General features: G+C 46.3%; 13 protein-coding genes and 2 non-coding genes across 42 annotated transcripts in view; 8 read left to right on the top strand and 7 right to left on the bottom strand.

Annotated features, from left to right (window-relative positions):
* Positions 1-52,628: 52,628 nt before the first annotated feature.
* Positions 52,629-154,066, bottom strand: ift43 (intraflagellar transport 43 homolog (Chlamydomonas)). 3 transcript variants are annotated; one of them, XM_078234559.1, is made up of 9 exons: positions 153,940-154,066; positions 136,716-136,814; positions 107,814-107,878; positions 84,150-84,182; positions 65,702-65,748; positions 58,979-59,051; positions 56,672-56,747; positions 54,462-54,524; positions 52,629-52,877 (listed from the first exon to the last, which is right to left on the bottom strand). In XM_078234559.1, the coding sequence occupies exons 1-9, from the start codon at positions 153,970-153,972 to the stop codon at positions 52,755-52,757; spliced, it is 612 nt and encodes a 203-aa protein (XP_078090685.1). In that variant the 5' UTR covers positions 153,973-154,066; the 3' UTR covers positions 52,629-52,754. The 3 variants fall into 3 exon arrangements, with proteins under 3 accessions (XP_078090685.1, XP_078090687.1, XP_078090686.1); XM_078234561.1 differs by lacking the exon at positions 153,940-154,066 and adding an exon at positions 143,053-143,099 and having other exon boundaries at positions 52,634-52,877; XM_078234560.1 differs by lacking the exon at positions 153,940-154,066 and adding an exon at positions 143,053-143,099 and having other exon boundaries at positions 52,656-52,880.
* tgfb3 (transforming growth factor, beta 3) lies at positions 153,145-197,556 on the top strand. Of its 2 annotated transcripts, none has more exons than XM_078234557.1 (7): positions 153,145-153,717; positions 166,187-166,347; positions 175,674-175,803; positions 183,386-183,490; positions 191,206-191,371; positions 194,259-194,412; positions 196,842-197,556. In XM_078234557.1, the coding sequence occupies exons 1-7, from the start codon at positions 153,372-153,374 to the stop codon at positions 196,998-197,000; spliced, it is 1,221 nt and encodes a 406-aa protein (XP_078090683.1). In that variant the 5' UTR covers positions 153,145-153,371; the 3' UTR covers positions 197,001-197,556. The 2 variants fall into 2 exon arrangements, with proteins under 2 accessions (XP_078090683.1, XP_078090682.1); XM_078234556.1 differs by having other exon boundaries at positions 191,182-191,371.
* A 19,306-nt stretch (positions 197,557-216,862) lies between these two features.
* Positions 216,863-557,783, bottom strand: ttll5 (tubulin tyrosine ligase-like family, member 5). 5 transcript variants are annotated; one of them, XM_078234550.1, is made up of 32 exons: positions 557,567-557,783; positions 543,973-544,179; positions 541,967-542,073; positions 536,543-536,625; positions 531,039-531,145; positions 518,989-519,119; positions 517,638-517,720; positions 516,401-516,470; positions 514,093-514,177; positions 503,820-503,921; positions 502,282-502,373; positions 501,533-501,640; positions 425,281-425,362; positions 419,149-419,210; positions 412,219-412,310; positions 407,235-407,351; positions 406,269-406,360; positions 403,270-403,332; positions 400,834-400,866; positions 398,439-398,581; positions 397,532-397,865; positions 397,280-397,400; positions 395,417-395,563; positions 393,273-393,367; positions 392,134-392,267; positions 386,415-386,819; positions 384,252-384,442; positions 360,927-361,093; positions 281,859-282,048; positions 249,429-249,658; positions 235,094-235,173; positions 216,863-218,832 (listed from the first exon to the last, which is right to left on the bottom strand). In XM_078234550.1, exons 2-32 carry the CDS (start codon positions 544,032-544,034, stop codon positions 218,759-218,761), a joined length of 3,882 nt encoding a protein of 1,293 aa, XP_078090676.1. In that variant the 5' UTR covers positions 544,035-544,179; positions 557,567-557,783; the 3' UTR covers positions 216,863-218,758. The 5 variants fall into 5 exon arrangements, 4 of the variants coding, with proteins under 4 accessions (XP_078090676.1, XP_078090678.1, XP_078090679.1 ...); XM_078234552.1 differs by lacking the exon at positions 407,235-407,351; XM_078234553.1 differs by lacking the exons at positions 216,863-218,832; positions 235,094-235,173; positions 249,429-249,658 and adding an exon at positions 257,937-258,064.
* An 855-nt stretch (positions 557,784-558,638) lies between these two features.
* Positions 558,639-591,042, top strand: vash1 (vasohibin 1). Its single transcript, XM_078234558.1, has 7 exons — positions 558,639-559,195; positions 564,661-564,749; positions 573,296-573,352; positions 575,741-575,815; positions 579,402-579,783; positions 581,879-581,994; positions 588,480-591,042. The coding sequence occupies exons 1-7, from the start codon at positions 558,923-558,925 to the stop codon at positions 588,547-588,549; spliced, it is 1,062 nt and encodes a 353-aa protein (XP_078090684.1). The 5' UTR covers positions 558,639-558,922; the 3' UTR covers positions 588,550-591,042.
* A 16,594-nt stretch (positions 591,043-607,636) lies between these two features.
* On the bottom strand, positions 607,637-607,709 carry trnat-ugu (transfer RNA threonine (anticodon UGU)). Its single transcript has one exon. It is a non-coding gene; the product is annotated as a tRNA-Thr (tRNA).
* A 5,527-nt stretch (positions 607,710-613,236) lies between these two features.
* gskip (gsk3b interacting protein) lies at positions 613,237-619,996 on the bottom strand. The gene is made up of 3 exons (XM_078234562.1): positions 619,675-619,996; positions 616,121-616,417; positions 613,237-614,009 (listed from the first exon to the last, which is right to left on the bottom strand). The coding sequence occupies exons 2-3, from the start codon at positions 616,382-616,384 to the stop codon at positions 613,851-613,853; spliced, it is 423 nt and encodes a 140-aa protein (XP_078090688.1). The 5' UTR covers positions 616,385-616,417; positions 619,675-619,996; the 3' UTR covers positions 613,237-613,850.
* Positions 619,997-620,214: 218 nt separating this feature from the next.
* Positions 620,215-694,326, top strand: atg2b (autophagy related 2B). 4 transcript variants are annotated; one of them, XM_078234547.1, is made up of 42 exons: positions 620,215-620,847; positions 626,199-626,361; positions 628,798-628,950; positions 629,811-629,913; positions 630,147-630,306; positions 633,277-633,456; positions 635,296-635,392; positions 640,375-640,557; positions 642,309-642,460; positions 642,632-642,749; positions 643,720-643,981; positions 645,177-645,327; positions 646,508-646,600; positions 648,874-649,062; positions 650,861-651,134; positions 651,618-651,726; positions 652,839-653,031; positions 654,206-654,348; positions 655,764-655,924; positions 656,843-657,015; positions 657,475-657,625; positions 658,644-658,849; positions 658,998-659,078; positions 662,605-662,711; positions 664,826-664,918; positions 665,007-665,077; positions 665,587-665,663; positions 665,752-665,922; positions 668,217-668,367; positions 670,168-670,373; positions 672,835-673,061; positions 676,354-676,486; positions 676,893-677,087; positions 679,166-679,267; positions 679,930-680,014; positions 680,546-680,744; positions 681,867-681,936; positions 685,941-686,023; positions 687,559-687,680; positions 688,503-688,657; positions 689,077-689,226; positions 691,861-694,326. In XM_078234547.1, the coding sequence occupies exons 1-42, from the start codon at positions 620,686-620,688 to the stop codon at positions 692,089-692,091; spliced, it is 6,285 nt and encodes a 2,094-aa protein (XP_078090673.1). In that variant the 5' UTR covers positions 620,215-620,685; the 3' UTR covers positions 692,092-694,326. The 4 variants fall into 4 exon arrangements, with proteins under 4 accessions (XP_078090673.1, XP_078090674.1, XP_078090672.1 ...); XM_078234548.1 differs by having other exon boundaries at positions 642,306-642,460; positions 650,864-651,134; XM_078234546.1 differs by having other exon boundaries at positions 642,306-642,460.
* Positions 694,327-697,333: 3,007 nt separating this feature from the next.
* Positions 697,334-716,544, top strand: noxred1 (NADP-dependent oxidoreductase domain containing 1). The gene is made up of 6 exons (XM_078233149.1): positions 697,334-697,509; positions 703,765-703,964; positions 707,062-707,242; positions 709,256-709,413; positions 713,267-713,483; positions 716,379-716,544. Exons 1-6 carry the CDS (start codon positions 697,334-697,336, stop codon positions 716,542-716,544), a joined length of 1,098 nt encoding a protein of 365 aa, XP_078089275.1.
* Positions 716,545-720,651: 4,107 nt separating this feature from the next.
* On the bottom strand, positions 720,652-730,496 carry LOC144507363 (sterile alpha motif domain-containing protein 15-like). Its single transcript, XM_078234564.1, has 3 exons — positions 730,356-730,496; positions 726,311-726,409; positions 720,652-722,752 (listed from the first exon to the last, which is right to left on the bottom strand). Exons 1-3 carry the CDS (start codon positions 730,482-730,484, stop codon positions 722,579-722,581), a joined length of 402 nt encoding a protein of 133 aa, XP_078090690.1. The 5' UTR covers positions 730,485-730,496; the 3' UTR covers positions 720,652-722,578.
* Positions 730,497-730,949: 453 nt separating this feature from the next.
* On the top strand, positions 730,950-757,299 carry tmed8 (transmembrane p24 trafficking protein 8). Its single transcript, XM_078234545.1, has 6 exons — positions 730,950-731,174; positions 738,019-738,115; positions 743,552-743,660; positions 746,778-746,919; positions 751,733-752,017; positions 756,358-757,299. The coding sequence occupies exons 1-6, from the start codon at positions 730,979-730,981 to the stop codon at positions 756,573-756,575; spliced, it is 1,047 nt and encodes a 348-aa protein (XP_078090671.1). The 5' UTR covers positions 730,950-730,978; the 3' UTR covers positions 756,576-757,299.
* A 7,512-nt stretch (positions 757,300-764,811) lies between these two features.
* LOC144506788 (kelch domain-containing protein 2) lies at positions 764,812-787,405 on the top strand. Its single transcript, XM_078233148.1, has 13 exons — positions 764,812-764,828; positions 766,525-766,701; positions 768,594-768,702; positions 772,243-772,368; positions 773,331-773,481; positions 773,683-773,712; positions 774,165-774,287; positions 777,871-778,067; positions 779,906-780,102; positions 781,047-781,138; positions 783,004-783,055; positions 783,645-783,742; positions 787,078-787,405. The coding sequence occupies exons 1-13, from the start codon at positions 764,812-764,814 to the stop codon at positions 787,272-787,274; spliced, it is 1,566 nt and encodes a 521-aa protein (XP_078089274.1). The 3' UTR covers positions 787,275-787,405.
* Positions 787,406-792,928: 5,523 nt separating this feature from the next.
* Positions 792,929-862,493, bottom strand: gstz1 (glutathione S-transferase zeta 1). 13 transcript variants are annotated; one of them, XM_078234530.1, is made up of 11 exons: positions 853,101-853,219; positions 815,216-815,337; positions 811,236-811,298; positions 811,048-811,099; positions 806,322-806,389; positions 805,720-805,800; positions 799,477-799,602; positions 798,424-798,502; positions 797,068-797,120; positions 794,629-794,678; positions 792,929-793,280 (listed from the first exon to the last, which is right to left on the bottom strand). In XM_078234530.1, the coding sequence occupies exons 2-11, from the start codon at positions 815,222-815,224 to the stop codon at positions 793,157-793,159; spliced, it is 705 nt and encodes a 234-aa protein (XP_078090656.1). In that variant the 5' UTR covers positions 815,225-815,337; positions 853,101-853,219; the 3' UTR covers positions 792,929-793,156. The 13 variants fall into 13 exon arrangements, with proteins under 13 accessions (XP_078090656.1, XP_078090657.1, XP_078090659.1 ...); XM_078234531.1 differs by having other exon boundaries at positions 853,138-853,156; XM_078234533.1 differs by lacking the exon at positions 853,101-853,219 and adding an exon at positions 821,637-821,731.
* On the bottom strand, positions 817,726-817,949 carry LOC144507395 (small Cajal body-specific RNA 13). Its single transcript, XR_013500089.1, has one exon.
* Positions 822,114-831,443, top strand: glrx5 (glutaredoxin 5 homolog (S. cerevisiae)). The gene is made up of 2 exons (XM_078234544.1): positions 822,114-822,498; positions 830,956-831,443. The coding sequence occupies exons 1-2, from the start codon at positions 822,186-822,188 to the stop codon at positions 831,129-831,131; spliced, it is 489 nt and encodes a 162-aa protein (XP_078090670.1). The 5' UTR covers positions 822,114-822,185; the 3' UTR covers positions 831,132-831,443.
* LOC144507345 (nesprin-2-like) overlaps positions 862,054-908,885 on the top strand; it is a 316,785-nt gene continuing 269,953 nt past the window's right edge. For all 6 annotated transcript variants that reach the window (XM_078234517.1, XM_078234521.1, XM_078234520.1 and 3 more), the window contains exons 1-6: positions 862,054-862,252; positions 865,405-865,501; positions 900,316-900,377; positions 905,134-905,229; positions 908,201-908,281; positions 908,386-908,478. In XM_078234517.1, coding sequence (XP_078090643.1) covers positions 865,423-865,501; positions 900,316-900,377; positions 905,134-905,229; positions 908,201-908,281; positions 908,386-908,478 — 411 coding nt within the window. In that variant the 5' untranslated portion in view covers positions 862,054-862,252; positions 865,405-865,422. The remainder of the gene's footprint in view (positions 862,253-865,404; positions 865,502-900,315; positions 900,378-905,133; positions 905,230-908,200; positions 908,282-908,385; positions 908,479-908,885) is intronic.

The raw sequence follows: 908,885 nt of genomic DNA, 5'->3' as shown, positions 1-908,885 counted from the left end.
CACTCTCTCACTTTCTCTCTCTCACTCCCACTCCCTCACTCTTTCACTCTCTCACTTTCACTCACTCTCTCTCTCACACTCTCATTCTCTCTCTCTCTAAGTATCTTTCTCTCTCTCTCTCTCTCTCACACACTCTCACTCCCTCATTCCCTCACACTCACCCTCTCACTCTCACTCACTCTCTCTCTCACTCCCTCTCTCTCTCACTCTCACTCTCTCACTCTCGCTCTCACTCCCTCACTCTCGCACTCTCTCACTCTCACTCACTCTCTCTCTCTCAGTCTCTCTCACGCACTCACTCTCTCACTCTCACTCTTTCAGACTCTCACTCTCTCACTCTCACAATCACCCTCTCACGCTCTCAATCTCTCTCACTCACTCTCACCCTCTCACTCCCTCACTCTCATTCTCACTCACTTGCTCACTCTCTCACTCTCCCTCTCTCACTCTCTCTCAGTCTCACTCTCACTCCCACACTCTTTCACTCTCTCGCTCTCACTCGCTCGCTCACTCTCTCACTATCTCTCTCTCTCACTCTCTCACTCTCATTCTCTCACTCTCTCTCTCACTCTCACTCTCTCTCTCTCACTCTCATTCTCTCACTCTCTCACTCTCACACACTCTCTCACTGTCACCATCTCAAACTCTCACTCTCACACACTGACACTCTCACATTCTCTCACTCTCTCACCCTCACTCTCTCTCTCTCACTCACTCTATCTTGCACTCAGTCTCTCACTCACTCACTCACTCTCACTCTCATTCTCTCACTCTCTGTCACTCTCTCTCTCACTCTCTCACTATCACTCTCACTCTCTAACTCTCTCACTCTCTCTCTCTCACCCTCACTCACTCACTCTCTCACTCACTCGCTCACTCTCTCTCTCACTCTCTCTCTCACGCTCACTCTCAGTCTCACTCTCTCAGTCTCACTTAGTCGCTCACTCTCTCACTCTCTCTCTCCCTCACTCTCGCACTCCCTCACTCTTTCACTCTCTCACTCTCACTCACTCTCTCACTCCCCCTGTCTCACACTCTCATTCTCTTTCTCTCTCCCTCTATCTTTCTCACTCTCTCTCTCACTCTCTCACTTTCACTCCCTCACTCTCACTCACTCACTCTCTCTCTCTCACTCTCTCACTCTCTCACACTCACTTGCTCACTCTCTCACTCTCACTCACTCGCTCACTCTCTCACTCCCTCACTCTTTCACTCTCTCACTCTCATTCACTCTCTCTCACTCTCTCTCTCACTCTCCCTCACTCTCACTCCCTCACTCACTAACTCTCTCACTCTCACTCTCTCTCACTCTCACACTCACTCTCTCTCTCACTCCCTCACTCTCACTCTCTCACTCACACAATCTCGCAATCTCGCACTCTCTCTCTCTCTCTCTTGCAATCTCACACTCTCTCCCACACTCTCACTCTCGCACTCTCTCACTCTTACTCTCTCACTCCCTCACTCTTACCCTCTCAATCCCTCACAATCTCACACTCTCTCACTCTCTCCCACACTCTCACTCTCTCACTCTCTCTCTCACTCTCACTCCCTCACTCTCACTCCCTCACTCTCTCACCCTCTCACTCGCACTCTCTCACTCTCCCTCACTCTTTCACTCTATCACTCTCACTCACTCTCACACTATCACTCTCATTCTCTCTCTCTCTCACTCCCTCACTCTCTCACTCTCACACTCACTCTCTCACTCTCGCTCGCTCTCTCACTCATTCGCTCACTCTTTCTCTCTCACTCTCACTCCCTCACTCTCACTCCCTCACACCCTCACTCTCTCACTCTCTCTCTCACTCTCACACTCACTCCCTCACTCTCACTCTCTCACTCACTCTCACTCACTCACTCTCTCTCTCTCACTCGCTCACTCTCTCACTCTCACTCACTCGGTCACTCTCTCTCCCATTCTCTCACTCACACTCACTCGCTCACTCTCACTCACTCACTCTCTCACTCTCACTCACTCGCTCACTCTCTCTCCCACTCTCTCACTCTCACTCACTCGCTCACTCTCTCTCTCACTCTCGCACTCCCTCACTCTCTCACTCCCTCACTCTTTCACTCTCTCACTCTCACTCACTCTCTCACACTCTCATTCTCTCTCTCTATATATATCATTCTCACTCTCTCTCTCACTCCCTCATTCTCTCACTCTCTCACCCTCTCACTCTCACTCCCTCACTGTCACTCTCTCTCTCACTCTCTCTCTCTCTCACTCTCACACTCACTCTCTCACTCTCCCACTCCCTCTCTCTCTCACTCTCACTCTTTCTCTCTCACTCTCTCACTCGCTCTCTCACTCACTCGCTCACTCTTACTCTCTCTCTCAGTCTCTCACTCTCTCTCTCACTCTCACTCCCTCACTCTCACAATCTCGCACTCTCTCACGCTCTCTCTCTCGCCCTTTCTGCACTCTCTCTCTCTCACACTCTCACTCTCTCACTCACTCTCTCACTCCCTCACTCTCTCACTCACTCTCTTACTCTCTCACTCTCTCACTCTCACTCACTCTCTCACTCTCTCTCTCTCTCACTCCCTCACTCTCTCACTCTCTAACTCTCTCACTCTCACTCTCTCACTCTCTCACTCTCACACTCACTCTCTCAATCTCACTCCCTCACTCTCTCACTCTCACAATCTCGCACTCTCTCTCTCTCACACTCCCACTCTCACTCTCACTCTTACTCTCTCACTCCCTCACTCTTACCCTCTCACTCCCTCACAATCTCGCTCTCACTCACTCTCTTACTCTCTCACTCACACTCTCTCTCTCTCACACTCTCACTCTCACTCATTCTCTCACTCCCTTTCTCTCTCTCACTCTCATTCCCTCACCCCCTCACTCTCTATCCCTGACTCTCACTTGCTCACTCTGTCACTCTCTCTCTCTCACTCTCACTCACTCACTCTCTCTCTCACTCTATCACTCTCTCACTCTCACTCTTTCACTCTCTCACTCTCACTCTCTCTATCTCTTAGTCCCATTCTCTCTCTCTATCTCTCTCACTCTCTCTCCCTCACACTCTCACTCTCTCATTCTCACTAGCTCACTCTCTCACTCTCTCTCTCACTCTCACTCCCTCACTCTCTCACTCACTCCGTCACTCTCACACTCACTCTCTCACTCACTCTCTCACTATCACTCTCACTCCCTCACTCTCTCACTCACTCTCTCTCTCACTCACTCTCTCACTCTCACTCTTACTCTCACTCTCCCACTCTCGCACACTCACTCTCTCACTCTCACTCTATCACTCTCTCACTCACTCACTCACACACACTCTCTCACTCTCTCACTCTCACACTCTCTATCCCTCACTCGCACTCGTTCACTCTGTCACTCTCTCTCTCACTCTCTCTCTCACTCGCTCACTCTCACTATCGCACTCCCTCACTCTCTCACTCTCACACACACTCACTCACTCTCTCTCACTCTCTCACTCACTCTCTCTGACTCTCTCACACTCTCACACACACTCTCTCACTGTCACTCTCTCGCTCACTCTCACTCTCTCACTCTCACACACATTCTCTCACTCTCACTCTCACACATACTCTCTCACTCTCACTCTCTCACTCTCTCTCACACATTCTCTTACTCTCTCTCACACACACCTCTCACTCTCACTCTCACACACACTCTCTCACTCTCACACATACTCTCTCACTCTCTCTCACTCTCTCCCTGACACTCTCATACACACGCTCTCACTCTCACTCTCTCGCTCACTCTCACTCTCTCACTGTCTCTCACTCTCTCTCTCACTCTCTCTCTCACTCTCACTCTCGCTCTCTCACTCTCACACATGCTCTCTCACTCTCTCTCTCTCACTCTCTCCCTCACTCACTCTCTCTCTCTGACACTCTCACACACACGCTCTCACTCTCTCTCTCACTCTGTGTCTGTCCTCTCTCTCTCTCACATTCTCACACTCTCACTGTCTCTCACTCTCTCTCTCTCGCACACTTTCTCACTCTCTCTCACACACACTCTCTCACTCTAACACACACTCTCTCACTCTCACTCTCTCTCTCACTCCCACACTTTCAGTCTCACTCTCACTCTCACACACCCACTCTCACTCTCTCACTCACACACTCACTCTCCCTCTCTCACTCTGTCTCTCTCACTCTCTCTCACTCTCACTTTCTCACTCTCACTCTCTCACTGTCTCTCTCACTCTCTCTATCTCGCACACTCTCTCTCTTACACACACTCTCTCACTCTCACACACACTCTCTCACTCAGTCTCTCACTCTAACACACACTCTCTCACTCTCACTCTCTCCCTCTCTCTCACTCCCACACTCACTCTCACTCTCACACACACACCCACTCTCACTCTGTCACTCTCAGTCTCTCACTCTCTCACTCATTCACTCTCTCACTCTCACTCTCATTCACTCACTCTCAATCTCTCACTCTGTCTCACTCTCTCACTCTCACTCCCTCACTCTTTCACTCTCTCACTCCCTCTCCCTCTCTTACTCTCATTCTCACTCTCACCCTCCCTCACTCTCTCTCTCTCTCCCACTCTCACACACTCTCTCACTCTCACACTGTCTCTCTCACACACTCTCTCACTCTCACTGTCTCTCTCACACACTCTCTCACTCTCACTCTCTCACTCTCACTCTCTCACTCTCACACACTCACTCACTCTCACTCTCTCACTCTCTCTCTCACTCACTCTCTCTCTCTGACTCTCTCACACTCACACACACTCTGTCACTGTCACTCTCTCACTCACTCTCACTCTCTCCCTCCCTCTCTCTCTCTCTCCCACTCTCACACACTCACTCTCACTCTCTCACTGTCTCTCTCACACACTCTCTCACTCTCACTCTCAATCTCACACACTCTCTCACTCTCACACACACTCTTTCTCACTCTCATTCTCACACACACTCACTCACTCTCACTCTCTCTCTTTCACTCTCACTCTCACTCACTCTCTCTCTCTGACTCTCTCACACTCTCACACACTCTCAATCTCGCTCACTCTCACTCTCCACTCTCTCATTCTCACTGTCACACACACACACTCTCACTCACTCTCACTGTCTCTCTCACTCTCTTTCTCTCACACACTCTCTTTCTCTCTCACACACCTCTCACTCTCACACACTCTCTCACTCACTCTCACTCACACATACTCTCACTCTCTCTCTCACTCTCTCCCTCACTCACTCTCTCTCTGACACTCACACACGCTCTCACTCTCACACTCTCATTCTCACTCTCTCTCTCTCACTGTCTGTCCTCTCTCTCTCTCTCTCACATTCTCACACTCTCACTCTCTCTCGCTGTCTCTCACTCTCTCTCTCTCTCGCACACTCTCTCACTCTCTCTCTCACACACACTCTCTCACTCTCACACACACTCTCACTCTCTCACTCTCACACTTTCAGTCTCACTCTCACTCTCTCACTCACACACTCACTCTCACTCTCTCATTCACACACTCTCTCTCACTCTCACTCTCTCTCACTTTCTCACTCTCTCACTGTCTCTCTCACTCTCTCTATCTCGCACACTCTCTCTCTCACACACACTCTCTCACTCAGTCTCTCACTCTAACACACTCTCTCCCTCTCTCTCACTCCCACACTCACTCTCTCACTCACACACCCACTCTCACTCTGTCACTCACTCACTCTCACTCTCTCACTCTCATTCACTCTCTCACTCTCACTCTCATTCTCTCACTCTCACTCACTCGCTCACTCTCTCACTCACTCTCACTCACTGTCACTCTCTCACTCTCACACTCACTCTCTCACTTACTCTCACACTTACTCTCACACTCTCACTGTCTCTCTCACTCTCTCACTCACTCTCTCTCTCTCTCACTCACTCTCTCTTTCACTCTCTCTCTAACTCTCACTCTCATTCTCTCTCTCACACACTCACACTCTCTCATTCTCTCAGTTTCACACTCTCTCACTCTCACTTTCTCATTCTCTCACTCTCACACACTCACACTCTCTCAGTTTCACACTCTCTCTCTCACTCTCTCTCTCACTGTCTCTCTCTCTCTCTCTCTCACTCTCACTCTCACTCACTCTCACACTCTCTCTCACTCTCTCACTGTCTCTCTCACTCTCTCTCTCACTCACTGTCTATCTCTCTCACTCTCACTCTCACACTCTCATTCTCTCACTCTCACACACTCACACTCTCTCTCTCACTTTCACACTCTCTCACACTCACTCACTCTCACACTCTCACTCTCTCTCACTCTCTCACTCTCACACTCTCACTCTCACACTCTCATTCTCACTCTCGCACACTCACACTCTCTCTCTCTTTCACACTCTCTCACTCACTCACACACTCACTCTCACTCTCTCATTCACACACTCTCTCTCACTCTCACTCTCTCTCACTTTCTCACTCTCTCACTGTCTCTCTCACTCTCTCTATCTCGCACACTCTCTCTCTCACACACACTCTCTCACTCAGTCTCTCACTCTAACACACTCTCTCCCTCTCTCTCACTCCCACACTCACTCTCTCACTCACACACCCACTCTCACTCTGTCACTCACTCACTCTCACACTCACTCTCACTCTCATTCACTCTCTCACTCTCACTCTCATTCTCTCACTCTCACTCACTCGCTCACTCTCTCACTCACTGTCACTCCCTCACTCTCTCACTCTCACACTCACTCTCTCACTTACTCTCACACTTACTCTCACACTCTCACTGTCTCTCTCACTCTCTCACTCACTCTCTCTCTCTCTCACTCTCTCTCTCTTTCACTCTCTCTCTAACTCTCACTCTCATTCTCTCTCTCACACACTCACACTCTCTCATTCTCTCAGTTTCACACTCTCTCACTCTCACTTTCTCATTCTCTCACTCTCACACACTCACACTCTCTCAGTTTCACACTCTCTCACTCTCTCTCTCACTCTCTCGCTCACTGTCTCTCTCTCTCTCTCACTCTCACTCACTCTCACACTCTCTCTCACTCTCTCACTGTCTCTCTCACTCTCTCTCTCACTCACTGTCTATCTCTCTCACTCTCACTCTCACACTCATTCTCTCACTCTCACACACACTCTCTCTCTCACTTTCACACTCTCTCACACTCACTCACTCTCACACTCTCACTCTCTCTCACTCTCTCACTCTCACACTCTCATTCTCTCACTCTCACTCTCGCACACTCACACTCTCTCTCTTTCACACTCTCTCACTCACTCACTCTCACACTCTCACTCTCACTCTCGCACACTCACTCTCTCTCACTTTCACACTCTCTCACTCTCACTCTCTCTCTCACTCTCTCACTCACACTCTCTCACTCTCACACTCTCTCGCTCTCTCTCACTCACACTCTCACTCTCTCATTCTCTCACTCTCGCACACTCACTCTCTCTCACTTTCACACTCTCTCACTCTCACTCTCTCTCTCACTCTCACTCTCTCACTCTCACACTCACACTCTCTCACTCTCACACTCACACTCTCTCACTCACACTCTCACACTCTCACTCTCTCACTCTCACACTCACACTCTCTCACTCTCACATTCACACTCTCACTCTCTCACTCACTCTCTCACTCTCTCACACACTCACACTCTCTCACTCTCTCACTCTCACACTCTCACACTCTCACTCACACACACGGAATGAATGTGTGTGCATTGGCTGCACATGTTCAGTCGTGGTTCCGAGAGCCTCCATTGCTGACCAGTGCACAGCCACTTGCTTCATGAGTTAACCCCTGAGGACTGGAGCTGGAGGGCGATGGGGGGGGGGCTATCGGACCTTCTGCATCTGTATCTGCCGCGAGAGTTCGTGTTCTTCCAGGGCAGGGTTAGAGAATCTGTCTCCCAGCCCGGTTCAGGAGCCAGCAGGCAGAGTCTGGCGATTTGTTAATTAAAACGATCTGGAAGCTCTAATATTTCAAACAGGACCTGGGATGACAGCTCATTGATACAGTCCGTCCATCATTGCGAAAATAATAGAATCCAGCAAAGTGACAGCAGATGAATTGAGAGGAATAGAATGGAGAGAGAGAAGAGAAAAGAAGAGAAGGAAACTAAGGGAGAGAGAGAAAGAACAGGAGAAAGGGGAAGGGACAGAGAGGAAAGTGATGGAAAGAGGGAAATGGAAAAAGAGAAAGGGTTAGAGAGGGAAAGAGAAAACAAGGAAGAAAGACAAAGAGGGAGGCAGAGAAAAGGATAGAGTGAAGGAGAAAGGAAGGTCAGGAACAAAAGAAAGTGAGGGATAGAGAATGGGGGAAAGAGAGGTTGAGAAAGTGAGTGGAAGAGAGGTAGAAGGAAGCATAGATACTTGGGATGAGAGAAAGTCAGAAAGGGAGAGAAGGATTAAAGTAGGAAGAGACAGAAAAGGAAAGGGGGCGGCATGGTAGCACAGTGGTTATCACTGCTGCTTCACAGCTCCAGGGACCTGGGTTCTATTCCCGGCTTGGGTCACTGTCTGTGTGGAGTTTGCACATTCTCCTCGTGTCTGTGTGGGTTTCCTCCGGGTGCTCTGATTTCCTCCCACAGTCCAAAGATGTGCGGGTTAAGTTGATTGGCCATGCTAAAAATTGCCCCTTTGTGTCCCGGGATGCATAGGTTAGAGGGATTAGCGGGTAAATATGTTGGGATATGGGGGGAGGACCTGGGTGGGATTGTGGTCGGTGCAGACTCAATGGGCCGAATGGCCTCCTTCTGTGTTGTAGGGTTTCTATGATTCTAGAGAGTAGGAAAAGGAAAGAGAGGGAGTGTGGAATGGACAGAGAGAGAAGAGGGAAGACATGCTAAAGTAGGAGAGGAGATTAGTCTGATGTTTGCATGTTGTTCGCTGAACACAACAGATTCCTGAAGAGAAGAGATTGTGAAATTTCAGAGTGAGGTCTCACTTGTATTTGTCAGTCTTTTAACACAAGAGAATTTGGAAATAAAAGCAGCAAGATAGTACCCCAGAAATCCCACTGTTTGTTTGCAGTGATGGTCAGTGTGACAACCACACTCTGCTCAGGAACTGTGTGAATATCTCCAAACTGGGAACTGATGCCTGCAACCGGGTTTGTGAATGTTCCCCAATCAACAATGTCGAATGTTGCATGAAGGTTAACAGTAATAAATAAACATACAGATCTTTCACAACCTCACAAAGCCCGAGAGTTTGCAACAGTCAGTGGAGTAGTTTCTGAAGAGTAGTCACTGCTGTTGTGCGGGAAATGCTTGCAGCGATATCTGCACAGCTCGATCCCACAAGCTGCAGAATGATAATTAGGACAAGGACGTTGCTGAGATATTGACTGAAGCAAATTCCCGCGCTCCCCTTCGGAATGGAGTGGTGGGATATTTCACACTTCACAGGCTGGTAGCAATTGCAATTCATTTTAAAATCCAATATCTCCCTCTGACAGTGCGGCACTTCTCAGCACTGACCCTCTGACAGTGCGGCACTCCCTCAGTACTGACCCTCTGACAGTGCGGCACTTCTCAGCACTGACCCTCTGACAGTGCAGCACTCCCTCAGCACTGACCCTCTGACAGTGCGGCACTCGCTCAGTACTGACCCTCTGACAGTGCGGCACTCGCTCAGTACTGACCCTCTGACAGTGCGGCACTCCCTCAGCACTGACCCCCTGACAGTGCGGCACTCCCTCAGTACTGACCCTCTGACAGTGCAGCACTCCCTCAGTACTGACCTCTGACAGTGCGGCACTCCCTCAGTACTGACCCTCTGACAGTGCGGCACTCCCTCAGTACTGACCCTCTGACAGTGCGGCACTCCCTCAGCACTGACCCTCTGACAGTGCGGCACTCGCTCAGTACTGACCCTCTGACAGTGCGGCACTCCCTCAGTACTGACCCTCTGACAGCGCGGCACTCCCTCAGTACTGACCCTCGGACAGTGCGGCACTCGCTCAGTACTGACCCTCTGACAGTGCGGCACTCCCTCAGTACTGACCCTCTGACAGCGCGGCACTCCCTCAGTACTGACCCTCGGACAGTGCGGCACTCCCTCAGTACTGACCCTCTGACAGTGCGGCACTCCCTCAGTACTGACCCTCTGACAGTGCGACACTCCCTCAGTACTGACCCTCTGACAGTGCGGCACTCCCTCAGTACTGACCCTCTGACAGTGCGGCACTCCCTCAGTACTGACCCTCTGACAGTGCAGCACTCCCTCAGTACTGACCCTCGGACAGTGCGGCACTCCCTCAGTACTGACCCTCGGACAGTGCGGCACTCCCTCAGTACTGTCCCTCTGACAGTGCGACACTCCCTCAGTACTGACCCTCTGACAGTGCGGCACTCCCTCAGTACTGACCCTCTGACAGTGCAACACTCCCTCAGTACTGACCCTCTGACAGTGCAACACTCCCTCAGTACTGTCCCTCTGACAGTGCGGCACTCCCTCAGCACTGACCCTCTGACAGTACAGCACTCCCTCAGTACTGACCCTCTGGCAGTGCGGCACTCCCTCAGTACTGACCCTCTGACAGTGCAACAGTCCCTCAGCACTAACCCTCTGACAGTGCGGCACTCCCTCAGCACTGACCCTCTGACAGTGCAGCACTCCCTCAGCACTGACCCTCTGACAGTGCGGCGCTCCCTCAGCACTGACCCTCTGACAGTGCGGCGCTCCCTCAGTACTGACCCTCTGGCAGTGCGGCACTCCCTCAGCACTGACCCTCTGACAGTGCGGCGCTCCCTCAGTACTGACCCTCTGGCAGTGCGGCGCTCCCTCAGTACTGACCCTCTGGCAGTGCGGCACTCCCTCAGTACTGACCCTCTGGCAGTGCGGCACTCCCTCAGTACTGACCTTCTGGCAGTGACCACGAGGCAGTGTGAGAAAAGCAACTTTGGATCTGAGAAAGATGATATTATCTGAACAATGTGAATCTTGGAGTTGTGGAGGGGGTGAACTGGATTTGGTTTAAATTCAGGACAGTTGGCAGTTTGTGTGTCAGAAACAAGTGCGTGTGAGTTAATCATATCCACAAAGACATCGCCGTTATTAAAAACCTGGGCTGATTTGTTCAGTGTGTGGACACGTTTCAATCTCACTGACAGTTTGGGAGTTTCTCTATCCTTTAATGAGTGATGTGAAGCTGTGGTTGAAACACAAACATCCTCCAGTCCTGTCTCTCTGTCCTGGGGTGGGAATAAATGCCACAGCGCCTGCTGGGTCACAGGGCAGAGTGGCTAAACACCTCCCTCTGCTGCTGGCTTCCTGCATTACACCGTCAGGCGGCAGGGTGGCACCCCACCATCTCGCCAGGGAGAAACAGGCACCACCAGTCACAGTCACTTGAACCCATTCAAACCAAGGCTCACCATTCTGAGTGCGATTTCCAGATATTCACTTTGGGGAATCAATCTTCAAATGTCCACCACAGAAAGGCACCAATCAGCCAATCGAGTCTCAGCAAGTCTGTTTATTCACAAGCCCCACAAAACACCCGTAATCGCCCACACGCAGGAACATTCATCACTGTCAGAGGGTCAGTGCTGAGGGAGTGCCGCACTGTCAGAGGGTCAGTGCTGAGGGAGTGCCGCACTGTCAGAGGGTCAGTACTGAGGGAGTGCCGCACTGTCAGAGCGTCAGTACTGAGGGAGTGCCACACTGTCAGAGGGTCAGTACTGAGGGAGTGTTGCACTGTCAGAGGGTCAGTACTGAGGGAGTGCCGCACTGTCAGAGGGTCAGTACTGACGGAGTGCCGCACTGTCAGATGGTCAGTATTGAGGGAGTGCCACACTGTCAGAGGGTCAGTGCTGAGGGAGTGTTGCGCTGTCAGAGGGTCAGTACTGAGGGAATGCCGCACTGTCAGAGGGTCAGTGCTGAGGGAGTGCCGCACTGTCAGATGGTCAGTATTGAGGGAGTGCCGCACTGTCAGAGGGTCAGTACTGAGGGAGTGCCGCACTGTCAGATGGTCAGTACTGAGGGAGTGTTGCACTGTCAGAGGGTCAGTACTGAGGGAGTGCCGCACTGTCAGAGGGTCAGTACTGAGGGAGTGCCGCACTGTCAGAGGGTCAGTACTGAGGGAGTGCCGCACTGTCAGAGGGTCAGTACTGAGGGAGTGCAGCACTGTCAGAGGGTCAGTGCTGAGGGAATGCCGCACTGTCAGAGGGTCAGTACTGAGGGAGTGCCGCACTGTCAGAGGGTCAGTACTGAGGGAGTGCCGCACTGTCAGAGGGTCAGTGCTGAGGGAGTGCCGCACTGTCAGAGGGTCAGTACTGAGGGAGTGTTGCACTGTCAGAGGGTCAGCGCTGAGGGAGTGCCGCACTGTCAGAGGGTCAGTACTGAGGGAGTGCCGCACTGTCAGAGGGTCAATACTGTGGGAGTGCCGCACTGTCAGAGGGTCAGTGCTGAGGGAGTGCCGCACTGTCAGAGAGTCAGTACTGAGGGAATGCCGCACTGTCAGAGGGTCAGTGCTGAGGGAGTGCCGCACTGTCAGAGGGTCAGTACTGAGGGAGTGCTGCACCGTCTTGTGACTTTGAACTGAACATCATGATCCCAGGACACGAGTTGAAAGAAAGGGAGGAATGTTATTTGTTGTGTGTGTCAGAGAGTATCTGTGAGTGGAACCAATATGTTTCTTCATCAACATTATCATCACAGATAGTGTTGCCATTGCCACATTTATGTTTGTGATTTCCTCTTGTATATCAATTGCCTCTTGGGGAGCAGAATGTAGAATCAATGTTTGAGGTGTCAGTGTGAGGCCTGAGTCAATAACGTTAGACAAACAGGAACAGAACACAGAACTGAGAAGGACAAACATGTACACACTATTACTCTTCCCCCGCTGTTCTCTCTTACTCCCACACTCTCACACTCTCTCACTCTCTCTCTCTCTCTCTCTCTCACTCGCTCACTCTCACTCTCTCACTTTCTCACTCTCACTCTCTCTCTCACTCTCTCTCAGCCTCACTCTCTCACTCTCGCACTCTCTCACTCTCACTCTCTCATTCTCTCACTCCCACACTCTCACTCTCTCACTCGCTCACTGTCTCACTCTCACTCTCTCACTGTCTCACTCTGACTCGCTCACTCTCTCTCACTTTCTCACTCTCTCACTCTCACACTCTCTCACTCTCTCTCACTCTCATTCTCACACTCTCACTCTCTCACTCCCTCACGCTCTCACTCTCTCTCACTTTCTCACTCTCACTCTCTCTGTCTCACTCTCACACTCTCTCACTCTCACTCTCTCACTCTCTCATTCTCACACTCTCACTCTCTCACTCGCACCATCTCACTCTCTCACTCTCACTCTCTCACTGTCTCTCACTCTCTCACACTCTCACTCGCACTCTCTCATTCTCTCTCACTCTCCCTCTCATTCTCACTCTTATCACTCTCACTCTCTCACTCTCATTCTCACACTCTCACTCTCTCACTCTCACCCTCTCACGCTCTCACGCTCTCTCACTCTCTCACTTTCTCACTCTCTCATTCTCACTTTCTCACTCTCTCTGTCTCACTCTCACTCTCGCACTCTCTCACTCTCTCATTCTCTCACTCTCACTCTCTCAGTCTCACTCTCCCTCACTCTCTCACTCTCACTCTCACTCTCTCACTCGCACCATCTCACTCTCTCACTCTCTCATTCTCTCACTCTCTCAGTCTCACTCTCCCTCACTCTCTCACTCTCTCATTATCTCACTCTCACACTCTCACTCTCTCACTCGCACCATCTCACTCTCTCACTCTCTCTCAATCTCTCACTCCCTCTCTCTCACTGTCTCTCACTCGCACTCTCTCACTCTCTCTCTCTCATTCTCTCACTCTCTCTCGGCTCTCACTCTCTCACTCTCATTCTCACTTTCTCACTCTCTTACTCTCTCACTCTCACGCTCTCACTTTCACACTCTCTCACACTCTCACTCTCACTCTCTCACACTCTCAATCTCTCACTCTCTGTCAGTCTCTCACTCTCTCACTCTCACTCTCTCACTCTCACTCTCACACTCTCAGTTTCACTCTCCCACCATCACTCTGTCACTCTCACTTTCTCACCCACTCTCACTCTCTCACTCTCTCACACTCTCACTCTCACTCTCTCTCTCATTCACTCACTCTCACTCTCTCACTCTCTCTTGCTCTCACTCTCTCTCTCTCACTCTCTCACTCTCACACTCTCACTCTCACTCTCTCACTCTCAGTCTCTCTCTCTCACTCTCTCCCATTCTCTCTCACTCTCCCACTCTCAGTCTCTCTCTCTCACTCTCACTCTCACACTCTCACTCTCTCTCACTCTCTCTCACTCTCTCACTCTCACACTCTCAATCTCTCACTCTCATGCTCTCACTCTCTCTCACTCTCACTCTCTCACACTGTCACTCTCTCGCTCGCAATCACTCACTCTCTCTCACTCTCTCTCACTCTCTCACTCTCTCACTCTCACTGTCTCAATCTCACTCTCTCACTCTCACTCTCTCACTCGCACTCTCACTCTCTCACTCACTCTCTCATTCTCACTCTCTCACTCTCACTCTCATTCTCACTTTCTCACTCTCTTACTCTCTCACTCTTACGCTCTCACTCTCTCACTTTCACACTCTCTCACACTCACACTCTCACACTCTCACTCTCACACTCTCAATCTCTCACTCTCTGTCAGTCTCTCACTCTCTCACTCTCACTCTCTCACTCTCACACTCTCAGTTTCACTCTCCCACAATCACTCTGTCACTCTCACTTTCTCACCCACTCTCACTCTCTCTCTCTCACTCTCTCAGTCTCACTCTCTCACACTCTCAATCTCTCATTCTCACTCTCATTCACTCACTCTCACTCTCTCACTCTCTCTTGCTCTCACTCTCTCTCTCTCACTCTCTCTCTCACACTCTCACTCTCTCACTCTCAGTCTCTCTCTCTCACTCTCTCCCACTCTCTCTCATTCTCCCACTCTCAGTCTCTCTCTCTCACTCTCACTCTCACACTCTCACTCTCACTCTCTCTCACTCTCACTCTCTCACACTCTCAATCTCTCACTCTCATGCTCTCACTCTCACTCTCTCACACTATCACTCTCTCGCTCGCAATCACTCACTCTCTCTCACTCTCTCTCACTCTCACACTCTCACTCTCACTGTCTCAATCTCACTCTCTCACTCTCACTCTCTCACTCTCTCACTCGCACTCTCACTCTCTCACTCACTCTCTCATTCTCACTCTCTCACTCTCACTCTCTCACACTCGCACACTCTCACTCTCCCACCATCACTCTCTCACTCTCACTTTCTCACACACTCTCACTCTTAATCTCTCACTCGCTCACTCTCTCACTCTCAGTCTCTCTCTCTCACTCTCCCACACTCTCACTCTCTCACTCTCTCTCACACTCACTCTCTCACTCTCACTCTCTCTCTCGCTCAATCTCTCACTCTCATGCTCTCACTCTCTCTCACTCTCTCACTCACTCTCTCACACTGTCACTCTCTCACTCTCTCACTTGCAATCTCTCACTCTCTCTCACTCTCTCTCTCTCACTCGCACTCTCTCTCACTCTCACTCACTCTCTCATTCTCACTCTCTCACTCACTCTCTCAGTCTCACTCTCTCAATCTCTCACTCTCATTCTCTCACTCCCAGTCTCTCTCTCTCACTCTCTCTCACTCTCTCAGTCTCACTCTCTCACTCTCACTCTCTCACTCTCTCACTCGCACTCTCTCACTCTCACTCTCTCACTCTCACTCACTCTCTCATTCTCACTCTCACTCTCTCACACTCGCACACTCTCACTCTCCCACCATCACTCTCACTCTCACTTTCTCACACACTCTCACTCTCAGACTCTCTCTCTCACTCTCCCACACTCTCACTCTCTCTCACACTCACTCTCTCACTCTCACTCACTCTCTCACTCTCACTCTCTCAATCTCTCACTCTCATGCTCTCACTCTCTCACTCTCTCACACTGTCACTCTCTCACTCTCACTCTCTCACTTGCAATCTCTCACTCTCTCTCACTCTCACTCGCACTCTCTCACTCTCTCTCACTCTCACTCACTCTCTCATTCTCACTCTCTCGCTCTCACTCTCTCAGTCTCACTCTCTCACACTCTCACTCTCAGTCTCTCTCTCACTCTCTGTCACTCTCTCACGCTCTCACACTCTCTCTCTCTCTCTCTCCCACTCTCATTCTCACTCTCTCACTCTCCCTCTCTCACCCTCACTCTTTCACTCTCTCACTCACTCTCTCTCACTCTCACTCTCTCCCACTCTCATTCTCACTCTCTCACTCTCCCTCTCTCACTCTCTCACCCTCACTCTTTCACTCTCTCACTCACTCTCACTCTCTCACTCTCTCATTCTCACTCTCTCACTCTCTCACACTCTCCCACTCTCACACTCTCACACTCTTACTCTCTCTCACTCTCACACTCTCTCAGTCTCACACTCTCCGTCTCTCACTCTCTCACTCTCTCCCACTCTCACTCTCAATCTCACTCTCTCACTCTCACTCTCTCACTCTCTCATTCTCACTCTCTCACTCTCACTCTTTCACTCTCTCACTCTCACCCTCTCACTCTCACACTCTCTCACTCTCACTCTCTCTCACTCTCACTCTCTCACTCGCACTCTCTCACTCTCTCTCACTCTCTCTCACTCTCACTCACTCACACTCTCACTCTCTCTCTCATTCTCTCAGTCTCACTCTCTCTCACTCTCACTCTCTTTCACTCTCACTCTATCTCACTCTCACTCTCTCGCGCTCTCACTCTCTCACACTCTCACTCTCACTCTCTCTCATTCTCGCTCTCACTCTCTCACTCGCACACTCTCACTCTCTCACTCTCTCTCTCTCACTCTCTCACACTCTCACTCTCACTCTCTCAATCTCTCACTCTCTCTCACTCTCTCACACTGTCACTCTCTCACTCTCACTTGCAATCTCTCACTCTCTCTCACTCTCAAACTCTCTCTCACTGTCTCACTCTCTCACTCTCACTCTCTCACTCGCACTCTCTCACTCTCTCTCACTCACTCTCTCATTCTCACTCTCACACACTCTCAATCTCTCACTCGCATTCTCTCACTCTCAGTCTCTCTCTCTCTCACTCTCTGTCACTCTCTCTCTCACACTCTCACTCTCACTCTCTCCCACTCTCACTCTCATTCTCACTCTCTCACTCTCCCTCTCTCACTCTCTCACCCTCACTCCTTCACTCTCTCACTCTCTCTCACTCTCTCATTCTCTCACTCTCTCACACTCTCCCACTCTCACTCTCTCTCACTCTCTCACTCTCACACTCTCACTCTCTCTCACTCTCTCACTCTCACACTCTCTCAGTCTCACACTCTCCGTCTCTCACTCTCACTCTCTCACTCGCACTCTCTCTCTCTCACTCTCACTCTCTCTCTCTCTCAATCACTCTCACCCACGCTCTCACTCTCTCACTCTCTCTCACTCACTCTCACTCACTCTCTCATTCTCACTCTCACTCTTTCGCTCTCTCCCACTCTCACTCTCTCTCACTCTCTCACTCTTACCCTCTCACTCTCACACTCTCTCACTCTCACTCTCTCACACTCTCCCTCTCTCACTCTCTCTCACACTCTCCGTCTCTCACTCTCACTCTCTCGCTCGCACTCTCTCTCACTCTCACTCTCTCACTCTCTCTCACTCTCTCACTCTCTCACTCTCGCTCTCTCACTGTCTCGCTCTCTCTCAATCTAACTCTCACTCTCTCAATCTCACTCTCTCACTCTCTCTCTCACAATCTCACTCTCTCACTCTCTCTCATTCTCGCTCTCACTCTCTCACTCGCACACTCTCACTCTCTCACACTCTCACTCTCTCTCACTCTCTCACGCTCACTCTCTCACACTCTCAATCTCTCACTCTCTCTCACTCTCTCACTCCCTCACTCTCACACTCACTCTCAGTCTCTCACTCTTACTCTCTCACTTTCTCACTCTCACTCTCTCAATCGCACTCTCTCTCACTCTCTCACCCTCACTCTCTCACTCTCTTTCACTCTCACACTCTCACTCTCTCTCTCTCTCACTCTCTCACCCTCACTCTCTCACTCTCTCTCACTCTCGCTCTCTCACTGTCTCGCTCTCTCTCTCTCAATCTCACTCTCACTCTCTCAATCTCAATCTCTCTCTCTCAATCTCACTCTCTCAATCTCACTCTCTCAATCTCTCACTCTCACTCTCTCTCACTCTCTCACGCTCACTCTCTCACACTCTCAATCTCTCACTCTCACTCTCACTCTCTCTCACTCCCACTCTCTCACTCTCACACTCACTCTCAATCTCTCACTCTCACTCTCTCACTTTCTCACTCTCACTCTCTCTCACTCGCACTCTCTCTCACTCTCACTCTCTCACCCTCACTCTCTCACTCTCTTTCACTCTCACACTCTCACTCTCACTCTCTCTCACTCTCTCTCACCCTCACTCTCTCTCACTCTCGCTCTCTCACTGTCTCGCTCTCTCTCTCTCTCAATCTAACTCTCACTCTCTCAATCTCACTCTCTCACTCTCTCTCTCTCTCAATCTCACTCTCTCACTCTCACACTCACTCTCTCACTCTCACACTGTCACACTCACTCTCTCATTCTCTCACTCTCTCACTCCCACTCTCTCACTCTCTTACTCTCACTCTCACACTCTCTCACTCTCTCAATCTCACTCTCTCACTCTCTCTCTCTTACTCTCACTCTCACACTGTGACACTCACTCTCTCATTTTCTCACTCTCTCACTCCCACCTTCACTTTCACTCTCACTCTCTCACTCTCACACTCGCTCACTCTCTTACTCTCACTCTCTCACTCCATCTCTCACTCTCTCACTTTCACACTCGCACTCTCACTCACACACTCTCTCACTCACACACTCTCTCTCTCTCACCCGCACTCTCTCACTCTCACTCTCTCATTCTCACTCTCTCACTCTTTCACTCTCTCACTCCATCTCTCACTCTCTCACTTTCACACTCTCTCACTCACACACTCTCTCTCTCTCACCCGCACTCTCTCACTCTCACACTCTCTCACTCTCTCACACTCTCACTAATACACTCTCGCACTCACACTCTCACATTTACTATTTCTCACACCAGCCAACAGGTGGGGTCTGCCTGTAGGGGGAGAAACTGTTTGGGCTGGGGGCTGGAGATCGGGGCAGTCCAGGACAGGGGGGAGGGGTCGGGGCTGGCTTGGGAATGGTCCGAGGATTGGGGGGCGCCGCACTGCGGGGGTCCAGGGCTGGCTAGTGATCGAGCTGGCCACAAATGGGAGGCTGACATTTTGGGGCCATTGCGCATGCGCTGGTTTCAGCCTCCCGGATGGAAATAGGACCCCCCCCCCCCACTGGTCCTCTGCATGCAATATACAGTACCATATGAGCCTGTAATGTACAGTGCACCATGTACCTGTAATGTACAGTGCCACATGAGCCTGTAATGTACAGTGCACCATGTAACTGTAATGTACAGTGCACCATGTAACTGTAATGTACAGTGCACCATGAGCCTGTAATGTACAGTGCACCATGTAACTGTAATGTACAGTGCACCATGAGCCTGTAATGTACAGTGCACCATGGAACTGTAATGTACAGTGCACCATGAGCCTGTAATGTACAGTGCACCATGTACCTGTAATGTACAGTGCACCATGTACCTGTAATGTGCAGTCCACCATGAGCCTGTAATGTACAGTGCACCATGTACCTGTAATGTGCAGTCCACCATGAGCCTGTAATGTACAGTGCACCATGTACCTGTAATGTACAGTGCACCATGTACCTGTAATGTGCAGTCCACCATGAGCCTGTAATGTACAGTGCACCATGTACCTGTAATGTACAGTGCACCATGTACCTGTAATGTGCAGTCCACCATGAGCCTGTAATGTACAGTGCACCATGAGCCTGTAATGTACAGTGCACCATGAGCCTGTAATGTTCAGTGCACCATGTATCTGTAATGTGCAGTGCATCAGGTGAGGTGAGGGCAGCAGAGCAGCGAAGGTGATTGGCGGTTGCAGGTCACATTTGCATAAGTGCAGTTACTGCGACCAGAAGGTGGTTTGTGGAGGAGCTGCTGTGACGGGACAGTTAAACCCCAAACACTACTTCAGTGTTTCCCTCCCTGCCTCCTCCTCTAACCAAAAGAAAAGTCGGCAGGAGGACCACAAGCAAGGGAGAGGTGAGTTGAGATTCTTTTATCCTTTTACCTGTATAAGGGCAATATGGCAGCTAGGGCTGTGCCATGCTCCTCCTGCCAGATGTGGGCAATTAGGGAGCAATCTAGTCTCCCTGACAACTTTGTCTGCAGGAAGTGTGTCCAGTTGCAGCTCCTCACAGACCGCATTGTTCGGTTGGAGCGGCAGGTGGATGCATTGCGGAGCATACAGGAGGCAGAGAGTGTGATAGACACTAGTTACAGGGAGGTTGTCACACCACAGGTTCAGACAGGTAGATGGGTGACTGCCAGGAGGGGCAGGCAGGTGGTGCAGGAGTCTCCTGTGTCTATTCCCCTTTCAAACAGGTGTACCATTTTGGATGCTGTTGAGGGGGACAGCCTGTCAGGGGGAGATACCAGCAGCAGCCAGGCCTGTGACACCACAGCTGGTTCTGCTGTGGGACAGGGTCGGGCAAAGAGCAAGCGAGCAGTAGTAATAGGGGACTCGCTAGTTAGAGGCACAGACAGGCGTTTCTGTGGCCGCAATCGAGACTCCAGGATGGTGTGTTGCCTCCCTGCTGCCAGGGTCAAGGACGTCTCTGAGCGATAGCAGGACATTCTTAAGGGGAAGGGTGAGCAGCGAGAGGTCGTTGTGCATATTGGTACCAGCGACATAGGTAGGAAAAGGGATGAGGTCCTGAAATGTGAATATAGAGAGTTAGGCAGAAGGCTAAAGTGCAGGACCTCGAAGGTAGTAATTTCAGGACGACTACCGGTACCACGTGCTAGTGAGAGTAGGAATAAGAGGATTAGGCAGATGAATGCCTGGCTTGAGAGCTGGGGCAGGGATTTAGATTTTTGGATCATTGGGATCTTTTCTGGGGAAGGGCTGATCTGTTCAAGGCGGATGGGTTACACCTGAACTGGAGGGGGACTAACATCCTGGCGGGGAGATTTCCTCGAGCCACTCGGGAGGGTTTAAACTAGTTTGGCACGGGGGTGGGATCCAAAGCAGTAGGGAGACAAAAGAGCAGTGTGAGGACAGTACAGAAGTTAAAGAGAGCACATTAATTAGTAGAGACAGTGTCAGTAATCCTAGTACCAGACAGATCAGGCAAAAGCAGGACAGAGAGCAAGGGAAGTCCAGATTATACTGCATTTATTTCAATGCAAGAGGCCTGACGGGCAAGGCAGATGAACTCAGGGCATGGACGGGTATGTGGGACTGAGATATTATATGAATTACTGAAACATGGCTAAGGGAGGGACAGGACTGGCAGCTCAATGTTCCAGGGTACAGATGCTATAGGAAAGATAGAACAGGAGGTAAGAGAGGAGGGGGAGTTGCACTTTTGATTAGGGAAAGCATCACGGCCGTACTGAGCGGGGATATATCTGAGGGTTCAGCCACTGAGTCTATATGGGTAGAACTGAGAAATAAGAAGGGGGAAATCACTTTGATAGGGTTGTACTATAGACCCCCAAATAGTCGGCGTGAAATTGAGGAGCAAATATGTAAGGAGATTGCAGATAGCTCCAAGAAAAATAGGGTGGTAATGGTCGGAGATTTTAATTTTCCCAACATTGACTGGGACAGCTATAGTATTAGAGGGTTGGATGGAGAGAAATTTGTTGAGTGTATCCAGGAGGAATTTCTCATTCAGTATGTGGATGGCCCGACTAGAGAGGGGGCAAAACTTGACCATCTCTTGGGAAATAAGGAAGGGCAGGTGACAGAAGTGTTAGTGAGGGATCACTTTGGGACCAGTGACCATAGAAACATAGAAAAACTACAGCACAAACAGGCCCTTCGGCCCCACAAGTTGTGCCGAACATATCTCTACCTTCTAGGCCTACCTATAACCCTCCATCCTATTAAGTCCCATGTACTCATCCAGGAGTCTCTTAAAAGTCCCTATTGAGTTTGCCTCCACCACCACTGACGGCAGCCGATTCCACTCGCCCACCACCCTCTGTGTGAAAAACTTCCCCCCAACATTTCCCCTGTACCTACCCACCAGCACCCTAAACCTGTGTCCTCTCGTAGCAGCCATTTCCACCCTGGGAAAAAGCCTCTGAGAGTCCACCCGATCTATGCCTCTCAACATTTTATATACCTCTATTAGGTCTCCTCTCATCCTACGTCTCTCCAAGGAGAAAAGACCGAGCTCCCTCAGCCTATCCTCATAAGGCATGCCACTCAATCCAGGCAACATCCTTGTAAATCTCCTCTGCACCCTTTCAATCATTTCCACATCCTTCCTGTAATGAGGTGACCAGAACTGAGCACAGTACTCCAAGTGGGGTCTGACGAGGGTTTTATACAGCTGTATCATTATCCCCGGACTCCTAAACTCAATCCCTCGATTAATAAAGGCCAGCACACCATACGCCTTCTTGACCACCTCCTCCACCTGCGAGGCCGATTTTGGAGTTCTATGGACCCGGACCCCAAGGTCCTTCTGATCCTCTACCGTACTAAGAGTCTTTCCCTTTATATTGTACTCCTTCATCCCATTTGACCTGCCAAAATGGACCACTACGCATTTATCTGGGTTGAAGTCCATCTGCCACTTCTCCGCCCAGTCTTGCATCCTATCTATGTCCCTCTGTAACTTCTGACATCCCTCCAGACTATCCACAACCCCACCAACCTTTGTGTCGTCGGCAAACTTACCAACCTATTCCTCCACTTCCTCATCCAGGTAATTTATGAAAATGACAAACAGCAAGGGTCCCAGAACAGATCCTTGGGGCACACCACTGGTGACCGACCTCCATTTAGAAAAAGACCCATCTATACACATTCTCTGCCTCCTTTGGGCAAGCCAGTTCTGGATCCACAGGGCAGCAGCACCTTGGATCCCATGCCCTCTCACCTTTTCTAGAAGCCTTGCATGGGGGACCTTATCGAACGCCTTGTTAAAATCCATATAAACCACATCTACCGTTTTCCCTTCGTCAATGTGTTTAATCACATTAATTCACCATAGTTTAGTCACCATAATTCTATTGGTTTTAAGATAGCCATGGAGAATGATAGGTCTGGCCCAAAAGTTAAAATTCTAAATTGGGACAAGGCCAATTTTTATGGTATCAGGCAGGAACTTTCAAAAGTTAATTGGGGGAGTCTGTGGGAAGGAAAAGGGACGTCTGGTAAGTGGCACGCTTTCAAAAGTGTGTTAACCAGGGTTCAGCGTAAACACATTCCTCTCAGAGTGAAGGGCAAGGCTGGTAGAAGTAGGAAACCCTGGATGACTCGGGATATTGAGGCTCTGGTCAAGAAGAAGAAAGAGGCACATGACATGCATAGACAGCTGGGATCAAGTGAATCTTTTGAAGAGTATAGGGGGTGTAGGAGTAGAGTTAAGAGAGAAATCAGGAGGGCAAAAAGGGGACACGAGATTGTTTTGGCAGATAAGGCAAAGGAGAATCCAAAGAGCTTCTACAAATACATAAAGGGCAAAAGAGTAACAAGGGAGAGAGTAGGGCCCCTTAAGGATCAACAAGGTCATCTATGTGTGGATCCACAAGAGATGGGTGAGATCCTAAATGAATATTTCTCATCAGTATTTACTGTTGAGAAGAGCATGGATGTTAGGGAACTTGGGAAATAAATAGGGATGTCTTAAGGAGTGTACATATTACAGAGAAGGAGGTGCTGGAAGTCTTAAAGTGCATCAAGGTAGATAAATCTGTGGGACCTGATGAGGTATATCCCAGGACATTGTGGGAGGCTAGGGAGGAAATTGCGGGTCCCCTAGCAGAGATATTTGAATCATCGATTGTCACGGGTGAGGTGCCTGAAGATTGGAGAGTGGCAAATGTTGTGCCTTTGTTTAAAAAGGGCTGCAGGGAAAAGTCTGGGAACTACAGGCCAGTGAGCCTCACATCTGTGGTGGGTAAATTGTTGGAAGGTATTTTGAGAGACAGGATCTACAGGCATTTAAAGACTCAAGGACTGATTAGGGAAAGTCAGCATGGCTTTGTGAGTGGAGAATCATGTCTCACAAATTTGATTGAGTTTTTTGAAGGGGTAACCAAGAAGGTAGATGAGGGCAGTGCAGTTGATGTTGTCTACATGGACTTTAGCAAGGCCTTTGACAAGGCACCGCATGGTAGGTTGTTGCATAAAGTTAAATCTCACGGGACCCAGGGTGAGGTATCTAAATGGATACAAAATTGGCTTCTTGACAGAAGCCAGAGGGTGGTTGTAGAGAGTTGTTTTTCAAACTGGAGGCCTGTGACCAGCGGTGTGCCTCAGGGATTAGTGCTGGGTCCACTGTTATTTGTCATTTATATTAATGATTTGGATGAGAATATAGGAAACATGGTTAGTAAGTTTGCAGATGATACTAAGATTGGTGGCATAGTGGACAGTGAAGAAAGTTATCTCCAATTGCAATGGGATCTTGATCAATTGGGCCAGTGGGCTGACGAATGGCAGATGGAGTTTAATTTAGACAAATGCGAGGTGATGCATTTTGGTAGATTGAACCAGGGCAGGACTTACTCAGTTAATGGTAGGGCGTTGGGGAGAGTTACAGAACAAAGAGATCTAGGGGTACATGTTCATTGCTCCTTGAAAGTGGAGTCACAGGTGGACAGAGTGGTGAAGAAGGCATTCAGCATGCTTGGTTTCATCGGTCAGAGCATTGAATACAGGAGTTGGAATGTCTTGTTGAAATTTTACAAGATATTGCTAAGGCCACACTTGGAATACTGTGTGCAATTCTGGTCACCCTATTATAGAAAGGATATTATTAAACTAGAAAAGATTTACTGGGATGCTACCGCAACTTGATGAATTGAGTTATAAGGAGAGGCTGGATAGACTGGGACTTTTTTCTCTGGAGCGTAGGAGGCTGAGGTGTGATCTTATAGAGGTCTATAAAATAATGAGGGGCATAGATCAGCTAGATAGTCAATATCTTTTCCCAAATGTAGGAGAATCTAAAACTAGAGGGCATAGGTTTAAGGTGAGAGGGAAGAGATATGAAAGGGTCCAGAGGGGCAATTTTTTCACACAGAGGGTGGTGAGTGTCTGGAACAAGCTGCCAGAGGTAGTAGTAGAGGCGGGTACAATTTTGTCTTTTAAAAAGCATTTATACAGTTACATGGATATGATGGGTATAGTGGGATATGGGTCAAATGCAGGCAATTGGGATTAGTTTAGGAGTTTAAAAGAGAAAGGGCTGCATGGACAAATAGGGCCGAAGGGCCTGTTTCCGTGCTGTAAACCTCTATGACTCTATCATGTGCCTGTAATGTACAGTGCACCATGTACCTGTAATGTACAGTGCACCATGAGCCTGTAATGTAGTGCACCATGTACCTGTAATGTACAGTGCACCATGAGCCTGTAATGTACAGTGCACCATGAGCCTGTAATGTACAGTGCACCATGAGCGTGTAATGTACAGTGCACCATGAGCCTGTAATATACAGTGCATCATGAGCCTGTAATGTAGTGCACCATGTACCTGTAATGTACAGTGCACCATGTGCCTGTAATGTCCAGTGCACCATGTACCTGTAATGTACAGTGCACCATGAGCCTGTAATGTGCAGTGCACCATGAGCTTGTAATGAACAGTGCACCATGAGCCTGTAATGTACAGTGCACCATGTACCTGTAATGTACAGTGCACCATGAGCCTGTAATGTACAGTGCACCATGTACCTGTAATGTACAGTGCACCATGAGCCTGTAATGTACAGTGCACCATGTACCTGTAATGTACAGTGCACCATGTACCTGTAATGTACAGTGCACCATGAGCCTGTAATGTACAGTGCACCATGTACCTGTAATGTACAGTGCACCATGTACCTGTAATGTACAGTGCACCATGAGCCTGTAATGTAGTGCACCATGAGCCTGTAATGTACAGTGCACCATGTACCTGTAATGTAGTGCACCATGAGCCTGTAATGTACAGTGAACCATGTGACTGAAAGTGTGACTGAAAGCATTTGAAATACCACCATATACAAGGCTATGGGGAGAGAGGTGGGAAAGGCAGGGAATGTGGGAGAGAGTGAGCGTGGGGAAGGCAGGGAATGTGGGAGAGAGTGAGCGTGGGGAAGGTAGGGAAAGTGGGAGAGAGTGAGCGTGGGGAAGGTAGGGAATGTGGGAGAGAGTGAGCGTGGGGAAGGCAGGGAATGTGGGAGAGAGTGAGCGTGGGGAAGGTAGGGAATGTGAGAGAGAGTGAGCGTGGGGAAGGCAGGGAATGTGGGAGAGAGTGAGCATGGGGAAGTTCTTCATCCCAGGAACCATTCTGGTCAAATTCTGCATTCCCTTCCAATCCTTCACATCTGTGACGATACCGTGCCTTTAAGAAATGTATTTTAGTCATGATTCGGTGCTGAATGTGTTTACTGGTCCCTTCCATTTTATCGGAGCCATTCTGTCTAGATCCAGCAGCACTGGATTGTTACTGCAGCAACACAATTGATCTTAATTTCTCTATTATTTGTTTAACGTGAACTAATGCAGGGTTCGGTTGTTTTTTCTTACTGGGATATTGCAAAGAGGGGCTTGATTGGGTTGATTGACAGGTAAGGTCATATGACTGGGTACAGCTAGGCTTTCACAGAGAACGCAAGGCACTCTGTCTTTGGGATTTTTAAAGAGAGGCTCCTTTCTCTGTATCTCTTGTTCTGTCTGAAGTGGAGACTGGAATTGGCCAAGAAATAAGCCTTTGTCTCTGGGATTCTGCTGTTTGGGGGTGGAGCTCTCTGTGGAAGATGCTGCGGGAGAATTAGAAGCTGTCTGCCTGGATCACCCTCCAGAGGCGTCAAAAAGCTGGAAATCTAGTACTTAATAATACCTTTGGGTTTTGATGCTAACTGGTTCTAAAGAAGGGATTCATGTCTATGGGGAATACTGTTTAACTGGAACAACAGAGATAGCTAGTTGTTAAGAATTATACTTTGTCATGTGTAAGTATTTTAATTGGTAAAAGTTATGCTAATTCTTTTTGTTATATTCTAACTGTGTTCTTAAATAAAGTTTGTTTTGATAAAAGCTTCCTAGTGGCTCACTTGAATCATACCTGCAGTGAAACACCTTCTGCTCACCAATGCCAAAATTAAATGTAAACATTAGGGTCCAGGCTCACTTCACACAATACCTTGGAGTTTCTGATCTGGGCCTCACCAACATCCATCTGAAAGTGCACTGCCCCAATTTGGACAGGATCCTCCTGCTGGGGTTTTTGCCGAGATTTGTAAAGGTTTAAGATCATTTCTGTGTTTTCTCAATGCCCCCTGTTTATAAAGTCAAGTAGATGTACACTCCCGAAATCAGCGTGTCAGCTTTCCCAAACACATTCAAGGGTCTGAAAATCAGATCTAAAGGAAGCTGGAAATCCAAAACAAAAACACATTTTGTCAAAGCTTTTCATCTTGCACTCAACAGGACATTCACACGAAATACCGATGTCAGGGATATCTTTATACTTTCAGGGGGGATGAAGAGATAGTCAGACAGACAGAGAGAGAGGAAGAGACAGACAGAGGGAGAAAGAGAGAGGGAGAGACAAAGGGAGATGGAGAGAAAGGAGAGAAAGGGAGAGAGGGGGGGGGAGAGAGACACAGATAGAGCAAGATAAAGAGAAAGACAAAGAGAGAGTGAGGCAGAGAAACAGGGACAGAGAGAGAGGGGAGATAGAGAGGGGGGGGGGTGAAAGAGACGGAGAGTGAGAGAGAAGGAGGGACAAAGAGAGACCATGAGAGAGTGAGACGGAGAGAGATGGTGAACATAGAACATAGAACATTACAGCGCAGAACAGGCCCTTCGGCCCACGATGTTGCACCGACCAGTTAAAAAAAAAACTGTGACCCTCCAACCTAAACCAATTTCTTTTCGTCCATGAACCTATCTACGGATCTCTTAAACGCCCCCAAACTAGGCGCATTTACTACTGATGCTGGCAGGGCATTCCAATCCCTCACCACCCTCTGGGTAAAGAACCTACCCCTGACATCGGTTCTATAACTACCCCCCCTCAATTTAAAGCCATGCCCCCTCGTGCTGGATTTCTCCATCAGAGGAAAAAGGCTATCACTATCCACCCTATCTAAACCTCTAATCATCTTATATGTTTCAATAAGATCCCCTCTTAGCCGCCGCCTTTCCAGCGAAAACAATCCCAAATCCCTCAGCCTCTCCTCATAGGATCTCCCCTCCATACCAGGCAACATCCTGGTAAACCTCCTCTGCACCCTCTCCAAAGCCTCCACATCCTTCCTGTAATGTGGGGACCAGAACTGCACACAGTACTCCAAGTGCGGCCGCACCAGAGTTGTGTACAGTTGCAACATAACGCTACGACTCCTAAATTCAATCCCCCTACCAATAAACGCCAAGACACCATATGCCTTCTTAACAACCTTATCTACTTGATTCCCAACTTTCAGGGATCTATGCACCCATACACCTAGATCCCTCTGCTCCTCCACACTATTCAAAGTCCTCCCGAAGAGAGAGAAAAAAGCAGAGAGAGTGAGAGGAAGAGACAGTTAGAGATTGAGAAAGAGACAAAAAGTGAGAAAATTAGTGAGAGATAGTCAAGGCACTGTGACAGGGACTGATTCAGGCAGAATGAGAAAGAGAGAGGGGGGGAGGGAGAAATGCAAAGTGAGCTAGTCAGTGAAAGATAGACGAGGGTCACACAGAGAGGTAGAGACAGTGAGAGAAAGAGAGAGGCAGTGAGAGAGAGAGAGGCACTGAGAGAGAGAGAGGCAGTGAGAGAGAGAGAGCGGCAGTGAGAGAGAGAGACGCAGTGAGAGAGAGAGACGCAGTGAGAGAGAGAGACGCAGTGAGAGAGAGAGAGAGAGACACAGTGAGAGAGAGAGAGAGGCAGTGAGAGAGAGAGAGGCAGTGAGAGAAAGAGAGAGAGAGAGGCAGTGAGAGAGAGAGAGGTAGTGAGAGAGAGAGAGAGGCAGTCAGTGAGAGAGAGAGGCAGTGAGAGAGAGGCGGTGAGAGAGAGAGAGGCAGTGAGAGAGAGGGGCAGTGAGAGAGAGAGGCAGTGAGTGAGAGAGAGAGAGGCAGTGAGAGAGCGAGAGAGAGGCAGTGAGAGAGAGAGAGGCAGTCAGTGAGAGAGGCAGTGAGAGAGAGAGAGAGGCAGTGAGAGAGAGAGAGGCAGTGAGAGAGAGAGAGGCAGTGAGAGAGAGGGGCAGTGAGAGAGAGAGGCAGTGAGTGAGAGAGAGAGAGGCAGTGAGAGAGCGAGAGAGAGGCAGTGAGAGGGAGAGAGAGAGAGAGGCAGTCAGTGAGAGAGGCAGTGAGAGAGAGAGACAGGCAGTGAGAGAGAGAGACGCAGTGAGAGAGAGAGAGAGGCAGTCAGTGAGAGAGGCAGTGAGAGAGAGGGTGCAGAGTGGGAACACTGTGCCTGTTACCTATTGCACACACACAAACGGACTGGACTGATAACCTTGGAGAAGGAGGATGTGAGTAGCACTGATGTAAAAATAATTCTTCATTCTGGTGTTGGAGAAAGATTTGCAGTGAATATTGCAAAGTGTCAGCACTGTGATTAACTGATTTAAAAACGCACTCACTGATACTTTGTACGTACATCTCAGAAAACATTCCAGCGTCTGATTTAGTTGCCAAATAAGAGGACAATGGTGCAATTATTAGTGAGTAATGGTCACATGTTTGCGGCAGTCTAATTGAGAATGATTGAGTTGGGCGGAAAGCGAGAGGCAGCTGTTCAGGAGAGCCAGGTAATCAGCGTCTAATCACAGCTCAAATTAACATCCATGGACTGAGAACACAGACACAGCAATCACTGGCTGAGCGCACACCTCCCCCACACCCCCCCCTCCCCAAACACATACACACACACACACCCCTGCTCCCGAATCGCCCACTCCCTGTGTCCACCCTCCGTGACCACCCCCCCACCGCTCCCGCACACACACACCCCTGTTCCCTGGTCCCCACCCAAATATGTAAGGAGATTACAGATAGCTCCAAGAAAAATAGGGTGGTAATAGTCGGGGATTTTAACTTTCCCAACATTGACTGGGACAGCTATAGTATTAGAAGGTTGGATGGAGAGAAATTTGTTGAGTGTATTCAGGAGGAATTTCTCATTCAGTATGTGGATGGCCCAACTAGAGAGGGGGCAAAACTTGACCTCCTCTTGGGAAATAAGGAAGGGCAGGTGACAGAAGTGTTAGTGAGGGATCACTTTGGGACCAGTGACCATAATTCTATTCGTTTTAAGATAGCGATGGAGAATGATAGGTCTGGCCCAAAACTTAAAATTCTAAATTGGGGCAGGGCCAATTTTGATGGTATCAGGCAGGAACTTTCAACAGTAAATTGGGGGAGTCTGTGGGAAGTCAAAGGGACGTCTGGTAAGTGGGAGGCTTTCAAAAGTGTGTTTACCAGGGTTCAGGGTAAACACATTCCTCTCAGAGTGAAGGGCAAGGCTGGTAGAAGTCAGGAACCCTGGATGACTTGGGATATTGAGGCCCTGGTCAAGAAGAAGAAAGAGGCACATGACGTGCATAGGCAGCTGGGATCAAGTGAATTCCTTGAAGAGTATGGAGGGTGTATGAGTAGAGTTAAGAGAGAAATCAGGAGGGCAAAAAGGGGACATGAGATTGTTTTGGCAGATAAGGCAAAGGAGAATCCAAAGAGCTTCGACAAATACATAAAAGGCAAAAGAGTAACTAGGGTGAGAGTAGGACCTCTTAAGGATCAACAAGATCATCTATGTGCGGATCCACATTAATAGGGACTTAACCTATTAATGTCCCTTTGTAGCCTCCAGACATCCGCTTCATAAGTTACTTTCCAATTCCTATTAGCAACCACTCCTTCAGTCCCTTCATCCAGTTCATTTATATAAATTGTAGACAGTTGAGACCCCAGCACTGATCCCCATGGCACACCATTCGTTACATGCTGCCAACCAGAAAGAGACCCATTTATGCCTGCTCTCTGTTTCCTGTTAGCCAGCCAATCTCCTCTCCATGTCAATACATTACCCCCTACACCATGACCTTTTATTTTCTGCAATAAGCCTTGCAATGGCACTTTACTGATCCAGTGACATTATAACTATGCAACCACCTCCCTTTCCAGACTTGGAACTATATCACTATATTCCTTCACTGTCACTGGATCAAAATCCTGGAACTCCCTCCCTAACATCACGGTGGGTGTACCTACACCACATGGCCTTCAGCGGTTCAAGCAGGCTGCTCACCACCACGATCTCAAGGGGCAATAAATGAAGGAAGAAATTTGCTTTTGAAAAAAAGCAGAGAGAGACAGATAGGAAAGATAGGTATTGCTGAGAAAGAGTGTGAGGCAGTCACTGAGTGAGACCGAGAACGAAATACCCAGAGTGGGAGAGAGAGGAACAGAGCTGGATCAGACATAAAGATAGTGAGACACTGAGACACAGACAGAGAGAGGGAAAACAGAAAAAATGAGAGTAACGCAGAGTGAGAGCAAGGGAGAGATAGAGAGAAAGACAGAGAGAGGGAGCACAATTATGCTGATTGATCTACAGACACAAGAAAGAAATGTACTCAGGGGCTGTTATGACTCCAATAAGGTTCCAAAGATCACTTATCCTTCAGAAAAAGCTCCTTTAACAACAGAAAAATGAAGCTGCCTCTGGGCACTGCAGAATGCCTGCTTCAAATCTCTTTAAATCATAAAACCCTGCTGGAACCAGGGAGAAAGAGAGAGACAGAGAGGGACAGAGTGAGAGAGAGAGAGTGATAGAGAGAGAGAGAGCGAGAGAGACAGCCTGTCAGAGAGACAGAGAGAGAGATAGAGAGAGACAGCCTGTTAGAGAAACAGAGAGAGAGAGGGACAGTGATACAGAGAGAGAGACTGAGAGAGAGAGAGACAGCCTGTTAGAGAGACAGGTAGAGAGAGAGGGATAGTGAAAGAGAGAGAGAGACTGAGAGAGAGAGATAGAGAGAGAGAGAGACAGCCTGTTAGAGAGATGGAGATAGAAAGAGAGAGAGACAGAGAGAGAGTGTGTGAGAGAGAGAGAGAGAGACAGAGAGAGAGGGACAGTGATAGAGAGAGAGAGACAGTCTGTCAGAGAGACAGAGACAGAGATAGAGAGAGAAAGACAGCCTGTCAGAGACAGGGAGAGAGAGAGAGAGAGAGTATAGAGAGAGAGAGAGAGAGACAGCCTGTCAGAGAGACAGAGAGAGAGAGAGAGACAGAGAGAGAGAGAGAGAGACAGGCTGTCAGAGAGAGAGAGAGACAGAGAGCGAGAGAGAGAGAGAGACAGGCTGTCAGAGAGAGAGAGAGAGAGACAGAGAGAGAGTGAGAGAGAGAGAGAGACAGGCTGTCAGAGAGAGAGACAGAGAGAGAGACAGAGAGAGAGTGAGAGAGAGAGAGAGAGAGAGACAGGCTGTCATAGAGACAGAGAGAGAGAGAGAGATAGAGAGTGAGACAGCCTGTCAGAGAGACAGAGAGAGAGAGATAGAGAGAGAGGCACAGAGAGAGAGTGAGAGAGAGAGAGAGAGAGAGAGACAGGCTGTCAGAGAGACAGAGAGAGAGAGATAGAGAGAGAGGCACAGAGAGAGAGTGAGAGAGAGAGAGAGAGAGAGAGACAGGCTGTCAGAGAGACAGAGAGAGAGAGTAAGAAAGTGATAGAGAGAGAGAGGGAGTGATAGAGACAGAGAGGCAGAGAGAGAGAGGGCAGAGAGGCAGAGAGAGAGAGAGGGACAGCCTGTCAGAGAAACAGAGAGAGAGATAGAGAGAGAGGGACAGTGATACAGAGAGAGAGAGACAGCCTGTCAGAGAGACAGAGAGAGAGAGTGATAGAGAGAGAGGCAGAGAGAGAGAGAGGGACAGCCTGTCAGAGAGACAGAGAGAGATAGAGAGAGAGGCACAGAGAGAAGTAAATAGAGGGACAGAGAGAGGGGCAGCAAGACAACAAAGAGAGAAAGGGAGAGAGACAACAGAGAGAGAGAGAGACAGACAGACGGACTGACCAACAGAGAGAGGGGCAGATGGACCGACTATCAGACACATCGGCAGAGATTACTAAGGCACAATTATCACACTTTTTGGAATTGACAATGATCTGCCTCCTGGTCTTATGCCAAGATTCGGTCTCTCTCCAATAGAGGTTCTGACCTTCATGATATGTTGCACTTTAAAATAATCATAATTTATCCCAAATGTAGATTCTGTTTCATCTTTATTTCTCAGATGCACCATTCAGCACTGTTCCCTTCTATCCAATCTCCAGGGTAACTGTGCGGAGAGAGTGTGAGGAACAACTCCTCAAACTGGGACATTGTACACAGGCTATTCCTCAGCTGATCAGTCACATACGCGGGGGTCAGGGGGCAGAGGCTTTATTCAATACAAATGAATAGTTAATCAGCTTCTCCTGCAGTGGAGAGCACTTGTACCCCAGTGAGAGTCAGCACCTTCAGGAGAGGAGGGGACCCTGTACCCCAGTGAGAGTCAGCACCTTCAGGAGAGGAGGGGACCCTGTACCCCAGTGAGAGTCAACACCTTCAGGAGAGGAGGGGACCCTGTACCCCAGTGAGAGTCAGCACCTTCAGGAGAGGAGGGGGACCCTGTACCCCAGTGAGAGTCAACACCTTCAGGAGAGGAGGGGACCCTGTACCCCAATGAGAGTCAGCACCTTCAGGAGAGGAGGGGACCCTGTACCCCAGTGAGAGTCAGCACCTTCAGGAGAGGAGGGGACCCTGTACCCCAGTGAGAGTCAGCACCTTCAGGAGAGGAGGGGGACCCTGTACCCCAGTGAGAGTCAGCACCTTCAGGAGAGGAGGGGACCCTGTACCCCAGTGAGAGTCAGCACCTTCAGGAGAGGAGGGGCCCTGTACCCCAGTGAGAGTCAGCACCTTCAGGAGAGGAGGGAGACCCTGTACCCCGGTGAGAGTCAGCACCTTCAGGAGAGGAAGGACACTGATCCATATTCTCTCACACGCATGGTTACTGATTGGGTTTACATTCTCTGGAGTTTAGAAGAATGACATGCAATCTCATTGAAACATACAAAATTCTGAAGGGGTTTGATAGGGTGGACACTGAGAGATTGTTTCCCTGGTCAGATTATCTCAAACACAGGCGCACAGTCTCAGGATAAGGGGCTGATCATTTAGGACTGAGACAAGGAGAAATATCTTCATTCAAAGGGGTGTGAATCTCTGGAATTCTCTCCCCGGAGTGTTCTGGATGCTTCATTATTGAATAGTTTTTAGGATGGGATGGGATGCAGGAATAGGTGGACAAATGAGTTGAAGTTGAAGATTCAGGATCTAACTGATTGTTGGAGCAAGCTTGACAGGCCGAATGGTCTCCTGCTCCTATTTCCCATGTTCACATACTTATAGATGCATAGGTACACACACTCTCACACACACCCACACACACACTCTTACACACACCCACACACACACTCACACACACACCCACACACACACTCTTACACACACCCACACACACACTCACACCCACACACTCCCACACACACCCACACACACACACACACACACACACTCCCACATACACCCACACACACACCCACACTCTCACACACACCCACACACACACACTCTTACACACACCCACACACACACTCACACACACCCACACACACTCTTACACACACCCACACACACACTCACACCCACACACTCCCACACACACCCACACACACATTCCCACACACCCACACACACCCACACACACACACACACCCACACACACACTCTCACACACACCCACACACACACTCTTACACACACCCACACACACACTCACACACACACCCATACACTCACACACACCCACACACACACTCACACCCACACACTCCCACACACACACACCCACAACCACTCCCACCCACACCCATACACATTCCCACACACACCCACACACACACCCACACACACACTCCCACACACACCCACAACCACTCCCACCCACACCCATACACATTCCCACACACTCCCACCCACACACTCCCACACACCCACCCATATTCCCACTCGCACACACTCCCAGACACCCATACAGACACCTATACACACACCCAGCCATTCACAGACACTCCCGCACACATACACACCCATCCTCGCGCACACACCCACGCAGACACACCCTCATACCCATAAACACACACCATCCACAAACACACACAACCCCACCTCCCCACCCCCCCCAGAAACATACTGGCTCCATCGTGTGCAGTCGAGTTGTCCCCTACCTGAGTTACCTGTACTGAGGCTCGAGTTGTCCCCTACCTGAGTTACCTGTACTGAGGCTCGAGTTGCCCCCTACCTGAGTTACCTGTACTGAGGCTCGAGTTGCCCCCTACCTGTGTTACCTGTACTGAGGCTCGAGTTGTCCCCTACCTGAGTTACCTGTACTGAGGCTCGAGTTGTCCCCTACCTGAGTTACCTGTACTGAGGCTCGAGTTGTCCCCTACCTGTGTTACCTGTACTGAGGCTCAGGCCCTCACGCCGTGACTGAGAGGAATGAGACCGGGGACTGACCCTGTGCAATGTGGCACAGTCCCCGAGTGCTGTAGATTGTGGTGTCAAAGTGCACATCAGCTGTGGTTTGTGGCAGGGTCTCTGAGGGTTCAGGTTACCTGGCTGCTGAATGCCCCTCTCTACGATACTGTCAGTGCCCCTTGGTATCACTCCGCATGTCTGTTAGCTTAGTCCTTATCAGCACTTAGTGATCTACAGATTGCTGCACTTTAATTAAACACAATTATTCTCCAGCAGAGATAAGAAAAGGAAGAGGACAGGAGAGATGAAGAAATGTTCTGTCTGCCAACACCTGCCCCGGGCTGGAAATTATGGCTGGGGGAAGGGAACTGATTTAATATAAATGATTGCGAGGCTGGTGGAAGGAGCAGGAAGAGGTCAAACACAAACATCATTGCTTGCTGCCTGTTCCATAAGGAACAAAATCTGTTTCAACGGGATAAGTGACTGCAGTTACCCCGTCATAGTATACCAACCCAGAATACCAGAACAGCACCAAACCAGAATACCAGAGACTATACCAACCCCAACACCAAAGACTAAACTAGACCAGTGAGCCTAACGTCGATACTGGGGAAGTTTCCAGAGTCTATTATCAAGGATTTCATAACTCAGCATTTGAAAGGCAGTGGGATAATCAGACAAAGTCAGCATGGATTTACAAAAGGGAAATCATGCTTGACGAAACTATTGCAATTTTTTGAGGATGTAACTAGTAGAGTTGACCAAGGAGAACCAGTGGATGTGGTTTATTTAGACTTTCAGAAGGCTTTTGACAAGGTCTGACATAACAGACCTATGGGAAATTAAAGCACATGAGATTGCAGGTAATGTCTTCAGATGGATAGAAAGCTGGTTAGCAGATAGGAAGCAAAGAGTTGGCATAAATGGGTATTTTTCCGATTGGCAGTCAGTGACTAGTGGGGTTCCACAGGGATCTGTGCTAGGATCCCAACTGTTCATATTATATATTAATGATTTGGAAGCGGGAACTGAATGTATTCTCTCCAAATTTGCCGATAATACAAAGTTGGGTGGGAGGGTGAGCTGTGAGGAGAATACAGAGATGCTTCAGCGTGATTTGGACAGGCTGAGTGTGTGGGCAAATGCATGGCAGATGCAGCATAATGTGGATAAATGTGAGGTTATCCACTTTGGTAGCAATAATAGGAAGACAGATTATTACTTGAATGAGTGTAAATTGAGAGAGGTGGATACTCAGCGAGACCTTGGATTCCTCGTGCATCAGTTGCTGAAAGTAAGCGCACAGGTACAGCAGGCAGTAAAGAAGGCAAATAGTATGTTGGCTTTCAAAGCGAGAGGATTTGAGTATCGGGATAGGGATGCTTTGCTGCAATTGGTGAGGCCACATCTGTAATATTGTGTGCAGCTTTGGTGTTCCTACCTGAGGAAGGATGTCCTTGCTATAGAGGGAGCACAGCAAAGGTTTACCAGGCTGATTCCTGGAATGGTGGGTCTGTCATATGAGGAGAGACTAAGTCGGTAGGATTATTTTCACTGGAGTTTAGAAGAGTGAGAGGGGATCTCATAGAAACTTATAAAATTCTAACAGGGTTCGACAGGGTAGATTCAGAAAGAATGTTCCCAATGGTGGGGGAGTCCAGAACTAGGGGTCATAGTTTGAGAGTAAGGGCTAAACCTTTTAGAACTGAGGTGAGGAGAAATGTCTTCACCCAGAGGGTGGTGAATGTGTGGAATTCACTACCACAGAAAGTAGTTGAGGCCAAAACATTGTGTGATTTCAATAAGAAATTAGATATAGCTCTTGGAGCTAAAGGGATCAAGGGATATGGGAGGAAGGAGGGGATCAGGGCATTGAATTCGATAATCAGCCATGATCAAAATGAATGGTGGAGCAGGCTCGAAGGGCTGAATGGCCTCCTCCTGCTTCTAATTTCTATGGTTTCTAAACCAATCCCAACACCAGAGACTGAATTCAACCCAGTTCTATAAAAATGCGAGTATTTCTCTTTCTGTTCTTTGCTTCCAGCTGCTGTCCTGAACAGAGTGATTGGCCTTTTACTCAACTACATTCCAACAAGGAAGCTGAGATACCAAATAGAAATTACAACAATTATTCACACCTTAACTGGAGTCTCTCATTCCTCTCCCTCTCTCTCTTTCAGGGAGATATTTTACACTGACTGGTGTCTCTCGGTCCTCTCTCTCTCTCTCTCAGGGAGATATTCACTGGAGTTTAGAAGAGAATATCTCTCAGATCAAAGATGTGCGAGTTAGGTTGATTGGCCATTCTAAATTGACCCTAGTGTCAGGGGTATTAGCAGGGTAAATATGTGGGGTTGCGGGAACAGGGCCTGGATGGGATTGTGGTCGGTGCAGACTCGATGGGCTGAATGGTCTCCTGCACTGTAGGGATTCTATGATATCTGTACACTGACTGATGTCTCTCAGTCTCTCTCAGGGAGCTATGTGTACACTGACTGAAGTTTCTCTCTCAGGGAGTTATCTGTACACTGACTGGTGTCTCTCAGTGTCTCTCACTTTGTTTTTGGGACATGGGATCAGGCTTTGCTCTGTGACTCACTGCCACATTTATGTAGTCATGATGTGGAGATGCCGGCGTTGGACTGGGGTAAACACAGTAAGGAGTTTAACAACACCAGGTTAAAGTCCAACAGGTTTATTTGGCAGCAAAAGTCACTAGCTTTCGGAGCGCTGCTCCTTCATCAGATGGAGTGGAAATTTCCACTCCATCTGACGAAGGAGCAGCGCTCCGAAAGCAAGTGGCGTTTGCTACCAAATAAACCTGTTGGACTTTAACCTGACATTTATGTAGAACAGGTACCAATAAGGTTTGAATTGTATAAATTAACTCAACCCAGAATTTGAATTCGCCCGATTTCCCTAACCTTAATGAAATTTTAGGGATTTGATTTAAATATTCATTTGAACTGACATTAATGAAATACAATGCTCACCCCATCAGTTTACAAATTATATTCGCCTAACACATCAATTAAATGTTATATAGATTAATAATAATATGCTAGCTGTAGCAACAGCAATGTGGTCTCCCATGTGGAACTCAGTACAGAGTAAAGCTCTCTCTACACTGTCCCCACCAAACACTCCCAGGACAGGTACAGCACGGGATTAGATACAGAGTAAAGCTCCCTCTACACTGTCCCCATCAAACACTCACAGGACAAGGACAGCACGGGGTTAGATACAGAGTAAAGCTCCCTCTGCACTGTCCCCACCAAACACTCCCAGGACAGGTACAGCACGGGATTAGATACAGAGTAAAGCTCTCTCTCACTGTCCCCATCAAACACTCACAGGACAAGGACAGCACGGGGTTAGATACAGAGTAAAGCTCCCTCTGCACTGTCCCCATCAAACACTCCCAGGACAGGTACAGCACGGGGTGAGATACAGAGTAAAGCTCCCTCTACACTGTCCCCATCAAACACTGTAAGAGTTTTAACAACACCAGGTTAAAGTCCAACAGGTTTATTTGGTAGCAAATACCATAAGCTTTCGGAGCGCTGCTCCTTCGTCAGATGGAGTGGAAATCTGCTCTCAAACAGGGCACAGAGACACAAAATCAAGTTACAGAATACTGATTAGAATGCAAATCCCTACAACCAGCCAGGTCTCAAAGATACAGACAATGTGAGTGGAGGGAGCATTAAGCACATGTTAAAGAGATGTGTATTGTCTCCAGACAGGACACCAGTGAGATTCTGCAAGTCCAGGAGGCAAGCTGTGGGGGTTACTGATAGTGTGACATAAATCCAACATCCCGGCTTAGGCCATCCTCATGTTGCCCTGTTTGAGAGCAGATTTCCACTTCATCTGACGAAGGAGCAGCGCTCCGAAAGCTAATGGTATTCGCTACCAAATAAACCTGTTGGACTTTAACCTGGTGTTGTTAAAACTCTTACTGTGTTTACCCCAGTCCAACGCCGGCATCTCCACATCATGCCCATCAAACACTCCCAGGACAGGTACAGCATGGGGTTAGATACAGAGTAAAGCTGCCTCTACACTGTCCCCATCAAACACTCCCAGGACAGGTACAGCACGGGGTTAGATACAGAGTAAAGCTGCCTCTACACTGTCCCCATCAAACACTCCCAGGACAGCTACAGCACGGGGTTAGATACAGAGTAAAGCTCCCTCTACACTGTTCCCATCAAACACTCCCAGGACAGCTACAGCACGGGGTTAGATACAGAGTAAAGCTCCCTCTACACTGTCCAATCAGACACTGCTGAATTACAGGTTGTCATCTCTGGAAAGCTGTTTGGAGCAGCTTACTGATTTTTATTAATGACCTAGAGGAGGGGGCTGAAGGGTGGATCAGTAAATTTGCTGATGACACCAAGATTGGTGGAGTAGTGGATGAGGTGGAGGGCTGTTATAGACTGCAAAGAGACATTGATAGGATGCAGAGCTGGGCCGAAAAATGGCAGATGGAGTTTAACCCTGATAAATGTGAGGTGATTCATTTTGGTAGGACTAATTTAAATGTGGATTACAGGGTCAAAGGTAGGGTTCTGAAGACTGTGGAGGAACAGAGAGATCTTGGGGTCCATATCCACAGATCTCTGAAGGTTGCCACTCAAGTGGATAGAGCTGTGAAGAAGGCCGATAGTGTGTTAGCGTTTATTAACAGGGGGTTGGAGTTTAAGAGCCGTGGGGTTATGCTGCAACTGTACAGGACCTTGGTGAGACCACATTTGGAATATTGTGTGCAGTTCTGGTCACCTCACTATAAGAAGGATGTGGAAGCGCTGGAAAGAGTGCAAAGGAGATTTACCAGGATGCTGCCTGGTTTGGAGGGTAGGTCTTATGAGGAAAGGTTGAGGAAGCTAGGGCTGTTCTCTCTGGAGCGGAGGAGGTTGAGGGGAGACTTAATAGAGGTTTATAAAATGATGAAGGGGATAGAGAGAGCGAACGTTGAAAGACTATTTCCTCGGGTGGATGGAGCTATTACAAGGGGGCATAACTATAGGGTTCATGGTGGGAGATATAGGAAGGATGTCCGTGGTAGGTTCTTTACTCAGAGAGTGGTTGGGGTGTGGAATGGACTGCCTGCAGTGATCGTGGAGTCAGACACTTTAGGAACATTTAAGCGGTTATTGGATAGGCACATGGAGCACACCAGGATGATAGGGAGTGGGATAGCTTGATCTTGGTTTCAGATAAAGCTCGGCACAACATCGTGGGCCGAAGGGCCTGTTCTGTGCTGTACTGTTCTATGTTCTACTGAGAACTCCGACCTTCTCCTCGCAGCTAAATTGAACTCATCCTACTGCCTATATCCCAACTCGCACCAAATCCTTTTCACTCATCAGCCTGATCCTCATTGACCTTCAGAGGTTCCTGGTCCCTCATCACCTCAAATATTAAAATTCTCATCGTCATGTTTAAATTCCTGACCTTGTCTATCGAGCAGCAACTCAACTCTAAGCACCAAACGGGTAAACGATCCACGGGAGGTCACGGGATATAAGCATGGAAGCAGCTGCCTTTTCACAAACTCTGCCGCTACTCATCTTTTAATCCTTTTTTATCCTAATGCACAACTTATATTATCCGATCCTGATGTGAATAATCTGTGCTATGATCTTGGGGAGATCCTGGTTAAACCTTGGCGATGGGGGGGGGGCAGAGTTGAGTCAGGAAAGAGCCTGTTTGATCGAGGCGGTTGTAGATGGCCGGGATGGGGCTTGCTTTGCAGTGGCGGTTTCACTGGGGGTGGCTCTATGCTTCAGTGATGCTGCTAGTGTCAAGGTGATGGCTGCCATTGTGAGTGAAGTTGTGACGACGGTCTCAGCTCCCCGGCACAGACTACTGTGCTCACATTGACGAGATATCCTTAAGAGAATGGATGAAGCGGAGAAGGGAATCAGTCGGGAGGGCAGTTTCCTTGGAAGGGTCCCTCTATCCCACACCTCCTTACTTTCATCATAAGCCGACCATGGGGGACCTTATCAAACGCCTTACTAAAATCCATGTATATGACATCAACTGCCCTACCTAGCAAAAGATAGCAAAAGTTTCTACAGATATATAAAACGAAAAAGAGTGGCGAAAGTAAACATTGGTCCTTTAGAGGATGAGAAAGGGGGATGTAATAACTGGAAATGAGAAAATGGCTGAGGCATTGAACAGGTGTTTTGTGTCGGTCTTCACAGTGGAAGACACAAATAACATGCCAAAAATTGATGACAGGAAGACTATGGCAGGTGAGAACCTAGAAACTATCATTATCACGAAAGAGGTAGTGTTGGGCAAGTTAATGGGGCTAAAGGTAGACAAGTCTCCTGGTCCTGATGGAATGCATCCCAGGGTACTAAAAGAGATGGTGGGGGAAATAGCAAATGCACTAGTGGTAATTTACCAAAATTCGCTGGACTTTGGGGTGGTTCCCGCAGATTGGAAAACAGCAAATGTGACGCCACTGTTTTAAAAAGGAGGTAGACAAAAGGCAGGTAACTATAGGCCGGTTAGCTTAACTTCTGTAGTAGGGAAAATGCTTGAATCTATCATCAAGGAACAAATAGCGAGACATCTGGATATAAATTGTCCCATTGGTAAGATGCAGCATGGGTTCATGAAGGTCATGTTTGACTAACTTGAGAATTCTTTGAGAACGTTACATGCACAGTGGACAATGGGGAACCTGTGGATGTGGTGTATCTGGATTTCCAGAAGGCATTTGACAAGGTGCCGCACCAAAGATTGCTACATAAGGTAAAGGTGCACGGTGTTACGGATAATGTATTTGCATGGATAGAGGATTGGTTAACTAACAGAAAGCGAAGAGTGGGGGTAAATGGGTGTTTTTCTGGTTGGCAATCAGTGACTAGTGGTGTGCCTCAGGGATCAGTGTTGGGACCGCAATTGTTTACGATTTACAGAGATGATTTGGAGTTGGGGACCAAGTGTACTGTGTCAAAATTCGCAGATGACACTAAGATGAGTGGCAGAGCAAAGTGTGCAGAGAACGCTGAAAGTCGCAAAAGGATATAGATAGTCTAAGTGAGTGGGTGAGGGTCTGGCAGATGGAGTACAATGTTGGTAAATGTGAGGTCATCCATTTTGGTAGGAATAACAGCAAAACGGACTATTGTTTAAATGGTAAAAAATTGTAGCATGCTACTGTGCAGTGGGACCTGGGAGTCCTTGTGCAAGAATCTCAAGGAATTGGTTTGCAGGTGCAGCAGGTAATTAAAAAGGCAAATGGAATTTTGTCCTTCATTGCTGGAGGGATGGAGTTTAAAAACAGCGAGGTTATGTTGCAGCTGTATAAGGTGCTGGTGAGGCCACACCTGGAGTACTGTGTACAGTTTTGGTCTCCTTACTTGAGAAAGGATATACTGGCACTGGAGGGGGTACAAAGGAGATTCACTAGGTTGATTCTGGAGTTGAGAGGGTTGGCTTATGAGGAGAGACTGAGTAGAATGGGACTATACTCATTGGGATTCAGAAGAATGAGGGGAGATCTTGTAGAAACATATAAGATTATGAAGGGAATAGATAAGATAGAAGCAGGGAAGTTGTTTCCACTGGCGGGTGAAACTAGAACTAGGGGGCATAGCCTCAAAATAAGGGGAAGCAGATTTAGGATTGAGTTGAGGAGGAACTTCTTCACACAAAGGGTTGTGAATCTGTGGAATTCCCTGCCCAGTGAAGCAGTTGAGGCTACCTCATTGAATGTTTTTAAGGCAAAGATAAATTTTTGAACAGTAAAGGAATTGAGGGTTATGGTGAGCGGGCGGGTAAGTGGAGCTGAGTCCATGAAAAGATCAGCCATGATCTTATTGAATGGCAGAACAGGCTCGAGGGGCCAGATGGCCTACTCCTGCTCCTCGTTCTTATGTTCTTATCTATTTTTGTGTCATCCGCAAACTTAACAGTAAGGCATTCACTTCCCTCCTCCAAATAATTTATTGTAAGTAACTGTGGCCTCAGCACAGCCCCTGTGGCACTAGTTACAGGTTGCCATCCTGAAAATGCCCCTCTTGTCCCAACTCTCTGTCTTCTGTCAGTTAGCCAATTCTTTATCAATGCTAATATACTACCCCCAACACCAAGGGCTCGTATCTTATTCAGCCTTTTTTGCGGTATCTCATTGAATGATTTATGGAAGTCCAAGTATATATTTTTTATTTGTTCAGGGGTGTCGGCATCACTGGTTGAGCAAAATTTATTGTCCGCCCTAATTTGCCCTTGAACCGAATGTCTCGCTTGGCCATTTCAGAGGGCATTGCTGTGGGTCTGGAGTCACATGTGGGCCAGACCAGGTAAGGACAGCAGATTTCCTTCCCTAAAGGACATTAGTGAACCAGATGGGTTTTTCCGACAATCGACAATGGTTTCATGGTATCAGAAGATTCTTAATTCCAGATTTCTTTATAGGATTCAAATTTCGCCATCAGCCATGGTGGGATTCGAACCTGCTTCCCAGAGTGCCCTGGGGCTCTGGATTACTAGTCCAGTGACAATACCACTATGCCATTGCCTCTCCAGTTTTGTGTCATTAGCAAACTTGAAAAGATTATGTTTGATCCTCACTTTGATATAGGTTGTGAATATCTGCGGTAAGGACAGATCTTTGAGGTACCCCACAATTCACAGGCTGCCAATCTGAGAATGACTTGTTCATTCCTACTCTCTGCCTCCAGTCCATTAACTAATTCTCAATCTATGCCAGTATATTATCCCCCAATACCAAGAGCTCTAATTTTAATTACCTACCTTATCAAACGCCTTCTGATAATTCAAATACACTACTGATTCCTCCTTATCCATTCGGCTAGTTACATCCTCTGAAAAATCCAACACCTTTGTTAAAAAGGATTTCCTTTTCATATATCCTGGCTGACTCTGCCAAACCCGAACATTATTTTCTAAGTGTTCTCTTATCACAGTAATGAGAAGGGCAGTGAGGAAGTAGCAAGAGAAGCAGCGAGCAGGTCAGCGAGGGGATGACGTGTGAGTAAGTGAGGGGCAGTGAGTGAGTGAGCGAGGGGGCAGTGGGTCAGTGAGCAAGGGGGCATCGAGAGTTGAAAGAATGATGGGCATGTAACAATGTCATCAGCACTGGCACGCATGAGTCTACAGGAGTGGGCGGAAACTCCCTGTTCCAGGGGCACAGCTACGAACCAGCAGCACTGACGCCCTGTCCCAGGGCGGTGACAAGAGATACAGTGCAGTTTTTGTACCCCTGATTTTCTAGCAAGTTGGTTCACTATCTTTCTCACTAGTTGATGATCTATCGGCAACATTCAGGAGCGTAATGGAACCTCCATTATTTAACTTAAGTCAAATAGATTCTGTTCTTGACCCCTCCAGGATATCCTCTGTCTCCAGCAGGGTAATATTCTCTCATCAATACTCTCACCCTCCTTCTTTCTTCTCTGTTTTTCTCTGAACAGTATGTATTCAGGAATATTTAGCACCCAGTCCACTTCTGATGTTATTTTTATGTTAAATATCTGAGATTTGCGAATGACACTGAGCGTTTTGCAGTCATCAGGTGAACTTCTCCACTCTAACCTTACGACTGAAGGAAGGTCATTGATAAAGCAGCTGGAGATCATAGAATCCCTCCAGTGTAGAAGAGGCAATTTGGCCCATCGAGTCCGTACTGACTCTCTGACAAGGTACCTTACCCAGGCCCTCTCCCCTGCCCGATCCCTGTAAATTCATACATTTACTATGGCTAATCCATCTAACCTACACATCTTGGGACACTAAGGGACAATTCAGCATGGCCAATACACCTAACCTGCACATCTTTGGAGTGTGGGAGGAGACCTGAGCACCCAGAGGAAAACCATGCAGAAACTGGGAGAATGTGCAATCTCCACACAGACAGTGACCCAAGGCTGGAATCGAACCCGAGTCCCTGGCGGCTGTGGGGCAGCAACCTGAGGAACTCCTGCAATGATGTCCTGGAGCTGAGATGATTGACCTCCAATCACCACAACCATCTTCCTTTGTGCCGGGTATGGCTCCAGCCACTGGAGGGTTTAGCCTCTGATTCCCATCACTCCAGTTTGGCAATAGATCCTTGATGTCACATTCGGTCAAATCTGTCTTGATGTCAAGGTCACTCGCACATCACCTTTGGAATTCAGCTCCTTTGTCCATGTTTGGACCAAAGCTGTAACGAGATTTGAAGTCAAGTGATTCTGGTAGAGCTTAAACTGGGTGTTAGGAAGCAGGTTGTTGGTATGTGGGTGTCACATAACAGCATTGTCAATGCCCCTTCCATCACTTTGCTGTAGATTGTGCGGGGACTGATGGAGTGGTGATTATGATGTGGAGATGCCGGCGTTGGACACAGTAAGTAGTCTCACAACACCAGGTTAAAGTCCAACAAGTTATTTGGTAGCATAAGCCACAAGCTTTCAGAGTATCACTCCTTCGTCAGGTGAGTGAGGACTTGTGTTCACAAACAGGGCATATCCAGACACAAACTCAATTTACAAGATAATGGTTGGAATGCGAGTCTTTACAGGTAATCAAGTCTTAAAGGTACAGACAATGTGAATGGAGAGAGGGTTAAGCACAGGTTAAAGAGATGTGTATTGTCTCTAACCAGGACAGTTGGTGAGATTTGGCAAGCCCAGGCAAGTCGTGGGGGTTACAGATAGTGTGACATGAACCCAAGATCCCGGTTGAGGCTGTCCTCATGTGTGCGGAACTTGGCTATCAGTTTCTGCTCAGCGACTGTGTGTTGTCGTGTGTCATGAAGGCCGCCTTGGAGAACGCTTACCCGAAGATCAGAGGCCGAATGCCCGTGACTGCTTGATGCCCAATCAATCAAACAAAGACTAGTTTGTATGCAAGAACAAATAGGCTTTTATTAGCAAAAGAGTTGTTGCACACCCATGCCGATGAACTGGTCCATAATTGCTCCCCACCCCCGAGGCAGGGGGGTGGGGAGCAGTCGCCTTTATACCTGGACCAGAGCGGGGAGGAGTCCCGGGCAGGGCCGGCAGGGGCATGCCCAGGCATGTCACACACACAGGCAATAAGCTAACAGTGGTTTACCACATTCACCCCCTGTTTTAAAAAAAGAGTCCAGTGGGGGTGAGGTGGGTGGAACGATATTTACAGAATTACAAATTCAGTCTCTCTGGGGGCTTGATCTGCTGCTGCGACCGCCGTAGTGCCGGTTGTGGTGTCGGTTCAGGTGGCCGCAGTGTTAGATCAGGCGCCAGGTCGTAGTCGCTCAAGTCGTCTGTAGTCCCTTCAGATTGTTGGGTGTGAGGTGGCGGCTCCTGGGGCTCAGGCGTGCTGTATACGGGGGCTAGGGGAGCGTGCTGTGGCCCTGGTGCTGTATGGACAACGTTGGGGGTTGGGGGTGTGGGGGTGTGGGGTGTAGTGGTCCCTGGGGCACCTGCAGGTGCCAGGTCTCGAATAGAGACCGTGTCCTCCCACCCGTCGGGGTACGCCACGTAGGCGTATTGGGGGTTGTCGTGGAGGAGTTGGACCCTTTTGACCAGGGGGTCCGACTTATGGGTCCTCACGTGCTTCCGGAGCAGGACAGGGCCTGGGGACGTCAGCCACAACGGTAGTGAGGTCCCCGAGGAGGACTTCCTGGGGAAAACAAACATTCTTTCATGAGGGGTAGCATTGATAGCTGTGCAAAGGAGTGATCTAATCGAGTGTAGTGCATCAGGGAGGACCTCTTGCCAGCGGGTGACTGGAAGACCTTTTGATCTCAGAGCTAGTAAAACGGCCTTCCAGACTGTCGCGTTCTCCCTCTCTACCTGTCCGTTCCCCCTGGGGCTGTAGCTGGTGGTCCTACTCGAGGCTATGCCTTTGGAGAGCAGGTACTGTCGCAGCTCATCACTCATAAAGGAAGATCCCCAGTCGCTATGGATATAGCTAGGGAAACCGAACAGGGTGAAGAGTCTGTGCAGGGCCCTGACGACCGTGGCCGAGGTCATATCCGGGCAGGGAATAGCGAAGGGGAAACGTGAATATTCGTCAATGACGTTGAGGAAGTATATGTTGTGGTCAGAAGAGGGGAGGGGGCCTTTGAAGTCGACACTTAGGCGTTCGAAAGGGCGGGTGGCTTTTATGAGGAGTGCTCTGTCTGGCCGATAGAAGTGCGGCTTGCACTCTGCGCAGACCTGGCAGTGTCTGGTTATAGACCTGACTTCCTCAATGGAGTAGGGCAGGTTACGGGCTTTAATGAAGTGAAAAAACCTGGTGACCCCCGGGTGGCAGAGGTCGTTGTGGAGAGTCTGCAATTGGTCTACTTGTGCGCTGGCACAGATTCCCCGGGACAGGGCGTCTGGGGGCTCATTGAGCTTCCCGGGCCGGTATAAGATGTCGTAATTGTAGGTGGAAAGCTCGATTCTCCACCTCAATATTTTATCATTTTTGATCTTGCCCCGCTGCGTGTTGTTAAACATGGATGCAACTGACCGTTGGTCCGTGAGTAGGGTGAATCGTTTACCAGCTAAGTAGTGGCGCCAGTGCCGTACAGCTTCCACTATGGTTTGGGCCTCCTTTTCGACAGAGGAGTGTCGAATTTCAGAGCCTTGGAGGGTTCGTGAGAAGAAGGCCATGGGTCTGCCTGCCTGGTTAAGGGTGGCGGCGAGGGTGAAGTCAGACGCATCGCTCTCCACCTGGAACGGGATGGATTCGTCTACAGCGTGCATCGTGGCCTTCACGATGTCTGCTTTGATGCGGTTGAAGGCCAGGCGGGCCTCTGCCGTCAGGGGAAAAGAGGTGGATTTGATGAGCGGACGGGCTTTATCCGCATAATTGGGGACCCACTGGGCGTAATACAAGAAGAAGCCCAGGCATCTCCTCAGTGCTTTGAGGCTGGTGGGGAGGGGGAGTTCCAGGAGGGGACGCATGCGGTCGGGATCGGGACCGATGACCCCGTTTTCCACAACACAACCAAGGATGGCGAGGCGGCGTGTGCGGAATACGCACTTCTTCTTATAGGTCAGATTTAGGAGTGTGGCGGTGTGGAGGAATTTGTGGAGGTTGGCATCATGGTCCTGCTGATCATGGCCGCAGATGGTGACGTTATCCAGGTATGGGAAGGTGGCCCGCAGCCCGTTCTGGTCTACCATTCAGTCCATCTCACGCTGGAAAACCGAGACCCCGTTGGTGACGCTGAAGGGGACCCTAAGGAAGTGATAGAGGCAGCCATCCGCCTCGAAGGCAGTATATTGGCGGTCCTCCGGGTGGATAGGGAGCTGGTGGTATGTAGATTTTAAGTCAATGGTGGAGAACACCCGATATTGCGCAATCTGATTAACCATGTCAGATATGCGGGGGAGGGGGTACGCGTCCAGCTGCGTGTATCAGTTAATGGTCTGACTGTAGTCAATGACCATGCGATGTTTCTCCCCAGTTTTAACAACTACTACTTGGGCTCTCCAGGGGCTGGTACTGGCCTCAATGATCCCCTCCCCGAGGAGCCGTTGCACTTCGGACCTGATAAAAGCTCTGTCTCCAGCACTGTACCGTCTGCTCTTGGTGGCGATGGGCTTGCAATCGGGGGTGAGATTTTCAAACAATGAGGGAGGGGCGACTTTAAGGGTCGAGAGGCTGCAGGTGGTGCGCGGTGGGCGATCTAAGAACTGCTGATTGCAAACGGAGAGCAGGGGAAAAGGCCCATTATACTCCATGGTGACACTCTGAAGGTGACTCAGGAAATCCAGCCCCAGGAGTACAGCAGCGCAGAGTTGTGGCAGCATAAGGAGCCTGAAATTTTTGTACACTGTGCCCCGTACAGTCAGGGTCGTCACGCAGTACCCGAGGACATCCACCGAGTGGGACTTTGAAGCCATGGAGATCGTTTGCTTCACTGGCAGCACTGAAAGGGCGTAGCGACTCACTGTGTTAGGGTGAATAAAGCTCTCCGTACTCCCAGAGTCAAATAAGCAGTTTGTAATGCGACCGTTTACCTCGATGTCCATCATGGACCTGGCGAGTCGGAGAGGCCTGGATTGGTCCAGAAAAATCGAAGCCACCGTTGGATTTTGCGAGTAGTCGCACGCAGCTGATGGCGTCCAAGATGGCGGCCCGCACGGCCCACACGAGGCTGATGGCGTCCAAGATGGCGGCCCACACGGCTACCGGCGCCCAAGATGGCGGCCCCCGTGGGTCGCACGCGGCGCTACTGGGCTTGGAGGTCGATTTCGCTCTGCATACCTTCACGTAATGGCCCTTCTTTCCACACCCAGAGCACATCGCATCCTTCGCCGGGCAGCGCTGTCGGGGGTGCTTCCCCAGGCTGCAGTAGTAGCACTTCGGGCCTCCGGAGACTGCCGCAGCGGTCGGGTCATTGGTGGGACGTGGCGTGCGGCCCTCCTGAGTACAGAGGTGTCAGCGGCCGCGGTGTCCACGATGCGCCCCCATGGTCGGGAGTGTGGGCCTCGAGATTACGGAAGGCCACCTCTAACGAGTCGGCAAGCGCCACAGTCTTTTGTCGGTCCAGCCCACCCTGTTCCAGCAGTCGTTGTCGGATATAGTTTGACCTGATACCCGTGACATAGGCATCTCTGATTAAGTCAAAGAACAAAGAACAGTACAGCACAGGAAACAGGCCCTTCGGCCCTCCAAGCCTGTGCCGCTCCTTGGTCCAACTAGACCAATCGTTTGTATCCCTCCATTCCCAGGCTGCTCATGTGACTATCCAGGTAAGTCTTAAATGATGTCAGCGTGCCTGCCTCCACCACCCTACTCGGCAGCGCATTCCAGGCCCCCACCACCCTCTGTGTAAAAAACATCCCTCTAATATCTGAGTTATACTTCGCCCCTCTCACCTTGAGCCCGTGACCCCTCGTGAACGTCACTTCTGATCTGGGAAAAAGCTTCCCACTGTTCACCCTATCTATCCCCTTCATAATCTTGTACACCTCTATTAGATCTCCCCTCTTTCTCCGTCTTTCCAGGGAGAACAACCCCAGTTTACCCAATCTCTCCTCATAGCTAAGACCCTCCATACCAGGAAACATCCTGGTAAACCTTCTCTGCACTCTCTCTAACGCCTCCACGTGTTTCTGGTAGTGCGGCGACCAGAACTGGACGCAGTACTCCAAATGTGGCCTAACCAGCGTTCTATACAGCTGTATCATCAGACTCCAGCTTTTATACTCTATACCCCGTCCTATAAAGGCAAGCATACCATATGCCTTCTTCACCACCTTCTCCACCTGTGTTGCCACCTTCAAGGATTTGTGGACTTGCACACCTAGGTCCCTCTGTGTTTCTATACTCCTGATGACTCTGCCATTCATTGTATAACTCCTCCCTACATTATTTCTTCCAAAATGCATCACTTCGCATTTATCCGGATTAAACTCCATCTGCCACCTCTCCGCCCAATTTTCCAGCCTATCTATATCCTGCTGTATTGCCCGACAATGCTCTTCGCTATCCGCAAGTCCAGCCATCTTCGTGTCATCCGCAAACTTGCTGATTACACCAGTTACACCTTCTTCCAAATCATTTATATATATCACAAATAGCAGAGGTCCCAGTACAGAGCCCTGCGGAACACCACTGGTCACAGACCTCCAGCCGGAAAAAGACCCTTCGACCACTACCCTCTGTCTCCTATGGCCAAGCCAGTTCTCCACCCATCTAGCCACTTCTCAGTGTTTTGGGCGGCCGTTACGGTCTTGCAGTTGCAGGTCCTGCCAAGTGCTCGCAACGCATGCAGGAATTGATCACCCGATTCTCCTGGCTGTTGTCTGCGAGTAGCCAGAAGATGTCTGGCGTAGATTTCATTAGACTGTTTGTTGTACTGGCCTTTTAAAAGTTCAATCGCACCCTTGTAAGTTTCAGCGTCTCTAATCATCGAGAATATTTGATCGCTTACCCGGGCGTGGAGCACGTGTAGCTTGTCGGTTTCGGTCCGGACGACGAAGGAGGAGGTGAGGAAAGTTTTAAAACAGCGCAGCCAGTGATTGAAGCTGTTAGAGGCTCCTACAGCTGGAGGGTCCAATTCGAGTTTGTCAGGTTTCAGTATCTGCTCCATCCCAAAACTTTTGCGAATAAAATTGATGCACCATCAATCAAGCAAAGACTAGTTTGTATGCAAGAACAAATAGGCTTCTATTAGCAAAAGACTTGGAGCACACCCATGCCGATGAACTGGTCCAGACTGAGGCAGGGGGGTGGGGAGCAGTCACCTTTATACCTGGGCCAGCGGGGGGAGGAGTCCCGGGCAGGGCCGGCAGGGACGTGTCCAGGCATGTCATACACACACAGGCAATAAGCTAACAGTGGTTTACCACACCGCTGAAGTGTTCCCCGACAGGAAGAGAACACTCCTGCCTGGTGATTGTCGAGCGGTGTACATTCATCCGTTGTAGTAGCGTCTGCATGGTCTCCCCAATGTACCATGCCTCGGGACATCCTTTCCTGCAGCGTATCAGGTAGACAACGTTGGCCGAGTTGCAAATGTACGTACCGTGCACCTGGTAGATGGTGTTCTCACGTGAGATGATGGCATCCGTGTCGATGATCCGGCACGTCTTGCAGGGGTTGCTGTGGCAGGGTTGTATGGTGTCGTGGTCACTCTTCTCCTGAAGGCTGGGTAGTTTGCTGCGGACAATGGTCTGTTTGAGGTTGTGCGGTTGTTTGAAGGCAAGAAGTGGGGGTGTGGGGATGGCCTTGGCGAGATGTTCGTCTTCATTGATGACATGTTGTCATCGATGAGTGGTGATTAGCCAGAGGATCTTTCTTATTATTTATGGACAGGACATACCTGGGCACCTTGCAACCTCTGTGCAGATATGTGCATGCATGTGTGTATGTGTATAGGGCTGGCATCATGAGCTAGGTCTTGGTGTGCACCTGACACGACATGTCAGCACTTGGTGAATGTACCAGCTCCATATACACACACAGCCAGATCCATTACTCATCAGCACCCAGGTAATACAATAAAGGCAGACATGGAAATAGAACAAGTATAAAACACTCTCTATTTAACAAGCTCTGGCACTTTCACATCCAGGGCAAATATCATATTATCAAAAAACAGCTACAATAGGCTGGTAAACTAACAGCAAGATTCCTTTTACAATCAGACAGGTGCGGACAGCAGCTTAGCTTCATCCTCATCCTGCCCAGCACAATCCTCAGATTCAGTTAGTAGCTCTGATGACACCTCAGTGAACAGATGATCCCAACTCCAGCATTCATCCTCCTGCTCAAAGGCAAAACAGATCAGGGTGAAAAACAGAACTACAGGAATAACCTGAGCCTCTCTGCTAATCAAACCAATCAATCTACACCCCCCACTATCATTCCAAACTCCCAGGACAGGTACAGCACGGGGTTAGATACAGAGTAAAGCTCCCTCTACACTGTCCCCATCAAACACTCCCAGGACAGGTGCAGCACGGTATTAGATACAGAGTAAAGCTCCCTCTACACTGTCCCCATCAAACACTCCCAGGACAGGTGCAGCACGGGATTAGATACAGAGTAAAGCTCCCTCTACACTGTCCCCATCAAACACAGTAAGAAGTTTAACAACACCAGGTTAAAGTCCAACAGGTTTATTTGGTAGCAAACTTTAACCTGGTGTTGTTAAACTTCTTACTGTGTTTACCCCAGTCCAACGCCGGCATCTCCACATCATGCCCATCAAACACTCCCAGGACAGGTGCAGCACGGGATTAGATACAGAGTAAAGCACCCTCTACACTGTCCCCATCAAACACTCCCAGGACAAGTACAGCACGGGGTTAGATATAATGTAAAGCTCCCTCTACACTGTCCCCATCAAACACTCCCAGAACAGTGGGTGGCACGGCGGCACAGTGGTTAGCACTGCTGCCTCACAGCGCCAGGGACCCAGGTTCAATTCCAGCCTTGGGTCACTGTCTGATTGGAGTTTGCACGTTCTCCCCTGTCTGAGTGAGTTTCCTCCGGGTGCTCCAGTTTCCTCCCACAGTCCAAAGATATGCAGCTTAGGTCGATTGGTCAAGCTTAATTTCCCCTTAGAGTCCCAAGATGTGTAGGTTAGGGGGATTAGCGGGGTAAACATTGGGGGTTATCGGGATTGGGTGGGATGCTTTTTCAGAGAGTCGATACAGATCTGATGGGTTGAATGGCCTCCTTCTGCACTTTAGGATTGCTATGAGAGGTACGGCACGGGGTTAGATATGTGTGGGTTGGTCTTATGGGGAAAGGTTATACAGGCTAGGCTTGTGTCCACTGAGATTTAGAAGAGAAAGAGGTGACTGGTTTGAGGGGTATTGACAGGGTGGATGTGGAGAAGATGTTTCACCCTGTGGGAGAATCTAGAACCAGGGGTCACTGATTAAAAATAAGAGGTTTAAAATTTAAAATGGAGATGAGGAGAAATAATTTCTTTCACAGAGAATTGAGTCATAGCAATTCTCTTCCTGAGAAGGTGGTGGAAGCAGAGTCTTTGAATATTTTTAAGGCAGAATTGTACAGAGTCTTAATAAGTAAGGGGTGATGGGCTATCTGGGTGGGCGGGATGCAGATCTGAGGTTACTATCAGATGAGCCTTGATCTTATTAAATGGCACAGCAGGCTGAGGGCCGAATGGCCTGTTCAGATGTTTGATGTAGTTCCCACTCTCTGAACTGACATTAATGATCATGTGGTTGATGTCCTGTGTCTCTCTTGGACAGTCTGGGGGTGATGTTCTCTCTCCTGTCCATGTCTCTTCTCACCTTACACCCTAATGCTGTCTCTCTGCTCATAGTCCAGATGCCATTTTCATTGTTGATGCTTAGTGTTTCCTCAATCTCACCTCTCTGACTTCCTGCTCCGCTGATAACACCCGACCCAGCAGTTTCAGATCAATATCTCCATCCTGTTAAAACACACATATCGTCAGTACGTTCCTTACTCTCAGTAAGGGCAGTTGAGTGGGAACAGTGCATTAGAACAACTACTTCCATTTACGTAACACATTAGTATAGTCAAATATCCCAGGGTACTTTACAGAAGCATTATCAAATACAATTTGTCACTGAGCTACATGAGAAAATATTATCTAACCAAAAGCTTGGTCAAAGAGGAAAGATTTAAGGAGCATCAAAAGAAGCAGATAGAAGACGATGTTTAAGTAGCGAATTCCAGAGCTTATGGCCCAGGCAACTGAAGGCACAGCGAGCAAGATGTAGCAATTAAAATGCTGATGCTTCAGAGGCCAGATTAGAGGAACACAGAAATCCCGGGGAGGATACCAAGCTGGAGGAGATTACAGAGATAGGGAGGGGCAAGGTTATGGAGGGATTTGAAAACAGTGACATGGTGCGATCCCAGCTGACGTTAATACTGGACAAGTTAGATCCCAAAGTGAAACCTGGCTCGATACATCATAACTTTTTTTTTTAGAAACCATGGAGGGAAGTTACTGAACAAATTCACAGGAGCACGCTGATGAACGACTAACACAAAGAATAAAACATTTATTTTCATGGAGAAACAAACTATGTTACACCAGACAAAAAGGTTGGAAAGATCTCAACACAAACACAAGACGCTTCAAATTCACACTATTCCTTTATCCCAGTAATATCTTTACAGACACATAAATCGGTGAAGAGTTACCACTTATATGATTATACACAGTTCTGTAGAAGGGTCAATGGACTTGAAACAGAGTGTTTCTCTCACCACAGATGCTGCCAGACTGCTGAGTTTTCTGTTTTATTTCAGATTTCTAGCATCCGCAGTATTTTGCTTTGATATAAGAGTCTCCGCTTGCTCGACACACAGAGGCATTTCACTTGGGACTGGCATTGGTTGTAAATAGTTTTCTTCTGACGAATGTCTGAGCATTCAGTCAATGTTTTTTACCCAACTCACACCCCCCGCCCCCGAGATACCCAAAAACTGCACTTTAAACTCAGTCTTCCGTGAGACCTCTGCTAAACTCATCACTTCACTGAATTCTGTACTGACAAATACTGTCCCAATAGCCTTTCACTGTTTCCTTCTCAGAGAGATGAAAATCCCTGTCCTCACTCCCCGACACATATTCAACTCTCTCTTCTCCGTATCTGTGTTCCTGGATCACAGTCTTTAGACAAAAGGTTTTTCCTCCTTTGTATTATCCTTTCACAGTCATGAAACATTTTTACTTTCAGGAGTTTTAAAACCTCTTTAAATTAATTGTATTTATATTATATACATAAAGACCTGACCATTCAGACAGGGGTCTACCCAGACACCAAGACTCACAAACAACCTAAAATGAAACTGAAACCATTTTATCTTTCTTAGCACACAAATATATAATATATTCAACTTAAAAATTATACATTGTTCATAACAAGATAAAATTGAGCCTTGCTGGATTGGGAACCAATGTAGATCAGTGAGCCATTGAGATGGACAAAAGCAGCAGACACAGGGGAACACCACCATCTGCAAGTTCCCCTTCAAGCCACTCACCATCCTGACTTGGAACTGGTTATGTATTTGTATTAATTCTTATTGGCTTTCTCTGCTCTGCTGTAATAACGTGTGCAGATACTGTCATGGTGTCATAAGTCCCCCTAATGCGGGAAAGAGACAGAGAATAAGCACCCATGTAAGAGAACACACACCTGGAAATAAAGCTCCATTGTTTTTAACCCTAGCGTCTTTCTCCAGTATACAATATATATCGCTGTTCCTCCATTGCCACTGGATCAGAATCCTGGATCTCCTTCTCTGACAGCACTGTGGGTGTACCTACACTACATGGACTGTAGCAGTTTAAGGCAGCTCACCACCACATGCTCAAGGGGCAATTAGGGATGGGCAATAAACTTTGGAATTGCCAGCAACACACATCCTGTTCATGAATTTTAAAAATAGGCTGATGGGTGAACAGGACATGGTGTGAATTAGGATACAGGCAGCTCAGGGGCATGTGAGGTGTGAGATAGAAGCCTGGTCCGGAGGGAGTTGGACTAGCTTTGGCCTCAACTACACTCCTCTCTATATCCCAGTGCCACTGACACTCACCAGGGTCTGGAAAGCTCCATATTTCATTAAGTCATTGTCCAGGTCTCGATAAGTCATCACTCGGTTTACCTGAATGCTGAGAAAAGGAGAAAGGGTTGAGGCTCATTCCCTGTATAGAGTTCTTTTCAGTTATTGCTGCCCAGGTTAGTGTGTCCTGTTGAGCTGTGTGGGGGATTGATTGTGCAGCCTGAAGTTTCTTCAGCTTTCAGTGGGCTGGAGGGGGGGGGGTGAAGTGATGGTTGGAGGTTTCTAGCTAGTTTTCAGATAACATTCATTAGAATATAAACCCTGCCTCGATCCCTCATCACTCACATCACAGTCTATTATCCTAATCCCATTCCAACAAACCTCCCTCAATCCACCCCAGACTCCAATCCCAACTCACCAAGTGACATCCCATAGCCACATTTCAATCCCAACCCATCCCAATTGACCTCATTTACCTCAGGCCTCACTCCAAGCCCTGACCTGTCTCAATAAGGATTGCCAGACCCTGGAGGTTTCACCACATAATCTCTAACTCCACCTAGCCCAGTCTCTCCATTGGTCAGTGTAACATGCCCATTGTCTCAATGTTCCTCTCACCCAGCCAATCAGAAAGCCTATCCATTCTGTTATTTGATTGAACGATATTTCTGCCATTTGTTCCCAGCTCCAATATTTTGAGAAGTAAGAAATGAAAGAATAAAAGCCCAGATTACTTCTTGATATACCAATCAGGAGCAGGAGTAGGCCATTCAGCCCCTCGAACCTGCTCTACCATCTGCTAAAATTATGGCTGATCTGATTGTGACCTTGCCTCCACTTTCCGGCCTCCCCCCAATACTCTGTAAGTCCTTGTGGAAGATCTGGAGAACTCTGCTTGAATATATCCACTGCTCCAGCCTCCATCACTCTGGGGAAGATGACTCACAGACTCATGACCCTCTGAGGGGAAGAAACCCTCCTAATTTCTGCATTAAAAGGGAAGACCCATATTTTAAACTGTGTCCCTGGTTTTATTCTGTCCCACAAGGGGAAACATCCTTTCAGCACCTACTCTGTCGCATTCCCTCAGGATCTTTGTTTCAATCGGATCACCTCTGGCTCTTCTAAACACCAATAGACACAGCCCCACACTGTCCAACCTTTCCTCATAAGATAAGCCTCTCATCCCTGGAATCAGTCGAATGAACCTCCTCTGAACTGCTTTCAATGCAATTAAATATTAAGTAAGACCAAAACGGTGCACGGTATTCCAGTGAGGGCCTCACTAATGCTCTGTACAACGACAGCAAAACACCTCGACTTTTATATTCCATTGCCTTTACAATCAACACATTCCATTCACCATCCTTAACACTTGCTATAGCTGCATATTAACCTGCTGTGATTGCTGTAGCAGGATGCCCAGATTCCTCTGTACGCTATAATTGTACAGCAGAGATTGGGACAATCTTTGGTGGATTAGTGATCCCATACACTGACGCCAAACAATCCCAAAGCTTAGTATCCCATTTTGCCACTCATACTGACCCCACCCTCACCCCAAAACAATCCCCCACCCTCACTGACCCCACCCACTGACCCCACCCTCACTGACCCCACCCTCATTGACCCCACCCTCACCCCGAAACAATCCCCCACCCTCACTAACCCCACCCACACTGACCCGCCCACCCACTCTGACCCCACCCACTGACCCCACCCACACTGACCCCACCCACTGACCCCAACCTCACTGACCCCACCCACACTGACCCCCACCCACACTGACCCCCCCACCCACACTGACCCCACCCACACTGACCCCACCCACACTGACCCCACCCACACTGACCCCACCCACACTGACCCCCCCACCCACACTGACCCCACCCACACTGACCCCACCCACACTGACCCCACCCACACTGACCCCACCCACACTGACCCCACCCACACTGACCCCACCCACACTGACCTCACCCACACTGACCCCACCCACACTGACCTCACCCACACTGACTCCACCCGCACTGACCCCACCCGCACTGACCCCACCCGCACTGACCCCACCCGCACTGATCCCCACCCGCACTGACCCCACCCGCACTGACCCCACCCGCACTGACCCCACCCACTGACCCCACCCACACTGACCCCACCCACACTGACCCCACCCACACTGACCCCACCCACACTGATCCCCACCCACACTGATCCCCACCCACACTGATCCCCACCCACACTGATCCCCACCCACACTGACCCCACCCACACTGACCCCACCCACACTGACCCCATCCTCCTCCCTTATCCACCCCTGACCTTTGAACCAGTGCTTACCTGGGAGGAGCTGCTACCTGCATGGCAAGATCCTCTTCCTGCACTTCCTCCAGGTCTGGGATAATGGGAATATCTGGGCAGGGTTAGAATAGAGAAGCAGTTAATGGCCCACATGAGGCAGAACATACAGCGAGTGACACCCACAGGAAGAACACAGTCAGCACATATAGCGAGTGACACCCACAGGAAGAACACAGTCAGCACATATAGCGAGTGACACCCACAGGGAGAACACAGTCAGCACATATAGCGAGTGACACCCACAGGGAGAACACAGTCAGGCAACCTCCCAAACTGTGGATGACATGTGAGCGACAGTGTGTTGCAGCAGGGCTACTCAGCACTGGCTACATCCACGGCACGTGTATGGCTATGACACATAGAACATAGAAAGCCACAGCACAAACAGGCCCTTCGGCCCACAAGTTGCGCCGATCACATCCCCACCTCTAGGCCATAGAACATAGAAAGCCACAGCACATACACACACATACATGTGCACGCACATGCACATACATGCATGCATGCATACACACACACACTCTCGCGCACACACACACGCTCACACTCACACTGACACGCTAACGCACACGCTCTCACAAACACACACACAGACACACTCACATTAGTACAATACCTGTGTGTGTTCTCTCTCTCGTTCTCTTTCTCTGTATCTCAGCAGTCCCAGACCATCATTCAGGCTGAAATGTCCATCCATCACACAGAGGCCCCAATGCCACTCACAGAATTCCAAGGGTTCTTTCCAGCAAACAACTGACACTCACAAAAAGACTGATGAAAATACACGGAACTGTTCCCTTGACACAACTGGCAGTATGTTCCACTATTTCTTATGCAGATTGATGGTTGGAGAGTCAATACTGAGGGAGTGCCGCACTGTCAGAGGGTCCGTACTGAGGGAGTGCCGCACTGTCAGAGGGTCAGTACTGAGGGAGTGCCGCACTGTCAGAGGGTCAGTACTGAGGGAGTGCCGCACTGTCAGAGGGTCAGTACTGAGGGAGTGCCGCACTGTCAGAGGGTCAGTACTGAGGGAGTGCTGCACTGTAAGAGGGACAGTACTGAGGGAGTGCCGCACTGTCAGAGGGTCAGTACTGAGGGAGTGCCGCACTGTCAGAGGGTCAGTACTGAGGGAGTGCCGCACTGTCAGAGGGTCAGTACTGAGGGAGTGCCGCACTGTCAGAGGGTCAGTACTGAGGGAGTGCCGCACTGTCAGAGGGTCAGTGCTGAGGGAGTGCCGCACTGTCAGAGGGTCAGTACTGAGGGAGTGCCGCACTGTCAGAGGGTCAGAGCTGAGGGAGTGCTGCACTGTCAGAGGGTCAGTACTGAGGGAATGCCGCACTGTCAGAGGGTCAGAGCTGAGGGAGTGCTGCACTGTCAGAGGGTCAGTACTGAGGGAGTGCCGCACTGTCAGAGGGTCAGTACTGAGGGAGTGCCGCACTGTCAGAGGGTCAGTACCGAGGGAGTGCCGCACTGTCAGAGGGTCAGTACTGAGGGAGTGCCGCACTGTCAGAGGGTCAGTACTGAGGGAGTGCCGCACTGTCAGAGGGTCAGTGCTGAGGGAGTGCCGCACTGTCAGAGGGTCAGTACTGAGGGAGTGTTGCACTGTCAGAGGGTCAGTACTGAGGGAATGCCGCACTGTCAGAGGGTCAGTACTGCGGGAGTGCCGCACTGTCAGAGGGTCAGTGCTGAGGGAGTACCGCACTGTCAGAGGGTCAGTACTGAGGGAGTGCTGCACTGTCAGAGGGTCAGTACTGAGGGAGTGCCGCACTGTCAGAGGGTCAGTGCTGAGGGAGTACCGCACTGTCAGAGGGTCAGTACTGAGGGAGTGCCGCACTGTCAGAGGGTCAGTACTGAGGGAGTGCCGCACTGTCAGAGGGTCAGTACTGAGGGAGTGCCGCACTGTCAGAGGGTCAGTACTGATTACATTATTAAATGATTATTAAATGCTTGACGATTTTTTTTACATTCTGCTTTGTTTAAAGGAAGAAATCAGAAAGTTGGCGACTCTGATTGCATCAAGTTCATCAAACGGGAGAGAGCAGAGGCAATGTTTGCTAATTGAAACCAGTGTTAAATGGGGAAAGACTGATGAGTTGGCAGGTTTTATCCGTGTGGCCAGGACAACATACACACACAGACATGCACACACATGCGCTCGCAGGCATGCACACACACATGCATGCGCACACACACACACATGCACACGTACACAGACACGCAGACACAGATACACAGCCACTCACACAGACACGTTTACACATGCACACGCACACACACATATCACTGTCACACACAGAGACACACACCCGCACAGACACAGAGACAGACACTCTCACACACATGCACACAAACACACACATTCTCACATGCATACACACACACGCGTGTACATACACACACACCCACCAGTAACTCTGACATTCTGGCCTTCCATTTGCAAAGGGCCTTGTTTAGCCATTCTCCTCCCCATGGAACATGCATCATGTTTATTGGCTCTGTCAGCCCAGCTTCAGAAGCATGTTGGCCGGCAGCTTGTAGTTTTAATTGAGCTCTTTCACTTTCACTCACTCAGCAAGTCACACACGTACAGAGGCTAAGGCAGGAAAGGGCCACATCAGGACACCTTCCCCTTTCACTGCACATGCTGAGTCCCCGCTGACAGATGAGAAGTAACACTGTTTGAAGTGACAGATTGCTTCAGCCGTGACAACAGGGCAGCGAATGTGTTTTACAAACAGGAATCCAAACAACAGAAACTAACTAACAGCGCTGTGCAGAGAGCAACCAGTCCTCGGGAGTTAATGAGTGCCGGGAAATCTGGTGACAGGCGTCACAGGGGAGGTGCAGGGCCCTGATCGCCGATATGCATGCCCCGTAATGGGAAATGGATTTTGGAAAATGGAAAAATCAACTGTTTATGTGCAGTAAATGTTCCCATTTACAGCAGGTTAACAACAAGTGAGTCACAAACACTGAGCTGGCATGTCGATTGACAGACCTCCGCGCACGGTCAGTGATACCGGGGACAGAGAACATCAAGAAACAGCCAACAGCTCAAATTCTGCACACTGCAGAGCCCACCTCACCCAAACACTGTCCCCACCAAACACTCCCAGGACAGGGACAGCACGGGGTTAGATACAGAGTAAAGCTCCCTCTACACTGTCCCCCATCAAACACTCCCAGGACAGGTACAGCACGGGGTTAGATACAGAGTAAAGCTCCCTCTACACTGTCCCCCATCAAACACTCCCAGGCCAGGGACAGCACGGGGTTAGATACAGAGTAAAGCTCCCTCTACACTGTCCCCCATCAAACACTCCCAGGACAGGGACAGCACGGGGTTAGATACAGAGTAAAGCTCCCTCTACACTGTCCCCCATCAAACACTCCCAGGCCAGGGACAGCACGGGGTTAGATACAGAGTAAAGCTCCCTCTACACTGTCCCCATCAAACACTCCCAGGACAGGTACAGCACGGGGTTAGATACAGAGTAAAGCTCCCTCTACACTGTCCCCATCAAACACTCCCAGGGCAGGTACAGCACGGTGTTAGATACAGAGTAAAGCTCCCTCTACACTGTCCCCATCAAACACTCCCAGGACAGGTACAGCACGGGGTTAGATACAGAGTAAAGCTCCCTCTGCACTGTCCCCCATCAAACACTCCCAGGGCAGGTACAGCACGGTGTTAGATACAGAGTAAAGCTCCCTCTACACTGTCCCCATCAAACACTCCCAGGACAGGGACAGCACGGGGTTAGATACAGAGTAAAGCTCCCTCTGCACTGTCCCCCATCAAACACTCCCAGGACAGGGACAGCACGGGGTTAGATACAGAGTAAAGCTCCCTCTACACTGTCCCCATCAAACACTCCCAGGGCAGGTACAGCACGGTGTTAGATACAGAGTAAAGCTCCCTCTACACTGTCCCCATCAAACACTCCCAGGACAGGTACAGCACGGGGTTAGATACAGAGTAAAGCTCCCTCTACACTGCCCCCATCAAACACTCCCAGGACAGGTACAGCACAGGGTTAGATACAGAGTAAAGCTCCCTCGACACTGTCCCCATCAAACACTCCCGGGACCGGTACAGCACGGTGTTAGATACACAGTAAAGCTCCCTCTACACTGTCCCCATCAAACACTCCCAGGACAGGGACAGCACGGGGTTAGATACAGAGTAAAGCTCCCTCTACACTGTCCCCATCAAACACTCCCAGGACAGGTACAGCACGGGGTTAGATACGGACTAAAGCTCCCTCTACACAGTCCCCATCAGACACTCCCAGGGCAGGTACAGCACGGGGTTTGATACAGAGTAAAGCTCCCTCTACACTGTCCCCATCAAACACCCCCAGGGCAGGTACAGCACGGGGTTAGATACAGAGTAAAGCTCCCTCTACACTGTCCCCATCAAACACTCCCAGGACAGGTACAGCACGGGGTTAGATACAGAGTAAAACTCCCTCTACACTGTCCCCATCAAACACTCCCAGGGCAGGTACAGCACGGGGTTAGATACAGAGTAAAGCTCCCTCTACACTGCCCCCATCAAACACGCCCGGGACCGGTACAGCACGGGGTTAAATACAGAGTAAAGCTCCCTCTACACTGTCCCCATCAAACACTCCCAGGACAGGTACAGCACGGGGTTAGATACAGAGTAACGCTCCCACTACACTGGCACCATCAAACACTCCCAGGACAGGTACAGCACGGGGTTAGATACAGAGTAAAGCTCCCTCTACTCTGTCCCCCATCAAACACTCCCAGGACAGTTACAGCACAGGGTTAGATACAGAGTAAAGCTCCCTCTACACTGTCCCCATCAAACACTCCCAGGACAGGTACAGCATGGGGTTAGGTACAGAGTAAAGCTCCCTCGACACTGTCCCCCATCAAACATTCCCAGGACAGGTACAGCACGGGGTTAAATACAGAGTAAAGCTCCCTCTACACTGTCCCCATCAAACACTCCCGGGACAGGTACAGCACGGGGTTAGATACGGAATAAAGCTCCCTCTACACTGTCCCCATCAAACACTCCCAGGACAGGTACAGCACGGGGTTAGATATGGAGTAAAGCTCCCTCGACACTGTCCCCATCAAACACTCCCAGGACAGGTACAGCATGGGGTTAGATACAGAGTAAAGCTCCCTCTACACTGTCCCCATCAAACACTCCCAGGACAGGTACAGCACAGGGTTAGATACGGAGTAAAGTTCCCTCTACATTGTCCCCATCAAACACTCCCAGGACAGGTACAGCACAGGGTTAGATACAGAGTAAAGCTCCCTCTACACTATCCCCCATCAAACACTCCCAGGACAGGTACAGCATGGCGTTAGATACGGAGTAAAGCTCCCTCTACACTATCCCCCATCAAACACTCCTGGGACGGGTACAGCACGGGGTTAAATACAGAGTAAAGCGCCCTCTACACTGTCCCCATTAAACACTCCCAGGACAAGTACAGCACGGGGTTAGATACAGAGTAAAGCTCCCTCTACACTGTTCCCATCAAACACTCCCAGGACAGGTACAGCACAGCGTTAGATACGGAGTAAAGCTCCCTCTGCACTGTCCCCATCAAACACTCCCAGGACAGGTACAGCACAGGGTTAGATACAGAGTAAAGCTCCCTCTACACTATCCCCCATCAAACACTCCCAGGACAGGTACAGCATGGGGTTAGATACAGAGTAAAGCTCCCTCTACACTCTCCCCATCAAACACTCTCAGGACAGGTACAACACAAGATTAGATACAGAGTAAAGCCCCCTCTACACTGTCCCCATCAAACACTCCCAGGACAGGTACAGCACGGGGTTAGATACAGAGTAAAGCTCCCTCTACACTGTCCCCATCAAACACTCCCAGGACAAGTACAGCACGGGGTTAGATACAGAGTAAAGCTCCCAACCCCACAATCTATTGGACCTCAATGTGTGGTGAGGTATTGCGGTTTGAAACAAAGCTCTGTGGTGCTGGTTTCACCAGTGTATGGTGACCATGAGCCTGGTTCAGGATGATAGCAGGTCCTCAGCCTCAGGTACCATCAGTTTGAATGCAAGCTCAGCTCCGGAACCTCGGAGGCTGAGTTCCCCGATGTGAGGAAGCCCCAAGATTCTCCAGCGCTCTCCTTGCCTGTATCCAGCGTTTGATCTCATCAAATCTCTTCATCACTGGAATTTAGCACTTCAGCCCCACACTTGACACAAGTGTCATCGCTTGCTCCGAAGACAGATGCCTTGTGTTAGATGCCAGCCAATTTGCATCAGGTCACAAATTTAAATCTCATTCCAACCCACTTTATGAAAAGCTCTCTTCGATTCCATCCTTGATTGTAGCACCAGCCCCTCCCCCCTAACATCTATCAAATGGAATGAAGCAACAGAATACCGGCAGCTAAAAAGAGAAAAGAAAATTCCATTTCACAAGATATTGATTGTTATATAGCAGGGCCTTATCAGTAAATACGCTGCAAATTAAAGTCTGGAAATGACGTGCTCTCGATCGTAATGTGTTATTTGGAGGATGTATTCAGCAGCTTGCAACTTATTTTCCCCTGTTGATACAGAGAGAAAATTGAACAATTATATCTAACTCTGGCACTATCAGCTTTGCCAGATTGCTCTGCTGTGTTTAATAAGAGCAACCCAACCCCTGGTGAACACCCCATCGCAAAAGCTCACCTCCACCATCATCGGAGTCCTCGGGGCTCCTGGGTCTGAGACGGCTGCTAGGGGGAGAAAGAGAGGGAAGAGGCAGAGTCAGATTCGGAACAGACAGGGACAGGCATTTCTGTCTGGCCTGCTTTTAAACACCAATACACTTGGCAGAAATAAATCCCTTCAAACGCCAGCAGCTGAACTGAGACCCTGTCGCTCTCTCTCTCTCTGAGACCCTGTCGCTCTCTCTCTCTCTCTGAGACCCTGTCGCTCTCTCTCTGAGACCCTGTCGCTCTCTCTCTCTCAGAGACCCTGTCTCTCTCTCTCTCTGAGACCCTGTCGCTCTCTCTCTCTGAGACCCCGTCGCTCTCTCTCTGAATCCCTGTCGCTCTCTCTCTGAGACCCTGTCGCTCTCTCTCTCTCTGAATCCCTGTCGCTCTCTCTCTCTCTGAATCCGTCGCTCTCTCTCTCTGAGACCCTGTCGCTCTCTCACTGAGACCCTGTCGCTCTCTCTCTGAGACCCTGTCGCTCTCTCTCTCTCTCTGAGACCCTGTCGCTCTCTCTCTCTCTCAGACCCTGTCGCTCTCTCTCTCTCTCTCTCTGAGACCCTGTCTCTCTCTCTCTGAGACCCTGTCGCTCTCTCTCTCTCTGAGACCCTGTCTCTCTCTCTCTGAGACCCTGTCGCTCTCTCTCTGAGACCCTGTCGCTCTCTCTCTCTCTGAGACCCTGTCGCTCTCTCTCTCTCTCTCTCTCTGAGACCCTGTCGCTCTCTCTCTCTCTCTCTGAGACCCTGTCGCTCTCTCTCTGAGACCCTGTCGCTCTCTCTCTCTGAGACCCTGTCGCTCTCTCTCTGAGACCCTGTCGCTCTCTCTCTCTCTGAGACCCTGTCGCTCTCTCTCTGAGACCCTGTCGCTCTCTCTCCCTCTCTCTCTGAGACCCTGTCGCTCTCTCTCTCTCTGAGACCCTGTCGCTCTCTCTCCCTCTCTCTCTGAGACCCTGTCGCTCTCTCTCCCTCTCTCTCTCTGAGACCCTGTCGCTCTCTCTCTCTCTCTGAGACCCTGTCGCTCTCTCTCTCTCTGAGACCCTGTCTCTCTCTCTCTGAGACCCTGTCGCTCTCTCTCTCTCAGAGACCCTGTCGCTCTCTCTCTCTCTGAGACCCTGTCTCTCTCTCTCTGAGACCCTGTCGCTCTCTCTCTGAGACCCTGTCGCTCTCTCTCTCTCTCTCTCTGAGACCCTGTCGCTCTCTCTCCCTCTCTCTCTGAGACCCTGTCGCTCTCTCTCCCTCTCTCTCTGAGACCCTGTCGCTCTCTCTCTCTCTCTCTCTCCGAGACCCTGTCGCTCTCTCTCTCTCCGAGACCCTGTCGCTCTCTCTCTCTCTGAGACCCTGTCGCTCTCTCTCTCTCTCTGAGACCCTGTCGCTCTCTCTCTCTCTCTGAGACCCGGTCGCTCTCTCTCCGAGACCCTGTCGCTCTCTCTCTGAGACCCTGTCGCTCTCTCTCTCTCTCTGAGACCCTGTCGCTCTCTCTCTCTCTCTGAGACCCTGTCGCTCTCTCTCTGAGGCCCTGTCGCTCTCTCTCTGAGACCTGTCGCTATCTCTCTGAGACCCTGTCTCTCTCTCTCTCTCTCTCTCAGAGACCCTGTCTCTCTCTCTCAGAGACCCTGTCTCTCTCTCTCTGAGACCCTGTCTCTCTCTCTTACTGAGGCCCTGTCTCTCTCTCTCTCTGAGACCCTGTCTCTCTCTCTCTGAGGCCCTGTCTCTCTCTCTCTGAGACCCTGTCTCTCTCTCTCTGAGACCCTGTCGCTCTCTCTCTCTGAGACCCTGTCGCTCTCTCTCTCTGAGACACTGTCGCTCTCTCTCGGAGACACTGTCGCTCTCTCACTGAGACCCTGTCGCTCTCTCCTTGAGACCCTGTCGCTCTCTCCCCGAGGCCCTGTCACTCTCCCTCTGAGGCCCTGTCGCACTCTCTCTCTCTGAGACCCTGTCTCTCTCTCCCTGAGACCTTGTCTCTCTCTGAGCCCTGTCTCTGTCTCCCTGAGGCCCTGTTGCTCTCTCTCTGAGACCCTGTCGCTCTCTCTCTCTCTGAGACCCTGTCGCTCTCTCTCTGAGACAGTGTCGCTCTCTCACTGAGACCCCGTCGCTCTCTCTCTGAGACCCTGTCGCTCTCTCTCTCTCTGAGACCCTGTCGCTCTCTCTCTCTGAGACCCGTCTCTCTCTCTCTCTGAGACCCTGTCGCTCTCTCTCTGAGACACTGTCGCTCTCTCACTGAGACCCTGTCGCTCTCTCTCTCTCTGAGACCCTGTCGCTCTCTCTCTGAGACCCTGTCTCTCTCTCTCTCTGAGACATTGTCGCTCTCTCTCTCTCTGAGACCCTGTCGCTCTCTCTCTCTCTGAGACCCTGTCGCTCTCTCTCTCTCTGAGACCCTGTCGCTCTCTCTCTGAGACACTGTCGCTCTCTCTCTGAGACACTGTCGCTCTCTCTCTCTCTGAGACCCTGTCGCTCTCTCTCTGAGACCCTGTCGCTCTCTCTCTGAGACACTGTCGCTCTCTCTCTCTCTGAGACCCTGTCGCTCTCTCTCTCTCTGAGACCCTGTCGCTCTCTCTCTCTCTGAGACCCTGTCGCTCTCTCTCTGAGACCCTGTCGCTCTCTCTCTGAGACACTGTCGCTCTCTCTCTCTCTGAGACCCTGTCGCTCTCTCTCTCTCTGAGACACTGTCGCTCTCTCTCTCTGAGACACTGTCGCTCTCTCTCTGAGACCCTGTCGCTCTCTCTCTCTCTGAGACCCTGTCGCTCTCTCTCTCTCTGAGACACTGTCGTTCTCTCTCTCTCAGAGACCCTGTCGCTCTCTCTCTCTCTGAGACACTATCGCTCTCTCTCTCTCTGAGACACTGTCGCTCTCTCTCTCTCTGAGACCCTGTCGCTCTCTCTCTGAGACACTGTCGCTCTCTCTCTCTCTGAGACCCTGTTGCTCTCTCTCTCTCTGAGACCCTGTCGCTCTCTCTCTGAGACACTGTCGCTCTCTCTCTCTCTGAGACCCTGTCGCTCTCTCACTGAGACCCTGTCGCTCTCTCTCTGAGACCCCGTCGCTCTCTCTCTGAGACCCTGTCGCTCTCTCACTGAGACCCTGTCGCTCTCTCTCTGAGACCCTGTCGCTCTCTCACTGAGACCCTGTCGCTCTCTCACTGAGACCCTGTCGCTCTCTCCCTGAGACCCTGTCGCTCTCTCTCTGAGACCTTGTCTCTCTCTGAGACCCTGTCTCTCTCTCTCTGAGACCCTGTCTCTCTCTCTCTGAGACCCTGTCTCTCTCTCTCTGAGACCCTGTCGCTCTCTCTCTGAGACCCTGTCACTCTCTCTCTGAGACCTTGTCTCTCTCTGAGCCCTGTCTCTGTCTCCCTGAGGCCCTGTTGCTCTCTCTCTGAGACCCTGTCGCTCTCTCTCTGAGACCCTGTCGCTCTCTCTCTGAGACCCTGTCGCTCTCTCTCTGAGACCCTGTCTCTCTCTCTCTGAGACCCTGTCGCTCTCTCTCTGAGACCTTGTCTCTCTCTGAGCCCTGTCTCTGTCTCCCTGAGACCCTGTCGCTCTCTCTCTCACTGAGACCCTGTCGCTCTCTCTCAGAGACCCTGTTGCTCTCTCACTGAGACCCTGTCTCTCTCTGAGACCCTGTCGCTCTCTCTCTCTGAGACCCTGTCGCTCTCTCTCAGAGACCCTGTCGCTCACTCTCTCAGAGACCCTGTTGCTCTCTCTCTGAGACCGTTGCTCTCTCTCACTGAGACCCTGCCCCTCTCTCACTGAGGCCCTGTCGCTCTCTCTCTCACTGAGACCCTGCCCCTCTCTCACTGAGGCCCTGTCGCTCTCTCACTGAGACCCTGTCGCTCTCTCTCTCTCACTGAGACCCTGCCCCTCTCTCTCTGAGACCCTGTCGCTCTCTCTCTGAGACCCTGTTGATCTCTCTCTCTGAGACCCTGCCGTTCTCTCTCTCTCAGAGACCCTGTCGCTCTCTCTCTCTCTGAGACCCTGCCGTTCTCTCTCTCTCTGAGACCCTGCCGCTCTCTCACTGAGACCCTGTCGCTCTCTCTCTCTGAGACCCTGTCGCTCTCTCTCTCTCTGAGACCCTGTCGCTCTCTCTCTCTCAGAGACCCTGTCGCTCTCTCTCTCTGAGACCCTGTCGCTCTCTCTCTCTCTGAGACCCTGTCGCTCTCTCTCTCTCTGAGACCCTGTCGCTCTCTCTCCCTCTGAGACCCTGTCTCTCTCTCTCTCTCTGAGACCCTGTCGCTCTCTCTCTGAGACCTTGTCTCTCTCTGAGCCCTGTCTCTGTCTCCCTGAGACCCTGTCGCTCTCTCTCTCACTGAGACCCTGTCGCTCTCTCTCAGAGACCCTGTTGCTCTCTCACTGAGACCCTGTCTCTCTCTGAGACCCTGTCGCTCTCTCTCTCTGAGACCCTGTCGCTCTCTCTCAGAGACCCTGTCGCTCACTCTCTCAGAGACCCTGTTGCTCTCTCTCTGAGACCGTTGCTCTCTCTCACTGAGACCCTGCCCCTCTCTCACTGAGGCCCTGTCGCTCTCTCTCTCACTGAGACCCTGCCCCTCTCTCACTGAGGCCCTGTCGCTCTCTCACTGAGACCCTGTCGCTCTCTCTCTCTCACTGAGACCCTGCCCCTCTCTCTCTGAGACCCTGTCGCTCTCTCTCTGAGACCCTGTTGATCTCTCTCTCTGAGACCCTGCCGTTCTCTCTCTCTCAGAGACCCTGTCGCTCTCTCTCTCTCTGAGACCCTGCCGTTCTCTCTCTCTCTGAGACCCTGCCGCTCTCTCACTGAGACCCTGTCGCTCTCTCTCTCTGAGACCCTGTCGCTCTCTCTCTCTCTGAGACCCTGTCGCTCTCTCTCTCTCAGAGACCCTGTCGCTCTCTCTCTCTGAGACCCTGTCGCTCTCTCTCTCTCTGAGACCCTGTCGCTCTCTCTCTCTCTGAGACCCTGTCGCTCTCTCTCGATCTGAGACCCTGTCTCTCTCTCTCTGAGACCCTGTCGCTCTCTCTCTCTCTGAGACCCTGTCGCTCTCTCTCTCACTGAGACCCTGCCGTTCTCTCTCTCAGAGACCCTGTCGCTCTCTCTCTCTCTGAGACCCTGCCGTTCTCTCTCTCTCTGAGACCCTGCCGTTCTCTCTCTCTCAGAGACCCTGTCGCTCTCTCTCTCTCTGAGACCCTGTTGCTCTCTCTCTCTGAGACCCTGCCGTTCTCTCTCTCTCAGAGACCCTGTCGCTCTCTCACTGAGACCCTGTCGCTCTCTCTCTCTGAGACCCTGTCGCTCTCTCTCTCTCTGAGACCCTGTCGCTCTCTCTCTCTCACTGAGACCCTGCCCCTCTCTCTCTGAGACCCTGTCGCTCTCTCTCTGAGACCCTGTTGATCTCTCTCTCTGAGACCCTGCCGTTCTCTCTCTCTCAGAGACCCTGTCGCTCTCTCTCTCACTGAGACCCTGTCGCTCTCTCTCTCTCACTGAGACCCTGCCCCTCTCTCTCTGAGACCCTGTCGCTCTCTCTCTGAGACCCTGTTGATCTCTCTCTCTGAGACCCTGCCGTTCTCTCTCTCTCAGAGACCCTGTCGCTCTCTCTCTCTCTGAGACCCTGCCGTTCTCTCTCTCTCTGAGACCCTGCCGCTCTCTCACTGAGACCCTGTCGCTCTCTCTCTCTGAGACCCTGTCGCTCTCTCTCTCTCTGAGACCCTGTCGCTCTCTCTCTCTCAGAGACCCTGTCGCTCTCTCTCTCTGAGACCCTGTCGCTCTCTCTCTCTCTGAGACCCTGTCGCTCTCTCTCTCTCTGAGACCCTGTCGCTCTCTCTCCATCTGAGACCCTGTCTCTCTCTCTCTGAGACCCTGTCGCTCTCTCTCTCTCTGAGACCCTGTCGCTCTCTCTCTCACTGAGACCCTGCCGTTCTCTCTCTCAGAGACCCTGTCGCTCTCTCTCTCTCTGAGACCCTGCCGTTCTCTCTCTCTCTGAGACCCTGCCGTTCTCTCTCTCTCAGAGACCCTGTCGCTCTCTCTCTCTCTGAGACCCTGTTGCTCTCTCTCTCTGAGACCCTGCCGTTCTCTCTCTCTCAGAGACCCTGTCGCTCTCTCACTGAGACCCTGTCGCTCTCTCTCTCTGAGACCCTGTCGCTCTCTCTCTCTCTGAGACCCTGTCGCTCTCTCTCTCTCAGAGACCCTGTCGCTCTCTCTCTCTCTGAGACCCTGCCGTTCTCTCTCTCTCTGAGACCCTGCCGCTCTCTCACTGAGACCCTGTCGCTCTCTCTCTCTCTGAGACCCTGTCGCTCTCCCTCTCTCTGAGACCCTGTCGCTCTCTCTCCCTCTCTCTCTGAGACCCTGTCGCTCTCTCTCCCTCTCTCTCTGAGACCCTGTCGCTCTCTCTCTCTCTCTCTCCGAGACCCTGTCGCTCTCTCTCTCTCCGAGACCCTGTCGCTCTCTCTCTCTCTGAGACCCTGTCGCTCTCTCTCTCTCTCTGAGACCCTGTCGCTCTCTCTCTCTCTCTGAGACCCGGTCGCTCTCTCTCCGAGACCCTGTCGCTCTCTCTCTGAGACCCTGTCGCTCTCTCTCTCTCTCTGAGACCCTGTCGCTCTCTCTCTCTCTCTGAGACCCTGTCGCTCTCTCTCTGAGGCCCTGTCGCTCTCTCTCTGAGACCTGTCGCTATCTCTCTGAGACCCTGTCTCTCTCTCTCTCTCTCTCTCAGAGACCCTGTCTCTCTCTCTCAGAGACCCTGTCTCTCTCTCTCTGAGACCCTGTCTCTCTCTCTTACTGAGGCCCTGTCTCTCTCTCTCTCTGAGACCCTGTCTCTCTCTCTCTGAGGCCCTGTCTCTCTCTCTCTGAGACCCTGTCTCTCTCTCTCTGAGACCCTGTCGCTCTCTCTCTCTGAGACCCTGTCGCTCTCTCTCTCTGAGACACTGTCGCTCTCTCTCGGAGACACTGTCGCTCTCTCACTGAGACCCTGTCGCTCTCTCCTTGAGACCCTGTCGCTCTCTCCCCGAGGCCCTGTCACTCTCCCTCTGAGGCCCTGTCGCACTCTCTCTCTCTGAGACCCTGTCTCTCTCTCCCTGAGACCTTGTCTCTCTCTGAGCCCTGTCTCTGTCTCCCTGAGGCCCTGTTGCTCTCTCTCTGAGACCCTGTCGCTCTCTCTCTCTCTGAGACCCTGTCGCTCTCTCTCTGAGACAGTGTCGCTCTCTCACTGAGACCCCGTCGCTCTCTCTCTGAGACCCTGTCGCTCTCTCTCTCTCTGAGACCCTGTCGCTCTCTCTCTCTGAGACCCGTCTCTCTCTCTCTCTGAGACCCTGTCGCTCTCTCTCTGAGACACTGTCGCTCTCTCACTGAGACCCTGTCGCTCTCTCTCTCTCTGAGACCCTGTCGCTCTCTCTCTGAGACCCTGTCTCTCTCTCTCTCTGAGACATTGTCGCTCTCTCTCTCTCTGAGACCCTGTCGCTCTCTCTCTCTCTGAGACCCTGTCGCTCTCTCTCTCTCTGAGACCCTGTCGCTCTCTCTCTGAGACACTGTCGCTCTCTCTCTGAGACACTGTCGCTCTCTCTCTCTCTGAGACCCTGTCGCTCTCTCTCTGAGACCCTGTCGCTCTCTCTCTGAGACACTGTCGCTCTCTCTCTCTCTGAGACCCTGTCGCTCTCTCTCTCTCTGAGACCCTGTCGCTCTCTCTCTCTCTGAGACCCTGTCGCTCTCTCTCTGAGACCCTGTCGCTCTCTCTCTGAGACACTGTCGCTCTCTCTCTCTCTGAGACCCTGTCGCTCTCTCTCTCTCTGAGACACTGTCGCTCTCTCTCTCTGAGACACTGTCGCTCTCTCTCTGAGACCCTGTCGCTCTCTCTCTCTCTGAGACCCTGTCGCTCTCTCTCTCTCTGAGACACTGTCGTTCTCTCTCTCTCAGAGACCCTGTCGCTCTCTCTCTCTCTGAGACACTATCGCTCTCTCTCTCTCTGAGACACTGTCGCTCTCTCTCTCTCTGAGACCCTGTCGCTCTCTCTCTGAGACACTGTCGCTCTCTCTCTCTCTGAGACCCTGTTGCTCTCTCTCTCTCTGAGACCCTGTCGCTCTCTCTCTGAGACACTGTCGCTCTCTCTCTCTCTGAGACCCTGTCGCTCTCTCACTGAGACCCTGTCGCTCTCTCTCTGAGACCCCGTCGCTCTCTCTCTGAGACCCTGTCGCTCTCTCACTGAGACCCTGTCGCTCTCTCTCTGAGACCCTGTCGCTCTCTCACTGAGACCCTGTCGCTCTCTCACTGAGACCCTGTCGCTCTCTCCCTGAGACCCTGTCGCTCTCTCTCTGAGACCTTGTCTCTCTCTGAGACCCTGTCTCTCTCTCTCTGAGACCCTGTCTCTCTCTCTCTGAGACCCTGTCTCTCTCTCTCTGAGACCCTGTCGCTCTCTCTCTGAGACCCTGTCACTCTCTCTCTGAGACCTTGTCTCTCTCTGAGCCCTGTCTCTGTCTCCCTGAGGCCCTGTTGCTCTCTCTCTGAGACCCTGTCGCTCTCTCTCTGAGACCCTGTCGCTCTCTCTCTGAGACCCTGTCGCTCTCTCTCTGAGACCCTGTCTCTCTCTCTCTGAGACCCTGTCGCTCTCTCTCTGAGACCTTGTCTCTCTCTGAGCCCTGTCTCTGTCTCCCTGAGACCCTGTCGCTCTCTCTCTCACTGAGACCCTGTCGCTCTCTCTCAGAGACCCTGTTGCTCTCTCACTGAGACCCTGTCTCTCTCTGAGACCCTGTCGCTCTCTCTCTCTGAGACCCTGTCGCTCTCTCTCAGAGACCCTGTCGTTCACTCTCTCAGAGACCCTGTTGCTCTCTCTCTGAGACCGTTGCTCTCTCTCACTGAGACCCTGCCCCTCTCTCACTGAGGCCCTGTCGCTCTCTCTCTCACTGAGACCCTGCCCCTCTCTCACTGAGGCCCTGTCGCTCTCTCACTGAGACCCTGTCGCTCTCTCTCTCTCACTGAGACCCTGCCCCTCTCTCTCTGAGACCCTGTCGCTCTCTCTCTGAGACCCTGTTGATCTCTCTCTCTGAGACCCTGCCGTTCTCTCTCTCTCAGAGACCCTGTCGCTCTCTCTCTCTCTGAGACCCTGCCGTTCTCTCTCTCTCTGAGACCCTGCCGCTCTCTCACTGAGACCCTGTCGCTCTCTCTCTCTGAGACCCTGTCGCTCTCTCTCTCTCTGAGACCCTGTCGCTCTCTCTCTCTCAGAGACCCTGTCGCTCTCTCTCTCTGAGACCCTGTCGCTCTCTCTCTCTCTGAGACCCTGTCGCTCTCTCTCTCTCTGAGACCCTGTCGCTCTCTCTCCCTCTGAGACCCTGTCTCTCTCTCTCTCTCTGAGACCCTGTCGCTCTCTCTCTGAGACCTTGTCTCTCTCTGAGCCCTGTCTCTGTCTCCCTGAGACCCTGTCGCTCTCTCTCTCACTGAGACCCTGTCGCTCTCTCTCAGAGACCCTGTTGCTCTCTCACTGAGACCCTGTCTCTCTCTGAGACCCTGTCGCTCTCTCTCTCTGAGACCCTGTCGCTCTCTCTCAGAGACCCTGTCGCTCACTCTCTCAGAGACCCTGTTGCTCTCTCTCTGAGACCGTTGCTCTCTCTCACTGAGACCCTGCCCCTCTCTCACTGAGGCCCTGTCGCTCTCTCTCTCACTGAGACCCTGCCCCTCTCTCACTGAGGCCCTGTCGCTCTCTCACTGAGACCCTGTCGCTCTCTCTCTCTCACTGAGACCCTGCCCCTCTCTCTCTGAGACCCTGTCGCTCTCTCTCTGAGACCCTGTTGATCTCTCTCTCTGAGACCCTGCCGTTCTCTCTCTCTCAGAGACCCTGTCGCTCTCTCTCTCTCTGAGACCCTGCCGTTCTCTCTCTCTCTGAGACCCTGCCGCTCTCTCACTGAGACCCTGTCGCTCTCTCTCTCTGAGACCCTGTCGCTCTCTCTCTCTCTGAGACCCTGTCGCTCTCTCTCTCTCAGAGACCCTGTCGCTCTCTCTCTCTGAGACCCTGTCGCTCTCTCTCTCTCTGAGACCCTGTCGCTCTCTCTCTCTCTGAGACCCTGTCGCTCTCTCTCCATCTGAGACCCTGTCTCTCTCTCTCTGAGACCCTGTCGCTCTCTCTCTCTCTGAGACCCTGTCGCTCTCTCTCTCACTGAGACCCTGCCGTTCTCTCTCTCAGAGACCCTGTCGCTCTCTCTCTCTCTGAGACCCTGCCGTTCTCTCTCTCTCTGAGACCCTGCCGTTCTCTCTCTCTCAGAGACCCTGTCGCTCTCTCTCTCTCTGAGACCCTGTTGCTCTCTCTCTCTGAGACCCTGCCGTTCTCTCTCTCTCAGAGACCCTGTCGCTCTCTCACTGAGACCCTGTCGCTCTCTCTCTCTGAGACCCTGTCGCTCTCTCTCTCTCTGAGACCCTGTCGCTCTCTCTCTCTCAGAGACCCTGTCGCTCTCTCTCTCTCTGAGACCCTGCCGTTCTCTCTCTCTCTGAGACCCTGCCGCTCTCTCACTGAGACCCTGTCGCTCTCTCTCTCTCTGAGACCCTGTCGCTCTCCCTCTCTCTGAGACCCTGTCGCTCTCTCTCTCTCAGAGACCCTGTCGCTCTCTCTCTCTGAGACCCTGTCGCTCTCTCTCTCTCTGAGACCCTGTCGCTCTCTCTCTCTCTGAGACCCTGTCGCTCTCTCTCCCTCTGAGACCCTGTCTCTCTCTCTCTCTCTGAGACCCTGTCGCTCTCTCTCTCTCTCTGAGACCCTGTCGCTCTCTCTCTCACTGAGACCCTGTCGCTCTCTCTCTCTCAGAGACCCTGTCGCTCTCTCTCTCTGAGACCCTGTCGCTCTCTCTCTCTGAGACCCTGTTGCTCTCTCTCTCTGAGACCCTGCCGTTCTCTCTCTCTCAGAGACCCTGTCGCTCTCTCTCTCTCTGAGACCCTGCCGTTCTCTCTCTCTCAGAGACCCTGTCGCTCTCTCACTCTCTGAGACCCTGCCGTTCTCACTCTCTCAGAGACCCTGTCGCTCTCTCTCTCTCAGAGACCCTGTCGCTCTCTCTCTCTCTGAGACCCTGCCGTTCTCTCTCTCTCAGAGACCCTGTCGCTCTCTCACTGAGACCCTGTCGCTCTCTCTCTCTCTGAGACCCTGTCGCTCTCTCTCTCTCTGAGACCCTGTCGCTCTCTCTCTCTCTGAGACCCTGTCGCTCTCTCTCTCTCAGAGACCCTGTCGCTCTCTCTCTCTCTGAGACCCTGTCGCTCTCTCTCTCTCTGAGACCCTGTCGCTCTCTCTCTCTCAGAGACCCTGTCGCTCTCTCACTGAGACCCTGTCGCTCTCTCTCTCTGAGACCCTGTCGCTCTCTCTCTCTGAGACCCTGCCGCTCTCTCACTGAGACCCTGTCGCTCTCTCTCTCTGAGACCCTGTCGCTCTCTCTCTCACTGAGACCCTGTCGCTCTCACTCTCTGAGACCCTGTTGCTCTCTCTCTCTCAGAGACCCTGTCGCTCTCTCACTGAGACCCTGTCGCTCTCTCTCTCACTGAGACCCTGTCGCTCTCTCTCTCTGAGACCCTGTCGCTCTCTCTCTCTCTGAGACCCTGTCGCTCTCTCTCTCTCAGAGACCCTGTCGCTCTCTCTCTCTCTGAGACCCTGTCGCTCTCTCTCTCTGAGACCCTGTCGCTCTCTCTCTCTCTGAGACCCTGTCGCTCTCTCACTGAGACCATGTCGCTCTCTCTCTCACTGAGACCCTGTCGCTCTCTCTCTCTGAGACCCTGTCGCTCTCTCTCTCTCTGAGACCCTGTCGCTCTCTCTCTCTCAGAGACCCTGTCGCTCTCTCTCTCTCTGAGACCCTGTCGCTCCCTCACTGAGACCCTGTCGCTCTCTCACTGAGACCCTGTCGCTCTCTCTCTCACTGAGACCCTGTCGCTCTCTCTCTCTGAGACCCTGTCGCTCTCTCTCTCTGAGACCCTGTTGCTCTCTCTCTCAGAGACCCTGTCGCTCTCTCTCTCTCTGAGACCCTGCCGCTCTCTCTCACTGAGACCCTGTCGCTCTCTCTCACAGAGACCCTGTCGCTCTCTCTCTCTCTGAGACCCTGTCGCTCTCTCTCTCTGAGACCCTGTCGCTCTCTCTCTCTGAGACCCTGTCGCTCTCTCTCACTGAGACCCTGTCGCTCTCTCTCTCTGAGACCCTGTCGCTCTCTCTCTCTGAGACCCTGTTGCTCTCTCTCACTGAGACCCTGTCGCTCTCTCTCTCTGAGACCCTGTCGCTCTCTCTCTCTCTGAGACCCTGTCGCTCTCTCTCTCACTGAGACCCTGTCGCTCTCTCTCTCTGAGACCCTGTCGCTCTCTCTCTCTCTGAGACCCTGTCGCTCTCTCTCTCTGAGACCCTGTCGCTCTCTCTCTCTCAGAGACCTTGTCGCTCTCTCTCTCTCTGAGACCCTGTCGCTCTCTCACTGAGGCCCTGTCGCTCTCTCTCTCTCAGAGACCCTGTCGCTCTCTCTCTCTCTGAGACCCTGTCGCTCTCTCTCTCACTGAGGCCCTGTCGCTGTCTCTCTCAGAGACCCTGTCGCTCTCTCTCTCACTGTGACCATGTCACTCTCTCACTGAGACCCTGTCGCTCTCTCTCTCTCTGAGACCCTGTTGCTCTCTCTCTGAAACCCTGTCTCTATCTCACTGAGACCCTGTCGCTCTCTCTCTCTGGGACCCTGCGCTCTCTCTCTCAGAGACTCTGTTGCTCTCTCTCTCAGAGACCCTGTTGCTCTCTCTCTCAGAGACCCTGTTGCTCTCTCTCTGAGACCCTGTTGCTCTCTCTCTCTCTCAGAGACCCTGTTGCTCTCTCTCTCACTGAGACCCTGTCTCTCTCTCTCACTGTGACCATGTCGCTCTCTCACTGAGACCATGTTGCTCTCTCTCTCTCACTGTGACCATGTCGCTCTCTCACTGAGACCCTGTTGCTCTCTCTCACTGAGACCCTGTCGCTCTCTCTCTGAGACCCTGTCACTCTCTCACTGAGACCCTGTTGCTCTCTCTCTCAGAGACCCTGTCGCTCTCTCTCAGAGACCCTGTCGCTCTCTCTCTCAGAGACCCTGTCGCTCTCTCTCTCAGAGACCCTGTTGCTCTCTCTCAGAGACCCTGTTGCTCTCTCTCTCAGAGACCCTGTCGCTCTCTCTCTGAGACCCTGTCGCTCTCTCACTGAGACCCTATTGCTCTCTCTCTCTGAGACCCTGTCGCTCTCTCTCTCTCTGAGACCCTGTCGCTCTCTCACTGAGACCCTGTCGCTCTCTCTCTCTCTGAGACCCTGTCGCTCTCTCACTGAGACCCTGTCACTCTCTCTCTCTCTGAGACCCTGTTGCTCTCTCCCTCTCTCTCTCAGAGACCCTGTTGCTCTCTCTCTCAGAGACCCTGTTGCTCTCTCTCTCAGAGACCCTGTTGCTCTCTCTCTGAGACCCTGTTGCTCTCTCTCTCTCTCTCAGAGACCCTGTTGCTCTCTCTCACTAAGACCCTGTCTCTCTCTCACTATGGCCATGTCGCTCTCTCACTGAGACCATGTTGCTCTCTCTCTCTCACTGAGACCCTGTCGTTCTCTCACTGAGACCCTGTCGCTCTCTCACTGAGACCCTGTTGCTCTCTCTCTCAGAGACCCTGTCGCTCTCTCTCTCAGAGACCCTGTCGCTCTCTCTCTCAGAGACCCTGTCGCTCTCTCACTGAGACCCTGTCGCTCTCTCTCTGAGATCCTGTCGCTCTCTCTCTGAGACCCTGTCTCTCTCTCTCTCTCTCTCTGAGATCCTGTCTCTCTCTCTCTCTGAGACCCTGTCTCTCCCTCTCTCTGAGACCCTGTCTCTCTCTCTCTGAGACCCTGTCTCTCTCTCTCTCTCTGAGATCCTGTCGCTCGCTCTGTCTCTGAGACCCTGTCACTCTCTCACTGAGACCCTGTCTCTCTCTCTCACTGAGACTCTCTCGCTCTCTCACTTACGGGGTCCGTAATTATGCTGGCTGCTTTGCCGAGGCAGCGGGAAGTGTAGACAGAGTCAATGAATGGGAGTCTGGTTTGCGTGATGGATTGGGCTACATTCACGACCTCTTATAGTTCCTTGCGGTGTTGGGCAGAGCAGGAGCCACACCAAGCTGTGATACAACCAGAAAGAATGCTTTCTATGGTGCATCTGTAAAAGTTGCTGAGAGTCGGAGCTGACATGAATTGTACCCACTTCTACTACTACCTGTGGCAGCTCGTTCCAGACACTCACCACCCTCTGAGTGAAAATAATTGCCCCTCTGGACACTTTGGTATCTCTCCCCTCTCACCTTAAACCTCTGCCATCTAGTTTTAGACTCCCCTACCTGTGGGAAAAGATATTGACTATCCAGCTGATCTGTGCTCCTCATTATTTTATAGACCACTATAAGATCACCCCTAAGCCTCCTACGCTCCAGGAAAAAAGTCTCAGTCTATCCAGCCTCTCCTTATAACTCAAACCATCAAGTCCTGGGAGCATCCTCAGAAATCTTTTCTGCACTCTTTCTAGTTTAATAATATCCTTTCTGTAATAGGATGACCAGAACTGTACACAGTATTCCAAGTGTGGCCTTACCAATGTCTTTTACAACTTCAACAAGACATCCCAACTCCTGCATTCAATGTTCTGACCAATGAAACCAAGCATGCCGAATGACTGCTTCACCACTCTGTCTATCTGTGACTCCACTTTCAAGGAGTTGTGAATCTGTATCCCTGGATCTCTTTGTTCTATAACTCTCCCCATGCCCTACCATTAATAGAATAAGTCCTGCCCTGGTTCAATCTACCAAAATGCATCACCTTGCATTTATCTAAATTAAACTCCATATGCCATTCGTCAGCCCACTGGCCCAATTGATCAAGATCCCGTTGCAATCCTAGATAACCTTCTTCACCGTCCACTATGCCACCAATCTTGGTGTCATCTGCAAACTTACTAACCATGCCGACTAAATTCTCATCCAAATCATTAATATAAATGACAAATAACAGTGGACCCAGCACTAATCCCTGAGGCACACCGCTGGTCACAGGCCTCCAGTTTGAAAAACAACCCTCTACAACCACCCTTTGGCTTCTGTCATCAACATGACGTCTGTGTCAATATGTGCGATCTTCTTGGAGATCCTCTCCGCTTGGAGCCGGCAGTTTGCGGTGACCATTCTGTCATCAAGCCAATTTTGTATCCAATTGGCTACCTCACCCTGGATCCTGTGAGATTTAACCTTATGCAACAATCTACCATGCGGTACCTTGTCAAAGGCTTTGCTAAAGTCCATGTCGACAACATCAACTGCACTGCCCTCATCTACCTTCTTGGTTACCCCTTCAAAAAACTCAATCAAATTTGTGAGACATGATTTTCCACTCACAAAGCCATGCTGACTGTCCCTAATCAGTTCTTGCCTCTCTAAATGCCTGTAGATCCTGTCTCGCAGAATACCTTCTAACAATTTACCCATTACAGACATTCGGCTCACCAGCCTGTCGTTCCCAGGATTTTCTGTAGTCCTTCTTAAAACAAAGGCACAACATTTGCTGCCCTCCAATTTTCAGACATCTCACCTGTGGCTGTCGATGATTCAAATATTTCTGCTAGGGGTCCCGCAATTTCACAGAATCACAGAATACCACAGTGTTGAAGAGGCCCTTTGGCCCATCGAGTCTGCACCAACGCATGAAAGGCCCTGACCTCCCACCTAATCCCACTTGCCAGCACTTGGCTCATAGCCTTGAATGTTATGAAGTGCCAAGTACACATCCAGGTACTTTTTAAAGGATGTGAGACATCCTCCCTCCACTACCCTCCCTGGCAGCGCATTCCAGACCATTACCACCCTCTGAGTGAAAACTTTTTTCCTCAAATTCTCCCTAAATCTCCCACCTCTCACTTTTAACTTGTGTCCCCTTGTAACTGACCCTTCAACTAAGGGGAACAGCTGCTCCCTATCCACCCTGTCCATGCCCCTCATAATCTTGAACACCTCAATCAGGTCGCCCCTCAGTCTTCTCTGCTCCAACGAAAACAACCCAAGCTTATCCAACCTCTCTTCATAATGTAAATGTTCCATCCCAGGCAGCATCCTGGTGAATCTCCTCTGCACTCCTTCCAACACGCTCACATCCTTAATTTCCTCCCTAGTTCCCCACAATGTCCTGGGATACACTTCATCAGGTCCCGGGGATTTATCTACCTTGATGCGCTTTAAGACTTCCAGCATCCCCTTCTCTGTAATATGTACACTCCTCAAGACATCACTATTTATTTCCCCAAGTTCCCTAACTTCCATGGCTTTTCTCAACAGTAAATACTGATGAGAAATATTCATTTAGGATCTCACCCATCTCTTGTGGATCTGCACACAGATGACCTTGTTGATCCTTAAGAGGCCCTATTCTCGATCTACTTACTCTTTTGCCCTTGATGTATTTATAGAAGCTCTTTAGATTCTCCTTTGCCTTATCTGCCAAACCAATCTCGTGTCCCCTTTTTGCTCTCCTGATTTCTCTCTTATCTCTACTCCTACACCCTCTATACTCTTCAAAGGATCCACTTGATCCCAGCTGCCTATGCATGTCAAATGCCTCCTTCTTCTTCTTGACCAGGGCCTCAATATCTCGAGTCATCCAGGGTTCCCTATTTGTACCAGCCATTCTAAACGGAATGTGCTTACCCTGAACCCTGATTAACACACTTTTGAAAGCCTCCCACTTACCAGCTGTCCCTTTGCCTGCCAACAGACTCCCCCAGTCAATTTTGGAAAGTTCTTGTCCAATACCATCAAAGTTGGCCTTGCCCCAATTTAGAGTCATAGAGGATTACATCATGGAAACAGGCCCTTCGGCCCAACTTGTCCATGGCAACCACTGAGCTAGTCCCAATTGCCTGCATTTCGTCCATATCCCTCTATACCAATCTTACCCATGTAACTATCTAACTGCTTTTTAAAAGACAAAATTGTACCTGCCTCTACTACTACCTCTGGCAGCTTGTTCCAGATAATCACCACCCTCTGTGTGAAACAATTGCCCTTCTGAACTCTTTTGTATCTCTCCCCTCTCACCTTAAACCTATGCCCTCTAGTTTTAGACTCCCCTACCTTTGGGAAAAGATATTGACTATCTACCTTGTCTATGCCCCTCGTTATTTTATAGACCTCTATAAGGTCACCCCTCAGCCTCCTACACTCCAGGGAAAAAAGTCCCAGTCTATCCAGCCTCTCCTTATAACTCAATCCATCAAGTCCCGGTAGCATCCTTAACTTTTGGGTCAGACCTATCATTCTCCATAGCTATCTTAAAACTAATAGAATTATGGTCACTGGTCCCAAAGTGATCCTTCACTAACATTTCTGTCACCTGCCCTTCCTTATTTCCCAAGAGGAGGTCAAGTTTTGCCCCCTCTCTAGTTGGGCCATCCACATACTGAATGAGAAATTCCTCCTGAATACACTCAACAAATTTCTCTCCATCCAACCCTCTAATACTACGCCTGTCTCAGTCAATGTTGGGAATCCCTGACTATTACCACCCTATTTTCCTTGCAGCTTTCTGTAATTTCCTTACATATTTGCTCCTCAATTTCCCACTGACTATTTGGGGGCTTACAGTACAACCCTATCAGAGTGATTCCCCCCTTCTTATTCCTCAGTTCGATCCATATAGACTCAGTGGGCAAACTCTCGGATATATCTCCCCTCAGTACTGCCGTGATGTTCTCCCTAATCAAAAACGCAACTCCCTCTCCTCGCTTAGCTCCTGTCCTATCTTTCCTTTGATCACTCTCACATTGACCCCTTGTTTATCACTCTTGTGAAGCTGTTGTTCAGTCTCACACTAGTCCATTGGTCATTCGCATAGCGACCCCGTCAGCCATGCTCGCACTGAGAGGACAGCATTCCCCGAGCACTGCACAGGAGTGACAGCCTTGAATTTTGTGCTGCAGTTAAGGAGTGGAACTTGAATCCACTACCTTCCAACTCAGAGGTGAGAGTGCTACCCAGTGAGCCCCACTGGCACGGACAGTGAGTGAAAGGCAGCGAGAGAGAGAGAGAGAGAGAGAATTAGATAGACAGTATAGTGAGAGAAACAGAGACAAAGAATGCAAGAGCTAGGAAGATAGGAACAGAGAATGAGAGAGGCAGAGAACAACAGAGAGCAAGAAGAGAGAGACAAAGAGACAGTGAGGCAATCAAAAAGGCAGAAAGATTGAGATAGAGGGTGAGGAAGTGAGAGCAAAGAGAGAGATAGAAAGAGAAAGGGGAGAGAGAGAGAGAGAGGAAAAGAGAGTGAGGCAGACAGAGTGTCTGAATGACTGGAAGAGTATATAAGTGATGAAGAGTTTCCTTGTGGAACCGTGTGTGTGACAGGCGTGATTATTCCAGGAGGTGTAAGTTCAGCTGCTCTCAATGACTGCGGCCTGATGTGAGTGAAGGATCTCAAACTATGCCCAGTTCAGGATTTGGAGATTGACAACAGGCAATAATTCAAAAACTTACTCCTCGACCTCCTCTGTCACTTTGCGTCCCGACCTGCAATCAGAAAACAGGACTTGGTGTCATGAACACAATCAGAACCGTGGTCACAATAACACAAAACAGGATTGGGAGGGAGTCACATTAATCCACACAGCACCAGGGTAAATAGATCAATAGAAAGCTAAGTGAGGTAGTGTTGGGAATTTGCAACCTGTCTTTATGGCAGACAATTCAGAATACTCAGATTCCAGGTTCTCTCCAAATGGAACAGTTTTCTGTTTGGCAATTTTTGAACAGATCCTGGCAGGTCTCTGAGAATAGAGCAGAGACTGTGTTACTGTTGATGTTATACAGCTGGAAAGAAAGAAGAGCAGAAGATAGGAAGGCAAGGGATTGTGGATTGAATGGGGGAATTGCTGCTGTTTCAGTGTTGCCAGCAACCCCGGACCATTTAAAGGATCAGAGAAGGGGGTCTCTGGGGATCCATGTCCGGGGCCTACAGATGGAATACAGCCTCTGGTGGATAAGACTCAAAAGCAAAATAATTGGTTGGGAAGTGAGAGATCCTACAAAATGGAGTTAGAATGATTGTGAGATTTGCACACGGTGCCACAGTTGATGTAATGTGAGTGCTTCAAACTACATGAGGCATTCTTTGTTGTGTTGATAATTTAAAGTGAATTTTACCTCTTTGTATAAATTATACTTTGCTGGTTAATGTTCAAGTTATATTGATTGATTTGGTTTGTTTTCGTATAAGTTTTAAAAAGTGAAATCCTGTCCCTCAGGTTTCTTTCCATCAGTGTAAGATATCAGTCTCGATAAGGTGGAGGGTATGAAGAAGAGCAGGCCAGAGTCGATGGGGCAGTCACTGGGCTTACTGTGAATATTGGTTCATATCTTATCTCCAGAAATGGAGGCAGAGAAGTCGGGAGGGATTGGAGATGAACCACGTGAAGGTGAATGGAGGCAAGAGCAGGGCACAGTGCCCATACAATCTCCGATGGGAGCTGAACAGGACTGGAACAAGGAATATCCCACAAAAGGTAGGTATAGCTCGGATCCATGTGGGGACCAGGGCAGCAGCTTTGTTTGGAGGAGGTAGGAGAGTTAAAGGAGAAATTATTCACTGAGTGAAGCAGCGAAGCCAGCTGGAGGAGGAAGAGGCATCGAGCTCTCCGAGAGTCCTGGAGGGGGAGCGAGGCACACAGAGATGGGACATCCACGGCGAAGGGCAGTTGGTTAGGGCCAGGAAATTCAAACTGTTAAAGTGGCAGAAAACAGGTAAAGGATGTCGGTGGAAAGAGACTGAATCTGACTAAAAATAAAGTTAAGGTAAGTCATTTCAGTGGGGTGGGAACAGGCTGAAACTCTGCAGTCCTGATTGTGGATTTTGCAAACAAGTTACAAATGGGCTGTTAGGGGTTGGCTGACTATGAGGTGAGGTCGGAGAATTAGCACTGAGGGAGTGCCGCACTGTCAGAGGGTCAGTACTGAGGGAATGCCGCACTGTCTGAGGGTCAGTGCTGAGGGAGTGCTGCACTGTAAGAGGGTCAGTACTGAGGGACTGCCACACTGTCTGAGGGTCAGTGCTGAGGGAGTGCCGCACTGTCAGAGGGTCAGTGCTGAGAGAGTGCCGCACTGTCAGAGGGTCAGTGCTGAGGGAGTGCCGCACTGTCAGAGGGTCAGTACTGAGGGACTGCCACACTGTCTGAGGGTCAGTGCTGAGGGAGTGCCACACTGTCAGAGGGTCAGTGCTGAGAGAGTGCCGCACTGTCAGAGGGTCAGTGCTGAGGGAGTGCCACACTGTCAGAGGGTCAGTGCTGAGGGAGTGCCACACTGTCAGAGGGTCAGTACTGAGGGAGTGCCGCACTGTCAGAGGGTCAGTGCTGAGGGAGTGCCACACTGTCAGAGGGTCAGTACTAAGGGAATGCCGCACTGTCAGTGGGTCAGTACTGAGGGAGTGCCGCGCTGTTGGATGGTCAGTACTGAGGGAGTGCCGCACTGTCAGAGGGTCAGTGCTGAGGGAGTGCCACACTGTCAGAGGGTCAGTACTGAGGGAGTGCCACACTGTCAGAGGGTCAGTGCTGAGGGAGTGCCACACTGTCAGAGGGTCAGTGCTGAGGGAGTGCCACACTGTCAGAGGGTCAGTACTGAGGGAATGCCGCACTGTCAGAAGGTCAGTACTGAGGGAGTGCCGCGCTGCTGGAGGGTCAGTGCTGAGGGAGTGCCACACTGTCAGAGAGTCAGTACTGAGGGAATGCCGCACTGTCAGAGGGTCAGTACTGAGGGAATGCCGCACTGTCAGAGGGTCAGTACTGAGGGAGTGCCGCACTGTCAGAGGGTCAGTACTGAGGGAGTGCCGCGCTGTCAGAGGGTCAGTACTGAGGGAGTGCCGCACTGTCAGAGGGTCAGTACTGAGGGAATGCCGCGCTGTTGGAGGTACCATCTCTCAGGTGTGACATTACACCGAGGCATTATCAGGTGGATATGAACAATCCCATGGTCAGTATTTGAAAGAAGAGGGAAATGATTCCTGGTTAATACTTCACTCAACATCAAAAACAAGTTATGTAATCATTGCCACATTGTTGTTTGTGGGAGTTTGCTGAGAGTAAATGGTCACCATGTTTTTCTACATTCCAATAGTGAATATATTCCAAAAGTACTTCATTCGCTGCAAAACTCTTTGAGAGGTCCTGGGGTTAGCAGAAACGCTATATAAATGCAAGCCTTTCAAGTCTTTCTTTTTTAAGGGCTGGTACTTAGATTGACACGCCTGAGGGAGAGGGAGAGGGAGAGACTCCGACTCCGGGGAGAATAATTTTTTGAGAACATTACATGTGCAGTGGACAATGGGGAACCTGTAGATGTGGTGTATCTGGATTTCCAGAAAGCATTTGACAAGGCGCCGCACCAAAGACTGCTACATAAGATAAAGGTGCACAGTGTTACGGGTAATGTATTGGCACGGATAGAGGATTGGTTAACTAACAGAAAACAAAGAGTGGGGGTAAATGGGTGTTTTTCTGGTTGGCGATCAGTGACTAGTGGTGTGCCTCAGGAATCAGTGTTGGGACCGCAATTGTTTACGATTTACATAGATGATTTGGAGTTGGGGACCAAGTGTAGTGTGTCAAAATCTGCAGATGACACTAAGATGGGTGGAAGAGCAAAGTGGGCAGGGGACGCTGAAAGTCTGCAAAGGGATATAGATAATCTAAGTGAGTGGGCGAGGGTCTGGCAGATGGAGTACAATGTTGGTAAATGTGAGGTCATCCATTTTGGTAGGAATAACAGCAAAATTGACCATTGTTTAAATGGTAAAAAATTGCAGCATGCTGCTGTGCAGAGGGACCTGGGTGTCCTTGTGCAGGAATCTCAAGGAGTTGGTTTGCAGGTGCAGCAGGTAATTAAGAACATAGAACATTACAGCGCAGTACAGGCCCTTCGGCCCTCGATGTTGCACCGACCTGTGAAACCAATCTAAAGCCCATCTAACCTACACTATTCCAATATCATCCACATGTTTATCCAATGACCATTTAAATGCCCTTAATGTTGGCGAGTCCACTACTGCTGCAGGCAGGGCATTCCATGCCCTTACTACTCTCTGAGTGAAGAACCTACCTCTGACATCTGTCCTATATCTATCACCCCTCAATTTAAAGCTATGTCCCCTCGTGCTATCTATCACCATCTGAGGAAAAAGGCTCTCACTATCCACCCTATCCAATCCTCTGATCATCTTATATGCCTCTATCAAGTCACCTCTTCACCTTCTTCTCTCTAACGAAAACAACCTCAAGTCCCCCAGCCTTTCCTCATAAGACCTTCCCACCATACCAGGCAACAGGAAAAAAGTTTAAAGGGAATATTAGGGGGGGCTTCTTCACGCAGAGAGTGGTGGGAGTGTGGAATGAGCTGCCGGATAAAGTGGTAAATGCGGGGTCACTTTTAACATTTAAGAAAAACTTGGACGGGTTCATGGATGAGAGGGGTGTGGAAGGATATGGTCCAAGTGCGGGTCAGTGGGACTAGGCAAAAAATGGTTCGGCACAGACAAGAAGGGCCAAAAGGCCTGTTTCTGAGCTGTAATTTTCTATGGTTCTATGGTTCTACATCCTAGTAAATCTCCTCTGCACCCTTTCCAATGCTTCCACATCCTTCCTATAATGTGGCGACCAGAACTGCATGCAATACTCCAAGTGCGGCCGCACCAGAGTTTTGTACAGCTGCAACATGACCTCCTGGCTCCGAAACTCAATCCCTCTACCAATAAAAGCTAACACTCCGTATGCCTTCTTAACAACCCCATCAAAGATGTGCGGGTTAGGTTGATTGGCCATGCTAAAAAAATTGCCCTTAGTGTCCTGGGATGCGTGGGTTAGAGGGATTAGTGGGTAAATGTGTAGGGATATGGCGGTAGGGCCTGGGTGGGATTGTGGTCGGTGCAGACTCGATGGGCCGAATGGCCTCTTTCTGTGCTGTAGGGTTTCTAAGAACCTGGGTGCCAACTTTCAGGGATCTATGGACATGGACACCGAGATCTCTCTGTTAATCCACACTACCAAGTATCTTACCATTAGCCCAGTACTCTGTAATCCTGTTACTCCTTCCAAAGTGAATCACCTCACACTTTTCCGCATTGAACTCCATTTGCCACCTCTCAGTCCAGCTCTGCAGCTTATATATGTCCCTCTGTAACCTGCAACAACCTTCCGCACTGTCCACAACTCCACCGACTTTAGTGTCATCCGCAAATTTACTAACCCATCCTTCTACGCCCTCATCCAGGTCATTTATAAAAATGACAAATAGCATTGGCCCCAGAACAGATCCTTGCGGTACACCACTAGTAACTGAACTCCAGGATGAACATTTCCCATCAACCACCACCCTCTGTCTTCTTACAGCTAGCCAATTCCTGATCCAAACCACTAAATCACCCTCAATCCCATGCGTCCATATTTTCTGCAATAGCTTACCGTTGGGAACCTTATCAAACGCTTTACTGAAATCCATATACACTACATCAACTGCTTTACCCTCATCCACCTCTTTGGTCACCTTCTCAAAGAACTCAATAAGGTTTGTGAGGCACGAACTACCCTTCACAAAACCGTGCTGACTATCCCTAATCAAATTATTCCTTTCCAGATGATTATAAATCCTATCTCTTATAATCCTTTCCAAAACCTTGCCCACAACAGAAGTAAGGCTCACTGGTCTATAATTACCAGGGTTGTCCCTACTCCCCTTCTTGAACAAGGGGACAACATTTGCTATCCGCCAATCTTCTGGCACTATTCCTGTAGACAATGACGACATAAAGATCAAAGCCAAAGCTGCAATCTCCTCCCTAGCCTCCCAGAGAATCCTAGGATAAATCCCATCCAGCCCAGGGGACTTATCTATTTTCACACTTTCCAGGATTGCTAACACCTCCTCCTTATTAACCTCAATCCCATCTAGTCCAATAGCCTGTATCTCAGTATTCTCCTCGACAACATTGTCTTTTTTCTGCGTGAATACTGACGAAAAGTATTCATTTACCGCCTCTCCTATCTCTTCGGACTCCATGCACAACTTCCCACTACTGTCCTTGACTGGCCCTAATCTTACCCTAGTCATTCTTTTATTCCTGACATACCTATAGAAAGCTTTAGGGTTTTCCTTGATCCTACATGCCAAAGACTTCTCATGTCCCCTCCTGGCTCTTCTTAACTCTCTCTTTAGGTCCTTCCTGGCTAACTTGTAACTCTCAAGCGCCCGAACTGAGCCTTCACCTCTCATCTTGACCTAAGTCTCCTTCTTCCTCTTCACAAGAGATTCAACTTCTTTAGTAAACCACGGTTCCCTCGCTCGACCACTTCCTCCCTGCCTGACAGGTACATACTTATCAAGGACACGCAGTATCTGTTCCTTGAACAAGCTCCACATTTCAATTGTGCCCATCCCCTGCAGTTTCCTTCCCCAACCTATGCATCCTAAATCTCGCCTAATCGCATCATAATTTCCTTTCCCCCAGTTATAACTCTTGCCCTTTGGTATATACCTATCCCTTTCCATCGCTAAAGTAAACGCAACTGAATTGCGGTCACTATCACCAAAGTGCTCACCTACCTCCAAATCTAACACCTGGTCAGGTTCATTACCCAGTACAAAATCCAATGTGGCCTCGCCTCTTGTTGGCCTATCTACATACTGTGTCAGGAAACCCTCCTGCACACATTGGACAAAAACTGACCCCTCTAAAGTACTCGAACTATAGCTTTTCCAGTCAATATTTGTAAAGTTAAAGTCCCCCATAACAACTACCCTGTTACTTTCGCTCCTATCCAGAATCATCTTTGCAATCCTTTCCTCTACATCTCTGGAACTTTTCGGAGGCCGATAGAAAACTCCCAACAGGGTGACCTCTCCTTTCCTGTTTCTAACCTCAGCCCATACTACCTCAGTAGACGACTCCTCATCAAACGTCCTTTCTGCCACCGTAAGAAGGCAAATGGAATTTTGTCCTTCATTGCGAGAGGGATGGAGTTTAAAAACAGCGAGATTATATTGCAGCTGTATAAGGTGCTGGTGAGGCCACACCTGGAGTACTGTGTACAGTTTTGGTCTCCTTACTTGAGAAAGGATATACTGGCACTGGAGGGGGTACAAAGGAGATTCACTAGGTTGATTCCGGAGTTGAGAGGGTTGGCTTATGAGGAGAGACTGAGTAGACTGGGGCTATACTCATTTGAATTCAGAAGAATGAGGGGAGATCTTATAGAAACATATAACATTATGAGGGGAATAGATAAGATAGAAGCAGGGAAGTTGTTTCCACTGGCGGGTGAAACTAGAACTAAGGGGCATAGCCTCAAAATAAGGGGAAGCAGATTTAGGACTGAGTTGAGGAGGAACTTCTTCACCCAAAGGGTTGTGAATCTGTGGAATTCCCAGCCCAGTGAAGCAGTTGAGGCTACCTCATTGAATATTTTTAAGGAAAGGATAGATAAAGGAATTAAGGGTTATGGTGAGCGGGCGGCTAAGTGGAGCTAAGTCCACAAAAAGATCAGCCATGATCTTATTGAATAGCGGAGCAGACTCGAGGGACCAGATGGCCTACTCCTGCTCCTAGTTCTTATGTTCTTATGTTCTTATTATAAGTCAGAGTTAGCCATGGTGTTATGAGTTGCTTGGAGTAAGAAGGGTGTGTAGAGTGAGAAGAATATTCAGAAACACCGACTGTGATGGCAACAAATAAGGGAGAGAGTGAAATGGGCAAAGAGGCAGGGAGAGAGAGAGAGAATGATTCATGGAGAGAGACAGGAAAAGAGAGATAGAGAAAAAGAGAGTGACAGAAAAAGAGAGGGGGAGATAAAAGAGAATAAGAGAGAGAATGAAAGGGAGACAGAAAGGGAGAGAGACAGAATGAGACAGGAAAAGAGAGGGAGAGAGAAAGAGAGAGACAAGAGGGGGAGAAAGTGAGAGAGCAAGTCAGGTAGACATAAAGAAATAGGGGGAACAGAGAGAGTGAGACAGGGAGAGAATAAGATAAGACGAGAGAGGGGGAGAAACAGAGATAAAGAACAGGATGCGAAAGGACAGTCATGAAGCTGCGAGCTGATAGGGGGGTCACTGTGTGACCATATGTAATTGTATCTTGGTGAGCACCCGACATGGATAGCTGCTCCTTTAAACAATAATGTATTATCTTTCTGGAAAATTACTGGTGACTGTATCTGACAGGACGATGCTGCACCAGTGACTGAGACCCAGAATATCCTTGCAAGGACATCAGGATCTGCCAGGACTAAGCCAATACTGCCCTCTGCTGCACAGTTTCAACAGTTTGTCTGTTAGCAAGGATACCAATTCACTTTTTACTTTCACATTTGAGCAGATCAATGCTCCGAGTATGAAGCAGAAACCAAACCAATTACTCTCACAAAACAGGTAGGAGCCATTCGGTCCATTAGGCCTGTATTACGTCTTTGGCAGAGATTTCCAGTTAGACCGAATGTCCTGCTTTTCTCCCATAATCCCGGAAACCGTCTCCTTCAACTATTTACCCAATTCTCTTTCGAAGCTTACTACAGAAACTGCTTCCACTGCCTTTCAGACAGCACATTCCAGATCAGAACTCACTGCAAAATAAAACCTCTGTATCGATCTGGTTCTTTTACTAATCGTCTTCAGTCTGTGTCCCTCTGGTTGCCATGATGTGGAGATGCCGGAGGTGGACTGGGGTAAACACAGTAAGAAGTCTCACAACACCAGGTTAAAGTCCAACAGGTTTATTTGGTAGCACAAGCCACTAGCTTTCGGAGCGCTGCTCCTTCATCAGGTGAGTGGGAGTTCTGTTCACAAACAGGGCATATAAAGACACAAACTCAATTTACAAAATAATGGTTGGAATGCGAGTCTTTACAGGTAATCAAGTCTTAAAGGTACAGACAATGTGAGTGACAATGTAACTAAAGGATAAGATTTCCCATTTAGAGACATTTATTGTAACAAACAAGCTAAAACCAACATAGATTAAATATTAGTTAAGGTACAACTAACACACTGGATGACAGAAAAGTTATTTTTGCATTAATTAACACCATCGAGATACATCTTACAACACTTTTCACTGTGCCCCACACTTGCGGCAGATTCACAGCATAATAACAATCAGTCCAATGTTACTCCTGGCTCTCCCGGAGTCTCACTTTTCCCAGCCATGCTCGGGAGCAACTTCCCGTGTTCTTCAAAATGCATTCTGCACAGCCTGATTTTCCCAGATCCCACTGCCACCAACAAAGCCCAATCCAGCCACACCTTGTTCCTTAAGTCTCCAAACGGTTGGTTCTGTCTCCTTCTATTCGAACAGAAAACAAATTCTTCCAAGCATCCTGCTTCTCCTCAGAAGTAGTTACTCTGTTTCTCCACACAGCAGTAGTTGCTTTCTCTCCCTGTATGTCTCAAACAGCCCTTTCGCCCTTTCTGTGAGTTATTGTGTCAAGATGCGAAAAATGTCACTTAATTTCATAGGGTTTTGTTTGAGTTTCACCCTATATCAACCAGATCACACAGGCGTGTCTCTGAGCTAATGTACTTCTGGAATGTGTCTTGTAAAGTGCACGTTCATAATAATGTTCTTTTGGAGTTTAACACGATCCTCCTCAGAGCTCACAGCACTAGGTGTTGTCCAGAAATTTTGAAATTGCTGTCTAGGCTGTTAATATTTATCAAGGGGTGGCACGGTGGCTAGCACTGCTGCCTCACAGTGCCAGGGACCTGGATTCAATTCCTGGCCTGGGTCACTGTCTGTGTGGAGTCTGCACATTCTCCCTGTGTCTGCGTGGGTTTCCTCCGGGTGCTCCGGTTTCCTTCCACTGTCCAAAGATGTGCAGGTTACGTGGATTGGTCTTGCTAAATTGGCCCTCGTGTGAGGTGAGGTCCCAGAGGATTGGAGGATAGCAAATGTGGTCCCGTTATTTAAGAAGGGTAGCATGGATAACCCGGGTAATTATAGGCCGGTGAGCTTGACGTCCGTGGTAGGGAAATTGTTGGAAACAATTCTTAGAGATAGGATATATGCGCATTTAGAACTAAATAATCTCATTAGCGATAGACAGCATGGTTTTGTACGAGGGAGGTCATGCCTCACAAATTTGGTTGAGTTTTTTGAGGAGGTGACAAAAACAATTGACAAGGGCCGTGGATGTCGTTTATATGGATTTTAGTAAAGCGTTTGACAAGGTCCCTCATGGCAGGCTGGTGCAAAAGGTTAAATCTCACGGGATAAAAGGTGAGCTAGCTAGATGGGTGGAGAACTGGCTTAGCCATAGAAGACTGAGGGTAGCAGTGGAGGGGTCTTTTTCCGGTTGGAGGTCTGTGACTAGTGGAGTTCCGCAGGGCTCTGTACTGGGACCTCTGCTGTTTGTGACATATATAAATGATTTGGAGGAAGATGTAGCTGGTGTGATCAGTAAGTGTGCGGACGATACAAAGATTGCTGGAGTTGCGGATAGTGATGAACATTGTCAGAGAATACAGCAGGATATAGATAGGCTGGAACATTGGGCGGAGAAATGGCAGATGGAATTTAATCCAGATAAATGCGAAGTGATACATTTCGGTAGATCTAATGTAAGGGGGAGCTATACAATAAATGGCAGAACCATCAGGAGTATAGACACACAGAGGGACCTGGGTGTACAAGTCCACAGATCCTTAAAGGTGGCAGCACAGGTGGTGAAGAAGGCATATGGCATGCTTGCCTTTATTGGACGGGGCATAGAATATAAAAGTTGACATATGATGCTGCGGCTGTATAGAACGTTGGTTAGGCCACATTTGGAATACTGCGTCCAGTTCTGGTCGCCACACTACCAGAAGGACGTGGAGGCTTTGGAGAGAGTACAGAAAAGGTTTACCAGGATGTTGCCTGGTATGGAGGGTCTTAGCTATGAGGAGAGATTGGGTAGACTGGGGATGTTCTCCCTGGAAAGACGGAGGATGAGGGGCGACCTAATAGCGGTGTATAAAATTATGAAGGACATAGATAGGGTGAACAGTGGGAAGCTTTTTCCCAGGTCGGAGGTGACGAACACAAGGGGTCACAGGTTCAAGGTGAGGGGGGCAAGGTTCAACACAGATGTCAGGGGGATGTATTTTACACAGAGGGTGGTGGGGGCCTGGAATGCACTGCCAAGCAAGGCGATTGAGGCGGACACGCTGGGATAGTTTAAGACTTATCTAGATAACCACATGAACAGACTGGGAATAGAGGGATACAAATGAATGATCTAGTTGGGCACATGAGCGGCGCAGGCTTAGTGGGCCAAAGGGCCTGTTCCTGTGCTATATTGTTCTTTGTTCTTTGTTTGTGTCAGGGGGACTAGTCAGGGTAAATGCATGGGATTATGGGGATAGGGGGGAGCGGGGGGGGAGTGATTGTGCTCGGTGCAGATTCGATGGGCCAAATGGCCTCAATCCGCACTGTAGGATTCTATGATTCTAAGAAGAGCAATGGTTCTAACACTGACTCCATGGGAACTTGACTATAAATCTTCCTCCAGTCTGTAAAACAACCATTCACCACTACTCCCTGGTTGCTGTTGCTCAGCCAATTTTATATCCATATTCTCAGTGGCACTTCAATTCCACGAGCTTTACTCTGGCACTCCATCCTTCCGAGCAGAACTGTGACTAGCAAGGGTGATTATCTCAATCCTGTACCACAAGATGCTAAAAGAGCTAGAGTCACAGAGGTTCACAGTATGGAAATAGGCTCTTCATCCCAACTTGTCCATGCCACCCTTTTTTTAACCCCTAAACTAGTCCCAATTGCCCGTATTTGGCCCATATCCCTCGATACCCTTCTTCCCCAAGTAACTGTCTATAAGCTTTTTAAAAGACAAAATTGTACCCGCCTCTACTACTACCTCTGGCAGCTTTCCAGACACTCACCACCCTCAGTGTGAAAAAATTGCCCCTCTGGACACTTTTGTATCTCTCCCCTCTCACCTGAAACCTATGCCCTCTAGTTTTAGACTCCCCTACCTTTGGTAAAAGATGTTGACTATCTAGCTGATCTATGCCTCTCATTATTTTATGGACCTCTATCAGATCATCCCTAAGCTTCCTACACTCCAGGGAAAAAAGTCCCAGTCTATCCAGCCTCTCCTTATAACTCAATCCACCAAGTCCCGGTAGCATCCTAGTAAATCTTTTCTGCACTCTTTTTAGTTTAATAATACCCTTTCTATAATAGGGTGACCAGAACTGTGCACAGTATTCCAAGTGTGGCCTTACCAATGTCTTGTACAACTTCAACAAGACATCCCAACTCCTGTATTCAATGTTCTGACCAATGAAAACCAAGCATGCCGAATGCCTTCTTCACCACTCTGTCCACCTGCCACTCCACTTTCAAGGAGCTATGAACCTGTACCCCTAGATCTCTTTGTTCTGTAACTCTCCCCAATGCCCTACCATTAGCTGAGTAAGTCCTGCCCTGGTTCGATTTACCAAAATGCATTACCTCGCATTTGTCTAAATTAAACTCCATCTGCCATTCGTCAGCCCACTGGCCCAATTGATCAAGATCCCATTGCAATTGGAGATAACTTTCTTTACTGTCCACTATGCCACCAATCTTGGTGTCATCTGCAAACTTACGAACGATGCCTTCTGAATTCTCATCCAAATCATTAATACAAAGGACAAATAACAGTCGACCCAGCACCGATCCCTGAGGCACACCACTGGTCACAGGCCTCCAGTTTGAAAAACAACCCACTACAGCCACCCTCTATCTTCTGCCATCAAGCCAATTGTGTATCCAATTGGCTACCTCATCCTGGATCCTGTAAGATTTAACCTTATGCAACAACCTACCATGCGGTATCTTGTCAAAGGCCTTGCTAAAGTCCATGTAGACAACATCAACTGCACTGCCCTCATCTACCTTCTTGGTTACCCCTTCAAAAAACTCAATCAAATTTGTGAGACATGATTTTCCACTCACAAAGCCATGCTGACTGTCCCTAATCAGTCCTTGTATCTCTAAATGTCTGTAGATCCTGTCTCTCAAAATGCCTTCTTACAACTTACCCACCACAGATGTGAGACTCATTGGCATGTAGTTCCCAGGCTTTTCCCTGCAGACCTTCTCAAACAAAAGTACAGCATTTGCCACCCTCCAATCTTCAGGCACCTCACCTGTAGCTGTCGATGATTCAAATATCTCTGCTAGGGGACTTGCAATTTCCTCCCTAGCCTCCCACAACGTCCTGGGATACACTTCATCAGGCCCCAGGGATTTATCTACCTTGATGCGTTTTAAGACTTCCAGCACCTTCTTCTCTATAATATGTACACTCCTCAAGACATCATTATTTAATTCCCCAAGTTCCCTAACATCCATGCCTTTCTCAACAGTAAATACTGATGAGAAATATTCATTTAGGATCTCGCCCATCTCTTGTGGATCCGCACATAGATGACCATGTTCATCCTTAAGAGGCCCTACTCTCTCCCTAGTTTTTTTTGTTTTTATTCCACTTCAATCAAATCAAGTCCAATTCAGAGTCTCAACAAGTTGAGACATTCCCGATCCAAGCTGACAAGACAGGGCTCTCACCTCCTGTCTTGGGCTTGATCTACATGATCCAAGCTGATTGGAGTCGGCATAGTTCCTCCTCCAAGGCTTGATCTCATTTGCATCTTAGCTAAAAGACCGAGATGCCGCTTTTAAAAACTGCTTCAAATGAAGCTAAAATGTAACCTAATGACTTCAACCAAGTACAGCATGTCGATACTACACTTGATCTCCCTAGTTACTCTTTTGCCCTTTATGTATTTGTAGAAGCTCCTTGGATTCTCCTTTGCCTTATCTGCCAAAACAATCTCGTGTCCCCTTTTTGTCCTCCTGATTTCTCTCTTAACTCTACTCCTACACCCTCTATACTCTTCAAGCCCAGAATTACCAAATGACGCTAAAGTGTTAGGTCTTTATATTTTAGAGCTTGGGGTCATTTTCGAGTATATGGTGATGAAGTGAAGCAACGGTGTTTGGAAAAAGTTTGTTTCAACTCTAATGAGTTAGGGAGGACTAGGCCTCACAATCTCATTACTCAAGGCTTAAACTAGATGAGATGCTGCAGGTTTCCCCAGGGAATGTAGATCCTTGGAACATTGTTGACTTGTGCTTTGAACGCTGACTTGCCGAATTCCATTAAGAGAGCTGAATTTATTTTAAGCTAACAAGGGCGGCACGGTGGCACAGTGGTTAGCACTGCTGTCTCACAGCGCCAGGGACCTGGGTTTGATTCCCGGCTTGGTTCACTGTCTGTGTGGAGTTTGCACATTCTCCCCGTGTCTGCATGGGTTTCCTCCAGGTGCTCTAGTTTCCTCCCAGTCTAAAGATGTGCAGGTTAGGTGCATTGGCCATGCTAAATTGCCCCTTAGTGTCCCAGGATGCATAGGTTAGAGAGATTAGTGGGGTAAATATGTGGGGTTATGGAGATAAGGCCTAAGTGGGATTGTTGTCGGTGTGGACTCAATGGGCCGAACGGCCGCCTTCTGCACTGTGGGGTTTCTGTGATTCTCCCACTAAATCTCTCTCCAGCCACCTGTCCACTCCTCCAGCCCAGGCTCTCCCCTCCACTCCTGATCCTTACTGGAATATGGATCCCAGGAGCATCAATCAAAGTTCCATACTCCCATCCAAGTGGCCATTCTCCCTGCCCAAGTACAGCAAATATCAGCGATATACTAACCCACAGGAAGCAGCAAAGCTGAGGCTGACAGTGCACTCACTGACATGGGCATTGGCCCGCAGTGCTAGCGGGAGGCGTGTTTAAGTGTAGATGTATCAGATGGAAGGAGATAATCAGTTTTTAAGATTAAATATATATACATGTTCACACGTTAAAAACCAATTGTCTGCAATGATGGCACAGGCTGAGGTGTGAACACCGCAGAGAACTAATGGCCATTCATGTGTGCAATGTCCAGAGAGTAATGAACAATCTCAGTCGCCAATGACTGCACAGCAAATGACAACAATCAATCTCACCACAAAATCTGCTTACATTGTAACAGTGTACAAAACATGTTGACATGTGGGATCCACATTTAGCCAATCTCATTAAACCTAGAAAAGAAACAGACATTGGAGCTTTTGGGAACTTTGCTGAGGTTAGCATCAATAATCAGAAGATGTGCTTGCAATTTTCTGTAGAAATCATTGGAATGAGAATATCATCAATGAGATCTCAGTCGCTGCATGCACGGGCTTGTGTTTTGTTGTCTCATTGACTTGGTTTAACAAAGAGTGTTACTCAGACTTTTCCTGTGTCCCCCAAATCTCAATCTTAACAATATTCCGAATAAACCGACATCAGGGTAATGTATTAGTATACAGTTAAAAGTATTGTTTCTTGCGCGCTATACAGACAAAGCATACCGTTCATAGAGAAGGAAAGGAGAGAGTGCAGAATGTAGTGTTACAGTCATAGCTAGGGTGTAGAGAAAGATCAACTTAATGCAAGGTAATTCCATTCAAAAGTCTGACGGCAGCAGGGAAGAAGCTGTTCTTGAGTCGGTTGGTACGTGACCTCAGACTTTTGCATCTTTTTCCCAAAGGAAAGTGGTGGAAGAGAGAATGTCCAGGGTGCGTGGGGTCCTTAATTATGCTGGCTGCTATGCCAAGGCAGCAGGAAGTGTAGACAGAGTCAACGGATGGGAGGTTGGTTTGCGTGATGGATTGGGCTACATTCACGACCTTTTGTAGTTTCTTGCGGTCTTGGGCAGAGCAGGAGCCATACCAAGCTGTGATACAACCAGAAAGAATGCTTTCTATGGTGCATCTGTAAAAATTGGTGAGAATCGTAGCTGACATGCCAAATTTCCTTAGTCTTCTGAGAAAGCAGAGGCGTTGGTGGGCTTTCTTAACTATAGTGTCAGCACGGGGGGACCAGGACAGGTTGTTGGAGATCTGGACACCTAAAAACTTGAAGCTCTCAACATGTTCTACTTCGTCCCGGTTGATGTAGACAGGGGCATGTTCTCCTTTACGCTTCCTGAGGTTGATGACAATCTCCTTCATTTTGTTGACATTGAGGGAGAGATTATTGTTGCCGCACCAGTTCACCACATTCTCTATCTCATTCCTGTTCTCTGTCTCGTCATTGTTTGAGATCCGACCCACGACGGTGGTGTCGTCAGCAAACTTGAAAATCGAATTGGAGGGGAATTTGGCCGCACAGTCATAGGTGTACAAGGAGTATAGTAAGGGGCAGAGAACACGGCCTTGTGAAGGCTGAGCTGTAGTCAATAAATAGGAGTCTGACACAGGTGTCCTTGTTACCTACGTGTTCCAGGGTTGAGTGCAGGGCCAGGGAAATGGCATTTGCTGTGGACATGTTGCGGCGGTAGGCAAACTGTAGTGGATCCAGGTAGTCTGGGAGGCTGGAACTGCTTATCACAGCAGTTTTTGTCGTTCCTTATGGTCTTGGGCAGAGCAGGAGCCATACCAAGCTGTGATACAACCAGAAAGAACGCTTTCTAAGATGCATCTGTAAAAGTTGATGAGAGTCGTAGCTGACATGCCAAATTCCCTTAGTCTTCTGAGAAAGTAGAGGCGTTGGTGGGCTTTCTTAACTATAGTGCCGGCATGGGGGAGACCAGGACAGGTTGTTGGTGATCTGGACACCTAAAAACCTGAAGCTCTCGACACTTTCTACTTCATCCCGGTTGATGTAGACAGGGGCATGTTCTCCTTTACGCTTCCTGATGTCGATGACAATCTCCTTCGTTTTGTTGACATTGAGGGAGAGATTATTGTCATCGCACCAGTTCACCAGATTCTCTATTTCATTCCTGTACTCGGTTTCATCAGTGTTTGAGATCCGACCCACTACGGTGGTGTCATCAGCAAACTTAAAAAACGAATTGGAGGGGAATTTGGCCACACAGTCATAGGTGTATAAGGAGTATAGTAGGGGGCAGAGAACACAGCCTTGTGGGGCACCGGTGTTGAGGATGATCGTGGAGGAGGTGTTGTTGCCAATCCTTACTGATTGTGGTCTGTGAGTTAGGAAGTTCAGGATCCAGTCACAGAGGGGGGTGCCGAGGCCCAGGCCACGGAGTTTAGAGATGAGTTTCGTCGGAATAATAGTGTTGAAAGCTGAGCTGTAGTCAATAAATAGGAGTCTGACATAGGTGTCTTTAGTTCCAGGGTTGAGTGCAAGGCCAGGGAGATGGCATCTGCTGTGGACCTGTTGCGGCGGTAGGCGAACTGTAATGGTTCCACGCAGTCCGGGAGGCTGGGATTGATTCGTGCCATGACTAACCTTTCGAAGCACTTCACAATGATGGATGTCAGAGCCACCGGATGATAGTCATTAAGGCACGCTGCTTGGCTTTTCTTTGATGCTGAGTTGATGGTCGTCTCCTTGAAGCAGATAGGGACCTCAGATTGTTGTAAAGAGAGGTTGAAGATGTCTGCGAATACCCCTGCCAGCAGGATCTGAGCGCTCGTCCGGGTACCCCATCCGGGCCAGTCGCTTTCCGTGGGTTGACCTTCGAGAAAGCTGCTCTGACATCTGCAATGGTGACCCCAGATACAGGTTCATCCAAAGCTTTGGAATCTTTCTTTCTACGAGTTCCAAGTCTCACAATCTTCATCAAATACATCCATGGCACTACCTTTTTCTCAAACTTTTGGTTATTGGCTCCCAGGTTAGTACTTTATTCAATCATAGGGTTTACAGCCCAACTTGTCCATGCCGTCCTTTTTTTAAAACCCTGAAGCTAGTCCCAATTGCCGCATTTGGCCCATATCCCTCTATACCCATCTCACCCATGTGACTGTCTAAACGCTTTTTAAAAGACAAAATTGTACCCGCCTCTACTACTACCTCTGGCAGCTTGTTCCAGACACTCACCACCCTCTGTGGGAAAAAATTGCCCCTCTGGACCCTTTCATATCTCTCCCCTCTCACCTTAAACCTATGCCCTCTAGTTTTAGACTCCCCTACCTTTGGGAACAGATATTGACTATCTAGCTGAACTATGCCCCTCATTATTTTATGGACCTCTATAAGGTCACCCCTCAGCCTCCTACGCTCCAGAGAAAAAAGTCCCAGTCTATCCAGCCTCTCCTTATAACTCAGTCTTACCCCTCTCCCTCACACATTGCAAAAGAGTACCCTAGCTAACAATGCCACAGTTTCCCTTTTCCGGAAACTTTTCCTTTCTTCTGAGTAGTAGCTTCTCTTTAAGATCTCAGAGTTTTTTGCTTCTGTGAATCACCGTTCCCGTAGCCCATTTCACTTCTCCTTGTGCGCACTCTCCACAGCTTGGAATTCTACCCATCTTATTGATCGGCAAGTAAGTTTAACCTTTCTTTCTTGCTTACTCACGGTTTCCTTTCCTGTCTGAACCTTTTTGTATAGGAGGTTTCTTTCCCTTGTCTTTGATTTACTTTTCAATCTAAAGCGCTGGGTTTCATTTTCTTTATATCCAGTGAAAAAAACTTTTATCTGACTCGCGTTGCCAATTTCTTCTTTGCTACATATCAACCAGTAACTGTACAAAGAAGGAAAGTAATGAGGTGCCACACTAATGGGTTGTAGTTTAACATGATGCAGGTTATTAAGAAGGTGTTGTTTATTCCAAGTCTAAGATGGAAAAGCCATAAAAGCCCCCCAATCTCTCTGCTATCATCACTACAGGTCCATGTGACGTGTTACAAGAAGAGTTGCTATCACTTTAAATATGTTATAAATATGATCATGGCTGATCTTCTGCCTCAATTCCACTTTCCTGTCCTCTCTTCATAATTCCTTGGTTCCAAGAGATCAAACGTCCATCAAACTCAATCTCCAATGTGTTCAGTGATGGCGCATTCGGAACTCTCTGGGGGAGAGGATTCCAAAGATTCAGATCCCTTTGAGTGAAGATATTTCTCCTCATAGCCCTAAATGATTGGCCCCTTACCCTGAGACTGTACTCCTGGGTTTTAGATTCCACAGCCGGGGAAACAACCTCTCAGTGTACACCCTATCAAAGTCCTTCAGAGTCTTGGAGATTTCAATGAGATCAGGTCTCATTTTCCCAAACTCCAGAGAGTACAGACCCAATTTACTCAGTTTCTCATCCCAGGAACCAACCTAGTGAACCTTCACTGTGCCACATCCAATGGAGATATAGGCCGGGGATTCTCCCAAAATAATTCTAAGTGCCGAATGCACTTAAAAACTGGAGTAACTCATGCTGTTTTTTTTTAAGCGGGATTTTCAAAATGAATCTCCAACATTGTGCATCACAGATTCACGCTGAAAATCCAGAGGCACGGCCTGTTCCCGCTGGAGAGGCCGGCAGCATAGCACTGAGTGGGCGACTGCGCATGCACCCACCTGTCACAGCAAAGATCGGCACATGCACAATCGGCCCGCACTGCCGGCCTCCCAGTCTCCGGGACAGTCCCTTCCCTCCCTCTGCCACTGATCCCCATGCAGAGTGGCAGTGGGACCCCCCACCCCACCGATCTCCTCCCACTAGGTCCTGCCCCCTCCGATCCCATCTCCTTGGCACTGCCCAATTCCTGGTGGGCTAGTGCAGCGCAGCGGGCTTGGAGAATTGCCCACATGTTCTTTCTTACACATGGAGACCAAAACTGCGCATGTATTCCAGATGTGATCTCACTGAAGCCCTGTACAATTTTAGCCATAATGTGGTTGACGCTGAACTGCCCTCTCAAAATGGTCAAGTGAGACAATCAGTTCAAGGACAATTCGGGATGTCAGCAATACCAAATCCATGAAAGAATAATTTTAAAAACATGATCTGTAGTGAATGTAAATACTCTCGGCCACTTCAAATGGGTGAACTTATTAGACTTCAAGTGGGTAGAAACACCTTTGCCTTCAAAGTTTATTTATTTATCAGTCACAGGTAGGCTCACATTAACACTGCAATGAAGTGACTGTGAAAATCCCCTCGTTTGTTCCATTTGTTTACATTCTAAAACACCATTCCCTAGCTCTCAATTTAATCACTCTGTCAGGATGAACCAGGCTGTTCTGACCAGGAAAAGCTACATACGATCATTGCCATGGCATTTTAGGTCACTCCCATGAGTGTAGAAGAGACGACAGGGGTGTATTTATTCGTGCACAGGATTGACACTGTCTCACATTTTCTTCAATCTGAGCATCCAGGCCCGGCCACCAGTAATTACTGTGTGCTAATTCCTCCATTCAGACTGCACTAGGATCTCTTTAATATCGTTGTTAAAGAACTCTTCCCCGCAGATGAGGAGGAATGATCACTCGGATTCCCCACAACAGATACCCAGACTGGACGGTGAACTCAAGCTTTCTTGACATACATGGTTTCATATCAGGATGTGGACAATGTGTTCCAGTTATCGTTCCATTCAATACCACATCCATCACCTTCCCCTCACAGGGTCATTTCTAGTATGGCTCTGAACTGGAGAAGCTGTCACAAATGATCTACTAGTAAAAAATAAAAAATATTACAAAGCTAGTTGGTGGCATCTGCTCAGTCGGTAAACATAAGCGTGATACTGCACCAGCATGATAAACCAGCAAACAAATCTTCAACTGAAGAAAGCGGATACTGACCAGCGCACAACACTGGATTTATTGTTGTTTCAAAATCACCATAAATACAAACCGAACCATCTGGTTTCATTCACTTCAACTCCCTTTATTGAGTCAAGTGTCTCTTCGAATACACTCTTAATTGTCCAGAAGGTGCAGTAGGTCCGTTTTGACATCGGCCAATCCATTGACAGCACTCCAGTTAAGCTTTATCTTCTCCAGCCATGATCTCCCAAACAGAGCTGGAAAATTACCACGGACCACACGGATAGAGAACTCCAGTTTGTCCACTCAACTCTACATTGACCATGATGTCATGTTTTAACAGCGCAATCTCTTCCGTGTATGATCTTAAAATCACATCAGCTGGTTTTAAAGGAAGATGCTTCAGTTTTTGTTGGAATGTAGTCTCAGGAATTAAAGATACAGCAGCTCCAGTATCAACCTCCATCCTAATAGATTGTCCATTTAACATTGGAATCACCCAGAATCTATCTGATTCACCCTGTATGATAAGATAGTTAGTTGGAGCTCTTCATCACAGCATTGGACATTCTCGTCTCACAGTCATCATTCTTTTCTTCCAGGTTGTAAATTCTTTGTGTAGAATGCAACTTGTTCTTCTTCTTGAAGATATCCAGATTCTTCTTCTGAATATTCTTCCCAAGGGAAGCTGGTCTAGCCCCAACAAGCTTTTCCAATGTGACTCATTGTGCTACAACCTTGCTCCAGCATTCACTCGCTGAATGGCCCATTACGGGACATCTGTGACATGCTTGTTGCTGTTTTGAATTCTTATGGGCAGTACTTCATTCCTGAACCAAATTGTGAAGCCTCTTTAGCAGCCAGTTCCATCGACATTGCGATTTCTACTGCTGTCTTTAAAGTCAAAGCATGTTGAGTAAGCAATCTTCTTTGGATAGCCTCATTTTGGAGACCACAAACTAGACAATCTCGAAGAGAATCTTCTAACAACTCACCAAATTCACAATGCTGTGCCAACCTGTTTAAAGTTTCCACAAACTGAACAATGCTTTCGCCTCCCACTTGAGTCCTTGGGTGAAACTGGAGCCACTCCATGATGATCATTAGCTTTGGAGAGTAATGCTCTTCAAGGATCTCCATTGGAAGGATCTATAGATCCTAATTGTCCCACCATTTCTCCAGCTGGCTCTGGCAACTGAAGACTGATCAGTATATTTATTTTGTTTTACTGTCTCCTCAATACTCCCCTTTAAACTCTGGAGATCAGTGACTTGGTGTATTTTTTTCTAAACGACCCCAGCCATACAGCAAAGCATTCCTTTTCAAATATGTCAGATACTGCCTGGAATCCCACCGTCTCTGATCGGAAAAACCCGCTCTTTTAAAACCACACAGATTTCTTTTTTCTTACTTGCTCTTCCTGCACTGACCCTTAAGTTGTTAATCCTTTTGTTGATTTTCCTAACCTTCTAATATTCAAAGTGTGAGGACCCACAGTGATTTATTTCTACTTTAGGATCCTTTCCCAATGTTCTCAATGAAACAAAATCCCCATACGTCGCTAATTTTCTTTTTGAAACGTCTTAACCTATGTTAGGGGTTGTGGATTTTAAACAAAAAGAAAAAGATGTGGTTGGCACGCGTAGATTCACACTAACAACAACAGATTTATTGAAAGAGTTGTTGTCTGTACAGAGAACAAACTGAAACTAAAAGCAGGAGCCTCTGAAGCAGCCCAATCACACCAACATCAAATCATATGACCTGTTCTTAAAGCAATCATGCAACTATTTAAATATATAACAATAATATTAATGGTTTATATCTTCATAAATCATTTCGGACTGAGATGAGGAGAAATTTCTTCACCTAGCGTGGCGAACCTGTGGAATTCTCTACCACAGAAAACAGTTAAGAGAAAAATATTGTATGTTTTCAAGAAGGAGCTAGATATAGCTCTTGGGGCTAATGGGATCAAAGGACATGGGGGGAAAGAGGGAACAGCTTACTGAGATGGATGATCAGCCATGATCATAATGAATGACAGAGCAGGCTCGAAGGGCCGAATGGCCTATTCTTGCTCTAATTTATATGTTTCTATGTTAATCATCACCAGCTCCACAACCCTCCATGACCTCTGCAAACTTAGAAATATTACTCTCTGCATCTTCATTTAGGTCATCAATATTTATTGCTATTTGCCAAGGCCCCAGCACTGATCCTTGCAGCACTCCACTCATTACATCTTGTCAGTTTGAAAATTCTACATTTATCACTGCAGTTTGTTACCTGTCCTTTAACCAATCTTTAATCTACGCCGTTATAATTCAGGTCAGAAATTCCAAAGTGTTTTATGAAGTCCACCTGGATTGTAAGTTTTGTAATTTGAATTTGGCTAGGGTAAGCAAGAGATGCTTCACTTCAGGTATGATTCAAATGACCCACTCGGGAGTTTTTATCAAACAAAGTTTATTTAAGAATATAGTCAATATGTATGGAAAGAAAATTAGCGATAATGTTTATCAATTACAAACAAACAAAACAATCACGATAATGTGTAACAAAATATATTTAAAATGTTCCAATTAAACAAAACTTTCCATAGAAATAAAACCCTTTCCACAGGTTTAACACAGCAAGCAATACTGGGACTGAATCCTTTGGATGAATGCTGCAGTTCTCTTGATACACATACAGACAAGCTTGGAGTCAGAACAATTCCCCGAACACCAGGGAGAGACTCTGGTTGAGCCACCAACAGCAGATTCTCTACTCCAGGAAGGCAAGAAGCCTTACTTTCAGCTAACCAGCAGAATTTCCAAAACCAGGGAGAGAGAAACACTTATTTTCAGCTTGATGTCCCTTCTAAACTAAAACTGCTGCCAGCCAAAACAAAAAATGAAACCTTAAAGGGAAACAAACTGTCCAAAACACATGTCCTTCCTCCTAACAATGTAGGATCATAAAAGATCCCAGAGTAAAAATAAACAATCTCCATTTAAGAAGCAATAAAAGGATTTCTACAGACAACTCGGCATCACTGAGAATTGCACAGAACATGACTTTAAAAAAATCTCTTAAAGGTACACTTATGTCACAATGCTAATATATTACTCCCAACTCAACAAGAGTTATGGGAATAGGGTGTGGAGGTGGGCCTGGTTGAGATGTTCTTTTGCAGAGTTGGTGCAAACTTGATGGGCTGAATGGCCTCCTTCTGCACTGTAGGGATTCTATGAGACCACGTCATGTGTATTCTTAACTCTTTATGTGGTACTTTACTGAATGTCTATTGGAAATCCGGGTATATCTCCTGTCTTCCCTTTAATTACTCTACTAATTACATCCTCCATAAATGCTAATAAATTTGTTAACTGTGGTTTCCCTTCATAAAACCATCTTGACTTTGTCTGACTATACTGTGATTTTCTAAGTGCCTTGTTAAGCCTTTCAGAATTATCAATTCTGGCAATTTTCTGTCAACTGATGTCAGGAGTCAAAGCCAGATCTATACGGTTCAGCAAAACTATTCACACTGGAGGAAGAGCCCTTTAAAATCCTTGTACTTGGCACTTACTTGGATGAGCGAGGGGTGTCATCTGCCCATCCACCCTGCCGGCGTGCAGGTTTACTCGAGGGACCCTGCAACAAATGCAAAGTGGTTTCATTAGCAGAGTTTCCCACCACCAGAACACAGTGCAGCAAGAATCAGTGTGTGTGTAACTGTACCCCGGGAGAGTCAGTATGTGTGTAACTGTACCCCGGGAGAGTCAGTATGTGTGTGACTGTACCCTAGGAGAGTCAATGCGTGAGAACCCCAGTGAAAATGTGTCAGTGAGTAAGTGATTTGATTTATTATTGTCACATGTATTGGGATACAGTGGAAAGCATTGTTAATCATGGGCAATACTGACAAAGCATACCGTTCATAGAGTCCAACAGGTTTATTTGGTAGCATGAGCTTCCAGAGCGCTGCTCCTGATGAAAGCTTGTGATTACAAATAAACCTGTTGGACTTTAACCTGGTGTTGTGAGACTACTTACTGTGCCCACCCCAGTCCAACACCGGACTCTCCCCATCATGTTCATAAAGTACATAGGGGAGAAGAAAAGGAGAGGGTGCAAAATGTAGTGTTACAGTGATAGATAGGGTGTACAGAAAGATCAACTTAATATAAGGTAGGTCCATTCAAAAGTCTGATGGCAGCAGGGAAGAAGTTGTTCTTGAGTCGGCTGGTATGTGAATTGACTTCAGTATCTTTTGCCTGACATAAAAAGGGGAAGAGTGCATGTTCAGGCTGCATGGGGTCCTTAATTATGCTGGCTCCTTTTCCGAGGCAGAGTCAATGGATGGGAGGCTGGTTTGTGTGATGGACTGGTCAACGTTCATAATCCTTTGTAGTTTCCTGCAGTCTTTGTCAGAGCAGGAGCTATACCAAGCTGTGATACATCCGGAAAGAATGCTTTCTATGGTGTAAAAATTGATGAGAATCATAGCGGACATGCCAAATTTCCTTAGCCTCCAGAGAAAGTAGAGGCGTTGGTGGGTTTTCTTAACTATAGCATCGATGTGGAGGGGCCAGGACAAGTTGTTGGTGATCTGGACACCTAGCATCTTGAAGCTCTCGACCATTTCCACTTCATCCTCGTTGATGTAGATAGAGGTATGTCCTCCACTACGCTTCCTGAAGTCGATGACAATCTCCTTCATTTTACTGACATTGAGGCAGAGATTATTATCACCGCACCAGTTCACCAGATTCTCTATCTCTTTCCTGTACTCCGTCTCATCATTGTGTGAGATCCGACCCACTACGGTCATCAGCAAACTTGAAAATCGAGTTGGAGGGGAATTTCACCAGTCATAGGTGTATAAGGAGTATAGTATGGGGCTGAGGACACAGCATTGCGGGGCACCGGTGTTGAAGGTGATCGTGGAGGAGGTGTTGTTGCCAATCCTTACTGATTGCGATCTGTGGGTTAGAAGTCTAGGATCCAGTCGTAGAGGGAGGAGCCGAGCACCAGGCCACAGAGTTTGGAGGTGGAGGGAAGGAAATCCTTACCTGGTCTGGCCAACATGTGACTCCAGAGCCACAGCAATGTGGTTAACTGTTACATGTTCTTTGTCCTTGAAGATTAATTGTTTCTGTGATCAAAGCGTGCATGTCAACATTGAGACGAGGACTGAGCTAGACATAGACACACACTCTCGCTCTCGTATAGTCTCATGACCATTTTTATTACTCTTTTATTTTAAATCTCAGGTTTCTTCGACCTTGCTTTATTTTTGCTCAGCAAGTTGTTTCTTTCCTTCGAACTCAACTTGTTTTTTGATTTTTTTTGTATCTTTCAGAAATTCGCTCATCGGCCCCTGAAATGAAATGGAAACATGGCCCGCGCACCACCCACTCAGAAGTTGCATGCTCACTCTTCATTTGTTCATACTAATTGAAGGTTCTTTGTGCTTCTGCAATGTTAATACGGGTCTTGATATAGAATTAATTATTGTATGTAAAGTAATAAAGATTGTTAAAATGCTTAAGAAGCAAGCTTCAATGAAATTAAATTAAATGCAGATTTTATCAGTTTAGCGTAGTCCTTACCCTTGCCTTTCCTTGCTGAGTTTTCCAATGTCCGCCATGCATTTTCCTACTTTATACTTCACAGGCTTCTCAGCGAGGGACAGAGGATTGCCTCCATGTGTGAAACGACCTGTTCACACAGAGACATGCTGTCTCTGAGAGCATTGCAAAGCAATTCTCTTTCAACAGTGAAATTTCAGACAGGAACAGCCATTCAGTTCACAATTCAGGCCCCATCATCTCACTCAGTAGCTTCACGTGCACTCTGCAGATTTTATAACTTTGATGTCCACAATTTTGCTTCATTGGGAAAGGTTTCCTCGTGCTTCGTTTGAAATCATTGCTGATCTTCCCTGATGTGCGATAAACACCAATTCCACAGCAAAAAGCACAGACAGCAGTGTTTTGTTTGAATAAACCAACTGTCCAACAGGGTAAAACAAACTGACAGCAAACTTCCCTCTCTCAGGAACTGACATTTTGTCAAATGCACTCCTCAAATTACTGCGAAGGAAATCATGACCCGTACCCAGTGAGAGTCAGTGTGTGTGGAACCCGTACCCCAGTGAGAGTCAGTGAGTGTGGAACCCGTACCCCAGTGAGAGTCAGTGTGTGTGGGACCCGTACCCCAGTGAGAGCCAGTGTGTGTGGAACCCGTACCCCAGTGAGAGTCAGTGTGTGTGGGACCCGTACCCCAGTGAGAGCCAGTGTGTGTGGAACCCGTACCCCAGTGAGAGTCAGTGAGTGTGGAACCCGTACCCCAGTGAGAGTCAGTGTGTGTGGGACCCGTACCCTAGTGAGAGTCAGTGTGTGTGGAACCCGTACCCCAGTGAGAGTCAGTGTGTGTGGGACCCGTACCCCAGTGAGAGTCAGTGTGTGTGGAACCCGTACCCCAGTGAGAGTCAGTGTGTGTGGAACCCGTACCCCAGTGAGAGTCAGTGTGTGTGGAACCCGTACCCCAGTGAGAGTCAGTGTGTGTGGAACCTGTACGCCAGTGAGAGTCAGTGTGTGTGGAACCTGTACCCCAGTGAGAATCAGTGTGTGTGGAAGTCATACCCCAGTGAGAGTCAGTGTGGGTGGGACCCGTACCCCAGTGAGAGTCAGTGTGTGTGGAACTCATATCCCAGTGAGAGTCAGTGTGGGTGGGACCCGTACCCCAGTGAGAGTCAGTGTGTGTGGGACCCGTACCCCAGTGAGAGTAAGTGTGTGTGGGACCCGTATCCCAGTGAGAGTCAGTGTGTGTGGGACCCGTACCCCAGTGAGAGTCAGTGTGTGTGGGACCCGTACCCCAGTGAGAGTCAGTGTGTGTGGGACCCGTACCCCAGTGAGAGTCAGTGTGTGTGGGACCCGTACCCCAGTGAGAGTCAGTGTGTGTGGGACCCGTACCCCAGTGAGAGTCAGTATGTGTGTGGAACCTGTAACCCAGTGATTGTTAAAAGCAAAAATGCCGAAGTTGGAAAGACGTACTGGCCTTGGAAAGGGTCCAGAGAAGGTTAAGAAGAATGATCCCTGGAATGAAGAGCTTGTCGTATGAGGAACGGTTGAGGATTGTAATCATTGGAGTTTCGAAGGATGAGGGGGGATCTTATTGAAATTTACAGGATACTGCTAGGCCTGGATAGAGTGGACATGAAGCAACGTGATCTCTCAGCATTCCACTAATAGGAAAAACTAGAATCAGAGGGCACAACCTCAGGCTAATGGGACAATCCTTTAAAACAGGGAGGAGGAGGAATTTCTTCAGCCAGAGAGGTGAATCTGTGGAACTCTTTGCCGCAGAAGGCTGTGGAAGCCAGGTCATTGAGTGTCTTTGAAGACAGAGATAGATAGGTTCTTGATTAATAAGGGTATCAGGTGTTATATCAGCCAAGACTGAATGGCGGAGCAGACTCAATGGGCTGAGTGGCCTATTTCTGCTCCTATGTATTATGGTCTAACATGTGGCTAAGTAAGGATTTCATATTTTGGTTTTACAGAAGGGGACACTCTTGATTAAATAAACGTTTGATTTGTTTCAACTTAATTGTCAAAAATAAATTTCTGAGGAATGCTGAGAGATCACGTTGCTTAAAATAAGAGATGACTAATTGGAGTGTGGGAAAAGGCTGTCTGGGAGGCTGAGGGCACATTCTCTTCCCGGGAATCTATGATCCTGGCACAGATACAGCAAGAATTAATCCACCCTTAGCCTGTCCAAAGATAGGCTCTCCCGCTAAAGGGGCCGGATCACAGCATTATACTTCGTTCAGTCAGAGGGAGAAGGCAAAGCTGCTTGAATGCAGTGGCCTCAGGGCAGATACACACAGCAGCAGGGTATGTTGTGTCCATGGGTTTGTGGGTGTCTGCTGTATGCACTCACATCTATATGGTATCATGACCCTAATTTCCTCCTGTTACAAGAGTGAAATATTGTGTAAGACACACTAACTTATCCCTTATATTGAATGTTAATAGCTCTTTGTGTTTCTAGCTGTCAGCTGTGGCTCAGTTGGTAAGACTCTTGCCTCTGAATCAGATGGTTGTGGGAGCATAGGGAACCAACACTGTAGTAACCCACTGCTTTCTCCATGGCAATACCTGAGCCAATCAGATTCAACTTGCCAATCAGCACCCTTCCTCCTGACGTATAAATTGTTGTGATTGTTTGAAATTTGGCATTCATGTGTTTGTCCTGATGCATATGAAAATACCAATAAGGTCCATTCGGCCCCTTGAGCCTACCCCGCCATTCAGTAAGGTCATGGCTGATCTGACTGTGGCCTGAACACCACATTCCTGCTACTCCTGATAACCTTTAACTCCCTTGTTCGTCAGGAATCTATCTATCTCGGCCTTAAAACTATTCAGTGCACCACTTTCTGGGGAGGAGAGTTTCAAAGATTCACAACCCTCAGAGAGACAAAATTTCTCATCTCCACCTTAAATGGGAGACCCTTTATTTTTAAACTGTGTCTCCTGGTTCTAGATTCTCCTGTAAGGAGAAACATCATCTCAGCATCTACCCTGTCAAGTCCCCCCAGGATCTTATATATTTTAATAAGATCACCTCTCAATCTTCTAAACTCCAATGAATACTGGATCAGTCTGTCCAAAAGTTTCTCGCAATATAACTTCCTTCCCACGGATCAGTCGAATGAACCTCCTCTGAACTGTTTCCAATGCATTTACAATCCTCTTCATGAAGGAGCATAAAACTGTACACAATACTGCAGATGTGCTCTCACCAAAGCCCTCATAACCATGGCAAACCATCCCTACTTTCATATTCAATTCCCCTTGCAATAAATAAGGTTCCATTTGTCTTCCTAATCACTTGTTGTATCTGCATATTAACATTTCCTGATTCATGAATCAAGCATTGCAATGTTCTAACAATGTTGAGGGGTTGTGGGTTTTAAACAAAAAAATATGTGGTTTGCGCACATAGATTCAAAATAACAACAACAAGGTTTATTGAGAAGCTATTCCCTGTAAAGAGTAGAAAATGAAGCTAAACAGGAGCCTGTTAAACACCCCAATGACATCACCATTAAATCATGTGACTAGTTCTTAAAACAGCTGTGCAACCACTTAAATCTATAACATCCCTCCCTCTTTACTTCTGTGGTCATATCAACAAATTACTACCAGATTATACAGAGGGTCAGTAATACTCAAGACACAGTACTATGCAGCATAAATTATTATCTACAGCCAATAAGAAAGTCGATCATGAGGATATCTATTCCTCTTTAGTTGTATATGGCATTCTGGAATTTGGCTGTCCATGACCCAGAGAATGATTTGGAACTTCAGTAGACATTTCTTCTCTTGGAACTGAGTCTGTATCATTCTCACTCGGTGTAGTAGCAGTGACACAATCAAAGGCAACTCAGAGTTAACTAAGGTTTCCGTAACAGTATCCACAACACTCAAGACTGAAGAAATTGGTATTTCTGGAGATGATTCTGAGAAATCATTTTGAGATGGAAATAATTGGTCAGCGTGGTGTGGTCAAACTAGTTCATTTTCAGTCCGAACCGTGAAAGAAATTGGACCTGTTTTTGCTAAAACTATGGTTGGCACCCATTTCTCTCCCGTGGCATAATTACACGCTAACATCTAACAACCTGAGATTGTTGTTGAATCTCTACTATCTCTGAAGTTTCTTGCAGTAATAACAAATCTAACGCAGTTCTCAGGTTTCTCTTTAAGAATAGCAATGCAGGTGAATTTTGGGTAGTTGCATGAGTGTTTCGATAAGATGCCAAAAAGTTATTCACACGATGTGATAACGAACCTTGCTCTCTTGAAGCTTTTAAAGAACGTTTCAAGGGTTGTATGAATCTTTCAGCTAATGCATTGGTTGATGGATGGTGATGGTAAAATGCAGGTTTTATATACTGAATACAATTTAACTTTGAGATCATCTTTAAAGTCTTATGAAGTAAACTGTGAACCATTATCACCAACAATCTACTCCGGATTATGAAATCTCGCAAATGTTTTGTCAAGTTTTTCAATCGTTTGTTCAGTTGTAGTAGATCTCATGATCAGAACTACTGGCCATTTTGACTGTGCATCAATTATGATAAAGAACGTGTAACTCTCACAGATCAGAAAAATCTACATGTAATCATTACCATGGCATTTTAAGCCACTAAAGGAAACATCAGTGGTGTATATTTTCATGCACAGGATCAACACTGTCCCACGTTTTCTTCAATCTGAGCATCCAGATCCAGCCACCAAAAAGAACTTTGTGCTAATTCCTTCATCCGGGCTATACCAGGATGTCCTTCATGTAGTTGTTCAAGAACTCTTCCATGCAGGCGAGGAGGAATAATCACTTGGATTCCCCACAGTAGACACCCACCTTAGACAGACAACTCAAGCTTTATTGACACACAGGTTTTAAATCAGGATGCATTCGATGTGTTCCAGCTATCGTTCCTTTCAATACCGTATCCATTATGAGATCATTTCTGGTATGTCTCTGGATTTGAGAAGTTGTCACAGGCAAATGGCCAACTAATGAAAAAAAAGAATATTAGCGAAACTGGTTGGTGACATCTGCTCAATAGGTAAAGGTAAGTATGACAATTCATCAGCATTAGCATGGCATTCTGATTGACGATACTTTATAGTATATGTGTGCAGATAAGATCAGTGACCAACTTTACAATCAGCAAGCAGCTAACAAAGGTATGCCTTTATATGGCTCAAAAATAGTAATTGAAGGTTGATGATCAGTCAGTGATGTGAAATGATGACCTTATAAATAATGAGGAAACAATCATGCCAAAAATTATACTCGATGCTTCTTTTTCCAGCTGAGCATAGTTCCAATGTTCCCTCTAAATTATTCAAATCTCCCTATTCACTGGACCCTGCAATAATATCATTCAGGTAACATTGTACACCAGAGAGACCACTAAAAATCTGATCCATCAATCTTTGGAATAGGGCTGGTGCAGATGTTATTCCAAAAGACAATCTTTTTATAATGAAAAAGACCTTTATGAGTAATGATGGTAAGCAATGGTTGAGAATTGGTAACTAAATTCATCTGCAAATATGTTTGTGAAAGATCAACCTTGCTGAATTTCTGTCCATCTGATAACCCAGCAAACAAATCTTCAATTTCATGGAAGTGGATATTGATCAGCGCACAACACTGGAATAATGGTCGTGTTAAAATCACCACAAATACGAACCGAACCATCTGGTCATCTCAGGAATTGAAGGTACACCAGCACCACTATCAACTTCCATCCTAATAGGCTGTCCACTTTAATTTTGGAATCACCCAGAATCTATGTGATTCACCTTGTATGGATAAGACAGTCGGTTGGAGCTCTTCATCACATCATTGGACATTCTCTTCTTCCCAGTCATAACTCTTTTCTCCCTTGTTGCAAATTCTTTGTGTAGAATCAACTTGTTCTTCTCCTTGAAGGTACTCAGATTCTTCTTCTGAATATTCTTCCCAAGGGAAGCTGGTCTAGTCCACCAAGCTTTTGCAATGTGACCTATTTTGCCACAATTCTTGCATTGACTATCCTTGCTGCAGCATTCACTCACTGAATGGCCCATTTGGGCACATCTGTGATATGCTTGTTTCTGTTTTAACTTCTTATGGGGAGTTCCCAACTTGTGAATATTCGTTCCTGCACCAAATTGTGAAGCCTCTTTAGCAGTGTCGATTTATTTCCATCGACACTGTAATTTCTAGTGCTATCTTTAAAGTCAAAGCATGTTCAGTAAGTAATCTTCTTTGGGTAGCCTCAATTTGGAGACCACAAACTAAACGATTTCTAAGAGCATCCTCCAAAAACTCACCAACTTTTTAAGGTTGCTATGAACTGAGCAATGCTTTCAACTTCCATTTGATTCCTTCAGTGAAACTTGAACCGCTCTGCGATGATCAGTGACGTTGGAGAGTAAAGCTCCTTCAGGATCTTTGTCAAGTCATCGTTGGTTTTGGGGGTTCCGGCTTTGCTGGATGAATCAAACTCTGGAGCAAATTGAAGGTTTTTCTTCCTATTACATAGAACATAGAACAGTACAGCACAGAACAGGCCCTTCGGCCCATGATGTTGTGCCGAGCTTTGTCTGAAACCCAGATCAAGCTATTTCCTCCCTATCATCCCGAAGTACTCCATGTGCCTATCCAATAGCTTCTTAAATGTTCCTAAAGTTTCTGACTCCACTATCTCTGCAGGCAGTCCATTCCACACCCCAACCACTCTCTGAGTAAAGAACGTACCTCGGACATCCTTCCCATATCTCCCACCATGAACCCTATAGTTATGCCCCCTAGTTACCGCTCCATTCACCCGAGGAAATAGTCTTTGAACGTTCACTCTATCTATCCCCCTCATCATCTTATAAACCTCTATCAAGTCTCCTCTCAACCTCCTCCGCTCCAAAGAGAAAAGCCCAAGTTCCCTCAACCTTTCCTCATAAGACCTACCCTCCAAACCAGGCAGCATCCTGGTAAATCTCCTTTGCACTCTTTCCACTGTCTCCACATCCTTCTTGTAGTAAGGTGACCAGAACTGCACACAATATTCCAAATGCGGTCTCACCAAGGTCCTGTACAGTTGCAGCATAACCCCACGGCTCTTAAACCCCCTGTTAATGAACGCCAACACACAATAGGCCTTCTTCACAGCTCTATCCACTTGAGTGGCAACCTTCAGAGATCTATGGATATGAACCCCAAGATCTCTCTGTTCCTCCACATTCTTCAGAACCCTACCTTTGACCCTGTAATCCACATTTAAATTTGTCCTACCAAAATGAATCACCTCACATTTGTCAGGGTTAAACTCCATTTGCCATTTTTCAGCCCAGCTCTGCATCCTATCTATATCTCTTTGCAGCCTACAACAGCCCTCCACCTCATCCACTACTCCACCAATCTTGGTGTCATCAGCAAATTTACTGATCCACCCTTCAGCCCCCTCCTCCAAGTCATTTATAAAAATTACAAATAGCAGAGGACCAAGCACTGATCCCTGTGGCACTCCGCTGGTAACCGGTTTCCAGTCCGAAAATTTTCCATCCACCACCACCCTCTGTCTTCTGTTAGATAGCCAGTTCCCTATCCAATCAGCCAAACTTCCCTCTATCCCACACATCCTTACTTTCTTCATAAGCCGACCGTGGGGGACTTTATCAAACGCCTTACTAAAATCCATGTATATGACATCAACTGCACTACCTTCATCTACACACTTAGTTACCTCCTCAAAAAATTCTATCAAATTTGTGAGGCAAGACTTGCCCTTCACAAATCCGTGCTGACTAACCCGGATTAAGCTGCATCTTTCTAAATGGTCGTAAATCCTATCCCTAAGGACCTTTTCCATCAACTTACTGACCACCGAAGTAAGACTAACCGGCCTATAATTACCAGGGTCATTTATATTCCCTTTCTTAAACAGAGGAACCACATTCGCCACTCTCCAGTCCTCTGGCACCACCCCCGTGGACAGTGAGGACCCAAAGATCAATGCCAAAGGCTCTGCTATCTCATCCCTTGCCTCCCAAAGAATCCTGGGATATATTTCATCAGGCCCAGGGGACTTATCAACTTTCAGTTTATTCAAAATTGCTAGTACATCTTCCCTCCGAACATCTACTTCCTCCAGCCTATCAGCCTGTGACACCATCTCTTCCTCAAAAACATGGCCCCTCTCCTTGGTGAACACCGAAGAAAAGTATTCATTCATCACCTCTCCTATCTCTTCTGACTCCATGCACAAATTCCCACTGCCGTCCTTGACCGGCCCCAGCCTCACACTGGTCATTCTTTTATTCCTCACATAAGAGTAAAATGCCTTGGGGTTTTCCTTGATCCGACCCGCCAAGGACTTCTCATGCCCCCTCCTAGCTCTCCTAAGCCCCTTTTTCAGCTCATTTCTTGCTAACTTGTAACCCTCCATCGAGCCAACTGAACCTTATTTTCTCAACCTAACATACGCTTCCTTCTTCCTCTTGACGAGACATTCCACCTCTTTTGTGAACCATGGTTCCCTCACTCGGCCATTTCCTCTCTGCCTGGCATAGAGGATTATTAAACATATTAAACTCAGAAAAGTTGATACGAACAATTCGCAATTTTATTGACTTGTATACAGTACTGAAAATGTTTGGCAAAAGAACTCCATGATTCATAGAGTCATAGAGATTTACAGCATGGAAACAGGCCCTTCAGCCCAACTTCTCCATGCCACCCTTTTTTTAACCACTAAGCGAGTCCCAATTGCCCGCATTTGGCCCATATTCCTCTATACCTATCTTACCTACGTAGCTATCTAAACGCTTTCTAAAAGACAAAATTGTTCCCGCCTCTACTACTACCTCTGGCAGCTCACCCAGCCACTCACCACCCTCTGTGTGAAAAAATTGTCCCTCTGGACACTTTTGTAACATTCTCTTCATTGAAAGTACCCATGAATCCTAACTGACCTGCCATTTCTAGCGATGCAAGACTGTTCAGTATTCTTTTTACTGTCTTCCCAGTACTCCCTTTATAATCTGGAGACAGTTTTTGATTTTTTTTTTAGTTTCACGTGGCCCCTTCTGTACACCCACTCTTTTCAAATCTGCCAGATGTTTCCTGGAATCTCACCCTTCTCTGATCAGGAAATCCCTCTCTTTTAGAACCACTCAGAGAGTTTGCCACCCTTTTTTAACTTCCGCTCTGTCGCTACACACTGTGACGTGCATGGACCCTGCAGCTTAGGCAAGTCCACTCAAGTTTTTTCCTTGGTAAGAAACACAATATTATTTTCCCTTTTCTTTGGTCTTACTTGGTCTTCCTACACTGGCACTTCCTGTTGATTTTCCCCAGCCTTCTAATATTCGAAGTTAGGATCTTTTCTCGATGTTCTTGATGAAACAGAATGCTGACACATTCCAGTTTACTTTTTGTAATGGCCTAACTATGTTAGGGGTTGTGAGTTTTAAACAAAAAGAAAAGATATGGTTTACATGTGCAGATTCAAAATAACAAGGTTTATTGAGGAGTCGTTGCCTGTACAGAGTGGAAATCAAACTTAACAGGCACCTGTGAAACATCCAATGACATCACCATTAAATCATGTGACAAGCTCTTAAAGCAATCATGCAACCACTTAAATATATAACAAACACCCAGATCCCTCTGTGCCTCAGAACTCATAGAATCCTACAGTGCAAAAGGAGGCCATTGGGCCCATCAAGTCTGCACCAACCACATTCCCACACAAGCCCTATCCCCATATCCCCAGGCATTCACCCTAGCTAGTCTCCCTGACACTAAGGGGCAATTATCAGCATGGCCAATCCACCTAACCCACATATCTTTGGACTGTGGGAGGAAACCGGAGCACCCTGAGGAAACCCATGCAGACATGGGGAGAATGTGCAAACTCCACACAGACAGTGATCCGAGGCTGGAATTGAACCCGGGTCCCTGGCGCGGTGAGGCAGCAGTGCTAACCACTGTGCTAACGTGCTGCCGGGAATTGAGCCCGGGTCCCTGGCGCGGTGAGGCAGCAGTGCTAACCACCGTGCCACCATGCTGTCCCCTGCAATCTCTGCAATTTCTCTCCATTTAAACAATATGCTGCTTTTCTATCCTTCCTGCCAAAGTGGATAAGTTCACATTTTCTCACATTATAATCCATCTGCCAAACTTTTGCCCTCTCTCTTAACCAATCTGTACCCCTGCAGATTCCTTATGTCCTCTCCATTACTTACTTTCCTACCTGTCTTTGTATTAGTAAATTTAGCAACTTTACATTCCGTTTCTTCAGTCAAGTCATTGATTTAAATTGTAATGGGATGAGGTCCCTGCACTTGCCAAGCTGAAAAAGAGCCACTTATCCCTACTCTTACCTTCCTGTCAGCCGCCAATTCTCTATCCATAGCAATATGTTCCACCCGATGCCATGAGTGCTTCGCAACCTTTGATGTGGCACCTTGTCAAATGTATTCTGGAAATCTAAGTATAGCAGATCCACCAGTTCCCTTCTATCCATGTTGCTTGTTACTTCCTAAAGGAACTCCAATAAATTAATCACAGTCCAAAGATGTGCGGGTTAGGTTAATTGGCCAGGCTAAATTGCCCCTTAGTGTCAGGGGGACTAGCAGGGTAAAATACAGGAGGTTTTGGGGATCGAGTGTGATTGTTGTTGGTACAGACTTGATGGGCCGAATGGCCTCCTTCTGCACTGTAGGGATTCTACGATGACTTCCTTTTCACAAAACAATGTTGTCTCTGTCTGATTGCATTTAGATTTTCTAAGTGCCCCACTATAACTCTTTAATAATAGATCCATTGATGAGTGCAAGACAAAAAGATTTTGGCAACATGTTTCTCTTTTTAAAAAGATTCAACTTATGGGTTCAATTCCTATTCTGGACACTTGAACTCCTAATTCTAGGCTGACACTCTAGCACATTACTGAGGCAGCTATTCACCGTCAAAAACCAAGATTACATTTGCCATCTCAGGTAGATTTTGAAACTAGAGTAATGGATATGGTGGGGTTCCCCAGAGGTTGAAATTAGGACTACTGCTTCTTTTGATGCATATCAATTTCCTTGGCTTGTATGCACAGGCACAATTTCAAAATTTGCATGTAACACAAAACTTGGAAGCACTGTGAACTATGACAGGTACAGTGATAAACATCAAGAGGACTTGTTTAGGTGGAATGGAGAGTCAAATGGCAGATGAAATTTAATGCAGAGAAGTGTGAAATAGGAAGAATGAGGAGAGGCGATACAAGATAAAGGATATAATTCTGAAGCAGGTTCAGCAGCTGAGGGACCTGGGGCTATATGTGGTGAACACAGTAAGAAGTTTAACAACACCAGGTTAAAGTCCAACAGGTTTATTTGGTAGCAAAAGCCACACAAGCTTTCGGAGCTCTAAGCCCCTTCTTCAGGTGAGTGGGAATTCTGTTCACAAACAGAGCTTATAAAGACACAGACTCAATTTACATGAATAATGGTTGGAATGCGAATACTTACAACTAATCAAGTCTTTAAGAAACCAAAACAATGTGAGTGGAGAGAGCATCAAGACAGGCTAAAAAGATGTGTATTGTCTCCAGACAAGACAGCCAGTGAAACTCTGCAGGTCCACGCAACTGTGGGAGTTACAAATAGTGTGACATGAACCCAATATCCCGGTTGAGGCCGTCCTCGTGTGTGCGGAACTTGGCTATCAGTTTCTGCTCAGCGACTCTGCGCTGTCGTGTGTCGCGAAGGCCGCCTTGGAGAACGCTTACCCGAATATCAGAGGCCGAATGCCCGTGACCGCTGAAGTGCTCCCCAACAGGAAGAGAACAGTCTTGCCTGGTGATTGTCGATCGGTGTTCATTCATCCGTTGTCGCAGCGTCTGCATAGTTTCCCCAATGTACCATGCCTCGGGACATCCTTTCTTGCAGCGTATCAGGTAGACAACGTTGGCCGAATTGCAAGAGTATTTACTGTGTACCTGGTGGATGGTGTTCTCACGTGAGATGATGGCATCTGTGTCGATGATCCGGCACGTCTTGCAGAGGTTGCTGTGGCAGGGTTGTGTGGTGTCGTGGTCACTGTTCTCCTGAAGGCTGGGTAGTTTGCTGCGGACAATGGTCTGTTTGAGGTTGTGCGGTTGTTTGAAGGCAAGAAGTGGGGGTGTGGGGATGGCCTTGGCGAGATGACATGTTGAAGGCTCCGGAGGAGATGCCGTAGCTTCTCCGCTCCGGGGAAGTACTGGACAACGAAGGGTACTCTGTCCACTGTGTCCCGTGTTTGTCTTCTGAGGAGGTCGGTGCGGTTTTTCGCTGTGGCGCGTTGGAACTGTTGATCAATGAGTCGAGCGCCATATCCTGTTCTTATGAGGGCATCTTTCAGCGTCTGGAGGTGTCTGTTGCGATCCTCCTCATCCGAGCAGATCCTGTGTATACGGAGGGCTTGTCCGTAGGGATGGCTTCTTTAACGTGTTTAGGGTGGAAGCTGGAGAAGTGGAGCATCGTGAGGTTATCCGTGGGCTTGCGGTACAATGAGGTGCTGAGGTGACCATCCTTAATGGAGATGCGTGTGTCCAAGAATGCAACCGATTCCGGAGAGTAGTCTATGTAGTAGTCTACATAGTCTACATAGTAGTCTATGTAGTCACACGCAGCTCCATTAAGGACGGTCACCTGAAGAAGGGGCTTAGAGCTCCGAAAGCTTGTGTGGCTTTTGCTACCAAATAAACCTGTTGGACTTTAACCTGGTGTTGTTAAACTTCTTACTGTGTTCACCCCAGTCCAACGCCGGCATCTCCACATCATGGCTATATGTGGTGGCAGGATTGAGAAAGTGTTTTTTCTTATTAATATACAAGATGTGGGAATTGCTGACTAGGCTAGCATTTATTGCCCATCCTTAATTTCCCTTGAGTAATGTGTTGGTGAGCTGTGTTCTAGAACTGCTGCTGTCCATGTGATTGTGGTACACCCACAGGGCTGTTAGGTTAATAAATCATATGGGATCCTAGACTTTATAGAGACCGACAGATTCCATACCCCCATTGCTACCACCAACTATCCAATACCTTCCTGGCTAACATTCCATCTTTGATGCCCCTGAGCTTATCTAAGACTCGACTGTCTGTATCCTAACGCACACCAAACCCATTCACCCATCACCCCTGTGCTCAGTGACCTCCACTGGTTTCTGGCCCAGCAACACCTCCATTTTAAAATCACATCTTTGTTTTCAAATCTCTCCATGATCTTGCTCCTACCTACCTCAGTAATATTCCTCTCTACAATCCTCTGTGATTTTTGCACTCCTCCAGATCTGACCTTTTGTCCTGATTATCTTTGCTCCATCATTGGCAGCTCTGCGTTCAGTTGCCTGGATCCCAAGCTCTACAATTCCCTCCCTAAACCTCTCAACATCTCTCCTTCTTTAAGATGCTCCTTAAAATCTACTTCCGTAACCAAGCTTTTGGTCACCTGTCCTAATATCTCCTTACGTGGCTCAGTGTGCTCGGTAATTATTAAAGCCAAGGCAACCTGTCCTTTTTAATCAGCCTTGTCAACTTGTCCTGCCAGGTTCAAAGATTTGGGTACTTTAAAAACATAGAAAATAGGAGCAGGTGTAGGCCATTCGGCCCCTTCAGCCTGCTCCTTTAGGTTTATTTATTTGTCACAAGTAAGGCTTACATTAATACTGGAATTAAGTTACTGATTCTCTATCTCAGCGCCCTTATCCCCACTCTCCCACCCAAACCCCTTGACGCCTTCAGTGTCTAGAAATCTATTTCCTTCTTAATTATATTGAGTAACTTTGCCTCCACAACTTTCTGTGGGAGAAAATTTCACATGATTCCCCAATTCAGGCCTAAATGGCCTACCTTACATCTTGAGACTGTGACCCTTGTTCTAAACCCCGTCAGCCAAAGGAAACAGCATTCCTGCATCCAGTCTGTCTAGCCCTGTCAGCGTTTTATGTTTCAATGAGATCCCCTCCCCAGTGAATGCAGACCCAGTTGACACAATCTCTCCTCATACGACAATTCTGCCATCCCAGGAACCAGTCTGGTGGACTTTTGTTGCACTCCCTCTACAACAAATATATCCTTTCTTAGATAAGGAGACCTAAACCGCACACAATATTCCAGGTGTGCTCTCACCAAGACCCTGTACAGCTGCAGTACGACATCCATATCTCCCTGTCCCTGCATGCCTTTTAAAATTGTCCCAACCCCAGCTTCTTTAATCTTTCTGGTAACTGTTAACATCCCAGTAAACCACCCCCCTGCACTTTCTCCAAGACATTGCCATCCTTCCTGAAGTCTGGTACAATTATAAGATGATACGGAATCAGTCACACACTGGGCTCTAGGACAGTAATTACATTTTGTCGACGACCCTCTCTCTCTATCGATCCTGAACCATCCACAACTGATCATGTGCAGGCTGAAAGTGTACTCCTGAACCAGGCAGTGGGAGAAGATGCCTACCCGATAGTGTTCTGGCAGCTCAGACCAGAGTCAAACATTTCTGCAATGCTTTTGGGAGAAAAGAAATGCATTTTATTTGGAGATAGGGTCACCAGGGCCTTGAGACACCCGGCTTTACCCGGGCACGTAGCCTAATTTGGCATCGTCGATGCAACTACATATCTGGCATTCTTCAGCAGCCAATGACTCAAAACAGCTGACCAGAGACAAGCTCACCAGGAGAGTTCACTTATTCTCTTATTTAAGGCCACAAGGCACCCATTTTTACCCTATATAGGTTGTAATGCAGAACAATAATGTTCCCAGTCATAACACATAAAGAGGCACACAGACTCTGATCTGAAACTTCCCTTCCTCACTTCAGGACAGGAGCGGCCCTGTACCCCAGTGAGAGTCAGCACCTTCAGGAGAGGAGGGGACCCTGTACCCCAGTGAGAGTCAGCACCTTCAGGAGAGGAGGGGACTCTGTACCCCAGTGAGAGTCAGCACCTTCAGGAGAGGAGGGGGACCCTGTACCCCAGTGAGAGTCAGCACCTTCAGGAGAGGAGGGGCACCATACCCCAGTGAGAGTCAGCACCTTCAGGAGAGAAGGGGCCCATACCCCAGTGAGAGTCAGCACCTTCAGGAGAGAAGGGGCCCATACCCCAGTGAAAGTCAGCACTTTCAGGAGAGGAGGGAGACCCTGTACCCCAGGAGAGTCAGCACCTTCAGGAAAGAAGGGGGACCCTGTACCCCAGTGAGAGTCAGCACCTTCAGGAGAGGAGGGGAACCCTGTACCCCAGGAGAGTCAGCACCTTCAGGAAAGAAGGGGGACCCTGTACCCCAGTGAGAGTCAGCATCTTCAGGAGAAGAGACGGACCCTGTACCCCAGTGAGAGTCAGCACCTTCAGGAGAGGAGGGGAACCTGCACCCCAGTGAGAGTCAGCACCTTCAGGAGAGGAGGGGACCCTGTACCCCAGTGAGAGTCAGCACCTTCAGAAGAGGAGGGGGACCTGTACCCCAGTGAGAGTCAGCACCTTCAGGAGAGGAGGGGGACCTGTACCCCAGTGAGAGTCAGCATCTTCAGGAGAGGAGGGGGACCTGTACTCCAATGGGAGTCACATGTCGGCCAGATTGTGTAAGGACCTCAGGTTTCCTTCCTTAAAGGATATCAGTGAACTGGTTGGGTTTTTAAAGCAATCGAGAATTTCTTGATGAGTTTTATTGACACTGGCGTTTATTTCCAGAGTTTTAAGTAGAATTCAAATTCTCAAATTGCTATTTTGGCATTTGAACACATATCTCTGGATTAATAGCCAGTCACATAATGGGCGCGCTACCCACATCACCCAACATATTACACATATACAAACATACGGATTTGGAGCAGAAGGTGATTCAGCCCATCGAGTCTGCTCCACCAAGATATGATGGTGGCTGATCTGATTGTGACCTTCAATCTACTTTGCTCTCTACCTTCTCCATCCTGTGACTCCATTGTCAGTTAGAAGTCTCACAACACCAGCTTAAAGTCCAACAGGTTTATCTGGTAGCACAAGCTTTCGGAGTGTTGCTCCTTCTTCAGGTGAGTGAAGACTCTTTGCTGCTAATGATGGGGTGATGAAAATTTGGGATGTCTTATGTATGCCTCCATGGACTAAGGGTGCATGAAGAATCACGAGGTAGGCTTGGTCATTCGAACACTGGGAGCTCTTTATTAGAAGTGTGCACTGTTCCACGTCGGATCTCAGACTGCCCAACTGTGTCCCCCACTGGGTGGAGATAATTGCCGAGGGGTCACCTGACCCCAAATCCCAACGTACAATATACACATATATCACAACTCTCCCCCTTTAATCCAAAACCTCTCCAACCAAAACACATGTACAAACAAGGAAGAAACAGAAGTAAATATTTATATAAGAGCATAGCAAACTATCACAGTCCCCAACGTAATGTCCCTTCAGACAGTTCACACGCACATAATGACTCTATCAGGGGGATGGCGGTTTTATATCAGCTGGTTCCTTGTTTCAGCAATCTTCTCCAGAGTAGTCTCCCAGGATTCTGGAAGATCCTGCTGTTCAGCATGAGGGTCCCTTTCTGACGGAACACAGAAAGCTGGTGCCACAAAGAACAAACAAAGATCAGTACAGCACAGGAACAGGCCCTTCGGCCTTCCAAGTCTATGCTGATCATGATGCTCTAACTAAACTAAAATAAAAACCTTCTGCCCTGACTCGGTCCATATCCCTATCCCATCCAGATGCCTCTTAAATGTTGCTAATGTTCCTGCTTCCACCACCTCCTCTGGCAGCGCGTTCCAGGCACCCACCACTGTGTGAAAAACTTCCCCCACACATCTCCCTTAAACTTTCCCTCTCTCACCTTGAACTTGTTCCCCCTTATAATTGACACTTCCACCCTCGGAAAAAATTTCCGACTATCCGTCCTGTCTATGGCCCTCATAATTTTGTAGACCTCTATCAGGTCTCCTCTCAGCCTCCATCTTTCCACAAAGAAACATAGAAACATAGAAAACTACAGCACAAAACAGGCCCTTCGGCCCCACAAGTTGTGCCGAACCTTTTAGGCCTACCTATAACCCTCCATCCTATTAAGTCCCATGTACTCATCCAGGAGTTTCTTAAAAGACCCCATTGAGTTTGCCTCCACCACCACTGACGGCAGCCGATTCCACTCGCCCACCACCCTCTGTGTGAAAAACTTCCCCCTAACATTTCCCCTGTACCTACCCCCCAGCACCTTAAACCTGTGTCCTCTCATAGCAGCCATTTCCACCCTGGGAAAAAGCCTCTGAGAGTCCACCCGATCTATGCGTCTCAACATCTTATACACCTCTATTAGGCCTCCTCTCATCCTATGTCTCTCCAAGGAGAAAAGACCGAGCTCCCTCAGCCTATCCTCATAAGGCATGCCACTCAATCCAGGCAACATCCTTGTAAATCTCCTCTGCACCCTTTCAATCTTTTCCACATCCTTCCTGTAATGAGGCAACCAGAATTGAGCACAGTACTCCAAGTGGGGTCTGACGAGGGTCTTATATAGCTGCCTCATTATCCCCGGACTCATAAACTCAATCCCTCGATTGATAAAGGCCAGCACACCATACGCCTTCTTAACCACCTCCTCCACCTCCGGGGCCGATTTTAGAGTCCTATGGACCCGGACCCCAAGGTCCTTCTGATCCTCTACAGTACTAAGAGTCTTTCCCTTTATATTGTACTCCTTCATCCCATATCACATGCCAAAATGGACCACTACGCATTTATCTGGGTTGAAGTCCATCTGCCACTTCTCCGCCCAGTCTTGCATCCTATCTATGTCCCTCTGTAACTTCTGACATCCCTCCAGACTATCCACAACCCCACCAACCTTCGTGTCGTCGGCAAACTTACCAACCCATCCCTCCACTTCCTCATCCAGGTCATTTATGAAAATGACAAACAGCAAGGGTCCCAGAACAGATCCCTGGGGCACACCACTATTGACTGACCTCCATTTAGAAAAAGACCCATCTCTACCCACTCTCTGCCTCCTTTGGGACAGCCAGTTCTGGACCCACAGGGCAGCAGCCCCTTGGATCCCATGACCTCTCACTTTTTCTAGAAGCCTTGCATGGGGGACCTTATCGAACGCCTTGCTAAAATCCATATAAACCACATCTACCACTTTCCCTTCGTCAATGTGTTTAGTCACATTTTCGAAGAACTCCACCAGGCTCGTAAGGCACGATCTGCCTTTGACAAAGCCATGCTGAGTTTTCTTGAGCATACTAAACCTCTCTAAATGCTCATAAATCTTGTCCCTCAGGATCTTCTCCATCAGCTTACCAACCACTGAGGTTAGACTCACCGGTCGGTAATTTCCTGGGCTATCCCTATTCCCCTTCTAGAAAATAGGAACCACATCCGCAATCCTCCAATCCTCCGGCACCTCTCCCGTCTCCATCGACGATGTAAAGATCATCGCCAGAGGCTCTGCAATCTCTTCTCTCACCTCCCACAGTAACCTGGGGTACATCCCATCCGGACACGGCGACTTATTTATCTTGATGCCATTCAAAGATTCCAGCACAACCTCTTTCTTAAAGTCCACATACTCAATCTTTACTATTGGGCGGCCTATAGAAAACTCCCAGCAAAGTGATCGACCCCTTCCCACTCCGAACTTCCACCCACAGAGACTCTGTAGACAATCCCTCCACAGCATACACCCTCTCTACAGTTGTGACACTATCCCTGATCAGCAGTGCCACTCCACCCCCTGTCTTGCCTCCCTCCCTGTCCTTCCTGAAACATCTGAATCCCGGCACCTGTAGTATCCAGTCCTGTCCCTGAGACATCCAAGTGTCCGTAATAGCCACCACTTCACACTTCCAGGCATCGATCCACGCTTTGAGCTCATCCCCTTTATTCACTATACTCCTGGCATTAAAGTAAACACATCTCAATCCTTTGGTCTGAGCTCTCCCCTTCTCTATCCCCCGTCCATCCTCCCTCTTGCACCGTCTATAACCCTTCTCTGTTTGCGAGCTAACTTCCTCGCTCCCAGTCACCTCGTCTCGATCCCCTCCCCCCAACCTATCTAGTTTAAACTCTCCCCAGTAGCCTTAGCCAACCTTCCCGCCAGGATATTGGTCCCCCTGGGATTCAAGTGCCACCCGTTTTTGTGTACAGGTCACACCTGCCCCTAAAGAGGTCCCAATGGTCCAGGAACCCGAATCCCTGCCCCCTGCACCAGTCCCTCAGCCACACATTCATCCTCCACCTCACTCCATTCCTGCCCTCACCTTCCCGTGGCACAGGCAGCAATCCTGAGATTACTACCTTTGCTTTCCTCCTTCTCAGCTGTCTCCCTAATTCCCTATACTCTCTTTTCATGACCCCTTCCCCCTTCCTTCCCACATCAGCAGTACCACTACCTCTGGCTCCTCTCCCTCCCCCTCAGGATTTCCGGGACTCGACCAGCGACATCCTGGATCCCGGCCCCAGGGAGGCAGACCACCATCCGAGACTCCCGCCTGCCTCCGCAAAAATGCCTGTCCGACCCCCTTATTGTCGAGTCCCCGATTAACACTGCCTTCCTCCTCTTTTCCTTAGCCCTCTGAGTTACAGGGCCAGCCTCCACTCCGGAGACACGGCCACTGTCGCTTCCCCCAGGCGGGCTGTCCCCTCCAGCAGTACTCAGGCAGGAGTACTTGTTGTGTAGGGCACATCCACCGGGGTGCTCTCAATCACCCAAGCTTTACCCTTCCTGGCCGTCACCCACTTGGCCTCCTCCCTTGGCCCTGGTGTGACCACCTGATGATAGCTCTTGTCTATCACCTCCTCATACTCCCTTACCAGCCTAAGATCCTTGAGCTGCTGTTCCAGCTCCCTAACACGGTCCCTCAGGAACCGCAGCTCAACACACCCCTCACAGATGTGGATGTCCGGGAGGCCAGGTGCCTCCAGGACCTCCCACATCCTACACTGGGAACAACACACTGGCTTCACATTCATATTTCACCCTTTTTACCAAGGTACACAGAGAAAAGTAAATAAGAATTAAAAACTAAGAAATACAACTCACCCCTGCTCGCCCTTTCACCGAAGCCCTGTGAGCCAAAGCCCTTACAGCTCACACTCTGCTTCCCACTCACTCCCCTGCCCGCTCCCGACGCTGCCCGCTGTATAGTGCGGCCTACCTTTTATACTTTGCACGCTTAAAAAAAAACTACAAAATGTCTGCCACACGTCACCCCGCGCCCAGTCTATTTCCGGTTTACACATAAACTCTTAAATAACTAAAACCCCGCGAAAAAAATAAATAATTAAAGTCGCTCCCTTACCCTTTTAACTGTGTCCACCAAACATTCCTCTCTCTCTTGCTCCGGTTGAACAATGAAAGCCCTCCCCCAGGTAAGAGCTTTCCAGTGAAAACAATCCTAGTTTATTCAACCTCTCCTCATAGCCGACACCCTCGAGACCCGGCAACATCCTGATGAACCTTCTTTGCACTCTTGGAGACACGGGGGCACAATGCTTAGCACTGCTGCCTCACAGCTCCAGGGACCCAGGTTGAATTCCGGTCTGGGTCACTGTCTGTGTGGAGTTTGCACTTTCTCCCCGTGTCTGCATGGGTTTCCTCCGGGTGCTCTGGTTTCCTCCCACTGTCCAAAGATGTTCAGGTTAGGTGGATTGGCCCTGCGAAATTGATCCTACTCTCAGGGGGATTAGCAGGGTAAGTATGTTATGGAAATAGGGCCTGAGTGAGATACACTTTGGAAGGAGTAATTTAACAAGAAAGTGCTCAATGAATGATAGGACACTAGGAAGTTCTGTGGAACAAAACAACCTTGGTGTGTTTATCCACAGATCTCTGAAGGCGAAAGGGCATGTTAGTGAGGTGGTGAAAAAGGCATATGGGACTTGTATTTATCAATCAAGGCATAGATTACAAAAGCAGGGAAATCATGTTGGAGTTGTATAGAACTTTGGTGAGGCCACAGATGGAGTACTGTGTGCAGTTCTGGTCACCACATTATCAGAAGATGTGATTGCAATGGAGGAAGTGCAGAGGAGATCCACCAGGAAGCTGCCTGGGATGGAACATTTCAGTTATGAAGAGAGGTTGGGTAGGCTTGGGTTGTTTTCATTGGAGCAGAGAAGACTGAGGGGCGACCTGATCGGGTTATGCAAGATTATGAGAATCATAGAACATAGAACAGTACAGCACAGAACAGGCCCTTCGGCCCACGATGTTGTGCCGAGCTTTGTCTGAAACCCAGATCAAGCTATTTCCTCCCTATCATCCCGAAGTACTCCATGTGCCTATCCAATAGCTTCTTAAATGTTCCTAAAGTTTCTGACTCCACTATCTCTGCAGGCAGTCCATTCCACACCCCAACCACTCTCTGAGTAAAGAACGTACCTCGGACATCCTTCCCATATCTCCCACCATGAACCCTATAGTTATGCCCCCTAGTTACCACTCCATTCACCCGAGGAAATAGTCTTTGAACGTTCACTCTATCTATCCCCCTCATCATCTTATAAACCTCTATCAAGTCTCCTCTCAACCTCCTCCGCTCCAAAGAGAAAAGCCCAAGTTCCCTCAACCTTTCCTCATAAGACCTACCCTCCAAACCAGGCAGCATCCTGGTAAATCTCCTTTGCACTCTTTCCAGTGTCTCCACATCCTTCTTGTAGTGAGGTGACCAGAACTGCACACAATATTCCAAATGTGGTCTCACCAAGGTCCTGTACAGTTGCAGCATAACCCCACGGCTCTTAAACTCAAACCCCCTGTTAATGAACGCCAACACACGATAGGCCTTCTTCACGGCTCTATCCACTCGAGTGGCAACCTTCAGAGATCTATGGATATGAACCCCAAGATCTCTCTGTTCCTCCACATTCTTCAGAACCCTACCTTTGACCCTGTAATCCACATTTAAATTTGTCTTACCAAAATGAATCACCTCACATTTGTCAGGGTTAAACTCCATTTGCCATTTTTCAGCCCAGCTCTGCATCCTATCTATATCTCTTTGCAGCCTACAACAGCCCTCCACCTCATCCACTACTCCACCAATCTTGGTGTCATCAGCAAATTTACTGATCCACCCTTCAGCCACCTTCTCCAAGTCATTTATAAAAATTACAAATAGCAGAGACCAAGCACTGATCCCTGTGGCACTCCGCTGGTAACCGGTTTCCAGTCCGAAAATTTTCCATCCACCACCACCCTCTGTCTTCAGTTAGATAGCCAGTTACCTATCCTATCGGCCAAACTTCCCTCTATCCCACACATCCTTACTTTCTTCATAAGAAAGTATGGACAGAGTGGATAAGGAGCAGCCATTCCCCTTAGTTGTAGTGTCAGTCACAAGGGGACATAGGTCCAAGGCAAGGGGCAGGAGGTTTAGGGGGGTTGCGAAGAAAAACGCTTTTACCCAGAGGGTGGTGACGGTCTGGAATGCGCTGCCTGGGAGGGTGGGGGAGGCGGGATGCCTCACATCCTTTAAAAAATATCGGGATGAGCACTTGGCACATCAGAACATTCAGGGCTATGGGCCAAGTGCTGGTAGGTGGGATTAGGTGGGAGTTCAAGTGTTTCTAATGTGTCAGTGCAGACTCGATGGGCTGAAGGGCCTCTTCTATGATTCTATGAACTCTACATTGACCATGATGTAACCTTTCAATGGCCCAATCTCTTCCGTGTATGATCTTAAACTCACATCAGCTGGTTTTAAAGGAAGATGCTTCAGTTTTTGCTGGTATGTAGTCCCAGGAATTAAAGATACAGCAGCTCCAGTATCAACCTCCATCCTAATAGGTTGTCCATTTAACTTTGGAATCACCCAGAATCTGTGTGATTCACCTGTTATAATTCAGGTCAGAAACTCCAAAGTGTTTTCTGAAGTCCGCCTGGATTGTAAGTTTTGCAGTTTGAACTTAGCCAGGGTGAGCAAGAGATATTTCACTTTGGGTGTGATTCAACTGACCCACTAGGGAGCTTTTATCAAACAAAGTTTATTTAAGAAGACAGTTAACATGTCTAGAAAGAAAATTCGCAGTAACTTTTACCAATTATAAACAAAAAAACAACCATGATTTTGTATACATTTTAACAGCTAAACACTGTTCCATCCAAACAAATCCCATAAACAAAACCATAGAACCATAGAAAATTACAGCTCAGAAACAGGCCTTTTGGCCCTTCTTGTCTGTGCCGAACCATTTTTTGCCTCGTCCCACTGACCTGCACTTGGACCATATCCCTCCACACCCCTCTCATCCATCAACCCGTCCAAGTTTTTCTTCAATGTTACCACTTGTTTACCACTTTATCCGGCAGCTCATTCCACATTCCCACCACTCTCTGCGTGAAGAAGCCCCCCCTAATATTCCCTTTAAACTTTTCTCCTTTTACCCTTAACCCATGCCCTCTAGTTTTTTTCTCCCCTCGCCTCAGTGGAAAAAGCCTGCTTGCATTCACTCTATCTATACCCATCAAAATCTTATACACCTCTATCAAATCTCCCCTCATTCTTCTACGCTCCAGGAAATAAAGTCCCAACCTATTCAATCTCTCTCTGTAACTCAGCTTCTCAAGTCCCGGCAACATCCTTGTGAACCTTCTCTGCACTTTTTCAACCTTATTTACATCCTTCCTGTAACTCGGTGACCAAAACTGTACACAATACTCTAAATTCGGCCTCACCAATGCCTTATATAACCTTACCATAACACTCCAACTTTTATACTCAATACTCCGATTTATAAAGGCCAGTGTTCCAAAGGCACTCTTTACGACCCTATCCACCTGTGACGTCACTTTTAGGGAATTCTGTACCTGTATTCCCAGATCCCTCTGTTCAACTGCACTCTTCAGAGTCCTACCATTTGTACGTTCTACTTTGGTTTGTCCTTCCAAAGTGCAATATCTCACACTTGTCTGCATTAAACTCCATTTGCCATTTTTCAGCCCATTTTTCTAGTTGGTCCAAATCCCTCTGCAAGCTTTGAAAACCTTCCTCACTGTCCACTACACCTCCAATCTTTGTATCATCAGCAAATTTGCTGATCCAATTTACCACATTATCATCCACATCATTGATATCGATGACAAACAACAATGGACCCAACACCGATCCCTGCGGCACACCACTAGTCACAGGCCTCCACTCAGAGAAGCAATCCTCCACAACCCTCTCTGGCTTCTTCCATTGAGCCAGTGTCTAATCCAATTTACTACCTCCCCATGTATACCCAGCTAACTAACCTCCCATGAGGGACCTTGTCAAAGGCCTTGCTGAAATCCAGGTAGACAACATCCACCGCCTTCCCTTCATCCACTTTCCTGGTAACAACCTCGAAAAACTCTAATAGATTGGTCAAACATGACCTACCACGCACAAAGCCATGTTGACTCTCCCTAATAAGTCCCTGTCTATCCAAATATTTATAGATCCTATCCCTCATCACACCTTCCAATAACTTGCCCACCACCGACGTCAAACTTACTGGCTTATAATTTCCCGGATTTCTTTTGGAACCTTTTTTAAACAACGGAACAACATGAGCCACCCTCCAATCATCCGGCACCTCCCCCGTGAATACTGACATTTTAAATATGTCTGCCAGGGCCCCTGCAAGTTCAACACTAGCTTCCCTCAAGGTCCGTGGGAATACCCTGTCCAGTCCTGGGGATTTATCCACTCTGATTTGCCTCAAGACAGCAAGCACCTCCTCCCCTTTAATCTGTAAAGGTTCCATGACCTCCCTACCTGTTTGCCCTATTTCTGTAGACTCCATGACCGTTTCCTCAGTAAAAACCCTTGCCACAGTTTTAACACAGAAAATACGAATGCTCACGTGATGCTGGAAGTTCGTTCTTTGGTTGAATGCTACAGTTCTCTTGATGCATACACAGACAAGCTTGGAGTCAGAACAACTTCCCAAAACACCAGGGAGAGAGACTCTCGGCAAACCAACCACCAACAACAGATTTTTTTTCCTACTCCAGGATGGCAAAAAGCAATTCTTCCAGCGAGCCAGCAGAACTTCCAATACCAAGGAAAGAGAGAGAAACACTGCTTTTCTGTCCACCCACCCCCCCCCCCCCTACTAAACTAAAACAGCAGCTCAAAGCTAAAAATGTAAGAATTCTTGTCACCTGACCTGCCAACCAGTCTTCCTCCTGACGATCAGGGTCAGGAAACAAATCCCAGAAAGTACCTGAGGCCCAGAGTAAAAATAAACAAAACCCCATTTAAGCAACAATAAAAGGATGTCCAACAGACAGCTGGTGCCAAGTGAAATCAAAAGGCCAGAAACTGCAGAGAAAATGATTTTTTAGAAATTCTTAAAGGTACACTAACATCATACACCCTGTGTGGATAAGACGGTCAGTTAGAGTTCTTCATCGTATTTCTGGACATTCCCTTCTTCACAGTCACAATTCTTTTCTTCCATGTTGTAAATTCTTTGTGTAGAATGCAACTTGTTCTTCTTCTTGAAAATATCCAGATTCTTCTTCTCAATATTCTTCTCAGTGGAAGCCAGTCTCGCTCAACAAGCTTTTCCAATGTAACCCATTTTGCTACAACTCTTACATTAACTATCCTTGCTCCAACATTCACTCACTCAATAGCCCAATTTGGCACATCTGTCACATGCTGGTTTCTGTTTTGAATTCTTATGAACAGTTCACAAATTGTGGATCTTCATTTCTGCACCAAATTGTGAAGCCTTTTTAGCAGCCAGTACCATTGACTCTGCGATTTCTACTGCTGTCTTTAAAGTCAAAGCATGTTCAGCGAATAATCTTCTTTGGATAACCTCATTTTGGAGACCACAACTAAACAATCACGAAGAGAATCTTCTAACAACTCACCAAACTCACAATGCTGTGCCAGCCTGAGCAATGTTTTTTCCTTCCACTTTATTTCTTCAGTGAAATCTGAACCATTCAATGCTTGGCTTCAGAGAGCAATGCTCTTCGAGGCTCATTGTCAAGTCATCCTAAGTTTTGGTTCCTGCTCTTGTTGGATGAACCAAGCTCCTGAGCTATTTGAATGTTTTACTTCCCACTGTACTGAGAAAAGCTGGTACAAGCAACTTGTTTACAATTGTATTCCCTTGTACAAAGCATTGAAAATGCTCGGCATAAGAACTCCATGATTAATTTTCTTCATTGAAAGGGTCCATGTATTCTTATTTCTCTGCCATTTCTCTTCCAGGCACTAGCAACTCGAGAATGCTCAGTGTAATTTTTTACTGTCTTTCTGATATTCTCCTTTATAATCTGGAGACTGTTGACCTGATGTTTTCTTTCTAATGGCCACAGCCATAGAGCAAAGCGTTCCTTCTTTACAAATATGCCAGATACACTCTGGAATCTCACCCTCCTCTGATCGGAAAAAACCCTCTTTTAAAACCACACAGAGAACTTTTGTTCTCACTTGGTCTTCTTGGCACCAGCACTTCAATCTTTAATCCTCTTGCTGCTTTTTTTCCAGCCCTCCGTTATTCGAACTGTGAGGACCCACAATGTTTTACCTTAAGGATCTTTTCTCAATGTTCTCAATGAGACAAAATCCTGACACATCACCTTTCTTTTGGTAATGTCCTAAACTATGTTAGGGGTTGTGGGTTTTAACAGAAAGAAAAGACTTAGTTTGCATGCATAGATTCAAACAAACACATAGCAGGTTTTATTGAAGAGCTGCTTTCCACTCTGCATCAGAATACAAAACGGAAAGCAAAAGAACAGCCTGAACACAAACCCTAACAACATCACCGTCAAATCATGTGATCAGCTCCTAAAGCAACCTGCATCCCTTTTTAAATAAATAACACAAAGTATTGTAAGGAAAGACAAATCTTCGGAGAGGGTTAAAAGCTGGCACATGTTGGCACTCACCTCTGTCCCAATGGTGCTGGAAGATGCTTTATGGCTTGGCCTGGGTTCATCTTGCGAGGTATCCAGGGACTGGCGGGCTCGACGCCCAGTCTTCACGATCTGGAAAGAGTGGCAAAGGTGAGAGGGTTTACACAAAGGAAGTAGATCAGAATCCAGCAGTCCAATAAACTGGCCCAGGGCCCCAGGATGGACACAGCATATATTAACCTCAAGTCAGTGTGCACAGATGTGCCACATGCTTTCCTGCTCCCTCTGTATTTCTTTGTCTATGTTTCACTCAAACCACATCATTCATAGTTGAGTCGTCCTCCACCTCCCCTGAACTCTTTCAGGTCATTTTAATAACAGGTTTCAGCCTGAGCACTCTCACCTCTTGAATCAGAGGGTCATGGGTTCAGGTCCCACTCCTGAGAGGTGCCTCCACTCCCCCCCACTCCCCCTTGCCAGTGCAGTACTGAGGGAGTGCTCATCAGCAGAGGTGCTGTCTTTCAGATGAGATGTTAAACTAAGGACCCATTTTGCCCTCATGGAATCACAGAATCATACAGCGCAGAAGAGGCCGTTTGGCCCATCGAGTCTGCACCAACACATTAGAAACACTTGAACTCCCAGCTAATCCCACCTGTCAACAATTGACCCATAAGTCCTCTCTGGTGATTGAAAACGAATGAATGATCCAAGACTCCAAGCACAGGTCAAACTGGCTCAGTGACAGGACATAGAGATGGATGCTTTTCAGACTGGAAGATTCGCCGTGAAATTCCCCAGGGTTTAGATTTGGATCAATTACTCTTTTAACCTTGACCTGGGTGTAGGGAGCAGCATTCTAAAACTTGCAGATGATACAAAACCTGGCATTGTAGTGGATAGTGCTGAGGCTGTTAGAGACTTCAAGATGACAGACTGGACGGTGGAGTAGGCAGAATCTTGGCAGATGAGTTCACTGGGGAGAAGTGTGAAGTGATGCATTTTGTGAGGCCTAATATAGAAAGACAGTCCACTATAACTTTGAGTGGAGAAGAGTAGAAAGACCTTGGTGTCCATAAATATTAAACTTTAAGGGTGGCAGGACAGGATGCAAAGGTGGTTAAAAGTTGTTAGGGTTACTTGCATTTCAAACAGGAGAAATAGACTTTTAAAGCAAAGATGGTGCTGGAACTTTCTACATTAGTGGTTAGGCCTCAACTGGAATATTGAAGACAATTTTGGGCTCCACAGTTGAGGGAAGATTTAAAGATCTCAGCAAAGGAACAGGTTTACCAGGATGTTAGCAAGGTGAAGGATTTCAGTTACGAGAAGAATTTGGAAAAGTTAGGGTGGTTCTTGCAACTAAGAGGTTTAGAAGATGATGAGAGGTTTTGATGGAGAGAAAAACTATTCCTTCTGGGGAGAGGGTCAGTAACCAGTGATCACAGGTTTAAAATCATTGGATTGTGATCTAAAGGGGAGATAAGTCTCGATGGGCAGAATGGCTTATTCCTGCACTGTGGATATTCTGTGGCTGAGGAGATACATTTTCACCCAAGAGAGCTGTTTGATTCTGGAATATTTAACGTGAAATGATCTTGGTTGCCGAATCCTTAAATAATGTTGAGAGAGTTGGAGAGGGACTTGAGAATGAGGAAATAATGGAAAAATTGAGGAAAAGGGTGGCACAGCGGTTAGCACTGCTGCCTCACAACGCCAGGGACCCAGGTTTGATTCTGGCTGTGGGTGGCTGTCTGTGTGGGGTTTGCATGTTCACCCGTGTCTGTGTGGGTTTCCTCCGGGTGCTCCCATTTCCTCCCACAGTCCAAAGATATGATCAGTAAGTATTCTCACAGCACCCTGAGGGTTAAGCACAGGTTAAAGAGGTGTGAATTGTCTCCAGCCAGGACAGTTAGTGACTGGAGACAGTTCACACCTCTTTAACCTGTGCTTAACCCTCTCTCCACTCATATTGTCTGCATCTGTAAAAACATGATTACCTGTTAAGACTCGCATTCCAACCATTATCTTGTAATTGCGTTTGTGTCTATATATGCCCTGTTTGTGAACTGAACTCTTCACTCACCTGATGAAGGGGCAACGCTGCAAAAGCTCGTGCTACCAAATAAACCTATTGGACTTTAACTTGGTGTTGTGAGACTACTTACTGTGCACACCCCAGTCCAACCCCAGCAACTCCACATCAAAGATATGATGGCTAGTGGTTTGGCCATGATCAATGTGTGGGGTTACAGGGTTAGGGTGGGGGAAGAGAGCCTAGGTAGAGTGCTCTTTCGAGGGGTTGGTGCAGACTTGATGGCTGAATGGCCTCTTCTGCACTGTATTCTATGGATTACTGCCACCTCTAGACTTTATTACCCCAATGAATGCCTGACTGTTCATAGAATCCTACAGTGTAGAAGGTGGCCATTCGACCCATTGAGTCTGCACCACCCACAATCCCACCCAGGCCCTATCCACATAGCCCCATGCATTTACCCTAGCTAGTCCCCCTGACACTAAGGGGCAATTTAGTATGGCCAATCCACCGAACCCACACATTTCTGGACTGTGGGAGGAAATCCATACGCCTTCTTAACCACAGCCTCTACCTGCGACGCCGCTTTGAGCGTCCTATGAACCCGGACCCCAAGATCCCTCTGTTCTTCCACACTGCCAAGCGTCTTACCTTTAATATTATATTCTTCCATCCTATTCGGCCTGCCAAAATGAACCACCACACACTTATCTGGGTTGAAGTCCATCTGCCACTTCTCCGCCCAGTCTTGCATCCTATCAATGTCTCGTTGCAACTGCTGACATCCCTCTACACTGTCCACAACACCTCCAACCTTTGTGTCATCAGCAAACTTGCCAACCTATCCTTCCACTTCCTCATCCAGGTCATTTATAAAAATCACAAAGAGCAAGGGTCCCTGATCCCTGGGGCCCCAGATCCCTGGGGCACCCCACTGGTGACTGACCTCCACTCTGAAAAAGACCCATCTACAACCACTCTTTGCCTTACTGAAATCCATATAAACCACATCTACCGCTCTTCCCCCGTCTAAGTGTCTAGTCACATCTTCAAAAAACTCAATCAGACTCGTAAGGCATGATCTGCCTCGGACAAAGCCGTGCTGGCTACTTCTGATCATACTATTCCTTTCCAAATGTTCATAAATCCTGCCTCTCAGGATCTTCTCCATCAACTTACCTACCACTGAGGTTAGACTTACCGGTCTATAATTTCCTGGGCTATCTCTTCTCCCTTTCTTGAATAACGGAACCACATCCGCCATTCTCCAATCCTCCGGAACCTCTCCCGTCTCCATTGATGATGCAAAGATCATCGCCAGAGGATCAGCAATCTCTTCCCTCGCCTCCCACAGTAACCTGGGGTACATCCCATTCTGTCCCGGCGATTTATCTAACTTGATGCTTTTCAACAGCTCCAACAAATCCTCTTTCCTAATGCCCACATGCTCAATCTTCTCAGTCCACTGCAAGTCTGCACTGCAACTACCAAGATCCTTTTCCACTGTGAATACTGAAGCAAAGTATTCATTGAGTACCTCTGCTATTTCAACCGGTTCAATACAGACTTTCCCACCGTCACATTTGATAGGTCCTACTCCTTCACATCTTATCCTCTTGCTCTTCACATACTTGTAGAATGCCTTGGGGTTTTTCTTTATCCTGTCTGCCAAGGCCTTCTCATGTCCCCTCCTGGCTCTTCTAATTTCCCTCTTTAGTTCCTTCCTACTAAGTCGTATACTCTTCTAGATTTCTAACATTACCTAGCACCCTGAACCTTTTGTAGGCTTTTCTTTTCTTCCTGACTAAATCCGTTACAGCTTTCATGCACCACGGTTCCTGTAACCCACCCATAACTCCCCTGTCGCACCGGAACATTACCGTGCAGAGCTCCTGACAAATTTTCCTTGAAAATTTGCCACATTTCTTCCGTACATTTCCCTGAGAAAACCTCCTTCCAGTTTATGCCTCTAATTTCCTGCCTAATAGCATCATAGTTGCCCTTACTCCAGATAAACACTTTCCTAGCTCGGCTGATCCTATCTCTCTTCAATGCTAATGTAAAGGAGATAGAGTTATGATCACTATCCCCAAAATGCTCTCCCACTGATAGATCTGACACCTGCCCAGGTTCATTCCCTAATATTAAATCAAGCACAGCCTCTCCTCTTGTAGGCTTATCCACATACTGTGTCAGGGAGCTCTCCTGAACACACCTAACAAACTCCTCTCCATCTAAACCCCTTACCCAAGGGATATTCCAATCGATATTTGGGAAATTAAAATCTCCCATCACGACCACTCTGTTATTATCACATCTCTCCAGAATCTGCTTCCCAATCTGCTCCTCCACATCTCTGCTACTATTGGGTGGCCTATAGAAAACACCCAGTAAAGTTATTGACCCCTTCCTGTTCCTAACCTCCACCCACAGAGATTCCGTAGACAATCCTTCCATGGCATCCATCTTTTCTACTGCTGTGACACTATCCCTGATCAACAGTGCCACTCCCCCATCTCTTTTGCCTCCTTCCCTGTCCCTTCTGAAACATCTGAAACCCGGCACTTGAAGTATCCAGTCCTGTCCCTGAGATAACCAAGTCTCTGTAATGGCCACCACATCACACTTCCAAGTAGTGATCCACGCTCTAAGCTCATCCATTTTGTTCACTATACTCCTTGCGTTAAAATAAACACACCTCAACCCTTCGGTCTGAGAGCTCCCCTTCACCTGCCTATCCTCCCTCTCACACTGCCGACCAGCTCCTCTTATTTTTACTCTAACCTCCTCTCTCCCAGTCACCATATTTTGATTCCCACCCCGCAACCATTCATCAATAGAGGAATTGAGTTTAGAAATCGGGAGATAATGCTGCAGCTGTATAGGACGCTGGTCTGACCCCACCTGGAGTACTGTGCCCAGTTCTGGTCGCCTCATTACAGAAAGGACGTGGAAGCCATAGAACGGGTGCAGAGAAGATTTACGAGGATGTTGCCGGGATTAAGTGGTATGCCTTATGAGGTTAGGTTGAGAGAGCTAGGTCTATTCTCCTTGGAGAGGCAAAGGATGAGAGGTGACCTGATAGAGGTGTATAAGATGTTGAGAGGTATTGATAGAGTGGATTCTCAGAGGCTTTTACCCAGGGCTGAAATGGTTGTCACGAGAGGCCACAGGTTTAGGGTGCTGGGGAGTGGGTATAGGGGTAGGTTTTTCACTCAGAGGGTGGTGGGTGCGTGGAATCGGCTGCCGGTAGTGGTGGTGGAAGCGGATTCGATTGAGTCTTTTAAGAGACTGTTGGATAGGTTCATGGAGGTTAGTAAGATAGAGGGTTATAGATGAGCCTAGAAGGTAAGGAAATTGTTCAGCGCAACTTGTGGGCCGAAGGGCCTGTTTGTGCTGTAGCTTTTCTATGTTCAATGTTCTATGAAACACATGAACAGACTGGGAATAGAGGGACACAAAAGAATGGTCTAGTGGGTACATGAGCAGCGCAGGCTGGGAGGGCCGAAGGGCCTGTTCCTGTGCTGTATTGTTCTTTGAAACTGGAGCACCCGGAGGAAACACACGCAGACACGGGGAGAACATGCAAACTCCACACAGTGAGCCAAGCCGGGAATCGAACCCGAGTCGCTGGTGCTCTGAAGCAGCAGTGCTAACCACTGTGCCACCATGCCGCCCGTGTTTTACCCTTCATACACTTGATGTTATCCTTAAATTCTGCTGCCTGTGCTTCCACTCACACTGAGTCTCATTCCGCTGCCACCGTTGTACTCATTGGACTTTCCTGTTCTCTGTCCCTGGTTTCCAATCCCCCCCATCGCCCTCACCCTCCTCTATCCTGAACATCTCTCCCAGACCCTGGGGTTCTCTCAGATCCCTGTGACTCCAGCCTCTCCAGCATTGCCAGTTTGCAGCACTGGTGTGTAGTTGCTGGGGGTCCCGGTCTGGAACTGCCCCCCTGCCCCTCTCTGACACACAGGCCGCTGCCCGGTTATCTCACTCTCAGCTTTGCTGCTGGGGGGTTATGATGATCCAGGCGCTAGGTGAATGCAGGTCCCAGGGTTCAGAGGTTAGTGAGGCTCGAGGACTCCCGGCGGCGCCAGTATAAACAGTGGGGCCGAACGGTCACTCCCAGTCTCCGCAGCCCCCCCCCCCCCTTCTCCCCGGTCCGGGCCGCTGTCCCGGAGTTGAGCCCCTCTCCTCCCCCGGACCCCGCTCCCCTGTCCCGGGTCTCTCTCGGTCCCGGGCCCGGTCCCTGGGACGGGTCTCTCTCCCCCGGACCCCGCTCCCCTGTCCCGGGTCTCTCTCTCTCTCCCGGGGCCGGTTTCTCACCCGCGGATTTTCCTCCAGAACATTCTCCATCTTTCCCGCTCCCACTGCGCAGCCGCCAGCGGCCCGTCACCCCTAGCAACCGAGACACAACACTGACCCTCTGACAGTGCGGCACTCCCTCAGCACTGACCCTCTGACAGTGCGGCACTCCCACAGTATTGACCCTCTGACAGTGCGGCATTCCCTCAGCACTGACCCTCTGACAGTGCGGCACTCCCTCAGTACTGACCCTCTGACAGTGCGGCACTCCCTCAGTACTGACCCTCTGACAGTGCGGCATTCCCTCAGCACTGACCCTCTGACAGTGCGGCACTCCCTCAGTACTGACCCTCTGACAGTGCGGCACTCCCTCAGCACTGACCCTCTGACAGTGCGGCATTCCCTCAGCACTGACCCTCTGACAGTGCGGCACTCCCTCAGTACTGACCCTCTGACAGTGCGGCATTCCCTCAGCACTGACCCTCTGACAGTGCGGCACTCCCTCAGCACTGACCCTCTGACAGTGCTGCACTCCCTCAGCATTGACCCTCTGACAGTGCGGCACTCCCTCAGTACTGACCCTCTGACAGTGCTGCACTCCCTCAGCACTGACCCTCTGACAGTGCGGCACTCCCTCAGCACTGACCCTCTGACAGTGCGGCACTCCCTCAGTACTGACCCTCTGACAGTGCCGCACTCCCTCAGTACTGTCCCTCTGACAGTGCGGCACTCCCTCAGCACTGACCCTCTGACAGTGCGGCACTCCCTCAGCACTGACCCTCTGACAGTGCGGCACTCCCTCAGCACTGACCCTCTGACAGTGCGGCACTCCCTCAGCACTGACCCTCTGACAGTGCGGCACTCCCTCAGCACTGACCCTCTGACAGTGCGGCACTCCCTCAGTACTGACCCTCTGACAGTGCGGCACTCCCTCAGTACTGACCCTCTCACAGTGCGGCACTCCCTCAGCACTGACCCTCTGCCAGTGCAGCACTCCCCCAGTACAGACCCTCTGGCAGTGCGGCACTCCCTCAGCACTGACCCTCTGACAGTGCAGCACTCCCCCAAAACTGACCCTCTGACAGTGCGGCACTCCCTCAGCACTGACCCTCTGACAGTGCAGCACTCCCCCAGTACTGACCCTCTGACAGTGCAGCACTCCCCCAGTACTGACCCTCTGACAGTGCGGCACTCCCTCAGTACTGACCCTCTGACAGTGCGGCACTCCCTCAGTACTGACCCTCTGGCAGTGCGGCACTCCCTCAGTACTGACCCTCAGACAGTGCGGCACTCCCTCAGCACTGACCCTCTGACAGTGCGGCACTCCCTCAGCACTGACCCTCTGACAGTGCAGTGCTCCCTCAGTACTGACCCTCTGACAGTGCGGCACTCCCTCAGTACTGACCCTCTGACAGTGCAGCACTCCCTCAGCACTGACCCTCTGACAGTGCAGTGCTCCATCAGTATTGACCCTCTGACAGTGCAGCACTCCCTCAGTACTGACCCTCTGACAGTGCGGCACTCCCTCAGCACTGACCCTCTGACAGTGCAGCACTCCCCCAGTACTGTCCCTCTGACAGTGCGGCACTCCCTCAGTACTGACCCTCTGACAGTGCGGCACTCCCTCAGTACTGACCCTCTGACGGGGGGGCGGGGGGGGGGGGGCGGGGGGAGGATGGACGTGGGAGAATCTTGCAAACTGAAAATAATGTAGCATCTTCTTTGTGCTGCCTAATTATTTATGGGAAAGGTAATTAAACTACAGTGTCCTAATGAGCAATTAGTGACCTGTATAATACATTTGTGATCTGTAACTGGATTGTTGATGTCCCTGTAGCAATGAGCCAGGTGCTCAAATGTTCAGAGTCATGTGGTGAACTTGGAAGAATTGTCCCCGTGGTGGAACTTGGTTGGAAATAAGATTCAAGGAGATTACTAAATCTGGGAAATCAACCATAGTGAAAAGAAGTTTGTATTGGCAACTCTTCTCTCACATTCCATGGCAGATGTGCCCCTACTTATGAATGTGATTTGCATGGGCAACGCTGGGTGCAGCTAATCTGCCTCTGGAGCAGCCTTGGATCCTTTCTTTCATAAGAACATAAGAAATAGGAGCAGGAGTAGGCCATCTAGCCCCTCGAGCCTGCCCCACCATTCAATAAGATCATGGCTGATCTGACGTGGATCAGTACCACTTACCCGCCTGATCCCCATAACCCTTAATTCCCTTACCGATCAGGAATCCATCCATCCGCGCTTTAAACATATTCAGCGAGGTAGCCTCCACCACCTCAATGGGCAGAGAATTCCAGAGATTCACCACCCTCTGGGAGAAGAAGTTCCTCCTCAACTCTGTCTTAAACCGACCCCCCTTTATTTTTAGGCTGTGTCCTCTAGTTTTAACTTCCTTACTAAGTGGAAAGAATCTCTCCGCCTCCACCCTATCCAGCCCCCGCATTATCTTATAAGTCTCCATAAGATCCCCCCTCATCCTTCTAAACTCTAACGAGTACAAACCCAATCTCCTCAGCCTCTCCTCATAATCCAAACCCCTCATCTCCGGTATCAACCTGGTGAACCTTCTCTGCACTCCCTCCAATGCCAATATATCCTTCCTCATATAAGGGGACCAATACTGCACACAGTATTCCAGCTGCGGCCTCACCAATGCCCTGTACAGGTGCATCAAGACATCCCTGCTTTTATATTCTATCCCCCTCGCAATATAGGCCAACATCCCATTTGCCTTCTTGATCACCTGTTGTACCTGCAGACTGGGCTTTTGCGTCTCATGCACAAGGACCCCCAGGTCCCTTTGCACGGTAGCATGTTTTAATTTGTTTCCATTGAGATAGTAATCCCATTTGTTATTATTTCCTCCAAAGTGTATAACCTCGCATTTATCAACGTTATACTCCATTTGCCATATCCTCGCCCACTCACTCAGCCTGTCCAAACCTCTCTGCAGATCTTCTCCGTCCTCCACACGATTCACTTTTCCACTTATCTTTGTGTCGTCTGCAAACTTCGTTACCCTACACTCCGTCCCCTCCTCCAGATCATCTATATAAATGGTAAACAGTTGCGGCCCGAGTACCGATCCCTGCGGCACGCCACTAGTTACCTTCCTCCAACCGGAAAAACACCCATTTATTCCGACTCTTTGCTTCCTGTCGGATAGCCAGTCCCCAATCCACTTTAACACACTACCCCCAACTCCGTATGCCCTAATCTTCTTCAGCAGCCTTTTATGGGGCACCTTATCAAACGCCTTTTGGAAATCCAAAAACACCGCATCCACCGGTTCTCCTCCATCAACCGCCCTAGTCACATCTTCATAAAAATCCAACATGTTCGTCAAGCACGACTTTCCCCTCATGAATCCATGCTGTGTCTGATTGATCGAACCATTTCTATCCAGATGCCCTGCTATCTCCTCTTTAATAATGGATTCCAGCATTTTCCCTACTACAGACGTTAAGCTGACCGGCCTATAGTTACCCGCCTTTTGTCTCCTTCCTTTTTTAAACAGCGGCGTAACATTAGCCGTTTTCCAATCAACCGGCACTACCCCAGAATGCAACGAGTTTTGATAAATAATCACTAACGCATCCACTATTACCTCTGACATTTCTTTCAATACCCTGGGATGCATTCCATCCGGACCCGGGGACTTGTCCACCTTCAGTCCCATTAGTCTACCCAGCACTGCCTCTCTGGTAACATTAATTGTATTAAGTATTTCTCCTGCTGCCAACCCTCTATCGTTAATATTTGGCAAACTATTTGTGTCCTCCACCGTGAAGACTGACACAAAAAACTTATTTAAAGACTCAGCCATATCCTCATTTCCCACTATTAACTCCCCCCTCTCGTCCTCCAAGGGTCCAACATTCATCTTGTTTTCATCTGAACATTGCACAGAATTAGATGAATTCCCTTTGGAAGATAATGTCAAAATTATAATCGCAGGAACTAAAAACCTGACAGTCAAAAATTTGAGAAAATATTTCAAAATATATATCCCCCCATCCATATTTTGAAATATATGGGCTTCAGAGGTTCCCCTGCAGAATCGAAATCCGCGTTGGATTTTTATTCTGCAGGTCGCTTACAGCACGGATCCGGAATGGACCAGAAGACGGTAAAGTGGGATTTGGCGGTAGAGTTGGGCGCGCGGTTCATTAAGTCAATTTAAATGCAAGCTAATGCATTTAAATCGTCGGTCTGCCCAATTCGGGCGCGGACCGGACCCGTGCCCGAATTGGGTGTCGGTAAAGCCACGATCTGCTCGGATTCGGATGTAAAATAGGGCCCATAGAGTAGTGAATCTGTGGAATTCTCCACCACAGAAGCTGGAGACTAAATCACTGAATATATTTAAGATGGAAAGAGATTTCTGGATGCTAAAGGTGTCAATGGGTATGAGGAGGGAGCAGGATTATGGTATTGAGATAGAGCATCTGCCATGGGACTGGTGGAGCAGGTTCGAGGGGCCGAATGGTCTACTCCTGCTCCGATTTTGTATGTTTCTATGGGCTGTGGATAATCCCTGAGATCACATGAAATTTCAATCCCACGTTGATTTGAAAGTGGGGTCTGTTTGCTGGAGAGGCTGGTATCTCTGTTTTTCCTCCTGTTTTCCACCTGAGGGCAGCATCTACCTTTCTGCTGCTTGGAGCTCAATAACAAATTCCTGGACACTGAATTGTGATTGGTCAGTGTTCCTCCACGCTGGACTGGGATTGGTCAGTGCTCCTGGACACTGGACAGGGATTGGTCAGTGTTCCTGAGTGGTCGGGGACACAGTTTAGGAATAAGGGGTCTCCGATTTAAGTCATGTAGTGGAGATGCCAGCATTGGACTGGGGTAAACACAGTAAGAAGTCTCACAACACCAGGTTAAAGTCCAACAGGTTTATTTGGTGGCAAAAGCCACTAGCTTTCGGAACAGGCTGTCCCTTCGTCAGGTGGGTGGGAGTTCTAATTACAAACAGGGCACAAAGACACAAACTCAATTTACATGAATAATGATTGGAATGTGAGTCTTTACAGCTAATCAAGTCTTCAAGATACAGACAATGTGAGTGGAGGGAGCATTAGCACAGGTTAAAGAGATGTGTATTGTCTCCAGGCAGGACAGCTAGTGAGATTTTGCACATCCAGGCAGGTTGTGGGAGTTACAGATAGTGTGACATGAACCCAATATCCCGGTTGAGGCCGTCCTCATGTGTGCGGAACCTGGCTATCAGTCTCTGTTCAGCAACTCTGCGCTGTCGTGTGTCGTGAAGGCCGCCTTGGAGAACGCTTACCCGGAGATCAGAGGCTGAAAGCCTGTGACCGCTGAAGTGCTCCCCAACAGGAAGAGAATAGTCTTGCCTGGTGATTGTCGAGCGGTGTTCATTCATCCATTGTCGTAGCATCTGCATGATTTCCCCAATGTACCATGCCTCGGGACATCCTTTCCTGCAGCGTAACAGGTAGACAACGTTGGCCGAGTTGCAAGAATATGTCCCCACACCCCCACTTCTTGCTTTCAAACAACCGCACAACTTCAAACAGACCATTGTCCGCAGCAAACTACCCAGCCTTCAGGAGAACAGTGACCACGGCACCACACAACCCTGCCACTGCAACCTCTGCAAGACGTGCCGGATCATCGACACGGATGCCATCATCTCACATGTGAACACCATCCACCAGGTACAACTTGGTCAACGTTGTCTACCTGTTACGCTGCAGGAAAGGATGACTCCGGGTAAGCTTCTCCAAGGCGGCCTTCACGACAGTGCAGAGTCGCTGAGCAGAGACTGATAGCCAGGTTCCGCACACATGAGGACGGCCTCAACCGGGATATTGGGTTCATGTCACACTATCTGTAACCCTCACAACCTGCCTGATGTGCAAAGTCTCACTGGCTGTCCTGCCTGGAGACAATACACATCTCTTTAACCTGTGCTTAATGCTCCCTCCACTCACATTGTCTGTACCTTTATGGCTTGATTAGCTGTAAAGACTCACATTCCAATCATTATTCATGTAAATTGAGTTTGTGTCTTTGTGCCCTGTTTGTAATCAGAACTCCCACCCACCTGACGAAGGGACAGCCTGTTCTGAAAGCTAGTGGCTTTTGCTACCAAATAAACCTGTTGGACTTTAACCTGGTGTTGTGAGACTTCTTACTGTGTTCTCTGATTTAAGACAGCGACGAGGAGAAAATGTTTCTCCCAGAGGGTTGTTAGTCTGTGGGATTCTCTTCCCTGGAGAGTGGTGGAGACTGGATCAATGTATCCAAAAGAGAAAATGCTGGAAAATCTCAGCTGGTCTGGCAGCATCTGTAAGGAGAGAAAAGAGCTGACGTTCAGAGTCCAGATGACCTTTCGTCAAAGCTAAAAGGCATAGAAAGTGGGAGATATTTATACTGGAGGGTGAGGGAATGAAAGATGAGTCACAGCCATAGAAACCAGGGAAAACTTGTTAAGACGTCGAATGATGCGGAGGATGAAATGAAACTGGGGACAGGGACAGCTTTGAGAGAGAGTAAGACGGTGTTGCTGGAGAGAGATGTCGAGTGTCTTCATCTGGCGGCGCAGGGCACTGAGTGTGGCTTTCAGGATGCAGCGAGAACAGCAGTTCGAAGAGTCTCGTATATCCTGGAGGTACCTGTAATCCTGGAGGTTACATGTGGGGTGGAATTTGAGTTGAAATCCACATGGGGTAAGTCGGAGACAAAGACAGTCACTGAGGAAGGAGATGTGGCTGTGGAAGCGAGTCTTGGTAAATGTGAGGAGGTGTGGGATAGAGGGAAAGTTGGCCGATTGGATAGGTAACTGGCTGTCTGACTGAAGACAGAGGGTGGTGGTGGATGGAAAATTTTCGGATTGGAGGCAGGTTGCTAGCGGTGTGCCGCAGGGATCAGTGCTTGGTCCTCTGCTCTTTGTGATTTTTATTAATGACTTAGAGGAGGGGGCTGAAGGGTGGATCAGTAAATTTGCTGATGACACCAAGATTGGTGGAGTAGTGGATGAGGTGGAGGGCTGTTGTAGGCTGCAAAGAGATATAGATAGGATGCAAAGCTGGGCTGAAAAATGGCAAATGGAGTTTAACCCTGATAAATGTGAGGTGATTCATTTTGGTAGGACAAATTTAAATGTGGATTACAGGGTCAAAGGTAGGGTTCTGAAGACTGTGGAGGAACAGAGAGATCTTGGGGTCCATATCCACAGATCTCTAAAGGTTGCCAGTCAAGTGGATAGAGCTGTGAAGAAGGCCTATAGTGTGTTAGCTTTTATTAACAGGGGGTTGGAGTTTAAGAGCCGTGGGGTTATGCTGCAACTGTACAGGACCTTGGTGAGACCACATTTGGAATATTGTGTGCAGTTCTGGTCACCTCACAAAAGAAGGATGTGGAAGCGCTGGAAAGAGTGCAGAGGAGATTTACCAGGATGCTGCCTGGTTTGGAGGGTAGGTCATATGAGGAAAGGTTGAGGGAGCTAGGGCTGTTCTCTCTGGAGCGGAGGAGGCTGAGGGGAGACTTAATAGAGGTGTATAAAATGATGAAGGGGATAGATAGAGTGAACGTTCAAAGACTATTTCCTCGGGTGGATGGAGCTATTACAAGGGGGCATAACTATAGGGTTCGTGGTGGGAGATACAGGACGGATATCAGAGGTAGGTTCTTTACGCAGAGAGTGGTTGGGGTGTGGAATGGACTGCCTGCAGTGATAGTGGAGTCAGACACTTTAGAAACATTTAAGCGGTTATTGGATAGGCACATGGAGCACACCAGGATGATAGGGAGTGGGATAGCTTGATCTTGGTTTCAGATAAAGCTCGGCACAACATCGTGGGCCGAAGGGCCTGTTCTGTGCTGTACTGTTCTATGTTCTATGTTCTAAATACCTTATCCAACACTAAGAGAGAAATGGAAAGCAGTGAAGATGGATGGAGGGGGGGGGGGGAGAATATGGAAATCCTGTCAGACAGAAGAACAGTACTTCTTCAGGGTAGGATCAATGTATATTTTGAAGGCTGAATCAGACAGATTCTTAATGGACAAGTGGATCAGAGTGTCGGGGGTTGGAAGGAAATTGAGACTGTGGGCACAATCAGGTCAGCCACAATAAAAGCAAAATACTGCAGATGCTGGAAATTTGAAATAAAAATTAGAAAATACTGGAAATATTTGGCAGATCTGGCAGCATCTGCGGAGAAAGAAACAGTTAATGTTTTGAGTCTGTATGATTTGTTCAGAGCAGAGTAAATCAGATCAGCCATGTTATTGAATGGTGTAGCAGGATCGAGGGGCTGAGTGGCCTACTCCTGCTCCTCATTCATATCTTCATATGTCCTAGATTTCTCTCTTGTACCGTTTGTCTATTTCTCTTTCTGTCTCGATAAATGTCTTTGCTTTGCGCTCTCTGGTTCCCCCACTCATTACATTTGAACTTTAACATAAATTAAATCAATTTAATTTCGAAATGTGAAATGAAAACAAAAAAATGCTAGAAATATTCAGCAGATCTGGCAGTATCTGTGGAGAAAGAACAGAGGCAGATTTTTCTGTTATAGCTCTCAGGACCCTGATGTCAGGGTCAAATGTGTCTCCCAGACCTGCACCATGCCGGGAACAGTAGCCAACATTGATTTGTGCTCAGTTGACCAATTAGTGGTCAGAGGCTCCCTGTCCAATGAGGAGGATGGGTGGGCACTCCAAGCTGGAGGGCCCATGTCTGTCATTGGAGATGAGCATCATCGCCAGCATTTATTGCCCATCCCTAACTGCCCTTGAGAAGGTGGTGTTGAACTCCTTCTTGAACAGCTGCAGTCCGTGTGGTGTAGGTGCACCCACAATGCTGTTTGACCCAGTGACAGTGAAGGAATGGCAATATATTTCCAAGTCAGGATAATGAGTGACTTGCAGAGGAACCTTCAGGTGGTGGTGTTCCCAAGAGACTGCTGCCCTTGCCCTTCTAGATGGTAGTGGTCATGGATTTGGAAGGTGCTGCCTAAGAAACCTTGGTGAGTTCCTGCAGTACAGCTTGTAGATGGTACACAGGGCTGCCACTGAGTGTTGGCAGTGGAAGGAGTGAATGTTTGTAGATAAGACCATAAGACATAGGAGCGGAAGTAAGGCCATTCGGCCCATCGAGTCCACTCCACCATTCAATCATGGTTGATTTCAACTCCATTTACCCGCTCTCTCCCCATAGCCCTTAATTCCTCGAGAAATCAAGAATTTATCAATTTCTGTCTTGAAGACGCTCAACGTCTCGGCCTCCACAGCCCTCTGTGGCAATGAATTCCACAGACCCACCACTCTCTGGCTGAAGAAATTTCTCCTCATCTCTGTTCTAATGGGGTGCCAATCAAGCGGGGCTGCTTTGTTCTGGATGGCCTTGAGCTTCTTGAGTGTTGTTGAAACTGCACTCATCCAGGGAAGCGGAGAGTATTCCATTACACTCCTGACTTGAGCTTTATGGAGTTGGGAGATGAGTTACACTCCACAGGATTCCCAGCCTCTGACCTGCTCTTGTCACAGTATTTATATGGCAGGTCCAGTTCAATGTCTGGGATTGCCCCAGCACAGAAATAGCTACAACCTGCTATTGCAGGCAGGGGAGTCTCACCTGAAGAAGGAGCAGCGCTCCAAAAGCTCATGATTCCAATTAAACCTGTTGGACTTTAACCTGATGTTGAGGCTTCTTACTGCCGAGGTAGGGGAGAGGGAGGACACCTTACTCTCAGCAAAAATATTCCAGAACGCTGAAAGTGGAGGGAGTTGAGGATGTTTTCGTGAGAGTGGAATGATGTGTTGAGTGTGGAGGCTGGTGGGGGTGGATGAAAGGGGGCTCTGTCCTGATTCTGGGAGGGGGTGGGTGAGAGCAGGAATGTGCGAAATGGGAGGGAATGTCTGCAATCCTCCTGTATTTTAGTGTCTCTGAATGTCACTGTGTGAGTTTTGTGTGATTAGTTTTCTCTGTGTCTTTCAATCTGTGTCAAGTCCCGGTGCTGCTAGAAGATGACGCTGTGATCGGGGTCAGCCCCGAATGATCCAGCCCTCTCTGAACGTCACCGAGCCAGGATATAAAAAGCCGGGAGCAGAGACCCAGACAGTGAGAGTGAGAGAGGGATCAGAGTGATATCGGGACATCGAGGAGGGGGGGTCTGTATCCTGGCTTTAAAACGCGAGAGGAAAGGGAACCGAGAACAAAGCGGATTCCGCCAGCAACACTGAGCAGCGAGGAAGTTTTGCCATAAAAGTTGATTGGAAGTTTGCGGCGAGTGCAGGCGGGATCAGTACAAGGGCAGCTCGGCACTGGGATTGGATTCCCGGGAACAATGTGTACACAGAGGTTGCTGTTTGCCCTGGCTGCCTTGGATCTACTGGCTATGACTTGGTCTCTTTCCACCTGCACCACTCTGGATACGGAACACATTAAGAGGAAACGAGTGGAAGCCATCAGGGGTCAGATCCTCAGCAAGCTGCGCCTCACCAGCCCTCCCGAGGAAGCGAGTCCCGCTGAGGTCCCAGTCCAGGTACTAGCCATGTACAACAGCACACGCGAGTTACTGCAGGAGCTGCGCACAGACCGGGAGCAAAGCTGCATTACTCACAACACCGACTTCGAGTACTATGCCAAGGAGGTGTACAAGTTTGATATGATCCAGGGCCCGGCCGTGGACAGTAAGTGTGACCCAGACAGACAGACAGACAGAAATCCTCCACGCTAAACTAATCAACACATTCGCTCACAAAAGTGAGGGAGCAACGGCAAAAAAACCTCCACAATGAGATGGGGTGAGCGGCTGGATCCCACACTCAGCAAACTCTGACTGAGATTCACTAAATTCATTCTGATTTAGACCTAATCCATCAGGTAACACCCCCTCACACAGCAGTCCTCACCTGCGCACTCAGAGCTGGATGGGTCTGTGACATCTCCTGGCCAGTGACACTCTGTTCCAGTAATCCCCTCCAACACTGTCCTCCCCCTGCGCTGTTCACCCTGCTCCGTAGCGATGTGGTCAGTATTTCCTCCTCTGGCTGGACACTAGATGGATATTCTGGGGGCAGGGCAGTCCCCAGTACCAGGGAAAAGTTTCTATTCCCTTACAGGGGAAGGCAAGGCAGCGGGCGATAGGCACAGGGACAGAGAGGTCACAGAGTAACCCTGGTCCCTGGCCTAGCAGGGTACAAATCAGAAGGTGATCCCACCATCAATGTGGGCACATTGACTAATCTTATACAATGATAGCGTGGGAAGAATGTGCATTTCTATAGCGCCTGTCAATACCTCTGGATGCCCCATAATGCTTCACAATCAATGAAATATATTTAAATATAGTCACTGCTGTAATACAGGAAAGGCAGAAGTAAAATTGTGCACAGCAAGATCCCACATACTGCATTCTGAATGATCAGAAAATCAGTGATGTGAATTCAGGATAAAATACAGGCCACACAACACAAGTTACCATATTAACATCCACCTTCATACATGTTCACATACAGAATTATCTAATGTCAGAAATCAACCAATATTAATACATATATTAAAATACTCAATGCTAAAGATTATCGATAACTTCACCATCAAACACTCCCAGGACAGGTACAGCACGCAGTTAGATACAGAGTAAAGCTCCCTCTACAATGTCCCCATCAAACACTCCCAGGACAGGTACAGCAAAGGTTAAGTATAAGAGATAATGTTAAAACTGTGGTCTCAGTGAGGATCCTGTATTTAAGCCCATGTTGAGAATTCTCATATGTTCTTTACCTGAAGATTTGCCCATTAAATTTAATGTTTTAATTAAAAGTTTATTGATTAGTGTCATAAGTAGGCTTACATTAACACTGCAATGAAGTTACAGTAAAAATCCACTAGTGTGCAGTGTGTGATTGAATTCCAAGCGTCAGCTTCTTGTAAACAGAGTTCCCCTCACCAGGAGCTCCTCATGCCCTTGGAAAGATTGAATGTTAACTCCAAGGCCAGCCAAGTGTCCGTACAGACTGAGTGTAATCTTTCCTGTAGCTGTCATTCGGTGCCTGTTGTAACACTGAGGGCCCTGAGCTCCAGGACCTGGAATCCTTGCACAGAATCTGACAGCCAGCAGGGGGAGCAAATTGCCATTTCACCAGAATGGACGGGATGTGAATCAGGCGGGATATTTCTCTGTTCAGCTGCTTTATCCTATTTATAAACCATTGTGCAACTTTACTCCTGCCAAACTCAGGCTGATTGCAGGACTACCTGCAATCACGGAATACCCTGCTCACTGACCCCAGGCAGGAGAATGTGGACACGAGAGTCTCGACACTGACACTGGGCATAATTCACACAGGAACATGACCTCTACACACTGACACTAGCCTCTCCCTGCACAAATTCAGCAAACATTCAAGGGCAGTAACAGAATAAACAGCAAACTCTCAGGCTGCAGTGTACACTTTGTACTCAGTGTACACTTTGTACTCAGTGTACACTTTGTGGAATTCTCACAGGTTCTTTATTTTGCTTCACCCTTGAACTCTTTGCCAGCTGGACTTGCACCTGACTCCAGTCTCACTTCCCATTTTCAGGGGAGTTGGGGCTACAGGGTTTGCAATGTCAATCGCATCCTGAGAGCAAATATAAATATTGACTCCTTCTGACCAGGTGTTTGGTGTAGTGGCAGTTTTGGTATCTTGGGTCAGTAGGGGCAGGAATTCTGTCCTGGGCCATGATTTGGAAAGAAGCTGTTAAGGTCAGTGCCTAAGCAATGTCAGTTTCTTTAGACCAGTGTTGACCTTCACTGGACTGAGGAAGAAGGGCTCCGTCACTTAGCCGAGTCATTGACTATTGCTGGACCTGAGCAGGGTTCCTGTTCATGGTCTATGCAATCATTGTCCTGAGTTACGTTGCCGTTACTGAGATAAGTTAGGCTCTTGTCATTGCTTTGAGCTCAGCTCTGTCATTGGACTAGAATTCTCCAATAGGAGGTTGTTAATGGTAACTCAGGTGGAGCTAACTTGGCTGAACTATGAGTCAGTGCTCGTAACCCCAGATCTTACATGTTTCACAGAGAAACAGAAACTAGGAGCAGGAGTAGGTCATTCGGCCCTTCAAGCCTACTCCACCATTCAATATGATCATGGTTGATCCTCAATCTCAATGCTATATTCCCACTTTCTTCCCATACCCCTCGATGCTATTAAAGTTGAAAAATAATTGTCTCTTTCTTGAAACATGGCCTTCTGCAGGAGAGAATTCGATAGGTTCACCCCCTTTGAGTGAAGACATTTTTCCTCATTTCAGTCCTAAACAGTCTACCCCTTTCCTGAGACTGTGTCCCCTGGTTCTAGATGCCCCAGCCAGGGTGGCATGGTGGCACAGTGGTTAGCACTACTGCCTCACAGTGCCAGAGCCTTCTGAGAAAGTAGAGGCATTGGTGGGCTTTCTTAACTATAGTGTCGGCATGGGGGGACCAGGACAGGTTGTTGGTGATCTGGAGTTTGCACATTCTCCCCGTGTCTGTGTGGGTTTCCTCTGGGTGCTCCGGTTCCTCCCACAGTCCAAAAGACGTGCTGATTCGGTGCATTGGCCGTGCTAAATTCTCCCTCAGTGTATCCAAACAGGCGCCCGAGTGTGGCGACTAGGGGATTTTCACAGTAACTTCATTGCAGTGTTAATGTAAGTCTATGATGAAAATAATAAATAAACTTTAAACTTTAGGGAAAACATCCTCCCTGCATCTAGTCTGCCAAGATGTTAGAATTTTATACATTTCAATTAGATTTCCTCTCATCCTTCTAACCTCCAGTGAATACAGACCCAGCTGAACCAATCTCTCCTCAACATTTCCTTCCAGACTTCAAATACTAGTCAATCTGCCGGGTTTGTGAACCCACTTCTCCACTCACCTGATGAAGGAGCAGCGCTCTGAAAGCTCGTGATTCCAGATAAACCAGTTGGACTTTAGCCTGGTGTTGTGAGACTTCTTACTGTTCAGCCCCCACCACCCCCCCACCCCCCCAGTCCAATGCCAGCATCTCCACATCAAGTCAATCTCCAGTAGCATTGCACTCAGCGAAGTCCAAGTATGGTCCTCAAGTGGAGTTATGAATTAGGAGCAGGAGGCCATTCGGCCCCTCAGCCTATTCTGCTGTTCAGTAAGATGATGGCTGATTTGATTGTGATCTCAGCTTCACATTCTGCCAACTCCACCCCACCTCCCCCTGCCCCCCCCCCAGAGAGGGCGCAGGATAATTGGACCAGAAGTGCAGAGATAGCTATCAATCCCCAATTTAAAATCTTACATTCTGTCCATATTTTTACATTTTCATTATAACACCCCTCATTATCTCGGTTGTGCTGGTCCCTATATCAACTTATAAGGATGTAATTATACCCTGCCACAAGTGGTGGCATTGAAGCACCCGCATTGGAGGAGGAGCTACAGCATGACAAGTTTACATTGGAATTTTCCATTAGCAATGTTGACATAGGAGTTGTTACAGAAAAGGTTGATGGGAAGTTTGATTTGATTTATTATTGTCACATATATTAGTATACAGTGAAAAGTATTGTTTCTTGCGCGCTATACAGACAAAGCATACTGTATATAGGGAAGGAAAGGAGAGGGTGCAGAATGTAGTGTTACAGTCATAGCTAGGGTGTAGAGAAAGATCAACTTAATATGAGGTAGGTCCATTCAGAAGTCTGACAGCAGCAGGGAAGAAGCTGTTCTTGAGTTGGTTGGTACGTGACCTCAGACGTTTGTACCCTTTTCCTAATGGAAGAAGGTGGAAGAGAGAATGTCCGGGGTGCGTGGGGTCCTTAATTATGCTGGCTACTTTTCCGAGGCAGTGGGAAATGTAGACGGTGTCAATGGGTGGGAGGCTGGTTTGCGTGATGGATTGGGCTACATTCACAACCTTTGTAGTTTCTTGTGGTCTTGGATGGAGCAGGAGCCATACCAAGCTGTGATACAACCAGAAAGAATGCTTTCTATGGTGCATCTGTAAAAGTTGGTGAGAGTCGTTGTGGACATACCAAATTTCCGTAGCCTTCTGAGAAAGTAGAGGCATTGGTGGGCTTTCTTAACTATAGTGTCGGCATGGGGGGACCAGGACAGGTTGTTGGTGATCTGGACAACTAAAAACTTGAAGCTCTCGACCATAGTGTTCATATATTCAAGATTTATAATATTCCTATGTAGTTTTCACAACCTCAGTGATTATGTGACATAGATCAGGCTCTCTGAATAGGATCGCAAAGTCTGGATGTATTTGCGGAGGTTCCAACACAACCCCCCCCACCTCCAACAGCCCACTCCCACTCTCCTGCCATTGGCCATGTGAAGCCCCCGATTGGATGATTCTTGCCTATCAGGCAAATGGTCTTTATTCCTCATATCTTTTTTATATAACTAATTCACCACTTTATTTTAATGGCCCAATGATCTTCCTGCTCTGTGCACAGCATTGTCTGAAATACTCACCTCCAATATCTGTGGATCCCAGGACAATCCTGAATTACCTACTCCCATGATCACAACCTATAACCTGGGCAGAAACTCCAGTTAACACACGTGATCGGAATTCCCGCCCACCTCCTGAAGTTAGCACTGATCAGGAAAATGCTGAAAGCATTCTCTTCAATAGTTCAAGTTCCAGTTACTAAATCAAGGTCAGAATCCTCAAAGATCGGTCACCTCTTCTCACAAAGATTCTGATGAAAAGTCATTGACCTGAGATGTGAGCTCAGTTTCTGTTTTCACAGATGCTGGTGTTGTTAAACCTGGTGTTGTTAAACCTGGTGTTGTTAAACCTGGTGTTGTTAAACCTGGTGTTGTTAAACTTCTTACTGTGTTCACAGACGCTGCCAGAGCTGCGGAGTTTTTACAGCATCTTCTGCTTTTATTCTGGTTTTTATTGAATGTATTCTGGAACTCTTCCCACTGCTGTGCAGATTGAGTTCCACAACTGTACTCATTATTCTGTGAAAACTATAAATCAGTGGCTTTATCTTTTATATATTATCCTCATTATTACATTTAATGTTGAGAGAATGAATGACCATGAAGGAACAGCGATGAAGATCAAAGTCCACATGGTGCATGCCTTGGAGGAGAACCTGCAGGTGATGGTGACTCCACTGGGTATAATGCTCCTGTGGTAATATATAATAACATATGCATTACTTATATATATGTATATTATATATTAGTACACTGTTGCTGGGAATCACGCTCCTGTATATATGCATGTTATAACAACAGAGTATAGATTATATTATAGAGAAATAGGAACAGAAGTGAGCCATTTTGTCTTTTGAAAACTTGGATCAAATCATCTCTTATCCTCCTACATTCTCAGTGGTGCCTCTACAGAGATTTGCAGCCACAGTCAGAGCCAAAGCCGGCTCTGCTATGCTCTCTGTCTGACTCCCAATTTCCCCCTGGGGTTTGTGTGTCCCAACAAATCCCACTGTATTTTCCTGCAACCTCCAGCAATCTACACAGAGATGTCCTGGCAGTTAGAATACACAGGCTTCTGAGCCTCAATTCTCCTCTCAGGCCATCCTTTCCGGTCTGAAGAGGGTCCCCAGTGTTTCCAGCTGTCCTTTCTCTCCCATGAGTTTCCTTTCTCTCTCCCACCTTCAATGCTTCTCAGTTGGTTGGGGATGAATAGAGAAGGCGTTCCTTTGGGATGAGGTTTTGTGGACAAGCTCATAATCATCGGCTCAGTTTGCAGCCTGCCTGCCCCTGTTATCCTCTGTTCCACGATGTGAGTTCTTATCAAGGATCTCCTCGAGGAGAATTATTTCATAAAGATTTTTCATAGTTGGCCTCAATTCTAAGTACCCATACTCATCAGTCAAAAGCAAACTGCTTAAGCTGTTCAAATTCCAGGTATGTCTGGTCAGGTCATTTCCTGAGGGTATGGAATTTCTGATGGTTTGCCGCTGTTGCTAAAATCGCCCTTTTTGCTGCCTTAGCAACAACAACAGAAAATGCTGGAAAATCTCAACAGGTCTGACAGTGTCTGTGGAGAGAGAACAGATAATAACATGCATTCTGATTTTGAAAAGGAATATCCTCATGATACAAGGAATAACTGAGGAGGTTGGACAGAGAAGAGTCAGTTCATTCCTTCTCACCTGGTCGTAACAGAACTGGGGGTTCATATTCAGATTGTTCCCGCAGACCAACTACACAATTGGGGTGGGGAAAGTAGATTATTCCTTCAAAAGCAATTTAAAAAACTGGAAATGGGATTCTTGGGTGAATATAGTAAAGTGCTGAAGTGTCGACATTCCATGTCAATGCTTTGATAGGACAGGATGAGGTAACCGTCCTTGGAGAAAATAAGAGATGTCGCTCGGCCCTTAGTGGTGGAGTTCCTCCAAAAGTCAGACAAACTGAAATTTTGAAAAGGATGGCGGAACATCCAGTGGTGGAAATTTAGGACACTGAAAAAAATAAACTAGAGATAGAGAAATTTCCAGTGGTGGAAATTTAGGACACTGAAAAAAATAAACTACAGATAGAGAAATTAAGATTGGAGCAGCAGAAATTGGAACTGGAATTTGAGGAAAGTGAAAGAGAGAAGCAGGAACGGAAGAGAGAATTCCACAAAAGGGAACGAGAAAAGGGAAAGGAATTTAAAAGATTTCAGAGGAGGGAGGATTCTGCTGTGCCCATTGAAAACGCAACCAGCCCAGACATAAGGGCTGAAGTATTCAAGTTTGCCCATTCAGTCCCTAAGTTTGATAAAGAGGTGGACACCTTCTTTATCTCTTGCCAAAGGTTAGTACCATGGTTACAGTGGCCAGCCCAATGCTGGTTAATACAGTAAGCTGACAGGAAAAGCTCTCAAGGCTTACTCCGTATTACTCTCTGAGGAAAGTGCAAGGAACCATGAGGCAGCAAAAAGCTCTGGCGAGAGGTCATCCAGACTCAAAATGGGCAAACTTGAATACTTCAGCCCTTATGTCTGGCTGGTCGCGTTTTCAATGGGCACAGCAGAATCCTCCCTCCTCTGAAATCTTTTAAATTCCTTTCCCTTTTCTCTTTCCCTTTTGTGGAATTCTCTCTTCCGTTCCTGCTTCTCTCTTTCACTTTCCTCAAATTCCAGTTCCAATTTCTGCTGCTCCAATCTTAATTTCTCTATCTCTAGTTTATGTTTTTTAGTGTCCTAAATTTCCACCACTGGATGTTCCGCCATCCTTTTCAAAATTTCAGTTTGTCTGACTTTTGGAGGAACTCCACCACAAAGGGCCGAGCGACATCTCTTATTTTCTCCAAGGACGGTTACCTCATCCTGTCCTATCAAAGCATTGACATGGAATGTCGACACTTCAGCACTTTACTATATTCACCCAAGAATCCAATTTCCAGTTTTTTAAATTGCTTTTGAAGGAATAATCTACTTTCCCCACCCCAATTGTGTAGTTGGTCTGCGGGAACAATCTGAATATGAACCCCCAGTTCTGTTACGACCAGGTGAGAAGGAATGAACTGACTCTTCTCTGTCCAACCTCCTCAGTTATTCCTTGTATCATGAGGATATTCTTTTTCAAAATCAGAATGCATTTTATTCGCTGTGAGCAATGAGGAGCCAATCAAACAAGGTTTTCTTGACTCAAAAAAGAGTAGGTTCATGACCCACTACACCTGAGAAAAATGATAAAAATATAACAGAGAGCATTCAGCCATCACGCACGCACACACGCACACACACACACACACACATCCATCAGAAATGAGGGGAGTTAGAGTCCAGTAAAAATAAGTAAAACAATGAATGGTGAAGTGTCCTTAGATTGTTCTTGAGGCTTAGAGAATTGGTTAACGAACAGAAAACAAAGAGTGGGGATAAATGGGTGTTTTTCTGGTTGGCGATCAGTGACTAGTGGTGTGCCTCAGGGATCAGTGTTGGGACCGCAATTATTTACGATTGACGTAGATGATTTGGAGTTGGGGACCAAGTGTAGTGGGTCAAAATTCGCAGATGACACTAAGATGGGTGGCAGAGCAAAGTGTGCAGAAGACGCTGAAAGTCTGCAAAGGGATATAGATAGTCTAAGTGAGTGGGCGAGGGTCTGGCAGATGGAGTACAATGTTGGTAAATGTGAGGTCATCCATTTTGGTAGGAATAACAGCAAAATGGACTATTATTTAAATGGTAAAAATTGCAGCATGCTGCTGTGCAGAGGGACCCGGGTGTCCTCTTGCATGACTCACAAAAAATTGGTTTGGAGGTGTAGCAGGTAATTAAGAAGGCAAATGGAATTTTGTCCTTCATTGCGAGAGGGATGGAGTTTAAAAACAGCGAGGTTATGTTGCAGCTGTATAAGGTGCAGGTGAGGCCACACCTGGAGTACTGTGTACAGTTTTGGTCTCCTTACTTGAGAAAGGATATACTAGCACTGGAGGGGGTGAAGAAGAGATTCACTAGGTTGACTCTGGAGTTGAGAGGGTTGGCTTATGAGGAGAGACTGAGCAGACTGGCACTGTACTCATTGGAATTCAGAAGAATGAGGGGAGATCTTATAGAAACATATAAAATTATGAAGGGAATAGATAAGATAAAAGCAGGGAGATTGTTTTCCCTGGCGGGTGAAACTAGAACTAAGAGGTATGGCCTCAAAATAAGGGGGAGCAGATTTAGGACTGAGTTGAAGAGGAGCTTCTTCACCCAAAGGGTTGTGAGTGTCTGGAATTCCCTGCCCAGTGAAGCAGTTGAGGCTATCTCGTTGAATGTTTTTAAGGCTAAGATAGACAGATTTTTGACCAGTAAAGGAATTAAGGGTTACGGTGAGCAGGCAGGTAAGTGGAACTGAGTCCATGAAAAGATCAGCCAAGATCTTATTGAATAGCGGAGCAGGCTTGAGGGGCCAAATGGCCTCCTCCTGCTCCTAGTTCTTAATTTCTTATTAAACACTGTGGCTGATTTAGGGTAGCTGGTTCCTTGGATGCAGTCAGAGATAGAAGATGTTGGAATTGTTATGAAATCTTAGTTCATTGGTAGATTTCTGTTGGCTTCTTGAACTAGGAAACAAACTTATTCCAAAAGGGGGAGAGAGCAACGTTCAGCTTGTTTTCCCTGCTGAAGACTTGTTTTGACGCAACCTGTATTATTTGCAATCTCTCCCTCGTGCCAGGGCAGCCTTACATTGAAATACTTCACCCATTATGTATTTCCAAGAGATTTTGGATGAGTCTTTCTGTGGCAGCCATTGCTTCAGTTTCCAGTACTTTACATTTTTGATGTCTGTTTCTTTGGCAATTATGAGCTTGGATGGGTGTCTGGATTATACGGAATGTCTCTCTCTACATACTCCCATCAGGGTCTTTTGTTTGTTTCTCACCTTCACTTTGGAATAGGCCTTGCATTTTTGCACTTAGTTAAAATGGCAACATTTATAATCAGTTGAAAGTTTAAAAGTCATGTTTCCAAAAATAAAGGGGTGTCCCTCAAGGTAGTATAAACCAGACAAACCCTCGATGAGATTCCAGTCAGCAACTCACTCCCGGGTATCTGTTATTCTATATATAAACCACCCCGAACCCCTCGATTAGATTCCAGTCTGTAACTCACTCCCGGATATCTGTTATTCTATATATAAACCACCCCGAACCCCTCGATTAGATTCCAGTCTGTAACTCACCCCCGGGTATAAAGCCTTTGGCTTTGATCTTTGGGTCCTCACTGTCCACGGGGATGGTGCCAGAGGACTGGAGAGTGGCGAATGTTGTTCCTCTGTTTAAGAAAGGGAATAGAAATGACCCTGGTAATTATAGACCGGTTAGTCTTACTTCGGTGGTTGGTAAGTTGATGGGAAAGGTCCTTAGGGATGGGATTTACGACCATTTAGAAAGATGCGGATTAATCCGGGATAGTCAGCACGGATTCGTGAAGGGCAAGTCGTGCCTCACAAATTTGATTGAATTTTTTGAGGAGGTAACTAAGTGTGTTGATGAAGGTAGGGCAGTTGATGTCATATACATGGATTTTAGTAAGGCGTTTGATAAGGTCCCCCATGGTCGGCTTATGATGAAAGTAAGGAGGTGTGGGATAGAGGGAAAGTTGGCAGATTGGATAGGTAACTGGCTATCTGATCGAAGACAGATGGTGGTGGTGGATGGAAAATTTCCGGACTGGAGGCAGGTTGCTAGCGGAGTGCCACAGGGATCAGTGCTTGGTCCTCTGCTCTTTGTGATTTTTATTAATGACTTAGAGGAGGGGGCTGAAGGGCGGATCAGTAAATTTGCTGATGACACCAAGATTGGTGGAGTAGTGGATGAGGTGGAGGGCTGTTGTAGGCTGCAAAGAGACATAGATAGGATGCAAAGTTGGGCTGAAAAATGGCAAATGGAGTTTAACCCTGATAAATGTGAGGTGATTCATTTTGGTAGGACTAATTTAAATGTGGATTACAGGGTCAAAGGTAGGGTTCTGAAGACTGTGGAGGAACAGAGAGATCTTGGGGTCCATATCCACAGATCTCTAAAGGTTGCCACTCAAGTGGATAGAGCTGTGAAGAAGGCCTATAGTGTGTTAGCTTTTATTAACAGGGGGTTGGAGTTTAAGAGCCGTGGGGTTATGCTGCAACTGTACAGGACCTTGGTGAGACCACATTTGGAGTATTGTGTGCAGTTCTGGTCACCTCACTATAAGAAGGATGTGGAAGCATTGGAGAGAGTGCAGAGGAGATTTATCAGGATGCTGCCTGGTTTGGAGGGTAGGTCTTATGAGGAAAGGTTGAGGGAGCTAGGGCTGTTCTCTCTGGAGTGGAGGAGGCTGAGGGGAGACTTAATAGAGGTTTATAAAATGATGAAGGGGATAGATAGAGTGAACGTTCAAAGACTATTTCCTCGGGTGGATGGAGCTATTACAAGGGGGCATAACTATAGGGTTCATGGTGGGAGATATAGGAAGGATATCAGAGGTAGGTTCTTTACGCAGAGAGTGGTTGGGGTGTGGAATGGACTGCCTGCAGTGATAGTGGAGTCAGACACTTTAGGAACATTTAAGCGGTTATTGGATAGGCACATGGAGCACACCAGGATGATAGGGAGTGGGATAGCTTGATCTTGGTTTCAGATAAAGCTCGGCACAACATCGTGGGACGAAGTGCCTGTTCTGTGCTGTACTGTTCTATGTTCTATGTTCTATAAACCACCCCGAACCCCTCGATTAGATTCCAGACTGTAACTCACTCCCTGGCATCTGTTATTCTATACATAAACCACCCCGAGCCCCTCGATTAGATTCCAGTGTGTATCTCACTCCTGGGTATCTGCTATTCTATATATAAACCGTCCTGAATCCCTCAATTAGATTCCAGTCTGTAACTCACTCCGGGGTATCTGTTATTCTATATATAAACCACCCTGTACCCCTCAATTAGATTCCAGTCTGTAACTCATTCCCAGGTATCTGCTATTCTTTATATAAACCACACAAACCCCTTGATTAGATTCCAGTCTGTAACTCACTCCCGAGTATCTGTTATTCTATATATAAACCACCCCGAACCCCTCGATTAGATTCCAGTCTGTAACTCACTCCCGGGTATCTGTTATTCTATATATAAACCACCCCGAACCCCTCGATTAGATTCCAGTCTGTAACTCACTCCCGGGTATCTGTTATTCTATATATAAACCACACAAACCCCTCGATTAGATTCCAGTCTATAACTCACTCCCGGGTAACTGTTATTCTGTATATAAACCACCCCAAACCCCTTGATTAGATTCCAGTCTGTAACTCACTCCCGGGTATCTGTTATTCTATATATAAACCACACAAACCCCTCGATTAGATTCCAGTCTATAACTCACTCCCGGGTAACTGTTATTCTGTATATAAACCACCCCAAACCCCTTGATTAGATCCCAGTCTGTAACTCACTCCCGGGTATCTGTTATTCTATATATAAACCATCCCGAACCCCTCGATTAGATTCCAGTCTGTAACTCACTCCCGGGTATCTGTTATTCTATATATAAACCACCCCGAACCCCTCGATTAGATTCCAGTCTGTAATTCTCAATATTCTTGTTGTTTTTACAATCTGGGATTGATCCCATTGGTGATGTTGCAATTTTCTGGCCTGGAAGCAATGATGTGAAGTGACAATGTAGATTTGTTTTTCCAGATGATGTTAGTTCTTGCCGTGGGATCACATCAAAGGTTTTCCGATTCAATGTATCATCTATGGAGAAGAATGTTTCCAACCTGTTCCGAGCAGAATTCCGGGCTCTCCGTGTTCCAAACACAAGCGCGAAACGGAACGAGCAGAGGATTGAAGTGTATCAGGTAGGGACACCGATGGTCGCCACTATTCCTTGGGACAGTGAACTTTATAAACTATGTTGAAGATATTCAACCCTGAGAACATCACAACTCAACCTGTTTCTCTCTGATTGGTGCTGCCATGATGTGGAGATGCCGGCGTTGGACTGGGGTAAACACAGTAAGAGTTTTAACAACACCAGGTTAAAGTCCAACAGGTTTATTTGGTAGCAAATAACATTAGCTTTCGGAACGCTGCTCCATCTGACGAAGGAGCAGCGCTCCGAAAGCTAATGGCATTTGTTACCAAATAAACTGGTGCTGCCAGGCAGAGGACATGTCCAGGAGCAAGAATCCTGGTTCATTATCTCTCACTCAGCCAAGACATTGGGTCATTGTAATAACCTAACTCTTAGCACCAGTGAAACAGAGCCATGAGTGTTTGTGACACAGCAGGTGGACATTCAGCCCATTGAGCCCATCCTAGAATGATCCCACAGCTTTACTTCTTTCCCATTGTCCTGACCTTTCTGCTACTTCAAGTATTTACCCAATTTTCTCTCCAATGCTGTCATGGTCTCTGCCTCAGCCACACACTGTGAAAAAGCAGTCACCTAATCCTTTGTGTATCGAGGTCAGTTCTGGATTCTAAACTGATCAGCTGTACTCAGTGCAGCCAGACACCAGGTCATCTTTGACATCACAAAGGTTGCTGGTTGTGTTGTGTTACTGGACTATTAAGTCAGAGAAGATTAGTTCAAATCCCATCATTGGCAGTTTTAGAAACTGTAGTCGGTATGAAAGTTTTGGAAATAATAATAAAAGTGCCCATGAAGCTATTGGATTGATGTCAAAACCCAACTCTTTTTTTTGTAAAGGTCTCTATGTGACTCCAGTCCCATCCACATAATTTCCCACTGAAGTGGCCTAGCAAACTATTCAGTTCATATCAAACCCCCTAAGAACAGCTCAAGAAGAAGTCCCACCATCAACTTCCCAGGGGAGGCGATAGCCTAGTGGTATTATCGCTAGACTGTTAATCCAGCAACTCAGAACAAAAAACAAAGAACAATACAGCACAGGAACAGGCCCTTCGGCCCTCCAAGCCCGTGCCGCTCCCTGGTCCAAACTAGACCATTCTTTTGTATCCCTCCATTCCCACTCCATTCATATGGCTATCTAGATAAGTCTTAAACGTTCCCAGTGTGTCCGCCTCCTCATGATCTGGAGACCCAGATTTGAACCCCCACCACGCAGAGGTGCAATTTGAATTCAATTTTAAAAATCTGGAATTAAGAATCTACAGATGAAACCATTGTCAATTATCGGAAAAACCCATCTGGTTCACCAATGTCCTTTAGGGAAGGAAATCTGTCGTCCTTACCTGGTCTGGCCTATATGTGACTCCAGAGCCACAGCAATGTGGTTGACTCTCAACTGCCCTCTGAATAAGGGCAACTAGGGATGGGCAATAAATGTTGACCAGCCAGCGATGCCCATGTCCCACGAATGAATAAAGAAAAATTAGGGATGGAGAATAAACAGGAGCTGAGAATGAATAATAAACACACGGTTAATTGTCCTGAACATGATATGGCTCACAACAGCTATATACCAGATTTATAAACACAATTGCCAGCTCTGATTTATATTTCCTTCCTCTACACTCTTGGACTAAATTTCATCTCCCAACTTTCTGTCCACTCACATATTTGAGGGAGAGGATGAACGTGTGAGCCAGTTCATAGAATCCCGACAGTACAGAAGGAGACCATTTGACCCATCGAGTCTGTACCAACCATAATCCCACCTAGGCCCTATTCCCACAACTGCACACATTTATCCTACTAATCCCCCTGACACTAGGGTCAATTTAGCTTGGCCAATCAACCTAACCCGCACATCTTTGGACTGTGGTAGGAAACAGGAGCATCCAGAGGAAACTCACGCAGACACGGGGAGAATGTGCAAACTCCTCACAGACAGTGACCCAAGGCCGGAATCGAACCTAGGAACCTGGCGCTGTAAGGCAGCAGTGCTAACCACTGTGCCACCCCATTAGTTTGACATCAGTAGTAGGGGACATGCTACAATCTATTATTGATGTAGTGACAGTGTACTTTGCAATGTGGTTTTGCAGAATCAACATGAATTTATGAAGGGAAGTCATGTTTGACTAATCTGTTATGAGTTTTTTGAGGAGGTAACTGGTCAGATAGATAAGGGATGTATGAATTTGGATTTTCAAAAGCATTTGATAAGGTGCAACAAAAAATAGGAATCATTGGGATTGGGAGTAATATATTAGCATGGGTAGAGGATTGGTTAATGGACAGAAAACAGAGAGTAGGAATAAATGGGAAATTTTAGCATTGACAGGCTGCAACTAGTGGGGTACAGCAAGTTGGAGCCTCAGCTATTTACAATCGATGTTAATAACTTTGTGAGGGGCCAGAGTGTAATAGATCCAGGTTTGCTGATGATACAAAGTTCCGTGAGAATGCAAGCTATGAGAAGAATACAGAGACACGGCAGAAGGGTATAGACAGGTTAGGTATAGACAGGTTAGGTATAGACAGGTTAGGTATAGACAGGTTAGGTATAGACAGGTTAGGTATAGACAGGTTAGAACATAGAACATAGAACATTACAGCGCAGAACAGGCCCTTCGGCCCACGATGTTGCACCGACCAGTTAAAAAAAAAAACTGTGACCCTCCAACCTAAACCAATTTCTTTTCGTCCATGAACCTATCTACGGATCTCTTAAACGCCCCCAAACTAGGCGCATTTACTACTGATGCTGGCAGGGCATTCCAATCCCTCACCACCCTCTGGGTAAAGAACCTACCCCTGACATCGGTTCTATAACTACCCCCCCTCAATTTAAAGCCATGCCCCCTCGTGCTGGATTTCTCCATCAGAGGAAAAAGGCTATCACTATCCACCCTATCTAAACCTCTAATCATCTTATATGTTTCAATAAGATCCCCTCTTAGCCGCCGCCTTTCCAGCGAAAACAATCCCAAATCCCTCAGCCTCTCCTCATAGGATCTCCCCTCCATACCAGGCAACATCCTGGTAAACCTCCTCTGCACCCTCTCCAAAGCCTCCACATCCTTCCTGTAATGTGGGGACCAGAACTGCACACAGTACTCCAAGTGCGGCCGCACCAGAGTTGTGTACAGTTGCAACATAACGCTACGACTCCTAAATTCAATCCCCCTACCAATAAACGCCAAGACACCATATGCCTTCTTAACAACCTTATCTACTTGATTCCCAACTTTCAGGGATCTATGCACACATACACCTAGATCCCTCTGCTCCTCCACACTATTCAAAGTCCTCCCGTTAGCCCTATACTCAACACATCTGTTATTCCTACCAAAGTGAATTACCTCACACTTCTCCGCATTAAACTCCATCCGCCACCTCTCGGCCCAACTTTGCAACCTGTCTAAGTCTTCCTGCAAACTACGACACCCTTCCTCACTGTCTACCACACCACCGACTTTGGTGTCATCAGCAAAGGTTAGGTATAGACAGGTTAGGTATAGACAGGTTAGGTATAGACAGGTTAGGTATAGACAGGTTAGCTGAGTGAACACACGTCAAATGGAATATAATGTGGAAAAATGCAGTTACCCATTGTGGTCAGAAAAATAGAAGAGTAAAATATTCTTTAAAGTTGAAAGACTGGGAAATGTTGGTATTCAGAAGGACTTACACAAGAGGTAGTAGCAGCAGTCGGCCATTCAGCCCTCGAGCCTGCTCTGCCATTCAATAAGATCGGGGCTGATGTGATTGTGGTCTCAGCTCCACTTTCCCGTCTGCTCCCCATAACTCTTGAGTTGGGTAATATTGTACATGAATCATAGAAAGTCACCAAACAGGTAGAGCAAGTGATTAGGAAATCAAGTGGTACGTTAGTCTTTATTACAAATGGATTGCAGTGTCAGAACAAAGAAGTCTTACTGCAATTATACAAGGCCTTGGTGAAGCCAGACCTGGAATAGAGTGTGCAGCTTTGGTCTCCTCACTAAGGAGGGATATACTTGCACCAAGTCAGCGGGATTCTGACTTAGAGGCGTTCACTAAGACACACATTAGACTGGTTCCTGGGATGAGGTGATTGTCCTATGAGGAGAGATTGAGTAGATTTGGCCAATGTTCCCCAGAGTTCAGAAGAATGAGAGGTGAGTCATGAAGTAACCTGGCTGGGGCTGCCATCCAGTTAAGGATAGCAACCCTTGCTGACAGCTGTCTCAGCTGTACCACAACTAGCAGTAGCCATGACTGAGGCTGCAGATCCAGGGAAAGGGTGTCTCAATGGCCAGGTGCCCTCAAAGACAGGTAGGTTGGCTTAGGCAGGCACGCCCTGACAATTGGAGAGAGGGTAGGAGGGAGGAAGTCATGGTGCACTAGAGGCACTGTTGGCATGGGGAGCCATTCTCACCAGAGTTCCGTTCTGTGGGTCATGGAGCACCCAGAAAGGAGGGCTTCCCACCTGGACCTGCTGAGAGGCCACCAGGATTTACCCAGCTGTCTCCCTACATGGCATTGGGCCCCTTCCCACTTGGGTAAACTGCCTGTGGGGAATGGCCCATAATTGGCCACTTAAGAGGCTCAGTGCCTCACTGCCAGGTGGGTGGCTGAGCCACCAAGTTTTCCACAGCTTGGCATGGTGGCGGGAAAACCAATGGCTCCTTTCCTGATTCTTCTCCTGTCCATATTGCCAGCCCTCTCACCTCCCTCTCTGCACGCAAAGCACTGGGAAAATTCAGCCCGTCAAATTCTGAAGGAGCTCAGCAGGGTTGATGCTGGGAGGATGTTTCCTCTGGCTGGGGAGTTTTAAACTTGGGGTCACAATCTCAGAACAAGTAAAGAGGGCACTTAGTAAAGTTCATACCTCTGCCACCCTGTGTTAACCCAATGTTGTTTCAATTTTGCAGCTCTTGAGGCTTTTTCTTGCCTCGTTAATGCTGCAAATACAAGTAAAAATAAATATTTTCATTAAGGACTTCCATCTCACTGAGGAGGCTTCAGACCAAACCATATCCAACAAGCTGCTCTGAAAACTCTGCTCACATTTTGACAGCTGAGACAAATTTCACCACAGCAGTTAAGACAATCTGTAATATTCTGAAACAATCCACAATGTTCTAAATAAATTAGCAACATTCTAAATAAAACAACCCATGACATAATGTAGGTATATAAAGTCCTAAACAGTCTGGACAAGCTGGATGTGGAAATGATGCTTCCTCTTGTGGGTGAGACTAAAACTAGGGGGCACTGTTTTAAAATTAGAGGTCACCCTTGTAAGACAGAGGTGAGGAGAAATGTTTCTCTTGGAGGGTTGTGTGACTTTGGAACTCTCTGCCTCAGAAGGCAGTGGAAGCGGGGTCACTGAATATTTTTAAGAAGGAAGTAGATAGATTCTTGTTAAGCAAGGGATTAAAAGGTTATCAAGGGTGGATGGGAACATGGAATTCAAAATGCAAACATATCAGCCATGACCTTATTGAATGGCAGAGCAGGTTCGAGGGGCCGAATGGCCTGTTTCTGCTTCTGTTTTGTATGTTTCTATTACAAATAGTCAATCTGCCTTATCTTTGATGATAAAGATCCATTTATCACACTACACAATACACATGACACTATAGTTAAGAAATCCCACCAACGCCTCTACTTTGTCAGAAGACTAAGGAAATTTGGCGTGTCAGCTACGACTCTCACCAACTTTTACAGATGCACCACAGAAAGCATTATTTTCAGTTGTATCACAGCTTGGTATGGCTCCTGCTCTGCCCAAGACTGCAAGGAACTACAAAAGGTCGTGAATGTAGCCCAATCCATCACGCAAACCAGCCTCCCATCCATTGACTCTGTCTACACTTCCTGCTGCCTTGGCAAAGCAGCCAGCATAATTAAGGCCCCCACGCACCCCGGACATTCTCTCTTCCACTTTCTTCCTTCGGGAAAAAGATACAAAAGACTGAGGTCACGTACCAACCGACTCAAGAACAGCTTCTTCCCTGCTGTCATCAGTCTTTTGAATAGACTTACCTTGCATTAAGTTGATCTTTCTCTACGCTCTAGCTATGACTGTAACACTACATTCTGCACTCTCTCCTTTCCTTCTCTATGAACTGTATGCTTTGTCTGTATAGTGCGCAAGAAACAATACTTTTCACTGTATGTTAATACACGTGACAATAATAAATCAAATCAAAATTCCAGGAACTGGATCTTCATGTTTACCAGAAATGAACAGGTTCTTCTTCGGCCCGTACACTGTCCGTGTCCAAGTTTCATTGAACTCTGTCCATTAGTTTTTGAGATATCTTGTTTACAGACTAACAAATTGGGTGAAAATATTAACTCTACCCAACTTCAGTGGTGGGGTTAAGAAGTGCTCAACCATTTAGATAAAGAGAAAATATATGAGGAGGAAGGTTATGCTGGAACTGTATAGAAACTGTTAGACTGCAGCTTGAGTACTGCACGCAGTTCTGGTCACTGCATTACATGAAGAATGCGATCGCTCCAGAGGGGGTACAAAGGAGATTTATGAGGATGTTGCCAGGAATGAAAAATTCTAGCTATGAGGAAAGATTGGATAGGCTGGGATTCTTTGGAACAGAGGAGACTGAAGAGGGATTTAGAGTCATAGAAGTTTACAGTATGGAAACAGGCCCTTCGGCCCAACTTGTCTATGCCGCCCTTTTTTTTTAACCATCATGCTAGTCCCAATTGCCTATGCTTGGCCCAAATCCATCTTACCCATGTAACTGTCTAAATGCTTTTTAAAACACAAAATTGTACCCGCCTCTACTACTACCTCTGGCAGCTTGTTCCAGACACTCAGCACCCTCTGTTTGAAAAAATTGTCCATCTGGACCCTTTTGTATCTCTCCCCAATCACCATAAACCTATCCCCTCTAGTTTTAGACTCTACCTTTGGAAAAAGATGTTAACTATCTAGCTGATCTGCACTTTATAAGATCACCCCTCAGCCTCCTACGCTCAGGGGAAAAAAGTCCCAGTCTATCCACCCTCTCCTTATAACTCAAATCATCAAGTCCTGGTAGCATCTTAGTGAATCTTTTCTGCATTCTTTCTAATTTAATAATATCCTTTCTATAATAGGGTGACCAGAACTGTACACAGTATTCCAAGTGTGACCTTACCAATGTCTTGTACAACTTCAACAAGATGTCCCAACTCCTGTATTCAATGTTCTGACCAATGAAACCAAGCATCACCATCTGTCCATCTGTGACCCACTTTCAAGGTGATATGAACCTGTACCCCTAGGTCTCTTTGTTCTGTAACTCTCCCAACACAATACCATTAACTGAGTAAGTCCTGCCCCGATTCGTCCTATTAAAATGCATCATCTCGCATTTATCTAAATTAGCCTCCATCTGCTATTCGTCAGCCCACTGGCCCAATTGATCAAGATCCCGTTGCAATCCTAGATAACCTTCTTCATCTAATTCAGGTGTATAAAATTATGAAGGGCCTAAATGGAGTGAATGGTGGTAGTGTATTACAGTTCGCTCAGGGAGTCTGGGTTAATGTGGCAACATGCTTTACACGCACGTTGTGGCCTGAAGCTATGGACAGTGATGGTAGAGGCTCCAATGTTCTTTCCATCACATTGGCGTGTGTTGGAAGAATTTGCAGATTGATACACAACCTGTTTGGTTGCATTGTGAAGTGTAGTTTCTGGGGCAGGGACACTACTCTGAGGAACTGAGGCATGGAATAGAATGGATGGAAGGACCAATTTTCCTCAGCAGAGATATCAATAACCAGGGGCTTAGATATAAAGTAACTGGTAAAAGGATTAATGCATTAAGGATTAAAGATATCATACCATTTATTATCGAGTCCATTGCCTTGTTTGTCCTCCCAAACCCATCACTTCACACTTATTCACATTAAATTCTGTGGCCACTTTTCCACCTATCAGGCTAACCAATCAACATCTTCCTGCAGTCTGGAGCTTTCTTCCTCATTATCAATCACAACACCACTTTTTATATTGTCTGCAAACTTCTTCATCATGGTCCCCAACTTTAAATCTAAATCATTGATATACATCATGAACAGCAAATGACCCAGTACTGAGCCCTGTCAAACCCAACTGGGAACAACTTCCAGCAACGGAAACTCCCGGTGACCATTTCCTTTTCCTTCCTGTCACTAAGACAATTTTGGATGCAACTTGTCACTTTCTCTTGGATCCTGTAGTTTTTGGATCAGTCTGCCATGTGGGACTTTACCAAAAGCCTTGTTAAAATCCATGCAGACCCCATCAAATGCTTCATCCAGATTGAGGTTCCTTGTCACCTCCGAAAGGTTTGATCAAGCTAGCCAGGCTGGCCTTTCCTTAACAAATGCAAGTTGACTTTCCTGGATTAATCTTGCTTTTCTAAATGATGGTTTTTACTATCTGTTCAAAATTTTATCCAACAGTTTTCCTTTTTTTTATTAATGTTACAAGTTGGCTTACATTAACACTGCAATGAAGTTACTGTGAAAATCCCCTAGTCGCCACACTCCGGCGCCTGTTCAGGTACACTGAGGGTTGTACAGATAATCCTCAACTATACTCCCAATGATCAAGTTCATTATATACAGAGAATGAACTTTAAGTGTATGAGGCTGAGACCTCTTTAACCCACTGGCACCAACTAATGTCCAATGATTCACTCATAATGTTTATCAATGCAGCTCACATCTCCTCCCAAGTCTCTCTCCCACCATACTGATGGGCCTTGTCTATTTTAGATTCATCTAAAATTCAAAGGAATTAACTCTGTTTACGTGTTTGTCTTTGGGGTGAAAATGTTGCTGCTTTCATTCCATTGGAGGGAATAATTCTTGGTGAAGAGGAGATATTCAGCAGGATTGCAATTTCTGATCACTATGTAATGGATCCTTGCAGATATTGAATTTATGATGCTCAGGCAAGGACAGTCGTGGACCCAGTTTCTGACCAGGCCAGGCAGAGATGTGAGGCATGTGCAGCCAAACGGCCAGAGCCTCAGGAGGGGAGCTCAGGAATCTGCGAGCGGGAACTAGAAACTGGGGAAGGGCTCAGAAAATTGTGGGAGAGCTCAACAAACTAATGGAGGAGGAGAAGGAGTCTGGTTGTCAGGGCAGAAAACTGGAGAAGTGATATGGAAATGAAACTGCTGGGAGGGGTTGGATTGGGAAGTGGGCCAGAGAATTTCAGGGAGCAGACAAAAAACAGCGCAGGAAGGCGTCAAGGAACTGGGGCGGGGCCATACTGACAGAAGAACTCTCAATCAGTGTTCACTGTTCCTGTTTCAGATACTAAAGCCCGATGATCACATTGCCAAACAGCGGTACATTGCGGGGAAAGTGGTCCTCACTAAGGGCATCAGCGAGTGGGTCTCGTTTGATGTCACCGAGAGTGTGAAGGAATGGCTAATTAACCGAGGTGAGTGTTACGTCAACATTCTGACACATCATGCAAAAATCATTGTCTCAGAGACCCAGAAGAACCTTTATCATTCTCATTTCTTAACAATTGGTGTTGGATTGCGTTGGGTCTGTGTGGGATTGCGTTGGGTCTGTGTGGGGTTGCGTTGGGTCTGTGTTGGATTGCGTTGGGTCTGTGTTGGATTGCGTTGGGTCTGTGTTGGATTGCATTGGGTATGCGTTGGAGTCATAGAGGTTTACAGCATGGAAACAGGCCCTTCTGCCAACTTGTCCATGCCGCCCTTTTTTTACCATTATGCTAGTCTCAATTGCCCTCATTTGGCCCATATCCCTCTATATCCATCTTACCCATGTAACTGACTAAATGCTTTTTAGAAGACAAATTTGTACCCGCCACTACTAATACCTCTGGCAGCTTGTTCCAGACACTCACCATCCTCTGTATGAAACAACTGATCCTCTGGACCCTTTTGTATCTCTCCCCTCTCACCTTAAACCTATGCCCTCTAGTTTTAGATTCCCCTATCTTTGGGAAAAGATATTGACTATCTAGCTGATCGATGCCCCTCATTATTTTATAGACCTCTATAAGATCACCCCTCAGCCTCCTAAGCTCCAGAGAAAAAAGTCCCAGTCTATCCAGTCTCTCCTTATAACTCAAACTATCAAGTCCCGGTAGCATCCTAGTAAATCTTTTCTGCACTCTTTCTAGTTTAATAATATCCTTCCAAAATAGGGTGACCAGAACTGTACACAGTATTCCAAGTGTGGCCTTACCAATGTCTTGTACAACTTCAACAAGACGTCCCAACTCCTGTATTCAATGTTCTGACCAATGAAACCAAGCATGCCAAATGCCTTATTCACCATCGTGTCCACCTGTGACTCCACTTTCCAGGAGCTATGAACCTTTACCCCGAGATCTCTTTGTTCTATAACTCTCCCCAACACCCTACCACTAACTGAGTAAATTCTGCCCTGGTTCGATCTACCAAAATGTATCACCTCACATTTATCTAAATTAAACTCCATCTGCCATTCGTCAGCCCACTGGCCCAATTGATCAAGATCCCGTTGCAATCCTAGATAACCTTCTTCACTGTCCACTATGCCACCAATCTTGGTGTCATCTGCAAACTTACTAACCATACCTCTTAAATTTTCATTCAAATCATGAATATAAATGACAAATAACAGTGGACCCAGCACTGATCCCTGAGGCACACTGCTGGTCACAGGCCTCCAGTTTGAAAAACAACCTTCGACAACCACCCTCTGTCTTCTGTCATCAAGCCAGTTTTGTATCCAATTGGCTACCTCCCCCTGGATCCCGTGAGATTTAACCTTATGCAACAACCTACCATGCAGTACCTTGTCAAAGGCCTTGCTAAAGTCCATGTACAGAGCCTCGACTGCAGTGCCCTCACCTACTTTCTTGGTTACCCATTCAAAAAACTCAAATTCGTGAGACATGATTTTCCACTCTCAAAGCCATGCTGACTGTCCCTAATCAGTCCTTGCCTCTCTAAATGCCTGTAGATCCTCTCTCAAAATATCTTCTAACAACTTACCCACTGCAGACGTTAGGCTCACCGGCCTGCAGTTCCCAGGCTTTCCCCGGCAGCCCTTTTTAAACAAAGGCACATTTGCCACCCTCCAATCTTCAGACACCTCACCTGTGGCTGTCGATGATTCAGATATCTCTTCTAGGGTCCACTAATTTCCTCCCTAGTCTCCCACAACATTCTGGGATATGGGAAAATTGAAAAATAAGAAAAACTGAGCAGGGCAGGGCAGTGGATGTTGTATGCATGGACTTTAGTAAATTGTTAGATAAGGTTCCTCATGGAAGGCTGATACAGAAGGTGAAGTCAAATGGGATCCGAGGTGAGCTGGCTTGGGCATTGAAAGCAGAGAGTAGCAGTGGAAAGATACTTTTCGAACTGGAGGTCTCTGACAAGCGATGTTCCTCAAGGATCAGTGCTGGTGCCCCTGTTGTTTGTAATACATATAAATGATTTGGAGGAAAATGTAGGTGGTCTGATTAGTAAATTTGCAGATGATACAAGAATTGGGGGAGTAGTGGATAGTGAGGAGGATTGTCAGAGGATACAGCAGGATATAAAATGACAGGAGACCTGGGCCAAAAGATGACAGATGGAATTTAACCTGGACAAATGTAAAGTGATGCGATTTGGAAGGTCTACTGCAGAAGGAAAGTATACAATAAATGGTAGATCCCTTAGAAATATTAGTACACAGAGGGATCTAGGCATGCAGATCCACAGTTCCCTAAAGGTGGCAACTCAGGTGGACAAGGTGGTCAAGAAGGCATATGGCATGCTGGCCTTCATCGGTCGGGGTGTTGAGTATAGGAATTGGAAAATCATGTTGCAGCTGTATAAGACTTTGACTAGGCCGTTTCTAGAGTATTGTGTACAATTCTGGTCGCCATTGTACCGGAAAGATGTTGATGCATTGGGAAGGGTGCAGAAGAGATTTACCAGGATGTTGCCTGGTTTGGAGGACCGTATAAAGGCAAGAAAATATTAGATTGGAGAGGTATCTATTTTGGCACAGACTTGGTGGCTGAAGAGCCTGTTCCTGTGCTGTACTGTTCTCTGTGCATCCCAGGGATTTATCTACCTTGATACGCTTTAAGACTTCTAGCACCTCCTTCTCTGCAATATGTACACTCCTCAAGACATCACTATTTATTTCCCCAAGTGGGTCTGTGTTGGGTCTGTGTTGGATTGTGTTGGGTCTGTGTTGGATTGTGTTGGGTCTGCATTGGATTGTGTTGGGTCTGCATTGGATTGTGTTGGGTCTGTGTTGGATTGTGTTGGGTCTGCATTGGATTGTGTTGGGTCTGCATTGGATTGTGTTGGGTCTGTGTTGGATTGCGTTGGGTCTGTGTTGGATTGCATTGGGTCTATGTCAGATTGCGTTGGGTCTATGTCAGATTGCATTGGATCTGTGTTGGATTGCATTGGGTCTGTGTTGGATTGTGTTGGATCTGTGTTGGATTGCATTGGGTCTGTGTCAGATTGCGTTGGGTCTATGTCAGATTGCGTTGGGTCTATGTCAGATTGCGTTGGGTCTGTGTTGGATTGCGTGGGTATATGTCAGATTGTGTTGGGTCTATGTCAGATTGCGTTGGATCTGTGTTGGATTGCATTGGGTCTGTGTCAGATTGCATTGGGGCTGTGTCGGATTGCGTTGGGTCTGTGTCGGATTGTGTTGGGTCTGTGTTGGATTGCGTTGGGTCTGTGTTGGATTGCGTTGGGTCTGTGTCGGATTGCATTGGATCTGTGTTGGATTGCGTGGGTCTATGTCAGATTGCGTTGGGTCTATGTCAGATTGCGTTGGGTCTGTGTTGATTGCGTTGGGTCTGTGTTGCATTGCATTGGGTCTATGTTGGATTGCGCTGTATCTGTACTGGATTGCATTGGGTTTGTGTTAGGTCTGTGTTGGATTGTGTTGGATCGCATTGGGTCTGTATTAGATTATGTTGAATCTTTGTTGGATTATGTTTAGTTTGTGTTGGATATGTGATCATAAGAAATGACTGAACGCACTGGATATAGGAAATGATATGGCCCAAGAACATATCCCAGTGCTGGTGCTGAAGATCTGCCCTGAGTCAGTCTGCTCTACTGCAGCTACAGCAATGACATCCGCCTGACAGAACACAACGTTTTTCAGGTATGTCATCCACGAAAGGCAGGTCAAATCCAACCCGGCCAATTACTGCCCCATTGGTCACCCTCAATCATCAGCAATGTGATGTCATTAACAGGGCTCTCAAGTGGCACTTATTCAGCAATAACCAGCTCACTGACGCTTAGTTTGGGTTCTGCCAGGGCCAATTAGCTCCTGATCTCATTACAGCCTTAGTCCAAACATGGACAGGAAAACAGAATTCAAGCGATGAGGTGAGAGTGACTATCCTTGCCATCAAGGCAAGCACAGTAAAATTGAACTCAATGGGAATCGGGGGAAGCTTTCCACTGTTTGGAGTCATACCTGGCACAAAGGAAGATGGTTGTGGTTGTTGGAAGTCAATTATCTCAGCCCCAGGTTATCACTGAAAGAGCTCCTCAGGGTTAGTGTCCGAGGCCCAATAATTTTCAGCTGCTTCATCAATGACCTTCCCTCCATCATAAGGTCAAACGTCTGGATATTTGCAGATTACTGCACAATGTGCACCATGCGCAACTCCTCAGATACTGAAGCAGTCCATATCCATATGCAGCAAGATCTGGATAACATTCAGGCTCAGACTTATAAATGTAACACTACACAAGTGCCAGGAACACCATTCAAGAGGGAATCTAACCATCTCCTCTTGACTGTCAATGGTATACCATCACTGAATCTCCCACTATCAACGTCCTGGGGGTTACTATTGACCAGAAAATGAACTGGACCAGCCATATAAAAACTGTGCTACAAGAGCAGGTCAGAGGCTAGGGATCCTGTGGTGAGTAACTCATCTCCAGACTTCCCAAAGCCTGTATACCAACTACAAGGCACAAGTCAGGAATGTGGTGGAATACTCTCCAATTACCTGGACGAGTGCAACTCCATCAACACTTAAAAAGCTCGACATCATCCAGGGTAAAGAGGTCTGATTGATCTGCATCTGACCCACCACCTTTAAACATTCACTCTCTCCATCACCAATGTACAGTAGACAGTAGTGGCAGTGTGTTCCATCTACAACAACTTTCCAAGCATTCTTCAACAGCACCTCTCAGACTTGTGACCTCTACCATCAAGAGCAGCAGATACCTGGGAATGTTACCAACTGGAAGTTCCCCTCTAAGTCACTCAGCATCCTAACTTGGAGATAGAACATAGAACAGTACAGCACAGTACAGGCCCTTCGGTCCTCGATGTTGTGCCGAGCTTTGTCCGAAACCTAGATCAAGCTATCCGACTCCCTATCATTCTAGTGTGCTCCATGTGCCTATCCAATAACCGCTTGAAAGTTCCGAAAGTGTCTGACTCCACTATTACTGCAGGCAGTCCATTCCACACCCCAACTACTCTCTGAGTAAAGAACCTTCCTCGGACATCCTTCCTGTATCTCCCACCATGAACCTTATAGTTATGCCCCCTTGTAATAGCGACATCCACCCGAGGAAATAGTCTCTGAACGTCCACTCTATCTATCCCCTTCATCATCTTATAAACCTCTATTAAGTCGCCTCTCATCCTCCTCCGCTCTAAAGAGAAAAGCCCTAGCTCCCTCAACCTATCCTCATAAGACCTACCCTCCAAACCAGGCAGCATCCTGGTAAATCTCCTCTGCACTCTTTCCAATGCTTCCACATCCTTCTTATAGTGAGGTGACCAGAACTGCACACAATATTCCAAATGTGGTCTCACCAAGGTCCTGTACAGTTGCAGCATAACCCCACGGCTCTTAAACTCAAACCCCCTGTTAATAAACGCTAACACACTATAGGCCTTCTTCACAGCTCTATCCACTTCAGTAGCAACCTTCAGAGATCTATGGATATGAACCCCAAGATCTCTCTGTTCCTCCACATTCCTCAGAACCCTGCTGTTGACCCTGTAATCACCATTCAAATGTGTCCTACCAAAATGAATCACCTCGCACTTATCAGGGTTAAACTCCATCTACCATTTTTCGGCCCAGCTCTGCATCCTATCTATGTCTCTTTGCAGCCTACAACAGCCCTCCACCTCATCCACTACTCCACCAATCTTGGTGTCATCAGCAAATTTACTGACCCACCCTTCAGCCCCCTCCTCCAAGTCATTGATAAAAATCACAAATAGCAGAGGACCCAACACTGATCCCTGTGGTACACCGCTGCTAACTGGTCTCCAGTCTGAAAATTTTCCATCCACCACCACCCTCTGTCTTCTATGAGATAGCCAGTTACTTATACAATCAGCCAAATCTCCCTCTATCCCACACCTCCTTACTTTCTTCATGAGCCGACCATGGGGAACCTTATCAAACGCCTTACTAAAATCCATGTATACGACATCAACTGCTCTATCTTCCCCTACACACTTAGTTACCTCCTCAAAGAATTCAATCAAATTTGTGAGGCAAGACTTACCCTTCACGAATCCATGTTGACTATCCCGGATTAAGCTGCATCTTTCCAAATAGTCATAAATCCTATCCCTCAGGACCTTTTCCATTAACTTACCGACCACCGAAGTAAGACTAACTGGCCTATAATTACTAGGGTCATTCCTATTTCCTTTCTTGAACAGAGGAACAACACTTGCCACTCTCCAGTCCTCTGGCACTATCCCCGTGGACAGTGAGGACCCAAAGATCAAAGCCAAAGGCTCTGCAATCTCATCCCTTGCCTCCCAAAGAATCTTAGGATATATCCCATCTGGCCCCGGGGACTTATCGACCCTCAGATTTTTCAAAATTGCTAATACACCTTCCCTCAGAACATCTACCTCCTCCAGCCTATCAGCCTGTATCACACTCTCATCCTCAAAAACATGATCCCTTTCCTTGGTGAACACTGAAGAAAAGTATTCATTCATCGCCTTTCCTATCTCTTCTGACTCCATGCACAAGTTCCCACTACTGTCCTTGACCGGCCCTAACCTCACCCTGGTCATTCTTTTACTTCTCACATAAGAGTAAAAAGCCTTGGGGTTTTCCTTGATCCGACCCGCCAAGGACCTCTCATGCCCCCTCCTAGCTCTCCTAAGCCCTTTTTTAGCTCATTCCTTGCGACCTTGTAACCCTCAAGCGACCCAACTGAACCTTGTTTTCTCATCCTTACATACGCTTCCCTTTTCCTCTTGACAAGACATTCAACCTCTTTTGTGAACCATGGTTCCCTCACTCGTCCATTCCCTCCCTGCCTGACAGGGACATACCGATCAAGGACACGCAGTATTTGTTCCTTGAACAAGCTCCACTTTTCATTTGTGCCTTTCCCTGACAGTTTCTGTTCCCATTTTATGCACCCTAATTCCTGCCGAATCGCATCATAATTACCCCTCCCCCAATTATAAAACTTGCCCTGCTGTACGGTCCTATCCCCCACCATTGCAATAGTGAAAGACACCGAATTGTGGTCACTATCTCCAAAGTGCTCTCCCACAAACAAATCTAACGCTTGGCCCGGTTCATTACCCAGTACCAAATCCAAAGTAGCCCTACCTCTTGTCCGCCTATCCACATATTGTGTCAGGAAACCCTCCTGCACACACTGTGCAAAAACTATCCCTTCCGAACTATTCGACCTATAAAGGTTCCAATCAATATTTGGAAAGTTAAAGTCACCCATGACAACTACCCTGTGACCTCCACACCTATCCATAATCTGCTTTTCAATATGTCACTGTTCCTTCACTGTCGCTGGGTCAAAATCTTGATACTCTCTCCTGAACAACATTGTGGGTGCACCCACACCAGACTGTGGGATTCACATGAAATTGTGTTGAGTTTGTGTTGGATTATGTTCTTTTGTGTTTATTGGCTTCTGTTTAATTTGCGTTGTTTTATGTTCCATCTTTGAATATGTTTAGTCTACGTTGGACTCTAATCAGCCCGCTTATTACAGATACGAATCTCGGTCTGGAGATCAGCGTACACTGTCCCTGTCACACCTTCCATGCCAATGGCGTAATCTCCAATGAACATGAGGTTCTAGACGTCAAGTTTAAGGGTAGGAGTTTACAGATTTTAGTTGCTGTCTCTGTTTCTCCCTATTTCCTCCTCTCCCTTCCTTGGATCCATTCTCCCCCCCTTTCATCTTCTGTTTCTTTATTCTCACCCAACTGAGAGATATGGGGAGTAGGTGGGTTGAAGAGATATGGGGAGGAGGTGGGCTTTGGGGACATGGTGGGTAGATGGGGTTGTTTTATTAGAAAGTGACTGCCTTGTTGATCATCCTGCAAGGGGAAAGGGAATGGCCAGATGTTGTGGTCCATGTTGGAACCAATAGGAAAAGTGTTGAGGTTCGACAGTCAGGTTTTCAGGGGCAAAGAAAAAGATTAACAAACAGGATCTCAAAGGTGGTAACCTCTGGATTACTTCCAGTGTCACGTATCAGTGAGAGTTTTAACAATACCAGGTTAAAGTCCAACAGGTTTATTTGGTAGCAAATGCCATTAGCCTTCGGAGCGCTGCTCCTTCTTCAGATGGAGTGGATATCTGCTCTCAGCGTCGGATCAAGGAAAACCCCAAGGCTTTTTACTCTTATGTGAGGAATAAAAGAATGACCAGGGTGAGGTTAGGGCCGGTCAAGGACAGTAGTGGGAACTTGTGTATGGAGTCAGTAGAGATAGGCGAGGCGATGAATGAATACTTTTCTTCAGTGTTCACCAAGGAGAGGAGCCATGTTTTTGAGGAAGAGAAGGTGTTACAGGCTAATAGGCTGGAGGAAATAGATGTTCGGAGGGAGGATGTACTGGCAGTTTTGAATAAACTGAAGGTTGATAAGTCCCCTGGGCCTGATGAAATATATCCTAGGATTCTTTGGGAGGCAAGGGATGAGATTGCAGAGCTTTTGGCTTTGATCTTTGGGTCCTCACTGTCCACGGGGATGGTGCCAGAGGACTGAAGAGTGGCAAATGTTGTTCCTCTGTTTAAGAAAGGGAATAGAAATGACCCTGGTAATTATAGAGCGGTTAGTCTTACTTCGGTGATTGGTAAATTGATGGAAAAGGTCCTTAGGGATGGGATTTATGACCATTTAGAAAGATGCGGATTAATCCAGGATAGTCAGCACGGATTCGTGAAGGGCAAGTCGTGCCTCACAAATTTGATAGAATTTTTTGAGGAGGTAACTAAGTGTGTTGATGAAGGTAGGGCAGTTGATGTCATATACATGGATTTTAGTAAGGCGTTTGATAAGGTCCCCCATGGTCGGCTTATGATGAAAGTAAGGAGGTGTGGGATAGAGGGAAAGTTGGCCGATTGGATAGGTAACTGGCTATCTGATCGAATGTCCAACAGGTTTATTTGGTAGCAAAAGCCACACAAGCTTTCGGAGCTGCAAGCCCCTTCTTCAGGTGAGGGGCTTGCAGCTCCGAAAGCTTGTGTGGCTTTTGCTACCAAATAAAGCTGTTGGACTTTAACCTGGTGTTGTTAAACTTCTTACTGTGTTTACCCCAGTCCAACGCCGGCATCTCCACATCATATCTGATCGAAGACAGAGGGTGGTGGTGGATGGAAAATTTTCTGACTGGAGGCAGGTTGCTAGCGGAGTGCCACAGGGATCAGTGCTTGGTCCTCTGCTATTTGTGATTTTTATTAATGACTTAGAGGAGGGGGCTGAAGGGTGGATCAGTAAATTTGCTGATGACACCAAGATTGGTGGAGTAGTGGATGAGGTGGAGGGCTGTTGTAGGCTGCAAAGAGACATAGATAGGATGCAAAGCTGGGCTGAAAAATGGCAAATGGAGTTTAACCCTGATAAATGTGAGGTGATTCATTTTGGTAGGACTAATTTAAATGTGGATTACAAGGTCAATGGTAGGGTTCTGAAGACTGTGGAGGAACAGAGAGATCTTGGGGTCCATATCCACAGATCTCTAAAGGTTGCCAGTCAAGTGGATAGAGCTGTGAAGAAGGCCTATAGTGTGTTAGCTTTTATTAACAGGGGGTTGGAGTTTAAGAGCCGTGGGGTTATGCTGCAACTGTACAGGACCTTGGTGAGACCACATTTGGAATATTGTGTGCAGTTCTGGTCACCTCACTATAAGAAGGATGTGGAAGCGCTGGAAAGAGTGCAGAGGAGATTTACCAGGATGCTGCCTGGTTTGGAGGGTAGGTCTTGTGAGGAAAGGTTGAGGGAGCTAGGGCTGTTCTCTCTGGAGCGGAGGAGGCTGAGGGGAGACTTAATAGAGGTTTATAAAATGATGAAGGGGATAGATAGAGTGAACGTTCAAAGACTATTTCCTCGGGTGGATGGAGCTATTACAAGGGGCATAACTATAGGGTTCATGGTGGGAGATATAGGAAGGATATCAGAGGTAGGTTCTTTACGCAGAGAGTGGTTGGGGTGTGGAATGGACTGCCTGCAGTGATAGTGGAGTCAGTGATAGGAACATTTAAGCGGTTATTGGATAGGCACATGGAGCACACCAGGATGATAGGGAGTGGGATAGCTTGATCTTGGTTTCAGATAAAGCTCGGCACAACATCGTGGGCCGAAGGGCCTGTTCTGTGCTGTACTGTTCTATGTTCTATGTTCAAACAGGGCACACAGAGACACATCTCTTTAACCTGTGCTTAATGCTCCCTCCACTCACATTGTCTGTATCTTTAAGACCTGATTAGCTGTAGAGATTCACATTCTAATCAGTATTCTGTAACTTGATTTTGTGTCTCTGTGCCCTGTTTGAGAGGAGATATCCACTCCATCTGACGAAGGAGCAGCACTCCGAAAGCTAATGGCATTTGCTACCAAATAAACCTGTTGGACTTTAACCTGGTGTTGTTAAAACTCTTACTGTGTTTACCCCAGTCCAACACTGGCATCTCCACATCATGACGTGACCACAATTCTGTTAGCTTTAGGATAGTGATGGAAAAGGATGAGTGGTGTCCCAAGGGTAAGGTGTTGGATTGGGGGAAGGCTAACTTTAGTGGGATTAGGCAGAAATTGGCAGCTCTTGATTGAGAGAGGCTGTTTCAGGGTAAATCCACATCTGGCATGTGGGAGTCTTTTAAGGAACAGTTGGTAGGGCTACAGGACAGGCATGTTAGGTCCAGGCAGCTAAAAACGGAGGGCGCTCTGGAGTAATACAAAGAAAGTAGGAAAGAACTCAAACGAGGAATTAGAAGGGCAAAAAGGGGTCACGAAATGTCCTTGGCAGACAGGATTAAGGAGAATCCCAAGGCATTTTATTCATACGTTAGGAGCAAAAGGGTTGTCAGGGCAAAAATCGGACCTCTCAGGGACAAAAGTGGGCAATTATGCTAAGAGCCCAAAGAAGTAGGGGAGATCCTAAATGAATACTTTGCGTTGGTATTCACAAAGGAGAGGGATGTGTTGACTGGGAGTGTCTCGGAGGGGAGTGTTGACCCGTTAGAGAAAATCTCCATTACAAGGGAGGAAGTGTTCGGTTTTTTAGGGAATATAAAGACTGACAAATCCCCAGGGCCTGATGGAATCTATCCCAGGCTGCTCAGGGAGACGAGAGATGAAATCACTGGGCCTCTGACGCAAATCTTTGTCTCGTCACTGGACACAGGTGAGGTCCCAGAGGATTGGAGGATAGCTAATGTGGCCCCGTTATTTAAGAAGGGTAGGAAGGATAACCCGGGAAATTATAGGCCGGTGAGCTTGACGTCCGTGGTAGGGAAGTTGTTGGAGAGGATTCTTAGAGATAGGATGTATGCGCATTTAGAAAGGAATAAACTCATTAACGATAGTCAGCATGGTTTTGTGAGAGGGAGGTCATGCCCCACTAACCTAGTGGAGTTTTTTGAAGAAGTGACTAGAATGGTCGACGAGGGAAGGGCCGTGGATGTCGTCTATATGGACTTTAGTAAAGCGTTTGACAAAGTCCCTCATGGTAGGTTGGTGCAAAAGGTTGGATCTCATGGGATAAAGGGGAACGTGGCTAGATGGGTGGAGAACTGGCTTGGTCACAGAAGACAGAGGGTGGTAGTGGAAGGGTCTTTTTCCAGCTGGATGCCTGTGACTAGTGGTGTTCCGCAGGGCTCTGTATTGGGACCTCTGCTGTTTGTGATTTATATAAACGATCTGGAAGAAGGTGTAACTGGGGTGATCAGTAAGTTTGCGGATGACACGAAAATGGCTGGACTTGCAGATAGTGAGGAACATTGTCAGAGGCTACAGAAGGATATAGATAGGCTGGAAATTTGGGCAAAGAAATGGCAGATGGAGTTCAATCCAGATAAATGCGAAGTGATGCAATTTGGTAGAACTAACGTAGGGGGGAGCTATACGATAAATGGCAGAACCATAAAGGGTGTAGATACGCAGAGGGACCTGGGTGTGCAAGTCCACAGATCCTTGAAGGTGACGTCACAGGTGGAGAAGGTAGTGAAGAAGGCATATGGCATGCTTGCCTTTATAGGACGGGGCATAGAGTATAAAAGTTGGGGTCTGATGCTGCAGTTGTATAGAACGTTGGTTCGGCCGCATTTGGAATACTGCGCCCAGTTCTGGTCGCCACACTGCCAGAGGGACGTGGAGGCTTTAGAGAGAGTGCAGAGGAGGTTTACCAGGATGTTGCCTGGTATGGAAGGGCTTCGTTATGAGGAGAGATTGGGTAAACTGGGGTTGCTCTCACTGGAAAGACGGAGGATGAGGGGTGACCTAATAGAGGTGTATAAAATTATGAAAGGCATAGATAGGGTGAACGGTGGGAAGCTTTTTCCCAGGTCAGTGGTGACGTTCACGAGGAGTCATAGGTTCAAGGTGAGGGGGGGGAGGTTTAACACGGATATCAGAAGGACGTATTTTACGCAGAGGGTGGTGGGGGCCTGGAATGCGCTGCCGGGCAAGGCGGTGGAGGCGGACACACTGGGAACGTTTAAGACATCTCGATAGCCACATGAACGGAGTGGGAATGGAGGGATACAAAATAATGGTCTAGTTTGGACAGGGAGCGGCGTGGGCTTGGAGAGCCGAAGGGCCTGTTCCTGTGCTGTATTGTTCTTTGTTCTTTGTTCTTTGACGTATCAGTGAGTACAGAAAGGAGAAGATAATGCAGGTGAATGCATGGCCAGGGAGATGGTGCAGGAGGGCGGGCTTTAGATCCTGCAGATTGGGACCAGTTCTGAGGGAGATGAGATGTATTCAAGCCAGACCTCAACAGGACTGGGATCAATGTCCTCAGGAAGAGGTTAGCTGCTGCTGTGCAGGAGGATTTAACTGATTTGACGAGAAGAGGAGCACTTGACATGGCAGCAGGGAGGAGAGACAAGGTGCACAGAGAAATTGGAGAAACTAACAGCAGCAGAACAAACATAGAACATAGAACATTACAGCGCAGTACAGGACCTTCGGCCCTTGACGTTGCGCCGACCTGTGAAACCAATCTTAAGCCCATGTAACCTACACTATTCCAATATCGTCCATATGTTTATCCAATGACCATTTAAATGCCCTTAATGTTGGCGAGTCCACTACTGTTGCAGGCAGGGCATTCCACGCCCTTACTACTCTCCGAGTAAAGAACCTACCTCTGACATCTGTCCTATATCTATCACCCCTCAATTAAAAGCTATGTCCCCTCGTGCTAGCCATCACCATCCGAGGAAAAAGGCTCTCACTGTCCACCCTATCTAATCCTCTGATCATCTTGTATGCCTCTATTAAGTCACCTCTTAACCTTCTTCTCTCTAACGAAAACAGCCTCAAGTCCCTCAGCCTTTCCTCATAAGACCTTCCCACCATACCAGGCAACATCCTGGTAAATCTCCTCTGCACCCTTTCCAATGCTTCCACATGCTTCCTACAATGCGGCGACCAGAACTGTACGCAATACTCCAAGTGCAGTCGCACCAGAGTTTTGTACAGCTGCAATATGACCTCATGGCTCCGAAACTCAATCCCTCTACCAATAAAAGCTAACACACCGTACACCTTTTTAACAACCCTATCAACCTGGGTGCCAACTTTCAGGGATCTATGCACATAGACACCCAGATCTCTCTGCTCATCCACACTACGAAGTATCTTACCATTAGCCCAGTACTCTGTATTCCTGTTACTCCTTCCAAAGTGAATCACCTCACACTTTTCTGCATTAAACTCCATTTGCCACCTCTCAGCCCAGCTCTGCAGCTTATCCATGTCCCTCTGTAACCTGCAACATCCTTTCGCACTGTCCACAACTCCACCGACTTTAGTGTCATCCGTAAATTTACTAACCCATCCTTCTACGCCCTCATCCAGGTCATTTATAAAAATGACAAACAGCAGTGACCCCAAAACAGATCCTTGAAGTACACCACTAGTAACTGAACTCCAGGATGAACATTTCCCATCAACCACCATCCTCTGTCTTCTTACAGCTAGCCAATTCCTGATCCAAACCGCTAAATCACCCTCAATCCCATGCCTCCGTATTTACTGCAATAGCCTACCGTGGAGAACTTTATCAAATGCTTTACTGAAATCCATATACACCACATCAACTGCTTTACCCTTATCCACCTCTTTGGTCACCTTCTCAAAGAACTCAATAAGTTTTGTGAGGCACGACCTACCCTTCACAAAACCGTGTTGACTATCCCTAATCAAATTATTCCTTTCTAGATGCTTATAAATCCTATCTCTTATAATCCTTTCCAAAACTTTGCCCACAACAGAAGTAAGGCTCACTGGTCTATAATTACCAGGGTTGTCTCTACTCCCCTTCTTGAACAAGGGGACAACATTTGCTATCCTTCAGTTTTCTGGCAAAGAACAATGTAGGAAGAGCAGGAGAAACATGAAGTCAGCTGGAATGTTTTTGAATACCCGGGTGTCACTGCGAAGAGTGTTATAAAAAAAAGGTTGATGAGTTCCAGGCACAACTTTTCACTTGGGATTATTATATAGCGACTATAATAGAGACGAAGCTTAAACATGGATAGGAATGAGAGCTAAACTTTCCTGGTTACAATGCATTCAGAAGAGATAGGGTTGCAATTGACATTTTTCAGACTAGAAGGGAGGATAATGGGGTTTCCCAGTGGTCAGTATCACTGTTTTTTTCTGATATGAATTAATGGCCCAGGCTTGGTTGATAAGGTAGTTAAGAAAATATTTGAGATATCTGACTATGTCAACTGGGTCAATGCAGATAAAAACAAGGAAGTCGTGTTAAACTTTATAAGTCTCTGGTTCAACCTTAGTTGGAGCATTGTCCAAATCTGGGCATCGCACTTTCTGAAGGAAGCATTGGAGAGGGTACGGGAGATTTACTCGAACAGGATCAGAGATGAGAGTTATATGGAGAAACTGCAGAAGGCAGCCGAACAGGAGCTGAATATTAGGAAGAGTTTGTAGAGAAAGAAGGGAGATCCTGTTTCCTCAGGTAACTCCTGTGTTTACCCCAGTCCAACGCCGGCATCTCCACATCCTCAGGTAACCACAGTCATGGATTTAAAATAATTGGCAAAAGAAGTAGAGGGGAAATGAGAGACGTTTATTTCACACAGGAATGCCCTCCTAGAAGGGCTGGTGGAGTCCGATTCCAGAGGAACTTTCAAAAGACAGTGTGAGATGTAATTGAACAGAAGTACTTTGCAGGATTGTGGGGTGAAGCTGGAATGTGAGAGTAAATTGTACGACTCTTTCAGAGAGCAGCTTAGGCTGAACGACCTCTTCCTGTACTGGGAGATTCTGTGGTTATTTTTAATTTGTGTATTGATTTTTCTCCCCTGGAGGAATTGATGACTATGAATTCTCAGAAAGAGGAGATCTGGGCAGACTTCAGAAACGCAAGGAGAAGAAGCTGCTGCATATGGGCCCCACCAACCCCCACCTCATTCTCATGGTTCTACCCCCAAACCGGCTAGATACCCAACAACAGAGCCACAGAAAGAAGCGTGCCCTGGACACTGCTTATTGTTTTAGGTAGGTCTGGTTCCATTCATTATCTCAACATCTAGTGCCAACAGTCAGTGTTCATATTTATTGATTCAAATGTCCTTTCAGCCCAAAATCCAGGCTAACACTCCGAGTGCAGTACTGAGGGAGTGCTGTACTGTCAGAGGGTCAGTACTGAGGGAGTGCTGTACTGTCAGAGGGTCAGTACTGAGGGAGTGCCGCACTGTCAGAGGGTCAGTACTGAGGGAGTGACGCACTGTCAGAGGGTCAGTACTGAGGGAATGCCGCACTGTCAGAGGGTCAGTACTGAGGAAATGCCGCACTGTCAGTGGGTCAGTGCTGAGGGAGTGCCGCACTGTCAGAGGGTCAGTACTGAGGGAGTGCTGCACTGTCAGATGGTCAGTACTGAGGGAGTGCTGCACTGTCAGAGGGTCAGTACTGAGGGAGTGCCGCACTGTCAGAGGGTCAGTACTGAGGGAGTGCCGCACTGTCAGAGGGTCAGTACTGAGGGAATGCCGCACTGTCAGTGGGTCAGTGCTGAGGGAGTGCCGCACTGTCAGAGGGTCAGTACTGAGGGAGTGCCGCACTGTCAGAGGGTCAGTACTGAGGGAGTGCCGCACTGTCAGAGGGTCAGTACTGAGGGAGTGCCGCACTGTCAGAGGGTCAGTACTGAGGGAGTGCCGCACTGTCAGAGGGTCAGTACTGAGGGAGTGCCGCACTGTCAGAGGGTCAGTACTGAGGGAGTGCCGCACTGTCAGAGGGTCAGTACTGAGGGAGTGCCGCACTGTCAGAGGGTCAGTACTGAGGGAGTGCCACACTGTCAGAGGGTCAGTACTGAGGGAGTGCTGCACTGTCAGAGGGTCAGTACTGAGGGAGTGCCACACTGTCAGAAGGTCAGTACTGAGGGAGTGCCGCACTGTCAGAGGGTCAGTACTGAGGGAGTGCTGTACTGTCAGAGGGTCAGTACTGAGGGAGTGTTGCACTGTCAGAGGGTCAGTACTGAGGGAGTGCCGCACTGTCAGAGGGTCAGTACTGAGGGAGTGCCGCACTGTCAGAGGGTCAGTACTGAGGGAGTGCCGCACTGTCAGAGGGTCAGTACTGAGGGAGTGCTGCGCTGCCTCAGTCCTGCTCTGAGAGGTCCCTGCCAATATTTATTTTTCACATTGCTGTTTGTGGGAGCTTGCTCCGTGCAGATTGATGGCTGAGTTTCCTACATCACAACAATGTCCACATTTCAAAAATTACCCCAACGGCTGTGAATCATGTTGGAACATCCTGAGGTTGAGAAAGGTGCTATAGAAATGCAAGATCATTCTTTCTTTCGATAATTTGCCATATTGCATGAAAAGGCACCCAGTCTTTATGGGGCCAATAAACAGCGTGTTGTTGGTTCGGAGGCGTGGTAACAGGGCCTGAAACTGCCCAGAACTAGCAGTGTAACAGAGTCATCATAATCTCTACTGAAAGTTGAGAATTTGCCTCAGTTGAAATGAAACCAAGTGGTATCTCAATATAATGGGTTCAGGCCAATAGACAAAGCTTGGAGCATAGTGTGGGTGGTATCAACTGGGGATTCTTCATGGAGAGAATGTGAAAGAGTCCAGTTCACTCACAAGTGAGCTAACCCTTCAGAATTCTGCCGGGGTCTTCTCTAAATGCTGGATTTCACCCAGGGAGTACTATATTGGAGTGTGAGAACTGTATTGATACAGTGGGGTCAACAATTCAATAACTCTTTCAAAACGTCAGCACACATGTAGAAAAATGGCAAAGAGGTGGATGATCAGCCATGATCTATTTGAATGGGAGAGCAGGTACAACAGGCCGAATGGTCTTCTGCTCCTATGTATATGATGGGCCAAATGGCTGCGTTCTGTGCTTGATAATTCTACAGTTCCAGTCAGTTTCCTATCCAAATGCAGCAGGAGGTGGCAGTGGGCAGGGTTAGAACATCAGACATCAGCCAACAGGAGGTGGAAGGAAGGTTTCTGACACTGAGGTAACTTACGGGAGATTGTAGGGATGAGCCATGCAACAGGGGAGCCCAAAGCCATCCTTGTGGGGTTTACATGCACCGCCACACCTCATAAAAATATAATAACACAAGTGGCACTATTTCCTTCTTTGGGCATCTTAATGTGGGGAATCCCCAGCAGCCTGTCTACACAGGTCTTGGATTAAAATGGGAGCCAGGCCTCAGCAACATCATCAGGGTCCATGCTGCCAGTTTAACGAGGAACTGGTTTCTGGAGGGAAGTCCTCTCGTCTGCTCCACAAAACAGGTTAAATTCAGGATCCAATTTATTGGTGCTGAATCCACTGGTGATTTTAACTGCTCTAGGCAGGGTTAAAATCATCTCTCCTGCTTCTAATAGATATCAAACAATAACTCGCATTTCAAAAGTACCTTTTACATTGTAAAATGTCCTAAGCCCTTTCACAACACATTATTGGGAACGCAATTTGACAGCAATCCACCAAGGAGATATTACGATGGTAACCAAAATCATGTTTCAGAGACAGTATTTGAGAAGCTTATTAGGAGGAGAGAGGAGGAGTGGTTTCAGGAAGGAATTCCAGAGCTTCAGTCCCAGGCTGATGAAGACAGAGTCACCAAATGTAGAGCGATTAAAATTGGGGATGCTCAAGAGGCCAAAATGAGAGAGGTACGGATATCTCTGAGGGTTGTGGAGCTGGATTATAGACTTCGGGAAGGGCTGAGGCCATAGAGGAATCTGAAAATAAGGTAGGATTCATAAAATGAAGTTTAAATGGGTGTAAGATTAACTGAGGGCATCCCAAATATAACCTGTCATCCTGTGAGAAACTCGTTAAAAGATACAAACTTCTTTCTACCAATTATTATGGAAATAACATTCTAAAAACTAGAGCATTGCTTTTTCATTTTTGTTAGGAATTATGAAGATAATTGTTGTGTACGTCCACTCTACATCGACTTCAGACAGGACCTCAGATGGAAGTGGATTCATGAACCTAAAGGATACTACGCAAATTTCTGTGCTGGTCCCTGTCCTTATCTACGCAGTGCTGATACACAACACAGCACGGTAAGACTCAGGCCCAGAGTAATGTTCTCTGTCGGTCAACGTCAGTGTTTCACAACCACCCATTCTTTTCAACATTCTTGATTCTTCTCCAATTTACTGATGACTCCTACATTCATTGATGTTTCTCCCTAATCCTCTAAGAGATGAGTAGAGCGATGTGGATTTTTGTTGGCTAAGTTGGATGTCGAATATTGCCTCGGGTGTGTTGGATATTGGACTGGGTGAGTGGGATATTGGCTGGGTATATTGGACTGGGTGAGTGGGATATTGGACTTGGTATATTAGACTGGGTGAGTGAGATATTGGCTGGGTATATTGGAATGGGTGAGTGGGATGTTGGCTGGGTATATTGGACTGGGTGAGTGGGATGTTGGCTGGGTATATTGGACTGGGTGAGTGGGATGTTGGACTTGGTATATTAGACTGGGTGAGTGGGATGTTGGCTGGGTATATTGGACTGGGTGAGTGGGATGTTGGCTGGGTATATTGGACTGGGTGAGTGGGATGTTGGACTTGGTATATTAGACTGGGTGAGTGGGATGTTGGCTGGGTATATTGGACTGGGTGAGTGGGATGTTGGCTGGGTGAGTGGAGTATTGGACTGGGTGCGTTGGATGTTAAAGTAATCTTTAGCAAACAAACAGCATTTGGCCCACTGCGTCCATGCCAGTTCTCTGTAGAGCAATCCAGTCAGTCCCATTACTCCACTTGATCCAGATAGCCCAAAGTTTTAATTTCAATTTCCTTTTGAAATCATTCAAGATTTCTGCTTCCACCATCTGCATGGGAAGTGAGTTCTGAGTTGTCATCACTTGCTGGGTAAAAGGTTCTTCCGCACACCCCCATCACATCTCGTACCCTAAATCTTAAATCTGAATGCCTCAGCCCTTGCGTGGGTTTCCTCCGGGTGCTCCAGTTTCCTCCCACACTCCAAAGATGTGCAGGTTAGGTTGCTTGGCCATGCTAAATTGCTCCTTAGTGTCAGGGGATTAGTAAGGTCATGGGGGTAGGGCCTGGGATGGGATTGTGGTCGGTGCAGACTCAATGGGCTGAATGGCCTCCTTCTGCACTGTACAGATTCTATGATCAGCTGATAAGAATGTTTTTTCTTTATCTGCATGGGCGACTGGACTAGAGGCTGGGTGAGAGGGGGGGGGGACTCGGCGAGAGGGGGGGCTGGGTGAGAGGGAGGGGGGCTGGGCGAGAGGGAGGGGGGGGCTCGGCGACAGGGAGGGGGGCTGGGCGAGAGGGAAGGGGGGCTGGGTGAGAGGGAGGGGGGGACTCGGCGAGAGGGGGGGCTGAGCGAGAGGGAAGCGGGGCTGGGCGAGAGGGAGGGAGGGCTGGGCATGAGGGAGGGAGGGCTGGGCAAGAGGGAAGGGGGGCTGGGTGAGAGGGCTGGGGGCTGGGTGAGAGGGAGGGGGGACTCGGCGGGAGGGGGGCTGGGCGAGAGGGAGGGGGGCTGGGCGAGAGGGAGGGGGCTGGGCGAGAGAGAGGGGGGCTGGGCGAGAGGGAGGGGGGCTGGGCGAGAGGGAGGGGGGGGCTGGGCGAGAGGGAAGGGGGGCTGGGCGAGAGGGAGGGGGGCTGGGCAAGAGGGAGGGGGGCTGGGTGAGAGGGAGGGGGGCTGGGCGAGAGGGAGGGGGGCTGGGCGAGAGGGAAGGGGGGCTGGGCGAGAGGGAAGGGGGGCTGGGCGAGAGGGAGGGGGGGCTGGGTGAGGGGGGGCTGGGCGAGAGGGAGGGGGCCTGGGCGAGAGGGAGGGGGGCTGGGCGAGAGGGAGGGGGGCTGGTCGAGAGGGAAGGGGGCTGGGCGAGAGGGAGGGGGGCTGGGCGAGAGGGAGGGGGGGCTGGGCGAGGGGGGGCTGGGCGAGAGGGAGGGGGGCTGGGCGAGAGGGAGGGGGGAGCTGGGCGAGAGGGAGGGGGGAGCTGGGCGAGAGGGAGGGGGGAGCTGGGCGAGAGGGAGGGGGGCTGGGTGAGAGGGAAGGGGGCTGGGCGAGAGGGAGGGGGGCTGGGCGAGAGGGAGGGGGGGCTGGGCGAGGGGAGGCTGGGCGAGAGGGGAGGGGCTGGGTGAGAGTGAGGGGATGCTGGGCGAGAGGGAGGGAAGGCTGGGCGAGAGGGTGGGTTCGGTGAGAGGGAGGGGGGCTGGGTGAGAGGGGAGGGGCTAGGTGAGGGGGGGCTGGGTGAGAGGGAGGGGAGGCTGGGCGAGAGGGAGGGGGGGCTGGGCGAGAGGGAGGGGGGGCTGGGCGAGAGGGAGGGGGGGCTGGGCGAGAGGGAGGGGGGCTGGGCGATAGGGAGGGGGGGCTGAGCGAGCGGGAGGTGGACTGGGCGAGAGGGAGGGTGGCTGGGCGAGAGGGATGTTGGACGGCGTGAGCTGGACAGTTTAACGGGCCAAATGGCCTTTCTTTTCTGTTTCTTATTGTTTCTTTTCCATTTTAGGTACTGGGACTGTATAACACGTTAAATCCAGAGGCCTCAGCCACTCCTTGCTGTGCTCCCCAGGACCTTGAGCCTCTGACTATCCTGTACTATGTTGGCCGAACACCCAGAGTGGAACAGCTGTCCAATATGATTGTCAAGTCCTGTAAATGTAGTTGAGATTCCTCCCATCATATGTCTATGGACATGACGTTTGCATGTTGCATGTGTGCGAGGTATATATGTGCATGTGGAGAAGGTGTGTATGTGTATGTGAGTGAGTGAGAGGTATGTATGTAGATGTGTAAGGTACGTATGATTATTGTATTGTGAAGGACAGATCTTGAGACCCAAACAGCTGACAGAACATGACCTACTGTTGGCATTCAATGTCTGGTCGATAATCCCTGATTTAACAGAACACATTATCAAGAGCTGAGTTACAAAGATTTATAAAAGAACGGAAAACATCAGAAAGAAAATCCAGAATATAAATCAGAAGATAATGGAGTGGAATGGACGTAATCATTGATCCTCTTGGAGACTGTGCTCACAGTTCTTTGGGCTGACTGTGTTTTCCTGAAGGATTGATGTACTGTTAAGCATGCAGAAGCCTTGTGGTGAGGCTGGAGATGGTTCACATCACGAGGGACAAGGCCAGTGGATATGCAGAATTCGAAGTGAATTCAAATGACTTTAATTGTAATTTCTTTTTGCGCTGTGCGCAGTGTTGGGAATGGGATTGGTGATTGGGGGGGGTGGGGGGTGGGGGACAGGGGTGGACAAGTCGGGAGGGGGGGTGGGGTGGGGGGATGCGGTCAGGGCGAAGTCATGTTTTAAATTTCCTGGTAAGCGAGAAGCCAGTGAAAGCTAATTTTCCCAATTGTGGATATGAATGCATACATAATGTTGGAATGCTAGTGGCTTTGTGAGTGGCCAATAAAGCTTTGGCAGGTCAGAGAACACAATGCGCAAGATGGAAGTTATACTAACAGAAACAGACACAATACCATGCTTCTGCAGAGCTTCCAAGAAGTCCAGTCCATTCCAGGCTCCAATATTAAGGATTCCAAATGTATAAGAAGGTGGCAGAGACACACAAGTCAAAAGAGCTGATCACCAAATGAAGAAAGTTACCCAGAAATAATTTCAGATGTTGCCAGAATGCTCCGTTTTCAAAAAACTTCTACTTCCAAGTAAAGGTCAATGGTCATCTTCCTCGAACAATACCAGGTCTCATAGCAAATCAGAACTCCAATCAGACTCCGCTGCCGTCAGTGGTGGTGGAGGCAAACTCAATAGGGTCTTTTAAGAGACTCCTGGATGAGTACATGGGACTTAATAGGATGAAGGGTTATAGGTAGGCCTAAAAGGTAGGGATATGTTCGGCACAACTTGTGGGGCCGAAGGGCCTGTTTTGTGCTGTAGTTTTCTATTTTTCTATGTTTCTAAGTACTTTAGCTCCCACCAAGCATCTGATATGACAACTCAATTTTTGGTTTCTTTCTAAACCTTGATATTCATGTTGGTAAGAAGTGTATATAAGTACTGCACAAAGGGTAAATAATAAAAGGTCCGCAAGAAAGACTTCCATCGCTGACAGATCCATCGACACTCCCATCACTGACCCATAGACACTCCCATCACTGACACTGACCCACAGACACTCCCATCACTGACACTGACCCATAGACACTCCCATCACTGACACTGACCCATAGACACTCCCATCACTGACACTGACCCACAGACACTCCCATCACTGACACTGACCCATAGACACTCCCATCACTGACACTGACCCATAGACACCCCCATCACTGACACTGACCCATAGACACTCCCATCACTGACACTGACCCATAGACACTCCCATCACTGACACTGACCCATAGACACTCCCATCACTGACACTGACCCATAGACACTCCCATCACTGACACTGACCCATAGACACTCCCATCACTGACACTGACCCATAGACACCCCCATCACTGACACTGACCCATAGACACCCCCATCACTGACACTGACCCATAGACACTCCCATCACTGACACTGACCCATAGACACTCCCATCACTGACAGACACTGACCCATAGACACTCCCATCACTGAGACTGACTGACACTGACCCATAGACACTCCCATCACTGACACTGACCCATAGACACCCCCATCACTGACACTGACCCATAGACACTCCCATCACTGACACTGACCCATAGACACTCCCATCACTGACACTGACCCATAGACACTCCCATCACTGACACTGACCCATAGACACTCCCATCACTGACACTGACCCATCGACACTCCCATCACTGACACTGACCCATAGACACTCCCATCACTGACACTGACCCACAGACACTCCCATCACTGACACTGACCCATAGACACTCCCATCACTGACACTGACCCATAGACACTCCCATCACTGACACTGACCCATAGACACTCCCATCACTGACACTGACCCATAGACACTCCCATCACTGACACTGACCCATAGACACTCCCATCACTGACACTGACCCATAGACACCCCCATCACTGACACTGACCCATAGACACCCCCATCACTGACACTGACCCACAGACACTCCCATCACTGACACTGACCCACAGACACTCCCATCACTGACACTGACCCATAGACACTCCCATCACAGACACTGACCCATAGACACTCCCATCACTGACAGTGACCCATAGACACTCCCATCACTGACACTGACCCATAGTGTCAGTGATGCGGTCACCATGCGGTGTTTTTGGATTTCCAAAAGGCGTTTGATAAGGTGCCTCACAAAAGGTTGCTGAAGAAGATTGGGTCACACGGAGTTGGGGGTAGGGTGTTAGTGTGGATTGGGGATTGGCTATCGGACAGGAAGCAGAGAGTCGGAATAAATGGGTGCTTTTCTGGTTGGCAGATGGTAACTAGTGGCGTGCTGCAGGGCTCGGTACTGGGGCCTCAACTATTTACCATTTATACAGACGATCTGGAGGAGTGGACTGAGTGCAGGGTAACAAAGTTTGCAGACGACACAAAGATAAGTGGAAAAGTGAATCGTGTGGAGGGTGTAGAAGGTCTGCAGAGAGATTTGGACAGGCTGAGTGAGTGGGTGAGGATCTGGCAGATGGAGTATAACGTTGACAAATGCGAGGTTATTCACTTTGGTAGAAATAATAGCAAATTGGATTATTATCTAAATGGAAAGAAATTACAACATGCTGCTGTGCAGAGGGACCTGGGGATCCTTGTGCATGAGACGCAAAAACCCAGTCTGCAGGTACAACAGGTGATCAAGAAGGCAAATGGGATGTTGGCCTATATCGCAAGGGGGATAGAATATAAAAGCAGAGATGTCTTGCTGCATCTGTACAGGGCATTGGTGAGGCCGCAGCTGGAATACTGTGTGCAGTATTGGTCCCCTTATTTGCGGAAGGATATATTGGCCTTGGAGGGAGTGCAGAGAAGGTTCACCACGTTGATACCGGAGATGAGGGGTATAGATTATGAGGAGAGACTGAGCAGATTGGGTTTGTACTTGTTGGAATTTAGAAGGCTGAGGGGGGATCTGATAGAGACCTATAGATAATGAAGGGGCTGGATAGGGTAGAGGTGGAGAGATTCTTTCCACTTAGAAAGGAAGCTGGAACTAGAGGGCACAGCCTCAAAATAAAGGGGGGTCGGTTTAGGACAGAGTTGAGGAGGAACTTCTTCTCTCAGAGGGTGGTGAATCTCTGGAATTCTCTGCCCACTGAAGTGGTGGAGGCTACCTCGTTGAATATGTTTAAATCACGGATAGATGGATTCCTGATCGGTAAGGGAATTAGGGGTTATAGGGATCAGGCGGGTAAGTGGAACTGATCCACTTCAGATCAGCCATGATCTTATTGAATGGCGGGGCAGGCTCGAGGGGCTAGATGGCCTACTTCTGTTCCTATTTCTTATGTTCTTATAAACACTCCCATCACTGACACTGACCCACAGACACTCCCATCACTGACACTGACCCATAGACACTCCCATCACTGACACTGACCCATAGACACTCCCATCACTGACACTGACCCATAGACACTCCCATCACTGACACTGACCCATAGACACTCCCATCACTGACACTGACCCATAGACACTCCTATCACTGACACTGACCCATAGACACTCCCATCACTGACACTGACCCATAGACACTCCCATCACTGACACTGACCCATAGACACTCCCATCACTGACACTGACCCATAGACACTCCCATCACTGACACTGACCCATAGACACCCCCATCACTGACACTGACCCATAGACACCCCCATCACTGACACTGACCCATAGACACTCCCATCACTGACACTGACCCATAGACACCCCCATCACTGACACTGACCCATAGACACTCCCATCACTGACAGACACTGACCCACAGACACTCCCATCACTGACACTGACCCATAGACACTCCCATCACTGACACTGACCCATAGACACCCCCATCACTGACACTGACCCATCGACACTCCCATCACTGACACTGACCCATAGACACTCCCATCACTGACACTGACCCATAGACACTGCCATCACTGACACTGACCCATAGACACTCCCATCACTGACACTGACCCATAGACACTCCCATCACTGACACTGACCCATAGACACTCCTATCACTGACACTGACCCATAGACACTCCCATCACTGACACTGACCCATAGACACTCCCATCACTGACACTGACCCATAGACACTCCCATCACTGACACTGACCCATAGACACTCCCATCACTGACACTGACCCATAGACACCCCCATCACTGACACTGACCCATAGACACCCCCATCACTGACACTGACCCATAGACACTCCCATCACTGACACTGACCCATAGACACCCCCATCACTGACACTGACCCATAGACACTCCCATCACTGACAGACACTCCCATCACTGACACTGACCCATAGACACTCCCATCACTGACACTGACCCATAGACACCCCCATCACTGACACTGACCCATCGACACTCCCATCACTGACACTGACCCATAGACACTCCCATCACTGACACTGACCCATAGACACTCCCATCACTGACACTGACCCATAGACACCCCCATCACTGACACTGACCCATAGACACCCCCATCACTGACACTGACCCATAGACACTCCCATCACTGACACTGACCCATAGACACTCCCATCACTGACACTGACCCATAGACACTCCCATCACTGACACTGACCCATAGACACTCACATCACTGACACTGACCCATAGACACTCCCATCACCGACACTGACCCACAGACACTCCCATCACTGACACTGACCCATAGACACTCCCATCACTGACACTGACCCATAGACACTCCCATCACTGACACTGACCCATAGACACTCCCATCACTGACACTGACCCATAGACACTCCCATCACTGACACTGACCCATAGACACTCCCATCACTGACACTGACCCATAGACACTCCCATCACTGAGACACTGACCCATAGACACTCCCATCACTGACACTGACCCATAGACACTCCCATCACTGACACTGACCCATAGACACTCCCATCACTGACACTGACCCATAGACACTCCCATCACTGACACTGACCCATAGACACTCCCATCACTGAGACACTGACCCATAGACACTCCCATCACTGACACTGACCCATAGACACTCCCATCACTGACACTGACCCATAGACACTCCCATCACTGACACTGACCCATAGACACTCCCATCACTGAGACACAGAGCCATAGACATTCCCATCACTGAGACACTGACCCATAGACACCCCCATCACTGACACTGACCCATAGACACTCCCATCACTGACACTGACCCATAGACACTCCCATCACTGACACTGACCCATAGACACTCCCATCACTGACACTGACCCATAGACACTCCCATCACTGACACTGACCCATAGACACTCCCATCACTGACACTGACCCATAGACACTCCCATCACTGAGACACTGACCCATAGACACCCCCATCACTGACACTGACCCATAGACACTCCCATCACTGACACTGACCCATAGACACTCCCATCACTGACACTGACCCATAGACACTCCCATCACTGACACTGACCCATAGACACTCCCATCACTGACACTGACCCATAGACACTCCCATCACTGACACTGACCCACAGACACTCCCATCACTGACACTGACCCACAGACACCCCATCACTGACTCTGACCCACAGACACTCCCATCACTGACACTGACCCATAGACACTCCCATCACTGACACTGACCCATAGACACTCCCATCACTGACACTGACCCATAGACACTCCCATCACTGACACTGACCCATAGACACTCCCATCACTGACACTGACCCATAGACACCCCCATCACTGACACTGACCCATAGACACTCCCATCACTGACACTGACCCATAGACGCTCCCATCACTGACACTGACCCATAGACACCCCCATCACTGACACTGACCCATAGACACTCCCATCACTGACACTGACCCATAGACACTCCCATCACTGACACTGACCCATAGACACTCCCATCACTGACACTGACCCACAGACACCCCCATCACTGACACTGACCCATAGACACTCCCATCACTGACACTGACCCACAGACACTCCCATCACTGACACTGACCTATAGACACTCCCATCACTGAGACACTGACCCATAGACACTCCCATCACTGACACTGACCCATAGACACTCCCATCACTGACACTGACCCATAGACACTCCCATCACTGACACTGACCCATAGACACTCCCATCACTGACACTGACCCATAGACACTCCCATCACTGACACTGACCCATAGACACTCCCATCACTGACACTGACCCATAGACACCCCCATCACTGACACTGACCCATAGACACTCCCATCACTGACACTGACCCATAGACACCCCCATCACTGACACTGACCCATAGACACTCCCATCACTGACACTGACCCATAGACACTCCCATCACTGACACTGACCCATAGACACTCCCATCACTGACACTGACCCACAGACACTCCCATCACTGACACTGACCCATAGACACTCCCATCACTGACACTGACCCACAGACACTCCCATCACTGACACTGACCCATAGACACTCCCATCACTGACACTGACCCACAGACACTCCCATCACTGACACTGACCCACAGACAATCCCATCACTGACACTGACCCATAGACACTCCCATCACTGACACTGACCCACAGACACTCCCATCACTGACACTGACCCATAGACACTCCCATCACTGACACTGACCCATAGACACCCCCATCACTGACACTGACCCATCGACACTCCCATCACTGACACTGACCCACAGACACTCCCATCACTGACACTGACCCATAGACACCCCCATCACTGACACTGACCCACAGACACTCCCATCACTGACACTGACCCACAGACACTCCCATCACTGACACTGACCCATAGACACTCCCATCACTGACACTGACCCACAGACTCTCCCATCACTGACACTGACCCATAGACACTCCCATCACTGACACTGACCCATAGACACCCCCATCACTGACACTGACCCATAGACACTCCCATCACTGACACTGACCCATAGACACCCCCATCACTGACACTGACCCATCGACACTCCCATCACTGACACTGACCCATAGACACCCCCATCACTGACACTGACCCACAGACACTCCCATCACTGACACTGACCCATAGACACTCCCATCTCTGACACTGACCCATAGACACTCCCATCACTGACACTGACCCATAGACACTCCCATCACTGACACTGACCCATAGACACCCCCATCACTGACACTGACCCATAGACACCCCCATCACTGACACTGACCCACAGACACTCCCATCACTGACACTGACCCACAGACACTCCCATCACTGACACTGACCCATAGACACCCCCATCACTGACACTGACCCATAGACACCCCCATCACTGACACTGACCCATAGACACTCCCATAAATGACACTGACCCATAGACACCCCCATCACTGACACTGACCCATCGACACTCCCATCACTGACACTGACCCATAGACACCCCCATCACTGACACTGACCCACAGACACTCCCATCACTGACACTGACCCATAGACACTCCCATCTCTGACACTGACCCATAGACACTCCCATCACTGACACTGACCCATAGACACTCCCATCACTGACACTGACCCATAGACACCCCCATCACTGACACTGACCCATAGACACCCCCATCACTGACACTGACCCACAGACACTCCCATCACTGACACTGACCCACAGACACTCCCATCACTGACACTGACCCACAGACACTCCCATCACTGACACTGACCCATAGACACTCCCATCACTAACACTGACCCACAGACACTCCCATCACTGACACTGACCCATCGACACTCCCATCACTGACACTGACCCATAGACACTCCCATCACTGACACTGACCCATAGACACTCCCATCACTGACACTGACCCACAGACACTCCCATCACTGACACTGACCCACAGACACTCCCATCACTGACACTGACCCATAGACACTCCCATCACTGACACTGACCCATCGACACTCCCATCACTGACACTGACCCATAGACACTCCCATCACTGACACTGACCCATAGACACTCCCATCACTGACACTGACCCATAGACACTCCCATCACTGACACTGACCCATAGACACTCCCATCACTGACACTGACCCATAGACACTCCCATCACTGACACTGACCCATAGACACTCCCATCACTGACACTGACCCACAGACACTCCCATCACTGACACTGACCCATAGACACTCCCATCACTGACACTGACCCATAGACACTCCCATCACTGACACTGACCCATAGACACCCCCATCACTGACACTGACCCATAGATATTTCCAACACTGTCAGTTTCCACTGACAGCAAACGTTCGACTGATGATGAGTCAATTTTTGATATGACCAATGGCAATATTGCAGGGCTTTAAAGGGCTCCTTCTCGCAGTCTTATTTTGATAGTTACATTGTGGTAAATGTTCATCCAAGGGATTTTCCAGGAATGTTTAATTTATGAGTCCCCTTTTTAAATTTAATTTTTGACTCTCAGTACCTTTTAAGAGCATCAGGTTCTCCTTTCCTCTCCAAGATCCCTCATCTCTAGAGATAGCTCTTCCTCACATCTCCAATTTCCTGACCTATTTTGTCAAAGCTGCCCTCTCCTCTCCTGTTATACCTGCTCTCTTTGCCTCCCTGATACCTGAACTCCAGAGATACCTGCTTTCCATCCCAAGTTCTCCTGGTCTTCTCTTTGCTCCCTGTGTTTTGGCTTCCCTTTTGTTCCTCCCTCCAGGTCTCTCTTCCACTCGCTGCCTCTTCTCCATTCAAGGTCTGTGTTTGCAGCATTGTTTCTGGCACTGGGCGACCTGGGAGTGTCTCCATATCAGCTTCTGCACATCCTGAATATGCAGCAGGTAAAAGGGATTTCCTTTAGTGTTTCACAGGATGTGGGTGTCTCTGGCAATGATAGAATTTTTCATCATCCCTAATTATGCTTGAGAAGGTGGTGGTGAGCCACCTTCTCACATTACTGTCGTCAATGTGGTGTACGTACACCCCACAGTGCTCTTCAGGAGTGCCAGGATTTTGACTCAGCAATGAGGATATAGTTCCCGACCAGGATGGTGTGTAGCTTGGAGGGGAGCTTGCAGATCATGATGTTCCCCATGCATCTGTTGCCCTTGTCCTTAGGTGGTAGCGGTCATGGGTTTTGTAAGTGCTGTTGAAGGAGCCTTGGTGAGTTGCTGCAGTGCATCTTGTACAGAGTACACGCTGCTGCTACTGTGCATTTGTGGTGGAGGGAGTAAAATGTAAGTTAGCAGATGGGGTGCAGATCAATCGGCTGCTTTGTCCTGGATGGTGTCGAACTTGAGTTTTGTTGGAACTGCACTCATCCAGGCAAGTGGAGAGTATTCCATGAAACTTGTACCTTGGAAATGGTGGACAGGCTTTGGGGAGTCAGGAAGAGAGTTATTCACCGCAGAATTCAGAAGCTCTGACCTGCTTTTTTAGCTACACTATTTATATTGTGAGTCCAGTTAAGTTCCTGATCAATGGTAACCCCCAGGATGTTGATGGTCAATGATGATGCCTTAGAACATCTTGGGAAGGTATTTCGATTCTCTTTTATTGGAGATGGATATTCCCTGACACCTGCCTGGCACGAATATTCTAACTTATTAGCCCAAGCCCAAATGTTGTCCAGGTCTTGCTGCCTTTGAACATTGACTGATTCAGTATCTGAGGAGCCATGAATGATACTGAATATTGCGCAATTATCAGCGAACATCCCCACTCTGACCTTTATGATGGAGAGAAGGTCACTGAAGAAGCAGCTGAAGATGGTTGGGCCGAGGACACTATGCTGAGGAACTCCTGCAGTGATGTCCTGGCACTGAGATGATTGGCCCCCAACAACTACAATGATCTTCCTTTGTGCTCGGTATGATTCCAACCAATGGAGACTTCTTCCCCAATTCCCACTGATTTCAGTTTTGTTCCTGCTCCTTGATAACACACTTGCTCAAATGCTGGCTTGATGTCAAAGTCACACTCACATCACCTGGTACTGCATAGCCCATGTGGGTGTCTCAGTTTGAGCTCTTGTACAAGCAAAGTACACAGTGGGTAAATGTGAATGATTCCTTTCTGCCTGTTGCTGTACAGCCTGTGTGTGCCTCTAGTTGCCCCTGGGTTGAAGCAAGCTGACATTTTAGAACAGGTCAAATGAGGTTCGCCAGGAATTTCCTTCTTGGTTCTCGGATAGACGTGTAATCAGTTTTGTTGATTCTTTGTACATTGATTGGGAAGGCCGCGGGGAAACTTCTTACGTTTGTTCTCATCATAGGAAATAATGGCACTATGCAGCACGTGACTAATTATCAGAGCTGTACACTTCCCAGAAATTATCAACTAGCTTCTAAACAGTCCAGGATCCAGGATGTGTGCCTGGGTTTCTGTGGTGCATGCTGAACACAAGTCCTGAGCAGTAATCAGTTTAAACAACCTATATCAGATGGAAGACCTATGGCAGAAAGAACTTTCAACATAGTTCCTGATATCACTCAGATTCCCTTTGATTTGGGACATAATTATAACTCCATTCCTGAGCCTGATCATGCTTTCAAAAATAGCCATCAGATAGTTCAACAGAATTTGCATTTATCAGCCCAAGTCTGAATAATGTCCAGGTCTTGCTGCGCGTGGACACGAACTGCTTCAGTATCTGAGGATTTACAAATGGTACTGAACACTGTGCAATCATCAGCGAACATCCCCACTCTGACTCAGATTGGAGAGATAAAGCAGCTGGAAGATGGTTTGGTCATTCCCCTGAAGAACCTTCTGCCGCAATGTTTTGGGACTGAGATGAACGGTTTCCAATAAGTACAACCATCTTCCTTTGTGCTGGGTTTGACTCCAGCCAGTGGAGAGCACTTTCCTGATTCCCATTGACTTCAGTTTTGCTCAGGCTCCTTTACACCACATTCGGTCAAATGCTGACAGTTCTGCACACTTAGAGGTGTATCCATGGAAAGGAATAAATAGTCAGGTTTCAGTGCAGTACACAGTGCAATGAAACTGGCTGGTATGTATCATTTTATACAGTAAACAGTGAGTTTATTCATGCCTTATCTGAGGTGCAGAGGTTCATAGAGTAATTCATCTAACACATTAAGTGTAACTGTTGTTCTGTAGACAAATATGGCGATCAAATCATGCACAGCAGGACTCCACAAACAGCAGCACGGTGACTGTCGATTTAATTTGAGGGATGAATATTTTGAGTTGGAAGCAGGGTCTTATTATAACATCTCACCTGGAAAATATTATCAACAATGTCGGCTGGACTCCCTTATTGTTGGCTTAGTTTATGTGTTCACAGCCTAGTTTGGGGTTTGAATCCACAACCACTTGATTCAGAGGGGAGAGTATTAACTGAGCACAATAGCTTTGTTTTAAAAAAAGGAAATGCCTTGAATTCTGGAATTAAAAATACGGGGTTAAGTATATTAGCAATTAACACAATCTTAATCCTCGACCAATTACCTGTAGTTGGTAAAACTGACTTGGGAGCTTCTAAAAATGTAATCATTCTCAGGATTGGCCTTCATTGACAAGGCCAGCATTTATTACCCAGCCCAAGTTACCCCTGAATAACATGTGGGGAGTCACATGAACTGCTGCAGACTATGTGGCTTAAGAAGACCAGGGTGATGTTAGGGAGGGAGTTCCAGGATTTTGACTCAGCGACAGTGAGGTGATACTGTTCCAAGTCAGGAAGTGAGGCTTTGGAGGGGAACTTGAGCTACATCCTTCTAGGTGGTCGTATGGGGTTTGGGATTTGCTGCAGTGAATCCTGTGCACACATTGCAGCCATTGTGAGCCAGTGGTGAATGTTTAGACCGGTGGTTGAGATGTCTTTAAAGTTGGTTCGAGCTGGGCAATTTCTCGTACCTTCAGCCTGGCTTCACCGGATGACAGCAGCATGAGAGGGAATGGTGATGGATTTTTGTGTGGATGGGAGAGGGGATTTAAAAATGGTGCATTTCTGAGGATGATTAACTGTATTCAGTAAATGTATGTGTATAACTGAGAATAATAAGGACATAAATCTGTCCAGTTAATCAAGATTGACGACTGGTTTGCAATGAATTGAGAAACCTCGCCTCATTTTAATCTGACTGGGTGACAATATAGAACAGGGTTCCTGATTGGGTTACAGCCTGTCACTCTCAGGTATGTGCAGTTCTTTGGAATTTTGCACTCTACCTGATAATTTATTTTTAGTACATTTTTCCATTTATGAATTGACTTTTTTTAAAAAGCAGGTTTGATGAATGTGAACTAGCTGTGAATAAAATGTAACTTGGATTAATTTTCACCCTCACTTTGTTTGGTTGACTTCATTTAAAAGCTTTACATCGAGACCTTGTACCGAATTGGGAATGAAAGCAAGTCAGAGAGTGAGGGGAGATTTGAACCCAAATGGGAGTTAGGCTATGTAATTATCAAAGGATAATTAGATTCACCGAGCGAGGCTGATATTGTTGAAAATAAGACTTGCAATTATCCAGCATCTTCCGTGGATTCAGGATTTCCCAAAGTGCTTTACAGCCAATGAGGTACTTCTCAAAGTTCACTCACTGTTGTAATGTAGGAAAGTGACAGCTAATTAACACACAGCAAGATCCCACAGATAGCAGATGATAATGACCAGATGATCTGTTTTGATGATGCTGCCAGAGGGATGAATATTGTTTGAAAGAGTGGCTACATCCATTCCAAAAAACAGCATCTCCCTATGTGTGGCACATCCTCAGCACTGACCCTCTGACAGTGCGGCACATCCTCAGTACTGACCCTCTGACAGTGCGGCACTCCCTCAGTACTGACCCTCTGACAGTGCGGCACTCCCTCAGTACTGACCCTCTGACAGTGCGGCACTCCCTCAGTACTGACCCTCTGACAGTGCGGCACTCTCTCAGTACCTACCCTCTGACAGTGCGGCACTCCCTCAGCACTGACCCTCTGACAGTGCGGCTCTCCCTCAGCACTGACCCTCTGACAGTGCGGCACTCTCTCAGTACTGACACTCAGACAGTGCGGCACTCTCTCAGTACTGACACTCAGACAGTGCGGCACTCCCTCAGTACTGACCCTCTGACAGTGCGGCACTCCCTCAGTACTGACCCTCTGACAGTGTGGCACTCCCTCATTACTGTCCCTCTGACAGTGCAGTGCTCCATCAGTACTGATCCTCTGACAGTGCAGCAGTCCCTCAGTACTGACCCTCTGACAGTGTGGCACTCCCTCATTACTGTCTCTCTGACAGTGCAGTGCTCCATCAGTACTGACCCTCTGACAGTGCAGTGCTCCCTCATTACTGTCTCTCTGACAGTGCAGTGCTCCATCAGTACTGACCCTCTGACAGTGCAGTGCTCCCTCAGTACTGACCCTCTGACAGTGCAGTGCTCCCTCAGTACTGACCCTCTGACAGTGCAGAATTCCCTCAATATTGAACCTCAGACAGAGCAGCACTCCGTCAGTACTGACCCTCTGAAAGTGCAGCACTCCCTCAGTACTGACCCTCTGACAGTGCGCCACTCCCTCAGTACTGACCCTCTGACAGTGCGGCACTCCCTCAGTACTGATCCTCTGACAATGCAGCACTCCCTCAGTACTGACCCTCTGACAGTGCGCCACTCCCTCAGTACTGACCCTCTGACAGTGCGGCACTCCCTCAGTACTGATCCTCTGACAATGCAGCACTCCCTCAGTACTGACCCTCTGACAGTGCAGCACTCCCTCAGTACTGATCCTCCGACAGTGCAGCACTCCCTCAGTACTGATCCTCTGACAGGGTAGTGCTCCCTTAGTACTGCTTCAAGAGCCTAGACTATGGAGATGGACATAAGAGTATAAGAAATTGGAGCAGGCAGGGCCATTTAGCCTCCTGAATCTGCTCTGTTCACGGTTACACAGAATTGCATCAATCCAGACTACAATGCCCCTATTCCTTTTCACTCTCCCCACTTGAGTGGCCTCCTGAACCATAGTGCCACGGTCAATTTGCGGACTCCCCCCTCAGCCACCACACAGGCAGTAAGAACCTTGTCCCCACTTAAATACGGGTAAAGGCTGAGGATCCTCCAACGCTACATTGAGGGTCCCTTTACCTGCCTGATTTCAGTCACAATTTCCTATCCATGACCATCAACTGGACCTGTACATCCTCTTAAGAATGTGACTGCCTTCTCATATCTCTGGAGAAGGACCTGAACCCATGATCTCCGAACTCAGATGCAACAGTTCGACCCCTGAGACCTGACTGATGGATCCCTGATTTGAACCATACTTGACCATGGACTGTGTGTCTCACTGTGCCCTGGGTTGAATGGATGAGACTTGGACAAAGAACAATACAGCACAGGAACAGGCCCTTCGGCCCTCCAAGCCCGCGCCGCTCCCTGGTCCAAACTAGGCCATTCTTTTGTATCCCTCTATTCCCACTCCGTTCATGTGGCTATCTAGATAAGACTTAAACGTTCCCTGTGTGTCCGCCTCCACCACCTTGCCCAGCAGCGCATTCCAGGCCCCCACCACCCTCTGTGTAAAATATGTCCTTCTGATATCCGTGTTAAACCTCCCCCGCCTCACCTTGAACCCATGATCCCTCGTGAACGTCACCACTGACCTGGGAAAAAGCTTCCCACCGTTCACCCTATCTATACCTTTCATAATTTTATACACCATTAGGTCACCCCTCATCCTCCGTCTTTCCAGTGAGAACAACCCCAGTTTACCCAATCTCTCCTCATAACCAAGCCCCTCCATATCAGGCAACATCCTGGTAAACCTCCTCTGCACTCGCTCTAAAGCCTCAACATCCTTCTGGTAGTGTGGCGACCAGAACTGGGCGCAGTGTTCCAAATGCAGCCGAACCAACGTTCTATACAACTGCAACATCAGACCCCAACTTTTATACTCTATGCCCCGTCCTATAAAGGCAAGCATGCCATATGCCTTCTTCACTACCTTCTCCACCTGTGACGTCACCTTCATGGATCTGTGGACTTGCACACCCAGGTCCCTCTGCGTATCTACACCCTTTATGGTTCTGTCATTTATCGTATAGCTCCCCCCTATGTTAGTTCTACCAAAATGCATCACTTCGCATTCATCTGGATTGAACTCCATCTGCCATTTCTTTGCCCAAATTTCCAGCCTATCTATATCCTTCTGCAGCCTCTGACAATGTTCCTCACTATCTGCAAGTCCAGCCATTTTCGTGTCGTCCGCAAATTTACTGATCACCCCAGTTACATCTTCTTCCAGATCGTTTATATAAATCACAAACAGCAGAGGTCCCAATACAGAGCCCTGCGGAACACCACTAGTCACAGGCATCCAGCCGGAAAAAGACCCTTCCACTACCACCCTCTGACTTCTGTGACCAAGCCAGTTCTCCACCCATCTAGCCACCTCCCCCTTTATCCCATGAGATCCAACCTACCATGAGGGACTTTGTCAAACGCTTTACTAAAGTCCATATAGACGACATCCACGGCCCTTCCCTCATCAACCATTCTATCACTTCTTCAAAAAACTCCACTAGGTTAGTGAGGCATGACCTCCCTCTCACAAAACCATGCTATCGTTAATGAGTTTATTCCTTTCTAAATGCGCATACATCCTATCTCTAAGAATCCTCTCCAACAACTTCCCTACCACGGACGTCAAGCTCACCGACCTATAATTTCCCGGGTTATCCTTCCTACCCTTCTTAAATAACGGGACCACATTAGCTATCCTCCAATCCTCTGGGACCTCACCTGTGTCCAGTGACGAGACAAAGATTTGCGTCAGAGGCCCAGCGATTTCATCTCTCGTCTCCCTGAGCTGCCTGGGATAGATTCCATCAGGCCCTGGGGATTTGTCAGTCTTTATATTCCCTAAAAAACCTAACACTTCCACCCTTGTAATGGAGATTTTCTCTGACGGGTCAACACTCCCCTCCGAGACACTCCCAGTCAACACATCCCTCTCCTTTGTGAATACCAACGCAAAGTATTCATTTAGGATCTCCCCTACTTCTTTGGGCTCTTAGCATAATTCCCCACTTTTGTCCCTGAGAGGTCCGATTTTTTCCCTGACAACCCTTTTGTTCCTAACGTATGAATAAAATGCCTTGGGATTCTCCTTAATCCTGTCTGCCAAGGACATTTCGTGACCCCTTTTTGCCCTTCTAATTCCTCGTTTGAGTTCTTTCCTACTTTCTTTGTATTCCTCCAGAGCTCCCTCCGTTTTTAGCTGCCTGGACCTAACGTACGCCTCTCTTTTCTTTTTGATCAATCCCTCAATTTCCCTGGTTATCCACGGTTCTCGAATCCTACCCTTCCTATCCTTTTTTACAGGCACATGCCTATCCTGCAGCCCTAACAACTGTTCCTTAAAAGACTCCCACATGCCAGATGTGGATTTACCCTCAAACAGCCTCTCCCAATCAACAGCTGCCAATTTCTGCCTAATCCCACTAAAGTTAGCCTTCCCCCAATCCAACACCTTACCCTTGGGACACCACTCATCCTTTTCCATCACTATCCTAAAGCTAACAGAATTGTGGTCACTATTTGCCACATGTTCCCCCACTGAAACTTTGAAGACCTGACCGGGCTCATTCCCCAGTACAAGGTCCAGTATAGCCCCCTCTCCAGTCGGGCTATCTACATATTGTTCCAAAGAACCTTCCTATACGCATTTTACAAATTCCTCCCCATTCAGACTCCCAGCCCTATGCGATTTCCAGTCTATACCAGGGAAATTGAAGTCTCCCACTACAACAACCCTATTTTTCCTGCACCTATCCATTAATTCCTGACATATCCGTTCTTCCACTTCCCTTGGGCTGTTGGGGGGTCTGCTGTACATATCGAGAATCTGCTAAATTTGTGATCTTGGCTATACTGTAAAAACACACCGTCGCCTGGCTGCACTGATCATTCACAGGGCATTGCAGGAGCAGTGAGTAAATTAGTGGTGAAGAGGGTGCGGTGAGTAGAGTCATTGAGTCATAGAGGTTTACAGCATGGAAACAGGCCCTTCGGGCCAACTTGTCCTTGCTGCCCTTTTTTTTAAAAAACCCCAACGCTAATCCCAATTGCCCGCATTTGGCCCATATCCCTCTATACCCATTTTACCCATGTAACTATCTAAAAGCTTTTTAAAAGACAAAATTGTACCCACCTCTGCTACTACCTCTGGCAGCTTGTTCCAGACACTCACCACTCTCTGTGTGAAAAAATTGCCCCTCTGGACACTTTTGTATCTCACCCCTCTCACCTTAAACCTATGCCCTCTAGTTTTAGACTCCCGTACCTTTGGGAAAAGATATTGACTGTCTAGCTGATCTGTGCCCCTCATTATTTTATAGACCTCGATAAGATCACCTCTCAGCCTCCTACGCTCCAGAGAAAAAAGTCCCAGTCTATCCAGCCTCTCCTTATAACTCAATCCATCAAATCCTGGTAGCATCCTCGTAAATCTTTTCCGCACTCTTTCTCGTTTAATAATATCCTTTCTATAATAGGGTGATCAGGATTGCACACAGTATTCCAAGTGTGGCCTTACCAATGTCTTGTACAACTTCAACAAGACATTCCAACTCCTGTATTCAATGTTCTGACCAATGAAACCAAGCATGCCGAATACCTTCTTCACCACTCTGTCCACCTGTGACTCCACTTTCAAGGAGCTATGAACATGTACCCCTAGATCTCTTTATTCTGTAACTCTCCCCAACACCCTACCATTAACTGAGTAAGTCCTGCTCTGGTTCAATCTACCAAAATGCATCAGTAGATGAATAGATGATGGGTCTATTCATTCTGTGAAATAGATAATGTTATTAATTCAAACAATTTTGCAGAGCAACTGAAAAACAGGATAATCCTTTCATCGTTCAATAGTTTACAGTTGATCCACCCCAATCTTTCCCACACGCCCATCTATCTACTCCCTCTCAGTTTCACTCCCTCACTCCTGCTCCCTCCCTGTCATAGTAGCTGTGTTATTCTCCCCGTCCTTTTCTATTTTCCTATCTTACTGAAATATTCTTATCCATTAGTTTCTGCTTCTGACGGAGGAATGTTAACCTTCTCCTGTATCTTTGCAGCAGTAGCTTGATTGAACAACAACACAAACATCATTACACAGTGCTTCTGACATGAGAAATCAATAATTGCACTTGAAATTAGTGTGGTCCAATGCATTCGCCACTTGCCACATGTGGCTTATTGAAAATCCAGGTGTGGGAATCCAAATGTGACTAATTGGTATTCTCGGTGTGGATTATTGGGAATTGTGGAGTGGATTAATGGTATTCCATACATGACTAAAGAAGAATCCAGATGTAGCTAACTGGCTAAGTGTACTTCTAATCAGTAAATAAGAGCAACAGACACTGTCTTGAGGCCTGTGACAATCATATATATTCACATAGCCAATCTGTCCCTCAACTCCATTTAGCCACCTTTGCCGAATAATCCCTTAATGCTGTTACCCAACAAAAATTTATCAATCTATCTTGAAAGTTCCAGTCAACACCCAGCAATTAGACTTTTATTGTAGCAAGTTAAAGTCCAACAGGTTTATTTGGTATCACGAGCTTTCGGAGCACTGCACCTTCATCAGGTGAGTGTAGAATTGGGTTCACAACAGGGCATATATAGACAAAGACTCAACTGCAAGATAATCGTTGGAATACAAGTCACATCATGGCTACCATCGACACCGCAAACCGCCGGCTCAAAGTGGAGAGGATCTCTAAGAAGATCATGCATATCGACACAGATATCAAGTTTCAGACTCGCATTCCAACCATTATATTGTAATTGAGTTTGTGTCTTTATATGCCCTGTTTGTGAACACAAATCTCCACCTAATGAAGGAGCAGCGCCCCAAAAGCTTGTGATTCCAAATCAACCTGTTGGACTTTAACCTGGTGTTGTGAGGCTTCTTACTGTTGCCCACCCCAGTCCAACGTCGGCATCTCCACCTCATGAGTTTTATTGGGGAGATAGTTCCCGTTGTGTGAAGAAGTGCTTCCAGACATCACTCCCTGAACAGCCCACCTGTAATGTTAGGGTTCTGCCCTTTTGATCCAGATTCTCCATCAGAAAAACAATTTCCATCATCCAGTGTCAAATCCCTGAATAATTTAAAATGCCTCTAAAGACCCCACCAAGTGATTCACAGGATAGTACAGTTCGGCAAGCTCTCTCTCCACAAACACCACAGACTGGCTGTTCACGTCTCTTGTTGCTACCCTGTGCACTGGAATAACTCGGAGAAAATAACTGCTGGATGCAAAGGCCCACATATGAAAACATTAAGATTCATTTTAATACGTCAGCTGTAGGTTTATTTTTGAAACAGCTAAGTCTGTCTCGAGCAGACAGAGTACCAAATCCAGTGGTGTTTCCAGGAAGGCTAACAATGGACCGCTCTCCGATTTCACAGGTAATAAAAATTAGAAGGCGAGATGTCGCCCATCCCCATTATTATGTACAAAATAGTCACAGAGTAACATGCTCCAAAAACAAAATATTAACAAAGAATCATAAATATCAACATTATAGTCACTCTCTGCTGCCAGGTTTATTATGCACCAGCCCAATGGAGTTTCACAGGCCTGCGGTAAGAAGTCCCTGGACCAAGGGGAGGGGGGTTTTCTCAGTATGCCTCCCTTAGCTGTGTATTACCCTGTAAAATAACGCATGCATCTCATCCTTCAACCCAGAGGGTAAGAGGCGGATGTGTGGACTGGGAGGGGGGGCGGGGGGAGGGGGGGCAGCGGCGGGAGAGTATCATTCACGGGGGGGTGGGGGAGGGGAGGGAGTATCATTCACATGGGATTGCCGTTGTGGGGTGCAAGGATACCAAATAGGCAGAGCTCCCACTGTGTGAGCATAGCTGTGGAAGAGTCAAGGGCAATGAACCAAAATGTTGAGCAAGAATTTGAAATGGCAGCCAACACAGAAGGTGAGAACTCATCATTTACACCAGGAGTCATCAAACACATAGGTTCCCATATCACAGTGCTGCTGATACTGTCTGCAAAACCCCTCACCTCCATCAATTCTATCTGCCCTCCACTTGTGGCCCTTGGCAGACTTGTCGCTCTTTGTGGTTCTGGGCTTCCACACACAGACCTCTACCTCCTCAAAAACAAGGTCAGCAGACAAACATGAACAACATCACCTGCAAGTTCCCCTCCAAGCCTAACTTGGAAATATATCACCATTCTTTCACTGTTGGACTGCAGTGGTTCAAGAAGGCAGTTCACCGCCATGTTCTCCACGGCAATCAGGAATAGGCAATTCGTGCTGGCCGTGCCAACAATGCCCAGATCCTAAGATTGAATAATAAACAAGCGGGCTGTTCTGCTGTTGGCACTCATTGCTGTTTCATTTCCTTATCCAGTTTCCTACAACAGAAAGCAAGGACTAGGAATATGAGGATGGTCTGTCTAAGACTCCTCCCTGTGAGTGAGAGGTTCCATTAAGTTAAAGTTTTGTGCCCCTGTAAACAGACTAGGTGCCAATGGGTGGCTAATCGATTGGTTCTAAAAGGGTGCTCCCAGGAGCAGAGTCATGTCCCCACTCTGCATTGTGCCCCCTGTTCAAAATGGGTATTGTTTTGTGAGGAGCCATGCTGTAGTAGAAAGATTCTTTCTCAGACTGAGAAATCCCCACACGTTTGTGGCATTCCTTCAGGTGATTACAATCCTGTGTCTCAGCTGCAAGGATGGAAGAGCTGGCTAATTCCCTCTCAGAAGATGCAGTTCATGCAGCACTCAGATAGCGACATTAGCAGCTGTGAGTGGATAGACCTCCTCACATGGTATATACGGTGAGTCAATGATTACTGAATTATGTGGAACAGAATGGGTTGTTTGCAGGTGCTGCCCTTCCTCTATTGGGGGAATAATGGCTTGCTCCTTGTCGTTCAGCTCCTGGTGAATGGGGGAACCATTATGGTGAAGTCGCCAATTGTCGAGAATTGTCCACTGTCTGGGTTTCTGCTTCCTCTCCTCCCTCCCTGTTCCCTCAGAAGCTGCCAGTCATTAACCTCTTCGCCTATCTCCAGTCTGGTAGGCGTGGGGGACTGGGGATGGGGTTTGAAATGATTCATGGAGGAACAGCGTTGAAGACAGGTCTTTGATGTGGATCCTTCGATCTCTCTGTACCAATAGATTCCTCAATCCCTCGATAGCAGTGGGTTCAGGGAATCTGGCCTGCGAGGATCAGCTGCTCCATTCACTCTTATTTCCCAAAGTGTTTCTGGGTGGAAGGGTTAATCTGCTGCTGCTGAGTTGAGCTGTGAATATACAAACAGATAATAACATTTAACAAAATACAAACTCACAGATTGCCAGCTTTCCTCATCAGTCACACTGTTCACACTGGCACTGGGAAGGGGCTGCAGGAGCTGGTGAGGAGCTGCCAGACAGGGGGGAGAAACGCCTTCCGGTCTCTCAGAAAGAGCTGTCTGAGGATCTCAGGAGCATGTCTGTGCCGATCACCTCCAGACTGTAGTGTCCGTTGTGACTCAGCAGCAGCATCCTTGTCTGGGTCAAATGTTTTTTGGGTTCCAACCTTACTGCAGAGACTTGAGCAAAGACGTCTTAGAACATAGAACATAGAACATTACAGCGCAGAACAGGCCCTTCGGCCCACGATGTTGCACCGACCAGTTAAAAAAAAAACTGTGACCCTCCAACCTAAACCAATTTCTTTTCGTCCATGAACCTATCTACGGATCTCTTAAACGCCCCCAAACTAGGCGCATTTACTACTGATGCTGGCAGGGCATTCCAATCCCTCACCACCCTCTGGGTAAAGAACCTACCCCTGACATCGGTTCTATAACTACCCCCCCTCAATTTAAAGCCATGCCCCCTCGTGCTGGATTTCTCCATCAGAGGAAAAAGGCTATCACTATCCACCCTATCTAAACCTCTAATCATCTTATATGTTTCAATAAGATCCCCTCTTAGCCGCCGCCTTTCCAGCGAAAACAATCCCAAATCCCTCAGCCTCTCCTCATAGGATCTCCCCTCCATACCAGGCAACATCCTGGTAAACCTCCTCTGCACCCTCTCCAAAGCCTCCACATCCTTCCTGTAATGTGGGGACCAGAACTGCACACAGTACTCCAAGTGCGGCCGCACCAGAGTTGTGTACAGTTGCAACATAACGCTACGACTCCTAAATTCAATCCCCCTACCAATAAACGCCAAGACACCATATGCCTTCTTAACAACCTTATCTACTTGATTCCCAACTTTCAGGGATCTATGCACACATACACCTAGATCCCTCTGCTCCTCCACACTATTCAAAGTCCTCCCGTTAGCCCTATACTCAACACATCTGTTATTCCTACCAAAGTGAATTACCTCACACTTCTCCGCATTAAACTCCTTGGCTGGATTTCCCACACAGTACGGACAGAGTTATTAATAATTATAAATAATTTCACGGCACTATTGCAAAGAAATGATTTATAAAAGGCAAATCGTGCTTAACAAATCTAGTGAAGGTATTTGAGAATGTAACTGGTATAAAGAAGAACTCATGGATGTGACATATTTGGATTTTCAGAAGGCTTTTGATAAGGCCCTTCATAAGAAGTTAGTGGACAAAATTAAAGCACATAGAAGAGGGCATAATGTATTAGTATGGACTGAGAATTGGTTTACAGACAGGAAACAGAGTTTGGGAATTAATGGGTCTTTTTCTGAGTGGCAGGCAGTGATTAGTTGGGTACTGAAGGGATCAGTGCTTGGATCCCAGCTGTCCATGATATATATAAATTACCTGGATGAGGGAACCAAACGTAATATTTCCAAGTTTGCCGACGACACAAAACTGGGCGGTTTTGTGAATTGTGAGGAGGATACAAGGAGGCTTCAAGGTCATTTAGATAAGTTGAGTGAGTGGGCAAACACATGGCAGATGCAGTACAACATGGCTAAATGTGAAGTTATAAATTTGGTTGTGAAAAACAAAAAGGAAGAATATTATTTAAATGGTGATGTATTGGGAAGTGTGGATGTACAAAGTGATCTGGGTGTCCTTGTACACCAGTCAATGAAAGTGGGGAGGCAGATGCAGCAAGAAATTAGGAAAGTAAATGGTATGTTGGCCTTCATTGCAAGAGGATTTGAGTTCAGATGTAGGGATGTCTTACTGCAGTTATGCAGGGCCTTAGTGAGACCACACCTGGAACACTGAGTGAAGTTTTGGTCTTCCTAACGAGGAAAGGATATACTTGCCATAGAGGGAGTGCAGCAAAGGTTAACGAGGCTGATACCGGGGTTGGCAGGACTGTCCTATAAGGAGAGATTGGTTCAGCTAGGCTTGTGTTCACTGGAGCTTAGAAGGATGAGAGAAGATCTGATTGAAATGTACCAAGTTCTAACAGGGCTGGACAGACTAGATGCAGGGAGGATGCTTTGGGGAATCTAGAACTAGGGGACACAGTCTCAGGCTACAGGGTAGGACCGAGATGAAGAAAGATATCTTCGCTCAAAGGGTAGTAGTGAACATGTGGAATTCTCTACTGCAGAAGACTGTGGATGCCAAGTCATGGAGTCATACAGTGCAGTACAGGAACCTTCAGCCTATCAAGCCTTTACCGACAATAACGACCACTAAAGACATGCTAATCCCTGCACTTGTCTTTGAATGTTACGATATTTCAAGTGCCTATCCAAATATTTTTTAAAGGTTGTAAGATTGCCGGCCTCCACGACCTTCCCAGCCAGCGCATTCCAGATTCCCACCCTCTGAGTGAAAGCTTGTTTCTCAAATCCCCTCTGAATCTCCTGCCCCTCACCCTATGCCCCCATGTCACTAAATGTATTCAAGAAAGAGATACATTTAAAAAATATTTTAATAGCTTTGAGGAGTATGGAAAGAAAGCGGGAACATGGCATTGAGATCGAGGATCAGCCATGATCATATTGAATGGTGGAACAGGCTCAAAGGGCTGAATGGCCTACTCCTGCTTCTAGTTTCAATATTTCTATATAAAAGCAGGAGGGTTCTCTCTGGCATTCAAGACCAATATCTATCCCTCAACCAACACTATTAACCAGATTCTCTAGTCATGATCACATTGCTGTTTGTGGGAGCTCACGCTGTACAAGTTAGCTGCTATTCATCCTACATTGTAAAAGTTATCACAGCTCAAAATCTACCACATTGACTGCAAAATATTTTGCCCTCTGATTTTGGAAGGTGTTGCAGAAATTCAAGTCTTTCTATATTCATTCTGTTGTTCATCCCATAACCCTTCAACCCATTGCCAATAACAAATCTAACTCCTCCTTAAATTTACTCATTGTCCCAGCATCCACCGCCCTTTGGGGTAGCGAACTCCACAGCTTCACAACACTTTGGGGGAAGTAGTTTCTCCTCAACTCTGTTTTAAATTTGCTATGATGTGGAGATGCCGGCGTTGGACTGGGGTAAACACAATAAGAAGTCTCCCAACACCAGGTTAAAGTCCAACAGGTTTATTTGGTAGCACAAGCCACTAGCTTTCGGAGCGCTGCCCCTTCATCAGGTGAGTGGGAGTTCTGTTCACAAACAGGGCATATAAAGACACAAACTCAATTTACAAAATAATGGTTGGAATGCGAGTCTTTACAGGTAATCAAGTTTTAAAGGTACAGACAATGTGAGTGGAGAGAGGGTTAAGCACAGGTTAAAGAGATGTGTATTGTCTCCAGCCAGGATAGTTAGTGAGATTTTGCAAGCCCAGACAAGTTGTGGGGTTACAGATAGTGTGACATGAACCCAAGATCCCGGTTGAGGCCGTCCTCATGTGTGCGGAACTTGGCTATCAGTCTCTGCTCAGCGACTCTGCATTGTTGTGTGTCGTGAAGGCTGCCTTGGAGAACGCTTACCCGAAGATCAGAGGCCAAATGCCTGAGACCACTGAAGTGTTCCCCAACAGGAAGAGAACACTCTTGCCTGGTGATTGTCGAGCAGTGTTCATTCATCCATTGTTGTAGCGTCTGCATGGTCTCTCCAATGTACCATGTCTTGGGACATCGTTTCCTGGAGCATATCAGGTTGACAATGTTGGCTGAGTTGGAAGTGGATGTACCGTGTACCTGGTAAATGGTGTTCTCACGTGAGATGATGGCATCCGTGTCGATGATCCGGCACGTCTTGCAGAGGTTGCTGTGGCAGGGTTGTGTGGGGTCGTGGTCACTCTTCTCCTGAAGGCTGGGTAGTTTGCTGCGGACAATGGTCTGTTTGAGGTTGTGCGGTTGTTTGAAGGCAAGAAGTGGGGGTGTGGGGATGGCCTTGGCGAGATGTTCGTCTTCATCAATGACGTGTTGAAAGCTCCGGAGAAGATGTCGTACCTTCCCCGCTCCGGGGAAGTACTGTACGACGAAGGGTACTCTGTCCGCCATGTTTGTCTTCTGAGGAGGTTGGTGCGGTTTTTCGCTGTGGCGCGTCGGAACTGTCGATCGATGAGTCGAGCGCCATATCCTGTTCTTATGAGGGCATCTTTCAGCGTCTGAAGGTGTCTGTTGCGATCCTCCTCATCTGAGCAGATCCTGTGTATACTGAGGGCTTGTCCGTAGGGGATGGCTTCTTTAACGTGTTTAGGGTGGAAGCTGGAGAAGTGGAGCATCGTGAGGTTATCCCGTGGGCTTGCGGTACAGTGAAGTGCTGAGGTGACTGTCCTTGATGGAGATGCGTGTGTCCAAGAATGCAACCGATTCCAGAGAGTAGTCCATGGTGAGTCTGATGGTGGGATGGAACTTGTTGATGTCATCATATAGTTGTTTCAGTGATTGTTCACCATGAGGCCAAAGGAAGAAAATGTCATCGATGTATCTAGTGTATAGCATCGGTTGAAGGTCCTGTGCGGTGAAGAGCTCTTGTTCGAACTTGTGCATGAAGATGTTGGCATATTGAGGTGCGAATTTGGTCCCCATGGCTGTTCCGTGTGTCTGGATGAAGAACTGGTTGTTGAAAGTGAAGACATTGTGGTCCAGGATGAAGCGGATGAGTTGTAAAATTGCATCTGGAAACTGGCAGTTGTCGGCGTTGAGTACTGAGGCAGTTGCAGCAATGCCATCGTCATGGGGGATGCTGGTGTAGAGTGCCGAGACATCCATTGTGACGAGGAGTGCTCCTGGTTCAACTGCACCATTTGTGCTGAGTTTCTGTAGTAAGTTCGTAGTGTCGCGACAAAAGCGGGGGTTCTTTGTACAATGGGTTTCAGGATGCCCTCGACGTAGCCGGAGAGGTTCTCGCACAGGGTCCCATTGTCCAATACGATGGGATGGCCGGGTGTGTTTGCCTTGTGTATCTTCGGGAGGATTACTGCAAAGAAGTGAACCGACAACTGAACAACAATGAACACTACAGACAGTTACCCGCAGATCGGACCAAAGAACACACCCGTCAACTCAACAGACTGATCAAGACCTTTGATCCGGACCTTCAGAGCACTCTCCATGCTCTCATCCCACGTACTCCCCGCGTTGGAGATCTCTACTGCCTCACAAAGATACACAAGACAAACACACCCAGCCGTCCCAACGTATCAGGCAATGGGACCCTATGCGAGAACCTCTCCGGCTATGTCGAGGGTATCCTGAAACCCATTGTACAAAGAACCCCCAGCTTTTGTCACGACACTATGGACTTCCTACAGAAACTCAGCACATATGGAGCAGTTGAACCAGGAGCACTCCTTGTCACAATGGATGTCTCGGCACTCTACATCAGCATCCCCCACGAAGATGGCATTGCTGCAACTGCCTCAGTACTCAACTGCCAATCTCCAGTTTCAATTTTAAAACTCATCTGCTTCATCCTGGAACACAATGTCTTCACCTTCAACAACCAGTTCTTCATCCAGACACACGGAACAGCCATGGGGACCAAATTCGCACCTCAATATGCCAATATCTTCATGCACAGGTTCGAACAAGACCTCTTCACCGCACAGGACCTTCAACCGATGCTATACACTAGATACATCGATGACATTTTCTTCCTTTGGACTCATGGTGAACAATCACTGAAACATATATGATGACAGCGGGGGCTGGATAGGGTGGAGGCGGAGAGATTCTTTCCACTTAGTAAGGAAGTTAAAACTAGAGGACACAGCCTCAAAATAAAGGGGGGTCGGTTTAAGACAGAGTTGAGGAGGAACTTCTTCTCCCAGAGGGTGGTGAATCTCTGGAATTCTCTGCCCACTGAGGTGGTGGAGGCTACCTCGCTGAATATGTTTAAAGCGCGGATGGATGGATTCCTGAGCGGTAAGGGAATTAAGGGTTATGGGGATCAGGCGGGTAAGTGGTACTGATCCACGTCAGATCAGCCATGATCTTATTGAATGGCGGGGCAGGCTCGAGGGGCTAGATGGCCTACTCCTGCTCCTATTTCTTATGTTCTTATGACATCAACAAGTTCCATCCCACCATCAGACTCACCATGGACTACTCTCCGGAATCGGTTGCATTCTTGGACACACGCATCTCCATCAAGGACGGTCACCTCAGCACTTCACTGTACCGCAAGCCCACGGATAACCCCACGATGCTCCACTTCTCCAGCTTCCACCCTAAACACGTTAAAGAAGCCATCCCCTACGGACAAGCCCTCCGTATACACAGGATCGGCTCAGATGAGGAGGATCACAACAGACATCTCCAGACGCTGAAAGATGCCATCAAAAGAACAGGATATGGCACTCGACTCATCGATTGACAGTTCCGACGCGCCACAGCGAAAAACCGCACTGACCTCCTCAGAAGACAAACACGAGACACGGCGGACAGAGTACCTTTCGTCGTCCAGTACTTCCCCGGAGCGGAGAAGCTACAACATCTTCTCCGGAGCCTTCAACGTGTCATTGATGAAGATGAACATCGCGCCAAGGCCATCCCCACACCCCCACTTCTTGCCTTCAAACAACCGCACAATCTCAAACAGACAAGGCAGCAAACTACCCAGCCTTCAGGAGAACAGTGACCACGACCCCACACAACCCTGCCACAGCAACCTCTGCAAGACGTGCTGGATCATCGACACGGATGCCATCATCTCACGTGAGAACACCATCCACCAGGTACACATTATATACACTTGCAACGCGGCCAACGTTGTCTACCTGATACGCTGCAGGAAAGGATGTCCCGAGGCATGGTACATTGGGGAAACCATGCAGACGCTACGACAATAGATAAGTGAACACCGCTCGACAATCACCAGGTAAGACTGTTCTCTTCCTGTTGGGGAGCACTTCAGCGGTCACAGGCATTCAGCCTCTGATCTTCGGATAAGCGTTCTCCAAGGCGGCCTTCACGACACACGACAACGCAGAGTGGCTGAGCAGAGACTGATAGCCAAGTTCTGCACACATGAGGACGGCCTCAACCAGGATCTTGGGTTCATGTCACACTATCTGTAATCCCCACGACTTGTCTGGGCTTGCAAAATCTCACTAACTGTCCTGTCTGGAGACAATACACATCTCTTTAACCTGTGCTTAACGCTCTCTCCACTCACATTGTCTGTACCTTTAAGACTTGATTACCTGTAAAGACTCGCATTCCAACCATTATTTTGTAAATTGAGTTTGTGTCTTTATATGCCCTGTTTGTGAACAGAACTCCCACTCACCTGACGAAGGGGGCAGCGCTCCGAAAGCTCGTGGCTTGTGCTGCCAAATAAACCTGTTGGACTTTAACCTGGTGTTGTGGGACTTCTTATTAAATATTCTACCCCTTAACCTAAGACTCTGACCTCTTGTTCTAGAATGTCCCACAAGAGGAAGCATCCGCTCCATGTCTACTTTATCCATACCGTTTATCATAAGACCATAAGACATAGGAGCAGAATTAAGCCACTCGGCTCATCGCGTCTGCTCTGCCATTTAATCATGGCTCATATTTTTCTCATCCCCATTCTCCTGCCTTTTCCTCATAACCCCTGATCCCCTTATTAATCAAGAACCTATCTATCTCTGTCTTGAAAACACTCAATGACCTGACCTCCACAGCCTTCTGCAGCAAAGAGTTCCACAGATTCACCACTCTCTGGCTGAAGAAATTCCTCCTCATCTCTGTTTTAAAGGATCGTCCCTTTAGCCTGAGGTTGTGCCCTCTGGTTCTGTTTTTTCCTACTAGTGGAAACATCCTCTCCACATCCACTCTATCCAGGCCTCGCAGCATCCTGTAAGTTTCAATAAGATCCCCCCTCATCCTTCTAAACTCCAATGAGTACAGACCCAGAGTTCTCAACTGCTCCTCATACGACAAGCTCCTCACTCCAAGGATCATTCTTGTGAACCTCCTCTGGACCCTTTCCAGGGCCAGCACATCCTTCCTTAGACACAGGGCCCAAAACTGCTCACAATACTCCAAATGGGGTCTGACCAGAGCCGTATACAGCCTTTATCATCTTGTATATACCTCAATTTGATCTCCCCTCATTCTTCTAAATTCTAGAGAGTCTAGGCCTAAACTGTTGTACCTCTTACAAAGCAGCTCAATATGCAGACTACTCATATAATCAGCCTTTCAACACTTCACAAATCTATTTACTAATTAACTTCTATCAGGATTCCCGCACCCCCACCAAAGTACCAAAATCATAAATGAAATCCAATTTAATTGTAATAAAGGTAAGCAATCCCACTTTGTTCATCTCAATCTATCTGCAGCCTTTGACAGAGTTGCCCACACCAGCCTCCCTCACTGCCTCTCCACTCTCCTCCAGCTAGATGGGACTGCATTTGCATGGTTCCACATTTATCCATCAGATCATAACCAGAGATTCAGCTACGAAAGCTTCTCTTCCCACTTCCAAACCGTTATCGCTGGTGTCCCCCTTTGATCTATTCTTGACCCTCTACCATCTCACATTTACCTGCTGCTTCTCAGTGACGTAATCCAAAGATACAGGCCGGGATTCTCCAGCCCGCTGTGCTGCTCGAGCAGTGCAGCAGGCCGGGAGACATCAGTGGGGGCCTATAGCGAGGTTCACTGGTCGCTTTTTTGTAGTGTAATCAGTTCTGCGCCGATTTCCGGCCTGTATTTCCATATGATTAGCGGTCCCAGAATGGTATTTTCTGGGCCTGCTGATATCTCCCCTCCCCCCCGCCAGGAGTGGTTCCCACCAGCAGGGTTTACAACTGTTCCCCACTAACAGGGAACAGGGGTCCTCACCCCGCTAGTGGGGACAGAGGCCATTGAGACCCCTCCAGGAGGTTGGGGGCAAGGGGTCGTGCCCCTTGGGCAGTGCCAGCCTGGCACCCTGGCACTGCCCAAGGGGCAAATTGTTACTGCCAAGGGGGCGGGGCAAGAGAGGCAGGTGTGACCTATGGGGGGGAGCGATTGATGATCATAACATCATCCACCTTTGCCCCGTCTCAATAAATCTGCTGCAGAAACCCTCACCCATACCTCTGCTGCAGAAACCCTCACCCATACCTCTGCTGCAGAAACCCTCACCCATACCTCTGCTGCAGAAACCCTCACCCATACCTCTGCTGCAGAAACCCTCACCCATACCTCTGCTGCAGAAACCCTCACCCATACCTCTGCTGCAGAAACCCTCACCCATACCTCTGCTGCAGAAACCCTCACCCATACCTCTGCTGCAGAAACCCTCACCCATACCTCTGCTGCAGAAACCCTCACCCATACCTCTGCTGCAGAAACCCTCACCCATACCTCTGCTGCAGAAACCCTCACCCATACCTCTGCTGCAGAAACCCTCACCCATACCTCTGTTGCTTCTAAACTGGATGATTCTAATGCATTCTTGGATGGTCTCCCACATTCTACTCTCCGTAAATCTGAGGTCATCCAAATCTCTGCTGCCTGCGTCCTACGACATACCAACTCTGTTTGTCACCCAGGTGCTTGCTTGTTGACTCCTGGTTAAAGAACACTTCAATTTTAAAATTCTCATCCTTGTTTTTAAATCTCTTCATGTTGTTAACCTCTCCTTATGTCTGTAATCTCCTCCAGCCCCAAAACCATTTGCGATCTCTGTGCTCCTCTAATTCTGGCATCTTAGGCATCACTGATTTTAATCCCTGCACCATTGGCCACGCCTTCAGCTGTCTAAACCCTAAGCTCTGGAATTCCTTCCCTAAATCCATCCATCTCTCTACTGCTCTTACTCCCTTTGGACTCTCCTTAAAACCTCTTGTTTATTTGACCTAATATCTTCTCATACAACTCAGTGACAAATGTTGTTTTATAATGCTCCCTTTGAAACACCTTTGGATGTGTTATTCATTTAAGGCTTCGATATAAATATTGTTCTCCTAACAGATAACTACAACATATCCAAGATAGTGTTTTTCTGAGCCAAAGATCCTATATCTCCCCCCTCTTACTGCAAGCACAACTCAACCTATAAAACACATCTGGCATGTCATGCATGACGAATAATTATTGGGCAAGACGTCACATAGCACACAAACAGGAGGAGGCCAATCATCCCTCGAGACTACCCAACATTTAATTAGATCATGGTTATTCTGTACCTCTATTTCATTTACTAGCCCTGGTTCTGTAACCTTTAATATTTCTACCTAACAAAAGTCCACCTCAATTAAATTTTCAATTGACTCTCAGCCTCAATAGCTTTTAGTGGCAGAGTTTTAGATTTCCGTTCCACTTTGGTTCACTGGCTAGACCAGCATCCCTAACTGCCCATGAGCAGGTGGTGGTGAGCTGCCTTTTTGAACCGCTGCAGTCCATGTGGTGTAGGTACACCCACAATGCTGTTCGGGAGGGAGTTCGAGGATTTTGACCCAGCGACTATGAAGGAATGGCGATATATTTCCAAGTCAGGATGGTGAGTGGCTCAGAGGAGAACTTGCAGGTGGCAGTGTTCCCTGTATCTTCCTAACATAGTTCCTAGCGGCCCTTGCCCTTCTAGGTGGTAGTGGTCATAGGTTTGGAAAGTGCTGTCTAAGGAGCCTTGGTGCGTTCCTGCAGTGCATCTTGTAGATAGATAGCTCTGATGAGTTTGCAGCCACTCCAAGGCGAATGTATCCTTCCTGAGTTGCTGTGTCCAGAACTGAACAGTTACGCCAGATGGAGTCTGATCAAGGCTCTAATAATGATATATTATAACTTTCACCCCTTTGAATTCCTTTGTTCTCGAGGTAAAGGCCAACATTCCACTAGACTTTTTAATTATTTATGAGGCTGTGCATGAGCATTTAATGATTTTCGTCCCTGGATATCCAAATCTCTCTGCTTCTCCAGTGGAGTTACTGACAGAACTGCATCCTTTTACCATCTTCAATAAAATACCATGTTACTCTGCCTAATATAGTTCCCAGCTGCAACTTCCAACTCATGTTTCCATCCCACACTGCACAATCTGTTGGCTTTTAAAACTGAACATGGCTGGATCACTGCTCCCTGACTTATTTTGTCTCTCTTGCCCATTTTGGTCCTACTGGTGTCAGCCTTGGGATCTTGAAATAAAAACTAAACATTGCCTTTGGTTTAAATGTTCATTCCCTCCACCACTAATGCACAGTGGCAGCAGTATGCAATATCTATAAGATGCACTGCAGGAACTTGCCAAGGCTCCTTCGACAGCACCTTCCAAACCCGTAACCTCTGCTACTTAGGACAAGGGCATCTGGCACATGGGAACACCACCACTTGCAAGTTCCCCTCCAAGCCACTCATCATCCTGACTTGGAAATATATCACCATTCCTACACTGTCGCTTGGTCAAAATCATGGAATTCCCCCCTGAACAGCACTGTGGGAGCACCTACACCACGTGGACTGGAGCTTTCAAGAAGGCAGCTCACCACCACATTTTCAAGGGGCAATTAGAAATTGTCCAGTACTGGTAATAGATGAAGCCTCGCGTTCAAACATACTGAGCTATCTTTCTCTACTTGATGCGGATCATATTTCTGGATTTTATAAATATAGATTTGCTTTTATTTGCGAACTATTCTGGGAATGGCCCGTCTTTGCAGAGTTCATTAAATGCTTGCTGCTCACTGCCATATTACCAGCTGCTGAATGGAAACTACGTGTAATCCTCCAGCACTTCCACCTCTCAGTTTAATGAGCACAGAAAAATCCTCTTACTAAATCCCTGTGGCAGTGAGTGGAGCTGTCTTGCTTCGAGTGCATTTACAATCGGACACCTGATCTCAGCAGACCCAACAGCTGCTGAAGAGTCATCTGATACCCTGACTCCCGCATCTGGGCAATGAGCCAGCGACTCATTCAATATCCAAGGGATTCCTGACACTGGCACAGGGAGATATGCAACAGTGAATGACAGAGAGCTGGAGAAAGAGAGAGAGAGGTAGAGCTGGAAAGAGAGAGCTAGATAGAGAGCCAGAGAGAGAGGGAGAGAGCTAGAGCAGGAGACCTAGAGAGAGAGAAAGCCATAGAGAGAGCCAGAGAAAGAGAGAGAGCTAGAGAGAAGTAGAGTTTATTTATTAGTCACAAGTAAGGCTTACATTAACACTGCAATGAAGTTACCGTGAAATTCCTCTAGTCACCACACTCCAGTGCCTGTTTGGGTCACTGCACCTAACCAGCACATCTTTCAGACTGTGGGAGGAAACTGGAGCACCCGGAGGAAACCCACGCACACACGGGGAGAACGTGCAAACTCCACACAGACAGTGACCCATGCCGGGAATCGAACCCGTGTCCCTGGCACCGTGAGGCAGCAGTGCTGTGCCCCTAGAGACCTAGAGAGAGAGAGCCAGAGGGAGAGCTAGAGAGAGAGCTAGATAAAGAACCAGAGAGAGATAGAGAGAGCCCATCTCTAGATTATTCTTATTCGTTCATGTGACATGGGCATCTCTGGCTAGACCAGCATTCATTGCTCATCCCTAATTGCCCTTGAGAAGGTGGTGGTGAGCCGCCTTCTTGAACCACTGCAGTTAACTCTATGTTAACGGAACTTCACTGCCCCCCACTCTGCGTTAATGCACCCTCACTCTGTGTTAATGAACCCTCACTGCCCTCACTCTGTGTTAATGAACCCTCACTGCCCTCACTCTGTGTTAATGCACCCTCACTGCCCTCACTCTGTGTTGATGCACCCTCACTGCCCTCACTCTGTGTTAATGAACCCTTACTGCCCCCCACTCTGGGTTAATGGACCCTCACTGCCCTCACTCTGTGTTGATGCACCCTCACTGCCCTCACTCTGTGGTAACGGACATTAACTGCTCCCACTCTGTGTTAATGCACCCTCACCCTCTGTCCAAGCTCACTAATGCAAGATGATGAGTTGATGTACACAGAGACACCCATCAGTCTTATGATGAACTGCCCCAGCCACACTGTCTCTCAGTACTTCAAGTACACAAAGGAATGGCTCTCTAAGATCCCTGATTCAGGTGGCCCATTGATGCTGAGTTGTGGATCCTCGGCAATCCATTTCAGATCTGCAGAGAGCTGAACAACCAGAGGTTGGAGTTTGAGGTAAGGCCGAGCCCTGGAAACTTCTTCCCAGTTCTTCAAAACAATTCAGTAAAAAAAGCAGAACTTCAAACGAACACGAAAGTGTGTGTGTCTAACCCTGACTAGCCACATTCCTTTATGTCATTCACAGAATCCTATCATATTTCAGTGTTTTTTTGACAGCTTAAATCTGGATGTATAACCTTCTGCATTGTTCTTAACCCAGGCTTATTCAACTAAGCATGTTTTCAAAAAGGAATTAACGACACATGACCTACTGTACTGCTGACTTTACTGGCAATCTGTTACACATGTCTGATACTGCCGGGCCAAGCATCAAGATGTCCTTCAATCTCCAGGAGTTGAAGATTAGTTTCCAGGATACTCTTAGGAGCAACCTTGGAAAAAAGTTACAGGGTCATTAATGAAGTAGTATTTTCCGGGGATGCATCCTAGGTTGCTGAGAGAAGTCAGGATGAGAGTGTAGAGGCTCTGGTCACAATCCTCCAATTTTCCTCAGTTATGGAATCAGTGTCAGAACTGGAGGACGGTAAATCCGGCAACATAGGACAATCAACCTATGGTTAGAAAACCTTCAGAGATAATAATCTGAGACAAAATTAATTGGCACTTGGAAACTTGTGGGTTAATAAAGGTCTAGCATGGACTTGTTAAAGGCACATTGTGTTTGACTAACTTGATTGGGTTCTTTGATGAAGTAATGGAGAGTGTTGATGAGGGTGGAGGATGTTGGATCTGTATTTGGACTTTCAAAAGGTACACCATCTAATAGATCTGTTAGCATAACTGAAGCCACTGTGATTGAAGGGAAGTAGCAGCATGGATATAAAACTGGCTAAGGAACAGAAAACACAGATCAGTGTGAATGGTTGTTTTTCAAACTGAAGTATACATTAGCATTCCCCTGGTATTAGAACAGCTATTCTTTTCGAAAGATATTAATGGTCTGGGCTTGGATATACAGGGCATAGTTCCAGATGATCATCGTCATCAGCTGTCCATTGATTTGAGTGATATCTACTCAGGGTTACGAGGAGTTTCTATTGGTCTCCATGTGATGAAAAGGGGAAAATAGACAAAGCTGAAAGCAATGAAAAGACTTTGTTTGCTTTCTTATGTTTATCTTGTATTCTGTCTCTCTCACTCACTTCTGCCCTTTCTCTCTCTTTTCCTTGGCTCCTCTCCTCCATTCCCACCACATACTCAGTGTCTGTCTCTCTTTCTCACTGTTTCTTTCCTCCCCTGTGCTTTCTCTCCTCTCGCTCCCCACCTTCTCAGGTCTCAGACTTTACAAGTAGCCAGTCCAAACCGTTGGATTAACTTCAACCACATGTGGTTAACTGAAAATCCAGATGTAGTTAATTATTAGTAAATAAAAACTGTGCAATGGATATTTTTACCCATTGTGTGATCTCAGTATTCATCTGTATGATTTGTGCATTTGATTTCTCACCTCCCTGTACATTTACTGGTAAAACAGTGAGAAGGAAAACAGAATGTGTAAGTGTCTTCAGCCAGACAGTGGTGAATCTGTGGAACTCTTTGCCGCAGAAGGCTGTGGAGGCCGGGTCATTGAGTATCTTTAAGACAGAGATAGATAGGTTCTTGATTAATAAGGGGATCAGGGGTTATGGGGAATAGGCAGGAGAATAGGGATGAGAAAAATATCAGCCATGATTGAATGGCAGAGCAGACTCGATGGGCCGAGTGGCCTGATTCTGCTCCTATGTCTTATGGTCTTACCCTAAACACGTTAAAGAAGCCATCCCCTACGGACAAGCCCTCCGTATACACAGGATCTGCTCGGATGAGGAGGATCGCAACAGACACCTCCAGACACTGAAAGATGCCCTCATAAGAACAGGATATGGCGCTCGACTCATTGATCAACAGTTCCAACGCGCCACAGCGAAAAACTGCACCGGCCTCCTCAGAAGACAAACACGGGACACAGTGGACAGAGTACCCTTTGTCATCCAGTACTTCCCCGGAGCGGAGAAGCTACGACATCTCCTCCGGAGCCTTCAACATGTCATCGATGAAGACGAACATCTCGCCAAGGCCATCCCCACACCCCCACTTCTTGCCTTCAAACAGCCGCACAACCTCAAACAGACCATTGTCCGCAGCAAACTACCCAGCCTTCAGGAGAACAGTGACCACGACACCACACAACCCTGCCACAGCAACCTCTGCAAGACGTGCTGGATCATCGACACGGATGCCATCATCTCACGTGAGAACACCATCCACCAGGTACACGGTACATACTCTTGCAACTCGGCCAACGTTGTCTACCTGATACGCTGCAGGAAAGGATGTCCCGAGGCATGGTACATTGGGGAAACCATGCAGATGCTACGACAACGGATGAATGAACACCGCTCGACAATCACCAGGCAAGACTGTTCTCTTCCTGTTGGGGAGCACTTCAGCGGTCACGGGCATTCAGCCTCTGATCTCTGGGTAAGCGTTCTCCAAGGCAGCCTTCACGACACACGACACCGCAGGGTCGCTGAGCAGAAACTGATAGCCAAGTTCCGCACACATGAGGATGGCCTCAACCGGGATCTTGGGTTCATGTCACACTATCTGTAACCCCCACAACTTGCCTGGGCTTGCAAAATCTCACTAACTGTCTTGCCTGGAGACAATACACATCTCTTTAACCTGTGCTTAATGCTCTCTCCACTCACATTGTTTGTACCTTTAAGACTTGATTAGCTGATTAGCATTCCAATCATTATTCTGTAAATTGAGTTTGTGTCTCTGTATGCCCTGTTTGTGAGCACATCTCCCACTCCACCTGACGAAGGAGCAGCATGCTCCGAAAGCTAGTGGCATTTGCTACCAAATAAACCTGTTGGACTTTAACCTGGTGTTGTTAGCCTCCTTACTGTGTTTACCCCAGTCCAATGCCGGCATCTCCACATTATGGTCTTATGGCCTTTTGCTCATCGTGGTGTTTTACTTGTGGAATGATGGGCTTGTTAATTCTACACTGAGAAATCAATGGCTGGTTAAAATGGCGCGGCCTGTGGATAGTCAGTGATTCCGATTGGGGAAATTGGTCTAACATTGTGGATATCTCACCTGTGCTGTTTGACGGAATTGATTCAGCTGAGCTTGTCTTTGGAGCTCGTCCTGATAGCTGGCTGTCAAAGGCAATCACTCTAAAAGAGATAAAAAGATTGGTTTCATTTCATTTCCATATGCTGACCAAAGCACCAATAGCAGCTCTCACAAAGGGTCATCCAGATGCAAAACGCTGGTTCTATTCTCTCTCCACAGACACTGCCAGACCTGCTGAGATTTTCCAGCATTTTCTGTTTTTGTTTCAGCACCAACACTGTGTAGGACTTTTAAATAAATATACAGGACAGTGAGGAGGGCCACTTACAGAGACATACAGCCCAGAGGATCTCAGGCTTATTCCCCAGTCTGAGCTGTGTTAGCTGATCACAGGCAGGGAGCAACTATAAATAGTGCTATAAGATCATTAACATTCATGAGACAGGGCATCAGATTAAAAATACATCATAAAGACATCACCATTGACAATGTCGCACTCTCTCACTACCTCACTATCGACAGTGCGGCACTCCATCAATACTGACCTTCCAGCGGTGCAGCACTCCCTCAGTAATAACCCTCTGACAGTGCGGCACTCCCTCAGTACTGACCCTCTCACAGTGCGGCACTCCCTCAGTACTGACCCTCTGACAGTGCAACACTCCCTCAGTACTGACCCTCTGACAGTGCGGCACTCCCTCAGTACTGACCCTCTCACAGTGCGGCACTCCCTCAGTACTGACCCTCTCACAGTGCGGCACTCCCTCAGTACTGACCCTCTGACAGTGCAACACTCCCTCAGTACTGACCCTCTGACAGTGCGGCACTCCCTCAGTACTGACCCTCTCACAGTGCGGCACTCCCTCAGTACTGACCCTCTCACAGTGCGGCACTCCCTCAGTACTGACCCTCTGACAGTGCAACACTCCCTCAGTACTGACCCTCTGACAGTGCAACACTCCCTCAGTACTGACCCTCTGACAGTGCAGCACTCCCTCAGCACTGACCCTCTGACAGTGCAGCACTCCCTCAGCACTGACCCTCTGACAGGGCAGCACTCCCTCAGTACTGACCCTCTGACAGCGCAGCACTCCCTCAGTACTGACTCTCTGACAGTGCAGCACTCCCTCAGCACTGACCCTCTGACAGTGCAGCACTCCCTCAGTACTGACCCTCTGACAGTGCGGCACTCCCTCAGTACTGACCCTCTGACAGCGCAGCACTCCCTCAGTACTGACTCTGACAGTGCGGCACTCCCTCAGTACTGACCCTCTGACAGTGCGGCACTCCCTCAGTACTGACCCTCTGACAGTGCGGCACTCTCTCAGTACTGACCCTCTGACAGTGCGGCACCCTCTCAGTACTGACCCTCTGACAGTGCGGCACTCCCTCAGTACTGACCCTCTGACAGTGCGGCACCCTCTCAGTACTGACCCTCTGACAGTGCGGCACTCCCTCAGTACTGACCCTCTAAACTTGTTGGACTTTAACCTGGTGTTGTTAAAACTCTTACTGTGTTTACCCCAGTCCAATGCCAGCATTTCCACATCATGTGCAGCACTCCCTCAGTATTGTTCCTCTAACAGTGCAGCACTCCCTCAGCACTGACCCTCTGACAGTGCGGCACTCCCTCAGTACTGATTCTCTGACAGTGCAGCACTCCCTTAATTCATCATTGGGAGTGTCAGAATTATGGGGATCAAGTTTCCCGAGTGTGGATTGCGCCCACAAACTCTGATTTATTGACATGTGAGTGTGTTGTCCACTGAACCAGAGCTAACAATTGAACAGAAGAAAATCTTTGCATTTCTATAGCACCTTTCATGCCCTCAGGATGTTACAGTTTTACAGCCACTTACATACATTTGAAGTCACAGACTATCCTGATTTGGAAATATATCACCATTCCTTCACTGTCACTGGGTGAAAATCCTGGAACTCCCTCCCTAACAGCACTGTGGTTGTACCTACACCATGTGGACTGCAGCGGTTCCAGAAGGCAGCTCACCTATACTTTCTGAAGGACAATTAGGGGTGGGCAACAAATGCTGGTCTAGCCACCGATGCCCATATCCTATGAGTGAATAATAACATAACAGACTAGAGTGAAAGGCCTGAGTTCCTCGAGGGAGGGTGGTAGGTCTCGAGAAGGTCAACAACATAGTGATGGGAACATTCGTGAAAGAGTTTAATCACAAAGGAGCAAATTTTAAATTCAAAGACTAGGAAGAGCAAGAACCAACATAGATCAGCAAGACCTGGATAATTGTTTGCTAGAATAAAGGGAGCATAGCATGTTTATGGAAGGTGAAAGATTAAGGCATCGACTAGCTGAGTTAGGATTACAACAACAGATGAGTTGAACGAGAGCATGGACAGAGACAGCAATGTAAGGGTTATTAGAAATTTCAAACCTCGGAGTGTTTGATGCAACAGTGAAAAGGGAGTTTTGCTCTGTATCTAGAACTTATAACCTGCATCCCTACAGCTGTGTATCAATCACAAACAATTGGCTCTGCCCTCTCTGCAACACCCTGTAAAAATTTCACAGTTGTCGTGATGGCATTTGAAATCATATGTACAGATCATTTATCCTGGCCTCTGTAAAGTAACTACTCTGCTATATTCCCGATATGGAACCAGACACAGAGCTCGTGCTGGGTCTGACCAGAACTGGACATGGTGTTCATGGCGGGTCTGACCAAAACCACCCAGTCTCAGTGTCAGTACTTGCTGAGGTTTGGATTGGAACCACTCAGCAAATGGAATCTCTCAACTTACTCGGCAGTTCGTGGATGTTTAACTTTTCCTAGTTTTTAACTGGACGGTAAATTTGAAATTCCACAGTCCTCTAAGTATATTTACCAAGCTATTTTGTGGTTAAAAGGAAACAAACTTGGACTGTGATCCGATTGAAATCATGTTGAGCAATGGCAAGCTCCAAATCCACCATTCACCAGGCTGATTAAACAAACTGAACAGCTGATCTGGGACTGACCGGCATTGGGGCAGCAACCGGGGCAGATCCTGTAGCAACATTTAAAAAGGCCACACTGTCTGTGTGGAGTTTGCACATTCTCCTCGTGTCTGTGTGGGTTTCCTCCAGGTGCTCCGGTTTCCTCCCACAGTCCAAAGATGTGCGGGTTAGGTTGATTGGCCAGGTTAAAAATTGCCCCTTAGAGTCGTGAGATGGGTAGGTTAGAGGGATTAGCGGGTAAAATATGTGGGGTTAGGGCCTGGGTGAGATTGTGGTCGGTGCAGACTCGATGGGCCGAATGGCCTCCTTCTGCACTGTAGGGATTCTATGATTCTATAGTCCTCCCTGTGTGGTTTGAACATAGGCAGCTACCCACCAAGTGATTATACGGTAACGGTGTTAACTCATCTCAATTCCATTCCCGTTACATGTGCGTCAGAACGGGATGGAATTGACATGGGCTGTTCCTGATCAGAGGCAATAAGCAAGTTTATTTTTAACAATATTCTCACCCAGAGGCAGATTGGTGAACAGGTCAGGCTTGCAGTTGGTGAGGGAGCATTCTGGAGCCAGGCGCAGCCCCTAATGGAACCTGCAGCTGCTAATGAGATAACCACCACCCCCCACCCTCTGCTAAACCTTTTTAAAAATTGATTTGCACGATGTGGGTATCCTTGGCTAGGCCAGCATTTGTTGCCCATCCCTATTTGCTCTGAAACTGAGTGCCTCGCAAGGCCATTTCAGAGGGCTGATTTAAGAGTCGACCACATTGCTGTGGGTCTGGAGTCACATGTAGGCCAGACCGGGTCAGGACGACAGATTTTCCTCCCTAAAGGACATTAGTGAACCAGATGGGTTTTTACGACAATCAACAAATATTTCATGGTCATCAGTAGACAGGTTGGCAGCCTGGGGTTGGGTTTGCGATTTGAAAAATGTTAATTTCATTCTGATCTCAATCCACTGGTTTTGAGGTTAAAATTCACCCTGTGTTTCCGCTTCACTTTTGTGATAGTTTCTTGGAGATGTTGCAGGCAAAACCCAACCATATCAGGGCTACTCAGCTACAGTGCGAGAGTCGGCATGTTCATCGGAGGGCAGCACGGTGACACAGTGGTTAGCACCGCTGCCTCACAGCACCAGGGACCCGGGTTCAATTCCGGCCTCAGGTCACTGTCTGTGCACGTTCTCCCTGTGTCTGCGTGGGTTTCCTCCGGGGTGCTCTGGTTTCCTCCCACAGTCCAAAGATGTGCGGGTTAGGTGAATTGGCCATGCTAAATTGCCCCTTAATGTCCCAAGATGTGTAAGTTAGGTGGATTGGCAGGGTAAATAAGCGGGGGTACCAGGGATAGAGCCTGGGTAAGATGCCCTGTTGGAGAGTCGGTGCAGACTCGATGGGCCGAATGGCTCCTTCTGCACTGTATTCTATGATTCTATGATATGGGAGGGGCAAAGTAAAGGAGGGAGGATTTAATGGAGGTGGGGGCACATACAGGAGGGGGGACGTACAATAACAGGATATCTACAGAGTGGGGGTGTACATGTTTGGGGGGAGACATAAAAGGAGGAAAATATAGATGAAGGGATGGGGCATACGGGAGGGATATGAGCAAGGAGAGGGGTAGTGTACAGGAGGCAGGAGTGTTAGTGCATAGCAGCTGCTTACGATTCACCCCTGGCAGGGTTAGTGTTTATACAGTAGGATTGGAATCTAATTTCGAGTGAGTGCTTGAACTTCTCCACATTTTTGTGGTTTATGCAGTGTGCAGGGCCTGAGTGTGGGAAAAAGGGAAACGTCAGCACAAAATTCAGGAAAATAAAGTGAAGAAGCTGGTAGGGATTCCTCAGGAATGAACGATGTATTGTGGTGGCAGATAAAGGCAGACCCTGAAAGTCAGACATTGTGACAGATTCAGCAGTGAGGAGGAGAGGGGGAGATGCCGGGGCTGGAGGAGAGGAATTTCCTCAATAAGACTGTGCTGTAACAGTCATTCCCAAATCCCTGCTACTGGTTGGAGCGCCGCAGCCCTTTGATTAAATTAGAAAGTGTGAACCCCAAACAGACAGCAGGTTGAGAGAAATCCCACTGTGCCCGCACTCAGTGGTTTCCACTACACACAGCATGACCCAGAAACAAATCCCAATATCACTGTAATAATAGGCTCACACACATGACCCTATTTTACCATTTGGGGTCTAAGGGCCGGATCCGTAATGCAGATCCGAGCCCGGAATCCTCTTTGCAGCACGCCCATACGCTTTTTGCCGGATCCGGTCCGATCCGCGCAGTGGGCGGGGCTTAGTGCTGCCGGAACGATCAGAGCTCTGAACTGTGCATGCGCAGTTCGAAAAAAATCTGAAGCTGCGCGCCCGGGCGGGAAAGAAAGAAACAGCAGAGAGAGCAGAGAGGCGGGGCGGGGGGGGGGGGAAGAGATGGACATGGGAGAATCTTGCAAACTGAAAATAATGTAGCATCTTCTTTGTGCTGCCTAATTATCTATGGGAAAGGTAATTAAACTACAGTGTCCTAGTGAGCAATTAGTGACCTGTATAATACATTTGTGATCTGTAACTGGATTGTTGATGTCCCTGTAGCCATGAGCCAGGTGCTCAAATGTTCAGAGCCATGTGGTGAACTTGGAAGAATTGTCCCCGTGGTGGAACTTGGTTGGAAATAAGATTCAAGGAGATTACTAAATCTGGGAAATCAACCATAGTGAAAAGAAGTTTGTATTGGCAACTCTTCTCTCACATTCCATGGCAGATGTGCCCCTACTTATGAATGTGATTTGCATGGGCAACGCTGGGTGCAGCTAATCTGCCTCTGGAGCAGCCTTGGATCCTTTCTTTCATCCTGTTTTCATTGGAACATTGCACAGAATTAGAGGAATTCCCTTTGGAAGATAATGTCAAAATTATAATCGCAGGAACTAAAAACCTGACAGTCAAAAATTTGGGAAAATATTTCAAAATATATATCCTCCCATCCATATTTTGAAATATTTTCCCAAATTTTCTGTACTGTAGGGTTTCTATGATTTCTATGAAGTTTCACCACGGGGACAATTCTTCCAAGTTCACCACATGGCTCTGAGCATTTGAGCACCTGGCTCATGGCTACAGGGACATCAACAATCCAGTTACAGATCACAAATGTATTATACAGGTCACTAATTGCTCACTAGGACACTGTAGTTTAATTACCTTTCCCATAGATAATTAGGCAGCACAAAGAAGATGCTACATTATTTTCAGTTTGCAAGATTCTCCCACGTCCACCCTCCCTCCGTAACCAGAGATCCATCTGAGCCCCCCCCCCCCCCGCTCCTCCGGCGGAAGGCCAGGAAGGTGCTGCAGGCTCTCGAAGGACTGCAGGTCGGAAGGATGGTGGAGGGAGACCAGTAATCGAGGTAGGTTGGGAGTGTGCTCTGCTGAGGGGGGCCTGCCTCCCAGGGGGTCTGATCCCGGGGGGGGGGGGGTCTGCCGGGGTGGTAAGCGGGGGGGGTCTGCGAAGGATGGTTGAGGAGGATGGGCTTCGGAGGTTCCCCTGCAGAATAGAAATCCGCTTCGGATTTTTATTCTGCAGGTCGCTTACAGCGCGGATCCGGAACGGACCAGAAGACGGTAAAGTGGGATTTGGCGGTAGAGTTGGGCGCGCGGTTCATTAAGTCGATTTAAATGCAAGCTAATGCATTTAAATCGTCGGGCCACCCAATTCGGGCGCAGACTGGACCTGCGCCCGAATCGGGTGTCGGTAAAGCCGCGATCTGCTCGGATTCGGGTGCAGATCGCGTTAAAGGCCTGACGCCCGACTTTACCGTGATTTCGGGCCCATTTTCGGGCGCGAATGTTTGGTAAAATCGGGCCCACAGAGCGAGACTGCAGGAACACCACTGATACAGACAGCTTTCAACATTCTCTGTCCTCCATTCTCATTCTCTTATTCACTTTTCTTCCGTATTCCCTATCCGGCCCATACTTTCATTATTTTATCTATGACCACGGGATTCCTTGGGGATTCTGCCAATCTACTTGTGTGATTCAGGAATACACTGACGTGGTGACACAGGCAATGTTTGGCCTGTTCGTTTTGCTGTTTTGTTGAAATAAGGATCTTTGCTGTGTGTAACAAGATGGTAAATTCATCTATCCTTGGCCAGGGAAATAATAGTAAGAAGTTTAACAACACCAGGTTAAAGTCCAACAGGTTTATTTGGTAGCAAAAGCCACACAAGCTTTCGGAGCTCTTAGCCCCTTCTTCAGGTGAGTGGGAATTCTGTTCACAAACAGAGCTTATAAAGACACAGACTCAATTTACATGAATAATGGTTGGAATGCAAATACTTACAACTAATCAAGTCTTTAAGAGACGAAACAATGTGAGTGGAGAGAGCATCAAGACAGGCTAAAAAGATGTGTATTGTCTCCAGACAAGACAGCCAGTGAAACTCTGCAGGTCCACGCAACTGTGGGAGTTACAAATAGTGTGACATGAACCCAATATCCCGGTTGAACCTCAACCGGGATATTGGGTTCATGTCACACTATTTGTAACTCCCACAGTTGCGTGGACCTGCAGAGTTTCACTGGCTGTCTTATCATAGAAATCATAGAAACCCTACAGTGCAGAAGGAGGCCATTCGGCCCATCGAGTCTGCACCGACCACAATCCCACCCAGGCCCTACCCCCACATATTTACCCACTAATCCCTCTAACCTACACATCCCAGGACTCTAAGGGGCAATTTTTAATCTGGCCAATCAACATAACCCGCACATCTTTGGACTGTGGGAGGAAACCGGAGCACCCGGAGGAAACCCACGCAGACACGAGGAGAATGTGCAAACTCCACACAGACAGTGACCCGAGCCAGGAATCGAACCCAGGACCCTGGAGCTGTGAAGCAGCAGTGCTAACCACTGTGCTACCGTGCCGCCGTCTTGTCTGGAGACAATACACATCTTTTTAGCCTGTCTTGATGCTCTCTCCACTCACATTGTTTCGTCTCTTAAAGACTTGATTAGTTGTAAGTATTTGCATTCCAACCATTATTCATGTAAATTGAGTCTGTGTCTTTATAAGCTCTGTTTGTGAACAGAATTCCCACTCACCTGAAGAAGGGGCTAAGAGCTCCGAAAGCTTGTGTGGCTTTTGCTACCAAATAAACCTGTTGGACTTTAACCTGGTGTTGTTAAACTTCTTACTGTGTTTACCCAGTCCAACGCCGGCATCTCCACATCAGGGAAATAATAACTAATTATCAATGAATAAAAGTCTTGTGTATGCTGTGCGCCTCCTGCCATACAATATATTTGCAGCTTTGTGACAATTTAGCTCTCAGGAAACCCTTCAATCCCCACACCCCTGCCACCTGCTCAATTTCTGGACAAACAGTTCTGCGACAGTGAGACACTTGTGTTCACAGCTTGAGGTGACTTTTACTGTGCTGTACACGGTGCACAGTGTAACCCGAGCACTGAGAGGTGACAGGACAAGAAGTATAACAGGTAAAACAGATGAACTGAGAGCCTGGATTACTGCATGGAATTATGGTGCTATTGCAATTACGGAGACAAGGAGGGACGGGTTTGGCAGCTTAACATTCCGGGATACTGTTGTTTTAGACGGGACAGAAGGGGAAACAAAAGGGGTGGGGGAGTTGCATTCTGATTAGGGAGCACAGCACGGTGTCGAGGGAGGAGACATTGGAGGGATCTTGCAGTGAGGCATTATGGGTGGAGCTCAGGAATAGGAAGGGTGAAAGCACAATGTTGGGAGTGTACTATAGACCTCCCAACAGCCCGCAGGAGACAGAGGAGCAGCTGTGTAGTCAGATGCTGAAAAGGTGTGAAAAAAGCAGGGTAGTTGTGTTGGGTGACTTTAACTTCCCCCATATTGACTGGGAATCACTTACAGCCAGGGGCTCGGACAGAGAGCAATTTGTTAGATGTGTCCAGGAGGGCTTTTGATACAGTATTTGACAATCAAACTAGGGAGGAGGCCATACTAGACTTGGTATTGGGGAATGATGATGTGGAGATGCTGGCGTTGGACTGGGGTAAGCACAGTAAGAAGTCTCACAACACCAGGTTAAAGTCCAACAGGTTTATTTGGCACTAGCCTTCGGAGTCTCAGGCTCCTTCATCAGGTGAGTGAGGACTTGTCACTCACCTGATGAAGGAGCCTGAGACTCCGAAAGCTAGTGCCAAATAAACCTGTTGGACTTTAACCTGGTGTTGTGAGACTTCTTATTGGGGACTGAGCCAGGTCAGGTGATCCAAGTTTACATGGGGGAGCATTTTGGGTTTAGTGACCATAATTCCATAAGATTTTGGATGGTCATGGATAAGGACAAGAGTGACCCTCGGGTGAGGATGCTTAGTTGGGCGAGAGCCAATTACATCCAAATTAGACAGGAACTGGGGAATGTGGATTGGGAGCGGCTATTTGAGGGCAAATCTAGATCTGACATGTGGAGGGCTTTTAAAGACCAGTTGATTGAAGTGCAGGACAGGCATGTCCCTGCAAAAATGAAGGATAGAAATGGCAGGATTCAGGGAGCATGGATGACAAGGAAAATTGTAAGCTTAGTCAAAAGAAAAAAAGGCAATACAACTCCCCCACCTCTTTCGAGTTTAATAATATCCTTTCTATAATAGGGTGACCAGAACTGCACACAGTATTCCAAGTGTGGCCTTACCAATGTCTTGTACAACTTCAACAAGGCGTCCCTGTATTCAATGTTTTGACCAATGAAATCAAGCATGCCAAATGCCTTCTTCACCACCCTGTCCACCTGTGACTCCACTTTCACGGAGCTATGAACACTGCCAGTAACCTTTACCCCTAGATCTCTTTGTTCTATAACTCTCCCAATGCCCTACCATTTTCTGAGTAAGTCCTGCCCTGATTCAATCTACCAAAATGCATCACTTCACATTTATTTAAATTAAACTCCATCTGCCATTCATCGGCTCACTGGCCCAATTGATCAAGATCCCGTTGCAATCCTAGATAACCTTCTTCATTGTCCACTATGCCACCAATCTTGGTGTCACCTGCAAACTTACTATCTATCCCAGGTTACTGTGGGAGGCAAGGGAAGGAATAATTGGGGCCTTAACAGACATCTTCATATCCTCTTTGACCACAGTGAGGTTCTGAAGGACTGGAGAATAGCCGGTGTTGTTCCCTTATTTAAGAAAGGAAGCAGGGATCATCCAGGAAATCATAGGCCAGTGAGCCTGATGTCAGTGGTGGGGAAGCTTTTGGAGAAGATGCTGGGGGAAAGGATATATGCACATTTGGAAGAAAATTGACTAGTTAGTGACTGGCAGCATGGTTCTGTCCAGGGAAGGTCCTGTCTCACCAACTTGATTGAGTTTTTTGAAGAGGCGACAAAGATAATTGAAGAGGGAAGGGCTGTGGATGTAGTTTATATGGATTTTAGTAAGGATTTTGACAAGGTCCCACATGGCAGACTGGTACAAAACTAAAATCACATGGGATTTGGGGTAGGCTGGCTCGATGGATATAGATTTGGCTTGATTATAGGGGACAGCAAGCAGTGGTGGAAGGGTGTTTTTCAGAATGGAGATTTGTGGCTAGTGGTGTTCCGCAGGGATCAGTGTTGGGACCTCTGTTGTTTGTAGTATATATAAATGATCTGGAGGAAAATGTGGGTGGTCTGATTGCTAAGTTTGTGGATGACATGAAGATTGGTGGAGTTGCTGATAGTGCCAGGGATTGTCAGAGGATACAATAGGATAGAGATAGATTGGAGACTTGGGCACAGAAATGGAGTTTAATCCGGACAAATGCGAGGTGATGCATTTTGGAGGATCAAATTTAGGTGTGAATTATACTGTAAATGGCAGAACCCTTAGGAACATTAACATACAGAAGGATCTGGGCGTGCAGGTCCACAGTTCCCTAAAAGTGGCAATGCAGATGGCCAAGGTGATTAAGAAGGTATATGGCATGCTTGCCTTCAACGGACAGGGCATTGAGTACAAGAGTTGGGAAATCATGTTGCAGCTATATAAAACCTTGGTTCGGCCGCATTTGGAGTATTGCATGCAGTTCTGGTCACCACACTACCAGAAGGACGTGGAAGCCTTGGAGAGAGTGCAAAGAAGGTTCACCAGGATGTTGCCTGGTCTCGAGGGTGTTGGCTATGAGGAGAGGTTGAATAAACTAGGATTGTTTTCACTGGAAAGACAGAGGCTGAGGGGAGATTGGATAGAGGTCTACAAAATTATAAGTGGCATAGACAGGGTGGATAGTCAGGGGCTTTTTCCCAGGGTGGAAATGTCAATTACAAGGGGGCACAGGTTCAAGACAAGAGGGGGAAAGTTTAAGGGAGATGTGCTGGGGAAGTTTTTCACGCAGAGAGTGGTGGGTGCCTGGAACGTGCTGCCAGAGGAGATGATGGAAGCAGGCACATTAGCAACATTTAAGAGGCATCTGGATGGGTCCATGAATAGAGGGGGAATAGAGGGATACGGACCAAGTAAGGGCAGAAGGTTTATTTTGGTTGGGGCATCATGATCGGCACAGACTTGGAGGGCCGAAGCGCTTGTTCCTGTGCTGTACTTTGTTCTTTGTAATATGGTTGAAGCAGCACCCTTGTGACTGATGTCTGTGGTAATGGGAAATTGCTAGTTGCCGGTAGAGGTGGCTGTTCACAATAAACAGAGATGGTGTAAACTACAGCTCATCCAAAACTCTGCTGCCCCATATCCAAACACACATTAAGTGCCATTCATCCACTATCCTTGTGTTTACTGATCTTCACTGTTACCCTCTCTGACATTTCCTCAAAGTTAAAATTCTCTTTCTTATTTTCTAATCCCTCTATGGCCTCACACCTCCCTGTACCTTTAAGTTCCTCTGAGATATGGAGCTATTACGAGGGGGCATAACTATAGGGTTCGTGGTGGGAGATACAGGAAGGATATCAGAGGTAGGTTCTTTACGCAGAGAGTGGTTGGGGTGTGGAATGGACTGCCTGCAGTGATAGTGGAGTCAGTGATAGGAACATTTAAGCGGTTATTGGATAGGCACATGGAGCACACCAGGATGATAGGGAGTGGGATAGCTTGATCTTGGTTTCAGATAAAGCTCGGCACAACATCGTGGGCCGAAGGGCCTGTTCTGTGCTGTACTGTTCTATGTTCTATATCTCTGCTCCTCCAACTTGGATTTTTGTACATTCCTGCCTAAACTTCTCACCCTAATTACCTTCTTCGACACCTCGCAGGTCTATATTTCAGCGCTGATTTGAGTTGACAGCCATCAATATAAGTTGGACTATCTGGTTGTTCAGGGGATGCTGATCAGATCAGGGCAGTTTAGCTTCCCGTGCCTGAAAGGAAGGGATCACAGCTCTATTTGCCCAGTAAACTAGCTGTTCAATCAGATCTGTGTAAATCTGTAGCCTCTGTCAGAGTTACAGCACTGCATCCACTTGACCAGGCAATTCTTAACCTAAGGCCAGTGTAAACATAGCATCTAGTGTCAAGCATTTCATACAACTGAGGAGGAAGGATAGCTTGGTGAGTCACAGGAAAAGAAAGAGACACAGGTTGCAAGACAAGTGAAGGGCTGTTGGGACCTGACCCTGCACAGGTTTTTAGTTTTGTTTTTCTGCTTCTGAGAAAGTTCAGGGATGAGTGCACTTCTCAGGGTGTGATCAAACAGGAAAGCTCCAACTTCCAGGAGCTTTTTTCTCTTTATTCTTTCATGAGATGTACGTGCTATTAGCAAAGCCAGTGTTTATAACCCATCCCAGAGTCAACCACATTGCTGTGGGTCTGGAGTCACATATAAAGCACACCGGGTAAGGATCACAGATTTCCTTCCCCAAAGGACATCAGTGAATCAGATGAGTTTTTACAACAATGGGTGATAGTTGTATGGTCATCATTCCTGAGGCTAGAGTTTGAGTCCAGATTTTATTTTTAAATTCAATTTTAATTTTAAATTTCTGGTAGGCAGGGTTTGAACCTGCATTTCAGAGCATTAATTAGCCTCTGGATCAGTAATCTAATGACACTGCCACCTAATCATCATCTCTCCTCGATGCTAATCACAGAATCTTTACAGTCCTAGTGCTCGTTACTGGGAGTTGTCAATGTAGTGGGCCGGGAGGTGTTGGAGACAGCCTCTGAGTGGATTTGTGATAGACTCTATAATATATACTGTATGCATTATTCTCTATATTATATATCTAATGTGTACCATTCTCTATAACATACTCTGCATGCACTATTCCCTAAGACATATTGCATATACAACATATCTTTATAACTGAAAGTTGGGAGTGCAACCATTGAGCCAAGGCTGACACCTACTGTGTGTACAGAATAACACATACTGCACCCACTATTCACTATTTAACAGACATGGACCCCTCAATTCTCTGGCGGCCACTCCTGCAAGTGTTGCATCGCTGTACTTGGTTGTCTGTCAGAGATGCTGCCAGCACTCCAAACTGCAAGCTCATCACCCTGAAACAACCACTGGAGATTCAGTATGCAACATGGAAGTCAGTGCACTCCAATGTGACCTGATAGAAGTCTACAAGATTATGAGAGGCATGGACAGAGTGGATAGTCAGAAGCTTTTTCCCAGGGTGGAAGAGTCAATTACTAAGGGGCACAGGTTTAAGGTGCGAGGGGCAAGGTTTAAAAGAGATGTACGAGGCAGAGCTTTTACACAGAGGGTGGTGGGTGCCTGGAACTCATTGTCGGGGAAGGTAGTGGAAGCGGATACGGTAGTGACTTTTAAGGGGCGTCTTGACAAATACATGAATAGGATGGGAATAGAGGGATGTGGTCCCCGGAAGGGTAGGGGGTTTTAGTTCAGTCGGGCAGCATGGTCGGTGTAGGCTTGGAGGGCCAAAGGGCCTGTTCCTGCGCTGTAATTTTCTTTGTTCTTTGTATTACCCATACTGTAGTATATGAATGGTCTCCACCTGTTCATATCCTTATGTTTGTGTTGTGTATGTGCGTATTAATGTATCAGTGTACATGTATTTTATGAGAGGCTGAAGATTGTAGCAGAGGGTAAATGGGGAGGTTTTGGCACAGTGAGCAATAGGTGGCTCACACTAGATTTTTTAGCACTTTGAAAGCAGATATTGAGATGGAAGAATTGGCAGAGGCAGCCAAAGAACTGAGTGGAGCAATGAAGATGTGTGATGCCATCTCAAGTGCTAGCTAAAAGCTAACTCCCTCAATCTTGTTGTTGAAGTAAGGAAGGGAAGCCTGGCTTTGGTAATTTAGCTACCACGAGGACCAGTAAGCAGTTAAGCTGGCAGAGTTATTAGAAGTGGAGGAAAGGCAGTGGGTCAGAATGGGTGCTGAGGCGCCTACCTGGGTACCCTCTGGGTGACTGTCTTTCTGACCATCCCCTGCTTGTTACTTGGTGGTGGTCTCGGTGGGAGGAGTGGCGGGCTGCTCTCAGATGCCTCCAGTTTCTGCTGGTTCACTTGCCACTGACTGTAGGGGTTGCTGCTCCCTGAGGTCTGATTCCCTGCTGTGAGGGCTGCTGGCCACTGGGTGCTCGCTTCCATGGCCAACAACTGGTTTTCTGCAAGGATCGCCTGTAACACCAAGAAACATAGATACGTTAAGAACGTACACACATAGATATAAATGTATAGATATACACCAATGCATATACATGTATATTGTTACATACAAATATATATAATTTAAAATACATGTACACTGATACATTAATACGCACATACACAACACAAACATAAGGATACGAACAGGTGGAGACCATTCATATACTACAGTATGGGTAATACAAAGAACAAAGAAATTTACAGCACAGGAACAGGCCCTTCGGCCCTCCCAGCCTGCACCGACCATGCTGCCAAACTTAACTGAAACCCCCTACGCTTCCGGGGACCATATCCCTCTATTCCCATCCTATTCATGTATTTGTAAAGATGCCCCTTAAAAGTCATTATCGTATCTGCTTCCACTACCTCCTCCAGCAACGAGTTCCAGGCACCCATCACTCTCTGTGTAAAAAATCTGCCTCGTACATCTCCTTTAAACCTTGCCCCTCGCACCTTAAACCTGTGCCCCCTAGTAATTGACTCTTCCACCCTGGGAAAAAGCTTCTGACTATCCACTCTGTCCATGCCTCTCATAATCTTGTAGTCTTCTATCAGGTCACCCCTCAACCTCCGTCGTTCCAGTGAGAACAAACCAAGTTTCTCCAACCTCTCCTCATAGCTGATGCCCTCCATACCAGGCAACATCCTGGTAAATCTTTTCTGTACCCTCTCCAAAGCGTCCACATGTCTTGAGATGTATAGAAAGCTGGTTAGCAGACAGGAATCAAAGAGTTGAAATGGGTCTTTTTTTGATTGGCAGGCAGTGACTAGTGGAATACCTCAAGAATCTGTGCTAGGACCCCAGCTGTTCACATTATATATTAATGATTTGGAAGAGGGAACAAAATGTATTATTTCCAAATCTGCAGATGATACAACGTTGGGTGGGAGGGTGAGCTGTGAGGGGGATGCAGAGATGCTTCAGCATGATTTGGACAGGCTGAGTGAGTGGGCATGTGCATGGTAGATGCAGCATAATGTGGATAAATGTGAGGTTATCCACTTCAGCACCAAAAATAGGAAGGCAGATTATTATTTGAATGGGTGTAAATTGAGAGAGGTGGATACTCAGCGAGACCTTGGTGCCCTTGTGCATCAGTCACTGAAAGTAAGCGCGCAGGTACAGCAGGCAGTAAAGAATGCAAATGATATGTTGACCTTCATAGTGAGAGGATTCGAACATAGGAATAGGGATGTTTTACTACAATTGTACAAGGCATTGGTGAGGCCACACTTGGAGTACTGTGTGCAATTTTGGTGTCCTTATCTGAGGAAGGATGTCCTTGATATAATAGAGGGAGTACAGCGAAGGTTTACCAGGCTGATTTCTGAGATGGCAGGTCTGTCATATGAGGAGAGAGTAAATTGGTTAGGGTTATATTTGGAGTTTAGAAGAGTGAGAAGGGATTGCATAAAATTTATAAAATTCTAACAGGATTAGACGGGGTAGATTCAGAAAGAATGCTCCCAATGGTGGGGGAGTCCAGAACCAGGTTAGCCCTCAAACAAATAGTTTGAGGATCAGGGGTAAACCTTTTAGAACTGAGGTGAGGAGATATTTCTTCACCCAGAGAGTGGTGAATGTGTGGAATTCACTCCCACAGAAAGTAGTTGAGGCCAAAAATTTGTGATTTCAAGAAGGAATTAGATATAGCTCCTGGGGTTAAAGGGAATCAAGGGATTTGGGGAAAAGGCGGGATCTGATTTTTGACAGACAAGAAAGTCAGGGATTATGAGAGTCAGATTTGAGACACAGCCAGGTCAGCAATGATATTATTGAATGATGGAGTCGGCTAAAGGGTTGAATGGTCTACCTCTGCTTCCTCCTATGTCCCAACAGACCCTCCAACCTCTTGTGTCATTCAGTTTGATCATGGCTGATCAGTATCTTAACTCCATTTAGCCACTTTTGACACTTATCTACAATATCTGCCTGTTAGAGGTTTCCTCCCACAGTCTGAACGACATGCTGGTTAGGGTGCATTGGCCATGCTAAATTCACCGTTAGTGTACCCGAGCAGGTGCCGGAGTATGGCGACTAGGGGGTTTTCACAGTAACTTAATTGCAGTGTTAATATAAGCCTACTTGTGACACTAATAAATAAACTTTAAAGTTTGTACATTCTCCCCATATCTGGGCGCTTTGGTTTCCTCCCACAGTCCAAAGATGTGCCGATTAGGTGGATTGGCCATGCTAAATTGTCCCTTAGTGTCCTAAGATGTGTAAGTTAGGTGGATTAGCCATGGTAAATATGTGGATAGTACGGGGGGGAGGGCCTGGGTGGGATGCTGTTTCAGAGAGTCGGTGCACACTGGATGGGCTCGATAGCCTCTTTCTGCACTGTAGGGATTCTATGGTTCTATGAATATCTTTATCTTATGCGTAATATATGTACATAATGTAGACAAATATACATTTACAATATATCTATCTAGATGCAGACATACACACAACACTAAACAAAGAACAAAGAACAGTACAGCACAGGAAACAGGCCCTTCGTCCCTCCAAGCCTGTGACGCTCATTGGCCCAACTAGACCATTCGTTTGTATCCCTCCATTCCCAGACTGCTCATGTGACTATCCAGGTAAGTCTTAAACGATGTCAGCGTGCCTGCCTCCACCACCCTACTTGGCAGCGCATTCCAGACCCCCACCACTCTCTGTGTAAAAAATGTCCCTCTGATATCTGAGTTATACCTCGCCCCTCTCAGCTTGAGCCCGTGACCCCTCGTGATCGTCACCTCCGACCTGGGAAAAAGCTTCCCACTGTTCACCCTATCTATACCCTTCATAATTTTGTACACCTCTATTAGGTCTCCCCTCATTCTCCGTCTTTCCAGGGAGAACAAGCCCAGTTTACCCAATCTCTCCTCATAGCTAAGACCCTCCATACCAGGCAACATCCTGGTAAACCTTCTCTGCACTCTCTCTAAAGCCTCCACGTCCTTCTGGCAGTGCGGCGACCAGAACTGGACGCAGTACTCCAAATGTGGCCTAACCAGCATTCTATACAGCTGCAACATCAGACTCCAGCTTTTATACTCTATACCCCGTCCTATAAAGGCAAGCATACCATATGCCTTCTTCACCACCTTCTCCACCTGTGCTGCCATGTTCAAGGATTTGTGGACTTGCACACCTAGGTCCCTCTGTGTTTCTATACTCCTGATGGCTCTGCCATTTATTGTATAACTCCCCCCTACATTAGTTCTTCCAAAATGCATCACTTCGCATTTATCTGGATTAAATTCCATCTGCCATTTCTCCGCCCAATTTTCCAGCCTATCTATATCCTGCTGTATTGTCTGACAATGTTCATCGCTATCTGCAAGTCCAGCCATCTTTGTGTCATCCGCAAACTTGCTGATTACACCAGTTACACCTACTTCCAAATCATTTATATATATCACAAATAGCAGAGGTCCCAGTATAGAGCCCTGCGGAACACCACTGGTCACAGACCTCCAGCCGGAAAAAGACCCTTTGACTGCTACCCTCTGTCTCCTGTGGCCAAGCCAGTTTTCTACCCATCTAGCCACCTCTCCTTGTATCCCATGAGCCTTAACCTTCTTAACCAATCTGCCATGAGGGACTTTGTCAAATGCCTTACTGAAATCCATATCGACGACATCCACGGCCCTTCCTTCGTCAACCGTTTTTGTCACTTCCTCAAAAAACTCCACCAAATTTGTAAGGCACGACCTCCCTCTTACAAAACCATGCTGTCTGTCACTAATGAGATTGTTCCATTCTAAATGCGCATACATCCTGTCTCTAAGAATCCTCTCCAACAACTTCCCTACCACGGACGTCAAGCTCACTGACCTATAATTACCCGGGTTATCCCTTCTACCCTTCTTAAATAACGGTACCACATTCGCTATCCTCCAATCCTCAGGGCCCTCACCTGTGTTCAATGAAGAGACAAAGATTTCCGTCAGAGGCCCAGCAATTACATCTCTTGTCTCCCTGAGCAGTCTAGGATAGATGCCATCAGGCCCTGGGGATTTGTCAGTTTTAATGTTACCTAAAAAACCTAACACTTCCTCCCTTGTAATGGAGATTCTCTCTAATGGGTCAACACCTCCCTCTGAGACACTCCCAGTCAACAAGTCCCTCTCCTTTGTGAATACTGATGCAAAGTATTCATTTAGGATCTCCCCTATTCCCTTGGGTTCGAAGCATAATTCCCCTCCTTTGTCTCTGAGAGGTCCGACTTTTTCCCTGGCAACTCTTTTGTTCCTAACATATGAATAAAATGCCTTAGGATTCTCCTTAATCCTGTCTGCCAAGAACATGTCGTGACCTCTTTTTGCCCTTCTAACTCCCCGTTTGAGTTCTTTCCTACTCTCTCTGTATTCCTCCAGAGCTCCATCTGTTTTCAGTTGCCTGGACCTAACGTACGCCTCTCTTTTCTTTTTGATCAGATCCTCAATTTCCCTGGTTATCCATCGCTCTCGAATCCTAACTTTCCTATCCTTCCTTTTTACAGGCACATGCCTGTCCTGCAGCCTTATCAACTGTTCCTTAAAAGACTCCCACATGCCAGACGTGGACTTACCCCCGAACAGCCTCTCCCAATCAACGGACACCAATTCCTGCCTAATGTGGCTATAGTTATCCTTCCCCCAATTTAGCACCCTACCCTTAGGACAACATTCGTCCTTGTCCATTACTGTCCTAAAGTTAACAGAGTTGTGGTCACTATTTGCCACATGTTCCCCTACCGAAACTTTGATGACCTGACTGGGCTCATTTCCCAGAACTAGATCCAGTATAGCCCCCTCTCGAGTTGGGCTATCTACATACTGTTCCAAAGAACCTTCCAGTACGCATTTTACAAATTCCTCCCCGTCCAGACCATTTATGCATCACCTTAAAGAAGGAAAGGTAAGCAGCTTCACAGAAGCATAATTAGGCAAAAAAAGGGCACAGAACTAAAGAAGCAGATATTCTGGAGTCCAGGCAGCTGAAGGCATACAACATGCAGTGAAGGAAGTGGTGGAGGAAGAAGAGGCCAAATCAAAAAGATGAGGCGTTCCGGGATGGGGGGGGGGGGGGGGGGGGGGGGGGGGGGGGGGGGGGGTTGTAGGTCTGGAGAAGGTTAACAAGACAGGGACAGTGAGGTCATGAATGAGTTTCAACATGAGGGTGCAAATTATGAATTGAAACCTTCGAAGGATCAGAGAGCAATGTAGTTCAGCCAGGACAGAGTGCTTGGGTCTTGGTCACAATGTGGAGTTGCCGGCGTTGGACTGGGATAGGCACAGTAAGTAGTCTCACAACACCAGGTTAAAGTCCAACAGATTTATTTGGTAGCACAAGCTTTCGGAGCGTTGATCCTTCATGTATGTGATAGAAAAAGGGCAGCAGAATTTTGGATGAGTTGATTTTTATGCAGAAATTGAGAGTAGTTGAGTCAGGCAGAGGCAGGCAGATCATACAAGGGTGATCCTAATCACCACCTACCCTAGGAGCATTGGATGCAATAGTGTAAAAGGAGTTTTGCTATGTATTTAACACATCTAACTTGTATCCCCCATGGCCCTGCATTAATTTCAAACCCATCCCACTGCCATGCACTTTCCGTTTGGTCCTGTATCTTTCTCTATTCAAATATTTATCCAATTTTCATTGAAACACATCATGGCCTCTGGCTCATTCATTCCTTATATTTAAACCATTCCGTATGCCAACAACTTTTGTGTTAAAAATTTCTTCTAACCTCGATCCTCATTCCATCAGTGACAAATTTAAATGGGGGACTTCTCTGCTCCAGAATCACGGATGGCCACAAATCAATTCCAGCCTCCCGGACTACCTGGATCCACTACAGTTTGCCTACTGTCGCAAGAGATCCACAGCAGATGCCATCTCCCTGGCCCTGCACTCAACCATGGAACACCTAGATAACAAGGACACCTATGTCGGACTCCTATTTATTGACGACAGCTCAGCCTTCACCACCATTATTCCCACAAAATTCATCTCCAAACTCCGTGGCCTGGGCCTCGGCACCTCCCTCTGCGACTGGATCCTGAACTTCCTAACTCACAGACCACAATCAGTAAGGATTGGCAACAACATCTCCTCCACGATAATCCTCAACACCGGTGCCCCACAAGGCTGTGTTTCCAGTCCCCTACTATACTCCTTATACACCTATGACTGTGTGGCCAAATCCCCCTCCAATTCGATTTTCAAGTTTGCTGACGACACCACCGTCGTGGGTCGGATCTCAAACAATGACGAGACAGAGAACAGGAATGAGATAGAGAATCTGGTGAACTGGTGCGGCAACAATAATCTCTCCCTCAATGTCAACAAAACGAAGGAGATTGTCATCGACTTCAGGAAGCGTAAAGGAGAACATGCCCCTGTCTACATCAATGGGGACGAAGTAGAAAGGGTCGAGAGCTTCAAGTTTTTAGGTGTCCAGATCACCAACAACCTGTTCTGGTTCCCCCTTGCCGACACCATAGTTAAGAAAGCCCACCAACGCCTCTACTTTCTCAGAAGACTAAGGAAATTTGGCATGTCAGCTATGACTCCCACCAACTTTTACAGATACACCATAGAAAGCATTCTTTCTGGTTGTATCACAGCCTGGTAAGGCTCCTGCTCTGCCCAAGACCGCAAGAAACTACAAAAGATTGTGAATGTAGCCCAATCCATCACGCAAACCAGCCTCCCATCCATTGACTCTGTCTACACTTCCCGCTGCCTCGGCAAAGCAGCCAGCATACTTAAGGACCCCACACACTCCGGACATTCTCTCTTCCACCCTCTTCCTTCGGGAAAAAGATACAAAAGTCTGAGGTCACGTAACAACCGACTCAAAAACAGCTTCTTCCCTGCTTCTGTCAGACTTTTGAATGAACTTACCTTGCATTAAGTTGATCTTTCTCTACACCCTAGCTATGACTGTAACACTACATTCTGCACTCTCTCCTTTCCTTCTCTATGAACGGTATATTTTGTCTGTATAGCGTGCAAGAAACAATACTTTTCACTGTATGTTAATACATGCGACAATAATAAATCAAATCAAAATCAAATCAAATCAGTGGGAACATTCTTAAGTTTCTCAAATCTCTCCCAAATTAGAGTTCTCCCGCGCTATCATCATTTTACTTATCTATATTGGATATTCGCTTCCCTAAAGGGCTTCAGCGAAGTAGTTGGGTGATTATGATAATTGACTGCTTCAAGATCATATTTACTGACATTTCCACTGAACTGAGATTTTCAAACCACCATGGCGGGAATTTATTTCACATTCTCAGGATTTTTAGTGCAGACCTTTGGATAACTGACCCAGTAACACAATCACCAAATACCCTCTTAGTTATGAATCCCCAAATTAGGAACACAGGAACAGGAGGAGATCAGTCAGTCCCTTGGGGGTCTACCGATCTGAAACAACCCTGATCTGAGCTACTCAATGGATAGGCATTGTGCATGCTCTGGAGAGGGTTCCCAGGACCACTTCCTCATAAAGCAGCACATTTAGTGCTGGGACAGTTTGTCACCTGATAACACGCTCTGTCTGATGTCTGTACACTGCACTCCCTATCCTTTCATGTGAGACTTCAACCTCCTGCAACCAACTCCACCTGCCATGCCATCCCTTCGACATCGTTAGAAAAATATTTAAGTCACCTGCAAAATTCTTAGAATACTTCCCTACGTATGTGCAGCTACTCTACTACGAGTGGGCATATCTCACCTGGCAGTATGTCTTGCTTTCACAGCCCTATTGAACTGCAGTTATATATTCAGGAAAACAGCGATGCAGCTTGGTGACTAGATTAACTAATTGGACCATAACTTTTAAAAAAGAAATAACATCGCTGATTGATAAAGCAGACATGGAGGGATATAGGGAGTGACTGAGACAATGCAGTTAGATTGGGAGGGTTATTAAAGGATATAAGAAGTGAACGGGAGCATGGGATTAAACTGGGTGGCTCATGTACAGAAAAACACCAACAGTCAAATGGCCTGCTTCGAAGCTGGAATGTTCTATAAGTCTCAACTGCTCTGAAGTAAACTGAGCACATTCTTGTAATGTGAAACTGCCACAACAGATTCTGTGGAAGCCTTTAAATTCCAAGCAGCAATTTTAATATACGCAGCAGTGCTACCCAAGGCTTCAGTGACAAGGGAAGTTGCCCAAGTCAAACACCAAGCTGGATGAAGTGCGAGTGCACGCTAAGATAATTATACTAATCTGTGTGGTTGCAGGGCATTCATTCTGGTCAAATTATTTTCTTGGTGGAAGGTGTTCCAGTTTGTCGAGTGTAGTAAGGAAGCTTTTGTTTTCAGTAGGGTAGATATTCGGGACAGGCGCTGACCACAGCATCTGGAGCCTGATACAAAGCACATTCTGTTGAGACATGCTGGTAAACGCTGAAGTAAAAACAGACCCTGCTACTGTAAAAACAACACACTGAGGCTGGGGCTGAAGCCAAAGCCCCACAGGCAATCCGACTGCTTTTGTTTCAAGATGTCGGAGAGTCAGATCAACACATACACACGCAGAAATTCTACAGGGCAGAACTCCTGACCGTTTCCTTTTGATTTTCAATCCCCCATTTGCAACAATAACTGCAATTTGGGTTGCATTAATATCTGATCACAACTAGCTTCTGCTATATTTCCTGAGGGAGCCCAGCACTGTCAGTACTGAGGGAGTGCTGCACTGTCAGAGGGTCAGTACTGAGGGAGTGCCGCACTGTCAGAGGGTCAGTACTGAAGGAGTGCCGCAGTGTCAGAGGCTCAGTACTGAGGGAGTGCCGCACTGTCAGAGGGTCAGTACTGAGGGAGTGCCGCACTGTCAGAGGGTCAGTGCTGAGGGAGTGCCGCACTGTCAGAGGCTCAGTACTGAGGGAGTGCTGCACTGTCAGAGGGTCAGTACTGAGGGAGTGCCGCATTGTCAGGGGGTCAGTTCTGAGGGAGTGCCGCACTGTCAGAGGGTCAGTACTGAGGGAGTGCCGCACTGTCAGGGGGTCAGTTCTGAGGGAGTGCCGCACTGTCAGAGGGTCAGTACTGAGGGAGTGCCGCACTGTCAGAGGCTCAGTACTGAGGGAGTGCTGCACTGTCAGAGGGTCAGTACTGAGGGAGTGTTGCACTGTCAGAGGGTCAGTACTGAGGGAGTGTTGCACTGTCAGAGGGTCAGTACTGAGGGAGTGCCGCACTGTCAGAGGGTCAGTACTGAGGGAGTGCCGCACTGTCAGAGGGTCAGTACTGAGGGAGTGCCGCACTGTCAGAGGGTCAGTACTGAGGGAGTGCCGCACTGTCAGAGGGTCAGTACTGAGGGAGTGCCGCACTGTCAGAGGGTCAGTGCTGAGGGAGTGCTGCACTGATGGAGGGTCAGTACTGAGGGAGTGCCGCACTGTCAGAGGGTCAGTGCTGAGGGAGTGCTGCACTGATGGAGGGTCAGCACTGAGGGACTGCCGCACTAACAAAAAGTCAGTCGTGAGGGAGTGCTACTATTGGACTATCAGTGCTGAGAAAGTGCTGCATTGGCCAATGGTCAGTCCTGAGGGAACGCCATACTTTCGGAGGGTCAGCACTGAGGTAGTGCTGCAGTGCCGGACAGTCGATACTGAAGGTGTGCCGCTCTGGAGAAGAGTTAGTATTGAGGGAGCACCGCACTGTTGAACGGTCAGTATTGAGGGTGTGATGCACTCTCGAAGGGCTGGTACCGAGCGAGCACCATACTGTTGGAAGATCAGTACTGACGGAGCAGGGCTTAATTAATGACCTCATAGTTAAGGATCCTCTGGGGAAGAGTGATCATAGTATGATAGAATTAAAATTTCAGTTTGAGGTTGAGAAACTGGAGCCCCATTCTGGAATTAAACGAAGGTAATTACATTAAGCATGAGGACGGACTTGGCCCTAGTGCACTGGGCAGGATGGCTAAAAGGTAGGACACTTGATGAGCAGTGGCAGTTGTTTAATGAGATATTCAATTCCTTCGAACTAAAATATATATTCCAGAGAGGAAAGGAGGTTGCAAGAGGAGAATAAAACATCCATTACTAAACAAGGAAGTTAAAGACAACATAAAGACAAAAACTAAGGCATACCATATTGCAAAGTCGAGTGGCAGGCTGAAAGATTGGGAAACTTTGAAAAATCAATAAAGGGTTACTAAAAAAGTAATAAAAACAGCAAAGGTAGATTAGGAAAAAAATAGTACAAAATATAAAAAATGGAAAGCAGAAGCTTGCATAAGTAAATAAAATATTAGCCAAAGTGAATGTTGTCCCTTGGACAATGTGACCAGGGAGTTAATATTGAGGAACACAGAAATAGCGGAGGTGCTAAATCAGTATTTTGCCTCAGTTTTCGTGGTGGAGGACACTGCACCATCCCAATGCTAACAGATAATGCAGAGGAAACAGAAAGGGAGAAACTTAGAAAAATCATCATCAATAGGGAAAAAGTATTCAACAAACTATTGGGATTGAAGACAGACAAGACCCCAGAGCCTGATGGTATTAAAGGAAGTGTCTGTGGAGATAGTGGATCCATTGGTTATAAGATTCCAAAATTCCCTGGATGTGGGAAATTCCAGTGAATTGGAAAGTGCTAATTTAACATCCTTATTCAGAAAGGGAGGGAGGTAGAAAGTAGGAAATAGGCCAGTTAGTTTAACTTCTGTTACAGCATGGAAACAGGCCCTTCAGCCCAACTTGTCTATGTCACCCAGTTTTTACCATTAAGCTAGTGCCAATTGCCCGCATTTTGCCCATATCCCACGAAACCCATCTTACCCATGTAACTGTTTAAATGCTTTTTAAAAGACAAAATTGTACCCACCTCTACTACTACATCTGGCAGCTTGTTCCAGACACTCACCACCCTCTGAGTGAAAAAACTGTCCCTCTGGACGCTTTTGTATTCCTCTCCTCTCACCTTAAACCTATGCCCTCTAGTTTTAGATACCCCTACCTTTGGGAAAAGATGTTGACTATCTAGCTGATCTATGCCCCTCATTATTTTATAGACCCCTATATGATCACTCCTGAGCCTCCTATGCTCCAGCGAAAAAAATCCCAGCCTATCCAGCCTCTCCTTATAACTCAATCCATCAAGTCCCGGTAGCATCCAAGGAAATCTTTTCTGCACTCTTTCTAGTTTAATAATATCCTTTCTATAATAGGGTGACCAGAACTGTACACAGTATTCCAAGTGTGGCCTTACCAATGTCTTGTACAACTTCAACAAGACGTCCCAACTCCTGTATTCAATGTTCCAACCAATGAAACCAAGTATGCCGAATGCCTTCTTCAACACCCTGTCCACCTGCGACTCCACTTTCAAGGAGCTATGAACCTGTACCCCTAGATCTCTTTGTTCTATAACTCTGTGTTAGCTTTTATTAACAGGGGGTTGGAGTTTAAGAGCCGTGGGGTTATGCTGCAACTGTACAGGACCTTGGTGAGACCACATTTGGAATATTGTGTGCAGTTCTGGTCACCTCACAAAAGAAGGATGTGGAAGCGCTGGAAGGAGTGCAGAGGAGATTTACCAGGATGCTGCCTGGTTTGGAGGGTAGGTCATATGAGGAAAGGTTGAGGGAGCTAGGGCTGTTCTCTCTGGAGCGGAGGAGGCTGAGGGGAGACTTAATAGAGGTGTATAAAATGATGAAGGGGATAGATAGAGTGAACGTTCAAAGACTATTTCCTCGGGTGGATGGAGCTATTACAAGGGGGCATAACTATAGGGTTCGTGGTGGGAGATACAGGACGGATATCAGAGGTAGGTTCTTTACGCAGAGAGTGGTTGGGGTGTGGAATGGACTGCCTGCAGTGATAGTGGAGTCAGACACTTTAGAAACATTTAAGCGGTTATTGGATAGGCACATGGAGCACACCAGGATGATAGGGAGTGGGATAGCTTGATCTTGGTTTCAGATAAAGCTCGGCACAACATCGTGGGCCGAAGGGCCTGTTCTGTGCTGTACTGTTCTATGTTCTATGTTCTCCCCAACGCCCTACCATTAACTGAGTAAGTCCTGCTCTGGTTCAATCTACCAAATTTCATCACCTCGCATTTGTCTAAATTAAACTCCATCTGCCATTCATCAGCCCATTGGTCCAATTGATCAAGATCCCGTTGCAATCCAAAATAACCTTCTTCACTGTCCACTATGTCACCAACCTTGGTGTCATCTGCAAACTTACTAACTATGCCTTCTAAATCTCATCCAAATTATTAATATAAATGACAAATAACAGTGCTTCCTGCACCGATCCCTGAGGCACACCTCTGGTCACAGGCATCCAGTTTGAAAAACAACCCTCTACAACCACCCTCTGTCTTTTGTCATCAAGCCAATTTTGTATCCAATTGGCTACCTCGTCCTGGATCCCTCATGCAACAACCTATCATGCGGTACCTTAACCTTATGCAACAATCTACCATACCTTGTCAAAGGCCTTGCTAAAGTCCATGTAGACAACATCAACTGCACTGCCCTCATCTACCTTGTTGGTTACCCCTTCAAAACACTCAATCAAATTTGTGAGGCAGGATTTTCCACTCACAAAGCCATGCTGACTGTTCCTAATCAGTCCTTGCATCTCTAAATGCCTGTAGATCCTGTCTCTCAGAATACCTTCTAACAACTTCCCCAGTACAGATGTGAGGCTCACTGGCCTGTAGTTCCCAGGCTTTTCATTGCAGCCCTTTTTAAACAAAGGCACAACATTTGCCATCCTCCAATCTTCAGGCACCTCACCTGTGGCTGTTGATGATTCACATATGTTGGGAAATTGTTTGAATCCATTATTAAGGAAGTAATAACCGGACATTTGGAAAGTCAAAATGCAATCCATCAGAGTCAGCATGGTTTATGAAGGGTAAATCACGTTTGACTAATTTGCTCGAGTTCTTTGGAGATTTAACAAGCCATGTGGATAATGGGATCCTGTAGATGTAGTATATCTGGATTTCATGCAAAGTTTTTTTAAGAGTTTACTTATTAGTCACAAGTAGGTTTACATTAACACTGCAATGAAGTTACTGTGAAAATCCCCTAGTCGTCACACTCCGGCGCCTGTTCAGGTACACTGAGGGAGAATTTAGCCAAGACCAGCACGTTTTTCAGACCATAGGAGGAAATCGGAGCACTCAGAGGAAACCCACGCAGACACAGGGAGAATGTGCAGACTCTACACAGATAGTGACCCAAGTCAGGAATCGAACCCAGGTCTGGGGTGCTGTGAGGCAGCAGTGCTAACCACTGTGCCACCATGCCGCCCCTAGGCATTTGATAAGGTTATCATAGAAACCCTACAGCGCAGGAGGAGGGCATTCAGCCCATCGAGTCTGCACTGAGAACAATCCTACCCAGGCCTATACCCGAAATCCCACATATTCACCCTTCCAATCCCTCAAACATATATACCCCGGGACACTAAGGGGCAAGTTAGAATGGCCAATCAACCTAACCAGCACGTCTTTCAGACTGTGGGAGGAAACCCACGCAGACACGGGGAGAACGTGCAAACTACACACAGACAGTGACCCAAGCCAGGAATCGAACCCAAGGCCCTGGAGCTGTGAGGCAGCAGTGCTAACCACTGTGCCACCATGCCATACAGAATGTTAATACACGAGATAAGATCACACGGAATTAGGGGTAATCTATTAGCTTGGATAGAAGACTGGCTAACTGACAGAAGGCAGAGAGTCAGGATAAATTGGTCTGTTTCTGGTTGGTAAGCTGTAACTAGTGGGACTTCATAGTGTTCGGTCCTCAGGACCAACTATTTACAATCTATATTAATGATTTAGATACAGGGACAAGGGTATTAACGCCAAACTTGCAGATGACATTAAAATAAGTGGGATAGTAAGTTGCAATGAGGAAACAAGAAATTTACAAATGGATATAGATAGGTTAGGTGAGTGGGCCAAAATGCCAAAGATGGGGTTTAACGTGGATAAATGTGAGATTCTCAATTTTCGTCAGAAAAATGGAAAGGCAACTTATTATCTAAATGGACTGAGACTTTGGGATGCTTCGGTGCAGAGGGGTCTGGGTGTCCTCGTGCATAAGTCACAGACACTGGTATGCAAATAATAAGGAAAGTAAAGGAATTTGGCATTTATAGATAAAGGAATAGAGTAGAAAGGTTAGGAAGTGTTGCTGCAACTATACAAGGCATTGGTGAGGCCGCACCTGGAGTATTGTGCACAGTTTTGGTCCCCTTATTTGAGGAAGGATGTGGAGGCATTAGACACATTCAGAGGAGGTTCACTTGATTGATTCCAGAGATGAGGATTTGTCTTATGAAGAGAGGTTGAGTAGTTTAAGCCTGTGCTGTCTAGAGTTGAGAAGAATGAGAGGAAATCTAATTGAAGAATAAAAAAATGATAAAAGGTATTGACAAAGTAGACATAGAGGTCATAGTTTTAGGATAAGGTTATTAGTAGCAGGTTTGAAACAGAGTTGAGGAGAAACTACTTCTCTCAAAGGGTTGTGAAGCTGTGGAATTCGTTACCCCAGAGTGCGGGTAATGCCGGGACATTGAGTAAATTTAAGGAGGAGTTAGATTTTTAATCGGTAATGGGTTTGAAGGGTTATGGAGAACGGGCAAGTGGAGTTGAGGCTGAGATGAGATCAGCCATGATCATATTGAATGGTGGAGCAGGCTCGAAGGGCTGAATGGCCTCCTCCTGCTCCTAGCTCTTAATTCCTATGAGGGAGTGTTGCACCGTTGAATGGTCAGTGCTGAGGGAGTGCTGTGCTATTGGAGGGTCAGCACTGAGGGTGTGAGAAGGGTAGTACAAAGGGAGTGCAGCCAAGTGAGAGAGACAGTATGGAGGGAGTGTAGCACCTTTTGGATGAAATCTTAAACTGAGGCTGCATCTGCCTCTCAGAAGAACAGATGGAACGCCTGTCACAGTGTGAAATACAGGACAGATCAAATAACAAAAGGATTTTTGCTGGTTCATTTTCTTCTTGTTCTTAATTCCTTTATTTTGCATTTGCTGCCCTGCCATTCACATCTAATCGAGACACATCTTTTGTTTCTGTGCCTGCACCATGACTCGCCCCTTTGCTTTTGTACCATGAAACCTTTTGTCACTTAATCTCTCCTGCCCTCCACCCTATCACAGACCTTCCCTTTCACTGGCTCTAAACCTATTCCATTTCTGATTTTTCTCCGTTCTGATGAAAGATCACAGGTCTGAAGCATCAACTCTGTCTCTCTCTTTCCCTCTCTCACTCTCCACAGATGCTGCCAGACCTGCTGAGTATTTCCAACACTTAGTTTTTATTTCAGATTTTCAACATCCGTGCTCTTTTGCTTTTGCAATATTCTGTGCTATTACTGTTCAGAATGAACCAAACTATTCCATCTTCTCCCTGCTGTACTTGTTCAGTGCGTCTCCCTTGTAGACGCTGAGTCTGTCATGCAGATGACTTCAAATAGTCACTGGCTTTCTACACAGTAAAGTGTCAGTACCTGGGTCTGCATTCAGGGCCAGAGACAGATTGAAAAATTGTTTATTTTTCAGCTCCAAGCGAAACATTTTTATACTTACAATCCATGACAGAGAAATCTCTGCAATGAACTAATCTCCCGATGTTGTGTGCGTGCCAGATGGACGGGTGCCATGTGGTTGAAAGACAATCATTGAACACTCCAAGATGAAAGAACAATGGGAGGTCTGGCACTCCATGAAGACATTGTAAACTCTAGTCTACACCAAACTTCATACTTTCCATTGCAATATTATCTGTGCTTTCCCTTGCAACAATGATTTAATATGTGCAGCTTCATACATTGGAGAGGGTACACCAAAATGGGGGAAGTGGGATAGACTACAAAAGTGGCACTTTGCTGATGTATGAACAGGGAGCCCGGCTCCCAGACTGGAGCAGAGGGATTTATTTGAACAAGACACAGATGACTGTGTGAGGGTGACTCTGTCCATGGAAGCTACACGCTCACTCAGAGAGTTCCACATGGGCTGAATGGACTCGTTGGGCTGTGATTAGCAATGGTCACAGCCAGACTGGTGATTATTCAATCACACTAGCAGGGACTGTGCTGATTTGCTCCTGACTTGCCATTCCTGGTCTAGTCAGCTTGAGAAATTCCCATTCACATGGGGGTGAGTGTGCTGCTCCCTCTTGCGCTCTGTTCACTTGTCAACAGAGGAATTGCAGCGATGAACCTTCATGCTCCAGGTGAGAGAAAGGGTCAGATTAAAACCATAGACCCACATCCGACCACTCTGAGGAGAAGCATATCCTTCGAGCAAAGCATAGTTTAAGATTAAATAGAAAGTTATTGAGCAGCACTGGCCAAGAAGAACTTCAAAGTGCTTAATATTCAGAACAGGAATGCCTCTGCAGTCATGTAGAGACTGATCCCAGGGGAGCCATGAAAGAATGTATTTTTATTGAATCATATAATTAAATAAAGCATGGCAAGTCAATCACAAGCTACTGGTGCTTAGAAATCCGAGCACTATTCCAAGTTAGCAAAAAAAAAGCCTCCATTTGTTCCACTTTACTGTTCCTTTGTTGAGTGCTGTCTGAAGATGTTGTGTTTGGGTTGAAGGTGAGATGGGTGTCAAAGCTGTTTCCCTTTCAGTCCCCTGTTTCAGAAACTGTCGTACGTGGCCCAGTTTCACCCAGTAACCATGCTCCTGCACAGGATCCAGAAGCGTGGCGGGGAATTGCAAAGGGCTTGCTGAACATTGCAATTTCTCAATGTTAAAACAGAGCACGATGGAAATGCACCAAGGTTCTGAGAGAAGTCAGGTTAACATTTCCAGTGAAGAGTGAGCTATTGTGTATTTCAGCATTTCACTTCTCTCTCAGGTTTCCCTATTCTTTTCATCTCTACCTCAACTTTAGAATGACTCTACAAGAAGCAACCCATCCAAATCACTCAAAGACCACTCTTCTCAGAATCATAAGAACAGTAAGAACACAGTGGTTAGTACTGCTGCCTCACAGCACATGGTTCAATTCCAGACTTGGGTGACTGTGTGGAGTTGCATATTCTTTCCATGTCTGTGTGGCTTTCTTCTGGGTGCTCCAATTTCCTCCCAGTCCACAGATGTGCAGGTTACGTGGATTCACCATGTTAAATTGCCCCTGAGAGTCCAAAGATATGTAGGTTAGGGGCATTAGCGGGGTAAATACATGGACTTACAGGGATAGGGCCTGGGTAAGGTGCTCTGTTGAAGAGTTGGTGCAGACTCAATGGGCTGAATGGCCTCCTTCTGCATTGTAAGGATTGTATGACTCTGAAAAAGAGTAAGAAGTCTCACAACACCAGGTTAAAGACTCTCCTCTCCTGAAGGTGCTGACTCTCACTGGGGTACAGGGTCCCCTCCTCTCCTGAAGGTGCTGATCTCACTGGGGTACAGGGTCCCCTCCTCTCCTGAAGGTGCTGACTCTCACTGGGGTACAGGGTCCCCTCCTCTCCTGAAGGTGCTGACTCTCACTGGGGTACAGGGTCCCCTCCTCTCCTGAAGGTGCTGACTCTCACTGGGTACAGGGTCCCCTCCTCTCCTGAAGGTGCTGACTCACTGGGGTACAGGGTCCCCTCCCCTCCTGAAGATGCTGACTCTCACTGGGGTACAGGGTCCCCTCCTCTCCTGAAGATGGCCCTGTCTAATCACTCCAATGTGTGCTTTCTCTGTATATCCCACCAGCCATTTGTTTGCTCCCACTGTAAGTGCACGGTTGAGGTCATTAGAGCACATGGCTCACCTATTTTTGAGTACAAAGCTAACTGTCCATTGAATTGAGAGCCGGGATATTAATATAGGCTGCTGGCTGGTGTCCAGGGTGCATGAGGTTATGCTGTTGCTGTCCATTAACTGTGAACATGAATACTATGGCTTGGCTCAGCAGCAGCCACACATGGTTTCTGTAATCTTCAAATTAAAACAAAAGCTTGTATTGAGTGACATGTCTCTACAGCTGCATTCACCAATACACGTCCCAGTTGTTTGAAATAAGTGGCAGGAATCATTAAGTGATAACATCAGGCTGTTCAGACAGAGCTGGGAAACATCAGAAAGGAAGCAAGATTTGAAATGAACAATCAAGTTAAACATTATTCAAAAGAGAACTTTATCATCATTTGAGCAAGGTTACACAAAAGATTGTCACCATTTACAGGAATGGGGACTGAGGTACAGACTCCCACAGGAATCAATACCGAGTTCTTACAGTACAATGTAGCTGCAATCTACATTGTACTGGATCCAGAGGATGCTGTGTGCAACTTGCTTCACAACCAAGAAGGACAAGGGCAGCAATGTCGTGGGAACAGCATCATCTCTCATTTCCCCTCCAAGTTGCACACCATCCGGACTTGGAAATATATCACTGTTGCTTCACTGCCGTTGGGTCAAAATCCTGGAACTAACTTACTTTTTAACAGCACTGTGGGTGTACCTACACCATATGGACCGTAGCGCTTACCACCACCTTCTCAAGGGCAATTCAGGATGGGCAATGAATATTGGTTTAGCCAGCGACGCCCACATCCCAGTAGATTATAATTTTTTTAAAACACACACAAACTCCTTGACATTCACTTTGTAATGTTCTGCAATTTGTGGAGGTCACTTGAAGCTGGAGGGATCCTGACCCTCAGCGAAAAACAGTCAATCGGAAACATATTTTCCTTTGACTCCCTATTGTTTTTCAAGGGAAAGCAGTTTCCAGGAACGCCTCCGCACACTATTTTGGCTTGCTTCCAGCGTAATACTAGTGTAATACTCTGACTCTGTTAAGGAAACGCAATCCGTGGTTATTTAATAATAAAACTACATGGGCCAAAGGGGATCTCTGTTGTATAAATGCATTTAATGAATTTCAGGTCAGATTGGCGATACACCTGTGATCACTAGCTCATACCAAATTAGCAGCAAGTGATATCTGCTGCTGGAAGTAACACAGCAGCACAGATTAATGGTGGTGACCTGTGTAGTAAGTATGACAGGAGCCGGAACTCTGCCTAAGGCTTTCCTTTTCCACTGCCCAGAATGCAATAAACCCACTGCTCCAATGTCCCACTCAGGATAGATTAGGAATAAGACCAGGGCCCCTCCTGGTCAAGGACCTCATCACATGGCACATGTGTTAACAAGGTGTGCTGCTGTGTTACTTCCAGTTTTTTTTTTAACTGGTCGGTGCAACATCGTGGGCCGAAGGGCCTGTTCTGCGCTGTAATGTTCTATGTTCTATGTTCTAAGGTGATGAAGGAGCCTTCTAGTCCCTTTCTCCATCCAAAATCTAACACCACAGTTAGAGCTTGTTGAGACTCCTTAGAATCAGGACATTTAGGGCGGAATTTTCCCGGTCCTCCTGCCACAAGAATCGTAGCGGGGGCAGGGGGACATGGACCATGCAAAGGTCCGGTGACCTCGGGCAGGATTTTCCGGCCTTGGGGCGAGTGCGGCTGGAAAATTCCACCCCCAGTCTCTGTTGGTGTTTCTCTCCTAAAAGAGCAGTCTCCATTTTTTTTATTCATTTGTGGGACATGGGTGTCGCTGGCTGACCAACATTTATTGCCCATCCCTAGTTGCCTTTGTATGGTATTTGAGAGTCAACCACATTGCTGTGGCTCTGGAGTCACATATAGACCAGGCTAGGTAAGGACGGCAGGTTTCAAAGAACAAAGAACAGTACAGCACAGGAAACAGGCCCTTCGGCCCTCCAAGCCTGTGCCGCTCCTTGGTCCAACTAGACCAATCGTTTGTATCCTTCCATTCCCAGGCTGCTCATGTGACTATCCAGGTAAGTCTTAAACGATGTCAGCGTGCCTGCCTCCACCACCCTACTTGGCAGCGCATTCCAGGCCCCCACCACCCTCTGTGTAAAAAACATCCCTCTAATATCTGAGTTATACTTCGCCCCTCTCACCTTGAGCCCGTGACCCCTCGTGAACGTCACTTCTGATCTGGGAAAAAGCTTCCCACCGTTCACCCTATCTATCCCCTTCATAATCTTGTACACCTCTATTAGATCTCCCCTCATTCTCCGTCTTTCCAGGGAGAACAAGCCCAGTTTACCCAATCTCTCCTCATAGCTAAGACCCTCCATACCAGGCAACATCCTGGTAAACCTTCTCTGCACTCTCTCTAACGCCTCCACGTCCTTCTGGTAGTGCGGCGACCAGAACTGGACGCAGTACTCCAAATGTGGCCTAACCAGCGTTCTATACAGCTGCATCATCAGACATTAGTGAATCAGATAGGTTTTTCCGACAATTGACAATGGTTTCATGGTTATCAGTAATATCTAAGTCCAGATATTTTTTATTGAATTCAAATTTCACCATCTGCCGTGGTGGGTTTCAAACCTGAGTCTCCAGAACATTACCTGATGTTTTGGATTAATGATCTAGCGATAATACCACTAGGCCGTTGTAAGTAGTCTCACAACACCAGGTTAAAGTCCAACAGGTTTATGTGGTAGCACGAGCTTTCGGAGCGCTGCTCCTTCATCAGGTGAGTGCACACTAGGCCATTGCCTTCCCTAATCCCATAAACCCATCCCATTCACATCATTCTTTCCATCAACTATCTCACTCAATTAATCTTAAATATTCACATGGTTTGTGCTTCATTCACAGCTTCACAACTCTCTGTGTAAAATAGTATCTCCTGCTATCTGTCCCAGTTTTCTTCCAATTAATCAGGGTGCTTGTTGTCATTAGCCACAAGCCCATATACAAATACATTTATATTTATCTTATACCTTTAATGTTGTAAGACACCACCGCAGTTTTGTGAAACAAAATCTGACACCCAGTCACATCATGAGACATTAGGGCAGGTGCTAAAGGCTTCTTTAAAGGCACATATCAGTCTCTATCATTTGTTAGAGTCATGGAGGTTTACAGCATGGAAACAGGCCCTTCGGCCTAACTTGTCCATGCCGCCCAGCTTTTAGCACTAAGCTAGTCCCAATTGCCCGTGTTTGGCCCATATCCCTCTATACCCATCTTACCCATGTAACTATCTAAATGCTTTTTAAAAGACAAAATTGGACCCGCCTTTACTACTACCTCTGGCAGCTCGTTCCAGACACTCACCACCCTCTGTGTGAAAAAATTGCCCCTCTGGACCCTTTTGCATCTCTCCCCTCTCACCTTAAACATATGCCCTCTAGTTTTAGACTCCCCGACCTTCACAGTGAGGAAGTTGACGAAGAAATAATGGAGATAAAGGGTAGATAAGAAAAGATTGTTTAGATTCTTGCAGGAGCTGTAATGTATACCACAAAATCAGTCAGATTATCAGCAGCATTGTTAGGAATCTGGGAGGTTGTCACCCTCCAAAGCAAATGAGAAAAATGAAGGAAAATGACCTGAAGCATTGGAAGATCACTTCGACTCACAGGAAGAAAGGCCAGATGTGTTCACCTCCATTGAGCAGATAACATTAACTGTAGATTTTGACTGGAGATAAATGTTTAAAGGACTGACAAAATACAACCCTTACTAGAGTTAGCCAAGTTCGCAATATTACCCTGAAGGACAGAATCTCTTGAATCTTGGGCTTCCTCGAGATATTTTCTGTATTTTGGGATTGTTTTCGCTGGAAAGGCGGCGGCTAAGAGGGGATCTTATTGAAACATATAAGATGATTAGAGGTTTAGATAGGGTGGATAGTGATAGCCTTTTTCCTCTGATGGAGAAATCCAGCACGAGGGGGCATGGCTTTAAATTGAGGGGGGGTAGTTATAGAACCGATGTCAGGGGTAGGTTCTTTACCCAGAGGGTGGTGAGGGATTGGAATGCCCTGCCAGCATCAGTAGTAAATGCGCCTAGTTTGGGGGCGTTTAAGAGATCCGTAGATAGGTTCATGGACGAAAAGAAATTGGTTTAGGTTGGAGGGTCACAGTTTTTTTTTTTAACTGGTCGGTGCAACATCGTGGGCCGAAGGGCCTGTTCTGCGCTGTAATGTTCTATGTTCTATGTTCTATGTTCCTCGAGATATTTTCTGTAGGATAATGATTATTGTGGGGATCAGTTGGCTGGAAGGCTGGTTTGTGATGCAGAGACGCCAGCAGCATGGGTTCAATTCCTGTACCATATAGAATCATAGAATCTACAGTGCAGAAGGAGACCACTTGGCCCATCGAGCTTGTACTGACAACAAACCGCCGCCCCCCCCCCCCCCCGGGCTCCCCAGGTCCTTAAGGAGCGTCTCACGGGAGGAGAAAGAGGTAGAGACATGAGGAGGTTTCGGGAGGGATTCCAGGGCAGCACGGTAGCACAGTGGTTAGCACTGCTGCTTCACAGCTCCAGGGTCCTGGGTTCGATTCCCGGCTTGGGTCACTGTCTGTGTGGAGTTTGCACATTCTCCCCGTGTCAAGAACAAAACAAAGAACAATACAGCACAGGAACAGGCCCTTCGGCCCTCCAAGCCCGCACCGCTCCCTGGTCCAAACTAGACCATTCTTTTGTATCCCTCCATTCCCACTCCGTTCATATGGCTGTCTAGATAAGTCTTAAACGTTCCCAGTGTGTCCGCCTCCACCACCTTGCCTGGCAGCGCATTCCAGGCCCCCACCACCCTCTGTGTAAAATATGTCCTTCTGATATCTGTGTTAAACCTCCCCCCCCCTTCACCTTGAACCTATGACCCCTCGTGAACGTCACCACCGACCTGGTGAAAAGCTTCCCACCGTTCACCCTATCTATGCCTTTCATATAAAGACACAAACTCACATATGCCCTGTTTGTGAACAGAATTCCCACTCACCTCAAGAAGGGGCTTAAGGCTCCGAAATCTTGTGGGGCTTTTGCTACCAAATAAACCTGTTGGACTTTAACCTGGGAGGGTGTTGTTAAACTTCTTACTGTGTTTACCCCAGTCCAATGCCGGCATCTCCACCCCAGGGAGACAAACAGAGTTAGTGTCTCGAGGGTGGAGACAAAAGAGCCTCAAGCGCATGTTCAGGCCTAATGCCAGTCTCAAGTCGACATACAAGCTGAAAACAGGGTACCCTGACCAATTTGGTTCCTGGCACATGTATGGCATGGACAAAGCAGGGTAATGTCATGGAATATAAACTTCTTTTTGCATCGAATGTCTAGGAACTGGTATACACTGTGTGTAATGGAGGCAGATTCCATTGTGGTTTCCAGAAGGGAATTAGATAAGCACCTTTTGTATGAAAGTGCAGCGGTGTGGGACCAGTTACAATGCTCTTGCAGAGAGCTGGCAGGATCGATAAGCCAAATTGCCTCCTGTGCTGCAACTAATCTATAACTCGATTCTAAATTGGGTCCAGCATTGCGCCAGCTTTTTAGGCCCTGAATTCAACTTCACTGTACATCATGCTGAGATGAGAGTAGGACTTCAAAATCAATTAAATAGTTTTGAAGTGTAGTCACTGTTGTATTGTAGGAAAGATGGCAGCCAAATTATACACAGCATGATCCCACAAACATCAACAGGATAACGAGCAGGCAATCTGTTTCTTGTGATTTTTATTGCAGGATAAATACTGGCCAGACGACGAAGGAGAATTCCCCAGCTCTTCTTCAAACATTGGCCAAATTTTGCACCCGTGCAGAGGGCTGACAGGGCCTCCTCTTTTCTGAAGGACAGCATCTCTGATAGTGCTACACTCGGGTGTTAAGCTGGAATATGTACTCAAATCTCTGGATTGGGACTCAAAGGTGAGAGTGCTACGCACTGAACTACACTTCACACTATCTGTGTGTCTGCTTGTATTATTGGTGTACATGTAGATTTGGCTGGGGATTAGGTCAGGCTCAGCTGTGATTCTGCCTCGCAGTCTGATACAGCGGAGAATGTTCCATGGGTGAGGTACCAGCGGGTTGTTGATGCCCAGGGGACTGTGCCTAGCAAGAATCAGCACCTCCCAAAGACAGGACAATTAGACTAGGTCAAAACAGTCGGATGTTTATCTTCAGAATTCTAGATATATTGTAACACCCAGAGTACTGAAATTATTATTTAAACTGGCCCAACACAGAGAGGGAGCTTTGGCTAACGTATACTAACCTCAACAGTTAATTCAGTCCATAAAGTAATTCATTGCATAAAAGTTTATTTATTATTGTCACAAGTAGGCTTACATTAACACTGCAATGAAGTTACTGTCAAAATCCCTGAGTTGCCACACTCTGGTGCCTGTTCGGGTACACTGAGGGGGAATTTATCATGGCCAATCCACCTAACCAGCACGTCTGTCGGACTGTGGGAGCAAACTGGAGCACCAGGAGGAAACCCACGCAGACATGGGAAAAGCGTGGAGACTCCACACAGACAGTGACTGAAGCCGGGAATCAAACCCGGGTTCCTGGAGCTGTGAGGCAGCCGTGTTAACCACTGTGCCACCGTGACATGTGCAGAGACAATCTTCTGGTACAAATGCAAGGATTCTGCTTTCTTTTCTATAGTTTGAAGTAATGTTATGATTAAAGATCTCATTTTCATATGGACTATTACTTAAATGGTAAAACATTGCAGCATGCTGCTGCGCAGAGGGACCTGGGTGTCCTTGTGCAGGAATCTCAAGGAGTTGGTTTGCAGGTGCAGCAGGTAATTAAGAAGGCAAATGGAATTTTGTCCTTCATTGCTAGAGAGATGGAGTTTAAAAACAGGGAGGTTATGTTGCAGCTGTATAAGGTGCTGGTGAGGCCACACCTGGAGTACTGTGTACAGTTTTGGTCTCCTTACTTGAGAAAGGATATACTGGCACTGGAGGGGGTGCAGAGGAGATTCACTTGGTTGATTCCGGAGTTGAGATGGTTGGCTTATGAGGAGAGACTGAGTCGACTGGGGCTATACACATTGGAATTCAGAAGAATGAGGGAAGATCTTAGAGAAACATATAAGATTATGAAGGGATTAGATAAGACAAAAGCAGGGAAATTGTTTCCACTGACAGGTGAAACCAGAACTAGGAGGCATTGCCTCAAATTAAGGGGGAGCAGATTTAGGACTGAGTTGAGGAGAAACTTCCTCACACAAAGGGTTGTGAATCTGTGGAATTCCCTGCCCAGTGAAGCAGTTGAGGCTACCTCACTGAATATTTCTAAGGCAAGGATAGATACATTTTTGAAAGTAAAGGAATTAAGGGTTATGGTGAGCGGACGGGTAAGTGGAGCTTAGTGGGGTCCACGAAAAGATCAGCCATGATCTTAGTGAATGGCGGAGTAGGCTCGAGGGGCCAGATGGCCTACTCCTGCTCCGAGTTCTTAGAAACATAGAAAAACTAGAGCACAATACAGGCCCTTCAGCCCACAAAGTTGTACCGAACATGTCCCTACCTTAGCGATTACTAGGCTTACCTATAACCCTCTATCTGACTAAGTTCCATGTACTTATCTAAAAGTCTCTTAGAAGACCCTATCAAATCCGCCTCCACGACGGTTGCTGGCAGCCCATTCCACGCACCCACCACCCTCTGAGTGAAAAACTTACCCCTGACATCTCCTCTGTACCTACTCCCTAGCACCTTAAATCTGTGTCCTCTTGTGGCAACCATTTCAGCCCCAGGAAAAAGCCTCTGACTGTCCACTCGATCAATACCTCTCAACATCTTATACACCTCTATCAGGTCACCCCTCATCCTTCGTCTCTCCAAGGAAAAAAGGCCGAGCTCACTCAACCTATCCTCATAAGGCATGCTCCTCAACCCAGGCAACATCCTTGTAAATCTCCTCTGCACCCTTTCTATGGCTTCCACATCCTTCCTGTAATGAGGCGACCAGAACTGAGCACAGTACTCCAAGTGTGGTCTGACCAGGGTCTTATATAGCTGCAACATTATCTCATGACTCCGAAACTCAATTCAAAGAACAAAGAACAATACAGCACAGGAACAGGCCCTTCGGCCCTCCAAGCCCGCGCCGCTCCCCGGTCCAGGATTGAATCCTGAATCCAGGATCCCCGCCCAATTTTCCAGCCTATCTACATCCTAATATCCTATCCACCGAGCTGTCCCTCACAGCTACGATGCTTTGTTCATCACAACCTATTAACTCACCCCCACCCCCCCATTCCAGACCATGTGATCTCCAGGGAGAGGCGAAAACCCAGAGTGAAAACCCCAGGGCCAATATGGGGAAAAAAAATCTGGGAAATTCCTCTCCGACCCCCTGAGGCGATCAAAACGAGTCCAGGAGATCACACTGGCCCTGATCAGAAAATGCTTCCCAACCCTATTCATTTCCACTTCTGCTTTACGAACACCATCTGAATTCCCTGCCCCCGAGACAGGTTCCCAACTATCCGCAGTCTCGCTCTGTACTGGCACCAGCAAGATGATCATAGAATGAAGCCTTGAAACGAGAAACAAAGAACAATTAGCCCGCGCCGCTCCCTGGTCCAAACTAGACCACTCTTTTGTATCCCTCCATTCCCACTCCGTTCATATAGCTGTCTAGATAAGTCTTAAACGTTCCCAGTGTGTCCGCCTCCACCACCTTGCCCGGCAACACATTCCAGGCCCCCACGACCCTCTGTGTAAAATATGTCCTTCTGATATCTGTGTTAAACCTCCCCCCTTCACCTTGAACCTATGACCCCTCGTGAACGTCACCACCGACCCGGGGAAAAGCTTCCCACCGTTCACCCTATCTATGCCTTTCATAATTTTATACATCTCTATTAAGTCTCCCCTCATCCTCCGTCTTTCCAAGGAGAACAACCCCAGTTTACCCAATCTCTCCTCATAACCAAGCCCCTCCATACCAGGCAACATCCTGGTAAACCTCCTCTGTACTCTCTCCAAAGCCTCCACGTCCTTCTGGTAGTATGGCGACCAGAACTGGACGCAGTATTCCAAATGCGGCCGAACCAACGTTCTATACAACTGCAACATCAGACCCCAACTTTTATACTCTATGCCCCGTCCTATAAAGGCAAGCATGCCATATGCCTTCTTCACCACCTTCTCCACTTGTGACGTCACCTTCAAAGATCTGTGGACTTGCACACCCAGGTCCCTCTGCGTATCTACACCCTTTATGGTTCTGCCATTTATCGTGTAGCTCCTCCCTACATTATTCCCACCAAAATGCATCACTTCGCATTTATCAGGATTGAACTCCATCTGCCATTTCTTTGCCCAAATTTCCAGCCTATCTATATCCTTCTGTAGCCTCTGACAATGCTCCTCACTATCTGCAAGTCCTGCTAATTTTGTGTCGTCCGCAAACTTACTGATCACCCCAGTTACTCCTTCTTCCAGATCATTTATATAAATCACAAACAGCAGAGGTCCCAATACAGAGCCCTGCGGAACACCACTAGTCACAGGCCTCCAGCCGGAAAAAGACCCTTCCACTACCACCCTCTGTCTTCTATGACCAAGCCAGTTCTCCACCCATCTAGCCACCTCCCCCTTTATCCCATGAGATCCAACCTTTTTCACTAGCCTACCATGAGGGACTTTGTCAAACGCTTTACTAAAGTCCATATAGACAACATCCACGGCCCTTCCTTCGTCAACCATTCTGGTCACTTCTTCAAAAAACACCACCAGGTTAGTGAGGCATGACCTCCCTCTCACAAAACCATGCTATCGTTAATGAGTTTATTCCTTTCTAAATGCGCATACATCCTATCTCTAAGAATCTTCTCCAACAACGTCCCCACCACGGACGTCAAGCTCACCGGCCTATAATTACCCGGGTTATCCTTCCTACCCTTCTTAAATAACGGGACCACATTAGCTATCCTCCAATCCTCTGGGACCTCACCTGCGTCCAGTGACGAGACAAAGATTTGCGTCAGAGGCCCAACGATTTCACCTCTCGTCTCCCTGAGCAGCCTTGGATAGATTCCATCCGGCCCTGGAGATTTGTCAGTCTTTATATTCTCTAACAAACCTAACACTTCCTCCTTTGTAATCGAGAATCAATTCCTCGATTGATAAAGGCCAGTACACCATACACCTTCTTAGCCACAGCCTCAACCTGCACAGCTGCTTTGAGCGTCCTATGAACTTGGACCCCAAGATCCTTCTGATCTTCCACACTGCCAAGAGTCCTACCATTAATATTATATTCCGCCATCCTATTTGACCTGCCAAAATGAACCACCTCACACTTATCTGGGTTGAACTCCATCTGCCGCTTCTCCGACCAGTCTTGCATCCTATCAATGTCTCGCGGCAACTTCTGACATCCCTCCACACTATCCACAACACCTCCAACCTTTGTGTCATCAGCAAACTTACCAACCCATCCCTCCACTTCCTCATCCAGGTCATTTATAAAAATCACAAAGAGTAAGGATCCCAGAACAGATCCCTGGGGCACTCCACTGGTGACCGACCTCCATGCAGAATATGACCCATCTATAACCACTCTTTACCTTCTGTGGGCAAGCCAGTTCTGGATCCACAAAGCAATGTCCCCTCGGATCCCATGCCCCCTCACTTTCTCAATAAGCCTTGCATGCGGCACCTTATCAAATGCCTTGCTGAAGTCCATTTATACTTCATCTACTGCCCTTCCTTCATCAATGTGTTTAGTCACATCCTCAAAAAATTCAACCAGGCTCGTGAGGCATGATCTGCCTTTGACAAAGCCATGCTGACTATTCTTAACCATATTATACCTCTCCAAATGTTCATAAATCCTGCCTCTCAGGATCTTCTCCATCAACTTACCAACCACTGAGGTTAGACTCACTGGTCTATAATTTCCAGGACTATCTCTACTCCCTTTCTTGAATGAAGGAACAACATCCGCAATCCTCCAATCCTTCGGAACCTCTCCCATCTCCATTGATGATGCAAAGATCATCGCCAGAGGCTCAGCAATCTCCTCCCTCGCCTCCCACAGTAGCCTGGGGTACATCTCATCCGGTCCCGGAGACTTATCTAACTTGATGCTATTCAAAAACTCCAACACATCCACTTTCTTAATATCTACATGCTCAAGCTTTTCAGTCCGCTGCAAGTCTGCACTACAACCACCAAGATCCTTTTCCATAGTGAATACTGAAGTAAAGTATTCATTAAGCACCTCTGCTATTACTTCCGGTTCCATACAAACTTTCCCACCGTCACACTTGATAGGACCTATTCTTTCACGTCTTATCCTCTTGCTTTTCACATACCTGTAGAATGCCTTGGGGTTTTCTTTAATCCTGCCTGCCAAAGCCTTCTCATGACCCCTCCTGGCTCTCCTAATTTCCTTCTTAAGATTCTTCCTATTAGCCGTATACTCTTCTAGATCTCTAACATTACCTAGCTCTCTGAACCTCTTGTAAGCTTTTCTTTTCTTCTTGACGAGATTCATTACAACCTTTGTATACCACGGTTCCTGTAACCTACCATAACTTCCCTGTCTCATTGGAATGTTGCTATGCAGAACTCCAAACAAATATTCCCTGAAAATTTGCCACATGGGGCGGCACGGTAGCACAGTGGTTAACACTGCTGCTTCACAGCTCCAGGGTCCCGGGTTCAATTCCCGGCTTGGGTCACTGTCTGTGTGGAGTTTGCACATTCTCCTCGTGTCTGCGTGGGTTTCCTCCGGGTGCTCCGGTTTCCTCCCACAGTCCAAAGATGTGCAGGTTAGGTTGATTGGCCAAGCTAAAATTGCCCCTTTGTGTCCTGAGATGTGTAGGTAGAGGGATTAGTGGGTAAAATATGTGGGGATATGGGGGTAGGGCCTGGGTGGGATTGTAGTCGGTGCAGACTCGATGGGCCAAATGGCCTCTTTCTGCACTGTAGGGTTTCTATTCTATTTCTTCCATACATTTCCCTGAGAAAACCTCTTTCCAATTTAAGCCTCCAATTTCCTGCCTGATAGCCTCATAATTCCCCTTACTCCAATTAAACACTTTTCTAACTTGTCTGATCCTATCTCTCTCCAACGCTATTGTAAAGGAGATAGAATTATGATCACTATCTCCAGAATGCTCTCCCACTGAGAGATCTGACACCTGACCAGGTTCATTTCCCAATACCAAATCAAGTACAGTCTCTCCTCTTGTAGGCTTATCTACATACTGTGTCAAGAAACCCTCCTGAACACACCTAACAAACTCCTCCCCATCTACACCCCTTACTCTAGGGAGATTCCAATCGATATTTGGGAAATTAAAATCTCCCATCGCGACAATTCTGTTATTATTACACCTTTCCGGGATCTGATTCCCTTTCTGCTCCTCAACATCCCTGTCACTATTGGGCGGCCTATAGAAAACACCCAGTAAAGTTATTGACCCCTTCCTGTTCCTAACCTTCACCCACAGAGACTCCGTAGACAATCCCTCTATGGTGTCCATCTTTTCTCCAGCCGTGACACTATCTCTGATCAACAGTGCCACTCCCCCACCTCTTTTGCCTCCCTCCCTGTCCCTTCTGAAACATCTGAAACCCGGTAATTGAAGTAACCAGTCCTGTCCCTGAGTCATCCAAGTCTCTGTAATGGCCACCACATCATATTTCCAAGTAGTGATCCACGCTCTAAGCTCATCCACTTTGTTCACAACATTCCTTGTGTTAAAATAGACACATCTCAAACCCTCGGTCTGAGCGCTCCCCTTCTCTATCACCCGTCTATCCTCCCTCTCACACTGTCGGCAAGCTTTCTCTATTTGTGAGCTAACCTCCTCTCTCCCAGTCACTTCAATTTGATTCCCACCCCCCAACAATACTAGTTTAAACTCTCCCCAGTAGCCTTAGCAAACCTCCCCGCCAGGATATTGGTCCCCCTGGGATTCAAGTGCAACCCGTCCTTATTGTACAGGTCACACCTGCCCCAAAAGAGGTCCCAGTGATCCAGAAACCTGAATCCCTGCCCCCTGCTCCAGTCCCTCAGCCACGCATTTATCCTCATTCCATTCCTACTCTCACTGTCGCGTGGCACAGGCAGTGTCTTATGTTCTTATATCGAAGGCCACACAAGATTGATGAAGCCACACTTTGAAATCGCCCTTAATACGCTCCAAAAGATCTGGGGTCCAGGGACATAATCACCTCAGCCTTTCTGAAAGGAACAGCTGCTCACCATTTACTATTCACAATGCAGCTGTGCTGCAGGTGCTTTATCTGCTACCATGCTTGCCCCCTCCCCCATTACTAGGCACCACTCTTCTCCCTTTGCCCGTTTGTCTGTACAGCGCGCAAGAAACAATATTTTTCACTGTATATTGATACATGTGACAATAATAAATCAAATCAAATCAAAGCCATGCTCATTCTGTTATGATCTCCATAGAGACCAATAAGTTTTAAAATAAACTTGAATTTCCAGTTAATAACTGAAAGGATGGCATGACAAGATTTCACATCTAAAGACTCCTACTGTGACGAAAGATTAAAAGCACTACCCACTAAACATTATCTTTGCAGGCATCTCATATTTTAAACCACAAAGCAGAATGTCCTCCTTTTGCTTTTGGTACAACCGCAAACCCATTTCAATTCTCCTGCATCTACTCCAAGGTGGTTCTTAACGGCTGGAGGTTTACCTCTGGTCTTTTCTTTTCTCAGCCTGGAAACTTTTAATCTCAGATCTACCTTATACAATGAGATTTTTTTCCTGGAGATTCTTCCTCCAACACAAACTAGGAGAATCTTCCAGCTTCGTTTTCACTGTTCATGAATTTGGTCTTTTCAAGTTGAGTGCGAGCTCCCACTCACAGCATCTTGCTGCCTATAGCTCCTCTCCCAGATTCTGGCAGACTAACATTGCCTGAGAGTTTTCCCAGATATTTTAGATGCTTCCCCTCTTAAATGCATGCCAGTGTGAATCACATAGGCCTTGTATCCAGGTGGAAATGCTGAATAATCATCCTTGAAAGCCAAACTCTCTTTTATCTTGGCAGTCAATGGTGGGATAAACACCACAACTGTGGTATAAATCTGAATTTCTCAAATGTTTTATGGGTCTTTGGAGACTATCAGTCCATCTATCTATTATTAGCACTCAGGGTGTTTCCACTGTCTACAAGTGTAAACACCTTGCACCTTATTCCCAATAAAATAAGCTGGGCCCTCTTTCATCTCAACAAGCAAGCCACTCAGGTTTGCTGTTAAACCTGAGAGCAGGTCACATGACCACCTTCATTTTACCTTAAATTAGAAACACAGTCGCAAGCCATAACAATCTTATAAACATCACAATTGTAACAGACCCTCACCCCCTTTACCTGGTGCCGGGCTCGACTGGTGTCCAGTAGCTGTCGGGATTGCTGCTGTTGTTGTTGCAGCTGTTGCAGTGCGTACTGCAGTTGCTGGCTTCCAGATGTGGGCTGGTATCTCTGCTTTGGAGTCACTCCTGTCACTGTGTTATATGCACACTCAACCTCATGCTCCCATCTCGTGCCATCCCTAGAACCTCTGTATGTGTGGACATATATGGAAAGAGAGAGAGTCTCATGGTTAACAAGTGAGCACACTGGGAAAAGAGTCAAAAAAGTACTTAATTCACTAAAGTATATTCTATCAATGCCTCTCTCCTCCCTCAAAATGCTACATGAGGCTGTATCATTGTAAGGCATGATGTGGAGATGCCGGCGTTGGACTGGGGTAAACACAGTAAGAAGTTTAACAACACCAGGTTAAAGTCCAACAGGTTTATTTGGTAGCAAAAGCCAAATAAGGCAGCATGGCATGAGGATCTTGTAAGGCAGCATGGCATGAGGATCAATATCTGCCTCCAGTTATGCCTTGCACCCTGTTGAGGAGATGGAGGTGATAGGGTCGGGAAAAGATTACTTATTGATACTCAACTCCCTGTCCTTCTCTCCACTTCACACACGAGCAGCAGCCTGGTCAGGGTCGAATGCCACAGTCAAGACTGAGTGAACACATCTCTCTTTGGCACCTAATGGTGGTTTAGTATTTGCTGGAATTGGCACAGGTTGCAGAGAGGGATCTTTATAATCAAGTTCATTTTCAGGATATGGGCCTAACTGGTAGGACTAAGGTTTATTGCCCATCCCAAGTTCTTCTGAGCTGGAGAATCGGATGTTCAAGTTCCACTCCAGAGAATTGAACAGAGATTTGAGCACAAAATCCCACTGACATACTGAGTGCAATGCTGCAATATCAGAGGTGTTGGGACGGATTCTCTGACCTTGTTCACAGCTGGGATTCTCTGGACCTGCTGCAGTAACTGAGATTTGGCTAATCGCTGAATTCTCCCTTCTCACTGACAGCAAGGGGGAGAATTCTGGCCGTTGTCTTTTAAATGACGCATTAAACTGAGGCCCCATCTGCCCTCCCAGGTAGATGTAAAAGATTCCATGCCACTATTTTGAATCAACATCACCAGATGGAGGTTATCTGCTCATTTTCACATTGCACCATGTGGGATCCTGCTGTGAGTAATATGGTTGTTCAATTATTTACATACCACACGACTTTACTTCACAAGTATTTCATTGAATATACTGCACGATGGAATGTCCTGGCCTTACTACATAAACACAAGCGCTTTCTTTACTTACCTATTCGGAGGATACAGAAATGTAGCATGTGGAGCAACGCCAGGGTATAACCACAAGCTAAGGAGACATGTAACAATGGCTCCTTTCCCAATTGTTCTCAGCTAATTCCAGAATACTCTTTTGTAAGTTCAAGAATCTTTGCATGCAATTTTTTACAAAGTTGAATTTAGCAGAATATCTGGGTCTGCTACTTCTGAAGTTTGCTTTTGTTGTATTAATAAAAAAGACATCAGAACCTTGAAAAACATGGCCCCTTTGGAAAGTTCCTCCCACTTAGGGGCAAATGTGACAACACAACGGGTTGGTTTGCTTTTCAAATTAAATGACCAAATTTGCTTGCTTCATTGCGGCAAGGTCCAACGAAGGAGTGGGGAGGGAAAGGTGTGCATTTTAAAAGCTGCTCAAATTCCTGATCCCACCTGAAGCCAGAGGGGAAATGGCAGTAAACGCCAGGCAGTCCCCCATCAAAGAGGAAACATGTTTCGAACAGCATTCCCATGACAAATTTCACTCAGGTCCCAGCAGCTAGACTACAAACATACAATAGGAGCAGGAGTCAGCCACTTGGCCCCTCGAGCCTGCTCCGCCATTCTGTAGGATCATGGCTGATTTGACGGTAACCTCAAATCCACATTCCTGCCTACCCCCAATAAAATGTAACTCCTTGTGACCCTGCTTCCACAGTCTTTTGAGAGAAAAGATTACTACTCAGCGTCATCTTAAATGAGCATCAAAATCCTAGTCTTGCCCCTAGAAGGTGCTGACTCTCACTGGCGTACAGGGTCCCCATCTCTCCTGAAGGTGCTGACTCTCACTGGGGTACAGGATCCCCTCCTCTCCTGAAGGTGCTGACTCTCACTGGGGTACAGGATCCCCTCCTCTCCTGAAGGTGCTGATTCTCACTGGGGTACAGGGTCCCCTCCTCTCCTCAAGCTGTTGACTCTCACTGGGATACAGGGTCCCCTCCTCTCCTGAAGGTGTTGACTCTCAGTACTGACCCCCTGACAGGTGAGTGCTCTCTCAGTACTGACCCTCTGACAGGTGAGTGCTCTCTCAGTACTGACCCCCTGACAGGTGAGTGCTCTCTCAGTACTGACCCTCTGACAGGTGAGTGCTCTCTCAGTACTATACTATGTGTGCCAGCCTGAAATATATGCAAAATGCTCTGCAATGGGGTTTAAAATTATACCTTTGAGCAGGAGGCAAAGGGTCAAGGCTCGCAATTGGGTCAAGTTTACAAATGTACCATTTTGGCCAGTATAGTTCAGAAAGACACAATTGTTACAGCGCAGAAGGAGACCACCCGGCCCATCATGTATTCACTGGCTCTCTAATTGAGCATTTTACACACTGCCATTCTCTCGCCTTCTCCCTGTAACCCCGCACAATCTTCCTTTTTTAGATAACTGTCTAATTACTTTTTGAATTTCTCAGTTGAATCTGTCTCCAACACGCTTTCACTTAGTGTATTCCAGACCGTAACCACTCACTCCGTGTGAAAAGATTTCCCTTTTGCTTCCAATGCCAGTTCCTTTAAATCTGTATTCTTATAATAATCACCATTCGCTAAATGTTTCCCACTGACACTTGATCCATTTGGTCAACCTTGCTCCCAAGAACCAGCAGTGCCTTCCTTGGTGGACTGGAAAGATACGGCTGTGGAAAATGTACACACTCTAGGGATTATTGCCCCTCATTGCCCTTTATGCCACTATTATTCCTAGTCGATATTTGAATAGCTAAAGTCCACCATTGTAACTACCTTCCACATTTTTCACCTCACTGTAATTTCCTTGCAAATGTGGTCCTCTACATCCTCCCACTAGTTGGTGGCCTATACCACTGAACAATATAACTGCATCTTTGTTTCTGAGCTCTAGCCAAATAGATTCTTGACCTCTTGACTCGTATCAAACTATGAGAGGAAGCTGGGCATTAGGGATGGGGAGAACCTGACTGTAATCTCTAATGACAATTTCCCCACCCCTCTCACTCCCCCACCCTCTCTCCACCTCTCTCACTCCCCCACCCTCTCTCCACCCCTCTCACTCCCCCACCCTCTCTCCACCCCGCCCCCCCCCCCCCCCCCACCCCACCCACCCACTCCACCATCTGGTCAAGTTCAAGGCTTGGTTTCCACTTGTGGTACTCAATTTCCCCTTTCTGGCCTCGCCCCCTTAACTAAACTTTCGGGTGAGTGAGATCCCACAGTCAGAATCACTTTGGGTACTTTCCCCCACTCACACTCAAACCTGGACAGGCAGGGAGGGGTCTTGTTGGGACCTATTCTCAGAATAAAAACACAATAAAGAAAAGATGAGAAACAAAGAGCACCAGAGATTTTAACAGACTGAGTCTTTAGGATGAAAAAACTGCTGAGAAGTCAAAAGTATGTTCCTGGTGCCAAACATATTGAACTGGTTTAGAGACCGTTCTGTGAGGAAGCCATGGGATGTTACTTAAAATGTTTCAAGAGGATGGGTTGCTTTTGAACTGCCTGAATTCTTTGGCAGGTGTGCAGTGTCAGCAATCTGGAATCACAATTCTCCCGTTTCTCTCTTTTTCGTCAGGCTCAATATTCAGGAGGTAGCGAAGCAGCGGAAAGGGGGCGAGGGCGGAAAGAGGGCGAGGGCAGAAAGAGGGCGAGGGCGGAAAGAGGGTGAGGGTGGAAAGGGGGTGAGGCCGGAAAGGAGGCGAGGGCAGAAAGAGGGCGAGGGCGGAAAGGGGGCGAGGCTGGAAAGGGGGCGAGGCCAGAAAGGGGGTGAGGGCGGAAAGGAGGCGAGGGCAGAAAGAGGGCGAGGGCGGAAAGGGGGCGAGGCTGGAAAGGGGGCGAGGCCGGAAAGGGGGCGAGGGCAGAAAAGGGGTAAGGGTGGAAAGGGGGCGAGGGCAGAAAGACGGTGAGGGCAGAAAGGGGGCGAGGCCGGAAAGGGGGCGAGGCCAGAAAGGGGGTGAGGGCGGAAAGGGGGCGAGGCCGGAAAGGGGGCGAGGCCAGAAAGGGGGTGAGGGCGGAAAGGGGGCGAGGCCGGAAAGGGGGCGAGGCCGGAAAGGGGGCGAGGCCAGAAAGGGGGTGAGGGCGGAAAGGGGGCGAGGCCAGAAAGGGGGTGAGGGCGGAAAGGGGGCGAGGCCAGAAAGGGGGTGAGGGCGGAAAGGGGGCGAGGCCAGAAAGGGGGCGAGGCCGGAAAGGGGGCGAGGCCAGAAAGGGGGTGAGGGCGGAAAGGGGGCGAGGCCGGAAAGGGGGCGAGGCCAGAAAGGGGGTGAGGGCGGAAATGGGGCAAGGCCGGAAAGGGGGCGAGGGCGGAAAGGGGGCGAGGGCGGAAAGGGGGCGAGGGCAGAAAGGGGATGAGGGCGGAAAGAGGGCAAGGCCGGAAAGGGGGCGAGGGCGGAAAGGGGGTGAGGGCGGAAAGGGGGTGAGGGCAGAAAGAGGGCAAGGGCAGAAAGAGGATGAGGGCAAAAGAGGGACGGGGGGGTGACAGAAGGGGAGAGGAGGTGGAGAAGAGAACCAGAAGGGTGGGGAGCCACAGGGGTGGACGGGATAAAGAAAGAGGGGGATGGAAGAGGGGAGGAGAAGGGAAAGGCGGGGATGGGGGAAAGAGAAGGGGGTGGTACAGGGAAGAGTGTGAGAACAAGGAAGATGGGAAAGAGGCGAAAGGGGACAGGAAGCAAAGGGGAGGGGTGCTTGGCTAAACGCAGTAAGAGCGGACAGCCAGGGGAGAGGGGGAACGGGAGTTGGGGATGAGGGGAAGGAGAGGGCTAGGGACGAGGATTCAAAGAGTTGGCTGGTGCTCAGGTTGTGTGGAACATAAGCTCAGTGCATGCAGGGGATTGGCAGAGAGCCAGGGCTGCTGTCAGTTAGTGAAGTGGATGGAATGCAGTAAGGGTTTGTTTTATTCTTTCTTTCTGTTATTATAACAAATGGGCATTTGAGGCCAAACTTAACACAGTGAAGAGTTGGTGCATCCAGGGCCTAGAACAAACTAATTAGGAGGTGATTCAGTCTTTATGACTTTAGCAGATCCCTCCCCTCACCCCCCAACCACGGTTTCCTTACTTTATTTCAGAAAAAAAGCCGACAATTCTGTACATAAACTCTTTAACGGAGAGCCAACTGTAAAGAGACAATGTGATTGTGTGTCCCGTAGCTTTCCACTGAGCTGCTCAACTTGTGCCTTTCTGTTAAACCGATCCCTTCCCCATCACCCCTCAAATAACGGGTATTTATGCTGGGTGTACAGATTCAGGGCTGGCTGGACTGAGCAAGAGACTCCGCACTAAAGGACAGATGGAATTTTTTAAAATTAAATCTTTGATGTCTTTCCTTTAAAAAAAACCCAAATGAAAACCTGATGTGAGATGCTCGGGTGAGTTACATTGTTTGCTTAAGAGGGAAAAGAGAAAAGTTGCAACAGATAATGGGAAGTTGTCAGTAAGATATTGTCTCAGATATAAAGCTCTCCTGTTTCCAATTACCTCCCCTGAAGATAATTACTGCTTTCTTGTATATTAAACAGTCTTTAAAAATATCCTAGTCGTGTGTGGAAATGTTCAACAGTATTTGCAGTGTGGGGGGCTACGTATCTATAATACGTTACAAACTTTACATCTGCGCACAAGTCCTGTCAACTTTTCCGTAATAAATTTCTGCCTCGACACTGAATGGAAATTCCCAATGAAAACTAACATACTGCAGTGCCAGTACTGGCAGGAGACTGTCATTACACTGTCACAAGTTTACATAGGAACTTTCCATTATAAATGAGAACACAAGGATTTATAATGAAAAGATAAAAACAAGGGGAGAATGTATGATGCCACAATTGGGGGGTGAACTATATCTCAGCATCCTAGAATCACAGAATCCTGCAGTGCAGAAGGAGGCCATTCGGCCCATCAAGTCTGTTCAGACCACAAAACCACCCAGGCCCTAACCCCATAACCCCATGTATTTACCCCTGACATTAAGGGGCAATTTAGCATGGCCAATCCACCTAACCCACACATCTTTGGAGTGTGGGAGGAAACTGGAACACCCGGAGGAAACCCACGCAGACACAGGGAGAACGTGCAAACTCCACACAGACAGTGACCTGAGCCGGGAATTGAACCTGGGTCCCTGGCGCTGAGGCAGCAGTGCTAACCACTATGCCACCCTGCAGCCCTAATTCCTGAGTGGAATTATCATCTTGTCTCTAAAGTCCACTCCATGTGAAGGCTCCACAGTCTTTGGTCTTGATCTGTTGTGCTCCAGTTGATCAGTATTCTGTTAAAAATCTTACACCCATAAACATTTGCTATCAGCATTTTCCAATCTAAATCTTTTTTCCATTTTTATAACAGAAAGTGCTTATCTAAACCGTAATACTGTGATTACACCTCCTGTACCATACCAGGAAAGTGAACAAGATTACAAAGGCATATATATGAATACACGGAGGTTACATCACAGAAACAGATGATTTGGTCTAAATGGTGTGTGGTGATGTTTATCCTCCACTTGATCAAACAGTTCTAATCATGGCCAGAATTCTCTGGCCTTGCACACAGCGTTGCCGTTGCCAGCGAGAATTAGCGTTCAGTAAAATCTCCGTTCACTGCAGCAGGACTGGAAAATCCCAGCTGTGGGCGAGATTGGAGAATAGGATCCAATCTCGCCCACATATTTCTGGACATGTGGGGCTCTGCCTATGCACGGAAGCATATTTGCATCTGCCTGTATTTGTGCTTATATGTGTGTGTATGTGTCTGCTTGTGAGCACAGTAAGAAGTTTAACAACACCAGGTTAAAGTCCAACAGGTTTATTTGGTAGCAAAAGCCACACCAGGATGTGTGTGGCTTTTGCTACCAAATAAACTTGTTGGACTTTAACCTGGTGTTGTTAAACTTCTTACTGTATTTACCCCAGTCCAACGCCGGCATCTCCACATCTCTGCCTGTCTGTGTCTGTCTGTGCATGTCTGTATCTGTTCATGTGTGTGCCTGCACAAATGAGCCAGTAGGTTTTTTTTGAGAGTTCATGCATGTGTGTCAGTCAGTTTGTTTGCTTATATGTGTGTCTGTATGTGCATGTACCTGTCCTTCTATGCATTGTCTGTCTCTATGCATGTACGTGTGTGAGTATACATCTGTGTGCGTGTGTGCCTGTCTGTGTACAAATAAATGATGTGGAGATGCCAGCATTGGACTGGGGTAAACACAGTAAGAAGTCTTACAACACCAGGTTAAAGTCCAACAGGTTTATTTGGTAGCAAAAGCCACTAGCTTTCGGAACAGGCTGTTCCTTCGTCAGGTCAACCTGTTGGACTTTAACCTAGTGTTGTTAGAGTTCTTACTGTACAAATAAATGCACATGCATCTCTCTGCGTACTTAAATGGTACCAGGTGAAACTGAAGGAACATTGAGCACCCTGTTGGCTACGTGTGCAGAAAGAGGCTGATTTTGCTGCGACCGTAACTGGGGAGTGCAGGCAGCTTGGAACAGTATGGGGAGTACACCTTTACTTCCTGCAGGCGAAGCTCTCTGGTGGGCACAGACACTCAGAGAATTAGTCTTTAAATGTGAAAGTGCTAACTAAAATAATAACTGCATTTATCTCATAATACAGAAAACAATCCAAGGTGATTCACAGAGATATAATTAAACGGGAATGAACAGTAAGTCAAAGGAGGAGATATCAGGAGGGGTGACCAACCGCTTGGTAAAATTGTTAGCTTTTAAGGAGAATTTGAATGGAGGAGATGGAGGAACTTCAGGAGGATATTCCAAAGCATTGGGCCAGGCACCTGAAGGCAATTAATGTTGGAGTGATGTGATGCTAGTTAGAGAAATGGAAAGTTCTGAAGGATTGTCAGGTGATTAGAGGATATATATAAAAAGAGACAGAGAGTGGGAGAGAGAGAGAGAGCGGGAGAGAGCGCGGGAGAGAGCGCAGGAGAGAGAGAGTGGGAGTGAGCGCGGGAGAGAGAGCGGGAGAGAGAGCTGAGGCCTTAAAGCAGGATTTCCTGAACTTTGAGAGCCACAGAACCCCTAGTGAGCTACCAATAGCATCAGGGAACGGCCAAGCATTCGCATAATGCCGGCGCCCTTTTCTTGCTGCAAAATAAATGCAAACGCAGAAATCAAATGTAAACAAGTCTTTTCTCGCTATATCCACGCAAATATTAATCTGCTAATCATGAAAAAGTTCTCTGATTAAAAATATATCGGTCATTTTTAATGGGATGAATGATGCTGGAAAACTGATTCTCACAATGAGAGCCTTTTTCCTCAGATGGTGTTGGCTAGCACGAGGGGACATAGCTTTAAATTGAGGGGTGATAGATATAGGACAGATGTCAGAGGTAGGTTCTTTACTCAGAGAGTAGTAAGGGCGTGGAATGCCCTGCCTGCAGCAGTAGTGGACTCGCCAACATTAAGGGCATTTAAATGGTCATTGGATAAACATATGGATGATATTGGAATAGTGTAGGTTAGATGGGCTTTAGATTGGTTTCACTGGTCGGCGCAACATCGAGGGCCGAAGGGCCTGTACTGCGCTGTAATGTTCTATGTTCTATAATGGACACACATTTCTCTCTCCCTCACATTCACACACATGCTCACATCATTCTCACATTTGCGCACACTCAACCTCACACACACCAGTTCACCTAACCTGCATGTCTTTCGGACTGTGGGAGGAAACCGGAGCACCCGGAGGAAACCCACGCAGACACGGGGAGAATGTGCGGGCTCCGCACAGACAGTGACACAAGCCAGGAATCGAACTTGGGTCCCTGGCGCTGTGAGACAGCAGTGCTAACCACTGTGCCATCATGCCGCCTGACTCAGTGGTTGGCCACGGACCATTCTACCCAGCAACAATGAAATGCAGTAAATCAAATGGGCCATTCAATAGGTGGCCTTTCAGAGCGCTCCTCCCAGTATCCAGTACTCCAAGAGCTCTTCCTCTGACTGACCCATCTGATTTTATTAATTCTTTTAAAATTTTCCACATTTGAACCGATGGTTACAAGTCATGTGGCGGCTTCCAGCTTCAAGCACCCCCTGGAAACCCGCATCCCATTTTGGAATCCCTGCCTTAAAGCAATTTAAACACAAGAAATAGAATTTTAAATGAGAGGGCCAATGTAGGTCCGCAATGTTACTCCCCCTCCCCTTTGCCTAATCTGATTTACTTGACTCAAAGCATTTCCTGCTATTTGTAGCTGGATATCTTGATCCTTGAACCAATATGGCACAACGTTATTCTTGCCAGCGTACTTGGTCCGCAATTTCATACCGAACCTCTGTCGTCTGGCTGATCTGATTGTTGTATCCAGTACAATACAAAAACCTGTCACTAGCCCTCAAAAGGAAAGGCTCTGTTGTGTTTTTAAGCAATCGTGGTCAAAGAATGCAATGAGACACAGCAGCAATCTGTAATACCATTGCACATCAGGAATAAAGGCAGATGAAATTTAATATGGATTAATAAGGACGATACAAGAGAAGTGAATGACGTAAATGGTGGAGCAAGAGCTGAGAATCAGGTCGAATGGTAACATGTTCAAATGTTGCAATAACACTCGGCACAACCAATAAAATGTTCAGCTACATCAGCCAAATAACAAGTCAGAGCAAGTTGTGCACATGCTCACCACGGCTCCCAAAAAACCTTTTTGGGTTTTTAACTCCACATATCCTCCTCAGACTCTACGGGCGGGATTTTATGACCCAGCTTGGGCGAGGCTCGTAAAATCCCACCCGAGGCCAATGGGGAATTCCATTCTGCCCACCCCAGAATTGGTGCAGGCGAGGGGGTAAAATTCCAGCCTACATCTCAGAGCCCTAAAATCTGTTACATTTTCCCAGTCTCCTGACAACATCCAAACAGGCAAGCATTGAAATTTGGTTCAGTATGTTTCCAGAACCGTCTGCCAAGCCGCCAATATGCGGATGTGCCCAGAGGAAGGCCAGCAGTGGCACAGCTGAAAAAGTTGCTCCAATAACCAACAACAACAACATGGACTGCAAGTTGTGTGAACAGCCACGCCGATCTTGCATTGGATTCTTCAGCCCTGACAGGAATCACAGAAGATGATGAAGCTCTTTACAGATTGGTCATACTCAAACATCGAGGAATAGAAATCATAGAAACCCTACAGTACAGAAAGAGGCCATTCAGCCCATCGAGTCTGCACCGACCGCAATCCCACCCAGACCCTACTCCCATATCCCTACATATTTTACCCACTAATCCCTCTAACCTACGCATCTCAGGACACTAAGGGGCAATTTTAGCATGGCCAATCAACCTAACCCACACATCTTTGGACTGTAGGAGGAAACCAGAGCCCCTGGAGGAAACCCACGCAGACACGAGGAGAATGTGCAGACTCCACACAGACAGTGACCCAAGCCGGGAATCGAACCCAGGTCCCTGGAGCTGTGAAGCAGCAGTGCTAACCACTGTGCCACCCAAGTTACAAATATCATCTAATGCTTCTCTATGACCTTTATTTGAAGCTTTTTACAGTTGATGTATCTTCCTGATTGGTTTGGGAATTAGCCATGAGCAGTGAGAATAGTTGCTTTGCTGTTTGATAATGTGCATTCTCCATTTGGTCCATGCTGGAGAATACGCTGAGTGTTTTTCCCAGGAGTGATGGTATGGACCAATCATCCACGACTCTCAGCCCAGACTCCACCATCACAACAAGAAAGCTCAATCACACCAGCATAATGCCAAAGGAGCAGAGATTCAGGGATGTTGGAGCCCCTCTATTTTCCTGAGCTTTGTACCCACAGAATGCTCAACAACCAGGTATAAAGGCTGGGAAAAAAGGCAATGGTATTTCTTCTGGGGTTGTTGTGTCTCACAGTAAGATAGAAAAGAACAGGACTGGAAGAGTTTGTGCTGATCCAGCTGACGAACGGTATGGTCCTGAACGATCACATCCTACAGTGCCTCGAATACCCCACATTCCAATCTGCCCCAGAAGCTTATCCAATTGATTATAATGGCCACTCAGTATCTTGTAGCTCCAGCCACCAACAGCATCCAAACTCAACATTCTTTTGAATTTGTTGTTACAATCAGTGACACTGCTTCCAGTGACAATCTATTCAGTACCTTCACCACCACCTGATTCGATTTGATTTGATTTTGATTTATTGTCACATGTATTAACATACAGTGAAAAGTATTATTTCTTGCATGCTATACAGACAAAGCATACCATTCATAGAGGAGGAAACGAGAGATTGCAGAATGTAGTGTTACAGTCATAGCTCGGGTGTAGAGAAAGATCAACTTAATAAAAGGTAAGTCCATTCAAAAGTCTGATGGCAGCAGGAAAGAAGCTGTTCTTGAGTCGGTTGGTACGTGACCTCAGACTTTTGTATCTTTTTCCCGATGGGAGAAGGTGGAAGAGAGAATGTCCAGGGTATGTGGGGTCCTTAATTATGCTGGCTGCTTTGCCGAGGTAGCGGGAAGCGTAGACAGAGTCAATGGATGGGAGGCCGGTTTGCGTGATGGATTGTAACACTGTTACATCTAAACGGTGGTATCATTCTTTATAGTTTTTGACATATGATGTTAAGACCCCTTGTAGAATTTGGTACTGTGAGAAACACATTGGAGTAGATTAAATATTATTTAACTGGAGGTTCCGTCTGAGCTGTCTATTCCTCTCAGCTTGATTTCCCTGCCCAGTCTGTCCTTTGCATCCCCAAGGTAGAGGCTAAGGTTCACCCCAATGACATTTATCTTGTCTGTAACCTTTAGAATCTGTAAGATCCCTCTGAGTTTTCTCTCCTCCACTGTAAACTACCTCAGCCTCTCCCCATAAGTCAAGGGCCTAATCCCAGCTGTCAAAACAAGCTGGGCCATTTTTATGTGAATGAGACTGTGTTTCTTTCAAACCACCTCTGCACTGGGACAGAAAGAAAGAAGCAGCAAGATAGCATTAGAAGGTTTGACTTTTCTTCTACCCCTGCCAGAGCTTGACTCAAGTAGTGTGCCCACTCTGGTCACCAAATACCAAAGTTGATCTACTTTATCTTTGACCATCTTTATATCACATGATACAATGATAATGAAGTTATTGACCAATCACTGTGATCAATCTCTATTAATGAGTCTATAACAAAACAAGACATGAGGTGAGGAAAACTCCCAGTGGTGGAGAATTTCGGGAACCATTGGTCCAAAGTCACCTGTTACCCCAAGGACGTTACACCCGCCACAAACCATGTGTCAAATTATTCACAAGTGACTATTTTTGTTTTGTAGGAGAGTGATTGGAGTAGAAAAGATAGATTTGGAGCATTACTTCATACATCATTACAGTAGGTGGACAGGGTCAAAGTCCACAGGGGGGTGGGGGAAGGGGTCTCACAGAAACCCCTGATAGTCAGAGTGCTGTGAAGGGGTTGAGCCTGGGGCAGTCTTACTAGGAGTGGGTTATGGAGGGGGCGGGTGGGGGGAGTTGTGCTGGAGGTGGAAATAGGTTCCCTCTGAATTCAGCTGTTGTATTTGTACCGGCAGCAGGATGGAGTCCAGCACCATATGACAGCAGCAGAGTGTGTGCAGCCTTGGACTGATGCATAGGAGGCCCAGAGCTTGGACCAGTTGAACTTTCAACCTCGTGTTGCTTCTGTGAGCCAGATTTTTTTTTCCATTCTTCAGCCATGTTCCCAAAAACCCACTCCGTGGAAACATAATCCTTTTGTTTTCTGGAATTTCCTGTCAGCCTTTCCAAAAAATGTTCTCCATTTGCTCTCTGGAAACTCTGCAATTTAAGCAGTTTCCCTGAACTCCTTTTTCCTTCTGCCTTCAGCACAGACAGACTGTAATTTGCACCCTCTGTTCTTACCCTCTCCCCCAGGGTGTCTGACGTAACCACTCACTTTATGATAGCTTTCAGTTATTCACTCACAATTCTCCACCTCCTTTTTTCTTGACAGATCCCACATTACAGGCCCACAGTCATTGTTTCCCCTCCACCAACCCCTCGTCCCGTCTTGTGTAAGAGACAGAGAGAGAGAGAGAGAAAGAGAGCAGGCAATTTGACTGCATATTTGAACTCCATGAACTAGAGCTCATCAAATCTTTGCTGCCCATAACATAACTTGCACCAAGATCCATTCACCGATCATTCCTACGCTCCCTGCTAAATACTGGCTTCCAGATTGTTAATGCTGCAAATTTAAAATTCTCATTCTTGTGTTCTGCTCCTTCTTGCCCTCACCATCTCCCTATTTCTGTAACCTCCTTCACCCCTATAACCTTCTGAGGGGGTCGGTTTAGCTCAGCTGGCTGGACAGCAGGCTAGTGATGCTGGGCGACACCAACACCATAGGTTTAATTCCCGTACCGGCTGAGGTTATTCCTGAAGGCCCCACCTTCTCAACCTTGCCCTTCGCCTGAGGTGTAGTGACCCTCAGGTTAAATCACCACCAGCCTATGGTCATCTGGGATTCTGGTGACTTTACCTATAGCCCTTTGAGATCTTTGCGCTCCTCCAATTCTGGCCTCATGCTGTTTCTGATGTCAATCACTCCACCATGAGTGGCCGGGCCTGCCGCCTCCTTCGGCCATCAGCTCTGGATTTCCCTCAATAAACTTCTCTGCCCCACTCCACTGCAAAGACAACCTCTTTGCCTACGCTCTGGTTCCTTGTCCTAATAACCAATTATATGGCTCAGTGCCGAGCGGCGTTCTTGTGAAGCATTAAAGGCACGTTGTTGTTATTGTTGCAAAGCGTGTCACAGGGGAGCCCAATCCTGCTGCCTTCCATTACCAACTGGTGATAATGTCGAGGAGCAGGGACAACCCTGAAACTAAGGAAAACGCAACACCGTCATTGCTAAATTCATCCGGTTAAAGTTTAAAGTTTATTGATTAGTCACAAGCAAGGCTTACATTAACACTGCAATGAAATTATTGTGAAATTCCCCTGGTCGCCACACTCAGGTGCCTGTACGGGTCAATGCACCTAACCAGCACGTCTTTCAGACTGTGGGAGGGAACTGGAACACCCGGAGAAAACCCACGCAGACATGGGGAGAACGTGCAAACTCCACACAAACAGTGACCCAAGCCGGGAATTGAACCCGGGTCCCTGGTGCTGTGAGGCAGCAGTGCTAACCACGGACTAGGAACCGTTCATCTGACAAATAGTTACTGGTATTCCATTCATTCTGCATCCTCAACAAACACCACTAACCTGGTCAGACAAATTACACATAGACCTCAGCAAGCAGAAAAAGGGATGACCTTCGGAAGCCGAAATCTCACCTGTCACTGCACTGTGCCTCCTTTACAAAATCACCATTAGGCCCAGCGAAGATGTACACTGCTGGGCGTTACAGACACACTGTACACTGCTGAGTGTTACAGACACACTGTACACTGCTGAGTGTTATAGACACATTATACAGTGCTGAGTGTGACAGTCACATTGTACACTGTTGAGTGTTACAGACACATTGTACACTGCTGAGTGTTACAGACACACTGTACACTGCTGGGTGTTACAGACACACTGTACACTGCTGAGTGTTACAGACACACTGTACACTGCTGAGTGTTACAGACACACTGTACACTGCTGAGTGTTACAGACACACTGTACACTGCTGAGTGTTACAGACACACTGTACACTGCTGAGTGTTACAGACACACTGTACACTGCTGAGTGTTACAGACACACTGTACACTGCTGAGTGTTACAGACACACTGTACACTGCTGAGTGTTACAGACACACTACATTGCTGAGTGTTACAGACACATTGTACACCACTGAGTGTTATAGACACATTATACAGTGCAGAGCGTTACAGGCACAATGTACACTGCTGAGTGTTACAGACACACTACATTGCTGAGTGTTACAGACACATTGTACACCACTGAGTGTTATAGACACATTATACAGTGCAGAGCGTTACAGGCACAATGTACACTGCTGAGTGTTACAGACACACTACATTGCTGGGTGTTACAGACACACTGTACATTCCAGAACTCTTTTTTTAAGACAACAATACATCATAGGGATGACCATAATGTCATCCAAAAAGTCCATCTCTGGTCTCTGGCCATTTTGTGCCGTTATGGCTAGGTGCTTCTGGCTATTCAAGCAGGAGGAAGCTGGGCAGTGAAACTCTAACACTAACCCTGTGCACAGTCAAAGTCACTTGCCTTTGTTCTGCCAACTTGGCATAAGCTCCCCTTGATTTCAATAAAAGGGGAAGCTATGCTGTCCCTACGGGTGCAGATGGGTCAGGCAAACAGAAACTCTCTGTCTGTATAGATTGCACATAACTCGGCATGGGATTATTAAATATATCAGCCAGGCGTCAGGTATTTGATTAGCTAATAAAACAGAGCTAGATACCCAGTGTCCAGTTTGCATTTGGGGAGAAGATCAAAGAATTGAAGAGGTAGTTGTAATCAGTTACTCCAAGTTTGAGTTTTACAAGGTCTTTAAGGAATAGGTTGAGATGAGAGAGGTGTTGAGAGCCGTATTATGAGTGTAGACAGGAGTAGGAGATCACATTGAGTCTTCATTCTAACACTGTGATAGTAAGGTGATGAGAAGGTGCAGACATACTACACACTGTCAGGAGCTGCAGTACATGTATCATAGTAAAAACAAGCTTCTACTTTAAGCATCTCGAGCTATCCAGCAACCAACACATTTGAACAAAGTAACAGCTCAGTTGAGTAAAGCAATGGTTAACTAGCTTGGAACAGCCAGTAAACATGGTAGCTGGAAGTTTTTGCAAAGAAGGTCATGGCAGCTCAATAAACTGATCCATTCAATGTTTCCCAGTTAAATCAGAAAGATTTACTGAAATGGAGGTGGTTAACTAGGAAATTATTCCGACGAATGATAGCTGTTTGTAAAGCGCTATAAGTTCATTTCACACAATGGCCCACCATTTCAATATACAATGCAGAATACAAAACACCATCAGTCTGTTCATACCTACATAAACTCTGCAATTTATACCTTTGGAGATTTAGGGAGGAAACACTGACATGCCACAGATTCCCTGAAAGTTCCAAACATGGGAAGGGCTGGGCAATCAAAGCACAGTTTCGGGGGGCTGTGCCAAGCTGTCTGAGGGCTGTCTATCAGTGTCCCATAAACAGATTGTACTTAGTTACATACACAAAGCACGCACGCACACCCAATCAGCTTTACTAATGAATGTATAGTGCATGCAGCTTTCTGCTTATTGTACAGTCTAATCCATAGACCTGTAATAAAAACATAACGTGCTGGAAAAGCTCAGAAAGTCTGGCAGCATCTGCGGAGAGGGAGACAGAGTTAAAGTTTTGAGCCAATGTGACACCTTCGGAACTCAGGATCTGCAGTTACAGCGTGATCCAGTTTGTGCACAGCAAGCTCCCACAAGCAGCAATGTGATAATGGCCCAGCTGATCTATTTTTCAGATGCTAATTGAGGGATAAATATTGGCCATGATAGCAAGGTCAACTCCTCTACTCCTTCAATTGGTGCTGTGGGATCTTTTACACCCAGCCGAGAGGGCAGACGGGCATCAGTTTAATTTCCGTTCTGAACCATGGCAGCCCCGACATCGCGCTGCCACTCCTCAGTACTAAACTGCAGTGTCAGTCTTCAGTTTCTGCTCAAGTCCGAGAGTGGGAATTGAACCTGGAACCTACTAACTCAGAGGCAAAAGTGCTCAGCTCAGTGCGATACAGTTCTCTGTGTGCAGCTTGATTCATAAAGCTCTCCTTGTAATTATAGAATAGGCACAGCGCAGAAGTAGGCCACTCAGCCCATTACATCAGTGCTAGCTCTCTGCAAGAGCAACTCAGCTACTCCCCCTTCTCCCAGTCCTGCAAATATTTTCTCTAAGATGTTTGTCCAATTCTCTTTTGAAAGCCATGATGGAATCTGCCTCGAACACACTGCATTACAGATCCTAGCCACTTCCTGTTTTTCCTCACGTCCTTCCTGCTCCTTTTGACAATCAGATTAAATCAGTGTCCTTTAGTTCTGGATCCTTTGGCTGACAGGAACAGTTTTCCCCATCCATATTGCGCAGACCCCTCATGATTTTGAACATTTCTATAAATCTCCTCTCAACCTTCTGTTCCCTAAAGAGAAAAGCCCCATTTCCTCCAGTCCGTCCACATGAAGTGTTTCATCCCTGGAACCATTCTCATGAATCTTTTCTGCACCCTCTTGAATAACTTCACACCCTTCCAGTTAGAGTTGAACCAGTGATTTTTAAAAGTTCATCATAACTGCCTTGCTTTTGTTCTCTTATACCTCTATTTATAAAGCCCAGTGTCCCGTTTGCCTTTATGACTACTTTCTCATCCTATCCTGCCACCTTCAACAATTATAAGTTCATAAGATATAGGAGCAGAATTAGGCCATTTGGCCCATCGAGTCTGCTCCGCCATTCGATCATGGCTGATCTGCTCCTCATCTCCATTTTCCTGCCTTCTCTCCATAACCCTTCAACCCATTACCAATCAAAAATCTGTCTAACTCCTCCTTAAATTTACTCACTGTCCCAGCATCCACCGCACTTTGGGGTAGCGAATTCCACAGATTCACAACCCTTTGGGAGAAGTAGTTTCTCCTCAACTCTGTTTTAAATTTGCTGCCCCTTATCCTAAGACTATGACCTCTCGTCCTAGAATGCCTCACAAGAGGAAGTATCCGCTCCACGTCTACTCTATCCATACCTTTTATCATCTTGTATACCTCAATTTGATCTCCCCTCATTCTTCTAAATTCCAGAGAGTATATATAGACCTAAACTGTTCAATCTCTCTTCATACGACAAACCCCTCAACTCTGGAATCAATCCAGTGAATCTCCTGTGAAATGCTTCCAATGCCACTACATCTTTCCTTAAATAAGGGGACCAAAACTGTGCACAATATTCCAAAATTTGCAGATGACATGAAATTTGAAGATACTGTGAACTGTGAGGAGGATCCTGGTGAAGTTCAAGAGAATATAGACAGGCTTGGAGACTGGACAGACATGTGGCAGATGTAATTTAATGAAGTGACTCATTTTGCTGGAAAGAATGAGGGGAAGCAATACAAAATGAATCAGTTGTAAAGGGAGTGCAGAGCACAGGTACCTGGATGTATACACACACTAATTGTGGCAAGAAGTAACTAGTGGGGGAGCCACAGGGTTCGGTCCTTGGGCCCCAGCTATTTACAATCTATATTAATGACTTGGATACAGGGATAGAAGGTTCTATAGCCACATTTGCAGATGACACAAAAACAGATGGGACAGTAAGTTGAAATGAGGAAATAAGAACCTTACCAATGCCTTATATAGTTGCAGCAATACTTCCTCACCTTTATATTCTATTCCTTTAGCTATAAATGCCAACATTCCATTCGCTTTCTTTATTATCTGCTGTACCTCCATGCTAGTTTTCTGTGACTCATGAACGAGGACACCCAGATCCCTCTGCACCGGAGCTCCCCGAAGTCTCTCCCCATTTAGATAATAAGTCGCCTTCCCATTTTTGTGGCCAAAATGCATGACCTCACACTTATCTACGCTAACCTCCATCTGCCACATTTTGGCTCACTCTCCTAACCTATCTATATCCATTTGTAAGGTTCTTATTTCCTCATTTCAACTTACTGTCCCATCTGTTTTTGTGTCATCTACAAATGTGGCTATAGAACCTTCTATCCCTGTATCCAAGTCATTAATATAGATTGTAAATCACTGGGACCCAAGGACCGAACCCTGTGGCTCCCCCACTCGTTACTTCTTGCCACAATTAGTGTGTGTATACATCCAGGTACCTGTGCTCTGCACTCCCTTTACAACTGATTTATTTTGCATTGCTTCCCCTCATTCTTCCCCTCATGTGTGGGAAGTTACAGTGTACAGTCTGTGTGTGTGTAGATGGTGTGGTGTCTGTGCTGTCTGTGTGTGTGTGGGAAGTTACAGTGTACAGTCTGTGTGTGTGTAGATGGTGTGGTGTCTGTGTCTGTGCTGTCTGGGTGTGAGGGAAGTTACAATGTACAGTCTGTGTGTGTAGATGGTGTGGTGTCTGTGTGTGTGTTGTCTGTGTGTGTGTTGTCTGTGTGTGTGGGAAGTTACAGTGTACAGTCTGTGTGTGTGTAGATGGTGTGGTGTCTGTGTGTGAGGGAAGTTACAGTGTACAGTCTGTGTGTGTGTAGATGGTGTGGTGTCTGTGTGTGGTGTCTGTGTGTGTGGGAAGTTACAGTGTACAGTCTGTTTGTGTGTAAATGATGTGTTGTCTGTGTGTGTGAGAAGTTACAGTGTACAGTCTGTGTGTGTGTAAATGATGTGGTGTCTGTGTATGTGGTGTCTGTGTGTATGGGAAGTAGTTTAACAACACCAGGTTAAAGTCCAACAGGTTTATTTGGTAGCAAAAGCCACACAAGCTTTCGGAGCCTTAAGCCCCTTCTTCAGGTGAGTGGGAATTCTGTTCACAAACAGGGCATATAAAGACACAAACTCAATTTACAGAATAATGGTTGGAATGCGAATACTTACAGCTAATCAAGTCTTTAAGATACAAACAATGTGAATGGAGAGAACATCAAGACAGGCTAAAGAGATGTGTATTGTCTCCAGACAGGACAACCAGTGAGACTCTGCAGGTCCAGGCAGGCTGTGGGGGTTACAAATAGTGTGACATGAACCCAATATCCCGGTTGACGCCGTCCTCGTGTGTGCGGAACTTGGCTATCAGTTTCTGCTCAGCGACTCTGCGCCGTCATGTGTCGCGAAGGCCGCACGCACAACACACGACGGCGCAGAGTCGCTGAGCAGAAACTGATAGCCAAGTTCCGCACACACGGGGACGGCCTCAACCGGGATATTGGGTTCATGTCACACTATTTGTAACCCCCCACAGCCTGCCTGGACCTGCAGAGTCTCACTGGTTGTCCTGTCTGGAGACAATACACATCTCTTTAACCTGTCTTGATGTTCTCTCCATTCACATTGTTTGTATCTTAAAGACTTGATTAGCTGTAAGTATTCGCATTCCAACCATTATTCTGTACATTGAGTTTGTGTCTTTATATGCCCTGTTTGTGAACAGAATTCCCACTCACCTGAAGAAGGGGCTTAAGGCTCCGAAAGCTTGTGTGGCTTTTGCTACCAAATAAACCTGTTGGACTTTAACCTGGTGTTGTTAAACTTCTTACTGTGTTTACCCCAGTCCAACGCCGGCATCTCCACATCATGTATGAGAAGTTACAGTGTACAGTCTGTGTGTGTGGAGATGGTGTGGTGTCTGTGTGTATGGTGTCTGTGTGTGTGGGAAGTTACAGTGGACAATCTGTGCGTGTATGAGGTGATAATAAATAATGTTAAGGTTTAGGTAAGAGCAACGAGAATGATGCCCTGAGACACTGAATTCAAGACCAGCATGACATTTGCTAGCCCTCAGATTATTATTTCAGCAATGACTTTTCCAAAGTTAAAAGCCAACTTGCCGTTCACACCCATGGTTTTTCCTACATCATTATAAGATAATAAACTCCCTTTAAAGAAAATAAATGTTGAAGCATATCAGATCAATATAAACCTGTGACCAACACTGCAGGAATTTGGCTGCCTGAGCGCAATGCTTCCGTTGCAGATTGAAAGCTCACCACAAAAATTTCAATTGTACTACATCTGCAAGACAGAAAGCCTGGTCAAGATTCAATGTAATGCATGACCAGCACGACCAGCAGCCAATGTGGGAGTGTAACTGAGAAGGGGCAAGAACAACAACCATGTGAGCAAAGCTCAGAGAAGAGACAAACCCAATATCCAGTGCTCCAACTAAGTGAAATTCAGATTGGAAATTTGCCACGTCAGAATTTGATTATTGCAGAAAAAAGACCTGTCAAAGCTTTTGTCTCGCACTCCTCAGTACACTTTGCAGTAGCAACATGCGTGGTATTCGCCACAAACAAGATGCTGCCATCTAGCCAAAAAGATATTCAGCCTTTCATTAAAATGAGCAAGTGGTACATGAATCTCAATGCCAATGATTGGCATGTAGGCTGTACAGAACAAAGGCTGGCTGATTAAGCATGCATGACCCAGTCACTGCTCACACTGGGCAAGGTACAGACTGTACCCAGCCAGCCCATGCGTGCAAAACTCAAAACACAGTGTTCAACATTAGATGTGATTCCATGATTGGACAACATTTGTTAAATAACCCTCAATGTGCTAAGAATTACACTGACGACCAGTTTAAGATCATCAGTCAGGCTTGCAGTATGGCTTATTTATGTGTACTGGAAGTGAAATCTTATAATACACGGGGCCTTGTTCTTTGTAGACATATAGAGCACGTCCACACTTTGTGCTTGTTTCACCGAAAAAAAAGTGACAGCCATTCACTGATTCATTCCTGAGGGCAATGTTTTGACCTATCAGGGTTAAGGTGCCTGGTTTAAAATTCAAACGCTGCTTGGCAGTTAATTGTCAGTCACAATCAACTGGTGCATTCTCCATGACATCACGTCTCCCAGTCAGAGTCCACTTGCCCACCAATTAGCATTCTGCATTCTCTTCTCATGCAGTATAAATTGTTGTTTTCTCCTTAATACTGGTACTCTTGTGAAGTGTCCGGAAAAATGCAAAATGAAAAACTTCAACATGTCTCTTTTTTCAGCAGTATTTAAGAAGAGTGGAAGAAAGAAACTGCAGGCCTCAGTTTAATGTCAGTTGTGGTAAAGCTGCTGAAACTTGTCCTTAGCGACAGAATGGAGATTGAATTGAGATGATCAGATGTGCCAGCATTGATCTGATAGGGGGGGAAGTCATCTCTGATAAATCTAATATTTTGTGAAGGTTGTTCATACTCTGGATAAGGGAGTGTCTACGGATGTTATTCTTTATACTTCAATGATGCACAAGGTTCTAGAAACAATAATTTTGGACAAAATACAGATTAATTAATGAAAGCTAGCATGGATTTGTGAAAGGAAAATCATGTTTAACTAGCTTGCTTGAGTTGTTTGTTGGGGTAAGAGAGAGGGCTGATGAGGGTATTGTTGATGTGGTGTACATGGAATTCCAAAAGTCATTGATACAGCGCTGCACAACAGACCTGTGAACAAAGTTCGAGCTTATGGAATAATAGGGCCAGGAGCAGCATGGATGTGAAAGGATGTGAAATCGGGAGGAAGACACGTGGGCCACAGTTAGGAGGAGTAAAGGTCAGAAGGGTAACGTACCAGAGAGTATTCCAGTGGCTGTCTCTCATAATAGGAAGGGCTCGGCGACAGGTGTGAGAGGGGAGGGGAGTGAGCAATTAGTGGAGAGGTCACCTGTGGTTGTCCCCCTCCAAAACAAGTATATTGTTTTGGATAGTGTGGAGGAGGATGACTCTCCAGGGGTAAGCCACAGTGACCAGGTCACTGGCACAGAGTCAGGCTCTGTGGCCCGGAAAGGAAAGAGAGGGGTTAGGAGAGCAATAGTGGTGGGGGATGCGTCGGTTAGAGGCACGGACAGGCGATTCTGTGGGTGCAAACGGGACTCCAGGATGGTAGTCTGCCTACCTGGTGCTGGGGTAATGGATGTCACCAAGCGGACAGGAGGCATCTTAAAAGGGGAAGATAAAGAAACGGATATCATTGTACACATTGGTGCAAATGACGTAGATAGGAAGAGCAGGGGGATCCTACGAGAGCAATTCAGGGAGTTGGGAAATAGACTAAAAGGTAGGGCCTCCAGGGTGGCCATCTCTGGGCTGCTCCCAATGCCTCGTGCCAGTGAGGCTAAGAATAGGGAGTTAGTACAATTGAATGCTTGGCTAAAGGACTGGTCCAGGAGGGAGGGCTTCATTTTCCGAGATCAATGGGAAGTTTTCAGCAAAGGATGGCACCTGTACAAGAAGGACGGGTCACAACTAAGTTGGAAGGGCACGAATATCCTGGCTGGGAGTTTTGCGAGTGCAGTTCGGGGGGGTTTAAATTAGTATGACAGGGGGGTGGGGATCAAAATATTAGGTCTACAAGTGTAGAGGCTGGGGACGAGCTTGGGGCTGGGACAAGGCTGGCAAAGAAGAAGAGCACTCTGGGGGAGGATGACCTCACTGGGCCTGGAGGTCTGGAGTGCTTATACTTCAATGCAAGGAGCGTAGCAGGTAAGACAGACGAACTTAGGGCCTTAATGCTCACGAGGAATTTGGATGTGGTTGCGGTGACAGAGACTTGGTTGAAAGAGGGACAGGACTGGCAGCTGAATATTCCGGGGTACAAGTGTTTTAAGCGAGACAGAGGAGGGGCCAAAAGAGGTGGGGGAGTAGCAGTATTAGTTGGAGAGCATATTACAGCGGTGCAGAGGGATGACAATTCAGAGGGGTTGTGTAACGAGTCACTCTGGGTGGAGCTTAGAAACAGGAAGGGCGCAGTCATTATGTTGGGGGTATACTACAGGCCCCCCAACAGCCCAAGGGAAGTGGAAGAACGGATATGTCAGGAGATACTGGATAGGTGCAGAAAAAATAGGGTTGTTGTAGTGGGAGAGTTCAATTTCCCTGGTATAGACTGGAAATCGCTGAGAGCTGGGACTCTGAAAGGGGAGGAATTTGTAAAATGCATACAGGAGGGTTCTTTGGAACAATATGTAGATAGCCCGACGAGAGAGGGGGCTATACTGGACCTACAACTGGGGAATGAGCCCGGTCAGGTCTTCAAAGTTTCGGTAGGGGAACATGTGGCAAATAGTGACCACAATTCTGTTAGCTTTAGGATAGTGATGGAAAAGGATGAGTGGTGTCCCAAGGGTAAGGTGTTGGATTGGGGGAAGGCTAACTTTAGTGGGATTAGGCAGAAATTGGCAGCTCTTGATTGGGAGAGGCTGTTTGAGGGTAAATCCACATCTGGCATGTGGGAGTCTTTTAAGGAACAGTTGTTAGGGCTGCAGGACAGGCATGTACCTGTAAAAAAGAAGGATAGGAAGGGTAGGATTCGAGAACCGTGGATAACCAGGGAAATTGAGGAACTGGTCAAAAAGAAAAGAGAGGCGTATGTTAGGTCCAGGCAGCTAAAAACGGAGGGAGCTCTGGAGGAGTATGTTAGGTCCAGGCAGCTAAAAACGGAGGGAGCTCTGGAGGAGTACAAAGAAAGTAGGAAGGAACTCAAACGGGGAATTAGAAGGGCAAAAAGGGGTCACGAAATGTCCTTGGCAGACAGGATTAAGGAGAATCCCAAGGCATTTTATTCATACGTTAGGAACAAAAGGGTTGTCAGGGAAAAAATCGGACCTCTCAGGGACAAAAGTGGGGAATTATGCTTGGAGCCCAAAGAAGTAGGGGAGATCCTAAATGAATACTTTGCGTCGGTATTCACAAAGGAGAGGGATGAGTTTCCTGGGAGTGTCTCGGAGGGGAATGTTGAACCGTTGGAGAAAATCTCCATTCCAAGGGAGGAAGTGTTAGGTTTGTTAGAGAATATAAAGACTGACAAATCCCCAGGGCCTGATGGAATCTATCCAAGGCTGCTCAGGGAGACGAGAGATGAAATCACTGGGCCTCTGACCCAAATCTTTGTCTCGTCGCTGGACATAGGTGAGGTCCCAGAGGATTGGAGGATAGCTAATGTTGTCCCGTTATTTAAGAAGGGTAGGAAGGATAACCCGGGTAATTATAGGCCGGTGAGCTTGACGTCCGTGGTCGGGAAGTTGTTGGAGAAGATTCTTAGAGATAGGATGTATGCACATTTAGAAAGGAATAAACTCATTAACGATAGTCAGCATGGTTTTGTGAGAGGGAGGTCATGCCTCACTAACCTGGTGGAGTTTTTTGAAGAAGTGACTAGAATGGTTGACGAGGGAAGGGCCATGGATGTCATCTATATGGACTTTAGTAAAGCGTTTGACAAAGTCCCTCATGGTAGGCTGGTGAAAAAGGTTGGATCTCATGGGATAAAGGGGGAGGTGGCTAGATGGGTGGAGAACCGGCTTGGTCACAGAAGACAGAGGGTGGTAGTGGAAGGACTGGAGGCCTGTGACTAGTGGTGTTCCACAGGGCTCTGTATTGGGACCTCTGCTGTTTGTGATTTATATAAACGATCTGGAAGAAGGTGTAACTGGGGTGATCAGTAAGTTTGCAGACGACACAAAATTGGCAGGACTTGCAGATAGTGAGGAGCATTGTCAGAGGCTACAGAAGGATATAGATAGGCTGGAAATTTGGGCAAAGAAATGGCAGATGGAGTTCAATCCTGATAAATACGAAGTGATGCATTTTGGTAGAACTAATGTAGGGAGGAGCTATACGATAAATGGCAGAACCATAAAGGGTGTAGATACGCAGAGGGACCTGGGTGTGCAAGTCCACACACCCTTGAAGGTGACGTCACAGGTGGAGAAGGTGGTGAAGAAGGCATATGGCATGCTTGCCTTTATAGGACGGGGCATAGAGTATAAAAGTTGGGGTCTGATGTTGCAGATGTATAGAACGTTGGTTCGGCCGCATTTGGAATACTGCGTCCAGTTCTGGTCGCCACACTACCAGAAGGACGTGGAGGCTTTGGAGAGAGTACAGAGGAGGTTTACCAGGATGTTGCCTGGTATGGAGGGGCTTAGTTATGAGGAGAGATTGGGTAAACTGGGGTTGTTCTCCCTGGAAAAACGGAGGATGAGGGGAGACTTAATAGAGGTGTATAAAATTATGAAAGGCATAGATAGGGTGAACGGTGGGAAGCTTTTCCCCAGGTCGGTGGTGACGTTCACGAGGGGTCATAGGTTCAAGGTGAAGTGGGGGAGGTTTAACACAGATATCAGAAGGACATATTTTACACAGAGGGTGGTGGGGGCCTGGAATGCGCTGTCAGGCAAGGTGGTGGAGGCGGACACACTGGGAACGTTTAAGACTTATCTAGATAGCCATATGAACGGAGTGGGAATGGATGGATACAAAAGAATGGTCTAGTTTGGACCAGGGAGTGGCACGGGCTTGGAGGGCCGAAGGGCCTGTTCCTGTGCTGTATTGTTCTTTGTTCTTTGTTGAAAGTGGCTGAGTATATGAGTTTCAGTGCCAGTGTGATGCCACGCAGCCCAAAGACTGGTGGGTCATATCAAACAACGTGTCATTTCAAGTGCTTGCAACAAGCAACTGACCATACTCAACCAGCCCATGCATGCAAAACTTAGAACATAGTGTCTTAGATTAGATGTGATTTCGCAATTGAACAACATTTACCAAATACTAAGATAAAGGCAAACTACTGCAGATGCTGGAATCGGAAACAAAAACAGAAAAATGCTGGAAAATCTCAGCAGGTCTGGCAGCATTTGTGGAGAGAGAATAGAGCCAACATTTCGACTCGAGATGAGTTTCGACAACGTTTCGAGTCAGAGATGAGTGAAAAGAGATAGGGTGAAGGTGGAGGGGAGAGTTCATGCTCTGAAATTCTTGAACTCAATGTTCAGTCCAGAAGGCTGTAAAGTGCCCAATCGGAAGATGAGATGCTGTTCTTCCAGTTTGCGTTGGGGTTCACTAGAACATTGCAAAAGGCTAAGGACAGACTTGACTCCATCCTCTTTCCTCTTGTCCAGTCCCTTCCCATCTACATCCACGATTCCTCCGATGCCTTATGGCATATCGACAACTTCCAGTTCCCCAGCCCAAACCGCCTCCTCCTCACCATGGATGTCCAATCCCTCTACACCTCCATTGAGACAAGTAAAGAAACAAAAGATGGGTCTGGCGGAGGGTTAAATGGGAACAGCAGAATCATCATCAACAGCTGCATTGGGGGCACAGATAATGTTCCGAAATTGTTGAACTGGATATTGAGTCCAGAAGACTGCCTAATGCCTGATCAAAAGGTGAGGTGTTGTTCCTGAAGTTTCTGATTAGAACTTGCATTTCTACATTGCTTTCAATGAAGGAAATTGGTGAAACAATTCACAGGAGACAAAATGACAAAGTAGCCGCTGAGCCAAAGAGAACAAACAAAGAACAAAGAAAATTACAGCGCAGGAACAGGCCCTTCGGCCCTCCAAGTCTGCACCGACCATGCTGCCCGACTTAACTAAAACCCCTTACGCTTCCGGGGACCATATCCCTCTATTGCCATCTCATTCATATACTTGTCAAGATGCCCCTTAAAAGTCACTACCGTATCCGCTTCCACTACCTCCCCCGGCAACGAGTTCCAGGCACCCACCACTCTCTGTGTAAAAAATCTGTCTCGTACATCTCTTTTAAAACTTGCCCCTCGCACCTTAAACCTATGCTCCCTAGTAATTGACTCTTCCACCCTGGGAAAAAGCTTCTGACTATCCACTCTGTCCATGCCTCTCATAATCTTGTAGACTTATATCAGGTCTCCCCTCAACCTCTGTCGCTCCAGTGAGAACAAACCAAATTTCTCCAACCTCTCCTCATAGCTAATGCCCTCCATACCAGGCAACACCCTGGTAAATCTTTTCTGTACCCTCTCCAAAGCCTCCACATCCTTCTGGTAATGTGGCGACCAGAATTGAACACTATATTCCAAATGCGGCCTCACTAAGGTTCTATAAAGCTGCAACATGACTTGCCAATTTTTAAACTCAATACCCCGGCCGATGAAGGCAAGCATGCCGTATGCCTTCCTGACTACCTTCTCCACCTGTATTGCCACTTTCAGTGACCTGTGTACCTCTGCACCCAGATCCCTCTGCCTATCAATACTCTTAAGGGTTCTGCCATTTACTGTATATTTCCCACCTGTATTAGACCTTCCAAAATGCATTACCCCACATTTGTCCGGATTAAACTCCATCTGCCATCTCTCCGCCCAAGTCTCCAACTGATCTATATCCTGCTGTATCCTCTGATGGTCCTCATCGCTATCCGCAAATCCACCAACCTTTGTGTCGTCCGCAAACTTACAAATCAATCCAGTTACATTTTTCTCCAAATCATTTATATATATTACAAACAGCAAAGGTCCCAGCACTGATCCCTGAGGAACACTTGTCACAGCCCTCCATTCAGAAATGCACCCTTCCACTGTTACCCTCTGTCTTCTTTGATCGAGCCAGTTTTGTATCCACCTTGCCAGCTCACCTCTGACCCCATGCGACTTCACCTTCTGCACCAGTCTGCCATGAGGGACCTTGTCAAAGGCCTTACTGAAGTCCACGTAGACAACATCCACTGCCCTACCCTCTTCAATCATCTTCGTCACTTCCTCAAAAAACTCGATCAAGTTTGTGAGACACGACCTCCCCTTCACAAAACCAGGTTGTTGGATCAGATAGCATTGCATAGAACTTACAACAAAGAAACAAGCCATTCAGCCCATCTGATCCATGCCAATCCACAGTGTGGGATGCACAAGGAGGTAGAATTAGAGGAACACAGAGATCTTGGAGGGCTGTGGGGTTTGCAGGACATTATAGAGATGGGAAGTGAAAAGGCTGTGGAGAGATGTGAAAACAAGAATGAGAATTTTAAACTCAAGGCCTTGTTTAACCAGGAGCCAATGTGGATCAGCAAGCACAGGGGTGATGGGTGAATGGGACTTGGTGCAAGTTAGGACATCATAGCAACGCTTTGGATGACTTCAAAGTTAGAGGGTGGAATGTGGGAGATCAACCTCAGATGCGTTGGAATATTCGAGTCGACAAGTAACAGTGGTAGGAATGAGGGTTTTAGCAATAGATTCGCTGATGCAGGAGAAGAAGCAGTTGATGTTATGGAGGTGGGCTTGGTGAGAGAAAGGATACTAGGTTGGAACTTAATGGGCAGAATTTTCCTGTGCCGCCCACCACGGGAGTTGTAGCGGACGGGACACGGACTGTGCAAAGGCCCGTTGACCTCGGACAGGAACCTCTGGCCTTGGGGCGAGCGCGGCCGGAAAATCCCATCCAATGCCTTCAGGATGGCGGTGTATATACGTGAACTCGCTGACAGCTGACGTGGTAAATTGTGTCCAGTCCCTTTTTCTGGTGAACGATGAATTTGGTGAGTTAGCAGAGAAACCTTTATGGGGAAGGACTGTGTGTCTCGGTAAGAGTGAAGCTGGTTAGTTTTGTGAGTTTCTTGTGCAACTGTGTAAGTGGAACACTGTTCTGGAACAATCCACAAGTCAGTTTTGTTACAGGGTGTCGAGGATTTTCCCTATTTAGGGAGCTAGGAATGATTACTTCTTGGAAATTCAAAATACCCATCAAAAGAAAAAAGTGAGATGGTATGTGCCGTGTGAATGTTTTCCTCTGCTGCTCTGCCAGCCAGTGCAATGTGTGAGTGTGAGCAGGACAAGTGCTGATGTCTCTTCTCAGTGAAGCGCAGGGAACAGAGCTGCACTGTCTGAAGAAAGAGCGGCTGCACAATAGCTCCTCAGTGCTGCAAGCAACACACCCCAGCCTGACCCCCAGCCTGACCCCCACTGCACTAACAATCCAGCACAGGAAGAAAGAGACAGACAGAAAAAACAGGTTTTATCTCCAGTGCCTGGGCCAGACGGCGCAGCCATTGGTGGTGTTCTCACAATCCCTGTGCCAACACTCCCCAGCTCTGCATCGTTTCCCTCACCGAGGATGCTTCAGAGAATTGTGGCAGCTTATTTGTGCTCTCAGTCCTTGCTGGTTGGACTGGTGTTCTCCAACTGTGTACCAATCTCAAAGCAGCATGAGTATAATATTGAGCAAGGTACAGGTTGGCTCATCCACACTCTGAATGCTGTTGAAGTAAAGGGAGAAATGTGTGCCACAGAGGTGGGTGTCTGAAAGATAAAGGCAGCTCTGTGCTGCTTCTCCAGGAATTTCCGTTTCTCCTCCCTGCTTTATTTTTCTTCCTTTGCCAATTTTTTTTCCTTGCCTGAATAGGCCAAATCTGGGTTAGTGAATTGGAAAAATCAGCCAGAGTTCCTGCTCTTGGTCACTGTCCAGTGACCTCTGGTTAGAGAGAGAGAGGAAATCAGCCAGGGTTCCTGCTCCTGATCACTGTCCAGTGACCCCTGGGTTAGAGAGAGAGGGGAAATCAGCCAGGGTTCCTGCTCCTGATCACTGTCCAGTGACCCCTGGGTTAGAGAGAGAGAGGAAATCAGCCAGGGTTCCTGCTCCTGATCACTGTCCAGTGACCCCTGGGTTAGAGAGAGAGGGGAAATCAGCCAGGGTTCCTGCTCCTGATCACTGCCCAGTGACCCATAAGAACATAAGAACTAGGAGCAGGAGTAGGCCATCTGGCCCCTCGAGCCTGCTCCGCCATTCAATAAGATCATGGTTGATCTTTTTGTGGACTCAGCTCCACTTACCCGCCCGCTCACCATAACCCTTAATTCCTTTACTGTTCAAAAATCTATATATCCTTGCCTTAAAAACATTCAATGAGGTAGCCTCAACTGCTTCACTGGGGAGGGAATTCCACAGATTCACAACCCTTTGTGTGAAGAAGTTCCTCCTCAACTCAGTCCTAAATCTGCTTCCCCTTATTTTGAGGCTATGCCCCCTAGTTCTAGTTTCACCCGCCAGTGGAAACAACTTCCCTGCTTCTATCTTATCTATTCCCTTCATAATCTTATGTTTCTATAAGATCTCCCCTCATTCTTCTGAATTCCAATGAATATAACCCCAGTCTACTCAGTCTCTCCTCATGAGCCAACATTCTCAACTCCGGAATCAACCTAGTGAATCTCCTCTGCACCCCCTCCAGTGCCAGTATATCCTTTCTCAAGTAAGGAGACCAAAACTGTGCACAGTACTCCAGGTGTGGCCTCACCCAGCACCTTAAACAGCTGCAACATAACCTCACTGTTTTTAAACTCCATCCCTCTAGCAATGAAGGACAAAATTCCATTTGCCTTCTTAATTACCTGCTGCACCTGCAAACCAACTCCTTGAGATCCCTGCACAAGGACACCCAGGTCCCTCTGCACAGGCGCATGCTGCAATTTTTTACCATTTAAATGGTAGTCCATTTTGTTGTTATTCCTACCAAAATGGATGACCTCACATTTACCAACATTGTACTCCATCTGCCAGACCCTCGCCCGCTCACTTAGATTATCTATATCCCTTTGCAGACTTTCAGCGTCCTCTGCACACTTTGCTCTTCCACCATCTTAGTGTCATCTGCGAATTTTGACACACTACACTTGGTCCCCAACTCCAAATCATCTATGTAAATCTTAAACAATTGCGGTCCCAACATGGATCCCTGAGGCACACCACTAGTCACTGATCGCCAACCAGAAAAACACCCATTTACCCCCACTCTTTGTTTTCTGTTAGTTAACCAATCCTCTATCCATGCTAATACATTACCAGTAACACGGTGCACCTTTATCTTATGTAGCAGCTTTTGGTGCGGCACCTTGTCAAATGCCTTCTGGAAATCCAGACACGCCACATCCACAGGTTCCCCATTGTCCACTGCACATGTAATGTTCTCAAAGAATTCCACCAAATTAGTCAAACATGACCTTCCCTTCATGAACCCATGCTGCGTCTTACCAATGGGACAATTTATATCCAGATGTCTCGCTATTTCTTCCTTGATGATAGATTCAAACATTTTCCCTACTACAGAAGTTAAGCTAACCGGCCTATAGTTACCTGACTTTTGTCTACCTCCTTTTTTAAACAGTGGCGTCACATTTGCTGTTTTCCAATCTGTGGGAACCACTCGAGTCCAGCGAACTTTGGTAAACCATGGGTTAGAGAGACGGGGGAAATCAGCCAGGGTTCCTGCTCCTGATCACTGTCCAGTCATTCCTGGGTTAGAGAGAAAGGGGAAATCAACCAGGATTCCTGCTCCTGATCACTGTCTAGTGACCCCTGAGTTAGAGAGAGGGGGGAAATCAGCCAGAGTCCTTATTCCTGATCACTGTCTTTCTAGGAACAGAGTTTCCTCATCTGTCAAGTCTCCAAAGGTCTGCTGCCTTTGTCCTTACTCACATCAAGTCCTGCTCACTCATCAACCGTGCACCCACTGACCTATACAGGTTAAGCTACACCCGAATTGTAAAATTCTCTTCCCTATCTCTGCAAATTCCTCTAGCCCCACAAAATCTCCAAACTACCTGCACTCTTCTGGTGCTGACAACTGGAGAACTCTTGATTTGAAGGACTTCAGCATTGGTGTCCATGTCTTCAGCTCCCAAAGCCCGAAGTTCTGGAATTCTCTCCAAAAACCTCTCTGCCCCTTTCCTCCTTTAAGATGCTGCTTAAAATCGAGCACTTTAACCAAGCTTTTGGTCATTTGTTCTCATATCTCCTTCTGTGCCTTAATGTCAAATGGTGTTTCATGATGCTCCTGCAAAGTGCCTTGGGTGTCTTCATAGGTTCACAAGATATAGGAGCAGAATTAGGCCATTCGGCCCATCGAGTCTGCTCTGCCATTTGATCATGGCTGATATGTTCATCATCCCCATTTTCCTGCCTTCTCCCCATAATCCTTCAACCCATTACCAATTAAAAATCTGTATAAAACTCCTCCTTAAATTTACTCACTGTCCCAGCATCCACCGCACTTTGGGGAAGCGAATTCCACAGATTCACAACCCTTTGGGAGAACAACAAAGAACAGTACAGCACAGCAACAGGCCCTTCGGCCCTCCAAGCCTGCGCCAATCACGTTGTCCTATCTAGACCAACCGCTTGTATCCCTCTATTCCCCACCTATTCATATGCCTACCAAGATAAGTCTTAAATGTCGCTAACATATTTGCCTCAACCACCTCACTTGGCAGTGCATTCCAGGCCCCCACCACCCTCTGTGTAAAAAACTTCCCCCGCACATCTCCACTGAACCTTTCCCCCCTTAACTTCAACTTGTGCCCCCTTGTAATTGTCATTTCTCCCCTGGGAAAAGCTTCCAACTGTTCATCCTATCCACACCCCTCATAATTTTATAAACTTCTATCAGGTCAGACCTCAGCCTCCATCTTTCCAGGGAGAACAATCCCAGTTTATTCAATCTCTCCTCGTAGCTAATATTTTCCATACCAGGCGACATCCTGATAAACCTTTTCTTTACTCTCCAAAGCCACCACGTCCTTCTGGTAGCGGTGACCAGAATTGGGCACAGCATTCCAAATGTGGCCTAACCAACGTCTTATACAACTGTAACATAATTTGCCAACTTTTATACTCGATGTCCTGTCCGATGAAGACAAGCGTGCCATGTGCTTTCTTCACCACCTTTTCCACCTGTGCTGCCACTTTTAAGGATCTGTGGACCTGTACTCCCAGATCTCTCTGTGTGTCTATGCTCCTGATGGTTCTGCCATTTATTTTATAGCTCCCGCCTGTATTGGATTTACCAAAATGCATCTCCTCGCATTTGTCCGGATCAAATTCCATCTGCCGTTTCTCAGCCTCAATTTTCCAGCCTATCTATATCCTGCTGTATTCTCTGACAATCTTCATCACTATCCGCAACTCCGCCAATTTTAATATCATCCGCAAACTTGCTAATCAGACCAGCGACGTTTTCTTCCAAATCATTTATACATATGTTACAAACAGCAGAGGTCCCAGCACTGATCCCTGCGGAACACCACTAGTTACAGACCTCCATTAAGAAAAACACCCTTCCACCATTACCCTCTGTCTTCTATGGCCAAGATGTGGAGATGCCGGCGTTGGACTGGGGTAAACACAGTAAGAAGTTTAACAACACCAGGTTAAAGTCCAACAGGTTTATTTGGTAGCAAATACCACTAGCTTTCGGAGCTCCAAGCCCCTTCTTCAGGTAAGTGGGAATTCTGTTCACAAACAGGGCATATAAAGACACAGACTCAATTTATATGAATAGTGGTTGGAATGCGAATACTTACAACTAATCAAGTCTTTAAGAAACAAAACAACGTGAGTGGAGAGAGCATCAAGACAGGCTAAAAAGATGTGTATTGTCTCCGCTCGACAATCACCAGGCAAGACTGTTCTCTTCCTGTTGGGGAGCACTTCAGCGGTCACAAGCGTTCTCCAAGGCGGCCTTCGCGACACACGACAGCGCAGAGTCGCTGAGCAGAAACTGATAGCCAAGTTCCGCACACACGAGGACGGCCTCAACCAGGATATTGGGTTCATGTCACACTATCTGTAACTCCCACAGTTGCCTGGACCTGCAGAGTTTCACTGGCTGTCTTGTCTGGAGACAATACACATCTTTTTAGCCTGTCTTGATGCTCTCTCCACTCACGTTGTTTTGTTTCTTAAAGACTTGATTAGTTGTAAGTATTCGCATTCCAACCATTATTCATGTAAATTGAGTCTGTGTCTTTATATGCCCTGTTTGTGAACAGAATTCCCACTCACCTGAAGAAGGGGCTTGGAGCTCCGAAAGCTTGTGTGGCTTTTGCTACCAAACAAACCTGTTGGACTTTAACCTGGTGTTGTTATTCTATGGCCAAGCCAGTTCTGAATCCATCTAGCTAGTTCACCCTTAATACCATGAGATTTAATCTTTTGTACCAGCCTGCCATGAGGGGCCTTGTCGAATGCTTTACTAAAGTCCATGTCGACAACATCCACAGCCTTTTCCTCATCAATCATTTTTGTCACTTCCTCAAAAAACTCAATTAAATTAGTGAGACATGACCTCCCCTGTACAAAACCATGCGGTCTGTCGCTAACAAGACCATTCAGTTCCAAGTGTGTATAAGTCCTATCTTCTCCAACAGTTTCGCTATCACTGACGTCAAGCTCACTGGCCTATAATTACCCGTGTTATCCTTGCTACCCTTCTTAAATAATGAGACAACATTGGCTATCCTCCAATCCTCTGGTACCTCACCTTGGGTCAATGAAGAAACAAAGATTTCTGTTAGAGATGTAGTTTTGCCTCAACTCTGTTTTAAATTTGCTACCTCTTATCCTAAGACTATGACTTTTATAAAGTCACTTTATAAACACATGCCTTTGTTACTTTGGTTCCAATGCCACCCATTTAAATGCAACCAACGGTTCTTCAGCAATGAAATCCCTCCCTCCTCCATCACTTTGAGTCCCTCCAGGATCTATCCTTCTCTGTTTCCTCTTCCTCATATAGAGTCAGAGAGGTTTACAGCATGGAAACAGGCCCTTCGGCCCAACTTGTCCATGCCGCCCTTTTTTTAAAAAACCCTTAAACTAATCCCAATTGCCCGCATTTGGCCCATATCCCTCTATACCCACCTGAGCCACGTAACTATCTAAATGCTTTTTAAAAGACACAATTGTACCCGCCTCTACTACTGCCTCTGGCAGCTTGTTCCAGACACTCACCACCCTCTGTGTGAAAAAATTGCCTCTCTGGACATTTTTGTATCTCTCCCATTTGTCCTCCAGAACTCCACAGGCACGTGGTAAAGCAGCATTCCCTCAACCCCACTACCACCTCTGTAGTTGAAGGCTGTGTGGCTGACATCTTACTTGGATAAGCTATAATATCAAGAAAAGCAAAGACATAATTTTCAACTCTTGCCATAAGCTGCCCTCTGTAATCAGTCACTCCATCCTCTCACTCAAGTTGCACCAGACCATACACATTTCTAGCATTCAATTCAGCCTAGGTCTGAGTTTTAAATCCCACATATATCCATCACTAAGACTGCTTAATTCCATCTACGTAACGGTATCTGTCTCCTCTCCCACCTCACTTCCATATTGTCATCGCTAGATCAATATCTTCTTCATTGGCCTCCCACCTTTAAGTTCAATCATGCCTCACTCTAAGTTCCACTGTCACTCTAGCCTTGCTGGACTCCTATGGCTCTAGATTTAGAGAACTGGTCCTTGTCTTCATTTCCTTCCAGGGGCTCATCTCACCAACCTCAATATGTACAACAGGATAGGGTTTATACCATACGACCGAATGAGCTATAATCTGCCTTAAACATTCCGACACTACAAAACAAACACAAATAGCCTTCTCTGTTAAACAAGGGAAATAGCAGCACTCTTTGTAACATCTTCTTTGCTCAGGGTATGGTGATTATTGGAGAAGCATTATGTTTGTAGCTGATTTTGTTTGTTCATCGAAGCCGCAGGGATGTAAGAGGCCAGAGCGGGGAGATTTCAGTGTTTCCAGATACGACGACATCTACAACTGCCTGCCCTTCAATAGACCCTAGGAGTCAGGCCTCATACTATTGGGGCTTTTTGTTAGAATAAATAGCTAGACACTGTTTCCACTGACAAGGTTGGTAATCACAGAGAACAGATTTAAAATGACTGGCAAAAACAATGGGGTGTGGGGGCGGGAGCGAGCAGAGATAAGGAGAATTTTATTTGCGCAGTGAGTTGCTAAGATATAAAATGTGCTGCCTGAAAGGCTGGTGCAAGCAAAATCAATAGAAACTTTCAAAGTGGAATTGGGTAAATACTTGAAAAGAAAGGGTGATGGGAAAGAGAGAATGGGGTGAATTGGAAAGCACAGGCATGATGGCCTCGATGCAGAATGATTCCATATGGTTTCTTCCTTTGGAAGTTTTGCCACAGTCCACATGACGCAACTTCTAAGAAAGCCACAGACGTCCCGTTCACAGTCAGGGTTACTCACTGGCTTGCAGCAGTGAAGATTCAGCTGTCCTGAGGGAAAGGCCTCAAGTCCCAGCCAGCCCTCCAGCACTGTGCCACTGTGTTGCAGCAAGGCATGCAGCACCATGTAGTCTTGGCCATACAAAGTCCTACCTACACCTTAAGGAATTTTGGCATTCATTAGGCTAATGGAATAGAGTATAAAAGTAAGGAAGGGCTGTTGCAACTGTAAAGGGCCTTGGTGAGACTGCATCTGGAGTACTGCACACAGTTTTGCTCCCTCCCTTACTTATGGAAGGACATAAATGTGCCGATCTGTCAGTGCCGAGGTTGGTGATGTGCAGTGGCCCCGCATTGATGGCCTCCCAATCGCTGGCCAGCCCCGCGACCCCCGCAACGCCGGCTCTCTGTGCCCCCGTGACCTGATCGCTGACCCCCCCCAACCATTCATAGGCCAGCCCCGAAACCCCCCTCCCAGCCCGCCCCGATCTCCAGCCCCCCTCCCTACTGATTCCTGTCCCCCCCCGACAGTAACCCCCCACCCCTACAGTCCCGAACCTCAGCCCCGCAGCAGGCTGCCCCCCCCCCCCCCCCCCCCCCCCCCCCCCGAATGCCCCGCCCTGAAGACTGCCCCAATCACTGGCCTCCCTGCTTCTTCCACCGATCCCTACTCACCACCCCCACCAATCGCCCCTTATGCCCTGCCCCATATGCTCCATCCCCTTGGCACTGCCCCATGACCAATGGGCAGTGTCAAGGTGCCCCCTGGGCATTGGCACTTTGCCCTTTGGGCAGTTCTGGGAGCACAGTCTGGCACTGCCAGGGTGCCTATGCCCAGGGAGCACCCCCCTCGGCCTCTGATCCTCTGGAAGGCCTCGATTTCCCCCCCTTTTCAATCCAGTGGGGTTGGGCCACTAGCTCCCTGAAAGTGGGGACCTACAATAATCCCCACTGGAGTGAAATACCCTGGCGGGGTGGAGACACTAGTGGGCTTGGAGACTTCGGTCCTGGGCCCGCTAATCATATTTAAATATTACAATGACATGTAAATGGTCTTTACGCCTTCCTGTGAACACCCGCGTGAATCCTGCGAAGCGGCCGACACGAGAATCTCCCGGCCCGCTGCACTATGGGAGAATCACAGCCATTATCTGGTTAATTATTTGTTTGCTGCTTGTGGCATCTTACTGTGCCAAATTTGGCTGGCACGTTTCCTACAATGCAAAATACTCCAGTCAAAACTACTTTAATTGGGACATCCTGAGAGGCTTTGTATAATGCACAATTTTCTCTTTCTGCTTTGTGCTCCTGATCCAGTTTCACAGGGCAGAGTAACAGGTGGCAGAAACACACTGAATCTCCTGCCTTCTTAAGATTTGAATGTCCCACAGTATAATGGCATGTTCCATGGATCAGCCTCCCTGCAGCATTTTCTTCACACACATTACGTTCCCATCAATTGTGGGCAAACACAAAGTGCCGGAACTGGATACATTATTAGGTTTACACACAGTTCCTTCATTCCTGTGACATTGGCCTGAATCAAGCTTAGTGACTGGATCAAAGTTAATGACGCCTTGCTGTTGAGGTTTTTGTGTGAAAGAGATTGGCAATTTTTAATTGGTACCAGACAGCAACGTGAAACTGTTTGTAAATTGGCACAAAACTGTTTTCAGACAGGCTGTAACACTGCAAGCGGCAAAGTGACATTCTTATTTTTCCCAAGGTGGAAGAGTCAATTACTAGGGGGCATCGGTTTCAGGTGCGAGGGGCAAGGTTTAAAGATGTACGAGGCAGATTTTTTACACAGACGGTGGTGGGTGCCTGGAACTCGCTGCCGGGGGAGGTAGTGGAAGCGGATATGGTAGTGACTTTTAAGGGGCGTCTTGACAAATACATGAATAAGATGGGAATAGAGGGATACGGTCCCCAGAACGATAGTGAGTTTTTAATTCAGTCGGGCAGCATGGTCGGCGCAGACTTGGGGGGTGAATGGCCTGTTCCTGTGCTGTAATTTTCTTTGTTCTGACTTTTACAGTGAATGGAGACACTTTGCACAGAGCAAGTTGTACTTCATCTGCGTGCTGTACCTGCCCTGAAAGTGTTTCATGGGACAGTGTAGAGGGAGCGCTACTCTGTTTGACACTGAGCTGAGATCCCAATCCCATGGCTTTCAATCACAAAGAGAATCTACTTCCACCTCAGTAACACTGGGTAGAAATGTCTGTTCAGGAGACTAAGAACAGTGATGGGTAAGAAAGACAGTGAGATTCCTGTTGGGCAGTGAAGCATACACACAATCTTCTGCTTTTCAGCTCATTAACTATTCACCTTAAAGAGATGTGTGAACCCTGTGGTGGGGCAGGTAGAAAGTCGTCCATCATGCCGTCACTGCGTGTCGAAGGTCTTGGCACCATACTTTTAAATGGTATCCAGACACAGGAGCTCTGCACTACTCCTCCAGAATCCTTGGGGCCACAGCTCGTACTGAATAAGCTGGCATATGTGAGCAACCACATCCCGGGACATACAAGGCATCCCCGGTATTGCCTTTCGCTCATCTCTAGGTAAGAGCACTGCAGGCATTAACCCATGGTCAGCCAATGCTATCTGTTGCAATGTTTCATGTTCGTCAGCCTCATGACCTGCTTCCTGCCCCTCATGGACCTTTGCCAACCGGAGACAGGCTGCATTAGATCAAGTGTGGCATGAGGGAGCCCTATCAAAACTGGTGTCAATGGGAATCGGGGAAAACTCTCTGCTGGTTGGACTGATACCTGGCACAATGGGAGATGGTTGTGTTTGTTGGAGGCCAATCATCTCTGCTCCAGGATATCACTGCAGGAGTTCCTCAGGGTAGTGTCCCAGGATCAACCATCTTCAACTGCTTCATCATAGTCACAGATCAAAATTGGGAATGGTCGTTGATAACTGCACAATGCTCATCACCATTTGTGACTATTCAAATATTGAAGCAATTCATGTCCAAATGAAGCAATGCTTGGACAATATCCAGCTTGTGCTGACAAGTGACAAGTAACATTCACGTCACAAAATGACAGGCAATGACTATGTCCACTAAGAATCTAACCATCGCCCTTGACATTCAATGGCATTATCTACACTGAATCCCTCACCATCAACATCCTGGAGCTTACCATTGACCAGAAACGGAATTGAACTAGACATAAAAATATGGGGGGCCAGGATTGAGGCTGGCCGGGGTGGAGGAGCAGTCGGGGCTGGCCCGGAGACGTCTGGAAGACCAGCGATTGGGGGAGTGGAGGGAATCGGAGGGGCAGCATTGCGGGATTGTGGGGCTGGCTAGCGATCGGGAGGCCGGCAGTGCAGGGCTATTATGCCGATCTCAGCACTGACCGATCGGCGTACAGGCAGTGGCCCACTCAGCGCTGTGCTGCCGGCCTCTCCAGCTGGAATAGGCCTTGGCCCCAGCTTTTCAGCGTGATTCACACTAGGGCACTCTGGGATGCACAGAGTGTGGGAGATTCATTTTGAAAATCCCGTTGAAAAAAGCAGCGGTATTTACTCCAGCTTTTAAGTGAATTCAGCACTTTGGACTTTTTCGGGAGAATCCCATCCACAATGTCTACAAGACCAGTCAGAGACTAGGAATCCGGAAGCAAACTCACCTCATGACTCCCCAAAGCAAGGCCACAGATACAAAATACCTGTTAAATGCCTTTGCCAGTTCCTTCCTTTCTATTATTAATCCCCCGGACTCTCTCTCCCAAGAGGAAAAACAATAGCTTCAATTACTCTTTTCCTATTTAAATACTTGCGGCAACTCTTCCTATCGGTTTTCATGTTATCTGCTAACTTTCGCTCATATTCCAAGTTCTCCCTCTTTTCCAATAGTCATTCTCTGCTGGTTTTTAAAATCTGTCCAATACTCGAATCTGACACAAACTTTTTTAGAATCGTTGTGTTTCTTTTATTTTAATGATGTCCTTAGCTTCTTTTTTTAGTCATGGATGATGTGTCTTTCTCATAGAGTTTTTCTTTCTCACAGGGGTAAAACTTTACTAATAGTTACTAAATATTTCTTTAAAATTCTGCCACTACATTGCTACTGTTTTACATTTTCACCTTGTTTCTCAGTTCACTTTAGCCAACTCTGTAGCAATGGGAAATGGCTGCTTTCTCCAGTTTCTGTTGGGATTTGAACTCTGTTCAATAGGGGAAAGTTTTCAATTGTAGAACCGTACCCAGATTCCTCCTATCAGAAGAAAGATGCCTTCACTATTTTAATGTCAGTGCGACACGAATGCAGCTGCAAGCCACATTGCATCAGCCACTCCTTCACAGAGCACCTTCAGCCTTGTACATCAGTGTGATAGGAGTCCAGCTCCTAGGGAAGAACAGTGTCGAGCTTCAAACAAAGTGCATCAGAGAGTGGAGATCGTGATCCCTGCTGCCTATTCAGGATTGGAACTCAGATCTCACCGGTAAGAGTGAAGGGTTATTTTATTGTATTATAACACAAGGTCTCTCTGATCTAATACATCAAAGAACTGAACACTTGGCCAGATTTAACTCCAACCCCTTTGTAGACAGAAGCTGATTGGTTGACCTGATATGTTTTAAATCACTGTATCATGGCTCAAAAGCTGATTTATCTGGGATCAAAGAATGGGAATAAAGTGCACACTGATCTTTTCCTTATGATTCCTCGACGATAATCTGCTTAAGGAACTTCACTTTTATCCTACACTGCAAAATCCCTCTGTCATTCATACAACATGTGTGTAAGCCCTAAATTGGAAGTTGTGACCCAGGCAGGTTGATCGGGAACTGCAGCTATTTTCTTTGCAAATAATTACCTTCTAAATCACTTTGTGCACACACTGTTCTCTAACTAGACAAATCTATTAACTGCAGGACTATGTTAATTATATCCTCGAACGGTAACACACTGTATCGCCACTTCCACTTTTTTTTTAGACATTCTCTGCTGGCTCTCAGTGCTGGCTGATGGGCACAGTCCAGGAAACTGTCTCTTCACTGAGCTAACTGTCTTTTAGACTTTATAGCAAAGAGTTTGACTGGGGCACCTTTTCAAATGGAAAGACATTTAAATGAATTCTGTATTGTGAATAAAACTGTCTAAGTACGAAATGACGTTCGATTATTCGTGCCAGTATAATAAACATAACATGGAGCTACGCAGAATTACACGTGCGTGGACAATTGGTAAAAGCACTTTATATCCAAAAAACATGCCCTTATGTATCACTATTACACAACTTGGCTTTTATCCTGCAGTTAAAGCAGTGGCAACTCCACGCACTGTGCCTCCAAACAATTTTTACACTCCCCTCTCGTCCAGATATTCCTGCAAGCTGGACCCTCTCCACACTGGCCCTTTAACACTGGTCATCCTTGCCAGCTCTCACGCTGCGTTATACTGACATCCTGTCAAGCAGATGATGAACATTCTGCTCGAACTTCAATCATCCAGATTGGCCTCCTGGGAATACAGGTGCCCAAGAAAAAACATTGAGAGAAATGACAATTTTTAAATTCTTCCTTGGGATGTCAGTATCACTGATAGGCCTGCATCTGTTCCCTTTCTCTATTCGCCCTTGAATTGAGTGACTTGTTCGGCCATTTCAGAGGGCAGTTTAGAGTCAACCACATTGCTGTGGGCCTGGAGTCAGATATAGGTCAGGCCCAAAGAGAGAACGCTGGAAAATCTCAGCAGCGTTTAGCTTTGACAAAGAGTCATGTGGACTCAAAACATCAGCTCTTTTCTTTCCTTACAGATGCTGCCAGACCTGCTGAGATTTTCCAGCGTTTTCTCTTTTGGTTTCAGATTCCAGCATCCACAGTATTTTGCTTTTATCCATAGGTCAGGCCCAGTAAGGATGGCAGATTCCCCCAAGGAAATGACAATGGACGATAGTTTTATGGTCACCATTACTGAGACTAACTTTCAACTTGAGATTTATTAATACTTGCACTTAAATTTCACCAGTTGCCATGATGGGATTTGAATCTGTGTCCAGAGGATAGGTCTGAGCCAGGATTGCTAGTCCAGTGACATTACCACCATGTCACTGTCTATAACAGTTTTTTCACAGGGGGTTAGGAGGAAAATAGAGGGGGCGAACTTACCAAAACAAGTGCTGAATAAGCCCGAAAACGGGAGAGAATTGCACCCATTTTTGGGCAAGCTCCCAGACGCAATTATATGGCACTTCGAAAAAAAATGAGGCAAAGTGTGATTCTTGCCAGTAGGGGGTGTGAACAGAGCCTATTCCTGCCGGGAAGCCAGCTTCTGAGCTTTGGGACATTATTGTGCACGTGCCCTGATTTCCCAGTGTACACAGTGCACTGAGAAATCTGTCACTCCCCCACCCCCCTGGACATCTCACCACCCCCCCAGAAGACTGCTGCCCCCATTCCCGCCCCAGCTGATCAGACCCCATTAACAACTCCCCGGCTGATTATCATTCCTGATTCAACCTCCCATGCCATCATCGCCAACACCGCCCCCCCCCCCCCCCAAACCTGGCCAACCGCCACCCAGTGATACCCTTCCCTACGGAGCTTACCATGCCCTGCCTCCCCAAGCCAGGCCGGACTCCTCTCCTTAGGGCCTGCCCCTCCACTTAGGCCCCACCCCTTTGGCACTGTCTGGGTGCCAAGTTGGCAGTGTCAGGGTTTCAGGCTGGCATTGCCCAAGGGGCACTGACTGTCCCTGACCACCTGGGGGGCCTCAACGGCCTCCAGTCCCCCAGCGAGGCCATCAGGTCTGGTCCCCATTGGTGGGGACCATATGTGATTCTTGCCGGTGAGGACCTCCATTTAAGGAAGGATATAAATGTGTCGGAAACAGAGAAAGTTTACTGGACTAATGCCTTATGAAGAAAGGCTGGGCAGACTAGGTTTGTATCCGCTGGAGTTTATATTCAATGTTACTCCAGTACCTTTAATTAGCCTCCTGATGGATAGGTCCAGGCTATTTCACAGCAGGTAGCAGGTTTGTTTGTTTTTGTTTCCATTCACAGTTGATTAAATCTGAAGTACTTCCTCTTTTCTAACTGCAGCTTTTTTAAAGAGGCTTTCTCTTTGATCTCAAATGCCTACTTGTGTCAGCAGTTACGGGTTCTAATCAGTTTTTTTAAACAGGCTTGTTCTTTGTTCTTAAGACCTTGGCTAACTTATATTTTCATAGTGGATCTTCTTCAAATTCTCATGCTGGAATAGCATGCCTGCACTGGAGATAGCCTCCAGTTATATAAAAGGCTGGCATCACTCCAGTCTGCTAGGCTGCCCAGTGCCAGGATGGCAGTGCCAGGGTGGAAATAAAAGGAGCAGAGCCTGAAGGGGTGTGATCTGAGGAGCGGGGGGGGGGGGGGGGGGAACCTTTGGTGACCCCATATTGGAGTATCTCTCTTGTGGGTGAGAGGGGTGAATTTGAGGCCTTTGACTGTGGGGTTGGGTGTGGGGTGAGGCCTCTTGCTGGGGAACTGATGTAAGGCTTCTGATTGGCGGGGGGGGGGGGGGGGGGGGGGTCATCAACCTCATGCCTGCGTGAGTGTGGTGTGGGAAGTGAGTGGCCCATTCATTTAGTTGGGGTGGGGGGGGAGAGTTGGGGGGGGAGCTTGCCCCTCAGTGGCGAAGGTTTGGAGGTGCTCCCTTGGTCTGCAGGAAGTCACCATTTCAGTGTTGGGGGGCGGGCAGGAAAGTGGGGCCTGTCACTTAACTCTGAGATCAGAGCACCTTTTAAAGGTGGCACCCCGCCCTCTGTGAAGCCGGGCTAGCCAATATGCTTCACCAAGGTGGTTGAATCCCACCCGGCAAGCGCTGTCAGTACCAGCGGGAAACACTCCGCTTTTCCTGCTGGCAGCAGCACTTGGTTTTCATCCTGGAGAATTGTGGCCACTGTAATCGAGTTTTGGCATCAACTGAGGCATGTCCTTAAGATAGCTCTGTCATCCAGCTATGAGCTAAGAAACTGTAGCAAGTAAACTGGCAATCTTCACATCAAACACAACTTCCAATCTATAGTAGACAACCTTTAGCAATGCCAGATTCTAACCTTATCTGAAAGGGAAGGAGGTGTGGGATTTTCAAACTGCTTTGTTAAAACATGTAAGAAAACAGCCTCACTGGAGAATAACATGTAACAAAACTGGATATCAGTTCTCTACACTGAAAATATTCAGTCAATTTTATTAAGTGTCATAGTTTGTCTCTCATAAGCAATGCAGTTCATACCCAGTGAGGTACCACTGGGACCACAGCTATTCACAATATACATTAATGATTTGGACAAAGGAATTGAATGCAATATCTCCAAATTTTCAGATGACACTAAGCTGGTTGGTAGTGCGTGCAGTGAGGAGGATGGTAAGAGGCTGCAGGGTGACTTGGACAGGCCACACCTTGAGTACTGTGTGCAGTTTTGGTCCTCTAGCCTGAGGAAGGACATTCTTCTATTGAGGGAGTCCCAGCGAAGGTTCACCAGACTGATTCCTGGAATGGCAGCACTGACATATGAAGAGAGACTGGATCGACTGGGCTTGTACTCACTGGAATTTAGAAGAATGAGAGGGGATCTCATAGAAACATATAAAATCCTGATGGGACTGGACAGGCTCGATGCAGGAATAATGTTCCCGATGTTTGGGAAGTCCAGAACTAGGGGTCGCAGTCTAAGAATAAGGGGTAAACCAGTCAGGACTGAGATGAGGAAGAACTTCTTTTTCCTCTGATGGAGAAATCCAGCACGAGGGGGCATGGCTTTAAATTGAGGGGGGGTAGTTATAGAACCGATGTCAGGGGTAGGTTCTTTACCCAGAGGGTGGTGAGGGATTGGAATGCCCTGCCAGCATCAGTAGTAAATGCGCCTAGTTTGGGGGCGTTTAAGAGATCCGTAGATAGGTTCATGGACGAAAAGAAATTGGTTTAGGTTGGAGGGTCACAGTTTTTTTTTTTAACTGGTCGGTGCAACATCGTGGGCCGAAGGGCCTGTTCTGCGCTGTAATGTTCTATGTTCTATGTTCTATGTTCTTCACTCAGAGAGTTGTGAACCTGTGGAATTCTCCTCCACAGAAAGCTGTTGGGGCCAGTTCGTTAGACATGTTCAAGAGGAAGCTGGATGTGGCCCTTGTGGCTAAAGGGATCAAGGGGTATGGTGAGAGAGTGGGATACTGAAAGTGCATAATCAGCCACGATCATATTGAATGGTGGTGCAGGCTCGAAGGGCCGAATAGCCTATTCCTGCACCTATTTTCTATGTTTCTATGAATCACTTTCAAGCCATGTTCCCAATGTTATGCTATGTTGGCAATTTGTGTAGAGGAAGATCCCACAAACAGCAGTGAGGTGAAACGCACAGTAAATCAGATTTTGATAATGCTGATTAAAGGAGGAGTGTTAGTCAGGACACCGGGGAGAACTCCTTGTTCCTCTTCCAATAGATCCCTGAGAACGCTATGTGCTTCTGAATTAGCAATGCCAGCACAGAAGGCTTTGGAACAAGAATGGAAGAGGAGGTTGGCTTTCTTACTCTATCGCACTCCAGCTCTTGTTCCTCTCAGTGTCTTCTCCAATTTTATTCTCTCTGCCTTGTAACTTCAGTTCCATTAATTACTCTGAGATTGTACTTCCCTGATGTACAGATTAGCAGAAAAGGTTAGGGAGGGGAGAAAAATGTCTGGAAGATTTAGCATTTCGTCTTGCACTTTGAATTGTAAATGCAAAAAAAGCAATCATTCTCCAAATATCTAATGCTCAGTGAAGCACCGGGCGACCCTTCAGGGAGAAACAGCCCCGAAGTCAATCTAATAAACATTCCAACCGACAAAACTCTCCACTCAAATTAAAAAAGATTACACTATGAAATCCAATGCAAGATCATCAATTCCTGCTTCATGCTACTTGAACCGCAATCTAAGGGAGTCAAAACCCACAACCAAATAATTTGAAGCAAGCAACTTCATTTTCACTTGAATGATCAGCCTTTAGTTCTAGACAGTTAAAACTGGCACAATAACATAGTAATTATGTTAGTGGACTAGTAATCCAGATGCTTGGATGAATAATTTGGAGACTCAAATTCAAATCTTACCACAGTAGCCAGGGAATTTAAATACAATTAAATAAACCGAGAATAAAAAAGTAACAGTGACAATGAAATGACCAGATTGTCATTCTAACCCGGTTGTTCATTAATATCCCTTTGGGAAGGGCACCTACTGTCCTTATCTGGTCTGGGCTATAGTAACACCAGACATACAGCAATGGAGTTGAGACATCCCAACAACCCACTCAGATGTATTAACTCAATACATGAATATAAACTACTCTGCTGCAAAAAAAACCAAATCCAATTATTTTACCATTAATATATTCTTCATTCAGACATTTAACCAGGGTTGATGCCCTGTTTTTGTGGTAATAGTAGAATGGTGGATATGTCAAGCTGTTGCTTGACTAGTGTGTAAGACAGCTGCCCCAATTTTGGCACAAGCCCTCCGACGTTAGTAAACGGGATTGACAGGGCTGAGTTTGCCATTGTCGTTTTCATTGCCTAGAACGATGCTCGGTGGTCCATTCAGTTTAATTCCTTATTGACTTTCTAGCAGTTTGATACAACGGAGTGGTTTGCTGGGCCATTTCAGAACGCATTTAAGAGTCAGCCACATTTCTGTGGATCTGGAGTCACATGTAAGGACAGCAGATTTCCTTATCTAAAGGACATTAGTGAACCAGATGGGTTTTTACAACTTCAACAATGGTTTGTTTCATGGTCACCATTGGATTTTTAATTTCAGATTATTATTAATTGAATTCAAATTGCACCTTCTGCCATGATGTGATTGGAACCCAGGTCCCCAGAGTCTCTGGATTACTGGCGCAATGACAATATCACAATGCCACGCCTCCTGCATCTCGGCCTAACAGACTGGATTGTTTGGTGGTGGAGGAGTCTCACAGTATACAGAGATAAACTGATGAGGCAGGTGCAAGACTCAGATGGAGCAGCAAGATTGGCCTCAATCCTTTCCCCATCCCACGTCAACCTAAAACTAGGAAGGAGACAATTCTCCAGGAGTCCTGTACCCATATGGTGGGAAGTCAATACCTGAACTGTGAGAGTAGGATAGGCCTGAATAACGATGCCCTCTGCAGTCAAATAGGTGGAATGAATAAGCTCTACATAAATTGTCTTGGCTGAAATCAGTCTACCTTCTACACAATTAACTCCCGGGGCCTTCAGAGATTTCACTTAATGAGAAACCAAATGAGAAATTCTGAGAAAGATGATAATAATAAAGCTGCAGTTGGAGATTTATCAGTAACATGAAGATGGAAAACTGCAAGTACAGGAAATTCAAGTTAAAAATAGAGGGTGGGATTCTCTCCCCAAAAAATCTAAGTGCCGAATTCACGTAAAAACTGGAGTAAATCCCACTGTTTTTTCAGCGGGATTTTCAAAATGAATCTCCCCCACACTGTGCATCACAGAGTGCCCTGGCATGAATCATGCTGAAAATCACTGGGCGAGGCCTATTCCTGCTGGAGAGGCCGACAGCGTAGCACTGAGTGGGCCACTGCGCATGCACCCATCTGTCAGCGCTGAGATTGGCACATGCGCAGTAGCCCCGCCCTGCCAGCCTCCTGATCGCTGGCCAACTCCGTGACCCCACACATTGCCCCTTCCATCCCCCACCCCCCAGATTGCTGGCCTTCAGGATCAGCATGTGGAGATGCCGGCGTTGGACTGGGGTAAACACAGTAAGAAGTTTAACAACACCAGGTTAAAGTCCAACAGGTTTATTTGGTAGCAAAAGCCACACAAGCTTTCGGAGCTGCATGCCCCTTCTTCAGGTGAGTGGGAATTCTGTTCACAAACAGAGCTTCAGGATCAGCCCCAACCCCCATCTCCCACCCAAACCAACAGCCCCCTGCAGCCCTGACACCCCAGGCAGGCCGACCCTCCCCTCCCCCACGACCAGCCCTGATCACTGTCCTCCCTCCCTCTGCCTATGATCACAAATGCAGAGTGGCATCAGGGCCTCCACCTCACAGATCTCCCTCCACAGGCCCTGCCCAAAATAGGCACCACCCCCACAGGCCCCGTCCCAATAGGCCCTGCTGCCTCTGGTCCCACCCCTTTGGCACTGCCCAATGCCCGGTGGGCAATGCCAAGGTGCCACCTGGGCATTGCCACTTTGCCCCTTGGACAGTGCCAGTGAGCCAGGCTGGCACTGTCAAGCTGGCAATGCCCAGGGCACACCCCTCCTTACCCCCAACCTTCTGGGGGACGTCCATGGCCTCCCTTTGTTACAGTGGGGTTGGGCGTTAGCTCCCCGCTAGTGGGGAGCTGTTGTGAACCTCACTGGAGTGAAACACTCCTGGCAGGGGCTGAGACGCTTGCAGGCCCGCTAATCAGATGGAAACGGCAATTCACGTAATTTACTCAGCTCTGCACTGATTTCTGGCCTATCATGCCCCACCCCTCCTTCTGTTTGACATACTCAACCATATATTTCCAGCAGTTTCTGCTTTTATTCGCAGAATCACACTCGTCGGGAGAGTAAAGTAATCATTTCACGGGGCATTGGCATCACCTGGGGCTGGATCTCCTTCCCTCTCCCTCTCAGTTGCTACCTTTCCACCTTCTGAATGCACCAATTCCTTCTGCAGTTTACTTCCACATCAGCTGAAACTGTTGCCCTTTACAGGTCTCTGGACAGCATGTGCCAGTGGAGGGCATCATAACCAACCCCATCCCTTCTGGCAGCTTGGGGGATCGTGGGAGTGGGGTAAGCAGGGGTGAGATGAAAGGGGGGTGGTGGTGGTGGTAAAGGAGAATTTTAAATCTAATGGTTGCGATTGAACATTGAGGGGCCTCTGATAGCTTTTTCTCAAATCTTCTGCAAAAATGTGGCCAATACTGAAGGACTCCAGATTTACAACCACAGTTTTCTCCCCCTTAATGCCCATTAATATCCAGGGCAGGTACTGAGGTACTTGGAAGCATTTTTTAAAATGTAATTCCTGCAAGCACTCTATCCATCTCTCACTAATTTCTCATTTGGTTTCACAAAGACAGGGCAGAAGTCACTGAGTTTAAAGAAGGCTTTTGATCTGGGCGTTATTTTTGCAATGTAACAGAACTCCTGCTGCTGTTTGGCATAAATCTGGGGAAGAGTTGGCAGTCAGTGGCACAATCGATCAGCTCACCCTGCCAAGAATCTATCCCCTTGCACACAAAAACTCTATTTCAGGAACGAAGGAAGTATTTTCCATTTATATATATTTAAAAGGAACCAACATGCGAGATAGAAATTACAGGCCCCTGTTACCATGGACACCTCTCAGCTTACGCATGGATCACTGCAGATTTCCTAACCTATCTAGGACACTGCTAACCCTTTCCTTCCTGCAAAGCTGATCTTTAACACTGCACGGGAATACACAGCTGATTTGGAGAATGAGAAACCTCAATCTTACATGATTCTTTGCACAAATGAAGTAAGCAACTCTAAACCTGACGAGAGAGAGAAAACCATAAATACAAACAAAAATGTTGGAAATACTCAGTAGATCAAGCAGCATCGGTGAAGAGAGAAACAGAGTTAATGCTTCAGGTCAGTAACCTTTTGTTAGAACTGAAAAGAGTGAGAGTAGCAAATACAGAAGGAGGAATAAAAGGAATGTTAAAGGCTGAAAGGCAGGGGACACGAAATGGATGATGGTGCAAGGTCATAGGATATGCTAATGTCACATGTAAGGAAGCAAAGGAGGTGTCCAGAGGAAGAATAATTGAGAATAATTGAGGATTATCACCAACAGCGACTGCCTAAAAACACAAATAAATGCAATAGAAAAGTGGCAGAAGTTATGATTTGAAATTGTTGAACCGAATGTTGATATTGGAAGGCTGCAATGTGCTGAATTCAAATGCGAGGTGTTCCTCGAGCTTTTTTTGAGTGTCACTGATTCAGCAGAGCAGACTGAGGACAGAGAAGAGGGAGTGGGGTGAGGAATTAAAATGACAGGTGACTGGGGGTTGTCACGGGGGAAATCCCTGCTTGAGTGAAGAGGAAACCACATCAAAAGCTCTGGTATGGAAGGTTGGATGGTCAGAGCAGTTGGTTCTCAACCCCCCAAAAGCATATACTGCAGACGCTGGAAATCTGAAATAAAAACAAAACAGCTGGAAATACTCGTCAGGTCTGGCAGCTTTTGTGGTGAAAGTAAGTGAGTCAGTGTTTCCAGTCTGTGACCTCTCAGTAACACTAGCACTACCGCACAATTCCCCTCACTAAATGGGAAGGCATTAATCAGAGCTTTCCTCCCTCAACCCATTAAAATCAAAACAAATTGGGGTTTTCACACCGCTCACTCTTAATGGGGTAGTGTCCAAGAGAGCAGTGAATATTGCTTACAGATCAGTTTTCCTTCTCTCAACCTGGTGGAATCCAATCATCTATTTGTCAAAATTCCAACATAAAATTACAGCTGCTCAATGAGGAGGCTCACATTCCCTCAGAGGTGGAAGGGAAGGGTTTTAGGAATGGACCCTGAGACATTGGGGTCTGAAACCTCATGAACAAATAACGTTCAAAGAGAAGGTCCACCACCACCTTCTCAAAGGCAAATAAGAATGGGTAATAAATGTTTGCTTTGTCAGTGATGCCCAAGTACTGAATAATAAAGTGAGTACATTGCACTGAGAATTCTGAGTAAGAAGCAGCAATGTCTCACTTTCTGAGGGCACATTCAGAGTAGATGAGGATCAAAGAGGGAGTATTAATCTACTTTGGAGACGAAAGAGAGCAGCTATTGCTGTGGAAAGAATGGGAAGGTTACTGGGTGAAAGATGAAAGCGAGAACCAGGTCTTGGATAAAATAACTGCACAAGTTGATTCTCACGCTGGAGCTGGGTGAGCTGTCAGAGTAAATCATTTGCCAACTCATTCACAATCTTTGTTTCTACAAAAAATAATTCTGCTATTCCAATAAGCTTTCATAGTAACGCTAATTATCTTTGTCCATCAGACATTTTGTGTTGGAGGTTAACAGTACTGATCAGACTGGAAAGGCCACGCGAGAAGCATTATCCATGAGAATGAAAAGGCAAGCTTCAGATGGGAATAAATCGATGATATTTTTTTTCCCCTGTTAGAGACAGCTGCATGTTTTTCAATGTACTTCAATGAACTTTTTGTGACAGCTAAGAGATGGACAAAGAGAAAGATTCAGCAGAGTCACGTGCATCATGATGGACTTTTCAACAGTTTGGTTCACATACAAGAAATGCCTGTCTGTTTCCATATCTATTGAATCACCAACCACGATTGCTGTTCCAGTCTTGCCAGTGCACCCTCCCCCCACTCCCCTGTACAGCTGAGTTACCCATTGTGCTATGGACTTGGCCCTGGCTGCGCTCCCCAGGTGATCCACCATTCTCATCAGTACTCCGCTTAATACTGGTTGAAGAGTGGGATGCAGTCAGGGGATTCCTGCAATACCTGTCTGACTTGAGAGTTTTAGTCTCCCATTTTCTGTTACTCTTAAGTTGCAGGGTGACCACATCAAAAATTTGCAATACACAAAGATCTCAAACACATGGGCGAGCTGCAGTGACAGCAGCTACCGCCCAAGTTCCAAAAGATCAAGCTGCTGTAACTGACAACACTGCCAGCAAAAATGACAGCCCACTTGATAGGCACAAATATTCACTCCAGGTTCAATTTTGTGGGTACCCTGATAACTAAAAAGGCATGTAACAGCTTTTAGTTACAAACTAGAATCGGAGTGGGCCGTACAGAATGATTCTGTTAAAACTCATGCTGAGTACATAGATTGGTTGGGGTGCAGAGGGGAGGGAAATAGTGGGACGCTCGGCTAAAGAACCTCAATCACAAATAAAGGAATAGAGCTGTTTGACCATTCTTTCAATCAACCCAAATACAGAAGGTTATATAATGGCAGCCTGATTAATAATGACTTTCTACATATCTGCAGGGAGTGATCCCACTAACCACAAAGAAGGAAAAGGGCCAAAATCTGCCACATCAGGGAAACTGCAACACATGACAGCTAAACCAATAGGGCTCGGTGCCAGGTTTGTTGGGGCTCTAACTTTCACCTCTGTGGCCTTGGCTTGAAACCAGTGCAGGCAAACAGGATAAAGATCTTACTTTTCAGACAGCTGGCCAGGCCCCAACTCAAATTAGTTCATCAGTTTCAACAAAGTTCCTCCTGTGTTCATGTCCATAGTTGCTCAAATCACCACTGCTTTCGAGAAATAGGGCAAACAGCATCATTATCCGGAGTCATTTCCTACCTTGTGAAGCAGCAGGGGTTGAGGTAACCATGCACATCTACCTGCCTGGAAGTGTTTCTTGGAGACAGGATAAAGGGAACTTTCCCCTGTATCGATGCCATGCTGTACCTGCCCATGAGTGTTTTGAACTAAAATGCACATTGTTTTTCCTTGCTTTGAAGAACTTAGAATTCATCGGAAATGTGTGTGAAATGATCTAACACTCACACTGCTCTATTTCAATCTCAATAATACCTAACCCTTGTAACAACAAGATTCTACTCTATTACGATGAGTATCTGTGATTACTCTGCTTTTTAATTTAAAATAACACGTCCTTATGTTTCTGCAAAAATACCGCACATAGCAGATCCATGAAATATTGGGGAAACCTGATAGACATTTCCTACAAAATATCCTTCTCATTCCACAGGGAGTTCTTGTATGCTGGATAATACCTCTCTCTCTGCTGAGACAAACTGGCAGCCAAACATACTGTCTCATTATTTCCACACATGCTGCGATATAGGGCAGACACAGTGTGGAACTACACACATTTCAAATCCAATGTAGCCATTCTAATTAGCACTGAGGCTATACTCTGAATATTTATGACCCTTTCATCTGATTCTACACACGGGCCGGTTTAGAAGGGGGTTAAGGAATATGGTGCAACTGGCAAGGCCAACATTTATTGCTCAACCATATTCACCTTTGAGAAGGTGATGGCCAGCCAATTTCTTGAGCCACTGCACAGTTTGTGTAGTGTAGGTACATCCACAGTGCTGTTAGGGAGGATGTTCCTGGATTTTAATCCAGTGACAGTGAAGGAGCTGCGATATATTTCCAAGTCAGAATGGTGAGTGTCTTGGAACGGAACGTGATGTTGGTGGTGTGCCCATGCACCTGCTGCTCTCATCTTCGAGGTGGTTCAGGTCACAGGTTGAAGAGGTGCTGTTGAACGGAAGTTAAAGAGGTGGCAGTGCAGCTGACCAGGAAAAACTGGATGGTCTGGATGGATTGGGAAACTCACCAACACAACAGCATGTGGACGTAAGGGCCTGAGCAAAGAGAGGGCAGATACGGGTTTGAGATACTGCAGTGATAATATGGTTTCTTGTTGCACCAGCTGGTCAAGAAGGCAGCTACCGATCACAGGTCATTGTCTCTCACCTTACATCAAGGAAAGAAAGTGCAAGGACAGGGAATCTGAAGAACCACTGAGCAAAACCAATGACAGATTTCAGACTTAAATATTCAGGTGGAGTGAACACAGCACCAAACTCTGGGTGGGGAAGGATTGATGGGGAGAAGATGGAAATCATTGCAGAACAAAGTAAAATGCAGTAGAAGCTGAAAATGTGAAATAAACCCATCCCGGTACATTAACTCTGTGTTTCTCTCTCCACAGTTGCTGCCTGATTTGATCAGTATTTCCAGCATTCTCTGTTTCTATTTCAGCAAAAAACAATCTATGTGGAAGAAGCTGGGAAAGCAATCTTTGGTGTGAGCTGATGGCAACCACTCCATTTGTAAGTGTTTCCCAGGTGAAATAAATCACTCAGAGCTCTTAGCAAGGTGTAAAACGTAACCAGTATAGCTTTCAGTTTCCCCGTCAACCTAATCATTAACAATTACCGGACTTTCAAAGTTACCCGAAAAGGCTTCTGATCAACCTGGTTGTAAATTATTAAAGAAAAAAAATCACAAAATTCCTGGTTAGAAATTTGGCACAGTTCTGAGTTCTGAAGAACTCATATTGGACTCAAACATTAATTGTTTCTCCTCAGATTCCACCAGACTTGCTGAGTTTTTCCAGCACTTTCCATTTTCATTTGGTCCAGTCTCAGAAGTGGGATTTGAACCCATAACTTTCTGACTGCCCACTGGGCCAGGGCTGACACACACAGTGTTCCCGCCCTCTTCCCAGATCCCATTCGACAGGAAACCCACTGGAAAGACCCAGCATGCCTGACAATGTGTGAAATGAGACTGAGACTGAGACTGTGCAGATGGGTCTTGTCAATACAGCTTGATTCACTCCATTCCAAGGGTTAAGCTGCTTTCTCTCTCTCAGGTGCTGTCAGAGCTGCTGTGTATTTTCAGCATTTTCTTGAGTGTATCCAAGGGATTCGTTCTTTTTTCTCCTCTTTAGTCCAGTCTGGTCACACTGGCTGGGTCCCAATGATCATATGCTGCTGTAATGCTCCCACTGTGTACATGTTTGATTTACAGGTCGGGTTTCTGCATGAGGTCAGTCAGCTATCGTGTTTCAAGACTAGGACTACGATAAATGGGACAGGCATTGATTCCTCCAAGTCGCTGGTTCTGTGTGGGGGGCAGGTCTGGGCTGTGGCAAAATCTGGGGGATTCAGTGATACCTGAATGCATTGGTAAAAAAGCTGTAGCTCACGGCACTTTCTGCAGATCAGGAATGCCCCAGGTCATGATTAATGTGAAAGGTGTGCCTTCCTCTTGGCACACGGAACGCATTCCACTGGCGTCAATGATAGCGCCCTGCTCCAGACCCATTATCTAATAACTGCTCCACATTGTTCACATTCCATCAAGCCCCGTCAAAGAAGGATCACTGTTTGCTTTGGCACCCAGAGCTGGAATCAAACACACACACAGCAGCCACAGCAGCAGACACATAGTATAAAGACACCTCCATTTATACTCACTAATGTCTCACCAAGGATGCTTCTTATTGTCAACTGGGAGGGAGAGAAGTGACGTATTTCTGCTTGCAGTTAACTTGTTAGCACTGAGACCAAATGTGTGTAGAATTAGGTTCAATAATCAATCTTCTCACCCTCCCCCACCAGAAAGGAGGGAGTGGGGAATGGGGAGGGAGAGTGGGGAACAGAGAGGAGTAGAGAATGGAGAGGGAGAGTGGGGAATGGAGAGGGAGAGTGGGGAATTTAGAGGGCGCAGGGAATGGGGAGGGAGAGTGGGGAACGGGGAGGGAGAGTGGGAACAGAGAGGGAGAGTGGGGAACAGAGAGGGAGAGTGGGGAATGGGGAGGGAGTGGAGAATGGAAGGGGAGGGAGTTAGCCTGTGTGATGGAATACAAGAAATCAGCAGACTGAGTGCTGTGAAGAGCCAACTCTTTGCCTGCTTGTTTATGTAACATGGAAAGCACACGCTTCAACTGGCTCAGTTTGCTCAGGCCCTGTGTTACTGAGGTTGCTGCATTCTCGCTCACTCAGCTGCATTGATTAAGCTTGATCAGTCAGAGCAGAATTGGGTCAGAGTCACATATCCCTGCTCGCTAACATTGCCCATCACCCGGCCAAACCCTGGGAAATCCTATCCAACACCAGCTGTAGCACAGCCCCATACCCAACAACGGCTGTGACACAATCCCATACCCAACACCGGCTGTGGCACACCCCCATACCCAACACCGGCTGTGGCACACCCCCATACCCAACACCGGCTGTGACACAGCCACATACCCAACACTGGCTGTGGCACACCCCCATACCCAACACCGGCTGTGACACAGCCCCATACCCAACACCGGCTGTGACACAGCCCCATACCCAACACCGGCTGTGACACAGCCCCATACCCAACACCGGCTGTGACACAGCCCCATACCCAACACCGACTGTGACACACGCCCATACCCAACACCGGCTGTGACACAATCCCATACCCAACACCGGCTGTGACACAATCCCATACCCAACACCGGCTGTGACACAATCCCATATCCAACACCGACTGTGACACAGCCTCATACCCAACACCGACTGTGACACAGCCCCATACCCAACACCGACTGTGACACAGCCCCATACCCAACACCGACTGTGACACAATCCCATACCCAACACCGGCTGTGACACAGCCCCATACCCAACACCGACTGTGACACAATCCCATACCCAACACCGACTGTGGCACAGCCCCATACCCAACACCGACTGTGACACAATCCCATACCCAACACCGACTGTGACACAATCCCATACCCAACACCGGCTGTGACACAATCCCATACCCAACACCGGCTGTGACACAGCCCCATACCCAACACCGACTGTGACACAATCCCATACCCAACACCGACTGTGGCACAGCCCCATACCCAACACCGACTGTGACACAATCCCATACCCAACACCGGCTGTGACAGAGCCCCATACCCAACACCGACTGTGGCACAGCCCCATACCCAACACCGACTGTGACACAATCCCATACCCAACACCGACTGTGACACAATCCCATACCCAACATCGACTGTGACACAATCCCATACCCAACACCGGCTGTGGCACAATCCCATACCCAACACCGGCTGGGACACAATCCCATACCCAACACCGACTGTGACACAGCCCCATACCCAACACCGACTGTGACACAGCCCCATACCCAACACCGACTGTGACACAGCCCCATACCCAACACCGGCTGTGACACAGCCCCACACCCAACACCGACTGTGACACACCCCCATACCCAACACCGGCTGTGGCACAGCCCCATACCCAACACCGGCTGTGACACAGCCCCACACCCAACACCGACTGTGACACAGCCCCATACCCAACACCGACTGTGACACAATCCCATACCCAACACCGACTGTGACACAATCCCATACCCAACACCGACTGTGACACAGCCCCATACCCAACACCGGCTGTGACACAGCCCCACACCCAACACCGACTGTGACACAATCCCATACCCAACACCGGCTGTGACACAGCCCCATACCCAACACCGACTGTGACACAGCCACATACCCAACACCGACTGTGACACAATCCCATACCCAACACCGGCTGTGACACAGCCCCATACCCAACACCGGCTGTGACACAGCCCCATACCCAACACCGACTGTGACACAATCCCATACCCAACACCGACTGTGACACAATCCCATACCCAACACCGACTGTGACACAATCCCATACCCAACACCGGCTGTGACACAGCCCCATACCCAACACCGACTGTGACACACCCCCATACCCAACACCGACTGTGACACAATCCCATACCCAACACCGGCTGTGACACAGCCCCATACCCAACACCGACTGTGACACAATCCCATACCCAACACCGACTGTGACACAATCCCATAACCAACACCGACTGTGACACAATCCCATAACCAACACCGACTGTGACACAGCCCCATACCCAACACCGGTTGTGGCACAATCCCATATCCAACACCGGCTGTGGCACAGCCCCATGCCCAACACCGACTGTGACACAATCCCATACCCAACACCGGCTGTGACAGAGCCCCATACCCAACACCGGCTGTGACACAGCCCCATACCCAACACCGGCTGTGACACAGCCTCATACCCAACACCGACTGTGACACAGCCTCATACCCAACACCGACTGTGGCACAGCCCCATACCCAAAACCGACTGTGGCACAATCCCATACCCAACACCGGCTGTGACACAATCCCATACCCAACACCGACTGTGGCACAGCCCCATACCCAACACCGGCTGTGGCACAATCCCATACCCAACACCGGCTGTGACACAATCCCATACCCAACACCGACTGTGACACAGCCCCATACCCAACACCGACTGTGACACAGCCCCATACCCAACACCGACTGTGACACAGCCCCATACCCAACACCGGCTGTGACACAGCCCCACACCCAACACCGACTGTGACACAATCCCATACCCAACACCGGCTGTGACACAGCCCCATATCCAACACCGACTGTGGCACAATCCCATACCCAACACCGGCTGTGACACAGCCCCATACCCAACACCGGCTGTGACACAATCCCATACCCAACACCGACTGTGACACACCCCCATACCCAACACCGACTGTGACACACCCCCATACCCAACACCGACTGTGACACAATCCCATACCCAACACCGGCTGTGACACACCCCCATACCCAACACCGACTGTGACACAGCCCCATACCCAACACCGGCTGTGACACAGCCCCATACCCAACACCGACTGTGACACACCCCCATACCCAACACCGACTGTGACACAGCCCCACACCCAACACCGGCTGTGACACAATCCCATACCCAACACCGACTGTGACACAGCCCCATACCCAACACCGGCTGTGACACACCCCCATACCCAACACCGACTGTGACACAGCCCCATACCCAACACCGGCTGTGACACAGCCTCATACCCAACACCGACTGTGACACAGCCCCATACCCAACACCGACTGTGACACAATCCCATACCCAACACCGGCTGTGACACAGCCCCATACCCAACACCGACTGTGACACAGCCCCATACCCAACACCGACTGTGACACAATCCCACACCCAACACCGACTGTGACACAGCCCCATACCCAACACCGGCTGTGACACAGCCCCACACCCAACACCGACTGTGACACACCCCCATACCCAACACCGGCTGTGGCACAGCCCCATACCCAACACCGACTGTGACACAATCCCATACCCAACACCGGCTGTGACACAGCCTCATACCCAACACCGACTGTGACACAGCCCCATACCCAACACCGACTGTGACACAATCCCACACCCAACACCGACTGTGACACAGCCCCATACCCAACACCGGCTGTGACACAATCCCATACCCAACACCGACTGTGACACAATCCCATACCCAACACCGACTGTGACACAATCCCATACCCAACACCGACTGTGACACAGCCCCATACCCAACACCGGCTGTGACACAATCCCATACCCAACACCGACTGTGACACAGCCCCATACCCAACACCGGCTGTGACACAATCCCATACCCAACACCGACTGTGACATGCACTCACGCAATCCTTCGTCCCTCCTCCTGGCATTTCCTCACCTGGCGTTCCACCCGCATACCCCCACCACCACCCCTCCCTCCAAAGTATGAAGAAGTAAAAAAATTGGTCAAAAATATTGAAATAATTTAGTGGGCTCTCCACAAAAGAAAAAAATATATATATGGCAGGTGAGGAGTTACCACAAAATGAAGGGATTTTCTGACCCTCGCCAGTGACAGTGGCTCACTCTGCCTTTAGTATTTAAGGAAGAATTGTCATCAAGCTCTCAAAGGTCACCACTGGCCAGCGATTAACCAGACCTGCCAGCAGCAAGATATTGCAGGTAGAATAATTTCAAGATGGTGCCGGAGTATGGAAACCTCTTGTGAGTTCTATCTTTTATTCTTGTTCTATGCTTTTAAAACTCTAACTCTTATAAACTCTTTAACAATGTTCTAATTCAATCTCTTGATCTTTCTCTCCACCCTAGCTATGACTGTAACGCTACATGTTATATGTAACCCTCTCTTTTCCTTCTCTATGAACGGTATGCTTTGTCTGTATAGTGCAAGAAACAATCATTTTCACTGTATACTAATACACGTGACAATAGTGAATCAAATCAAATAGTTTGGGAGGAAGCTACAATGACAAACTCAGCTCTTTTCCCACTTGGATGACTGCAGCCATAACAACACTCAGGGAGTTCGACACCATCCAGGACAGAGCAGAACATCATCTAGCCCCTGTCCCACAATAGCAGCAGTGTGGAATATCTATAAAATGCACTGAATCAACTCACCAAGATGTGGAGATGCCGGCATTGGACTGGGGTGGGCACAGTAAGAGGTCTCACAACACCAGGTTAAACTCCAACAGGTTTATATGGAATCACAAACTTTCAGAGCACTGCTCCTTCATCACCCTGTCCACACACATCACTCACCGATGAAGGAGCACTGCTCCGAAAGCTCATGATTCCAAATAAGCCTATTGGACTTTAACCTGATGTTGTGAGACTTCGGACTCAACTCACCAAGGTTACTTCAACAGCATCTTCTAAACCTGCAAACTCTACCACTGGAAGGACAAGGGCAGCAGTTGCATTGGAGCACCATGCAAGCTCCCCTCCAAGTCACATACTATCCTGACTTGGAAATAGATCCCTATTCCTTTACTGCCACTGGATCAAAAACTTGGATCCCTTCCATGGTTGTACCTACACTACTGGGGCTGCACCGGTTCAAGAAGGTGGCTCACCACCAACTTCTCAAGGGCAATTATAGGAAATAAATGCCAATAATGCCTATATTAGGGCAATGGAGGAAAAGAAAACAGATCCAGGAAAGACTGGCAGACATCACTGAAAGGGAAATAAGTGCAGGAAAAAAACAAATTACTGCGGATGTTGGAATCTGAAACAAAAACAGAAAATGCTGGAAAATCTCAGCCGGTCTGATAGCGTCTGCAGAGAGAGACTAGATGTGGAGATGCCGGTGTTGGACTGGGGTAAACACAGTAAGGAGTTTAACAACACCAGGTTAAAGTCCAACAGGTTTATTTGGTAGCAAAAGCCACACAAGCTTTCGGAGCTCCAAGCCCCTTCTTCAGGTGAGTGGGAATTCTGTTCACAAACAGGGCATATAAAGACACAGACTCAATTTACATGAATAATGGTTGGAATGCGAATACTTACAGCTAATCAAGTCTTTAAGATACAAACAACCTCCTCGTTGTTTAGTTGTCGGTACACTTCTTTGCAGTAATCCGTTCTGTTCAATATGACGATGGCCCCTCCTTTGTCTGCTGGTTTGATGACAATGTTGCGATTGGTCTTGAGAGCGTGGATGGCGTTGCGTTGTGCTTGGGTGATGTTCGGGGCTGTCTTGTGAGTGCGGCTGATGAGTTTGGTGTTGACGCACCCCCTGACGGCTTGGGCATACATGTCAAGTCGAGGGCAGCGGCCTTCCGGGGGAGTCCAATTCGACTCTTTCCTCTTCGGATGCACTGCGGATCTCTCTGTCGGCTGTTCCGGTTCATTGGCTGTCTCATTGTGTTCGCTGTTGACTTCTTGGGGTTTGTGGAAGAACTCCCTCAGCCTCATTCGTCAGAGTGGAGAAGCTACGGCATCTCCTCCGGAGCCTTCAACATGTCATTGATGAAGACGAACATCTCGCCAAGGCCATCCCCACACCCCCACTTCTTGCCTTCAAACAACCGCACAACCTCAAACAGACCATTGTCCGCAGCAAACTACCCAGCCTTCAGGAGAACAGTGACCACGACACCAGACAACCCTGCCACAGCAACCTCTGCAAGACGTGCCGGATCATCGACACAGATGCCATCATCTCACGTGAGAACACCATCCACCAGGTACACGGTACATACTCTTGCAACTCGGCCAACGTTGTCTACCTGATACGCTGCAGGAAAGGGTGTCCCGAGGCATGGTACATTGGGGAAACTATGCAGACGCTGCGACAACGGATGAATGAACACCGCTCGACAATCACCAGGCAAGACTGGTCTCTTCCTGTTGGGGAGCACTTCAGCGGTCACAGGCATTCTGCCTCTGATATTCGGGTAAGCGTTCTCCAAGGCGGCCTTCGCGACACACGACGGCGCAGAGTCACTGAGCAGAAACTGATAGCCAAGTTCCGCACACACGAGGACGGCGTCAACCGGGATATTGGGTTCATGTCACACTATTTGTAACCCCCACAGCTTGCCTAGACCTGCAGAGTTTCACTGGCTGTCTTGTCTGGAGACAATACACATCTTTTTAGCCTGTCTTGATGCTCTCTCCACTCACGTTGTTTGTATCTTAAAGACTTGATTAGTTGTAAGTATTCGCATTCCAACCATTATTCATGTAAATTGAGTCTGTGTCTTTATATGCCCTGTTTGTGAATAGAATTCCCACTCACCTGAAGAAGGGGCTTGGAGCTCCGAAAGCTTGTGTGGCTTTTGCTACCAAATAAACCTGTTGGACTTTAACCTGGTGTTGTTAAACTTCTTACTGAGAGAGAATAGAGCCAATGTTTTGAGTCTGGATGACTCTTTGTCAGAGCTGCAATAAGTGCAGGATCTTGCTTTACTCTGTGTTCCTGTGAGTGAGAAATGAAGTCTGGAGCAGATTTTCAGTAACAATCTCCCTATCTACTGCAAAATCAATAAATCAATATAAACACCTCCTGCGAAGAATTAACTAGCACCTGAAAGTCTAAGCTAATCAGAAATATGTTAATAACTAAAATATCGATAAACTTGTGAAAATTATATTGATGTTTCCCCGGCTGCTGAAACTACAAAGGTCAGGAAGGTCCCAAATTCCAGTCCGATCGACACTGAGCCAGCTCAGCTCACCTGGATATGCAGCCAGCTGATCAAGGAGGGCACAGATATCTGTGGTTTGTCTCTGATCCCTGGCCACTCACTCTTGTCAATGGGTGGGGAGGGCTGGTGTGGTGGAAATATTGGCTAAAGAGAGAACCAAGCATAGCTAGAATACTTTCCAGTGTAAATTAGCCAGATTAACATGCAAAGTAATTGGAGCAAAGTAACTAGCACTTGCTTCAATGTACCTCCCCCGGCCTTGTAGCCCTGCATCTGCATTTTCGGAGATGGATATAGAACGAAGAATGGTGTTTTAAAAAGAAATGAATCACCCTAGCTGCCAAATTTACACAACTCCCCAAATATTGGTCATATTTAGCATGAAATGAAAAAAATGTCGGAAACAAACAACAGGCCTGTCTGTCACCATTGAAAAAGGATAATGTTTCAGGTTAGATAAATCACCTCTCTCTCAGATGCTCTATATGTCCAATTCTCTGCTCATATTTCAGACTTCAGTATTGGTATTTCTCTTGAGGACGGAGTCTTCAATGATTGTAGTGGGATCAGATAGTTCACTAGCTGCCATGGTAACAGAATGCCTGCTGCTTAATACCTGGGTTACCTCTGAGTACGTGGAACAGCTCCACAGGTCACAGGACTGTGCTAATCAGCAAAATTTGGGGAAATATTTCAAAATATATATCCCCCATCCATATTTTGAAATATGTTCCCAAATCTTTGACTGTCAGGTTTTTAGTTCCTGCGATTATAATTTTGACATTATCTTCCAAAGAGAATTCCTCTAATTCTGTGCAATGTTCAGATGAAAACAAGATGAAAGAAAGGATCCAAGGCTGCTCCAGAGGCAGATTAGCTGCACCCAGCGTTGCCCATGCAAATCACATTCATAAGTAGGGGCACATCTGCCATGGAATGTGAGAGAAGAGTTGCCAATACAAACTTCTTTTCACTATGGTTGATTTCCCAGATTTAGTAATCTCCTTGAATCTTATTTCCAACCAAGTTCCACCACGGGGACAATTCTTCCAAGTTCACCACATGACTCTGAACATTTGAGCACCTGGCTCATGGCTACAGGGACATCGACAATCCAGATACAGATCACAAATGTATTATACAGGTCACTAATTGCTCACTAGGACACTGTAGTTTAATTACCTTTCCCATAGATAATTAGGCAGCACAAAGAAGATGCTACATTATTTTCAGTTTGCAAGATTCTCCCATGTCCACCCCCCCCCCCCCCTTTCTCTCTGCTCTCTCTGCTGTTTCTTTCTTTCGCGCCCAGGCGCGCTGCTTCAGATTTTTTTTCGAACTGCGCATGCACAGCTTAGAGCTCTGATCGTTCCAGCAGCGCTAAGTCCCGCCCACTGCGCAGATCGGACTGGAGCCGGCAAAAAGCGTATGTGCGCGCTGGAACGAGGATTCCGGGCTCGGATCTGCATTATGCCCAGATCCGGCCCTTAGATTCCAAATGGTAAAATCGGGCCCAGAACGTATCATTAGACTGCACAATGCCACCGTGACCCTTGGCCATCAGTGAATCATAAATCTGGTGCTGTGAAATTCAGCAATATAGACTCCTGTGCAGCCCCTTGGAATCTGTATCCCTCAGTTCCTTTTCCCTGCCATTTCCCCACTCATCCATTATCCCTTTCCTCCTCCCTTGCAAAGACCTCTCCCACCTGTCTCATTCCCCTACCCTTTCCATTTCCCTTTCACTTTGTTTCTTCCCCAAGTATTTACTCATTCCCTGGATTCTGCTCTTCCCCAGTTTTTGGTCAGGCATTGCATCTCCCAGCATTCCCCTGGATAGAAGGTTGTCCCAATCTCTCTCACCCTCCTGTTGTTGAAACTGGTTAATGGCAGACGGACCAGTAGTAATAGCTTTTTCTGATTCACCTCTATCAGATTTTCCCAGCATTTTGTTTGCCCAATTCTAATCAACAGAAAGAAAAGCGGGTGTCAGGAAAACTGAATTACATTCTTGATAAAGATGGGTATCAGTTCAGTTGAAGAACCCTCCACTCATTTGATCTCATCTAGCCTAAACTGAAGCCTGTGATTCCCAAACTGGGCTCTGCAGACCCCCAAGGCTCTGCAAACTTTCCAGAGTGCGAAATAATCTGAAAGTGTTTGCCAAGGAGGCACTGTCTTCCAGATGGGTGCCGCAGTCAGTAGTAAAGTGTGAACCAAGAGGCAAAAGTGGAACGCAGCCACTTCACAGTGGCTAGTGAGGGCGGCATGGTGGCACAGTGGTTAGCACTGTTGCCTCACAGCACCAGGGACCTGGGTTCAATTCCCGGCTTGGCTCACTGTCTGTGTGGAGTTTGCATGTTCTCCCCATGTCTGCATAGGTTTCCTCCGAGTTCTCCGGTTTCCTCCCACAGTCTGAAAGACATGCTGGTTAGGTGCATTGACCCGAACAGGCACCGGAGTGTGGCGACTAGGCGAATTTCACAGTAACTTCATTGCAGTGTTAATGTAAGCCTTACTTGTGACTAATAAATAAACTTTACTTTACTTTACTTCACATGCAGCACAGAGTGGGCTGGCTGTCTCACCGAGGAGGAGGATGAGCACGGAGAGTGGTATGAAGATTGGCTAGTGGCAGGTACCAGGCGAGTTCAGCTTTATTCAAAAGCAAAGCACTACATACTTAATTAAATCCCCATTTCCTTAAGAGCATTGTGAAAGAATTATTGTACAGTATTTTTAAGTTGGGGGGGGGCAGTGGTGTCTCTGATGACTGATCCGTTAGAAAAGGGGTCTTTCAACTAAATTTATTTAATTAGTCAGTTAGTGTGTGTTTTTTTTTTGGCCTTTACTTTTGTAGTAGTATTTTTCTTAAGTTTAAAGTGAAAACCAGAAGTGGGCTGCTAGGGAGTGTGGGAAGGGTTGTTATTTTAACTTTAAAAGTCAGTTACCTGGGAGGTTCCCCCTCATTGTTCCACTGGAGCAAGCTGAGAGGGAGTGATTGGAGGTAGGAGTGCTGGTGAGAGATTGATTGAATTGTTTATTTATTTAATTAGTCAGCTAGTGTGTGTTTTTTTTTGGCCTTTACATTTGTAGTAGTATTTTTCTTAAGTTTAAAGTGAAAACCAGAAGTGGGCTGCTAAGGAGTCTGGGAAGGGTTTTTTAAGCGCGCGAAGTATAAAAGGTAGGCTGTAGTATACAGTGGGCAGCGTCGGGAGCGGGCAGTGGAGTGTGTGGGAAACAGAGTCTGAGCTATAAGGGCTTTGGCTCACAGGGCTTAGGCAGAAAGGGCGAGGCAGGGTAAGTTATTTTTATCCAAACCTATATAGGATAAGGGTAACTATGAGTGATAGGCCAGTTCGGTGCTTCCGGTGTGGGATGTGGGAGTTCCTGGAAACACCTAGCCTCCCGGAAGACCATATTTGCGCCAGGTGCGTGGAACTGCAGCTCCTGAGGGACCGCGTCACGGAACTGGAGCTGCAGATTGCTGACCTTGGTCTAGTCAGGGAGAATGAGAGAATAATTGACATGAGTTATAGGGAACTAGTTACACAGGGGCATCGGGAGGAAGACACGTGGGTCACAATTAGGAGGAGTAAAGGTCAGAAGGGTAATGTACCAGAGAGTATTCCAGTGGCTGTCTCTCATAATAGGAAGGGCTCGGCGACAGGTGTGAGAGGGGAGGGGAGTGAGCAATTAGTGGAGAGGTCACCTGTGGCTGTCCCCCTCCAAAACAAGTATATTGTTTTGGATAGTGTGGAGGAGGATGACTCTCCAGGGGTAAGCCACAGTGACCAGGTCACTGGCACAGAGTCAGGCTCTGTGGCCCGGAAAGGAAAGAGAGGGGTTAGGAGAGCAATAGTGGTGGGGGATGTGTCGGTTAGAGGCACGGACAGGCGATTCTGTGGGCGCAAAGGGGACTCCAGGATGGTAGTCTGCCTACCTGGTGCTGGGGTAATGGATGTCACCGAGCGGACAGGAGGCATCTTAAAAGGGGAAGATAAAGAAACAGATGTCATTGTACACATTGGTGCAAATGACGTAGATAGGAAGAGCAGGGGGATCCTACGAGAGCAATTCAGGGAGTTGGGAAATAGACTAAAAAGTAGGGCCTCCAGGGTGGCCATCTCTGGGCTGCTCCCAATGCCTCGTGCCAGTGAGGCTAAGAAAAGGGAGTTAGTACAATTGAATGCTTGGCTAAAGGACTGGTCCAGGAGGGAGGGCTTCATTTTCCTAGATCAATGGGAAGTTTTCAGGAGAGGATGGCACCTGTACAAGAAGGACGGGTCACTACTAAGTTGGAAGGGCATGAATATCCTGGCTGGGAGTTTTGCTAGTGCAGTTCGGGGGGGTTTAAACTAGTATGGCAGGGGGGTGGGGATCAAAATATTAGGTCTACAAGTGTAGAGGCTGGGGACGAGCTTGGGGCTGGGACAAGGCTGGCAAAGAAGAAGAGCACTCTGGGGGAGGATGACCTCACTGGGCCTGGAGGTCTGAAGTGCTTATACTTCAATGCAAGGAGCGTGGCAGGTAAGACAGACGAACTTAGGGCCTTAATGCTCACGAGGAATTTGGATGTGGTTGCGGTGACAGAGACTTGGTTGAAAGAGGGACAGGACTGGCAGCTGAATATTCCGGGGTACAAGTGTTTTAGGCGAGACAGAGGAGGGGCCAAAAGAGGTAGGGGAGTAGCAGTATTAGTTGGAGAGCATATTACAGCGGTGCAGAGGGAGGACAATTCAGAGGGGTCGTGTAACGAGTCACTCTGGGTGGAGCTTAGAAACAGGAAGGGCGCAGTCACTATGTTGGGGGTGTACTACAGGCCCCCCAACAGCCCGAGAGAAGTGGAAGAACGGATATGTCAGGAGATACTGGATAGGTGCAGGAAAAATAGGGTTGTTGTAGTGGGAGAGTTCAATTTCCCTGGTATAGACTGGAAATCGCTGAGAGCTGGGACTCTGAATGGGGAGGAATTTGTAAAATGCGTACAGGAGGGTTCTTTGGAACAATATGTAGATAGCCCGACTAGAGAGGGGGCTATACTGGACCTACTACTGGGGAATGAGCCCGGTCAGGTCTTCAAAGTTTCGGTAGGGGAACATGTAGCAAATAGTGACCACAATTCTGTTAGCTTTAGGATAGTGATGGAAAAGGATGAGTGGTGTCCCAAGGGTAAGGTGTTGGATTGGGGGAAGGCTAACTTTAGTGGGATTAGGCAGAAATTGGCAGCTCTTGATTGGGAGAGGCTGTTTCAGGGTAAATCCACATCTGGCATGTGGGAGTCTTTTAAGGAACAGTTGTTAGGGTGCAGGACAGGCATGTGCCTGTAAAAAAGAAGGATAGGAAGGGTAGGATTCGAGAACCGTGGATAACCAGGGAAATTGAGGGACTGGTCAAAAAGAAAAGAGAGGCGTATGTTAGGTCCAGGCAGCTAAAAACGGAGGGAGCTCTGGAGGAGTACAAAGAAAGTAGGAAGGAACTCAAACGGGGAATTAGAAGGGCAAAAAGGGGTCACGAAATGTCCTTGGCAGACAGGATTAAGGAGAATCCCAAGGCATTTTATTCATACGTTAGGAACAAAAGGGTTGTCAGGGAAAAAATCAGACCTCTCAGGGACAAAAGTGGGGAATTATGCTTGGAGCCCAAAGAAGTAGGGGAGATCCTAAATGAATACTTTGCGTTGGTATTCACAAAGGAGGGGGATGTGTTGACTGGGAGTGTCTCGGAGGGGAGTGTCGACCCGTTAGAGAAAATCTCCATTACAAGGGAGGAAATGTTAAGTTTGTTAGAGAATATAAAGACTGACAAATCCCCAGGGCCTGATGGAATCTATCCAAGGCTGCTCAGGGAGACGAAAGATGAAATCACTGGGCCTCTGACGCAAATCTTTGTCTCGTCACTGGACACAGGTGAGGTCCCAGAGGATAGGAGGATAGCTAATGTGGTCCCGTTATTTAAGAAGGGGAGGAAGGATAACCCGGGTAATTATAGGCCGGTGAGGTTGACGTCCGTGGTGGGGAAGTTGTTGGAGAAGATTCTTAGAGATAGGATGTATGCGCATTTAGAAAGGAATAAACTCATTAACGATAGTCAGCATGGTTTTGTGAGAGGGAGGTCATGCCTCACTAACCTGGTGGAGTTTTTTGAAGAAGTGACCAGAATGGTTGACGAGGGAAGGGCCGTGGATGTCATCTATATGGACTTTAGTAAAGCGTTTGACAAAGTCCCTCATGGTAGGCTGGTGAAAAAGGTTGGATCTCATGGGATAAAGGGGGAGGTGGCTAGATGGGTGGAGAACTGGCTTGGTCACAGAAGACAGAAGGTGGTAGTGGAAGGGTCTTTTTCCGGCTGGGGGCCTGTGACTAGTGGTGTTCCGCAGGGCTCTGTATTGGGACCTCTGCTGTTTGTGATTTATATAAACGATCTGGAAGAAGGTGTAACTGGGGTGATCAGTAAGTTTGCGGACGACACAAAATCGGCAGGACTTGCAGATAGTGAGGAGCATTGGCAGAAGCTACAGAAGGATATAGATAGGCTGGAAATTTGGGCAAAGAAATGGCAGATGGAGTTCAATCCCGATAAATGCGAAGTGATGCATTTTGGTAGAAATAATGTAGGGAGGAGCTATACGATAAATGGCAGAATCATAAAGGGAGTAGATACGCAGAGGGACCTGGGTGTGCAAGTCCACAGATCCTTGAAGGTGACGTCACAGGTGGAGAAGGTGGTGAAGAAGGCATATGGCATGCTTGCCTTTATAGGACGGGGCATAGAGTATAAAAGTTGGGGTCTGATGTTGCAGATGTATAGAACGTTGGTTCGGCCGCATTTAGAATACTGCATCTAGTTCTGGTCGCCACACTACCAGAAGGACGTGGAGGCTTTGGAGAGAGTACAGAGGAGGTTTACCAGGATGTTGCCTGGTATGGAGGGGCTTAGTTATGAGGAGAGATGGGGTAAACTGGGGTTGTTCTCCCTGGAAAGACGGAGGATGAGGGGAGACTTAATAGAGGTGTATAAAATTATGAAAGGCATAGATAGGGTGAACGGTGGGAAGCTTTTCCCCAGGTCGGTGGTGACGTTCACGAGGGGTCATAGGTTCACGGTGAGGGGGGGGAGGTTTAACACAGATATCAGAAGGACATATTTTACACAGAGGGTGATGGGGGCCTGAATGCGCTGCCGGGCAAGGTGGTGGAGGCGGACACACTGGGAACGTTTAAGACTTATCTAGACAGCCATATGAACGGAGTGGGAATGGAGGGATACAAAAGAATGGTCTAGTTGGACCAGGGAGCGGCACGGGCTTGGAGAGACGAAGGGCCTGTTCCTGTGCTGTATTGTTCTTTGTTCTAAAGAAGTTTGAGAACCACTAGTGTCGTTTCCACATTACAGATTTAATAGGCTGGCAGGGCCTCAGTTTAATGTCAACACCAAAGGACAACACCTGTTAGGCTAGTCTATGATCTCCACAACCTGCTAATCGATAAGAGTGTTGCCAACTAAGCCAAGTAGTAAGTGCAGAAGATGAGAGTGATTAGCTATCACTGTAAATGCCTATCCACTGCATGGTGCCCTCTCTCTCCTTCCATGAGGACCAAGCCATGTAAGGAAGGAAATGGCATAGACCGACCCATGATTCAAATTGTGAGAAAAGAGGCTTTAATGAGTGATGTAAAGCTAATGAATAGAGCAGAAATAGGGGGGATTGGGGTCTGGAGCCACCCAATGTGCTGTAGACAGCGGGCAATAGAAACACGATCCGCAATAACCAAAATAATCTACTTTCAACTCTCCAACTCTGATCTCATGTGCCCCCTATCACAACCCCCACACAGGATTGCTTTAAAACTCTGCCAGATCTGACAGACAAAAACACATGTACACGTGCACAAAAACACACACAAAACCAGTCAAAAACAGACACAGAAAAATGCTCACACACACACACACTGAAACACACACGGACACATTAACCTAATAAAATCACTTTAAAAACACACATTAACAATGGGCACACAGAAACCCATAAAAACTCCAACTCAAATACACACACAAACTCAGAAAGAAGACAGAACCAACTCCACACTCTTACACATGCAGATGTATGAGGTCACTGCAAGCAGGGAAACAGCCACACAATCTCGAGCCGTGCACTCAGCCTGGGTATCTTATTTCTTTTTGAATGTGAAACTTTTAAACAAACCAGACACAATTGCTTCAGACAATAAAGTCATGCCAAAAAAAAACTTTTTTTAAATCTCAAGAATTTAACAAAATTCATTCCTTTCCAATTGCTCTGCATGTCAAGGTACTGATGTAGTGTGACACAGAGAATGTGGCCCTGAATCAAACTAGTCTTCACTAGGAAGTGGCAGCTGCCATTCAGTCACTTACATCTTTGCCTTTGACTCAGAAGCTGACTGAAGTATGAATTCAAGCCCCACACCTGAGGTTTGAGCATAAATTCCAAGCTGAGACTGCTAGCAAAGAGAAAGTGCTGCACTATTGAAAGTGCCATCACTCGAGCGACCACACTTCAAACATACTTTATCAGCTGTAAAGCACTTTGGGACAATCTGAAAGACACTATAGAAATCCAGGTTTTTTCTGCGGAGGCCTGGGAACAGGCCATGTGCCTGGGAGCATCAGGGTAAGGAGCATCAAGAACAAAGGAAACTGAGTGAGGAGCAGGAGGAAATGGACAAAACTTCCCTTTCCCTCTTCCAGCCTCTATACTCCAGGAAAGAGCAGCTAGTGGGGGTGTCAACAAGCAATATCCTGCTGTTCCAGTATGCATTCGATGAATTGAGTGCAGTGAATCAGATGAAGACTATATGCTTGGAAGAGAACCCTTCTGATTGCCTGCCCAAGGCAGGAATATCTGTTCCAAAACTACCTAAATCAACATTACTTAATGGGCCTCACTCGGGCGAGTTCGTAAAATCCCACCTGAGGCCAACAGAGATTGCTGTTCTGGAAACCCGGGGCGGGCGAGGTGGTAGTTTTATGTATTTAAAAACATGTACAGCTGCATTGCACTGAATACTTTATCAGTTCAGGTAAAGTCCTGGAAAAAGACTCACACCATCAGTGACCAGCATTTAAAATAAATGGGTTTACACTTCTTTAAATAGCTGTGCAGGAATCTCAGACTGACACAGTAAGTGTTTGAATTGGAATTCCACCCCATCATTTCATGACCTTGGGAGATATTAGCATATAATTTATTGTTTCAAATTCAAGCTGATAGTCCAGGCCCCATGAAATCAATGGTTTGGAATGAATCCATGCCTCATGTGGATTCTTACCTCCCACGTCACTCTTCACCTCAGAGATGCAATATGCAGGGACCAGCAAAACCACTGGTATTTATTAAACAAATTGGTTTTGCTCTGGCTGAGATGTGACTGGTCCATGAGTAAGACTGGAGCAGTGAGGAGGGGAGGGCAGGGGGCTGCGGAGCTAACTTTTCTCATGTGTTCAGTAACCAGTTAAGCTTGGTACTCCTTGCATCACCAACTCACCTTACTGCCCAAGAATCACAGTTTAAAAAACAAACACTTACATTAATGGACACAGAGAGAGGGTGATCACACTCCCCAAACAGGCACACGTTTTCATTATTAGCCACTTGTGTGGTCAAATAATGATGTAATGCTGTTGTTATGTGGAGAGTCAGATGGCAGTATCTTCAAGTTACATTACTCAATTCTTGTTTTGAGTGGGAGGGCAGAAAAAAAGAATATTTCTATCCCAGAAAAGTGGTCACTTAACTGCTTAGAATGAGAAAGAGCTGCAAGAGGCAGCAGTGCTATGGCCCTGCTTAGCAAGTTCTGGAAAACCGCAGGCTGCACCATCAACCTGGCCTTTCCCCATCTCTTTCACCTCCTCCAGCCCTCTGAGATTGCTACAATCCAAGGCTTCTGGGGACCTGTGCATCTCCTGCTTCCACTATTGGCTGCCATGCCTTCAGCCACATATACCTTAGAACCATAGAATCCCTACAGTGCAGAAAGAGGCCATTCAACCCATCAAGTCTGCACTGGCTCTCCGAAATGGCATCCCCCCCAAGGCCCTCCCCTCTGTCCTAACCCCACACATTTACCGTGGCTAATTCAACTAATTTACGCATATTTGGACACCAAGGGGCAATTTAGCATGGCCAATCCACCTAACCTGCAACTGATTTCTCCGTGAAATTCCCCCAGAGCCTTTCCACCTCAGCACCTCCTCTATGATTTCCTGGGTAAACAGGTTATGGGTTCAAGTTCCACTTCAGAAACCTGAACACATAATCCAGACTGACACTCAGTGCAGTACAAAGGGAGTGAAGTCCTGTCTGAGGGGAGCTTTCCATGTTACCTGAAGTGAATATTTATACCTCAACCAAAGTCACTAGAACAAATTATTTTGTCATTATCACATCGTTGTTTGTGGGATCTTGCCATGTACAAATTTGCTGCTGTGATTTCTACAATAGTGACTGGTTGTGAAGCACTTTGGGGCATCTGGTAGTGGTGAAAGGTGCCAAAGAAATGCAATGTCCTTCTTTCTTAAATCCACTTCTGACCAGATTTTTGGTCAACTGGCCTAATATTTCCTTATGGGGTGAAATGATGTAACACTGCAGTGAAGCTCAATGTGATACTGTGATGTTGTCTTTTGCTTGGAGAGTTGCACGTACATGGCCCGATCTGGCTGAAGGTCATTCTCTCGCTCTGTTATGTTCATTCAAGACCATCGGCTATCAGCATTTATTATTTTTACAATCTGAATTCCAGGAATGGAAGCCTCCGGCTGTGAGGAGTGCTCAGGAATTCCCATCGCTCATTCTCCTGCCAGTAACTTGGTGGAAGTTGGAGATGGGAGCAGGGCTCAGAGCTGTCACCTAGCAAGCGGAGGTGGGGGGAGGGGAGAGCAGCGTTGTGCAGCTGATACCCTCTCTTCACCTCAAGACAATCCAAAGCAGAGAGGGAGTGGAAACTCCCCCTCACACGCAGCATCCACTGAGAAAGCAGACCGCTAATCCAAAGGAAGGTGTTGAAGTTTCTAGCCAGTGCCAACCTGACAACAGCTGCTGATAAATTAGCCATTACAATCCCTCAATCCTGATACTGGGCCACTGAAAATATGACGTAATAGAGAACTGTGGAAATCACCTGTGAATAATTTGGGGAAAATTCAGAGCTGCGCAGAGAGCTAGCTGAATACTGTAGCTAAGAAGTCTCTCCCCACTTCTGCTTCCACAACAAAGATTTGTATTTATATAGCACCTTACCATAACATAAAACATCCCAAGTTGCTTTACAAGAGTGTTATAAAACTCATTAACAATAAGATACTAAGATAGGTGACCAAAAATTTGGTCAATGAGGTAGTTTTATGAAATGTTGTCAGGAGGAAAATGAGGTAGAGAAATGGAGAGATTGAAAGAGAAAATTCCAGAGCTTGGGGCCCAGGAAGCTAAAGGCACGTCCACCAATGGTGGGGTGATTAAAATCGATGAAAAGCAGGAAGCCAGAATGAGAAAGGTGCAGATATTTTAGAGGGTTATGGGGCTGTAGGAGATTGCTGAAATAGGGAGGGGTAAGGCTATTAAGGAATTGGAAAATAAAAATGAGAATTTAAACATCTAGGCCAGGAATTATGTAGATTTGATTTGATTTGATTTATTATTGTCACATGTATTGGGATACAGTGAAAACTATTGTTTCTTGCAAGCTATACAGACAAAGCATACTGTTCATAGAGTACATTGGCGAGAAGGAAAGGAGAGAGTGCAGAATGCAGTGTTACAGCTAGGGTACAGAGAAAGATCAACTTAATATAAGATAATATAAGATTCAAAAGTCTGATGGCAGCAGGGAAGAAGTTGTTCTTGAGTCGGTTGGTACCTGATCTCAGACTTTTGTATCTTTTTCCCGACGGAAGAAGGTGGAAGAGAGAATGTCGGGGGTGCGTGGGATCCTTGATTATGCTGGCTGCTTTGCCAAGGCAGCGTGAAATATAGACAGAGTCAATGGATGGGAGGCTGGTTTGCGTGATGGATTGGGCTACATTCACAATCTTTTGTAGCTTCTTGCGGTCTTGGGCAGAGCAGGAGCCATACCAAGCTGTGATACATCCGGAAAGAATGCTTTCTATGGTGCATCTGTCAAAATTTGTGAGAGTCATAGTGGACATGCTGAGTCTTCTCACAACTATTTTTTAGATATAACTGAAGCGGTATAATTGGATATAAAAGCACTGATTACATATAACTGCCGTATAAATTGCATAGACTTAAAAGATTCTCAAGCTCTTTCTTCACAAGGGTAATAGGTGAATGGGACTTGGTGCGAATGACACAGGCACCAATTTTGGAAGACCTCAAGGTTACAGAGGGAGCAAAAGTTGGAAAATTGGCCAGGAGTACATTGGCATAGTTAAGTCTAGAGGTAACAAAGACATAGGTGAGGGTTTCAGCAGCAGATGAGCTGAGGCAGGGCAAAGTCAGATGATGTTGGGGAGGTGGTAATAAGCTGCTTTAGTGATGGTGAGAATATGTGGTCGGAAGGTCATCTTATGACGCCAAGGTTGCAAACAGTCTGGTACAGTGACAAACTGATTCAGCCTCAGGCAGTAAGCAAAAGGAACGGAGTTTGTGGCAGAGACCAAAGACAAAACTTCAGCCAGCCCAATATTTAGCTGGAAGGCACCAAGAATAGATCCCTGGTGGAGTACAGAGGCACTAATGTGATTGCAGGAAGAGAGGCCATTGCAGATGATTCTTTGAGAATGATTAGATAAGAAAGAATGGAAGCAGCTGGAGGAGGGGCGAAAGGCACTGGCGGAAGATGGTGTGGCCAAATGTGTCAAACGGTGCAGATAAATTGCGAAGGATGGAGAAGGATATTTAAACAAACAGAGATTGAAAAGCAGGCTCTAATTTCTTTCTGCATTCACTGTTGGAGGTCAATGGTAAACTTTTGTTTGGTTTACTGCAGCTGAGGGAGTTAAAGATACCCGGTGTATTGACACTTTCCCCTGCCTCATCCCCATACAAATTTTGCAAAGCCAGTGATGCATGTCCCCCACTGTCTGCGACACCACTATGGGAATGGCTCAAAGTGAATTTGTGGCCTGGGTTTCCTTTACTGCATGGTGTGGTAATGTGGGAACTGTTTTAGATGAATCTGTGCCCTCGGCTCATGGTGCGTCCTCCTGGAATGCTGCTGTGCCGTTTGGAGTGCAGCTGTTTGAGAGTGTGAGAGGAAAGCAGGCTGCTGCTTCACTTTGTGCCCCGGTTACTGGAATAAGCAGAGTTAGCACATCACTAGCAGCTGGCACGGTCCGGAGGGGGGGGTCCACATTATAGTTAAACTGGAGCCAGATTTTACAAATTGGAATTGAAATGGCATCAATATGATTTAAGCCTTGTACTGCCACATAAAATGACAATCCAAATGAAAAAGCAAAGAAGGAAAGGAAGACAGAACATAAGAAAAAGAGAGACAAAGAGAGACTGAAGGAAGCATGAAACAGAGAGAATGTGAGAGTCAGCATTAGAGAGAGGGACTGAGAAAGAGTGCGCAGAGAGACAGACAAAGAGAGAAAGCACACTGGTGGAATAGAGAGCAAAAGAGAGGAGAATGGAATAATAAGAACATAGTGCAAGGAATACAGAGCAAGGAAAGCAGCATGAGGAGGTACAAGAGTCATTCCCGTGAACAGGAGGATGTACTATGAGTACCACGGAAGTAAAATCATTATAGATGCCGGTAGCTGGAGGTTCTGTTAGCAAGACATCAGTAATCTATTTCACTGTTATCCCACCTCCTGACTCGATATTTCTCAGGAAAATAGACTAACTTTACAATGTGACTAGAGGTGAACAGGGGTGTAACAGGCAATATCTGCTCAAGAGCAGGGTGGGGGGGGAAAACAGGTAACATTAGACCACCATCATAAACCCACCCCCAAACGGCCTGAAATCAATAATGACCACCATACCCACCTCAACCACTTTTGTCTATATTGTGGATCACTCCAGCGACAAAAACATTGACTTTGATTAGGAATCGCATCCGCTTTCACTGCTCAAAGCTTACAGGTTACATTTGGGATTTGCCTGTAACTCTGAAGATCATACAGAATACATACTGCAGTGAGGCTCCCAGGAAATCCCTCACACAGTGAAGTAGCTGCTAGCATAGTTAATATCCTTATAGAAGCCGTTCTTGCACAGTGAAGTAATTTCCTCACAATCCATCGTCCAGATTCAGCACTGATCTAGCAGCTGAAAATGCAGCCTCCATGAGGCGCTGTGGGTCATCAACAGCAATGGATTTGTAACCTCATGGCCAGGCATATCCCCCAGTCTATTATTCCCATCAACCCTGTTTCAACAGTAGCTAAAAATGAACTGTCAGCTTGGTGAAGCTACAACACTATAGAATCAGAGAAAAGTTACAGCGGAGAAAGAGACCATTCAGCCCATCGTGTCAGTGCCAGCTGAAAAAGAGAAAAAAGAAACTGGCTGCTCGTTTTAACCCCATTTTCCAGCACCCAAATCCGTAGCCTTGTCGGTTGCAGCACTTCAGGTGCAGATCCAGGCACCTTTTAAATGAGTTGAGCATTTCAGCTTCAACCACCAACTTGGGCAGTGAATTCCCGACACCCACCACCTCTGGGTGAAAAGGATTTTTCTGATGTCTCCTCTAATCGCCGTAAATCTATGCCTCCTGGTGATTGGCCCCTGAACTAGAGACTAAGGGCAGAATTTTCCCATCCCATCCATCACGGGAATCGTAGCGGGCGGGACACGACCACGCAAAGGTCCATTGACCTCAGGCGGGATTTTCTGGTCTTGGGGTGAGTGTGGCCAGAAAATCCCGCCCATAGTCTTCCCTGTCTACACCCTTCATAATTTTGTACAACTCAGTTAAGTCACACAAGACTACTTGCAGGCCAAACAGCAAAAGCAGCATGCAATAGACAAAACTAAGCGATCCCACAACCAACAGATCAGTTCTACGCTCTATAGCCTGGCTACATTGCATCATGAGTGGCTGTGGATTACCAAATAATTAACTGGAGGAGCAGGTCCATAAATAACATATTCCTCAATCATGGGGGAGCTCAACACATCAGAGCAAAAGACAAGACACTTGCAACAACCTTCAGCTAAAAGTGCCAAGAGGATGGTCAACCTCAGCCTCCTCCGAAGGTCTCCAGCATCACAAAAGTCAATCTTCAGCCAATTTGATTCACTCCATGTGATGTTAAGAAACAGCTGAAGGCACTGGATACTACAAAGACAATAGTAGAACTGAAGACTTGTGCTCCAGAACGAGCCATGTTCCTAGCCAAGCTGTTTCAGTGCAGCTACAACATTGACATCTGCCTGACAATGTAGAAAATGGCCCCGGTATACCCTGTCTACATTTTTAATAATTCATTTGCGGGATGTGGATGTCGCTGTCGATGGAACAGAATTCCCACTCACCTGAAGAAGGGGCTTGGGGCTCCAAAAGCTTGTGTGGCTTTTGCTACCAAATAAACCTGTTGGACTTTAACCTGGTGTTGTTAAACTTCTTACTGGGTGTACATGAAGGCAGCTCACCACCTTCTCAAGGGCAATTAGGGATGGGCTAATGCTGGCCGAGCCAGCAACACCCATACCCAGTGAAAGAAATTTTAAAAATCCAATCCAGGCTGAACACACTGTGGGATTGCTACTTGCTAATATTTGATTTGATTAAACTAGCCTGGCAGCAGTTCGCATTTGTCAGTCTGATGTAAAACACTACAGTCTTTGCTAATGTTGAACAAATTAGTTTGGAAAAAATGTGTGTTCGTTCTTCAGATCTTACCGGGAAGCTGCAGAAGCTATTCTGTCCACTGATCCAGAGTTGGGTATCTGAAGGTCGGAGTGGGCAGCGCGTATTGGGTTCAAGTTTTTGTTTGATGACTGAAGGCTTGGAGTCATAAGCACATTTCCTCTGCCCAGTGCTCCACTTGCCAGGGTCATGTTGGATAACTGTGAGAAAAATACGTCCACAATCATGGAGGGCAACATTATCAACTGACATAAGTGCAGACACCAGCCTATATTTTGACACAATATCAAAATATTGCACACAATTTTTAAAAATGAGACAAAATAGATATATCTATGTGATAAAATGAATGTAATGTCAAACAGAAGAGCTTTAAGACACAGAGGAGAAGCTTTTTTCCCCACACCGAAGGTTGTGAGGTTGTGAAATTTGCCACTTGTGTTAGAGACTAAAACAAAGACCAAATTGGTGACTCAAATCTGCCAGGATTTAAGCTCTTTGTGGTGTAATTACAGGATTAAGGTAGTCAATTTCTGTCACAGCCGTCAGGCTTCTTTTCCCCAAAGAAAACACGCCCAAATTCATTAACTTAAGAGTCCAGCTACAGAGATCATTTAATGGGCAGATACAGAAAATAATAAATTAATGGAATGCTGGTCTTTATATCTAGAGAATATAATGCAAACAGGCAGAAGTCATGCTTCAACTATACAAAAACATGGTTATACTACACCTGTGAGCAATTCCTCAGGAAGGATGATTGGCCATAGAGGGAGTGCAATGTAGATCGATCACAATGATACCTGGACTCCAAGTGTTAATTTAAGAGGGATTACACAAACAAGGGCTGCACTCCCTGCAATTTATAAGGTTAAGATATCATTTGATGAAAATCTCAAAGTATTATGGGGTATTAATGCTGTTTTGGGACTCTAGCATTCGGGAATAGAGCCGAGAAGATACAGGCCTTTCCTGAATTAAATCAGGAAATAAATCTACACACGATTCTGAACTCACTTCCACAAACAGCAGTTTAATTGCTGGATCAATTGTTAATTATGAATCTGAGATTGACAGACTTTTCTTAAGTAAAATCTTTCAGGGAGATGGAGTGATCCATGGCGGAACAGACTCGAAGGGTGGGATTTTCTGGCCGCGTTCACCCCAAGGCCGGAAAATCCCACCTGAGGTCAACGGACCTTTGCATGGTCCGTGTCACGCCCACTACGATTCCCATGGCGGGCAGGTGGGATGGGAAAATTCCCCCCTAAGAGTTAAATGGCCTCCTCCTATTCCTGTGTTCGTAAGGAAACAATGTCCTGACATCTGGGTTATTCAGACCATAATGTTAGGTGTGAAGACCTCGCATGCAACCTGTAGATGTTCAGTGCGTCACTTCCTTCCTCTCGTTTTATGCTCTTTTATGTACTGAGCATCATCAGCTGTCGCCCAGGCCACCAATGTAGATATCTCATCATTGTCACCAGTACATGCTGATCCAATGACTGCATGCCACCTCACCCTCTGCCTCTTGTGCTTGTTCAGTGAAGGAAGGAGAGAGAGAAGAGTGAAAAATTTCATTTTCACACACACCAAATTTGCATGAGATCTTCAATCTCAGCATTAGAATTGAGACATGGGAGGTGCAGGATGGGAGGGTATATGAGAATGGTCCTTGTTCAAGGGTCAAGGCTAGTCCCTATTCCCTTTCATCCCTCCTTGCTGTTTGACTCGCTCTGAAAATCAGTGCCTTCAGAAGAAATTGCTAAGCAGATTATGGATATGTGTGGGGGTCACAGGGTAGTTGTCATGGGGGACTTTAACTTTCCAAATATTGATTGGAACCTTTGTAGGTCAAATAGTTTGGATGGGGCAGTTTTTGTGCAGTGTGTGCGGGAGGGTTTCCTGACACAATATGTGGATGGGCCGACTAGAGGTGAGGCCACATTGGATTTGGTACTGGGAAATGAACCGGGCCAAGTGTTAGATTTGGTTGTGGGAGAGCAATTTGGAGATAGTGACCACAATTCGGTGTCTTTTGTTATTGCAATGGAGAGGGATAGGGCCGTACGGCAGGGCAAGGTTTACAATTGGGGGAGGGGTAATTATGATGCGATTAGGCAAGAATTAGGGGGCATAAGTTGGGAACAGAAACTGTCAGAGAAAGGAACTAATGAAAAGTGGAATTTTTTCAAGGAACAAATACTGGATGTCCTTGATAGGTATGTTCCTGTCAGGCAGGGAGGAAATGGCCGAGTGAGGGAACCATGGTTCACAAAAGAGGTGGAATGTCTTGTGAAAAGGAAGAGGGAAGCTTATGTAGGGATGAGGAAACAAGGTTCAGATGGCTTGATTGAGGGTTACAAGTTAGCAAGGAATGAGCTGAAAAAGGGGCTTAGGAGAGCTAGGAGGGGACATGAGAAGTCCTTGGCGGGTCGGATCAAGGAAAACCCCAAGGCTTTTTACTCTTATGTGAGGAATAAAAGAATGACCAGGGTGAGGTTAGGGCCGGTCAAGGACAGTAGTGGGAACTTGTGTATGGAGTCAGTAGAGATAGGCGAGGTGATGAATGAATACTTTTCTTCAGTGTTCACCAAGGAGAGGGGCCATGTTTTTGAGGAAGAGAAGGTGTTACAGGCTAATAGGCTGGAGGAAATAGATGTTCGGAGGGAGGATGTCTTGGCAGTTTTGAATAAACTGAAGGTCGATAAGTCCCCTGGGCCTGATGAAATGTATCCTAGGATTCTTTGGGAGGCAAGGGATGAGATTGCAGAGCCTTTGGCGTTGATCTTTGGGTCCTCGCTGTCCACGGGGATGGTGCCAGAGGACTGGAGAATGGCGAATGTTGTTCCTCTGTTTAAGAAAGGGAATAGAAATGACCCTGGTAATTATAGACCGGTTAGTCTTACTTCGGTGGTTGGTAAATTGATGGAAAGGGTCCTTAGGGATGGGATTTACGACCATTTAGAAAGATGCGGATTAATCCGAGATAGTCAGCACGGATTCGTGAAGGGCAAGTCGTGCCTCACAAATTTGATAGAATTTTTTGAGGAGGTAACTAAGTGTGTTGATGAAGGTAGGGCAGTTGATGTCATATACATGGATTTTAGTAAGGCGTTTGATAAGGTCCCCCATGGTCGGCTTATGATGAAAGTGAGGAGGTGTGGGATAGAGGGAAAGTTGGCCGATTGGATAGGTAACTGGCTGACTGACCGAAGACAGAGGGTGGTGGTCGATGGAAAATTTTCGGATTGGAGGCAGGTTGCTAGCGGTGTGCCGCAGGGATCAGTGCTTGGTCCTCTGCTCTTTGTGATTTTTATTAATGACTTAGAGGAGGGGGCTGAAGGGTGGATCAGTAAATTTGCTGATGACACCAAGATTGGTGGAGTAGTGGATGAGGTGGAGGGCTGTTGTAGGCTGCAAAGAGACATAGATAGGATGCAAAGCTGGGCTGAAAAATGGCAAATGGAGTTTAACCCTGATAAATGTGAGGTGATTCATTTTGGTAGGACTAATTTAAATGTGGATTACAGGGTCAAAGGTAGGGTTCTGAAGACTGTGGAGGAACAGAGAGATCTTGGGGTCCATATCCACAGATCTCTAAAGGTTGCCAGTCAAGTGGATAGAGCTGTGAAGAAGGCCTATAGTGTGTTAGCTTTTATTAACAGGGGGTTGGAGTTTAAGAGCCGTGGGGTTATGCTGCAACTGTACAGGACCTTGGTGAGACCACATTTGGAATATTGTGTGCAGTTCTGGTCACCTCACTATAGGAAGGATGTGGAAGCGCTGGAAGGAGTGCAGAGGAGATTTACCAGGATGCTGCCTGGTTTGGAGGGAGCTAGGGCTGTTCTCTCTGGAGCGGAGGAGGCTGAGGGGAGACTTAATAGAGGTGTATAAAATGATGAAGGGGATAGATAGAGTGAACGTTCAAAGACTATTTCCTCGGGTGGATGGAGCTATTACAAGGGGGCATAACTATAGGGTTCGTGGTGGGAGATACAGGACGGATATCAGAGGTAGGTTCTTTACGCAGAGAGTGGTTGGGGTGTGGAATGGACTGCCTGCAGTGATAGTGGAGTCAGACACTTTAGAAACATTTAAGCGGTTATTGGATAGGCACATGGAGCACACCAGGATGATAGGGAGTGGGATAGCTTGATCTTGGTTTCAGATAAAGCTCGGCACAACATCGTGGGCCGAAGGGCCTGTTCTGTGCTGTACTGTTCTATGTTCTATGTTCAGACAGAGAGGATCCACTGGCTCAGTTAGCTCTGGGAAATGGTGAAGTGTGAATCTGTGGGAACCAGTCCTCAGAGCTGGCAAGAAATACTTGTGAAACCTGTAAATGCTCTGTCTGAATGATAATAAGCAGTCCCTAGAGTCACTTACCCTGCTGGCAGAGAGAAATACACCAAACTATCCACTGTGGAAATCGAGATGTTTGGTGTAGAGAAACCGAGAATTGTGGCATAAAAATTATTCTCTGAAGACTCACAGCCAGCTCCTTACCACAGTTAGTGTATAATGACCACTGTGAGCTACTGAAGGGAATTTAGAAGCATAGAGCACATAAACAGGCTGTTTGGCCCAACTGTTCTGCCCTTGTGTTAATGCTCACGTGTCTCACCATACGCATTTCACACGACTTCATTTCACACTATCAATGTTTCCTTCTATTCCGCTCTCCCTCATATGCTCATCTTTTGGTTTGATTTGATTTATTATTGTCACATGTATTAACATACAGTGAAAAGTATTGTTTCTTGCACGCTGTACAGATAAAGCATACCGTTCATAGAGAAGGAAACGAGAAAGTGCAAATTGTAGTGTTACAGTCATAGCTAGGGTGTAGAGAAAGATCAACTTAATGCAAGGTAGGTCCATTCAAAAGTCTGACAGCAGCAGGGAAGAAGCTGTTCTTGAGTCGGTTGGTACGTGACCTCAGACTTTTGTATCTTTTTTCCGATGGAAGAAGGTGGAAGAGTGAATGTCCATGGTGCGTGGGGTCCTTAATTATGCTGGCTGCTTTGCCAAGGCAGCGGGAAGTGTAGACAGAGTCAATGGATGGGAGGCTGGTTTGCGTGATGGATTGGGTTATATTCACGACCTTTTGTAGTTCCTTGCAGTCTTGGGCAGAGCAGGAGCCATACCAAGCTGTGATACAACCAAAAATAATGCTTTCTATGGTGTATCTGTAAAAGTTGGTGAGTCGTAGCTGACATGCCAAATTTCCTTAGTCTTCTGAGAAAGTGGAGGCGTTGGTGGGCTTTCTTAACTATAGCGTTGGCATAGGGAGACCAGGACAGGTTGTTGGTGATCTGGACACATCTACCCTCTCTGAGCTCCAGAACTTGCCGGGCCCCTAGACTAGCCATCCCAGTGCAGCTACAACACTGGCATTTACCTGACAATGTGGAAAATTGTCCAGTTATGTCCTGCCCTGAAAAAGCAATAAGTCTAACCCAGCCAATTACTGCCCTATCAGCCTACTCTTGAGCACCAGCAAAGTGATGGAAGGGATTGTCGACAGTGATATCAAGCAGCACTTACACATCTCTAATCTGCTGACTGACACTCAGTGACCACTCAGCTCCTGACCTCAATACAGCATTCAAACACAGACAGAAAAACTCAGTTCCAGGGATGAGGTGGAAGTGACTGCCCTTGACATCAAGTCAGCATTTGACTGAGCATGGCAAAATTGAAGTCAATGGGGATCAGAAGGAAAATTCTCCACTGACTGGAGTCATACCCATCACACAAAAATAGGAGCAGGAGTAGGCCATTCAGCCCGTCATGCCTGCTGTACCATTGAATTAGATTATGGATGATTGTCTAACTCAACAGCACTGTCACGCGCTAAAGCCATATTCCTTGATGTCATTAGTAACCAGTGCACTGTCTGGCCATGTCCCTCTCCCCTGGGAGCCTTTGCTCCCCCAGGTTACCCTCATGACAGGTTCACGTCTGTGTGAATGTGTTGTAAACCAGGCCACGTCCATGCGGTGTCAATATACGGCAGGGAGAAAATATCTGGCGAGGGTACAGGTTAATAACATTTAAATCTATTCAAATTCATGCAAAGTAGGTTCACGCCCATGTGAAGGGCGAGGAAGATTTGAAATTATGTTCTCAATGATGAGAACCGTGACGTCCGAGTCTTGAGCTTTTGCCGGCAATCGCACGGATGGTAAACACTGGCTCAAGATAGCCCCCACAGATACTTCAGTGGCTGTTATCAGGGATACTCATCAAGGATCTTTCGATAGCATCTTCCAAACCGGCAACCTCTACCATCTGAAAAAACAAGGGCAAAGGATGCATGGGAACCCCACCCCCTCAGGTCCCCAGCCAAGCCACACACCATCCTGCTCTCCTGACTTGGAAATATAACGCCTTTCCTTCACTGTCACTGGGTCAAAATCCTGGAACTCGCTCCCTAACAGCACCATGGATGTACCTACAGCAGCTGGTCCAGAAGACAGTTCACATTCCCCTTCTAAGCGGCAGTTCAGAATGAGCATCAGGTGTTGGCCTCGCCAGTGACACCCAAATCCCAATATAGAATCTCCAAAAAAGGTGGGTGGGTGCGGTTGCAGGAGGCATGAAAAAGGTGGATAGGAGGTGTTGGAGAACCTGGTGAGAACCTGGTAGGCGAGGTTGAAGGGTATCAGGAGGAGATAGGTCAGTGGGATTGAGGAATATGAAGAAGAGATGGGTAAGTGGGGCTGAGAGAGGAGATGGATAGATGGGGCTGGGGGGGAGATGGATAGATGGGGCTGAGGGAGGAGATGGATAGATGGGGTTGAGGGAGGAGATGGATAGATGGGGCTGAGGGAGGAGATGAGTAACTGGGGCTGAGGGGGGAAATGGGAAAGTGGGATTGAGGGAGGGAATGAGTTACTGGGATTGGGGGAGCGGTGGAGATGGTATGTGGGTTGAGGGAGAGGATGGGTAAATGGGGTTAAGGTGAAGTTGATCTGCAAAAATAGGCTGATCAAATTGAATCTAATTGAATCCTCTGTTCCTTAGAGAAGTACTTCTTATTTTGAAGAGGTTTGTTTTTGCCTTTTGGCATGTCTAGACTCCAACACCTTTGGGATCTTTCATTTGAGCAGCCATAACTGCTGTATATTAAAAGATGCAGATCATCAAGGACTGTATAAAACAGTTTGTTACAAGGAAAAACCATTTGGCTCAACAAAACTGTTGTTTGCACGATTCATAAGTGGACCGAACCCACCCAAGATCGGTAAAGTTTCCTCCAAACCATTGTGAATCAAGCTTATTCATTAATATCTGTGAGCTTCTGAGTTTCTCTTTTTCAACAAGGAGTTCTTTTGTAAGGTATCATTTGATCGCGAGTTAACCACTTTTTCTGGCAGCCAGCTCCAGATTTGGAGTGTTAGGATGTGGGTTTGTGCCCACAGCTATCTGGATGGTGAACTCCCAATATTAAACATGTGGCTGTGGGAAGGTGCCAAGTGAAGGTTAGGCAATACCTCACAAGGAGGAAGGAAACCTGAGAGGAATCAACAAGCCCATTGCGAGGACCTCCTGGTATAGGTTATAGAGAGTCCTCGCAACTCATGATAGGGGAGACTGCTTCGAGGAAAAGGGAGGGGAAAATATAATGAACATTATCACCATCAGGATATAAATACCAAGCCCACATTAAAACAGAAAAATGTACACAATTTCCCAGGGAATGTTTTCACTTGCTTTAAATATACTGAATCACAAGAGCAGTGACGTAAGTACATGGACAAGGGAAAACCATTTTGTGCACAGCAAAATGTCAGTTCCAGCACTGAAAGAGAAGGACCATCTCGTTTGCTTTTGCTGACATTAATGTGGATGGAAAGTTGCCCAGAAGAAGTTCCCTGCTGCTCTTCCTCGAAATCCTGGCTGTACCTTGGTGCTAATAACTCCAAAGTCACAGATTCAATCCCCGTAATGGCCAGTGTGGCTATTCACCTTGGAAGTCAGCTAATACCTTCCCCATTTCACATCCACTTGAGGGGGCAGGTGGGGCTTCGGTTTAAAGTCTCATCCAAAAGATGGGACCTCCAACAGTGCAGCACTCGCTCAGTACTGCAATGGAGTGTCAGCCTCAGTTCTGGGTTCAGGTTCTCAAGACATCCAGAAGGCATTTGATAAGGTGCAGCACAAAAGATTAATACACAAGGTAAGATCACATGGGGATAGGGGTAATTTATTGGCTTGGATAGAAGACTGACTAGCTGACAGAAAACAGAAAGTCAGGATAGGTGGCTCTTTTCCTGGTTGACAAGATGTAACTAGTGCAATGCCACAGAGTTTGGTCCTCAGGCCCCAACTATTTACAATCTATGGGGGCGATTCTCCCAAAAAAGTTCGAAGTGCTGAATCTGCGGGAAAACTGGTGTAAATTACGATTGTTTTTTCAGTGGCAGTTCAGACTCCAATCTCCCCCACTCTGTACAATGCAGAGGTCACAATTGTGAATATCATTAAAAGCTCGGGGGGTGGGGCCTATTCGCACCGGAGTCTGACAGTTCCGGAACTCTGCACATGCGCAGTGGCCCCAAACTGTCAGCCTGCACTTTGCTGGCCAGCTAGCTCGATCGTTGGCCAGCCAGGGACCCCCGCAATGCTGTCCCTTGAGCACCAACCCCCCCCCCCCCCCCCCCCCACACACACACACACACAGCCCGATCGCGGCCCCTACGACCATTCCTGGACCAGCCCCCCCCCCCAACCTGTTCCGGAGCGCCCCGATCTCCAGCGCCCCCCCCCCCTCCCCGCGGGAGACAGGCGCCCCCAACAGACCCCCACCCCATGGGAGGCAGACCCATCCAGCAGAACCTCCCCAACCTGCCCTGATTGCTCACCTCCCTCCAGCCCTGACCGATCCTGTTTGCAGAGTGGCAGCTTGACCCCTCCACCCCCTCCGGTTGCTCCCTAGACCCCGCCCCCAGTTGGGCCTGCTGCATCTAGCTCCACCCCTTAGCATTGCTCCCTAAACCCCGCCCCAATAAGCCCTACACCCTTGGCACTGCCCCATGCCTGGTGGGCAATGCTAAGGTGCCTCCTGGGCATGGGTACTTTGCCCCTTGGGCAGTGCCAAGGAGCACAGGCTGGCACTGCCAAGGTGCCCATGCTCAGGGGAGACTACCACCTTGCCGTCCAAACCCCCTTGGGGGCCCCAATTCCCCTCCCTTCACTCCAGCGGGGCTGTCCCACTAGTTCCCCAAAAGTGGGGAGCTACTCTAAGTCGTGCCGGAGTGAATTTGCAGGAGATGCTATCGGACCCGGAGAATTCAGTCCCGGGTCCGATTATGACATTTAAATGACATTAAAAATAGATTAAAATCACTTACCTGACGTTCCCGCCGGTTTCCTGAGTGGTTCCGACCGCGTCAGTTCCCGTCTCTGGGAGATGCGTGCGTGTCGGGAACGCATGCACCAATCCCGCAAATTGGCGTGCACGCGATTCTCCCGGCCCAACCCACCAAAAAATTAGCGGGTCGGAATGGGAGAATCGCCCTCCATATTAACAACTTGGATGCAGAGTTGGAAGGTTTAATGCAGATGACATTAAAATAGATGAATAGTAAGTTGGGATAAAGAAATAAGAAATTTACAAATGGATATGGATAGGTTAGGTGAGTGGGCCAAAATTTGGCAGTTGGAGTTTAACGTGGATAAGTGTGAGGTTATCCATTTTGGTCGGAAAAATGAAAAGGCAACTTATTTTCTAAATGGAGAGAGACTTCAGAGTGCTTTGGTGCAGAGGGATTTGGGTTTCCTTGTGCATGCATCGCAGAAAACTAGTATCAGGTACAGCAGATAATAAGGCAGGCAAGTGGAAACTTTGGCATTTATTGCTAAAGGAATAGAGTATAAAAGTAGGGAAGTCTTGCTGTAACTGTACAAGGCATCAGTGAGATCACATTGGGAGTTCTATGTACAGTTTTGGTCTCCTTATTTGAGGAGAGATGTAGTGGCATTAGAGGCTGTTCAGTGGAGGTTCACTGGATTGATTCCAGAGATAATGGGTGCGACTTTACCTGCCGTCCATACCACACTCCCGCTGCAGCGAGGTCAGGGAATTTGGCAGCCAGTCTAATCTCTGTTCACTGCAGCGGGATGGGAAAATCCCACCGGCATGAACGGTGATAAGATTCCAGCTGAGTACTTGGTCTTACGAAGAGAGATCGGGCAGTTTAGGCCTATACTCTCTCGATTTTAGTGGAATGATTGGAGATCTAATTGAAGTGTATAAGGGGATTGACAGGGTAGATGCAGAGAGGATGTTTCCTCTTGTGGGGCAACCTAGAACAAGGGGTCATAGTTTTAGGATAAGGGATAACAGATTTAAAACAGAGATGGGGAAAAATTACTTCACTCAAAGGGTTGTGAATCTGCGGAATTCACTATCTCAGAGTGGGGTCGACGCCAAGACACTGAGTAAATTTAAGGATGAGGTAGGCAGATCTTTAAATAATAATGGGTTTGGAGGGTTATGGAGAACGGGCAGGAAAGTGGAGTTGAGGTCGAGATGAGATCAGCCATGATCATATTGAATGATGGAGCAGACTAGAGGGGCCGAATGGCCTCCTCCTGCCATTAGTTCTAAGTTCTAGAGTGAACAGGCAAACATATGACACAGGATCTGGAGCAGACTATTTCCTTCGAGCCTGCTCCACCATTGAATGAATGATTTTTCCATCTTAATTCCACTTTCCTGCACTACCCTTGAGATGGTGGGGGTACTGGGTTGGGAAATGTAATTTCTGAAATGGAAGAGATGCATATCGGCGTGCCGCAGGGATCGGTACTCGGGCCGCAACTATTTACCATTTATATAGATGATCTGGAGGAGGGGACGGAGTGTAGGGTAACGAAGTTTGCAGACGACACAAAGATCAGTGGAAAAGTGAATCGTGTGGAGGACGGAGAAGATCTGCAGAGAGATTTGGACAGGCTGAGTGAGTGGGCGAGGATATGGCAAATGGAGTATAACGTTGAGAAATGCGAGGTTATACACTTTGGAGGAAATAATAACAAATGGGATTACTATCTCAATGGAAACAAATTAAAACATGCTACCGTGCAAAGGGACCTGGGGGTCCTTGTGCATGAGACGCAAAAGCCCAGTCTGCAGGTACAACAGGTGATCAAGAAGGCAAATGGGATGTTGGCCTATATTGCGAAGGGGATAGAATATAAAAGCAGGGATGTCTTGATGCACCTGTACAGGGCATTGGTCAGGCCGCAGCTGGAATACTGTGTGCAGTATTGGTCCCCTTATATGAGGAAGGATATATTGGCATTGGAGGGAGTGCAGAGAAGGTTCACCAGGTTGATACCGGAGATGAGGGGTTTGGATTATGAGGAGAGGCTGAGGAGATTGGGTTTGTACTCGTTGGAGTTTAGAAGGATGAGGGGGGATCTTATGGAGACTTATAAGATAATGCGGGGGCTGGATAGGGTGGAGGCGGAGAGATTCTTTCCACTTAGTAAGGAAGTTAAAACTAGAGGACACAGCCTCAAAATAAAGGGGGGTCGGTTTAAGACAGAGTTGAGGAGGAACTTCTTCTCCCAGAGGGTGGTGAATCTCTGGAATTCTCTGCCCACTGAGGTGGTGGAGGCTACCTCGCTGAATATGTTTAAAGCGCGGATGGATGGATTCCTGATCGGTAAGGGAATTAAGGGTTATGGGGATCAGGCGGGTAAGTGGTACTGATCCACGTCAGATCAGCCATGATCTTATTGAATGGCGGAGCAGGCTCGAGGGGCTAGATGGCCTACTCCTGCTCCTATTTCTTATGTTCTTATATAGACAAAGCAGCTGAATATTGCTCTGGGCCTAATTCAGCAGCTTTTTATGTGGTCGTCTGAACAACTCACATATAGTAGGGGCCCAAACACTGAGGAGAGTGTTATACACCAGGAAGCCACCTGGATGAAGTGGACATGATATGGCAGAGTGGTGAAGGAATCTATACTTTTAACAGAACAAGTTGCTGGAACGAAACAGCACATTATACATCCAAATCAGGCAATTATACAAATCTTCCCTTTTACTTTGACCTGTAGACCACACTCGATGGATAACATTTCATTAACTATAATATCAACTGGTTTATTTTACTTGCTATCCATAACATTCAAACACAATATATGTCACGCCCCGAGATTGACAAGAAGATTAAAGCACCATCATGTCAGCTATCTACCAAAGTACAATCAATGTAAGACCACCAACGAGAGCTCAATTAACCAAGAAACATTCCGTTTCAATGTTACTAGGCAACAGCCCACTTAAAATAATGAAGTTCATAGAATCTGGAATCAGATTACACAGAGACGGAAAGACAGGCACATGGATAGAAGGGTGTAGGAGATAGCGTGTGATATACAGAGAGAGATTAGAGAAGTTAGCTGAGAGAGACAGGGACAGAATGGACAAATGAAACAGAAGCAGTCGGGCCGGAAGGGAATAGCTGAAAAACAGAGATACAACACCAAGAGAAGAGAGGCAGCAGCTGATCACGGCCAGCTGCGAGGGGAGCCAGAGTGAAAGTAGATAAGAGAGACACAGAACAGAGACAGAATAATCAACAGCAAAGGAAAGGGAGAACAAAAGAGTGCAGATGTGCCTTTTACCAGTTTGTATATTGTCCCCTTTTTCTACACTCATGGTTTTACTTGTATTTGTACTCCAGAGTTAACCTTTGTGATTCTGGGGCCCCCAACATGAAATCCAGCCCAGACTGATGGGAAGGAAATCTCCATCTATTGCTGGATAGATGATATTTTTCAGGCAACCAGAATTAACTTCTGTTGTCAGACATCCAGGAAATACAATTGCTCTTGATGCACCACAAGTTAGCACTCAAATGTTTACGGTGTGAAATAGAATCACGGTCAGGCATTTGAGGGAAGTCTTCAGTGATTGCTGCAAAATTGAGGCAAATAACTGCATTGAACTGTGTTGTAGTTTTATTCTGTATTTAACCCCGTGCTACACCTGTCCAGGGAGTGTTTGATGGGGACAGTGTAGATGGAGCTTTACTCTGTATCTAACCCCATGCTGTACCTGCCCTGGGAGTGTTTGATGGGGACAGTGTAGAGGAAGCTTTACTCTGTATCTAACCCCATGCTGTATCTGTCCTGGGAGTGTTTGATGGGGAAATGTACAGGGAGCTTTACGCTGTATTTAACCCTGTGCTGTACCTGTCCTGGGAGCATTTGATGGGGGCAGCACAGAGGTGTGGTATTAGGGTGCTTGGGATGTAAGGGTTAATGTGGGACCTGGGAAATAGATAAGTCTGGTAGGAGTTGGCATGAAGAGCAAACCTAGTCAGGGCGATATCCTGTATGTATGTACATAGTTGTGTGTTATTAATAAACAGCTTATTGTTCAAATAGGTGCGTAGCAGTACTGAACTTAAGTATTGCTGAGAAAAGAGACATTTGTAGAAGCTTTTCATTTTGCACTCATCAAGACAATTTCACAAGAATACCAATATAAAGGAAGACATGGTGCTATTTTTAAATCCGCCGGATGAAATAATTTCCTTATATGTCTTGATAGGTTCCATCCTGTGCTCAAATTCACCTGTGAAATGAAGCAGTCAAATTCATTCCCTTTCCTTGACATACTAGTTAATAAATCTGCCAGGGAATTCTCCACCACGGTTTACCACAAGCCCACCTTCACTGATCAAAATATGCTTTTAGATTCTTCATAGTTCCATGCTGTACAAGATTGGTCTTATCGACAACCTGGTAAATGGGATGCAAGCCATTTGTTCAACGTGTGAGGTTGGTGCTGAAATAGGCACATCAGAAGAAAGACTCCTGTGGGATAATGGCTGCCCTAGTCAGATCATTTTGAGCTATACATCGTGGTGCAGGGGGTAACATATTGCCATGGATTGGATATTGGTTAGCTAACAGGAAAGAGAATTGGTATAAATGGGTCTCTTTCTGGTCGGCAAGATGTGACGAATGGTCTGCCACAGGGATCAGTGCTGGGATCTCAACTGTTTACAAATTATATAATGACTTGGATAAAGGGACTGAAGGGTTGGTTGCTAAATTTGCTGATGACACAAAGATAGGTAGGAAAGTAAATTGTGAAGAGGACATAAGGAGACTACAAAGGGATATAGAGAGGCTGAGTGAGTGAGTAAAGATGTGGCAAATGGAGAATAATGTCTGAAGGTTTTGGCAGGAAGAATAAAAAACAGGCATATTATCTAAATGGTGAGATTGCAGAGCTCTGAGGTACAGAGGAATCTGTCCTAGTGCATGAATCACAAAAGACTAGTATACAGGTACAGCAAGTAATTAGGAAAGTTAATGGAATGTTATCATTTATTGCGAGGAGAGATTATGCTTCTGTTGTATAGGACATTGGTGAGGCCATCTCTGGAGTACAGTGTACAGTGTTTGTATCTTATCTAAGGAAGGATGTAAATGCATTAGAAACAGTTCAGAGAAGGTTAACTCGGCTAACACCAGGAATGGTTGGGTTGTCTTATGAAGCAAGGTTGGTGAGGTTAGGTTTGTATCCACCAGAATTTAGAAGAGTAAGAGGTGACTTGATCAAAACCTTTAAGGTCCTGAGGGGTATTGATAGGGTAGATGTGGAGAGGATGTTTCTCCTTGTCGGAGAATCTAGAACTAGGGACCATTGTGTTGTCTGGATTAGGTGGCATGCCTTATGAGGATAGGTTGAGAGAGCTCGGTCTTTTCTCCTTGGAGAAGCGAAGGATGAGAGGTGACCTGATAGAGGTGTATAAGATGTTGAGAGGTATTGATAGAGTGGATTCTCAGAGGCTTTTACCCAGGGCTGAAATGGTTTCCACAAGAGGTCACAGGTTTAGGGTGCTGGGGAGTAGGTACAGAGGAGATGTTAAGGGTAAGTTTTTCACTCAGAGGGTGGTGGGTGCGTGGAATCGGCTGCCAGTAGTGGTGGTGGAGGCGGATTCGATAGGGTCTTTTAAGAGACTTTTGGATAAGTTCATGGAAGTTAGTAAGATAGAGGGTTATAGGTAAGCCTAGTAGGTAGGGACATGCTCGGCGCAACTTGTGGGCCGAAGGGCCTGTTTGTGCTGTAGCTTTTTTATGTTCTAGGTTCTATGTTTAAAAATAAGAGGTCATTCACAAACGACAGAGATAAGGAGAAATCGTGTCTCTCAGAAAGTTGTGTGTCTCTGGAACTCTCTTCCTGAAAAGGCAGTGGAAGCAGAATCTTAAGATATTTTTAACTCAGAGCTAGACAGACACTTGATTAACAAGAGAGTGAAAGGTTATCAGGGTAGGCAGTTATCAGGGGTTGAAGTTACAATCAGATTAGCCATTATTGAATGGCAGAGCTGGTTTGAGGGGACGACTAATAATTTGTACGTTCGTATGGGAGGTTGGAAGCTGTATCAGTAGGAGTGGCTATGATATCCTGACAAATGTGCTGTGCTTAGAGAAAGCTGTGAAAAAGAAGCAGTGTGAGCCCTAGCCACCTTCACAGTGAAGAGTTTTGTGTCTGTAAGGCTTGGATACAAGTCTTGGATTTGCATTATTGAGTGAGAGAGAAGCCCCCTATAGCAGCAGTGGATGTCTTGTGGTAATATTACTTAGATTTGTATCGATTAAAATCTATAGGGTGTGTTGCCTGAGAAGGGGTATTTAATTGTGAGTCTAACTAAGCAGAAATCATTTGGGAAATGTACGTAGAACTATTTTTAATTTTGTAAATTTAATTTTGTGCATTTAAGTTTTTGTTTCTTTTTGTTAATAAATAGTTTAATATTTAAAATCTCCAAAAGTGGTTTTGGAATTCTTACTCTTGACCTCAGTGCATATACTTTCTTGTATAAAATACAAATGGCAAATCGCTGTGATAGTTTGTCCAAGTTTCCCTTTGGGATTTGGGGAGTCCGGCAATTACCACCTGCCATATCAGAACAGCAGTCAACAAAATACTTTATGAAGAGGTAGTTACTGTTATAAAATAGGAAATGTTGTGAACAGCAGCATAGGAGTTATGTTACTAACCTGAACAATTATTCTGGAGACATAAGTTCAAATCCCACCATAGCAGCTGGAGAATTTAAATGTAATTAATTAAGTATAGCTAGGATAAAATCTAGTCTCAGTGATGATGATAATGACACTACTAGTTTGTTGTAATAAACTATCTGGTTTACGACGTCCCTTAGGGAAGGAAATTTAGTGCCCTTATCCAGAGTGGTCTATATGTGACTTCAGACACACAATAATATGGTTGACTCTTAACTGAGTATCTACAAAGTTGAGGACATCAAAAGGGCTAGGTGTGAAAGGCAGGCATTTGAAGTGAATAGGGCTGAGCTGGATGTTCTACAGGTAAATAAGACATGGATAGACATTTGCATTAGGAGATAAGTGAAGAGTTGGGTTTTAACTGTTGAATTTCAAAGGGAGGTAAGGAAGAGTTTGCAACTTAGAAAATAAGGCAAAGTTATTACATTTTATTTCACCTGAAAATGGTGGCCATAAGGGAAACATAAAAGACGTAAAAGGTAAATTTAAAAACAGATAAGAACAATGGGAAAAGACTAAAGAGAAAAATATATTTAAAGAGCGGTTGGTTGACGTGTTGAGGTGTGACCATATCCTGCAAAGAGTGTCTGTGCTAGGATAGAAGTGTGAAGAAGTGAAGTGAGCAGCCTTCAGCCACCCCAGAGAAGTGAATGGCTATACCAGATAGCATTAGTTTTGTTCTAAAGTCTTGAATTTCCATATCCGAGTGGGAGTGAGAGAAAGAGAAGCCCTGTGAAATACCTCCCCTATGGCAACAGTGTGGCACAGTGGTTAGAATTACTGCCTCCCAGTGCCAAGGTCCCAGGTTCAATTCCAGCCTCAGGTGACTGTCTATGTGAAGTTTGCACATTCTCCCCGTGTCTGCGTGGGTTTTCTCCAGTGCTATAGTTTTCTCCTACACTCCAAAAATGTGTGGTTAGGTTGATTGGCCATGCTAAATTGCCCCTTAATGTCAGAGGGATTAGCAGGATAAATACATGGGGTTACAGGGATAGGGCCTGGGTGGAATTGTTGTTAGTGCAGGCTCAATGGGCCAAATGGCCTTCTTCTGCACTGTATGAACTCTATGATCGAGTGGATTGTGCCTTGGAATTTTATAGATTAAATATCTCTAAGGACTGTTCCCTAAATGGTTGTTTATTTGTGAGTCTAACCAAGGAAGAATCTTTTGGGGAAATGTTCTGTATGACTAATTTTAACGTGTAAATGTAATCTTGCGTGTTTAAGATTTATTTTCTTTTGTTAATAAATGTTTTAATTTTAATATTTTAAATCTCTAGAAGTTTTACTGGAATTTGTGTCTCCTGACCTAAGTACGCGTTTTTTCTCATGGTTATATATAAATAGAGAACAGTTGTGATTGCTTGTCAAGTTTCCCTTTGTGGGATTTGGCTTAGACGACACTTACCACCTGCCAGATCATAACAAAAGGCACACCCAGCCTTCACTTCCCAAAAGCACTGTGGCTACCTACACCACATGGACTGCAATGATTCAAGAAACCAGCTCATCAACACCATCTAAGGCAAATCGGGTCCACAATAAACGCTGGCCTTGCCCATATCTCGTGAACAAAAACAGCAAAATCCCATCAGTGGCAGTGAGCAGATGTTGGCTGACATATAAGTACTGAACTTCCCTGCTCTGCTTTGAAATAATGCTATGGAATCTTATACATCTGAAGATGACATCTCTGGCAATGTGGTGCTCCCTCAGTACCGCACTGAATATCAGCCTGAATGATCTCCTCAAATCTCTGATATGGAATTGAACCCTCAACCTTCTGACTCAGAGGTAAAAGTGGCATCCAAAGAGTTACAGCTAACATCTTGCTAATAAATTGTAAAGCTATCCGCAAAGGAAAGAGATAAAATGAAAACTTTAAAAAGTCGCTGCTACATGTCTGCTACAGGCAAACAGAATCTCCAATACTGAGCAAACTGGACTCAGTAACCTGAGATATATATATGTTTTTTTTTACAGTGAAGGTATTCATCAAATTTTCTGTGTGGTCTTATTCCATCTCTCATTCGATCCCCTGGCGAGGATCCTTGAACTGAGAATAACAAGGTGAGTCAGTGCTGGGAGGACACACTCCTCATACCTCAGCTCATTCATTGCATACTTCCAGGCAAGTACTAGGAATCGCAGAGTACCGCAGCACCCTAGATTAAACATCAGAAAATAGACCACACATGCTCTGAATTTGCTAGCTGGTTGTAGTGTATGCGCCACAGACCACTCGAAAGGTTAGTTCATGATTTATCATTTCACCGTAGATTCTTTTTTCATAGAAACCACTCATTAGTCAATAATTTCTCCAGAGACAAGCTAAGTCAGCCAAGCAGGACTTTCCACAAATCTTTTCTTTTTAAACAATCCATTCATCCCGCTGTTTGCTGGGGTGTGGTTCAACAGCCTCACCCAAGGAGGCCATTCTTCACATGCACGCCCAGGCAGTAAATGTTGACAGGCTAATCGACTGAGGAAGATAGGCGTTGGAGCCTATAAAGCTGCACATGGTGATTTCAACAAAGGCAGAACAAACCAAGGCTGGAACCTGGAGCCTTTCTGGTGTGTGTGGTCCAGTCCCAGAGCAGGTGGTGCTGCTAAACAATGAGGGCACTGACATTTCAGAAGGGAAATAGAGCCTTACAAATGGAGCTCAGATGTTCAAGCCTGCGGTTTCACTCTTACATCATCTGTGGTGATAAACTTGGGCTGTTTGAAGGCCATTCCATTGCCCAAGACAGCTGCATCACCCAGGCCGGCCTCTGCTCCTTCGCCTAGGTAGTGGGAAATAAACACAGCCAAAGAGTCCCTGCTCCTGATCCTTTGGGTCAAGAATAGGGGAGGTGTTGGCCTAGTGGCATTATCACTAGACTATTAATCCAGAAACTCAGCTCATGGTCTGGGGACCTGGGTTCGAATCCCGCCATGGCAGATGGTGGAATTTGAATTCAATAAAAAAAATCTGGAATTAAGAATCTACTGATGACCATGAAACCATTGTCAGAAAAACCCATCTGGTTCACTAATGTCCTTTAGGGAAGGAAATCTGGCGTACTTAGCTGGTCTGGCCTACATATGACTCCAGAGCCACAATAATGTGGCTTACTCTTAACTGCTCTCGGTCCAGTAGAGATGGGCTAGACAGCGATATCCATGGATACAAATGAATAGAAAAAATCAAAAGGTAGCCAACCAGTGTAGGACTACACACTGTACCTTTAGGGGAGGAAATAGTGTCGAGATGGTAGAGTTGGGGGAGGGGAGGGCAATTTATTGCAACTGCCACATTGTCAAGAAGGTTTTAAGTGTGCCACTCATGAATCAACACCACTTCAATAACCCAGTGAGTGCATGAGCCAAGATCTCCAACATGGCTTGAACTGCTAAACAGAAACAGAGCAGCCCTGCTACAGGCACAGTCCCACGCTTAAGGTTCTGAACCATGCAGTGCTGCTCTGAAAAGCTCTACCTTTGCACTGGCTGAGGAGAAGGATGGTGAATGTTTTCCAGGATATGATCTCTGGAGTTGGAGAGCCATTGCTCCCAAGTTCCAATTCAACATTCCCCACATAACATTAGATCACAACATATTTTTAAATTGTTGCATAAACTATAATTTTCGCTTTAAAATAATTGCAAGTTCATGCTGAATTTTAAAATGACAAAACGTTAAGCTTACTCCAAACAGATTGAGCCCGAAGTTAAATTCAGGAAATGTTGGAAATACACGGCATGTCCAGCAGCATCTGAGCGGAGAAACTCCGGGATTCATTCACCAGGAACTTTCCCAGTGGAGAAACTCCAGGAATGATTGAGTGGGAACTCACTGATCGAATGAACAGCCCCAACATTTGCCTGTGTTTATTTCCAGTATTTTCTATGTATTTTTCACTTTTCTGACAATTGTAGATTTTCCGTTTTAATTCCACCTCAACCACTAATCTTGTATTTTGTTCAATTTCTGGTCATTAAATACATTCCTTTGAATTTTCTGATTGACAGAGACAAGGGTTTGAGGTCTGTCAGGATAGTAGAGATAAAGGGACCCTCTCAGGTGTTGCCCTGGTCGAAGAACTCCACAGATTCAGAGTTAGACATTTTGCTGACACTATCTCCATTGTGGTTTAGGAACACTTCAATCTCTTGCCTGGCTCAACAGGCTGTGAGACCATTTTAGGACATAGGAACATAAGAGCAGGAGTAGGCCATTCAGCCCCTCGAGCCTGCTCCACAATTTAACTTGATCATGGCTGATCGTCTACCTCAACATCTTCCCGCACTATCCCCATATCGCTTAATGTCATTGATATCTAGAAATCTATCAATCTCTGCTTTGAACACACTCAATGACTGAACCTCACTTTGTTTGACTAAATCTCCTTGAAGCATCCTTGCATCCTCCTCACAACTCATATTCCCATCATGTTTTGTGTCATCAGCAAACTTGGAAATATTACATTTGGTCCCGACATCCAAATCATTGATAGAGATTGCAAATAACTGAGTCCCAAGCATTGACCCTTGCGGTACCCCAGTAGTCACAGCTTGTCAACCTAAACTTATACATGGGCTTGTAACCTAGACTGATAATTCAATGTACCACTGAGGGAGTGCTGCAGTCTCAGAAAGAGCGATCATCAGGTAAAATGATAAATTGAGGTCCTGTGTGCATTCAGCTTATGCTACCAGTCAAAAATTAGGACATCCTCTCAATGTCTCATCCAAAGTTCCTCCCATAACAATTTTCTTTTAGTTTAGTTAGGGCATCATGATCGGCGCAGGCTTAAGGGCCAAAGAGCCTGTTCCTGTGTTGTACTTTTCTTTGTTCTTTGTAAATACCACACTGACTTGTGGCACCTTGCTGTGCATAACATAGCTCTTCCATTTATCTCCATAGTGATAGTCAATAAACTCATGAATTTAGTTCACTCATGATTCATTCTAACACAGGTAAAAGATGTACTAAGTGCAAGATTACTCCAAAATGTGGATTATTTTCAGAAACAGTGCTACTAATGAACCCTCCCAGGCAAAACCATCACTGAAATTTGTATCAACAAGTGCAGGCAATGCAAATTTCTCCAGTAAAAGCTGCCAACTTAGAGTCAACATTGATCACTTTTCTTCAAGATACCAAATACATCTCAAGCTCACACACTCTGTGATACAGTCTCGCCCAGTCATTGTTCAAATTGTCCATGACTTTTACTTCTAACCTGTTAAAACTTCATCAAATATCTCACAATAAAATGTACACTTCTTAAAAACTGGAATAGGATCAATGTCACCAGCTAATTTCCAGCTGTGTTACTGGGTCCACTTGTTGTGTTCAGGACATGGCTGATGGTAAATGCCGAGTTGTTCAAAATCCCAGAAGAGAAACTTGGGACAACTGCCCTCTCCTGGATTTTTCCCAATTTGGTATAAGTGAAGATAGGTTTGAAATCCAGAGGATGATGTCCCAGACATTTTGTAATTATTTTAAATAAAATAAATGCTTCTTAAGCAATAAAATAAAGAACAATAAAGTAAACTGGAAGTATACTTAACTAAGACAATGGCTTAGTATCCCTAATCTTACACAGTTCCAAACAATCTTTACTTCACTATCTTCAGAGCTAATTCTCCCTGAATGTTCCACAACACCTTATAGATTTTAAAAACTATAGAAATCCAGTAATGGCTACCACACGAGGCAGTTAGAGGTAGAACAAACAACTTGCTTTTCAAGACAGGCTCTCTTCACAGACACTGCTTGCTGGGAGTTTAACATCTATTTCTGCTGTTAGCTGAGATCTAATAAATAGCTTCCCGGCATAAGTTTAACAATCTCCTTATATACAGCTTCCCCCTTTGACCTTTTATCTGAGTTAACCTCTTCAAAATTCACATTTAATTACCTTCATTTTTTGAGTCTAGTTTGAGAGTGTAAATGAAAAATACACTCACTTTATAACCCTTTCTTCATACATTAGGCGGGATGTTACAGCCTTGCTGGAAAATCCCACTTGAGGTCAATGGACATTTCCATTGTCCACCCCTCGCCCACTCCAATTCCGTGGCGGGCGGGGTGGCAGAATTCCAGTAATTGTCTCTTCCTTTGAACCTTTAACACCTGATTCAAATCCCAACATGTTTTGTTTGCTGTGTTGCTCAGCTCATCAATGTATCAACAGCATTAGTTTCAGTAACATAGACAAGCTGTCCCTGCCTGAAGCATCTTTCATTTTCCCACAGTTTTTAAGGTATATAACCAGCAGAAAATATTCCAAATTCTTGGATTTCCTGATATCTTCGCCATTTTCCTGACAGTGTGTACCAACATTGATTAAATTAATTACCTTTGGCACCCGGCTGTAGTGGAGACAATGTACTGTGCCTCAGATCTATGTCACTTCTGGATTGGACATCATCTGTAGTGGCTGTAGAGGCTGATTAACGAGTGACAGTCACTTCCGCACCTGTACAGCTGAACGGTGTTGGCCCAAGATTGACTGATATTTTTTCTTTCCCGTGGGCTATCTTTTACAATATCTGATCATTTCTTTTGACCTCTGTTTTTACCACACCCTTCCTGAGTGCTCATTGCCAGGCATCCGGACAGCAGCAAGGGTTTTCCATTCATTGACTCAATTTGAGGTCTTGCTTATACACATTCTTGTATGGCAGGCGTGGTGACCTGTTGGTCTTGTGCCAATAGCAAGCTCACCATAGAGCATGCCTTTGGGGATGTGGCGGTCATCCATTCAGCTCACATCACCCAACCAATGGAGTCGTCGCTGACTCAGGACAGTTTGCTCTCTTGGAACCAATTTATTTTTAAAAATTGTACTTCAGATCCAACTTTGCTCCTTGTGTCATCCTCTTCATCTATCCCACTGGCATACTGAACAATATTGCTCAAATCGTTACCCACCAATATTGTACCCATGTTACACAGTGCTAGAGCCATCCCAGCACTGTATCCCTGTTTTATAGTGACAGACCTGTACCCACATGTACAGTACCCTCGTGTTATACAATGACAGACCTGTACCCACCAATACTGTACCACAGTGTTATACAGATCAAAATACTTTCTCTACACTCAATCAAGTCAGGATGGTAAGAATCTAGATTCCCACTACCTCGTTTTTGTCTGTTTGAGTAGCTCACTTAACCTTTAGCTGAGAACTGTTCACCTTGTACACAGGTCCAAAGGTTCAGACTACGTTCTATTTATTATTTGCAGCATGATGCTATACAGTGCTGAGAGTAGGCATTACGCACCTGGTGTGTTAGGAGACTGAGATGACTGGAGGCTGAGTATCGTCGAGCTTTCTGCTTTGCTGCCAAGCGCTGCAGCACGATGGAAATAGCTTCATGGTTTAAATCTTCACTTGGAGTGGGATGATGATCGCCTTCCCCGTGTATGCCAACTGTTCCTGGACGCTGCCGGTGGAGGCATCGCACACCCGACCCTGCGGAGAGGTCAAAGCCACAATATGAATCATTCAGCAAGGGATACAGGGCAAATAGCACTGAGGGAGATCAGCCATTATCTAGTTAAGTGGCAGAGCAGGCTGGAGGGGCCAATTGCCGACACCTTCTATGTTCCTATGATTGTACTGTGCATTAAGACCAGTGCCCAAACGGTCAGACAGCCTGAAGGTGTGCACATTCACATCTTGTCTTTTACCCATAGCACAATGTGAGGAAATGAAAAGGGGGTCAGTTGCAGGAATCAACTGGGCAGCTCCCAATAGCCAGTCAAAGCAGGCAGTGACGGTAGTGCAGGAGTGGACCTCTCCACGGGGTTTGGCGCATGGGTGAGTGAGTGAGAAAATTATACAGCAGGCTTGGCCCTCTAATGCCAAGACTCTGACCCTTTTCCACATAACAGGCATCACCATGGGCAGCAGAGTTGGCAAGGTGAGATCTTGATTACTACATTCTAAACACAGGAATGCTGCTATGATACCTCCTGTGCCTTTTTCCAGCGTACTCTCCAAGAACTGAGGGGCACACACAAGCAAAGGTAAGAGGGTTCAAAGAAGAGCAAGACACCAGTATTGAGGCCATTTTCTGGACCATTTCTAGAACATAGAACATAGAAAAGCTACAGCACAAACAGGCCCTTCGGCCCACAAGTTGCGCCGAACAATTTCCTTACCTTCTAGGCTAATCTATAACCCTCTATCTTACTAACCTCCATGAACCTATCCAAAAGTCTCTTAAAAGACTCAATCAAATCCGCTTCCACCACCACTACCGGCAGCCGCTTCCATGCACCCACCACCCTCTGAGTGAAAAACTTACCCCTAACATCTCCTCTATACCCATTCCCCAGCACCCTAAACCTGTGACCTCTCGGGACAACCATTTCAGCCCTGGGTAAAAGCCTCTGAGAATCCACTCTATCAATACCTCTCATCATCTTATACACCTCTATCAGGTCACCTCTCATCCTTCGCTTCTCCAAGGAGAATAGACCTAGCTCTCTCAACCTAATTCTTTCTGAGAGAAAATTTATCTCAATTGATTCTTGTGGAGATTTGCCTCACATAATTTATATCTTTGTGGTTTCTATTTTAAATGTTGTCCCTGTTGCATTTCCCAATGGGAATTCCCTGTCCAAAATGCTGAGTAAAATGCGGAAGGGGCAAAGAAAGAGGGGAGCTTAAGGGAAGCCGAGCAGAACCCCTTCCAGCCGCCAGGACGCACACATATGCACCTGGTCACAGAAGTGACTGTACTTCAAGTTGACAAACCATTCGTGCATGCAGACTCTTGCCTCAAGTTAGCTTATGAGGGCAGACATGATGGGACCCATGTGTGAAGGCGTAACTAACTGTTATCTTAGAAATCTTAGAAACCCTACAGCACAGAAAGAGGCCATTCGGCCCATCGAGTCTGCACCGACCACAATCCCACCCAGGCCCTACCCCCATATCCCTACATATTTACCCACTAATCCCTCTAACCTATGCATCCCAGGACAATTTTAGCATGGCCAATCAACCTAACCAACACATCTTTGGACTGTGGGAGGAAACCGGAGCACCTGGAGGAAACCCACGCAGACACGAGGAGAATGTGCAAACTCCACACAGACAGTGACCCAAGCCGGGAATCGAACCCAGGTCCCTGGAGCTGTGAAGCAGCAGTGCTAATCACTGTGCTACCGTGCCGCCCTATGCAGGCCAGTTCATCAGGACCACTTCGGTCCTGGCAGTTCATGCCTTATATGACACTGTATGTAAGAAGGCCTGGCAAAGTGACCCGTCAGTCAAACTAGGTACATCTAACACGGTGCAGGCATTGCCAAACAATCTGTCACTATAGTGTGGAAAGAGAATACATTTCTAAGTATATATTTGTTTATATATCTATATCTCGGGGAAGCTGAGTTGGGAAGGGTAAGGCTGCTCCCTCCGTTCCACGTGCACTCACCAACTGTGGCTGAGACTGGTCGGGATAGCTTCCGGCTGTAAATCTGTGTAGCTGCCTGGAAGGAAGATGCTGAAGCAATAGGGAGGGTGCTGGAAGTGGGTCGCTGGAGTCTGCCTGGGTGCTGTGGGTGACGAGATGTCGGGGTAGCTGAGGCTGGCCTGCCGGCCCCTGTGCCAGTCCTGCCTATTGCCTCAGCCAGCAAGGCAGTCAGATCCTGAACTGGAGTCATACAGGTGGGCAAGGAAGTGGGCAGGGGCTGGTTTCCTTCCTGCTGCAAAGCTGTGTGCAGAGGATGAACATGACAATTGGAGGAGTCCTGCATCGAAGAGTTCTCTGTAACATGGATCCCTCCATCACATGATCCATCTGAGGCACTTGAATCTTCCTCCTTGGGTACAGCCGGTCCTGCAGAATAGGAGAAAATGACAGAGTAATTGTAGTTACCTGTGGAACCTCAGCTATAAGAAGGGTAAAGACAAACAGGGCACAAAGCATGATTTACACAGACTGTTACAATTCTATTAGGGGCTATTAACATTTAAAGAAGAAATCCAAACACCCAGCAATTAGCCAACAGAACTATGGCACAGAGAGACATTAAATAAGCAAGCACTATTATCACAACCCTACAGCTTACAAATACTTGAGCTATAAACTCAGTTCTATTTTTTACTTTCCCTCAAGAGGTCCCTTATCTTACAAAGTCTTAAAGGTTCATTCACTTTTCCTGGGACTGACCCAAAAGTATGCCACAGTCCTCCAGAATTCACTTTAATTCTCTTCAACGTTCCAGCTACCCTTTGAGATAAAATTCTACGGGGGTTCTTCCATTCGCTTTTTAGCTACATGACCCACCACCTTTTCTTTTCAGACCTCATGACTGTGGATGCCTCAACGTCTTGTTCAGGTTGGCAGCAGAGACACAACTGCCTTCCCACAGCTTTCCAGCTAATATTGCTGAATTCCTTCTGCCACAAAGCTCTATGAGGACCACAGTAGATTTCTTCCACCAGCCACTAGCTAGATCAAATCTTCCATGTGCTTTTCCCTCATGAAATGCAAAGTGAGATTGAGCCCCTAAGCACATTTCATGCAGTGAATGATTATGTTAGTATTTTCTCTGCTTGAAATGCAGTCCTAGCTGACTGTCACCACCTAGTGAGATGTAGTCTATATCAAAGCTACAACTGCCTCAGTCTTATTCCCAAACTGAGCTAAGATCAGAAAATGCTGGATAAACTCAGCAGGTATGGCAACAACGGTGGAGAGAGAAACACAGTTAGTTCAAGTCCATATGACCCACAGAATTCTGAAACTGAACTGCTTGTTGTCAGTAGATACACACACATAAATAAAACAAAATAACCTTCTAAGCAAAGCTCCAACATGAATAACTACCTGTATGGGAACCTGGCATGCTTTAGGATGGTTCAAACAGAAATGCAAACAAATTATGTTTACTTTCAATACAACTATGATTCTGTAACCCATATAAATAATTTAGCTTCCTAATGGAGGTTTATGACCCTCTCTCCCAGTTAAGGAACTCTCTTGTTTACAACCTGGTTTTTACCTTCTTTTGATCCGGGAACTATGTGTATAATTGTATTGAAATAAGTGTAGATCTTATGGTTCCATTATGAGGCAAGAGGTGGGTCATTCATTGCTCAAGTTTTACACTTCTACCACTGATAAATGTAAGATATAATACATAGGCTCGCTTTTAACTGTAGCTAACTCCAAGCTTGTTTAAAATGAGATGCCTCCATTTATTACAGATAAAACTTTAATCCCGATCACTAAAAATTATATTCTAAAACATATAAATTATAATTTAATATTCACAACAAGGCAGTAATCTTTCCAGCTTCACACTAATCCATGTGGAAGTTAGATAAGAATAAAGAATAAGGAACAGAAGGATATGCTGATCGGGTGATCTGACGAGAGGTGGGTGGAGCTTTGTGTGCAGCAGTTTGAGTTCCACCACAGCCACTCAGCTCCTGAACTCATTCCAGCCTTTGTTCAAATGTTGAAAAAAGAGCTAGACTCAAGAAGTGAGGTGAGAGGGACTACCCTTGACATCAAGGCAGCATTTGACCAAGTGTGGCATCAAGAAGTCCTCACGGGGAAACTCTCCACTGGTTGGAGTAATATCTACCATATAGGAAGATGGTTGTGATTGTTGGCAATTATCTCAGTCCCAGAAAATCGCTGCAGGAGTTCCTCAGGGCAGTGTACTAGGCCCAACAATCTTCAGCTGCTTCATCAATCGCCTTCCCTCCATCATAAGGTCAGAAGTGGAGACGTTTGCTGATGATTGCACAATGTTCAGCACCATTCGTAACTCCTCAGATGCTGAAACAGTTCATGTCCATATGCAGTGGACATGGGTAAATATCCAGTACTGGGCTGATAAATGGCAATAACAGTCACGCCACGCAAGTGCCCAGCAATGACCGGCTCCAAAAGTGGAAATCTAACCATCTCCCCTTACATTCAATGGCAATACAATCACTCAATCCCCAACTATCAACATCCTGGTGGTTACCATTGGCCAAAAATTGAACTAGTCTAGCCATGTAAATGTTGTGGCTACAAGACCAGGTCAGAGGCTGGGAATCCTGTGGTGAGTAACTCACCCCTGACTCCCGAAAGGCTGCCCACCATCTACAAGGCACAAGTCAGGAGTGTGATGGAACAGTCTCTATTTGCCCAGATGAATGCTGCTCCAACAAGACTTAAGAAGCTTTACAGCATCCAGGGCAAAGCAGCCCATTTAATTGGTATCCTATCCATTAAACATTCACTCCTGCCACTATCAATGCAGCAGTGTGTATTGCGAAGTAAAGGACTAACATCAGGAGCATTTAATATTGATGGAATAAAATATTATATAACTATGATGCAATGCCACATGACTAAGCGACTGTGATCTGGTGGGAAGCAGAGTACAAGCTTGCGTAGTGAACCGAGAAATCTGTGAATAAATATGAATGTTTTTTTACTAACAGTCTTTGGTAGCATTCTTAGGGTCAGAGGCAAACCCTAAAGAAATGCTACCTGCACCCTGTACTCAAGCTGAAACATGATGCAGTGGACAGAATGTAAAGACCCAGGAAAGCTCCAAGAGAAGACTGCAGACCCGACAGACCTACAAATCTTTGGAAAAAGGACAAGAAGATAAAAGATTGAAAACTCACCTGAGAATGAAGCATTGTGAGTGCTGCAGATGCAAGCCGACATACTGTCCTGAAGTCCAGACAGCAGTCAGTACAAATCACAGTCAGGCAGCCAAGCTACTGAAGCAGCAACAGACACAGAGCTTAGTGTAAGCACGGAGTCTACATTGCTGCTCTCAGAACTTTTCCAAAGTGCTGAAGGCTCGCAACGGACACTGGGACAATTTGAGGAAGGAAGAGATTCTCCAAATATTGCTTCAGTCAATATTTTACTCCAGGCAGTAGGGTCCATAGAAGACGAAGTTGTTGCAAGACAGGCCATCAATAAGGTTTCAAGCTCATATGAGAAAGTCCTCCAGGGATTCAATTCGTGCTTCAGTGTTCAAAATAATTTGATCATTGATAGAGCGAAATTTATTAAGAGGCAAAAACCGTGTGAGTCCGTGGATGAATTTTGAAATGATCCCTACGTACTGGCTCGCAGAGAATTGCAGCAATGGAATCCTCAGAGATGAACTAAAATGCAATCGTTAGTAAAAAATGTAAAAAGGTTGCTGAAGAAGATTGGGTCACACGGAGTTGGGGGTAGGATGTTAGCGTGGATTGGGGATTGGCTATCCGACAGGAAGCAGAGAGTCAGAATAAATGGGTGTTTTTCTGGTTGGCAGATGGTAACTAGTGGCGTGCCGCAGGGATCGGTACTGGGGCCTCAACTATTTACCATTTATATAGACGATCTGGAGGAGCTTCTGGAGGAGTGTAGGGTAACAAAGTTTGCAGACGACACAAAGATAAGTGGAAAAGTGAATCGTGTGGAGGGTGTAGAAGGTCTGCAGAGAGATTTGGACAGGCTGAGTGAGTGGGCGAGGATCTGGCAGATGGAGTATAATGTTGACAAATGCAAGGTTATTCACTTTGGAAGAAATAATAGCAAATTGGATTATTATCTAAATGGAAAGAAATTACAACATGCTGCTGTGCAGAGGGACCTGGGGGGTCCTTGTGCATGAGACGCAAAAACCCAGTCTGCAGGTGCAACAGGTGATCAAGAAGGCAAATGGGATGTTGGCCTATATCACAAGGGGGATAGAATATAAAAGCAGAGATGTCTTGCTGCATCTGTACAGGGCATTGGTGAGGCCGCAGCTGGAATACTGTGTGCAGTATTGGTCCCCTTATTTGCGGAAGGATATATTGGCCTTGGAGGGAGTGCAGAGAAGGTTCACCAGGTTGATACCGGAGATGAGGGGTGTTGATTATGAGGAGAGACTGAGCAGATTGGGTTTGTATTCGTTGGAATTTAGAAGGCTGAGGGGGATCTTATAGAGACCTATAAGATAATGAAGGGGCTGGATAGGGTAGAGAGGGAGAGATTCTTTCCACTTAGAAAGGAAACTAGAACTAGAGGGCACAGCCTCAAAATAAAGGGGGGTCGGTTTAGGACAGAGTTGAGGGGGAACTTCTTCTCTCAGAGGGTGGTGAATCTCTGGAATTCTCTGCCCACTGAAGTAGTGGAGGCTACCTCGTTGAATATGTTTAAATCACGGATAGATGGATTCCTGATCGGTAAGTGAATTAGGGGTTATAGGGATCAGGTGGGTAAGTGGAACTGATCCACTTCAGATCAGCCATGATCTTATTGAATGGTGGGGCAGGCTCGAGGGGCTAGATGGCCTACTCCTGCTCCTATTTCTTATGTTCTTATGTTCTTATGTCTAGTGGCTTGGTATCTTAGATGAAATCCTATCAGATCTTTTGCAAGCAAGGGAAGATTTAACTCTAACGAAAGCAGTACAAATTGCAGAACAGATTATGTTTAGAAAGCGACAGCGGTTGTCCATGGGGAAAGTGATGTCCCTTGAACAAAATTGAGTGAAGCCATTCAATCTGACAGACAAAAAAAGAGAAAGTGCAGTGAAGTAAAATGCCAAGGAATCGGGAAAAGACAGGCCAAGCACCATCTTCAGATGCTCTCAGTGTGGCAAGAAAACCTTGCACAGGCAGGAAGAATGCCCAGCAGAGCAAACTTAGTACTACATCTGTGGGAAGTTAAGGCTTTTTAAAATAACCTGCAGATCCAAAGTTCCTTGCTCACTGGAAGAGAAAACCACAAAATGATGTAAAACCCAAGAAATGGAAGAGTCACAGTATAAACAAGTAACCCTCTTTGAAGACATTAACAAAGAAGAAGATAATTATTGGAGGATTAAATTAGAAGTAAACAGTCACTCCACAGAATTCAAACCAGATACTGGCACAGATGTTTCAGTATTATCAGATGAAGTAAAATGGCTTAAAAATAGCACGTTACAGTCAATCACCATCCACTTGCAAGGTCGAGAAGTGACTACATTAAAAGTAATAGGCTAACACTTGGCAAGGATAAGATAGAGTGGTGAAGAAATGCTTGAACCTCTGTACATTACATAAGTAATTCTCATTATGAATGGAGGTCCAAGGAAGCTATGAAGGAAAATGTTGACACAAAAGTGCAGCAAAAAGATGACAACAGGAAGTAAGGAAGTAAAGACACCCACCTTCTGTGGATTTGATGTTGCTTTGTTGCATACTGATGTTCTGGTTCCAGTTCCTGGCTTGGGTCCCCAGGAAGACACTGGCTGATTTATTCTTGTGTGTGTAGATTGTGAGCAGTTCTTCCAGATCATTCTCACTGTAAACCGTTTTTTAACAATTAATACAATATGTTTCATAAGCAAATGGCACAGGCAAAAAGCAAAAACTCAGCGACTAGGAAACTCGGAAATCTAAAATAAAAACAGAAAATGCTGTAAAGGCCCAGGAAATCATTCGACATCTAGGAAGAAAAGCAAATCATGTCTTCCCCTTAACTCCACAACAACTCCCACCAAAGGTATTTCAAAGGCTCTTCTAACCATTTCCCAACTCAGTTCCTGACTATCTATCTACTCTCCCTCTAAGCAGCGACATGGTGAGTGAATAATGTCCTCTTGTGCTGTCTCACTTCACCATTCTATGTTACCAACCACTGCCTTGCTTTCCCCTTCTTTCAAAACTGATCTAAGTATTAAGCTTCTTAAAAGACCCACACCTTGAGGAGGTGGGGGGGCTGGGTCAGCAGGGGAGGAGGTGGGACTGGGCAAGTGGGAAGGTCAATGGGAGGGGGGGGTAGGCGGGACGACGGGAGGGGGAGGTGGGGATGGGTCAATGGCAGGGAGATGGGGGTGGGGAAGCAGGAGGGGGTTGGGTCAACAGGAAGGGGGTGGGTCAGCGGGAGGGGGCTGGGGGTGGACACCATGTGGGGAGGTGGGTCTGAACAAGTGTAAGTGTAAGAACAAGGCTGATGGGTCAAGAGACCTTGACTTTTGTTGAGTTTGGCTCAAGCACACCTCAGAAATCCAGCAGACTATTGGCAGGAACACAGAGTCGAACCCTAACCCCTGTCTCAGAATTCTTAGTAATACATTTCACTCCCCAATCTTTTCCAAAATTCTCTCTCCAAAAAGAAACAAAAGAATCTTCTTGGAGCTGAATCTCAGGAATTACCTCACGTTGGCCTCGGCACGATAACGGTGAATGACATCACCCTCACAACATGCAGAGGCCTCGGACTGAGCAGCATGTGAATCAGGAGACTGCAATCATTTCCAAATCCCCATTATCCACATCAATGTAATGCATTTTCCATTCCTCTCACCTGGCTTTACTGACAAATACTTGGAAGTCTTCCTGTTGGATGCAGGTCTCCGGCTTAGGATCCATCTGGCTTTTCTTAATCATTCGATCCGTTTCCTGCATTTAGAATTCAGAAATTGGTATGACAAGCTCCCAGTAGCACGATCATTCCACTTTGCAACTTACCTTTGAGGACAATCTAAAACCCCTCTTCATCCAACGTGCATTTTCCCCTTGCTTAAACCTTCATCCACAGAGCTTTGGGGGCTCAAATCCCACTCCAGATTTTGAGCATGCAATCCAGGTTGATACTTGCAGTGCAGTGCTGATGCAGTGCTGCATTATCAGAAGTACCTGCTGTTTGATGGGGCTTGCCTGTAAAACATTCTGGGATTTGATGAAGTTTTCCTGGTCTCCTAAACAATGCTCCTTTTGCCAGCGAGGTATCCAAAAACAAATTAACTGGCCTTCAGCTCACTGCTGTTTCTCAGAACTTTGCTATTGCACAACAGTTGCTACATTCAGCAACGTAACAACTATCATTGTATTTTAGGGTCATTATTTGCTTGCGAAACATTTGAGATGTGTCTGAGAGACATGATTAGGCGTTAAATAAATCTATGTTTGACTGGCTTCCCTTTATTAACTACAAGTGGCTGAGCAAGAAGTTGGCTGTCCTATCCACTCAACTCTACCGCAGCCTGCCTCAGAGAAAATAAGGAAAGAATGAGCAATTCATAATACATAGAAAGAAAAAGCAACAGAGAGAGAGGAAAGGGTGAGGGAGTGAAATAAGACAGAAACGTGCAAAGTAAGAGAAAGAAAGGATGTGTACAAAAGTGAATCATCCTGTTGGAGCTTTTTTTGAAGTATTACTGAAACATTATTTTGTCAATTTGGTGCTAAACAAGATAAGAGATACAAGCTCTGGAACAATTTCCACTTTGATTCTGAGTAAAGTGAGTTTTATTATTTCCAGGAACGTGCTTTCGCAAGTACCCCGTACTGCACCAGTGTGGTATTTTTCCATTTCCTGCACGAGCAGTTGTGTGGCATTCTGTCTGGGATTCCCAACTTAAAATTTATTTATCAGTGTCACAAGTAGGCTTACATTAACACTGCAATGAAGTTACTGTGAAAATCGCCAAGTCGCCACACCCCGGCACCTGTGCAGGTACACTGAGGGAGAATTTAGCATGGTCAATACACCTAGCGAGCACATCTTTCGGACTGTGGGAGGAAACCGGGGCACCCGGAGGAAACCCACGCCAACATGGAGAGAACGTGCAAACTCCACACAGTCACCCAAGCCGGGAATCGAACCCAGGTCACTGGCGCTGTGAGGCAGCAGTGTTAACCACTGTGCTACCGTGCCACCCAAAGCTGAATTAACAGGAATTTTCTACGCAATCTATCATGGCCCATTCAGAACTGTCCAAAGAGATAGGAATGCACTGGTCTGACCTCAGCAGTGTGCCATGCAGCTTAAGTCAGAATGTTTCTATAAGGACATAGACCCCAGACTGAGGTGGTTCTTCAAGGGATTTTGGCATGAGGTGATTGTGTTTCTATTCATCTAGTGCTGGGCAGAAGATTTGTTGCAAGCTCAATGCCAGTAATGAAGTTACTGTGAAAATCCCCTAGTCGCCACAGTCCGGCACCTGTTCGGGTACACTGAGGGAGGATTTAGCTCTACTGTGTACCATATCAGTTGCTTACTTCACATATTATTTCCAATTGTATATAAATCTTTTTGTTGTGGGGTCAGTTGCCAATTTAATGAGAACACAGTCAGGGAGCAGGCTGTTCAGCTCCTTGAATCTGTTCCGCCATTCGATGATAACATGGCTGATCGGGACTTCATCTCAATCGACCCAATTTTGTTCCCTATGCCTTGATAGTTTCACACAAGAAGAATCTATAGATGTCAGTCTTGTAAGCTCCAAATTGACAGCTATCACCCAGAGCCTTTTAGTAGTGGGGAGTGGAGTGGGGGAAGCACGTGTGGATGGAGGCTGAGAGTTCTAGATTTCCATTATAACAAGAAAACAATAATTTCTGTTTACATAAAATGGATAATATGAGTATGGAGGCTGTTACACTATCTTTCTGTAAAGAAATATTTCTTGACCCCACGACTGATTCTATCTGCCTGTGAGGTTGTACCTTATTGTAGCTGCGGAGGAAGACCCCGAGCTGCTGTGCCAGGATGTGTCGACGTTCAGAGATAGGGAGCCGACGACTGGGCAGCGTCATCGTTACTGACTGCTGGAGGTTACTGGCTGCTCGCTTCAAGAACCTGATCACCAGTTCCTGTTGGAGAAACAGACAATGGAACTGTCACTCACTCAGATTCACAGCTCAATTACCCTTTGGGTAATGCATCAGTGACCACTGAAAGAAGCCTCAATGTCAACATCACCTCCCTGATTCCCACCTCTAAATCACTGAGTGTCCTTGGATCAGGGTGGGATGTTCCCCACACACTCTGTCCCAAGACAATCTGTGATTTTCCTGTACACCATCAGATAAAAGAACTTGAGCCACAAAACTATCCTTGAATGCGAAACAATTACAACCAACACAACAGCGTACCATAACTGTGTGATCATTATTTGAAGATCTAATTTCATCAATAATCTTCTTTACCAACTTAGGGTTTCTTTGGGTGATTGAAAACTGTTCATTGGAAACACAACTTGTTTCCCCCATACAGCTGCTGTTCATGGCAGCACAATCAAACACTAACTCAGGTCAAATGCATGGCCTGGTATAGCACTCAGCTGTACAGGCCAGTCTCTAACTCTGTGCTAAATGACATGAGCTCAGTGTGGCAGCTACTCTGCCTCAGTGCTGGGGAGGGGAAAGAATCAGTCAGGGTTTGTACTCCTGATCATTTTGCAATGTAGGATAGTGTGCTGGTGTGTAAGGGGACAAATGCACATGTGTGAGTGAGTGTTACGGTGTACAAAGGAATGTGGCCTTTCTTGCAAAGAAACCTGAATACAAACTTTATCCAAAGTATTGCACCAAACATCACAAAGGATAAACTATGGGGCAGGTTACATAATAGAGTACACTTATATACTCTTGAGTTCAGAATCATAGAATCCACAGTGCAGAGGGAAGCCATTTGGCCTACACCAACAATAATCCCACCCAGGTCCTATCCCCATAACCCAGTGATTACCCTCCTAATCCTCCTGACGCTGAGGGGCAATTTATCCTGGCCAATGAACTTAACCCGCACATCTTTGGACTTAGAGAGTTGGGGGAACATCTAATCATCATCTTGAAAATGAGTAAAGGATTGTAAAGGCTGGTTAGAGAAAAAACTATTTCCTCTGGTGGCAAATTCAGAACAAGGCAGCATAACCTTAAAATTAGAATTAGGCCAATCATGGATAATGTGAGAAACACTTCCGCATACAAAGTGTGTGGAAATCTGGAACTCTCCTCCCAAACATCTATGGAAGTTTGGAGCGAATTGTAATTTTCAAGGTTGGGGGCTGGTCTTGGATAAAGGTCTCAAGGGATGGAGATTAAAGGCCAGTAAATGGAGTTTAGGTAAAGGTCTGTCATGATCTAATGGAATGGTGAAAAGGATTGCGGGGTTGTACGGCCTCCCCCTATTCCTATCTGTATGTGCCTCAGCCATACAAAACCGATGGAGCGTAGATCTGACTCTCCCAGGGCACTTACCATCTGAATGCAGGCAGGAATAATGGACAGTTAGTAAAGTTACAAGCTGAGGAACTGCACCTCAGCAAGAATCAGGAAAAATTACTCACACCTCAAGCTGCCAAGCTGAATGTGTACTCACTCCTAATTGCCTCATTCATTATATAATCTCCAGGCTACCAATAAACACAAGGTGAATAAGAAGTAGTTCCCAGCATTATCGTTCATGTGAATCCTCAAAGTTATATGTCAACTCATTTGGAGGTTTTCTTTTCTGCTCATGACACTCATGGTCTATCTCTGTTTTAGCTTCTAACACAAGTCCATAACCAATCACAATGTGTTTACCATTTGCTCCTCCTCCTGCTCAGTGGGTGTGGTGATTTCACTCTGGCTGGGACGCTCCCTCAGCAACCGGAGCTGTACGCGGTGCAGGTAGGCCGAGAAAGCGAGGCGTGCCTGTACCTTACTGTGGAAACAGATTGAAGAGGAGAATGTGACTAGCATCAGAAACATCAGCGACGCCACTAAATCCTAACACCCTGTGGACCTGTTAAAAGGCCATTGGGAATACAGACATCATTAGCATTCAGCACCAACCTCAGATTGCCCCCTTGCTGTAACATCTCGAGGAGGTTAACCTTTGGTTGGTCATCACTTTGTTCCTCTTTGGTTTGAGTCCACTGACCAAGCACCCGTTTGTCAACAATCTCTGGCTCGGTGAGTTCCAGGGCTTTTTGCAGCCCCTCACTGTTAGCTCTCGATTTTTGTGCTTTTGGTGCCTGAGCCAAGGCTTGGACAGGGCAAGTGGGTCCAGTAGTGTCTGTTTCATCCTCGGATATCTCCTCAGCATCCTCTGCTTCCTCCTCCCCTTCTCCCTCAACCTCACACTCTGCCACATCTGACGATGCGACTGGGACTTTGTGTGAGCATCCTGAAATGGTAAAGGAGACTGAGGTTACAGCTGAGAAATCGGAGATTAAAGATTGCTGACAGGCTTTTTCATTTTCTGTGTATTTGATATTTTTCTTTCCTGTTTATCCTCTCCTCTCCTGAAGGTGCTGACACTCACTGGGGTACAGGGTCCCCCTCCTCTCCTGAAGGTGCCGACTCTCACTGGGGTACAGGGGCCCCCTCCTCTCCTGAAGGTGCTGACTCTCACTGGGGTACAGGGTCCACTCCTCTCCTGAAGGTGCTGACTCTCACTGGGGTACAGGGCCCAAGTTCAATTCCGTCCTCAGTCACTGTCTGTGTGGAGTTTGCACATTCTCCCCGTGTCTGCGTGGGTTTCCTCCAGATGCTCCGGTTTCCTCCCACACGCCAAAAGATGTGTGGGTTAAGCCGATTGGCCATGCTAAATTGATCCTTAGTGTCAAGGGGACTAGCAGGGTAAATACATGGGGTTATGGGGATAGGCCTGGGTGGGATTGTTTCAGTGCTGGCTCAATGGGCTGAAAGGCCACATTCTGCACTGTAGGGATTCTATGATTCTTCTATGATAACTGACCTCTGTCTTTTCCTCGATTCTGTTTCCTTCTCCTTGCTTCCAGTGACAGGAGTTTCCTCTCGTACTGCTGGACGTGTTTATGAACTTCTATGTTGAGCACTTCCAGTTTAAACAGTGTATGGTTGTTCTGTGTTACACCATTGCTGAAACAGAAGGAAGGGGAAAAGAATAATGCAGCAAAATTCACGTTCTAAAATAAGCACAAAGTAATGACAAAAACAACCATTTCACTTGAGGAAGAACATTCCGGGCTCTTTAAGGCAACAAATCAAACTACTCAGTGACAGTGGACATCTGTGCTGACCCTCAGACTGCCTGCTGTAACAGGGAATATCTATCCATCTATTGGGCCAGGAATCTCTCACACACTGTGAAGCCAATGAGACAATAACAAAGCTATTCAGAGGGCAGAAACAGCATGATTACAGCACTAATGCCGTGATCAGATATAACCATAAATCTACCATTATTACAATATTAATCCCACATTACAACAGTAGTATACTCTAGTCTATTTCATTAATATAGTACAGATAGCAAATAATTCTTTTAAAAAGAGAAGTCCACAGTGATTTCTCAAGTACCAGCAATGACATTTGAGAAACAAAGTTTACAGTACACTACAGTATCTGTACTGTAAGATACAGTCATGGAGAATTCTTTCAAAAAACAAACTCCACAGAGTTCCTAAACTATCAAAGGGTACAGTAAAAACAATCAGTTTAAAAATGAAGTTTAGTTTAGTACATGGGGGTTCCTGAAAATGCAGCAATATACAATATTCCTCAAATGTACAGAAAGGACAAAATGGCCCAAGTCAGCCTCCACACAAAATACCGGGCTTGTTGCACGATGACATGATCACGTTGGGACGTGATTATTCATCACACTGCCCGCACCCTTCAAAGAACAAAGAACAAAGAACAATACAGCACAGGAACAGGCCCTTCGGCCCTCCAAGCCCGCGCCGCTCCCTGGTCCAAACTAGACCATACTTTTGTATCCCTTCATTCCTACTCCGTTCATGTGGCTATCTAGATAAGTCTTAAACGTTCCCAGTGTGTCCGCCTCCACCACCTTGCCCGGCTGCGCATTCCAGGCCCCCACCACCCTCTGTGTAAAATACGTCCTTCTGATATCCGTGTTAAACCTCCCCCCCCTCACCTTGAACCTATGACCCCTCGTGAACGTCACCACCGATCTGGGAAAAAGCTTCCCACCGTTCACCCTATCTATGCCTTTCATAATTTTACACACCTCTATTAGGTCACCCCTCATCCTCCGTCTTTCCAGTGAGAACAACCCCAGTTTACCCAATCTCTCCTCATAACTAAGACCCTCCATACCAGGCAACATCCTGGTAAACCATCTCTGCACTCTCTCTAATGCCTCCACGTCCTTCTGGTAGGGCGGCGACCAGAACTGGACGCAGTACTCCAAATGTGGCCTAACCAGCGTTCTATACAGCTGCATCCTCAGACTCCAGCTTTTATACTCTATACCCAGTCCTATAAAGGCAAGCATACCATATGCCTTCTTTACCAGCTTCTCCACCTGTGTTGCCACCTTCAAGGATTTGTGGACTTGCTCACCTAGGTCCCTCTGTGTTTCTATACTCTTGATGGCTCTGCCATTTATTGTATAACTCCTCCCTACATTATTTCTTCCAAAATGCATCACTTCGCATTTATCTGGATTAAGTTCCATCTGCCACCTCTCCGCCCAATTTTCCAGCCTATCTATATCTTGCTGTATTGCCCGACAATGCTCATCGCTATCCGCAATTCCAGCCATCTTCGTGTCATCCGCAAACTTGCTGATTACACCAGTTACACCTTCTTCCAAATCATTTATATATATATCACAAATAGCAGAGGTCCCAGTACAGTGCCCTGTGGAACACCACTGGTCACAGACCTCCAGCCGGAGAAAGACCCTTCGACCGCTACCCTCTGTCTCCTGTGGCCAAGCCAGTTCTCCACCCATCTAGCCACTTCTCTTTGTATCCCATGAGCCTTAACCTTCTTAACCAACCTGCCATGAGGGACTTTGTCAAATGCCTTACTGAAATCCATATAGACGACATCCACGGCCCTTCCTTCGTCAACTGTTTTTGTCACTTCCTCAAAAAACTCCACCAAATTTGTAAGGCACGACCTCCCTCTTACAAAACCATGGTGTCTGTCTCTAATGAGATTGTTCCGTTCTAAATGCACATACATCCTGTCTCTAAGAATTCTCTCCAACAACTTCCCTACCACAGACGTCAAACTCACCGGCCTATAATTTCCCGGGTTATCCCTGCTACCCTTCTCTGCAAGTTCATGAAATTTACCAAATGGATTTTTCCACATAACTCAATTGGCACTGGAATCAATGACAAGTGCATACTCACCGAGATCTGGCTGAAGGAGCAGGTTTCCTCTTCCTGAAAACAGAAGTGACATCAAATCATTTCAGAACTACTGCGGTAACAGCTCAAAACTTCACAGCCAAGAATATGGACACAATGGGTAAAATCTGCTATCGGTGGCAGAAGTTCCACCCCAAGGACTGAACATTGCTTTAGTTTAACAAAAACATTCAAGAGCTTCCAGCCTCAGCAGCACCACCTCTTAGCGATGGCCACTGCTAAAGCTGCATTTGGAATAAGAGCACAATTCAATGGTCATCACCCTGAAAGTTCGGTAAATGGGATTTCGTGGCCAATCAAGCATGCTCCAGCAAGGGGCAAAGGGACACTGAGAGTAGGCAGTGCAGATGCCGTGGGGACAGCCACTCTGTTGAGGGGTGACTCCATAAGCCGAAGGATACCCAAAAAAGAGGCACCCCAGCCCCAAACCCAGAGCCCATCAGTGTTTAGATAGCTGCTTATCCAGCAGGGTTTAGACTGTGACTTATCCAGCAGGGTTTAGACTGTGGCTTATCCAGCAGGGTTTAGACTGTGGCTTATCCGCCAGGGTTTAGATTGCGGCTTATCCACACAGTGGCAAGCCTCACAGCTGCTAGGAAAATGCCCACAAAGGCAGGAAGTGGCCCTCAGTTGGTGATTAAATTGGTTCAATTGGGCTTTGGGAAGACAGACGCCTTTCCTGTCACCAGCAAACTCACACAGCGGTGGGAGGATATCAGGCACACCCCAATATCTTCCAGAGACACTTTACCAGGCATCCTGTCTCCCAGCCCGTTGACAATGACTCCCCCAGATGGCCAGTTGTGTGCATGTGCTGCCCACACTGTTGAGAAAACACAGACTAATAGGGCCAGTTCAAATCCTGGCTTATGTGGTGGTCGCTAGGTGAAGAGATAAACAACTGGACAGAGAGAATCTAAATCCGCAGTCTAAACCCTGCTGGATAAGCCACAGTCTAAACCCTGCTGGATAAGCCGCTATCTAAACCCTGCTGGATAAGCCACAGTCTAAACCCTGCTGGATAAGCCGCAATCTAAACCCTGCTGGATAAGCCACAGTCTAAACCCTGCTGGATAAGCCGCAATCTAAACCCTGCTGGATAAGCCACAGTCTAAACCCTGCTGGATAAGCCACAGTCTAAACCCTGCTGGATAAGCCACAGTCTAAACCCTGCTGGATAAGCCACAGTCTAAACACTGATGGGCTCTGGGTTTGGGGCTGGGGTGCCTCTTTTTTTGGGTATCCTTCGGCTTATGGAGTCACCCCTCAACAGAGTGGCTGTCCCCACGGCATCTGCACTGCCTACTCTCAGTGTCCCTTCGCCCCTTGCTGGAGCATGCTTGATTGGCCACGAAATCCCATTTACCGAACTTTCAGGGTGATGACCATTGAATGGTGCTCTTATCCCAAATGCAGCTTTAGCAGTGGCCATCGCTAAGATAGAGAGAGGGAATTTCAGCTAGCATTCCTGCTTCTCATCACTATGCAGCAATTCCAGCAGAAATGTCCATTGGAAATAGGCTCAGCTTTCCAATCTTCAAAAATCTAATAGCCTAACCGTTATCAGCACCTTCAGGAGAGGGAAGGGCCTGTACCCCAGTGAGAGTCAGCACCTTCAGGAGAGGAGGGGGACCCGTACCCCAGTGAGAGTCAGCACCTTCAGAAGAGGAGAGGACCCTGTACCCCAGTGAGAGTCAGCACCTTCAGGAGAGGAGGGGACCCTGTGCCCCAGTGAGAGTCAGCACCTTCAGGAGAGGAGGGGACCCTGTACCCCAGTGAGAGTCAGCACCTTCAGGAGAGGAGGGGACCCTGTACCCCAGTGAGAGTCAGCACCTTCAGGAGAGGAGGGGACCCTGTGCCCCAGTGAGAGTCAGCACCTTCAGGAGAGGGGGGGACCTGTACTCCAGTGAGAGTCAGCACCTTCAGGAGAGGAGGGGACCCTGTACCCCAGTGAGAGTCAGCACCTTCAGGAGAGGAGGGGGACCCTGTACCCCAGTGAGAGTCAGCACCTTCAGGAGAGGAGGGACCCTGTACCCCAGTGAGAGTCAGCACCTTCAGGAGAGGAGAGGACCCTGTACCCCAGTGAGAGTCAGCACCTTCAGGAGAGGAGGGGACCTGTACTCCAGTGAGAGTCAGCACCTTCAGGAGAGGGGGGGGACCCTGTACCCCAGTGAGAGTCAGCACCTTCAGGAGAGGAGGGGACCCATACCCCAGTGAGAGTCAGCACCTTCAGGAGAGGAGGGGACCCATACCCCAGTGAGAGTCAGCACCTTCAGGAGAGGGGGGGACCTGTACTCCAGTGAGAGTCAGCACCTTCAGGAGAGGAGGGGACCCTGTACCCCAGTGAGAGTCAATGCATAAATGAAGCAGTACGTCAGTAACCTATCGATATGCTCCTTCTCTCTGCTATAACCTTACCTCCCTGCAAAAAGACGCGTGGCCAGCACATAGTTCAGGGTGGTTTTATGCTCGAGAAAATGCCTGGTGAATGAAAGGCAGACAATGTTAGGAAAGCAAAGAGTAGACATTTGAATCATACATTATGAAAGATACACCTCTATTGCCAAACCGGTCAAAGTCCTGCTGCAGATAGGGCTCAAAACTGTGCTTCCATTTTAAAAACATGATAGGTTCCTCAGTTCTTATATTCTCCTGACGTGGGTGATGTTGGTTTGACCAGCATTTCGTGCCTATCACTGAGGAGCTGGTTCTGTGGCTTTTTCTGCTGTAATCATTGAGACGAAGTAAGTGGCTCATAGAGGTGCTGCTGCAGAGCAAATCCAGAAGCCAACTGGAGCCACAGCCAGACCAGGTATGGGAAAGCAGAGGGCTTCCCTGGAGGGCAAGAGTGAACTCGGTAGTTTATCTAAATAACCATCCATAGCTGTAGCTATGTACTTCAATTCTACCGTCAAGGTTCACCCAAGAGCAAGAGAAATAATATATGTTTACAAACATTGAATTCGAAGCAGGAATAGGCCATTTGGCCATTTGATAAAACCATGGCTGATCGGATTGTGACCTCTACTTTCCTATCTATCCCCTATAATCTTTGACTCCCTCGTCAATCAAGAATCTATTAAATTCAGCCTTAAAATAATTGAATGATTCTGCCTCCACTGCCCTTGGGCAGAGAATTTGACAGACTAACCACCCTCTGAGAGAAACATTTCTCCTCATTTCCTTTTTAAATGGGAGGAGGGGTGCTGACCCTTATTTTTAAACTCATCTTTCACAGGAACATAGAAATTAGGAGTATAAGTAGGCAATTCAGCCCTTTGAGCCTGCTCCGCCATTCAATCAGCTCATGGCTGATCTCTCCCTGGTCTCAAATCCACCTCCCCACCTGCTCCCCATATCCTCTTACCCCTTTTTTTCTCACAAAGGGGAACTACCTCCCAGCAAATATCCTGTCAAGTTCCCTCAGAATCTTGTACATTTCAATAAGAAAATATACAAGAATATAAAACATATTCTTCTGAACACCAATAGATATAGGTCCTACCTGTCCAACCTTTCCTCATAAGATAGCCCCTTCATCCCAGGAATTGGTCAAGTGAACTTTCTGAATTGCTTCAAATACAATTGTATCCTTTCTTAAGTAAGGAGACTTAAACTACTCATATCCCTTTGTAGGCTGCTTATGTCCTCTTCATAACTTACTCTCCTCTCCCATCTTTGTGTCATTGGCAAAATTAGCATTCTTGCATTCGATTCCTTCATCCAACTCATCAATATAGATTGCAAATAGTCAAGTACTCTACTACTTACAGCCTTACAACCCAAAAATGACCCATTTATTCCTACTCTCTGCTTCATGATAGCTAATCGATCCACTAACCATTCTAATATGTTATCCTCTACACCATGAATTCTTATTTTGCAAAGTTATCTTTGATGTGCACCTTTTCAATGCCTTTTGGAAATTCAAGTACACCATTTCTACTGGTTCTCCTTTATCTACGTTGCTTGTCACCTCCTCAAAGAACTCTAATAAATTTGTCAAACATGGCATGGTAGCACAGTGGTTAGCACTGCTGCTTCACAGTTCCAGGGACCTGGGTTCGATTCCCGGCTTGGGTCACTGCCTGTGTGGAGTTTGCACATTCTCCTCGTGTCTGCGTGGGTTTCCTCCGGGTGCTCCGGTTTCTTCCCACAGTCCAAAGATGTGCGGGTTAGGTTGATTGGCCATGCTAAAATTGCCCCTTAGTGTCCTGAGATGCGTAGGTTAGAGGGATTAGTGGGCAAAATATGTAGGGATATGGGGGTAGGGCCTGGGTGGGATTGTGGTCGGTGCAGACTCGATGGGCCGAATGGCCTCTTTCTGTACTGTAGGGATTCTATGATTCAAAACAATGAAATCAGACACATTCAGCATGAAGATTTTCTAAACGCCTTGCTGCAACCTCCTTATTAATAGATTCTAGCAATTTCCTCATGACAGGGGTTAGGTTCACTGGCCGGTAGTTTCCAGCTTTTCATCTCCCTCCGTTTTTGAATAGAACATAGAACATAGAACATAGAACATTACAGCGCAGAACAGGCCCTTCGGCCCACGATGTTGCACCGACCAGTTAAAAAAAAACTGTGACCCTCCAACCTAAACCAATTTCTTTTCGTCCATGAACCTATCTACGGATCTCTTAAACGCCCCCAAACTAGGCGCATTTACTACTGATGCTGGCAGGGCATTCCAATCCCTCACCACCCTCTGGGTAAAGAACCTACCCCTGACATCGGTTCTATAACTACCCCCCCTCAATTTAAAGCCATGCCCCCTCGTGCTGGATTTCTCCATCAGAGGAAAAAGGCTATCACTATCCACCCTATCTAAACCTCTAATCATCTTATATGTTTCAATAAGATCCCCTCTTAGCCGCCGCCTTTCCAGCGAAAACAATCCCAAATCCCTCAGCCTCTCCTCATAGGATCTCCCCTCCATACCAGGCAACATCCTGGTAAACCTCCTCTGCACCCTCTCCAAAGCCTCCACATCCTTCCTGTAATGTGGGGACCAGAACTGCACACAGTACTCCAAGTGCGGCCGCACCAGAGTTGTGTACAGTTGCAACATAACGCCACGACTCCTAAATTCATAGGGAGTTACATTTGTTTTTTTCTAATGCGATATGGCCTTTCCAGAACCTCGGGAGTTTTGGTTACCCTAGCCTTGTAACCAGGGACAACATAACTCATGGCAACAGATAGAGCCATTTTAATTCTTGAACCCAATGCACAAATTGATAAGCTCCCTTTGAATTGTTACTGATACACCCTCTAATTAAGGACAGCATATACCTTTTCACCTCTGACCGCAGTCTAACACAGTGTCAGATTTCCACTCGTGAATAGAAATGAAAATATATATTTCCACATTTTCCTTCCACAATATATCTGAATTGCTCTTCTTGGCTCACCCATAAAGCTCCCAGGTATCAGCAGTCGGAAATATCCGTATAAATCCACCTTTTCTCTCATTCTCTTCCACTGTACGCCGTACAACTTTTATCTGCAAGTACAACAAAGCATCAAGAGTGACCAAAGTGGAGATAAATCATCAGCCCTCACATCTCTTTCATTCACTAAAAAGGTCTTTGATCGGAGATTCCAAGTTCACCTGAGCCACATTTTGAAGGTGTTGACAGGGATTAACAAAGCCAGCTCAGGTAAAAGCAAATTACTGCGGAGGCTGGAATCTGAAACAAAAACAGACAATGCTGCAAGATCTCAGCAGGTCCTGGAGTATCTATAGAGAGAGAACAGCGTTGACGTTTCAAGTCTGAATGACTTTGTCAGAGCCCGACTCAGGTAATCTATTCCCAGGTTTCAAATCCCAGGGGTCAAGAGGTAAAAATGAGGAGGTAAGATTGAGGGATTTTTGTTATACATTAGTAATAACTAAACCCTTAATTGACATCTGTGGAGAGAGAGAAACAAGAGTTCAGGTTTTCAGTTTAATATGACCCTACTAAAGACATATTCGACTGGAAACATTAACTCTGCTTCTTTCTCCATAGATGCTAATCGACCTGCTGCTTATTTCCAACACTTCCTGAATTAAACATAAAAAAATAAGCTATTTTTTTTTTAATAGTGCCATGGGATCTCTATGCCCACCTGAATATAGAGATGGGGACTTGGTTTAATTCTTCCCCCAAAAGGCAGCACCTCCGACAGCGCAGCATTCCCCAGTACTGCACTAGAGTAGCAGCTTCGATTATACCTGGACAGGATACCAAGCCAAATCCCCTGATTCAGAGGCCAGAGTATAGAAACAAAAACAGTTAAAATTGGTATCTCTCCGTGTACTTGCTGTTTGTCTGCTACCAGCTTCAGTCCATAGAGACTGTATTCAATTCTTAGTCTCTACTCTAACCTCTCACCTCCTCCACAGACAGTCGCAGAGTGCTCGATCCCTGTGCTCCTTGTGGCCTCTCCTTCCCTGATGAGATCTTGCCTTTTGTCTCAGTGTCATTCGCAGACATTGGCCGCTGCTGGCTCTGTAAGATTTTCAAAGATACGAAATGTTTAACCCAATGTGCTGAGGGTTCAAAGGTTACAAAATAGTTATAAAATAGTGATAAATGGTGGGGCTGCACCAACACGACTCAAATTATATAAGGGTAGCACTGAGAAAATACATCACAAAACTATAATGTTGGTTCAAAATCCATCTTGGCTGCTCATGAAATCTGGTATCAGAATCCGATTGATCGATAAAAAATTTGTCTCAGTGAAACAGTAACTTACTTGCACTCCTTTAAATTTAGAAGGCAGTTCTCACAATGCAGTCTCCTCTGCACCAGAGGAATCAGACTGACCTCTTTGTGGAACACCTCCATTCAGTCCGCAAGCCTGATTCCAGAGCTTCTTGTTACCTATCATTTTAATTCTCCAACATGCTCCCATTCTGACCTTGACCTGCTGCACTGCACCAATAAAGCTATATTCAAGCTCAAGTGATAGCACCCAATCTTCTGACTCAGCATTGTACAGTCTGGACTCAACAATAAATTCAACGATTTTAGATCTGAAATTCTGCCTGTATCATGTTCAAAATGTTTCCTTTCGCTAGCTTAGTCTTGGTTCCTTCCTTTCTTTATCTTTTTATGTTGCCTTCAAGTGGCTGCTATGTAGCTATCCACGCCTCATCTGGAAACATCTATTGCTTCTTTACTATACCCATTGGGTTTTTGAACCATGGAACCTTTTGTTATTTAATCTCTCCTGCCCACTACCCTATCACAGAGCTTCCCTTTTGTTCTTTCTGCCCCCACCACTTCCCAAAACCTATCCCATTTCTACCTTTCCTCTGTCCTAATGAAAGTTCATCAACCTGTAAAGTTAATTCTGTTTCACAGACTGCGAAGTATTTCCAGCATTTTCTGTTTTTATTTCAGATTTTCAGCATCTGCAGCATTTTGCTTTTATCTGACTAGCCCATGATGATGATGTGATTGGTTAATTAAACATTTTTGTTTGATTGTTTCATGGGATGTGGGCATCGTTGGCCAGATCAGAGGAGCCGCCTTCTTGAACCGCTGCAGTCCATGAGGTGTAGGTAGACCCAAAGTGCTGTTAGGGAAGGAGTTCCAGGATTTTGACCCAGCGACAGTGAAGGAACAGTGATATATTTCCAAGTCAGGATGGTGAATGGCTTGGAAGAGAACTTGCAGGTGATGGCATTCCCATGCACCTGCTGCCCTTGCCTTCTAGATGGTGGTGGTCGCAGGTTTGAGTGGTGCGGCTGAGGAAGCGAGGCAAGTTGCTTCAGCCTCAGCCCACAATCAAAGAGGCCCGTCCCCTCCACCATACCAAAGTTCCCACAAGAAGAGCAGGCTGAGATACTGGAGAGTCATCTACTTCAGGAGAAAAATAGGGCAGCAACCAGAGAAAAGAAATCACAGAGATCAGGAGACGTCTATTTTTAACAAACAGGAGGATTGGTATTCTGCTGTACAGTACGGCCAGCAATCTAGCTGCCTTTGTCAGCTCTGCTGCACATCAGTATCTCGCACTTACGAGCACTTTCGTTGTTAGGGACAAGAAAAGAATATGACTTGCTTTTTGCCAGAAAGTGAAAGGTTCCCTCAGCAAATGAAACGCACCTGTTGTTGCTCTTTGTTCTCCAGTTTAATCAGAGTCCTGCTCGCAAAGGGGAACGGGTGAATGGCAGGCTTACAAATCGGCAACATGCCAGGGATATTCAATCCTTCCATAGACAAAAACTATGAATTTCTGCTGACTGAGCCCTCAGACTGTATATTTCATCACCATTAATTGGGCCGACTTCACACATTTTGTAAGCAGCAGTGACTTGTGATCTCAAGTGATTATCGGTGTCGTTTTGCAAAGTATTCAAACCTTGAAACATGTTTCAATTTCACAGATCCGCGTGAAACGGCGACAGTCTGGCTCTTTGAAGTGGAATCAGATTTAGTGGACAATGTTTAAAGTATTGAGCAACAACATGATCCAATCCATGGTCAGACATTATCAATGCAGGACATTTGGAAAGTATGGGGGCTGCTGGAAAATGAAATCTTTCGTTGTCGCTGCTCCTTTCAGTCTATTGCTCCCTTAAAATGGATCATTTTGAATCTCATTCTTGTGGCGTGAGCATGGTGAGCAAGGCTGGCATTTATTACCCATCCGTGGATGGTGATGGTGGAGGGGGCTTCTTCTTTGTCGTACTCTGATGAAACTCAATAATATGCTAAACAACTTCAGAGGGCAGTTAGGGTCCAGCACGTTGGCTTGGGACTGAAATCACGTGGGGTCAGACTGATGAGGGAGCGGCGCTCCGAAAGCTCGTGCTACCTGGTGGACTTTAACCTGGTGTTGTGAGACTTCTTACTGTACTCACCCCAGTCCAACGCCGGCATCTCCACATCAGGAATCAGACTGGGTAAAGATAACAGGTTTCCTTTGCTAAAATGCCAGGCAAGATTCTCCGGCCTTCCAGCCGCGTTTTTCCCGCCGGCGGAAGGTGGCACGTTGCTTGCTAGCGGCAGGATTCTCTGGTCCTGCTGCTGTCAATGGGAATTCCTACTGACGCCACCCCACGCCGACGGGAAGCACGGGGGCAGGGGTACACTGTCGGCAGGGGTACACTGTCGGCAGGGGTACACTGTCAGCTAAACCGAAGAATCCCATCTGTATGAATGGCCGGAGAATTCCAGCTCACATCTTTTTCTTAGTAAAATATCCTAAGATACTTCACAAGAGTGTTATCAAACACGAGGCCTTACAAGAGATATTAGGGAAGATAACTAAAAACTTGGTCAAAAAGGAAGCTTTTAAGGAGTGGCTAAAAGGATACAACAACACTGATATTTATATTGCATCTTTAATGCAAAACCTGCCAAAGCATTTCATGGGAACAATATGAAACAAAAGCAAAATTCTGCAGATGCTGGAAACCTGAAATAAAAATAGACGGTGCTGGAAATACTCAGCAGCATCTGTGCAGAGAAACAGAGTTAACATTTCAGGCCAATGACTTCTCCTCAGAACCTTTCATCAGAGCCAAATGTTCAAGGATTCAATATGTAGGAAAGATATGTTAAAAAAAGAAAAGGAGGTGGGGTAGTGCTGTTAATAAAGGATAATATCAGTAGGTTAGTGAGAGAGGAGTTTAGATCAGAAGATTAAGATGTAGAATTTGTTTGGGTGAAGCTAAGAAGCAGCAAGTGGCGGCAAAGATTGCTGGGAGCTATTTCTAGACTGCTGAACAGTAGTGGAAATATAAGGCATGGTATAAATCAGGAAATTACAGGTGCATGTCACAGGGCGAATACAGTAATCATGGGGGGGCTTCAATCTACGTATAGACTGGATAAACCAAATTAGCACTAATGCTGTGAAGGACAAATTTTTGGAATGCATACAACATTTTTTTTAGAACAGGTCGTTGAGGAATAACTAGGGAATGGGCTATTTTAGATCTCGCGTTATTCAATGAGAAAGGACCAATTAATAAGATCATCGTAGCCTAAGGAAAGAATGACCATAATATGCTAGAATTTTGCATTACGTTTGAAAGTAATATAGCTCAATCTAAAACTAGGGTCTTAAATCTAAACAAAAGAAACCACAAAGTTACGAAGGGTAAATTGACTGTGGTAGATTGGGTTGATTAAAAGGTATGACTGTAGACAGGCAATGGCTAACATTTAAATAATTAATACATGGTTCACGACAAATATACATTCCTTTGAGGCACAAAAGCTGAACAGAGAAAGTGATCCAACCATGGCTAACGAGAGAAGTTAAAGAGGTTTATAAAGTTGCCAAAAATGTAGCAAGCCTGAAGATTGGAAGCTTCTTAGAAGTCAGCAAGAGGAGCACGAAACTGATAAACAGACAGAAAGTAGAATATAAAAGTAAACTAGCAAGAAACATCAAAACAGACTATAAAACCTTTTATGGCTATGTAAAAAGGAAAAGATTAGCAAGTACAAATGTGGACCCTACAGGCAGAGATAAGAGAATTTCTAATCATAGAATAGAATCATAGAATCCCCAAACAGACAGAGGCCATTCGACCTCTCGAATCTGCATCAACCACAATTCTACCCAGGCCCTATCCCCATAATCCCATGTATTTACCCTGCTAAACCCCTGACACTAAAGGACACTTTTTATTTAGCATGGCCAATTCATCTGCCCATCAATGGGGAATAAGAACATAGTAGAGAGATGAAACAAATACTTTGTGTCTGCCTTCACAGAGCAAATATAGGAATCCTCCCAGGAAGACTTGAGAACCAATGCATTAGCGAGAATGAAGAACTGAAAGAAATTAGTCTGAGTAAAAAAGTAGTACTGGAGAAAATAATGGGACTGAAAGTTGGTAAATCTCCTGGAGCAGATGGTCTACATTACAGAGAGTTGAAAGAAGTGGCTGTAGAGATGGTGGATACATTGGTATTCATCTTCCAAAAAATTATAAGTTCAAGAATAGTTCCTGAAGATTAAAAGGTAGCAAATGTAACCCCATTGTTTAAGAAAGGAGGAGAAAGAAACAGAGAACTAAGGACCTATTAGTCTGACATTAGTTGCAGAGAAGATGCTAGACTCTATTATAAAGGAGGTGATAACTGAACACTGAGAAAATAATGGTATGATTGGACAGAGTCGACTTGGATTCATGAAAGGAAAGTCATGTTTGACAAAGCCATTGAGTTTTTAGAATGGTAATGTGTCTCCTGGCTGGGGGTATAAAACCAGGGACACAGTCTTAAAATAACAGACAGGCCAGTTAGGATTGAGATGAGGAGGAACTTCTCTACCCCAGGGGGTTGTGGGGCCTCAGTCACTGCCTATGTTCAAGACAGAGAACGACACACACAGACAATATTTTACCAGAGCTCTGTGAGCCTTTGGCCGAGCACCAAGATCGAAACCACTTTTCCCTGGTCTGCCTTGCCGGGCTATTGGGCTCTGGCAGACAAATCCTATCGACACAAAAGAAATCAGAGTTATATTTAAATTAATGAAATGAATAAGTGACCTACATTGTGATCCTCCACTTTTCGTCTCCTGCACGTCCGATTTTTATTTCCAAATATGGAATATTTTATTCATAAAATTTGTTAAAGTACATTCCGAAACATTTCAAATTGAATATTACTGACGGTGAAATAGAATTTAACTTTCCTCCATACATTCCATTCCACTCTGGGGTGCCTCAATGCAATCTCATTGACACAACATACATTCAATGTCAAAAACACAGCCCAAGGGGTTTTACCCAGTTTCCAGTCGCTCGATGAATTATGGCTGAAAGGCCTTCCCCATTGTTCCTCTGCAATGGATGCTCCAACCATTCTTGCCTAGTCTTGGACTGTGAAACATGCCAGTCAGCAACACTCAGGTATAAGAACATAAGAAATAGGAGCAGGAGTAGGCCATCTAGCCCCTCGAGCCTGCCCCGCCATTCAATAAGATCATGGCTGATCTGACGTGGATCAGTACCACTTACCCGCCTGATCCCCATAACCCTTAATTCCCTTACCGATCAGGAATCCATCCATCCGCGCTTTAAACATATTCAGCGAGGTAACCTCCACCACCTCTGTGGGCAGAGAATTCCAGAGATTCACCACCCTCTGGGAGAAGAAGTTCCTCCTCAACTCTGTCTTAAACCGACCCCCCTTTATTTTGAGGCTGTGTCCTCTAGTTTTAACTTCCTTACTAAGTGGAAAGAATCTCTCCGCCTCCACCCTATCCAGCCCCCGCATTATCTTATAAGTCTCCATAAGATCCCCCCTCATCCTTCTAAACTCCAACGAGTACAAACCCAATCTCCTCAGCCTCTCCTCATAATCCAAACCCCTCATCTCCGGTATCAACCTGGTGAACCTTCTCTGCACTCCCTCCAATGCCAATATATCCTTCCTCATATAAGGGGACCAATACTGCACACAGTATTCCAGCTGCGGCCTCACCAATGCCCTGTACAGGTGCATCAAGACATCCCTGCTTTTACATTCTATCCCCCTCGCGATATAGGCCAACATCCCATTTGCCTTCTTGATCACCTGTTGTACCTGCAGACTGGGCTTTTGCGTCTCATGCACAAGGACCCCCAGGTCCCTTTGCACGGTAGCATGTTTTAATTTGTTTCCATTGAGATAGTAATCCCATTTGTTATTATTTCCTCCAAAGTGTATAACCTCGCATTTCTCAACGTTATACTCCATTTGCCATATCCTCGCCCACTCACTCAGCCTGTCCAAATCTCTCTGCAGATCTTCTCCGTCCTCCACACGATTCACTTTTCCACTGATCTTTGTGTCGTCTGCAAACTTCGTTACCCTACACTCCGTCCCCTCCTCCAGATCATCTATATAAATGGTAAATAGTTGCGGCCCGAGTACCGATCCCTGCGGCACGCCACTAGTTACCTTCCTCCAACCGGAAAAACACCCATTTATTCCGACTCTTTGCTTCCTGTCGGATAGCCAGTCCCCAATCCACTTTAACACACTACCCCCAACTCCGTGTGCCCTAATCTTCTTCAGCAGCCTTTTATGGGGCACCTTGTCAAACACCTTTTGGAAATCCAAAAACACCGCATCCACCGGTTCTCCTCCATCAACCGCCCTAGTCACATCTTCATAAAAATCCAACATGTTCGTCAAGCACGACTTTCCCCTCATGAATCCATGCTGCGTCTGATTGATCGAACCATTTCTATCCAGATGCCCTGCTATCTCCTCTTTAATAATGGATTCCAGCATTTTCCCTACTACAGACGTTAAGCTGACCGGCCTATAGTTACCCGCCTTTTGTCTCCTTCCTTTTTTAAACAGCGGCGTAACATTAGCCGTTTTCCAATCAACCGGCACTACCCCAGAATGCAACGAGTTTTGATAAATAATCACTAACGCATCCACTATTACCTCTGACATTTCTTTCAATACCCTGGGATGCATTCCATCCGGACCCGGGGACTTGTCCACCTTCAGTCCCATTAGTCTACCCAGCACTGCCTCTCTGGTAACATTAATTGTATTAAGTATTTCTCCTGCTGCCAACCCTCTATCGTTAATATTTGGCAAACTATTTGTGTCCTCCACCGTATAGACAGCTCTGCATTGGAAGACCAACAGGACTCCAGCAGAGTTGCTGGTCCTCCAGCTGTAGCTGATGTTTATCTTGGAGTGCATCCCTGGGAAAAGCCTGGAGAGCACAAAGCCCTACACAGAGCTGCTTGGTACAAACCTCGACAAAAACCACTGCATCTCTCTCCAGACTTTCTTTCCAAGAGCATATTTCAGAGGAGGTGGACAATAGTTTCTTTCCCACAGCAGCACTTGCACATCCCCAATTAATTGGCGGTACTTTCAGCTGTCTCAGCCCTAAGCTCTGGAAGTCACTCCCAAGATTTCTCAGACTCTCTTTCCTCTTTTAAGATGCCCTTTAAAATCTTTTGGTTGTCTGCTCTTATCTCTGTGTGGCTTTCAATGCTCATATGAAGCACATTTGGGATGTTTTATCATGTTGAAGGTGCTGCATAAGACCATAAGAAATAGGAGCAGAATTAGGCGATTGCGCCCATTGAGTCTGCTCCGCCATTCAATCATGGCTGCTATGATTCTCATCCCCATTCTCCTGCCTTCTCCTCATAACCCTTGATCCCCTTATTGATCAAGAACTTATCTATTTCTGGCTTAAAGACACTCAATGACCTGGCCTCCACAGCCTTCTGCGGCAAAGAGTTCCACAGATTCACCACTGTCTGGCTGAAGAAATTCCTCCTCATCTCTGTTTTAAAGGAGCGTCCCTTCACTCTGAGATTGTGCCCTCGAGTTCTAGTCTCCCCCACTAGTGGAAACATTCTCTCCATGTCCACTCTATCTAAGCTTCTCAGTATTCTGTAAATAAATAAGTATGTCAATAAATAAATGTTCTTTTTGAGAGGGAGCCATAATTTACACAAAACAGACCACAATGTGTGGGAGGCCACTATGCCCCTGCTCCTTTGGCTCTGTCCTCAAACCACTCGACCTCTCCATCTCTTTCCATCAAGGTCCAGTAGCACCTTGTCAATCTTTTCTGCACTCTTTCTAGTTTAATCATAACCTTTCTATAATAGGATGACCAGAACTGTACACAGTATTCCAAGTGTGGCCGTACTAATTTCTTATACAACTTCAACAAGACGTCCCAACTATTGTATTCAATGTTCTGACCAATGAAACCAAGCATGCCGAATGCTTTCTTCACCATCCTGTCCACCTGTGACTCCACTTTCAAGGAGCCTGTATTCCTAGATCTCTTTGTTCTATAATTCTCCCCAACGCCTGACCATTAAATGAGTAGGTCTTGCCCTGATTCGATCTACCAAAATACATCACCTCACATTTATCGAAATTAAACTCCATCTGCCATTCACCAGCCCACTGGCCCAATTGATCAAGGTCCCATTGCAATCCTAGATAACCTTCTTCACTGTCTACTATGCCACCAATCTTGGTATCAGCTACAAACTTACTAACTTTGCCTCCTAGATTCTCGTCCAAATCATTAATATAAATAACAGTGGACCCAGCACCGATCCCTGAGGCACACCGCTGGTCACAGGCCTCCAGTTTGAAAAACAACCCTCTACAACCACCCTCTGTTTTCTGTCATCAAGCCAATTTTGTATCCAATTGGCTACCTCACCCTGGGTCCTGTGAGATTTAACCTTATGCAACCACCTACCATGCGATGATACCTTGTCAAAAGCCTTGCTAAAGTCCATGTAGATAATGGCGAATCCACGACCTTCTAACTCAGGGGTGAGAGTGCTATCAACAGTTACTTGTGCTACTTTCAGCCTTGATTTTCCTTTGATCCACCTCACGCATCCCGAAACTCCGCTTGGCATAAACTTTTAACCTAACCTAAATTCCCTTGTCCCGTCTCACTCTCTAAGTAGCGTCCTGTGCCTGCTGATCTCGAATTGGTCCCACTGCATCATATACAAAATCAAAATGTTCCACCATTCAGTGAGCTCTTGGCTGATCTGTACCTCAACTCCATTTAATTAGCCTTTATTCCAATCCATTGAAACTCTTACCCAATAAAAAAGTCAAACTCTGTTTTGAAAATTATAACAGAGTATTTCAAGCCGAGAGGATTCCAGAGTACGATGACCCTTTGGGAAGGAATGTTTCCCACCTTCCCTCATGAGTATAAAAATACTGCGGATGCTGGAATCTGAAACCAAAAGAGAAAATGCTGCGAAATCTCAGCAGGTCTGGCAGCATCTGTAAGAAGAGAAAAGAGCTGATGCTTCGAGCCCAGACGACCCTTTGTCAAAGCTTTGGACTCGAAATGTTAGCTCTTTTCTCTCCTTACAGATGCTGCCAGACCTGCTGAGATTTTCCAGCATTTTCTCTTTTGGTTCCCTCATGAACTGCCTAGCTCTAATTTTTGGATTATGTCCTCTTTGTCCTCTCCTAACTCGGCTCCTTCTGCTGGATTTCCATTTCTCCTGTCAGGGACCTCAGGGCATTGAACCATAATTCAAGTACTGTGGTTACATTTCTCCTTTGACTGTTTGCTTTCCCACCCCTTTTTTATATGTCTCATTTCTAAATGCATGTTGTTAATGAGACAATAGGACTCCAGTGCCACAGCTGTCACTAACTTCCAATCGTTACACCAGGGGTTGACTGTTTTTGTGTAAAAGCTCACTCTAACACATTTCGGAAATACAATGAGATTTTTGCCTCGGTAGATAAACACTCAACTTGATTTATTTACCGCAGTCATACTAATAAACTGCAACATAGATTGTGTTTAACCCTAGATGGTGAGATGCTGTGTAATTATTTTAATCGGATACTATACTTTCATCCCTACAAGGTGCTCTGATCAGTGCCATCCCTGCACAGCCAGTGCTTCACTGGAGTGTCCCACTGCCCACAATACATTCTTGGAACAGCACAGTCTGTAACTATGATGATGGGGTTATTTTTCCTCTACAGTTCACGTTGACACAGAATAAATGTGTCATCTGTCCACTACATGAAATGCTAGTAAGTTTAACAGCCAAACTTCAGGAAGCAATGTGAGGGCAGCCTGATATCAACACAAAAGCAGACTATTCATTGTTTCTAAATCAGCTAAAAGCTACACCTCTCCATGTGAAAACTACTCTATTGCTATTTCTAATTGAGGACCACAAGATAAATCCAAAGTGTCCACTGTGACTCAGAAAGTAGCATTCCTGACTCTGAGCCCAAGGTGTGAGTTCAAGGTCCACTGCAGAGATGTGAGCACAAACTTCAGGCTGAGCACTGGTGCGGTACTGAGAGAGTGCCACACTGTCAGAGGGTCAGTACTGAGGGAGTGCCGCACTGTCAGAGGGTCAGTACTGAGGAAGTGCTGCACTGTCAGAGGGCCAATACTGAGAGAGTGCCGCACTGTCAGAGGGTCAGTACTGAGGGAGTGCCGCAGTGTCAGAGGGTCAGTACTGAGGGAGTGCCGCACTGTCAGAGGGTCAGTACTGAGGGAGTGCCGCACTGTCAGAGGGTCAGTACTGAGGGAGTGCCGCACTGTCAGAGGGTCAGTACTGAGGGAGTGCCACACTGTCAGAGGGTCAGTACTGAGGGAGTGCTGCACTGTCAGAGGGTTAGTACTGAGGGGGCTCCGCTGTCAGAGGGCCAGTATTAAGAGAGTGCTGTACTGTCAGAGGGTCAGTACTGAGGGAGTGCTGCACTGTCAGAGGGTCAGCACTGAGGGAGTGCTGCACTGTCAGAGGGTCAGTACTGAGGGAGTGCTGCACTGTCAGAAAGTAGTACTGAAGGGGTACTCTGCTGTCAGAGGGTCAGTACTGAGGGAGTGCGGCACTGTCAGAGGGTCAGTACTGAGGGAGTGCCGCACTGTCAGAGGGTCAGTACTGAGGAAGTGCCGCACTGTCAGAGGATCTGTACTGAGGGAGTGCCGCACTGTCAGAGGGTCAGTACTGAGGGAGTGCCACACTGTCAGAGGGTCAGTGCTGAGGGAGTGCGGCACTGTCAGAGGGTCAGTACTGAGGGAGTGCGGCACTGTCAGAGGGTCAGTACTGAGGAAGTGCCGCACTGTCAGAGGATCTGTACTGAGGGAGTGCCGCACTGTCAGAGGGTCAGTACTGAGGGAGTACCACACTGTCAAAGGGTCAGTGCTAACGGAGTGCTGCACTGTCAGAGGGTAGTACTGAGGGAGTGCTGCACTGTCAGAGGGTCAGTACTGCGGGAGTGCCGCACTGTCAGATGAGACATTAAATCAGGGCCAATCTGCATTCCAAGGTGGATGCAAAAACTCCTGTGTCACAATTTCAAAAGGAGGGGACATCTGCCTCATGTCCTGATTAATATTAATTTCTCAACAACATCACAAAGATAATTTACATGGTTATCAGCACAGTGTTGTTTGTGGGATCTGCCTGAGGTTCCTCCCTCATAATAGTGACTACACCTTAAAACGTATTTCAATAGCTGTAAAACACTGAGGAATTGAAACGTGTCACAAAAATATGAATCTTGGACAATGTTCCATGCTAATTCAAATGTACACATAATAAATACACATTTACATGCAAGTTGCTGTTAGAAAAACAGAAAAGAATCATAAATCACTTTACAATCAATAAGCTCCCACAGAGTAGTGCGATAAATAGCCAGTTAGTAAGCAACAAAGATTTGCTATGTTACATAAATTTGAAATTAATATTTTGCTGCAGTTTACTGTCAAGTGTCAAAGGCATTTTCAAAGGTGAAAAATGTGACTGATTGCTTTCCTGAAACAGGCACTCACCCACTAACGTGAACATGTCTGACAGCAAGCTTGCTTTGATCTTCAGATCCAAGGGTGCATCACTAGTGAGAAAGAAGTGAAAGAAAATTCAGGAGCTGGTCCAGACTTGCACAGATTCCTTGCCATGTAGGTATCAGGACAGCGAAACCCAGTCAGAAAGAACAGTAAAACCAGAGATGTAACAGTACAGAAGGAACTCCTTTAGCTCATCATGTGTGTGTCAGTAACAGCTCTCCAAATGGAACTAATGAATCCCACTTCAGCCTTTTCCACAGGATTAGGAACCCATCAATTCAGTTCCCCCATTTAATTCGATTATGGCTAATCTGCACCTAAACACAATTTACCTGCTTTTGCTAATTTATCTATTAATATCCTTACCCCAAAAGTGCACTTTGGGAATTTTCATTTTGTTGGAGGCACTAGATAAATATATATTTATACATTGTTATTGGAGGGAAGTATACAGAGGTGTCTTGCAGGGGTCAATATTAAGATCCTTTCTCTTTCTGATATTATATAAAGCAGAAATTCAAGTTTGGAGAAGTAAAGAAATTCAGAAATGTGGTAGACAATGAACAGGATATTAACAGACTTCAGGAAGACATAGAATACAACAGTGATTCCTTGCAGATGTAATTTAATACAGAGAAGTGCAATGTGATATATTTTAGTAGAAAGAGTGAAGAAAGGCAATAGAAACTAAATAGTGAAATTTTAAAGGAGGTGCGGAAACCGGAATCTGAAGATCTATGTACACAAATCTTTGAAGTGGCACAAGTTGAGAAGGCTGATGAAAAAGTATGCAGAAACTTTGGGTGGGATTTTCTCTCCCTCCGCAGTGTGTTCCAGGGTGGTGGGAGGTGGTGCACGCTTGCACGTAGCAGGATCTCATGGTCCCCCAGCTGTCAAGAGGGTTTTCTGTTGAACACACCCCTCAGTTCCAAGTAACCAGGAGCGGGGGTGTGTCACTGGTAGGACCGTAAGATCCCAATGGCGTGAACGGGAGCAAGATTTTGCTGCTTAGCTTTAATAATACAGGAATAGATTATAAAACTTTAGAAGCAATTAGTTAGGCTTCAGCTGGAGTATTGTGTTCAATAATGGATACCACACTTTAGGAAAGATGTCAAGAATACACAGGAGGCTTACTAGAATGGTATCAAGATGAGGAATTTTAATTATGTTGTGCAACTGGAGAAGTTGGCAGTGCCCCTAGAATATAGACGGTTAAGAGGAGATTTGATCGAAGCATTCAAAATCATGAATGGCTTTGGGAGGATCAATTGACAGAACCTGCCCTCGTGACAGAAGAGTCACTAACCAGAGGTCACAAAGTTAAAGAACCAGAGATGACATGAGGAACATATGTTTTCCACAGTGAGTTGCTAGAATCTGGAGCGTGCTGCCTGAAAGGGTGGTGGAAGCACATTTATAATAACTTGCAAAAAGAGAACTGGAGAAATACTTGAAAGAAAAAAAACTGGATTATGGGGGAAATAATAGTGGGGAGCGGGAGTAATTTGATAGCTTTATCAAGAACACAAAGATTAGGTGGAATAAACCATCTACTTTGTCAAGCCTGCTCTGCCATTCAATGTGATCACAGCTGATCTTGAGCTTTAACTCTATTTCTCACCCGCTCCTCATATTCCTCAACTCCCTGAGATACCAAAAATCTGTTTATCTCAGCATTAAATATATTCAATGATGGAGCATCCACAACACTCTAGGGTAGAGAACTCCTAAGATTCACAACCCTGTGAGTGAAATAATTTCTCCTCATCTCAGTCCTAAATTATTCGGTCCATATCCTGGAGTTGTGACCCATGTTTCAGATTCCCCAAACAGTGGAAACGATCTCAAAAATAACGTTTATTTATTAGTCACAAGTAAGGCTTACATTAACACTGCAATGAAGCTATTGTGAAAATCCCCTCGTCGCCACACTCCAGCGCCTATTCGGGTACATTAAGGGAGAATTTAGCACGGCCAATGCACCCTAACCAGCACATCTTTCGGACTGTGGGAAGAAACCGGAGCACCCAGAGGAAACCCACGCAGACATGGGGAGAACGTGCAAACTCCGCACAGGCCAAAGCCAGGAATTGAACCCAGGTCCCTGGTGCTGTGAGGCAGCAGTGCTAACCACTGTGCCACCGTGCTGCCCAGTGTCTACCCTATCAAGCCCCTTCCCATTTTTGTAGCTTTCAATGAGATCACTTCTCATTCTTCTAAACTCCAGAGAATACAAACCAAAAGCCAGTTTTGACACAATGGGCTGAATAGCCTCGCTCAGTGCCGTACCATTTTATGATCCGATGATTAGCTACTTTTGTTAAAGCAATGCATGTTCTAATCATCCAAAGTGAAAAATTACTCTTTCAAAATTTGACCCCATTCTTCCAGACTGTGCCACTCCATAGTGGTTGATTCACCAACTGGAAATAATGCTAAACTATTTAGCCTCATAAAATCTATCAAAATTTTGATAACCTGCTGGATTTTCCATTAACCTTCTCTGTTCCAGAGTAAGCAGTCTTAACTTTTCAAGCCTTTCTTCACGACTATAATCTTTTACCTCGGAAATCATCTTCAGTGTGCTCTATCTATCTCTAATGGACTTCCTCCGATTACCTTCATTTCACCAGGTAGAACAATATAATTAGCTTAATTGTAAGAAAAGATTAAAAGTAAAGAATTGAGGACAAAGATGCCTGGGTGGGCAAACATAAATCATAGCAAGGAGGGGCCTTACCCAAGTTAAATGCAAGGGAATATTGCCAAATAGAGTCATAGATCAGCAATGAAATGGAAAGGAAACAAATTAAGTACATTCCAAGAATGAAAACTGAGAATGCGTCGAAGGCTGGGGTTCCACGATGAATCAATCGTGAGATTAGTTCAGATTTGAAACTAAAAACAGCACTTAGTGCTTAGAGCACAGAAAACAAAAATGAAAACCAAGGCAATAAAGAAAATATAGAAGACTACAAATGTACAAAAGGCTTGTGAAGGGAGAATAAAAAGGCTAATGACACTATAGCAGCAAAAGCTAGGTGGGGATCCTGCTGCCAATAGTTAAAGGAGACAAGCCTGGAGTGTAGAGTGAGAGAACAACAGAAATACTAAATCAAACTGTGCCTCAGATTTCACAGAGAAGGGTGATGTTGATTGGAAGTTAGATCTCTCACAGTTGTGTATGGCCCAGGGTGTTGGAAGTTATTGTTCAAAGAGAAACGTGCGAATGATAGGGACCTAACCGCTTATTAGGATCCTGAGGGAAGCTGGAGAAAGACTCATGGACACTCTGATGTGCGTCAAAGGATCACACAGCACAGCAGGCCATTCAATCCATGTGCCTGTACCAACTATATTTAAAACAGTTATCCACTTACCTGTTTTTCCTTTTCAAATGTTTATCAAATTCCTTTCAGCATTAACAACAGAGAAGAAATAAAGGAAAGGCAATAATGTGTTCTGTACGGACTTTCAGCGGCAGCCGGGGGCGGGGGGGGGAGGAGGCCCGCTGGTTTCAGCCTCTCCAGCGGGAATAGGCCCTGCCCCTGAAATCTAATGATATTCACACTGGTGATCTCTGCGTTGCACAGATTGTGGGAGATTCTAGTCTGAAAAACCAGCATGAATTACTCGAGTTTTCCTGCAAATTCAACACTTAAGAGTTTTTTGGGGAGATTTCCGCCCACAATTTGTGGATGATACCAAATTGGTCAATACAGAGGAGAACTGGAACAAATTATGAGGATAATGCAGAATGGGTAACAAATTGGCAAATGAAGTTCAACACAGGTCGCAAATTTTGGATGGAAAGAACAGGGAGGTCATTTAATGCTTGGAAGATACAGGTCTAAGTGGGAATGAGGAGCAAAGGGATCTGACTATAAATGCACCAATCACTAAAAGCAGTACCACAGATTAGCAAGAGACAGTGAAGAAGGTTATCTAGGATTGCAGTGGAATCATGATCAATTGGGCCAGTGAGCTGACAAATGACAGATGGAGTTTAATTTAGATAAATGCGAGGTGATGCATTTTGGTAGGTTGAACCAGGGCAGGACTTACTCAGTTAATGGTAGGGCGTTGGTGAGGGTTATAGAACAAAGAGATCTGGGGGTACAGGTTCATACCTCATTGAAAGTGGAGTCACAGGTGGACAGGGTGGTGAAGAAGGCATTCAGCATGCTTGGTTGCATCGGTCAGAACATTGAATACAGGAGTTGGGACGTCTTGTTGAAATTGTACAAGACATTGGTAAGGCCACACTTGGAATACTGTGTACAGTTTTGGTCACCCTATTATAGAAAGGATATTATTAAACTGGAAACAGTGCTGAAAAGATTTACTAGGATGCTACCAGGACTTGATGGTTTGAGTTATAAGGAGAGGCTGGATAGACTGGGACTTTTTTCCCTGGACGGTGGGAGGCTGTGGTTGGTGATCTTATAGGGGTCTATAAAATAATGAGGGGCACAGATCAGCTAGATAGTCAATATCTGTTCCCAAAGGTAGGGGAGTCTAAAACTAGAGGGCATAGGTTTAAGGTGAGAGGGGAGAGATACAAAAGTGTCCAGAGGGGCAATTCTTTCACACAGAGGGTGGTGAATGTCTGGAACAAGCTGCCAGAGGTAGTAGTAGAGGTGGGTACAATTTTGTCTTTTAAAAAGCATTTAGTCAGTTAAATGGGTAAAATGGGTATAGAGGGATATGGGCCAAATGCGGGCAATTGGGATTAGCTTAGGGGTTTTTAAAAAAAGGCGGCATGGACAAGTTGGGCCAAAGGGCCTGTTTCCATGCTGTAATGCGAGAATGTGGAACTCGCTACCACAGGGAGTCTTTGAAGTAAATTGTATAGGTGCATTTAAGGGGAAGTGTATATCGGGGAAGGGAATAGAGGGTTATGATACAAGAGCAAAATACTGTGGAGGTTGAAAATACTAGAATTACTCAGCAGGTCAGGCAGCATCTGTGGAGAGAACAGAGAATTAACATTTCACGTCGGGTGACTTTTCATGAGAACCGAGAGGGACATGATGATAGATTTACTTGAGGAAAGGTGAAGGAGGCCCTAGTGGAGCTAAAAGGCAAGTTTGGGATGGTTGGGCCAAATGGCCTGTTTCTGTGCTGTATATCTCCTCTCCTCTTATGTACTTCTGTTACCTGTCTAACACCATGTGGGCGATTCTCCCAGCCTGCTGCGCTGCTTTTATAGACTCTAGCGGGGCATAGGGCAGTGCCAAGCGGGCAGGGTAGGGGGTTGAGGCTGGGGGCAGCGATCAGGCCGTTGGGCAGTTGGGGGGGGGGCAGTGTCACACAGCCGGCGATGCAGGGGTCGCAGGGCTCGCCGATGATTGAGCTGCCCAGCAATCGGGAGACTGGCAGACAGGGGCCACTGCGCATGCGCCGATTGACAGATCGGCACATGCGCAGTGGCTCGCTCAGCGCTATGCTGCCAGCCTCTCCAGCGAGAATAGCTGGCGTGAATCGCACTAGTGCACTCTGCAGTGCACAGTGTGGGAGATTCATTTTGAAACTTCCGCTGAAAAAACAACGCGATTTACCCAGTTTTTACACGAATTTGACACTTAGAATTTATTTGGGGAGAATCGCCCACCATGAGTGTCAACCAGTGCCACGCCATCAGCGTAACCTGTCTATGACATTATCGTGCCAATTTTGTGCTTAGTGGGGTGATCGATGGTGATACTGAAGAATAGGACACTTTCCAGCATCAGGATTTAGGTCTAAAGGGTCAGAGGTAGTCCCCCAAGCACCGTGCCTCAGCTTCAGCCACAGAAAGTGTAGCTCCCTTTGCATCAGGATTATACTTCTCCATTTACTATACCAGCCACAGTGTTGTCTCTCTAACCAAGACTGATAATTTGGGGCTGTATTAAGAGTATCGTAGTTTTTCACTGTTGGCCCATGGAGAGAGACAAGCCAATCCCATTTCAAGTGAGACTGTGTAAACCAATTAACACGAGGTTTACATCCTATCATTCTTGGCTGGATTTGAACCCAGGTCCCAGAAGAGAAAGGCCAGTGTCTGAATCACCCAGTCTTCTCAAATGCAAACTTTAATGAAATGAAAGCAATGTTAATTTGCTTACTTACCATGCCAGTGACGGTGAAAGATTGACTTCCAGCAGCCAGGGCTTGAGATTGGAGTCAATTAGGACATCAAACCCATACAGCTCTGTTAAAACACAAAGCACACCTCTGTAAAAGCTTGCACCTGATGATGATCCTGAATCTCAAATAGATCAGAGCTCACATATATTCTCTGGCCTTGTGCTGTCTCCTGCTGAAACCCACACTCACTCTGCACAGTTGCAGCAACAACATAATCCAGCACTTTTGTCTGGAAGAACTTCGATGAATTGAAACTTCCACTGCTAACAGTGAACAGGATCTGACATAATCAGCTTGGAAATGTTAGACTTTTAACCCAGTTTAAACTTTAAAATGCAAACAAATTGCCCAGGTTAGCCTTTTCTCTTTAAATGGAACAACCTCTACAAATTAACCATGCCTCCCTTTGAAATCTAGCTCAATGGGGGCAATTTGTCCTGTGAACATAGGGACAGGAACAGGCCATTCAACCCATTCAAGCTTCTTCCAACATTCAATTAGATAATGGCTGTATTGTACCTCAACTCCATTTACCTGCCTTTAATCATAGAATCATAGAATCCCTACAGTGCAGAAGGAGCCATTCGGCCTATTGAGTCTGCATTGACAACAATCCCACACAGGCCCTATCCCCGTAACCCCACATATTACCCTGTTTTTCCCCCTGACACTACGGGACAATTTAGCATGACCAGTCCGCCTAACCTGCACATCTTTGGAGTGTGGAAGGAAACCGGAGCATCCGGAGGAAACCCACACAGACACGGGGAGAATGGGCAAACTCCACATAGATAACCAGCCAAGGCCAGGTTTGAACCTGGGTTCCTGGCGCAGCAGTGTTAACCACCGTGCCACCATGCCGCCCCAATCCATAACAAAACTCTATGGTCAGGATTCTCCCAAAAAAATTCTAAGTGTCGAATTCGCACAAAAACTGGAGTAAATCACGCTGGTTTTTTCAGCGGGAGTTTAAAAAAGAACCTTCCACACTTTGTGCACTGCTGAGTGCACTAGCGTAAATTGCGTGAAAAATCAGTGGGTGGGACCTATTCCTGCCCAAGAGGCTGGCAGTATAGTGCTGAGATCGACACATGCGCAATGGCCCCTGTCTGCCGGCCTCCCGATCGCTGACCGGCTCGATCGCTGGCCAGCCCCCCGACCCCCGGATCGTGATAATGTTGGTTCCAGATTCCAGCATCTGCAGTAATTTGCTGATTTAGTGAACACTTTCAAGAGAGGGTAGACAATTTGGGTGCTAAAAGGAGAAGTTTGAAAGATTAAGACTAATAGGGGATAACTGCAGAGTGTAAAAGAATATCAAAACTTCAACATATAGTCAACACAATAATACAGCGACAAGGCAGAATAGGGAAGACTCAGAATGAAGGTCAGTAGCAGCCCCAGAACAGAATGTGTAAATCACAAAGGAAGCCTTTATTATCTACTGTTGGTTGCCCTCAGTTAGGACTTCTGGAGTTACTTGGAGAAGGGAAGGGCAGGAAATGAGAAATCTAACCTGGGAAGGAAGCGTAACGCAGCAGCATATTACAGATACCATACATAGCATCAATGGAGGTTTTACATGGTTAGTCAACCTCAGCCAAGCATCAGAAAACATGTCCCCAGGGTTATTCTCACAATGCTGCTTTCAGGTATGTCAGAATATGGCTCAGTATCATTAACAATGCTGCTAACTTCCGTTATGTTTTCAGTATTTTCCCTCTTCTCTTGTAACTGATGACTCTTGCTGGGTCTTCGCAGGGATCTGGTTTCTCCCCAAGTGCCTGTTCTTCACCCATAAACCAAAGCATCAGCCCAGTCAGGCATGGTGACTGCCAGCTGAACTCAACTGTGGGCTGAAACAATGAGCGGGCACACTTACTTTTCTGTGAGATGGAAAGTAGAGTAGCCGAAGCAGGAAACTTGGCTCGTTGTTCCCTGTAGCATATCCATCCTTGGCAAATTGCAGCCACTAAACCACTGTCTCCAGACTGAGATTATTCAACTCAGACGTGAGGCTGCCAGCTCATGTAGTGAACACCAATTTGCTGTACACTCTCAAGAGAGAGTTGGACTTATTTCTGACTGGGGAAGAGATCATATCATACAAGAGGCCTTTCTATTATGCCTTTCTTAGCCCAAAGTGCTTTACAGCTAATGAATTATTTTAGAAGTGTAATCCTGATATTTAGAAGGGACTCTGTAATATAAATCAGGTCTGGACCACAACACCATGTAATTATATAATGCCTTTAAAATAGTCAAACAGCTTAAAACACTTCATAGGAATGTTAGCGAACATCATTTGCCACAGAGCCACACATGGAGATATTAGGACAAATGACCAAAAGCTTAATCACATTAAGTTTTAACATAGAAACATAGAAACAGAGAAAACTACAGCACAAAACAGGCCCTTCGGCCCCACAGGTTGTGCCGAACATATTCCGACCTTTTAGGCCTACCTATAACCCTCCATCCTATTGAGTCCCATGTACTGATCCAGGAGTCTCTTAAAAGACCCTATTGAGTTTGCCTCCACCACCACTGACGGCAGCCGATTCCACTCGCCCATCACCCTCTGTGAGAAAAACTTCCCCCTAACATTTCCCCTGTACCTACCCCCCAACACCTTAAACCTGTGTCCTCTAGTAGCAGCCATTTCCACCCTGGGAAAAAGCCTCTGAGAATCCACCCGATCTATGCCTCGCAACATCTTATATGCCTCTATTAGGTCTCCTCTCATCCTACCTCTCTCCAAGGAGAAAAGACCGAGCTCCCTCAGCCTATCCTCATAAGGCATGCCACTCAATCCAGGCAACATCCTTGTAAATCTCCTCTGCACCCTTTCAATCTTTTCCACAGCCTTCCTGTAATGAGGCGAGCAGAACTGAGCACAGTACTCCAAGTGGGGTCTGACAAGGGTCTTATATAGCTGCATCATTATCCCCGGACTCCTAAACTCAATCCCTCGATTGATAAAGGCCAGCACACCATATGCCTTCTTAACCACCTCCTCCACCTGCGGGGCCGATTTTAGAGTCCTATGGACCCGGACCCCAAGGTCCTTCTGATCCTTTACAGTACTAAGAGTCTTTCCCTTAATATTGTACTCCTTCATCCCATTTGACCTGCCAAAATGGACCGCGACGCATTTATCTGGGTTGAAGTCTATCTGCCACTTCTCCGCCCAGTCTTGCATCCTATCTATGTCCCTCTGTAACTTCTGACATCCCTCCAGACTATCCACAACCCCACCAACCTTTGTGTCGTCGGCAAACTTACCAACCCATCCCTCCGCTTCCTCATCCAGGTCATTTATGAAAATGACAAGCAGCAAGGGTCCCAGAACAGATCCCTGGGGCACACCACTGGTGACCGACCTCAAATTAGAAAAAGACCCATCTATACAGACTCTCTGCCTCCTTTGGGCAAGCCAGTTCTGGATCCACAGGGCAGCAGCCCCTTGGATCCCATGCCCTCTCACTTTTTCTAGAAGCCTTGCATGGGGGACCTTATCGAACGCCTTGCTAAAATCCATATAAACCACATCTACCGTTTTCCCTTCGTCAATGTGTTTAGTCACATTTTCGAAGAACTCCACCAGGCTCGTAAGGCACGATCTGCAATGTTTTAAATGGGGGAAATGAGGGACAGAGCTGGAGGGGTTCAAGGGAGAGAATTCCAGAACTTATGGTCCAGGCAACTAACAGCATGGTCATCACTGATGCAGCAGTTAAAGATGCACCAAGGGGCCTGAAATGGCTGAGTTGAGATATCTCAACTGGGCTGGAAAAGAGTACAGAGTTAGAAAGGGGGTGAGACTATGAAGGAATTTGCAAACAACAAGAATTTTAAAAGAGAGGCATTGCTTAACTGTAGATCAGCGAGTACATGGTGATCGGTGAATGGAACGTGTGCGAGTTAGAACAGGCAGTAACAATTTGGATGGGTTCAAGGTTATGGAGATTAAAACATGGGAGGCCAACCAGGAGCATTGGAATGTTAGATCTCCTTTGGAGAGGAAGTTTCCAAATTATTTCCTTGAATTGGCCTGGGTTTTTATCTGGTGTTTCACCTTTCCCAGGATATCACATGGTTCACGGGTCTATCTGTACTCAGGTCTGATAACTGCTTTGGGCAGGCACAACATTTTCATTTGCCAGTCTGTTCAATACAGAATGGGAAATGCGTCAAGACTTCCCTGGTTTATGTACCTCAGAATCAAACTGAACATTCACCTCTACCAACAAGTTCCATTCCGTTTTTAAAAAGAGTCTTTGTGAAGAGACAATGACATCCTTGGTTGTGGTTTCATCAGCATTGTGCATTTTGAGCTAAGGTTAGTTAGCCCAGGGGCATCGGTGTGCTAAGTAAAATTAATTGGACATAATCAGGTCCTCAAGTGTTAACTGTGCAGACAAAGTGATGTTGAGCATGAAGTCAGTCAGTGCCTTAGTTTTTCCTCTTCTCAGGGTGCCAGTGCAGGCTGTTCATTGGTTGCATGTCTGGTTTAAGCACATAAACCCATTAATGAAAGAGCCTTTCCATCTGACCTCATCAAAGGTAAGCCACTTAAAAATAGCCACGATTAGCTTCCTACATCCATTTGTATATTTGTACTTGCTTTCTTGCAGAATATTTTTGTTCAATGCTGATGATTGATATTCTCAGAAGAATTGCTCGGGTAACATTACTGAGTCCAACACTGGCAAAATGGCACGAACACCCTGCTGATAGTGTCTCAGTAACCTCTCTCCTCCCGCCCCCCAGCACCCTGTGTTACTAACCATATCTCGACTGATGTTAATCCAGCTCCCTCACACTGTCACTCAGTAACACCCTCTCCCCCCAGCACCCTGTGTTACTGACTGTATCTGTACAGATGTTAATCCAGCTCCCTCACACTGTCACGCAGTAACCTCTCTCCCCCAGCACCCTGTGTTACTGACTGTGTCTCTACTGATTTTAATCCAGCTCCCTCACACTGTCACTCAGTAACACCCTCTCCCCCCAGCACCGTGTTACTGACTGTATCTGTACAGATGTTAATCCAACTCCCTCACACTGTCACTCAGTAACCCCTCCCCCCAGCACCCTGTGTTACTGACTGTATCTGTACCGATGTTAATCCAGCTCCCTCACACTGTCACTCTGAAACCCCCTCTCCCCAAGCACACTGTGTTACTGACTGTTTCTCTACCGATGTTAATCCAGCTCCCTCACACTGTCACTCAGTAACCCCCTCTCCCCCAGCACCCTGTGTTACTGACTGTATCTCTACTGATGTTAATCCAGCTCCCTCACACTGTCACTCAGTAACCCCCTCTCCCCCAGCACCCTGTGTTACTGACTGTATCTGTACTGATGTTAATCCAGCTCCCTCACACTGTCACTCAGTAACCCCTCTCCCCCAGCACCCTGTGTTACTGACTGTATCTCTACTGCTGTTAATCCAGCTGCCTCACACTGTCACTCAGTAAACTCTCTCCCCACCCCCCAGCACCTGTGTTACTGACTATATCTCGACTGATGTTAATCCAGCTCCCTCACACTGTCACTCAGTAACCCCTCTCCCCCCAGCACCCTGTGTTACTGACTGTATCTCTACTGATGTTAATCCAGCTCCCTCACACTGTCACTCAGTAACCCCTCTCTTCCCCAGCACCCTGTGTTATTAACTATATCTGTACCGATGTTAATCCAGCTCCCTCACACTGTCACTCAGAAACCCCTCTCTTCCCCAGCGTCCTGTGTTACTGACTGTATCTCTACTGATGTTAATCCAGCTCCTTCACACTGTCACTCAGTAACCCCTCTCCCCCCAGCACCCTGTGTTACTGACTGTATCTGTACTGATGTTAATCCAGCTCCCTCACACTGTCACTCAGTAACCCCCTCTCCCCCAGCACCCTGTGTTACTGACTGTATCTCTACTGATGTCAATCCAGCTCCCTCACACTGTCACTCAGAAACCCCTCTCTTCCCCAGCCGCCTGTGTTACTGACTGTATCTCTACTGATGTTAATCCAGCTCCCTCACACTGTCACTCAGAAACCCCTCTCCCCCAGCACCCTGTGTTACTGACTGTATCTCTACTGATGTCAATCCAGCTCCCTCACACTGTCACTCAGAAACCCCTCTCTTCCCCAGCCGCCTGTGTTACTGACTGTATCTGTACAGATGTTAATCCAGCTCCCTCACACTGTCACTCAGTAACCCCTCTCTTCCCCAGCGTCCTGTGTTACTGACTGTATCTCTACTGATGTTAATCCAGCTCCTTCACACTGTCACTCAGTAACCCCTCTCCCCCCAGCACCCTGTGTTACTGACTGTATCTGTACAGATGTTAATCCAGCTCCCTCACACTGTCACTCAGTAACCCCCTCTCCCCCCAGCACCCTGTGTTACTGACTGTATCTCTACTGATGTTAATCCTGCTCCCTCACACTGTCACTCAGTAACCCCTCTCCCCCTGCACCCCGTGTTACTGACTGTTTCTGTACAGATGTTAATCCAGCTCCCTCACACTGTCACTCAGTAACCTCTTTCAAACACTCTTACTCAGACAGAGAACAATACCCTCTACTCTTCTAATTTCAGGAGTGCTATTTTACTTCACCAGCCTAGCAGCCATCTAACTCTGAGAATAACAATGTTACTCCAATTACTGGAAGAATTACTTCTCCTTCGAGCAAAGGGGAGATTTGACAGGTGTTGAAAATTATGAGGGCTTTTGACAGAGTACAACAGGGGAAACTATGTCAAGTTTTAGGGGCTATAGGTTGAGTAGTCTCCTCCTGAGTGCTGTGAGGCTATGACAAGGAGAGTTAAGTGTTGTGAGTAAACCCACAGAAACTGGACCAAATTCATTTCACATGGTGCCCTGACAGAATTGGATTTCCAATCATCTTAAACATCTGCTTCTTCCTTGCTTCCTAATAGGTTTATTAATAAGGTCCTAAATTCTTGTGCAATGACATCATGGACACAAAGCTTAAGTTGGCTAATCAGGGTGTGTGATCATGTATATTTATTAACCCACATCACTGCTGACCGGAGTTACGTTTTGCTTTCAGAAACATTTGAATGGCCTTTATAAATTACAAGAATAGATAACCAGAGGTCACACAGTTAAAGTACCTTCTAAAAGAACCCGGGGGGGATAAGAAGAATTTTATTTTAAACTCAGCAAACTTGTATGATCTGGAATGCAATGCCTGGAAGAGCATTGCCTGAAACAAATTCAATAGCAACATTCAAAAGGGAATTAGATAAATATTTGAAAGGAGAAATTTGCTGGACTCTGAGCAAAGAGGAGAGTGACTAATTGGATCGCTCTTTCAAACTATGGTGGGCCGAATGGTTTACTTTTGTGCTGTAGAATGTACTGATGATGTCTATTATATTCTCCCCTCATCTCCTTGCACAATGGATCATTCACAGTTAGCAGCGTGTAATGTGCAGGTGGCTCCTGGGTGTGTGGTGCCACTCTTACCAGTTAGCAGAGAATATGCAGAAGCCACCCTGAATTGACTCTCCATCCCAACTCCATTCTCATTTTGTGAGGAGATGCTTGGCGTTCATACCTCAGGACAGAGCTCACAGTTACAAGTCACGGCTCCAAAACCCACAACACTACCAAAATACCATCAACTTTCAATGTGCAAGTCTCGCCCAGTCTGCGACACTCTGCAGTGTAAAATGTCCATCATAACCTGGCTCTGGTACAAGCACCATGTCCCCGGCTATGTTGTTATTCTCCAGATCAGACTGTCATATGAATCAGCATATAAAAGGGTCCATGTGCAGCAATGCTCCTTTAGTAGGTTACTTGCAAGAAAGAAATGTTTTTGGGAGGTGAAGTAAGGAGGAGAGGTCATGGAGATTTGAATTTATTTCAAAAGCACAGCCAATTTAACTCAAATTATTACAATCTGACTTTTGTTGATAACAAAACTAATTTTCCTAACATAGACTGGGACTGCCATAGTGTTAAGGGCTTAGATGGGGTGGAATTTGTTAAGTGTGTTCAGGAAAGTTTCCTCAGGCAGTATGTGGAGAGTCCTTCTCAGGAAAGGGCAAAACTTGACCTATTCTTGGGAAATAGGGCAAGGCAAGTGACTGAGGTGACGGTGGGGGACCACTTTGAGATCAGTGACCATAGTTCTATTAATTTTAAAATAGTTATGGAAAGGGACAAAACTGGTCCAAGGGTGCAAATTCTAAATTAACCGGATATAATATAATATATATATAAATATATATATATTAATATATGGGGGTAGGGCCTGGGTGGGATTGTGGTCGGTGCAGACTCGATGGGTCGAATGGCCTCTTTCTGTATTGTAGGGTTTCTATGATTTCTATGATTTCTAGGAGTGTCCAAGGGTTGATTGGAGTAGCTTGTTTGAGGGTAAAGGGACCTCCAGTAAGTGGGGGGCCTTAAAAAGTGAAATAGCTAGCGTTCAGGGTCTATATGTTCCTGTTCGGGTGAAGGGCAAGGCTGGCAGGAGTAGGGAACCCTGGATGACAAAACATATTGAGGTTTTGGCCAGGAAAAAGAAGGAGGCATGGCTCAGGTACAAGCAGCTGGAATCAAGAGACTCCCAGGAGGTGTACAGGGGATACAGGAGCATACTCAAGAAGGAAATTAGGAGGGCAAAAAGGGGCCATGAGGTAGCTTTGGCTGGGAGGATTAAGGTGAATCCGAAGGGATTCTTTGAGTATATTAAAGGAAAAAGAATAACTCGAGAGAGAATAGGACTCCTCAAGGACCAAAGAGGACACATATGTGTGGAACCGCAGGAGATAGGCGAGGTTCTCAATGAATATTTCTCCTCTGTGTTTACCGTGGAGAAAGACATGAACACTTGGGAACCTGGGAAAGTTAGTGGCGATATATTGGAGACAGTTCGTATTACAGTAAGGGAGGTGATGGACATATTAAAATGTATGAAGATGGATAAATCACCTGGCCCTGACCAGGTATATCCAAGAACACTGCGTGAGGCGAGAGAAGAAATTGTGGGAGCCCTGGTTGAGACATTTGCATCATCGGTAGCCAAGGGTAAGGTACCAGAAGGCTGGAGGGTAGCAAATGTTGTGCCCTAATTTAAGAAGGGCTGCAAAGAAAAACCTGGGAATTATAGACTGGTAAGCCTAACATCTGTGGTGGATAAGTTACTAGAGAGGATTCTGGTGGAGTCACGGGTAGGTAGGGCAGTGAAGAAAGCTTTTGGCATGCTGGCCTTCATCAGCCAGGGCATTGAGTATAGAAGTTGGGAAGTTATGTTGCAGTTGTACAGGATGTTGGTGAGGCCGCACCTGGAGTATTGTGTTCAGTTTTGGTCGCCTTGCTGTAGGAAAGATGTTATTAAACTGGAGAGAGTGCAGAAGAGATTTACAAGGGTGTTGCCAGGACTCAAGGGACTAAGTTATAGGGAGAGATTGGATAGGCTAGGACTTTTCTCTTTGGAGCGTAGGAGACTGAAGGGGTGATCTTACAGAGGTGTACAAGATCATGAGAGGCAAGGATAGGGTGAATGCACTCAGTCTTTTTCCCAGGGTTGGGGAATCGAGAACTAGAGGGCAGAGCTTTAAGTAAAGAGGGGAAAGAATTAATGGGAATCTGAGGAGCAACTTTTTTACACAGAGGGTGGTGCGTGTGTGGAATGAGCTGCCGGAAGAAGTGTTTGAGGCAGGGACATTAAAAACATTTAAAAGGCTTTTGGACAGATACATGGATAGGAAAGGTTTAGCGGGATATGGGCCAAATGGGGTGAGCACAGATGGGCATTTTGGTCGGCTTGGACCAGTTTGGGCCGAAGGGCCTGTCTCCGTGCCATAGATTCTATGAAACAAAATGTGCTCAGTCCCTGGGCCCGAAGGAGCAGAGACACAAGTAATATAACGGGGCAGCCTGTTTATGTGCCATCAGTGTCAGAGCACAGTGGCTGCCTGCCCCAGTTCCTGAGGGAGCAGAGAGCAGTGCTTTGTTCTCCCCTGCACTGCTTTTCAGCGTGTCCTTTTACAGTGTCTTTAACTAGGCTCCCGAAAGCCGCCTTCTGCAGCAAGCAGCCTCCTACACACTGCCAACTCAGCCAGCTGAAAGCCTTTTTTTTTGGAAAGCTCCCTTATTCAACTTGAGTTTGGCGCCAGAGAGGCCCAGACCACACTGAGCTGGATCCCAGCTTGGGAAGAAGTGGAACAATAACCCTCTTATCCTGATCCATATTCCTTAAAACAAACACTCTTTCCTCACCATTAACAGCACACCCTCACACTGCCACTTAAGGGCTCTATTAACTGCTGGCTGCGAGTGCACAAATGCCACCACGTGCAACTCTGGAAAGAAACATTTTAACCCTCTCATGGCAAATAAACTGACAGGTATTTTCAATTCATTCTCAGGGTGAAGGCATCGATGGCAAGACCTGTATTTATTACCCATCCCATAGCAGTGCAGAGTAGTTCTGATACAACAGACTGGCTTCCCAGAATCACTTCACAGGACATTAAACTGTCAATCTCAATAGGTTGGGTCTGGAGTCACAAATAGACCTGGACCCCTGAAGGACAGCAGGTTTTTTATTCAAGCGTGAGGCTTGGGCTTCGCTGGCAAGGCCAGTGTTTGTTGCCCATCTCTAATTACCTCCGAGAAGATCAGACAATGCTCAGAAGGAATTTATAAAGCCTATCATATCTTTGTCAGTTCTCTATAATCCAGTTCGACACATACCTCCAATCTTTTCCTGCAACCTCAAAATTTTATTTCCTTCAAGTGCTCACCCGTTTGAACACATTGACCGCCTCCACTTCCCGATAGGCAGAGCATTTAGGTCACTGTAGTGAGACGGTGGCATAGTGGTAATGTTACGGGACTGGTAATCCAGAGGCCCAGGCTCTGCCAACATTAAGGGCATTTAAATGGTCATTGGATAAACATATGGATGATATTGGAATAGTGTAGGTTAGATGGGCTTTAGATTGGTTTCACTGGTCGGCGCAACATCGAGGGCCGAAGGGCCTGTACTGCGCTGTAATGTTCTATGTTCTAATGCTCTGGAGACAGGGTTCAAATCCACCACGGCAGCTGGTGGAATTTAAATTCAATTAATAAGTTTGGAATATAAAGCCAGTGGCCATGAAAAAGGTCCATACAGGGCCTTGGTGAGGCCACACCTAGAGTATTGTGTGCAGTTTTGGTCTCCTTTTCTGAGGAAGGATGTTCTTGCTCTTGAGGGAGTGGAGCGAAGGTTTGCCAGGCTGATTCCGGGGATGGCAGGACTGATGTATGAGGAGAGATTGACTAGATTAGGATTGTTTTCACTGGAGTTCAGATGAATGAGGGGGGATCTCATAGAGACTTATAAAATTCTGGACAGGGTAGATGTAGGAAGGATGTTCCCAATGGTGGGGGTGTCCAGAACCAGGGGTCACAGAGTGAGGATACAGGGTAGACCATTTAGGACGGAGATGAGGAGACATTTCTTCACCCAAAGAATGGTCAGCCTGTGGAATTAATTACCACAGGAAGTAGTTGATGCCAAAACATTGAATGTATTCAAGAGGCGGCTGGATATAGCACTTGGGGCGAATGGGATCAAAGGTTATGGGGAGAAAGCAGGATTAGGCTATTGAGTTGGATGTCCAGCCATGATCATAATGAGTGATGGAGCAGGCTTGAAGGGCCAAATGGCCTCCTCCTGCTCCTATCTTCTATACTTCTATGGAATAATCATCCCTTGCCTTAAAAACCAATCTATGCATTCATGCCCTTGAGGGAAGGAAGACCTTTCCTGGTCTGGCCTACATGTGACTCCAGATCCACAATAATGTGGTTGACTCTTAACTGCCCTCTTAAATGGCGAGCAAGCCACACAGTTCAAGGGCAATTAGCGATGGACTATAAACGGGCCTCTTTCTGCACTGTAGGAATTCTATGATTCTATAAATGCTGGCCTTTCCAGCATCATCCACACCTCATAGTGACAGAACAGTTTCAAAGGACCAAACCTCCTACTTCTGCTCCTATTCCAAATTCTCTAGATTCTGGAGTTCCTGCAAAGAAGAAGAAGAACAAAGAACAATACAGCACAGGAACAGGCCCTTCGGCCCTCCAAGCCCGCGCCGCTCCCCGGTCCAGGATTGAATCCTGAATCCAGGATCCCCGCCCAATGTGGTCAATGTGGTCAATGCAGGTTGGAAAATATAAAATGTAAATCCACTTTTTAAGGAAGGTGGGAAAGAGAAAATGGGGAACTACAGACCTGTTAGTCTGACATGTTAAGGGTAAGAACCTGGCATGGATAGAGGATTGGCTGACTGGCAGAAGGCAGAGAGTGGGGATAAAGGGGTCTTTTTCACAATGTCGAAAAGTATGAGGTTATGCACTTTGGAAGGAGGAATGGAGGCATTGACTATTTTCTAAATGGGAAAATGCTTAGGAAATCAGAAACACAAAGGGACCTGGGAGTCATTGTTTAAGATTCTCTTAAGGTTAATGTTGAGGTTCAGTCAACAGTTAGGAAGGCAAATGCAATGTTAGCATTCATGTTGAAAGGGCTAGAATACATGAGCAGAGATGCACTTCTGAGGCTGTATAAGGCTCTGGTCAGACCCCATTTGGAGTATTGTGAGTTTTGGGCCCCATATCTAAGGAAGGATGTGCTGGCCTTGGAAAGGTCCCTTAGCTGTGGGGTGAGGTCCATAATCAAAGGCACAGGGCAGGATTTTATAGCCTTGCTCGCCCTGAAACCGTAAAATCCTGCCCGTGGTCAACAGACCTTTCCATGGTCTGCCCCTTGCCCGCTCTGATTCCCTTGGTGGGCGAGACAGTAAAATTCCAGCCACAGTCTCAGAATAGGATGCAGGCTATTTAGGACTGAAGTGAGAAGGAATATCTTTACCCAATGGTGGTGAATCCTTCGAATTCTCTATCTATAATGATGCATTTCCACAGATTTCATTTGTGAATATAAAAATGATTTATTAATAAGAAAACAGAAGCCTTTTGTCTGCACCTCGCTCCCTACATGTCTCCTGCTAAGAGGGCTCCACCACCTAGGACAATTAGCCACCTCGAGTCCCAATTGGTCCCACAAGCCAGGTGACCCTTACTCTGCTGTGTTTCCCTTAAAGGGACAATCACCATATCCCTCCCCTTTAACTCCTTTATACAATCTTCAAAACCAAGTTACTCAGTAATAAATTCTAACTAAACATTATGTACATGAGTTGGACAATTATAAATCAATTCTATGAGGGGTTTTTCTGTTTTTTGTACAGCGGTGTAATTCTGTACTCTGAGATGCTTCCACAGGATCGACAGAACCGGAGCTGCAATAATGGATATTCCTTCTGACACAGGCAGTTCATTACTACTTGCCTCCAGGAGACATCAGTTATGTTTATAACAGATCGATCAGGCACTTCAGTGCTTACGGGATCGAAAACATTTCTTGATGGCAACACTGACTGCTGGAGCATCTCTCTACTCCTCAAATGGTCCACACGTTTACAAACAATCTGTCCCTCCATGTCTACTTGGTACAACAGAGGGCCCGTCTCAGAGGCAATAATTCTGGGGATCTAACTTGATCCACTGGCGAAGTTTCATATTAGGGCACCATGTCATATTATGTACTTAATCTGGGCTTTTTATTGTTGCAGTGGTGATGGCTCATTGATAAAATCTTGAGGCTTGCATGTTTAAACATAAACACTTTTACTGGCAGGCTTTAACTATGTACAGTTCTAAATATGGTCTTGCAAGGAGCTGTTCCACACAGGACTGCTGCACATTCAGGTTCTGTCCTAGACTGTTCTCTGATCATGAGACTACATACATCACTCTGTGGGCGATGCCATGTTCCAGCCTCACGCTAACCCTTGCTCTGCCGAGCACCTGACAATATAATGCATGCAGGCACATGTCATCACAACGCAACACAGTCTTCTGTCTTGACAGCTCTTTCACATTATTGATCTGTCATGTGTGACGGAATGATCGTAATACTCTGTTTCTGCTTCTTGTGCTTTTCCATTCACGTGACTATTTCAGCAATCTTGTCCTGCCACATAGAACGGGATTTTATGACCTCGCTTGGGTGAGATTGTAAAATCCCGCCTGAGGCTAGCGGAGATTTCCGTTCTGCAAACCTCGCCCCCCCTGATTCCGGGGCGAGCGGGGCGGTAAAAATTCCAGCCATAATCTCAGTTTCTTTCTCTGTCTGAATTGCTGATTCCGCTGTCAATTTCGCTGTTTTACCTCTTCAGTTAATTTCTCATTTCCAAGCTTCCTTCTTCAAACTCTTATTCTCCCGAGTCAATTCCTCACTGGATTTGTTCTTATTTTCTACTTGCTTTTCATGGAATTCAGCTTATTCTGCATTGTCTCCTTAATTTCTCCTTTTTCTTAACTTCATTTTGTAAATCTTTGTAACTTGTTTTAAGTTTGCTGTCAGTCATTTCATCTTGTTGTTTTAATGTTCAATAGTGCCTTGTTCCTTTTCAAGTCTTTAATTTCTATGTTTCTTCCGAGGGGAATCCATCATGTTCTTACTGGACAGATACATTTCACCAATGGAACCTTTATTTCTACTTGTTTAAACTTCAGCCAAACCCTATTGGCATCGTTGTCGGTTGGGGCTGTCTCCGAAGAAATCTTGCCCTCCTTTTGGGGTTTTTCATTGCCCTCCTTCTGAGGTCTTGTTATGAAGTGTTATTTCAGGGTCAAATGGTTCCAACTTCTCAATTAAAGGCATTTTGGCACTGCAAGTTGCTGAAGTAGTATTTCTTAAGAGGGTTGTGATTCAAGGACTGCTCTCCCGACTTATAGCAGATGACAGAAAAATGTTCCGCTTTACTTCACAGCCAATTGTAATGAATGTGAGGAATTGATGAAGAACAAAAAGGTAGATAAACAAACTGGAGGTTTATTTTGGAAAAACAACTATATACAAAGGACAACAATAAGAAAGCTTGTAAACTTAACGATCCCCAGACTCCAACCGTCAATTCTAATTATCAAACAATCGCCTCTGCAACTGTCCGATGGGTCATGTGAGCCCCAAGAACTCCCTCCCCGCTGACAATGGGCACATCATCACAGGTTCGAAAGAATCTTAGAAAGAATCTTAGAAGAATCTTAGAAACCCTACAGCACAGAAAGAGGCCATTCGGCCCATCGAGTCTGCACCGACCACAATCCCACCCAGGCCCTACCACCATATCCCTACATATTTACCCACTACTCCCTCTAACCTACGGACACTCAGGGCAATTTTTTTTTAGCATGGCCAATCAACCTAACCCACACATCTTTGGACTGTGGGAGGAAACCGGAGCACCCGGAGGAAACCCACGCAGACACGAGGAGAATGTGCAAACTCCACACAGACAGTGACCCAAGCCGGGAATCGAACCCAGGTCCCTGGAGCTGTGAAGCAGCAGTGCTAACCACTGTGCTACCGCGCCGCCCCTTACTTTCTTTTGAACTATTAAAACTTCTCCTTTCACTAAGGAAAGCCCTTTCAGCAATCTCTGGGGGGTTTTTTCCCTTCTGGCTATTTGGAGAGTCCTTTTGTTGTTTCTTGTTTTTTTAATGTGCCAGTTTTTTGTCTACTTCACTTGCACTCAGAGACCCGACGTGGTACGATCTGGACCATTGTTCTTTTTAAACTTGCTAACTCCTTTATAAAAAGGTTGAGGACTCTTCTTCTTGGAGCCTTGGAACCCATGCAGGTTCTGGTCCGATCCTGCACATCGCAAGCTTGTCAGTTTCAGTTCTTTTATTTCCCCGTGCTTTGGAAGACCTCGCTGCTGGTCACTTGGGGCATTTTTAAAAAGTAAAGCACTGCTTTTTGTGTCCTCTTTATAAAAACTTTGCTGCAACTCTTTTTTTTACTTAAGTTCTATTTTTTTTAACTTAAAGCCACAGCTCTTGCTTCGCAGAGTTATCTTCTCATGCTGTTTCTCTGTACATTTCTTTCTAAATTTTTGACTCTACCAGCTAATTCAAGTTTGTTCTGCGTCTGTCCCTCAACCTCTCCAATGCACTGAGCCTCTTGGTGCGCCTCCTAAACTATAATGTAAGCGGAAATACGTTTCTGCATTTCACTCATCCTTCCTGTTGATTCTGTCCCAAGGATGTCACTGTGTAGTCTCTGTCGCCCAGCATCTTCTAACTGTCCGTCTTCTCTGATTCCATGTTACTCGGGGTCTGTCAATATCTCAAGTGGGTCTATTCGCCCAAAGTGAGGAATTCTGGTGAGTACTTCTTTTAGATTAAAACAGGATACTTGAGCCAGAAGCAATGTCATAATAATTTATCATGAAATATGAAGACATAAGGCAGCAAATTAGAGCAGTAAATTGGAAGGAGGTATTCTCGGGGAAATCTACTGAAGAGAGGTGGCAGTTTTTCAAGGAATGTCTGTCTAGAGTTCTACAGGACAACGTTCCGAGCAGACAGGGAGGAGTTGGTAGGTTAAAGGAACCGTGGTGCACGAAAGCTGTGCGGGACCTAGTCGAGAAGAAAAGGAAAGCGTACAAAAGGTTCAGAGAGCTTGGCGAAGATAGGGATCTAGATGAGTATACGGCTTGTAGGAAGGGACTAAAGAAGGAAATTAGGAGAGCCAGAAGGGGTCACGAGAAGGCCTTGGCAAGTAGGATTAAGGAGAACCCTAAGGCGTTCTATAAATATGTGAAGAGTAAAAGGATGAGAATTGAAGGAATAGGGCCTATAAAAGGTGAAGGTGGGAAAATCTGTACGGAACCAGTAGAAATGGCAGAGGTGCTTAATGAGTATTTTGCCTCGGTTTTCACAGAGGAGAAGGACCTGGGTGGATGTACTGTGGGCTTGCGGTGGACTGAAAAGATTGAGTATGTGGACTTTAACAAAGAGGTTGTGCTGGAATCTTTGAATGGCATCAAGATCGATAAGTCGCCGGGTCCGGATGGGATGTACCCCAGGTTACTGTGGGAGGCAAGGGAAGAGATTGCAGAGCCTCTGGCGATGATCTTTGTGTCGTCGATGGAGACGGGAGAGGAGCCGGAGGATTGGAGGATTGCGGATATGGTTCCTATTTTCTAGAAGGGGAATAGGGATAGCCCAGGAAACTACCGACCGGTGAGTCTAACCTCTGTGGTTGGTAAGCTGATGGAGAAGATCCTGAGGGACAAGATTTATGAGCATTTAGAGAGGTTTAGTATGCTCAAGAATACTCAGCATGGCTTTGTCAAAGGCAGATCGTGCCTTACAAGCCTGGTGGAGTTCTTCGAAAATGTGACAAAACACATTGACAAAGGGAAAGCGGTAGATGTGGTTTATATGGATTTTAGCAAGGCGTTCGATAAGATCCCCCATGCAAGGCTTCTAGAAAATGTGAGAGGGCATGGGATCCAAGGGGCTACTGCCCTGTGGATCCAGAACTGGCTTGCCCAAAGGAGGCAGAGAGTGGGTATAGATGGGTCTTTTTCTAAATGGAGGTCGGTCACCAGTGGTGTGCCCCAGGGATCTGTTCTGGGACCCTTGCTGTTTGTCATTTTCATAAATGACCTGGATGAGGAAGTGGAGGGATGGGTTGGTAAGTCTGCCGACGACACGAAGGTTGGTGGGGTTGTGGATAGTCTGGAGGGATGTCAGAAGTTACAGAGGGACATAGATAGAATCATAGAATCATAGAAACCCTACAGTACAGAAAGAGGCCATTCGGCCCATCGAGTCTGCACCGACCACAATCCCACCCAGGCCATACCCGCATATCCCTCCATATTTACCCACTAATCCCTCTAACCTACGCATCTCAGGACACTAAGGGCAATTTTTAGCATGGCCAATCAACCTAACCCGCACATCTTTAGACTGTGGGAGGAAACCCACGCAGACAGGGGAGAAGGTGCAGACTCCACACAGACAGTGACCCAAGCCGGAAATCGAACGCAGGTCCCTGGAGCTGTGAAGCAGCAGTGCTAACCACTGTGCTACCGTGCCGCCCAGATAGGATGCAAGACTGGGCGGAGAAGTGGCAGATGGACTTCAACCCAGATAAATGCGTAGTGGTCCATTTTGGCAGGTCAAATGGGATGAAGGAGTACAATATAAAGGGAAAGACTCTTAGTACTGTAGAAGGTCAGAAGGACCTTGGGGTCCGGGTACATAGGACTCTAAAATCGGCCCCGCAGGTGGAGGAGGTGGTTAAGAAGGCGTATGGTGTGCTGGCCTTTATCAATCGAGGGATTGAGTTTAGGAGTCCGGGGATAATGATGCAGCTATATAAGACCCTCGTCAGACCCCACTTGGAGTACTGTGCTCAGTTCTGGTCGCCTCATTACAGGAAGGATGTGGAAAAGATTGAAAGGGTGCAGAGGAGATTTACAAGGATGTTGCCTGGATTGAGTGGCATGCCTTATGAGGATAGGCTGAGGGAGCTCAGTCTTTTCTCCTTGGAGAGACGAAGGATGAGAGGAGACCTAATAGAGGCATATAAGATGTTGAGAGGCATAGATCGGGTGGACTCTCAGAGGCTTTTTCCCAGGGTGGAAATGTCTGCTACGAGAGGACACAGGTTTAAGGTGCTGGGGGGTAGGTACAGGGGAAATGTTAGGGGGAAGTTTTTCACACAGAGGGTGGTGGGCAAGTGGAATCGACTGCCATCAGTGGTGGTGGAGGCAAACTCAATAGGGTCTTTTAAGAGACTCCTGGATGAGTACATGGGACTTAATAGGATGGAGGGTTATAGGTAGACCTAAAAGGTAGGGATATGTTCGGCACAACTTGTGGGGCCGAAGGGCCTGTTTTGTGCTGTAGTTTTTCTATGTTTCTATGTTTCTAATTTTACAAACTTCATTTGTGCATACAAAAATAGTAAGAAAACAGCAGCCTTCTGGCAGTACCGACATGTCTCCTGCCGAAGAGGGCTCCACCCTCTTGGGTGATTGCCCACTCTGAGATCCAATTGGCCCTCAAGCAAGGTGTTAAAGGGACAATGACCACAATCACCACACTACCCCAGAGGGCTGTGGAGTTTCAGCTATTGAGTGTGTTCAACCTTGAGATCGACAGATTGCAAGGTACTGTGGGAAAATGGCACTGAGGTAAACTATCAATTGTTCTCGTTGAATGACAGAGCAGATTCAAGGGGCCCAATGGCATAGTATGTTCCTATATTCATTCCTATGAACATCTGAACATCCCCAGTCTAACCTTTTGATGGAGGGATGGTTATTGATAAATCAGATGGAAATGATTGGTCCTATGAACTCCTGCAGTGATAAACCTGGAGCTGAGATGATTCCTCCCTTAAAGGACACAAATGAACCAGTTGTGTTTTCTGACAATCCAACAGCTTTGTGGTCAGTGTTACTGATATCATATTCAACTTCTTAAAATGCTGAATTCAAACTACCACAGTAGGATCCGACCAACATTCCCTGGATTACCGGTTCAGGAGCATGAGTAGCCCATTGTGCCCATTAAGAACAACCAACTGTGCCCAATAACCACTTGGCTACTATGCCCAATAGCAATCAACCCACTGTGTCCATTACCCAAAAACTCACCGTGCCCATTAACCAGTAGGGCTACTGTGCCCAATAACCAACAGCCTGTAGTGCACAATACCACAGCCCACTAAGCCCAATAACCACAGCCCATAGTGCAAATAACCATCAACCCACTGTGCCCATTACCTAAAAACTCACTGTGCCCATTAACCATCAGCCCACTGTGCCCAATAACCAATAGCCCACTGTACCCAATAACCACAGCCCACAGTGCACAATAACCAAAAGGCCACTGTGCCCAATAACTAACAGTCCACAGTGCCCAATAACCAATAACCCACTGTGCCCAATAACCACAGCCCACTGTGCCCAATAACCAACAGCCCACTGTGCCCAATAACCACAGCCCACTGTGCCCAATAACAAATAGCCCACTGTGCTCAGTAACCACTGCCATTTGTGCCCAATAACCAATAGCCCACAGTGCCCAATAACCACAGCCCACTGTGCCCAATAACCACAACCCACTGTGCCCAATAACCAATAGCCCACTGTGCCCCATAACCATCAGTCCACCGTGCCCAATTAACACTTGGCCACTCTGTCCAATAACCACTCGACCACAGCATCCAAGAACCTGTCGACTACTATGCCCATTAACCACTAGGCAACTGTGCCCATTAACCAAAAGGCTACTGTGCCCAATAACCAACAACACATTGTGCCCATTAACCACTGTAGCATTAGGCTACAGTACCATCACTTCTTGGGTCAAAGGATTCACGACATGAGCATATGATCCAAGCTGACATCCCAGTGCAATACTGTCGGACCTCGCCTCTGCTGGAGGTGTCAGAACAAGTTTCTATTTGCCTGTGCAGCTGAAAGGCAGCGACATCTTAGCACTGTTTGTATTATGTCAATATAGGCCGGTGAGCTTGACGTCCATGGTGGGGAAGTTGTTGGAGAAGATTCTTAGAGATAGGATGTATGCGCATTTAGAAAGGAATAAACTCATTAACGATGAGTTGGGTGGATTAGCAAATTTGCTGATGACACCAAAGTCGGTGGTGTGGTAGACAGTGAGGAAGGGTGTCGTAGTTTGCAGGAAGACTTAGACAGGTTGCAAAGTTGGGCCGAGAGGTGGCGGATGGAGTTTAATGCGGAGAAGTGTGAGGTAATTCACTTTGGTAGGAATAACAGTTGTGTTGAGTATAGGGCTAACGGGAGGACTTTGAATAGTGTGGAGGAGCAGAGGGATCTAGGTGTATGTGTGCATAGATCCCTGAAAGTTGGGAATCAAGTAGATAAGGTTGTTAAGAAGGCATATGGTGTCTTGGCGTTTATTGGTAGGGGGATTGAATTTAGGAGTCGTAGCGTTATGTTGCAACTGTACACAACTCTGGTGCGGCCGCACTTGGAGTACTGTGTGCAGTTCTGGTCCCCACATTACAGGAAGGATGTGGAGGCTTTGGAGAGGGTGCAGAGGAGGTTTACCAGGATGTTGCCTGGTATGGAGGGGAGATCCTATGAGGAGAGGCTGAGGGATTTGGGATTGTTTTCGCTGGAAAGGCGGCGGCTAAGAGGGGATCTTATTGAAACATATAAGATGATTAGAGGTTTAGATAGGGTGGATAGTGATGGCCTTTTTCCTCTGATGGAGAAATCCAGCACGAGGGGGCATGGCTTTAAATTGAGGGGGGGTAGTTATAGAACCGATGTCAGGGGTAGGTTCTTTACCCAGAGGGTGGTGAGGGATTGGAATGCCCTGCCAGCATCAGTAGTAAATGCGCCTAGTTTGGGGGCGTTTAAGAGATCCGTAGATAGGTTCATGGACGAAAAGAAATTGGTTTAGGTTGGAGGGTCACAGTTTTTTTTTTTAACTGGTCGGTGCAACATCGTGGGCCGAAGGGCCTGTTCTGCGCTGTAATGTTCTATGTTCTATGTTCTATGATAGTCAGCATGGTTTTGTGAGAGGGAGGTCATGCCTCACTAACCTGGTGGAGTTTTTTGAAGAAGTGACTAGAATGGTTAACGAGGGAAGGGCCGTGGATGTCGTCTATATGGACTTTAATAAAGCGTTTGACAAAGTCCCTTACGGTAGGCTGGTGAAAAAGGTTGGATCTCATGGGATAAAGGGGGAGGTGGCTAGATGGGTGGAGAACTGGCTTGGTCACAGAAGACAGAGCGTGGTAGTGGAAGGGTCTTTTTCCGGCTGGAGGCCTGTGACTAGTGGTGTTCCGCAGGGCTCTGTATTGGGACCTCTGCTGTTTGTGATTTATATAAACGATCTGGAAGAAGGTGTAACTGGGGTGATCAGTAAGTTTGCGGACGACACAAAATTGGCAGGACTTGCAGATAGTGAGGAGCATTGTCAGAGGCTACAAATAGGCTGGAAATTTGGGCAAAAAAATGGCAGATGGAGTTCAATCCTGATAAATGCGAAGTGATGCATTTTGGTAGAACTAATGTAGGGAGGAGCTATACGATAAATGGCAGAACCATAAAGGGTGTAGATACGCAGAGGGACCTGGGTGTGCAAGTCCACACACACTTGAAGGTGACGTCACAGGTGGAGAAGGTGGTGAAGAAGGCATATGGCATGCTTGCCTTTATAGGACGGGGCATAGAGTATAAAAGTTGGGGTCTGATGTTGCAGATGTATAGAACGTTGGTTCGGCCGCATTTGGAATACTGCGTCCAGTTCTGGTCGCCACACTACCAGAAGGACGTGGAGGCTTTGGAGAGAGTACAGAGGAGGTTTACCAGGATGTTGCCTGGTATGGAGGGGCTTAGTTATGAGGAGAGATTGGGTAAACTGGGGTTGTTCTCCCTGGAAAGACGGAGGATGAGGGGAGACTTAATAGAGGTGTATAAAAGTATGAAAGGCATAGATAGGGTGAACGGTGGGAAGCTTTTCCCCAGGTCGGTGGTGACGTTCACGAGGGGTCATAGGTTCAAGGTGAAGGGGGGGAGGTTGAACACAGATATCAGAAGGACATATTTTACACAGAGGGTGGTGGGGGCCTGAAATGCGCTCCAGGCAAGGTGGTGGAGGCGGACACACTGGGAACGTTTAAGACTTATCTAGATAGCCACATGAACGGAGTGGGAATGGAGGGATACAAAAGAATGATCTAGTTTGGACCAGGGAGCGGCGCGGGCTTGGAGGGCCGAAGGGCTTGTTCCTGTGCTGTATTGTTCTTTGTTCTTTGATGACCATGAAACCATAGTGGATTGTCGTAAAAGCCCATCTGGTTCACTAATGTCCTTTAGGGAAGGAAATCTGCCGTCCTTACCCAGTCTGGCCTACATGTGACTCCAGAGTCACAGCAATATGGTTGACTCTCAAATGTCTTCTGAAATGGAGGGCAGTTAGGGATGAGCAATAAATGCTGCCCAGCCAGCGACAATCATGTCCCAAAATATGAATAATTTAAAAAAAGAATGGTTGGTATTTTTGAGATGTTTCTGAGAGATGTGATTAACAATATGATTCATATATAATGGGGTGAATTTGGCTTTAGGCAATAGTTTAAAACTGGGAGGTATGCTCACTATGCATCTCCCTCCATTTTAATTTCTATTGTGAGAGATGCACAACAAGCACCTGATCTGATAATGCACATTTTACACCATTGTCCAGTTACAATTCCCCAATGTGTTGTGTAGATGTGCACTGACTGCGCTGACAGACATCCTTGCTTGCATGCTCCACGTATGAGATTTGATAGCCAAGAGCGAGATGCTGCCTTGGACGTTGGGAGAACTTCCTGCTCTTCTTCGAATGGAGCCTTGGGACTTTTAATCTCCACTAGACTGGACCGCAGTTAATTGCTTATTTGAAGGGCAGCACCTCCAACAGCGCGGCACTCATTCTGTGCTGCAGTGAGTTCCAGCCTGGATTGTGTACATATGTCTCAGGCACGCTGCCTATGCCACCCACAAAACACATAATTTCACAATACTTGAGGAAACGTAGGCCATTCAATCCATGCTCGATGTTTATGCTCGATACTGAACCCCATGTCGACAATAATCAGAAGTCTGGACACAAATAAAAGCAAAAACCAACATAGCGGGAACAACTGGAAACTCAAACTGCAAACGACTGATTATAGTGATGATTGAAATGTTTCGAGGTCTCAGTTTTCTACACAGTGCGAGAGATTGGCATCAAGAATACATTCAAAACCCCCAGCAAAATAAAATAGGGCACTAATAATTCACTCAAGAAAACTAGAATTCCAAAGCTGATGGAGCTGGACGCCAGACTGTGTCGCTACTGATAATAATCACTCAAAGCTATTTTAACAGACCCGTGTTCAAAATAGTTTCACAACCACAGGTCAGAATGCCAACCGGCAGAACATTATAATAACACAAGGGTCCAATTAAAGTTTTATAGACAATAACTACCTCACAGTGTTTCCAAATCCCAGAAAAATATAACCAGAGTACACAAAACCTCAGGACAACATGCAGCTGAGTTCAGAAGGGTCATATCGGACTCAAAATGTTAACTCTGTTTCTCTCTCTCTCCACAGATGCTGCCAGATCTGCTGAGATTTTCCAGCACTTGTTATTACTTCAGAACCATGTGGCAAACATGGTTCTGTAACAAATATAGCTAAGAATGAGAGAGATCTGTTTATATGTATAGAAACATAGAAGATAGGAGCAGGAGGAGGCCATTTGGCCCTTCGAGCCTGCTCCGCCATTCATTATGCTCATTGCTGATCATCCAACTCAATAGCCTAATCCTGCTTTTTCCCCATAACCTTTGATCCCATTCGCCCCAAGTGCTATATCCAGCCGCCTCTTGAATACATTCAATGTTTTGGCATCAACTACTTCCTGTGGTAATGAATTCCACAGACTCACCACTCTTTGGGTGAAGAAATGTCTCCTCACCTCCATCCTAAATGGTCTACTCTGAATCCTCAGACTGTGACCCCTATGGCTGTAAATCTTTAGAATTCTCTGCCCCTATTACATGAAGGTTATGGGGAAATGCTCAGTCATTGAGTATGGATAGCTTTTGGAGTAAGAAGAGATATGCGAATAGCGCAGAAAGGTGGAGTTGAGATAGGTTAGCCGTGATCATACTGAAAGGCAGATCAGACTTGAAGGGCGAGATGGCCTTCTCCATCTCCTATTCTTTATTTCTCAGATAGCACCATTTTGCAGCACCAGCCTAAAGCACTACACATCCAGTTGCTTCAGAATGCAGTGACTGCAACTCCACCCCCCACCCCAATCCCATCCCCTGACCCACCTGCTAACCATGACAACAACTCCACCTCCTGTTCTTTATTAATCTTTCCACCCTGGGCTATTGTGGCCTGTGCCCTTCACCGTGTCTCTAATTAATACAAAAAAGGCTGATCTGCAGTGCAAGTATCCAATGCCAGTCACTGACACAGTCTTCCAGCCAAATCCACAATTTAATTCTGATATTGCACAATCAATTTTCATGACTCAGTGGTTGCATTCTCACCTCTGAGTCTGAACAGCGTGACTTGCAGCCCCATTCCAGAACAATACGCAAAAAATGAAAATCCTGAAAGGATTGAGCTAGAAGAATACTGTTGACATCGATTCGCTTACTGGCTTAATAATAACCGTGAGATAAGAGTAGCAATAAATGCAATAAAAACTAGAAAAACAGCTGGAATTGGTGAAATACCATGGACCTGATTAAAAACCTGGGCAAGAACTTAACATCAATGTTTACTATGCACTAGGAGTAGATCCAGAGGACAATAATGATCACCCTAAGAAAGAAGCCAAAGGCGTGTAATATTCTGACTTCTGTGCAGTTAGTCTGATTGTCCAGGCATCCAAGGTTGTGTTGAGAATTGTAATAATGAGAATAGGTGATCAGAAATTACCAATTTGGATTCCAGGGAGGAAGAATGACAGGAGAAGAAATCAGTGTTTTAAGATTAATATGTGAACGCAGTTTAGAATTGGAACAGGAACTTGAAGGATCATCCAGACTCGAAACATTGGCTCTATTCTCTCTCCACAGATGCTATCAGACCTGCTAAGATTTTCCAGCATTTTCTGTTCTTGTTTCAGGAATTATATGCTTATTTTGTAGATTTTGAAATCGCTTTCAAACTCTTGACAGTGCTGAATGACATTCGAATAGACACAGAGATAGATAAGAAATCTGTACACAGGACAAACAGCAACAGCATAAGTATCCAACAGGGAATCGGGACTATGTGTACTTTGGAAGAAGAGTTTGACAAGGGTGTTATTTATCACTGATCCTGTTCAATGTCTATGCAGAACCAATGATCAAAGCATCTGAAGTCACAATATGGCAATAAGGTGTGAAGGGTGATCAATGATAACATCAGTTAGATTTGCAGGTGACAAAGCACTTGTAGCAAGCTCAGAAGGATTACGATAATTAGTCAATAGATGAGTAACAATAGGTATGAAGTGAACATTGGATCCTCGACTTCCTAACCCACAGACCGCAATCAGGAAGGATAGGCAACAACACTCCTCCACAATCATCCTCAACACCAGTGCCCCGCAAGGCTGTGTTACCCCCCTACTATGCTCCTTATACACCTATGACTGTGTGGCCAAATTCCCCTCCAATTCGATTTGCTGATGACACCACCATAGTGGGTCAAATCTCAAACAATAACGAGACATCTATTGACTCTGTCTACCTACTCACTCCGGACATTCTCTCTTCCATCTTCTTCCAATGGGAACAAGATACAAAAGTCTGAGGTCACATACCAACCAACTGAAGAACAGCTTCTTCCCTGCTGCTGTCAGACTTTTGAATGGACCTACCTTGCATTAAGTTGATCTTTCTCTGCACCCTAGCTATGACTGTAACACTACATTCTGCACTCTCTCATTTCCTTCTCTATGAATGGTATGCGCTGTCTATATAGCGCAAGAAACAATACTTTTCATTGTATTCTAATACATGTGACAATAATAAATCAAATAAAATCAAATTGAAAGAGACAGAGAATTTGGTGAACTGGTGCGACAACAATAATCTCTCCCTCAATGTCAACAAAACGAAGGAGATAGTCATCGACTTCAGGAGGCGTAGTGGAAGACATGCCCCTGTCTACATCAATGGGGACAAAGTAGAAATGGTTGACAGATTCAAGTTTCTAGATGTCCAGATCACCAACAACCTGTCTTGGTCCCTCCATGTTGACACTGTATTTAAGAAAGCCCACTAATGCCTCTACTTTCTCAGGAGACAGGAAATTTGGCATGTCCGCGACAACTCGCACCAACTTTTACAGATGCACCATAGCAAGCATTCTTTCTGGTTGTATCACAGCTTGGTATGGCTTCTGCTCTGCCCAAGACTGCAAAAAACTACAAAGGGTTTTGTAGTTTCGAAGCCCAGTCCATCACTCAAACCAGCCTCCCATCCAGTGACTCTGTCTACACTTCTCACTGCCTCTGCAATGCAGCCAGCATAATCAAGGACCCCACGCACCTGGACATACTCTCTTCCACCTTTTTCCTTCGTGAAAAGGATACAAAAGTCTGAGGTCACGTACCAACCGACTCAAGAACAGCTTCTTCCCTGCTGCTGTCAAACTTTTAAATGGACCTACCTCGCATTAAGTTGATCTTACTCTACACCATTGCTATGATGGTAACACTATATTCTGCACTCTCTCCTTTCCTGCCCTATGTACGGTGTGTTTTGTCTGTTTAGCGCACAAGAAACAATACCTTTCACTGTATACTAATGCATATGACATTAATAAATCAAATCAAGTCAAATCATTGGCAAAACCAAAGTGATGCATATCTACAAATGCGAGGTAATGCATTTTGGAGGATCAAATTTAGGTGTGAATCATACAATGGCAGAACCCTTAGGAACATTCACCTGATGAAGGAGCAGCACTCCGAAAGCTCATGATACCAAATAAACCTGTTGGACTTTAACCTGGTGTTGGAGACTTCTTACTGTGCCCACCCCAGTCCAATGCCGGCATTTCCACATCATTAACATACAGAGGGATCTGGGTGTGCAGGCCCACAGTTCCCTAAAAGTGGCAACACAGGTGGCCAAGGTGATTAAGAAGGCATATGGCATGACTGCCTTCATCAGCCGGGGAATTGAGTACAAGAGTTGGGAAATCATGTTGCATCTTGGTTAGGCCGCATTTGGAGTATTGCATACAGTTCTCTCACCACACTATCAGAAGGACATGGAAGCTTTGGACAGAATGCAAAGAAAGTTCACCAGGAGGGTGTTGGCTCTGAGGAGGGGTTGAATAAACTAGGACTGTTTTCACTGGAAAGATGGAGGCATGGGGGGAAACCTGATAGGGGTCTGCAAAATTATGAGAGATATAGACAGGGTGGATAGTCAGAGGCTTTTTCCCAGGGTAGAAGTGTTAATTACAACCGGCACAAGTTCAAGGTGGGAGGGGGAAAGTTTAATAGAGATGTGCGGAGGAAGTTTTTCACACAGAGAGTGGTGGGTGCCTGGAACACGCTGCCAGAGGAGGTGGTGGAAGCAGGCACATTAGCAACATTTAAGAGGCATCTGGATGGGTCCATGAATAGGGAGGGAATAGAGGGATACGGACCGAGTAAGGGCAGAAGGTTTATTTTTAGTTTAGGGCATCATGATCGGCACGGGCTTGGAGGGCCAAAGGCCTGTTCCTGTGCTGTACTTTTCTTTGTTCTTGATTTCAAAATCACAAATAAATATCCATATATGCACGGAAAGGAGAGAGCTAGAAGAGGTAGAGAAAATTAGGAAGCATAATATCTACAGATGGAAAATGCAACAAAGAAGTAAGGAGAAAGGTAGCAATGGGAAAGAGATGTTTACTGACTGGGAAGCTGAGTAAAACAACTCAAGAAGTGATGAGTATTATTTTGTATGGATCTGTGACTTGGAAGAGGGTGTTGTAGGGTGCAGTGTGTGTTCCGGTAGAGGCTACAGGATTTCAGATGGGCGCATGGGTTTCTTTTGAGGTTTTGTGTCAATGGGCATACTTCATTAGCTGTCAATCGGTGGGAGAGGAGGATATTATCTCTGTGGACATCAGGAGGTTCAATATGTGCTAGCACAGGAAGCCACTCAAGTTGTGCTGATCTCAATATCCCAGAAATAATCATCATGACTTTCCAGAGATTTCCAATGGCTAACCCCTGTCGACACCCGTTGTTGGTTACGCATGGGTGGCTGATTTGATCTCCAAGGTGCACATGGAACTGTTGATCGTGGAATTGATTAGTTGTAGGGTTTTCAAATAATTTTGGAGAGTTTCAGCAGCATGTCTGTGTGCCCCATTCTGTCACAGGCACAAGTCAACACAGGTGGTTCCTGTCTTCAGGCCTTTCTGGAAACTGGTCTTAACGTGTGACGTCAGGCTGAGGACCTACTCGGAGTAGTTGCAGCCTGTGCCAAAACCTGCAAATTGGGAGGGCATCACTCCAAGGTTGGACTCGGTCTGTATAGTAGGAGGTGTTCTTATGTACTTTTCAGATGGGACAATGGCGTGATACAGCAGGGGTCGTCAAATGGCTTCCCTGGCTTGGCAATGGGCACCATTTTAGATTGGCGCCAGATGTCTGGAATTCTGCCTGTGCTGTGGGTGTTGGTAAACAGCTTCCCTGTGGTATTTTTCAGGAATTTGGGGTAAATCCCATTGATTCCTGCTGCTTAACTTGATTAGGTAACCGTAAGGACACTATCCACTACCCTATGCAAAGGCCTTAAGAAGTCTGTCTGCTCTGGAACAGTCTTGTGGGATGACATCAGGACTGTTTATAACCATCTACTTATCCTCCCTGCTGGCCAGTATCTTTGAGTTTATTAGAAACTGTGAAGCAATGGCATGAGTATTGATTCTGGGCCACTGATGTGGTTGTTGCACGATTGTACGCAGACAGCGCAGGAGTTTCCACACCTTTTGGATTGAGTGTGTGAAGTTAATATTCTCTGCCATTTCATGCCATCTTCTGAAGTGTCCTTCAGCAAGGGACTCCAGGAGTGCTGTTGCCACACCGGAGTCTGCATTTCCCTGTATCCTTCCAGGAATGATGTGGAGATGCCGGCGTTGGACTGGGGTAAACACAGTAAGAAGTCTCACAACACCAGGTTAAAGTCCAACAGGTTTATTTGGTAGCAAAAGTCACTAGCTTTCGGAGCGCTGCCCCTTCGTCAAGTAAGTGGGAGTTCTGTTCATAAACAGGGCATATAAAGACACAAACTCAATTTACAAAATAATGGTTGGAATGCGAGTCTTTACAAGTAATCAAGTCTTAAAGGTACAGACAATGTGAGTGGAGAGAGCGTTAAGCACAGGTTAAAGAGATGTGTATTGTCTCCAGACAGGACAGTTAGTGAGATTTTGCAAGCCCAGGTAAGTCGTGGGGGTTACAGATAGTGTGACATGAACCCAAGATCCCGGTTGAGGCCGTCCTCATGTGTGCGGAACTTGGCTATCAGTCTCTGCTCAGCGACTCTGCGTTGTCGTGTGTCGTGAAGGCCGCCTTGGAGAACGCTTACCCCAAGATCAGAGGCCGAATGCCCATGGCCGCTGAAGTGTTCCCACTGTTGGACTTTAACCTGGTGTTGTGAGACTTCTTACTGTGTCCTTCCAGGAATCCAGTAAGAATGGAAGTTTTTTTGAAGCTCTGACAAACAAATTTAATGGTTGCCGATTTAAGAAGTTGAGGAAAGGAGCTGTAGTTTTTGGAGAGGGGTGGGATCCAGTTAATGGTGCTATGTATCTGCTATATACATTCCAGTTGCCCTTTCACAGATTCCTGCATGGTTTTGGCTTAGGGTTGAGGCATGCTAGTTTGAAGCCAATGTGAATGAGACTTTGGTGATGTTGGGAGTTGGGGGGGAAATGGGCAGCACCTTTTGGGAGCACATCAGTGGTAGGCCATTGCTGTCATGGGCTTTGAAGCAAACATTAGGTGAGTAATCCTTACTCTACCTAGTGGAACGGAATGTTCTAGGCTGCTTTGAAGCATACACAAGTTTTAAGTGAGGCACAGAGATCTAGTTTGACAGTTGCTCTCCTGCAGTTTTATTGCTGAGGTGCCTCCACATGCCATGTTGGCTGTTAAAATCGCCAATGTAGATGGTTGGATGTGCTGAAGGATGTATTGTGAGGTTAGGCCACAGGTCATTTAGTGGCTTGTGGATAATTTGGATGGTCACCGTATCTTCTTTGATGGAGCAGGGAACAACTGATTTTAGGTCTTCTATGTCTCTAAGCGGCACAGGCTTGAAGGGCCGAAGAGCCTGTTACCTGTGCTGTACTGTTCTTTGTTCATTACTGAAAGGAAGTGGAAGCCATAGAACGGGTGCAGAGGAGATTTACGAGGATGTTGCCGGGATTAAGTGGTATGCCTTATGAGGATAGGTTGAGAGAGCTAGGTCTATTCTCCTTGGAGAAGCGAAGGATGAGAGGTGACCTGATAGAGGTGTATAAGATGTTGAGAGGTATCGTTAGAGTGGATTCTCAGAGCCTTTTACCCAAGGCTGAAATGGTTGTCACAAGAGGCCACAGGTTTAGGGTGCTGGGGAGTAGGTATAGAGGAGATGTTAGGGGTAAGTTTTTCACTCAGAGGGTGGCGGGTGCATGGAATCGGCTGCCGGTAGTGGTGGTGGAAGCAGATTCGATTGAGTCTTTTAAGAGACTTTTGAATAGGTTCATGGAGGTTAGTAAGATAGAGGGTTATAGATGAGCCTAGAAGGAAAGGAAATTGTTTGGCGCAACTTGTGGGCCGAAGGGCCTGTTTGTGCTGTAGCTTTTCTATGTTCTATGTTCTTTGATGAGGCTTTCATTAAAGTAAGTGGCTAGGCCATGTGTCCAGTCATCCCTGCTTGTAATGGGTTGGCACGTAGGAATGAGAGTTTGATGGCTGGAACCAAGATAGATTTCTTGTAGAGTGATTATGTCCACGTTCCTGTCAGAGAATTATTTTGAGAATAGCTTACATTTGCCCAGGATAGTTGATGTTCAGCAATCAACTGATTTATTCATATTGTTGGTCATGTTTCTTCGCTTTGTTGTCCCTTTGGGAATCCATTTTCCAGGTTTTTATTTACTGTTTGGACCTGTTGCCAAGCGGCTGGCATTCAGATGCCTCACTGAAAGCATTAGTTCCAAGTGAGAAAACTTGCTTTAACAGAAGGACCACATGAGGTTTGCGGTCTTCCTCCCACCTCACTAAACCATCATAGGATGGCGAATGTCAGCAATCAAAATAAAAAAGTGTCACAAGGTCTATTGGGACAATCATCTTAACTTGGGACTGGGAGTGTTTGATGGGGGACAGTGAAGAGGGAGGTTTACTCTGTATCTAATCCCGTGCTGTACCTGTCCTGGGAGTGTTTGATGGGGACAGTGTAGAGGGAGCTTTACTCTGTATCTAACACCGTGCTGTATCTGTCCTGGGAGTGTTTGATGGGGACAGTGTAGAGGGAGCTTTACTCTGTATCTAACCCCGTGCTGTATCTGTCCTGGGAGTGTTTGATGGGGACAGTGTAGAGGGAGCTTTACTCTGTATCTAACCCCGTGCTGTACCTGTCCTGGGAGTGTTTGATGGGGACAGTGTAGAGGGAGCTTTACTTTATCTAACCCCGTGCTGTATCTGTCCTGGGAGTGTTTGATGGGGACAGTGTAGAGGGAGCTTTACTCCATATGTTGAATTGATGTGTCAAACATTAGGCATTTCATGCTATCATCAATATTGCTCAGTGTTAGCATAACATTTGAAATAAAGATCTTCCAAATGCCAAATGTATGCTTGGAGATAATGACATTGTGTTGAAGTGAAGTGCCACACAGAGGGGAAGCAATGTGTGAGGCTTCAGTGCTGACAGGATTCACTGTTTTCTTGGATCAATTTGGGTGCAGCTGCAGCAGTTACTGTGTTCATAGCCAAAAACGCTGAGGGGGTTTAACTCGACACAAACAATATTAAAGCGTAGGCGTCGCTAGTCACTGTTACAAAGAGATTAACAGTGGATTCTGGCAGTGTGTAAAGTGATCAGCAAAAATATTGCAACAGGGAAACATAATTCCAAACTCCCTGCTGCTCAGAACAAAACATTTAATCAATGAACTCAGTACAGATCTGAGCGAAACAGACCCAATACTGAACTCAGTACAAACCCGAGAAAAACAGACCCTAACATAAGAGATGCGCATACACCTTCTGTCAGGGGTTGTTTGCCAGTGATGAAGAACAGAAATTCAGGCCATTCTTGTTGCTCACATCCTCCCCACTATCCACCACAAGGGCCATGGACAGCTGAGGCAAAATTACTACCACTGGAGATCATCTGAGCAGGATGGAATAAATAGTGTTCCCCAAAGATCTGTTCTGCGCACTCACTTTTTCATATTTATTAGTAATTCTGAAAAGAATGGACATGCCTTCCAAACTTTTCACTTTACACTCATCAGGACAGACTTGTAAGAATGCCAAATTGCAAATGAAACAACAATTTATACTGCATGAGGACAGGGTTCTGATTGGCTGGAAAGTGGACTCTGACTGCTAGAGACAATGCCATGGAGGATGCACCAGTGAACAGTTAACTGCCAAGTTTCTGTTCAACTTCAAAGCAGACAGGCCAACTCTGACTGGTCAAGGCATTGCCATGGGGAATTAATGAGGGAATTACTTTTGTTTCATTGAAAAAGGCACAATGAGTGGACATGTTCCTTGTGTGTGCAAAGGACAGGGCCCTGTGTACGAATATATGTGATTTCTAGGACATGTAAGTGTGTCACCCTGCGAGCCTGACAGACAATCTTAAATTGACAATCAATGTAATTTTGAACACAATGAGGATTGTTTAGCAAGTTTCCTCCATATGTGGAATCATGTGTAACGCCGGACACTATGATTTGAATTTTGCAAGCACGGGTTGATTGTGTACAGTCAAAAAGAACATGTCCGAACATGGCACCTTTTACAACTAAACAGAAATTTCAGGGACAGCCAGGCTGTTCAGGGATGGAATCAGGAAGCACTTTTTCCATATAAACATTAGTGGAAATCTGGAACTCTTCTCCTACCTCTGCCCCTGGAAGGCTGTGGATTTTGGAAATTTGGAGATTTTGTTAGGTGTTAGGAAGCCAAAGGTAGTTTTAAAGGATTTATATTTCTTTTTGGTTTGATTTGATTTATTATTGTCACATGCATTAGCATACAGTGAAATGTATTGTTTCTTGCATTCTATACAGAGCATACCATTCATAGAGAAGGAAACGAGAGAGTGCAGAATGTGGTGTTACAGTCATAGCTAGGGTGTAGAGAATGATCAACTTAATGCGAGGTAAGTCCATTCAAAAGTCTGATGACAGCAGGGAAGAAGCTGCTCTTCAGTCGGTTGGTACATGACCTCAGACTTTTGTATCCTTAATTATGCTGGTTGTTTTGCCGAGGCAGCGGAAAGTGCAGACAGAGTCAATGGATGGGATGCTGGTTTGAGAACACAGCCTTGTGGGGCACCGGTATTGAGGACGATCATGGAGGAGGTGTTGTTTCCTATCCTTACTGATTGTGTTCTGTGAGTTAGGAAGTTCAGAATCCAGTCGCAGAGGGAGAAGCCGAGGCCCAGGCCACAGAGTTTGGAGATGAGTTTCGCAGGAATAATGATGTTGAAGGCTGAGCTGTAGTCAATAAATAGGAATCTGACATAGATGTCCTTGTTATCTAGATGTTCCGGGGTTGAGTGCAGGGCCAGGGAGATGGCGTCTGCTGTGGACCTGTTGTGGCAGTAAGCGAACTGTAGTGGACCCAGGTCGTCCAGGAGGCTGGAATTGATTCGTGCCATGACTAGCCTTTCGAAGCACCTCATAATGATGGATGTCAGAGCCACCAGACGATAGTCACTAAGGCACGCTGCTTGGCTTTTCTTAGGTACTGGGATGATGGTCATCTTCTTGAAGCAGATAGGGGCCTCAGATTGTTGTAAAGAGAGGTTGAAGATGTCTGTGAATACCCCCGCCAGCTGATCCACGTAGGATCTGAGTGCTCATCCAGGTATCCATCCGGGCCAGTCGTTTTCCGTGGGTTGACCTTCAAGAAAGCTGCTCTGACATCTGCAATGGTGACCCCAGATACAGGTTCCTCCAGGGCTTCCAGGGTGGAGGGCATGCTCTCGCTGACCTCTTGCTCAAAACGGGCGTAGAATGCATTGAGCTCATCAGGAAGGGGTGCGTTGGAGCCGACGATTTTACATGCCTCCATCTTGTAGCCTGTTCTGTCTTGCAGACCTTGCCATAGTCGACGGGGGTCGGTGTGGCTAGCCTAGGACTCTAGCTTGGTCCGGTACTATCTTTTGATATCTTTGATGGATCTCCTTAGATCGTGTTGTATGGGTAAACAGTAGAAATAAGGGCCCGTTTTAGATAGGTTTAATTTAATATTTCTGTGCCTGATAGGGAGTTGTAGGTAGATTTCATGCTGAACAAAGCATTTGTCTGTGTGGGGGTAAGTTTCAGTTCCAGCTGAGATACTATTGTTTAGAAAGTTGGGAAGGAGCGAGAAGGTAGCTCTCAGTTCTGCTCGAATCTAGGAAAGTTCTACAATGGAGTAATATGCAACAAAATTCCAGAGGGACTATTGGGCAGTCCAGGGACCCATGGAACAGTGACAGAAAGATTTCAGAAAACTGAAGGTAAGTCAACAGAGACTAAAATATGGTTCCAAGGAATTCAAGGAAGTGGGAAGCAAGTGTTCTGAGTTAAAGAGACAATTGCATTTAATTAGATCGATAGTGAGCAGACCTTCTGAGGTAATTTTATTAAGAATCTCGGACTTGAAAGTTAAAGCAATTGTGGCCACTTGAAACAGGGAAAGCCAGTCAAAGCAGAGAAAATCAAAAGGGGTTGGTGTGAAACCCTGGCACGGATATAATGCTAAAAGTGGAGCGGAAGCTTTGGTTCAAAAGGGTCCTTTGGAAAACATGAACATGCAAATCACGAAGTGCATATATTGTTACGAGAGAAGATTTTAAAGCGTATTATGGGAGTGACATTTAGAAACTCTTATGAGGGGGATTCTGAGGAGGAATCTGCAAACACTAACTTTGTGTGCTAATGAGATCATTGTAGCTTCAGATGGACTTAGTCATCCGTGTTAATCTTAAAACTTGTGTGTATAGATTAAGCTAAAGGAGGAATCCATTTGTCACATTTAATATGTTTTTTTCTTTGTTGTTAAAACTAATTAGTGGCCCTGTGACTCTGATCCTACACGTTTGATAAAAGAAATAAAAGTTTTGAGCCAGAGTTCGATTTTGGGATCTTCCCATCCAGTCATAACATCAACTGGGAATATGACATAGGTAAAGGGATCAAAGTATACAGAGCAGAGTTAGGGAGATGGAATTGAGATACAGGTCGACCATGCCCTTACTAAAATATGAGCGAGCAGGATGGGCAGAATTCCCTCCGCCTGTTCCAATGTTACATTGAAACTAGAAGCAGAAGTAGGCCATTTGGCCCTTCGTGCCTGCTCCACCATCCATTTTGATCATGGCTGATCATTGAATTCAATATTCTGATCCCCCCCTTTCCCCTCATATCCCTCCATCCCCTTAGCCCGAGAGGGATATCTAATTTCTTCTTGAAATCAGACAAAATGTTTTGGCTACAACTACATTCTGTGGTAGTCCATTCCACAGATTCACCATTCTCAAGGTGATGAGGTTGCTCCTCACTTCAGTTTTAAACGGTATACCCCTTATCCTCAAACTATGACCCCTAATTCTGGACTCACCCACCATAGCGAACATCCTTTCTCAATCTACCCTGTCTAACCCTGTTAGAATAAGTTTCTATGAGATCCCCTCTCCCTCTTCCAAACTCCAGTGAATATAATCCTAACCGACTTAGTCTCTCCTCATATGACAGACCTACCATCCCAGGAATCAGCCTGGTAAACATTCGCTGTCCTCCCTCTATAGCAAGGACATCCTTCCTCAGATAGGGACACCAAAATTGCACACAATATTCCAGATGTGGCCTCACTAATGCCCTGTACAACTGCAGCAAAACACCCCTATCCCTATACTCAAATCCTCTCGCTATGAAGGCCAATACACCATTTGCCTTCTCTACTGCCTGCTGTACCTGCATGCTTACTTTCAACAACTGATGCACGAGGAATCCAAGGTCTCGTTGAGTATTCACCACTCTCAATTTACACCCATTCAAGTAATAATCTGTCTTCCTATTATTGGTAACAAAGTGGATAACCTCACATTTATCCACATTATATTGTATCTGCCATGCAGATGCCCACACACTCAGCCTGTTCAAATCACACTGAAGCATTGCTGCATCCTCCTCACAGCTCAACCTCCCACCCAACTTTGTATCATTTGCAAATTTGGAGATAATACATTCAGTTCCCTCTTCCAAATCATTAATATATAATATGAACAGTTGGCGTCCTAGCTCAGATCCTTGTGGAACCCCACTAGGCACTGACTGCCAATCAGAAAAAGACCCATTTATGCCAACTCTTTGCTTCCTATCTGCTAACCAGCGTTCTATCCATCTGAAGACATTAACTGCAATCCCATGTGCTTTAACTTTACATAGTAGTCTGTTATAAAGTTTTTAAAAGTTTATTTATTAGTCACAATTAACACTGCAATGAAGTTACTGTGAAATTCCCCTAGACCTTGTGAGACCCTGTCAAAAGCCTTCTGAAAGTCTAAATAAACCGCACCCACTGGTTGTCCTGGTCAACTCTACTAGTTACATCCTCAAAGAATTCCAATAGATTGGTCAAGCATGATTTCCCTTTTGTAAATGTTCCTAACTCAGCAGAGGACATTCCTTTAAGGGGAAGTTGGCACTGGCTGATACTGGTTACCCATATCATCGTGGAAATTTATATCAGGACCCAGAGAGATATCAGTGCATTGCTGTGCCTGTTCAGAGGTGGAGGACCAAAACTCTCTACATTTTCATGCTCAGATGACAGATTCTCTGCTGCATTGGATAACAGAGGATACTCCATGGGAATAGCCCTGGCAGGATTTATATTGTGCATGCGAGAATGATCTCATAACCAATTCACAATCACAATTCAGCTTGCACTGTTTATACTCCAGAGGAGTATAAATCACATCGAATCTGCTCCCGCAGAGCAATCCTTTTGCTCAAAATATGGTTTGCATTGCTCACATACACACACACAATCCATCACTAGGACGGTACTCACTGTGGGGAGTTCTACATTGCCTCGGTTCTCCTCCACTGCAGACTGTGAATCAGGATCACAGCGTATAGCAATGGACTGTCCCTTATTAACATGATGTCATGAGAGATCCACCTCTTCCCCGCCCTCTCCACCCAGAATTCTATACTTGTGACAATCATTCTGTGTAATGGCATTGGGTTTACAGAGTGAACGAAGATGCCTGTTGTGGAATAGTTTTAATACTGTTTAAAATGCACGTAGCTCCATTCTTAGTCCAGTTCTTCTTTAGCACTCCTCTTATTGCATTGTTTTTTAAGTTTCTTAGGTGGTGGAGGCGGTTGCCTCACAACCGTTAAAAAGTACATGGATGAGCACTTCATAACATTCAAGGCCATGGACCAAGTGCAGGTAAATGGGATTAGGTAGGTAATTTAGGTGGTTCTCACATTTCGGTGCAGACTCGATGGACCGAAGGGACTCTTCTGCACTGTGTGATTCTGTGGCATGGGCAACAATGGCAAGGCCACATTGCAAAGGGCTTCTTCTTACAGAGGTAATTAAGAGTTAAACCATGTAGTGTGGAACTGGAGACATATGTAAGCCCAGACCAGCTGAAACAGTAAGTTCCCTTCCAGTTAGCTTTTTAAACTATGAGAGTTTTTCTGTTGACAGCCACAAATGACCAGATTTACTGAATTCAGTTTCAGAATTGGCCGCGATGGAGTTTGAACTCATGATCTCCAGATCGCCAGCCCAATTGTAGAAGCGCTGCTGCCGCCTCAGCACCAGGGACCGGGTTCGATTCCCAGCGTGGGTCACTGTCTTTATGGAGTCTGCATGTTCTCCCCGTGTCTGTGAGGGTTTCCTCCGGGTGCTCACTGTACCCGAACAGGCGCCGGAGTGTGCCGACAAGGGTATTTTCACAGTAACTTCATTGCAGTGTTAACATAAGCCTACTTGTGACACTAATAAATAAATTTAAACTCATTTTAAAAGAAGCTAGGGAAGAGATAGCAGAGGCATTGCTACTAATATTTAATAGTTCATTAGAAAATGGTGTAGTGCCACAGGATTGGCAGATAGCTAATACAATTCCTATATTTAAGGAGGAGGGTAGAACATGTCCAGGGAATTCTAGACCATTCAGCTTAATATCAGCGGTAGGAAAAGTAATGGAATCCTTATGAATGGAGAGAATAGAGGAACATCTAGAAACAAGAAATATAATGAATAGTGAGCATGAGTTTCAAAAGGGAAATGTTTGCTTGACAACTTTATTGGATTTTTTAAAGAGGTAAGAGAGAAAGTAGACAATGGTAACTTGGTACATGGAATTTATCTGGTCATTTAGAATAATGACAACTGTCCATCAAGCTGCATCAACCTTCAAGTCCAAGCGCATTTATGATGAGGCAGAGCAGTGACAGTGGAGGCCATCCAATCATAACTGTTTTGGCACAGGAAGTCACCATTCAACCAATCATGTCTGGACCAGCACTCCAAGTGGGCAATTCCCCGAGTGCCATTCCCCACCTTCTCCCCGTAAACCTGCACATTCTTCCTTTCCAGATTCCCTTTAGAAAGCCTCGATTGAACCTGCTTCCATCAGACTGTCAGGCAATGCATTCTAGACCCTAACCACTCGTTGCACGAAAATCTTCTTCATCTTTTCACTTTTGCTTCATTTACTAATTACTTTAAATATGTGCCCCCTCATTCTTGATCCTTTCATGAGCGGGAACAGTTTTTTCTTTACATTATCCAGATCTGTCTTGATTTTTAATACCTCTATCAAATCTTCTTCCAATCTTATTTTCTCCAAGGAAACCAGTCCTAACCTCTCCACCCTATCTTCATAACTTAAGTTCTTCATCCTTGGAACCATTCTCGTGAATCTTTTCTGTACACTTCTGAATGCTTTCACGTCTTTCATAAAGTTCAACACCCAGAACTGAATGCAATACTCTAGCTGAGGCCAAACTAGGAACTGATCCAGCGAGTTAATTGCCTGAGGCAGCTTCAACCACAGTTTCCGAAAGGGAATTAGACTAGTATCAGAAAAGGAAGGACATGCAGCATCATGGGGAGAAGGTGGGGGAAAGGCACGAGGTGAATTGATCATTCAAAGAGCTAGTACAGATATGATGGGCTAAACAGTCTCCTTTTTGCAACAATTCTGTGATAAAGACAGTCCATGATCAGGTGAACTTCCATGTTCCTTGAATAATGCTAAGGGATCTTTAACTCCACAAAAATAAGCAGGGGTCCCTTATGTTAACGTCTCATGTGAAAGAGGGTACCTAAAAGAGTGCAGTGCTCCCATAGTATTACACTGAAAGTGTTTGCCTAGATTATGTGTTCAAGTGTCTGTAGAGTGCACTTGAAACCACCATCTTCTGACGCAGACAGGAATTCTACTCACCAAGTCGAAGCTTAGACCTGATCAAATAATCTATTTTAATGGTGTTGGTTATAGGATAAATATTGGCCAGGATACAAGAAGAATTCTGAATTCTTATTCAAATATTCTAGTACTGCTTGGAATGAATGGTTTCCATTTTCCTGGTATGTTTTAAACATGTACAGAAGCAGGCACTGAAAAAGACGCAAGTTGTACAGGTCTAAACAGGAGCAAAATATTTCTTTTTATTTAGTCCATATTTGCATGCACAGGTTCTGACAGAGCCAGTTACAATTAGGCTCAGAGTAAGACAGGAATGAAATCTGAATATGACAAGAGTGTGAATTCACCCATTTTAAATGTCATTCTGAATGACCTGCCCGGGCCCATTATCTTTCTAACTATCTGCCCTGACAACAAAGCTGCCATTGCTTGTAGAATGAGCAAAGGGAGACATTAGGGGGAATATGCACAGCAGGCCAAAGACACCAAATTATGCTCTTCTAATGTTCCGCTATTGGTTTCTCGCCCTCAGCTTTGATGCTTGCTGATTTGCGTGTTTGCAGCAGTTTTGCCATTTGACTCAATCCAAGACCAATGTAAACAACACAATGACTATGATTCTGCGTTCACCATTACCACCTTCCGCTTGAGATTCATTTATTTCTCATGGTATCAGTTCAATAGAAACTACTAGATAGCGACAGACACCATCTGGTTCCCTGTATTTAAGGGAAGTAAATCAGCTATTCTTACCCAGTCTCACCTATACATGATTCCAGACCCACAGCAATGTATTTACTCTGAAATGACCCAGCAAACCACTCAACTGTAGTCAAGAAAGTGGCTCACCACCATTTGATTTGATTTATTGTCATATGTATTGGTATAGAGTGAAAAGTATTGTTTCCTGCATACTATATAGACAAAGCATACCGCTCATAGAGTACATAGCCGAGAAGGAAAGGAGAGGGTACAGAATATAGTGTTACATTCATAGCTAGGGTGTAGAGAAAGATTAATTTACTATAATGTGGGTCCATTCAAAAGTCTGACAGCAGCAGGAAAGAAGCTGCTCTTGAGCGGTTGGTACCTGTCCTCAGACGCGTGGGGTCCTTAATTATGCTGGCTGTTTTTCCGAGGCAGCAGAAAGTGTAGACAGAGTCAATGGATGGGAGGCCGGTTTGCGTGATGGACTGGGCTACATTCTCAACTTTTTGTAGTTTCTTGCGGTCTTGGGCACAGCAAGAGCCATACCAAGCTGTGATATATCCTGAGAGGATGCTTTCTTTGGTGCATCTGTAAATATTTGCGAGAGTCATAGTAGACATGCCAAATTTCATGGAATCGTAGAATCCCTAACGTGCAGAGGGAGACCATTCAGCCCATCGAGCCTGCACCGACAACAATCCCACACAGGCCCTATCTCCGTAACCTCATGTATTTACCCTGACACTAAGGGGCAATTTGCCATAGCCAATCAACCTAGCCTGCACATCTTTGGACTCCCTTTGCCTCTTGAGAAAGTGGAGGTGTTGGTGGGCTTTCTTAACTATCACGTCGGCGTGGAGGGACCAGGACAGGTTGTTGGTGACCTGGACACCTGGAAACTTGAAGCTCTTGACCATTTCCACTTCATCCCCATTGATGCAGTCATGGGCATGTCCTCCAATACGCTTCCTGAAGTCGATGACTATCTCCTTCATTTTACTGACATTGAGGGAGAGATTATTATTCCTGTACTCTGTCTCATCATTGGTTGAGAACCAACCCACTACGGTGGCGTCATCAGCAAACCTGAAAATCCAGTTGGAGGGGAATTTGGCTACAAAGTCATAGGTGTATAAGGAGTATAGTCGGGGGCTGAGGACGCAGTCTTGTGGGGCACCAGTGTTGAAGATGATAGTGTAGGTGTTGTTGTTGCCTATCCTTACTGATTGTGGTCTGTGGATTAGGAAGTTCAGGATCCAGTCGCAGAGGAAGGAGGCCCAGGCCTTGGAATTTGGAGATGAGTTTTGTAGGAATAATGGTGTTGAAGGTTGAACTGTAGTCAATAAATAGGAGTCTGACATAAGTGTCCTTGTTGTCCTGGTGTTCCATAGTTGAATGTATGACTAGGGAAATGGCGTCTGCTGTGGGCCCATTGGGGCGATAGGTAAACTGTAGTGGATCCAGGCAACCGAGGAGGCTGGAGTTGATCCATGCCATGACTAACCTTCTGAATAACTTCATAACGATGGTTCTCAGAGCCTCCGGGCGATAGTCATCAAGGTATGCTGCCTGGCTCTTCTTGGTACATGAATGATGGTCCAAAAGGGAAATTTGGATTGGGCAATAAATTTACAGATGGCATTGCGAACTGTGAAGATGATCATATAGAATTTCAAAAGGACATCAAAAGGTTGGTGAAATAGGCAGGCAAATGGCAGATGAAATTTAATGCAGAGAAAAGTGAAGTGATTATTTTTTCAATATATTTTTATTATCGGCTTTTCCCATTTTTACAAACAGCATAACAAACCCTTGAGGATTGGTACAGTACAGCATAATAATTTCTCCACAGATAGACACAGAAAGAGACAAGATACCAATGCAATTAATTCAGATTTTTTATTACAAACGGCGCCTCCGCTGATACAAGCAATGAAAAGATGTTTCAGAAATTGGGGTAAAACAGGATAACAAGATTAAGTAAGAAGTTTAACAACACCAGGTTAAAGTCCAACAGGTTTATTTGGTAGTAAAAGCCACACAAGCTTTCGGAACCTTAAGCCCCTTCTTCAGGTGAGGGGCTTAAGGCTCCGAAAGCTTGTGTGGCTTTTGCTACCAAATAAACCTGTTGGACTTTAATCTGGTGTTGTTAAACTTCTTACTGTGTTTACCCCAGTCCAACGCCAGCATCGCCACATCATAACAAGATTAAGCCATGAGGACACAGCATAACGGTACATGCCCTCACTTAGAACAAAGAACAAAGAACAGTACAGCACAGGAAACAGGCCCTTCGGCCCTCCAAGCCTGTGCCGCTCCTTGGTCCAACTAGACCAATCGTTTGTATCCCTCCATTCCCAGGCTGCTCATGTGACTATCCAGGTAAGTCTTAAACGATGTCAGCGTGCCTGCCTCCACCACCCTACTTGGCAGCGCATTCCAGGCCCCCACCACCCTCTGTGTAAAAACCATCCCTCTGATATCTGAGTTATACTTCGCCCCTCTCACCTTGAGCCCGTGACTCCTCGTGATCGTCACCTCCGACCTGGGAAAAAGCTTCCCACTGTTCACCCTATCTATACCCTTCATAATCTTGTACACCTCTATTAGATCTCCCCTCATTCTCTGTCTTTCCAGGGAGAACAACCCCAGTTTACCCAATCTCTCCTCATAGCTAAGACCCTCCATACCAGGCAACATCCTGGTAAACCTTCTCTGCACTCTCTCTAATGCCTCCACGTCCTTCTGGTAGTGTGGCTACCAGAACTGGACGCAGTACTCCAAATGTGGCCTAACCAGCGTTCTATACAGCTGCATCATCAGACTCCAGCTTTTATACTGTATACCCCGTCCTATAAAGGCAAGCATACCATATGCCTTCTTCACCACCTTCTCCACCTGTGTTGCCACCTTCAAGGATTTGTGGACTTGCACACCTAGGTCCCTCTGTGTTTCTATACTCCTGATGACTCTGCCATTTATTGTATAACTCCTCCCTACATTATTTCTTCCAAAATGCATCACTTCGCATTTATCCGGATTAAACTCCATCTGCCACCTCTCCGCCCAATTTTCCAGCCTATCTATATCCTGCTGTATTGTCCGACAATGCTCTTCGCTATCCGCAAGTCCAGCCATCTTCGTGTCATCCGCAAACTTGCTGATTACACCAGTTACACCTTCTTCCAAATCATTTATATATATCACAAATAGCAGAGGCCCCAGTACAGAGCCCTGTGGAACACCACTGGTCACAGACCTCCAGCCGGAAAAAGACCCTTCGACCACTACCCTCTGTCTCCTATGGCCAAGCCAGTTCTCCACCCATCTAGCCACTTCTCCTTGTATCCCATGAGCCTTAACCTTCTTAACCAACCTGCCATGTGGTACTTTGTCAAATGCCTTACTGAAATCCATATAGACGACATCCACGGCCCTTCCTTCATCAACCGTTTTTGTCACTTCCTCAAAAAACGCCACCAAATTTGTAAGGCACGACCTCCCTCTTACAAAACCATGCTGTCTGTCACTAATGAGATTGTTCCGTTCTAAATGCACATACATCCTGTCTCTAAGAATCCTCTCCAACAACTTCCCTACCACTTCCCTACTTACAGGATACTAGGGACTAGGCCACGTAACTTACATTCCAGGATTTTCAAAGTAGCTACTATCATTGCGTATTCAGCCAAGGAGGATATAGGATACTGACAGGTATAGGAAAGGCTAATCAGTCAAAGATTCTCGCACCATGCTTAGGCATGCATCATAGCATACTTCCCCATCTCCAGTTATATCAGGGGCTCCAATGATACAAAACAATGTCTTTTCCCAGGGCATGTACTCTATCTGTGAACATATCCGCGATAGTTTCCACGAACAGTATGTAATGGAAACTATGAGGGAGCAAGCTATCCTAGATCTGGTCCTGTATAATGAGACAGGAATAATGAATGGTTTCTCAGTTAGGGATCCTCTTGGAAGAATCGATCACAGAATTTAAAATACAGATGGAGCGTGAGAAGGTAAAATCCAATACCAGTGTCTTGTGCTTAAACAAAGGACACTGCAATGGGATGAGGGAGGAGTTGGCTAAGGTAGACTGGGAGCAAAAGCTTTATGGTGGGACAATTGAGAAACAGTGGAGGACTTTCAAAGCGATTTTTCACTGTGTTCAGCAAAAGTATATACCAGTGATAAGGAAGGACTGTAGAAAAAGAGATAATCAGCCATGAATATCTAAGGAAATAAAGGAGGGTATCAAATTGAAAGAAAATGCATACAAAGTGGCAAAGATTAGTGGGAAACTAGAGAATTGGGAAATCTTTAAAAGGTCAACAGAAAGCCACAAAAAAAGCTATAAAGAAAAGAAAGATAGATTGAGAGTAAACTAGCTCAGAATATAAAAACAGATAACAAAAGTTTCTACAAATATATAAAACAAAGAGTAGCTAAGGTAAACATTGGTCCTTTAGAAGATGAGAAGTGGGAGTCAATAATGGAAAATGAGAAAATAGCCGAGGCATTGAACATGTACTTTATGTCGGTCTTCACAGTAGAAGACGCAAATATGCCAAAAATTGATGACAAGGCAGCTATGGCAGCTGAGGACCTATAAACTATCACGAAAGAGGTAGTGTTGAGCAAGCTAATGAGGCTAAAGGTAGACAAGTCTCCTGGCCCTGATGGAATGCATCCCACGGTACTAAAAGAGATGGCGGGGAAATAGCAAAGGCACTCGTGGACTTGGGTAGTTCCGGCAGATTGGAAAACAGCAAATGTGACGCCACTGTTTTAAAAAAGGAGGTAGACAAAAGGCGGATAACTATAGGCCGGCTAGCTTAACTTCAGTAGTGGGGAAAATGCTTCAATCTATCATCAAGGAAGAAATAGCGAGACATCTGGATAGAAATTGTCCCATTGGGAAGACACAACATGGGTTCATGAAAGGCAGGTCATGTTTGACTAACTTGATGGAATTCTTTGAGAACATTATGTGTGCAGTGGACAATGGGGAACCTGTGGATGTGGTGTATCTGGATTCCCAGAAGGTATTCGACAAAGTGCCACACAAAAGACTGCTACATATGATAAAGGTGTACGGTGTTACGGGTAATGTATTAGCATGGATAGGGGACTGGTTAACTAAGAGTGGGGATAAATGGGTGTTTTTCTGGTTGGCGATCAGTGACTAGTGGTGTGCCTCAGGGATCAGTGTTGGGACTGCAATTGTTTACAATTGTTTCCCATAGATGATTTGGAGTTGGGGACCAAGTGTAGTGTGTCAAAGTTCGCAGATGACACTAAGATGGGTGATAGAGCAAAGTGTGCAGAGGACGCTGAAAGTCTGCAAAGGGATATAGATAATCTAAGTGAGTAGGCAAGGGTCTGGCAGATGGGGTACAATGTTGGTAAATGTGAGATCATCCATTTTGGTAGGAATAACTGCAAAATGGACTATTATTTAAACGGTAAAAAATTGCAGCATGTAGCTGTGCAGAGGGACCTGGGTGTCCTTGTACATAAATCACAAAAAGCTGGTTTGTTGGTGCAGCAGGTAATTAAGAAGGCAAATGGAATTTTGTCCTTCATTGGTAGAGGGATGGAGTTTAAAAACATGGAGGTTATGTTGATTTTGATTTGTCACATGTATTAACATAGTGAAAAATATTTTTCTTGCATGCTATACAAAGCATACCGTTCATAGAGAAGGAAAGGAGAGAGTGCAGAATGTAGGGTTACAGTCATAGCTAGGGTGTGGAGAAAGATCAACTTAGTGCAAGGTAAGTCCATTCAAAAGTCTGATGGCAGCAGGGAAGAAGCTGTTCTTGAGTCGGTTGGTATGTGTCCTCAGACTTTTGTATCTTTTTCCCTGATGGAAGGTGGTGGAAGAGAGAATGTCCGGGTGGGTGGTGTCCTTAATTATGCTGGCTGCTTTTCCGAGACAGCGGGAAGTATAGACAGAGTCAATGGATGGGAGGCTGGTTTGCATGATGGATTGGGCTACATTCACGACCTTTTGGGCCTGATTTTACCATTTTCATTCTAAGTGCTGAATCTGGGTGCAATTCAGATCCGACTTGGAAATCTGCTTTCAGGCGCCCCCCATACGCACTCAGCCTGAAAAAGAATCGCAGGTCTGAATCGTGCTGTGGGCGGGGCTTAGCGCGGCTGGATCGATCGGAGCTCTGAACTGCGCATACGCAGTTAGAAAGAAGTTTGAAAAAGCGCGCCTGTGTCAGATCGCTCCCGGGCCCGCAGAAAGCGGAGACAGCGGCTCGGGAGGGAAAACCGAGAGCGATAGCCCCCACAGACATCACTTTCGCCCTCATACCCCCCCCCCCACCGCTACCCAGACCAATTGTGACCCCCTGCCCCCTCCCCCTCCACCGATTGCCCGCAGAGTGGCAGCTGAACCCCCCCCCACCCCACCGGGATACACCCTACCCGCCTCACATCTCCCCCCCCCCCGCCCCAGAGAACGATCTGGCCTCACTCTCCACCCCCACCCCCCGAGGGACATCTGACCTGCCTCCTCCTCCCTCCCCACCACCTCACCAGAGAATGATCTGGCCTCACTCCCCTTCCCCCTCCCCAGAGAATGATCTGACCCGCCTCCCTCCCCCACCCCCCGATCTGAGTCAGGGAGCTGTTGGAAGCGCTGAACTCACCTCTTCAGCAGCTGGAGCGCCTGATTCAGACTTTTATTCAGCAGGTCCATTTCGGTGCGATTCCGGATCGGCGAACGCGATGGCAAAGGGGGAAATGCTGATAAAGTTGGGCGGGCAGTTCATTAATTCAATTTAAATAAATGCAATTGCATTTAAATCGCCGTTGCGCCCGTTTCAGGCGCGAATTGGATCGCGGCCATTCCCAGGTCTCAGTAAAGTGGCAATCTGTGCGGATCGCGTTAATAGCCTTAGACCCGACTTTACCACGTTTTCGCGATCGAAAACAGGCACGACGCAATGGTAAAATACGGCCCTTTGTCGTTTCTTTCAGTCTTGGACAGAGCAGGAGCCATACCAAGCTGTGATACAACCAGAAAGAATGCTTTCGATGGTGCATCTGTAAAAGCTGCTGAGAGTTATAGCCGACATGCCAAATTTCCTTAGTCTTCTGAGGAAGTAGACGCGTTGGTGGGTTTTCTTAACTACAGTGTCGGCATGGGGGGACAAGGATAGGTTGTTGGTGACCTGGACACCTAAAAACCTGAAGCTCCTGCCCATTTCTACTTTGACCCTATTGATGTGGACAGGGGCATGCCCTCCACTACGCTTGCCGAAGTAGATGACTATCTCCTTCGTTTTGTTGACATTGAGGGAGAGATTATTGTTGTCTCATCAGTTCAGATTCACTATCTCATTCCTGTACTCTGTCGTGTCATTGTTTGAGGTCTGACCCACTACGATGGTGTCATCAGCAAACTTGAAAATCGAGTTTGGGTGGGGGGGATTTGGACACGGGGGGGGAATTTGGACACAGTCAGTCAAAGGTGTATAAGAAGCAAAGTTCACGTCCCATGAATGAACAGAAAGATTATTCCAGAGTTGCATCATTCTACCTGTCAACTAATTTCAGCATAGTGTTGTGTAACACAATCGCCATTCTAAATGGGGTAGACTTTGAACACATCTAGCAACTCAAGACTGGGTATCCATGAGGTGCTGTGGGCCATCAGCAGCAGCTGAATTGTACTCAACCACAATCTGTAACCTCACGGCCCGGCATATCCCCCACTCTACCATTACCACCAAGCCAGGGGATGAACCCTGGTTCAATGAAAAATGCAGGAGGGCACGCCAGGAGCAACACCAGGCATATCTAAAAATGAGGTGTCAACTGGTGAAGTTACAACACAGGACTATGTGCATGCCAAACAGAATAAGCAGCAAGTAATATACGGATCTAAGCAATTCCACAAACGACGGATCAGATCTAAGCTCTGTAGACCTGCCACATCCAGCCATAAATAGTAGTAGACAATTAAACAACTCACTGAAAGAGGAGGCTCCTCAAATATCCCCATCCTCAATGATAGAGGAGCCCAACATCAGTGCAAAAGATTCTCAATCTTCAGCCAAATGTGCCAAATTGATCTCGGTCTCCTGCGAAAGCCCCAGCATCACAGATGTCAATCTCCAGCCAATTTGATTCACTCCAGGTTATATCAAGAAACAGGTGATCTCATTACAACCTTGGTTCAAACATGGACAAAAGAGCTGAACTCCAGAGGGGAGGTGATAGTGACTGCCTTTGACATCAGAGAATCCCTACAGAACAGAAGGAGGCCATTCGGCCCATCGAGTTTGTACTAACTCTCCAAAAGAGCATTCTGATTAGGCCCACTCCCCTGCTTTCTTCCCATAATCCCCTGGATTTACCATGACCAATGTAACTAACCTGCACATCTTTGGTGTGGGAGGAAACTGGAGCACCTGGAGGAAACCCACGCAGACAAGGGGAGAATGTGCAAACTCCATACAGAAAGTCACCCAAGGCCGGAATGGAACCCGGGTCCCTGGCACTGCGAGGCAACAATGTTAACCACGATGCCACCGTGCCACCCTGGTAGCATATGATAGAATACGGCATCAAGGAGCCCTAGCAAAACTGAGTCAATAGGAATTACAGGGAAAACCTTCCTCTGGTTGGAGTTATACCTGGCACAAAGGAAGATGGCTGCTGTTGTTGGAGGTCAATCATCTCAGTCCCAGGACATCACTGCAGGAGTTCCTCGGGATAGTGTCCTAGGCCCAACCATCTTCAACAATGACCTTTTGGCCCAGATTGATCTTCTGGATCGCTCAATTATCAAACGCTGAATGTATTTATCTGCTTATCAATTTGTGCTACCTTCCTGCGTAGGCTTGTAGACTCTTTACAAATAGTGAGTGACTTTTTTGACAAATCGTTTTGAATTACAAGTAACTTGCATTTATATAGCATCCTTAACGTAGTAAAACAAGGCACGTCACAGGAGCATGATCAGACAAAAATCGACAGCAAGCACATATGGAGTATTAATCACCAAAAGCTTGGTCAAGATGTAGATTTCAGGAATGTCTTAACAGTAGAGAGGTAGAGGGGCTAAGAGCTGAAGACACAACTGTCAACGGTGGATATGGAGGTCAGAAATGTTGAAAGGATATGGGGTGAAGGAGTTTACAAGATTCGGGAGAGGCAAGGAAGCATCTGAAAGCTACCTGTTTTCCTATGGGATTGCTCACAGACTCTCTGGGTTTAAAGCACAGCTGTGATGTTCAGCTGCTGGTTGTATTGTCTCCTTAAGATCACTGGACTTAGAAAGCAAATCGAAGTAGCTACAGCAAACAGAGGACAGGAGTAAAGTTTAGGCTCCAGGTCACTGATTGGGTTTCCTTATCTGAGTTTTAATAAATAGTTCTGGATCTGGTAACTTGTGCAACTGTTATGTATTCTGTGGTGTTGTATTCCACTGCAAGGGTAAAGTTGTCTCACTTTAAGGACATGAACTCTAATGGTTCTCAACTAAATATAGCTTGATGCCAATTGGATGGGACAAAAATATTCTGACTCCTGAATCATTAAGGAATTTCCTGTTGCTACGGCAGCTTACGCACATGACTCTATTTTCTGAAGTATGATATTGAAATTTTCCAATCAACAGGTGCAACATGGAGGTATTATTTTTACTAGTTAGCAGATCCGAAGTGGCATTGCTCACATTACAGCAGTGTTTTTCACAATGACAGAAGCTTTATAGCATGCAATATACAGGACCTGTTACTAAGCTTGTCTACCTCCTTAAGGGCTCAGTCTAATTGCTGCAAGTATTTTAAATATATTGCCATTAATTTACAACACGTACACATTGTACGTGGAGTGGTTTAAGATCATTTAGATTTATATTAAAGTGATTCTATATAGACACAAGTCCCCTATATTTAAGCATCACCTTTGTTCATCCTTATCTCATGTTCCCGCAAAGATGTGTGGCCATGCAGCCACCTACAAGTCTTTAAGTTGCCACTTGTCCAATAAAAATTAAATTAGTCATGCATTTAAACAAACTATCCACACATTTCAAACAAAAAAATGAGAGGATACTCTACAAAGATGCAGATCAGTATTTGCCCATGCCTCCATTCACACTGCCCAATGTGAGACTTTGACCTATCTGGAATTCAATGGTGTTCCCTATTATTCTCTTACTCTCCAGTAAAAGGTGGCAAAGGGGATGTTAATATTGCACAAGGTTATCTCAGCCTGTCCCACACCTGACAAGTGACTGAGAATCTCAGCTTGTGGGGAAATAGCCAGTGCAAATCCCATTTCCTTCTAGTCTTTACGAATGCTTTTGTCCCTAAAAGCATTCAAAATTGCTAAGGAAGAAGAGTTGAATAGATTGTTGGCACTCATTTCTTCCTGCCTTGACTTCATCTCTCTCCTCCAGTCCAGTCCCTTCCCACCTACTTCCGCTAATCCTCTGATGCCTTATGTCACATCAACAACTTCCAGTTCCACAGCCATAACCACCTCCTCTTTACCATGGATATCCAATCCCCCAATACCTTCATTCCCCACTAGGATGGTCTGAGGACTCTCCGCTTCTTCCTTCAACAGAGGCCTAAACATCCACCACCACTCTATCCGGCTGAACTTGTCCTCTGACTGAACAATTTCTCCTTTAACTTGTCTCACTTCTGACAAATAAAAGGTATGGCTTGGGTACCTATATGGGTCTTATGGTGTATGTGGAACATTCCTTGTTCCAGTTTACTCCAGCCCCCTCCCACAACTCTTTATCGTTACATTTACATTTCATGTTCTCCTCTGGACCAAAAAAAAATATTTGGTAGCTCGTGCTACCAAATAAACCTGTTGGACTTTAACCTGGTGTTGTGAGACTACTTACTGTGCCCACCCCAGTCCAACGCCGGCAACTCCACATCAAAAAAAATATCGATTTTGCTTCCAAATGCTACCCCTCTATGACCTTCACTTGTTGAGCACAAAGTGCTTGTCACATTTCATACATTATAAAGGAGAATACACTTCAAAAGTACTCCGCTGGCTGAGAAGGATTTTGGGATGCCCGAAGGCAGTGTCACAGAGTCACAGGTTTACAGCATGGAAACAGGTCCTTCGGCCCAACTTGTCCATGCCGTCCTTTTTTTAAAACCCCCAAGCTAGTCCCAATTGCCTGCATTTGGCCCATATCCTTCCATACCCATGTAACTGTCTAAATGCTTTTTAAAAGACAAAATTGTACCTGCCTCTACTACTACCTCTGGCAGCTTGTTCCAGACATTCACCACCCTCTGTGTGAAAAAATTGCCCCTCTGGACACTTTTGTATCTCTCCTCTCTCACCTTAAACCTATGCCCTCTAGTTTTAGACTCCCCTACCTTTGGGAAAAGATATTGACGATCTAGCTGATAGCATTATTTTATAGACCTCTATAAGATCACCCCTCAGCCTCCTACGCTCCAGAGAAAAAAGTCCCAGTCTATCCAGCCTCTCCTTAGAACTCAAACCCTCAAGTCCCGGTAGCATCCTAGTAAATCTCTTCTGCACTCTTTCTAGTTTAATAATATCATTTCTATAATAGGGTGACCAGTGAAAGGCGCGATGGAAATGCACGTCTTTCTTTAATTGACAGGACAGTCATAACAATCCACTTATTTAATTGTGACTCTCAGCTCTGATAGACAGGCATAGCTGCGGAGGCAGTGGCGTTGTGGTATTGTCACTGGGTGAGTAATCCAGACATCCAAGGTAATACTCGGGGACCAGGGTACGACTCCCATTGTGGCTGATGGTGAAATTTGAATTCAGTAAAAATCTAGAATTGAAAGTTTAATGCTGACCATGAAAACCACTGTCGATTGTCATAAAAACTCACCTGGTTCACTAGTGTTCTTTAAGGAATTAAAATCTTCCATCCTTACCCAGTCTGGTACACGTGACTCCAGACCCACAGCAATCTGGTTGATTCTCAAATGCCCTTTGAAATGGCCGAGCACTCAGTTCAAGGGCAATTAGGGATGGGTAATAAATGCTGGCTGAGCCAGCTACGCACACATCCCATGAACAAATAGTAAAAAATTATGCTCCAAGGCTCAGAAACTACACTCCCTTGAACTGTTAGTTGATTTGATTTATTGTCACATGTATTGGTACAGGGTGAAAAGTATCTTGCGCACTATACAGACAAAGCATACCATTCATAGTGAATATACAGGAGAAGGAAAGGAGAGGGTGCATAATGTAATATTACAGTCATAGCTAGGGTGCAGGGAAAGATCAATTTAACATAAGTCAATTCAAAACTCTGATGGCAGCAGGGAAGAAACTGTTCTTGAGCCGGTTGGTATCTGATCTGACTTTTATATCTTTTTCTCGACGGAAGAAGGTGGAAGAGAGAATGTCCGGGGTGCGTGGGATCCTTGATTATGCTAGCTTTTGAGGCAGCGGGAAGCGTGGAGTCAATGGATAGGAAGCTGGTTTGCATAATGGACTGGGCTACGTTCACAACCCTTGGTAGTTTCTTGTGATCTTGGTCAGAGCAGATGCCACACCATGCTGTGATACACCATAGAAAGCATCCTTTCTGGATGTATCTGCAAAAATTGGAGAGAGTCATAATGGACATGCCAAATTTCCTTAGCCTCCTGAGAAAGAAGCATTGCTGGGCTTTCTTAATTATAGCATTGGTGTGGAGAGGCCAGGACAGGTTGTTGGTGATCTGAATACCTAGAAACTTGAAGCTCTCGACCATTTCCACTTCATCCTCATTGACGTAAACAGGGGCATGTTCTCCACTACACTTCCTGGAGTCGATGACCATCTCCTTCATTTTGTTGACATTGAGAGAGAGATTATTGTTGCCGCACCAGTTCACCAGATTCTCTATCTCCTTCCTCTACCAGCAGAACCAGTAGAAATGGCAGAGGTGCTTAATGAGTATTTTGCCTCGGTTTTCACAGAGAAAGACCTGGGTGGATGTACTGTGGGCTTGCGGTGGACTGAAAGGATTGAGTATGTGGACTTTAACAAAGAGGTTGTGCTGGGATCTTTGAATGGCATCAAGATAGATAAGTCGCCGGGTCCAGATGGGATGTACCCCAGGTTACTGTGGGAGGCGAGGGAAGAGATTGCAGAGCCTCTGGTGATGATCTTTGCGTCGTCGATGGAGAAGGGAGAGGTGTCGGAGGATTGGAGGATTTCGGATATGGTTCCTATTTTCTAGAAGGGGAATAGGGATAGCCCAGGAAATTACCGACCGGTGAGTCTAACCTCAGTGGTTGGTAAGCTGATGGAGAAGATCCTGAGGGACAAGATTTATGAGCATTTAGAGAGGTTTAGTATGCTCAAGAATACTCAGCATGGCTTTGTCAAAGGCAGATCGTGCCTTACGAGCCTGGTGGAGTTCTTCAAAAATGTGACTAAACACATTGACAAAGGGAAAGCGGTAGATGTGGTTTATATGGATTTTAGCAAGGCGTTCGATAAGGTTCCCCATGCAAGGCTTCTCGAAAAAGTGAGAGGGCATGGGATCCAAGGGGCTGCTGCCCTGTGGATCCAGAACTGGCTTGCCCAAAGGAGGCAGAGAGTGTGTATAGATGGGTCTTTTTCTAAATGGAGGTCGGTCACCAGTGGTGTGCCCCAGGGATCTGTTCTGGGACCCTTGCTGTTTGTCATTTTCATAAATGACCTGGATGAGGAAGTGGAAGGATGGGTTGGTAAGTTTGCCAATGACACGAAGGTTGGTGGGGTTGTGGATAGTCTGGAGGAATGTCAGAAGTTACAGAGGGACATAGATAGGATGCAAGGCTGGGCGGAGAAGTGGCAGATAGACTTCAACCCAGATAAATGCGTCATGGTCCATTTTGGCAGGTCAAATGGGATGAAGGAGTACAATATTAAGGGAAAGACTCTTAGTACTGTAAAGGATCAGAAGGACCTTGGGGTCCGGGTCCATAGGACTCTAAAATCGGCCCCGCAGGTGGAGGAGGTGGCTAAGAAGGCATATGGTGTGCTGGCCTTTATCAATCGAGGGATTGAGTTTAGGAGTCCGGGGATAATGATGCAGCTATATAAGACCCTCGTCAGACCCCACTTGGAGTACTGTGCTCAGTTCTGGTCGCCTCATTACAGGAAGGCTGTGGAAAAGATTGAAAGGGTGCAGAGGAGATTTACAAGGATGTTGCCTGGATTGAGTGGCATGCCTTATGAGGATAGGCTGAGGGAGCTCGGTCTTTTCTCCTTGGAGAGACGTAGGATGAGAGGAGACCTAATAGAGGTATAAAAGATGTTGAGAGGCATAGATCGGGTGGACTCTCAGAGGCTTTTTCCCAGGGTGGAAATGGCTGCTACGAGAGGACACAGGTTTAAGGTGCTGGGGGGTAGGTACAGGGGAAATGTTAGGGGGAAGTTTTTCACACAGAGGGTGGTGGGCGAGTGGAATCGGCTGCCGTCAGTGGTGGTGGAGGCAAACTCAATAGGGTCTTTTAAGAGACTCCTGGATGAGTATATAGAACATAGAACATAGAACATTACAGCGCAGAACAGGCCCTTCGGCCCACGATGTTGCACCGACCAGTTAAAAAAAAACTGTGACCCTCCAACCTAAACCAATTTCTTTTCGTCCATGAACCTATCTACGGATCTCTTAAACGCCCCCAAACTAGGCGCATTTACTACTGATGCTGGCAGGGCATTCCAATCCCTCACCACCCTCTGGGTAAAGAACCTACCCCTGACATCGGTTCTATAACTACCCCCCCTCAATTTAAAGCCATGCCCCCTCGTGCTGGATTTCTCCATCAGAGGAAAAAGGCTATCACTATCCACCCTATCTAAACCTCTAATCATCTTATATGTTTCAATAAGATCCCCTCTTAGCCGCCGCCTTTCCAGCGAAAACAATCCCAAATCCCTCAGCCTCTCCTCATAGGATCTCCCCTCCATACCAGGCAACATCCTGGTAAACCTCCTCTGCACCCTCTCCAAAGCCTCCACATCCTTCCTGTAATGTGGGGACCAGAACTGCACACAGTACTCCAAGTGCGGCCGCACCAGAGTTGTGTACAGTTGCAACATAACGCTACGACTCCTAAATTCAATCCCCCTACCAATAAACGCCAAGACACCATATGCCTTCTTAACAACCTTATCTACTTGATTCCCAACTTTCAGGGATCTATGCACACATACACCTAGATCCCTCTGCTCCTCCACACTATTCAAAGTCCTCCCGTTAGCCCTATACTCAACACATCTGTTATTCCTACCAAAGTGAATTACCTCACACTTCTCCGCATTAAACTCCATCCGCCACCTCTCGGCCCAACTTTGCAACCTGTCTAAGTCTTCCTGCAAACTACGACACCCTTCCTCACTGTCTACCACACCACCGACTTTGGTGTCATCAGCAAATTTGCTAATCCACCCAACTATACCCTCATCCAGATCATTAATAAATATTACAAACAGCAGTGGCCCCAAAACAGATCCCTGAGGTACACCACTTGTAACCGCACTCCATGATGAATATTTACTATCAACCACCACCCTCTGTTTCCTATCCGCTAGCCAATTCCTGATCCAATTTCCTAGATCACCCCCAATCCCATACATCTGCATTTTCTGCAGAAGCCTACCATGGTGAACCTTATCAAACGCCTTACTAAAATCCATATATACCACGTCCACTGCCTTGCCCCCATCCACCTCCTTGGTCACTTTCTCAAAAAACTCAATTAGGTTAGTAAGGCACGACCTACCTGCCACAAAACCATGCTGACTATCACCTATCAATTCATTACTCTCCAAATAACTATAAATCCTATCCCTTATAATTTTTTCCAACATCTTGCCGACAACAGAAGTGAGACTCACCGGTCTATAATTCCCTGGGAAGTCTCTGTTCCCCTTCTTAAACAATGGGACAACATTCGCTAACCTCCAATCTTCTGGTACTATACCAGAGGCCAACGACGACCTGAAGATCAGAGCCAGAGGCTCTGCAATCACTTCTCTTGCCTCCCAGAGAATCCTTGGATAAATCCCATCCGGACCAGGGGATTTATCTATTTTCAGACCCTCCAGAATATCCTGCACATCCTCCTTATATGGGACTTAATAAGATGGAGGGTTATAGGTAGGCCTAAAAGGTAGGGTTATGTTCGGCACAACTTGTGGGGCCGAAGGGCCTGTTTTGTGCTGTAGTTTTTCTATGTTTCTATGTCTGCTCTGTCTCGTCACTGCTTGAAATTCGACCCACTATGGTGATGTCATCAGCAAACTTGAAAATGGAGGTGGAGGGGAATTTGGCCACACAGTCGTACATGTATAAGGAATATAGTGAGGGACTGAGGACACAGCCTTGTGGGGCACCGGTGTTGAGGATAATCACGGAGGAGATGCTGCCTATCCTCACTGATTGTGGTCTGTGGGTTAGGAAGTTCAGGATCCAGTCAGAGGGAGGAGCCGATTGTCTTTTGGCACCTTTGATGACTTTCCGTAGATCGTATCCGAATTTCTTGTATAGATCAGGGTCACCTCAGACTGGACTTCAAGCAGTGGATATCCCTGTTCATCCATGGTTTCCGCTTGGGAAACACACGGATTAGCTTCTGTGACACAGTTTTCTGTGCACTTAATGAAGTCAGTTACTGTAGTGGTGTACTCATTCAGGTGGATTGCTGAGTTCTTAAATATTGATCAGTCCACTGACTCAAAGCAGTGCCGAAGGAGATCATCTGATTCCTTAGACCAACATTGTACGACTTTCTTGATCAGACTCCTCCGTTTCAGTTTTTGCCTGTAAGCCGGGAGCAGAAGCACAGCCTTGTGGTCTGATTTACCAAAGTGTGGACGGCCAATAGAGCGGTAGGCATGTTTGTGTAGCAGTGGTCGAGGATTTTTTGGTCCTCTGGTGGGACAGGAGATGCGTTGATAATATCTTGGTAGGTCACTCTTGAGCTTGGCCTGGTTGAAGTCCCCGGCCACGATGAACAAGGGATGTTTCATCTCAAGGCTATTTGTGCTGGTCTATATTTCATCCAGCAAACGAGGGAGTCCAAGGAAGTTTCACCTCCCTTGCAACACCTTAAGGAGAGAATCTCAGGTGTCTGCAGTCAAGTCTAATCACAGGCACAAACCCTCTGCGACACTCTCAGCTTTTGGTACTAGTTACCAATCCTCCTGCTAATAGCCACAAATGGCCCAAAGCAAGGAAGGAATGGGGAAAACAAACCCTCAGGTGTCAACTGCAATGGAGAGAGAGAGAGAGAGAGAGAGAGAGAGAGAGAAAAACTTAAGCAAGTAAGGGAAAGGGCAAATGACTTTCTCCTGTAATTAATGGTGAGGAGAAAAATCTGGCAGCAGCACAAGCAGGTCAAGGGGTACAGGCTACACTCTGATTTAGGTTGAAAATCCACCAATCTATAAACAAATTAATAAAACCTTAAGGAAAAAAAGCAATTTGCCAGCAGTTTATAAAATAAACAAGCAGTATGGGGAATAAGGAGCGGAGAAATTCCTGAGCCAGGTTTCGGTCATTTCTGGAGAGCAATGGGGGGGGATAACTGGCCTCAGACTCTCAAAACAGCAGGGCAGTTAGCTGAGAAATAGCTTCTGCCACAAGTTGTTATTTAAGCCATAGAGTCATAGAGGTTTACAGCATGGAAACAGACCCTTCGGCCCAACTTGTCCATGCCGCCCGTTTTTTAAAAAACCCCTAAGCTAATCCCAATTGCCCGCATTTGGCCCATATCCCTCTATACCCATCGTACCCATGTAACTATCTAAATGTTTAAAAGACGAAATTGTACCCGACTCTACTACTACCTCTGACAGCTTGTTCCAGACACTCACCACCCTGTGTGAAAAAATTGCCCCTCTGGACACTTTTGTATTTCTCCCCTCTCACCTTAAACCTATGCCCTCTAGTTTTAGACTCCCCTACCTTTGGGAAAAGATATCGACTACCTACCTTGTCTATGCCCCTCGTTATTTTATAGACCTCTATAAGGCCACCCCTCAGCCTCCTACGCTCCAGAGAAAAAAGTCCCAGTCTATCCAGCCTCTCCTTATAACTCAATCCATCAAGTCCCAATAGCATCCAAGTAAATCTTTTCTGCACTCTTTCTAGTTTAATAATATCCTTTCTATAATAGGGTGACCAGAATTTCACACAGTATTCCAAGTGTGGCCTTACCAATATCTTGTACAACTTCAACAAGACGTCCCAACTCCTGTATTTGATGTTCTGACCGATGAAACTAAGCATGCCTAATGCCTTCTTCACCACTCTGTCCACCTGTAACTCCACTTTCAAGGAACTATGAACATGTACCCCTAGATCTCTGTTCTGTAACTCTCCCCATTAACTGAGTAAGTCCTGCCCCTGGTTCAATCTACCAAAATGCATCACCTCGCATTTGTCTAAATTAAACTCCATCTGCCATTTGTCAGCCCACTTGATCAAGATTCTGTTGCAATTGGAGATAACTTTCTTCACTGTCCACTATGCCACCAATCTTGGTGTCATCTGCAAACTTACTAACCATGCCCCCTATATTCTCATCCAAATCATTAATATAAATGACAAATAACAGTGGGCCCAGCACTGATCTCTGAGGCACACTGCTGGTCACAGGCCTCCAGTTTGAAAAACAACTCTCTACAACCACCCTCTGGCTTCTGTCAAGAAGCCAATTTTGGATCCATTTAGATACCTCACCCTGGATCCCATGAGATTTAACTTTATGCAACAACCTACCATGCTGTACCTTGTCAAAGGCCTTGCTAAAGTCCATGTAGACAACATCAACTGCACTGCCCTCATCTACCTTCTTGGTTACCCCTTCAGTCCAGTACCCCTCTGGACTGCTCCTGGTGTCTAGTGCAAGTGAGGCTCGGAACAGGGAGATTCTACAGTTGAACGCGTGGCTCAAGGACTGGTGCAAGAGGAAGGGTTTTAAATTCATAGATAACTGGGAAATCTTCAAGTCAGGATGGCAACTGTACAGAAAGGATGGGTTACACCTTAACTGGAAGGGAGCAAATATCCTGGCTGGGAGTTTTGCTAGAGTGTTTCGGCAGGATTTAAACTAGTGTGGCAGGGGGGTGGGGAACAAAACAGTAGGTCAGTAAATACTGAGGCTGGGGTTGAGCTGGGGGCCAGGGCAAGGCTAGCTAAGAAGAGGAGCACTTTGGAGGAGGATGACCTGAGTGGGCCTGGAGGTCTGGAGTGCATCTGCTTCAATGCGAGGAGCGTAACGGGTAAAACAGACAAACTTAGGGCCTTAATGCTTATGCGGAATTTGGATGTGGTTGCAGTGACGGAAACTTGGTTAAAAGAAGGACAGGACTGAATATTCCGGGGTATAAGTGTTTTAGGCGAGACAGAGGAGGGGCTAAAAAAGGTGGGGGAGTAGCAATATTAGTTAAGGAGCATATTACCGCGGTGCAGAGGGTAGACAACTTAGAGGGGTCATGGACTGAGTCGCTGTGGGTGGAACTCAGAAACAGGAAGGGTGCAGTCACTATGCTGGGGGTGTACTACAGACCACCCAACAGCCCACGGGAAGTGGAGGAAAGGATATGTCAGCAGATTCTGGATAGGTGCAGAAAAAATAGGGTTGTTGTAGTGGGGGACTTTAATTTCCCTGGCACAGACTGGAAAGTGCTTAGAGCTGGGGGTCCGGATGGGGAGGAATTTGTAAAATGCGTACTGGGAGGTTCTTTGGAACAGTATGTAGATAGCCCGACTTGAGAGGGGGCTATACTGGACCTAGTTCTGGGAAATGAGCCCGGTCAGGTCGTCAAAGTTTCGGTAGGGGAACATGTGGCAAATAGTGACCACAACTCTGTTAACTTTAGGATAGTAATGGACAAGGATGAGTGCTGTCCTACGGGCAGGGTGCTAAATTGGGGGAAGGCTAACTATAGCCGGATTAGGCAGGAATTGGTGGATGTTGATTGGGAGAGGATGTTCGAGGGTAAGTCCGCGTCTGGCATGTGGGAGTCTTTTAAGGAACAGTTGATAAGGCTGCAGGATAGGCATGTGCCTGTAAAAAGGAAAGATAGGAAAGGTAGGATTCGAGAGCCGTGGATAACCAGGGAAATTGAAGGTCTGATTAAAATGAAAAGGGAGGCATACGTTAAGCCCAGGCAACAGAAAACAGATGGAGCTCTGGAGGAATACAGAGAGAGTAGGAAAGAACTCAAACGGGGAGTTAGAAGGGCAAAAAGAGGTCACGAGATGTTCTTGGCAGGCAGGATTAAGGAGAATCCTAAGGCATTCTATTCATACGTTAGGAACAAAAGAGTTGTCAGGGAGAAAATCGGACCTCTCAGGGACAATGGAGGGGAATTATGCTTAGAACCCAAGGGAATAGGGGAGATCCTAAATGAATACTTTGCATCGGTATTCACGAAGGAGAGGGGTGTGTTAACCGGGAGTGTCTCGGAGGGAGGTGTTGACCCGTTAGAGAAAATCTCCATTACAAGAGAGGAAGTGTTAGGTTTTTTAGGGAACATTAAAACTGACAAAGCCCCAGGGCCTGATGGCATCTATCCTCGACTGCTCAGGGAGACGAGAGATGAAATTGCTGGGCCTCTGACGGAAATCTTTGTCGCTTCTTTGGACACGGGTGAGGTCCCTGAGGATTGGAGGATAGTGAATGTGGTCCCGTTGTTTAAGAAGGGTAGCAGGGATAACCCAGGAAATTATAGGCCGGTGAGCTTGACGTCCGTGGTAGGGAAGTTGTTGGAGAGGATTCTTAGAGACAGGATGTATGTGCATTTAGAACGGAACAATCTCATTAGTGACAGACAGCATGGTTTTGTAAGAGGGAGGTCGTGCCTTACAAATTTGGTGGAGTTTTTTGAGGAAGCGACAAAAACGGTTGATGAAGGAAGGGCCGTGGATGTCGTCTATATGGATTTCAGTAAGACATTTGACAAAGTCCCACATGACAGGTTGGTTCAGACGGTTAAGGCTCATGGGATACAAGGAGAAGTGGCTAGATGGGTGGAGAACTGGCTTGGCCATAGGAGACAGAGGGTAGTGGTCGAAGGGTCTTTTTCCGGCTGGAGGTCTGTGACCAGTGATGTTCCGCAGGGCTCTGTACTCGGACCTCTGCTATTTGTGATATATATAAATGATTTGGAAGAAGGTGTAACTGGCGTAATCAGCAAGTTTGCGGATGACACAAAGATAGCTGGACTTGCGGATAGCGAAGAGCATTGTCGGGCAATACAGCAGGATATAGATAGGCTGGAAAATTGGGCGGAGAGGTGGCAGATGGAGTTTAATCCGGATAAATGCGAAGTGATGCATTTTGGAAGAAATAATGTAGGGAGGAGTTATACAATAAATGGCAGAGTCATCAGGAGTATAGAAACACAGAGGGACCTAGGTGTGCAAGTCCACAAATCCTTGAAGGTGGCAACACAGGTGGAGAAGGTGGTGAAGAAGGCATATGGTATGCTTGCCTTTATAGGACGGGGTATAGAGTATAAAAGCTGGAGTCTGATGATGCAACTGTATAGAACGCTGGTTAGACCACATTTGGAGTACTGCGTCCAGTTCTGGTAGCCGCACTACCAGAAGGACGTGGAGGCGTTAGAGAGAGTGCAGAGAAGGTTTACCAGGATGTTGCCTGGTATGGAGGGTCTTAACTATGAGGAGATATTGGGTAAACTGGGGTTGTTCTCCCTGGAAAGACGGAGAATGAGGGGAGATCTAATAGAGGTGTACAAGATTATGAAGGGTATAGATAGGGTGAACAGTGGGAAGCTTTTTCCCAGGTCGGAGGTGACGATCACGAGGCGTCACGGGCTCAAGGTGAGAGGGGCGAAATATAACTCAGATATCAGAGGGACGTTTTTTTACACAGAGGGTGGTGGGTGCCTTGAATGCGCTGCCAAGTAGGGTGGTGGAGGCAGACACGCTGACATCGTTTAAGACTTACCTGGATAGTCACATGAGCAGCCTGGAAATGGAGAGATACAAACGATTGGTCTAGTTGGACCAAGGAGCGGCACAGGCTTGGAGGGCCGAAGGGCCTGTTTCCTGTGCTGTACTGTTCTTTGTTCTTTGTTTAAAAAACTCAATTAAATTTGTGAGACATGATTTTCCACTCACAAAGCCATGCTGACTGTCCCTAATCAGTCCTTGCATCTCTAAATGCCTGTAGATCCTGTCTTTAATAAGTGGGTCAGCTTGTCTCCATGTGTGGCAAGTTAATCCAAAGCCACGCACTCGAAGCATACCATCTGAAGCTCGGCTCCCAACCAGAACCTGACAGGGATTTTCTTTCTTTGCGTTTGTTTACCTTTTCCTTTCCGAAGGGTTACGGTGTGTGTGCTTACAGGGCAGAGGATTTTGTCCTGTGCTTGGCTTCCATCTGGCCGATGCCTTCACAAGCTTTCTGCTCTCTCCTTTGAGAACAGCACATACATACTCACACTCACATGCTAAATCACAACACGCACAGGCAAACATATTCTTGCACTCTTACATGGACAGTGGAGAGCAGCTTGAACTTTCCACGTAAGAAATAAGAGTACATCGACCCTTGAAACTGCTCTGCCATCCAATGAATTATAGCTGATAACCAATCTCAACTGCCCATCTAATCCCCATATGACTTGATTCCCTTAGATTGCAAGACTATACTTAATGATGAAGCATCCAAAGTCATCTGGAGGAGAGAATTCCAAATATTCACAACCCTCTGTTACGAACTCTATAGATGACCAATAACTGGAAGTTTAAATCTCTTCAAAATGTTAATAGCTGAAAAAATTACATGGCAAAATTTCACATTTCAAAACTGTCACTGTAACAAATGACTAAAGCACTATTGACTAAGTACTACTCCCTTTTTGCAGGCATCTTACACTTTAAGCTACATTTGCCTTATACTCATCATACTCCCCACAAAATTACAGTCCTTGCAGCAAATATCCATCGTTCTTCCAACGGATTCCTGTTTCATTGATTAGTAACTTTAAGTGACCACCTCCAGGCACTTCCCTCAGTTTTCAGAGCGTTTCGATCGCCAGCAGCATTGACTGTTCAAAGATTGTTCTTTCATCGGCTATGCCAGAAAATCTCTCTCAGAATCCATAGAAGATTGCAGGATGCATTTCTTTGACGAGAGACAGTCTCCCTCTTGCATGCAGCTTTGATAGCTTGCAAAGTTAAGCAGTCTTTTCTCTCTAACCACACAAAACTTGCTGTTTGTCCGTGATATTCATTGATTTGTAAAGAAGCAAAACGCGGACCTCAAAGCTTCCTCGGCCCTCTTCCCCCTCAAGGTGAAACCTAGCTAGAAATGCTAATTAGCTATCCAAGAGAGTCCTATCTCTTTCATCTCAGAAATGGAGAGATTAAAGCAGAACTGTTTACAACCCTCAGAGTCAGGGTCCACTCGTTATAAACTCAGAGGCTGCTGCCATTGGCTCTCACGTACATACCTTGCATCTTCTTCTCAGTAAAACAATCTAAGCCTTCTTTTGATCTCCAACCAGCCAGGTTTACGGTCAGGTGGGCAGCAGAACAGGTCAGATGATCCCTGTCACTGACCCTACATTTGAAGATACGGTCCCAAAATAAACCTCACAATCACGAGCTTTCGGAGCGCTGCTCCCTCATCAGGTGACTCATCTGATGAAGGAGCAACACTCCGAAAGCCCGTTCTACCAAATAAACCTGTTGGACTTTAACCTGGTGTTGAGAGACTTCTATTCTATATACACTTAATCACAAACTGTGATATCCTATGTTTTCAGCCTTACACCCCGACTCACCAAGCCCTCCACAGCTGACTTCATACCCTGACCGTAACTCTACACCCTCCTGTGGCACTACATACCCACTCACATTCTTCACTTCCAACACCAATCCCATTCCTCACCCTCCATCGTTGGCACAGCTTTCAGCCAACATAGCCTACCCTCTGTCAAAACAACTAACCTGACTATAGCTCCTTAAATCAGCTGGAAACTCTCCTCATTAACCAGGTCTCCAGTTTCCTGTCTGAGCCTATTCCTCATTGTCCAATTCTCCCCCACCCCTTGTGAAGTGCATTTGGAGATTATATGAATAAATGTGACAGGTGTTGACACTGTGAGCTCACCAGGTATGTTTTGCCCCTTCCAATCCCTGTAACCTCTTCCCGTCCTACAATTCTCCAATATGTCTGCCTCTTGCACACCCCAGATTTTAATCAATCCATCTTTGGCAGCTGTGCCTTCAGCTGCCTGCACCTCAAGCTCTGGAACTCCCTCCATATACCTTCCCTCTCACTTTTCCTTTAACAAATTCATTAAAACTAAGCTTTTGATCACTTATTCTAATATCTCCTTATATGGCTTGATGTCAACTTTGATCCGATAACCCACCTACAAAATATCTTGGGAGTTTTTAATGACATTAATAGGGCTACATAAATGCTGGCAAGCTTTCTAGTACTCTCTGATCCCCTGCAGTTTGCAACAGCTGAAAATGTCCAGAAGTACACTGCAGCAGCATAGACTGTGATTGAACAATGATAAAACTTGACAGGAAATCGAGATGGGAGCTAATCCTTTGACAATGACTTTCATTATCTGGTTCTGCTTCATAACCATAAGTCAAGGGTTAGTCTGCATACAAGTCATCTGTTCTTCTTCAGCTTATTGGAAAGTTCAAAGTCACAGAGAAAGATGCTCTATCAATATAGAGCTTGACAGGGGAGGAAGGAGGGGGAAAGAGAGAACAAAATAGGGCAACCCAAAGATTGGTAAGAGGAGACAGAAAGGAACAGAAGAGAAAGAGAGAGAGGAAGAGAGGAACAGAAAGAGAGAGGAGCAGAGGGAGAGTGAGAGAGGGACAAAGAAGCAGAAAAAGGAACGGAGGAACATGGGGAGAGAGAGAGAGAGAGGGAGGGGAACAGAGAGAGAGCGACAGAGAGTGAGGCACAGAAAGACACACCACAATTTGGCCTGGACTTGCAAAATCCTACTCTCTGTCCTGGCTTGAGACAATTCACACCTCTTTAAACTGTGATTATCTCTCTCTCCACTCGTACTGTCTGTACCTGTAAAGACTCACATTCCAACCATTCTTCACATTCCAATCTGTAATTATCTTGCAATTGTATCTTTGCCTTTGTGAACCTACCTCTCTACTCACCTGATGAAGGGGCAGCGCTCCGAAAGATCATGATTCCAAATAAACCCGTTGGACTTTAACCTGGTGTTGTGAGACCAGAAAAATCTACATGCAATCATTGCCATGGCATTTTAGGCCACTCTCAAGTTTGATCACGTTGTCCTATCTAGAGCATTAATGCATTCAAAAGTCTGATGGCAACAGGGAAGAAGCTGTTCTTCAGTCAGTTGGTACATGACCTCAGACCTTTGTATCTTATTCCCAACAGAAGGTGGAAGAGAGAATGTCCAGGGTGCGTGGAGTCTTTAATTATGCTGGTTGCTTTGCCAAGGCAGCGGGAAGTGTAGACACCGAGTTCAATGGATGGGAGGCTGGTTTGCGTGATGGATTGGGCTACATTCACAACCTTTTGTAGTTTCTTGCAGCCTTGGGCAGAGCAGAAGCCATACCAAGCTGTGATACGACCGGAAAGAATGCTTTCTATGGTGCATCTGTAGAAGTTGGTGAGAGTTGTAGCTGACATGCAAACTTCCTTAGTCTTCTGAGGAAGTAGAGGCGTTGGTGGGCTTTCTTAACTATAGTGTCGACATGGGGGGACCAGGACAGGTTGTTGGTGATCTGGACACCTAAAACCTTGAAGCTCACGACCATTTCCACTTCGTCCCCATTGATGTAGACAGGGGCATGTTCTGCACTATGCTTCCTGAAGTCAATGACAATCTCCTTCGTTTTGTTGATATTGAGGAAGAGATTATGGTCACTGCACCAGTTCACCAGATTCTCTCTATCATTCCTGTCATTGTTTGAGATCCGACCGACTACGGTGGTGTCGTCAGCAAACTTGAAAATTGAGTTGGAGGGGAATTTGGCCACACAGTTTGAACTGTGCAAGAAATTGGATCTATTTTCGCTAAAACTATGGCTGGTACCCTTTTCTCACTTGTGCCATAATTTCATGCTAACACTCGATCTCCTTGTTGAAGTGAGTGTTGTTTTGCCCTCACTTGTCTAACAACTTGAGATTGCTGTTGATGTTCTACTAGCTCTGAATTTTCTGGAGATAATAACAAATCAAACGTAGCTCTTAACATTCCCTTTAAGAGTAGTAATGCAGGTGAACTTTGGGTAGTCGCATGAGTGGTGTTTCTACAAGATGCCAAAAAGCTATTCATGTGATGCAATAACAAAACACTGCTCTCTTGAAGCTTTAAAGAATATTTCAAGGATTTTATGAATCAAAGAACAAAGAACAGTACAGCACAGGAACAGGCCCTTCAGCCCTCCAAGCCTGCACTGATCACATTGTCCTATCTAGACCAACCGCTTATATCCCTCTATTCCCCGTCTGTTTATATGCTTATCAAGATAATTCTTAAATGTCGCTAACGTATCTGTCTCAACCACCTCACTTGGCAGTGCATTCCAAGCCCTCACCATCCTCTGTGTAAAAAAACTTCCCCTGCACATCTCCACTGAACCTTTCCCCCCTTATCTTGAACTTGTGCCCCCTTGTAATTGTCATTTCTACCCTGGGAAAAAGCTTCCAACTGTTCACCCTATCCACACCCCTCATAATTTTATAAACTTCTATCAGGTCACTCCTCAGCCTCCGTCTGTCCAGGGAGAACATTCCCAGTTTATTCAATCCCTCCTCATAGCTGATACCCTCCATACCAGGCAACATCCTGGTAAACCTTTTCTGCACTCTTTCCAAAGCCACCACGTCCTTCTAGTCGTGTGATGACCAGAATTGGACACAGCATTCCGAATGTGGCCTAACCAACGTTTTATATAACTAACATAATTTGCCAACTTTTGTACTCAATACCCCGTCCGATGAAGGCAAACGTGCCATATGCTTTCTTCACCACATTTTCCACCTGTGCTGTCACTTTTAAGGATCTGTGGGCCTGTACTCCCAGATCTCTCTGTGTCAATGTTCCTACTGGTTCTGCCATTTATTTTATAGCTCCCACCTGAATTGGATCTACCAAAATTCATCACCTCGCATTTGTCCAGATTAAATTCCATCTGCCATTTCTCTGCCCAATTTTCCAGCCTATATCCTGCTGTATTCTCTGACAATCTTCATCACTATCCGCAACTCCAGCAATCTTAGCATCATCCGCAAACTTGCTAATCAGACCAGCTACATTTTCTTCCAAGTCATTTACATACATTACGAACAACAGGAGGTCCCAGCGGAACACCACTAGTTACAGACCTCCATTCGTACCGGAGAATCTTTCATCTAATCCATCGATTGATGGATGATAAGGCGTGGATTTTATGTGCTGAATAAGATTTACTTTGAGATAATCCTCAAACTCCTGTGAAGTAAACTGTGAACCATTATCGCTAACAATCTGTTCCTGTTTACCAAATTTTGCAAACTTTTAAATTTTTCTATAGTTTCTTCCGTTGTAGTAGATCTCGTGATAACAACATCTGGTCACTTTGTGTGTCAATCAATTATGACTAAGAACATATAACCCTCAAACAGACCAGAAAAATCTACATGCAATCACTGCCATGGCATTTTAGGCCACTCTCAAGGGTATAAAGGAGCCTATCATCGTGTATTTCTTATTCATGCATAGGATTGACACTGTCCACTTTTTCTTCATTTTGAGCAGCCAGAATCAGATGTTACTCCAAAAGGCAATCTTTAATAATGAAAAAGGTCTTAATGAGTAATGATGGTAAGCAATGGTTGAGAATCAGTGGCTACACTTGTGTGTTTAAGTTTATTTATTAGATTCACAAGTAGGCTCACATTAACACTGCAATGAAGTTACTGTGAAAGATCTGTAAATAAAGAGAGGCGTACAGAAGGTTCAGAGAGCTAGGAGGTGTTAAGGATTTAGAGGAGTATACGCGATGTAGGAAGGAGCTTAAGAAGGAAATTAGGAGAGCGAGAAGGGGTCATGAGAAGACCTTGGCGGGTAAGATTAAGGAGAATCCCAAGGCTTTCTACAAATATGTCAAGAGTAAAAGGATGAGATGTGAAGGCATAGGACCCTTAAAAGGTGAAGGGGGAAAAGTTTGTGCGGAACCGTTAGAAATGGCGGAGGTGCTTAATGAATACTTTACCTCGGTATTCACGGTGGAAAGGGATCTGGGTGGTTGTACTGCTGGATTGCGGAGGACAGAAAGGATCGAGCATGTGGACATAAAGAAAGAGGATGTGTTGGAACTATTGAATGGCATCAAGGTTGGTAAGTCGCCGGGACCGGATGGGATGTACCCCAGGTTACTGTGGGAGGCGAGGGAGGAGATTGCGGAGCCTTTGGCGATGATCTTTGCATCGTCGATGGAGACGGGAGAGGTTCCGGAGGATTGGAGGATTGCGGATGTGGTCCCTATATTCAAGAAAGGGAACAGGGACAGCCCGGGAAATTACCGACCGGTGAGTCTAACCTCAGTGGTTGGTAAGTTGATGGAGAGGATCCTGAGAGACAGGATTTATGATCATCTAGAGAAGTTTAGTATGATCAAAAGTAGTCAGCACGGCTTTGTCAGGGGCAGGTCGTGCCTTACGAGCCTGGTTGAGTTCTTTGAAAATGTGACCAAGCACATTGACGAAGGAAGAGCGGTGGATGTGGTCTATATGGACTTCAGCAAAGCGTTCGATAAGGTCCCCCATGCAAGACTTCTTGAGAAAGTGAGAGGGCATGGGATCCAAGGGGCTGTTGCCTTGTGGATCCAGAACTGGCTTGCCTGCAGAAGGCAGAGAGTGGCTGTGGAGGGGTCTTTCTCTGCATGGAGGTCAGTGACCAGTGGAGTGCCCCAGGGATCTGTTCTGGGACCCTTGCTGTTTGTCATTTTCATAAATGACCTGGATGAGGAAGTGGAGGGATGGGTTGGTAAGTTTGCTGACGACACCAAGGTAGGTGGTGTTGTGGATAGTTTGGAGGGATGTCAGAAGTTGCAGCGAGACATAGATAGAATGCAAGACTGGGCGGAGAAGTGGCAGATGGACTTCAACCCGGATAAGTGTGTAGTGATCCATTTTGGCAGATCCAATGGGATGGAGCAGCAGTATAAAATGAAGGGTACCATTCTTAGCAGTGTAGAGGATCAGAAGGACCTTGGGGTCCGGGTCCATAGGACTCTTAAATCGGCCTCGCAGGTGGAGGATGCGGTCAAGAAGGCGTATGGCGTACTAGCCTTCATTAATCGAGGGATTGAGTTTAGGAGTCGGGAGATAATGCTGCAGCTTTATAGGACCCTGGTTAGACCCCACTTGGAGTACTGCGCGCAGTTCTGGTCACCTCATTACAGGAAAGATGTTGAAGCCATTGAAAGGGTGCAGAGGAGATTTACAAGGATGTTGCCTGGATTGGGGGGCATGCCTTATGAGGATAGGTTGAGGGAGCTTGGTCTCTTCTCCCTGGAGAGACGAAGGATGAGAGGTGACCTGATAGAGGTTTACAAGATGTTGAGGGGTCTGGATAGGGTGGACTCTCAGAGGCTATTTCCAAGGGCTGAAATGGTTGCTACGAGAGGACACAGGTTTAAGGTGCTGGGGGGTAGGTACAGGGGGGATGTCAGGGGTAAGTTTTTCACTCAGAGGGTGGTGGGTGAGTGGAATCGGCTGACGTCGGTGGTGGTGGAGGCAAACTCGTTGGGGTCTTTTAAGAGACTTCTGGATGAGTACATGGGATTTAATGGGATTGAGGGCTATAGATAGGCCTAGAGGTGGGGATGTGATCGGCGCAACTTGTGGGCCGAAGGGCCTGTTTGTGCTGTGACTTTCTATGTTCTATGTTCTATGCTTGTGAAAGATCTATCTTGCTGAATATCCAGAAGGTGCTGTAGGTCTGTTCTGACAGCTGGCTTTATCTTCTCCAACCATGATCTCCCAAAAAGAGCTGGAAAATTACCACGGACCACACGGAGAGGCAACTCCACTGTTTGAACATTCAACTCTATGATGGTCAATATGAAACCTTTTAGCAGCATTATCTCTTCCATGTATGATCTTAAAATATCAGCTGGTTTTAAAATGAAGATACTTCAGCTTTGTTAGTATGTAGTCTCAGGAATTAAAGATACAGCAAGCAGCTCCTGCATTAACCTCCATCCTAATGAGTAGTCCACTTAACTTTGGAATCACCCAGAATCCATGTGATTCACCCTGTATGGATAAGACGGTCTGTTGGAGCTCTTCATCACATCATTGGACATTCTCTTCTCATAGTCGTAATTCATTTCTTCCATGTTGTAAATTCTTTTATAGAATGCAACTTTTTTCCTTCTTGAAGATATCCAGATTCTTCTTCTGAATATTCTTCTCAGGGGAAGCTGGTCTAGCCCCAACAAGCTTTTCCAATGTGACCCATTTTGCTTCAACTCTTGCATTGTCTATCTTTGCTCCAGCGTTCACTCACTGAATGGCCCATTTTGGCACATCTGTGACATGCTGGTTTCTGTTTCAACTTATGGGCAGTTCCCAAATTGTGGATCTGCATTTCTGCACCAAATTGTGAAGCCTCTTTAGCAGCCAGTTCCATCAACACTGCGATTTCTATTGCAGTCTTTAAAGTCAAAGCACGTTGAGTAAACAATCTTCTTTGGGTAGCCTCATTTTGGAGGCCAGAAATTAAACGATCTCAAAGAGAACCTTCTGACGACTCACCAACCTCACGATGTTGGGCCAGCCTTTTTAAGGTTGTCACAAGCTGAGCAATGCTTTTGCCTTCCACTTAAATCCTTTGGTGGAACCTGAACCATTCTGTGATGATCATTGGCTTTGAAGAGTAATGCTTTGAGGATCTTTGTCAAGTCATCATATGTTTTGGTTCCTGGCTTTGCTCGATTAACCACATTATGAGGGAAATCAAAAGCTTTTCTTCCTATTGCACTGATAAAAGTTGATACAAGCAACTCATTTTCAATGTTACTCCCTTGCACAATGTACTGAACCTGCTCAGCATGGGAACTCCATGATTCATTTTCTTCATTGAAAGGGTCCGTGGATCCTAACGGAACTGCCATTTCTCTTGCGGGTATTGGCGATTCGAGACTGTTCAGTCGATTCTTTTTTTACCGTCTTTCTAGAACTCTCCCCTTTAAACCCTGAAGACCAGTGACTTGATTTTTTTTGAAACGGACCCAGCCATACAGCAAAGCATTGATTCCACTTTTCAAACATGCCAGATACTGCCTGGAATATCACCGTCTCTGATCGGAAAAAAACCCTCTTTTAAAATCACACAGAGAGCTTTTTCTTACTTGAGTCTTTCTTCACTGGCACTTCAATTTTTAATCATAGAAACATAGAAACCCTACAGTGCAGAAGGAGGCCATTCGGCCCATCGAGTCTGCACCGACCACAATCCCACCCAGGCCCTACCCCCACATATTTTACCCGCTAATCCCTCTCACCTGCACATCCCAGGACTCTAAGGGACAATTTTTAACCTGGCCAATCAACCTAACCCGCACATCTTTGGACTGTGGGAGGAAACCGGAGCACCCGGAGGAAACCCACGCAGACACGAGGAGAATGTGCAAACTCCACACAGACAGTGACCCGAGCCGGGAATCGAACCCGGGACCCTGGAGCTGTGAAGCAGCAGTGCTAACCACTGTGCTACCGTGCCGCCCCTGTTGTTGCTTCTCCCCCACCTTCTATTATTCAAAGTGCTCGGACCAACAATGATTTTGTCTTCTACTTAGCATCTTTCTCGATGTTCTCAATCAAGCAAAATCCCGACAAGAGGCCAATTTTCTTTTTGTAATATCCTAACTATGTTAGGGGTTGTGGGTTTTAAACAAAAAGAAAAGATGTGGTTTGCACACGTAGATTCAAACTGACAACAGCAGGTCTTGCCGGTACAGAGTAAAACTGAAAGTAAAACAGCAGCCTCTGCACACAACCTAATACATTACCAAATAATCATGTGATCAGTTTGTAAAGCAACCATGCACCCATTTAAATATATAACAATCGTAGCCCCCAGGATGCTGATTGTCGGGGATTCAGCAAATGTGTTGCCATTGAATGTCAAGAGGCGATAGTTCAATTCTCTTTTGTTGGAGATGGTCAGTGCCTGGCTCGTGTAGCGCTAATGTTACTTACCACTTATCAGCCCAAGCCTGGGCATTGCCAAGGTCTTTCTGCATTTGGACACAGACTGCTCCAGTATTTGGGGAGTTGTGAATGGTGCTGAACATTGCAATGTTTGCTGCTGATTGCACAATCAGCAAGCATTCCCGCACTTCTGATCTTATGATAGAGGGAAGGTCATTGATGAAGCAGCTGAAGATGGTCGGGCCTCGGGCATCACCCTGAGAAATTTCTGCAGTGATGTCCTGGGACTGAGATAGCTACCTTGCTTTGTGCCAAGTACAACTCTAACCAGTGGGGAGTTTTCCCCGATTTCCATCGATTCCAGTCTCGCTCGGCCTTCTTGATACCACAAAAGCAGAGAAGCAAAGAGCAAGCATGAAAAAGAGACTGATAGCTTACATAAAAGGGAATCCCAAAGTCTTCTATCAGCATAAAATTGTAAAAGGGTGGTCAGAAGATGAGTGCAGCTGATTAAGGAACAAAATGGGGAGTTACACATGGAGAGGGGGGAACTGGCCGAGCTATTAAATGAACACTATACATCTGTCTTTGCCAAGGAAGATGCTGCTTTATTCATGGCGGAAATGCTGATAGTTCTGACACTTGGAGGGTTTAAAGTTAATAAGGAGCCATTGGATAGGCTGTCTGTAATTAAAGTTGACAAGGCACCAGGATCAGATGAGATGCATGAAAGAATACTAAGGTAAATAGAAATTGCTGAGGCACTGGCCAGAATTTTTCAATCCTTAAACTGAGGGGTTAGAGGACTGGAGAATTGCAAATGTTACCTTTTCATTCTTTGTGAACAAGATTACAAGTCCAGCAACTACAAGCCAGTCAGTTTAACCACAGTGGTGGTAAAACTTCCAGAAACAATAATTTGGGACAAAATGCAGATTAATTCATGAAAGCCAGCATGAATTTGTTAAGGGAAAATCATGGTAAACTAATGTGAGTTATTTGGTGAGGTGACTATTATGTATGCACCCATCAACTCAGGGTTCCCAAGTTCCGGTTGAACATCAACAAAACCAGTGAGCACTGGGTTGTCACTTGTGGCGGAACACACTCAGAAATATATTCATCCGCCGCCCTAGCAATCCCTCCCCTCTCAACGCCTTCAGAGACTGTTTCAGGGTCTGAACAAATCGTTCTGCCAGACCATTCATTGCCGGGTGATACAGTGCTGACCTCATGTCTGATTCCGGGGTGCTCCATGTACCCAGCCAAGTCTTGTCGCACAAGCTGGGGTCCATCGTCACTGACCACTTGCTCTGGATAGCCAAATCAGACAATCTCTCATCAAGTTTGTCTTGTGCTGCCTCCGTCAACGGGGACTTCATAGCTATGACCTCCAGCCACTTGGAGTGGGCATCCACTACCACTAAGAGCATCTGCCCTTCCACTGGATCAAAGTCTATAGAATTTGCTGCCATGGCGATTGGAGCCATTCCCATGGACAAAGAGGAGACCTCTTCAGAAATTGCTTTACAGCCAGGTAGACCTCCTCATTCTTTGGTCCACTTCCATGGTTGCTCTTTTCCCAACACTGGTTTCAACACCATCACCGGAATGAACTTGCCGTAGTAATTATTAAGTCCCAAAATGACCTCAATTGGAACACATTTTCTAGTCTTGGGACCTTCATGATAGCTTCTGTCTTCTTAGACACATTTGTGCGTTTTTTAAAAATTATTTTTTGGGACACGGACGTTGATGACTGGCCAGTATTTATTGCCCAACCCTATTTGCCCTTGAGAAGGTGGTGATGAGCTGCTTTCTCAAAACGCTGATACAACTGAGTGGCTTGCTAGGCCATTTCAGAGGCAGTTGAGAGTCAACCACATTGCTTTGGCTCTGGAGTCACATGTAGGCCAGACCAGGTAAGGATGGTAAATTTCCTTCCCTAAAGGATGTTAGTGAACCAGATGGGCGTTTCGACAATTGACAATGCTTTTATGGTCATCAGTAGCTTCTTAATTTCAGATATCTGCGTGGCAGGATTCAAACCTGGGCCCCCAGAACAGTAGCTGAGTTTCTGGATTAATAGTCTAGCCTACTACCACTAGGCCATCTTGCTTCGCACGGTAATTAAGGAAACTGGGACAACCAGGTCATTGCCAACATTATTGGCCATCAGATAAGCACTGAAGCAGTCTGTATAAAGTATCCAGCTCTCTGCCTCTTTATCGAAGTGAACCCTGAATTGTGCTGCCATTTTGTTTTGCCCCAGGTGGGAATTTTTCCCGCCAAATGAGTCTAGGCCCGAAGCCTCCTCCGAGTCACATCACACTGCCTGGGCTCTACCGTTCCAGTGATGCTAGGATATTTTACTGATACCATCCTTCTCAATTGAGAGATAGATGGTGCATAATCCCCTCCCCCAAATCGAGGACACTGCTAACTGAAGTTAGCTGTAGTTCCTGAGCTCCTTTCTCAGCATTCTCCAACAGTAGAGCTATTTGAATGGCCTTCTTTAGATCCTTATTGGGTTCTGCCAATAATTTTTTTTGGAGTGTCACCTTGTTAATTCCACAGACCAGCCTGTTTCACAACGTGTCATTCAGGGGTGGCCCGAATTCACAGTGCTCTGCCAATTTTCACAGCCTGGTCAGAAATCCGGTGATAGATTTCCCGACGTGTCCTGTTTGTTAGCAAATCCTTTATCTTACTACTATGTCACCTCCAATACCATAAGCTCTACTCTTGCATAGTAAACTTTTGTGTGGCACCTTATCAAACATCTTTTGCAAATCTAAATACGCTACATTGACTAGTTCCCCTTTATCCACCCTGCTTGTTATATCCTAATAATCAAACATGTTTTACCTTCCCCTTTCATAAAACGTTGGCTCTGCTTGATTGCAATATGATTTTAGTTAGATATATACTTGAAAAAGAAACATTTACACAGAGAGAGCAGGGTATTGGGACTAATTGGGCAACTAATTCAAGGAGTTTGGACAAACTTGTTTGGGTAAATGGCCTCTTTCTGTGACCCATCATTATATGAAATAACAAGCAGGGAGATCAGGATTTTTCTGAGCCTCGAGTGAGCGAACTTCTATGAAGACTCCAAAAACACAAACCCTTGTGGAAATTTGGTCAAGGCTCAGTACAAAGTAAACTTCATGCAGCATCTGAAACTTACCGAAGCAGTTGCCTCTGTGGGGCACAAACATTTTGGAAGCAGAGGCGATGTGCAGCTCTGCTGCAATGAGTGCCTTGATGATGAGGTCCTCAATCTGAGCCATCAAAGCTGCACAGACAAAGAAGAGATACAATAGAATCAGCCACTTTCCAAAGTCTATAAAATGCACTCGCCAGTTCCATCAAATATAGTTACTGCAGCACCAGACAAAATGTTCTCTTGAATGCAACTTTTTCCTACTTCTAAATGCAACGACATGGAGCACCTTTTTTCTTTATTGCTGTAAAAAAAGACATGTTGCTAAAGCTTTTCATCTTGCACTTATCAGGACAGTTCACAAGAATATCAATAGTACAGGGAACAATTTATACTGCATAAGAGAGTACTGATTGGTTGGAAAGTGGATTTTGATTGGTAGAGGCATTGCCATGGAAAATGCACCAGGGAACATTTAACTGCCAAGCTATTACATACTTGGTGCACAGACAGACACTCAGCTCCTTGGAGGACAAGTCAATATCAGCATCTAATTTCAAGCCCCTCATACGTCACTACACGGCTTAAACTGGCTCCGAATTCAAAACCTCTCCCATCTCTGGTGGGTGGACAACCCTTGTTCTAGGGCTGAAGGACAAGATGGGTGGGTCTGGTAAACGCTCAGATCCCATTAGTCAAGCAAGGAAGGGTAGACCACCAACAGCAATAGACAAGGTAACTGGGCTACACATGCCACAAGGGACACCACTCACCAGCTGTGTCTGTTCCTTCCTGCTTCAGGTACCGTAGCATTGCACTCATGCTCCACTTATTCCCGTAATCCTCCACTTCTGGGTCATCACAGCTGGGGAAAGAGAGAACAACAACATGGGACAATTATTGTAACGTTCAGATTCAGGGACTATGTTCCCTATTCAAACTGCGATTTCTCTAGAGCCAGACAGGGAATAGAGATTGCATTTCTGTGGCACTCTCTGCAACCACAAGACATCCTAAAGCACCTTTACAGCCAATTAAGTACTTTATGAACTGTATTAACTCTTGTAACATAACAACTATTTGCACACAGCAAGGTATAACTAACAGCAATGTGATAATTACTAGGCATCTGTTTTAAAGCGTTGTTTGCGAGATAAATAATGGCCAGTGCTCTTCTTACGCTTCTTCAAATCGTGTCATCAAATCTTTTACATTCACCTAAGAGGCGGGGGAGAGCCTCACTGTATTTTCACTAAATACTAATACATGGGACAATAATAAATCAAATTTTAAAAAAACAATTTAACATCTCATTCAAGAAGTGGCACTTCCAACCCTGCAGCGCTCCCTCAGTACTGCAAGTGTCAGTCTGGAACAGGGTGCAAACCCCGTGATCTTCTAACTCCTAGGTGAGATGCCACCCACTGAGCCAGGGCAGATGATTAATTTCTCCACATTAAGAGTCCGGGTTCGGGTAGGATTGGGTTCACCAGGGCACAGCTTTGCTGTTTCTGCAACACAATGTGTCTAAAAAAAATCATATTCTTTGGGATTTTAATTTTCTCTTCTGCACATTGATTCTGTTCAGTTTATAGAATGACTGCACAAGCTATTTGACCGTTCCTAATGAGCTCCACTCCCCTGCCCCTGCAGCAGCCCTGTAAACCTTTCCTTGAACAAGTGTTTTTATTCTTGTACATAACATGGGCGTCACTGCCTAGGTCAACATTTATCGCCCATCCTAATTGCTCATGAGAATTTATTCAATTCACTTTTGAAAATTCCTTTTAATCTGCCTCCACCTTCCTGTCAGGTAGTGCATTCCACAACAACTCACTGTGCGTGAAAGACAGTCTGGGTTTTTTGCCAATTATCTTAAATCTGTGTCCTCTGGGTACTGACAGGGTGCAATGTGAATACAAGACTTTTTTTGTCAGGGTAGAATTTGGGCAAGTCATTGGTTTAGGATGTTTTGCTCTCAGGTCGAATGTTTAGAAAGTTAGATGAGTACTTAAATCAGGACAGGTACAGCACGGGGTTAGATACAGAGTAAAGCTCCCTCTACACTGTCCCCATCAAACACTCCCAGGACAGGTACAGCACGGGGTTAGATACAGAGTAAAGCTCCCTCTACACTGTCCCCATCAAACACTCCCAGGACAGGTACAGCACGGGGTTAGATACAGAGTAAAGCTCCCTCTACACTGTCACCATCAAACACTCCCAGGACAGGTACAGCACAGCGTTAGATACAGAGTAAAGCTTGTTTTGCAATTTCCCCAAATTTTTCAGGTACAGTGTCAGACATTACCTGACGTAGTCACAGCTTTTTTTGTTGATGCTGTAGTTGGTCAGATGCATGAACTGGTTCTTGATGTTCCTTGTTGCACGGTCATACTTTACGGTGGCAAACCTTTTAAGGAGAAAGCAATGATTGGAGTTATATTCCAATAGGAAGCTGTAGGGAATGTGCTAAACTCCCCTCCACTCAGTTCATGGCCTGAAGGAGGCCAGGGGAGAGAAAGGACGTTTTCTGAGGAGAACACTAGGCTGTGGCGTATTCCTCCAAACCCTCAGTTTATGAAGTTTAATTTTGAAATGACTTGCTGCATATTCTCTATGATTGAATCAGACGGTTAGTTTAATCATGCATTCAAACCCGGGGTACGCACGTACACGTACTCACACGCGCAGAGACAAGGGGCTTTACAACTTTAAGAAGAACCACCAAAATGGGCATCTGTTCATGTGATTTCCAGACTCAAAACCCAGAGCTGTGTAAGGAGGGGGTTTCCAGATAAACAGGCTTCAAGGAGGGCTTTGTTGCAGGTTGCTTTGTCAGCCTGCAGTCCTGCTGTCGAATGTTTGCAAGTTGGAGATAAATCAGCACATTGCTCTGCTTCTGAGTTCTCAATTGTGTATCGAGATTTCAAAATGGTCACATCATGTGACCTGTTTCCTTGACAGTTCACAAAGGGATCAGCCATATTGATTGCCCAGTTCCAGGTAATTGCTTGTCTTTGATTTGATTTATTATTGTCACATGTATTGGAATATAGTGGAAAGTATTGGTTCTTGCACGCTATACAGACAAAGCATACCATTCATAGACAAGGAAATGAGAGAGTGCAGAATGTGGTGTTACAGTCATAGCTAGGGTGTAGGGAAAGATCAACTTAATGTGAGGTAGGTCCATTCAAAAGTCTGACAGCAGCAGGGAAGAAGCTGTTCTTGAGTCGGTTGGTACGTGACCTCAGACGTCTGCATCTTTTTCCCGAAGGAAGAAGGTGGAAGAGAACATGTCCGGGGTGCGTGGGGTCCTTGATTATGCTGACTGCTTTGCCGAGGCAGCGAGAAGTGTAGACAGAGTCAATGGATGGGAGGCTGGTTTGCGTGACTGCAGAGCACACGCAATGTTTCTCATTGCAGGTAGTTTATAGTGCCGACAAACTCCACAGTGCCGTTTGAGGCAGTGGTGAAGCAATATCCTCCCTCAGAAATCCGGGATGTAGGCAGAGCAGATACAGGGGAACAGAAATCTGGGATGTAGGCAGAGCAGATACAGGGGAACAGAAATCTGGGATGTAGGCAGAGCAGATACAGGGGAACAGAAATCCAGGATGTAGGTAGAGCAGATACAGGGGAACAGAAATCTGGGATGTAGGTAGAGCAGATACAGGGGAACAGAAATCCAGGATGTAGGTAGAGCAGATACAGGGGAACAGAAATCTGGGATGTAGGCAGAGCAGATACAGGGGAACAGAAATCCGGGATGTAGGCAGAGCAGATACAGGGGAACAGAAATCCGGGATGTAGGCAGAGCAGATACAGGGGAACAGAAATCTGGGATGTAGGCAGAGCGGATACAGGGGAACAGAAATCCGGGATGTAGGCAGAGCAGATACAGGGGAACAGAAATCTGGGATGTAGGCAGAGCGGATACAGGGGAACAGAAATCCGGGATGCACGCAGAGCAGATACAGGGGAACAGAAATCCGGGATGCACGCAGAGCAGATACAGGGGAACAGAAATCCGGGATGTAGGCAGAGAGGATACACGGGAAGAGAGAACAGAAATCCAAGATGTACACAGAGCAAGTATAGCAGAACACAAATCCAGGTACACATACAGTGGGTAAGGAAGATAACTGAATGGCAAGGCATAATCCTTGTCAACGACAGGATTGAGCATAAAGCCACTGTCTAAGTGAGATGAGATCAAGGGCTTATCTTGCATGTTAAAGTAGTGAATACCTGCAGTTATGTCATGTGATACACACTGCCCTGCCATTCCAGACACTACTTGAGTTTGCTCCCTTTCAGGTAAATTAAACAGATAATTGCTCAGTCAGAAGCCGAGAGCCTGAACAGAGCTGCCACCTAGTGATGAGCAAGTCCATTTTGACTGTGTGTGGGGCTTTGGTTTATGCTCCTGAGCTGACAGACAGCACTGGAGTGGTCCCCTCAGCCCTGCACAAACTTTGCACCATCACTGCATCCCCTCAGTGCTGCAAAACTGTTCCAGCTTTTCACAATGTTTCCTAATTAAATATTTCATTCCATCAAGGATGTGACTTGACCTTAAACAGGAGACAATCAGTAGCTTTTAAATACTAACAGGAAAGAGGTCAGTGGGGCTGGAAGAGTTGGGAGAGAACAAGGGATCAGATAACAATTCAGATGCAGTTAAACACCCTCACGATGCATAAACCGAGAGAAAATCAGACTTGTATTTATAAGGAAATCAAGGGCTATGGGGATAGCGCAGGAAAGCTGGGAGTTTAGGCAGAAGATCAGCCATGACCTTACTGAAAGGCAGAGCCGGCTGGAGGGGCCAGATGGCCTATCCCTGCCCCTATTCCTTATGTTCTTATATAAACATAAGAACATAAGAACTAGGAGCAGGAGTAGGCCATCTGGCCCCTCGGGCCTGCTCCGCTATTCAATAAGATCATGACTGATCTTTTTGTGGACTCAGCTCCACTTACCCGCCCACTCACCATAACCTTTAATTCCTTGACTGTTCAAAAATTTATCTCTCCTTGCCTTAAAAACATTCAATGAGGTAGCCTCAACTGCTTCACTGGGCAGGGAATTCCACAGATTCACAACCCTTTGTGTGAATAAGTTCCTCCTCAACTCAGTCCTAAATCTGCTTCCCCTTATTTTGAGGCTATGCCCCCGAGTTCTAGTTTCACCCGCCAGTGGAAACAACTTCCCCGCTTCTATCTTATCTATTCCTTTCATAATCTTATATGTTTCTATAAGATCTCCCTTCATTCTTCTGAATTCCAAGGAGGATAGCCCCAGTCTACTCAGTCTCTCCTCATAAGCCAACATTCTCAACTCCATGAATCAACCTAGTAAATCTCCTCTGCACCCCCTCAGTGCCAGTATATCCTTTCTCAAGTAAGGAGACCAAAACTGTACACAGTACTCCAGGTGTGGGCCTCACCAGCACCTTATACAGCTGCAACATAATCTCCCTGTTTTTAAACTCCATCCCTCTAGCAATGAAGGTCAAAATTCCATTTGCCTTCTTAATTACCTGCTGCACCTGCAAACCAACTCCTTGAGATTCCTGCACAAGGACACCCAGGCCCCTCTGCACAGCAGCATGCTGCAATTTTTTACCATTTAAATAATAGTCCATTTTGCTGTTATTCTTACCAAAATGGATGACCTCACATTTACCAACATTGTACTCCATCTGCCAGACCCTCGCCCACTCACTTAGACTATCTATATCCCTTTGCAGACTTTCAGCATCCTCTGCACACTTTGCTCTTCCACCCATCTTAGTGTCATCTGCAAATTTTGACACACTACACTTGGTCCCCAACTCCAAATCATCTATGTAAATCGTAAACAATTGCGGTCCCAACACTGATCCCTGAGGCACACCACTCGTCACTAATCGCCAACCAGAAAAACACCCATTTACCCCCCCTCTTTGCTTTCTGTTAGTTAACCAATCCTCTATCCATGCTAATACATTACCCGTAACACTGTGCACCTTTATCTTATGTAGCAGTCTTTGGTGCGGCACCTTGTCAAATGCCTTCTGGAAATCCAGACACGCCACATCTACAGGATCTCCAGTGTCCACTGCACATGTAATGTTCTCAAAGAATTCCACCAAATTAGTCAAACATGACCTTCCCTTCATAAACCCATGCTGCGTCTTATCAATGTGACAATTTATATCCAGATGTCTCGCTATTTCTTCCTTGATGATAGATTCAAGCATTTTCCCTAGTACAGAAGTTAAGCTAACCGGCCTACAGTTACCTGCCTTTTGTCTACCTCCTTTTTTAAAACAGCACGATAAGACACCAAACACAAGTATCATCTTGACTTTGTCAGTAGCATCTTCAACAGAAAGTCATGGGTTCCAACTCCACTTCGAGACTTGGATTTCAGTCTGGTCCGACACTTGAACATAGTACAAAATGACCAGGAAGGTACCATAGAAATGCAAGTCCCTTTTAGTCAATTACTTTTGAAGCGTGGTGACTGTCATGTTGACAAACATGGTGGTTATTTTGGGGGCAGCAAGATCCCACTCACAATAATCCACACAAGAAGAACAGACAGTTTTCTCTGTTTTCGCTGAGTGAGGGAGAATGTTCAACCAGGGCACCAGAACTCTGTGAATGCACTGTTGAATCAATCAAAATGTATTCAATGCTTTTAGCATAAGCAAACAATAAAAGGTCAGCGTCATTGTCTTCACAAACATGCAGCCTGTGTATATGAAGCAGGGAGGGAGTTTCCAAGGAATTCACAGTAACAATATCCATGGAAACTATTACATCAATACTTGTCAATCAGGGTCCACAGTAACGTGTGGCTGGTGCCTGATGTTTCCCATAAACAGGAGTGTGTGCTGACACACACACAGGCAGACCCACTGACACACACACCCCCCGACCGATACACACCCCGACCGACACACACACACACCCCGACCGACACACACCCCGACCGACACACACACACACACCCCGACCGACACACACACACACACACACACACACACACACCCCCGACCGACACACACACACACCCCGACCGACACACACACACACCCCGACCGACACACACACACACCCCGACCGACACACACACACACCCCGACCGACACACACACACACCCCGACCGACACACACACACACCCCGACCGACACACACACACACCCCGACCGACACACACACACACCCCGACCGACACACACACACACCCCGACCGACACACACCCCGACCGACACACACCCCGACCGACACACACACCCCGACCGACACACACACACACACACACACACACACACCCCCGACCGACACACACACACACCCCGACCGACACACACACACACACCCCGACCGACACACACACACACCCCGACCGACACACACACACACCCCGACCGACACACACACACACCCCGACCGACACACACACACACCCCGACCGACACACACACACACCCCGACCGACACACACACACACCCCGACCGACACACACACACACCCCGACCGACACACACACACACCCCGACCGACACACACACACACCCCGACCGACACACACACACACCCCGACCGACACACACACACACCCCGACCGACACACACACACACCCCGACCGACACACACACACACCCCGACCGACACACACACACACCCCGACCGACACACACACACACCCCGACCGACACACACACACACCCCGACCGACACACACACACACCCCGACCGACACACACACACACCCCGACCGACACACACACACACCCCGACCGACACACACACACACCCCGACCGACACACACACACACCCCGACCGACACACACACACACCCCGACCGACACACACACACACCCCGACTGACACACACACACACACCCCGACCGACACACACACACACCCCGACCGACACACACACACACCCCGACCGACACACACACACACCCCGACTCACACACACACACCCCGACCGACACACACACACACCCCGACCGACACACACACACACCCCGACCGACACACACACACACCCCGACCGACACACACACACACCCCGACCGACACACACACACACCCCGACCGACACACACACACACACCCCGACCGACACACACACACACACCCCGACCGACACACACACACACACCCCGACCGACACACACACACACACCCCGACCGACACACACACACACACCCCGACCGACACACACACACACCCCGACCGACACACACACACACACCCCGACCGACACACACACACACACCCCGACCGACACACACACACTCCAATCGACACACACACTCCAATCGACCGACACACATCTCAGTCTTCAAACATCGGCAGCCTTGCAAACTGCTCTCAGGAGACAAGGTTCAAAACCCTTGGCAAAATGTTTTTCCAGACTCTGTGCAAGAAAAAAAAACACATTTTACTCAGGCAATCACGTGCTCTGAAAACTGCTCGAAAACAAAAATTAAAGACAAAAAAAGTGGGCAAAATAAATCCATTTTGAACAAAAGGTGGATCAAAAGTTGAGCGTAGTTGCCATCAAGGGGCCAAATTGTGAATGGCATGTAACAGCATTGTTAACCAAAGGAAAGCGAGGTGTAGTTCAGTTACAGGGATAGAACAATAAGTGTAAGGAGAGTAGACAGACTTCAAACAGAAGTTTCTTTGACAAAATTGAAGAGATGCAGAGGCTGGGCAAGATGGCTCACAGGGTGTGCAACAGTGGAGCAGAGCATGGAGAGTCATCCAGTTTCTGTTTATAACCTTAAAATTAGAGTTAGTTTGTTCAGGACGGAATCAAAAAGCATTCCTTCTCACAATGAGGAGTGGAAATCTGGAATTCTCTTCCTGCTATAAACTCTGTTCCCTAGCCACCAACTTCATCGCTCTTCCAGGCAACTGTCAGAGACAGAACCAAACTGTTTATTTGACTCCGAGATAGAACATAGAAAGCCACAGCACAAACAGGCCCTTCGGCCCACAAGTTGCGCTGATCATATCCCTACCTCTGGGCCTATCTATAGCCCTCAATCCCATTAAATCCCATGTACTCATCCAGAAGTCTCTTAAAAGACCCCAACGAGTTTGCCTCCACCACCACCGACGTCAGCCGATTCCACTCACCCACCACCCTCTGAGTGAAAAACTTACCTCTGACATCTCCTCTGTACCTACCCCCCAGCACCTTAAACCTGTGTCCTCTCGTAGCAACCATTTCAGCCCTTGGAAATAGCCTCTGAGAGTCTACCCTATCCAGACCTCTCAACATCTTGTAAACCTCTATCAGGTCACCTCTCATCCTTCGTCTCTCCAGGGAGAAGAGACCAAGCTCCCTCAACCTATCCTCATAAGGCATGCCCCCCAATCCAGGCAACATCCTTGTAAATCTCCTCTGCACCCTTTCAATGGCTTCAACATCTTTCCTGTAATGAGGTGACCAGAACTGCGCGCAGTACTCCAAGTGGGGTCTAACCAGGGTCCTATAAAGCTGCAGCATTATCTCCCGACTCCTAAACTCAATCCCTCGATTAATGAAGGCTAGTACGCCGTACGCCTTCTTGACCGCATCCTCCACCTGCGAGGCCGATTTAAGAGTCCTATGGACCCGGACCCCAAGGTCCTTCTGATCCTCTACACTGCTAAGAATGGTACCCTTCATATTATACTGCTGCTTCATCCCATTGGATCTGCCAAAATGGATCACCACACACTTATCCGGGTTGAAGTCCATCTGCCACTTCTCCGCCCAGTCTTGCATTCTATCTATGTCTCGCTGCAACTTCTGACATCCCTCCAAACTATCCACAACACCACCTACCTTGGTGTCGTCAGCAAACTTACCAACCCATCCCTCCACTTCCTCATCCAGGTCATTTATGAAAATGACAAACAGCAAGGGTCCCAGAACAGATCCCTGGGGCACTCCACTGGTCACTGACCTCCATGCAGAGAAAGACCCCTCCACAGCCACTCTCTGCCTTCTGCAGGCAAGCCAGTTCTGGATCCACAAGGCAACAGCCCCTTGGATCCCATGCCCTCTCACTTTCTCAAGAAGTCTTGCATGGGGGACCTTATCGAACGCCTTGCTGAAGTCCATATAGACCACATCCACTGCTCTTCCTTCGTCAATGTGTTTGGTCACATTTTCAAAGAACTCAACCAGGCTCGTAAGGCACGACCTGCCCTTGACAAAGCCGTGCTGACTACTTTTGATCATACTAAACTTCTCTAGATGATCATAAATCCTGTCTCTCAGGATCCTCTCCATCAACTTACCAACCACTGAGGTTAGACTCACCGGTCGGTAATTTCCCGGGCTGTCCCTGTTCCCTTTCTTGAATATAGGGACCACATCTGCAATCCTCCAATCCTCCGGAACCTCTCCCGTCTCCATCGACGATGCAAAGATCATCGCCAAAGGCTCCGCAATCTCCTCCCTCGCCTCCCACAGTAACCTGGGGTACATCCCATCCGGTCCCGGCGACTTACCAACCTTGATGCCATTCAATAGTTCCAACACATCCTCTTTCTTTATGTCCACATGCTCGATCCTTTCTGTCCACCGCAAACCAGCAGTACAACCACCCAGATCCCTTTCCACCGTGAATACCGAGGTAAAGTATTCATTAAGCACCTCCGCCATTTCTAACGGTTCCGCACAAACTTTTCCCCCTTCACCTTTTAAGGGTCCTATGCCTTCACACCTCATCCTTTTACTCTTGACATATTTGTAGAAAGCCTTGGGAGATGAGCTTCCGACTACATGTTTCCATCTTTGTTCTGCTTCCTCAACCTGAAATCGTCATTCACGTACATGTTATCTCCAGGTTTGCCTTTTCTAATGAATTCATCGAGTCAGAGTCATACAGCACTGAAAGAGGCCCTTTGGCCCATCATATTTGCGTCAGCCATCAAGCATCAATCCATTCCAGCATTTGGTTTGTCGCCTTGTGTGTTATGGCATTTCAAATGCTAAGTGCATGCTGGCCTTCCACGCACTGGGCAGAGGTTTAGGTGAGTTTGTGTCCTAATGTGCTCCAAATCTTATTCAACTGTTACCCTTGTGCTTCCGAGCCTTGTGGTTCCTAGTCAAGTTAAGCCTTGATTTTAAAGGTGTTTTCAAACCCCTCCATCGCCTCGCCCTCCCCATCTCCATAATCTCATCCAGCTCACCAACCCCAGCGATATCTGCCTATTACACATGTCTGATTTTAAATCCCTCCCCCGTTATCAGTGGCACTGCCTCCAGCTGCCTCGGCCCCAAGCTCTGGAATTCGCTCGCTCCCTCTCCATTTCCCGTCAAGGTGCCCTCCAGAAAACCTAAATATTTGATCAAGCTTTTAGCCATCTGCCCTGACATCTCTTGTGTGTTAAATTTGGCTTTATAATGCTTCAAGGAAGCACTTTGGGATGTTCAAACATGTTATTAAATACTGATTACACACCACTGGCTGATTAAGGTTTAGTTGAGGCTGGGGGGGGGGGGGGGGTCAATTGAAAAATTCTAAACCGAGGCTAATGGATCTTTGGGGCATGAAGCAAAGTCAGGTAAACAGTGCTAAAGTACAGATCAGCCATGATCTAACTGAATGGTGGAACAGGTTCAAGGGGCTGACCGCCTCCTCTTGTTCTGGTATAATAGGCTCAAGGCCATTTAACGGCCTCCTCTTCCTAGGTTCTCAAATTGGGGTTCACAGACACATGAACAAAGAACAAAGAATAAAGAAAATTACAGCACAGGAACAGGCCCTTCGGTCCTCCAAGCCTGCACCGACCATGCTGCCCGACTGAACTAAACCCCCACCCTTCCGGGGACCATATCCCTCTATTCCCATTCTATTCATGTACTTGTCAAGACATGGGTTCCACTTAGACTCACTCAGGGGACAACAAAGTAATTCTGGCCATTATTGAAGTGAATTCTGATTGCTCTCATGAGCATGTTCTTGTTTACTTGGGTTTTCAGCTGGTGCTCCGTGAGCAGACGGGGGGGGGGGGGGGGGGGGGGGGGTGGATCCTGTCTATGCGCGAGCCACATATATCCTGCCCAGGCACGGCCATGGAGAGGTTGTTACACACCTCACTTTCATATTTCTGGGTATCATGTAGTATTACAACTAAGATGGGGGTTCTGCGATTACTCATCCATTTGAAAAGGACTCCTTTAACTAAAAACGTTTGAAAACCACTGTACCACGTGACTGGCTCGAGCAATCGAATGGCCTTCCCCTGTTCCTATGCAACAGACTTGAGAGGCTGAGTGGCCTTCCACCTGTTTGCAGCAAGGCTGCAGGGTCTGGAGGAGTGGTGCTGTAATGGTGGAAGAGATGAAGATGAGGTAACCTCCTGGTACCCAAAATATCACATTTTACTTCACTGCTCCCACTGTATAGTGCTTTTTAATTGAACTAATCTTTCCTCCTTACACGTCTGGAAGCACTTGTAAAAATGCAATTGTTGCTACTTGTTGAGAAAATCACGACAGGCCAAACCGATGATCTGCCTGTGGTGTATAATCAATATAAAAATGAAGCATTTCCTACCTCGTCAGTCCTTCTTCATAGAGATAAACCACCAAAGGATCGTAGGATGTCACCAGGACGTATAATCGCACATCAAACTTGAAGTCTGTAATGGTAAAAATAAAGTAATTAACTCCACGCCTCGACCCACTATCCTTTGACTCAGAATACATGGGGCCACACAGTGGCTAGCACTGCTGCCTCTCAGCGCCAGGGACTCGGGTTCAATTCCAGGCTTGGGTTACTGCCTGTGTGGAGTCTGCACATTCTCCCAGTGTCTGTGTGGGTTTCCTCCGGGTGCTCCAGTTTTCTCCCACAGTCCGAAAGCCATGCTGGTCAGGTGAATTGGCCATGCTAATTTCTCCCTCAGTGTACACGAACCGGCGCCGTGGTGTGGCGACTCGGGGATTTTCACAATAACTTCATTGCAGTGTTAATGTAAGCCTATTTGTGACACTAATAAATAAACGTTAAACTTTTAAAAATTATAGCTGACTCAGCTTTCTCTAACAAGAGTGGTGGATTGGTACAGATGTCAGCAAAAGAGCCTCTGAGACGGAAGGTCGTGGGTTTAATCCACAGGGTTGATGATGAAACTCAAGCGCAGTACCATGAAAGTCAAGACCTAGTCTACTTGCTCAGGTGGATATTAAAGATCCCTCAACTAAGATAACCAGCGACAAAGGGTCTCCATCTTCTTTCCTGTGTTTGCTCACGTAACACCAGTTATGTACTTCAAATGGAATTCATTGTGAAGGTTTGGAGTGAAGATTTCCTCTGTGCATTCACACGAAGCAGCATCAAAAATATATTTACAAAAAATGTCTTTTTTTCAGCAATACTCAGGGTTCTGCTTTACCAAATGACTATTTATATTTACAATTTACACAGCATATTCCCCATCATCATCCAATAGTCTTCAGGAACAGGTTTAGAAAATCAGTCCGTTGAACCCATTAGTCCTCAGGAATGAGGAATTATGCTCAACATTTTCAATATATAGAACGAGTCCAACAAACAAGAAATGACCATTCCAACAATCAAATCTCCTTCCATAGGTCCTATAGAATATAACAAAGGCAATGGAGAGGTTGCGGTAAAATATTTTCATAATCATGAAAGGTTTTGAGAAGGTGAAGAAAACTATTTCAGTAACTTGGGAGTCAATTATTTAAAATTAACACTTAGTGCGCGAGGGGAGAGGTTGGGAGAAAACTCTTTGGACTGAGGATTATTGGGTGCAAGGAATACTTTTACCGTATAGACAGGTGGAGGCAGAAACCATTGCGCCATTATGGAAAATTGAATATTTGATGCAAAGGGCATCAGGACACAAACACCGGGATAACTTTTGCACTGGATCAGCAAAGAGCTGACACAAATTAAAATGGGATAAATAGCTTCCTTCTGGTACAAGCAGAAAAACTTGACTGAATAAAGCATCGTCAGAGAAACACAGGTAAAGAAAATAGAAGTCAAGTCAAAGGAGGGATGACACAAAACTTGCTCAAGAAGGCAGCTTTCAAGGAGGGTCTTTTGGTGAGAGAGAGAAAACGAGACATTGGAGAGAAGCGGCTGTAGGAGGGAATTCTACAGAAAGCGATCCAAACAGCTGAAGGAGGACCGAAAGGAGAAGGGGGAGAAATATATTAAGAAATCAGAGGATCAAATAGTTTGGGGGGGGGGGGGGGGGCTTGAGAAGTTTAAAGGGAGAAGATAGAGAGAGGTCATGCAGCGGTCAAGAGGTGTACCAGAGAGGTAGAAATAGACCAATATACAAATGAAAACTGATTCCAAATCTGTTGATGTCAAGAAGCTAGCATATGTGAAAGAGGAGGATACCGAGAATGAATCAAACTCAGGGCAACTAGGGATGGGCAATAAATGATGACCTTGTCAACAAAGCCTACATCCAAAAATGAATGGGAAAGAAAAGATGCAATGCAGAGTTAAGTGGATAGAATTAGCTTTTATCAAACCTGAAGTTTGCTACAATTGGCCTGGGCTAGCGAGAGTTGAACAATAAAAGTAAACTTCTCATACACGCTGTTATAGCAAGCACTTCTCACTGAATGCCTTGCTCCTAATTAAAGAAGGAAAGAACATTAAAATCTGTTACCGTTTGAGAAAAATTGCTGGGCACTGATTGTGCAGCCAGAGATAAGGGGTCTAGTGCCCTCAGTGGCCATGCAAGTTCATACCCTTGTAAAGATACAGTGGGCTATGAAGAAAGCACTTCATTGTGTATTTGCAATTTCAGAAAATGATGATAAGATGACCAGATAAAGCCATGGAAGTGGAGTACAAGCTACTGAAAAGGATAACTTACCATCTATTAGGAGTGGAGAGCGAATGTAACGTGAAACTAGGATACTCTCATCTGACGCAATCTGATTGGGCTGAAAGGAAAATAAGAAACAAGGTTCAAATGCAATACATTGAACTGGTGTCGAGCAGTTAGTGAAGTAGACATCAGGAAGCCATCATTTAACACTTAAATAAAAGCAAAATACTGCGGGTGCTGGAAAGCTGGAATAAAAACAGAAAATGTTGGATAAACTCAGCGGGTCTGACAGCATCTGTAGAGAGAGAAACACAGTTAATGTTTTGAGTCCATATGACCCTTCTATAAAACTGCTCTGGAGAATGGTCATATGGACTTTCCTTCTCTCTGCAGACCCGCTGAGTTTATCCAGCATTTTCTGTTTTTATCATCGTTTAACACTTGTTGGCCAGTCCCAGACCTGGGAGAAGCATTTAAGTCAATGAAGCTACAACATCTGGTTAGACATATCCAAAGCTATGGTCACTGAGATGCAAGTTAGGAGGCTGATCACAAAAAGGTACAAGTCTGACCCCCAGTATCAGAGGAACTGGGTTTTAAGGAAAGACTGGAGAAACCCGGTTGTTCAGCTTTGAGAGGCGAGCTGACAGTTCTGGAAAAGGAAGATCCAGGGCACAACCATTTGCCATGGTTCACACTCTGCACTCTCACCTACGTCAACTGACATCACCAAAGCAGATTACTGGATTATTGTCTCATTGTTTTCTTGTGGGAGTTTGCTGTGTACATCTTGACTGCCATATTTCCTGCAGCTTCATTAAGTTTTTTTGGGATGTCCAGAGGTTGTGCTACAGAGATGCAAGTCCTTCTTTCCAACTTTAAACTAAACCCTGACAGTACAGCAAGAGGTCACAGGGTCAAACGCGGCTAAGAGAGATTTAGGACTGAGGGTGTCACAGTCAAGCTGTCCTTACCAAATGTCCTTGGAGACAGACTTCCCTGCATTGGTCAGGAGCAGGAATCCAAGTGAGGGGAAGACACACAGCAAGGAGTCAGCATAAGGTCAAGCTTCAGCCCCACCACCGTCGGATTAGGAACACAAGGCAAATTGTACCATTTGCACCTCAATCCCATCGGAGTTAGGCTGAATCAACAGAGACCGGCTAATCTAACCGCTCATTTCACTGACCTACAGGAGGAGCGGGCGGTGGGTGGTCAGGACCACAGCAGTTAACATATCAGCAGCCTCCTTTCACTCTTCATTCTGCTGGTAAACACTTACATTGGTGACCAGGTAGACTCCACGGCCTCTCGAAGATGCGACTGGTTTAACAATCCATGGCCCCTTTTCCTTTGTATGTGCAGCTTCAAAAAGTTAAATAAACATCAACGATTATCAACAGATTCTGACGAATTGAAACTAGAACTACAGTATCAATAGATTTCTAACGTTTATATTAGACAACTGAGTGAAACTGGTCTCCAGGGTTTAGCCCAACAAGGAGCCGGAACCTGGGACAAAACCCAACCAGGGCTGCTCCAGAAACACTCCAATTAGAAACTGGTGTACTTGATGGAACTTTATTAGGAAACATTCTAATTCCACGCTCTGGGCTGATCAAATTGAAATCTTCACAGTTGAGAAGTTACTCCAGGTAAATTGTTCCCTCTGTTCAGTAGTTCAAATCCCTAATCCCTGGGGCACAAGTTAGCACTGGGATTAAAAATAGAAATGGTGAAAGGAGTTAGCAGGAAAGGACATTGAGGCAGACAGTATAAGTGGGATCAAGGAACTAGTAGATTAGTCTAGAGAGAGAAAATGGTCAATGGAAATAGCCAGCAGGTGGAGTTTGGCTGGTCGGAAGGGACCAGTTTGCTCAGCTTTCAGACCATTTTCCCTCTTCTGAATGGGTTATGATGAAACATATCATCATTGCCATCTGCACATCATCGGCATTCACATATGCACACCAGAAGCCTAATATGGGACTCTGCAGCAGTTTTCTAAACAGTGAGCTCCTTAAGGTTACCGGGTCCTCAAACAGAGCACACAAAACTGCTAAAGAGAGACTTCAATTTCCCTTAACCCTGGAGATGCGGGTGGGAGAAATCCTTCCCTTCACAAAAAACAGTGAGACGATCACCCTTGTCCAATCTGGCAACAGAAAAAGACGGTCAGGTAGATATTACCTGTCCCTTTGGCAGCACTGAGGACATGAAGTGAGAGCCAATCAGGTCTATGCCACATGGTTCCCTGTCAAAGTGCTTGGTTTTTTTCCATTCTCAGGGTGTGATATTTATTGTCCTTTCCTTAGTTAGCCTGAAAAGGTGATGTGGGGCCTTCACCTTAAATCAATGACTTTTGTGTGATCAAGTATCTTGTTATATATGTAGCTGGTTTACTTCTCTAAAGGGCATGAGTGAAACAGTTGGGTTTTTACTGGCCATAGTCATTTTTATTGTTAACTGATGTAAACAGAATTCAAATTCTTAGTATTCCATGATGGGGTTTGAACTCACTTTCTCTGGATTGCTGCTTGAGTAACAATCACAAACTAACACAGGCCTGACACTGCACTAGAGATAGTATTGTTTGGATTGGACTAAACTGCAATTCTGTGCAAGGTCCTTACTCCACAATTCCTGGTACTCAGATGGTAAGATGTAAGCCTGAGGTACAATGTTGAAGTGCTTGAAACCATGGGTTTGCTGCATTCGTTGGATATTTTTGTATAGCCGATCCTTCCTAGTCAATTCATAGGATCTGGAATGAAGGAAATTAAATAGCATCAATAAAGAAACATATAAAAGAAAAATCATCCCTTCAGGTAGCTTTTCCGAGCGCAACATCGCGGGTGTTACCACCACTAATGGGGAATGTATTCTGACTGACATTATGGTACATTTACTACAGCTCATGTGGAGCTGCTCACGTGAAAGGAATCTACACTGTTTCTCAAAGATAGCAGGATGTGATAGGTTGTACACAAAGATGGTGGTCAAAAGTTTTGGACTGAATTTTGAGACAAATGTAATGTCAGAGAGTAAAATTAATGTTGGTATTTTGACTATGTTAAAAATTGTTGACTGGGGAGTCATGTGATGTAAGCGTGGACTGGCTGTTGTCTTCACAAGCTCTGGCATGACTCATCTTTGAATTTTTCAGCCTGATGCATGACCCATAATGACTTGATCCTGATGTGCATAACCTATGCGATGTTCCTGGAAGATCCTGGCTAAAATTTGGCGATAGAAAGCAGAGTCAAGTCAATTGTGTGAGGCAATTGGAGGCAGCCGGTGTGGGGCCCAGTCCACAATGGCAGTTTCACTCACGGACAGGTCTATGCTTCAGTGATGCTGTTGGCAGTCAGATGACGACTGCCATTGTGAGTGAAGTTGTGACGACGGTCTCGGCTCCCCGACACAGACTATTGGTGCTCACATTGACAAACTGAGAGATATCCTAAAGCGAGCGGATGAAGCGGAGAAGGGAATCCTATTAGTTGAGAGATCAGTTTCTTTGGTGAGGGCTCATCTTCAATCCTTGGAACTCCTGCTGCATGGTGTGTTGAACATCCTGGTTGATTGGGGGAGAAGGGGCTGGAGTAACCTTGCACCTGGTCTTGCGAAGTATGCAGGGATGAATTCCCAGCCGAATTTGAGAACCGACTGCCGTGTTTTCACAATCTCTATTTGAAGGCTGAGCGTTGAGAGTTTAATGGAGCACGTTGTATCCAGTGTTTGAAGCCTGAGGTCAGTCGAAGACTCCAACCACTGGTCTTACGGTTTCTTGTCCTTGTTGTGCATCGAGATGGGCAGGAGGCAGCCAAACGTTTGTCGCCTGGTATTCCGTTATGCTGCGAAGGTCAGGATTGTCCATCTTTTCTCTTTGATGGGATTCGTCCACTTAACATGCTCCAACAGTGGAACAAGGGAGGCCTTAGTTTAACATGCATTACTGTTTGCATTCAATTTTCCTTTTGATGTGTGTACTAGGGGAGTGGGTGGGTCAGAGGGTCAGCCCACCCTAACCCTACCTCCGGCCCTGTGCAAATTCTAATTCTTGGGTTCCAGTGTTTGCAATATGGAGACATTTCCTTGTTTGGGATTATTTGAATGCCTTCTTATTTCTACTGGGAAGCATGTTGAATTGGTTGTATAACATTAGGGTTGTGCAATATTCTAATGGCCCAACTACCAAGCAGACGCGACAACGGAACTACGCCATCTACATGCACAAGAACAGGAAACTTGAGAAACTCCAGCAGCAACCAAGCCTCCCCCGGTACCACAGTAGAAAACAGTACCACTGCAGGGAAGTCCATTGTCAACTTGTCGGACTACACACTTCAATCAGACAAAATCGAAGTTCTCAGCCGAGGGCTCAATTTTTGCCCCACCACCAAAATTGACCCCATCAGTCTCGCAACGGACGCAGAGGAATTTATCAGGCGAATGAGGCTGCGGGAATCTTCCACAAACCCCAAGAGGCCAATAGCGAACTCAATGAGGCAGCCAATGATCCGGAACAGCCGACAGAGAGATCCGTGGTGCAGCAACCGAAGAGGAAAGAGTCGAATTGGACTCCTCCGGAAGGCCACTGCCCTCGACTTGACATGTATGCCCAAGCCGTCAGGAGGTGCGTTAATGTCAGATTCATCAGCCGCACTCACAAGACAGCCCGAATGTCACCCAAGCACAACGCAACACCATCCGCGCTCTCAAGACCAACTGCAACATTGTCATCAAACCAGCAGACAAAGGAGGGGCCACCGTCATACTGAACAGAACGGATTACTGCAAAGAAGTGCACCAACAACTGAACAACGAGGAACACGACAGTTACCCGCAGATCCGACCAAAGAACACACCCGTCAACTCAGACTGATCAAGACCTTTGATCCGGACCTTCAGAGCACCCTCCGTGCTCTCATCCCACGTATTCCTCGCGTTGGAGATCTCTACTGCCTCCCGAAGATACACAATGCCAACACACCCGGCCGTCCCGTCGTATCAGGCAATGGGACCCTGTGTGAGAACCTCTCTGGTTACGTCGAAGGCATCCTGAATCCCATCGTTTCTGTTGCGACACTATGGGCTTCTTACAGAAACTCAGCACCCATGGAGCAGTTGAACCAGGAACACTCCTCATCACAATGTCTCGACACTCTACACCAGCATCCCCCACAACAACGACATTGCTGCAACTGCCTCAGTACTCAACGCCGACAACTGTCAATTCCCAGATGCAATTTTACAACTCATTCGCTTCACCCTGGACCATCCAGCCACATGGGACAGCCATGGGGACCAAATTCGCACCTCAATATGCCAACATCTTCATGCACAGATTCGAACAAAACTTCTTCACCGCACAGGATCTTCAACCGATGCTATACACGAGATACATTGATGACATTTTCTTCCTTTGGACTCATGGTGAACAATCACTGAAACAACTACATAATGACATCAACAAGTTCCATCCCACCATCAGACTCACCATGGACTACTCTCCGGAATCGGTTGCATTTCTGGACACACGCATCTCCATCAAGGACGGTCACCTCAGCACCTCACTGTACCGCAAGCCCACGGATAACCTCACAATGCTCCACTTCTCCAGCTTCCACCCTAAACATGTTAAAGAAGCCATCCCCTACGAACAAGCCCTCCGTATACACAGGATCTGCTCAGATGAGGAGGATCGCAACCGACACCTACAGACGCTGAAAGACGCCCTCATAAGAACAGGATATGGCGCTCAACTCATCAATCGACGGTTCCAGTGCCACACTGAAAAATCGCACCGATCCCCTCAGAAGACAAACATGGGACACGGTGGACAGAGTACCCTTCGTCATCCAGTACTTCCCCGGAGCGGAGAAGCTACGACATCTTCTCCGAAGCCTTCAACATGTCATTGATGAAGACGGACATCTCGCCAAGGCTGTCCCCACACCTCCACTACTTGCCTTCAAACAAGCATGCAACCTCAAGCAGACCATTGTCCGCAGCAAACTACCCAGCCTTCAGGAGAACAGCGACCACGACACCACACAACCCTGCAAGATGTGCCGGATCATCGACAGAGATGCCATCATCTCATGTGAGAACACCATCCACCAGGTACACGGTACATACTCTTACAACTCGGCCAACATTGTCTACCTGATACGCTGCAGGAAAGGATGTCCCGAGGCGTGGTACATTGGTGAGACCATGTAGACGCTACGACAACAGATGAATGAACACCGCTCGACAATCACCAGGCAGGAGTGTTCCCTTCCTGTTGGGGAACACTTCAGCAGTCAAGCGCATTCAGCCTCTGATCTTCGGGTAAGGGTTCTCCAAGGCGGCCTTCACAACACACGACAATGCAGAATCGCTGAGCAGAAACGGATAGCCAAGTTCCGCACACGAGGACAGCCTCAACCGGGATCTTGGGTTCATGTCACACTATGTAACCCCCACAACTTGCCTGGACTTGCAAAATCTCACTAACTGTCCTGGATGGAGACAATACACACCTCTTTAACCTGTGCTTAACCCTCTCTCCACTCACATTGTCTGCACCTGTAAAGACTTGATTACCTGGAAAGACTCACATTCCAACCATTATCTTGTAATTGAGTTTGTGTCTATACATGCCCTGTTTGTGAACCGAACTCTTCACTCACATGATGAAGGGTCAACACTCCATAAGCTCATGCTACCAAAAAAACCTGTTGGACTTTAACCTGATGTTGTGAGACTACTTACTATGCCTATCCCAGTCCAACGCCAGCAACTCCACATCATGTTGGTCTGAGGAATGAGATGATCTTCTTCGGGATTGCTTTGAGTCGGTGGACTGGTCAATATTCAAGAACTCAGCGACCGACCTGAATGAGTACACCACTATAGTAACTGACTTCATTAGTAAGTGTGTAGAAAATTGTCAGAAAAGCTAATCCGTGTGTTTCCCAACCGGAAACCATGGATGAACATGGATATCCACTGCCTACTTAAGTCCAGTGCTGAGGCATTCATGTCAGTGATCCTGTCCTAAACAAGAAATCCAGATATGATCTACAGAGAATCATCAAAGATGCCAAGAGACAATACAGGACCAAGCTAGAGTCCCAGGCTAGCCACACAAACTTCCACCGAATATGGCAAGGTCTGCAAGGCGGCGGCATGTGGAATCGCCGGCTCCAACTCACCAACCCCCATCCCGCCCCCCCGATGAACCCAACCCATTCTATGCCCATTTTGAGCAAGAGGTCAGCAAGAGGAAGTCTTCCGCCCTGGAAGCCTTGGCCAAACCGGCATCTGAGATCACCAATGTAGATGTCAGTTCAGTCTTCATGAATGTCAACCCAGGCCCAAGTGGGGTGTCCGGAAGAGCAATCAGATACTGCACCAACTAGTTGGCGGATATTTGCAGACATCTTTAACCTCTCCTTACTCCGATCTGTGGTCCCTACCTGCTTCAAGATGACCATCATCCCTGTATCAAAGAAAAGCCACGCAGCGTGCCTCAAGGACTACCGCCCGCTGGCTCTGACATGCATCATTATGAAGTGCTTCGAAAGGTTAGCCATAGCACACAACTCTAGTCTCCCAGATTGCCTGGATTCACTGTAGTTTGCCTATCGTCACAACATGTCCACAGCAGATACCATTTCCCTCAACCATGGAACATCTAGATAACAAGGACATTTATGCAGACTCTTACTTATTGACTACAGCTCAGCCTTCAATACCATTATCGCAACAAAACTCATCTCCAAACTCGGGGGCCTAAGGCGTGGCTCTCCCCTCTGTGACTGGAACCTAGACTTCCTAACTCACAGACTGCAATCAGGAAGGACAGGCAACAACACCTCCTCCACGATCATCCTCAACACCAGTGCACCGCAAGGCTGTGTCCTCAGCTTCCTTATACACCTATGATTGTGTGGTCAAATTCCACTCTAAAGCCATTTTCAAGTTTGCCGATGACACCACTGTAGTGGGTCAGTTCTCCAACAATGATGAGATGGAGTACAGGAATGAGATTGAAAATCTGGTGAAATGGTGCGGTGACAATAATCTCTCCCTCAATGGCAGTAAAACGAGGGAGATAGTCACCAACTTCAGGAAGCGCAATGGAGAACATGCCACTGTCTATATCAAAGGTGATGACGTGGAGATGGTCGAGGGCTTCAAGTTTCGAGATGTTCAAATTACCAACAATCTGTCCTGGTTCCTCCACACCGATGCTATAATTAAGAAAGCCCATGAACGCCTCTGTTTTCTCAGGAGACCAAGGAAATTCAGCATGTCCACGACTCTCACCAACTTTTACAGATGCACCAAAGAAAACATTCTTTCCAGTGCATCACAGCTTGGTGTGGCTCCTGCTCTGACTAAGACCACAAAGAACTACAAAGGGTTGTGAATGCAGCCCAGTCCATCACTCAAACCAGCCTCCCACCCATTGACACTGTCTACACTTCCCGCTGCCTCGGAAAAGCAGTCAGCATAATTAAGGACTCCACGCACCCCAGGCATGCCCCTTCCAACTTCTTCCGTCAGGAATAAGATACAAAAGTCTGAAAACACATACCAAGCAACTCAAGAACAGGTTCTTCCCTGCTGCCAGACTTTTGGAATATCCTATCACATATTAAGCTGATCTTTTTTCTCACCCTCTTAATAACTGCAACACTATATTCTTTACCCTATCCTTTCCTTCTCACCTCTGTACTCGGTGAATGGTATGTTTTGTCTGCATAGCTCACATGTATCCCATTACACGTAACAATAATAAATTTACTAAGATTTTAAAAAGCTATTCACACAGCATGATAACAAACCTTGCTCTTTTGAAGCTTTTAAAGACTGTTTCAAGGACTGTATGAATCTTTAGGCTCATCCAATGGTTGATGGATGCTAAGATGTGATGTTATGTGCTGAATACCATTTACTTTGAGATAATCCTCAAACTCTTGTGAAGTAAACAGTGAACCATTATCGCGAACAATCTGTTCCAGTTTACTAAATCTTGCAAACATTGTGAGGTTTCTTTAATCGTTTGTTCAGTTGCAGTAGATCTCATGATAACATCTGGTCACTTTGACTGTGCAAGAATTATGACTAAGAACATGTAACCCTCAAACAGACCAGAAAGATTTACATGCAATCATTGCCATAGCATTTTAGGTCATTCCTAAGGGTATAAAAGAGACACCAGTGGTGTATTTCTTATTCATGCACAGTATTGTTCACCCTGGAACACTTGGGTAACAAAGACACGTCAGATTCCTATTTATTGACCACAACTCAGCCTTCAACATCATTATTCCTACAAAACTCATCTTCAAACTGCGTGGCCCTGGGCTCAGCTCCTCCCTCTGCGACTGGATCCTGAACTTCCTAACTCACAGACCAATCAGTAAAGATAGGCAACACCTCCTCCACAATTATCCTCAACACCGGTGCCCCGCAAGATATAGAAAACCATAGAACCATAGAAAATTACAGCTCAGAAACAGGCCTTTTGGCCCTTCTTGTCTGTGCCGAACCATTTTTTGCCTAGTCCCACTGACCTGCACTTGGGCCATATCCCTCCACACCCCTCTCATCCATGAACCCGTCCAAGTTTTTCTTAAATGCTAAAAGTGACCCCGCATTTACCACTTTATCCAGCAGCTCATTCCACACTCCCACCACTCTCTGCGTAAAGAAGCCCCCCCTAATATTCCCTTTAAACTTTCTCCTTTCACCCTCAACCCATGCCCTCTGGTTTTTTTCTCCCCTAGCCTCAGCGGAAAAAGCCTGCTTGCATTCACTCAATCTATACCCATCAAAATCTTATACACCTCTATCAAATCTCCCCTCAATCTTCTACGCTCCAGGGAATAAAGTCCCAACCTATTCAATCTCTCTCTGTAACTCAGCTTCTCAAGTCCCGGCAACATCCTTGTGAACCTTCTCTGCACTCTTTCAATCTTATTTACATCCTTCCTGTAACTAGGTGACCAAAACTGTACACAATACTCCAAATTCGGCCTCACCAATGCCTTATATAACCTTACCATAACACTCCAACTTTTATACTCGATACTCTGATTTATAAAGGCCAACGTACCAAAGGCACTCTTTACGACCCTATCCACCTGTGACGTCACTTTTAGGGAATTCTGTACCTGTATTCCCAGATCCCTCTGTTCAACTGCACTCTTCAGAGTCCTACCATTTACCCTGTACGTTCTACTTTGGTTTGTCCTTCCAAAGTGCAATATCTCACACTTGTCTGCATTAAATTCCATTTGCCATTTGTTAAGCCCATTTTTCTAGTTGGTCCAAATCCCTCTGCAAGCTTTGAAAACCTTCCTCACTGTCCACTACACCTCCAATCTTTGCATCATCAGCAAACTTGCTGATCCAATTTACCACATTATCATCCAGATCATTGATATAGATGACAAACAACAATGGACCCAACACCGATCCCTGCGGCACACCACTAGTCACAGGCCTCCACTCAGAGAAGCAATCCTCCGCAACCACTCTCTGGCTTCTTCCATTGAGCCAGTGTCTAATCCAATTTACTACCTCCCCATGTATACCCAGCGACTGAACCTTCCTAACTAACCTCCCATGAGGGACCTTGTCAAAGGCCTTGCTGAAATCCAGGTAGACAACATCCACCGCCTTCCCTTCATCCACTTTCCTGGTAACCTCCTCGAAAAACTCTAATAGATTGGTCAAACATGACCTACCACGCACAAAGCCATGTTGACTCTCCCTAATAAGTCCCTGTCTATCCAAATATTTGTAGATCCTATCCCTTATCACACCTTCCAATAACTTGCCCACCACCGACGTCAAACTTACTGGCCGATAATTTCCCGGATTTCTTTTGGAACCTTTTTTAAACAACGGAACAACATGAGCCACCCTCCAATCATCCGGCACCTCCCCCGTGAATACTGACATTTTAAATATGTCTGCCAGGGCCCCTGCAAGTTCAACACTAGCTTCCCTCAAGGTCCGTGGGAATACCCTGTCCGGTCCTGGGGATTTATCCACTCTGATTTGCCTCAAGACAGCGAGCACCTCCTCCCCTTTAATCTGTAAAGGTTCCATGACCTCCCTACCTGTTTGCCCTATTTCCGTAGACTCCATGCCCGTTTCCTCAGTAAATACGGATGCAAAAAAACCATTTAGTATCTCCCCCATCTCTTTTGGTTCCATACACAGTGTACCACTCTGGTCTTCAAGAGGACCAATTTTATCCCTCACTATCCTTTTGCTCCTAACATACCTATAGAAGCTCTTTGGATTTTCCTTCACTCTGTCTGCCAAAGCAACCTCATGTCTTCTTTTAGCCCTCCTGATTTCCCTCTTAAGTAGCTTCTTGCACTTTTTATACTCCTCGAGCATCTGATCTGTTCCTTGCTGCCTGTACATTTCATACAACTCTCTCTTCCTCTTAATCAGTGTTACAATCTCCCTCGAGAACCAAGGTTCCCTATTCCTATTTACTTTGCCTTTAATCCTGACAGGAACATAAAACTCTGCACTCTCAAAATTTCTCCTTTGAAGGCCTCCCACTTTCTATTTACATCCTTACCAGAGAACAGCCTGTGCCAATCCACACTTCCCAGATCCCTTCTCATTTCATCAAATTTGGCCTTTTTCCAGTTCAGAACTTCAACCCAAGGACCAGATCTATCCTTATCCATGATCAGGTTGAAACTAATGGCATTATGATCACTGGATCCAAAGTGTTCCCTCACACTCACATCCATCACCTGCCCTAACTCATTTCCCAATAGGAGATCCAATATCGCATCCTCTCTAGTTGGCACCTCTATATACTGATGTAGAAAATTCTCCTGAACCTCAGTCCCCTACTATACTCCTTATACACCTATGGCTGCGTGGCCAAATTCCCCCCCAACTGGATTTTCAAGTTTTCTGATGACAACACCGTAGTGGGTCGGATCTCAAACAATGATGAGACGGAGTACAGGAAAGAGATAGAGAATCTGGTGGACTGGTGCGACGACAGTAATCTCTCCCTCAATGTCAGTAAAACAAAGGAGATAGTCAGTGACTTCAGGAAGCGCAGTGAAGGACATATCTGTGTCTACATCAATGGGGATGAAGTGCAAATGGACGAGAGCTTCAAGTTTCAAGGTGTCCAGATCACCAACAGCCGGTGCTGGTCCCTCCATGCCGACGCTATAGTTAAGAAAGCCCACCAACGCCACTACTTTCTCAGGAGGCTAAGGAAATTCAGCATGTCCACCATGACTCTCTCCATTTATCAATGCACCATAGAAAACATCCTTTCCGGTTGTATCACAGCTTGGTATGGCTTCTGCTCTGTCTAAGAAACTACAAAGGGTTGTGAACGAAGCCCAGTCCATTACGCAAACCTACTTCTCATCTATTGACACTGTCTACACTTTCCGCTGCCTTGGAAAAGCAGCCAGCATAAACAAGGACCCCACTCACCCCAGACACTCTCTCTTCCACCTTCTTCCATCGGGAAAAAGATACAAAAGTCTGAGGTCACATACCAACCGACTCAAGAACAGCTTCTTCCCTGCTGCCATCAGGCTTTTGAACGGACCTACCTTGCATTAAGTTGATCTTTCTCTACACCCTAGCTATGACTGTAATACTACAATTTGCACCCTCTCATTTCCTTCTTTGTGAACGGTATGTTTTGTCTGTATAGTGAGCAAAAAAATAACACTTTATACTAATACATGCGACAATAATAAATCAAATCACTCGCTGAATAGCCCATTTGTGACATGTAGTTGCTGTTTTGACTTCTTATGGGTAGTTCCCAGCTTGTCAATCTTCACGGTGGCACAGTGGTTAGCACGGCTGCCTCACAGCGTCAGGGACCTGGGTTCGATTCCCGGCTTGGGTCACTATCTGGGTGGAGTTTGCACGTTCTCCCTGTGTCTGCGTGGGTTTCCTCCAGGTGCTCCAGTATCCTCCCACAATCTGAAAGACGTGCTGGTCAGGTGCATTGACCGGAACAGGCACCGGAGTGTGGCGACTAGGGGAATTTCACAGTAACTTCATTGCAGTGTTAATGTAAGCCTTACTTGTGACATTAATAAACAAACAAAAACTTCTTTTTTTCATTGCTCCACACAATTGTGAGGCCACTTTAGCAACCAGTTCCATCAACACTGTGACTGCCACTGCTATCTTTAAAGTCAAAGCTTGCTCAGTAAGCAATCTTCTTTGGAGACCTTATTTTGGAGACCAAAAAAACTAGACAATCTCCAAGAGTATCTTTGAATAACTCACCAAACTCTCAATGTTGTACAAGCCTTTTTAAGGTTGCCATAAACTGAGCAATGCTTTTGCCTTCCACCCGGTTCCTTTGGTGGAACTGAACCGTTCCGTGAAGATCAATGGCTTTGGAGAGCATCAAGTCATCGTAGGTTTTAGTTCCTGGCTTTGGTGGATGAACCAAGCATTGGAACAAATTGAAGGTTTTACTTCCAATTGTAACTGAGAAAAGCTGGTACAAGCAACTTGTTAGCAATTTTATTCACTTGTATAAAGTACCAAAAACACTCAGCATAGGAAATTTATGATTTATTTTCTTAATTGAAAGGGCCCATGGGTCCTCATAGATCCGCCATTTCTCTTGCAGGCAGTAGCGACTCGAGATTGCTCAGTATATATTTCACTGTCTCCCCAATACTTCCGCTTTTTACCCAGGAGACTGTTGAATTTATGTATTTTTTTCTTCAGACAACCCCAGCTGTAAAGCAAAGCATTCCTTCTTTTCAAATATGCCTGATACTGCCTGGAATCCCACCCTTCCCTGATGGTAAAACCCCCTCTTTTAAAACTATACAGAGCTTTTCTTAATCCTTGTTCTCCCTGGCACTGGCATTTCAATCTTTAACCCTGTTGTTGCTTCTCCCTAGCCTTCCAATATTCTAAATATAAGGGCCCACAATGTTTTTTTCTTCTTCTGAGGATGTTTTCTTCTGAAAAGGATCCTGATGTTCCCCTTTCCTGGGGTTTCCTTTCTTTGCTTGCATTTTACCCCATGGGGGATCCCGCATATTGTGTAGCTCTTTGTTATCCTGTGGAGGGTGGCATGCACCATGGTGCCATGTGCTCATGGCTTTATCTTGTTATCCTGAGTTCCCCACTCTTTCTGGTGTCCTCACAAAAGGAGACGCAAACTACAACGATTACAATGATTGATAATCTGAACCATGTGTATGAGTATTTGCTGGCGTTGTCTGTATATGTGGAATAATGATCACTCTGTACTGCACTAGCTTTTGGGGGTTTGTTGCATCTTGTGGTAAAATGGAAAACCTACAATAAAAACATTCCAATTGTTGATCCCAAATCATGCAGGTACACGACGAACAACAGTATTTCTGGTAGCACCTCAGAAGGATACTACCCCCTCACTCCCTGCACACCAGAGCACGGACTGGGAAAGAAATTGGAGTCAGTACATCCCAAAATACGCAGAGTTTCATTCCCTTCAGAAAATGGAAAGGTACAGGAGGGGGCAAAGAAAATATTACAATAGAAACAAAAAATATCCACATCAAGCAGATTCAACTTAGCTGTAAATAAAACCATAGTCAAAAAGATAAGTCAAACTTTCAGACAATTGAGAACTAAATATCACATATATATGTACCTCGGGAAATGGTTGACTTTCTGAAACTCCAGCAGAGTGCGTAATACATAAGGTTTGAGATGGGAACCTGTCCACATCAAGTTGAAATCATTACTGTTGGGATGGACCTGTATTGTAAAGAAAAGGAGAGCATGACTGCATGAATACCAACAATCCATTTTGCAAATTTTGAATTAAGGCGAGGGATGCCAGCGCGGCGAATAAGGCACTTTTCCATATTGAAACATAGTACCATTGTCAAACATTGCTAGGTCAGGCACTTTTTTCCTCATTCATGAGATGTGGGCACCACCAGCAAGGTCAGTATTTATTTGTATCCCCAATTATCCCCAAAAAGTGGTCTTTTTGAACAGCAGCAGCCCACGCGATATACATACACCCACAGTGCTGTTAGGGAGGAAGCTCCAGGATTTTGACCAAGTGACAGTCAAGGAATGGTGAGGTAGTTCCAAGTCAGGAAGATGTGTGGCTTGAAGGGGAACTTGTAGGCAGTGGTGTTCTCATGTGTCTGCTGCCCATGCCCTTCTAGGTGGTAGAGGTTGCAGATTTCGAAGAGGCTGTGGAAAGATCCTTGGTGAGTTGCTGCAGTGTATCTTAATTTTGGCCAATCACAGTGCCACTATGCTCTGGTGATAGAGGGAATGATTGTTTAAGGTGGTGAATGGGGTGCCGATCAAACAGGCTGTTTGTCACGGTGCTGAACCGCTCGAGTAGTGCACACTCCTGAATTGTGCCTTGTGGATGGGGCACAGAATTCCCAATCTATAACCTTCCCTTGTAACCACAGTATATATGTGGCTAAGCTGCTAGTAGATGGTGACACCCAGGGTGTTGATGAGAGGATTCGGCTATGGTGATGGGGTCATAGAGGTCTACAGCACAGGAGAAGGCCCTTCGGCCAATCAAGTCTGCACAGTCAAAGACAAACCACCCAATTATTCTAATCCCACTTTCCAGGACTTGGGTCATAGCCTTGTATGCCTTTTCATCGGAAATGCGCGTTAAAATACTTCTTAAACCTAACACCTTACAAATTTCTGTTTCTTCGCGAACTTACCGATCAACCCTCCTACATTCAAGTCTAAATCATTGATATAAACCACAAACAGCCAGGGCCCAACACTGCTCCCTGCGAGACCCCACTGGACACAGTCTTCCACTCTGAAAAACACCCAATCATCACCCTCTGCTTCCCACCAGCCAGCCAATTCTGGATCCAATTTGCCAAATTTTCTTGGATCCCATTACCTTGGCCATCAGTCTCCCACGTGGGACCTTGTCAAAAACCTTGCTGCAGTTCAACAGACTACAGTAAATGCATTGCCCTCACCCACACACCTGGTCACCTCTTTGAAAAGTTCAATCAAGTCAGCCAGGCATGAACACCCCTTAAAACAAACCACGCTGACAATTCTTGATTAATCCCTGCCTCTCCAAATGCAGATTAATTCGGTTTCTCAGAATTGCTTCCAATAGCATCCCCACTACTGAGGTTAGACTGACTGGCCTGTAGTTTCTTGGGTTTATCCCTTCCTCCCATCTTGGATAATGGCACCACATTTGTCATTGAACAATGGTTAAATGTTCTCTTGCTGGAGATGGTCATTGTTGGGAACTGTGTGGCACAAATGTTTCTCAGCAAGGACTTGCTGTACATGGTCACACTGTGCTTCACTAACCGAGGAGCTGGAAAGGGGAGCAAAATGGTGTACAATCTTCAGAGAAAAAGCTGTAACAGATTTAGTCAGGAAGAAAAGAAAAGCCTACAAAAGGTTCAGGGAGCTAGGTAATGTTAGAAATCTAGAAGAGTATACGACTAGTAGGAAGGAACTAAAGAGGGAAATTAGAAGAGCCAGGAGGGGACATGAGAAGGCCTTGGCAGACAAGATAAAGGAAAACCCCAAGGCATTCTACAAGTATGTGAAGAGCAAGAGGATAAGATGTGAAGGAGTAGGACCTATCAAATGCGACGTTGGGAAAGTCTGTATTGAACCAGTTGAAATAGCAGAGGTACTCAATGAATACTTTGCTTCAGTATTCACAGTGGAAAAGGATCTTGGTAGTTGCAGTGCAGACTTGCAGTGGACTGAGAAGATTGAGCATGTGGGCATTAGGAAAGAGAATGTGTTAGAGATGTTAAAAAGCATCAAGTTAGATAAAGCGCTGGGACCGGATGGGATGTACCCCAGGTTACTGTGGGAGGCGAGGGAAGAGATTGCCGATCCTCTGGCGATGATCTTTGCGTCGTCAATGGAGACGGGAGAGGTTCCGGAGGATTGGAGGATGGCGGATGTGGTTCCCTTATTCAAGAAAGGGAGAAGAGATAGCCCAGGAAATTATAAACCGGTGAGTCTAACCTCAGTGGTAGGTAAGTTGATGGAGAAGATCCTGAGAGGCAGGATTTATGAACACTTGGAAAGGAATAGTATGATCAGAAGTAGCCAGCACGGCTTTGTCCGAGGCAGATCATGCCTTACGAGTCTGATTGAGTTTTTTGAAGATGTGACTGGACACTTAGACGGGGGGAAAGAGCGGTAGATGTGGTTTATATGGATTTCAGTAAGGCGTTTGATAAGGTGCCCCATGCAAGGTTTATGGAGAAAGTGAAGGGGCATGGGATACAAGGGGACATTGCTTTGTGGATTCAGAACTGGCTTGCCCTAAGAAGGCAAAGAGTGGTTGTAGATGGGTCTTTTTCAGAGTGGAGGTCGGTCACCAGTGGAGTGCCCCAGGGATCTGTTCTGGGACCCTTGCTCTTTGTGATTTTTATAAATGACCTGGATGAGGAAGTGGAAGGATGGGTTGGCAAGTTTGCTGATGACACAAAGGTTGGAGGTGTTGTGGATAATGTAGAGGGATGTCAGCAGTTGCAACGAGACATAGATAAGATGCAAGACTGGGCAGAGAAGTGGCAGATGGACTTCAACCCAGATAAGTGTGTGGTGGTTCATTTTGGCAGGTCGAATAGGACGGAAGAATATAATATTAAGGGTAAGACGCTTGGCAGTGTGGAAAAACAGAGGGATCTTGGGGTCCAGGTACATAGGACGCTCAAAGCGGCGTCGCAGGTAGAGGCTGTGGTTAAGAAGGCGTATGGAATACTGGCCTTCATCAATAGAGGAATTGAGTTTAGAAATCGGGAGATAATGCTGCAGCTGTATAGGGGGTCAGACCCCACCTGGAGTACTGTGCCCAGTTCTGGTCACCTCATTACAGAAAGGATGTGGAAGTCATAGAACGGGTGCAGAGGAGATTTACGAGGATGTTGCCGGGATTAAGTGGTATGCCTTATGAGGATAGGTTGAGAGAGCTAGGTCTATTCTCCTTGGAGAGGTGAAGGATGAGAAGTGACCTGATAGAGGTGTATAAGATGTTGAGAGGTATTGATAGAGTGGATTCTCAGAGGCTTTTACCCAGGGCTGAAATGGTTGTCACGAGAGGCCACAGGTTTAGGGTGCTGCGGAGTAGGTATAGAGGAGATGTTAGGGGTAAGTTTTTCACTCAGAGGGTGGTGGGTGCATGGAATCGGCTGCCGGTAGTGGTGGTGGAAGCGGATTCGATTGAGTCTTTTAAGAGACTTTTGGATAGGTTCATGGAGGTTAGTAAGATAGAGGGTTATAGATGAGCCCAGAAGGTAAGGAAATTGTTCGGCGCAACTTGTGGGCCGAAGGGCCAGTTTGTGCTGTAGCTTTTCTATGTTCTATGTTCTAAAATTCTGTTTGAATTGATGATGAGATGAATGTTATGGATGAAGCAGCTGAAGGTGGTTGATTCTCAGACAGTACCAAGGAACGCTTGGGGCAATGTCAACCTCAATTACCTTCCTTTGTGATGGGAATGACTCCAATCGGTGCAGTTTTCTCCTTCATTCACAATGACTAGTTTTGCTAGGGCTCCTTGACGCCACAATCAGTTAGAATAGAATCATAGAATCATAGAAACCCTACAGTGCAGAAGGAGGCCATTCGGCCCATCGAGTCTGCACCGACCACAATCCCACCCAGGCCCTACCCCCACATATTTACCCGCTAATCCCTCTAACCTACGCATCCCAGGACTCTAAGGGGCAATTTTTTTTAACCTGGCCAATCAACCTAACCCGCACATCTTTGGACTGTGGGAGGAAACCGGAGCACCCGGAGGAAACCCACGCAGACACGAGGAGAATGTGCAAACTCCACACAGACAGTGACCCGAGCCGGGAATCGAACCCGGGACCCTGGAGCTGTGAAGCAGCAGTGCTAACCACTGTGCTACCAGTTAAATGCTGTCTTGACGTCACTCTCACCCCACCTCTGGAATTCAGTTAATTTGTTCATGTTTGGATCAAGGCTGTAATGAGGTCAGGAGCCCAGTGGTGCAGGCAGAACACAAAAGCAAGTGTCAGCGAGCAGGTTACTGGTAAGTGCGTGCTGTTTTATAGCACAGCTGGTGACACCTTATGTCATTTTACTGATGAAGAAAGCGGACTGATGGGGTGCTTGATTTGATTTATCCTGCATCTGTGAATGGAACATACCTAAGCATATCTCCACATTGCTGGTAGATGCCAATAATACCCTCTTCACAACATACTTTCCCACCTATCTTAGTGTCATCAGCAAATTTAGTAACCATATACTCGATCCCCTCATCCAAGCCATTGATTAAATAGTAGTTATGGGCCAAGCATCAATACCTGTGGCACTCCACTTGTCACATCTGGTCAATCTTCTACATTCAAAGGGTGATGAATCTTCTGAATTCTCTACTCCAGAGGACTTGTGGTTCAGTCATTGAGTATACTTAAGAAATAGATCAATAGATTTCTAGATATTAAAGAAATCTAGGGATATGGAATATTGTGAGAAACTAGCATTAGGGTAGATGATCAGCTATTATCCAGTTAAATGATGGATAGACACCAGCGGAACAAAAAGTCTACTCCTGCTCCTATTTGCCATGTTCCTGCGCTGTCCCATCCAACAATCCTAGGGCAGGTACAGCAAAGAAATAACTTAGCTTCTCTTAGGTAGAGTTTACGCTCTCTCCCAGTTAGCCAGGCTGGCTGAAACTCCAACTTTTGGGTTATTTACAAACTCTGAAACTTGCTATTCCAGCCTTTGAAGCCCAGACATTTTGGGTCTTTTGGTCCTGTTTGAATTATTGTAGTTCGGGAGTTTTATAAAGGCCTGTTCTTCGTGGTATGTACAAACCCTCATTCAAAACACCAGTATCAGTCAGCAACAGCAATCGGCAATATCTTCAACACAAAATAAAACTTTCAAAGTATCCTCAATTCTCCAAAGGACACATAACAACAGTGAAAAAAACTTGGCCTCTGCATTGGAGAGTCATAGCCACTTTACTGAAGCCTGAAGAAGATCAAGCTCCCGCCATGTGGGCTTCATAACAGTGTGGCACAAGGTGCCCATGAAAAAGCAGCAGGAGTTAAAACCCTGATGAACAGGGAAGGGAGCCTTCAACTGAACAAACATTATCTCAGAACTAAACAAAGAACAAACCTCGTGGAAGCCATGCACCGTTAAGATGCTGCGTACCAGCCTGCTTTCAGTGCGCACAATCTTATAGGCCAAGTGATAGCGTTCTACAACAAGAAAAGGAAAACACAGCATCATCGATGGAAATGATAAAGTTAAATGATCAAAAGCAAATAACGCTAATCCAGCTTTAGTTTTTTGATTTGATTAATTATTTTTACATATTAACAGTGAAAAGTATTGTTTCTTGCGCGCTATACAGACAAAGCATACCATTCATAGAGAAGGAAACGAGTGAATGCAGAATGTAGTGTTACAGTCATAGCTATGGTGTAGAGAAAGATCAACCTAATGCAAGGTAAGTCCATTCAAAGGTCTGACAGCAGCAGGGAAGAAGCTGTTCTTGAGTCGGTTGGTATGTGACCTCACACTTTTGTATCTTTATCCCGAAGGAAGAAGGTGGAAGAGAGGATGTCCGAGGTGTGTGGGGTCCTTATTTATGCTGGCTGCTTTGCCGATGCAGCGGGAAGTGTAGACAGAGTCAATGGATGGGAGGCTGGTTTGCGTGATGGATTGGGCTACATTTACGACCTTTTGTAGTTCCTTGTGGTCTTGGGCAGAGCAGGAGCCATACCAAGCTGTGATACAACCAGAAAGAATGCTTTCTGTGGTGCATTTGTAAAAGTTGGAGAGAGTCATAGCTGATATGCCAAATTTCCTTAGTTTTCTGAGAAAGTAGAGGCGCTGGTGGGCTTTCTTAACTATAGTGTTGGCATGGGGAGACCAGGACAGGTTGTTGGTGATCTGGACACCTAAAAACTTGAAGTTCTCGACCCTTTCTACTTCGTCCCCATTGATGTAGACAGGGGCGTGTTTTCCTTTACGCTTCCTGAAGTCGATGACAATCTCCTTCGTATTGTTGACATTGAGGGAGAGATTATTTTGCCGCACTAGTTCGCCAGATCCTCTATCTCATTCCTCTACTCTGTCTCATCATTGTTTGAGATTCGATCCACTAGGGTGGTGTCGCCAGCAAACTTGAAAATCGAATTGGAGGGAAATTTGGCCACACAGTCATAGGTGTATAAGGAGTATAGTAAGGGGCTGAGAACACAGCCTTGTGGGGCACGGGTATTGAGGATGATTGTGGAGAGGTGTTGTTGCCTATCCTTGCCGATTGTGGTCTGTGAGTTAGGAAGTTCAGGATCCAGTCGCAGAGTGAGGTGCCGAGGCCCAGGCCACAGAGTTTGGAGATGGGTTTCGTGGGAATAATGGTGCTTTTTAAATGAAATGATGAATGGTTTTTATCACAGGAGGTAATGGCAGTTTAGGTTACAATCCACATCTTACAGCTGGTCAGAAATCACAAATGAGGGCGACATTGTGGCACAGTGGTTAGCACTGCTGTCTCACAGCATCAGGGACCCAGGTTCGATTCCCAACTTGGGTCTGTGTGGAGTTTGCATGTTTTCACTGTGCCTGCGTGGGTTTCCTCCGGGTGCTCCAGTTTCCTCCCACAGTCCGAAAGATGTGCTGGTTCGGTCCATTGGCCACGCTAAATTCTCGCTCAGTGTACCCGAACAGGCACTGGAGTGTGGTGACCAGGGGGATTTTCACAGTAACTTCATTGCAGTGTTAATGTAAGCCTAGTTGTGACTAGGGGGGTGGGGGGTTGCTTGAAGTTAGATTATATGAATATTTGCTGAAAGTAAAATTGCCAAAATGGGAGAGAAAAAGAGACAAGGAGTGAATGACAAATGGAATACTAGCAATGATGCTAGAAAGAGGAAAGAAAATAAATACATCCAAGTAGGATGAAATTGAGAATATAATAAAGAATCCATATAGGCAGGTGAAACAGAAATGTTGAAGTCTTACAGCTGGTAAGAAATCACAAAATGAGTTATATGCCAGAAGAGTAATCTTTGACAGATTGAAAGGGATAACAACAGATAAAAGGTAAAGTTGGTAAAATATTGTTTGGAAGGAATACAGAATATCTTTTATTTATTTTAGAAAGCATTTAGATAGTTACATGGCTAAGATGGGTATAGAGGGATATGGGTCAAATGCGGGCAATTGGGATTAACTTAGGGGTTTAAAAAAAAAAAGGTGCCATGGACAAGTTGGGCCAAAGGGCCTGTTCCCATGCTGTAAACCTCTATGACTCTATAATATAAGTGAATTGTATGTTGATCCAAATCAAAGCAGCCCTGAAGATAGAGAGGCAAAGAAGGACCTACCATTATGATATCAGCGATAAAGAATACCTTGGAATTGATGAGTACAGGAAAAGCTCCAAGCATGGATGAAGTAACAACAAACATCTGAAAGCCCTTGGAGAAACAATTAGAATTGATAACAGAAATTTGTGCTCAAATATATACCAAAGGATACATTCATCATTTGCTGTTACCCAAGAAACCGAAAACAATGGAGTGAAATAAATTTAGACAAGTTTAATGAGTCATCTCATTGAAGTGATCTTGAAAATCATAAGAGAATGAAATAATCGAACATTTGAAGCAGAAATTAGTGAAATGCAGACTCGATTCAGACCTGGAGTAATAATGAGAGGGTTTAACCCAAGGACAATCTTTGATAAGTATCTAGAAGTCAATTAGAACATTTACATATGCTGCACAGACTATGAAAAAGCATTAGATAGTATTCATTCAGGACTGAGATGAGGAAGAACTTCTTCACTCAGAGTTGTGAACCTGTGGAATTCTCCACTACAGAAAGCTGTTGGGGCCAGTTCATTAAATATGTTCAAGAGGGAGCTGGGACGTGGCCCTTGTGGCTAAAGGAATCAAGGGGTATGGAGAGAAAGCGGAAGTGGGATACTGAAAGTGCATGATTAGCCATGATCATATTGAATGGTGGTGCAGGCTCGAAGGGCCGAATGGCCTCCTCCTGCACCTATTTTCTATGTTTATCAACAAAAGCTGAAATGTGACATTAAGAGTCAAGATGTGAGATTTATCCAGAGCCTAAACTAAATACTGAGCACCAGGCAAGAAGCTGGAGAATGGATGAAGGAACAACAAACATCTGAAAGCTCTTGGAGAAACAATTAGAATTGATAACAGAAATTTGTGCTCAAATATATACCAAAGTGAAGAGAGAAGTACAACAAGGCTGTGTAGCCAGTATTATTCAATCTGTACACAGTTGTCAAGAGGATATAAAAGATCTGCAAAGAGATATATGGATAGGTTAATTGAAGGGGTAAAGATTTGGCAGATGGAATATAATGGGCTTATAACAGACCCACCTCATATTAAGCTGATCTTTCTCTATGCCCTAGCAATGACTGTAACACTTCATTCTGCACCCTCTCTTTCCCTTCCCTATGAATGGTATGCTTTGTCCGTGTAGCGCGCAAGAAGCAATACTTTTCACCGTATACTAATACATGTGTCAATAATAAATCAAATCAAGATCATGTGAAAATATGTGAACTTGTCCACTCTGGCGGGAAAAATAGAAAAGCAGCGTACTATCTAAATAGAGAGAGATTGCAGAACTCTGAGGTATGGAGTGATGTGGGTGTCCTGGTACTCCTTTCTTATTCAGTTAAGGGATGTGGGCTTCACTAGCAAGGCCAGTATTTACTGTCCATCCCTAATTGCATCATGAATCACAATTCCCAAAAGTTAGTATTTTGCAGCAAGTGATTAGAAGGCAAAAGTAATAGAATAGAAGAATAGAAACCCTACAGTGCAGAAGGAGGCCATTCGGCCCATCGAGTCTGCACCGACCACAACCCCACCAGGCCCTACCCCCACATATTTACCCGCTAATCCCGCTAACCTACGCATCTCAGGACTCTAAGGGGCAATTTTTAACCTGGCCAATCAACCTAACCTGCACATCTTTGGACTGTGGGAGGAAACCGGAGCACCCGGAGGAAACCCACGCAGACACGAGGAGAATGTGCAAACTCCACACAGACAGTGATCCGAGCCAGGAATCGAACCCGGGACCCTGGAGCTGTGAAGCAGCAGTGCTAACCACTGTGCTACCGTGCCGCCCAATGTTGTTGTTTATTTCAAGGGGAATGGAATATAGTAGTGATGCTTTACTACAGTTGTACAAGGCGTTGGTGAGACCACAACTAGAACACTGTGTACAGTTTTGATTTACTTGCTCAAGAAATGACCTAATTACATTAGAAGCAGCTCAGAGAAGGTTCACTCAACTGATTCTGGGATGAGGGCTTATCTTAGGTTGGATGGTGGCCTGGTTTAGACTTTAGAAGAATGAGAGGTGATGTTATTGAAACATACAAGACCCTGAGGAAACTGGACAGGGTGGATATTGAAAGGATGTTTCCCCTTCTGGGAGAGACTAGAACTAAAGGACACTATTTAAGATGGAGATTTATGAGAATTTTTTCTCTGAGGGTTGCGAGTCTTTGGAACTCTCCTCCCCAGAGTGCGCTAAAGGAGGGATTATTTAATATTTTTAAGACAGGTAGATAGATTCTTGACTAACAAGAGAATCAAAGGGTATCAAGGGGCAAGCAGGATAGTGGTGTCGCTGCCACAATCAGATCAGCTATGATCTTGCTGAATGGTGCAGCAGCGTCGAGGGGCTGAATAATCTACTCCTGCTTCTAATTCATATGTTTGTTTGTATGTATGTATGGTCACATGTTTGTATGGCAATTCCTCAATATTACTTTAACAGCACTGTTAGTCTGTTCAAAATTGATTTATTTCCCCTTTTGGAAGCTTTCTCCATTTCAAATCGTCTCGTTTGTGTATCTTGGAACGGGCTGCTTAGAGTTCAGGATATTATAGCTTCATAGACGTTGCATGGAATGGACTCGAGGAGTCGAATAGCCTATCCCTGGTATATGGTTCCTTATGTTCTTCAGGACTCAAAATCCTATACAACAGGAAGGAGCGGACAAAAAAACAGGAAAAAAGGAGGAGAGGGAACTCTGAAGCCACGGCCAAAGAAATTGGCTGTTAAGGAGGTTTTGAAAGTCAGAGAGAAAAGTATCAAAGCAAATATTTTTTCAGAATTCCAGAGACCGAAAACCTTGTTGTCAAGACATCTGCTTTTGCTAGTGGAGCAGAACTAAATTCAGAAATGTTAATGATTCTCAAGACATCTACACAATGAGTCACATGAAAGTTAAACAATCAATCAAGAATCTTGAGAAAGGAGGTAATATTCACAATATCAAGTGTTGTTAGATGCTTCACACAGTCCTTTGATGAAACAGATGATAAAGAGAATTCCACACCATGCACATGCTGCTGATAAACACAGCAGGAAAACGTTGAGTTTTCACTCTTGAGCTTGCTCTCCTCACTCTGAAGAACGTTATAATCAGCGACAAAGACAACTTTGCTTCACTTCGCTACAGTGTTTGGATTCCAACTTGATCAAACAGATGAATGGTTCACCAGCCCTCAAAGTAACTATACATACCTCCAATTGAACGCAAGGTGCCATCCTTTGTTATAATGCCATCTGCATAGAAAATTAAGGTAGGTACCATCCGACTGCTGCCTGCCCACCGAATGCATGGGTGGTCCCTGCAATGCAAAGCTCATTTTAAAACTGCATCATGCACCAATACTCCATTAAAAAAAGTCTTCTCAGAATTAACACAGAAGCTATTCACTCTTCACTTGGAACTGTCCATTGCCCTGTCGTTTCTCTGTATCCTTTTATGCTCTTCCACAGGACCAGGGAGTTCATAGCACAAGAATAAGCTACTTGGCCTTTTGAATCTGTGTGCCTCATAGCTAGGGTGATCTAAAACTAATAGTTCTTTCTCACATCCCCCCTGTATTCCTTGCCCAAAAACCTAAATTTGTCTCCCTTGTCTTTATTCCATCAGCTAATAGACATCTTTTGCATGTCTACCTTATTCCAAATCTAAGTCTATATCTCCAGGATTACGTGGCTTAGGCTTTACCGGACAAACATCAAGGGAGAACAAGACATGTGAAATTCAGCAATCTTTTATCCTTTGGGGTATAAACTGATCACAGCAGGAAAAATCCATTCTCTACCTCAAGAGATTGCACAGTACAACTTGTTCTTTCTTGCACTCAAAAAAGACATTCCATCCACAAAGCTGCAAAGGCATGAGAGCAGAGTGACACAAACACAAATCCAGTTCTATTAAAGGCACTCTCAGTCCAGCCAGCTGGTATACCTCCAGCACTAATTGCTGACTCCACACTGCTGGGTTTTAGATTAAACCTGAATACTGTACAGTCTTCACCAGAGTCAAGAAAAGACAGGGAAGGTTGATGTCACACAAAACTATAGGAGACTTCAAATACGAGGATAAAAGAAATCATGCCATAATCACTGAATGAACCATAAAGGTCTTTAGAGAGATTATTCAATTAATCTGATGCCCCTCTTTCCCCATAATTATGCAAATCTTTCATCTTAACCAACTCCCATTTAAAAGTTGCAGGAGACTTTGTTTCAATCACTTCTTGAGCTGCTCCAGAATTGGTCTCAATGTTGTCGAAGTCTAAAGCACTCCCTTCTGCACCACTTTTCCAGCCACATGGTAACCAGTCTTATCCTACTGTAACTGTACTTGGTGGCACATGACACCAGGAGAATTTTTGAGGTCCTGCTTGTTTAACCTTCTTCCCTCTGACCACAGGACCTTATCCCTTTTCCTTCCCATGTCATTGGTAGCCAGACTGACCATGAGGTAAAGCAGCAACTTGCTTCTCTTATGTTCTATGTATCTATACCATTATGTCACTCTGAAGTTGTAAAACTCTTCAGGCAACCTGACAGTTGTTTTTCACAGTTCAAATGGACATAGTTCAGAAATTTCACATACTATTTCACTCTCCTGAAACCAAAACATAACAATGCTCTCTCTTTGGAAACCATTCTATAATTCTGTCATTGGGCAGAACTAGTGCAGTGATGAACAAGAACAATGAGGCGTGGGGGTGCTGCATTAATGGTGTATCAATACAGAGAGTTACACTGGTGATGCCTCACACTCTAACCTTGTCAAGATATATGAACAGCAATGTAACAGAATTCCATTCTTTCAGGTTTTTCAGCATCGAAAGAAGGCAGTACACCCGATGTGGGTGTTATACACAAAATACACAAAGGTTCTCCGGAACAGATGGAGAAATGGGAAAGCTGGTGCAACAGCAGGTGGTTTTGCCAAATTTGGGGTTAAAACTGCATGAAATGAGAGAGTGCCTTACTCTGTGCAATTCGAGAGAATTGAGACTGATGCATGATCACCACCAGTAACAGGAGGGCTGCATGAGGCTGGAGTCAGAGGAACAGAGTGTAGGCGGAGGGAAATGTTGTACGGCAGGAAGAGGCGACACAAAGATGGACAAGGTCATGGGGGGGGGCGGGGGGCGGCGGGGGGGGGGGGGGGGGGGGGGGTGTGTGTGTACTTAAACACTTCCAATCTGGACCTCACTTACTCATGCTCCTCCTCATCAGATGTAGTGGAGGAATCCTCTGGTACATGACTTACGGCAGGCATTCCCACCCAGCTTCAACTCAAGATCAAACAGCTTCAGGTGACGTACTTGGGCTACTCAAGGTGTCACCTTCTTGGTAAATCCAACATATCCATTCTGCTCCACTTCAGGTCATTTCTCACCAGGTAATCCATTCAACCATTTTCACTGAGAAGACAAAAAATATACTGGTCAGAATATTCAGCAATAGGGATTTTTTGGAAGCATGTTTTCTGTAATTATTCCTCCCTATCAGTTCTGTTAATGGTTTCCACTACAAACATTAACCTGCAAAAAGGAATTGCAGGGCTATGGGGAAATGATAGGAGTGGGACCAGAGTGAAATTAGAGATCTAGCAACAGACACAATGGACAAAATGGCCTCCAGTAACTATTCTATAATCCCATGATTTTACAAAGCAGAGGGGAGTTTTATTTAATAAGCACCACTTCTACTCCTCCTTTGAGTTACAACTTTATAGCATGGCTTAAAGTCACTACACTAATTGCTGCACTAGATTTTTTTTAATTCTATCGCTCAAATGAGTAAGGAAGAGATTGGAAAGTTTAGAAACGAGTGATTTTATAGACTCTAACTTGGATTATGAGCAGATCACCCCTCCAACTGCCATTCACCCATTTACTTTTGAGCATGGTGGACGCCCACCCGCGAACTGAACCCGCATGAAAGAAACGCTGCAAGGTCTCTATGGACACCCAGGGATCCACAGACCCTAGTTTCAGAACTGCTCTGCTGAAAGGTCACATTGTGAAATCTTAACTATGGTTCACTCTCAGTTGCTGCCAGACCTGATGAATATTTCTTGCATTTTCTATTTTTATTTCTGAAATTCTCGACCTACTGCCATTGTGAAAGCACCATTTCAAAGACTGCACCATAGAAATCATAGAAACCCTACAGTGCAGAAGGAGGCCATTCGACCCATCGAGTCTGCACCGACCACAATCCCACCCAGGCCCTACCTCCACATATTTACCCGCTAATCCCGCTAACCTACGCATCTCAGGACTCTAAGGGGCAATTTTTAACCTGGCCAATCAACCTAACCCGCACATCTTTGGACTGTGGGAGGAAACCGGAGCACCCGGAGGAAACCCACGCAGACACGAGGAGAATGTGCAAACTCCACACAGACAGTGACCCGAGCCGGAATCGAACCCGGGACCCTGGAGCTGTGAAGCAGCAGTGCTAACCACTGTGCTACCGTGCCGCCCCTGCTAACCACTGTGCTACCATGCCGCCCCAGCCCAAGGGCAAGGCCTAGCACCATCTTCTCAGGGTAACAAAGGATATGCAACAAATTCAGCATAGCCCAGAACCCAATAAGTTATGTTACAATCCCAGCTGCTGTTACTACTGGGCAAGTGAGATGCCAGGGTGGAAACCAGCTTGATAATTCCGAACCTTGGTTTGTTTACAGATGCGGATAAGCAGAGTCACAGGACTGCCAATGAGCTTTTAATAAAAGAACAAAACATTTAAGAAAAGATTTAATTAAAACACACTATTCCTTCACCCCAGAAATGCTTTTACAGCTACAAGCAGATTTGTAAGGATAACACAGATTTTATTTGATTCGTCACATGTATTAGTATACAATGAAAAGTATTGTATCTTGCACGTTATACAAAGTATACCGTTCATAGAGAAGGAAAGGAGAGGGTGCAGAATGTAGTGTGACAGTCATAGCTAGGGTGTAAAGAAGGATCAACTTAATGCGAAGTAGATCCATTCAAAAGTCTGATGGCAGCAGGTAAGAAGCTGTTCTTGACTCAGTTGGTATGTGACCTCAGACTTTTGCACCCTTTTTCTGACGGAAGAATGTCTGAGTTGCGTGGGGTCCTTGATTATGCTGGCTGCTTTTCCCGAGTAGCGAGAAGTGTAGATAGAGTCAGTGGATGGGAGGCTGGTTTGCAGGATGGACTGGGCTTCGTTCACGATCCTTTGTAATTTTTTGCTGTCTTGGGCACAGCAGGAGACAGGCTGAGCTGTGATACAACCAGAAAGAATGCTTTCTATGGTGCATCTGTAGAAGCTGGCGAGAGTCATAGCAGATATGGTATGAGACAGGCAAGCGTTGGTGGGCTTCCTAACTATGACATCAGCACGGATGGACCAGGAGAGGTTATTGATGAGCTGAACACCTAGAAACTTGACCATTTCTGCTTCGTCCCCTTGATGTAGACAGGGGCATGCTCTCCACCATGCTTCCTGAAGTCAATGACCATCTCCTTCGATTTGTTGACATTGAGAGAGAGATTATTGTCGCTGCACCAGTTCACCAGATTCTCTATCTCATTCCTGTACTCTGTCTCGTCATTGTTTGAGATCCGACCCACTACGGTGGTTTCGACAGCAAACTTGAAAATCAAGTTGGAGGTGAATTTGGCCACACAGTCACGTTTTCCAAAATCTACCTTATACTCTACGTTCTCAGTAAATACACGATCTATAAAAGCCAATCGGTGAAATATTACCACACATCTCCATCTGAAACCAATATTTCAAACTTCTGAAAAGTGTCCTTAACTGCTTTGTATGCTTCCTTGCATTCAGGTATCCAATGCCAAAATTGGATAAATGCACAACAGATTATGTAGTATCCTTATCTGGATAGACACATGAATAGACAGGGAATAGAGGAAGACAGGTGATTGGTTTAGATAGGACAATGTGATCGGCGCAGGCTTGGAGGACCGAAAGGCCAGTTCTTCTGCTGTGCTGTTCTTTGGTTCCAGCAAGGTAGCTAAATTTGAGGCAAATTTGCCATAGTAGTTGACGAGACTTAAAAATGACCTTATCTGCACCACATGCATTGGACATGATAGCTTCAATCTTCTTTAGTCCTTTGTTATCAATCACGCGACCCAACTACTGTATCAAGTCACACTTCCCTTTCCTGACACGAAGACTGAAGATGCTTCAGCGTTTCTTCTAGATTCTTCAAATGTTCCTGTTCTTTTGCACTGGTAATCAGAATATCATCAGGCTAACACTGTACCATGGGTAACCCACTAAGAATTTGGTCCATTGACTGTTAAAATAAAGCAGGTGCCGATGTTATTCCAAAATGTAATCTTTTGTAGTGGAAAGGGCCTTTGTGTGGAACCTTCATTTGCCAGTAAGCCTGTGCTTAATCTTGCTAAACTTCTGCCAATCCGATAGGCCTGCAGACAAATCCTTATCAATGGGAGTGGTGTCAGGGTACCAGATCAGAAAGAGCAAAGTATATTATGAAGCCAGACTAGACCCTAACAATTTTCTATTTGGCATTAGTGTTATTTTTTAAAAATTTGATTTATTGTCACATGTATTGGGATAGCGTGAAAAGTATTGTTTCTTGCGCGCTGTACAGACAAAACATATCGTTAATTGGGGGCGAATCATAGAATCCCTACAGTGCAGAAGGCGGCCATTCAGCCCATCAAGTCTGCACTGACCACAATCTCACCCAGGCCCTATTCCTTTAACCCCACATATTTAACCTGTTAATCGCCTGACCCACGTAGACACGGGGAAAACATGCAAACTCCACACAGACAGTGATCCGAGGCTGGAAGTGAACCCGGGTCCCTGGCACTGTGAGGCAGCAGTGCTAACCACTGTGCCACCGTGCCGCCCTTTTTAGAAAGAAATGAGAGACTGCAGAATATAGTACAAAGAGCCGAAAAATGAGGATAAGATGTTTCACTCCAGGCGCGATTCTACTGACAAACTTGGGACTTTATTTGACAACACAGTTTAACTATAATAAATGAATTAGCTTAACTTTTATCAATTGAACGATACATAAAGATAAGATATAATTCTTAACTGCTAAACTATCGCTATGAGTTCCAATTTGAGCAATACTCCTCTTATAGACTTAAACCTCCCTCTTTAAAATGAGTTAGCAAAACACAGGAATACTTGCTGTGACTTAGGTTACCAACACTGGAGTTTTCAGAACACCTCTGGGGAGAGGCAGAGAGATAGAGAGAGAGAGACATTGCTTTCCTCTGGCAGCAACTGCTTTTTGAAAATGAAACTGAAATAGTATTTCTTCCCTGCAAGCTTAGCTCCTCCCATTCACCACATGACTCTGTATATCACATCTGAAATCCCAGGAGAACCTAAATAAACAAAAGGTCCATTAACTCTACATGGAAACACATCCCTAGCCAAAAATCAATCATTAGCCTGCATGGGAAAGAAAGGATACAGAGTCCATACGTGCATACGGTTTTAGTTTAGGCGGCATCATGATCGGTGCAGGCTTGGAGGGGTGAAGGGCCTGTTCCTGTGCTGTATGGTTCTTTGCATTCTTAGAATCTGCTATATGCTTATCAGACAAAGCAACTTTTTCAATAAACCCTGCCTCTAAAAACAACCCCACCTTAAAACATAAAATATATCAAAATAGCACAGTATTATCAGTGGGTACTGGTCCGTACATAACACCAGATTGATAGTCTTCTTAAAATCACCACTGATGCAAATGGTATCAATCTGTTTCATGACAGGCACTATGGGTGTGGCCCAGTCACCTGTACCAACTGGTTCTAACACACCAGTGTTGACAAATTGCACTAATCCGAATTCAACCTTTGGACAAATTGCATATGGTACTGCTCTTGCCTTGAGACTGTTAGGTTGGTTGTTTGACTCGATTTTGAGTTTCACGTGAACCCCTTTCATTGAGTCACACGTATCTCTGAATACATTCATATCTGCCCAGGATGTGCTGTAGGTCTGTCTTTGCATCGATCAATCTGTTTACAGTGCTTCAATTAAGCTTGATCTTCTCCAGCCAAAATCGACCAATGAGAACCATGAAATTTCCACATGGAGAAGCAACTCTGCCATTTGTCCATTCAGCTCGACTTCAATGATGATGTAACCTTTCAATGGCAAAACTTCTTCTATATACATTCTCAAGATTACTGGCTTTAAAAGGAAGATGCTTTACTTTCTGCTGGTATGCTGTCTTGGGGATTAAAGACAACAGTGCCTGTGTCAACTTGGGTTGTCCACTCAGCGTGGCGATTACCCAGAATCTGTGAGATTCACTTTGAACCGACAACATGTTCAACTTTAATTCCGCAGCAGACTCCTGGGTTGTGTCTCCTTGATTGTTGTTCTTGTCAGCCGTGTTGTAATTTTTTTTTTGCTGAATTTGTCTTATTATTCTTTTTAAATGTGTCCGGGTTCTTTTTCTGACGATTGTTTTCAGGGAAATCTGGTCTTCAACAGGCTCTTACAATGTGGCCAAGCTTGCCACGATTCTTGCATTTGTTATCCTTGCACTCAGCCAGTGAATGGCCTGTTCTTACACAGTGATGACATGCCTGTTGCTGGTCAGGCTCCCTCCAGGTGGTGCCCATCCTATGGATTCTCACGTCTGTTCCAAACTGTCAAGCCTCTCTAGCTGCGAGTTCCATCGAGCCTGCAATCTCAAGAGCTGTTTTTAAGCTTAAGGTACATTCAGTGAGCCAACATCGCTGGATTGCCTCATTTCTTAAACCACAGACCAAACGATCTCAAAGAGTGTCATCCAATGATCCACCAAATCCACAATATTCTGCCAGACGCTTTAAGGCTACTACAAACTGTGAAATATTCTCGTCCTCTAACTGATTTCTTCAATCAAATCAGAACCTTTCTGTGATAATCAGTGGCGTAGGTGAATAATGTTCTTCGAGGACTTTCGCCAATTGCTGAAAGATTTTGTTACTGGGTTTCTCTGGACGTACCAAGCTATGGAGCAAGTTAAAGACTTTACTTCCAATAGTACTGAGAAAAGTTGGGACCACGAGTTGCACTGGAATTTTATTTGTCTGTACATAATACTGGAACGTCTAAGCATAGGAGCTCCAATTTTCAATCTCTTCATCAAAAGAGCTCCTGGTGCCCGAGTGGCTCTCAGTCGGCCTCCCTTTATTTAGCTGGATCAGTGACTTGTAATATGAACCCGATTGCACAGCAGACTAACTCTCGATTTAAACACAATACAAATTACTGCAGGAACTTTTTCTTCTCCCTTTTTGAGTGCAAGCTCAGTGGCTTCTGTTTTACCCGACCACGTACATGGATGCTGCAGACTAGAGTCTACCGATTATTGCTCCAGTAAGCTCACTCTTTGTGAGCCTTTTATTGCAGACTTTGACACTTTTTCTTCTCTTTGGCGTGCGAGCTCCATGGCTTCCATGTTATCAGACCACAGTGAACATCGCCGAGTGGAGACTACTTACTTCGCTGCTAAGAATTCTAAATTTCTTTTTTTTGTATCTTAACAGCAGTCTCAATGTTGCGATGTTTCAACCTGTCTCTGCCGTTTGTGAATCATCGAAGCCCAAGTCCCCCACCAGTTTGCAGTTAAAAGAAATGTTTTTCCTTCTTGATGTTTTTCAGATCCCGCTCTGGTTTCCAGTTTACTTATTATGGAGTATTGATGCTGTGGGGTGCAACATAGAAATGCCAAAACAAAAGCAAATTACTGCGGATGCTGGAATCTGAAACTAAAAGAGAAAACGCTGGAAAATCTCAGCAGGTCTGGCAGCATCTGGAAGGAGAGAAAAGAGCTGACGTTTCGAGTCCAGACGACCCTTTGTCAAAGGGTCACATGGACTTGAAATGAAAGAAATGGCAAACGTGGGTTGGAACAGAATACAGCAAACAGGTTTATTGCAGAGTTGGTTAATATACAGGGTTAGACCTAGACTGCCTGCAATCCTTCGTAAGGTCCAATTATATTTGAAGGATGTGGAAGCGCTGGAAAGAGTGCAAAGGAGATTTACCAGGATGCTGCCTGGTTTGGAGGGTAGGTCTTATGAGGAAAGGTTGAGGGAGCTAGGGCTGTTCTCTCTGGAGCGGAGGAGGTTGAGGGGAGACTTAATAGAGATTTATAAAGTGATGAAGGGGATAGATAGAGTGAACGTTCAAAGACTATTTCCTCGGGTGGATGGAGCTATTACAAGGGGGCATAACTATAGGGTTCATGGTGGGAGATATAGGAAGGATATCAGAGGTAGGTTCTTTACGCAGAGAGTGGTTGGAGTGTGAAATGGACTGCCTGCAGTGATAGTGGAGTCAGACACTTTAGGAACATTTAAGCGGTTATTGGATAGGCACATGGAGCACACCAGGATGATAGGGAGTGGGATAGCTTGATCTTGGTTTCAGATGAAGCTCGGCACAACATCGTGGGCCGAAGGGCCTGTTCTGTATTGTACCGTTCTATGTTCTATATCACAGGGTGACCACGTGGTCGTTCTCTTAAAGGGGCCATGCCACAACATTCACTACCTCTAACAGTATCGATCTGTGTAACGAATGCCATTTGTTTGGGTACTGGCTGAATTTAAAATCCCTAAAATACTCAATATTCCAACGGAAGGGGTGGCAGGTCGTTCAATTAGTCAAACTCAAGTTTTTCATATCCAGAGGGTTGTGGATAAGGCTGGGATAGACAGAAGTTTGGTGTCTCATGGAATCAGGGAATATGGGGAACAGGCAGGAAAGGAGTTGAAACCAAAAATCAGCCGTGATCACATTGAATCGTGGAGAAGACTAGACAGCTGCTTGGTCTACTCCTGCTCCTATTTCTTGTGAAACCGGAGTTCAAAGCCTATCCTGGCCTCCTGTGCATCTCCGTTCTTCATTCCACCATCAACATATGTACCTTCAACCGCCTCGTCTTCATGCTCTAGGACACTTTCCCTAAACCATTCTACTTCTCCATCTTCAAGACCCATCTTAAAACACATCTCTTTGACCAAGCTTTTGGCCACCGTCCCATTATCTTCTGGCTTGGCACCCATTCTGGCTGATCATACAAGAATTAGAGTGCAGGAATCTTGGACGGTTGAGAGGCTGGAGGATATTACAGTTAAGACTGAGTTGAGGAGGAACTTCTTCACCCAAAGGATTGTGAATCTGTGGAATTCCCTACCCAGCGAAGCGGTTGAGGCTCATTGAAAACAGCAGGTTAGTATGTGGGGAGAAGGTTCCAACTGCATCAAAAATCAGGAAAAAAGTTAAAAGGAAGAACTCAGGAGACCTTATTAATGGAGATGTTAGAATTCAAAAAGGTATAAAAACTAGCATAAAGGCACTTTATCCGAATACTCGTAGCATTCGAAACAAGGTAAATGAGTTGACGGCACAAATCATCGTGAATGAGTATGATTGGGTGGCCATTACAGAGACATGGTTGCAGGATGGTCACGACTGGGAGTTGAATATCCAGGGGTATCAGACTGTTCGGAGGGACCGACAGGAAGGTAAAGCAGGTGGTGTAGCTCTGATATTTAAGGATGACATCAGGGCGGTAGTGAGAGATGATATCGGTTCTCAGGAAAAAAGGTCGAATCCATTTGGGTGGAAATTAGAGATAGTGAGGAGAAAAAGTCACTGATAGGCGTAGTCTATAGGCCACCAAATAATGACATCATGGTGGGGCGAGAAATAAACAAAGAAATAACTGATGCATGTAAAAATGGTACAGCAATTATCATGGGGGATTTTAATCTACATCTCAATTGGTCAAACCAGGTCGGGCAAGGCAGCTTTGAGCAGGAGTTCATAGAATGTATCCGCGATAGCTTCCTTGAACAGTATGCAATGGAACCTACGAGGGAGAACACTATCCCAGATATGGTCCTGTGCAATGAGACAGGAATAATTAATGATCTTACAGTTAGGAATCCTCTCGGAAGAAGCGATCACAGTATGGTTGAATTTAAAATACAGATGGAGCGTGAGAAGGTAAAATCCAATACCAGTGTCTTGTGCTTAAACAAAGGAGACTGCAATGGGATGAGGGAGGAGTTGGCTAAGGTAAACTGGGAGCAAAAACTTTATGGTGGGACAATTGAGGAACAGTGGAGGACTTTCAAAGCGATTTTTCACAGTGCTCAGCAAAAGTATATACCAGTGATAAGGAAGGACTGTAGAAAACGAAACACAGTAAGAAGTCTCACAACACCAGGTGGAAAACGAGCAGATTTCCACTCCATCTGACGAAGGAGCAATGCTCCGAAAGCTTATGGTATTTGCTACCAAATAAACCTGTTGGACTTTAACCTGGTGTTGTGAGACTTCTTACTGTGTTCACCCCAGTGAAACGCCGGCATCTCCACATCATGAAAAAGAAATAATCAGCCATGGATATCTAAGGAAATAAAGGAGGGTATCAAATTGAAAGAAAGTGCATACAAAGTGGGAAAGATTAGTGGGAAACTAGAGAATTGGGAAATCTTTAAAGGTCAACAGAAAGCCACGAAAAAAGCTATAAAAAGTAAGATGGATTATGAGAGTAAATTAGCTCAGAATATAAAAACAGATAGCAAAGGTTTCTACAAATATATAAAATGAAAAGAGTGGCTAATGTAAACATTGGTTCCTTAGACGATGAGAAGGGGGATATAATAACTGGAAATGAGGAAATGGCTGAGGCATTGAACAGGTATTTTGTGTCGGTCTTCACAGTGGAAGACACAAATAAAATGCCAAAAATTGATGACAGGAAGGCTATGGCAGGTAAGGACCTAGAAACTATTATCACGAAAGAGGTAGTGTTGGGCAAGCTAATGGGGCTAAAGATAGACAAGTCTCCTGGTCCTGATGCAACCCAGGGTATGAAAAGAGATGCCAGGGGAAATAGCAAATGCACCAGTGGTAATTTACCAAAATTCACGGGACTCTGGGGTGGTTCCCACAGATTGGAAAACAGCAAATGTGACGCCACTGCTTAAAAAAGGAGGTAGACAAAAGGCGAGTAACCATAGGCCGGTTAGCTTAACTTCTGTAGTGGGGCAAATGCATGAATCCATCATCAAGGAAGAAATAGAGAGATATCTGGATATAAATTGTTCCATTGGTAAGATGCAGCATGGGTTCATGAAGGGAAGATCATGTTTGACTAATTTGATGGAATTCTTTGAGAACGTTACATGTGAAGTGGACAATGGGGAACCTGTGGATGTGGTGTGTCTGGATTTCCAGAAGGCATTTGACAAGGTGCCACACCAAAGACTTCTGCATAAGATAAAGGTGCACAGTGTTCCAGGTAACGTATTAGCATGGATAGAGGATTGGTTAACTAACAGAAAACAAAGAGTGGGGGTAAATGGGTGTTTTCTGGTTGGCAATCAGTGACGAGTGGTGTGTCTCAGGGATCAGTGTTGGGACCACAATTGTTTACGATTGACATAGATGATTTGGAGTTGGGGACCAAGTGTAGTGTGTCAAAATTCGCAGATGATACTAAGATGAGTGGCAGAGCAAAGTGTGCAAAGGGATATAGATAGTCTAAGCGAGTGGGCAAGGGTCTGGCAGATGGAGTACAATGTTGGTAAATGTGAGGTCATCCATTTTGGTAGGAATAACTGAAAAATGGACTATTATTTAAATAGTAAAAAATTGCAGCATGCTGCTGTGCAGGGGGACTTGGGTGTCCTTGTGCAAGAATCACAAGGAGTTGGTTTGCAGGTGTAGCAGGTAATTAAGAAAGCAAATAAAGTTTTGTCCTTCATTGCTAGAGAGATGGAGTTTAAAAACAGCGGTTATGTTGTAGCTGTATAAGGTGCTGGCGAGGCCACACCTACAGTACTGTGTACAGTTTTGGTCTCCTCACTTGAGAAAGGATATACTGGCACCGGAGAGGGTACAGAGGAGAATCACTAGGTTGATTTCGGAGTTGAGAGGGTTGGCTTATGAGGAGAGACTGAGTGGACTGGAGCTATACTCATCAGAAGAATGAGGGGAGATCTTATAGAAACATATAAGATTATGAAGGGGATAAGATAGAAGCAGGGAAGTTGTTTCCACTGGTGGGTGAAACCAGAACTAGGAGGCATGGCCTCAAAATAAAGGGGAGCAGATTTAGGACTGAGTTGAGGAGGAACTTCTTCACACAAAGGGTTGTGAATCTGTGGAATTCCCTGCCCAGTAAAACAGTTGAGGCTACCTCATTGAATGTTTTTAAGGCAAGGATAGATAAATTTTTGAACAGTAAAGGAATTAAGGGTTATGGTGAGTGGGCGGGTAAGTGGAGCTGAGTCCACGAAAAGATCAGCCATGATCTTATTGAATGGTGGAGCAGGCTCGAGGGGCCAGATGGCCTACTCCTACTCCTAGTTCTTATGTTCTTACTATATAGGGACGGGCAAGGTCATGAAAGGATTTGAAAACAAGCATGAGAATTTTAGAATCAAGATGTTGCTTGACGAGGAACCAATGAACACAAGTATGATTGGGGAAAGGGACTTAATGAGAGTTAAGAAACAGGCAGCAGAGTTTGGATGGCCTCATGTTTACATTGGTAAAATATGGGAGAGCAGACAGCAGTGCAAGTACAGAGCAGTGCATTGTAATAGTAGAGTCTGGAGGTAACAGAAGCATGAATGAGAGTTTGAGCAGCAGATGAGCTGAGGCAGGAATGGAGTCTGGTAATGTTTGAGAGAAAATAAGCAATCTCACTGATGATGTGAATATGTGTTTGGAAATTCATCTGAGTTAAATGTGACACCAAAGTTGGGAACAGACTGGTTTAGTCGCAGACTATCACCAGGGTGAGAGATGGAGTCTGTGGTTAGAGAATGGAGTTTGGTGCAGGGATTGAAACCAATGGCTTTCGTCTCCCCAATATTTAATTGAAATAAATTTCTGCTTATCCAGTGCTGAATGTCAGATAAGTAATCTGATAATTTAACAACAGTGACCAAGTCAAGAGAGATGGTGGAGAGGTAGAGCTGGGTGTTGTCAGTGTACAAATGAAAACTAATTCTGTGTCTTTGGATGATACCAACGAGAGGCAAATGAGAAATAAGGGGGGACCAGGGATAGATCACTGGGGGACACCAGAGGTAACACAAGATAAGCTATTATGAGTCATACTCTGAACTTGATTTGATAGGTAACAATGGAACCAGGTGGGAGTAGTCCCATACAGAATCCTATATTTCACAATCAAGTCACTTCTCTGACATCCAGTACTGGATAAGCAGAAATTTGTCTTCTCTATTACCTGCTGAACTTGCATGCTAGCCTTTTGTGATTTATGAATAAGGACCACCAAATCCTTCTGTGCTGTAGTTTTCTGCAGTCTTTCCCCCATTTAAAAAGTATTTAGCCTTTCTTTCAAAGGGAGTGGAGTATAAAAATAGGGAAGTCTTGCTAAAACTACACAAGGCACTAGTCAGACCACACCTGGAATACTGTGAACAGTTTTGGTTCCCTTATCAAGGAAAGATATATTGGCATCGGAGATAGTCCAGAGAAGGATCACTACGTTGATCCTGGATATGGAGGGATTTTCTTATGAGGAGAGTTTGGGTAGGTTGGGCCTGTACTCACTGGAGTTTAGAAGAATGAGAAGTGACCTTATTGTGAAATATAGGATTCTCAGGGAGTTTAACAGGGTAGGTGCTGAGAGGTTGTTTCCCCTTGTGGGAGTCTAGAACCAAGGGCATAATCTCAGAGAAAGTGGTCACCCATTTAAAACAAAGGAGGAACATCTCCTCTCACAGAGGAACGAATCTGTGGAATTCTTGACTGCAAAGGTCTGGGTCGTTAAGTATGTTAATGACCCAGTATGGTTAAGTATGAATAGAGGGATACAAACGGATGGTCGAGTTAGGGACACATGATCAGTGCAGGCTTGGAGGGCCGAAGGGCCTGTTTTTGTGCTGTATTGTTCTTTATGTTCAAGACTGGGATAGACAGATTTTTAAATTAGTAAGGAAATCAAGGATTATTGCGATAAGGCAGGAAAATGGAGTTGAGGGTTATCATATCGGATCAGTCCTGCTCTTTTTGAATGGCGGAGCAGACTCTATGGGCTAAATGGTCTAATTCTGCTCCCTCATCTTATGATTTTGAGATGAAATTACTTCACCCAAATGTTTGTGAACCTTTGGAATCCTCTCGCCCAGGGGAGTGGATGTTCCATCATTGAATATATTTAAAGTGGATATAGACAGATTTTTGGTCTCCCAGGGAAGCAAGGGATCTGGTGAATAGGCAGGAAAGTGGAGCTGATACCCAAGATCAGCTGTGATCATACTGAATGGCAGACTTTCTTCAATTTTTTTTGTAAAACATCTTTGTAAAATCGTCTTCTAGTAATAAGACATCGAATGGGTCTGGAAGCGTCCCTCAATTTAACTTACTACATTATATATACACAGATGCACCATAAACATATCATACATAAAATAGCTATACACACACATGTATGTTTATAGCACACAAATTGGTGTAAAAACTAGCAAATGCAGCTTGAAGGAATACTCAATGCCAAATAAACCAACGATAAAGGACAGGTCTTCCGATGCCAGAGTTGGGGTAAAGCAGCTAGTGCTGGAATGAATGGAGCAGGGAATGCGAGTGAGTGAAAGGCCGCTTCTTGCTGCACTGAGCGGGACCCGGCCCGGCCCGCTCCCCGGGCCTAAACAAACCGCCCAGCCTGGGGCTAACTTTCACCTGTCACACTTTCAAATGGAAAGTGCCAGGCAACCCCTTGGTTGGGGAAATCATCTTTTCCTGCCATACCTGTGCCACCATCTCCTTCCTTCCTTCCTTCCTCCCCGGTGTCTGGCTGATATTCCCAGCTGGACACTCCCTGGCTCCCCTGGACACTCCACAGCTTCACATCGTCTCCCTTGGTAACTGCAGCAGCCTCAGTGCCGTTCCCTTACCAACCAGCGAGCCCGCCCGCCAAGCCCAGCGCGCCTGCGCCAGGCACTCGGGCACAAGTCCTCCCCGGGGCAAGTGATCATAATACGCTTGCGCAATGCCCCCGGGCCCGGGTGCAGAAGCGCTACAGTGCGCCTGCGCACAGCCCGGGCCCAGTGCAGAAAAGCTATAGTGCGCCTGCGCATGCGAAGGGGCGCCACAGAGGGCCTGCGCAAAGGTTCGGCCCCCAGCCGGACAGCAATTATGCGCCTGCGCAAAGCCGAGCCCGGGCACAGACAGCCAGAGTGCGCCTGCGCCATTCAGCAGCGCGCGTGCGTTTCCAGCTTTCAACATTGTTCTGACAGGATCAAAGAAAATTATTATCATCGGATAGCGAGGTAGAAAGTGAAATATTGCTGAAACAAGTGATACAGCAAGGCATTGGGCTGAGAGCTTGGACGATGCTGAGAGAGGGAAATAATGTCCAGGAATATGCAGCTGCTGCGGCCTGTTAAATGGTGTAAATAAGCTGATGTGTGATTAACAGCATTGACCGAGTTCAAATGTTTTTATTTGTGTGTGCCAACACCATCCAGCCCCGTTCATCAAAGGGAAAGAAACTGAATAAAACCACCTCCACATCCCGGGAGGATGTCAGATCGCAGCCGGAGCCCTGTTTCGGAACGGGGGGGGGGGGGGGGGTCAGACCTGTCCAATGTCCTATCCATGGGGGGGGGGGGGGGCGGTCAAACCTGTCCAATGTCCTATCCATGGGGGGGGGGGGGGGGGGTCAGACCTGTCCAATGTCCTATGTTGTGGAGATGCCGGCGTTAACCACAGGGGGGGGGGGGGAGGGGCAGGTGGACACAGTTACGTCATGGAGGACTGGGAGGAGGATATGCGCATGCGTTGCATTCCCCCTCCCCCTCCTTGTCTGACTGACCAATGCGAGTTGAGGAAGGAGCGAGTGGGCGGGGCAATGACGCCAGTGAAGAGCGAGTGGATACAAAGCGAGGGGAGCGAAGGGTGAGGGGGACTGGTATTGGGCAGGCATGGAGGGGCATTGCATGGGGTACAGCCCCTGGCAACACAATACAGCATCTGCAGTTTTTAAATCAACTCATTAATTCTTTATTTTTGCACTGAATCATGTTGATCTGTGGTGTGAGTTTAATGTCCAAATAAGTGAAGGAAGCGGAGAGGCTTTTTTTTAAATATTTAAAAGCATCAGCAATGCCAGGGGGGAGAGGAGATGCTTCCTTTGTTAGGAGGAGGTCAGCCAGCGTGGGACCTGTCAATGTGGAGAAGCATACCCAGAGAGAAGAGGACCAGGATGAGGACGGTGATGAGGAATTCCGGGATGAAGGGGTTCCTTTCTACATAAACCGAGGGGGACTGCCGGTCGATGAGGCTACCTGGGATAGGATGTGGAAGCATGTTGCTAAGATCCACCCTGAAGGAGAGAAGATGGTGCAAAGAATTCGGGGAATGCCGTACCTCCCCAAGGTGATTTCTTCATTCCAACTTTGAAATTGTGCGCTTAATATAGCTTTCAACAGCTTAAACCTACCAGTGGGCTTGTGAATTAGTGTGACCAGTGGTTTGGATTTGCATACTCGATGAACAATCCAAGCCACATTATTAGGATGGATGTTTTGAATGTTAAATTGTGGTGTTCAGTTTTAAGCTACTTTAGGCTGAAACAAAGCTTTAAGCTTTTGAGTTTTTTTAAATGTTCAAATTAAGTGACTTTTCAGCTTTGTGTTTGATTTACTTCAACTGCTGTGAGGTTTTTAAATTAGATATCTTTTGAAACTTCCCAGCTTAATTAGAAGCTTTGTGTCACCGTCATGTTGAAGATCTGTGCACAATACAACCTGGACTCTTTACGATCTAATGTATTATACTTTTCCTTGGCTCCTAGCCAAGGGCATTCTGGTATGCCTCGCCCTTCTTTTTGTTTGTCCTCCCTCTTTTATAAAGTGGTACCCTTTGCTGACTCCCACGGTAGTGAACTGCATAAGGGAACTTTGTGCGTGCAGGGTTGTTGATGTACCTGCTGTGCTCATCCAGGTATTATGTCGTAGTGTTTGCTGTTGATTTCTGGATTGAGTTCACAGTTCAATCCAGAGAACAAAAAAATGCAGATCTTTGTGCGATTTTCTCATGTAATGTGTGTTTTTGTGGATGATAATCGGTATACACAGAGAAGATGGAAAACACCCTCAGATACAGGAACACCCAATGCAATCTGTACTTGTGTAACAAAAGAAATCCACTTGTGTTCTGCTACTCACCTGATGATGAATTCGGTGGCACTTAGCATTGCAATTGTTAGAATGTCTCTAACTGGTCAGTTCAGTGAAAAGAACAGGGTATTTTTATGAAAACAATTATTTGCAGGCCTAGGTGTTTATTTTAGACTGGACACTTAATCTGTCCACCTGGTTCAGAACAACAATCTGAACGCCATGTACAAGTCAGGAAAGTATGTACAAAATATCAGACCAAGCCTATGAACATCGTGTCCCGTTTAGATCACTACATTCAAGCACTGGAGGCAGTGCAGTGATGAGCTACAAGACTAATTCCCAGTGTCAAAGATCTGAGTCAGGACAAAAGGTTGGACAAACTTGGAGTCTTTAGCCTGGAAAGTGAGGTGCTCGAGAGGTAATTTTATGAGTGGATGTAAGATAATTAAATGAATGGAAAACATCAATTGAAATTTTCAATCAGAATATTAACAGCTTGCAATTACATAGTGCCTTTAATGTAGAAGCATGATCAGCCAAAAATACACAGCAAGCTGAAGAACATGGTGACCTTAAAGGAGAGTTTCAGAGGAGGTGAAGGAAGGGAATCTGAGAACATGAGGCTCAGATGCCTGAAATTATGACTGACAATATGGTGTTATTTTACAGAGGACTGCTTAGAAGACTAGAATTTAAGGGGCATAAAGTTCTGATGGTGGTGATGGGAGGAGATGGTGCAGTGGTCTGTAGAAGGTGACAGGAATAGGAAGGGGCAAGACCATCAAAGAATTTAAATGCAAGTGCCATCCAAACCTGCAGCCTCAACCGCCAAGAAGTAAGAGGGCAGCAGATATGAGAACACCCACCTGCAAGTTCCTCTCCAAGCCACCCACAATCAGGAACGCTCTTAACAGCACTGCGGGTATACCTACACCGCATGGACTACAGTAGTTCAAGAAGGCAGCTCGCCTTCATCACCTCAAGGATAATTTGAGTTGGGCAATAAATGCTGGCTTAGCCAGTGACGCCAACATCCCTAAAATGAATCAATTAAAAATAAATAAATTAGAGATTTTGGCATCAGGAATCAGTGCAGATCAGCAATCACTGGGATGACTCAAGAGTGGGATTTTCCTCAGGATAGAGCAGTAGACTTTTGGATGAGCTGAAGTTTATGAAGACTGGTGAGGACCACATGAGCTGAGGCAGGGTTGGAGGTGAGATGCCTATTTTTAATTCGTTCATGGGATGTGGGCATCATTGGCGAGGTCAGCATTTATTGCCCAACTCGGGCGGGGAGAGGGCCTGTGTAGATCTGTCAGAGATTTGGTGCGGATTCAATGGGCCAAATGGTCTCTTCTGTACTTTGTGGATTCTATAATCTGGAGTGGCCCATCTTCACACAAGAAAATCCAGGTTGACACCATCGAGATTCTGCGGACTTGATGCTTTATTTTGTATCAACCATCTCTGCAGAGAAACTCTTACCTATTTGTGTGTAGTGTATGTGTGCTGGGGGAAATCTTTGGGAAGAAATAGGTAGTTATACTTCCCCATACTTGCAACCTGTTAAAAGAAGTTTTGTTTATAATAAAAAATCATTCTGATTTTATTGAAAGAAACCAGGTTCAAGATACTTCTACTTTTGGGGAGCAGGCGAGAAGGTAAACATTGGCTGTTTTGGTGAATAATTGGACTTGAATAAATTGGGCATGAAAGTTACTTGTTAGCCTGAGCCTAGATATTGTCCAGGTCTTGCTGCATTTGGACATGGACTGCTTCAGTATCTGAGGAGTCGTGAATTGTGCTGAACATTGTGCAGGCATCAGCAAATACCTCCACTTATGACCTTATGATGGAAGGAACATCATTGATGAAGCAGCTGAAGACTAGGACACTACCCTGAGGAACTCCCTACAGCGATATCCTAGAACTGAGATGGTTGACCTCCAATAACCACAACCATTTTCCTTTGTGTTCAGTATGACTCCAACCAGCGGGGAGCTTTCCCCTGATTCCCATTGACTGATTTGAGGAGGTCGAAGTGGCTGTATTTATGCTGGCGAGAATGTTTGGTCAGAAGCTCAGTTCAGTGTCCTGTGACAGTGGCTGGGGAGGGGATTGGAATTGGAGTTTGAGGCAGAAACCAAAGACTTTGGTCTTCTCTTTAAATTCAATTGCTAAAGTAGCACAAGGGGACTTCAGTCCTAAAATTACATTTTACAGGTTTGAGATAATATCTGGAAATTGTTTGTGCAAAAAGAGGTTGACACACAGAGTGGACTGTCCGAGACAAACACTCCTGCTGGCATAATTGAACAATAACTGTAGCCAAAGTTCACCTTGGATTTTTACCCACTGATTGTCTATTTGTTTACTCGTAGCTTTTTTTTATTTGATTACATTTGAGATCATGTCAGTCTTCAGAGATCTGAAAAAAAAATCCTATGTTTTTTTAAAATGTTGCTAGACTTTTTTTTTCCTTTCATCCTCTTTGAAGGAATTTAATTTCTGCTGCAGTATAGTCTTTGGATCCTTTAATGGCCATCCTTTGTTTTGAGTTGACTAAGCAGCAAGAAACTAACTGACTGTGGGAGCATTACAGCCAGATCCAATCCTCTCCCTCCTTGATCAACATCCACACAAGCATACTTTCTACATGTGGGTGGTTGCAGGAGAGTGATTGGTAAGAGAATCAAGGTTGATCTTTTTTCTCAGGCCAGCATTTAACCTCTAATGTCCTGAAAATCCACTGATTACATGTTTTTGACTAGCAGCCTAAGAATGGATTCAATTACATGATTTGCGTTCATTTATTGCAGGTCTCCAGGTAAATTAGTAATTGTATAACTCTAACTGGCACAGCTAACGTGCTTCCAAAGATGAAATTGCCTCATTCTACCCTTAACTTAAGTTTCATACTCAGCCTGATATCCAATTGCACACCCTTTTAGAATTTAACTCCACTACCTTACCAGATAGATTATTCCAAATGTTACCACTTCAGCAAAGAGATTTTTGTCTCTTGCAACTTGCCTCTATGCAGTTCCAGTTAACATAACAAGTCACTTCAAAATTGGAAATAGAAAATTGAGATTGAACTGTGGAAGGAGATGTTCAGTGGCTTATTGGGTAGCACACTCGCCTTTTAATCCTATGGAGTGTGGTCTCAGTCCAGAGGCTTGATCATATAATCTAGTTCAGCAATGGGGGAAATGTTGTTCTTTCAGAGGTACCACCTCTCCACGGATGCACCTGACCTGCAAAGTAACTAATTCTCCCAACTGCATTATGTAGTCATGATCAATCACTGCTATTTGTGGGAGCTTGTGATGAAAATTAGCTGGCACATTTCCTTCAGTACAACAGCAACTACACTTAAATAAAGCATTTAGAACATATTGAAGATGCTGGAATGGGAGGGATTGGGAAAATGTGTTTGCAGTGGGAGTTGGCCGTGCACTCGAAGATGATCTTGAGGAGGTGATTTTGGATAACAAAACTGAAAAATGTCAAATTTTTGTTCGAGGATGACTGTAATCCATTCCCCAGGTATGTTCAAATTTGCAACCTTCTGCTTTGAAGAAATACTAATAGGGGACAGTACAAGGATGAGGGCAGGGACATACTAACAATGGAGCATTTCTGTACCAACAATTCAGTTCTTTTCGCTCAGTGATGTATGAATGAAGAATTGCTTCCCAGTTCTGCTGTTTATACAGAAAATCCACTGTTTATTCTGACAACAAAGGTTATATTTGGATAGTGGGAGAGTATTGTCCAAGATTTCATGGTCCCCATACAGATAGTGAAACACTCAGAATGCTAAGTGCACACAGAGGAAGATGGTTGCACAGATATCTATTCTATTTGTTTTCACTCCCCTTCTCACTGAACATGCCAACTATTGCTTGTGTACAATTCCATGAGCTCCCTTTCAAATACCTCCAAGTCTCCATTTTATCTGTGCATCATCTTGGGGAATGAGTATTCAAAACTTATTCAGCAGTTACAATTAAACATGAACTTAGCAGCTCGGACATGATGGGCCAAGTGGCCTCTTTCTGTGTCATAAACTTTATGATTCTACATTTATACTTACCTATTCACATGCACTTTCTCTTATTCTTTTTTCACAGGATGTGGGTGTCGCTGGCAAGGCCAGCATTTATCACCCATCCCTAATTGCCCTTGAGAAGGTGGTGATGAGCTGGCTACTTAAACCTCTGCTGTCCATGTGGTGTAGGTACACCCACAGTGATGTTAGGGAGTTCCAAGATTGTGAACCAGTGACAGCGATATAGTTCCAAGTGATGAAGGTGTGTTGTTTGGAGGGGAGCTTGCAGGTAGTGGTGTTCCCATCCATCTGCTGCCGTTGCCTTTCTAGGTGGTAGAGGTCACAGGTTTGGAACATGGTGTCAAGGGAGCCTTGGTATGTTGCTGCGGTGCATCTTGTAACAGGTACACACTACTGCCATTGTGTGTCGGTGGAGGGAGTGAATGTTTGAGATGACTAAGTGGATGATTAAGAACCCTGCTTTTCTTTTCCTTCCTAGTGCAAGGGTACTAATGTCATTGTAACTCAACAAATATTATGGATTAACCTTGGAATATTCTGTATGAATTAATACCACACACTGCCATTATCCATTGCAACATTGGAGAAACTCCTGAATGTTTGTTTATATATACATTTTTTCATATTTCCTATACTCTCAGGTTCCGATGCCATGTGTGCCTACATTTCAGCTGTCCACGCTTGTCCCTGACCGCCTGGAAGCCATACAGAGATACACCAGGGAATTGCAGTATCCTTTAGATCATCAGGAAGGCTACGGTCCATTAATGGGTTCTTGGTTTGCAGGCAAAGCATCTCTGCTATCAGATAATGCAAGATGCTAAATGCATTTTGTTTTTCTTTGTAAAGCATTGCCTAGACTGCTCCACATATTCCCGGAACATAATGCCTGAAATAGGTCCTGTCATCTTGTTCTTAAAGAAATATCACACGTGGTCCTGCCTTCGAGGGTGTATAAAAGGAGTAGCTCTTGTATATTCTTAGTTTGCATTAGTGTACAATGAAACAAAAAATGTGAGCAGCCCATCCCTATATTGTTGGATAATGCCCCTTTTTTATTATTCCTGTTTTTGCAGTGACAATATTTTCTTTAACCTAGTTTTTATTGCATCAAAATGTTTAAGCGCTTCACATCGTGAATGTGATTGTCGTGATGTAGGCAAACATGGCAGACATTCAGCACACAGTAGCCTCCCATAAACAACCAAGGTGAACAAAATGTGTTTTGAACTCCGATCTGTTGCAGAAATCTGCTGAGGCACAATGGTGTCACTCTCTTATTCAATGGTTTGGTTCTGACAGTTGAATCTCGCTGCCCTATCTCTGGTAGTTGGAACCAGATCTCTAACAAAGAAACTCACTTGTAAACTGGACAAGATCTCTTTGTGTTAATGTCTGAACTACTTTAATCTCTCTCTCTGTGAAATCTGCTCCATGGCAGAGTATTCACTTGCAAGTGAAGAGGACTGGAATTGATACCTGCTATTATGACGGCCACCGGAGACTTTCGCTAGATCTCCCCATAGACTTCATAAAGTACAAGATCTTTTATTGATCAAGTGGAGGCTTGCTCAATAGGAAGCCCCTGCTAGGGGCTTTTAAACCTGTTATTTCACCCGGACCATGGTTGTAGGTCCCGAGGTGTTGAACTAGCTCACCTAGCTGTGAGCTACGGGAATGGGGTCTTTCTTGGTACATAATAAAGGGTGCTTGCTGACACAATACTGGTGTTTTGCTGAATTACTACACCCACACTCTCCAATTCTCTTAATCAAAGCTGAGCGAGACAGATTTTTTTTACCTACAAGGAAGTTGAGGATTATTGGGGAGCAGGAAAGTGCTGTTAAGGCTGGAATCAGATCAGCCATGTTATTGAATGATGAAGTAGGCTCAACAGGCTGAATGACCTCTTCCTGTTTTATGATCAAACCGGACTTGGTTAAACACTGACAAGGCAACATTTCACTTAATTTGTTATTATTTTTGCACTAGATCAAACCTGTTGAACGCTGAGTATCGTGAGAGACATTTGGGGTGGAATTTAATGCCCTCCCCCCATGTCAGGTGGCGGATGGGAACCCTGCTGCTTCCTCGCCTTCACCATGATTGAGCTAATGGTGAGAAGGCCAGTGGACAACCTCCCTGCCCTGCTATCAATTGAGACACTACAGTGGACAATTAATATCCACTTAAGGGCCTCATTCAGCTACCACTGATATTAATCCAGCAATGGGCAGGGGGCACACCATGCAGGGAACATGGCAAGCAAACCTGTGAAGGGTAGAGGGAGGCATAGGAGTGTGGCAAGGGCCAGGGATCAGTGCTTGGGGGAGGGGTCCTCTTGCTAAAGGGTGCATGATTTGAGGAACTAGCATGAAAAGGGGAAGGACCCTGAGTACTGACCTGTGAAGCCCCTTTCTCCCTGTGATCCAGTGACAATAGTAAGCCCCAAGTAGGTACAGTACAGGCAGTAACCACTATCTCTGTGGTTGCGCTGCCAAAGAGCTCTAGTTCTATTTGGCTGGCAACTTTCGATGAATGGGACATATACCCTTTTGTCCTTGATCCTGGGGAAGGCCCGCCACTGTCCAGTTAAGTGCCTGATTGATGCTCATTACAGGAGGCCTTCCCGCTCACTGGCAATGTAGGGCTTTCGCTTGCTCTCTAATTGCCTCCTGCTTCCATTAAATACCACCATTGGGATAGTTTTTTATTGAAGAGATCATAATGATCTCAGTGGGCTTCTGGGGCTTCCCCTCAATTGCATCTAATACTATTCACTTCAACCACTCTGTGGTTGCAAGTCCAACGTTCTTACCACTCTTCTAAATTTCCTAATGGATTTCTTGGTGAATATCTTCTATTGATGGCCTTTAGATATGCTCTTCCCACAAGAAGAAACATACTCTGTATCCATTCCATAATTTTAAAAACTTCGATTGAGTCACCCCTCAGCCTTTTGTTCAAGAGATAAAGGACCCAGCCCTGTCAATCCTTTCTTGATATGTCCAGCCTCACATTTCTGCACCTTTAGCATTGTCTCTATGTTTGATGACCAGAATTACAAGAAGTATTCCTGAGTGTGGTCAAACCAATGTTCAATACAGGTTTAACATAAGTTCTCTACTTTTCAATTCTGTCCCTCCTAGAAATGAAGCCAAGTGCTTGTTTTGTATATGTGGCCTTGCCAACCTGTGACACAACTCTGAGCAATTTTGTGTATTTGTATTCCAAGAACCCTTGTTCCTGTACTCCACCTAGACTTGCCCCCTCCAAGTACTAAGTGATTATTCTTTCTCACAACACGCTACCTAAAATTTACCTGTATTGAACTTTTACATCAATTAGAAATACTACATCACCATTGTCTCCTCTCTCTACCGCCTCAACAAATTCAGTAAGATCGAGCAAGATTTTCCCCTTTGCTGAATATTCATAGTTATATTTCTGATTTCCGCATGTTCCTCTAGTCTCTCTTTTAGTAAGAGTTCCATTATTTTTTCCGACCACTGATGTTAAGCTGACCGGTCTATAATTCCCCAGACATGTTCTGTCTGCCTCCTTTAATGTCGGATTTGCATGAGCTGTCTGCCAGTCCTCTGGCATTACACTTTTTTCGGACAATTATTAAATTCATGCTTCTGCCGTCTCTTCCCTAGATTCTTTTAAAATATCCGAATGCAATCCTTCCAGACCATGATACAAAAAAAAACCTTTTTTATTTTAAATGCAGTCATCTCATCATTCAATGTCTTGTCTACCTGTTCTATTGAAGCAAAATAATTATTTCACATTTTTGCCATCTCCCTGAAGTTACCCGAGGCATTATCTTGTCGATCCTTTAATGGTCCTATTCCTATCATAGCATTCGTTATTAGTGTATCTTTAAAATATTTTAATATTTCATGGTCCTTGATTTAATTTCATAATTGCTCTTTGCCTTGCTAATTTTTTTATCTAGACTTCTCTCCGAATCTCTTCATATTCACTTTAAAGCTGTCTACTTAATTAAAGTTATCTCTTTCCAAACCCTGAATTATCTCTTTTATTCCCGGTTTGAGTTCACTTCCCAGCACTGTCTGTGTGGAGTTTGCACATTCTCCACGTGTTTGCGTGGATTTCCTCCGGGTGCTCCGGTTTCCTCCCATAGTTCAAAGATGTGTGGGTTAGGTGGATTGGCCATGCTAAATTGCCCCTTAGTATCAGGGAGACTAGCTAGGGTAAATGCATGGGGTTATGGGGGTCGGGCCTGGGTGGGATTGTGGTCGGTGCAGGCTCAATGGGCGACATGGCCTCCTCCTTCTGCGCTGTAGAATTCTATGATTATATCTTTATCCGCGGAGTCCCACTAGCTTTTTCTTTTTAATGGAATCTATTTTCCTGCACTTTTTGGGAAACATTTGAAACAGTGCTTTGACATTGTTTTTGGCATCATTGTTTGTCATCACAGTTATCCATTTTATTTTCCCTAGTTCAGGCTGATAGGCTGGAAGAGTTAGATGTTCTGACGGAAGATGTATTAGCAATTTTGAAAAACCTGAGGGTCGATAAGTCCCCTGGGCCAGATGGGATATATCCTAGGATTCTTTGGGAGGCAAGGGATGAGATTGCAGAGCCTTTGATCTTTGGGTCCTCACTGTCCACGGGGATAGTGCCAGAGGACTGGAGAGTGGCGAATGTTGTTCCTCTGTTCAAGGAAGGAAATAGGAATGACCCTGGTAATTATAGGCCGGTTAGTCGTACTTCGGTGGTCGGTAAGTTAATGGAAAAGGTCCTGAGGGATAGGATGTATGACCATTTGGAAAGATGCAGCTTAATCCGGGATAGTCAACACGGATTCGTGAAGGGTAAGTCTTGCCTCACAAATTTGATTGAATTCTTTGAGGAGGTAACTAAGTGTATAGATGAAGGTAGAGCAGTTGAAATCGTATACATGGATTTTAGTAAGGTGTTTGATAAGGTTCCCCATGGTCAGCTCATGAAGAAAGTAAGGAGGTGTGGGACAGAAGGAAATTTGGCCGATTGGATAAGTAACTGGCTATCTCATAGAAGACAGCGGGTGGTGGTGGATGGAAAATTTTCAGACTGGAGACCAGTTACCAGCGGTGTACCACAGGAATCAGTGCTGGGTCCTCTGCTATTTGTGATTTTTATCAATGACTTGGAGGAGGGGGCTGAAGGGTGGATCAGTAAATTTGCTGATGACGCCAAGATTGGTGGAGTAGTGGATGAGGTGGAGGGCTGTTGTAGGCTGCAAAGAGACATTGATAGGATGCAGAGCTGGGCCGAAAAATGGCAGATGGAGTTTAACCCTGATAAGTGCGAGGTGATTCATTTTGGTAGGACAAATTTGAATGTGGATTACAGGGTCAACGGCAGGGTTCTGAGGAATGTGAAGGAACGGAGAGATCTTGGGGTTCATATCCACAGATAAGAACATAAGAACATAAGAAATAGGAGCAGGAGTAGGCCATCTAGCCCCTCGAGCCTGCCCCGCCATTCAATAAGATCATGGCTGATCTGACGTGGATCAGTACCACTTACCCGCCTGATCCCCATAACCCTTAATTCCCTTACCGATCAGGAATCCATCCATCCGCGCCTTAAACATATTCAGTGAGGTAGCCTCCACCACCTCAGTGGGCAGAGAATTCCAGAGATTCACCACCCTCTGGGAGAAGAAGTTCCTCCTCAACTCTGTCTTAAACCGACCCCCCTTTATTTTGAGGCTGTGTCCTCTAGTTTTAACTTCCTTACTAAGTGGAAAGAATCTCTCCGCCTCCACTCTATCCAGCCCCCGCATTATCTTATAAGTCTCCATAAGATCCCCCCTCATCCTTCTAAACTCCAACGAGTACAAACCCAATCTCCTCAGCCTCTCCTCACAATCCAAACCCCTCATCTCCGATATCAACCTGGTGAACCTTCTCTGCACTCCCTCCAATGCCAATATATCCTTCCTCATATAAGGGGACCAATACTGCACACAGTATTCCAGCTGCGGCCTCACCAATGCCCTGTACAGGTGCATCACAATCCAAACCCCTGTACAGGTGCATCAAGACATCCCTGCTTTTATATTCTATTCCCCTCGCAATATAGGCCAACATCCCATTTGCCTTCTTGATCACCTGTTGTACCTGCAGACTGGGCTTTTGCGTCTCATGCACAAGGACCCCCAGGTCCCTTTGCACGGTTGCCACTCAAGTGGATAGAGCTGTGGAGAAGGCCTAATGTGTTAGCGTTTATTAACAGGGGGTTGGAGTTTAAGAGCCGTGGGGTTATGCTGCAACTGTACAGGACCTTGGTGAGACCACATTTGGAATATTGTGTGCAGTTCTGGTCACCTCACTATAAGAAGGATGTAGAAGCATTGGAAAGAGTGCAAAGGAGATTTACCAGGATGCTGCCTGGTTTGGAGGGTAGGTCTTATGAGGAAAGGCTGAGGGAGCCAGAGCTTTTCTCTTTAGAGTGGAGGAGGATGAGAGGCGACTTAATAGAGGTTTATAAGATGAGGAGGGGGATAGACAGACTGGACGTTCAAAGACTATTTCCTCGGGTGGATGTAGCTGTTACTAGGGGGCATAACTATAAGGTTCATGGAGGGAGATATAGGAGGGATGTCCGAGGTAGGTTCTTTACTCAGAGAGTGGTTGGGGTGTGGAATGGACTGCCTGCTGTGATAGTGGAGTCGGACACTTTCGGAACTTTCAAGCGGTTATTGGATAGGCACATGGAGCACACTAGAATGATAGGGAGTGGGATAGCTTGATCTTGGTTTCGGACAAAGCTCGGCACAACATCGAGGGCCGAAGGGCCTGTACTGTTCTATGTTCTGTCCTCAGCCCATCTATTAGCTTTTCTCCAATCTATTAACCTAGTTTTCATCATATTTATGTCCTCTATCATCATCCAAAGCAGTCACTCTTGCTTAAATGTTCCCCTTTAATCTTGCTTTCCCCATCACTCCTTAACTGCTTGACTTTCTCAAAGTGGTACCTCTGGTGAGATCGATCCAGACCACAGTCGAAGTAATTTCTGTTTTTTTTTACCTTTCACATCAGGATACATTATTTCAGATATTCTAAAATGACCAAGTTGGAGATCATGTATCAACCGACTCAAAAATAGTTCTTCCCTGCAGCCATCAAACTTTTGAATGGACCTACCTTGCATTAAGTTGATCTTTCTCTACATCCTAACTATGACTATAACACTACATTCTGCACTCTCTCCTTTCCTTCTCTATGAGCGGTATGCTTTGTCTGTATAGGGTGCAAGAAGCAATATTTTTCGCTGTATCCTAATACATGTGACAATAATAAATCAAATCATTATAGATGGTTACAGCATAGAAGAAGGACATTCAGCCGCTCATGTATGTGCTGGCTCTTTGCAGGGCTCAGGGATCAGTGCTGGGCCCACTGTTACTTGTCATTTATATTAATGATTTGGATGAGAATATAGGGGGCATGGTTTGTAAGTTTGCAGATGACACCAAGATTGGTGGCATGATGGACAGTGAGGAAGGTTATCTCCAATTGCAGCGGGATCTTGATCAATTGGGCCAGTGGGCTGACGAATGGCAGATGGAGTTTAATTTAGACAAATGCGAGGTGCTGCATTTTGGTAGATTGAACCAGGGCAGGACTTACTCAGTTAATGGTAGGGCATTGGGGAGAGTTACAGAACAAAGAGATTATGGGGTACATGTTCATAGCTCCTTGAAAGTGGAGTCACAGGTGGACAGAGTGGTGAAGAAGGCATTCGGCATGCTTGGTTTCATCGGTCAGAACATTGAATACAGGAGTTGGGACATCTTGTTGAAGTTGTACAGGACATTGGTAAGGCCACACTTGGAATACTGTGTGCAATTCTGGTCACTATTATAGAAAGGATATTATTAAACTAGAAAGAGTGCAGAAAAGATTTACTAGGATGCTACCGGGACTTGATGGATTGAGGTTATAAGGAGAGGCTGAATAGACAGGGACATTTTTCTCTGGAGCATAGGAGGCTGAGGGGTGATCTTATAGAGGTCAATAAAATAATGAGGGGCATAGACAAGGTAGATAGTCAATACCTTTTCCCAAAGGTAGGGAAGTCTAAAACTAGACGGCATAGGTTTAAGGTGAGAGGGGAGAGATACAAAAGTGGTCAGAGCGGCAATTTTTTCACACACAGGGTGGTGAGTGTCTGGAACAAGCTGCCAGAGGTAGTAATAGAGGCGGGTACAATTTTATCTTTTAAAAAACATTTAGATAGTTACATGGGTACGATGGGTATAGAGGGATATGGGCCAAATGCAGGCAATTGGGATTAGGGATTTTTTTTTTAAAAAGGGCGGCATGGACAAATTGGGCCGAAGGGCCTGTTTCCATGCTGTAAACCTCTATGACTAATTCACGTAGAGCCACTCCTCTACCTTCTCCCTGAAGCCCTGCATGTTATTCCTTTTTCAGATATTCCAATTCCCTCTTGAATGCCTCAATTGAACCTGCCTCCAGCACACTATCAGGCAGGGCATTCCAGATCCTGACCACTCACTGCCTGAAAAGGTTTTTCCTGATGTCACCTTTGTTTTTCTGGCCAATTACCTTAATTCTGTGCCCTCTGGTTCCTGATCCTTCCATTACGGAAGCAGTTTCTCTCGATCTACCTAGATCCCTCATGATTTTGAATAACTGTATAAAATCTCCTCTCAACCTTCAAGGAAAACATTCTCCACTTCTCCAATCCATCTATCTTATCCCTGGAGCCAGAACCATTCTTGTGAATCTTATCTGCATTCTCGCTAATGCCTTCACATCCTTCCGAAAGTGTGATGTCTAGAACTGGATGCAATACTCCAGTTGAGGACAAACCAGTGATCTTTCCAGGTTTAATGTTACCTCTAAAGTGAAAGCAAAATACTGCGGATGTTGCGGGGGTGGGGGGGGATCTAAGATAGAAAATGCTGGAAAAACTTAGCAGGTCTGGCAGCTTCTGTGGAGTGAGAGAAACCGAGTTAACGTTTCGAGTCCAATATGACTCCTCTTCAGAATCCTGGAGAGTAAATTAGGTTTGAAGACTGTCAAACTGATTTAATTCTGTCTAACCTTCACTCAAGAGTTAGGATATCAAATTGTTGTTAATCCTATACGATCGCACCTCTCCCGAGAAGTCTACAGTAGACATTCGCAGAGCCCTGTACTCTGCAGTGTCTATTGTGCCTGCTACACTCGAGTGATTCTTTCCCATGCACGTTGAACTAAATTACTTAACTATCCAATCCAGGTACAATCACACTGGGACGCAATTTTTTGAGATTAAGAAGAATCGACCTTTAACCGGGTAAGTGGCAATAATCTGTTCAGTGTGTCATTGATAAACAACCCTTTGGTCAAAATTGTGCTGTTGGCATGTTGTAGCAAGCCTGTTGAAAGCACTAAAAGCAGCAAGTGACTGCCTCATAATTAATCAGTGGGAGCCAACCATAAGTTTCCTGTATACTTGAATTCGATTGAAGCAGTATAAAATGTCACTTTAAAAATTCAGAAGACAGTAGGAAATAGCCTTGTAACTAGTTTTATAAAAGAGAGCATTATACTGAGTGTGGGGGGGCAACAGGGAGAATGTTACAACTGAGAGCATTGTACTGAGGTTGTATTGTGTAACAAAGAGAGTGTTAAACCTCCAAGTGCATTGAGCTCATGAGTTTCTTTGTCAGATCCCATCTTCTCTTCTCTCCCTTAGCTGACCAGACAAAATTTCTCCTAAGGCTATTCCCAACCTCGCCCTGAACTCGTATCTATTGGTGTCAATAAAGTTTCTCCTCCACCTATCCTCATGCCTCCACCATGTTCATCTTATCCTTGAGACTTGCCTCCTCTTGCAATTTTATTGACATTCTAGGAGAGGCAGTGGTGCAGCAGTATTATTGCTGGATTCCCAGGATATTGCTCTGCGGACCAAGGCAGATGGTAGAATTTAAACTCAGTAAAACATCTGGAGTTAAAAGTGTAATGATGAAACCATTGGCGATTGTCGTAACAACCCATCTAATTCGCTAACGTCCCTTAGGGAAGGAAATCTGCCATCGCCACTTTGTCTGGCTTACATGTGACTCCGGCTGCACAGAAATGTGGTTGACTCTTACATGCCCTCTGAAATAGCCCAGCAAACCACTTGGTTGTACTCGATCACTACAAAATGAATAAACCAGATTGACCACTCAGCATCGACCCTCCACGGGACACTACCCCCTGACTGACCCGCTTACCTTACAAACCTGCCTTTCCTCTGGCTTCTCAAAATGGCTGGACCATTAAACTTATCTGCTTTACGGCATCCTCAAGTGTGACTTTCTTACCTCTAACTCAGCTGCTCTCTACACAAGGTCTCAGGGACCTGCTGCATTACACTGGTCTCCCTGGCCTGAGTCAGAATGTTGGTTGAGAAAGGAGTGGCTTCATTTCCAGGTAAGTAGGAGTGGAGTGGAGATCCACATTGCCACTCCGCATACGTTATGGGCCATTATGATTGTCTAAATGTTCTGCATACCATCTCTTTAATCATTGATTCTAACATTTTCTTCATGATGATGTTAGGTTAACGAATCAATAGTTTCCTGCATTCTGTCTGCCTCCTTTCTTGAATGGAGGTGTTACATTTGTACTTTTCCCATCTGGGATCTTTACAATGTCTCAGACATTTTGGAAGATTACATCCACTAACTCTGCAGCCACTTCTTGGGATGCAGGTCCAAGTGACTTGTCAGCCTTAAGTCCTATTAATATTCCCACTACTTTTTTTCTGCTGTTTGTTCTAAGTTTCTCTCTCCCTTTTGCCCCTCGATTTTCAACTATTTTTGGGATGCTTTTTGTATCTTCCACAGTGAAGATAGATATGAAATAATTGTTCAAAGCTTCTGTCATTTTCTAGTTTCCCATTAATTCCCCAATCTCACCCTCTTAAGGTACCAATGATCTCTTTAGCTGCTCATTTCCTTTTTGTATATTTGTAGGTTTTACTGCCTGTTCGTATATTTCGCTTGTTTGTCTTTTTTGTTTTTTTAGCAAAGATCTAACTTCCCAGCTAATGTTGTAATTGGGAATGCTGCTTGATTCTCCTGTGGATCAATTCACTTCACAGAATCCTAGAAACCCTACAGTCAGAAGGAGGCCAGTTGACCCATCGAGTCTACATCGACAACAATCCCACCTAGACCTTACCCCCACTACCCCACACATTTAGCCCACTAATCCCTCTAACCGACACATCCCAGGACACAAAGGGGCAATTTTGCATGGCCAATCAACCTAACCCGCACATCTTTGGACTGTGGGAGGAAACCGGAGCAGCCGGAGGAAACCCACGCAGACACAAGGAGAATGTGTAAACTCCACACAGACAGTGACCCAAGCCAGAAATCGAACCCAGGTCCTTGCAGCAGTGCTAACCACTGTGCCACCGTGCCGCCTGTACTTCTGTAATGAGCAACCCTGACTCTGTAAATCAGTTGCCTTGCTTTCTTTTGAGGAGAGGGAAAAGAATTGATTCTGATTTGCCTCAGAGTTTCAAGAATGCAAGGCCAGAGATCTCTTGGGCAGAAAGCCAAGAGAAGAAATTGGAGATAAAGTGATGTCAAACCCCAAATGGTATCATTTTGCAAAAGAGCACTTGCTCAAAATAATTTAAAATATTGAATTGATTTCAAAATCTTCGTTTCTTGTTTTACAGCCTGATGGATCTTGCACGAGAAATGATTAGAGAATCTCTACCAATAAAATGCTTGGAAGCTGTGATCCTAGGGATGTATCCTTTTCTTTATAGACAAACTGGACAAATAAGCTGCAGAAAAGTGGAATTTACTGCCCGCATCAGGACAGGCAGGACCTAGGTGGCCTCATGCAATTCAAGGCACAATCCTACTCAAAGCATAGACTGCAGGACAAAATCTCAGTCATCTACATTCCGCCCATGATAATGCTACCTGTGATAGGCTTTAGTGGGTCCCAGGCAACATCTTCCCTGGAAAGGAGAAACACGGTGCACAAAGGATTAGGAAAGATCTATGGTACCAGAGCAAAAAATAATAAGGTATTATGTGGGGTCAGCAAAGAGGAAATGCAAGATCTAATTCAAGTTTGCAGTGCATGTGTGTAAATGCACAAAATGTGGCAAATATATTTGGTGAGCTGCGGGAGCAGATAACCATATGGGAAGTGGTGATACTGGAACCCTGAAGCAGCTCAGCAATCCTTCCGCTATTCCCCACAGGGAAAAAAAGTGTGTATTTAAAGAAATGCTTAAAAGGATGAGGGGGGTAGATCTCGGTACTAGATTTACCAGGATGTTGCCTGGCATGGAGGGCATTAGCTATGAGGAGAGGTTGGAAAAACTTGGTTTCTTCTCACTGGAACGACGGAGGTTGAGGGGCAACCTGATAGAAGCCTCCAAGATAATGAGGGGCAGAGAGGATAGTCAGAAGCTTTTTCCCAGGGTGGAAGAGTCAATTACTAGGGGGCATAGGTTTAAGGTATGAGAGGCAAGGTTTAAAGGAGATGTACGAGGCAGATTTTTTACAGAGGGTGGAGAGAGAGGTTAGAACCATAGAAAATTACAGCTCAGAAACAGGCCTTTTGGCCCTTCTTGTCTGTGCCGAACCATTTTATGCCTAGTCCCACTGACCTGCACTTGGACCATATCCCTCCACACCCCTCTCATCCATCAACCCGTCCAAGTTTTTCTTAAATGTTAAAAGTGACCCCGCATTTACCGCTTTATCCGGCAGCTCATTCCACACTCCCACCACTCTCTGCGTGAAGAAGCCCCCCCTAATATTCCCTTTAAACTTTTCTCCTTTCACCCTTAACCCATGCCCTCTGGTTTTTTTTCTCCCCTAGCCTCAGCGGATAAAGCCTGCTTGCATTCACTCTATCTATACCCATCAAAATCTTATACACCTCTATCAAATCTCCCCTCAATCTTCTACGCTCCAGGGAATAAAGTCCCAACCTATTCAATCTCTCTCTGTAACTCAGCTTCTCAAGTCCCGGCAACATCCTTGTGAACCTTCTCTGCACTCTTTCAATCTTATTTACATCCTTCCTGTAACTAGGTGACCAAAACTGTACACAATACTCCAAATTCGGCCTCACCAATGCCTTATATAACCTTACCATAACACTCCAACTTTTATACTCGATACTCCGATTTATAAAGGCCAATGTACCAAAGGCACTCTTTACGACCCTATCCACCTGTGACGTCACTTTTAGGGAATTCTGTACCTGTATTCCCAGATCCCTCTGTTCAACTGCACTCTTCAGAGTCCTACCATTTACCCTGTACGTTCTTCTTTGGTTTGTCCTTTCAAAGTGCAATATCTCACACTTGTCTGCGTTAAATTCCATTTGCCATTTTTCAGCCCATTTTTCTAGTTGGTCCAAATCCCTCTGCAAGCATTGAAAACCTTCCTCACTGTCCACTACACCTCCAATCTTTGTATCATCAGCAAACTTGCTGATCCAATTTACCACATTATCATCCAGATCATTGATATAGATGACAAACAACAATGGACCCAACACCGATCCCTGCGGCACACCACTAGTCACAGGCCTCCACTCAGAGAAGCAATCCTCCACAACCACTCTCTGGCTTCTTCCATTGAGCCAGTGTCTTATCCAATTTACTACCTCCCCATGTATACCTAGCGACTGAACCTTCCTAACTAACCTCCCATGAGGGACCTTGTCAAAGGCCTTGCTGAAATCCAGGTAGACAACATCCACCGCCTTCCCTTCATCCACTTTCCTGGTAACCTCCTCGAAAAACTCTAATAGATTGGTCAAACATGACCTACCACGCACAAAGCCATGTTGACTCTCCCTAATAAGTCCCTGTCTATCCAAATATTTGTAGATCCTATCCCTTATCACACCTTCCAATAACTTGCCCACCACCGACGTCAAACTTACTGGCCGATAATTTCCCGGATTTCTTTTGGAACCTTTTTTAAACAACGGAACAACATGAGCCACCCTCCAATCATCCGGCACCTCCCCCGTGAATACTGACATTTTAAATATGTCTGCCAGGGCCCCTGCAAGTTCAACACTAGCTTCCCTCGAGGTCCGTGGGAATACCCTGTCCGGTCCTGGGGATTTATCCACTCTGATTTGCCTCAAGACAGCGAGCACCTCCTCCCCTTTAATCTGTAAAGGTTCCATGACCTTCCTACCTGTTTGCCCTATTTCCGTAGACTCCATGCCCGTTTCCTCAGTAAATACGGATGCAAAAAAACCATTTAGTATCTCCCCCATCTCTTTTGGTTCCATACACAGTGTACCACTCTGGTCTTCAAGAGGACCAATTTTATCCCTTACTATCCTTTTGCTCCTAACATACCTATAGAAGCTCTTTGGATTTTCCTTCACTCTGTCTGCCAAAGCAACCTCATGTCTTCTTTTAGCCCTCCTGATTTCCCTCTTAAGTAGCTTCTTGCACTTTTTATACTCCTCGAGCATCTGATGTGTTCCTTGCTGCCTGTACATTTCATACAACTCTCTCTTCCTCTTAATCACTGTTACAATCTCCCTCGAGAACCAAGGTTCCTTATTCCTATTTACTTTGCCTTTAATCCTGACAGGAACATACAAACTCTGCACTCTCAAAATTTCGCCTTTGAAGGCCTCCCGCTTTCCATTTACATCCTTACCAGAGAACAGCCTGTGCCAATCCACACTTCCCAGATCCCTTCTCATTTCATCAAATTTGGCCTTTTTCCAGTTCAGAACTTCAACCAGAGGACCAGATCTATCCTTATCCACGATCAGGTTGAAACTAATGGCATTATGATCACTGGATCAAGTGAAGGGACAGAACCTGATTACAGCTATGAAACAACAGAGATTCCATTACACTCCTGGATGTATTCTATGGACCAGCAACTGAGGGAATCCTCAACATTGACTCTGGATGTCGCATGACATCAGGTCAAACGTGGGCAAGAACACCTCCTGCTGAGTGGCTCAGTGAACATTGCCCCCCCACCACTGCCAACATTACTTCTCAATGCTGATCAGGCAGTGAATGCCTTTGACTGAGGGATGCCCCCTGAAAGCCTGTAAGCATACCCACTGGTTTACTTTTTATGTTCCCAAATAGAGAGCCCCAACTCACAGGCAAGATGGGGAGGCCATCCATGAGTCCTCTCCTGCAGGCTTAACTGACGTGGAGGCAGGAAAGTGGCGAGGTCCCTACCCATCACCGTCCCGACTGATTAAACGTGCCCTGCCACCAAACTCACTACTGGAAAGGTCTTTAAATTCCACCCTCCATGTCCTGAAGCTCTGGTGAAGGCCGGTCATGTATTTTCCTTCATGTTTGTGGTCAGTTACCTCACCAACAGTATGCCTGGAGTAGAGAGATTTCCCATCAGCTTCAAAACTCAATTCTCAGGGAATTATTTCCGCCACATAGTGCTCGGAATCCACTACGCTGGACGCTTTGGAACGTTGGGCATGAGTCGACGTGAGGACCTGATGTTCAAACCGCCCATGTGCAGGACTTTAATTGACCTCATCTTAGAGTTTGAGAGTTCCTACAGAAAGTGCTGGCACACACTGAAGAAAGTCAAGATTGGACAGTATGTGTCCCATGACCCCCACAGTGTGGAGCAGATCGAGTGGAAACATTCAGTTCTTGATATAGAGAAGCTGAGCCGTGAGGAGCTGCGGAAAGAACTGGAGAGGCACACCCGGGACATGCGGCTAAAGGTAAGGTAGTGGCTGAGAATCCTTGTGCTGTCCACTGTGGGAGAAGTAGAGTAAAGTAATCTTCAGGGTATTGGAGAACAGTATTGTAAGGAAGTAAGTGTGGATCCCCAGCCTTCAAGTGGTCAGGAGATACTGTATAACTCTGAAGAAGCTGATTAATGTTAACAGAGAGAGAATAAGGTCTAAAATACTTTGATGATAGAACATAGAAAAGCTACAGCACAAACAGGCCCTTCGGCCCACAAGTTGCGCCGAACATGTCCCTACCTACTAGGCTTACCTATAACCCTCTATCTTACTAACTTCCATGAACTTAGCCAAAAGTCTCTTAAAAGACCCAATCGAATCAGCCTCCACCACCACTACCGGCAGCCGATTCCACGCACCCACCACCCTCTGAGTGAAAAACTTACCCCTAACATCTCCTCTGCACCTACTCCCCAGCACCCTAAACCTGTGATCTCTTGTGGCAACCATTACAGCCCTGGGTAAAAGCCTCTGAGAATCCACTCTATCAATACCCCTCAACATCTTATACACCTCTATCTGATCACCCTTCATCCTTCGCCTCTCCAAGGAGAAAAGACCTAGCTCTCTCAACCTATCCTCATAAGGCATGCCACCTAATCCAGGCAACATCCTTGTAAATCTCCTCTGCACCCTTTCTATGGCTTCCACATCCTTTCTGTAATGAGGCGACCAGAACTGGGCACTGTACCCCAGGTGGGGTCTGACCAGGGTCCTATTCAGCTGCAGCATTATCTCCCGATTTCTAAACTCAATTCCTCTATTGATGAAGGCCAGTATTCCATACGCCTTCTTAAGCACAGCCTCCACCTGCGACGCTGTTTTGAGCGTCCTCTGAACCCGGACCCCAAGATCCTTCTGATCTTCCACACTGCCAAGCGTCTTACCCTTAATATTATATTCTTTCATCCTATTCGACCTGCCAAAATGAACCACCACACACTTATCTGGGTTGAAGTCCATCTGCCACTTCTCCGCCCAGTCTTGCATCTTATCTATGTCTCGTTGCAACTGCTGACATCCCTCTACACTATCCACAACACCTCCAACCTTTGTGTCTTCAGCAAACTTGCCAACCCATCCTTCCACGTCCTCATCCAGGTCATTTATAAAAATCACAAAGAGCAAGGGTCCCAGAACAGATCCCTGGGGCACTCCACTGGTGACCGACCTCCATGCTGAAAAAGTCCCATCTACAACCACTCTTTGCCTCCTGTGGGCAAGCCAGTTCTGAATCCACAAAGCAATGTCCCCTTGTATCCCATGCCCCTTCACTTTCTCAATGAGCCTTGCATGGGGCACCTTATCAAACGCCTTGCTGAAATCCATATAAACCACATCTACTGCTCTTCCCTCGTCTGTCTAGTTACATCTTCAAAAAATTCAATTAGGCTCATAAGGCATGATCTGCCTTGGACAAAGCCGTGCTGGCTATTTCTGATCATGCTATTCCTCTCCAGATGTTCATAAATCCTGCCTCTCAGGATCTTATCCATCAACTTACCAACCACTGAGGTTCGACTCACCGGTCTATAATTTCCCGGGCTATCTCTTCTTCCTTTCTTGAATAATGGAACTACATCCCCAATCCTCCGGAACCTCTCCTGTCTCCATTGATGACGCAAAGATCATCGCCAGAGGCTCAGCAATCTCTTCCCTCGCCTCCCACAGTAACCTGGGGTACATCCCATCCGGTCCCGGCGATTTATCTAACTTGATGCTTTTCAAAAGCTCCAACACATCCTCTTTCCTAATGTCCACATGCTCATGATGTTTATTGATTTGGTTTCATAGTTAGAGATATTGCTGTTTGCTGGGCATACTTAGTGGAAGAAGTCAAGGGGCAAATTGCCTCAATCAGGCTGAGACATCACTTTGGGGAGAGAGTTTAGAACCTGAGAGAGAAAAGTGGTGCCCATACCTGCTTGGGGGTGATCACTGCCAGAATTTAAAATAGCTCCAAGTTCCTTTGTCAGCCTGGAAAATCAATGAGCCAGTTTCATTGTACAAAGATGTATTGTGGTTTTTTTTTTCTCCCCAACCCCTGTCCCCTGCCCAATTGCTGCAGGTGATGAAGGGAGCAGCTGTGCCATCATCCCCCACCCGCGAGAGGAAGAAGGACTCGTCATCACCCCATCGCAGTCAGTCAAGCCCACATCGCAGGAATGGCCGCAGTGAGAGACGGTAAGAGCCATAGGCCAGCTGCAGGGGAGCAGGCCTGTCCAATTAACCTGTCAATTGAATGCAATCTGCTATTAACCTCTCAATCTGTACTCTGAAACCTGTGTGTCCTGCAGCATTTTATGATGTGTCCCTGTACTCCTAATCAAACACATGCTGTGCCTTGGTCTCCAGGGTCACTCTTACCGAGCAAAGAATGTTTTGTTTCCATGGTAATTCTCTTTTCACAAATTACTCGTGTGTCTATTTATTCACAACTCTACACCAGTCACCTGTTACTCCATCATCATGCAGAGTATCTGTAGAATTGCAATAGGGAATAACAAAAAGAATTGTATAATTTTAACTCTCTCACATGTTATAACCAATTGCCAGCCAATCAAACTTGTGCTTCCAATGAACAAGATAGACAGATGGTCAACCCTGCGCGCAGAAACCTGATCCGATGAGAACAGTGAGTTTAAGTCACAAGGGAAAGGCCAAGATGTGTTTATGGCTGCAGGCAATGATTGTATTTTCAGGAGCTCCTCATTGCCCAGTTTCATCAGCCAAAATTGTTTCAATGCCAATCGCTATCAGTGAATCTTTCCGAGGCATAACCATACATCCAGTGTAACAACTATCTCCAAATTCAGCACTGACATGAGGAGCGAGCTACAACATTCTTGAAAATTGGTGAGACACTAGAACTCCTTGATAATTCTTCTCTTGATTTGTGGAAATGTGATGACTATACTCGGATGCATGCCCTAGAGTGCCAGAGTATTGGGGAAATCAGCACGACCCCTTTACTCAGATACAAAGCTCTGAGTACTCAAAGCGCCTATCCTCCCTCTTAAATTAATCTTTCACAGTCCTCTGCCCTGTATTCAATCAAGACACCAGATTTTTACCAAAACCAATCATTTGGTTCTTTATTTCTCCCTCTCTGATTTCTTCCCTTTATTCCTCCAACTCTCTCCACTCCCCTTTCCCCTCTCTTTCTCCCCCCACAGTAAAACCCACCTAATTCACAAATGTCCTTTGGGGAAGGAAATCTGCTGTGCATACCCAGTCTGGCCTACATCTGCCTCAGAGCCACAGCAATGTGATTGACTTTTAATTGCCTTCTGAAATGGCCTAGCAAACTACAGAGCTGTATTAAAGCTAATGTAAGAGCAATTCAAAACAGGGACTAAATGCTTGCCTTGCACACCGAGTAAATAATTTGCCTGTTTCCATGGTCTACGTCAGGGGTCTCCAAACTTTTCAGTACGAGGACCACATTTTACACATTTCCAGGGGCCAAAGAAAAAAAATTAGTTTTATAAATGAATGAATAAAATTTAAATGAATGAATAAGTTTTATTTGGATCATCTTTGTAATCAGCATGATATGATTCAGAACAAAAGAGAAATGTGACGACTACAAAGAAACAATGCCGTGCTTACACTGAGAAATGATATATAAGGAGTAAAAATGTCATGCATTAGCAAATACTGACAAAATAATCAATTACTTAATTGCAGATGAGAAAAGCAGGCTATTCATTTTTTAATTAGTTTTATTTACTGAAATTGAACAAATGTTTACTTGAAATGAGAATTTGTCCAATTTTGTGGCACACGATGAGAAAGATAAACACGCCCCAAAAAAGAACTTCAGTGAAACAAAGCAAAGAAATTCAAAATAAACTTGAACCATTAATAAAGGTCAAACAAAAATAAATTCAGTCTGCACCTTTCTACACAACTCTGGCAATTGGAGTTTTCAATCGTAACCAACAAATCATGAAGTTTTGCACAAGATTAATGGGAATGATGGAACTGCTTTTTTAATTTCAAAATATTGCTGAACTGAGGTTTCAAGCTTGAGGAGCCAATTATTAGAATGGACTTCAAATGCTCATCAGATAAATTTGCTCGATATTTGGACTTGACATACTTCATTTTTGAAAATGTTTGTTCACACAGGTACGTTGTACCAAAACCTGATACAAATCCACAAGCAAATCGCTTCAAATTTGGAAACTGATCAGGTTACAAAGATTTATAAAATTGGATCAGATTTCCTTCTTTATACTTGTCTTTCAGCATGTCATCTGATTGGAGATCAATAATTTCCATTTGAAACTGACTTGGGAGCGTTTCAACATTGCAGCCAAATGTATTTTGAAACAGCTTTATTCCATCTGTGTTTGCATCAAGAAAGTGTTCCTGAAATTGTTTTTTGCAAGTCCTTAATGATTTCTGTTACAAATGAAGAAGGAAATTCTGCTTCACTTTCTTCATGAAATTTTTCACAACATGGAAAATGAACCAAGTTATGAACTTTCAGCTGTCCTTGAAATAGCATCAGTTTTGCCCTGGATGCCTTGACATGCGCGAATAGATCACAAATCAAATTTGTTTCACCTTGCAACTTCAGACTCAATTGATTCATATGGCCTGTCACGTCTGCAAAAAATGCCAATTTCCAAAGCCAGTCAGTGTTTGATAAAAGTGGTTCGGTTTAAATCACGGGTAGATAGTTTTCTGATCGATAAGGGAATTATGGGATATGGGGAACAGGCGGGTAAGTGGAACTGATTCGCTTCAGATCAGCCATGATCTTGTTGAATGGTGGGGCAGGCTCGAAGGGCCAGATGGCCTACTCCTGCTCCTATTTCTTATGTTCTTATGGGTCCCCCCATGCCGACACTATAGTTAAGAAAGCCCACCAATGCCTCTACTTTCTCTGAAGACTAAGGAAATGTGGCATGTCAGCTACGACTCTCTCCAACTTTTACAGATGCACCATAGAAAGCATTCTTTCTGGTTGTATCACAGCTTGGTATGGCTCCTGCTCTGTCCAAGACTGCAAGAAACTACAAAAGATTGTGAATGTAGCCCAATCCATCACGCAAACCAGCCTCCCATCCATTGACTCTGTCTACACTTGCCGCTGCCTCAGAAAAGCAGCCAGCATAATTAAGGACCCCACGCACCCCGGGCATTCTCTCTTCCACCTTCTTCCTTTGGGAAAAAGATACAAAAGTCTGAGGTCTTGTACCAGCCGACTTAAGAACAGCTTCTTCCCTGCTGCTGTCAGAGTTTTGAATGGACTTGCCTTGCATTGTGTTGATCTTTCTCGACACCCTAGCTATGACTGTAACACTACATTCTGCACTCTCTCGTTTTCTTCACTATGAACGGTATGCTTTGTCTGTATAGCGCGCAAGAAACAATATTTTTCACTGTTAATACATGTGACAATAATAAATCAAATCAAAGGCATAGAGCCATAGAGGTTTACAGCATGGAAACAGGCCCTTTGGCCCAACTTGTCCATACTGCCCTTTTATTTAAAAACCCCTGAGCTAATCCCAGTTGCCCATATCCCTCTATATCCATCGTACCCATGTAACTATCTAAATGCTTTTTAAAAGACAGAATTGTACCCGCCTCTATTACTACCTCTGGCAGCTTGTTCCAGACACTCACCACCCTCTGTGAAAAAACTTCCCCTCTGGACACCTTTGTATCTCACCCCTCTCACCTTGAACCTATGCCCTCTAGTTTTAGACTCCCCTACCTTTGGGAAAAGATATTGACTATCTAGCTGATCTATGCCCCTCGTTATTTTATAGACCTCTATAAGGTCACCCCTCGGCCTCCAATGCTCCAGAGAAAAAAGTCCCAGTCTATCCAGCCTCTCCTTATAACTCAATCCATCAAGTCCCAATAGCACCCTAGTAAATCTTTTCTGCACTCTTTCTAGTTTAATAATTTCCTTTCCATAATAGGGTGACCAGAATTGCACACCAATGTTCCAAGTGTGGCCTTACCAATGTCTTGTACAACTTCAACAAGACATTCCAACTTCTGTATTCAATGTTCTGACTGATGAAACCAAGCATGCCGAATGCCTTCCTCACCACTCTGTCCACCTGTGACTCCACTTTCAAGCAGCTATGAACATGTACCCCTAGATCTCTTTGTTCTGTGACTCTCCCCAATGCCCTACCATTAACTGAGTAAGTCCTGCCCTGGTTCAATCTACCAAAATGCATCACCTTGCATCACGCTGGCAGCACTGGGCATCCTGAGATCAGTGCGCTGTTTATTAAAGGGAACCCAATCGCCAATGAAACCTTCGCCCCCACACACCCATGTACTCGGAGACACCCCCCCCCCCTCAAACACATGCAAGGAGATAAGGTGGGAAAGCCCTTTAATCAGATGTTAATGTATTGAAATAAGTATCCTGACCTTTTTGAGCAAGAACCTCGTTATGCAGCCGTCAAGAGGTGGAGAAATCAGAAAACAAAATCTCGCTGATGAGATTCTCGTTTTCAGACTCTTGCAATATTTTATGCTCATGTAAAACTGTGATGACAATAGTGATAAAATTAGTGATAACGGCATTTATTCATTTACTCATGCGTACTTGGAGTAAGGTCTTTACTATTGCTTCTTATTTATTAATTCCTATTGTTTTCCAAGCAGTTTCTTGATCTACTACACATTATATATTGCAGTTTGGGTAAATAATTGAATATTGGTTTCTTTTGGATTGCTTTTTTCAAGCTGGAATGTTTCTAATCAGTTAAGATCACAGCCAACATGTTGCTCTTCAGAAATTCTCAGTTGCACTTGCTTTACAGATTGTGTGAAAGATTTGAACGTGAGCTTTGATATATGATGTGAGCAATCACCATACATCACTGTGGCTAAATAGATGAAACCACAGCCTTCAGCATTCACCTGTTACAAACGCTCCTTCATCAGAATTAACATTCACTTTTATGACCTGGGTTTTTGATGTGCAAACCAACAGTTCTGGCTGTATCTACAAAATAATTTGTCTTTCTTTATAGATCTTTATTTTTATTAATTAACAGACGGCACCTGCAAAGTCTGTATTCCAAGTTCTCTGCAGGTCCATCTTGGGGCCTTTTTTGAAGTTGTTTCTCCGCAGTTGTTGTCAGACCCGATGAAATGTTCCAGCATTTTCTGATTTTTGTTTTAATATTCTGTGGAATTTAGCTAAGGGGTCATTTAAAATTTTTGAAGTATTAAAGGGAACTGAAAGAAACTATTTCTGCTGCTTGGGGAGTCTAGGATTGGGACGTTGACTAAAAATTAGAGTCAAACCTTTCAGAGGTGAAATTGGGAAACACTCAGTTTTCTATCCCAAGCAGCAAGTAATGTTTGATCAGTTGATAGTTAACCAAAGATATGAAGAATAGAAAAGCAGAATATTTTTGAATGGTGTGAAGCTTAAAAGTGTTGATGTTCAAAGAAATGTGGGTGTTTTTTTTTAACAAGGATTGGTGAAAGTTGATATGCAGGTACAGCAATCAATTAGGAAAGCAATTGGCATGTTGGCCTTTACTTCAAGGGGATTGGAGTACAGGAAGAAAGTAGTCTTGCTACAACTGGTACAGGGTTTTAGTGAGACCACACCTAAAATACTGTGTGAAGTTTTGGTCTCCACATTTAAGAGAGGATAGATTTGTATTGGTGGTGATATAGCAAAGGTTCACGCAATGGGTCTCTGGGATGAGTGGGTTGGCCTATGATGAAAAGTTAAATAAATTGGGCCTGTATTCTCCAGGGTTTAGAAGAATGAGAAGTGATCCCATTGGAGCCTATGAAAGTCGGAGAGGGCTTGATAGATTAGACGCTGAGAGATTGTTTCTGACAGTTGGAGAGTGTAAAACACGGGGAGCACAGTCTCAGGCTAAAGGGCCAATCATTTAGGACTGAGATAAGGAGAAATTACTTCACTTGAAGGGCTTTGAACCTTTGGAATTCTCTATCCCAGGGGGTTGTGGATACTCTATCATTGAATACATTTAAGGCTGGAATAGACAAACCTTTGGTCTCAGGAAATTAAGGGATTTTTTAAAATGAAGTTTACTTATTATTATCACAAGTAGGCTTGCATTAACACTGCAATGAAGTTACTGTGAATATCCCCTATTCACCACACTCCAGCGCCTGTTCGGGTAGACTTAGCATGGCCAATGCACCTAACCAGCACGTCTTTCAGACTGAGAGGAAACCCACGCAGACACGGGGAGAACGTGCAGACTCCACACAGACAGACATTCCAAACCGGAAATTGAACCCGGGTCCCTGGCACTGTGAGGCAGCAGTGCTAACCACTGTGCCACCGTGCTGCCCTTGAGTGGGCGGGAAAATTGAATTAAGGCCAAGATCAGCCATGATCATATCGAATGGTGTAACAGACTCGAACAGTCTAGTGATCTATTGCTGCTCCTATTTCTTGTGTTAAGGAGTATGGAACAAAGACGGATTGTATCGAGTTAGTTTGCAGGTCAGCAATGAATGGCAGAACAGGCTCAAGGGACTAAACATTTCCAACTGTCCCAATGTTCAAACTGGGGAATGTTTGTGTTCTTACAGTCTTTATGAAAGATGTTTGTATTTCAGTAACTGTATATAGTCTCTCTTGAGCCATTAACCTCCTTCCTGAACTTTGTGCCTTTTTCCTTACCCAGATCTTCAGGAGAGAAGAAAACAACAGAACAAAAGAACCTCAATGATGTGGGCTACCAGATACGTGTGTGAACAATCCACTGTGGGGTCCACGTATGACCAATCCACCATTCTCTTTGCAGAGACTTCAATCCATGAAAAGGACCTTCCATGCACTGAACTGAACTCTCAGAATAAGAATGAAGGATGCCGTATAGTATTTCAAAGTAGCGGTCAGCAGTATTAAATTAATTGTGACTTTTTACATTTTTATTTCTATATATTTTCTCTAATATGTTTGAAGATAGTTCGTTTCAGTTGGGCTGAGAGCTGAAGGGTAAGACTTTTGATAAGTTATCCCATTTCTTTGGGAGTGGTTGAAAACCCTTGGACAGTAGAGTTTATAAATCAATGTTATAAGATCCTCCAAAGGGGAGCAATGATTCACCTTCACTGATACTGAGCCATAGAGACCAGGAAAATCCCAAACTCTATCCCTAGTCAATGTGGATCTCAGCCAGGGATGCAGTCAGTTTGCCACAATTGCCCACAGCCCAGGATGGGAAGAATCCGCTTGGACTTCCATTCCTGATCACAGTCCAGTGACCCCAGCGTGTGGGTGTTGGGTGAGGGTAGTGTTGGGTTCTGTCCCTTACAATCAAAAACCCTGCCAATATTCACTGCGGAACAATTACACATGAGGATTGGCCACTGCAGTGAGGTACCAGCAAATGACCAATGCCTGTGGAAACCATATCTCAGCAAACCTGTGTCACATGACTCCATATACAACACAGTCCTACTCTCAAAGTGGTCAAATTTAAATCTAGATGTGCCTCCACTGCCCTCCCCTCCCTGAAATCAGAAATTCTCGGTGTCCATTGCTTTGCAGCAGCAGCAGCAATCAGTCACCGGCTGAGAAGCAGTTGGTGATCTCACTTGTCATGTTCCTACATCACAATGATTCAAATTACACTGACCTCTCACAAGAGGGAAACATATTTATTAACCTGTCCAACTTAGTGGGCGGTAATAGCACGTTCCTCATAAGGTATTGCAGCTTGACTCCCAAGTTGTCACCCACTAAGTACTGATTGGGTGGGGAGTGGGACTTTTGTTAAATTGCACAGACTCTATATTCTGTTCCATTTCACTGGACAATCCCATGTGCTGCTCTTGCCTCGCAAGAGGAGAATTTATTCATTGCCCCACCCTACCCCAGTAGGTAAGTAATGCGGCGGTCTGGTGCCACATTGAAAGTTCACTGGTACCCCTCGGCGTTGAGGTTTGTCCCTCGGGTCTGCATGTATTGTTAATGTTGGGCAGATGATGACTGTTCACTCCCGATGATTAGTCTCTGCCTGGTTTCTGTGATTCTGTAAAACCCTTCAGGATTTACATTTCTGAAGCAGGTTCCGATATTGGTTTTTCACTTGTGATGGAACTCAAAATAATTCAATTTTATTTATAATTTTTCATATTTGAAGAAAATCGTTTTATGTTTTAAAAGTAACTTTCTGAAACTCTCTCATGTGTAGCTGTTGACCACTTGAATTTCTATTTTATTTCACAGGTGATTTTTATTTTTCATATTGATAATCTCCCTTTCTTTCGTTTTTTCTTCTTTGCCCTTTCTACGCTTTCTTACTTAAAATGTGAGTAATATGCTGCAGTTTAAAATATTTTAGGAATTTGGAAATTCTGAGCTCAGCAATCCCACCACTTTTTAACCCTAACCCTAATTCCCCCCCCATCCAAATTCTTGCAATTCTCCCTCCAGCAAATCATCTAATTGTTTCTTAAACCCATTCCTGTTTTCTGGGAGTGCTGAACAGGACAGAGAATGCTTTAACCTCAAAACCAAACCAGTTTGAGATCCTTCTTTCACTCGGTTTGACCCTTGTCTGAAGAATATCTTTAGAGGGTGAATAGTTGGATAGTTTGAATGGTGCAGCGTTTAAAGAGAGATCTATGACACAACACTGAGAACACTGTGCCCTGTCTGTGTATTAAAATCTAACAAGCATTCTGATCTCTTGATGCCTTTTATCCCTTTTGTTCCCATCAATATTGGAATCTGCTGTATTGGTTGTCTGGTTCACTTGTGACATTACTCACATCAGGACTTTAATTAGAATAGCATATTTAAAATTGGAGGATAGAAGTTTGGTTTTAATTTGATTAGATTTTAATATGTTGAAAACTATAGGACTGACTGAGTTTATTTCTTAAAAGGCCAAATTAAAAACTGGAGCTGGAGGAAGGATCATGAAAATCTCAGCAAGGATACAGAAAATAAAATCATAAGATATGAAGACAGTACTTTGAGTGATTCATAGGAAGCTGTTTCCACTCTGAAAACTATTGTGGGTGGAATTTATTGCCTCCTGAATGATGCGTTTTGATGGTGGGGGGGTTGGGAGTTTAAACAGACAGGAGAATGGCGGGTGTGGTCCCTGCCTCTTCCTCACCTCCATCCAATTGGGTCCAGCAGGAAGCCCCATTGGTCAACTTCCTGCCTTGCCACCAGTTAGGGCCCTTAAGCAGATAATTAATGTTCATCTAAGAGCCTCATCCCTCCACCACTGGTGCTATTATTATATGTGCGGAACATGACAAATGATTTATGTTTGGGGGTTCCTCGGTGCGGGGGGGGGGGGGGTCATCTCATTCAAATGCACAGTGTCTAATTGAGGGACCAAATATCAGTGGGGGGGGGGGTGTCTTAAACTGAGAGCCACACCCTGCTTGCTGGTGACCCCTCTCACCCCACTCCCACCATCATTCACTTGTGGCCTGGGGTCGTACGATGATGCTTGGCCTCAGGTGGATAACATACCGGCAGCGGCCGCTGCCTGTCTGGTGATGTTGCCGATCAGTAGAGTTGCTGGGCCTCTGGCTGGCGGATCCTGGCAGGCAGGAAACCCGCCCTCCACACAGAGTCCTACCACTGCCCAGATAAATGCTTCAGTTACTCAGCCGACCTTCCAGCACGGGGCTCCTGCCAGATCTCTGGCTGGAGAACGAGATCCCTGGCACCTCCACCCAGCGACTAGTCTGAAAACACTTTAAAAATCACGAGTTCAGGCCTCAATTCCTCAACATATTGAATTTGATGATCACAGTGAATGGTGGAGCAGGCTTGAAGGGCCAAATGGTGTACCCCACCTTCTAGTTTCTATGTAACAGAGTTCTGCCTTAAAGGGTAGACAGGTGAATAACATATCTTAGATTAGGGACATTAGATTCTTGTGTAACAAGGGGAGTGGAAGATCTTTGGGGAAATAGGTTGCATTGTGGCAGAAGAATTAAAATAAGGCACAGAGGAATGAGATGGAGTAGCTGGTTAGAACCGGTGGGACTTGAGGTTGAATCCGTATACTCAATAGATTAAGGCCTCTTCCACCTCCCCACTCCCTGTTTTTGATGTTGCAAGGGTCCACAATGAGTTGGGGTATTCTCAGCTCTGAGAATCTAATCTATAAGGAACCCGAATTTGTTAAATTTACTGATTTACCTCAGGAAGATTTAATAATTTGGTGTAGGAACAAATGGAACACAGTGATGCCGTAGAGCATTTAGTATTAAACTAAGCAGTGAAGTGAGTTTGACGGGGACAGTGTAGAGGGAGCTTTACTCTGTATCTCACCCCGTGCTGTCCCTGTCCTGGGAGTGTTTGATGGGGACAGTGTAGAGGGAGCTTTACTCTGTATCTCACCCCGTGCTGTCCCTGTCCTGGGAGTGTTTGATGGGGACAGTGTAGAGGGAGCTTTACTCTGTATCTAACCCCGTGTTGTCCCTGTCCTGGGAGTGTTTGATGGGGACAGTGCAGAGGAGGCTTTACTCTGTATCTAATTGGCAGTATTTTTCCAGGCTCTGGCAGTTTTTAATTTCTGCCCTGCCCACCAAAGCCTGGGAACACCAAGGTTAGTCGATGTACTCTGAAGCATGTTGTCGTTTGTACTGTGATATCTCTCTAGCCATTGAATGGCTGTTTTCTCTGCCAAATCATTTCACTTGATAGCTTCCATCAACTATTGAACGTGGAAGCATCAATATAAAGTTGAACCTTGAAATTTGAAGGATTTTTTCCTTCCACAGAATGGCAAGTAGGCTTCCAGGAAAAGCAGTCTTATTAACAACAGGACCTGATGAAAATCTGGTTAGGCACAAGATTAAGGGTAAGTACAGATGGAGAAGATGCTGTCTAGGACATAATGTTTTATGAATTACTGGAGCCATGAGAGAGTCATGCCAAGGCAGGCAGCCTGTCAGGGGTAAATAGTCAATCATGTATATCTGGAGTTTATTGTGATTTAATCTTTGGGCGGAATGCCAAAGCTCTGGAATCCATAATAGCGTAGAGTGTAATGGACTGTAGGGGAGAATGAATAGTAAATAGTTAAGAGTGTACATGAAATGTGGAAATAGATTGAGTTTATAATGGTGTAGATTATCGTGAGGTATCGAAGGAAATTAAATAGGTTGCTCGAGAGTCTATGATGATGTTTTACAAAGTATTTATAGCACAGAAATAGGCAATTCAACCCGCCAGGTCCATGAATCTCCTTCCACCCTGCATCATCTAACCCCATCAACAAAGCTTTCTATTTATCACTCCCTCTTGCTGACCTAACTTTCCCCTCATTGCTTTGATGTTATTCACCTCAACCATACCGCTGGTAGCAAGTTCTACTTTGTCCCCACTCTTTGGATACAGGTTTCTCCTGATTTTCTTACTAGATTTATTAATGACTTATCTTTTATATTTATGGTATCGAATTCTGTTCTTCTGTCAGTTAAAACATCCTTTCAATGTCTGTCTATCAAACCCTTTGTCATCTGAAAGACCTCACCACCATTTTCTCAAGGTCAATTGGGGATGAGTGAAAAATACTAACCTGGAGTGAAATGATTTTTAATTCTATCGGATCACCCCCACAGCCCTCTCTTCCTGAGGGACAAAAACCCAAGCTTACTCTATTTTTTTACTGATCGTTTGATTATCAATAAAACCTTCTCCAAGACCTTTGTATTCTTTTTATAATATATTCCCAGTGGCCCAAAGTTTAGTTTTTCTGCTTTTTAAATTCTATCCTTCTGGAAATCGATCCCAGTGTTTAGTTTCTTTATTTAATTGGTCTTATTAACTTGCATTTTTACTTTTAGTAATCTAGTGCATCGTACTCCCAAATTGCTCTGCTCCTTTTACCTTTTAGACATTTGGGAAAAGGGGAACTTTAAGCATGAAGGATCGGGGGAGGGACGATTAACAATGTTAAAGAAGCAGAAAATGGCATTACATCGACTACACGGAGGGACAGCCAGCTTCCACATTGAACTGAACACTTCTGAGCTTGCCAGAAACCTGCATGAGATTGTCATGTCATTGGAAGGTAGATAATAGGAGTAACAGTAGCCCATTCAGCCCCTCGAGCCTGCTCTGCCATTCAACTACATCATAGCTGATATACCTCCATGCTATTTTCACACACTATTGCCAAATCCATAAGATATAGGAGCAGAATTAGGCTACTTGGCCCATCGAGTCTGCTCCGCCATTCAATCATGGCTGATATTTTTCTCATCCCCATTCTCCTGCCTTTTCCCCATAACCCCTGATCCCCTTATTAATCAAGAACCTATCTATCTCTGTCTTAAAGACATTCAGTGACCTGGCTTCCACAGCCTTCTGTGGCAAAGAGTTCCACAGATTCACCACTCTCTAGCTGAAGAAATTCCTCCTCATCTCTGTTTTAAAGGATCGTCCCTTTACCCTGAGGTTGCCCCCTCTGGTTCTAGATTTTCCTACTAGTGGGAACATCTTCTCCATGTCCACTCTACCCAGGCCTTGCAGTATCCTGTAAGTTTCAATAAGATCCCCCCTCATCCTTCTAAACTCCAACGAGTACAGACCCAGAGTCCTCGACCGTTCCTCATACGACAAGCTCGTCATTCCAGGGATCATTCTTGTGAACCTCCTCTGGACCCTTTCCAAGACCAGCACATCCTTCCTTAGACACAGGGCCCAAAACTGCTTGCAAAACTCCAAATAGGGTCTGACCAGAGCCTTATACAGCCTCATAAGTACGTCCCTGCTCTGGTATTCTAGCCCTCTCAACATGAATGCTAACATTGCATTTGCCTTCCTAACTGACGACTGAACCTGCATGTTAACCTTAAGAGAACCTTGAACAATGACTCCCAAGTCCTTTTGTGTTTCTGATTTCCTAAGCATTTCACCATTTAGAAAATAGTCTGTGCCTCCATTCCTCCTTCCAAAGTGCATGACCCTCACACTTTTGCACATTGTATTCCATTGTATATCGCTTGATGCCTTTAATGCCTAGAAATCGATCCCACAACTCCGAGGTGGTAGAGAATTCTAAAGATTCGGCACCCGCTGAGTGAAGAAATGTCTCCTCATCTCCGTCTGAAATGGCCTCATTTTCTGAGACTGTTTTCCCTGGTTCCAGGACCATCCCCTCATCTCCTCCTTTTAATATTATATTCCATCTGCTGTGTTCTTGCCCATTCACTTAGCCTGCCTAAAACCTCTTTGCATCCTCCTCACAACTTGCATTCCCACCTCTCTTTGTGTCTTCAGCAAACTTGGAAAACATTGGCCCGAATTCTCCGACCTATCCCCGGGTTCTCCAGTTCCGCTGCTGTGAATGGGGATTTGGGTGAGCCAAATTCTCCATTGTCTTGGCAGCGGCAGTGGGCCGTGTAACATTGGAGAATTCCGGCCATTACATTTAATCCCCACATCCACGTTATATAGATTGTAAATAGCTGGAGCCCAAACACTGATCCATGCGGTACGCCACCGGTCACAGCCTGCCAACCTGAGAGTGACCCAGTTATTCCTCAGAGATTTGAGAATGCAGAAAGCCAATTAGCTGCAGGGTTAATCCTGGATTCTGACTTGAACTGCCAGCAGACTGGTTTCCGAAGCTATCAGAAACTCCCCAGGTTCAACAAGGCACAAATTGAAGAGGATGAGTAATTTGGAGTCTGAAATTTCTTTAAAAGTAGAGCTTTGACGAGTGTTGCTTTGCCTAAAAGGCTTCTTGCTCACAGGGGTTATTCTGAGAGTGTGCTTTCACTTGGAGGTGATTTCCGTGACTGGAAGTCATTTCTGTTACCTTGGAATTTTCTGACTTTGATTTGCCCTTCCCAGCTGTCCTGCCGGCCTTCACACTAACATGGGAGCAGCTTCTGCAGCTCCACCTTGGACCTTTGAGAAACAATAGAAGCAGCAACAGCATGTGCAGGAGGAGCAATATCAACAGGAGCCGCCTTCTCCTCACCCACCTGCAACTCCAACTGACAGAGGGGTTTACTGCAGAGCTCCAGCTCTGAGGAGATTCTATCGCCAACATTGGGTATAAGAGGCAGAGGATCAGCTTTATGGACATGACGTGAGTGCCATTGCATCAGAAAGCCCAGACTTTCACAACAGATCATTGCTGTCATCTCCTGCCAAGTGGGATAGGTGGACAAGGCATTGCCAGTGGGCTCCAAGGTCACCAAAACCCTGAATTTCTTTGTCTCGGGCTCCTTCCGGGATTCTGCTGTGACATCTGCAGTGTTCAGGTGGATCTCCCGGGTGTTCAGGTGGATCTCCCGGGCAGCTAGCGTCAAGTTTGCCGGCATTGCCATTTACCTCCACTCAACCGGCAATATTTCTCAATCACAATGGATTCCACTCCAATGTTTACCTCTAATGTTACTGCAAGATTATCATGCACGTCTGTGCAAGTTAGTCAGGAACAGTTATTCACACCTCCAAGCAACACCAGCTGATGGCGCCTTGGAGACAAGCGTTAACTTCTAAACATTTACAATAGAAGTGACAATCTGGCACATTTTTAAACACCCAAGTGATTTCCCTTCTGGAAATACAAAGCCTTTTTCTATTTTGATGTTATGTAATCCCTGTGACTTCAGGAAAGCTGGAGACCGGCTGCTCATTCCCCCGCTCTGCCTGCTCAGACACTTGTGGTTGAAGTCTTCTTGTTTTTGGAGCCCATGAGGGCTCTGCTAAATGTTGCCTGAACCTCTGCAGGGGCAAACAGGAGGTGACATGTGGGTTCTGAATTATGGGTGAGAACGTCTTGAGTAGAATCTCCCTTCCCATCTTCCCATTAGGCACACCCACACCTCCCTGTTAGCCCAGAGCTGGAGGGCATCTGTTACATTTCAGTGGGGCATCAAATGACCAGGACAAAGCTTTCCTTCATCCTTGTTAAAGTGGCAGACTGATTGTGAAGGCCACTGGTGAGGATCAGCAGTCACTTGGTCATGTGCTATTACTGATGCTTCATATAGATGGTCAATCTTTTTATGCAGGTGGACACCAGCACAAAGGCCTGAGACACCATGGCACTCGTTCAGGAGATGGGCTCTTCCAATCCATCTCCGGTGATCTGCATTGCGGCTGGAAATGCCGACAGAGCCTCACACATTTTCTGCTGCTGCTTCAGAATAGTCCTCTTTGTCAATGCCCGCAATCTTTCCACGTTTAGACTATTATTAAACTAGAAAGAGTGCAGAAAAGATTTACTAGGATGCTACTGGGACTTGATGGTTTGAGCTATGAGAGGCTGGATAGACTGGGAATTTTTTCTCTGGAGCGTAGGAGGCTGAGGGGTGATCTTATAGAGGTCTATAAAATAATGAGGGGCATAGATCAGCTAGATAGTCAATATCTTTTCCCAAAGGTAGGGGAGTCTAAAACTAGAGAACATAGGTTTCAGGTGAGAGGGGCAATTTTTTCACACCGAAAGTTGAGAACGTGCTGCCAGAGGTAGTAGTAGAGGTGGGTACAATTTTGTCTTTTAAAAGCATTTAGACAGTTACATGGATAAGATGGGTTTCGAGGGACAAGGGCCAAATGCAGGCAACTGGGACTAGCTTAGTGGTAAATACTGGGCGGCATGGACAAGTTGGGTCGAAGGGCCTGTTTCCATGCTGTAAACCTCTATGACTCTGCCTATTGCTATATCTGTCATGACAATTCTAATTAATTCATGATCATGGCCACCCACTCCATTCAATGGTTATAACAAAGAAGGAGGCCATTGAGCCAGTGCCCGTTCTCTGGAAGAACAATTCGGCTAATTCCAATCCCTGATCCTCTCTCCATAGCCCTACAACTGTTTACTCCAGGTGTTTATCTAATTTCCTCTCGACACCCATGATTGAATCATCTTGTACCAACGCTATCAGGCAGTGCATTCCAGATCATAACCACTCAGTGCAGAAAAATGGTTTTCCTCATGCCACCTTTGGCTCTTTGCCATTCACCTGAAATCTGTGCCCCGCCCCCCCCCGCCAGTTATCGAGCTTTCTGCCAATGAGAATAGCTTTTCTCTTCACCTTGAGCCCTCATAATTTTGAATAACTCTATCAAATCTCCTCAACTTCCTCTTCCTCGCGAAGACCACCGTATCCCTTCCTCCAGTCCGAAAAACAATCATTCACCAGTACGATCTATTTGCTGTTATTTAACCAATTGTGTATCCGTGTCGTCAGCGAAATTGCCCCCACCCCCGACGTGCAAGAATAAATCTTAAAAAAGCTACATTGGTTTGTTTATTGTCACTTTTTGTTAAGAAGTAAGAATCATATCAGCATACATATGAATTATATTAGCTATATGTTCGATTGTCTAGGGACAGTGCTATGAGATGAAGTGGGTAGATAGAGCATATGGTGGAGTGCAGTGTAGATTGGTTTTAAAAGGAGAATAAAATGGATAAAGTCCATTAAGAATCAGTGTCAGGAATGGTGCCAAGAACAGGCCAGCAGCCAGAGAAAGAACTTTTAAAAATCAATAAGTCTCCTTGTGCTATTTCCGTTCTCAATTCTGTGACCTTGTGGTAAAAGGGATCATGTCTGAGATTCCGATCAGAGTCATGATGTGGAGATGCCGGCGTTGGACTGGGGTAAGCACAGTAAGAAGTCTCACAACACCAGGTTAAAGTCCAACAGGTTTATTTGGTAGCAAATACCATAAGCTTTCGGAGCAATGCTCCTTCGTCAGATGGAGTGGTCTCTGTTCTCAAACAGGGCACAGACACAGAAATCAAATTACAGAATACTGATTAGAATGCAAATCTCTACAGCCAGCCAGGTCTTAAATGCACAGACAATGTGGGTGGAGGAAGCATTCAGCACAGGTTAAAGAGATGTGTATTGTCTCCAGACAGTACAGCTTGTGAAATTGTGCAAGTCCAGGAGTCAAGCTGTGGGGGTTACTGATAATGTGACATAAATCCAACATCCTGGTTTAGACCGTCCTCATGTGTGCGAAACTTGGCTATCAGTTTCTGCTCAGTGACTCTGCGCTGTCGTGTGTCGCACCGACCTCCTCAGAAGACAAACATGGGACACAGTGGACAGAGTACCCTTCGTCGTCCAGTACTTCCCAGGAGCGGAGAAGCTACGGCATCTCCTCCGGAGCCTTCAACATGTCATTGATGAAGACGAACATCTCGCCAAGGCCATCCCCACACCCCCACTTCTTGCCTTCAAACAACCACGCAACCTCAAACAGACCATTGTCCGCAGCAAACTACCCAGCCTTCAGGAGAACAGTGACCACGACACCACACAACCCTGCCACAGCAACCTCTGCAAGACGTGCCGGATCATCAACACGGATGCCATCATCTCACGTGAGAACACCATCTACCAGGTACATGGTACCTACTCTTGCAACTCAGCCAACGTTGTCTACCTGATACGCTGCAAGAAAGGATGTCCCGAGGCATGGTACATTGGGGAAACCATGCAGACGCTACGACAACGGATGAATGAACACCGCTCGACAATCACCAGGCAAGACTGTTCTCTTCCTGTGGGGCAGCACTTCAGCGGTCACGGGCATTCAGCCTTGGATCTTCAGGTAAGCGTTCTCCAAGGCGGCCTTCACGACACACGACAGCGCAGAGTCACTGAGCAGAAACTGATAGCCAAGTTTCGCACACATGAGGACGGTCTAAACCAGGATGTTGGATTTATGTCACATTATCAGTAACCCCCACAGCTTGACTCCTGGACTTGCACAATTTCACAAGCTGTACTGTCTGGAGACAATACACATCTCTTTAACCTGTGTTGAATGCTCCCTCCACCCACATTGTCTGTGCATTTAAGACCTGGCTGGCTGTAGAGATTTGCATTCTAATCAGTATTCTGTAATTTGATTTCTGTGTCTGTGCCCTGTTTGAGAACAGAGACCACTCCATCTGACGAAGGAGCATTGCTCCGAAAGCTTATGGTATTTGCTACCAAATAAACCTGTTGGACTTTAACTTGGTGTTGTGAGACTTCTTACTGTGCATTCCGATCAGAGCCAGGAAGCACCCGAATCACGTTATTCTGATTGTAGTTCTGTGTGTTTGTTAGAGTCTTGCAATGGCCCTCTTCAGTTTAGTTTGAAATGCTTTTCAGTCTCGCAACGTAACATGTTTAAACGGAAATGTGTAGGTATGTAAGGGCTGCTTTAAGAAACGGGATGTATGATGAAGCTAGTGAGTACACCAGTAGATTAATGCCCAACTGTAAAAGAGTTGCTTCTGGCTGCGCCCTCCAACCGTGTACAAAATATTTCCAGTGTAACATTGAGCCCAGGGAGTTGGCTATGTTTCCTTTTACCCCGCTCCTTCCGTACATCCCAGAAAATAATAGCTGTTAATTTGGCTGTGTCGCTGTTTTCTGCTGCGAAGTATAGAATGCACAGATTGCGGTTGACTCTCAGCTGCCCTCTGGAATGGCCGAGCAAGCCACTCCGTTCAAGGGCAACTAGGGATGGGCAATAAATGCTGGCCAGCCAGCCACGCCCATGTCCCATGAATGAATGGAAACAAAATCAAACAAAGCAGTCAGATTGAACAATTCTCACACTCAGAACCCTCCTTTTAGGCATTCTCAGACAGCCCATAACAGGTACAACTTGGTTTGCACCTCCCATTCCCAAAAAATATTCTCTAAGGCTGGCAAAGATCCTGGGTTCCACTGAACATCTCCCCACCTTGGCATGACTGAGATTGGGCAGAAATAGCTGGGATAATTTTTAATATTCATTCGTGGGACTTGGTGTCGCTGGCTGGGCCAGCATTTATTGCCCCTCCCTCGTTGCCCTTGAGAAGGTGGGGGTGAGCTGCCTTCTTGAATCCCTGCAGCCCACGTGCTGTGTGTTGACCCACAATGCCGTTAGGGAGGGAATTCCAGAATTCCACGACTGTGGAGGAACAGCGATATATTGGGGATCAGAGGCTGTTGCTTGTCAGTGCTCCACAGAAGATTGTTGAGGCATTAAAGGATATTTCCCCTTCATCTGTGGCATTCACTCACAGTGAATAATGACAGGGTGTTCACCCTGACGCACACACAGGCCTTTTTAAATGTAATGTCTCAGGTGATCGATTTGTTAATGCTGTGCCGTCTCTGCGTGATGTTTAATTGTGTGACTTGTGTCTCACAATACCGCTAGGCCCAGTCTCCTTCACTTGTGCGAGATCACTTTTATAAATAGATTTTGGAATGTTCCTTTTGCAAGGGTTGGGCATCAGTTCAGAGATCAGTTTGCAGTTATTTTTGATTAATACTGCAGTCAGCAAAACAGACACAAAATACAAGGTGCTTTAATTTCCTAATTTTATGTGAATAAGCTGCAGAGTCTGGGTATAAGAGTATCCAAGAATCATTGCTCCAAACTGTCCCTTGCTACAACCGCTGTGGGCTGTGATGTGCCATAAACCAACAAGCCAGGTGGAGGGACATCTCTACCAACCGCTCTTTACTTTCATTGGGCAAATGTGATTTGTTCTTTGTTTTGTAAATTCAACTTTATAAATTAAACTGCTCCAAATACTGTCTCTCTCTCTCTCTCTCTGCTCCTCTCTGTGGCTGGATTTGTTTCAAACACTGATTGAGCTTATCCATTTGAGTCCTCATAGCAATGAGATATTCAATGCTTGGAGCTTAATGAGCAAAGCTGTTGGCTGAGTTCCAGACTTCAGCAAATAGGAGGAAAGACTTGGTGAACCAGGCAACTATGATGTGCACCTACTCCCATTGGTGGAATATGAGTGTGTGCGTGGAGAGGTCATGGCCAGCACATCTTCCCAGCTCTCTTATTCATGCTCCCTTTACAAGAGCACTCATTCTGTGACAATGTTCCAAGCTCTCCCATTACTCCCTGTCTACTCCCCACCCAGTGAGGGAACTAAGTTTGTGTTCTGTTACAGATATACATTCTAAGGATTGTATTTTGAATGCTTAGTATTGTAATGAAAAGGTATCCAATGCCTTTATAGGTGCACACAGTAAGAAGTCTCACAACACCAGGTTAAAGTCCAACAGGTTTATTTGGTAGCGCAAGCCACTAGCTTTCGGAGCGCTGCAGCGCCGGCATCTCCACATTACAGGTGCAGTCAGTTCAACGCTGAGCATTGAGTGAGATCTTTTCAAGGGACATTATACACAAAAACAGAAGCACCTCTCCCCCTAGGAGATGCCGTCCTTTGTACGAAACATAAAACCAAAGCAGCCATCAGTTGTGGATAAAGATCCCATTGCAGTATTCAAAGAGCAGGGAGAATTCTCCCCATGTCCAGACAACATTCTTTGCTCATTTAGAACAACTCCATACACAACTTGGGGTGGGGAGGGTGAGAGGCATTCATCATATTTGTAGGATCTTTCAGAGTGTGAAATAGATGTGTATTTCCCCATGTTTCAATCAGTGGGTCTTGGATTAAGGAAGTACTTCTTAGCCATAGATTCTTGCTCAATTAATCATTTTAAACAAGAATGCTGGATATTTACCAGACAAGGGTGTAAAGTATCGATCTGTTGGATAGAATCATAGGACGGTTACAGTGTAGAAGGCCATTCGGCCGGCTGTGCCCATGCTGTCTCTATAAAGGCAACTCCATTAGTTCCGATCCTGTGCCTTTTCCCTGTACCCCGATAATTTTCTTTCTCTTCAGGTAATTATTCAATTCCCTTTTGAAAGCCATGATAGAATCTGCCCCCACCACACAGTCAGGCCGTGTGTTCCAGATCCTAATCATGTCAGAATTGGATAAGGAACACTCACAATCTCACTGAATAATGAGACATTGAGGGGCCGAATGGCCTAGTCCTGTTCCTAATTCTTTGCAATGTTTCTCACAGAAAGGAGATGCTGTATTAATAAATAAATGTTGCTTCAGTGAAACTCCTACTCTTAATTCTGTCTCCCACTCAGAGTTAGTGAGACTTGCACTTTGAATAAAGGGCCCTAGGTTCTGATGCATCACAGATCAACAGAGAACTGCTGGTTCTGAGAATGCTTAATAGATTAGTTTGGGGTAGACCTAACCCCAATCCAAGTGAGTGCAGCTCAAAATCATTCTCATCGCCAAGAGGGGTTTTTTGTGGGAAATTAAAATGTTGCAGCTAAAATCGATGAGGGAGCAGCACTCCAAAAGCTCATGATTCCAAATTAACCTGTTGGACTTTAATCTGGTGTTGTGACACTTCTTACAGGTAAAATATAACCAGGGTAAATGCTGGAAATAAACAACAGGTCTGTCGAGATCAGAAAAGTAAAAACATTTGACACATAGACCCTGGTTTTTGAACGCTTTGATTTGTCACTCCCACCACTGCCCTCCTATTTGGGAAAGGCTTGAGAAAGTATGGAGTGAATTACTGTGGTTCGTGCTGACTCATTGCAGCTTCAACTCATGTGTCTGTGCAAACTCTGACATATTTTTAAAAACCAGCATACACTGTTTTTTGATGAATGGTTTGTATTTCCAGTTCTATTTTGTATGATTTAAGTGTATCCAATAAATAAATATACAGATAAACTTTGAACCTGATTTCTGGGCAATTCATTAAGCTGCCAAACCCCTTCACTAATGTCCCTTAGGGGAGGAAATCTGCTGTCCTTACCTGGTCTGGCCTACATGTGACCCGAGACCCTCAGCAATGTGGTTGAAATGGCCCAGCGAGCCACTCAGTTGTATTCAGCAAAGAAATACTGTGGGTACTGACCAGGGACTGCCGCGACTCTAGGGGCAGGGATTTGGATGGTGTGTAATGCCTGGTCAAAAAGCCACCGTGATTTATGAATGTTGGCCATTTGGAACAGACACTGTTCGACCTGAAAGCACGGCTTCCTGCTGGGATACAGGAAGGGTAGGGTTGATGGGTGGGAAAGGGTGAAGATTAGGCTGGCACTTCTTTAACTACAGATTAATTACAGTGTGGAACTTGCTACCATGTGGAGTAATTGAAGTGAAAAACTTCAGATACATTGGAAGGAAAATAACTTGCGGGCGAATTAATAGAAAGGTAGGCTGACAGGGTTTGATGGAAATGGGATAGGAGGCTCATGTGAATCATAAATACCCACATGGACCATCGAGCCATGCAGTGCCGAAAAGGCCCTTCAGCCCATCCAATCTGCACCGACAATAACTATCACTAAAGGCACACTAATCCCATTTTCCTGCACTTGTCCCATGTCCTTGAATGTTGTGATACTTCAAGCGCTCATCCAAATATTTTTTAAAGGTTGTAAGGTTTCCGGCCTCCACTACTTTCCCATTCATTAAATACTCCTTCATCTTGTTTCTTCTTCCAAAGTACATCACCTTGCACTTATCAGAGTTAAATACCATCTGCCACTGCTCTGTCCATCTGACCAACCCATCTTCCTGTAACCTACAACCATCTCCTTCACTATTAACCACACTACCAATGTCAGTGTTGTCTGCAAACTTGCTTAACATTCCCCCCACATTTTCATTAATAACATTTATGTATATAACAAACAATAAGGGTCCCAGTACTGATCCGTGTAGTACACTGCTGGGCACTGGCCTCCAGTCACTCAAACAGCCTTCTACCACTACGCTTTGTGTCCTATTATTAAGCCAGTTTCTGATCCATCTCACCAAGTTTCCCTGAATTCCATGTGCTTTAACCTTCTCAATCTGTCTCCCATTGAGACCTTGTCAAAAGCTTTGCTAGAATCCATACAAACTGCATCAACTGAACTTCCCTCATCCACACACTGGATCACATTTTCAAAAAATTCTAACAAATTTGTTAGGCATGATCTCCCGCTGACAAAGCCATGTTGACCATCCCTAATTAACCCATGCCTTTCCAAGTGGAGATTAATTCTCTCATTCGTAATTTCTCCAATAGTTTCCCTACCACTGACCTGAGACTCACCGTTCTGTAATTTCCTAGTTCATCTCTACCACCCTTCTTGAAAAGTGGAAACACTTCAGCTGTCCTTAAATCCTCTGGCAGTTCCCCCGTAAGATGTCTCACAATACCAGGTTAAAGTCCAACAGGTATATTTGGTAGCACAAGTTTTCAGAGTCTCGCTCCTTCAGCGAGACTTCCACTCACCTGAAGAAGGAGCGAGACTCCAAAAGCTTGTGCTACCAAAATAAACCTTATGGACTTTAACCTGGTATTGTGAGACTCCTTACTGTGCTTACCCCAGTCCAACGTTGGCACCTCCACATCATGACTTCCCCCATGGTCAGAGAAGATTAAAAATTTGCCTCAAAGCCCCTGCAATTTCCTGCCCCGCCTCCCACAGCAGCCTGGGATGCAATTCATCTGGGCCTGGGGATTTGTCCATTTTAAGCCTGTCAGAACCTCCAATACCTCCCCATTTCCTATGTCAAACTGTGCAAGTTTCTCACAGTCCCTTTTCCTGAATTCTATACCTACGTCCTCTTTTTCCTGAGTGAAGACTTATGAGAAGTATTCATTTAGCACCCTTCCAATATCGTGTGGCTTCACGAACAGAATTGCTCCCTCGATCCTTAATGGGTCCTACTCTTATCCTGGTTAACCTCTTCCCTTTAATGTATTTATAAAATATCTTAGGACTCTCCCTAATCCTGTTCGCTAGTCCTTTTTCATGCCCCCTGTTTGTTCTTCTAATTGCTTTCTTAAGTTTCCTCTTACACTTCCTGTAATCCTCGAGGGCTGCATTGAATTGCTCTCTAAAAGCCTTGCTCTTCTTCCTCATCCAGTCCAGAATTGTTCTGGATATCCAGGTTCCCTGAACTTATTGCTCCTACATTTTCCCCTGGAGGGTACATGTTGGACCTGTACTCTCCCCGGCTCCTTTTTGAATGCCCCCCGACTGCTCCGCCGTATACTTACCCGCAAGGACCTGTTCCCAGTCAACTTTGACCAGATCCTGCCTTATTTGAGTTATCATCAGTTGGGATGCAATGAAAAGTATTGTTTCTTGCAAGCTATACAGTCAAAACATACCGTTCATAGAGCACATAGGGGAGAAGGAATGGTCAGGGTGCAAGATATACTGTTGCGGTTACAGGTAGGGTGAAGAGAAAGATCAGCTTAATATAAAGTAGATACATTCAAAAGGGAAGAAGCTGTCTCGAGTCGGCCGGTATGTGTTTTCAGACTTTTGTATCTTTTTCCCAACAGAAGAAGTTGGAAGAGAGAATGTTCGGGGTGCGTGGGGTCTTTGATTTTGCTGGCTGCTTTACCAAGGCAGCGGGAAGTGTCGATTGAGTCAATTGATGGGAGGCTGGTTTGCATGATGGATTGGGCTACATTCATGATCCTGTGTGGTTTCTTGCAGTCTTGGTCAGAGCAGGAGCCATACCAAGCTGTGATACAACCAGAAAGAATGCTTCCTATGGTGCATCTGTAAAAATTGGTGAGAGTCGTAGCTGACACCAAATTCCTTAGCCTCCTGAGAAAGTAGAGGCGTTGGTGGGCTTTCTTAACTATAGTGTCGGCATGGGGGGACCAGGACAGGTTGTTGGAGATCTGGACACCAAAGAACTCTCGACCATTCCATTTCATCCCTGTTGATGTAGACAGGGGCATGTTCTCCTCTGTGCTTCCTGAAGTCAATGACAATCTCCTTCGTTTTGTTGACATTGAGGGAGAGATTATTGTCGCTGCACCAGTTCACCAGATTCTCTATCTCATTCCTGTACTCTGTCCCGTCATTGTTTGAGATCCTTGGTCAATCAGGTAAATGCGAAGTGATGCATTTTGGAAGAAATAATGTAGGGAGGAGTTATACAATAAATGGCAGAGTCATCAGGAGTATAGAAACACAGAGGGACCTCGGTGTGCAAGTCCACAAATCCTTGAAGGTGGCAACACAGGTGGAGAAGGTGGTGAAGAAGGCATATGGTATGCTTGCCTTTATAGGACGGGGTATAGAGTATAAAAGCTGGAGTCTGATGATGCAGCTGAAGAGAACGCTGGTTAGGCCACATTTGGAGTACTGCGTCCAGTTCTGGTCGCCGCACTACCAGAGGGACGTGGAGGCATTGGAGAGAGTGCAGAGAAGGTTTACCAGGATGTTGCCTGGTATGGAGGGTCTTAGCTATGAGGAGAGATTGGGTAGACTGGGGTTGTTCTCCTTGGAAAGACGGAGAATGAGGGGAGATCTAATAGAGGTATACAAGATTATGAAGGGTATAGATAGGGTGAACAGTGGGAAGCTTTTTCCCAGGTCAGAGGTGACGATCACGAGGGGTCACGGGCTCAAGCTGAGAGGGGCGAAGTATAACTCAGACATCAGAGGGACGTTTTTTACACAGAGGGTGGTGGGGGCCTGGAATGCGCTGCCAAGTAGGGTGGTGGAGGCAGGCACGCTGACATCGTTTAAGACTTACCTGGATAGTCACATGAGCAGCCTAGGAATGGAGGGATACAAACGATTGGTCTAGTTGGACCAAGGAGCGGCACAGGCTTGGAGGGCCGAAGGGCCTGTTTCCTGTGCTGTACTGTTCTTTGTTCTTTGTTCAGGTAGGTTTTAAGAGAACAGAACAGGTTTGTGAACAGAATTCCCACACATCTGAAGAAGGGGCTTGGAGCTTCGAAAGCTTGTGTTGCTTTTGCTACCAAATAAACCTGTTGGACTTTAACCTGGTGTTGTTAAACTTCTTACGGTTTTAAGAGAGGCAGGGTGGGTCTGAGGAGAGAATTCCAGACCATTGAGGGGCCTAAAGACACTGTGACTGTTAAGGATGCTGATCCTCTGTGGAATTGGAAGGGTATCGATAATATATTTCCTCAGGAGTTTAAAATGTTCTATGCATGTGGACACATTTGATTTTTATTTTGAAGTTGAGAGGGTAAAAGTCCTGGGAGGCCCCAGCGAGGATCGAACTCGCGACCCCTGGTTTACAAGACCAGTGCTCTAACCACTGAGCTATGGAGCCTGAACCATAGGTAAATATGGGAGCTGCTCCAACTCATTCCTAGAACCGGCTTGTTGACATGTTCCTTTCTGTTTGGTTTCAGATCCAGGGATCCCAGTCTCTCTCCCTGCCCACAGAGCAGCCCCTTCACCCACCAAGGCCCCAAATCAGGACCCTCACTGTCTGGGTTTAAATTATTCACAATGGAGCCGAAATTACACCACCAGCACTCGGCCACCAGAGGGCGGGACGTCTCCAGGTGCTGCCATGAATTCGCCAGTGGGGCAATACTCACAGTCTGCCTGCAGAGGGCGTTGTACTCGGGCATGGCAATATTCGCAGTCCGCCGGCAGAGGGCGCTGAACTCGGGTATGGCAATACTCACAATCCACCAGCAGAGAGCGCTGCGCTCGAGTATGGCAATACTCACAGGCTGCCAGCAGAGGGCGCATTATTCGGGTATGGCAATACTCACTGTCCGCCAGCCGAGGCCGCTGCGTTCGGGAATGGCAATACTCACAGTCCGCCAGCAGAGGGTGCTGCGCTCGGATATTGCAATACTCACAGTCCGCCAGCAGAGGGTGCTGCGCTCGGATAATGCAATACTGATAGTCCGCCAACAGAGGGCGCTGTACTCGGGCATGGCAATAGTCACAGTCCACCAGCAGATGGCGCTGCTCCCGAGTATTGCAATACTCACAGTCCGCCAGGAGAGGGCGCGCCATTGCCCTGCTCCCACTGCGCCTGCGGGCTTGTTGGCGCCCCTGCTGGATTTCTGGAAGAAGGACAATGAAGAGGAGCCAGTGGCTTGAATCTGAGACTGAAGCACAACCATAGGATTCACTGGTTCACAGGCTCCGAAGACTGCCCTTCTGTGGCCTTGTGGAGTCCGTGGACCATGTCTATGTTGTGTGTCTTAGGCTGCACTCCCTTTATGTTTTCCTAAAGAACCTTTTATTGATGTTTTGTTTGCACTTCAGTCCCACGCTCCTGATCTACGGACACCTGGTGCGGAGAGGGGAGGGTCGGGATGGCAACCTCCTCGTGAACCTGCTCCTGGGCCTGGCGAAACACGCCATTTACCGGTCCAGGCAGTGGGCGATCGAGGGGGCCGTCCATCCTGTCTGCCCCTCTACCGCGGCTACGTTCGCGGCCAGGTGTCCCTGGAGAGGGAGCATGCGGTGTCCACGGGCGGGGTTGACGCCTTCCGCGCCCGCTGGGCACCGCAGGGGTTGGGGTGCATTATTGACCCTAATAATCACATTTTAATTTGATGTTTTTAAGTTTCCTTTGTACTTTGATTTCTGTTCGGGCTGTTCCCCCTCCCTTTTGGGGAGCTGCCCCTTTTACTTTGTCCTGATTTAATCTGAGTTTGCTTATTTGGTTTGACCTAAAAAGAGGGCAATGCAAATTATTGTTTGGATTCCTACAGTGCAGAATGACGAGAGTACAGGAATGAGATAGAAAATCTGGTGAACTGATGCGGTGACAATAATCTCTCCCTCAATGTCACAAAACGAAGGAGATTGTCATCGACTTTAGGAAGCGTAAAGGAGAACATGCCCCTGTCTACATCAATGGGGACGAAGTAGAAATGGTCGAGAGCTTCAAGTTTTTAGGTGTCCAGATCATCAACAACCTGTCCTGGTCCCCCCATGCCGACACTATAGTTAAGAAAGCCCAAAAATTTCTCTACTTTCTCAGAAGACTAAGGAAATTTGGCATGTCAGCTATGACTCTCACCAACCTTTACAGATGCACCATGGAAAGCATTCTTTCTGGTTAATCACAGCTTGGTCTGGGCTCCTGCTCTGCCCAAGACTGCAAGGAACCACAAAAGGTTGTGAATGTAGCCCAATCCATCACACAAACCAGACTCCCATCCATTGACTCTGTCTACACTTCCCGCTGCCTCAGCAAAGCAGCCAGCATAATTAAGGACCCCACGCAACCCGGACATTCTCTCTTCCACCTTCCTCCATCGGGAAAAAGATACAAAAGTCTGAGGTCACGAACCGACCGACTCAAGAACAGCTTCTTCCCTGCTGCTGTCAGACTTTTGAATGGACTTACCTTGCATTAAGTTGATCTTTCTCTGCACCCTAGCTATGACTGTGGCACTACATTCTGCACTCTCTCCTTTCCTTCTCTATATTTTGTCTGTAAAGCGCGCAAGAAACAATACTTTTCACTGTAAATGCATGTGACAATAATAAATCAAATCAATAAAGGCATGCTTGCCTTTATAGGACGGGGCATAGAGTATAAAAGTTGGGGTCTGATGTTGCAGATGTATAGAACGTTGGTTCGGCCACATTTGGAATACTGCGTCCAGTTCTGGTCGCCACACTACCAGAAGGACGTGGAGGCTTTGGAGAGAGTACAGAGGAGGTTTACCAGGATGTTGCCTGGTATGGAGGGGCTTGGTTATGAGGAGAGATTGGGGAAACTGGGGTTGTTCTCCTTGGAAAGACGGAGGATGAGGGGAGACTTAATAGAGGTGTATAAAATTATGAAAGGCATAGATAGGGTGAACGGTGGGAAGCTTTTCCCCGGGTCGGTGGTGACGTTCACGAGGGGTCATAGGTTCAAGGTGAAGGGGGGGAGGTTTAACACAGATATCAGAAGGACATATTTTACACAGAGGGTCGTGGGGGCCTGGAATATGTTGCTGGGCAAGGTGGTGGAGGCGGACACACTGGGAACGTTTAAGACTTATCTAGACAGCTATATGAACGGAGTGGGAATGGAGGGATACAAAAGAGTGGTCTAGTTTGGACCAGGGAGCGGCGCGGGCTAATTGTTCTTTGTTTCTCGTTTCAAGGCTTCATTCTATGATCATCTTGCTGGTGCCAGTACAGAGCGAGACTGCGGATATTTGGGAACCTGTCTCGGGGGCAGGGAATTCAGATGGTGTTCGTAAAGCAGAAGTGGAAATGAATAGTGATGGGAAGCATTTTCTGATCAGGGCCAGTGTGATCTCCTGGACTCGTTTCGATCGCCTCAGGGAGTCGGAGAGGAATTTCCCAGATTTTTTTTTCCCCATATTGGCCCTGGGGTTTTCACTCTGGGTTTTCGCCTCTCCCTGGAGATCACATGGTCTGGAATGGGGGGGTGGGGGTGAGTTAATAGGTTGTGATGAACAAAGCATCGTAGCTGTGAGGGACAGCTCGGTGGATAGGATATTAGGATGTAGATAGGCTGGAAAATTGGGCGGGGGTCCTGGATTCAGGATTCAATCCTGGACCGGGGAGCGGCGCGGGCTTGGAGGGCCGAAGGGCCTGTTCCTGTGCTGTATTGTTCTTTGTTCTTTGTTCTAAATCAAATGCCATTCAGCCATTGAGTCTGCAGGCCCTATTCCTGAATCCCATGTCCCACTAATCCCCCTAACCTACATATCTTGGGACACTAAGGGGCAATTTAGCATGGCCAATCAACCTAACCCGTACATCTTTGGACTGTGGGAGGAAATCGGAGCAGCTGGAGGAAACCCACGCAGACATGGGGAGAACATGCAAACTCCATACAGACAGTGACCCGAGGCTGGAATCGAACCTGGGTCCCTGGCGCTGTGAGAATGCAGTGCCACTGTTATCAGCCATTTAGCCAACAAGACAAAAATACAGGGAATCAAAAGCAAAATATTGTGGATTCTGGAAATCTGCCCATATCCGTACAAGAATGGGATGCCAGCACAGTGTCGTCAGCAAACAGTAACTAATGGACTTGGACATTATGCACTTTGGCCTCGGTGTGTGGACTTGCCAAGCTCAACAGCTCTGGCATGCAGGTGGTCAAAACCATACAAGGGCAGCATGAAGAAAACAAGTTGCCAAAGAGAGTTATCACCAGGACGCAGGCCTGCTTTACCTGCTGCTGATCTTTAAAGCTCCATTGTAACCAATATCTTCTCATGGGAAGAAGAAATGTCCAGGCGGGCAACCTACTTTCCACAACAGTTTAAAGAATGTCTCCACTAACAAGGCCTTAGTGAGGTCTATGAAGGCAATGTAGAGTGGCCAGCACTGTTTGTGGCACTAATCCTGTAAATGTCAGTGAGAAAATCAGGTCAGCTGTCGATCTGCTAGCTCTGAAGTTGCATTGAAACTCATGGTAGATGTGGTGTGATACCAGTCTACAACCTGGTCAAAGTTACATAAGCAAGGACTTTCCCCATGGTACTTAACAAGGAGATGCCTTGGTAATTGTTAGTCACTGTGATCTCAGAGGCACAAATCTTTCCTTCCAGCAAGGACAAATAACGGTCCAGAGGAAAAGACACTACCTGAGAAAAGCCAAGTTTAGTGAGGTAAGAATGGATCCGGGCCAAATAAAAGGTACAGAGGCAACATAAAGAAGCAAATAAGAGAAACAAACAGAAACTGAAAAGAGACTGGCAGCTAACAAAAAAGTGAATCCCTCAAATAAAAACAAAATACTATAGATGCTGGAAATCTGAAATAAAAACAGAAAATGCTGGAAAAATTAGGTAGGTCTAGCAGCATTTGTGGAGAAACAGGGAAGGGAGTCCCAAAGTCTTCTTTAGATATGTTGTAGTGTTTGTCCCTTCCCTGTTAGCTGCAGTTCCTGTTAATGTTGATCCGATGGAAGTATGTCAGATTACAGAATTACACTGTTCTACAAGAAACAGAAAAATCCCTCAGACTCCATTTATAATTGTCCGACTTATGTATAATGTTTAGAGTTTAGGACTAATAACTTGGTCATTGAAGATTGTATAAAGAAGTTAAAGCGGGAGGGATGTGATGATTGCCCCTTTAACAAACAGGGCGGAAATTGTTTGTGTTGTTGGAAGGATCAAGAACCGGAGGGCACATATTGAAGCAGTTGGAAAAAGAAGCAAAAGTGATATGAGAAAAAACTTTTTCACTTAACAAGTGGTTGGGGTCTGGAATGCACTGCCTGGAAGTGTGGTGGAGGCAGGCTCAACTGAAACATTCAAAAGGGCATTAGATTATTTGAAAAGAAACAACATACGGACAGGAGGCAGGAGAATGGCACTAAGTGAAATAAATGCCTTCAGAGAGCCAGTGCAGACATGATGGGCCAAATGGCCTCCTTCTGCACTATAACAATTCTTTGATTTAGTATTTATTGACTGAATAATTGGCTGAATCCCACACTTCAGATAACTATGAGTGTCCAACAGTGGTTAGATCTAAATCATTCACCCCATTTGTGCCACTGTCTTATTGAAGATGCTCTGTGCATTTAGATAAAGAAATTTGAATATCATTTTTTACTTTCGCTATTTGTCCACGGGCATTGCTGACAAAGCAGCATTGGCTGTCCATCCCAAATTAAACTGGGGACATTGGTGGAGAGCTTCTTCAACTGTTGCAGTCCATGTGATGTAGGCACATCCACAATGCTGTTTGGGAGTTCCAGGATTTAGATTTTGTGAAGATACAGTGATATATTTTCATGTCAGGGTGTTGCGTGAACGGGAAGAATGGGAGAAAATAAATACTTTTAACAAAACCTAAAAAACTGATAATCAGCCAATGGAAATAATTATAAACAACTCAAATGTCCAAAATATTTTATTCTTTTTGTAAAACATACACTAACTTCTTTTTGAAAGATTGGATTTTTTCTCATCCTAGAATCTGCAAGTTAAACCAGAAATTTAACTTTCTGGACTTCACAATTTAACAGCACAAGAAGTTTCCTTTTTAAGTGAACAAGTTAACAAGTCAAAGCACAACATGTAAAATGAAGCAACATTTTATCAACAAGAAAGTTGTGAGAAGCTAAAAGTTCCCAGACACACAATGGCCTAATCTCAGCACTGGTCACTTGCTTTTCTCTCTCACCAAAAAGTATGGTCTGGACAATGTCTATTGTCCGTTTCACAAGGCGTGGACCAAAGAGGCCCTCACGCCCACTGTGCTGCTACAATCACACAGACTGACTCCTTTCAAAAGGAGTTGTGTAATTCTCAGCTCTGTTCCAGCAAGGAAATTTACAAACACTCTCCAGAATGTGAATCCCGACTGTACCACTGTGTGAACATGGAAACAAACATTTTGCTAACTTTCTGTGAGATGTGTGCAAATCTCGTCCCATATATTTTGTCATTAACTTCTTGCAGCCAAAAAAACGTTGACAAACATGCCGTCACGAAGGGTTGGGAGTCACTCACTCCTGTACGTTTTTTAAAGCTTCTAGTCTCTGCAGGAGTGCATTTCCAAATGCTTCTCGATATGCGGGACTAACTGAGTCCAGGAGAGAGTAAATCGTCTCATGGTACTGCATCGACAGTGACTCATCCACCTTGTCAAAACAATAAGCCACCACCTGGACGAGGAAAAATAGGTCATTACCAAGATGTCCACAAAACAAATCTATCCCTCATTCACCCTCTACTGGAATGAAACAGCAAACACAAAACTTCCCTCCACAGAATAAACAAGTTTCAAACAACCACCACACCTCCCAGAATACAACACTCCCGTAACCACCACACCTCCCAGAATAAAACACTCCCGTAACCACCACACCTCCCAGAATAAAACACTCCCGTAACCACCACACCTCCCAGAATAAATGACAAATAACAGTGGACCTAGCACCTTTCCCGGAGGCACACCGCTGGTCACAAGTCTCCAGTTTGAAAAACAACCCTTTGCAACCACCCTCTCTGTCTTTTGTCATCAGAGTGAGATGACAGTGAGACAATACACATCTCTTTAACCTGTGTTGAATGCTCCCTCCACCCACATTGTCTGTACATTTAAGACCTGGCTGGCTGTAGAGATTTGCATTCTAATCAGTATTCTGTAATTTGATTTCTGTGTCTGTGTACTGTTTGAGAACAGATATCCACTCCATCTGACGAAGGAGCTCTACTCCGAAAGCTTATGGTATTTGCTACCAAATAAACCTGTTGGACTTTAACCTGGTGTTGTGAGACTTCTTACTGTTCTGTCATCAAGCCAGGGTGAGGTAGCCAATTCAATCCAATTGGCTACCTCACCCTGGATCCCATGAGATTTAACTTTATGCAACAACCTACCATGCGATGGTAACTTGTCAAAGGCTTTGCTAGAGTCCATGTAGACAAAGTCGACTGCACTGCCCTCATCTACCTTCTTGGTTACCCCTTCAAAAAACTCAATCAAGTTTGTGAGACATGATTTTCCACTCACAAAGCCATGCTGACTGTCCCTAATCAGTCCTTGCCTCTCTAAATGCCTGTAGGTCCTGTCTCTCAGAATATTTTCTAACAACTTACCCACTACAGACATGAGGCTCACCGGCCTGTCGGTGCAGACTCGATGGGCTGACGGGCCTCTTCTGCGCTGTATGATTCTATGATTCATGCCTATTCCCTTCAGAATCTCTCTCTTCCCAATCCTCAAACTCACTGAAATTATTAAACATCAATTCCTTCAGATCCTTGGGATTATCGTCATTTCTTGGACTTTGGTCCTTACAGATTATAAATGAAAACTGTGTGAGATATGAACCCTTTCCATTGCCCTGAGAATGTTTCCCCTTTGAATTTTTCTTTGAAAGTTACTATTGAATTGCCTCTCTACCCTTTCCGATGTTGCATTCCAAATCAGAACAACTTTCTTATTAAAATCTTACCTCTGGTTTCTTTGACAATCACCTTAAATCTGTGCCCTTTAGTCACCAACTACTCTGTCACTGGAAACAGTTTCTCCTGATTTACTCTATCAAAAACACATCATGATCTTGAACTCTCTAATTACATCCTTCCCTTAACCTCCGGCTTTGCAGTCTCTCCATGTAACTGACGTCTCTCATCCTTCTACTCAATCTCCTCTGCACTTTGTCTGAGGCCTTGACATCCTTCCTAAAGTGTGGTAACCAGAATTGGCCACAAAACATCAATTGCAGTATTCTGAAAGAGTCCCACCACCGCATCGTTGCTCATCCTTTTCACTCCCATTGAATTGCCCTAACCAGACATCCAGCCAGTCCTTTTCCTTCTAACTTCCACCCTGTCCAGCCAGTGCAACATGAATACCTCTGCAGCCTGAACAGTATAAATCCCTCAGCAATAAACATACATTTGTCTCAAGCACTCCACTCATAGCTGACATTTCCTGTGATTTGGAGAAGCCAATGCCTCTTGATATCCTGGTAAGTTAGTGAGTGGGAAAGAATGTTTGAACACACTGGGTATATTCTCCTGGGATGAGAAAGATTTTGTGTGCACACAACAATTTGTATTTATATAGCACCTTTAACATACCTAGGTGCTGCACTAGAATGATTATCAAACACAAGTTGTTTACGAGACATCGCTGCAACCTTCCAACAAATCCGAGTAAGAGTTATTACTCAGCAGGGACAAATTAGTAATAATTTAAAAAGACAGAATCTTTAACCCAGAGAAAGACCATTTTTGCGTGAGTTGGTATCAGTGCTGTTCTCACCCGGAGTCCTGCCTCAGTTAGCTCGAGACAGTATCTGTTTCCTTCCTTTGTTTCTACATTAATATAGGCAACATCTTCTCCAATTGGGAGGCTTTTCGTGACAGCCATGTGACGAACAGCAAAGTTGACGTCGTTCACCACTGCCTCTGCCTCCACTCTCATATCCTTCACGTCTGCCCCCTCAGAGTCTCTCTCTTCCCAATCTGCAACCTCACTGAAATTATTCAACATCGATTGCTTCAGATCCTGGGGATCACAGTCCATTCCCTGGGTACAATATCGCTCCTTCTGAAGAGACTGTAAATTAAAAAGTGAAACAGGTAATTATTTCAAAAAGACACGTCTGACCAATTCATATCTCCAGCACACAGCAGTATCAAATAACTCCAGCTCATTTTGATGAGCCTCTCATTGTCATGAATCCTCCCCTGCTGGTCTGTCAATTGTCACAATGATGTGTTGTGAACAATGTGGAATATTCATCTCAATAAAAACAAAATACTGCAGATGGCTGGCTGGAAATAAAACAAAAATTCTGGATAAACTCAGTTGGTCTGGCAGCATCTGTGGAGAGAAACAGAATTAACATTTTGGAATGAAATGATCCTTCTACAGAACTGAAACAAGGTAGGAATGTAGAGAATTATGTAGTGGGAAAGGGGGCGGAGGAGGTGGAGCAGAATAGAAAACCAAGAATAGGTTGGGGCAAAGGAGATATCGACAAATTTGTTATGGACAAAAGGGAGTGTTAATGGTGTCATTGGGGGATGAAGAGTGCTAATGGTGGCAAAAGGTGAAACAGCAGAATGTGTTAATGGAACAACTGAACAGCAACTGATAAGGACACCAGAACTGCACACAATACTCCAGGTGTGGCCTCACAAACGCCCTATATAATTGCAACATCCCTATCCCTATACTCAAATCTGCTCACTATGAAGGCCAACGTACCATCTGCCTTCTTTACTGCCTGCTGTACCTGTGCGCTTACTTTCAGTGACTAATGCACAAGGAATCCAAGGTCTGAGTATCCACCTTTCTCAACTTACACTGTTATGGTTCAGGTTAGAAACTCCAGAGTGTTTTGTGAAGCCTGCCTGAATCATAAGTTGAATCTGGCTAGGGAACCTGGCTAGGGAATCTGCCATGAGATGTTTCACTTCAGGTGTGATTCAAATGACCCATTAGGGTGCTTTTATCAAACAAAGTTTATTTAAGAATATAGTTAACATGTATAGTAAGAAAATTAGCAAGAATTTTTATCAATTATAAACAAGAAACAAAACAACCATTATAATGTATAACTCTTAATGAATATCTCTAATGTGTTCCAATTAAAACTAAAACCCACAGACAACAAAGAAAACCCTTTTTCACGGGTCTAATACAGCACAGCTTAATGCTCCCTTGATACTGGGATCGATTATTTTCCTTATGAGGCTGCAGTCAAGTATTCCTGTGGCTCAGTGCAGCTTTAAAACAGGGCAGGTTTCTACACACCTGAGAGACTCTGGTCCAGCACTCAAAACAGCAGGCCTAACCCTGACCCTAACCCTTCAGAAAGTGAGATCTTGTTTTCACCAACCAACTGAATTTCCAAAAAACAATCAGGGAGAGAGAGGGACTTGATGCTTTTAACACTCCATCTCACAAACTGAAGATGAAATTCCTGCCACCTGAGCTGCACTCAGTTTTTTCTCCTCCCACAATGACATCACCCAAGAATCTGAACTGCAGAGATCATGATTTTTATAAAAAATCTCTTAAAGGGACACTAACGTCACAACAGCCATTCAAGTAATAATCTGTCTTCCTATTATTGCTACCAAAGTGGATAACCTCACATTCATCCACATTATACTGCATCTGCCATGCAGATGCCCACACACTCAGCCTGTCCAAATCACGCTGAAGAATCTCTGTATCCTCCTCACAGCTCACCCTCCCACCCAACTTTGTATCATCTGCAAATTTGGAGATAATACATTTAGTTCCCTCTTCCAAATCATTAATATATAATATGAACAGTTGGGGTCCTAGCACAGATCCCTGTGGAACACCACTAGTCACTGACTGCCAATCAGAAAACACCCATTCATCCAACTCTGCTTTCTATCCATCTCAAGACATTACCTGTAATCCCAAGTGCTTTAACTTTATATAGTAGTCTGTTATGTGAGACCTTGTCGAAAGCCTTCTGAAAGTCTAAATATACCACATCCACTGGTTTTCCTCAGTCAACTCTTACTAGTTACATCCTCAAAGAATTGCAATAGATTCGTCAAGCATGATTTCCCTTTTGTAAATCCATGCTGACTCTGACAGTCTGTAACTGGTTCTGTTTTGTAAACTAGTGTAAGATTTGGAACGTGTTTTTACCTTTTTTAATAAGTCTTGTACTTTCACCCAAGTGAGTGTTTAAACCAGTGGTTCCCAAACTTTTTTCACTGGGCCACACTTTCGGAATAAAAATTTGCTCGCGCCACACCGAATTTTTTATTGATAAGAAATACATTCAAAAACGAAAAAAAAACAACTCCAAGCAGTGCTTGATTCATAACATAGAACACAACTACTTTATAATATGATCATGGGACATCCAGAAATTTTAAAACAATCACTTTGGAAAAATATCTAATCCATGTTTAAATGTTTCTCTGATTGTCCTTGAATCTTCCCGCCACACTTGCCATCCTCTCTCGCCGCGCCACACCCGTTGGGAACCACTGGATTAAACAATAAAAACAACTCCTTAGGGAAGGGATCTGGCGGTGGAAGGAGAGCGGGAGGAGGGGGAGAGGATGAGATGGGGGTAGGGGATTGGGTAGGGAAGAAAGAGGTCAGGTGGGAGGGGATCCAGTTGGGATGAGAGGGGATCGGGGTGGGGTGGATGGGGGGTATCCAGTTGGGTAGGGATCAGATGTGGGATCCGGTGAGGGATCCAGTTGAGAAGGGGATTGGGTTAAGGGGATCCAGTTGAGATGGGGATTGAGTTAGGAGGTATCCAGTTGGGTAGGGGATCTGGTGTGGGATCCAGTTGGGAGAGGGGATTGAGTTAGGGGGATTCGGTTGGAGAGGGAATCCCGTGGGGATCAGTTGGGAAGGGAAACCGGTGGGGGGGGATCCAGTTGAGGAGGGGATCAGGTTAGGGGATCTGGTAGGAGGAGGACCGGGTTAAGGGGGATCCAGTTGGAGAGAGTATTCTGTGGGGGATCCAGTTAAGGAGGGGATCCAGTTGAGAAGGGGACAGGGTTAAGGGGGACACAGTTGGGGAGGGGATCCTGTTGGGGTTTTATTCGGGAAGGGGATCCGGTGGGGATCCAATTAGGAAGGGGATTCGATGGGGTATCCAATTGGGAAGGGGATCCGGTGAGGGTCCAGGTGGGGAGGGGATCCGGTGGGAATCCAGTTGGGGAGGGGGGGGGGATCCGGTGGGGATCCAGTTGGGGAGGGGATCGGGTCGGAGGGAGCCGAACGCCAGCTGTCAGCGGCCTTTACCCGGACCCCAGGATGAGAAAGATATCGATATTGCGGCGCCGCTGCGTGGACATTACCTCAGAAACTCTCGGCAATGTCAGTTTTCCATCTTTCCCAGAGACGCCACGATCCGGAATTTAAATTAAACAATCGGTTAAAGGTGGCTGCGCGCGCACCTCGCCTGGCGCCCCCATTGCGTCACTCGCGCTGCCGCCATCTTTCCGACGGGCAGAGGCTGCGCCAGTCTCAATGATGGCGGCAGGCTGTGCGGAGCTACGTCAGCCGCTGAGAGCGCTGCTCGAGGCCTAGCTGCTGAGAGAGGCCTCAGAGTCCTCGAGGCTGCCGCAAGCCTCTCCCGTTGCCAAGGCGGTTTGTCTCCCTGTTGTAGTTCGGTAGCTGAGACTGTAACCCTGTGAATGCTGAGAGGAAATGCTGACGGAGGGGAGGGTGTAAACATTGGGGAGGTGGGCATTATTGAGGAGGGTAAATATTGTGAGAGGAGGTAAGGCTAGCCGGGGGAGGGGTCAGTGTTGATGGGGCGGGTTTAAGAATTGGGGAGGGTTCAGTACTGAGGGGAGGGGGTAAACATTGAAGGGAAGACATAGAGGGGGTGAGTTCTGAGGGAAAGGATATTGTGCAGGTAATAAACATGTTGAGGTAAAGGGGTAATGACTTGGCAAGTGGGGAAGAAAAGGGGTAAATACTGAGCGAGGAGGGTAACTGTTTTGAAAGAGTGGGTCAATACTTGGGAATTCCGAGAAATGATAAATGCAAGGAATGTGAACTAGGGCGAGAGGGAAAATGGCAAGCGTAAGCCATCGGGGATGGGAATGTAACTATTGAGGGTAAAACGGGCAACTATATAGCTGGAAGCAAGGAGAGTGTGAAAGCAAAGGTTGGGTTTGGGGTTCTGGGTGAAGGCAGTGTGTATATTGTAAAATAAAGGAATGCAGACATATTAATCCATCAATTAAGAAGCTAAAAGGTAAGGTAGAGCAGTGGAGGTGAGAGGGCTAAAGGTAGCTGGAAAGTATTAGTTACTGGGACCAGGATAATTCTGACGTAGTTGTTGATGGGTTGAAGTCGAGATGCCTTGGCCCTTCCCTGAGTCGATTAAGAAGCGGGCATGCAGGTACCTGCTGCACCGCTACCTGGACCACTTTCTGGAGGAGAAGTTGAGTCTGGAGCAGCTAAGTGTGGATCTCTACCAGGGAACAGGCTCCCTCTCTCAGGTTCCACTGGACAAATCGGTAAGGGCTCAAGTCACCCGATTTACAGAGACAGAAATAAAAGGGAGAGTGGCAGCAAAGCTTGCTTTATGAGTTAACCAGATGGAGGCCTGGAGAATATTGGCACTGCTCCCTTGCATGGATGAGTAAGCATGTTACAAGAAAGTGGTGCAAATGTTAAGGTTTAGCCATGATTGGCGACAGAATTTGCATTAATATAGCTGCTTCTGTGACCTCAGAACATTCTAATGTGCTTTACAGCTAATGGAGTGACTTTTAAGTGTAGTTACTGTAGTAAAGTAGGAACCGCAGTCGCCAATTAATGCACAGCAAGCTGCCACAAACAAATAATTCACCAAGTAATCTGTTTGCTGACTTTGATTGATAAACATTGGCCAGGACACTTGTGACTGTGGGATCTTTTATGCCTACTGAGGGGCAGACAAGATTTCGAATTAACACGTCATCAGAAAGATAGCACCTGGATCTTGTGCTCGGGTCTCTGGAACCCACAAAGTAACGGGAGAGAGCTACTCAATGAGCCATGGCTTGATTAGAGTAGCTGAATCTATAATAATATCAGGTTAAAAATAGAAATTACATTGAAAGGGGGCAATTGCATGGTACTAAGAATATCTAACTGCAAATGGGATCATGTACAATATTCTGAACAGATTAGAGTCTTTGCATAATCAGTCCTTTTCTCATCCACATTCACTATCAACACATTTGTGCTTAACCACAGCCCAGTGGTCCAGTCCTGCGCACACTTCTGTTCCTCAGCTCCATTACTTCACTATTACCCAGTGAATTGATTTCTGTATACTTATACCACCGCCAGTCTGAGAATCCTTCATCAGTCAAACATACTAGCCTACTTGCTGTCCTCTGTTCATTATTTTTTATTTACTTATTAGTCACAAGTAGGCTTACATTAACACTGCAATAAAGTTCCTGTGAAAATCCCCAAGTCGCCACACCCCAGCGCCTGTTCGGGTACACTGAGGGAGAATTTAGCATGGCCGATGCATGTATTTAGGTGCATTGGCCATGCTAAATGGCCAATTAGCATGGCCATTTGAACTGTGGGAGGAAATCGGAGCACTCGGAGGAAACCCACGCAGACATGGGAGAACGTGCAAACTCCATGCAGACAGTCACCTGAGGCCGGATTTGAAACCGGGTCCCTGGCGCTGTGACGCAGCGGTGCTAACCACTGTGCTGCCCCCTACCCGAGTCTGACTTATCAATGAATTGCCTCCTGCCTCCTCCTCCAAGGATACTTATGCTTTTTTACATTTTCCCCCTTGTTGCTGAAAGGCTGCAAAAAAAAACCCTTGATCATCTTTCCCCTTTTCTCAGTTCCTGCTCTCTGACCGCCTGTGTCTTTTGTAACCTGTCCGGTAAATTCCACAAGATACAAATGGCACAGTATGCCAATTTACACATGAACCCAGAATGTGAGTTTTTAACCAGTTTCTCCAGAGGAGATGATTCAGAGCAAAACTTCTCCCTGCCTCAGATCTGACCTGTCCAGATTCACTGGACCAGGCTGATTTTCCCCTCAAACTAGGTTCTTGATCCATTTACGAGTGGGACCAGGCTGATTTCTTGATCCATTTACGAATGGGAACTCTTCTTGAGGGCGGCACGGTAGCGCAGTGGTTAGCACTGCTGCTTCACAGCTCCAGGGTCCCGGGTTCGATTCCCGGTTCGGGTCACTGTCTGTGTGGAGTTTGCACATTCTCCTCGTGTCTGCGTGGGTTTCCTCCGGGTGCTCCGGTTTCCTCCCACAGTCCAAAGATGTGCGGCTTAGGTTGATTGGCCAGGTTAAAAATTGCCCCTTAGAATCCTGAGATGCGTAGGTTAGAGGGCTTAGTGGGTAAAATATGTGGGGGTAGGGCCTGGGTGGGATTGTGGTCGGTGCAGACTCAATGGGCCGAATGGCCTTCTTCTGCACTGTAGGGTTTCTATGATTCTTCTATCTACTCTGTCCAGCCCCCTCATGATTTTGAATATCTCTATCAAATTTCCCCTTAGCTGCCTTCTCTCTATGGAGAATAGTCCCAACCTCTCCAATCTATCCTCAAAACTGAAGTTTCTCATCCCTGGAACCATCCTTGTAAACTTCTTCTGCACTTCAATGCGTTCACACCCTTCCTATACTGTGGCATCCAGAACTGTACACAATATTCCAGCTGAGGCCCAACTTGTGTCTTGTATAAGTTCAGAATAACCTCCTTGCTCTTGTACATAATAACTAGGAGCAGGACTAGGGGATTTGGCCCCTCGAGCCTTCTCCATCATTCAACAAGAACGCGGCTGATCTTTTCGTGGACTCGGCTCCACTTACCTGCCCGCTCCCATAACCCATTTCCTTTACTATTCAAAAATCTATCTATCTTTGCCTTAAAAACATTTAACGAGGTTGCCTCAATTGCTTCACTGGGCAGGAAATTCCACAGGTTCACAACCCTTTGGGTGAAGAAGTTCCTCCTCAACCTCGTTCTGGTTTCACCCGCCTGCGGAAACAACCTCCCTGCTTCTATCTTATCTATTCCCTTCATAATTTTATATGTTTATATACAATCTCTCCCCCCTCATTCTTCTAAATTGTACTCATGTCCTATTAATAAAGCTTAGATTAATGAATCTAATCTGCAGTACTGAGAGCGGATATATCCAAGGGTCTCGAAAGAGTCCATCTGGACTCGAAAAGTCAGCTCTTTTCTCTCCTTACAGATGCTGCCAGACCTGAGATTTTCCAGCATTTTCTCTTTTGGTTTCAGATTCCAGCATCCACAGTAATTTGCTTATATCCAAGAGTTCGCCCACTGAGTCTATATGGGTAGAAATAAGAAGGAAGAGATCACTTTGATAGGATCTTACTACATGCCCCCAAATAGTGGGAAATTAAGGAACAAATATGTAAGGAGATTGCAGATAGCTCCAAGAACGATAGAGTGGTAATAGTAGGGGACTTTAACTTTCCCAAGATTGACTGGGACAGCTATAATATTAGGGGCTTGGATACAAAAGGGTCTAGAAGGCAATCTTTTCACTGAGGGTGGAGAGACTCTGGAACAAGCTGCCAATAGTAGAGGCGGGTACAATTTTGTCTTTTAAAAAGCATTTAGACAGTTACATGGGTAAAATGGGTGTGGAGGGATATGGGCCAAATGTGGGCAATTGGGACTAGCTACGTGGTTAAAAACTGGACGACATGGACAAGTTGGGCCGAAGGGCCTGTTTCCATCCTGTAAACCTCTATGATTCTGTGAATGCTTTATGAACTGCTGTCTCTCCACCTGTCCTGTCACCCTCAATGATGTACGCACATCCAGGTCCCTCTGCGCCTGCACCCCTTTAGAATTTTACTCCTTTATATTGTCTTTCCATTTTTTTGCTTCCAAAATACGTCAGCTCACACTTCTCCATATTGAACTTCATCTGCCACCTATCTGCCCACTCCACCAACATGTCTAGCCAACACAACTCTCATCAACGGCGCCTGACCTTTATAGTTGTTTGCACTATTAATATTGCAAATTTTGTCTGCACTGTTAACTTTGTGAGCACTCTCCTACAGGCAGAGCCTCAGATGGCACCATGGGCGGGAACTTATTACAGATACCTTGTGTTTATTACTCAGTGACGCATCATACTTTCCTATCCATTTTATTTAGTTTAGATTGTAGCTAACCCCGGCTTAGTATTACGTGCAAACTATCTGAAATCATAAACACAATCGGCCCCAAAGGTTTTGGATAAACGGTACTTGACCTGGAACACCTGGCTAACAAAAGACACTTATGTCAGACTCCTATTTGTGGACTAAGCTCAGCCTTCAACAAATCTCACCTCTAAACTCCGTGGCCTCGGGCTCGGCTCCTCCCTCTGTGACTGGATCCTTGACTTCCTAACCCACAGACTGCAATCAGTAAGGATAGGCCACAACACCACCTCCACGATTATCCTCATCACCGGTGCCCCAGAAGACTGTGTCCTCAACCCCCTACTATACTCCTTATGCACTTATAACTGTGTGGCCAAATTCTGCTCCAACTCCACATTCAAGTTTGTTGATGACATCACCGTGGTAGGTTGGATCTCAAACAATGATGAGACAGAGAGGAAAGAGAATCTGGTGAACTGGTGCGGCAACAATAATCTCTCCCCGAATGTCTGTAATACGAAGGAGATTGGCATCGATTTCAGAAGTCTAGTGGAGGAAATGCCCCTGTCTACATCAACAGCGATGAAGTGGAAATGGTCAAGAGCTTCAAGTTTCTTCGTGTCCAGATCACCAACAACCGGTCCTGGTCCCTCCACACTGATGCTATAGTTAAGAAAGTCCATCAACACCTCTATTTTCTCAGGAGACTAAGGAAATTTGGTATGCCCACTATGACACTCTCCAATTTTTACAGATGCACCATAGAAAGCAACCTTTCCAGATGTATCACAGCTTGGTATGGCTCCTGCTTTGACCAAGACCGCATGAATCTAGAAAGGGTTGTGAACATAGCCCAGTTCATCACGCAAACCACGCAAACCAGCCTCCCATTCACTGATCCTGTCTACACTTCCCACTGCCTCAGAAAAGCAGCCAGCATAATCAAGGATCCCACGTGCCCCGGACATTCTCTCTTCCATCGGGAAAAAGATACAAGTCTGCGAACATGTACCAACTGACTTGAGAGCAGCTTATTCCCTGCTGCCATCAGACTTTTGAATGGACCTACCCTATATTAAACTGAACTTTTTCTACACCCTAGCTATGACTGCAACACTATTTTCTGCACTCTCTCCTTTACTCCCCTATGAATGGTATGTTTTCTCTGTATAGCACAAGAAACAATACTTTTCACTGTATCCCAATACATGTGACAATAATAAATCAAATCCGCTCCAGGTTGATGATGTACCCTGTGACATTGTGCTCACACTGCCACTTACAGGCACGATATCTTCAGAATTCTGAGATCCCTCTGTTTTAATATAGATCACATACAGCAATTTCACAGTTTTATGTGAGAGGAAACTCTACTTGGAAGTAATGATTTATGATGTAGAGTATTTTTTTAAGTGAATGAAAGATATTTAAAGCACTTCAAGAAAACCCTTTGTCAGTACTCTACAGAATGATAAAAACAAATGACTTCAGATGCTGGAATCTGAAACAAATAGTAAATGCTGGAAAATCTCAGCAGGTCTGACAGGATCTGTGGAGAGAGAATAGAGCCAACATTTCGCGTCTGGATGGCCCTTCGGCAGAGCTTTATTGGATGCTGTCATACCTGCTGAGATTTTCCAGCATTTTCTGTCTCTATAGAATGATGGTAGCACTGATATCATCTTTGTGTTTCCAGTCCCTGAATGAAATTCTGGATTCACTTGATGCACCTTTGGAAATAATTGAGGGCTTTATCCAGAACATTTCTGTTTCAATCCCATGGGCGTCACTCCTGCAGGAAAACTGTGCAGTGGAGGTGCAGGGACTGGAGATGGTCTTTCGACCCAGGCCTCGGATAGGTGAGTGCTTGACCTTTTTGCAACAGTGTGACATTATCATAGGAACAGGAGGAGTCCATTCAACCCCTCAAACCTGTTGTGCCATTCACTTAAATTATGGCTGAGCTATATCTTAACTCCATCTACCCGTTTTGCTTCTGGAATCCTTAACACCCCTGCTCAACAAAAATCTATCAGTCTAAGTTTTTTAATTTTCAATTGACGAATAGCAACAATTTGCATGTATATAGCACCCATAATGTTGTAAAATATCAAGTGTGTCACTGGCGGATAATCAAACAAAATTTGTCATTGAGCCACATGAGTTATAAGGACAGATGACCAGATGCTTGGTGAAAGATAGATGTTTCAGACACCATCTGAAAGGGAGAGAGAGAGAGAGAGCAAAGGGATTCAGAGAGTAATTCCAATGCTTGGGATCGAGGCAGCTGAAGAACCTAACTTCAACATCCTTCATTAAATTCAGCTTTGAGCTATAAATAGTTTTGTGGTACAGCTCAAGGGTTAACACTTGGTGCTCCTTGTGACACTGTATAATGATACTCCTGAAGCTATTAAGATTAATTTTGTACTTGGATATACACTTGAAGTGCTATAAACAGGACTACAGACTGAGCTGGGATGTGGTTTAGGTTCAATAGTAGTTTCTCAGCCAGCATGTGTGCATATGCAGCAACCTGGTCTCCCTGTGCCATAAATATATATAATACTATCATCCTGGGCTCAAACTCTGGAATTCTTTATATATTAACGATCTAGATGACGGGACTGGGAGCATTCTGGCCAAGTTTGCCGATGATACAAAGATAGGTGGAGGGGCAGGTAGTATTGAGGAGGTGGGGAGGCTGCAGAAAGATTTAGACAGTTTAGGAGAGTGGTCCAAGAAGTGGCTGATGAAATTCAACGTGGGCAAGTGCGAGGTCGTACACTTTGGAAAAAAGAATAGAGGCATGGACTATTTTCTAAACGGTGACAAAATTCATAATGCTAAAGTGCAAAGGGACTTGGGAGTCCTAGTCCAGGATTCTCTAAAGGTAAACTTGCAGGTTGAGTCCGTAATTAAGAAAGCAAATGTAATGTTGTCATTTATCTCAAGAGGCTTGGAATACAAAAGCAGGGATGTACTTCTGAGGCTTTATAAAGCACTGGTTAGGCCCCATTTGGAGTACTGTGAGCAATTTTGGGCCCCACACCTCAGGAAGGACATACTGGCACTGGAGCGGGTCCAGCGGAGATTCACACGGATGATCCCAGGAATGGTAGGCCTGACATACGATGAACGTCTGAGGATCGTGGGATTATATTCATTGGAGTTTAGGAGGTTGAGGGGAGATCTGATAGAAACTTACAAGATAATGAACGGCTTAGATAGGATGGACGTAGGGAAGTTGTTTCCATTAACAGGGGAGACTAGGACGCGGGGGCACAGCCTTAGAATAAAAGGGAGTCACTTTGGAACAGAGATGAGGAGAAATTTCTTCAGCCAGAGAGTGGTGGGTCTGTGGAATTCATTGCCACAGAGGGCTGTGGAGGCCGAGACGTTGAGCGTCTTCAAGACAGAAATTGATAAATTCTTGATTTCTCGAGGAATTAAGGGCTATGGGGAGAGAGCGGGTAAATGGAGTTGAAATCAACCATGATTGAATGGTGGAGTGGACTCGATGGGCCGAATGGCCTTACTTCCGCTCCTATGTCTTATGGTCTTATGGTCTAATTCCCTCCCTAAACATCTCCACCTATTTTAGGACCCTTAAAATCAATCTTCCTGATATCACTTTCTTTGACTTGAGTTCTTTTTATATCTGAACTGTTCCTGCGACGTGCTATGTTTGTTCTGTGTTTAAACGTACAATATTAATTGCAGCAGTTAGAGAACTGATGACTGAATAGCTGGTGAAGTTTGTACTCCAGATTTGATTATAGCTATCTGAATGTTGAAAGAGCTGTCAGATTTAATGTTGTCGTCTGCTGTCTCTCGATTTGAGGATGACATCTAGTCCAAAGTAGACTTCATCTCGAACCAAATAGCTCGCCATCACATGAGTAAATAGACAGGTTAGTGTTCTATGTTGAAATCTGGCATCAGAGTCTTTGCTGATGTGGATTTTAATGTGTGTGTTATTGGTAATATTAGCATTTATTATCTGTCTCTAATTGCCCGACCAAGGATGGTGTTCGGATGGTCTGCCCTTTTGAGCTGCTGGTAGTGGGTTTGATACAAATTGAACCTCTTGCTTGGTCACCTCAGAAGGCAGTAAGGAGTCTATCAAATTCAGGTGGCTGGACTCGGTGAGGAAGGACAGCAGGGTTCTTTCCCTAAGTTGCATTATTGAGTCAGCGGGGTGCTGTGTGTTTCCAGCACTCGAGTGTTACGATGACTTGTTGTGGTACTATTGTGTTGTTCTGAGGATCTGATGTGTGGTTGTTTTGTGGCAGTATCTGGCTCGGAGCCAATGTACTGGTCCAGTTTTATGACTGACAGCATGCAGCTAGCCAAAGAGTGCCTGAGTCAGAGGCTGACAGATGATCAAGCTGAAGGACCACAGCCATTTGAGGGGCTTGAGAAGTTTGCAGAAACCATCGAAACAGGTCAGTAACTATATCAAATAAAATTGAAATTGGGAACTCCTGCCTCGAGAGAGAATTTGTATTTATGTAGGCTGGTGTGGTTCTGAAAACTACAGATCAGGAAGTTCATGGTTCAATCGCCAATCTGCAGTGCGTGGCTGATGCTCAGCTGGTGTTTTGGATGTGATAACAGCATTAACCTCAGCTCCCTCAGGAAGAGGTCAGAGTAAAACCAATCAGGGTTCACTTTCCTGATCAATATCCAGTCACACCAGCTGCATGTGTGTGGGTAGTTTGACTTTGCTACGTCCTGTGGACAATAGACCTGCTGTACCTCACTCATGAAGATTAGCCATCTGAGCAAATTACTGGGCAAGGTCCCCAACTCTGTCTCCTCTGTCAAAGTCCAGGTGAAGAGGAGGAGAATAATAGTGTCAGTAATTTAAGTTCTAGTAACAGCTCTTTCCCGCTGGTTGCTGGTTGCAATAACAATTGTGTGTCTGTCCATCTCCACACTCTCTCACTCTGAAAGACACTGACCAACCCCAGCAGGAACCTGTCACCCCCTGAACTTTGAGAAGGGGCATCGCAGCTGAGGCTGAGCCTGCTTTAGCTCTCTCAGTAATACATTGTGATCATAAGGTGGAACCATGGCTGATTCTGCATCTCCTCCCAGCCCAGGAGCATTGAAATCCGTGCTGCTGCTGTGACCAGAGCTAGCTCAGATAGAATTGGGATGAAACACTAACTGCTCTTAAACCACTGATCCACCTGGGCAACTTCTGACACTCATTATGTTGCAGTGGGAAGGGCTTGTCAGTGATTTGTTTCCAATATTTTGCCTCCTGAAGCTAATGTATTTATGTTCTTCTGCTTTCAAGTTCTAAGAAGAGTCAAGCTTACGTTTTTAGATACCGTTCTGAGGATTGAGCACATCCCAGAGAATTCAAAAACTGGGATTGCTCTCGAGATTCGAATACAGAGGTAAGTTGAGCACCTTTCCTCCACTTGCAATGGGCGTTTATGATCCATCTTCGGTATACTTTTTTAACTGTGCTTCGTCGCAATTGTCTTTAGGGTTGAGTGCCTTGTTAAGTTGGCTGATGCTCAAGCTGCAGCACTCTTCCTCTGAGTCATCAAGTCTGATAGTGATGCTGCTTCCCTCTGTTCTGAATGTCAGTGTCACTTCTCACAGAGCCTCTCTCCCTCTCTTACAGAATTGAATATCGTGATGAATCTGCAAATGAGGGTCCAGATATTAACATTCACCACCCCACAGCTCTCGCTGAAAAGAACCTGCAGCTATGCGGGATCTCATTGTTCTGGCACGAGTTCCCGGAAAGTGCAAAAACGTCACCCAGGACTTCACCAATGCAGGTTAGCTCAAACTAACAGATCAACAACAAACTGCATTTCTATAGTGCCCTCAAAAGAAATGCATTCCACAGTGCTTCACAGGAGTGTAATCAAAAGTAGCAATTACAAAAATAACAAAAAAAAATATGAGGAGGTATGAATCAGACTTTGGTCAGAGAATTGTTGCTTAAGGAAGGCCTTAAAGGAGGAGAGGGCAGTTGGGTTTATATCCTCAATGTGGCACCTTATGATCCTCTCAGTCCCTTCGCCCATCGTTGTATACCCAACCTCTGCAATTCCCTGCTTAAACCTCTCCAGCTTCACCTCGTTAAGACCCCCCCCCTTAAAATCAACCTCTGACCTCATTTTTAATCATCGCTCCTAACATCTCGATTTTTGCCTGACTATGCTTCCCTGAAACATCCTGGGATGGGTTTCTCCATTTCTGGTGCGGTTTTCAGCATCGTTGGACAGTCAGGTTTTGTGTTGTAATATTCCCGCACATTTTATTGCAGTAACATGATTTTGCTTTCTGTTAAATGTTTTCCATTGCAAGAATTTCCATTCAAACAGCCTCTGCCAGGATATTGAATTTGGAGATCCAGCCTCCTTTGATATCTATTGTTGTGCCATCCTGTTTTCAGTTTGCTGTTCGTCCCTAGTTGCTCTGAGGGCACTAAAGAGTCAACTAAGACCAACATCACAAGGCGGGCATCTAAGGACACTCTCTGTATCTGCTGGCAGAGATCACAGGGTAATTGCTGCCTCCTGGCCAGTTTTAGTTCTTGGTCACAGGTGTGCTTGCTGCTGTCTTCCAGTGTGTGCAGATGTCTCTTCGATGCTGGGGAACATCCATGACTGGAAATGAACTTGCACACTCAGTTTTTAGGGTGCTGTGCGTTATAGTGAACAATGTTCAAGAGAGACTGAGATGTTGGAGGTGTCCCAGCACCACAGTGAGTCAGTGCAGCAAACCTCTTTACCATGTAATTGGTTGGGCACAAATGCATGATGGTCAGTTACCATGGTTATGGTAGTGTATGGTGACTGGACTGGACTGGCAACCCCGAGGCCATGTGCTCAAATCCCACCATGGCAGATATTGAAAATAAACTGACCACCAAAGGTGTTGGACTATCATAAAAGCCCTCATACTTCACCAGCAATAGGGCTGGCAGCCTGCACCCCTATCTCATCTGGCCCCAGTCCCACTATATATGTTGACTCTTTAGTGCCCTCAGAGCAACTAGAGATGAACAGTAAACATTATAGCATCACCCAGCTTGCAACAACAAAAAAAAGCTCCAAAGTGTCGAATAGAATAATTGCTCCTCAGCACAGAGGAAAGTGTCTCTTCTGGGAGCAGTTCACCTTGTCTGTCAGTTGGGCATTTTCGTAGCTTTACATCAAAAATGTCCACAAACAGCTGTGTGATAATTGAAATGTTGATCTTGTTAATTAGGCAGATGCATCATAGGAACAGAAGAGGCCATTCAGTCCCTCGTGCCTGTCCTGCTCTGTCAGTGACATCAGAGCTGATAGTCTCTGAGTTATTTGGGCACAGAAGGAGGCCATTTAGCTCACTGAGTCTATATCAGCTCTCTGTAGAACAAACGTCAGTCCCATTTCCCAGTTCTATCCTTGTAAAATCCCTGTCTCTAGTTGATTGACTCATCGTTTATCCATATCTCTCGGCCAATAAAAATCTATTCACCTTGGGCTTGAAATTTCAGTTGTCCCTCTGCACCCACAGCTTATTGAACATGGAGCTGGTTATATCACTTTATAAATAAGGCTTTGTGATTTCACTCCTGATTGGCTAGACTCTGATATTAAGGTGATCTCCCTTTGTGCTGGATTACCCACCAGAGTGAATAGATGCTCTGTGTCCATCCAATCAATTCCATTTATTATTTTGAAGACTTCAATCAGATCGTGTCTCGACTTTCTAAACCCAGGGGGTTGCAAGTAATGCAACCTGACCTCGGTGAAACCCATTTTGATTTGATTTATTATTGTCACATGTATTAGCATTCAGTGAAAAGAATTGTTTCTTGTGCGCTATACAGACAAAGCATACTGTTCATAGAGAAGGAAAGGAGAGAGTGCAGAATGTAGTGTTACAGCCATAGCTAGGGTGTAGAGAAAGATCAACTTAATGCAAGGTAAGTCCATTCAAAAGTCTGACAGCAGCAGGGAAGAAGCTGTTCTCGAGTCGGTCGGTACGTGACCTCAGACTTTTGTATCTTTTTCCCAACGGAAGAAGGTGGAAGAGAGAATGTCCGGGGTGCGTGGGGTCCTTAATTATGCTGGCTGCTTTGCCGAGGCAGCGAGAAGTGTAGACAGAGACAATGGATGGGAGGCTGGTTTGCGTGGTGGATTGGGCTGCGTTCATGACCTTTTGTAGTTCCTTGCAGTCTTGGACAGAGCAGGAGCCCATACCAAGCTGTGATACGACCAGAAAGAATGCTTTATATGGTGCATCTGTAAAAGTTGGTGAGAGTCTGGTGAATCTGATATCTCAGAGCAAGATTGGCTAAGATTTCCCCCAAAGCAAGGCCCTCTCTGATAGTGCAGCACTCCTGACACTGCAGCATTCCCTTTGTGTGGAGATGCCAGCGTTGGACTGGGGTAAACACAGTAAGAAGTCTCACAACACCAGGTTAAAGTCCAACAAGTTTATTTGGTAGCACAAGCCACTAGCTTTCGGAGCGCAGCTCCTTCATCAGGCACGATGACTTACCTGATGAAGGAGCAGCGCTCCAAAAGCTAGCGGCTTTTGCGACCAAATAAACCTGTTGGACTTTAATCTGGTGTTGAGAGACTTCTTACTGTGCATTCCCTTTGTGTCAGACGAAATGACATACACAGTTTGGGGAATGAGGTATAACCTCCCAACCATCTGATTCTGAGGTAAGAGTGTTCGTAACCGTGTCAGACTAATTCTTTACATTGAAATATTCATCTGTAATGTGTAATTTTCACTCGCAGGAAATGGAACCAAAGCTCTCTCCAAGCTGGAACCCAAAAATAGTTTCGGAACCTCACCCCCAATTCACGAGGAAATCTTCTGATGCTGTTCTGTTTGAGCCGGTCCAGATTGGGAGCTGTGAAGGGAAAGTGGAACTGAAACTCAACCTGAAACAGAATGAAGCACTTCCAATAGCCAAGGTCAGCAGCTGACTCCAAGAACTCTCTGCTTTCTTTTAGATAAATTAGCTGCAAATTAATTTAGTGCTTTGTTGGAAAGTGCTACCACTGAGAGCAGAAATGTTCCTTTAAGCACCAGACTTGGCACAGCATTGATAGCTTAACCTCACAGAACATGGCACATACACCGGTAAACAGAGTAATCTCTCAGCCCCAACAATATAAAGCAAGACTGTAAAGCAAAATCCCGAGGCACAATTATCCATCGGGGGCAAGTGAGCTGTTATCAGTTGGACCTTCTCAGAAACTCACATTTTTAGCACCGAGAGTCATAGAGATACACAGCATGGATACAGGCCCTTCAGCCCAACCTGTCCATGCCAACCAAGCTTCCTAAACTGAACTAGTCCCATTTGCCCATGTTTGGCCCATATCCCCCTCACCCTTTCCCATCCATGTATCTGTCCAAATGTATTTTCGATGTTGTAACTGTGCTCGCCTCTACCACCTCTGGCAGCTAATCTCATACACGCACCACCCTCTGTGAAAAAGTTGCCCTTGGGGTTCCTTTTAAATCTTTCCCTTCCCACATTAATCCTATGTCTAGTTTTGGACTCCCCCACCCTGGGGAAAAGACCATGGCTATTCACTTTATCTATGCCCCTCATGATTTTATAAACCTCTATATGGTCACCCCTCATCTCCTAGGCTCCATGGAAAAAAGTTCCAGCCTCTCCTTATAATTGAAACCTTTCAGTTCTGGTAACATCCTTATAAATCTTTTTTGCACCCTTTCCAGTTTAATAACATCCTTCTCATGACAAAGCGACCAAAATTGTATGCAGTGCTCCAAATGTTGCCTTACCAATGACTTGTACAGTTATAACATAACGTCCCAACTCCTGTACTCAGTGCTCTGACCAATGAAGGCAAGTGCGCCAAACACCGCCTTCACCACCCTGTCTACCTATGATGCCACTTTCAAGGAACTATGTACCTCCATGACCTTTGTGCAAAGTTGCAGCACTGGGACTGCAAATCACATGACAAGTGTAGGTAGGAGATCATTACCAAATCAATTGCTCTACTTATCAGTCCCATTAATAGTCAGGTGGTGTACCATCCCATAATATCATGGAGTCCAATCAATTATCTCCCCATGAGGTGAATAAACTTGAGTCAATTGACCAGGTGGCCTTTTGGACACAGCAGCATCCCTGAGTCAAGGAGGTGGAATTAACCAAGGTCCCTGCTCGCAATCTTTCTTCAATAGAACAGAAGAATAGAATAGAAACCCTACAGTGCAGAAAGAGGCCACTGGGCCCATCGAGTCTGCACCCACCACAATCCCACCCAGGCCCTACCCCCCTATCCCTACACATTTTACCCACTAATCCCTCTAACCTACGCATCTCAGGACACTAAAGGACAATTTTAGCATGGCCAATCAACCTAACCTGCACATCTTTGGATTGTGTGAGGAAACCCATGCAGACACGAGGAGAATGTGCAAACTCCACACAGACAATGACCCAAGCCGGGAATTGAACCCAGGTCCCTGGAGCTGTGAAGCAGCAGTGCTGACCACTGTGCTACCATGCCGCCCTTGATCCAGTTTCTGTAGATGTTCTGTTAGAACAGGATCTGATGTGGTGCTGGTGCCAGCACCTAGTGCAGGATCACCTGAGAAAACTAGTGATGTACCTTGGTGCTTCTTGACACCTGTAGACATCAGCAAGAGCCCGCATCTCCCAGGGAAGTAAAACTCGGACAAGCAAGTATGAGTTACACTCAGGAGATCGAGGTGAATTTGATTGTCGTGTGCAGGAAAGCAGTAATTTCACTTTTTCTCTCTCACAGCTGGATGTGGAGGGAGAGATCGAGTCTGTCAACTTCTTCCTGTCTCCACGACAGGTCCATCTCCTCCTAGATATGCTCAGCACCATTCTACTGCCAGGTCAGATTTGGGAATTTTTACAAACATGGATTTCATATGTGCTTTTAACCTTTCCTGATGCATTAAACACGACAACATAGGCTGTTCAGCACGAGCCTGGAGTTTCCTCTCTCTCTCTCTCCCTCTTTCTCCTCCCCCCTCCCCCACCCCTCCCCTCCTCCTCCCCCTCCCCTCCTCCCCCTCCTCCCTCCCCTCTCCCCCCCCTCTCCCCCCCCTCTCCCCCCCCCCCTCCCCCCCCCCCTCCCCCCCCTCTCCCCCCCCTCTCCCCCCCCTCTCCCCCCCCCTCTCCCCCCCCCCCTCTCCCCCCTCTCCCCCCCTCTCCCCCCCTCTCCCCCCCTCTCCCCCCCTCTCCCCCCTCTCCCCCCCCTCTCCCCCCCTCTCCCCCCCCTCTCCCCCCCTCTCCCCCCCTCTCCCCCCTCTCCCCCCCCTCTCCCCCCCCTCTCCCCCCCTCTCCCCCCCTCTCCCCCCCCTCTCCCCCCCCTCTCCCCCCCTCTCCCCCCCTCTCCCCCCCTCTCCCCCCCCTCTCCCCCCCCTCTCCCCCCCCTCTCCCCCCCCTCTCCCCCCCTCTCCCCCCCCTCTCCCCCCCCCTCTCCCCCCCCCTCTCCCCCCCCCTCTCCCCCCCCTCTCCCCCCCCTCTCCCCCCCTCTCCCCCCCCCTCCCCCCCCCCTCCCCCCCCTCTCCCCCCTCTCCCCCCCCCCTCCCCCCCCCTCCCTCTCCCCCCCCTCCCTCTCCCCCCCCCTCCCTCTCCCCCCCCTCCCTCTCCCCCCCCCCTCCCTCTCCCCCCTCCCTCTCCCCCCTCCCTCTCCACCCCCTCTCCACCCCCTCTCTCCCCCCCCCCTCTCCCCCCCCCCTCCCCCCCCCCCCTCTCCCCCCCTCCCTCCCCCCCCTCCCTCTCCCCCCCCTCCCTCTCCCCCCCCTCCCTCTCCCCCCCCCCTCTCCCCCCCCTCCCTCTCCCCCCCCCTCCCTCTCCCCCCCCCTCCCTCTCCCCCCCCCTCCCTCTCCCCCCCCCTCCCTCTCCCTCCCCCCCTCCCTCTCCCCCCCCTCCCTCTCCCCCCACTCCTCCCCCCCCTCCCTCTCCCCCCCTCCCTCTCCCCCCCTCTCCCCCCTCTCCCCCCCCTCTTCCCCCCCCCCCTCTCCCCCCCTCTCCCCCCCCCCCTCACTCCCCCCCTCCCCCCCCCTCTCCCCCCCCCTCTCCCCCCCCTCCCTCTCCCCCCCTCCCTCTCCCCCCCCTCCCTCTCCCCCCCCCTCCCTCTCCCCCCCCCTCCCCCCCTCCCTCTCCCCCCCCCCTCCCTCTCCCCCCTCCCTCTCTTCTCTTCTCTCCCCCTCTCCCTCTCCTCCTCTCCCTCCTCTCTCAAAAACGGTTGACAAAGGAAGGGCCGTGGATATCGTCTATATGGATTTCAGTAAGGCATTTGACAAAGTCCCACATGGCAGGTTGGTTAAGAAGGTTAAGGCTCATGGGATACAAGGAGAAGTGGCTAGATGGGTGGAGAACTGGCTTGGCCGTAAGAGGCAGAGGGTAGCGGTTGAAGGGTCCTTTCCCGGCTGGAGGTCTGTGACCAGTGGTGTTCCGCAGGGCTCTGTACTGGGACCTCTGCTATTTGTGATATATATATAAATGATTTGGAAGAAGGTGTAACTGGTGTTATCAGCAAGTTTGCGGATGCAGATCAGCAAGTTTGGAGATGCCAGCGTTGGACTGGGGTAAACACAGTAAGAAGATGGCTGGACTTGCGGATAGCGATGAGCATTGTCGGGCAATACAGCAGGATATAGATAGGCTGGAAAATTGAGCGGAGAGGTGGCAGATGGAATTTAATCCAGATAAATGCGAAGTGATGCATTTTGGAAGAACTAATGTAGGGGGGAGTTATACAATAAATGGCAGAGCCATCAAGAGTATAGAAACACAGAGGGACCTAGGTGTGCAAGTCCACAAATCCTTGAAGGTGGCAGCACAGGTGGAGAAGGTGGTGAAGAAGGCATATGGTATGCTTGCCTTTATAGGACGGGGTATAGAGTGTAAAAGCTGGAGTCTGATGATGCAGCTGTATAGAACGCTGGTTAGGCCACATTTGGAGTACTGCGTCCAGTTCTGGTCGCCGCACTGCCAGAAGGACGTGGAGGCTTTAGAGAGAGTGCAGAGAAGGTTTACCAGGATGTTGCCTGGTATGGAGGGTCTTAGCTATGAGGAGAGATTGGGTAAACTAGGGTTGTTCTCCCTGGAAAGACGGAGAATGAGGGGAGATCTAATAGAGGTGTACAAAATTATGAAGGGGATAGATAGGGTGAACGGTGGGAAGCTTTTTCCCAGATCAGAAGTGATGATCACGAGGGGTCACGGGCTCAAGGTGAGAGATGCGAAGTATAACTCAGATATTAGAGGGATGTTTTTTACACAGAGGGTGGTGGGGGCCTGGAATGCGCTGCCAAGTAGGGTGGTGGAGGCAGGCACGCTGACATCGTTTAAGACTTACCTGGATAGTCACATGAGCAGCCTGGGAATGGAGGGATACAAACGATTGGTCTAGTTGGACCAAGGAGCGGCACAGGCTTGGAGAGCCAAAGGGCCTGTTTCCTGTGCTGTACTGTTCTTAGTTCTCTCCCAGAATAATTTCACTGGTTTGTCACACGTCTTGTAAGTATGTGCAGAACCAGCGCATGTTCCAAAACAGCAGGTGGGCTCTTCAAAGTGAAGTTTCTGTGGGCTGTTGTGGATTTTGTGACTGTCCCTCAGCATTCTCAAGCTAAACCCCTGTCGAGGGTTTCATTTATTGCCTATCCCTAATGGCCATAAACTGTCTTGTTAAGAGTCAGCATTTTGCTGTGAATGCTGGGGTCATATTTAGGCATGATTTGGAGATGCCAGCGTTGGACTGGGGTAAACACAGTAAGAAGTCTCACAACACCAGGTTAAAGACCAACAGGTTCATTTGGTAGCGCAAGCCACTTGCTTTCGGAGCGCTGCTCCTTCATCAGGTAAGTGGGAGTTCTGTTCACAAACCGGGCATATAAAAACAAACTCAATTTACAAAATAATGGTTGGAATGCGAGTCTTTACAGGTAATCAAGTCTTAAAGGTACAGACCATGTGAGTGGAGAGAGGGTTAAGCACAGGTTAAAGAGATGTGTATTGTCTCCAGCCAGAACAGTTAGTGAGATTTTGCAAGCCCAAGGGGTTTGTGTCTTTATATGCCCTGTTTGTGAACAGAACTCCCACTCACCTGATGAAGGAGCAGCGCTCCAAAAGCTAGTGGCTTTTGCTACCAAATAAACCTGTTGGACTTTAACCTGGTGTTGTGAGACTTCTTACTGTGTCATATTTAGGCCCAGACCAAGTCAGAGCAGCTGCCTTTTTTCCCTAAAGTAACTTAGTGAACCAGTTGGGTTTTTACGACAATCTGACGATTTCATGGTCACTTTTACTGAGACCAACTTTTACTTTTCACAATTTTTTCCAAGTAATTTCAAATTCTCATTGAGGCTATGATGGAGTTTGAGCTCTTGTTCTATGGATTGTTAATCCAGTTGCACAAACACTTTGCTCCTTGTAGCCTTGTCCCTTTGTGGATTACTTTTACATGTCACCTTTTATTCTGATTCCGTTTTGAGATACTGTCTTACCAATTGGGTCTTGCTGCTTTATGTCAAGTCAGGCTCAAGAACCCAGTGTAGAGTAAGCAAAGGCTGTGGTAACTCCTGCTTTGGAATGCCTGCAGCTGTCTGATGGTTGCAACATTCGTCATGTGAACTGTTGCTGAATGTGAGCTTGGATATTCCTGCTTTCTGAATTCCGTCATTAGCCAGCTTCTGCTGTGGGTGAAGTGTTTACAGAAGCTACAACACGTGGAACTGCAGTAAAATGGCTAGTTGATGAATCAATCCTCACCATCAAAATCTTTTGGAATTCTCTACACCAGAGAGTTGTGGGTACTCAAAACTGAAATCGATAGATTTCTGGACATGGAGATGTGAGAATAGGCTGGGAAATTGAGTTTGGCATAAAACTGCAGCCATGATCTTACTAACCGGTAGAGCAGTGTCAAGGGGCCAATTGGCCCACTCCTCCTCCAACTACTTCGGCTGTTGTTGTCCTCAAAGCAATAATAGCTGCTGTGAATTGCATATTTAGGAACATAATCCTTTACATTAAAGCATGTTGAGTCATGGCAAATAGTTTTGACCGAGAACATCCTGCCTTTTATTGCAGCTTCAACAGTAACAACTTGTACTTGTATTTTTAAAAATACATTAAAAGTTCTATACAAGAACTACACAAGAGTGTTATAAAGTGAAGTTTCACACCAAGTTGTCCAAGGAAATATTAGGGCAGGTGACCAAAAGCTTTTTCGTAGGCCATCGACCTGGAGCGTTAACTGTTTTTCTCTCCACAGCAGCTGCCAGACCTGCTGAGTATTTCCAGAACTTTCTATTTCTGATTTCCAGCATGTACAGTATTTTATTTTTGAGGTAGATGTTTAAGGATCTCTTTAAAAGAGGAAAGAGCACTGAGGGCCTCAGAAAGAGCACGAGTGTTCTGGCCAACGTTCCTCCTTCACCCCGATGGAAATAACTTGCAATTCTATACTGTCTTTTATCATTCAAAGGAGCTTCACAAGAGCGTTGCCAGTCAAAATTTGACATTGATCCATATACAACGCTATTAGGACAAGTGATTGACTGGTTAAAGAGGTCAGTTTTAAAGAACAACTAAAAGGAAGAGAGGGAGATGGGGGATTGGAGCAAATGCTGAGCGGAAGGCAGGGTCATCAGGGATGATTTAAATAAGGTGTGCACAAGTAACCGGAATTGGAGGGCACAGAGATCTCGGAGGTTCGTAGGGTTGTGTAGCAGAAACAAAATGGCTGACATTCACAAACGGGGGCTGTCTAAATGCAAGTATTTCATTTATATTTGATTAGTTAATGTCAATGTTCTGTTGAAAATGGAACAATTATTTAGCTTGTCTTTGCCCTGCTCAGGATGTGCAGAGGCAACAACTGGTCAATCAAAGAGCCGGAGGAATCGACCGATGCAGCAGGAGGATCAGTATCTGATTCAAATGGAACTCAACCGATACCTGCAGAAGGAAAAGCTTTCCCCTGGCATCTCGACAGAACAGAGCTATTATGAGGCTGAAACAGTTCGAACAACGTCAAGCCGTGGTATGGTACACACTCAACATAATCTCCAACCATAACATGATTAACTTTGATGTGGAGATGCCGGCGTTGGACTGGGGGTGGGCACTGAGGTGGGCACAGTAAGAAGTCTCTCAACACCAGGTTAAAGTCCAACAGGTTTATTTGGAATCACGAGCTTTCGGAACACTCCCCTTTCTTGCACACTCACCTGATGAAGGAGCAGCGCTCCGAAAGCTTGTGATTCCAAATAAACCTGTTGGACTTTAACCTGGTGTTGTGAGACTTTTTACTATGATTAACTTTGACTAGCATAACTTCAAACTGGCATCTCATTCACACTTCCAAACGCATCATCATGACAACTAGGAGAGGGTAGGCTGTGTGGCCCTTCAAGTCTACTCCAATCAAATTATGGCTGCTATTAGACTTCAAATTCACATTCCCACCTGATCCCCATGTCCCTTGATTTCTTTACAGTCCAAAAGTCTATCTACATAACCTTCAACATGCTCAATGACTGAGCATTCATAGGCCTCTGGGTTAAAGAATTCCAAAGATACAGAGCCTTCTGAGTGAAGAAATTTCTCCTCATCTCACCCCTAAATGGTTGACACCTTATCTTGAGAACTGATGACTCTGGATATTGAAGATTCCAGTCAGGGCAAACAACTTCTCGGCATCTAACCTTCTCAGAATTGTTAATGTTTCAATGTTCCTAAACTACATTCTACTCTACCTCCTTGTAGAAAAACTCTCTCATCCCAGCAATTAACCTAGTGAACCTTTGTTGTATTCTATCTAAGGCAAGTATATCTCCCTTGGGTACAGAAACCTATATATTGAGTACGGTAACACCAAATTCCTGAAGAATTGCAGCAAGACTTCTTTACACTGTACTCCATCTCGCTTGTCCTACAGGCCATTTCCCACCTTGATTTATTTCTGTGTCTGCATTTTAATTTCCTGTGTTCTTCTGAACACCTACATTTAATAGGTTCACACCATTTCAAAGAAGTTTTCTATTTTTCTTCCAAAGTAAATAATGTCCTATTTCTCCATATTGTAAAATACCTGCCACCTTTGTAAAAGGGGGGGGGGGTGCACGCTGGTACAATGGTTAAACTGCTGCCTCACAGCACTAGGGACCCGGGTTCGTTTCCCGGCTTGGGTGACTGTTTCTGTGGAGTTTTCACATTCTCCCCGTGTCTGCGTGGGTTTCCTCCGTGTGCTCCGGTTTCCTCCCACAGTCCAAAGATGTGCTGGTTAGTTGCATTGGCCATGCTAAATTCTCCCTCAGTGTGCCCAAGCAGTTGCTGGAGTGTGGTGAATAGGGAATTTTCATAATAACTTGATTGCAGTGTCAATGTAAGCCTAGTTGTGACTAATAAATAAACTTTACCTTTTCTTGGCCAGACTCTGTGTTCTATTCACAAAGGTGTAATTTCCACCTAACTTGGTATAGTCTGCAAACTAGAATATGGGGAAAAAGTAAGGGAATCAAAGCCAGAACTCCAGAGATGTTGAGGAAGATTGAGAATATGATGAAACAAATTAATTCTTCAGTTGTTTATTACACAGTTACTTAGCAATGATATGGGTTGTAAGATAAATGTTTAATGCATAGGGTAAGGAATGGGGGGGGCGGTTGGCTCATTGAATAAAGAATCAGGAGGATGAACCTTTTATCGCTTATGCCAATCTTTGTCCAAATAAGGCTCTTGGCAAATGAAGAATGTTTCTGAATCATTGTTAACTTTTTCATTTCTCAGCAGAAGATGATGTCTTCTTCTCAATGGCAGACATGGAAATGTCGAATAGTGTGGCATCTCTTCCACCCCTTGGAGAACCAACTGTTGATATGGAATTATCATTGAACAGCACACATGCCAACTCAGCTGGCAGCTCTCCGCAAAATGCTACAGGGGTGAGTGAGGGAGACTGGGTGCTAACATATGCGTAATTATATCCAGATAATGAACTCCAGCAGTTGTTTGTTTTTAATGTAATCAGCAGCACCCACATCTGGAGAGCAACTAGTTTTAACTCTGAGCGTGATACAAAAGTAACACAAAATGAATTTTTGCACTTACTTTAGTTTTCCACTTCCTGGGATGATTATCTAGATCACTCTGGACAAGGGGGCCGAGTGATACGGGAGTCGGTGTTTAATTCCAAAGAGTCTCCACTAATACAGAGACATCTCCGACCAAGCAGTAAGTTTCAGAATGCAGTGTTGCATGTAGCTATGTTACTGTTCAGTTCAGTAGAGGCAGGGCGCTGAGGCAGTCTTTCAAATTTAAGGAAATAGCGAATTGTTGGAATGAGAATGTTTAAAGTGTTGCACAGCAATGCAGGTTTCACTGTTAACAAGCAAAACCTGACACTATTTGTTCAGGACTGCAGTTAAGCGTGATTTTTTTCCCATGCCACAAGCTCCACTCAAAGTTGGTGGTTTAATTTATTCTCTTTGTAAATCTCAGCAACATCTTTTAACGGGACTCCAGTTTGCGTAGTGGAAACTCAGCAGAAGGTCATGGAATAAATTACTAGCAAAGGACATTGAAGTGACAAGACATGAGAGTTCATGGCTATAGAAAATGGTCTTGAGTTTGCAGCCATGGCTTTTCCCATGTTTGAATCAATATCAAGTCTTTCCCACAGGAGTGGACAAATAAACGGAAAGAGAGTTTGTCCATGAGTGGTTCGTTTGCGTCTTCCAGTGGCTGGCATTGGCCAGAGATCTGTGAAGAAGCATGGTGTGTGTGTGATGTTGGAAATTGAATGTAAGGAGTGAATTTCAATCTAGAAACAGCACAGGCGTTGGAGTAGCTCATGACCCACCCCGAGCCCACTTAGAGCAGGAAGACTGGATACTTGGTTGGACTGAGAGTTGAGGAGCTCCATGGTTTGGAAGTCCTGTGAAAGAGCGAGTGTGTAACTTTTACAAGCAAGTGTGCAAGGGAGCAGGGCCAGGAGTTGAGGCGAATGAATTTAGAAGGAAAAGAAAAGGTAATTGAGGCAGTGATTTACAGCATGAATGAATCGGGCAGGGAAAAAAAAGGAATATTGAAAAATATTGAGAGGAATATAGCCCAACTAGCAGTGAGCTTTTATCTTGTGTGTTTTTCAGAGTATTAATTTTTTCAGTAACTTCCTGTAAAGCTTCCCCTGCTTGTCTTTCAGATCTGCACGCCAAATCACATCCTATTGATGAATCTGGACGCCAGGTTGTTGTTCGGCTGACGATTGGCAGTCTTTCTTTGTCAGTGCTGCACATTGACCCATTGCCACCACCCGAGGGCCCATTGCACCTTGACCCTTTGACGAGGATGGCATCCCATTTCTTTGAACAGTTCAAGACCTTTGATCTGTCTCAGTTTCCAGCAGGGGATTTCCACATGCTCCGACCCAAGTTTGCTGCAGCCTGTCCCCACGATCACCTCCGGTAAGTGCAATGTTGAGTAGTTTTCTACACTCTGTCCTGCATCTGTCCGGTACAACCCCTGGAAAATTGTGTCAATTCTGATAGGCCACTAATCCAGTCCATCCAAGTAGAATCAGTAACCTTCGTTTTTAAAACCTCAGTCATTTCACCGTCTACGTTTTTCCAGTGAAAAATAGGCCCCAGCTCCCCAAGCCTTTGCTGATAACTAATAGCCCAAAGACTTGGTATAATTTTAGTGACCATCCTCTGAATATCTCCAAAGCCTGGCTATACCCCCACCGTATGAGGAGTTTGAAGGTAGGTGGAATATTCTGGATGGGTCTTCAGGCAATGTGATGTTTCACCTGAGGAGGGATTAGCTGAGTGGGCAGCCACGGGCATTGGCAGCTTGCTTTAGGTATGTAACTGATTCAATGCCCAGGATTTGGATGGGCAGGAGGTGTTTTTAGTCATAGGCCAGGGTAGCTGTAAGTCTTTTCTGCTGCACCTAATGGCTATACAGAGGTGTTCCAGTTATTTTGGGATCACTGTCTCCTTCAGATAATGACCTTTGGAGTTATTGAGATGGAGGTGAAAATCAATTCACTCAACCTTGTCAGCTACTGACGCCCTCATCCATACCTTGTTACCTCCAGACATGATTATTCCATTAGTCTCCTGGATGGCCTCTCATCTTCCACCCTCCGAAACTTCAACTTATTCAAAACTCTGCTGCCTGTCCTGAGCAAGCCCCCTTTACCCATCCTCTGTGTTCACTGGCCTACTCCAGCTCCCAGTCTGGCGATGATTAAAATTCTCATCCTTGTTTTCAAATCTTTCCGTGGCCTTGGCCCTTTCTACCTCTGTAACCTCCTCCAATCCCTGAGGTATATTCGCTCTTCTCATACTGGCTCTTTGCATATCCCCAACTTTCTTCACTCCACTATTGGTGAACATCCCTTTAGCTGTCAGGGCCCTAAGTTCTCAAATTTCCTCACTGAAGCTTTATTTTATCTTTAAAACCTACCTTTTTGACCAAGCTTTTGGATACCTCCAGTACCTGGTGTGTTTCAGTCTCAATTTTTGTCTGATAATTGCTCCTGTGGATTATCTTGGGACATTTTGCTGCATTAAATAAATGCAAGTTGTGTTCCATAATCCAAACTTTGACTTGTGAATATTTCACCATTTCACTTGTTTGTTACTGATTCCACAGGCTCTTTGCAACTGACATAAAGCTGAAGTATGAGCTGCGACGAGGTGCTAACTCTCGAAGCCTAAACACGGTTGTTCGCATTAACTGGATGGAACTGCTGGAATGTCTCTTCCCTATGGATTCGTTAACTGTCATGCCCCAATATACCGAGGTCAGAATCGTAACAATATTAATGATGGCCAATGTTTCTCTCAACTTCTTTTTGCTATGTCTGACCAGCTTGCTGCACTGTGTGGTCCCTTTAGGATTGACATGCAACCGCACATGCATCCATTTTAAAAGAAACAGTGTGTGGTAGGTTTGTTCCTTTTGCGTCATTACCCATTGCTATGCAGTTACACGGCTTGAAAAATATCCGCACTGGCATAGACGGGCACTAACTCACGCGCTCTCAGTCCTAGTACACAAACTATGACGGACCTCTTCAACCCCTGTCATTTCATTTTTGTTCCTTTAGTTAGTTGTGAATGTTACTTGCCACTTCTCAACCCAAGTCTGAATGTTGTCCAAGCATTGTTGCATGTGTATACAGACTGCTTCAGTATCTGAGGAGTTGGCAATAGTGCTGAACATTGTGCAATCATCAATGAAACTCCCCACTTCTGACCCTGTGATGGAGAGAATGTGGTTGATGAAGCTACTGAACATGGTTGGGCCTAGAACACTACCCTGAACAACTCTTGCAGCAATATCCTCAGTGTCAGATGATTGACCTCAATCAGTGGACAGAGTTCACCCTGATTCCCGTTGACTTCAGTTTTGCTAAGGCTCCTTGATGCCACCATAAGAAGGCTGGGGACAACAATGGTTTCTCAATATTCCTTATGTTTAGCTGGAAGATGCTGTGGCTGACTCAGCACTCTGTCAGATGAGCAGTTTGACAGCATACTCAGTGAGGAAGGGTTGGTTGGTTTTGGAAAATGGAGTGATCTGTTTGGGCACTCTATCAACACCAGTTTGTTCTAGATGGGGGTAAGAGAGGCAAACAAATTTCCTCTGCTCTTTCCCATTAATGTGCTTTTCTACACATTCACAAGAGAGCCACTTTGCTGCTTTCCTCCTGTTTATTCCAGCCATTTCTCTGGTCCCATTGTGATTGAGCGCGCCTGTTACTGTTCGTTTTATCCCATGTGCCTATGGCCATGGGGACCTTCTGTTAGATTGCCCAAACCTTCTTGCTGTCACACTCTGGATGGGTCAGTCTGGGCTGAATTTGAACCCATGTTCCAGAGATGAAAGGTTTGAGGGTTACCCTGCGAACAGAGATTAAGATGCTGTCTTCAGAATGTGCCAGCTAAAACTCTTTCCTTCTCCACTTTCTGTTTTGGCAGCTGATCACATTTCAATTGGTGTCTGAGACTGAAGCGTATCCCGTACCTTCAGTACAACTTCATTATAAACACATTGACCGAAGAGGAGTCCAGGTATATAATTGTCAAGTCCTTAACCCGTTTAGATGATGGTCTATTCAGAATTAAACGTTTTGTTTTTGTACCAAAAATACATTTGAATTATCCAATAATCTGATCAAAGCAGCTTTGAATGAAGAGGATTATGTAATACCCATGGACTTTCTCACATAAGAGTCAAACGTGCCTCTTGAATTGTTTTATATAGCAGTGGAACTCAATGCTTTCTCACTGCTTTTGTCCCATCTTCTGAAGACATTGGAATAGATTTTTTGCCCAGGTGTAGAAGTGGTGATTTTAGGTTAGTGGGAATGGAAATCGGGTGGGTTTCGCTAATGGACAGCCTATTTACAAGACAGTTATTACTTACAAATCAACCTCACTGTCTCTCACTGCTCAGTCCATGATCCCAATCCGATAGTGTCCATTCTTCCTGAGCGAGCTTGCATACATAGTAACAGAAAGGAGAGACTACATTTACCTGGTGCCTTTCATTAGCTTCGAATAATTCCTGTGCCATCACCTCAGGCGATCAGAAACAGCCCAGGATATCACTCTGGCTCTGATTAATGTTATACCGTGCCTGCCTTTGGTATGAGATGGTCTCCACCCAGCCTAAAACAGGTTTCGCGCACTCAAGAAGGAATCCAGTGAATCACCATTCACTGCATGATTTGGCAGCTGGTTTAACAGGCCCACTATGCTCATAGAAATCATAGAAACCCTACAGTGCAGAAGGAGGCCATTCGGCCCATCAAGTTGGTTCAGTCTTTAGATAAAACACTTTCTGCCTGCCCTGACCATAGGAAATGACATCTGATTTCTGCATTTGTTGATTGATTGGCATGTTAGTTTTGTTTTTGTACATTTTCCTGAAATTATAGTCTTGTTTACCCTCGGGTAGCTAATATCACCGTTCCAAAGTTAGGGTGGGTCTCCAGAAATATGTCAATGTCTGCAACAACGTGTTAGTTTTTGCAGGGGGGACACATGGGGTGGGATGATCAAAACTTTGATCAGGGAAGTAGGTTTTGAGGAGAGGGTTAGGGAGGGAATCCCAGAGCATGGGCCCGAGGCAGCTGAAGACACCAGAGCCAAGGGCTGCTTTGAGTTGAGCAAATGCAAAAAAGACAGGAGTCAGAGCTTAGAGTTTTGATGGGAATTTGTAAATCAGAGGAAAGTTCCACAGTTAGGAAAGGGTGGGGCCAAGAAGGGATTTAAACAGAAGGATGTTGGGAAACCAGGAGCCAGCGTCTGTTAACAAAGGCTGGTGTGATATGTGAACATGATGTGTGTAATGGAATACAGGGCTTCAACTGAGCTCTAGTTTACAAAGACTTGATGATGAATGGTGGGTGTGAGGAGCGGGGGGGCATTGGGTGGATGATTGCTGACCAGGAGAGCATTGAAAATGGCAAAAGAATGGATAAGGCTGAGATTGGCACTGTCACAGAAGTGGAAGAAGCTAGTTTTAGTGAAGAGGAAGATATGGAACTGGAACCAGAGGGCACAACCTCAGTCTAAAGAGACGATCTTTTAAAACGGAGAGGAGGAAGAATTTCTTCAGCCAGAGGGTGGTGAATCTGAGGCACTCTTTGCCGCAGAAAGCTGTGGAGGCCAGGTCATTGAGTGTCTTTAAGACAGAGTAGATAAGTTCTTGATTAATAAAGGGATCCAGGATTATGGGGAAAAGGCAGGAGAATGGGGATGAGAAAAATATCAGCCATGATTGAATGGCGGAGCAGACTCGATGGGCCGAGTGGCCTAATTCTGCTCTTATATCTTATGGACTGGAGGTCAGCTAGTGGTCATGTAGGACATTGCAGTTGCATAGCTGATGATCATCTCAGCTCTTCAGGGTGATCCTGGTGTAGTGGTGGCTTTGTCAGAGGAGAGTAAGGCCACCAGAGCTTGTGGTCCAGCCAGGTAGGGTTGATCGATAGCCAAGCCACTTATGTGCCAGAGGTACACAAGTACACACTGATCCTTTGTAAACATTGGAATCAATTTTTGAGATCAAGGTAATATATATAGAATCATAGAAACCCTACAGTACAGAAAGAGGCCATTCGGCCCATCGAGTCTGCACCGACCACAATCCCACCCAGGCCCTACCCCCATATCCCTACATATTTTCTACCCGCTAATCCCTCTAATCTACGCATCCCAGGACACTAAGGGGCAATTTTAGCATGGCCAATCAACCTAACCCGCACATCTTTGGACTGTTGACCTAGTATTTGTCTAGTGACTGTCTCCTTTGGGTTAACGTACTTTCTCTTTCTCAGGGCAGCCAAGGTAGACTGACCTCACTGTCACCAAAGGCTGAGCTGCAGATTGAGCTCGGTCTAATTCAGTCCGAATTGGACATCAGCATTGTGGACAGGCTCAACTCATTATTGCAGCCTCAGAAACTTGTGACAACTGAAATGATGGCATCACATATGTACACCTCCTTTAACAAGCACATCAGCCTGGTAAGTGCTCTTAGACGATGGCATTTTTGGAATAACCATCAGAATCCCGTCTGCTTTTGTATCCTGATGCTAATGATCTGAGCAGTTGGAATTTTGTCCCAGGTCTATCAAAAACCTATGAGATTAAAATAATCGGGCAAAAATTGATGGGATTTCCAGAAGTCCAGTGATCTCAGGACAATAAAATGGGATTGAGGGTAACTTGCCTCAGTGGACTATTTGCACTGACCCTAACTCCCAAGGTTTAGGATGGTTTCTTATGACCTCCACTGAGGGAACGTGGATGTCTGCAGAGCAGTAAACCAGAAGTAAGTAGTGGGAATGTGAGGATGAATGGATTTTCTGCAGAGTTGTTTCATTACTTTTTGGAGATTATTTACAAGGCTATTCTGATGAAAAGCCAATCGACCTGAAATGTGAAATCTGTTCCTTCCTCTCAGCTGTCTGATCTGTTCAATATTTTTGTTATCCTTGTGATTGACCTGTGCTACTCCCCCAATAGAAAGCACAATAGCCAGGCTGCTCTGTGGCAACAGATGAATTTGTGGTTTGAAATACATGCTAACACAGCTCCCACTCAGGTTTTGCGATATGGGGAGCCTTTATTTTCCCCTCTGTCTCTCTCTCTCTTGGACACAGCTTCTACCAGCGTGTCATTCTCTTGTTGCACTCAACACTCCTCGCAGCTGATGCCGGGAAGACCAGGAATGATGTTTGAAATGGAAGGATTTGTATACAGAAAAGCACCAAGTCTCTCCCATCATTTTTTGAGTCTGCAGGTGATTTATTTAAGTGAGCAACCCCTATCTTTTTTTTTTGCACAGCTGAGCACCCGTAACTTAAAGGGATCAGCTTGAGCACAGGCAGTACAGGGGTATTTGAATTTTTGCATGTCTGCCAACTTACAGGGATCATTGGTCTCACTTGTTACCTGTTTTGTTAGAAATAGGACAGCATCTCTCAACCACTCCAACCCCCCCTCACCTACCCACCTCTCCCACTGAAAACACTGCCAATGTTTTGACATGGTGTTCCTTACCAATTTTTCCAAGTAACTATTATCCGTGGATGAGCAGGGATGGTGAGTGTTAGCAACGTTATTCAACCACAAGGACCAATCCAACCAAACCCAATTCTGTCTTCCCCTGCCATTCAGCTGCTATTGAAGGGCACAGGATAATGATCTGGGTTGGTGGGTAGTGGTAGGAGAGGAACCTTCTTTTCCCCCCTCCCTAAATTGTCCAATTATATCCTTTTGATATCAGCCTTGGCCAGTGGGAATGCACTCATCTCTGAGTTAGAAGGTCATGGGTTCACATCTCACTCCCGAGACCAGAGCTGACAGTTTCATTGCAGTACTGTGGGAGTGCTGCACTGTCGGGGGTGTTGTCTTTCAGATGACACATTTTGGGTGAGTGGAATAGACCCCACCGCACTACTTATTAGAGACTAGGGAATTCTCTCCAGCAACTGGCTAATATTTATCTCTACAGATGTCTCAAAACAGATGTCTCGGGGCATTATCACTGTTGCTGTGGGAGTTTGTGGTGCCCAAATTGGCTGTCCCATTTCTGACAATGCTTCAAAGGGAGTTTATTAGCTCTAGAGCATTTTGGGATGCCGTAGGGCTGTATAACAAGCTATAGAAATACAATTCTTCAAGACTGAGACCAGCTAAACCATGGCTTAAACCTGGACCTTCCTGATCTGTGTGGCTCAGTCTGAACATTAACTCCATGAGGTGGAGCTTCCGCACGCGACGATTAACCTCCAATGATCATATTACTTCCCGTTGCAGCAGAGAGCCTTCACCGAGGTATTCCGCGACGATTCTACCTCACCTGCCAACCAGCGGACGTCGGTGCAACTCACCACGCCCTTGTTCAAAATGGCCATCCGCTTCCCAATCCCAGACCTTCGGTCTGACCAGGAAAGAGGACCCTGGTTCAAGAAGTCACTACAAAAGGAGGTTCTGCATTTGGAATTCAGCGAGGCAGAATTTAAGACAGAATTCTTTGGGAGTTTATCACATGAGCAGCTCAAACTGGAGCTCACTTTTAAGGAACTACTTGGTGAGTTGAGTGGCTTTTATTGTTACTTTATTACTCTAGCACCCCTACGTTTATATAATTCTACATGAGGTGAAGGGGATGTTACTGGACTGGTGAGAAGGGCTGGGCTAAGTTCAAATTGCACCTTGACACAGTAACAAGTTATTTTGCGTGATGTACCCTCTGGGCATTGTTTTTTTTCCTGTGGTGATGGAAGGTTCTTTTTCCCCCTCATCTTCAGTTTGCCCCCCCCCCCCCCCTTTTGTTTTTCTCCCTGAACTGCATTTGATGGCTAACTGATATCCCTATGGGAAGGGCCTTGTCCTAATGCTGGGATTGGACATGGCTGTGATGATTACACATCTGCATAGTCATTTGCTGCTTGGATGCTAGCAGCATACTCAGCAGAAGGGAGGAGAACATTAGTGAGGGGGTGGGTTTGCTGTTGTAATGATAGCTATTGTGAATTGTATTGAATGCTTAACAGCCTTCTCTTTATCTCAGGTAAATTCCAAGAAGACCCTGCGACGCCACCGTTCACCTTTTTTAAGGTGTCACATGGTGCTGATGGAGACATGTCAACTTCCGATAGCGGGAAATTTGATTGGCCAAGGCAGGTAACACTATATTTCCCTCATCACACCTGTGAGTACACTTCAAAGGCACCTAATTGGCTGCAAAATACTAAGGAAGCTCTGGGATTGCAAGTTATTTCCTCCCAGTACGAGGAGATCGCCTTCAAAACTTAGTCAGAATTGAAAACTTGTTGATTCTACCATTTGGAGCTGTAGCACTGGATCATTCCCTAATCCTTCCAATTAATTCCCCTTTCTTTTCCTCCATTACCATAAAACCCCTACAGAGCAAAATGAGGCTATTCGACCAGTCGACTCTGCACTGACTCTCCAAAAGAGCCGGGCCCTCCCCAATCCCCATAACCTGCTCATTTACCATGGCTACTCCAACTTTTGGACATGAGTAATTTACCATGGCCAATCCACCTGACCTGCGCATCTTTGGACTGTGGGAGGAAACTGGAGAACCCGGAGGAAACCCACGCAGACACAGGAGGACGTGCAACCTTCACACCGACAGTCATCCATGACGGGAATCAAACTGGGTCCCTGGCGTTGTGAGGCAGCAATGCTAATCACTGCTGCCGTGACGCCCATTATTAACTGAGAAAATCAGTTTGTGCTAAGAGTCACCAAACCTAGGCCTCAATAAACACTGGAGAAACTCAGCAGGTTTTCAAAGACATGGCTCAAGAGCTCCATGACTGCCTGTTCAAACCTATCGCCCGACCTCATCTCACTCAAATAACTTTCCCTGTTAAATGTTACTTGTGATTTTATTTACTGTGCTGAAGCGGCTGGACACTCTTAACAACATGCATTTATAAAGTACCTTTAACATATTCAAAGAATCGCAAGGCACTGAACAAGGGGGTTGCCAGACAAAAATCTGACACTGAGCTATAAGGACATTGTCCAAAGAGAGAGATTTTAAGGACTGTAGTCTTTAAGTGTAGGAAAAGAATTGCAGAGCTGAAGGCTCTGTGTGACACCGAAGATCAGGAACTTGCAGTGGATGTGGCAGTCATTGGGGACTTGCCACACCCCCATGGTCTTAGACCATTATATCTGCACCTTATTTCCACAATGCTGAACTGACATTGAATGCATGTTCAGTCTGTATTGATGCTATGGAGGTTTTTGTCACTAGGGTTGTATTGAAGGTGAATCCAAGCGCAGTGCATTCCATCTTGGAGCGAATAACGACAGAGGAGGAGGAACCTGGGAGTAATTTACTGGAGGATGAAGAGGGTGGAAACCATTCCCTGAAGGACGTTTGTGATTTGGGAAGGCAAGAACCCTCACCGTTCTCCTCGCGAAGAGTGATGTATGAAAATGAGGAGGTGAGAGCACTACTCTTCATACGTATTTTGGGGAAATGGAAAGACCTTAATCTTATCAAGTCATTTACCATCATTGATATGATTGTAATGGCACAGGCTAAATTCCAGTGAGTGTCACTATGAGCACTCAATTCTTCATTCATCAAGGTGAAGGAAATCCTGCTCGGGAATAAATCACTTTACATTTCAGGCACTTCAAGGGGGTTCGATACAGAGTAAAGCTCCCTCTACACTGTCCCCATCAAACACTCCCAGGACAGGGACAGCACGGGGTTAGATACAGAGTAAAGCTCCCTCTACACTGTCCCCATCAAACACTCCCAGGACAGGTCCAGCACGGGGTTAGATACAGAGTAAAGCTCCCTCTACACTGTTCCCATCAAACACTCCCAGGACAGGTACAGCACAGGGTTAGATACAGAGTAAAGCTCCCTCTACACTGTCCCCATCAAACACTCCCAGGACAGGTACAGCACCGGGTTAGGTACAGAGTAAAGCTCCCTCTACACTGTCCCCATCAAACACTCCCAGGACAGGTACAGCACGGGGTTAGATACAGAGTAAAGCTCCCTCTACACTGTCCCCATCAAACACTCCCAGGACAGGTACAGCACGGGGTTAGATACAGAGTAAAGCACCCTCTACACTGTCCCCCATCAAACACTCCCGGGGCAGGTACAGCACAGGGTTAGATACAGAGTAAAGCTCCCTCTACACTGTCCCCATCAAACACTCCCAGGACAGGTACAGTACAATTTAGAGAATGAAGTCCCGAAATGTGCCTCAGAAGCATGTTTCCTGCTGCATCAGTTTGATATTTTCCATTTCACACACCAGCTTCCCTGTGCCCATTTTAAATGAGCTTGGCAATTTGAAATAGCATCTTTGAAGAGTTACTTCACAGCTAAGGACACATGAGCAATCACAACATCCCTCAAATTTTTAAAAGCAGTGTTGTACATGCTCTTGTGATACATTTAGAAATACTGACATCAGCACAGTATGCTGCCTTAAAACAAGTAAATTTGTAACATGAGGAAGCTAGTGACACTCTCAGCAAATGGGTATTACACCATGCCAACATATTATATGAAGCAGATGCGGTTTAGAAGCTGGTATGGATCCATAGGGCTGTGATGGTGTTTGTCTCACTGGATCAGTGTGCTCTCTGCAGATGGTGATGCCAGGGGATCAGTTCGAAATGGGTCAATTCCAGGATAAAACCATAAGCACCTCCCACTACGTGCTGGAATTGATGTTACCTAATGTTAACCTTACACTGCCAAGCAAGGTGTTCTATGAGAAGGTGTACAACAGGTGAGTCTAAACTCTCTCCCACTCTAAATGCAGCAAATCTAGGTTGCAATTTTAGCTTTGACTTTTGCTTCTCAGTTCTCCATTCCTCGCGTCGGGAAACAGCGATTTTACATTTATTCATTCTCCAGATGTGGCAAGGCCCAGCCCAAGTAGAGCAGTTAAGCCAGTCAACCACGTTGGAATCGTAGACAATCCCAATCGAGTGAGGTTTCCTTCCCCAAAGAATAACAGTGAACCAGTTGGCTTTTAACACCAATCTGTCGGCACCATAGTCACTTTTACTGTTACCAACTCTTTAAGTTCCAGATTTTTCAAACCAGATATAAATTTTCAAGCTAACGTTCTTGCGTTCCACTGGACCATGAATCTGAACTCTGGATCACTGGTTTAGTGCCATAACTTCTATCCTCCTTTCGGTGACTTGAGTCAGAAGGCTGTGATTTCAAGCTTCACTCCTGGGACCTGAGCTCAAAGCTCAGTGCTGAGGAGGTGCTGCACTGTCAAAACTGTTGAACATAAGACACAGGAGCAGGTGTGCACCATTGTGTCCTCATGGCTGATCTCCTGCCTCAATTCCACTTTCCCACCCCTCTCTGTATCCCTCAATTCCTTGGAAGACCAGAAACATGTCTATTTCAATCTTAAATATACTCGATGGTGGAGCACTCGCATCTCTCTGGGGCAGACAATTTCAAAGATTCACAATCCCGAGAGTGAAAGAAATTCTACTTAATTCAGCCCTAAGTGATTGTCCCCTTATCCTGAGGCTTCCCCATTTTCTAGATTCTCTCGCCAGTGCTAACAACCTCTCAATTTCTAACCTGTCAAGCTCCTTCCATTAAACTGATGCATGATCTTTCTGAACTGGTCGATGTTTAAAATCCAATGGCACTCTTGTGAGGACAGTAAGAGTTTTAACAACACCAGGTTAAAGTCCAACAGATTTATTTGGTAGCAAATACCATAAGCTTTCGGAGCGCTGCTCCTTCATCAGATGGAGTGGACATTTCCACTCCAGCTGACTGAGGAGCAGCGCTCCGAAAGCTTATAGTATTTGCGACCAATAAACCTGTTGGACTTTAACCTGGTGTTGTTAAAACTCTTACTGTGTTCACCCCAGTCCAACGCCGGCATCTCCACAACACTCTTGTGAGGAGCAAGTTTTCCTTCATTTGAAGGCAACTTCAGATCCTCAATCAACACAACCAAAATCATCATAAATACTTTTATGTCACTTTATACTGTGTACAAATTAACTTGTGTCTGTTGACACACAACAGTGACTACCCTTCAAAGAACATTGGTTATGAAGTGTCTAGGGATATCCTGAGGATGTGATAAGGCACTGTGTTAATGCAAGTTCTATCTTTCCCTTAAATAATTTGTTTATATGCTATTCATTACTCTTATTACAGAATAAACAATGATTTGTTGCTATGGGAACCTGCTGCCCCGTCTCCTGTTGAGACAGTTGAAAACGTTACTTACGGGGTTGGACTGTCTGTGGCCAGCCAGTTAATCAATGCATTCGGCAAAGAGAGCCTTACTCAACTCAAGTCGACGCTCCTCCAGGATGGTACAGTATTGCACTGTCCTTCGTATTATTGTGAATGAAACCATGTAACTTGCACCATTAGCTTTAGCCTGTGAGGCGGGGTGGGCTGACTGTATTCTGTATATTTCTGAGTGCTCTGTGCCTCCCAGTGCAGTGACAGGTTTGCTTCATGTCTCCATATCCCACACATTGTATGCCGTTGGTAATTACACTATAATACTGCCGTTGAAAGAAGCTCAGACTGTTCTCCCAGTGGTTAATAGATGATAATAGTCATTGTAAATTGAGAAGGATTTTGACAGTGAATTGGGAGTAACTGATGCCAGTGGCAGGAGTATTGGTAACCAGAGGACATTCTGATTTCAGATAATTGAATAAAAATCTGTGCAAGAGTGGGGAGTAAGGAGAAAGATTTTTGTGATCTAGAATGCTCAACCTGAATGGGCAGTGGAAGCAGATTGAGAAGGAGCCTTCAATAGTAGATTTGATAAATGCTTGAAGGGAAATAAATGACAGGGTGATGGAGAAAGAACAGTGGAGTGAGACTAATGGAGAGCTCTTTCAAAGAGCTGGCATGAGCACAATGGGCCAAATGGCCGCCTTTGATGCACGATTCTCAACACCACCTTCTCAAGGGCAGTAAAAATGTGGCCTAGCCAAGGATGCCCACCACAAGCAGTGTGCTGAGAGGGAAAGAAGGGAGTGACTGGTCAGTCGGGTAATGAGACCAGACAAGGCTAGAAATACAATGATGAGTGATGATGAGAAACAGAAGGACAGTTAATAATGCTTCTGCTTTGGCATCATCCTTTTTCCTGTTTCACATGCTGCCTGAGCTGTTGCATGGTTTGCCTTCCTACCCTTTGAGGGGAAAGCAGCAGCATGGTGATGATGTGCCAGGTGATTACCTGACTCTCACTCCCGCCCTGTACTCCATAGATGACGAGAGCGGTTCTGATGAGGAGACGCTGCAGTTCTGCTCCAGCATTGACCCAGCCCATCGGTCACGACGTAAAAAGAAGGTGGAACAACAGAGCAAGAATAGCCAGAGTTTCCTATCGGTGCTTCTCAATGTGTCCCATGGGCTTGTGTCTATACACACGGATAGCAAGGTGAGAATCTGTGCCTGTGAGCGTGAAGGTTACTCCCAGTGTGAGTTCCCAATGGCTAGCATGTTGGATTAGTAAATATTTTAGTGGACTTGTTATCCAGCGATTATGATTTCAAATCCTATCACGCAACGCTTGAGAATTTGAATTCCGTGCAATTACAATATGGGAATATGAAACTGATTTCAGATGTGACCATGAGTTATGGGATTGTAATAAAAACCCAACTAGTTCACTGATGTCCTTTTTAGGCAAAGAAATGTGCTGTCCTTATCTGTTCTGGGCCTATATGTGACTCCAGTCCGATATCAATGTGGGTTGCCTCTTAGCTGCCCTCAGCAGTGGACTAAGAATTCACTCACTTGTATCATAAAGTTACCATCAGAAGACAATATAGTAACACCATCGCAGGGCAATGTGAATGGAGATACGATTGAATGAGAGCAAAGCGTTTTCTTGCAGAGTGAAGATGGCACGCTGTTAGCTGAGAAGCATGGTGAATTCTGGTTAGAGATTGAAAATGGAAGCTTGTTCACTGTGGGGAAATATCAGGGCTTCGACGATCAGCATTATTTCTGTCTCCAGACCAACAAAGTTTTCCTTCGTCACCAAGGTATGGAGGAGATCAAGCTGTAAATAAGTTGAGTGATTGTATGCTCTACAAAATGCTGCTGATATGAACTTGTGAAGTTATTTTCTGGTTTCAAGACTCTCTTCTGTACCTATACTCCTGTCTGACTACTGTGTGGAATAATGTGTTGTTGCTCCAGGATACTTTGTCCCTGTGTCTTTAGTCAGGCATCTGCTCAGTCCATCCAATTTGCATTCTGTCTCCTGAAGGTGCTGATTCTCACTGGGGTACAGGATCCCCCTCCTGTCCTTAAGGTGCTGATTCTCACTGGGGTACAGGATCCCCCTCCTGTCCTTAAGGTGCTGATTCTCACTGGGGTACAGGATCCCCCTCCTGTCCTTAAGGTGCTGATTCTCACTGGGGTACAGGGTCCCCCTCCTCTCCTTAAGGTGCTGACTCCCACTGGGGTACAGAACCCTCCTCTCCTGAAGGTGCTGACTCTCACTGCAGTAGGCAGCCACAGTCCTCTCCTGTCTCCTTCCATTCATAATGCACGATTCTCAACACCACCTTCTCAAGGGCTGTTAACAACGGGCAGTAAAAATGTGGCCTAGCCAAGGATGCCCACAGCAAGAGCTTGTTTTTAGACAAGCTCTGGCTAACATAACAGACCAGAGATCAATCACAGTAACCCTTGGTGTGGATGGTTCAGTAACACTTTGGACACCTAACGACTGAGCAAAAATGTTACAAGATCCTTTGGTATTATTCAAAGACTAACCTGGTGTTTGGGTAACATGACTTCCCCAGTTGAATACTCTCTTAAAATATGTTAACTGCTTATCATCCTGTTAACTTGTTCTGGATATTTCTCACATGGAATGACTGCTAATGTTCGTATAAAAATCAGTCGACTACAGAAATATTTTGAGCTACTCCAGCATGATAAGCCTGAAGGGTCTACTCAGGAAAGGTTACCTGTGCCTGCTAATTGTTATGGCATTGTTAGACAGGGAAGTTTAGTTCTGGTTTTCCCAGCCTGTCCTCTTGTCCGTGGCAGGAATGGTTGAAGATATGTGCCCCCCTGGTGATGTGAAACTCCCCAGCAAGTCTTCATCTCCATGGCTTGAACCTACAATCTACCAATCTGAGGAGGGTGCTTTAACCAAACAGGCTGCTGTTTCTGTGGGCGTTGGTGCAGAGAGTCCAAACATGCTCTCCGTCGCAGTAAAAATCAACCACAACAAGAATGAGAACAACATGAAGGTAACATTTGGTCGTTTTGTTTGATAATTCTACTGTAAAGTGCTTTGGGATCCTTTGCTACATTACAGATGCTATGTGAGTTGTTGTTTACCTTCTCTTTCAAGTGAGCAACTTTCTTTTAAGGTTGATGTATTTTCCCCTGTTTTAGGAGATCCTTGTGGCTGTCGGGTTACGTGGTGCCACTCTTCAGCATCGCAACGTGCCCCCAGGGCGGAGCTGGTATGAGCAGGTTAGCTTCATATTATTCATCATTGGGTGGAGCTGCACTGTAGATCATTGCTCAGATTCTGGAAGCACTGCTCGCAGCAAAAGCCATGATGTGGAGATGCGGCATTGGACTGGGGTAAGCACAGTAAGAAGTCTCACAACATCAGGTTAAAGTCCAACAGGTTTTATTTGGTAGCACGAGCTTTCGGAGTCTCGCTCCTTCAGGCGAAGAAGGAGTGACACTCCGAAAGCTTGTGCTACCAAATAAACCTGTTGGACTTTAACCTGGTGTTGTGAGACTTCTTACACAGCAAAAGCACCAGGTGTTGGGGGGACAAGAGCTTTAACTCCCTATAATTTGCAAAGGGGATGTTATTCTCTATAATATATAGTATAGAGATTAGAAGCCCTTGTGTATGTTGGAGGAACTAACAGCTCTTGTGTTTATTGTGGAAAATAGCAGCCTCGGGGACCAGTATTCCCCATAGTACAGTGTGGCTGCAGAACTCTAATATTGAATTGGAGAAACAGAGACAGTTTCCGAGCCTCCAGACTTGCATTGTTTCCTTCAGTGTTGGTAATCAACAATGAAAACCTGGCAAATAGTAAATCTTTTATTGCATAGTGCAGAGATTTTTCTCTTGTCTCAGTGCAGAAGAAATATGAACTGTTTCCTGATTTTTTTTTTTCAAAGGTCAATTTGACTTTTTAAAAATAAAGCAATTAGCAAATAGAATAAAGCCTCACAGCCTGTGTTCCCTTCAAGTTGAACAAACCTGCAAGTTCCCTGCAGGCCGCACACAAGTCAGCACCTGAGTTACTGCACATGCTTAGCTGTGCAAGAAAAATATAAATTTAAATGAATCGGATGCACACCATGCGTAAAACAAATTAGAGAATACATTGCTTCCAGCTCACCAACCAACTCCCTTACTCTGTGTGCCCTGCTCCCTGAACTGTGTGGTTGGTTGGTGAATCATTCCTTCAGCTCTTTACAGAGTTGGCAGTTTAAGTCCCTGAACACAGCCTGACAAACAGACTCCAAATTAGCAATGCAAAAAATGGCTTGCCCTGAATCACAGGCCATTATTATAAATTCAGCCTTTCAGTTAAATATAAATTACGTTAGAATCAATTTCTGTTGCAGTATTAAAAATAATGATTTTTTAAAACTTATTAACCTAGTCACTGCAGACACTCATCTTGTACTGTGTTTCAGGCAGGTGATTTATTGTGATCTGAGTACCTGCCTAAAAGGGTGGTGGAAGCAGATTCAGGAGTAAATTAGAAGTGGAATTAAATGTTGAAGTGAAAATTCACAGGGCTTCTCTTTCTAAGATTGAATTTTATTCTGTTTCCCTCCTTTACTCCCTAGTTCGAGCACCGTACTGAAAAGCTAATTTTTCATTACACCCTTCCACTTTCATTTGAGGTTTTTCCCTATGCAAAATACTCTGCATGGCCGAATGCACCCAGTCCATTATAGAGATTCAGTGCTCTGGATGTAGCTGAGACTCCATGCCTGTGAGGGAAGAGACAATATGTCCTGGTACACGGTGTACTTTTATTTTCCGGCTTTTGGTCTCACTCCAATGTTTGTTACTTTCCTTCCTCGAAGTTTCAGTCATAAGGCCTTGATCTCTATATCTCCGTCCTCCCCCATTCCAAACATCATGATCAAAGATCTCACAATCCACTCTAGGGCATAGGCAAATCTATCTGCTGTTTCTTTCATTAATCTCACTGATTTATAAAAAGCTCCTGATAGTGTCATAGAGTCGTCCAGCTTGGAAAAGGTCCTTCGGCCCACCGAGGCTGCGCCGAGAACTACTACTGAAGTCACTCTAATCCCATTTTCCACCACTTGTCCCATATTAATGAGTGTTACAATATTTCGAGTGTTCATCCAACTACTTTTTAAAGGTTGTAAGGTTTCCAGCCTCCACTACCTTTCCAGGCAGTGCATTGCAGATTCCCACCGCCCTCTGAGTGAAAAAGGTTTTTCTCAAATCCCCTCTGAATCCCCTGCCCCATACCTAAAATTATGCTCCCTTATGATTGACCCCTCATCCAAGGGGAACAGCGGCTTTCTATTCACCCTGTCCATACCCATCATCATAGAAACCCTACAGTGCAGAAGGAGGCCATTCGGCCCATCGAGTCTGCACCGACCACAATACCACCCAGACCCTACCCCCAGATATTTACCCACGAATCCCTTTAACCTACGCATCCCAGGACACTAACGGGCAATTTTAGCATGGCCAATCAACCTAACCTGCACATCTTTGGACTGTGGGAGGAAACCGGAGCACCCGGAGGAAACCCACGCAGACACGAGGAGAATGTGCAAACTCCACACAGACAGTGACCCGAGCCGGGAATGGAACCCAGGACCCTGGAGCTGTGAAGCAGCAGTGCTAACCACTGTGCTACCGTGCCGCCCCTTATACACCTCAATTATGTCCCCCCTCAGCCTTCTCTGCTCTAAAGAAAACAATCCAAGCCTATCTAGTCTCTCCTTATATCTCAAATGCTCCATCCCAGGCAACATCCTGGTGAACCTCCTCTGCATCCCCTCTCATGCAATCACATCCTTCCAATAGTGAAGTGACAAGAACTGCAAACAGTATTCCAGCTGTGGCCTAACCAACATTCTGTGAACCTCCAACATAACCTCTTTGTTGTTGTACTCTATGCCGTGACTGATAAAAGCCAGTGTCCCACATGCCTTCTTAACTACCCTATTCACCTGCTCTGCCGCATTCAGGGATCTGTGAATAATTATCCCAAGATTCATCTGCTCCACTAAGCTTCCTCGTGTCCTACCATTCATTAAATACTTTTGTCTTTTTATTTCTTTCGAAGTGCATCACCTCGCACTTATCAGGGTTAAATACCATCTGCCACTGCTCTGCCCATTGAACCATCCATCTGTAGCTTCCTGTAGCCTACAACTTCCTTTTCCACTATTAACCATCCTTCCACTCTTTTGGTGTCATCTGCAAACTTGCTTATCATTCCCCCCACATTATCTCCTATATCATTTATGTACATAAACAATAAGGGAATTCCTTATTTTAGAAATACCTTATCAAAATCTGCATTTTCCCCAAATTTATCAAAATACAGAAGTAAGAAGTGACTTAGGAGGGCTAAAAGAGGCAATGAAATGTCATTGGCAGGTGGGATTAAGGAGCAACAGTGAACAGGAGGAGCAGTTTAAGATGATCTTGCTCTCTGGTAATGTGCGTCTGCATCCCTAGAGTGAGGAGGCTAAGATCAGGAACTCAGGAGAATAGAATAGAACTGGCCTCTCACTGTCGTAGCTTCCAAAACCTCAATCATTAGAAAACACCCTTAGCTCATGTACCTAAGTAATTGAGATCGCATTAATTGTATTACAGGGCTGCATAGCTGACAGATATGAGTCTGTAAACTTGAGGTTGTGCTGTTAGTTTTGTGTTGTGACTATGCTAAATTTTTGTCTAGTTCAGAGACTGTTTCGTGGACCTCCATTGAAGTAATTGCTCTGTGCCTCCCTGCAGATCGTAGATTTCTTGAATATTGCTGATGAGCCTGTGTTGGGATATGCTCACCCGGCAAATGCAACCACATTCCACCTACATCTCTGGAGCTGTGCCCTGGACTACAGGTGAATAATTCCTCAGCGCAAGATTTCTCTCCATTTCTTTTGTTGAATACATCATCAAGGTTATGTACGGCAAGACTTAATGCTATTTTACGTTCAGTTTGTTCCCTGTACAGGCAACAGCTTCTTCAATGAATCTGTTGTTAGTTTGAATCTAGGTGTGCAAACCACTTCTTTTTGTTAAAACCCTCAACCCTAACATAGTTAGAACATTATTTATTTATTTATTAGTGTCACAAGTAGATTTACATTAACACCGCGATGAAGTTATTGTGAAAATACCCAAGTTGCCACACTCTGGCGCCTGTTTGGGTACACTGAGGGGCAATTTAGCATGGCCAATCTACCTAACGAGTATGCCTTTTGGACTGAGGGGGGAAATCGGAGCACCCGGAGGAAACCCACGCAGACACGGGGAGAACGTGCGGACTCTACACAAATAGTGACCCAAGCCGGGAATCGAACCCGGGTCCCTGGCGCTGAGGGGCAGCAGTGCTAACCACTGTGCCACCGTGCCGTCCACAATTACAGAAAGGTTGAGTTGGAGTTGGGGATACTGATATAGGGTATTAAAGGAGGTGGCTGTGGAAATAGTGAATATGTTGGTTGTCATCTTCCAAAATTATGTAGATTCTGGAACAGTCCCGGCAGACTTGAAGAGTGGCAAAGGTAACCTTGCTATTTTAAAGGAGGGAGAAAGCAGGGAATTACAGACTGGTTAGCCTAACATCAGTAGCAGGGAAAATGTTAGCCTATTGCAATAGATGTGATAACAGGGTACTTGAGATAATACCAGTGGGATTAGACAAAGTCAGCCTTGATTTATGAAAGGGAAATCATGTTTGACAACCCTACAGGAGTTTTGAGGCTATAACTAGTAGAATAGATAATGGGGAACCAGTGAATGTGGCATATTTGTTTTTTCAGAAAACTTGATAAAGTCCCACATAAGAGGATAGTGTGCAGACCGAAAGCGCGTGAGATTGGGGATAATATATTGGCATGGATTGAGAATTGGGTAGCAAACAAGAAAGAGTGTAGGAATAAATGGGTCTTTTTTGAGGTGGCAGGTGGTGACTAGTGGGATCCCATAGGGATCAGTGCTTAGGCCCAAGCTATTCACAATGTGCATTCATAATTTGGATGAGGGAATCAAATATAATATTTCCAGGTTTGCTGACGACACAACACTGGTTGAGATTGTGAGTGGTGAGGAGGATGTTAAGAAGGTTCAATGGGTTTTAGACAAACTGAGTGAGTGGGCAAATACATGGCAGATGCAGTATAATGTGGATAAATGTGAAGTTATCCACTTCAGTTGAAGAAACAGAATGGCAAGAGTATTATTTAAAAGGTGAAAGATTGGGAAATGTTGTTGTACAAAAGGACCTGGGTATCCTTCCATGCCAATCACCAATAGCAAGCATGCAAGTACAGCAAGCAGTTAGAAAGGCAAATGGTATATTGGCCTTCATTGCAAGAGAAATTTGAGTACAGGAGCAAGGATAGCATCTGGGCGGGCCTTGATGAGACCACACCTGGAGAATTGCATGCACTTTTGGTCTCCTTATCTAGGAAAGGATGTATACTTGCCATAGACTAAGTGCAGTGAAGGTTCACCAGACTGATTACTGGGATGGCAGGATTGTCATATAAGGAGAGATTGGGTCGACTGAGTCTGTATTTGGAAGTGTGAGAGGGAATCTAATTGAAATGTATAGAATTTTGACAGGGTTGGACAGACTGGACGTGGGGATGTTGTTTCCTTTGGCTGGGAGGAATAGAACAAGGGTCACAGTCTCTAGATGCGAGGTAGACCATTTCGAACTGAGATGAGAAGAAACTTCTTCACTGGGCTGCTGAAGGTGTGGAATTCTCTACTATGGAAGGCTGTGGAGACCAAGTCATTGAATATATTTAAGAAGGAAATAGATTTCTAGACACTAAAGATATCAACAGGTATGAGGAGGACATAGATGTGTGGCATTGAGATAAAGGATCAGCCATGATACTGAATGGTGGAGAAGGCTTGAGGGGCCGAATGGCCTACTCCTGCTCCAATTCTCTCTGTTCCTGTGATGACACCTGAAATGTGTGTAATTGTGTCTGTATTCCAGGCCACTGTATCTACCAGTTCGAGCTCTAGTGACTGTTGAAACCTTCACAATATCCAGTAACATTGTACTGGACAAATACTGCTCCACACTCAGGTACTGAGAGGTCCCTTACAGATTCTATAATCATTGTCTGTTCCTGACAAATAGCTATTTGCAATAAGCATTATCTTTCATCCTCCAGAATTATTATCGATGATGCTGCGTTGTACTTGTCTGAAAAATGTCATCAAGTTGCAGTAAATTTAAAGCAAGGTGAGATTTGTTTTATATCGAGCATTGGAATGGTCAATGTCCACATGCATTCGGTTGTTAAAGAGAGGCTGTCCCAAGGGAATAGGGAGCTAAAGGGGAGAGGGTCCCATGAGGTGGCGATATTCAAGGAGGCTATGTGCAGAAGTTGGAGTATGGAAGATGCAGTACCCTCAAGAATTGGGCACTAAAGGCCGAGTGTCAACAGATTTAGGGACCTAAGACTGGTGTGTCCCCAGGGCTTGAGATATCTCAGTGAAAGTCAGCAATTTCAGGAGAGATGGGGACCCTGTACCCCAGCAAGAATCAGCACCTTCAGGAGAGGGAAGGGGGGAATCCCTGTACCCCAGTGAGAGTCAGCACCTTCAGGAGAGGTTCTCTTACCACAGAAAATTAGATTTTTTTCAGATTTATTTCGTTAATTTTGACACAACAGAAAACGATGTCAGTGAGTCATTGTAAGAGAGAAAATCTATTGGTCAGGTTCACTTCGTGTAAATTGTTTATTCCAGATTATGTGCGAGTCCTGGACATGGGGTTACTGGAATTTCGAATTACTGCGTCGAAGCCAACTGCAGAGGGAGAGCGGGTGAGGGAACCTTTATCCCTGTCAATCTCTGTGTGTCAGGTTGTTCATACCGATTGAGGTTTGCATTAAACTTCAATCTTCTGTCTAGTTTCAGCCCCGGTTTGAACTTCGTTGTTCTAGTGACGTCATCCATATCCGGACATGTTCTGATTCTTGTGCTGCCCTCATGAACCTCATACAGTATGTGGCAAGTTATGGAGACCTACATCCACCCTGCAAATTCCAGCCTACCCCTGGAGCAACAGCGCAGAGGAATCAGGTAATCCAAAATTCCTCTGCAACACTAGTGTTTTTAATTCTTCAAGCTTTCTAGGCACTGATATATCTGTATGTCTCAAGGGTGTCTCAAGTTCTGAGGCAGCCTGACATGGAGTTGAGTCTGATTTTTATTAAATTACATTTTTCATTTTATACAAAAAAAGCAACATACTCTCAAAGACGGGTACGGTACAGGAGGATCACTTTCAAACAAATATAAGTAGGAAAAGAGAGAGAGAAAGATTACCCACACAGTTGGTTTGGATTATTCATCATATCCAGTACCATACAAGTCACTAAAGGATATATGGAAGGATGATGGTTGGTGGGGGTGTACAATTGGCTACAATAGAGTCCCAATTGGCTCAGTTTTGAACAATTTTCACGACACACTTTGGCGTCCAACGACTGAAGCTTCCTCCATCCCCAGCCATAATGGGGGTGCCGGCTCTTCCCAGGATATATAGTCTGTCTGTACAGTAACAGGAACTAATCAGATTCTATAACCCCAGAACTACTGAAATACAAAAAATACATGAGCACATAAGTGGGCGGTTTGGACTCATAAGACCCTACTCACTACCTCCACATTGAACCACTTGCCCACCTCCCTGCAACAGTGCCACTCATTCTACTCAATTGTAGTAAAGGATATCGGGTGAAAATGTCCACCACTTTATATGCCAGGATTAAAAGGTTAAAACGGATAAGCGGATGCATAGCTCCATCAAGGATAAATAAATGTTCCTGGATACATCAGATGAACAAATTTGCTATCAAGTGCACATGTAGGAATGCCCCATCAATGTGATCAATCACGTAACAGGATCAGTTAACAGGTGCAGTTCCAGGGAATGCATTTCAGGATTAATGACGAGCTGCTGAATAGTTGGCAAAATTCGCTTCATGGCTCAGCCATAGGATTGTCCCCGCCAATAAGAAAAAGCGCAGTGCAGGATCAACATGGGGGAATAATTACAGGGGGTGCAATCCAGGATTAACAAGGAGCTGCGTGTGGCTCATGATTCCGAATCATTGCCATGACAGGATCTGCGAGCATCATCCAGGATCCATCCAGAGTTTCGCCAAAGCCATTGCACCTTAATGTATCGTCGCCTAGGCCCCAGCGAGTGGCAATGTAATGCCAGTGGTCAGAGTCTTTGACTGACACCAAGCCTTGAAGACCGGATGCAATGTGATCCATCGAACTCGATGCCCAGCCCTCAAATCGAGATTGTGAAAGCATGGCGGCCAATTCTCAAATCCGGCTGGGAATTAGTCGTCAGCGTCCCTCAGGAGACTGGGCGCATGGATACTCCTTCTCCAGTCCCATTTTCCCGAGTCAGCGAGAATGTAGGGAAGACACACCATGCAGCAGGATTTCCAAAAATTGAAGGTGAGCCCCCTCCAAGGAAACTGCCCTCTCGACTGACAGGATTCTCTTCTCCGCTTCATCCGTCCTCTTTAGGATATCTCTGTTTGTCAATGTGAGCACAGTAGTCTGTGCCGGGGAGCTGAGACCGTCGTCACAACTTCACTCACAATGGCAGCCATCATCTTGACACTAACAGCATCACTGATCAAACAGGGTCTTTCCTGACTCAACTCTGCCCCCCCATCGCCAAGGTTTAACCAGGATCTCCCCAAGATCATAGCACAGATTGTACATATCAGGATCGGATAATAAGTTGTGCATTAGGATAAAAAAAGGATTAAAAGATCATTAGCGTCAAAGCTCATGAAACGGCGAAGCTTCCGTGCTTGCATCCTGTGCCCCCCCCATAAGATCATGATTGATCTGACAACCGCATTTCGCCTACCCCCAATAACCGATCACCACCTTGCTGACTAAGAATTGGATTGCTGACACTTCTGCCTTAAAAATATTCAAAGATACTCTTCTCAGGAAGAGTCTCAAAGATTCTCAACCTGCAACATTTACTTCATCTCCATTTTAAAACAGTGGCCCCTAGTTTCAGATTCTCTCCACATCCACCCTGTCAAGACCCCTCAGGATCTTGTATGTTTCAATCAAATCTCCTCTTACTCTTCTGAACTCCAGAGGATACAAGCCCAGCCTGTCCAACCTTTCCTCATAAGACAACCTGCCCATTCCAGGTATTAGTCTGAAACCTTTCTGAACTGCTTCCAATGCATTGACATCCTTAAATAATGTGACCAATACTGTAGACGTACTCCAGATGTATAACTAAAGCCTAACTTCCCTACTTATTCCATTAGTTTTTAATGGCTTGCTGTACCATGATGGATTGATTGTAAGCATTCTTCTTTCAGGCTGGGTCAGGTGACAGCGCTGCTTGCCGAAGCTCTGGCCTTGCTGAATCTGAGCAGAAGCGTCTGCGGGACCTGATGATCGACGCTATGGAAGAGATGGACATCCTGCCATCTTCACCGCCTGCCCCTCCAGACTCGCAGCAGTCAAATGGTGAGTGGGAAAGTCAGGCGGGCACGGAGCTGCGAGCACTGTGAAATATGAAACATTAAAAAGATTGGAGCATGACACAGAATGAAATGACCCTTCTTTGGGGAGGAGAGAGAGATACAACAAGACAGCAAGGAAAGGAGGTTGAATTTTAGATGTATTAACTCATTTCACTAAGGGAGGGGTACTGGATTTAGCCTACAAATGGATGTCCTTTAAGATGCTGCTTTAAACACACGTCTTCATCTTTCTTGTAACCTCCTCCAGTCTCCCAGTCCCCGAGATCTTCCCATTCCCCCAGTTCTGGCCTTTTGTACATTCTCGATTGACAAAATGTGCATTCAGCTGCCAAAGCCCTCAGCTCTGGAATTCCCTCCCTCACCCCCTCTACCTACCTCTTTGAACATCGACCCTAATATTTCCTAATGTAACTGTGTTTGATAACATTCCCATGCAGCACCTTATTGTACTATTTTAAGGATGCAATATGAATATTATTGTAAAGGCCTATTGTGATTGAGTAACTTTTGTGAAGACTCGCTGGCTGGTGTTTTGCAATTTTTTTCTGTGAAGGTCTTTGTTCAAACTTCCAGTGTGCAAATGGGAGAATGAGCCAGGGTGTAGTTGGTGTTGCATCGCTGTTTCAAATACAAGGCTGTACCAGAATATGATCTGAAAGGGCCAAGAAAGACAGAAGGAACTTGACATCCACAGGACCAGAAAAGGGCATTGCAGTCACCTGTTGGTTGTCGTGGGATGCTCTTTAGCTCCATGCATACACCATCCGACCACCTCACAGTTCTCGTGAGGAGCTCCACTGGCAATGCTCAGGAGGCTAAGGAATTTGTCATGTCCACTACAATTCTCTCCAACTTCTACAGATGCACCATAGAAAGCATTCTTTCTGGTTGTATCACAGCTTGGTCTGGCTCCTGCTCTGTCCAAGACCGCAAGAAATTACAAAGGGTCGTGAGCGTAGCCCAGTCTATCACACGAACCAGTCTCCCATCCATTGACTCTGTCTACATTTCCCGCTGCCTTGGAAAAGCAGCCAGCATAATCAAGAATCCCACGCCCCCTGGAACATTCTCTCTCCCACCTTCTTCCATCGGGGAAAAAGATACAAAAGTCTGAGGTCACGTACCGACCGACTCAAGAACAGCTTCTTCCCTGCTGCTGTCAGACTTGAATGGACCTACTTCAAAAGTTGATCTTTCTCTAACCCTAGCTGTAACACTACATTCTGCACCCTCTCCTTTCCTTTCCTCTATGTACGGTATGCTTTGCCTGTATAGCACGCAAGAAACAATACTTTTCACTGTATCCCAATACATGTGACAATAATAAATCAAATCAAAATGCATTCCTCTTGCCCTCACTGACTGATTTGCTGTGTATTTTCCTTGTTCTGTGCTTTGGGGTGATAGCATTGATCTCTGCTTGAAAGGGTGGGGAGAATCCATTTCATCCCGTATCTCCTGCAATGGTTTGACCAAAGGGGCTCATTTGCCAACATTGCTTTCTGAATTGCCTCGATGCGCGGCAGGAATGGAGTTGTTCTCTGTGTGGAAAAGTGCCTCCTGATTTCAGCTCTGTCCACAGCTTCATTCAATAATGGAGCAGCCATGCCAACCTAGATAGTATTCGGGATTCGGGCCTCAAGTGAGGGCAGCGTTTGCACCACATAAATTCTAGGTCGTGATCTGAAGCAAGGGAGTGACCTGTCATCTTCACTAGTCCTTATCTATGATCTTGTGGAGTAGGAATGAGAGATTTCATCCGTCTCCTTTTATCCATCTTTAGGGATCTATAATGACATTCAGGAACGCGAGCCGGCCCGGTCTGACCTTTTCCTCTTCCCCGATGAGAGTGGAGGTTCTTCGCAGGAGCAGAGCCCAAGTTCCACCATGGTCCTCCCTGAGCATCATGCAGTCTATCCCTCCTTCCCCAGCGAGCAACCGGAGAGTGAGGACTTCTGCATCTTGGAGGCGCCAAAAATGGCAGTCACGGTAAATGCTGAAAGGAACTACCAGTGCTAAAAGGAGATGAAAGATTTGGATCAGGTTTCAGAGTATGGTGGTGAAATGAGCTCGGTGGGTAAATGCAAAAGTCCCAGATTCCATCCCTGTTCATGTTTCAGTAGACAGCATTCTCACCTCTGAGTAAAAAGGCTGTGGGTTCAAATCCCGCTCCAGAGACTGGAGCACGAGATATTGCCTTTCAGATGAGATGATAAACTGAGACCCTATCTTGCAAAGAAAAGCAGTTTACCCCAGTGTCCTGGTCAACGTATATTCCTCGTCCAGCATTACTAACCTAGATTATCTGGTTATTTATCTCTTTACCGGCTGTGGGACCTTGCAGTCTGCAAAGTGACTGCCGCAATTCCCAACATTGGCCCAAGAGTGACTGCACTTCAAAAGTCCGCGGCTATAAATGTTGGGGCACCCTGAGCTCGTTGAAATACAAATCTTTCTTAATTGACGTTAGCTTGAGCAGCTGTGGGTGATGCTTGAAAACTGACACTCAGGGTTAAGGAGGGCAAAGTCGGCTGGGTTCCTGTTCCTAATGACTGAGTGATCCCTGCTGGAAATTGCAATGAAGCCGCTTGTTGGGCAGCGGTAGAAATAGGCTCTGCGCTGAGGCCTTCCTCAGTTGAGGGATCAGCAAGTTTGCCGATGACACAAAGATTGGCTGGGTGGTTAACAGTGAGGTTGAGTGTCTTGGGTTACAGTAAGATATAGACGAGGTGGTCAAATGGGCGGATAAGTGGCAGATGGAATTTAACCCTGAAAAGTGTGAGGTGATGCACTTTAGAAGGAATAATTTGACAATGAAGTAGACTCTGAAAGGTCTGACACTGGGAAGTTCCAAAGAACAAAGGGACCTTGGCGTGTTTGTTCATAGATCTCTGAAGGCAGGATAATAGGGTGGTGAAAAAGGCATATGGCAACTCGCCTTTATCAATCGGGGTATAGATTACAAAAGCAAGGAGGTCATGATGGAGTTGTATAGAACTTTGGTGAGGTCACAGCTGGAGCACTGTGTGCAGTTCTGGTCACCACATTATAGGAAGGATGTGATCGCACTGGAGGGGGTGCAGAGGAGATTCACGAGGATGCTGCCTGGGATGGAACATTTAAGTTATAAAGAGAGGTTGGATAGGCTTGGGTTGTTTTCTCTGGAGCAGAGAAGACTGAGGGCAATCTGATTGAGGTGTTCAAGATTATGAAGGGCATGGACAGGGTAAATAGGGAGCAGCTGTTCCCCTTAGTTGAAGGGTCAGTTATGAGGGGATACAAATTAAAAGTTAGGGGTGATTTTGAGGGAAAGCCTTTTTCCCCAGAGGGTGGTGACGGTCTGGAATGTGCTGTCTGGGAGGGTGGTCTGTATGCCTCACATCCTTTAAAAAGTACCTGGATAAGTACTTGGCACATCATAACATTCAAGGCCAAGTACTGACAAGTGGGATTAGATGGGCAGGTCGGGGCCTTTCATGCGTCGGTGCGAACTCGATGGGCTGAAGGGCCTCTTCTGCACTGTAGTAAGCTGTGAATAATGAAATCAAACAGTGTCTTGGTGGATACACAAGAATGATCACTTGGACAAAGTACAGAATACTGCACTCATTAGCCATGATCTCACTGATGGAGGAACAGTTTCGATGTATGGCCTCCTCCCATACCAGGGCGGCACGGTAGCACGGTGGTTAGCAGTGCTGCTTCACAGCTCCAGGGACCTGGGTTCAATTCCCGGCTTGGGTCACTGTCTGTGTGGAGTTTGCACATTCTCCTCGTGTCTGAGTGGGTTTCCTCCGGGTGCTCCGGTTTCCTCCCACAGTCCAAAGATGTGCGGGTTCGGTTGATTGGCCATGCTAAAATTGCCCCTTAGTGTCCTGGGATGCATAGATTAGAGGGATTAGCGGGTAAAATATGTAGGGATATGGGGGTAGGGCCTGGGTGGGATTGTGGTCGGTGCAGACTCGTTGGACCGAATGGCCTCTTTCTGTACTGTAGGGTTTCTATGATTTCTATGATACCTAGCTTCTATATCCCAGCAAGGATCAGAGATGAGGAAAAGGATAGGGTGCAATGATTTTGCAATCCCAAGGGACTTTCTGAGGAAGGGCTACAGTGGAATCCTCATCCCACTCAGGAAAAAGATCTTGAGGAACCATTGTTTTATTTACAGGTTTGCTGCATGGAGTGTAATTTTTTTAATTTGCAGCAGGCGGGCAATATGGCGAGGCTAATGAAAAGATGATATTAAATTGCCTTCCTGAACCGCTGCCGGTCTGTCTTGTAGATGCACCCACTGTGTTATTAGGCAGGAACGGTGATACAGTTCCAAATCCGGCTGGTGCGTGACTTGAGGGGAACTTGCAGGTGGTAATGTTGCCATGCATCTGCTGCCTTTGTCCTAGATAGTAATGTCTGAGGTTTTAAAGGAGTTATCTGTCTTGTCTGGCAGAGAGAGACTGAGCCTGTAGTGAGGATGTTGAACTCAGGACCGATCCTGATCAAAGACGAGCACTTTACACGACCGGTCAAGAAGATGGACACGAGCAAAGCACCGCTACACCTTCCCATCCCAGAGATCCGATACGTGGTGAAGGAGATCTCGGTCGTGTGGCACCTGTATGGAGGAAGGGACTTTGGAACTGCCCTCTCTACACGATCACCTGTTCAAAGCAGAACGTGAGTTCCCTATCATTGACCTTGCTGGTCTCCTTTACTGTAATGGTAGCTGTAGCGCACATCACATTAGACTAATAACAAAGAACAGCACAGGAAACAGGGCCTTCGGCCCTCCAAGCCTGTGCCGCTCATTGGTCCAACTAGACCATTCGTTTGTATCCCTCCATTCCCAGACTGCTCATGTGACTATCCAGGTAAGTCTTAAACGATGCCAGTGTGTCTGCCTCCACCACCCTACTTGGCAGCGCATTCCAGGCCCTCCACCACTCTGTGTAAAAAAACGTCCCTCTGATATCTGAGTTATACTTCGCCCCTCTCGCCTTGAGCCCGTGACCCCTCGTGATCGTCACCTCCGACCTGGGAAAAAGCTTCCCACTGTTCACCCTATCTATACTGTTCATAATTTTGTGCACCTCTATTAGGTCTCCCCTCATTCTCCGTCTTTCCAGGGAGAACAAGCCCAGTTTACCCAATCTCACCTCATAGCTAAGACCCTCCATACCAGGCAAACCTTCTCTGCACTCTCTCTAAAGCCCCCATGTCCTTCTGGTAGTGCGGCAACCAGAACTGGACGCAGTACTCCAAATGTGGTCTAACCAGCGTACTATACAGCTGCAACATCAGACTCCAGCTTTTATACTCTATACCCCGTCCTATAAAGGCAAGCATACCATATGCCTTCTTCACCACCTTCTCTACCTGTGCTGCCACCTTCAAGGATTTGTGGACTTGCACACCTAGGTCCCTCTGTGTTTCTGTACTCTTGATGACTCTGCCATTTATTGTATAACTCCCCCCTACATTAGTTCTTCCAAAAATGCATCACTTCGCATTTATCTGGATTAAATTCCATCTGCCATTTCTCCGCCCAATTTTCCAGCCTATCTATATCCTGCTGTATTGCCCGACAATGCTCTTCGCTATCCGTAAGTCCATCTTCGTGTCATCCGCAAACTTGCTTATAACACCAGTTACACCTTCTTCCAAATCATTTATATATATATATCACAAATAGCAGAGGTCCCAGTATAGAGCCCTGCGGAATCGGCATCTCCACATCATGAACATCACTGGTCACAGACCTCCAGCCGGAAAAAGACCTTTCGACTGTTACCCTCTGTCTCCTGTGGCCAAGCCAGTTTTCTACCCATCTAGCCACTAGTAACAGTCAAAAGGTCTTTTTCCGGCTGGAGGTCTGTGACCAGTGGTGTTCATGATGTGGAGATGCCGATTCCGCAGGGCTCTATACTGGGAGCCTTAACCTTCTTAACCAACCTGCCATGTGGGACTTTGTCAAATGCCTTACTGAAATCCATATAGATGACATCCACATCCTTCGTCAACCGTTTTTGTCACTTCCTCAAAAAACTCCACCAAATTTGTAAGGCACAACCTCCCTCTTACAAAACCATGCTGTCTGTCACTAATGAGATTGTTCCGTTCTAAATGCGCATACATCCTGTCTCTAAGAATCCCCTCCAACAACTTCCCTACCACGGACGTCAAGCTCACTGACCTATAATTACCCGGGTTATCCCTGCTACCCTTCTTAAATAACGGTACCACATTCGCTATCCTCCAATCCTCAGGGACCTCACCTGTGTCCAATGAAGAGACAAAGATTTCCGTCAGAGGCCCAGCAATTACATCTCTTGTCTCCCTGAGCAGTCTAGGATAGATGCCATCAGGCCCTGAGGATTTGTCAGTTTTAATGTCACCTAAAAAACCTAACACTTCCTCCCTTGTAATGGAGATTCTCTCTAACGGGTCAACACCTCCCTCTGAGACACTCCCAGTCAACAAGTCCCTCTCCTTTGTGAATATCAATGCAAAGTATTCATTTAGGATCTCCCCTATTCCCTTGGGTTCTAAGCATAATTCCCCTCCTTTGTCTCTGAGAGGTCCGACTTTTTCCCTGACAACTCTTTTGTTCCTAACATATGAATAAAATGCCTTAGGATTGTCCTTAATCCTGTCTGCCAAGAACATTTCGTGACCTCTTTTTGCCCTTCTAACTCCCCGTTTGAGTTCTTTCCTACTCTCTCTCTATTCCTCCAGAGCTCCATCTGTTTTCAGTTGCCTGGACCTAATGTACGCGCCTCTTTTCTTTTTGATCAGATCCTCAATTTCCCTGGTTATCCACGGTTCCCGAATCCTACCTTTCCTATCCTTCCTTTTTACAGCCACATACCTGTCCTGCAGCCTTATCAACTGTTCCTTAAAAGATGTGTATAGTTATGTCCTAATCCATGGCCTCAAACTCCCATCATTAGTGACAGACCTGTATCCACTCTGCTTCACCACTGAAAGTTATCTCTGCACGTTTTGAAATCCGGAACCTTTTATTGCAACGGTGGGGATTATTATCACAGTTCCAAGGATTAAGCTTTCACATACCTTCCAGAATTACAATAACCCTGAAACTCTGACAGCAGGTGCAGATTCTGGACATATTCCTTATGCCTGCTGAGGAAAGGTCCCTGAACATGAATCTATGGAGTTTCTAGCAAGTGTACATAAAGCATGAGGGACAGTAGCTCCCTGGTATATTCACCATGGCAACCTCTCAACCAATCAGAGCTGATTATTGTTCCCTTTTGAAATTTGGTATTGAGTCTGTCCTGATGAGAAGATTAAAAGCTTCAGCAGTATATCTGTTTTTCAGCAACAGTCAAGCTCTACATACAGTTATGTGTCCACTTGGAATAGTGATAGGTCTAGAAAAAAATATATATCACAATTCACTCACACACACTCACACTACTTGGAGGCAGTTGGTAGACGTCCAATGGAAAGCTTAACATCGGGCAGGTACTGGTTTTCCCTCCCCAATCCACAATTCATAGGGCAGCCTTCATTCTGCCTTTCAAGTAGTAACAGGAAAGTGATAAATAGTCAGTTTTGAGACAACATGTACAGTAGTTCACTAGTGAAGGGATGTATTTAGGTATAGATGATTCATGAATACTATGATTGGTATATTGTGTTGAGAAACTCTGGTAGATATCGCTCAGATTGTGGGAGAGCAGGTGAAGTAAGTGAAGAAGCGGTGATTCAGATGACACCAAGATTAGATTTTTAAAGTTTGAAGAATGTTGGAGGATGAGGAGATTGAGGGAGATGAGTTTTTGGAGTCCTGGGAAGAGTTTGGGAGGTGAGGCAGTGGGTGGGGGGGTTAGAGAGAGACATTTAATGGGACTATCATTAATACAGAGACATTTAATGGGACTATCATTAATACAGAGCTTAATTCAGTGATGCTTACAGAACTTATCTGCTGCATTTTTTCTAGTCCTAGATCCGTTTCAAGCTCCACCCAAGCCTCCCCATCTCCATCTTCAGTCCGACACAGTCGTTCTGCGAGGCATATTCAGGGTGGACCTGGGAGGAAGCACGCCATCCTGATGGAGATTCAGCTCAGTAAGGTGAGAGATGAGTATCATGGAGCTGCTATCCTGTGGGTACCATCCTTGGTGCTGCTGCTATTACACTGGCTGAGAGTTTCCGCTTCCCTTTTCCATATTTAAACACCTGCACATGCGTGTGTCACGTGACAGCAAAAACTTTCCATTCCTCTTGCATAGTTCCTTTTGTTTCTCCCTCCCTGCCAGCTTGATCCTAATTTTAAGGCATTGACTCATTACTGCATGCACACATGCCCTCTCTGCCCCCCTCCCCCCCCCCCCCCCCCCCCGCCACTTGTGGGTCCATTTCCCAGTGTACAAAATGTCCGTATTTAACCCATCATTCCACCCAGTTCCTGTGCTACAATTTGAACCATAATTCAGTAGCAGATTGATCTTTTTATATCAAAAATTTCTTTCTCTAAAGGTGAAATTTCAGCATGAAGTTTATCCACAGACCATTAACGATGTAGATCCAGGTTCCACGGAGCGTCCCATCTCACGGCAGGTCTTCATCGTTCAGGATCTTGAGATCAGAGACCGCCTGGCAACATCCCAGATGAACAAGTTCCTCTACTTGTACTCGAGCAAAGAGTTACCGAGAAAGGCTCATTCCAACATGGTGAGGCATGCACTGTGCAGCAGGGAACTCATTTAGCAAGCTTAGGAGGTGAAATACTTCAGCAAGCAGACTGTCTTAAGAGTGGTGAGGCAGTGTGCAGAGGTGGCTGGGTAGCAATGGCTGTATCCGCGTGTTATACATCGAGTTTGAGGAATGGGTGCTCTAAATATTGTTTGTCAGTGTTGTCCGAAGCAGTTAGACTTTGGGAGGGGATACAATGCAGATTCACTAGAATAATGGTGGGGCTAAAATACAGATCAACCATAATCTGATTGAATGGTTGAAGAGGCTCAAGGGGCTGATGGCCTCCTCTTGATTCTCTCTTCCACTGGTTGCATGACCTGCTGGTTGTGTTTGCTTTCGGATGATCCCAGGTTTGATACCAGCCCTGTGAACTAAGGTAGCAGTTTGGGTTCTTGCTGCTGATTTTGGTGCTGCTTGTTTGAACCATCTTTATTAAATTTTTCCCAGTGTTACAAAAATGGTTAAAACAAAAAGCCAATCAAAAAATACATGGAGTGGGCTTTTCCGGTCTTGCTCGCACCAAAATCGGAAAATCCCGCCCCTAGCTTAGGGGTTAAAAAAAATGGGCAAGTTGGGCCGAAGGGCCTGTTTCCGTGCTGTAAACCCCTATGACTTTGTCAGTAATGTGCAGAGAGACCCCTCTAGTCCCAAACAGCAGCTTTCAGAGAGAGACATGATTGGTATCATTTTCGGATTGGAGGCAGGTTGCTAGCGGTGTGCCGCAGGGATCAGTGCTTGGTCCTCTGCTCTTTGTGATTTTTATTAATGACTTAGAGGAGGGGGCTGAAGGGTGGATCAGTAAATTTGCTGATGACACCAAGATTGGTGGAGTAGTGGATGAGGTGGAGGGCTGTTGTAGGCTGCAAAGAGACATAGATAGGATGCAAAGCTGGGCTGAAAAATGGCAAATGGAGTTTAACCCTGATAAATGTGAGGTGATTCATTTTGGTAGGACAAATTTAAATGTGGATTACAGGGTCAAAGGTAGGGTTCTGAAGACTGTGGAGGAACAGAGAGATCTTGGGGTCCATATCCACAGATCTCTAAAGGTTGCCAGTCAAGTGGATAGAGCTGTGAAGAAGGCCTATAGTGTGTTAGCTTTTATTAACAGGGGGTTGGAGTTTAAGAGCCGTGGGGTTATGCTGCAACTGTACAGGACCTTGGTGAGACCACATTTGGAATATTGTGTGCAGTTCTGGTCACCTCACTATAAGAAGGATGTGGAAGCGCTGGAAAGAGTGCAGAGGAGATTTACCAGGATGCTGCCTGGTTTGGAGGGTAGGTCATATGAGGAAAGGTTGAGGGAGCTAGGGCTGTTCTCTCTGGAGCGGAGGAGGCTGAGGGGAGACTTAATAGAGGTGTATAAAATGATGAAGGGGATAGATAGAGTGAACGTTCAAAGACTATTTCCTCGGGTGGATGGAGCTATTACAAGGGGGCATAACTATAGGGTTCGTGGTGGGAGATACAGGACGGATATCAGAGGTAGGTTCTTTACGCAGAGAGTGGTTGGGGTGTGGAATGGACTGCCTGCAGTGATAGTGGAGTCAGACACTTTAGGAACATTTAAGCGGTTATTGGATAGGCACATGGAGCACACCAGGATGATAGGGAGTGGGATAGCTTGATCTTGGTTTCAGATAAAGCTCGGCACAACATCGTGGGCCGAAGGGCCTGTTCTGTGCTGTAATGTTCTATGGTATATTGTGTTCAGAACCCGGCAGTAACTGTTCTTAAAAAAAAAAACACTCCTGAAAGCTTAGCTCTGCTCATTCTCTGTCAATCATCCTAATCAAAACTCCACTCTGAAACCCCAGGTAAGTAGAAATGTATTAACTCAGATTTCAAGATCAGTAGTTATCCCAGATTCTCAGCATGGAGCTGCATGTTTTCTCAAACAAATGGGCACCGTGTTAAACAGAGCTGACTTTTAAACAAACCCTTCACAAGAAACATGATATACCTATATTTCCTAAAGGCACGCAATGTTAATGCACACAGTATTGCCTTATAATTTAAGTAAATACGTTAACCTCTCACTGTCTCTTTTCCAGCTAACTATTAAGGCCTTACACGTGAGTCCAGATTCCACTCGTATGCCTCGTGAGTGCTGTCTACGCATCACACTCATGCCCCTTCGGCTAAACATTGATCAGGTTGGTAGAACCGAGACTGGGAATTTATAGCTTTGGGATGGGGAAAAGATTCATGTCCTCACCTAACCCTCCTCTTTGCAGCAGACTGTCTAGGGTTTACTCTGAAGTGATCTGGGGGAATGTTTCCCTAAACCAATATTAAATCTTTGGGTTTACCAATTTGACCCGAGATGGCCAGCTCTACATTGTGGTTGTACATCTGATAATGGGTCGGGATGCATACCAACTCTTGCTCAAGTGCATGGGCACCGTGGCTCAATGTCTCTCTAATGGCTTAATAGCTAATATTAAAAGGAGCACAAGGAAGTCAGACCACAGGTAATCGTAGTTCATAAAACCCAAACCCTAATGAGTTCAGCCTCTGTAGGACTGTACTCAAGTAAGGATTAGTTCCTGTAAGATGCAAAGCCCCAGTAAGAGTCGGTGTCCCGAGGAAATAACGCAATTATTTCAGTCGGATGATGTCTGCCAGATGTGTTGGTCTGTGCTGTTTGCAGCTTTGAGGGAGGGGAAGATTTTTTTTTAGATTGTAAACTTAAACCTTGAGTTTTCTTTGCTTAATAGTCACTGAGCAAATTGATGTATCTTTCTTGATCCTCCTGAGTTTAGTTTTTTGCAAGCTGTCCTTGATTAATTTGGTTTTCCCTTCTGCCCGCATTCAGGATGCGCTGTTTTTCTTGAAGGACTTTTTCACCAGCCTGGCTGCCGAGGTGGAACTGTTAATTCCTCCTGATCCTGTACAGGAGGGTGAGTATCAACACTTGATAGTCAGACTACAGAGAAAAGTTCCCAAATACAACTATTACAATGAAAGCAGACTGGAGGAGAGAAAAAGATTAAGAATTAGTACTTGGGATGTTCTAAAGCTCCTTTAAACGCAAAGTGTTAATGTATTCATTGTTGACATGCAGGAAATGCAACAGGTAATCTGTGCACAGCAAGCTCCCACAAACACGTTTCATTGAATGCCTGTCTTTATTGATTGGATTGAACATCCTCATTCTGGTCTACCATAGCACTCTCCTCCAGCCCTGTGTGCTAGACTGGGGCCTCGAATCTCCCAACTGTGGCTTAACTCCACCCATTCTGTTCTGTCTTCGACCATTCTAGCCTCATTCTCTAGAACTGTTTCCCGTAATCCCCGCCATCCCTCTTCCCAGATTTGCTGTGCTAACTGTGATGTTTATTCACCTTCAGATTTGCTTATTATTCAAAATAAAGGCAAGCAGCGAGTTGCCATTCCTGCATTAATTACATTTCCCGTCTGTCTGTCCCCAGTGAGAAAATCTCCTGGATCAGATGTAACCAGCAACCTTTCCAAAAACGGAACTAGCCCTGCAGACCACGGTCCCATCATAACTCTCCCAGGTCAAAGCAAACTCAGGCCAGATCCTTTGACCGCTGCTAGCAGGGTGCCGGTCAGCGAGACGAGGGATGCCTTGCCAGCACCATTCCGAGACCAGCCAATCTTCTTCCGGTGAGCATTGCAGTTGTCGATGGGGGCGACAGGCCCATCCTGATAGTCTCTCATTTGACTTCTGGGCCATAAGAAAAAGTAAATGAAGCATTTCGAGAGGAATAGAATTAAAAAGCAGAGATGTTATCCTAAAATTGTTTGGGCCTTGCTTACACTACACCTGGGAACAGCCCTGGTCAGCATATTATGAAAATTATATTGAGCTACTGGGTGCAAAATAAAAATTTACAAGGGTGGATTGAGTGAAGTGAAAGGTCTTGCCTTTCAGAAAGTACTAAATAGGGTTAGGCTCTTTACTCTGAGGGTGACCCTGATAGAGGTCTCTCAAATCCTGAAAGATTTTGATAGGGTAGATGTGAAGATGATGGACAAGACAAGAACTAGGACCATAAGCACAAGCTGATCACTAATAAATCCAATAGGGAATTCAGGAGAAACCCAGAGAATGAGTGAGAATGTGGAACTCTCCACCACAAGGAGTGATTGGGACAAAATAATATTGTCTGCATTTAGGAATAAGCTAGATAAGGAGGAGAAAGAAAGGAATAGAAAATTACAGCTGGGTGAAGTAGGATGGGAAGAAACATAAAGAGCAGTGCAGATCAGATTAATCAGATGGTCTGTTACTGTTCTGCTATTTCTATGTATTTCAGCATAGTCTTCAGTGACTTGAGGTTGTTCAGCTGCATGTTCCATGTATGTAAAGGACTGCAGCCCATATTGTTCCAACATTCACATTCCTAACACTATCTGTTCAGAAAATATTTATCCCTCTTCCACCAAACTTCCTTCTAACCAGAGCTGTGGTGCCTGAAGGTGGAAGAGGCAGAACTATGACTCCAGGTTTAGGTAGGGAGATCTCAGACAGGATTACACAGAAGATTCCTTTGGACTAAGGAACACTGATACCATATGTTGCCATTCTCATTGCTCCTGCCTTTAGTTGAAACAGTTTTTCTTTGAGCATTATCGTAGATATTCTGCATGTTTGTATGTTTAAGAGCTAGAGAGAATCTCCATGTGTTGAACATTGGATGCAAGGCTTGATTAGGTAACGAGAGCACGTGATTTTCAAAGGCCTCAATCCTATTCACTGACAGTGAATTTCATTCTTCATTCCAGGGAATTTCGCTTCACATCCGAGGTGCCAATCCGGCTGGACTACCATGGCAAGCACATGTCCATGGATCAAGTAAGTTGTAAGAAGTTAGAGACCAGCGCTGTGTTTGTGCAACAGAATTCAATCATTGAACAGATCTGGAACTAGCACAGTTCAGCTTCATCCGTTGCACTGGAGATTATACTGTATTTCTAATTAGTTTTATTCCAGTGGGGAACTGTATCCACTGTCTGATGCCACAGCCCTGGTGGATGAAACTGGCAATTCCTCCTACTCTACCACCCACCTCAATAACAGCAAGCATGGACCCAGTGCCTTCCCTCGCCATCGTCCATTCTCTTTGTTAAAGTTTAAAGTTTATTTATTAGTGTCACAAGTAGGCTGACATTCACACTCCAGTGAAGTTCCTGTGAAAATCCCCTAGTCGCCAGACTCTTATCACCTGTTTGAGTACAGTCAGGAGGAATTTAGAATGGCCAATTCACCTAACCAGCACGTCTTCCCGGGAGGAAACCGGAGCGCCTGGAGGAATCCCATACCAACGTGGGGAAAAAGTGCAAACTCCACATACACTCCAAGCTGGGAATCGAATCCAGGTTCCTGGAGCTGTGAGGCAGCAGTGCTAACCGCTCTCTCACTGTATCAACATGGGGCAAAATATGTCAGACTTTAGAAAAGAAGAACTTTATTTACGTACTGATCAGCCTTTATCTCATTGAACTGCAGAAAAGGCTCAAGGGGCTGAATGGCCTCCTCCTGTTACTATCTTCCAGTATAGCAACTTTCATGATCTCTGAATATCTCAAAACACTTTACAGCCATGTAGTCACTGTTCTCATTTAGGGAATGTGACTGTCAATTTGCACACAGCAAGCTCCCACAAACAGCAGAAAAGTAAATAACAGATAATCTGTTAAAGACAAAATACTATGGATGCTGGAATCTGAAACAGATCATCTGTATTTGCTGATGTTTATCAAGGAATAACTATTGACCAGAACACCGGAGGGAGCTCTGTGTGCTTCTTTGAAACATTAACGTTTATGCCGACCTGGAATGTTGGAGAGTATGTTGTCCAGGTTGGAGTCAAAGCCTTCTTTGGACTCATCATTAGCTTCAAGGATTAGGGTGTGCGCACTCAGGACCGTTGCTTGCTGTTTCTTGGTGAGTTGTAGGAGGAGGGTCGTGAGGCTCTCGTTGGTGCTGACGAGGATCTCTGAAAATGGGTTGACGAGTTTGTTCTTGATGGTGAATCCAGTTCCATGTGTCCTGGGTTGATCCTTGGGATGTCCTCTCCAGAACAAAGTGTAGCCACCACCCTTTTCCCTCAGCTGCCCTTGTCCCGCTCTTTGATCTCTTGCAGGGCAGGGACATCACTGTTAAAGTGTCCGAATTCATGGGTAGCAAGAGTAGTTCTCCGTCCCAGTCGATTGTTTTGCTCATTATCCATAAGTGTTTGTACATTCCAGGTTCCAAGATTGAGTTTAACTTTGATTTTCTGATTGCAGCTAGATGAATCTGCTGGGTGCAGTTTTCCAGCCAGGTTGTAGAAAGAATGGACTATATTTAGGGCACCTTTTCTAACCTTTCTCCCATGTGGGGTGAACAGAGTGGACCCTGAAGAGGGCTGCTCAGTCATGAAGAAAGCTGCCAAAACACACTCTTATTCTGATTCCAAAAGCGAGATGACGGAATGAAAGTCCACTGCCTACATGCTGATCTGAGGCTAGGGACTTCCAGATGTCATGGTCCTGTTCCCCTCGCCTCTCGCCGATCGCTGTAGGACTTGTCTGATTGGGGGGGGAGGGAGGTGTTGGTTTCCTCTAGGTAGACGTAGACGCCTGGTGCGGGACATCTAACAGGGGAATGCTGTTGCACGCCAGCAGACACACGATTCCTGGGTGCCTGGGTGGGATTGTGGTCAGTGCAGACTCGATGGGCCAAATGGCCTCCTTCTGCACTGTAGGGTTTCTATGATTTCTATGATTCTTGACAGAGGATACGTCCAGCTCCAGTGGCAAGGGAACCTTGACAACTGGGGATCTCCCTCTTGCTGCAGCCTTCATCCACTGTCGCAGCCATTGATACCATCCGAGAATCTTCCACCCGATCCACCGTTGAGGACTTGTTTAGGATTGCGCTTCGTCTGATTCCTCTCCTCCGACCTTGCCGTCATGGGTCACCCTGCCCGGAGTTTAAGACTCCCGATGGGATCACTCTCTGGATTAACAAAAAGTTCGAGCCTCTCCACCACGGCAAGGTAGCAATCCAAGGAAAGGTTGATTCTTAACTGCCCTCTGAAATGTCTAAGAAGCCACTTAGTTCAAGGGCAGTTAGGGATGGGCAACAAATGCTGGCTTTGCCAGCGATGCCCACGTCCCATGAAAGAATAAAAAAAATTATAAAATAGTCACATCATAGAAGAAGACAATTTGACCAATCATGTTCATGCAGGCTCTCTGTGAAAGAGCATCACAGCTAGTTCTATTCTTCTGCCTTTTCCATGTGGCTCTGTAAACTATTTCAGATAATTATCCAATTCCTTTTTGAAAGCCATAAACTGCCTCCATACGCTCTCAGGCCATGCGTTCCAGACCCTAACCACTCACTGCATTTAAGGAAAAGATTTTACTTTTGTCTCCTTTGGCTCTTTTGCTTAAGTGCAGTGCCCAAACTGCACACAATACACAAGCTGAGGCCAAACCAGTGTTTTATAAAGGTCCACCATAACTTCCTTGCTTTTGATTTGATTTATTATTGTCACACGTATTAGTATACAGTGAAAAGTAGTGTTTCTTGCGCGCTTTGCAGACAAAGCATACCGTTCATAGAGAAGGAAAGGGGAGAGTGCAGAATGTAGTGTTATAGTCACAGCTAGGGTGTAGAGAAAGATCAACTTAATGCAAGGTAGGTCCATTCAAAAGACTGATGGCAGCAGGGAAGAAGCTGTTCTTGAGTTGGTTGGTACGTGACCTCAGACTTTTGTATCTTTTTCCCATTGCAAGAAGGTGGAAGAGAGAATGTCCGGGGTGCATGGGGTCCTTAATTATGCTGGCTGCTTTTCCGAGGCAGCGGGAAGTGTAGACCGAGTCAATGGATAGGAGGCTGGTTTGCGTGATGGATTGGACTACATTCACGACCTTTTGTAGTTTCTTGCGGTCTTGGACAGAGCAGGAGCCATACCAAGCTGTGATACGGCCAGACAGAATGCTTTTTATGGTGCATCTGTAAACGTTGGTGAGAGTCATAGCGGACATGCCAAATTTCCTTCTCAGCAAGTAGAGAAATTGGTGGGCTGGCTTAACTGTAGTGTCGGCATGAGGGGTACCAGGACAGGTTGTTGGTGATCTGGACACCTAAAAAGTTGAAGCTTTCAACCACTTCAACTTCGTCGCCGTTGATGTAGACGGGACATGTCCTCCACTACGCTTCCTGAAGTCGATGACCATCTCCTTTGTTTTGTTGACATTGAGGGAGAGATTATTGTTGCCGCACCAGTTTACCAGATTCTCTATCTCATTCCTGTACTCTGTCTCATCGTTGTTTGAGATCAGACCCACTACGGTGGTGTCGAAAGCAAACTTGAAAATCGGGTTGGAGGGGAATTTGGCCGCACAGTCACAGGTGTATAAGGAGTATAGTCGGGGGCTGAGAACACAGCGTTGTGGGGCACCGGTGTTGAGGATGCCTCTGTTTATAAACCCAGGATCCTGTTACCTTATTAACCCCTTTCTCAGCCTGTACTACCACCTTCAATGATTTGTGCACAAAAGTTAGGGTTTGGTGTTCTCTGCACCCCTTTTAGAATTGTATCTTTTATTCTATATTACACTTTAATAGAAAGAGCGAGGAGAGTTCAAACTGAATTCTCTATTTGTTTTGTTTAATTTAATCAGGCTGGAAGCAGATATCTTGCTCAGCATGTCCTGATTGTTGAGGTGGAGGGATATGAACTGTATCCACAATCACTGGAGAAAGCTTGTTCCAAGGCAGAAACATTGTGAAACAGTACTGAGTTAAATGCAGCCTGATCACAAAGATCACATAACTCTTATCCCCCTGTTTCTGTATTACAGGGCACCTTAGCAGGGATTCTAATTGGACTGGCCCAGCTGAACTGCTCTGAGTTGAAGTTGAAGAGACTGTGTTACAGACATGGGTAAGAATATAGTCCATCCTCGATTCCAATACCCTCCTCACCATTCTGAATTTGTCTCACTTTTTAAAAACTAATTTACAGGATGTGGGCATTGCTGGCTAGGCCAGTATTTATTCCCCATCCATAATTGTCCTTGTGAAGTTGCTGGTGAACTATTTTCTTCAACCGCTGCAGCTCCTTTGGTGTAAGTACACCCAGAGTATTGTTAGAGAGGGAGTTCCAGAAGTTGGACCCAGCAACAGTGAAGGAACAGCGATTTATTTCTCAGTCGGGATGGTGAGAAACTTGGAGGGGAACCTCCAGTGGTGGTATTTGCTGCCCTTTGAGATGATGGAAGTTGTGGGCTTGGAAGGTGCTATCAAAGGGGCCTTGGTGAGTTCCTGCAGTGCTGGACGCTATTCGGCCCATTGAGTCTGCACTGACCTACTCCCATAACTCCACATATTTACCCTAATCTCCTTGACACTAGGTCAATTTATCATGGCCAATCCTCCTACCCCACACATCTTTGGACTGTGGGAGGAAACCGGAGCACCCAGAGGAAACCCACGCAGACACGGGAAGAACATGCAAACGTCCCACAGACAGTGATCCAAGGCCAGAATTGAACCCGGGTCCCTGGCACTATGAGGCAGCAGTGCTAACCACTGTGCACTGGTGGTGGAAGAAGTGAATGTTTAAGGTGATGGATGGGGTGTCAGTTAAGCGGGCTGCTTTATCCTGGATGGTGTTGAGCTTCCTGAGTGTTGCTGGAGCTGAACTCACCCAGGCAAGTGGGGAGTATTCTATCACACTCCTGACTTGTGCCTTGTATATTGTGGGCAGGCTTTGGGGAGTCGGGAGGTGAGTTATTTGCCATAGGATTCCTAGCCTTTGCTCTTGTAGTCACTGTGTTTATGTGGTGAGTCCAGGATCTGTCTGGATCTGCCATTTGGGAGGAACAAAACAACAATCCTTCTGGCTTCCCTGTTGGATATCCTGGGGTGGCACGGTGGTTAGCATTGCTGCCTCAGTGCCAGGGATCCGGGTCCAATTCCTGGCTTGGGTCACCGTCTGTGTGGGGTTTGCATGTTCTCCCATGACTGCGAGGGTTTCCTCCGGGGGCTCCGGTTTCCTCCAGTCTGAAAGGCGTGCTGGTTAGGTGCATTGACCCGAACAGGCAGTGTACTGTGGTGACTCGGGGAATTTCACAGTAACTTCATTGCAGTGTTAATGTAATCCTTAGTTGTGATGACTAAATAAACTTTTTTAATGGGTTCCCCAGGGTCCTGAGAGGAGGCTGTTCTCACTGTGGTATTAGTCAGGAACTGTACAGTGATGGAATCAGTGTGGGGTTCTGTGACCCTCACGCTGAGATTGGCCAGTGTGGCTTTGAAGTCCAGGCGTCTCCCATCAACCAGCTTCGACCTCCAGGTTCAGTCTGCGAATCCATGTGATTCCAGTTGGATACCTCAGCATTCCCGGTTCCCAGATCAGTCCCCTTCCCGTCGCACCCACTCAGCTCTCCCATTGAATGTGTGCGGTTTGTCCTGCAGATTGCTGGGAGTGGACAAGCTGATTTCCTACGCACTGAACGAATGGTTGACTGACATCAGGAAAAACCAGCTGCCTGGTATTCTTGGAGGCGTTGGACCCATGCACTCCTTGGTGCAGTTAGGTGAGTGTTGATAATACAAAGAAAACAAAACAGCTCGTAGTGTAGGACAGAGTGTAAGTGGCACCTTGAGATCCAAGGAACTGACTATCTTGTGAGTTAGTCAGTGTTGTCGGTTTTCAGTTCACTCCTCTTGCTGAAACAATCACTAAATTATAGTAATAAATGTATTCAAATGACAGGAACAGATTTATTAACTTTTATCTAATGAATAATTAAACAATTTAAATTACAAATGCAAGAATTTAAGCATTTCAGTTTTACTTGGTCAAGTAACATTTGTGGAGATGACCATCTCCAACAAGACCTAACCCAACCATAGCCCCTTGACATCTAATGTCATTACCATCACTGAATCCCCCACTATCCACATCCTGGGGGTTACCATTGACCAGAAACTGAACTGGACTAGCAATATAATTACAAGAACAGGCACGATTCTGGAGTGTAATGGAACTCTCTCCACTTACCAGGACAGGTGCAACACTCTCAATCTTCATGCAGGTCAGTATTTATCCAGGACAAGCAGCCCCTACGTTGACAAACAGTTGTATTGTTTGCAACAGGGAGGCAAGGAAATGCTAACCAATCAGAGAATCTATTTGCACAGAAAGCAGTGTGAATTTGCAAAGGAATTATACCTTATGCATTTCTGATTATAAACTGAATGAAGCTGTACAACTCCTAGCTAATCTTAGTGAATGGACAGTGGGTTTGGATAAATATTGCATTTCAGTGGGGCAGGCAGGAAGTTTTAAACATGACAGTAAACGATAATAGAATGTGCAACCAGGTGTCTGAATGACTTTCCCTATCTTTGATTAGTTCAAGGGCTGAAGGACCTGGTCTGGCTGCCCATAGAGCAGTATCGCCGTGATGGACGCATTGTGAGAGGTCTCCAACGAGGAGCAGCCTCATTTGGGACTTCCACCGCCATGGCTGCCCTGGAGCTGACAAATCGACTTGTACAGACCATACAGGTAACACAGATTGCTAACCGCAGGTACATGGGAACTGACTATTAAATGTTATTGGTCCATCAGATTCTGTCAGTCACTCTCCCGCAGCAGATATAGTTGTTGAAGCAGTGACTGTGTAATTTTTCTTAATTTGTTTTTAAAATGTGAGTATTGCTCACAAAGTTGTCATTAATGACCTATCCCTAGTCCCTAACTTGAGTATCTTGCTTGGATCCATTTCAGATATCAATTAAGAGTCAATTGTATTGATGTGAGACTGGAGTAACATAACAGCCAGACTGCTTGAGCAGGGCAGGTTTCCTTCCCTAAAAGACATTAGTGAATAGTTGGGTTTTTGCCACAATCTGAATGGGCGGATTGGTCTAATTCTGCTCCTCTGTCTTATGTTCTACCTCAGATGTTTTTATTGACTTTGGCAGGCAGCAGCTGAGACAGCCTATGACATGGTTTCCCCCGGTCCTACTACACACAGTTTGATGAGGACCAAGCGCATCTCTCAACATCGATTGGCTCATCAACCTGTCGATCTACGAGAAGGAGTGGCTAAGGCATATGATGTAGTCAAAGAGGTGAGGTGACAGTGTTTGCTAGATAATGCCAGCAATTTATAATGAGTCTCTGATATATCTATTGGCGTACTCAGAACTACAACTAAATGTGTTACAATAACATGGATCATGTTATGATCAGAAAATCCCTATCCTCTCAGCTCAATGTAGACATGTGAACTAAAGAGACAGAAACGTCTGGTGAATGACCTTTATCTTTGTGATTTTTATAAATGGCCTGGATGAGGAAGTGGAGGGATGGGTTGGTAAGTTTGCTGATGACACAAAGGTTGGAGGTGTTGTGGATAGTGTGGAGGGATGTCAGAAGTTGCAGCGAGACATTGATAGGATGCAAGACTGAGCGGAGAAGCGGCAGATGGAGTTCAACCCAGATAAGTGTGAGGTGGTTCATTTTGGCAGGTCAAATAGGATGGCGGAATATAATATTAATGGTAGGACTCTTGGCAGTGTGGAAGATCAGAAGGATCTTGGGGTCCGAGTTCATAGGACGCTCAAAGCAGCTGTGCAGGTTGAGGCTGTGGTTAAGAAGGTGTATGGTGTACTGGCCTTCATCAATCGAGGAATTGAGTTTAGGAGTCATGAGATAATGTTGCAGCTATACAAGACCCTGGTCAGACCACACTTGGAGTACTGTGCTCAGTTCTGGTCGCCTCATTACAGGAAGGATGTGGAAGCCATAGAAAGGATGCAGAGGAGATTTACAAGGATGTTGCCTGGGTTGGGGAGCATGCCTTATGAGGATAGGTTGAGTGAGCTCGGCCTTTTCTCCTTGGAGAGACGAAGGATGAGGGGTGACCTGATAGAAGTGTATAAGATATTGAGAGGTATTGATTGAGTGGATAGTCAGAGGCTTTTTCCCAGGGCTGAAATGGTTGCCACAAGAGGACACAGGTTTACGGTGCTGGGGAGTAGGTACAGAGGAGATGTCAGGGGTAAGTTTTTCACTCAGAGGGTGGTGGGTGTGTGGAATGGGCTGCCAGCAACAGTGGTGGAGGCGGATTCGATAGGGTCTTTTAAGAGACTTTTAGATAAGTACATGGAACTTAGTAAGATAGAGGGTTATAGGTAAGCCTAGTAATCGCTAAGGTAGGGACATGTTCGGCACAACTTTGTGGGTTGAAGGGCCTGTATGTATTGTGCTGTAGTTTTTCTATGTTTCTATGAGAATATAAACCAAATACATGTGAAATAGTCATTTTAATACTCACATCAGGAGTTTGTGAACTAAACGCTCTGACTGCTCACTTTCTCCAAGATAGAATGCCATTGTTCACTGGTGTTGCTGTAGGTTTGTACACTTCAGTACTGCAGACTCAGAATAAGTACGCTTGGAAGGCATGCACGCCTGCAGTATGTACATACGCCTTCAGTATGTACATACGCCTGCAGTATGTACATACGCCTGCAGTATGTACATACGCCTTCAGTATGTACATACGCCTGCAGTATGTACATACGCCTGCAGTATGTACATACGCCTTCAGTATGTACATACGCCTTCAGTATGTACATACGCCTGCAGTATGTACATACGCCTGCAGTATGTACATACGCCTTCAGTATGTACATACGCCTTCAGTATGTACATACGCCTTCAGTATGTACATACGCCTTCAGTATGTACATACGCCTTCAGTATGTACATACGCCTTCAGTATGTACATACGCCTTCAGTATGTACATACGCCTTCAGTATGTACATACGCCTGCAGTATGTACATACGCCTGCAGTATGTACATACGCCTTCAGTATGTACATACGCCTTCAGTATGTACATACGCCTTCAGTATGTACATACGCCTTCAGTATGTACATACGCCTGCAGTATGTACATACGCCTGCAGTATGTACATACGCCTTCAGTATGTACATACGCCTTCAGTATGTACATACGCCTTCAGTATGTACATACGCCTTCAGTATGTACATACGCCTGCAGTATGTACATACGCCTTCAGTATGCCGGGGTACAGGCAGACAAGCGCACAGTATGTAATGTCAGTGGGTAGCACACTCACCTCTGAGGCTGAAGGTTCAGATTTTAAATCCCAGTCCAAATATTGAGCTCAAAAATCAGTCTCAACAGAGCAGGGCAGCACTCGGGCAATGCTGTTGGCACTACTGGAGCTGCCATCTTCTGAATGAGATATTAAGCTGAGGCCCTGTCTGCCCATTGAAGATCCCATGGCACCATTTTGAAGAAGAATGGGAGTGTTGACTGCAGTATCCTGGTCGGTACTTGTCCCTGACTCAACCTCTCAGAAACGGGTTCCACATTGCTGTTTGTGGGATCTTACTGTGTAAATTGGCTGCTACATTTCAGTGATTGGCTGCAAAGTGCTATGAGATGCCCATTGGTGCAATATAAATGCAAGTTTGTTATTTTCTCTTTTCTCAACTTAAGAGGTAGGCCAGGATTGTGACCTTACCCCCTTACCCCCCCTCGCAGTTCTAGACTCCGTTTTTCATGTCATCCATATAGAAAAATTCGGCTTTAACCTCTCGATAATATAATCCCATCGCTGACAGATACTTATTCCAGCATTTCCTTGTAATCCCAGGTTCACTACCAGAGAATGTCACTTTCCTTGTTGCTAACTTTTAATGATGTGTGGTTCTGTGTTTTTGTGCAGGGATTCACAGACACAGCTCATATGATCTATGAGACTGCGACGCGGGAGCATGAGCAAAGGGGGATGACGGGCGCGGTGGGAGGAGTGTTGCGGCAGATCCCACCAGCTGTGGTGAAGCCATTAATCGTGGCGACGGAGGCCACCTCCAATGTTCTTGGTGGAATGCGAAACCAGATCCAACCAGATGCCCGTCAGGAAGAGTCCCAGAAATGGCGTCTCGGCGAGCAGTAACCGCGCTGGAACAATTTTTTGGGAAAGAGGAGAAGTAGTGTTGATAAAGCCTTGAGATCCCGGTGCTGGGACCCCGCCGGGAGTGACTGCACGTTACACTTTCCAGCCTGTATATTTTGGTCTCCCTTAGTTCTGTGAGGTTAAAAATGAAACGCGCAGTGTCCATAAGGTGAGCTGTAGCTTTAACTAATTTGACTGATTTGGTGGCTGCGTAGACTATTCCCTGATTTATTATAGAGATGGCATGGAGATATTATATTTTTAAAAAATAGAACAGTGAATGGTGTGGCGGCCTCAGTGAATATTGTGCGGCTCCCTCTGTTTTGTATAATAGTGAGATCGAGGCCATTAGTGGTTGGATAGGATGAGGATTGTAAACCCACAAGCTGCCAGGGATGATTTGTGGCTTTTTTTTCATGCATTGACTCAGAAGCAAGGGTGCCAATTATTCTCTCACCCCAGCCCAGCTGCTTGTGACTGTCATGTCCCCCCACCCACCCGAGATCTGCTTCATCAACCTCCCATGGTTCCCAAGCCCCAGTGTTCAGCCTCTTCAAGGCTCAAAACAGAATCGGCTTTCTGTTGCTACGCACTGCTTAATCCGCTGTTAGGCAACCTGGGAAATGTGTTGCTTAGATCTTTGTTGCAAAGGATTTGAATTGAATCAAAGGTGTGTAGTTAATTCCTGGTTCCTTTCTCTTCTGGATCAGCCTGGCATTGTGCGCCCCCCAGTCCTGTGGTAACAAGGCAGCCCCAGCCAGCACATTGAAAAGAAAAATAACACAAGCCCCACAGCCCGAGCAGTAGCAATATCGATAGAAACGTGGGACCAAGTTGCCTGAACACCCTCTTGGGAAGGGTGGGGTGGTTTGAAGAGCTTTTAAAGATTTTAATTGTTTATTTTGGGGGTTTTGACAATGAGAGGAAATGAGGGGAGGGATTAATGACTATCCACTCATTGCCAATGGGGAAACATCACATTCTCAGACCTCTGCTGTGAGTTGTCCACAATCAGCTATGTAAACATTAGCTCCCCCCCGCCAAGTATACCAAGCTTTACTCCCTTTCCTCCTTTGAAACTAATTAAAGCCAATTAAATCTGTAATATATGCAGCAGAAAGTGAACTTGACAGAGGAAGTGATTGGAACTGGTGAGTGTTTCAGATCCTTAACATCCTAGAACCTCATTTCATTTTTTTTCCCTTTACGTCAAACGGCGTTACGTTGGTAACCCACGGTCAGCAAGCTAAACCTGTTGCTCACTTCCCATACCTGTCCGATCTCGGGTTAATCAACTGAGAAGGGAAGCATGGAGGTGGTTACTAATGGGCTCCCACTAAGATGGTCAGTTATCTCCTTCAGATGGACATCCCTTCATTATACAGTGCAGAGAAAGGTCATTTCCTGCTCTTCAACATTAGCGTTTTGTGGGAGAGAGGAGTTATTTTATTATTTCATATTTTTTGGTGCTATTGATGTCCTTCAGTCAACATCGAGTTAAAAAGGAAAAATATGCAGTGGTAGGTGGCGAGTCCAGTTTGGGATGTAGAGCGCATGGCACAGACTAGGAACAGTTGTCCAATTAATTCTGTCTTCTGTACTGTCAGTGGGGCCCTGACTGAATTATTTTCCTCAGTGCACTCAGTGCCATACTCTCCCTTTCTCTGTACCTGTTCCTGACAACAGGACCTGTTGCTTGGAGAAGGGATTCCTTAAAGGTGCAGCAACCTTACTGCTTGCACTTGCCACTGTGATCCAAAGTATTGTTTTTTTTTTAAATTGGGCAAAAGAAGAATATAAATAAGGGATAAGATTGGAAAACCACCTCATCCCCTTCTACAGAGAACACTTTGTTTAAAAAAATTTAGAGAGCCAGAATTAGAAACCTGACCAACTGCCCCAAACTTGTGTATCACTCTTGCTTTTCAAAATTTGCTCTTAAAAGATAACTTCCTTGCAACGTTACCGTGCCCTGTGGATACAGCTGCAAATACTCAGTCGGGTTGTTAAGATTTTTGTTGCTTTGTATAAATTTTTAATTTCTTTTGTACAGCAGATTATAAAACCTTTTGTGGGTTTATTTAGAATTGTCTGTTACCATAACTGTACATATTTCTGAATAATGTTGCTGTGGGTGTATCATAGCGATGGTTATGAAGGAATGTACCATAGTCAATGTACTTAAGAAAGGGAAGAAAATAAATAATACACAGTCGTGTGTGTATGTGTACACTAGCCTGCTTTGCTGTCTGTTGTTTCCATAGTGGTAAAGTTATACTGTTTTGAGTGACACAGTGCTTTAAGCTTCTGAAGCAGCAAACGTCTCAGATTCCAGAGGCTGGGCATCGATAAGACCCAGTCACCTGCAGTAAATCCAAGATTTGAGCAGCCTCACAGGCGTCGTTATACATTATGGGTTTCAAATAAAGTTATGGAACAGAAGGAGGCCATTCAGCCCACTGTGCCTGTTGTGAAAGATTTAAAGTCTCTGGCGGTCTGTTCAATAGTTTGAAGCTAATTCTGTATTGGTAACTGTTATTTTTATTAAGGATCAGTGAGAGTCAATACATTTATCTGAGCAGCAGTTTGAGGAACAGTTAATGGCATTTTTCAGTTAATAGCATGGCCCTTTCCTCGTGCATTATTCTTAAAAATTTGCTTGTACCTATCTGGATCATAGGATTTAGGAGCAGGAGGAGGCCATTCAGCCCTTCAAGCCTGCTCCACCATTCAATACGATCATGGCTGATCTGGCTCCACTTTCTTGTCAGCCCATAATAACCCTTGACACCCTCATTAATCAAGAATATATCGACATCTGGCTTGAATATATTCAATGACTCAGCCTCCGTTGCTCTCTGAGGGAGAGAATTCCACAGACCAGCGGAGAGAAAAAAATTCTTATCTCCATTTTAAATGGTGGACCTCTTAAACTATATCCCCTAGTTCTAGTCCCACAAGTGGAAACGTTTGGCATCCATGTCATCAAACCCTTCAGGATCTTTTATGTTTTAATAAGATCACCCCTCAAGGTAGGATAGAACTCCAATGGGTATCAGCCTAGCCTGTTCATGAGTCAGTGCAGACACGATGGGCCGAATGCCTCCTGCACTGTAGGGATTCTGTGATACCTCTAACCTTTTTTCATAGGGTGAGCCCCTCATCCCTGGAATAAGTCAAGTAAAGCTTCCCTGAACTGCTTCTAACACAATTACATTTTTTACAAGTCTATGATTCAGTTTCACTTTAAAATTTACCTGTATTGTAACTGAGGTTTTATGACACATGTACAATTACTGGCTTTTTTTTAAACTTAGTTGTTGCTTAGCAACCAGAGGCCCACACTGAAAAGCAGAAACAGTTGAGAGTTCCTGGAGAAAGCAGCGCTCTCAGAAACTGCCAGGATGGGCAGGACAACAAAGGGGTAGAAAGTAAGTCCCAGAACTCAAGAATAGAGTTCCAGAGATCAAGGAATGAAAAGAGAAGTCCCAAGAAAACTGAAGTCCGAGAGAAAGAGAACCAGAATCTGAACAAGGTATAGTTCGCTGAAGTTCATTATAGAATCATAGAAACCCTACAGTACAGAAAGAGGCCATTCGGCCCATCGAGTCTGCACCAACCACAATCCCACCCAGGCCCTACCCCCATATCCCTACATATTTACCCACTAATCCCTCTAACCTACGCATCTCAGGACACTAAGAGGCAATTTTTAGCATAGCCAATCAACCTAACCCACACATCTTTGGACTGTGGGAGGAAACCGGAGCACCTGGAGAAAACCCACGCAGACACGAGGAAAATGTGCAAACTCCACACAGACAGTGACCCAAGTTGGGAATCGAACCCGGGTCCCTGGAGCTGTGAAGCAGCAGTGCTAACTGCTGTGCCAAAGTTAGAGGGGGGCTCCCAGTTAAATAGAGCTGCAAGATGTAGACCGAGAGAAGTCAGCTAGGAAGATGTCAGACATCCGTGATGACCTTCGGGTCAAAGAACAAAGAAAAGTACAGCATATGAACAGGCCCTTCGGCCCTCCAACCCTGTGCCAATCATGATGCCCTAACTAAACTAAAAACCAAACCTTCTGCCCTTACTCGGTCATTGATACCTTAATGCAGCCTGTGAAGCAGTCGTGTTCTGGCAGCATGACTGGGTACCTGAGGGATTGTGTGGAAGCTTGAATGCATATTGCAATCCAAGGCAGAGGAATACTGAAGGGAAGTTGAAAACTTGGTGAAGGCATCCAAGAAAAAGCTTTAAATAAATGCAAAGTACTGCGGATCCTGGAATATGAGACAAGAACAGAAGAGGTTTGTGGAAGATCCCAAATGTGTTCTTTGAGAGCAGAATTTGGAGACCTTTGTATGGACACCAGAGTTCCAGTGAGACAAGCTGCCTCATGGTGTAACAGGCATCTGGGGGGATTTGATGAGTCGACAGGGGATGTTTGAGTGGCACCTGTCACTTGGTTTCAGAGTGTGGTGTTGCTGACCACATTTCACCCATTGGTTTGCATGGACTATGCAACTCTTTACAAATCTGTGTATACTTTGGGTGAAGAAGTAGGGTATGATAGTTAATTTCTTTAATAAAGGTTTGATTCTTTTGTTAAACATTAATTAGCAGTCCTGTGTCTTTGTTCATCCCCGTCTCTGAATAAAGAGTTAAAGTTGAGATGTGCTGAGCTGGGTTCCACTGACTGCCGAGTGAACCATCCTCTGGAACTGGGACTGTGCCCCTGGTTAATGATGCAATATAAACTCCTGGGCCTGGGCCCAGTCTCCACTCCGGGGGGGTGACACCCCATAACCTGCACCCTCCGCCTGAGCAAGAGGTGAATTTAAACTATTTCCACAGGGGGGGTGGGGAGAAGGGGCGTTGTCTGGGGGGGCGGGGCGGGGCTGTTGCCTTGGTGACGCGAGGCGGCACTCCCGGAGCTGGGCTGTTACCATAGTAACGTGGGTGGGGGCGGTCCTTGGGTGGGGCGTTGTCTGGGACGGGGGTTGTTACTATGGTGACGCGGTGCACGCCCGGGGTTGGGGGCCTATGACTGGGGCGTGGCTGTTACCATGGTGATGTGGGTGGAGGCGTTCCCGGGGCATGGCGGGGCTTGTGATTGGGCGGGGCGTTTTCTGGGGGGGCGGGGCTGTTACCATGGTAGCGGAAGGGGCGGGGTGGAGAAGCCGTTGCCGGGGTGACGGGAGCGGCGGCCTTGCTGCCGCTGAAGCCTGGGCCCCGGGTGATGGAGAGCGGCGACTCCCTGAGTCTGACCCACAGCCTCCCCTCCCTCAGCTTCGAGGCGCCGCTCACCGAGGAGGAAAAAACTTTCACCCAAAGCATCCGAGTGCGGGCCTGGGCCCTGACCTTGTGTGCCTGTGCTCACGCCGCCTTCTACTGCCGGCTCCTGACAGCCATGAGGTAATCACAGCAATCGGCCATCAATAATCAATATCACAGCAATCAGTGATCAATAATCAATATCACAGTAACCAGTGATCAATAATCAATATCATAGTGATCAATAATCAATATCACAGTAACCAGTGATCAATAATCAATATCATAGTGATCAATAATCAATATCACAGTAATCAGTGATCAATAATCAATATCACAGTAATCAGTGATCAATAATCAATATCACAGTAACCAGAGATCAATAATCAATATCACAGTAATCAGTGATCAATAATCAATATCACAGTAACCAGAGATCAGTAATCAATATCACAGCAATCAGTCATCAATAATCAATATCACAGTAATCAGTCATCAATAATCAGTAATCAATACCACAGTACTCAGTCATCACTAATCAATCTACAGCAATCAGTCAATAATCAATACCACAGCAGTGATCAATAATCAATATCACAGTAATCAGTCATCAATAATCAATACCACAGCAGTGATCAATAATCAATATCACAGTAATCAGTAATCAATAATCAATCAACAGCAATCAGTCATCAATAATATCACAGTAATCAGTCATCAATCATCAGCAATCAGTCATAAGAACATAAGAACTAGGAGCAGGAGTAGGCCATCTGGCCCCTCGAGCCTGCTCCGCCATTCAATAAGATCATGGCTGATCTTTTTGTGGACTCAGCTCCACTTACCCGCCCGCTCACCATAACCATTAATTCCTTTACTGTTCAAAAATGTATCTATCCTTCCCTTAAAAACATTCAATGAGGTAGCCTCAACTGCTTCACTGGGCAGGGAATTCCACAGATTCACAACCCTTTGTGTGAAGAAGTTCCTCCTCAACTCAGTCCTAAATCTGCTTCCCCTTATTTTGAGGCTATGCCCCCTAGTTCCAGTTTCACCCGCCAATGGAAACAACTTCCCTACTTCTATCTTATCTATCCCCTTCATAATCTTATATGTTTCTATAAGATCACCTCTCATTCTTCTAAATTCCAATGAGTATAGCCCCAGTCTACTCAGTCTCTCCTCATAAGCCAACCCTCGCAACTCCGGAATCAACCTAGTGAATCTCCTTTGTACCCCCTCCAGTGCCAGGACATCCTTTCTCAAGTAAGGAGACCAAAACTGTACACAGCACTCCAGGTGTGGCCTCACCAGCACCTTATACAGCTGCAACATAACCTCGCCGTTTTTAAACTCCATCCCTCTAGCAATGAAGGACAAAATTCCATTTGCCTTCTTAATCACCTGCTGCACCTGCAAACCAACTCCTTGAGATTCCTGTACAAGGACACCCAGGTCCCTCTGTACAGCAGCATGCTGCAATTTTTTACCATTTAAATAATAGTCCATTTTGCTGTTATTCCTACCAAAATGGATGACCTCACATTTACCAACTTTGTACTCCATCTGCCAGACCCTCGCCCACTCACTTAGACTATCTATATCCCTTTGCAGACTTTCAGCGTCCTCTGCACACTTTGCTCTGCCACCCATCTTAGTGTCATCTGCGAATTTTGACACACTACACTTGGTCCCCAACTCCAAATCATCTATGTAAATCGTAAACAATTGCGGTCCCAATACTGATCCCTGAGGCACACCACTAGTCATCAATAAACAATCTACAGCAATCAGTGATCAATAATCAATACCACAGCAATCAGTGATCAATAATCAATGAACAGCAATCAGTGATCAATAATCAATATCACAGTAATCAGTCAACAATAATCAGTAATCAATATCACAGTAATCAGTCAACAATAATCAATATCACAGTAATCATAATCAATAGCAATCAGTGATCAATAATCAATCAACAGCAATCAATGATCAATAATCAATCAACAGCAATCTGTGATCAATAATCAATACCACAGCAGTTAGTGATCAATAATAAATATCACAGTAATCAGTCATCAATAATCAATCAACAGCAATCAATGATTGCTGTGATATTGATTATTGATCACTGATTGCTGTTGATTGATTATCAATCACTGATTGCTGTGATATTGATTATTGATGACTGATTGCTGTGGTATTGAGTATTGATCACTGATTGCTGTTGATTGATTATTGATCTCTGATTGCTGTGATATTGATTATTGATCAGAGATCGATAGTCAACAGCAATCAGTGATCAATAATTGATTATATGTTTTAATAAGGATTATTGGAAAACAGATAATTACTTAAGAGTAGAAATCTGAGGATTTCCTTCTGTTGTCAGTAATGAAACTGACTAAAGAAATTAAGGATAAAGGAGAAGTGTGACTCCAATAGCATTTCAGTGCATGCCAACCGAACAGCTCTTAATGCGGTTACTGGTTATCAGTGCACAGGTCGTATCCAACACAAACAGCTACTGGCCAAATCAGCATTGACAGCACACTACCATATTTAGGTGTTTAATTTATTCAGTGCACTATTGTACGGTGGCACTGCTGCCTCACAGTGCCAGGAACCCCGGGTTCTATTCCGGTCTCAGGTCGCTGTGTGGAGTTTGTACGTTCTCCCCGTGTCTGCGTGGGTTTCTTCCGGGTGCTCCTGTTTCCTCCCACATTCAAAAGATGTAGAAATTAGGTTGATTGGCCAGGATAAATTGCCCCTTGGTGTTAGGGGGATTAGGAGGGTAAATATGTGAATTTACGGAGATAGGACCTGGGTGGGATTATTGTCGGTACTGGCTCGATGGGCTGAATGGCCTTCTTCAGCATTTTATATGATTCTATGTATGAAAAACCTCCCATAAACAAACTACTTTTCTTCCAATTCTATTAAAAATGCTGACTTGAGCGTGACATTCTGGAGAGAATTTTACAAAGCATGTCCCAGCTCAGTTTCTCCATGTTATTTAATCGTACAAATAATGTACATCATTAAATCTTCCACCAAATTTTAAATAAGGTCATACTGATAACTTTTCTCCAACAGCAAGAATGAAACCAACAATAAATTAATATAAAGAGAATGTATTTGCTCTTTTACTCTCCCTGGTCAGTATGTTTAGTATGGAAAAAGGTGTGTCTGTTCTTATCCTTGGAGTGTATATTTCAATTCAATAATTCAGCAATTTCAATTCACTATCAAACTTTCATGAGTTTGAAGGTTATTTATTCTCACACATTTATCCCAAATTAACACAATGTCACATGCTCAGTCTCATGCATATATAAACACACACGCACACACAGATTCGATACAGACAAAGGTAATTCACTCTTACAGATTACAGTTAATTCAGTTTCTGATTGACGATTTCTGGTCTCCTCTGTGGCACGCCTCTGGTTTCTTCAATGGATTTGATAAATTAAAGTTGAATTGAGGATTGTGTGAAGTGAAGTGTTCACAGCAGGTTGTGTGGTTTCTTGTAGTTGACTATCTAGGAGGTTGGTTCTCAGGTGAACTTTGTAACTGGACAGGTTTGGTTGCTTGATGACTGCAGCTAGTTTCAGAGTCAGGGTCTCAGACTGGTTGACGACTGATGGTTCCGATGGATCTGCTGGGTCCTAGGGTAATAAGAATGCAGTACCCAAAATCAGTTTCAATCACATGATCACTGGGTTAACACATCTGAAGCCCACCCGGTCAGGTTTGGATGGCAGGGTGGGAGTGGGGCGAGGAGGGGAAGGGATGCAATGCGAAGTTGATAGTGGCCACTGAGTTTCAATCTTCCCTTTTGATCCCTGGAATGAAGAGCTTGCCGTATGAGGAACAGTTGAGGACTCTGAGTCTGTACTCGTTGGAGTTTAGAAGGATGGGAGGGATCTTATTGAAACTTACAGGACACTGCGAGGCCTGGATAGAGTGAACGTGGAGAGAATGTTTCCACTAGTAGGAAAAACTAGTTCCAGAGGGCACAACCTCAGGCTAAAGGGACGATCCTTTAAAACAGAGATGAGGAGGAATTTCTTCAGCCAGAGAGTGGTGAATCTGTGGAACACTTTGCGACAGAAGGCTGTGGAGGCCGGGTCATTGAGTGTCTTTAAGACAGAGATAGATAGGTTCTTGATTAATAAGGGGATCGGGGGTTATGGGGAAAAGGCAGGAGAATGGTGATGAGAAAAATAGCAGCCATGATTGAATGGTGGAGCAGACTCGATGGGCTGAATGGCCTATTTCTGCTTCTATGTTTTATGGTCTTATGGTCCAGTATGAAACGTGGAGACAGGCTGTCTGAAAACTTCATAGTCTTTAGATTTTAGTCCATCCTGAAACAATGAGATGTGTGAATTCCACATATGGCTGTGATATATCTCCACCGATGTCCATATTTAATTAGGTATTCAGTGGACATTTGATACTGTCTATAATCCAAATGCCAAAAGTCACGTGACTTGCAGCAGCCATCTTAACAGTTTGTCTGTGTTCAATTTTTAGAAGTGTTGGCTGAAAGTTCACAATATGACATGCCAACGAGGACGCACACATTGAAGCAAAGAAGCACTCAACTAATAAATGATTAGCAACAATCATTTATTGATTCATTATTGCTACTTATTAATTATTGTTGATTACACGTGGATTCTTATTGATGATTAATTAGCTAATTATTGTACACTGGAATTTTAGATTTTTGATTATTATTCATTGTTTACTTGTTAATTATTAATCAGTGCGGGTGGGATTTGAAAAACGCGGATGAGAATTATAAAATCAAGGCATTTCCACACGATGCCAGGGTGGGTGAGCGAGCACGGGAGTGATAGTTGAGTGGCTCACGATGGGGTTGAGGACGCAGGCAGCTGAGTTTCCACTGTCCTCATGTTTCTGGAGGGTAGAATATGGGAAAGCAGTCGGTGTGTGGTGGAATTGTCAAGTCTGGAGGTAACAAAATGCATGAGGGTTTTAGCAGCAGATGAGCATTAAGGAGGCTGAAAGAGATGGAGTCTGGCACTGTTACTGAGGTGGAAATAAATAGTCTCAGTGGCGGTGCATATATGTAGTTGGTAACACATCTTTGGGTCAAAACTGAGATTGTGTTCGGAAATGGTACAAAGGTTGTGAACAGCCTGGTTCAGTGTCAGATAGTTGCCAGGGAGAGGGATGGAAATTTGCTGGGAATGTAGTTTGTCTACCTGATACGCTGCAGGAAAGGATGTCCCGAGGCATGGTACATTGGGGAGACCATGCAGATGCTACAACAATGAATGAATGAACACCGCTCGGCAATCACCAGGCAGGAGTGTTCCCTTCCAGTCGGGGAACACTTTAGCAGTCACGGGCATTCAGCCTCTGATCTTCGGGTAAGCGTTCTCCAAGGCGGCCTTCACGACACACGACAGCGCAGAGTCGCTGAGCAGAGACTGATAGCCAAGTTCCGCACACATGAGGACAGCCTCAACCGGGATCTTGGGTTCATGTCACACTATCTGTAACCCCCACGACTTGCCTGGGCTTGCAAAATCTCACTAACTGTCCTGGCTGGAGACAATACACATCTCTTTAACCTGTGTTTGGCCCTCTCTCCACTCACATTGTCTGTACCTTTAAGACTTTACCTGTAAAGACTCGCATTCCAACCATTATCTTGTAAATTGAGTTTCTGTCTGTATATGCCCTGTTTGTGAACACAAGTACTCACTCAGCTGACGAAGGAGCTTGGGACTCCGAAAGCTCGTGCTGCCAAATAAACCTGTTGGACTTTAACCTGGTGTTGTGAGACTTCTTAATGTAGTTTGTGCCAGGGATTTAAGAAATGACTTCATAGAAACATAGAACATAGAAACTAGAAGCAAGGAGTAGGCCATTCGGTTTTTGAGCCTGCTCCACCATTCATTTTGATCATGGCTGATCATCAAATTCAATCTTCCCAATATTTAATTTGAGGAAGTTTCTGTTCATCCAGTACTGGATGTCAGACCAGCAGTCTGACCATTGAGAAACAGTAGAGGGGGCATGGGAGAGATGGTGGTGAGGGATCAGTATGGTCAGTGTACCTGACACTGTGTTTTTGGACGATGTTGTCGAGAGGGAGCAGGTAGATGTGAAGTAGGAGAAGGTCAAGATTCAATCCTCAGGAGATACCAGAGGTAGCGGAGCAGAAATCAAATAGGGAATTCAGGATAAAATTCTTTATCCAAAGAGTGGTGAGAATGTGGAACCCACTACCACAAGGAATGAAGGGCAGAGGAGGTTCGAGCAGAGCATCAAACCTGACATGTGTTGAATGAACTTATTTCTTTGGTGTAAAATCTACTCCAATCAGGCTAACTGCGGTTTCCCTTTCTACAGGTGCAAGGTGCTGGACGAAGCCCACTTCCCCAATTCCTGGCTGGCTAAATACCAGATCCTGAAATCCAACAGAGGCTCCCTGAAAATCGGGCTGCTGGGCTGTGGCCATTTTGGGAAGCAGCTGGTCTTGTCCTTACTTCAGCTGACACACCTGAGTGCAGCAAATATCACTGTATCCACCAGGAGACCAGAAACACTCAGTACGGGTTCATTTTTAAAAAGCTCTAATAATGTTTTAGATTGATGCAATCTCTACAGGAACTCTCTAAGTTGCTTAACCTGTTTTAAGAAGATTGAGCAGGATTTCTGAATAAATAAACAAAAATACTCTACCTTCACCCTTGGAAATCGAACCCAGACTGACATTCCTAGTGCAATACCAAGGAAACACTTCACTGTCAGAGGTTCAGTACTGAGGGAGTGCCACACTGTCAGAGGGTCAGTACTGAGGGAGTGCTGCACTGTCAGAGGGTCAGTACTGAGGGAGTGCCGCACTGTCAGAGGGTCAGTACTGAGGGAGTGCTGCACTGTCAGAGGGTCAGTACTGAGGGAGTGCCACACTGTCAGAGGGTCAGTGCTGAGGGAGTGCCGCACTGTCAGAGGGTCAGTACTGAGGGAGTGCCGCACTGTCAAAGGGTCAGTACTGAGGGAGTGCCGCACTGTCAGAGGGTCAGTACTGAGGGAGTGCCGCACTGTCAGAGGGTCAGTGCTGAGGGAGTGCCGCACTGTCAGAGGGACAGTACTGAGGGAGTGCCACACTGTCAGAGGGTCAGTACTGAAGGAGTGCCGCACTGTCAGAGGGTCAGTACTGAGGGAGTGCCGCACTGTCAGAGGGTCAGTGCTGAGGGAGTGCCGCACTGTCAGAGGGTCAGTACTGAGGTCATGTTTAAGAGGAGATACTAAACTATAGCTGGGTCCATTCCCAAGAGGGCAAAAGGTAAGGAAACAAAACCAAGATAATGAGGGAGATGGAGTATATGATGAAACAAAAAAGATGGGGTATGATGCATGTCTGATGAATTCTTCTAGAGGGAACCAGGTCAAATACTATAATTTGAGAGGCAAAACGAAGAAGAATATATGACTGGTAAAGAGAGTAAGAATCGAATGGCAGTCAATATAACATGGAATCCCAAAATCATCTACCAGCCTGGAAATAGGAAGTGGATAGTCAGAGATGGAGTGGGTCTGATTAGATTGATATATATTTAGATCTGCTGGTCAAGGCTAGAATATTTAATGAGTTATTTGATCGATGTTTACAGGGGAAGGGTTAGAGAATGGATTTGAGAAGGTACAACATGAAAGGCCACTTCAGGAAATTGAGGTGAATGACTCAGGAGAGTCAGTGTCAGCTTGGCTTCAGGATAGAAAACAGCGAGTTGTGGTAAATGTTTGATTTTCAGATGGGAGAATGGTAGATGGTGATGTTCCCCAAGGTTCAGTGCCAGGACCACTGCTTTTTCTGATATATATAAATGACTTGGACATCAGAATTCAGAATACAATTTCAAAATGTGCTGATAATATCACACATAAAGGAGTGGTAAACAGTAAAGATGCCTGCAACAAGACATAGACAGACAGAGTGGGCAAACAAGCGGCAGATGGAATGTAATATAGCCATGTGCGAAGTGATGCATTTTGGTTAAAGTGAGAGGAAACGTCAAAATAGATTTAATGTCACAGTTCTAAAGAGTGTGCAGGAACAGAGGGACCGGGACATACATATGCATTGATCTTTGGAGGTGTATTGAGAGAGTAATTCGCAGAGCATCATAAATAGAGGTATTGAGTACAATAGGAAGGAGTTTATGCTGAATTTTTATAAAGCCAAGGTTAGGACACAGTAAGATTATTCTGTCCAGATCTGGAAAAATAGAAACATAGAAACTAGAAGCAGGAGGAGGCCATTCGGCCATTCAAACCTATTCCGCCATTCAGCTTGATCATGGCTGATCATCGAATTCAATGTCCTGATCCCCGCTTCCTCCCATATCCCTTGATCCTTTTAGCCCCAAGAGCTATATCTAATTTCTTCTTGAAATCAGACATTTTGGCCTCAACTACATTTGGTGGTAGTGAATTCCACACATTCACCATCCTCTGGATGAAGAAATTTCTCCTCACCTCAGTTCTAAAAGGTTTACCCCTTATCCTCAAACTATGACCCCTAGTTCTGGACACCCCCACCACTGGGTCCTTGAGAGGCTGCAGAGGAGATTTACCAGAATGGTTCCAGGGATGAGGTATTTTAGCCACAAGGCTAGAATGAAGAAGCTGGGCTACTTCTCCTTGGGGAGATGAGATAGAGGTGTACAAGTTTATGACTGATTTCAATAAGGTAAACAAATAAACATTGTTTCCATCAGCTGATGGCACAAGACTAGGGGACGCAGATATAAAGTTTTGGTCAAGAGATACAAGGGAGAATGTGAAGAAGAACCTTTTTTTACTCAGAGAGTGGTAATGACCTGGAACTTACTACCTATGAGGGTAATGGAAACAAATATGATGAATGCAAGTTTAAACAGATCTCTTGATTTTAAATCAATGTAAAACTCAAACCAGAATGTCTAGATGACTCATTTAAATGAGATTTTCAACACCGTTGAATGCAGAATAAAACTATATCCATTGGATAAAGTATTGTATGGCATTTGTACATTTCTACAATGCTGGTCAATTTGATGGTAATTTACCTTGTAAAGACAGAGCCCAATGATCAATCACTGCGTTAAAAACATGCTTAAATCTTCATACAGCACTACATTATGACATTTGAAGTTGGCAAGCTCTTTTAAACTTATCTATCAAACGGCTTTGCCAATTTTGGCCAGCCAGCTTACCCCAAAGTTAATGAATTGACTGACCTTGCCCAATCAGGAACCCACTAGCCTTGAGGGAAATACCAATGTCAGAGAAAGGGCATTTCCCCCTTCTTTCCCCGCCCCCCCCCCCCTACCCCCCCCCCCCCCCCCCCCCCCCCCGCCCCCCACCACATTGCTTTACATTGCACAAACAATGGGTGGCAATCTGCCATGTTTCCCAACTCAGGGAAAATGTACCCACTGGGAAAGGCATAGTGAAGTTAAAATTGCAGCTCTACATATCTGTAGTTTGGGCTTCCCAACACGGGTTTGCTTAGCATTGGGAGGGGAAAACCTTGTTCCAGGACACTGGATTAATTTAAGAAGTGGTTGAATGGAGAGATTGTGAGGATAGAATTCTGGGTCAGTGAGATCCAGTGGGCTGAAGAGCCTTCTATGATGCCATGACAATTCCTTTCTGTTTCAGGTGTCCTGACTGACTTGGGAATTGAGTGTTTTTATGATAACAAACGACTAGCCACTTCAGTGGACGTGATGTTTCTCTGCTGTCTGCCGTCACACTTACTTGCTGTTTCTTCCCAAATCCGGGGCAGCATCTCCGAGTCTTGCATTGTGTACAGCCTTATAACTGCAGTGCCCGCTGCCAGGTTAGTCCCTCAGTCACACAGTACGGGAGTCTCACAATACAGGCCAGCATTTATCACCCATCTCTAATTGCCTTGAGAAGGTGATGGTGAGCTGCCTTCTTGAACCACTGTAGTCTATGAGGTGCATGTACACTCACAGTGCTGTTAGGGAGATTTTGACCCAGCGAAGGAACAGAAATATTTTTCCAAGTCAGGACGGCGAGTGGCTTGGAGGTGGACCTGGAGATTATAGTTTTAATATCCTGATGGTTATCTCCAAAGTGACTTGATGTAAACTATTCCCTCCTGAGGCCAGGTGCAGGAAGATTCCATTCAATATCCTTTATCTCTCTGTGGTAACAGCCTGGCCTTTGCCCAGCAGCAGCTCATAGACTGAGAGTGGCATTCCAGTGGGAGAAAGGCTTGTGGGCATGAGCAAACCATCATCAAATATCCATTCACATAACCTTTGGCCAAAGCTCTTAATAATTCAATGCATGATCCCAGCATTGGACTAAAAAGGCATGAAATGGCCAAAGAGCTGGGTGGGCTGTTGAAGGTGGGGAAGGGTTTGAGGGAAGAGTCTCAGAGCTCAGGATGAGATCAGTGTGTCACCAGTACAGAATGGAGAGAGGGCAGACCTCTCAGAGGCTACGATTGGCAGAGCAGAGGAGGAAGTATTGGAGGAGGCCAGAGCGATTTGGTGCAGCAAGGCCTTGGAAGGATTTGGTGGGGAATTTAAAATCAGTGGAAATACTGCCCCACTGTACTGTGGGTTTGCAGGCAAGAAAATAAATTTGGTTGGAATCTGCTGTGGGATCGTCCTAGTCTGTCTGGCTCAGTTATTCAAAGAATCATAGAATCTTGCAGCACAAAAGGCCATTTGGCCCATCATGCCTGTGCTAGCTCTCCAAAAGAGGTATCCTTTTGATTTGATTTATTATTGTCACATGTATTAACATAGGACATAGCTGTATAGGACCTTGGTCAGACCCTAGCTGGAGTACTGTGCTCAGTTCTGGTCGCCTCATTACAGAAACGATGTGGAAGCCATAGAAAGGGTGCAGAGGAGATTTACAAGGATGTTGCCTGGATTAGGTGGTATGCCTTATGAGGATAGGTTGAGAGAACTAGGTCTTTTCTCCTTGGAGAGGCGAAGGATGAGGGGTGATCTGATAGAGGTGTATAAGATGTTGAGGGGTATTGATAGAGTGGATTCTCAGAGGCTTTTATCCAGGGCTGAAATGGTTGCCACAAGAGGTCACAGGTTTAGGGTGCTGGGGAGTAGGTACAGAGGAGATGTTAGGGGTAAGTTTTTCACTCAGAGGGTGGTGGGTGCGTGGAATCGGCTGCCGGTAGTGGTGGTGGAGGCGGATTCGATAGGGTCTTTTAAGAGACTTTTGGATAAGTTCATGGAAGTTAGTAAGATAGAGGGTTATAGGTAAGCCTAGTAGGTAGGGACATGTTTGGCGCAACTTGTGGGCCGAAGGGCCTGTTTGTGCTGTAGCTTTTCTATGTTCTATGTTCTATACAGTGAAAAGTATTGTTTCTTGCACGCTATACAGACAAAGCATACCGTTCATAGAGAAGGAAACAAGAGAGTGCAGAATGTAGTGTTACAGTCATAGCTAGGGTGTAGAGAAAGATCAACTTAATGCAAGGTAGGTCCATTCAAAAGTCTGACAGCAGTTAGTTCTACTCCTTTGCTTTCCCTCCATAGCTCTGCAATTTTTATCTTTTTTTATATTTAGCCGAATCGCTTTTCGAAGTTACAATTGAGCTGCATTTTTGCCCATTCAGGAAATTCATTCCAGGTTTTTAAAAATTCTCCTCATCTCTCCTTCTGCCTGGTTCATTTGCCAATTATCTTAAAACTGTGTCCCCTGGCCACTCACTGATCATCCTGGCACTGGAAACAGTTTCTCCTTACCCAGTCAAAACCCTTGATTTTGAACTTGTCTATAAATCTCTCATTTATGTTGTATTTGGTGATGACTGAAATATGGAGATTGATATTGCGTTCTTTATTCTCAGGCTCAAGAACCTCCTGGCACACAGTTCTATAGTGAAGCCACATTATTCATTCCACAAAATTAATCCCTGGTCTAAAGTGTGGATAACTGGCAAAAGCCCTATCGAAGCCTTAGCGGATCAGGAAGTTATTGAAATGACATCACCATTTAAAAAGGCTGGTAAGTAATGAGGAACACAGTAAGAGTTTTAACAACACCAGGTTAAAGTCCAACAGGTTTATTTGGTAGCAAATACCATTAGTTTTCGGAGCGCTGCTCCTTCGTCAGATGGAGTGGAAATCTGCTCTCAAACAGGGCACAGAGACACAAAATCAAGTTACAGAATACTGATTAGAATGCGAATCTCTACAGCCAGCCGGGTCTTAAAGATACAGACAATGTGAGTGGAGGGAGCATTAAGCACAGGTTAAAGAGATGTGTATTGTCTCCAGACAGGACAGCCAGTGAGATTCTGCAAGTCCAGGAGGCAAGCTGTGGGGGTTACTGATAGTGTGACATAAACCCAACATCCCGGTTTAGGCCGTCCTCATGTGTGCGGAACTTGGCTATCAGTTTCTGCTCAGCGACTCTGTGCTGTCGTGTGTCGTGAAGGCCGCCTTGGAGAACACTTACCCGAAGATCAGAGGCTGAATGCCTGTGACCGTGATCAGTAATGAGGAAACCAGACCGGTTTTCCTCCGAGTCCACACTGAGGTGTGGCGTAAAGTCCCTAATCCAGTTTGAGAATTGTTCAGTGTTCAAATATCACAGGCCTCACCAACTTTGCTGGTAGGGAATTACAGTAAGAAGTTTAACAACACCAGGTTAAAGTCCAACAGGTTTATTTGGTAGCAAAAGCCACACAAGCTTTCGAAGCTCTAAGCCCCTTCTTCAGGTGAGTGGGAATTCTGTTCACAAACAAAGCTTATAAAGACACAGACTCAATTTACATGAATAATGGTTGGAATGCGAATACTTACAACTAATCAAGTCTTTAAGAAACAAAACAATGGGAGTGGAGAGAGCATCAAGACAGGCTAAAAAGATGTGTATTGTCTCCAGACAAGACAGCCAGTGAAACTCTGCAGGTCCACGCAACTGTGGGAGTTACAAATAGTGTGACATGAACCCAATATCCTGGTTGAGGCCGTCTTCGTGTGTGCGGAACTTGGCTATCAGTTTCTGCTCAGCGACTCTGCGCTGTCGTGTGTCGCGAAGGCCGCCTTGGAGAACGCTTACCCGAATATCAGAGGCCGAATGCCCGTGACCGCTGAAGTGCTCCCCAACAGGAAGAGAACAGTCTTGCCTGGTGATTGTCGAGCGGTGTTCATTCATACGCTGCAAGAAAGGATGTCCCGAGGCATGGTACATTGGGGAAACTATGCAGACGCTGCGACAACGGATGAATGAACACCGCTCGACAATCACCAGGCAAGACTGTTCTCTTCCTGTTGGGGAGCACTTCAGCGGTCACGGGCATTCGGCCTCTGATATTCGGGTAAGCGTTCTCCAAGGCGGCCTTCGCGACACACGACAGCGCAGAGTCGCTGAGCAGAAACTGATAGCCAAGTTCCGCACACACGAAGACGGCCTCAACCGGGATATTGGGTTCATGTCACACTATTTGTAACTCCCACAGTTGCGTGGACCTGCAGAGTTTCACTGGCTGTCTTGTCTGGAGACAATACACATCTTTTTAGCCTGTCTTGATGCTCTCTCCACTCCCATTGTTTTGTTTCTTAAAGACTTGATTAGTTGTAAGTATTCGCATTCCAACCATTATTCATGTAAATTGAGTCTGTGTCTTTATAAGCTCTGTTTGTGAACAGAATTCCCACTCACCTGAAGAAGGGGCTTAGAGCTTCGAAAGCTTGTGTGGCTTTTGCTACCAAATAAACCTGTTGGACTTTAACCTGGTGTTGTTAAACTTCTTACTGTGTTTACCCCAGTCCAACGCCGGCATCTCCACATCAGGGAATTACAGACCAGACAAGCAAAGGTGAGACTGGTAGGAAAGGAATCAAAGTGTCACACACAGCACACACAAAAATCATAAATACACTGACAACAATTTGCAATTATTTCACAGCCATCCCAAAACGCTTCTTAGGAGTGTTTTATGACAATAATTGACACAAAGTAACAGAAAGCGATATCAGGACCTATCACCAAATGTTTGGTAGGTTTTAAGGAGCGCCTTAAAGCACAAGAGTGAAGCAGAGAAATTTAGGAAGGGAATTCGAGAGCTTGGGGCCCAGACAACTGAAGGCAAGGTCGCTAAAGGATGGAGTGATTAAAATCAGAGATGTGCAACAGGCTAGAATTGGGGGAGGGCAGAGCTTTCAGTGCTTTGTTGGATGGAGGAGGTTACAGAATTAGGAGCCAAGAAAACAGGCCACAAGACTCAGCAGACCAGTGGCACTGTGGCACAGGAAGAGTGATGTCACCATGTACATCGACTATTCATCATGCATGAGATAGCTTGTGTTTATGAGTTTAGTACTAAGACATTACAACATGTGGTACCACAAGTGGCCAGACTGACTAAAAACAGGACTATCCGGTTAGAAGAGACAAGGCTAAGGAGAGATTTGAACACAAAGTTGAGAATTTTAAAATTGAAGTGTTGCTAGATTAGGATCCAAATATAGGTCAGCGAGCATGAGGATGATAGATGAACAGGATTTGGTGTGAATTAGGATATTTGACAGCAGTGCTTTGAATGTAGTTAAGTCTACGAAAAGTTTATTACCCAACATTAGCCGAAGTACTGTGCATTGCAGGCATAAAATGGTTTTGATAATTACTAGATACGCTCACAGGATTAGATCAATAATTTATTTGATGAAATGCTATGTTTTGTGACTGCATTCCGGCCTCGAGTGACTGTGTGGAGTTTGCACGTTCTCCCTGCATCTGCATGGGTTTCCTTTGGGTGCTCTGCTTTCCTCCCACAGTGTATTGGCCATGCTAAATTGCTCCTTACTGTCCAAAAGATGGGGAGGTTAAATGGATTAGCCATGAGATATGTGTGGGGTTCTGGCGGTAGGGTGGGGAGAGGGCCTGGGTAAGATACTTTGTCAGAGAGTCAGTGCAGACTCAATGGGCTGAATGGCCTCCTCTGCACTGTAGGGATTCTATGATTTATTGCAACTATCTGAAGGAGGTTACTGTGACACTGGTGGAGCAAGTAAGATTAACAGCTGTTGTTGTGAAACCAAAACAGAAAATGCTGGAAAATCTCAGCAGGTATAACAGCATCTGCGGGGAGAAAATAGAGCCAATGTTTCGAGTTTGGATGACCCTTTGTCGGAGCTCAATGTAGTCCTCAGCCGTGAAGCAAGCCCTGATTCCTGGTTCGTGCTGATCTTAGCCAGAGCAATGGTTGAGCATTAAAATTGACCCCAACAACCTTGGGTTAAGGAGGGTGTAGATCAGCCAGGATTATTGCTTTTTGTTGTTATCCAGTGATCCTATTTGTGTGAACATCTAGTGCGGAGCTCATTGTACTTGGGTGTAAGCCCATCCATTGTATAAGAGATTGATGACATTATCTGGGCTGATGCATATAGATTGGACAGGTGTGAGGTGAGATGATTGACAGGGAGATAAAGCTTTAAGTTGGCTATCTCCTTTAATAGCCTCACACATATAACCTTATCAAATGCCTTCTGAATATCCGAGTAAACGTAGGCGGCACAGTAGCACTGGACGGCACAGTGGTTAGCACTGCTGCCTCACAGCGCCAGGGACCCGAGTTCGATTCCCGGCTTGGGTCACTGTCTGTGTGGAGTTTGCATGTTCTCCCCGTGTCTGCGTGGGTTTCCTCCCACAGTCTGAAAGACGTGCTGGTTAGGTGCATTGACCCGAACCAGCGCCGGAGTGTGGCGACTAGGGGAATTTCACAGCAGTGTTAATGTAAGCCTTACTTGTGACTAATAAATAAACTTTACTTTAAACGCTATGTGTAACCTCGTCTTGTTTCATATTTCCACTCTCAGTTGTTGTACTGTTTCTGAACTGACCTTTGCAGATTTGTCATGTGTGGACCTCAAGTGGTTTGAAGAAGTGTTGTATTCTGTCCTGAATTTCTGCCACTTGCTGCAAGTGCCCTATGGCGTAACACTGAACATGGTCAACAGCCTATTATTCAGTCCTTCAGAAGGTCTGGAAGCTATGGATAACCCAGTTTTGTTTACTTGTGAAAGCTTTGTCAACGCAACCTGCATCCAATCACTGTCACACAGCAGGTATGTTATATCACATGAACTGATAACTGGCCAAATGGAATGTCCGTGATTATGTTTGATTAGGGATACAGCAGCATAATGATTATATTACTGGGACTAGAATTCCAGAGAGCTGGATTAATAATCTGGAGGTGTGAGTTCAGATTCCACTATGATAGTTTGTGAATTTGAACTTATTTAATTGAATAATAAACTGGCGTCAGTAAAAATGACCAGGAAGCTATTAAACTGTTATTAAAAACCAGTGGTTTTACTAATGTCCTTTAGAGAAGGAAACCTGTTGCCTTTACCTGTCACCCTAGAATGACAGCATTGATAACTAGTCCTCGAAATGCCCTAGTAAGCCATTCAACTGTATCAAACTGCAATGAAAAAGCATAAGACTAAAAGCAGATGGATCACCCTGCATTCACCTGGACATCGGATTTGAACAAAGGCAGACCCAGCCCAGTCGACCTTGCATAGTTTTTCTTGTTAACATTTGGGAACTTGTTCCAAAATTGAGAGACCTATCCCACAAAGTAGTCAAACAGCCTGATATAGTCAAACTCACAGAAGCATACATACATAAACAGCCAGTGTCCCAGATTCCTCCAGCACCATCTATGCTACTCACCTCAACTACACTGTGTGGTTACAAGTTCCTCATTCTCGCCTCTCTCCTTAAAATTTTCTCCTGAATTTCTATTGGATTTATTAGTGACTGTCTCATATTGATGGTCCCTTAGTTTTGAACTCCCCATTGGGCAAGGTTCTTAACTCAAATCAAAACCCAGCCACTTCCACAGAATTAAAATCAAATCCATCTTCTCGACATAACCCAAACCCTACCAAACCATCCATCATTTTAAAGACAAGTTCAGTAATGGGTTGTCAACCTTTTAGTTTCTGAGACCCCTACTGAGGTTTAACAATCCTACAATCCCCTGAGACACTGGTCATATTTTTCGATATCTAGTTATATAATTAATTATATACATTTATTCTTTGTTTTACTTTTTTAGTGTAAACCTCTGTGGATGCTGAATAACCATTCTCTGTTCTCACACCAACATTCAATCCTAATATCACATTGCTTGCCTCCCCAATTAAAGTACATTTTTATTTTAAAAATCTTCAGTTGTGCAATGACACAGAAGGTGGCATTGTCGCTGGACTAGTCATCCAGAGACTCAGGGTAATGCTCTGGAACCTGGGTTCGAATCCCACCATGGCAGACAGTGAAATTTGAATTCAATAAAAATCTGGAATTAAAAGTCGAATGATGACCATGTCGTGAAAACCCATCTGGTTCACTAATGTTCTTTAGAGAAGGAAATCTATCGTCCTTACCCGGTCTGGCCTGCTCCATGTGACTCCAGAGCCAAAGGAATGTGGTTGAATCTTAAATGCCCTGGCCGTCACTGCGAGGTCAAAGTGGGTCTAGGAAACTACCTCAAATGATTAACACCCTGATAGCTGCGACCTTCACCTCTCGGCATTCTGGCTCATTTGTCACATGACAGTCTCTGGTTGAACTCATGTTGAGACATAAAAGTCATCAACAGTATTAAAGACCTTTTCATGTTTCAAAAGCTCTACGTAGAGCGAATTATCTTCAGAATGTAGCAATCCTATTCACTCAAGCAAGTGTAGCTGGATACCAAACATTTAATTTATGGGTACATGATGTATTTTTTTCTACATGTTCTCTGGTTAATTTTTACAGACCCTTGTCAGATTGTGGACTCCAATTGAGAACCTGTATTAGGTCAGCCTCTCAGTCCTGGGGAAAAGAGCCCCAGCCAGTTCAACTTTTGTTGATAGTTATATCGAGAGCAGTGCTGTATATGTACTCTAAGTAGTGTAATAATGCAAAGGAGAATCACATTGTGTGGAGTATCAGAACCTGGATAATGATTGGACCCTCAAACTGGTGGCCACAAACTCAAACTCAGCAAGGGGAAGGTGAACGGACAGGAACATGCAAACAGTCAAGGTTATTTAATCCACCTAGCCTGGTTGCCAAGGCTACTTTGGATTATATACTTTGCAGACATTTCCATTAAAATCGGTGAAATAAGAATGAGGGGTGTTGTAAAAAGAGTTGTGGGACTCGATATTTCCCATCTAACGCCATGGTGCAGAGGTCACAGCGGTATATCTGGTGTATGAACCTAGTCTTAGCAGATAGTGGCAGCAAGTTCAGAAGGGAGTTGATGGTTTTCAGTGAGGTTCAGGTGAATGGGTGTTTATTTAAATTTTAAGATTTTACTTGTTCAGGGCCTGCACATATCCAGCTGTTGGAAAAGACTAAATCCTAAAGATTGGCAACTGAGGTGACATCCGTGTCATCAACTAAAATCATAATATAGAAAGCTGCTTATCAGATGTTGTTCGGGGTGTTGATCACCGGATCTCCAGATCCTCCAGGGCCCAGCAGCAGAAGGCCTGGAGAAGGTTAAAGAAAATAGAAAGAGAAACAAGAGTTGTTTCAATGATTGGAGCATCAGCTCTCAGATGATGTAACTGGTTCAGAGCATGAGGAGCTCCCGCATTCACAGCCTGTCCAGTGTCGCTTGGCTGTTCTCAGTCAGGGAGTTAGGCCACAAATGCCCATTTCTTCCATGGATATGGAGGGAGCAGCAGGAAATCACAGCCTGGGCTCCTGCTTCCAAATGCTGCTGTTGGCATTTATCAACCTTGGATATCGAGCTGACTTGTGAAGTGGTCAGAGAGTCACCCACTCCCTGGACTCACACACGAGAAAGTTTTGTGCAAATCGTACTCCAAGCAGCAATTCCAGGCGAGGAGGGGGGGAAGTAACGAGGATCTCTTCGTAGCTTGTTCATTTCTTGTGGGTGTTTTCAAAGGTTTGTGCTAAAATCACAAGTTTTTAAAAATATTTCTTCCCAGCCTGTTCCCCTGGTTCGACCTGTCATCAGTATCCAGGAGAAAAACACCCCTCACAAAGTTCTTCTTGTTACATCCACGCTTGCAGCATCCCCTCAGCTTCGTATACCGTATGTCTATGTTAAAGACGAGGGACCCACCTGAAACTGATGGCTGCTGTGGACACTGAACCAGTTTAAGGAGAGCTGGACAACAGCGCAGTGAGTGATCCGGAAGCCCAATTCTACTGTTACTGCTACACATTCACACCAGCACGAGGAGTTTATGGATCAGAAAGACAATTATAGAAGTTAACTAAATGATTAGTCCCAAAGTACAAAACTCCCAACCTATACATCTGTACCCCTCACCCACTTTGCTCACCAGTAATCTGTCCCAGTTCCCTCTTGAGCTGGCTACCATTCCCTTTCCTGCTTCCCCGAGCAGTCTGTTCCCCATCTATTCAGATTGAGTTCACACCCCTACTGGCTCAGAGTCTGGCTGTTTATTAAAACTGGGGACACTTTTCTAGAAGACAATGAATGATTAGTGATAGGATTCGCATTAGAATATTCTCTTTGACAGTGGACATTCCAGGGAGCACACTTGGTAAAAGTGAGTCTGTCTGGGTCACTTGCTGATCACTGGCTAATGAACTTGGGGCAAAAGTGGGAATGATCAATTTCAGATTTTTTTTCAGTGCAATCTGCCATTCTTTACCCGGCCCCTACATGCAAAGGATGGGAGAGCCTGGGAGCCCTCCTGGCTGCCCCTGCTGTACCCCAATGAAGTGGCAGCAAAGGCCTTGGGGATGGGAAGTGGGGTGTGGTCTGCCATGGAAGGAAGGGGCATTCAGCCTCTCTCATTGTCAGAAGAATTATTTTGTGGGTCGTCTCTGAATCAGACAGATACACATCACAAGCTGTAATTGTTTTATTTTAATTAATTCAACAAGGGCAAAGTTTCCACATAGCTCTTTCTGTTGTTCTAAACTTAAATTACAATTAAAGGAAACATCTTGTCTGCTGTCTGTGACTTTCTTGTTGGTTTTCTCTCTCTCCAGACCATAAGCATCAATCAGTGCATTAATAGGAAAAATAAACTTGCATTTGTATAGTTCATTCCATTACGTCAGGGTGTCCCAAAGCACTGTGCAACTACTGGAAGACTTTGGAAGTGTAACCACTATGTAGGAAATGTGGCAGTTAATGCACAGCAAGATCCCACAAACATCAATGAAATGATTTGTTCCCTGACAGATTTTGGCCTGGATACCAGAAGAATTCCCTTGATCTTTTTCAAATGATGCTATGAGATCTCTTGATCCCACCGCTGCCAAGGGTTTTCTGTCTTTTGGGCGGCACAGTAGCACAGTGGTTAGCACTGCTGCCTCACAGCGCCAGGGACCCGGGTTCGATTCCCGGCTTGGATCACTGTCTGTGTGGAGTTTGCATGTTCTCCCCGTGTCTGCGTGGGTTTCCTCTGGGTGCTCCGGTTTCCTCCCACAGTCCAAAGATGTGCGGGTTAGGTGGATTGGCCATGCTAAATTGCCACTTAGTGTCAGGGAGTCTAGCTACGGTAAATGCATGGGGTTGTGGGGATAGGGCCTGGGTGGGATTGTGGTCGGTGCAGACTCAATGGGCCAAATGGCCTCCTTCTGCACTGGAGGATTCTATGATTCTATGATTATAGCTGAGGTCTCTGGAGTGTGACTTGATCCCTCAGCCATCTGGCAGAGAACCCACTCAGCCACATTACGGACATTGGAACATGGGACTGGATTTTTCAGATGCTTAAGTTTCCCACCACGCCACCAAAACAGTGGGTGAGGAACACAGCCTTGTAACCGTTTAATACTCAGTGGACTGGTGGCTGTTGCTGAGACTACAGCAAATCTCAGAGGTCAAAATGCCAGGAGTCCAGGATGGAGGGAAGTCCAGAGGGGCCAGAGAGCATTACAATAGTCAAGTCTAGAGGTGACAAATCCTTGATGAAAAGTAAAGTTTATTTATTAGTCACAAGTAGGCTTACATTAACACTGCAATGAAGTTATTGTAAAAATCCCCTAGTTGCCACACTCTAGCACCTGTTCGGGTACACTGAGGGAGAATTTAGCTTGGTCAATGCACCCTAACCAGCACGTCTTTGGACTGTGGGAGGAAACCAGAGCACCCAGAGGAAACCCACGCAGACACAGGGAGAACATGCAGATTCCGCACAGTGACCCAAGCCGGGAATTGAACCCTGGTCCCTGGCGCTGTGAGGCAGCAGTGCTAACCACTGTGCCACCATGCCGCCCTGATCATGAGGGTTCCAGCAGCTGATCAGTTTTACAGAACTGGACGCAGGAAATGTGGTCAGAAGCTTATCTCAGGATCACAAACGACATTAAGGTTGCAAACAATCTGCTTCAGCCTCAGATAGTGGCCAGGGAGAGAGGTGAAGCCAGTGTATAGGGAATCCAGTAAGTGGGGAGGATCAAAAACCGTCTTCCCAATAGTCATTTGAAGAACATGTCTCCTCATTCAGGACTGGATGTTGGATGAGTTGTTAACGAATCAGAGAGAGTGAAATGTCTGAATAGATGGTGGTGGGGTAGAGCTGGATTGGATCTCTGCAGGTATCTGCATCTCACTGAACCTGGGCGAGCAAAACTTGGTACGTTGCAAATCTGATGTGAACTAGATCAATCATCAGTAAACATAGATTGGAATATCCCTAGGGCTAGGGGTTTGGATGGAGAGGAGTTTGTTAGGTGTGTCCAGGAGAGTTTCCTGACACAGTATGTGGATAAGCCTACTAGAGGAGAGGCTGTACTTGATCTGGTGCTGGCTAATGAACCTGGACAGGTGGAGGATCTCTCGGTGGGTGAGCATCTTGGGGATAGCAATCATAATTCTATCTCCTTCACGATAGCATTGGAAAGAGATAGGATCAGGCAGGCTAGGAAAGTGTTTCTCTGGAGTAAAGGGAAATACAGTGTCATCAGGGAGGAAATTAGACGGGTAAATTGGAAGGAGGCATTCTTGGGGAAAAGTACCGAAGGAAAGTGGAGGATTTTCAAGGAATGTTTGTCTGGAGCTCTGCATGACAACGTTCCGATGAGACAGGGGGGTGTTGGTAGGGTACGGGAACCGTGGTGCACGAAGGTTGTGATGAACCTGGTGAATAAGAAAAGAGAGGCGTACAGAAGGTTCAGAGAGCTAGGAGGTGTTAAGGATTTAGAGGAGTATACGGGATGTAGGAAGGAGCTTAAGAAGGAAATTAGGAGAGCGAGAAGGGGTCATGAGAAGGCCTTGGCGGGTAAGATTAAGGAGAATCCCAAGGCTTTCTACAAATATGTCAAGAGTAAAAGGATGAGATGTGAAGGCATAGGACCCTTAAAAGGTGAAGGGGGAAAAGTTTGTGCGGAACCGTTAGAAATGGCGGAGCTGCTTAATGAATACTTTACCTCGGTATTCACGGCGGAGAAGTGGCAGATGGACTTCAACCCGGATAAGTGTGTGGTGATCCATTTTGGCAGATCCAATGGGATGAAGCAGCAGTATAATATGAAGGGTACCATTCTTAGCAGTGTAGAGGATCAGAAGGACCTTGGGGTCCGGGTCCATAGGACTCTTAAATCGGCCTCGCAGGTGGAGGATGCGGTCAAGCAGGCGTACGGCGTACTGGCCTTCATTAATCGAGGGATTGAGTTTAGGAGTCGGGAGATAATGCTGCAGCTTTATAGGACCCTGGTTAGACCCCACTTGGAGTACTGCGCGCAGTTCTGGTCACCTCATTACAGGAAAGATGTTGAAGCCATTGAAAGGGTGCAGAGGAGATTTACAAGGATGTTGCCTGGATTGGGGGGCATGCCTTATGAGGATAGGTTGAGGGAGCTTGGTCTCTTCTCCCTGGAGAGACGAAGGATGAGAGGTGACCTGATAGAGGTTTACAAGATGTTGAGAGGTCTGGATAGGGTAGACTCTCAGAGGCTATTTCCAAGGGCTGAAATGGTTGCTACGAGAGGATACAGGTTTAAGGTGCTGGGGGGTAGGTACAGAGGAGATGTCAGGGGTAAGTTTTTCACTCAGAGGGTGGTGGGTGAGTGGAATCGGCTGACGTCGGTGGTGGTGGAGGCAAACTCGTTGGGGTCTTTTAAGAGACTTCTGGATGAGTACATGGGATTTAATGGGATTGAGGGCTATAGATAGGCCTAGAGGTGGGGATGTGATCGGCGCAACTTGTGGGCCGAAGGGCCTGTTTGTGCTGTGGCTTTCTATGTTCTATGTAAAGACTTGTTACATTGCCCTAAAGCATTTGTAGATAGATCTGGGTGGTAGATTAGCTTGTAGCATGTGACATTTTACTGTTAGACATGGGGGAAGTTAATGGCTTTGCTGCACAAACATGGGCCCTGACAATATTCCAGTGATATTAAAGACTTCATAGAATCCTACCCTGCAGAAGGCCATTCAGCCCATTGAGTCTGCACCGACTACAATCCCACCCAGGCCATATCCCCATAACACTATACATTTACCCTAACTTGTGCTCCAGAACTTACCGCACCCCTAGCCAAGCTGTTCCAGTACAGCTACAACACTGGCATCTATTCAACAATGTGGAAAATTGCTCAGGTATGTCCTGTACACAAAAAGCCAACCCAACCAATTCCCGTCGCATTAGTCTACTCTCAATCATCAGCAAAGCAATGGAAGGGATCATCAACAGCGCTATCAAGCGGCACTTGCTTAACAATAACCTGTTCATTAATGCACAGTTTGGGTTCTGCCAGGGCCACTCAGCTCCTGACCTCATTACAGCCTTGGTTAAAACACGGGGCAAAAGAGCTGAATTCTAGGGTGAGGTGAGAGTGACAGCTCTTGACATCAAGGCCATATTCGACCAAGTGTGGCATCAAGGAGCCCTAGCAAAATTAGAATCAATGAGAATCCGGGGGCAAACTCTCCGCTGGTTGGAGTTATACCCAGCACAAAGGAAGATGGTTGCGGTGGTTGGAAGTCAATCATCTCAGCTCCAGGACATCACTGCACGCTTGGGCTGACAAGTGACAAGTAACGTCCATGCCACAAAAGTGCCAGGTAATGACCATCTCCAACAAGAGAGAATCTAACCATTTCTCCTTGACATTCAAAGGCATTACCATTGCTGAATCCCCCACTGTCAATATCCAGGAGATTACCATTGATCAGAAACTGAACTGGACTAGCTATATAAATATTGTGGCTGCAAGAGCAGGTCAGAGGCTAGGAACCCTGTGGCGAGTAACTCACCTCCTGACTCCCCAAAGCCTGTCCACCATCTACAAGGCACAAGTCAGGAGTGTGATGGAATACTCCCCACTTGCCTGGATGAGTGCAGCTCCAACAACACTCAAGAAGACTGATACCACCCAGGATAAACCAGCCCATTTGATTGGCACCCCATCCACAAACATTCACTCACTCCATCACTGATGCACAATATCAACCATGTGTATCATCTACGAGATGCATTGCAGGAATTCACCAAGGTTCATTAGGCAGCGCCTTCCAAACCCATGACCACTACCATCTAGAAGGACAAGGGCAGCAGACACATGGGGACCTGGAGGTTCCCATCCAAGCCACTCCCTCCCTAACAGCATGGTGGGTGTACCTACACCACATGGACTGCAATGGTTCAGGAAGTCAGCTAGCCACCACCTTCTGAAGGGCAATTAGGGATGGGCAATAAATGCTGGTCCAGCTAGCGATGCCCTCATCCTGTAAATGAATGAAAGAAATCCACCAATGGGCAACTTACTGCAACTATGGTTAACCATCAGAACAGGATGATGGTCACACAACAAAGAAAGTTTGAGTTCGTACAAGATAATTGCTAGTGTCAAACCCTTTACATTCAGAGAAAACATGTGATACTTTCAAATTGGAGCCAATCGATATTATATAATAAACATTTATGCAGGTTCGTCACAGGATACTTGCAGCAGAAATTAAAATTCATTCACCTAACAAACTGATGACCAAATCACAGAGATCAAAGACACATTCGCACACAAAATGACATACCAACGAACACACAATAATATGTGAAACACAGAAAGCTGATAACAGCACTTTCTAGAATCCCTTTGCAGTTGGTCTCCTCCTCAGAGAGGTATTTTGAAAAGCCCATGTTTCTTTGTAATCCTAACAGCAGGTAACATCCTCCCAATTTGCACTGAGTGTGGAGGCGACTCAGTTATCCATCTCCTTCAGGAACTCTTCCAGTGTCAGTTCATTAGCCTTGGTTCCAGTTGGAGCCTTGCGCTCCAGAAACAGGCCCATGGGATCCCTGCGGGGTTTGGAAATACTCCGACTCCAGACTGGCTCCTCGGTATCCAGCAGTTTCCGAATCTCACGGCAAATCACCTACAAACAACAACAACTTGCACTTACATAGTACCTTTAATATAAAAAAACACAGCCAAGTCACTTAACAGAAGCATAATCACCATTGCTAGGTCAAAACCCTGAAACTCCATAACAGTGCTGTTTGTGTACCTACGAATGAACTGCAGTAATAAGAAAGACAGCTCACCACCACCCTCAGGGGGAATTAGGATGGGCAATAAATGCTGCTTTTACCAGCAATGCTCATATCCTCAAATACATTTTTGAAAAACAAACAAAATGCTGTGACTGAGCCGCCTAAGGACATAATAGGAGAGATGATAAAAAAGCTTGGTCGAAAAGGTAGGTTCCAAGGAGAGTCTTAAAGGCAGTGGTTAGCACTGCTGCCTCACAGCGCCATGGACCCGGGTTCAATTCCAGCCTTGGGTCACTGTCTATGTGGAGTTTGCATGTTCTCCCCATGTCTGCGTGGGATTCCTCCAGGTGCTCCGGTTTTCTCCCATAGTCCAAAGATGTGCGGGTTAGGTGGAAAACCCATTGGATATGAAAGTCAAGAAGTAGAAATTCAAAAGTTGAAGGCAGAAGGTGATGGGTGAAGGAGGGGCGTGGCAGAGAACAGCACCCCTCAGAGAATTTACACACCGCCACATTATAATTGATGTGTGCCAATTCATTTTAAACATTTTCCATTTCTAAAGCATCTTTCCTGACTTAAGGACATCCCAAGGCCCTGAACAGTCACTGAAATACTTTTGAAATGTAGTCACTGTTGTAATGCAGGGCATGTGGCAACCAGTTTATGACAGCAAGCTCCCACCAACAGAAATGAGGCTGGTCGAGGAATAGATGTTGCCTCGGACACCAGAGAGAATCTCCATTCTTTTTTGAAATAATGCTAAGGAATTTGTGGAAATTCGAGAGGGCAGACAAAGCCTTGGTTGAACATCTCATCTTAAAGACGGCACCTCTGACACTCTCTCGGAGTGTAAGCCTGGAGTTCTCAAATGCCTCAAATCCACAACAAAGAACAAAGAAAATTACAGCAGAGGAACAGGCCCTTTGGCCCTCCAAGCCTGCACCGACCTTGCTGCCCGACTGAACTAAAAACCCCGACCCTTCCGGGGATCATATCCCTCTATTCCCATCCTATTCATGTATTTGTTCAGATGCCCCTTAAAAGTCACTATCGTATCTGCTTCCACTGCCTCACCCGGCAGCGAGTTCCAGGCACCCACCACCCTCTGTGTAAAAAACTTGCCTCGTACATCTCCTTTAAACCTTGCCACTTGCACCTTAAACCAATGCCCCCCAGTAATTGACTCTTCCACCCTGGGAAAAAGCTTCTGACTATCCACTCTGTCCATGCCTCTCATAATCTTGTAGACTTCTATCAGGTCGCCCCTCAACCTCCTTCGTTCCAGTGAGAACAAACCAAGTTTCTCCAACCTCTCCTCATAGCTGATGCCCTCCATACCAGGCAACATCCTGGCAAATCTTTTCTGTACCCTCTCCAAAGCCTCCACATCCTTCTGGTAGTATGGCGACCAGAATTGAACACTATATTCCAAGTGCAGCCTAACTAAGGTTCTATAAAGCTGCAACATGACTTGCCAATTTTTTTTTGATTGAGAGACCAGCTACCTTTGAGTCACAGTTAACACCTAAACTTCATCAATATCTAAGGAACTCCTAAAACAAAAAGAAATATTTGACAAATCAACCACTTCCTCAAAGGTTTCCACAATCAGCTCTCCAGTCTTACCCTTCCCCTTTGACTAAACTTGCCTTTCTTATGACTTGGCACTGCTCTCCCTATTCAACACGACACTCTTAACCCAAACACTGTTCATTCAGGTCTATTCCCCACTTATTGCTGGAACTCATAGAACATAGAACATAGAACAGTACAGCACAGAACAGGCCCTTCGGCCCACTATGTTGTGCCGAGCTTTATCTGAACCCAAGATCAAGCTATCCCACTCCATGTGCCACTCCATGTGCCTATCCAATAACCGCTTAAATGTTCCTAAAGTGTCTGACTCCACTATCACTGCAGGCAGTCCATTCCACACCCCAACCACTCTCTGCGTAAAGAACCTACCTCTGATATCCTTCCTGTATCTCCCACCATGAACCCTATAGTTATGCCCCCTTGTAATAGCTCCATCCACCCGAGGAAATAGTCTTTGAACGTTCACTCTATCTATCCCCTTCATCATTTTATAAACCTCTATTAAGTCTCCCCTCAGCCTCCTCCGCTCCAGAGAGAACAGCCCTAGCTCCCTCAACCTTTCCTCATAAGACCTACCCTCCAAACCAGGCAGCATCCTGGTAAATCTCCTCTGCACTCTTTCCAGCGCTTCCACATCCTTCTTATAGTGAGGTGACCAGAACTGCACACAATATTCCAAATGCGGTCTCACCAAGGTCTTGTACAGTTGCAGCATAACCCCACGGCTCTTAAACTCCAACCCCCTGTTAATAAAAGCTAACACACTATAGGCCTTCTTCACAGCTCTATCCACTTGAGTGGCAACCTTTAGAGATCTGTGGATATGAACCCCAAGATCTCTCTGTTCCTCCACAGTCTTCAGAACCCTACCTTTGACCCTGTAATCCACATTTAAATTAGTCCTACCAAAATGAATCACCTCACATTTATCAGGGTTAAACTCCATTTTTCAGCCCAGCTTTGCATCCTATCTATGTCTCTTTGCAGCCTACAACAGCCCTCCACCTCATCCACTACTCCACCAATCTTGGTGTCATCAGCAAATTTACTGATCCACCCTTCAGCCCCCTCCTCTAAGTCATTAATAAAAATCACAAAGAGCAGAGGACCAAGCACTGATCCCTGCGGCACTCCGCTAGCAACCTGCCTCCAATCCGAAAATTTTCCATCCACCACCACCCTCTGTCTTCGATCAGACAGCCAGTTACCTATCCAATCGGCCAACTTTCCCTCTATCCCACACCTCCTTACTTTCATCATAAGCCGACCATGGGGGACCTTATCAAACGCCTTACTAAAATCCATGTATCCATCCTCCAGCATTAACCCAGTCTCTGCTCCAATCATAGAATCGCAGAATCCCTACAATGCGGAAGAGGCCATTTGTCCCATCGAGTCTTCGCCAACTCTCTGACAGAGTATCTTACCCAGACCCTCTCCCCCATCCTGTCCCTGTAACCCCACACATTTACCATGGCTAATTCTAATGCAGAAAACACAGCAGCCAATTTCCATCACTCTGGGTTAAAATCCTGGAACTCCCTCCCTAATGGCACTGTGGGTGTACCTACACACATGGACTGCAGTGGTTCAAGACAGCAGCTCACCGCCACCTTCTCAAGGGCAACTAGGCAATAAATGCTGGCCAGCCAATGGTGCCCATGTCCCACGAATGAATAAAGAAAAGATTTCTCTACAGTTGATGGGGTAACAAGAGGTCAGATTTCAAACAAAGATATGGATGTTGGAATTTCTAATGGCAATACAAACAGACAGAGCATACGACTTTAAGATGGTACACCAGCAGGAGACAGACAAGTAATTTTATAAACCAGCTGACTGACCTTCATGTGTTCAAAGTCTGTGATTCCTATACAAGGCAGGGTAGAGCAGTTGACAAAAATGAGTTTCCTGCCACTGATTCTGTTTGATATAAAACAATCCTGCAATAAAGGACAGAAACAACATGACACAAGGGTTCATTTGGAATGGGAGTGAGGAACAGGGAGGATGGGTGAGACTGGAGTGCTGGGTCATGTAATCATAGTTGGAAATCAGAATTGCACAAGTCAGTTGGGTCAGGTTTCTCTGAGGGTCAGTACATTATCCAGGAGCATATTTGGTGGCTACATATTTACCCGAGGTATTTAGTTGGCATATTCTCCATGGAATATTTCATTTGTATATTTGCTCCGGTATATGTCTGGATGTATAATCAGCCTAGGTGTGTATTTTCCCAGGTGTATCTATCCAGTGTATATTGTCCGGATATACATTTTCCTGGGTATAAGCTTATCCCTGTGCATATAGGCCTCATGTATATTTTCCCAACCATATATTTGACCAGATTTATCTCTGTTGGTGCAAATATTTTCGTGGTATACATTTGGCTGCATGTATATTTACCAGAGTGTATATCTGTCTTGGTGTCTAACTGACCCAATGTATATTTGTCCAAGTGTATATCTTCCCAGGTGTATATTTGCCTGTGCGTAAATTTGCCTGTGCGTAAATTTGCCTGTGCGTATATATCCGTATGAAGTTTAACAACACCAGGTTAAAGTCTAACAGGTTTATTTGGTAGAAAACGCCACACAAGCTTTCGGAGCCTTAAGTCCCTTCTTCAGGTGAGATGGACCGAATGGTAGACCAGAACAGGCTGCGGGTCACCTTCCCGTACCTGGATAACGTCACCATCTGCGGCCATGATCAGCAGGACCACGACGCCAACCTCCACAAATTCCTCCACACTGCCACACTTCTAAATCTGACCTATAATAAGGAGAAGTGCGTATTCCACACACACTGCCTCGCCATCCTTGGTTGTGTTGTGGAAAACGGGGTCATCGGTCCCGATCCCGATCCCAATCTCTTGCCAGCGGGTGACTGGAAGACCTTTAGACCTCAGAGCTAGTAAAACGGCCTTCCAGACTGTCGCGTTCTCCCTCTCTACCTGTCCGTTCCCCCTGGGGCTGTAGCTGGTGGTCCTACTCGAGGCTATGCCTTTGGAGAGCAGGTACTGTCGCAGCTCATCACTCATAAAGGAGGATCCCCGGTTGCTATGGATATAGCTAGGGAAACCGAACAGGGTGAAGAGGCTGTGCAGGGCCCTGACGACCGTGGCTGAGGTCATATCCGGGCAGGGAATAGCGAAGGGGAAACGTGAATATTCGTCAATGACGTTGAGGAAGTATATGTTGCGGTCAGAAGAGGGGAGGGGGCCTTTGAAGTCGACGCTTAGGCGTTTGAAAGGGCAGGTGGCCTTTATGAGGTGTGCTCTGTCTGGCCGATAGAAGTGCGGCTTGCACTCTGCGCAGACCTGGCAGTGTCTGGTTATAGACCTGACTTCCTCAATGGAGTAGGGCAGGTTACGGGCTTTAATGAAGTGAAAAAACCTGGTGACCCCCGGGTGGCAGAGGTCGTTGTGGAGAGTCTGCAATTGGTCTATTTGTGCGCTGGCACAGATTCCCCGGGACAGGGCGTCTGGGGGCTCATTGAGCTTCCCGGGCCGGTATAAGATGTCGTAATTGTAGGTGGAAAGCTCGATTCTCCACCTCAATATTTTATCATTTTTGATCTTGCCCCGCTGCGTGTTGTTAAACATTTACCAGCTAAGTAGTGGTGCCAGTGCCGTACAGCTTCCACTATGGCTTGGGCCTCCTTCTCGACAGAGGAGTGTCGAATTTCAGGGCCTTGGAGGGTTAGTGAGAAGAAGGCCACGGGTCTGCCCGCCTGGTTAAGGGTGGCAGCTAGGGTGAAGTCAGACGCATCGCTCTCCACCTGGAACGGGATGGATTCGTCTACAGCGTGCATCGTGGCCTTCACGATGTCTGCTTTGATGCGGTCGAAGGCCAGGCGGGCCTCTGCCGTCAGGGGAAAAGAGGTGGATTTGATGAGCGGACGGGCTTTATCCGCATAATTGGGGACCCACTGGGCGTAATACGAGAAGAAGCTCAGGCATCTCCTCAGTGCTTTGAGGCTGGTGGGGAGGGGGAAGTTCCAGGAGGGGACGCATGCGGTCGGGATCGGGACCGATGATCCCATTTTCCACAACACAACCAAGGATGGCGAGGCGGCGTGTGCGGAATACGCACTTCTCCTTATTATATGTCAGATTTAGGAGTGTGGCGGTGTGGAGGAATTTGTGGAGGTTGGCGTCGTGGTCCTGCTGATCATGGCCGCAGATGGTGACGTTATCCAGGTACGGGAAGGTGGCCCGCAGCCCGTTCTGGTCTACCATTCGGTCCATCTCACGCTGGAAAACTGAGACCCCATTGGTGACGCCAAAGGGGACCCTAAGGAAGTGATAGAGGCTGCCATCCGCCTCGAAGGCAGTATATTGGCGGTCTTCTGGGCGGATAGGGAGCTGGTGGTATGCAGATTTTAAGTCGATGGTGGAGGACACCCGATATTTCGCAATCTGATTAACCATGTCAGATATGCGGGGAAGGAGGTACGCGTCTTCCTGGGTCTGTGTCTGTCAATGTGCCCTAGTGATATCTGAATGGGTATGTATCTGGATGGATATCTCCTGTATGTATAATTACCTACGTACTAATTTAGCCTTGGATATAGCTGACTCACCTGAAGAAGAGGCTTAAGGCTCCGAAAGCTTGTGTGGCTTTTGCTACCAAACAAACCTGTTGGACTTTAACCTGGTGTTGTTAAACTTCTTACTGTGTTCACCCCAGTCCAACGCCGGCATCTCCACATCATGACTCCCATCGTATATATCCGTCCAGATGGATATCTTCCTGGGTCTGTATCTGTCAGTGTGCCTCAGTGATATCTGAATGGGTATGTATCTGGATGGATATCCCCTATATGCATAATTACCTACGTACCAATTTAGCCTTGGATATAGCTGACCAGATATATATCTGCCCAGGTTGGTCCTAATATGTATATCACCCATGGACCAATTTGCCTTGATGTATGGCTGCTTGCCATGGTTGATAGCTCCCTGGGCACATAGCATCCCTGAAAAGGCGCAATATCCCATGTGAGAGTGAGTCCCTGCCCTATGACTGACCAACATGGTTTATTCAGGAAGGCACCAAACACATTCACCAGGAACGTACAGACACATTGGAGGGAGCGTATAAACCTGCAAACAGCCCATTTATCCGCCCATTACAGAACCACCCATCCCTCATGTGATAGAGTCTGCAGATTTACATTGGATTTTTCATCAATTTCAGAACCCTGAGAACTGGAGTGGAAACAAATCATCCTCAAACTTGTGGGACTGCCTAAGAAGGGTGTATATCTGTCCATGTGGATATCTCTGCCCACTGGCTGGATGGACATCTCCCCCAGCGGACTGCTTTCCCACTGGATTGCTGTCGCAGTGAATTATCTCACACAACAACAAACTTTGGACCGCATGTAGAATATTGTGAACATTTTTGGTTCCTGTTTTCTAAGGAAAGATCCCAGAATCCCTGCAGGAGGCCATTTGGCCCATTGAGTCTGTACTGACTCTCAGAGCATCTTGCCCAGGCCCTCTCCCCGTAACTCCACACATTTTATCACGGCCAATGCACCCTAACCAGCACGGCTTTCAGACTGTGGGAGGAAACTGGAGCACCTGGAGGAAACCCATGCAGACACGGGGAGAACGTGCAGACTCCACACAGACAGTGACCCAAGCCGGGAATCGAATCCGGGTCCCTGGCGCTGTGAGGCAGCAGTGCTAACCCACTGTGCTGCCCATTAGTCATGATGTGGAGATGTCGGCGTTGGACTGGGGTGAACACAGTAAGAGTTTTAACACCAGGTTAAAGTCCAACAGGTTTATTTGGTAGCAAATGCCATTAGCTTTCGGAGCACTGCTCCTTCGTCAGATGGAGTGGAAATGTGCCTATTAGGCCCAGCCCCTCCCCTCACCTTGTACTGGGGGAAGCCCAGCTTTTGGATCCAGTTGCCCACCTCCCTCTCACTCCAGCACTGACTGCGGGGCACCACCAGGGGGTGGCAGCCGCACCGACACTCCCCTGAACACGGGTGCTTGGCCATCCGGGCTCTGCGCGCCCGGTCTCCCCGGCAACTGTCACCAGGACACCGGCCGCCGCGTCACCATTACCAGGGCAACCCTTCACATCCGGCTCACAATCGCGGCCTGGGATTTCAAATGGAGGAATGAACAGCAGCTGGGCCGCGGACAATCCGCTCTCTGTGCGGGAATTAACCCGGGAAACGCCAGCTTCATCCAGGCTCCCCTTTAGCTCCGCTCATTCTCCAGCGGGTGGCCCCGCCCCCGGCAGCCCAGGGCACTTCCGCTTCCATCGGCAATTTCCGGCGCCGACCTCCCCCCCCCCCCCCCCCTCGGGCCCATCCTCCCGCGCTCGGCTCCTTCCGCCCGCGCTCGGCTCCTTCCGCCCGCGCTCGGCTCCTTCCGCCCGCGCTCGGCTCCACCCCGCCCGCGCTCGGCTCCTTCCGCCCGCGCTCGGCTCCTTCCGCCCGCGCTCGGCTCCACCCCGCCCCCGCCTCCCCCCCGGCTGTCGGTGACGATGGCGAGCGGGGCGGCCGCGGGACGGCAGCGTTCTCCGCCGCGGGGCGGGGGCTCAGCCAGCAGCGAGTCGGAGGCGGGGAGGACGCCGAGCGAGAGCGGGATGAAGATGGGGATGAGCCTGGGTGTTCCGGGGGCCGAGAAACAGCCGCAGGATCGGGAGGAGGAGGAGGAGCGGGGCCGCCCCGGACTGCCAGGTAAGGCTGGGCCGGACCGGGCCGCAGGACCCCCGCGGCACCGGGGGAGGGACCGACCCCCGCACTGCCTCCGACCCCCCGCATTGCACAGGGAGGGGGACAGACCCTCACCCCCTCACTAACCCCCAGTGCACAGGGAGGGGGACAGACCCTCACCCCCTCACTAACCCCCAGTGCACAGGGAGGGGGACAGACCCTCACCCCCTCACTAACCCCCAGTGCACAGGGAGGGGGACAGACCCTCACCCCCTCACTAACCCCCAGTGCACAGGGAGGGGGACAGACCCTCACCCCCTCACTAACCCCCAGTGCACAGGGAGGGGGACAGACCCTCACCCCCTCACTCTAACCCCCAGTGCACAGGGAGGGGGACAGACCCTCACCCCCTCACTCTAACCCCCAGTGCACAGGGAGGGGGACAGACCCTCACCCCCTCACTAACCCCCAGTGCACAGGGAGGGGGACAGACCCTCACCCCCTCACTAACCCCCAGTGCACAGGGAGGGGGACAGACCCTCACCCCCTCACTAACCCCCAGTGCACAGGGAGGGGGACAGACCCTCACCCCCTCACTAACCCCCAGTGCACAGGGAGGGGGACAGACCCTCACCCCCTCACTCGAACCCCCAGTGCACAGGGAGGGGGACAGACCCTCACCCTCAGGGTCCCAGCACATTGCCGGATACACAGGGCCATCCAGCATTGAAAGGTATTGTTGAGATTTGCTGGACAGCATCAGGATCATCAATTCCCACATCCCACACTCTCCCTCTCCAAATGGCTGGAGCTTTGTTTTTAATTTCTGTAACTCGCCGTTTAAAGAGCCAGAGGGTTTTCAGATTTTATTTTGTTAAACGTCAAGAGACTCTTTTTTTTGAAGGGATAAAGAATAAATGATAATTGAAAATGAGAATGCAGAAACACCCAATTAAAATTTTATATTTTTATTTTGATTACCATTTCGACTTGTGAAATTGGACAAGAAGCTGATTTAAAAAAAAAATCACAGTCAAGCTAAATAACAGCACTGTTATTTGCAGATCCATTATGGCTTTGCTCAATATCTGTTTGGTGACAGTAATTTAACAGAATCTATGTTTAGACTCTGGAATTCTCTGCCTAACGAGTGTGGTGGAGGCAGATCCAGTCATCGCTTTTAAAAGGGATAAGTACCTGAAGAGAAAATATTTGTAGGGTTATGCGGAAGGGGTGTGGGACCAATTGGTTGGCTCTTACAGAGCGCTAGCATGGATATGACGGGCTGAAAGGCTGCCTACTGTGCTGGAACCATTCTATGATGATGTTATGGCTTCAACCACTTAATAAAAACGGTCAGAGATTGTACACAGGACATTTACACGCACACACACAAAATGCACACAATAATCTCCTGACTTATTGCAAGAAAATGAAATGCAGGCAGTGAAAATTGGGATTTGGGGATGTTTTGGTGTGACTGTGTCCCTGCATTAGGGTTTTTGCAGCTTGTTAGGTATGAACAAAGGCAGCAATGCACGGACTGTTACCATGCTGATAGTGAAAACTGAGGTTATCCAATAATAAATTGGCTCGGGCCAAACCCAAAGGTTCTGTTTGCTAAAAGCCTCTGTGCACTTGTTCTGTGCATAATTGCCAACGATCTGTATTATTGCACCATCATAGTTCTAGGAGAGTGGCTGACATGAAACATAGATTCTAGAATGGTGGTAGGGATGACAGGACTTCAGTTATGTGGAGAGACTGGAGAAGATGAGATTGTTGTCATGGCAACGAAAATTGAAGAGGAGTTCAAAGCAATGGAGGGTTTTGATAAGAGTAAATCGAGGCAGAAGCTTTGCTAACCTTTAGATTTAAGGTGAATGGCAAAATAACCAAAGGGAGAGGAGATAATTTTTTATAAAGCAAGTTGTTCTGATCTGGAATGTGCTGCCTGAAATCCGATTCAATAAAAACTTTCAAAAGAAATTGGATAAATGCTTGACAGAAAAGGAATGACAGGGATTTGAGGGAGATTGAGAATAATTAGCTCTGCTAGTGCAGCCTTGGCCCAATGCAACTGCATTGTGTGCTGTATCATTCTGTGTTCAAAAATTAAACTTACCGTTTTACTGATTTCTCTGATATTTACTCAGGTGTTTATTCCTATTTTCCTTTTACACATAAAATATGGAAAACCCCTGGGTATTTACAATCGAGTAGACTTTACTGATCCCTATCTGAAGAGCAATTAATGGAATTGGCTGCCGTTTATTAACTGGGGAAGATTTGTATTTTCAGTATGGGTGACAGCTAAAAGGGAGATTCCAACTATAGCGATTCTATTCTGGGAAATACAAACCCAGAGTTATGTACAGAGATGCCCAGCTACACAATCTCGTATGCAGCTTGCATGTCAAGGAACACAAACACCAGAAATGGGAGCAGAAGTAGACCATAAAGTCCATTGAGCCTTCTCCACCATTCATTGCAATCATGGCCGATATTGGACTTCAATTCCACTTTCTTACCTGCTCCTCGTATCCCTTCATTCCCTAAGAGGCTATAAATCTGTCTGTTCCAGCCTTAAACAGTGATGGATCCACAACCCTCTGGGGAGAGAATTCCAGAGATTCACAACCCAGTGAGTGAAGTCATTTCTCCTCATCCCAGTCCTAAATGATCGGCCCTTTATCCTGAGACTGTGCCCCCGTGTTTGCCAGGGGAAACGATCTCTCAGCATCCATAATGCAACCACAGTCCATTGTGTCTGTCAAGGCTGTTACACAGATCTGGCCAACGAGTCCCACACTTTCTACATAACACTGCAAATTTTCCTCTTTTTCGTTTAAAAATCCAATTCCCTTTTGAGCGGTCCTATTGAATCTGCTTCCATCGCCCTTTCAGGCACCCTCTTCCAGATCTCATCAACTTGCTGTGTTTTTATAAAGAAGAATATTTGCTCCCTTGGAATGTTTGGTCAATTATTTTAAGTCTGTTCTCTCTGGTTATTCTAACCCCTTGCCACTGGAAAGTTCCTCCTCATCTACACTCTAGTTCAATCCAACATTGTTTATAATTTGATAAACCTCTTAACCTTCTAGGCTCCAAGCAGAACTGTCCCTGCTCCTCTAGACTGTCCACTATCTGGTGTTAGTCTCTAGGAATGATGAATAGATCACGATGCTGTTTGTGTAATCCTTCAAATGAACCCTGTTGTTATTGCCAGCATTTCACCTGGGAATATAGAGGTGAAAATGTTCACATCAAGGGAAGAGCTCAGGTTGTTTCTAACTGAATTTGATGTGGTAAGGCCACCTCACAGGGCTGCTGCTGTCAGTTCATGCAGCCTTGCTGGTTGCTGTATACTCGATTTACATCCCCTGGAATATAGAAAGATAAGGGATGATTTGATTTGGGTTTTTGAAGAATTCAGTAAGGTAAATAGAGAGAAACGTGTGGCTCACCACCACCCCTCGGGCAATTGGAGCTGGACAACAAATGCTGGATATGTCGGACTGATTGGGAGTCTGAGACAAGGGGACGTACCTCTAAAGTCAGAATCAGGCCATTGAGGAGAGAAGTTTGGAAACAGTTCTTCATGCAAAGGCTGGTAGAAATATGAAATAATCTCTCACAAAAAGCAGCAGATACTAACTCAGTAGATAGTCTTAAATTTGAGATCATTAGGTTTTGCCAGAGTTTTAAGTGATATGGAACCATGGCAGTGGATGAGTTAGAATACAGATCAGACATGATTACATTGAATGGTGGAACAGGCTTGATGGGCCGAATGGCCTCCTGCATTTTCATTGAATTCACTTTGCTATTTTGGTGCCTTGTACATGTGCATTTGAAGTCAGTGTAAATGGGGATTTCTATCGGAGAAGTGCAGGCGTTTGTGGTTTGTAATGTCCTTGCTTTTGGGAACTTTCTGGATTTAATGAGTTTCAGGGTGTTAGAAAAGATGGGTGAAATGACTTGCATTTCTATAGCGCCTTTCATCATTCCCAGATATCCCAAAGCAATTTACAACCAATCAAATACATTTCAAGTTTGAAATGTAGAAACAAGGCAGCCAATTTGCAGACGACAAGCTCCTCACAGTGATGGGTAACTGATTGTAAATGTAATCTATACTGAGACACCAGGGAGAAGATTCCTACTCCTCTCCAATAGTGCTGAGATATTTTACACCCATCTGAGCAGACGTGACCTTGAATTAAGATCTCATCTGAACAACAGCACCTCCAGTTGTGGGACTTGAATCCCTGCATGCCGATGCTATAGTTAAGAAAGCCCACCAACTCCTCTACTTTCTCAGAAGACGAAGGAAATCTGGCATGTTAGGTCTGACTCTCTCCACCTTTTACAGATGCACCATAGAAAGCATTCTTTCTGGTTGTATCACAGCTTGGTATGACTCCTGCTCTGCCCAAGGTCGCAAGAAACTACAAAAGGTTGTGAATGTAGCCCAATCCATCACACAAACCAACCTCCCATCCGTTGACTCTGTCTACACTTCCCGCTGCCTTGGCAAAGCAGCCAGCATAATTAAGGACCCCACGCACCCTGGACATTCTCTCTTCCACCTCCTTCCATCAGGAATAAGATACAAAAGTCTGAGATCATGTACCAACTGACTCAAGAACAGCTTCTTCCCTGCTGCTGTCAGACTTTTGAATGGACTTACCTCGCATTAAGTTGATCTTTCTCTACACCCTAGCTATGACTGTAACACTACATTCTGCACTCTCTCCTTTCCTTCTCTATGAACGGTATGCTTTGTATAGCGTGCAAGAAACAATACTTTTCACTGTATACTAATACATATGACAATAAATCAAATCATCATTTTCTGACTCAGAGGTCAGAGTGTTACTCACTGAGCAGTGCCTAATATAAATGAAGAAACAGAGCCTAACATGAATGGAAGTTGATGCCCGGCTGAGAGGTTGTCGGCCGTGCCTCAGTCGTATCAAACACTCTGACTTGGGAGGTTTTTGATTTAAGTTTCCATCAAATGTGGAGAATCATCTTGCAGCACGTTGATCAAATGAAACTGGAGAGAGCCAAGAATGGGGTGAAATACTGATGTCTGCTCTCTCAGGCACAGGGGGAGAGCAGCAATATGAGAGGTTGGTTTAGAGTATTGCTTAAAACGTGTATTTTGTGCTAATAAATATGTTCTTTATAACATTGTAGTGACCAGCTGTGGCCTTCATGAAATGACTCTGTTCTGGTGAACTGCTGAGTGAGTGAGAAATCTGAGGGGGGGGGGGAGGGGTTTAAAAAGTTTAAAAATAAAAATAGATACAGAACTGGAAAAGGAAGTGAGGGGGAAAGGCAGACTGAGACTCAATAAACAGGTCACAAAAAAACCCTCAAATCTTTGATAAACTTATAAATAGAAAAAGAGAATGAAAGAGAGGGTTGATTGGAGGTCAAAACGATCATCTTGGAGGCAGAGAGTTGTTTCACAGAGAGTGCTAATCAATTGTGTCCCAGATCATTGTTTTCTTCTCTCTCTCTTTGCTAGGTTTATCTCTTTCTCCTTTCCAAGTAGTCATCAGCATCTTCCTGTCCTTTTGACAACTTTGCCACCATATCTATGGAGGATTGCAAGGTTGTGACTAGAGGACCTGCAATTTCCACCTTTACTTCCCTCAGTAACTGAGATGCCTCCCATTCAGACTCCGAGCACTGCCAACGTTTAAATTATCCCCTCATTCTGTTTATCCTGTCCAATATCACCATTGCCGAGGGCCTCCTTTACTGTGACGTTGGCAGCAATGAAGACAGATTCAATACCTTGCCCATCTCTGTCTCCAAGATCTTTTTGATCTCCAATTAACCCTCTCTTTCATTCTGTTTTTCTATTTATACGTTTATGAAACTTTTTTCACTACCTGCTTATTTAGCCTCATACTCTTGACTTTCCCTCTCACTTCCTTTTCCAGTTCTGTCCCTATTAACCTGGCATTTATCAAAAACCTTTTCTTTCATGTTAACCTCTCTATCTTTAATCAGCCAGGAACTTCCTTTCACCAATCTGGGAGTGTGTGTGTGCTGTGTACCTGAACCAGTTGCTCTTTGAAGCTCTCTTCCATGGTTACTGCTTTTTTCAGCCGAGTTTTGACTCCAGTCTGCACCAACTGGGTCATTTTTCTACTCCGAAGTTAGCCGCCCTCTGGTTCGGAGGGTTTACCCTTGATTGCACCTTGTGCTTTCTGTAAGTACTGGATGGTGAAAATACATAGAAACATTCAGAGAAAGTAAGAATCGGCCAGTCGGCCCTTCAAACCTGCTCTGCCAATCATTATGATCATGGCTGATCATCGAATTCAATATCCTGATCCCCCCTCCTTCCTCCCATATCCCTGGATCCCTTTAGCCCCAAGAGCAAAATCTAATTTCTTCTTAAAATCACAATGTTTTGGCCTCAACTACTTTCTGTGGGAGTGAATTCCACACATTCACCACCCTCTGGGTGAAGAAATTTCTCCTCACCTCAGTTCTAAAAGGTTTACCCCTTATCCTCAAACTATGACTCCTAGTTCTGGACTTCCCCACCATCGGGAACATTCTTTCTGAATCTACCCTGTCTAATCCTGTTAGAATTTTATAAGTTTCTATGAGATCCCCTCTCTCTTCTAAACTCCAGTGAATATAATCCTAACCGACTTAGTCTCTCCTCATATGACAGACCCACCATCCCAGGAACCAGCCTGGTAAACCTTCGCTGTGCTCCCTCTATAGCAAGATCACTACAGACTGAGTTTAGTGGCCTTATTTTTTTTCTCATTTATTTTACTAATGTATTTATACTTACGCACTGAAGATAATAAATCGTTTATTTTCAATGCAGAACCTGAGGAGGAGTCGAAACCTGACGTGACCTCGCAGCTGTCCGGCCTGCATGTGTCGGAGGGAAGTGAGAAGTGCCAGACGGAGCCAGGAAACAGGTAAGCATTCAAACTGGGATTGGGACTGAAGACGGGAGAGTTACAGCACGAAAACAAATAGCTGAACCTAACTGGTCCACGCTGATATTAATGCCCAACCTGAGTCTTCTCATAACTTATCCCATCACCAAACCCTTCCAATCTTTGTTCCCTCGTGCTTACCTAGTTTCCGTCTGTGGCTCGGTATCATACTTACATAAGAACATAAGAAATAGGAGCAGGAGTAGGCCATCTAGCCCTCGAGCCTGCCCCGCCATTCTATAAGATCATGGCTGATCTGATGTGGATCAGTACCACTTACCCGCCTGATCCCCATAACCCTTAATTCCCTTACCGATCAGGAATCCATCCATCCGCGCTTTAAACATATTCAGCGAGGTAGCCTCCACCACCTCAGTGGGCAGAGAATTCCAGAGATTCACCACCCTCTGGGAGAAGAAGTTCCTCCTCAACTCTGTCTTAAACCGACCCCCCTTTATTTTGAGGCTGTGTCCTCTAGTTTTAACTTCCTTACTAAGTGGAAAGAATCTCTCCGCCTCCACCCTATCCAGCCCCCGCATTATCTTATAAGTCTCCATAAGATCCCCCCTCATCCTTCTAAACTCCAACGAGTACAAACCCAATCTCCTCAGCCTCTCCTCATAATCCAAACCCCTCATCTCCGGTATCAACCTGGTGAACCTTCTCTGCACTCCCTCCAATGCCAATATATCCTTCCTCATATAAGGGGACCAATACTGCACACAGTATTCCAGCTGCGGCCTCACCAATGCCCTGTACAGGTGCATCAAGACATCCCTGCTTTTATATTCTATGCCCCTCGCAATATAGGCCAACATCCCATTTGCCTTCTTGATCACCTGTTGTACCTGCAGACTGGGCTTTTGCGTCTCATGCACAAGGACCCCCAGGTCCCTTTGCACGGTAGCATGTTTTAATTTGTTTCCATTGAGATAGTAATCCCATTTGTTATTATTTCCTCCAAAGTGTATAACCTCGCATTTCTCAACGTTATACTCCATTTGCCATATCCTCGCCCACTCACTCAGCCTGTCCAAATCTCTCTGCAGATCTTCTCCGTCCTCCATACTTGTTTTATGCTGCAACTATGCTATTCGCCTCCCAATGATAGTCGGTTCCACAGTCTCACCACTCTCTGGGTAAAGATGTTTCTCCAGAATTCCCAATTGGATTTAGTGACTGTCACATATTTATGACCTCGAGCTCCGGTTTCAACTGGAAATATCTATGTTGAGCCTGTCAAATCCCTGTCGTAATCTTAAAGACCTCGATCAGGTAAACCACCCCCCCCCCCCCCCCTTATTTTTATTGACGACAGCTCAGCCTTCAACATCATTATTGCCACAAAACTCATCTCCAAACCCTGTGGCCTGGGCCTCGGGGCACCTCCCTCTGCGACCAGATCCTGAACATCCTAACTCACAGACCACAATCGGTAAGGATTGGCAACAACACCACCTCCACGAACATCCTCAACACCGGTGCCCCACAAGGCTGTGTTCTCAGCCCCCTACTATACTCCTTATACACCTATGACTGTGCGGCCAAATTCCCCTCCAATTCGATTTCCAAGTTGCTGACGACACCACCGTAGTGGGTCGGATCTCAAACAATGACAAGACAGAGTACAGGAATGAGATAGAGAATCTGGTGAACTGGTGCAGCAACAATAATCTCTCCCTCAATGTCAACAAAACAAAGGAGATTATCATCGACTTCAGGAAGCGTAAAGGAGAACATGTCCCTGTCTACATCAATGGGGACGAAGTAGAAAGGGTCGAGAGCTTCAGGTTTTTAGGTGTCCAGATCACCAACAACCTGTCCTGCCCCTCTCTCTTCCCCCCCCCCCCCCCCCCCCCCCCTCACCCCCCATGCCGACACTATAGTTAAGAAAGCCCACCAACGTCTCTACTTTCTCAGAAGACTAAGGAAATTTGGCATGTCAGCTACGACTCATCAACTTTTACAGATGCACCATAGGAAGCATTCTTTCTGGTTGTATCACAGCTTGGTATGGCTCCTGCTCTGCCCGAGACCGCAAGGAACTACAAAAGGTCGTGGATGTAGCCCAATCCATCACGCAAACCAGCCTCCCATCCACCCACTCTGTCTACACTTCCCGCTGCCTCGGCAAAGCAGCCAGCATAATCAAGGACCCCACGCACCCCGGACATTCTCTCTTCCACCACCTTCCGTTGGGAAAAAGATACAAAAGTCTGGGATCATGTACCAACCGACTCAAGAACAGCTTCTTCCCTGCTGCTGTCAGGCTTTTGAATGGACTTAGCTTGCACTACGTTGATCTTTCTCTACACCCTATGACTGTAACACTACATCCTGCACTCTCTCATTTCCGTCTCTATGAACGGTATGCTTTGTCTACATAGTGCGCAAAAAAACACTACTATTCACTGTGTTAATACATGTGACGATAATAAATCAAATCAAATGATCTCCTTCAGCAGCCATGTCGTAGTTACAGTTGAACAGATGTTGGCAACATAAATATCTCTTACTGTGGCAATGTTGACCTTAAAAAAAAATGTTCTCAGGATGTCTGCGTCAGTGGCAAACCCTGCATTACTCATCTCCAATTGCCTTAAGGAGGTGGTGATGAGGTACCTTCTTGAACTGGAGCAGTCCATGTGGGACAGATACAGCCACACTGTTGTTGGGTGGTAGGGTGTTCCAGGATTTTGACCCAGTGATGATGAAAGAAGATTGATGTGAATACAAGTCCTAAATATTTTCCAACTTACAGCAATGATTACACTTCAGGCAGTTCTTATTACCTGTAAAGTTTTTTGAGACACCACGGTTGTGACAGATGCTATATAAATGCAAGTACTTTCTGTCAGGTCAGGATGGTGTGTGACCCGGGAGGGGCTCTTGGAGATAGTGGCATTCCCCTAATATCACCGATTTGAATATGTTGTAACTCAACAAAGGCTGAGTTTATTTTACCTCTTTCTTCCCGCCAACTCCTAAGCTCTTCTCCTGAAGGTGCTGGCCTGCACTGGGATTGTCTCAGTGGTGTGCACTTCCTAATATTTTGCCCAAATAAAGAGTTGAAGGGGCTAGGAGAGAGAGTGCACAGTGAATGTCTGTATGTCCCAGCAAGATTTACCATCGGGGCGGCACGGTAGCACAGTGGTTAGCACTGCTGCTTCACAGCTCCAGGGACCTGGGTTCTGGGTTCGATTCCCAGCTTGGGTCACTGTCTGTGTGGAGTTTGCACATTCTCCTCGTGTCTGCGTGGGTTTCCTCCGGGTGCTCCGGTTTCCTCCCACAGTCCAAAGATGTGTGGGTTAGGTTGATTGGCCACGCTAAAATTGCCCCTTAGTGTCCTGAGATGCGTAGGTTAGAGGGATTAGTGGGTAAAATATGTAGGGATATGGGGGTAGGGCCTGGGTGGGATTGTGGTCGGTGCAGACTCGATGGGCCAAATGGCCTCTTTCTGTACTGTAGGGTTTCTAAGATTCTAAGATTTCTAAGATCTGCTGATCAGCACAGTAATGCTGTTTGTCTTCCCACTGCCTCTTATCACTCCTTGGCAAAGGGCATTGAGGACACCAAAGGCTGTACTCTGTAGTCTGTGATCAGGTGTCAATGTGTGTGGTATGAATCCAGCCTGATCCTTGTGCCTGAGCTGCTCTCCATCCTAACGAGCTGAGCCTGCAGGGAGTCATCAGACTTAATTACAATTGCATTCTTGCCCCACCCCAGGTAAGTCCCAACACCCAATATATCTGTTGCTTGCAGTCAGGCATGAAGAAGGACCTGGGGTGGGGTGGGGCGGGGGTGACATTTGAGCTGGTTGAATGTACTTGTGAAGGAGTTTGTGGAAAAATTCTTTGTTTCTCACTAGAATAGCCGCAGCTGTGATTAAGGAATTCTGTCGTCCTGGGGTTAATTGATGGTGGGAGACACAGCACGAGCAGAAGGGGCAAGGTGATAGCAGATGTGTTTGTGAAAATGACAGTGTGCAATGAGCTGTGTGAGTGGATGCTAATTTACTGCGTTTTGTTGTAATTATTGCAAAGTTCTCATGATTGGGTGAAGGATTGGTCCCTTTGAGAATAGTCACTGTGGGGATTGTGATATTCTAATTACCAGAATTGTGCAAGTCCCAACTGCTGGGAGCTTTCTTGTTTTTTGTAAAGAATGTTATTGACTGGGGCAAGGTGCATTAACTTAGTGCATGTAGCTTTTTTTCTCTGCGCCCAGGTTCCACTCCCCACTGTTATTCAATTTGGGTTCCATGTCTTCTCAAATTTCAATTCCTTGTGCAAGTGGCCATTCTGCATTCCTGAGTCACTCGACTATGGAAGGCATTACAGCTGAGTATGATCCTATCTTCCTCCTACTCAAGTTCCCAATGAGCCGTACTCTCATCAAATTGAATAATAGAGAGACCAAAGCCATGATCTTTGGTCTCTGATACAAACTGCGCTCCTTGGCTATCTACCCGCTGAAACCTTCACCCGTGTTTATTAACTCCGGGCTTGAATATTTCAACACTCACCAAGCTGGCCACCCACTTGCCACACATCCGAAATTCTCTTTAATCCTTCCTCGTTGACCAATATTTATGGTCACCTGACCTGATATCATCATGTTCTTTGAATCAGTATCAATCTTTATCTGATTGTGCTGTCATTTGCTTTGTTAAAGAATTTTATAGAAATAAGTTTTTATTCATTTGTGGGACATGGGCGTCGCTGGCTGGGCCAGCATTTATTGCCCATCCCTAGTTGCCCCTTGAGAAGGTGGTGGTGAGCTGCTTTCTTGAATCGCTGCAGTCCATGTTCTGTGGGTTGCCCCACAATGCCGTTAGGGAGGGAATTCCAAGATTTTGACCCAGCGACTGCAAAGGAATGACAATGTATTTCCAAGTCAGGATGGTGAGTGGCTTGCAGGGGAACTTGCAGGTGGTGGCATTCCCATGTATCTGCTGTCCTTGTCCTTCTAGATGGAAGTGGTCGTGAGTTTGGAAGGTGCTGTCTAAGGATCTTTGGTGAATTGCTGCAGTGCATCTTGTGGACAGATAGGACACACTGTTACACAGATTGGAGGAGCTGTTTCCTTCATGCCAAGCTAAGGGCATCTGAACCACTCTGGGTCTCTTTAGCTGAGGAGCTGTTTCTCAGTAGAGCTGTGGTCCTGTAGAGCTCACCACAGTATAGTACAGCATAGATTCAATCCTTGGACTTCTCTGCATCTGCGCCTTCCCGTTTCACACCACTGGCTACATCCATTCCCTGGGTCGTTGTCAGGGCTGCAACTTGTTGCTGGCTGGCAGTGCATGGTGCCAGGAGGCGGGGTGACATCAGCTGGAGTGTGGGCAGCTCAGGAGGGGTGCAGCAACTGTTACGTTTAATATTTTTGAGTAAGAATGTGTTTTTCTCTTGAGAGACCACAGAGTTCAAGACCGGTGACTGAAGAAGCAGAAGGCGATCTGAGTGAACATTCTGGAATCCCAGTAGAACCGATAGCTGAGCCAGAAGATGAAGACGTACAGCAGGTGTGTGGTTAACTTACATGCAACTAGTTCTTTCTGTACCCTTGTATTCTCTCTCTGATTTTTAGTTCAATATTACATTCAGCAGCCAGGTGTTCAAGTCCCACTCCAGAGACTCGAGCCCAGAATCCAGTCAGACACTCCTGCAGTACAGTACTGAAAGAGTGCTGCCCTGTCAGAGGTGCAACTGAGGCTCCCTCTGCATTCTCAGTTGGACTTGGAGGATTCTACAGCCACCTTTTGAAAGGGTGCTTCCCCAGTGGCCTCAACATTTATCCCGCAACTGGCATTGTTAAAAACAGATTATCTGGCCTTTCGTCTCATTGCTAACTGTGGGATCTTGCTGTGCATAATTTGGCTGCTGCATTTCCTGCATTACGTCAGCGACTACACTTCAAAGGAAGAAAGTTTTTCATTTCTTTGACACCTTTCATGATCTCAGGAAGTCCCAAAGTCCTCGACATGTTTCCTTACCTCATCAGATCTGCATCATTTTAAACATTCCGATTAAATCACCCCTTAATCTTCTTTGCTTAAGGGAATATAGGTCTAGTGTCCAAAGTCCTGCTCCCTGGATTCTGAGCCTGTGCCAGATTTAGAATTTTCCTGGATTTTGGATTTCTTTCTGGTGAGAAGGGAGAGGTGGCAGTTCTTAAAGCACTGCAGTGGGTCCTGCGTGTGCATAAATCTCGCTGATTCTTTCTCTGGAATCAGTCTGAGAATGGCCTCTTCATTTCTGAGCTTACTCTGTTCTGGGAATGGCACCGAGAGCTCTAAAAGAAAATGTCTGGTTGTCAGACTGCTCCGGTTTCTGGACAAATGTATTTTGGTCTTTGGCTCTGTGCAGCTTGTCCTCAACATTTTGCTCTTAGATTCACCAGGACAATACCAGACTATGTTGTATCCCCTCCGAGGCTCAACATTCCTGAAGGCAATGCCCAGATCAGAACTCCATTGCTTCGGATGAGGTTTAACCAGAGTTCTGGAACTGAGGTATAATTTCCTCACCTCCTAACCAAACTCCCTTGAGCTACAGGTCAGGTGTCCACTCGTTTTCAGTGATTTATGTACCTGGATATCTCAATTAATTTGTTCCTCCACATTTCCCAGTCTCTCCCTGAAGATAATATTGTGATTTGTCTTCTTGAATCTAAAGTGAATGACCTTACATTTCCTACATTGAAATCCATCTGCCATAGTCTTGTCCAATTACCTGGTCTATGTATGTGTTTAAAATCATCAAATCATACAACAGAACAAGATGCCATTTGGCCCATTGAGTCTACACCAGTTCTTTTGAAGAATGATCCAGTTAGTCTCGTTCTTTGCTCATATCCTCCAGTTTATTTCTCTTTTGGATATTTATTTAGATGTCTTTTGTAAATGACTGTTAAACTGTTGCTGTATTCATGCTTCTCGTTTCCCAATGTGTCCTCTGGTCATCAATCCTTCAGCCATTCGAAACAGTTTCTCTTTATTTACTCTTATCTAAACCCTTCATTATTTTAAACACTTGTACTCTTAGCCTTCTCTTCTCTGAGGCCACCCCCAGCTTCTCCTCTCTACCCACTTGCCTATCATTCCCCATCACAGAACCATTCTATAAAGTCCCAGCTATAAACTGCAAAGCCTTCATGTCCTTCCTAAAGGCCAGAATTCTCCAGCTGGGATCGAATTAGTTTTATAAAAGTTTAGTATGACTGCTTCACCTGTGTACTCTGTTTAGAAAGTCCAGGGTTTCTTGCTGCATTAACTACCTTAACTTCCCTTATTCCTTTAAAAATGTACAACAATCTGTTCCTGACCTCGTTACATAATTAAACTATTCTGTATTCCTCTTCTCATTCTCCTATCAAAATGTATCATCTCACCATTTTCTCTGTTTGATTTAATCCACAATGTGTTGTATTTCAGAAAGTCAGTTGGTGAAGGATAATGCCAGAACCAGTCTTTACTCAGTCTTATATTTATTTACAGAGTGAATCATTACAAGAATACACCTCCCACAACCACTCCAATAAGTGTCTCATTTACATGTGTTCAAGTGAACCCTTAATTAATGACCTACACATAATTAGACACAATTAATTCCAGTACGAACCATGTGGCAGTTGTACCACTGGAATTTGTGTCCTCTTGAAGCTGATAATTGTCTTCCTCACTGTTTACTTCCATAGTTTGTGCTGCCTCCAGATTTAAAAGCAGTGACCTTGTAACCCCAAGTCCAGGTCAAAAATGTGTATCAAAAACTGTGAGATCCTAGTATTGAAACCTGGGGATCACCGCTGAATGTTTCCTGATCACATCCACAAAATTTACTGTGCCCACCCCGAACTACTTGTCACCTGTAAACGTGGATAAATAATACACCATCTGCTCAGTCGTCATTTATAATAGTGAAAAGCTGAGACTTTAGAGATTCCGCCAATCAAAGGATCCGCCCTATGTTCCCTTACTGTCTTCCAACAGCCCAATTAAATTCCAACGCTTGTCACAAAGTTTCCTCCAATTTTGTCCACGCTTACTTTTTTTGTTAATCTTCTGCTGAACCTTATCAAATGGGTTCTGGAAATCCATCGAGGCATCCATTGATGCTATTAATCGTCAAAACTCAGACATGAACTGCCGTTCATAAATCCACATGAACTCTCTGACTATCTGGTACTGCAACAAGGTCTCAGTCGCTCGATTCCTGATACAGTTCATGTTAAATCAACGTGCCTGTAGTTGTCTGATCACTCTCTCTCTCTCTCTCTGTATAATGGAATGACATTTACAATTTATAATTTAAAGGCAGAATTTCTGAATTGGGAAAATTGTGACCTACACATGGGCAATATCACCACGTGATTCATTTAATTCCCTGGGAATGAAAAGCATCATCGACCTTTGGAGATTTGTCTCTCTTGGGTCCCATTATTATCTCCACTTATACTTCTAGCAATCCCTCCTGATGATTTATTTTTAGGTCCTGTCCCAGAAGGTGGACTATTGCGGCTTCTAGAACTTTCCAGCCCCTGCAGAGGATTCTGTGAAGTGAGCTGACTCTTGCATGCTGTTGAATTGCTTTGTAACGGCGGTGCTGTACTAATAGAGGGATCTTTGCTTCTTATCCATCAGGATGTTAAGGACGGCAAACTGGGCGATACAGCGGTTGGGGCATACCGGGTTCGCAAAGTCAGCAGCGATTCTGTCATCATTCAGTCCGACCATGGAGGCCCAGAAAAGCTACCTCCAGATCCATTGGAAGGTCCTGGGAGAGGTCAGTACAGTAATTGTGATAGGTGGTGGTGTAGTGGTAACGTCACTGTACTTGTAATGCAAAGGCACAGGCTAATAATGTTCTGGGGGCAAGAGTTCAAATCCCACCACGCCAGCTGGTAAAATGTAATTTCTGTTAATAGAAAATCTGCAATTGAAAGCTAGTCTCAGTAATGGTGACTATGAAGCGACCATTGTTGAACATTTGGTTCACAAATGTCCTTTAGGGAAGGAAATCTGCTGTCCTTACTTGGTGTGGCCTACATGTGATTCCCGAGCCACGGCAATGTGGTTGACTCTCAACTGCCCCCTGAAATGGCCGAGCAAGACTCTTAGTTTAAGGACAATTAGGGATGGGCAACAAACACTGATCCAACCAGCAACACCCACATCCTATGAAAGAATTTAAAAAATAATTGAAGATAGAACAGTGTAGAGAGAGCTTTACTCTGTATCTAACCCCGTGCTGTACCTGTCCTGGGAGTGTTTGATGCGGGACAGTGTAGAGGGAGCTTTACTCTGTATCTAATCCCATGCTGTCCCTGTCCTGGGAGTGTTTGATGGGGGACAGTGTAGCGGGAGCTTTACTCTGTATCTAACCCTGTGCTGTACCTGTCCTGGGAGTGTTTGATGGGGACAGTGTAGAGGGAGCTTTACTCTGTATCTAACCCCGTGCTGTACCTGTCCTGGGAGTGTTTGATGGGGACAGTGTAGAGGGAGCTTTACTCTGTATCTAATCCCATGCTGTCCCTGTCCTGGGAGTGTTTGACGGGGGACAGTGTAGAGTGTATCTAATCTCGTGCTTTTTTTTCATTGGTTCACAAGATAGCAAAGCTACCCATTCTGTAGGGACAGATCCCTCAGCTGCCACCTTTTCACTCCTCATTCCGTCCTCTAAAACTAATTCTATTAGTTTTAAGATAGCTATGGAGAATGATAGGTCTGTCCCAAAAGTTAATATTCTAAATTGGGGCAAGGCCAATTTTGATGGTATCAGGCAGGAACTTTCAAAAGTTAATTGGGGAGTCTGTGGGAAGGCAAAGGGATGTCTGGTAAGTGGCACGCTTTCAAAATTGTGTTAACCAGTGTTCAGGATAAAAACATTCCTCTTAGAGTGAAGGGCAAGGCTGGCAGAAGTCGAGAGCTCTGGATGACTCCGGATATTGAGGCTCTGGTCAAGAAGAAGAAAGAGGCACATGACGTACATAGACAGCTGGGATCAAGTGAATCTCTTGAAGAGTATACGGGGTGTAGGGGTAGAGTTAAGAGAGAAATCAGGAGGGCAAAAAGGGGACACGAGATTGTTTTGGCAGATAAGGCAAAGGAGAATCCAAAGAGCTTCTACAAATACATAAAGGGCAAAAGAGTAACAAGGGAGAGAGTAGGGCCCCTTAAGGATCAACAAGGTCATCTATGTGCGGATCCACAAGAGATGGGTGAGATCCTAAATGAATATTTCTCATCAGTATTTACTGTTGAGAAAAGCATGGATGTTAAGGAATTTGGGGAAATAAATAGTGATGTCTTGGGGAGTGTACATATTACAGAGAAAGAGGTGCTGGAAGTCTTAAAACACATCAAGGTAGATAAATCTGCGGGACCTGATGGAGTATATCCCAGGGCGCTGTGGGAGGCCAGGGAGGAAATTGCGGGTCCCCTAGCCGAGACATTTGAATCATCGATAGTCATGGGTGAGGTGCGTGAAGATTGGAGAGTGGAAAATGTCGTGCCTTTGTTTAAAAAGGGCTGCAGGGAAAAGCCTGGGAACTACAGGCCAGTGAGCCTCACATCTGTGGTGGGTAAATTGTTGGAAGGTATTTTGAGAGACAGGATCTACAGGCATTTAGAAATGCAAGGACTGATTAGGGACAGTCAGCATGGCTTTGTGAGTGGAGAATCATGTCTCACAAATTTGATTTCTTTGAAGGGGTAACCAAGAAGGTAGATGAGGGCAGTGCAGTTGATGTTGTCTACATGGACTTTAGCAAGGCCTTTAACAAGGTACCGCATGGTAGGTTGTTGCATATGGTTAAATCTCACGGGATCCAGGGTGAGGTATCTAAATGGATACAAAATTGGCTTCTTGACAGAAGCCAGAGGGTGGTTGTAGAGGGTTGTTTTTCAAACTGGAGGCCTGTGACCAGCGGTGTGCCTCAGGGATCAGTGCTGGGCCCACGGTTATTTGTCATTTATATTAATGATTTGGATGAGAATATAGGGGGCATGGTTAGTAAGTTTGCAGATGACACCAAGATTGGTGGCGAATGGCAGATGGAGTTTAATTTAGGAAAATGCGAGGTAATGCATTTTGGTAGATTGAACCAAGGCAGGACTTACTCAGTTAATGGTAGGGCGTTGGGGAGAGTTACAGAACAAAGAGATCTAAGGGTACATGTTCATAGCTCCTTGAAAGTGGAGTCACAGTTGGACAGAGTGGTGAAGAAGGCGTTCGGCATGCTTGGTTTCATCGGTCAGAACATTGAAGACAGGAGTTGGGACGTCTTGTTAAAGTTGTACAAGACATTGGTAAGGCCACACTTGGAATACTGTGTGCAATTCCAGTCACCCTATTATAGAAAGGATATTATTAAACTAGAAAGAGTGCAGAAAAGATTTACTAGGATGCTACCGGGACCTGATGGATTGAGTTATAAGGAGAGGATGAATAGACTGGGACTTTTTTCTCTGGAGCATAGGATGCTGAGGGGTGACCTTATAGAGGTCTATAAAATAATGAGGGGCATAGACAAGGTAGATAGTCAATATCTTTTCCCAAAGGTAGGGGAGTCTAAAACTAGAGGGCATAGGTTTAAGGTGAGAGGGGAGAGATGCAAAAGTGTCCAGAGGGGCAATTTTTTCACACAGAGGGTGGTGAGTGTCTGGAACAAGCTGCCAGAGGTAGTAGTAGAGGCGGGTACAATTTTATCTTTTAAAAAGCATTTAGATAGTTACATGGGTACGATGGGTATAGAGGGAAATGGGCCAAATGCGGGCAATTGGGGTTAGTTTGGGGGTTTTAACAAAAATAAGAGCAGCATGGACAAGTTGGGTCGAAGGGCCTGTTTCCATGCTGTAAACCTCTATGACTCTCTCAAGTTCCTGAGTATGGGTTGCCATTTGTTGCTATTCTGGGGCTCTGATGGCATAAAGGTTAAATTAATGGATGAGTAATCCAGGGACGTGGTGTAATGGGTGGCATGGTGGCAAAGTGGTTAACACTGCTGCCTCAGCACCAGGGACCCGGGTTCAATTCTGGCCTTGGGTCACTGTGTGGAGTTTGCATGTTCTCCCCATGTCCACGTGGGTTTCCTCCAGGTGCTCCGGTTTCCTCCCACACTCTAAATATGTTCGGGTTAGGTTGATTGGCCATGCTAAATTGCCCCATCGTGTCAGGGGGATTCGCAGGGTAGATATGTGGGGTAACAGGGATAGGGCCTGGGTGGGATTGTAGTCAATGCAGGCTCAATGGGCCAAATGGCCGCCTTCTGCACTGTAGAGATTCTATGTAATGCTCTGGAGACACGAGTTCAAATCCCATCACGGCAGCTGGGAAATTAAATCCAATTAATTAAATAAATCTGGAATAAACGACTACCTCTTACTGGTAAACCAGACTGTTGTAAAAAACCAACTGGTTCACTACTGTCATTTCGGGAAGAAAATCTTACCCAGCCCTGTCCACATGTGACTCCAGACCCACAGAAATGGCCCAGCAAGACACAGTTTTATTGACAAAGGTGGCTGACTGCCATCTTCTCGAGGGCAATTATGGCCTTGCAAGTGATGCCCACCTCCCATGAACTCATATTTTTAAAAAATCTGGCTAGTTTTGTACAAGGAAATGTAAGTGTCTCTGTCTCGTCATTATAAAGCATGAGAACAGGATTTAGGGAGGTATGAGAGTAGTCAATGTACATGTTGTGGACTTATTAGCAGACTATCAATGTTCACCATTCACGACTCCTCAGATGCTGAAGGAGTCCATGCCCAAATGCAGCAAGCTCTGGGCAATATCCAGGCTGGGGCTAACAAGTAACTTTGGATCACACAAGTGCCAGGCAATGATCAACTCCAACGAGAGAGAATCTGACATAGCCCCTTGACATTCAGTGGCAGTAGCAGCACAACCAACATCCTGGGGGTTACCATTGACCAGAAGCTGAACTGGTCCAGCCATATCAATACTGTGGCTACCAGAACAGGTCAGAGGCTGGGAATTCTATGCCAAGTAACTCACCACCTGACTCCCCAAAGCCTGTCCACTATCTACAAGTCACATGTCGAGTGTGATGGAATACTTTCCCCTTGCCTGGATGGGTGCAGCTCCAACAACACTCAAGGAACTTAACAAAGCAGCCCACTTGATTGGCATCTCATCCACAAACATTCGCTCCCTCCATCACCGACACACAATAGCAGCCGTGTGTACCATCTACAAGGTACACTGCAGCAACTCACCAAGGCTCCTTTACGCGGCACCTTCCAAACCCATGACCGCTACCATCTAGAAGGACAAGAGCAGCAGGTACATGGGAACATCACTGCCTGCAAGTTCCCCTTCAAGCCACTCATGATCCTGACTTGGAAATACATTGCTGTTCCTTCAGTGTTGCTGACTCAAAATCCTGGCACTTCCTCTCTAACAGCACTGTGGGTGTACCTACACCACATGGACTGCAACAGTTCAAGAAGGCAACTCTTGAACCTTCTCAAAGGCAACAAGGGATGGGCAATAAATGCCTACGTCCCATGAATGAATGACAAAATCTTCCCTTGGAAGTGTGACTAGTTGCATTTTTTCTGTTGCCTTGCAGTTGTTCCTGTCGTTGATGCTGCTTCCACCTGGATTTCCACCGAGATGAATGAGTTCAAGGAGAAGATAAGAGAAAAGGCAGGAGTGATGAAGGTGAACCGTGGAAACATAGTAACAGTGCGGGTTCCCACCCACCCCGATGGTACCTGCGTTTGCTGGGACTTTGCCACAGACACCTACGACATTGGCTTTGGGGTGTACTTTGAGTGGGCACCTGTGACCGATACAGAGATTACAGTGCTAGTCAGTGAATCGAGTGACGAGGAGGACGAGGAAGATGCAGAAGGTAACGGACTTTGTAAATATTTCACTCAGATTTATGTGATGTGTTACCGACCCACTCTGCAGTCCCCTACCTCTCCAGCTCGTGTTCTTTTACTCGCATTGACACTCATGTGAACTCTCATTTTCTCTCTCTCGGTTTCTTTCTCGCTCTGTCATGTTCGGTCACCCTCATTTGCACTCTGCCTCAGGTGTGTTTGTCTGACTGGGCTAAGTGCTGACAGACCTGTTGTGTTTCTAGCATTTCCTGATTTTATTTGCGATTTTCAACATTTGCTGCTTATTTCCAATGTTAATTTCTCCTCTTGCAGCTTGTAAAAGTTGTAAATCTGGTACACTCGTGGTTAGCATGTGACTATTAACTTTCAGTGTGAGTTTCCAGTGAGTTTCATAGTTGCGGTTTTATAAAATATCAAAATACCCCATTGTTTTTTTTTAAAAAGAAAACATATTTACTGAGTGTGAGAGTTTCTAAAATAAGAACCGTTCTGATGCTATTTTGTCTTCTGCTTTGAACTTTTATCTCTCGGGGACACTAATTAAGTGACTGGGTGAAAGTGTAGTAACTCGAGTCGTCGGGGGAAGTGGGAGGTTTGTAGAAAGATGGATTGGAGTGTTTTCTCAATGGTGAGAAGCTAGGATCTGTGGCAAAGCAGAGAGGTTTAGGGATCCAAGTATAGAAATCGCTAAACGCCAGGAAACAGGTTCAAAAATAATCTGCAAGGCAAAGAGAATATTGACTTTTATCTCCAGATTGCTTTGGGAAAAAATGGGTGATCAGGAACAATGTGGGCCTCTAGAAAATGGAACAGTGACCTTGTCACTGAAAGAAAGAAGATGTAGATGTCCTGAATAATTACAGTACAGGAAGAGGACATCCCAAAGATGTAAATTATTTTTATTCTCCTGTGGGATGAGTGTCGCTGGCATGTGTTGCTTGTCCCTAATTTGGTGGTGAGCTGCCAAGTTGATTTTTTGCAGTGCCTGTGATGAGGGTATACTCACAGTGCCATGAGGAAGGGATATTGAGTCAGGCCAGGGGTCTGATAAACCTAACGTAAGCAAAATAACAGTAGAGATTTACTAGGATGCTACTGGGACTTGATGGTTTGAGCTATGAGTGGCTGGATAGATTGGGACTTTTTTTCCCTGGAGTGTAGGAGGCTGAGGGGTGATCTTATAGAGGTCTATAAAATAATGAGGGGCACAGATCAGCTAGATAGTCAATATCTTTTCCAAATGTAGGGGAGTCTAAAACTAGAGGGTATAGGTTTAAGGTGAGAGGGATGAGATATGGAAGGGTCCAGAGGGGCAATTTTTTCACACGCAGTGTGGTGAGTGTCTGGAACAAGCTGCTAGAGGCAGTAGTAGAGGCGGGTACAATTTTGACTTTTAAAAAGCATTTAGACAGTTACGTGGGTAAGATGGGTATAGAGGGATATGGGCCAAATGCGGGCAATTGGGACTAACTTAGGGGTTTTTTAAAAAAAAAGGGCAGCATAGACAAGTTGGGCTGAAGGGTCTGTTTCCATGCTGTAAACCTCTATGACTCTAATGAAGAAAATAATGGAATTGAGGAGTGAGAGGTCCCCAGAACCAGATTGTTTCTATCTCGGGGGTTTAAAGGAAACTTTGCAGATGCTGAAACTATAATCTTCCAATGCTCTCTCAATTCTGGAACCGTTTCTTTCGATTGGAAAATTCCACATGGCACTGAAACACCTCGAAAATTTTCAGCTGACCTGAAAGTCAGCATGAATGTGTAAAGGCTCATGCCTTCAATCTAATTGAAACTTTTGAAGAGGTGATTAAAATATTGGAAAGGGAAATAGCTGTGAGTGTAATTTGTGTGGACTTCCAGAAGACATTGATCAAATCTTTCATTGTTTCTTATATTCAGTTGTGCTGTGGGCATCACTGGCTCGGCCACCATTTGTTTTCCATCCCTAATTGCCCCTTGAGAACGTGGGGGTGAGCTGCTGCCTTGAACCACTGCAGTCATGTGGTGTAGGTACACCCACAGTGCTGTTAGGGACATAAAGTTTCCTAAGTTTCATAAGAAACTGCAAGCTAAAGATAAGGTTCATTGAACTGAAGACAGATTATTGATCTGGTTAGGTAATTGGCTGAGCGAATGGATAGATACTCTAATTATTGATGACCCACAAAGATCAGTGCTGGGGCTTCAGTTATTCACTCTATTTACTAATGACTTAGATGATGGGCTAGAAAGCCACCTATCCAAATGTGCTAATGACACACAGTTGGATGGTACTGTGAGCAATGTAGATGGAAGCATAAAATTACAGAGATACTGATGGAATAAACTTATCGACAAGATTGTGGCAAATGAGCTCTGCTATCGGCAATGTGAACTCATCCACTTTGGGCCTATAAACGGGGAGCAGATGGGACTTTCCAAATGGTGAAAAGCTCGAAACAGGAGGTCCAAAGATCCTTGGGATCCAGGTACGTAGATCATTAAAATGAACAGACATAGGAAGAACTCCTACTTCAGTTACTCAAAGCCCTGTTTAAACTACACCTGGAGTTACTGAGAGGAGTTCTGAGTGCCACACCTTAAAAAGGATGTGGTCTTAGAGAGAGTGTAGATTTACCAGAATGATGCCTGGACCTGAAAAGTTCACAATGTTTACAGCACAGAAAGAGGCGACCACTCGGTCCGCTTGTGTCTGCAGCAGCTCTCCAAAGGAGCAATTTACCCAGATCCACTCCGTGGCCTCCAGCTGTAACTCTGCACATTCTTCCTCTTAAGATAATTCAATTTCCTCTTAAATGCCTCAATTGAACCTGCCTCCAACGGATTCTGAGGCAGCACATTCCAGATCTCAACCACTTGCTGCAGGGAATCTTTTCTTCTCGTGTCACCATTGCTTTGCCAACTACCTTAAATTCGTACTTCCTCATCTCAATTTTTCCACAGGTAGGTATCCAGTTTGAGGGGAAAGATGGGACCGTGATTTAATATATAATTCAGAAAACTGCCCCTCTGCCGGCCTGGCGTTCCCCTCGGTCCGCTCCCTCTGCCGGCCCGGTGTTCCCCTCGGTCCGCTCCCTCTGCCGGCCCGGTGCTCCCCTCGGTCCGCTCCCTCTGCCGGCCCGGTGTTCCCCTCGGTCCGCTCCCTCTGCCGGCCTGGCGTTCCCCTCGGTCCGCTCCCTCTGCCGGCCCGGTGTTCCCCTCGGTCCGCTCCCTCTGCTGGTCTGGCGTTCCCCCCGGTCCGCTCCCCTCGGTCCACTCCCTCTGCCGGCCCGGTGTTCCCCTCGGTCCGCTCCCTCTGCCGGCCCGGTGTTCCCCCCGGTCCGCTCCCCTCGGTCCGCTCCCTCTGTCGGTCTGGTGCTCCCCTCGGTCCGCTCCCTCTGTCGGTCTGGTGCTCCCCTCGGTCTGCTCCCTCTGCCGGCCCGGTGCTCCCCTTGGTCCGCTCCCTCTGCCGGCCCGGTGCTCCCCTTGGTCCGCTCCCTCTGCCGGCCCGGTGCTCCCCTTGGTCCGCTCCCTCTGCCGGCCCGGCGTTCCCCCCGGTCCGCTCCCTCTGCCGGCCCGGCGTTCCCCCCGGTCCGCTCCCTCTGCCGGCCCGGCGTTCCCCCCGGTCCGCTCCCTCTGCCGGCCCGGTGCTCCCCTCGGTCCGCTCCCTCTGCCGGCCCGGTGCTCCCCTCGGTCCGCTCCCTCTGCCGGCCCGGTGTTCCCCTCGGGCCGCTCCCTCTGCCGGCCCGGCGTTCCCCCCGGTCCGCTCCCTCTGCCGGCCCGGCGTTCCTCCCGGTCCGCTCCCTCTGCCGGCCCGGTGTTCCCCTCGGGCCGCTCCCTCTGCCGGTCTGGTGCTCCCCTCGGTCCGCTCCCTCTGCCGGCCCGGTGTTCCCCTCGGGCCGCTCCCTCTGCCGGTCTGGTGCTCCCCTCGGTCCGCTCCCTCTGCCGGCCCGGTGTTCCCCTCGGGCCGCTCCCTCTGCCGGTCTGGTGCTCCCCTCGGTCCGCTCCCTCTGCCGGCCCGGTGTTTCCCTCGGGCCGCTCCCTCTGCCGGTCTGGTGCTCCCCTCGGTCCGCTCCCTCTGCCGGCCCGGTGTTCCCCTCGGTCCGCTCCCTCTGCCAGTGCAGTGGTTTGGAATTTATGCAATGGAACCTGATGCTGCTCATTTGTTTGGTGTCTTTGAGCACAGATTCCCAGCCTTGTTTAGTTGGTCTGTTCCAATGGCATCAGGTGTGAGCGTTTTCCCTGGTGTACCGCCCTCTACCTCCGTATTCAAATTCGCTAAATCATCTCCCTCTGGCCCTATCATTTCTCGACTGTCTCTCCCTCTTGTGCTGCTATTAATATCCTGATGCATTTTTCCTCAGCGCCCCCAGTACAAGGAGACATCGAGAGGGGAACTAAAGATTTCAGCCGATCTGATCTGGAGGAGATCCTACCTGTGTACCGAAAAGACAGTCACCTGGAAGTTCAGTCCGGCAGTCACAAGTACCCAGGACAGGGAGTCTACCTGCTTAAATTCGACAACTCCTACTCCATCTGGAGACACAAAACCCTGTATTACCAGGTCAACTATAGTTCGTGAAGAAACCATGCAGCAGAAACAGCAAATCCCTGTGGGAGGGGAAAAGAATCCATCTCCCATTCCTCCAGAGATAATTCTCTCTCTGTGTCAGCCTTTTGTTTTCTTTCGGTGATGGTTGTTTTTCTTTACAAGAATCTGACTTGAGCAAATGTGCCCAGCTACCAAACCTGAGAGCTCCCCCAACTCTTCGCATCTGTGGCATGTGATGCTTATTTTGTGTGTATTTTATTTTCTCAGTATTGTCTTTGTGTTGTTGTGTTTTTGGTACCACACTGAAATTATATATATATATATATATTATGTTTAAAGATTTATTTTCACTGTTTTCTGCCGCTATACACTTTTATAAACCTCTGACGTGTTGAAGGAGCTAACTATGATGCATTGTTGGTGCAATATGTGACTGGAGCTTGTTTTGTGCTGTTTCTCAGTGGTTTGCAGCTGCATTTTGAGTGCTTACGTGGCACCTGTTACACTCCCTCACTCCAAGGTACGCCTCGAAACATGAGTTAATTTCTCTTTAATTATAAAAATCGACATCACATTCCCAGCATTGGAATTTTGGGAAGTAGGACAGGGATGTGGTGGGTGGTTGTGGTGAGGGGGAGGTTGGGTGGGAAAAACGAATGTCATTTGCAGCTTTGAAAAGACACAATATATTTTGTATTCTGTGTACTGCCTGTAAAAAAAAAAACAAAGATAAATAAAGATGAATTCTAACCTTAACGTGTGAAGTCGAAGTTGACCCGTGTGAGGGGAGCAGAAAAATCTCTCAAATACTGAACTTTGAAATCAAAACCGAGGTCACACACGCAGCAAATCGGTCAGAGACTGAGATATTTCTGAAGATGCACTTCACATCTGCTGAGATATTTCTGAAGGATAGCCAGAGTTGTAATGTAGGAAACAGGTCAACAATCAGCCAGTTCCACAAACAGCAGTGTGATAATGACCAGATCATTTGTTTAATTATGTTTATTGAAGTATAAATATTGTCCCAGGATCCTTTGACCCTGCTCCGCCATTCATTATGATAATGGATGATCATCCAACTCAATAGCTGGATCCCGCTTTCTCACATATCCTTTGATCCCTTTCACCCCAAGTGCTGTATCTAACTCTTTCCTGAAAACATACAATGTTTTGGTCTCAACTACTTTCTGTGGTAGAAAATTCCATAGGCTTACCACTCTGGGTGAAGATATTTCTCTTCTTCGCTGTCCTAAAAGGTTTAACCTTAACCTTGGGCTCTGATCCGTAGTTCTGGACATCCCTAACATCGGGAGCATCCTTCCTAGAGTCACAGAGGTTTACAACATGGAAACAGGTCCTTCAGCCCAATTTGTCTATGTCGCCCAGTTTTTGCCACTAAGATAGTCCGGATTACCGTGTTTGGCCCATATTTCTCTATACCCATGTAACTGTCTAAACACTTTTTTAAAAACACAAAATTGTATCTGTCTCTACTATTGACTCTGGCAGCTTGTTCCAGACACTTGCCACCCTCTGTGAAAAAATTGCCCCTCTGGATACTTTTGTGTATTTCACCTTTAACCTATGCCCTCTAGTTTTAGAATCCCCTAACTTCGGGAAAAGATATTGACTACCTTATCTCTGCCCCTCTTGTAGACCTCTGTAAGATCACCCGTAAGACTTCTACTCTCCACGGAAAGAAAGGTCTCAGTCTATCCAGCCTCTCATAACTTGAATCATCAAGTCCCAGTAGTATCCTAATAAATCTTTTCTGCACTCTTTCTAGTTTAATAATATCCTTTCTATAATAGGGCGACCAGAACTGTAAAACAGTATTCCAAGTGTGGCCTTACCAATGTCTTGTACAACTTCAACAAGATGTCCAAACTCCTGTATTCAATGTTCTGACCAATGACACCAAGCATGCCGAATGCCTTCTTCACCACTCTGTCCACCTGTGACTCCACTTTCAAGGTGCTATGAACCTAGATCTCTTTGTTCTATAACTCTCCCCAACGCCCTACCATTAACTGAGTAAGTCCTGCCCTGATTCAGTCTACCAAAATGCATCGCCCCACATTTATATAAATTAAACTCCATCTGCCATTCATCAGCCCATTGGCCCAATTGCAATCCTAGATAACCTTCTTCACTGTCCACTATGCCACCAATCTTGGTTAGATGATACCATGCCTCCTAAATTCTCATCCAAATCATTAATATAAATGACAAATAACAGTGGACCGAACACCAATCCCTGAGGCACACCGCTGGTCACAAGCCTCCAGTTTGAAAAACAACCCCCTACAACCACCATCTGGCTTCTGTCATCAAGCTAATTTTGTATCCAATGAGCTAACTCACCCTGGATCCTGAAAGATTTCTTGCATCCACCCTTCTAATCCTGTGATAATTTTATAAGTTTCTATGAGATTCCCCCCTCATTCTTATGAATTCCAGCAAATACTACCCTAACCAACTCCATCTCTCATATGTCATTCCTGCCATCCCAGGAATCAGTCTGGTAAATTTCTGCATTCCCTTTAGAGCAAGAACATCCTTCCTCAGATAAGATAGGCCAAAGCTGCGCACACTATTCCAGGTGTGGTCTCACCAAGGCCCTGTACATTTGCAGCAAGACATCCCTGCTCCTGTACTCAAATCCTCTCGCTATGAAGGCCAACGTTCCAACTTACGTGCTCCTTTTTTCAAAATAGTGCTGCGAGACCTTTTACATCCACCAGGGGGTCAATGGAGCCTCGGTTTAATATTGCAACATGAAAGGTGGCAATTCTGACAGTGCAGCACTCCATCGGTAGTGTACTTTGGACTGTCAGCCTGGATTATGGGCTCAGATCTCTGGAGTGGGACTTGAACACAGTAAGAAGTTTAACAACACCAGGTTAAAGTCCAACAGGTTTATTTGGTAGCAAATGCCACTAGCTTTCAGAGCACTGCCCCTTCGTCAGGTGGAGTGGAGAAATGCTCACAAACAGGGCATACAGAGACACAAACTCAATTTACAGAATAATGATTGGAATGCAGTCTTTACAGATAATTAAGTCTTAAAGGTACAAACAATGTGAATGGAGGGAGCATTAAGCACAGGTTAAAGAGATGTGTATTGTCTCCAGACAGGACAACCAGTGAGATTCTGCAAGTCCAGACAAGCTGTGGGGGTTACAGATAGTGTGACATGAACCCAAGATCCCGGTTGAGGCTGTCCTCATGTGTGCGGAACTTGGCAATCAGTTTCTGCTCAGCGACTCTGCGCTGTCGTGTGTCGTGAAGGCCGCCTTGGAGAACGCTTACACGAAGATCAGAGGCCGAATGCCTGTGACCACTGAAGTGCTCACCAGCTCGACAGTGGGACTTGAAACCATAATCTATTTATTTGTTCTAGGATGAGAGCTTTGTCCTAACTATTCAGTAGTTGAGTGAATCAGTGTGCAAGTCCATTAGGGAACCAGTTAGCACTTACCAATGGGTGCAGGCTGCAGTAAGGTATCTGAATCTTTGAACAGACTATAGCAGCAAATAGAGAGTCACTTTGACCCCCATTTAGTCATTTGCAGAACATCAGAAATGATCAATCTTTATCCACAGGTCAGCGAGTCATACAGCGCAGGAAAGGCCCTTCAGCCCATTGAATCTGCAGATGGTGCAGAAGATCCAAACAAGGGGCTGAACTGTTATAAGCAAGCACTAACAATGCTGGAAACCTTTTCTTGCAATCTAATATACCATCTGCGGATGATGTCCGAGTTCCCACATCAGTATATCAGCCACAAGACAGCACCTCCACCAATGCAGCACTCTTTCAGTACTGCACATGAAAGCCTGGATTATAGGCTCAAGCCTCAGAAATGAGATTTGAACTTGCAAACTTCTGACTCGGGCACTTAATGTGAGCAAAGGAAACGTGTATGAGAATTGCTTGCATTTTACAGCCATCTTGTAATATAGGAGGCCATTTGGCCCATTGTGCTTATACTGGCTCTTTGAAGAAGCTATTCCATTCGTCCCATAACCCTGCAAATGTTTACTTTTCAACTATTTATCCGATTCCCTTTTGAAAATTATTATTGAATCTGCTTCCACCAGCCTTTCTGGCAGTGTGTTCCAGATCATCAGTCACTCGCTGTGTAAATATTTTATCCCCTTAACTTCCCTTTTCCTCATTTTAATGCCTCACGTCACTGGAAGTGGTTTCCTTCCTCCCAAAACCCTCTGTGACTGTGAACATCTCAATGAAATATCCCCTAAAACTCTGCTCAGAGGAGATCAACCCCAGCTTTTCGTGTCTCCACTATGTTGGCAGTGAATGCTTGATGAAGGACTTTTAATCATCATTAAAGTGTCCCAAGTGTTTCTATAACATTATAACGTGCAGTGTTTCTAGAATCTATCATATTTGGATTCCCTCTGTGACTGGATCCTGAATTTCCGAACCCACAAACCCGCAATCAGTAAGGATAGACAACAACACCTCCTCCACGATCATCCTCAACACTGGTGCCCCACAAGGCTGAGTTCTCTGCCCCCTACTATACTCCTTATGCACCTGTGACTGTGCGGCCAAATTCCACTCCAACCCAATTTTCAAGTTTGCTGATGACGCCACCGTAGTGGGTTGAATCTCAAACAATGACGCAACAGAGTACAGGAATGAGATAGAGAATCTGGTGAACTGGTGCGGCAACAATAATCTCTCCCTCAATGTCAACAAAACAATGGAGATTGTCATCGACTTCAGGAAGCGTAAAGGAGAACATGCCCCTGTCTACATCAATGGGGATGAAGTGTAAAGGGTCGAGAGCTTCAAGTTTTTAGGTGTCCAGATCACTAACAACCTGTCCTGGCCCCCCCATGCTGACACTATAGTTAAGAAAGCCCACCAACGCCTCTACTTTCTCACAAGACTAAGGAAATTTGGTATGTCAACTACGACTCTCACCAGCTTTTATAGATGCACCATAGAAAGCATTCTTTCTGGATGTATCACAGCTTGGTCTGGCTCACAGAATCATAGAATCCTACACTGCAGGAGGAGGCCATTCAGTCCATCGAGTCTGCACCGACCACAGCTCCTGCTCTGCCCAAGACCGCAAGAAACTACAAAAGGTTGTGAATGTAGCCCAATCCATCACACAAACCAGCCTCCTCCCATTCCTGGACACTGTCTACACTTTCTGCTGTCTTGGAAAAGTGGCCAGCATAATTAAGGACCCCATGCACCCCGGACATTCTCTCTTCCACCTTCTTCTGTTGGGAAAAAGATACAAAAGTCTGAGGAGACGTACCAACCGACTCAAGAACAGCTTCTTCCCTGTTGCCAACAGACTTTTGAATGGACTTACCTCGCATTAAGTTGATCTTTCTCTACACCCTAGCTATAACTATAACACTATATTCTGCACTCTCTCCTTTCCTTCTCTATGAACAGTATGCTTTGTCTGTATAGTGCGCAAGAAACAATACTTTCCACTGTATACTAATACGTGACAATAATAAATTAGATCAAATATAGAGTTGTTGTTGGCCGTGCTGAACAAGCTCTCCACATCTATTTTCGACCTCATTCTGTTTGGGTGGTCTCATTTACTCTGCTTTTATCTTCCACTGTGTCAGTTATGATGGGCCTGGTTCCTCCATGCTGGATATCTGTTTTAAGATAGAGATGGGGCCAGAATTTTCCAATCAACTCTGAGCAAGACCAGCGACGACTCAAAAAGATGACACTTGGGACAAGTGTCCCAACTGAGTCAAACCCAGAGAGGGGAGGAAGGGGGAAGGGGAATATTAATAAAAAATACTTGTGTGTCACATTGTACTGCTGGCAAAATCTATCACAATAAACAGAAAGCAGCAGCTCGCAGTTCCAAGCCCTGCATATCTTCAGGAAATCTCAAAGTGCTTTTGTTGTGAAATGTCATGTCGGGGCCTCAGAGAGGCAGAGTTAGGCTGCAGGCTGATATGCTCCCTAATTGAAATCCGGTCACGATTCACTGCGTCCCACAGCTGGAGAATGGTCACCTTGTTGTGGAAGAGGGTCTCGGCTGCTTTTCAACATTGGAAAGGATGTGTCGGAGAGAGGATTTACAGCAATAGGGAAGACAGTTTCGTGAAGGGAAAAGGCAATTCAGAAATATCTTTTTCAATGAGGTTGTGTTGTAAAATGAAAGAGGATGTGGGTTCACACTCAGAGACAGTAAACATGGGAAACTGCGTTTCTCGCAGAGAAATTGATATGAGTCATGGATGTGGAGGCAAACAACAGGATTTTTGAATCTTTCTCTTTATAGGGGCACTGTGCCATAGAGAGTGAGCAGCAAACTCATTGTCCCACTGGGCTGGGATGTTCCCACTCTTATCCCAGGGATTCCTATTTGTTATCCCTGGGATTGGGAATCACTGAGGTAATAAATTAACCCCTGGGATGTGTGGGAATTCTTAGGATAGTGAGTGTGAATCCCTGGGATAATGGGTGAATCTCTGGGATAATGAATGAATCTCTGGGATAATAAATGAATCTTTGGGATAATGGGTGGATCCCTGGGATAATGGGTGGATCTCCGGGGTAATGGGTGGATGCCTGGGATAATGGGTGGATGTTAGCGGTAATGGGTGGACCCCTGGGATAATGGGTGGATCTCAGCGGTAATGGGTGGATCTCTGGTAGAATGAGTGAATCTCTGGGATAATGGGTGGATCTCTAGGATAATGAGTGAATCCCTGGGATAATGGGTGAATCCCTGGGATAATGGGTGGATCTCAGGGGTAATGGGTGGATCTCTGGTATAATGAGTGAATCTCTGGGATAATGGATGAATCTCTGGGATAATGGGTGGATCTCTGGGGTAATGAGTGAATCCCTGGGATAATGGGTGGATCTCCGGGATAATTGGTGGATCTCTGGGATAATGGGTGAAACTCTGGGATAATGGGTGGATCTCAGGGGAAATGGATGGATCCCTGAGGTAATGGGTGGATCCCAGGGGTAATGGGTAGATCCCTGGGATAATGGGTGGATCTCACGGGTAATGGGTGGATCCCTGGGATAATGAGTGAATCCCTGGGATATGTTTTAGATCTCCAGGGTAACGGGTGGATCTCTGGGATAATGGGTGAATCTCTGTGATAATGGGTGGATCGCAGGGGTAATGGGTGGATCCCTGGGATAATGGGTGGATCTCAGGGGTAATGGATGGATCTCTGGTAGAGTGAGCGAATCTCTGGGATAATGGGTGGATCTCCTGGATAATGAGTGAATCCCTGGGATAATGGGTGAATCTCTGGGATAATGGATGGATCTCAGAGCTAATGGGTGGATCTCTGGGATGATGAGTGAATCTCTGGGATAATGGGTGGATCTCTGGGATAATGGGTGGATCTCTGGGATAATGGGTGGATCTCTGGGATAATGAGTGAATCCCTGGGATAATGGGTGAATCTCTGGGATAATGGATGGATCTCAGAGCTAATGGGTGGATCTCTGGGAAGATGAGTGAATCTCTGGGATAATGGGTGGATCTCTGGGATAATGAGTGAATCTCTGGGATAATGGGAGGATCTCTGGGGTAATGAGTGAATCCCTGGGATAATGGGTGGATCTCCGGGATAATGGGTGGATCTCTGGGATAATGGGTGAAACTCTGGGATAATGGGTGGATTTCATGGGTAATGGATGGACCCCGGAGGTAATGGGTGGGTCTCAGGGGTAATCGGTGGATCCCTGGGATAATGGGTGGATCTCATGGGTAATGGGTGGATCCCTGGGATAATGAGTGAATCCCTGGGATATATTTTGGATCTCCAGGGTAACGGGTGGATCTCTGGGATAATGGGTGAATCTCTGTGATAATGGGTGGATCGCAGGGGTAATGGGTGGATCCCTGGGATAATGGGTGGATCTCAGGGGTAATGGATGGATCTCTGGTAGAATAAGTGAATCTCTGGGATAATGGGTGGATCTCTGGGATAATGGATGGATCTCAGAGCTAATGGGTGGATCTCTGGGATGATGAGTGAATCTCTGGGATATTGGGTGGATCTCTGGGATAATGAGTGAATCTCTGTGATAATGAGTGAATCTCTGGGATAATGGGTGGATCTCTGGGATAATGGGTGGATCTCTGGGATAATGGGTGGATCCCTGGGATAATGGGTGGATCTCAGCGGTAATGAGTGAATCTCTGGTATAATGGGTAGATCTCTGGGATAATGAGTGTATCCCTGGGATAATGGGTGAATCTCTGGGATAATGGATGGATCTCAGAGGTAATGGGTGAATCTCTGGGATGATGAGTGAATCTCTGGGACAATGGGTGGATCTAAGCGGTAATGGGTGGATCTCAGGGGTAATGGGTGGATCCCTTGATAATGGGTGGATCTCAGGGGTAATGGGTGGATCTCTGGGATAATTGGATGAAGATTTGTTGCTAATTTCTCCTGTTGCTGAAACCAACTACGGAGGGGGCGGGGCTCTTGTATGATGTCATCGCGCACACAATCCGTGCGTCAGGTGCGGGTGGGCGGGGCTCTCGTGATGCAGTGCGGGAGCGAGAAGTTTGAATGGGAGAGAGTGAATGAATGGGAGAGAGGGAGAGGGAGATGGAGTTTTATTCACTCTGTTCATTCACTGAGCCTCCTCACAAGTTGTTCAGGTAAAATGGAGCAGGTGGGATTGTGGGTTCATGAGGGCAGCAAAACTTTTATCCCATCACCAAAACTTCCATTCGGTTTTTTTTTGCACCTGGTGATGTAATATTCACTTTTTAAAAAAAGCTTCAGATATTCTTTCCCTTCCTTATATGGTGTATGGCTCTGGAATGGTTTTGTAGAAGTTACACATTGAAATTTCATTCTAATTTAGCTCAATGTAGTCAGGGGTAGAAATGGACTGTTCGTATTGGATGGCACTGCAGCATATCCTTGATGTTGCAATAAGGATATTGGACACATAAAAACAGAAGATAGGAGCAGGAGGAGGCCATTTGGCCCTTCGAGCCTGCTCTGCCATTCATTACGATCATGGCTGATCGTCCAACTCAATAGCCTAATTCTGCTTTTTCCCCATAATCTTTGTTCCCATTTGCCCCAAGTGCTATATCCAGCCGCCTTTTGATTACATTCAATGTTTTGGCCTCAACTACTTCCTGTGGTAATGAATTCCACAGGCTCACCACTCTGGGTGAAGAAATGTCTCCTCCTCTTCATCCTAAATGGTCTACCCTGAACCCTCAGACTGTGATCCTGGTTCTGGACTCCCCCATCATCAGGAATATCCTCCCTGCATATACGCTTCTCTAATGGGAAAGGGAAGGTCTTGTCTGCATTCTTTGAACCACTCCTTATAATCTTGACAAAATGTATCTTTAGCACGTGAGTATGACAAGGATAATCCTGTCTTCTCAGATAGTTGCCAGGTCCTTCCATACCCCTCCCCTCTCCTTATCCACTCTGTATCTCCTATTACAATGCTGTTGAGAACTGAAACCTGGTCCCACCTGGCAACTATTTCCTGTATGTCACTGGTATTTCTTGCATGCACTCTTGTTTCCCTGGGTAGCTGATGATGTGTCTTTATCTCTAACCAGTGCAGTCTGTAGAGTGTTTGCCCAGTTCAATTCTTGGTTTGTTCCAGTTGGGCAGCTTTCTAGGCCAATTCGGAAGGAAACTACGAGTTGATCAGTGGTGGACTGGAGTCACGTATATGGCAGATTTCATCCCGTAAAGGATATTGGTGAAGCTGATGGGATTTTATGGCAATCTAAGATCTTCACAGTTATATTTACTGAGACCAGATTTTTATTACAGATTTTTAAACTCAAATTCTCAAACAATAGTTTCTCTCCTACAATGGAGCGAATATCCAATAAAGAGAGAGAATGAAGGCTGTACGGCTTCCTGTTGGAGGCAGTTTTAGATGAGCTCAGAGTTTTGGCTGGTTTCATTTCTGCCTCTTGTCTTACAGAAAGCACAATGGATCCTTCTACCATTGTCAGTTGGTGCTGCCTTTACCAGAGCACCTGGTTATTTTTGGTGTTGGGAATTGGATCTTGTCCATGGAGGAGACCTTCTTCTCAGTTGAGGTGTCGGTGAGCGCTGATATAAAATCCCAGAGAATCGGAATCCTCTCCTCAGCGGTGAGGTGAGGCCTGTTGTGTTTGGCAGCTGTTGCTTTGACGTGTTTGCGTTTGAGGGATGTATTAATATTGATGGATTGTAAAAGAGTAAATTACTGCAGATGCTGGAATCTGAAACCAAAAGAGAAAATGCTGGAAAATCTCAGCAGGTCTGGCAGTATCTGTAAGGAGAGAAAAGAGCTGACGTTTCGAGTCCAGATGACCCTTTGTCAAAGCTAAAAGACTTGGAAAGTGTGAGATATTTATACTGCAGGGTGAGGGAATGAAAGATGAGTCAGAGCCACAGAAACCAGGGGAAAAGACTGCTAATGGCAGCCCATAGAGAGAATAAAGGGTGTGAATGGTGATGGATTATATTTGACTGTCTCTATGTCACTGAAAATTATATAACATTACAAAGTACTTACAGCAAAGAAACTGCCTGAATGCTCCATACGAGCCGCCTCCTTCATCTCACCCAATCAGGAGAACCTCATTTTCCCTTTAATATCTCTATCCTATAGGCCTCACCCATTCCCTGTGGTGGTGGGTTCCACATTCTCATCACTCTCTGTTTCTTCAGGATTTTCTATTGGATTTATTCGTGACTATCTTTTATTTAAAGCCTCAAGTTTTGGTCTCACTCACAAGTGGGAATATCGTTCCTCTTTAAAGTGTGAACTGTAAATTTTTTTCTGGTGTAATATAGTTTATCTAACAGAGTGGGCATCAGGGCTTTCAGCTGAGTCAAAATTCCCGAAAAACCTTGAAGAGGCAGCTAGATACTATAGATACTATGCTTAACCTATTTTCTATGTATGGGGGGAGAAGGCGGGATCAGGCTGTTGAGTTGGATGATCAGCCATGATCATAATGAATGGTGAAGCAGGTTTGAAGGGCCGAATGGCCTCCTCCTGCTTCTATTCTTTTCTGTACTAACCCAGGGATTGCAAAATCTCACTAACTGTCCTGGCTGGAGACAGTTCACACCTCTTTAACCTGTGCTTAACCCTCTCTCCACTCACATTGTCTGCACCTGTAAAGATTTGATTACCTGTTAAGACTCACATTCCAACCATTATCTTGTAATTGAGTTTGTGTCTATATATGCCCTGTTTGTGAACCCAACTCTTCACTTGCCTGCTGAAGGGGCAACGCTCCAAAAGCTCGTGCTACCAAATAAACATGTTGGACCTTAACCTGGTGTTGTGAAACTACCTACTGTGCCCACCCCAGTCCAATGCTGGCAACTCCACATCGTTGTTAGATAAGGAGACACAAGGAAGAAATTCAGAGGGAGCAATCCACAATTGGGATCACCTGGATAGGGTAAATTCGGAGACAACTCCAACTCATTCTGAATGCTGTTCGATGATGCAATGAGAGTCAATACTCTCTGTACTCAGTGGATGAGCTAAACTGTACTCAGCTGAATATTGGGCAACAACAACCCAGATTTATATAGTGGATAAGGATGAGGTCAAGTGTTTTCTGACACTCAGTCCGAGGTGACTAAAAGTTGAGTCGTGGAGGTAGGTTTAAAAAGAGGAAATGAGGCAGAGAGGGAACTCCAGAGCTGGGGTCCCAGCAGCTAAAGGCACGACCACCCATGGTGCAATGATAATGATTGGAATGCCCGAGGGCCTTGAATCAGAGGTGGGCAGAGATCTCGGAGGGTCATGGGGCAGGAGGAGGTTACAGAGATGAGGTCATGGGTGGATTTGAAAACAAGGATGAGTTTGAACCTTAGGGTGTTGCATAACTGTGGGCCAATGCGGGTCAGCAAGCACGGGGGTGAAGTGGATCTTACAGAGGGTCGAAGGTGGGAACAGATGTGGGGAAGTGGCCAGTGTCAATGGGTGGGATTCTAGGATGCTGCCTTGTGCCCTGAGTGATTGTCTTTCTCTGTTTTCGGTAGGTGTCTGGTGTGGCAGGGAGACTGGAGGAGTGACCTGACAGTGGCTGCCAGCGAGCAGGCAGAGAGAGGGGGCCAGGCGACCCTGTGTTTGATCCTGAATGGACAAGTGGTGAGATCCACACAGTAACTGAATAGAGAAAGGAGTATAGATACTGAGCCTGAATTTAAAATGGTAAAGGCTGGATCCTCACAGGGCTACATCTGAAAGGACAAGTTAATGGATTGTTTGGCCATTTTAAGACCTAGATTCTTAAAGTAAAATTTATTTAAGAGTCACAAGTAAGGTTTACATTAACATTGCAATGAAGTTACTGTGAAATTCCCCTAGTCGTCACACTTAGCTACATTATTAAAGCCATTGCATAATTTGATACGTGTGAAACAGTCATGGGACTAGACGACAGACCATGGGAAAACATACAAGGATGTCAAAGATGCTTTGCAGAAGTCTGAAGTATTGGTTCATTTTAATCCGAAGCTACCATCACCGCTTGCTTCACCTCATGGAGTAAGGGCAGCAGTTTCACATATTATGCCTTCGGGAGAAGAACAACCAATAGCTTTTGCTTCACACACTCTGACTAGTGCTGTATCTATGCTCAGTTAGAAAAAGAAGCATTGAGGATAATTTTGGCGAAAGATAATTTCATCATTGTTTATATGGTCAACATTTCACATTAATGACCATTTAGATTTGATTTATTATTGTCACATGTATTAACATACAGTGAAAAGTATTGTTTCTTGCGCGCTATACAGACAAAGCATTCTGTTCAAAGAAGGAAACGAGAGAGTGCAGAATGTAGTGTTACAGTCATAGCTAGGGTGTAGAGAAAGATCAACTTAATGCAAGGTAGGTCCATTCAAAAGTCTGACAGCAGCAGGGAAGAAGCTGTTCTTGAGTTGGTTGGTACGTGACCTCAGACTTTTGGTATCTTTTTCCCGATGGAAGAAGGTGGAAGAGAGAATGTCCGGGGTGCGTGGGGTCCTTAATTATGCTGGCTGCTTTGCCAAGGCAGCGGGAAGTGTAGACAGAGTCAATCGATGGGAGGCTGCTTTGTGTGATGGATTGGGCTACATTCACGACCTTTTGTAGATTCTTGTGGTCTTGGGCAGAGCAGGAGCCATACCAAGCTGTGATACAACCAGAAAGAATGCTTTCTATGGTGCATTGCAAAAGTTGGTGAGAGTCGTTCTGAGGCCACGTACCAACCGACTCAAGAACAGCTTCTTCCCTGCTGCTGTCAGACTTTTGAATGGACCTACCTTGCATTAAGTTGATCTTTCTCTACACCCTAGCTATGACTGTAACACTACATTCTGCACTCTCTTGTTTCCTTCTTTGAACGGTATGTTTTATCTGTATAGCGCGCAAGAAACAATACTTTTCACTATGTTAATACATGTGACAATAAATTAAATCAAATTCCAGATTTTTACTGAATTCAAATTTCACCACCTGCTATAATGGGATTCGAACCTGGGTCCCCAGAGCATTACCCTGGGTCTGTGGATTACTAGTCCAGTGACAATACTGCCACACCACCCACACACGTTAGACGTTAGTGTTGTAGCTGTACTGGAACAGCTTGGCTAGGAGTGCAGCAAGTTCTGGAGCACAAGTCTTAAGGACTATTGCCAGAATATTATCGGGGCCCATAGCGTTTGCAGTATCCAGTGCCTTAAGCTATTTCTTGATATTGCATGGAGTGAATCAAATTGGCCGGAGACTGACATTTGTGTTGCTGGGGACCTCTGGAGAGGCCGCAATGGATCATCCACTAGCACACCTGGCTATGGATTGTTGCAAATGCTTCAGCCTTATCTTTTGCACTGATGTGCTGGGCTCCTCCATCATTGAGGATGGGGAGATTTGTGGAGTTTCCTCCTCCAGTTTAATTGTCCACCACCATTCACGGCTGGATGTGGCAGGACTGCAGAGCTTAGGTCTGATCCATTGGTTGAGAAATTGTTGAGCTCTGTCTATTACTTGCTGCTTATGCTGTTTGACATGCACATAGTCCTGTGTTGCAGCTTCACCAGGTTGACACCTCACTTTTAGGTGTGCCTGGTGTTGCTCCTGACATGTCCCGCTGCACACTCCATTGAACCAGAGTTGATCCCCTGGCTTGGTGGTAATGGTAGAGTGGGGGATATGCCGGGCCGTGAGGTTACAGATTGTGGTCGAGGATAATTCTGCTGCTGCTGATGGCCCATAGAGCCTCATGGGTTCCCAGTCTAGAGTTTCTAGATCTGAAGGACCTTGGGGTCCGGGTCCAGAGGACTCTTAAATCGGCCTCGCAGGTGGAGGATGCGGTCAAGAAGGCGTATGACGTACTGGCCTTCATTAATCGAGGGATTGAGTTTAGGAGTCGGGAGATAATGCTGCAGCTTTATAGGACCCTGGTTAGACCCCACTTGGAGTACTGCGCGCAGTTCTGGTCACCTCATTACAGGAAAGATGTTGAAGCCATTGAAAGGGTGCAAAGGAGATTTACAAGGATGTTGCCTGGATTGGGGGGCATGCCTTATGAGGATAGGTTGAGGGAGCTTGGTCTCTTCTCCCTGGAGAGACGAAGGATGAGAGGTGACCTGATAGAGGTTTACAAGATGTTGAGAGGTCTGGATAGGGTAGACTCTCAGAGGCTATTTCCAAGGGCTGAAATGGTTGCTACGAGAGGACACAGGTTTAAGGTGCTGGGGGGTAGGTACAGAGGAGATGTCAGGGGTAAGTTTTTCACTCAGAGGGTGGTGGGTGAGTGGAATCGGCTGACGTCGGTGGTGGTGGAGGCAAACTCGTTGGGGTCTTTTAAGAGACTTCTGGATGAGTACATGGGATTTAATGGGATTGAGGGCTATAGATAGGCCTAGAGGTAGGGATATGATCAGCGCAACTTGTGGGCCGAAGGGCCTGTTTGTGCTGTGGCTTTCTATGTTCTATGTTCTATGTTGGAAGTCTATTCCATTTAGCACGGTGATAATGCCACTCAACACGATGCAGGGTATCTTCAATGTGAAGGTGGCATTTCACCTCCACAGGAACTGTGCTGTAGTCACTCCAACTGGTACTGCCATGGACAAGATACATCTGCAGGCGGCAGGTTAGTGAGGATGAAGTCAAGACCCAGTCTAGTAGCAATGCCCTTAGGACGTGGCCAGCCCTCGCTCAGTAGTGTGCTACTGAGCTACTCCTTGGTGATGGAGATTGAGGTCCCCCACCCAGAGTACATTCTGCCACCCTCAGTGTCTTCAACATGGAGGAGTACTGATTGGCCAGCTGGGGGGGGGCAGACAGAACATGGTAATCAGCAGGAGGTTTCCTTGCCCATGTTTGACCCGGTGCCATGAGACTTCATGGAGGTCTGGAAGCAATGCTGAAGGTTCCCAGGGAAACCTCTTCCTGAATCTATACCACACTGCCGCTGCCACCTCTGCTGGGTTTGCCCAGATGGTGCGGCAGGACATACCCAGTGATGGTGGTGCCTAACAGCACGGTGAGTATACCTACACAACAGGGACGACAGCGGTTCAAGAAAGCAGCTTACCACCTTCTCAAGGGCAATTAGGGATGGGTAATAAATGCTGGTGTAGCCAGTGACACCCACGTCCTGTGAGAGAATAAATGAAAAGGGTGTTTTTTTCCTGTTAGTTGAAGAGGACGGATTTCTCCAGCAGTCCACCGGTGCTCCCTGACAAAACAGCTCCAGCTCTGGACCATCCACTGACCGATTTCCTGGATGATATCTCCCCGCTTTTTCCCTCTTTCCTGGTGGCTGTAAGTACCTGTGGAAGATTCCCTGTGAAGGGGTTGGGAATGGGATTTCCTGGTGCGTTTGTGCATTCGGAATCCATTCTCCCTCATTCTGCCTGTGTGTCCTGCTCCCTGATACAGATTCCTCATCTCCTTTATCCAAATCTGGGGAGGAATTTACTGCCTTTTTTCTAAAACTGTAAACTCCCTCCTGGAGGGAAGGTTAAAGAGGAGGATATTAAATAGTCTGGATAAAGCATACCCAAATATTCCATTTCAGAGTAACAGGAACCGGCCGCTCAGCCCCTCGAGTCAGGTTCACCATTCAGTATAATAACTGGTGTATCTTGTCTCCGTTTGCCTGCGGGTCTGTGATACCCAACAGCAGTGGGAAAGATCCGGATGACTCCCAGTTTCTCTGGGGAGGAAGTTCTGGATTTCCGCTTCCCTCTCCTGATGCCACCCTGAACGGCCTGGCTCTGATTTTAACATTCTGGACTCTCCCTCCCCCACCAGAGGAAATAGTTTCTGTTTATTTATTGTATCAACTCCTTTAATCATCTTAAACACCTTGATTAGATCACCTCTTGATCATCTAAACTCCACGGAATACAGACCTTGTCTAATCAATATGTCATCATCAATTTAGCCCTGGGATTCTGGTGGTTCTGTGCTGCTCCCACTTCAAGGTCAATATCTCCTCGTTCAGATCCTCTTGTCTATGAATCCAGTCTGTGTGGGAGGCACTGGAATCTGAGTGAGGGGAGGGGCGGGTGGGCTGATATTCTGTGTGGGAGGCACTGGAATCTGAGTGAGGGGAGGGGCGGGTGGGCTGATATTCTGTGTGGGAGGCACTGGAATCTGAGTGAGGGGAGGAGCGGGTGGGCTGATATTCTGTGTGGGAGGCACTGGAATCTGAGAGATGGGGGGAGAGGGGGCAGAAAGGGGACTGATATTCTGTTCTGCAATAACGATGTTGTCCACAGCCTGACTGGAACAGTGCCCAGCTTCAGCCTGAGAGGAGCAGGAAGTTTAACCCCGAGGCTTCCAGACCTCCAGTGCCACCCTTCACTCCATTAAAGGGCACGGACACGTCCAACACACACACTGACCGCCTGGATGAAGACGACTGGACAGGTGAGGGGAGATCCAGAATCAGGGAGAGCAATTCTAAAATTGGAGCCAGGTCCCTCAGCGGCAATGTCAGGAACAAGCCTTCACCCAGGGTGGAGTGAAACTCTGACAGTGGCGTTTTGGCATGTTGCTATGTGGAGTGGCATTGTCACTATGTAACCAGATGAACAACCCTGCTGACCGCCATTCATTTCTCTATTCTAGGGTGTGATTCGGATGTGAAGAGACTGAGAGGTGAGTTCAATCTGGCTGCAAGCTTCTGACTGAAGCAATACCTAGAAAGACATTCTCTTCCTCAGACACACTGTCCCCGGCCTCACTCGGGATGAGTGGACAGTGAGTCTCGAGAGTCGCTCATCACAGGAGAGGGCACAAAATACAAGGAAAAATTCTCTCTTATCAGAGAACGGTTACAGCACAGACGGAGGCCTATTGGTCCATTGTGTCTGTACTGGCTCTCTACAAAAACAGGTCACCTAAAGCCACTCCCTGGCCTTTTCCCCTGAGCCCTTTGTGCCTTCCCATTGCCACACACCGTACCCCCAGGACAGGTATCAGCTTGGAGTGCTGTGCTAATATTGACCCCAGGCTATGCCGCTGTGTTTTAAATGAGAGATTAAAGACCTCACTGGGAGGGCTCTGTACTCATTCTTTCCATCAATAATGGAAATCTTCCTTCCCTGTAGCTTGTCCGAGTCCCCGCTGGGACCACACACTGTGTCTGAGTGACCCCGACACAGCGATTCTGATTGGTGGAAAGGGGAGACGGAAGAGCTACTGTAAAGATGGTCTATGGAGGCTTGAGATTGGTGAGTGAGATCAGCCCGAGACACAATCTAAAGACTAAGATCCGGACTATGTTCGGCTCTGGGCACTGCACCTCAGGAAGGAGAGGTTGGCCTTGGAACAGGATGCAATGGATTCACTAGAATGTTAATAAAAGCAAAATACTGCGGATGCTGGAAATCTGAAATAAAAACAGAAAATGCTGGAATAAGTCAGCAGGTCTGACAGCATCTGTGGAGCGAGAAACAGTTAATGTTTTGAGTCAAATATCACTCTGATTATCAGAATGATGATGTGGAGATGCCGGCGTTGGACTGGGGTAAACACAGTAAGGAGTCTAACAACACCAGGTTAAAGTCCAACAGGTTTATTTGGTAGCAAACGCCACTAGCTTTCGGAGCGCTGCTCCTTGGTCAGCTCCTTCGTCTCCCACTCACCTGACGAAGGAGCAGCGCTCCGAAAGCTAGTGGCGTTTGCTACCAAATAAACCTGTTGGACTTTAACCTGGTGTTGTGAGACTTCTTACTGTATCAGAATGATGCCAGATGCTGGTTAGGGTGAATTGGCCGTGCTAAATTCTCCCTCTGTGTACCCGAACAGGCGCCGGAGTGTGACGACTAGGGGATTTTCACAGTAACTTCATTGCAGTGTTAATGTAAGCCTACTTGTGACACTAATAAACTTAAACAGATGAAATTTTTAGGTTTATTTATATTCCCTTCATCTTAGATTAAGGGATAAGCAAAGAGCTGTTTAAGATGCTTAAAGATTTTGGTACAGTCAATTCGGAGAAAGTACTTCTGCACCTGCTTATTTGGGGTGGGGGGAGGGTGCCATCAGGGGGTCAGTTGGGTGTGGGGGATAAAACCTTAACATTCGATGCAGACTGCAAGGAACCTGACAATTCAATGTCCCTCTGACTCTCTAAAACCACCCTCACTGAGGGGCGAAACACCCAACACCCTCAGCCTGTTGTTACCAATTGAAATTGCCACCCCTTAGCCATATAGGGGCTGTTGTATGATGTTTGTGGCGATATGCCATTGTAATGTAACAGTGCCTGGCACAGCAAGGATTAATGTGGTACTGGAGAATCATATCGCCCATAGTATGATATATAGAATCACATGGTAATAGTCTGGCAGAGCATTCTACATTCTAGAAGGAAACTGCATGGAGGCAGCATTAATACCATGCATGACAGTAACTGGGATCTGTACATAGCTAAAGATTAACAATAAATGGTTCGTATTTAAACACACATGTCTCAAAATGTCCTAATTGAGACATCAAATAAACCCAAAACACAACAGGGCAACAGTCAACTGACTTAATATCTCCTTAATGTGACAAGTCTGATATTGTCTGAATGTTATGCAGCATCTGAGAATTTATTATTACTGTGTTAAAGTTGCTATATAAATGCAAGTAGCTGTGACTGGGTGTGATCCTTTGGAGAAAGATTCTGCAGAACTGTTGGTGATGGCCCACACTCAACCCCAACTGGTGGGAGGAGGAATGAGGAGTAGCAACAATCCTGAGCAATAACCTGGAGTACGTGATTCCAATCTGTGTGACAGTTCAAGAAATTGAGTTCATTATCGCAACTTCTGGCCACTTTGAGCATCGATTGTTACTAAGAACATAGTAACACAGAACAAAAGGGCTCGCAAAGTCTACGTGCACACGTTACCAATCCTCTTCTGAATATTCCCATGGGTGCAGCGGTGCTAAGGAAGCAGGGTTCTTACCTTTGTGCAGGAAGAGCGTGTTCCAGCTTTCTCCAAATTCCACATCCAATCCCCACCAGAAATAATGGGCTGCTGTTAGCACCATTCTCAGCCTTTACTACCACCATTTACATTCCTTTTGTCTTCCTGTCTACAGCACCTTTATCAATTACACCTCCTCTTCACCCTTACAGTATAAATCTTGTTCTATTTTCTTTGTCTTCAGCTCCGACAAAGGGTCATTCTCACTTGAAACGTTGGCTCTATTCTCTCTCCACAGATGCTGTAGGGTGGGATGAAATGTGTAAGAACTTCAGATTTGAGCAATGCTTATTTGGTTTGTACAAAAGTGTTATTGCTTTGATCTAACCACTTCCATTTCCTGTTCTGGTACAAGAGGTTATACAATGGTTTTAAAATGTTTGCCAAATTTGGAACAAATCTTTGTAGTAATTCAACAATCCCTGGATGGGTCGTAATTGGTGAATATTCTGAGGTGCAGGTGCCTCGTGATCATATTTTACAGAGGTACTGTCTGCATAGAAACACATATAACCATAGTTAGAGAATTTAAACATGTATTTTGAAAGTGTATTATTGAGCAGGTGTACAGCTTGGCTAATGGCACAGAGTTCTAAGATATCATGGGAAATAGGCTTGTAAAGTGAACCACATTCCTTCTCACAATACACTCATAGAAGCATGGCTCTAATCAGCATGGATCCCAGACAGCTCAGTGAAGGAGACCTTCATTGAGCAAGGACAAGCTAGTGGTTCTAGACAGTTCAATAAATAGGCAGAGTCTTAAAGCAGATAAGAGAGTCTGGAACTGGCAATAGGTGGCCATGGGAAAGTCAGGCAGAAACTGCTATTGTTCCCAAGCTGTCAGAGAATATCTGTAATTGGTCAAGGTATATGACCTGTGCTAATGATGATTGGCTCATGATGAGCCAGAAGGTGGGTGAAATGTCTCTTGGAGGATATATTGTATTGCCACTATGATGTAACATCAGAGAAGTGTTGGACTGCCCAACCCTTTCCCAGCGCACATTGGTCAATAAAGAAATGTCTTACACCAGGATACTGTGGTCGTGAGGCTTTGTAGGAGGAGCTAAAGTTAAGCTCAATACTCAGCCTCTTTAAAAAAATCCCTATACGTGTTCTTTTGGTTTATTGTGGCTTCTTATTTTTACCTGTAGTTTGCTTTTTCTTCCAGCAGGCACAGTGTGTCCTGTTTATCCACAGCTTCTGCATAGTGTACTGACACCATTCTGCAGCCGAATGCAGTGGCTTCACACATCGGTGACATGTTCAAGTTTCAAAACTCTTAGCTGGCGATTCAGCCGACATTTTGTGTATTCGAGCGCACAAACTCAGTTAGCTGCTGAACTTTTTATCTCCTAAACAAGGCAACAACTCGAGCTTCAGCTTCTTTTTAAACACATCCAGCTCTTTAAGTGCTCTGTGGAGGATCGATACTCGCATTCACCGCACCTGTTTTGTCCAGAGCACGTGACGAGAAACCCTTCTTAGTCTTTTCCCAACTTTTTTGGGAATTTTCCCCCTGTCTGGTGCCTGACCAGCGCCATCCGAGTCTTTGTCACCAATTTTATTTTGTATATTGTAGAATTGACGCTAGGAAGCACAGAGGGTTAAAAATAGCGGATCTTTATTCACAGAGTGCTGCTTACGATGTGACTGTTCCTTCTCTCTGGAAGTTGCCTATACTAGTGATCCGTGATGTTACTTCTGGCGAATATATTAAAACAGAGTGCTTAGTGCAGCTACCAAGAATCAATATTAATACATAACATTTTCCATTTGAACTTTGACATCAATGACCTCTGACATTTGTCCTTTTAATTTTCTTGAGCAGATGGTGATCATTTCTGGTTTCCTTTGGAAACGACTTCAACAATGACCATCCCAGTCCCACAGAGTGTCTGTGGCCACTCAGCCACGTATGACCCTGACACCAAACGCATTTATATCTTTGGGGGAATGAACGATGAAGAATGTTTCAATAAAGTCTACATCCTGGACACCTTAACCTGGAAATGGTCCTTCGTGATTGTAAGTAGAAACATCCTTTTGATCTTTGCCAGTCGCTGGCTCCTTCTCGCTGCTGTCATAGAAACAGAAAGAGGCCATTCAGCCCATCTGTCGTGTTCTACCATTTAATTAGGTTATGGCTGATCAGGCCAAATGGCCACCTAACCATTCATGATTCTATGTCGTCCTTAACCCTCAATTAATTTTAGTTTAGACATTTCCAAGTGACCCATAGCGTTTGGGAGAGAATTGCAAGTTTTTATTCCCCTTCATTTGAAGAAAGGTTCTCTGATGTGGCCACGAATTGTCCTGGCTTTAAAGTTCTGCTGTTTGTTCTCAACTCCCTTCCACCCCCCCACCCCCCCAACCCTAAAACTGGATCATAGTTTCTCTGTCTCTACTCAATCCAATCCTTCAGCCAGCTTCAACGCCTCAATTAGATCACCCTTTAATATTCTACACTGGAAGGAATACAATCCGAGTGAGTGCAACCTGTCCGCATCACTTACCTCTTTCTGCGCTGGTTCCAGTTTGGTGACTCTGCCCTGTTCTCCTGGCGAGGCCCATGATAAATCCTTCCTGAGGCGCACTACCCCAGAACTCAACCTAATTACTCCAGGGGGGTCGAACCGAGGCTCTGACCTTTCCCCTCTTTGAACTCCAGCCCTTAATGTACAGATCAATGTTCCACTCACATTTTTGTGCCTTTAGGGAAAGGGCAAGGTCCCGTCACTGGTTTATTCCAGCGCGATGGTTCAAAGCAAAGTTACCCTGCTAGTGAATTAAGACACTCCCAAAAGATCAGGAAGTCCTCAGACCGACCTACCTTATAAGGGATGTGTTTGAGATCCATTTGTTGTATATATTGTAAATAGTTCAATTGTTACTACTCGGAGAGTCATGTGATCCATTTGGCCAATCGAGTTGGAGCATTTTGGGCAATGCTTCGTGCCCTCGGCACTGACCCTCGGACAGTGCGCTGCACCCTCAGCACTGACCCTCGGACAGTGCGCTGCACCCTCGGCACTGACCCTCGGACAGTGCGCTGCACCCTCGGCACTGACCCTCGGACAGTGCGCTGCACCCTCGGCACTGACCCTCGGACAGTGCGCTGCACCCTCGGCACTGACCCTCGGACAGTGCGCTGCACCCTCGGCACTGACCCTCGGACAGTGCGCTGCACCCTCGGCACTGACCCTCGGACAGTGCGCTGCACCCTCGGCACTGACCCTCGGACAGTGCGCTGCACCCTCGGCACTGACCCTCGGACAGTGCGCTGCACCCTCGGCACTGACCCTCGGACAGTGCGCTGCACCCTCTTGTTAGAAGTTTAACAACACCAGGTTAAAGTCCAACAGGTTTATTTGGTAGCAAAAACCACACAAGCTTTCGAGGCTCTAAGCCCCTTCTTCAGGTTCACCTGAAGAAGGGGCTTAGAGCCTCGAAAGCTTGTGTGGTTTTTGCTACCAAATAAACCTGTTGGACTTTAACCTGGTGTTGTTAAACTTCTTACTGTGTTTACCCCAGTCCAACGCCGGCATCTCCACATCATGACTCCCCTCTTGTTAGCCCAGATTTAAATTGCTTCATCGTTCATACCCTCGGCTGCCTGGGTCCCGATCTCTGGCATTCTCTCTTTGAACCGCTCCATCTTTCTCTTTCTTTAAGACGCTCCTTCAAATCTAACTCGGATCAAATGTCTGGTCACCTGCGTTACCATTTCCTAATGTCACTTGTGGTCGATATTTGGTGTTAAGTGTTTTGGCCCTGATCAGTTCGGGGTGCTATCTAAATGCAGTTGTTGTTCCTGCCTGTGGCACAGTGCGGTTAATGGAAATGTTTTGTGTTCTCGCTGGCAGGGAAAGGGCAAGGTGCCATCACTGGCCTATCACAGCGCGGTGGTCTTCCAGCAGGAGCTCTTCATCTTTGGTGGGCTTCTCTGTTGGCCAGAGCTCACAGCGCAAATGTGCAGCAACACGCTCTATATCTTCAACCCTGAGCACGAGATCTGGTACCAGCCCATTGTGGTGGGTGAAAGGCCTCTCCCTCGGTACGGGTGAGTCACCAGACTGATGTGTCCAGCAAAGTGCCGGCTTGACTGAGATCACAAGGTTTCACCCTTTACTCACTGTTGGGATGTGTGAAGGGTCAGAGTTTATTACCCATCCCTAGTTACCCTGAGAAGAGGGTAGTTGGTGCGGGGGTGTGTTGGGGTTGGAGGTGGAGGGATGGGAGACGCTGCTTGAAGTGCTGGCAATGGGATTGTTTCAAACCAGGTGACAATTTCAGAGGGCGGTTAACCATGTTGGCATGGGGACTGGGGTCATGTAGATCTAGACCAGGTACCAATGGCTGGATTCCTTCCCAACAGGGCATTGATAAACCAGCTAAATCCAATAACTCCACAGTCACCTTTGCTAATCTCTGGTTGATTTGCAGGATATTGTTCCTCTTGCTGTGGCCAGTTTGGCTCAGCCCATCACTGTCATGTCTTTGAGTCAGTTTGTGCCCCACAATCGGGCAATGATTTTTAGTGGCGTTGGTTGAGGGACAAATATTGGTCCCATGACCTGAGGAGAGTTCCCCTACTCTGGAAACCGGAAGATCTTAAACATCTTTCTGTGGAGGCAGACAACCCCTTGGTGTAACCATCATTATCATCTTCAGATCTCTGCCTGAAGGAGGATTCTCGTGTGAATGATGCCACCCCAGTGCTGCCCTGTCAGTGTCGACCTGGGGAATGGGTTCAGGTCTGTGGAGGGCGAGCACTCTGATGCAGGTGAAAGTGTTCGCCACTGAACCAAAGATGATGCCTGTACCTGGTGGGCAGGATAGTTAGACAGGAGCCTGACCCTTGACATACACTAGGTGTCCGACAGGAGTAACAAGGACATACAAAGGGAATCCTGCTATCCAGAGAGCCACTCCCTTTCCCAGGGCCGCCAGCTCCGACTATTGGACCTGTTCACACTGATGCTTTCCATTCCTCTTTCTCTCCAGTCACTCTGGCACTCTCCTGGGAGATAAACTCATCCTGTTCGGTGGGAGTCAGAACCGAGTCTTTCTGAATGACCTTCACGTGCTGGATCTTGGTGAGGAGATTCCTGGTTTTGCGATTAAGAACGGGAGGGAGGGATATGGATAGTGACGTAACAGAATCCGATTCCCAGTTAATCTGTTTCCGTGGTAATGATTCAAATTGCAAGGAGGAGGGACAGGAGGTAAAAACCAGGAAGTTAGGGGTAAGATGGGAGTTAAATCGTTCTTACTTGAAAAACATTAAATTGTGGGAAACTTTATCTGGACGGAATATTGAAATGAACTGTGTGGATGGGATCCTTGGTGATTCGATGGGGTTAAAGAACAAAGAAAATTGCAGCACAGGAACAGGCCCTTCGGCCCTCCAAGCCTGCACCGACCATGCTGCCCCCGACTGAACTAAAACCCCTCACCCTGATGGGAATAGAGGGATATGGTCCAGGGATCACATCCCTCTATTCCCATCAGGTTGAGCTACCTGAATTAGTGTTGTCCAATAGGAATCACGAACCAACCATTGACGTTGCTATGGTGACACTGTTACGGCCACTTTCACTAATTTTAAGGAGAAAATGCTTCACGGACACTGTGGCACACCTGCGTATTTGCCTAGCATTTACCACTGCGAGTGGAGTACGCTAGTGATTACATTCCGGAGTTCAAACCCCACCACAGGCAGCTCGAAAACCCTGATCATATTTTACAAAATCCCAAAATGAACATCTGGCGTCAATGACAGAAACTGTCATCGGATTGTCAGGAAAACTCACTGGGACCACATCATTCATGGTGCAGATGTCCACATCTGGATTCCCAATTAGGAAAGCTGGGACAAGCAGAGGTTATTCAGCCCTTTGAGCCTGTTCTGCCATTCAGTTAGAGCACGGCTGATCTGTAGCTTACCTCCTTCTAACCACCAGGTTTCCGTCACCCTTACATTTTTGTGAGGTGAAAAATATTATCAGTCCCTGTTCTGAAATTTTTAATTAGCCTACGACCAATGGGGACAGAATTCCAGGTTTCCACTCTACCATGCCACCCTCTACTGGGCGGCACAGTGGTTAGCACTGCTGCCTCACAGCGCCAGGGACCCGGGTTCACTGCTGCCTCACAGTGCCAGGGACCCGGGTTCACTGCTGCCTCACAGTGCCAGGGACCCGGGTTCACTGCTGCCTCACAGCGCCAGGGACCTGGGTTCAATTCCCGGCTTGTGGAGTTTGCACGTTCTCCCCATGTATTCGTGGGTTTCCTCTGCGTGGTCCGGTTTCCTCCCACAGTCCAAAGATGTGCAGGTTAGGTGGATTGGCCATGCTAAATTGCCTCTTAGTGTCAGGGGGATTAGTAGGGTAAATATGTGGGGTTGTGGGAATGGGGCCTGGGTGGGATTGTGCTCGGTGCAGACTCGATGGGCTGAATGGCCTCCTCCTGCACTGTAGGGATTCTATAAGGAAGTGTGTCTCGGTGTTGCTTCAGACCAGCCTGGCTCTAATTTTAAGGTTTTGTGCTCTATTCTGTGGTTTTCTCATCAGAGCAACAGGCTTCCTATCTACCCTATCAAATCCTTCAATCATTTAAAATATCTTCATTAGATTATCCCTTAATCTTCTAGACTCAAAGAGACTTGTCTTTGCAACCCAATCTCATAATTTAACCATTTTAGCTCAGTATCGTTCTGAGGAATCCTCACATTGCCTATAATTAATCAGCATTGGCCTAAAAGTTAGATATTCCTTAGGTCTTCTGGCCAACTGCTTAAATGTTATTGCGCACGTACTAAACTTCAGTCAGCATGCCTCACTTTAGAGACACTTGTGAGACTGGCTATGTCTGGGTGGGCCGATGATTGTACACTGGTGCAGGGAGCAGTGGGGTAGAGGATGATTTGGATCCACATGGATTGTTTGTCCATTTCTTCCAGGTTTCATGGAGTACGTTAATGTACAGATTGGAGGTTCTCCTGCGCCACGATGGTAGGTACCACTCCAGAACATCAACGTGGACTGATTGACGGACAGACAGGAAATCCACAGCTTTAGGTGTTAATGAGTAATCTTTGTGAACGGACATTGGACTTGGTCAATTCCTCAGGAATATATGACTCCTTCACTTCCTCAGATTTGATGATCTCACTGATCTACAGAATAGGATTAGCACCTGATAGGATAGGCGAGTGTCGATTAATGAGGCATTATATAATGATGAGAGCATTACATTTGGGTGTGTGTGTTTTCTGAATTTGGAAAAAGGCACTTTACTCTGTATCTAACCCCGTGCCGTACCTGTCCTGGGAGTGTTTGATGGGGACAGTGTAGAGGGAGATTTACTCTGTATCTAATCCTGTGCTGTACCTGTCCTGGGAGTGTTTGATGGGGACAGTGTAGAGGGAGCTTTACTCTGTATCTAATGGGATGTGTACACCGTTGGAGATCAGCTTTCTAACGAACAGCATCCCCAGTTGGCTACTATTTTGTAGAATATGACTGTGATTGTATTAAGTGTTTAATTGGCCATAAGTTTTTGTGAAAGACGCGATGAGAATTGCAATCCTTCTTTTTCTAGTCGCCATGCTGCTGTGCCTCTGTGTGGGAATAAGATTCTGATCAGTGGTGGACATAATCTGAGTGGTGCCCTGCAGGATCTGTACATCTTCAATATAGGTACGGCCCCAAGAGCACCGTCACTACTGCTGGTAACATTGTGGATTGATTGTAGTGAAAGCAGATGCTGGAGGGCTGGGGAATGGGGCAGTGAAACTCCTCCATCTCTCGCTGGGCACTCCAGGAGATCTGATGCTCCATGGCTTTCCCCAGCTGCTGCTGTATTTCTGGAGCTGGGATGGAAATGGTAATACAGATGTGGCTCTCCCAGAACGCAGACAGCAAGCCACAGGGATCTGCTGAAACTGAGGAGTCAATGGCCCTGTTAATTCTCTTTTTTAAACCCTTTGGATGCTCCTCGACCCCCAAATCTGATACTTTCCTGTCTGATTTAGAACAGAGCAACTAGGAGCAGCAAAAGACCATGAGGCAGTTTGAATCTGCTCCACCGTTCGATATCTTCACCTCTGATCTTGGGATTCAACTCCATTTTCCTGCCCGCTCCTCATATCCCTCAATTCCCTCAGAGAGCAAATGTCTGTCTATTCCAGCCTTAAATTTATCAACGATGGAGCATCTACAACTCACTGGGATAGAGAATTCCACAGGCTCACAACCCTTTGAGTGAAGTAATTTCTCCACATCTCAGTCCTAACTGATCGGCCCCTCATCCTGTGACTGTGCCCCCCGCAGCCCCACATCACCCACACACCCACATCCCCACACACCCACATCACCCACATCCCCACATCCCCACATCCCCACACACCCACATCACCCACACACCCACATCACCCACACACCCACATCACCCACATCCCCACACACCCACATCCCCACATCCCCACATCACCCACATCACCCACATCACCCACACACCCACACACCCACACACCCACATCACCCACACACCCACATCACCCACACACCCACACACCCACATCACCCACATCCCCACACACCCACATCACCCACATCACCCACACACCCACATCACCCACACACCCACATCCCCACACACCCACATCACCCACATCCCCACATCCCCACACACCCACATCACCCACATCACCCACACACCCACATCACCCACACACCCACACACCCACATCACCCACATCACCCACATCACCCACACACCCACACACCCACACACCCACATCCCCACATCACCCACATCACCCACATCACCCACATCACCCACACACCCACATCACCCACATCACCCACATCACCCACATCACCCACACACCCACACACCCACACATACACAGCAGTGTTTTAGATTCCCCAGCCAGGGAAACAACTCCTTTGTGTCGTCTACCCTATCAAACCCATTCAAAATCTTGTATGTTTCAACAAAATCACCTCTCATTCTGCTAAATTCCAGAGAATATGGACCCAATTTGCTCAGCAAATGTTGCCTTTTAGTTCCTGCTCAAACTGATAGATCAGGGTCCCAGTGAGAAGTCGCAAACGTGGCGCACAGCTTGTGAAACAGGCTGTTTGTGATTGTTCTGTCCTGGTACGAACAGGAGAAGGCCATTCGCTCCCTCAAGCCTATTCTGCTATTCAGTAAAATCACAGCTGATTGGAGGCTGATCTGTATTAACAGCCCATTGGTGCTTTCAATACTAAATATTGTACCAATGACACCTCAGATCATTTTAAAAAATATATTCTTTCATGGGGTGTGCGTGTTGCTGTAAGGCCAGCATTTATTGCCCATCCCTCACTGCCCTTGAGCTGAGTGGCTCGCTGGGCCATTTCAGTGAGAGTCATAGAGGTTTACAGCATGGAAACAGGCCCTTTGGCCCAACTTGAGTTAAGAGTGGGTCTGGAGGTAAGGACGGCAGATTTCCTTCCCTCAGGGACATTAGTGATCTGGGTGGGTTTGATATTTTATTGAGCAATTGATAGTTTTGTGGTCACAATTACTGGGACAAGCTTTCAGTTGCTGATTTTATTGGTGGTGGGATTTGAACCCATGTCCTCAGAGCTCTAGCCTGGACCTCTGGATTACTAGTTGAGAGATATCACCATCCACCCTTATTCCAGAACAGGAGGATTTCTCCAATGAGATGTGTTGCATCTGAACAAGGAGCAGGAGGTCATTCAGCCCCTCGAGCCTGCTCCACCATTTAGTAAGATCATTGCTGATCTGACAGTGACCTCAATCTGCATCCTGCCCACCCCCAGATAGCCTCTCACCCCCTTGTTCACCCCCTGGATCACCCAGAATCTATCCATCTCTGCCTTAAAAATATTCAAAGACTCTGCTACCACCGCCTTTTCAGGACAGAGTTCCAGAGACTCATGATTCTGAGAGAAAACATTTCTCCTCATCTCCGTTTTACATGGGCAACCTCTTATTTTTAAACATTGACCCCTTGTTCTAGATTCTCCCACAAGAGGAAACATCCTCTCCACATCCACCCTGTCAATACCCCTCAGGTTTCGATCAAGTGGATTCTTATTCTTCTAACCTTTCCAACCTGACCAACCTTTCATAGAACATAGAACAGTACAGCACAGAACAGGCCCTTCGGCCCACGATGTTGTGCCGAGCTTTATCTGAAACCAAGATCAAGCTATCCCACTCCCTACCATCCTGGTGTGCTCCGTGTGCCTATCCAATAACCACTTAAATGTTCCTAAAGTGTCTGACTCCACTATCACTGCAGGCAGTCCATTCCACACCCCAACCACTCTCTGCGTAAAGAACCTACCTCTGATATCCTTCCTATATCTCCCACCACGAACCCTATAGTTATGCCCCCTTGATAAGATAACTCACCCATCCAGCTATTAGTCTGGTAAACCTCCTCTGAACTGCTTGTAATGTGTTTACATCTGTCCTTAAATGAGAAGACAGATGTGGTAGCGTAGATGTGATCTCATTAGAGGACTGACGGTCACCAATATTATCTTGTTATCCTGGACTCCCCCATAATCAAAGGTTTTACCCCCCCCCCCCCCCCCCCCCCCCCCCCGCGCCACCAAACAAACGGAGAAATCCATGACGTTTCATTCTGACTGAGCTCTTGATGTTTTATCCGGTCTGCATTAAAATCACATCATGGATAGAGCACTTTCTGGGGCAGATAGGATTGTGGGTATTGTAGCCACCATTATTGATCTGACTTATTGGGTAACCTGGAGAGGTGGAGCTGTATTTATGCAGTAATGTTTCCCGGATTGGCGGCCAGTCAGAGTCGGTGAAGTGTGCCCACTGCCCAGTTGAGAGACCTGTAGGAGTAAAAACTGTTCCATCCAGTGATAACCCTAGCACAAAATGTAATCTCACCATGAATACCTAAACCTGATGCACTGACTGGAAATCTAATCCTAACTCTGTTCCTTATACCTGCTCTTGCCTCTGCTTCCCCCGCCAGACACCTACAGTTGGAGCAGTCTGTCTCACCACACTCTCTGCTCGGTGCCACGAGCGGGTCATAGCCTGATGCATCTGGACTCTGCTTTCTGCAGCCGGGGATCCTGCCACACACTGCTGGTGTTCGGGGGCTCCGACAGCGCTGGAAGGTTTTACAGTGACACATTGCGAGTCACCGTGGAGCTTGGAGAGGATTGAATATTGAACCAACATCTGCTGAAAGGACATTCCATGACAGAGAAACTTGTCTCAGCGTCTGCGAGCAGGATATATGGTCTGTACCTTCCTGACTATCAAATGGTGAAATGATAATAAAATTTACAGCTGGGGCCTTGTTTCCTTGTGTTAATAATCAAAGTAACAAGCTTGAACAACTAATCCAGGCTGACTGAGGCAGCGGTCGACCACTTTCACCCCTGGGAGTAGAAGGTGAAAAATGTTATATGTTTATGGTTCTTGGTCTAGTTCCTTGTGGCCGGCTGTATTTACACAGTGACTACAACATAGAATTGAGTAACTGCAGAGAGGGAGGGAGAATTTTGCAGCATTTTCTTCATGTTGACTGCATAACTGACAAGGCCAGAATTTATTGCCTGTTCTTAGTTCTTGAAGGTGGAGATTAACCACAGATAGGCAGGTACAGAAATTAATCAAAAGGACTAATTGGATGCTGGCCTTTATGATGAGGACTGGAATACAAGGAGGTAGAAGTTGTGCTTCAGTTGGCCAAAGCCCTGGTTAGACCATACTTGGAGTTACTGAGAGCCTATCTGGGCACCACACCTTAGGAAGGATATACTGGCCTTCCCTGTCCTTGTGGACAGAAGGAACATGTCCACACATTGGAGGCAGTCATTCCCCAAGGCAATTGGCTGGGTGGTTAACATTGAGGTGGAGTGTCTTGGGCTACAAGATATAGACGGAATGGTTAAATGAGCAGATAAGTGGCAGATGGAATTTAACCCTGAAAAGTGTGAGGTGATACACTTTGGAAGGAATAAATTGACAACAAAGTACTCAATGAATGGTCGGACATTAGGAAGTTCCGTGGAACGAAGGGATTTTGGCCTGTTTGTCCACAGATCTCTGAAAACGGAAGGGCATGTTAGTAGGGTGATGAAAAAGGCATATGGCACACTCGCCTTTATTAATCGTGGTATAGATTACAATAGCAGAGAGGTCATGATGGAGTTGTATAGAACTTTGGTGAGGTCACAGCTGGAGCACTGTGTGCAGTTCTGGTCACCACATTATAGGAAGGATGTGATTGCACTGGAGGGGGTGCAGAGGAGATTCACCAGGATGCTGCCTGGGATGGAACATTGAAGTTATGAAGAGCAGTTGCATAGGCTTGGGTTGTTTTCTCTGGAGCGGAGAAGACTGAGGGGTGACCTAATTGAGGTGGACAAGATTAGGAGAGACATGGGCAGAATGGATAAGGAGCAGCTGTTCCCCTTAGTTGAAAGGTCAGTCACAAGGGAACATACATTCAAGGTGAGGGGCAGGACGTTTGGGGGTTGTGAGGGAAAGCTTTTTTACCCAGAGGGTGGTAGAGGCGGGTTACCTCGCATCCTTTAAAAAGTACCTGGATTAGCACTCAGCACATCATAACATTCAGGGCTCTGGGCCAAGTGCTGGCAGATGGCATTAGGTGGGGGTTCAGGTGTTTCTAATGTGTCGGTGTGGCCTTGATGGGCTGAAGGGACTCTTCTGTGCTGTATGATTCTATGATGATTCTATGAATGCTTTGACCAATCATAGTTGACCTGCCTGATTTGAATTTGAACAAAGGCTTTACAGTTAATTGTTCCCTGGTGCATTCTCCATGGCACTGTCTCTACCAATCCGAGTCCACTTGCTAACCAGTCAGCACTCTTTAGCAGGAGATTGTTATTCCTTTCTGATTGGTATTCTTGCAAATTGTCCTGATGAGTGCAAGATGAAAAGCAGTCCGTGCCCACATGCAGCAGAACCTGGACAACATTCAAGCTGACACAACTGTCAGGCAATGATCATCTGCAACAAGAGGGAATCTCCAACAAGAGATAAGCCAAACATATCCCTTTAGCATTCAACAGCATTACTATTATTAAATTAATATCCTGGGGGTTACCATTGACCAGAAACTGAACTGGACCTGCCATATAAATACTCTGGCTGTAATAGCACGTCAGAGACTGGGAATTGTGCAGTGAGTAACTCACTTTGACTCTTCAAAGTCTATCCACAAGGGACAAGTCAGGAGAGTGATGGGATACTCTCCTCTTGCTCCAACAACAATCAAAACGCTCATCATCATTGAAGTAACCCCAGCCACCGCCTAAAACATTCACTCCCTTCACCAACTGTGCCCACCAGCAGCCATGTGTACAAGTTCCACTGCAGCAACTCAGCAAGGTTCCTTCAACAGCAGCTTCCAACCACATGAGCTCTCCTACGTACTCCCCGCATTGGAGATCTCTATGGCCTCCCAAAGATACACAAGGCCAACACACCCGGCCGTCCCATCGTATCAGGCAATGGGACCCCGTGCGAGAACCTCTCCGGCTACGTCGAGGGCATCCTGAAACCCATTGTACAAAGAACCCCCCAGCTTCTGTCGCGACACTACGGACTTCCTACAGAAACTCAGCACATATGGAGCAGTTGAACCAAGAGCACGCCTCGTCACAATGGATGTCTCGGCACTCTACACTAGCATCCCCCACGATGATGGCATTGCTGCAACTGCCTCAGTACTCAACGCCGACAACTGCCAATCTCCAGATGCAATTCTACAACTCATCCGCTTCATCCTGGACCACAACGTCTTCATCTTCAACAATCAGTTCTTCATCCAGACACACACAACTGCCATGGGAACCAAATTCACACCTTAATATGCCAACATTTCATGGTCACGTGCATTCGGCCTCTGATGTAAGGGTTCTCCAAGGTGGCCTTCACGACACACGACGGTGCAGAGTCGCTGAGCAGAAACTGATAGCCAAGTTCCGCACACACGAGGACGGCCTCAACCGGGATATTGGGTTGATGTCACACTATTTGTAACCCCCACAGCTTGCCTGGACTGGCAGAGTCTCACTGGCTGTCCTGTCTGGAGACAATACACATCTCTAACCTGTCTTAATGCTCTCTCCACTCACATTGTACCTTTAAGACTTGATTAGCTGTAAGTATTTGCATTCCAACCATTATTCTGTAAATTGAGTTTGTGTCTTTATATGCCCTGTTTGTGAACAGAATTCCCACTCACCTGAAGGAGGAGCTTAAGGCTCCGAAAGCTTGTGGCTTTTGCTACCAAAGAAACCTGTTGGATTTTAACCTGGTGTTGTTAAACTTCTTACTAACATCTTCATGCACAGGTTCGAACAAGACCTCTTCACCGCACAGGGTCTTCAACTGACGCTATACACTGGATACATCGATGACATTTTCTTCCTTTGGACTCATGGTGAACAATCACTGAAACAACTATATGATGACATCAACAAGTTCCATCCCACCATCAGACTCACCGTGGACTACTCTCCGGAATCGGTTGCATTCTTGGACACACACATCTCCATCAAGGACGGTCACCTCAGCACTTCACTGTACCGCAAGCCCACGGATAAGCTCACGATGCTCCACTTCTCCAGCTTCCACCCTAAACACGTTAAAGAAGCCATCCCCTACGGACAAGCCTTCCGTATACACAGGATCTGTTCAGATGAGGAGGATCGCAACAGACACCTACAGATACTGAAAGACGCCCTCAAGAATAGGATATGGCGCTCGACTCATTGATCAACAGTTCCGACACGCCACAGCAAAAAACCGCACCGACCTCCTCAGAAGACAAACACGGGACACGACGGACAGAGTACCATTTGTCGTCCAGTACTTCCCTGGACTGGAGAAGCTACGATATCTTCTCCAGAGCCTTCAACATGTCATCGCTGAAGACGAACATCTTGCCAAGGCCATCCCCACTTCTTGCCTTCAAACAATTGCACCAACCTCAAACAGAAGATTAGGGGCTGAATGCCTGTGACTGCTGAAGTGTTCTCCGAGAGGAAGAGAACACTCTTGCCTGGTGATTGCCGAGCAGTGTTCATTCATCCGTTGTCATAGCGTCTGCATGGTCTCCCCAATGTACCATTGTCCGCAGCAAACTACCCAGCCTTCAGGAGAACAGTGACCACGACACCCCACAACCTTGCCACAGCAACCTCTGCAAGACGTTGAGGATCATTGACACGGATGCTATCATCTCACGTGAGAACACTATCCACCAGGTACACGGTACATACTCTTGCGACTCAGCCAACGTTGTCTACCTGATATGCTGCAGGAAATGATGTCCCGAGGCATGGTACATTGGGGAGACCATGCAGATGCTATGACAACGGATGAATGAACACCGCTCGGCAATCACCAGGCAAGAGTGTTCTCTTCCTCTCGGAGAACACTTCAGCGGTCACAGGCATTCAGCCCCTAATCTTCGGGTAAGCGTTCTCCAAGGAGGCCTTCACGACACACGACAATGTAGAATCGCTGAGCAGAAACTGATAGCCAAGTTCCGCACACATGAGGACGGCCTCAACAGGGATCTTGGGTTCATGTCACACTATTTGTAACCCCCACAATTTGCCTGGGCTTGTAAAATCTCACTAACTGTCCTGGCTGGAGACAATACATACCTCTTTAACCTGTGTTTAATCCTCTCTCCACTCACATTGTCTGTACCTTTAAGACTTGATTACCTGTAAAGACTCGCATTCCAACCATTATCTTGTAAATTGAGTTTGTGCCTTTATATGCCCTGCTTGTGAACACAACTCCTCACTCGCCTGAAGAAGGAGTGACACTTCGAAAGCTCGTGCTACCAAATAAACCTGTTGAACTTTAACCTGATGTTGAGACTTCTTACTGTGCTTACCCCAGTCCAATGCTGGCATCTCCACATCATCTCTACCACCTAGCCAGGCAAGGGTAACACCACACCTGCAAGTTCCCCTCCAAGACACTCGCCAGCCTGACTTGGAAATATATCGCCATTCCTTCACTGTCGCTCGGTCAAAATCCCAGAACTCCCTCCCTAACAGTACTGTGGATATACCTACACCACATGAATGGTACAAAGCGATGGTTCACCACCACCTCATTACAGGCAATGTAAAATGGGGAATAAATATCATCCTTGCCAGCAATGCTCATGTCCCAAGAATGAATTTTTTAAAAACTCAGAGGCTAGTGTGTCATCCATTGAGTCAATGCTGATGAGCTCTTTTCTACTTGGCCCTCTGGCCTTAACACTCCCTTTAACAGCCTTTAGTTAACTTGCATTCTCCAGGTTTATGGATGTGCCTCTTGCCTTCACATTATCGCAGCTGTCAATTACCCATCTTCAGCTCTCCAACTTCAATCGTTTGCAGCACATTCTCTCTTTCTCATGGATCTTCCTTACTTGTTCACGGATGTGGGTATTGCTGGCTGGGCCAGCATTTATTGTGGTTCATATCTTTTCTTTCCCTTGCTGTTTTTGAAGGTACTTTTCTGTTGTGTTTTGATTTTTATCAAAGGCTAACCCGAAATGTTAACATTTTTACTTTCCTTGAAGCGGCTGTTTACCAACTGAAACAAGCTCGATTCCAGTAGTTCCTGTAAGGTTTCAGTTGTCGGACAAAATAAACATTACAAGATCATTTTTTCCTTTATTGATGGAATCAGTTAATAAATCAAAAGCAAGATGGTGACAGATGTGGGAGAGAAACTTGCTCTACACAGCCAGTGGGTGGCATGATTTGCAAATACATTGTGATCATTGACAGCGATTGACAAAAACGTGGCCAAAAAAAACTGACAAGTTCAGTTCGGCAATTGCAACAAGATTTTATTTTAAATGTAGACACATTTGTGTATATTTCAAACCGGTATGAAGAGAACAGGGAATTGCTGCACATATAGCTTGTAATTAATCATTTTGAAAGTCTGAGCAATTCCTTAAATCAAATCCAGTTTATAGTCTGTAATTAGCGAGAGTCTCCTCCTCTTCATCGAGACAGTTTGACCTGACATTGCCCTTGCTGCTGGGGTCAGGGTTCAGGAGGCGTGTCAGGTTGGCAGGATGGGTGGCTGACCTTGAAGATCTGTAGTTCCAGCAGGGCATTGTTGATCTTTGCAATGGTGGGAAATGGTGCCAGGTCCACCTTGAACCTGCTGTCAAGAGGATAAGGCATCATCTTGAAGTGACTGAGCGAATCACAGCCGCAGCAAAGATTAGAAAATGTCATTTCAAATGGGGCAGGACCTTAGAGATTCTTCTTGCAGTGAATTTCTAATTAGTTTTGGCTGGGGTGGAGGAGTAGGTAACAAACGTTGGGAAAAAGATACAAAAGTCTGAGGTCACGTACCAACCAACTCAAGAACAGCTTCTTCCCTGCGCCATCAGACTTTTGAATAGACCTACCTTGCATTAAGTTGATCTTTCTCTGCACCCTAGCTATGACTGTAACACTACATTCTGCACTGTCTCGTTTCCTTCTCTATGAACAGTATGCTTTGTCTGTATAGCGCGCAAGAAACAATACTTTTCACTATGTTAATACATATGACAATAAATGACAATAAATCAAATCAAAATCTGGGGGGGTTCGAAGGATAAAGAGTCATCCCTCCCCCTCTTACACTGAGACTCCTCCATCACAACAGGTGATAATGAGATTCCACAAACACCATCATAATGGTCAGAACCTGCCATTAAATCTTCCTCAATCTGAAATTTATTAAGCCCGGTCAGTCTGCTGGCTCTAGGACATATTGTTGTAGAAAACTATCCTGAACACAAACAATTCACTACCTTTTTGACATATGTTAAACTCCTTATTGCAATTTATATGAACAATAAAATCTCCCATCATGTTACACAAACTACCAGAAGACAACTTCCACCCAGTCTTAAATTCTTCTGTTTCTCACCCGAGGTCTGTATCCCTGGACTCGGCAGTGGGATCACTGCACAGACCTGACCACAGCTGAGGGTCCACTTGGTACCAGGTTGAGAATTGAACAACTACCATAGATGAACAATTGGACTGGAGTAGGGGCAGCGCCAGAAATAGAGACAGAAAGGTCAAGGAAGGGAAGGGAGGTGTCTGAGATGGACCAGGTAAAGGTGATGGAGGGATGGACTGGAGCAGGGATATAAATGGAAATGTAGGAGGGATAAGGATTGCTCTCAGGGAGAAGGAAGCCACAGCTATTGTAGGAGAGAAAGGATGAGTGAACTGGTTGATAAGGATTAATGGTGGGGATGGTGGAGAGAAATTGGACAAACAATAGGAACACTTGATACTGCTGAAATCCTCAGTGTAATATGGAGTGCAAAGCGCAATATGCAAGTGTATATTGGTGAATGCTTTTGGGTTGATATAAAAGTGGGCAGTTTAAGTGATGAGGTCTGTAACTCTGGTCAGGTGGTCTCACTGGGACAGTTAGTTTGATGACTTGTGTTTTAATTTCTGCAGGGAATAGATAGGAAGCAGAGAGAGGATGCACAAAGCCTTACCTCACCGCGTTGTACACTTGTGGCACCAGGCACAGATCTGCCATTGTGACCTGGAACACAAGAGGCTGTGTCACAAGATTAAACCAAACAGAAGGTTCAGGTAAACACTCCAAAACAAAGTTACATTCATTTAGCCTCCCATTACATCTCGCAGTATCGGTCACGGGGTTCACCTCCAGGTCAGGGGTTCAAGTCCCACTGCAGAGGGTTGAGCACAAAATCCAAGCTGACACTCCTGGTGGGCACTGAGGGAGTGCTGCAGTCAGAGATGCCATCATTCAGATGGCATGTTAAACCCATGCCCTGTCTGCCTACTGAGGAAGACATGAACGAGCCCATGGCACGATTTCAAAGTACATCAGGTGATGTCCTGACCAATTTAACTCTCAAACAACATCACTAAGAGGGTTATCTGGTATCACGTTGTGCACAGCAAGCCCCCAGAAAGAGCAAACTGGCTCTGCATTTCCCTAGTTTACAACAAAAACCTTCAGTTCTTATTTTTGATTTGACCTGAGGGTGGGGTGGAGAGGTGTCGGGAGAGAGAGAGGGGTGGAGAGGTGTTGGAAGAGAGAGGAGTGGAACGGTGTAGGGAGAGAGAAGGGTGGAACAGTGTAGGGAGAGAATTCCAAAGCTTAGGCATCAACAATAGTGATGGAATGATTAAAATTGAGAATGCTCAGTAGGCCAGAATGTTTACCTGAACCTGTGCAGAGGGATCTAGGAGGGCCTGGACTGAAAGTTACCCATGGAGGGGGAGCAATGCAGAGTCCATTTGAGAAATATTCAACTTCACCCGCTACCACTTGACTTGTGACTTGACAGAGCTCTGAGAAGAATTCCTCTGCCAGGGTTCCCCTCTATTCCTCAGGGTAACAGACCAGCCACAATCTCACTGAATGGTGGTACAAGCGGAACGGATTAAATGGCATACTCCCATTCCAATGACCCCAGTGCCATGACCCTGCAGCTACATCTCTACTGCTGCCAGCCCTCCCCGCCCCGCCCCGCCCCCCCTTCTCTTTTTCCACCTGTACAACCAGAACATTATTGATACTTTGAACTCTTCTAGACTGTGCGTATAAACCCAAATCCCTGAGGCTTTAGGGACAGATGCTATGCAGTGTGGTGTTGAGCATATAGCTCTCTGGATATTGACTGTTTGGGAATGGGGGATGGGTTGGCAATGGCAGTAGAGCTACAATCGGCTCTCTGCCTATGGGTTGGGTGTTGAAATCAGCCAAGACTCCTGATCTCTGTCTCCAGTCCCCTCTGTTGACTGATTGAGAACAGGACTGAGCTCGGCCATGCTTCGCTCTGCAATTGAACAGTCAATGTTTAGACTCGTGTGGAAATTGGTAGTTTGAACAAAACGATTGGCACCCGTGGGATCTGAGCTGCCACAGGCATTGGCACCATAGGACGGTGTGGGAGCCAGTCCAAATCCGGTAACCACTACCACCCAGAGAGCAGCCGATAGCTGGGAACAGCGCCACCTGGAGGTTCCCCTCCAAACCACACGCCACCCTGATTTGGAAATATATCACTATTCCTACACTGTCTCTGGGTCAAAATCCTGGACCTCTGTTCCTAACAGCACTGTGGGTGTACCTACACTACATGGACTGCAGAAGTTCAAGGCAGTGGCTCAGTCCTGCCTGCTCAGGGGCAGTTAGGAATTGAATCATAGAAACCCTACAGTGCAGAAAGAGGCCATCTGGCCCATCGAATCTGCACTGATCACAATCCCACCCAGGCCCTACCCCCATATCCCTACACATTTACCCACTAATCCCTCTAACCTACGCATCTCAGGACACTAAGGGGCAATTTTTGCATGGCCAATCAACCTAACCTGCACATCTTTGGACTGTGGGAGGAAACCAGGGCACCCGGAGGAAACCCACGCAGACACGAGGAGAATGTGCAAACTCCACACAGACAGTGACTCAAGCCGGGAATCGAACCCAGGTCCCTGGAGCTGCGAAGCAGCAGGTGCTAACCACTGTGCTACCATGCCGCCCCCCGCAACCACTGTGCTACCGTGCTGCCGATTGGTAATAAAGTCTGGCCTGGTGTGTGATGCCCACATCCCATGAACAGATACATTTTAAAAAACCATCAAACTCCCTGCAGTCTGAAAGGAGCTCTTCTGTGCTATTGGGGAAGTGGCAACTCCATTAGCAAATCCAGCAACTTCACTGAAGCCAGCAACCCCAAGTTAATGCTGGAGTTTCAGGGACAGTGGGAGTGAATGACACCCATTGCCAAGGTGATGTGACTTTAAATACAGGATTTACTGTACGTCCTTGGCCTGGTGTGGGAGAATGCAATCAATTCTCATCCTGAACTGTGCAAGGAGCTAAGACTGAGTCACCAATCTAAAATCATCTATGCCATCCTGAACAGATGCATGGTTAGAAGCTTGCTTGTACGCACCTCATCACCGACACAGTATTGTCCAGCCGTCTGTTGCAGGAGACTCTCCAGAGCTGGAAAATAGGTAGACATTAGCAGGGGAGGATGGAGCAACACCAGGTCAGTTACACAACTCATTTTTATAAACGCCCTTAACATAGTTGGTTGCCACAAGAGCAATGATGAATTTGACACCAAGTCACAATGATATAGCTAGGAGAGTGGAGTAAAAACTCAGACAAAAAGATAGATCTGAAGGAACATCTTAATGGAAGAAAGTGAGGTAGAGAGGCCGAAGGAAGAAATTCCAGAGCTCAGGAAACTGAAAGCATAGCTGCCAATAATGGAATGATGGAAATCAAGGATGTGGAACAGGCCAGAAATGGAGGAGTAGAGAGGTTTTGGAGATGGGTAGGGCTGGAGGAGGTTACAGAGAATAGGAAAGCGTGAGCCCAAGGAGGGAAATAAGGGCGAGAGTTTAAAAATTGCCAGAGAGCCTGTGTAGTTCAGCAAGTGACACGGATGCCATCATCTCACCCGAAAACACCATCCACCAGGTACAAGGTACCTACTCTTGCAACTCGGCCAACGTTGTCTACCTGTTACGCTGCAGGAAAGGATGTCCCGAGGCATGGTACATTGGGGAAACCATGCAGACGCTACGACAACGGATGAATGAACACCGCTCGACAATCACCAAGCAAGACTGTTCTCTTCCTGTTGGGGAGCACTTCAGCGGTCACAGGCATTCAGCCTCTGGTCTTCGGGTAAGCGTTTTCCAAGGCGACCTTCACGACACACGACAGTGCAGAGTCGCTAGGCAGAGACTGATAGCCAGGTTCCGCACACATGAGGACAGCCTCAACCGAGATATCGGGTTCATGTCACACTATCTGTAACCCCGACAACCTGCCTGGATGTGCAAAATCTCACTAGCTGTCCTGTCTGGAGACAATACACATCTCTTTAACCTGTGCTAATGCTCCCTCCACTCACATTGTCTGTACCTTTAAGACTTGATTAGCTGTAAAGACTCACATTCCAATCATTATTCATGTAAATTGAGTTTGTGTCTTTGTGCCCTGTTTGTAATCAGAACTCCCACCCACCTGACGAAGGGACAGCCTGTTCCGAAAGCTAGTGGCTTTTGCTACCAAATAAACCTGTTGGACTTTAACCTGGTGTTGTTAGACTTCTTACTGTGTTTACCCCAGTCCAACACTGGCATCTCCACATCATAGTTCAGCAAGCACATAGGTGATGGGTGAACAGGTCAGGACGCAAGTTAGGATGGAGGTGGAAGTTAGTAGCGATAGTGTTGGATGGATTAGAAAGTTCCACAGCACCGGTGTGGCAGGGCCGCCTGCCAGGTCTCACCTTGGAAGCCATTGACGATGAAATATTGAGCCCATTCAAGTTTCTTCTCAGCTTCTAACTTCTGCAACACATGCAAGTTCTGAAAGAAAACCAGACTAAGTGAGTAAGCTGCAGACACAAGTACCAATGATAAAACCCCAAACGAACCTCGTCCCGAGTGACCCAAACAGACCAGACCAGACACCTGAGGTTTATCCAATCTGAACAACAAACCTGACCCACATGACCTTACGGAGAAACCTGCTGTTAAGAACAAAGAAAAGTACAGCACAGGAACAGGCCCTTCAGCCTCCCAGCCTGTACTGATCATGATGCCCTAACTAAACTAAAAAAAACCTGCCCTTACTCAGTCCATATCCCTATCCCATCCAGATGCCTCTTAAATGTTGCTAACCACCTCCTCTGGCAGCACGTTCCAGGCACCCATCACTCTCTGCGTGAAAAACGTCCCCCCCGCACATCTCCCTTAAACTTTCCCCCTTTTACCTTGAACCTGTGCCCCCTTGTAATTGACACTTCCACCCTGTCTATGTCTCATAATTTTGTAGACCTCTATCAGGTCTCCCTTCAGCCTCCAGTGAAAACAATCCTAGTTTATTTAACCTCTCCTCATAGCCAACACCCTTGAGACCAGGCAATATCCTGGTGAACCTTCTTTGCACTCTCTCCAAAGCTTCCATGTCCTTCTGGTAGTGTGGTGGCCAGAACTGCACGCAGTATTCTACATGCAGCCTAACCAAGGTTTTATATAGCTGCAACATGATTTCCCAGCTCTTGTACTCAATGCCCCGGCTGATGAAGGGAAGCATGCCACATGCCTTCTTAATCACCCGTGTTGCCACATTTGTGTGGACTTGCATGCCCAGATCCCTCTGTATGTTAATGTTCCTAAGGGTCCTGCCAGTTACAGTATACAATTTGTACCTGATACACAGACAATTGAGAGCATGAGTTATTCACCAGACATGAGAATGAGTGACCCACCTTCAGTTGAAAGAAAGCTCTAATGCAGCACAAGCTCCAAAAAATTGGTTTCTGAAACTAAACTCATACCTGTAGAGGCTGAATACCGGATGTGATGTGGTCAGAAATCATCCGGACTTGGGCACGTTTCTTGGTGTCCTCAGGGAGCAGTCGTGGACCAGGTCTGGTCTCATCCAGATACTGGATTATAGCCAGCTAACATCAGGAAAGAAAGTTACTGGTCAAAGCAAATAACAGTAACTGTAGCTGAAAATAACTACAAACTGATAAATGTTCTATAAATAAAGATACTTGGGAGTAAATGATAGTAAAAGTTTCTTTAAATACATTAAAAACAAACGGGAGGCAAAAGTAGACATTGGGCCGCTCCAAAATGACGCTGGTAATCTAGTGATGGGAGACAAGGAAATAGCTGAGGAACTTAATAAGTACTTTGCGTCAGTCTTCACAGTAGAAGACATGAGTAATATCCCAACAATTCAGGAAAGTCAGGGGGCAGAGTTGAATATGGTTGCCATCACAAAGGAGAAAGTGCTAGAGAAACTAAAAGGTCTGAAAATTGATAAATCTCCGGGCCCAGATGGGCTACATCCTAGAGTTCTAAAGGAGATAGCTGAAGAAATAGTGGAGGCGTTAGTTATGATCTTTCAAAAGTCACTGGAGTCAGGGAAAGTCCCAGAGGATTGGAAAATCGCTGTTGTAACCCCACTGTTCAAGAAGGGAACAAGAAAAAAGATGGAAAATTATAGGCCAATTAGCCTAACCTCAGTTGTTGGCAAAATTCTAGAATCCATCGTTAAGGATGAGATTTCTAAATTCTTGGAAGTGCAGGGTCGGATTAGGACAAGTCAGCATGGATTTAGTAAGGGGAGGTCGTGCCTGACAAACCTGTTAGAGTTCTTTGAAGAGATAACAAATAGGTTAGACCAAGGAGAGCCAATGGATGTTATCTATCTTGACTTCCAAAAGGCCTTTGACAAGGTGCCTCACGGGAGACTGCTGAGTAAAATAAGGGCCCATGGTATTCGAGGCAAGGTACTAACATGGATTGACGATTGGCTGTCAGACAGAAGGCAGAGAGTTGGGATAAAAGGTTCTTTCTCAGAATGGCAACCGGTGACAAGTGGTGTCCCGCAGGGTTCAGTGTTGGGGCCACAGCTGTTCTCTTTATATATTAACGATCTAGATGACGGGACTGGGAGCATTCTGGCCAAGTTTGCCGATGATACAAAGATAGGTGGAGGGGCAGGTAGTATTGAGGAGGTGGGGAGGCTGCAGAAAGATTTAGACAGTTTAGGAGAGTGGTCCAAGAAGTGGCTGATGAAATTCAACGTGGGCAAGTGCGAGGTCGTACACTTTGGAAAAAAGAATAGAGGCATGGACTATTTTCTAAACGGTGACAAAATTCATAATGCTAAAGTGCAAAGGGACTTGGGAGTCCTAGTCCAGGATTCTCTAAAGGTAAACTTGCAGGTTGAGTCCGTAATTAAGAAAGCAAATGTAATGTTGTCATTTATCTCAAGAGGCTTGGAATACAAAAGCAGGGATGTACTTCTGAGGCTTTATAAAGCACTGGTTAGGCCCCATTTGGAGTACTGTGAGCAATTTTGGGCCCCACACCTCAGGAAGGACATACTGGCACTGGAGCGGGTCCAGCGGAGATTCACACGGATGATCCCAGGAATGGTAGGCCTGACATACGATGAACGTCTGAGGATCGTGGGATTATATTCATTGGAGTTTAGGAGGTTGAGGGGAGATCTGATAGAAACTTACAAGATAATGAACGGCTTAGATAGGATGGACCTAGGGAAGTTGTTTCCATTAACAGGGGAGACTAGGACGCGGGGGCACAGCCTTAGAATAAAAGGGAGTCACTTTAGAACAGAGATGAGGAGAAATTTCTTCAGCCAGAGAGTGGTGGGTCTGTGGAATTCATTGCCACAGAGGGCTGTGGAGGCCGAGACGTTGAGCGTCTTCAAGACAGAAATTGATAAATTCTTGATTTCTCGAGGAATTAAGGGCTATGGGGAGAGAGCGGGTAAATGGAGTTGAAATCAACCATGATTGAATGGTGGAGTGGACTCGATGGGCCGAATGGCCTTACTTCCGCTCCTATGTCTTATGGTCTTATGGAGCAATTTACAGCTGGAACTACATGGACATTACAGCACAGAAACAGATCATTCATAATCTGGTTAAAGAGATGGGACAGGGTTGTCAAGAGTGACCTAGTAACAGTATAAAGGGCAGAGATAGGCCATTTATCTCTCTGAGACTGCTCCATCATTCAACACAATCAAGGCTGATCTTCCACATTAACTCCATCTGCCTGCATCACGTGCTAAACTTGCATGGGGGGGTGGGGGGGGGGGGGGTAGTGCAGAACTTTAGGGACAATATTTCATATTTTAATTTAACAAATTGTCAAATATTTGTGTTTGAGAAACAGAGAGCTATCAGATCAATCGAAAATAAACTTCAAACTGGACTTAGCTGGTGTTGCAGAATCTCAGCTTAGCTCAGTGGGAAAAACTCTCAGACAGGAGATCAGAGGTTCCAAAACCTTGCGCCCATACATATGGGCATTCCAGTGCAGTGCTGAGGTACAGCTGCACTGTCAGAGGTACAAACTTCAAGTGAACCACTGAACTGAGACTTCGTTTTCCTGTTGAGTTGTGTGCCGACAGTCGTTAAAGATTCTTTTGGATTAGTCCCCTGGCAACATTCTTCCCTCGACTAAAAATACCACTGTAATAGCTTCAGTATTATGTACAATTCTCGGCACCACACTTTAGGATGGCAAAGCCTCGCAGAGGATCAGAGATTTACCAGAGTGGGAGCAGGGATGGGGGATTTGGATTATGGCAGAGTCTAGGGAAACTTGGGTGCTTCTGCTGAGGGCAAAGAGATGAAAGTGAGATTTTATAAAAGAGCTCAAAATTATGAATGTGTGAATTATGAGCAGGAGTAAACCACTTGACCCTTCAAGCCTGCTCCGTCATTCAATAAGATCATGGCTGATCCGATTGTAACGTCAACTTCACATTCCTGTCTACCCCTGATAACCTTTCACCCCCTTGTTAATCAACAATCCATCTCGCTCTGCCTTGAAAATATTCAAAGACTCTGCTTCCACTGCCTTCTGAGGAAGACAGCTCCAAAGACTAATCTCTGTCTTAAATAGGTGACCCCTTAAATTTTAAACAGTGATCCCTAGTTCTAGATTCTCCCACAAGAAGAAACATCCTCTTCACATCCACCATGTCAATGCCCCTCAGGATCTTGTATGTTTCATTCAAGTGGCCTCTTATTCTCCTAAACTCTAGCAGATACAAGCCTAGCCTGTCCAACCTTTCTCCATATGACAACCTGTCCATTCTGGCATTTGTATAGCAAACCTTCTCTGAACTGTTTCTAATGTTTTTACATCCTTCCTTAAATAATGAGACCAAAACTATATAATTGAGGAATTGAGTTTAGGAGTCGTGAGATAATGTTGCAGCCATATAGGACCCTGGTCAGACCCCACTTGGAGTACTGTGCTCAGTTCTGGTCGCCTCATTACAGGAAGAATGTGGAAGCCATAGAAAGGGTGCAGAGGAGATTTACAAGGATGTTGCCTGGGTTGAGGAGCATGCCTTATGAGGAGAAGTTGAGTGAGCTCAGCCTTTTCTCCTTGGAGAGACGAAGGATGAGGGGTGACCTGATAGAGGTGTATAAGATGTTGAGAGGTATTGATCGAGTGGACAGTCAGAGGCTTTTTCCTAGGGCTGAAATGGTTGCCACACAAGGACACAGGTTTAAGGTGCTGGGGAGTAGGTACAGAGGAGATGTAGGGGTAAGTTTTTCATTCAGAGGGTGGTGGGTGCGTGGAATGGGCTGCCAGCAATGGTGGTGGAGGCGGATTCGATAGGGTCTTTTAAGAGACTTTTAGATAAGTACATGGAACTCAGTCAGATAGAGGGTTATAGGTAAGCCTAGTAATCGCTAAGGTCGGGACATGTTCGGCACAACATTGTGGGCTGAAAGGCCTGTATTGTGCTGTAGTTTTTCTATGTTTCTATATATAATACTCCAGACGTGATCTCACCAATGCCCCGCTCAACTGAAATGTAACCTCCCTACTTTTGTATTCATTTCCTCTTGATTTGATTTCTTGTCACATGTATTAACATACAGTGAAAAGTATAGTTTCCTGTGCGCTATACAGACAAAAAATACCATTCATAGAGAAGGAAAGGAGAGAGTGCAGAATGTAGTGTTACAGTCACAGCTAGGGTGCAGAGAACGATCAACTTAATACAAGGTAGGTCCATTCAAAAGTCTGATGGCAGCAGGGAAGAAGCTGTTCTTGAGTCGGTTGGTACGTGACCTCAGATTTTTGTATCTTTTTCCCGAAGGAAGGAGATGGAAGAGAGAATGTCCGGGGTGCTTGGGGTCCTTAATTATGCTGGCTGCTTTGCTGAGGCAGCAGGAAGAGTCAATGGATGGGAGGCTGGTTTGTGAGATGGATTGGGCTACACTCACGACCTTTTGTAGTTCCTTGCGGTCTTGGGCAGAGCAGGAGCCATACCAAGCTGTGATACAACCAGAAAGAATGTTTTCTATGGTGCATCTGTAAAAGTTGGTGAGAGTCGTAGCTGACATGCCAAATTTCCTTAGTTATAGAGGTTTACAGCATGGAAACAGGCCCTTCGGCCCAAGTTGTCCATGCCGCCCTTTTTTTAAACCCCTAAGCCAATCCCAATTGCCCACATTTGGCCCATATCCCTCTATACCCATCTTATCCATGTAACTGTCTAAATGCTTTTTAAAAGATAAAATTGTACCCACCTCCGGCAGCCCGCTCCAGACACCCACCACCCTTCGCACAAAAAGTCTTCTGAGAAAGTAGAGGCGTTGGTGGGCTTTCTTAACTATAGTGTCGGCATGGGGGGACCAGGACAGGTTGTTGGTGATCTGGACACCTAAAAATATGAAGCTCTTGACCCTTTCTACTTCGTCCCCAATAAATGATAGCATTCTATTCATTGTACCTGGATACTTGCCTTTTGTGATTCATACACTTGGACATCTACACTTGGAGATCCCTCTACATCTCACCATTTAGATAACAAACTTCTTTCTTATTCTGTCAAAAATGGACAATTACACATTTTCCCACATTATACTCTATTTGCCAGATCTTTGCCAACTCACCTAACCTACCTATATCCTTTTGTAGTCTCCTTTCTTTACTTTCCTATCTTAGTATAATCAGCAATTTAGCAACTGTACCTTCGGTTCCTTCATCAAATCATTTTACAAGTTGTAAAGAGTTGATCCTGTCAACCAGAAAATGACTCATTTATGCCTACTCTGTTTCCTGTTAGCTAACCAATCTTCAATCCATCCAACATGTTACCCCCTACAACCATGAGCTTTGATTTTCCACAATAACCTTTGATGTGGCATCTTATTAAATGCCTTCTGAAAACCCAAGTACAGTACATCCACCAGTTCCCCTTTATCCCTGTTACTTCTTCAAAGAACTCCAATAAATTAGTTCAATCTGATTTCCCTTTCACAAAACTATGAAGGTTTTTCAGAAAGATACAATGGGTTGAATGCTCTCCTCCTATGCTGTAGGAGCCTATGGTTCTGACATGATTGGATTTGCTGTGTTTTGTGGGATCTTGCAAAATGGTTCATATTTGTCCACATAACTAAATTCACGGTACGTGGGCCGATTGAGAGAGAATCATAGAATCCCTACAGTGCAGAAGGAGGCCATTTGGCCCATCATGTCTGCACCGACACCCATCCCACCCAGGCCCTATCCCCATTTAGTTACCCTGCTGATCCCTCGAACATCCCGGGACACTAAAGGTTAATTTAGCATGTCCAATCAACCTAACCCGCACATCTTTGGACTGTGGGAGGAAACCGGAGCACCCGGAGGAAACCCACGCAAACACAGGGAGAATGTGCAAACTCCACACAGTGACCCAAGCCGGGAATTGAACCAGGATCCCTGGAGCTGTGAGGCAGCAGTGCTGACCACTGCGCCACCGTGCTGCCCGTGCTGAGGTGGTGAGACCCAATCCATATAAATCCTTGATCAGTTATGTACTGCCAATGATTGCTTTAAACTTGGATTCACCATTTTTGATGATTACAGGACTGGTCAAGTTACAAGTTAAACATTGACACAGCCAGATAACAGGCCATGGAATCCTGAACCCAGGTACAACGGAAAAACTTTAATAATTAATACAAAATGAAGTCCTCTCTTTGCTTTCCCACACAACAAAGACAAGCGAGCTTTACCGACTGCGAGATAGTAATCCCATCAATAGAGAGAGCTGGAACCTGCTTCATGGGATTAAGGGCCTTGAAAAAATCAGCATGCTGCAGAGAGAGGAAACAGTGGTTAAAATGCAATATAACAAAGATAATCTCCCAGTGTAACACTCCTCATTGGGCAAAATAGAGTTAGATGTTGGCTATAGTTGGGAGCTGTGTACGGACTGTGGTCTCCCCAACTATAAGACAGACAAACCCTTACGCTGTCCTCCGTCTCCATAAAAGGTAGCTGGCAGGCTCTCTCATTCAGATACCAAAGCTTAACACAAGATAGCTCAGAAAGGAGGAGGGCAGAAGTGATGCTCCTCACACTTCTGAGAGTTTGTTAAACTAGCACTTAAAATTTTTTTATAATGGATATAAAAATTATAACATGTCTGTCATAACGCCACTGGGCCAGATAATAAATTCATACTTTTCTATAAAATGAAATGATGTTGCTTGGTTTTAAAATCAGTTATAGAGAAAAAAGATCAATTCTTGCTAGGTGGCAGTAGGCATAACTCCAATAGCACAGAATCACGATACAGAAATGACAGAGGAGATGGAAAAGTTTAGAAATGTACCTGTTGCCCTCCGCCTTTAACTAGATTGACAGGAACCTGGTCATACGCGATTCCTTTGAAAGCAAGAGCTGCGTGTTTGGAGAGATGGGGGAAAATACATTTTAGAAACTCTGCAAAAGCAAAAAAATAAGAAATTTCATTTCAATTCCAACTACCACCACCCTCCTCCCCACACACAGACACACAACCCCACCCCCCATATACACACACACCCCACACACACACAACCGCCACCCCACACACACACACCCACACACACCCCCCCACACACACACCCCACACACACACAACGCCCCACACACACACACAACCCCCCCCCCCACACACACACACCCACCCCCCATATACACACACCCCTCCCACACACACACACAACCCCCCCCCCACACACACACACACAACCCCCCCCACAAACACACACACACACAACCCCCCACCACACACACACACCCCCCCCACACACACACACACACACACACACACACACACACGCCCCCCCACACACACACACCCCCACACACACACACCCCCACACACACACACCCCCACACACACACACCCCCCACACACACCACACGCCTCCCCCACACACACCACACGCCCCCCCCACACACACCACACGCCCCCCCCACACACACACCACACGCCCCCCCCACACACACACCACACGCCCCCCCCACACACACACCACACGCCCCCCCCACACACACACGCCCCCCCACACACACACGCCCCCCCACACACACACGCCCCCCCACACACACACGCCCCCCCACACACACACACGCCCCCACACACACACACGCCCCCACACACACACCACACGCCCCCCCCCACACGCCCCCCCACACACGCCCCCCCCCCACACACACCACACGCCCCCCACACACACGCCCCCCCCACACACACCACACGCCCCCCCCACCCACACACACCCCCCCCACACGCCCCCCCCATACACACCACACGCCTCCCCCACACACACCACACGCCCACCCACACACACCACACGCCCCCCCCACACCCACCACACGCCCCCCCCACACACACCACACGCCCCCCCCACACACACCACACGCCCCCCCCACACACACACCACACGCCCCCCCCCACAACCACACTCGCCCCCCCCACACACACACCACTCGCCCCCCCCACACACACACCACACGCCCCCCCCCACAACCACACGCGCCCCCCCCACACACACCACACGCCCCCCCCACACACACGCCCCCCTCACACACGCCCCCCCACACACACGCCCCCCCACACACACCACATGCCCCCCCCACACACACACCACACGCCCCCCCACACACACCACACGCCCCCCCCACAACCACACACGCCCCCCCCACACACACCACTCGCCCCCCCCACACACACACCACACGCCCCCCCCCACAACCACACGCGCCCCCCCCACACACAACACACGCCCCCCCACACACACCACACGCCCCCACCACACACACGCCCCCCCACACACGCCCCCCCCACACGCCCCCCCCCACACGCCCCCCCCCACACGCCCCCCCCACACACACCACACGCCCCCCCCACACACACCAAACGCCCCCCCCCACACACACACCACTCGCCCCCCCCACACACACACCACACGCCCCCCCCACACACACACCACACGCCCCCCCCACACACACACCACACGCCCCCCCCACACACACACCACACGCCCCCCCCACACACACCAAACGCCCCCCCCACACACACCACACGCCCCCCCCACACACACCACACGCCCCCCCCACACACACCACACGCCCCCCCCACACACACCACACGCCCCCCCCACACACACCACACGCCCCCCCCACACACACGCCCCCCCCACACACACCACACGCCCCCCCCACACACACCACACGCCCCCCCCACACACACGCCCCCCCCACACACACGCCCCCCCCACACACACGCCCCCCCCACACACACGCCCCCCCCACACACACCACACGCCCCCCCCACACACACCACACGCCCCCCCCACACACACCACACGCCCCCCCACACACACCACACGCCCCCCCACACACACCACACGCCCCCCCCACACACACCACACGCCCCCCCCACACACACCACACGCCCCCCCCACACACACCACACGCCCCCCCCACACACACCACACGCCCCCCCCACACACACCACACGCCCCCCCCACACACACCACACGCCCCCCCCACACACACCACACGCCCCCCCCACACACACCACACGCCCCCCCCACACACACCACACGCCCCCCCCCACACACACCACACGCCCCCCCCCACACACACACCACACGCCCCTCCCCACAACCACACGCCCCTCCCCACAACCACACGCCCCCCCCACACACATCACACGCCCCCCCCACACACGCCCCCCCACACACACCACGCCCCCCCCACACACACCACACGCCCCCCCCACACACACCACGCCCCCCCCCCACACACACCACACGGCCCCCCCCCCACACACACCACACGGCCCCCCCCCCACACACACCACACGCCCCCCCACACACACCACATGCCCCCCCCACACACACACCACACGCCCCCCCACACACACCACACGCCCCCCCCACAACCACACACGCCCCCCCCACACACACCACTCGCCCCCCCCACACACACACCACACGCCCCCCCCCACAACCACACGCGCCCCCCCCACACACAACACACGCCCCCCCACACACACCACACGCCCCCACCACACACACGCCCCCCCACACACGCCCCCCCCACACGCCCCCCCCCACACGCCCCCCCCCACACGCCCCCCCCACACACACCACACGCCCCCCCCACACACACCAAACGCCCCCCCCCACACACACACCACTCGCCCCCCCCACACACACACCACACGCCCCCCCCACACACACACCACACGCCCCCCCCACACACACACCACACGCCCCCCCCACACACACACCACACGCCCCCCCCACACACACCAAACGCCCCCCCCACACACACCACACGCCCCCCCCACACACACCACACGCCCCCCCCACACACACCACACGCCCCCCCCACACACACCACACGCCCCCCCCACACACACCACACGCCCCCCCCACACACACGCCCCCCCCACACACACCACACGCCCCCCCCACACACACCACACGCCCCCCCCACACACACGCCCCCCCCACACACACGCCCCCCCCACACACACGCCCCCCCCACACACACGCCCCCCCCACACACACCACACGCCCCCCCCACACACACCACACGCCCCCCCCACACACACCACACGCCCCCCCCACACACACCACACGCCCCCCCACACACACCACACGCCCCCCCCACACACACCACACGCCCCCCCCACACACACCACACGCCCCCCCCACACACACCACACGCCCCCCCCACACACACCACACGCCCCCCCCACACACACCACACGCCCCCCCCACACACACCACACGCCCCCCCCACACACACCACACGCCCCCCCCACACACACCACACGCCCCCCCCACACACACCACACGCCCCCCCCCACACACACCACACGCCCCCCCCCACACACACACCACACGCCCCTCCCCACAACCACACGCCCCTCCCCACAACCACACGCCCCCCCCACACACATCACACGCCCCCCCCACACACGCCCCCCCACACACACCACGCCCCCCCCACACACACCACACGCCCCCCCCACACACACCACGCCCCCCCCCCACACACACCACACGGCCCCCCCCCCACACACACCACACGGCCCCCCCCCCACACACACCACACGGCCCCCCCCACACACACCACACGGCCCCCCCCACACACACCACGCGGCCCCCCCCACACACACCACACGCCCCCCCCACACACACACCACACGCCCCCCCCCACACAGACCACACGCCCCCCCCACACACACCAGACACCGCCCCCACACGCCCCCCCCACACACACACCACAACCCCCCCCCCCACACGCCCCCCCCCCACACACACCACACGCCCCCCCCCCACACACACCACACGCCCCCCCCCCCACACACACCACACGGCCCCCCCCCCACACACACCACACGGCCCCCCCCACACACACCACACGGCCCCCCCCACACACACCACGCGGCCCCCCCCACACACACCACACGCCCCCCCCACACACACACCACACGCCCCCCCCCACACAGACCACACGCCCCCCCCACACACACCAGACACCGCCCCCACACGCCCCCCCCACACACACACCACAACCCCCCCCCCCCACACGCCCCCCCCCCACACACACCACACGCCCCCCCCCCACACACACCACACGCCCCCCCCCCACACACACCACACGGCCCCCCCCCCACACACACCACACGGCCCCCCCCACACACACCACACGGCCCCCCCCACACACACCACGCGGCCCCCCCCACACACACCACACGCCCCCCCCACACACACACCACACGCCCCCCCCCACACAGACCACACGCCCCCCCCACACACACCAGACACCGCCCCCACACGCCCCCCCCACACACACACCACAACCCCCCCCCCCCACACGCCCCCCCCCCACACACACCACACGCCCCCCCCCCACACACACCACACGCCCCCCCCCCACACACACCACACGCCCTCCCCCCCACACACACCACACGGCCCCCCCCCCCCCCCCCCACACACACACCACACGGCCCCCCCACACACACACACACACATACAGTTCCTCACCAATTCGCACTCTCCATGAGCAGGAACTCCTGAAGTACGTGTATAGCACAGGCTGGGAAAACACACCAGACAGAAATAACAGTTAGAATCAAATCCATTAGCATGGAATCTGCACTGGCTCCTACACGCATACACACACAGCCGCTGCATTGCTCTCATAACTGTGCTGATGCTCTCCAGATACTAACTTTAGATGTTGATTCCATGTTCCTGCTGCTCCCGAGTGACTCTTCACCAACTCTCTCCGCCCTCTTAAAGATACAAATATGGTTGTGCAACCAAAATTAGAATGAAGCCAGAGGTTTGGGGGGGTCAATCATTAACCAGCCTAAAGTCCTCTTCCTCTGCACCCATGACATTTGTCGGATGATGAAAAGCCCTCCACTGGTCACTGATAGAAGATTAAATTCAGCAATTTAAGTCATGAACAGAAACTCCTTATTTTTTCATACAACAGAATGTAGGAAAGTCCTTATCAAATTGTTTAGACTCATGGTTGAGTGGATATGGGGTCAGGAAATTATCATATTCATATGAAGGATAAACACCAACAGGGGTTGGTTGGGCCGAATGGCCAAATGCCATACTTTCCGATTGTTAAGATTTTGAGGGCAGAGCTAGATAGATTCTTGATTAACGAGGGGGTGAGGGGTTATCTGGGGGTCGGCAGGAGTGTGGAATGGAGGTTACAATCAGATCAGCCATAAACAATGGTGGGGCAGATTTGAGGGGCCGAGTGGCCTACTCCTGCTCCTAACTCAATAATTCTCCCACTGAAGCCCATCCCTCTAGTTCCCCAGCTGTGCCATCACACGAGACCGGGAAGAGAAAGCTCACTGATGCAATACAAACAAACTTTCCTACTGATATGTAAAAGCTGCAAAAAATTGGATATTTGATTTAAAGAAATAGAATGTTGAAAATTCCCAGCATCTGGAAAGAGAAAGTTGAAATGGAGCTGTGTTCACTTTGTAACAGACACAGGGACAGGAGGAAACCATTCAGCCCCTCAAGCCCTGCTTTGTAAGTCAATTAGATCATGGCTGATCTAAGCCTCAATTCCAATTACCTGTCTTTGTGCAATATCCCTCAATACACTTCCCAAACAATAATCTATCTGTCTCAGTGCTGAAAGCTCCAACTGATCCTCCGGCATCCACAGCTTTTTGGAAGAGCAGTGTTCCAGATTTCCACTAACCTTTACGTGAAACCGCTTCCTGGCATCACACCTGAACAGCCTGGCCCTACTTTGAAGATGATGTCCCCTTGTCATGATTCCCCTCCCAGAGTAAATAGTTTCTCCAGATCTACTTTATCAGATCCTCGGGAATACAAGCCTAGACTGTACAACCTGTTCTAATAATGTAACCCCTCTAGCCCCAATATGTGCTGCTGAATCCCTGTTCTATCCCCTCCAAAACAAATATCTCCTGAGGTGCTGTGCCCAGAATTGAATGCAGTTATTCCAGAAAGGAGTCCAATCAAGGCTCCATACAGCTTAAGTGTCACTGTAAAAACATCAAACTGCATCACAGACATTGTACAGAAACAGTCGTGGAGGCAAACAAATTCTGACCAAGTTCCCATCTGAAACGTGAACCCAGCTCTCCCCTTTTCAGATGATGGCATGTCTGCTGCCCATTCACACACTTGAACTTGTCAGCTGCTCAGCAGCAGGTAGGCGCTGCACTAACACGTCTTCCACTTGAGCCCCTCAGTGCACTGCATAATGTGGAAAGCACGCTCAAGAATAATTCAATCACAACTTCATGAAGGCTGTTCTCGTATCCTGGATCTTGTTTTGAAGCCCATCTCTTTCATATTATCAAACCACAGTTCACCAAAAGAAGGCATTTTATCCATCCTTTCAGTGCTAACAATTTACTAAAAGAATCCAAAGCTAATCCCACGCCTCATCTTCTGTGATTTCACTGTTCTTCCTCATGGAGATATTGGAGAATCTGGGACGTTCTCCTTAGAGCTGAGAAAGGTAGAGGGAGATTTAATAGAGGTGTTCAAAGTTATGAGGGCTTTTGAAGGTGTAAATAAGGAGAAATTGTTTCCACTGGCAAAAGAGTCAATATGTGGAGAAGTCCCAAAGAGTCAATAACCAGAGGACAAGGATTTAAGGTAATTGGCAAAAATACCAGTAGGAAATGAGAATTTTGTTGGACGCATCGAGTTGTGATCCGGAATACCTGTCTGAAAAAGTGATGGATGAAGATTCAACTGTGACTTCCAAAAGAGAAATGCAGAGCCATGAGGAATAAACAGGTGAGTGAGCCTAATTGGTTTCAAAAGAGCTGCCAGTCTACATCCCTCTAACCTTCCTTCAATCACCTCCTTCAGCAAGTTCTCATACCTTAGAATATGGACAATCCAATCATGTCACTTTTATCTTCACAATATTCACTAATGATCTTTCTTCCTCCACTTCCTGAGAACATCTACATTATTTTTATGTCCCTCTCTGACTGACCCACTCTATCCTTCTGCAGGGTCTCATTTCAGCCTTTCGGTGTCTGCTTTTCAATCTGCCCCGTAAAGGAAGACATTCCAAATCAGAGGCTTGATCATTCTTTTCTTAACATCCCCACTCATTTCTCCTAGCAATTCCTTATGTTAGAGAATGGATTCTTTGTTGTCACTTTTCTAACTCAGATTTCTTTATGACAGTAACCATCTTTTTCCCAGGTACTGAAAATTGCACAACCTGTCCCAGCTGTTGACCTCCACACCCTTATTTATCCCACTCTTCAAAAGTTGTCTGCTTTATACTAATTTTCATTCCATAAGTCCCTATCATCCTATCAACAAACTATGATTTTATTTTCTGCACAGAAATTCAAATTATCGTGAAATCTATGAAGAACAAAAGTAAAGTCAGCTAAAGTCCTTGGAATTCTCCATGTCCCCAAACCCAGCAGCACCCACTTAACCCAACTCTATTTCCTGCTATCTATCTGTGCTACCACATTCCCACTTACACCAGGTATGTGAATAGGTATCAAGCCAAATACAAGGCTTCTCATCCAATGCTTTCTGTAAATCCATCTACTGCATTCGCTTCATTAATCCAGTCACTTCTTCAAACAAACATTATATTTGTTAAACATCAAACTGCCTTTACCAACTTGGTGTTAGTTGTCCTTCATCAACCAATAGATTTCCAAACGGCTTCTACTTCTATTTTGAATCAGGGATGGATTTGCCTATGACCAAGATTAAACTCCCTGACTGTTCACACTGTTTCTCCACTGAGGCTGAGGGGACCAAAAGCCCTTCCCTCACTCCACGTTCTACAAGACTCCCCTTTGCCTCCTTGCTTTGGTCTGAGCACATTTTGCATATTTGAGGACACAAAAAGCTGAAAGCCTTTCTCTCTCTAACACAGAAGCAGAATACTACAGTTGCTGGATACTTGAAAGAAGCAGAAAATGCTGGAAATACTCAACAGATCAGACAGCTTCTATGGAGAGAGAGAGAGAGAGAGTTAGCCCACAAACTGTTTCTCTCTCCACAGATACAGCACGACTTGCTGAGTATTTCACCAACATTTTCTGCCTTTCCTTCTTCCCCAAGTTCCTGAGAGGCCCATTCCTCTAGTAACTTACCTCTCTCAGTGAAGTCTATTCTGTTTGTACATTAATTCACAAAGTCCATCTCGTCTCCCCCCCTGGAATTCAAATGTGTTATATTTGAAATAAGGAGGCGATGAAATCTGGAGACAATTGGGTTTGGGGGAACCCAGACTGAGTGTTAGTGAGTAAATGGCACTTGATAGCATTGCTGACCATTTTGCTGTTGGTTGGTAGTAGATTGCCGATGATGTTGTTGGATCAGCTTTTTGAGGAAATAACACGCCCGGGCAGTTTTCTACTTTGTTGAAAGGTGCCAGTGCCGTAGCTGTACTGAAACAGCTACAGCACTGTGTCTAGAGGCACAGTTACTCTGGGGCACAGTGTATTAGAGCTGGGATGTTGTTGGGACTCGGCTTTTGCTGTAGATTGAGTGATATTGGGAGAAGGTGAGACAGACAACTAAGGAGAAGGGACTGTCTTGGGTCTGATGGCTAGTTCTTAAACTTCCCTATCCACTCACTCCTTTTTCACTAGCTGGTATACCAAGAACACCAGGACACTCTGGTTATCCCATGTTGGGTACAAACCTGCATCATTTGCCATTCCACTCTTCAGTGTCTCCATCCACCTGTTGCTCTTCACATCTCACACAACATTCCTCAGATGATGTTGATGAAGCTGGATTTCTTTCAGTCTCTGCAACACGTCCCTTCAAGATAAACCAAAGGGTCATTATCTCAGGCACAGATGCTTTACTTATACAAGAAATTCCATCCCTTGAACTGTCACCCTCTCCTGATACAACTCTAGGTACAGTCCTACAGACACCAAAAGCTTGGTTATATCTTATTCAACTGGACATACTTTATAGAATACAGTACAGAAGGAGATCATTTGACCCAATATACTTCTGCAGACTCTTTGAAAGAACTATCTAACTCGGCTCACACAGGGACCATCAGTGGTATATTCAACCACAGCAAGATCAATACTGTTCTTGTCTTCTGCGTATTCACATACACCTTTCCACAGGGCTTACCTGTGGATGAATTAGCAGCAGGAACCCTGGCTGTTTCAGGACACTAGTGTGGTGGGCTCTTCCAACACTGACATAGCCATAATGGCTCTTGTCAAATCCACAATCTCTTGCCCTGGTCTCTGTTTTATGTCAGAGGCTGCTTCAACACCATGAGCGAAGACTGGCAAACACAAAACTTCCATTTGGAGAGAACCCAAAGGATTCCAAAAACAAAAACAAAATACTGCAGATGCTGGAATCTGAAACTAAAATAGAAAATGCTGGAAAATCTCAGCAGGTCTGACAGCATCTGTGGAGAGAGAATAGAGCTAACATTGAGTCTAGATGACCCTTCGGTTGTTACCAAAGAATACCTATTTGCACAAATTCTTGTGTTCTGAACTGCCAAACAAACTGGCTCCCCCAATTGCACTGCAATTAGCTTTCGATTTATCCTTTGTTTCTTCCATATCGCAACCCAAGGGTACATGGGCATTTATTGAAACCTAATTATGTTGCCATCATCAGGAAACCAATCAACTCTCTTTCGGAATATCCCCAGGTCACTTTTGACTTAAAGAGACATTGTACAAAAAGAAACTATTACTTCCCAAAGCACACAGGGTGATCCCATTACCCTCCCAAAGAGTGGGCAGAGTGGATAGAGTATTGTATTGTAGGAAATGTAGCAATTTGTGCACAGCAAAATCCCACAAACAGCAATAAAAATGGAAAATGCGGGAAATGCTCAGCAGGTATGGCAGCATCTGTGAAGAGAGAGAGTTAACATTTTAGACTATGACATTTCAATGGAATTGGGAAAATGCAGATATGTAATCTGTTTTAAGCAAGTGAAACAGGCGTGGGGGCCTGCACTGGACTGGTTTTATTCACCACACTGTTCATCTCTAACATATCTCCACTGTCATCCAGCTGGGTGGGAATACTCCCACCTAGTTCCATTCTTATCTGTTCAATCGTAATGAGAGAATAACCTGCAATGGCTTCTCAATGTTTCTCAATGATATTTCTCAATATTTCTCAATGATATGCTGTCCCTCAGTGACATCATGTGAAACACAGTGCCAGTTTTCAGGTATTCTCCGCTGACACACAGCTCTGCCATACTGTCCATCTTTCACCTCCTCCGCTGTCAATTATCAGCAGCGCCGGATTCAGGCATAAGCTAAACAAGCTACAGCTGAGGGCCTCACAATCCGCAGGGGCCTCACAAAATTTCAGAAGGTTTACAATGAAGAGAACATTTAAGAGCGGATACCAGAAAAGAAAAAGAAAGCACCAGCTTGAAGAGCAACTCAAAAAATTACCAAAATTACCAAAATCTATGAGAGAGATCAAGCCAGCCAAATGATCTGTAATCAGTAAATGCATTCATTTGAAAATAATTTGTATTTTTCACTTTATGTACCTTGCTATTAAATAATTAAAAGGCATAATTATGTTTTCAATTTTTTTGTGGCGACCCAAGGTCCTGTTTTGGTGCACACCTTTGTGAGACCTTTTGGTGTAACTTTTTAACAAGGGGCCTCCAAGCTTTATATAGCTTAGGGCCTCACCAAGTCTCAATCCGGCACTGATTATCAGATATCCAGTACTGGAAGTTTGGAAATTTCCTCCAACTCAGACAGAAGCTATCCCTGTCACAAACTCTGTTCCCCAACTACTGAAACCATCTCTCTCCCTGGCAACTGTCTAAAGCTGAATCAGACTCCATGCAGCCCTCAGTATATTACATTTAATTGGAGGAAATTTCTGCTCATCCAGTACAGGATGTCATTCAGACAACGCAATAAGTGAACACAGTGGAGAAGTGGAGAGAGCTGGGTGAAGTAAAGGTGGGTGTAGCAGCGCAGATATGAAAACTAACGCTGTGCTTTTAAATGATGTTGCTGAGTGTGACAATACTTTGCCTTTAAGAAATGTATTCTTGTGAAGGGTATGTTTAAAATTCAACTCTTTTATACAGTGCCAATAAATAGATTTAAGATATAAACCCATCACAATCTTGGAATCACCAAACAGCCACCTCCTGTGGGACAGTTACACAGGACTGAAAAGACATGTACCAGCCTTCAGTGTCTGACAGAACAGTGCTCTTGTTTTACCAACAATATCTGGGACTGGAACACTTTGCTCTTCCTGTTTGGAGATCGATGAAGGCACTGGTGAAGCCAGCATCTCCGTGACAACAGGAGTCCTTGAGTGAAGTGGAGGAGTGAGTCAGGATCATTGCAAGTGGTATGTAGCTGTGGTGTACACATTGCTTACGCTCTGCACAATTCCTGTACAGAATGAGGGAGAGCAATGACAAGAGACAACTCCCATTACCGCAGAGATAAGCTTGAACCACTATCCACCCAGCACACTAATTAGCTACGTGACTGGAAATGCCGTTGAAAATTCCCATATAATCACATCAGCCTGCGTTACCTGCATTTTTTAATAAACTCTTATTTTTCTCTCTTCTACTCAACCAGATGCTTCTACTAATTAAGAGATAATTAGTGCTCCCTTCTCAAATGGGCACAGCTAATAAACTGGAACAAAAAGAAAAACCCCAAACTTTAAAAATCAACTGAACAGATCAAATTAAAATGCCATTCCTGGGGGCTGATGCTGCACTCCAGTCTCTCCAGTTCCCATCGGTAAGGGATACCTCACGCGTATCAGCAAACGCTGCATGCTCCTTTTACAGGAACACAAAGAGGCAGACAGTCAGGCTGAATGATCCTCTCAGCTACTCACTGCCTGTGTCTGTTGATGTCTCCCTCATCCTTGAAAGCTGGTGACTTCGAAAGATGAGTTGAAACAGAATGGAGGAAGCTTGTGTGGAGCAAAATAAACCAGCATGGATCTATTGGGCCAAGAGGCCTGTTTGTGTTGTAAATGTTATGTAACTATATATATTAATTAGTACATGATTCCTTGACTACCTCTGGTCTCCCAGCGGAATGGGGTATTTTCCTTTCATGAGCTTGGACATCATCAAATCTACATTCCACATCCAGTGATGGTGGTTATAAGTGGACAACACCTGAATATTTTTGTTAATGCCAAGTGGGTGGAGTTGGACTAATTTCAGGGCCTCAGCACTAACTAAATATTAAACTCCAGGACTAAATCATGCAATAATTTATCCAGAGTGTTTGTGGGAAGTTAAAAATACAGATAGTTCAGCTAGATGCAAAGACAGCAAAGTCAACTAAGAAGTGAATGCGGATGAAATTTATTTAAAAAAATACATTTTATTGCAATAAAAGTGTACAACTGAAGTGCACTTTAGAGAGTTTGGTCAGGAAAGCAAAAGGAACTTCCATTTTTATAATTCCTTTCAGACGCAAGGACATCTCAAAAGTGCTTTAAAGTCAATGAAGTACTTTTGACCTATAGTCACTGTTCTAATGTAGAAAATGTAGCATAAATTTACATACAGCAAGGTAATCAATTTTAGGCAATAATTGATGGATAAATGTCAACCAGGGCACAGAGCGAACTAAAGTAAAGTTTATTCATTAGTCACAAGTAAGGCTGACATTAACACTGCAATTAAGTTACTGTGAAATTCCCCTAGTCGTCACACTCCAGCGCTTGTTCGGGTCAATGCACCTAACCAGCACGTCTTTCAGACTGTGGGAGGAAACCGGAGCACCCAGAGGAAACCCATGCAGACAAGGAGAGAACATGCAAACTCCACAAAGACAGTGACCCAAGCCGGGAATCGAACCCGGGTCCCTGGCACTGTGAGGCAGCAGTGCTAACCACTGTGCTGCTCTCTGCTCATCTTGGAATGATCTTCCATACTCACCCATGGGGGCAGATGGAGCCCCAGTTTAACATCTCATCTGAAAGTGGCACCCCTAACTTTGCAGCAATCTCTTGTTACCGCAATGGTGGCACTGGATTACATGCTCAAGACCGGTGGGGTCTTAGCACAGACTAGGGAATGTGTCAAGGATTTTCTTTCTTGTGTTACAAGAACATTCTCAAATATCTATTGGTTGGTACTTACCGTGATTGGATTGTTGAGGGAGAGCTTCAGCAAAAGCTGATTATGTGCTCAAGTCTCTAGAGTGGCCCTTCAATCTCCAAGTGAGCCGAGACTGAACCAAGGGCTGCAAGCCTCAGGAGTTAGCATTACCAAGCATCATAAACCTGGGGCTTTTAAGGATTTTAAAATGTATTGAACGGGTAGAGAAAAGTTTGTTTTCCCCCAGTGGTGGTGGAATCCAGCACAGTATGTAGTCACACAACACCAGGTTAAAGTCCAGCAGGTTTATTTGGTAGCACGAGCTTTTGGAGCGCCACTCCAAAAGCTCATGCTACCAAATAAACCTGCTGGACTTTAACCTGGTGTTGTGTGACTACTTACTGTGCCTACCCCAGTCCAATGCCGGCAACTCCACATCATGGAATCCAGAACAAGAAGACAATTTAAAATTAGAGCTATGCCATTCACGAGAGAAGCGAGGAGACATTGCACACCAAGTGTGAAAGTGGTGGATAAAATCTGAAATCAATATACTTTTGCTACACATGGGCATTATGCGATAAGAACCCAAGGCAGGAAGATAGAGCTAAGATACATATCAGCCACTCTTCGACAAAGTGCAGAAAAAAATCATGAGAAAGTTCCAGAGAAAGAGATATTGAGAGGAGGTTTGATAGAGGTTTTCAAAAATCACAAGGGATCTGAATGGAATAGATAGGGAATACTGTTCCCACGGGCAGAAGGATCACAAACCAGGGGAATACAAATTGAAGGTGATTGTCAAAGAAGCAAAGGCAACAGGAGGAAAAATCATTTTCTTTTAAACACAGTGGGTGGTTAAGGTCTGGAATGCACTGCCTGCAAAGTTGTGGCTTTAAAAAGGGAACTGGATAAGCAACTTCAGTGGAAAAGATATTCAGGGCTACTGGGAAAGAGCAGGATGAATTGCTGGAGCTGAGGTGCAGGCTTGATGGGCCAAATGGCCTCCTTCTGTGCTGCAACATTCTGTGGGGATTTTCACACTAACTTCATGCAGCGTTAACACAAGCCTACTTGTGACACTAATAAATAAACTTTAAACTATGATTCACTGGATGGCAGAACAGGCTCAAGGGGCTGAATGGCCTCCTCCGGTTCCTATGAGGCATTGCCATGTCAGAGCTGACAGTTAAGCTCTGACTGAGCAGGGAGGCTGGGATAAGAATACATTTTTTAAAAGTGTATTTATTAGTGTCACAAGTAGGCTTACATTAACACTGCAATGAAGTTACTGTGAAAATCCCCGAGTCGCCACACTCCAGCACCCGTTCGGGTACACTGAGGGAGAATTTAGCATGGCCAATGCACCTAACCAGCACATCTTTCAGACTGTGGGAGGAAACTGGAGCACCCGGAGGAAACCCACACAGACACGGGGAGAACATGCAAACATCCACACAGACAGTGAGCTAAGCTGGGAATCAAACCAGGTCCCTGGTGCTATGAGGCAGCAGTGCTGACCACTGTGCCACCATGCCGCCGGGAATCAAACCCGGGTCCCTGGTGCTAACAGTGCTAACCGCTGTGCCACATTGCCGCCCCTGGCAAAATAAGAGTGTGCTGGGAAGCCGAAAGGTGAGAAACAGCAGTTTTAATTAAGCAGCAGCACAGAGCGCCCAGCTCCCAGACAGGGAACCCAAAGAGAGAAAATGGTCGGAAATCTCAGCAGGTCTGGCAGCATCTGTAAGGAAAGAAAAGAGCTGATGCTTCGAGTCCAGATGATCCTGTGTCAAAGCTTTCACCCAGAAAGGGAAACTCCATCTCCGGACGGAGATGCTGCAGGGGGGAGGCGGTTGCCATGGGGGCCAGGGACCCTGACAAACAGTTGCCAGGGGAGGAGCCGGGTGTGAATGGGGCTCTGAGTTGCAGGAGAGGGGCAGTGACTGGCGGACAACCCCAGGATCGGGATACATACACACATATATATATATATATTATACACCTCTCTCTTACTCTCCTCCCTACCTGCCGCCGAACCCGAGGACTCAACAGCTTTCAAACTAAACCTCCAGCCCTGACCCCGCCACCTTGACCCCGGAAATAGAAATATAGCCCCGCCCCCACCCGCACTGAGTGACATCATGGTCATCCAATCAGATCGATGCGTCTGCACCTCTCATCATTAATCGAATAATCCAATACTTATTTTAATAAAAAAACAGACAAATTGGAACTTTTTATTATATCTTTGATTTTAATTATGATAGGTAACGCGATTTCCTTTTTAAAAGGTTTGTGTTGACGGTTAACCTCACGGGCTGGGGGCGGGAGTTGATCCGCGCTCCGCTATAGGTCGGGGAGGTTTAATTGATGGGAGTGTGAGCCAATGCGAGTGTAGGACATGCTGAGTGATTGTGGAATTAGCCAATGGGAGGCAGGGAAGGGGCGGGCTCTGGGCAGAGATGGCCAATCAGCAGCGGCTGTGGTGTTGTCCGCCCAGCCGGTTGCCTGAGCTGGGGGAAGCGAGAGGCTCTCCTCGTCCCGGCCCGACATGTACTCGCTGCTGCGGATATCGTGTAGGACAGCGGCGCGCCGGGCGCTGGTGCAGGCCCCGAGGCGGTACCTGAGTGAGGGGGCGGCGGGCGGAGGAGAGGGCGCCGGCGGGGAGGATGAGGGGAAGGGCGGCGCCACCCGGCAGCGGCTGGAGGGCCTGGTGAAGAAGGACAAGGTGGTGGTTTTCATCAAGGGCACCCCGGCCCAGCCCATGTGTGGCTTCAGCAACGCCGTGGTCCAGATCCTGAGGATGCACGGCGTGGAGAACTATGGATCCTACAATGTACTGGAGGACCAGGAGATACGGCAAGGTGAGGGTGGAGGGGACGGATACTGGCTTTGGGGGGAGGGGAGGGGAGGGGACGGATACTGACTTTGGGGGGGGAGGGGAGGGGACGGATACTGACTTTAAGACCATAAGACCATAAGACATAGGAGCGGAAGTAAGGCCATTCGGCCCATCGAGTCCACTCCACCATTCAATCATGGTTGATTTCAACTCCATTTACCCGCTCTCTCCCCATAGCCCTTAATTCCTCGAGAAATCAAGAATTTATCAATTTCTGTCTTGAAGACGCTCAACGTCTCGGCCTCCACAGCCCTCTGTGGCAATGAATTCCACAGACCCACCACCCTCTGGCTGAAGAAATTTCTCCTCATCTCTGTTCTAAAGTGACTCCCTTTTATTCTAAGGCTGTGCCCCCGCGTCCTAGTCTCCCCTGTTAATGGAAACAACTTCCCTACGTCCATCCTATCTAAGCCGTTCATTATCTTGTAAGTTTCTATCAGATCTCCCCTCAACCTCCTAAACTCCAATGAATATAATCCCACGATCCTCAGACGTTCATCGTATGTCAGGCCTACCATTCCTGGGATCATCCGTGTGAATCTCCGCTGGACCCGCTCCAGTGCCAGTATGTCCTTCCTGAGGTGTGGGGCCCAAAATTGCTCACAGTACTCCAAATGGGGCCTAACCAGTGCTTTATAAAGCCTCAGAAGTACATCCCTGCTTTTGTATTCCAAGCCTCTTGAGATAAATGACAACATTACATTTGCTTTCTTAATTACGGACTCAACCTGCAAGTTTACCTTTAGAGAATCCTGGACTAGGACTCCCAAGTCCCTTTGCACTTTAGCATTATGAATTTTGTCACCGTTTAGAAAATAGTCCATGCCTCTATTCTTTTTTCCAAAGTGTACGACCTCGCACTTGCCCACGTTGAATTTCATCAGCCACTTCTTGGACCACTCTCCTAAACTGTCTAAATCTTTCTGCAGCCTCCCCACCTCCTCAATACTACCTGCCCCTCCACCTATCTTTGTATCATCGGCAAACTTGGCCAGAATGCTCCCAGTCCCGTCATCTAGATCGTTAATATATAAAGAGAACAGCTGTGGCCCCAACACTGAACCCTGCGGGACACCACTTGTCACCGGTTGCCATTCTGAGAAAGAACCTTTTATCCCAACTCTCTGCCTTCTGTCTGACAGCCAATCGTCAATCCATGTTAGTACCTTGCCTCGAATACCATGGGCCCTTATTTTACTCAGCAGTCTCCCGTGAGGCACCTTGTCAAAGGCCTTTTGGAAGTCAAGATAGATAACATCCATTGGCTCTCCTTGGTCTAACCTATTTGTTATCTCTTCAAAGAACTCTAACAGGTTTGTCAGGCACGACCTCCCCTTACTAAATCCATGCTGACTTGTCTTAATCCGACCCTGCACTTCCAAGAATTTAGAAATCTCATCCTTAACGATGGATTCTAGAATTTTGCCAACAACTGAGGTTAGGCTAATTGGCCTATAATTTTCCATCTTTTTTCTTGTTCCCTTCTTGAACAGTGGGGTTACAACAGCGATTTTCCAATCCTCTGGGACTTTCCCTGACTCCAGTGACCTTTGAAAGATCATAACTAACGCCTCCACTATTTCTTCAGCTATCTCCTTTAGAACTCTAGGATGTAGCCCATCTGGGCCCGGAGATTTATCAATTTTCAGACCTTTTAGTTTCTCTAGCACTTTCTCCTTTGTGATGGCAACCATATTCAACTCTGCCCCCTGACTTTCCTGAATTGTTGGGATATTACTCATGTCTTCTACTGTGAAGACTGACGCAAAGTACTTATTAAGTTCCTCAGCTATTTCCTTGTCTCCCATCACTAGATTACCAGCGTCACTTTGGGAGGGGAGGGGAGGGGACGGATACTGACTTTGGGAGGGGAGGGGAGGGGACGGATACTGACTTTGGGAGGGGAGGGGAGGGGACGGATACTGACTTTGGGAGGGGAGGGGAGGGGACGGATACTGACTTTGGGAGGGGAGGGGAGGGGACGGATACTGACTTTGGGGGGGGAGGGGAGGGGAGGGGACGGATACTGACTTTGGGAGGGGAGGGGAGGGGACGGATACTGACTTTGGGAGGGGAGGGGAGGGGACGGATACTGGCTTTGGGGGGAGGGGAGGGGACGGATACTGACTTTGGGGGGGGAGGGGAGGGGACGGATACTGACTTTGGGGGGGGAGGGGAGGGGACGGATACTGACTTTGGGGGGGGAGGGGAGGGGACGGATACTGACTTTGGGGGGGGAGGGGAGGGGACGGATACTGACTTTGGGGGGGGAGGGGAGGGGACGGATACTGACTTTGGGGGGGGAGGGGAGGGGACGGATACTGACTTTGGGGGGGGAGGGGACGGATACCGGCTTTTGGGGGGAGGGGAGGGGACGGATACTGACTTTGGGAGGGGAGGGGACGGATACTGACTTTGGGGGGGGAGGGGAGGGGACGGATACTGACTTTGGGGGGGGAGGGGAGGGGACGGATACTGACTTTGGGGGGGGAGGGGACGGATACTGACTTTGGGGGGGGAGGGGACGGATACCGGCTTTTGGGGGGGGGGCGGGGAGGGGATGGATACTGACTTTTTGGGGGGGAGAGGGGACGGATACTGACTTTGGGGGGGGGCAGGGATACCGGCTTGGGGGAGGAGGAGGGGTGGGGATACTGGCTTTGGGGGGGGGGGGGGGGTGAGGAGGATACCGGCTTGGGGGTGGGGGAGGAGCAGGTATGCCGGCTTGGGGGGGGAGGGGCGGGGATACCTGCTTTTGGGGTGGGGCAGGGAAACCGGCTTTTGGGGGGGGGGGAACCTGGCTTTGGGGGGGGAGACCGGCTTGGGGGGGAGGGGCGGGGAGGGGGTGGATACCAGCTTGGGGTGGTGGAGGGGGCAGATACTGGCTGGGGAGGGGGGGCGGGTACCGGCTTTTGGGGGGGGGAGGTAGGGAAAGTGGGCGTGGGTGGGGGGGGGTGGGGGGAAGAGAGGATATGGGCAAGGGTGCCATTTATCTTGCTGTTGACAGAATCATAGACTGAGGTAGAGAGATCGACTGTTTGGCTCCTTGATCCTGGTTAGGTATTCATGAAGGCACAATAATTTAATCATTGGGACTGGTTATGAGGGAGTAGGTGTGGGGAGGTTCGGGACTAAGGCTGGAGAGCATCTATGGCGGTCAGTGAGGGGTGGGGAGAGCAGATACTGGAGAGGGCTGGGAGAACAGATAAGGGGAGAGTGAATCTGTTGGGCGAATTGGGAAGATTTATGAATAGAATAGGTTGGCGTTAAAAGTCAAACTGTTACTGGAAGATATTTGCTACCAAATAAACCTGTTGGACTTTTACCTGGTGTTGTTAAAACTCTTACTGGAAGATAAACCCAGAGGACACTAGGGTTCCCTGGCATCAAATTAATAGAAGAGAAGGGGTATTTATTATAAAATAAATCTGACCATTATCACCTTGCTGTTTGTGGGAGCAGTTTGCTATGTGCAAAGTGTTTGCTGTGTTCCCTACATTTATAGCAGTGACAAATACGATCTTACTGGCTGTAAAGAGCTTTGCTGTGTAATTTAGTGCTATGCAAATACAAGCCCCCTTTAAGCCTGGGGATTGGTTGAAGTTGCAGAAGGTGCAGCCTAAATTTTCATTGATCAGACTCGGGGTACCTTGTGTCACCAAGTCCAGGTGTAAAAATCTTACCCGGTGTCAACAGTTTGAGCTATGAAGAAATGTAGTTGACACTTTATCAATTAAATTTGAAAATAGGTAACTTCCTGACTCCCCAAAGCCTGCTTACCACCTAAAAGGCAAAAGTGTGATGGAATGCTCTCCACTTTCCTGGACGAGTACAGCTCCAACAATGCTCAAAGCTCAACACCATCCGGAACACAGCAGCCTGCTTGATTTCCACTGCATCCACCACCTTAAACATTCACTCCCTCCATCACCAGTGACAGTGGTAGCAGTGTATACCATCTAGAAGAAGTCTCTCAACATCAGGTTAAAGTCCAGCAGGTTTATTTGGAATCGTGAGCTTTCGGAGCGCTGCTCCTTCTTCAGGTGAATCAAAGCTTGTGATTCCAAATAGACCTGTTAGTATTAGAACATAGAACAGTACAGCACAGAACAGGCCCTTCGGCCCACGATGTTGTGCCGAGCTTTATCTGAAACCAAGATCAAGCTATCCCACTCCCTATCATCCTGGTGTGCTCCATGTGCCAATCCAATAACCGCTTAAATGTTCCTAAAGTGTCTGACTCCACTATCACTGCAGGCAGTCCATTCCACACCCCAACCACTCTCTGCGTAAAGATCCTACCTCTGATATCCTTCCTATATCTCCCACCATGAGCCCTGTAGTTATGCCCCCTTGTAATAGCTCCATCCACCCGAGGAAATAGTCTTTGAACGTTCACTCTATCTATCCCCTTCATCATTTTATAAATCTCTATTAAGTCTCCCCTCAGCCTCCTCCGCTCCAGAGAGAACAGCCCTAGCTCCCTCAACCTTTCCTCATAAGACCTACCCTCCAAACCAGGCAGCAGCCTGGTAAATCTCCTCTGCACTCTTTCCAGCGCTTCCACATCCTTCTTATAGTGAGGTGACCAGAACTGCACACAATATTCCAAATGTGGTCTCACCAAGGTCCTGTACAGTTGGAGCATAACCCCACGGCTCTTAAACTCCAACACCCTGTTAATAAAAGCTAACTCACTATAGGCCTTCTTCACAGCTCTATCCACTTGAGTGGCAACCTTTAGAGATCTGTGGATATAGACCCCAAGATCTCTCTGTTCCTCCACAGTCTTCAGAACCCTACCTTTGACCCTGTAATCCACATTTAAATTTGTCCTACCAAAATGAATCACCTCACATTTATCAGGGTTAAACTCCATTTTTCAGCCCAGCTTTGCATCCTATCTATGTCTCTTTGCAGCCTACAACAGCCCTCCACCTCATCCACTACTCCACCAATCTTGGTGTCATCAGAAAATTTACTGATCCACCTTTCAGCCCCCTCCTCTAAGTCATTAATAAAAATCACAAAGAGCAGAGGACCAAGCACTGATCCCTGTGGCACTCCGCTAGCAACCTGCCTCCAGTCCGAAAATTTTCCATCCACCACCACCCTCTGTCTTCGATCAGATATGATGTGGAGATGCCGGCGTTGGACTGGGGTAAGCACAGTAAGAAGTCTCTCAACACCAGGTTAAAGTCCAACAGGTTTATTTGGTAGCAAATACCATAAGCTTTCGGAGCACAGCTCCTTCGTCAGATGGAGTGGATATCCACTCCATCTGACGAAGGAACTGTGCTCCGAAAGCTTATGGTATTTGCTACCAAATAAACCTGTTGGACTTTAACCTGGTGTTGTGAGACTTCTTACTTCGATCAGATAGCCAGTTACCTATCCAATCGGCCAACTTTCCCTCTATCCCACACCTCCTTACTTTCATCATAAGCCGACCATGGGGGACCTTATCAAACGCCTTACTAAAATCCATGTATATGACATCAACTGCCCTACCTTCATCATTTAGTATTTAACCTGGTGTTGTGAGACTTCTTACTGTGCCCACCCCAGTCCAACGCTGGCATCTCCACATCTACAAGAAACATTGCAGGCTCTCATCAAGGCTCCTTAGACAGAACCTTCTAAACCCAAACTGCTCCCATCCAGAAGGACAAAGGCAGCAGACACTCGGGAACATCACTATCTGGAAGTTTCCCTCCAAGCCACTCACCATCTTGATTTGGGAATATATCGCCGATCCTTCACTGTTGCTGGGTCAAAATTCTGGAACTCCCTCCCTAACAGCACTCTGGGTGTACCTACACCACATGGACTGCAGCGGTTCAAAAAGGCAGCTCATCACTACCTTCTCAAGGGCAATCAGGAATGGGCAATAAATGCTTGTCTCGAGTAGAAATGAGATTATTGAGCTTGTATGTGTAGAGTGCATTTCATGACCTCATGAGAGATACAAAAGTGTCCAGAGGGGCAATTTTTTCACACAGAGGGTGGTGAGTGTCTGGAACAAGCTGCCAGAGGTAGTAGTAGAGGCGGGTACAATTTTGTCTTTTAAAAAGCATTTAGACAGTTTCATGGGTAAGATGGGTATAGAGGGATATGGGCCAAATACAGGCAATTGGGACTAGCCTGTTTCCATGCTGTAAACCTCTATGACTCTATGATGTCTCAAAGCACTTTCAGAATATTGTATCAGAAAGGTAATAAACATGTGGAATGGAGAGAGAACAGCAGAGGCTGACACCTTCCACCAATTGATGGGATGTTATGGATAGATGAACTTCTGAAAACATATCTAATGAAACGTTATGAGTCTGAATCATTAACTCTGTGTCTCTATCCATAGATGCTGCCTAGCATGCTGAGTATTTCCAGCATTTTCTATTTTTTATTTGAAGGTTTATGTGGCTCAGCATCAACGTTAGTTTAATAAGCACTTTGGGATATTTAAATGCTCAATGTTAAAGGCACAAGTTGTCTTTCAATAATTTTTGAATGGATTTACATTTGTTTTCATAGTTTCTATCAATAATATTTTAGAGGATGCCACTCGACTTGATGTTATTTTAGATTGCGGAATAGAAGTAAGCCATTCTGCCCCTTGAGCCTGTTTAGCCATTCATTTAGACACTTAATTTAATAATTGCATTGCTGCAGTACTTTTCAGGCAAACCTTCCGCATAATTGGGTTTTTTGGGGGGATAATTGTGACAAATATTTGTTTGAGTTCTTATGGATGCTTCTCTGCAGGCTATTTGGACTGGCAGACTCACCAGGACGGCTGTAACCTTCTATTCTGCTGAGCTGAAGCACGGCAAAAAATTAAGGAGCCAATGTGGGTAATTGAGGGATGTAAAATAATATTTTAGCATGGATAGAGGATTGATTAAAAGGTTAGAAAACAGAGTAGGAGCAAATGGATTGGCAGATTGTTCCTCTTGGGGGGAATTGTGTTGGCGCCTCAGCTATTTACAATCTATATTAATGACATAGATGAAGTCACCGAGATTAATGTAAGCAGGTTTACTGGTGATAGAAAGTTGGGTGGAAAACTGTCCGCATGGGTTTCCTCCGGGTGCTCTGGTTTCCTCCCACACTCCAAAGATGTGCAGGTTAGGTTGATTGATCATGCTAAATTAACCTTTAGTGTAAGGAGGATTAGCAGGGTAAATACGTGTGATTACGGGGATAGAGACTGGGTGGGATTGATGTCCGTGCAGTTTCGATGAGCTGAATGGCCTCCTTCTGCACTGTAGGGATTTTATGGGGTGGAGGACACACATTGTGCAAATCGATGTGGAATGGTTGAATGAGCAGGCAAGGAGGTGGCAGATGGAATGTAATGTGTGGAAATGTGAAGTTACTCACTTTGGTGGAGAGAATAGTAAAAAAAAACAATTTTTAAATAGTGAGAAACAATTAAATCTGGATGTTCAGATTTGTGTGACCTTGTACTGTATGTGAAACATGTAATTGAGATGAAGGTACAGCAATTAATTAGGAAGGCAAATGGTATGTTATCTCTATTGCAAGGGGGTGGACTCTAAGGGTAAGGAAGTCTTGCTCCAGTTGTCCAGGGCAGGTGTGATAGCACATCAGGAATATTGTGTACAGTAGGATTGCCCACCCTTTCTGTCGGAGGGGTGGAGGGGGACATTTGCAGATTATCCTCACCCCGAGGAGCTGATTTAGAAAATTTCTGAGATGTGTCGCAAGGCAACATACTAAATTTCACAAATAAAAGTTGTGGTTTTAAGGAAAGAAATGATTTCTGAACGAAAGGCAATGCAAGTGCAATAAATTAAGTTTAAAAATAAGCAGCATGTGAGAGGGTCAGTATATGTGGTTGGGTGAATGTGTGCATTGGTGTGAGGTGGAGGGACTGATCATCCTGTAACCCCCCCCCCACACACACACACACACTGTCTCTCACACTCACCAGCACACGGGGGTGAAAGTTGAGAAGAATAAGATCTTACTGAAACATGAGGTTGTGAGTGGGATTGACAAAGTAGATGGTGAGCGTTGTAAACTGAAGGGGACTAATTTCACACTATGGACGATTTTGGATTGAGATAAGAAATTCTTCACTGAGTGTTGTGATTTTTTGGTGTTTACCTGAAAGGACTGTGGCTAACTCAGGAATTGAATATTCGAGTCTGAGATCCACAGATTTCGGGATGCAAGGGAAATTGGGATCAGGCAGGAAATAGAGTTGAGGTTAATGATTGGTCATGATCTTATTGAATGGTGCATCAGATTTGAAGGGCTGAATGTCCTACTCCTGTTATGTTTTTGTGGCAGAATCTTGAGGGTTCCTAAGTTTTTGGGGGAAGATGGGCCAGGACAGGGGGCTTGCTGAACACTCATTCAACCTGACTATTTGTTTTGTTCTTTGAAACAGGAATTAAAAACTATTCCAACTGGCCGACCATCCCTCAGATCTACTTTGACGGAGAATTTGTGGGTGGATGTGACATTCTACTACAGATGCATCAGAATGGGGACCTTGTGGAGGAGCTGAAGAAACTTGGCATCCGCTCCGCACTTTTAGATACGGAGAAAGAAGACAAAAAATAGAATGAGCTGCCAGAATCGAGTGGACCCCTGTCCTGACTGGTATCTTGTGTGGATGGCGTTGCTAGTTTTATATTAAGTATTATGTCATCAAGGGATCTTGGTGAAGGCAGAATGGATTAGGAGCTCAATTGAGAGGCTGGTGTTAATACACAAATGATCCAGGCTCCTTCAGCTTGTTGGACCCGACAGTCATCGCCCTCATGGACAATATAAAATGGTGAAGCAGATTAAACAGCAGATGTTACAAAAGTGATTTTTCAATGCCTTGGGTTTTTATGAATGAATAAAATATATTGTGATTTTTCTTTTTAAGTTTGAAAGCTGTTTTGATAGGTGCTTAAAGCCAGTGTGATCAACTAAGGCCTTGCGTTGGATAATACCAACTGAACCATCTGCAAATGTAGGTTGTATAGTAAGATTACTCGTGTGCAGCAGTTTGAGGCACTGACATTTCACAACTGGAACCTTGGTTTTCGTTGGCCCCAGACTGATGGTTAAAGTTCTGTCATGCCACCCACTCTGCTGGAGCGTGGCTCTATAGCAGAAACCTGCCTGCAATTCATTACCAATAGACTGTCTGTTTCCTGTTAAATTCGGATTCCATGAGGTTGGCCAGTGATTTCACACTGCAGCTTTAGTTCTTCTAACCTGACTGTAGGTGGAGCTTTACTCTCGATCTAACCATTGTTTACCTGCCGTGTGAGTATTTGGGATAGTGTAGTGAGAATTTTACCCTATCTGACTCGCGTTCTACTTTCTCTGGGAACTTATGATGGGACAGTGTAGAGGGAGCTTTACTCTATCTAACCCCATGCTGTACTTGTCCTGGGAGTGTTTGATGGGGACAGTGTACAGGGAGCTTTTACTTTGTATCTAACCCCGTGCAGTACCTGTTCTGGGAGTGTTTGATGGGAACAGTGTAGAGGGAGCTTTACTCTGTATCTAACCCCGTGCTGTACCTGTCCTGGGAGTGTTTGATGGGGGGGACAGTGTAGAGGGAGCTTTACTCTGTATCTAACCCCGTGCTGTACCTGTCCTGGGAGTGTTTGATGGGGGGGACAGTGTAGAGGGAGCTTTACTCTGTATCTAACCCCATGATATACCTGTCCTAAGAATGTTTGATGGGGACAGTGTAGAGGGAGCGTTATTAAACTGGATTGATTCCTGGGTTGAAGTTGTGGTACAGTGGTTAGCACTACTGCCTCACAGCGCCAGTGTCCAGGGTTTGATTCCTGGCTTGGGTGACTGTGTGGAATTTGCACGTTCTCCTTGTGTCTGTGTGGGTTTCCTCCGGGTGCTTTGGGTTCCTCCCACAGTTCGAAAGATGTGCTGATTTAGGTGCATTGGCCATGCTAAATTCTCCCTCGGTGTACCCGAACAGGCGCCAAGTGTGGCGACTAGGGGATTTTCACAACTTCATTGCAGTGTTAATGTAAGTCTATTTGAGACGCTAATAAATAAACTTTAAAACTGATTAGAATGAACCATAATTCCCTTGAGTTTGGATGAGAGATCAAAGATAAGAGATGATCTAATTAAAATGCTCAAAATTCTTTTGCTTGACAGGTCAGATGTTTTGAAGCAGTTTTGCTTGGCACCAAGAACAAAGGCTGACCCTTAACAAAGATGAGTGCCATTTAGATTTGAGATGAGAAGGTTGTGAATCTTTGAACTGCCTACTGCAGGGTATTTGAATGCTCAGTCAGTAAGTATTCAAGACTGAGGTCGATAGATTTTTCGAAACGAAGTGAATCAAGGGATAGGGAGATTGGACTGAAAAGTAGAATTGATATGCGCATTTAGCTATGAACTTATAGCAGCAAAGTACACTAGCGGGACTGTGTGGATTACTCCTAATTCTTGTGCACCCATATTGTACCTTCCCTGAAAGTGTTTGATGGCACAAGAGATTGACTTTTACTCATTCTGAAGTCCTGGAAGAGCTTGAGACAGAGCTTTCTCTAACGGGTGATGTATCTGCCCTGGGAGTAGGCAATGGAATGTTTAGCAGCAGTTGATCACTGACATTGGAGATCAGGTGAAGTTACTATACAGGACTACATGTGTAATAACCAGCAATAGGCAAAGACGAGTGATCCCACAACCAGTGGCTCAGTTCAAAGCTCTACAGTCCTGTCCCTGGATATATTCTGGAACTCTATGGCAAGTTTCAGAAACCTTGGATAACAAGAGATAATGTAAGCCTAGTCAAAAGGAAACATTTGTCAAGGTTGGGAGGCTGGGAACACAAAGCAAGCATGGAATACAAGGAAAGTAGAAAGAAGCCTAAGCAAGGAATCAGGAGGGCTAAAAGGGGTCATGAAAAATCATTGGCCAGCAGGATTAAGGAAAATGCCAAGGCTTTTTATACATTATATAAAGAGCAAGAGGCTAGCCAGGGAGAGGGTTGGCCCACTCAAGGACAGGACAGGGGAGGGAATCTATGCGTGGAGCCAGGGGAAATAGGCGAGGTATTAAATGAGTACTTTGTGTCAGCATTCACCAAAGAGAAGGACTTGGTGGATGATGTGTCTGGGGAAGGATTTGCAGACAGTTTGGGTCATGTTGAAATCAAAAAGGAGGTGGTATTGGGGATCTTGAGAAACGTTAAGGTAGACAAGTCCCCAGGGCCTGATGGGAGATATACCAGAATACTGAGAAGGGCAAGGGAGGAAATTGCTGGGGCCTTGAGAAAAATCTTTGTATCCTCACTGGCTACAGGGAGGTCCCAGAGGATTGGAGAATAGCCAATGTTATTCCTTTGTTTAAGAAGGGTAGCAAGGATAATCCAGATAATTATAGACTGGTGAGCCTTATGTCAGTGGTAGAAAAGTTATTGGGGAGGATTCTTCAAGACAGGATTTACTCCCACTTGGAAATAAGTGAACGTATTAGCGAGAGGCAACATGGTTTTGTGAAGGGGGGTGGGGTCATGCCTCACTAACTTGATCGAGTTTTTCAAGGAAGTGACAAAGATGATTGAGGGTAGGGCAGTAGATGTTGTCGACATGAACTTCAATAAGGCCTTTGGCAAGGTCCCTCATGGCAGACTGGTGCAGAAGGTGAAGTCGCATGGGATCAGAGGTGAGCTAGCAAGATGGATATGGAACTGGGTCAGTCATAGAAGACAGGGTAGCAGTGGAAGGGTGCATTTCTGAATGGAGGGTCGTGACTAGTGTTGTTCACTGTTGTAATACATTTTCCCCCAAATCATTTAAATATAACTGGTTTGATTAAGTTTGCGGATAACTCAAAGATTGGTGGAATTGCGGATAGCGATGAGAACTGTCAGAGGATACAGCATGATATAGATCAGTTGGAGATTTGGGTGGAGAGATGGCAGATGGAGTTTACTCTGGACAAATGTGAGGTAACCCATTTTAGAAGGTCTAATACAGATGGGAAATATACAGTAAATGGCAGAACCCTTAAGTAAGAGTATTGATAGGCAGAGGGATCTGGGTGTACAGATACACAGGCCACAAAGTGGCAGCACAGGTGGAGAAGGTAGTCAAGAAGGCATACGGCATGCCTGCCTTCATCGGCTGGAGCATTGAGTTTAAAAATTGGCAAGTCATGTTGCAGCTTTATAGAACCTTAGTTAGACCGCACTTGGAATATAGTGTTCAATTCTGGTCGTCACACTACCAGAAGGATGTGGAGGCTTTGGAGAGAGTACAGAAAAGACTTATCAGGATGTTGCCTGGTATGGAGGGCATTAGCTATGAGGAGAAGTTAGAGAAAATTGGTTTGTTCGCACTGGAACGACGGAGGTTGAGGGACGACCTGATAGAAGTCTACAAGATTGAGGAGCATGGATAGTCAGAAGCTTTTTCCCAGGTGGAAGAGTCAATTACTAGGGGGCATAGGTTTAAGGGTCAAGGTTTAAAGGAACTGTACGAGGCAAGTTTTTATAGAGGATGGTGGGTGCCTGGATCTCGCTGCTGGGGGTGATAGTGGAAGCAGATATGATGGTGACTTTTAAGGGGTGTTCTAACAAATACATGAATTGGATGGGAATAAAGGGATTAGTTCAGTCGGGCAGCATGGTCGGTGCAGGGCTGAAGGGTCTGTTCTTGTGCTGTAATTTTCTTTGTTCTTTTGTTCTTTGTTCTCTCTCCCTAACAGCACTGTGGGTGTACCTACAACACATGGGACTGCAGCAGTTTATAAGATGGCTCGCCACCAGCTTCTGGCAGACAATTAAGGGTGAACAAAAATTAGTGGCCTAGCTAATGAAGCCCAGATCCCAATCAAGTACTGGATGGCTGATGTATCTTGGCCTGTCCTTGAATCCCCAGCATCATAGGTGCTGGTCTTCAGCCAATTTGATTCACTCCATGAGACATCCAGAAATGGCTGAAGTCACTGGATTTTATTTTAAAATCCAGGCAAGCAGTGAGCATTCCATGACACTTGTGATTTGTGGATGGTGACAGGCTTTGGGGAAGGAGGAGGTGAGCTGCAGAATTGCCAGCCTCTTGACTAGAGTACAGCAAAAGGCTATCACTCCTGACCGCATCCCATCACTGGTGCTGAAGAATTGCGCTGTGCTCCTAACCAAGCTGTTCCAGTACAGTTATAACTGGCAGCTACCCAACAGTGTGAAAAATTGCCCAGCCATGCCTTGTCTCCAATCCAGTGAATTACTGCCTCATCAGTCTAGATCATAACACAAGTGGTGGGTGCAGGAGTGAATCAAATGTTCTGTCGAATCTGTTCCATCATTCAGTCTAATCATGCAGATAGAACATAGAACAGTAAGAACATAAGAAATAGGAGCAGGAGTAGGCCATCTAGCCCCTCGAGCCTGCTCCGCCATTCAATAAGATCATGGCTGATCTGAAGTGGATCAGTTCCACTTACCCGCCTGATCCCTATAACCCCTAATTCCCTTACCGATCAGGAATCCATCTATCCGTGATTTAAACATATTCAACGAGGTAGCCTCCACCACTTCAGTGGGCAGAGAATTCCAGAGATTCACCACCCTCTGAGAGAAGAAGTTCCTCCTCAACTCTGTCCTAAACCGACCCCCCCTTTATTTTGAGGCTGTGCCCTCTAGTTCTAGTTTCCTTTCTAAGTGGAAAGAATCTCTCCACCTCTACCCTATCCAGCCCCTTCATTATCTTATAGGTCTCTATAAGATCCCCCCTCAGCCTTCTAAATTCCAACTAATACAAACCCAATCTGCTCAGTCTCTCCTCATAATCAACACCCCTCATCTCTGGTATCAACCTGGTGAACCTTCTCTGCACTCCCTCCAAGGCCAATATATCCTTCCGCAAATAAGGAGACCAATACTGCATACAGTATTCCAGCTGCGGCCTCACCAATGCCCTGTACAGATGCAGCAAGACATCTCTGCTTTTATATTCTATCCCCCTTGAGATTGAATAGGTTGGGACTTTAGAACATAGAACATTACAGCGCAGAACAGGCCCTTCGGCCCACGATGTTGCACCGACCAGTTAAAAAAAAACAAACTGTGACCCTCCAACCTAAACCAATTTCTTTTCGTCCATGAACCTATCTACGGATCTCTTAAACGCCCCCAAACTAGGCGCATTTACTACTGATGCTGGCAGGGCATTCCAATCCCTCACCACCCTCTGGGTAAAGAACCTACCCCTGACATCGGTTCTATAACTACCCCCCCTCAATTTAAAGCCATGCCCCCTCGTGCTGGATTTCTCCATCAGAGGAAAAAGGCTATCACTATCCACCCTATCTAAACCTCTAATCATCTTATATGTTTCAATAAGATCCCTGGAGCGTAGAAGATTGAGGGGAGATTTGATAGAGGTGTATAAGATTTTGATGGGTATAGATAGAGTGAATGCAAGCAGGCTTTTTCCGCTGAGGCTAGGGGAGAAAAAAACCAGAGGGCATGGGTTAAGGGTGAAAGGAGAAAAGTTTAAAGGGAATATTAGGGGGGGCTTCTTCATGCAGAGAGTGGTGGGAGTGTGGAATGAGCTGCCGGATGAAGTGGTAAATGCGGGGTCACTTTTAACATTTAAGAAAAACTTGGACAGGTTCATGGATGAGAGGGGTGTGGAGGGATATGGTCCAAGTGCAGGTCAGTGGGACTAGGCATAAAATGGTTCGGCACAGACAAGAAGGGCCAAAAGGCCTGTTTCTGAGCTGTAATTTTCTATGGTTCTATATAGGCCAACATCCCATTTGCCTTCTTGATCACCTGTACAGCACAGTAGTGGGGCTTTAACTCCTAATCTCCATACACCTTGGAATATTCATCCGAATCTAACTCTGACACTGAACAGTAAATACCACTAAATCCCCATTGTGGCAGTGTAGCCCCTTTAATGGGCAATCCTCTTGGGCCACAACCAGTGGAGCATGAGCGCACAAACCTGGGCCAATCTGGAGTGAGGGCGTGCATTCCTGGGGCTGGAAGGCTTCAGTTGGCGTCATTGTTGTCAGGAGTAGACCTGTATAACTGTGCTGTTTAAACCCTTTTAGTTAATCTATAAACCTAGTTTGCCACATTGAGTTATTACGCTGGCGACAAGGACAAACTGGATCAGTCACTGAAAGTTAGCAGGGGAGAAGAGTGATTCCTCAAAGTTCCAAGGTGAAAAGATACAGACTTTGTTTTAAAGAAGCTGCTATTTGGGAAAATAGAACCATCTGACCCCAAAGGCGAGAGTTGTTGGGGGGAGGGGGGCAGTAGATTGTGAGACTGCATTATTTTTTTCACGTCAAACAAAATATCAGATGAGGAGAAGCAGAAGTTGATGCTGCTTAGTCTGCAGCCCACAGACTTGCAATCTAGTGAGGAGTTTGACGTCACCTGAAGCTCAAGTGCAAAAGCCTTCTATCAGTTAGTCAATTTAGTTAAGGATCGCTGCAATCCTTGACTTTCTGTTATCATGCCATGGTACAAATTCCACTCTGCAATTAGGGAGCCTGGGGAAAGAGTCTCCAGCTTTGTGGCCAGACTTTGACAGCTGGCTGAGTACTGAGAGTTTGGGCCTTTGTTGGGAGACATACTGAGCAATGTTTCGTTTGTGGGAGCAACAACATCCAAATTGCTTGCTGAAACCAAGATTTCAGTAGAAAAATCAGCAGAGAAGGCCCAAATGCCAGTGCATTGAGCAAGGTGTGTGTGAGCTGCAAAGTGTGTAGAATAAGGTGAACCAGTTGTAGGAACCGGCTGCTTCTAGGAACAGCCCGAGTGAGGGCACAGCGGAGCCTGAAAAGGTGTTCAGCACCAGGGTCTGAGACCTGTTTCAGTGTGGGAGAGACCACCCCCAAGAGACGTGCCGATGCAAAAATTTTATCTGCTTCAGATAGAAAAGGAAGGGTCACATGCAGGCTATGTGCAGAGTGAAGCAGGTTGAATAGAATGCTCCAAAGAGAAAGGAAATGATGAACACAACCCCTGTGAATAAGCTGACAGGAGCCAAGACTTAGCAAGATACCCTTCCCATTGAGATTGTTTCAATGGTTAACAGCCGTCCCCTGAAAGTGGAGGTCGACACTGGTGCTATGGCCACTGTCGTAGGTGAAAAAACATCTCCAGAAGGGACTGTAACCGTTTAGTCTTAGCCATACTGAGGCTACTTTGGCAACGAATGCTGGAGAGACTAAAAATAGTGGGGACAATCTCCATGTCGGCATCCTATAGGAACCAGTCAGCCCAGCTACCCATCAAGGTGATTGAAGGACAGAGAGCCAGTCTCATGGGACGGGACTGGTTAAAACAAACCAAATTCAACTGGCCGCACACGTTTAATGTTCAGGATGGAGGATTCACAGAGCTCCTATGTAAATATCAGGAGGTATTCTAAAGAAAATTGGGTCAGATAAAAGGAGCTAAAGCTAAAATTTACTTAAAGCTGAGGCTACACCTAGGTTTTTCCGAGCTCATCAATGCCATATGTGTTACACCAGAAAGTAGAGGTAGAACTGACCAGGTTGGAAGATCTGGGCATCATCAGACCTGTGCAGTTTTCCGAATGTGCTGCACTTCCCATCCTGAAACCTGACCATACTGTGAGGATCTGTGGGGACAATAAGTTAGCGATAAACAGGCAGCTCAGCTGTATCTTTACCCCATTCCCAGGATCGAGAACCTTTATGCTAAGTTAGCAGGGGGCCTCAAGTATACTAAGCTAGATCTAAGTCATGCTTATCAACAGCTGGAACTGGAAGAGGACTCCAGATAGAATAAATACCTACAAGTGGTTATATCAGTACACCCGTGTGCCATTTGGTGTCTCGTCAACCTGTGCCATTTTTCAGCATTCTGCAGAGAGCCTGTTACAGGGAATCCCTAGAGTGATGGTATACTTGGACAATGTCTTGATTACAGGCGCGTCTCCTGAAGAACATGGTGCAAATTTGGAAGAAGTCCTAAAGTTTAAGAAAGCTGGTATATGTTTAAACCATGTGAAATGTACCTTTCAAGTTGATGAGATTACTTGGTTCCCCCAGAAGACCCAAAGTCGACACAAAGGGGTTGCATTCCCTCGATAAGATGAAAGCTAGTAAGGGAGTGTTGGTACCCAGGAATGTGACAGAACTGAAGTCCTTCCTAGGAAAGGTCAATTACTATGGAATGCTCCTGCTGAGTGCATCAACAATTCTGGCCCCCCTACACCAGGTTTTTAAAAAGCATCAGCGATGGAATTGGAGTGATATGCAGAAAGAGGCTTTTGCCCAAGTCAAACAGGCTTTACAATCGTCGACGTTTGTGCATTTCGACCTGAGCAAGCCATTAGTAGTAACTTGCGATGCCTTATCATACGGAGTTGGAGCAGTTCTATTCCATAGAATGGCAGATGGGCAGAGAGGCCAATTGCGTTCGCTTCGAGAACTTTGTCAGACACTCAAAGGTACTCTCAAATCAACAAAGCCTAGCAGTCAGAGAATCCCTACAATGCGGATGCAGGCCATTTGGCCCATCAAATCTTCAACTCTCCGAAAGTGCATCTTACTCTATCTCAACCCTGTGTATTTACCCCACTAATCTCCTTAACCTACACATCTTGAGACACAAGGGGCAATTTAGCATGACCAACACATCTTTGGACTGTGGGAGGAAACTGGAGCACCCATAGGAAACCCACACAGACACTGGGCGAATGTGCAAACTCCACACAGTCACCAAAGGCTGGAATTCATCCCAGGTCCCTGATACTGTGAGGCAGCAATGCTAACCAATGTGCTGCCCATTTATGCTGTGAAGAAATTTCACCAGTAATCTGCAGACAGCATGTCATCATCGTGACAGATGATTAGCTGTTGTTGGGGATTCTCTGGGAGGAAAAGCCAGTGCTGTCAATTGCCTTGGCCAGGGTGCAGAGATGGGCCTTGCTGCTGGGAGCATACAGTTATACCTTCCAGTATAGGTCAGGAACACAGGTCTCAAGTGCAGATGTGCTTAGCCACCTCCCACCGCCACAGACCATACTGTTCCGGAGGAGATATAGCTCCACGTTTCTTGGCTATCCTGTCTGCATCAGCAGTTCACATTTAAGTTGTGGACAAAGAGACCCATTACTGTCGAAGATCAAGAAAACGGTACGGACAAAGTGGCACTTCAAGGCAAAGCAAATGAGCCCTATTTGCATCGCAGGGATGAAATGACCTGCAAAGATGGGGTGCCATTGCGGGGGGGTGCCTGTGCCATCATACCACCCCCAGGCTGATAGCCACTGCTCCAGTTGCATCGTGCACATTGTGGCCGGAGCAGAATGAAAGTGTTGGCCAGAAGCTATATTTGGTGGCCTGACATTGACAAACATTGAATAAATGGTTGGGTAGTGTGTAAGTTCATAGAATAGAATCCTACAGTACAGAAGGAGGCCATTTGGCCCAGCGAATCTGCACCAACCACAATCCCACCCAGGCACTATTCCCCGCACATTTACCCTGCTAATCCCCCTGATACTAGGGTCAATTTAGCCTGCCCAATCAACCTAACCTGCACCTCTTTCGACTGCGGGAGGAAACTGGAGCACCCGGAGGATACCCACGCAGACACAGAGAGAACATGCAAACTCCACACAGACAGTGGCCCGAGGCCGGAATTGAACTCGGGGCCCTAGCACTGTCAGGCAGCAGTGCTAACCACTGTGCTGCCATGCCGCCCCAGTTGTCAGACATTACTGCCACCAGCAAATGTGCACCCCTAGGAGTAGCCAGGCCATCCATGGTTTCATAAGAACTAGAAGCACGAGTAAGGCCCTCGAACTTGCTCCGCCATTCAATAAGATCACGGCTGATCTTTTCGTGGACTAGCGCCACTTAAAGATCAGCCATGAAGATTTTGCTGGGCCTTTTTAGTTGGAAATTCAACTCATGAGATCCACCACAGCTACATCTGCTATTGAAAAACTGAGGCAGATCTTTTGATCCATGATCTTCCTGAAGTGTTGGTGTCAGATAATGGAATAGCATTCACGACTGACAAATTTCAGACTTTTGTCAATTGTAATGCGTTCGCCATGTCAGGTTAGTCCCCTGCCATCCTACCTCGAATGGGTTGGTGGAATGAGCCATGCAAGGCTACCATGAAGCAGCAGGCTCATTTGCCATTGCGATTAGCAAGTTTTTACTGTATGACAACAGTACACTGCATGCCACACTGGAGTCACACCTGCAGAATTGCTCATCGGTTTGCACCTGCTTACCTGTTTAAAATTGGTGTTCACAGATTTGCTGGGGAGGGTGGAAGCTTGGCAAGCCTCACCGAAAGAGTATCATGACTCTCAGGGGACAGGTCATTTAATGTTGATAACCTTGTTTTGGCAAGAAATTTTGGTGGACCTGTCAGGCAGGATTGTGGAGAATCACAGAATCGTACTGTGTAGAAGAGGCCCTTTTGGTCCATCGAGTCTGCACCAACACACGAGAACTACCTACCTAATCCCATTTACCAAGCGCTCATCCACATACCTTTTAAAGGATAAGGCAACCTGCCTCCACAACCCTTCCAGGCAGCACATTCCAGACCATCACCACCCTCTGGATAAAAAAGGTTTTTCCTCACGTCCCTCTAAACTTCCTATTCCTCACCTTGAACTTGTGTCCTCTCGTGACTGGCCCTTCAGCTAAGTGGAGCAGTTACTCCCTATCCACCCTGTCCATGTTCCACAATATTGTACACTTCTCTGCTCCAACAAAAATAACCCAAGTTTATCCAATTCATAACTTAAATGTTCCATCCCAGGCAACATCCTGGTCAATCTTCTCTGCCCCCTCTCCAGTGCGATCACTTTTTAAAAATTCATTTGTGGGATATAGCATTGCTGACTGGCCAGCATTATTGCCCATCTCTAGTTGCCCTGAGAAGCTGTTGGTAAACACAGAAGTCTCACAACACCAGGTTAAAGTCCAACAGGTTTATTTGGTAGCAAAAGCCACACAAACTTTCGGAGCTCCAAGCCCCTTCTTCAGGTGAGTGGGAATTCTGTTCACAAACAGGGCATATAAAGACACAAACTCAATTTACAAAATAATGGTTGGAATGCGAGTCTTTACAGGTAATCAAGTCTTAAAGGTACAGACAATGTGAGTGGAGAGAGGATTAAGCACAGGTTAAAGAGATGTGTATTGTCTCCAGGCAGGACAGTTAGTGAGATTTTGCAAGCCCAGGCAAGTCGTGGGGGTTACAGATAGTGTGACATGAACCCAAGATCCCGGTTGAGGCCGTCCTCATGCGTGCGGAACTTGGCTTTCAGTCTCTGCTCAGCGACTCTGCATTATCATGTGTCGTGAAGGCCGCCTTGGAGAACGCTTACCCGAAGATCAGAGGCCAAATGCCCATGACCGCTGAAGTGTTCCCCAACAGGAACTTGCCTGGTGATTGTCAAGCGGTGTTCATTCATCCGTTGTCATAGCGTCTGCATGGTTTCCCCAATGTACCATGCCTTGGGACATCCTTTCCTGCAGCGTATCAGGTAGACAACGTTGGCCGAGTTGCAAACGTATGTACTGTGTACCTGGTGGATGGTGTTCTCACGTGAGTTGATGGCATCCGTGTCGATGATCCAGCACGTCTTGCAGAGGTTGCTGTGGCAGGGTTGTGTGGTGTCGTGGTCACTGTTCTCCTGAAGGCTGGGTATTTTGCTGCAGACAATGGTCTGTTTGAGATTGTGCAGTTTGAAGGCAAGAAGTGGGGATGGCCTTGGCGAGATGTTCGTCTTCATCAATAACATGTTGAAGGCGCCGGAGAAGATGTCGTAGCTTTCCGGTCCGGGGAAGTACTGGATGACGAAGGGTACTCTGTCCGCCGTGTCTCATGTTTGTCTTCTGAGGAGGTCGGTGCGGTTTTTCGCTGTGGCGCATCGGAACTGTTGATCGATGAGGCGAGTGCCATATCCTGTTCTTATGAGGGCATCTTTCAGCGTCTGGAGGTGTCTATTGCGATCCTCCTCATCTGAGCAGATCCTGTGTATACGGAGGGCTTGTCCGTAGGGGATGGCTTCTTTAATGTGTTTAGGGTAAACACTGTCCAACGCCGGCATCTCCACATCAAGGTGGTGGTGAGCAGAACTGCACATAATACTCCAGCTGTGGCCTCACTGAAGTTCTGTGCAACTTGAACATGACATTCCTGCTTTTGTAATCTATGCCTTGATTGATAAAGGCAAGTGTCCCATATGTCCTTTTCATCACCCTACTAACATACCCTTACGCTTTCAAAGATCTCTGAACAAACACGCCAAGGTCCCTTTGTTCCACAGAAATTCCTAGTCTCCTGCCATTCGTTGAATACTTACTTGTCAAATTACTCCTTCCAAAATGTATCACCTCTCACTTTTCAGGGTTAAATTCCATCTGCCACTTATCTGCCCATTTGACTATCCTGTCTATATCTTCCTGTAACCCAAGACACTCAACTTCACTGTTAACCACCCAGCCAATTTTTGTATCATCTGCAAACTTACTAATCCTACTACCCCCCCCCCCCCTTTCCCAAACGTAGTCATCTATGTCATTTATATCAATGATGAATAATAGGGGACCCAGCGCAGATCTCTATGGTCCACCACTGGACACTAGCTTCCAGTCACTAAAGCAGCCTTCTGCTATCATCCTCTGTCTCCTACAACTAAACCAATTTTGAACCAACTTCTTCAAATTACCCTGTATCCCATGTGAATTTAGCTTCTTTACAAGTCTCCCATGTGGGACTGTGTCAAAGGGTTTGCTGAAATCAATATAAATGACATCAACTGCATTAATCTCATCTACACACCTGGTCACCTTCTCAAAAAATTCAATCAAATTTGTGAGGTATGATCTGCCTCTGACGAAACCATGCTGACTATCCCTGATCAAACCTTGCCTCAAGTAATGATAGATTCTCTCCTTCAGTGTTCTCTCCAATAGTGTCCTTGTCACTGATCTATGACTCACTGGTCTGTAGTTCCCTGGCTTATCTCTACAACCTTTAAATAGCGGCATCACACTAGCTGTTCTCCAGTCCTCTGGCACCTCCCCCATGACCAGAGAGGAATTAAAAATTTGGGTCAGAGCCCCTGCCACTGGATGTGAAGTATTCATTCAACACTACCAATATCCTCTGGTTCCACCCTTGGATTGCTCCCTTGGTCTCTAATGGTCCCTAATGGTCCCTACTCTTTTCCTGGTTATCATCTACCCATTGATATACTTATAGAATAACTTGGGATTTTCCCTACTTTTGCCAGCCAGAGCTTTCTCATATCCCCTATTTATTCTCCTAATTGTTTTCTTAAGCTCCATCCCGCACTTTCTGTACTTCACTAATGCCTCCTCTGATTTGCTCCCCTTGTACCTGCTAAAAACCTCTCTCTTCCTCCTTATCGTACCCTGAATATCTCTGGTCGTCCATGGTTCCCTGGGCTTGTTACTCCTTTCTATCAGCTGGAGGGAATATGCTCCCTATTTCCTTTTTGAATGCCCCCCACTACCCTTCTGTAGATTTCCCCATTAGTAGCTGTTCCCAGTCTACCTTGGCCAGGTCCTGCCTTATTTTACTAAAATCCACTCTCCCCCAATCCAAAACATTTTTATTGCAACTTATCTATTTCTTTGTCCATAATGCCCGTAATAAGCTTAAATTGTACCATGTTGTGATTGCTGTCACACACAACTACCTGTCTTGCTTCATTCCCCAGAATCAATGACAGCACACTCCCCCCACACACACACATCCCCCCCCCCACCCACCCCGGCTGAATCTTCTACATATTGACCCAAAAGATTCTGTACACATTTCAAGAAATTAGCTCCATCCAAGCGAGAAAGTAGAGAGTTGTTTTTCAAACTGGAGACCTGTGACCAGCGGTGTGCCTCAGGAGTCAGTGCTGGGTCCACTGTTATTTGTCATTTATATTAATGATTTGGATGAGAATATGGGAGGCATGGTTAGTAAGTTTGCAGATGACACTAAGATTGGTGGCATAGTGGACAGCGAAGAAAGTTATCTCCAATTGCAATGGGATCTTGATCAATTGGGCCAGTGGGTTGACGAATGGCAGATGGAGCTTAATTTAGACAAATGCGAAGTGATGCATTTTGGTAGATTGAACCAGGGCAGGACTTACTCAGTTAATAGTAGGGCATTGGGGAGAGTTACAGAACAAAGAGATCTAGGGGTACATGTTCATAGCTCCTTGAAAGTGGAGTCACAAGTGGACAGAGTGGTGAAGAAGGCATTCGGCATGCTTGGTTTCATCAGTCAGAACATTGAATACAGGAGTTGGAATGTCTTGTTGAAGTTGTACAAGTCATTGGTAAGGCCACACTTGGAATACTGTGTACAGTTCTGGTCACCCTATTATAGAAAGGATATTATTAAACTAGAAAGAGTGCAGAAAAGATTTACTAGGATACTACTGGGACTTGATGGATTGAGTTATAAAGAGAAGCTGGATAGACTGGGACTTTTTTCTCTGGAGCGTAGGAGGCTGAGGAGTGACCTTATAGAGGTCTATAAAATAACGAGGGGCACAGATCAGCTAGATAGTCAATATCTTTTCCCAGAGGTAGGCGAGTCTAAAACTAGAGGGCATAGGTTTAAGGTGAGAGGGGAGAGATACGAAAGTGTCCAGAGGGACAATTTCTTCACGCAGAGGGTGGTGAGTGTCTGGAACAAGCTGCCAGAGGTAGTAGTAGAGGCGGGTACAATTTTATCTTTTAAAAAGCATTTAGATAGTCACATGGGTACGATGGGTATAGAGGGATATGGGCCAAATGCGGGCAATTGGGATTAACTTAGGGGTTTTAAAAAAAAGGGCAGCATGGACAAGTTGGGCTGAAGGGTCTGTTTCCATGCTGTAAACCTCTATGACTCTAAGCCCTTTACACTATGTCTATCTCAATTAAGATAAAAGCAAAATACTGCAGATGCTGAAATCTAAAACAACAACAACAACAAAATGATGGAAGGTCTAACCGAACCTGTGGAGAGAGAACAGAGCCAATGTTTGCCTTTTATTTTTACACACCTCCGTGACTTGTGCATGCATATGTCCCTCAATTTCCCGCTGGCGATTTGGGAGTCTATAATAAACACCCAGCAATCTGGCTGCCTCTTTTTTATTCCTAAATTCTACCCACAGAGCTTCATTCAATGTCTCTCTAAGGTATCATCTCTCCTTACTGCAGTAACTGTCTTATAATGCAGTGCTTTCTCCTCTTTTACCCTCTCCCCTGTCTCGCCTGAAGATTCTATCTCTGGAATGTTGAGTTGCCAGTCCTGCCCCACCCTCAACCATGTCTCTGTGATGGTTACTATATCACACTTCCACCTGTCAATCCTCACCCTTAACTCATCCGTTTTACCTGTAGTATCCCTGGCATTAAAACAGAGGCCATCTAGCCTTGCCTTGCTCTTTGAAATTTAATAAAGCTGTACTCTCTCTGACTTATTGTTTTACTGTATTATGCTGTGCCCTGACTCTGCAAACAGTCTGTGTCCTCTCCCCCTGTCAAATTATTTTAAACTCCTCCCAACAGCGTTAGCCCACAAAACCTGCCCACAAAAATGTTACTCCTATCCTGGGGGTCCTTGTGCATGAGACGCAAAAACCCAGTCTGCAGGTGCAACAGGTGATCAAGAAGGCAAATGGGATGTTGGCCTATATCGCAAGGGGGATAGAATATAAAAGCAGAGATGTCTTGCTGCATCTGTACAGGGCATTGGTGAGGCCGCAGCTGGAATACTGTGTGCAGTATTGGTCTCCTTATTTGCGGAAGGATATATTGGCCTTGGAGGGAGTGCAGAAAAGGTTCACCAGGTTGATACCAGAGATGAGGGGTGTTGATTATGAGGAGAGACTGAGCAGATTGGGTTTGTACTCGTTGGAATTTAGAAGGCTGAGGGGGGATCTTATAGAGACCTATAAGATAATGAAGGGGCTGGATAGGGTAGAGGTGGAGAGATTCTTTCCACTTAGAAAGGAAGCTAGAACTAGAGGGCACAGCCTCAAAATAAAGGGGAGTCAGTTTAGAACATAGAACATAGAACATTACAGCGCAGAACAGGCCCTTCGGCCCACGATGTTGCACCGACCAGTTAAAAAAAAAACTGTGACCCTCCAACCTAAACCAATTTCTTTTCGTCCATGAACCTATCTACGGATCTCTTAAACGCCCCCAAACTAGGCGCATTTACTACTGATGCTGGCAGGGCATTCCAATCCCTCACCACCCTCTGGGTAAAGAACCTACCCCTGACATCGGTTCTATAACTACCCCCCCTCAATTTAAAGCCATGCCCCCTCGTGCTGGATTTCTCCATCAGAGGAAAAAGGCTATCACTATCCACCCTATCTAAACCTCTAATCATCTTATATGTTTCAATAAGATCCCCTCTTAGCCGCCGCCTTTCCAGCGAAAACAATCCCAAATCCCTCAGCCTCTCCTCATAGGATCTCCCCTCCATACCAGGCAACATCCTGGTAAACCTCCTCTGCACCCTCTCCAAAGCCTCCACATCCTTCCTGTAATGTGGGGACCAGAACTGCACACAGTACTCCAAGTGCGGCCGCACCAGAGTTGTGTACAGTTGCAACATAACGCTACGACTCCTAAATTCAATCCCCCTACCAATAAACGCCAAGACACCATATGCCTTCTTAACAACCTTATCTACTTGATTCCCAACTTTCAGGGATCTATGCACACATACACCTAGATCCCTCTGCTCCTCCACACTATTCAAAGTCCTCCCGTTAGCCCTATACTCAACACATCTGTTATTCCTACCAAAGTGAATTACCTCACACTTCTCCGCATTAAACTCCATCCGCCACCTCTCGGCCCAACTTTGCAACCTGTCTAAGTCTTCCTGCAAACTACGACACCCTTCCTCACTGTCTACCACACCACCGACTTTGGTGTCATCAGCAAATTTGCTAATCCACCCAACTATACCCTCATCCAGATCATTAATAAATATTACAAACAGCAGTGGCCCCAAAACAGATCCCTGAGGTACACCACTTGTAACCGCACTCCATGATGAATATTTACTATCAACCACCACCCTCTGTTTCCTATCCGCTAGCCAATTCCTGATCCAATTTCCTAGATCACCCCCAATCCCATACATCTGCATTTTCTGCAGAAGCCTACCATGGTGAACCTTATCAAACGCCTTACTAAAATCCATATATACCACGTCCACTGCCTTGCCCCCATCCACCTCCTTGGTCACTTTCTCAAAAAACTCAATAAGGTTAGTAAGGCACGACCTACCTGCCACAAAACCATGCTGACTATCACCTATCAATTCATTACTCTCCAAATAACTATAAATCCTATCCCTTATAATTTTTTCCAACATCTTGCCGACAACAGAAGTGAGACTCACCGGTCTATAATTCCCGGGGAAGTCTCTGTTCCCCTTCTTAAACAATGGGACAACATTCGCTAACCTCCAATCTTCTGGTACTATACCAGAGGCCAACGACGACCTGAAGATCAGAGCCAGAGGCTCTGCAATCACTTCTCTTGCCTCCCAGAGAATCCTTGGATAAATCCCATCCGGACCAGGGGATTTATCTATTTTCAGACCCTCCAGAATATCCTGCACATCCTCCTTATCAACTGTAATACTGTCTATTCTACTCCCTTGCAACCCAGTGTCCTCCTCAGTCCTATTCTACTCCCTTGCAACCCAGTGTCCTTAGGACAGAGTTGAGGAGGAACTTCTTCTCTCAGAGGGTGGTGAATCTCTGGAATTCTCTGCCCACTGAAGTGGTGGAGGCTACCTCGTTGAATATGTTTAAATCACGGATAGATGGATTCCTGATCGGTAAGGGAATTAGGGGTTATAGGGATCAGGCGGGTAAGTGGAACTGATCCACGTCAGATCAGCCATGATCTTATTGAATGGCGGGGCAGGCTCGAGGGGCTAGACGGCCTACTCCTGCGCCTATTTCCTATGTTCTTATGTTCCCCAGAAGGGTTCCAGTAATCCAGGAATCTGAAACCCTCCCTCCTGCACCAACTCTTAAGCCACGTATTCATCTGCGCTATTCTCCTATTTTTGTGCTCGCTAGCATGCGGCACTGGGATTACAACCCGCGAGGTCCTGCTTTTTAGTCTGCTGCTTAACTCTGAATTCTTGATGCAAGACTTCATTCCTCTTTCTAGCTCTGTTTTTGGTACCAACATGTACCGTGATGTAATAACTCCACGGAGGCGAAAGTCCCGTCACCAAGTTACTTTATTTACACCATACATCTGTACACAGCCAGCTCTCCAGTTGCTCCCTGCTGAATGCAGGCTGGGAGTCTGACACACCTGCTTTAAATAGGGAGCATGAGGCTCCCTGATTTAACCATTAATTAGGACTCACCAGATATTTCTTTATGGTACCAACAAATTAAACTAAATCAAATTAACTTATGGACAAATTAAAAGGGGCAGCTCCCCAAAAGGAGGAGGACACGCCCAAAATAAAAGACAAAGTACAATAGAAACTTAAAACATCAAATTAAAATGTGATTGTCGGGGTTTATAATGTACCCCAGCCCCTGCGTGCCCAGCGGTCACGGAAGGTGTCAACTGCGCCCGTGGACACCGCATGCTCCCTCTCTAGGGACACCTGGCCGCGAACATAGCCGCGGTAGAGGGGCAGACAGTCAGGATGGACGACCCCATCTTTCGCCCGCTGCCTGGACCTGTTGATGGTGCGCCTCGCCAGGCCCAGGAGCAGGTTCACAAGGAGGTCGAGGACTCATCAGGTAGTTCATACTCTAGCAAGCCAACCTCATTAGCCTGGCTGAAGTCATCACACATGACCTCTGCCTTATCACCCACCCCCTGCAGGATGCCCTGCAGCCGTTCAGTGACACCCCGGACCCTGGCACCAGGGAGGCAACACACCACCCTGGAGTCACATTGACAGCCACCATAGCATCTATCTGTTCTCCTGAATATAGAATCCCCTATCACTATTGCTCTTCTCTTCCTCCCCTCTGGTGGAAGACTGAGCCAGTCTCATGTGATGAAGGCAGAATGCCGACTAGTGAAGAAGCATGTCGATCACTTGTGCAAGAAAGCAGAGTCAGTTGCAGGAGACAGACAAGTATGCTGCGCATCAAGTTCATACGTATTAACCTCTGAACTGGAGATTTTGACACCAGCGGTGGGCCCAAGGCAGCCTCTGGCCTTGATGGCTGAGACAGAAGGAGGGGCTGGCAAGGGCCTGGCTCCAGAGGTGGTTAGCATGTCCACCCCACCCCATCATCGGTGGATCGTGTGTCGTCGGCTGCTGAAGAATCCCTGTCAGAATTGCAACATTCCGCAAGGGTCTGGAAGTTTCCGGACAGGCTGACGTTATGAATTTGTCTTCCCTGGTGTCTCTTCTATAGTGTTGTTGTTTATCTGCCCATGTGTTAGATGTTTATCTTTTTGTTTTATCACAGGGAGTCCAAGATGTTGCGGGGGAGGGGGGGGGGAAAGGAGTGTGATAGTGTGGCTCCTTTAATGGGTGATCCTTCATGGGCCACATGACCAAGCTGGAACCAATGGAGTACGATTGCACAAACGGCAGCCAATCAGCAGCAAGGGTGCACATTCCTGGGGCTAGAAGGCTTCAGTTGGAGTTGGCGTTGTCAGGAGTAGACCTGTTTAGTGATCCTGTTAAACCTTTGTATGTAGTTCTTCTCAGTCAATAAATCTTTGTTACTTGCCACATGGAGTAGCCTGGAGTTACTACACCCACCATCAAAATTCAGGGGGTTATTCAGAAACTAAACTGTACCAGGCATATAAACATGGCTACAAGAGAAGGTCAGAGGCTGGGAATTCTGCAGCTAGTAACTCACCTCCTGACTCCCCAAAGCCTGTCCACTGTCTACAAGGCACAAGTCAGGTGTGTGATGGAATACTCTCCACTTCCCTGAATGAGTGCAGCTCCAACAACACTCAAGAAGCTCGACCCAATCCCAAAGCAGCCCACTTGATTGGCACCCCATCCACCACCTTAAACATTCACTCCCTCCACCACTGACATACAGGCTAGAATTTTACCACCCCGCCCGACACAGGAATTGGAGCGGGCGAGGGGTGGACAATGGGAAGGCCCGTTGACCTCAGACGGGATTTTACAGTTTTTGTACGAACGAGGCTATAGGACCCCGTCCACAGTGTCATCCGTGTCTTACCATCTACAAGATGCACTGCAGCAACTCACCAAGGCTCTTTCGACAGCACCTTCCTAACCTGCAACCTCTACCACTTAGGAAGACAAGGCAGCAGATACATACAAGTTCCCCTCCAAGCCAGTCACCATCTGGACTTGGAAATATATCGCCATTCCTTCAGTGTCTTTGGCACTTTGCAGTACTGGGAGCAGACCTACTCCACATGAACTGCAGTGAGTCAGGAAGGCAGCTCACTACCACCTTCTCAAAGGCAATTTGGTTTGGGGCAATAAATGCTGGTCTAACCAGTCATGCCCACATGCTTTGAACCAACAACAGAAAAATTGAACTCACATCCTGGAAAGTGGTAGTCCAAATTTGGGCAATCTCTTAAATGTAGCACTGTAACGCAGGAACTACATTGCTAGGAATTTCAGGTCACTTTCCATGTACTATTAAAGTGGGACTCTTGTCAAAAGTTGATGCAGGAAATCTCAGTTGCACATTGTAGACTATATCACCCAGTGTAGCACAGAGCATAACCCACAATCTGCAGTGCGTTACACAGAAGGGAAGTGGTGGTGTAATAGTATTGTCACTGGATGAGTAACCCAGAGACCCAGCGTAATGCTTTGGAGACACAGGTCTGAATCCCACCTTGGCTTATTTAAACTCAATAAAAAATCTGGAAAAGTCTAGTGATGACCATGAAAGCATTGTTGATTGTCACTTGATTGAACCACCTGGTTCACTAATGTCCTTTAAGGAAGGAAATCTGCCTTCCAGGTCTGGCCTATATATTACTTCAGACCCACAGCAATGTGTTATCTCTTAAATACCCTCTGAAATGGCCTTGCAAGCCACTCATTTGTATCCAACCACTACAAAAAAAACAAAGCAATGAAACCGGGCGGACCACCCAGCATCGATCTGTCGACTCTGCAAAGCCCTTCTTACAAACATCTGGGGGTTTGTGCCAAAATTGGCAGAGCTGCCCGAAAGGCTAGCCGGGCAACAGTCTAACATAGTCAGACTCGTTGAATAATGTCCCAGACACCACCATCACAGTGGTGGTAGTTCAGTGGTATACAGCCAGGAGGGGGTTGCCATCTGAGGTCCCAACATCAGTTCTGGACAACATGAAGTCTCATGGCACCTGGCCAAACATGGGCAAGGAAACTTCCTGCTGAATACGACACCCGTGACCGCCCCCACCCCCCCCCCTCCCCCCCCACCCCCCACCCCGCAGCTGAAAATGGGGCTGGTACTTCTTTAATGGCCCTAACTTTATCTTCCATCAATGGCAACCTTGTGCATTTATTCTGAACTCTAAATAAATCACCTTGTTTACCTTAAAGATGAATTTCTCTCTTTACTCTTACTCCTACCTCCTGGAACTGTTTAAAAACCTCTTCCAGGTTGTTGAGGTGCTCCTCATCTGTGGTTCCGTGATTAGCACTTCATCCAAGTAAACAAGTACCTCAGGTAAATCTTGTAAAAGTCTTTCCATTGCGCTGTGAAAGATTGCACAAACCAATGAGACTCCGACTGGCAGTCTGGTGTACTGGTACAGGCCCTTAACTATTTGTTAATAGTAACAAACTCCTTGGATGCATCACCCTGTATGCATGACTCATGTCTAACTTAGTGTGTTACATATCCAGCTAGCCTGGCGTACAGTTCCTCTATTTTTGTTATGGAATACCTGTCTAATTTTGGAATCTGATTCCCCGTTAATTTATATCCCCACATATTTGTATGGTCATATTTGGCTTAAGTATTAGCACAATGGGAGCTGCCCAGTCCGCATACTGCACAAGCTGGATAATGCCCAAATCTTAGAATAGAATCATAGAATCCCTACAGTTCAGAAGAGCCCATTCGGCCCATTGAGTCTACATCGACTCTCTGACAGAGTATCTTACCCAGGCCCGCTCCCCCACCCTATCTCAAACCCCACACATATACCATGGCTTATCCGCCTAACCTACACATCTTTGGACACTAAGACAGAGTTTAGTGTGGCAAATCCACCTAACCTGCACACCTTTAAACCATCTAAATTCGGTCTCCACCTTTTCACAGGTCTTGCTCTGTAAAGTTTTGGTGTAGCCTCTGGATACACGTAAATTTTGGCTTTCAAGCCTTGAATTTTGCCTAGTAAAATACCTCTGGTATCTCCTGAGGATGTCATGTAGGTTCTCATCATTAATTTTGAAAATTTCTAGCCAATTCAGTTTTATCTCCTGAAGCCAATCTCGTCCCATCAAGCTTGGCCCTCAGCTACAATTAAAGATAGTTAGGCAGACTACTGTCTGTAGTTTACACAATCTGTATAACCACCCCTGTTTATGGTAGCCAGCCTGATTGCTGTGTTCGTTAATCTCAGGGGCTGGACCGCTCCCTGTCGGTATCGATAAGATTGTTCTCCCTCTACTGTGGTAGAGGCTCCTGTGTCTCCCGGCTGTTAACCATCAGCAAGATTGTGATGGGTACCACTTTGCCCACTTTAATATTATTCAACCTCTATAAATCTGATCCTTCTTTATAATTCTCTACGCTGTGCACTGGAGCTAGATTTTTTCCAGGCAGGTCCTGTTTAGCCTTGCACTTGCTCCTTATCTGTCCCTTGCAGGCGCAACACTAAACCACTGGGAGTGCTCTCCCCCACAATGATAGCATTCTTCACAGTTCTTGGTTTGTAGACCAAATCTCCAACACCTCCACACTCTCTGTACAGTAAATGGCAGAATCCTTAAGAGTATTGATAGGCAAAGAGATCTGGGTGTACAGGTACACAGATCACTGAAAGTGGCAACCCAGGTGGAAAAGGTAGTCGAGAAGGCATGCTTGTCTTCATCGGCCGGGGCATTGAGTTTAAAAATTGGCAAGTCATGTTGCAGCTTTATAGAACCTTAGTTAGGCCGCACTTGGAATATAGTGTTCAATTCTGGTCGCCACACTACCAGAAGGATGTGGAGGCTTTGGAGAGGATACAGAAAAGATGTACCAGGGTGTTGCCTGATATGGAGGGCATTAGCTATGAGGAGAGGTTGGAGAAATTTGGTTTGTTCTCACTGGAGCGACGGAGGTTGAGGGGCGACCTGATAGAAGTCTACAAGAGGCATGGACAGAGTGGATAGTCAGAAACGTTTTCCCAGGGTGGAAGAGTCAATTACTAGGGGGCACAGGTTTAAGGTGTGAGGGGCAAGGTTTAAAGGAGATGTACGAGGCAGATTTTTTACACAGAGAGTAGTGGGTGCCTGGAACTCGTTGCCAGGGGAGGTAGTGGAAGCGGATACGGTAGTGACTTTTAAGGGACGTCTTGACAAGTACATGAATAGGATGGGATTAGGGGGATATGGTCCCCGGAAGGGTAGGGGGTTTTAGTTAAGTCAGGCAGCATGGGCGGTGCAGGCTTGGAGGGCTGAAGGGCCTGTTCCTGTGCTGTAATTTTCTTTGTTCTTTGTTCTTTTTGTTCTCTCTGGTTCTGTACTTTTTGTTTGTTAAACTCTGCACCCATATCCCTGACATTACTGCCACTGATCTGTAGGCGAATGAGGCTGTGGGAGTTCTTCCACAAACCCCAAGAGGCCAACAGCGAACACAATGAGATAGCCAATGAACCGGAACAGCTGACAGAGAGATCCGCAGTGCACCTGAAGAGGAAAGAGTCAAATTGGACCACTCCGGAAGGCCGCTGCCCTCGACTTGACATGTATGCCCAAGCCATCAGGAGGTGCATCAACACCAAATTCATCAGCCGCACTCACAAGACAGCCCCGAACATCACCCAAGCACAACGCAATGCCATTCGCGCTCTCAAGACCAACCGCAACATTGTCATCAAACCAGCAGACAAAGGAGGGGCCATCGTCATACTGAACAGAACGGATTACTGCAAAGAAGTGTACTGATAACTGAATAACGAGGAACACTACAGACAGTTACCCGCAGATCTGACCAAAGAACACACCCGTCAACTCAACACTCTGATCAAGATCTTTGATCTGGACCTTCAGAGCATCCTCCGTGCTCTCATCCCACGTACTCCCCGCGTGGAGATCTCTACTGCCTCCCAAAGATACACAAGGCAAACACACCTGGCTGTCCCATCGTATCGGGCAATGGGATCCTGTGCGAGAACCTCTCCGGCTATGTCGAGGGCAGCCTGAAACCCATTGTACAAAGAACCCCCAGCTTTTGTTGCAACACTATGGACTTCCGACAGAAACTCAGCACACATGGAGCAGTTGAACCAGGAGCACTCCTCGTCACAATGGATCTCTCGGCACTCTATGTCAGCATCCCCCATGACGATGGCATTGCTGCAACTGCCTCAGTGCTCAACGCCGACAACTGCCAGTTTCCAGATGCAATTTTACAACTCATCCGCTTCATCCTGGACCACAATATCTTCACCTTCAATAATCAGTTCTTCATCAGACACACGGAACAGCCATGGGGACCAAATTCGCACCTCAATATGCCAACATCTTCATGCACAGGTTCGAACAAGACTTTTTCACTGCACAGGACCTTCAACCGATGCTATACACTAGATACATCGATGACATTTTCTTCCTTTGGATTCATGGCGAACAATCACTGAAACAACTACATGATGACATCAAAAAGTTCCATCCCACCATCAGACTCACCATGGACTACTCTCCAGAATCGGTTGCATTCTTGGACACACACATCTCCATTAAGGACGGTCACCTCAGCACCTCACTGTACCACAAGCCCACGGATAACCTCACGATGCTCCACTTCTCCTGCTTTCACCCTAAACACGTTAAAGAAGCCATCCCCTATGGACAAGCCCTCCATATACACAGGATCTGCTCGGATGAGGATTGCAACAGACAGCTCCAGATGCTGAAAGATGCCCTCATAAGAACAGAATATGGCGCTCGACTCATCGATCGACAGTTCCGACGCGCCACAGCAAAAAACCGCACCGACCTCCTCAGAAGACAAACACGGGACAGGGTGGACAGAGTACCCTTCGTCGTCCAGTACTTCCCCGGAGCGGAGAAGCTACAACATCTCCTCCGGAGCCTTCAACATGTCATTGATGAAGATGAACATCTCGCCAAGGCCATCCCCACACCCCCACTTCTTGCCTTCAAACAACTGCACAACCTCAAACAGACCATTGTCTGCAGCAAACTACCCAGCCTTCAAAAGAACAGTGACCACAACACCACACAACCCTGCCACAGCGACCTCTGCAAGACATGCCAGATCATCGACACGGATGCCATCATCTCACATGAGAACACCATCCACCAGGTACATGGTACATACTCTTGCAACTCGTCCAATATTGTCTACTTGATACGCTGCAGGAAAGGATGTCCCGGGGCATGGTACATTGGGGAAACCATGCAGACGCTACGACAATGGATGAATGAACACCGCTCGACAATCACCAGGCAAGACTGTTCTCTTCCAGTTGGGGAGCACTTCAGCAGTCACGGGCATTTGGCCTCTGATATTCGGGTAAGCATTCTCCAAGGCGGCCTTCACGACACACGACAGTGCAGAGTCACTGAGCAGAGACTGATAGCCAAGTTCCGCACACATGAGGACGGCCTCAACCAGGATCTTGGATTCATATCACACTATCTGTAACCCCCACAACTTGCCTGGACTTGCAAAGTCTCACTGGCTGTACTGTCTGGAGACAATACACATCTCTTTAACCTGTGCTAATGCTCTCTCCACTCACATTATCTGTACCTTTAAGACTTAATGAGCTGTAAAGATTCGCATTCCAATCATTATTCATTATTCTGTAAATTGAGTTTGTGTCTTTATATGCCCTGTTTGCTATTTATGAGCAGATCTTCCACTCACCTGACGAAGGAGCAGCGCTCTGAAAGCTAGTGGCGTTTGCTACCAAATAAACCTGTTGGACTTTAACTTGGTGTTGTTAGAATCCTTACTGTGATTACTGCCACTGGCAGTTTCCCTTCAAACTTGATGGACCTCACCCGCTTTCACACTTTGAAGTTCCATTGTGCCTTTTTCTCCACTTTCCAAAGCACGAGCAAGTTCTAATGCCCTCTTTAGGGTTATTTCTGCTTCTGCCAACAGTTCCTTCTCCCGAATGGCAGTATTATTCACCCCACACACTCGCCAGTCTCTCAACATCTCATTAAGGGCACTCTGTTGATCCTCATCGCCAAATGTAATATCTTGGAAAGAGTAATGACCACCAAGTGGAGAAACTGAAGAACTATTTATTAACAGGAATAATTCTATACAGTGAGAAAGATGCTAACAACTACTTCGACTCCAGTCCCCAGACTGCCTGGGAAAGACCGCACTCAGCCTGAGGATTTGCACGTTTCTGCCCAATTGGCTAAACAGGTCACATGAGCGTCCAAAACCTCACCCCTTAAAGGGGCTTGCTATTACACTCACCAACCTGCCTGACGCAGGTGCATCTGTCCATGACAGTGTTGGTAGAAGTGACTACCACACAGTCCTTGTGGAGACAAAGTCCCATTTCTACATTGAGGATACCCTCCATTGTTGTGTGGCACTACCACCGTGTTAAATGGTGTTAAATGTTAAACTTATAACAGATTTGCAACTCAAGACTGGGCATCCATGAGGTGCTGTGGGCCATCAGCAGCTGCAGAACTGTACTCATCCACAATCTGTAACCTCACGGCCCGGCATATCCCCCACTCTACCATTAAAACCAAGCCAGGGGACTCAACCCTCATTCAATGAAGAGTGCAGGAGGGCATGCCAGGAGCAACACCAGACACACCTAAAAATGAGGTGTTAACCTGGTGAAGCTACAACGCAGGACTACTTGCATGCCGAATCACATTAGCAGCAAATAATAGAGCTCAAAAATTCCTCAACCAATGGATCAGATCTAAGCTCTGCAATCCTGCCACATCCATCCATGAATGATGGTGGACAATTAAACAACTCACTGGAGGAGGAAACTCCACAAATATCCCTATCCTCAATAATGGAGGAGCCCAGCACATCAGGGCAAAAGATAAGGCTGAAGCATTTACAACAATCTTCAGCCAGAAGTGTCGAGTGTATGATCCATCTCAACATCCTCCAGCACCACATATGTCTGTCTTTAGCCAATTCAATTAACTCCACATGATGTCAAAAAATGGTCGAAGACATTGGATACTGCGAAGGCAATGGGCCCTGATAATATTCTAGCAATAGTCCTGAAACTTGTCCCTCGGCAAGTTGTTCCAGTACAGCTACAACACTGGCTTCTACTCGGCAATGTAGGGAATTGCCCAGGGATGTCCTGTACACAAGAAACCAGGACAAATTCAATCCAGCCAATTACTGCCCCATCAGCCTACTCTCAATCATCAGCAAACTGATGGAAGGTGTCATCAACAGTGCTATCAAGCAGAACTTACTCAGCCATAACCTGCTCACAGATGCTCAGTTTTGGTTCAGCCAGGGTCACTCAGCTGCTGACCTTATTACTTGGTTCAAACATGGACAAAAGAGCTGAACTCCAGAGGTGAGGTGAGAGTGACTGCCCTTGCCATCAACGTGCATTTGACCGAGTGTGGCATCAAGGAGCCCTAACAAAACTGGAGTCAATGGGTATCAGGGGGCAAACTCTCCACCGGTTAGAATTATACCTGGCACAAAGGGAGATGGTTTTGGAGGTAGGATGTCAATCATCTCAGCTCCAGGACATCACTGCAGGAGTTCCTCAGGGTAGTGTCCTAGGCCCAACCATCTTCAGTTACTTATTCAATGACTTTCCTTCCATCATAAGCTCCTTATACACCTATGATTGTGTGGCCAAATTCCCCTCCAATTCGATTTTCAAGTTAGCTGATGACACCACCGTAATGGGTCAGACCTCAAACAATGATGAGACAGAGTACAGGAATGAGATAGAGAACCTGGTGAACTGGTGCGGCAACAATAATCTCTCCCTCAATGTCAACAAAATGAAGGAGATTGTCATCGACTTCAGGAAGGTACAGGAGAACATGCCCCTGTCTACCTCAATGGGGACGAAGTAGAAAGGGTCGAGAGCTTCAGGTTTTTAGGTGTCCAGATTACTAACAACCTGTCCTGGTCCCCCCATGCCGATATTATAGTTAAGAAAGCCCACCAACACCTCTACTTTCTCAGAAGACTAAGGAAATTTGGCATGTCAGCTACGACTCTCACCAACTTTTGCAGATGCACCATAGAAAGCATTCTTTCTGGTTGTATCACAGCTTGGTATGGCTCCTGCTCTGCCCAAGACTGCAAGGAACTACAAAAGGTCGTGAATGTAGCCCAATCCATCACACAAACCAGCCTCCCATCCATTGACTCTGTCTACACTTCTCGCTGCCTGGGAAAAGCAGCCAGCATAATTAAGGACCCCACGCACCCCGGACATTTTCTCTTCCACCTTGTTCCTTCAGGAAAAAGATTCAAAAGTCTGAGGTCACGTACCAACCGATTCAAGAACAACTTCTTCCCTGCTGCTGTCAGACCTTTGAATGGACTTACCTTGCATTAAGTTGATCTTTCTCTATACCCTAGCTATGATGTAACACTACATTCTGCTCTCGTTTCCTTCTCTATGAACGATATGTTTTGTCTGTATAGCGCGCAAGAAACAATACTTTTCACTGTATGTTAATACATGTGACAATAATAAATCAAATCAAATCAGAAATGGGGATGTTCGCTGATGATTGCACAATGTTCAGCACCATTCGCGTCTCCTCAGACACTGAAGCAGTCCATGTCCAAATGCAGGAAAACCTGGACAATCTCCAGGCTTGGACTGACAAGTGGCAAATATCTTCCGTGCCACACAAGTGCCAGGGAATAGCCATCTCCAATAAGAGAGGATTAGCCATCACTGCTTGACATTCAGTGACATTACCATCGTTAAATTCCCCATTATCAATATCCTGGGGGTTACCATTGACCAGAAATTGAACTGGACTAACCATATAAATACCAGAGCAGGTCAAAGCCTTGGAATCCTGCGGCGAGTAACTCACCTCCTGACTCCCCAAAGCCTGCCCATCATCTACAAGGCAAAAGTCAGGAGTGTAATGAAATACTCTCCACTTGCCTGGAAGAGTGCAGCTCCAACAACACTCAAGAAGCTCAACTCCATCCAAGACAAAGCAGCCTGCTTGATTGCTACCCCTTCCATAAACATTCAATCCCTCCACAATTGGCGAACAGTGGCAACAGTGTGTTCCTCCACAAGATGCACAGCAGGAACTGACCAAGGCTCCTTTGGCAGCTCCTTCCAAACCCAAGACCACTACAATCTAGAAGACAAGAACAGCCGATACCTGGGAACACCATCACCTGGAGGCTTCCCTCCAAGTCACTCACCATCCTGACTTGGAAATACATCGCTGTTCCCTCATTATCGCTGGGTCAAAATCCTGGAAGCCCTCCCTAATAGCACTGTGGGTGTACCTACACCTCAGGAACTGCAGCAGTTCAAGAAGGCAGCTCACCACCACCTTCTCAAGGGGCAACTAGGGATGGACAATAAATGCTGGCTTTGCCAGTGATGTCCAAATGCCATGTATGAATTTAAAAAAAGATAACATACATGACCATCTGAATTTGTACCGTGTTTTTAACATTGCAAAAACATTGCAAGATGCTATACGAGTATTATGAATCAATACCTGACACCAAGCCAAAGAAGGCGATGTCAGGACAAATGATCAAACACTTGGTCAAAGAAATCGATTCTGAGGAGTTTCTTGAAGGAGGTGAGAGAGGTAGGGAGGCAGAGGGGTTGCAGGAGGGAATTCCAGAGGTAGGGACCTAGGCAGCTGACAGCACACCTACCAAAAGTGGGACAATTAAAAGCACAATGTGCCAGATGCCAAAACTGGAGAAGCAGAGCAGCCAGAACAGAGTAGGATTGAAAAATATCAGAGATTTGCCTTGGAGATGGGGTGGAACAAACAGCTGTCTGGCAGGTACGACACTGCTGATTGGAGTGTTCTCAGGGTTATTTCGGTGGTACAGATGATAGTTGTGACATTTGATGATGGACATATAAACATCAGAGTGGGATCAAACATTGTGTGTGGTGCAGCTAAACAAGCCAGTTTGCTGCTCTCAGGACAGGAGTGTGGTTTTACCCAGCTCATTCACTTCACAGGAATGGAATAGTCCATCCTGGGACTGTCATGACCTTTCCCCCATTTCCTGGAAGCTCAACTGTGCCAATGTCAAAGCTTGGGACAGCTGGTTCCCTTACTGCTCTCCCAAATTAGAGCTTTAGTGGGCAGTTTGAATGCAGTTGACATCTTGGTTGCTATATCAGGAGGGAGCAGAGGTGCAAGCAGATCTTCGCGGGAGAGGCCCACTGCAAGTATAAAACACAGGCAAACATCAAAGGAGCGAGACATAAATTGACAACAGTAAAGTGGGCTGAACTGTTAAAGACTTACACCTTTCACAATCTCAGGGCATCCCAAAGACCTTCACAGCCAAGTAAGTAGTTTTGAAGTGTAATCGCTGTTCCAGAAAATGCAAGACAAATTCTCAGAAACAGCAATGTGATAATCACCAGATCATCTGCTTTTAGTGCTCTTGATGTGGAGATGCCGGCATTGGATTGGGGTGGGCACAGTAAGAAGTCTCACAACACCAGGTTAAAGTCCAACAGGTTTATTTGGTAGCACGAGCTTTTGGAGCACTTCCCCTTCATCAGGTCAGCTTTAGTGCTCTTGGTTAAGGGATAAACTTTGGGCAGCACACTGCAGAGAACTCCACTGCTTGTTTTCTTCAAAATAGTGCAACCATTCGACAGACAGTGCAGCACTCTCTCAGTACTGGAGCGTCAGCCCATAACCGTACAGACAAACAGTGGAAAGTATTCAAAGTATTTGGTACAATGCAAAACCCCGTATATACCCCTAAAAGGCAAAGGTCCCACTTACATGATTAACCATAGGCAAGTGATGAGCTGAGAAATAGTGCCAAGATAAACAGCTTATAAAAATAAAAGCAGAGTCCTCTGAACTGGGTGAGCTATAAGGAGCAACAAAGATAAAAAGGATGAAGCAGTACCAAAAAGGAATGTGAAGCAAAATCTTGTAAAAGTTTTCAAAGCCAACAGTAAATGTTCTATAAAAATATTAAGAGTAATGAAAGAGAGATTAATTAAAGAAAGATATGAACTGTAACTTAGACAGGAGAAAAAAATAGTTTATGGGCTATTCTAAACAGCAGCTGAAAGATTGTACTCAGACAGTGAAATGAAAGAAGTGGAAAACGCAGTAATCATGAGAAGGATTCCATACCCAGTGAGATCAGCACCTTCAGGAGAGATGGGGACCCTGTACCCCAGTGAGAGTCAGCACCTTCAGAAGAGGAGGGGGACCCTGTACCCCGGTGAGAGTCAGCACCTTCAGGAGAGGAGGGGGACCCTGTACCCCAGTGAGAGTCAGCACCTTCAGGAGAGGAGGGGACCCTGTACCCCAGTGAGAGTCAGCACCTTCAGGAGAGGAGGGGACCCTGTACCCCGGTGAGAGTCAGCACCTTCAGGAGAGGAGGGGGACCCTGTACCCCAGTGAGAGTCAGCACCTTCAGGAGAGGAGTGGGACCCTGTACCCCAGTGAGAGTCAGCACCTTCAGGAGAGGAGGGGGACCCTGTACCCCAGTGAGAGTCAGCACCTTCAGGAGAGGAGGGGGACCCTGTACCCCAGTGAGAGTCAGCACCTTCAGGAGAGGAGGGGGACCCTGTGCCCCAGTGAGAGTCAGCACCTTCAGGAGAGGAGGGAACCCATACCCCAGTGAGAGTCAGCACCTTCAGGAGAGGAGGGAGACCCGTACCCCAGTGAGAGTCAACACCTTCAGGAGAGGAGGGAGGCCCTGTACCCCAGTGAGAGTCAGCACCTTCAGGAGAGGAGGGGACCCTGTACCCCAGTGAGAGTCAGCACCTTCAGGAGAGAAGGGGGACCCGTACCCCAGTGAGAGTCAGCACCTTCAGGAGAGGAGGGGGTCCCTGTACCCCAGTGAGAGTCAGCACCTTCAGGAGAGGAGGGGACCTGTACCCCAGTGAGAGTCAGCATCTTCAGGAGAGGAGGGGGACCCTGTACCCCAGTGAGAGTCAGCATCTTCAGGAGAGGAGGGGGACCCTGTACCCCAGTGAGAGTCAGCATCTTCAGGAGAGGAGGGGACCCTGTACCCCAGTGAGAGTCAGCACCTTCAGGAGAGAAGGGGGACCCGTACCCCAGTGAGAGTCAGCACCTTCAGGAGAGGAGGGGGTCCCTGTACCCCAGTGAGAGTCAGCACCTTCAGGAGAGGAGGGGACCTGTACCCCAGTGAGAGTCAGCATCTTCAGGAGAGGAGGGGGACCCTGTACCCCAGTGAGAGTCAGCATCTTCAGGAGAGGAGGGGGACCCTGTACCCCAGTGAGAGTCAGCATCTTCAGGAGAGGAGGGAGGCCCTGTACCCCAGTGAGAGTCAGCACCTTCAGGAGAGGAGGGGGACCCTGTACCCCAGTGAGAGTCAGCATCTTCAGGAGAGGAGGGGGACCCTGTACCCCAGTGAGAGTCAGCATCTTCAGGAGAGGAGGGGGACCCTGTACCCCAGTGAGAGTCAACACCTTCAGGAGAGGAGGGGGACCCGTACCCCAGTGAGAGTCAGCACCTTCAGGAGAGGAGGGAGGCCCTGTACCCCAGTGAGAGTCAGCACCTTCAGGAGAGGAGGGGACACTGTACCCAGTGAGAGTCAGCACCTTCAGGAGAGGAGGATAGAAAACAGAGAACTGCTTTGAATTTGAGGTGGTTTTTGCCTCTACATGTCTGTGCTGCTTATATACTAGAATAAGAGATGGAACAGCATTTTAAAAAATCACATTGCCAAGCCCTTCCCTGGAATGAATGGGCTCTGGGTTCCGAGTGAGTGTCAGATTCCGAGGTGAGCATTGTCAGCCTGTGTGAGATCAGCCTCAGGCACAGGGCTGAAGTTACTCCGTCTCTGAATCGAGCAGCAGCGAAATTGAAAGGTTACACAGAAATATGTTTTGCAGACGCATCAATGGAGATTGATTGCTGTGATTAGTCAACAACTCCATTATTGTAACAAGTGAGTGTCTGATTGAGAGGAATTGAACTACATGGAACTCGGGACGGTTCTTGTTGAGCAATTGCAATGTAGGAGCTGGGTTACAATGCGGACTAGAGATGTAAAGAAAGAGAGAGAGAAACCAGGAGTCCTTTCAGTTTTGATTTGTAAATCAGCGAACCCAAGGAAAAGAGAGTGTCCAGGTTGTGCTGGCTCTCTCTGACACAGTGTGAAAGTTTGTTTAGTGTAAGAATATGTAAATTAGGTTGGCCTGGACTGGGGCCAAGTGAGTAGATCATTTACAGACACAATAGTGCTACACCAAAAAAATCAATTCAGATATTTCCTTCGGGTGGAGCCCGCCTTGTCAGGGCTGGTGTTGGTGCACTTTCCTTCAACTCGGCACAGTTCTGCGGTGGAGCAGAAACTAAACGCCGACGGTTTCACTCCTGGCAGGAAGCAGGAGTGGAATTCCAAAGCAACCCCATTTTGTTTTAAAAGGCCTGTCATTTTAGTTTTTTCTCTCTGCGCCATTGATAACGTTTACTCACATCAGGCTGTGTCATCCCCAGGACCAGAGAGCGGGAACGATGCTGCCTGCAGGTGATACAGAAGCTGTGGAGACAGAGGAAGGGGTGGACATCGACAGTGTGAAGGGCGTGTTGCAAGGTAAGAGACTCTGGGTGAGGGGAGGGGAGGGGGGGCCAAGGTGTAAGATTGTCTAAAGTGTTGGTGAATCAACAGATCGCTGATGCCTGTTTTAACATAACCAAATCCCATTGTCTGTAAACTGTGCCCAGCAATCACAGCCATTCACTCTAGGAGGGACCACCATCCTATTTTAATGATGCATTTGCCATGGAGTCTGGAGGAGAGGGGAGGGTAGGTTGTGGAACAAGAGGGGAGGAGGGTGGAGAGAGAAGATGCAATGAGGGAGGCAGGGGGAGTGAGGAGGGTGGGCAGAAAGAGGGCAAAATCCTTTCCCTCTTCATGTGTAGGAATTTCTGAAGGAAGATTTCGGATTTGCTGTGGTGAATCTGGTGATTGATGGCAAACTGTGGTGGTGAAGGAAATAAGGTGGCAAAATTAACTGGGTGGGGCCGGGCAAGCAGGAAGCAGCTAATAGGGAATGGACCACCTGCTTTATATCCACTTTATTCCTTCACCTTCCCACTGATTGGAAAGAACACTAAAGGTGCGATAAAACCAGCTCCCCATTGGCTGTTAGCTCATTCATCGGTGACTTGCTGCTCACATTGTTTGCCTCTTCTCGTTTGGAGCTGCTTGCTTTAGTTTTTATCTTATGAAAATTGCTCCTATTTGCATCCATGGCTTGAGGTGAAAACAATATCTAAATATACTCTGGACAAGGAAAAAGCCTGTGAGGTGAAACGAACGACAGGCGCACCCAGGGTGGGTCATTGAGTATGTCCGAAGGCTGAGTTTGATAGATTTTTGATCGAGAAAGGAGTCCAGGGTTATTGGCAGTAGGCAGGAAAATGGAGTTAAGGCCACAATCAAAGAACAAAGAACAGGCCCTTTGGCCCTCCAAGCCTGCACCAACCATGCTGCCCGAACTAACTGAACTAAAACTAACTCACTGAACTAAAACCCCCTACCTTTTATATCCAATCAGATCAGCTCTAATCTTGTTGCATGGCTGAGCAGGCTTGAGAGACCAAGTGGCCTACTCCTGCTCCTAATTCTTGTGTTCTTGTGTGTTTGCACACTTGCTTACAATGCTGGACAGAGCTGCAAAACCCATGTTTCAACCCAGGCCGGCTCTAATTGATTTTAAACTCTTTTGGATTAGGAAGGAGAAAGATATGCTAAGCTCTTGCTTTTAGTTATTGTCCAGGATTCCTTGCAACCTGGGAAGGTGTGAAAGGCAGAAAGATCTGGTCACATTTCTATGGATGATTTCATGACCTCAGGATGTACCAAAGCCAATTAGATACTTTTGAAATCTAGGCGCTGTTTTAATGTAGTGTGCCACGTTTATGATTGCTCCCCTGGCTGGTCTCCTATCTTCCAAACTCTTTAAACCTCAGCCCACCAAAAACTCTGCTGCCCATGTCCTCAAGTCATGATGTGGAGATGCCGGTGTTGGACTGGGGTAAGCACAGTAAGAAGTCTCACAACACCAGGTTAAAGTCCAACAGGTTTATTTGGCATCACAAGCTTTCGGAGTCTCGCTCCTTCATCAGGTGAGTGGGAGTCGTGTTCACAAACAGGGCATATACAGACACAAACTCAATTTACAAGAGAATGGTTGGAATGCGAGTTTTTACAGGTAATCAAGTCTTAAAGGTACAGACAATGTGAGTGGGGAGAAAGCCAAGCACAGGTTAAAGAGATGTGTATTGTCTCCAGCCTGGACAGTTAGTGAGATTTTGCAAGGCCTGGAAAGTCGTGGGGGTAAACACAGTAAGAGTTTTAACAACACCAAGTTAAAGTCCAACCTGTTGGACTTTAACCTGGTGTTGTTAAAACTCTTACTGTGTTCACCCCAGTCCAACGCCGGCATCTCCACATCAAGTCGTGGGGGTTACAGATAGTGTGACATGAACCCAAGATCCCGGTTGAGGCCGTCTTCATGTGTGCTGGTTTCTTCATGTCCTAAAGTGCCAAGTCTCATTGACTACTGGCCTAGCAACGCCTCAATTCTAAAATGCTCATCCGCGTGTTCACACCTCACTGTCCTCACTCTGTAATCTTCAGCAGCCTGCCGAGTAGTTCCAGCATTTTCAGATTTTAAAACTTACCTCTTTGACTAAGCTTTGGTTGTGTGTCCTAATATCTCTTTCTGTGATTTAGTGTTTGAATCTTGATTGATAACTCTCACCTGAGTTCCTGTTCCTTTGTCTGTGTGAGTGTCTGTGGTTGTGCGGTCATCTATGAGTGTGTGTCTGAGCCTTTTGCTGGAATTCTACTGCCCGGTCTGCCACGGGAATCGGAGCGGGCGAGGGGCAGACACTGGGAAGGCCCATTGACCTCGGGCGGAATTTTCCGGTCTCGGGTCAAGCGAGGCCGTAAAATCCCACCCTTTGTGTCAATGTCAACGAGAACAGCAATGGTCAGTTGTTGTAACTCCATGGTCAAACACACACTCACTCACACACTCACTCACACACACACACACACACACTCACTCACACACACTCACTCACACACACACACACACACACTCACTCACACACACACACTCACTCACACACACACACACACACTCACACACACTCACTCACACACACTCACACACTCACTCACACACACTCACTCACACACTCACTCACTCACTCACTCACACTCACTCACACACACACACACACTCACACACACACACACACACTCACACACAGTCAAACACACACACACACACTCAAACACACACACTAACACACACACACTCAAACACACACACACGCACACACTAACACACACACACACTCATTCACACACACACACTCAAACACACACACGCACACACTAACACACACACACTCAAACACACACACACGCACACACTAACACACACACACTCATTCACACACACACACTCACTCACACACATGCACTCACACACTCACTCACACACTCACTCACACACACACACACACACACTCACTCACACTCATGTTGCAGCTGTATAGAATGTTGGTTAGGCCACATTTGGAGTACTGCGTCCAGTTCTGGTCACCGCACTACCAGAAGGACGTGGAGGCTTTGGAGAGAGTACAGAGAAGGTTTACCAGGATGTTGCCTGGTCTGGAGTGTCTTAGCTATGAGGAGAGATTGGGTAAACTGGGGTTGTTCTCCCTGGAAAGATGGAGGATGAGGTGCGACCTAATAGAGGTGTATAAAATTATGAAGGGCATAGATAAGAGTGAACAGTGGGAAGCCTTTTTCCAGGTCGGAGGTGACGAACACAAGGGGTCATGGATTCAAGGTGAGGGGGGCAAGGTTCAACACAGATGTCAGGGGGACGTATTTTACACAGAGGGTGGTGGGGGCCTGGAATGCACTGCCAAGCAAGGTGATTGAGGCGGACACGCTGGGATCGTTTAAGACTTATCTAGATAACCACATGAACAGACTGGGAATAGAGGGATACAAAAGTATGGTCTAGTGGGCACATGAGCGGCGCAGGCTTGGAGGGCCGAAGGGCCTGTTCCTGTGCTGTATTGTTCTTTGTTCTTGTTCAGACACACAGACACACACACAGACACACACACACACACACACACACAGACACACACACTCACGCACACACACAGACACACACACTCACACACACTCACACACACACAGACACACACACACAGACACACACACACAGACACACACACAGACATACTCAGACACAGACAAACACACACACACACACAAATACACACACACTCTAGACATGGATACACACACACCCACACACACCCACACAGACACACACGCAGACATGGATACACACACACACAGGCTTACTCAGACACAGACAAGCACACACACACTCAGACATGAACAACACACACAGAGAGGCACACTCAGTGGGGATATAAGGAAGGCAGTGAGAGAGGCAAGAGGAATGTGGTGCAAGAGCCCCTGTCCTCTGATGGTTAATTTTGGCCCTCACCAGTGTTCTGACAGGGGAAAGGCCTGGGATTCTCTCCATACAAACAGGAGGAACGTTTCCAACACACCTTTCCAGCAACGATTTGATGGGCAATCAGTCTGGAGCCTAGCAGCTGAGTCCTACGTCACCTCTTGGAGACGAGTGAACAGCATATGGGCGGGGATCAAAATAAAAATAGCTCATATACACAGAAGGGAAAAAAAACAAAGCAGGTTTGTTCAATTAGAACAAAGAATGCATTGAGAATGAAGCCAGGTTACTGAACTTGTTCCTGTTACAGATGGTTACACAGGGAGATGGACAGGAGCAGGTCACAGGATGTGAGGAAGTTCAGAGAGTAAGTGTTAGTTGAGTGTTACACTAGCTGTGATGGAGATTCTGGTAACTTATACTCCCCTCCCACTGGTCCCAGCTCGCTGCAACTTGTCTTATTCCAAAGTATTGAAGCCACACCCTTCATCCATTCCGTGGCAGCCTGTAGATCCCAGAGTTCAGAACTGGGGAGAGGGGATGATGAAAAGGACAAAATGGAGAGAAAGAGCAGGGGGGATGAGAGAGGAATAGGGGTGAGGGAGGAGCAGAATTGAGGGATCTTTGCTTCAACTGCAAATTAATTGAAAACTTCGATGACTGTGTCTTTTGTTTTTTAAAGCACCCACCAGACAGTGTTAGCTTTACAATCTTGGGGTGGTTAACACAGGTCTTTGAGGTCAGAAGGAAGGGGAGTATGCTGGGTAAGATTTATATATTCCGATGGAATGTACTAGTTTAGCTTCACAGAGGGACACTGACATAACAGAGAAAGAGGGAGAGCCATATGGGTTAAACTGACGTCCAGAGTTTGGAAATCAAAGTTCAGTAGTTGCCTCTAACACACCCTCTAACATGTTTGACCTGTATAGGCATGGAACAAGAGCACCTTCCCTTCACTGTGGGCTGGCACGTTTATTCTGTTGCCAATGGTGACATAAGTAAAGACAGAGGAGGTAAACACACAGCTGGTTGGGATGGAAAATCTTTGGCATGCGGCAGCCTGATTCCCACTCACTGCCAGAGGCTTCACTCACTGACAGAGGCTCCACTTACTGCCAGAGGCTCCACTCACTGACAGAGGCTCCACTCACTGACAGAGGCTTCACTCACTGACAGAGGCTCCACTCACTGACAGAGGCTTCACTCACTGACAGAGGCTTCACTCACTGACAGAGGCTTCACTTACTGCCAGAGGCTCCACTCACTGACAGAGGCTCCACTCACTGACAGAGGCTTCACTCACTGACAGAGGCTCCACTCACTGACAGAGGCTTCACTCACTGACAGAGGCTCCACTCACTGCCAGAGGCTTCACTCACTGCCAGAGGCTTCACTCACTGCCAGAGGCTCCACTCACTGACAGAGGCTCCACTCACTGACAGAGGCTTCACTCACTGACAGAGGCTTCACTCACTGACAGAGGCTTCACTCACTGACAGAGGCTTCACTCACTAACAGAGGCTCCACTCACTGACAACCCCATGATTTATTCAACCTCTTGTTCACTTACATGGATTTTTGAAACATTACTTTGTGCTCAGCATGATGGGACAATTAGACATGGAAAGCAATGACTTGCATTTCTATAGCGTCTTTCATGACCTCAGGAGATCCATAAACACTTTTCAGTCAATTAAGTCATTTTGAAGTATAATCACTGTTCTAATGAAGGATGTATGCTATCTCATCAAACACTCCCAGGACAGGTACAGCACGGGGTGAGATACAGAGTAAAGCTCCCTCTACACTGTCCCCATCAAACACTCCCAGGACAGATACAGCACGGGGTTAGATACAGAGTAAAGCTCCCTCTACACTGTCCCCCATCAAACACTCCCAGGACAGGTACAGCACGGGGTTAGATACAGAGTAAAGCTCCCTCTACACTATCCCCATCAAACACTCCCAGGACAGGTACAGCACGGGGTTAGATACAGAGTAAAGCTCCCTCTACACTGTCCCCCATCAAACACTCCCAGGACAGGTACAGCACGGGGTTAGATACAGAGTACAGCTCCCACCACACTATCCCCATCAAACACTCCCAGGACAGGTAAAGCACAATGTTAGGTAGAGAATAAAGCTCCCTCTACATTGTCCCCATTAAACACTCCCTCGACAAGGCAAAGGAGAATCCAAAGACCTTCTACAAATACACAAAGGTCAAAAGAGTAACAAGGGAGAGAGTAGGGCCTTTTAAGGATCAACAAGGTCATCTATTTGCGGATCCACAAGAGATGGGTGAGATCCTAAATTAATATTTCTCATCAGTATTTAATGTTGAGAAAAGCATAGATGTTAGGGAACTTGGGGAAATAAATAGTGATGTCTTGAGGAGTGTACATATTACAGAGAAGGAGCTGCTGGAAGTCTTAAAGCACATTAAGATAGATAAATCCCCATTACCTAATGAAGTGTATCCCAGGACATTGTGGGAGGCTAGGGAGGAAATTGCAGGTCCCCTAGCAGAGATATTTGAATCATCGATAGTCACGGGTGAGGTGCCTGAAGATTGGAGGGTGGAAAATGTTGTGCCTTTGTTTATAAGGGGCTGAAGGAAAAAGCCTGGGAACTACGGGCTGATGAGCCTCACATCTGTGGTGGGTAAGTTGTTGGAAGGTATTTTGAGAGACAGGATCTACAGGCATTTAGAGACGCAAGGACTGATTAGGGACAATCAGCATGGCTTTGTGAGTGGAAAATCATGTCTCACAAATTTTGATTGAGTTTTTTGAAGGGGTAATCAAGAAGGTGATGAGGGCAGTGCAGTTGATGTTGTCTACATGGACTTTAGCAAAGCCTTTGACAAGGTACCGCATGGTAGATTGTTGCATAAAGTTAAATCTCACAGGATCCAGGGTGAAGTAGCTAAATGGATACAAAATTGGCTTGATGACAGAAGCCAGAGGGTGGTTGAAGAGAGTTGTTTTTCAAACTGGAGGCCTGTGACCAGCGGTGTGCCTCAGGCTCACTGGCCTGTAGCTCCCAGGCTTTTCCCTGCAGCCCTTTTTAAACAAAGGCACAACATTTGCCACCCTCCAATCTTCAGACACCTCACCCGTGACAATCGATGATTCAAATATCTCTGCTAGGAGACCTGCAATTTCCTCCCTCGCCTTCCACAATGTCCTGGGTCCACTGTTATTTTGTCATTTATATTAATGATTTGGATGAGAATTCAGAAGGCATGGTTAGTAAGTTTGCATATGACACCAAGATTGATGGCATAATGGACAGTGAAGAAGGTTATCTGGGATTGCAACGTGATCTTGATCAATTGGACCAGTGGGCTGACGAATGGCAGATGAAGTTTAATTTAAATAAATGAGAGGTGATGCATTTTGGTAGATTGAACCAGGGCAGGACTTGCTCAGTTAATGGTAGGGCGTTGGGGAGAGTTACAGAGCAAAGAGATCGAGGGGTACAGGTTCATAGCTCCTTGAAAGTGGAGTCACAGGTGGACAGAGTGGTGAAGAAGGCATTCAGCATGCTTCGTTTTATTGGTCAGAACATTGAATACAGGAGTTGGGACATCTTGTTGAAGTTGTACAAGACATTGGTAAGGCCACACTTGGAATTCTGTGTACAGTTCTGGTCACCCTATTACAGGGAGGATATTATTAAACTAGAAAGAGTGCAGAAAAGATTTACTTGGATACTACTAGGACTTGATGGTTTGAGCTATAAGGAGAGGCTGGATAGACTGGGACTTTTTTCTCTGGAGCATAGGAGGCTGAGGGGTGATCTTATGTAATGTAATGGAACTGACAAGGGAACAAGCTATCTTAGATCTGGTCCTGTGTAATGAGACGGGAATAATTAATGATCTTGCAGTTAGGGATCCTCTTGGAAGAAACGATCACAGTATGGTTGAATTTAAAATACAGATGGAGCGTGAGAAGGTGAAATCCAATACCAGTGTCTTGTGCTTAAACAAAGGAGACTGCAATGGGATGAGGGAGGAATTGGCTAAGGTAGACTGGGAGCAAAAACTTTATGGTGGGACAATTGAGGAACAGTGGAGGACTTTCAAAGCGATCTTTCACAGTGCTCAGCAAAAGTATATACAGTGATAAGGAAGGACTGTAGAAAAAGAGATAATCAGCCATGGATATCTAAGGAAATAAAGGAGGGATCAAATTGAAAGAAAATGCATAAAATGTGGCAAAGATTAGTGGGAAACTAGAGGATTGGGAAATCTTTAAAGGTCAGCAGAAAGCCACGAAAAAAGCTATAAAGAAAGGTAAGATGGATTATGAGAGTAAATTAGCTCAGAATATAAAAACAGAGAGCAAAAGTTTCTACAAATATATAAAACAAAAAAGAGTGGCGAAAGTAAACATTGGTCCTTTAGAGGATGAGAAAGGGGATGTAATAACTGGAAATGAGAAAATGGCTGAGGCATTGAACAGGTATTTTGTGTCGGTCTTCACAGTGGAAGACACAAATAACATGCCAAAAATTGATGACAGGAAGGCTATGGCAGGTGAGAACCTAGAAACAATCATTATCACGAAAGAGGTAGTGTTGGGCAAGTTAATGGGGCTAAAGGTAGACAAGTCTCCTGGTCCTGATGGAATGCATCCCAGGGTACTAAAAGAGATGGCGGGAGAAATAGCAAATGCACTAGTGGTACTTTACCAAAATTCGCTGGACTCTGGGGTGGTTCCCGCAGATTGGAAAACAGCAAATGTGATGCCACTGTTTAAAAAAGGAGGTAGACAAAAGGCAGGTAACTATAGGCCGGTTAGCTTAACTTCTGTAGTAGGGAAAATGCTTAAATCTATCATCAAGGAACAAATAGCGAGACATCTGGATATAAATTGTCCCATTGGTAAGATGCAGCATGGGTTTATGAAGGGAAGGTCATGTTTGACTAATTTGGTGGAATTCTTTGAGAACATTACATGTGCAGTGGACAATGGGGAACCTGTGGATGTGGTGTATCTGGATTTCCAGAAGGCATTTGACAAGGTGCCGCACCAAAGACTGCTACATAAGATAAAGGTGCACAGTGTTACAGGTAATATAATAGCATGGATAGAGGATTGGTTAACTAACAGAAAGCACAGAGTGGGGGTAAATGGGTGTTTTTCTGGTTGGCGATCAGTGACTAGTGGTGTGCCTCAGGGATCGGTGTTGGGACCACAATTGTTTACGATTGACATAGATGATTTGGAATTGGGGACCAAGTGTAGTGTGTCAAAATTCACAGATGACACTAAGATGGGTGGAAGAGAAAAGTGTGAGAGGACGCTGAAAGTCTGCAAAGGGATATAGATAATCTAAATGAGTAGGTGAGGCAGATGGAGTACAATGTTGGTAAATGTGAGGTCATCCATTTTGGTAAGAATAACAGCAAAATGGACTATTATTTAAATGGTAAAAAATTGCAGCATGCTGCTGTGCAGAGGGACCTGGGTGTCCTTGTACAGGAATCTCAAGGAGTTGGTTTGCAGGTGCAGCAGGTAATTAAAAAGGCAAATGGAATTTTGTCCTTCATTGCTAGAGGGATGGAGTTTAAAAACAGTGAGATTATATTGCAGCTGTATAAGGTGCTGGTGAGGCCACACCTGGAGTACTGTGTACAGTTTTGATCTCCTTACTTGAGAAAGGATATACTGGCACTGGAGGGGGTGCAGAGGAGATTCACTAGGTTGATTCTGGAGTTGAGGGGGTTGGCTTATGAGGAGAGACTGAGTAGACTGGGGCTATACTCTTTGGAATTCAGAAGAATGAGGGGAGATTATGAAGGGAATAGATAAGATAGAAGCAGGGAAGTTGTTTCCACTGGCGGGTGAAACTGGAACTCGGGGGCATAGCCTCAAAATAAGGGGAAGCAGATTTAGGACTGAGTTGAGGAGGAACTTCTTCACACAAAGGGTTGTGAATCTGTGGAATTCCCTGCCCAGTGAAGCAGTTGAGGCTACCTCATTGAATGTTTTTAAGGGAAGGATAGATAGATTTTTGAACAGTAAAGGAATTAAGGGTTATGGTGAGCGGGCGGGTAAGTGGAGCTGAGTCCACAAAAAGATCAGCCATGATCTTATTGAATGGCGGAGCAGGCTCGAGGGGCCAGATGACCTACTCCCCCTCTTCGTTCTTATGTTCTTATAGAGGTCTGTAAAATAATGAGGGGCATAGATAGTCAATATCTTTTCCCAAAGGTAGGGGAGTCTAAAACTAGAGGGCATAGGTTTAAGATAAGAGGGGAGAGATCCAAAAATGTCCAGAGGGGCAATGTTTTCACACAGAGGGCGGTGAGTGTCTGGAACAAGCTGCCAGAGGTAGTAGTAGAGGCGGGTACAATTTTGTCTTTTAAAAAGCACTTAGAGAGTTACATGGGTAAGGTGGGTATAGAGGGATATGGGCCAAATGCGGGCAATTGGGACTAGCTTCGAGGTTTAAAGAAAAGGGGTGGCATGGACATGTTGGGCCGAAGGGCCTGTTTCCATGCTGTAAACCTCTTTGACTCTATGACTCAGTGACAGCTACAGCACAGTGTTAGATCCAGAATAAAGCTCCCTCTGCACTGTCCCATCGAACACTCCCAGGACAGGTACAGCACGGGGTTAGATACAGAGTAAAGCTCCCTCTACACTGTCCCCATCAAACACTCCCAGGACAGGTACAGCACGAGGTTATATACAGAGCAAAGCTCCCTCTACACTGTCCCCATCAAACACTCCCAGGACAGGTACAGCACGGGGTTAGGTACAGAGTAAAACTCCCACTACACTGTCCCCATCAAACACTCCCTGGACAGGTACAGCACGAGGTTATATACAGAGCAAAGCTCCCTCTACACTGTCCCCATCAAACACTCCCAGGACAGGTACAGCACGAGGTTATATACAGAGCAAAGCTCCGTCTACACTGTCCCCATCAAACACTCCCAGGACAGGTACAGTTCCGTAGTTGGGAAATTGCTGGAATCCATCATTAAAGAAGAAATAGCAGGACACCTGGAAAAAAAATGGTTCGATCAGGCAGACGCAGCATGGATTCATGAAGGGAAAGTCGTGTTTGACGAATTTACTGGATTTTTATGAAGATCTAACGAGTGTAGTTGACAGAGGGGAACCGGTGGATGTGGTGTTTTTGGATTTCCAGAAGGCGTTCGATAAGGTGCCTCACAAAAGGTTGCTGCAGAAGATTGGGGCACACAGAGTTGGGGGTAAAGTGTTAGTGTGAATTGAGGATTGGCTATCTAACAGGAAGCAGAGAGTTGGAATAAATGGGTGCTTTTCTGGTTGGCAGTTGGTGACCAGTGGCGTGCCGCAGGGATTGGTGCTGGGGCCTCAACTGTTTACCATATACATAGACGATCTGGAGGAGGGGACCGAGTGTAGGGTAACAAAGTTTGCGGATGACACAAAGATGAGTGGGAAAGCGAATTGCGTGGAGGATGCGGAAAGTCTGCAGAGAGATTTGGATAGGCTAAGTGAGTGGGCGAGGATCTGGCAGATGGAGTATAACGTTGACAAGTGTGAGGTTATCCACTTTGGAAGGAATAATAGTAAAATGGACTATTATTTAAATGGTGAAAAATTACAACATGCTACTGTGCAGAGGGACCTGGGGGTCCTTGTGCATGAATCACAAAAACTCAGTTTGCAGGTGCAGCAGGTGATCAAGAAGGCAAATGGAATGTTGGCCTTTATCGCGAAGGGGATGGAGTATAAAAGCAGGGAGGTCTTGCTGCAATTGTACAAGGTACTGGTGAGACCGCAACTGGAGTACTGTGTGCAGTTTTGGTCCCCTTATTTGCAAAAGGATATATTGGCCTTGGAGGGAGTACAGAGAAGGTTCACCAGGTTGATACCGGGGATGAGGGGGTTAGCTTATGAGGAGAGATTGAGTAGATTGGGCCTGTACTCGTTGGAGTTTAGAAGGCTGAGGGGAGATCTTATAGAGACATACATATAAGATAATGAAGGGGCTAGACAGGGTAGAGGCAGAGAGATTCTTTCCACTTAGAAAGGAAACAAGAACTAGAGGACACAGTCTCAAAATAAAGGGGGGTCAGTTTAGAACAGAGTTGAGGAGGAACTTCTTCTCTCAGAGGGTAGTGAATCTCAGGAATTCTCTGCCCATTGAAGCAGTGGAGGCTACCTCGTTAAATATGTTTAAGTCACAGGTAGATAGATTTCTGATCAATAAGGGAATTAAGGGTTATGGGGAGCGGGCTGGTAAGTGGAACTAAACCACTATCAGATCAGCCATGATCTTATTGAATGGCGGGGCAGGCTCGAGGGGCTAGATGGCCTACTCCTGCTCCTATTTCTTATGTTCTTATGTTCTAGTACGGGGTTAGATACAGAGTAAAGCTCCCTCTACACTGTCCATCAAACACTCCCAACATAGGTACAGCACGGGGTTAGATACAGAGTAAAGCTCCCTCCACACTGTCCCCCGTCAAACACTCCTAGGACAGGTACAGCAAAGGGTTAGATACAGCGTAAAGCTCCCTCTACATTGTCCCCCATCAAACACTCCCAGGGCAGGTACAGCATGGGGTTAGATATAGAGTAAAGCTCCTTCTACACTGTCCCCCATCAAATGCTCCCAGCCCAGGTACAGCACAGGGTTAGATATAGAGTAAAGCTCCCTCTACACTGTCCCCATCAAACACTCCCAGGACAGAGACAGCACGGGGTTAGATACAGAGTAATCTCCCTCTATACTGTCCCCATCAAACACTCCCAGGACAGGTACACCCCCGGTTAGATACAGAGTAAAGCTCCCTCTACACTGTCCCCCATCAAACACTCCCAGGACAGGGACAGCACGGGGTTAGATACAGAGTAAAGCTCCCTCTACACTGTTCCCATCAAACACTCCCAGGACAGGTACAGCACGGGGTTAGATACAGAGTAAAGCTCCCTCTGCACTGTTCCCATCAAACACTCCCAGGACAGGTACAGCACGGGGTTAGATACAGAGTAATCTCCCTCTATACTGTCCCCATCAAACACTCCCAGGACAGGTACAGCATAGGGTTAGGTCCAGTAATATTTTCCCATTCAGTTTTGATACTGGGTAAAATAATTATTGTTAATTTAGGATGGAACGAAGCCTAAACTGAGAATTATAAAAAGGAAGAAATATCTTACATTTTTGATGTGCTTTTCACAAGTTCACGATGTCTTGAATTGCTTTCTGGCTAGTGGGAGTTGTAATGTGGGGCACTGAGCAACAGTGCATGATACCGCGGCTACGTCCGCGGCCAGGTGTCCCTGGAGAGGGAGCATGCGGTGTCCACGGGCGCGGTTGACGCCTTCCGCGCCTGCTGGGCACCGCAGGGGTTGGGGTGCATTATTGACCCTAATAATCACATTTTAATTTGATGTTTTTAAGTTTCCTTTGTACTTTGATTTCTGTTCGGGCTGTTCCCCCTCCTTTTTGGGGAGCTGCCCCCTTTACTTTGTCCTGATTTAATCTGAGTTTGTTTATTTGGTTTGACCTAAAAAGAGGGCAACAGTGCATGAATGTGATTGCTGCAACTGTGGCTAATTGATTGTAATTAACCTCTTCCTGTCCCTCACTCTGTTTTCTTAGGGTAGATGTTACAGAATAGTTTTGGCAGTATCCTTTCTGCTTCATTTATATTCTCACTGGTTATCCCTGAACGGGGCTTCTATCTCTCTGTTATCATTGATTGATGGAAAGGCAGTGTGTGCGAGTGGGGAATATATCAAGTACCAGCTCGGGGAGGGCAATGCTAGTGTGGCGGTAGCCAGTTACATTTATGTAGTGCCTTTAACACAGTAAAACACCCCGAGGTACTTCATAGGACCCATTACCAATCAAAAAGTAAAAGAATTCAAATGCCAATGTATATGAAAGAACTGAATGTGGGTGAGCAGTGGAATCAGCAAATGAACTGAGAGTCCTGCCCAGCCAGTCATTTGTTCAAATCACTCATAGCACCAGGGACCGAGTTCAATTCCCGGCTTGGGTCACTGTCTGTGTGGAGTCTGCACGTTCTCCCGTGTCTGCGTGGGTTTTCTCTGGGGCTCTGGTTTCCTCCCACAATCTGAAGGATGTGCTGGTTAGGGTGCATTGACCCAAACAGGCACTGAACTGTGGTGACTGGGGGAATTTCACAGTAACTACATTGCAGTGTTAATGTAAGCCTTACTTGTGACTAATAAATAAACTTTTTAAAGTTAAAATAAAGCACATAGGTGTATTGAACAAACTGGTTGAGTTCAAAAGTATAAAAATCGTGCTCCAGAAGGATTGTATCCACTTATTTTGCTACAATCTCCGGAAGAAATAGCCTAGCCTTTACTAGTGCCAAGTAATAAATTGTTGGAAAATGGTGTAGTGCCAGTGGACTGGCAGATACCTCAGGTAATTCCTATATTGAAGAAGGGGAACAGAACATGGGTCCAGGGAATTCTAGACCAGTCCGTTTAACATCAATATATCATCAGACTTTTGAATGGACTTACCTTGCATTAAGTTGATCTTTCTCTACACCCTAGCTCTGACTGTAACATTAAATTCTACATTCTCTCCTTTCCTTCTCTATGAACAGTATGCATTGTCTGTATAGCACGCAAGAAACAATATTTTTTACTGTATACCAATACATGTGACAATAATAAATCAAATCAAAAATCAGTGGTAGCAAAAATAATGGAATCCCAACTAAAGGAGAGAGCTGGAAATTAGAAATCAAGCAACAAAGAGTCAGCATGGGTTTCAAAAGGAAACATATTGCTTGACCATCCTCATTGAATTTTTTGAGGAGGTACAGAGACTAGACAATGATGATGCATTAGATATAATTCATTTAGATTTTCAAATGACCTTTGATAAGGTGTTCCATAATAGAGTAATGAGTACACTCAGAAAATGTAGAGTCAGGGGACAAGTGGCAGCATGGATTGTTACCTGGTTTCAAGGAGCCAGAGGAATCAGAGAATGGGAATAAAGGGTAGTTATCCAGTGGATGGGAAGTGGTGTTCCACAAGGATCAGTGCCGGGACCGTTGCTGTTCACAATTTAACGATTTGCACTTTGGAATCAAAAATACAATTTCAAAATTTGCATATCACACCAAATTGCAGATGTATCAATACTAAGATGAGGAGAGCGAAGGCATGGTCGCTCAACTTGCAGGTAACACAAAGGTAGTTAGGAAAGTATATTGTGAAGTGTACATAAGGAAGTTGCAGATGGATATAGGTAGGTTGAGTGAGTGAGCAAAGATCTGGCAGATTGAGTATAATTTGGGAAAATGTGAAGCTGTTCACTGTGGCTGAAAGATTAAAAAGGCAGAACATTACTTAAAAGGAGGGTGGCTACAGAATTCTGAGGTGTGAAGGAATCTAAGTGTTCTAGTGCATGAGTCACAAAAAGTTAGCACGCAGGTACAGCAAGCGATTAAGAAAGCTAATGGACTACATACTTTATCATGAAAGGAACTGAACAGAAAAGTAAGGATGATATGCTTCAGTTATGCATTGGTGAGACCAAATCTTGAATACTGTGTGCAGTTTTGGTCCCTTGTTTAAGGAAGGATGTAAATGCGTTGGAGATGGCTCAGAGATCGATATCTGGAATGAACAGGTTGACCTCTGAGGCAAGGTTGGACAGACTGGGCTTATTTGCACTGGAAAAGAGTGAGAGGTGATTGAACTATATAAGATCCTGAATGGTCTTGACAAGGTGGACTGGAAACAGTGGTTCCTCTTATGAGTGAGTCCAGAATTTTAGGGACCATTGTTTAAAAAATTAGGGGCTACTTCTGCTCCTAATTTGCATGTTCACATGACTGCACCAAACTACAGAGGATATTAATAAACCCCTGGATTGGGAAAATCATTGACAAGTTAAATTCAACACAGATAAATGTGAGGTAGGAAGAGTAGGGAGGTAACTTTTGAATTAGAATGTTCAATTCTGGGTGGAGTAGAAGAACAAAGAAATCTCAGAGTACAAATATGTCAATCACTAAAAGTTACTCCACAGCTTAACAAGATAATAAAAAATCAAATCAAGCCAGTGGGTTTATTTCTCGAGGGACAGGATTAAAATTAGAAGGTTATGCTAAGCTTGTATCAAACCTTGGTTCGACCACACTTGTAATATTGCTGTAGTGCTGGTCACTATGTACAAACGCAAATATAGAGACACTGTAGAGGGTGCAGAGAAGATTTACAAGGATAATACCAGAAATACGCGGATATGCACATCAGGAAAGGATTGACAATTGTTAGGAAAACAAAGCTAGCTTTAAGGGATTTATATTTGTATTGGCAGACTGTAGTTTTAAGTGGGTTTAATTTAATAGAGGTACTAAGATTTGAGAGAAATTACTGTAGTTTGGGAGACATTATTTGAAATAATTGTGCAAATCGGTGGCTGGATCTTGGAGTTTGTTGAAAGCCTTTAAGGCAAAGAAATCCTAAAAAAAGTTGGTATAAACCCCTGGTTGGGATTTGGTAGTAGAAGTGGAAGGGAAGCTCTGTACAAAAAAGTCATTAGGAAAATATGGACTGGATTTCGGAATGCTAACCGCTCAGGGAAAGCATTATTATTATGAGGGAAGATTTTCAGCGTGTTTTTGGGAGTCGATTTCGGAAACATTCATGTGATAATCATCTGGGGGGATTATGAGGAGAAATCCACAGACACTAACTTGGGTTCAGAGTGGAGAGTGTATTTGACCACAGTCATACTGTGTGCTTAGAAGGGACTTGATGAATCAATGAAACCATTGTAGCTTAAGCTGTACTTTGTAATCCGTTTTAATGTTAAAACCCGTATGTAATTGTTAAGATAGAGGAGGGAGTAAAGGAATATTGTATTATTATCCAATTGTTTCATGTTTAATAAATGTGTTTTACTCAGTGTTAAAACTAATTAGCGGTCCAGTGACTGTTTCTCCTCATTTTATTAAAAAAAGTAAAGGTTATGGTATTTTGAGCCACGGTTCCATTCTGGGGTCTTCCCTCCAGTTATAACGCCAACTGGGATCGTAACACAGTCTGGCTCTCTTTTCTCTTGGGAAAAAAAGAGACTGGGGTGACATAATAGAGGTGTTTAAATCATGAAAGGTTTTTATAGAATGGACACAGCATCGATAGAATCTTTCCTCTTGTGGGGAAGTGCAGAGTTCGAAACCATCAGTATAAGATAGTCACCAAGAAATCCAGTCGGGAATTCGGGAGAAACTTCTTTCCACAGAGAGTAGTGAGGATGTGGAACTCATGAACGCAGGGAGAGGGTTGAAGTGAATATCATAGATGCATTTAAGAAAAAAACAAGTGTATGAGGGCAAAGTAAATAGATGGTCATGATGATAGATTTAGATGAGAAAGATGAAAGTCAGCTTAAGTGGAAGATAAATGCCAGCATGGACTGGCTAGACCAAATGGCCTGTTTATCTGCCATATACCCGTGTAATGCTATGTGGTATCAGGATTTCTAGAATAATGACATACCTACTGTACGACTCTCCCCAGAACATTGAATTTAGCTTGTGTATTAATTTACAGGGCTATGGAGAAAAGGCAAGCGACTAGGTCTAACTGAGGAGCTTTTACAAAGAGCTGGCATAGACATGACAGACCGAATGGCCTTCAGTTCTATAATTCTATGATTCCCTTCCATGTTCTACTATCCCATACTATGGAATAAAGGAACTAAGTGAATTATTGTTGTCAGCAACCAGTTTTCAGTTGCTTCTATCAATGACCACCGTCCGCCCTCCCCCCCCAGCCACACCTTACCCCTCCCCAGCCACACCCTCTGTAATGACAGAGGTGAGTTAATAACCTCAAAGCTAGAAGCACCTGTCAAACTGGCTAATGTTACAGGTAAGTCCAGTTGGGTTGCGTTTTGTTACATTCCAGGTAACCTTCCTTTGCAGGACCAGCAAATTATAAGTAACTCTACCTCAATGCTTAGCATCGCTGCCCCACGCCTGTGTGTTTACCCTTGTCAGAGTGCTTGAGGCTCTTTGTGTGCGGCCGTCATCACTATCACATTAAGGAACATGCCAATTGTATTAATCACTGTGTGTGTAGAGATTAAAAACAACTTTACCGAGATCCCTGAGTCAGGTTCCACCTGTTGATTATCCCCACCCATTTTAATGTGGGCATTTCTAGCGGTGTTGCTTTAATAACTAGGTGAACCTGGTCAGGTTGTTGCTGAATGTTGGGAAGTGGCGGCAGAGGCATGGATTCTCAGTATAGCCACACTCGCTGAAGACAAGTTCAGTGAGACAGTCAATGATGTAGATGGGAGCAGAAAGCTGCAAACTGACTGACTCAGTGATTGGACAGAACTGGCAGATGGAGCTCTTTCTGGGAAATTCTGGTACCATCCAATTTTAACTTAAAAAAACAATATTTACCAAATGGTGAGAAGCTGGGAATTGTGGAGGAGCAGAGAGAGGAAGGATGGAAATGAGTAGACGCTGTTGTGCATGGGTACAAAATATAATTAAAATATGGAAATAAGAATTGGGTCTCTATATTGGTATTAATGGCTGTTCCTAAGGATGTGTTAGTGAGAGGCAACATGGTCTTGTGAAGGGGAGGTCGTGTCTCACTAACTTGATCGAGTTTTTCGAGTAAGTGACGAAGATGAGGGTTGGGCAGTGGACATTGTCTACATGGACTTCAGTAAGGCCTTTGACAAGGTCCCTCATGGCAGACTTGTACAGAAGTAACACGGGATTAGAGGTGACCTGTCAAGATGGATACAGAACTGGCTCGGTCTTGAAGACAGAGGGTATCAGTGGAAGGGTGCATTTCTGAATAGAGGGCTCTGACTAGTGGTATTCACAGTAAGAGTTTTAACAACACCAGGTTAAAGTCCAACAGGTTTATTTGGTAGCAAATGCCATTAGCTTTCGGAGCGCTGCTCCGAACCTTAACCTGGTGTTGTTAAAACTCTTACTGTGTTTACCCCAGTCCAACGCCGGCATCTCCACATCATGACGAGTGGTATTCCTCAGGGATCAGTGCTGCGACCTTTGCTGTTTGTAATATAAATAAATTATTTGGAGGAAAATGTAACTAGTTTGATTAGTAAGTTTGCGGATGACACAAAGGTTGGTGGAATTGCAGATAGTGATGAGGACTATCAGAGGATACAACAGGATATAGATCAGTTGGAGACTTGAGTGGAGAGATGGCAGATGGAGTTTAATCCGGACAAATGTGAGGTAATGCATTTTGGAAGGTCTAATACGGATGGGAAATACACAGTAAATGGTAGAACCCTTAAGTGTATTGAGAGGCAGAGGGATCTGGGTGCACAGGTACACAGATCACTGAAAGTGGCAACACAGGTGGAGAAGGTAGTCAAGAAGGCATACGGCATGCTTGCCTACATCGGCTGGGGTATTGAGTTTAAAAATTGGCAAGTCATGTTGCAGCTTTATAGAACTTTAGTTAGGCCGCACTTGGAATATATTGTTCAATTCTGGTCGCCACACTACGAGAAGGATGTGGAGGCTTTAGAGAGGGTGCAAAAAAGATTTACCAGGATGTTGCCTGGTATGGAGGGCATTAGCTATGAGGAGAGGTTGGAGCAACTTGATTTGTTCTCACTGGAACGGCGGAGGTTGAGGGGAGACTTGATAGAAGTCTACAAGATTATGAGGGGCATGGACAGAGTGGATAGTCAGAAGCTTTTTCCTACGGTGGAAGAGTCAATTACCACGGGGCACAGGTTTAAGGTGCGAGGGGCAAGGTTTAAACGAGATGTATGAGGCAAGTTTTATACAGTGAGAGTGGTGGGTGCCTGGAACTTGTTGCCGGGAGAGGTAGTGGAAGCAGATACAATAGTGACTTTTAAGGGGCGTCTTGACAAATATATGAATAGGATGGAAATAGAGGGATACGGTCCCCGGAAGGGTAGGGGGTTTTAATTCAGTCGGGCAGCATGGTTGGTGCAGGCTTGGAGGGCCGAAGGGCCTGTTCCTGTGCTGTAATTTTCTTTGTTCTTTGTTCTAATATAATTAAAACGGTTTGTGAAATGTGAGCCTTAATTTCAAAGAAGTCGGAATACAAAGAAGTAAACTATGGGCGGGAAACAGCATGCATTGTGGAGGTGGCCGGCCATTAGCTAGCAGTGGGATATTCCGGTCCTGCCATTGGCCAGTGGTGGGATAATCCAATCTTGCCATTGGCCAGCAGTGGGATAATCCAGTCTTGCCATTGGCCAGCAGTGGGATATCCTGATCCTGCTGTTGTCAATGGGGGTTTCCCATTGTTTGCACTCTTCCACTGTGGAACCCGTGGTAGGGAGTCGCCCCATCGGCAGGACCAGATGATCCTGCCAGCAGGAAGGACCAGGAAATCCTGCCCATTATATCGCAATTATGCAGAGCTCTGGATAGACAGTTCTTCCTCACATTTCACCTGAATCCCATGACCAAAACCTTAAATCTGTGCCCCCTCTTCCTTGTACCATCAATTAACGGGGAGAGGTTCTGCCTTCTTAGACACGCCATAATCTTGCACGTCTCTATCCAATCACTTCTCAATCAAACACGCTCTGTTCATCTTTCAGATTGAGGCTTTCAATTTCTCATTCCTTTCTGATTGTTTTCCCCACCTCCCCGAAGGAATTTCCTTTCTTGGGAAATCTTGCTTCAACGCAAATCAAACACAATGGCCTGAAAGAGAAGCAAACTTCAGCTCGATTCTCCTCAGCTGGCTCGTTGCAAAGTGGAAAACCGCCAGTATTAAGAGTGCCTCCGTTTCTCACACAGATGATTCTCTGTGTTATAGATTACATCTTCCATGGTGGTGGATGGGGTGCCAATCAACATTTTGGCACTGTGGCACAGTGGTTAGCACTGCTGTCTCACAGCGCCAGGAACATGGGTTCAATTCCCGGCTTGGGTCACTGTCTGTGTGGAGTTTGCACGTTCTCCCCGTGTCTACATGGATTTCCTCTGGGTGCTCCGGTTTCCTCCCACAGTCCAAAGATGTTAGGTGCATTGGCCATGTTAAATTGCCCCTTAGTGTCCCGGGATGCGTAGGTTAGAGTTTTTAGCAGGGTAGGTATGTGGGGTTACAGGAATAGGGCCTGGGTGGGATTGTGGTCGGTGCAGACTCGATGGGCTGAATGGCCTCTTTCTGCACTGTGGGGATTCTATGATCTTATGACTTCAGGAAAGAAGTGGCAAAAAGCAAGGCTGAGGGGTAATCTCATAGAGGTGTTTAAAATGATGAAAGGTTTTGATAAAGTGGGTACAGAGCAAATGTCGCTCCTTGTGGGGAAGAGAATAACTAGAGGACATCAATATTAGTCACCAAGAAATCCAATAGGGAATTCAGGAGAAACTTATTTTATTTGTTCACGGGGTATGGACTTCGCTGGCTGAGCCAGCATTTATTGTCCATCCCTAATTGCTCTTGAGAAAGTAGTGGTGAGCCTCCTTCTCGAAGTGCTGCAGTCCATGTGGTGTAGGTACACTCACAATGCAGTTAGGAAAGGGGTATAGGATTGTTACCCAGTGACAGTGAAGGAATGGCAATATATTTCCATGTCAGGATGGTGTGTGACTTGGAGGGGAACTTGCAGGTGGTGGTGTTCCCATGTATCTGCTGCCCTTAGCCTTCTAGGTGGAAGGTGCCACTGAATGAACCTTGGTGAGTTGCTGCAGTGCGTCTTGTAGATGGTACATACGGCTGCCGTTATACATCATGCAGTGGAGGGAGTGAATGTTTAAGTTTGTGAATGTTTGATTGGGGTGCCAATCAAACGGGCTGCTTTGTCCTTAATAGTATCAAGCTTCTTAAGTGTTGTTGGAGCTGCCCTCATCCAGGCAAGTGGAGAGTATTCCATCACACTCCTGACTTGTTTCTTGTCGATGATAGACAGGCTTTGGGGAGTCAGGAGATGAGTTACTCACTGCAAGATTCTTAGCCTTTGACCTGATCTTGTAGTTACAGTATTTATATGGCTGACCCAGTTCAGTTTCTGGTCAATGGTAACCCCCAGGATGTTGAGAGGGGGGGATTCAGTAATAGTCATGCCATTGAATGTTAAGGGGTGACGGTTAGATGCTCTCTTGTTGGTGATGGTCGTGCTGGTCACTTGTGTAGTGTGAATGTTACTTGTCTCCTGTTAGGCTAAGCCTGATGTTGACAGGTTATTGCAGCATTTGGACATGAACTGCCTCAGTACTGAGGATTTAAGTTGTGAATAATGCAGTCATCAGTGAACCTCCCCATCTCAGACCTTATGATGGAGGGAAGGTCATTGATGGCTGAGCCAAGGACACTACCCTGAAGGACTCCTGCAGAGATGCCCTGGAACTGAGATGACAGACCTCCCCCCCATAACCACCACCATCTTCCTTTGTGCCAGGTATGACTCCAACCAGTGGAAAATTTCCCCCTAATTCCTGTTGATTCTAGGTTTACTAGGGCTTTTTGGTGCCACATTCTGTCAAACACTGCATTGATATTAAGGGCAGTCACACTCAGCTGGTTTACCGAGAGAGCGATGAGAATGTGGCATTCACTATCACAAGGAGTGATTGAAGTGAATAGCATAGATGCATTTAAGGGGAAGCTAGATGAGCATTTGAAGGAGAAAGGAATAAATGTTATGATGGTGGATTTAGATGAGAAAAGACAGGAGGAGGTTCGAATGGAACATAAACACTGGAATGGGCTGGTTGGGCCGAATGGCCTGTGTTTGTGCTGTATATCCGGTGTTAATATTGTTAGCCCTGAAATCATTGCACTGGGCCACCCAGGAGTCTTGTTAGCTCACCAGATTTATCAACAAAGGAAAGAAAAGTGAAACTGATGGAGTTAAGGGGGTGTAGTTCTGGATCTCTGTATAGGTTACAGTAACTGTTCAATGTATGGGATGTGGGCAGAGGGAGGGCTGGATCTCGAAGCGTTTAATCTGCTGTCTCCCTCTCCAGGTGGAGTGTGAGGCTGAGACACACTTTTCCGTTTTATGTTGTGTCTGAGGATCGATCCTGCAGAGCTGATAACAATGAGGCCTTTGTGCTCTGACCTACTTCTCCCCATCTGTCCTTGTCCTTAATGATTATATTCATTGTTTACTGTCTGGTGTAGGCCCAAGTGTAGGGGATTGTCTGTGAGCTGGGGAGAGGGTTACTGTTTACTGCAGTCTGTGCTGCGCCCCTGCACTTACCCCACATTCTTTTAACTCTTGAATGTAGGTGTTGCTATCAAGGCTGGAATGCCAGGTTACTTCAGAGGGCAGTCTTTTCTTTTAATTTCACTTTATTGTCCATATGGATATTCACTTTTGAGTATCTCGTTCTTATGATAAAAATTACATTTAAATGAACAGTAACAATAAAAGTAAGAAAATGACCTTATCAGAGAGATAGGGTCATGTCCTTTAATTAAAATAGGTATTGAAACTTGAGTCCTCCCCTGAGTGCATATCTTCATTTCTGTATTAAACTCTTGTTCAAAGTTCTTATCGAGAAGGGCACAAACAAGTTAGGAACTGATTTGTCCTGAACCTGAGGGACTGTAGCCTGTTCCCTGAGCACAGTAATAAATACCACAGTAATAATCTCCACACCACAGTAATAATCTCCACACCACAGTAATAATCTCCACATCACAGTAATAAAGACAAGGGATGATTCTCATTGTTCATCACACCATTTACTATTGTCAACATTCTTTGAGAGCTGATTTCAGCAAGAAACTCTGCTCATCAAATACTCTTCCCACTTGGTTCAGTGATCTCTGTACCTTTAAAGAGTCAACTTTCTTAAGAAAGCAATATCAGGAGAGACATCCAAAAAATATAGTAGTCTCAACTACAGCCATATAGACGAGTGTCATGATTGCAGGATCTACAGGATTTTAATTTTCTGAGGCAGTATAATGGTGTATGCCCCTTGGCCACCGCATCTGTACACTGTTCCTTTCACTTCAACTTTCATCTATGTTAATACCGAGATACTTCTAGTAAATAATTATTTCAATGTCCACATCATGAATCTTCACAGGAACAATTTCATTAACTGTCTTTTCTCTATATCTAGCTCTTTCATCTTGTTTTTGTTCAGAGAATTGTTATTGTATAAGAGAATTGTCAAGAGAATTGTTATTGTATAATTTTATATTACACCGTTGGTTTGGGGACTGGAGTCATATAAAGGCCCAGACCAGATAAGGATGCCATTGATCCATGTAGAATAATGACTACTCCTTTCAGGAAACTGGGAGGAATAGCATGCGCATGATTTTCCAAAACTCACAATTGGTAACAAGGCTCTCAGCATTCACGGGATCTGGGCACCATGGCCAATGCCAGCAATTATTGCCCGACCCTAATTGCCCTTCAGTAGATTGTAGTGAGTTGTCTTTTTAAATGCTGTAGTCCATGTGGTGTAGGTACACACATAGTGCTGTTAGGAAGGGTTTTGACTCAATGACAGTGAAGAAACAGCGATATAGTTTCAAGTCAGGATGGTGTGAGTTTTCGAGGAGAACTTGCAGCTGGTGGTGTTCCCATGTGTCTGCTGCTCTTGTCCTTCTAGGTGGTTGAGGTCATGGGTTTGAAAAGAACCTTGGGGAGTTGCTGCAGTGCATCTTGTAAATGATACACACGGCTGTCACTGTGCGTTGGTGGTGGAGGGAGTGAATGTTAATGGGGGTGGATGGGTGCCAGTCAAGCAGGGGCTGTTTTATCCTGGATGGTACCAAACTTCTTGAAAGTTGTTGGAGCTGCACTCATCCAAACAAGTGGAGAGTATTCCATCACGCTCCTGACTTGTGCCTTGTAGATGGTAGACAGGCTTTAAGGAGTCAGGATATGAATTACTTGCCACAAAGTTCCCAGCCTCTGACTGACTTGCTTTTGTAGCTACAGTATTTATATGACTGGTTCAGTTCAGGTTCTGGTCAATGGTAACCCCCAGGATGTTGATAGTGGCGGATTCAACGATGGTAATGCCCTAGAATGTCAAGGGGAGATGTTTGGATACACACTTGTTGGAGATGGTCATTACCTGGTACTTGTGTGGTGTGAATGTTACATGCAGTGCTAATTCAGAAAATTATCCCAAAAGTACTTGGGAAAACTCTTTCTCTTCCACATACTCACCATGGGCTTACAAGTATAATCGCTGCCTGTGGTGGGAGAGCGGTGGTGAAGAGTTAAAGTTCGGAATGTGTATTGATTCACCTCCAGTGGCTATTGTTTGCTCAGAATAATTGATAAGAAGTTAAATATTTACCAGAGGTACTGAAGTTTAAAATAAATTCTCAGTCCTTTATGTGATTGAAGGTAAAATAACTTGAGTTGGTTGGTTGGAACTATGCTACATTAACAGAACAAGCACCAGCAACACTGATAACTAATTCCAATGGGATATTTTAATTAATCTGTATTCCACTTACTCCCATTTTATGAAATCCTAGTGGATCAAAGCCCTTCCCATTAATACATGTTCACGGCATTCATATTCTCACTTCCTGCTGACTGATTTTTCTGAGGCAAGAGTTATCTCACTGCCAGAGTGTAGCACAGTCACACATTCCAATAGATTGATGGAGCCAGCCTTGCCAGTTGTACTTGTTGATGAATGCCTTGTGGAGGTGAATTACAGACAGATGTGCAGTGGGTAGGAGCAGACCCAGCATCTTTCACTCTCTAATCTCTCCCTGTCCCTACTCCTAAAGATGCTGCCTCCAGTGAGGCTACATTTGTCTCCAGACACAATCCTGTACCTTGATCGAGCAATTTTGGGCAACGAATCAAAAACAGAAAATGCTGCAAAATCTCAGCAGGCCTGACAACATCTGTGGGTGGGTGGCACGGTGGCACATTGGTTTGCAGTGCTGCCTCACAGCGCCAGGGACCCGGGTTCGATTTCTGGCTTGGGTCACCGTGCAGAGTTTGCACGTTGTCCCTTTGTCTGTGTAGGTTTCCTCCAGGTGCTCCGGATTCCTCCCACAGTCCAAAAGATGTGCTGGTTAGGTGCATTGACCATGCTAAATTCTCTGATATCTGCAGTAGTGTTAATGTTTGTGAGAAATTACTACAGTTTGGAGACATTATTTGAAATAATTGTGCAAATCAGTGGCTGGAATTCGGATTTTGTGTAAAAGCTTTTAAGACAAAGGAAACCAGAAGGAAGAGGCGTAAAGTGAAAGTGAAACCTGAATAGAAGCAGTGGAGAGAAAGCATAGTTTAAAAGGAGATTTGAAATTGTGACTTTTAAAAGCAGAATTTGAAGTTGCTTGTGTGGAAGTCGGAGTTCAGACAGACAAGGTGGCTCACAGTATAACAATCATCTGGGGGTTTCTGAGGAGAAATCCACAGACACTAATTTGGGTTCAAAGTGGAGAGTGTATTTGACCACAGCAAGTCTGTATGTTTAAAGGGACTTTGTGTTACTGTGTGTTACTTTGTGTTACGAGGTGGCACAGTGGTTAGCACTGCTGCCTCACAGCGCCAGGGACCTGGGTTTGATTCCCGGCTTGGGTCACTGTCTGTGTGGAGTTTTGCACATTCTCCCCGTGTCTGCGTAGGTTTCCTCCAGGTGCTCCAGTTTCCTCCCACAGCCTGAAAGACGTGCTGGTTAGGTGCAGTGACCCGATCAGGCGTCAGTGTGGCGAGTAGGGGAATTTCACAATAACTTCGTTGCAGTGTTAATGTAAGCCTTACTTGTGACTAATAAATAAACTTTAAAGATCATTGTAGCTAAAGATATACTTTGTAATTTGTGTTAATCTTAGAATCTGTGTGTAAGTGCTAAGATAGGGTGGAGTAGAGAAGTATTGTATCAAAATCGAATTTTTTCATGTTTAATAAATGTTTTTTTCTTGTTAAAACTAATTTGTGGTCCTGCAAGTCCGTTCCTCCACATTTTATTAAAAAGAAAATTATGGTCTTTTGAATCAGGGTTGCATTCTGAGATCTTCCTGTCCTTTTATAAATCCAACTGGGATGTAACAGAATATTATGGAAGTTTTTGACAGAATAAGACATGGGAGCAGAAGTAGACCACATGGCCCATTGAGCCTTCTCCATATTCAATATGATCATGGCTGATTATGAGTTTATTATGAGATTATAATCTGTCTATTCCAGTCTTAAATATATTCAACAATGGAGCACCCAGAACCCTCTGGGATAGAGAATTCCAAAGATTCACAAACCTTGAGTTAAGAAATTTCTCCCCGTCTCAGCCCTAAATAATTGGCCCCTTATCCTGAGACTGTGCGTCCCCTCCATAGACCCAATTTACTCAACCTCTTCTCATTGGACACCACCCCCCCTCATCCCAGGGACCAATCTAGTGAAGCTTTGCTATACTGTCTCCAATTCAAGTACATCCTTTCTTAAATATGGAGACCAAAATTGCACAGTGTTCACATATGGTCTCACCCAAAGACATTAAGAAGGGCAGATCAGATCCAAGGATCCTAAGGGAAATAAGGATGGAAATCTGATCCCCATAACCCCGCTCTTTTAGCATGGCCAATCCTCCTAAATTGCACATCTTTGGACTGTGGGAGGAAACCGGAGCATCCTGAAGAAACCTGCACAGTAACCCAAGGCTGGAATCGAACCCGAGTCCCTGGCGCTGTGAGGCAGCAGTGCTAACCACTGTCCTAAAGACATACGGGATCCTGTTTTATGAATAGGGACATAGGGTGGCATAGTGGTTAGCACTACTGCCTCACAGCACTAGGGACCCAGGTTCGATTCCTGGCTTGGGTCACAGTCTGTGTGGAGTCTGACAGTGACCCAGTGATCATGAGAGGTCTGCACAGACTTGTTAGAGACAAACTGTCCGCATTGGTGGAAGGATCCAGAATCAAAGGGTTCAGATTTAAGGTGATTGGTGACACGAGGACAGACCATTTTGATGTAATAATTGTTCAAATCTGGAACGCACTGAATTGTCCAGCTGCGGAGAAAAAGTGGGGGACTGGGACTCGCTGAATTGCTCTTGCAGAGAACCAGCATGGATACAACAGGCTGAATGGCCTCTCTCTGTAATCGTTCCAAGATTCTAAGATATTTCTACTTGTGGGGAAACCTGAAACCAGAAACAGGCTGATAAAATAAGACTATTAAACCTAATGGGGAATTCAAGAGAAACATAGAACATTACAGCGCAGTACAGGCCCTTTGGCCCTCGATGTTGCGCCGACCAGTGAAACCAATCTAAAGCCCATCGAACCTACACTATTCCAATATCAACCTCTTTACCCAGAGAGTGGTGAGAATGTGGAGCCACACAGGGTGGTTAAGGTGTACAGTATAGATGCATTTAAGAGGAAGCTGGATAAACACGAGGGAAAAAGGAATAGAAGTAACGTTGATAGGGTGAGATGAAAGAGGGTGGGACAGTCGAGTGGATAAACACTGGCATAGACCTTTGGACCGAATGGCCTGTTTCTGTGCTATAAATGAATTAAAAATGAGTGTTCAAAGGAAATGAAAAAGAATATATGTTGATTGCCCCTATGTCCTGTGTCTGGCTTCGCACAGAGCAGGAGATGAATCTTTAATTCCTGGAGACTTCAGGACAACCCAGGAGGATTGGGAACCTGAATGTGTGGCACGGATAACTCTGGGTGTTTGAAGGAAATGAAAGGCCTGTAATCACCCTGTGCAGGCTCACAGGCATAGAGACTAGAGCAAATGGGCAATCCCAGACTTAATGATAAGATTGTTCCAACGTATTCATTATGGTCTTAAACATATTTACAGCGAGACCTGAAGAGTTTGCCAACGGATTGACGTGCTCCAACAAGATCTGACAGGCTGCTTATTTTAACACTGATACAGCCCAGATTGTTAGCAAGAGATCACCATTTCTACTCATGTGCAAGTCCACCCCAGGGATTAATCTGCATTGTGATTGTTGCAGTAAAGTTTCACCATTTGCAGAAGTTACATTCCCACAGGTTCTTGCAAAAAGTGAACATACTTTGTAATGGGAGTGAATTAGATCTGTCCCAGCCACCCCAAAATGTGGCTGTTCATTGGGATTTTTCTCTCTCTACACAAGGTACCAGCTGATCTTTTTGCCGCTACACACAACTCTGTCTGCCATCCACTTCCCTTTTCCTGATCCTCCTTATTTATTTTCTTGTTTGCTTTTTCATGGCAGAACCCTGAAAGCAAAAAGCCCGGAGGCGATTCCTATCGTTTCATTGTTAAAAGCAGAGGGATCAGAAAGTGGGTCTCTCTCCAAGTCCAGTCTGGAGGCAGCTCACCCAGCACCTGTCATCCCAGCACTTAACCCCCTTGCAGGGGCCCCGAACATTCAGCAATCTCTGTAAAGCCTCACTCTCTCTTTAATGAGTGTTGTCTTCTCCACCCCCCCCCCCCACCCCCCCCACCAATCCTGCTCCTCCCCCCTCCGCCCCGCCACCCCCACCCCCAGCTCGCTATTTGTTGTTCTGTTGCTGATTGTTGTTGTGCAAATGACAGTCAAGAGGTTTGAAGAAGAAGTTACTGCTGCTCTGTCCCCTTCTCCCTCTCCTTCACTCCGCTCTCTCTCACTCCCTCAATCCCTCCCTCGCACTTCCTCTCTCTCCACAACAGCAGGGACACTTATTGGTGATTCGAGCAAGAGCTGAGAGCAACCAAGGAGATAGACATGAACAACTGGCAGAAACATGTATTTTCAACGAACCGATTCTCCTTTATAAAAATATCTCTATATACATGTGTACACAGTCACAGCAAGCTACGGCCGGAATTTTACCGGCATGCCTGCCCCAGAATCGGGTGGACGAGGCATGAGCCTTGGGCGGGCGAGGCGGTAAAATTCCGGCATTCATCTTCCTTTACCCCGTGTCAGTGACACACACACACACACACACACACACACACACACACACACACACACACACACACACACACACACACACACACACACATATGGAGAAAGAACTGGCTTGTTAAAACAACTCAGTGTTTGCTGAAATTGTGTATAGGTGAAGATTTGGGGCCACAATGGGTGACCGTGTGTACAAGGACTTAACTAAGGAAGAAGAAGTTGCAAAAGATGGGACTTTACTGTAATTACTGCTGTTAACGCTGCGGTTCATTAATTTAAAAGTACTCACGGGAACATTTAGATTTTCCGTCCACTAATTCTAGCAGTAACTCCCAGCCAATCACTTAGATTAATGAGCATCAGGAAATGGTCATATTATCTTGGACTGTGTGCTTTATTCCGAGCAATATATAACTGCACTGAAGCACTGCAGACTGCAACATGACTCACATATATCATCTGAAAAGAATTGTACTCTAATAGAAATATTGAAATGTTTGTAATGTTCCCATTATTGAACTGAAGCATCTGAAAGCACATCTGGATCTCTGGAGAAAATGTGACCATCATTGCACTTTACTGTTAAACAATTTGAAATGTTTTGTAAAGTGTCCTTCAGATTTTATATGAATAAAGTATATTTTTGCAAAAAAAAGGTCATATTATTACTCCAGAGCAATCCAACTTTTCAACCCATAGAGAAACAAAGATGTTATTTCAGAAACCAAGGCTAGTGCACAAGATTCACGAAAAGAGGCGAGTTATAACTCTGTCAGAAAACAAAACTTTCACTGCGTCTGCCACCTGAATGATAAAAATAACCACCACAAAGTCACCACATTCCCCTGCTTTGTCCTGTGACATTAAGAGAAGAATGTGTATTGATTGACCTACATTGGAAATGTGGATGAAATACCAATGAAATTCAACATGTCAGCAAACAAGACTGATACCAAGCTTGGTGAGAAAACGGTAACAAGGTAATGGGGTTCACAGTGGCTGGAGAATGGCAGAAGATTCACACTGATGCTGATATTCAAATGCAAAACTCTTCCCAAAGGAGAAATTTCAACAAGGCATTGTCGTCCAAGTTCACCAGAAAGGCTGGATGGATGAAGGTGCAAGAATTGGATCAAACAAGTGTGGGATTTGAGACCTGGAGGACTGGGCAAACAAAAATGCCTGGGGTAGGTTCAAATCTCAGCATGTTGACAATGTAGTGTTGATATGAGATCAATCAACACCAATATAGCAGTTACTCCCAGTGAATTTACGAGTGTTGACGTGTGTGTAAACAAACCTGTCAAAGACAGTGTCCAAAGATTGAACAATTGAATGTTGGAAGGTGAGAAAGCGTTCACAGAAAGCGGAAATAATGCAATTGGCCTCATAAACAACATTGTCCCAATGGGTCACAGACACATGAAATTAGCTTGATCCAATATTGGCACAAAATCATTCCCAAATTGTGGAACATTGAATATACTTGACAGTACCAAGCACAGTTACCTGTGGAAATTATGACAAAGTTACCGGTATTACTGATGATGATGATAAGAAAGATCCATATGCTGTTATACAACCAGGGAGATAAACTGACTGAGTGGTTTTGAAGGATTTCAATGTGAAGTGTTGTTGTTATGGTATATATTTTTATAATGTTGGATGAAATCCATATGGTTTGTAATGTTATAAAATAAATAAATGCTAAACAATTAATGCAAATTCTTTTAGTATTGCTGGTTTTATTTTATTCCATTGCGACAGTCAAGGACACATGCCAACCCCTAAAAAATATTACCTGTGTTAAAGTTAACCTCATTACCTTTAGCCTAAAAAATTGGTCTCAAAAAGTACTTGCAGTCCGTCCAAACTCTTATTCTGTTGTGGTGTTAACACTGGGTGTTCTTAACCAGGGGACATCATCTTAAATAGACAGGCCAATCAGGAATTAAATCAGGGTTCGATTTTCCTCACAATGGAAATGTGGAACTCTGTCTGCCAAAAGACTGTTGAGACTGAGAGTCAACACAATGATTTCTATTTTTGTTGAGTAAAGATATCAATAGCAATGGAGCTAAGGTGGATAAATGGAGATGAAGTATAGATCAGCCATGACCTCATTGAATGGCAGAGCAGGTTTGAGGGGCCAAATGGCCTCCTCCTGTGCCTAATGTTGCTGCTAAGAAGGTTACCTGCAGATATTCGCTCACTTGTTTTGGAAACCAGCCTAAAACTGGGCCGAGAATGGTATCCATGAGTGGCTTTAACTGCTTACCTGCTCTGATTGTACCCCTGAATGTCAGAAGGGAAATATTGCTGTGAGTTTCAGAGTTGAGTTGTTATCTTGTACAATTTCCAGCACAGTGGCAGGCCCCCATGGCCTGGGGGCCACATGTGGCCCACCTGGGTTCTGGGTGGAGCCCATGAGACTTCTTGTTGACCATTCTCCATGCACAGAGTTGCTACATTCCACAGATTTCCAACCGCATAGCGTTTTCCTACCAGTATGATTGAAATGATACACATAAGACAAAGGCAAGTGAAGTGAGGTGCATGCTGATTTCACAACATTGTACAAAATATAAATTTTTTTTGGTTTCATTATTTGAAATTGATGATAGTTCTATTAATCTATAAATGATCACTCGCTTGATGAAGGAGCAATGCTCTGGAAGCTCGTGCTACCAAATAAACCTGTCGGACTTTAACCTGGTGTTGTGAGACTTCTTACTATAAATAATTAAGTTTTTTCTTTAATTATTCAGTGTATTAAATGTGTTTAATCTTATTCAGAGTGTCACGGTTGGTGAACAAGCCCGATTTCAATCTTGCGGCCCACTGGGATGCAGCCACTCACTAGGCTAGGTTGCCCATCACTGGCCCAGCACGAATGGTTGAATATCCCAAGCAGCAGGAGCCTTGGCTGATCTCCCTTCCACCAACCCAGTGGTCCCGAGGTTAACTGTGACATTTAACTGCTGCTCTTGCTGCCACTTGTCTGCTGGCAAACAACACAAACATGGAACCGGACCTGTATAAGGAAATTGACACAGAATCATACAGCAGAGAAGTAAACCCCTCTGCCCATCATGCCTGTGCTGGCTCTTTGAAAGAACTATTGACACTCATGATGGACGTGAGAGACACAGGAGGAACAAGTAACTTTGAAGCTCTCCAACTCTGAGAGTCTTCCTCACAAAATCCATTCGGCCCATCAAGCCGGCACTGACTCTCTGATAGAGTATTTTACCCAAGCCCTCTCCCTGCCCTATCCCCATAATCCCACACATTTACCTATGGCTAATCAATCTAATCTACACATCTTTGGACACTAAGGGGCAATTTTTACCATGCCCAATCCACCTAACCTGCACATCTTTGGAGTGTGGGAGGAAACTGGAGCATTCGGACATGGGGAGAATGTGCAAACTCCATACAGACAGTGACCCAAGGCCGGAATTGAACCGGGGTCCCTGGCGCTGTGAAGCAGCAGTTCTAACCGCTGGGCCTGAGTCTGCATTACACTCACTGATAGCGATTGATCATTGTGATTAGTCAATAACTCAGTTATTGATGAATTGTGGGATTATCAGGATGGTAGAAGGTGAATTGGATGGACCTTGGTCTTTCGTTGCTTAACAATTCCTTTGTTCCCCATGGATTTAAAAAATAGCAGCAGGCCAACTTATACAGAAAAACTAAAGAATAATTGTGGTTTGGTGTGATCTGTGGCTTTGTATTATTGTGTAGAAAAGAAACATCACTTCCTGCCTGAAGTGCCATCTCTCACGCTGGTAATCACACTTTATGTACTATTTCTGGTCTGTGTGGTCACTGGCTGTTGCAGACAATACTGGGCAGACCTAGCCCCACAAGTCACAGTCGTTTGGCAGAGGCTGACTGTGCTCTGAGAATGAGGACTGGAATATGGGAATCTGTATTTCCAGGCTTTATGTTGGAATTTATTTTTTGAGGAGGTACTGTTGGACATTTAGCGAATGACATCACTTGAGCACCAGTAATTATTTCTAAGCATCTTGAGTGAAGTGTTGAATGGAATGGCTGATGCGGATAAGTCTGCGAGTGATAAATATGTGAATCTGGTGACTAACTTCTTCCAGTATCACCAGGGTAAGTCTGTCTCTGTCTCACCATAACCATGATGTGGAGATGCCGGCGTTGGACTGGGGTAAACACAGTAAGAAGTTTAACAACACCAGGTTAAAGTCCAACAGGTTTATTTGGTAGCAAAAGCCACACAAGCTTTCGAGGCTCTGAGCCCCTTCTTCAGGTGAGTGGGAATTCTGTTCACAAACAGCTGTTTGTGAACAGAATTCCCACTCACCTGAAGAAGGGGCTCAGAGCCTCGAAAGCTTGTGTGGCTTTTGCTACCAAATAAACCTGTTGGACTTTAACCTGGTGTTGTTAAACTTCTCACCATAACCTTACAGTGAGGAGATCCTGTTTGTGTCTGAATGTGTGTGTGTGTGTGCTCATGGGTGTTCCTGTAGGGCAGTTAGGAGAAACCTGACAAATTTGTAAGTACAATACTGAATTGTAGCAATTCAGATCCCTCATTGAACTCGCTGAATCATAACTTTCACCCCTCTGTGGACTGGCGGCAATGCTGCACTGAGGTTGGATCATTTGTAATGAGGCTTTGTGCACCTTTTGACATAATCATCGAGGCTGAATTCCGTTAAAGAATCAGGTCAGAAAAGAGATTAAAATGTCAATCTCTATAAATAATCTACAATTATCACCTTGAGAACACCATTGGTGGGTTGCATGTGAGTGCAGGTGTGTTGAGTGAGTGAGTGTGTGAATGAATGTGCGTGTGAAAGTGCGTGTGTGTAGAAGTGTGTGTGTATGTATGTCAGAGAGTGTGTGTGTGTGTGTGCATATATGCGTATGTGTGTCTCCAAACTCAGACAGGGTCAGTAAGTTGTTCTTGCAAAGAGCTCATTGTGGTGTAAGAATCAATTTTGTTTTCATAACTCTGCATGTTTTACATTACAGCTGAACATGAACAAGTTCAGAATCGGACTTTCACAAACTGGGTTAATGCACAGCTGGCAAAGGTAAGAAAGAAAGGATTGCAGTCTGTGCTTGGCACATATCTGTAGCACCTTTCACAACCTCAGGACATTCCAAAGCAATTTATAGCCAATGTGTAATCTCCATTGTAATACAGGAAACATGGCAGCAGGTTTGTAAACAGCAAGATCTAGTGCAGAAGCAGAGGGACTTAGGTGGCCTCTTTTAAGGTGGAATATACATCAATCATTGAAGATGGCAGGACAGTTTGAGAGAGTAGTTAATAAAGCATACAGTATCCTGGATTTTATTAATAGGGGTCTACAGTACAAGATAAGGAGGTTATGTTGAACTTGTATAAGATACAATTCAGTCTCAGCTAGAGAATTGCATACAGTTCTGGGTGAACAGGAGAAACTGTTCCCACTCATTAAAGGATCGAGAGCAAGAGGCACAGATTTAAAGTAATTAGTTAAAGTAAAAGTGATTGAGGAAAACTTTTTCACACAGCGAGTGGTTAGGGTTTGGAATGCACTTCCTGAGTGTGGTGGAAGCAGGTTCCATTGAAGCATTCAACAAGGAATGAGACTGTTATCTAAAAAGGAAGAATGTGGAGGGTTACAGGGAGATGCCGGAGGAATGGCATTGGGTGAATTGCTCATTCGGAGAGCTGATGCAAACACAATGGGCCAAATGGCCCTCTTTTGCATTGTAACAATTCTGTGATTCTGTGATCTCACAAACAGTAATGTAACAACGACCAAGTCATTCACCTCAGTGCCATTGGTTGACTAATTAATATTGGCCTCAGATGCCATGGAGAACTGGATAAAAGCAAATTACTGCGGATGCTGGATCCTGAAACCAAAAGAGAAAATACTGGAAAATACTGGAAAAGCTTTGTCAAAGCCTTGACAAAGGATCATCTGGACTCGAAACGTCAGCTCTTTTCTTTCTTTACAGATGCTGCCAGATCTGCTGAGATTTTCCAGCATTCTCTCTTTTGATGCCAGGGAGAACTGCTCTGCTCTTCTTCCAAATAGTGCAACCTTTTACGTTCACCAGAACAGTTTAATATCTCACCTGAATGATATAGAATATGAATGGTATAGAATTGCAGGCATGATGGGGAGGGATGCAAGAGAGGAGGGGGCATTGCATTATTGCCAAAAGGGACTATCACTGCAGTAATGAGGGGGGATGTCTTGGAAGGCTCTTCAAATGAGACCATATGGGTGGAGCTTAGAAATCAAAAAGGGGCGATCACTTTGCTGGGATTATACAGTCCTCCCAACAGTCAGAGAGAGACAGAGAAGCAGATATGTAGGCAAATCACAGAGAGGTGTGAGAGGAAAAGGGTTATAGTAGTAAGAGATTTCAACTTCGCCAATATTAACTGGAAAGGATTAGACGGGGTGGAATTTTAAAAGTGTATCCAGGAGAGCTTTTTGTGCCAGTACGTAGGTAGTTCTACCAGGGATGGGCAGTGCTAGACCTAATCCCAGGGGATGAAGCTGGGCAAGTGGTCAAAGTGTCAGTGGGCGAACATAGAACATAGAAAAAATACAGCACAAACAGGCCCTTCGGCCCACAAGTTGCACCGGTCATGTCCCTACCTACCTAGGCTATATGTAGGCTTACCTATAACCCTCAATCCTATTAAGTTCCATGTACTCATCCAGAAGTCTCTTAAAAGAGTTTGCCTCCACCACTACTGGCGGCAGCCGATTCCACTCACCCACCACCCTCTGAGTGAAAAACTTACCCCTGACATCTCCTCTGTACCTACTCCCCGGCACCTTAAACCTGTGTCCTCTCGTTAGCAGCCATTTCAGCCCTGGGAAAAAGCTTCCAAGAATCCACCCGATCTATACCTCTCAGCATCTTGTACACCTCTATCAGGTCACCTCTCATCCTTCGTCTCTCCAAGAAGAAAAGACCGAGCTCCCTCAACCTATCCACATAAGGCATGCCAACCAATCCAGGCAACATCCTTGTAAATCTTCTCTGCACCTTTTCAATAATTTCCACATCCCTCCTGTAATAAGGCGACCAGAACTGAGCACAGTACTCCAAGTGGGGTCTGACGAGCGTCTTATAAAGCTGCATCATTATCTCCCGACTCCTAAACTCAATCCCTCGATTGATGAAGGCCAGCACACCATACGCCTTCTTAACCACCTCCTCTACCTGCGAGGCCGATTTAAGAGTCCTATGGACCCAGATCCCAAGGTCCTTCTGATCCTCTACACTGCTAAGAGTCTTACCCTTGATATTATACCCCTTCATCCCATTTGGCCTGCCAAAATGGACCACTACACATTTATCCGGGTTGAAGTCCATCTGCCACTTCTCCGCCCAGTCTTGCATCCTATCTATGCCTCGCTGCAGCTTCTGACATCCCTCCAAACGATCCACAACACCACCAACCTTCGTGTCATCGGCAAACTTACCAACCCATCCCTCCACTTCCTCATCCAGGTCATTTATGAAAATGACAAACATCAAGGGTCCGAGAACAGATCCCTGGGGCACTCCACTGGTGACTGACCTCCATTTAGAAAAAGACCTATCTACAACCACTCTCTGTCTTCTGCAGACAAGCCAGTTCTGGATCCACAAGGCAACAGCCCCTTGGATCCCATGCCCTCTCACTTTCTCGAGAAGTCTTGCATGGGGGACCTTATCGAACGCCTTGCTGAAGTCCATGTAAACTACATCTACCGCTTTTCCTTCGTCAATGTGTTTAGTCACATTTTCAAAGAACTCCACCAGGCTCATAAGGCACGATTTGCCTTTGACAAAGCCATGCTGGTTACTTTTGAGCATACTAAACTTCTCTAAATGTTCATAAATCCTGTCCCTCAGGATCTTCTCCATCAACTTACCAACCACTGAGGCTAGACTCACCGGTCGGTAATTTCCGGGGCTATCCCTATTCCCTTTCTTGAATAAAGGAACCACATCCGCAATCCTCCAATCCTCTGGATTGTTAGCAACATGTTGGGGATAGTGACCATGACTTTGTTTCAAAGTCATTATGGAAAAGGAGGAGATATTAAATGTTTTAGCGGGCATAAAGGTGTACAAATCCCCAGGGCCTGAATGAGATGTATCCCAGGCTGCTTTGGAAGGCAAGGGAGGAGATTGCATGAGCCCTGATGGAGATATTTAAATCTTCACTGGCCACAGGTGGTGCCGGATGACTGGAGGATAGCGAACGCGGTAGCTTTTTTCAAGAAGGGCAGCAGGGATAAGCTAGGAATTATAGGCCAGTTAGTCTAATGACAGTGGTAGGGAAATTATTGGAAAACATTCTGAGGGACAGGATTAGTCAACACTTGGAAAGGCTGGGATTGATCAGGATAGTCAGCACGGATTTGTTGGTGGGAGATGCTGTCTAACTGATTTAATTGAGTTTTTTGAAAAGGTAACTGGATATATTGATGAGGGTAGTGCCATTGATGTGGTTTGCATGGATTCAGTAAGGTCTTTGACAAGGTCCCACATGGAAAGCTGGTCCAAAAGGCTACAGCCCATAGAATCCAAGGCAAGTTAGCAAATTGGCTTGTTAATAGGAGGCAAAGGGTGATGGTGGAGGGTTGCTTTTGTGATTGGAAGTCTGTGACCAGTGGTGTATCACAGGGATCGCTGCTAGGAGCCTTGCTGTTTGTTACATACATTAACGATTTGGATGTGAATGTGGAAGGCATAATTATTAAGTTTGCAGATGCCACGAGAATTGGTGTTGTTGATAATGAGGAGGATAGTCTGAGGCTACAGAATGATAATGATCAGCTGGTGAATTGGACAGTGCAATGGCAGATGGAATTAATCCCGGTAAGTGTGAGGTGATGCAAATTGGGAGGTCTCATAAGGGTAGCATATACATAGTGAACAGTGAGTCCCCAGGGAGTATTGAGGAACAAAGAGATCTTGGTGTACAAGTCCATAGAACCCAGAAGGTGGCAGCACAGGTAGATAGGGTGAAAAAGACAGACGGAATGCTTGCCTTCATTAGCCGGGGTATAGAATATAGGAGCAGGGAGATCTTGCTATAACTTTATAAAACATTGGTTAGGCCACAGATAGAATATTGTGTGCAGTTCTGGTCGCCACACTATCGGAAGGACGTGATTGCACTGGAGACGGTGCAGAGGAGATTCACCAGGATGTTGCCTGGGATGGAAAGTTTCAACTATGAGGAGAGACTGGATAGGCTGGGTTTGTTTTCCCTGGAGCATAGGAGGCTGAGGGGGGATCTGATAGAGGTGGACAAAATTATGAGAGGCATAGACAGGGTAGATTGTAAGAATCTTTTCCCCATGGCAGAGATGTCTAAGACCAGAGGGCATAGGTTCAAGGTGAGGAGTAAGTGGTTTAAAGGGGATCTGAGGAAAAATGTTTTCACCCAGAGGGTGGTGGGAATGTGGAACTCGCTGCCTGAGAAGGTGGTGGAGGCAGCTACTCTCGCAACATTTAAGAAGCATCTGGACGAGTAATTAAATTGCCAAGCCATAGTAGACAAAGGAGGAAATGTTGGTAAATGGATTAGTATAGATTGATATTTGGTGGTCAGCTTAGACATAGTGGGCCGAAGGGCCTGTTTCTCTGCTGTATGACTCTGTGACTCTAAAAATATCAGATTAGATTACATGCTTAAGAATGGTCTTTAATCCCACAACCATCTGACTCAGAGACAAGAGATCTACACATTGAACCACAAGTGACATGTAGAAGGGAACAGGTTAACCTCAGTTCGTGAATCAGAGTAACATTCCTGCTTTTGTATCCTGATAGCACAAGACTCCGTCTGTTGTCCAAGACTTGTTCCAGGATCTTCGGGATGGACATAGGATCTTGGATTTACTGGAGGTTCTCTCAGGACAGCGGATGGTGAGAAAGAAACTGAGTGAGACTCTCACCGTGGGTTTAATCATCCCACAGTCCCAGTGTGATCAGCAAGGTCGCAACACTGACTTTGAGAAAAGGCTGTTCAGCCCTTCAGCCTTGCTCCCTTCTCCCTCTTCATAACTGGTTCTAGTCAGTGGTCACATGTATAGTTATAACTGGACAAAAAGACTGCACAGGCTGGGGCTCTTTTCTCTAGAAAAGAGAAACTCGAAGGATGCCGTGATAAAGGTCTTTACAATTATGAAAAGGTTTGATATTTGTAGGGGTGACCAGAACAGGAGACCACCAATATAAGATAGTCATGAATAAATCCAAGAGTGAACTTGGGGAAACTCTTTACCCAGAAAGGGTGGCACAATAGCACAGTGGTTAACGCTGCTGCTTCACAGCGCCAGGGACCTGGGTTCAATTCCAGCCTCGGTCACTGTCTGTGTGGAGTTTGCACGTTCTGCACGGGTTTCCTCCGGCAGTCCAAAGATGTGCGGGTTATGTGAATTGGCTGAGCTAAATTGTCCCTTAGTGTCCAAAGATGTGCAGGTTAAGTGGATTGGCCATGCTAAAATGCCCCTTAGTGTCAGTGGGATTAGCAGGTAAATACGGGGGGTTACGGGGATAGGGCCTGGGTGGAATTGTGGTTGGTGCAGACTGTACTGCACTGTAGGGATTCTATGATTCTATGAGTGTAAGAATGTGGAACTCACTATTAAAGGAAGGAGGAAGTTTATGTGGAACTTAAACATCAGTGTAGAATCATTGGGCCTGAGTTCGTGTTGTAAGCTCTATATAACTAAAAATGTGTCCAAGGAAAGGGAGAAACACAACAACAATTTATATTTATCTATCGCCTTTACTTTAATAAAACAACCCCAAGGTGCTTTACAGGAATGTTATAACACAAAGTATGACAAAAATCCATGGCTATTAGGTCAGGTGAACAAAAGACTGGGCGGCATGGTGGTTAGCACTGCTGCTTCACAGCTCCAGGATCCCCGGTTCAATTCCCGGCTCGGGTCACTGTCTGTGTGGAGTTTGCACATTCTCCTCATGTCTGCGTGGGTTTCCTCCGGGTGCTCTGGTTTCCTCCCACAGTCCAAAGGTGTGCGGGTTAGGTTGATTGGCCAGGTTAAAAATTGCCCCTTAGAGACCTAAGATGCGTAGGTTAGAGGGATTAGCGGGTAAATATGTGGGGGTAGGGCCTGGGTGGGATTGTGGTCGGTGCAGACTCGATGGGCCGAATGGCCTCCTTCTGCATTGTAGGGTTTCTATGATTTCTATGAAAAAGGTAGCTCTCAGGAGTGTCTTAAAGGTGGAGAGCGAGGCAGTGAGACAGAGAGGTTTAGAGAAGGAATTACAGAGCTGGGTCCCAGGCAGCTGAAGGCACAGGTGCCAATAGTGGAGTGATTAACATCAGGGATGGTCAGAAACTCAGAGTGTGCCGAGATCTTGGAGGGTTGTGAGGCTGGGGGAGATTATACAGGGAGGGAGGGTTGTGAGGCTGGGGGAGATTATACAGGGAGGGAGGGAGGGTTGTGAGGCTGGAGGATATTACAGAGGGAAGGAGGGTTGTGAGGCTGGGGGAGATTACAGAGGGAGGGAGGGTTGTGAGGCTGGGGGAGATTACAGAGGGAGGGAGGGTTGTGAGGCTGGGGGAGATTACAGAGGGAGGGAGGGTTGTGAGGCTGTGGGAGATTATACAGGGAGGGAGGGTTGTGAGGCTGGGGGAGATTATACAGGGAGGGAGGGTTGTGAGGCTGGGGGAGATTATACAGGGAGGGAGGGTTGTGAGGCTGGGGGAGATTATACAGGGAGGGAGGGTTGTGAGGCTGGGGGAGATTATACAGGGAGGGAGGGTTGTGAGGCTGGGGGAGATTATACAGGGAGGGAGGGTTGTGAGGCTGGGGGAGATTATACAGGGAGGGAGGGTTGTGAGGCTGGGGGAGATTATACAGGGAGGGAGGGAGGGTTGTGAGGCTGTGGGAGATTACAGAGGGAGGGAGGGAGTAAGGCTGGGGGAGATTACAGAGGGAGGGAGGGTTGTGAGGCTGGGGGAGATTACAGAGGGAGGGAGGGTTGTGAGGCTGGGGGAGATTACAGAGGGAGGGAGGGTTGTGAGGCTGGGGGAGATTACAGAGGGAGGGAGGGTTGTGAGGCTGGGGGAGATTACAGAGGGAGGGAGGGTTGTGAGGCTGTGGGAGATTACAGAGGGAGGGAGGGAGTAAGGCTGGGGGAGATTACAGAGGGAGGGAGGGTTGTGAGGCTGGGGAGATTATACAGGGAGGGAGGGTTGTGAGGCTGGTGGAGATTACAGAGGGAGGGAGGGAATGAGGCTGGTGGAACTTCCAGGGAACTGGAATTCGTCAGTAGGCTTGGAAAACTAACACTGTGCTTTGGGATGATGTCACCCGAGGGTAGATGGAAAGTAGGAGGGATCAAGGATAGATCCTTGGGGAACAGAGATCACGGTGCTGGAGTGGGAAGAGAATCCTTGAAAGTGATACGTTGGTTAGGATGAGGTTGGTAAGAATGATCCAGTTGAGAGCAGCTCCCTGCACATACCACCCCCCCCACCCCCCCGCCGCCCCGCCCCCCGCCCACCACACCGAGCCAGATGCCAGCGGTGAAGAGCTGGGGGCAGCTGTGGGGGACGGTGAGGTCAGCCTTGTCAAACCGTGCAGACCGTGAGGAGGGTAAGGGGGAGAGCTTGCCTTTGTCAGAGAGCCACAGGATGGAATTAGTGAATTTGATGAGCGTCAAGTGGCAGGGGCAGAACTCGATTGAAGGGATGGTGAGGTGGGGTATTGGAGAAGGCGGGAATGGATTTGGGATGCACTGTGAAAGTGGAAAATCTGATGTGAAAGCTGGGATTGTTCAGGTCAGTGAGTGAGCAAGTGATGGAGGTGCTGTGAGCTGTGAGGCGAGAGAGGTAACGTGACTTTGATTTGTGTCTGTTTAGGAGCGTGAGAGAGGACATTCTGATCCTGCTCACTGCAGGTGCAACATCGAAACCGCCCTGAAGTTTTTAAGGAAGAATTCGGTCAGTTATTTCATTTTCTTTTTGTGTGACACACTAGGATGTCTGCTTCTTGCTGGAACTACAATAGAGTTAATCAGTAACCATCACTCGCTTTGATATTTCAGATAAAGTTGGTGAATGTTAATGTCCCGGACATTGTGGAGGGGAAGCCCAGCATCATCCTGAGTTTGATCTGGTCCATTATATTGCATTTCCACGTAGGTATTTTACTTGACCCTTGTGGGCTAAGGATGTTGGCACCATCTGTAAATAGACTACCCACTGTAGCTGGCTTGGGTTTCTAATTCTGTCTGACATATTCCTGAACCATTCACCATGTGACTAGGATTACCAGTTCTGCCTGGACATTTTCCTCGATTTAATCACATGGCATTCCATCTCCAGCAGCATCACACCCACGCTGCCTTCCAATGGGAATGATGCGTTCGGAATGATCCATGTCTCAGTGCCAGCTCCTGTCCATGTACAGGACACACTATTATGGGTAAAGGTGTGTGCGTACCCGGGTGACTGTTTTCGGGAGTCTGTGTATTTACTAGTGGAGATTGAACATTATATTCTGGGATTAGCTAAATTTGATGGAATCAAAGAATGGTTACAGGGC

This window comes from Mustelus asterias, chromosome 18, assembly GCF_964213995.1.
Source record: "Mustelus asterias chromosome 18, sMusAst1.hap1.1, whole genome shotgun sequence".
Classification (NCBI taxonomy): Eukaryota; Metazoa; Chordata; class Chondrichthyes; order Carcharhiniformes; family Triakidae; genus Mustelus; species Mustelus asterias.
The sequence above is the reverse complement of the archived record's forward strand: the minus strand, read 5'-3'. Positions and strand labels throughout refer to the sequence as shown.

What these genes read in the sequence shown, in the direction of transcription:
- ttll5 (XM_078234550.1), bottom strand. Translation starts at nt 544,034, where the DNA reads ATGCCTGCCGTAAGTCATGTACCAGAGGATTCCTCCACTACATCTGAT. An exon ending in AAAAGCTGTGACTACGTCAG is followed by an intron (nt 502,374 to 503,819) that starts GTAATGTCTGAC and finishes CTCTTTCCCCAG; the next exon opens with CTGTGATGACCCAGAAGTGG. An exon ending in ACGCGTCTTTTTGCAGGGAG is followed by an intron (nt 400,867 to 403,269) that starts GTAAGGTTATAG and finishes TTCTGTTTTCAG; the next exon opens with GAAGAGGAAACCTGCTCCTT.
- LOC144507363 (XM_078234564.1), bottom strand. Translation starts at nt 730,484, where the DNA reads ATGGCCAAGCACCCGTGTTCAGGGGAGTGTCGGTGCGGCTGCCACCCC. An exon ending in TGGGCTTCCCCCAGTACAAG is followed by an intron (nt 726,410 to 730,355) that starts GTGAGGGGAGGG and finishes CCTTTATTGCAG; the next exon opens with GATTGTTTTATATCAAACAG. An exon ending in CAGACTTTGAACACATGAAG is followed by an intron (nt 722,753 to 726,310) that starts GTCAGTCAGCTG and finishes TGTTGTTTGTAG; the next exon opens with GTGATTTGCCGTGAGATTCG.
- atg2b (XM_078234546.1), top strand. Translation starts at nt 620,686, where the DNA reads ATGCCTTGGCCCTTCCCTGAGTCGATTAAGAAGCGGGCATGCAGGTAC. An exon ending in CTCCGCAAAATGCTACAGGG is followed by an intron (nt 642,461 to 642,631) that starts GTGAGTGAGGGA and finishes CACTTACTTTAG; the next exon opens with TTTTCCACTTCCTGGGATGA. An exon ending in GAAAGGCTCATTCCAACATG is followed by an intron (nt 677,088 to 679,165) that starts GTGAGGCATGCA and finishes TCTCTTTTCCAG; the next exon opens with CTAACTATTAAGGCCTTACA.
- gskip (XM_078234562.1), bottom strand. Translation starts at nt 616,384, where the DNA reads ATGGACTGTGATCCCCAGGATCTGAAGCAATCGATGTTGAATAATTTC. An exon ending in TAACTGAGGCAGGACTCCGG is followed by an intron (nt 614,010 to 616,120) that starts GTGAGAACAGCA and finishes TTCCTCGTCCAG; the next exon opens with GTGGTGGCTTATTGTTTTGA.
- gstz1 (XM_078234530.1), bottom strand. An exon ending in ACATGGAATCAACATCTAAA is followed by an intron (nt 811,100 to 811,235) that starts GTTAGTATCTGG and finishes GTGTTTTCCCAG; the next exon opens with CCTGTGCTATACACGTACTT. An exon ending in AATACTGTGTCGGTGATGAG is followed by an intron (nt 794,679 to 797,067) that starts GTGCGTACAAGC and finishes CTTGTGTTCCAG; the next exon opens with GTCACAATGGCAGATCTGTG.
- tgfb3 (XM_078234556.1), top strand. Translation starts at nt 153,372, where the DNA reads ATGTGTACACAGAGGTTGCTGTTTGCCCTGGCTGCCTTGGATCTACTG. An exon ending in CCAGGGCCCGGCCGTGGACA is followed by an intron (nt 153,718 to 166,186) that starts GTAAGTGTGACC and finishes TTGTTTTTCCAG; the next exon opens with ATGATGTTAGTTCTTGCCGT. An exon ending in AGAGGATTGAAGTGTATCAG is followed by an intron (nt 166,348 to 175,673) that starts GTAGGGACACCG and finishes TTCCTGTTTCAG; the next exon opens with ATACTAAAGCCCGATGATCA.
- vash1 (XM_078234558.1), top strand. Translation starts at nt 558,923, where the DNA reads ATGCCAGGGGGGAGAGGAGATGCTTCCTTTGTTAGGAGGAGGTCAGCC. An exon ending in GAAGCTGTGATCCTAGGGAT is followed by an intron (nt 575,816 to 579,401) that starts GTATCCTTTTCT and finishes GTTTGTGGTCAG; the next exon opens with TTACCTCACCAACAGTATGC. An exon ending in AATGGCCGCAGTGAGAGACG is followed by an intron (nt 581,995 to 588,479) that starts GTAAGAGCCATA and finishes TTCCTTACCCAG; the next exon opens with ATCTTCAGGAGAGAAGAAAA.
- LOC144506788 (XM_078233148.1), top strand. An exon ending in CCTTCACGTGCTGGATCTTG is followed by an intron (nt 781,139 to 783,003) that starts GTGAGGAGATTC and finishes CATTTCTTCCAG; the next exon opens with GTTTCATGGAGTACGTTAAT. An exon ending in TCTGTACATCTTCAATATAG is followed by an intron (nt 783,743 to 787,077) that starts GTACGGCCCCAA and finishes TTCCCCCGCCAG; the next exon opens with ACACCTACAGTTGGAGCAGT.
- glrx5 (XM_078234544.1), top strand. Translation starts at nt 822,186, where the DNA reads ATGTACTCGCTGCTGCGGATATCGTGTAGGACAGCGGCGCGCCGGGCG. An exon ending in GGACCAGGAGATACGGCAAG is followed by an intron (nt 822,499 to 830,955) that starts GTGAGGGTGGAG and finishes TCTTTGAAACAG; the next exon opens with GAATTAAAAACTATTCCAAC.
- tmed8 (XM_078234545.1), top strand. Translation starts at nt 730,979, where the DNA reads ATGGCGAGCGGGGCGGCCGCGGGACGGCAGCGTTCTCCGCCGCGGGGC. An exon ending in CAGACGGAGCCAGGAAACAG is followed by an intron (nt 738,116 to 743,551) that starts GTAAGCATTCAA and finishes TTCTCTTGAGAG; the next exon opens with ACCACAGAGTTCAAGACCGG. An exon ending in ATTGGAAGGTCCTGGGAGAG is followed by an intron (nt 746,920 to 751,732) that starts GTCAGTACAGTA and finishes GTTGCCTTGCAG; the next exon opens with TTGTTCCTGTCGTTGATGCT.
- noxred1 (XM_078233149.1), top strand. Translation starts at nt 697,334, where the DNA reads ATGGAGAGCGGCGACTCCCTGAGTCTGACCCACAGCCTCCCCTCCCTC. An exon ending in ATCACCATTTAAAAAGGCTG is followed by an intron (nt 709,414 to 713,266) that starts GTAAGTAATGAG and finishes TGACCTTTGCAG; the next exon opens with ATTTGTCATGTGTGGACCTC. An exon ending in CAATCACTGTCACACAGCAG is followed by an intron (nt 713,484 to 716,378) that starts GTATGTTATATC and finishes ATTTCTTCCCAG; the next exon opens with CCTGTTCCCCTGGTTCGACC.
- ift43 (XM_078234559.1), bottom strand. Translation starts at nt 153,972, where the DNA reads ATGTCACAGACCCATCCAGCTCTGAGTGCGCAG. An exon ending in ATCCAGCTCTGAGTGCGCAG is followed by an intron (nt 136,815 to 153,939) that starts GTGAGGACTGCT and finishes CACTCTTTCCAG; the next exon opens with ATCGTGAAGACTGGGCGTCG. An exon ending in GACACCCCTCGCTCATCCAA is followed by an intron (nt 84,183 to 107,813) that starts GTAAGTGCCAAG and finishes TTCTGATTGCAG; the next exon opens with GTCGGGACGCAAAGTGACAG.